The 1,127,561-nt window shown below is 30.3% G+C and overlaps 4 protein-coding genes across 20 annotated transcripts; all 4 read right to left on the bottom strand.

Annotated features, from left to right (window-relative positions):
• Positions 1 to 67,969: 67,969 nt before the first annotated feature.
• On the bottom strand, positions 67,970 to 132,194 carry thoc5 (THO complex subunit 5). 2 transcript variants are annotated; one of them, XM_075365198.1, is made up of 15 exons: positions 131,655 to 132,188; positions 130,668 to 130,793; positions 114,289 to 114,506; positions 108,631 to 108,706; positions 107,266 to 107,451; positions 90,493 to 90,625; positions 88,346 to 88,455; positions 86,592 to 86,706; positions 85,884 to 85,989; positions 78,786 to 78,882; positions 77,044 to 77,254; positions 75,811 to 76,005; positions 74,436 to 74,554; positions 72,492 to 72,664; positions 67,970 to 68,400 (listed from the first exon to the last, which is right to left on the bottom strand). In XM_075365198.1, exons 1-15 carry the CDS (start codon positions 131,775 to 131,777, stop codon positions 68,334 to 68,336), a joined length of 2,055 nt encoding a protein of 684 aa, XP_075221313.1. In that variant the 5' UTR covers positions 131,778 to 132,188; the 3' UTR covers positions 67,970 to 68,333. The 2 variants fall into 2 exon arrangements, with proteins under 2 accessions (XP_075221313.1, XP_075221314.1); XM_075365199.1 differs by lacking the exons at positions 67,970 to 68,400; positions 74,436 to 74,554 and having other exon boundaries at positions 72,499 to 72,664; positions 131,655 to 132,194.
• Positions 132,195 to 154,752: 22,558 nt separating this feature from the next.
• Positions 154,753 to 180,986, bottom strand: LOC142324282 (BTB/POZ domain-containing adapter for CUL3-mediated RhoA degradation protein 3-like). 2 transcript variants are annotated; one of them, XM_075365196.1, is made up of 5 exons: positions 180,704 to 180,986; positions 169,452 to 169,711; positions 166,230 to 166,282; positions 159,753 to 159,951; positions 154,753 to 155,509 (listed from the first exon to the last, which is right to left on the bottom strand). In XM_075365196.1, the coding sequence occupies exons 1-5, from the start codon at positions 180,867 to 180,869 to the stop codon at positions 155,318 to 155,320; spliced, it is 870 nt and encodes a 289-aa protein (XP_075221311.1). In that variant the 5' UTR covers positions 180,870 to 180,986; the 3' UTR covers positions 154,753 to 155,317. The 2 variants fall into 2 exon arrangements, with proteins under 2 accessions (XP_075221311.1, XP_075221312.1); XM_075365197.1 differs by lacking the exon at positions 154,753 to 155,509 and adding an exon at positions 156,342 to 157,943.
• Positions 180,987 to 191,683: 10,697 nt separating this feature from the next.
• Positions 191,684 to 429,482, bottom strand: LOC142324281 (scavenger receptor class B member 1-like). 3 transcript variants are annotated; one of them, XM_075365193.1, is made up of 11 exons: positions 429,322 to 429,482; positions 371,146 to 371,539; positions 215,522 to 215,613; positions 210,587 to 210,750; positions 205,127 to 205,271; positions 202,888 to 203,088; positions 202,369 to 202,505; positions 199,962 to 200,248; positions 199,596 to 199,714; positions 197,602 to 197,730; positions 191,684 to 195,310 (listed from the first exon to the last, which is right to left on the bottom strand). In XM_075365193.1, exons 2-11 carry the CDS (start codon positions 371,414 to 371,416, stop codon positions 195,017 to 195,019), a joined length of 1,839 nt encoding a protein of 612 aa, XP_075221308.1. In that variant the 5' UTR covers positions 371,417 to 371,539; positions 429,322 to 429,482; the 3' UTR covers positions 191,684 to 195,016. The 3 variants fall into 3 exon arrangements, with proteins under 3 accessions (XP_075221308.1, XP_075221307.1, XP_075221309.1); XM_075365192.1 differs by lacking the exon at positions 429,322 to 429,482 and adding an exon at positions 415,042 to 415,190; XM_075365194.1 differs by lacking the exon at positions 429,322 to 429,482 and adding an exon at positions 397,163 to 397,221.
• A 122,236-nt stretch (positions 429,483 to 551,718) lies between these two features.
• LOC142324279 (RNA binding protein fox-1 homolog 2-like) lies at positions 551,719 to 1,109,159 on the bottom strand. Of its 13 annotated transcripts, none has more exons than XM_075365183.1 (15): positions 1,108,919 to 1,109,159; positions 763,253 to 763,441; positions 753,813 to 753,857; positions 700,365 to 700,565; positions 698,057 to 698,110; positions 667,373 to 667,465; positions 635,414 to 635,468; positions 616,696 to 616,716; positions 595,220 to 595,346; positions 584,365 to 584,431; positions 582,207 to 582,227; positions 576,178 to 576,243; positions 562,855 to 563,015; positions 555,801 to 555,864; positions 551,719 to 553,256 (listed from the first exon to the last, which is right to left on the bottom strand). In XM_075365183.1, the coding sequence occupies exons 1-15, from the start codon at positions 1,108,928 to 1,108,930 to the stop codon at positions 553,212 to 553,214; spliced, it is 1,221 nt and encodes a 406-aa protein (XP_075221298.1). In that variant the 5' UTR covers positions 1,108,931 to 1,109,159; the 3' UTR covers positions 551,719 to 553,211. The 13 variants fall into 13 exon arrangements, 11 of the variants coding, with proteins under 11 accessions (XP_075221298.1, XP_075221300.1, XP_075221296.1 ...); XM_075365185.1 differs by lacking the exons at positions 595,220 to 595,346; positions 753,813 to 753,857 and adding exons at positions 611,061 to 611,139; positions 719,062 to 719,115; XM_075365181.1 differs by lacking the exon at positions 753,813 to 753,857 and adding an exon at positions 719,062 to 719,115.
• Positions 1,109,160 to 1,127,561: the final 18,402 nt, after the last annotated feature.

Genomic DNA, 1,127,561 nt, shown 5'->3' with positions numbered 1-1,127,561 from the left:
ATTCTCTAGCCCATAGCTTGCCACATCAACCATCTCCCATGGGATTTTTTTTACAAGGCCTTTAATTATCACTGCTGGTATCCCATCAGGTCCAGGAATTTTCTTATTACCTAGTTGTCCAACCGCAGACTGTAACTCAGCTAATGTGAAACGTCTACCTTCACAGTTTATAGTAATTTCTTGCACCTCCTCCCTACAGGGGAATAATTCCATAACTTGAACCCCTACTTGATTTCTACTAAGCACTGGTAGATGTTTCCCAAAATGCTTCGTCACAATCTTATAAGCTTGACCCCAGGGGTCACTGTCCAACTCTTCACATAGCTTATGCCAGTGATCCCTCTTAGCTTTCTTAACGGCCACGTTTAGCGCTCTCCTAGCCTCCACATAGGCCTGTGCCGCCGCTTCATAATCATGACCACCCTTTGATATCAATCATTGTTTTTCCTTCTTCGCGACTGTAAAAGTTGTCTCTTGCTCGCTATCGCACTTGTCCACCAGTAAACAGGGCCTCTGTTCCTGCCCCTGTGTTCCTCCCTACCAATCTCTTGCTTGATGACATTGGTCAGCGCTTCTAGTGTCACATTATTCATACTTGATAGTCTGGCAGCTGTTCTATTCACGATGTTTTCAATCTGAACCGCCGAGGGCCTTAAGGGAATAGATCTGTTACGTGTAGAAAAATCACAATCCTTCAAAGATAGCACTGTGGCCAAGTGATCACTGGCAATATCGTAAGGCAACACCTGCCAGTCTCACTGTTCATTCATCCACCTATTGTCAACAATCGTTAAGTCCAAGACTGCAGTGTGGCCTCTTGCCTCGTAAGTGGGAGTGCCATCATTGATACAGTGGCAGCCGATAGACCCCATGAGATCAGACAGAATTTCACCATGCCTATTTGTATACGTGCAACCCGTGATGACAGACTTACTGTTAAAGTCCCCCAACAGCATAATTCTTTTATGTGCAAGCAACTATACCATGTAATCTATCAATAAATTTGGTGAATTCTCCTGTCACAATTGGGTGAGACATAAGTCCCTACTGTCAGTACTGCTTCAGTCTCGACCGCCACTATTACTTTTGCTCTGGTTCTGAGATTCCAAGCTATCCTCCCACTTACATCCTTAATTGCAACATCCCCATCTGTGTCAACTATCCACGCTGTTCGAGCCGCCTCATAAATATTCGGTTCAGTTATTATTAGTAGATCAACCTGCTGCTCTACAACCAATTCACTTACCAAATCATGGGATAGCGAGCTCCTGTTCACATTTGCCTAAGCATTTTGATGTTTAGCGCACCCCCAGCCTCCTGTGCGGTGATCATGACTGCCGCAGTTTAAGCAGCTTTTGGGCTCTAGACAGTTCGCTATTTTGTGGCCCTTGCCTCCACAGTTAAAGCAAAGGTCAAGCCATCTGGTCCTCTACATTCTTGTCTGCGGTGGCCTGTGGTGCCCCAGCAACGAAAACACTTCGTTCTCTCTAATATAAGTCCTACAGTTGACCCATCCAATTTTTAGCCTTTGCTCCACTAACTTGCAGGCAGCTCTATATGACGTTATGACTGACATTCTGAGTCTCGCCATAACAGCGTCTGATAGATGAAATCTTCACTTCTTCTTTATCACCCACTCTACTGACTACTGCAGTCATTATCTCCTGCTCAAAAGTGTCACAGTCAACGTCTCTGATATGGACTATCGTACTCCTGCCTTTACGCGTTTTAACGTCAACTTGTAAATCCGCTGCCTTGTCCCTCAGTACATTGGTGAACTCCACCGCTTTTTGTTCACCCTGGATCCTAACGTGTAGTTCCTCGTTCCTTCCTTTCCGCCAGGAGATGACGTCATTCACATCCTCATTGTTCACGGCTGTCTTCATTGTTCTTAGTAGATCAGCGTAAGATTTTCCCGCCGCTTTGACTACAACTGTGCGGCTGTTTTCAGCTGGCGGTGTCGCTTTCATGATAGGCGCCTCACCCGCTTTAGTTTGTCTGCCTTGTGACTCCGCATGTAGTGTTAGAACTTTTACAGGCTCAGTGTTGTCTTTTGTAATATACGATAGAATTTTTTTGGTAAAATTTCCAACGCTATAAGATGGTAATATAAATGCTACTTTCGGAGATTGCTTAATCACTTTTCTAATAGATTTGAGTATAACACCCATGCTGACTTTATCAGAAACACTTGCGTAATAATATATTTTGTATTTGCTTCTTTTAACCTAGACAGTTTGTTCACCAATTATAAAGATCTCATCCTTGAGAATATCTCCCATGTTATATTTAGGCCGAAACTCTTCATTATCCTCCATAGTACTATTTCTAGTTATAACGTTAACACTGCAGGTGTCCCCCACTTCTGTAGGGGTGTCGGTAATAATGCGTACCTTATCTCTAAATGAAGAGGGCCAACGCCTCGGTAGTAGCTCAATCAGCTCATCATCAGTTTACTCACCTGTCAATGCTGCTTCAATGTCCACCTCAGAAGCCACCATATCAGTCTGGGTTGCCTGCGTTATTGAACTTATTGGAGGTGACATCTCTGTAAGGGTCTTAAGGCTTATGTTTTCTTGAGCTCTTTTCATGTTCAGCCCTGTACCCATGTGTTGCTTTAATGTCATCATAACTATCCTCAACTGGTAGGTAAGGCTCTCCAGACTGCCCGTTTCAAAAATGGGGGGCAAAAAATTTTTTTTGGGGAGGAAGGTAAAATGTATCTGTTCAAATTTGGTGTCAAAAATGAGGGGGGTTGGGGGGAGGTCAGGGGGTCGGGAAGACTATGGGACGGATTTATGTTAAGGAATATTGAAAATAGGATTATTAGGACAGGATTTATTAAGGAAAAACTAAACCCCTACCCCTACTAACAAAACAAAAGTAATGAAATGTAGTAGAAATAACAAAGATGGACCACTGAATGTGAAAATAGGAGGAGAAAAGATTATGGAGGTAGAAGAATTTTGTTATTTGGGAAGTAGAATTACTAAAGATGGACGAAGCAGGAGCGATATAAAATGCCGAATAGCACAAGCTAAACGAGCCTTCAGTAAGAAATATAATTTGTTTACATCAAAAATTAATTTAAATGTCAGGAAAAGATTTTTGAAAGTGTATGTTTGGAGCGTCGCTTTATATGGAAGTGAAACTTGGACAATCGGAGTATCTGAGAAGAAAAGATTAGAAGCTTTTGAAATGTGGTGCTATAAGAGAATGTTAAAAATCAGATGGGTGGATAAAGTGACAAATGAAGAGGTATTGCGGCAAATAGATGAAGAAAGAAGCATTTGGAAAAATATAGTTAAAAGAAGAGACAGACTTATAGGCCACATACTAAGGCATCCTGGAATAGTCGCTTTAATATTGGAAGGACAGGTAGAAGGAAAAAATTGTGTAGGCAGGCCACGTTTGGAATATGTAAAACAAATTGTTAGGGATGTAGGATGTAGAGGGTATACTGAAATGAAACTACTAGCACTAGATACGGAATCTTGGAGAGCTGCATCAAACCAGTCAAATGACTGAAGACAAAAAAAAACCCTACTATTCAACTCGCAGGACTTAGAATAATTTCGTAGTAAATTATTCTAACTCGTATTAAAATATTCTAAGTCGTTGTTTACGACTTAGAATCTACTAGCTCAGACTTGTCTGTTCGACTTAGAATATTTTCACTATTAACTGCTATTATATAACCTCCAAAACTATTAAATATTTTCTAAAAAGACAGTTAATACTCACTGTAGTTATTCAATATACACTGTCTCTTATCTCCTCAATAATTATGAACCATAAAATATCACAAAAAAAACTGTGTAACACCTGTATATAACTAAAAATGTTTACTAAAATTCACTTATATAGTTATTTCACAAAATCGTTAATAAAATTGTAAATCCTTAACCAAAACTCATGAAATTTGACGTCCGTGAAATTAACCTTTCCACTTTGAATTCCGTACACCAAAACCGTTAATTTAACCAAAAGCGATCCAAAGCCACCAAAACGCAGAGCGAATACAACACGTGTTACCACGACGAAGCCTCCAACTCGACTCTGGTAAAAATACTGAAACCTGGTAAAAATAAATCGTACCCTTCAACCTACCGTCCTATATCCTTGGCCAGTATCCTGTGCAAGTTGATGGAACGAATGATAAACCATCGTCTAGTGTGGTACCTTGAGAGGAACGCTCTAACTACCCCCGAACAATGCGGTTTCCGCCAAGGTAGATCGGCTGTCGATCATGTAGTTGTTCTGGAATCTGTCATTCAAAACGCCATCCTACTTTGCCAACACCTGGTTGCGGTATTTTTTGATTTGCAAAAGGCTTACGACACGGCTTGGAGGAGACTAATCCTAAATACACTGCATGAATGGGGTGTACAAGGAGATCTCCTTGCATCTATCAGGGGTTTCCTCAGTAGTTGGTTCTTTCGAGTTTGAGTTGGAACAACGACATCCAAAAGTTTCACACTAGAAAATGGAATACCACAGGAAAGTGTCCTATGTGTTACCTTATTTGCCCTAGCCATAAAAAGAATAACAAACTGCGTGCGAAATCCGTTATGTGTTCTTCATTTGTTGATTATTTTTCAATTTACGCAACATCTACTAGACTTTAGCTGCTAGTGAGAGACTGCTCCAAAATATAATAACCCGTTTAGAATCGTGGTGAAAAACGGCTAGATTAACGTTTTCTCCGGAAAAAAACGAAATGTATCTGCTTTTCACGCTTGAGGGAAGATACTGACCCTCAACTGTTTTTACATGGTGAACCAGTTGAAACATGCACACAGGTTAGATTTTTAGGAATCCTGGTTTGGCCAACGACTAACGCGGGAACACATTTAAAGGAGCTGAAGGTAAAATGTTTAAATATGTTAGACATGCTGAGAGTTTTAACTAATACTCTATGCGGAGCTGATTGAGTATACATGTGCACTTCTCTCCCTCTATGAATCATGAGGCCTTGCCACTGGTAAAAAGGCTTGAATGCTCAATAACACAGAGTAGCTGGACCGAAGGTGTAACCATATCGGAGAGGTATCTGTTGAGAGCCAGACTAAGGAACGATTCCTGAAAGAGGGCAGCAGCTCAATCAGTAGTTGTTAAGGGCGTAGTTCAGGAGAACTTAAACGGCCATATCAATATCACTCAATCTTCTGAGTACTGCGCAGCTGAAAGCAATGGAAAACTACAGCTGCTTATTTTCCAAGATAATGTAACCCACTGTAGTACCAAATATGGAGGCGTCCTCCTTGGTAAAATATTCCAGAGATAAACTAGTCCTCCCTTCGGATCTTCGGGTAGGGATTACTAAGGAAGGGGTCACAAGAAAATTAAAAAATAAAATTCTACGAGTCAGAGCGTGAAATATTAGAAGTCTAAAAAACATTGATAAGTTAGAAATTTAAACAGGGAAATGGATAGATTAAATCTAGACGTAGTAGGAATTAGCGAGGTTCGGTGGGATGAGGAAAACGAATTTTGGTCAGGTGATTTTAAAATAATTAACACAGTTTCAAAGAAAGGGCAGGCAGGAGTAGGTTTTGTAATAAACAAGAAGATAGGAAAGAGAGTAGAGTATTTCAAAATGTATAGCGACAGAATCATTGTAATAAGGTTAAAATCAAAACCTAAGTCGACAACGATTTTTAAGGTCTATATACCTACAAGTGCCCACGATGATGATGAGATTGACTTTAGAGTGTATATACAAAGAAATTAACGAAGCAATTAATCACATAAAAGGGGATGAAAATTTAATAATAGTTGGAGATTGGAATGCAAGTATTGGAAAAGGCAAGGAAGGAAATATTGTGGGTGAATATGGGCTGGGCAAAAGGAGTGAAAGTGGGGACCAACGAAGAATAATTTAGTAATTGCCAACGCCTAGTTTAAGAATCATAATAGAAGAATATACACATGGAAAAAGCCAGGTGATACTGCACAGTACCAGATAGATTATATCATGGTTAAGCAATGATTTAGAAATGAACTCATTGACTGCAAAGCTTACCCGGGAACAGACATTGATAGCGACTATAATTTAGTGATCATGAAATATAGATTGCCGTTTAAAAACCTGAAGAAAAAGTGTCAGATGAATCAGTGGAATTTAGAGAAACTTGGGGAAGAGGAGGTAAAGAAGACTTTTGAGGAGGACACCGCTAGAGGTATGAGTAAAAAAGATAAGGCAGAAAATGAAAAGAAGAATAGGAGAATGTTAAAAAGAAATTCTTAAATCAGCAGAAGCGAACTTAGACGGAAAAGAAAACTGGTAGAAAACCTTGGGTATCAGAAGATATATTGCAGCTGATGGATGAACGTAGAAAATATAAGAATGCTAATGATGCAGAAAGTAAAAGGAACTATCGACAATTAAGATATACTATAAACAGGAAGTGTAAACTAGCGAAAGAAGAGTGGATTAAAGAATAGTGTTCAGAAGTGGAAAGAGAAATGATCATTGGTAAAATAAACAGAGCGTGCAGGAAAGTTAAGGAAAATTTTGTGGTACATAAATTAAAATCTAATAATGTGTTAAACAAAGATGGCTCACCGATTTATAATACGAAAGGAAAGGTCAACAGGTGGGTAGAATACACTGAAGAGTTATACGGAGGAAATGAATTAGAAAATGGTGTTATAGAGGAAGAAGAGGAAGTCGAAGAGGTTGAAAGAGGAGAAACAATACTGAGATCTGAATTTAAGAGAGCATTAAAAGATTTGAAAAGCGGAAAGGCTTCTGGAATAGACGGAATACCTCCAGAATTACTGCGCAGTGCAGGTGAGGAAGCAATAGATAGGATTATACATATTGGTATGCAATATTTACGAAAAAGGGGAAGTTCCATCAGACTTCAAAAAGAGTGTTATAGTCATGATACCAAAGAAAGCAGGAGCAGATAAATGTGAGAAATACAGAAAATTAGCTTAACTAGTCACGCATCAAAAATCTTAAGTAGAATTCTGTACAGAAGAATTGACAGGAGAGTGGAAGAAGTGTTAGGAGAAGACCAATTTGGTTTCAGGAAAAGTATAGGGACAGGACAAGGGAAGCAATTTTAGCGATCAGATCAATAGTAGAGGAAGATTAAACAAAAGCAAACCAACATACTTGGCATTTATAGACCTAGAAAAGGAATTCGATAACGTAGATTGGAATAAAATGTTCAGCATTTTAAAAAAATTTGGGTTCAAGTACAGAGATAGAAAAATAATTGCTAACATTTACAGGAACCAAACAGCAACAGTAATAATTGATGAACATAAGAAAGAAGCCGTAATAAAAAAGGGAGTCCGACAAGGATGTTCCGTATCCCCGTTACTTTTTAATCTTCACATAGAACTAGCAGTTAATGATGTTAAAGAACTATTTAGATCCAGAGTAACAGTACAAGATGAAAAGAGAAAGATACTACGATTAGCTGATGATATAGTAATTCTAGCTGAGAGTAAAAAATATTTTGAAGAAACAATGAAAGGCATGAATGAAGTCCTATGCAATAACTACCGCATGAAAATAAACAAGAACAAAAGGAAAGTAATGAAATGTAGTAGAAGTAATGAAGATGGACCACCAAATGTGAAAATAGGAAAAGAAAAGATTATGAAGGTAGAAGAATTTTGTTATTTGGGAAGTAGAATCACTAAAAATGGACAAAGCATGAGTGATATAAAATGCCGAATAGCACAGGCAAAACGAGCCTTCAGTCAGAAATATAATTTGTTTACATCAAAAATTAATTTAAACGTCAGGAAAATATTTTTGAAAGTATATGTCTGGAGCGTAACATTATATGGAAGTGAAACTTGGACGATTGGAGTACCTGTGAACAAAAGATTAGAAACTTTTGAAATGCGGTGCTATAGAAGAATGTTAAAAGAATGTAAAAGAACACAAATCCTGTTATCTTACGAAATAAATTTTATTTTACAAATATCCTGATAAAGAATCCTGATAAAGAAATATGTTATTTATTTTATTCAAAAAAATATGCGGTATTAAAAGTAAAATTTCATATACCTAAAAATTAAAACAGTGAAACCTTTTATTGACTGACAGTTTCAAAATATTTTATTTAATTTTTTATTTTTAATGAATGCTCTTTGAAACCAAACGTGTAGTTATTGTTTAATGTTCTTTAGCTCTTTAGAATACTGAGTCATATGTTTTCTTTGTTGTACAAGTTTTAAGTTATATTTAATTTAGCACAGCAGTCATTTTAATGTATGTTGTTTTCTGAAGGAATATTAAAGTATTGATATAAATTTTGTTTAGTAAAATTACTTTGAATAAATCTATTGTTATAACTTCGTCAACATCTACATGGATAATGTGTGTGTTACACCAAAATCAAACTGATATATTTAATGCAAATAATGCATACCAATTATTGCATACGCGTTATCAACAGCGTCATTAATACATTTCGTCCGCTTTGGACAAACTGCGGAACAATAGGTGCGAGTTGAATAAGAAACTGAACTTTAATGCATCTTTGTTTTTAGAGAATTATTTTTACACGACTGCCCCAAAAGGAGTGTAATGTTTTTACGGTGTATGTATGTTCCATCGTAGCAGGTTTAGTAGCGGCCGAACCGATTGACCCCTATATTAAGCAAGCACATCTCGGTGTACATTAAGCAGGCATAGATTGCTACCCGATTTACTAGAACAGTAATTATTAAAATATTTATGCACTTATTGTCACAAACAAAAAAATTGCTGATAAAAGCTCTTATTAATAATAATAGTAATAGCAACAGTAATAGTAGTAATAATAAATACTAATAGCAGTAATAATAAACAGCAATAGTAACAGTAATAATAATTGTAATTATTGAAATTAGCCAACATCTAACCGATGTGGTGTCGATGTCGGCCCATTTCTTTCTCTGAGGGCCCTTCTGGCCATTTACACTCCTGCCTGAGATTGGCGATTTCTGCACTCCGCCATACGTTCTATGCTTGGCAGGATGTCCTCGGGACGTTCGCACTTCAAGCGCGTCTGTCGGAGCATCTGTGAGTCCGATGCTCGCAGAGCATCTGTGAGCTTCTCTACTAGTATCTCCTTAAAGCCCACTATATCACCGTATCCAAGCCTCCAAGCGCTGGGAGCCGCCACCACTTTATTCGCAGCCTGCGTAACCTAGAACTCAGTGTAAAGGTGGTGGTACTTAGTGTCTCGCAATCGAGTGCCTTCTATCCTTGGATTATGTTTAACAGATGTTGGCGGACAAATGTAAAGTCGATGGTACTGGAGCATTCTCCTCGCTAAATGTGACCACCCCTTCATTATGGACGCCATAAGGAAGACAGTGCTATGGTACTGTTTTCAGCCAATGCTATGGCCTCCGCCAGGATCGCACCTCTGTGGTTCATAATGCGACAACCCCATTCCATACACTATGCGTTGAAGACTCTAGTTAAGATGCATGGACATCCACTGCTGAGGAACACATCAAGCAACTGATGAACCATTTCTTTATATGTGATATCTCTCTATATTAAAGTAGAGGTTACAACTGAATACTCTATCCCAGCAGCATTAACCCACATAAACCCACGACCCGGGCCTGAGTTCGAGATAGCGATGCTATGTCCTGTGCGAATGATGTGGCGTCACGGCAGTCATCCTTGATTCATCTCCAGTCTTCGATGACACCATGATTGGGTTCGCTGACGACGACCAGCTCAGCCTCTCTATTCCTGCCAGTAGCCCATATCACCCCTTGGGGGCGGATTATATTCAACTGGGTAATACCCAAAACGTCAGCACTGAGTAGTGGTAGTTTGCGAACACCCGTCCTGGCGGACTCTGCTCGTGGGCTTGGGGTCCCGGATTATCGTTCAGTCGACCTGCATACCTAGTGTTTTGCCAGTATGTAATGTGTCGTAGAAGGGCACAGCTCGCTGATACCGCCTTAAATGTGGATTATGTAAACTAATTTATTTATATAATTATTTTCACTTTCCAACAATCTTTAACAGTATGTTCAATATTATATATATCGGGCAATTATATACCAATACCAACGGGCCATGATTAATAAAATTAATTTGTGTGAATTAGTTATCGAATAACTTGCTGTGTGGCCACGTATTAAATGTAATTTTTGGGGGCATATAATCATAGTTGGTCGTAATTGGTAGAAGTAGAAAAATAATATGCAGCAGGTGAAAAATCCCGTGTCGTGGAAATAGTCTGTGGAATTCCACCTCTGGAAGGGTTTTCTGGAGGAGAGATTTGAAGAACACGCGATCTTGGTTGCCATTTCGGTGACGGGCTCATAAGTTAACCCAGCTTCCTAGCGCATTCCTTTATCTCAATCATGGTTTTGACTTTCGTCATGAGATTAAGATGCTTGATTTTCCCGTCCAGCTCCAACAACGACGACTCCCAACAACTCTCGGTCGACCTTCCTCTGCTGTTCACCAGCTTCAGTTACGTCTTCCCGCCTTCTTTTCAACATTCTGTCTAAACCGTTTTCTTGAGGGATTTGATGGGGTCTCTCGTTGCACGAGGTTTAGTGTTGACGAATGGTCCCCCCCTCTTCCTGGGTTGGTGCCGATCTACAATCTCTTCGAACGGACGATCTCGGGAGGCTTTATTGGCTTGAAACCCTTTTTCGTCCTTTGCATTATACAAAAGAAATAAGAGTGAAGGTAGCAGGATTACAAACGAAAAAAATATAAAGCTCATCCGGAAAATTATCTCTGAAAAAGTTCCATTCCAAAATTATAAAATTAGCTTTCATTGCCATGCATGCATCGCAAGGCTTAGCAGCCTCTTCCGCAGGCGGGAGATGGGCAACAGAACGAAATTTAGATCCGGTGCATTGTGATCACCGTTCCGCTCCGGGACTGGCCCGCCTCGAAACGGCATCCCAAATACCTCGGACTCCCAACCTCTTCGCAATCTCCATATGACTACCCAAACTTTCACCACTAAATAGAAGTCATACTTTCGAAGATACCACGGTACACCATGTACATTTGACGGCCAGACAACCCACAGTCCTTCCGAGCAATCCTCCTAAGTTTGTGCATCACTGAGACGGCGTCCGCCACTACTTGCCTAATGTGACTGTTAAACAGCAACTCTCACTCGGCTGATTACACAGTCTTTATACTTAATGTGGGGGTTCCGACTGTATGATAATTTGTCAGATAGGAGTCAATACTTCAATGTGGTGAGAACAGCTAATAGAGATTTCTGACGTACATTTGTGAAGGATCAGGGAAATAAGGATCCGTGGGGTACAGTTTATTGGTTGGTTCTGGGAATGAAGAAAGAAGAGGTCTTGTTAACCGCGATGGAGTTTCAGGAAAGGATAGTCACCGACAAGCACTTTGTGGTTATGAAGCTGTTAGATGAACTGCTGTCGGACGGTAATGAGTTCGAGAAAAGTGTGTAAAAAAAGAATTCGAAGAAGTGTGGAGGAATTTCAGACTGATATACATTCTGACGAGATCACGGATGAGGAAATAGGTGGGGCGATCGCAACACTCAAGAATAGCAAGGCACCTGGCTTTGATGGCGTGACCGGAGAATTGGTTAATGCGGCTTACCCATACTGCAAAGAAGAACTAAAGTAATTATAAAATATACTGCTGAAAAATGGGAAGTTTCCAGTCTGCTGGAAATTCAGGGTTGTGAGAATACTGTATAAGGAATAAGGGAAAGGTCCGACTTTACCAAAATCGTATAGGTCCCTTACGTTTCTGTTAGCGTTGGGTAAAGTATATGAAAAAGTCCTTTTCACCCTGATTTATAGTAGGCTGAATGTTGGTGGTCTTTTATCGGATCATCAATATGGTTTTCGGCCTGACGGGTGGTACACAAGACGCGGTGTCATCGTTGTTTAAAGATGTTGATGAGACGGAAAGCAGCTATATCTTAGGAATTTTCGTTGATATTTCAGGGGCGTTTGAAAAAGTAATTGAAATTTTTTTTTTAAATTAAGTACTGTCACCTCCTAGTTATGTTTGTTGGGTATCGCTAAGAATTTGTCAAACTACATATTTACCTGTACGAGGTACGGGTAACCAGTTATAACTAATATTTTTAAGATGGAGGCCGACTATTATGAAACCTACATTCTTAGACCACTCAAAGTTTTGGGTCTTGTACTGACCAAGGAATAAGGGAAAGGTCCGACTTTACCAAAATCGTATAGGTCCCTTACGTTTCTGTTAGCGTTGGGTAAAGTATATGAAAAAGTCCTTTTCACCCTGATTTATAGTAGGCTGAATGTTGGTGGTCTTTTATCGGATCATCAATATGGTTTTCGGCCTGACGGGTGGTACACAAGACGCGGTGTCATCGTTGTTTAAAGATGTTGATGAGACGGAAAGCAGCTATATCTTAGGAATTTTCGTTGATATTTCAGGGGCGTTTGAAAAAGTAATTGAAATTTTTTTTTTAAATTAAGTACTGTCACCTCCTAGTTATGTTTGTTGGGTATCGCTAAGAATTTGTCAAACTACATATTTACCTGTACGAGGTACGGGTAACCAGTTATAACTAATATTTTTAAGATGGAGGCCGACTATTATGAAACCTACATTCTTAGACCACTCAAAGTTTTGGGTCTTGTACTGACCAAACCGTTGCTCTGAAGAAATTACAATACACATATATTTTTTATTAAGTTAACAGGCTTTAATTTTCATTTATCATTATTATTCTCACTAGCATTAGTTTAATGAACACAGCAAGGTCCCAGGGACAGAGTCCTTTCACTAGACAGGTAGGACGAGTGAAGCGAACCAAGACCGGCTAAATATCCACTCTAACAACAACAGTAAACGCAAGTAACAGCGCAGATGAAGCCACGATGGGGATGCTAAAAATGACGATTAATAAGTATCAAGGACAATAGTTGAAGTTGGCTGGCATTGACTTAAGAGAGGACTGTTTCTCTTATGGTCAATTTTATGTGGTTTGCTCTAGAGTAAGTTCACATAGCAGCTTATTCATTCTAGTACCACAAAAAAAAAGATTGCTCCAAATTTTCTAAAAAACCTTTTTTCCAATTAAATCTAGAAATAATTTCTTAATTAAATAATTCTTATTTATAGTTTGCTGTTAAAAAAAAAAAAATATTGTGGATGAAGCCATGACAGGGAAACGCAGGTATATATTTATATTCTCTTATGAGAATTTAAAGATTTTTTCATTTAAGAATCTAAATGTGTCTACTATGAAAAATATTTTAACCAAAAATAAAAGGGGGTTCACCAATTTGTTACTTCGTACCATCTGTCCTAGTCTTTTATCTAATATCTGTGATGCATGTAATCCATATAAGGTACAATTAGCAGCACCCAGTGGTTTTTCTCTGAGAGTAGTGATGGTCACTATATACTGCCACATAAAAGCTATCACTTTCAATCGTGAATATTACCCACATTTCAGTGCCGTGATGTACTAATATATAACTGCATATTTGGCTCAGTGAAGATAACAATGGGAAATAACTTCATTCCTAACTTTTCCTTCATTAATCATGTCTTGGGGTGTTATTCTTAAAAATAGCTGCCATTTACAGGAGTGAATACATTAGGTTGCTTGCAGCATTATGTTTATGCCTCTTTACATAAATATTTGGAATCATTTTTTTACAGTGCTGTCTAAGTTGTTTATTTTTATGTTTGTTTACAGTTAATTTTTGCATTAACTGCATGAACTCGGTTAGTCAAACTGTGGAAAAATTACAACTCAGCTCTTGAATTTTCTTGCTAGCTACTTTATAATAGGGTAATGTTTTATATTAATTTGATAAAGAATATCATCTTCTTTATTATTTAAAGATTTAATAAAGATAAAATATTAAATGAATTTTTTTTTCTTATTTTGCGCTTATGTTGCAATACTTGTGCATAAAAAAAGATAAAACAAAAATTGGCCAAAAATATAAACTAATATTAACATATTCAACATAGTTACTACTAAAAAAAAAAATATTGATTGTTTAAATATAGGTTCATCTAAATGAGCTACTTTTTTTTGTTCAGCAATTAAGAAAATTGAAAAGTTAATAATGAAATAAAATGAAAGTTGAAGTTGAAAATAAAAGAGAATAAGCTAGAAGTAATGGCTGTCAAAATAAAAGGAATTATTATAAGTTAAAAATTGATGTAAAAGAATAATGATATGCCAAAGTTGAAGAAATGTTGCTGTTTAGGAAGTTAAATTATAAAGTACTGGCAGCATAAGGAAGATTTTAAATGCAGACTTGCCTAAGCAAGAAAAAAAATTCCCTTGCTTGTTCTGTTTGTTTCTTGCAGAATAACAATTGCAAGAACCGAATCATTTTATTTGTTATTTAAGGAATTATTCCTAATTCTTAAAATATTTATTTAGAGTATAGCCATAAGTAGGCCATTATTTTTAAAGAAAGCAATAAGTATAATGAAACTTTTTTTGGACAATAGGAAACTTAGAAAAAAATACTTTTGAAAATGATTCAGCAAGAAGATATTGAAAATTAATATTTGGCATAAATGGATTTTACAATAATTCAACTAAGAAAGAATTTCATGGCAATATATTAAAATAAAATTCAGCTTTGTAGGCTACACCTGAGGAACCATGATTAGTTAATTTTTTATATGTTACTGTGGAAGGATATCAAATTTAAAACTATCAGATCTAGCCCAATCAGAGTTAGTATATCTTTGGGTTATCATCCCCTTACCACTATTTATTTTTTTTCCTTATCTTGGAACAATTCCTCCATGGATAGGTACTTTTGGATGTAAACTGTATAATATGCTACCTAGTTCCAATTATGACACTTTCTAGTTGCTGGGAGAGCTCCCTTTTCCTTTTTGAAGCTTAAAGAAATGGTGATGCTTCGTATAGGACAGTGTTTTGGTTATAAGCCTATGATCGCTCACACTGGCCTTGGGCCAGATAGTCCAACTACTTGTACTTCGCAGCAAGTCGCCCGTCATGAAAGTGATGTCAATAAGTTTCCACCAGTTCTTAAGAGAAATTTGGCCGGTTGTTCTGCGTTGTTAATCAAATAGAAGTTGCTGGCTTCAATCCACTGTTCAAGATCAGTACCTCTAGGATCAGTTGAGTGGTAAACCCCAGGCGGGAGACATGACGTTAGCGTCCAGAGAACCAGCACTCTGATGCTTGGGAGATTGTCCAGAATTCTGCTCAACTTTGCCAGCAAGTCATCGATACTCCTTCCAAGCTGGAAGCATCCCGACACTCATAAGACATCAAGGGTACCCCTCGTGATTCGCACGACGGTGAATTGCTTATCAGATCAATGGGGCATCCAGAAGACATTCAACGAATCTGAGCCCACCACGATTGCGAAGAGCGGCTGTCCCCCACAAGAACTAATAACACCCACCCCGCAGAAACGACCACCCTCTCCCGAACCGAGTAAGGCTTCTGGACCAAGAGGACCTTGATTTTGTACTCCGCAACGAGCCTCATGCTTCACTTGTGGCCGCTCGGGAATTATGCAGGTTTGACTGCCCCAGGCGCAAGCGTTCGTCATGGTGGAGTCCGTCCTCAAAGGCTTCCCCCCCAATTTAGGCGTCGCCTTAAGCTCTATTCTTGAGAGCTCTTGCCCGAGCAAACTCATACGCCCTACACATCCTACCCCTGACTCGGTTTCCAGCATCGCTGCCTTTCACCAAGGTGCAGGCAGCGCATTTGGCAGACGCAAACTTGATAGGGAAATTGGCTGCCTTCTGCCCCAGATGAGCTCAGTGATTACATATCTCCGACTCCAGTCTGCTGCAGATGAGAGAGGTGTGACCAAAGCCCTGACACTGGAAGCACGGGGACTTCTATGTGGTCGTCAACCCTACATGAGTTCCACCAGAAAAACAGACGTCCACTGGCCACCAAGACCTGCTGGTTCTTAGGTTCTCTAAAACCCAGTTACTCTTTGGGCTTCCTTTTTCAGCTGCCGAACTACCTTATTCGTGTATCTATCTTTTTCAGAATTGTCCCATCTTTCCTACCATTCCGAATACCCTTCTTTCTGTATACGTTTGTACAGTTGCTGCACTATCTTTTCCCCCATACACGCACCCGATTTTCTAAACTCCCTAACCCTCTTCCGTTCTTTCGCCTTTATTCCAGTGGCTTAACTCCGGCAATCATATACGCCGCGTCCCCTGATATAGTTTATATCCTCTTATTACTATCAAGATAATCTCTGCACGCCTAATGGAATCCGTATTAATGGATTTTACAATAATTCAACTAAGAAAGAATTTCATCGCATTATATTAAAATAAAATTCAGCTTTGTGGGCTACACCTGAAGAACCATGATTAGTTAATTTTTTATAAGTTACTGTGGAAAGATATCAAATTTAAAACTATCAGATCTACCCCAATCAGAGTTAGTATATCTTTGGGTTATCATCCCCTTACCACTATTTATTTTTTTTCCTTATCTTGGAACAATTTTTCCATGGATAGGTACTTTTGGATGGAAATTGTATAATATGCTGCCTAGTTCCAGTTACGACACTTTCTAGTTGCTGGCAGAGCAAGTCTTTCTTTTTTGAAGCTTAAAGAAATGGTGACTCTTCATATAGGACAGTGTTTTTGCACAATTTTAATAAAACACCAACTACTGGTTTTTAATAGTAAATAAAAAGCCATGTCTCCTAAGACAGAAGTTAGAATACGCAAAGAACGTATATAAAATTATACTGAATATCTGAACTTATTAAATTAATTGTGGGCCAGCTAAAATTATTACAAATAGAAAAGAATTGAAAAGTTTATTAAACTATCTAATTATAATTACCACAACAAAGAAATTGGATATTAAAACCTATATAGACAGTTTTGAATGCTACCCCTTTAAAAGTCTTTCTTTAGTTATTGGAGTCTTTGAAATGGATAGGAATTATATAAATTCAGCCCAAGACAAGACTGGCTTCTAGACAAAAGTTAAAATTATTCCTTGAACTAATTCATATACACTAAAGAGACTGTATTCTGGAGAGAGCAGTATGACTACATCATTTTACAATCATTGGTACAAATGGGAGTGATGTTGGTTACATCATACCACCTACCTACATTAACACATTCAATTCTACAGCAACAGTAGTGTACTCCTGCCACCTAGGTTGCAGCATATGAACTAATACTTTTTCCAGGGTTATGGTAACGTTATGCATGTTGACATGAGAAAGATGTTTTATTTTAGCATCAGAACAGTTGAAAGATACATGTGATTAGTGCAACAAAACTTAACTTACTAGCATAAATTTTAAAGTATGAGCGCATTATAAGGAGGAGAATCCAAAGTATAAAAAACATACATTGCAATAAAAAGATTACTTTGCAGTGAATGTTATGCTGATTTTTCTGTAAATTAAGGTATCTAAGTTTACATTAGATTATTGTTTAATCAATTGTATTGTAGTAAGAAACTATTAGTTAAATAAAATTTTCAAAATTACTGAATCTTTATATGTACTTAACTGGAATACAGGTATGTAAGTGAATTGGATCTTTTAAAAACATAATGACAATCAATTATTACATACATTTAATTTTTAAATATATTAATCCCAATTTTATATACGTAATCATTTAAACTCTGTTGGCAAGATCCAGTTGTATAAAAATAACAGCTTTCTAATGACCAACATTTTGCTTTGTACAAGTTTAAATCTGTTGAATATTACATCACTCTTTGCAGAATCTTCACAGGAATTCAATTAACTTCTAATTGAATTCAACTCCTGTATATTTGAGTTTTTAAAAAACACCTCCACTGAAAGAAAATATTTGTTGAAAAGTCAAGTTGATTGGCCAACTACATCATGTATTCATAACTAAGTTCATGAAAATATGATTACTAGATAACATAATTATGAAAAAAAAATCAGCAAACATTCTTGGTCAGTCATGTAATGAGTGGCTAGCAGTTCCATCTTTTTAAGAAAAATTATGCTGGATGAAGACTAAGTAGTACCAGTTTTTCAAGAACTAAACTGATTTAAAAGAAGTGAAAATAACATGCTATAGCAACAATGCCCTTTCCCTACTTTGAAAAACATAAGGCTCAATAATTCCACAAGAAGAAATATTATGCTTCTTGTACCCAGAAAACTTTGGAATTATGAAGTTTTCTAGCATTAACTACTATCATTATCTGAAGTTTTGTGTATTAGCAAAATCTCATACATGAAGTGATAAACTGTATAAATGATAAATGACTAATATAAAGTGATAAATACGAGTGAATGATAAATTTATGTTTATTGGTTTTCCTTAATCTACTGAAAAAACATCTGGTGAAATTAAACAGAGGGTTCATATCCTTGTACATGCAGTGAATTATTAACCTGAATTTTCTGGGTAGATTTTTATACAAAATGTACAAATTTCTGTCTTTGATAGCCTGAGCAATGCAGAGTGGTTAAGGCATTTTTATAATAAGAACATTTTTTTTAAATATGTTTTTTCTTTTATCAATTAAATTAAAAATAATAAACATAAGAAACACATCAGTTAAATGATGTGTATATAGGACCATCTAAACTTCTTGTTAATAATTATAAAGCAAGAGTCCAGGTTTCACATTTTAATGTGAACTGACTTTTGCATCAACCAGTATTTACCTAAGTATTTGAAAATGGTTAATTCCTAATTAGTGTATATTTGGACTTTGTTTTTTTATTTGCAAAGTTTACTATAACTTCCATTCTAGAAATAAATTTTAAGAATTTTTTTTAATAAGTAAATTTTTTATTTTGATCGGTATATAGTAATACAATATATAGTGCGTAGAAATGATACCACATGAATAACAAAAGGAGCTGAACAAAATACACAATTAATTATAAAATAAAAAGTAGACATGATTAAAGGACATAAAATTATTTAAAATATTAACAAAGTATAATTATGTAAACTAATTTTGAATAGTTAATCTATTTTCCATATATTAATAATTACAGGTCTGCAAAATAAAAAATAGAAAAATCAGTGGAAGTAAAACAATTTTTAAAATTTTGCAGTGATCACATTCTCTCATAAAGAGAGAATTCGCAGCTAAGCGTTCCGCAGCCGCATAATGCTTAGCTGCGGGGACCTTTTTGAAGGCGGGGGGGGGGGGGATGGAAGATCGGTGAGATATGAGATTTAGTCAGTAGGGCGCAGGCACACATACGTTCTCATTTAACTTGTAGCAGAACCTGTTGGCGAGTCCGACACTTTACCGTAAATGGGGATCCTCAGACTCATCGTTAAAAAAAATATAAAGAATTAATTAAATAAATGGATTGTCATCTGATAATAATGATGGACATTATTTAGACTGTCCTGCTAATGCAGTAAATCTGCATCAAACAGTGTATTTTGAGTAAGAAGCAATGTTTTTTTTTTTTTTTTCATTAGGGTCAAACCTGAATTTAAATCCGAGTTTTTGGGGTTGGGGCGCCATCTTGGAAATAGGGTTTGTAAAGACTTTTTTTGTAGATAACCTACAACTTATGAATAAAAATATATATAAAATTAAGGGATGAATGCTTTTAAAACGTAATAACTTTTCCCCTATTTATCTTATGAAAAATTTACATCGGAGCCTTTTTATAGAGCTTAACGTAACAAATAATTTGACTTATGTTTGAATTATATAATTTGACCTAATGTTTATAATTTTCTTTATACTTTGGGGTGTTTTAGCACCTTAAATCAAACTAACTAAAGGGTAAATAATTGTATAAAAATTCCATTTATATTTACTTTACATATTTTCATTTTAGGTAATTTTTTTAATATTTTATGCACTTATTTATTTATAAATAATAATAATAATAATTATTATTATTATTATTTTGGGAGGCATGACCGTGATCTGTGTTTGCCGACGCTGGGCGGAGTGCGGACGGGAAGTGCCCATCCCTCTTCTCGGTTGTGGAGCAGGGTTGAGGGTGAGCTTGCTCTACCGATGTCTTGCACCGTCCAGCGTGAGTGTCGTTTCGGCCTTTGGCAGGGATTGTCCCATGGGTAAGGGTATCGGAACCCTTACTGCTACGTGCGAGCCCTGGGATGTCTGTATCGTGGGTCAGGCAGTACCTGGCTCCCCGGCCCGGTTTAAATTTGAGGGAGGCGGCTGACTGGGGGAACCCAGGCAAGATCAATGATCCGGGCCATGCCCAACCGTCTTTCCGCCCGCACCTTGTGACATCATGATTGGCACAAATTAGGTTTATGGACAAATTACCATCCACACCTAATGTGGAAGAGGGTCCACGTAAAATCCCTCTTTCTGGAGAGCGTTCGATCACAACCGAAGCGAAGGAAGAGTGTTGAGTTCAGCGATAACGAAGAGATCATAGAATTGGAACAGAAGAAAAAGGAAACATATAAGTTTAGAACGAAGAATATTGGTTCACTACCGACATATTTGGTTATCAAGAGGAAAGACGGTGACTTTACGAAAACTAGTCCTTTCATGATAGCTCGTGGCATCACTGAAGCTGCTGGAGGACCAGTAAAGGAGACGCGGAAAACTGCTGTAGGACTGTTCGTAGAAACGGTTAACGACTCTATCAATCATTGCGACTACTTAAAGCTAAGAAAATCGGAGTCATGGACATTGCGGTATCTCCTCACAGTACATTGAACACTTCAAAGAAGGGTTATGTACAGGGATTGGTTAAACTACACAGAAGAGGAGATTGTAGATGAATTGCGTGATGAAGGTGTTGTTGCGTGTCGGCGCTTAAACATGCGTCGGAACGGGGAAGTTCAACCCTCCTCATAACACGTGCTAACGTTTAATAAGCCAAAGTGTCAAAAGAAGATTAGAGGTGGTTTTCACAGGTTGTATGTACGTCCGTTTATCCCCACCCTTTGCGTTGCTTTGGGTGTCAGCGATTCGGACATACGGCGGACAAGAAAACCGATATGCGTGTGTGGTGAGCTGTTACATGCAGATGACCCGTGCAGGGTCCTTTCGTCTGTATCAACTGCCATGGACACCATTCTGAAAGGTCTAGAAATTGTCCCATTTACAAACAGGAAGTAGCTATCCAAGAGATTAAGACAGCACAGAAAGTGAGCTACTTCGATGCAAGGAAAATTGTGCTTGCTAGAATATCAAAAACAGCTACGCATGCGCTAGTTGCGGCTGCTCTTGCAGCTCCTAGTGCCTCTATAAAATCACAGGATGTGCTTGCAGAATTGGTACCAGCCTTAGCTACGATGATCGAAAGTATCATCGAGGACAAAATGAACGAGTCACCCAACAAGAGAAATCGGTCCGAAACCTATGCAGAAGAAAGCTATAGATCTGTTGAAAGTAGCACAGTAAAGCCGAAACCTGTTTCTACAATTAGAGTAATAACTGAAAAGAAAACTGAACCAACTAAAGTAAATGTACAGGAAGTAAAAACCCCCCACCGAGGGATCTGCGAAAATAGAAGTTATAATTTTGGAAAAGGAGGATTTTAAAAAACCGATAGTTGAACCTCCGAAAATACAGAGACCGTTAGAGGCCGTAAAGGGCGAGACAATCGACCGCCCCACAAACTTTAGCTGTAAGTGCATCCAGTATGGACTGCGATGTACTTTTTTCTGCACCAGTGGAGCCGGTGTCATCCGACGCCGGGAGCAGAAGATCCTCCGAGACGGCGGGGGAACTGAAGACTCAATCTTCGAGGACTCGACACAATGGATGTCAACATCGAGGCCCTTCGCAGGATGGAGAGAAGAACTAAAAAAAGGTTGGCCGAAAGGAAAATTGATTTTATATCTCTATGGATAAGTTATAGATATGTATTTTTTAAATTATTTTTAGATATGTCTATTTTTGATGTGAGATATTAATTTGTAACTATATATAACTGTCATAACTTACATATAATTATATACAGATGTTTTTAACATATCTTGGAATGATGATAATGTAGTTTTTACTAGGTGTAAAATTTGAATTGATTGACAACGTTTCGAAAGAAATGGTTTCTTGGTTTTAAGTGGCATGAGTAATTTACACTCTTACCATTTTCTGTTCTTTGTGGTTTTACACCTATGACGAATCAGTGTTTTAGATGATTCTTATTGACAAGATAAGTCTATTGACTATTTCGCTAGTGTTTTATTACTGGAATAGTATGTTTTTTTATTTTTTGTTTTAGAAAGTGCTATTGACCACAGTAGTCGATGCCCCTAAAACTTAAATATGCCCCTAAACATAATAATAAATCCATTATTCTCTGGCTGCGATACAACTTCAGAAACTTGCAAGGGTAAACTGAAATTTCTAAGTTGATCCAAATCTACTGAGCATAGTACGTGAACAGGGTTTTTCACCGCTGTATATAGTGGTGATAAATCAGAACAATCAATCAACTCGCCCTGTTATAAACGGTTATCAAAATCAGTTCACTTCACTTCCTCTAACAACTTCACTTCATCCGCAATCAACTTCACTTCCTCTAACAAAAGATGCGATTAATCCACATTCAATGACAGTTCATCAGGTTCAAACTTGGATCGGACAGTTTTGAATTATGTGGTTGGTAGAAAACACTTTGGACATTTCTACCAATACAGTGCACCAAGGCACCTACAACTCCACAAATATTGAAGTTAATGTTTTGCAGATGCAAAAGAAAGTGTGTTGCAACCTGTGGATGTCAAACAGTAGGACGAAGTGCTCAGTCATCTACCAGCATTGTAACGGTGAAACCTGTGAAAATGTTGTAGAGATTTTGATTTATTAGATGAAGAAGAAATAGCAGATAACTCGTCTTCATTATTAGCAAAAAATATTGATGACATTTTATCTGAAGATGCTGAACCTAATACTGATAGAGATAAATATTTTCGACCATTTTCCTATTGAATTTAAACCATAACCTGACCCTTCCAAAAGACCCTGGCTAGAATAATTGATTGGATTAGCCTACAAGGGATACCACATAAAAAAAAAACGCGGCATGACTCTACCTCAAGAGTGGTGTGGAATTTAGTACAACTATAAATGTAGAATACACGAAGGTTGTCTGAATAGTTTTGAGCCTAATATAAAAAGACGGATTTATTCTGCAAATTTAATTTTATTTTTCAACAAAGTCTCCTTTCAAATCGATACTTTTTCCAGCGATGCTCTAACCTCTTTAACCCTTCGAAATAGCTGGCATCTTTCTCCTCAAAATAAGTGTTTACGTATACAATAACATCCTTGTTCGATGAAAATCTCCTTTCTTCCAGCAAAACTTTAAGGTTAGGAAACAAGAAAAAGTCGCTTGGGGCCAGATCTGGTGAACACGGTGGAGTAGTCAACAAATTCAAATTGCAATTCTTGAATTTAAGCCATAGCGACCGTCGAAGTGTGAGCTGGTCTCTTAAACAAAAAAATAGTAAATATCGAATACTCTCAATGAAAGAAACTAGTTTAAAAAAACATTTAATTGTCAAATAAAAAATACATAAAATGTGCATCTTGATTCCACAGATATCTCCAATAATATGAAACTTAATATTAATATCAACAACAATAACAATTATAATAACTATAACAAAATTATTCTTTATAACAAACATAAAAAAAATCAGGACAATGCAGAGGCATTGTCCTAATGGAAAAGCACTTTTTCAAATGTGGTCTTTTTTTGCAATTTCTGCAGTTAGTTGTCAAGTAATGATATGTAATACTGTTCCGTTATTGTTTTACCTTTTTGAAGCTGATCGATAAACAAAATTCCGTTACTATCCCAAAAAAGTCACCATCACCTTACTGACCGATGGAGTCTTTGCCTTTTTCGGAGCAGGTTCACCCTTTGCAGTCCCTGTTTTGATTGTTGTTTCGTTTCAGGAGTGTAGTGGTGGATCCACGTTTCATCTACAGTTACGATCGATTAAAAAATCGTTTTGCTTAAACTGCTCCAGCAGGGCCTTGGAAATGTTCATTTGAATGCGTTTTTGGCCCAAAGAGAGCAAACGTGGCACCCAACACGCGAATAGCTTAGGCATATCCAATTCTTCAGTTAACATATGACAACACATTCTTTGGATATGTCCGTAGCCTCTGCTATCTCTCTAACCTTAATTGATCGGTCGACCAGTACCATTTGGTGACCTTTTTGATGATATCGGTGATGGTTGCAGTTTTTGGCCGTCCCGAACGCTCATCATCAACCAAACTGATACGACCATCTTTAAATTCAGTTGTCCCAATTAACGGTGGCAAATGATGAGACAAAGTCCCCCATAAACAGCGTCCAACTCAGTTTTAACTTGCGTAGGCGTATTGCCTTTCAAACGCAAGTATTTAATCACGGCACGTTATTCGATATCTTCCATTTTCACAAAAACATTCACAATGACTTACTCAAACGATTACCAAACAACTGAGCGTCCAAAATGGCTGAAATTTTAGGTAGTACCTTTCAACACATGCATGAATACATTCCTTAATTTTTGTTCATGTTGAGACACAAAACTTTTCAGACAACTATATATATATATATGTGTGTGTGTGTGCGCGCGCGCATGTTAATACTTTTTGAACACACCTTGGGCTTATAAACTCGAGGTGTGTGTGTGTGTGTGTGTGTGTGTGTGTGTGTGTGTGTAACAATTAAGTGTCCAAACTATCACCATCTGACTAAATAACTGTTATAAGACACATTGAGAAAGAAAAAATTCTGACAAATGCTTATCTTCATTTAAGATGTGGACAAATCTAAGGTGTCAAGACTATACAGATTATGAATATTATAATTAAACATATCTGTTTACTTAACTAGAAAAATTACATGAAAAAAAAGACAGGCATGAATACTACTTTAAAATAATAAAACTCTGTCCAATAAATTACCAAACAATTTAAGGAATGCCCTCACTGCCACTAACATCACAATTAAATTTTGCTGCAGTAACAGACATTGTTATAACTCAGCTAACAGAAGCATTGTGCACTATTGTAGTGAAAATAACAATGAAATATTTTACTTCATCTTCATACAAAGACTGTCTACAGTGTTACAAAAAGTTGATCATCATTTACAATGAGATAATTTCATTAGCAAACGTGCTGGATAAACAGTGTTTAAGAATGAGACCTTAAACTGGATTCAGTCAATGTGTGTGGTGTAAATGAAGGATGATGACCAAACTTAACTTGACAGCCATCAGCAGTGTATCAGCAGTGAAGACAGTGTAAATGCAGGTTTAATCTTCAATTAAATGGACATGAAGTAACTGAAAAATAATTCTCAAACTTCATAGGGAAAAACTTATATGGCAAACTGATAGATAATGTGTGACTGCAATGTCTGTTCTAACATAAGTGGAAGAAGTTCCACTGGAAAAGAAATTTGGTCATCTTACAAATGACAGAATACCATATTTATTGAATCATTTGCTAACATTTGGAGGGAACAACATGGCCTGAATAAAAACAATAATAGATTAAAATTTACTGTAAAATTGAAAATTTGAAAATAAGATATAAACTGCATTACCAGTAAACAGACATAGTAAGACATATATGGTAATAAGACCATCAAAGATTAGTTTTTATATGTGGTTAGAATAACAAATATATCTGCAGAATAAAAATAAACCAAAAAAATCTTATTCTTACATGTCATCATACTTCTTTCGAATAAATAATATAGCAAATTCTATACTTAATGAACAAGATATAGCTGCAATCCACCTATAACTGAAGATCAGCTGTAAGACAACTTAATGATTAGGCTGAATTTAGTGTTAAAGTAGTATTTAAACCTACAATAGGAAAATGGTTAGTTACAGTACATTTCTTCATGGAACTACAATTAAAATTAGATAAACAACATGGTTAGAAATGTTTACAATATGCATCATAAGAATTTTAATTTAAGTTGTAGCACATTCTTGATCTTCTGTAGATATTTACCAAACCATTGTAAAAGAACATGCAAGTATAATCTCACACCACAATAATTGACATAATTAATTTTGAACATAATGTAAAATTCAAAACCATACTATACATACATTTATATTAAATACAATACATTAAAACACTAAAACAAAATTATTTTGATGTTCAGTTACAATACCACTTATTTAGTCATAGCATAATACAGACACAAAAAAAATACTGTATTCAAATGACTACATCGCGCATTAAAATTATTCCTCTAATTTGTGGCAAAAATCTTAATTTGCTTCCAGCCTCCTTTCACAAACTGCATTGTTCTGAACAATCTTGTCTCTTTTTCTGAGGAGGGTGGTTCATGGTGAGTGGTAAAGTGAATGGAATGCTACCATCAGCAATAAACCTCAACCAATTAAAAACACTCACCGTGGAGCTCCTCATGCAGAAATAACTGTCGAGAAGAGGTTAATATTTGCCATTTGCGAACAGGGCACACTAGGCACACTAGACTCACTAGGCTTGCTCATGGATATCTGACACTCAAACAGGTGGAACACTTATACTGGCTTTGACTGCAAACTAACAATGCACCACATTCTGCGGCATGTATCGGTTATGCGGCATTGCGTTGCAAGTTTAAACTAAGGGCTAACAAGTGAAATATGTTAGGGGATAATGAAATTATGTTATCTTATGTTTTACAATTTAGTGCCATCCACTTATATTCAAATCTGATTTTTTGTATAGTGTGTTTCAGCTATTTATGCCATTTACCTTATAGCAGATGGTAATTTTATTATTTTAATTGAGATTAATAATGTGACATATTTTAGTGTTTTTTATTTTATATTTACCATATGTTACATGATTTTTCCTTTTAAGATGTTTTTTTACGTTGCTGGGTTTTAGTTTTTAATTGTCAGTTTTTAACATTTATTTATTTATTTACTACAATATATCATGTCCAGGCAATGATAATGCAAAAGCATCTTTTGTCCAGAAAAAAAATATTCAGAGCTATCACTACCTCTATCTGCTATGTTTGTCTCTATCCTCCCCTCTCACTTTTCCTCTTGAATCTACTTATTTCTCTACTGGGTCTCATTACACAGTGATCAGCCCCTGAAAATACTCCTTCCATCTTTCTCTTATTTTCTTACCATCACCCAATATTTCACCCCTTTATTCCTAATTAAACTCTCTGCTCTTTCTTCATTCCTCATTTTCCTAATCAGGCCATACAATTTTTTCTTTCCAGTAATTACATTTTTCTCTAACCCTTCCACAATTCTTCTTTATTTTTCCTGTTTAGCCTCTAGTAACTACCTCTCAGATAATACTTCAGAGGATGAATGAGGATGATATGTATGAGTGTAAATGAAGTGTAGTCTTCTACAGACTCAGTTCGACCATTCCTTAGATGTGTGGTTAATTGAAACCCAACCACCAAAGAAAAACGGTATCCATGATCAAGTATTCAAATCCGTGTAAAAATAACTAACTTTACTAGGACTTCCACACTAGAACTCTTGACTTCCAAATCAAGTGATTTGGGAAGACACATTCACCACTAGACCAACCCGGTGTGTTCTTCCACAATTCTGACCAATATCTTTGTTTTCCTCTTTGACACTCCTTTTTACAATTCTTTAACACTACTTTTTAATTGATTTGGTACTGTCTATTCTTCTCACCCTCCATTTTTTCCTTCCACTTATTCCAAGGTTATTTTTTTCCTTCTTACCACCTCTTACTCCTTCATTCCACCAAGATGTTACCTTTCCCTTCAGTTTTCCATTTGTTAACTCCATACAACCCTCAGCTTATCCACTCTTCCTCTATATCCCTTGTTTCATCCACTGGTAGTATTCTTTTTACCCTCATGGAACTCTTTTAGCAAGTCCTTATCAATTAGGAAGTAATCTATTACTGTCTTCATCATCCTTTCCCTCCATCCATACCTAGTTATCTTATTTGAATTCCTCTGTCTAATTCTTAATAGAATTTGGCAGAATTCTCTCTCCTTCTCCATTCCTGTTTCCACACTCAAAAGCCCCTCTACTTGCTCCTCTATATTGTGACTCTCTTTCCTATCTGCGCATTTAATCTCCTGTAACTATTACCTCCTCCCGATTTATTTCTTCGTCAATTTTTCTGAGGAATTATTCTTCTTGTTTCCAAGTCTACGGATCATATACTTGAATAAATTCCTTCCTTCCATTTTCAAATTTAATTTGTATCTTTATTATTCTAACGAGACATTCCATTTTTCAATGTTATGTTACCACTCCCCTCCTACTATAAATCCTACTCCATTTTTTGATTCTTTTTCTCTTCTCTAAAATAGTGCAAATCCCTCCTTACGCTCCTTCTCCTCCCTTTCCCTTCCATTTAGTCCCAACAAAGCAATCATGTTCTGTTCCATACAGTCCACTGTTTCCTTTATTTTTCCTATCACTGTTACCAGATTCATTGCTGTCTCCCTAGCTATTTCCTTCTCCTTTTGCTTGCCCTTTCTTTCTCCATCTTTACATTCATCATTCTTTACTTTTTTTCCCCCAGCTATCCACTTCTCACTGCCTCTGGGGAACCAAACACTGTGGAGGATTCCCTAACCTGATACTGGTTCACCAACAACTTCCATTTTAAGCTATTGAGACTGCCAACCTCATTTTAAGGCTACTGCCAGCAAACCAAGGTTACTCTAATTAAGAGAACAGACGCCAACATCTGGAGATTATCAGCCAACCAGCCATGGGCTTTTGTTTTTTGTGTTGGCAGCCCACCCTCGCCCATCACGATTATCAGCATTATAGCATTTTATAGAAGTACAAGTGCCACACACCATACCCTACCATGTCACGAGACTGCTTATTCAGGAGAACCCTTATTCTGATTAATCCCCATATCTGAGGATCTTTCCCCTACCCACAACCCGGGGATGTGCCCTGTTGCCAGCAGCCAGGCACACAATCCTTATGCTAGAGTCTTGGGAATAAGTGTACTATAATAATTAAGAGTAAATAATACATTTTTCAAAATAATAATATGTATTATGATAAAAATATAAATATATATTTTAAAAAATTATAAAATTTACATATATAATTAATTCAACGATAATTTTTTCCCCAAAATCTATTTTGGATATAAATGAACTGATGACAAAGAACTTTTCATTAATAATTCTGGAGCTGATTCAGTTTTTATTATTTCTGATCCTTGAACACTTTTAGACCACTCACTACATTCAATGATGGGTGTTTTTGCCAGCCACTCTTGTAAATTATCTCTAAAATTATTTGAAAACTGAGTAATTTCAGTAACTACATGATTATTTTTTTTATATGGCTTAATTTCATCACAAGATGTCACTGGTAAAAATGCAGGTTCAGTTTCTTCTTCAATGTTACATTTAAAAATAGTTTTACAAGAAACATCACTTCTTTCAGAAAGTTTATTCTGTTTTAACACTTTTTTCTTTATTTCTTCATTTTTACTACACTGAAAACTTTCTGAAATATAAACTGAATTATCAGAACTGAATGAAATAAAACTGGGACATATATTTACTCTGTTATTTCTTGTACGAATAATACCTGCTTCTGAATTTTCATTAAATGAATTTGATGATAACACTGGAATATTTTTATTATTATTATTATTATTATTGTTATTATTATTAGTGATATTAGAAGTATTGCCACACTTTTTTAATCCAGCCTTATAATTTACTGAATTCTTAAATTTTTTATCATTTTCATAACAATCACTGCTATCATGTTCTGTACTTTCAGGAGCTGATGAACAATTTTTGTAATTACTATTAGTATTGTTTTTCTTTATTTTTCTTTTAACATGATTTTTTCTTCTTATACGTTTCTTTTTCTTTAATAAAACTTTATTGCAGTTATTATTATTTATATTATTTTTATTATTATCATTTAATGACACATCACTATTGATTTTGTTAAAATTTATTTCATTCATATTTAATTCACTTTCATCATATTTTGAATGATGGTATGCTTTAATTAAACATAAACGATTATTTAAATGTAAAAATTCTTGTTTTAATACTGCATTGTCTGAAGCTAAACGATTTGATCTGTTAACAATCTGTAAAACAAAAACAAAAAATCAACCATATTCACACATATAAACAGTGTCCCACGAAAAAACAGAGAAACTTTCAGGACATGTTCTATTAGTGAAAATAATGAAAAAGTCCATATAAACATAGGTTTTGTAAACACGTTGTTTTTGAGTTACAGCTAGCGAAACCCTAACTAAAGTAGTTATAACTAAAGTATAACTAAAAGTAGTTATTCGAAAGATATTCGACATAACGACATAAAACACTAAATTCTTTATCGAAAAACAAGTTATTTTTAGGATTGTAATACAATAGCTTTGTTACTGATAAACCTGTAAGAGTTAGTAACAAAACTTGTAGTGAATTTAATTCTGAGAAAATTAATGTAAATACAGCCATAAAAAGTACATAAACTGTTTATGTACTATAAACATATGTGCTTCAAACAGTAATTGTTTGAAATTCTCTCCTTCACAATGTACACAGCACCTCTGCTTGACGTAAAATATTTTCAGTGGCTTTCCATATCATTTCTGGATTGTTTTGAATAAATTCAATAGCTGTATTTTAATGATTAACTCTTCTTCAGTATTAACATTTTGTTGGTATAATATCGTTTTCATATGGTCGCAAATGATGTAACCCAGAGGTGTTAAAAGTCAGATGATCATCATGACCAATTGATTGGTCCACCGCATCCAATCCAATTTAAGAAATTAGCAAGTGATTTCTACCTACTAAAGAAAAATGTGGCATTGGACCATCATGCTAAAAAAACATTTGCAATCTAATTTGTAAAGGTACATACATCATCCAAAAGAAAAGAGCTGGCAAATATTTTTTAAGAAATCAATGTATGCATCTCCTGTAAATTTTTCATTGAAAACAAATGGTCCAAGAAATTTGTCGTAAATAATGCCAAACCAAACATTAATATGAAATCTATGTTAGAAACTACATTTCCACAGTAGCATGTGGATTGTCTTTGCTCTATAAATGACTACTTTTAGAATTGAAGACTCTATTTCATATAATAGTGGCTTCATTGGTAAATAAAATCTAATTTACCTTATCAGCATTGTCTAGAAGCCAATGACACAAAAGTTTAACCACTGGAGATAATCTGTCCGCTGCAAATTTTGAACCTTCCGTATGTGAAAAGGAAAAGTTTTTCTTTCCATAGGATGCGCCACACTTTGTTTTTTGAGAAACCAGTGTGATTGGTTTGCTTGGCATTTCTCCCGCCACCATCCCATTCAGGAAAGCATAAGACTGAATGTCTGTGCCACAAACAGCTACTGAGTCTCAAAACAGTTTAGCAACAAGTGTCCTAAATAGCTCCTAGAGCTTACCTAACAGTATGAGCGGACTAACCAGCTTACGTGTCCCAACCACTCACTTGTCATATATTTACTAAAATGGGTAGGCGCAGCCCATCAACTACTAAAAATATATATGACATGCATAAATTAAAATTCATTTCGTTTAGACAGCAATTCGCTGCCACACTTAGGTTACTGAATGCCAGCACTACCATATTAAGGTGCTTGAAGCCATAATTGGCTGGTGGTCAGCCATATAACTCAAGGTTTGCTTCCCACAAGATCTTTCCCTTAAGTAAACCACTGATATCAGTTGACAAACTCCCACACGGTCCGACAATGCGGCTCTCGCTAAATTGACTCGCCGCTTGTGAGTGGCCAACTTTTCCCTTGACCTCTAAGTTCCAGGGTGCCCCAGCCTTTGCCCCCCACCCAAAAAAGTAGGACAGTCAAACATCAGGTGTTCATTTGACTTGACGTCCCCGCTGACGCCAGGCGGCATTTGATGGACGTCCCTACAGACGCCAGACGGAACTGAAACAGAATTTATTCAAATTAACGTGGTTAAATTACATGGTTGTTGAGCATCTGCGTACCCGCTGCCCTTAAAAACGAACTCGAGGCATACCATCCCACCAGATCCCGTATAAACTTGTACAGGGATATTCCCTTAGTCGTGGAGTACCATTCTAGCTGCCATGCTTCCATCTCGAGGCTATGCAGCCTCTTTCGCAGGCGGGAGATGGGGAACTGAACGAAATTTAGATCTGGTGCATTGTGATCACCATTCCGTTCCGGTACTGGCCCGGCCCGAAACCGCATCCCAAATACCTCGGCCTCCATCTTCGCAATCTCTACATGGCTGTCCGATCTTTCACCACTAAATCGATTGGGAGAGCCCAATACGGTGGTAGCCTCATAGGAGGTTGTTTTAAACCACCAGTGCATACTCATGCCCAGGCTCTGCGCTGGGAACCCGTTAAATTTTGAGCAAGTACTCTATTCATAACCAACCTATGCGCCCAAACGGGCCGTCGTAAGAGATCATGCTTTCGAAGACACCTCGGTACACCATGTACATTTGACGGCCAGACAACCCATAGTCCTTCCAAGCAATCCTCCTAAGTTTGTGCATCACAGAGACGGCGTCCGCCGCTACTTGCCTAATGTGGTTGTTAAACAGCAACTTCTCATCAACAAAACAGCTAGGTACTTATGAACTCGAACTCAGCTGATTACACAGCCTTTATTAATGGTTTAATTAATTAATGGTTTAGACTGTCCGAAAATTTGTCTGCACCCTTGAGAAGCATAAACTTCGTCTTGGGCACAGAAATCTTTAAATTTTGAATGTCCATCTAGTCCTTCACGGTTGACAAGGCCGCTTGCGCTCGATCTTCCAGTTGCGATCGTGAATTACCACGAACTAAAAGGAGACAGTCATCGGCGAAAGCCTGGGCCGTGACCCCTTCTGGGAATGTCAATCCCAGAAACCCGTCAAATACCAGGTTTCACAGCAGGGGACCGAAAACGGAACCCTGCGGGCTTCCCCTGGTGACGGATTTTTCTACATCTAGGTGCGCATCTTTAAACAGAGCCGTACGATTAGATAAATAACAAATAATCACGTACTACGGTCTGCACGGCTACGGGAACATTGTGGCATTCCAACTCAAAGAGGATAGAACTCCAACACAAGGAAGGAAATGCTGCCTCTGTCTATAAAAACTGCCGTACATATTTACAGTCGGCGCTTTCCACTTCGGCAAGAACATTAAAGATGCAATCCTCGGTGCCAACCCCTTCGTGAAGCCATACTGGCCTCGAAAACATTTCACTTCAATGCTTTCCCAGAGCAACAGCCTTTCAAGCAACTTGCCGATTTCCGGCAAGAGGCTGATTGACCGATAACTGCCAACCTCACTAGGATCCTTTCCTGGTTTTAAACCGATTTCCGGCAAGAGGCTGATTGACCGATAACTGCCAACCTTTCCTGGTTTTAAAAGCACCCTCACCAAAGCCACTTTCCAACAAGTCGGGAAGCAGCCCCAGCTACGGCACCTCGTGAACAGCCTGCCAAGCAAATGGGAGAATATATCCGGGTCAAGTTGGTCAATCCCCGGTGCCTTTTTCAGTGCCATTCGAGAAACCACTCGGTCTATATCTAGAGATCCACAGCCCGTAGGGAAAGGCGTAGTCCCCGCCCCAACGCAGACCCCTGTTTCACCCTCCATAGCATCTGAAAACAGAATATCCAGGAACGCCTGGAAAGTCGCCACAAATGTTATGTGGTCACGACCACCAAACTCGCATCGAACACTGGACATCACGTGCAATGGCTTTGGCCTGTAACATGATTTTGCCAGCTGCCAGGGGCTGCGCTGCAACTCGCGCATGGAGTCTTGCTCCCTTGATGGCATGAACATACTCATTACGGGCACGCCGGTAGATCTGCAGACACTCAGTGCGCTCGTCATCAACAATAATCCCCGTTAGGGGGCGACGCTGGTATCTTCTCCTAGCGGACCTAACTCTTGCGCGCAGCACGCTAAGGTCAGATGACCACCACTTTTTCCTGGGTTTAACAGCTCCCTGGAAGCAGCGGTCATGACGGCTCCAGGCAATCCCCGATCAGCGGACTGGCCACTACCTAAGGGTCCGTCCATTGGCCGAGGTCGTTATTTGATTTTATCAAGAATTTCTTTTTGATTATTTTTTTCATTTTTGAAATTTTAAATTAAGGTGGATAAGCTCTTTTTTTTATATATAATTCATTTATTTTTTTGTTTTTAGGTTTTTTTTGCGTCCAGAGCAACCAGCATTCTGGTGCCCGGGAGACCGTCCAGAATCCTGCCCAACTTCGCCAGCAGGTCATTGGTTCTCCATCCAAGCTGGAAGTATCCGACACTAATACGACATCGAGCGTACCCCTTGTGACTCGCACGACGTTGAATTGCTATTTTTAGAATTTACCTTATCACCATTGTCTAGAAGCCAATGACACAAGTTTAACCACTGGAGGTAATCTGTCGGCTGCAAATTTTAAACCTTCCGTAGGTGAAAAGGAAAACGTTTTTCTTTCCGTAGGATGTGCTACACTTTGTTTTTTGAGAAACCAGTGTGATATGAAATTTGCCTTGTACTAGTGCCTGGGCTACGCTGAACATGCTGAATCACACAATGTTCATCATTAATACGATGATTTACTTGATAATGCTGATAAAACGAAGAATGTTTAAAAAATTCTTTAGATTTTCAGTCTGTTTTACTAAAATAAAAAAACAATTTTTAAGTTTTTTTTTTTTACTTGGCTGTAATTACATTTATTTTTCAGAATTAAATTCTCTACAAATTTTTATAGTAAATATTCAACATTTATTAGTCATTTAACAGTTATTGTACTATAAACTTAAAAAAAAACTTGTTTTTCAACATTTAACTGCTGGAGTTACAGTTCTGAGGCATGTTTTATCCTACTTCCCAGCTCATATTACATAAGAAAACACCAAACCTTACTCATCAATTTGAATCCCAAAAATTACAGTAGGGCTTCTTTTTGTTAGAAGAGCTGAAATCTGGGTAAAATCTTTCACTAGCCCGCCGAGGGAGCCGCTGTACGCGGACGCTACCTTCCCGCTCCAGCTCGCCGGGCTTCAATTGCTCTAGCTGGCGCACTTAACAGCAGGTCAGCAGTAGGAACCGGCTCAGCGTGGGATCCCTCAGGGAGAACCGCCTCCGCCGCGCCGGCGAAAGACGAAAGACGCCACCCCGCAAAACTGCGGGGCTCTAGGGGCCACCATTGGCACGCTGTAGTGGAGACCCAACTGCCGCTGAGGTGAAGCCCGGTCTGATTTCAATGGATGAGTCGCAACTCTCCGACTTCGCCGGAGACCAGCTTCCGGACCCAACAGCTATTCACAGAGCAAAAAACAGCCCTTTTCAGGGCTACCACAAGGTTATTAGTTACAACGAGCCGTCGAAACCAATCGACGACAACAACAGCCCTTCGCAGGGCTACTAAAAGGTTATTAAGTGCCACTTGCCGTCGAAGCCTTCGGCGACAAGTGGCGCCTAACGTGGAGCGAAGATCGTCTGGACGAGAAGACTGGAGATAATCACACCTTTGCCGACCACATTTTAACCGACAGACCAACACACAAGGTGCCCAACAACATTGACTGCCTAGTTGCGGGCATCCGTGCAGCATTTCTGCCGGTGATAGTTGAAAATTCCACACTTCCGTGGTGTTTTTATACTAGATGCTTTAACGAAAAAGATCGGAAAAAATGAATGCGCTGTAATAAATTTAGACAGTTCAAACGATCGCGGTACGCACTGGATTTGTTACCGAAAAATCGATCGATAAAAATGTGGATTATTTTGATAGCATATTTGATGCACATCCTCCACCAGAATTGATGATTTATTTCGGGAGTGAATCTAAGGTAATGTACATCTAGATATCAAGCCGACAACGATGTAATTTGCAGTCGATATGTTTAGAATTTTTATCCGAATAAATTATATGTTTTTGAAATGTGTTTTTTTTCTTCTAGATATGTCGTGTCTATTATCAATAAATGGTAACAGTTCGACTATTAGGAAATCGTTTTCTCCTTCAATCATCCATTCAAAAGGCCGCCAATAGGAATTGGGTTTAAAGTGGCTGATGACTGCCAACACTATTCCGAACGTGGAAGAGAATAAAAATAATAAATTGTTATTGTTACACAATAATTATTTTGTTTATAATAATAAATTGTTTTCTTTTGTTTTGTAAAGATGTCAAAAAGATTGAAAATAATTATGCATTTACAAAGAAAAATTATATAACAATACCGACCGGTAGTTATGAAATCGAAGATATCGGTGAATATATACAGAATGAAATGAAATTTCATTCATTTCCTTGCGAGCAAACATCAATACATTATAATTAAAAATTAAAAGCACTGTATGGATACATTTTTCAGATACAGATTGCAGTACTGGCAGTCTGTTGGATTACGGACCAAGAATTATAAAACCAAATATAACACATTATTCAGATCAAATAATAAATATCGCTCCTGTAAACCTAATACGTGTAAAATGTAATATTTTTTCAGATAGTTTTAGAAACGAAAATCAAGATCGTATTTTATGAGTTTCCACAAAGTGCAGACCCCGGTGAGATAATTCAAAAATATTTTATATTTACATAATATAAATATATTATATATAATATATATTATATATAATATATTTATATATATTCAATATTTTATATTGAATTTCTACCGGTGACCAATGAAAATGAAAATTTATTAAATCTGCGCGGCGAACGACAAGTTGTTGATATTGAAAGAATCTAAATAAACTATTGTCATTGAATTTTTATTTTTTAGATATGCGCTCGAAGAAACTGAAACGTTTCAACATAAAAAAAAAGTTTCAGATTTACAAAAGAAAGCGTAGAGAAATTAAAAGCTCTAGGAATTGAAATCGTTGGTGGAAAACTTAAAAGCACCAATACGTTTTTGAAATTAAAAATTAAATTTCCGTATTTTATAAGATGAATTATTTAACAGTCAATAAAGTTGCGCCTTCAGATGAATCCCTAACACATAATCAACTCCACAATCATTATTCCTTAGCGAATAAAATCGTAAAGGAGAAATGTTGAGAATATTAAAACAGAACCTAACAACAGAAAAATGGTTTGACACTAATCATTGTGATCAGCACCAGCACTAACCATTGGCAGCAATCCATTCATTTTTTATATAGTATATACATTACGAATTTAAAGCACATTTTCTCATACACAAAATAAAGATTTAAATATAAGTTTAATTTAAATTTAATAAAGTTTAATTTATGAATTAAAAGCATCCTACATGAATGCAAAAATTTGGCCAGTTTGTAAATTTTGTGAAGTTTTAAATCCTTTATAGGAGCAGATAACCTCTAGCGAGGACTAGGGTATTTTATCACACAACTGATAAATTATATTTACAATGGACAGAAAAATTCTACCTTTAACATATTTTCTGTCATATTTTCAGACAAATCTTTATTGCAATTTCTGTCTTCTAAAACAGCAGCATACTCTGCTCTACACTGATCAAATTCGAGCATAATATCACACACAGCCTGTAACAAATATTTTTAATAAAAAAAATTACTATTGATTAAAGACATACTTTCAAACATTAAACTAAAGAACATTCTTTAAAATTACAATCTAATTAAGACCATGAAATTGAAAAAAATTAAAATACTGTGATTACCCATCCCTATCAAGCCATAAAACAGAACCGAAAACCCAACACAATGCCTTGTACAGGAAAAGGCATTATTAAGATCCATTTAAAAAACCAATTTATTTAAATTAATTGTATAGAAAGAATAATACTTTGTCAATGATTTTTTTTAAATTAAAAAGAGTTTCTGAAAATTATATAAAAATTTTCATAAAATGTACAATTTGTACATAAAAATTTTTGTTACCTAAATTGTTATTTATTTTGTGCTTTTCCTTAATTTTAATTTTGTATCATTACATATTGAAATAAGTGTTTTGTGATGCTGATATAATGAAGGTTTTTACCATACTTTCACTTCATTCATCCAGTCAAATATTGAGGGCAATTCCTTTTTTTTACCCATAGAGTAGCACTCATTCTCAAAATTATGTAAGTAATTACCGATCAGAATAAATATTTATTTATTTTAATAAATTTAGATGATATACCTTCTTATATTCTTTAATTGTTTTAGATAGTCTACAACGTAAGACATTTTTATAATGTTGTAATCTAATATATTTTTCACAAATGAGACATGTAGTAATCAGCTGATGTTTATATAAAGCTCGAAGTCTGTCGTCGATATTCTACAAACAAAACAGAAAACAAAAAAATGAATCATAATTTATCGTATGAATAGGTTATATATGTATATATATATATGTAGTATATTTATAATCAAGAAACAGCCGCAAAACTTGTTTCATTATCAATAATGCTATATCAGGGATTGATATCTCTATGAACACAAGTAAGAAACTAGAAGCGACTGATTATTAAAACTGTAGTAGTCACAACATAAGGGCAACACCAACTAACAACATATTACACTAAATTTCATTACTTAGCATTTATGAAAACTTAATGAAGTTTGATATTTATTAAACTATAACATGTACCAAAATACAGAAGCATTATCCTGACTGATGATGGAAATAACAAACACAAACTTTAACTTTAAATATAAAAAAATGCCTACAGTATAAAATACAAATAAAAACATTGGATAAGAGCCATGTATTAAAAAATGTGTACATCTAGAGCCATCCAACTCCCAACCAGTTATACTGATATCATGAAACTGGAATTAAATGATTCTTTCAGTTTTTGAAGTAACACAAAGTATATGATGATTAGAAGAAAACATAATACAAAATTATTTTCTCCAAAACATCTAATCAAGTGGAATATTTAATGAAAGTGCTTTGAAAACCAGATCTCAAAAAATAACTAAAATACTAATATATTTAGCGTGCAAGTCCAAAGTATGGAAACTCCTCAACAACTTTAAAACTGTTCCAGATAGAATACTCTCAGGATAATCTGTCAACTACTTTACGAGAAGTAGAACCTTAACCCCCCCCCCCCCCCCCCTTGGAGGGTAGCCCAGGGGTTGTAATTCAAATATTTTATACGGTAAAACACCCTTTGTGTGGCATTACTATTACTGCAAATAAATAAATTTAAAAAAATCTGATTTAATGAATATTATCTAATAAATTTTTTAAAAAATGTTTAAGCATGATGTTTGTTTATTTATTTACATTTCGTCTTAATAGATACTGCATCATTATTCAATGATTCCCTAGTGATATTGGCATCATTACATGGGCTTACTATTAGAAAAAATACTGTAATCCAATGTTCTAAAAAATGAAAAACCTTTTAATCCAATGGTTTAAAATGTGAAAATGTCAAACTCTTCTGTAATGAGACGGGGCACAATCTTGTTGAAACCAAATTTTCTGGAAGTTAAACCAAATGTTCAAGATCAACAATAAGTCCTAGTAAATTTGGTTATTTTTACACAATTTGAATACCAGTGTTGTTTGGTGGTTGGGTTTTCAATTAACCACACATCTCAGGAATGGTCGAATGAGACTGTACAAGACTACTCATGCACATCATCCTCATTCATCCTCTGAAGTATTATCTGAATGGTAATTACCGAAGGCTAAACAGGAGAAAGAAAAGAGTATAAGCAATAAAAAATATGTGGCTTCATCATAATTTTGCAGAACTCAAGTTTTCGACTGTAGTCACCTTCATTAAAAGTTCTTGCACTGGTCAAATTTAGAAGGGTTTGAAATTTTCACTTTTTAAGGAATGAGAATTCTCAATAAATTCTTGCATAATCTCTTAATGATTTGTTGCAGGCCTCCCTAGTTATCCCCTATTATTAATGCTCCCTGTTTCTTCAAATTGTTTGATGGTTTTATACTGTACTTCTAAAAAAGATTTATGATCTATTAAATGTTGGATCACACTTCATTATAAAACTTAACTAAATTGCAAAAATGTAATTAAAGACTTAACTTAGCAATTACAAATGTAACGGTATAGACAAAATCAATTCGCCAACTGATCACAATAAATTCTCATAAGAATAGTGTGGTAAACATTCTAAATGGAATAAAGTAAGCTTCATTTTTGTAATAATGGTAAGAGACATCGATGATCAGCATGATTAGGTGACAATAGTAATAAATTTGAACAAAAATTATTGTTCATTAAAAAATTTATTTTTTTACATTTTTAAAAATTTAAATATAATTCAGATTAATTTATTTTTATTTAATTTGAACTTACTAGATTTAAAATGAAAGATTTAAACAAGACCTTTAAAATGATGTTATCACATAAAGGGTGTTTGTTGCCATTAAAATATCTGAGTTTACAACCCCTGGGCAATACCTTATCCTAAAAGTTACAATATTTTATCTGTAACTGTTCTAAAGCTATTGAGTTTTCGTACTTTTTACTCACTCTGTATAAGATTTTTTATATACTAGCATATTAGCAAGCAGTTTTGTGAACTAAACCTGTTTACACGAATCTGTAATCCGTGAAAATGATTGCTGAACTCAACATCAATCGAGAAACGGTTCGTCTAATATTAACTGAAGATCTTGGCATGAGAAAGATTTGTGCAAAAATGGTCCCCAAAAATCTCACGCAACAGCAAGAAACATGGAAAAATGTGGCAGCCCATCTGTTAGAGCAAACGGAAATCAATCCAGATTTGTTGAGCCGTGTTATCACTGGTGATGAAGGTTGGTTTTTTCAATACGATCCAGAGATAAAACGTCAAAGTTCGCAGTGGTGCTCAAAGGGATCACCCAGACCAAAAAAAGCTCGCATGTCAAAGTCAAAAGTGAAATGCGTGCTTGTGTGCTTCTTCGATAACAAGGGAATTGTTCATAAAGAGTGGGTGCCTCCGGGACAAACAGTTAACCAATATTTCTACAAAGAAATTTTAGAAAGACTTCGTAAACGAGTTCTTCGTGTCCGTGCCAACATTGCTGATAATTGGATTCTGCATCACGACAATGCGCCATCCCATACTGCTCTGTCAGTACAGCAATTTTTAACCTCAAAATAAATTTCAGTACTACCACAGCCACCTTATTCACCAGATATCGCTCCGTACGACTTTTTTCTATTTCCAAGAGTCAAAATGGCGATCAAGGGATACCATTTTCAAACTACACAAGATGTCCAAAAAGCTGTGACGAGGGTCTTGGAGGATATTACAGAAGATGAGTTCCAGAAATGTTACCATCAATGGCAGAAGCGCTGGAATAAGTGTGTGCAATCAGAGGGGAACTACTTTGAAGGAGACAACACTAAACATGACTAAAACGGTAAGCAACGTTTTTTCCACATCAGTCTCATTACTTTATTGTCGCACCTCGTATATATACACAAAATAAGAATTTAAAAAATAATAAAAAATCCATTTTTTTTTTTTATATCTTAATTTACTTTTGAATTCAAATTTATAATATCATACTGTTGTGTATAAAGAGATTTACCTGATCATAATTTTACCAATAACTTCAGAATTTACCAATTCTAGGAAAATTAATTATTGTACACAAATAGTGTAATGTGGATTATCTGTATTGAGTAAATAGAGATAATTTTTTTATGATTTAGGCATTAAATTTGTTAGATTATTCATCAACCAGATCAGTTTATTGAAAGCTATCAGAGTATCAATAAATAAATATGTAGATAAAACTCATACTCTTACTTGTTATTACGATTTTTACGCATTAGGAATTATTCTAATGAATTAGTCAAATATTTTAAATGTTATTTTAAATATTTCATCCATTAAAGTGGGGTAATTACTAAATTGGGTAAATTAGTTATGTACTTATAGTAAATGTTATATAACACTGAAAGACAAAAAAAATGTTTAATGTTTCTCTAAGTGTAATATAATTTTTTGAATTGCTTTTTTGTGTATGTTACAGATATGTAAATACAATTTTTTTATCACCCTTACTTTGAAATAGATTACAGTTCAGAGAAAATAAGGGAAAATATGGTTAAAATCTGTAAAATTTATAATTTTGCACGGCAATACCTGGGTTAGAATGATTTTGCTGATGCTTTTCTTTTATAAATAGCCTCAGGCATATCCTGAATTAATGTCCAACAGTAATCGGCTAGCAAGTTAGTATTCTATTTCCCTATATAGCAGTTTTTCATTACCGAAATGTCTTACTGGAAATGTTACCCGTGTTCATCACTTATATCTCTGAGGTTGTCCGGGAAAAAATCCAGATGTGTGTAGAGGAGATGTATTTTCAAAGACATATTACACCCATAGCTCTGTATGAAGTAAGAATTTGATTAAAAATATCATAGTAATTGTCAGATTTTTGTTTGTCGAGAAAATCTTTTCAAACCTCTTTAAATTAAGACCAAGCTGCACTTTCAACATTATTTAACATTGAGTTAAATACATCATCTTTGAACAACTCTCTTACTTGAGGACCAACAAATTTTCCTTCTTTAATTTTTCCTTCACTTACATTCGGAAATTTCTGCCTGATGTACAAAAATCCAGGACTATCCTTCTTCACCGCTTTTAGAAAATTTTTCATTAGTCCTAGCTTGGTATGGAGAGAGGGTAAAAATATTGTTTTGGGTTCAACTAAGGGCTCGTGAATAATATTATTCCCATTTGGAGTTAAGTTGTCTCGTTACTTCCTCTCTTTGGTTCATAATATTTATCCCTAGCTTGGCTGGCCCATTCGCAAAGAAAGCACATGTACTTAATGCAGCTAAATGCATGCCTAACAAAATAGCAACATCTTTCATCACATTGTATGTCTCTTTCAAATTAACACCATAAGCGACTGATATCGAAGGATATTTGTTACCATTGTGTAGCAACAAAACAAAAAACAAAAATACTTTTGTAGTAAAGCAAAACAAAAAATAAAATGAAGTGATAAATGGTAACAGAATAACAAACCTCAGTTACAGTAACTGTTTAAGATTCCCTCTTTCACAATGTACACAACACTCTGCCTGAAGTAGTGATTTCTAGCTGCTAAAGAAAAATGTTCCATCATGCTGGAAAATTATTTGCAATCTAATTTGTAAAGGTGCATCCTCCAAAAGAGCCAGCAAATTATTTTCAAGAAATGAACGTATGCATCTCCCTCAAAAAAGATTTTCATTGAAAACAAATAGTCTCAGAATTTTGTCATAAATAATGCAACACCAAACATTAATGTCAATTCTATGTTGGAAACTAGTTTCCACAGTACCATGTGGATTTTCTTTGCTCCATAAATTACTATTATTAGAACTGAAGATGCCATTTCTCGTAAAAGTGGCTTCATCAGTAAATAAAACTGAATTTATCTTATTAGTGTTGTCTAGAAACCAATGCCACAAATACGTGTTGGAAAGGTTTAAAGAACATTTAAAAAGAATGCTTAAAAAATGCTTTAGAAAGAATGTTTATTAGGTACAAAAAGAATAATATGATTTTCTATTTATCGTCTGTTTTCCTTCAATAAAAAACTGATTTTTAAAAGTCTTTACTTTTTATTGACTGTACTTACATTAATTTTCTCAGAATTAAATTCTCTACAAGTTTTGTTACTGAATCTTTCACATTTATTAGTCAATTATCAAAGCTATTGTACTACAAACCCAAAAAAACTTGTTTTTCAACACAAAATTTTTGTTTTACATCAGATATCTTAAAAACTACTCTGTATATAATGTTTATGACTTACTTATTAATCTGTAGGTAGGTTTTTTAAGTGCTACTGTAAATTTCATGTTAACTAGCACAACAATGATTTATTGTTAGGTCTTCAATTAAGATTTCCAATACCACTCTCTGATGAAAAATTCAGTGACTAAGGCCCAAGAAAAGACCACCCAAACTACAGCAATATCAATGAAGCAAATATCAAGAATTACTAAAAATTGCAGTCTATGTTAGAAGAGGACTCAAAAGATTCAAATGCTGCAACATTAACGATGATGAAAAAAAGTATGAGGTAGAGTACAACTAATTGGCACACGAGGTTTATTCAGAAAATAACCAAACATTTTTAATTACGCGACAATGGAGATATTTATTGACATTGCAGTTGAAAAATTTCAAAGAAACATTTCAACTTTTGAGAAAAGGTTACACAGATGATGCTCTGGTTCATACACAATGTTACGAATGGTTTTTATGATTTAAAAGTGGTCATCAGTCAATTGAAGATCACCCTCAACCAGGAAGGGCTTTGACTTCAACTGATGACACCCACATTCAGAAAATCAACGATCTGGTGTGTGCAAATTGCCAATTGACTATCAGAGAACTTGCATAAGAGATCAACATCTCAACTGGATCATGCCATGACACTTTGACTGAAAAACTAAACCATGCATCGAGTTGCAGCAAAGTTTGTTTCTCATTTGTTGGCCAAATTGCAGAAAGAACATCGAGTGGATGTTTGTCAGCAACTTCTTGAACAAGCCAATAACAATAACCCTCATGCAAAGGATCGTAATGGGAGACGAAAGCTGTGTTTACGGCTATGACATTGAGACAAAGGTTCAATCATCAAAATGGATTAGCAAAGGATCTCCGTGCTCCAAGAAAGCATGTCAGTCTCAATCCAATGTCAGAGCAATGGTGTGTTTTTTATATTTTAATGGAATTGTGTATTTTGAATTCTTGCCTCGAGGTGAAACAATGAACTGTGCATACTATCAAGGCGTTTCCCAATGGTTATGTAAAAAACTCTGCAAAAAGAGACCAGAGTTGTGGCGAGACAACTCATGGTTCCTTCACCACAACAATACACTCGCACACTCAACTTTGTCAATTCGTCAGTTTTGTGCCAAAAATCAGACAACTGTCGTCTCTCAGCCTTCCTACTCACCAAACCTGGCTCCTTGCGATATTTTCTTATTTCTGAAATTAAAATCAGTGATGAAAGAAGATGATGACATTAAAGCAAATTCATCACGGACCTTAAAGGTCATTTCAAATGAGCAATCCAGGACTGCTTGACGAAGTGGAAACTCTGAGAAAAGTGTATGAATAGGAGAGTGGAGTACTTTTAAGAGAACAAAGAGCAATAACCTGTAAAATTAATAATAAAGATTAAAAAAAATAAAGTTTGGTTAATTTCTGAAGAGACCTTGAACAAAATTTTGATCAATGTGTCCTAAGCCGAATGATCAACAATTGCTATTAAAAGTAAAATGTATTCCTGTAAAGAGCATCATTACTGTAGGAAAGTATTTTATTGCAGGTAAGTGAGAAGAATGTTAGAATCATTTTGAAAAACTAAGATCCAGGGAGAAAAAACTGAAAGTATAGGGATGGAAATTGGCTTATTATAATTACACATAAATTGTTCTGTGTGTAGTCACAGTGCTCTGAAAACTTGATCAGAGTCTTCAAAATAAGGTTTAATGCAGACAGCAAAAGAAAAATGCAAAAAAATAGTAATTATTCATTCCAAATCATTAATGATATGGAAGGTTAGCCAGAGTACATGAGATTATGTTCAAATGGACAAAGATAGGTTCCAAACATTTGAACCCATTTCTGTAATTATTGTCAATAATGCATTATACCAAAATTAGCTCCCAATTCAAATGGTGCAAAGGAAAAAATACTACATTTATTAAACAAAAATGAAATTAAGATGATAATTTATTGAACTCTCAACCTCATTTTTTAATAAAAGTTAAAATGTATGTGTTATTTAAATTGATAATGTTATTTGAAAAGAGATTATGAGCTGTTACAGCTGTCATCTACCATTCTGATTTAAAACTATTGAATATTTTGAACACATTATGATGATTCTTACAACAAGAGATCAGTTGGAAATGGAGCATGTGATTGTAAATATTGATTAGTGAATTTGTATACAAAGAAGAAAAAGAACTAATTTGGGCTGATAAAAAATGAACTGTCACAAAATAGAATATAATCTTTAGTATTTTTTAAATACCAAAAATACATGTGGAAAAAATGAGTTTTGATGGGTTCAGAATGTTGAATTTTTAAACAGGAGCACACAAACAAACTTGAATGCCAATATCTGACCCAGCAGCCAATGTTCACTTGACTATACATCAGAGGATTAGCTGAACAGAAAATAGAATTTTAAATAATTTGTATACAATCTTCTTAAGATTTAGCAGCTTCTTAAGATTTGTAGCAATGTTACTGTTACATTTTGTTAGACCACAAAACACTTAATTTTTCTTAATTTAAATTTTTTGCTACTGTAAAAAGACTATTTTAAAGAAATTATTTAGTTTTAGATTGAAATAAATTACCTCATATTAAATAATTTACTCAGTTTCATTACATTATATCTAAAATCATGGCTTATAATAATAATAAAAGTGGGACTTTATTTTGTTTTATTTGCTGCAAAGAATATATGAATTACAAATATATAAAAACTACAAACTTTGAGATAAAACATAAATTTTATGAACTATAATAAAATTGTCAAAGTACAAAATTAAAAATTAATTATTATTAAAATAGCAATAAGCAACAAAGATCATAATTAAAATGACATAATTAGAATACAGTTAATATATAAGTTAAATTAAAGCAAGAAATAAGCAATAAACAATTTTGAAATAATCACTTTTCCAGCAGATAGGAATGTTTTTAGCATGAATAATGCAGTATTAAGGGTAAAGGCCACCTTCACCAGCCGCTGTAAATTGCTGCATAAAAAATGTGTACAAATTATAAAATGAAAAAATGTATTTCTTTTATATTTGGAACTTCTCTAATTTTTTAATGATGCTGCTCATATTTCCCAGGTATATAAATATTATATTGCGCAGATAAAGGAAAATGTTTAAATATTCTAGAAAGCATGGAAATATTCAAGCTAAAATTAAAAGGACAGGAGGGATTAATGAACAATTAAACAATCAAGAAAAGCAGAAGAGGCCACGAGAGCAGTGATGGGGAGCGGGAGGGCTTATCATCGCTATTTATTCAATAATCATAAGTTAGAAAGTCTTAGTGCTAAAATGGAGGTACTCCAAAACATGTAACTACAAAGTTAGAATGACAATGTTAGAAAGGGCAGAAAATAACACTCAAATCAAAAGATAAATAGATAAAAAATACTCACTTTCTTCAGAGAAACAGTATCATCCTCTACTATAACTGAAACATGATCTGTCTGAACTTCAGTTGAATGGTTTTTTCTTCGCTTCATCTCTTCATAATAACGCGATTTCTCTTGTAAGTAAAATGATCTTTCATCTTCCAGTTGACCTAGAGTATAAACAGTTTATTTCTAACTTACAAGATTTAAAATAACACAATTTTTAATAAACAAAATATGACTACAATGTATGACTGTTATTTTGTTTCTTGGTTTTCTTTTCTTTCAATGATCAAAAGAAATATAAAAAAAGCTGATAACAAAGTTTTAATACTTTTTTGGCATTAGTTAAAAAAATTACCTAAGATTTGTTGAAAACTTACCTAAGATTTCTTTTGAGGTGGAGGTAATTTATGATAGTTTTATTACTCAATTTATTATGTATTTAAATAAATCAAAAAAAGTTTTAAAAATTAAAAAAAGGTATATTTTTTCACTTCCAAACCTCCAAAACCAATATAAAAGATTTTTTTTAATTTTCCTACTTTTATGTTAAATGGGAGAAACTACTAAAAAAAATTTCAATAAAAAGTATAAAACCAATAAAACATTATCTAAGATTTCTTTTTTATGGGTGGTGGAAAATTATGATGAAATTTCATTGTAATAATATTAATAAAAGTTTATTATTTTAATAATAAACTTTTAATATCATTAAAAGTTAAATTAAACAAAAAAAAATTTTGAACAATTCAAAAAATCAATATTTTTAAACTTTGATTGGCTCTCCCACACCAATATATATTTATATATATATTGATCAATATACTTTTTTGGGGTGGGGTTCACTTGCACTACTAGTATGCCTACAAACAAATTTTGTTAAAAAAATGCAATAAATAAAAGATAGCTTTTTCGATTTTTGGGAAAGGGGAAATTTTGGGATATATATTTTTTTCCATGTACTGAGGGGTTATGTTTACAAAATATTGAGAAAATTGACCCCAAAAAACCTCCTGACCCCCTGGAAATATTGACCCCAAAATTTTACCAACAAATTGCCCCATTATACACATCTCAATAGAAAATTTCATAAAAATCAGTTTCTCCCGTCAAAAGTTATTACGCTTCAAACATACATTTGAAGCATTTTCACACACGTTTGTTCGTATGTATACATAGATATTACCCCACCTTTTTTTTTTTTTTTTTTTTTTTTGGTGTTCCTGGGTCACAAAACATCAAGAAATGCAAAAAACCATACCCCATTTTTTTACTGATCACCATACTTTCCTCCTTGCAGCGTAGCTTTAGAGCTATGATGCCAGAAATGTAATATATATTTAATATTTAAGATGAGATAAATATAATAAATAAATAAACAAGAATGTAAATAATGACAAATGTTAATAGCTGACAACACATTTAATTAACTGGTTCCTGTAGATCACCAAAGGTAATTAATAGATTAAAAAAAGAAAAGAGGATTACAACCTCAATAAATTTCTTTTTCTTTTCAATTAATCAGTACTTATCTACACTACCATTGTTTTGCAATGAAAAAAATATATTGTTTGTTAAATTAAGTACAAAATATTAAACAGTTATGAAATTGCAAACAATTGAGAGAACTTCAAAGCAAATACACCTCAGCGCTAAGCCTTTTGAAAAAAAAAATGGAGGATGTAGTGTTGATAGAGCTGTCTTTACATTATTTATGTTTAAGAAAATTATCCAGATGTATTTCAGTATACTTATAAAAAAACAGATAAAGATCAACTAACTTTTTAATTTGTTAATTTTACGGGTTTTCTTCTCTATTGTTTGCTGTAAATTTTTATTATCTCTTGTTAGTTTTTTTACTTTTTCAAATTCTTCATCTTTTTTTTTTTTTTCATATATTAATGCCATTTCTAACTCAACAATTTTTTCTTCAAGTCCTTTAATTATTAATACTTTATTATCTGTGTCTTCTTGCACTGAAAAAGAGAATAATGTCATTAATAAATAAATTTTATTTTATATATCTAATACAAATTTATTTTCTTTTGAAAATTTAATCGTCACTGGTACTTATTTTGTCAAGGAAAAAGAAAAAGGTTACAATAGTTTTTCAATACAAATTTACAATACTATCATGATAAACCTCATTAACTACCCATAACATGTTTTAGTGTCAATAAACATTATATTCAGAATTTCATAACAGCTACGTAATTTCTTTTTTATCTAAGGCCAAAACACACCAACTTCATCTTCATATTAATAAAATTAAAAAAAAGGCCAGAATTGATTATCCATCCAAGAATCACTGGTATTGAAGTTGCTAGTTTAAATGGCAGGGTTAACTACCTGCCTAAAGCAGAAGTCGATAAAAGCTCAATAAGTCTATGGTGTAAACAACTGGCAAGAGATGATCCACCCAAGTTTTGCACATGACATTGACTAAAATGTATCCCATTTGTTCTAGTTGTAGACAAACAAATTCCATGAGCAGCACCCAGCTCTCATAGAGAAAGGCCTAATGTTTATACTATGTATGTATTTTTATTAAACCATAATGGGAATTTATTCATTACATTTTTCTTAATTAAATGTTCCAAAAACCTTTCATAACACAAAACCCTACAAACAACTCAAGTAATTTGATTAATTAAACAGATTTTGATATCATTGTTTGCCTCTTCCCAATCTATATTGTTAAAGAAAAAATATAACAAAATTTATTAACCATTATTTTATTATATACCAGATATATTTTATTATATACCATTATTTTTATACCAGATGTTACAGTATATATACCAATTAAATGATTTTTCTTCATAAATTCATAGAAACTTCAAAGGAGCATAAGAAGTCAAATAATTTCAAACATACACTCTGCTACAACTCTGAGTAGAATGTCAGTAAGCTGGGCTATGATAATAGATAGGGCCACTACTACGAAGGTAAGTTAAAGCACTAGTTGGGAAAAAAACATATAGAAATAGATTGATTTCCAGATCAGCACCGAGAGTAAACTTGAAACAGTAAAATATCATTAAATTTAAATAACAAAAACTAAATGAAAGTGAAAAGAATGGTTAGTGAGAAGGGGAAGGATTTGTTGATTGTGGATATAAAAATTAAAGTCATCAAAATTTAAATTAAAGCATATGGCAAAGACAGTGATTAAAAAACCGGCATTGTGTGTGCTGCTCATGTACAAGCAAAATTTAGTGCAGGAAAGGATAATACTGCAAGATTTTCCATCAGTTATTTGATACATATCCATGATCTGCCATAGAATCTTCAGAGAGAAAATAGTAAAGCTTCTAGACTAGCTTTGTGAGAAAAGTTTATAACTAATTAAATCAAACATAAATTTCTTGTTGTGAAATCATTACTAAGAAGCCAGCCAACTTTATTCATTCAGAGATGTAAAAATAAATAGATATACCTGAATACACTACTAATGATGTTTTATTACCAAGGAGAAACCTCAACAATGCAGAAAAACTGGATTTTGCCACCAGTTTCCAATAATCAGGAAGATGTTCATTCTTACTTATACAGTATTTCGATTCAGACAAACAAAAATCAAAATTTCTTGCTTCTAACTTATACCAACTCATATTGTTTTCAGAGGAAGCCAGTCTCGGATTCTTATGCGAATATGGCATGATATTAGGTAATAGAACTTTCAATCTTAGAACCGCAAAGATATTGCTGCTTCGGGCACCTGGAGGACGAGGAAGATACTGGTGCTGATCGTGCTAGATTAAACCATAAAGAATGTGTTTAATTCCCTCCGGTGGGGTACGGTCTTCTAGGTGCCACAGCACAGAGGTGTTGATGGCTATTTAAGGCGACTAATACAGAGCTATCTGTATATACGGATTTTGATCCATAGAACTGAAGAACGTGAATTAAGATTTCACATCACTAGCGGGATGCCCCAGGGGTCTGTGTTGGCCCCCCGTTGTGATACTTATTCTATGACGGGGTGCTTCGGCTGGACTACCAGGATGGGGTGACCCCAGTAGCTTTTGCTGATGACCTAGCTTTGTTGGTCACAGCACAAACTCAGGATCAGGTTACAGAATTGGCCAACAATTCCACTAGACAGATCTCAAATTGGCTTGAATGAGAGATTGTCGCTACAAAAGACCAAAATGGTACTGTTAACGAGAAGGAGGAGGATAAACGAACTCCGATTACTCTATGCGATCATCAGGTGATACCCCAGACTAGTGTCAACTACCTAGGTATTTGGATAGATCATAGGAGGTCCTTCTCAACACATGTCAAGGAGACGACAACTAGGGATGAGAGAACTGCCAAAAATCTTAGTAGACTTATGGGGGCAACAGTAGGACCCCGTACTACCCAACACTATATACTATACTATACTATCCGACACTACCCAACCTGTGGAGTGTGCGTAAATGGCATTTCTCAGACTCATCAATATAAAAAAAATCCAATTGAAGAAAAATTCCTTGCTAGTATTTGGGTTCACAAATACAAATGAAAACTATGAAACATCAGGAAACTCCATCAGTAGTAGGATTTCAAAAAAGCCTTCTCCAAAAATATTTTAGTCCTCAATTGGAAAAGATCTGAACATCCTTCCAGTTCAGTTGAATAGTTCTGATATTGTCAAGGAATCCTATTTACAATTTCCTCTTATGTTAATCATAAAAAAATCTTTAGAATTAATAATCCGCATTCAGTATTTGATAAAATAATACATTGCATTTGTACTCTACAAAACTTGCTTATGTTAATGAGCTTACTGACTGGGAAGTGGCTTTAAGGGAAACTTGTTGCAAAACTTCTCCAAGGCATTTTTCAGAGTTCAATCACAGAAACCAGTTTTCTTCTCAGATGAGTTTATTGGTCTATAAGTCTTCTCAGATGAGTTTATTGGACTATAAGTGTAGATTTAACAACCTGTGGCAACTGAAGCAGAATGAAGAAAAAAATACTACTTGGGATTAAATAATGTTGACGGGCTGAAAACTGCTATCAGTGACTGTTTTTATGGCTTTGATCCTTCAAAATGGAAGAAAATATGTAAAAGGATTTGGTGACTGATAAAACTGTATGCAGGCAATGTAGAAGCACATACAGATGTGATTTAGAGTAAATTTTATGTAAAAAAAATGTTAAATAATCTAATGACAAACAATCCTTCATATGAAAAGGGACTTTGTGATTACTCAGCATGTTTTCAGTAGATTGTCTTAAAGAAAAATTAAAAGAAAATAAAAGAAAAATTTTGGTAATTACGTACTTTTTAAATTTATTCTTATGTTATTTATATATTTATTTTATATATACAACAAACATGTAACAAATAAATGTTCCTGCACAACCATGTTGGTATGTTCATAACCATTTGCCAAAAATTGTGAACAGAAACTAAACTGATTCACTCAATTAATGAACAATATGATGCTACTACATGTATTTCTATTGAATATTTTCATTACAAATCTTCACTTCCTGATTCTTTTCAAAAAACCATTGAGTTTAACTTATTGTCCAAAAAATCTAAATTTATCACTCCAAAGATAATGAATATGTAACCTATTTAAAGTGGCAACAAAGTATAGTAAGGCTTCTTCTCTTAAGCCAATTATCTACATAAATAAAAATGTAAATGTTTATTGGTTCAAAATCTTAAATCTCTCTGAAAGTTCTTCACAGATTGCTTTGAAATCTTGACACAACGTTGCATTTGAATAAGCGTGTATTTTTATATACCTACTATTTATATGCATACCTGTATACTACTACCTACTATTTATATGTCATACCTGTGACAGGTTAAAACATGCTTCTTTTGAAAAACAGCGCTATCTGTTGGATGTAAAAGCAACACTTACTAAACTAAATATTTTACGATTCCATTTCAATTTTACCGATATGTGTGTCTGCTATAGACTAAAAAACTACTGAACCGATTTACGCATGGGGGAAAAAGGGAAAAATCAGAAAAGCTAAAAGGTAAATGGGAAAATGGAAAAAGGAGGAAAACGGGGAAAGGAAATGGGAATGGAGAAAGAAAGGGGAAGAAAGAAAGAAAAGGTGGAAAGGGAAATAAAAAAGGTAAACGGGGAAGGAAAGGGAAAAGGGGAAATGGGAATATGGTAAAAATGAAAATGGGAAAAGGAGAAAAAGGAAAGAGGAAAGGGAAAGGTTAAATTATGTGAAGTTCTGTAATGTTCATTTTGTTAATGTTTTATCAAACTTTCAATTGTGTTCACTTAATATATATATATATATATATATTCAAATCTAGCAATAGCAAGGCATTGCCAGGTCTGCTAGTTACACTATATATATTATATTTTTCTATTATGTAATATTAAAGTACTTTTGGGTACATTCCATTAATCAGACAGCACTCAATTTTGTAAATTTTTATTATTTTCAAATAATTCTGAACAATTATCATTGTTCAATTCTTTGTTTTACTATTTCCAGAAGTGAAGCTGCAAAATGGACACGAATAGATCTTGTCACTATTTGGAACCGGCTTTCCTTAAATCAGTTACCCACACATCATTAACTTCTGAGAATTACCATTGCATGTGCAAGCTAACTTCCACTTTACATCATTAATATAAGTTTAACTTTATTGCAGGACAATTTGCTAACAACGTGCTGCATTCTTGTAGTAACACAATGGCTGCTCTTACTATTCAGTAATTTACACAATTTAATTGCCATTGTGGAAAAAGATAACTTCACGATACAAATAATAATGGAATGAACAACTAATTAAAGAGAAAGAAACATCAGTCCAGTAGAATTATTACAGCAGTCTGGTAAGATGTTCCATAAAGAAATAAACTATTCACTATTCATTACATAGTGGTGTTGAGATAGAAACAAAACCCAACAACAAATAAATTGATCATTCACACAAGGGAAAGAACTAATTTCACGTTTATCAACAAAGCAAAATTAAACATGTGAACTGTGATAAGGTTTTTTTTTTAAACATGAGCTTATATAAGTGATAACATACAAAAAAATCAGTACTGAAATTCATAACTTTTAGTACAAAAAATGTAGTATGGTTTGGTTAATGGAAAAGGCACTTACTTTCATTTGGTTTGACATACTTTTGATATGGATATTGTTATTTTTAAGGATCAAATTACTTTTTAATAAAGGTTAACACAAGCAACAAGGTAAGCTGGTTAAAATGTTAATCTGTATCCCCCTTATAACCTAATGCTTCCACAACACCTGGAATGTCAGGATGTAAAATCTTGGTAACTGAAAGATGTGAAGGTAAAAAGCTGATGACTAGGTTTAATAAACAGGTTCCCACAATCCATTAAGTGCAATGTCGGATGCAGTTTCATAGCGCACTGTTACCATAGCAGTCTGTTTTACGAATAAAAAAATTATTATAGCCTTCATATCTAAAACAGCACAATGCTGTAAAAAAAAATAATAAAATCCTATTATGAAATTTTAAAGCAAATGAACGATAGCAAAAAATCACATAAAACAAATTTCAGTAGTGGAAGCATCATAGAAACAGTTCCAATATGGGTTTTTAGAGACCCCACAAACTGACAATTGAATTAAAAACGCATCAACATCCAGTACACAAAGAAAAAGTTATTTAATAAACAATAATCTATATACATAAAGTACATGAAATCAAAAAAGTGATAAGGGTTTCACAAAGATGAAAAGTGAACTAAATGATAATTTTGGCAAGTTTAATTGCAATAATTAGTAAATACCTTATGGTGGTAGGGGTTTAAGGGATGAAAAAGAATACAGATGGATAACAAACATAACAGGTAACAGCTAGACACTTATTACAAAAATATATCCTTAGGTCAAATACTCATAAAGCTGTTGGGTAATGTTCTGTGAAAAGGTCATTAAGACTACTCTCATCAATAATATCAAGCAGGATGCTGAAACTGTATCTTTGTAAACATAACTGGCTCATCCCATCATTATTGTAAAGAGTTTCCTTTAAAAACTTAATATAATGCTGGCACAGTAGCAAAAATATAAGAGATTTGTTGGGAAAGAGATTTAGGATCCTGAGAGTCATTCATCTAGTGAAGAACTAAACTGCGAAGTCAGTTGAGATCTTACCAATGCTATCTATATATTTGCAATCGAACAACATGTTTGATCTACAATCCAGTGGTAGTAACCAGACATAGTCTAAAATTTACAAACATCTAATTTTGAGTTTTCTTCAGTCCAATTGTGATACTCAAAATAAAGACAAAAAAATTACAAGAGGGGCAATATTAAGATTTCATGTCGATTTAATAATAATTTTATTATATTACTCTACCACAAACTTGAAATGCATGAAATATGATGTTTTCCAATAACATCATATACCAATAACAAACCCATTCAAATTGCATTAAAACCTATATAAATTGAGCCATTTGATGGTGATGTGACAGCTCGGCCTAAATTGTTTGATATTTTTAATAGTTTAGTCCATAACTACAAAGAATTTTTCGATGTTGAAAGATTTTACTACCTTACAAATTTCTTAAGGGGTAATGCTTTAGATGTAATAAAAAATTTATCAGTAACATCTGAAAATTATGAAACCACCATAAACTTGCTTAAGGCTCGTTATGACAACAAATGACTAATTGCAGCTAAACATGCTATGGAAATTATTAATCAAAAACCATTAAAAAAGAAAATTCTGTGAAAATTTATCTAAATTCATTGATCAAATTAATTCAAATATTAATGCATTGAAGAATCTAAATATTGATTATTTAGAATTTATTATAATACAATTAATTACTAAAAATTTAAAGTTAAATTCTTTAAGAGACTGGGAAAAAACATTGGAAATAATGAATTTCCAAAGTTAGAACAACTCATTTCTTTCTTAGAATGTAAACGTAAACTACTTGAATTCACTGAAATGATTCAATGTAATGAAAAGGTACAGTCGTCTAATGTTGGTTTTAGCGGCAAAAAATATGATTATTCAAAACCTAGTTCTAGTAAAAATGTGTTTTATGTAAATAATTCTAATCATTTTATGTGCATATTATGTAAAACTAGCAACCACAAATTGTATCAATGTGATAAATTTTTAAGTTATAATGCTAATGAAAGGAAAAATTTTGTATTTCAGAAAAAATTATTTCTTAATTGTTTAAGTAAACAGCATATTGTGAAAAAATGTCAAAGCAATTGTAAATGTAAAAAATGCTCACGAAAGCATCAGACGCTAATTCATTTAGATAAAGCGCTACAAGAACCAGCAATTAAGTCTTCTAAGCCGAATCAAGCTCCTTCGGCTAATAGTTCATATTGTACTTTAAAATCAGAACCTAACAAGTCTGTTTTACTTGCAACAGCTATAGTTAATGTAAAAGATAAAAAAAGTAATTTCATCCAAGCCAGGGTCTTACTTGATTCCGCTTTGATGATTTCATTTTGTACTGAAAGGTTTGCTAATAAACTTGGGTTTCAAACCAAACCTGTTTTAATGCCGATCACAAGTATTAGTAATGTTGTTACTAAATCTAAGCTGTGTTGATTTAAATATTAATTCTAGGTATGAAAACTTTATTTTAATTTGAAATGTCATGTACTGCCATCTATTACAGGGCTGTTACCTAATGATTTTGTAAACGTAACTGACTGGGAAATAAATTCCTTCTCAACTTTTTCTTGCCGATCATATTTTTAATATTCCTGGGAAAATCAACATTATTCTAGGCGCTCAGTATTATCTTTCGTTGCTTAAGCCTGTTCAATTAACTCATAATTCTAATCATACCATACTTCAAGAAACTCATCTTGATTTCTTAGTCTCAGGTCAAATCCCTACTAAATCTAGTAAACGGAAAAATAATTCAGATTCAATATCACTTTTTGTTAGCAATGAACAGCTTTCCTCTCAATTAGAGTCGTTTTGGAGATCTGAAGAGATCGAAGATCGTTTACAGACTAAGGAGGAATCTTTCTGTGAAAAACATTTTGTTGAAAATACCTTTCATGATGATGAAGGTAGATTTGTTGTATCTCTTCCTCATAAGGAAAACTGCGCTTTAGGAGATTCTTATGAAAATGCAAGGCATCATTTCAATTTTTTACATCGTAGATTTCAGAAAAATGCTAAACTTAAGGAGGATTACTTCCATTTCATGAAAGAATATCAAGAATTAGATCACATACAACCGGTAGAGTCATCTTATTGTAAGGCTCCATCTGAAACCTTTTATTTACCCTACCACACAGTATTTCATGACTCTTCCATCACTATCAAAACCAGAGTAGTATTTGATGGTAATGCAAAAACATCAAACGGCCAATCACTCAATTCAATTTTTGTTACAGGTCCAGTAGTGCAACAAGATTTATTTTTCATTATAACTTGTTTTAGAACTCATGGGCACGTGCTATCAGGCCATATTCCAAAGATGACCGACAAATTCGCATCAATCCTCGAGATTTTCCATTGCAACAATCCTGTGGTACGATAATAACTCATCAGTCATTTCATACAATTTACAAACAGTTACTAAGGGTTTAGCACCTTCGTTTTCTAGCTACATGATATTTGATCGAAATTTCTAATCAAAATTGAAGCCTTCTTTCCTCAAGCTTGCCAATCAATCAAGCAAGATTTTTATGTCGATAATTTGTTCACTGGTTGTGACAGTATCGATCAGCTAAAAGAATTATACAATGATATTTCGTTATTGCTTAACAAATACAGACTTTCCCTGCATAAATTTCATTCAAATGTGCCTGGTATGTTCGATGATTTTGATTCCTTCATCAAATTAGACAAAGATGAAAATATCAAAACTCTTGGATTATCTTGAGATCCTCAAGGTGATGATTTCATTTATCAAATCAAACCAAAAGATAATAACAGTTATAATAAACATTCTGTTTTATCAATTATTTCTTCATTGTTCGATCCTTTGGGTCTACTTGCTCCTACAATCGTTCCATTTAAAGTGTTCATCCAAGAGTTATGGTGCGCTAACCTTCAATGGGATGAAGTTCTTCCCGCCCTGCTAGCTAAAAAATGGAATTCTCTGTATTCTCAGCTCAAATTGCAAAGTAATTTTAAGATTCTTAGATTAGTTAAAATCAGTAATTTCTCTAAGAGTTATCAATTGCATGGATTTTGTGATGCAAGTAGCAGGCATATGGTGCTTGTCTTTTCATCATATCTGTTGATAGTAATGAACACATTGAAATCCACTTGCTGTGTTCAAAATCTAGAATTGCTCCTGTCAAGCAAATCTCTATTCCAAGGCTTGAGTTGAACACCGCTCTTCTGTTGTCTTGTTTATTCAATAAGGTTAAGTGTTTTTAGGTAAAAAATTTGATTCAATCAATTTTTGGTTGGATTTTAAAGTAGTACTTTATTGGTTTTCTTCGCTTCCTTATAGATGGAAGATATTCATCGCAAATAGAGTTTGCGAAATTCAAGAGCTAACTAAGGAATGCATATGGAAGCATGTTCCTTCAAGGGATAACCCTGCAGACATCTTGTCACGTGGTTGTAGACCTGATGTATTAACCTCGTTACAACTTTGGTGGAATGGTCTGTCGTTTCTGAAACAAGATGTGGACGCCTGGTCATCCAATCTGCCTATCATTTCTATGATTCTGCCAGATTCGCTCAAGGAAGAGAAGAAGTCTATCAAAACTAATGTGTTTACAGCTGCTCTTCAAACAACAGAAACTTTAGAACTTTCAAAACAATTTTCTTCATTCGTACGAATATTAAACATATTTTCATATTGTTGTCGCTTCATTTATAATTTAAAAAATAAAAATAATTGTACATTGTCAGATCTTTCTCCGGAAAAAATCAATTCCATGCTGGAAATTCTTGTTCGTCAAACACAAGATTGTATTTTACTAAAGAATTAAGAATTGTATTTAACTAAAGAATTTCCTCACTTAGGCAGAAATACTGGATTGTCAACTCTAAAATCATAATTCGCTGTCCTTCATAAATGTTTAACTTGTTTTCGTTTTAGAACTCAGCCTCAGTCAGTTACTTGGTCAACTGCCAAAAGAAAGTCGGAATTTCCAGACCATTCCAGTCAATTGGTGTTTATTATGCTGCTCCAATATTATACATTATATACATATAATTATTTACATTCCTTGCAGCAGAGGAACAAGTGTAAAATTTCAAATAATAGCATTTGTATTGACAATGTAGTTATAATTAAAGAAAGTAATCTTCCTCCACTGATGTGGAAATTAGGAATAACTGTTGAAGTGTATCCAGGTAACGATGGACTAGTTAGATTAGTTGATGTGAAAACTAATAATACAATAGTAAAAAGAACTATTAATAAATTGATTGTTCTTCCAAATTTAAATTCTTGCAATGACATGTCATTCCAAATGTAATCAATGAGATTTACTTAACGTCCTTCTACTGTATTTGTTTATTTCAATTTACTTTGTTTGTAAGCTTTGCCTGTATCAATATTAGATTTGTTGAGTTAACTTTAATTTTTGTACTCTCAATCTTGATATAATTATTTTATGTATAACTCTTTATTTGTATATTAAGTTTTATTTTATGTGATGCATCACAGAATTATAATTAAGGTAATTATAATTAGTGGGCAGTATGTTCTGTTCCACATCGAGCTGTGCTGCGATATAGTGGGTGCTAGCGCTCACCGGCGAGTTAAGCCGTACGACTATTCTACGTCAGAATCCCGCGCAGTACAGTCATGTTTTCAATTCAGTCCAAGGGGACTCATAGTTTCTTGATAATGTTCAAGTTCAAGTTCAATTAAGACTAAAGTGTCATACATTCTTAAGTTTAAAGTAACTATTGTAATTCAATCAAAATGTCAAGGGCGACAAGAAATTAAATATAACGATTCAAGAAGAACATAGCGTTGCTTCATTTCATTATCTACAAAAAACATAAAAAGCTGACAACACAGTTGTAGGACTTTCCCATCACACAGCTAAAGCCACCAACCAAGCTATTGTCCTGAAATTATTTATATAAACTAATGAAGGATAGTACTGTAGAATGCCAGTAAGATATTAGGCCTTCTGGCAATATTTCTGTCACGCCAGAGAATTATCAGCCCACCATTGTACACATGTTTAACTTTTGTACATTTATTGTGATGATATTTTAAGATGATTTTTTTAAAGATACCTCAAAAGCCCCATACAACTGGGCTCAAAAATATGCAGATGGATTCAAAGTGTTAAGTGATGGTATCTGTGAAGACAGTTGTGCTGCACAGCTCTTTAACACTGTCATTGAGTTCTTAATACTGAACTGTAAGGGACTGCTCCAATTGTAAGAACTTAAAGTTTCTTGGGACTAAGTCTGGGCTGTAGGGGAGTGACCTATTTGTTCTCACACAAATGATGTGAAGAGTTCTTGGTTCAAGGAGTGTGAAGTCAAGTGAAGAGTTCTTGGTTCAAGGAGTGTGAAGTCAAGCAACACACCATTAATGGGTATGCCTGACTTTTTAATTTTGAAGTGCACACTGCAATTTCCTTAGGGTCTTATAAAATGATACATTTTTGTTCTTATTATATTGTAGTTTATGAAGTGATGTCAGTATTGTTTGTGAAATAATCAAGGATATGTACGGAATAAAACATTTTAGAGAAAATTTATATCACATAGAGTATAATTTGTTTCATTACTTTTTATATACCAATTTATATACCAATCAACAATATTTGATGCAGTAGGTAAGCTCAATGGTTACCTGTCTAATGAAGATATGAGCAAAAATTTTGAATGCTTTCAACTACGATAACAATGTTACAATGTGTAAAATATGATAATTTTTGGTACTTTCTGATTAAACAGAGGCCATCTGTTTTCAAAAGGAAGAATGATGTTTTTAAGAAAACTCAAACACGTACACACAGTACAGGCCTTTATTTATATCATATAAAATTTTACAAACTACTTTTGTGCTTGAACAGAGTCCCAAAACTTGACAATGTTGCCGAGGAGCTCGTTGAATACGTTTGCCACTAGCCGCCAATCGCCACAAGTATTCAGCCAGATACGAATCTAAATAGTGGCGAGTTGTGCCCTATGTTTTTTGTTCCACCATTTTTCCAACACCATTCATTCAATTTGCTGACTATTAGCAAAGTTTCAGTGAGATCCCCAGTTTCAGGATCCACAAAATTGTATTTTTGATTAACAGTATAATGAATGAATCTGGCCTTTTCAAGTTCATCACAACTATACCCCTTCCAACAATCTGATATAATGGTCGAGCTAGGTTCAATATGTAGTTTGGTTTGTTCCCAGAGTTTTCACACTCCTATTCAGCACTTTCACAAGAAAGCAGCCTCCAGTTTCCCGACATAACCCACCAAAAACCCATTGTTGCAGTAATACTCGCCCAGCATTGTTTTTGCATTTGGAAAACAAAGTTTCATCAATCCCAACAATGCGGTTAATACCTCCTATTTTACCTTAATTTTTATGCTCCACTGATAAAGCACACACCTTTCGCATGTAATTATTCCAATCAACAGTGGTATTCAGTGACATATCTACTTCTCATATCACTATATGGAGGTAAAATTCTTCACACCAACAATACAAAAGTCGCACAATTGTCATAAACAGAAGTCTGCTATGTGAAAGCCAAGTGTCCACACGAAGGCCTACTTTTTAATGTTTAATGGCATGGTCTTGTATTGCATGACCAAAATGGATTTTGGTGGCTAAAATACAAACGCATTTTGTGTCCATTAACACACTGTTTTGACATTGGCAAACACCTTTAGACTGAAGGAAACAAACAGCTTCTTCCTCAGTTTTGGACAAATCCCAAATCAACACACAGTCACTCATTTCACTAGTCAGCATACATTACAAACAACAGGTAGAAACAACGCAACAACAGTGACAGACAGCGATCATGATAACCCATTGTTGCTGCATGGAGCACTAACCTTGGCCCGACTAACTTGACTTTGACCACGATAAATGCCAATCTATTAAGAAAAGTATTTTCTTCAACACAGATAGATAGATAGATAGATAGCAAATGAACTTCAACCTAACAGTCTCAGTGCGCTGTGTAAGGATGGCCTCCATTTAATCAAGAAGTACCGAATTTTCATCATTAACCATGCTTACTAATGTTAAACAGGACTAGAAATTTAAGCATTTTGTACAATGTGTTTTAGTACAGGTGGGTGCAAGACAAAGAATCATAAAATCAAAATGACTAGAATCAAAAAATGAAATAATAATTTTTTTCACTTACTTTTTGATATTTTTATAAGACAAGAGTTTTTTTCTGACATTAAATTTTTCTTTTCTTCAAAATTTTTTTTTAACCTTTGTTCTTGTTCAAGATTTATCATTTCTTGCATTTCCAGCATTTCTTTTAAATCATGAACTTCTTCTTCTAACTCTTTTGAAATACTAATACAGTTAAAATTCTTCAAATTTTTCTCTTTATTATTTGTAGATAGAGAAATAGAATTAGAACTGGTGTTATTATTTTTACTACATTTTGTGTAACATATTTGTTGTGTAGTGGAATTCCGCATTGATATATTTTAAAATTATTTCATATTAATTTACTACAAATTACTTAAATGCTCTCTATTATAAAACAATTAATAAACTAATTAGCCAATTAACTATTAAAATATTTTTAAAAATGAGATAATAAAAAAACATCTAACACTACTTAAACATATGAATTTCTAACTTTATAATCAATTATGTAACCATGGCAACTAAGTTAATTTTTACCTGCCTGGCTGTAGCTTTATTGCTGCTACAGCAGCACAGCTATAAAGGTAAAGTACATTGATATGTCAAAAATGTTGGATATTGGAGCTTTTGCAATAGTTGATGTTTCAAGATTACCTAATCCAAAAAAGAATATAGAAATTTCCAGAAGATGTATGTAAATACATTTATGTATTGGCATGTCTTTTGATTAATATCTCCAGACTGGCTCAAAATAAATTCTTTGAAAATAGCTCAAAAATTGTCTACATATGGGCATTGATGGTATTAAATTTCTGATAAAATAAAAAAGGAAACAGTAATTTTTGCCATTTTTTGTTTTTTATTTTCAATGTGGTGATTGTAGAAAACTGAGCTTTAATACTATGATCGTACTTAAGTTTTTAAAATTTCAAAATTTTAAGTCAGATTTAGGGGTGGAGTAAGTATTTGTTCTATACTTCAAAAACCAGTTGACAAAATAACTGAAATTTAGCTATATGTATTACAACTTTGGCCTGATTTTCAACTCTATTGAACAAAGTGGAAATCATATATTTCTTTTAGCCTTGTTGAATAATATTGCACTAAATTAGGCCTACTTATTAACATAAATAATTACTTCAATAAACTTTTAAACCCACCCAAAAACAAGGGGCTAAACAGGATCCGCCTTAAAGTATCAATTTTTTTTTTTATTTAAATTTCATGACTGATAAATGCAACTGTATTTTTATTAATACAGATAACATAGGAACTTCTTTAAAAAGGGAGGGTATCTATGGGACCTGACTTAAGAATTTAATTTTTTTTTTATAATTTCTGTTAGTTTATTTGTTATTCAAACTGTGACTGTTATTAAACATTTTTTATGAGGTAGCTGTTGTGCAAAGTGGTCAAATTGGAACCAAATGTTTTTACAAAACATTTTGATCGTTTTTCCAATTACGGGTCAAATCTACTTCATGCACCCAGTCAGTCAAACTAAAAAAAACATTATCTTCTCAATTATTAATAATAATAAATATTATTAAATAATAATATTCAGAAATGTTATTTTATTTAATAAAATTGTCTTCGTAGCACTAAATACAGTTTAATTTCACCATTAATAAAAGCAGAATAATAATATTTACAACTTTTATTTAAAATTAAACAAATTTTATCATTTCATTTCAGATTTTGTTGAATATAAAGAAGAGTGGTGCGAAATTTTGCAATCCTTTCTCAGCTTCTTTTATCTACCTTCCAAGTACTTTGTTAAAGTTTAACCTTTAAAGCCTCAAGGTAATGATATCTCATACATGAGTGCTTGTGCTAAAAGTCTCACCCGTACGATATATCGGTATGTAATTTTTATGTTCATATAGTTCTTTACATTACAGCTAGATAGCTCATATAGTATCTTTTCTTAAAGCTTACCAATTCGTAGATATCGATAGTGTAGGTTGTTTTCATTTTACAATACGTATTTTACAGAATAATCGATTTGAAAATTCCAATAATCTCTGATGTAAACAGAAGTGTGATCCGTGCCTTCATGGTGGTTATGTTTTATTGGTTACTACATGCATTTTTTGGGGATTTTTTACAGGTGTTATAATATTATTTTATGAAATTAGAGTTTCAATTATAGTGTTAGTTGTAGTTTTAGTTTCCGTGATCCGTAAAACATTCAGATTTATTCGTTAGTTCGGTGTTTTTTTTTTTTTCTACAATGTCCGGCCCTAGAAGACGTCTTACTGATGCAGAAATTAATAACTTTTTTGTTGATGATACTGATAGCGATTTCGAATTATCTAGTGACAGTGGGGCTGAAGAAGATGATGAATTAATCACAAGTGATAGTGATGGGGATTCAGAAGAAGATGAAGCATACAGAAACATCATTGAACCGGAAGATAATGTCCCTCTTCCACATCAAGTTTGGAACTCCCCAGCCCAAAACATATGCCTAATCCAGGTTCCACACCTATAATTTATTTTTATTTATTATCTACACTTAATTTATTTGAACTGGTGGTGAAAGAAACCAATAGATCAGCCAATCAATATTTAAATGCAAATAAAGATAGGCTGTCTGAACCATACCGAAAATGGAAACATATTACCATTTCTGAAATGAAAGGCTTGCATACTGAATATGGGGATAATTAGAAAACCTACTCTTAAGAGTTACTGGAGTACAGTATCAACACAGGCAACCCCTTGGTTTGGTAAAATGTTTTCAGCGCACCATTTTAGAATTATTTTGAAATTTTTTCATTTAGTTGTTTTCTACAGTGCAAGTTGTCCCCTGCCTGGCCATGCTGATTATGACCCCCGCATGAGGTATCAACCAATTGTTGATCACGCAAATACAGTTTTTCAGCATCATTATACTCCTCATGAACAAATCAGTATAGATGAGAGCTTAGTTGGTAATAAGAGTCACACTTCATTGTTACAATACTTGCCAAATAAACATCACCACCGTTGGGGGATAAAATTTTGGATGCTATGCGACTCTGTTACTAATTACTGCTTAGCTTTCTTTACCTAGAAAGGGGCTAAAAGTCAAAAAGATAAGCAAGAAATTGCTAGATTAGGTTTAGGCTATTGTGTAGTTAAAAAATTGTTAGTTATGTGTAACTATCTAAATAAAGGTTGTTATGTATTTGGGGATAACTTTTTTATGTCAGTACCATTACTAAAATATTTGTTTATTGCTGGTACATATATCACAGGTACCATCCGTAAAAACAGAAAATTTTTACCTCAGCAATTTAAAAAAAGTTTTCTGTTGGTGAAAAGCTGTATTGTCGTTCTGGTCCGGTACTTGCTTGTGTATATAGGGAAAAGAAATCTCAAAAAGCTCCTTTTTTACTTCTTTTTTCAAGTAAATGTATGGCAAGAAATGTGAAGTAAATGTCCCTCTCAGGCAAGAAATTGTATCAAAGCCGGCTATAATACATGAGTATAATAAGTACATGGGAGGGATAGATATGTCAGACATGATGTTGTATTCATACTTGGATGAAAGGAAAACCATGCGTTATTGGAAGAAGGTGACCTTTAATGTAATGGGGAAAATTCTTTTGAATTCATATATTTTGTATCAGCAACATAACAAGGGACAAAAAATTAAATCAAAACTTCAGTTCAACTAAGAAGTTATTGAAGCACTGCCAGATGAGTGGTTAAAAACAAAAGCCATTCTCTAAGATCCACGAGGGCCACCTGGGTTGAAAAAATTACCAGATAAAAAGGAAACAAGGTGCTGCATTTGTACACAAGAAGGAAGACATAGAAGATCAAGAACAGTTTGTATCTGCTGTAGTAAAGGCTTACACGGAGAATGCCTTTCAAAGCATAAATGTTTAAAAAAAATGATAACAAAAATTTCAATAACTCTGTAAATAATATGAATTTTTAAGAGAAATTTTTTTTATTTTGTTCACAAATAATTTTAGTTTTTAGAAACTGATAGATTAGATATAAATAGCAAGGATTTCTTTCAAATAAAAACAAATTCAGTATTTTTTGTTCAAAAATGAAAAAAAGTTGAATTTTATTTTTAAAATAATTAATAAAGGGTGTAACACCATTTTGGATCACAGCACCACAATCTACATAGTTTAATGAGTAAGTACAATTTTTTTCATAATTTTATTGTTTATATTGTTATTTCTGTGGCATTTCTACCAAACGTCTACTTTTTCTGAAAAATGTGCTTGAGGCTTTTAACTAGTACTTACAAAATAGGCTTGAGGCCATAAGGGTTAAGCATCAAGCAATTATTCAATAAACATCTATGCTTGTTAATGCATACTATGGTATGCATTAATTTCCATACTGAATATGACTTGACATAGTTTTTCTTATGCCAACTATTTCCTATGTAGAGTCTATCTTGACATTATATGATGTAATTTCTAAAATAACTTAAAATTAAATCATAATTTTTTTCTTTCAAATACCTTTTAGTACTTCAACAAGAACTCAATTTGTCATGTTTCAACCTATTATGGAGTTTTATTCAAATAAAACTCTATAAAAGGAAAAATTACAAGAGATAGCTTAATAAGACGAGATCTTGCTTTCACTAGCAGAACTGTGTTGCAACTCTACCAAAATTTACAAGATTCGATTTCTGAAGTAAAAGCAAAAGATATATATATATTTATTGACAGGTTTTATATAAATCCCACTTTAGCTACAGAACTTTTAAAAGCCGATTGTTTTCTTAGTGGAACAATTATGACCAATAAAAAAAAAAGAACTAAAATACTAAAACAATTTGTTGGACAGAAAGTAGGATATAGAAAAGAAAACACACTAGTTTTACCATGGCATGACAAAAGGGTGGTCATAACATTCAGTACAAAACATACTTCTCTTTCACAATCAAGAAGTACCAGGGCTGGAAGTGCCAGTGATGAAGAAATAAACAAACCAAGCATCATATCAGATTACAATAAGAGTATGGGTGAAGTGAATGTTGGCTGACCAATAAGCAACATCCTATTGCTTCATATGGAAGGCACGAAGTGATGGGGAAAATTATTTTTCTGGGAGTTTGAAACTTCTATTGAATTGACACATTTTATTCAATGAATATACAATGAAGGAAAATACGCAAATAATGGCACACAAAAGATTTAGAGAAATATTATTGATGAGTCTACTGAAGACTTTCCTGCAAAATACAAAAACTGGCCGACTGTCCACAGAAGAACTATCCAGCTTTTGAATGGGAAGTTGTTTCATTTTTTCACATAAAACACACAAGGACTGTACGGTGAGTTCCAATTGGAAGGTCAAAAGAGAAAGAAAAGAAACTACATTCTATTTTGATACGTAATAGGAAACCTGTCCATCCAGGAGAATATTTTAAAAAGTACCATACATTAAAAAATTATAAATAATTCATGCAAATAAATTTGTTGAATTTATACATTCCTATTTACTTACTAACTTAGCTACTTTAATACTTAAAAAATAATAATAATAATTCTTACATATTCTACACTGGTTCAATACAACACATTACTGAGGCCTCTTTTTTGTATGTTTTGTAAGTTAATTAAAGAGTTGGTTGTAGGTAAAAAGAAAAAAAAAATTAAAGAATACAAGTGGTTAAATTTATCTAAAGAAAAGAGTGTATAATATTAGCTGCTGTAGATTTCTAAATGACTGAAATAAATAACATTTTTACAGTTTTTTATTTCATTTACTATTATCATCATTTTTTTTTATAATCATTGTATATTTTTTTACTGTCTACCTCAATATTATAAACATTTGAACAAAAATCTCCATTTTGCAAAATCATACTTACAATTAACATGTTACATACACATACAAGCTAAATACAAAATCAACTTTCATGTTAATTTAACTCGGAAATTTCTTTCATTAGTAAAAAAAGGTAAAATAAATCATTGTAGCTAAAAAAGAATTGAATTTGAGTTTTGAGCTACAAACATTAACATTAATTATTAATTAATAAATATAATAACCAATACACAACAAAATAATTGTGTACTATTCGGCAGTCGTCGCAAACATTTTAATGTTGCACAAAAATGCCACCTCCAACTTGCATATACTTATAAGGCAAAGCTCTATTTCTTCTCCTGAAAAATAAAAACAAAATAAAACTACCATTACTCTGAACATAAAAAAATAATAGACTAATAGTCAAATACAATATTTTAATAGTAGAACTGTGAAATGAACTCCAACACAACTTATAATGAGACTTCCGTAATAATGACTCTCTTTGATCAAATCTAAGCATCATTTTTTTTACTTAATGGGATTGTAGAATTAATAAACATGATGTAATGTAATTATTTTTAACATCACGTAGAAGTTTAGGATAAACAAACAAGTTTCAAAAGTTATAAAAAAAAAAACTAAGAGTTTAATTCAATTTAAGATTTCAATATTTTCTTCTGTACGCAAGAACCTTCAATGTTATATTAATATATATAAATAGTATACAATCCCTTTCCTCTTATTTAATTTTCCATAAGTTTTATAAAATTATCAAAAATTTCTGTATAACTACCACATTGTAGTCATATTTTCCCACTACAAACATAACATATCTAGTTGAATTCCAGTGACTTGTTCTTTGTCAATAGTGACTCTATGGAGTCAAGTATTTCTGCTATATCAATGTATATTTAATAAAATGTGCAGCGATTGATTTTTAACAACAAAAAAGGCTAACCCTGGTGATTTCATTAGTCATTAAAAGCAGTTAAAGTGATGAAACTGCAGTAATAGAACTACTCTGAACAGTTTGACAACAAAAATTCATAATGTAACCCTCTCCTAAAAAAAAAACTTTCTCAGCATAGTGATATGCAAAACATGTGCATAACAAAATCCCTAGATGCTGAGTTAGCTGTGAATTATGCACACTACATAGAGATGTTAAATACTTGAGAAAACCTGTTTTAAGATTTATTGAGTTAATAATCCCGTAACAATAATGCTTAGCCACACATATATGATGAGGCTACCACCAAGGGAAGTTGCAATTCAAACCTACTCTATAACCTCCATATTAGTTTTGATATGCCATCCTGCAAATTTCATTTTTTTTGCAGAATTTAAAGAGATATTAAGGACATTCACTTCACCATGGAAAGTGAAGGATGTGGTGAGTTTATGGTCCAAGATAAGATTGCCAGAATTCTTCATTCAAAAACTGCTTCAACATTACAAGAAATGTGTTGTTGTTAATTGTCTATGTTGAAAAGTAAAGGAAAGTAATAAAAATAGGATGTATACTAAAATTAACCAGAAAGTAAAAAATATTTGTGTACAACATTATAAATATTTCTTCCCACAATTATATGTCAGGTACTTCCTTATTGTATTAGCTCAGACTGAGCCAAGCTTTGTGGCTGTAAATATATTTTAACAAGTGTTAAAAGTGTAAAGTGAAAAGTGAAATAGAAAACACTATCAAACACAAAATAGTACATGTAATCTAGTTTAAATCAAAGAAAAATTCACCCAGTAGAAATGAATAGACTAAGTGTGATGTGATAAGGTTTTGAATAAATTAGCTCTAAGAAATGGGTACTTCATTGTCAATAAAGAAAAATTGAATATTCAAGACAAAGTTCACTCTACATGACCCTTTCTTGTAACTGTTAAAAGAAAATTCAAGACTAAATTTCTTAAAGATAGATAATTTTACTATGGATTACATAGTTTTTCAGATTTTAGGATTTCTTCCTACTTAAACTGTTAGAATAATTTTCAGAATGATTCCTTGATGGCAATCTTATAGTTCAAGTAAACACAATCAACCTTGGTATTTTTCAACTGAAATAACCGAGAAAAATTAATTTCTTAAAAATTTTGTTAATAGTGATAAAATGAATTAAAGAAAACACCAATTAATGGAATGATATCATCTAGTTTCAACTCCTTCAAAACCAGAGTCATGCACATTCTAAGCATACAGAAACTGATGATGAGTATTTTTGGGACCAAAAAGGCCTCCTGCTTATTAATTTCAGAGAACAGGAAAAGTTAATTTCCTGATCTGCAAAACAGGAAAGTAACAGGCTGAATGTGAAAAAATAAAACAGCTTAGTTGCACAATACAAAATAAATAATGTGACCTATATTGTCATTAAGCAGTACGCTTAGGAAAAACTATTCAAAAAGTTTAGTTGTCAAATATTCAACCATCTATCATATAGACCCAATCTCATCCCCAGTGATTTTTATTCATTTTCTAAACCTAAAGAATAATCTGGCTGCAGTCAAAATATTCAGTCTTTTACATACCTATTACCCAAGAATTCTTTACCATTATGAAACTCAATCGTTACTCAAATTTCAAGTGAAATTTGAAGAGTTTCAAGAGAAACATTTAAAAAATGTTTCTCCTACAATGTTTTTTGAGATGATTAATGACAAAAAATCACAGTCGTAAATCTGAACTAAACACTGGGATTATGTAAGCACTTTCCCAGCTACTTTCACTAATGTTTACTAAGTTAGTTGAGTGAATACAGATGAGCATTGTCATACAACATAACCAAACATTTACTCCATTTTCCTTGATATTTTTCTGAATCAATGTAGGATTATCCATAGACAGCAATGTATTAAATTTATTGTTTACTATTTTTTTATTCTCCAGAAAGATAAAAATTCACAACTTTTATATATAAAAAGGATGATCAATTTTTTACTGCCTGTAGCTTGACCTGAATTTTTTCTCAATAATGCTATTGAGCAAGTTATTTCAATTTCACACTAAGTCTTTCAGGATCAATATTTTGTTTACAAGTGACCTACTTGAGAAATCAGCACAAAAAAGAAGAAAACAGCATATTTATTCATTATTTTTTTTTTTTAATTATAAAGTCAAAAATTGACTTATATTTCCAAGTATGTATGTTTCACTATATTAAATTTATAAAAGTACGTTTTCAAGTAAGTGTATGAAGTGTAAAGAAACAATACTAAGAAAAAACAAAATGAAAGTAAAAATTCATTGTAAAGACATTACCTAAATTGCAAACATTATATGAGGGTGAGGTGTAAACTTCTGGACCTGGATAAAAAAACAAAATTTTTGTGGGTACATTTTGATTTATTTTTAACAGAGTCACCATTATGGTCTGTACATTTAGCCCAGTGTTCCACAAGAGCGCTTATGCCAGTTAAAACAACATATATTAAAATAATAACTTCATTATTGCTCAAAAAGCCATTTTTTTATGTTAGGAAGCAAGTGATAGTCACTGGGAGCGAGATCAGTCTCATCAACGTAAAAATTCCTTTGGATTGTGCAGAAAGAACTCAAGATAATCGCTTGAATGTTCTGTCAGCAAAAACAACAAATGCGGCATTTAGATGTGTTTTCCTGATCCTAAGCATATTTACTATGGTATATTAAGGTATGAACAGTTGATCAAATAATTACTCAGAATTACCCAGCTAACAAATCCATGAAGGGATCATTCATCCATTCGTTAATAAATGATATGCATTTTCTCAATAAACATAATATTTATAGTTTTATTTTAAAATGTCCCACTTTTTTTTAGTTTTAGACTTTCTAGAACTTTATTATAAATCCTCTTTCATATAATGCATGCCAATGAATAGGAGATTACAGCATGGATTTACTTAGCTATTGTAATGAGTTTTGATTTTAAATAAATTTAAGGATTTTTTTAGGTTTATTGACAATTTATATTTTATTGACAATTGTATATTTCCATTTAATGTTAATTAAAATGTTACATATTCTGTAAATATTATACTAAAGGATGCAAAGACTTGACTTAAGAGTAAACTAATGAAAAATGGAATCATGTGATGCCATCGAGAAATTAAGCAACAGTATAATTAATTATTCTTTGTATTAACTCCTGCTAATAAGAATCTAATAAAAGAACTCTAAACTACATACACAATTGGGGAAAAGGATATGCAAAAAAAAACATGTAAAATATGCACATTAACAACAAAAATTGTACAAAATATGCACATTATCAACCACAATTAAACAGGATTGATTTCTGAGCAGTTTATTAGCAAGAAATTTTACCAAATTTCTTTGGTATTTCTTTGGAGCACTGTCAAATTTGAAATTTACCTTATATATTTTTAATCAGTCAGTTTTTAATACAACTAATGATTTAATGTTGTACTTTTAAATTGTTTGTAAAACTTCAGTTACCTTACTGGTCGCAAAAATATTTTTTCTCTAGGAAATTCAGCACTCCCACTTGATTCCAAAAATATATCAAAACATGTCATAACTTGTAATAACTGAATGGTTAATAACCATGGAGCAAGTTTTGGTGTTGAGCACAATTGTTTACAATATACATTAACTTCTCTCTCCATGTCCTGTTCAAAATAAATCAATTATATTATAAACATATACAAAGCAAGAAAAAGTTATTATGTAAACTACCTGAAATTGGTGGGTCAATTGTAAAACTATTACTAATTCATGTAAAGTTTTCAGAATTTTGTGGCGATAAAGTTTTTATTGTATATTTATACACAAATTCCTAATTAGGTTTATCAATTTAGCAACTGAAAGTAAAGCTTACAATTGTAAAATACTAATACTAATTACACTCTGAAAAGTTGGTTTTTAATCACTGTGTGAGATAAATCTTAGAATGCCTTCATATGCTGATAAGCCAGGTTCTGCTGACATCAACTACACATACTAAAGTGAAATGTAAAGAAAATAAACTAATGTTTAAAATTCATTAAATAAATTGATTTTAGAAATGTATTTAAAATAACACATCCAAACAAGCTTTTAAAAATGAAATCAATTTTTTCCTATGCAATGTGAAAAAAGAAGTCTCATGAAAATTATACTTTTGTGTGTTCAAACCCCTAACCAACTCACACAAAATGGAATAATTCATCTTCACTCACAGAGTAAGTTAACGATGGATACATCCCATATTAATCAGGCTGCATCCTTGTGAGTCATCAATTGGCTGTCAAATGTGGTAGCTCAGGCTGACAGCTCAATAAATTGATAAAGTAGAATTTAAAACTGAAGAACGGAACAAAATGTTTAACATTTAAAAAAAAAATTTGACTGAAATAAAGGGGAAAATTAAATACAATAATCAGCTGGCATTAATTAGAGTCAACAAATTGAAGATGCTCTGAAAATTTTCAGTTTGGCAATAATTAAGACTCAAACAGAGACAGGATAAGAATTTAAATACTAAGATATGGAAAACAATACACCAAAAGGTGGAGAATTTTGATAGTTATACAGTAAAATTACAAAGAATGGAAGAAGCAAGGCAGATATTAAAAACAAATTGGCATAAGGATAGTATTTATGCAGAAATGAAGTCAGCTAGTATTATATAATGTAGATCAAATTAAAAAATTTTCCAAGTTGAAAATAACATGGGTTGATGAAATACAAACAAAGAGTGCTGAACACAAACATAAGAAGAGTTTACAGCAGAATCTTCTAGAGACAACTAAGTTTTTGGGTCAGCCATTAAAGACAATTAGGAATAATTGATTTTAATTTGCTCATAGAAAGAAGTTAGAAGGTAAAGACTGCAGAGGAAGCGGACAAAGAATGGGATTATTTAAAACTGATAGCCAAAGACAAAGGATGCACTAATTATGTTCAAGTTAAATGTTTAATCCATAGCAGACTGTAATGAAGAACAATATGAAACCAATCAAGTACATGAGGAGTAAAAAAAAATATACCTTAAGACTACGTAAAGTTTATTTTTCAAATAACAAAGAAAAGTATTCATTACAATCTAAGCAGTGGACTCTTCAGCGGAACAGGAACACAACAGATAAAATTTATTTAGAAATCATTTTTTCAAATTATTTAATTTATTTATTTCACTAAGTATAATCTGAGAAAAACAATTGTACTTTCAAATGAGCAATAAATAACTACAACAATCTTACAAATAAATTTGCTGAATTTCATTCAAAAATTATTCACAGCATAAAGTAAAATATGGTACAGATGAAATATCTTACCAAAACCATAAAAAACACCAATCAAAGTGAAATTATGAAAAAAAAAATTAATACAGGTTCTATTTGTAAACAAAAATGAATTAATTAATGATGTTAATTATAAAAATTGTATTAGCCTTATTACCCTCACTGATTCACTATTTGTAGCATTAAGCAACTGGCCAGACCAATGAAGCTGAAGCGCAAATAATGGAGGCGAATCGGGGAAGTCACACTTCAATGCACAAACAGCATGCATTTGGGCTGTGGCAATTAAAAAAAAAAATCATAAATAGTACACTCACTAATAAAAACTTAACTTTAAAACTCTAAATATTATGATAAACAGATATATTTTTTAGCAATGTTTAAAACTTCAATGATACATCTTTTTTTTCAAATTAAAATATAAGGCAGCATATATTAAAAATTAATTTTTTAGTAGAGGCAGAGTTTAGAATACACAGATATAATTGGTTGATTAGAAAGAAGTATACAACTTAGGTACATTAAGTTAATGAGAACCAAGTACACAAAATAAAGACGAATAATAAAATACATGTTAACCACACTACAATCCTCACATTATCACTGATAATTTTGATGCATGATAAATTTGGCGATTGATGATTATGATGCATTTGATGGTTCTGATAATGGTTTTGATGCATGATGATTTAATGATTGATGAATCTCATGCATGATGACTAAGAATTTTGATGCAGAATAATTAAGAGCTTTGATGCATGATTGGTGATTTTGAAGCATTATGATATATTGCATGATAATTTCTTGATAGACGATGATTTTGATGAAAGATATTTTCATTATTTGTTTTATGAATGATGATTTTGATGACTGATCAGACTGCTGATTTTCACACTTGATGAATGATGATTCTTATGCATGATCATGATGATTAATGTTTTTGATGATTTTTATGATTGAAGAATTAAACAACTGATGTTTTTGATGATTATCTTGGATGATAATTGTCAATTTTGATGCAGTACTATCTTGATGATTGTGATTTTGATGACAAGTAATAGATTATTGATAACGCATGAATTTTGATTAATCATTTTGATGAATGATGATTTTTATGATTGATGATTCTGACGGTTGATAACTGATTGATGATAATGATTGACGTTAAGCAAAATTTTATTATGTACTACAAGATTACACAGAATAATTTAAAATTATTCATCTATTTCATATACTTCTGTATATATCAAACATAAATGTATAATGTCCTATCATACTGATGGTATTTACGTAAAAGGTATTACTGTTACTTTTAGGAAGTCACCATCAGATGTCATCAATGACTTTGATACTCTCCTTACATTTACTATGTAAGAATGTAGTGATCAAATCGCACGAAGTATTTTTTATACATATTCTTCTAATATAATGACCATGTAGTGATCATTTATTTATATTTAATATTTAAATACACAAAATATAGTTAATAATTAAAAATTTACAACATTATAACAATAAATAAAGGAACCTACCTGACCCTCTCAAAATCAAAGTTTTGTAAAATATATCAGAATCACTAAGGCAGACAACAGATAAAAGATGTGCAGAAAAAGGTAATGAAACAAAATCTGAATGCACAATAGACTGCCACTGTGTAACTGAACAATTTATCTTTGTTGGAAAAGAGTTTTGTATTGCTGGCGGACAAGAGAGTAGAGTTCCTCCCTCTGAAATAACAAAACAATGAAAGTAGAAAATTTTAACACATTTATAGCAAACCATATCACACCATACTTATATAAGTCTAATAAAATAGTTTTTATTTATCAGCACAATAATAAAATTAAAATTTAATAAGAATGTTAAAGAGAAGAATTACCACATAAAACATAAAAAAAAGTTAATTTGAAATTTTCTGTAGACTTACCTACATGGGTGCATTCAGGAATCCATGTTTAGAAGGCAATGCAAAAAAAATGTCTCTTCATCATATGTGGTGCACTGCCAGAAATATTTAAATAAAAAAAAATTGGAATTTGCTAACAGCTACATTGATGCTTTCTAAACTTTTCCCAATAAAATATTAGCTATTTACTAACATCTCAAATTTCCAGTTAGTACACAGCCAATCATCGATCTCAGGTGAATTACACATCTAAAGCTTCAGTTTTTGAACAATTCAGTTTCCTGAATTCATGTTCCTGATGGTTCATGGACTATAAACACATTTTTTTCAAATACAATTTTTTATAATCAAACAAGATCTGATTACATCAATTAAGGTTTAATGCTATCTATCATACCAGTTAGTCTGCTTTCCAATCTATTTGTATTTGTGTGTGTTAGCAACCTCACAATTTTAGTTATTTGGTAAGAAGCCTATGGAGATTAGTTATCTTAACAGATTTACTTACAAAGAGGTGATATAGAGGTGTTTAAAAACTAACATTTTTTTAAAGCCCTATTTTAATTATTTTCAATAAAACAAACTAATTTTTTTATAAATTATTTTCACAAATAAAATTAGTACGTTAATGTATTAATAAAAAAAAATCTAATTTCTATAAAAAGCTTGATAGTTAACAACTTAAATAATAAAGTAAAACATGAAACAAACAATGGTATCATGTAATTAGTTAGAATAGGTTTTTCATAAACAAAAAACATTTTTTTACAAATCCAAATATAAACAATAACATGACTATAAACATAATTACAATAAATTTAACAGTAACAAGAAAAAAGTAGTAAAAGGTAACACTCACCCAGAGCTTGAACTTGTTTATAAAGTTGAATACGAGAACCAAGCCTCATTTTGATAGCATTTAATATACCAGGTAAACAAGCTTGACTAATTGTACTTTTTGGTTCAACCTTACAGTCTTTATCAGCAGTTATAAATTCCAAACCACAAATACGTTGAGCCCAGATGTATGCTAATCCTAACTGACTACTGTTATAACCATCAATGCCAACCTAATAAAAAAACAATAACAATTAACCAAAGTTACAGACATGTATAATTTTTTTCAAAAATACTAAATACGAGTTTTAGCCCAATCAGCTAAATTTTTCCAGAAAATGATGGGCCTTGTGATTTTTTTCAGAAGTTTCACATGCCTAAAACTTCCATTTTATTGGTTAAAATATTCCCAAACTTACTATTGAAGATAGTAATTTTTCTAACTTGAAAATATATTTCTTGTTGTCAGGCAATTGTTACACTAATTAATTTTCAAATAACATTAAAATATTTTTTCCACGTAAGCAAATTGCATGATAAAAACAAAATACATAAATTTACAATTTGGTTTCCACTTTATTTAATAAAACAAAAGAAAATTAAAAAAAAAAAATACAAAGATAATAAAGCATTTAAACAGTTGGAATCAATGTTTGTGGAAGGAAAAATAATCAAGAATAAATTTTTCTCAACACAACATTTAATGTGTGACTTATCCCATCAGTTTAAACTAAGTATACTTTCAAACTCAAGGATCCATCTTTGTGTTTTTGGATAAACATTTTCAGGGCAGTCCATCCATCAAAGTTATCAAATGGATTAAAATGTTTTAAATCAATGTCAATTTACTGTAAATGTAAATAATCTTCAAAAGATTGATTTTGTTAATGATGAATATGTAGTTGTTTTTTATCAACATTTAATGCTTACATCACAAATGGATTATATACTAGTACAAGCTTTTAAACAGGTTTAGTTCCTTCGTAAAAACTTGTGTTCTATTTACTGGTGAAAAAATTATACTGTATCAATTTTCTGTTTTATTTTGAAGTTTATTAAGCTAGAGATTTTAATATAAACAATTAATACACTAGAGCAAAATGAAGATACATTTTTAACATATCTTTTATTCTGAAAGCTCAAAATGAATTCCTTTTTATCCTACAAATGACTTGCAAACTCTTTTAGGGAAAACTGTGAAAGTGAGGTGAAATACTTTATCACTGAATTTCTTTAATAACAAAATGAACAATAATATAGATTTTTTCTGTATCATCAACAATATACACACATATATTTTAAAGTGTATCATAGTGAACTAAAGTTTATTTAAGTTACAACAAGTTTATTTATTCCATGATTATTTATAACAACTTATTTTTATTTCTTAAGCAGGATTCAACAGGTTTTAAATAACTGAGGTATTTTAATAACACTAAGTGATTGAATAAACTTCATAGGACAATACTGAAAAACAGCATGCTGAACATGAGCTGAGAGGACTAATGTATTAGTATTTGTGTACGGATGTTTGTAAATGAACATAATTTAACATCATTTATTTATAGAGTTACCTTAGATGTGTTTCTTTTTCATGATGCCATTTTTAGCTGTTTTCGTATTTATGTAATTAATTTTGGTTTATGCGATTTGTTTCTTCCTTTTGCTCTTGTAATGTAATATGCTTTTAAAAATGTAACATATGAAAAAAACTATAAATTTGATTAACAGATATATAAATCTATTGGATAACAGATGTCTTACCTGTTTAAGTTGATAATGGTTAGCGACGTTAGGGCTTTCCAATCCCTTGTCATCTGGAAACAGATCAGCCAAAATGTGTTCACCTGATATCAACTGGCTGCAAACAGACAGGTTTAAGTTTTATAAACATGATTTAATTAATCTTAATATGTTTTTAATTCAAAAGACAGAATTGTTTATACATTATTTTTAATAATAATCAATTTAAAAATAAATATTTTATTCAGATCAACATTTTATTATCCACTTATACATTACACAAATCAGGAATTAATAATTATGCTAAACTATTAAAAAAAGAAGGAACCGGTTAGAAGTTATTATGACATATTCAGGAACCAGGGTAAAACCCTTATCAGATATCACAAAATACAAATAAGTTAGAACTAATATTAATAAAAATAAAAATCAACTTCAACAAATAGTGCTATGCCAGTACAGGACAGTATAATAGTAAGGTGCCAGCCAACGCAAATTAAACAAAGTTACATGAAGTTAGTACCTCAACCAACCACTAAGCAGCTCAATGGGATTCCTACATCTAAAATGGGATCTCAAGAGCATATAAGACAGAACATCTCACAATCATACCTCATCTTGAGTTCACTAAAGCATATATATGTATCTAAACATCTACAAAGTATTCTTATATCATATTTTTGTATGTCACATTTTATTGTTGTATTATAATTTTGTAGTTTAATTATTATTATTATTATTGTAGTAAAACTTCTATTACCAATTTTGCATTGTTTGAAGCAGGATTTGTATTACATAGATCAGAGGTTTTTTTTTGGTTTAACTTGTGTGGGCTGGCACAGACTACAAAAATAGTTGTTTGTTGTAAATACTTTTACTTTAGTTAATAAATAAAAATACAATTATTTGTAACTTTTTCAACAAAAATTAATTTAAATGCCAGGAAAACATTTTTGAAAGTATATGTTTGGAGTATCGCTTTATATGGAAGTGAAGCTTGGACAATCGGAGTATCTGAGAAGAAAAGATCAGAAGCTTTTGAAATGTGGTGCTATAGAAGAATGTTAAAAATCAGATGGGTGGATAAAGTGACAAATGAAGAGGTATTGCGGCAAATAGATGAAGAAAGAAGCATTTGGAAAAATATAGTTAAAAGAAGAGACAGACTTATAGGCCACATAATAAGGCATCCTGGAATAGTCGCTTTAATATTGGAAGGACAGGTAGAAGGAAAAAATTGTGTAGGCAGGCCACATTTGAAATATGTAAAACAAATTGTTAGGGATGTAGGATGTAGCGGGTATACTGAAATGAAACGACTAGCACTAGATAGGGAATCTTGGAGAGCTGCATCAAACCAGTCAAATGACTGAAGACAAAAAAAAAAGTAACTTTTTAGTACTATTATTTGTTAAGGACGGTTTTTATTTTTTATAAATATTTTATTTTACAATTTTTAGGAGTATCTAGTAAATTTACATATATAAAATATGTATTGTGAAATCTACTAAATATCTCATTTACTGTAGTCAGGATTGGGAAAATTTAAAATCATTGTTCAAAAATTCTTTTAACTTTCTTCACCCTGTTTCAACATCATATTACAAAAATCTAGAAATTGGTTTATTGACATGAAGATTGCACTCACCAAAAATCAAGTTGATTTCTTCATTTGTTACAGAGAAATTAAAAAAATAACAGGATTTAAAAGAAAAATTCAAAAATCAATTTTAACCCTTGAAACTCAGAATGAAACTCAAACAATCTAGAAATTGGTTTTTAGATATACATATTCAATCAGTTCAAACCCAGCTCGCACAGTAATAGACACTCACAGTGCACATTTCTTGAAAGTTTGTGCTTCAACCAGCAAATCTCCACTACATTTTATATATATATAATGTAGAAATATGTTATGTTATGTAATGTATATATATATATATATATATAATATATAATGAGGTCTGTAAATAAAGTAATGAGACTGGTTCAGAAAAACTTTTTATTTACAATCCAATTATACATGGACTCTATTGGCTTTGAAATAGTTCCCTTGGGAAGCTAGGCTTACTTCAAACGGTTTTCCCACTCATCATAGCAGTATTGGAACAGAAATCAGAATATCCTTCCTTCAGATGGTCAGTTACATTTTTAAAAATGTTTTCTACTGTTCCAAAATGGCGTCCTTTGAGGTGTTTTTTAAAGTCAGGAACAGGAAAAAGTTGTAGGGACATATTGATTTACAGTCTGTCCTGTAGCCAAAATCTCTTTATGGACAATGCCATTACTATCGAAGAAACAAATTAGCATGGTTTTGATTTCAGATTTGCTCACTTTTGCGTTTTTGGGATGTGGTGACTTTGAAGTGTGCCACTCCTTGCTCTGGCATTTTGTTTCTGGGTCGTATTCAAATATCCAAGATTCATCAACAGTAATAACTTTTTTTTTAAAAATCAGGATCAGTTTCAATTTGCCCTAGAAGATTGGCACACTTACACGTTCTTTTTCTGTTCAACATTGTTGTAAGGCAGAACAAAAATCGTTTCACAAAAAGTTTGTTTACATCTCACATGGCAACATACCAAAAATATTAATACCTAATATAAATCAGCTGTTCATATAACCATATGTTTACTAGTAACTTTACAGTGTTGCCTCTTTGGCTGCAAAAAAAAAACTAGTCTCATTACTTTATTTACAAACCTCGTATATATATTGGCTAATCATATATTTTTTCAGCCACTCTATAAAGTACAGAATTAGAGAACATTCTCACCTTTACTTTTTTTGCTCATTATAGCACTGTCAGGCATAAGCCCATCTTCAGTAATGTTTTCTTTAAAAATTTTCTTCTTTCTTTACATTTACACATAAAAATAAAATCCAATACATTAAAATCTATAGAACAGATATTTGTTCAGTCAATAAAATTATTTTAAATTTAAAACGTTATTAATATTTAAAATTTCCTATATGTCATCTGTATGTTAAAACGGTAATGTACTGATTATTTGATTAATTAAAATTCTTATCAATCAATTACCAACTTAAATAATATTTATAAGGATGTCCCCATCACTTTCTGTCTGTAGATTCATGAGGCTGAATTTATGTTTATACAACATTTTTCTAAAATTTCTAATCTTTTATTAGTTACATGTCCAATATTTACTTTTTCAATTATTTCTAAATTATTTTCCAAACTAGTTGGTTATATAACGTTTTTTTTAAATTAATAAATGTCTGCTACATACGTGAAACATATTTTTTTTTATTTTTAAATGATCTGAAATGTAGCAGTTCATGTAAAAATCTATGATAATGAGGAATTAATAATAGCTAATGCCTTTAAATTTAATCTACCTGATAACAATACAAATAAAATTATCAAAAATATTATTATTGATACCACAATGAACATTAGCAGAGTTAGCCATAAAATTTCTAAAAATTACAAAAAGTATGACAAATTATAAATCAATTTTTAATTATAACAATAATAATATGAGGTATCACACTAGATTATATCGATTTAGACCATTTGCATCCAAACTTACTGGTCTTCCAAAGATACATAAAAAAGATAACCCAATATGACCATTAATTTCAAATCCGCTCCTTCTTACTTTAATACTAAAATAATAGATAAAATACTCAGATTTAAATTCAATTAACCTAATAAGTAAATTATAAAAAATGGGTACGATTTAGTTAACAAATTAAATAGTTTAACAGTAAATGAAAATACGAAAACGATAAGTTATGACATAACTAACATGTGCCCTAGCATCCCTATAGATCAAACTGTATGTATAATAAGAAATAAATTGAAAATTAATAATGAAGGCCCAAAGTTTACAGATAATTAGATAATATTATAATTATCATCAGAAATATATGTCAACAAAATTATTTTAAATTTAACAACAAATTTTACACACAAGATAATACTTTACCCATGAGATTTTCATTAATGGCTGCTATGGCTGAAATCTATTTACAGAAAAACTTGACAATAGAATAGTAGATGGGATTACCGATATTCATAAAATTCAATTATGGGTTTCGTTGCATTGATGATATTTTGGTAGTCTATGAACCTGTTATAAATAATGAGCACTTAGTAATTTAAAAAAAACTCAATTCCTATCATAGTAATTTAAAATTTACCTTCGAAACTGACAAATACAGAAAATAAATTTTTTAGATGTTAAGATAGAAATTAGTAAAAATAATAAAATTATAACATCTGTATATAGGAAACCAACAACTAACAAAATAATTATTAACAGAAGTTCGAATCATCCTTGGACATACAAAATTAATACATTTACTAACATGTTAAGTAGAGGAATACATCACACATATAATAATAAAGAAAAACTAGATTTGGAAACAGATATTATAAAATTCATTGCAGTAAAAAGTGGATATAACACAATATTAATTGATAATATTTATAAAAAACAGAAATTAAAATCTAATAATAAAACAATGTTGATACCCATAAATAAAAAAAGTGTTGATGAAAATATTTATATAAAATATTCCTATACTAACATTACTGAAAACTTGGTTAATGTTTACAATGACAAAAAATATAAAATACCTTACAGACCATACAATCATATAAATAAAACACTTAAAAATGCATAATGATGATAATGGTTTTAATAATTTGTGTGGAATCTATAAAATAACATGCAATGATTGTAACAAAATTTATATTGGGAAAACTATCAGATTATTTAGGGCAGGTTTGCAGAAAATCTTAGATCTTATAAAAACAATAAGTTAGGGTGCTCCAATCTTGCAGACCATTTAATAGTCAATTAACTATCAGTCACAGATTCAGATATAAATTTAAATATAGTAGAAATTGTAAAAGGGAGTGATAATAATAAAAAATTAAATACTTTTGAAAAATATTACATATACAAGTACAGACAAAAGTTTAATTTTATTAATGTACAGACAGAATTTGAAAATGACTTTCTCATCAAAATCACCTTAGCAGCACATTTATATATTTAAAAAAATTCAAATAACTTCAGTACAGTACTGTATGTGTGGCTAGACACATAATAAGAATAATTTTTAATATTTATCACTACATATTTTTATGTTATAATTTTAATGGTTTGAATTTAATGTGTGATTTGGAAGAAAAAGTTTAACTGATGAGAGGGAAAACCTCGAAAGCGCTATTAGAAAAAAATAATAAGTATAAGGTAAAAAGGATTATAAAATTCTGTACTCTTAGTGGTAAATGGGTTTTATACTTTTGTCTTCAAGGTATTAGTACAGAGGGGAATATGGACAAATGCAATAACAAAAGAATTGTTTTTGCTAAGTTTAAAACATATAAATAAATATATATACATATTGATACATATACATACACATACATATTGATTTTTTGAAATAAAATATACCAAAAAACCTTCTCAGTTACACTAAAAAACATGGGTAAAAGTTTAGTAGCGATAGATCAGGGTAGTTTTCTGTTTATCCCGAACAAACAAAAACCCTCTTCCTCTTTATATAATATTATAGATAATTACTTTAATGTAAATTTAATTCTATTATGTAATATTATTCATTCAATTGTCTCGAATTATTCAGTTCAAACCCTATTCACAGTTTCAATTCATTAAAAGTTTGTGCTTCAACTGGCAAGCCTCCACTACTGTGTATATATATATATATGTGTGTGTAAATTTTTTTTTTTAAGATGAAATATATCCAAAAACCTTCTCAGTTACTCCAAGAAACATGAGTAAAAACTTAATTCCGAAAAATCAGGTAGTTTTTTATGTTTATCCCAATAAACAAAAACCCTCTTCCTCTTTATATGATAGTATAGATATTTATTAATATTATTATATAATTAAAATATGGGTAAGCCTACTAAACACATTGCTCAAATTAGACAGCAATGTTTATAGAAAAGTTGCCAAGAAAGGAATGATTGCTTAAGTTAAAATAAAGAAAGAAATGAATGAATATTTCCTCAGAGACTTCTGAACAACGAGAATATATACTCTCACAAATGAGAATGTATAACTCGATTCTTACGGAATGGAAGTCTAGAGTCATGCTTATTGTGTTAGTTTAATACAAAAACATTTATCAAACTAAACGCAAGAACAACATTCTCACCACCTCGAATTGATATACAAGGAAGGAGAGTTACCAGAAGCTATACTCATAAAATTTGATGACAAGACTACTGGTCTTAAAATGAAAGATGTTGATGGTTGCATAGCCATATCACCAGTTTGTAAAACATTCCAAGCAACAAAGGGATATGGAAATGTTGAGCACAGAATGCTACCTGTAATATGCTAGCTGTACAACTCTTGACAGGGCAGTGATAGATCTCGGCAAGAAAAATTTTGCCAACAGGCAGATTTATGTTGCTCTTAGTCAAATTAAAACTTTAGAGGCATCACGTTTTCTGATTTGGACCCAAATAAATAAACCACATGATGAAAAAGCTGTGACAGAAATGATGAGATGGCGTAATCTATCCTATTTGACAAGGTTTGCAAGAACCCAGTTAAAGAAGTGTTTATAATAACTATAGAATATTATTTATTGTTAAACAATATTATATGTTACACATTGTTATTGCTTCATACAGAATGATGTCGGGATGGGAGCTTGTATGACTATTTAGTTAATACTGTAAAATTAGAATTTATTATTGCATAATATAAATATTTATATTAAATTTCGCAATTAGGGATAGACAAAGAAATGCCATGAATATTTCCATGGAGATTAAACAACAATAATATAGAATGTAATTAATATCCTAGTCATACAGGGAGCAGAGCAACACAGTACTGGTGTGAACAGCCGGAGGCTAAGGGTGTCAAACCATTCAGTTTTTGTTATTTTACTTAAGATTATAATTGGATTTGGTTAAAATTTATATGGGAGCATTCAGAAAGAAAGACCATTCTCTTTCGATTAAAAAAAATTATCAAAATCAGTTTACTAGCATCGGAGATATTGCAAACATACATAAATTTTTTTTTTAATCGAATTGATAACCTCCTCCTTTTTTGAAGATGTTTAAAAAGTCATAAAAATTTACTTTATTTTGCATACCTTCCACAAATGCTGCTTTGCGCTTCAACCAATGTAACTTTTACTTTGATTGACACAATATGTAGATTAATTAAATACCAAAATGTCAAGTATATACTATCACCACCTGTAACAAACAATACAATGAATGGTATTGAAAAATTATTATTTCATTGTGTATTATCAAATATACAATATTATTTTCAAAAGTTAGTTTTACAAAATCAAAAAATAATAAATTTTGATCTTAAAATAAAAGATTAGACAAAAAAATATTTTTCTTAATTAAATTTTTAAAAAATACTCAAAATAAAATAATACTTAAAAAGGAAGTACAAAATAATTTTTAAAAATAGGATAATAAAAATATAAATTAATAATAATGTTATATCTGCCTAATAACAATAAAAAATGTAACAAACGTAATTTATTAATTGTCTTTATAATTTAAAAAGACACAATTTAAAAACAACAAACTTTTTCTTTTAAAATACAAGAATTTTATTTTAATCTACATATGAACCTAAAGCTCTCACTTAAATGTTCTCAGCTAAAAGAACACTATATTAATTATTCTAAATTAAACTTAAGTGAATATCTAGTGCATCATCTTTAGCAGGCCATCAGTGAACCAACTCTAAATATTAATTAATAAAATTATAATATAAAATATCATTTAAGCACATATTCATTTTATAATGAAAAGAAAGATTAAAATTAAATGCATACTTTTTAACGTAATAGTAATGTTAACACTGAGAGGATGTTTCATTAACAACTGTTTTTTGCGTTCTTCATGTCTGTCAGTTCTGGATTTCTTCCTATGATGACGTTTACCAATCTCCTGTAAAAATATGATAATGTAGTTAGATACATTTTATTAATAATAAAAAAAAAGAATGAAAATTTAGTTAAATATTTTTTTTTTAATTTTGGTATTCTATTTTTTTTTTTTGTTTTCTCAATTCCAGTCTTGCCTATATTGAAATTCTGCTGAAAACAGAATTATTAATATTATTACATTTTTAATTTATACATCGTTTTATTTCATTTGCTTTATTTAAATTATAACATCACATAAGGTTTATAACAAGGCCCATGTACAGAGAATTACAATGGTCTTATTGAGCACAAGTACATTAATTTATGTGTTTTGTTTTAACCTCCTCAATACAAAAAAAGTTACTTTTTTTAAAGCTTTTTCCTTTAAATGAACTACGAGATTAGGAACTGGAACCTGAATTACAACCATTACTCAAACTGTAATTAGCTAATCCCCAGAGAAATCAGAGATTTTAAAACTTCTTTATGATATTCAAGCCATGGCATCAGTGACCAAGCAGAAATTCAGTAAAAAAAATCATAAAAAACGAAAGTAATGAAAAATTAAATATTAAGAGCAACATATCCAATATTGTAAAACTATTAAGGTACTAAGTAAAATAACCGAAGGTACACAAAGTAATAAATACTTCAAAATCTGATTGTCACAATCATCCAGAAAAACAGATAAGTATAGAGAATAAAACAGATAAGTATAGAGAAATTAGAAAAAAATTCTTTTAAATATTTTAATGAGTAGAGCACTTATGAGCAGAAAAACATAGACAACGGAAAATCAAAGCGCAGAATGAAGACTTGAATGTCACAGAAAGACAAATAGATAAAAGTTTGAAATGAAGAGATTGTAGGATGGAAAGGAGAAGAGAAAAATTTTTGATAATACCTTCTAGAGACAAACTAGATTGGTGGTTACATATTAGGGCATCTAGGTAAGTTAATTCTAAAAGAAGTGCAAAGCATAAAAAATAAAAAGCAAAACAAAACTCAAGGAAAAAAAACACATATCCGAGTAGTAAATACAATGAGGTTAAAAAAAATTGCACAAATAAAAAGGAATCAAGAATAACATCAATCATCAGCTGACTGCAGATAAATTTTTTTTAAAATTATAATATAAAAAATAACTTCAATATATCAGACTTAGCAGGAAAATTATTATTAATAACTTGTGTTAAAAATATTATTTTACAACTAAAAATAATTTGTATTTTTCTAACTATAAATGTAATCATTGCTATTTTATGATTTAAAACCACCAAGACTTCTCATATTAAAAATTTAAACCAACCAATATCATAGATTTGTGGCCGTGCCTTTTATGTGTCCGTTGCTATTATATGGATTTGAAAGCTACTGTGACTACTGGTGTTCTTTGGTGGTTGGGTTTCAATTAACCAGAGTGGTCAGAGTGGTCAGCCTGAGTCTGTTCAAGACTACACACTTAGTGGTACATTTACAATTACAAACCAGACTGCGCACAGATGCCTTGGCATATCTGCAGAGTACTGTTGACATCATGTCACTGTGCTGTTACTACTATGTAACCTGGTATACATCAATAAATAAACAAATAAATATCAGACTTAACATATCAATATGACATATTACATAACTACAGTTATTCAAATAAAACATTCTACCTCTTGATTATCAGAATCTGAATCATCTTGTGAGAGATCATCTGAAACTGTTCTATGTAATCTCTGAGCTTCTTCTTCGTCACCCATTACAGTTACAGAGATATTTTTATCTGTTAAACAAACAAAATAAAATTCTCTAAAACTAATTTTAAAAAATAACAGTAAATTTAAAATTCCATTCCATTTTTTTTTTAATTTCCTATGTTATTCTTATAAATGAATGCAGTCCATCTCATTCTTCACAATTATCTTGATTTCGTGTTTAATTTTACACAAATTTTTTCAACTTTTACATGTTATCAAAGAAATTGATTTTTTTATATTTGCAGAAAATCTTATATTTATATATATATAAATGAATGTTTATATGTTTTTTGTCCCGTATGTGTTCCTATGCCATTTATCTGGTTGTGATGAAACTTTGGTGAGTTCTTGTGGGCAGGCCTGCAAAGGTTTCTAAATTAGTTTGAACCTGCTAGGTGGTGCTGGGGTCGAGATATTTTGAAAAATTGTATTTACCGTCCAATTTGGCTCATATTCATTATATATATTAGTTATATGAAAAGAGAAATTTTTGCAAAAACTATACCTGCTAGGTGGCGCCAGTGTCAAGATATTTACAAAACAAACAAATATATATACAGACTTTCTTCTTCTATATATATATAAAAAAGGCAATATTTGTATGTGTGTCCACTGTAGACTAAAAAACTACTGGATCGATTTATGTATAGCAAAATGGGAAAGGGGGAAAAGAACTAGGGAAGTGGGGAATTAGGAAAGTAGGGAAATAGGGAAAAAGTGAAAGGTTAAATTTTGTGAAGTCCCATAATGTTCAGTTTTTTAATGTTTTATCAAACTTTCAATTGTGTTAATTTAATTTATATATATATATATATATATGCTCAAATCTAACAATAGCGAAACATTGCCAGTCTAGCTAGTAAGTTATAAAAATGCAGTAATTCAGTGCTTGCAGAAACTAGCTGGCTTGAACAGAAAAAATTAATACTACTGCACTAAAAATAATACCATAATATCCTGCATTTTGAATATAAACTGATCTAGCCAAAAAAATAAATTTCAACAGCTTACTCTATATTAAATTTAATTTGCAATGTTTTTCATCAATAATGTAATTTTTTTCTACATTTTTTCAATAATTCTTAAATGCACTTCTGTAAAGAGAGTATGATTTAGTGATTAACAATTTTGCTTAAACCTAAGCTTAAGCCTATAATTATTAGCTTAATTAAGATTCAGAGGGGAAAACTTCTTCAATGGAGTAAAATTTTTCCATAAAATAAAATATTTTTTCATGGAGTTCAAACATTTTTTAAGACTACCTTACAACATGAAGCGACAATTCACTATTTCAATAAGTAACATGATACAAATAAATATATCTCTTTCTATAAGAAACAATGTAATAAGCATATCAATTCTAATCAGATTATTAATTTATATTTATTAATGTTTACATACACAGACATACTCCACTTCAACACTTTTATAATAAAAAAAAGAAGAAACTGAAGTGGTTTCCAGATAATCAAAGAATACACAAAATCTATTAAGTAATTAAACAATAAATAGTAACAAAAGACACCTTTTAATTTACATAAAAAGGGGTCTATGCACGCACGTGTGCACAGACACACATGCACATATATAAGTGAATGGGAAAAAGGTGATGAATGAAAAGAGGATTAATGGGAGAAGTGTTTAGAAAGGACTAAGCGAATCAATCATTCAACAAATTAACTGACTTAAGGTAGTAAGTTTCCATTTTTGGAAATTATGTTAATATGAGTACAATGGGAAAAAACTGGATGAGATTATTACAGAAGTTTACTTAAAGAAAAATTCAGGAAGAGAATTGAGATGCAGGATAGGATGATTTCGGCATGTTAATAGGATGAGAATTAAGACACTAAGAATATTTAAATGGTTGTTGACAGGAACAAAACCAAGGGGTAGCTGCAGAAAACAATAAGGTACAGCGGGAACAATAGATGCAAGCTAGAGGTGCAAGGATCTGAAGAGGTGACAGAAATTGAATAGTGAAGGAAAGATAAAATTGTGAGTTATGGTTCAGTATCTCAACCGTCAACATTAATAAACAGCAATTAAGCTTTTCTACTTACCACAAGCTTCACGGTGGGCATCAGCTTGTACGTATAAGAAATAAAGAGGATGTGGCAAGAGATAAGCCATCTGATGTAGTTTATGTCTTGGAGCACTGCATAGACCAAGATTTTCCTGAACGGGTTTTGTAACCTGCCAACAATTTTGTTTTCAGTCAGAGTATACACATAGACAAAATTATTACTATTAAGTTAATCATCTAGAATAAATTGTGAATCAAAACAATTTAAAATTTCCAATGTTGGATGAGCAACAAAATAACAATGCATTGTCTTGACTTCTGATGCAGATTACTTTCACAAAAAAATATTCAACCAGAATATTTAATCCAATTCATTTATGCCCACCGAGTTAATTACCTGTGTCTTTAATATATTTTATAAAAAATAACAGTCAATAACTTATCTTTTTCAATAATTTATTCTTGACTGCATCTCATTCACCAGGTATATATATGAGTAATGACTGGCGGTCATTGCAAATCGGCTGATTTTGAGTTCTCCACCAAGAACTCTTTTTTCCTAGTAAATCCTAGTAAAGGCAGTTACTTTCATACAGATTTGAATACTAGATTGTAGATACTGATATTCTTTGGTGGTTGGGTTTGAATTAACTACATGTCTCAGGAATGGTTAACCTGAGACTGTACAAGACTACACTTCATTTACAATTACATATCATCCTCACTCATCCTCTGAAGTAATACCTTACGGTGGTTCTAGAAGCTAAACAAAAAAAAAAGAAAAAAGGAAAAAGAGGTATGTGTGTGTGTGTGTGTGTATATATACATATATATATATATATATATATATAGTCAGATGTTACATAAGAAGCCAAAAGACAACGAATAACAATTTCCACATATATTACAAGAAAAACTTAACAAAATTATACTTCGCAGATATTATTCTACATATAAAAAATACAAAAATAATGTGTACATACAAAACCAATCCAACAATTTTCCAAAAAACAACTACAACAGATTATACAGAATCAGGGAAAAGTAACACATCCTTAAAATTTTCAATACAACAATTTTAACAAATTATACCACAATATTTAATCAACACACTTACAGCCAAAGTAATCCTTAAAGAAAAGATTCCTACACACCATAAATAGGCAGTAATTAAAATGATACACTGATAAAAACAGATAACACCACAATGATAATCATTAATGTAAATATAGCATGCAAACTGACATGTTATCTTGTTTTTACACCACTGCCCAAAAAGAAGTGTAATGTATTTAAGGTGTATGTATATGATTGAAGATATGCAAGCAGAATGATCCAAAATCTCCTCTAAAAAGGAGTCACAGGTTGCATTGGAGCTTCGACAGTTAGTCAATTCCTACACCACAGTAGCTGCCACGCCCGTGCCTAAGCAGATTGGTTCACTGCTGCCAGTCCAGGCGCCAGCAGCCAAAATTAAGCGGACCACTGTCAAGGTCGTCCCAATAAAACCTGGTCCGGGGGCTTCGTCAGTAGCGACAAAGCTAACCCTTAAGAAGGTTCTAGACCCGAGAAGAGAAAGGATCCAAATCTCCCAGGTCACAAAAACAAGGGACAATGGTGTCATTTTGGAAGTTGGAAGTTGCAAGTGAGCAGCAGGTGAAGCAGCTGCTGGAGGCCGATGTTCTGGTAAAGAACGAGCTGAAGGCTCAGTTGCTGGCTGGGCAGAGGCTGCAGATACTGGTGTATGATATGCCAACAGCAACAAGGGTACAGATGTCCTCAAGGCCATGCATGGTCAAAATCCATTATTGGATATGGCCGTCGAAGATTTCCTTCAGGAAACCAAGGTGGTTTGGCAGCTTGGAAAGAAGAAGCCCCAAAGAGTCACTGGGAGTTGGAGACCTCACCAAAGATCTGACAGTTCTTGGTGGCCAGTGGAAATTTGTTTTTGGGGTAGACCTCATGTAGGGTCGTTGACCATACAGGGGTCAACGAACATATAGAAGTTGCCTGATGCTTTAAGTGTCAGGGCTTTGGTCACACCTCTCTCTGCTGCAGAGCGCAGTCGGAGCTGTGTGGTCACTGTGCTCTTCTGGAACACAGGGCAGCCAACTGCGCCTCCTGTACTTTAGTGAAAAGCAGCAATGCTGAACACCAGGTCGGGGGTAGGCAGTACAGGGCATATAATATTACTCAGGTGAGAGCTGTGAAAAATACAACTTATAGCGACACCTGAATTGGGGGAAGCCTTTGAGGACAAACTCCACCATGTTGAATTGCTGCACCTGGGGCAGTTAAATCTGCATCATTCCCGGACAGCCACCAGTGAAGCCATGAGACTCCTTGAGGAGTACAACCTCGAGGTCCTCTTGGTCCAGGAGCCATATGCGGTATCAGATAGGGTAGTTGGCTTCCACAGGGTGAATGTTATTCATTCTCATGGGGCCAGCCACTCTCCACGATCATGGTTGGTTCAGATTCATAGTGTCTTCTGAATGTCCAATTGGTCCAATGAACAATTTATTGTCGTGTGAATCACAAAGGTACGCTCGATGTTGTACTAGTGTAAGGATACTTCCAGTTTGGATGGAGTATCCATGACTTGCTGGCGAAGTTGGGCAGGATTCTGGACAGTCTGCTGGGCACCAGAGTGCTGGTTGCTCTGGATGCTAGTGCCAAGTCTCCCGCCTGGGGTTCACTACTCACTGACCGCAGAGGTGCTGGTCTCGAATAGTTCATGGAAGCCAGGAATCTCTACTTGATTAATGATGCAGAACAACCGCCAACTTTCTCTTCCGAACTGGGTGAAAGTTACATCGACATCACTTTGGTGATGGACTACTTGCTGCAAAGTACAAGTAGTTGGACTGTCTGGCCCAAGGCCAGTATGAGCGATCATAGGTTTATAACCAATGAGATCATTTATGGAGGCGGTCTAAGAGCTCCAGATTCAGATTGCTATAACCTAAGGAGCCTGGATCAGTACAGGCTGCGGCACGAGTGCGCAGCTGGCAGGATCTACAGGGAGGAGGTGGAATTGATGGCTGAGCAATTACGCCGGGCCATCAAGACTGGCTGCGATAGGGTCTTAAAGTGGCCTTGGCCAATGGACGGATCCTTAAGCGGTGGCCAGTCTGCTGATCAGAGAGTGCCTGGAGCCATCATGACCACCGCTTCCAGGGAGCCATCTGTTAGATGGAGGCAGAAACCTGAAAAAAGTGGTAATCCTCTGACCTTAGGTCCGCTAGGAATAGATACCAGCATCACCCCCTAATGGGGATTATCATCGACAATGTGCATGCTGCGCGTCTGCGGATCTACCAGCATGCCCATAACAAGTATGTTCATGCTATCAAGGAAGCCAAACTCAAGTTTTGGGAAGACTCCATGCACGAGTTTCAGAGCAACTCCTGACAGCTCACAAAGTCATGTTACCGGCCAAAGACATTGCACGTGCTGTCCAATGTTCGATGCGGGTTTGGTGGTCAAGACCACACTTTAACATCTGTGGCGACTTACCAGACGTTCCTGAATACTCTGTTTCCAGATGCTCCAGAGGGTGAAGCAGAAGTCGGCGTCAGGGCGGGTGAGACACCATTCCATGGCATGAGCTGTAGATCCTGCAGATACAGGCTGAGTGGTATCTCGAATGGCACTGAGAAAAGCACTAGGGATTGACCAACTTGACTCGGATATTTTCTATCATCTGCTGCCTGTCATAAGAAAGGCGCTTGGCAGGCTGTTTTTGGGGTGCCTAAGCTGGGGCTGCTTTCTGGCTTACTGAAAGGTGGCTTGGATGAGGGTACTCTTAAAAATAAATCAGGAAAGAACCCCATTGAGGTCAGTAGTTATCGACCCATCAGCCTCTTGCCGGTTATCGGCAAGTTGCTGTGGCTCTGGGAAAACATCAATATGAACTGTTTTCAAAATCAAGGCCAGTATAGCTTCATGAAAGGGGTTGGCACCAAAGATTACATTAAATGCTTTTGGTGGAAAGCGCCAGCTGTAAATATGTTTTGGCAATCTTTATTGACATAATGGCAGCATTTCCTTCCTTGTAATGGAGTTCTGTCCTATATGAGTTGGAACACCGCAATGTTCCCATAGCCCTACAGGCCATAATACATGACTACTTATCTAAGCACATGGCTCTGTTTAAAGATGCACACCTAGTTGTGGAAAAATCCATCACCAGGGGAAGCCCGCAGGGTTCTGTTCTCAGTCCCTTGCTGTGGAACCTGGTCTATGACAGATTTCTGGGATTGACTTTCCAAAAGGGGTCACGGCCCAGGCTTTTGCCAATGACTGTCTCCTATTAGTTCGTGGTAATTCACAACAGTAGTTAGAAGATCGAATGTAGGCAGCATTGTCAATGACAGACGGCTGGATGGACATGCTGAATGGGAATTTATATATTTCTGTGCCCAAAACAATGTACATGCTTCTTAAGAGTGCAGACAAATTATCGTACAGTCGGAACCCCCACATTAAGTATAAAGGCTGTGTAATCAGCCGAATTAGAGTTCATAAGTACCTAGGTATTTTGTTTGATGAGAAGTTGCTGTTTAGCAACCACATTAAGCAATTAGCGGTGGACGCTGTCTCAGTGATGTACAAACTTAGGAGAATAGCTCAGAAGGACTATGGGTTGTCAAGCTGTCAAATGTACATGGTATACAGAGGTATCTTCAAAAGCATGATACAATGGTGATACAAACATGGTGAGAGGTGAGATTTACATAGTTTACAAAATTAGAGAACATGTTAACCTGTTGAGTACCTTGGCAAAAATGAAAAAAAGTGAAAATAAAGAAAATATCCTGTGGCAGCTGTCTTTATCGGTTGTGGGATTAAATTCATGCTGATGTAAGGCATTTTGTATTCAGCATGTCCAGAATTTCAGATGAACCATTAGTAGCATTAATAACTTTGATCAATAACTAGAAATATTAGTTTTAAATTCTTTTTTAAAAAACTGATCAAAATATAGAATTGATAATAATTTTAAGGAATTTTTTAAAATGTTGCATTTAAATAAGGCAACAAAAACTAATTATGTCACTGTATAAATTATATCATTATATTTTTTATATTATTTTTACTTAATAATTTTTTTTTATTATTAAGATTGTGTCAGTTACAATAGTGCTAGAAACAAAGTAATTATTTATTACTTTTTTGTTTTCATACAATATTACTTTGACTTTTATTCTAATACATACTATATTGTAACAAGTAGAGAATATATCAGTTAATAGAAAGTGCCAGAATAACAAAGAGAGAAAAAATTATGAATGGAATAAACAGGTTAAGAAAAAAAATCAGAAGAAACAAAGAAATTCTTTCTAGACGGAATTTCTAGAAATGTAGAAGGTTCAGACAATAGAAATCATTGCACTTGAATCAACAAAATAGTAAGTCATCTGCTGTTAATAGTAAAGTCCTAGGCCTGGAGGTATTTATATTGGGATCAGCGAACATCAGTACAGTGTGTGATTAATACAAGTAGTGTCCAATAAATACAAATTCAGTATGCGATAAGTATGAGGATAGTGTGCGAGAGCATTAGAAGTGAGTGTATGGTAACAGCTGAGCATACAAGCAAAGAATTTATCACACTAGAGTATTCCGATTTGGGATAATGTTCTTGTCTACAGTCAACAAGTACAAGAAGCTATTCAGCAAGTTCGTTGTGAACCAGGTACATAGTGACATAATCACTGATGTAAGTGTGAGCTAATTTACTTCTTTGAATATTAGAAGCTATTATTATTGTACAGAGTTAATTTTTTGTAGTTGTTATTTTACTTATTGTGAGGGTGGGCTGAGAAGTTTCTAGCCTGACACATAGATGGCGCCAGCAGGTCTAATTTCTTATGAACATTATATAGTACTATCCTTCACTAACTTGTATACCAAATTACAGGTTAGTTGCTCTGTTAGTCTACGTTTGAGACCTTATTGAAAAAGACACCTTTATTATTTTCATGAAAATGGAGAAATTAGAAAAACATGCAGTTATAAAAATACTTCTATTTGAAAGGTTTAACATTGTTTGAGATCAGATAAGTGGGTTTCTGAATTCAAAAAAGGTCGCAAAAGCACTCATGATGAACTATGCTCCTGACACCCCACTAAAGTCACAATTTCAAAAATGATAGAAAATCCTTATAATCGTGCTGGGGGACTGTAGATTAAAAGTGCATGAGATAACTGAGACTGTTAAAATGTCGAATGAACATGTAGGTAATATTTTATATAACTATTTGGGCATGAAGAAGCTTTGCATAAGGTGAGCATCACATTTGCTAACACTCGAGCAAAAATTGCAACAGAAAACTAAACAACTAAGAATCTGGCATTGTACGAGCACAACCTCAGTGAATTTTTGCATCGATTCATAACTTGGGCCCACCACTACACTCCTGAAAGTAAACAACAGTCAAAACAATGGACAGGACCAAGTGAACCAACCCCAAAGAAGGCAAAAACAACTTTGTCAATCAATAAGGTGGCAACTGTTTTCTGGGACATAAAAGGAATTATAATTATTGATTACCTTGAAAAGGGTAAAGCAATCATTTTTTTTTTTTTTTTTGGGGTGGGCAAAAACACTTTGGCATTATCATTGCCTGGAATAAAATGTTATAAAATAAAAGAAATGAACTAGCTTAAAAACTAAAAAGTAAACAAAAACTTACAACTAATATCACAGCTGCATAATTTGAATTAAAACTAAGTGTAAACTTAAAATAAAATGAAGTAAAAAAAAAATGTAACTAGAAATAATATAGAATTTAATAAAGTCCAAGAGGGGTGTAAAGGACCCCTTCTCGGCTAATGGAAAGACTAAAACCCTAACATAAAAACTATAGCTAACTAGGTTAAAAACTAAAACTTACCACTAATAATACAGATAACTAATATCACAGCGGGAAACTTAAAAAGATAAAATTTAAAACTTAATAAAAAATAAATAAATAAAATATCAACAAAGTCCGACAGGGGTGTAAAAGGTCCCTTATCGGATACCAAATAAAAATAGAAATAATTTAATTAAAAGAAAAATAAACACATTAAAATAATTCTTCAACACTAGAACAAAAAAAGATATATTACAATTTTAAATTTTGTGTAAAATATTAACACTTCATAAAAATAGCAACACTTTGTGTTTCTCTGTAATGTTTCTCTGTAATTTAAATTTACGATGCAACACCGCATAACATATACAATCCACAAGTATGTGGCACAATCAAGCGACAGTTGCATCATACACATAATGGTGCAGCTCCTGCTGACATCAGGTACTTGTGTATGACTCTGGTATGTCCTATTCACAATTGACAGAGGACCACGTCCTCACAACAAGTTTTTCTGCATGAAGAAGAGTCCAATGGCAACATAGAATCTTTAATATGCCAGAGTTTGTTGTCAATAGTAGCCACCCAGTCACCTTGCCACTTTGCTCAAAGAGACTGTTTTATACAATTAATAAAGTCAGAAGCAGCAACACAAGTGGTGAAAGGAGGTTGATTACATGCGTCTTTAGCAGTGGAATCTGCAGGTTCATTACCTGGAATTCCCATGTCGCTAGGAATCAAACAGAAACTCACTTGTGTGTTGCAATGGTTCAACTCAGCGATTGTTATAGATTTCAGTGACCAAAGGATGTCTAGAGTAAAAATCTTCTAAAGCTTGGAGTGTACTACATGAGAGTCGCTACAAATAAGGATATTTCAGTACTTAAGGTTAATGATATTCACAGCCTTATTTATAGCATGCAGTGCAGCAGTAAACACACTTGTAATATCAGGTAGACCAAACATATAAGTTCTCTATCATTGACAACAAATGCACAACCATTCTGTTCTGTTTTAATCTATCAATGTATACTACTGCAACTGGGTTTATCTTGGAGAGAATATAGTGAATCATTTGCTGGAAGACAGTAGGTGGTGTTGATTCTTTATTGTATATCGTAAGGTCAAACATAAAATTTAGAAAGTTGATTCCCCACAGAGGATATGAGCACGGATATATTGAAAAAGTAGGTGTGTCAACATTTGTAAGGTCCAATAGACATCAGGTACATACACCTATAGTTAGTTGCATTACAATGTGGATGGTCCTCATACCTTCCTAAATTACGATTTCCAAGGACTGAGTCAAAAGCCAGGTGATTTGGCTGTCGACGACAGCCAAAGACAAAAATACAAGCAAAATAAGATGCTAAAAGCTGGTCCCATCTATCCCAAAGTGATGGCTCACCACAGTCAACAAGTAATCTGGTGATAGGGCTTGACCTAAATGCACCTGAGGCAAGCTGAAGAAAAGCATGATGTACAGCATTCAGCATTTTAAGCACGGTATGATGCACTGCAGAGTAGGTGACAGAACCATAATCCGAACAGGAAGGAACTAAGGAATAATAAATACGTATTATACATGACCGATCGGCTCCGCAATTGGGATTGCTAAGGACTCACATCATATCTAAAAGTTCAGAACATTTTGTTTTTAATTCTTTGATGTGTTTGGCCAAGTAAGGTGGCTATCAAAAAATAAACCTAAAAACTTGACATCAGGAGAGATAGCAATAAGCCCTCCGTTGAGAAAAACTTGCAGAATGGAAGGGTGGACAGCCAAGAAAAGGCTACACATTTTGTTTATTCAGGTGAAAAGATGAAGCCAGTAACCCTGGAACAAGCTTCAAGGCAAGATAAAGTGTTCTGTAGTACTCTCTGCTGTAGCTGTTCAATGGGGCATAATACATATAGTAAAATCATCAACAAATAATGAACATGAAACAGGTGGCTGCACACATTTAGTAATACTGTTGATGGCTATAGAAAATAATGTAGCACTTAAAACACTTCCTTGTGGTACTCCTTCTCTAAGATGACCATACCCGATACAGAATCTCAAACACAAATACGGAAAGTTTGGTCATTTAAGAAACCTCTGAAAAAAGCAAGTATATTGTCCTTGACTGCCCATTCTTTGAGGGTATATAAAATACCACGTTGCCAGGCCATATAAAACACCTTTCTGATATCAAAGAAGATAGCGGACTAGGCACTGGCATAGTAGGAAAGCATTTTGAATGGCTGTTTCCAATGACACTAAATGGACAATGAATGATTGTGCTTGTCAGAAACCACACTGTTCTGAAAATAAAAGGCCATGTCTCTCTAAGTACCATGTAAGCCTGCAGTCCACCATTCCCTCCAACACTTTACATAAAACGCTTGTCAAAGAGATAAGGCAGCAGCTTGAGGGGCTTCTTTTGTCTTTACCAGGTTTAAGTACTGGTACAACAATGGCTTCTGGCCAGACCAAAGGGAGAACTTGTCAGGAGAATAGACTATTATAAATACACAATAGATGTTGTAGCGCTTAATTAGGAAGGTGTGAGAGCATACTAAAACAAATGTTGTTAGGTCCATGGGAGGTATCACCTAGTTTTTAAATGCGTGTGACAACTCATTGAATGAAAATGGAACGTTTAATTCACCGACCAAATCACCAATATTTAAAGATAGTACTTCCATCTATAATTTGTAACTATGAAATTCATTACTGTATGATAAGGTGAGATTTCCTCCTCTATGAATCATGAGACCTTGCCGTTGGTGAGGGGGCTTGAGTGCTCAGGGATACAGAGTAGCTGGACCGAAGGTGCAACCATATCGGAGAGGTATCTGTTGAGAGCCAGACTAAGGAATGATTCCTGAAAGAGGGCAACAGCTCTTTCAGTAGTTGTTAGGGGCGTGAGTCACAATGACTTAAACGGCCGTATCAACATCACTCAGTCCTCTGAGTACTGCGCAGCTGAAAGCAATGGAAAACTACAGCTGCTTTTTTTCCAAGAAAATGTGGCTCTCTGCATTTTCACATAGCAATAATGGAGGCGCCTTCCTTGGTAAAATATTCCAGAGGTAAAATAGTCCCCCGTTCGGATCTCCGGGTGGGGACTACTAAGGAAGGGGTCACCAGAAAATTAAAAAATAACATTCTACGAGTCGGAGCGTGGAATGTTAGAAGCTTAAAAAAGGTTGGTAGGCTAGAAAATTTAAAAAGGGAAATGGATAGGGTGAATGTGGATATAGTAGGAATTAGTGAGGTTAGGTGGGAAGAGGAAGGTGACTTTTGGTCAGGTGATTTTAGAGTAATTAACTCAGCGTCAAATAATGGGCAGGCAGGAGTAGGTTTCGTGATGAACAAGAAGATAGGGAGGAGAGTGGAGTATTTCAAAATGCATAGCGATAGAATCATTGTAATAAGGATAAAATCAAATCCTAAACCGACAACGATTGTTAACGTTTATATGCCTACAAGCGCCCATGATGATGATGAGGTAGAGTGTGTATACGAAGAGATTGATGAAGCAATTAAACACGTAAAAGGAGATGAAAATTTAATAATAGTTGGAGATTGGAATGCAAGCATTGGAAAAGGCAAGGAAGGAAATATAGTGGGTGAATACGGGCTGGGCAGAAGGAATGAAAGAGCGGACCGACTTATAGTTTTGCACGAAGTATAATTTAGTAATTGCCAACACCCAATTTAAAAATCATAATAGAAGAATATACACTTGGAAAAAGCCAGGCGATACTGCAAGGTATCAGATAGATTATATCATGGTTAAGCAAAGATTTAGAAATCAACTCGTTGACTGCAAAACTTACCCTGGAGTAGACATTGATAGCGACCATAATTTGGTGATAATGAAATGTAGATTGGGGTTTAAAAACCTGAAGAAAAGTTGTCGGATGAATCGGTGGAATTTAGAGAAGCTTGAGGAAGAGGAGGTAAAGAAGATTTTTGAGGAGGACATCGCAAGAGGTCTGAGTAAAAAAGATAAGGTAGAAAATGTAGAAGAAGAATGGGAGAATGTTAAAAAGGAAATTCTTAAATCAGCAGAAGCAAACTTAGGCAGAATAAAGAGAACTGGTAGAAAACCTTGGGTTTCAGACGATATATTGCAGCTGATGGATGAACGTAGAAAATATAAGAATGCTAATGATGAAGAAAGCTAAAAAGAACTATCGGCAATTAAGAAATGCTATAAATAGGAAGTGCAAACTGGCGAAAGAAGAGTGGATTAAAGAAAAGTGTTCAGAAGTGGAAAGAGAAATGAACATTGGTAAAATAGACGGAGCATACAGGAAAGTTAAGGAAAATTTTGGGGTACATAAATTAAAATCTAATAATGTGTTAAACAAAGATGGTACACCAATATATAATACGAAAGGTAAAGTCGACAGATGGGTGGAATATATTGAAGAGTTATACGGAGGAAATGAACTAGAAAATGGTTTTATAGAGGAAGAAGAGGAAGTTGAGGAGGATGAAATGGGAGAAACAATACTGAGATCTGAATTTAAAAGAGCATTAAAAGATTTAAATGGCAGAAAGGCTCCTGGAAAGACGGAATACCTATAGAATTACTGCGCAGTGCAGGTGAGGAAGCGATTGATAGATTATACAAACTGGAGTGCAATATTTATGAAAAAGGGGAATTTCCGTCAGACTTCAAAAAAAGTGTTATAGTTATGATACCAAAGAAAGCAGGGGCAGATAAATGTGAAGAATATAGAACAATTAGTTTAACTAGTCATGCATCAAAAATCTTAACTAGAATTTTATACAGAAGAATTGAGAGGAGAGTGGAAGAAGTGTTAGGAGAAGACCAATTTGGTTTCAGGAAAAGTATAGGGACAAGGGAAGCAATTTTAGGCCTCAGATTAATAGTAGAAGGAAGATTAAAGAAAAACAAACCAACATACTTGGCGTTTATAGACCTACAAAAGGCTTTCGATAACGTAGATTAGAATAAAATGTTCAGCATTTTAAAAAAATTAGGGTTCAAATACAGAGATAGAAGAACAATTGCTAACATGTACAGGAACCAAACAGCAACAATAACAATTGAAGAACATAAGAAAGAAGCCCTAATAAGAAAGGGAGTCCGACAAGGATGTTCCCTATCTCCGTTACTTTTTAATCTTTACATGGAACTAGCAGTTAATGATGTTAAAGAACAATTTAGATTCGGAGTAACAGTACAAGGTGAAAAGATAAAGATGCTACGATTTGCTGATGATATAGTAATTCTAGCCGAGAGTAAAAAGGATTTAGAAGAAACAATGAACGGCATAGATGAAGTCCTACGCAAGAACTATCGCATGAAAATAAACAAGAACAAAACAAAAGTAATGAAATGTAGTAGAAATAACAAAGATGGACCACTGAATGTGAAAATAGGAGGAGAAAAGATTATGGAGGTAGAAGAATTTTGTTATTTGGGAAGTAAAATTACTAAAGATGGACGAAGCAGGAGCGATATAAAATGCCGAATAGCACAAGCTAAACGAGCCTTCAGTAAGAAATATAATTTGTTTACATCAAAAATTAATTTAAATGTCAGGAAAAGATTTTTGAAAGTGTATGTTTGGAGTGTCGCTTTATATGGAAGTGAAACTTGGACGATCGGAGTATCTGAGAAGAAAAGATTAGAAGCTTTTGAAATGTGGTGCTATAGGAGAATGTTAAAAATCAGATGGGTGGATAAAGTGACAAATGAAGAGGTATTGCGGCAAACAGATGAAGAAAGAAGCATTTGGAAAAATATAGTTAAAAGAAGAGACAGACTTATAGGCCACATACTAAGGCATCCTGGAATAGTCGCTTTAATATTGGAAGGACAGGTAGAAGGGAAAAATTGTGTAGGCAGGCCACGTTTGGAGTATGTAAAACAAATTGCTGGGGATGTAGGATGTAGAGGGTATACTGAAATGAAACGACTAGCACTAGATAGGGAATCTTGGAGAGCTGCATCAAACCAGTCAAATGACTGAAGACAAAAAAAAAAAAAAAAGGTGAGATACACCAAACGAAAACAATCTGCCAAAATACTTGCCACTGTAGAAGGTGATGCAAGAAGTTCTCCTTCATGAATTAGTCCGAGAATAGATTGTTTTGGTGATCCGCAGATTGTATGTATCTTTTTCCACACAGTAGTGCATGAGATGGTGTCCACATAATTCCTCCATGACTTCCTCCTAGCGTCTAAGAATACCCAATGACATACCACTCTAGCCTTATGGTACAAATTTAGGTGCTCATTTATAGGCCTACAGTTAAATTTGCATACTGCTTGTCGTCGATTGCTAATAGTGTTTTGGCATTCCATCGAGGAATGGAAAGACATCTTGGGTTTCCTAATGTTTGTGGGATATATCTATTAGCATTGTCAAGTATAGAGACATAAAAGCAGTAAGTTCATCAAGGGCGTCTTCACCATTGTCATACTGTAATGGGAAGGCTTTATGGTATCCATTCCAATCCGCCTTATCAACAATCCATCTCCGTAGTCTTTTACTCACATTGCGGTTGACACCATAAGCTGTAGTAATTGGCTTGTGGTCACTGCCGTGAAGGTCGTCACAAGCAGACTGATTAAGACAAGGGAGTAAATTTGGAGAACGAAAGAAGAGGTCAATGTTTGACAGCATATCAGAAAATGAAAACATTAATGTGTATGACCCAAGACAATGGTCCAATTCTTGTCTCACTCTGTTAATCATAATTCCTCGAGACGAGCAGAAAAATGGGCACCAGGAAACATGGTGGGCACTGAAGTTTCCTATTATTAACAATGGCAATGGGATTTGTGTGAGGAGATTTGACATTTCCAGAGCATTGAACTCAGAGTTCGGCAAGAGATACAAATTACAGATATGCAATTTAAAGGAGACTGAGATTTTTACAGCAACAGCAGAAATGATGGTGGCTTAGTTGTAGCCTTATAGCTGATACCTCATTCCACATGAAAATAGCAACACGACCACTCTCTTTACTATCTACAAGACATTCGTATCTCTCACATGTACAGCCTACGAGTTTTACCACATCCTGCTGTAATAGATGCGTTTCTTGAAAGCAATTAATGATTCATGCGCGCACATCAACACTCAACATCTTCAATCCGGGAACAAAGACCTCTAACGTTCCACTGAATAATGCTCATAAATAAAGGTAGTTAGATGCTGAAATACAGGTAAATATATGAAAAAATTAGTTATAAGTGATCTGGTTTTTCTTTTTCATATTTTTGATCTTAAGAAAATCTGATGCCTGAGATCGGGCGGTTCCTCTACCATATCCTCCAGTAAACATGGTGTTGGGAGGGGGAGATTTAGAAAAATGGGAAGTTGCAGACAACATCCCAGAGGTGGTTGTGTGGGCTCCCTTAACAGGGAGCTTATTTGGTGGCTTACAACCAGCTGTATTTACTCCTGTTTTCAAAGGTAAAAATTTACGGACAGAAAATTTCAGTTGGATCCCACTGTGTTAGTTTCACTGGTTGTAACTATGGACTTCTTATTCACCTTTGTTAACGCAGAAATAGTTGCAGTAAATGAAACAATCTGATCAGATAACATCTAAACAAACTTTTTCAGCTCACTGCAGGATCTGCACTGTTGGTTGCCTGCATTTACAACAGGTTTACTTCACGTTGCAGTGGCAAAAGATACATCTAGTTTAACCAGGTTCCATGAGTTAATTGTCTTTTTATATTCTTTGCATGCAGCTAGTAAAGATAGCTTCTGCTCGGTACAGATTCTGAGAATTGCCTTTTGTTCTTTATAAGATGGGCAATCTCGGGAGCAAGCTGTATGTGAACCACTGCAGTTCACACATTTTTCATCTTCTTGGCAGTTAGTGTCACTGAGGCCATTCTTAGTACATTGAGCACAATCTGTTTTCAAGCAAGATTTTATAGTATGATCATATGCTTGGCATCTGAAACATCGCTGTGGGTTGGGTATGAATGGTCATACCCGAACCGACAGGTAACCCACTTTAATCTTCTCTGGTGGTACCAGGAGATTGAATGTCAGTATAAGAGAAAGTGTTGGTTCTTCCATTCCGCTCTGCCGTTTAATTATACGCTTTACTTCTACATCTTGTGGTCAAAGCTCATCAGCTACTTTAGTGATATCCATATCTAAAAGGTCTCAGCAAAAAGTTACTCCCTGGCTCATATTTAGAGTTTTGTAGCATTCTGCGCTGATATTTATTTATACCACCCATATTATGGAGACGTAAGATAGACAAACTCTGTTCGTCATTAAATGTTTCAATCAGAATCAATCAATCCGTCACACAGTTTTCTAATGATATTCAGGGAACCACTTAAACTTATTATAACTCTGTTTATCAAGAAAGGCGAGACCTTATGGAGGGAGCCACCTTCCTGATTATATCAGAAAACAACAAATCATTTTTATATTTAACATTTACTGCGTCAATATTAAATGTAATCTCTTAGACGTTTAATCTCTTAAATGTAATCTACTAGACTATTATTCTCATCAGACAAGGTTGAACAAGCTCTTCACAAGACTAAAATTGGTGGTTTTATCAGATGGACCACCAACCACCATAGAAATTGTTTGTGTATTTGAAATTTTGGTCCTACAAGTACCGGCTATATAACAAGACCACTCCAGCAGAGTGCACATGTACTGGAGCTAGAGTTAAATACAACTGGTTTCACCCAGGTGCCCAGAGAACATCACTCAAGACTACGTAGAGCCATTCACCCATCGGCAAGATAATTTCCACCTTGGGATACGGTTGCATTTTGTAAGGTGTCGCATCACCTAGTCTAAGTGAAAGAGGAAATAATGTAGAATGTTGATGTGCAGTTGTGTAAGGGTATACATTATAATTTGTGTAGTGTTCCTGTTGTATTGTATGTGTAAAGTGTTCTCCAGCCTTGGGTGTAGTGGGAAAGAAAACTGCAGAGGTTAAAGCCATGGGGACGCAATCCCCAAAGTCTTAAAGAATGAATAAGACTCCTTGTCAGTGAAAACAACCAATGGCAAATATTATGCAAACTTATTGCAATGATGTAAAAAGAAAATTACATTTGGTGAAAAAAAAAATTTGTTCACAATGACAATTCACCACATTCGTAAATCATTGCAATGGCTAAAATCAATGAACTTAAGTTCTAACTGCTTTCCCAACCACTTTATTTACCAGATTTAGCATCCAGCAACTATCACCTATTTCCTAACCTCAAAAAATGGCTTGGAGGACAATGATTTGAGAGCAAGGAAATCATTGATGCTATAAATGGGTGCTTTGAGGAGATAGATGAACTGCATTATGAAGTTGGTATAACAGTATTAGAATACAGTATTGAAAAGTATATTGTATTAGTCTTTGTGAAAATTATACTGAAAAATAAAAACAAAAAAAATGTTGTTTTCTTTATCAGGCCAAAAACTTTTCAACTTACCCTAGTATTGTAATACAATCACTTTTAATTTTGACTAATAAAATTAATACAAAAATGTTTACAGTAAAATTAGAACTGTATTTTGCCTTTTATAACTGACTTATTTTTTACACAGTATTTATTTAAAAGTATATAAACTGTATCTGTAAAAATTTCTGTGTGCTACCTCTCAGTATCCTTGTTGAACTTTGCACATGATCTTTTGATGAATATATTCATTTACATAAGCACAGATTTTTTTCACATTTCTATTTTTGTTGCCAGTTAATTTGTTTTCCTGATTAAGATAGCAATCGGGATTAGTTCCTTGAAAATTACATTGAGTAGATTTTACTACATTATCTGTAGCAAACATACAATTAAAAAAAAAAAAAATTAAAATGACGATGAACATTTCTACTGATGATAAAACAAAAATCTCTTATACTTTTTTACTTACTGTCAAAATATTTAATCTAAATATTCACCTAAAGAGATGAGGAAAAAACTTACGGCCAATATATCTTTTAGCATGGGAGCAAGATCATCTATATGTGTTTTCTTTTTCTGTATAGCTGTAGCAACAGTTTCTTTCTCTGCTTGTAATTCATGACATTGAGCAGCAAGCCGTTTACGTTGGTTCAATTCCCATTCTAATCTGGCTAATTTTAGCTGATGACTATCAAATTTGGTAACTTCCTATAAAAAATTACAATTTATATTAAATAAAATGCATTTGGAGAAAGTTATGTTCATAACTAACACACAGAGCATAATAAATAATCAAGTATTCTTTACACAAAGCATTTCATGATTCAAAACATGTTAAATAAGACTCAATATAATTTTCAGTATGTTCACAGTATACACCATGTTTTTGAAAATGTACCTATTCAGTAACAAGGCAGTGGTAATGCATACTTGCTAAAATATCTGTGATCTTATATATTAGTATATCCTTCTATTTACAAAAGATATAACTGGAAAATTGTTTTGATGTAATAATTAATACTTTATTCTTTCAGAGAATTTTTTTAAATAAATATAAATATTGCATAATGCTTGAAGAATTTAACAAAATTTATACCAACAAAGGGGAGAACCACAATTACAAAATCATTAATCCTCTCAGAAAATTATTTCAGTATTTTTAGAGAAAAATTGTTAATACAAAAAGTATGAAATGACCGAGGTATATAAAAAAATGAACTGGATGTAAGAGTAGAAAAGACATGTATAGATAGAATTAATGTATATGTGAATTACTGCAGTTAAGTCTCGTGTTTCTTGAATCTATGACGATATAAATCGTCATATTTTGTGAATAGAAACAGTGCTACATAATTTATTCAGCCAATAAAGGTCTACAATATAATAAAAGTTATGGATCTGCATCAAAAACATGCTTTTTTATTATGGATTAAAATGCATTACAAAAAATAAAATTTCATCTAATCTGATTTAACACTGATATAATTGGTGTTTGTAAACTTATAAAGATTAAAAACATGAAGTAGAACAGTTACATAAGAGAAATTAACAGAACTGAAAATGCTTGGTTGCACATAGTAAAAAAAGAGTGTACAAAGTGCAGTATAATCATGAACACAAGATGTGTGCCAATGCTGTAGCAGTGATATTGCTTAAAATTCCTTGTGTAATGAATCATTTCTTATGACTTGTCAAATCTATTTGACAAGTCACTAACGCAAAATAATCCTTTAGAAAAATACAACCCCATTTACTAGTTACCACAGTAATTGTTAGTTTGCATAAACTACACAAAATGCTTCTTTATATTTTTTCTAGTTTAAAACTAAAATTATTAATTAAAAAGTGTATTATCAATACAGATAAATAATTTTAATATTTACTTACCGGACGAGTTATCTTTTCTGGTGCTTCTTTATAAAATTCTTCAACAGGAACAAGATCAATTTCTTCATCTTTTGACCTAAAAATAAATAATGGTTTATTTCAAATACTTATTTAATCATTAATAAAATTATAAAAAGTAAGAACAGCGAGTGAATCCATACCACTCAGGTCAGCAGTTGGAATCACCTCAACGTTTCACAGTATTAACAAATTAAATATTATCAGCAAAAAAGCAAAAATTCCATCAGCAAAAAAAAAAATGCTTGAAGAATTTAACACAAAATTTATACCAACAAAGGAGAAACCATGATTATAAAATCATTAATCCACTAGAAAATTATTTCAGTATTTTTAGAGACTCTAAAATGTAACATGGGTTGGTTTATGTTACCATAATCATAGCAACATAAAGTGTATTAGTTGATTTTCTGTTTTGGTAGAACTTTTAAAACAAATCACTAACCCTACCAATTATAACGCATGTTCAGTAATCCATTTGTTGATTGTTTATATCATTCACTCACCAATTTATTAAGGAAAGTGTAATGAATGATAGAAAGTTCAGAAGTCTCTCATTTGTTTGATACAGAACAGAAACGCACAATGCAATGCAATTTAACATCACTGATGACATATCTTCTTTTTTTTTCCTGTTTAGCCTCTGTTAATCACTGTCAGGTATTACTTAAGAGGATGATATATATGAGTGTAAATGAAGTGTAGTCTTGTACAGTCTCAGGTTGACCATTTCTAGTCAAGTGGGAGTTTTCGTTTAATGTGGATGTTCTTTTTGCGCTCCATGTTTTTCTTGTTTTCTTGGTTTTTTTATTTGAATTGTGCAATGGGAATTGTTGGTTGGTTATTTTGGACGTATTGCACATTATATAAGTTATGGATGTCGGACTGTTTTTAATAGTGCATGCGGTGACTTTTTTTTTTACCCTTATTGCGCCAGATGGTAACAAGTGCTATAACTGCATGTCATTAACTTTGATTGTTTACTTGTTTTCAGGAAGCCAGGTGGCTTGTTATCTTAGTTGATAGCATTATTATTTGTTATTTAAACATTCTTAATAATTTTAATTTTCAATTTATTACTTTAATTTTCATAAGAAGATAAGAACATTTTTATTTCATTATTATTAAGAAAAATTTATTTAATTTATTTTGTAATATATACAGTTCTGTGAGGCAAGTGCCTGTTTCTGTATATTATACTAGCCATGGAGGACGCTTTTAAACCTAGAATGAGTCTTCCCAGGTCTCCAGTGAAGGGAGGGGAGGAACCCCCTCTGGAAAAGAAGCAAGTTAGTTTCTTTATTGTGGAAAAGCCAGGAGCAACTCAAGTTCTTGTAGGATTGCCAAAGAGAACGGGGTCTTTGGACCGACTGGCCAAGCGAAGGAAGGATGAGAATAAGGATGAGGATGCTGTTGTGACAGGGATCCTGTGCATATGAGCGACTTCTTGGTGAAGTTAGCCTCCATGTCAAAAGGTTAGCCAAACTGGTGGCGGCAAATGCGAATACAAAACTTGAGATAAGAGTGTTCGCAGTGGCTTACCGAGCTTATGTCGCATAGAGAGGGTCTAAGGAGCTTGGAGTATTCCTGTGGTGTAGTGCAAAAGGGTGATGGTATTGAGGCAGCATTGCAAACCCTGCCGATGGAGGGCAGGAAATTAATTTAGCAGTTGGAAGATGGAGTCCCTGAAGAGGATGTTCCCGATTTGATTATGAGGTGTTGGCCTGCTAGTTAGTTCATTAACTGCAAAGAGGTTCGGGAGTTGGTTTTGGCTTGCAAAGTGTGGACATTGTGACTGTCTTTGATTTAGAGAAGGAGGTTGGAATGGAGCATGATAGAAAGCTCCTTGAGAGGGTCATGGCAGTTAAGAGAATGCTCCGTGTGGGTACGCTGTGTTGTAGTCAAGTTGTGGCTGAAAGGGGTCACACGGAAGTTCTTCCTGATGACGGAGAAGATGACAAGTTTGGTGTTTGTTATATTGTTGTTATGGATTCTAAAGCAGGCAAAAGGGTTGTTGCAGAGGACATTCATAGGGCCTTCAAGAGGATTATGGAGTCGGCAGCTAAAGGTGCCTTTGGAGTTCCTGGGAACCAGGTAGGCAAGTACTTTAAATGAGTACTGGAGTATTACAGTAAGAGACAGGGCAAGAGGAAATTGCTCTATATGGAGGAGGTTACTCCATCTAAGGTCGTGAAACTGAGTCAGCATGAACAATTGTACTTAAGTCGGAGGGCTCTTCATATGCTGATTTGTTGAAGAGGGTTAAGAATGGGGTGCCCAAAGAAGAGTTGGGTGATATCCTTCATATCAGGTGAGGTCCTTCATATCCACGTCAAGGGGCAGGGTGATAGGGTGGAAGGCATTAAGCACCAGGTGCAGAGTAAGCTGGCTGATGTGAGGACTCCTGGGGTCCTTAAGGTGGGGAAATTAAGATCATTAAATAAGACCTAAGATTAATTAAGACCTTCAAATGAAGACACAGTCCCAGCTCCTTGAGTGGTGCTGCCAGGAACAGCATGTCTGGGCCTGGTATGGCTGTGCAGGGAATTTGAGGCAAATGGCACCCTCAGGTTGAGCAATACAGGACTGTGGATCTGACCTGTTAAGGGGAAATGGAAAAAAATTGAAACCCAACTGCCATAGAACACCAGTATCCACAATCTAGTATTCAAATCCATATAAAAGTAACTGCCTTTACTAGGAATTGAACATTGGAACTCTTGACTTTGAAATCAGCTGATTTGCGAAGATGCACTTTTCCACTTATTTCTATGATCTATCTTTAAAAAATTACTACTATTCAAACACATTGAAAAAGTTCATGAAAAGTAAAAAACCAGCTATGGATGGTATGAACAGATGGCAAAGTTTAATGAAAAGGGAGTTATTATGAAGGGTGTACCAAACTATTGAATGACAAATAGTTAAAACTGTTTGGGAACTTGAGAAATAAAAAAAATATTTTTAAAATGTTATAATATTAACATTACATTATTATAATATTATTATTAACATTTAATAACATATTATTATTTTAATAAATAAAGTTTTCTGTTAAGAGAACAGTTCTCACTTTATAAATTACCCTGTATTTGGTGTAGTATACTTTAACTCAATGATAAAACTGCTGATTATTCAAGTAAAAAGAAACAATCACATCTACCAACAAAATACTTTATCATTTAAGTGGAGCAGTGCTAAAAATATAAACACTTTACGTACTAATATAGTTAACAAACATTGGAATACACAGTAAAAAAAGAGAAACATTTATTATTAATTAAATTACTAGTAAGATTAAATTGTTTGTCATCAGTAATATAACCTTTATTAAAACTTTTATGGAAATTACTTTACACCATGAATGTATATAAAGTAGGCTGGTACATAAAAATTACCACTTAAATGTCTGCATACAAAATGGGCAGGTTGTGTTCAACTACAAAATGTATAAACCATTTCGGCTTTAATACCACTGCTTTCAACATAAGTATCGTTTACCACAATGAAGTGATTCATTTAGAACTGGAATTTCTAGTTTACTTGTTACACTTGTTACTTGCATTATTTTAATGTTTGTATTTAACTATTACATTTTAATGTTTAATATTTAGTTCATATAATGTTTGGAAATTTAGTTTACACTTTTGTATGTCTCCAATGTTATAATGTAACAAACTGTAGTAGTAAAATAGAACATACATTCTATAATATTTTCAGGCATAAAATGTAACGATTGTAGTCAACCTGACATGAGTCATAAACCACTCCTGGAAAGAACAAAGGAATAGGAGGTAAAAAAAATATATACTTAAAATTTGTTTAATAAAATCATATAGGGATAAAAATAAAATTTAGGAATGGTGAAGTAATATAATTAAGATTACTTGCCTAATCAGTTCTATAAAAAAATCAGTGAAAATCTTACAAAATTAGACTTTCTATAATTCTGATATTTTTTAAACAGAATAAAGATAAAGAGTAATACGAATGGTAAGAGCAAAAATATTGCTTACCACCTTTTTATCACCACATGTTCTTTATTTAAGAAGCAGTAAAAGTGCATTATTATACCAATATGTAGAAAGCAAACTGAATTTAAACAATTTTAAAACCGTCATCTTAAGTAATTCAAAATGTACTTTCTCTTTCTTTGACACAAAATGGATCACTATTTTAAAATATCTTGTAATCAGATAAAATGACATCATGTGAAGGCAGGAAAGGAATTGTTTTCATTTGTCTGACTGAAGGAACTCCAACACATTCTTAACCGGTCCAGAGATATTAGAGTACCTGTAAGAACTAAACATAATTCTATTTAGACAAATCCTGATGCAATGCAGAGATATCAGTATAATAGATAACATCAACTATACCAATTTTCTCAGGCTTTCAATGTTATGCAAGTACTTAAGTAATTTGTAATGTATTAATAAAACCAGACACCAGTTCAACAAAATAATGAACTACAATACCAGCCATGAGCTGAGATAAAAAAAATTCACATTACAACTTTTTATTGTTAAAATCAAACATTTTTTAATAACCAAGAATTAAATGTAAGAATTGATTCGGACATTCTCAGTCAGAAAATCACGAGACAGTGTCATAAACTGAAATTAGTAACCAAGCATACTGGCTACCAAAAGCATTCAATTATTCAAGTATTGAAAGATATATCTTGATAAGATAAAACTACAGTTTGTAATTTTATCTTGATAAGATAAAACTACAGTTTGTAATTTTGAGCAACTACTTGATCAACTTAAATTTTTGTCATACTTTAATATATCATAGTACATATGCTTAGAATCAGGAAAAAAAAGATTTCTAAATGTTAGAAAACAGATTTGGACAGCGAGTGACTTATACAAGGTCAAAGTCTGCGACATGTTATCAGTATTCAACTTATACAAGGTCAAAGTCTGCGACATGTTATCAGTATTCTAGTCAATTAGCAATCAGTTTTGTGAGTTATGGCAACCTATTCAGTTGGTAATCCATTCTGTGGAGACGGGTTAGAATTAAGGCTAGAGTTAGAATTTTGTGGGGAGAGGAATAAACAACCTTAATAGTCATCAGAGTCTGACTTTGAGTCAGTATTGAAAATGAATGATGGCACTCTTTGTAAGGTGATTATCCACCATACATGAATAATAGCAAGCAACATATGGTGTAGTCTCTCTCTCTCTCTCTCTGTAGTGATTATACTCCCGTTTAAACATAAATTTAGCCAAGTATCCTGCGAGATGGTGTTAAGTATTGCCATACCTTGGTAATTTATCTCTAACCTCTCTCCACAAAAGTCCAAGCTTAACCTAATTCACAATTCTAACTTAATCCTAACTCTCTCCACAGAATGGATTAGCATCTGTGAGCAGTTCTCAGTAACTCACAAAATTGACTACACTACTGATAACATGGCCCAGACTTTGACCTTGCATGAGTCACCCGCTGTCCAAACCTGCTTTCTGATATTTAGCTCTTGTATTCCTGTTCCTAAACATATCTACGAAGGTACATAATACGTAATTATTAGTTAAGTTTTTACAAAAACAAAATTAACACAACTGTCTTTAACATACTTTATATAAATATTAGTTTGTTAAAAAAAAAGTTAGTTATCAAAATACTTACTTAAACTGTAAGCACTTAGTAACTTCTTTTTTCAGATGAAGGACCTCATAAAGAAGATTTTGTAGATGTAGATGCTGACTATCAACTTGCTGTTTAACTTTATGTAAGCCATCCCGCAAATGTTTTGTTCTAAACTTTTCAAGACGGTTCAACTTTTTCAGAGTGACAAATAGCAACGCGGCTTGAGTTTTCTTTTCTGATATCTGATCTACAGTTACCTGATAAACAAAAAATATACATTTTCATACTATGTTTAAAAAGACGACTTTTCCACCAAAAACCTTTTACTCTGAGGATTAATACATTGGTCAGATTTCAATCTCACATGCTGGAAACACTCTAACCAATAAAAATAACTTGTAACTGCAAAGATAACACTACTGCAAATCATATCATTTTGACTAGGTCAATTAATCATTGCGATGTAATGATTTTTTAACAAACAATCAATGATTTGTTATACAGTATCTGAACTAAATATCTGACTAATTGTTTTTTTTTTTAAATTTCAGAAATGTTATTTTTACTTTTATAAATTAAAGCATCATTCTAATGGTAAATAATCTGTAAATACACTTCAACACTCATCACAATTAGACAGGTCATTAAAACAAAAGAAGATGATTATGAAAAAACAAAAAAGTGTTGTGAAGAATCACAAAAAAAAAAGAAGGAATAGCAATCACAAAACAAGTATAAGAAAAGCACAATACATTTTCAATTGTATTTTCAGTGTAGATAAATATAAAAAAGAGTCATGGTTTACTCTGCTTTTAATTTACTGGCAAACTGGACCCATGTAATACATCAGCAAGTAACAGATGTTCCTAGAATGAAAAAAAAATTATTTTTTATAAATCAATTAGTCAAATTGACCTCTTATAAAATGGATTACTAGAATAGTGTTTGTGTGTATAATATAACTAAATTAGTGTGTGTATGTGTGTTTGTCACACACACACAGCTGCAGTAACTTTCATAAGCCAGCATGCCAAGTGGAATTTTTTTAGAATATAAAAAAGATTAGAATGTAAAACGTGTTTCTGTAGCATATGAAAAATGCCAGTCTGACAGGGATTTGAACCCAGGACCTTCTGAATGAAAGGCTGGGATTCTACCACTTCATCAAGTAAGCAGAATTGGATATACTGGATCTGTATTACAAATTTTTTGTGACCATAGGCATACCTGCAAATTGACTATGGACATCAAAGTAAGCAGAGGTATAACTTCAAATCACACATCAAACTCAGAAATTTAATTACAGACTTTTGAAATTATTCAGCACACCAGTGAAAATAAAATAAAAAGCAGAGCAAGGAGTTTTGGGAAGAACATGCACTACAACAGGGGCAGAAAATCATTGGAAGACAAATACAAACAGAACATGCTCATTGTTTTCTCTGAAATCTGTGGGGTTTTGCATAATAAATTCATTCTTGATGATCAGTCTGTCAATGCAAAAGTTCTATTGTAACATTTGAGGTACCTGAGGTAGTCATTTGACATAAATAACCTAAACCGAACTTCCAATACTTCTTCCACCACAAGCATAAGTACTGAAATATTATTGTTGCATTACTTTCAACATTGTTGAAATGCAAAAACAGTGACAAAATTTAAATAGGGTCCTTTTTTCAGCCTACCTCAGAATTTTTTTAATATACCTCATTATATATATATATATATATAAAATGATCTTTTATGGCAACCATTACTGTTATATAACAATAAATCTTTTTAATGTTTTATCTGATATTTATAAAAATTATTACTTAGATCAATTAAATATTGGAAAAAGTAAATAAAGTAGTTAACCTGTTTGCTTTCAGGTACTTTACCACTTTAAAAATTGAATATGCAATGATTTAGTTCAATATAAAGTATGTAATATTTAGTTACACACAACTTATGTCCAAAAAAAAAACAATCATTACTTAAGTACCTAATAATTTCACAATATATTAGTTTTATATGCCAAAGCATGTAACACAAGCATCGAACACAAAAAATTAGCTTTCAAATTTCAATTGATTTAAGATAAAAACAATCTAAAATGCAATAATTCCTAAACTAAGTTGTAAATCCATATTAGCACTTGTTTTCTAGGTTTTCAAGCAATAATTGATCAACTTCAATTTTTTTGATACTTTAATATACCACTGTCATGATGTTCAAATTTAAACAGGCCCCATCACTCAGAAGTTTATACTAAATGCATATTTCAGTTAAAATGTATGTATTGGTATGAGAGGGTAAAATAGTGTGGAAGATGTTGGTACAACTGGAACTGTAGTGGAGAGGACTGTTTATTACTAGCACATTTGAGTATTACCAGTGTGTATCAAGCATTAGCTTTTGAAAAAAATTGCATAATTGAGTGTCGTTTGTTAGAATGTGGTCAACTGTTGAAGAATATGTATTTTCATGATGGAAACTTACTTAAAGATAAAATCCCATGTTGGTGTCTGCGAGAGTTCAGAGGTAAATTTGAAAAGGAAGTACCAATGAAAAGTGTTATTCAGAAGTTAGTTAAAAAATGTTGTTGTGAACAAGTTTGGTGTTGGATCAGAAACAACAAAGGTCAGTTTTAACGATACAGGACATTAAAGCAGTAGTTACAAGATCTCCTCATAAATTTTTGCAGACTAAGCCAGGAAAAGAACATTTCACTAGGTTCTGCCCACACTGCAGTCAGAAGAATGCTGAAAAGTTAGCTGTATTGAATGCAGGTTTTCCATGAACTAACTAATGCTGATTAAGCTAATAGGGTTCACTATTATCAACGTGTCAAGAACTTCATTAGAAGCAAAATTGGCATTTTAGATAAAGTGTTTTTAACAGATGAAGTATCACCTTAGTGGGTACATTAATAACCAGACCTGGCGTACTGAAAACCCACACATTTCCTTTCAATCTCGCCCTATACCCACAAAGAATAGGCATGTATGGTTAGGCTTACCATACGTCCGGGATTAACCCAGACAGTCCTGGTTTTTTAGTGCTGTCCAGGGTTGCCAAAATTTCCGGGGTTTGAGAATTTTATGACTGGCGAGGATTTTTTTAAATTTTAGACCTATATGTTTGACATCGCCTTTTTAAACATTCTCTTACAGCCGTGCATCTATCAGTTGACCTTGGAGCAAGCACTGACATCGATTTTGACAAAGGCGTGGCTACTGGTCACACCACAACTTTTTACTTAGTCATTTGGTAACACAACAGGGGCATGTGTTTATGTTGTTTTCATGTGTGAAGTAACTCGTCTACACGTTTTTAATCATTATCTCTATCCATTTTTTGTCTCATCGTTTTGCAATGGGCAAAAGAAAATGTGTGTAATTTTAACCTGCAACAGGAATAAAAATTTTTGAAATTGTATAATGACAGTAACAATAAACATGCTTATTGCACACTGTACTGCAGAATTTTCTGTTGCACATAAAGGAAAGGGTGATATATTGAAGACCATATGAGAACAGCTAAACATAATTGTGCTACTACTGCTACTGCTTCAGCATATATAAAAGATTTTCTTATAGTCAAAGATGGGAATAACAATAACAGTGATCTGGAGTATGCTACTAAAGAAGCTAGATTTTCATATCACACTGCCAGACACGAACTCAGTTTCAAAACATCAGATTGCACTTCTAAACTGGTTAAAAAGTTATATGACCCATATTAAGGCAATTATTGTTAACATTATTTTACCATTTATATTTGATAATGTGTTGCGTTCTTTGGAAAATATTAATTATGTAACAGTAATGATGGATAGCTCAAACAGAAGTGAAGTAAATCTTCTTCCAATTGTTGTAATATATTTCAGTCTGGAGAAGGGAATTCAAGTTAAACTTTCAAATTTTGATGAAATGTCATGTGAAACTGCTCAAATTTTGACTCTGTATCATTTGCAGTGTGAAAAAATACAAACTTCAAGAAAAGTTGGTTTTTTATACTGCTGATAACACTAACAGTAATTTTGGTGGTATGATGAGAAAAGGGAATGAAAATGTGTTCAGAAAAGTTCAAAGTGATTTAGATAACCTATTTTAGGAATTTGTTGTTCAGCCCACATTGTACACAATTCAATACAAATAGCAAGTGATTTTCTACCCATGGACATATAAGTTATTGATAAAAATTTATACATATTTTCACAAATGAACAGTACGAGTAACGAAACTTAAAGAGTTTTGTGGATTTGTGAGAACAGATTACAAAAAAGTATTATCTCATAGCGGCACAAGTTTCCTTAGTTTGTTACCTGTAACAGAAAGAATTCTTTCCATTTTTTGATGGCCTAAAATCCTACTTCTTATCTTGTGACAAATGTCGAACATTATTATTTGATTTCTTGAAAATCTAGAAAGTGAACTGTTTTTGAAATTGTTATATGGTACTCTACCTATTTAATAATATAGTTCTAAAATTAGAAGCTAATTCTATCACAGCAACAGAAGCATTTCAGACATATTCTGAATTAATTTGTCAACTTCAGGAAAGAAAACCTACAAATTTACACCATCTTCTGCCAAAAAATTGCTATGCACTCTAAAAGAAAATAATGACGTTCAGAAACAAAAATGCTTCTCATATGTAAACAATTTTTATAATTTATTACAATCTTTTTTTTTTTAAATAGAAGAAACTATGATTAGTCTAAAAAATGAATAAAACTTACAATTAATATCACAGGTAAAATCTGAAATAAAAGTAAAAGTAAATAAAATTTAACAAACACAGAAATGGGTATAAAGGGCCCATTCTCGGATGACAAAAAGACTAAAAAATAAAAAACATTAAAACTATAACAAAATTTAAAACTAGATTAAAAACTAAAATAACAAAAATGAAAAAACTTGGAGCTAATAAAAACTATATAATAAAAATTAAAACTAAGTTAAAAACAAAAATTTTTAAAAATGAAATAAAACTTCAAACTAATATCATTAAAGACTTACAACTAATATCAAAGTTGGAGTTTTAAAAATACAATAAATTTATTTAAAAGAAACATAAAAGTAAAAATAATAACAAAAATTATATAAAATTTAACAAAGTCAGATAGGGAGTGTAAAAGGCTCCCTACTCAGATAACAGAATCAAAAACACAGAAGTACAAAGATTAAAACAAAAAGAAAAACTTATTAAAAACTTTTTGAATACAGAACATACATACAACAATATTAATTTTTTTTGTACAAAACCCAGCACTACACAAAAATAGAAACATCCAGTTTAAAACGTCATTATAATTGTTCAAGACACCATGGATATTTCTGGGTAGTTTAAATTTACGACGCAACACCACATAACATATGCAATCTATAAGCATGTGGCGCACAGTCATGCGGCAGTTACATCGTGTGGATAGGGGCGTGTATCCTGCTGACATCAGGTTCTTGTGTGTGACTCTCGTATGTCCTAATCGTAATCGACAAAGGACCACTTCCTCACGACAAGTTTTTCTGCATGAGGAGTCCCAAGGCAACACAGAATCTTCAATGTGCCGGAGTTTGTTATCAATGGTAGCCATCCATTCACCTTGCCACTTTGCTCGAAGAAACTCTGCTTTATATAATTAATAAAGACAGAAGTAGCAATGCGAGTGGTGAAAGGAGGTTGATTACATGCGTCTTTGGCTGCGGAATCTGCATGTTCATTACCTGGAATCCCTATGTGGCTAGGGAGCCAGCAGAAACTTACTTGTGTTGTGATTATTCAATTCAGCAATTACGTTGTAGATTTCGATGACGATAGGATGGCTGGAATAAACGTTTTCTAAAGCTTGGAGAGCCCAACACGAGTCACTGCAAATAAGGATATTTCTGTACTTAGAGTTAATGATATTTAGAGCCTTATTTATAGCGTATAGTTCAGCGGTAAACACACTCGTAATACAAAGTTGACCAAACATATAAGTTCTATATCATTGACAACAAACACACAAACAACGGTATCGTTTTATTTCGATCCATCAGTGTATACCACTGCATCTGGGTTCATCTTGGAGAGAACACACTGAAACATTTGCTGGAAGACAATAGGTAGTGTTGATTTTTTATTGTATATTGTAAAGTCAAACATAAAATTTATAAGGTTTAATCCCCACAGAGGATATGAGCACAGGTACAATGGAAAGAATGAAGGTGTGTCAACATTTATATGGTGCAGTAGATGTCAGGTATGGACACCACTGCATCTGGGTTCATCTTGGAGAGAACACACTGAAACATTTGCTGGAAGACAATAGGTAGTGTTGATTTTTTATTGTATATTGTAAAGTCAAACATAAAATTTATAAGGTTTAATCCCCACAGAGGATATGAGCACAGGTACAATGGAAAGAATGAAGGTGTGTCAACATTTATATGGTGCAGTAGATGTCAGGTATGGACACCTACAGGTGCAGTACAATGTTGATAATCCTCACACCTTCCTAAATTGGGAATTCTAAGGATCGAGTCAAAAGCCAGGTGATTTGGCTGTCCTTTAAGACGAGCAAAATAAGATGCTAAAAGCTGGTCCCATCTATCCCAAAGTGATGGCTCACGTCAGTCTACAAGTAAGCTTGCGACATCTAAATCCACCTGTGGCTAGCTGAAGGAAAGCATGATGTACAGCATCCAGCATTTTAAGCACGGTATGATAAGCTGAAGAGTAGGTGACACAACCATAATCTAAACGGGAACGAACAAAGGAATAATAAAAACATATCATACACAACCAATCAGCTCCCCAATTGCTGTTACTAAGGACTCACATCATATCTAAAAGTTTGGAACATTTTGTTTTTAATTCTTTGATATGGCTATCAAAAAATAAACCTAAAAAATTGATGTGGGGAGAGATAGCAATAAGCTCTCTGTTCAGAAAAACTTGCAGAATAGAAGGGTTTCATAGCCAAGAAAAGACTACACATTTTGTTTTTTCAGATGAAAATGTGAACCAGTAACCCTGGACCAAGCTTCAAGGCAAGATGTAGTGTTCTTTAGAAGTCTCTCTGCTGTGGGTGTTGAACGGGTCACAATCTAAATAGCAAAACTGTCAACATATACAGAATATGAGACAGGTGCTTGCACACATTTGGTAATAATGTTTATGGCTACAGAAAATAAGGTGGCACTTAATGCACCTTCCAAGATGACAGTACCTGAAAGAGAATCATCCACACGAACACGAAACGTTTGGTGATTTAAGAAACCCTGGATAAAAACAAGCATATTGCCCTTGATTCCCTACTCTTTGAGGATGTTAAGAATACCACATCGCCCGGCCGTGTCATACGCCTTTTTTATATCAAAGAAGATAGCAACGAGGTGCTGGCGATGTAGGAAAATGTTTTATATAGCTGTTTCCACTGACACTAAATGGTCAATGGAAGATCATCCTTGTCAGAAACCACATTGTTCTGGAGATAGAAGGCCATGTCTCTCCAAGTACCATGTAAGCCTGTGGTTTACCAAGCACAAAACGCTTGTTAAAATGATAAGGCGGTAGCTTGAGGGGTTAGATTTGTCTTTACCAGGTTTAAGTACTGGTATAATAAAGGCTTCTGACAAGCTGGGTGGGAAGACCTGCTTGGAGAATAAATCATTGTAAATGGTCAATACATGTTATAGTGCTGAATTAAGAAGGTGTGAAAGCATACAGAGTCGAATGTTGTACGGTCCAGGAGAAGTGTCACGTGAGGTTTTAAGTGCATGTGACAATATCTTGAATATGAATGGGGCATTTAATTCGCCAACTGAATCACCAATGTTTAACGATAATACTTCTATTTGTATCTTGTACCTTTGAAAATCATTATTATATGATGAACTGAGACACTGAGCGGAAAGATTTTGTTAAAAGTGTTTGCCACAGCTGAAGATGATGAAAGGAGTTCTCCTTCATCAATAAGACCGAGAATAGATGGTTTCGGTGATCTGAAGATTGCACAGATCTTTTTCCACAAAGTAGACATGGCAGTAGTGCCTGAGGAAGTGTTCATGTATTTCATCCATGACTTCCTCTTAAGAGTCCAAGAATACTCGGCAGCATACCGCTCTAGCCCTGTGGTATAAATTCAGATGTTAAGTTGTATGCCTACAATTAAATTTGCGTAGTGCCTGCCGTTGATTCCTAATAGCCTTTTGGCAATCATCATTCCACCGTGGAACGAAAGGACGTCTAGGATTACCCAATGTTTGTGGAATATATCTGTTAGCATTCTCAAGTATCATGGACGTAAAAGAGGAAAATTGGTCAAGGATGTCTGCATCATTGTCATACTGTGATTGGAAGGCTTTATGGAATCCATTCCAATTCGCCTTTTCAACAATCCATCTCCGTGGTCTTCTTTTCACCTCGAGGTCAACACAGAAACCAATAATAATTGGTCTGTGATCACTGCAGTGAAAGTCATCACAAACAGACCAATTAAGATGAGGGAGTAAACTCGGCAAGCATACCGAGAGGTCGATGTTAGATATAGTACCAGATGATAAAGACATGAATGTGTGTGATCCATCATTCAGTAAACAAAGATCCAAGTCTTGTCTCACTCTGTTTATCATATTTCCTCAAGTGGAGCAGAACGTTGAGCGCCAGGAAATATGATGGGCATTCAAGTCTCCTCCTAATAACAATGGTGATTGTATTTGCGTGAGGAGATTTGAGATTTCTAGAGTACTAAACTCAGAGTTCAGTGAGAGATACAAATTGCAGATATGCAATTTGAAGGGGATAGAGATCTTTACTGCAACAGCAGGAATGAGGGTGGCTAGTTGAAAACTTGTAGCCAACACCTCATTTTTCATGAAAATAGCCACTCCACCACTCTCTCTACTAGGCAGTCATATCTCTCACAGAAATACCCTCGTATTATTGGGTCTTGTTGTAGAAGGTATGTAAGCATATGAGTGGATCATGTGCGTGCACCAATACTCAGATCAGATAACATCTGAACAAGTTTTTTTAGCTCACTGCAGGATCTGCGTGGCTGATTACTTAAATTTGTAGGAGCTTGTTGTGATGTAACGGCAGCAAAAGATATGTCTGGTTTAACCAAGTTCCTTGAGTTAATAGGTTTTTTATATTCTCTGCGTGCTGCCAGAAAAGACAGTTTCTGCTCCGTAGAGATTCTGAGAATTGCCTTTTCTTCCTTAAAAGTTGGGCATCTCGGGAGCGAGCTGTATGCGAACCACTGCAATTAGTACATTTTTCAACTTCTTGGCAATTAGTATCACTGTGGCCTTCCTTAGCACATCTACCACACATCTCTGTTTTTGAGCAAGATATTGTAATGTGACCATACCCTTGACAATTCAAACATCGTCGAGGGCTGGGAATGAAAGGTCGTACTTGAACTGAAAGATAACCAATTTTTATTTTTTCCAGTGGGACTGGAAGGTTGAACGTCAGTATAAAAGAAGCTGTTGGTTCTTCCATTCTGTTCTGTCTTTTCATTATACGCTTCACTTCTACATGTTGAGGACAAAGCTCATCAGTTATTTCAGTGACCTCTATATCAATAAGATCTCAACAAAAAATTACTCCACAACTCATATTTAGGATTTTGTGGCATTCCGCACTAATTTTTATACTGCCCATATTACGGAGACATAAGATAGATCAACTCTGCTCATTATTGAATGTCTCAATCGAATCGATCCATCATGTAATTTTCTGATGTTCTTCGCGGAAATACTTGCACCTGTCATAGCTTTGTTTATCAAGAAAGGCGAAACCTTTTGGAAGGATCCACCTTCTTGACTATTTCGGAGAACAACAAATCAAATTTTTTATAATTCTTCAGTTGGACTTTTATCCTCGTTGGACAAAGCTGACCAAGGCCTTTTCACAAGACTAGGTTTGGTGATTTTTTCAAATGGCCACCAACCATCATAGTATTTATAACTGGAACTGAAATTCTGGTCCCATGAGTACCGGCGAAAAAACGGACCACTCCAGCAGAGCGCACGCAAACTGAAGCTAGAGTAAAATACAATTGGTTCGCCCTGGTGCCCAGAGGACATTGTTCAAGACTCACTACGTAGAGCCATTCATCCATCGGCACGATAGTTCCCACCTTGGGTTACGGTTGCGTTTCGTAAGATGTCGCAACACCACCGAGTGTAAATGTAAGAAATATCAGTGTAGGATGTTGTTGTATAGTTGTGTAAGGGAATATGTTGTAATTTATGTAGTGTTCTTGGTGTAATATACGTGTATAGTGTAAAGTGTTCTGCAGCACAGTGTATTGGGAAGAAAAGCTGCAGAGGCTAGGCCCATGGGGATGCCAACCCCCAAAGTCTTAAAGATTAAGACCCCCCGACAGGGGTTGTGCAGTTGTGAAGTAGTAAGTACCTGCCATGCTGGTATATAGCCGGTAGGTGGGGAGGCCTATTTGAGTTTAAAGACACTCCCCTGGGTGGCGTAATACCAACAAGTCGGTCCGGCCCAGGGGAGCTGAGAAAAAAAAAAGTTTCAGTGGATAAATTTACGAACTGAAATTGCCTGGTTTGATTTAGAAGAGAGTGCACAAGTTGTTAATGAAATTATAAAAGATTCCAAAAATATTAATGACCTATTTGATGAACATACATTGTTGAACCTGGTAATTCAAAACCAAAGGGTAGGTTGTGGTTCAAGTTCTGATAAAATACCAGATACCATTGAAGAGATGTGGAAAGCAATTTTTAAGATGTCCTAAGACTGATATTTCATGTTGCAATATTTCTAAAATGGTTGAGTTTGCGATGTCTTTGCCTGGGACATCTGCTCCAGTTGAGAGTTTTTTTTTTCAATTACAGGGAACAATTGGTCTGCAGAAAGAGTTTGACTTTCAGTATCTGCTATTAAACATCTGCTATATGTTAAAATTAATTCAAAACTTTCTTATAGTGAATTTTATGATGTAATTAAAACAAACAAACCATTTCTGAAAAAAGTCATGTCTAGCGAAAAATACAACTGAATAAATAAAGTTTAATGTTTCAGTAAAGTGTTAAAACTTTTAAATAATTTCAAAAATATGTCCTGGGTTGACCCAAAAAATATGGTAAGCCTACGTATGGTGTGTGGTTTCAAGGTAACAAAAAAAGGATCCTTGTTTTTAAAAAAACTGTGGATGCTGCTGTCTACCACAAAATTATCCAACAGTTCATAGCCTTACTGTAAGAGGATGAGCATGACTGCTGGTTGCAACAAAATAGCACCATTTACCGCCATATCGCTCTACTGTGGAGATACTACAGGACTTTTTCGTGGAAGAATCATTCTAAAGGATTGTGGTCACCAAGATCTCCTGATCTGACACTAGTTCAAACTTCTTTCCGTGGGAATATGTAAAAGAAATTGTTTATAGGAGCAATCCACACACCCTTCAGGAAGTAGACAGGATACAGATAACAAGAGTTGTCAGGAACATGGGAAAACATGCTGACAAGTGTATAGAAGTGAATGGTCATCATTTTCAAAATGTTCTGTAAATTATTAGGCAAGTTTTTGCCAGTAAATTATTACTTATAGACTAAACTAAGTGATGGGGACTTCTTTTTTAAGTTGAACACTCCAGGGGTACAGAATATGTCTGAATTCCTGAACAAGGTTTAAGGGAAATTGAAGCTGGGCTGGGGAAATTTTGAAGAATGTTGAAGAAAAAATCCACAAACAGAAAAGACAATGGAAACTGTTTGTTTCCATTTTCCTTGCGTAGATGGGGTTGGAGAGATGGGGTTATACGGTTGCCTGTCGCAACCTGACATCTCATACCTCTCGCTTTGACCCCATCAGTATGAGTAGCAAGTGGATTGGGCAACTTATTCTTGTTTTTTCCACTGCAGTTGTTTATTACTGTAAGTTTAAGTTTATACAGTATATTGTGTTTTGTAATATTTTCAGCAGCGACTGTGGTAGGTAATTGGAACTAAAACTAAACATAACATTTAACTTTGTATGTACCACTTAAGTAATACTTTTGAACATAATAAAAATAGTAATAATCAAGTTGTATTTTTTTTTTAATTAAAAAAACAACTTGTGGTAAAATACTATGTAATATATTACATAGTATCTACCTACTATATAATTTCAATTTTCACTTCATTGACAGTGTGTGTAAATATTATCATTAGTATTTACCTTTAATTCAATGTAATTACCTGTACCATAATACTATAAAGTATAGTCTATTTCTTTAAGTGCACAATATCAATTTTCAAAAGTAAACAAGTTAGTTGTGCATTTTGTGAGTGGTGAGGAAGAAGAGACAAACTTTCAGGTCATGTCTCATTGAAACATCCTGGTGAAAAACCCAGAACAAACGACCAAGAACCATTTCTGGATTTTTCAAACCATTAAATGTAACAAGTGGTATTAAAGCCTGTACCAACAACAGGTCCCGAACAATTGGAGGAAGATGTTAAATCTTGTGAATTTGAAGATAAACAATCTAAAATAAAAAAAATAAAGGATGATGAACAACCAGCCAACCATCCTATAGAACTGTCAAAACCTTCTTGCTCAAAATCCTCTGATGCGGCTTTTTTTAAAACAAGTGAAAGTGATTATGAAGGGCAGTTATCTAACACAGTTCTAACAGAAAAGTTTGATGCTGTACTTCCTGTAATTAAGCAGCAAAAATTCAAACCAAAACCTACAATGGAAATGACACAAGAATTACCTGAAGAGTTTGAAGCTAAACTAAAACTTATCAGGGTAAGTAAATTTCTTAATGAAATCTATCAATTAATGCCATGTTTAACAGCGAAGATAACAAATTTTAATGTACACCATGTATATCAAACTACAAACATATTCCCAAAAATCCTATTGCATCCTAAAAACTAGTAAGAAGTTTGGGATTATCACATTATGAAATAAATAAATATATAATAAATAAATATCACACTATGAAGAGTAATCAAAGTATAGGATTTAGGAATTTAAATACTCATTTAATTGACCATTTAAATTCTGATACCCACAAATGATGCTTTGAATTTTTAAAGTTATCTGAAGAAAGAGCATTAGAAATGAAGAAAGATCATGAAAACATAGGACTGAGTCGCAAGAGTAGCTATAAAAGAAGGCAAGGGGGTAAGTATTTTAAAAGAACGTTGAGCTTAAATGTAATTAAATGAAGCAGATGGTGAACTTAATCATTAAAGATAATTTTTCAGAGAATTCAGGCAAAATATATTTTTAACTATAATTGAAAAAAAATGTGATTTTTTGAGTGCTGAAAACCCCATCACTAACCAGTACCCTTGATATCTGTCACAGCAGACAAAATTACTAAGCTTCACCGAACATACCAAATAACATGTCTTATTACTCTGGTCAATGAAGTGGACTTGCATTATTATTGATATTTCCCCTTATACCACTTCACATAAGACTCCTCTTACAGAAAAAATTAAATTTGCTTTAGATAAGTTTAAAATAAATTGACAAACAACTGAACGGCATGGCATTTGATGGCCAGTATTTTGACCTGGGAGTCCCTAAGAAAATTGCTGAATTATGTCAAATCATTGACTTAGATTTTTTAACAACTATTTCAGACATAGCTCACAGATTGGAGTGTGTGTTAAATGATGTCAGGAAGAGAAAGGAGGTAATTGGCTGGGTAATCAGGTACAGGTATTCAGTAACCTATGAAAAGTTGCAATTGGGAGATCGGGTTTGAAGAACTAATAAACATACAATCGACTATTATGAACATAACAATATTAATTAAAAATATAATTATACATAGAGAAGTTACACATATAAATTTTGGATTGCGTCTTCCATGAAATCCCTGATGATGAAGCAGTGACTCCAAAAGTACTACAACATATATATTGAAAATTGTTGGCAAGTGGAAACTTTAATTTATACAGATTGTATTAATACCAACGGTTCTAAATACTTAGGAAACTAATAAACATAGCTGAAAAATTAGGCATTGGATTCATGAACCTAAAATCATTTCAGCAAACTAGATTTGTCCAATGCGAATTAAGAGTGTATACAACCGTTAAAAGGGATTTTCTCTTATTTTTTACAGACCTTCAATAGAAGAAAACAGAGAGCATAAAAAATGGTAATAACACTGAAGCAAAAGAATATTCAGGAATTTAAAGCAATTTTCAAATCCTGACTTAATTTACCAACTTCTTGGAACAATTAACGTTCTTGAAGAACTGACCAAGTTCAGTTGTACAGCTCAAAATGTCAAGATCTGTATTTGGACTTTTTTGATTATTATGGTTTGCTAAAAACCAGACTTCAAAACATGAAAACTGAACTGAACAGTGGAGAGCTAACAGTATTTCTATTCAAAGCATTGAACTGTCTGCAAAACAATGTGTTTAAAAACCGTCTACTAATGAAAGAAAGCTATGATACGTCCAGTCAAACCCAAAAAAAAAGAAGAGACCAAGAGTTGCAGGATGAAGAAACAAATGAAGCGAATGATTGTCAACAAACAGCGTTAACTGGAGATCAATTCAAATGACCAAGAAAAATCTAGAAAACCTGTGTGTGCTGATTCTAGGATATCTGGAAAATAGAATTGAAGAACCAAGTATCATGAAAGATATGAAACTGTGTTTTAGTAGCACTTGTTAAAAAGCAACTGGATACGAAATTGACCAATGTATCATCAAACTTGTAGAGTGGATCAATAAAAAGAGGATGTACCTTCAATCATGAAGTCCTATTAAAACAAATGAAAACATTAAAAACCAAAATTTTACAACTGGATTACTTTAAAGGCATTTTCTCTGAAGACTCATCAAAAGGTCAACTTAAGAAGTCATCTCTGCTTGACCAGGACAACAAATTCTGGAGGCATTTACAATCTGTGAGGTATATGATAAAATACCTGAAATAATTTTCTTGTTATAAAACTGTTTGAAAGTTTGTAGTGAAGCAGTGTGTGAGTCAGTTGGGTCTGTAATAGGAAACCACCTTCATAACAGGAATATTAATTAAACAGTCTGTTGACTGAAGTTTTTGTTTCTTGGAATAGGTCTCCTGTACACAATGCCTCTAATTAGCTGAAAGAAGCTTTAGACAGAGATTTTGAAGGAGGAAATACCATTTTACTAGATATTTAGCTGTCTCTCAGCTTAAGGTTACAACACCTCTACGGTTGTTGACAGGCTATATCAAGATAAGGGAAGACTTCCCATTTCTGAATGATAATTTTCCAAAATACCTGTAGAAAAGGACTGGACAGAAGAAATGTAAAAATAATAATAGCTTATACATATGTAAGTACCAATCAGTTGTTGATGTTTTGTTAAATATATGAAATCTTCATTAAGTTTTATTTTTGAGCCAAAATCAAATTTACTTAAGTACCTAAAAAAGGTTGTTTCCAAAATTAAATAGCCATTATTTAAATAAAAACAGATTACACATTACAGTGTATAGTAATCAGTATTAACTGGTAGAAGCTGGAAGAACGTCTAACGATCATTATTAGTCACACATTAACACAATATAGGCAAAACTAACATAATTTGCACAAATATCAAGTTTTTTTTTCTTTCAAACCAATATCTAATGTAGAGGCTTCTTAAGTACATATTGAACAGGAAGTTACATTAGCTATATAAAAGCAGATAATATTGCAAAGTGTGATTGGGGAAATTTTTAGTGAAAAAATGTGTTCTGGGGAAATTTTTGTGCTAGAACATTTTCTGCACCCCTGGAACACTCTATAGATTTGCATAGGATCAGGAAAATACAATTTCTAAATGTTTGAAAGCAGGTTTGGACAGCAGATGATCCATGCAAGGTCAAAGTCTGCACTGCATTATCAGCACTCTACATGATTAGCAATCAGTTTTGTGAGTTCTGGCAATCTGTTCTGGGACTAATTCATCCTTTGGGAACAGGTTAGGGTTAAGGTTAGATTTAAGAGTAAAGGGTAAGAGTTTTATGGAGGGAGATTAGAGGTAAAGTACCAAATTATGGGAATACTAAACACCATCTTGTAGGACACTTGGCCAAATGTATATTTAAACGGAAATATAGCTACCCCAGAAGGAAATTACCCACATGTTCTATGCTATTAGTCATATGTACAACTGAGAATCACCTTATGAAGAGCGCAGTCAAACATCAACAGCTAACTCAAGTCCAACTGACTATTAAGGTTAGTTTATGGTTTATTTTGTATTTTCAACACTTAAATCTACACTGATTTTCACTTTTTATAACATCATCATATGTTAGCATAAAAATTGGTGTTGATCATGTAATTTCTCAGTATTACAATTTTCTAAATTAGTATCAAAAATTGCCATGACACCACAAGTCATGTCAATTTTTGTTACACAAAGCTAAGAATAATTTGTCTCAAAATCAAAATATGTTACTTTATCTTTTACCTTAAGTTTTAGCGCAGCTATTTCAGCAACAGCAGAACGAAATTCTTCACAAATGTTGCGGTATAACTCAAAATCTTCTTCAGCATCACGTAAAACAGCTTCTGCTTCTTCATAATCAATTACTTTCTATAAAAAGAAAAACAACCAAGCAAGTGTCTCTGAACTGTTGTAATGTAAACATTTAAAATTAAAGAGTTAATATAGAATAGCCTATGTACCTAACTAATCAAAATGATATACCTAACACAATTCAAAAGATCATAATTCAAATATTGACATTTGAGCCAATACAAAACTTCAGTAAAAAATAACAAAGAATTCAATAAAAAGCTAAGCAGCATTTAACAAAAAAATTGAAACTAAGATACAAACAAGTTAAACAAAATTAAATTTGATGAATGGAAAAAAATTATAATCAGGATACTAGTTACAAAACATTTACTGATTACTTGTCATATCTGCTGAACACATTTCTCATACATACAAGTTACGGACATCCTACTCTCAGTTTTTTTAACAGATTTAAAAAAGCAGAAATTACATAGACCGATTTATTTCCACGATAATGTTAACAAATGAAAAAACCATGATAAAAGAAATATGAAATCTTTAATTGAATCCACATTTGTGAATAGTTTTAATTCACTAAAAACGATTTTCAACATAATTTTTTGTCGTAAATATTTACGTTTCATTATGATTACGATGAAACTTCACAAAAAAAACATATAATAATTGACATATAAAATTATAACATTATTCTTTAAAATGAAATCTTAAATAGCTTACAAACAAGTTAAATGCATATTATTTTTATAAGTTCAACTTATGACAAAACAACAAGTACCACTCCCATTAAATAGACTTATTTGAAAGAAAAGTCGCTAACAAAAAAGTACTATCTTAAACGAACAATGTCATTTCGGTATTTTATACGAAATAATATTAAAAATGTTAATTTTTATTAAAATTTTATAGATAACATACCTTATATAGGTTAGCATCACTAGATGTGCCGGCAACAGATATTTTAGAGGTCAACATATCTTCCTTCTTGCGTTTCTTTACGGATGGTTCACTATTTTCACGAATACCAGATTCTTTAACCATAATAACTAATACAATTAGTGATTTATTAAAACAATTGGAAACCTACATGGACTTAACCCATACAGCAACAACCAAACACCAGCGTTCGTTTGTACAACTGCAAAGAGGTACAACTCACAGCTGCAGCAAACCAGTCAAAGAGAGTAAGGTTTCACTAACTATCGACATTCTTGAGTAAGTAGAAGAAGAAGAATTTCCAAAACTTAAATTACTCATCTTTCAACGATTATGGTGGCATTAGGCAACGCGCAAACTAGACGTAAGGTGGGTTTGAATACTAGATCGTTACCGGTGTTCTTTGGTGGTTGGGTTTCAATTAATCACACATCTCAGGAATGGTCGAACTAAATCTGTACAAGACTCTTCATTTACACTCATACATATGATGAAAGGTAATTACGGGAGGCTAAACCACTGAAATACTGCTGGAATGGGCACTAGCGTTAGAAATCCGTGCCAACAAAGATAGCTGATTTAGAGGTATACCTCTCTTTGTCTACAGTCCGTTCAAAATGTTTGTGACGATCTGTCATCACAAATCACAAGTTATCTTTCATAATTCAAGTTATTGTAGAAATTTTTTATAAAAACATTTATATGATACAATGATTAACTCAACATTTATTTAATATTCATAAGCATTGAAATTTTTCTATTAATTAAATAGAATTATGAGATTTTATCACTTAATACTAACTACAATTACGTTTAATGGAATCATTTTCTGAAGGGACGGTACGTTAGGTACAATGCGCATGCGCTGCACTGTGCGACTATGAAAACTATACCTCTACATCTGTCTGTCTCACGTTCGTTTTCCGCTCACGTTGGGCATAGGCAGTACCCATTCCAGTATTTCTATATTTCAGTGGGCTAAACAGGAAAAAGAAAGACTGGTCATTTTATGTTTGCTTTGAATATAATTATATGGAGAGCATTTGTGAGAGAGAGACCTTGACAGGCGACAGAAGCAGTGCCCAAGCGACTGCTCTTGAAATAGTTGGTCGCGATTATCACGTAATTAGCACATGGCTTTGAGGTTATATGGCAGATGCAAAAATTTCTTTTGAAGACAATCTTCTGATAATCGAAAAATAAGTCCCTACATGATTCTCAAAATGAATCATACAAAGAATGATGTGAGCATTCGAGAAAATACTTGGAGTACTAATGTGGCAAAATTAAACAAAAACAGGTATTTTATTTTTTGAAAAGTTTCAATTTGATTTTTACAAACGAACAAACTTATCATAATTTTGATTTATGTTTAGTTTATCATACTTATACAATTGCCAAAAAACTGCCCCTGCATCTGAATTTAAAAAATCATTCATTCTGAAATCATGATTTCATATTTTGAACCGGTCATGCTTCCAAAGCCTCCCGCTGGAAATTCAAAACAGCATATTATTTGGAGGCGCTTCTTTAGCTTTGATTAGTAAACAAATTGAAGAGAATTTTCAAAGCATCCATCACATAGCAGATTATGTAAACAACGCGAAACTAATACAAAGTCGACACAGGTCTCGGGTAACACTGCTATAATTGAATAAAATATTCTGATAACTTGGCTTAGCAAACCGAATGAGTTTTCTGAAACTCTTCTTGCTCGATACAAGCGATAAATAAATATCTCCGTAGTCTTGTCACATTTAGCAATTTTTTTCGGATATAGCTTATCATGTAGCTGTTGTGAATGCATTTAAAGTCTTCCTCTGTTTATACAGGCAATTGGTAATAGTTTCTTTTTTAAATGTTTGAGAACGTTTTTGATGATTACCGAAATGTTACAGGCAGATAAACGTTACGCAAAAGAAAAGGAAGTGAAGCTTTCTTCCATGGATATGAACTTGCACATAACTAAGAGTATAAGTTGAATATAAAAAAATAAAACACTGTTCTGGAAAAAGAATCATATTGTCAGTAACTGTTCACGACATTTTATTGATGATTACTTAATTGCGATCAAAGATTTTACACACAGACGCACTTCCTGTTTTATTATAATTATACATAACATTTTTAATTTTTTGTTTCAGATGTAAATTGTAAAAAAGATGGAAACATATTAGAAATTCTTATAACCATTATAAACGTAAAAGAAAATGCGTACTACTTCAGCTCAAAATCTATAAATTTTAAGAGAGACCTTTTTAAACGGTTGAGATTTCTAGAACAAGCTCCGATGGAAAGAAATACTGAAAGCGGTATAAATTCAGATTCAATTTTCTGCTCCCTTATCTCAGCTATCTACTTCAGCTCTTAAGCCAACAAGTAAAGATAACGAAAATTCACAGTCCTCATTACAAATTTCGTCAACTACACTCTGAGTACCAAACCCAACATATCACAAAACATCGTGATGATTTCCTACATCATATGGAGAGAGAAAAACTTAGACATAAATTAATGTAGGGACTGAGTCAGGCGGAAAGGGAAGAAATTTATGACGATGATACAACATTTGGTAATTACGTATCAGTTAAAAAAAATTGACATCTCGATTAAAGCTACAAGTTAAAAATTAATTTTTTTCAATTTAACAAAATATGAAACATTTCATTTTGACATACAGGAAGGTAAGCCAACATCTACGACTATTTCTTCGGCTACAATATCTACATTTCTCCTATTACTGGTGCGTTCACCCCTAAACCACTTCAAGCTACGAATTTGCCAGTTCAACAAGCGCCACGCCCGTAATTCAATGAAGAAAGTTTTTACAAAGATTATCCTAATGTTTATTATCTAATGAACGTCAATAAAATATAATTGTTAACTAAACTATATATATACTTACCATAATGTGATTGCATAAGTTTTTTGAGGCGGAAGTGATACTTCCGCCTCTGGTTTGATCTTTTCCAATTAAACGTAATTAAGCCGATTTTTATTCGATCTGAAAAAATACCTAAATTTTTCTTCCTTCCACTGTCTTGTTCTCCTGTCTCCATCGCGTATTTCAGTCGCGCTTTGCCAAATGCCACCTTAAGTCAGGCCACTGCATACGACTCCCTGTCCGAATGGATTGCATTGGACTCTCCAAAAATTAGCCATCAGGCGAATTCCTTCAAGATCGAAAGGCCTTCGGTAGACGGACTGAAACGGAATCGGGTCGGTAGAAGGACGCAGATATCTTGTTATTCTCGCTAGAGAAACCCCAAGTAAAACACTTCACAAAGAGTCGGAATGCAATCCCAAACTTTGTCCATCTCAAAGTAGAAGTAAATATATAACTGCCACGAAAAATATGAAATATCCGTTAGCTAAATAGAAAGACCCAGCAGCAAGGAATTGATGCCCAAGCTCTGCAATGAATAGGGGGATAAAATATTCCCCGACATACTTGTATCTCATTCCGTCTCTTTGAGTTCACTTTCTATACCTATAGAATACACAACCATAAAAGTCCAAACGAATAGTACTTATATTTTATTATATATAAAAAATATTATGAACATTACCATCAGCTAGTGTGCATTTTTTCTCTGCTATTAGATGGTAGGAAAGACAGAGAAACATAGGGAAAGTTAATTTGTTTGAACTATAATAAAATTGCGTAGATCATTCTTAATTAACAAACATTACACTATCAATGTAATGTACGATGAGCTCTAAGGGCCCACGTACACTTTCCAGAGGCTCCATGTCCGCTCCAAGAAAATAAAATAAACAAAGATTTAATGAAATTAAAGAATAAGAAACAAAAAGTAGAATCAAAATAAAAAATTGAAATTTTTGTAACACAAATGGCTTGATTTATTAAACTTTGAAAGAACTTTACATATGGCTAAGTTTTGACATTATGTGTACTGGTGGTAGTTGAGAATAAATAGAGAAGTAATGGTAAATTCAAAGTTTTTATAGTAAAATCTATGAAAATTTATAGTACATTTAACAAAAATTATGGTATAATTTTCATTGCATGGACATCGCTCAATTAAATAGATATTATCTCTTTACGGTACATTCCCTTTCTATCTACCCCTTCGTACTCCCTCATCAATAACACTACAACTAATTACCATTAACTTGTAAGACATAGCGTAAACCTAAGGGGCTATGCCATAGAAACTGATTCTAAAGTAGGCTCAACGAGTCAAAATGATTAGAACCAAGATCTTTCTTTTTTCTTTTTCCTGTTTAGTCTCTGATAATTACCTTACAGATAATACTTCAGAGGATGATATGTATGAGTGTAAATGAAATACAGTCTTGTACAGTCTCAGTTCAACCATCACTGAGATGTGTGGTTAATTGAAACCCAGCCACCTAAGAACACCGGTATCCACAACCTAGTATTCAAATCCGTGTAAAAATAACTGACTACTAGGACTTGAACGCTGGAACTGTCGACTTCCAAATCAGCTGATTTGGGAAGACACATTCACCACTACACCAACCCAGTGGGTTTGGAACTGCTGCCTAGTCTGAGCTAGCTTTTGCTTTAAATCGAGTTTCTTCAGAGATTGCCATTGGAAGGTACGCCAGTGTTACTACAGGTTTAAAAGGACTGTATTTTGTAATTTATCATTACACAATAAACTTTTATGTAAAAAAGTATGAGTAACTAAAATATGGTTATTCATTTAAGTTATTTTGAATTTTTCAAATACATTAAGAACAACAATGATCTTTTAAAACCTCATCCAAAATCACTGCCACATCAATCGGCACTACACTCGACGCTCTCAACATCATTCTCCGATATAGTTATGTTTACAACGAAAACTAATTCAGAATTAGGTAGTCATTTGCAAGTCTCACCTTAAAATAAATTGTAATATTATTGATTGAAAAAATCTTTTACCTTAAAGATTGTTGTTGACCTTCTACTTACTACTTTCTCTTCAATGTGAAGAGATAGATCCACAGCTTCAAAATTGAACCAAATTAATCACCAATCGAAAGTACTCGTACTAATATTTAATATTTCCTTAATGAATTTTTAGATGTGCGTTAGTAAACAAATATATATATATATATATCAGCGTCCTGTCCGTGTTTGCACGATCTTCACTTAAGACCCGGAAACTGCCAGTTTAATCTGAATTAATTTTTAATCACTGTATATAGGTATTTGAATTTTTGGGAATGTTTTAGGGATAAATTATCTCTAAGATACCTGATTTAATCACATAATAAGAGTGACTAAAACAGAGACTAAACAGAGACTAAAACTTTCAACTTTTTTTTTTACATAATTTATTTTGAAGCAATAATATTTTATAAGATTGATGAATACATTTATTTGGAAAATTCAGAGGATTTTGTTCAGATATTTCATTTATCAAAATCTGGTTAACCATCCTTGAGATATCTCTGACATCTCAAATGTAGAAAATATTATTCTCTATATTTATATTTGCTAGTTGGACGAGTCAGAATCTTTAGTAGCAAGCAATAATTATTCCATGCACTATATGTATAGTTAAAAAGTCTATTCTCAACCTTTTTAGCTCCACGACCCCCAAAATGTAAATAAAATATACGGTATACTTTCCCCCCCCCCACCCAACTAACCAATGAAAACTATTTAGCTGTGTTGGTAACGACCGGTATGCATGTGTGATGCGTTGGTAACGAACATGCATGTGTGAAGTATACAAACATGAACAATTTACAGATTCCAACTTGAAGTGAATGTGCTCCTTGTAATTTGGTCTGCTTGCATAATATTCGCTCTGAGAGCATCTTGTTCGAACATGTATATGATACATTTGAACACGTGCTCTCAGTGATATAAAAGAGGCATAAGGGATTGTAGAATGCTAGTTTAGTTTCAAATGCAAAGCATGCATCTGATGCCTTTATTTAAGCTTTTAAAAGTGTAGTTTCATTGGAAATAATAATAATAACACTAGTCAACACAAAATTTGTATCTAACATGTTATATAACTTTTCTCACTGTAATTTGGGTGTTGATTTCAAATATGCTATTGAAATTGTGTTATCATGTAAAGAATTTACGTAAAACATTAATTTGTAAAATTATTTTATAATAAATTCATTTTGATCAACTACTGGTTACAATTAATAACAATAAAATGAATAGAACAGCTTTGTTCTTTGTTTAAAATACAGGATAGTTTCTGTATTTTTACTTTTAAACAATATGCATACATGTTTAAAAAGTAAAAAACAAAATAATATTTACACTGTATCATGAGAAATAGACACATACAAACATGTCTGTATGATGATATCATGCAGACATCGTTGTAGTCTACTAGAGAGCTTAAAATCTTACTCAGTCTAACTTCACTTGTCTATACTGTGTGTTGTGTTTCAAAAAGTTATTACTGTTTTCTACACTTTCATCAATTCTTTATAACACAAAAGTGATTTTTCTTGTTTTTTATTTGCTACACCGTGGCTTCTGCAAACGTATGTGGATGTTCAAATTATCCAGACGATTTTTGTTATGTCTGTGTTAAATTTACACCTAAATCTCAAAGAAACACTATTTGTGAATTGATAAAAACAGCTTATAAATTTTATTTTGACTGTGCACTTGAGGGTCAAGATAAAATCTGGGCACCTCATGTTATTTGCATATTGTGCTCAGTAACCGAATGGTTGAAGGGGAAACGACGAGCCATGCCATTTGCTATGCCGATGGTTTGGCATAAACCTAAGGACCACTTCACCAACTGATACTTTTGTATGACAAATATATTTGGATTTTCATTTAAAAATAGAAAGTTCATAAAATATGTAGATGTATCCTCAGCACTAAAGCCGGTACCATACAGAGTGGAGTTACCTGTACATGTACCAACATCTAAAATTACATTGCTAGAAGAACAATCTGAAAATGAAGCAGATGATGTAGAGAATGTTGGAGAATTTTTTCCTGTATCTGATGAGAAATCTCCTCCTTTAATTTAACAACATGAACTTAATGATTTAGTTTATAATTTAAAGTTATCAAAGCAGCAAGCTGAACTTCTGGGGTCTAGACTGCAACAGTGGAATATTTTGGGGGAAAAAACAAAAGTTACACCATTTAGAATACAAAATAAAACTCTTTCAACTTATTTTACTACAAAAAATTCTTTGTGCGTTTGTACTGATGTCGCCTGATGAAAGAGCTTGGAATTCAGTATATTTCTGATGAATGGTGTCTTTTTACTAACTCTTGTAAAGTTAATATGAAAGCAGTTTTATTGCATAATGGAAACAAATTACCATCCATTCCATTAGCTTGTGCAGTCGACATAAAACGTATAAAATTATGGCATTAATATTAGAAGCAATAAAATTCAAAGAGCATATGTGGCAAGTTTGCAGTGGTCTGAAAGTTGCTGCATTATTTCTTGATTTACAAAATGTTGTTGTTTTCTTTGTCTTTGGTATAGTCATGATACAAAAAAACATTGCCAAGTAAAGAACTGGCCATTGCGGCAGAACTTTGTGGTTGGTGAAAAAAATGTAAGGCATTTATAATTAATTGAGAGTAGTAAAATCATACTGCCACCACTTCACATAAAACGGACTCATGAAAAATTTTATAAAGGCAGTAGACAAAGATTGACCAGGATGTAATCATTTAAAAATAAGTTTTCCTAAATTGAGTGATTGTAAGATTATATAGGGTTTATTTATCAGTCCACAAATCAAGAAACAAAGCTTAATGACTCAACTTTTGACGATAAACATAGCAATCGTGAAGTAGTTGCATGGAAGTCCTTCAAAGACGTTGTTGGTGGTTTTTAGGCAACAGAAAATATTCTGTTGCCTAAAAAAACATAGTTTTTATATTTAAAAACTATGTTTTTTTTTTGTTAATACGCTGTTAGAAAATTACAAATGTTTAGGATGTAGTTTGTCATTAAAAATTCATTTCCCACACTCCCACCTAGGCTTTTTTCCTGAAAATTTGGGCTCTATCAGTGATGAGCAAGGAGAACATTTGCATCAGGATATTCTGACCATGAAGCATTAGTACCAAGGAAAATGGGATCCTGGAATGATAAGTGACTATTGTTGCTTTTTGTTTAGAGAAACTCATCAAACATCGTAAAAATGAAAATGTTTGTCAACATATTTTAAAAATTAAAAGTATGACAATTCCAATGATTTAAACTTTTAAAAACTATTATTTTAAAAAGATTTCAACGATTTAGACTTTTAGAAATTCTTATTTTAAAATTGAATTAATTTATTTGAATTTATCTGTGTTTGAATAAATAAAAATTTAGTTGATTTAACCAAATTTTAAATGAATACACATAAATAATTTTTTTTAAATATTGATTTCACAGTGATTATGCATTTATTGGTAAATAAATGCAGTTATTTGAAAAAAATTTGAAAAAATGCAAGTATTTTAGATAATCGTATTATCTAAAAAACATGACTTATAACATAAATTCTGATAACAGTTTTGAAGTCAGTTCTTAATAATATATATAAAAGTTATATTACTGAGAATAACCTGGGAATAGATGATGCATTACATTCCATAAGGCATGTGTGTTGCCTATTGCTAGTTTCCAGGAAAACCCACCGTTTGAAAGAATGTAATGCAGCTGCAGCCTTTATCTCTTTATTTTAATTGTAATAATAATTATTTAGTACTACTTAAGATCTCTCCATGTATGTAAATATATATTTTATTGTAGTTGTTCATTAAATTATTGATGTCCTATTTTACATTATTAGAATGTTGCCGAATAATGAATAATTGTACAATTAATATTAATCAAGTAAATGCATACACAGTATTATTTGTAAAATATTAATTGACATAAATAAATGTTCCTTTTTTAAAAAGAGAACATCATTGTATTTAATCATAACTTAAAATAATCATATATATATATATATGTGTGTAATTTAACAAGTTTGAGGCACCTTTAATTAGAAAGTTTGTATTTTATTTAATGGGGATTGGGATCCTCCTTCTAACAAAATGGTTTTAAGATTTATTAAGTGAGAATACATTTTACTAATGAGAACAGTTTCAAGCAATTAAAATTAAAGCAAATAAAAGTTGAAACTTTCATTGATACTTTTGATATTTCTAATGATTTCATCCTGATACTGTAACTAACATTTAATTTTTTTTTTAATGTGCTTATTGGTTTATGTTTTAATAAAACAAAAGAGCTTCAAGGGACAGGACTAAACAAAATACAATTCAAAAGAGTAATGTGAACAATTTTTTTTAAATTTTGACAAAGTTCCTCTCAAGGTAAGAGATAAAACTGCAGTTCTGGACTAACACTGGGTAATTAAGCTTATCACGGAAAAAAATTGTAGAATATAAGGATACATTTTTTTATATGTTTTTACGTTCCTATTAAAGAAGAAAGTATGGTGATCATGTCAGAAATGGGGTATTGGGTTTTTTGCCAATCTTTGCATTTAAGGTCTATTTCATCTAAACCAAAATAAAGCATATGTACATTCTTGTGCAAATTAATGTGAACAAGAGGTAATTTTTAGTTAGTTATGTTGTATCACTGATTCTAAATGCAGTACAGATGTTTCCCTCCATTTCAACTATTGCCTGAAAATATCTAATTTGTTTTGAGAGTTTATGTGTAAACTGTTATGAACAGTGAAAAGTACATCCCATTATTGGAAAATAGGGCTCTACCAGAACTTCAAAAACTTGCAATTTACTTGGAGCCGAAAACACAGTTTTTCAACAAGATCTGAACCCCTGCCACTCATCAAAGAAAGTTAAGCTTTTCATGTCTCAAAAAGAGATTCAGTATTTGGATTGGCCTGGAAATTCACTAGACCTGAAACCAACTGAAAATTTGTGGGCAGTTGTGAAGTAAAGATTGAGAAAAAATGGACTGCATTACCAAAGAGAAGATGATTTGTGCTGTGATAAGGTGTGGTTTCACGATCTAGAGATTAAAGAAATATGTAAAAAAGATATAGATTCAATGCCTAAAAGAATTGAAATGGTTATTAAAGAGTGAGGAGGAAATATTAAATACTAGAAAATATTATAAAAACACTGTACATTATATACATATAATATATTTGATTATTTTTAAAAGTGTACTTTTGTTCTCATTAATTTGCACAGACTGTATGCGCATATGTGTGTTGCACTGCTTTTGGCCTTATATCTCAGGGTTGACCAAGCCAATTTTGTTCAAATTTAGCTGAAAATTCCTCTATATATGAAGCAATGATCTTCTCTTCTTTTTTTTAAATTCGAAATGGTTGGGATATCACAAAAAAACATTTTTGATTTTTTACAGAGGCATTTTAGAGAAAACTATATACTGTATTATATACTTTATACCTACACTGTATACATTTGTAGGTATAATTTCAAATAATCCAAAAAAAATCAACCCTCACCTTTTAAAATTGAAGTATATATTCTTTTTTCTCTTGCAGTACCTCTAAATATTATCAAAATTTTTTTGAAATTATATACTTCATGTATAGATAGCTACCAAGAAATGTCTATAATTTTTTATATTATAGACCCTGGACCAAAAATGCAGAAAGTTTATTTGAAAATTCTCTAATTCTTATTTTAGCCTCTATTGAAGGTGTTAGATTTAAAGAAACCTAAAGCAAAGTTTTAAGTTTAACCTTTGTATGGATATTTTTACAAAAGATTTTTCTTTGAATATGTTCCTCACCTCCAAAAATATATTCTGTTTTTCGGCTTTTTATTAAAAAAAGAATATTTTATATTTTTCTTCCTCACTTAAAAGCATATAAAATAAAAATAGCTTTGGTACATTCAGGACCCAAAATGAGAAGCAATTTTTTAATTACTTTCATAAAAGTTATACTGTATTTTTCAATATTTTTAAACAATCTTTTAATTTAATTTTTTTTTATTAGGAATCACTTCTTTAAAAATAAATGTTTCCTAAATTTCCCCACAGAGAACACCTAAAAGCAAAACCTTTTTTTCCAAATTTATAAATTTGATGCTTAAATCTTATTTTAGTAATTATGACTTGAATGGTGTAGCCAGGAGTCATGTAATTCTGTCATTTTTTTTTAGAGCAGTATTAATTTCATAAACGTATTTTTTACTTATATAAAGACTAGAAACAAAATATTTGAATGGTTTTACTGGATCATGAAATGAGAATTTTTTTTTTTTATTTCTACAATGACTAAAGAAAAGAAAAAGGTATGTCTCAAAACACGTCATGACATGACATGTTTTGTTGTTTCAACAAGGCATGTCAAAACAAGTCAAAAATACTTAGAATCAACTGGTATGAAAATTCATGATTTTACTGTACGCAGAACACTTCTGGAGTGGTCACAGGGCATGAAGGCCTATAAGAAAACGACTTCTTATGAATGTCATGAAGAAGAAAAGACTTCTTTGGGCCAAAAAATACAATAACTGGGGTGCTGACTTGGGAAAAAAGTACTTTTCTCTGATGAGAGTCATTTTCTAGTTCAGAGCGTAAGCATTGAACTAATGTGTTTTATTTAGGTATTTCTTCAACAATTTAAGATATAATAATTATCCATTAAATTGTTTATTATGTATAAAACTGTTCTTAAATTAGTCATTTTTTATGTATGTAGTACTTGTGGATTAAAGTTATCAATAAAACATTACAAGAATGGATATTCCAAATACATGGTTAAAATATAAGCAAGATGTGGTGCAATATATGATCCAAATATAGATTAGTGCCAAAGCAAGATACACAAAGGTTAAAGGATTCGCTAATAATGAGAAAAGTACTTATGGACTTCATAAAAGGAAAAAAGGTAAACTAAATCTTATTTGGAATATAATTTTATATGCAGTGATACAAACCACAAAAATTAAATCAGTCTTGCAACACTGACTGATAATTTGGGGGAAAAATGTAATGAGTATATGAAATACAAGCAGTATACGTAAAAGTGGAGACGTAGTTGTTACATTCTTTGTTTTTAGAGTTTCATGCAAGAAGTCGGAATTTGAAAAGCAATCTTTATTTATTTTAAAAGTGATTAGGATGGAAATTTGTTTTTTTTCATAAAATCAGATTATGCTCAACCTTGTGTCTGAATCTGAGTTATGATATCATGAACATGTTTCTTATGCGCCAAGAAACATTTAATCTGTCAGTGGAAAAAATTACCCCCAACAATTTAAAAGAGATACTAACTTTGAATTATATTAAGGGAAGTGAGGTTACATTAGTGTAGAACACTCATTTAAACCACCTGGTTAGTCTAATGGTGAATGTGTTTTTGCAAATCAGCTGATCTCAAAATCGAGAGTTCCAGCGTTCAAATCCTAATAAATGCAGTTACTTTATAGGATTTGAATTCTAGATTGTGGATACAGGTGTTCTTTGGTGGTTGGGTTTCAATTAACCACACAATCCAGAAATGGTCGACCTGAGACTGTACAAGACTACACTTTACTTACACTCATACATATCATCCTCTGAAGTAATACCCGACTGTGATTCTCAGAGGCTAAACGGGAAAAAAAGAACACCCGCTCAACAGGAACTTGTTTTTTTTTAACGAAGAACTTTATTTTCATTCTTTTATCACAAGTACACTAAAAATGTAATGAATACATAAACTTAAAATGGAATATTATAGAATGAAATTATTTTTACATTTATTTAGTCAAATATTTTTTAATCAGATTATTTTAATACAATTATTTAATTCAAATATAACTGATTTACATGAAGCTAATAAATAAACAGGTATAAAACCTGATGTATTAATTATTTATCAATACTGAATTAAGAAAAATTTCCCAAGTGCATTGCAGCAACAGCTTTATTTCATTAGACAAAGATTTTGAGATACCGATGATGAAAAAGGGTTAACAGATGTTGGTGGAGTAGAATTTTGAAGTAGTCTTGAGGATGTATATTCATTTAAAATCTGTCCAGCCAAGTTTACATAGTCATTTCTGATCACTTTTCTTCTCATTCATATTTAGAGGTATATATTTTTTTAAATCTATATCTAGATTTTCAGTTTTCTTCTCTTTCTTGACTGGAAATAATCTAGAGCCATTTTATTTGTCTGACAGAGACAATAACAATCCTATAATTTCCACTTTATTAGAAATCGAGAATGCAAAGCCCTGTCTTCTCAGGGCACGTAACTGATATTGATGAATTTTTTTGTGGAAACAATTCATTTGTTATGTCATATTCCAGCTCTTGTGATTCTTCAGAGAAGAATTAATAACTGTAGAAGTGAGAAATAATAATTTTTTATTTAAATGATTTGGAATGTCTCACTACCAATTCTGAAATTTCTTTTGGTACGTTTCCCTTTGCATTATCTTCGATATTTTTTTAAATTTAATTGGAGCTTGTACGACTATAAAAAATACAGATGCTGTTCTACCAAACATACAAATTTAATATTAGTTTCTACATCGTTTTTCATTTTATTTATCATCAAATAATTTTAATTTATTGAATGGACACAGACAAAATACAAACAAAAAGTAAATATATTCAGTTACCACAGAAAAAACTCACTACAGTGACACAATTGTTGCTAATCATTTGCATGTTGTAACATAATAAGCACTGACTAATATGCTTACATTTGTTCGTCTCTGAGTATCTTGAAGCTCATTCAAACTGCTATCAGATCATTTTAGTAGATGCTCAGCCTTATTAAGGCCTATCATAAATAACAGATTTATAAACTGAAAAATGTTGATTGAAGATGATACATTTTCAGTGTATAACCTTAAATTTACAGTAATTAAACTGTTCCATAAACTTCGTAGATACCAGTTTTAATTCTTGTAAAACAGTCTTCTGAAGTGGAAAATCATCTAGTGTACCAAATAGTTAACAGGACAAAAATCTATTTCAACTGACAAAATTTTAAAATAGGTAATGCTTATTTCAAAATCAAAATTGTTTCATTTAATATAATTCAAAACTATTTGAATTTCCAGTGATATTTGTAATCAATGTATGAAAAATTTATTTCATTACCATCTGTCATTTGCAATGAATACACTCTTTTCCTGTGCTAAAAATTGTCAAAATCTGTTAAGAAACTTCAATTCAATACTTAATCCAAAGTTTTAAAGCTAAAGATTAAAAAATCTAGAAGCCATTAAGCTATTCCGTGTAAAAAATTACACAGGAAATAGAAATTTAAAATATCATTACATCCTTAGACAAAGGAAATGCACAATACAAGTGTACTAGGAGTTAACACATTTATAAAACTAGCGGTCTACCTGGACAAAGTTTGATAAACAATGGCCTGCAGCATCAAAATGATAAACTTAACAAATATCATGTACGCTTATAAGTTATGAACGGGATGGAACCTGTTTAATTCTATTACATAACAATCTAAAAAAATACTCACTTATTTTAATATTATTAAATATAAAATTTAAAAAAAATAAAAACTAATGTTGATAAATTACCAACTCAATTCATGACTATTTATATGATTGACAGTCCTAAAGCAGGACCCCACCAATTAGTACTCTTTATTTTCTTCCATTTCTAGTTAAACTTTTTAGTTTCTGATAGCTTTTATTTATTTATTTTTTTTTTACTGTATAATAATTCATTCAATGTGATAAGCTACTAATATTAAAGCCCAAAAAATAAACTGGTAATATATACAACATTAATTAAAAGATCCACAAATTAAATAGTTTGATCAGGAAGATTAAAAAGCAAGAATACTGATGAAGAGATCAATAGTAGAATGAATATGAATACCATATGAAAATGAATGTAAAAAATATATAATGGGGATGGGAGACAATAAGCTCATGGATGTCTGCATAAAAGAAGAAAAATTTAACAAATAAAATAATACAAATAATTAGGAAGAATGTTAAAGTACGAAAACAGAATAAAAACAAGAATAGCAATTGTTATGGAAGCAATAAATAGAAATAGATGGTTATAAATGAAGTTGTATTTAGATTTTGAAGGATTATTTAATTAAGGCTAATGAATGTTATAGTTGCAATTTACTTCTGGATGAAAGTAAAACATTACTAAGAAAAAATGATAAAGAAAAGCTGGAACAAATTGAAATCTGAATATGGAAGAGAATGGAGAAATTAGTGGATAGGCAGAGTGACACAAAATAATGGAGAGCTAATGAAAACAAAAGCTTACCTAAGATCAATTCAGAGTATGAAAGACAATAAAATGTAGTAGAAACATAGTCATGAGAGGAAATTTGATTAAAAAGTGCTAGAAGAATTACTAAAAAGTTAAAAAAAAAGATACATCAGAAAAGAGTAACAATTACAGACAATCCAAAAGAAAAGGGTGCTATATAGGGACTAGCTAGAACAAAGTTTACCAAGAAATTAAAGAAGATGAAGATGAACATTGTGTGGGACATGATTACGATTATTTGATAAATAATCATGATTATCTGAAAAAAGATGTGTTTGGTTAGGACAGTCCAAGTTAAAATAGATAAATGCAAAACAATAATAACTGATGCAAATAATTTAATTACAAATATAATTTATTAAAACATTAAAAATACAATAAAATTTGTAAGCATTAAAATCAGTCTGATAATAACGGTTGTTTAAAAACCTATTAATATAAAAAATTTTATAACGGAAACAAAAACAATAATTTACATATTAATATCTACTGTATACACATGTATAAAATAGTACAATAACCAACACAGGAAATAAAATATACAATCAGCCTAATTACATTATCAGTTTAAAGCTAATTACTTTATAATATAACCTGATTTAGAAACAAAGTTATTTTTCTAATATAAATATTTATCTTTTTCACTTTACGAATTCTGTTTTTGGCATACTGTTCTAAATTTTTTGTTCTAATGTACATTTGGCAGTAACTAGTTTTAAGTAAGAAATAATAAATCTTATACTTTAATCTAAAGATGGCTGAAATTTATTGATTGATAAACAAAAATCAAGAAAATATTAATTAGTCTGCCAAGACCAATAGTAAATTTCTTCTTTTATTAAAATATATATATACTTACTACTTGAGCAGTATCATATTTAATAAATAAAAGAATATAACAAAGCAAAAAATGTTTAACTGACACATTAAAAAATAAAACTTTCATTTTAATTTTTTAACAGATTTAAACGTAAAAAAAAAAAATTAATACTCAAAATGTTAAAATCATAATACAATTCAACAAAAAACTTGTAATAAAAATTAAATGCAAACTTTAATAATACCACAGATTTTATTTTCAATAATAAAATGCATAAATTATTAGTAAATTATAAGATCAATATATTAATTACAACATTAATAATGCAATTCTAAAATTTTCTTTAAAAAAATGTCTCTATTTTCACTATTTTTGTTAACATAAAGCTATTTGTGCTTTTTGAAAAAAAAAACTCATTACTGCTACAATCGAACACAAATAACAAATAATTTTTAGTCAGCATATAAAGAAAACATCAATGCCAACATGTAAATAGGAACAGCAAAACATTTAACACAAAGTTAGTCTGCAAACTTTCTGGAAAATATTTAAGAAGTCAATATTAAGTTGAATGATAGAAAATTTAAAAAAAAAAAAAAAAAAACCTATATATACTTATAAGTACAAAATACATATCTGAATAAACTTTAAAATAGTTAATCAGTATAACAGCAGGTTACCAAAATAAGATAACTAACTTACAAGTAATACAGACAAAATTAACTAAACATTACCTGAAGAAAATTAACTGTAAAATAACATTTAACTAAAAAATATTCTATAAAGCATTAAGCATTGAAAATTTATTGAAACAATAAATACAAAACACACAACAGGCATATTCTATAACAAATAAAAGAGAGATGGATAAATATTTAAATCACTGTGTTTTAAAAACATACTGTCTATCTGCTAGTGAGCTCTGTTGGTCCATATCAAAGGAACCCCTCAACATCCAGTAGAGGACCCTAATAATTGCACAACACCACTGATTCAATAAGAAAAGAAATAAAAGACTGAGGAAGCATTTCTGATTGACCTCAAGATGTTAGAGCAAGTTTCAAAAGTCACATGTCTGTTAGCACATTAAAAAAAAAAAATTAAGGATGCTGCAAAAAAGAATTCATCTTTTTTTCAGTTTCCCAAACAAAATTATGCTTAAACAAGTAACTTCTGTAGATGATTTTTGTCAAGGCCATTATCAGAAAGATGTTCTAAATTTATAGACTAAATTATGTGTTCCTACACTTCGGAAGCTGGATTTGAGACTTCAGAAAAAAAAGCAGCTTAAACAAAGATTTAAAATTAATATCAATTAAGTGTCAAAAATACAAAGAAATAGATTGGTTCAAGATAAGCGCAGTATAAATAACAAAAGATTTCAATTTCTTTGATAAATTCAGAAATTTAAGTCATTCAGCTGTCTACATTGACAAAACTTGCATTCACAACAACCCCTTGCAGTTGCATTAAAAGTTGATCAGATAAAGTAATACAAATTCAGAAGAAAATGGGTCTCTTTCCAGACTGTTCCAGAATATGGAAATTAACTCAAACACTGGTGATTGTGATAGTGAAATCAACATAAAGAATTATTTTAAATTGCTGAAAAAACAATTGATATACAATTTACCCAATAAAAGTACATTGCTGACAGATATTGCATCTTATCACAATATCAAGGCAGACCCTCTAAAAACCACTAATAAGTATATATTCAAAATTTGAAGAAAAAAAAATGAAGAAATAACAGTATTCCTTTCAAAGACAAAAAGCTAAAAACTGGATTATATGAACTAATAAAACAGAACAAACTGTAGCATGTTTGTATACCACTGATGAAATATTAAATGTGAAAGATTCAAAATTTAATAATTTTTGGCTAAACTGAAAAAGTCTATAGACCTCAGAATACAATATTTACGTTATATATCAGTGCAAGCATAAAATTTCTTAAATTCACACCAAAAAGGGCAGAACAGAAAAATCCAGAGACCAACTGAAAATATCATCTAGTTCTTTATTATTGACAAAAATAATAATTTACAACAGATCGCAGCAGGTTTCCCAACCGGGTCCAAAAAAAGCTTTGAGGGAGTCCACAAGAAAAAAATTGTATTTTGGGGTCCATAATATGAAGTTAAATCAATGCGTTTTAAAAACAGATTGATAATGTACTATAGTTCATAATAAAATAATTTGTTAAATAAAAATAAGTTTAAAAAGAGCAGGTGCATGTACTCATGTTTGCACATTATAAGTTGCACTTCTTTTTGAAAAAATCAGTGTCATCTGTGAATGTAATTGAAAACAAAATATTATGAGTATCTGAAACAACAAAAAGTAATATTGTCTACTTGTTCTCTATACGCATGTAGGTGTTAAATCCATGAATCATACAAAGGAAAATACAAGACAACATTTGATTGAATACCTGTCATATAGTTTTACTGAATCACCAGAAAATATAACAAACCTATGTGTCTTATATGTATGACTGCTGTCTAATGACAGCATGAAGCTATGTAAGCTTCATAAACATTTGGAAACAAATCAGTGAAAAAAAAATTTCTGGAGAATTTTTGAAAACCAAGAGACAATTTTCAAGGAAGAAACAAATTGGATCAGATTTTTAGTAAACGAGTAGTAAGCAATAAAGAAAGTGGTTTACGGTTTTATAGCATCATATGAAATCAGTAACATAGCAAAATTTGGAAAGCCACAAAGCACTGGTGAAACTGTCATCTAGCCTTCTACATCAGTTGTAATTTCAATAATGTTAAACAAAGACGCATGTTAATTTATAGATAACCTTCCTTTGAGCAATAACAATTACCAAACACACTGAAGAAGTAGAAAATAAACTTATTTCTCACGAGTGAAACAGTTTGCAGTGCAACTCAATGAATCAACTTTGATGGACAATGAAGTACTTTTATTTTCATAAAACCTAAACTCTTGTAATAACAACTATCAACCTCATTAAAGCTAATGCTCTTCAAGATCGTCTCTTTCACAAATTTTATGATGAAAATGAAGAAGGATTTGACATATTGTACTGCATACAGAGGTGCATTGGTTGTCTAAAGGCAATTGTCTTCCATCGTTTTGTCGTTCTTTGGGACAGTACTGTATAATTTCCAGATGAAAAGGAGATTGGAAAACAGTTGGTTGCCATGAAAACAGACATATTTTATCTCTCAGATGTTTTTGAAAAACTAAATTCTCTTAATAAGTTATGACGACATATTTGTGATATAATATCTACCAAAAAATCAATCAATGCATCCCTAGGAAAACTCAAATTGTACAGTCTTAATATCTCATGCTTGCATTTGACCTGTTTCCAAACCTTGCTTCAGTTATTTAAAAGGTGATGATTGAGTCATGTATGTTAGTTATCATTTTAAAATAATTCATCAAGACATGCAAGTTCGGTTCAAGGACCTATCAGAACTGAACATCCCAGATTGTATGTTGATTCCATTTGAGGTAAATGTTGATGTTGAAAATGATTTACAAGAGGAACTTGTTGAATTGCGTTCTGATGAGACACTTCAAAGTTTAATCAAAAAAGGAAAACATTATGTATGGAAGAATAGCAACATTGCATGTAAATGTCTTTTTTTATGGGAGAAAGCTAAAATTTACATCATTGTTTTTCTATCACTGTATCTTGTGGAATCTGGTTTTAGTCATATAACACAGTTGTTAAAAAAAACGTAACTGACTTAATATGGTAAAAAGAGGTGATCTTCAACTGACTCGTAAAACTGGGGCCAGATATTAAAATTCTAATATTAAAACATCAGCCACAAGGATCTCATTGGTAGGGCCTATTTTGGAATCCAATTTAATAGCCTTAGGAATAAAGTGATATGTTGTTTGAAATAGTATTTTTTCCCCTAATTCTGTCATTACAAGTAAAAATATATATCAGTTTTTATCAATTAAAATTTTCAAAATTTATAATTTACATTTTTTATGTTACATTGGAACTGTTTAATATTAATTTTTACTAACTTATAAATTAATATTTCATTTAGGAATACTATATATGTATATATGGGAGTACACATAGGTAAAGATAAGACTCGGGGAGTATACAAGCAAAAAAAGGTTGGGAACCCTTGAAGACTACAGCAATGTAGAATTTTTTTTTTAATTGAAGAAATGGAAGTGATTAATAAAAAAGATATGAGGAACTATAAACTTTTAGCATTACAAATCTTTTTACAGATTTTTTTTTTCACTTTCATCTTGTGTATAAATGAAGTGCAAATATAAAAGGTTATTGTCATTCAATATTCTGTACAGCCTTATAATAAGTCTATTTACCTTTTGTTATTTTTTGGTAATCAATTTACTTAATTTACAAATTCCGTGTAAGTATAATCATTTCACTTTATATTACAGTAGTAATGGCAAAAAAATTAAAAACCTAGATCGATAAAACATATCCTCACATGTGAGTGTGTCTCTCTCTCTCTCTCTCTCTCTCATATATATATATATATATATATAAACTAGGTGAAACAAATTTTTCATTTGTCAGCAGAATAAACCTCTCCACACTAGTTACAAATCATTCTTTGACTACATTGAAGTCAACATTTCAATAAGGTCAAGTATTAATATGCCAAGACTCTACAATTTACAGCTCACTAGCAAGTAAATATAGTCTAATATAAATTTAGTGATCTGAAACATGCCACTGCTGAAAATAGGATTGTCATCCTCAAAACTTAATGAAGCAGTTTCCTATTTTCTGTTTTACTGAGTCATATGTATTGTTGCAAATCAGCACAGAAGATCTCTGAAATGGAGATGACATTCTACCCTACAAGTGACACACTCATACTTTTTCCACCAGAATCAAGTATACAGTGAACAATATTTCTCTAAGAGAAAGAAATTTTAATTAGTATCTTTTGTAACCGAGGTATGTACCTCAGTTACAAAATATTATAATAAATAAAATATAATATATACATTATAATATTATAAAATATATATTATCATATATTATTATATGCACTATAATCGCATGAAAGAGGGGAAAAGATAAAGCAACAAATATATGTACCCTCTTTCTATTGAAAAACTATGCCTTTTGGTCATCTCTTACAGAATGTGATTTAATTTGGTTTAAAATTTAAGAAATTCATTAACTAAACATTTAGATAATCTGAATTAACAAATGTCACTTCATGTTTCTTTATATAGAATGTGCCTCAATGTATAAATAAATATTAATATAAACAGCTATTACAAAAAAAAAATAATTATTTTATTCTAATAATTACATTTTTATAAAATTAATAATAATAAATCAAGTAATCTTCAACTCTTACAAGGAGGTTTTTGCATTTTCTATGCCACCTGAGTGTCAAGCTTAAACCACAACACGTATTTAAAATTGTGGTAGGTTAACTAACTGCAGATTACAACAAACACTAATATTTATTAAATGTTTGAATTGTATTGCAATCCTTCATCAATAGTTAGAATTTACAATCAATATCCGTTTCAATTTTGTATTTTATAAATGCTGTTACTTCCAAACATTTGTTCATTTATTAGATTATGTTTGTCTTGTAGCTACTCATTAAAAAATAGCTATGCCTTCTAATCTCGTAAATTAAATATAGTACAGTAAACAGTGTTAAATATATCAAATATTGTAAAATACCTGTAATTAAAAACTGTTTTCATTCAGGAGAAAGCTTTGAAAAATATCACATTAAAAAATTGTAACTGAAATAAAACTTCAAATGTTTTGATACAAATATAGGATAAAAAAATAATACAAGTTAGAAAGAGAAGAAAAAAGTGTTCATAATAAGGATGTTAGCATAAAAGAGTGATATATAAGAATTTTAAGTACATGTAGGGAACAGAGAGTATGGAGGAGAAATTCAAGGGCTAAGATTTAATATCCTGATTGCTGTGTGAATGACTTATCTATAAACTATATGGAAATTTCAATGCTGAGTCCATGACGGATAAGCAATATACTCTAAGTTGAATTTAACTCGTTAAAAAATTAAAAGTTAACATTGTGATTAAAACATATTTTTAATAATACATATTTTTTAAAAATAGTATGAGAATAGTTTTACTTTTGACAACTGTTTTTCAAATTTTATTTAAAAAAATAAAATCATTTTGATAAATCAAATCAAGCATCATTTTTATTTTCACAAGTTACTTAATAATGTAACACAATATTCAATCTACTTTTATACAAATAAAACACCAACTGTGATGATAACTCAAAATGCGGTGACACAGCCTAAACAATAATAAGTATTCAAGATGTAAACATTACTTGGAATGTATCTTGAGCTTTCAGTGCGCGTTTTAGGATGATCATTTGCTCTAAAGTACAAAAAACTATACAAATCCAACATATGCATTGACAAATAGTTTTTAATTTAGAAGATTCCTTAAAACAAAATAATACAGTCGGAACAAAAAAAAAATTTAATTTGTGCTTTCAATTACTAACAAGCAATTTGAAAATGATCAAATCTGTGATCAGATTATATCAAATGTAAATTTAAGGTAACAACTAATGAAATAATGAACAATTTTAAATTAACCTCCTTGTGACAAATGTTCCAGTAGCTGCAATCCAACATGCAAAACAATAAGTGCAATTTCAAATGTATTACATACTGTCAAAATAAATGCAAATTCATGGTGAGTTTATGTAAAAAATGCTTTACGTGACATACACATATAAGCACTTTTTTTTTTCCAACATTCATTTTAAGTTAAATTTTCTTGTGACCAGCAAGCCACCAAAGAGAGGTTAGACAGATTGCTTTAGGTTATAAAATTTTTCAGAATTATTGTTAGTCCAAAACTTAGTTGTAAAAAAAAATGTAAGATGGAAAATTATCAATTTAGCAATTACTGAACAGATATACCTACCTTCTTATCTTACCTACTATATTTATACTATCTAAAAAATTACAAAATAAATTAATTTTATAAAATAAAACCAAAAGTTGGATTTATATTGTTTTTTTTTGGGGGGGGGGGGGAATTAACAATACAACAGATGATAAATAAATAAAAAATCGTGACTTATAAATGTGAAATTAAATGCAATTAAAAATACAGATTTACATTTCTATTATAAAATAATGCCAAAATAAAATATACAAGCATTTTATCATCAAAATATTTGACAATATATTCATATATATTATATTGTTTAAAGACAATTTAAACATCATAATATCCACTCTATTTTAATAACTAATAATAACAAGATTAAATAAAATCATCCAGTGGAATAATTTGTGAACAGAACTTACCAAATGAAAGATATATTTTAATCATTAAGATCACTAGGTATTAGATAACATTTATTTTGATTTTTTTATTATAATTTATATGTTAAAATTATTTAAACTTTCTTTATTTCTTACAATAATATAAGAAATAAATTAAATTAAAATAGAAAAGAAATAATAAGACTAAAAATTATCTATGAATAAAAAAGATGCCCCCAATTTCTGTTCACAAACTACTGAATTTGATGGATCATTTTTTAATATTGTCGATGTATTTTATACAAATATGTATAAATCAAAATACAAGACAAGCTACTGGTTATTCTGTTTATTAGAACGTAATCTGGCAAGCCCTGATCGTTCCTCTTCTTCATCACTAGTATAAGATGACATGGTGCCTCGGGTAGAAGTAGCTTGCATCAATTCCTGATCTGGTCCCACACGATTTTCATAGAGCAAAATGTTTAAAGTTTCTTCATATATTCGAGCTTCAGGAAACTCTACCTGTTTTATAATAAAATTAAAATAAATTAATTATGCGCTAGAAAATATAACAATCAACATGAACTATTGAGCAATGAAACATAAACCTTTGATCAGAGCAATAACACAAAATAAAAAAGAAAAGTGATACTTCATGTTCTTATACTGTGTGATAAATTTTAAGAGAAAATGAGAAAATAAAAAGATGAAATATCGGTTAGCTTAAAATATTACTGAGCTCCTCATTAATGATACTGCAGTCATTATTTTTACAAGAGATAAAGGAAATATAAAGACCTTGTACATTTTTCAACAGAGTTGGATGATACTTCTATTCCTACAGATCACAGCTATTAATAGGAGCTGGTTAGGTAGCTGACATAAAACCTTGGCAGAGATGGCCCCAGCAGTCTTACCTATTTGTAACCTTTCAAGATTAGAAAAATACATTAACGCATAACTGCCTTATGTATACCTGTTAAAAATTCACTAATCCTAATAAATCAAATAAAAACAAGGTACATGATAGAAAAAGACAACTGTGCATTTCAAAAAGAACACAGGTAAATCCAATTTAAACAACGAAACATATCTAACTTAAAAATTTGCTTTGTAATACTAACTTTATATAAAAATAACCCAAATTAAATTATATTGCTATATGCATACATAAACCTTTATTTCCAAATCTAATGCAGGCTTTCAAAAATTTACTTCAGCCCAAGTAATATTTATATTAATATCCTTATTGTAACAAGGATCATTCAATAATTAAATAGATAAATGACTGGAGAAAAATGATTATTTATTCAATTACAATGAAATTAACACTATTTTATAACATAATCCCCAACTACATTTAGCCACTTGTCCCATCTTTCTGTGATTGTTCTGAGTAGTAGAGTAAAGAATTGATCACCCTTGTGTCAGTCATTCTTCTTCCGCATTCTACATACCTTCACATATCTTCACCAACAATGCGGTGAACTTAGTGCCACGAGTAAAAAAGGTAAACAAACAGAAATCTAATGATGCGAGGTTGCGACTGTAAAATGGATGTGGTAACACATCCACTCAATAGATCAGGACTTTTGAATACCTTTCTATGTATATTGAGTGAAATAGGGATGAGCATTATCATGCAGAAGAATTTCGCATTTTGACAGAGAACCATGACAATTCCCTGTCATTGAAGGTTTCACTGTATTTTCTAGCATCTCCCACAAGAGTACTCACTGTTGATTGTACTTTGTTATTCCAAATAACTGCAATAGATTGGGCCTCTATAGATCCAAAACACAATTAGTATAACTTTTCCAACTGATGCATAGGTTTGGATTTTTTCCTGATGAGCAACTAATATGTTTCACTCCATTCTCTGACGTTTGGATTCCGGCTCAAAACATGGAATCCAAATTTTATCACAAATTATTATGTGATCTAAAATAAAGTAATACACTCTGCTAAAAACTTATTGTTTAAGGTCCACACAATGTGAATTTAGGTGTCTGTGATTTTGAGTCAACTCACCTTAACACATTTTGCAGTAATTCAGCTTATCACGGATAAATGGAATGGTCAGTGTCAATACTCACATCAAATTTTTATGACCGCCCTTAAAAATATGATCATTATTTTAATTTTATAAAGTGTTAGTCAAGACTTCTACCAACTTTCTGCTACGATGAAAATCATTGACATCTGTCTGCTTGATTTTAACTGTTCAATCCATTTACAAATTTTTCCCAGTTAATTCACCTTTTTAACCAAACAGTTTTAACATCCATGAGTGAATTTTAGCTGCTTTTACATCTTCAGAAAACAAAAATCTTATTACAGCATACTGTTCTTCCACGGTACACATTTTAACTGGAACCAACATTTTGAAATAAACCAAAGAGGTTACAAAAAAGGAAATTTTTTTTAAATAGCCAAAAGCTTCTATAACAGAGGTGCCAATTTCATAATACAACACTTTTAAGGAAAACTGTATCCAACAAGAATAAACTACATATTCAGCTATATTTTCTCTAAGAATTTACTATATTACTAGCATCCCAGTCGCGGCTTCGCTCGCTAAATATGTTTGCTTGCCTTTCCTGTCGCAGTCAATTGTTTTTTATTTTATGTTTTTTAATTAAGTAACCCAGAGGTTGGTGCAGCAAGTCGTGTCACATATACAGTAATAATGGCAGGGGCTGTGTTGGTAGTCATTGTCGCACTTCTTAAAAAATTAATACCCAGTAAAACCTGAACATGGTTTTTAGATATTTTGTTGCAGACATTCATCACGCTGTTCTCCAGATTCTTGTCTACGAATTTCTGCTATTCTGATTCGTTGAGCTGAGTTTCTTGCTGCAATTTGTTCTTCCGATTCATGAGCTCTCTTAACATGCATGCGTCGTGCATCTTTGCTACACGCATTGTTAAGGTTAGATTTTTCCGCGGCATTACACTGAAATTGAAAAAAAAATTGATAATATTTATTATTTAAATAAATAAATTAGATCAAAATTAATGAATGAATTAACAATTAACAGATTAAAAAATCAAAATAAATTACAAAAAAAATAAAATAAAAAGCAAGCAAGAAATACTTACATGTTTTTGAGGTGGTATAAAAAATATATTTGAGATTAATAGACAAAAAATGTTATCTACAAAGTTTTATGTTATTATTTTTCTGTTAAAAATTATAATATCCAAACGATACACTGCACAATGATAACACAATACACGGTATAATTATAAAAATCATTCACTAAAAACTAAAATAGTACGGTTATGTCGTGAACATAAACAAATATGACGTGGAATAGAATGTATTATCTAGAAATCGAAACAATGCCATCTACTGGATGTCTACGCAACCTAGATGTCAAACGATATTAGAGAGTTATATCGATGAATTACTACGCAACCTAGATGTCAAACGATGTTAAGAGAGTTGTATCGATGAATTAACTTACACGGCCATCTATTAGTAATTCATAGAACTAACCAATAAATACACACTATTGTTGTATAATAAACATTTAATTTGCAATAACAAATATTGAGGTCAATAACTGAGATAAAAACTATCCTATCTTTTAAGTTGGACCAAATTACAGATAGTTACAAAATTTGATCAAAATCGGTTCAGTAGTTTCAGAGTTTGAGATAAAAACTATCCTACCTTTTAAGTTGGACCAAATTACAGATAGTTATGAAATTTGATCAAAATCGGTTCAGTAGTTTCGGAGTTTATCCCAGACATACACTGTGACACGAGATTTTCATATATATAAGATAAACATTAACAAAAACAACAAACTAGTAAAAAATTTTCTACCAAACTTCAAAAATTTGTCAAAGAAGAATACAACTAAAATCTAATCCAATATATAGTTGTGTTTAACATTACAAAAAAACAATGTACCTGGTGGTCCCTTACTGGGGTCTAATATAAGCAGAATAACCTAGACCACAGAATTGTAGTCAGTCAAAACCTACCTTGCTTGCAAACAACTGAGCGTACATGAATTTGTTAAGTTTTAACAAGTTAATAGTCATGCTGATTATTATACATATGTACACGTGCTAGCATGTGATATGTTCTGTTGTCGTTTCAATTTTTGAAGTTCAGTAGAAAGTTTTTTACTAGTTTGTTGTTTTTCTAATATTTGTAATATAATAAATTCTTAGAGAAAATATAGCTGAATGTGTGAATTATGCTTGTTACTAGTACAGATATGAAAATATTTTAAAATTTTACCAAATAACATAAAAACCACTACATAAAATCACATAACATAAACCGGTTGCAATGTACCTTACCACAACAAATATTTAAACAACTTACCATCCAAAAACTTAATTATAATTGTACAAATATGAAGATAAAAACCTATGCTACTCTAGTTAAATACAACTATTAAAATATCTTTAAAAAAGACTACAACAGCAAAATTGAAAAAAGTAAATAAATTTTAGGGTTGAGTAACATCCTGGAATTGACAATGTGAAAATGCCAAAAGAATTAGAAATCAAAAGATAAAGTACCAACAGCCAAAGTCAAGTTTAATAAACCAGTTCCCAAGGATCACCAAATTTAAAAATCTTTGGTGTAGTCTTAACTGCAAGTCATCAGTATTTATTAGCAGCAACTTAACCATAGCAGTCAATGCCGCTTATAATTTATTCAAAAAAATGTATACAAAAAAAATTTCTTTGAATTATATAGAATCTATATAACATTTTTTTAAATATTATATCAATATACCTTTGTGTGTTTTTTATCAGTTGCATAAACAATGGATGTACAACAAACTTCAGCAACTTTCTTTCCATGGCCATAAAAACTCCAGCAACATATCTCACTTGATCCAATAACATCTTTGATGAATAACACACGTCCACTGAACCTTAATGATAGTTTATCAAAGAGTTCAATATTCTTTAATAGATTATCATCTGAAGTGCTGCAAAAATAAAACATTACTATAATATCCATTATTTAAATAAAAATAAAAAATTACATACAGCAGTTTGCAGTAAAAATTGTTCTTTATTATTAATGTTTGAGTTTTTACCTAATGTAATTATTTTTTTATAAAATTACAATTAATGTAATTAACTATTAATTAACAATTGTAATTAACAATTAATGTAAAATTACATTACTATGACAAAATGCTTAGTATTGAACTTAATTTTCATTCAGTTATGAGATTGCTGTATATTGTTTACAAATACATTTTAGAAAAAAAAATTAATGTGGTCTTTTAATTTACCAAAATTATAATTTGTTTCTTGACATTTAATGAAATGTACATTTTCTTTTATGAGTGCAATATTAAAAAAATAAGAAGTAGCTTAATTCTCATTGTAAATGGCCAGCTGAAAACAGATTTTAAAAACTCTAAGAAAATAAAATAAATTATAAAAGGCCACATTTAAACAGTTTTTTGAAAACAAAGAAATTTCTATTATTGGCCTTGAAAAATTTTAAACCAGCTATGAGAAATATTTTTGAATTAGATCAAGTTTTCTTATGCTGAAAAACAGTTAAATATCCAGGATTATTTATAAATTGTTCCTCACCTTATTTATCAACTGGAATAACAAAAATAGATACTTGTTTCTAATTTTTTGATTATCCAAATCAAAGAAAGTGAGAGTAATTTAATTCAAACTTAATTTACTAACCATTATTTCTTAAAAACCTATGAACCGCCAATAAAAACTGGATAATACTAGCATTATATTTATCATGAAAATAATTAAAAATAAATAAAAAAATACACTTGATAGCTAGCAAACAAGAATTTAAATTAAGTTTTTCGAACATGGCACCGTTTAGTATAATAACTATTATATATAGTTTTAAAAAACAGCTTACCAAATTCCAGTTTAATTTCCTCAAGCGCTTTTGACTATTCTGCTATCTTCAAGAGGAATATAATAACAACATAATCATATTCCTCTTGAAGATGGCAGAATAACCAAAAGCGCTCAAGGAAATTAAACTGGAATTTGGTTAGCTGGTTTATAGAATTATTTATAAGAATTAAAATGCACATAACCACTTCTGATGGTCATTATCAAACTTCAAATTAGATTTTTCTATAACCTTGAAATATGTACATAGTTAGAAAGTGATTAACATCTACTAAAAACTGTCATTACAATAAGTGCCCACTGTAAAGGACCTCAGTACAGCAGACTTCCTACATAACAGACTACATTGAGTTGACATGAAAAAACTACGTTGAGTGAAAAAAAATATTGCCAACTTTTCTACATCATGTCGAAATTACGGCAACAATGTCACCAGATGATGCATTGTATGGTATTTCCATTACAGTACAGTGAATGCTGTGATTGAAAAGACTCATTCATGTGTTAATTGTTCTTGTTTAGTTAAATCTGTACATATGTAGCAGTTTTATAAATGTATTTACCAGGTTATAATTTATATATATAAAATTGTACCTGTGTAAATAGTTTTCTTAGATTTCATTCATTAAAAATTTAGGTTTTGGTTCAAAGTTTTTAAGATGTCTACAAGCAATAACACCTGCAAAAGAAAACATGTTAATTTGTCTGTAGGCCAGAATTTGAATTAGTAAATGAATTAGTCTGGTACAAGTGTGTTAATACTGCGTGAGAAATATGGCATAAAAAAACAAACAGTATCAGACATTTGAAAATTGAAGGACAAATTTGTTAAATTTTCAATAAATTGTAGTTTTTTTAAGACTGATTCACAAACTGAACGAAAACATATGACTAGCCGTTAATCAGAATCTGGAAGATTCAGCATTAAAACGGTTTATGCAGCAATGCAGTCGAGGGGTTTGTATACGCTGAGTGGAAATTCAAAATGCAGCAAAAAAATTTGTCAATCATTTACAACAGCAATGGTTGGGTAAGCAAATTTAGAAATCATCATGGCTTAACGAGTCATGTAACTAATGATGAAGCTGCTAGTGCCCTGTTAAAAAAGTAGAACCGTTTAAAGCCAAGTTGGGCCAACTCGTCAAAGACAAATCATTGTAGCTATCCCAAGTATATTAACACAGATATTGTTTCACAGGTATATTTTGGAGGTCTCTACCACAAAATAACAAGGCACTACAACACAAAAAGAATCTACCTGGGCATTAAAAAAACAAGGATAGATACTCAACCTTATTATGTGCAAATAACGATGGCACACATCAACTGAAGTTGATTGTTGTTGGTAAAGCTGCTTATTCGCATCTTTAAAAGATATACAAAATATTTCTGTGCATTATTATTCTTCCAAAAAAGATTGGTTTAACTAAGCAGTTTTTGAGAACTGGTTTTTAACAAATCCATTCCTGCCATCAGACAGTAAGTATCAAGATGTCCTCAAAATACCTGATGATAAAGTAAAGGCTGTTTTAATTTTAGATAATGCTTAGACATATCCTGTACCATTAGTTATGAAAGCAAAATTAAATGCTTGTTTTCACCACCCAACATAATCTCTTTAATACAGCCAGGTTGTGATTGTAGAATGCAGACGATTATACCAGGCTAGGTTTTTAGATGAAGTACTTGCCATACTTAAAGAGGAAGATGATTTAATCAAAGATAAATGTGAAAAAACTATAAACAATATAAAAAGATATTCAATAAAGTCAGTAATATTTAATTTAAATAATGCATGGCAATCATTAAAAAAGACAACTCTCACACGTGCTTGAAAAAACAATAATTGCTTAAATGATAACAATGTTGAAAAAAATTTGAAAAATATTTTTATGAAGTGGGTGAATTTCTGAAAGTTTTTAGAAGAGAAAAAAATTACTGAAATGACATGCAAGAACAGTTGGAAGATGGCAATACCGACCCTGGAAACAGAAGAAATAATTGATGAAGTCCTTTCATGGATTGAAAATGATTCTGAAGATGATAAGGCAAAAGAAGAGGAAGTGATTAAAAAACCCAGCTTTTCTAGTGTTCGCGATTAGGTTGATGCAATAATTTCATACATGAAGATCACAGAAACAAGATGTGCAGCTATATTATGAAAGTTTTGGACAGTTTAAAGAAATTATTACTATAAAGAAGCAAACCCAGTCAAGTAAGCAATTAAAAATTGACAATTTTTACTCCCCGGTTATGTAAACTTTACGTCAGTAGGCTAAATCAAACATTGTACATATCTAATTTTTTGAAGTTTACCGTAATCAATTTTCTATAACTATCATTGTATTGAGTAGTGTGTAGTTCTGTGCATAATAAAATAAAATTAGTTTTTCTCTTTGTGTTTATGTATTTTCATTTTTTCTCTTAAATTACGTATTTTTATCTCTGCTTCCAGTTGCTTGTACAGAGGCGGAACTGATGGTCAAAGCCGCCGATGCAATCAACAATATCATGGACTGGTTCAACGCCAGTGGGTTGCAGGTGGTTGTCAATAAGATGCAAGCCATTGTCTTTGCTGGGAGGAGGAGACTTGCTGATGTGACCTTCTCAATTAGGGGCACTGTCATGGTGCCGTCTCCGGCGGTAAAGTATCTGGGCATCTGGCTAGACAAGAGACTGACATACCACGTACACATCAGGGAAATCGCCGACAAGGCTGAAAGAACAGCTTCGGTATTGTGCCACATTATGGCAAATGTCAGGGGGCCACGTCAGTCAAAGAGACATCTGCTGGCATCAGTGGTAGACTCTATAATGTTGTATGGCGTTGTGGTATGGGAGGTGGGGCTGTGCATTGCCAGAGGCCAGGATATCCTGGAGTGGATACGAAGAATAATGGCGATACGTGTGGTCTCAGCCTACCATACCGTTTTGTTTGAGGCAGCTATGGTCCTTGCTGGACTTCCTCCTCTCGACCTGCTAGCCAAGGAGAGAAAGGAGATGATGGAGGGCAAGAACAGAAACGAGGCTAGGCAAGATCTGTTGGCTGCTGACAGAGTAGATGGGAGGGTTCCCAAAAAGGGCGATGGACAAGAAAACTGCTGCCTAGCGTGCAAAACTGGGTGGATAGAGGATTGGGGGAGTTGGACTTCTATCTCACGCAGTTCTTTAGTGGGCACGTGTATTGTTTAGTGGGACTCCTATCTGTTTGAGAGGGGGAGGAGACACCTGTGAGTGCGTGTATTACTCGGCACCAGTCGATTCTGCCAAGCACACATTTTTTGTGTGCCCTAAATGGGAGCTTCTGAGAATGTAGATACTCCAAGAAGTGGGTCCTATTTCCCTGGACAGTATCAGAAAGGCAATGCTAAGAAGTGAGACGTCCTGGGCTGTCGTGGCCATGTTTATCAGGGCAGTTGTGAAAAAGAAAACTGAGGAGGAGGCACAGTTTTATCGATAATTACCAATAAGGTTGACGGTAATAGAAATATGTTGAGTCACAGACTGCTATTGAACTTGCAATACATTGACGTGTTTAGTTTTGTGATTTCACTTTTATGACTACACGATTGCATTATGATTATATGTGACCATATTATTAAATACATTTCACCAATGTTTTTATATATATATATATCACCGATGTTATATATCTCACTGATGTTTCATGCTAGGTTAGATTAGATTAGTGATTCTATTTGATTAATGCTATGATCATTTGATTATACACACTTAAATGAATTTATTGATGTTTTGTCTGTTTATTGGAAGGACATTCCACTTTATTAGAAATATTATACAATCATTGTTAGGTCAGGTATATATTTAGGCTAGGCTTATATTATAAAGGCGAGGAGTCTTGGATTCTCATTGTGGATTTTATATATAAAGAAAAAATAAAAATAAAATAAAAAAAATAAATAAAAAATAAAAAAAATGTAAGAAAAAGAAATTAGATAGGATGATCTTAATTGAAAGATCATCGTTGCTTTGTTTTTATTTCACATCCTGGTTCGTTTGTGGCATTTTAAGAGCAGTGTTTTATTTCCTTTGAAGGAATAAGATTATTAGATTATTTAGTTGAGATTCTTTCATGTGTTATTATTTTACTTGATTATATGCATTGTAACAGTATTATTATCACATACGGGTTATGTGTTATCACTGATGTATTGTGTTAGCTTAAGTTAGTGATTCTATTTGATTAATGTAATAATCATTTCATCTTACATGCTTTGTGTTAATTTATCAATACTTTGTCTGTATTATTGGATGTAACCTACCTTGCTAGGTATATAATATTAGTATTCTTAGATTAGGAAAATTGTTTAGGTTAGGTTTATATTGTAAGGGTGAGGACTTGTGTTTTACTTCTTTTAAGGTAGTAAGTTTAGCTTGTAAGAATGGGTTTTGCCTTGTTGGTATATTTTCGTGGCATGATCGCCACGTTCTTCATGTTTCCGAGTAGTGTATTGTTCCAGGTTTTTGCATACGAAATAATGATAACTAGGTTGTAAGAGTATTGTTTGCCTTATTGGCTTGTTTTCACGTTGTGTTCGCCTTTTGTACTTAAGGTTGAATGTGTTCGCCTTTCCGTCCAGGTTAATGGTAAGATCGTTGCACACCTTGCTGACTAGTTGTCGTGTCTCGCCTATCATAATGTTTTGCGACAGGTTATAAGTGTATTATGTGGTCTGGAGCATTCGAGACGTGTTTTTGGTACGAGTGAGCTCATAAGGGGACCTACACATCTTGAACTAATGCCTCGGAGTGATCCTGGGATGCGTAGGGTTACTCCAAAAGAGGGGTGGCTTTGGTCAGTAGTCTGTTGATGGCGGTTGGATTAGACCCAGCAGGAGTCAAACACTTCATGTATAAATGCATTTCCACCTCTGTCCCAAAAAAAAAATAAAGGTATACGGTAATACTGTACTTGAAATTTGATATAACAGACTTTTCCAACAATGGACAATGGCCTTCCCCAATTAGTCCATTATAGCAGGCACTTACTGTACTGAATGGTAAAAGAAATACAAATGTACAACTATATTAAATCAAGAATAGTAATGGAATGTCAAATTATGTCCCCATCATTAAGCCATAAAATTTGCAAAACGTTAATGAATGACTAAAATAAAAAAAGGGTGAAACAACATCAAACTATGTATCCAAGCATGCATCAGCCAGCAGCTAGCAAGCAAGAGAACATTATTTACTTTATTTGTATTCATGGATAACTCATCCCTGGATGTGTCTAGTAAATAACCAACAGTTTTTTTTTATTTGCACATTCTGATACGCATAGTTTACTCCACAAGTTTAGCAAGTTAAAATTGAAAATGAAAATTAATCACCATACCTGGTATATGAATATTTGTTATTATGACGATTTATTAACAGCTTCACAACTGGCTGAAACAAAAATAAATAGTTAAGATAATACAAATATAGTAAGTCAAAAATAGTTCATCAATTGCATAAACTGGACTGACCAACACAGTGCAAAATTGAAAATCCACCAGGTTGGTGTAGTGGTGAACTCATCATTGCATATCAGCTGCTTTTGAAGTCGAGAGTTCTAAGGTTCAAATCCTAGTAAAGGCAGTTATTTTTATACGGATTTGAGTACTAGATTGTGGATACCGATGTTCTTTGGTGGTTGGGTTTCAATTGACCACACATCTCAGGAATGGTCGACCTGAGACTGTACAAGACTACACTTCATTTACACACATCCTCATTCTATCCGCTGAAGTAATGCCTTACGGTGGATTCAGAGGTTAAACGGAAAAAGAGAGTGCAAAATTGGATATAATTGAAACATGTTAAAACTGCCAAAAAAAAAAAATCTTTATTTTATGCTATAAATGTAGATTATGTTATACTTTAAGAAAGTTAATTTGAAAAGTTAAAAACATTCCTAAAACTAGTATGAGTTTAACAGATTATAAATATTATTTCACACTAGGACAATTCATAATAATGCCATATAATTGAGCCATAATCAACTTCTATTATTACAGAACTTTAATATATATATCAGGAGAAATGTCAGTTATCCAAATATCTATCAAGACATCTGGTACTATTGAGAAAAAGTTTTTTAAAAAAATTAATTTGGGAAAAATTAAAATCTTTTTAGGCATAGTGCCCTTACAAATATACAAGGTCAACTTTTTTTTTCTTGGTGCACAATGAAGTGTCGTTATCACCATCCAGACACAATATTTATATAGAGTACGTAAATAAATATTAAAAAACTAAAATATAACCACAATGAAGTACTACATTAATAATCTAAATTAAAACACTAAAATTACCATCTGCCATATGCCAAATGGTATAAATACTGAAAACTACTACTGAATACTCAAATGTTTGAGTATAAAAGGACGGTCCTGAGAAATTGTAAAATTAGATAACATTGTTTCCTAACATATTTTGCATTCTAGCCCCTAGTTTTAAATTGTGACACAATGCCGCATAACAGATACAATCCACAAGGAAGTGGTGCACTGTTAGTTGGCAGTCACAGCGAGCACAAATGGGTGCATCTGTTTGAGTCATCAGATATCTGTGAGTGAGCTTAGTGTGCCCTAAATGGCAAATAATAACTTCCTCTCAATGATTATTTCTGCATGAGGAGCTTCACGGTGACACAGTGTTCTTAACTAGACCAAGTTTATTGTTGATAGTAGCATTTCATTCACTCTGTCAGTCATCATGAACCACCCTCTTCAGAAAACAGACAAGATCATTTGAAACAACACGATTGGTGAAAGGAGGCTGGAAACAAGCCTCTTTTGCCGCACTATCAGCACACTCATTGCCTGAAATACAAATGTGGCTAGGGATCCAGCAGAAAGTCACAGTTGTATTACACTGAGTTATATGCAAAATAACACACTGAATCTCACACACAATAGGGTGCCTGCAGTACATGTCAGTCATTTCCTGTAAGGCACTCCTGGAACCTGAGCAGTCAAGTACATGTTGAAATATTCAGTTAATTATAATTAAGGCCTTATTAATAGCATACAGTTCCACAACAAAAATACTGACAATGCTGGCAAGGCCAAACCATGTTCTGTTGCCAACCACAATAGAACAACCAACAGAATTAATGTTTTTAGAGCCGTCCGTATAAACTATAGCATTAGGTTTCATGCTATTTATAAGATTATAGAATTTTTCCTGTAATTTAACCAGATTTATGTTGTTCTGATAGTGACAAAGACCAAAGCAAAAATTTAGGCTAATGCCCTACAAATATATAAGGTCAAATTTCTCATTTTTAAAACAAGGGTGGTCCAAAAAAATGAACTTGATTTTCACATGGAAATTTAAAGCACACAGCTTTTAATGCCTAACCAAATGGAATACCACATATTCATCTAGAAGAATTGTTGGCTTGCTACAATTAGGAACATGCTAAGTGACCCTGAGATGAAACAACAGAGTTCCCAATAGAGTCAACTTCACCATCTCCGAAAAACGCAAAAGCTGCATGCGGTGTGGGTAAAGTCACGATGAACATCTTTATTTGATCATGATGGATTCATTTACTAACATCAGATACCTACAGGAATGACTGTAAATGCTACCTGGTGCACCTATATGTTTAAGGTAATGCTGATTATTCATAAAAAAAATGCCCTGGAAAAACTGAAGAACCTCTGTCGCAGCCCAATGTCACTCACAGTATGCAAATTTTTTAATGGGAAAGAATTAAAATGGTTCCTCATCCACCACACAATCTAAATTTAGCTCCTTGTGATTTCTGGCCATTTCCAGACGTAAAGAAGAACCTGAAAGGCAAAAATCTAAGACCAAATCTAGTCATAAAAGCCACAGAGGTGAAATGCAAAGTGCTTTGAAAAGATGGCCAGGATCTCATGTTTGAAAAGTGAATCAAACACTGGAAACAGTGTGTTCCATATAAAGGAGACTATTTTGAAAAGGAACATGTAAATATAGATTCAGAATAAAGCTTTTTTTTCAAAAAGCTGTGTCTCATTACTCTTTGGACCACCCTTGTATAACCTTATTAAAAATAGATTATATTGAACTTTATAGCAGAAGTGTAGTCTTCTGCTATAAAATAGTTTATTTGCCTTTCACCTGAAAGATTCTGAGTTTGAATCATGGTAAGGCTTGGCATTTTTCACACTGTATAAAATTAATTTCTCTTCAACATAAAAAGAAAAATAACAATAATCGAACTCCAACCTGTAGTTACTTTGAGAATAAATAAATTATACATTGTAATCTTAATATACAAAAATCTAGACTGACATCACTCTAACAAACAAAAAAGCAACACAATACAAATCAAGACAGTACTCACAAATAGTAATACCATTTTTAACAATGCAAAAACTGGCTGGATGGTAAAAAATATGATCCCAATTTTCACATAGGATGAAAAAATGAAATTCAGGAGTTGAAAAGGCAATCAGAAGATGAATCAATCAGGCAACAATAAAGAAGACAACAGGCTAAATATAAAACTTGAACTATTATCATCCGTGAAAATACACATTATCACTAAAAAAATAAACACATAAAATTAAAAGCAAACCTTAGTTGTGGAACTAATAAGCAACTGTTCTTCTTTTTGTGAATTGATAAGAGGAACACGACAAATTGGTTCTGCATCATTTTCGCGCTTATGAAGCGCAGAATCACACGCCTGGGCCAGTTCTGCAATGCAATAGTACTTTGCTTCAGCTAGCAATTCAGCTAGCTCTCTTGATGTTTCAGGTAATGGAACAGATCCGTCTTGTAAAAAATGTAAAATTAAACCAAAATGTTTTCCACACCTATCAATTAGTATCCAACCTGAAAAAATAAGAGAACAAATATTCTGGTGAAAAAATAATAAAAAGGATAACAATACTTAATGCAATTCTTTTAATCCAGAAAGAAGAATTTACTTTACATGTAATTAATTGCTCAAAAATAAATAGGCAGTCTCCAAATACAGTGGCAATATTTTTACATAGAATTAATTTCACAATCCATACGAAAATATAAACTCTTCTCTCTCTCTCTCATTTTCTTTTTCTACTTGTGCACATGTACATGTGTGTGAAACTACCACTTTAATTATTTTTTCTACTTATCTTTAACAGAAATAAATGTGCTCCAAACTTAAATGGTAAAAAGACAATTATGAAGTCTTTCAGATAACGTTCATAAGCTCTTGTTTCACTCTTTCTGTTAGCTTGTAACATATTACATAAGATATTCTTACAGAATGAAGTAAACAACCACCTGTGGAAAGTAGCTGAAAGACTATTTTCATTGCCACACTTTAATACGCCACACTGTAAGATCAAACGAGATTTGTAGATCAATTTGACAATTTTGAAAGAAGCTGTAAAATTCCTCTCTCCAGATATATTAATTTCTAACCATTTAAGGTTAAAAAAATTTATTAGTGAAATTAATGTATAACATTAATTACATAACTCATAATGAAAGAATCACATTTCAATAATCACATAATAAAAAAACTAGATTTCAATTCACTGGCAGTTACAATAATCAAAAGCATGAAATTAGAGAAGATAAAATTAACTGCTTTTGCAACCAAAAGCCCATAATCTTGCAAACATCATTCTTAAAAACAGCTCAATGGTAGTGGTACAGTTGGTCAATGGTTAACAGTGGTGCCAATTGATTAGGAACAAGTTTAAACAAAGAATTGCTAAATATTAGCTAATTCAAACTTATTAACATGAAAAACTAATAGTTTCAAATGACATTTTCTGGTTACATAGTTAGTAAGTTGTGTAATAATGAATTAATTGTAGCCAAAATGCTGAACATACCAACTGAGAAAACTGGTTGTGAAAACTCACAACCAAGATAAATTTTTACAAAGCACCTATATTACCTTAGTGTATAAGATTTTCTTCTGGAATTACACTGCTTCAACATATATAAAATGTTGCAACATATAATAGAATTACTTAAATCTTTACATAAAAGTATCAAACATATATATGAGAGGCAGCTAAAATGTAATGCACACTGGATAAATAACGGGAGAATACAATTTTGTATGGCAGGTGCTGCCACCTTGTAATTTCATTCCCTTACAATTAATATTCTAAAACTTGTTGACCCATGTCCTTTTATTACTTTGTGTTAGTCACCCATATTATGGAGTCAAATAAGCTGTTTTTTTTTTTACGCACCTTAAAACAAAATGCTGTGAGTAAACTATTAACAGCAGAAAAAGTGAACTCTAGTGACTTTCAGTATCATTTAAAAGCTGTTTATTGTGATAAAATCGAATTACTGTGAATAAATGGGCAAAAAAATTTTGTGCATCAGATACTGGTAAAGTGAATATTAAGGATGAACCTTACAGTGGTTGTCCAGTTTCTGTTACAGAAGAGAAGCCATGGAGTGGATGAACTGATTCAAAATGACCACTGCATCACAGAATAACCGCTATGCCACTCAGATAGACAGATCAAAAGGAAGAGTAGGCACAACAGGGCTACTGCAAAATCTCTTCACAGAAGGTGCCACACAAACTCACAGGAAAGAATAAACGACAAAGAAATGTTGTGTACTGCCTTTGAAATGTTATTGTGATGAGGGAGGGAGCCTTTACAATATCGTTACAGGAGATGAAACTTGGGTGCATCACTATGACCCAGAAAAAAATGAAAGAGCAGTGCAATACCAGCACTACGGTTCATCACAATCAAAAAAATTCAAAACACAACCCTCTCAAAAGAAATTCTCTTGACAGTGTACTGGGATTTCAAACACATGTACATAACTATCTGGAAGCAGGATCAACTATAAATTTTCAATGATATATACAAACATTAAAACACCTTGGGAGATATGCATGTTTTGTTTGACAATCCACGGAGCTAATAATTCTGCAGCACAATAATACTCAGTCACAAACATTGCGATGCAACAAATATAATTTCTTGTGAAATTGAAATCTGACCCTATTCCGTACCCTCCATTACTCAACAGATTTGGTGGCCTACAACTTTCACTTCTTTTCACAATTAAAGTAGAATATTAAGGTTATCTATTTCACCACAGATGATGAACTGAGGTTGTGAAAAAGAAAGACCACCAGGATTTTTCACTGATGGAATGAGAAAACTGATTCACCATTGAGAAAATGTGTAGCTATAAATAACAACAACATGGAAAAATTAATGTATGTTTTTATACAAAATGAAATTATACCATTAGCTACACTTAACTATCCCTTTTCATTTTTATGAAGGACTATGCATTACATTTCAGCCACTCCTACCATTTTATAAATTTGCGTGCTTAACGCTACAAATCCAACAATTTTACATTTAAACAGTCTACTACTACACAATATTTTAACTCAGATTAATGAAGAATAATATTAGACAATGAAAGATATAAAGTAAAAGGAAAAACTAAATCAATAAAAATAACTACTGCGCTTTATTACTTATTTCAAAATTATGCATACTTATAACATATATTTCATCTAAACTGTTATATGTTTTACAATACTGTACAAAAGTAAATTAATAATTCAGTGCATTTGGAAAGTTGCTGTGCACTGGAATTATGGAGATGTAATGACGAAACTTTCTTAATTATTACTTTGTATCTTTATTTCATTTTTTTATAGAAACAAATATTACAATAACTGGAAAAGTTTGTAAAAAATGTTGAAAATTACCTCCTCTAACATTAATACAACACTGCACAAGTTTCAATTTGTTCCAAACACTTTAACCAATGATGTACATATGCCAGTATTGCGGTTTTTAGTTCATCAATCAAGTATGATCTGCTGTAATACACTGCTCCTTTTGCTGCTCCCCATAAAAACTAATCTGGAGGTGGTTATATTGGGCAATCTTGCAGACCACAAACCTCTCAAAATGATTTGTTCACCAGACATTTCAAAAAAAGTCACTGACCTGTTAGCGGCACAATCTTGTTGGAACTGACCATGACTGATTTCCACTTATGTTAACTGACTGATGAAGTTTGTTAAAGGAGCACAATAACGATCAATATTAACTGTATTTTCAAAAAATATTGGACCCACAATGCGTGTTTTACACACACACTGACCCAGACTCCAACTTTCGCTTCATGTAAAGATCATTTGTATAATTCATGGTTAGTTGTCAACCACTGTTGTGTTTCTGTCAATTAATATAACTCCCAGATGAAACCATGCTTCATCAAAAAAAAAAAAAAAAAATGTAATGTCAATGATACCTACAGAATTCTGGTCAATAAAATGGTTAAACCAATAACAATAATTTGGTCTTTTGGCATGATATGTAGGTTTCAGTCCTTGAGCACACATTACTTTCTTATATAGCTTTACATGCGGTAGCAAGCTGATATCTTGTTGCTGTACTAACTTATGCACTGCTTTTGACGGACTTTCTATCATGCAGCTTCTGTTCATTCAGTTTAGATCATTGATGACCTTTTCACCCACCACCCACAATGAAAATCAAACATTTTCTAGAGCCCCTCAAAATTTTTACTTACCATCTGTTAAAAATAATTTCAATTGCTGTTTTTAAGATGCGCTTTTAAAAACATTAACTGCAATTATTATTTTTAAATGTGGCATATCCTATTTCTGAATTGAAACTTACATTTTAGTTTGAAATATTAGGAAGGCATAATTTTTGCCTTTTTTTTTTAACAGCAATCACCTTCCTAGACTGCCTGAACGCCCCCAATTTTCTGTGGGCCTTCTACCATCCCCCCTGAAGGCCTCCAGTGCCCACAAGGAGGCATTATCACCCACTTTGAGAAAGAATGGTTTAGGTGGTCTTCCACTTGATCAGCATCTTCAACAGAGCCTGTTGCCCAAAATTCTTCGATAAGAATTTGAAATGCATTACAGCGAGGAACAGGAGTATTTGGAAACTTTTCAGAAAACCTGTGCTTCACTAAATCAGTGTACTTCACGTTCATGAGAGTGTTCAACAAGTAAAATGCGTTCCTCTACCAAAAAAGAACCATTACGTTTTCTCACAGTTACTGATTTCGATAAACAAAACACAGCACATTCAATCACAACTCAACAACTGACGTCTTGGTTTATTACTGAGTGATGCCTAATAAACCCACAGGTTACTAACCTAATGCCAAAAGAACAGAATGCACCACATAATTCTAAAGCACACTGCACAGCAACTTTTCCAAACGCACTGTATAAATTATTTTATTTAGAGCATTACATGAGTATAATTATGATTATCATGAATGGTAAAAGTTTTATTCCACAGGTAAAAAATTGGTAATGAACAGCATTTGCTGAATAAGACCAAAGAAAATCACTGGTCTTGATTAGGTCAGTAACAAAATTAATTACAAAAATAGGAATAGTAATTAAGTCTAAATTAATCCTTTCACAACTTATTAACTTTTGAATTTTTCCCATACTGCACTATTGACAAAAAAGAGAAAAGTTGTGGTACACTAACTTCTTTTTTTATTCTTATAAACATTACGAATATATCCCTGTATTTATTTTTCACAAATACAGAATATTTACATATAATCATGGAATAAGTTTTTGTAAGAAAAAAAATTTTTTAATGAGAAATTTTTACTAAAATTACCTTTAAACTGAGTGTCAATGAGCAGCTATACATTTAAACAAATTCAATTTTTTATTTATCACTTTTAATATTTTATTAAACGAAACAAATATATCAAGATAAATGACTAATTAATTAAAAGGAAACAAAAGATTGTTACAAATACCTTATAACCATACAAATGAAACAAATAAAACCATAAGAAAATTATATCTCTTTCTCACACATAACGCAACTTTAGATATTTATTTACCACATTTAAAAGATACTCAATTTTTAAAAAATTAAAAGCAAAAAATTAACATATTTTATCCAATACAAAATAATTCAAACAAAAACAATGTAACTATGAACAGCTGGGGATTTGGACAGTGTAATAATTCACAAGCTGTCAGCAAATGTGTGAGACTTAGTTGTGTTATTTTTGTTAACTAAAAGTTTAATAAAGCAACAAACAGAAAGAGTTAGTGGGCATGAAGTACAGTCAAATAAGGCACTGAAGGGAGATTATGCCAATTTAATTAAAATCAAATAAATCAGTGTTTACACAAATAACAAATGTATAAAATAGTAATAGTGTTAAACAGGTTACTGTATGATTATAAAAAACAAAATTATTAAAGGTTGTATGTAATCTAATATGAGTTACTGCTGAAAATAACAGAGCCATTCTACAACAAGCACCCCATCTAGTGCTTACTATGGGGACACTTACTCGCTAAGAATGAAGTGGCTTCCAATTGCTTTCTTGCTTTGGACTTAGAATTAGCATGCCAAGCTGAAGCCAATTGAAAATCAGGTGATATGCAGCCCTAAAAGTGGCATTTTATTGTGTTTACCAGAGTGACTGGTTTAGTAATGAATATCACCTATTTTAGGTAACCGACTGGTAAAAAGTAACTCAGGTGTTTTACACGAATCATAGTTATAAGAAAGGCTGGGTCAAGAAATGTAAACAAAAAAATAGATGTACACCTTTGTAAAAAAACAATACAATAAACACATCAGTTGATTTAGTAGAGGATGTATAAAGGTAATATGCAAAATACAGTAATTTTTTAATTAAAATGAACTAAATAATTTTTTTTTTTGTATACACTAGACAAAGTTGTTGAAAACATTTTTCTCTCTTTTATTTTATAGATAATTAATTCATTATATGATTTATGCTCAGGGAAATATGGAATGGAAATTCTGTAGTTATGAAAAAAATATCATGCCTAACAAATTGGAAACATGTAATAATTTATTTGAGAAAACTATATTTTTTTTAAAATAAATTTCTTTTGTCTTCAGTCATTTGACTGGTTTGATGCAGCTCTCCAAAATTCCCTATCTAGTGCTATTTCATTTCAGTATATCCCCTACATATCCTACATCCCTAAAAATTTGTTTTACATATTCCAAATCTTGCTCGCCACCACAATTTTTTTCCCTTCTACCTGTTCCTCCAATATTAAAGCGACTATTCGAGGATACCTTAATATGTGGCCTATAAGTCTGTCTCTTCTTTTAACTATATTTTTCCAAATGCTTCTTTCTTCATCTATTTGCCGCAACACCTCTTCATTTGTCACTTTATCCACCCATCTGATTTTAAATTCTCCTACAGCACCACATTTCAAAAGCTTCTAATCTTTTCTTCTCAGGTACTCCGATCGACCAAAGTTTCACTTCCATATAAAGCTACGCTCCAAACATATACTTTCAAAAATCTTTTTCCAATGTTCAAATTAAATTTTTGATGTAAACAAATTTATTTCTGACTGAAGGTTCATTTCGATATTTTATATTGCTCCTGCTTCATCCATCTTTAGTAATTCTATTTCCCAAATAACAAAATTCTTCTACCTCCATAATCTTCTCTTCCTATTTTTACATTCAGTGGTCCATCTTCGTTATTTCTACTACATTTCATTACTTTTGTTTTGTTCTTGTTTATTTCCATGCGGTAGTTCTTGCGTAGGACTTTATCCATGCCGTTCATTGTTCCTTCTAAATCCTCTTTGCACTCAGCTAGAATTACTATCATCAGCAAATCGTAGCTTCTTTATCTTTTCACCTCGTACTGTTACTCCGGATCTAAACTGTTAACATCATTAACTGCTAGTTCTATATAAAGATTAAAAAGTAACGGGGATAGGGAACATCCTTGTCAGACTCCCTTTCTTGCTACGGCTTCTTTCTTATGTTCTTCATTTATTACTGTTGCTGTTTGGTTCCTGTAAATGTTAGTAATTGTTCTTTTATCTCTGTATTTGAACCCTAATTTTTTTTTTAAATGCTGAACATTTTATTCCAGTCTACGTTATCGAATGCCTTTTCTAGGTCTATAAATGCCAAGTATGTTGGTTTGTTTTTCTTTAATCTTCCTTCTACTATTAATCTGAGCACTAAAATTGCTTCCCTTGTCCCTATACTTTTCCTGAAACCAAATTGGTCTTTTCCTAACACTTCTTCCACTGTCCTCTCAATTCTTCTGTACAGAATTCTAGTTAAGATTTTTGATGCGTGGCTAGTTAAGCTAACTATTCTGTATTCTTCCCATTTATCTGCTCCTGCTTTCTTTGGTATCACAACTACAACACACTTTTTGAAGTCTGACGGAACTTCCTCTTTTTCATAAATATTACATGCCAGTTTTTATAATCTATCAATTGCTTCCTCACCTGTACTGCGTAGTAATTCTACAGGTATTCTGCCTATTCCAGTAGCCTTTCTAGCATTTAAATCTTTTAATGCTCTCTTAAAGTCAGATCTCAGTACTGTTTCTTCCCCTACATCCTCTACGACTTCCTCTTCTTGCTCTATAACACCATTTTCTAATTCATTTCCTCCGTATAACTCTTCAATGTATTCCACCCACCTATCGACTTTGCCTTTTGTATTATATATCGGTGTACCATCTTTGTTTAACACATTATTAGATTTTAATTTATGTACCCCAAAATTTTCCTTAACTTTGCTATATGCTCTGTCTATTTTACCAATGTTAATTTCTCTTTTTACTTCTGAGCACTTTTCTTTAATCCACTCTTCTTTCGCTAGTTTGCACTTCCTGTTTATAGTATTTCTTAATTGTCGATAGTTCCTTTTACTTTCTTCATTGCTAGTATTCTCATATTTTCTACGTTAATCCATCAGCTGCAATATATCCTCTGAAATCCAAGGTTTTCTACCAGTTCTCTTTGTTCCGCCTAAGTTCGCTTCTGCTGATTTAAGAATTTCCTTTTTATCATTCTCCCATTCTTCTTCTACATTTTCTATCTTATCTTTTTTTACTCAGACCTCTTGCAATGTCCTCCTCAAAAATCTTCTTTACCACCTCTTCCTCAAGCTTCTCTAAATTCCACTGATTCATCTGACACCTTTTGTTCTGGATTTTAAACCCCAATCTACATTTCATTATCACTAAATTATGATCACTATCAATGTCTGCTTCAGTGCAAGCTTTGCATTCGAAGAGTTGATTTCTAAATCTTTGCTTAACCATGATATAATCTATCTGATACCTTGCAGTACCACCTCGCTTTTTCCATGCGTATATTCTTCTATTATGATTTGTAACCTGGGTGTTGGCAATTACTAAATTATACTTCATGCAAAACTCTATAAGTTGGTTCCTTCTTTCATTCCTTTTGCTCAGCCTGTATTCACCCACTATATTTCCTTCCTTGCCTTTTCCAATGCTTGCATTCCAGTGTCCAACTATTGTTAAATTGTCATCCCAGTTAATGTGTTTAATTGCTTTATGAATTTCTTTGTACACACACTCTACCTCATCATTTTCAAGGGCACTTGTAGGCATATAGATGCTAACAATCATTGTCGGTTTAGGTTTTCATTTTATCCTTATTACAATGATTCTATCGCTATGCATTTTGAAATACTCTACTCTCTTCCCTATCTTCTTATTCATTACTCCTGCCTGCCCATTATTTGAAGCTGAGTTAATTATTCTAAAATCACCTGACCAAAAGTCATTTTCCTCTTCCCAGCGAACCTCGCTAATTCCTACTATATCTACTTTTATCCTATCCATTTCCCTCTTTAAATTTTCTAACCTACCAACCTTTTTTAGACTTCTAACATTCCACACTCCCTCGTAGAATGTTATTTTTTAATTTTCTGGTGACCCCTTCCTTAGTAGTCCCGACCCAGAGATCTGAACAGGGGACTAGTTTACCTCCAGAATATTTTACCAAGGAAGGCGCCTCCATCTTTGTTATATGAAAATGCAGAGAGATACATTTTCTTGGAAAAAAAGCAGCAGTAGTTTTCCATTGTTTTCAGCTGCGCAATACTCAGAAGATTGGGTGATGTTGATATAGCTGTTTAAGTTGTCCTGATCTATGCCCTAAACAAATACTGAAGTGCTGCTGCCCTCTTTCAGGAATCATTACTTAGTCTGGCTCTAAACAAATACTTCTTCGATATGGTTGCACCTTTGGTCCAGCTACTCTGTATCAGTGAGCACACAAGCCCCCTAACCATTGGCAAGGTCTCATGATTCATAGAGGGAGATTACAAAGTGAAGGATAGAAATATAAAAAAAAGAGAAAAATTTTTTTCTAAGAAGTGCTAAGAATGGTCACAAATATTGTACAAAATTCCTATCTTTAAAAGAAAAAATTTATCACGTAATGAATAAAATGGGTCTCTATTATATCGTCTTCAACAAAAGAGAAAAAGTAATGAACAGCTACATAAGAAGTTGAAAAACTCTGATATAAATCTTAAGGTCCAAAGTTATGTCAAATCTATAAGGTCTGTTTAGAGAAAAACCAACACTACAAAAATGGAATTACATTACAGAATATATAAATATATGGTTTCCTTAAAATATGCTCATAATATTAAAGTATCCATAGACATAGGAGTATTAGCATCACAATCACAAAATTATTCTACAGAGTAGGCTGTTCAAATGAAGCAATCTTCAAGTAACTGTGATTCAAATTTTAATTTTACATTTTATCTTCAGCAGAGTATAGTTTGAGATCATGTGAAATACTGATAATCAAATACATAGAACAAATGAGCAAACAACTTTTACTTTTTTACAAAAAGTAAATATTTGGCTATTAATGTAGGTGATGATATTTTTAATCCCAGTGCAGTTATTAATATTGACTTGAATTCTAAATGTGAATAAGATCTGCTGAGTTAGGGCTTATATAAAGAAATGGATCCATGTATGTTGGTTTACATAATCTTATGAAAGTTTACCAGTCTGTTTTCTCTTTTGTATCATATAGATTATTAATCTGAGAGGCTAAAAGTAAACACTGCTTACTAGAATATGTTTACTTCCAAAAAGACTTTACAAACAAAATTTTAACTAATTACCAAGGAATCAGGCAAGAGATAAATTGATAAGTATATAATAACCATGTGTATTCTCTTGAAACTAAAGAATTACTTGGAAATATTAGCAAACAATAAACAAAATATGTTGAATATGAACATATATTAAATGAGATTAGATATTATCAATTTGATTTATATTAGTGAGGCTTACAATTGCTGCCAAATTATATCAACAAAACTTCATAAAAAAGCATATTATCTACATAAAAAATGTCTAATTTAGTAAATAAATTTTAAAGTATCCAACAAAATATGTAACTCATTTTAATACTCTGCAATCCGTAAAATTAATCCATGCTATTTTTTTTAAAGGCATACAGGTAGGCAGTAGCAAATTAAAAGCAACTGATAAAAACAATTTTAAAATTATTAATTTCAAAAAGATATAATATTAATGTCTGAAAATGCTCAACGCATTGTACCTTCAAATTTATGTGTAATAAAGAATACTGTATTTATCAAATCAGCAAGTATAAAATAGGTAACTTTTTCATCAAAGTAAAAAAAAAAAAAAAAAAACATTGTAACCACATATTAAAGTGATACATTCTTATCTTACAACAATTTATTTAAAAATGCACACTGTTAATTAAAAATGTTAATGACAATATTTATAATATATATAATTGCAATGATGAAAACTTATTTTTGGTTGTTAGTAGAGCAATCGATACCAGGTGTTTTACTATCAAATTACTTGAGTAAAAAACTATATAGCATCAAATAAGTAATAAACGGATCCAATAAATATTTTTAATAGAATTGATAGTTAAGAATAACATATCGAAAATAAACACTTATTTTCCGACACCACAATAAATAAAATAGCATTCATTACTATCACTTATTACCTTACCCTCAGAATCTGTCAAAACTTCCATTCTGCCACTAAACATTGCTCTTAACATAGTATCCTGTTTAGTTAATGTACCAATAGTTGTATAATGTAACGATCCACCAATATTTAATTTAACATATTGGGAAGGATTCCCTTTAATGACAGTTTTATGATCGCCCGACATAACTTAACATAAGATTTAAGATTTCTAAGGCAATATTTGTACTATTTATATTCAAAATGGCATTGATTATTGAAAAAAGTTAAACAAAATAGTAAAATCCTTTACAAATTAACCATTCATTACCTATTAGGAACAATAATTTATCTTCAATCCAAACGACAAGCAGAAGTTTATTTTTAATTTTAACGGACACTAATAAAGAGATAATAACTTACGACTTTTTACGACATAAATTTAACAATTTTAATTAAAATAAATTCATGAACAACATTAAAGTGAAGAGTTACGCGAAAATTTACATTAACCTACACGGACTCTATACTACATAAACTGATTCAGAGTGGCCATCATAACTAATACACTGAAATGTTTAAATGTTGTTTCATAAGTTTAAATGTTTGTTTAAATAGTAAGGTGAAACTTTTGAAAGAACGTCGTTTTTAAATTTTAATAATTAAAAATAATATATTTTTTCTTTACGACTTGAAGGTAAATAAATCAATGAAAGTAAATAAATATGATCTCATATGTAATGTATATGCATATTTCATGAGGATTGCCGTAAAAAAATCATGAAATACTCATTTATTTTACGTTATTTTTTGAATGATTCGTTATCAGCATGACAATACATGATATTCAATTTTAAAACTTAGCCAAATCATTCTTCCAAAATGTCTTCCGGAGCTAATAATGCACTCCAGAGGAGATGACGTGAATATTTAAATTTTAATAAAAAAAAAGATTAATCATGTAGTGTTCATTTACGAACAACTTTGTATTATCTTTGAGAAAAAAATATAACTTTTTGACCAATTACATTTTGTTTTCAGGTATAGAAAATCCACTACTCGGGCAGTAGAAAAGCTATACTGTCAAATTAAAAATATCTGGAAGATGCAATTCCTACAGGCGGTATTGTTTGATTTATCCAAACACTGTTATGAATTTATGGATTTTATCCATGAAATTGTGTTAAACCCAATTATATTTAAATAAGGTATCTGTTGGACTGGAATTGTTCATTTGTACTTGAGAAACTCATCTACTCATTAATGATGTAACTTGAAAACTCAATAGATTAATCAAGGATTAACTCTGAGCTCTACTTTGTGCTCCTTTGTTAATTATTGTAACCAATTACCTAATATAATTAATTGTTTGGTTAATAACCAGTTACTTTATGTTACCAACTAAAGAAAATTTTTGTTTGATGATAATGTTACACTTGAATTTACATTTAAAAGAATTTCTACCTTGTTTTATTTTAATTATTTGCATTAAAGTTAATTCATTTAATTTTGTATTAATAATATCATTTAAAGAAAAATTATACTTTAAAATTATTGTCTCACTTTCTAAATGAAGAAAAGTATTATCACATTCTGCCACTCTAGTTAACTACATGATTTTTAAATAATAAAGTTTTGTATTTTTCAAAGAGGATGTATCTTTATTTTTTCAAAAGGAAGTACTTTTTTCTTAGATTTACCGTTTTTAATACTGAAGCTGCTTGCAAAAAAAAATATAAGTACATGTATGGATTAATATTAGTAAAATTCTTTTCTTCATGGAATATCCAATGAACAATTTTAAAAACAATTTAATAATAAAAGAACATAATTTAAAGCATATAAACTTCCATGGAGATCTGGATGAATGGTATAATTTAGTTAAATATTTCCTTATGCACATAATTCCAGGGAGGAAGTAGAAAGGTAAAGTTTATTACAGCACCCAAAGTGATCAGAAAATCATTTCTTAATGTTATTGCTACCATTCTGAAAAAAAGTGTTGCATTCTTCAAAGAGATTGGGTTGGATAGCCACCATCTAACTGGAATTGCACTCAAAGACAATCTTACAATTGAAGTTCTTTCATGCTGTATTACTTTGGGTTGATCATTTTTATCATCTATTAACTTCTTGACCCCTTCTTCCAAAGTTGATTCTGTGGTGGGTTTAGACAGGTTCTTGGCTTGATCTAAAGTTTTACAGTTTATCAATCCTAAACATAAAATAATTATGGCCAACACCATAATTAATTCATTACTGCAGAGGGACCTATCTATTATTAGGCTATTAATAATTGCACAAAAAATATAATATAATTGGTTAATAACCAGTTACTTTATGTTACCAACTAAAGAAAATTTTAGATTTTTAAAGAAAAGCTGGCACTTTGTTGTGGTCTAACTTCCAACTCTAGTTTTCCTCACATTTTCGGCCTCTTCTGGGTACAGCATTCTTCCTCCATAAAACTTCCACCTAAAACTCCTTGCTTACTACCTGACTACATGGAACAAATTCATAAGCCTTTCCAATGTTTGACTGACTTTTGCAGGCGTTTTTTGGTCGGATCAGTCCTTTCTCCACCTACTACAACAATTTCATCTTAGTTTCTACATTGCAGCTATAAACACAAGCCTCATATCCTGATATAATATTTTTCAAAATTCAAAAATGTTTTCATCAGCACTAGCATGGCCAAGAAGGTATTGACTGATGTTAACACAATTCTCTTTCTGATCATTGGCAGTAAATATGGCATTAATTTTGTGGAGATGCCATGCATGTTATGTTTGGCCATTAAAATTGCATGGCTTGATCCTATGCTAATTGACCACTTCCTCAGCAATCTCTTAAACAGTTCGTGGTGGATCTTCACAAATCATAGCATCAAAAAAATTATTTTGTCATCATGGAAGGTAGTCCAGGTCTCAGATATAAATTAGTCAATGTTCTGGTTCTTTAAAATGATTGAACCATTTGCAGCACTGCAATCTGATAGTACAAAAATTATCACTAATATGTTCTTCAAAATATTTCATTCTCACTTATAATTTCAGTGGGAGATTAGTACACACATTTACTCTAATTGTAGCATGATATGCCAAAACGGCATTGTTTTTCTGAAAGTAGCCAGTACCCAGTACCCAGCACCACTTGTTGGAATATGCTCTGTGCATTGATTGGCGCACTATTTCAAAAAAAATATCAGTCTTTTTTTTTAACACATCTCTTACTTTAGAGGCTGTGTAAATGGCTGACAAGGCATGGAGTAACACAAGCCTGACTATTATTGTTAATTGTTTCAGATCATATGAATTTATAAAAGAAATTCAACAGGAACATAAAGCATTGTAAGTCAACAACAAATCACTTACTTAAGATAAAAGATATAGTTGTTTGAGTTGTCTTGAAAAATATCAACAGTGACATCACATTTGACACTGATATTTGGTTGATGTCAGCATACTTTTCTAGCTTATGAAAAATGAAGGGCAATCGGTACAGTTAATTAAGGTATCAACAAAAATGATAAGGATTATAATGAGGAAAAAACTTGTGGTTCTATTGAAGAAAGTCAAAGATCGAAAAAAAGAACTCGAAAGTTACGAGTGTTCTTTGAGAAATCCAGTAAAATAGAAGACAGTACTTTTTTTGGTCTTTTGGGAACCCATTGATTTCCTGGTACTTCAAAAAAAAACTTTTTTATTAAGTTACAAATATTATTTCTTTAATTTTTATACTTATTTTAAGTATAAAAATTATACTATATTCCATTGAATTCGAAAAAGAGTGGTTCTGTTAAAGAAATCCAAAGATCAAATCAAAACACTGGAAAGTGCTTTGATTTGGAAAGTGCACCAGAAAGTGCATGTTCCTTGAGAAATACAATAAAGGTAGTAGACAGTGGTTTTTTTGGCCTTCTGAGAACCAAAAATAGATATGATTTCCAGATTATTTTTTTAAAAAATAACTCTTTTATTCAGTCACAAATATTATTTCTTTTACTTTTATAATTTTTATACTTAATTTTTTTTAAAAAACAATAATACTTGCATCTTTTTTAAAAAAAATAAACTAAAAATATTTTGCACTTCTGCAATTTGAAAAATACTATAACTAAAAGTCTGTGATCAAAACTCTTTAATTTGAAAGAATTTTTTTCCTACAGATTTAAATTAGAAGGTTCAACTGCAGTTTCATAAAGAGTACAGCAAATCTTATTTCATCTTATTGATCTTATGAAGATATAGTTTTAAAAAGGTATTAAAAAATGAAACAATATTTTTATTTAACATTATTTATTTTTTCAGTAATATTATTTTAAATGTCTGTTTTAAAGTTAATATAATAGTTTAATCCTTATAACTAACAATAAGGAATATTTACAAAATGATGTCATATGATGATGATAAATATTTCAAAATAGTATATCTTAATCATAGAAATAACTAAGAAATTTTATAGTTAAAAAGAGAGCAAAATAATTATTATAAAAAGAGGACTCTCATGACTAAATTATTAATAATAGTAACAATAAGTAATTGATGAAAATTCATTTTCTTCAAATACAAGTAAAATAATAAAAAAATCTGTAAATTCAGCTGCACAAAAGAAAAATTTTATCTATATAAAATTACCTTGTATACATGTATCAATTTGAACACTTGAGTTTGATATCAATTTAATTCTATTAATTTGGAAAGTTTCAAATATCACGTGGATAAAGGGAAGGGTCACCAGGGTCACTTTATGATCACCAGTGATACAAGATTATATAAGAACCAAACATAAAAACAAAATGTGTGAAAGACTTCTTTGTAGTATTTTGACCAATGAATGTGTTTCTTTTCACCCACAATAGCAATTTATCTTTTTCAGATTAATCTGTCCCTTTCATATTTTTTTGTACAATATAGTATTATTTATTTCTTACGTAACTACAAGTACTACATCTAGTTACATAGTTACTGACTGTGATGATAAGTGATTGTCTTAGTGTGTGAAGTATGCAAAGTGTCACTGGTATTCAAACCCAGCACCTTCCAGATGTATTTCATTTATGGTACTGAGAAAAATTTATTTTTTTCAAAATAAAAATCTATTTTTTCCACTAAATTATAGTATAACCTGTCTTATACTATAATTTTATATGCTAATGTGTATTGATGAATAATAGTCATGGACATAGGAATTTATTAAAGTAAAATATAAATATTTGTTTCAAGTTTCCATTTACTACCTTACATGCAAATTATTACGTTAATATAGCATAGATTTTATATGGTTCTCAAGTAGAAAAAACACTTACAAAGACATTTAATTATTCCTGAAATTCTGCTTTTGAAAGTCAAAGTGATTAAAACTTGAAGTCATTACATGAATGGAAATTTTACCCTACACCTCCTAGATCCATTGCTAAAAATCAAATTTACCTAAAAAATAATGTCAATAATTAATTTTAATATTGAATCATGAAAATTACATAAACCTGACATGATTTCAACTTACTACCACACCTTCTATTATTTCTTCTTCCAAAAATCAGAATAAAAATTTAAACAATTTAACTTTTATACAAACAAATAACCAAAACTAACATATCCAAATTATTAAAGCCATTATATAAAAGCTAAATTATTAATCATTAAAGCCATTAACATTTATTACAAATACAATTCTATATAATTGTTTTGGGATAGACAAGTTAAGATTACTTTATAACAGAAGGAACAACTAAAGCAATGCTTTTGACTTTTACTTTAAAGAAAACTACAGAAGTAAATTAGTATAAATATCCATCTTCACAAATTAAAATGGACTTAAATGATTATATATTGTGACAGATCTATTATGACGCCTTAATAGTTCAAACACGATAGAATATGTCAATGTAAATATGGAAAAAATAAAAATTTAGATTTATAAAAACATATTTTTGGAAAGATGACATTTTTTTTAAAGAAATTATGAATAATAATTTCTGATCTAATTAAGTACCAATTGAATAATCTTAATACGTTATAATGAATGTGTATCATAACACCTTCAAACTTTAATTAAAATAAATTACATTTTCCTGTTTTAGGTAATTTATACTGTTTAGTGTTCAGATTGTTTAAACGTGAAAAAACAACATAAATATTCTATAAGAAATTGTGGAAATGTTAACACTGATGACATGATCATAAATAAAATTAAAAAAAACATATTATGAATATGATTTTGTTTTAAAAACATAAATAATCATTTAAAAATTAGTAATGTAATAAAAAACTCTCTCAAAAAATTACTTACTTTTTGAAAATCAGATTAACAGTAATGTACTCTTTCATAGTAGAGATATCTGTTTGTTTCACAAAGTTTTACTTATTCAAGCACAGTTTTATTAAAATAATGTATGATATATAAATATATTGCATATACAGAACAATATTGGTTATATTTATAATTATAATATAATTATGTACTCCTTTTTTTCTCTTCCATGCTACTGCCAAACTATTTGAACAATATTATAGTGAAGTTTTATACCAAAAGAACATAAACCTTATTAAATAAAAAAGTTTAAGAGAGAAAGTTTCTTACTCTTTTAATAGGAACAGCTTAGTGAATATAATATGAAGCCAGAAAGTGAATTAGGGATCATTATTTAAAATTATTGTAATAAACATGAGCAAAGACACTGATTATATCTTGAAAATACAGCAGCTTTAAGGACTTCTAAGTACAAACTAGTAATTACGTAAATTAATAAAAAATGATTAACATGAATGAAAACTTGTGGATTTGTAAATTGCCAGGCATTTTCTACAAATATCTTTTATCATTCAATAAATTTGTAGATAATTTATTTAGTAAAGTAGCATCTAGTATAAATGATTTAAGAAAATTTGCTGAACTGAATGGTAAAAATTTACATGCAACAGTTTATCATGGTTTTTTATAGTACACATTAGATAAGAAATCGTTTTGAAGGTTTCACATAATGCTTCAATCTAAAAATATTTTAAAAAGTGCCATTATATTTCTGTTAAACATGTAATAAAATATTATTTATTATTAATATATACATTTAACATAATTACAAAATTAGTAGTCATATATAAACGATAAATTAAACTGAATCTTCCAAACAGAGTTAAAGACCTAACAGATGGAAAATAATTGACCATTTAAGATGATGGACTATTAAAAAAATGTTTATCAGCAATGTGCCCCATAAATTGATGAATTCCTTTCCTCTATGAAAAACTGTTTGCCAAATCAGATTATTAAATTAAGTATTTAATTATTTTAATACTTGATAGTACTGAATGTTAGTTTTAGTTTTTATAATTCACCCTATTTATTTTGAAATCTATAATTAATTATATATAAAAATTGAATGAATGCCTGAAAGAGCTCTAGAGAAGAGTACATATAGTATTTTAGCTTCCTATCTTTTTCTTTGAGAGGACAAGCTATGGTGATCTATATAATGCACCTCTTGAACTTTAAATTTCTCAGCAAGAGAAAAAAATGACTACCCTTTTTTGATCATATGTAATAAAAACTTATCACATTTTCCACAACTTCTCAGTACTTATTTGCTAATTATAATGTAGTATAAATAAAAAATATATTTTTATATGGTTACTATGTGATAGAATGTAATATGTTGTAATTATTATTTACAATATGATTTATTTGTTAAACTAACATTTTTAGAACTACATAGCTATTTTTTTTCTTTTTTTTTTGTTATATTTATTTTAAAAAATTCTAAATCTATAATTACAATGATAATATAAAAATTAGAACTAAAGACATAAATATTCTATTAAAAATAAAATACTTATTATATATAAGTTTTGTTTTCGATATATATTATAAGATTATTATAATTGTAATACTGTTTAGTTAATTTGTGAGACTTATGTTAAATTTTAACATTACATACAATTTAATTTAAACTGTTTGTAAGAATAAAGAATAAATATTATATATCCCTGAAAAATTAGCATAACTTAAGGCTGAAACCTGTTACTTTAAAAAAAAATTAATATATTACTTCATAAACAATATTTTTTTATTTTCTGTAAACCATGTCATGCATGGTTATCTAAATAAAGTTTTGGTCTCCCACGATTATGCAAATATCAATAATTTTAAGGTTTAAACATGTTCATATAGACAAGAAAACTTAAAAAAATATATATATATTGTAATTTAAAAATATGAAACTTTATAATAATAACAATCTTTTTTTTTAAACCTGAAAATTTATTTCACAAATTTTATAATTATAAATAAAATTACTGTGCAATATTAAAAAACCCAAAATAATTTATAAATAATTAAGAAGGAGATTTTCTAATAAATTATGTAAAACAATAATTATTTAATATCAAACCAAACTAAATTTATGCGTATAATGGTTTAAAAACTCATTTCATAATATGTCTTCAGTTGTTTTTACTGCTAACTTTAGCAACTGGTTGAAAATGTGACGACTGTCAGTATCACCAGGAATTGGTAATTTTTTAGATACATTTAGGAACAATTTGCTGAAGATGACTGCAAGGATGACTGAAAGCACAGTGATATGAGATGTGTTTTTAAAATATTATAAATTTGGCTCAGTTAGTTTTTAACAATTAACAGATTTTCATAATTTCCATCATCAGCTAGATATATATATATATATATATATATAAATAAATTGTTTTCAACATTTAAAACTTATAACTTTTTATTGAGAAAATAATATTTAATATTAAATGACTGTTTTCATCAATAAATCCATTATGACCAATTCATTTCAGATATTTTTAATTTTGTGATTGATGCACTCTTCACTTGTGGTATGAAATAGTAAATAATCAAGAATATCCTAAGATGAAGAAGATGAAGTCACTACATAAAATGCCCAGCATTTAAAATGCAAACGATAACATCATACTTTTGATAATGATTTGTTGGTATTCTGAAATGTTTTACAGATGAAATTCATATCTAACTATACAAATAATTTTAATTAGGAATGCTTTATGGCTACTACATTAATGAGATAGATGAACAGCATCTATTATTTGCAGTAAATATAACTATATAATTTATTATGAATTTTTGTCCCAACAATCCTGATGTTTTCATTCCAAAATCACTTATTCAAAGATTCCTTATACTGATTTTACTAGTCATCACAGCAGTTAAAGAATATATCCAATATTGAATGGTCCTTAACAGATCATGAATATTGATGGAGATGTAAAACAATGGTCCATTTGACAATGTAAAACTGCACATTATTATTACTAATGTGATACGTAAATAAGTTTAAATATTATATTAATAACAAAAAATAATAATAAATTTAATGATACCCATAAAACAATGAGTATAAAAATTATTTGGAGGGGACTTTTTTTTATTCATTATTTGACAACATTACCCTCTCCAAAAAAACCTATCACTTTTCTGTACAAAAAAAAGCTCTTTATAAATAATAATATATATAACAATAAATTATTTTAATTACCTCTAACCTATTACATACGAGTACTAAATTAATAATTAAATAAATAATTTAATTATATTCATGCATAAAATAATGATATTAGAGAAACATGTAACAGCAAAGCATCATTATATCAAAAATCATTTTTTTTCTCGTAATGCAAATGTTATCACTGAAAAATTATTATATGGTTCACTGTAAAATTGTACATGAAAACTTGGGGAAGTAGAAGCTACATGTAAGAATACTCGCATTTTGGGATTAGAATCAAACAATAAATTTTTTAAACTAAATTATCTAAAACAATTGTTTTAATGAATAAATTTTTATCTTAGAAATTATAGGGAACTCATTTTCAAGTTATTAAAAACTGTTCTTCAAATGTTACCTGCTATTAGTAATTCCACTGACTAAATTGGAAAAAATAATTAATTTATAAATTGATTTCAGGTGATAAAACAAACTCACTCGAAATTTTTATTGGCAATATATAAATGTGATTTATATTGCTTGCGAGGCCTCCTACAAATTAATTATTATAATATTAATATAATTATTATTATATTAAAATTGTTACTGTTGTATATAGTATATATATATGAAATTAATATTATCAGTCCATGTAATACATCGTTAAAAGTATATTTCTTTTTATATCAGCTAATACTAGATATAAACACACAGATTCTTGTGTAAGTATTTAAAATACTTAGAAAGAAAAGTGGTGTAAAAAATGTCAATGTTATATAATTCCTAGTTTATAAAAGAATGAAAAATGGTGTAAAAAAATCACTGTGTAAAATACCTAGTTTGTAAAATCTGCTTAAGAATTACACATTTATCACACTACATTTTTTATAATAACTGAATAATAACATTCAGTTAAGTTACTGAGTTAAAAACAAGTTCAATTACAATAGGTGTTCAAAAAGTTTAAATTAGTTAATAATTAAATGAAAGTAACATAAAAAAACAGTAACTATATGACATTTGGCATACATTAATTACTTTTCTGTAATCTAAGTTTTATATTTTATTGTTTAAATACGACAGTGATATCTTAAGTTCAGTATTTTTCACATAATTAATAGTCTTCCAATATACAAAGCAATGTGTAATAACCACGAGTCTACAGCATAACTCAGTAATTAATTTAATATTTTTTATTTATAAGCATAAAAAAACAAAAGATTAAGTTAATTTTGATACCACAATATATATTAATATATTTACTGTCACAATACAGTATAATTTAAAAAAATATATTATTAATAGAATTTTTGAAGGAATAAAAATATTTGTTTATAGTATAATAATCGATAATAAAATTACAAAGCTACAGAATTTAAAAGTACTTATGATACTAATAACTAGAGGAATTTATTTACAGTAATGAAATGTATATGATAATATAATAAATGACTAAAATTATAAAGTAAAGTAACAAAAAAAAAATGATTTCAATAAATTTCACATTTATATGAATTGTATATGAAAAATACTTAAGTGGATGGCTGAATCAGGGCAGTCATTATCAATATTCTGAAAAATTAAAATTGAAAACTTAATTTAACTATTGTATATAAATTATACTTTTATTTTGTTTTATAAATAAATATAGAATCAGGGCAGTAACGACATTTATTACTAAAAAAATGATTAATTTTTACTTTTTAAAAATTCAAATAGGTTCACATAATGATGAGTGAAATCCTCAATATAGGATATAATAGGGTTAAAAACTGCTGTATAGATTGTGATCTCTAAAAGATTTTATTAATGAAATTAATTATGATTTTGACCCACTGCACTATATTTTGAACCACTGTATTAAAAAGGTTAACTAATTTAATTAGTATTAACTAATTTTAATATCTTTATCACAAAAAAGAAAGATCTAAATTGTTTAAGGAAATTATTTAAAGGCAAAGACTTTTTTATTTTGTTAATTAATTCTTTAATGTTAAAATCTAATATAACATACAATGATTAGTTCTATAATATCTATACTGATTTTGAACGAAAAAATTTAACCTTAAAAAACTGGTAATTAATTATGATCATTTTTAATTATTCTTTAAAAGTGAAAATAAACATATCCCAAGGAAGGCTTTTATCCTTCATTCTATGCCCTTTTAGTACATTGTATATAAGAAGTTAGCTTAAAAAAAAGCATTTATCAATATAGTTTAGAATTTAGGTTTAAGAAGTAGGGGCTTTGCCCAAAAGATAGTTTTGGATTTTGTACCATTCCTGAACAGGAAAATAGTCCCCAGACAGTTCCTAAGGTAATCACCACTTCACTGAGCCTCAATAAAGAAATTGTCCTAACAGTTACCAGAAGGTGCCAGCATAATGCCATGGATGGAACCAGCTCAGTGGATGACACAATTTATAAGGTAACTGTTTAAGGAAGAAGGGATAACTAATTGATGAAAGGGGAAGAGTACAGGAAGGAGACTTAATCAATCTATTGAGACAGAAACTCTAATTCGGATATGTTCAGCATAAAAATTAAGTTCTTATATAGTTAAACTGAACTTCTTATAAAAAATACAACTTTTAATAATCTGTAAATCTGTGATCTGGAGAAAAAATATGTGAGAACCACTAAGGAATTTCATATGTGTATTAAGGAATTACATTAACTAGTAGTTTTGAAGAAGTTTGTATAAGAATATATAATTTTGTTTAATCTTGATCATAAAAACATTATCAACCGTTTTTAAGTCTATGTCCAACATTGTGAATTTTCTGTTTAAAAAATATCAAAATAAAAAAGTAATATTCTAATGATGATAAATAAATTAAAAGGTTTTTTTCTTAAAAATTAGATATTAAATTGAAATCATTTTTTAATATACACTTCTTATAAATATTTGCATTGTGTACATAAAAGTAAGGTTGTATTTTCTAATAAATTTTTGTAATACTTATTCTTTAAAAGAGAAAATGAATTAATGGGTGATAAAAGTTATTTAGATAATAAAAAAAGAAGATAAAATCTGTTTCAACAAGCTAATAAAAATGTATGGGTATATTAAAAGAGTAGCTGCTAACCCCTAAGAAAAGAAGCCTTTCCTTATCGCCATTTTTGTGTGAAAAGTTATTATTATAAAGAATTTTTTGTTTCAGAAAAAATTGATCTTAAAACTTTGCAGCAGCTTTCCAGTTCTTATCAAAATCACATTTTTTTTTAAAACTCCAAAATATCTAAATAACATAATATTGTTATGTAGTTGTAAAAGAAACAGAGCTTTGTGTTAAATAGTAAAAAAAAAAGCAAAATACATACAGGCAGTTTAAATAAAGAATAAATAATGCATAAAATTTAAAGCTTATTTTTTTGTTAGAGTAAAGTTATTCAATTACTGTAAATAATATTTCTTTTCTCAACTTTTGCAAAATTGATTATTCAAGGTTTTAATTATTTGAGCTTGTCTTTGAAACAATCGTCTTGAATTGCTTGAAATCTTGCATGTTTATTTAGTTTAATAAAATACTTATATCATTAGGACGACTTATTAATTAAAAAGTTAATTTCATTTATATTAAAGGATAATTTTATAGGATTATTTATAGTCAAAATAAAAAATATCCTATAGGGTGAAAATTTTACCTCATGAAATGGCACATAAGGTATACAAAAAAATAATTGTACCATTGGAGAAACTTCCCTTAAAATAGTCAATTAACATCAAACATCTTGAAATGAGTTAGTTATAAGAATTAAAAAATTTTATGGATAAAATTATAAAAAATTTTAAAATATCATAAAAACCTATGTGTTAGGTTGATGCACAAAGTTAAAACTTGGCTTTTGTACAGAAGGTTGACAGTTTCAGACCAAGTTAGCCAAGCAATATCTTGTCATGAGCTTCTTGACACTGTCAACCACCTACCAATCTGTTTTTACTTATCAATTAAAACTGCATCCTGGTTTGATGATCCAAATATGTAACAAGTTTTATGTACATTCACTATACAAAGAAGGTTCTCAGTTGCCTGGAAGCTCGGATTTCAAATAAAGCTGCATATATCTAGGAACATTTTGATAGTATCATAAGAATCAGTCCAACCAAAAAAAAGAAAATAATAAATAAAATTAGTGCTATGTCTTAATTGGATAAGTGTTCATTCAAAGTTATGAGTCAACAGAAATATGTGTTATCTATACACCATAATCTGTGAAAAGTTACATTATTAATAGCATAAAGTTAGCTATAATATTATTAACTTAGCTGTAAAGACAGTTTATTAGTATAAAATTAAACTGCTATTGCTGTAAATCTGATACAACCAAGTTATATTTCTGAATATTTAACTAAATACAATTATAATTAATCACCATTTTTTACAGTAACAGTATACAAACAATGAATATTAATCTCTAGTGACTCAACTTGAAATTGTAGTGACGATTTCATCAGATTTGGTTTGAATGTATTGCCATAGTACATTACATTTAAACATTCTTGTTAGTATTTTCAACCCTTTCGAATTAAAAATCTAAAATTACATTTTTTTAACAATGGAATGCTAATAAAAGGAACAACAATTTTCAAACAGAAAAATTCTGTTTTTAAATAGAAAATACAACTTATGTGTAGATAAACTTAACATTATAATGAAATCTACATGAAATAATAAACTATTTTAATATATAATGTATATGTATGTAAAATAATATTATATGAATTGTCTTTTAAACAAAAATAATAGTAATAATAATAACATGATGATAATATTACAGCAACAATGAATATTTACATAAAAAAAGGAAAAACAATTGAGTTCAAAATGGCAAATAAAAATGCATTATTAAATAAATAAATATTATACTATATGAAAACATATCATCTCGTTCTCTCAGCTATATGAGTATTGCTCATTGGAATAATCTGTATCGGTGTATACCTTGTACGACCCCATGCCGGTTTTAACATTGCAATTGTTCTATCTTGAGTGTTGTTACTGATACTTGTATTTGTTATAAATCTTCCAGTTCTTATATAACCAAGGGTTGCAATTACTAATAATGTAAATCCAATTAGAAAGAAAAACATTATAAATGCTGTTTGAATTGGTGGTGCGATAATGAAACATAAATCTAACAAAAAATTTACTGAGTCCGGTAATTGTGTCATATTCTGAAACAAAATCAAACCATAGAAAAGATAAATAAAAAAATAACACAAACTAAATTTTTGATAAATCCTTTAAGAAGAATAAAGCCTGATCTTATTTTAATACTAGTCAGTCTAGGCATTTTTCACAGGGTACAAATTTTCATTATCTTATTTTCATGGACAAGTATTCCTTTAATTAAGAAATTTATACTTTAAAACTGATAAATATATTAATATTTTAAACATTTGAAACTTTTTGAAAATGATTAGTATTTTAATATACATTTACATGATATAAATAGTTTAGATATTCCTATAAATCAAATTTGAGTAAAATAGGACAATACTGGATATCTTACTCTGCAATAAGGTATTTAAAACATGTAAAATCCAGTAAATAATACACAGTGACACATGATTATATATCATGAACTTTTCAACAGAAACAGTCACACATTCACTTGATAAAAATTTAAATAAAACTTCAAAAAAGTTTGCTGATTGAACTAGTTTTAATACTTTTTAATATTATTTTAGTTTTATACTTTAAAAGTAATTTAGAAGCTTCTTATAAAAGCACATATTCATGTAAAAAAGTAATTTCTCAAAAGTAACAAGTTTCATATGCTGGGAATAACAGTTCTTCTGTTTAACAAGTGTTATATTTCAGAATTTCTCAAATAAGGGTAAATTTTGGTATTTTTTTCTTAAAAATGCAACTTTCTGGTAAAAGTAAATATACAAAACAGGATTAAAATATTTTTAAAAAACTTGAAGCCTGAAATGTGCTTCAGAAATTACATTGTAAGCAAAGAAAAACATATACATAAAGACCATTTGTAAACCAACATTAAAATATGTGTTCTAATAAGTAAGATGAGGATAAGAATTGCAAAACAAGTTCAATTTAAGTTTTTTGAAAAGTTATGTTAAACCTTTCAAGTCGGTGATTGGTCAATCAACCACAAGTTCTAAAGTAGCAGAGGCAAAGACACATGTAAAGACAGTTTAAATCCTTTGACAACGGTAGGAACTTAGATCACCGCTATGATTTAAGAACAAATGAATTACATATAGCATCGACTCATTTGACTGAAACCAATATAGAAACAACTATAGCAATACAGATACCATCAATAAAATCACTGCACCTTTTCACACATCATTTATACAGAGAATTTGGTGATAGTCAATGATAAATTTTTTGAGTAGTGGATGCAAACACATAGCAACTTAATATCTTCAGTCCAACAAAATTTCACTGAAGATATTCCTGATCACAAAGTTAAGTTGTAATGATATATTGAACAATTACAACATGACCCTTTATTTGGATTAAACATTCTTTACAATTTTTTTTTAGATTCTTCAATGTAAATTTCTGTGTTAATGGTATAGTTAGTAGTTAGAAACACATATTTACTGCTCATCTGATAACTCACTTTGAACAGATCTAAGCAGAAAAGTTTTAGTTTGATGTTAATGAGAATATTACTGCTACTGCAAAAGACTACTGAAAAGTGTTATTTGAACAGTTCTTTACTCATTCCTTATATAGGAAATAGGATGTCACCTTCCTGCGTATTTTAACAGGATAGAACACACTTACTATGGTAAAATTTTCAGCTAGTTTAGAAATTTCAAGAATCAAGATCAAGAATTTGATGTCTGTGGATAAGTAGGGGATCTCTATTGAATGGTCTCCATGATCTCTGGATCTAAAATTAAAACTACTTTAAAGTTGTCTTTTCATACTATTTAAAGGTAATATACAATATCATGAAGATTAGTTAATTAATTGAGGAAATGTTTATATTACTTGCAAGTATACACTTGATTATATTTTACTTTATGCTTAGCATTTATGGGAGAATCAACTATGAATTATTGCAACAGAAAAATGGGTTAACACTTATTTTAAGATTGTAGAGAGATACAATTTTTGATAGATTAGAGTTATGTTGAAATAAATGCACATTCAACTGCTTGTTAAATTCTGATTGAAACTGATGAATATGTGATCCCATTCCTATTCAAATAATGGAAGTTGAATTGAAGATGATGGACGACAACAAACACACATTTTGACTCAAGGAATTACATTTTTTGTCATGCTTTATTTTGCTCTGCATAATGTAATTAATTTTACGCAGTTGTTAACTGAATTTTGACTCTCCTGTAGTCAAACAGAATGAATGTTACTGAATAAACCGAAGGTAATAATCCTCAGGTAGATGTGGCTTAAGAATAAAATATTTGTAATTATGTAACTTACAACAATAAATAAATAAATAATTATTTATGATACTTACTACTTGTAGCCAGAAAATTGGTATAATTTTGTTATCAAATTTACGGACACTATATTGTTGCATTTTTGTTTTCCTAACAACAAGATTAATTTGTATACTTGTTTTGACAAACATTGGTACACCCATATCCTACAAAAAAAAAGAAAAAATATTTTTAATAAAAAAAATTTACATATTACTGTTTCCCTTCAATGGGAAAGTTTCACAAAATAAAGGGAGAACACACTACATTAATTTGTTGCTTTAATATATTTCCTTAACCTTTTTTTATGACTTAGCATCTAAAGTACAAGGGCATCAGTCAGAGTTGCTTTGTAGTAAACAGGTTTCACTTATAGAGTTTAATCTGAATTTTGGTGATGTTGGCATGGTGATAGGTTCATGCAGCTTAATCCACCAAGTTGGTCTAGTAGTGAATGTGTCTTCCCAAATCAGCTGATTTGGAAGTCGAGAGTTCCAATATTCAAATCCTAGTAAAGTCAGTTATTTTTATACGGATTTGAATACCAAATCTTGGATACCAGTGTTCTCTGGTGGTTGGGTTTCAATTAACCACACATCAATTCAACCCATACTGAATTGTTATGCTGAATATAGCTTCAATACAAATAACTTTGGCAAAAGCTTGGTTGTAGCTTGACAGTAAGCTTGGAATATGTATTTTTGATTTAACTAAATTTTTCCAATTAAATACTGGTAACAACAATGTTGAACCAGTGCATATGGCAGTGTTTAGTAAAATTTATTTCTTTGTCTAGATTGTAACTCTTTTTCAAATAATTTTTTTAGTTCCTTAATTGCTTTATTCATGATTAGATAAATATGCTAAACGAAACAGGCTAAACTTTTTTCCTCATAACTTTCTACATTACAGCTTATATCGCTGGTTTCCTACTCTTATTTTAATCTACCTTACTATAGAACTAAGCCATGTATGTCGATTTTAACAAGAAAGATTATGTGTATGTATCCTAAGTGTCATAAACGTAATGTCAAGTCAAGTCACCAGCAATAATTCATGAATAAAGCAATTAAGGAACTAAAAAAAATTATTTGAAAAAGAGTAACAATCTAGACAAAGAAATAAATTTTACTAACCACTGCCATATGCACTGGTTCAACATTGTTGTTACCCGTATTTAATTGGAAAAATTTAGTCAAATCAAAAATACATATTCCAAGCTTACTGTCAAGCTACAATCAAGCTTTTTCCAAAGTTATTTGTATTGAAGCTTAATTCAGCACAACAATTCAGTACGGGTTGAATTGATGGAGAGTGCGTACCCCTTCTATCTCTGGATCAAATCCACTCTTATAACTTAAGTTACATCATAAATCTGGGAAATCTTTTGTATTATTTTAATCATTCAATTATAGAAAAATAGTACCAAATTCTTACATTAATTGTTATTAAGAATAATGCAAGATAGGTTTACTCTTACTTTCATTTTCTGTAATTTTACCACCAGTAATAGCAATTATGACTTCACTCTTTGTCTGATACAATACTTCTTTTAACCAAGATCCAAGACAAGTATGGTACAATTTAAAGTTAAAAGTTTGAAGGATTAGATGACTATTATTAATTTAATAACAAATATACACATTTGTAAATATAAATTCAAGGAAGAGTAAGAATTTTTAATTTAACTTCAATCTAAACAATTCATATTTACTAGCACTGATCAAAGATCTAACAGTCTGGATGTAAGTAAGCATTAAAAATATTTAATATTGATGACAGATTTAGAATTTTAAGGCATTTTAAAATGGAGTTATATGGTTTGATTTCATTTATTTGAAATCAAATAATTCTATGAGAAAAGCCCATTAAAAAAATCCATAGTAATCTCTGAGAATTTAACCAACATACCCAACAATTTCATACTGTAGGCAATAAGATCATAACTGCTGCAGTCATAATATGGCTACTGTTGGCAAAACTAGATCAGCTGTAAAATCTCTTATAAAATAACAATTAGTTATAAACTTACAGGTTGTACACCAAAAGAAGTAGTGTGTTTTTCTTCATCTGGATAAAGTCCATCAAAATCATCTAAAAGTTTTGGATCTGATTTAAAGAAGTGAGGTCTTGACAGTGCTACAGGGATGCCTGTAAAATATGAGATATAAATGTAATTAAAACAAAATTACATTATAATACATTTATTATTTTAAAATTACTCAGCATAATCTAAAATAAAAATAAAAATCTAGTCTCCTTATAAATTATTATTATTTATGTTTCAATAAAATGAATAAACTAGGTAATAAATTTTTAAAAAAATACTTTTTTTATTGTTTTTAGAATTACATTTATAATAATACCTATCTTCTTTATAGGATTATTAAAAACTTACGGAAATAACATGGTGAAATATCAGACAATCCTGATGGTAAACATGTCCCTTGATCGTGATTACAATAGCAAGCATTATCTTGATTCTTGTCTGGACTATCAAAAGCATCATCTGCCATCTCATAAACATACATAGGAATACCGCGTTCATTAACAACTTCTCTTTTATAAACAATGGGTAATGTTCTACAAAATGCTTTTCTATATAAATGTAATGTTTGATTTTTTTCCAAATGACGAGGAAATAATACACCTTCTAATGTATTTTTAAGATCATTACATTTTGTCCTAAAAAACAATAAATTGACAATTTAATTCTGCAAAATATGTATAAAAAACTTATATTTATTTATAAAACCATTTATCTTAAATAATTTGAACACAGGATTAACAGTTTGGATATTTTGGTTCAGGTACGTTAAATGTAATTTCTACAAAGTTTTGAGTAAAAATGATAAATGTTTAACTCCTTTATGAATACTATATATAAATTTAATAATTAAATCAGCATTTTGGTTTACTGTAAAAAAAAAAAAAAAAAAAAAAAAAAAACAGCTATGATGCTTTTTTTAACTGACTCTACTGATTTCTTTGACTGCTTAATTTATAGCAATTTTAAAAACAAAAAAGTTAAAAAATATTAATTTGATTGCAATTTTAAAAATTGTTTTTTCTCTTCTTTTTTTACTGTTCTACTATACTAGAATAAAACAATCGACTAATTTTCTTAAAAAATCAAATAAAAAGACTGCTGAGATTAAAAAATTGAATTCTCTATCTGTAACAGATTCTGCAATTGTATGTAATAAATTAAAAATGAATTTCAATTCATCTGTGAATTTTTGGTGATTATCAGTTTGCTACAGTATATTTATTATAGTTGGAATTTCTAAAAACTTTTCTAATCATTAAACAACAGTGATCTCTGGAGAGAGGTAACTCAAGTGCAGGGAAACATAAAAACATAATATCAAACATAATATCAATGAATACTTATTTCATTCTAACTTTATCCAGTTATTTCAGTTTTGTCAATAGCATGTTAGATATATGTTACTAATTAAACATGTGCTTTTTAATTGCAATAGCCTAAACCTGAAGCGGAAAATCTTTATGAGCTGAAACATTGAGGTATAATTTTTTGAATATGCCTTAAATTTTAACATAATATGTTTTACTTGTCTAAACTACATAAATGTTGCTCAAATACATAAGTTTTTACAATTCCAGCAGAATTAAATTTTTTTAAACTGTGTACTACATTTAGGTGTATTTTCATTTGTGAGGCCATGATATCAGAAACTCTATTATTGATTTTTCTAAAACAGATTACATTTCTAATAAAACATTTTCAATAAAAAATAAATGTTCTAAATTTAACTCTTTTTTTTCTTCTTTTTGGTGTTCCCTTGGAATTATTTGCAGAACTTAATGGATGATTTTTTAAACAGAAAAATTACATTGTCTACATAGATGATGTGAAGAAATTTAAAATGTTTTTCCATCATTCCTTAGTATTAGATTATAAAGCATAATGATATTCAAAGTATTTTCAAATGAAAATTCAAGAAAAATAATTTGAAACTGCAAGATAAAAAAATAATACATAGCTTTAGCTCAATCATAGCAGTCTTTTCATGTGTTTTCCTGCATTCCTTTACTTAATTTTATTAGGATACAGGTTTTTTTATTTGCATTTTTTTCATGTAGCTTTTTTCACACAAGCAGTGTTTTTTTGTAGATTTACTCAACTTTTTAATTACAAATAAACTGAAGAACAAAACTAAGAAATATTTTTTCAATTTTGATTTTTTCATGTGGATACCAAATTAAGTGTTGGAGTGCTAGTTTTTAATTTTGCACTAAGTTCAAAAAGTAGAAAATTCAGGAAAAATTGAAGTGTGATTATTTTTTAATTTTTAGTGATCTAAAATAGATCACTACATTATTTTCTATCTTGTTCAAATTAATTTATCAGTATACTGAGTGAGAACTGATAAGTGAACTGAATCCAATTTTGATTATATGAAATTGATGGGTAGGCCATATTTGATCTGTAGATCTGTAGGCTTGAGCTGTATTCTAACTTGATGAATTAGCATCTCTACATTATTATATAAGCATACGAGTATATATATGTTTTGTACAGAATAACCAATTTAAAAGTATAGTTATACAAGGTTGCCTGTAACAATTGAATATGGTTCATAATTAATGCAGAATACTCTTTTGAACTTGATACCATACTACTTGGAGGATATTACAGCTTTATTTACCTTACAAATTATTCGATTTTTAAAATTAAAATGTTAACCATTTTAAAAGTAAATTATAAAAGAATAAAGGTAAAGGCTCAAAATATTTATAATGTAATTACTAAAAAAGGCCAGTATTGCATTTAAACTTACCGATTTTCTTCTGGATTGTATCCCCATTGCTTAATACCTGGTAATCCATTATAATGGTCAATTGAGAATGGAATTTTATTACTGTCTTTGTCTTTAGGAATATTCATTGTAACCGTATTATTTCCTTCATCAAGAATCTAATTTAAAAAAACAAATGAAGTAAAATTATGTTTTTAACATTAATTTCAATAACTGTTACAGTAATAATATTACAAATAATGTAGTAAAAATAATTTATTGAAAATTAGTGTACTAAATAAACAAAACATTTTGTATTTTTAACATTTGTTTTATTAAAAATGTTTATTACAAAATTTGATTTGCTTTATTGTTTCAAAGTTTTTATTAAATTAATCAATATTTTACATAAATCAGTCTTTCAGGATCAGTTTTAATACAATGCTAACTACATACTTTGAATGATAATCAAAGTTCATAAGTGACACATTTAAACTTTTTTAATTAACATAAACCAACAAATCTTATAAAAAATGTAATAAAATTACTGAAGTTACTTACTCTATCAAGAAGTCCAAATCTAGAGAAATGAATCCAACTAGGCAGAAATTTACTACCCAAATTTATTAATGGATCATCATAACCCCAAAGAAATTCATCGACAGACAGCGTTTTAACTGGATGTAAATCAAGTTGTTGAACTAACATACGTAAAATCAAATTAAACGCTAAAGAAGAACTGTGTAACATAGATGATATACCCTGGACAGACAAATTAATGTAAAATATAAATGTTATGATTAAAAAAATATATTTAAAACTGATAATATTTTTTAAACTAGTTATTATTTTTACAATTATTTCTATAGCAGTCATTCAGCATCACAGCTTATGTAGATAAGAAGAAATATTACGTTAGTAATTTTTCAATTTTTTTTTTGTAAGTAATGTTTCATTTATTTAAACAAGAGTTTTAATCTATAGATAAAAATTTGGAAATACATTGGACATTTGGACATTATATAAATATAATCTAAAAATATTATTATATTTATTTCTCCAAATATGCATATTTTGCCCTTGAACACTTCTGAAATAATTTTAGAACTTTACAGGATGTTACTTCATTAACATATTTAAGACTAAACTGCGTGTCCGGTCGGCAGTCTCAGATTTAGTGCACGATCTGGTTTATTGAAACAAGATCAGTTATCACAGTACAGGTACATCAATGTGAATATTGTGGTGCCACACCTAAGAATAAAATAATACTCCAGTGGTTTAATCGGTTTAAGATAACAGGCAGTGTCTTAAAGGAGAACTCATCAGGCAAACCGTCTGTACAGAATATGGAATGAATCCAAGCATCTTGTACATGTAGCCTGAAAAAATTATTAGGAAGGTGCAGTTTGGAGTTAGGAATACCTAAATCTATAATCTGTAGTATAAAAAGTGGTGCTTAAGAGACTACATGCAAATAAGATACAATTTTTTAATGAAATCAAACCCAATGATAAAGTGAAAAGATTAGAGTATGCATTTTTAATGTTTAACAACATTGATGAAAATGAGGACAACTGAAAAATGTCATGTTTTTAGATGAGGCAACACACATTAGTGGGTCAGTAAATCAACACAGTTGCAGGATTTGGGGATCAGAGCCATGGTATGAAATTATCCAACATCACTGTGACTCTCCCAAAGTCAATTTGGTGTGGACTGATGAATGATCATATTATGAGCCCACATTTTTGTAGAAAGCACAATTAATGGGAGTATTTTCTGTGATATGCTCAAACTTTACATCTTTCCATAGATCGACAATATTGAAGAAGGAAAAAGATTCATTTTCTAACAGCTAGACTGTGCTCCACCGCATTACAGTAACTGAGTTCGTGTTGCATTAAACATTTGGTTTCAAAACAGGTGAATTGGAAGAGGAGGGTTGATCGCATCCCCATCAAGGAACTCAGACATAAATAACCCCACTAGATTTCTTTTTGTGGGGGCATGTGAAAAACATTGGTTTTTCAAAGAAAATCTGTGTCATCAAACACCTACGGGAGAGGACTGTTGTAGCAGTAGTATCCATTATACTCGACATGCTGGAAAGAATGTGGGAAGAGCTGGATTACCATCTGGGCATGTGCAGAGCAATGAATGGTGCTATATCGAAGTGTATTAAACACAAAAAAAATTCAGAATTTACCCTTTCAAAATATATACTCATGTAAGTAATACTTTTAATATAATTCTGTTTAAATAATACTTCAAACCAAAGAGTTCTTTTAAATACTCTGTATTTTATTACAGAACCTTGGAGGGGTGTTACTTAACCATTCTGTCTGTAACCCAAAATATCAGTTTTAATTATATAAATTAAAACTTATAAAATAATAAGTCATGACCTAATGTAATAAATCATTTATTTATATAATTCTATAATAATACCAATTCTAGAACATAGAGACCTTTCATTTTCTTCTACAGTATCAGTTCTTAAATTCATTAATAAAAAAAGCAATCAGTGTCCCACTTTTATTCTAGAAAAACTGAATCAATTTATTCTAAACAAATTCAAAGTGCAGTCAATGTAATTCCAATTTGGTGATCTGTAATACCTAGTTTAATTATGGCTTTAACTATATCTGAACTTTATATTCTTTGATTTTTAAATAGAATTCCCTTACTTGTTACAAAATTATCAGTTGTAAAACAATTCAACCTATAAAACAATACTATAAAAAACAATATATACATATATATATAAAATACTGTTAATTATTGATTAAAAACGTACCACTAAAGGAATATTAATAACATTGACCAGATCAACTGTTGGATCACCCACTGAAAGTTCTGGTTCAAATGCTAAAGTTCTGTAGGGCATGAATGACAAAGTGTTATTGCTATTAAACATTATGTTTGTATTTTCTAACATCTCACTGTAACAGAAAAAATGTAGCACATAAATAAACAAGAAATTAAAATACAAAAGAATAATATACATTAAACATATAATTAAATATCCCAACATACCACTGATACAAATTTACCAGTTGATGAATTATTTTCCTAAAAAATTAACCTTAAAATCTATTCATATATAAAATTGTAGATGTAGTATTAACTTTTAATGTTCAATTGGGATTTTTTTATTACTGATAATTTTCATGCATTTTTTTCTTTGTATTTCTTGTCACAGTATTTAATTGTTCATTTACACAAAAAAATTTACATTGTTAAATAATAATTAAAAATATTACCAACCAGTTATGAATTAGAATGTTATGGTTGATAATAAAATAAACATATCTAAGAATACAAAAGTAATAAGGATAATATAAAACAATAGGCCAATGTAATAGTATTGAAATTAAAGAAGAATTACAATTACTAATTACAATTACATGATAGAAGACTGCAAAAAGTGAAATGAAATAAAAACTAGAACAGCAGCGATTATAAAATATTTATTAACAGAAAAAAACAGTTATTAAATACTAAGAGGATACTCCAACTTCTAGACTCACTAGACAACTTTGAATTATTTAGATGAAGTCTTGCTAGAATTTGAGAAAGCCAGAATTATTATGTTTGGAGTATACTTCTGTCCTATCCTAATTTTGAGATGAAAATGAGAATAGTGTACAACTATTAAATGACACTAAATAAAAAGTGCTAAACAACTCCTGATTAAGCAGAACAAAACAGGCATAATTTCAACAAACAAAATTTAAGAAAACTGTCGCAGTAAGTGCTTCAAAAGAGTGGTATTCTGGTTTTAGTTAAGAAAGAAAGGATATTGCACTGCTGTAATGATTTTTAAAAATAACAATGCTTTTGGTGTTTATTTCATGTTATGTTATATGTCCAAAACAACTAAAACTTCAAAACTGATGTTTTTGGACACCATTCTCTTTTCTTCATATCAGATCATAATTTGGATTATTATAAAACTAAACTACAACAGTTAAACTAGTTTTTTTAATTGTGTGTTTCAGCAGTTTGTTTAAGAAATATATATATATATATATATATATATATATATAAAATGTCTTTCTAAAAATCTCAAAAACATGAAGATCAATTTCATTAAAATTTAGATATGTTGTAATAATGTATTTGAAGTTGTGCATGTAAAAATTTGATGAAGACTGGTTGAGTCATTCTTGAATTAAATTCTCAACAAGGTCAAAAAAAGGAACTACTCCATTTAAGTATAAATCAGTACACTAGGTCACAGCAGATACCATTTTATTTTACTAAAGCTTTTTATAAAATATTTTTTACTGCTTTTTTTTCATTTTAAATATAAGTATTAAGCTAATTATTTTTTGTTTTTTCTCTATATCATTGTTGTTATAATTTTAAAAATAATGTATATTATACAATATATTTTTAAATTATTTTTATTATATCCTTAATATTTTTTGCATATATATATATATAATACAAATGGAGCTATAGTTCTCACGAAAAAATTAGTTTAAGTGCATGATTTAATAGTACATAATACTAGAACAAAAAAAAACTGAAAATATACCCATAAACCCCATTTTTTGGCTCTAATTCTGGTTACTGTGAACCATACTGCTTGAAAATCAATAGGGTTCTATCACAATAGGATTACTTCACCCCACCAAGTTTCATCAAAATTGGTTAAGCATCCTGTAGAGCGGACAAAAAAAATCTTACCCATACATACATACGTACATATATATATATATATATATATATATATAAACATGACTAGGTGCAGTAGCGATTTCCAAATTTGTTGGAACTCTGCTAATAACCTTCTTTCATTTAAACACTTAATTAAACTAGTTATTATTTCTATTTTTAAAATCCAGTAATGCTTAATACAATATGTATGAAGATATAATTATTAATATTATTAATTATTATTTTATTTTTAAAATTAATTTTTTGCATTTGCTGTTTTTTCTTCACGTTTAATACTTTTGCAGAAATCTTTGCTTCATCTGAAAGTGGTTGTGGGATTAAATTAAGAATGTAATTTAAAATAAAAATTATGGTAAGGTATATTTATCATCTGTCATTGTTAAAAAATTACAGATTTCTCTAATGTCATCATATAATTAGATTTTTGTTATTGTATAACTGTCTTTGTGGATGTTCCTAAAAGTGTTTTGTAAAATCCCTATTTGTCATTTATATGTAGATAAATAAATCAAGTAAATAATCTCCATTCTGATCAGTACATGATATTACATTATATAGATCACATCAGGAGTGAGTAGGTATGCTAGCTACTTAATGAATAAAAAAAGGAACTGCTATAGCATTTGCTTGGATGGATCGAAGGAAACCAAGGTTAAGTCTTGATCAGAGCAGTTTCACAAATAAACAATTAATTATGAAATAGAAAATAGATATGATTTATCTCCACATAGGTTATTTTAAATATAAACACATGAAATAGTGTTAAGATAAATACATGACATTATGAAATGTAAAAGAATAGCTACAAAATAATCCACAATTCAAAAGGCATTAATTATTTGAGCACATATTTACAAATTAATCAGTAGTAATAACTGTTTCTATAAAAGGAATCTTTTATTTTAGATAAATTGGTGGAAAGATTTTTTGTAGATAGTATCAAAATTTATTAAAATTGATAAGGGAAGGATAATTAGACCCTTTCTTATAAGCTTAAGTATAATGTTGAATTACACCTGCTACGAGATTCTAATGTCTGACTGAAATGGCAAGTATACATATATATCTCTCTCCATAAGATTTTAACTGTTTTTAATTTAAAAGCATAGATCTCTACAAACGTACTGGTTATGGAAGAAAAAATAAAACAGCAAGTGAAAAAATTAATTTGATAAATAATTATGTTTTGGTGCTAGGGTGCAGTCAATGCATTAATGTTGTATATCTTAACTGTAATAATATTCTTACTGAACAGTATAATGTATAACAGTATAAAGTTATTTTAAAGAAAGCTTATCACACTAGCAGGGATTAAACTAATATACAAGAAAACTTTCTAATTAACTGATTTATTGATTCATAATAATCAGTCATTTGATTCAATGAAGCCAAGCAGAATAAAATATAGTAAATGAAAAATTGTTTTAAAGATCATTGAAAACATTTTTAATTTATAATTCACCCTGTTAATTTGATTAATTCCTTTTCAAAATAAAATTAGGTTAGTTATGTATTGTATTATTATGTTATTATATATATGAATTTGGTGAATAACTGTTGTACCCATATTTTGATCATACTCCATACTAGTTATCCTACCTATAATAAGTTAAGACACAGTAAGTTTTATTTTACAAAAAAGTGGTAAATTAACTTGTTATTTTACACTATCTACCTTAGTCTTACTTATGGCTATACCACAAGGAAAGATCCTGAGGTAAAAGAGATACCAATTCAAGTCCCTTTCTCTGAGAGTAATGATTTAATTACACAACCAGTCAGTCCCTGTGATAAATATAAAGAAAATATCATTTGTAGAGCTGAATCTCAACTATTTTTTTTTTTTTGTTAGCTGGAAATACTAATATGCAATAACACATTCATCAAGGTAAGAAAGGGAATATAAGCTGGTTTATTCATAATTTTCTCTCCAAAAACTTAGAATGGGATGCTAGTTATTTTTCATGTTGATTATTGTTTTGTTTTTCAAGAGAGACTTATGTCTCATATAGTTGCCTAAAACTGTTATTATTATAGCATCTATCATAAACTTTCTTTTTCCTGTTTAGCCTCCAGTAATTACCGTTTAGATAATACTTCAGAGGATGATGTATGAGTGTAAATGAAGTGTAGTCTTGTACAGTCTCAGTTCGACCATTACTGAGATGTGCGGTTAATTGAAACCCAACCACCAAAGAACACTGGTATCCACGATCTAGTATTCAAATTCGTATAAAAATAACTGACGGGACTTGAACGTTCGAACTCTCAACTTCCAAATCAGCTGATTTGGGAAGATATGTTCACCACTAGACCAACCCGGTGGGTTACTTGACATAAACATACTTATAAATTATTTGGCCTGTTTTGATTTATGTACAAATTATCAAGAAAATGAATTAAACCACACAGATTTAGTAATCTATGTACAATAAATATTATACTATTAAGCCATACTGAAATGGATAATGAAGGAATAGATGAAGAGAATTTTGAATAAAACAATAATACGAAATAGAAATTCAAAAGAAGAAGAAATCAGTAGAGGTAGATGTAAAGATAGCGTGATTCAGTAGATTTATTAAGTTATGTAAGTAGAGAAGTTGTAAATTGTAGCTTGAATAATATGCCAGTTAAAATTTTTTTGTCGTATCATAACAGTCCCCTCTATGATGACATATAAATAAAGTTATAAAAAGTATATTTTCTAATAAATATTAAAAATAAATATGCCTGCACTAAATTCATTTAGTATTTTACTATCTTAAAGTAGAATAAAAAAAAAAAAATTAAGTAAATTATTTAGTCTTCTAGTAAAAGTTTGACATTAAAAATTACATTCTACTCATGGTTGCACTCATTGCAATTACAATCCAGTGCTACATTATTAGCTTATACAATTATATTAAGTATTTTCTAAGGAAAAGAAACAAAGTTTGTGATTTTAACATTGGCAGAACAGGAGGTACCAGAACTCTTTAAGGTATAAGTATTTACAATTATATGTTATTTTGTAATGGTTAGATACCACTATAACTGCAGTAATACACATAGTAGTCAGACCACTATCTAAGTTTCTATGTAGCAGCTAATTTTTTATGACTAATTTATATTGTTAGGTGCCATAACCATAGTGGTAGTGATCTGACAAGAGACAATGCCACTCACAAAATCGACATACCTATTTCCACAGGGATAACAAATATCCCATGCCAGACTTATTAAGTTAAGTGAGGAATGAAGCGGTTTCCTGCTACCTTCTTTATTTAGCCAAATATATTGCTCCATATATTTTATTTAGCATAGGGACTGGCTGTATAGTAAACATCACTACTCTCATAAAAAGCATATTTGATTATTGATGCTTGTATCTCAGATGTTTATATGTCACAATCATAAGGAATACTGACATGTAGGTAAAGCAACAGGCTAATGTATTCCTTAATAATTAATAGCAATAATAAAAATTCTTAGTTAATTTCAAATCAAGTATAAGCAAATTATGATGAAAACAAACGGAAAGAGAAGAATAATTAAAAACACTGATAATAGTTAGAAAAAAATAACATACCTATAAACATACGGGCCAATTTCAGTGACTTTTATTTTTTTATCCTGTCCAGATAAAAACCTTTCACTGTTAGTTATGTTGAAGAGAAACACCCCAACATAAACTTTAACAGGTGGCTTCTTCCATATACTAAAAGCAAATGAACCTTCTTCCATTTTCATTAACTGCAACAATAAATTCAGTCAATAATTACCACAAAATTAAAAATATCAATATAAATAAATGCATCTTAAGATAATCTATTATTTTATGATTAGCTGTTACATAATACTAAACAATACATGTTGTTATGTTGGTTAATGCCAGGTACAGATCAAGTTGCCAGCCTCCGTGGCACGAGTGGTAGTGTCTTGGCCTTTCATCTGGAGGTCTCGGGTTCGAATCCTGGTCAAACATGGCATTTTCACATGCTACAAAAATTGTCATTCAATTCATCCTCGGTAGTCCTGGAGGTTAAAAAAAAGGTACAGATCAAGTGGTCGGAACGCTTCTGATGAGGCATTAAGGACTCTTGTGGTATGCAGGGTGGGCACGCTTGATGGGAGGGGTATGCGTGAGGTGCATACTCAAACCCTGAGTAGGATAGGACCGACAAAGGTAGCCCTCCTGAGGAAGGGCATCTTGGCAATCCAGAAGGGACTGTTGGGTTACTCTTGTGATCCAGGAGGGATCCTGATGGGTGATAAGGAAGAGTCCAAAGAAAGGGGGCACTTCGACACCACGACACATGGGTGCGACTGAGGCAATGTCTTCTAGGCGGTCGCTCCATGTTGTGTTTAAAAGTTAAAAAAAAAAGTACAGATCAAGTGAAATGTATAATTACTTTTAATAGGATTTAAATTCCATTTGACCAAAAATGTAATTGTTGATAGGGTAATGACCAATTTCTCAAGAATTTTTATTCCCGCAACTAGACAAGATTAATTGTTGAACTAAACTGAAATTATAAATTGCTATGAGACAGCATTATCTCAAAATACAAAATATTCCATTATTTTTTAATTAAAACAATCGATCAAGATATTCAAGTATATATTTTACTAGCATGTATGTGAAACACACGACACTGATATAATAGTTTTGCATTGTACCAAATTCATTTAATTACAGTTTACTTTGTGTTCAATTACACAAACATCTTGGGATTGGTCGACCTGAGTTTGTGCCAGATACACCTCATTTGCGTATCATACATATTATCTTAGTCTCATTGGGCCATAACACAGCAACATTAACATAGCATAGCATATTTGGGCAGTTGCTTATTGTTCACTAGTTGAACAGATTGCAATGTACACAGAATAAAATAAACAATCAGTGCTACCTTTTTAATCTTTTGAGCACTTTGGATAAAGAAGACTGAGAATAATTGTTTAAAAATTCAGTCTACACTGGAATATTACATGTATAATTATATACATATAACTCAAATAAAATTTTATTGCAGCTTCATAAAATGCACTTGTTGCTCATAAATGGATGTAATTAGTGAAGTAGATTGCTGAATTAGTTAAACGTAACTATTTATTTATTTTATAAAAGTTAAATTTTATAATATTATCTTCATAAAAATGTCCTTATTAATCAAAAATTATTCAGGACTGACATTTAAACAAAGCAATTTTTTAACTAACTATAATCATAATTCTCAACTGTACTTCTAGCCAAATGTTATTTTTCTTTAATCAAGAAGATACATATTTTTGATATTTTCAATAGTGATCTTAGCTACATTTTTTTATTATCCGTATATTTCAATCTGTTCAACCACCCATGGTCCAATGAGATGAAGATGATACGTAAGACATCCAAATGAGGTGTATCTTGTACAGACTCAGGCCGTCATTCCTGAGATGTGTGGTTAATTGAACCCAAAGTAAATTATGATTAAATGAATTTGGCAATCAAGTTACTTTACAAAAAGAAATTATAAATTTTATTTGATAAATGTATGTATAGTAATACAAATATTTGATTCATTTTGTGTTTTCTAATTTTTATTTATTTGTTAATTACACTATGCAACATGATTTTCTATGTTTCTGTAATTTTACATGTTCCTAAAATATTTGTTTGTGCTGATTTCAGAACTAATTAGTTTTTTCTATTATGAACAGATTCTTTGCAAATCAAGTGAACTCATTTTTTATTTAAACATAAGTTCCACAAAGGGACCTTTTACTGGGTGGGAGGGAAATTTTATTTTGATTAGAGGGATTACACTTGTTACACCCGGCTGGCTGTTAGGAAGGAAACGTAGTTCATTGTTGATATGCTGTAGTGCTGTGAGGTTATATTTGTGCTATCATATGTAGTTTATATAGTTTCTTTAGAAATGAGTTCCTGTAAGTGTTTGAATAACGCAAACGTGTTCTGTAATATTTGTGGTAGCTATGTAATTGCTACGCAAAGACAGGACATAATAGTTTCGTGAGAAATGTCTATTACGCATACTTCAACATAAGGCCTGGTGATAAAGGTAGCATACCTTTATCACATGGCACATTTGATAATCAAGAATCATTTATCACATGTACATTTGTTGAGGGACTAAGTCTGAAAAAATGGTGCGAAAAAATCAATGCCTGTTGCAATCCCAATGGTTTGGAGGGAGTCACAAAATCATATTAACGATTGTTATTATTGTATGGTTAATGTTTAAGGTCATAATGCAAAAAGTAAGAAGGATATAAAATATCTGAAATTTCCTTCAGCCCTATAACCACTTACGCATAGTGAATTGTTCCCTCTCGTAGTTCCACCTCCCATTCTTGAAGATGTGCCACAGGAGAGCAGCTCAGAAAATGAATGTGATAAGGCTGATGATTACAAGCCGGAAGAAGATTCTGCACCAAAATTATTCAGTCAAAATGAACTTAATGATTTAAATCTTGACTTGAATCTGACAAAAGATGTTGCCCATTTGCTTGGGTCAAGACTGAAAGAATAAATCTTCTACTACCCATACTTTAGTTCTATTGGTATACAACTAGAGAGAAGGAATTAATAAAATTCTTTAAAGAAGAAGACTGATTTTTTGTTCGATATTGAGGGTTTATTGAATTTCCTTAACGTCACTTATAATCCAAGTCAGTGGAGGTTATTTATAGACTCGTCAAAATGTAGCTTCAAAGATGTACTTTTACGTAATGGATATTTGTTTGGCTCAATACCCATTGCACATTCAGTACATCTCAAGAAGACATATGAAAATCTCAAAGTTCTGCTGAAATACGTGAACTATGAAAAACATTCTTGGACAATTTGTGGGGATTTAAAAGTAGTTGGTATGCTACTTGGTCAACAATCCAGCTACACAAAAATTCTGTGTTTTATTTGTGAATGGGACAGCCTAGCTAGAGACAAGCATTGGAAGGTAACAGACTTGCCCAAAACAAAAACCCTCCAACCCGGTTCACAGAATATAAAAAATGTATCACTTGTTCATCCAAGCAAGATACTATTTTACCTCCTCTGCACATCAGGCTCAGATTAATGAAACAGTTTACTAAAGCCCTTCCAAAAGATGGTGACTGCTTCCAGTAGATGACAACAATATTTTTGAAAGTATCTTATGAGAAACTTAAAGAAGGGATCTTTGTGGGGCCACAGATCAGACATTTAATGAATGACAATTTGTTTGAAAGTACAGTGAATCCAATGGAAAAAAAGGGCTTGGATTTCATTTACAGAAGTTGTGACCAACTTTTTGGGCAACAACAAACAACCAAAATACAAAACCATGGTTAAAACAATGTATGTTGCAGAGTTTCATGAAATTAGGATGTAATACGAATGTGAAGCGTCATTTCTTGCACTCACATTTTGACTTTTTCCCTGCAAACCTAGGCGATGTCAGTAAAGAACAAGGAGAACATTTCCACCAAGACATCAAGGACATGGAAAAGAGATACCAGGGAAGGTGAAATGCAAACATGATGGCTGACAACTGTTTTATGCTAAAAAGAGATGGCACTGGTGAAGGGAGACAATCAAGGAAGAGAACTTTCAACCCACATCAGAAATAACTTGAAGCAGTGAAATCAGCGAAGAAGAGGAATTAAATTGTTATGTTAGCATTTTTTAAGTGAGTATATGCCATTGCCTACTCTAATGCAATGTGTTGTAATATTATACAGGGTTACAAAACACATATTCTTTAAATCAAACTAAAATAATAATTTTCCCTGTTTAAAAAATGCGATTTTTCTTTAAAAACTTCAAAAGTGATTTGGATAAAAACCTTATGTGTGACTGAAAAACAAAAATCAGATTTGAAATCAGCATGAAAAATACTTTTAAGACCCCCTTAAAGTTATAAAACATCGTTCCAAAAGTTTTAAAATGTTGCATTGTGTTATTAAATATCTTCATTATCACCCTGTTTTATCAATTTTAAGTACATTTTTGATAAATGGTTTTTGAATGCTTTCTCATTTAACAATCTATTTCAATAACAGTTTAGCATAGTTATATAGTTCATACATAAAATAATTTTTATTCATACGATAAAAGTTACCTAACTTCTATTTTATTTATATTAAAAAAAATTACTTCATAACTTAAAATAGATTTATGAATAATTTTATATTTTATTTACTTATTATTAATTTTAAATGACACAAACAGCAAAATTTACTAACCAGTAATGCTAAGAATAACTGTTATTTATCAAAATAAAATTATGCAACCAATGTTATTTCACAGATCTTACAGGAGTCTTATCAAATTTTTCTAAATAACTGGCATGTTATTTTATATTTTACTTCAATCTTTTTTTTATTTTCATGCTATTTTAGATTTTTCAGGAAGGAATGTGGCTTACTATTTTAGTCAGTACTCATTTCTATAACTATTTATTTTACTATATATATATATATTTATATTTATATTAACAAAACATTATTTCTAAAATATAATATTAAAATATATTACCTTATTTTTTACAACTTCTAAGGGATTTATGGCATGAATTGCATATGATAAGGCCATTAGAGCAAATCCACATAAGCTTAATCTCAGATATCCTAGAACAAAATAAATAACAATAAATTTCTATTTAAAAATTGTAATAAAACTTAGGCTACAAAATTAAACAGGAAGAAATATTAAAACAAATTTGAAATTTGAGTTTTTTTTTTTTTAAGAAAAAAACAAATGTGAAACTGATCTCCGTTATGCAGTATTACAACAAAAAACAAAATTATAAATTCTAGCATGTAGCAACCATAAACTTGATATATATAAATGTTAATGCAATCAATTTTAATTAGAGATTTGTATTTTAATAAACTTCCATGTAAAATTTAAGGAAAATATGAGGAATCATTTAAAATATACTTAAATAATTATTTTTTAACTTAAAATTCTACATGAATTAATTGAATTTATTTGGTAGAGGAATAATATATAACTTTGCTTTTGATTTTTTATGGAAAAGAATTGTATGTTATTAATATTATGCAAAGTGTACAGGATTTTAGGCATACATGTTTTTACTAGTTACATCTTGCTGAAATTTATTAATGTATTGTTGTCAAGTGTTTCTGTGATAGTTATTTCCATTACTAAATACAGGTGTTATTTATTGACAACATTTCATGACAGAAAGGTTTCATGTTATATTCATTGCTATGCACTATTCACTGGTATTTATTTATTCATAGCATCTGAATCAATGAGACACCAGTTAGAGTTAGTTTTGTTCATAGTAATGATGATATACAATCTTCAGTGGTGATAAACAGAGTTATATTACTTGTAGGGCTGAATAGTGAATTTTAATATAATTCTGATAACTTTGAATATGTTGCAAATTATAACTTGCAAATTACGACTTTTCTCATTCTCCCAAGTAAGATCAGCATACAATGCATAGGGGTACTTGAGAGTATCTATGCCATTTTCACAAGTATGTTGTTTCTTATGACAGGTCACCTACAGTCATTGGGTCATAGCACATAATTTACAATTTTTTTCTTAAACATGCACCCTGACTATCTTCAAATCTTTTAAAAGTTTATGAAGAATAAATTTGAATCTGATTTTATAAACTTGAGTTTTTAAGCAGTAGATATATTAGTATTTATGTAAATATAATGTATTTCACAAAAGTTACACCACTTCTTCCTTCTAGATTTCTACTCTTGCAAAATGTCTTGCACACAAGAATTAAAATTTATCAATGACACTGTCATTCTGGTAGAAACCAAAAATGAGTTAGTAAGATTTATGAACAATATGAGCTTATTGCTAGAAGAGAAATTAGATTTGAAAACCATTGAGAATAGAAAAATCCAAAGAGGATCTTGAAAATAATTTCAGTTGATGAAATATAAAATGAAGAGAGGGTCATAATTTAAATAAGATAAAAATTTAAGGTAGAACTTTGTATAGAAAATAGACTAGATTGGTGGTTCTTAGGTCTTAAATTAAGACATAATTAGTTTTTTTTTTTTTAACAGAGGTATGTGAGTAGTCAGTTGAGGAAGACAAAGATTAATGATACAGATACCAGAGGATGTTGTTTGTTTGTTGAGATTAAATAAGCAGCACAGAACAGAAAGGAATGAAAATTGAATTTCATGACTGAATGGAGTTGTTTGAAGTGATTGAAATTGAAAAAATGACTGATTGAAGTCAATGACTTAAAAAAAATTGTTTAATTACATCAATTCATGTTTAAGGATGCTGTGCGCTTTAATAATATTTAATGAAGCAACTTAAATCTAAAAAGTTGGAGTACGACTGTTCTAGAATAACAAAGGTTTTTTTATTAAAAAAAAAAAAAATTAATAAAACATACTAATGAACATGTTAATACTGAAGGAGAATCGTTTAATAAAGAATATACATCATTAATCTTTTTTAATGGTATTCAGTGGTTAATTACATTTTGAATACTAATTTATTAAACTTTTTTATTTTGTGATTAAAAAAGATTTATGCATGTTCATATATGTAGAAAATTAAAGTGTAAACAATTAACATATAATAACACTTAAAAGATAATAATTAACAAATTAAAAACCATAATTCATAACTTTAATTACTTCAAAGGGATCTATAATTACAAGGAACAGAATATTTATTTATTTTATTTTGATAATAAATTATACACATGTAATTAACTTAATTTTAAAATCTTGCAATTAAATATTAAAAAAATGTGAACAAGCAAGAATTTAGAACTTATGAAAATCCATTAATTTTGCAATAATAATTACATTAAATAATTTAATATTTACTCATATAGATAAATATTAAATGTTTTTATTTAAGATATAATTTTAGTTTTATAAATAGTTCTCAGTTCTACATTATAATCAATTGTTTAATATGTTTTATATCCATTAATTACATAGTATGTATTATTATACAGATTTGCGGAGTAGTACATTCTCGGACCAGGATTTGCTAGTGAGGGTAGAATAATAATTATTATATACAATATTATTAGCTCAAATTGTAGGATGAAAATAGAAGGAAAGGATTTATTCGCCAAACGTAATAGAGGGAGTCATGTTTGCCAAACATGATTGGTAAATTAAAGCTTCAGATTATATTTATTCATTCAGTTTTTATTTCTTATACCTTTTTTAATGCATTGTGCATTTTTGGTCTATATCCTTTTAAGAGGGGTAGTAACTTTTTATAAGAAAAAAAATTTAGTCATTTATTCAATATTCAAATCTAATTGGTTTAATGTGAAAAACAAATTTTTTTTGAATGAACAAGCAATCCAAAAAAAAAATTATTGCCTTTTAATTCAACTGATTATTTAATTTTTTATCTATGAATGTATATGCAATACCTTTGTTAAAAAAAATATATATTCACATATTCTTAAAAAAATAAAAATAACCTTCAAACTGGACAATAGACGTGATTTCACATAATCCAACATAAGATTTTAGCTTACTTTTCTTACAATTTTTCCATTACCATTTTTAATAAATTATCACTCTATTTAAAAAAACTTTCCATAAATTTAATTAAAATAAAATTAAAAAATCTATTTTAGAGAACAATAATAGATGAATTTAGATGAATTTTAAAATAATAATATAAGGTTTTTTAATTAAATCTGAAATCTCTTCATGTCCAATTAATGTGTACATGACATTAACATTTTATTTTAAAATGTTAAAAAGTTTTGAAATTATAATTTATATTTATATTTTTAATTATTAATATGGCCTTTAACTGCCTCAATTATTTTATAATGCTGCTCTAACGTTTTACCATAGTTTCCCTTAATATGACCAGGCAAATGTTTTTTTTTTTTTTTATCTATGGAATAGCATACCTACTCATTCCTGATAAAATTTACATTTAATGTAATATTATGTATTGATTAGAATAAAAGATTGATAACAATGACTGCTAATATTTTTTTGATATCTTATCCAGTGACCTTCATCTGAAAGAATCTTTTTCTTTTTTGTATGGTTACCTTTTAAAATTTATATAATTGATATATTGCAAAAAAAAAAAATAGAAATTATGTTTCAAATTGATTAACAAACATGTTTTTTCTTTAGGAAAATACTATTAGTTAATACTTAAGAACCTATCACATGACGAAAACAGATAATATTATTTTGTAGGTTCAAGAATATTCTTCTAAGGATAGGTTTGTAAATCTAACTACATTTATTAAAAAAAGATTATATTTTTTTATAAAAAAATATATACAGGTGTAATGTACATTTTTTTCCTATTATAATTATCTAATTATAATTCATTTCATTTACTTTTAATTACTTTTTAATGTTTAATGGTAGTTTTATAAAGGAAAAGTTATGTAACAATGATTGTTATTCGTTACGCAGTACAGTTTATTACAATTATGAATTGCAAAAAAAATTTAAGAATATTGTTAATTTTTCGCATAATATAGAAATGGTCAGTATAAATTAATTCTAAGAATTCTGGATACTTCTACATGCATTTATATACAAATTATATTTAGTTTAAAATTTTAATCACAAAAAGGTATAACAAAAATTATGAAAACACATTTTTTCTATCATAATCTTTATCAATTATTAAAATTTATGTATAAATTTTTCTTTATATAAATAAATATTGGACAATCTAGATATTTAATGTTTAAAAAATCCTATCAAATAAACAATCTGATACATTATATAGAAGAATAAAATTTTATTGGTGGTTGAAAAATAAAATTCATAGAACATGCATAATAGCAATACAACTTTTATTTTTTCACATTAATGCTATTAAAATTTCTACTTGAACATGAAGATAATTTATTGGTTAATTTAATAATCTGTTTATTATATTTGTTTGATTTATATTATTATTTTAAGTTCAGAGTATTAAAATTTGTTTGAATATTCAAATTTAATTTTAATTAGAAATTTATATTAATGAGCTGTAGTAAATATGTAATTTTTTTACCATCGCATCTTTATATGAAAATTTCTCAATTGTTTCCATTTTTATAAGATTTTACTGCATCTACTTTATTTATTTATCTGCAAAAGATGAACAAGTACCTGGAACTAATTATTATTAAATAGATCGTTGTTCAGACATACTGATGCTCCAGTGGTAAATTAGTATTGTCCCTGTCTTTCATCTATCCCAACTCTGAAGGGGAAGACACCTACCTACCTTGTGGCGCTTACCCAGTTCCTAGCCCTGATGGGCTTTAACGGTAGTCATCTTTCACTCTCTAGCTTTTACATCTTATAGTAATAAGCCAGGCCTCATTGGGATGCCTCGGTAGACATTCACATCAGTGATTTTTTAAACTAAGCTCTTGCCTTTACTGTAGGCCTCATCTGACATCTTATCTTTCATCCAGTACCTTTGGTTTCAAATCCCACAATTAACATAAGTTTATTACATATATTACAAAACTTTATTTTTCATTATCAAAATATGATCAGCTGGTAATTACTGAAGAAAATAAGTATATATAAATTATTCAATGAAATCATTACAAGATTTGAGCTGGCCAACATTCAAGAAATAGAAAGGAAGATAAATAATACTTTTTCCAAAGTTTTTTTTTTATATCATTAATAAGTATCATTTTTTTTTCTATCCTATGAACTAATCATGGTGGTATGAGCTTTTTTTATATAGAACTATACAGATGTGTAAAAACATACTTCATGCATGCATGTGTGTGTGTGTGTGTGTGTGTGTGTGTGTGTGTGTGTGTGTGTGTGTGTGTGTGTGTGTGTGTGTGTGTTACAGCATCATACCTTATTTGTATTTGTTTGGTAAACACATAATTTTACAGATATACTTAACTTAAGATATACTTAAATGCTCATACAAAATTAAAACTGCTCACAACCTTGATTTTTAATTTCTTGATTATAACTCCAAATATGATTATAAATAATATAACATTTAACGCAAAATCCCTTGAATAGTTTTTACAATGAACTTTCAGCAAACAATTTTCCCCACGAGGCAGTTTTAGAGATTGAACAACTGATATTTAAAATGATAGAAATTTTTAATCACAAATGTAAATTTTTGTTTAAAAAATTTATTTAATTTTGTTTAAAGTGGCATTAGCTGCTAAGGCCATTAGTTATTAATAAATGTCAACAGCATGTAATTAAATGTCATTAAACATGTAATAAAGTTGTACTCAAGAATTTTTTTTAATTGAAATTATCTACAATAACATGATTTATTAAATTAAACATAGACGGTTAAAAATTTTAACTTATTTCACAATCTTCAGTTTAGAGAATGTTATTTTCTGAGACCTTTCTGGAAGTAGTAAAAGCAGTAGATTGTAAGGGGGAATGAAGTTAACTTTAATATATGGCATATTAAAATTATAAAACTTCTAAAATTTTTCAGTTAAATAATGCAGCCTGATTATAATTAAATAAATGCAGCCTAATTACAATTAAATAAATGCAGCCTATATATAGATAGCGACTAGAAAAAAATACTTGAAGAGGAGAGGAAATTCACATACTTGTGATAGATGAATTGCTTAACTGCACTTGCAGCGATCATAAAAAAATAACCTTTTCTCCAATTATATTAGAATGGTTAGTTATGATACACAATAAATAAGTCAGTATTGAAAGTAATTTTCAAAAGACTGCTGAGGTCAAAATAAGAGCAGCTTGATAATTACCTGCATTGGTTACACTCCACAAAAAAGTACTATTTTAAGCAACTTTCAAATATTACTTCTGTCATATTATTTAGATTCAATGAAACAAATGTAGAACATTAAAAGAAGAGAAAACAAAAAAAAGAGAAGATTGTGAGTGTGTCACACAATGAAGTATAATTAAAATAAATAAAAGAGGTAAATAATTAGTGTAATAGCATAATAAACAATAAATATGTATATTCTCTAATAGAAGTCATACCAAATGAATTGGGGTCAATATCATTTGGTGTAATGAATGATCATTTGGTGGTAATTACAGATAGTAAATATTGTAAACAAAAAAAAAATTGTGGCTTAATACAAGATAATATAATTATTGTACATTCATTAAAAAAAATTAAATAAATAAACAAACAAAAAAATATAAAATTATTGTAAATGCTAATGAATTTTCCATGTAAACTATTTATTTACATTTTATTACATTAATTAATTTTTTATTTATTTAACTAGACTACAAAAGTTAATAATGTAATACTCGTATATTTTCGCTTTATAATAAAAATCTTATCAAAATTTGTTATTTGTGTATTCCAAACATTGATATGTTTTTAACAATTCAAAAATTTCATGGTTTGCTTGATTGTTAAACCAATTTATTCGAAAAAAATTGATAAAAATAAAATTCACAAAACTTGATACGTTTATTTAATGAAGTGGATTAACAAAAAATATAATATTTAAATAATAAACAACACTTATATTTAAATTTTATAGAAGTTACAGTACTTTTTCTTTTATTAGTGAGATGTTTTAATATTTTTTTTTTTATTTGTATGGATTTAAAAGATAATAGAAAAATAACTTTAAAAAAACGAAACTAAAAATAAAAAATTATGAATTTTCATCTAACCGCCTATATGGCACCAGCTTCAAAAAGTTGAAATGAAGAGATGAGCTTTAAAGAAGAGATTACAAAATATAACTTTTAATTAATTTTAATAGCGAATTAAATTTTTTTACTTAAAATATGGTGAGACTTACAAAAACATTTTCAGAGAGAAAAATGGTAGAAAGAAAAGGAATTTCTTATGTCTTATATCATTTTTTATGTCGTTTAAACGAAATAAAGATTACTACTGTGTGTGATCTAAGATTCTTTAGAATATACGAGTATATTATTATTTTACCCAAAGTTTTTGAACTGATTTTATTGAATTTTCATATGAGAATACTTCAAATATTACATCAGTCAAATGTAAACCGGAATTTGTTTTTAATATTTATTAGTAAGAATAAAATTAGAGATTAGAAATCAATGAACAAAATAGATTTATTGTCTTTCGTCGAAGTCTCCCTGAAGTTCTACACATTTTTTCCCAACATGTCGAGAGCTTTTAGATCCCTAGTTCACAAAAAAATTGAGAACGTGTCACGAACCAACCGCATACGAATTCCTCTAAACGTTGTCGCTCTGGAATCGTTGCCCTCCCAAAGTCTGGCCCAAACAAAAATCGCATGGCGATAATTCTTTTCCATAAATTTTGCCCAGTTTACTGTGAGCGCTAACGGCTGTATGAAGCCTGGTGTTGTGAACGAGGATGACAATCTCTGAGTGCCTGACAGCCCTTTTGTTCCTGTAGGCAGTTTTTAGTTTGTTCAAGAGCTGGTAGGCGAGGGGGCGGCTGCACTGCCGAGGGTGTAGTAGTCCATGCAACCGTGAGGTGTAGGATTGCCATGCCAAGAGTGGTCTCTGAATGTGATAAAGTAAATGTTACGCGGGACTCTGCGATGGAGCCGAGTGGGAGAAGGAGGTCTGTCCTCGACTCCCCGGTGAACCAGGCCAGAGTCCGTAGTAGTTCAAATAAATTATGAGGTACAAATATGATCACTTGCGATCAACTGAGGGAACTAGGTTCAAATTACCGTTGTTGCAAATAACACATTTTGTGGTATGAATTAGTTGCTAATTAAACTTAAACAAATTCCGAAATATGAGACATTTACTGTCACTTCAGTCAGAAAGTGTGTACTAGGCGCGGGGTTCGTAGTTCCGCAAACTCGTTTAGAGGGCTACGGTGTAGGACAGAAGAGAGAAGATGTCCAAAAGAAGCCTACAGCGAAGCCTTTGCCTTCGCTGTAGGTGAATTTTTGAGTCAAAAATTCACTGATGTAAATGTCTACCGAGACATTTACATCGGTGGCATCCCAACTGAGGCCTGTATGATGACTGTAAGATGTAATCAGTTAGAGGGTCAAAAACTCCGTTAAAGCCCATCAGGGCTGTGAACGGGGGGCGGTGGTGTCGCGACCGGAATCGTCATAAGGTGGTTGTCTTCCTCTAGGGGGTTGGAATGTCCAAGAGCTGGCAGTAGTATATAGCATTCATAGTGCGACGTAGCTGGAAAAAAACTGACGAGTAAATTTCCATCCCAAAAGTCGATTGCAAGGACTTTTCCACCTGATGGAGTGTTTTTGCCTTTAAGTGCCAAAGCTCTCAACCCTACACTACTACATCCTCACAAATTTTGACTCGAGAATGTAGTGAATGACTCCTGTCCCATCAAGTAACTATTCGACACAAAAATTATTTCCCTGTCGTCGAAATCTATTCAGAAGCCTTTATAGAAATTTTCTTCGAGCCTGTTTCTAATTTTGGGCTAGAAGTCTTCGAACCCACTTCACAGAAAATTTGAAGAACCTCAGGTCCTTTGTGATAATGGAATGGGCACTTGCACGACTGATCCTCACTTTCGAAGCAGTTTCATCGAATGTAAGATGCCGATCATCTTGAATGAGTTAATATATCGGTCGCATGTTGTCATCCATCATTCCTTGAATGCATATTCTACAGTTTCAGGTCCTTTAAATTTGAATTTGAAATTTCAATCGTAGACGTGGGTACATGACAACGTCTTATCCCCGACTGCGCAAGCAGTCTAGTCAAAATTTCGGAGGGTTTGATGAAGTCCTTATCTGTGAGGAACTTCACGATAAACGATACGTAGCCGACGACGGAACCTCTTGCTCTGACACGAAGCTACTGGCGAGAATACAAAAACGGCTGGAGCGTCTAATCCTCCCCTCATCACCACTACTAATATTCCTCTGTGCCAGCCCACACATGCAAGCCGCGAAAACAAAAGTCTGGTTTACAACTGACTAACCCTCGAATCAGAATGTACAACACCATTACTCTACAACAATCCAATACCAAGCAGTGATGATGTCAAAAAAATATATCTTCATATCGCCGATTAATTTGTTTAAAAAATGTTCCACTTAAATTATATAGGAAAACATAAATTCGCCTAATAAAAAAGCTTTTGCTACAAAATAAAACAAAAAACATCATCAAAATCGAGTCCGTTTGATATATATTTATGAAAAAGAATACACTAAAAATATACTGAAAAATATTTTTCCGTATGCTCGATTATTTTAGTGAAATTTTTATTTTTATTAATTACAGGAATATAAGAAAAAATGAAGAAAATAATATCAAACCGGTCAAATGACTGATAACTGAAAAAAAATCCACAAGAAAGAAAACAGTTTAATATTCAATATTTAATAGTAAAATCTATACATTTAATGGTAATATATACTTACCATTAAAGTGTACTAAAAAATAACTCGATGTTAATACTTTGATGTTAACTCGGATGTAAAAATATCTGCAGGAATAATAAAATTAAAATTATTTATTAGTCGTTTGTACAAAATTTTAAAATAACTACGAAATGAATGCAAGTTATAAATTGAAAAATCATAAAAGGAAGAAAATGAACTGGTGACAACTATACCTAAAGAAGGAGCAACTGCTGCCTAGCGCAAGAAAGGAATCTCTTATTAGCGTCTGAGCTGACAAAAATTGTAACTATTTATTATCTTTTTTTACGTTAATAATTTTAATAACATAATCATACATTTATAATAAATACAGTCAATTTATTTTTACATAAGTATTAATTTTTTATTTTATTTTTAATATTAGGGTTTTTTATTTGACCTCGTCAATATTAATGCATTAATATTAAGAACTAATAAGTAATGTAGTAAAACAAAAGAAAAAAAACCAAAAACCTATTAAAGGCTCATTACACTTTTATCAGACTTATGAAGTTAGAGATTTAATAAGCATTTTATTTATTTAACAAGCTTCGAGGTCAACGTTAAGTATTTTTTTTAAGTAACTAACAAAAAAAAAGAAGATAATTTATTTCTGCATAAAATTAAGTTCATAAAAAATAGTCCATAAAAATATATAATTTAAAGATTACCGAATTATGTATTTAGCTGTAAAAGACATATATATATATATATACTTGATTTAGGACATCTATGCACCACTCACGTGAACAATCTTACGTATCGAGGAGCGTCGACAGCACCCCCACTGGCAAGTATGACAACTTGACAGAGAGACGGTGATGCTACCTCTTTTTTTCTTTGGCCTTTTTGTCACCTTCCGTACCTTCAAATTCATTTTATTAAATAAATAAGAGTGATGTGTTTATGAATGATTGTGTTTAAGAACCTGAATAAAAATTTAATCCTATGGACAAAACAGTTTTTTGATTAGCATTCTTGTTTTTTTTATTGGAGCGCATTGAAGTCCAACAGTAATTACCATAAAAACATTCAGACTTCAGAAACGGCCCGATCGAGATCAGCTGATCCTGATCGGTCAAGAACGACTCAACTAATTTATATCAAATTTTAACATGCATATCTAAATTTCAATGAAACCGATGTAGCAGTTTGGAGATTTTTGAGCCTCAAATTTCAAAGTATGCATATACTATATATAAAATACATCCCGTCAAGTATTTTTCATGATTTAATCAATATTATATTGAACATTGTTTACACATACAACCACGCTTTTTCAAAACAGAAATTTGTCTCCGAGTTTAGTCTCAAAATAAGCGATCATTTTTTTTTACAAAAAAAGATTATTTATGAGCAATTAGTACTAGTTGCTCATTTCTTTTTCATTTAGATAAAAATCCTTTTTTATTAATTTTACATGAAACTCTATAGAAGCTTCACATACGAGGTCTGGCTATTAAATAACGAGACTAATGCTGCTTCAGAAGAACTCCGCATGCGCCAAATTCGTACGTACGACAGCTGTGTAGCGTTAAGCCTGCTCTTTCGACTGCTGCCACTCCAGTTTCTGTAGACATATTAGTCTGGTCGTGACATTCGTTTGAATAACATTTGTGTTTTTCAATAAAACGATAAGTATTTTATTAAAGCAAAGAATTGTGAAATTTCATATGAAATTTGAAAAAACCACTACTGAAACTTATCTTTTATTAAAAAAAAGTATATGGCAATGAATACTTTTCACATGCGTGGGTTTTTGAGTGGTTTAAGCGTTTCCAAGATGGCCGAGAAGAAAGAAGTTGAAGATGATGTTCGCCCGGGTCGCTCTTTCACATCAAAAACGGATAAAAATATTGAAAGAATTGGTAATCTGATCCGATATGACCTTCGGTTAACTATTCTTGTCTTTATTCAAGGTCCTTGCTCAACTCCGTGAAAAAAATAAGAAAAAAAAAACGACCGAATTGTGGTAGAACAAGTCACGGGTTCTTCATTAGGACAACGTACTGGCTCACACTGCATTGTCTGTCAAGACGTTTCTAGCCAAGTATAACATCCCGGTGTTAGACCATCCGCCTTATTCGCTTGACCTGGCACCATGTGACTTATATCTGTTCCCAAAGGACAAATCTGCATTAAAAAGAACAAGATTTCAGACCGTTGAAGCTGTGAAAGAAAAAGCGGCACGCGTTATGAAAGAGCTCACGAAGATTTCCAGTACTGTTCCGAACAATGGAAAGTTCACATGGAACGTTGTAGGGATAGAGGAGAGGTGTATATTGAAGGGGATAATAACTAAATATGTATGAATTTAAAATAAAATATTTTACAGCATTAGTCTCGTTACTTAATAGCCGCACCTCGTACATCTTCAAATCTATGCAAAAAATGAAATCAAAACACGTTCTGTCAAGCTTAAACTTTCATTCGATAGTTTTCTTACTGTATGACGCTTCTTTTACACTTCAATATAAGACTTTTTCTCTACTCACACAAGTTGAGCTAATGATTTTTGCAAATCATTTATATATTAGATCTCAACGAAAGGGAAACGATGAATAAAATGTATCACAACTTATTTTTAAATAGTATTCTTAATAGTGTTTCGTGCCTTATTGAATTCATCCTGTAGAATTCATTGTAGGAAAAGACAAAAAGTCTCGTTTTAAAACGGGATCCTTATATAAAAAATGGAATCGACCAAGTAACCCGCACCGTTACTCGATTTATCTTCAATCGAAAACATACCGGACTTTTACGCAAAATAAGAGTATAACTTACTCCGAAATCTCTTTTGCCGGATCGATCAAGTAAGATCAAAGTTTTGGATGAACTGTAAAATAACATAACTGAATGTGATGCTTTAGAGTGCGTTTTCAAACATTATGAGACGTGTTCAGGAATGCCTGGAGGCAAGCAGTGGTTATATTGTTTATTGGGACGCCGACATAATATTACAATTAAATTTAGTAAATAATCCGATGGGGAAATCATTTGGCCGTAGAATTTTCTTAGTATACTTGATTTGAAGAGCTTGTTAATCTTTAATTATGCCATTCTCGGAAGTAACTTGTATCTCGAGTTAGTTGACATAACAACCGAAAACGATGTTATGTCACTGGTAGATAGTTAATTAAAATTATGAAATTTGTAACATACTAGGTGCGAAATTATTTTATATTATAACTCTAGTAATTAAAATATAATTAATTAAAATATATTCTAACAATTCTTTATGTACGGAATGTACATACATGTATGTATGTTTGCTAATTTTGTTTTGACAATGGAATATAAACGATCGATTTGAGAAGTTATTCATAAAAATGCAAATTTTTTTATGTTGCGAAATCATTTGATACTTAGCTCGCTTTTTTTCAACAGAGATCTAAAATATCCCTTTAGAGGAATTTAAAGCGATTCAGTGATTTTTATTAATATTCATGCTATTACTTTTCCCGGCTATATATCTATACAGTACACTACATAAAGGGAAGTAATATCGGTAAACATTTTGAGGGTTTTTAGAGATTTTGACGTTTTCTGATACTTTCAAACAAAAAAAGAAGAAAAAAAAACAATATCAGAACTGAAACATTCTGGAAGGACATATGTAAATATGTTTGGCCTGTTTTTTCATATCACCAGAATGGATGGACCAATTTTGATGAGATTTGACATGATGATTTCTGTATATGGTGCATTTATCTCGATTTTGGTTACAACCTGATAAGAGGGCAGGGAGATTATCAGATATATTTACTTTATGGAACCCGTATCTCAAAATTTTTACCCAAAAGGAAAAGAAAATTTTTCCACATAAGTCAATGTGCTTTAGTTAGCTAAGATAGTCTCTAATCGTGTTCAGTCTTATTCAAACTAGAGCGAAGTGGTGGTCCTTACTAATTATACGATTCAAATACTTTTACATTACACTTTGGTGATATATTCGGACAATTCATTCAGAAGTGGGTAATAGTAATACTTTATTTTTAGCCTGGATTAACCAGTCTTATAAAATTTTGTCCGATGACAAAACGATTTGTAAATCATTGATGCCATTTAATTCTGGTGAAAATTGATCAACGAAATGGGGAAATATGATCACCACGGGTTCTGTATCTAAAAATTTTACCTGGAAAGTAGGATAATGTTTATTTGTCCATAATTCTTTACTTTGAGGAGAACATCGCAAGAGGTCTGAGTAAAAAAGATAAGGGGTGAAAATGTAGAAGAAGAATGGGAGAATGATAAAAAGGAAATTCTTAAATCAGCAGAAGCGAACTTAGGCGGAACAAAGAGAACTGGTAGAAAACCTTGGGTTTCAGACGATATATTGCAGCTGATAGATGAACGTAGAAAATATAAGAATGCTAGTAATGAAGAAAGTAAAAGGAACTATCGACAATTAAGAAATACTATAAACAGGAAGTACAAAATAGCGAAAGAAGAGTGGATTAAAGAAAAGTGCTCAGAAGTAAAAAGAGAAATGAACATTGGTAAAATAGACAGAGCATACAGCAAAGTTAAGGAAAATTTTGGGGTACATAAATTAAAATCTAATTATGTATTAAACAAAGATGGTACACCGATTTATAGTACAAAAGGAAAAGTCGATAGGTGGGTGGAATATATTGAAGAGTTATACGGAGGAAATGAATTAGAAAATGGTGTTATAGAGGAAGTCGAAGAGAATGAAAGATGAGAAACAATACTGAGATCTAAATTTAACAGAGCATTAAAAGATTTGAGTGACAGAAAGGCTCCTGGAATAGATGTAATACCTGCAGAATTACTGCGTAGTGCTGGAGAGGAAGCGATTGACGGATTCTACAAACTGGTGTGTAATATTTACGAAAAAGGGGAATTTCCATCAGACTTCAAAAAAAGTATTATAGTCATGATACCAAAAAGTAAGCAGGAGCAGATAAATGTGAAGAATACAGAAAAATTAGTTTAACTAGTCGTGCATCAAAAGTCTTAACTAGAATTCTGTACAGAAGAATTGAGAGGAGAGTGGAAGAAGTGTTAGAAGACCAATTTGGTTTCAGGAAAAGTATAGGGACAAGGAAAGCAATGTTAGCGCTCAGATTAATAATAGAAGGATGATTAAAGAAAAACAAACCAACATTCTCGTACTTAGCCTAGAAAAGGCATTCGATAACGTAGACTGGAATAAAATGTTCAGCATTTTAAAAAAAATTAGGGTTCAAATACAGAGATAGAAGAACAATTACTAACATTTACAGGAACCAAACAGCAACAGTAATAATTGAAGAACATAAGAAAGAAGCCGTAATAAGAAAGGGAGTCCCACAAGGATGTTCCCTATCCCCGTTACTTTTTAACCTTTACATAGAACTAGCAGTTAATGATGTTAAAGAACAATTTAGATCCGGAGTAACAGTACAAGGTGAAAAGATAAAGATGCTACGATTTGTTGATGATGTAGTAATTCCTAGCTGAGAGCAAAAAGGATTTAGAAGGAACAATGAAGGGCATGGATGAAGTCCTACGCAAGAACTACCGCATGAAAATAAACAAGAACAAAACGAAAGTAATGAAATTTAGTAGAAATAACGAAGATGGAACACTGAATGTTAAAACAGGAAGAGAAAAGATTACGGAGGTAAAAGAATTTTGTTATTTGGGAAGTAGAATTACTAAAGATGGACGAAGTAGGAGTGATATAAAATGCCGAATAACACAGGCGAAACGAGCCTTCAGTCAGAAATATTTGTTTACATCAAAAATTAATTTAAATGTCAGGAAAAGATTTTTGAAAGTAAATGTTTGGAGCGTAGCTTTATATGGAAGTGAAACTTGGACGATCGGAGTATCTGAGAAGAAAAGCTTTTGAAATGCGGTGCTATAGGAGAATGTTAAAAATCAGATGGGTGGATAAAGTGACAAATGAAGAGGTGTTGCGGCATATCGATGAAGAAAGAAGCATTTAGAAAAATATAGTTAAAAGAAGAGACAGACTTAAATGCCACCTTTTCCTGGAATAGTCGCTTTAATATTGGAGGGAAGGTAGAAGGAAAATATTGTGCAGGCAGACAACGTTTGGAGTATTTAAAACAAATTTTTAGGGATGTAAGATGTAGGGGATATACCGAAATGAAACGACTAGCACTAGATAGGGAATTTTGGAGAGCTGCATCAAACCAGTCAAATGACGGAAGGAAAAACAAAAATGTTTTACTTGTGCCCTTTCATCACTTTAATATTCTACTTAATTCTCTTTCTAAGTAATAATAATCTCAGTGAAAAGGAAAGTCTTCAGTAGCCAGAGTTGTATAACTTATCTGGCGAAGCCGAGAAGCAACCTTTTACCAATATTTTTTTACATTTCTAACAATTTTTCATGCGTATTATTATTACTACTAAAACTTATTTATATTTTTTTACATGTAAATATTATTTTCTGTTCGTTTATATTGACGTTCTCTTAATACCCAGGAAATTCTTGGATAATCTGAATGATTTTTTTTTTTACCGCTGAACTTAATTATTAATCTTTGACATTAATTTTCCTAGATAAAAAAAAAAACTTTTTTACTGGATGATTAGTAATCTAGAGGGTGTCGTATTTAAAACTGTGATTTTTCGTATAATAATATTTTCAGTAGTCTCAAAATTTGATTTGATTACCATTTGTAAGAGATCTTGTAGGGTCCCCGTAAACGAAATTTACAATTTACAAACTTTGATAAAATTTTATTTTAGTATATTGGTTAACAAAATCGGGTAAAATTATCATTGTCAACATTTTTTTTTTTTTTTAGACTAGTGATTAGTGAAGTTTTGTTTACAGACTGGCAAAATGGGTTTAATTTTTTGTTTTATCTTTGTCAACTTAACTTTGTCAATTTGTGTCCTTTTTTTAATTTTTTTATTTGTACACCCAGATCACATGTACAAGAAAAGTATTTTAATAAAATTCACAGAATGAGCTTATTTTAATTACTATTAGCAGTTTTTACGATTGGAATATTGTTTTAAAATATTTACTACTGGGCCGCCGCCTTTAATAAAATATATTTTTTTTGCATTTATTCGGCCACTATGTAATTAACCAAAAACAAGGTAATTAGGACTAAAAATAATCCACTCATCTTTTGGGAAACGCTTTTCTGATTTATTTGCTTCGGATATATTAAAAAAAAAAAAAAAATCAATAGACAAAAATATAATTAAAAAGTAACATTCAAATAATTATTTTTTCCCCAATAAAAGATTTCAAATAGGTGATATTTAACCTGAAAGTAAATAATAAAAATAATGAAATTTTAAAAAGGATTATTTTTCACATACGCGAGAAATTTTTCTGAGATTTATTCAGCGGGTATGTAGTTCAGTAAAAGAATTACAGCTGAAATATTACAATCAAGTTTTAAACAATTTTTTAACGAAATTTTTTATTTTATTTTAATTTTTACTGATGATATCCCTTTGACTTTATTTAAAACAACTGCTACACAGAGGAATATATTGGGTAATTCATCATCTAATCGTACATATACAGTGTTCATTAAGCATGGTAATCCTGAAGTTACTTTTCAACCGTTAACATAAAAAAATAAAGTTTACTAGATGCTCCTACCTCGGAATTAATAATTTTTTTGATATTAAGACTAACATAAAGCACCAGGAGGACCAGTGAAGGGCAATTTAAAAATTAAAAGAGTAGTGTTTTAAGACATCATAAAAGCCATCGATATGCCAACAAATTTGACCGTAAAACATTAAAAATTGTGCTAAAACGTAAAAGAAATGACGGCTGTTAATTCTTTTTTAAAGCTAGATTCAAAAATGGCCTATAGTACTCCCCAAGTAGTGGTCTCTTACAGAAAAATAAATTAATGTTTTACTACTCAGCAGTTATTTAAGAGAAACTGCTCTTTTAAAATTAGCTTTGAAAACCCCCATTAAATGGCTGCAAATTTGGTTAAATGTCAAAGAATTTAGGTTTTTTTTTATCAAAATTTGTTTTTCAGCGCCATTTAAATTTGCATCATATGTCACTACCCTACCCTTTTCATTTACGATTTTTGAGTTGCTTCCCACGGTGGGCTGCGAGTGTGATAAGTCTCGTAACGAAAAAAAAGTCGTTTCGAGGAAGAAACATTTGATAAATTTAATTTTTCTGTTTAACGATTAAACATTTTAAGAGTTCCCATAAATACTTGTGTATAATTACTTGTAGAATTACATTATATAAAATCTATATATAAATATTTGATGAAATAAGGTAAAATATTCATTTTATACATTCTGTTAAGAGAATAAAAACATACATAAAGTTTCATTCAGAAAAAGTTTATTATTCTATTTGTATCATAGTCAAATAACAATGTATAAGAAGTAAACCGATTGTTAAAATTTACTCCTTTGTTTAATGCATTTAATCGCTGTTGTAATAATAATACCTATTATAAATATATTTAAATTTTAAATCTAAAGATACTTTTCACTAACATAAAATGTTCCTTAAATTTGTTTTTTAATTTAAAAAAAAAACGGGATGGATTGATTTAAACAAAAATTTCAATAAGTTTATTTCCACAAAAATAAAAATTAAGAAATTTTTCTGGGGGACTAACAGAACCTAATGTATTATGAGGGTTACTTTTTTTCAAGGTCCGATCGGTCGCGAAATAAAAACCCGCGCAAAAATCAGATGGACCTTTGCGCAAATGTGTTGCGCAGCGTCTCTAATATGGCCTTCAATCACGCCGCGTCACTTCATTTAGTTCTGAACACGCAGCTAGCACGTAAACATGTCTACAACAATAGCATCTCCCGCCAAGTGTGAAGTGCATGCGGTAATTCGATTTCTTTAGGCTGAGGGGTGTAATGCAGCTGAAATTCATCGACGAATAAGTAATGTGTACAGTGAAACTTCAATGAGTGACAACAAAGTGCACAATGGTGCAGGAACTTTAAAGCAGGACGTACAGATGTTCATGATGCACGCGGTCAGGGAAGGAAGCGAGTGTCAACCGATGATCTCGTTGAGCGAGTGGATGAGGCGATTCGAGAAAATCGTCGGTTCACAATTTCTGTATTGAGTGATTCGTTTCCTGAAATTTCAAGGTCGGCTCTCTACACCATTATGAGTGAGAGACTTCAGTACCGCAAACTGTGTGCGAGATGGGTTCCCAAGATGCTGTCCGACCATCACAAAACAATGAGAATGAACGCCTCCCTAACGTTTCTCCAGCGCTACCACAATGAATGAGAAGATTGTTTGAACAAAACTGTAACAGGGGACGAGACACGGGTCCATTTCGAAACTGAAGGAACAAAAGAACAATCCAAACAGTGGATGTATTCTCATTCTCCCAGTAAACCAAAGAAGTTCAAGCGAACCTTCTCCAACAGAAAGTGTATGGCTACTGTGTTCTGGGACCGGAATGGAGTTCTCTTGGTGGAATTCATGGAACGTGGCACGACCATCACTGCAGCCTCATACTGCGTGACTCTTCAACGTCTACGAAGGGCAATTCAGAAGAAGCGGAGAGGATTGTTGTCATCAGGACAACATGACAATGCTCGGCCGCACACTGCAGCTGTAACAAAGAAACTCCTGCAGCGTTTTCGTTGGGAAGTGTTTGATCACCCACCATACAGCCAGGACTTCGCTCCATCCGATCTTCACCTCTTTGCTCACATGAAACGCTGGCTAGGAGGACAACATTTTGACACAGACATCGAGCTGCAGACCAGCGTAGAGACACGGCTGAAAACACAGGCGGCTCCGTTCTATGACGAGGGTATTGGAAAGTTAGTACCACGCTACGACAAATATCTAAATCGGAATTTATTTTCACTGTGGTTTTAATTTCGTGACCGATCGGACCTTGAAAAAAATAACCCTCGTATTATCGCCCGTAATTCACAAAATAAATTAGAAACGCCAAAAACTGTTTACAAAAAGTCTATTTAAACTTTAAAAAAAGATAGTCCATTTCCAGGTTGTTACACGATAATCTCAGTAGAAAATGAGGGATTACAATTAAAAAAATACACAAAAATAACCGAAAAACAATAAGGAAATAATTAAAAAGTAGTCAAAAATGAAAATAATAATTATTGTTATTGTTATTAAGTATTATTATAATAACATTGCTTTATAATAATTATTTTTTAATTTCTCATCTAAATTTAAAATTTAAATACTTATAAAAAATACAACTTCTTTATTTCCTTTGGAACATGAAAATAAATATTATAATTAATTAATCGTAAAATAACAATACTTAACTAAATAAAAAATAGAATATTTATTGCTTAATTTTCCTCCGCTAAATTTATTCACTTTATTAATTTTAATATAAAAAGATGCCATTAATAGAAAAAGATAGAATATCCATGAAATTTGTCATTTATTATTATTAAAATTACTGGAATTAATAGTAATAGTAGTAGAATAGTATTCTACAAGTAAAAGTGAAGCAAATGATTCGTGAACTACAATACAATTATAATAACCTATCTGAAAATTACAATATACAATTGGTACCATACTGACCGAGGTGATTTCGATACTTGATCGTACATTCATGTAATAAACATGTTAATTTAATAGACACTGTTAGAGCTATCTATTATAATATGTATTATTATTATTTTACTATACAATATACAACAGGTACACTATTCTGTACGAATAATAAAGGTCTAGGCTGATTGTTGACCTTGCATTTACTAAGGCCACAGTTTGATAATTTTTTTTAACTCTAAACTTTTTTCTTTATCAAATTTATAACTAGACTCATTTGTAAGAGCAAATCTCTCAATATAAGGAATCTTTGAAGGCCTTAAAAATATATACTGTATCAATATAATATGAATAAGTTTTATAAAATCTTAAATTAATTCAATAAAAGTGTAAAAGAATGTTACCTAGTGTACATGAACAGTTTGGCATTAAAAAAAAACTAAATTTAAACTTTAAATTTCCTGAACTATTCATCCACAAAAAAAAAACTCAGATTAGAACCGTACACATTTTCTAGCCTTACTTGCTGCCAAATTAAAATTGATTTCGGTGACTTATTTTTTAAATTTTATAGTGGAATGTTTTCTGGAACTTTTTTAATTTCTAGTAGTCTTGCTCTAAAAGGATTGATTAAATGAATAATTGCATGATACTGTAGACCACCAGTTGAAGATATTTTTATTTCTCTGTCATCACAATTTTTACACGTATTTTAAGAAAACTAGAGGGATAACTTGAGATTATATTACATAATCTCGCATTCCAGAAATCCTTAGTTCACGCTCGGTAATAATTACAAAGCAGAGATGAATTACTGGATCGATGGGGAGGCACGAGGAATGTAAGTACAAATACATGAAACAAAGCGACTGGTTTTTTGCTACCTTCAAAGTCTTGTGGTACGCTATCCCTTCCACCGTACTATTAATAGTGCTAACTTTATTTCAGACACTCTAGGTAGACCTGCAGTCCATCTGCGTTAAACTTTCTAGACTTTGATGAATAATAATACACAGAAGTAATGCATTTCATTAATCATCAAGATTTGTATTTATTAATCTGTTGTAAACATTTTTTTAATACCACCTATTATTATTAATCACTGAATAACTTTTATTACTTTTTTAATGAATTACAACATACAAAATGTACCGAATAAAAAGCCAGCGCTTTAAATAAATAAATCATCAAAAAATTTTCAAATTTAACATTTCTAATTAAAAAATATTATTATTACTGTTTCGGAATTCACCCAAAGGAATGCTACTGTTTGTATAATAATTATTTTTGTAATTATATTATTATTGTTGTTATGGCCAAACAAAAAAATATTTGCAATTTGTATTGACTCTTACGAAATGGTTACAACGTTTGTAAGCAGTAATGAATGTATTATGTCCTATTTATATTCTATTTAGTACAGGCAATTTGTCATCAAAATAGGCTGTATTTGAAAATCCTTACCTACCGATTGATCTTTTATCCATGCGTTAGGGGTGATGAGGGAAGCTTAGCTCCAGATTTTTAACATCCTCCCATCCCTCCCATAGATTTTTGAAAAACTCAAAAAGTTTTTGAAATGCGTTTTTCTCTGAACCTATGCATTTAGAGAAACATTTTTCAAACAAAAAATGTAGAGGACATTCTCTTCTACAATTAATGTCTTTGAAGTTAAGCCGTATAATTTTAAATTGAAATACTAGGTGGCGCTGAAGTTGTAAAAAACGTGTTTTTTCGGTTTTTTCATGAAAAAACTGTTTTTCTTCTGTATTGCATTTGGAAAAGTTGTTAATCTCAAAAAAACAGACAACTTTTATTCAAACAATTTTCTTGTACGACTTAGCATTCCAGAGTTATAGCGGTACAATGGCAACGCAGCGGTCCTATTGTTACTGTAGCCGGGGAGATCGGCATTGTCCAGCGACTAGACCGGTTTCGAACACGTGTCCAATTCACACTTTCACAAGCTACAGCTCCAAAACGGTAAGTCGTACAAGAAAATTGTTTAAATAAAAAGTTGTCTATTATTTTGTGTTTAACAATTTTTCCAAATGCAATACAGACGAAAAACAATTTTTCCGGTGAAAAAACCGAAAAAACACGTTTTTCACAATTTCAGCGCCACCTAGTATTTCAATTTCAGATTATACGGCATAAAGACATTAAATGTAGAGGAGAATGTCCTCTACATTTTTTGTTTGAAAAACCTTTCTCTAAAATGCATAGATTCAGAGAAAAACGCATTTCAAAAACGTTTTGAGTTTTTCAAAAATCTATTGGAGGGGGGATGTTAAAAATCTGGAGTTAAGCTTCCCTCATCACCTCTAACATATGGAAAAAACATCAATCGGTAGGTAAGGATTTTCAGATAAAAATACAAATTGACTGTACTAATTTCTAATACTACACGGACTGTAGCGAAGATTGCTAGTGGGAGGGGCATTAGGACGTTTAATAACTAGTGCGCATACTCAGACCAACGCTCTTACCAATTTAGCCAAACTATAAGTTTTCTATTATATTTTCTGAAGTATATATATTGTATAAAACAAAATCATTGAACTTAATAGAAATTTAAATATTAAGTATTTTTTTATGCTTGAGAGAGTGCGTTCTGGAAGAAGGAGTACTCTATCCACCGAGTAAATAATTATTTTTCTATTACGACTATTTCAACCGGCATGTTTTGTTGTTGTATTGGATGAGTAATAGAATTAGTAATGCTTGCTGGATTCAATTAAATTGTTTACTAAATGCTTTTTTTATTATTAACTATATTACTAAAGCTATCTTTACATTAATTATTACTTAAAGATTGATATAAAATGAATTACTTAATAACCTATACATCCACAAATCATTACAACTTACTTTTTTTTTTCAAAATGAATAACAATTACGACAAAAATGATAGCCTGCATGAAAGTAAAATGAATATTTTGCAAGTTCGACCTTTAATGTTACTAAAATTTAATATGTATGTGCGTACACCGAACATAACATCTCTCCTTGGATTTATTTATCTAATTATTATTTATATTAGACTACACTTTACTATTTTTTGTTTGTAAAATAATTTATCTGACCCTATTAAAAAAAAAAAAAAAAATCTAATTTTTACTTCCGGTTATAATTTTAGATAGCTGTTTTCCTTATATTATTTAGAGGCTGAGATTAAAAGATACAAAAAATTCAAAATGTAATATATTAAAACAGAGAATCAATAAAAATGTACATATTTAAAATATTACTTTTTAATTCTCAGTATGTATACTGGTTTGATTAATCGTTAAAGGTTATTGAAAAGAGTTTTTTATTCTTTAGTTATTTTATAATAAGCTATTTTACATTGTCGTGGATAAGGAAAATTTTATTAAAAGATTTTCGGTGATTTAAACTGTTTTCAAGCAAACTTTACGTTTTTGATGGAATTGTCTTTAAAAACATAATGATCTTTAGTCAAACACATATACGAGTAAAATTATTTCTCAACAATTATTTATTTTATCAATTAATAATTACTTTATCATTATCACTTTTTCTTTTATTTGTATTATATGTTTAGGATAATTTCAATTCCTTATATAGACTGATGATATAATTGTGTAACAAAATTACAAATTTTAATTTTTTTTGACGAGTTTTATAAAATCGTATTTAATTAAATAGTTTACCATGACTCTCTCCTTAAATCCCTTTATAATTTTTTTTTTGCGCGCGCGCGTGTGTGTGGGCGCGCTCGCGCGCTTGCACTCACAGTGCGAATATTATCCCACGCAGTGTTCATAAAGTATGAGAATCCCTAAATATCTTTTCAACCGTTTAAAATAGAAAAATTAAATTTGGCAAATGTTCCAATTTCAAAACGATTTATTTTTTTTCGGTATAAGACTACCATACGTTAAGTACCTACAGGGCTTTTAGAGGACAACTCAAAAAATGTTTCAAAATAAAGAAGCAGAATTGTGACACATACATCAGACTACGATAACTCTAACCAAAATGGCAGCCATTTATAATTTTCATATATCATTTGAAGCCTACAGTACACCCCAAGTACTGGTCTTATACTGGAAAAATAGAGTGTTTGCCAAATTTTATTTTTTTAACTTTTAAAACTAGTTGTGAAAAACATAAAACAGCCAACTATTTTAAGCCCCCACCATCATAACCCGCTTGTTTTTATATCAGCAAGTTTTTGCATGCCCTTTATAGTGTTGAGCCACATTTTAACTTTCCACTTAAAACTTTTTCCATAGGGGGCCCTCTAGAGTGCTTGGCGTGTAGTGGATCATGCCTGACAAATAAACTGTTTTGAGATAAGAGCATTTATTAAACCACATTTTTCTATATTTAACGATTTATGAACTATTTAATAGTTTCCATACTTTATATTAACACTCCGTATACTGAATATATATGAATGCATATACTTTTCTGTTTGACAATTTTTTCTTTTTGGATTTGTGTAACTACATAAAGTACATTACTAGAGAAAAAAAGAATTTGAAGTGATTCATATCAAACAGAGAAGAACAAAATTTTGTTTTTTTAATCTTAAGTTTATGTTTTTTTTTTTTTAATCTTAAAACTACATTAAAATTAATTGAATGTGTTCTGGTAGTTGCGTTTGTGTTTTGTCTTTTTAACGCCAAAACAGCTTTACATTAAATATTTGTTATACGAAATGTATCAATCATTCAAATAACAATATGAGAGACAATTTCATGAAACGAAATGGCAGACGGTAGGCATCTACGTATTTTTCCAACCCTCATAAAAAAAAATTGTTAGAAATACATCAAATGAATTATAAAATATACGAAAAAAGATGTTTTATAAGGTTTCGTAAAATTTATATAATAAAAACCATTAAAAATTTAATTACATTAAAGTATCCTGAAAATATAAATAAATAAATCAATCCTAATAGTTAAAGTTTAGATAATGTAACTGGAGAAGTATTACATTTCTTTACCACTTTCTGCAAATTATTTTTGAATTCGGTTTTTATTGCGTTAAATAACATTTTATTTTAAACTGTTTTGTTTCATTTTTAATTAAAATAGGTTATAAAACGTTACCGATCTGAAAGAAAAACTGTCCGCAAGAAACGCAAAGACGAGAAGCTTGTCGTCTGATATCAGTAATTACAAGTAGAGAAATAACGTATTACAACCAATCGATACGAGAAGCAGAAATTTCAAACTAATTACCACGAATTATTCCTTACAAGAAACTTTGAATATTATAATAAAATCAGGATATAAATTATCGTATAACAAAAACTCGATACTACGAATGATAAGTATAAAGAAATGAAAAATATTTTCAAATTATCTGGGTTGGCAAAATAATTTTTCGTTTAAAAGTTTTCTAATTACGAGTTAGGTTGAGCACAAAGGAGTAACCGGAAGAACTTACTCTACAAAATAAAAAAAAAATCTTTGACTCAATCTCCATTCGGTGAAAAGTAATACATTTCGGGAACCAAATCGATAAAGATATTCTTTTTTTCCAAATTAGGTTAAAAATTAAACCGAGCTATTTCAAAGTTTATAATTTATACCATCTAAAGATTATATTCAAACGTATTTTAAATTCTATTAATTTTATTTTACCGATGTAAGAAAGTTATAGACCTATTCGACAATTCATTAAAAAAGTTGTATAATCAGTTATTAAATATCGCAGTACGTTATAAAATTTTATAAACTAGTTTTATTTTAACTATTTTTATTTAATTAATATTTTCATGTAATCAGCGAAGTAAATATAGACCTGGGAAGAATTTCATTATTTGTTGATTTAATTTTGTAAATATCAAATAAATATTTTGAAATTACAACTTTCATGGTTTTTTCATATACTTTCTGTATATCAGGGAAAAATTTAACCACGATTTTTATTATGTAATAATCTTTATATTTTAGCATCCTTGAATTACATTAACTAATAAGTCTTTTTTTTTGTAGGAGGAATTTATACTCTTACATACACTAAGTGGTAACACTACAGCCTTTCATCCAGAAGATCCCGGATCGAATCCTGATTCGACGAGGAAATATTTCCATTCCATACTCTTAACGCACAAGCGTCAAGTTCATATGTATTCCCAAATACGCAATATAATTTTTATTCAAAATCATTTGTTTTATATAACATCTTTAATGTTTACTCATTTTTTTCTTACGTTTTTATATTTGCTTATGTTACCGAATTAATTTATTAATTCAATCTTTTAATTTTAATTATTAAATTAATTAGATTTTAATTAAGTTTAAATAATTTGTACGTCTTCTTGTTCATATTATATTTTCGTAAAGCGCTAAAATTAAAATAAAAGCGATAGAATTTAAATTAAAAAAATATTGGATTTGTTAAATAAAACATTAAATTTAACTTATTTAAATGATATTTAAAATAAATACTTAATTATATATAAAAACAATAGTTGTAGAATACTTCATTTTATATTTGGACTGAGATAGTTCATTTTAACATTTAAGTTATGTTTTTAATTTAATTTCTAGAAAACTATTTGGTGAAACAGGGATCTGTAAGAAATTAGTAAACGAGGAGGAAAAAATAAAGCAGCAAGTGAGAAAATTAATTTTTATATATACTGAACTAGAGTGTATTTTACTAATATACCAGTGGACTCTTGCTGCTCCGCAGCGTTAATGCTATACAGCAAAGTAATGCTGTATTTTAGAAAATAGGTTAAAACCCTACTCCATTTACACACATCACCACCAACCCCCTTGTTTTTCTCTTTCCTTTCCTACCACAGGTAAAATGTGTGCTTAAAACCTACTTCCAGTCAGTCTACAAGTTTCTACAAGATAATTTTTTTATTCTGCTCGGATTGGGCCGCAGATATGTCATCAAGCATTGAATAATAAAAGCAGAATAAAAAAAATATTTCGATTTTAATATTCTCGTACATAATCGTTTTACATAACACAACATACACTACATTTTATAATAATAATAATTATTATTATTATTATTATTGCGTATCTGAAAGTTGATTGCATTCAATTACGTAAGTTGTTAAAGAAACTATAATGAAAATTTGCAGATTCATTATTAAAGTAAAGGATAATCAAATGTAATAATTTGTTACGTATGAAAAAATAAAATCACATTGTGTTAATGATTAATTGCACGACATCAGTAAATTTTATAATTACTATATGTAATATACGTTATGCCGTACAGAAATACACTAGAGTACGAACTACAGTACTAAGGAGTAAAACGAGCTGGACGGTTTAAAGAAAATAATTAAAATAAAATTATTAACAAATTATAGTCCCATTACGTAAATTATAGTACAAAGTTATCGATATAAGACAAAATGAACAACAGATACGATTCTATATCGAGTTTCCTTAATAAAATAAGAGAAAGTTCATTTCATAAATTTATTACGACCGAAATTGGCAAGATAAAATATGATTTGTAATATTTCAGAATATAATGTTCAAGAAAGGTTTGATGGCTTTTCAATTTATGATATACAGGTATATATTCCAATTGGTGGTGGTATCCACATTATAACAGAGGTGTAGATTTAATAAGTCAATTAATCGAATAAAGTAAAATAAATTACATTTGGTAATCTCACAATCAGTTTTATGTTTTGTAAAATAATAATTTTCAAATACCTGGACGAAAGATTAAAATAAAGTTTGTTAAGGAAAAAATAGCCAAATGTTTTTAATCCCTTGCCGGGTTAAAGCAGTACATCATAACGCATATTGTGTCATTACAAAAAAAAGTACTTTGATGTTTTATAATATCTGTCTTATGTTTTCTATTCTTATGGCTGTGACGGATATAAAGCCTCTTAAAAATCAAGAAGCACAGTCAGATCAGCTTTCTTTGTCGGTAACGATGTTCACCATACAACCAGTTCTTGTAGTGAGCTGAATTAAGGTTATAACAGTAGGGCTGAATTTCATTTGCGTTTAGGTGAGCTTAAATATGCAGATATACAACTATATGTCTGGTTCCATGAACAAGGCAACGGGAAATCATCTCACTTCCCTAAGTAAGCCTAACGTGGGATGCTTGTTATTCGTAAGAATGATTGTATCAATTACGAAAATGTATTGCGATCCTCCACAATAAAATACAATGAAAAATTCTGATTCTTCATTAATTTCATTTAATTTTGGCAAAAACTTCTTCCCAGTTATAATTTAAAATGAAAGTTACTGATTTACAAAGATCTGATGTGAACACCACATGACTTTCTTGTACGCCTATTAAATTACATATACACATTTTTAAAAGTACATAACATTTTATTTCATTAATAACTTCTGATACTTTTTAATAATTTTTTATTTTATTGTTATTGTTGAATTATTATTTATCGTAAAACTTTTTTACAATCAGAAGTTAAAAATTAAAAATTCAATATATTTAAATTAAAACAAAAAGTTAAAAAAAAGGAGATGAAGTCTGACTCGAGCCGATGTACCTTCCCCTTATAAGATCCAAATATTTCATTAATTAAAATTTCATTTGGCTATTATTCTGAAACCAATGGAAAAATAAGTACGATTTATTATCGTTGAAAATCTCTCAATGAGGCCTTATCTGCAGTTAAGAAAAAGTAAAAAATCCAAATTTTTGTTGGATTTGGGCTTTTTTTGACACTTTTGATTCAGTCAATTGCAATCAAAAGCGGAGGTGCACAACTAGATTTTACAAAAGTCCTAAATCCAAAATTTCAACATCATACGGCTAATCGTTTTTGAGTTATGCGAGATACGTAAATAAGTACGTACAGACGCCACACCGAAACTATTTAAAATGGATTCAGGGATGGTCAAAATGGATATTTCCGTTGAAATCTGAAAACCGACATTTTTGGCGATCACAACACTTCCTTTACTCCGTACAAGGAAGTAAAAGTGGAAAATTATCAAATTACATCTTCCCCGCATCAGAACGTTTTTTGTGCAGCTATTGGTTTAGAATAGGAATGCTGCCATTTTTGGTTAAAATTCAATTGTGGGTCATATAATTATTCGGGTGACACTGTAGTAATAAGATCAGTTAGATATCAAACGTGTGTTTCATAATATTTTATTAATAGATTTGAATCCATTCGTTTACTTGTTCGGTTTGTCAAGAATCAGTGTTTAAAAGTTCCGTGATTTCGTTCAGATTTAAGAAAATTTTTAAATTATCAAAAAGTGTATTTTGATAATCTTAACTGTTCATTCTCTTAATTTCAGTGATCTTATATTTTTCGTAAATATAAATATTATTACTAATAAGTAGTAATTAAAAATTAATTAATAAATTTTAATAAAAAACTGACTATACTGCATCACCTGATCTGTTGCAATCGGTCATAGTCATAGCAACAAGCTACACACTTTTTTCCAATATTTCAGATTATTGGACAGTCACTGCGCATCAACTTGGCGATAAGAATTTGTGTACTGATGTCAATCAGAAAAATAAAACATCTATGGGAAAGAACGCGACACGAAAAGTATTTAAAAACCTTGTTTTGATATCTATAAAGTAATTTCTAAGAAATTATTGCATGTATTAGTATGAAAAAGAATTAAATGCTTAAGCAAAAGAAAAATTAATTATATTAACATCTAATAAAAAATTTACGAATTAATAATAAAAATTTACGGAACAAAAAAAAGAATTGTTTTTTACGTCGTAAAATTATATAATTCGTACACCAGGTAATAAACAATTTAATGATTCTTCTAGGACTACGGAAAAAAGGTTATTTTCTAAGTATTATAAAAGCCCTTCCGGAAAAAAATAATTTTTTATTGTACATTAATTGCAGAAAAAAATTAAAAACTGAATAAAAACCTATAAATTAGATACCAATTATTTACGTGTACTATACAGTAGAAAATAATGTGCGAAATATACTTGTGTGAACGAAATATTAAGAAACACGTAGTCATTGAAACATTTAAAGATTTTAATCTCTCTGTAAATAATAAATAAATAAATGTTTATTTTGTGGTTTGAAAAAATCATTCGTCCAAATGTTTGCATATTATTAAATAAAATGGATTAGTATACGGTAATAATTCAATTGAAATGTAGCAATACATTACTGATAGATTTATGTAAATTACTCTGCGATTTTCTTCGTCCTTTATAATTAAGCATTTATTTACCTACAGATCTTAAATATAAATTACTATACTTTAAACTATTTCATCTGAAATTAATGACATTTTATTTTGCAGTTCACTGTAATTTTAAAATAATTCTATGAATAAAATTATTGAACAATAATTTAAAAACGTTAAGTTACTAAATTGTACTTTTTCTTTTTAAATTACCTACCACTACTGTTAATAATCACGATAGATATCAACAACTAACCTATAGAATTAAAAGAGCTCTTACAGATAAAAAATTACTCCTTTTAAGAAAATTCAGCTAAAAAGTTATCGAAAGACTTGTTACAAAAATCAGTTTTATATATAATTAACATACATCAGCTTGGTGAATAAAACAAGAAATCAAATCAAAAACTATACCCTTTCCCCGGATTTTTATATTTTTGAAGTTTTGAGGTGGTGTAATAGTAAAAATATAGATAGAAATCTTCTATTTGTACATGGATTCGTTGTGTTGGTCTTTAATTTAATTAATATTCATAACTATCACTGAGTGAAATAAGCATGACATGGGGCAGCACATAGTGTCACTTCCACATAACAAAAAACGCCAACTATGAAACTCTTTAAATTCTACTCTTAAATACAACCTGCCCATTTTATGACAATCAATAAATGTAAAATTGAATAGCCTGAAATTTCATGAATTCTTAACAGAACTTTTAAGTTCATTTTCCGATATATTTATCTAATTTCTCGGGATTATTATTAAAAAATCGGATGAATTTAATGTTTTAATCTAGTTATAAACCTTGCTATTATAAATGACAGGAATTATTAAAAGGATGCTATATTTCAAAAGGGTTAGACTTGAAGTTTTTTTTATTATAATAAAATGTATCAGACAAAAACATATATTAATTTCTTTTGAAAAAAAAGAAGAAATTGTATTAAAGCCCTTTCATCTCTAAAACTTATAATAAACAATATTTTTTTTAATACTTACATAATTTGTTAAAATTATGTCTGTAATTTAACTGTTTTAATTCTATGGACTTATTAAAAAATTCTCAGTCTTTATCATTACATTAGGAAGCTATTCTTAATTAATAAGTTTGAATCCATTCGTTTATTTGTTAAGCGTCATAAAAAAACGACCAAAATTATCCTACTTACGAAAATATTTAGGATATATACTTAATTTGACCCTCATTGAGATTTTAGTTACGTCCTAAAAACTTATAATTTCATAAGATCTTCTAAAAAAATCTTACTCTTTTGCATTTACTACCTCAGAATGAATTTTATTACCTTCCTCCACCAAAAACCCCTCCAAAAAAAACAACAGGAAAGATTAAAATCTGCAACATTTACAACTTTTGAAGTTTTTTTTTTAGTTCGGGGCTCCAGATTTATTCCGTTTTTATGATTTACTTATAGATAATGCATAACAATAAAACATTTTTAAAGACAAAGAATAAAGAAAAAAAAATTTGGACGATATTATTCTATAAAATATTTTTGTAAAGTAATTCTCAGTCTTCATTAGCGACGCATTTAAATTGTATAAAGTAGAAATGACAAATTTCTGATAATAAAAAGAAAATAAAGCAGCAGAATATCACTTCATTGCTCACTTTACATGTAAATTTGGATACTTGTGTTCTTAAAAATCAATTTCGAGATTACGTATAACTCATGTCAAATCGCTTACAACCGCTTCACGGTTATATCACCAAATATATGATTTAAATACAATCAGCTTGAATTTCAGTAAAATATTTAAAAAAAACTTAAAACAATGAAAAAATAAGAAATACAAAATACAAAAAAGGCACTTTTCGTTAATTTAATTTGGTTTTAATGTTTAATAGGTTTTTAATTTGATTTAATATTACTAACGATACCGCAGATAAAGAAACGTCAACCTCCCATTACAGCATCATAACGAACGATGCTTCCAACTTAGTCAAATTTTTTCAACCTTTAATTGAGCGTAATTCAAGAATGACTCCACCAATCTTCATCAAATTTTTACATTCACAACTTCAGATACACTATTACAGCATATCTAAATTTCAATGACATTTATTTAATAATTTTGGAGATTTTTGAGCCATAAAATTTGAGGTGAACGTAACTCAAGAATGACTCGAATAACTCGAGCAATTTTCATCAAATTTCCACATGCATAATTTCCGATACACTACTTAGCATATTTAAATTTCAATGAAATTGATCGAGTAGTTTGTTTTCACACGGCTGCCCAAAACGGAATGTAATGTATTTAGGTTGAATGTATGTTTGTTCCACCGTGGCAGTTCAATGGCTGAACCGATTTAGATGTATGACCCCACGCTGGAATCCTTACTTTACCGGGAGTAAAGTAATATATATATATATATATATATATTTGAAAAAAAATAATACTACTGAATGTACAAATACTATGTACATAATTGTCACCCGCATCTTACATTAAAGAGTAACGTTTGTCACCAGCACGCCTAACATGCTCAGAATACCCTCATCTGAAAATCAAATGATTTCAACCGCTAGGTGGCGAACTCCTTTTTTTTAGCAGTCGTGTTTTTCAATTTTTAACAAATTTAAAACTTATGATTAATTAATGGTTAAATTCAAATGATTATTTCAATGGTTAATTAATGGATAATTAATATTCGTTAATTCGAAGGTGTATAAAAGTAAAAAATTTAGGTAATAGAATTTTAAACACCGAAAATTTGCTGTTTTTAAAATGTTTCATGCCCAGTTCTATTTCTTCTGATTGAAATAATTTTTGTATTTATATCGAATGATTGTGATAGGTTTATTAATTTTATCAAACAAACAATAAAGGAAACATAATTTAAAACATCTTTACCAAAGAAATATTTTAATGAATTCCGACAGAGGGTTGAATTCTTTCCAGGTAATAACAGTAAAGAATTGATACCTGGATTAAAGCCAATTTATTTAGCTAGCATCATATAAATATTTTAATTAAATATAAGTATCACAATTATTTTTATTATTCCTGGAAATAGTTACCATTACAAATACTTACGATTTTATCTGTTATTTAAACGTCCATCTTGGACATAATTATGTAAAAACTATAGGAATAATTTTCCACCATAGCAGTTCTTTAATAATATCAAGTATGTGGTACAACGTTTTGTGTTACCATTCCTATTATCACATAACCTGCGTTTAAAAGTATAATATTTAATTTCATTACACGTGATTCGTTTCAATAATTTCCATATAAGTATACTATTATTGTTATTTATTACTAAAAACTATTATTGCCGCAACAAAACTCATTATTTTATTACCTTGAAGGTAATGGGTTTTATTTATTTATTTCATTTTAGAAAAAGAATAAACGATTAGCAATAATATATTTTTAATTAAGATTGAAATAAAAATAATATTTAACGACTTTTTAGACTTATTTTGAACCGCATTCAGTGGTATAATACTTTTAAATAAATTCAAAATAGATACAATTAGTTTTAAAATAAAAAAAATTATAATTTCTAGTATCACATTGGTAATAAAACTGCGAGTAAGTAGGGTTTAATATATTAATTGCTGAGGGTTTATACCGACAATCATAATAACTGAAAGATCATAATTTGAATCTACGTAATACAGTACGTCAATATGAATTGCCTGAAAGGTAGTTAAATTATGTTGATTATATACTACGGTTTACTTTTATACATTGAAGTAGCAAGATTATTAGCGAGACGTGGTCGCGCCTAGATACATGGTTTTTATTATATATTAATTTTACTAATATTCATATTCACATCGAATCATATAATAATAAAAAACTTGTCAAACGACCTCATTTATTTATCCTAACTTACTTCAAGAAAAAAAGAAGCCAGATCAGTTATTTTCCGCTCAGTTATTTTCAGAACTGGCGGCTTTTAAGGTTAACAGAAGAAAATAAACAGGTACTGCGAAAATACTTGCAACCGACTTCCGCTATTTCCATACTAACTTACCACACAATTCAAATTCATTTACGGAAAAGACTACTTTCCTTAGTCTAGTCAACCCACACACGCCTGTAACAGGAATATAGTACTGTGCCATGTAGGAAAAGGCCCTGTAAATCGTCTCCGGCTCAAGCCCCATAAGGGATGGTCACTCCTAAATTCTTGACTTTCTGTTCATTTTAGACGGAAAAGGATCGCATCAAGGAGGATGAGTAAATAAGCACATCGCTCCGTCGGTTACTGTCCTCGAAAAACCGAACTCAATTCACACAATAAGAATACAAGCCAAATATTATTTTTTATCCGCAAGATTAGTAGAAATACACAGCGGCAAAGGATGTAACTTCGTATATTGCAGTAGATAGGAGAGTTTTGTATCCTCCGACATCCCTAAACAAACCCGATATTATTCGTTGGTGGGGAAGAGGTGACTACACCTAATAAAGCATGGAAGTTACAAAATGTTTTCCTAAATTACAAATAGAGAGCAAATAGTCTACTATAAATTACTGTAGTGGCGGTGCAACCAGAAATCTTTAATTACAAACTACGTTTGGATATAGCAATTTATTGTTTATACATTTTCAAGATACATTATTTCAGGGATATATAGTTTATATATGTAAGTAACACAAGCAATATTCGTTACGTAATTTGTTGAAAACATTCTTGAATATTATCTTTGATCGCTGAATTATTAACTGGTATGAGATTTTGTTCATGCCTTTCCAAAACAAATACAGTAATTTTTAATGAAAATTGTTCAAGGTTGCTAAAAATGGAATAAATAAAAATCTGGAGATGATAATATCTAAAAAGTATATAAAAAAATCTAAATAATAATATTAAGTAAAGATAAGAATTTTCGGATTTAAAATACTAATCTCAATATTGAAACAATGTTTTATTTTCTGCTAAGGAATTTATTCAAACGTATGCAACAGTTTATTACATAGGCTACACGATAAAAATATATTAGTCTTAATTTAAAGACTAAGAGTTAGTAATATATGTATGAAATAATGCATTAACTTATGTTTTTTTAAATTTGTTTTTAATAATACGCGGAATCTACTGAAGATTATGAATCTGACGGGGCATGCGGGTGTTTTGTAGCAAATGCGCATACTGAGACCAGCTCTTAATTAAGCCGGCCTGTATACAGAGTATCACGAAGTTCACCCGAGATTTTCGTAACGTATTTTACTCGTAAAAATAATGGAAAAAGTTCATTTAAACATATATCCTAAAATTCTTCGTTTGCGAGTTACGGCTAGTGAAAGATTTTACTTTGATTTCAGCTACCCCGGTGAAATGAGATCGTACTGAAATTTTTAGGACGTTAATTAAGAGGCACAATTTGTGATCTCATTTGGCTTTTGATCTGAAAAAATCGAATAAAAAAGGCCCAAGAACCATATCTGCAGCAGTTTTTGAGAAATCTGGGGTGAAAATCAATAAAATGGGGTAGAATCCCCTGTTTTTTTTATGTTGTAACTTTGTTAAATGGGTAATAACACAAAAAAACTTTTAAACAAAACTTGTAGAGAAATTAATTCTGAACAAAATGGTGTAAGATGAGTGGAATAAAACAAAGAAAAGTTAGAAAAACTATAAAAACTTTATTTAAAAATAGTACTTGCTACATTTCAGTACTTTACATTACCCTAACGAGTTTCTCATACATATATGGAACTACAATTTATATTAATAGATGTAACCTTTGGAGATAATATTATCAGTAACACAATACAAGAAATAAGAAATTACTTTTTTACCTAATATTTTTTTTATTATGAAAATAGCTTTTAATTATTAAATGGAATAAATGAAATTGAATGGGTTCAAAATTGGTTTTCCACTAAACAAATTTTAAAATGAACTTAAATAATATTTAAAGTTTTTATTTTTTATTATCTTCACTTATTAAATAATTGTTTGTTGTCTTCGATGTGATTCAAATGTATTGTAATCTAAAATGAATAAATTGTAAAATAAGCAAAAATAACTGAAAAATTAAAGATTTGAAATTTCATTAAAAACAAATAAAATTCACTAGTTTATGACTGTTGTTAGCTTTTATAATTATATTTAAACATTTTTATTTAAACGTTTTAAAACGGATTTGATGAGAATAACTCTCGTAGATTTTATAAAATTCAATGGAAAGACGATTTAATGATTATGGAAAATGTTGAGTTCTGTTTAATTGTGCGATTTAATTGTTTAGCAATAAATAAAAGTTTTCGTAAAATCAGTATAACCTCTTTCTAGTTATATTAGTGCCGCCCTTTATAACTTTCAAACTCTTCTCCGATTGGGTAAAATTTAACTGTAAAGTTCTTCTATACATAAGAACCATTGTATCGATTTTAAGATATCGTAATGACTCAAAGCGGCCAAATCATACATACAGAAATTTATATGGTTTTCATTTTTGTATTTTGGTATCAGGAGAGTTCATTATAAAGTCTAAGGGCAAAAGCAACATTTTGACGGATATTCGTGCTTTCCCTTTTAAGGAAAAGGAGTCGGGCAAGCAAAGATAAAATAAGTTTTCTTTTATCCCAACTGTAGACAAGTAAGTATAAATAATGAACAATTTTTCCAACACTAATAAATATCTTATTTATAGAACATATTACGGAAACAGATTCAAATTTACAGGCAAATAAAAATAAGATTCCTGTTTTTGCAAGGGAGAAAGTATTTTTTTTTTTAAATTATTTATTTTCAAAGATATTTTGTCATTGTTTTTTTAAAAGATAAAACACACAACACCCTTCAAGATATATATATATATATACGCATCAAGGTATCTATCCCTAAACAGATTTTTTTTAAATAAAATTTTACATTTTTAAAATTATTTAAACAAATTTGTATTATATCACAACCTTTGAACATGCTTTTACAGTAATTTAACAAGGAAGATAAAATAAATTAAAAAATTGATTGACGGTACAAGCTACCCTCACCAAATTTTATTATCATTAGTTTAATTAATTCTAATATATAATATATAAAAACACATTTCAAACCGAAATTTTTGATCAGAAAGATCTCAAAAAGTACAAACATATAAAATCCAAGGGGACTGAAATTCTTGACCACGTTATGTATTACTACAGCGGGAAAGTAAAATAATTAAAATTCTAATAACAGACCTAAATAAGTAATCAATTAATTTGATATTATAGCCAGAAAACATAATAGTAAAATTAACAAAAAAAATATTTCTATAATAACCAACAAATAATTAGTAAATTTGCATAATCATTTTTTTTTTTAAATAATGTCATGAGCAAATAAAAAAGAAGATTGTTAACAAGCTGATATGCGTCTTTAACTTATTACTGATTTATAATATTGTTTATATTAAATCTCACAGTAATCCAGTTATTATGATAATAACGCAGATTAGAAAATGTACAATAAGAGAACTACTGTCTTTATTCGAAGAGTCTTGATGCGTATATATTTTAAGTTATGAATAAAAACAACCTTATTATCTACTTTTATTCTTGATATCATATTATGATATGTTTGTACAAACAAAAATGCTGTTTCAAAAGGTCTTCCAAAATTATAATTATAATTATACTTATTTCTTCCTTCTGGTTTTGTATAGGTGTCCCGAAAGTAATGCAGAATTTAAATCTACTAAATGACCGTTTATTTATGCAAGAATTGGCAAACTTGTGACATACTTTGAAAGAGTAAACACTCTGATTAAATATGGAAAGTAATATCCGGGCAAATGTCCTCCACGCCTCATATGACAATCGTGCAATTTTTTGAAAAGATCTGTAATCACATTTTCGCAGACTTGCGCTCAATTGTTGCGATAACACTCAGATTTCTTCTTTCAAGAACTTCGAGAGTGGTTGGTATGCGTTTGCCGAAAAGCTAGGACTTTAAAAATTCCCAGGAATAGAAGTCACAAGGTGCGAGATATGACATTGGTGGCTAATTGTGATCACTGTTGCGGGAAATCAGCCGCCCGTGGAATTTCTGCTGTAACAACTCAATGGTTTTCCCGCGCCTCAAGTCACGTGGCGGAAGAACATCTCATCAACATAAAAGCCAAAGTCCATTACGTCGAACTGAGGTCACAAAAATGCTGTTATCATCCAGCGTAAATGTAAACCATTGACAGTTAGTAAACTTTCGGACTCATTTTCGAAATACGGCCCAATAATTCCACCACACCAAAGCGCACTACACAGACAAACACTCGTTGGGAACAATCGGCTTTTCTTCATTCCTTCCGTGCCCCAAATGGTCAAAAACCTTCCGCCCAAACATACCACATAATTTGCGTACACTTCAGCGTAACACTCTGTATTTGTGATTTGTTTTTACAATAGTTACAAGTTCCTGTAGCGTGAGTGTATTTCTCTTTTACGACTAACTCGCTACCAACCGGAATGTGATTACAAGCACATGTCCTTTAGAGAGCGCTGCCATCACAACGGAAAAACATAGTACGCAATTTAAATTCTGCGTTAATTTTGCAACACCTGTATTTAACGGCTTATTACACCAATTTGCAAATTTCCAGTGGGATTCTAGCTAAACGATTTAAAAGTGATTTAAAAGTTTAAGAAACTTTTAAAACAAATAACTGGTAGCGCAAAACACAATTTTCTAGACATAAAATAACTTCTTTAAATTCCTAGTAAACAATTAAAATTTGTAGAGAATTTAATTTTGGAAAAATCTATGAGAGTAACGTCGACTGAACATGAAGAGTTTAAGAAATTTGACTTATTAAAAACAAAACGTACTGGAACGTGGGATAAAAATACTGTCCGAAAGTAGAACTATTATGATATTGGAAAATAACTTAAAACAAAATCAATTATTAAAAATAAATAAAAAACTGATTTAAGACGATAGTTTAATAACGTTATTTAAATTACATTGTGTTATGTGTAATAAATATTATTAAGAAACGAAAATTCATTATCTAAAAATAGTTTTGAAAAAATAAATTGATAAATTATTTATTTAGTAATTTGGTAGTATTAACAGCTGACTAGCAATTGAAATTGATGTATTACATTTAAATAGTTTTGTATGCTTCGAATATTATAATACCTCCGGGACCACCGTTAGGTATTGAGAGGATGAATGATTTTTAGCGTATGAAAATGCCATGCCTGACCGGGATTCGAACCCGGGACCTCCGGATGAAAGGCCGAGATGCTACCACTCGCGCCACGGAGGCTGGCATGCTTCCAAAATGAAAGAAAATTACAGTGCTTGAGTATAATTTTCTAAAAATACCTTTTAAGTTTTCAAATGAAGAATACGCAACAATTTCATATCAAACCTAAAAAATTGTGTTTTTTGAGTCAAGATTATCTATGTTTTAATCTTTTCAAAATTTGCAAAATGTACAGTACTGGAAATTGTATTATTAAAATCTTTAGGTTAAAATTCATATGAAATCATCAAATTTACCCCTTAAATAAAGTTCAAAGAATTCATGTATGGCTTTATTTTACCCCTGGAGCAGACTAAGGAAACAAAGCGTTTTCCAGACGTTCTTTATATAATTTTTTTGTTTATTTTAATTGTAGAACATGTCCTGTAATTCTTTCCTTTTTCTTCATGACACAAAAAAAGCATTCTCAATTATTTATACATATGCTGGTAAAATAATAAAAAAGTGAATACAGAAATATTTAATTATTCTATATTTCTTAATAATGTCAAACGATGAAGATATTGGCTAATGGAGTTTTGATATAGAATGCCGAATATCCTGAAAAATTCGAGACGTTGAACAAACAGGGTATTTGAGAACAACAAAAATGTACACGCTGATTGGTTATGTTATCTGAAGGCGGGTATTGTTGTCTAAGTAACAAGTTCCTAGAAACAGATTGCCTGTTTCATGCACGAGGAGAAAGATTAAAAAAACATGGATGTCACAACATGCCACCTATCATCCGCTACAGATTCATTAATATTTACGTCATAATACTATTTCAAAGACAAAAACAAGATTAAAAAAAATAATCAAAAATAAATGAATATTGACCTGATGACAACATAAAATGTTACATGTGACCGCAACTTTTAATAAATTATTGATTAGTTAATCTGAACGGCAGTGGCCAATTTTAAGTACAAAAAAAAAAAAAAAACTGGAGCTGAAATAAAATAATTCTTATATCTACCAATATGCCAGAAATTATGATTAAAAAAAATTGAAAACAATTACAAGACTTACAAACAAGATTTGTTTTTTAAAAACTAAATACACGTGTCAACAATTTCAAGTACATACATCATTAGCAGTCTAATAAGGAATTATTATTTTTAAAACCTACAATTAGGAAAAAAATACCAAGTACGACTTAAGCGCTAATGATGCTGATGTCATCATTTAATTAATGATAGATAAACATATACAAAGAATAAAATATTATTTACATTTTTGTTTCATGTACTTGAAATCTAATATGAACTTATTTTTTTAATGCCCCATTCTATGCAGAAACGAAGTACGAAGCACAACTTAAAAGGCATCATTATTGTTAATTTACACATGATTAGATAAATTTATACAGAAGAATTAAGTATTATTACTTATGCATCTATATAATCAATACTTAATACTACAACACATATTTGAAACTATACGAATAAGTCTTTTGCATCTGAATACATAAATATAAACAAAGAATTATCTTTTGATTAAACCTGTTAAAATAAAATTAAAAAAAATATTCAAACAAAATTAACTTTTCTTTTCACGTCGTTGAAGGATCTATAAAATCACAATGAATAAACCCATACGTATTAATAATTAGCAATAGCAATATGATGATCTAAAATTAATTACTTTCAACTTATCTTAAATCTTTATTGGTTTTTTTTTTAAATATATAAAAATGTACGGAAGATAGTATTTCTTAAAAACTTTAATACTTTTACGATTTTTAAATTATTCAAACAGTTTTAAATAAGAATTACAAATGGATACTAATTAAAAAATTCAAAGTAATTCTTTACTTCCCCGGCTATTAGTAATAAAAATTAAAAGAGTTAAAAATTAAAAAATAAATTAAAAACGATATTTTTTAGAGGTGGAGTATAAATTTTAAGAAGAAATTTTTAAAAAATATTCATGCATGAGGTTAAGCTTAAGAAATATGCTTAAGTAAATATTTCTCTAAATCTAACACACCCTACAATAAAGGCTAAAATAACATTTTCAAATAAACTTTTCTGCAATTTAGGTCCGAGATCTACAATTATAAAAAACTGTAGACATTTCTTGAATGTTTACATTTAATATAGCACTATACACTTATATGAAGTATATAACCTTTGAAATAGATTTGAGCAAAAGAGTAAAAATTACATATTTCAATTTTAAGAGGCGGGGGTTGATTTTTTGAATTTGTTTTTAGAATATTTATGTATATATGAATTGTAGGTAAAACATTTGCTTAAATAAAGTTCTCTAAAATACCTGTTAAGAAAATTGAAATTGTTTTTTTCCTGAATTTCCCAACCTCTTAACGAAGTTTGAAAAAGAATTAATATAATCAATGCCCCATATATAGAAATATGAGCTACATTTGAAGAAAATCGGTTCAGTCAGTTCTGAGATATAAGGTCAAAAGCGGTGCGATGCGACATAAAACTTACAAGCTCAAAAGCGGTGCATCCCACAGTTTTTGACCTTACGCACATACATTCGTTTTTTGATCTAGTCTAGATGAACTGCCGGCCTCCTTGGCGGGAGTGGTAGCGTTTCGGCCTTTTATCCGGAGGGCCCGGGTTCAAATCCAATATGGCAAATTCACACGCTACAAATTTTCCATTTAATCTTATCCTCTGAAGCAATAACTAACGGTGGTCCCGGACGCTAAAAAATAAGTAGTCTAGATGATCTAGTCGGATTCTAAAATGTGAAAATTTGCAGTAAACTCGATATCCCATTTTTGACATGATCGCCATAATTTCCCCTTTAAAGATCAAAACTGAGAAAGTTAACTGGTGGAACATTTATTTTCTTCTTTCTCTTCTCAATTCACGGTGTCACCCGGCACAAAGATCATTCTTCAATAGTTTATTGTTCCTAAATCAACTAATTGATTTGATAATATGATAACGGTTCCTTGATGTCATTTAGGAACGCCATTATTGGTCGTCACTCTTCCTAGTCTTCCAATTAAGATGAATCAAGAGTGAATGACGCAATAAATGATCAGTCTAACTGCTACGTCTTCTATTGATAATTTCGATAAATATGAGATATCCTCAAGAATTTATTTAATAACCAGGGTTCGACTCAATATTTCGAAGCCGCTTAAGTTTTGATCTTTAAGCTTTCAGCAATGTCCATATTTTTGGAGCCATATATTGTCACGCTCCAAGCAAAGTTTTTTATAAAATGTTTTGTAACCGAGAATCATATAGATTTCTAATTAAAGATCTGACCGATCCGACAGCATAAATTTTTCTTACACTTATCATCCGACGAAATCAGGCTTTCCTAAGATCCTAAATTTACTAAATTGTATCAAATCTTTTTATCCCAGCAGTCAAATATTGAAATTCTGATCACTGTCTCATGTGCGTTCATTTATCTTTGTTTTCTTTTTTTTTATAATAATATTTATAAACTTGTGATAATAAAAATTATTTAAAAAATTTACTTACGTTTAAAAGAGCGGTTATTATTTATAGATTACGATTCCTTACCTGTAAAACAAAAATAATAAAATGTAATAAAACAAATTATGAAGAAAAAAATACTTATCACTTAGTATCGAAGGATAATCCGTACGGACAAATGTACATAACATATGTATGAGAAGGCTGTACATTTGTACAGTCCTCTCATATGAACCCACCGGGTTGGTCTAGTGGTGAACGCGTCTTCGCAAATCAGCTGATTTGGAAGTCGAGATTTCCAGCGTTCAAGTCCTAGTAAAGCCAGTCATTTTCACACGGATTTGAATACTAGATCGTGGATACCGGTGTTCTTTGGCGGTTGGGTTTCAATTAACCACACATCTCAGGAACGGACGAACTGAGAATGTACAAGACTACACTTCACTTACACTCATACATATCATCCTCATTCATACTCTGAAGTATTATCTGCACAGTAGTTACCGGAGGCTAAACAGGAAAAGGAAAAAAAAAGAAAATAAAGGTACTCTCATATGAACTCAAACTCCTACGTAATTTCTTTGAAATATCTAACAGTATTAAAATGCTGTAATTAGATTGTTTTTTCTATATGAAAAAACAAAAATAAATTAATCAGAACTATTAACTATTTCATTTTTTGGTTGTTTAACTGTGATAATCTACGGGATACGGTTTATTATTATAATATCAATCATGGATTTAATCATTTTCATCTTAGCTTACTTTAAAACATTCAATTTGCAGATTGTTACTCTCTAAAACGTTTTAGGTTTTGAGACCATCTGGTTGTACGGAATCCAATTTACCACTTAATATCCTATTTAATGATGATACCAATTAAAATTAGCAATGTTATTTCATTTTAGATTTACGTAATAAAGATTTTACTGTAAAATATGGTTTCTCGTGAGAAAAAAATTCATTACGGTTTCATCCTATATTGTACTAATCTTTCATCCTCGACATGACTTCAGCAAAACATTTTCAATTATTTCATAATATTTATCTTCTTTTACACTTTTATTCTCTACCCTTCCTGAAAAAATCAAATTAACTAACTCTGGATGTTTTAATAAGATACCCGATCTTGTTCCTCCTTAAAACTCTACCCTAATTACCCCTCCAAACCAATACGTTTTATAACTTCTTAATTTCATAATTATTTTAGTAATAAACATTTTCAATAATACCAGTTATCAATATTATTTTTCTGATTTTCTACTAACCGTTATTAATCATAAAATACTACCACTATATGCAAATATTCTTAAAAATTCCTGTTTAATTTCTAAATCTTTTTTACTGATCTATCATCAGATTTCTTTTCAACATGAAGATCTCCGGATTTATGCCAACACTAAAAAAAGCCGTCGATTCATTATTTCACTTTACCATTTTATGCTTTTTTTCTCATCATCAGGGGGCTTTTTATAATGAATAAAATACTTAAAAATTAATTTAAAATAAGTTTTAAAATTGATTTTTGATAAATTACAATCGAAATTTAAATTTTTTTTCAATTTTTGTAAAACGTTAGGAGCTTTCTCATTAGGAGGGGTATAAAGTTATTTTAGTGACTTTATTTACAAAATACGTTTTGAGCATTAAAAATTTCGAAATTTCTTTTTTCACTTTGGGGGCTCCCATACTCTAAAGAGGAGCCATTTTGTTACCACAGACCAATGGAGTGAAATGGGCAAAAAAGTTTATAGTGGTTGAAGGCTTCAACTTTTGCTAAAGTACCCCAGCTAAGATTTGACATTTTATTTCGGCCAAAACCCCACTTCTTTTTCTAATTTTTACAAAAATTCCTCCCCCCGAAGGTAATATGCCTGCCTAGAAAGTTTGAAGAAAATCGGTCAACGGGATCAAGAGTTATACGACCAATTACAGGCCCCAACATACACACGCGCAAACGTCTGTCTGACGGAAATAGGTTTTTTAAAGTCGGGAGCATTGAAATATATTTTTTTCAGATTATTTACAATTTATTTAAATTATAATCTTTTTTTTAATTTTTTCTTAAGGCACAAAACTTAAAAAAAAAATTTATTTTTTTGAAGAATCTGAATACTTTCCCGTTATAACTAAAAACAAAAATAAAAACCAATGAACGAAATCATATAATCAAAATTAGTTCAGTTAAACATTAAAAATATTGAATATTATACAATTTAGATAAATCATAAAATTTATTCTATGCAATGAATTGTTTTTTTTTCAATATAATTTATTTTAATTTTATACTTTACCAGTATGTAGATTCTGAATAAGGAAAAAATGTTTGTTTATCCATATAACATAAAACAACACAATTTTTCCGACAGTATAGTAATAAATATTTATTACTTTTTACTACAATATTAGAATTTTAAATGTAAAAAATATCATAAGTAAATACGACTTTATTTAAACCTATGAATATATCATCATAGATTCTATACAGCAGATTTAAGAAAGAAATAAAGTATAGCAATTAATTTAATTAAACTGATAGTTGAAAAGTCATCTGATTATTACTAATACAAATACACATATTTATTACAAATACATGAAATTACTAAAGATATCGTTAATACAATCGATCACGGCATCGCCTCATCTGTCGGTATTAGTGAGAAGTACACTCTATTATTTATAAAATTTTGTCCAAAAACGACAAACAACCTTAAGACCAGTTACTTTTTACTTCCTTGTACGAAGTAAAGGAAGTATTGTGATCGCAAAAAATTTCGGTTTCCAGATATCAACAAAAATATCCATTTTGACCACCCCTGAATCCATTTTGACTAGTTTCGGTGTGGTCTGTACGTACGTTTGTATATATTTATGTATGTATCTCGCATAACTCAAAAACGATTACCCGTAGAATGTTGAAATTTTGGATTGTTGTAATTGAAAATACTGTTGTAATATCTAGTTGGCACCTTCCCTTTTGCTTGTAATCGACTGAACCAGTCGATTACCAGTGTCAAAAAAGCCCAAAATCCAAAACAAATCTGGATTTTGGATTTTTTCTTAACTGCAGTAATAAGGCCTCACTGAGAGCCTTTCAATTATATATCATAAGTGGTACTTGTTTTCATTGGTTCCAGAGTTATATCCAAAAAAAATTTTAATTAATGAAATATTTGGATCTGATTAAGAGGAAGGCACATCGGTTCGAATCAACATCATCTCCTTTTTTTAATTTAAATATATTGATTTATTAATAATTATTAAACCTCTCATTGTAAAAAAATTGACGATGAATAACAATTCAATAATAATAACAAAAAAAAAAACAAAATATGAAAAAATATTAGAAGTTAAAATTTTATGTCCTTTCATTTTAAAAAAATTGTGTAAATGTAATTTAATAGGCGTATAAGGAAGTCATGTGTTGTCCACATCAAGTTTTTTATAAAAATCTCAGAAGTCACAAATCGATAGTTGATCTCGGCTATTATCGGTAATAGTGGTTACTAATTTAAAAATAGTTTCCTTTATATACGATAAACTACATCAAATTAAGCTGATTTTATGAATTAACGTGTGTTCTCGTGCGCGCTTATGTTGAATGTGCATTTCATTCACTAATTCATACAAATGAATGAATGGATTTGAGCACGCTTATTTATGTACGAGCAATCGTGGTGCATGTGTATTGCGAGAGAAAGAAAATGATTAAATTTCTTCTTTTTTCACAGACAAATTAGTGAAAAGATTGAAGATTGATTACAAAAGAGTAAAAAAAAAAGAAAAAAAAATTAATTTATCCTTTATTTAACTGCTATTATTAAATTTATGTGATAAATAACATTGACCTCGTAAGTTTTATTGAATAATTAGCACCAAAAAAATAAATAAAACAAATTCTATTATACAATATTTTCCTGTATGGACATTATAATTAATTAAATGGATAATTAATGTATCATAAAACTGCTTTTAACATAACTACAAGTTTTTAAAGTGAGAAAAAATGAAAATTACCCATAACAAATGTTTTATTCACACATTTGCAATACTCTAAAAAAAAAGCTGGCAAAATTGATGCTAAAAATTCCCCGAAATTTATGTAAAACTTTAAATTGACGCCTCCTAAAATGAGAACGTTATTATTCTTAGAACTTCTTATTTTTATTTTTATACTTACTTTCTTAAGAATAGGGCAAAATAAAAATTCGACTATATTTTTTTTTATTAAGTTGAAAAAAATTAATTCAATCTTGTATTAAAATACTCAACGTATTATAAACGGGGAATATGGAGAATTACAGGAAGAAAAGGATGACGACGACGACAAGGAGGAGGAGAAAAAAAGGCGGATGAAAGGGGAGGAATTTCTAAAATTACAATAGTTGGTCAATTTGAACAAAGCGTTAACCTTTACAAATTTACTCTTTACTAATCTGGTAAGGGTTGAAAGTTATTTCCACTCTGTAACGACCCAGTTGGAAGAGAATATTTTCAAGTAGATCAGATGAAACAATAAAACTTTTTACGAATTTTGGTCGCCGTATCCTAAATCGTATAAACGACCTGAAACGAGACGAGTCATTAATAAAAATAGCACAGCCATTCACAAGAAAACAAAAATCTTATGCCAGGCGCACTAAATGAGTGAAGTAATTTTCCATGCTTCCTTTATAGTCAAATATTCTGCTGATTATCAACAAACCGGCTTTCCAGAATACATCTGACATTCAGGCGATACGTGCAATACGTTCAATGCAGAGACTGATTGAGTTAGTTTTAACAAACCTTAATTTGGCACGGATTAAAAACTCTAAATATGTAACTATAATTTTTTTAATTTTAAAGTAAGGTTTTATCGTTATTAACTTTTTTTTATTGTGTTTGAAAATTAAGTTTTATTTTTATTTAGTAAAAAATATGAATGGTATTGAATAAGTAATAAAATTATCAAGAATGGACAAAATAAGTTAGAAATCAAACGTAGATTGAACACTAGCAAGGGGAGCTTATTTACGTGCATAAAAAGCGTCTGTATTACATATATAAATCTAAGAATCAGATAGATGTTCTTAAAAATGTTTGTGTGGATTAACAACATAAACCACTCATTTTATTTTATCTTATGGTAATAAAACCGTAAGATAAAATAAAAACCGTAAGATAAAAGATGTTTATTAATCAAGGAACAAGACAGAGACCCTTTTAAATGCGGAGATTGTGTCAACTTAGGCCTGTTAACAAAATTTGAATTAAAGACGTCATAAAACAAATAGGTGAGGAGAAGATTTCACAGTCTCGTTAAAAAAAAAGAAACGAAATATGGAGTAGGTAGGGAGAGGCCGTGGATTAAGACATCCGCAATTATTTAATTTGGTAATAGACGGATTTGTAGAAAGTAAAAACGGTAGATGGATACATACAATAGGTAATTGAAGATGTAGAAAGTAGTAGTAATTACGAATGTAGGAATGGAAAATAGAGTTAAAAAAAAAATAAAGACAGAGGGACTACTAAGGGCACTCAGGGGAACGGAAATATTTACTATTTTTAACCTTCAATTTTTCATCAATTTTTCTCGAATTTTTGCGAGAAAAAATTTAATATCAGAAAGGAAGATCACCAAAAATGTCCACTAGAGAAACTTGTGTTAACTAAATATGAATCATAAAATAGTTTCTCTGGTAAAGATTAAGAATGTAGGATATCCTTTTTTAGAAGGCTCTTAAAAAACGTTAAATAATATGCTTATTTTAAAAATTTCTTTAAAATGATATATTACTTGATCACTACTTCAATTTTAAAATTCATAGAGTAATCTTTCAGCCACTAAAGAACTGACTGTATTCCTTACTTATTTCTTATGTGGTAGAAAATGATGTTATTAAATTCTAGATATGCCATTAACTGGAGAATATTTTACATCAAAACTCGACAATAAAATTCATCTGGAGATGATCTGAACGCTTCTTTTCTTTTTCCTTATGTCATAAAAGAATTGAGAAAGCCTGCAATCTATCTCTCTCTTTCTCCCTTTCCACCATCAAATAACCTCTTAACGTCCTCCCCCAATTTCTCAATGTGCTTTTCGTAAATAATCCCAGAATGTTCAAATCATATTTACCAATCTTCTTGGACACCACAACCTCTTTTCCTGACAGTTTCTAAAGTTGAGATTTCAACTTTTATATTAATGAATCAATTCACCACAAAAGCTTATAAAGAAGCTTGTGCGTGGGAATATGAAAATGGAAATTTATAGCCTATGAAAAATGTCATGCCTGACCGTATTAGAACCCGGGACCTCCGAATGAAAGGCCGAGATGCTACCACTACGCCACGGAGATCGGAGAATTTCTTCTTCCACTGTAAAACAACGAGGCTTTTGAATACTTTAGAACGCTTAAATTCCCCCGTCTAAGAAATCACCATAGTTAGCATGGTGGAGTCTCCTATACCTCCACATATGCTTACTTCAATTCCCAGTTTTCTTTAATAACCCTGGAACGTTTCAAATTTTTAGAAACTACCCGTCTAAAAGAGACGTTGTATTTACTTCATCCCAGGAATCGAATTACTTTGTACTATTAATAAAAAATATTACGTGGTCACTGAATGACTTCCTTGTACGCCTATTAAATTGCACATTCATTTTTTTAAAATGAAAGTACATAAAATTTTATTTCACTAATAACGTCTGATTTTTTTCATACTTTTTTAATTGTTATTACTGAATTATTATTTATCGTAAAAATGTCTTTACAATTAGAGGTTAATAATTATCAATAGATCAATACATTTAAATTAAAAAAAAAGGAAATGAAGTCGGATTTGAATTGATGTGCCTTCCCCTTGTAAGATCCAAATATTTCATTAGGCTATAACTCTGTAAAAATGAAAATAAGTACCACTTATGATATATGTTGAAAAGCTCTCAATGATGGCTTATTAGTGCAGTTAAGAAAAGGTCCAAAATCCAAAATGTTTGGATTTTGGTTTTTTGGGCACTTTTGGCCAAATCTATTGCAATTAAAAGAGGAGGTGCACAACTAGATGTTACAACAGTCCTAAATTCAAAATTTCAACATTCTACGGCAAATCGTTTTTGAGTTATGCGAGATACATACGTACGTACAGACGTCACGTCGAACCTAGTCAAAAAGGATTCAGGGATAGTCGAAATGGATATTTCCATTGAAATCTGAAAACAGAAATTTTTCGCGATTACAATACTTCCTTTACTTCGTACAAGGAAGTAAAAATGGATCATAAAAATGAAATGTGTAAAAAAAAAAGATAATAAAAACAAATCCGAAATGATACCTAAACCTATTTTATAAATGATAGATTATCTTTTATTGATTGATTTGATAAATTTAAAAAAATAAATAACTCTCAGTGATTTACAAATTCATTGTAATACGATATGTAGTAATAAATTCAAGCAAGAAGTTCAAATTTCAATTTGTCATTAATTAATTAACCTCCTCTAGTAATAAGGATATTATCTCTATTGTAAAAAAACTAAATAAAAAAAAAATCTATGCCATACTTAGTTTAACAGGTTTATGTTTCAGCAACAACAAAAAGAAAAAAGGATAGAGAATAAATATGCGGTAAAAAGAAATAATTAGACCGAAAGAGAGGTTATTTATTGCTTATCAAGGGTGAATACTAACAACGCTGTTTAATGATCTGTTGTGTAGCTATAGAATAATCAAGGTTATTAAACATATTGATAGGATGTATTATATAGTTGTAATTCTAAATTATATCATTTTTAATTCTATATTATTTAATCGATGGAAGTAAATAAAATTGTCAATTGAATTTTAGTCTATTTAATTTAGAAGGGTCCTCACATTAATTAGTAAATTGTATTTTTATTTTTTTTTAATGTAAGTGTTTGTCACTTTCACTAAAATAATTATTGTCTTAAATTTAGCCCAGAGAAAGTACGATGTAATTATTTAGCTTATTACATGTCTGTATAAAATAACTGATTTCGTCATGCGGAAAGTAAGATTAATATAAATAGTTATAAAATAAGGAGGTGTTTAAAAAAATAGAATCTCTTTCTTCATATTAACACGATTCCGGAAGGAGGATAAAAAGACGTATGCATAAAGTCATGATCAACTAACTAACTTATGGAAGAATTACAAGGCATATTCAATCAAAACAAAAAATCCTATAAAACATACATATAACGATTTTTAATTTTCCGTCTGCCTGGTGTTTTATAAAATTAAAAAAAAATATTTTGTGATTATATTTAAATAATAAATTTATCAATATTTTGATGTAACTATTAGTAAAGTCAACTGTGCAATATACTATAAAAGGAAAGTATTTTCAAACCTCAAGATTTGCCAAAACTCCAAAATGCAAAATTTGACCCAGGTCTCATGATCCCTCTAACCAAAAAAACACTATTTTAGCATTGAAAAATCTCAAAGGGATGTAAATACGTTGGCCTGTTTTTTTTTTGTTGGGGGGGGGGGCGTGATGATTTCTGTATACAAGGCGTTGATGACATTTAATTTTGGTCTTTGTGAAGGGAGCAAAGGAGTTACAGAACTTATTGATCCCGTATCTCAAAATCTTCATTAAAGGGTAAATACATTCCTTCACATAATATAATGCCAATTACGTAGCGAAGATATTTGACAGCGTTCAGTCTTATTTAATCTCCATAAAGGGAGAGGGGTAAAAAACTCTATTTTCTTTTTTGTGGTGTCTAGTCTTAAAAGTCATATTTGGGCAATCTCATTTCGAGGTGGGCGGATAAAAAGCCTAATTTATTTTCATCAGCAATCTTTTAGCTTGATATCATAAGATTTAATCAAACGAATTTTATTAAATTTTGTACGATTACTTTTGAATATGGGTCATTGATGTTATTTAATTTTGGTCACAATTGGTCAAGTTGGTAGAGAGATAATATCAACTTATAACATGGACATTATAATATAACATGGATCCCGTATCTCAAAATTTTAATCAAAGAATAGAAACTTTTTTACATAATTCTTCACTTGCATACTTTAATTTTCTTCCAAATTAGTAATCAGTCGAAGGTGAAGCCCTCACTCAGTAACTACAGTTGCATAAACCTTTCATAAGCTTTTTTTTTCATTAAAGTAAAACAACGCGATACTCAATAAAAACTAATTAAAAAATTTCTGAATAATAATAGTTTCGTACACAAAAAAAATATTAAATTTATTTCAAAATTCACCCAAATGGACGACGACTTCATCATAACCATGATGGGAACCTCAGTAATACAAGATTCGTTATCTGTGGATCCTATATCGTTCCGCGGTTGCAGTTTTTATCTAAGTTTGATTTACTTCTCGATTAATCGGTTTTACATCAGATCATACTTTTCCGTATGATAAAAAGAAGATGACACAACCATAAAGACAATCTCCTTTTTAGGTTCAGTTCAGTTATTTAAAAATTTTTCATTATATAATTTGCGTCGATCATTTTCCAGGGCGGTACAGATTTTATTTTTAAAGCCCATACGTATATATATATATATATGTGTATGTGTGTGTGTGTTTATAAACAGATAAAAGATGTTAACAAATATTAAAACACGTATCTATGTTATTACATTTAAAGTAGTCGGCCTATGTGTAAAGAAGGTCATTGGACAATAAAAGACCAGCCACAGTTATTTATTATCGACTTTCATTGGAGACAATGAAAGTCATGGGCAATTCCGACCGAAGATAATAAACATAGATATTTTTGTATTGTTTAAAGAAAAAATTTCCGGAATCATCACAGAGTGTGGTCCCATATTCTATTATAATACTCTGTTAATTGTTACAACAAAATAATACACAATTAAAATATCCATTGATAAACCTCATTAAATTTAAAAAAAAGGTTCCGGCGATACAAGGACTTTTTTGAGTTTAAATGATGCAAGGAGTTCATTATATTAAAACCAATGATGCTAAATCATTGCACTTATATGCAGAATTATTTCGCATTACAAAAGGTGCATATTACATATAGAAACCTTGACACATATTGTTGTTAAGTAACCTTGTAGTATTTTTTTTTTATATTTATTTACAAAAAAAGTAAACAATAACATGTCACTACTGCTGTATTAAATCACAGAGGGTAAGTGATCATTACAGGATAATATATATATATATATAAAACGATGTCATTTGAAAGATAGTTTATCTTGTTCATCGTGTAACATCATTTTATTTATTTTCTATTTTTTTAATTTAATATAATTAAGACTGGAAAGTTGTAAAAAATGTATTAAATTTTTATTACGAATGATAAAATAATGTATTTGACCATTTGTAATTCTCTTTAGATATTTTTTAAATATTCGGATTTTGTGACTGATAATTTTAAAATTTTAAGAAAATTATTATTTTCTAAAAAAAAGCCAGCAAAAAGTTGCATAACTTGCATATCTATGCAACTGTGGATTTCAAGGGCTTTGCCCTCGAAAAACTACTTACTACTTAGTAATGACTATACAAGTAATTAAATATGTAAAAACGATTCTTCTTGGAGTAAAATTTTGAAATGTGGGACCCAAGATGACTAGAGGTCATCTTGGTAGACATTGTAAACAAAATTAAACAGCGTTAATACCCCGGTATATAGAAATCAACGTATCAGTTTTCATCTAAATCGGTCAATCCAATCTGGAGATATCAAGCGAAAAAGAGATCAATGTACATCCTTCAGGAATTTATCAACAGTACGAGTAATATTGTGTTATTTAGTTAGAAAATGCATAAGACATTAAGATCTGCAAAAAATCCGATTAGCATACTTTCACGTATGAATAATCAGTATATATCTGTCTCTCTATATCAGTTTATATATCACTCTGTAATAATCAGTATAGTTATACAGTATAACAATATAGCTGGAAAAATAAAAGAAGAATTGGGGAAATAATAATTTTTAGAATCGGTTGATTCCAAATATTGTAAAATAAGAAAAATTATATATTTAATTTAAAAAAAAATATCTTTTAGTAGATCACCAAAGCAAAAAAAAAAAAAAAAAAAAAACAACCATTAAATGAAATTTCTTTTCACACTTTTGCCATTTTAATAGTACGATTAATGACCAGAGCAGTTAATGTAAGTAAAAAGCAAGAAGTGCAAGCAACATTAATGGAAAAACGTCACTTTTTTCTGTGTTTAAACAACTTTATTGACATGATTGTTACTTTATGAATAATTCTCAAATAGAATTTATACAAATAAATATCTAGTCGCCTCAAGTGAAAAATCTCAGAAAAATAATGATAATAATTAAAAGAAAAAGCAATACTCAATGAAACATTTGTGAATGAATTACTAGGAGTAACGTTTTCTGTAGAGGATGAGGAAAAGAGAAGAAGAAGAGACAAGGAGGAGGATAGAAGAGGAGATGGAGGAGAAAAAAGGGAAGAAGAAGGCTGAAGGAAAGAAAAGTAGACAGAAGGAAAGAAAAAGAGAAGGTGGAAGACGGGAAAGAAGAAATAGAGTGGAAGGGAAGAAGGAGAAGCGGAATTATAACAAAGCAGATAAAGAAGAATAAATGCCCAACAGTTGCAATATCTTGAAAATCTTCACAAGAAGATAGATACGATGGTATATAGTCTTATATACATGTATGAAAAAGTATGTATAACTGATTCTAATCAACTCAAACATTTCCCCATTACTGATCATAAAAAAAAGTTTGTATTAAAATATACGAAATAAATATCGTTATGTGTTCTGTTATGCAATAACAACGATATTTAAACTTTTGTTTCACTTTAAAATATAAAAATATGTCAACATATTATTTACGTATTATTATTAACGTGTTGTTTATCTACAAAACTAAACTTCTTTTAACTTCCAGGCGGTTTACCACTTATGTAGAACATTAAACTTATCACATAACACTTAAATATATTTTTTTTAAATTATGTAATAAACGGAAGAAAAAATTTGAAAGCTTGTACAAAAAAAGAATGATTAGCTAACTGTAGTTAAAGAGTAAAAATGTAGATGGGGACATTCTATTCATTCAGCTTTCATCTTTTTTTACAATCTGTAACGACGTGGCCAATGAGATATGATCAATCTCAATTATTTTACGTGAAGCGAACACCTTTCAAACAAACACGTTTTCTTTAATCACCAAAACGGGTGCTAACCCAATTTTATATTATTATGTAAAAAAGAAAATTAATTTGACATACAATCCAGTATATTTAATAAATCATTTTATATCTCATTAATCATTAACACACCATTCATTGACCAAGCGAAATGTTATATAAGAAAAGGTTATAGTTAATTTGTTGTTTTACAAAATTTTTCCAATTTTTATTTTAGTTTTTACAACTATGACATACGTAAAACTGTTACTACACAATCATAACTAGTTTTCTCTGAAGTAAAGATTTTTATTTAGCTGGATCCAACGGTGAACAATGAATTTACACTTAAAGGGCTGAATATCATCAATTACATTTCGATGGATATGGCATATTTATACAGTTAAGGCATACTCAGTTCAATAAAAACCGACTCATTTTTAAGCCTTTTCAGAAAGGGTTAACCTTTAATTTTTTTCAGAAAGTAGCTTGTAACTTACTACAAGTTGCCTATATTTCTAAATTATATATATCTCTAAAAAGCGTGAAAAGTTAATTTAAGATTAAATGCAATTAATAAGTTTTTTTTTATTCTCCGGGACCACAGTTAGGTATTGCTTCAGAGGATAAGATGAAATGACAATTTTATGGCGTGTGAAAATGCCATTCCTGACCGGGATTCGAACCCGGAACCTCCGGATGAAACGCCGACACGCTACTAATCGCGCCACGGAGGCTAGCTTAATCAATAAGTTTGATTATAATTAAATGTAGATAGCATGAAAAGAACTCTTTGGTATTTAATATTACGAGCAGGATTCACATTTAAGCGATCTGGTGACTAAACTAGGCACTATGAAGTAATTAATGAAAAATGAAAATATCCGAAGAAGGCACTAAGAAAGCGAAAGGCTGAGAAAAAATATCACAGATGGAAATGTGTATAGAGGGAATTTACAGCAGTGTGTTCGGGCTAGGAATGCAGGGAGTAGTACAGTCAACGGAACCGTTACAAGACGAGAGTGTTTGGTTGAAAGCAAGTAGGAAAATGTAATATATGTTTATTTAGAATTTCCATTGTTACTTAAGGAAATTTATTGAACAATAGAAAAATAATAATAATAATAAAGGTACAATATCACGCACACTGAATATTTGATATATGGAATGGAGGGAGTAGTACAGTCATCGGAACTGTTACAAGATGGGAGTTTTAGGATGGAAGCAGGCAGGAAAATGTAAGATACATATATTTAAATTCCAATTATTACTTAAGGAAATTTATTGAAAAAAAGAAAACTAATTATAATGATAATAAAGTTGCACTATCTCGCACACTGAATATTTAATATGCCTGTTTCTTAAATATTTGGGTATCATTTGTGAGTATAACTTAAGATTATTTTACATTTTTTAGTTATGAATTGGTTTTCCTTTAAAATTAAATAAAGTTATTAATACCCAATCTCAGGGTTAACTTTCTCTTTTTCATGTATTATTTCGTTCCAGTATATATATATATATATATAAAGCGAAAGGCTGAAACAACTAATTTGTCATAGAAATATAATTTCATTCATCTAATACACCAAATTCTATTATTTACATTTACCATTGATATATGCTACCTTCACTGAAAACTAAATCAAGACATGACCGGCTGAGAAACGGATAATAATGAAAAACATTAGTATTTTTCCAAATTACATTAGTCAGCAGTAAAATTAAAAAAAAAAAAAATTGACTGGAAAATTTATAATCATGTTCTGCATCTAATTCGAATGAAACCGGAACAAACTCATCCAACACACTGAACTTTATTCAAGAAATAATTTTTTTTTAAATTATTTTTTTAATTTATTATTAATTCATAAATCTTGTAAAGAAGTATGTTTTAAATTTATCTAATGTTTTTGTTTCCTAATATGTAATTAGTTAATATTAAAAATATACGATGACATTGAAAGTTTAGCAATTCCTAAATTTATAAAAAAAAGGAAAAAGATAAAAATAGCTAAAAATATTTATAGAGATGTACATGATTTATTTGTAATAAAATATCAGTAATAGATAAAGATAAAAAATTGTTTTTTTCTTCTTTAAAAACAAGACTCGTGTAATCTTCATAAGGACATCAGAAATAAAAGTTATACGTAAATAAAAGATTTTTAATTTGTACTGTCTATACAGAGCTTTACAACCTAATCTATTGTATTAAAAAATATTTAAAGTTAATTTTTTTAAGAACTATTTAAAAGGAAAAAACTTTAGAATAGAAGTAAATAAGCAAATTTAAATATTAAATTCATCATAATTCAATTCAACAAACCGTTTGTAAATTCAATAAGTTCTATTAAATTCTACAAAAGTTCCGGAAAAGAAAGACTTAATCCGAAATGACGTAAGTTTTTTAATGACGTTTTTCGATGACGTTTTTTAATGACGATTATATCTTCGGAAAATAATCTATAAAGTTTGGTTGTTGAGCCTTACATAATACTGCTATTCTTTCTAGGAAAAATACATCTGAGAGAGCACATGCTTCACCAATGACGTAATAATGAAACACACAGAATAATTTACAGCCATCTCTATCTGCAAAGTTAAACCAAGATGCGCGCGCGGGCACATGTGAGACTGTTTAATATTGTGAGGGGGGACAACCGGATGGAGCATTTTCGTCCAAAAGATAAAAAACTAAAAAATCCTTTCTTTGCAGTACTTTTTCAATTGCAAATTTTCAGAAAATGAGTAAGGAATAAATATGATAAAAAAATAAAATAAAAATAAATTAATTAAATATGTAAAGATAAACCTAAAAATATTTATAAAATAATAATAATTTAGAATGCGATAATGGAAATCATTTAAGAATGTATTTATGTACATGTTACATGGAGTGCAGAAAATTAACTATTTTTTAAAAAACAATTATTTAAGCTAGTTTTTTTTTTTTACTTTTAAGGCCGCAAAGGACTACTTTAGTCAGAATAATTCAAGACTTTTTTGCCGATCTTTTGGCCTTTAAGTTCTTAGCTTTTACGTTCTCCCAATATTTAGTCATTCTTAATGATCTCGCTTTACGATCCTCTTCTGAATAAACCCTTTTTGTATAATTAAAAGTTCTTACTTTAAAGTCGGTATTCGGATCTTTAATAACAAATTTTAATTTTTCGGATTTATTAAGTAAATCTTCGTAAGTCAAATTTAATTCTCGCATGTCTTCTTTAATTTCTTTGATCCATCATAATGGCGGATTTTTTAAAGACCAAAATTGATCGATAATTCTCTTAGTAATCCTATCCTGCGATAATCTTAACAAGTGTGCACAGAAAGAAATTCGCTTCTTTTTCATAGTATCAATTAAGGATTCCAAGTTTTCGTACAGAAATTTATTAGGCGATAATCTGTACTGATTTTCGTGTTTATATTTTTTGTTTATGCAGGTTCTAAGAATCCTGCGTTCAACTTTAAGCAAAGGTTCAGTCCTATTTTTCTGAATTAATCTAAATAAAGTCTCGCTCGCATAAGTAATTACCGGTTTAACCGTAGTTTTGTAATGTCTAATTTTAGCGTTAATCGAGAGCGATTTTTTGTTGTAAGTATTTTTGGTTACTTGTAGCACTTTAAATAATTTATTAAGTCTTTCAGTCCAATATTGTTGTTCGTTACAATTACAAGTAATGATATCTCCAAGATATTTAAATTTTTCTACAAGTTCTACTTTGTTTCCATTAATATTCACAGAATTAATAACTAAAGGATCTATAGCCATCATTTTAGCCTTTTCGTAAGAAATCCTCCAATTTTATTCGCAAGTTCTTCTATACTTGTTATTTGTATTCTGGCTTCTGCGATATTATTAGCTAATAAAGCTAAGTTGTCGGCAAATCCTAGGTAATTTAAATTTAAGTTATCTCTTTTGTATCGTATGTGAATATTTTTAAATACTATGTGAATATGTAAATATTTAAGCTAGTTTTATTTAAAAACTTTAGACAGAATAATATTCTTTCTGCGAAAAAACCTTTTATTTTAAATACACATACACTTTATACATAATTTTTCATTCACATGAACGGGCGGACGCGGGCATGTACACACAAGTATAGTCTAAATACACACCGAAACATATAAATGAGGAAAGTTTGTCTCCACCAAAATGAAGGATCCCTATTGTAATATTTAAAATTTTTTTACTGAAACCGAAGAGACCAGTTTCTCTCATTTTTAAAATTTTTTTAAATAATTTCTGAATGCAACAGTTATTATACTTGGTAATCTTAATCGATAACTAGAAAACTACCGATTGAAGACGCCCAAAATTAAGTAAGGAAAATTATTAAAAATATATTAGAAATTTGTTAATAAATAAAAGAATATTTTTAAAATTTAAGTAGTTAACGAAAATAATATGGGCTTAGAATTGTATTAGGTTAAAAAATTACTTTTAAAATAGTTACTTTTTGAACGTTTTTTTTAATATACATTAAAGAAAATTTGATGTGGACATTACACATGACTTCCTTGTATGCCTATTAAATTACATATACATATTTTTAAAAGTACATAAAATTTTATTTGATTAATAACTTCTGATATTTTTTTATGTTTTTTATTGTTATTATTATTAGTTATTTTTTATTAATTATTAATAAATCAATATATTTAAATTAAAAAAAAACGAGATGAAGTCGGATTTGAACCGCTGTACCTTCCTCTTGTAAGATCTAAATATTTCATTAATTAAAGTTTTATTTGACTATAACTCTTTTACATTTTATTTGGTTTTTTTCACACTTTTTGTTCAGTCGATTGCAATCAAAAGGAGAGGTGCACAACTAGATGTTAAAACAGTCGTAAATCCAAAATTTCAACATCCTGCGGCTAATCGTTTTTGAGTTATGCGAGTTACACACGTACAGGCATCACAATACTTCCTTTACTTCGTGCAAGGAAGTAATAAATGAAATAAAAAATTTTAATAAAAATGTTATGGTACAACACAACACCATCCCCTAAATGTTTTCCATATCTTTATCAAGCAATAATATAAAATTGGAGGGAGAAAAAATGATTCACACGTACATATTTTTACCTATGTTTTCTCTTTTGTTAAATTATATGAATTGATTATATATCTCAAGTTACGTAAAAAATTGAGGTTTTGGCTCATTCATAATATACAAAAATACACACTGAAGTTCACGTCTACATTATCTATTAAAAAAATAAAACAAGAATTTTATTTTATATGTAAGAAATTGCTTTTGCGTTTCATAATAAGAGGAAAAATACAAGTTGTTAAGCTTACGTAAAAGTTGTAATTTTATTCATTAAAATATTTATTTCTGTAATGCTATGTTTATATATTGAAAGATGTTATGTTAATGAACCTTCAAATTCTACGGTTATTAACCTGTATATGTAATTGTTTCACAACGAAAGGTAAACTTATTTATGTTGATCTTAAAAATTTCTTGCTATGCGGTTCAGTGATTTTAGATGAAATTTAAAAAACGGGTAGTTTTACACGAATAGAAAAATTGATGTACATTAAAAACAGAAAATATTTATCATTATTGTTTCTAAAACTGGTCATACATGTTATTATTTTAATTAGTAAATCATGCCAAAAATAACCTTGATTAACTGGTTTATGAAATGTAAAATAAATGCATACACCAACCGGTCATAGAATTTTATAAACTTTATTTATGATATTCAGAAAAATAAATACATAAATACTATTTAAAGTAGTCACCGACTATAAATGTATGTCAGTGGTTATTACATAACTAACATGTTGTATTCATGTAGACTAAGCTTAATTATGTTGACTAACTATATTAACTGATTTTATGTACATATTAGGTGGTATAAGATAGTAAAAAACATATTGACATAGTATAAAAATTATCAATATTATTTTATTTTAATTTTCATTCTTTTTTAAGATTAAGTACTACTCAAAAAGTTGAATTTCATAATACCGATACTAAAGATTAAGATCTTATGAATATTTCGAATTTGTTCGTTAAACGTTGATAGATTGCATAATGTTATCATAAAATTAAAATTATAAAAAAAATTTTATTTTATGGAAGAAACTTAACATAATAAATGTACATAAAATGTATTTTTCAATGTTTTTTGTAGTATATTAAGTCTGATACACATCCATATTAAGTGACTATATGCAGTAATATCTGAGAAGGTTTGGGGTTCCATTTTCCACATTAACGTATTTATATAATTGAGATTTATCATCTTGATAGTAGCATTCAAATATGGAACAAATTTCATTTTAAAAAAGCTATTTTAAAAGCATTTTTGCAATTGATTCGTAACTTACAAAACAGTATTAAGTAAACGATTAGAAAATTTCATATTCTAACGTGTTCATTTAACCATTATTTACCATTACCAAGTTTCAGTAAGATTATACGATTTTTTGTATTGTTATGTATAGAAGAAGCAGGTTCCGGGATTTGATGTGCGTTTTGTAATGTATTTGGCATATTGTTGGAATCGTCAGTGTAATAGGGATTCGACAGTAACAATCTGAAATCGAAATAAAATGAAGGGCGTAGATTTCAAATTACTTTTTTAATTAAGAAGACGAGTACGGAACGACAGTTCTGTAGATCAAGTACACACTGTTACAGCTGAATACCGCACTATTCAGTTATTAATGTGTACATTCTATAAAGAGTACAGTAAAGGAACCTGACTTTAGTACAGTCTGGTTGCAATGTAATGTTGTACTCTAATTTTTATCAAAATCAATTGATTTTTTACGGCTGCCTAAATTTTAATTTACCAAAAATTTCCTGAAAACCCATGTTCTTTTATTCAACATAAAAAAATGACACGCAAGTGACATTTTATACATTGAAAAAGACTGATGTATCTGATGATTTAATTACTTTTTTTTGACAGAAAATTAACATAGCAAAGTCACCCGCCATGTTGTGCGGCATTTAGTATAATATTTGACTCTATTTTCAATTAATTAATCTTTTATACCTCTATTACTGGAACACATTTCATACTCTAGGTGATTAAACTACTTTTACAACAACTAAAAAATAATTTAAAAAAATCAGTTTTCCATGAATCAAAAAAAAACGATAATCCCCACGATTTGTTCACAATATAATTGGAACACTTATCTTGTTTCTTTGTTTTCTTTTAAGAAACAAATTATATATATTAATAGATTACTAATGAAAGGTATTAATAATTTTAAACGTTGTTATCCGTAATATTTTGATAAAATTATTTTTCAATAATAATCTGATCTAACTAGGAAGTTTGTCTTCCGTAAACAATGAGAATTATACATCTTTTAATGTCATTTTATAATTAAAATAAAAGGAGGCTTGGTATTAATAAACAAAAATGAGAAAAAAGTTTATTTTTACTTATCATTAACGACCGTGTCTATTATTAAATTTCATATAAATTTTTTTATTTTATAATAAATAAAAAAAGTGTTTTCCAAGAACGTAACAAACTTTCAAGACAATTCTACTGGTAAATATAAAAAAGAAAGTTAATATTAACATAGATTGGGAAATGTTTCGTTAGCGAGTGTCGGCAGGCGAAATATTTCGCCCTGACTTCTGCCCCTTGAGTAAATTAAGCCAGACTGTAATTCTTGGGACTCAAATTAAGCAGTAAATTTAGTGGTTTGATATGAAAGCTGACGTTTTGATATGTTTTGTTTATAATTAATTTCGAAATTCTAAGTTGTATTTAGTTTCTGTGAACTTTATTCAGAATCAAATTATCTACTAGTTTTGTTTTAAATTTTTATGTTTATTTCCCATTCAACAAAGTTATTTTACGCCAAACATAAAATATTTCGAGACCAATCCTTAGTTTTTTACCCCAGATTTCTCGATAACTACTAAATACACAGGTCTTTTTTTCAAATTTTCAGATCAGATTTCTTACAAAACCACTAAATTTACTCTTTAAATTGAGTCCTAAAAATTACACTGGTTTAATTTTATGAAGATGCAGAAATCAGAACGAAATATTTCGCCAGCCGGCTCTTGCTAACGAAGCGTTTCCGAACCTACGTTTATATGATTTTTTTTTATTTTCACTAGTAGAACATGTGTTGAAAAATTGTTACATTCCTCGTGAATCACTGAAATATAAATATATATTTTATAATTAAATATTAAAGATATAGATAAAAATGAAGATATTAATTAAAAATATTGCCATTCAAAAGATAGTATTTTGACATGACTTGTGATAGCGCGTGGGGTACATGTAGTATCATTCTTCCGTATCGACTGATCGGTATGACACTTAACATTCTGTTGCATTACAAAAAATATAATAAATATTTAATCGATCTTGCACTACATCATCATAAATGGCTTTGTGAAAGAAATAGTTTGAAAGATTCAGGGTTTCTCGTTAATGAATCAAGTATAAAAATATTCAATAAATTTATAATAATCAAATAATTTAAAATATTTTAATTAAATTTAATTTTTTTTGTTAAATTCAGAGGAAATTAAAAATTATGCCGAAAAGTTTCTACTAATTATCTTTTTTTCACTTCCTTCATAGATTCAATTTTTTTAAATTTTTTTTTTTTAAAGTAGTATTCAATAGAAATATGTTATATCTTATTGTTCCTTTCCCTTCTTTAGAAAAAAATTAGATCACGAGTAGTAATGTTTTAACCCCTTATCTCACAGCAATAGTAGTCTAATTATTAGTATATATACCTTATCTATCTATATATGATAAGTTTATAATCTTTATATGTAAATTATACGTTACAAATATTACTGTTTCTGATATTTTACTGCAATCAATATGCAATCGAAATGATAACGATTGTCTACAATCATTAGTTGAACAGCCGTTCGACTCAATATGAAATGCGCCAGATTATTTCCTAATTTCTGTTACATTTTTTCTATAGTCTAATCACAAAAATTATCACCGAAATATAGAACAAAATTTTATTTATTAATAATAATTAAAATATTATATTAAATTTGTTAATATTCTCATGCTTTAAAGTAAAATTATCTGGTGCTCGTATTGTTGCATGTATGCATGTACCACACATTTATTAAAATTCAGACTATAGAAATTAACTGATCAATAAACGTTTATTGGTTAGCATACTGATTTCTAGATCAGTTCTCGTGTTTGATTCTCAGCGATGATCTAGTATTTTTTTTTGTCTATCATTTCATATCCAAAATTAAAATATGTGTTGGCAATTCCGATACAGTAAAAAAAAAGGAAATACTCCTATAATGTTAAAAATTAAGTTGTTCTAGTTATGAAATATTAGAATTCCATTTTCTTCTTAATCATTTATAGAAATTTTCCAGAGATGTTTCTCGTTGTCAGAAGTTTTTTATTTGAACTAGTATAGAAAAGCTTTAAAAGAAATTAACGTAAAGAATATGTCGATTTTTGATAGTAAAATACGGCGTCAACTACCATCCGTAAACATTTTGATTAGAAGCATTGTAGTTATGCTAGAACGCTTTGATCGTTCATTATTACAAAACTAAAACCCTAGAGTATTCCGTAGAGTACATCCAAACTCAACAAAGAATTTCTTTTATAATCACAAGTAGATAAATTCATTTAATGTTTTGTCCAAAGTAACGAGCATTGTCAATCTATATAGAACTGCAGAGCCAAACATGTAAACAGTTGGACAAGTCTATCGTCTTAGGGTAAAGGTCATGTGTAAAGGCCACATAGATAAATAAAAAAGAAAATAAATTATCTTTATTACGAATGAAGAAAAAGGCCAAATGACATCTAATAGGATAATTGTCTAGCCCATAAATAAGTTGATACTTTGGGACTAAAAATAGTACTGAATTTTATATTTTTTCTTCTTTAAAAATGTTTTGTCTTTAATGTTTTGTCCTAGTGTGTTATGACATCAGACAAGTTCCTGTTAATAAATCGTTATTCAACCTTATTCATGAAACTTTAAATTTCTTTTAAATGGTTTTTTAAAACTAGTATTCCAACTATATTTTTGTTAACCTTATTTATACAAAATTATTCTTTTTTTTTCAATACAATGTCAAACTATACCTGTAAAGAATTTCTAACGATTAAATTTAAACCTATTTTAAATAAAATAATCGTCATTTATTTGTTTATTAAATAATATTCAAATTAATTTTTTTTTTTAAATTAACATATTTAAAAATAATTAAACCATTTTACTTTCCTGGTAAAACTCTAGAGTAATGCTGCAAGAAGCAACGTATGGATGGGGTAGTCAAAATATGGGGTATGGTTTTTTTTCATTTTTCGACGTTTCATGACCTACGGACCCCAAAAAATAAACAAACTGGGGGTAATGTGCGTGCGTACGTACGTACCGTGTTAATTTGGCACAGAGACTCGTGTATATGGGGCAATTATCAGTAAAGTTTTGAGATCAATATCTCCTCAGTAAGAGACCAATCTCTTCAGTAAAGATTGGGGTCAATTTTCTCAAAATTTTGCAAACATAACCCCAGTTTATATTAACTCAGTACATGGGTGCATGTTTATCTTACCATTTTAAAAAAAATTTGCCCCAAAATTTTCCCTTCCCTAAGGGAAAAATAAAGCTACTCGTATATTTTTATTTATTGCACATTTTTTAATCGTTTTTTATTGTCCTCTTAGGCATAATAATGGTGCAAGCAACCCCCCAAAAAAATACTTTGGGGGTAATATTTTGGGTGGGGAAGCCGATCAAATTTCAGAAAATTCGCTTTATGTACAGAAGTACTATCGTTATCATTAATGGGAACTCCATCGTCGCGATCAGCAATGTTACGTCTATCCGGAAGCACAATGTAAAAAGGTTTCACCTTTACAAGAAGGTCGTAAATTATTTTATCTTGGAGTATTCATACCTACTATACCAATCAGTCCCCCCCCCCCCATGTGATGAACGCATATCGGTCAGAATTACCACATGAATTTCAATGCGGTTGAAATGTGTGATGTACAATTAAAATTAATTTGTAAGTGAAGTCGATTAGTAAACTAATGAAAACAAAGATTAAAATTACATCTAAAAAATAACCGGTATTGATAAAAAAAAGATTCAGTCCCATTTTTAAAATAAAAAAATCCGTTACAAAAGAAATAAAACTATTTAGGTAAAAACTAGATCGGTATACTTTATATTTTATTAAAAAAAAAAATTATTCCTAAATAATTCACTTCCGTAAAATTCAAACGATAAATAAAAGAATCTGAAAAAAATACCTATTACATTCAAGAAAATAAAAAGGAAATAAACTGATCTAGTTCTTACAATAACATAAATTTTCCATTAATATTGCTGCTTCCTATAAAATAGAAAACGACATTGATTTCATGGCATCACATACAATGAGGTTATCATTGTTCATAGTCAAAAGGTAATAATAATAATACTGTACCGCTATTTCTGTAGTGTGCTACATTGTTATGTAGCACTTTAGATACAATGCAACAAAGAATATTTTATATTAAATGTCCTTTTCTATACAAGTATGTAGAATACATAACAGAAGTAGTAATTCCACAATAATTATTGTTTGAACTAAGATGTTAAATGGATGGATCTTCTGCACGCGTTAATATTATTGCATGTATTACGGTATAGCTTGTGTTAATACTTTTAAATATTTTTTTGTTTTAAACATATGAAAATATTGTTAAAATTAAATTTTTCTTTTAATGAAAATTTAATAACAATTATTTTAATACTAATAATAACAATATCATAAAAAAACACATATAAAGGCCAGATTTTTAGAGTTACTTTAACCTTGAAATATAATATAAAATAACAGATTAATTTACCAATGGATCCTTCATTATATTAAAGTTTAGGCATTAGTATACGCTATACACAACATGTAGGTTGTAAAGTTGTTTAAACTTTTAAAGTTATTATGCAATAATACAATTCTTTTTTTTTTAATTTAACCGTGAAAGAAAAAACGCGAACTCTTCTGAGAAATTTATTCAGAGTAAAGACCTTGTAAAAAAAAAAAATAACTACCAATAAATACTTAGTTGCAGTGTGTAAATGTATATATATATATATATATATATATGTAGATAGTGAATAAACTACCAAAATTTACAACAGCTTATTTCATAAACGTGTACAAACATTAACTACGTGCGTGCACGCATTTACACTCATATAAAAACATTTATAAAAATCGTAAAGATACGCGGAGGTTAATAATAATTTTTGAAATACTAGTAAAAATAGCAATTCATGCGTGTATTTTTCTAGTTCAAATAGATGTAATAATGTTAATAATAATACATTTCCGAGGTCTTTTTTAATAAAATACAAACAAGATATTAATCATTTAAAAAAACAACAACAATAAACAATATAAAATGCATATTCCAAATTTCTTTTTGAAAGAGAAAAAGGCTTTATTAATAAATATTAAAAATTAGAAAATACGACTCCAAAATAAAAGACATTGCTGACAAACGTTAGGATAATTAAAAAGGGAGGGGTGACAATTTTGTTATAGTATTTGTATAATTTTTTTCAAAATCTTTTAATTTATTTAAACACATATGTATATATATGTATAGCCTATGACACTCCCGATAACGTAAGGTTTACAACGCGGAGTCATACATTTAAATCGGTTCAGCCGTTGAGCTGCTACGGTGGAGCATAGATATACATACACACCCTAAATATATTACCCTTTATTAACTTAGAATTTTTCGGTAAAAATGTCCAAATATTTCCTTTCAAAGAGATTTCAAACGATAACCAATTTTTTTTAATATGCGTGTTGAAAATAGATAAAAGAAAGTCATTTGGAAGAAGATAAAAAAATCGATGTAGGAAGAAAGAGGATAAATTATCTGGTTCACAGATACGTGGTTTTTTAGGTTTATTTAAGGTTTTTAGGTCGATTTAAAAATTAAGGAACCCTAAACTGTGGAATGAAAATGAATGTTAGAAAAACTTAAGTAATGAGGACAGGAGATATAATAAAGGCAGCGAATTTTTGCATAAAAAAAGGAAAATGAGATTAGTAAAATTGTATACATACTTAGGTATTACGTAATAGAAAATTACAAAAGCGAAAACGAAATACTCGTAAAAATAAGAATAGTAGTGGTTAAGGAAATATTTGAAATAAAAAAAATAATTGTTATGTAGTAAGATGGAAATAGAACTGAAGGAGAGTCTTTTATTTGGATTATACTTCTACATGGATACCAAGAAAAAGATAAATATGAACATAGAGTGAACATCAAATTATTACTGAGGAAAGTAAAGAGAATAAACGCTTATAAGAACGATTGAGAATAGGTAAACTAAAAGGTTGGAACATCTAGGGAAGGAATATCGATTTAAATAGCACTACAAGGATCAGTAGAAGGTGCAAAAATAGAGGCTCTTAAAAATTAAGAATAAAAATTATAAACGATCTTAAAGCTGTGAAAATTTTAGAAGTTCAGTTATGGCTAGAGGAAAATGGAGATAAGAGGCTAAAAAAAGAGACAAAAATGAGGAAAATAGTAAATGAAACCTACCTCAGAGAAGATAATCACATATGTTTATATTAATTTTCCTAGACATCGATTTATAAAAAAATTATTCATTGTTAACTGGCATCAAAAAAGTAGAAGTTGTAAATCCGATCTGTTAAAAATTTTATAAATGTACATTCAATGCTCTTTACAAGATAAATCCGTTAGATGGTTCATTTTTTTATTCTACACAGAACATATTTTAAACAAAAATAACATAAACTTTTAAAATAATATAAAACATACTTTCACAAAACCGCAATAAACCTGAAAAATATCTTTTTTTCAATTTTTCTTTAAATTTCGACATGTTGAAGTCGACAAATATGAAAATAACAATTTGAATTCCTGTAAACTTGTTCTCGAACATCAAGAAACTAAAATTTAACGAATTGAAAAAATGAAATCAGATTTATTTTTCTGAAAAAAAAAATGTATATAAATACATTATTTATATACATATATAATCATGAAAATATTAACATAAAATATTAATATTAAGAAAATAAGCATTTTTTTTTTCAGAAAAATAAATCTGATTTCATTTTCATTAAAAATGTATACATTTTAACCTATAATTTTAACACAATTTAATTTATTTCAACACGATTTCATAATTCAAATAATTATGATTTTTCGAATTGGAGAAAACGTCTTTTTACCTATGGCTAATTTATTTTCTTCTAATTGACATTCGTGGCACTTACGTGATTGGAACGACTCCTATAATATAAAATATAATCCACTAAAGTGAAAAATATTTATATGTATTTTTTTAAATTAATTTTATCAACGTTATCAATACAAATATAAAAAAATATATAGTCTGTATAAATTTATTATTTCAGATAAAAGTTTTTTCTTTGTGAGAAATTAAATGTATTTAAAAAGTTATCTTGTAGGATGTTTTATTATTAAAAAATATTAACAAATATAAATAGTTAGTTTTAAGTTTAAAATATATTGTGTTTAACTTTTTAATCATATTTTGGTTGTTGAAATCAATTTTCAAATTAAATTCGATTCTTTTTCGTAAATCAGTTCGAATTAGTGAGCAGATGTATCTTTTTTTAATTTCGTAATTTTACACACAATTTTCATCATTACACTTTTACTTTTAATTCCAGATAAATTAAAAAAAATAATAAATTTTTTTAAAAGCTTTTTTAAGATAAAGGTAAAAAAGAATGAGTAATATGTGTTGCCAGACATGAATCAATCATCATATTATAGATTCTTCCATTTTATTAAAAAAAAAAAAAGTTTTAAGATAATTTAATGAGTAAAATCTTTTCACAGAACTAAAAATGATACATATATTATATATATATATATATATATATATATATATATATATATATACATATATTATATATATATATACATACATACATACATACATACATACATACATACATACATACATACACACAAGGTAAGATTTCTTCTTAATTCAGTTTTAATTCTAAATATTAATTAATTCATAAAATTTAACCCGACCTAAACCTAGATATTCAAAGAATGGAGAAAATAGTTGTTTTTTTTGTATCAGGTAAAAACCCACGTATAAACAAGTAAATGGTTTCCCGTTGACCATGAATGAATTTGTTAACATTGATGTATTAACTACAATTTCAATCTGTATTTTCTGTTTATTACTAAAATTAAAAATAACGTTAAGATAAACTGCACGTAATCTGATCTATGGAAATAAATTTTACTTGTAAAATTTTCTCATTTCTTGGAACTTCTATAATTCAGATCAAATACGATTGATTACGCGATATTAATCATTAACAATTAAAACAATTCAATAATAAATAAAGAAATATGTTTTCTTCAGTAGGTCTATATAATTTGTTTAATAATATATTCTACAAAAATAAAAGTGGATCCTGTTAATTGAATCGCAAAATAATGAATTTATAACAATTTTTTACTCAAGTTTATCATACAAATTATTGTTCTTTATTTTGTATTTATAGTCTAAAATACGAATAATTTAAAATTATTAGCTCATTTTGCAACCTATACGATCTGTATAACAAATTAACATGATTTTTTTTTTTTGTATTAACCATATAATAAATAATTACCATTCAGAGACTATATTTTTGCACAATTTTTTTTTTAGCCGTTGTAGCATTATGGACTTACCACAAACCAAGTCCCAGGCTGCTACCATAAGTACGTTGCGAAAAATAGATATGCACCATTTAGTAATAGCATGTTAAACTACACTATTACACATCTTAAACTTATACAAACCGATTCACAAAAAATGTAACAAACTTTCACGAAATATACTACAGGTGAAAATAAAAAAGAAATTTCCTTCATTAGCGAGTGTCGGCTGGCGAAAAATTTCGCCCCAATTTAGCCGGGATGACCGAGTCCCGGCTTCTAGAGTGGGGGAACATCCCAACCCCGTAGGGGAAGACACCGACCTTGTGACGCTTCCGGTTGCCAAACCACCCCTCCCGTTCATAGCCCTGATGGGCTTTAACGGGAGTGGTCTTTTAAGAGTATATAGCATAGTAATTAAGCCAGGCCTCGTTGGGATGTCACCGATGTAAATGCCTCAGAAGACATTTACATCGGTGATTTTTAAACTCAGCTTTTGCCTTCGCTGTAGGCCTCGTCCAGACATTTTGAATGTCCTATATCGTTGCCTTTTGAACTAGCTAACCGAGCTCGCGGAAGCACGAACCCTGCGCCTAACTTTTATTGAGCCATTTTCTAGTAAATGTCTCGAAATTAGAGGCAAATTAACAACATACCACCAAAAATGTTGTTCGCAACAACGAAATTTAGTCCTAGTTCCCTTACTGAACTCTACTTCAGTTCATACCCCTAACTTTAGGTTAATTTACGAACTCCGGTTTGGTCTACAAGGGAGAGGCGGACAGACCTCCTACTACCAATCAGCTCCATCGCAGAGTCCCGTGTGACATTTACTTTCTTCAACCATCGTCGAGATGCCGCTACACCTCATGGCTGCATGGGATCCATGCCCTCGGGAGTGCAGTCGCCATCCCGCCGATAGTGTCGTGTGCTCGTTCAAACTGCCCTCGTCAAAACAGCGCTATACCTCACGGCTGCATGATAACCCATGCCCTCGGCTGCGCAGTCGGCATTCCGCCGATTGCTAACATTCAAATAGTCACCAGAATTTCTATCTAACCGTGGCTCGACGCCAATACGCCTACCTCCAGCCAATCAACTGTCCAGGCGGTCCCTAGCCACCCGAGGTAGTACTCTACTGTACCCCTTCGGCCCTCCTGCTCAGGGCGAGGAATCGAAGGAAGCCAGTCACAATAGTTTATGCGAGTCTTCCAGTTGACACGCAGATCAAAGAGGGATTCCACTCTTTCGAGTTCCCTAACAACTCTGATACGTTCAGCTTCCTGAGATGTGTGGTTAATTGAAGCCCAACCACCAAAAATTACTGGTATCCACGATCTAGTATTCAAATCCGTACAAAAGTAACTGCCTTTACTAAGATTTGAACCTTAGCACTCTCGAATTCGAAATCAGCTGATTTCAGATGACGAGTTCATCACTAGACCAACCCGGTGGGTTATATTTGAGTCCAGAAAAGAAAAAGGGTTTTTTATCCTCAATCCTTTATAAGGGTTTGAATAAGCAAAATACCATAAGAAAGTATTTTAACTTCCTAAGGGCCAATAATTTATGTAAAATATTTGCATACCCTTTGAGTAAAATTTTGGGATGGGACTCATAAGATCCGTACCTCCCTGCTCCTTTAAGCGATTCTAACCAAAATTAAATGGCATCATTTCATCCAGTTTGGAGAATCAAGAAAAAAAATTAATTATCAAAATATATATATATATATATATATATATATCCGTAACCATATAGCTTTCCGGAATTTTTAACGTTAAAATTATATATTTTTGTTTGTGGAAGTCATGAAACGTCAAGTATTGCAAAAAATCCGTTATGCAAAACTTTTGGCCCGATTAGCATACGAGAAAGGATAAATAATATATACTGCACAGCTATTTTAACAGGGAAAATTATACTACATATTATAAAGATGCTACTTATTATAAATATACTGCTTAATAATATTTTATTTTTAACAAGGAAAATTAAAATAATATATAATCCCTTAATTTTAAAAGTAATGAAATATGTTAAGAACTAAAAAGAAAAATTATAACATAATTTTTATGGGCTGTGTTTTTATTATTATTGTTTTTTTCCGATTTATACAAATAAATAAAGACATAAAATATTAATATTAGGAACTACACACAAGGTTATTAAATTAAATCAGATTGGTAATGTTTAATTCAAATCTTTTTTTTCAATCAAATCGATCGAGAAACATTTTAATATAAATCGCGGTAACTATTAATTAAATACAATATATTGATTTATAACAACTATAGTTTTTAATATATCAGATTTGAATAAGAAAAGATAAAAGGTAATTAATTAAAGAGTACGGTAGGCGTTCCGCATATTTAGTTATGTATGATTAGTTAATAACTAAATCGAAAAACATCGTTTTTTAATTATCAGGAGACCAATACAAAAAACTTGACCATCAATGTTACGAAATTTGTAATGATCGATAATAAACAAAATTAGGTCCTGTCTAAGCGAAGCTAAAATAATAGATACTTCAGAGTGTAAAAGTAGGTATACTAAATTGAACGACGATTGTTTTGAAAAATTTCTATTTCATGTTACAAATAAAAGGTTCTCCGACTTAGATAATTTTAACTGTTTATTTTTCTTTAGAATATTGTATTACATTTTTTTCAAATTTTTATAATTTTCACAAAACTATTCATAAATAACTTATTCGGTTTCGGCTTTTATCACTTCATATATTGGCTGCTCTTTTAAAAGTATTGTGTTGAGTTTTTACTGCAATATATGCTGGAAATATTGAAAAATCTGATCTGGAAAATATTCTAACATTTCAGTCGACTCTATTTACAGAGCGACCCAAACTGCAGAGGCAATACTTCGGTGGCTGACTGGCAGTATTAAAATACATAAGCCAAATTTGGGTTAAACATTTGGCGAAAACGCTGTTTTCGACAAATTAATTACGGCTAGGGCAATATTTCACACTGATTTATGTTCCATAGGTAAAATCAAGTCATACTGAAATTATTGGGACTCAAATTTGGCAATTGTAAATTTATTTTAACCTGAAAAATTGAATGAAACTAGTATTAGAGATGTATCTCAAAATTCATGAAAAATAAAAAATAACAGCGTAGAGAAAAGGTTTTTTTAGGTTAAACTTTTTACGTAAAAAAACTTGTTAAATTGTCAATAAACAAATAAAGATTTGTAAAGAATTCAATTATAGAAAATTTATGTAAATAAAGCTAACAGAACACAAATTCAAATTTAGGAAATGTTATCTTTAATTCAAAACAAAACAGTCCCAAAATGTGGCATGAAAATCCCGGTCAGATACGGTATTTTTCATAGGTTGTAAAATTCCATTTACATATACAAGCCTCTACATAAAGCCTTTCAAAGGAAGAAAGGATAATTAAATGACTGTATAACTTTTATCTTAAAATAATAACCGATATATTTATTCATGATTAAAAAACTCTTAACATATAATCAACGTAGTTCGATGCGGCGGCAATTTTGTTGAATGCAGCATTCAAACACGACGAATCTATTTTTCAGAATTTATGAAAAACAGAAATTCTTCGGAACAGACATCAATACGAAATATTTCGCTAGCTTTAATTCGAGAAGAAAGCGTTTCGGACGTACGTTTACACATTTTTTAAAAAATAAATCACATCCCGAAGTATTAATCTGAAAATATGAATCGCTTCATACATCGGTGGTTTAAAAGAATTGCAACCAGAATAGATAACATAAAAATACATACGGATTCTTCTTTTACGATTAACTAAGGAAGATTCCGGATTACCCAAAAGCACTTTATTGACGCTTTTCAAAGAATTTTGAAATGGCATTCTTGGTAATTCCAAAATAATAAACTTATATGTATATTTTTACTGATTGAATCTAAGACAACTGTATGAATCTTTTTGGGGCAACCAAAACAATGATTAATGTTTTGGGGGGAAGAAGACTACAGTGGTATGGGGCAGTTTCCGAGAATGGAGGAGTACAGATGGCCTAGGAGGATGTTGGAATGGACTCCAGGAGAGAGGAGGAAACATGGACGTCCTCCAAAGCAAAGGATGTCTGGAGTGATGAAGGAGATGGTGAGAAGGAATTTAGAGGAGGAAAGTTGGCAGCTGGGATGTGGGAAACGGCCATTTATAGCTGTAAACACTCGCCTGGAAGAAGAGAATCGTATGACCTACCAAAAACCTTCAGACATCGAATAAAAATTGTTGAATTGCGGTCCGACAGTCCGAACGACTTAATTGTAATTATATAATGACTACACCAATAACTTATTCAATCCCAGGATCTCCAGTCCCGAATGTCTTTTTGATTAGACCTTAAAAACACATCGTAGCCGGAAGACAATGTAGAAAACAAGTTACCGTTAAAATATGAGTAATTAGGCCGGTTCTAGAACTGCCTATTTCTCCAACCGAAAGACAAACACGCTAACCATCCGGACCAATGTGTATTAATAACGTTTAATAAATTCCAATTAAACATCATTATTTTCCAATTATGATAACATACTTCCTAATGGGAGTTAGTCCAAAATTAAATCAAATTACCAAAACATTTCAGTCTTTCAGTAATTTTTTTCTTTGCTTAAGATTAGTAACACATAAATTAGTACGCGATTTTCTGATTTTTGGTAATATGTTTAAATAATATCACAAACTACTTTTAGTTGAAAATAAATAAAATATATCATAACTCAAAATCATATTTTAACCTAATAGTGACACGTTTAAATACTAGTTATATTTTTGTGCAGGACTATCATTGACAATAATCAATGACAGTCCTACATAAAAATATACAAATATGGATATATATACAAATATAACAAATATGGATGACAAGCATAATAAAAATTCTGAAATATTAACTTTTCTTCCTATACAAAAATAGAAATACATCATTAAATAAAAAAATTAAACGTTAGAAAACAAGTTGGTCTGTTATGAATAAAATTTAATACTTCCTACAACAACACACTAAAAATATTTCTTGAATTTAATGTAACAATAACATTGATTAAAATCACGCAACACAACCGCTACTATAAATACGAATATAAATAAATATAATCTGTAAAAAATTAATAAATAAATTTATATAAAAATGAACAACATATGTATTTTTGAATGTACTAGCAAGTGTTTGTTTGTCCTCGTAACTAACAGTCTGATTTAAAATTTAAATACATTTAAATTCTTTTAATTAATAAAACTACTCTTAAACTTAATGTTACTTTTTTTTTTTGTTAATATTTTTCCTTATATTTTTTCCAGGATAATTATTGATTGAATAAGGAAGAAAGGATTAATTATTAAATTGCCTTAGATGAAGCAATTCATAAGTAATATTTTGTAAACTTCATTAAAATTGTAAATTAGATATGTGTAAAGACTAATCATAAATAAATTAGCACATCAAAAAGAAATGTGTGGTATGAAATGACTAGAAAACGTACTTTTATGAAATATAAATAAATTTATTTAGAAATAAAGTTATTTCCATGGATTGTAGAGCTTTTTTAAAAAATTGACAACAGGAAAATTACAAAAACAAAGAAATTTTTAAATGTAGTATGACTGAGTGTTAAAAATCTGATGTGGACACCACATGACTTCCTTGTACGCCTATTAAATTAAATATATAATTTTTTTTTTAAATGAAAAGTACATAAAATTTTATTTCATTAATAACTCTGATATTTTTTCATATATATATATTTTTTTATTGAATATTATTCGTCTTAAAAATTTCTTTACAATGAGAGGTTGATAATTTATTAATAAATCAATATATTTAAATAAAAAAAAAATTAAAAAAAGTAAATGAAGTCTGATTAGAACCGATGTGCCTTCCCCTAAGATCGAAATATTTCATTAATTAAAGTTTTATTTGCCTATAACTCTGGAACCGATGAAAATTATGACACTTATGACATATCTCGTTTGAAGCCTATATGTTTTTTTTTTATTTTAAACGATGTACATCAAGACGAAGATTACTCGAATTTTTTCATTTCTTTCAAAAAAGATTTTCCTCATATACAGTATTTTTTTATCTGGTCGGTATTTTAAGTAAAAAATTTCAAAAGCAGCAATAAAGAGTAAATAAAATGAATAATACTTTTATTTTTTTTTTTAAATTTCGAATTTTTGAATTTAGTACCAGTTCAGATTTAGTTAATTGTTTAAACGAACTTTTTTTTAGGCCAACTTCACAAAGTTCATTTTCACATGTTATATTTTACTTACTGAAAGAACATTTTTATATAACTAATCACCATTTTTTTTGTGATTTTAGAATCTCTAGTAGGCGGCTGCAGCCGCTGAACAACGATCCTTGTCATCCATTTTTTAAATATCACATTTTTAATTTTTTTTTCTACAGCGCTTCAGGCGAGAATATGTAGATTAATTAAATTGTTTATTTTTATTATTATTATTATTATTATTATTAATAAACAGGCTGTCATTTTTATTACGTTCATTAAAAACTAACTTTATATAGTAGATATTATTAGCTAAAATTAATAATATCTATTAGCTTGGTGATATATTTCAGTTATTGTATTTAAATAATACAATTAATTATTATCTATATAAATATACACATAGCACATTACGTTTGTAAATATATATATATATATATATATATATATGATGGCCTTATAGTCAAGACAATAAATAAATTTGCCTATATATACATCAATACACAAACAAGTTACACCACTACACATTTCTTACCTCAATAAATTAAGTTTATTGAGGTAAATTGCCAAAATAGTATAAAAGTGCCAAAACAGAAATTTTGGCACTTTTATTACCCTGTTATATAATAATAAACTAACCAGAAACGTGATAACAGTAATACAGTTTGGTTAATAAGACGTGACGTGGCGTAAATCATGTACAGATGGATGAGACACTTTTAAGAAAATTTGTATTCGTCAAGAAAGTTGGAAATAACACGTTGAAAGAATCACTAAAACAGCACAATTTTAAAAGTTGGAGTTAAAAGGCTTCAACATTCTTTCCATTCTCACCATTCTCTTGGTTCTTTTAGGGATTAATGTATGCACCTGCATTGTTAAAATCAGTTTGTTTTATTATAATTTTATAAAATATATCTTCAAAAACCGTATTGAAAATTATCTAATGCAAATCGGAAATGATTAATTCAAAATTAATTGATAAAAAATGAAATAAAAATGTATACAGATTGTTTCTAAAATGGTGAGCTGGCTATACTCTTTTGGATTCTACGTAAAAGTAGACAAAAAATATCTTTAGGAAAAATGGTGATTTCTAAGGAGAAATCACCATTTTTCTCCCCCTGCCCGCCATTTTATTACTTATATATAAAAATTTATACCTCATGTTCGGATAGACGAATCTCATTAAAATTTGGCAAGCGTCTTGGTAATAAAGTTTAAAATTATTAAAAAAATCAGGAATTATACACTACACCTTCGCAAATTACAAAACGGCGTATTAGTTTTATAAAATGTATGTTATTGGTAAAATATTAAGCCTTTTATTTTGAACAAAATGACTCTTTATATTTTAAAATCGGCTAACAAATAGCCGAGTTATGGCAGAAAATTGATGTAATTTTGTGCCTGTTTTCATGTCCACCACTTTACGTTCAGTTCGATTAAATATTGTTTTTATTTATTGTTAATTCTAGTGTTGTAAATTAGAATCAAATTAAGTAATAATTTTTCACAATAATAGACCTAATAATGAAAAAATAAAACAAATACCTGAGATAATCTTTCGTTAATTATAGTAGAACATTAGGTGTAATTAAAGAGTTAACAATTATTAAAAGTTATTAGAGATGTTCAAAGTGTCCACCATTAGAAATTACACAAGTCTTCAGTCTTTTTCTGAGAGATTCTTAACCGTTCAAAAATTCCGGTAGTGACCTAATTTCTTGAAATTCATTTTGGATCCTTCGTTGAAGATCCTCAATGTTGAGTTGAATAAACAATAATATGTTTCAAATGGCCCCACAGGTAGAAGTCAAAAGGGTTAAGTCAGGTGATCGGGCAAGCCAGGGCTTGCCCGACACAAATAAATACCAATTTTCTTAAGCGAGAATTTATTTTTCGTTAACGAACTCAATATTACATAAAAACAGTTAAACTATTTTAACCCTTCCTAGAATACGTTTTATAATTATTTATACTTTTACTCATGTTTTACAAAGAAGCACTTTTATAAGTTTTTCGATTTATATACATATACGCGTTTATTACTTTGAAAAAGATTATTCAAAAATTTATCATGGAAACGTTATTATTCTATCATAAATAGCCGCATGGTTTTCGCAAATAAAATTTAAAATGTAGTTTTAATTTAATTCTTTTGATATCAGATATTTTATAATTAAACAAAAAAAAAAAATAACGTTATTTTTCATACTTTACATACAGAGCGCCCCCCCCCCCCCAACATACTATAAAATTAAAATTTGGCCTGTAAATTTTATAAGAATTTTAATTTTTTTATGCGCCATTAAAGCAAACGTTAACTCAATTTCTGAATATATTAGTGAATCTTGGTATACATAATTATTTGTGTGTATTAATGTATTTGTTAACTCCAATTATACTATTTTTCCTCCTTCTGCTCTGAGGCATTACTAGAATAAGTTATGCTTGTGCGTCAGCGGCATAGATTAGCAGTCTTTATATATAATAAAATAAGTGTATACAATTTAATTAGTTCTACAATCATTAAGTTTTATAAAAGAATCCTATAGCAATTTTTAAATTCCAAATTAATTTCATCGATATAGCTTATCTAGAATACAGAACTAAGTATAAGATAAATTAAAAAGTAAAGTTTAATTTAAGATTATTTATTGTAAAACAAAATTGTTCCTTGACCCTTGCGCTTAATATTTTTAACTGAGATAAATGTCTTTTTGAAATAAAAGACAAAAAAATTCCTGAAGAGAAAAAATTTCTTTTAGGAATTTTAAAAGTATATCGTGTAGTTGGAAGTAGTAAATAGATTCTACAACGGGTAGGATGATTATTTTTCTTTTATGTAAAACAAAAGTAAAAATTTTAATATTTCACATATAGTTGACAAAACATGGAATTTGAAAAAGATTCTTCTTTTACTCGGGAACAGACGATTCTAGTAAATGTCATTATAATAACTTATTTTAAATCTGATGAAATCTTTGTTATACTCTATCTATATATATATATATATATATATATATATATATATATGTATGTATGTATGTGTGTGTGTGTGTTAACTTAAAACAAATATTTATCAAGGGATCTTGAAAAACAGATTTTTTTTTATTAAAAAGAATGAGAATAAAATTTATTAAAAACAAAATTAATAAATAAAATTTAATTGTGGGCGTCCAATACCTTCCCTCGTCAGGTGAAAAATTTGCGATTTACTCTCAGAGGATGCATGCAGAAGAAAATCTCATAGAATAAGTAGATACTTATTATAAAGAACTTAAATTTTTTTAAATAAACATTTATTCTTTGAGATTTTTTTTGTACGCAGTTACAACTTTTAAATTAAATGACGTACGGGGTTTCTGTCATTCCTCTGTATAATGAAACTAATTTTTTTTTTTCTTGTAATTTATAAACTCATGATGCATAATAGAGAAAAATTAACGAACGAAAATAGCATTTTAAACAAAAGGATTAGGATTTTAATAAAAAAAATTCAAACTACGAAAATTTTTTTTAAGATTAATTTGTGACTCTTGACCACAATACTGGCTATTAAAAAATAATAAAACGTTGTTGCTGGATAGAACGAATTTAAAAGGCAAATCTGGTTAATTGCTTTTGTATTTTTGTTATAATAATACTTCAATGAGTTTTTTGCGAACCAAAATAACTGAAGGAGGCCCTTCTTATAATATTCATATTCCACAGGGATCTTTTCCTACTCGCTCTCTCTCTCTCTCTCTCTTCTCTCTCTCTTAAGTGTAATTCTCCTCTTTGTGGTTATCTTTTGTATTAAAAAAAAGGAAAAAAACAGTTTATAATACTGTTTATACTATGACAAATTATTTTATCGTAGTAAAATAATTATTTTACTTGGCAATTTTGCTTAGCAATTTAGTATGTCTCCTAAGACATGCATTAATTTTATTACTAGTATTTATGAACTTACACAGGAAAGTTAAAAATCATTATTACGTAAAATAGTAAATTAATCATCGGGAGACTAATCATACTCTAACCTCTATAATCGATTTAATAAGTCTGGTATATATCTTTAATTATAATGCTATTTAAACTCATACAGTTTTTTCTTACAAGTGTTCGATGTGAGCGTCATGTGACACGCATCCAATCAAATTCGTTCCATACGTTTACCGGTATGTCTGGAATAATGGAAGCGACAATCGTTTCAATCCTGTGCCCCAAATCGGGTATATCAGAAGATAGCGGAGGTACATACACAAGGATTTTATAAAACCCCAAAGAAAAGAATAACATGGGATCAAATCGGATGAAATCGGGGGCCTTGGATGTCATCGCAAACAAGTTCTGTCATTGGGACCATGCCGACCGATCCAACAATGAGGATAACGTAATTCATCCGATCACGTAGAGTGATGTCAGTGAGGAGATGTACCATTTTCTTCCGAAATAAAATTCTCTAGTCCATCTTGCAGTTGAAGAAAGAGCCGTGTACGCAGCATACCCAAACAAGCAACCCCTGCTGTTACGCTTGCTTCAGCCCGTAAAGTTGCCGTCCGGATATTCCACAGAAAAGATTTAATTTTTGAGAGTCCTTTTCGTACTGTAAGAGTTCATGGGGATTTTGTCTCCCAAATATGGGAATTATACGTGTTAACTTTTCCACTAAGATTAATTGTTGACTCGTCGCCATAACACGATCAAGAAAGTCATCCTCATGTTGAAACATTTAGATTACGATGTCGGCAAGCACATCGTAGTCTGTAGACTTCAAAACCTACGGATTACGCTAATCTACACTACGAAGCTATAAACGGCATGAATACATATGTAAGCATTTTCTTAAAGCATTCCACACTGTCATCAGTGGCATTGCTATTTCGCAGCTGGCCTTCCCAACAGAATTTAAGGACTTTATCTGAAGACTTCGTTACACGTTCAACATTTAATTCAGACACCGTCAGTCGTCCCGTACACTCTTCTTTACGCAGACATTCGGTCGTTTTAAAACGATTACTTCATCGAAGAGTGTTATTGTCTGCATAGATTGCATCACAAAGAAAGTGTTTCGATGATAACATTAAAACAATTTTACAAAAATCTTTAATACAATACAAGTTAGGGATTTATACAATAGAATTGAAAAATTAAAATTACGCTGAAGAATTAAAAGTTTCCAGTTTCAGAGGTTTACATGTGAAAGAAACATTTCAGTTTACAAGTAAAGAAACGTTTCAGTTTACAGGTAAAGAAATAAAATAAATCCTCAGGAAATCATTGCATTTGTAATAATTTAAAAAAATCCGATTAGGACACCATATGACGTTTTTGTACGCCTATTAAATTATATATACACACTTTTTGGTGCACTTCATTAAAACTTATTTCACTTGAAAGTGAGATACGATCCAACTCTTTAATAAAGAAGGCAGTTACCCAATTGCATTGTCGTGGACACCACATGCATCATATTTTCTCGTGGTGTCCGTATCAGAATTTTATATTAGTTTATATATTAATTTTGTTTCACGTAGCTCGAGTAGTTATGTGATGTAAATAAGAACGTGTCGGATCTGTAACCACGGACATATCGGTTCGAATCCGACTTCGTATATATATATATATTTTTTAACTTTTTTTAAATTTATATAAATTTTTTATTAATAATTAATTAACTTCTGTAAAAAAAATTGAATTAAAACGAAAAGTACATAAAATTTTATTTCACTAATAACTTGTTTCCTTTTCTTTTTTTATTGTTATTATTGAATAATTATTTATTATAAACGTTTTTTTTTACAATCAGTGGTTAATAATTACTAATAAATCAATATATTTAAATTTAAAAAAAAGTCGGAAATGAAGTCGGATTCGAACCGATGTGCCTTCCTCTTGTAAGATCCAAATATTTAATTAATTAGAATTTCATTTGGCTATAACTCTGAAACCGATGAAAATAAGTTTATGATATATCGCTGAAAAGCTCTCAATGAGGACTTATTACTGCAGTTCAAAATACTGAAAAAGTCTAAAATCCAAATTTGTTGGATTTTGGGCTTTTTTAGACATTTTTGGTCAAGTCAATTGCAATCAAAAGAGGAGATGCACAACTATATGTCATAGCAGTCCTAAATCCAAAACTTCAACATCTTACGGCTAATTGTTTTTGAGTTATGCGAGATAAATATGTATGTACGTACAGACGTCACGCCGAAACTAGACAAAATGGATTCAGGGATGGTCAAAATGGATATTTCCGTTGAAATCTGAAAACCGAAATTTTTCGCGATTACAATATTTCCTTTTCTTCATAAAAGTAAATAAAAAAATTATTTGGACAGCAAAAGCAATACGGCTTCTTTTTAATGAGTAATGTAGTATAATATTACGATACCAAGGAATACAAGAGTATTTTCTGACGTCAGAATGTGCAGTTTTTTGTTTTTTTTTTATTTACTATGGTAAATCATATGAGTAGTAAAAGAAGTAAAAATAAATTGTTTTTGCTATACGGTACGTAAGCGTATTCAAGTTGATTATCTTGTTAGGTCACTTCTACAATATTTTCTTAATAAACACACACTTAGGTGTGGTTCAGGTTTATCGAATCGGTATTTACAAATCATGATAACAGTGTATTATTTAACTCTCCATTCACTTTTCTCTTTATCTATGCAGTTTTCAGATGACCTTTACTTACCGTTTTCACCAAATTTTGGTTATACCACTGGAATTCAAGTTATCGGCGTGTTTTTTCAATAAAATTGATTTTAGTCACAGTATTCTTAAAAAACTGGTTCTTCGTTTTGATATGTTAAGTAAGAAAATGTGAATCATAATGGGAAAAAACCTTATTACGTGTGGATGAATTGATATTTGTAAATAAAAATACTTATATATTATAAATATTTAGATAATATATTTGGAGCCGATATGAGATGTACAGTTAATTAACACTTGCAAGAAAAAACTATTTACACACTATATTATCAACTCGGTGAGTAAAGCAATCCGTATGGGTTTTTTCTTATTTACGTTTTTCAGATTATCAAAACGTGTATATATTATAAATATTTCTTTTGTCCGTGTGTATGTGACTGAACTCCTCTTAAACGGCTGGACTAATTTTTATGAAATTTTGTGTGTGTGATTAAGTTGATTCGAGAATGGTTTAGATTCACAATTTGATCCGATAGAAAATGTTTTTTTAATTTATTTATTTATGTGTTGTTGTTGATCTTGGGATAGTTAAGGTTCACAATTGGACCCGGTAGGCAGCGCTGCGATCGCGTTTAGAATTGCGCGCTTATTCAAAATATTATATTATATTATTATTTATTGAAATAACGTTTTAAAATGTAATTAAAAAATATACATTGTGCAAATTTGTAAGATGCAGTATTGATTTTACATGATTTTTTATGAATTTTAATGATGTATACACGTGCATTCAATAACAATCAACTTAACCTACAAATTTAAATTGTCAGTTCTCATTTGATTCTACGCAACTTATGAAGTATTAACGGCTCTTTGAAAATAAAAATGTAAGTTTGTAAAGTAAATTATAACATTTATAAAATTAAAGTATAAGTTACTTATAATAACTATTATAGTAATTATAGTTTAAAGTATATTTAAAAAATTGAAGTTATAATTTTTGTAGCTGATAATTTTATAAAAAATTTAAAAAAAATTTTTTATTTACAATTATCTAAAATTTGGTAAAATAGATGTTAAAATAAAGAATGTGAAAATAAATAAAGAATGAGAAAAATGATAAAAATTTCTACTAAAATTTTAACTATGTTGCTTTTTTTACAGCGCTTTAATTCTTTTATTAATTGATTAATTAAGCTGTCACATTGTTATGAAACTTCAAAATTATTAAATAAAAAAAAAAATTTTGGAGGTACATTTTTAGAATGATCTTAAGTGAAAATTAGCAGTGATGTGGATGAAAATTTATTAATTACACTAATTATTAATTTACGACGTACACGGCATGCACAAATAGTCCATAACCGTCGGTTAAATAGAAGGGCAGAAGATCAACTGATGGGCAATGTAAATTTAAGAGACCGGGTTGCAAACACACATGCAAATGAAAGTCGAGACCATCACAATGAACGTCTTCGAGCTAATGCCTTGAGACAAAGAGAGGCACGTCAACGAGTCACACAGAGCACATGATCGACAGCGCGTGCAAGAACGTCGCGCATTGACACGTGCATCACTTCACCGCCTTGCGTTCGAATATAAGCCGGAAATAGACTATTCGTCACATGCACTAACTGTCATCGGCAATATGGACAAAGAATGCCAACAGTGTCATGCATATAAATTTAAAGGTGAATCGGCCGGTCTTTGCTGCGCATCAGGAAAAGTTTCACTTCCACCATTGAATTCGCCGCCAGAACCATTGAGAACACTATTGGTTGGAGCCACATCTCAGTCGAAATTATTTTTGCGTAAAATTCGTAAATTCAATCTTGCTTCCAAATGACAAAAATCGTTCAGAATAAGGATGGTCGTAATTTTGAATCAACATTTAAGATTCTGTGCAAGTATATCATCAAACTGGTTCTTTGTTCTCAATGTCTGATGCCGATCCAAAATTTTTGAAAATATCTACTTCGTGGGTGATGAGGAGCAACAAATTAACACACGCTGCCAATACAACCGCATCGAGCAGATGGAGGAGCGAGAAATAGTGGCAACTTTGGAAACCTTTTTGAGTTGGCAATTGCTTTATCAGGCATTGCAGCGACCTTGCTTGATGGTGGGCGGACTGTGCATTTAGCATTCAAGTTGCCATTGAACATTCACACAAATCCAGACGCAATGTATAACATAAAGAAGCATTCAGGCATGGCTGAAGTTTTGAGAAAATGCAAAATTATTATCTGAGATGAATGCACTATGGCTCATAAGCATTCACTTGAAGCTCTCGATAGAACGCTGAAAGATCTCATAGGTCGAGTTGTGGTAACTGTACGCGTGGTGGCGTCAGGTATTTTAAAAATAATTTCTTTTTTTACATATTTTTTCATCAAAACGGTCCAAACAATTTATATTTTATTTGAATTTTTTTTTTAATTTTGGATTTACAACGTTTGAACAGGACAACGTCTGTCGGGTTCGCTAGTATATATATATATATATATATATATATATATATATATATATATATTTAATTTTAAAAGATGTATTACCAAGAGTTATTTGTATTTAAACGCAACTTTTAAACCGCGATGATTAACTCTTAACTGTTGACTCTCAGTAATTCTGAAAAATGCAATTTCGATAAAACAGCGATGTATAACTTTAATAAAAAGATTTTATAAGTACATTTATTGACAGTCATGATTAAAAATTGATCTCGATTTCTTAATTACACTAGAAACAGGTTATTATCATTGTAAGTTCTTGTTTCCCAATTTATAAAATGTGATCTTTCTTCATGATAAATACATAAAATTTATTAAAACGCCGTTTACATTTTAGCGCATTGCATAATTAATCTATTACACAATATGGAAGATTAAAAAGAAATTTGTTATTTACTAAATATAGAATTTTGATGTATTTATGAAAATTAAATTAGTTTATACAATATTTAAACACATAATATAGAGGAAATAAAATGTAATTTTGTAATTAATTTCAATTAGTGTTACTAAGAAAGTATTGTAATACTAAGAAAGTAATAGAACTTTAGTTGATTCTAAATTAATACAAAATCAATATTAAGAAAATAATAAACGGTTCTAAAAAGTTCTAGCAACTTTCCCATAAACAAAATGGAAATCATTAACATGGGTATTGTTAAAATAAAACAATAGAAATTTGAAAAATAATGCTTTCCCACAACTTCATCAATAATAAAAAAAAACTTTTCACTTGTTTCTCAAAAATAACTAATGGAATATTCTTCGACTTGTAAAAAAATTAATATCTTGAAAAAATATATCTAAAAATTTAAAAATATACGTTCTAAAAAAGTTTATTGTTAGATCATTAAGAGGTTAACTCCAAAAAGAAATACATCTACAGCACCATCGTACCTAATGAAAGATGATAAAAAGATTCTTTCTACTAAATATTAAAGACAATAATCACTTTAACAATCTTCAAGAATGTCTAAAATTACGTAATTTAAAGAGGTACATGATGAGGCTAAAATAAAAACTTTAAATCGTATTGGCCTAATAATAGAAAATAATTAAGTTTCTCGCTGCTAAATTGAAATCTCTACAATAGATTGAGCATCTAAAATAAAATTATCCTAGTCCGAAGTAAGAATAACAGCAAGAAAGCTGCCCTACTCCAACTTAACCTAATCCAACAAGGTGAGGTAATTAAATAAGGACGATATAGAATCCTTAAGCTTAGCAAAGAAATAAAATTCAGGGAATTTTGAACCATAATATCAAACTGGATCACAATATTAATTAAAAAATTCTGGAATAGATGTCGTTCTTTTACAAACCACTATCTTTTCTCTGGTTTCTCTTTTTTTGTTGCAGAATATATTTAAAGCCGGCTGATGAAAAATGTTAAAATTTTTTTAATAATAAAATCATTTAATGGTAAGTTTAAATTAGATTTCCGTTTTTAAGTATGAAAATGTTTTAATGCAAGTAAAAAATTAAATCTAAGAATTTTTTTTAAATCTAAAAATTGTAATTAATAAGTAAGTATACATAATCCAAATAACTATCATCCCGTTTTTCTCCCACACGTTCATGGTAAATTACTATTCACCTAATTTTCTGAATACGTAACCGCTGAAAATACCCAGTTACTATATTATAGCATTTGAATAATGCCAGTCTGACTGTAATTCGAACCCTGAATCTCCCATACAAAAGATAAAGAGGCTATCATTTCACTACCAAAGTGGGAGATGAGACGTGATAGAACAAGTTGGAAAAGAGACTTTGTATATATATTTTTTTTAAATAAAAAAAAGATACAAGATTTTCTTATAAGCGATTCAATATCCACTATGTTGAAACAGAAAATTAAGCAATTCCAAATTATTCGAATCCGGCATTCACATCTAATTCTCTTTGAAGAATGTAACATTTTTAAGATTAATAATTTATAATATTTCATCTGTATGACAATAACATCTTTTGATTTATATTTTCAATATCAAATCCGGTTCTAATACAACATAACCCGATTTGATATTGAACGGTAACAATAATAATATTAAAAACAGATTCGTACTTACTTTCTGAAAAGAAATTACAACTTAGCTTATTCGGTATTTATTATACATTTTGACCGGCTTACCTGAAAAATAGAAAGTTTAAAAAAAAAATAATTTTATTTTAATAAAAATAATTTTAAAAAATTCAATGGTGTATTTTAAGAAAATAAAAATCTATGTAAGCCGATAAAAAGAAGTCGATTCCTTGAATGAAAAATTACTCGTACTAGCTCCGATGGCAAGCATAGAACTAATTTTGTAATATCCCACGTACACGTGGAGAAGATTCGAGAGTGATATCTTTTGAGAGATGCGACTTCCTATATTAGTACACAGCAATCTGCGACAGCCGCTTTTGTGTTTTGTGGAAGTTCACCGAGAATAAAAAACCCATGTGAGCATTAGTAAACTTGACTATCGAGTAAGTAGTAAGTCTGGAATTCCTTTCAATTTTATTTAGTTGTGTGAATTCTTCCGACTGTTGAACTATTTTCCTTCCACTGCTTTCAACATCATGAAGTCGAAACATTCAGTGGTAACAACATCCATTTACATTTTTGTTGGTCGCAAGACAATTCTAAGTTTTTTCTGGTCTGTTTGTCTTCTATAAAAAAAAAATATTTTTCTTATAATGGAGCGAATAATGAGCCGACAATTAAATTCCACTATTAGTATTAAAATAAGAAGAAAGCGAAAACTAGCCACAAAAATTACAGGCACAGAAATAAAAACATCGGTTAATTTGACCTCATTTTCCAATAAACCTCGCAAAGAATTCAGTGAAAAGTTACGATACTAACTGCCAACAACCAGAACTTATTGCAAATTCAAGTTGTATAGCTTTATACCTTATGGGTGATTCCGGAGGATAAACAGAAAAGAAAGAAAGAAATTGTATAGCTGGCAATTTAAAAAAAAAAATTCCTAATTGTTGAGCATCTTCGTTACAGCTGAGCATGCATCCTGCTTTACTTCAGCGCTGAAACCATGATGATTTTACCCGTCACTTTTTTAACAAATCTTTCATTTTTTAAAGTAAATTCATCAATATTATTTTGATAAACATTATTTAATGCAGTATATAAAAAAACAACGACAGATATGAAACTGCTATCTAAACTTCACCTTTCATATAGTAGAATTTACGAAATATTAATTAAAAATGTAAATTATTTCTTTTTTATGTCTAATAATCGCACAACTCTCGATAGTTAGATGTAACTATCGAACTATCGACACTAAGTTGACTGTCGCGAGTTCTTTTGGCTGTAAAAATACTCTCGAATGTACTAGAGATCTGTGTGAACTATCGTTAATTTTTATCGCTCTTAATGTGCTGTTTAATAATAAACATTTCTGTATTGATAACCGAGCGTATCCAGGAACATCACGTCTATCGAAATACTACCGAACTATTCTAATTTAACCATTTGCTAATAAAAATTAACTGTTTATGTATATTTTACAGCTACGTTATTCCAAGAGCATAAATTACGTGTGTAAGTAAAATATTTATGTGGCGGTCTTACCAATTTAGGAAATCTATAGTTACATCAAGTACTTGTTCGATTAAATAAGCTGTTTGTAATAAGGTATCAATCATCAACGTTTAGAAAGCCTGAACACACTGATGCACATTAATTCTACTCCGGTTGTTTGTAGTACTGTTGGAAATGTTAACAGTCAGTAGGAGGGGTTAATGTACCGCGATAGGCTGTCTTAGGTAGCAAGAAGCTAATCATCGCTGGTCCAGCGATTCATCCCCACCCCTTGCATCAACTGAGCTTTCTGAACTTTGACCTGTAAAGTTAACTGGATAATCTACAAACAAGAAACAACGTTTTTATTGGGGGACTAAGAAATTAAATTACAATCTTTTCGTAGTTTTAGTATACAAATTACTCTACCTTAATTTGCATTGTGTTCAACACTTATTAGTCTAATTTTTAATTTCAATGTACTATATATTATGTTCTTATATCTAAAATAATTTTCAAGGATATTTAAAATATGGTATAAATGTTGTATAATAGTTGAATTAATTTTGTATGACTTTTCCTGCTACACCGGTAAAGTCATACAGTATCTTGCAAAGTTTCTTTTATTACATTATTATATGTAATTATTTTTTTATTATATTATTTTATATTAAAAAGTAATGTTATATAATTATTATATAATAATAGTAATATAATTATTATATAAAATATTAACCCATATATAAATAAGAAAATTACTTACTAAAACACCTCTTACAATAAATGAAAAGATAAGAATTTCAAATAAACTTTTCTGTATTTTAGGTCTGGGATTTATAATTTTAAAAAATTATACATTTCTTGATAGCTCATACATGAAGTATAAACTTATAAAAATTAATTTTCAGGCAGTTAATAGGGATTTGTATTTGCTATTTCTTTTGCGTTTTGTAAGGGTTTAATACCAAATTTTTAAAAGAAAAAAAAACAATTTTTTATTTAATTTTTCTTCAGTTTTTTAAAGAAAAATTTAAGTAATGAAATATTATTAAAAAAAATGATTGGGCAAAAAAATAAAGATAACCTGAAATTTTTTTACCGTTATAATGAAACGAATTTTTAAACGTCAAATCTACCAATAAGGTTGTTGTTTGTCAAATGTAAATACTGTATATACAAAACACGTAGTCTTTCTCTGTACTCTGCTTAAAATCTTCCAATGTTCTCACTCATTCTCTTTCGCTTTACTCTCGCTCTACTGACGATTCATTCTAATAATTTCGCTTCACCTTTCTATTTATTCCTTCTATATATAACGTACCAGTATTTATTTATATAATAGTGTGTGTAACATAATTATTAAGTTCTAGTATTTATTAAACAGAGCTGTTTGACTATACTGCAGTTTCTTTAATCAAAGTCAATGTCACGCTTGAATTTGTCCTAGTTTTAAGGACTGCTTCAAGGTGGTACACATTACTTTACTTGCTTAAAACTATTATTTTTTTCTTGATTTTCTTAGAAAAATTTACATATTTTTCATGTATACATATTAATTGTTATAGTAGAAGTAGGTAAATACTGTACAACATATGGATACCCCACATTACCAAAAAAAAAAAAAAACATTATAAGTAAATATCAAATAAAGCAAGTAAAACAGCGAGTAAAGCTGTATAAAAATCCATAAACTCCAAATCAAACGATAAAACTGCTCCATCTTTATCAATCAAGTTACAGATTCTGTTAAAAGTCTTTTCCAGTCTAACTATTTGAAGAAGGTAAAATTAATGGACAGTACACGTAAGTTTCTAAAAATTTATTGAAACAACGAAAAACAAAACTGTTTTAAATGGACTTATTCGCCCAGACAGGCCCATAAAAATTTGGGAAATTACTGAAAACTGTAATGCGAGTATCGGCAATCTCAATTCCATTATCCATGATAAGATGAATTATTGCAAAAGGTGTTCAAAGTGAGTTCCGAGACGGTCGATTCAATATCACAATCGAATGCGAATCGAATTCACCTACGTTCGGAACTAAATGACGGTTTTTAGCGGAAGTTAATGCTTTTAAAATCGCATAAGAACTTGTGATGAAACTTCTATTTATCATTTTGAGCCGGTATCCAAACGTCAAAGTAAGGAAAGGAAATCTCCGTGTTCGCCCACCAGGAAAAAATTAAAAAAGTTATCAGTGCCGGTAATGTGATTTTTAATAGTGTTTTGGAGCTGTTAAGACCCAATTTATTACATTGTTTGGAAGATCAACATACAACCAACAGCATTATTTCAACATGTCAGAAAGTAAAGCGAAAATCGCAATAAAGACGAAACATCTTGATTCTTTCAAAACGTGGTAATTCTTCTGCGTGATAACGCCTGATTCATACGGCTCAGAAGATAAAGAGAGTTATTCTGAAAAGTCGGTTTGGCAGGCATTACCATATCCATCTTACAGTCCCGATCTCGCATCAAATTATTTCTTTTGTTCGGTCCTTTCAAAAAGTTTTTAAGATGGGACAGGTGCCTTAACGTAGCCAAACTAACGCTGAAAAGTAGCGTTAGTTTCATTGTAACTGAAAAAAAAATATTTTCTTCAGTCGTTTGTTTTTAATTATTGAACGATCCTCGAATAAAAAAATATACATTTAAAATAATGGAAATTATTTGGATAAAAATTTTAATATTTTATTGAAATTACAAAATACATTATATAAACCGCGTCAAAAATGGGTAGATGTGTAACTCCACGGATAAAAAAAAGGAACTGTTTTAGTGACTGCATTTTTGTATCAACGGAAACCATGGTAAAACGTTGATCAGAGCGTAAAACACACCATTAGACATAATTTTGTATCTACAAAATAAATGTGGTTAAAATTTAAATTAGCAATTAACCATTAAAATTACAAATGTTCTTTCTTGATTTTAAGAGATGTCCGGGGTTCCATTGTCATATTAGTTAAGAAATCCTTATTAAAAAATAAATTCAAGACTTTCGTTATTTAAAAACATTCTTGTTGCACCCATTTAGGTCAGGATCAACATGTCTAAAAAAATTACAAATCTCTATGATATCGGGACGTGCGTTTACTTACATGTTTTTTAATTTAATTAAAAAATTAAATTTGATAACGGAAATAGTAATTATAATAGCTAAAAATATAATTAATTATTGTTATTATACGATTCTAATAGTGTAGAATTTTAACTCGTATGTTATCTAAAAGTAAATTGTTTAGGCTCAGTTTAAAATAAAACAGACATTACTTTTTTTACTTCATGCTACATTAATTAATTACAGATTATACAATAAAATAAACTACTTTAAATAATTACAACTAAAGAAAAATAGTAAATTACAGATAATAGGTTAATTACTGAATATTCATAGTTAACTATATAATACAGACCTACTAACATAACAAACTATCCTTGACTTCTGCATCACTTTTTCTTTCTTTTTTTTCGATGTTCAACGTTAGCCTCTTTAAATTTTATGTATATATATATATATGTCATGGAAAAATTTAATGGATTTTAAATTTTGGTTTATTACACTATAGAAATGGTAAAATGGTGTTTTTTTATTATTAATTACTGCCAGTTTGTATGCCATGCGTTATGTTACATATTTCTTCACTTATCAAAAACACTAGTAAGGTCAATACAACTTCAATATCGGTATAATTATTTTCTATATAATTAAGGCAAGTTAGTATTAATACATTAATAGATAGACTATTAAACTACTTTTAGTTCCTTCCTTCCTTCTTTATAAAAAATACTGGCCGGTTAATATCAACTATCGAAAGATAAGATCTAGGTGGCGGAATGGTAGCTTCTTGGCCTTTCATTTGGAGGTCCGGGGTTCGAATCCCGACCAGGTATGGCATTTTTCATAGGCTACAAAATTTCAATTTCATATTCCAATGCACAAGCTTCCAGCTTTTGTAAATACAGCTTATCATAATACGATCGCCTTACACTTAACGCTTTTCCTTGTACTTTAATATTCTATCCTCATTAAAAATGGCAATCTAAATATTTCAGATGTTAAAATTTAATAATTGCGTAAACCATAATTTTGAACAAAATGATGTTCAAAAGCGAAAAGCTTACGATTAAATTTTCATTATTGCTACCGAACTCTCTGGTAGTTGGTAAAATTTTTATTTATCATCCGGAAGTTGTTTGGTTTAAACCCCAGTTATACGATTTATTTATCATCTTATTTTTATTTCTGTTACACATCTTTCTATAACCTACTTTCAGAATTACTCCAAATTAACTTTAATGATTGTTAAAAGCGTCATCACAAGAATACTAAATTATAAATAACATAATTTTTAGGTATAACAAGCATTCTATATGGCACTTTTGCTAGGGAGGATGAAGGAGTGATGTTTTCGTTGTACTCTTTCACTGAGCCAAATATACTTTTAGGAATCCACGTGTAGAGCTATCGAAATAGTCAGTTCTACAACTGATAATTCAATTACCACACTAGTTATATAGTAAACATCATTACTGTTAGAGAAAACAACTGTAATTAGTGCCGCTTGGACTTTAGAACTTTGCATATGTCATAGTCGTAAGAAACCTTGGGAAACATTGTAGAACAAAATATAATGTACCCCCTTTCTACTTTGAAATAATCCGTTATACTCAGTCTTTCAATTCAGCAGAGAATAACAAACATATTTATTTTCAAAATAATTAGAAGATCTTACAAAAAGGGATAAAGAAACCTTTTTAAACAATTATAACAAGAAGTAATTTTAAAGTTTCAAATTTCATCTTTTATTTAGTCGGCAAGTCCAGTTAAAAAAATAAATAAAAAACTTTAAATCCAATTAAAAAGAAATTATAAATAGTAAAATAGTTTATATATTTAGTACTTCTTACCTTTCCTAGCTTCATTCTTATATTTATTGTTGATGCGTTTCGGAACAATTCCACTGTCAAAACTGTACTCTATAGAGTTTTAACAACTCCAATGGACAATGGAGTTGTTTCGAAAAGCGTCAACAATAGACAGAAGAATGATGCTAAGAAAGGTAAAAAGTATTAAACATACAAACTATAGCGATCTTAGCAGAAATGATTATAACTATTATCTTAACAGTTTTAAGTAAAATAATTTACTAAATGTTGAATGGAGAAAAATCAAACTGTTATAAGAAACTCAATTATAAAACTACAATAACTTAATGCAGTAGGAATTATCTAATTTTCCCGATGATGATAGGACACAAGAAAATTAAATTTCGTAGCTTTTGAAAGATTTTATACTCTCACAGCGCAAGAATTAATGAAAATACCTGCTAACGATATGATAAAAAAAAAGAGGAAAAATCTACTAAAAGAATGAGTGCGACATTACTTACTATATATCAATGATTTCACTCAGTATGATTATTTATCGTATTGATTTACTACCGTAAATTACTGGCAGAATTTTATCAGCACTTCAAAACAATCACTGGCCAAACAATAGTATAGTTTTATATCTAATTAATAAAAAGGAAAATAAAGAATTATTTTATAGACAACATAAAAAGATTAATTATAATTACGGATCTAAAATTAAATTAAGTAGAATCTACAGACTAAGCGATGTTTAGTTGTATGACATTCTACAGAGCGTCCCATATAAAACGCAACCCATGAAATCACTCATCCATGAAATTTCAAAAGTCAAGCTAACTCCCCTACTCGTTACTGAAATGGACTCGTCCAACATCTGAACATCGCGGCGACGCAGTAGAACACTACCGATAGTAACAACAATGCAATCATAACGTTCAGTGTATTGAACGTTACATATGACTACACTAAACGAATTTCCAGTTCCAGTGAGAAAATAAAAACAGAAACCTTTTCGAGGAAAATATTTTTTTTGAATGTTCGAAAATTTTAATATTTCTCCTTAATTTTTGAAAAATAAATTATAATACCCTGAAGATACCGGATGTTATCAGAGTTGAATTTTTCTTTTTTGTGGGTGGAGAAGAAATCGTCAAAGGCTAAGAAATGTTTGTAAATTTCTTATTTTCAAGAGACAAGACAAGATAGTGTTTTCGCTAGATGAACATTGTTGATAGATGTGTTTTCATTGTTGAGTCGTAATTCAGTACGAAATCGGCGGTTGCAGTGCAAGATTTGTTTCGCCATAAGTACCCAGACACACCAGCTCCTAACAAAACATCAGTATTAAGGTTAGTTGCAAAATTTAGAGAGACCGGTTCTGTTAATAACATGGAACACAAAAGATCTGCGTCAGTGTTGAATACAGATACAGTCACTGAAATCAAAGACCGATTACTCACCTTGCCAAATAAACCGATTAGACGTTTGTCTGCTGAAATTAATTTGTCTAAATCAACTGTTCATCGGGCGACCAAACAATTACAATTACGACCTTATCGCATTCAAACGGTTCATCGACTTCTTGAGCCCGACAAAGAAAAACGGCTACAATATTGTCAACGGTTCCGTCGATTTCTGCGTGAGGGAATTAATGTTATGGATTCGTTATTTTTCACAGGTGAAGCACGGTTTCATTTGGATGGCTACGTAAACAACCAAAACAGTAGAATTTGGAGCGCTGAAAATCCCCACGTTTATCATGAAAAACAATTACACCGGCAGAAGTCGGGCGTGTGGTGCGCGATATCGCGGAAGAAAATAATCGGTCCTATTTTTTTCAAGTACACCATTAATGCAGAACGATATCAGGATATTTTATTTCAGTTCATCGCACTCTTGGAAGAGGAAGACAGACACTGCCGGCTACAACATGACGGTGCGACATCGCACTACGCAGGTTCAACTTCTGATTTCGTCGAGGAATTCTTTGGTAATCGTGTTATCGGTCGAGGCTTGTGGCCACCAAGATCTCCAGATTTGACTGCGGCGGATTTTTTTCTACGGGGTTACCTCAAAGAAAAAGCCTACAGCAACAAACCACGAACACTTGAACGATTGAAAGTCAATATTGAACAAGCTGCATTAAATATCCAGCCACAAACTTTGAAAAAAGTTGCAAGAAACGCTGTAAAAAGAATTGAAGCTTGTATTCAAGAAGACGGCGGCCACTTCCAACATTTACTCTAAATGTAAGGTAATGGATGGTAATAATAAAAATTACATTTACATTTACACATGCCTTTTTATTATTTCAATACCTACCAATATAAGGTTGGGTTGCGTTTTATATGGGACACCCTGTACTTCATCCGAAATCGTGGCAGGGGTCACCAAAATAGGTCAATGACCTATTTTGGCCCAATAGTTGAAGGATGTATAATAACTATACTCGTTCTTGCAAAAGTATTTCTTTTTTTGTGTTATACTTTATCGACAAACAATAAAAATAGGACATTAATCACAAATAATGAGGTTTATAAATCGTAATGTGCATGACGTTAATAAAAATATTAAAATATAATTATTAATTAGAACACGAAATTTTCTAAGAAATAAATAACAGATTTCCAGGAACTCTGTTAAGGAAGAAACATGCGCATGACGTAAATAAAAATTGTGAAATATGGTTAATAAGTTGAACACGAAAACTTCTAAAGAAATAAACAATTTCCAGGTATGAGGTTAGAGGAAGAAACAAATTAGGAAGTAGAGGTAAATAAAAGTATAAATATTAGTAAACAATGAATTTGGTTAGTTGCTGATGTATGTAAAGTACCATAATCGTAGTGGTTATAGGTTATCTGACATCAGTCACAAGTCGTTTTTAAAAACAATATGGCCATTTTCAAAAATTAACAATCGTACTATGCCAGGCTTACTAAAGAAAATAAGGAGTGTAATGTAGTATCTCATTTACTTTTACGCCAAGCCAACTACAATGTTTGTATGAATCAAACATGTATCATCGATTTGCTAGTAATATTCAGCAATGCAAGCGAAATCTTCACTTTGTTCTCTGCAAAGGGGCTGCATAATATCATCACTACTCTTAAGGAGACATCAACTCTTGACTGGTCGTTTGTACCTCGGATACTTTACATGAACTATAGCCGTAAGAAATATTGTGACAGATAGTGTAAAGCAACAAATTAATTGACCCCTTTCTATTTGAAAATAATAAGTTTTATAGTTACTGGTCACATTCCTGTTCTACCTGTTTTTTAGTAATAAATTTCAGGTATTAATTTGGTTACGGAACAAGGAATCTAACTACAACCAGCCTACACAGCTTAAGAATGTAAGGAAAAAACATGTTTCAAGAGAGAATGACTGAATACGGTTATGACTGATCAATGATATTAATAAGAGGTGGCTGGAATACGGCTGGATCTCTCCTATGGTAAGCGGATTCCCTCTTCGCATTTTAAATAAATAACAGCTCTTTATTAGATAGATTCCTGAGGTTACAAAAATGATTAATCAAAGGATGTTAAATGATACAATTGGTTTTTTTTTTGCTTGATGTTCTCACCATATAAGCTTGAAGCTTGTCCGTGGGATAAGAAAATGGAATTTTGTAGCGTATCAAAGATGCGATGGCAGGCTGGTATTCAAACCCGGGACCTCCGAATGAAAGGCCGAATCGCTACCATTCCCCCACGAAGATCGGCATGTTTTGTTTCTATGAAGTTAGAATTATTCGGTTAGTTCCTTTTCATTAATACAAAAAGGAAATATAAATCAGAAAAACGGTGAATGAATTACATTTTAATTTAATAGTACTGCAATATACATTATCATAAATTTTTCAAAATGAAGTATTTTTTTAACGATTATAATAATCATATTGCTTTACTTCCGTATTATTCAACGTTCTCATAGTACAGGCAATTTGTCATCAAAGTAGGTTGTATTTGAAAATCCTTACCTATCGACTGATCTTTTGTCCATGCGTTAGGGGTGATGAGGGAAGCTTAACTCCAAATTAACATCCCCCTCCCATAGATTTTTTGAAAAACTCAAAAAGTTTTTGAAATGCGTTTTTCTCTAAATCTATGCATTTTAGAGAAAAGTTTTTCAAACAAAAAATGTAGAGGACATTCTCTTCTACAATAAATATCGTTAAAGTTATACCGTATGAATTAAAATTGAAATACTAGGTGGCGCTGAATTTGTAAAAAAAAAACGTGTTTTTCGGTTTTTTCACCGGAAAAAATTGTTTTACGTCTGTATTGCATTTGGAAAAGTTGTTAATCTCAAAAAACAGACAACTTTTATTCAAAAAATTTTCTTGTACGACTTAGCATTCCAGAGTTATAGCGGTACAATGGCAACGCAGCGGTCCTATTGTTACTGTAGCCGGGGAGATCGGCATTGTTCAGCAACTAGACCGGTTTCGAACACGTGTCCAATTCACACTTTCACAAGCTACAGCTCCAAAACAGTAAGTCGTACAAGAAAATTGTTTAAATAAAAGTTGTCTGTTTTTTAAAATTAACAACTTTTCCAAATGCAATACAGACTAAAAACAATTTTTTCCGGTGAAAAAACCGAAAAAACACGTTTTTTACAGCTTCAGCGCCACCTAGTATTTCAATTTCAAATTATACGGCATAACTTCAAGACATTAATTGTAGAGGAGAATGTCTTCTACATTTTTTGTTTGAAAAACGTTTCTCTAAAATGCATAGATTCTGAGAAAAACGCATTTCAAAAAATTTTGAGTTTTTCAAAAACTTTTGAGTTTTTCAAAAATCTATGGGAGTGGGGATGTTAAAAATCTGGAGTTAAGCTTTCCTCATCACCCTAACATATGGAAAAAACATCAATCGGTATGTAAGGATTTTCAAATAAAAATACAAATTGACTGTTCTATCATGATCCCATTTTGGTCAAATAAGCTGGATCCATAATTCTTCGTCATTTCTAGTTATGTTTTCTGATCTTGTACTTAAAAGAGTTTTATTAATAATTAACCAAATACAGTAACTTTCATACGTTATCCGATTGATTTTTTAAAAAATCAATGGAAATATTTTAATAACAATTTGTATATTATTAAAATTTTGAGTCAATTATGGCATCTCATAAATATGTTTACTTATATCATTAGTAGGCTTTACCCTTTTACCGATGGTTTATTTGTTATGTTAATCGATAATCAATAAAATTCGCATTATTAATATAGTTGTTAGGAATAAAAGTATTCTTCCTAATAATTTAATTAATTAATCAGCATTCAAAATGTCAATTCCGAAAAAAAATGTTATATTGTTAATTACAAATCTTTTTTTTTTAATTTTATTTTTATATCTTATTATGTGTTTATATAAATAATTTACGATTGTTAGTTTTGACAGGCAGTTTGATTTATGAACAGAAGTTTGATAATACAGCACTAACAATTATAAAAGTAATTTGCATAGAACAGTATGTATCTTAAAATAATATTTATTATTATTTTTATTACTATTATATAAATAATACAATATTAAAATTATTAATATAACATTTAAGTCGTTAAAACTATTATCAAAATAATTATTCTTCGATTAATGATTATTTTAAAATATATTTATTTTCGTTTGTCTGGACAAATGAATACTTGTTTCTAAGTTTCAATGGCGTAAGAAAGTGAAGAAAATAAAATAGAATTACTTGGAAAATTTATGTTATAATTTCATGATATATCTCCCAAAAATTTCGAAAATGTTTGTCAAGAGTGGGCGGCATAAAAGTGGGCTACTTCCCACTTAAAAAAAAACGTTATAAAACCGGTAAAACATCTAAACCTATCTAACATTTATGAAGAGCAAAATATTTAACCGTTCCATAAATATTTTAACCCATCATCGCAAAATCAGTTGATATTCGAAATCGAGAGTTTTAAGTTGGATTTCTGGTTGGGTTTCAGTTAACTCCACGACTGAGGAGAGGTCGATCTGAGTCTGTTTCAGACTACATGTTTACAAATACATTTACATTTACATTGCACTACGTCTGCAGCTATGTCAGACCTTGCAAGTCCGTAGCGATAATTGCATTTGCCTATACACCCCCCCCCCCCAACACACACAAACGCGCACACACAACCAGAACCGGCAGTAGCTGGAAAACTGGTCGGAAAAAAAACAACTAGCTTTATTTATTTATATAGTTGTAACTATGTTGAACTTATTTATATTTTACTTATATGTTTAACTAGTCAGCCGTGTTGGTCTACTGGTTTAACTAGTCGTCACTAATCGGTTGTTTTTAACAGTTGATAGTCGAAGGTTCAAATCCTAGTAAACGTTAGTTGCTTTTATAAGGATTTGAATACTATACAGTGAATACCGGTGTACTTTGGTGCTTAGGGTTCAATTAACCGCACATCTCAGGAATGGTCGGCCGGAGTCTGTATAAGACTACACCTCATTTATATGTCTCATGCATAGCATCCTCATCGCATTGTCCGTGGAGGAGTTGCTTATTGTTTACTAATTGAACAGATTGCAACGTACACATTTAATTAAAAAAACGTACAGACGTTTAACTAAAACAAATTATAGAATTAATGTAAGAAACCAGTAAAAATTATTAAATATTTAGTCATCAATTAATTCAATGTGAAATAATGTCATAAAAGTGAAAAATATCTCAAAATGTTAATATTTTGGATTATTTACTTCTGCCATTTCACCCCGATAAAACCTAATTAAAATAAAAAGTAATTCGTAGGGTAGAACAGCCAGTATAAAAATCTGTGAAAATCAAATTTTTAAAGATAATGTTATGACAAACAGCAGTAATCGCTTATTCGATTATCTCTTTACCCTCTTAAACGCTCTCCTCTAACATACAGACTACTGCATAATTCTAAGTTAAATTTTCCTGAAATGTATGAGGCATCAAAAATAGAGGAAACTGTATGAAACGTAAAAAAAATCTGTCAAGGGTTCGATTTTTGTCTAGAATCTGACATTATCATTCATTCCATCCATTTGTTTTCTTCCTCTCTAAAATAAGTGGCCATATCCTAGGAAGTAGGAAAAACACATTTATTTTTTTAATTAAAAAAAAGTTCACAGTACAAAAATAGAAATAATTGATGTCAAACTATTACTCTCAGAAATAAAATGTTATTTATTGTTATGACGGTTGTAAATAATAGAGAAGTTCTAATAGAAGTTTAACCATAAAAGAAATAGGAAGGAACTTTGCAATATCCTGTGCTTCCACAAGCGGTAACTAATCTTCCACTATATTACAAGTCTTCCATACAAGTTTACTGAAACACCACCAGGCCACCTCAAGTTCACAAAGCAGTTAACCTAACGTATTATAAATAATGTATTAACGTTCAGTTATATTTAAATATGCATAAACATTAAAAATGTAACGTGAAGAAATTACAAAAAAAAAAGTTTTAACACAAAAATAATTGCAGAGAACTATTTCCAACGCAAACATATGTCGAAAAAACTTCTTGCGAAAAAATTGATGTGGACGTGTTTTAAAAATTGTTTCACGAAATTTGCCGCTGAGGATTGCTAAATACTTATGTTGCCTGTATAATCCGAGGTATTCTAAAAATCTTTAAAACTATTATCTCTTCCCCCTTTTCCTTTTAACTTCGTTTGAAAAAACTCAGTAAAATTTATGATAGCTAACAGTTTATCTTTACCCTAATTTAAACATTAAACTTACAAGGATAAGTATTCCCAAATTTTATTAAAAATGTCTAAAAAGGGTTCTTTTCAGATATATAGTAATTATGTCTGTATTTTAGAGCACAACTTTTTAAAAGACTCAAAAATTCGAAGAATTTTATTAAAATATACTTTAAAATTTCAAACGGGCTTTGATAATATTAACAATGAATTTGCTCTTTTATCTTATCAAAGCGATTAATTTAACTTTTTGTAATTAATTCACGACATTAAGTCTGAAGATTAACTGTAAATAAATATTTAAATAAATATATGAAACATTACGAAACGGCAGGTCATAAACTGCCGTCACAAGACGTACTACATGTAAAGCAAAACAATCAACATTGGCTTGAATGAAATGCCGATTACATTTCACTTATTCAATGAACGTTCTATTTTAGTTTATCATTAGCCTATATAGTAACGTTGTACAAAAATAAATTTTCCATCATACTCATTCATCCTCTGAAATATTATCTGAAAGGTAATTACCGGAGGCTAAACAGGAGAAAGAAAAATTTTCCCAAAGCTAATATTTTCACTTATTACGTAATCCACACCAACAAATTATTTTTACTGTACTTAGTTAATGGATAAATAAAATTGAAACTAATATGATTTAAATGATAATTTTATAATAATTTTAGCTATTTTATACAATAATAAATAAAAATATTTAAAAAAAATCATTTATAGAAATCTCAAAGTCTATATACATTTTCCAGGGAGTAATTAATATAAGCCATTTATATTAATATGCAATTGTTCATATGCAACCACAACATAATATAATAATAATAATAAAATTATTATTATTCTTATGATTATTATTATTTAAATATCAATTTGGTACGGTGATGAGGAAAATAAATAATACTAAGTGTAATTTCCCACAACTTATATTGTTAGATTTTGCAATGTTTATTAATATTGTTTTGCAATCCAAGGATAATCGAACGACTACTAATTTGTCGTCGTAATTTATTATTAATAATTCATTTATTAAATCCTATAGTCACGTTGTTTTACGATCAGTTTTTATTATAAATTATGACAAATAATGACAATAGTTAAATTTTTGAAAATTACATTCAGATATACACGTAAACTAAACATTCATATACCTAGATGAGGTAGATTAATTAACATAAAACTTAAGTATATTATATAATGGTATAAAGAAAGAATTTCATATAGAAAAAACAAAATAAAATAATCTGAAACATAAATATGCTTCTACCCTTCATAAAATAATCTGATTCAAAACTCTGTTTCAGAAAAAAACAGAACTGAAAGAATTTTCAGGTCGTACTTCCAACTCACAAAATTTATTCCTGATGTGATTTGATTCATTGTACAAGAGGAAATTAGAACACATTTTTATGAAAATTAATTTTATGAAATTATGAAAATTAGAATCATTTAGAAAAGACTTCACATAATTTCTACTTTTCTGGCATCATACCTCCAGAGCTATGCTGCAAGAAGAAAAGTATGGTAAACAGTCAAAAAGTGGGGTACGGGGTCTTTTCATTTCTTGACGTTTGATGACGACGCCAAAAATTAAAAAAAAACGGGAGGGTAAAAATGTTCGTAAGCACGTATGTACGTGTGTTGACGTGTTTGAAGCGTAATAACTTTTGACTAGATGAACCGATTTTGATGAAATTTGTACAGAAATTCGAGGATATGGGGCAAAATTTTGGGATCAATTTTCTCAAAATTTTGCAACATAACTTCTCTTTATATTGAGCTCAGTACATGCGTGCATCCTTATCTTACCATCTTTTTTTAAATATTTTACTCCAAAATTCCCCCTTCCCCAAAAATCGGAAAAAGCTATTTTTTATTTATTAAATATTTTATAACCGATTTTTTTTTATATTCTAAGCAAAAAATATCTATTTTTTTAATTTTCAAAACTTTTTTTGTTTATTAGACATAATAATAATTAATTAAACATAAAACTTGAGAATTATTTTATAATAATACTTCATCATAAATTACCACCATCCGAAAAAATATATCTTTAGGTTAACTTTTTCATGTGTAATTAATTATTTTTCCAATATATAAGAATTAAATAACCTATGCCAGGAAAATATTACAACTTTGTTGTCCAGCTTTTTTATGTTTACTTTTTAATCAAATAAGAATTTGGAAACTTGTCTTTTTTCCTAGACATATTTAATCTGACGTCTGGCTAAAAAATTTCCTTCTAGTCAAATAGGTAACTTTTTTAACGAAAAATTACTCGATCATGTAGACGTTTTGATGATTTTGGTTTTTGAAATCATTATTTTTCTTCATTTTTTTCCTCTTTTTGCTGATTCACCACAATCTCTACTCCTGTGCTTGATCTCCGTATTTATTGTTTTATTTTTAAGAGGACGTAGCTTTCTAACCTTTTGCGTTTCTTTCGAACGGTTTTTCTCGTACGGAAATTATTTTGTGGATTTCCTTCGTATATTATAAATCAAGATAAAAATTTAAAAAAAACTATGTACGATAAACTTAAAAAAGTAAGTAAAATCTCATTTAAAAGACATAAAAAATATTTCTTTTTTAAATTTTCCTTAAAATGTTGACTTTTTGAAGTTTGTGCAAATTAAGAATTGATAATCGTTATTGGCCGTTTGTTTTTAAAGGGAGGCGAATTCAAAAAATTAAAATTTAACGAAGAATTGATTAGTTCATTATTTTTTCTTTTGCAGTCTGTTTAATTTACATATATATTTTTATATTACAAAAAAAATAAGTAGACCAGTGAGTGAAAATATACTTAGATTCAAAATATGAACCTTCAATACACAAAATATCTTTATTTACACAATATGAATAATGCAATACAAAATAAGGATGTCGGTTGTTTTTTGTTTTTTTTGTCTTCAGTCATTTAACTGGTTTGATGCAGCTCCAAGATTCCCTATCTAGTGCTAGTCGTTTCATTTCAGTATACCCTCTACATCCTATATCCCTAATGTCGGTTGTTAGAAAAGAGATTAAACAACTTAATACGATAAAAAAAATCTATATTACAGTGTAGGTTTATTAAATTATTTCAAAATATTTTTCAAAAGAATAAATAAATTATTCTTATAATGAAAGAAGAGGAACAATAAAGTTTAGCACGAAAATGACTTCATTAATACTCAATTATAGCTTCAAAGCTAATTTTTTCACTTTCTGTAAACTTTTTTGACACTTTCTATAAATTCCGATTAATTTTATCAATAATAGCTTATAAGGACTTACAAATGCAGTTGTAATTCAGATTTTAACGTTTTGTTAAAGTAATTTTAAGTTTTTTTTTAAAATCTCAATATTAAGTCCCCAATTTCTGTTTCTTTATATATTTATTTAAATCAAGGACAATTTGTCTATCAAATTTTCCTTTGAAATGTATAATTTTGAAAAGAATTCGTATTTGGAAATTTTATACCTGATAAATTTTTTAACAGGAATTAATGAAATTATGAGTCATCTTTAATTTGAAGTAATACTTGGATTTTACGCAGATTATTTAATTATTTTACAGTTAACCTAGATATTAAAATAATAGTTTGTACACGATTCATCAAATGATTACAGGTTAAGCATGTTTTGCATTTATGGAACATCTTATACTTAACGTGCCAATGTGAAGTTTGGTTCATACATTTGTGTATGTATGTATGTTCGCGCGTGCGTGCGTGCATGTGTGTAATTATATAAGTAGAATTGTTAGTGACATTGAAACACGATTAAATTGCATTAAATTGCAGATCCAAAATTTGCACTCATTGAAGAACAATGTCCTAAATATTTTAATACAATGTGCTTAGTTTAACCTAGTTTCATATTTATTTGGTTCTACGACTATTGTATTAGAATACAAATTACATCAAAGTATATTAACATTAAAAACTTCTGGATGAATATATTTGATTACGAATACGTATTGTCTATTAAAAACAAAATACCTTGGCTTGTCAATTTTACGTCGTACAATTTCACACAACTGTAACTAAGTAGGTTAATTGGCCTGCATTTTAACGATTTTATTAAAGGGCTAATTTGCTGGATTCCTTGATTGTTGTAAACACATTAGTTTATTATTACTATTTTTTAATTTAATAACAATTTGGTTTTATAGTATTATTTATTTAAAAACCATTATACATTTTATATGATTTTTAAAATGATTATCATTATAATGATTTTGTAATGATTATAAAAATCATTATACATTTTTATAATGTCACAAATACCGCTTTTTCAGGAAAATCAAATTAAAACCTTTATAACCGTATTAAAGTAGTGTTTAAAAACTCAGACATTAATACGGTTTATATACGTATGGTATGTTAATCAACGCGCACGCGCATACACACACACACACACACACAGAGAGAGAGAAAGAGAGAGTACCTAACGAAGAAAAGTAAAGAATTTCAGTACATATTTTACAAGTAAAATAAGGAAAAAAATGTTGATGTAAATATTGGTCCGGAAACTCTTCGTTTTTGAGTAATAGCTTGCGAAAAAAATTAAAAAATTTAATAATTAAAATTAATTAATTTTAAAAAAATAAATTCTTAGAATTTAATTTAATACATAAAACTTAATGGTTGCATATGACTTTTGAACTGAAAAATTGCATAAAAAAGTCCCAGAACAGAAAAATCGGTGACAAAACATTTTTTTTTAGGTTTGATGTGCAATAACTTCGTTAAACTAATTGTAAATAAATAAAATTTTATCAACGGAATTTGTAGAGAACATAATTCAGAAAAAATTTACGTAACGTATCAACTGGATAAGAAGAAGAGTTAAATAAATTTGCAGAAAATGCTAAAACCAGTTTCACAGGTCGGACGTTCTGCACTAATAACAGACGGCAAATTATTACCTGGACAATGGAGCCATAACAGTCATCTCCGGCAAACTACACAAATACAAACTGAACCACCAAAAAAAAATCCAACATTTTTAAAGCAACGGTCTAGAGTTCGCCAAAAGACTCCAAAATATTATCGGCTAAGAAGAAACAAAAGATATCTCGAAAAATATAGATAGTAAAAAAAGCAAAGGAACGACCTAATCTCATACAGAAACTGTGAAACGAAATAAACCAATAACATCCAAACGAGTCATTTTCCTTGGAAGATCGGGGCTATCTCAAGGCGTTTTCTCTTATACTGATACATATTTTATTTCTTCCAGATAATAAAAGGATCTTAAGATTCCATAACAAAATCTTTTCTCTCCAGTATTGCTTAACATATGGAAAAACAAAAAGTTAAAACCGTTTACCTACTAAATCGGCTTCACCACCGGTCAGTGAGGGAACAGGAATCATACATCAATTTTTTCGCATTTGTATCTAAATTCCCGTAACATAATTGGCTCTAATCTCATACAGGATAACTACGTTATTAATTTATAAATGTAATATTGGTGATTCAAGATAAAATTTTTAGAATGCTGTTTAATGTTGGTATTAATAAATCAATAAAATAATGGATCATTAAAACAACTAAAAGATTTTAGAAAATTGCTGCTAATTACTGATATACATAAATTTTGAAACCGATACATTTATCTTTCACGTATCCTTTTTGTTTTCATGTTCAAATAAATATTTAACTAAGTTTTGTTTTTATATAGCAGTATATAAATATTTAAATGTGTTTTATTATTTTTGGATATTACCAAATATTTGTTAATGATTCATGCATCATGTATGTATTTGCATACAAGATTCTTAAATAATCATAAAAAAAATTAACGGTGATAAACGTTGTTTACATTTAAGAATATTCTGTAGTGTCATTTAAATATTTGTATTATAAATTAAATCTGAATAGTCAGTAGCTTATCTGGTAAAAAAATAAATTATAAAAAAAATCCTGCGTCATTAAGACCACAAAAGTACTGGGAATTCCATTTTGAATTATTATTCATTAGTAGCATGTAAATATAAAAATAATAATAATAAAAAAGTAAACTCATATAAACATTATGTGAATATAAGGAAAAGATAGGCTTAAATAAACATATATTTTAAAAATCTATGAATGTACGAGAGCTATCTTATTCGTTCTTAATTTCACGTTCTAGTACGCTGTACTTCTATTTTTATCAAGCTTCAAATAACACAATAAAATGCAAGTAAGAAACGTTTTTGGTTTCGAACATTATACATCCATAATGTGCTGAATAAAATTCACATGTAGAATTATTATACTGCAATTTTACTTGCATAAAACAATTATTATTACATGGCGGATGATAATATACGTAGATTGATTAAATATTTTCGACGGTGTAGGAGATGTACGGTAACAGTCACAAAATGAGGTTAGGTTGACGTCTTGAGTGCTGCAAGTTCCGATGCTGGGACTCACTGGAGGTCAGTTACGAAACAAATGGAAACCAGGAGAAAGGAAAGTACGTTTGTGGAGGTGTTGGCACGACGTCAGCAACGGGCGGTCGCCTCATCTATGGAGTTCAACGGAGACAGTGATGATTTCAGCGGATATGAAAGAGATTTCCCACCCTTGTCGGCAGCCTCTACTGCCGAGGTGGTCGAGGATGGTCGGCGGGGAAGTCCTCCAAGCGGAGGTTGAGGTTCTCTCCTCCCTGTAGAAGAGCAAAAGAAACCACCGGCCGGGGAAGATGAGAAGTCCGACCGGGTGCGAGGTGGCTCGGTCCTGACGGAGGACGTAAAGGAGTTCGATTTTCTGATCGGTGGTGATCGGCGAGTAACTTTCCAATACCGTACGGATACTTTGCCTCGTCAAGTCAAGCCCTTGGAATTTCAGATGGGCCGTAATCCCGACACCGCTGTCGAAATTAAACATTTTTCCAAGAGTCTGGGGCTCCTCCCGAAGAGTATCAGTGTACTTCGCGATGTTTAGCAGGTGGAGCCTACAACGACGAGTGTGACCGAGTATACACCTCCAGAGACGGGGTCTGTAGCTACACAGACGCCAGAGGTGTTGACGTCTGCGGCCACCCAGAAGAAAGATATTGACAAGATATTGACTTTAAGTACGAAAATCACTTGACGATGGTGTGAATGATGGAGATCGGCCCCGTCTGGTCCTCCAGCGGTGGCCAAAGGACGCATTCACGTCAACCGAGGTAGTCGTGGAGGTTGGTGGCCTGGAGGGGCTAGCATGGGTAATCGATCTGTCTCAATGTTCGGAGTATTGGAGTCGCTCGCATTTTCTGAAAGAGATGCCTTTGGTGGGGCCGATGCTTCATTCGGACACACTGCAGGTGGGTCAAGTGGTGGTGCTACGGACCTGGCTGGTGGTTCCGTAAAGATCCGCGGGTATGCTTATCTGGTGGCTGTGGATTCCTCTGAAGGCGAGGAAAGGCTTGGTCTCTCGTCTAATGGAATCGGCCAAGTTAGTCCTGGCTGAGGATCCCAAAGTTTGCTTTTGCGGGCCGTTTGGGAAGATGGGGCTTTACCTTCACCGGGTGGCCGAATATTTGGCACGGAGATGTTCGAGTAAGTTCCAGATATATATGGACAGGTCGTCGCTGGGTGCTGATGGGAGTCCTCCGGGGAGAAAGCCGGTAGGGCCCCCAACTGTGACGGTGGTTGTTAAGGCGGCGGGTGAGTCGTATGCGGACCTTCTCCGCGCAGTTAAGGTTACTGTGTGACCGGGTGAGAACGGACATCCTTTCCGCATGCAGGGGTCAGGGAGAGGACCTTCATACAAGAGTCCTCGATACGGGTGACGCTGCTGTAGTTGAAGGTACGATAGTGATGGCAAGTAGGGGCGTACGGCGAGTCCATTTGTTGATAAAGGACGTCGACGCCCTTAAATGACATGCGAAAGATCGATGGGGACTCGGTAACGATCGATGTCCTCTCCGTGAGGTCGTCATACGGCGAGACGAAGGTGGCTGATCAGTTGTTGAAGGTTGGGCGAATTCGCATCAATTGGGTGTCCTGTCGAGTGTCGAAGAGCGGTGTTACCGGTGTTGGGAGGTAGGGCCCTGGCTGGGTCCTGCAGCGGTCCCGACAAAAGGGGTCATTGCTTTAATTGTGGGGCTGAGGGGCATCTTCGGAAAGACTGTCAAACTGAGACTAAATGCTCCTTATGTAAAGTTCGAGGGCATTCACTTGGAAGCCGTAGCTTTAGGACCAGTAGCAAGAAATGAGACCCATCCGCCTTTGCTTTTGGGAACGACCTAGGGTTGGGAGAGCCTTGTTCTGGAGGGGTGGGACGCTCAGGTGTCCTACTTTAATTGAACGGGGACTCCCTTTGGAACTTCATGATGGGGTGTAAAGTTATACCGTAGTCCCGGTGGAGGGACTCCCTTGGGTCCGCTCATTAGAGACATGGCGAATGATTAAAGACCTTGTCCCGGCAACATTGAGGGGAACCTTAGTTCCTGCCGAACTGTGTGCAAGCTTAGTTGCGGATCCGGCTCCAGGGGGGAATAAACAACGGAAAACGATAAAAAAATAAAAAATAAAATGATTGAACAATATTTAAAGAGCAGCATTCCACAATGTAGTTTTTTGTTTAGTCTATCTCTAAGTTATAACGTAATCAGTAATTTTTTCTGCAGCATTTATAATACAGTTATCGTTCGTTAAATATTTATTTGTTTATATACCATTACATTTAAATATATATATATATATATATATATATATATATATATATATATATATATATATATATATATATATATATATTGTGTGTGTGTGTGTGTGTGTGTGTGTGTGTGTGTGTGTGTGTGTGTGTGTGTGTGTGTGTGTGTGACAACGCATACGCGTGCGTAAGTGTGCTCGCACACACACTTATTTATTTATTTATACGCATGCATTTATTTATTTAATCTTAAAAAATTAACTAATCCTAATTGAAATAATTATTATATGGAAAGTGGCCGACAAAACACATCCCCCAAATATAGCGTTAAAAATGAGAAAAACTTAGTTATTAGCAGATAATATGTGGTAGTTTTAGATTTATTGTAAGTTTTAAAACTGGTGTAAAACCGAATTAGGTTATAAATCAGACTTTACTTATTTTTTTTTTTTTAAGAGAAGTCTGAGTAATTAAAATAAAAATTCACAGTTTGATCGAAAAAATATTGTAGAATATAATACGGCCCTCTCACCATTATTATGAAGAAATTGGTAAATTATAAACTCATCGGCAGAAATACATAATGCGACTAATAACAGTTTTGCCGAATATTGTAAAAAATAGAGACTTAATGTTAATTTAAATAAATCGAAAGTACTGGTAAAACTAATAAGCGATGAAGACTGGTGGTTTAACAATGAAAAGATTACAATTAAATTAAACACATATAATTTGGAACTGTAGTTGACGTCTACGATGCCAATAGAAAAAAACCATTTCGTCTCAAAGATGAAATATGTAATGCACACATTTAACAATAATTTTCAATAATAAAGCTTCAACAATTTAATACTATTTCAAGATCAATATTCCTTGACTGTGCAGAAAATATGTGTTATAATTTGTTCAGAGGTTTTCTGTAAAACATGTTTCCAATCTATTAAAGAAAACTCCAAAAATTACTATTCGTATATATAGACTAACTTACTTTCGTTTTTTGTTTTTTCTCTTCGATTGCATTTACGATATATTAAAAAAATCAATTATTAATCGGTAATAGATATTCAAAGGTATTTTTACAAAGGATAATTCAAATAAATCTATTTTGATTTGAGGGCTGGAAGCAGTCGGATAAAACATACGATCTACTATTTAAAAAAAATAAATTAACAGCGGAATTAAATCAAAACTGTAATACACCTATAGAGAAAAAAAGATTCTGCAGATAACTAATTACACAAGGAATTGAGCAAGTCAGCGATACCGAGAATTCTTCATGGATTAAATGGTTTTTCGACGCTAAGGCCTGTTTTGGGAGAGATACGCTTGATTTATTTAAGTAATATAAGTTTGAATACTATTGAACTGAAATGGTATGGACCTGGACGAAATTGAGTTTATTTTGTAAATGTGCATGGACATCATATTTAAATTGGTAGATAATTTTAATTGCTAATCTCTTTGTTATTCTAATTATTGTCAATTTATCTTTTTTAATAATTTTTTTTTTTTTCATTTCGTTATCGCTTATTGATGTCATTTATATCTTTATTTTTCTCAGATGAAGATGTTTTTGCAATTAATTTCTTTGACAATCTTTTTTTAGCCTCCGGGACCCCCATTAGTTACTGCTTCAGATGAGGAGAAATGACAATGTTTTAGGGTGTAATTATACCATGCCTGATTTGGATTCGAACCCGGAATCTCTGGATGAAAGGCCGAGACCCTACCCCACTCACGCCACGGTGGCCAGAAACCCCTATAACTCCCAATATACCAGGAGTATTACCAGATTGTTGTTTTATTTATTTATTTATTTATTATTTATCAAAAATTAATAATTAAGAAAAATTGAAGTTAATGAATAAAGTTTCAAAAGAAAACTTAAGTCTTATGGGCGGGAATGTGATACATAAAGTTTTCCACATGTGAAGAATACCCGTCAGGAATTCGAACCCAGATCCTTCCGGATGAAAGAAGGTTAACACTTTGCTATGTCTTTTTACTTCCGTTGTGGAAAGTTTTAGTTGTAATAAATACTAGGGTTTGCAAGAATTAATAATTTAATAATCACAAGGTCACATTACTTGCTACGCGTATTTATACAAAAAATAAAAATTAAAAAAAGAATTACTGTTATATAATTTTTTTTCTTGCAGAATAAAATGTAGGCTAAATTTTACACTCGATTTCACATGAAAAATTATTTTACGTCCTTCTTATATGACATTTCCTTTTTTTCCGGTTTCCTTTCCAAAAAAAGTATTTAGATATTTCTGTATATTTATATATTGATTACGTGGGTTTCTTAATTTTATTTATTTTGTTTTAATGAAATTATTATGTTATGCCCTTGACCTATTAATTTTATTAAATAAGATAATATTATTACTTAATTTATTGATTTAACCTTGAATAATAAGACATGTGATATTATACTACACCGTTAAACTATTATATAATATTACTAAACGATGTTTATTAAACTTTACCGCCATTTAACATAGAGTTCAAAATTTAACCCTTCCCACCGAGATTAATGAAATTGAAAATTATAATTTATCTAATTTTTTCAATTACGTTCTTATTGAAAATAGAAAAAAATCAAAAGATTCAACAATGAATTGTTTAAAAAATCGTGAAATTTATTTCTTCACAAGATGAAGAGACAAAAATAATATTATTTTGGGATATATTCACAAAAAAAATTGAATTTTTAAAAAACTTAATTAAAAAAGTTTTATTAAAAATAATTAACTTTTAATTTTTTAAATGAAAAAAAAAATGATTTAGAACAAACAAATAAATATAAATTTATAGATTGGAAAGAAAAAAAATAGTTATATTTTTACGAGTGGGGATATAACTAACTCGTAAATTCTAATTTACGGGTGGAAAAATTTTTATCATTTTTTCACTCAGTAAGTCCTCACTTAGAAAAATTTCAGATAAGATTGAAGTAATAAAATTTGTACAAAAAAAAATTAAAGGTGTTAGGAGATTTATGAAAAATTTTAAATAATTTTTTTTTAAAGTTGAAACAGTTGAAAAAGTTTCAGTTGCTCGAGAAATATTTTCAAGAAGTCATAGAGGGGATATGCTGTGTATCCTGTCTTAATACAGTCTTATCAGACTTTTTTCAAAATTTTAATAGACCAAATTTCATTTGTAGTATACCAAACAATTGCTAATATGTAAAGCAAAAGAGGCGCTAAATTATATATGTATATACAAACTTCCTAGTGAAAATTTTAGTATTTTTTAAACTTAAGAGATATAAAAATTTGAGGGGGCGTAATTTCCTTATACCAATGCAATAATTTGTCTTTATTATGTATAGCAGACAACAAAATAACACAAAGAAAAAGTAAAAGAAAAAATAAATTGAAATTAAACTGAATCACTAATTTTTAGTTTATATACCGAATTATTATTTTCAAACAAATACGGGAAGGAGGGAAATATTTTATTTTTGAAGAATTATTAAATAAGAAAAATACAAAGGTGGGCAAGATTCAGTAATTGAAATGTAGAAAAACAATATCCATTAAAGTATTACGAAATATATTACCAAAAAGACACATAAAAACAAACAAAAACATACACAAAGCATTTCAATGATGTGTATCCGTTATATAAACAAAAATAAAAAAACATTTATACTGAAAAAATATATTCACTAAACCTAATAATGCAATCATGAAAAAAAAATACTTGAATCGTAGTCGTTTATAAATTTGATTAGGTATTTATTTATTAATGCATATAGGATAAGAAATTTAATTTTATTCGAGCTTAAAAAACAATTCTGGTTTTCTGAATATCAGTATTTGTTTTAGGTATTACATTCAAATATTATTTCCTGAAAAAAAATCTACGATCACGATTAATTTAAAAATTTATTTTCCTATCATTCAGTCAAAAATTTACAAAACATTTCAAGTAATTTTGAAATAAGAAGGATCCAAAATTATTTAAGAAAATAAAAACAGAACATTTTAAGGCTTTTTTCTCCTAAAATAAAAATCTTATCTTCTCTTTTTCAAGCAAATAATGGTCTGTACGATTACTTTATAATATCAGGCAATCTTTTAAGGTTAAAACCAATTTTTAAACGATTTAATTGAGGAAGAAAATTTTCCACAGAATAATATTTTTAAATGAAGGTCATTTACCCACCGGCTTGATTGAAGAAGTGAAGAATTCGGCGACTTTACTTCTTCGAGGATGTAAACCTAACTCAACACCTAAACTCAGTAATTCATTTTAATTAATACGAGAAAACAATAACGTTGATTAAGATATATTTATAATAAAACTTGTTTTTATAAATTAAAAAATACAATGAATAGAAAAAAATTATACTGTCTCTTACAGTACTAAATTGTCGGTAACATTCCAGTGGACAACTGACTTGCGATAAAAGAATTAAATGCCCCATAAAATATAGTGTAGTTTTTTATACAGAAAAAAAATTATTATTTACAAATAATAAAAAAGTGAAAGAAAAACTCATTTTCAAAACTGAATATAATAAAAATATTAATGCTATTTACAAAACATGTTGACAATATTGACAAAAACTTTGATGATAATGCTATTTACTGATTTAAAACTAGGAAAATGAAAGATATTACATTCATAAATGGAATAGAATGTCATAGTTATAGTAGAAAAACTAATTTTAAAGTAAACAAGAGCAGAATAATTGGAGGTTACTACGGGTAAATGTTTAAGTTGAAAAATATGCTAACAGAAGTTGAACGATTTTGTTATTTTGATAATAAAATTACTTATGATGGAAAATTGAAGAGATAAATCAACAAGAGATAAAATGTTAAAAATTAAAACCATTGCTGACAAACACTGCTCTTTAAAATAGGATAATTAAAGAGCGTGCGGGTGACAATTTATATATATATATATATATATTCATTTATTTATTTATGTAGCCTATGATACTCCCGGTAACATAAGAATTCCAACCCGGGGATTCAGTCATACATCTAAATCGGTTCAGCAGTTGATCTGTTACGGTAGAACAAAGATACATTCATACATACACCCTAAAATACATTACACTCCTTTTTGGGCAGTCGTGTAATAAATTATTAGAGTATAAACCACAGTGAGTATTTATTAAAGTAATTTTGAAATATTTTAATTTTTCAAAGGTCTAAATTTATAGAACTTCCTTCTTTTTCCTGTTTAGCCTCCGGTAACTACCGTTTAGATAATTCTTCAGAGGATGAATGAGGATGATACGTATGAGTGTAAATGAAGTGTAGTCTTGTACATTCTCAGTTCGACCATTCCTGAGATGTGTGGTTAATTGAAACCCAACCACCAAAGAACACCGGTATCCACGATCTAGTATTCAAATCCGTGTAAAAAAAATTTATAGAACTAATTTTTATTAATTTTTACAAATTCGTAAGATTTTTTTTTAATACTTTTATTTATAGTCGCATCAACGATTAAAAGGTATTAGCGACTTATCAGTGTAATATAATTGTACCGGTAAACGTGTAGTCTTCAACAAACTCAGGTCGACCATTCCTGAGACGTGCGGGGTTAATTGAAACCCAACCACCAAAGAAGACCGGTATCCACGATGTAGTTTTTAAATTCGAATAAAAGTAACTAACTTTATTAGGATTTGAACCTGAGAACTTCAACTTCGAAATCAGCTGATTTACGACGTCGAGTTTACCAGTAAACCAGCCCAGTGGGTTATTTTTTTTTTTGTTTTTCATAAACTTTATTAAATTAATTTTCTTAAAATAAAATTTTCTACATGTTTTCATAATAAAAATGACCCATTTATTAGTCAATTTAACAAAGTTATTTTACTTCAAAAATATAAAAAAAATGTGTTTCGTAGCCGAATTGTTCTGTTTAACGTTGGATATCATGTAAATTATCATAAATACAATTCTGGGACCTTTTTAATTGATTTTTCAGGTCAAGAAAAATAAGAAACCATCAAGTTTACCCAATATACTGAAATTTCACCGGGGGAATTGAAATCCGCGCGAAATTTTTGCTAGCCTTAAGTCGATAACAAAGCGTTTTCGGACATATGGTTACATGAACTTTTTTCCTTATTTCATGCTCTAGAATCGATTTCCAGATTATTTTTCCTTTTTTCTTTTGAATCATCTGCATCTATATTTATATTTATATAACTTAGGACACTCCCGGTACCGTAAGGATTCCAATGGCGGGGTCACACATCTAAATTCGTTCTGTCTTTGAGCTGCTACAGTGCAACATACGTACGAGTACATACACCCTAAATACATTGCACTCCTTTTTGGGCAGTCTTGTAAAAACAGATAGGAATAAGCCAAAAATTCTATTTACAAAAGTAATCTGCTGCTGTCAGTTACTATTCAGGAATCACAGTGTATTATCAAAAATTATTACATTAAGTGCCACATAACTTGATGGATGACGACTGTGCTACTGTTTAAGAAAGAAAAGATGCTGTTATATTCTTCAATTATTTCTGCGTGGAATCTATAAACAACACTTGCTTATCATTTTCAAAACACATTACGGTAAAATTTTTTTTTATAAAATATTAGTTTATCTAATCCTTACTTTTCACTCTTCCGAGTTATCAGTTCGATTGAACAATTCTTAAAACACCCGTAACGTTTTTGCAAAAGTAACCCGTTCCAGAATCTGACGGGTGTTTTTCGATAAACAATTAAAAATAAAATGACGAAGAAACATGTTAAACATAACTTTTTTAACTATTTTACGATTCAAAAAGGCGCGCGCGGAATGGGATTTCATGCATTCATTCATTCAAATAAAATTTAGTTCAAATGGAATTGTGTAGCTGCAATTTTTTTATTATTAACGCTGTTATCATTAAAATGTTAATAGAAACAAATTTGTCACGACATTAAAATATGCTCGGTTGAAACTGTGAATTTTTTTTTTATAGCTGTTTAAATTTTACTGAAAAACCGTGTTTTTCCTATTTTTAGTGTCAAAAGGAAAATCACAAGTAAATGGTATTTTATATATATATTACGCAGAAAAAATTGATGATTTTAATGATATGATTACATTTTTTTGACGAAACAGTAACTCGGCAACGACACCGACAAGTTATATGACGCTTAGTACGGTACAATCGTTGCAATAATTTAATCTCGGCTTATGTGGCAAATCTCTCTCTCTTTAATCCTCCAAAATACCCTTCAGAACGAAGTTCGACTTGTATATCGGGATTTACGTTAATTATCATTAAATACATAATACCATAACATCGAGTACAAATTATAAATTTTCAAGGAAAGTTTTACTTATAACAATTATTATTTTATTAAGGTAACTTTTTATATTTTATGGACATAGTATAGGATTTCAATGTAAATGAAAAGGTTTTATTTTATAACGACCGACAAGTTACAGTAAATGAAATGAATTTTGTAGAATCATTTGAACTAATTACATGTTAATCATTTTTAATTAGATTGTATGAATTTATCAATCATTTCTTATTATTATCATCATCGGTAAATCTTACAATTAGAATTTGTTAAGTAGGTCAGTGTTCTATATTACTTACACACGCGCACCCGCGCGCACACACACCGTTACATTATTGATTGATTATTATTGCATGTAAGTTATAAGTACAAAAAATATTTTAAACCTTGAAGAGTAAGGTTGAAATAATTGTATGTATATTATCAAATCTATTAGTTATTAAATAAATTTAATTATTGAAATTGATTTAGTTTTATTTTGTCATCACTCATACAACTGGTTTGATGTTATTCTCCATTCCTTTTTCTTCTCTACTAATCATTTAAACTCAAAACTCAATTACTACATCATACATCCCAAGTATGAATCCTCCTCTATGAATCATGAGACCTTGCCGTTGGTGAGGGGGCTTGAGTGCTCAGGGATACAGAGTAGCTGGACCGAAGGTGCAACCATATCGGAGAGGTATCTGTTGAGAGCCAGACTAAGGAATGATTTCTGAAAGAGGGCAGCAGCTCTTTCAGTAGTTGTTAGGGGTGTGAGTCACAATGACTTAAACGGCCATATCAACATCACTCAGTCCTCTGAGTACTGCGCCGCTGAAAGCAATGGAAAACTACAGCTGTTTTCTTTTCCAAGAAAATGTGGCTCTCTGCATTTTCACACCACAATAATGGAGGCGCCTTCCTTGGTAAAATATTCCGGAGGTAAAATAGTCCCCCTCCCCCGTTCGGATCTCCGGGTGCTAAGGAAGGTACTAAGGAAGGGGTATAAAAAAAAAATAATAAAAGCATCAAATCAGTCAAATGACTGAAGACAAAAAAAAAACATCCCAATTTATCTATTACGTTACGATCCAACTTTTTCTTTTATACTATTGTTTTTAACTTCTATCACCAAACCTGGATTTATTAATATACGATCTAACAGTGTACTGTAGTTTATCTGTTTCCAAGATTCTACTATAAATTTCCCTCCTATTCGTGTTATCACGTTTTACACTTTCATTTATCCTACCATAATACCAAATTTAAAGAAATATTTTCTCCTTTCTATTTTTTGTTATCATTAATACGTACATAAACATTTACACTATATAAATATTTTTAAGAACATCTTTCTAATTCTTTTACATTTGTTTTTTAAACTAATTTCTTTTCTGCATAAAACCCATTCTTGTTTGTGCCAGTTTGCTTTTTATCACTGTACATCCTTTATAATTTTACTAATTAGATAACAGAAATTTCCACAGCTTTTAAAATATCACAATTACTTATCTTAATGTTTAATTTCTCATTATACTTCTTTCTATTACATTTCATAACCTTTTTTTAATTATGAAAATATATTTTTTTTAAAAATACAAATAGATTTTTTAAAAGAATTAAGAAAGATATTGTCTGTAAATTTTTACCAAATCTATTCATATATGTAATATATAAGCTAATCATACATACATACACACATACGCGCGCTCACGAGTACATATTTTTTTTTTATTTCATTAGGTCATTATGAAACCTCACTGCTCGTGGAGAAGAAATTAATTTAAGTTCGTAAGGTCTAGCCTGACAGAATTCGAAGCCCTAGTCTTCCAGATGAAAAGCTGAGACTTTACCATCAGCCACAAGGGAGTGAAAGAGATGAATGTATATTATAAAAAATAACAAATAAGTAAACAAGTAAACTTTTTTCTTGTACCAAACTAAAAAATTTATGAAATGTTATTTTTATAAGTTTGCAGAAGTTATGCTATTAATAGTCGATTAGGAGATTAATTAGTCGATAAAGGAAACGGGAATACAAGAAGGTAGGCCTAATAGACTTTCCTTAAATATTATGTCCATTTCTTTAGATATAAAACAAATTTCAGTTCATAAGCTGAAAACTATGAAAAGTTTCCGAAAGTTTTTGTATTTCATCCAGAAGGTTCTGGTTACGGATGCTGTCAGGCTTATACGATTCAAAATTCATCTTTCATAAACAAAGTATAATAATTCTAATCGGGCACCCATCTTATAGTTACTTATTAAACTAATAAACTCCTGATTTTAAAACAGAGTGGTGGGACTGAATCTCCTCCGATTCCACTTAAAAGGAATTCCTCGGCCTGCAGGGGCTGCGGCGAGGATGAATCGCTAGACCTCTTTCCACTCAGGTGTTCTGCAGCTAACAGTAGCCGAGATGCTCTTAGAGATAAAATTACACAGGAAGGGATGTTTAACAGTTCTAAAAATAAAAAAATTATGAACACTCGCTGCCGCGGCATACCATGGACATCCAGCCATTGGAGTTACCTGGACTCTGGATGCTCGCTCAAAGTAAAAAAGTAAAACAAAAGAGAGTCGTGTTTATTGCCTCCAAATTATGAGAAATGATTTTAAGAAAATTTTCAACAGTTTTTAATAAAATTTTTTGTAGATGTATTTTTTTAATGACATTTTTTATAAACTTATAAAAACTAGCAACAAGCCAGTTTATTAAATTTACTATTTTTTTTTTTAAATGCACTTCGTCTTCCTACATTCCTTAAAATCCGATAAAAGAAGTATTACAAGATATTACGCCAAATTTAAAGGTTAATTTGGGGAAGGGGCAGAAGTTACAAAGTAATAATTCAAGGTAATAAACACACCTTATAATCATATTTTCTATAAAAAGATTAAAATTTCCACTTACTTTTTATTTACTCACACTGCTTAAGCTCATATCTGATAAGGACGGTGAGAAAAAAAATTAAATTAATAAGATATGGTAATAAATTTAGATTAGAGAAAAGAAGGATTTTACACGTTTTAATATTCCTACATTATATTAAGAAAGTAATAAACAAAAATAAATCGTCAAAAAAATGAATTAAAATTAGTAGAAAATTATACATAATTGCATTAAAATATAACATCAGAAAGAGAAAATCCTTCGCCTATTTTTGTTAATGTTGGTTTAATTTTTGTAGAGGTATCCGCCTAAAATCTTTTCAGCTTAATGAATTTACCATATTGTAATTTAAAAAAAGAAAAAAGAAGCTTAACAATAATATTACGCTAAGTAAGAAAAAGTGTTACTGAAATTCATTCATTTATATAACGTATATCCTCAGTTCTTAAAACAGTTCTCGAGACAAGCAGAATAAAAGGCCACGCACGCACGGGTACGTTTAAAATTTGATTAATAAAGATTTTAACATTTTACACTCGGAGAGAGCTAAAGTGACGAAAATGAAAAGAAAATCCGTTAACAAGACTTATTATCATGTCCGAGCAAAGTTTTCACGCAGTTACTACAAAATAAATGCATATATATATATGCACATATATATTTGTAAATAATAACCTTCACAATTTTATCTAACCATGAACATTATAATACCGAAATATAATGAGATCATTTATTTATATTATAAAAAAATAATACCTATTTAAAAATATTCCAAACCGTAATTTAATAACAACTGAACGCATAATTCAACCGTAGTTAAAAAAAATATTATTTATTCACATAGTACATTTTTATAATATGTTTAACAAAATTTATAAATTTTGACTAAAAATTATTAACATTTATTTTTTTTTTGTGGGGGAATGGAAAAATAAAATAGATAGCCTTCATGATATAACTAAAAAATTATATCTGTCAACCGTACTTTAAGAAAAACATTCCACCAATTACGCTATGCAGGAATGGATTAAGAAGATTTGGTTTTATATGTTTTTATAACTTTTTCCTTGAATAACGAAGTCATGTTGTTTTTAAATTGTATTATTGGCTTACTTAAGCTAAAATGACATTGAAAAATAAAAAACATCTCTATGTATATACATATATTTATATATGAAGATAATATAGTGATATATGTAGGTGATTTTATATAGGTATATTCATAGTTACACCTCTATATATATATATATAAATAGAGGTGTAAATTTCTATTTTAAACATAAATATCTATATACGAATACTTCGTGTAAACATGACTATACGAATAACATTAATCTGGGAAACCTATTCAATAACATTTAAAAATCCATACTTTTATGAAATAGATTTTTATAGTTTCTTTCTAGGTCGACTGTTTAACGACTACTTCACCCAGTAAATGCATGTGTTTTATTCAATATAAAACACTATGACATTTAAGATGTAAAATCGGTCAAGAACTGTAAATTATCTCCCATTGTTATGAAGATTCTTTTTATTACCTGCAGGTAAAATTAAAAAAAAAAATACATAAATATTTTATTATGCTATTGTTTAAAAACTTAATTTTTAACCGTAATTTTAAGACAATATAAGTTATTAAAAAAATTGGTAAAAAATAAATATATGATAAACTTGAAAAAATAACCTTGTTATTCGGTAGGTACTTAGAATTAGTTAATGTAACAAAATTCGTTATTGTAACGATCTAAAAAAAAAATATATATATATATATATTAAAAACAAAAATAATAGAAGAGAACTGAAAAAGAAAAAATAAGTTTAACAAACGATTCAGGTGGAATAGTTTGGAAATAGGTGTGTCAACAAAACTCACCGGATTGGTCTAGTGGTGAACACGTCTTCCCAAATCAGTTGATTTGGAAGTCGAGAGTTCCAACGTTCAAGTCCTAGTAAAGTCAGTTATTTTTACAAGGATTTGAATACTAGATCGTGGATACCGATGTTCTTTGGTGGTTGGGTTTTAATTAACCACACATCTCAGGAATAGAACTAAGACTGTATAACACTACACTTCATTTACACTCATACATATCATCCACATTCATCCTCTGAAGTATTATCTGAAAGGTAATTACCGGAGGCTAAACAGGAAAAAAAGAAAGGTGTATCAACCAAATATCAATAAGAAGAGTGAAATATAATTTTTTCGTTACTAATTTTTTGACTCGTCATCGTTTAAAACAAAAATTCTTCTGCATTTCTTTAACCTTTAATTTGAAATAATTCTAACATCGGTATTTCTGCTGTAAAAATCGAAAATGTGATAGAAGTACTGAAAAATTACACACAACAGTCACCATCTTATTACAGCTCCTTCGTTTGAAGTGCTCGGATACCTTTTCAGTATTAGGACAACTACCTTTGTTTAATTATACAGTTCGACGAAATTATGTATCGCGCGATTCAAAAAGGACTTAATAACTTTAAAAGCATTTAAAAATTTATTGAAATAGCTTACAGTTACGATTGAGGTCTGATTTCATATCATAACACATCAAGTTTTTCACCCGACATTCACTTTGGTTCGATACGGCTTCCATTTGTAATACGACATACATTCCAGCTGAAGTCGACTTCATTCCAGACCGAAGCCAGCAAGTCGGGCGTTACATCTGCAGCTGCGGGATTAATTCGAAGTCTTACCTCAATCAGATCAGCAGGCAAAGGCGGTACATAAACCCGATCTTTATTAAAACCACACGAGAAAAAATCTAGCGGGGCCAAATATGGGGAGCGAGGTTGCCATGCAATTGGAACTTCACGGCCGATCCAGCGACCCGGAACCGTTTATCAAGAAAATCTCGGATTTCTAGGCGGTAGTGAGATAGTGCCCACCTTGGTCAACATCATCTAACTGAGGAATTAGAAAATTGTGAAGCATGTCCAGATAAACGATACCATTTACGGTTGCCTCCTGGAAGAATAACGGGCTGTACAGTTTTTGTAAGTTTCGTGAGGGTTTTCGCTACTCCGTATTCGGTATTTATGGGTGTTCACCTTGCCACTGATGTGAAATTTTGACTCTTATCACTAAAAATATCATTGTTTAAAAATGTATCGTTGTCTGCAATTCTATACCTCATTTCCACATAAAACTGCAGCCGAGAAATTTTATCGTCATCTGCTAAGTGTTGAACCAAGGTTAGTTTGTATGGCTTCGAGTGCATCGTTTACGTAATACGCGCCAAACAGTGGTTTGTGGAATGCCAGTCTCATGTGACGCAAGTCGAGTGAATTCTTCGGACTAAGCGCAAAGCTTTCTCCGAGTTGATTCACAGCAGCTTCAGGGACGCGTGGGCGCCCCGGTGATTTTGTATATTTAACAAAGCAACCTGTCTCGACGTAGGTTTGATGCCAAGAGTAGATTGTACGCCTACTAGGAGGCTCCCTGCCGTACTCTATACGAAACTATGTTGAACTGCAGTTGCTGACTGAAAATCTTGAAACCATAACACTCAGCGTGCGCATTCCGCTCCAGTAAATCTATCCATTTTTAATAACACTGGTGGCCGATTTCGATACTAATGAACTACTTGAGTCAAAGCTTGGTGGGTTTTGATGTGAAATGAGACCTCAACCGAATCTGTAAGTTATCTAAATAAATTTTTATGTGCTTTTAAATTTCTGAAGTCCTTATTGAATCCGATATAATAGAGTAAAAATATGACATTAAATATGGGAATGATTAGGAACTATTCAACTTTTTTTAACTATGACATTTTAGTTTTACCCATTTATTAATATTCTTTAGGGTCTTGACAAGCAGGTTGAACTATAGAGTATTGAGGAGGAACTTTCGGTGTTGTAATTACAGTGAAGTAACCTAATACGTATATAATATTTAAATTTTCCAAGCTTTTAAGGTTTTTTACATTTAAGAAATATTAATTTTTTTCCTAAAAAAATTAATGCAAATCTGGCTACAGAGAGTTTTGCTCTTGACCGACTACTACTTAGGAAGACAATTATTAATAAGCTCCTAGCTTTAATAAATTCGTGAATACGTTTCGACGTACTTTTAACTAATTTTATTACGCATTCTTGCTTATGGAATCCCATTGCTCGTTGTTCTTTTACAAAGAAAAAGATCGATCTCGGTGGCTTATTTTAATGGAACCACAAATCTTTTACGAGATAGGATCCTGGTTCCGTAATTTAGAATAAAAAATACTTAATTCCTTCTCCAGCTCTGAGTGATAATACAATCTCCCCCGCCCCTGAATGAAATTGACCCAAACACATAATCGAAGTGACATACTAATGTAATGGGAGGCTCCAATTGCATTAGTCATTGGTCACCAAATTAAGAATGAGCTTTGAGTCCAAAAACGAAAAAAAAATTAAAACGTGTGTTGCACTCCCATCCGTTTACGAAGGTTGAAGAAAACCGAAACCATCAGGATGCTTAGCTACGTAAGGTGCATGAAATTATGTGAAAAAATTGCGATATTTTTATCATTTTGATACAGGTGATCAATAAGGTTCATATCTTCTGGCCTCCTTGGCCGATTATGACCAAAATTAAACAACATTAAGTCTCCTTATATAGAAATCACCGCGCCATATTTCATCCGAATCTGTCCATTCCATCTGGAATTATCAAGCCAAAAACAAGCCATCACACACAGATCTTTTCAGAATTTGTCAATGCTAAGGCTGTGTTTTTTTTTATTAGAAGGAGGTCGTGAAACGTCAGTGTTCGAAAAAAACCCTGACATGCAAAATTTGACTAGATTAGCAAACTTTCCCTAACATCGTATACTGTACAAATTACATAGGATTACTATATAACCGGGAAATTAAAAAATTATTTTATCTTATGAAATATAAATAAAAAAAGTAGATAGCGTAATTTATTTCTTAGTGAAAATACATTTTTTTTAGATTAAACTCACCATATTTGAATTATTTCAAAAATTTTATTTTTTGAAATGAAAGATTTTGCGCATTTTTCCATAATTTGGTAATTTTTGAGATTATACTAAAGTGGATTGTGGAGAAAAATAATTTCTCTCTAAAACCTATATCACAGTTTATTTTTTAGAAAATTTTAAATATATACTAAACCCTAAAACGTTCACCAATTCAGACATTTTAAAGATTAAAAAATTGTCTAAAAATTTTTTTTGTATAATTAATAGTTTGAGATGTTTGCAAAAAAACCTCATTTAACCTCTCCTCTCACTTTTCCCAACCCTCTATAAATCGACTTACTTGTTACGACTTTCCATAATGTTAATAAGCGAGTGCGACTCCATTATTTCTAACCAAAAAGTAAATTATTATTTCCTTATTACTTTTATTGTAATAATCATAATAAAAATTCAATCCATATTGTTATATAAAAACGTTATTATTTGCTTAGCCGGTGTGATTTTAGAACTATTGAACCAATGTGAAAAACCTTTCAATTGTTTACAAAACATACTTCATTCTAAGTGACATTCGCAATATAGAGAATTATCATAACCTAAAATTTCATCCTCTTTGGTATCTTTTTGTGATAATTTGTGCAGTAATAAATAATAAACTCTTATTACAAGGAATTCTTTTTCAGCTTAATTTCATCATCAGCTTAATAAAGTTAAGGTTTATAACCCTCTTGAAAGATAATTCCTTTTCCTGAAACATTCTTTTCTCGCTTAGACAATAAATAACTTGAAAACGAAATATACCTCATTAGAAAACTATGAGAAAGTAGAAAAAATGTTTGATACAAAAATGTTCGTCAATTTTATAAAGCTTTTCCAATGTACATTTTTGGTCTAGATAATTTTCAAATAAAAAGAATAATAACTTTATTAACAAAAATACGTCATACAACCATATATATATATATATATATATATATATATATATATATATATATATATATATATATATATATATATATATATATATATATATATACTGGTTATATTTATCTGGCAGTAACAAACTCGGCCACGAAAACTGGAAAAAACAAATCGTGCAAATTCGAAACGTTTACTTTTAATCAATTATGAATAATTTATTAGGCTCGACTGATGTTGCACGAGACTTATAACATAGTTTTTTTACAATAAATTTTTGTAGTACTTTGTTTTGTTTAAAATAAAATGCCGGTAAATTTACAAAAACTAAAATTTTAAAATCAACTAGATTTCTATGAAACAAATGGCAAAAATTAGATTCGGTTTAACTTTTTTCTTTTATTTGAACTTTTTTTAGAAGTACGCAACAAACATTAGTACTTTTCTGGTTATTTCTACTTACGTACTTACTAAATGTTTAACACATCTCCGGGATTGATGAATATTCATTAAAAATATAAAAGTACGAGCATTAAAAAAAAACAAATAAATGAACTCTAATTAGCTATAACATTACATTACATAACTGTAATTATTATTAATAATAAATATTGTAATTATTATTATTAATAATTATACGTTGACTAAATGTTTTTATTACATTATTCCTACCATATTACACGATAATATTGCATTGCAACAATCCATACGGACACAGTTATAAGTAACCTGTCAACTGCGGTTAAATTCCATACTTATTCCTGTATTACCGGGTGGTAGTGGGGGGAGACGCAGTGAAAGTTAAGGTAAGAATTATCTATTATGGGATTCCCGGAATATTATATAGAAGTTAATGAACTGTAATGGGGTAAGTTACGTACGATTTTTTATGTCCTATATATTTCGACAAAGATATTTATTACGTCATCATTATTTTTTGTCTAACAGATCATTAACAGTCTATCGTTTTAATCTGGAGAAAAACGTCAAAGGAAAATTTTAATGAGTGTAATATTTATTCATTTTATGGGAAAAAGAGGTTAAAAAACTGCATTCGGCAAAAAAGAAATTGCCATGAAAATTTTAATTATTTCAAATGTTATTTGTTTTAATTCTATTCCTTGGCAATACCCATGGCGGAACGGTAAGAGTTTCTGCCTTTCATTTGGAGATTCCGCATTCGAGTCCTGGCATATTTTCAAAATCCCAAGTCAATTATGAACATTCACCATGTCTATTCATTGTTCCAAGAGAATGGATTGTAGATATTTAATAATGAAAAATTAATTACATTTCGATGAAACTATTTACTAATATTATCCGTACCAAATAAACCATAAAAATGATATTTCCTAAAGACAAGAAAAGGAACAATAATCTTGAAACCTTAAAAAAATCCTATTAAAGTTGTTATAAAACTTAGTGTTTTAATTTTTATTTCTTGAAATTTTTTAGTTAAATCTATTATCAGGCAGTAAATCATAAAAAAATTATTCCAAAATAGGGGTGAAAACCCCGTTTTCTGTTGATTAATCAACTCTGGTTTTGCTTTAATCTTATATGATACGCAAAAATAACGTAAAATAAAAACGACCTTTTTTTGCAACAAAAAAAAAACCCAAGCCAACCTACGAAAAGTATGAAGCATTTTCTATTACTAAACACTGACATGCCTACAGAACAAATTGAATGATTAATTACTTACCAAATAATGTAATTAATTGGATAAATCTACGCCTAAAATATTCCGCAAAGTTCAATAAGTGATAAAAAAAATTCAGATAGACCAAGCGATTCTTATATTTTAAAACGAATTTCCGTACAGTAACACGGATATTCTGATTTATAAGAAAAGTCGATCGCAATATACTGAGTAATATGTGAAAATGCTTAGTCTAAATTTCATTAATACACAAAATGACTTTGTATTTAGAAAATCTAAGACATCAACAACCAAATTTATTATTATTTTTTAAATTTAGCGAATCTTCAACAAAGGGAAAAATAATGCTAGTCACTTTTTAAAAAATTTAAATAATTTAAAAAATAGTTTATTATAGGTAAATATTTTTAATTTTGAGAGAATAATTTCAAAATTATCAATTATTTGATTGAAGGGAGAAAAACATTACGACACAAGTATCTACAGAAAAAGGATAAAAATTAATCTGCTTTACAAGATCTGTTCCAGTCTTTGTTACGACTAAAATGTATATAAAGTATCTGAGGTGCAGAGGAGTTTAATCAAAGCTGCTTTCTATAAGATTAATGATGTTTACAAATAGAACACTACAAGAATCACTTATAATACTGAATTATAACCTCATTTGAATAGGATTGAAATACTGATATACAATAGAACAGTCAGTGCAATGTAGAAGGCAACTGGAAACCAATTTACTCTTCACTTTCCCAAATAAGGCTGGAATGATATACATGTTATTCTTGAAAATGGCCACTCCATAATAAAGTGTGACTAATGTCACGTATAATAATTTTTTTTATTTTACCTGACAGCACACAATATATACATACAATATATTAAGGCCGAACATCCCAGTTTTTTTTTTAACTTTTTGAATAATTACAAAATCATAAATGTTATTGACAAAGGAAAGGTGCGAATTTTTTTTATATTTCGTCTAATTTTTTTTCGTTTATAGTAATAATATAATACAACATTTTAAAACAAATGCTTTAATTTTTTTTAATAAATATTATAAGAACTGTTTTTATTCTCCGAAAAAATAGAATAAGTTAAAAAAATATGCGAATGAATAGGTTACTCTATTTTTTAAATACAATTCATAAAATGTTAGATTAGTTTATACGTATCCTCGTAAATATAATTTATTTATTATTATTTTTTCATGATGTTTTATTTATGTTATTTATTTGTATTAAGTTTTCAATAATGTTTTTAAAATGTTGCGGTAGAAAGTTACAATAGCTTCATAATAAATAAAATATAGATATAATTTTATTTATTTTTTAATTATATATTTTTTATTATTTATGATTTACATATATCATTTATTTACTTATTTACATGCACTTCGCATACTCATTTCCATTCATACTAAATAAACAATTTAAAATTAATACATTATATTACCGTTTATTGCTTGAGGTTATTGATTTAAATTTGTGGCTGATGATTTAAATTGGATTCTATTTTTATTAAATTAATTAAAAAGGTATTAAATATCATTTTTGAATGTGTTATTTGTTTTAATATACCATAAATAAAATTTTACAATATTTTTAAGGACGTATATGTTTTAAAATATTAAATTATAATTTTCTATCTAATTCATTAAAAAAATAGGTTTATTTACATGTATTTCATTTTATTTATTAATATTATTATTACTAATTATTTTTATTTATTTATTTCTTTTAATTAATACTTTTATACTGACCTAGAGGTCATTATGTGACAGGTAGAGGTCAAAATCTTTTCAAAAGTTTTCTGCACATGTTTATATAAACTTTACAGGTTATATCAATTGACAAGGTAAACCACAAATATAAAATATATGAATCCCATTAATGAATTTAATTTTAATTAAAAAAAAAAAACAACAACTTAATAATGACCATAAAATTATTATGTTTAAAGCCGATATATGTTAATTATTATTGAATACGTCAAGAATATAATGCTTCTATTTTGATTTAATAAAAAGCGTTTTAGTGACACAATAAGTATTTTATAATAAATTAGTGTTATAAACCAATTTGATAATGAAACAAATTGAAATCATATTACCTGACAACATTAAAATGATTAGTGCTATGTTTTTTTTTTAATGCCATTCAGAACGACTAAACAAACTTTAGTGAAGAAAAATATAAAATGATTCTTTCCAATTAGTAAAGTGAAAGTATATATATGAAAAAAATTAAAATTAAATTCTCTACTTCAAAAATCAAAATTATTCCAAAATGCTAAGTTGCAATGTCATCCAACACAAATGCAACTATATCTTTTAAAAAATGTGTTTATTAAATATGAAAATGTTAAAGGTTTTTTTTTTTTTAATTATAAAATTATTTATAATAAATAAGTAAATGACACCCTTAAAATACTTCACAAGTAAAATCGGATGACAATTTATATTATAACCATTCACAATAGAAACAGAAGTCAGGCATGGCGATGGCTTATCTACACTTATCTTTATCAAAGTACTAGAAAATGTGGTGTGAAAATGAAGGGAAACATTAGAAAAGAAAGAAATCCAGAATGTGATCAAACTAGGCAGATTAAAAGAGAATTGATTATTTGGCTTTCACGGACTGTTTATAACAATATCGGCAGATAACGCAAAAACACAAATAGAAACGCTACACGAGATAGCAGAAAAAACAGGATTACAAATCTCATACGAGAAGACAAAAACGGTGATATAAAACAAAAACGATACAGCCAAAATATTATAAACTCAGTACGGTATAATAAACAGGACCGAAAAATTCAAATATCTTGAAATAATAACCGCAACAGGTCTTTCGGAAGATTCATTAAAAGACAGTAACAGGAAAATAGAACTAGCGTACCAACAGTGCAGGAAAAATCGACAAAAAAAAACATTTATTTCAATAAGTGCAAAATTCAGACACTACAACAATGTAATCAAGCCCGAAAACATAAATAAAAAGGAAGAGAAATTTAAACATCAAGAAGGAACGAACACTAAACAAAAAAACTTACAAAAAAAATTCACCAGATCACGGAATTCCAAAGAGCTCGAAAAAAGACCAAAACACATGGTTAGGGGAGAGGAAAAAAGAGTTCTATCTGAAGTGAAAAAATTTTGGGAAGAGAAGAAGAAAATTTAGCGATTTTAGAAAAATTTAGAGAAAAAGAAGATATTTAGCGTGGTCCATATTGGCCGAAACGAAATCACAAAATAATAAATAAATGGGTCAATTACGAATATAAGTAAATGATAATAAATAATAAAAGTAAATAAAATAATTTGAAATGAATGTAAACTGAAAAACATATTTTTATAGACTTTTCAAAGAAAAGTACGGTATTACTTTCGAGGACTACGAAAACACCATTCATTTAAAATGTAATTTCCTTATACAGTTTATGTGTCTGCAAATATGTAAAATCTGAGGCTCGAAAATCTCGAGAAATACTAGATCAGTTTCATTAAAATTTAGATATGCTGTAGTAGTGTATATCTGAAGTTGTGCACATGAAAATTTTATGAAGGTTGGTTGACTCTTTCCTTAGTTACGCTAAATTTAAGGATGACAACATAATCTCAATTTGAGATGCTTGGTGGTATTGGGAGTGAAAATTAATTTTTGAAGTTTTGAAGTATGAAGATTACGAAAATACCATTCATGTATAAAATTTTGTGGCTCAAAAATCCAAAAAAGTAACATTAACAATTTTTTGCTCAAAAATCTCTGCAGTAGTGTATTTGAGATTGTGCGAATGACAATTTGATGAAGATAGGTAGAGTTACGCTTTATATCTTATCTATATATTATCTAAATAGATAAATCTATTAGATATATATATATATATATATATATATATATATAGTTTGTCCGTTTGTTTGTTTGTTTGTTTGTTTGTTTGTTTGTTTGTTTGTTTGTTTGTTTGTTTGTTTGTTTGTTTGTTTGTTTGTTTGTTTGTTTGTTTGTTTGTTTGTTTGTTTGTTTGTTTGTTTGTTTGTTTGTTTGTTTGTTTGTTTGTTTGTTTGTTTGTTTGTTTGTTTGTTTGTTTGTTTGTTTGTTTGTTTGTTTGTTTGTTTGTTTGTTTGTTTGTTTGTTTGTTTGTTTGTTTGTTTGTTTGTTTGTTTGTTTGTTTGTTTGTTTGTTTGTTTGTTTGTTTGTTTGTTTGTTTGTTTGTTTGTTTGTTTGTTTGTTTGTTTGTTTGTTTGTTTGTTTGTTTGTTTGTTTGTTTGTTTGTTTGTTTGTTTGTTTGTTTGTTTGTTTGTTTGTTTGTTTGTTTGTTTGTTTGTTTGTTTGTTTGTTTGTTTGTTTGTTTGTTTGTTTGTTTGTTTGTTTGTTTGTTTGTTTGTTTGTTTGTTTGTTTGTTTGTTTGTTTGTTTGTTTGTTTGTTTGTTTGTTTGTTTGTTTGTTTGTTTGTTTGTTTGTTTGTTTGTTTGTTTGTTTGTTTGTTTGTTTGTTTGTTTGTTTGTTTGTTTGTTTGTTTGTTTGTTTGTTTGTTTGTTTGTTTGTTTGTTTGTTTGTTTGTTTGTTTGTTTGTTTGTTTGTTTGTTTGTTTGTTTGTTTGTTTGTTTGTTTGTTTGTTTGTTTGTTTGTTTGTTTGTTTGTTTGTTTGTTTGTTTGTTTGTTTGTTTGTTTGTTTGTTTGTTTGTTTGTTTGTTTGTTTGTTTGTTTGTTTGTTTGTTTGTTTGTTTGTTTGTTTGTTTGTTTGTTTGTTTGTTTGTTTGTTTGTTTGTTTGTTTGTTTGTTTGTTTGTTTGTTTGTTTGTTTGTTTGTTTGTTTGTTTGTTTGTTTGTTTGTTTGTTTGTTTGTTTGTTTGTTTGTTTGTTTGTTTGTTTGTTTGTTTGTTTGTTTGTTTGTTTGTTTGTTTGTTTGTTTGTTTGTTTGTTTGTTTGTTTGTTTGTTTGTTTGTTTGTTTGTTTGTTTGTTTGTTTGTTTGTTTGTTTGTTTGTTTGTTTGTTTGTTTGTTTGTTTGTTTGTTTGTTTGTTTGTTTGTTTGTTTGTTTGTTTGTTTGTTTGTTTGTTTGTTTGTTTGTTTGTTTGTTTGTTTGTTTGTTTGTTTGTTTGTTTGTTTGTTTGTTTGTTTGTTTGTTTGTTTGTTTGTTTGTTTGTTTGTTTGTTTGTTTGTTTGTTTGTTTGTTTGTTTGTTTGTTTGTTTGTTTGTTTGTTTGTTTGTTTGTTTGTTTGTTTGTTTGTTTGTTTGTTTGTTTGTTTGCAACAGTATCACACGAGAATCAACCCACCGATTGCTTTCAAACTTTCAGGATATATTCGTCTTATTCCGAGAAGATTTTAAGCCATAGATCGAGATCACAGCCCCCTTGGGGGTGAAGTTGTGCATTAAAGATATTCATTAAAGAAACGCCCCCTGGACCTCCGATATGGTTATCCTCATGGTTGTGAGAATATTAAATAATTTACAGATATTCATTAAAGAAAAAAGAATTAGTTATTTTTACTTCATTATAATTCTGTTGCCATGGTAACAGAAATAGAATGAGGTGAAAGAATTATTTTTTTCTTTAATGGATAACTAATATATATATATATATATTATTATTATTATGCTTTTACGGCCAACATGGGACCACTTAAGTCAATTTTAGTTGGATCTTTTCTGAGAAAAGCGTGTTATTTTACTCTTTCGAGCTGCCCAGTATTTCTTCATCCGTTCAGATCTTGCTTTCTTTTCTTCATCCGTAAACACCCTCTTCGTTGTATTTTGTCGTTTGTCTGTCTTTTGTTTAAATCTAATGCTTTTATCTTTTAGCTTTGTAATTTTTCCAGTTTTATTCTGTAGGTCAGTCAGGGAAATTCCCAATTCTTTCATATCTTCTCTAATTTCTTTGATCCATCCTACTTCTAGCTTTTGGAACCAGAGCTTTTCAATGATATTTCTTGACAGTCTTGTTTGCGGTGTCCTTATGAGATGACCGAAGAAAGAGATTCTTTTTTTCCGCATAGTATCAGTAACAGGCTCTATTTCTCGATACACCACCTCATTTGGCACAATCCACCATCGGCCTTCTTTTTGGTGTTTTTTATCGATACACGTTCTGACAATTCTCCTCTCTATTTTCAGAATTTTTTCAATTCGGTTTTTCTGAGTGATTTTGAAAAGGGTCTCGCTTCCGTAGGTGACTTCTGGCTGTACTACAGTTTTATAATGTTTAAGTTTTGTTTTAGCAGAAAGGCATTTTTTGTTATATGTTGACCGAGTTAATTTTTGGGATTTAATCATTTTATTTGTCCTGTTTTGCCATGTCACTTTTTCATTTAAATTATAAGTTATTATTTCCCCTAGATATTTAAATTGTTTTACTATTTTAATTTTCTGATTGTTTACCGTAATGTGCTCTATTACCAGAGGATCTATGGCCATTAGTTCAGTTTTTTCGAAAGAGATATGAAGTCCTATCTTTTGTGCTAGGTTTTGAAGGCTCATGATTTGTGTTTTGGCTTCTTGAATATTATTTGCTAAAAGAGCGAGGTCATCTGCAAATCCTAGGCAATTTAGTGTGACGGAGTTTTTCTTAGTACCCATTTTTATATTTTTGGGATTTATTTCATACCATTTTCTCATGACAAATTCGAGGGCGCAGTTAAAAAGGAGTGGTGAGAGGCCGTCTCCTTGCCTCAATCCAGTTTTTATGTTGAAGGGTTGAGAGAGTTCACCTCTGAATTTCACTCTGGACTGGGTATTGGTTAAAGTTAATTTTATCATGTTTACGAGTTTAGGGTGAAGGCCCAGGTTTCTCAGAATATTCAGCATGGATGGTCGGTGTATACAATCATAGGCCCTTTTAAAGTCGACGAAGGTGATTATTAGTTGTTTTTTCCGTCTTTTATATAAGTCCATCATAAGTTTTAGGGATATTATTTGCTCCGGGCAACCTCTCCATGGCCTAAATCCCCCTTGGTATTCCCCAAGTTCCAGTTCAAGTTGGTCTTTGCATCGGTTGTATATGATTCTCGACAGGATTTTGTATGTGCAGTCCAGGAGAGATATGCCTCTGTAGTTTTCAGGATTAGTTCTATCCCCTTTTTTATGTAATGGATGGATGAGGGCTGTGGTCCAGTGTTCTGGAAGTTTTTCTTCGTTCCATATTTTCACGAGGCATAGATGTAGGGAACTTTTGACTGAATAAACTGATGAGTGTTTCCAGAGTTCGCATATATATATATATATATATATATATATATGTTAAATATATTTTTTCTACTGTTTTTATATTTTTTTTTTCTTCAAAATACATTCGTGATATAGCCTATACTATAAATAATTGTATCTGTAATATACATTTTTTATATATCGATGGGAACCAGTTTATTTAGAAATTATGTTAAGACTTTATAAACCTGAGACTTTCATTCCACTGAATTATTACGAAAAAATGTCAAGCGGTTCGTATTAATATTTGGTTTTAATAACTAAATAAATATCATGTTCTCCATTTATCGATCAGATAACTTTATTCCATTTTTAATTAAATACTGTAAATTATAAACTTTTATGTAAAAAAAAAAACATTCTATGCCCTTCATTTATAAGTGCAAGATACGAATTTTAATTCGATGTAGCAACGTGAAAAAAAAACAAATATCAATATAATATAAATTAAAAACTGAACGGTCCCCATAATTTTTTTTTTAAAACAATTATGTTTCAGTTTTAACAAATTCAAATAATCATTTTCTTAACTTCAAATAATAAATAAAACAATTAAAATAAATAATTTTATTTAAATATTATGTTATATATTTTATGTAAAAATTATGTTAAGACTAAAACAGAGATTTTCATTCCACTGAATTATTACGAAAAAAATTATGAAAAATTATGTGTTTTTTTTTATAAATACTCTTAATAAAGAGTATCTATAAAATAAGAATGGTCAAAAAAAATATTAAATTTTCTCCTAAATGTTTTTCGTCTCCAAGTTTCAAAACGTTTATATTGATTGAAATATTTAAGTCAATATTACATCTATTGAGGTAATTATTATTTATTAGGAATTATTTCTCCTCTCTCTCTCTCTCTCTCTCTCTCTCTCTCTCTCTCTCTCTCTCTCTCTCTCTCTCTCCCTTATTTTGACGAGACTTATACTGTTGGATACTGTCCCTAACGCTGAGCTACTTAAAGAAATGTAGTATGAAAATGTTTAAATTTTAAAAAGTATTATCCCTAAACGGAATTCAAACCCAGAACCTCTACATAAAAGATAGAAACCTTTCTTGTGGTGATAGCCGCAACTAAATTTTACTATGGTATATATGTTTATATATATATATCATTATGGAATTATAGATTAAAACACATTTCTTTAAATGATCAAGTAAAATTTAATTGCATGTAATGTTTTATTTATTCATCTACTAAAATGTACAATTTACAATATGGGCTGAAATTAATTAATGAAATAGAAAAAAGAGATTAACTCACACATGGAAGCAGTAGACCCACCCTGCAATGGAGCTTCAAAAATATTGCAGCTTAATAGTTTTAAAAGAAATTTATAGATTATTAGCGATTTAATAGTCTCTATTCTAAACTCTTCTAAATCGCCATAGGAAACTGTCAGGTATGTACGAGTAAAAACAGCGAACTAGTGAACCCAATTTCTTGTGAAAAAAGTTTATAGAAGTCTTACGATATTTCTACACTCAAATCCGAAAATCGTCCAATAAAGCTAAAAGGTGATTTTTTTGGACTTTCACGAAACGATTAGTGTTTTGATTTGAAATACAGAAACAAAATAAATCGGTTTCCAGGAATCACACCTCAGTATATTTAAAACATTGGAAGATCAGTAAGCCGACATTATATCGGATAACAAGTTTCTCGTCGAAGGATAATTATCACTGTAGAGATTTTGGAATTTACTTACACATTCTAGTTGTTGAAAAAATTGAAAAAAATTTGTTGTTTAGAAATTAAGAAATTCATGATTTGGATTAAGTAATCGGTAAAGAATGTGGCTAACTACAAAACTTTGAGGAACTCCGCCTATTATAAGGTAAAACAAAGAATCAGACATTAAAACATTAGGAAAGTATTTTTTTCAAATTATTAGGCGCCAACGTACTATGATATCAAATACCATTAGCATTAATTTTAATCTTGAAAAGCTATGTAATCTACAAAACAGTATGCAAATGCTGAATGGTAGATTCATTTTTGAAAATAAAAAAAGGGGGTTCACGAAATTTATAACGGTTTATTAGAATCAGGTTCATGTTTATACTTCAAAGGAAATCTAGTCTAGTTAAGTTTCTTTTTTTAGTCTTTTACAAACATAAAAAGGAAAACTAATATTTTATGTTTTAAGAAATTTAAGTAAAAAATACGTTAATGAATTTCTGAATTTCCTGATTCACATATCATAATTCCGTATTTTTTTATTTTTTAATATAATTATAGGTCTTTATTTTAAGAAAAAAGTACGAAATAAATAAAAACATAAGTGTCAATTTTAATAAAAAAAATTAATAAACTAATTATTTTTATTAAATAATTTTTTTAATAAAAATATCAACAAAAACTTATGCTAGTAATTAAAAGTACGGCTACCGTTAAAAATTGCATACATTGACAAAGCCAAATAATTGAACCTCTAAATCGTACAACATACTCATGTAACATAACGTAATATAACATACTTGTTTATTCAAATGTAAAAAACCAGTTCTGTATCTTTACTATAAAAAAATAAAACTAAAACAAAGAAAAAATAGACTGGACAACAGCAGGAAATGTAGTTCACACAACCTGTTCAGTTAGATGCAACTTTGTAACACACACACACACACACACACACACACACACACTCACACACACACACACACACACACACACACACACACACTCACTCACTCACACACACACACACACACACACACACACACACACACACACACACACACACACACACACACACATACATACATACATACATACATACATACATACATACATACATACATACATACATACATACATACATACATACATACATACATACATACATACATACATACATACATACATACACACACACATACATACACACGTTAGAGGGTAAAGTATATTAACCTATGTGAAAATATGTAAATAGGTATTTTTCCTTTCATGTTATAAATACAGTATTTATTTATGTTTAAAAAAATGTTAATTTTATTTATTTTAAAGTATTTGAAACAGTGATTTACGAACCGGCACAATCTAAAATTATTAACTATTAATTATTAACAACTATTCCTTTTTTATAATTAATTTATCAATTAATGATAGTAATGATTTAAAATTCTAATTATACAGTATTTAAGCGTCTAAAATTTTCTACCCTTGATTTAACTTATTGTAATTATTTACGAATATTCCAAGGTAAAATATGTTCATAATAAATGTTTTGTTTTTGTAAAAAAAAAATAAAGGTCATTAATAATTTGAAAGGAAATTTTCTTTTAAGGAAATACCTTGAACGAGTTCAAAATTTTTTTAAGGATAAATAAGTTAATTCGGCGAAAAACCACTGACGTGCGAATCAGGTCAGATAATACGTTAAATTGTTTTTTTAAATGTTCCCATCCCATACACAGAATGTTTCACGAAGTTATTCCGAGACTTTCATAACCTATTCTAATCGTGAAAATAAGTGAAAAAGTTCAAACAAACTTTGTGTCCTAAAATTCTTCGTTTGCTAGTTATGGCTAGTGAAAGATTTCGCTCGGATTTCAGCTATTTCGGTGAAATGAGGTCATACTGAAATTTTTAGGACGTTAATTAAGGAACAGGATTAGTAATTTCCTATGGTTTTTGACCAGTCGAATAAAATAGGTCTCAGAACCGTACCTACAGTATTTTTTTGAAAAATCTGGGATGAAAACTAATAAATTGGGGTAACAAACCCCTTTTTTATGTTTGACGTACAATAAATTTGTTAAATTAGTAATAAATACATAAAACAAAACTGTTACGATAAATTGAATAAAACAAAAAAAGTTTGAAAATTTGAATTTCGGTTAGAAACTGTACACTAGACCAAAGTACATTAACGTATGAGTTCATAATAAATGTTAATTTCGGTTAGAAACTGTACACTAGACCAAAGTACATTAACGTATGAGTTCATAATAAATGTTCAAAAATGAACCCGCTATTATGAACACATTTTTTGGCAGTCCTCTTTACTGCTATTGTTGCTCATTTTAGTTCTTCAGGGCTGTTCGTAAGTTGCTCAGCAGCATCCATAATGCGGACAATTAATTCCTCACGAAGATGTATTCTTGTTTTGTATACAATATTTTTCATATGTGCCCAGACGCAAAAATCTGAAGGTGTTGATCAGCCAATCTTTGTAGCCAGAAATGTGGACCTCCATAATCCATTTCTCGGGGAAATGACTTAAGCGAGTGGAAACGGCACAAGAGAAGGAGGGAGGTGCGCCATCGTGCTGCAAGTATACTTTGCGTCTCAGGAGTAGAAAAAACATCTTCAACCGGCTGCGGCAATTTTTCTTGAAATCCGAGCGAAATTTTACACTAGCCGTAACTTGCGAACAAAGCATTTTAGGGAAAATGTTTATACGAACTTTTTCCATTATTTTCACGAGTAGAATAGGTTATGAAGTCCCGGGAGAACTTCGTGATATATTCTGTAGAATCCTTTAAATCTAAACTCCCAACAATATACAGTGTCAATAAAGTATACGAACCCTTAATCGTATAAATTTTCAGTAGTTGAACATAGAAAAATTAAATTCACCAAAAACGCTTTTACCTCGAAACGGTTTTTTTCGGTATGAAACCACCATATTTCAAGTGGACCCCCATTTAACATTCAGTAAAAAAAATATGACTTTTAAACTATGCGGATTAAACTATTTATGTTACTGGGAAAAAAATTAATCACATGTATTCGATGGTAAAATAATTTAAAATTACTTTTGATTACTAATTTAAACATTAAAATGATAAAGTTTATTTTACAATACTTACAGTTTCTTCTTTCCTTTAACAACTTACATGGTAACCGTGAAGAAATTTTTAAGGTCTATAGTAATTCATTAAAGTTATTGTTGCTGACTGAAGTTAGAATAAAGTTACTGATCCAATATCTTATTTTTTGTTAATTTTAAAGTAAGATTAATCTTAAAAAATATTACACATTTTAAAATTCTTATTAAAATTTAATCTCGTTTTTTTACTTTTTAATATTACAATGAAATAAATGTAAATTATTTATTTATATAGGCCTACCTTTATATAGCCATAAGAAGTGGTTTACGTAAAATCAATGTTTTAGCTTATAATTTGTAATAAATAATTTAAATACTACGTATAACTTACCAATGCCGATTTATTAAGCAGAATATATAAAAAATAAATGCAGTTAAAAGAAAAATATACGCTAATATTTTATTTTTGAAATGTATTGTTCTGTTCTAATTAATTCTGTTCATAAAGATTACTGTTATTCCATATATTATCATCGGCTAATTATTAATTATCTCTTGTTCTATTTAAATTGCCGTATTAATGAAATATCAATAAACATACGGCTTCTTTCTTATCCTTCTTAATTTATACTTTATTAGAAGGATACACAGAAATTTTGTATGCGTGAACATGAAATCACGCGTGATTTAAAATCTACATTAAAATCAGTAGTCAGATTAGGATTTCAATTATCAACGGTATAATTAGTTGAACTGAGCAAAGCCTTGCAGCACTGACAATTTGGCCATTTCGGAATTTAAAATCGAATGTAATAATAACCAAACGGTTGAAATGATTTTAATAACGCTAGAAATAATGTAGATTACATGAAGGAAAAGTTAATAAATGTGAAAGTATAATTACATTTTACCAGCTATTTTATATTTTAATTTATAAAGGTTTACTAATACAGGAATACTCCGACCATCCACATAAAACTTATAGCAAAAGAATGATTACCGTAGAATTTTAGTGTAATCTCAATTCTCAATTAAACATAAAATGTAATGAAACTTTTTCCACTCTATTTGAATCATTGAAAGGGTTTTTATTCAATAGAAGGTTTCTTTCACATTTTTTCCTAATACGATTAGACGATTACATCTTACCATTAAAAAGGACTGTAAAAGAATTATCTCCATATAAAATAAACTTCTTTCCATTTTTACTGTTTGAAAATCGGCTATAGCTCAAAAAGCATAATTCCGATCGCCAACCTTTAGAAATAAAAAATACGTTATAGTTTAGATTAGGGCTAATGAGGCTTCAAATACGCATTCGTAACATGTAGATTGAACGAAGTAAGCTGTTAATTCTCACAACTGCTGTTGTCATCGGTATTTGTGTATATTTTACAGATAATAGTGACCGACAATGTAAGACGTTGCCGAGTAATTTACTAATTCAGTCCGGTGAATCCAGACTATTCGCCCTCCAGGTTTTGAGGCCTGATTCGGGTTCGCCATCAAAAATTAAGGGAGGGTCGTCTTTCGGAAAATTTCTATTGAAAAATCGGAGGCTCCTCAAGAGGGGGTCGAATTTTAAAAATGTATATTTAATGTTTATTTAAATGTATATTTAACGCCGACAATACGTATAAGAATAGTACATGTCCGTAAATGTTTAAAGGGGCTCGAGTTCTGTCGATTCAGGCTACTTGAGAAAGAGACAGCTAAGTGAGAAAGAGATAAAAATACCCCCGTTTGGACTGGTAGATTAGTCCATCGCTCATCCATATGGTGTAGATGATGATTAACAACTTATTTAAAAATTAAACTCGTATATTTGCTTATAAATAATTATTTAATTATATTTTTCTTCCTACTTGTCACTCAATTTTCTTTTGAACTAATAGTCTCCGCCTTCAGACTTAACATTCTAGCTTGTTTTAATAATAAAAAGCGATTTAAAATTTGGTTATTAAAGTTACTGACTTTTTTCTTTCAGAAAAAACACTTTTACAGGTTTTAAAAAAAATTCTAACAACGAGTAAAAGAATGAATTTGTCAAAATAGTCTTAAAATCTTTTCGAAATATTAATTTAAAATAAATATTTAAGGTACGGGGAACTATATTACATATTTTTTTAAATGTAATTCTTTAGTTGAAGGAAACATTACAATCCCTACCAGTGTTGGATAGTTTGAGATTTCATAATTACAGAACAGTCGTGGCGTAAAAAATTAACACTTACTTTTCAGAGGTTTATATTTAATCTTCGTAGAAAAATTTAATTCATTTCTTCATGAAAAAGTAAAATATGTGGAGAATTGGACTATTTTCTCCTCCTTTTAATGTGTACATAACCAGAACTTAAAACTACAGAATCGATTTTTACAGTTTCTTTTTAGAATAAAAACACATTTTCTCATAAATATTTCCGTAAGGTCTGATCGATACAATTACTTATACAGATTTAAATAAAAACAAAATTAAAAAAAATATATATTTAAATTACACCAAACCATAATTTTAGAAATGTATGCGCAATGAATCCTGTGCAGCAATTAAACATTGAAATTAATCTTATATTGTTTAAAAAATACTACAAGAAAAAATTATGATATTTTATTTTATTGAATCGGGTGATTTTAAGTGCAATGTTTCCCATCCACAATATCATAACACAGTATGAGACTTCTGACAATACTGGACCAATAATTAGGTTCATATTCTATTTTTTCTCCTGAATAACTTGGCCGGAACTTTTGTTTTACGGAAATAATTTTATTCTAAGATACATTGCATAAGACTAGTGAATAGAATTCACTATAATAAAATTATATATTCCTGAGTTAACTTGATCTCGAGTAACTTTCCAGTAGAAAATGACCTTTATATCGATTTCATTAGTATTATTATTTCATTATGTTTTTTTTTAACTATAATGATTTCGTTCTGTATGTCGATGTATGATGTGTTAAACTGAGCAAATTCTACTCAGGAAGGAGAGGTGAAGAAGTTGTTTTCTGCATGTTTACCTACATAAGGACTTGGCCAGTTTCATCCTTGGCCTCTTTACTAGCAAACTACCCGATCGTGATCGAGTTATGCGCGTAAATATATGTATGTATATTTGCAAAATATAATATTATATTTTTTTAATGCATTAGAATTATTTTTTTTAATTAAAAAAATAAAACAGATTTAAAAAAAGATTTTGAATTCGTCAATAAATTTCGACTTCTAATAATGATACTAAATTAAAAGCCAACCAGAGTGGGCAATTTACTAACATTTAATTTGACCGAATTTAAAACATCGAAATATAAATATAAGAATGTAGGAACTGTAAAGGATTCCTCCATCAACGACAAACATTTGAAAACTAAATCGAAATGTAATAAATTCAGCCTGTAATGAAAAAAATTGACCAATATAAAACAGAAAAAGTAAAATAAATGAGCTTAGAAAAAAGTATATAAATCATACATATGAACTGCCAATAAGGAGTGTAAATTAAAAATTAGTTAACTGAATTCAAGAATTTGGTAAGTTTTTCATCCAAATCACCACACAAAAAAAACTTGTAAAACACAAACACACCAATGTAAAAGCTTTTTACATTGTTTTCTTTTAGAAGTATGTCTCTATTAATATCTTTTGCCAATTTTTACGCTTACTTTTTTTTTACAGCTTCTCAGAAAGTTTCATAATAGTTTAACAATTTACCTACAGATCAGCATTTTTTCTTGGTTTTTTCTTACGGTAGTATCCTATTTGGGTTACTCGCTTATAAAAATTAAAACAAAAAACGAATATTTGCAAGAATCACAAAAGTACAAAACTTGTGTTTATAAAAAAAACGAAAATAATATAAGAACTATATAAATAGATTATGACCGACAATAAGCTAAGAATATTTTGAACGAAGGATTATTTTACAACTTATTCAACATTAAGAAAGTATGAGAAAATAATGAAAAGAATCCAAAAAACAACTAAAAGGGATCCTTTTCTCAGTTTAATAGGTCCATTTAACAATCTTTTTTTTTGTAGTACAGAAAATGGCACCTCAAACAGCAATTGTTCGACGAGAAGGATTACTGGACCGGAATAGGAATTTATGAGAAAACTAAAGGGCGCAGGCGATAAAATTATTACGCTTCAACAATTAAGGAATGTGGCGGGTACTGGTTCTGCAGGCCAGAGGACATAAATGCTGCCCCAGGACCAGCGGATTATGGGTCAGTATTAAGAGAGTGCTGCGAGTTGTTCTGCGAGCCCGTGTTCGACACAATTATGTGCGTTATCAGTAAGCGTTTGGTAACAACGAGTGAACAGTACGCCGCAAGCACTCCAGTGTGGACAGGGGTTGAATACAGGAAGTTGTTCGGCTAGTTATTGACAGACAGTAATGGAAGTTGAAAGTTTGCCGGAAAAACTGTTCGGTCAATCAATGCCTTGTAGCCTGGCCAGAGAGCGCCAAGGACGTCGAAGAGGAGACTCATCGCCTCAGTGGTAGCCTCTTCTTTGCTATATGCGGCCCTGGTATGGATCGCTGCCACAAACGTTAGGCGTAATGTTGTGAGCTTTCAGGGAGTTCATAGGAGCGTTCTCCTCGGTGTCATCGCAGGATATCGTACGGTCTCGTATGAGGCGACTTGCGTCCTGTCGTCGGTTCCTCCGATTGAGCTGTTGGCCCTGGAACGCACGTTCTGTTTTGACGGTGTGGACAGGGCTGAGACCGCTGATATAATCCGTAGAAAGTGGAAGGAGAGGTGGCGGTCAGGAGACCGAGCAGGCTGGACCAAACGAATTGTCACGGATCTTGACCTTTGGCTTGAAAGGCGGCACGGTGAGCTTAGTTATTACGTGACTAAATGTTTTACGAGACACGGTGCTTTGGAAAGTTACCTGTACAAATTCCACAGAAGGTCCTCTCCCCGTTGCATGTATTGCGACGGGGAGGATGACGCAGAACACACCATATTTGTGTGTAATGAATTGCAGAATCAAAGAAGAACGGCCGGGATTAATGGGCTTCAGGTAAAGAATCTTTTGACATTTATTTGTGGGAGGCTAACTGGAGGAAGTTTGAGATCTTCGCGACCGAAGTCCTTACCGCCAAGGTGGCTGAGGGGCGGAGAAGAGGGTTCTAGATGATGTCAGAGTAGGGAAGGGTGGACAGCCCCATCCGTGAGTGGTCGCATGCTTAGGTGTGCGGTCTACAATGATCGAGTGGGGATTCCAGGGGCCCCAGCAGTAGGCAGGGAAAAAGTTAAGACCGAGACCCGGCTTGTGGTGGGGGGGGGGGGTGCTGGGAACGGCATAGCCGGGCCTGGTTCTTCCTCTTCCCGTGGTTAGAGGCAAGCAATGGTAATGACCGAGACCCGGTCTCTGCCGGGCGGGCTGGGAACGACATAGTGGGGCCTGGTTACTGTCCGCTGGGGATTTGAGGCAGGCAACAGAGATCCAACCGAGGGGGCCGACCTGCCGTGCCGGATTTTTAGCCGGTGGGTGGGGAGGCCTTCTTTGAGTGAAAGGACTTGCCCCCGGGCCGAGTATATTTATTTGGATGTCTGGCCCGGGAATGTAAGGATATAAAAAAAAAATTACTGAAAGTGACAGTATAAAATTCATTCACAAAGTGTATTGTAAACAGCAAAAGCAATAATATTTGCAGAGAATTGAATTACACGAACTTAAACTTGTCTAATCTTATCTTGTTGCAATATTAGGTATTAATGTTAGAAGTTATTATAATGTTTTTAGTCAAATGGACTATATTCTGGTTTTTATAATTTAATTTATCTTTAAACAAATCTTGTCCTTATTTGAATTAGTTTGTATATAATTTATTCACTATTATTATCATCATCATTATATTTTATTATTTATTTATTTTATTTTATATATTTTTAGAGTAAAGTTTTACTTTGTTAGTCTCTCAATATCCTGGTCGAGCTGCAAACGAGTATGTAATAATCACAAAAAAAGATAACTAATAGATTCCAGTCATCTATACAGACAATATACTGGTAAGTTTTAGTTAAAAAACCATCCATACAATACGTACAAAAAACTTGCAACGGGACGACCGGAAGAACTTTACTAAGAAATAAAAACAAGCCTTCGAAATAAATCCATCTAGAACATAAGACATTTAATTCTCTCATAACGAAAAGAAATACATCGGTTGGTAGCTCTACCTTTCTCGGTTGTTATGGTTATGATCCATACTAAAGTATCCACAGTACAAGAGGCATCACCAGAGTCGTTTTTTGTAAGAGTAATGATGTTCTTTATATAGCCCGTATAACTAGTAATCAGATAAAGTAACAGTAAATCAGATAAAGTAAGTAGTAAAGATGTCACTTGTAGGACGGAATATTGACTGCATTTTAGTGGGGTTTACACGGTGATACCCAATCGTATATTTTGCTCAAGAAATGAGACAACGGAGAGCCATTAAGCATGGGATTGGATGCTTATTATTCTTTTTGAAAATGAAAGTGATTTGTGGCGTATGTCCAGTCTTCTATATTCATTACGATTATACCACCTGACTTACATACATCCTGAACTTTATCAACACAACTAAAAATTTCATAATTATAGTAGATAAAAATTTAATTTAATTATATTTATATATACTGCAATTAATTAATTTATTAATAAGTTGGAGTAATTTTTCTATATTTTTTACTAGTTTAAGGTCATGGTAATTAGTTGTGTGTAGTGATATAATAAAATCTATTATTTCTAACGGTATATTTTTCCACTTTTTTAAAATAAAAATTACGTGAATATATTTTTTTATGTGTGAACGTGTTAATATGAGCTTAACTTCCTTCTTTAAATAAAATAAAAACTCATTTTATTTCATATAAACAAATAAGAATACCTGATTTTGCATAGTCTAAACATGGAATATAATGGTGTTGAAGACTAACCGTAACACAAATGATATTAAAATCACAAAACGACGCATTAATTACACAAAAGTTTATAAATTTATATAAATGGGTACACATTTAATATTGAATAGTGTTAAATGAAATTTACTTTAAAAATAAAAAATCACTTCAAAATACTGTGACATTTTTCCTAAAGAACGTATCGGAGCTAATTAGCATCACCTCTTCAGTGTAGTTACCGAAAGCATTGTTTTTAAAAGGACCCATCTTAGAAAAAGTACGTGATCTTAATACAAATAAAATTCATTGAAATGATGTATATATGTACTTATATAGGCCCGTATGTATGCATGATTGCTCTACATGTCCTCCTAAACCACGAGACCGATTTCAACCAAACTTGTGACAATTATTACTTACTAACTGAGCAAAAATACTGTGGTTGTTGGACTACCACAACTTCTCTTTCCGCAACTGCTGCGGGAAGAATGAGAACCTTAAAACATTATAAAAGGGTAAAATTCTAGAACATTTTGGAATATTCCACAATATTTTCGAACACTTATTAGATTTGGGAAATCTTTTTAGAACTTTCTAACGTTTCTAGAACATTTTGAAGTATTCTAGATCATTCTTGAATATTTTTTTTAACATTATGCATTTTACAAAAATCTGAAGCATTATAACATTGTGTGTATATATATATATATTTTTTTTTGTTTTTAATTATAGATCATTCTAATCATTACAGAACATTCTCTATCATTATAGAATATTCTAGAAACTTCTGGATCGTTTGGGAATATTTTGGATATTTTGGGGAGCACTCATCACTTACTGGAAATTTGTAGAACTTTCTAAAAGTTTCAACAACATTTTGGAGCATTCTGAATCATTCTGCAATATTACAGAAATTGTTTTAGCTGGAACTTCTAGAGTAATCTGGAAGTGCAAGGTATAAAACAATTCCTTGATAGTGAATGAATTCAGATCATAGTGTACAGTGAAATTTCGGACAGTATTATTACTAAGAAGTGTATAAACTTCTTAGTAGTCATTAGACGATGACTAAAAGGAAACGCAAGACCACCGGTCAAATTCAACCTAAAGGTAAGCTTTTGTCGAGCAGACGAAACAGATGATCAACGACAGGATGTGGGAACGTAATAGAACATCGCAGGCGTGTTAATTGTGTGTATCTGTATAGTTTCTTAAGTTACTTGTGTACGGTATATTTGTATAGTTGCATTAGTTACTGAACCGTAACATTATTTAAAGGTTTAAAATACATGTTCTTTCTTCAAACTCTTCGCGTTTTCATTCAAACTATACTGCTGTAGGTTGAAATCTAGCCAAACAGGCTAGATTTGAAAAGTTAAATTCAACAAGGAATGCAAAGGAGATCTATGATTTTTTTTAAAGATTAGTGACAATGTTTTTAAAAAAAGAAGTGCCTATGAATAGGCCTATGAAAAAATTATGACCCCGAGCAGCGCTGGGTGTAGAAGTTAGTCAAATAAATATATTAGATCTGTGTTATATTTGATCGTTCTATATATATATATATATATATATGAAGGCGAAAGTGTCTCCGTTTACTCAGAAATACGAGTACAAAGAATACATATAGGCATTGAATAAAGTAACAAATTTTGCAGATCAACTCAATGAAACCGGACAAAAACATTAACCATAACACGAACTTAATTTTAAATACAGTGTGTATGCAAACCAATTTGAACGACACAAAATTTGTACAAACACAGATTTAAAAAACCTAATAACGAACAAAATACATAGTCGATTATGTAGAGGTTCTTCTGATCATTTTAAAGTTCAGTTAAATCTAATTGAAAAAAAAATATTTTTCCATTCATACGAATGACATTCAATTGCTGAATTTTACGATTAATTTTTTATCTGCAGATTATAGGACTTCTAATACAAATTCTAACCCTTACAAAGTAGGTAAGTAGCAGCTATAAAAGATAGAATTCAGCTTTGGCCTTGCAAATTAATCTAGCCTCAACTAATAGAAAACCGCAAACGTGTGTCTATTTTAAGATTAAGATTAGGTCGAGGTTTGAACTAGTAACCTGTTGATTGAACAAACCGGATAAATACTCAAATATTTTTATATTGTTAACTATAATAATATAATTAAATTTTAATAACTGAAAATTTAATACTACCATTATTTTACTTATTTAATTGTGTAACAAATTTTTTTTGCATAATTTCCTTATTTAAATGTACAAAAAATTATTATTATTTTAAATTATGACAATTAGATGAACTTTAAAAGTCGCCGCCAAATTAAAATAACTTACTAATCCTTAATTAGTACCAATTTTAAAAAGTCGAAATTAAAGAGGAATAAACAAATTTTTACTTTTTAATGCAGTTTTTTTAGATTAAGTTTTATTTTTTAATTGTATTTTATTATACTTATTTTTGGTTTTATTTTTATTTAAAATATGGATAGGCTTATAAAAATTTGCTGATAAAGGCAAGAAACCTTTATTCAAATATAAGAAAAAGCACGCACGAAAATTACGTAAACAGATTGCTACAGAGCGTGAGATACGTTTCTTTGGAATGTGGAAATATTATTTTATTACTCTTGGTTTTCTAAATAACTTTCTTGAATTTTTTCTTAAAACTTCTAAGAAAACAATTTATTTGTTGAAAAAATCGAAGAAAAACAGAACATATAAACAAAAATAAATATCCAGGTCCCACTGAGAACCTTTGCTTAAAATAAAAAGAATTGCTTGTTTGTATTAAATTCACATAAAAATTACATCAACTTTTTTTTGTAATTATTAAACTTTAATGGAACAAATAATCTATGAATTTCAACTGTACTTTTTTCCTGCATAAAACACAAAATGTTTGTAGTGGGAGTACTGATTTTTGGACTCCAGAAAATAAATACATTTTTCTCTCTTTTCACTAAATAGACTATATTCACACAATTTCGACTATACCATAGTAAAAAGCATCATTTATTTATTATTATTAAATAAATATTATTATCAAACGCTAAGAAATAAGAAATAATTTTTTGAACTTATTAGCTTACAGACTTGATAAAAGTTAATAACTTTCTTTGGTATATTCCTGGATACAAAAACTTCAACTGATACATTGCAACTTAACCTTGAATTTACTAATTAAATTAAATTAACGTTTAAAAGGAAAATAATTACTAATTCATTATCTTGTGCGCTTTATGAATAATTAAAAATAGAAATTATGCAGTATAATATTTTTCCACGTAACTAATAGAAATAGAATTTGAATTTGTATCGTCATTATAAATAAATATACAAAAATAATCTGTATTCTTAAATAACAGTCACTGAATAGTAAAATTATAATTAAAAAACATGATAAATCATTAATAATAATTTACGATAAAACAATTGCACATAAAAGGGTATTTACTCTACCACAAACTTTTTATTTCCATATTTATTATCGTATTACCTATTTTATTAAAAAAAAATTGTTTAAAGACCGATAACGATGTTGCTGAACACATCGCGTGATTAAAAAGATATAAAATTTGTTAAAAGGCATAAAATTATTACACATCCTTACGACTGTTATTTTCTTTCAGCGAGAAAAAATATTCCACATGTAAAATGAAAGATAAAGCACGCCTTGGAAGCATCATATCTCATTAGAGACGTTAAGAAAATTCGATCTTTTTAAATTTTTTTAGGACATGAAATTCTAGTTAATTATTGTGCAATGCCGTAATAAAAACAATCAAAACATTTTCCAGTTGCTGATAAAGAGGACAAAGAATCAGATAATTTTTTTCGAAACAGTATTCTTGTTTAACGTTTTAATTTTTTTTTGAATATGATAAGCTGAAACATTGTTACGGATAACTGACATTAATTAATTAAAAACATCAATGTTTAAAGTAATTCATGAATAACATTTTTATATATTCACTGGTACTGAGAAGTAGTTGATATCAAAGTCAGGTTTTATCTCTGGTTGTAAGTTATAGTAGGATATATACGTTGAAATACCATAGACCAAGATTCTAGGGATCAAAACTAGGATTAAAATATTTGTTCTGAAATTACGGGGGATTGTAAAAGTAGGTGTACATTGGTATGCCTCATTTTTTTTGATATTGCTTTAGTTTACTTCACTTTGTCATCTGATATAAATCAACTGTCCATTATTTTAAACAATATTTTTGTAAAAAATAACATATGAATTTTCTTATTGTTTGGCACACTAAGTTTGGTGATTTTCGTGCGACATTTTAGCTCGTAATTTAACCAGTGAACAACAAAAATGGATTTTGAAAGAGTACTGGAAAACAGAGAATTCTAAAAAGGTTCGAAAAATATGCGTGAACAACTTGATACGTGAACCGTTATTATTCCTGGAAATGGAATAATTACGCAAAAATTTATTCAAAATCGGAAAAAATAGCTAAAGAGAGCGTATAGAGATTTGGGCACTGAAAGAAGATGTTTGGCTATCTGATACCTGAAACATTTATGTTTCAAAATGTATCGGCTAAGATTAACTTTAAACTGTCAGAAGCCGTTAATAGACACAACTGTGTATTTTTCGACAAAAACCCCTACGTAGCAATTGAAGACTCAACCTGAAGTTTGGGAAAGCTTTTCGATTGAAAGAGTTGTTGGTTTTTTTGGGGGGAGGGGCGAAAAACGCTTTAGCATTATCACCCGGGACAAAACTATAACAAAAAAGTGCCTCTTCTAAGATAAAAAAATTATTAATAAAATAAGATTAAAATTAAGATGAAAAGTAAGATAATAACACGATTAAAACTAAAACAAGATTATAACTATAACAATAAAAAAAATCTAACCCCACTAAAAACTAAAAACCCAAAAAGCGAGATAAATCCGCAATGAAGTATTACATCAATAATCTAAATTAAAATAGTAAAGATTACCATCTGCTATACGCCAAATTGTATAAATAGCTGAAAACTACTACTGAGTAAATTATTTTAATATAACCGGTCGGCTCTGAGAAGTAAGAGATTAGAACACTGTTTCATTGTTTCCCAACAAACTTCGCATTCCAGCCCCTAGTTCAAACTTGCGACACAAAACCGCATAACAGATACAACCCGCAAGGAAGTGGTGCACTGTTAGTTGGCAGTCTCAGCGAGCACAAACTAGTGCATCTGTTTGAGTCATCAGATAGATATACATGAGTAAGCTTAGTGTGCCCTATATAGTAATCTTCTGTCGGCGGTTATTTCTGCATGAGGAGCTCCACGCTGACAGAGTTCTCAACTGGACGAAGTTTATTGTTGATGGTAGCATTCCGCTCACTTTGCCAGTCACCATGAACCACCCTCTTCAGAAAACAGATAAGATCATTCGAAACAACGCGATTGGTGAAAGGAAGCTAGAAACAAGCCTCTTTTGCCGCACTATCAGCGCGCTCATTGCCTGAAATCCCAATATGGCTGGGGATCCAGCAGAAGCTCAAATTGTATTACGTTGAGTCATTTGCGAAATAACACACTGAATCTCACAGACAATAGAATGTCTGGAATACATATCACTGCTAATCGCCTGTAAGACACTCCTGGAATCTGAGCAGACAAGTACATGTCGAAATGTTGAGCTAATTATATATAAGACTTTATTAATAACATACAGCTAGCATCGAAAATACTGAAGATGATGGGAAAGTCAAAAATGTATGTTCTGTTGCCAACCGGAAAAGCACAACCAAAACAATTAACGTTTTTAGTGCGTCCGCATAAACTACGGCATTAGGATTCACGTTTTTTATAATATTATAGAATTTTTCTCGTTATTTAACTGGATTTGTGTTCTTTTTAACATACCGACTAAGACCAAAGCAGTAGTTAACGAGAGAAGGCGCCAAAGGGTTAACAACATGGAGCAACAGTTAAGAACTGGAGGTAAATATATATTTAGTGCTAAGAAAAGACGCTGAGCTCTGATGCCTAGCGGAGCAGCAGATCTCGGCTGTCCCTGGTATCAGGAGTTGTCAGACCTGTTCTTCTCAATGCAACTGTAGATTTAAATTGGTATGTTTACTACAAATACGACATTAAGATAGTGAGGAGTTATTCCCTATTTATGCACGACTTTCTTGAGAAAGAATTTCCCAAAAGTTAGATGGGTTGATGAGGGTCAGCTGATTGAGCAACAATATCTTCTGATCTTATCCCAAAGGAATTCTTCTTTTGGAAGAGCATTTTTAAAATAAAGTATTTTCAAGAAACCCACGTACTAGTGATGACACGATTCAGTTTATTAGAGAATGATACAAAGTAATTGATGAAAACAAAGAACTTTGTACGCAAGGTGTTCTCGAGTGTAAAATCTACACTCAAGAGAATGACTACCTACAGAAGTGGTGAATATCAGAGACAATCAATTTAAATACTCAAGAAACTATTTTTAATTGCATTTTGGGTTCTTTTTCGGAATCCGACAGCCACTTTTTTTCAATTTTTTAGAGTACGCTTACGTAATTTTAAGTTAAAAAAAATTTATTATGCGTATAATTATAAATAAAATCGGGTCTTTTCTGTTTCTCCCCCACAATGGTTATTTTAAGAATACTTATTTAAACTCATTAAGAAAATAATAATTGTTATTTTTTAGTTAACGAGGTTAGCGAGCGAAGTGAGCGTAGGTTATGTTTGATAAGATTATATTGATTCCGTGTAATGACGAATCGTATATATACCAACATAACCTAACAAAACATAACCTACGCTCGCTAACCTCGTCTAATTAACGTTAAATGTACAAATTGTATACAACTTATTAATAATAAAAGTGATAATAAAAAATTAAACATGTTTTATAATGAGCAATTACTAATACGTAATACGTAACGTAAAAAAAGCCATTGTGGGGGGAAAACAGAAAAGGCCCATATAATCTAACCAAACGCGAGCGTAGCTTAAGTTTGGTTAGATTAAATTTATAATTTCTCTGCAAATGGTAAAATTTCTAAAAATCTTAAAAAATGAAAATTACGTAAGGGTACTTCAAAAATATTGAAAAAAGTGGCTGTCGAATTCCGAAAAAGAACCGCATTTTGTACGCGATTATCATTGTTATTTAATAAAACTATAGTGTCCTATAAGTTTTCCATATTCAAAAAATAATTTGTTATTTTAATTTTTATTTATTTAATATGCTCTACATCACTACCATTGTTCTGAAAATGCATTTTGATGTGCGACCTTCACTGCTGAACAACACCTAACCCAATAAATTTCCATACGTAGGAAAATAAACATTTTTTTATGATAGCCATGATATATCAAGAAAAGATACAAAACATAAATAACCTCAAGGAAAGTATCACTAACCCCATTTTTCAAGAACACCATGACCTTCATAAAGAAATGTTTATTTTTCCTGTCTATGGCAACTTATGGGACACTCTGTACTTTTGTCGTACGTTCTACAATTCACATGTACTTTTGCTCCCCCAGGATTTAATTACAATAACTTTTCGTTCAAAACAGATTCTCTAATAAAAATAGCAATAACTAATTAATTAATGAGTTAACTCGATGGAATTTAATGTACGGAATTTAATTTATGTTCGATTTATAATAGAATTATTTTTAAAAGGTAAAATATTTAACGTCAATTTAAACTTGTGTCCATAGAATATAATTATTAAAATGAGAAAAAGATCAGTGTATATTAATGAATAAAAAAGAAGCAGGCCTAAAATTAATTTATAGATTAAAAACTTCTAAAAAAAAACATTGTTATCTCCAAATTTCATCATTTTATAAAATGTTAAATGTTTTCCTTGAACAAAAAAATAATAAATTTATAGGTTAAATTCTATCCAAACATATATTTTTAGATAAAAATAAAATGAAAAAGTAGCAGATTAATTTGTCTTACCTTTATAACTAGAAACGTCGAGTGCCGGTGTTAAAGGAACTAGTTTACCACTCTCTTCATCGCAAATAATTCGACTTACTTTTCTTGCACCGATGCTATTTCTTTTAGTAGGCGTCTTAGTTGCGCTTGACGATGTTTTAGTTTTTGGTGTTGTTTTATCATCACCTCCATCATTGCTATCTGTTGATTCTTGTCTTGCTAAAATTGGTTCTGTATCACCGGAAGTATTTGATGGTTTGTTTGATTCTAAAACGACCCTTTTATCTTTCATTATCTGTTATTTTTATCTTTTTTAATTAATATTATAATTTATTTCTATTTATTTTATATATTTCAATATATTTTCTTTATCAAAATATTTACTTCTTAGTTGCAACAGTCATTTGTGAACATTCTGTAAAAAGAAACACATTATATCAGTTGGTTTTGTTATGAAAGAATTATTTTAATTTTTTAATTGTAATTAAATTGGAAAAAATATTAAACATGTACGAAAATAAATACAAAATTAAAAAAAACTGTTGTATTACAATGAACTCAAACTCTCTTCAAAAGCAATCATTGTAGATCTACGTCAAAAACAAATCTATGGAATGAAAAATATTTTTTTTTAATTATAAAAAGAAGAAAAAGAAACCATATGAAACCAAACGATGGTATCCTTTATCCCGGAAGCTACTACAGATATTTTCGGGATTTCAAAAAAACTCCAGCTGTAGAGGCTTCAAATAAACATTTTATACTAACTACAGAAAAATGAGGAAGTTATCAATTCGTCACTACGCATCCTTTATACCTTCGGGACTGTAAGATCTACAGCATTATAGCAATCGGTTTTACACAATTCAAGCTGCGCTTATTAGAAAGAAAGAAATTATAAATTTCAATGCCTTTTTTTTATTTTTTACAACTTCTTCCAGTGGTCCTGAAGTTAAGTTTTTCAGGTAACTACAATAGGATTTTTTTTTTAATTAAATGGATTATAAAACTTTGAAATAAATCTTTCACAATGACATCATCACTATTAGATTCCTGTAGAGGGATAATTAATAGCTTAATTTTATTAAGGATTGTCATAGGCTATATTAAAATTAAAAATGATTTATTAAACCGTGTAAATAATAAATACTCAGTTACGGTGCTACATTTCTCATTCGGTCCGCTAGGAGGCGATCCGCTAAATTTTCACGCTCCTTTCTTATGGCGAACCGCTCTCAAGATATTGTCAATAGAGGTTTTATTAAAATTGAAGACAAGGTTGTAAATCTTGGTGAAAAGTATTTACGGGATTTCGGTTTACCAATACCAATCGTGATGGGATGAAAATGAAAATCGCTATGATACAATGTTCCGGAATTCTTTTAATATCAATGAACTCAACATAAATAAACTCTTACATAAATACTAACCTTTCTAGGTTAACACTAGATCAGCGCCAAGGATATGATTCCACCAATCACAATATCCACAGTGACACAAAAAAAAACTTTTTTTTTAAATGCTTCTGAAGGCACTGGTAATAAAGTGGGGTTATGTTTGCAAAATTTTGAGAAAATTGATCCCAAAACTTTTACCAACACATTTTCCCATAGACACGGGTCTACTAAATTTCATCAAAATCGGTTTATCCAGTCTAAAGTTATTAATTTTTAAACACGCCAACACAAGTACATAAGTAAGTACGAACATTATCCCCACCATTTTGTTTTTGGGTCCCTGGGTCATGAAATATCGAGAATTAAAAGAAAGTTTTTTGACTGATTAATACACTTTTCTTCTTGTTAGGAAAATAAAATGTTTTTCCGCAAACTGAAATAGTCTTCAAATAATGAAACGTAATACTGTAACAGAATAGAATAATTATTTTAAATAAATAATATTGATGAATTATTTTTTAAGCAAATAATAAAATAAAGGTGGTAAAATGTATTTGAAAAAATAAAATGGAAGACGTTAAAACATTTTTTTACGACCTGAAAAACCATAAGTTATAATACATATCGAGTGATAAAAAGCAGAAGAAGAAAAAGTTATGCGCGCATGTATGTATATTTATATTTGGGTTTTGCAACTGAGCGAATCCGTGAAAATCGGTAAATTTTGATTTTTTTTTAATTTTGTAACATTTCAATATTATAAGCATAAATTATTTAGGATTATTTATTAAAAAATTCAGTTGTAATAATGAAAAAGAAAAAAAACAATGAAAAATATACAACGTATTTTACTTGGAGTGGCTAATTAGTATAATTTTTCAGAAGCTCTAGTACCAACAAATTGCTCCATAGGCACGACTCTGCCAAATTTCATAAAAATCAGTATATCCAGTCAAAAGTTACTAAGCTTCGAACGCGCCAACATATGTACGTACGAACATTACCCCCCTCCGCCACTTTCTTTTGTTTTCTGGGATTCCTGGGCCATGAAACGTTAAGAAAAAAAAATACCATTCCACATTTTTCGACTAATTACCATACTTTCCTTCTTGCAGCATAGGAAAAATATAAAATAAAAACTTTAAGAGAAAATAATGATTAGATCGCATAAATGATGGTTAAGATTAAAATTTTAGAAAAAAGTAAAATAGGGACATGAGATCAATCAAATTATTAACAAGAGATGTATTTAAATCTGACATCGCAGAAAACATAATACAAATATTTTATTTTTTGAAATTCTTGTCTAGTTACCTTGATCTACGGCTTGCTGGCAGTTATATCCAAGGACCAGAACATCACCAAAACCAGGTATCATCAGTCCAGAATATATTGTTAGTTAGAACTTAATGATTGGTAGCAGGAACAGTATTAAAGAGCCGTAAACTTTAAAAATATAACTGGTTGGACCAGGACTCAAGCTATCAACCTCTCCCGCTAGAAGGCCATAATAGCTTAACAACCTGCGCCATTACGTCACAAATGATGATTAGCTATCGAAAGCGCTTAGATTTTGGCATACCGATTAAATAATTATGTATTCTCTTAACCGTTAAAATTATGCAGGGAATAACGTATAACAAAATTATTAATAAATATATTCATATATTGTTTTCATGTTCAAGTGGTTATGTTAGGTTAAAAAAATTTAGTACGTGAAAAAAATTTGATCAGTCGCTCACTATTTACTCAGATGCGTTAAATTTTACGTATCTAAAAAATGTATACAAATGTTAATAATTAAACAAAAGAATGATAACATCACTTCATAAAGTTAAATAGTATCAGAAGAGCGGCACAGATATTTACTATACATAAAATCTAAACGTAACATTATACTTTAGAAAACTAATCGTATGAAATGTAATAAAACTAAGTATTTCTATTCAAAATAATAAAACAAGAAGAATATGATAGGAAAGACGACAAATTAAAAAAACAAAAATGCATGCAAAAGGATTGTATTTAGAGAATAATGTAAAATTTGGTGAAAAAGAAAATAGGAATTTTAATTACAATATGAAAAAGAAACAGATTTGTTGCACAATATAGCAACAAAAAAAAAAACAAGGTTGGTGAGCTATAAAATATCAAGGATTAGTTAATTTAGTAATGGAAGGTAAAGTAGAAAATAAAAGAGAAAAAAATGATTAGACCACATATAATAGACGGTTAAGATTAATATTTTATAGAAAAGTAAACAAAAATTTGCAGAAAATATAATACAGATATTTTAGTTTTAAAAAACCCATCTTTTAACGAAAAACATTTTTTACTTCTAACTAGGACAGATACAAAAAATTCAGTGGTTTGTAAATAAAATTCGTAACATTTTAAATAAGCATTTTGTGAAATGTATTTCGACATTTTCACCTTCCCTCTTACAAATTGATTTTTGATATATTGTTTATCTGAATATTTTAATTATTTGATAAACATTTAGTAAAAAAAAAAAATTGTATCAGTTTTACAATTTTTTTTTAATTTTAGGAATATATTATTTTACTATTGGTTAACTTGTATGAACGTGACGACGAAGTACAAGGTGTGTCAATGTGATGTTACATCGGTCTAAAGTATTATGTTACAGTTCCGGGTTCGAATCCCGGTCAGACATGGCATTTTCACACACGCTACAAATCATTCATCTCATCCTCTGAAGCAATACCTAACGGTGGACTCGGAGATTAAACACAAAAAAAAAATATAGAGCCGGCCTCCGTGGCGCGAGTGGTAGTATCTCGACCTCTCATCCGGAGGTCCCGGATTCGAATCCCGGTCAGACATGGCATTATTCACACGCTACAAAAATTGTCATCCATCTCATCCTGTGAAGCAATACCTGAACGATGGTCCCGGAGGTTATAAAAAAAAGTGTTATACTAATGAAAAGGTGCACTTTTCTAATATATATATATATATATATATATATATATACAAACACACACCCACACTTTTTTTTTCAGAAAGTCATTGCACGATAGTTTATAGGGTTGTTCCTCTAATGAAAATAATGAAGTTCATAATAAACATAGGTCTGCAAACGTTTTGTTTTGAAGTTAGCCTAACGAAATATCTTCGGTCAAATAATGCTACAAATATTGCGCGTAAGATATTTCTTTTTTTAATGTTTCTTTTTAAAAAGTAGTTTTTAACATGGAATAGCAACATAGTAATAAAAATAAATAACCAAATAGTATAAAATGAACCATATCCGTTACTTTTTAATTATTTATTGAGCGAAATTTTTCAATTAACAAATTAATTCATAAAAAACACATAAGAAAATTTTTTTCATGTATCTACTCGTGTTAGCCTGTCTATTTTAATTAAAAATAAATTTTAAACAAGTATTTTAATCTTGATATAAATTACAACTTTATAAATGTAAATAAAAAACTTTTTCTTATTAAATTTTACGCTTTTTCATCGGTACATAAACCATTTGTATAAAAAAGGTTAAGTGATTTTGACTATTTTTTGTTAGGCACGTCAACTTCAAAGGACTGTGAAATCGATATCTACTTTTTCGGATGGACCCTTTAATGCCTGGAATGGTGTTAAATTCACCCTTAGGGTGAAGTTTTCTTATTTTGTTTTGATTTATATGACAAACAGATCGAAATTTATTTCATTTAACTCTGTTTTTATCCTTAATTTTTTTTATAAAGTTTAGAAATCTGGATTAGGATACTGTTCGACTATTATAAGGATATGAAAACCAGTAAAGTGGTATTTGAATATTAACGTAACCGGATCGAAACGGATTTCCTTATGAATAGTCCTGGACTCTTTTCTATCTAGTAATATTTTACTAATACGATTGTAAATGATTATATTTTTTACTTTTTCCTGAGATAAACAGATAAAAATTGCTAATGGTATTTTATTTTCAGGTATTATATATGTATATACTATTATATATTATTCATTTATTTCTATACAAATAATGTATTTGTGATCTACGTCGGCATATAATGAACGTGTGTTTTCATCAACGGTAAGTTATTTATTAATTAAACCTTTAAGTTTCTTTACGATATTTTTTAACACACACGCGCGCACATTTTATATATATATATATATATATATATATATATATATATATATAATAAGTTTTACTTATGAATGGATAAATGAATGAATACTTACGTTTACTTTTTTCTTTATTCTACTGTTTGCTTTTTTTAAACTAGTTTTTAACATGAATTAGCAACAGAATACAACAAATAATATAAAATGAACCACTTCTCATACTTTTTAATTATTTATTGACAGAAATTTGTCAATTAAAAAAATAATTTAAAAAAGATACATGAGAAAAAAGTTTGCATTTATTTAATAGCCTATTTTAATTAAAAAAAAAAAAAACAAATAAAACTTGTAAACAAGTAATCACTAATTTATAAACGTAAAATCTTCAATTAAAAATTTCCTAACTTTTTTCTTTTGGATTTATTTTTTCCTTTTTCCTGCTTTATTAATTGAACATGCCTGAAGACTAACTTTAGAAAAACTTGCCAAACTTATTGGCAGTATTGGAAATTCGAACCTATGACGAAACGAGTAAAAAGAAAACAAAAAACAAACAAATTCAATTGATTATCAGTTTAACACTGAAAACTCTGAAAATGCACTTTCTCGTATTATTTTTACACCATTCTCTTACTGACAATTAAAAAAAAAAGATGTAATATCGATTCCGGTTCTTGTGCAATATAACCGATTACAATAAATAATAATTATAAAAGAAAAAAAATTACTACAACGGTTTCAATAAAAAACTTACATTGTTTATTATATATGGTTAGCTGTATTTGTACATGTATCATGTATAATTTGTATCATTTGATGTTTGAATTGTGTTTTGTACTGATTATTTAATGATCTCATGTAAGAATCTGTATTGTGTTTTCGACTTAGATCTGTACTTGTAGTATGATACGACGTATGGACTGTGTGTGTGGGCGATCTCCCCCTACCTGATGGAACGCGTTATTAGCTACGCCAGGGAGGGTGGATAGCCAGGAGTGGAGGTTTAGTCGGTAGTGCGCAGGTATACATACGGTATTCCTAAAACCTAGCGGGACCTGTTAGCGACCCCGACACTGCTTCGGCGTCTGTAAAATGGATTCCCCACCACTACAAAAAAAAAAAAAAAAAAAAAAAAAAAAAAAACGGTTTCAATAAGGAACTCAGTATAAAGAGTTTCAAAATACATGAAATATTTTTTTTAAAATGACCGAAATCTCAAGAAAATAATTTCTAAATCAGGAAATATAGTTTGAATTAATTATTCTTTGCTATCATAAATATTTTTAATTTTTTTTCATAAATCTTTAAACTATTGTAATTTCTAACAGCTTTTATTTATTTATTTATTTTTTTTTTATTTTTATAAAAAATGGTTAGGAAATTATAATAATGAAAAACTTCCTGGTAGTTCAAATGTTATGTAAAATTATGAATCTGCTTTGTTTTATTATTTATGAATACTTTACAAATTATTTTATTCTATTATGGAAATAAGTAACCAATCGTATCAGCTTAGTTACTCTTTAAAAATAATACCTTATTACTTACCTGTTACTATAGTAAGTTTACAATATAGGAAAAAGTATTAAGATCTCGCCCTAGGTATTTCTTAATTTTTCAAAATTTTAACTGGAGTGAAAAATGTTTAAATTTTTGTTACCAAGTCCTATACATATGTGTGTACGAGGCGTACTTTTAAAGTAAGGTCAGTTTTAAATTTGCCGCCTACACAAGCGATATAAACAGATGGTGCTTGCGTAGGTCAGTTATTTCAATCAATAGTCGTCTTTTAGAAAAACGGAATAGTCATTTTTTTTTTTAGTTTATATTCATCCATTTATAATGTGTGATCCCGCCGAGTACGAAGTACGAGGTGTAATCTGATTTTTGTTATCAAAAAACAATTCTGAAGCTGAAATTCACAGGCAAATTTGCGAAGTTTACGGGGCCAAATATTATGAGTGACGTTTTTAAGTAAGACGATTGTGCCGTTCATTTCGTGAAGGGTGAACGAACATTCATGAAAAAGAACGTAGCGGTCGGTTGTCGGTGATAACGGATGATTACGACTGATAAATTTAAGAAAACCGACGTTAAGCCGTGTCACAATTGTCTTTTATGTTTCCTGATGTTTGATTTATAAAGTCTTGACTGGAAAATTGGGCTATAAAAAACTGTGTGCTAGATGGGGGCCGAAAATGTGTTAACCGACACAAGGAAAAACGTCTTGTTGCAGCGCATGAATTTTTGTTGCGGCGTTGCGAAAATGAAGGTGATGAATTGTATGATCGCATTGTTATCGGAGATGAAACTTGGATTTTTTATTCGAACGTCGGACAAAGCAGCACGATTCGATGGCGGCATTCATTACTTCCTAGATCAAAGAAGTAAAAAAAAAAACGTTCGGTAAAGAAGCTTAAGGCAATCTTTTGGGATGCAAAAAATTCGGTTTTACTTGATTTTCTGATCAGCAAACAATAAACAGCGTATACTACTGTGACATGCTTATCAAAAAAGTGAAGAAACAGCCGCAATGTTGAGAAAAAGAACTGGATCTCAGTGCAAAGACACCATTCTATTTCACGATAATGCCCGACCTCACACGGTTTAGGTAACTCGAAAAACTATCGACAAAGTGCATCGGGAAATATTATCTCACCCTCATATAAGCTAGACTTAGCCGAAACGGATTTCCATTTGTTTCGTCCACTCAAGGAGGCGTTACGTGGTAAGAATTAAATGGAAATGAAGACGTCAAAGAAACTGATAAATTGGCTCCGACATCAAGACAATGATTTTTTTGCAGCAGGTATAAATAAGCTGATTCAGAAATGGGACAGGTGTTTTAATGTTGCTGGCGATTATAATGAAAAGCGAAAGAAACGTCACATTGATTAAATAAACCGTTTTAGCACCAGAGCAATTTGTGTTTTTGATAACTGAATGACGTTCGTATATATAATTTGTATAATACAAAATCTAAATTCATTTATTAAATATTAAAAAATAGTTTAATTTTTAACTGATGATGTATTTTAATGAAAGTATTAATATATCTAAATAATTTGCGATTTCTTACTTGGTTTTGTATTTAAACAGCGAATTTCTTTCTTGATCTTGTAAAATTATGTAACCGGAAGAATTATGCAAGATTAAACCTTGTCTCTCTTTCTCCTTCTTTCTTTTTATCAATATCTTTTTTTCCTCCTTTTGCTAATAAAGTGTATATTATATGAATATGTGTGTCTGCACGTGAATGGGCGTGTGTATGTGTGCATATGTACACCATTACAATATACTAAGAGTGAACGCTAGAAAGTGCAAATATTACAACCTGCGTTGAGGCGACAGACTGCGTGTATGTACGGCATCAGGTCTTCGTCCTTTTTTCAGATTCTTAACAGTAAAATCTAGTTCAAGTTATTACGAATAAATTTAGATTTTTTTTTATTAAAACTGTGATCTAATAAATACGAGTATAATTTTTTCTGATGTGTATGTATATGTTTATTTTTATTTTTTTGTTGATTTCAAGGAAATATTATAAATATACTCAGGTACAGTTGGAATAATTAATGGAAAATATTCATCAAATAGGAAAATTAAAAATTGATTCATGATAACAACGGTTAAAAGAAGGAAAGTTACGGAATACCTTTAAACTTACAAGATCCATAACAGTTACTTACAACTGTTTACTTTTTATTTTTTGATAATTTCTACATAATTATCAAAATAGCGTGACATCACCTTTCATTTTTCATTAAATACATAGAAAATCAATTGTAGTGCGGGATCCAGAAACATTAAATTTTTTTCTACGAACAAGCAAAATTTGTTTTCGAATAAAAAAAATCCTTCATAATATTCTCATGCTTAAATAATTACATTAAAAAAAAAAAATGCGTATTGAAATGTAAGTAATAAAATTTGTAGGGATATTATCCTTTCATAATACTATAAAATAAAGTAAAATATGACATATGTGGAAGTAATATTAAAATCGAAAATCGTTAACCATGGAGGAGGCGGGGGGTATTATTTAATCTAACTCCAGCCAACATATCTAGTGTTAAGACACTTGTTTATATTCTTTATATGAATTTGAATATTAGGCAGCAAATACCGGTTTACTTTGGTGGTTTATTTTTTTAACCTCCGGCTCCACTGTTAGATATTGCTTCAGAGGATGAGATGAATGATTTGTAACGCGAGTGAAAATGTCGTGCCTGACCGGGGTTCGAATCCGGGACCTCCGGATAAAAGGCCGAGACGCTACCACTACTTTGATGATTGGTGTTCAATTAACCACACGTCTCAGGAACGGTCGGCCTGAGTCTATACAAGACTACACGTCATTTACATGTCATACATATAGGATAATATGTATCCCATCTCATCGGGCTGGGGAGTGTTGCTTATTGCTCACTAGTTGAACAGATTGCAACGTACACATTAAAAAATAAATATGTACCAAATGATTAATTCTAATTAAATAACAGTGATTTTCTTTTTATGAACAAGAGGGCATCAACAGGTCATTAGCCCGGGTGGAAATCGGTAACGTATGAAAAGATGACATGTCTGACTGGGATTCGAACCCGGGACCTCCGTACGAAATGCTGAACGCTATCTACTCGGCCAAGAAGGTCGGCTAAACAAAAAATTATTCTTGGTAATAGAGGCGCTTGAAATTTTGCAAACTAGTTTAAGTGATATTTAAATAAATGCGATAAAAACCTAACAAAAAATTACAGAAATAGAAACAAAGTAAAATCCTTAACAAAACTCGAAACCACGATGCAAAATGAACGAATATTTATTATTATAATTTAATAACTGTTTTTAAATGAATTTATTTATCTGTATAATAACAATAAGGGTTTATTTCTAACAAAAATAAAATTAAAACCTTACTGAAAGAAATAAAGGAATAAAACTGGTAAAACGTTTTCTGAACTTTCTAACATTTTTAAAATGCATTACTTAATAATATTTTTACAGTCGCCCCTTCAAAAATTAGAACATAACAATAATAGAAAAACTAAAAAATATAGTTAGTTTACAAAAATCGACCCGATGTTTCCTGTTCTACCGTAAATTATTATAAAATATAATTTAAAACATCTAACATATATTGAAATAAAAAATAATTTTTTGAAAAATATATCAATTATAAATTTATTTCCCACTTTTGATGGAATTTTTAGGAATTCGATGATTTTATTCCAACATAAAAAATAATTTTCAAGGGAGAAGTGCTTTTTAACATTTTTTTCCACTTATATTACATTTCGATAAGTTGAAAACATATAAAGGCAAACCTTTTAATGTAAATGTTAATCTAATTTAATTATCTAATTTTTCCACGAATTCCTATGTTTCAAAGTTGAATACCATCATCTCTGTAATTCGTTAGCAGGCTATTTGGTACATGCTGTACCAAATAAATTTAATATAATTTTATAAGATTAAAACTTTCTTGCAAAATTCTAATGAACGATAACACTTTTAATTCTAAAATTATATATATAATATTTCATTATTTTTCTGTAGAAAAAAATTGAAAAAATAAAAAGAAGAAATCTTTTTTTAATCAAGTTTTCGAAATTTTACATGGATTTTCTAGATGTATAATGGGTATATTTGAAAATATTTTAATAGCCGGATTTCCTTAATGACACCAGCCAAATGAAGGTTTCCAGAACTGTATAATGTGAATAACAATAATTCATAATCACACATCTATATTCAAATAACGATCGATGTAATTTAAGTAAAAGAAATAATAAAAATTTTTTGAAGATGAAAATGAAATAATTTGTCAAATAGATGTTAGAATTCACAACATTGCGCATAAATAATAAGATATTAAAAACGAGTATTATGACAATATTATTGGGTTTTTAACAATTATTTCTACTTTAGCGCCCCACTACAAAGATAATAACTTTTCATGAAGTGGATCATAACCAGGTAGGGAATAGTTTTATACTTTTATGGTAGGCTAGAAGTATTTAATCTACCCGTTAAAAAATGAAATTTCAGGTGTTTTCTGCAATTATTTCGGAGGCAATAGAAGTTTTAAAAAATATTTCCTCCGCCTCCAATAATCATAAAGAAAAGATTTTTTAACAAGAACACAAAAAATGCTTGTCTATAAAATTAGGGTTAAAAGTCTAGAAAAAGTATTTTTATAATACGATTCGATTCCTCAGTTACATTTATAAATTGAACTATACAGAGCTATCAGAAAGATTCGTCTGATTTCCAAAGACTTTAACTCCGCAATCGTTCACCGCTAATGAACGAACCATGTAGCATATAAGAAGCATATAATAAGGGATTCTAGAGTTTTATTGATTGCCGGCAAATATCTACCTTGTTAGGGATTAGTTGACGAAGTTAGATGGACCCATAGACTTATCCCGAACCGAAAGCACGGAGATTTGGGAAACGAGTTAACGCAGTTCCTGATCTGTCACAGTTGCTTCAAAGCGTACCTACGCACGCGGGCATTGAGATTCTACGTTGAGTGTGATTACAGCGGAAGGGAGGAAACCACAGAACATACCGGGTTCGAATGCCACAGGTCCTTGCAGAAGAGGAAGCATGCCTGAGGGAATTCGGTAGGCTAACCCCTGACATCACGGGGACTAAGCTGCAAAACGAACGGCTATACTACTCGATGTCTAGGATGTTGTTATCAATTATCCATACAAAGACGGCTAAAGAAGTGCACGGATGAATTCCTCCTGATTTTCGTTTGGGCTGTGTACGTTATAAAACCAGAAAGCATTCTGCGTTCTCCCATCAATAATTGTAGGTCCGTGACAACTGTGCAGCGTGATTTTCGTCAACAATATCCACACCAGCAGTTTCAAGAAAGACGATATTTGTATAAAGGGGATTCGTAAGTCGCCCTAGTCAAAGACATTTGGTGCCCCGACAATTCTATAGATAGTCCAGGAAAGTCTATTCGTCGTGCCAGCCGAAAGATATACATAGACTGTTTGTCGTATTTTGCAGTTACTTAAAAAATACACGATTCATTTGGTAAAAGCCTTCTGTAGACGTAATAAATAACAACATGCGGAGTTTTATGAATTCATTCTCGGCAAACAGAAAGAAGATGACAGTTTTCTTTCGCGTTTAACGTTCAGTATTGAGACAAATTTCATCTAGTTGAAAGGTGAACCAGCACAACGTAAGGATATGGGGACCAGAACCGCAGCGTACAAAATCGAGAATGAGCGACAATTTTCAAAAAGTTAATCAATGTCTTCTGCGTCATTTCTCCATGAAAAGGTTTACGGTCCGTACTTTTTTTTATAAAAAACAATGTTACAGGAATTTCAAATCTGGAAATGTTGCAAAACTGACATTTCTCGCACTTACAAGAAAATTCTGATCAATTCATTTTCTAACAGGACGGTGCAACACCACACTAACATCTGCAAGTTCGAGCATTTCTTAACAATGAGCTTCCACAACAGATCGGCCGTAAGTGGCCTTCTGTTACGGCATTTGACTACTGGCCACCCGATTTCATTGTCTGCGATTTTTTTTCTTGTGAGAGTTTGTGAAAGACTTCCCTTTATATTCCCCCTCTTTCAGGAACTGTGGACAAATAGCAAAACCGGAAAAAAATAGCTGCAGTAATAACAGACAATAATCGCTCGAGTAAAGGACGAGTTTAACTACCGTTAGAAGTATGCCGTGCACTCGGAGTGGGATATGTTGAGAGTTTGTGAAAACTGTAAGCAAAATTTCATATTCAAATGTGTATTTATAATTTACCGGAAGATAATATGTTCATTTGTAAAGTCTTTTCAAACTAGATAACTCTTTTTGATACACTCTGAATAATATTTTATTAATATTATACGTACGTTTTTTTACACGATGTATATGATTTTTTTTTCTTTAATATATTTACTAATTTTTTTTTTATTAATGTTTACGCTCATTATAAATGTGTAATGAAATTATTAAAAATAACCTTAATAGTTTTATATTTTAACCTTTTTATTAAATATAACGTTTTATTATCTTAAGTAGTCCTATTTATAGTAATTAAAAGGTATAAAATAATTTAGTTAATTTATATAACACAGCTTAAAATTAATCACCGCAAAGGTCACTAATATTTACGCTATTAAAAATATTTGGTTATTAAGATTAATATTTTTTTCCTTATAACAAAGGTCATTGCCCAGTCGAATTGTAAATTCTTTTTAGTGATATTCTATTTTTAGAATGCATATAATATACCGAATAAGAAAAAAAACAACGGTGGTTAAAAAATTCATGCTATCTAATAGACAGGATCTAGCTGCATAATACTACCTAAAAACAAACTGGTCTTGGTAGACTGATTTAGAGAATAACATTTTTAGATATAGCTGCATTATTAACAAGGCTGTTTTAAAACTTTAATGATTTATATTTACGCATAAACATTTACATGCATATTATTATAGTTAGAAGTAGACTATATATAAACCTTAAAACTGATTTATATATGTGAGTAGTAGACAGTATGATGTCATAACGTAAGAAACACGTAAACTCCCTTCGTTTACTACGGTTAATTTCCTTTTTTTCCATTATAAACAGATGATCAGGACATTGAAATTTAAAATTATTACATAAGCACCTGAATTACTTTTTTCTTTAAATCCCTTAATAGGTGATTTTACCGATCTTAAATAACTCAAATTTGGTAGAAATACTACATTTTTGTATCTGAAATACAGAAAATGAATAAGCCTTATTTCAGGTTTTTTTTACTATTATAAAACTAAAAAAAAAAATTAAACTCTTCCTATGAGTAGTAAATGAGTATTCCTATTAAGTATAATCTATATTTTTAAGACTGATTTAGTAATAAAATATAGGGTAGACAATAATAATAATACTTTAATTCAGATGATTTAGAGATAATTCTGTGAAAAGGCTTAAAATATATTAATTAAAGGATAATTTTACTTGTTAAGCGTTTATCAAAGGTATAAATCAATTCAAATATCAGCTGAAAACAAGTTTTGCATTAAAAGAAATAGCCCTCTTTTAATATATATATTAAAAAAACTTGTAGGGCAACTTGACATGATGTATTAATCGCACATAAAAATTACATTGTCATTTCCAGGAATAGCAAGCAAAATATGTATGTAGGCTTACTACTAAAAGATGAGTAAAGTGGTTTCTCATTGCCTTCTTCAGTGAATCGAATATACCATTATATAAATAATACGCCAAGCACATTGAAATGCAAGTGATATTCAACCCTACAAAGGTCACCTTCACTCTTTTCACCAAATGAGGCTGATTATATAACGAGCATAATTAATCACAGAGAAAACAAAAGTAGTCGAATTGGCTGCTCGGGGTTGCGTTTTATACCAACTTAGTAAACATGACAGTACCCAGTAAGTCCTACTCTTTTAATTAAACAAAATTTACAATTCATAGAATACTTCCATTTCTTTACGTAAATGTGTGAGAATCAACAGATGAACGTTTTTTACATTTTCAAAAAAGGTTTTAAAACGGTAATTGACTAATTTAAACAATTGTTTGAATCAATAAAAAAATATATATTTAAATACATTGTACTTTGTCGTCTAGGTAGCGCTATAGCAGAGCTATAACTCTAGAAGAGAAGTAATGTAATCGGTCCAATTTGAGTATATGCGTTTTTTACCGGATCTTAACGTTTTGACGCCTAAGGAACCCAAAAAAACCGGATGGAAATTTTCCGAATGTTAATGTTCGTACGTGTGTACGTGTGTTCGGAGTTGGCCTCTAAATCAACTTATATTTCTAGAACTACTGGACCAATTTTGACCAAATTTCGTCAGGTTACTTCTATATTTGGGGCATTGATACCATTAAATTTTCAACTTAAAAGGTCAAGGGGTGAGGGTGTAGAACAAGGTCACCCTCAGTATCTCGAGATTTCCCCTAATTAAGGTCATATGTTTCTTAGGCACATTTTGACAATTAAAAGTAACAATATTCGGAAAAAAGGTTTTTGAAAATCTTACCCCCGCCCCAAAAAGTGCTCTAAACTACTTTTATGTTATGACGGCACAGGTGAGCGGTAGAATTAAATAAATTAATAATATTTAAAGTGTAAAAAGATAACTCGGTCTGGCTGGGTCTCAAACTCGATCGCCCGGTCGTCTCAGTACGTGGTGCTTTAAACCTCGCGGCTACACCTGTCTGACGACCATTCAAGCAAAGTTTTTTCTATTTAAGTTGTGAAATTATATCAGCTTAGTTAGTGCCTATCGTGCCGCTAGTACCGCTACACCCGCGCGAATTAAATACGGTATGCGCGCGCGCGATTTAGTTAAAAACATTGAATTAAATAAACAAAAAAAATTATATTTAAATAAAATGATAAATGTTTTAAATTACGTTGTGTGTGTGTGTGTGTGTGTGTGTGTGTGTGTGTGTGTGTGTGTGTGTGTGTGTGTGTGTGTGTGTGTATGTGTATGTGTGCATGCGAACGCACACACACACACAAACACACACACACACACTTTAAATATCAATTGATTGTATTCAAATATCAATCAAATAACAATCAAATTGTATTCAAATATAAACAGAAATTAGAAATTGTTGATATTTTTATTTATAGTTGCATCAACAATTAAAGCCATTAGCGACTCATCACGATTTGTGTGAATATACCGGTAAACTTGTAGTTTTGAACAGATTCAGGCCGACCACTTCTGAGATGTGTGGTTAATTGAAACCCAACCACCAAAGAACCCCGGTATCCACGATATAGTATCCAAATCAGTACAAAAACAACTGCCTTTATTAGGATTTGACCCTTAAAACTCTGTTACTTCAAAATCAGCTAATTTGCGACGACGAGTTTACCCCTAGACCAACCAGGTGGGTTAAAAATATTTATTAAAAAAATGAACTTAATGAAATACGAGTAATTTATGTCTGTTTTAAATAATAATTGAGTAAAAAAAATAATCACACGAATTAAAATTTAGGTTAAAAACCTATAAAACGTAATGTAACCTTAAATTAATTTATTAATTATAATATATTATTTAATTATAGAGATTAATAATAATTTACATTTAAGAAATAAACATGCTGAATTAAATTAATAAAAAAAATTATTATCGGTCATTCATTTCACTTTGATGTTAATTAATAAATAATCATACAGATTGAGAAAAAAACATATAATTATAATCGAGAAAATTTATTAGTATCTAATTTGGATGATTGTATAGAATAATAGTTGCAATAATTATTGAGTTTATTATTTAAATACTCAAAATATTGCTGTGTTAATTAGTCAGTGTTAGCGAGCGTAGGTTAAGTTTGGTTAAATTACATTTATAAAATAAATAAATAAATATAAATGGTTATAAAAATGGTAATATAATGGTTATATCGGGTGATATTAACAATAACCCAAAAGTTTGCAATCTGTTGGTCGACGGACTATACGTAAGTACCCCAAAATACAACGCTTTCAATTGAAATTATTACGAAAGTAAATGCACCCGTTTAAATAATAAAATGATTCATTATACTCAGTCGAAAGTACCTCATACAACAAAATTTGCCGTATAACTCAACGTTTCAAAGCTAAAGTAAATCGTAACCACGACCGACTAATTATCGATAAATTAAGAGCTGTCAAACAATCCTGGACGGTAATTAGAGTAAAAAAATTAAAAAAATGGCGGTAATAAAACGGTGATGAGCAATCGCATAACGCCACGCCTTGTTGTAAACCAGTACCAAGTATGATTTAATCGTTAACCAGTTTTCACGGTAATGGACATCGTTACCGTATAAGCACATAAGATATGCCATTACAAAATTATCAATCGCCTAAAAACTATTTTTAATATTGTTCTTTTCGATTAACATTGAGATCTTGTTTACTATTTTTTTAGTTTTTAATTTATTTTTTTAGTTAAATATTTATAAGAATTTTATTCGCTAAAAATTACTGATGTTAGATCACATCCAGCTGATTCCCGCTATGGATTTTTATAAATGTAAAGATATTATAGTAACAAATTATTATAATTATTTATCAGGTTGAAAGTTGAAATGATTTATCTGCTAAATTTTCATTCGTTAAAGTTCATACATTTCTGTGTATCTAAATTATGAAACAAACAAAATCATTCGTTCATTAAAAAAAAAAAAATCACTAAATACGTCACCCATAAATTTTTAATTCTTATAAATATAGGTAATATCCTAATTAAATTAATGTAATAAAATAATAGTTTATTAATAAATCATCAAGGTTAAATAGCTCTAAATATAGTAATAGTAAGGCATTGAACGACCTTCACCTCAGATTCAGAAGGCAATGTAAGTAGGATAATATGTCTTTGCAGGTAAAATTAAAATAATCGAAAATAAACTATGAAGGGTTTCTTTAAAATAAGGAAATAAAAAATATGAAAACATTGATTATTATCAATATTGTATATATTTCGATAGAAATCAATTATTATCAACAACATTTTTTTTACCAAAATAAAAACAACTTCAATATTAAAAAACATTAATTTATTAAGTTAATATACATACAATGTTCATTGTGGATTGTTTTACAATTAACAAAGACTATTTCCTGTTTTGATTTGGTTAATATTTTTTTTTTTTTTTTATATATATATATATAATACATTTCTAGTTAAATATTAGAGCTGAATAAAAAAATTACAGGAATTTTGTTGAAACGAAAAATATGTATTATGAACTGAAGAAAGAGAAGGCGAAAGCAAAAAAATATAAAAAATATCTTAGTACGTCCTTGACCGCCACCTGTAGTAGTTTTTACACGTGTTGATATCCACTTGACTAGTTTATATCATTACATAAAGAAATTCAGATACCTATGCATACAAATTGGTCACGAAATTTCGATATTAGTCGTTGCATTTTATAACCTACTTAAATACAAAATATTTTAATAAAATAACAAAAAATAATTTTAATAATTCATAATAAAATATGCTTCCAAATAAAATAGTTATAATCTAAAATTATAAAAATCCTGGAAAAATATGGTAGGTAATGGGTTCGAAGTCCGATTCCGGTTAGTTTTTTTTTTTTATTAAAAATTCTACATTTATTACACTATCTTTACATTAAGATATATTGGGAAGATATTTATTTTCAGAAAAAATTATTTAAAAAAACGCGGCAAAAGTCGCATATCTTTCCCGGATAGATTTCTAATTTGAAATTTTTTTGGGGGAGAAGGCGAATTTCTAAAAATATTCCCCAAATACTTTTTTGAAAAAAATAATAAACCGATGAGAAAAAAAATTGAAATAGATTATTGAGATATGATACGATACCTCTGTATCAATTCATCCCCACGATGATTTTTCCAAAAATTTAATGACATCATCTTATAAATGGAAAACGTCTTACTAAATTAAAAATTTTTATGTAAATGCAGTTGCAATTTGTATAAGCAATAATTTTTATTGCTTTAAACCTATTCCTTCCTTTACAAAAAAACATTAGTTATTAAAAAAGGATTCAGCTTTTTTTTTATTTATACTGAAAAGGTATAGGTAAGAAGGAAAAATCTACGAGTTTTATCGAGTTATAACTCCTACCAATGTATTTTCCCATCCCTAAACGTCTTCTTTTTTTTTAAATTTGATTTCATTATGCCTCAAAAATATCAGTCATTCTACCAACATTTAAAATCTTACAAACTCTTCCTGATATATTTAGCGAAATAGAGACCACAGCGCACGCACATACCGTTTTTGGAAACGATATTTTGCCGGAACTCGACGTTGTACGGTCTCCTGAATCTAAATATAGTCGTATAAATCTCGATAAGTTATTTTTGACATGATAGCAATACTTTCTTATTGCGTTTTATGATATTTGGAAAAGTAAAAAAACACATAATTACAACAGCTAGAAAACTTATTACTGAACTTTCCTATTAAAAAAGCATAAAATTTTAATTTTCCCCAAAATTCTTATGATTATTAATATAACATATAATAAAGCAATAATGTTTTCATGAACATCACTTTTCTTTATTTTTTTTTCTTAATATCAAACTACTACTTGAGAATTTCAATTGACAAATAGGCTGAATGAAAATAAACCTGTTTATATGAATCAGAGATACTGGTAACAGTATCACCCCGTGATAGATTACTGCAGAAGTTTTTGTATGAGTTATCTTTCAACGCTATTCAGTAAATGTAATTTAATTATTTATTGTGTGACATTTATAATTATTTTCAACAAAAAATCACGCGTTTAACTACATTACACCTCATTTGAAATTTGTTCTATTACCTATATCATACTTCATTATTATAAAATAAATATTTTATTTATGTTTAATGATTTCGCATCCGAATCATTTCACTAAATAAAAAATGATAACATGATAGTATTTGCTATAGTAACGATTAAGGCAAAATCTACATCGTATACGTGTAACAAAAAACTTTTAAACTACTACTTCTTTTAAAACAGCATTTAGCGTAAAATAAACACAGCTAGTATTTCTCTCTCGTTTGGATAAACGAATGATTAGATTTGTGCGTAATACTGTCAGTATTTATATTTTAATTTAATGTAGTTTATTTTGAGCAAGATTTTTTTATAATATGTTATGGAAACTGACAATAACTTAAAAATTTGAACGGTAAAACTAATTAATTTATAAGAACGACATTCAAAGTTAGAATAGGATAAATCTTTTTCAACAACCTTTCCTAATTAATGGTTAAAATCACCAACAGATTGTGTTGTTTTATCAGTGAAGTTGGCTAGTTTCTGTAGTGAATTCTAAAGGAATTATATAAAATTTCATCTATAATTATATTACAATTAAAAGTAAGACGGCTACTAATTGAATTTTTAACTTAGTCATCAAATATAGCGTCATAAATTTGTTTACGTTAATAATATTTCTAGGAATTTCTATTCTTAATTGATTTAGGAAAATTTTTATTATTAAGTACGATACAGAAAATTACTGCGACTTGCAAAGTTTACATTATTTTTCTCGGAAAGTTTCTTTTTTATTTGATTATTTTGGTGGAAATACTCAAATTATTTTATTTTATTGTTAAAAATAAGGAAATTTTCATGAAAAATTTATACCCCTACTATAATTAATAAAATCAAGTCTGGATTCAGAATTTCAAATACCTATGCGTATCGGTTGGTCACGAAACTTCGATATTTGCCGTTGCACTTTTTAATTTATTTAAATAAAAATATTTTAAAACATTAAAATAATTTTAATAATTTGTACTTAAATATGATGGCATCAAATAAAATAGTCATAATGTAAAATTACATAAATACTGGAAAAATATTGTAGATACTGGGTTCGAACTTCGATTCCGGTTGCAGTCTCTTTATTAGACATTTTAAATTTATTACATTATTCTTACATTAAAATAAATGTAAATATAATTTTTTTTATTAAGTAATTACTATGAACCATTATTTCGAACATTTATAACATTAGACAGTTTAACATTTCGGACATTATAATTAAACCGCTTGATCAAGAAATCTAGATTCGACTCACTGATCTTTGTTAAGAGAATAAAGTAAGGTTGTCCCAAAACCATTAATTTAACTGATTGTTGAAAAATTTAAAACATCTTTTAATTTGGGGGCTTAGAAATAATTTACGATTTTTTTTCTTAAACTACGTTAATTTTTCAAACTTTTTTTCTATTAATCTTAACTTACAATACGTAAAGTTTATTTATATAAAAATGGAGCACAAATAAATAAATACATCAATAAATCTTTACTGATTGATTGCCACTTAACTGTGCGGATTTTTTATTTATTTCATTTTTACGGCCTAGGAAATAGTTCGTAGAGATCATCCTGACACTCTCATTTATTTTCTCAAGTTGTCTTATTTTTAATATGATACTACTGTATTAATATCCTTAATGTTGATAAATGAGATCACAACAAAATTATTTTTTAATTTAATCTTGCTTATTTTAAGCAAACGTTTTTAATATGTCATGGAAACTGACAACAACTTAAAAATTTAATCGGTAAAATTAATTCCTTTACATTCAAAGTTAATGTAGGATAAATATTTTTCAACAATTGTACGTTTTTCCAAACCTTGATAAAATCACCAACGGATTGTCTGTATTCTATCAGTTAAGTTTGTATAATAATAGTTTGTCTATAATTTAACTCTAAATTTTAATATCAACTCTAAATTCAATTTTAACCTGTCAACTCCAAATATTTATAATTTAATAATAATATAATTTATAATTTAATCTAATATGTCATCTATATATTTTAATATCTGAATTGGAACAAACACATTTTTTTTTGGAAGCTGTGTCCGTAACATTCACGGATTCAATGAAGTTTTGTTTATTACATAATATAAACATTTTTTCAAACAGCTAAGGATTAATTATAGGTGTAATTATTTAAAATTGATTTAATTTTATCAAGTTCAATTGGTGCAAAATCAAAATGTTTTGACATTAATAATCTTTTTGTACTATAGTTGAAGCTTTTTAGTACCAGTAATTCCATCAAATTTTTCAACAGTTTAAGCTTTTTAACAGTTCCATAAAATTCCATGTACTTTTGGAGAAAAATTATATAATGAATTTTCAGTTTTTGACTTCACAAATAATAATAAAATTTTTTAAAAAAAGTTTCAAATTTAATTTACTTAGTCTTATTTAAAAATTAAAATAAGAATTATGTTACCGGATGTCTGTAATGTATTCCTTAGAAATACCTCAAAGAGAAAAACCGTGAACGATAATTTACACATATTTATTTACACATACGAAATACATAAATATTTAATTATCATTCTAAACTAAAAAAAAAACTGTTGAATTCAACGACCATAAAATTTTAAAATTATAATTAAAAAACATTATTTAAAAACTTACCTTTATTCGATAAATATAGAAACACGCCATTAAAAAAAGATATTAATATAAAAGTTAAAATAATAAGTCTATAGACATAAACAACACCGATATATATTTTATATTTGGTTTTTAATATAACTTAAAATGCCAGTACATTACACACACAAAAAAATGAAAATTCTATTGTGTAAATTAATATCAAATGCGTAACGTCTTAATATTTTTTGATGACTATAAAAATTAAATTAATTTCACAAATCATAAGGAAGCACAGCAAAAAATTCTAACAAAGGTTGCAACGATTAACACGATAAAAAAAAATTAGCAGATTAACGAAAAAAGTAAAGTGAATGTAATTCCACTAGATATATACTACTGCTGGGTTACCAACGTTGAAACCAGTATTACAATATGAGAGTTACTGTTACATGCTGTTAATACAAAACTATAAGGAATAGTTCATTAGCGCAATTCTATTATGCTACTGTTTATTTATTCTAAAACGATAATGTTCAAAATTCTATAATTTTGTTAAAACTTTTCGCTATCGTTGTAAGATTTAGTTGTGCTATTTACTGCACATTCATCATATCGTGAAAACCGGTTATCCAGTGAAAAATCTTATTAATCTTATATATATGTAATTTGTTATGTTATTTGTAATTTTTAGGTTAAACATAACGTATGTTCACCCTAAAAAAAATTACAAATAACTGTATCGTGAAAATAAATCTCTATAAGATCAGAAGTAAAAAAACTACGGGCACTAGTCAAGTTAAACAATTTTTTATGGTTATTTAATTTAATAATTAAAAATCTGTTACTAACTAATTATACTTTGGAATGGAAAATGTTAAATTTAACCTTATTCGTTAAAAAAAATTTAATCGTTTATAAATTATTTTTGTTATTCCTTAACATTTATTTTTAATTATCCAGATTAAAACTAAAAATATAATTTGGGAAATTTGTACATTTAGTTTTCATCCTAACGCAGCTGATATTTTCCAGTCGCTGAAATCAACAGCAGTAGTAATTTTAAATAACATCAGTTTCACAGTGAAGACGTAATGTGCAGTCGACCGATCGCGCTAAAATTAATTCGAAACTGATATAGGGTCAGCTCTGGTACAGTATAACATTTTCTTGCTCGCCGATTTAGCCCGTTAAAAAAGATTACGGCACTACATCAAAAGAATTATTTTTAAAAAATAAGAGTTTATGGACTTTTTTTGACTGATGAATTAATTCAACGCAGAAAAGTGCGAAACTTGTACGTGAAAATATGAAATGGAAATTTGTAACGTATGAAAAATTCCAGCTTGACCGGGATTCGAACCCGGGATCTCCGGATGAAATAGCCGATAATTTAAATTTTGAAACATATTTACTCTTGTTTTCTGGATCAGAAGAATCGATTAAAAAACAACCGAAATTCCATAATTTCAAACGTTTAAGATGTTACCCGCTTTTCCGGAACATTTCCTGACTTTCTGGAAAACTGTTTCGCATTTTCGTTCACATAAAACCTAGCTCGAGAAATTCTCTAAAGAATGATGAAAACCCTATCAAAATCCGTGGAAAGGTTCTTGAACTTAAAGTAACAGATAGGAATTTTATACGAATAATTATATATTTTTTTTAAATTTATTATTAAGCCTACTTATTATACTTGATATGATGTTTTCTTGACATCTATACAAAAGAAAGCTGTTGATTACAACAAAAAAAAGTATAACGTTTTATAATGTATTTCCAGAGTAAAACTAAAAATCCATAAAATGTTCTTTAAGGAATTATTTTGTAATCACTTAATCAAAACAAGGGGGTATTTGTAAGCGTACGTGGGCGCTACATGTTTATACATGTGCATAATTACTGTAGTTGGTTATGGGTGTTTGCCCATATACCATCTGTAGTACGATAAGACAAGAAAATAAAATAAAAAAAAAAACAGATATGCAATACTATACAATAATTCTCTATGAACTAAACGTGATGTGAAAGCTACGTAGGGTGATAGTAGCCTATTTATTCAGAATGTAATGGACATTAGCGCACACTGCATCTGATAATACTACTAATTCCATAACACATGTATACACTAGAGTCTATACAGTAAGCGTTAACACACTTATGTCATACGTAACTTAACGATTGCTCGCCTTCTTGTAATATTGTGCGTCCGTCATTTCTTCTGTCGTACAGTATGTCTTGTATATCAACAAATATTCCTCCTAGACACGCCACCGTTATTTGTAAAGGTATATTTTATGTATTACGCACAACAGAAGCAATAAATATGCCGCCTAAACTAACGTAATTTTTATGTTACGTGTTGAAAACTTTCATATTTTTAATGTTTCATTTCACTGTATATTGTATCGAAATACATAAATACCACTGCAGACGGATATATTCAACCAAGCCTAATTTTACTGCAATCAAATATATTAACGTAAAATGTTTGACGCAGATCGGATTATATTCCAGGAAAACTTTATATTACGTTAGACTTCAAATTTTTCTTTTTATAAAAAAATATTAATAACTAGTACATTTTTATTACATTATTTACTTCTTAAAATTCACTAGCTGCTGATTACAAAAAAAAGTCATACTATTGTAAAAATCTACCAAAATGGCTAAAGCCGTTTCCCAAACAAACAAAAGTGAAGAAAACCTGTTTTATATATCTTATAAAAAAACCATTAATTATTTATATAAATTACAAGGGGGGAATAAAATTCTGTTTTCCCTGTCTGAATATTTATTACATTCTAAATAACAAGTGGGAAATTTGGGTTTGCAGTTGCAGTTACACAAATATAAAAGATATAATATTTGTATTATATTTTTTATTTTTGTCTAATCGTATTGGAGATGGTATACGAGCAAACATAAAACTTTAAAAGTTACACAGAAGAACTTACCCAAAACTTTACCTTCCCAGATCAGATTTTACAACCAAAAGTTGAAGTAAAATGATTTCTTACCGCCTTTTTGACCGATACGATAATACAGGTTACATTATTAACATGTCAAGCCCTCCGCTAAAAACATCTTTACTCTGTTCACCATAAGCAGTGGCTAATTAATAAACATCACTACTCTCAGATAAATCAATTGTAATTATTTCCACTTGTACCTCAGATAAGTCTGATTCAGATGCATTTCATCCATAAGAAGGGCTGACATAAATAATTTAAAACAAAATATTAATTATCACTTCCTTGGGAAACAACACATTCTCAACATAATCGTAGTAAAAATAAAATCGTAGAAAAATACGTTCTTAATATAATCGTAGAAAAAACAATCTAATGTTCATAAAATCCTAAAGCTCTGATAATGAAAAATTATAATAATTTTATAAAACGATAATGCAACTAAAATTATACGTTATTATTTAATTATGGTGTCTTAATCTTTTTTTTAATTATAGTAATTAATCATTTTTTTGAATTACACACTATTTAAATAATTTAACATTTTTATTAATATATTATGGATGTCTATAGATGTAATATTATTTATATGGTTAAAATTACTCTTAAGCATACAATAGATAACGTAGTACAAAAACACACTAACCTCTCTGCAGCAGTATGTATGTATTACACTAAATGTTGTATACAAGCACGCTTATCACAGTTTGAGAAACGATTCTAATTTTAAGATTTAATTTTATGAGCAGATATTCCAGATTTGGCAAACTTTAAGAATTTACAATCGAGTACGCGTATTGAATGAAATTAAAGATAAATTGATTGTTTGCCAAATAAGTTAGCATTATATTGTTTTAGTAATTGTTCACGCAATACTTTGAAATATATAGATTCATATTAATATTGAGAAATTATCTTTTATTATTATTTTTTTTCTTTGTTATCCGGCCAGTTTCACGCGGCATTTAATTATCTAATTACAAAAAGCTAGAGGTGGCCGAATATACTATCCGACAGTCGCATGGAACTAGTACTGTACCTCTGTTAAATCGTGACAAGTTGACATACCGGGATGTAGCCAACTTTTAAAAATAAATAAATAAAACTAAAACTGTGTTAATATGTTTACGGTTCAACCATCACTAGAAGTAGATATACGCAATATTAATCCGTACGCAATCGGACCTAAATTTCGATAAATAAAATCTTTCTTACCGATAAAACATTTATTAAATTGATTTTATTTTTATATTACTTGTTATTAATTAAAGTTCAACGAACCTAATTGAAAGCGTAACATTTTTTACTGATTTTAATATTTCTTTCATTGATTCTTAGGGCACACGATTCATTAGTAATCTGTTTAACATTTTTTATAATTATTCTAGAAATATGGATATCATCATGCTAAATCTACTTGAATGCAGGTGATCCAGTCGTGTAACAAACACCTTCATTCTATTTACCATAGAGATCATCTGTATGAGTGACATCATTACTTTCAGAGAAATCTACTCTAATTAGTATTACTGTTACCTAAGATGTTTTATATGGGTCACACCCATAAAATAAATTACTACAGGGTGTAAAATTAAGATTAATGAATACACTTTTTTCTTGGAAACAATGCACTTTTATGTACTATGTCCTCCCGGTAGGGAAATAATCTTGCAGTAATATATAGTGGTGTTGGTTCGTCCACAGATAGAATATTACGTTTGGAATATGCCCACAAAAGAACGTATGCGACTAGCGACAATGTTCAGTAAAATAGAAACGTTCATAATTTGGCTAAATTTCATAAATTATTTGTTGAAATTGTATAAATTATTATTATTCTTAGTTGATGTTTGTTATAAATTTTTCATGTTTATTATTTATTACCCAGCTTAATATCTAATAATAAAAGAAAGCTGAAAGTTATTATAATTAGAATGGGGAATTTTTTGTTATGTTTCAAATTCTGGAAGTACCCTAATTAACTGGAAATTCCGTCGACGCTTCTACTAAAATAATTCCTCTTCTTCCTGCTTTATGGAAATCAGTTTCAGAATCTGTATATAGCTGTTAATTAAGGGATCTACTTATCTGTAACCAGCCTAAAGGACTTAACATTGACAAGAAAAAAGATATTACAAGAAATAGTTTTGGCAACAAGAAAGACGCGGTAGGGATGTTTAAAGTACGGCTGGAGCTGGCCCCGAGAAAGGTATCTTCCTTTCTTTGGATTATAGATAGATAACATGGTTTAAAATAAAATTATTAAAAAGAAATGTTAATTATCTATGAATGGAGATATTTTATTATGTTTACATCATTTTACAATAAAAAATCTACACTGCAAAACCCAAACAAAAGCCATTTGGATATGAATTATTTCAGATAATAATAATATTATATAAGCAAAATAATTACTTTAAAAAAAATTTAAATTACGAGTATTAAAATGTAATTAATTTACCGTTAAATTAAGAAAATCGTATCTGTTGCCCAATAAATCAAGTATTGACAAGCAGGTTAAGCGCTAAAGAAAAATACTAGGTACATGTTAATTATCTGATGTTTTGAATTTGGCTATTTATTCTTTAACAGTGTTCAATTTAAGATCTTGAAAAATGAACTTCTAACTGAAAAGACCCACTGAATGAAAAATTGTTTCTACAAATGATTTTAGTTGGAAACGCTCTAGTAAGCTAATGTTGGACAAACAATGTTGAAGCAGATTTATATTATCGGTTTGTTAGAAAATTACAGTTTCAACTCCTACTTTAATAATTTTTAAAAGTTATAACATAGCTCTTATTCCAATGACTCCTCCCACAATTCTCGTTTAGTAATTCTTTTAAGGCGCTTGCCACAAAACAGAAATAAAAAAGATATATGTACGAGTGTATAAAGTTAACAAGCCAAATACGTATCAAATCTGAATAAACTATTGTTATACAAAAATAGTTTATTCGTGTCATTAAAAATAACCAAAATTTTATAAATATTTTCTTACTAAAAATTAATTTATTATAATTATTATTATTATTAGTATTTCTGACATTAAAAATTTAGGACAGAGTGAAAAAAATTAGAATGGGGAATATTTTGTTATATTTAATTCTGGAGGTACCCTAATTAACTGGAAATCCTGCCGACACTTCTACTGGAATAATTCCTCTTCTTCCTGCTTTATGGAAATCAGTTTCAAAATCTGTATTATAGCTATTAATTAAGGGGTCTACATATCTGTAACCAGCTTACACAACTTAACATTGACTATAAAAAAGATATTACTAGAAATATAGTTTTGGCAAAGTTGCGTCTTTCCTGTTGCGCAGTGCAACAGGAAAACAGATGAAAAGCAGTTTTTTCATCACAAAATCATATCAAGGTAGCCAGAAACGTTTAGCAGTTCAATCATTCAAACTCTTAATTTACCTTTATAATAAACGTTTAAATAATTAACATAGAATTTCTGAATTTTTTACCATTTTGGGGCCCCTGTATAAATGGTTTTTTTTTACTGATTATAATTACCAGAATAAGCTTTAAACATCTAAATTCCAAATAGAAACAATTTTAATTTTGTGGGTTGCCTTATTCTGTGGTGACATTTTAGTAAAAAGACTTTTATAAACAAGTGATCCATAACAAAAACTAGATTAAAAAAAAAATTTATTAAATATTGAAAGAATAACGTTTAACTCTAATGATAGTAATGAAATAGGAAAAAAATATATATATATAAATTTTAGAGGTGGGGGTTGATTTTTTGAAAAGTGTTTTTTGGATAATTTATACAGAGTGTACCACGAAGTTCTCTCGAACTTTCATAACCTATTCTACTCCTGAAAATAATGGAAAATAAAAAATAAATAATGTTCATATAAACATACAGTATGTCCTAAAATGCTATGATTGCGAATTACGGCTAGTGAAAGATTTCGCTAGGATTTAAGCTACCTGGGAGAAATGTCGTACTGACACTTTTAGAACATGAATTAAGGGGCAGATATAGTGATACCTTATGGTTTTTGACCTGAAAAATCGAATAAAATAGGTAACAGAAGCGTTTCTAAAGTAGTTTTTGAAAAAAATTCGGCTTAAAAATCCTGTTTTTATGTTTGACGTACAATAACTTTGTTAAATGGATAATAAACGCATAAAACTTTTAAACAAAACTTGTACAGAATTTAATTCTGAACAAATAATCCTGCTGGGTGTGTAGATGTTGAACTGGCTGGTTACGATAAAGATAAAACTTGTTTCAAGTGTCCTCCAAACCAATGAATGCGAAAATCTGATGCGCTTATAAAGACGTCGTATACTGACGCCTGGACTGTGCGGAATTGCATCGATAATAATTTCATTAATAACAGCGTCGTGTTGAACAGATTGTTCGCAGCTGGTACGAATACTAGGTACTGAACCTTTTCCCGAAGATTGCGAAAAGTCGCCCTAATTGTTTTGGAAACTGGAATCCTGCGATTCGGTAACACTGCAGCATTACCATTACACGCAACCAAAATGATTATAGTACTGCATCAGTGTATTTCTCTGTTGTAAATAAGTACGGCATTACTTCAATGGCAAAATGATCACGTTCAAACTAAAATTCATAGAAAACCTTGGCGGACGACAGCAAAGTTCACAGTACCCGATATACTTAATGTATCTTACAGAAAGATTTAAACACTAATACAGTATTGCGCATTGTTGATCAGCAATTGTTATTTTACTGCCAACTTTGAAATAATAACTTTTCAAATAATGTACTGTATTTCTGTCATTAATGAAAAGCTTATTATCTAAGTAATTTTTATTTATTTTACAATTGTTGCGTAACTCCCTTTTTTTATATTTAACAGTAAATTTTGTTTTTAAACATTTTCACGTCACCAAAAAAGAATCTGGTTATCGTTTACGTTAAATATGTACTTTTCTAAAAAATATAGTAAATGTACTATTTCTAAATGAAACTCGAATTTTTTTAACCGTTTTATTCAACTTACACCGCTTTGTTCAGAATTAGATTCTCTACAAGTTTTATTCAGAAGTTTTATGTGTTTATTACCCATTTAACAAAGTTGTTGAACGACAAACAAAAAAACAGGATTTTTTACCCCAATTTATTGGTTTTCACCTCAAATTTCTCAAAAATTACTGGGGTATACGGTTCTGGAACCTATTTTACTCAGGTCAAAAACCATAACAAATCATTAATTCTGCTCCTTAATTAACGTCCTATAAATTTCAATACGACCTTATTTCACCGGGGTAGCTGAAATCCGAGCGAAATCTTTCACTAGCCATAACTCGCAAACGAAGCATTTTAGAACATATTTTTATGATTTTTTCCATCATTTCACGAGCAGAATAGGTTATTAAAGTCTTGAGAGAACCTCGTGATATACTTCTTTTTTTTCCATCCCCTAGACCCGCCGCCAAAGCACACTCAGTCCTAGGGGTGCCATTGCCTCTAATCTCCCGGGCGACCCTGCCAGAGCCGGCTATGCCGTCCCCGACATGGGGTACCACCCGGTCAGCCGGGACTAGATTCTATCAATCGCCTGACTCAAATTAGGGGTCCCCTAAGGGGGTCCCCCAACCAGGTGTCGTAATACACCTGTATATACAATATAAGTAAATTTGCTAGCTTTTTCTAAAATGCTTCTGAAGAAAACCGACATCGGTTTAATCGTGATATCCCTCACTCCTTGAATGAATTTAAAAAACAAATTAATACGACCAATGCCCCGTATATAGAAATATTTGAACCAAATTTGATGAAAATCTGTTCGGTCAATCCTGAAATATTAGGCCAAAAGCAGTGCCACACGCTTACGTACTGTACATACTCGTACATGTCCGTACATAAACGTAAAAATGTGCAAAAAACCCGATATCTCATTTTTGACACGATCACCATCATATTTTATTTTCCCCTTTAATAAAGAATAGCTGAAATCACTTTATTCGTCAGTAAAGTAAAAAAAATGTAGTATGATTTATTTGTTATGATTGCGTAATAGATAATATTTAAATAAAAATAATCTTTCTTTTATATAATAACTATCTATTTATTTTTTTACATTTAATATTAGCATACACAAATTCATTGCCAGTTACATCAAGATTTGATTTAGTAGCGTATACTTTTACTTCTGAATATACATATCTACAAATACACTTATACATGTAAATATCATAAATAATTATAGATTAATGTTGCAAGTAATTTATAAAAAATATATATTATATTCATATATATATATATATATATATATATATATATATATATAAATAAATATATTATTATAATATTTTATAAAGATAATTCTTTATAGAAAAAATCTTGAAATGTAAAATATTTTTCAAGATTTTATATTTTTTATATACCACGATACATTTCTCTTGGCATTACCATCTTAGACATTAAAGAATTTTTCGGAGCAATTCATTAGATTCTAAGTACTCTGTGATATTTGTTTGCTAATAGAGTCCTTTAATATTAGTCTACATTGAAAACCATTTCTAGTTCACCTAACCGCTGCTTGACACTTTCATTTAATTAATCATCAATCGCAATTAATTTGTACCCAAAAATTTTCTTCGACTTTTGAACTATTAAGTCGCTCGTAGTTAAGTACAAGTATACGGTGGGTAAATGAAAACTTTCGATCCGAATAACTGCCAAATACGAACGTGCGTCATCGCGCAACAATAAACTTCCTTTGACAGCCGCCCCGTCACCGATTTTACATAGTGTGACGTTAACTTCCACAGCATTTCATATTAGACTTAAAGTTTTATATACAAGCCTCAATATTATATATAAGAAATTTAGTTGTGTCACTTAACAGGTCGTCGATTAACAAGTTCGGAGATCCTATCCCAAAACATCATGACATCAAATTATATGCAAATAGACTTTTCTTATACTTCAGTGATATTGTCCCGCGTAAGGAGGATGATGCTAATCAAATAACAAATGTTTCTTTTCCATAAACCTGATTCAACGTATTAGTACAACTCGTAAAAAACCCAACACATATTTAGAAATGTAAAGAAAAGTCAATTCCAAAACAGATATGGAAGCTCGACAACTTTTTTTTGTTTAATTTCACTATTAAACACTCTTAAATTGTTTTTAGATGATCGAGGGCCGACTAGAACGCTTTTTGTTAAGCCCATTTGTTATATATTCTTTTATAACATTTCAAACCAATATTTTTTTTTATCTGTTGTTTCGATGCTTCTCGTTTGAGAGAGATCTCTCTCTCTCTCTCTCTCTCTCTCTCTCTCAGTTAATAATACGATTTGTTACAATTTTGTTATAGGGGAAAAAACGGGGGGAAATATCCAAATTGTTCGAAGTCCTACTTAAATGAATGATATTCTTTAAATTTCACCCAAACAGATTCATCAGAAAACCAAACAACATAAAAAAACGTACAAAGCAACCGATTATCTTAGAATTTCAGCTGTTATCACGTTTTGAACAGTCCAAATATGTATCATTATTATTATTTGAATTTCACGGTAGGCTTTAATATCCATTGACATATTCATTAAAGTAAAAACTATAATTCAAAAGTAAATGTTCGTAATGTTAAGTGGATCGTAAACTACCGTAAATACGTTAAGTAGTGGACTACAGAAAAAAATGTCAATAAACCTGTTGTCCTTTCCCCGCTGGCATAAGAAAACTTTTTGAACGGTCGATACGTGCAAAATAGCACTTGTAATTATAATAAAATAAATAAAAATTATTTGCTTATTAGTTTTATTTTATAATTTATTATATTTTAAAATAATATATCTTTTATTTAAGTAAAAATAAACCCGGTTGGTCCCGGGTTCGAATCCCGATCAGGCATGGCATTTTCATATGGTAAAAATTTACATTCTCATAGGGCAAAATGACCAAAGCAGTCGTTACCCGTCATATCAAAAGAAAAAAAAATTATGAATTAAAATTTATATGAATACGTAATTATAATAATAAATCTAGAATTTATTTAATTTTTTTAGAAAAATAGTTCAAAAATTTGTATTTAAAAATAAAAATTAAACAAAACATCACAATATGACATATTTTATCATTTTTTAATTATTAATTATATATAAAAATACTTTTAAAATATTCTATTTTCATGAATAATGTCTAAAGTTTTGTCTATGACTCATGTACATGAGCGATCCATTTTAAAACAAATATATATATATATAATATTACATTTTCTAAAAACTTCCTTAGAAAAAATAATAATAAATATGCTGTTTAGTATTTATGAAGCCGTTACAGAAATCGTTTTAAAAAATCTCTTTCTAATAAATCATATAAAGTTTTCATAATAATCTGTTATTTTCTCTGTTGGTAGATGTGTTAATTTAAATAGAGATCGACTGTAATGGGATTTCATTGTTGTCGATTCTTTTATTTACTGATTTTTTTTATTAATATTCTACTTGTTTAAGAAAAAATATATAAAACAGTACTTTAAAATTTATAAAAAAATTAAGACATTTAAAAGATTTGAAATAAATTTCATGATAAACCGACCTCCGCAATTGATTAGGTACGTCTCGGCATTTTGTGCGGAGGTCCCGGGTTAGAATCCCCGGTCAGGCATGGCATCTTTTCATACGCTACCAATTTCCACCGGGCTAATGAACAGCTGTTAATGCTCTCTCTTTTGTAACAAAAAATTTCATAATAAGAGTAGAATACTAATTAAATTATTTACGCTATATACATTTACTACTATTATTAACTAGTACGTTAGTATCGTAAATAATAATTATTTTTAGAAATGATGTTTCTGTTCAAAATGTATGTATTATTTAGTACCACAAATAAAATAAACTATGATTTATTTATAAGAGTATATACTTTTTATTACAAATCGTACAGAGAGAGAGAGAGAGAACTCTCACTCTTTCTTTTCTCTCTCTCTCTTAGTTAATAATACGATTTGTTAAAATTTTCTCACAGAGGAAAAAGCTAGGGGGGGGGGGAATATCCAAATTGTCCGCAGTCCTATTTAAATGAATGGTATTCTTTAAATTTCATCCAAACAGATTAATCAAATGAAAAAACTGCCATTTTCTAACTAGTAGGTGTAACAACGCAAACGTTTTAAAATTCTTTAAAAATTGTATTAAAATTAATTTTTATACATAATTAGTTATACCTATGTATTATTAAATTACTTTCTGAAACGATGTTATTTTACCTACACGGGCACTTAAAGATAACAGCGGAGATTGTTTGAAACTAATAATTTTGCTTACTATCTTCAGGCCATTTTCTTGTAATAACTGTTTTTTTTTGCAATTCACCTAATCAGATTTCGCAGTTTTATATATATCTACATTTATTATCTCATATGCGGGTTTTCCCAAACTGAGTGATTGGTTAAACCACCTTTCAGTTAAAATTATGTGTTCCATTACTCCACAAATAATAAAAAAATGTATCTTGGGATCTCAGTCATATTTTTAATTTTTAAGAAAATAATCTACTCTTTATATCAGATCTAGGCGAAAAAACATTTTGTAAAAAAAAATCTAGCTAACTCTTTACAATGGATTATGATTGATAATTCGAGTGGCCAAAGATAATTTAGCTTATAAAATATACAGAATACTTGATATTCAAATTTCATTAGACGTAGATTTATGTTTAGAATATATAAATAACTTGACTATTCAACCCTACAGGTTTTTTAAAAGTTGAATGCCACATGCCACGTGCATCGAGGTTCAGCTGTAATATCTTTAATAGGCTCGCCTAGAAAATACATTAATACAAGAAAAGGGGGGAAACAGATTAGCTTTATAAAATCTTTACATATACAAAAATATGTGCGTATATATATATATATACACGAGCACGCTCACACGCGCGCACGTATATATATATATATACACGATTCACGTATAATAGATCTTACGTATAATGGATCTTTGATGGATATTCACACCAGAATATCCTATAGAATTTCGTATACAAAAAAATATACTTAAGATATTCTCTAGTAAAATTTTTATTTTTTATTGAATGTATATCGATAATGATTTTCGCATAATTACAATAATTTTTATTTAAAAATGTCAAAGGATTAACTGCATTATTACACCGGATCTTAACTAACATTTAAGTTAATTAGCATCTTTAGTAAGAAAAATGTTGATAGCTGATTTTCTATCATTTTCTATTAATTAAATATCTTTTTAGGCAGGCGTAACAGTATTAAAAAATCTTAATAGATCCTTACATACATAAGAAACCTGAAAAAATCAGCCTGAAGAAAATAAATATAATTTAGATCAATTCAATTATAAAAACTATACGAGCAAATCCGTTGGTTTTCAGTTGAGAGTAAACGCTTCATTTTTTTCGCTTTGAAATTAATTGTTTAATTGTTAGAATTAAAAATATGATATATCAATAAACATATATTAGTTACTTTATAAAAAAAAATCCCCCTTCAACAATTCTGAGGTAACGATTTAGGAAAAATCTTACCCCTTTTATGAGATGTCAGTTACGACGATTTTATTAACGAATTTTAATTAGTACAACCACATAATTACAATTATTTACAATATTGATGTAAATATTTACATCAGAATACGGTATTACAATATGGAATTATACAATGTCGTATTTTTCTTCTTCCTATTTCATAAAAATAATTTATTTTTATTATACTTAACAAAGAAGTATTGATATCATTTAGTTCGATTGTAATGATTTTTTTTTAAATTAATTTCTAATACCCTTACTTGTTAAAAAAAAAATAAAATGTTATGAATTTAAAATTTTTTAAGTGTTAAAATTAAAAATATCGATCTCCATGGATAAAGTGTCTCGGTCCTTAATCCGGGGGGTTCCGGGTTCAAATTCCGGTCAGGCATGACATTTTTTATACGCTATAAAATTAAATTTCCATATTCCCACGTATAACCTTCTACCTAAGCTTCTGAGGTGAATTAATTCATCTAGAAAAAATGGAATATTTATTTTTGTTATTAAACTATTAATTTAAATAGTTAAATTCTTCGATATTCCAGATCCCCATTTTTTTTCTTTAATTTATTATTACATTTCAAAAAACAAAATTATTGCAAAAAATAAACTTTAAACTTTTTTTGAACATGAAATAAAAAATTACTCTTGATATCTTAAAAAAAAGTAAATTTAAATCCCTCTCATTACAAAAACTAAGAAATATTTTTATTTTTAAACTTATTAATTTAATGGTAAACTTAAATAAATAGTTTGTTTAATTTATATATTTTAAGGCGTCAAGAAGTATTAATAGTTTTGCAGAAAAAAAATAGAGAAATTGGCGATTATATTATTGAAATATTCCCATATAAACACTATAATAATAGGAACATTTTATTATTAAAATAGCGTGATTAAAATTTATTAAAATAAATATCAGTAAATTATTTGTCATTTTATAAAGTAAATATATTATTATTACAATTATTTCCATGATTTTTTAATTGTTTAAATTATAAATTACGCTATTTTTATTTTTTTTCTAATGTGGTCGTGGCAATGTTTTCAACTAGTAAACGATAAGCAACCTCCCCGTGGCCCAATGAGATGACGATGATATATATGTCATATAAATGAGGTTGTACAGATTCAGGCCGACCACTCCTGACACGTGCGGTTAATTGAATCCCAACTACCAAAGTACGACCCATCGGGTTGGTCTAGTGGTTAACGCGTCTTCCTAAATCAGCTGATTTGGAAAGTCGAGAGTTACAGCGTTCAAGTCCTAGTAAAGTTAGTTATTTTTACATGGATTTGAATACTAGATCGTAGATACCGGTGTTCTTGGTGGTTGGGTTTCAATTAACCACACATCTCAGGAACGGTCGAACTGACAATGTACAAGACTACACTTCATTTACACTCATACATATCATCCTCATTCATCCTCTGAAGAATTATCTAAACGGTAGATTCCGGAGGCTAAACAGGAAAAAAGAGAAAAAGAGAGAACTACCAAAGTACACCGGTATCCACTGTCTAGAATTCAAATCCGTATAAAAGCAACTAGCCTTTTCTAGGATTCGAACCTTATAACCTTCGACTTCGAAAACCAACTGTTAAATAACCGATTTGCAACGACGAGTTAACCACTACTCCGTTGGGCTATATTACACTATTTAAAAATAATTTTTAAATAACTATTTAAGTTTTTAATAACTTTATGATAAAAGTTATGATTTATTTGATCTTTGGCAATTATTTCAAATTTTTTCACAGTTCAACTTTACGACAAATGGAAAGTATTGATAAAAAAATGATCTTTTTTCTTTCAAATTTTCTTATTTACAAAATATCTTTCAGTGACGCTATTTTTGCTTTTTTATGAAATCAAATTTATGTTCATATTTTTTCTTAAAAATTCATCGCTTAGAAATTAAAAAAAAAAAAAATTTATATAATAGTTAAATATAATGAAACTTAATACTTTAAGTATGAAAAAAGTTAACAACTTTATTGTTATTCATGCATCGGATAAACATAAATATATAAAGTTCGATTCAGCAGTTCCTCAAATTTAAGTTTTCAAAAAATGTTATATAAATACAAAACAGTAGCTGTATATTTTAGTAATAGTTTAAATTTCTAATTTTTTTTTAATATTTCTGCTATTAGTAAAATTACATTGGAGAAAACTTGAGGAAGAAAATAAAATAACTCTTAACTTTATTCAAATTAAGGTAAAAACATTCAGAGAATTAAACAGGGCTAAGAAGAAAGAACTCCTTTTTTCAAATCGTTATAATTACACAAAAGTTTTGAAAAAAAATTCTGGAATTTTTTTTGGGCTTCCTGAAAGTATTTTTGTGCTTAATCGGAAGAGTTTTACGGATTATTGCAGTCAATTATTTGCTGATTTTTTTTTAAGTTTAATTTTACGAGATATCAAAATAACAGAATCGTTCGCCGTTTATTTTCTAATAGTAAATGTAAGTAAATTTTTAAGTAATATAATTAACTTTGTAGTAAAGATAATTATATAAAACATTAAATAACAATATTTTTCTTTTTAAGCAGAAACTTAAGGAAACATAATTATAAACATGTAATTTAAATATTAATTGCTAAAGCATATACTTAATAATTGCGCGCGCAATTACACACACACAAACACGCAACATAAAAATTAATAATATATTGTATTTTATTTATATTATTATAGGTGGAAAGAACAATTTAACATCTATGTTGCAGTCTATTTGTCTGCTAATAGGATAATAATTAGAGAAAATAAAGATATGTTCATTGTATTTCTATCACTTTTTTTTTTAATTTTATTTTGTTATTAATTAACTATTTAATATTGATAAATATTATCGTTACTTAATAAAAAATAATACTAAAATTATTTTAATGAAGATATGTGTATAACATAACAGTTCACAAACATTTCTCTTTTTATTAAAATTGTTATCATGCAATCGATCTCTGTTTAGTACCCAACCATAATATATTATTATTATTTTTATTTAATTTTATTTGTGTTTTCTTTATAAATCTCATAAAAATAATGGTAATAATAATTTAGCGATTATGTTGGAGGATTGACTCATTAAAATCTCCAGACACTAGCTGGGAATAAAAGGACTTTGCGTCCAGCCCGGTGTCACCTAAGTATTCAAAATAAGATTATACCTGTTTTTATTTGATGTCTGATTAATTACTCTGAATTTTAAAGTTCATTTTTGAATTATCCACGTTTGTTTCTGTTTTATTTAGAAAAATTTCTGTTTAATTTAAAAAAAGATTATTATAAAATATTAGATTAAAGGATGATTTTATGGAGCATTTTATTTCTGTGTACTCTAACTTACGTTGTTCATTTTTTGGTTAATCGATATTTGTCTCGGTTTTATGTATAAAAATTAATCACACGTATATTTTTTTTTGTTAGGTCTTTTTCTTTTACGTATTTTTTCTGCAAAGGACTTTTTTATAATTTTTTTCTAAAGAGTAGGGTGTTAAGGAATTTTTTTCTAACTGGCCTAATGTACTGTTCCTCACTCAACCGGGTGCCAATTTCAATTTGTAGGTGTCTGAACGATAAAAATATTTTTATTTTATATTTATTTAAATTTATATTATATTACAATTTGCTCACCGTATGTAATTTTTATGATTATATCATTTTACAATACACATATCGACAAAATTTACATTTTATGGCATTTTGCTATACCTACGTAAGATAATGTATTTTTGTGAATTACTGTGAGTAATTTTGTAATCATTAAAATCATTCTCTATCTTTCTAAAAAAATAAAGACAAAGTTTTCCTCTCTTCAACTCCTATGAAGAGGCAACTAAGAAGAATACTGCATTAGGCTTCTTTCCACCCTTGTTACGAACCGCTCCAAGCATGTATACAACATACATACCAATCCGTGAACATACTTTGTCTGACAAACATGTCGGCTCTTTTTCAGCACAAGAGGAGACACAATTAACATAAACTTCAATTACTAATAGGGAGCCAAAGTAATTTAGTTCTGCGTTTTCTTTTTTATAGCAGATAAAATAAAATAAATAATTTTTTTATTTGATCCTATAATCTTTTTCTTAGAAAAAATGTGATGTTATTTTGGCTTTCAAGAAGGTGTTACTGGAAGGAAGGAAATAAATACGTAAATCGTTAAATTTCTTGCAATCTTATACACTTACTTAATCAATAGATTATTTTGATATTAATCCGTATAACTCTGAATTTACGTTAATTTGTCGAAATTTTAGCATTATATTAATTAAGAACTAAAATCTATAATAAACAGATTAGAAATAAGTGTTGTTATCTAATTATTTTAATTTTTAAATGTAATTTCTATACTTTTGATTTGTAATAAATTTTCTCTAATAAAAAATTTCCTTTTTATCTGTAATATAATTTTTTTTTAATATAAATTAATTCATAGATATAACCGTTAACGATACTTAATTTCATTCAGGAAGTAAATTAAAATTAATATTTAGTGAATAATTAATAAAACTAATGATCTAATTTTAAAAACCAGTAAGGTAATTTAAAATTACTATCTAATTGGTTTACATAATTAATTATTTTAATATTAAAAAAAAATTAAGATGAAATATTATTTATTCTAATCAAGAGAGAAATATTTAACAAAAAAAAATTTTATTAACGCACAAAAAAGTATAATAATGAAAAGATTTTCATATTTTTATCACTGTACATAAATTGCATAATTTACAGGGTTAAATGGAGTAACAATGAAATTTACTATTTTTTAAATTTCTCAGTAACAAATGAAGATATCAACGATTATTATTGGTACGTGTAATCTTCATGTAACCGATTTATAATTTTTTTTTAAATTCGACCTTCAAGTGGGTGAAGAAAGGTAAAACAATTTCTAACAATAATTGTAAATTTTCCCCATTTCCGACTATACTGAACGGGATATTCACTCGATTTGGGCTTGCAAATACTCTTCAGATAAATATCTAAAAACTTAGTATTTTGAATTTTAACATTTTAAGGGGGTAAAAATCAAAAATTGCTTTTTAAACTTTTGCCGTTTTATGCTACCGCTATTGAATCAACCTTTATGAGATTCGGTGACATTGTTGTGATAATTTATGTTTGTAAATTCTGATTATGTATTTCGCGAGCAAAGCCGCGACGGGAAATTTAAAAACCAATTGGTTTTTAAACTTCCAATAGTTAGTAAGCCCTGTACTGATCAAACTCTTGCTCTGAAGAGACTGATAAAAGCTACGATAAACTGATAACTTTTATAAATTGAACTAGCTTTAATTTTTATTTAACATTATTCACAAGCATGAGTTTAATGTACACAAGGAGGTCCAGAGGGCAGATTACACTTGCTAGACGGGAAGGGCAAAATATCCCCTGATCCCGACGGGAAACGCAAGTAACCATATAGCACGGGCGAAGCCGCGACGGGGATGACATAAAATTTCATATATCAAAATACTTCTTCTTCTCACATCTGAACTTGGAAATAAAATGCAATCTTATAAAAAATTACTCAGATTCAAAATTTAAAAATTATTCATAATATTTATAAATTTTAGAAACTACAAAATTGTACTCAATCTATAATTATAAAAAAATAAATCGATTTCTATTAAAAAAAATACATATATATTATAAAATGCATAATATTTTCTTAAGTTGTCGAATATCCATTAATACTTTTGACATAACACTACACAAACATTCGCTTCAATTACGATTTAAAAGTTGATTATTTACAAATATTTCTAAACAGGTTTCTTAATTTATTATGCACTGTCATGTCTATTTTATAATAGGCTTTTAAAAATATAAGTAAAATACTCTTAAATCATAAGAGAGAGGGAAAGTATTTTTTTCAAGATGTGAAAAATAAAACAAAAAATAGGAAAAAACTATCATTAATATTTGATAGAAATTTATAATCATTAGTCATTTATTATTTGAAGGCAAAAATTTGTTTTTTTTTTCTTAAAATATCTGGTAAAATACGTAGCATAATCAACATATAGATATTTTAACATTATTTCTATATTGTAGTTACACCCTTTCGAACAGAAAAGTATTCTTATCGATTAATATTTTGAAATGTTAACATTTTAAATTAAGATGAGTTTACTTATTGCCATGTAAAAAAAGTCTCCTGAAAAAACTAGATTTGATTCTGTTTTTTATAATTATTATGCCCTATTTTTTCACGAGCAGATATTTACTTTTAAAATTAAGTGGAAATAATTAAAAATTAAAATTCATTGAAAGGTTTTAATATATTTATGAAATATATATATAAATAAGCTGTTTATATATTAATATGCGTTTCAATAATAGTACCAACATCAGTTTTATACTAGTTATTAAAATAAATTTAAGAATTTATGATATTTTTTTACGTGTATATATAATATATAACGTTATACACTTTCCTAAATCGTATATGAGAACAAAAAATATAAAGTTTTATAAAAACTTTCCAATTTGTGATAAAAGCTTATCATGATTTATAAAATTCTATATCAGGATAAAGCATTATCTTCCTTACAAATAAAAGCGATTTGTGTTCATGATTACTATCTTAATTAAAAAAAAACTAAAAACTTCAGTTGGAATATCAGTTTTTATATGTAACGATGGTAATACTCGTACATTACATGACAGAATTTTTTAACTGATGATGAATACACGAGTTAAAAGAGTTTTACAAGTAAATTTGTTAAGTCTAAATTAAATTTTGCTATTCTGGTATGATCATAAATGTTATTGCAAATCATTATATATATAATTGAACATAAAAATCATCCCTTTGTTACCGGTAACTTAACCCAGATCAACAGTATAACCCAATATTTCGTATAAATGAATCGGTGAGATAAATATTAAAATAAATACTTGATTTTAATATAAATAATATAATAATTTGATAAAAAAGGGTGTTAAATACACATACACTTAATTTTTTTCATTAAAAATCTGAAATGATAAGACTTAGTTTATAATATTTATATAAGCTAATTTTATAATAAAAGATTTGCTATTAAAAAATCATTCAATCATTCTCAGTGAATACTACTGAATGATTTAAAAATGCAGATAATGTAATGATAAGATTGTTTTTAAAATATATACATATATATCAATGTTAAAAATAATTGAAATTATTCATAAAATGATTAACTAAATAAAATTAAAAAAATTATTAATATTATTGTACTTACGTAAAATTATATAATTTAAATTTTTCACAAAAAATTATATCCTATATTAATATTGTGTTACTATACAATATTTAAATAAATAAAGGTTTATAAAATATTTTTTTTTAATATCAAAATTCAAGAAATAATATATTAACATACACAATATAAATCACACAAAATTCGTATTAGAAAAATAAATTGTTTAATCCAGTATAAATGATAAAGCACAAAGAAATAGTTAACACAATATACTTTATATTAATATAAAAAACGCACAACACTATAAATATATATATATGTTTTTTTTTTTTTGTTTTTTCTTATGAACTATAATGAACAATGATAAATCTGCTGACGTTCATTATTTAAAATGCAGTTTTAATATGGCGATGTTGATCGTATGATATAAGAAATACTAAAGAAAAGGATAAAATACCAACAAAGACGAGATAAACCTGTTGTGTTATTTTATGTAATATTATATAAGACTATATTAAGGTATATAGGTAGTGCAGTGTACTACAGTCAAAGTCGAAAACTGAAGATTGATAGAATGAAGGAATAATAAAAAAAAGAACATGATATAATAGTTGTATATATATATATATATATATATATATATACAGAATAGAAATTAAAAAAGACATAAGAAGTATATGTAGAAGTAATAGAATAAACAGAGGAAGAAGTAGAAAAAAGAAGTAGAAAGTGAAAACAACGAGAGGGAAAGTTGTCTTAACTGTTCGAATAAAATGTTTTGTTGCTATTACCTCAGATGATAGTAGATTAGCTGTAGTGTAGCAGTTGTAGTTACGTGCGGTACTTGATTCCAATATTTCAAATTTGTTTTTCTTTTAATAATCTAATTCTTTTTAATAATATAAACTGTCTAATAATTTTAATAACCGATTAATTAATATCTAGATAGGTTTTTCACAAAAATATTATATATTATATATATATATATATATATATATATATATATATATATATATATATAAATAAACTTTTATATGAATTATTATTTTTTAATAAAAATAAAATTATTTTGTATATTTATCTGTTTTATAATAAGAATAAATTATTTTATTTTTTTTCAAGTACTCAAATGTAACTAATCTCTGTAACGTACACTAAGTTGTTAGACTATTCACAGATGAAATAGCACTGACGAAGTTTGAGTGTTATGTCCACTACCACATTCCCTACTTCTTAAAAGGCTGGATATACTCTCGTCAACGTTAGGCTACTGACCTTCCTATTGCACCCCCTCTCTTATAACTCCCTTTTAGTTACATCAGAAGACGTAGATGAAAAAAAAGGAGAGGGGAAATATTGTGGGGGCATATATTAATATATAAACTTATTATAATGATCATGTACTATATTATTTATTCTAGTTATTAATTTTTTCAACCCCCTTAATTTTTTATTTTTTTTTAACTTATTGTTTTTCAAATAATAAAATTAAAGTAAATTAACAATCTAATATTTCGTTTAATAAACGTTTAAAGGATCGTCTCAGTCATATGATTAAAATTTAATAAGTGTATAAAAAGAATTTAAAAAAAAAATTCAGAGACGTAAGAAGTCATTTTATCCTATCAGAACACAAAATTATTTCAAAACTAATAAAATGATTTTTCAAACAAATTTTCTTAAGAGATTGATTTGAAAAGATTACATACACTATAGAGTTGCATAATAATTTTGCGGGTAAAAGATATTTTACCTCACTGAAGTGTAAGAAATAATTAACCTTATAAGTGACACCTTCACTATAAGGCCTGACTCTGTAATGAACATTATTACTCTCAAAGAAAGCAATCATGACTGGTGAAAAAATAAGTTATAAAATATAAATATATGTACAATTAATAATTTAAATTAATATGTTTATTTCAAAATCGATATGTTTTAAATCATTCTTTTTCTTGATGATATCACCACATAAGCTTGAATGTTGTACGTGGGATATGAAAATGGAATTTTGCAGGGTGTGAAAAATGTCATGCCTGACCGGGATTCAAACCCGGGACCTCCGGATGAAAGGTCGAGACGCTACCACTCCGCCACGGAGTTTGGCATTTAAATAAATTTAAACTGTAACTCTGGAAATTCTTTACGAAAATTACTCTATTTTGAAAAATAATTGGTAAATTGGTTATGATATTTTCCCTATGTATTTAACTTGACTTCTCACAATTTTTTTTTCTTGGTGGGAAGATTTTATAAAATATTTTTTACTGTTATTAACAGCTTTCAAAATTTCCCCGGTGAAATTTTCATAAAAATGCACCATCGTAAAAATTTAGTCACGAGTTAAAGGTTTCCATTCTCTTTTTTCAACAATTTTTATAAAGGTGTATACAGTATCAGCATATATATACATATAGTATCAGTATATGTTTATATATAGTACCAGTATACTCGTATATATAACATACCTGTAAATAAGTATCGTTATACAAAATTTTAATTATTTATTTTATTTTATGGAGATATAAAGCAAAATAGACGCCAACGTAGACATATATAAATATATAAACTGAACTATACTGTACTTCTTTTTGTAATTTTTTGCGTCAGAAGAGCTCAAGGTCAAGAAATTAAAAAAAAATCTCTGGTATCCAAACTTTCATCCTAAATAAAACATTCTGACTAATTGGTAAAATGAATTGAGAAAAAAATCAAATTAATAAATAACATTTGAATATATATATTATATTAAATTTAAAAAAAATTTAATAATCATGAATAGATTTACTTAACTCTATTTTATGTCATGAGTATCATGTATACACCCTCTAATGGTCATCTTCATGCTAAAGATAATACAATTGAGCTTACACCTAATTCTGAATGGTTATATCTGGGTCTTATCCTTGAAAATCTTCGATTCAAGGAGCACTTTCGATATGTTGCTAAGAAGGCAGCATGCGATGGTTTCTTTAGTGTCCGTAGAGTTGTTCATTCCGATTAGGGGTTGAATTTTAGAACCGTGCGTGTTCTTTATAAAAGTGTTTGTGAGGGTATAATGCTGTACGGTACGCCTGTCTGGGCTAATCGTACGCAAGATAAAGGTTATAGGAATATTTTGTTGAGCCCAGCGTCTTTTATTTTTCGGTCATTGGTGGTTACAGGACGTCTTGCGAAAGGGAGTATTTGTTATCGCCGATGTGAAACCACTGTGCGTCAACTGCGCTATAATATTAAGAAAGTAGGCCAACTCACCTCCAAGAGCATGCAGGAAATTGAGGACCTAGGTTTTCAATCTCGGTAACCTGCCGATAAAAAAGATTATTTATTAACGATTAATGTACTCTTCATTTAATAAACTTCCAGATATTTGAACTACCGTATGTTTGAAGCAAACCCATTAACGACAACCCTACGTAATATGTTTATTTTAATAATCCTGACGGTATAGCAAATAAACAAAACGTGTTAACTTGCACATTATTTATTTATTGCTCCCGATACACCCGGGCAATCTTATAAAACGACTAAATTGATGATGAAACATTGATCTATTAAAATATAAAAATAATAGTTATAACACAAATTCATAATTATTAATTATTTCATTAGAATTATATATATCACAACTGAATCAATATTGATTCTATAACAATCTTTGTAAATGAATCTATTTAATTATCATGAATATTAATTTGAAAAAAGAATACTCGGGTGTTATATATTTGATTATTATCTACGCAAAAAGTCATTTACTCATACAATAAAAATAATACTCAATTAAAAAAAACAAAAAAACAAATCCAACCGAAAAGAAAGGATCTTGTTTTTAAAAATTGCTTAGCTGTTTTTAACAAATTATCCATTTAATTTTTATAAGATCTTCCCAAAAACTTACGTAAAATTAAATTAAAAGATTTTATTTTACAGAACCAAATTTGATTGAAATCAATAATAAATGTTAATTAAATTAATAACAAGGGATTCTGCACCCTTTTGACAATAAAACACAAAAAAATGGTTTTATAACTCCGAATTAATTTAATAAATAAAACAAAGATAATAGAAAAAAATTCAAGCCTCAAAACTTTTTTAAGTAAAACGAAGCTCCGAACAAATTTTACGGGTAACATTTTTTCCTGTTTTTTCTTATAGCTTGTTTATATGTAACAAACTTTATTAGTTATGATTTCGTCAATTTTTAGATAAAATTTTAACTAGATATTCCGTTACCTCCGCTGACCTCTGTAATGGCGAAGGATAGTGTTTCTGGCTTTCATTGTTTTTATTTCAAGAGACTTAATTCAAATCCCGGAAGGCTTAGGATTTCTACCTACGCTATAAAATTCATTTCATCATAACAAATAAAATTACTGTGATTACTTCTGTGACTTTTTAAGCGATTTGGCCATTAGCCTGTTGACGCCAATACGAAAAGCAAATTAAGTATACGTATATTGGCCTACTGTAAAGATATATATTGGGCTGATTAATTTAGTTTAATGTTACGACATGTAATAACTACATAAAATATATTTTTAATTGCAGTACAATTAAAAAAATAATGAATGCAAAAATTACATGAAAATGTAAACTCGCAAATTACAATATTTATGACAAAGGAAGTATAAAAAATTCAAAAAACCCATTACTATATGGAAAATTACCCCATACTTATCCATGCATTATGAATACACATTATTTGAGTAGCAATTTTTTGTACATTACATATTTATTTTATTATTGCGACTTTATTTTGTTACTATAAATAATAAGTTTATTTTGCAAACGTCAGCATATTTTTTATACATTTATTAATTATTAATAAATAATTCTTACCATTATGTAGTTGCAATGGAGAAATTTTACATTTATGAAACATCAAATTAAGAAAAGAGAAGACAAATAGCGGATTGATTTTGTTAAATGTATTATATGCTGCTCATCCTACCTATAATGAAGTTAAGTTTTAGTTTTAATGGATTTAGTATTTATAAGGGCTCTGGAATTGCTGAAAAGTTTCTATAATTTAAAAAATGAAATGTTTTTTAGTAGCCATAATCCGACGATGAAGCCTTATAAACTAAAGCCTTTAGTAATTTTTTATTTTTTAATAAACGACAAATATTCAAGAGACTGTAATATGAAATTTTTAAGGAGAAAAATATATTAATGATGGGTGAGCCACTGAAAGAGGCGATTATTAACATCATTTTTTTCCTGTAAGATTCGGGTATGTTCGATATCGTTTGGTAAGGATAGAATCTATTTTCTATAGCATTTATTATGGTGGACCGTTGGACGGGTGAACAGAAAACGTTTGCGAATGAGCATTCTACAAAAAAAGGATAGTTTAATGAGGAAGAACGGTTATATTTCGACGCCACTTCGTTATCCGCCGGAATGATAGATAACCGTCAGCGAATGCCACAAAAAAAGTGTAGTTGTAGAATTTTGGTTTTTGAACAAAAAACCTTGTGGTAAAGAAGGAAATAGTACATCTGAAAACGTAGATGTAATTCTATAATATTAAGAACCCAAAAACGGTTGTCCCTTGACATTCGGTTTCGTTGGCTTGTCAAACCCCAGCTTTTGAAAGATTTTTGTGAAGAATTTACACATTCCCTTAAAATTCAAGTAGTGCAGTTTATATATGACACTGATCGGGTTAACCGAATAATCTTTTGGTGCCGTCTTTTGTAACTTATAAACATTAACGAAGACGTTATCCACAAAATACTAACGAGTAATTAATGAGATTTCACTTATGTGGAAATGCGAATAAATAAGACTTTTCGGCAATTAGTACCAAAAACCCTAATAAACCGCATAATGAACCACTGAAGAGTAGTAATTCACCATATGGTGTGCAAAAGTATTCTCTGGAAAGATAGGTTTATACTTCTTTGAAGACAATTACGCAAATACTCTGTTCAAAGCAACATGAATAATTAAGAAAATTTTTGTCTCCACAAATATCGGAGAAACCTAAAATCAACCAGACGTTTGGTTTCAGCAGGATGAGGTTAAACGATCAAATAATTCCCGGACTACGTTATTATTATTTTCGCATCGACTGTTTTGGTAATTTTGCCCTACGAGAATGGAAATTTATAGCGTACGAAAAACGCCATTAGATAGCTATATTCCTTGGTATGATGGATCACGGAATCTAATAGCATTTTTTTCATGCAGACTATTTGGAAAGAATTTAAAGAATTAAATTTAAAAATTTTTCACCCCCTATGAAATGTTCAAATCAAATTATAAAGATTCAACTTGAAGAACGTGTGAACTGAAATGATGGCCACCTTCACATTGTATGTTCAGAAACTTAAAATATTTTAAGGTATACTTAAATTCAAAGGTTCCAATCTACCCTCCAAAGCTGAAATACATTGTTGGTAATTACACTTTAGGATCTCAATTGATTTTCTTCTAAATATGAGTTTTGAAGAGGGGTAATGGATAATAATTAATACATAATCAAGTGCAGGTAATAAATGAAATTTTAAGCTATAAGAAATATTAAAGAATGTTTAAAAACCCAGTTTTATGCAAATATGTTATAATTTAATTTAATAATAATAATAAAAGTATTATTAATCTAAGTTTAAACAAATACATTTAAAAAAATTTTATCATCTATATTTCAAGATGATTTGGATCTTAATGAAATATTATCGACCTACTTTGCGGAGGGTAGAGTCCTTTTGGGGTTCATATACTGATTTTGGGTTTCATATTCGGTCAGATTTGACATTTTTTCATGCGTTACAGAATTAGGTAACTTGTCATTTTTACCATTAAAACAAGAACTGTAATTGAAGAATCGGCCTGGACATGTTAAAAAGTAAATAAATAAATAAATATCACCAAACCTATGCTACCTACCAGTAATGGACTTTCACGTATGAAAAATTTGGTACTTATTAATCGATCTTCAGTTTGAATTTACAAAATTTAAGACTTCTAAGAAAATCCATAATATAATATTTAATATGTCTCTAACAACAATTCTCATTAATCGAATAAAATTCAATTAATCAAGGATTCTTATATCCGGTTGTTATTCACATATCTAAGTAAAACCAAATCATCGTCCTCTCATCTCCATTTTTTTCAAATAAATTTTTTTACAGTTTTCAACGCAGATAAAATTACTTGTATTGATAAACAGATATTAATATCATTAATCTTTTAAATGACTGATTTACTAGGAACTAACTATAAGGGATTACCAGACTCTGATGCAGTATTATGCTACAAGCGAAGTTATTCTGTAACCCACTTTCTACTTTATAAATTAAAAATTATAAAAAGTTTCCATTCATTAATAAATTCTCGTTTTACTTATCTCATCCCGCCAGTCTCAAGGGAATATATATGCTAGTATATATATATATATATATATATATATGTATATATGTATATATTTCATGCTGATTCAAAGCCATGACCCTTTTACCTTGGGGGATTTTAAATGAATTACTTGAACACTTATTGTGTTAACAATCGTTTAATCCAAGCATTAAAGAAAATTAATAATTATATATCAATTGATTTCAGACCACAGTCGTGTTCTTTCTTCTAAGAACATTCATTTACGTCTTTATCTGGTTTTTCTTTACCCTTTCGTAATAGATTTTTTCTTACTAATGGATATTTTTGTATAAGGTTTTAAAATATTCCACACGCAAAACAAAATTCAATCTTTATTACTTCCAAAATTACTAATATAATGTTGTTTTTAAATAAAAACATAAAAATACCATTACAGGATTCTTACTCGACTAACGGGTTCTGTAAATGAGGATTAATAATTTACATATTTTATGTAAGAGGCTTTTATTTTTAATAAAATAGATATACTGAACCGTACAAACCTGTTTACAATTATATAAGGTTATTACTGGAAATTAATATAAATTAATAAAAATTTTCCAAAAGCCTCAACATTAACGAAAAAATGGTTTAATATTTATAAAAATATATGATTCTCGAGAGATCGATTCATTAACTGTAACCAATGCTGCAGAAGATTTGCTGACTTAGTTAAAGAATGTATATATGACATGCCGGTTTCTAGATCATTTGTTTTCGGATTCGATACCCGGGAAGGGTTATCTACCATCTCATTTATCTCATCTTCCTTCTTAAAATACCTACAAAAGCATCTCCAGGTCGCATAGTATTAAAAAAAAATCTTTGCTTCTAGCAACACGTAATTCTTAAGAAAGTAAATCATAAGTAAGGTAAATCTTATTTATTGAAAAAATATTTTACATCGATAAAAATCATAAATCCATAATTAAAAAGAATCATTAAAAAGTAAATTTTTCTGCCTCCTCCTAGATCTTAGTGTAAAATGTCTTTACAATAAATCGTATGTGTAAAATCTAACGAAATTATTTTCATCAAAAACAATCTGGGCTCGAATCTCTGTCAGACTTGCTATTTATCGTACGCTACAAAATTCATCTTTCCTAAATAGCGGTAATCGGATGGTTAGCCCAAAAATGTAGAGGGTATACTGAAATGAAACGACTAGCACTAGATAGGGAATCTGGAGAGCTGCATCAAACCAATCAAATGACTGAAGACAAAAAAAAAGCCCAAAAATAAAATACAGATTATTATTAAGTTCAATATTCGAAATAATGAAGTACAGAAGATTAGTTCTAAAAGGAGTGCGGGGTTTCTTAGAAGAATTTAGAAATTTAATAATAGTCATAAACGCTAAAGAGGGTTTAGAAACTAACAAAACATTTCTATGTAAAACGTTTTCTTTTAATTTTTAACCATTTTAAGGTTGTGGCAGAAGCTAGAACATTTTGCAGCTGTTACTTTGAGGTCAAATATTAGCAAAAGAATGTTTAAAACTTATTATTTTACGTTATTCATAATGGATTACGCATTATTATGCAATAATGACTTAAATTATGACCGTGTAACTATTGTATTTTATTTTTTTTATTTTTGTTTTGAAAGATCTTAATGGAGAAATTCTGGAAACATTATTTTGCTATATCTCAAAATTTTTTTAAAGGCAATGATTATCATTATTAAAATGAATTACCCATCCTCTTGTCCGATTTTTATAAAAATGTAATATTACCAATACTCCATGTATACGAATCACCGTACACAACTTTAATCTCTCCGTAGATATTTAAAAAAACAATACCAATACATGAAAACCACATCAATCACGTAAATAACTGTTCCCTAATTGCATTTTATATTCAGCAGGCCTCAGAAATAAGTTTATGAAAAAGTAGGGCCCAAAACGTTAACCTATTACAATACTCTCCCTTATATTCTATATTATTACATAAGCTAGCTAGTTATAAGAAAAAAAAAACTTTGATAAGTCTCAAGAATAATATATCTTTTTATAACTAATTCATCATTAGAGCTAGAACCTTATCTGTGAGAATACGCAAAGAAATTAATAAGTAAGATGGTACCACACTTGACCGGGATTAGAAGCCGGGACCTTTCAGTTGAAAGGTTAGCACGCCAACCTTGACTGAAATACAGCCAGACAAATTAAGTTTCAAGAGTCTCATAGTACATAATCTAGTATTCTAATTTAGTTTGTGTATATAATGAATAAGATGTGAAATTTTTATCCCAATCTGAACGCTGATCCTTAGTAAAGTGAATGTAATCGCAGTTTTGTATTCAGATCATAGCACGAATTTTTATAACTACAGTGTGTTAAACTATTAATATAAATATTATTTATACATTAGCGTTTGCTATAGGTCACCTCCACAATAATATTTTGCAGGATGTTGCAATGTTTCCACCAATGAAAACGCACTGTAGGGTACCAGTCCCTTGTATAACGTAATATAAAATTACTGCATTTAATTAATCATGTTATGAACTATCTGTACCCAATTCATAGCAGCACTAATTAAAGTGTGCTTTGCAGTATATTTAATCCAGTTCTAATAGTAAATTATTTTAATCATAAAATATCAGTCTGATCATATTTCTTAATTTTAGTTTTTTCTACGTTACATGTGTACACGTTTAATAGCTGTACTGTAAAGTATTTAAATTCTCCAAAATAAAATTAAGAAATCATTGCGAATCTAAAAAAAAACATATCATTTTATTCTTACTTAAAGGGCGAAACGAAATCTAATTATTATTAGATATTCGGACGCAGTCACGATCAAATGCGCCTTTCGATTTTTATTAAATATTACTGTCAAGTAGAATAATGTATAAGTAAAGATTGTTTCATAAAATTTTCTTTTTAAAAATAGCTACTGCTATATTTTTTAGTTAGGATTACAATCAAATGAACGTTTTTGTCGCTGACAAATTTGCTTCTACAGATCGAACAAATAGACTTCTCTCCAATACTAACGTCAACCACTACGTCTTTCAGCGGCTACGCTTAAAATCCATCACTCTTTCACGTTTTACTCACGAATGTCATGTTAGGTTGAAAAATCTCAACCTAACATTGTGTCGATGTCAGTTAGACTTGTGAGACAAAATCACCAAAAGATTTTTGAGTAGGAATTAAAACGAAAGTAATCTATTTGGACGTATACTGCATAGCCGAAATTAGTTTGGGCGAAGTGACATGAATTAAAAACCACTCTAAGAAACAATTTGTCATTCTAAAGAATAATAAGCATTCTATTCCAGGCTTAACTAGGAAAATAGTTTGCCGTTGCCGTCTGCACCGAACAGAATATATTTTTTTCATATCAGCCCACCGAAATAGTAATCATATTTCGACCTTCCAGTGATATAATCAGCTGACTACATTCTGAACATCATTACTCTCGGAAAAAGCAACACTAGCTTTTCTTAATTTCATGTTTTACATGCATCTTAATCATAATAAAAACTGGGATAAATAACACAAAGCAACAAATTAATGTACGCCTTTTTTTATGAAACAATCCATTATATTATATATTATATATAAGTATTAAAAATTTATGTTTTGAAAATTAAATATTTTACACTTTATTTCACGTAATATGTTTTTTACTTGATCTTTTATTTACAGTAAAGCAAAACTGATTTTTATAAATAAGAAAATGTATATTTTATAAATACAGATCTGCGTTGAAAGATTAATGAAATAAAAAAATTAAAATTTCTCACTAACCACTTATAAAAACTGAAACTCAATAATTTTAATCCATCTATGGAATGAAGACAATTGAGTGTGAGCTGTAGTTATTTTGTTAACTAGTAATTATAAAAACTACCAAATAAAAGCTTTTCTCCTTTTATATTATTTTGCGAATATTAATGATTCATTTAAACAGGGTAGAAACACATGTCGTTTATTTAAAAAAAAACCGCTTTAAAACACAGAGTATCACTATCTATCTTACTATATAAAATTTCTGAGCTTAGACAAAATAATTCTTTAAAAAATATAGTTTTTTTTTAATATTTACATTAATTTAATACGTATTTAGATTATTAGGGTATTACTTCATCATTTAGCGATTAGTTACAAAAAGGAAAGAAAATAATTATTGTTTCTAAGTTATTCTTTAACAATAATAAACAATTTCACAATTGATAAACTTTAATTAAATACTTTTAAAACGTTTAGGAATAATAGGCTTGAAGTTTCAGAAATATGACTAAAATTAAATTAATTACTGCACAGAACTACGCAAGAAGACAGAATTTTCGTTTCCGACGTCCTCACTATTTCGCTGTCAGAAACGTACTGATTTTCAGAGAAAATGTACTACATACTTTCGATTAACGACAGACCCTACACACAAGCATTAAGTTTAACTCGGTTATCACTGATTAACTGCATAAACGCGTATGAAAAATACACCTCTACACAATCAACATAACCCCAATTTTAGGTTATGTTGTCTGTTTTCGACCTTAAATTGAGTATAACTGAAGAATGACTCAACCACTCTTCATCAAATTTTCACATGACAACTTAATATAAAAAAGTAATAAAAGTGTGCGGTAGATTGAATACTACCGCACAGCTAAATTTCAATTGATCAAGTAATTTTGGAGGTTTTCGAGCCACAAACTTTGTATATAAGCCTATATATATGCCTCTCTCTCTCTCTCTCTCTCTATATATATATATATATATATATATATATATAAAATAAATAACAGGATATATAAAATAAGGAAATTATACGTTAAATGAATGGTATTCTCGTACTCACGCAAAGAAAATTCAATTTCACCTCCCCCTTCCTTCAGTGCGATCGAAAGTAATTCCGTACTTTTCATCGAAAAGTCGGCCAAAAATTATATATGTATTTACATTTTACGCAGGTCCTATTTTTTCGATCAAATAGTAAAGAACACGCGTAAAAATAAGTCGTTCTGTAAATTATAAAGATTTATCTAACTTACAAATTATATTTTGATAACTTTTTAAATACAGAGAATGACAGAAATAATAATAATAATATAGACAACTTTATAAGTTTTAAAGCAAGTTTGTTATTTTTTTTATAAAGAAATATTTTTCGATTTATTTGAAAAAAAGTTGGACGACATTACCGACATTGCCCTCAATTTTTGGGTAAGCAGAACGGATACACACCTATTCTTTAAAAAAATAAGCACTTTCAACCAATTTTCTGCAAAAAAAATAGCAAGTAATATTTTTCCTTATTGTAATAACTTTTTTTTATCTATCTTATTGTATAATTGAGTTAAATATTTTAGTAATAAATAAAGTTAATTTTCAATTTTTTTACGATTTATGCATAATAAAAATCGTTTATTGATTCTTTTTACAATCAGAGGTAAATAATTATTAATAAATAAATATATTACATTAAAAAAAAAAATTTTTTTAAAAGATGAACCGCTGTGCCTTCCCCTTGTAAGATCAAAATATTTCATTAATTAAAATTTGATTTGGCTATAACTCTGGAACCAATGAAAATAAGTACCACTTAGGATATATCGCTGAAAATCTCTCAATGAGGGCTATTGCATTTAAGGAAAAGTCCAACATTCAAAATTTTTTGGATTTTGGGCTTTTTTGGACACTTTTGGTCCAGTCGATTGTAGTCAAAAGGGGAGGTGCACAACTAGATGTTACAACAGTCCTAAATCCAAAATTTCAACACCCTACGGCTAATCGTTTTTGAGTTATACGAGATACATACGTACGTACAGACGTCACGCCGAAACTAGTCAAAACGGATTCAGGGATGGTCAAAATGGATATTTCGGTTGAACTCTGAAAACCGAAATTTTTCGCTATCACAATACTTCCTTTACTTCGTACAAGGAAATAAAAATTATCATAAAAAATTGTATTTTAAATAAAATTATGCTGATCCTATTTTACTTAAAGCGAATAATAGACAAATTACTAGACCTGGAAAATCATCTGCAGTAATTTTAGTTTATTTATTTCTTAAAATATAAATTAACAATTAAATTTTATGACGCTCATTTGTTGGGTGGGGGGGGGGGGAATTAGGCGGGTTAAATTTTTAAGATAAGATCTTCCTGTTTACAACTCCAAGTGGGAATCACAACAGAAATTTTTATTGAATATGAAAAATGCTATTATGCATCACCAGAATACGAACATGGAATTTCGGTTGAAAGATGAAAACGGCACCAGTCGCAAAGGACGGTAATAAAAAAGAAGAAAGTTACAAATATTTTTCTAAATTTATTCGAATAATTACTGAAATTAAAATTACTTCGATAAAAAAATACTTGAGTTCCGCTAAAAAGAAAATTTGTCGTCGTGATTTTTCTGGTTATATTTAATCATACCTCCTTTTCCAACTGTTCAAAATTGTAATATTCTTTCAACAATTATGATGATCAGATGATTATTTCAAAAAACTTAAAGAACTAATATGTCATGAGAAAACCTCAAATTTTTGAATTGATTTATTTTTGAGGTGGAGAGGTTTTAAAAAACTTTTACTAGGCTACTAAAAATGTTGAAGTTCTCCGGTGAAGTTCCACCAAACTATACCTACATCAAAACAGTAATTGTGAGTTAAACGGGTACTACACTACTCCCTGTATGATTTTCATAAAAAATTAATAAAATGAATGCGTCGTATACAATATTTTTTTTCCACATCAGTACTTAATTATATATATTATACAGATTATATCAGGAACGATTAGATACTCTACTTCACGGATAGTAAAAGCGACTAAAGCCCATACCAATACTTAAAAGACCTAATAAAATAAAATAATAATAATAATAAATATGCGAAGATTCTAGACAAATAAAATAAATACAAGAAAAATTAAAAAGCGTAGTGAAAATTATTTTTTTCTTTCCTAATGTACACATTGCAATCTATTCAACAATTAGCAACCTCTCCACTGCCAATAAGATGAGGATGTAGTAAATGAGATGTAGTCTTGTACAGACTAAGGCCGACCAGCCACGTGTGGTCAACTGAACCCCTACCACCAAAGTACACCGTATTCAAATCCGTATAAAAGTAACTAACTTATTTAAAGATTATTTGAGCATATGTTTTTTTAAATTTTAAAGAAAGATGTAGAAAATTGAGGGTTTTGTAAATTATTGTTATTTAAAAATTCTTCTAAAAAATAATATTGTTCCTATTAAATAAAATCTTTCAATTTTATTTTACATAAACTGACAGAGAAGATCTTTTAAATCTGGTTTGATAATTTATTTTTTTAAAAATGCAGTGGAAGAGTAATAAGGTCTTTACTCTAACGATGAAGTTAATACGAGAAAACTAGTTCTGTTATTTGGTTTGATAAAAGTGGATATTGATTTTTCTTTATTAGGAATTTATGGAGGAAAGTATGGAAGGTACAAACTGCAGAAGAAAAATAATGTTGTCATTTATGTAAAAGATAAGTTAGGATGTAATAAATAATTCGAGGTTAAACATTTAGAACAGAACAGAGAGAAATGGAGAATAAAATCAAACCAATCAATTAACTGATGGAAAAAAAATTAACAAAACGTATAAATGTAATATTAACTGATTTACAAAAAATAAAATAAAAAAATTAAAAAAGCCATGAAAAAATCGTATTAATGAATTTGTACTTACAAGGTACGTAACAATATCCAGGCTTTGTCTTACATACGAAACAGTATAGTTTTCAACGTATTTTCTTCACCACATATTCCGCTTGTTAGCCATCTAACCCTCTCTTATTATTTTTCTCTTCTTCTTCTTTTTAATCTTTTCCAATTCATTAAAAATCTCTAAGAAGGTCATCACTGGTACATTGAACTATAAAAATAAAAAAAAAAAATATTAAAAAAAATTATTTGCTAATTTAAAAATATTAAAAAAACTTCTTCCTTTTTTTAAATTATATTTTGTTAAAAAAAGATTTGTGTAAAATTGAATCATTTATTGATCTGACTACAAAGGTTATAAGTTGTAACTGGAGTATTAAATAAAATAAATTTGAAAAAACATCGAAATTATGTCACCATAATTTATATTGTGTTTTAACCTAATGCATGTCATAAAAATGACAATAATCTATTTTATTATATAATTATTATGCTAATTGTATTACAGATAACCTACGACAGCAATATTTTATTTATGATAAATGATTTATCAATCAATCGGAAGTGAATAAACTTTACGAAGTTATTTAAAAATGTACAATATAAATTTAATAATGCCCATACATTGTACTAGTCTTTTTATTTATATTTAACTCTTTTTTAAATGCTATTTATAAATAACAAAATAATTTTGATACAATGTTGAAATTAAAAAAAGTGGACACGACAATCTACTTACTATTATTTGTAAACATTTAAAAAACTGAAAACAGTCAGTAACACATATGATTCTCTCATTTTCTGAATAGCTAGAAAGCTGATATTTGGTACAGTTAAACCAAAGACATGTTTAGAAAAATAAACAAAACTATTTTTCATAAAATGCCAAACGGGTTAAATTAAATATGTTGAAGAACTGGAAAATTGAAACCTAAAAGAAAAACGCTACTGCTAAAAGCAATATTCTTTTCAGATTAGCGGACGAAAAAACAAGCTAACTTTATTTTCTAAAAGCAACATAACTCGTTCCAGTTGAGATACAATACTAAAATTTCTACTTCTTTTAATTTGCATGAATTAAATGATCTCGACTGTTATGTCATCCATTATCAATCATTATTTTGCTCTTTCCATATCTTTTATAGGCGTTCTACCCTTCTTCATCGTCCCGTAGGCTGCAATCATACCCCCTCACCATTGTGATGTGTTCATTTGTTCCACTGCTTCTGATGCTCAATAACATTATAGTTCAAATTGTATATGCCCAATTCTTTACTTTCTCCGATATTTTCTTTCCGATCTCCTACCGATAAAAAAACACATTTCAGTAATTTACAAGCTATAAACCGTTGTCATAATCACGAATTACTGTCAGAAGACTGAAATTTAATAGAAACATTAATTATCCCGTATAGCTATCCCTGCAAAGAATAATCAGGATTAAAGGTGCATTCAGTAATATCTGTACATTTATTTAACTTGTTGCAAAAATTATTCAACAGAGATAATAACTATAATATTCAATGAAAGTATACCGTATGTACTTTCTCTTTAAACTATATTTAAAAATGTGAAGCTATATTAAGAATAAATTTCATGGTTCCCGTATAATTTGTGATCCAAATATTATAGAAACTAAAATAATAAAACGTGTCTGAATTTTAACTCCAACAATATCTGAAGGAGAAAATACCAGGCTTCCGCCTTTTAAATACCTCATTAATGTATGAAAGAAGAACTTGTTGATCAGAAATTCAAAATTCAGGACAAATACTAGTTACATAATTGCATGCATGAAAACAGGTTTCATGAATTCGTTTTAAATTATTCTTTATGATAAAAATATTTAAACGAATGCCGTACTTGTATTTGAGGTTAACATTCAAAATATAACGTAACGCTAATGTACTAAATCTACGTACAGAGGAGTTATTCATAATTCTGTAAAACAAACACAAATTATTAAAAAAAAAAAAATACTAAATTTTCGTTACATTTAAACGAAAATATGTTCTTTTTATTACTAGTGATAAAAAAAGAATTAACTGATAATTTTCTGCAGCAAAGTGATGACGAAGTTTGAGATTAACAGTTTGAGATTACTGTTAATCTCAAACGTTTGAGAGTAACAAAAAATATTGTAAACCAAAATTCCCCGAGCTTAATTATCATGCGGGGAATTTTCGTGCGAGAAATGTCAACTTAAATGTATTTTACAATGTTTCAAAAACTATATATATATATATATATATATTGCCCACATATACATACATACATACATATATATATATATACAGGGTCAGTCACGGGAACCGGATGTTTTTGAAGTGGGTTGTACTCGGGCGTTCGTGGTGGAAGGGGCACGTGGCTGGTGTCTGACGTTTCCTTTGTTCATAGCATTCACATTTTAGCCGTTGAGATGGAGCCGTGGACGCTAGACCAACGCCTGTACGCGTATGACAGTTTTGTGCGAAATGACGAATCCGTAACTGCTGTTCAGCGAGATTTCCGCCGTCAGTTTAATATCCATCGTAATGCAAGTGTCCCTTCTCGTAACACAATATTGCGATGGGTAAACAACCTTCGAACAAGCGGTTCAATATTGAAGACGAACTACTAGCACTCCGGAGAACTTCGAACGAATATGGAAGCCATACCAGAAACCCACGCCGCTCTATTCAGAGGCATTCAGCAGCGCTTCAAATGAGCACAAGTACGGTAAGACGAATTCTGCATACAGACTTGCATTTCCATTCTTACAAGATAGCCGTCGTGCAGCAGTTAAACGAGCAAGATTTCACGCAGCGATTACAATTTTGTCGACAAATGCTTACCATTTTTGAATAAAATGAAAATTTGTTATTGTTAATGAGTGACGAAGCCCATTTTCATCTGAATGGTTTCGTCAACAAACAGAATTGCCGGTATTGTGCAGAAAGAAACCCAGATCAGCTTCACGAGAGACCACTTCATAGCTCAAAGGTGACTGACTGGTGTGCAATAGGAAAGGTCGGTGTTATTGGACCATATTTTTTTGAAGAAAATGACGCTGCCGTAACTGTAACAGCTGATCGTTACATTGCGATGTTGAATACGTTTTTCATCCCTGAGTTACGAAACCGGGGAATCGATTTTCAAAATGTGTTATTCCAGCAGGATGGAGCTATAGCGCACACAGCGAGGGCAACGATGGCTGTTCTCCGTATCGTTTCCAGATTCGGCGACATTCCTTGGCCTCCTCGGTCCCCCGACTTGAGTAGATTTGATTTTTTTCTGTGGGGGTATTTTGAAATCGCGTGTGTACGGCAATAAACCGCGTACATTGGAGGACCTAAAGATCGCAATTCGTCATCACGTCACCCAGATTGATGTAGACATGCTGCAAAGAATTGAGGCCAGTTACCGTGAAAGGCTACAACAATGTATTGCCCAAAATGGACATCACTTGCCGGATATAATTTTTCGTTCATGAGTAAGTAACAAATGCTTTGATTTAACAAGTGTTTCAGTACCAATAAAACTTTTTTAAAGTAAATATTCAATTTTTTATGATTATTTTAAAAACATCCGGTTCCCGTGAATGACCCTGTATATATGTCTGTGTGGGTAATTTTTCTTTATAGATTCCACTGCTACAATTATAATATATTTGGACATGTTCGAAAACTGCACGATACCGCAACTTAATGAAGACAAAGTTACATCTATCAATAAGAAGGCTGTCCATCCCGTAATCAAAACGAATTACTATGATACCTAAATGAAAACTTGCCACAAGTTTGATAGGACGCTAAGATTAACGTGATGGATATTTAATGCATTTTCCATCCTGATTGCCAGATATAATCCCGGGGATTTTTTCTTAAGAGGTTTCATGAAGGATAATGTTTTCGCTCGGATTTCAGCTATGACGGTGAAATGAGGTCGTACTGAGATTTTTAGGACGTTAAGGGACAAAATTAGCGATTTATTATGGTTTTTGTCCTGAAAAATCTAATAAAATAGGTCCCAGAACTGTACCTGCAGTAGGTTTTGAGAAATCTGGGGTGAAACCAATAAACTGGGGTAAAAAGCCCTGTTTTTTTATATTTGACGTACATAAAATTTAATTCTGAACAAAACTGAGTAAGAAAAGTTGAATAAAACAAGGAATACTAAGAAAAATTCGAATTTTATTTAAAATAGTACACTAGACCAAAGTGCATTACACGTACCGGTTTATAATAAATGTTCAAAAATGAACCCGCTATTTTGAACAAATTTCATGGCACGCTTCTGTACTGCTTTTGTTGTTCATTTTATTTCTTCAGGGCTGTCCTTAAGTTGCTCAGCCGCATCCATAATACGGACAATTAATTCCTCACAAGAACGTATTCTTGTTTTGTATACAATATTTTTCATCCATCCCCAAACACAAAAATCTACAGGTGTTAGATCAGTCGATCTTGGTGACAAGGAATGTGGACCTCCACGACCGATCCATTTCTCAGGGAAATAATAATTTAAGAGAGTAGAAACGGCACAATGAAGCGGGGAGGCACGCCATCGTGCTCGAAGTAGTATACTAAGCGTCTAAGCGTTAGAGGATCATCTTCAAGCAGCTGCGGCAATTCTTCTTGAAGAAGGTGCAAGTAGACCTTAACATTTAAGCGACGAGGTAATGTGAATGGTCCAAACAACTGCTTGTGAAGACGGCCTCACCATACATTGACGCTAAATCGGTGTTGAAAATTGCTTTGCAACGTTTCATGAGGATTTACTTCTGCCCATGTACGTTCATTGAGTAAATTGTTGACGCCATCTCGAGTGATATTTGCCTCGTCGGTTAACAAAACAAACTTGTAGAGTTGTCGGCCGTCTCCTGGGTGTAGATGTTAAACTGGCTGTTTATGATAAGGATAAAACTTGTTTCCTTTAAGTTTTCTCCCAACCATCGAATGCGAAACTCCGATCCTCTTAGAAAGACGTCGTGTACTGACGCCTGGTCTAGTCTGAACTGCATCGATAATAATTTCATCAATAACAGCTTATTTTTGGGCAGCTAGTTCATAGCTGATATAAATACTAGGTAGTGAACCTGTTTTCCGAAGATTGCGAAAAAAGCGCTAATCGTTTTGGAATCTGAATCCTGCGATTTGGAAAACATATTTCATGTTCTACTGCAGCAGCGGTAGCATTACCATTACACATACCAACATTAAGTGCTATATCAGCGTATTCCTCTGTTGTAAATAAGTACGGCATTACTTCAATGGCAAACCGTCCGTTCAAACTAAAATTTACAGAAAACTTTCGATAACGACAGCACAGTTTACAGTTACCGATATACTTAATGTACCTTACAGAATGATTTAAATACTAATATAGTATTGCGCATTGTTGATCAGTTATTATTTTATTGCCAACTTTGAAATAATTTTTCAGATATTATTGTATTTCTATCATTATTAAACGGAATTATTATCTAAGTAATATTTATTAATTTTTATTTTACAATTGTTGAGTAATTTCCAATTTTTTAATTTTTTAACAGCAATTTTGAACAGTAAATTTTAATTTTACACATCACCAAAAAAAATGTTGTTTTTGTTTATATTAAATAAGTAATTTTCTGACAAATGTAGTAACGTACTGTTTCTAATTAAAATTCGAATTTTTCTAACGTTTTTATTGAACTTATCTTACTCCATTTTGTTGAGAATTAAATTCTCAACAAGTTTTGTATAAACTTTTATATGTTTATTACCCATTTAACAAAATTATTGTACGTCAAACATAAAAAAAGGGTTTTTATCCCAATTTATTGGTTTTCACCCCAGATTTCTCAAAAACAACTGCAGATACGGTTCTGCGACCTATTTTATTTGATTTTTCAGGACAAAAACCACAAGAAATCGCTAATTTTGTTCCTTAATTAACATCCTAAAAATTTCAGTACGACTCATTTCAACGAGGTAGCTGAAATCCGAGCGAAATCTTTCACTACCCGTAACTCGCAAAGGAAGCATTTTAGGAAATAAGTTTTTATGACCTTTTTCCATTATTTTCATGAGTAGGATAGTTTATGAATGTCCCGGGAGAATTTCGTGTTATACTCTGTATAAAGGTGTTATAATAATTTAAAAAACCTACAATAATCTTAATAAATTATGTAACCCCTTACCCGCTAACCTCCAGAATTTCATTTCGTTATTAAATTTTTTTTTAAATACGAGAGGAAAACTATCGAGAATTTTACTTTTCGATATTTTGCCGTAATTAATACATTATATCCACGTGAAACGTGTAAAAAAAGTACAAAAATACGATTTTAACCATTTTTCAACTAACGGTTTTCCAACTGTAGTTTTTACCAACCCCATCGACGGAGTTTTAAAATAACATTAATAGAATCAACATCCATATAAATTGAAATATCTTATCAAATTTCAAGATTCTACGTCAAACTGTTTCTTACATATTATGCGAAGTAGAGTCCAACAAAATCACACACACACACACATTTTTGTAAGTTTTTTGTTTTTGTTTTTTTTAATTTTTTTACTACATCCCAATGTCCCCATGGTCCTATAAAAGAGAAAATATGTATATATAACATAATAAGTAATTTCACAGGGCAGCAATACTTTCCCTTTATTATATAGAATAACAATCGAAAAGTAGACATTTGAGAAAGATACACGTTCTATTTTGTGGAACCAGCGGAAAAGAGATAAAAAGTTATAGAGATCTAATTCCTAAGCATGATATGACATGTTAAATTTTTCATGGTCTTTTATTTAAATAAATATATTTAATTGTTAAAAAACCTTGCTCATGAAGGATGTACTTGTCAGACTTTTTTCCATCATTTATTTTTTTTAAAGATCACTGTTTTCTACAACATATATTATTGTTAAAAGATAATAATAATACATATTACAGCAGGGGTCACCATCTAGCCTACATAAGTATTACATGTGGCTACAATTAACAATAAACTGAATCTACTTTCTTCAGTTCAAATGCTACACAAAGGTATTAATTATAGCATATACGAGTACATGTTATTAGTAACAGAGACATACATACACACACAAAATTACATGCACACTTTTTTCTGTACACTGTAAATGAATTATATATGTCGTACTTAATATTTAGATGTTCTATCAGTTTCATTAGGGCAACCCCTGATTGTTATTTCCGGTTTCAAAATACGGAAATAATTTTGAAATAGCACGCAATGTTTATTTTTAAAAAACTTTTAGTGTAATTGCTATAAATTAAAAAACTATAAATTACAATTATTTATAAGAAAATATATTAATTCGCATTCGTTCCTATTTTTTAAATTAATTAATTAATTATATATTCATAAACGCTTGTATCGTTCTGTGTAGAAGGTTTTTACGATTTTACTTCCCCAACTTTTATAACAAAAAACAAGAAAATTTATTGGTAACGATAAAAAACACGGACCACTTTCAAATTTATAATAAAAACACACCACTCGACATTTTGAGGATTCCGAAAAACCTTTACGTACAACATAGCAAAATTTTGTTATAAATTACTTCACGTAAGAGTTGATTTCTGTTAGTCGGAAACGGTAATTAATAAATTTGGTATGATATCTTGTGTATAAAGGAATTAATATTTATTTAATTATAAAACAACAGTCGTTTAAATCCCAAACTAACTAATAAATGATAATGAATTTTTAACGACTGAAAAATGACAAGCCTAACCAGGACTCGAAATATTAACTTTTTTTTAAAAATCGAATGAAGGGTGGGAAGATGTTGAAGAATTTCCCGATACCCTTAAAACCTGTACTCGAACGCGGGTAGAATTATGAAAAATTTTACTCGTGAATTTTCTTAATTTTTCCTGTTAGCAACTAACTATTCAAGAAAGGACTATCAATAGAATTTGAATTCCGTAGAAAATTATTCGTTTTGGGAATAAATTTTTTTTCTGATCGGAATATAAAAATACATTACATAGATAACGTCAATGTAAGATAAATAAATTAATACTATAAAAACAAAATGTAATGTACAAACATATGAAATAATGATAAATATATTAAATATATACAAAATAATTCACAATTCAGAGCCCGCTAATGAAGATTATTTTGAACAAATATTTATGTACTTGTTGAAAGGGACGAACATTATCGTTTTTCTTTAATCAGTATTATTTAAAAATTCATCTACAGCGTAATACTGTTTCCGTAAAAGAAAATCTTTTAATTATATTTTAAATAGATTGGAAGGAAAATTCTTTAAATCGTTTGGCAATTTATTAAAAATGACAACTACAATAAAACCCTTTCTCGTAAGCCAAAGTATTTGTTGAGTTAGACGAAAATGTTTCGTTGTCTGGTTTTGTAAAGGTGGATATTATTGTTTAAAAATAAGAGGTAATTTTTCTTAGCAAAGACTGCATATTTATAAATATAAACACAAAACACAAAGATAAGATAACATATTTCATTTTCTAAATACTGATCTATACGATTTATACTTGCGAGCGCCAGAAAATAACGTTATAGGACATTCTGGTATTTTAAAATCTCACTCTGAATTTTTTAGACAGCCAAAGAGCATTATACTTCATACGAGAGTATGAGTATGAGTATCGCTTCTCGGCCTCTGACCCCGTACTGCAAACTTGCATTGCACTGCCGGTTGTTTTTTCAGCAAGAGCACTATTCTACATTCCCGTCGTCGGGGTTAAACAACGATCGGTGGCGGTTAGTCAACCTACGTTGCTGCAGAGTGTTACACAAATAAGCGGCGTAGTGGCGTAGTGTGTTGCAGTAGTGCTACTGTCGGCTAAATAAGGACGTTTCCTTTGTGTGTCGGTGTCCCTATTTCGTATTTCGTGAGGCCAGGGAGATTTCAGGTCCTCTGGCAGGTTCGGGAAGCGATTTCGCTCCGACCTCGCCGGTGGTCATATATTAGGAGCGTTTTAGCTTTTAACTGTTCGAGTGGGGTTGTGTAAGAACAGCCTTGCTCTGACTCCATTTGCGGACACTCACCTTGTGTCAGGTGGTAGGGACTTAAAAGCTGTAAACGTAGTGCCTGGCGTTGCAGCTGGTGTAGTTTTTCTTTTAGCGGCATGGAACAGCAATCTGAAGGGGATAGCCTGGATGACTTCGCACCGCAAAGGTCGATCGACAGGTCGCCGCCGAGGCCCCGGGCTCCGGCTAAGGATCCCATAGTCTGAGCGGGGGAGATACCCATCGTGATCAGGTTGCATTGCACGCAAAACCTGCGGTAGCCTCTGCTTTGAGTTGTACAGGCGGTAGCTGGAACTGCACGAGGAGAGCACGGTGGCGACGGGCGAGCTAAGTCTGAAGGGCGTCCTCTTGCGAAATCAAGGGTGGCTGATGACAGCGGTGTGGTGGTCTACCTCGAGCGAGAGGTCTCCGGGGAGAAGCCTGTAAAGGTGTACTCCGGGTCCAACAGTTTAGGGCGGATCGAGGAGATGTGGTCCAAAATCTCCTCAAAGAAGGAGTCGCGTATTTCGGTTGAGTTTTGGCAGCTTGTCGACTCGTACCTGTCTGAATGAGCTCGATGGTTGCTCAGCTGGCGTTAAAATGTGAGGGTCTCCAGGGCGCTAACCGTGCCTTAGATTCAGTCGTTGATCGGCTGTCGGGCAAGGTGAACCAGGTGGAAGGAGTCAGGGATTTCAAACCCGCAACGGGGAGGATCCTTGGTGAGATCCACACTTCTTTGAAACGGGTGGAGGACAAGGTAAAAAAGCCTGTCTCCTTAATAACAACTGCACTTGGGCCTAAGCGGGTTAGTCCCCCGCAGTCAGCCCAGACGTCGGCTAACAAAATTAAGCGGGCCACCGTTAAGGTGGTCCCAGTAACCCCTGGTTCGGAGGCTTCGTCTGCGGTGACGAAGCTGACCCTGAAAAAGATCCTGGACCCGCGGATCGGGTCCAGAAACGGGTCACAAAAACAAGGGACCATGGAGTGGTCCTGGAGGTCGTAAACGAACAGCAAGCGAAGCGGCTGCTGGAGGCCGACGTTCTGAAAAAGAACGGGCTGAAGGCTCAGTTCCTGGCCGAGCGGAGGCCACAAATATTGGTGTACGATTTGCCAAGGGCAACGAGGGCAGAGGAGCCCAAAATCCTCAAGGCGATACACAGCCAAAATCCAGCATTGCATATGGCTGCCGAGGACTTACTCAAGAAAATCAGGGTGGTCCGGCAGTTGGGGCGGAAAGAAGTCTCAAAGAGACACTGGGTAATTGAAACCTTGCCTAAGACCTGGCAGATCTTGGTAGCCAGTGGTCGGCTGTTCCTTGTGTGGACCTGTTGCAGGGTCGTCGATCATACAGAAGTACCCCGGTGCTTCAAATGTCAAGGCTTTGGTCACACCTCTCTCCGCTGTAGGGCACAGTCGGAGATGTGTGGTCATTGCGCCTTTGCTGGGCACAGGACAGTTAACTGCCCTAATAAGACCGCGCCTGCAAAGTGTGCTCCTTGTGCCTTATAGAACGCTTGCGCCTGGGACAGTTAAACCTGCATCGTTTCCGGGCGGCCACCAATTAAGCCATGAAGATTCTTGAGGAGTACGACCTCGAGGTCGTCTTGGTCCAGGAGCCGTACACGGTCGGGATAGGTTGGTCGGCTTCCACGGGGTGTGGGTGTTCCTTGATGCCGTTGTTTGTTCAACCGGCATCAGTAGTTTATTTAAGGGAAAGACTCCTACCTCACTGTTGTGGAAAACTTCCTCCGCTAAAGCCACTACTGGCTAGGAACGGAGGGGGTGGTGTAGCGACCGGACACGCTGCGAGGCGGGATCTTCTCCCTCGGGAGGAATCGAGATGCTGTGGGAAGCTACCCAAGAGTTATGGCTAGCCATCAGCCAATTATACCTCCAAGCGCTTTAATATTGGTAGACAGGTACTTGCTGGCATTCAGCGACCTAGGCGTGGCAGCGAATTGCAGTCTTGACAACATAAATTTAATTTATTGAATGTCATATATATTTTAGTAGTTGACGGGGTGCGCCTACCCATTTTAGAATATGACAGCTGAGCGGTGGGACACGAAGCAAGTGGTGTGTGGCACCATGCTTAGTTCGTTCACGCAATTAGGTTAGCTCTAGGAGCTAGTTAAGGCTCTTGGTCGCTAAACTGATTCAAGGCTCAGTAGCCGTTTGTGGCATAGACATTCGGTCTTATGCTTTAGAGCGACCGAATGGGATGGTGGCAGGAGAAATGCCATGCAAATCAATCAATCAACCAATCATACGAGAGTAAACGAGTGTGTAGGCTTAATACTTAAGATATACTGTATAAAAGATTACATACATTGATGAGGGAGGGAAAAGTAACAACACTATCTTTCCTTAAGTTCTATTCTTATGCAGATAAATTGAACTCATGGTGGTACAACATAAACACATAGAAAATGACTCATTTTCACTAAAACACATTGGTCCATGTTACGCAAACTGTTTACGCTGCAGACATTTATATAAGATGTTCAACATAAAAGAGGCTCCATCACTCAGTAGTTTATACTACATGCATATTTTTGTTAAAATGCACATATTGGTGTGAGTTGGTTAAAATAATGTGGAAGATGTTGGTACGACTGGAGCTGGAGTGGGGAGGACTGTTTAGTGCCTGCACTTTTGAGTAGTGCCAATCTGCGTCGAGAATCGGCTTTTGAACAGAGTTGCATAATCGTGTGTTATTCTTTATTAAAATGCGGTTAACTGTTGGAGAACGTGTATTCGTGATGGGAACTTATTTACAGACGAAATCTCATGTTTTGTATCGGCGAAAGTTCAGAGAGAAATTTGAAAACGAAACACCAGTGCAAATTTATTCAGAAGTTAGTTAAAAAAATTGGTGAAACAGGCTTGGTGTTACACCAGAAATGTGCCTGACAGATCAGCTTCAATGATGCAGGTCGTACAGGACATTAAAGTGGCAGTTGCAAGATCACCTCACAAATCTTTGCAGAGACCAGGCGGGGAAAAGAACATTTCACTAGGTTCAGCCCACATTGCAGTAAGGAGAATGCTGAAATGTTATCCGTAATGAATGCAGGTTTTCCACGAGCTAATATTGATTATGCTAAAATGGTTCGCTACTGTCAATGAAAAACTTCATTAGAGGCAACGTTGGCATTTTAGATCAGTTGTTTTTAACAGATGAAGCGTGGTTTCACCTTGCCGGGGGTATGTTAATAATCAGAATTACCGGACCTGGAGTACGAAAACCCGTACATTTTCTTTGAATCTCCCCTAAACCCACAAAAAATAGGCGTATGGTGTGCGATTTCAAGACGATTAATAATAGGCCCTTGTTTTGTGAAAAAACTGTGGATGCGGCCGTCTACCAAGCAATTATCCAACAGTTAATAGCCTTACTATAAGAGAATGAACGTGATTGCTGATTCGAACGGGACACTATAGAACATAGCTCGCTTTTTGCAACATTTCACTTTATTACGTAGATGCTACAGTATTTTTTTTTGGTGGAAGAATCATTTCTAAAGGATTGTGGTCACCAAGATCCCCTGGTTTGACTAGTCCAGAATTATTTTTGTGGGGTTACTTAAAAGAAATTGTTTATAGGAGCAATTCACACAACCTGCAGAGATTGAAGACAAATATTACCGATCCTACCCAGGAAATAGACCTGGTACAGCTAACAAGAGTAGCCGGGAACATGGTCAATCGAGCTGACAAGTACATAGAAGTGGATGGACATAATTTTCAACACCTTCTGAAAATTATTATTTAAGTTTTTGCCAATAAACTATTATTTATAGACTAAATTAAACGATGGAGTCTCCTTTAAGTTTAACACACTGTACAATCAGTTTGAAGGCAGCAACAAATCTCGCAACATATTTGTACGATTTGTGGTATAATTACGTGCAGATCAGGATAAAGCTAAGAACACCTGTAAATAAGGTTTCGGTTTAACTGCTCTTATGATAATTATTTATCGATCGAAATACCCTAATTTTAGACTTTCATTTTTTAGTAAATGATTCTTGAGGGTTCATTAAAAAAACGTTTTTTTTTGTTTATTCCTCAAAATTCTCATGATAGCCAAGTCTTTCGATTAAACAGATCATTAAAACTGGTTCATAAATTGAAGAAAAATTTTATTTTAATTTCACCTAATAACCATTTTGTTAATTTTGTTTATCCACTGATTATGATTGTTTAACAATAGAAATGCCCATTTAGATTGATTTGACTCATTTTTGTATATATTTTTGGGATACTCTCTGCATTTTTAAAAAAAAGTAGAGCAACATAAAATTACACAGGCGATAAATTTATTCCAAAAGAGCTTTTGATTGTAAATAAAATAATAAATTGTCTGGAGAGATTACTAGATAAGTTCCAACGGGAAGTATCTGTTCTTACATATAGTTCAAAAACCAATAGGGAAAGAAAAAGAGAAACTACTCAGGGATTTTCGTTTGCCGTATAAAAAATATTTTTAAACTGAAAGAGGTTAAGTATATCATCATTTACAAACAAATGTTATTCCTTTCATAATAAAAATTTTAAATAAAATAACCATAACTTGTTTTAAATTAAAACCAGGTAGTTTTTTCACCCCTTTTTATCTTAATTCTTAATTTACAATAATAAATTTACAGAAAATGTAACATTTAATATTTAGTATTAAACCCACGTAACAGAAAAAATATTCAACTTCTATATAATTATTTGTAATGAACTAGGTTAATTATATATTAAAAAAACACTTTTTAAAATCATTATTACTACTTAATTACAGTGGACAAGTTTTTTAAGTTAATGTCAGTAAAAAGCATAAGTACGAGTATAAGAAAATTAAATAATAAAAAAAAAAATCTTTTATTATTAATCATGAATTACCATTACGGCAAAAACTGATCAAGAAAATATCAAAATGTCAGCTTTTTCAAGCACTGAAATACAAACAAAACTTATTTTTTTCCCTGTTTCAATAAGTGATAGAAAAAAGTATAAAACTCAATTATTTTACTTTCTGGCTTGTTATAGTATATCACAAATAGAATGTATTCAACCAAAGGAATCCATAAATATTTGTAATTATAGACTATTTGAAATTTCTTCAATAAAATAATATTAACAAATTTGGTTACAACAATTTTTACATACATATTTTGAAATCTAAATCATATCTCAGAACCAGTTTAATCTACAATATACTTGGTGTGGTAAATCGCGTTAGAATGTTCACTACATTAAATCTAAAAAAAATGTCTTCGATGAGTGAGTCTGAACCTTTGAGGGGAATAAAGAGAGTTAGAATTTATGAGAATTCGCGTATGTTTTAATTTACATAAAACTTATGTGAAAGAGCCTACAAACGAAGAATTAAATTCTTAATGCTGGTTAAAGTCAGTTTAATAATTTGGCACGAAAATTCAAGAAAATCATACGGTAAAAAATAAAATATAGACCTAATTTCACATTCCAAAGGACCAGTTTTTTACATCGTTTGTAAAAATTCATTTCACTTTATTGAAGAAGCACTGATATGAATATGGAATATTTTTCTTGCAATATTTTTTTTTTTCATGAGCAGAGTATCATTTTACTTTCCCGGCGAATATAGCATATTAAAGGGGAAAGTATAGTGATTGTGAAAAAATGGGATATCTGTTTTTTTGCAAATCTTTACGTTTTTAAGTCCAACTAGTTAGTTCATCGAGATCAAGAAAGCGTACGTATATACGTCGCACTGCTTTTGGCCTTATATCTCAGGATTGACCGAACCGATTTTCTTAAAATTTGGCTCAAATATTTGAATATATGGACATCGATGTATTAATGTTTTTCCAAAATTAATTCACTGAGTTGGAGGACATCGCGGACAAACCAGATTCCATTTTTTTCAGATGCATTTTAGAAAAAAACATTACTTTGCCAACTTTGTTACCTACACTGCTTAAATAAATAACAAAAAAATTATTTTTCAAAAATCAACCCCCACATATTTAAATATATGTTTCTTTTTTTTGTTTTTTGCTCTCTCCCTTAGGTTTTAATAATTTTTTTTTTTGTATTTTATTAATCATGTATAAGGCTATCCAAAAATGCATACAGGTTTTGAAAATTATAAACCCCAAATTTTAAACACAGAAAGGCTTTTTGAAACTTTTTACGTTCTTGCTTTAGCGTTCATTAAGAGAGTGCTGGCTTTAAAGCAGCGTTTCTCAACTTGGGAATCGTGAAATTAGCGTACAATTTTACACGTAAACAATAACGAGATGATTTTATGAGAAAAAAATTATTTATTATACAAATTTTACGTACATTTATAAGTACACATGTAAAGAAAAAAAATGAGATGGTTGCATTTGTTTTTATGAGGATCTGTGTTAGAAACAAACAAAAATAAATTGTTCTCAAGTGATAAAAGACGGTTTTTTACATTTAGTTTTTAGCGCAACCATAGACGAGAAACCCTTTTCACACAGGTAAGACGTGGCGAAAGGGATTAATATTTTCAGTGCTTCTGTGACTAAATTTCCATATTCACTTCAACGTTCAAGTCAAAACGTATCTAAATATTCAGATGTGAATTTTTAGTGATAACGTTTTATCGGCAAACATTTCGATGAGCTGGTCGTAAATATCAACCGGTAATTTAGCTGCTGCAATAACGTTTTTACTAAGTGGATTCAGTACCCATCTCTTCGAGAAATCATTTTTATCTTCCGGGAAATACTCCTCCATCTGAATTTTTAGCTCACGCAAATGCATCTTCATGCTATCCAAACTGTGGTGAATAATAGTGTCTTCTTCATCCAATTTTTTCTCAATGTAATTGGAAATGAATAAAAACATATCAAATTTTTTGTTTTGAAGGCTCCAGATATCAAGCTTCTTAATAAAAGTTTGAGCTTTGACTATCATTAATAAAATGTTAACATGTCCTTGTAAATTGACATTCAAATCATTTAAATGCTAAAGTAAGTTGGTTAAGTAAGCCAACAGCAAAACATACTCATTGCTCTATAAAAACATTGAGAATGGCGTTTGCTTATCCTAATTCATCTTGCAATTCTAATAACCGGGTTAACACTTTCCTCCGCGATAACCATTTGATATCTGCATGAAAAAAAGAGATTTTTTTCTATTCGCCCATTTCATCGCATAATTTACCAAACAGCCTATTCTTTAATGGTCATCTTTTAATAAAATTACAATTTTTACAGCTTTACAAAGAATTTGTTTGGGATCTCCAGCACTTTTTTTTTTGTGGCAAGAGGACAGCTGTGAAGGAAGCAGCGCTCTTCCGCTCTTGGTATAAGACGATCTTTTAAGTTTTTAAAAAATCCACTGTTCTTTCCTATTATTACCTTTACACCATCACTACTTACTACAATATATTTTGTTCAGTCTATGTTATAACAAAAACATCAAAAAGACATTATCCTGTTGTGTAACCAGGTCTGTTCCTATTGCTTTCATATCTCACAAAACATAAGAACTGAGAAATGTTTGCCGCATCTGTTGATTCATTAAATTGAATACTAAAAAATTCACTTGCTAAATTATCTGATCGCGAGTATCGGCACCAAGTCACCGATTCGCCTTGTTACTGTGTCGTTAAAAAGCATAATTTTTTCTTTTTTTTTTGCTTCTTCCACCCTTATTAAAATACTGACCACATCAATTGCAACAGTAAACATGAGATTTTCTCCAATTCTATAGGGTTTGGACATCTTAGCTACTCATAATGCTACGAGATAAGATGCTTCAAATGGATTGATTTACAAATAGAAGCTTGTTGATTTTTTAAAGTATGTAATGTTCTTTCGAAAAATTCCAAGGGTTTGGCTTTTATGATCCGGATGTTTAATTTCCAAGTCTTGTATTAATTTTGATGGCTTCATCCATTCATCGGAGAGGACTTAAAAGGGAACAACGCACTGTGGCTTCCCATCCAGTGAGGAAAAACCATAATTTAAATAACTTTCATTTTACGATCTTGTCTTTTTACCTTCGATTCATTGAATGTAATTAGTTTGTTTGGCATTTCTCCCGCCTCCACCCCATTCGGTCGCTCTAAAACATAAGACCGAATGTCCGTACCACAAACGGCTACTGAGCCTCAAATCAGTTTACCAACCAGTATCCTAAATAGCTCCTACAGCTTACCTAATTGCGTGAACGAACTAAGCATGATGCCACACACCACTTACTTCGTGTCCCACCGCTTAGTTGTCATATATTACTAAAAATGGGTAGGCGCACCCTGTCTACTACTAAAAGATATATGACATCAATAAATTAAAATTTATTTCATTTAGACAGCAATTGGTTGCCACGCCTAGGTCACTGAATACCAGCAAGTACCTGTCCACCATTTTACAACGCTTGGAGCCATAATTGGCTGGTGGTCAACCATACTTAGGGTTAGCTTCACCCATCAATGCGGTAAGAGTCTTTCCCTTAAATATACTACAGATACCAGTTGAACAAACCAACCGCATCAAGGAACAACCACACAGTCTGACAATGCAGCTCCCGCCACATTGACTCGCCGCTTGTGAGTGGTAAATTTTTCCCTTGACCTTAAGTTCCGCACCACAAGAGCAGGGCAGTCAAACATCAGCTTTCGTCACAGATATTGGTTCAAACTGGCGTGGTTGATGAACACCTTGGCACCCGTTGCCCTTAAAAACGAAGTTGAGGCATACCATCCCCCCAGATTCCATTCTAGCTGCCATGCTTCCATCGCGAGGCTCTGAAGCCTCCTCCGCTTGCGATAAATGGGCGACTGTTGGAAATTTAGATCCGGTGCATTGTGATCACTGTTCCGCTCCGATACTGGCCCGGCTCGCAACCGCATCTCAAATGCCTCGGCCTCCCTGCCTCTTCACCATCTCCACATGGCTGCCCGAACTTTCACCACTAAACCGATCGGGAGAGCCTTTCCCAATACGGTGGTAGCCTCGTATGAGGTTGTTTTAAAAACACCAGTTCATACAATTAAGGCGCGCTGAGCACTCCTTAAATTTTGAACAAGTGTTCTATTCATATCCAGCCTATGCACCCAGACGGGCGCATAAAAAAACTGTAAAACTTATATCTAATTAATGTTTCTACTGTATTACTTACTGTATTATACTGTACTAATGTACAGTATTACTTTCGGTCGCACGGTCACGATGTGGGGTGAAATTGAATTTTTAGGCTGATAGTTTTTTTTTTTAGGCTTTATTTATATTAGTGATGGTTGTTATTAATTTGTTATCGACCTGCAAAATTCAAAATTTAAATTGTAATTTAAAAAGTATTTTGTTAATCTCTAGTACGGCTTAATTTTTTTTTGTTCAGTTTTTATTAATGTAAAAAAAATATTTAATTATCATACCCGCAATTACTATAAGACATAGACAAAGAATTTATGACAAATCCATAAAAACGAAACATTTTAATGTCATAAAATTAATAAACAAATTATATTTATTAATTTAATTTACCTATATACTAGCATCTCCTCGCGGCTTTGACGGGGCTACACGCTTACTTGCGTTTTCCGTTTCGATCAGGGGGTTAGTCCTTCCCATCTAGCGAGGGGGCTCTGCTTCCTGGACCCCGCTGTGTTCATTAAATTCATTCTTGTTAGGAGAATAATAGTGATAAATAAAAATTAAAGCCTATTCAATTTATAGAAACAATCAATGGAATGAAATTTCTTCCGAACAACAGTCAGGTCAGTACAGGACCAATTAATTGGTTTTTAGATTTCCCGTCGCGATTTCGCTTGCTAAATACATAATCAGAGTTACAAACATAAATTAACATCGCAATGTTACTAAATTTCGTGAAGATGATTCAATAGCGTTAGCTAGGCAAAAATATAAAAACAATTTATCTATATTTTTATCTTTTTACTCCTTATAATTAATATTAAAATTCAAAAAATCCGAAAATGGTTTTTAGATATTTATTTGAAGAGTATTTGTAAGTCCAAATCTAATGAATATCTCGTTTAGTACAGTCGGAAATATGGAAAATTTGCAATTATTATTCGAATGTTTTTTACCTTTCTTCACGCCTTTAAAGGTCGAATTTCGGAAAATTTATAAATTGAATTTTAGATATTTATATGACGATTGTACACACCAAAAATCAGATTGATACATTCATTTGTTACCGAGTAGTTAAAAAAATAGTAAATTTCATTCTTACTCCATTTTACTCTTTAAACTCAGAATTTCAAAACGTCCTCTCTTAGTGTATGCATACAACGTAAGAAGAATCTTTATACAAATTTTCATCAATTTATCTTCAGTAGTTCTTACTGGGCGTTGATGAATCAGTCAGACAAGTTGCTTTATAGATACATATAAATATATATATATAAGTATATTATCTTCCATTAACTTCAGACTTCATAAATCCTAACCATAAACGCCGACTCAAATCAATGAGTCAAAAAATACGGTTTTTTGTTTACTACCGTCTTGATTTAAACAACATTAATGATCACTAATACTTTTCCTTAGGAATACGTAATCCTTTTTCTAATTTCCCTGACTTATTCTGGTGTATATATTTTACGTTTATTCCTTTTCCTTTTATTTAAAAATTACTTCCTGTACTCATATAATTACAAACTTGTTTGTTGCAGTTTCTAATTATCTTAATTTTACGTTACCAAAAGAAAAAAAACAATTAATAATAATGAAAATAAAAACATCTTTTAATTTTTAGTAAAAAAATTATACTCGTATATCTGTAATAAAATTAACTTGCATCAGAACACATCTACGCATTTTTGTTTAATGTAACAAGTTCTTAACGTCAATAGTATTTTTAATGGGAAAAAGATATTTTACGACGTTATAATCTTTTATTAGGATATTAAATATTTATTAATTATTCAAGCAAGCAAAGTTCAAAACAAAGAAGAACTCTTGCGCATTTTCACCCTCCATTTCCACTTTGCGACTGCGATTCAATCACTTTGCGATCACTTTGCGATTTAATTTTTACTAACTTTTCGAAGAAAAGTTAGTAAAAATTAAATATTGGATAAATTGATTACCTTTACTTATTTACACTTTAATTATTGATTAATTTTAAATAAATGTACGAGATATTAAGGAATGTACAAGAGATTACTTTGTTACACAGGGTAAAAATAACCATACTACGTAAAGACAACATGTCAACAATTCAACCTGTTGACGATAAACTTTGTTTTATAATTCTTATCTAAATGAGAAGCGTTATCAAGACGGGAATAGTTTTCATCCAAGAATTAATGATTTAGTCAACAACATCTTTAATTAAATGTTTGTTACAATAGATAGAAATAAAATGTCATTTTAGATATTTTATTTTCAATTTACGATCATCTAAAACAGAGAACCTTTACGTTGGATTGAATTATGCAAATTTTCATATCTTTTCATAATTCAAATCAGTATTATTCGTATTATCGTGAGTTGCTGATTAACAAAAGTTTTAGATTTCTAGTATGTCGTATAAAAAAAAGTTAATATTATTTAAACTATTCCGATTAGTGAACTCCTGTATACCGGTTACAAATATTAATTTTGACCTTACGGTGCAAAATATTCAGTTTTTATTATTGAATTATTTGATGAATAATCAAAAATGAAAAATAAACAATCATACACGAAAAAAGATAACATGAAGAAATATATCTCAAGAAAACGACAAGATGAATATGAAGGGGAAGAAAATATTAAACCAAAGAAAGAATAAATATTAAGAGAAGATGATAAATATAAAGAAGAAGAAAATTTGAAAACCAAACAAAGAATAAAAAGGAAGAAAATGTTGCAAACCAAAATAAAAATTAACAGGAAGAAAATGTTGCAAACAAAGAAAGAATAAGAAAATTAAGAGAAGATGATAAATATAAAGAGGAAGAAAATGTTAAGACCAAGGAAAGAATAAAAAGATTAAGAGAGGATGATGAATATAAAGAGAGAGAAAATTTGAAAACTAGAGAACGTGTACACAAATTAAGATCAGAAAAATTATATCAAACCAAAAAGCGATTAAATGATTGGCAAAAAGCAAATAAACGAAATGATGATCAATTCCGATTTAGGGAGAATATTGACCGACAGTATCAGAGGAGTAATGAACTAAAAGATAAGAATTTTTGCAATTTATTAAAGATCGGGCATGTATGCCTCAGTGTATATGTTGTTCTTGTGAGGGTCTATTTTTCAGTCACTCTGTAGTTAACTTTAATGTAGATAAAATTAAACAAAAATTAGACTAGAAAATACAAAAATAATGCGATTCTAATTTTAAACAAAAATTAAACTAGAAAATACAAAAATAATGCGATTCTAATTTTCAATTAATATTAAACAATCATATGTTTTACCAAATCTGTTACATATACACATATGTAATAATGCCTATTATACACACATTTTTAAAAGTACATAAAATTTTATTTCATTGATAACTTCTGTTTTTTTATTATTATTATTATTATTATTATTATTATTATTATTATTATTATTATTATTATTATTATTATTTATAGCAAAACATTTTTACAATCACTGGTTAATAATTATTAAATTTTAGAATTAATATTTTAATTAAAAAAAAGAAGTTCAAAAAAAGGAGATTAAGTCTGATTCGAACCGATGGTGCCTTCCCTTTAAAATACAAATATTTCATTAATTAAAATTTTAATTTTAATTTCGATTGCAATCAAAAAGGGAAGTGCACAACTAGATGTTACAACAGTCCTAAATCCAAAATTTCAACATCATACTGCTAATCGTTTTTGAGTTATGCGAGACACATACGTACAGACGTCAGGCCGAAACTAGTCAAAATGGAATCAGGGATGGTCAAAATGGATATTTCCGTTGATATTTGAAAACCGAAATGTTTCGCAATCACAATATTTCCTTTACGTCTACAAGGAAGTAAAAATATTATTATTAAAATAAAAGTAAATACAAAAAAGAGCTCTGATTAACTGTTACTCAAAAAAAAGCTAGCGAAGGGGTCGCTTTAGAGATGTTTTACAAAAAAAAAAAAAAACTCTAAAAGTAAAAGCACATTTTGATTGTTAATTACCGTCAATAAATATTGAGGAACCAATTCAAAATAAATAGCTATACGGAAGTAACACGTAAAAAAATATATTAAAAAATGTAACAAAAATCAAACCTAAGAAGCACTATTGAAAACTTAAAAAGCAAATGTTTAAATAACAAAAAAAGCCGTTTTATGACAAAATAACTGATATAAATAAGCCCATTTTTTTAAGTTAAAAGACAAATGTTAGTTTTCAAAATAGTTTAAACCATTAGCTTTATTTCTAAGGCTTTCCCTTCAATAAAGGCTACAATAAAGAAATATAACTTTAAAAAAAACTGCATTTTAAGTCCGGGATTTATGATCTTGTAAAAATTTATACATTTCATGTTAGCTCTTTGTATGAAGTATAAATTTTCAAAACATTTTTGATAAATATTTAAACCGAAGGAAGATTAAGCAAAATATCAAAAAACATTACTTCAATTTTAAGAGGCGGAGGTTGATTTTTTGACATTTTTTTTTAATTATTTGCATATGCATTCTAGGTGACAAATTTTCTTTAATAAATTTTCTCTAAAATGCCTCTGAAAAAAGGTGGCAAAAATATTGGCAATGAATTTTGAAAAAAAGATGAATATAAACAATGCCCTATATAAAGAAATATTTGAGTCAAATTTAAAGAAAATTTGTTTGAGCAATCATGAGACATAACGCTAAAAGCAGAGTGACATCCAAGTACATACTCGAACATATCCACATACATACATGAGTTTTTTGGTCTAGATGAACTAGTTGGAGGACCCTAAAACGTAAAGATTGAATAAATTTTTAAAAAACCTGGCAGAATTAATGTTCATACAGCAGCCGAAACTACACAGATTTCTTATTTTTATCAAATTATTTTTTTAAATACAAAATAAATACAACATAATAGTATAAAATTTTATATATATAGAATTTTCTAACTATTGTTTTAGAACTCAAACGTTTTTCATAAAGTTAAGGAAATTTAAATTGGAAATTTTTTTTATCGATTGTAGGCGTAATATTTTCTCTCGTAATATACAGTAATAGCCGAGAAAATAAATAGTTGTTTAAATAGTTTTGTTTTATTTTATTTTATCTCTAACATAATAGAAAAAACTATTATACTGTTGTGATAAGGTTTATGGAGGTACGGAAAAGCAAAAAAAAAGGAAACTATTTTTTTTTTCTTTTAATACAATATGATATTGAAAATCTCGCATCATTATAAGCTGTAATCCATTACATGATTTTTATTTAAATCATTTGCAAACTTTTTGATAGAAAAACTATGTATGATAAAAAATGAACTAAATTATAGAAAACTATTAATAATCCCTATAAGAGATAATAAAAGCATTTTTTTTTTAAATTCATTTTTTAAAAAGACCAAAATGTTATGATTAGAGCACTTAAGTACTACTACTATAACTACATTTGTATAATGAAAGAAAGTTATTTTTTCCTTCAATAATATCTTTCAATCCAAAATTCAACTAATTTTTTTTGGTTCTATGACAGAATAGAACTTGACAAAACAGAACACTGAAAAAATAGAACAGCGAAAGAACAGAACAATGACGAAACAGAACGAGGAAGAACAGAAGATATCATATTTGCATTCGTCTAATTTCAATCGATTAAAGAAAATACAGTATTTATTTTTTGACTATTGAAGGGAATAATTAGAGAAATACTTATTTATTTATATAATTATAATTAAATTTTTTAATGAAATTTATTATTATAGATTCCTAACACAAAACATGAATCGGGCATATTCATTGACAGAAGGATATTCACAACAACAATAATAGGAGGTTAGAATGGAGTTCCATGGTGATTAAGCGTGTTTCTTTTAACTCCGTGCTAGTGTTCGTTTTTACGTTCTTTCGGTGTACTGTGCTTGTTTTTGTTTGTTATTGTTTTTTGCTGGATTGATTTGAGTTCAGTTTTCTGCTTTTGTTCCCGTTTTTACTGTTTTATTAATTAAATTAAACTTTGTTTACATCTGAGTTGTTTACCATAGTAACGTAGGTTAACAGTGACTATTTCTGTTTCTGATCTTTATATTTTGTTGTGTTGGGTGTTATTTATTATTTACTTATATTTATAATAGATTATATTATACTTATATATACATTTTCTGGCGTTTTACGCCAACTTTAGTTGGTAAAACTATATATTTGCATAGTTTGTTTCCAATAACTGTTTTTTATTTCTTTATTGTTGGCGTTGTAGGATTATCCTGTTCGTTTCTTCTGATGTCCGATTTTGAGGATCCGAAAAGTGAAGAGGACTGCCGTCCGGTTTTGAGGGGAGCGGGGAGGCCGTTGCGGGGTTGTAGACCTCGCAAATGTTCGTCTGGTGACTCTGAGTCTGGTCTCTCAGTGAGAGGCACTGGTTTACCTTCTAGGAAGGGTCACCGCTCGAGCCTGTTGAAGGTGGTATCGGAGGATACCAGTCGGAAGACGCGTTGTAAGCAGAAGGAAGGTAGGATTACTCAGTTGGAAACCCGCCGGATTGCTGTAGCAGAGTACGCTGGTTCAGACTCTTCTTCGGGGGATGACAATCCCGATCTCACGAACCGTTGTGTGGTTGAAATGGAAGAGTGTTTTGTGGTGGGAGGCAAATCTAGTCTTAAGCGACAGAAATCGCTGTCTCCGCCGGCAACGTCCTCGCCTGCCATCAAACGGAGATCGTGTCCGGATGATGGTAGTTCTATGACTTTGACTGCTGAGTCCGGTGGTGATTCTGGTCCTGATCTCCAGAACTGTGGGGCCCAGGAGGTGTGCCCGGAGCTGCTAACCACGGGATTTGCAACTGTCCTGGAAGATTTGTGTTCCCGAGCTGAGCTGTTGGATTCTCTCGTCAAACCGTGTTCTGAAGTTAAGCAGGATGTTAAGTCGACGTCTGCGGCCCTGGTTGGCTTGCTGCAGCGGGTTAGGCTGATTATTTCAACCGGTTGGCTGAAATGAACTACCTCGAAAGACCGAAGCGACGGCGCAGGCAGAGGGGTCTGAGAATCAGAGGTTATGTAGCGGTTGTAGAGCGAGAATAAGGCCAGGGTCTGATACGGCCACCCAGACACTCAAAAGAATAGGATCTGACGATATCATCAGGAAACTGGAGGAGGGCGTTGATGACAACCGAGGTTCCTCTACTTGTTGCCCAACACTAGGGCGAGGAAGTTTTCAAGATGGTAAAAATGGCTGATACATCATTCACAGACAAGGAAGGACGAGACGTTGTATTAATACATGATTTGCGACCAATTTCAGCTAAGCGGACGAGTAGGGCTTATCGGATGGCGCCAAGTGTCAGAAGATTGGAGAACAAGTCGGAAATTAAGAGTGGAATATTATTGGTTGACAGTCGAGGGGCCAAGGATGTATTCGGTGGTGAGGAAATAGATGTGGGAGGTACTATCTGTACGGTAGTAGTGAACTCAGAGGATGTAGATGGGATGATAGCCGACTGCTTCAGGAGCATCAGGAAACTAAGAGATATGGGAGTGGAAGCTCCTTTTGTGTCCCCGACTGGTAGAACTGGAGCCGTCTTGAAACGTTTGCTGGAGTGCGATGGTAGACAGGCTGGTAAGGAGCGGATGTTATACATCGATGAGTCTACTGGAGAGCGGAATGCTACTCGACAGGGTGAGCCGTCACGTACGATGTCGATCAGAGCTGAGGGGCGGAGCTTCGCTGAACTGTTCAAATGTGTAAAGGAAGGAGTGGACAAAACAGGAGTGGACGAAACAGGCGAGTCTGTTAGAGCAGTCCATCAGGCAACATGTTGATGGGGTTGCGGTCAGAGAGGTCGGTCGACGAGCTCGCCCTGCATACTATTATATAAAAGATTTAGAGCATGATGCGACAGCTGATTCCGGTGCGGCTATACTGGTCTCCTGTGGTACAGCAGCAGTACATAATAAAGGCGCAGGACCCGGCTATGTATGGGTGGAACTGGCAAGGGTGGTGATGTTTAGTGTATATTTGTCGCCTAACTCTGACTTTTTAGTTTATGCGAGAATGGTTGATGATTTGGTGGAGGAAATTCCCAGATGGAGGTCAAAAATTGTCGTGGTGGGCGGAGATTTTAATGTTAAGGTTCGCAGTTGGGGATCAGCCATCGATGATCGAAGAGGCAGACTTCTTGAGGACGCTATGGCTTCAGCGGACCTTCAGTGCGTCAATCGAAGAGGCGAAATGACGTTCGAGAGAGGAAGAGTGGGGATTTCTGTTCCAGATCTGACATTTGTGAACATGAGAGGCTTGCAGAGGTTGTTGAGATGGGAAGTGTTGGGGGAGGAGACCCTCAGTGAGCACAGGCTAATAACTTTTGAAATTGGCGATATTATCCAGGAAGAACGGGCAGACACCAGGAGCGTGAGGTTTCATACAGGCAGTGTCGCGCAGTTATGGCCGCCATTATAAATCGCGTGGGTTCTAGCGAGGAAGTCAAGATAACATCCATGAGGAAAGGTTTTGGCGAGACACAAAATATTACGGTCATGACCTCTTACAGAGCGGCATGCAAACTGGTCGAGGAAAGAATAAGAATCGGATGGATTAGTTGCCGGGCTTACATCCGGGAAGATGAAGACAGGTGCTACCGTTGTTGGGTCACGGGCCATAGAAGGCACGAATGTAAGGGCCCAGATAGGCTCGATTTGTGCTTCAACTGCAGTAGCAGAGGTCACAAGATAGCGGATTGTCTTGAACCTAAGCAATGCCTCGATTGTAAGAGCGGTGAACACAGGACTGGAGCATGGCAATGTAAGAAAAAATTGCATGATTAGGACATGTTAGCGAATGCCAATAGGAGTATTCCTATTGGCATTCCTCTTCTACCCTTTACGGGTAGAAGAGTGCTAGAACCGTTCAATATTTCCATCAACGGTCATGCTATAGAAGAAGCGAATAACATCAAGTACTTAGGAGTTATCCTCCAGTAAAACGGTAGATACACCGACCACATAGTCAATGTATGTTGACTATGTATGTTAACAAGGCAGAAAAGATGATAAAAAGTCTAAACATCATTATGTCATCGCAGAATGCCCCTCGGGCCTCAAAGCGCCGTTTACTGGCGACCACCGTCGGGTCTTCGCTTATGAATGCCGTTCCGGCCTGGTGGCGCTCTATCGCCATCAGGCGCAACAAAGAGAGACTGGCGAGGACGCACAGGTGTGTGCTCCTAGGTGTTGGGTCCGCATACAGGACAGTGTCCTATGCCGCCCTGTGCGTGTTATCGGGTACACCTCCTATTGACCTAATCGCAAAAAAGAGGGTGGAGAGGGCACAAGGCAAGCCAGAACAAGAGGTCAGGGATGCTGTTTATAATATCTGGCAGGAAAGATGGTCGCAGGAAGCTGTGGGTCGATGGACGAGAACCCTCATCCCTTACATCAAGCCATGGTTGTCTAGAAGATTTGGTGAGGTTGATCATCACCTATCGCAGTTTTTTACAGGACATGGTTCCTTCAATAACTACCTGCACAAAATAGGCAAGAGAGAAGAACCAATTTGCAACTACTGCAACGAGATAGATGATGCTGGGCACACTTTTTTTGAGTGCAATAGGTGGGACACACTTAGACATAGTAAGGCACTCACAGGTATAACTCCAGAGACAACAATAGACTACATGCTAAAAAGCGAGTCAAACTGGAATAATTTTGCTAGTTTTGTTAGACAAGTTGTTGTACAGAAATACTCCGATGAGAGAAGACAAGTGGTTGGCTAGAATAGGACTGGGTGGACAGCCTTGCTGGTGAGGTCCGGCATGCTGCGGTGTGTTGGCACTGATGAGCCACCAAGGACTCCACGGGTAACAGTCAGGTAACAGCACACTGAATACTGAAGGGACCCGGCGCCGCGTCGCGGCGAACTGGGTCTGGCGTGGTGTCCAAAAGGGCAATATTAATAAAGAACTCTCAAAAAGAGCTAACCGGTAGGCCGACCTGCCATGCCGGTATGTAGCCGGTAGGTGGGGAGGCCTATTTGAGTTTAAAGACACTCCCCTGGGCGGCGTAATACCAACAAGTCGGTCCGGCCCAGGGGAGCTGAGAGTGTCGCGCAGTTCGACCCACCGGGTTGGTCTAGTGGTGAGCGCGCCTTCCCAAATCAGCTCATTTGGAAGTCGAGAGTTCCAGCGTTCAACTCCTAGTAAAGCCAGCTATTTTTACACGGACTTGAATACTAGATCGTGGATACCGGTGTTCTTTGGTGGTTGGGTTTCAATTAACCACACATCTCAGGTATGGTCGAACTGAGAATGTACAAGACTACACTTCATTCACACTCATACATATCATCCTCATTCATCCTCTGAAGTATTATCTAAACGGTAGTTACCGGAGGCTAAACAGAAAAGAAAGAAAGAAAAGAAGAAAGTGTTGCGCAGTTCAGGGCGGCTATTGATTTTGAACTTGGCTGTAGCGAAGACACGGATTTGAATGAGCTGACAGACACAGTTTACAGGGTGGGAGTGGAAACGGGTGTAATTAAGGAAGTGACTGCAGGGCGTGCAGGGGTATATTGGTAGACTCCCGAACTCGCCGAATTGAGAAGAAGATGCGTGGTGAGTAGGCGCTGCCTGAAGCGAACGCAGAGGCGGGGGTGAGAACACCGAAGAGGAGCTCGGAAGGTTACGGCTTGCTAGACGGGACTTTCGTGGAGCAATTGCTGCGTCCAAAAAATGCAAGTGGCAGCAATTGTGTGATGCTGTGGAAATTGATCCGTGGGGTGATGCCTATCGTATCGTCACAAAAAAGTTTGGAAGACGGCTGCCACTCCTCACAGACGATGAGCTGAGGAAAGGCGTTGATGAACTGTTTCCGAAAGGAGTAGACTTTCAACGGGAGGAAATTGTGGTGGAATCAATGGTTCCATTCTCGCTGCAAGACCTGAGTGAGGCGACTAAGTTGATTAAAGGCGGCAAGAGTCCTGGGCCGGATGGAATCCCCCCGGAGATCGAAAAAATTGTGGCTGAGACGGTGCCTGGTGTGGTATTGCGTGCAATGAATAGGGTATTGGAGATGGAATGGATACCTGAACGGTGGAGAGGTGCAAGGTTAGTGATGCTAAGGAAGACTGCTGGTCCTACGGGGGCACAGGTTTCGTTTCGACCACTTTGTTTATTGAATTGCTTTGCGAAGTTGTTTGAAAGACTTGTTCTTCGAAGACTCCACGACGGCGTAGAGGTGGTAGGGGGACTTCATGAGGACCAATTTGGTTTCCGGCCTGGACGCTCAGCGATTGATGCGATCGGTCGAGTGATGAATGTTATTCGATCAGCTTCAGAGGGTACACGGAGGTCGAGAGAGATAGGAGCGGTCATGCTGTTAGATATACGCAATGCGTTTAATGAGCTGCCATGGGAAGTTATATTTCGTGAACTAGAAGTAAGACGAATTCCGGCATACCTGCGAAGGGTGTTGCACGAATATTTCAAGGACAGATTCGTGGTGGGCAGGTCGGAAGGTGGTGAAACGAAATTTCCGGTGGAGAGGGGTGTCCCTCAGGGTTCGGTGTTGGGTCCGGCCTTGTGGACCATTGCTTTCGATAATGTTCTAAGGCAGCGCTATCCGGCGGGCGTCACCCCGGTGGCGTTTGCTGATATTTGGCACTTGTAATTGTGCGCAAAACGGAAGAACTGATGGTGGCCGGTGAAGAAGCGGCTGATGTGGTTAAGAGGTGGCTAATAGCTCATGGTCTGCGGCTCGCTGAAGACAAAGTGAAAGTGGTTGTTACGGCTGGAAGACGCAGACTGCATCCATTGGGTTTGCATCCAGTGGGACACACGATAGTCCATCCTAGTCCAGCCGCGAAGTATTTAGGTGTGTGGCTGGACAAGAACCGATCCTTTACTATACATGTTGATGAGGCGGCGAGAAAGGGCGAAAATGTGGTGAAGGCGCTGAGCAACATGATGAGAAATAAGGGCGGTCCTCAGACCGGTAAGAGGAAACTGTTGGCCAGTGTGTACTCTTCTGTGGTATATGGAGTTCCTGTATGGCTGGGAGCGTTGTCGAGGGCAAGGAACGTGAGGCGTTTGGTTATGCAACAACGTAGGCTCAACATACGTGTCATCGCAGTGTATCGAACGATCAGCGCCGAGGCGGCTTCGGTTATAGCTGGAGTACCGTCCATAGACTTACAAGCACAAATGAGAGCTGCAATAGTGAATGGAGGGGACAGAAAAATAGGCAATTGACAGTCTCTACATGGCTTGGTGTGACAGACGGCGAGATTCAGACAAAGGAAGGTGGACCTATGGGCTCATACGAGACGTCAGGAACTGGGTGGAGCGAAAGCATGGTAATACAAGCTACGAATTCATCCAGTTCCTGTCTGGACATGGATGTTTTCGAGATTACCTGTACAGGATGGGCAGATGCCATACAAGTCGCTGTCACGATTGCGGCGGACTGGATACAGCAGAGCATGTAGTATTTTTTTGCCCTAGATGGCGCAACTTCCGCGTAGTGCTCGAGGGTCAGGGTATGGAGGAGGCCAACAATATATAATCGAGGTAATGCTCAGCAATGGCAACAAGTGGGAGTGTGTCTCGGCTACGATCGCATCAATGATACGAGAGAAGGCCAATGAAGAGAGGCGACGGCAGGATGAGTTGATGCGAATTTATGGAGGCTAGGAGTTCGATGATGGGTGATCAATGGAGGCCAGCTTCTGGGGGTGGGCGGCGGGGGCTCCTCGGAGTCGTCGCTCGTCGATCGCCCCCTGGGGACGCCTTCCGGTCACACGGATTCGGATAGTGGAGTGCCTAGGTGATCATGCAGGGGTTGTACATACCATATGGCTTAGATCCGGCCCCTGCATGGTAGAAGGGGAGGTTTTTTTAGCGGGTGAGAGCCCCGCACTGCCGTCAGTATGGGCCTGATGGCGGCTGTCAGAGCTTTTTCCTCCGCTACGGAAAGAAAAAAAATAAATTAAAAAAAATAAAATAAAGAATGCAAATAATAACAAATAAAGTATTTTAATACCATAAAATTCATTTATTTTTATACCATAAAATCCATCCCCTATTCGCAGAATAGGGGATGAAAAAAAAAGTTTATTATTAATTTTATTGTTTAATCATACCTAATGTTTAAGTAATGGGATAAAACACTTTGGTTTTAGTATGAATACAAATAGACTGTTTGCATATAAATCCAAAAACACTAAATTATAAATTTAAAATCAATTTAGAAATTTAAACACTTTTACCTACAGTCATCAAAAGAATTGTTACAGAATGTTATAGATTTTTTTTTTTTTTTACAGTGTTGCGGAGAAATACCATTTACGTACCCCCCACAAAGTGGGGGAGTGTCGGACTCGTACAGGTTCGGCTAGATGTTGTTATCAGAACCTATGTGTGCCCGTACCCTACCGACTAAAACTCCTATTTCACCGTATCTCCCCACCCGAGACCGGATCAACAGTCAAGCATAGCACAACCTCGGGGGTGTCTTTTGGGCTCAGGGGGTCAAGAGTCCCCGTGCCTCATCACGAGCACCCATCCTCTCAGGTGCAGACAAGTGATGGCTCTGCAGAGGGCTGTCCTTCACCCCTTTGCTCTCTGTTTAGTTTACGTCTTGTGGTCTTCCTAACCACCAGTAGTGTATGTTACACATTGACGCTGTTTTGTGGAGGTTATCCCTCATCTCTTGTCATTCCGTCCTCTCTGCTTTTGGTTGTGAATACATGTGTTACGTATCTAACCACAGTGTTAACTTTATCTCTGCTGCTTAACATCACCTGTATTACCGTGTCAGTTGTTATAGGTCCGGTGACGTTGCGCATCTGCGCCGTTCACCTTCCCAGTGCCTACATTCGAACATGACGTGCTCTGGGGTATCGGTCTCTCCGCAGTATCGACATAGTTCGTCATCTGCTCTTCTCCTACCATGGAGGTAGGTTCGGAACATGCCATGGCCCGTCAGTTGTTGGGTCAACCAGTAGTTCAAGTCCCCAAACTTGCGGTTGACCCGTGGTTCAACCTCTCTTATTAATTGGTGGGTCCATCTTCCAGTCGTCGATTGGTCCCACCGTTCCTGCCACTCCTGGAACAGCCGTCTACGCGCCACTATCCAGTCTTCCCCTTCCTCCACTCTCTTCCTCGTGCGAGTAATCAGGGTGAGAGGGGGAATGCCTGCTAACACTAGGGCTGCTTCGGTAGAAACCGACGCGTAAGCAGAAATAATACGCAGCGCTATCCTTCGTTGCACCCCTTCCATTCTGCGGCGATGGTTTCCGAATTCCAGGGCATCCCCCACACTGAAACTCCATACAAAAGTATAGAGTTTATAACGTGCCCATATAAACTCTCTTTACAGGTTTTAGGGCCAGTGGCATTTCCCAGCAGCCTGCTGAGTGCTCGTACAATCTCTCCAGTTTTTTCTGCGGTCTTCTTAACATGAACTGCGAAGGACCTCCTGTGGTCCAGCCAAATGCCTAGGTATTTGGCTGTTTTCACCTGTGAGACTAGTGTGCCATCTATCTTCACTGGGATTGCTGGGAGCGGTCGTCTACCTGCTAGACAAACAAACGTTGTTTTATCCCCGGAGAGAGCCAGCCCCTTGTTGGTCAGCCACTCTTGAACTGTCCTGATAGCTTCAGTCGCTGACGTCGCTACTTCGTCAACTGTCTTCGCCGTTACCACCAGAGCAAGATCATCTGCAAATGCTACAGGAGTAACACCCTCAGGGAGTTGGAGACAGAGTACTTCGTCAAACACAGTGTGGGGCCCAGAACAGACCCCTGTGGGACTCCGCACATGACTGGGAAGCGGATCAGTTGGTCATTTGTCTCATATAGTAGGTACCGTTTTTCCAGGTACCTTTGTATTATCCGTCTTATTCCGTCATCGATTCTTCTGTTCCTGAGAGCTTGGAAGACGGCCTCCCAGTCCAACGAGTTGAAGGCGTTTTTGACATCTAATAATACGACCACCGGTATTCTTCTCGTGTGCCAAGTACCAGCTACTGCCTCAGACGCCAGGTCGAAGACGTGTTTCACCGCATCCCGAGCCGACCTGCGTTTCCGAAAGCCGTATTGGTTATTGCAGAAACCGCCACTGTCGTCTATGTTTTGTTTCAGTCTGGCGTCAAGCATCTTCTCCAATAGCCTGCAGAGTGTGTTTGTCAAGCATATCGGGCGGTAGGTGATACTCAATGCACCAGACTAAGGAAGCAGCACCAGACGTGACTCCTTCCACTCCTGAGGTATATGATCCTTCAAGAGAATGATGTTCATTACGTGAAGTAGTTCGGCTGGTGCTTTTACCACCAGTATCCGTACCACCTCCGCCGGTATGACAGCCGGTCCAGGGCTTGTCCGCGGCTTAAGCCTCTTTCCGGCTGTTTTCAATTCCTCCATGGTAAACGGGGCTAGATCTTCTACGACTATTTCTTCTCGAACAAATTCTGCCCTCTCCGGAAACAGCGCCACTACAGAGTCATGAACTTGCTTTAATGTTAGTACTGGGGCTCTCCTGCCTAACATCCTGGAGACGATACGGTATCCCTTCCCCCAAGGATCCTGATCCACCTCCTCGCAGAGTTCCCTCCAACAGACATTCTTCGCAATTTTGATGGCTGCCTTATAGGCAGCCCTTGTTGCCTTGAATCTGATATGGATGTCTGTTATTTGCTGCTGCGGTGTTCGTCTGGAGGCCCGTTGATACGTCCGCCTGGCCGCCCATGCTGTTTTCCGTAGGTGTTCAATATGGGGAGTCCACCAATAGGCATGGCGAGTCGGTGGGCGTTTGGTGTAAAATCCGGACGCCACACACTCGTCCTGCACCACTAACATGAATTCCCTCGGTCGTAGCGATTCAACCAGGCGTGCTGCTATGTTTTCTCCAAACCTAATACATCCTTTCTTGGAGACGATGTGCTTGTCTCTCCGTAATATCCCAACAGGTGCTCTGGTGCAGAACTCTACAAATAGGTGGTCCGACAGGGACTCCTCATTTAGTACTGACCAGTCAGCAAACTCATTAACCCTTTCCGCCCGCACAAAGGTAAGGTCAAGAGCGGAGGCTGAGGAACCTATCGTCCACGTCATGGAGCTGGTGTCGTTTATACAGAGGAGCCCCATGGCCGCCACCTTCTCTCGGAGATGCTGTCTTATAACACTGTCCACGTCACTAGCGAATTCTGGGGATTTCGCATTAAAATCCCCGGCGACTATTAGGTTGCTGCCTCGGTGTCTGGCCAGTTCAAGAAAGAGTCCATCCAGAAAGTTTTCATGTACCTCCATTCCAGAGTTCGGGGAACAGTAACAGGAGAATACTGTAACTAGGCCAGTATTCACTCACACAAATCCGTTTCCCGAACCACTTGCAACGAGTGGGATTCCGGCCCTGGGGAAGCCTATCGCCACGTCTCTGTTGTCATCTACGTGCCATGTAGTACTGGACAAGATCGCTGCAGGCGGTTCTGACATGATAATCACGTCCGAGTGCCTATTGAGCGCTACCTCCCAGCAGCTGTCCAGAGCTCTTCTGCTCCTGCACGTGTAAATTTGTAAAAATTTCATTTCCGGATTAAGCATTCTCTGGTCTGGTGGTCCTCCTTGCCACATATTGAGCAATGCTGTTGATTCACACACTGTGCTTTCTTGTGTCCTGTTTTCCCACATTTAAAGCACAAAGCCGTCCTGTCTGTTCCGTTGCAAGCTGAGGAAGTGTGTCCATGTCCCCAGCAGCGGTAACACCATTTTTCCGGCACTCGCATCCTGGCGCGGCAGTGCACCCAGCCTATCTTGATTCTAGCTGTCACTAGTTTTTTGGCTGGTTGCGTTCTGATACGCTGGTCGTAGGGAGGACACTTGTAAGATTGCCATTTCCCCTAGTACTCCTCGAACTGCTGTTTCTATGTCCACCATTTCAGCGTCGCCTTCGATGTCCTGCAGGTGTACGATAGTTCGTCTTCCTTTCGTCCGGACATCCACTTGAGCCTCTGATACCTTTTCCTTCAGGACTGTTCGAAGTGTGGCTGCTTTGTCGTTGCCTTGCACCCGTATTTGTAATTCTTCTTCTGCCCCTTTGCGAAGGAAGAGAACTTCTCCGACTTCCTCTTTGCTTACGGATTGTTTAACTGCCCTTAGTAGGTCAGCATACGACTTCCCTGTAGATTTGACTTCTATCGTTCCACTTCCCACTACTGCAGGAGTGGAGTGGTCTGTGTTCGGTGTGTTCCTTCCTCGTAACTTGTCAGTCGTCAGCCTCACCGTTTTGACAGGTTTTCCTTGTCTTCCAAAGACATACTGTGTCATCCTCTCCACACACTGTCCTAGCCTTTTACCTGGTAATATGAATACTGGGTGCACTGATTCTCCCTTAATCTTCATTAACGCTGCCAGCATCATACGCAAGGTTTCCGTTACACCTTGTGTAGTATCGTAGTATATGGAGAGTTGCCTACTGCTCGTCGGGCAGTTTGATTTCCCTAGTAATTTGGCGCTGCACTCCACTACGTCGCCTGCAGTAACCTCCGGGTATGTGTTGTGCTTATCCCCTTGCGTCCTCTTCTTAGACATATCAACAAAGCGGCATATGTCTACACTCCATGTTACTGGCTCGCTCAATCTGTGCCATAACATTATTTAACCAATGTGAGCTAACGGCCTCTAGTAACTCTTCCTCATTAAGAGACCTTTGGATTATGTCACTGTAGCTGTCGCTATCTTTGCCTGATGCCTGCGTTGCCATGTCCTTATTATTCTCCCTTCTCATCTTCGATATGATTTGATCGACTCTCCTTGTCGATATAACTTCTTTCACTCGGTGGGCTGTAGTCAGTAAGGCCGCAGATGCCTGCCTTACACCCTCATTAATGATTTTATGAGGTTGTAGAAGGGAGTCAAGGTTTTCAACCTCTGAACAGAGCTCCCTTAGCATCTTCATAGTCCTCTGATGTCAGTTCCTGTCTGTTTTCCGTTTTCTCTTCACACTCTTTCCCCGTTTTGTCTCCCTGTGTCTGTTCGGAGATGTGTATCAGTTTTACAGCGGGGGACAGTACTGTCGGCGACGATGATTTCTTCTGACTCTTCAGGTTTGTTTCGGAGCTAGTTGCCGTACACTCCATGTCAACGTCCCATCTGTCCGGCACATCGAGTTGATCCTTCTCTGACGATGATGCTTGCGACACCGTGTATTTCTCTTCTCTGCGTGTCACCTTCCCTGATTTTTTCTTTAATTCAGTATTGTTTGCTTCTGTTTTCTTTTTACCCTTTGTCGGTCTTCATGTGGATAGTCTGGAACTCAGGTTTTTTAGTTCCACATCCGAGTCACCCGACGAGGTCTTACACTTCTTAACCATTTTATTTGTCTTTTCTGGTTTCATGTCTGCCTTCAGAAATCCCTTGGAACTTTTGGGGTAGGCGATTTTTGCCTCCCCGAAAAAAAGAAAAGAAATTTTTTTTTTTTTCTGACGTTCAAAAGTCGAGCTAGATTCCAGTGAGGTTGGAATCTAGTTCAACAAAATCAATTGCCAAGTTAATTTCAACACTCGATGTTAAAAACTAGCTGTGTCCGTAGCCTAGAGTTGGCGGACGTTTTTAGGTTATGTCAACCTAACACTTATTTAAGCTAATTAAACTACTTAAACTAAACTAAAAGTCTATACTAATATTAAAAACTTAATCTACACCTTTGACATTATTGTTTTTAAATTAACAGACTATTTTAAATGACCTATTTAATTTAATATAAGATATCAAAGGTTACCTTGCTTATAAACACCACGTGTTCTTATACTGAAATCTTTAAACATTATTAACTTTAAGAGTTCTCAACCGATTTTAATGTTTTACGTCTCGTTTCACTCAGAAAACTTAGCTCTAGCACTTTGCCATGTACTTAAACCACTACACTAACTTTATACCACTTTTTTGACACTCTCTCGGGAGCACTCCAAAGTATGTCCTGGTAGGTAAAGATTACCGACTACTCTGAATGTTATAGGTTGAAAAATCTTATCGTAACTGTAAGTAAAATTAAAAATTTAAACACTATCAGGCACTAAAACACTCTTTAAAATATTTGACTGGTTTTTGAAAAAAATAATATAATAAAATAGAGGTAACTTTTTAAAATCCTATTAGAAAGATTACGGATTAATAATTCCACAAAGCCATTACACGAATTTTAATGTTCCTTTGTAAGAAATGGAAAAACTACCTGTGATCACATCACAGATTCTCAATTTGAAATTTGAAATTTTTATTTCGTCTACGTAAGTAGACAACTGTCAGTAATAAGTCCGGCCAAAGAAAATCTGCTTATGGCATTTTCACAATTTTTATTCCATCGTATTCTACCAAAAATTCTAAAAATGCTTCAAATTTTCAAAATGCTGATGGCTCTGTAATGACAAATTTTATAAGAACTATTTATTTTATACAAATAAAATTACACGGAGAAACAGAATGAATTTTCAGTATTCATAGAAAATCCTACCTAACTAATTGCGCGATAAGTCAAATAATAACTGAGGAATAATTTTATCTAACAAATATTTAGGATGATTCACGAAGAATGTAACAAACTTTCAGGACATGTTCTACGGGGCAGAATAATAAAAAACTTCATATAAAAATTGGCTCGGAAAAGCTTTGTTAGCAAGTATCGACTGGCGAAAGATTTCGCCATGCTTGCTGCGCCTTCGGTTTTATTAACGCGTTGTTTTATTTTATTTATAACATTTTTTTTTAATTTTATTTTTTTTTCGAAAATATTTTATTCTTTTGATTTGTAATATTGAAAACTTTGTTTTGTTTAATATCTAATTAAAAATCTGTCATTTTGACGTCCGACATTTTGATATGTCTTGTTAATAAACTTCAAAATTCTTACTTTTGTATTTATTTTCTGTAGGATTTATTCACACAGTTTTACTCAGAATAAAATTCTTTACATGCTTTGTTAAAACATTTCTGTGTTTATTACCTATTTAACCAAATTTTTTTACGCCAAACATAAAATAGTGTGTTTTTCGACCCCAATCTTTCGTCTTTTACCCCAGATTTCTCGATAAAAAACTAAAATTACAGTTCCGGGATTTTTTTTTTTTTTTTTATTTTTCACGTCAGATTTCAGATAAAACCACTAAATTTACCCGTAAATTTGGAACCCAAGAATTAGTCTTGGGTCATTAGACAATGTTACCGAGTCTCCCATGTTACCATGAGATTCATTAGTTTGTAATGTTAGTTATCGACTATCGTAATAAATGAGGGATCATTTTTCTTAAGCATTAAAAATTAATTTTTTTCTTTTTTTTCATCTTGTAGTAAAATAATTACTTTATTAGAAATTTGAAATTAAATGTTAATATGGCCAGCGTTTTGAGATAAAAAATATTTTCTTTTATAAATAAAAGGTAAAGTCTGAATTTTTACACAACTGCCCAAAAAGGAGTGTAATGTATTTAGAGTGTATGGATGTTTGTTCCACCGTAGCATCTCAACGGCTGAACCGATTTAGATGTATGACCCTACGTTGGAATCCTTACGTTACCTGGAGTGTCATAGGCCTTATATATAAATAAATATATTTATAGTAGTGGAAATTTGCAAGTTGAAGCCCTAACTTTAATGAATTGTGAACTGTGAGCCTCTATCACTGTGTAAGCTGGGTTTGAACTGAATGATTCGATTCAGTCAAATGAATAATATTACAGAAATAATAGAATTAAATTTACGTTAAATAATAATAAATAAATTTAAAATATTTCTGTTTAATAAAAATTCGTTTAATAATAATGGGCTCCCCTTGGGGATTGCGTGTGTCAATCGTCCGATCTTAAAAATTCAAACGGGGTATTTGTTAGTAGGCTAACTTTTCCGTGCATCAGGTACAACCTCGATCTAACAGATCACGGTTATTCGGAAGTGTTGTTATATCTTTGCTAAATGTTCGCAACCAATCTTCCAATTTGCAAAATTCAAACGGGGTACTTGCTAATATAATACAAAATCACGATGGAACCAAATCAGAACAAAACGGGCAATGTTTTTTTCGGCAGTCGTGTTTTTTAATTTTTAATATTTATCTCTTGTATACACAATATACTGGATGTAATATATCATATCTAAATGAGAAATCCTTAATTCTTTATAAAAAAAAAATACACAAGCAGACATGTAAAATGAAACACTTTTCTATCTATGTTCAATGGATTTTTTTCAACCTGATATATTAACTAGAATTACTTCCCGAAACTTGACGATTCACGATTATTTATAAACATTCCATAATTATATTTGAAATATTATGAGAAAAAAAATTTTTTTTCAATAAATAAAGAATGAAATGAGAAACCACTTCACTCCTATTTTTCCTTAGTAAGCCTGGTAGGCGGTACTTCTTATTCCTCAGAATAACTAACAGGAGTGACTTGTAATTGTTTGCAGTAATCTACAACATTCACGGTTATTGCACTTAACAATTAAAATAAATTTAAACGTGTTTTAATAAATCATTACAAACTAAAAAAAAGTAATCAATTTTTGAATTAAATATGGAAATTATAAAAAAGAAACGGTTAAAACTTAAACCACAAGTATATCAGAAGAAAATACTACTTGTTAAAAATTAAATAATTACGAGTAATATACTCGAACATATGGATTTAGAATAAATAAATTCTAATTTTCCTAAATAAGATAAACTCTTTGTACGACCTATAAGCAACAATACGTACACGCAAATTATACTAGTTACACCTTTACCGTTGAGTGAAATTTAATCACTCGCTTCATGATAAGAATAAAAAATCGAAGGTGATCGCGTTTTCTTTCTCCATATTTTACACTAACTAATCCTTTTCTTTAGAAAAAAAAACTGTAGGCAAACTAAAGAAAAGTACTCTTGTTTGAGTGCATTTTACCTTTACCTTTAAATGTAATCCTATATGAATTTATTTTATGAATTTCTATATGATTTTCTAAACGTATAGCCTAATAATTATCAACAAATATTTTCTCATAGTGCTAGCCCAGTTTGTAAGTTTTTCAACCAACTTTTTTTGCAGTTACCGGCCATATTTCAAATTCCAGGTGATTCAAAAAGGATTTAACAGTTTTAAAATCATATAAAAATTTATTGAGATAACTTACAGATTCGGTTGAAGTTTCATTTCATATAAAAACACTTCAAATTTGTCACCCAACATTCACTTTAGTTCGATATGGCTTCCATTTGTAATACGACATACATCCCACCTGAAGTCGAGTTCATTCCAGACTGTAGCCAGCAAGTCGGACGTTACCACCGCAGCTGCGGCGTTAGTTCATAGTCTCAGCTCAAAAAGATCAGCAGACAAAGGCGATACACAAACCCGATCTTTAATGAAAACCCACAAGAAAAAATCTAGTATGTTCAATTCTGGGAAACGAGGTGATCATGCAATTGGACCTTTACGACCGATAGGAATCGAGTATTAAGAAGATTTCGAACATCTATGCGGTAGTAAGCTGATGCTATCTTGCTGATAGTAAGAGCATGTTGGTCATCATCGTCTTACTGAGAAATTAGAAAATTTTTTAAATGTCCAGATAAAGGACCATTTACGGTTGCCTCCTGGAGGAAGGACAGGCCTACAGTCTTTGTTTGCTTAGGGCACAAAAGCATTGACTTTAGGTTTACTACGAATATGCTGCAAAGTTTCATGAGGGTTTTCGCTACCCCATATTTGGCAGTTATGGGATGTTCACCTTGCCACTGATCCGAAACGCTGACTCATCATTAAAAATTAAATCGTCTAAAAATGTATTGTTGTCTCCAATTCTACTCATCATTTCCACACAAAACTGAAGCCGAGCAACTTTTTCGTCATCTGTAATGTGTTGAAACACGATTAGTTTGTATGGCTTCAAGTGTAATTGTTTACGTAATGCGCGCCAAACAGTCGTTTGTGGAATGCCAGTCTCACGTGACGCACGTCGAGTTGATTTCTTCGGACTACGTGCAAAGCTTTCCCTGAGTTGTTCCACAGCAGCTTCAGGGACGCGTGGGCGCCCTGGTGATTTTGTATGTTTAACATAACAACCTGTTTCAACGAAGGTTTCGTACAAAGAGTAAATTGTATGCCGACTAGACGGTTCCCTATCGTACTCTTTACGAAAATTACATTGAACTGCACTTGCTGACTGCAAATCGTGAAACAAAATCACACAGCCAGCACGTTCCGCACCAGTAAATGTATCCATTATTAACGACACTAGTGACAGCGCTAAATTCAGTATTAATGAACTGCGTGAGTCAAAACTTGATGTGTTTTGCTATAAAATGAGACCTCAACCTAATTTGTAAGTTATCTCAATATGCTTTAAAATTTTTGAAGTCCTCTTTTAAGCACCCGGAATAGATTTATCAATAAGGAAGTTTTTTTTAAATTTAAAATCGTATACGTTTGATTTTTAAACCGGTAAGAAAACGTATAATAATGAAAAAAAAATGTATACAGTACGGATGAAAAATATATCGCAAATTAAAAAGGCGATTAAATTTTCACACCGAAGTGATTCCAAGAAAATAAATAATTGTAATCGGTATCCCATAACAGCAGCTTGTAGTAAATATTAATAAAACGATACCGTACTCTTTCACCCCTCCACTCATAAAAAAGATAATGTATTAATTTTTTAATAACACATCATACTTTTTTAGTAATGATTACTTTTAATTACTAAACACATTTTGTTTTTCAACTTATCAAAACGCATATCATTTTCTTTTTTTTACTTTCAAAAACAACAATCAGATTTAAATAGCTATAACAGCGATAAATGTTAGGTAAACTTAACTTCGAAAATGTTGAAAAGATAAATCCTGTAAAGCGTTCAAAAAAGAGTACTTTTCTTTAGTTTTCTGACAATTTATTTTTAGATGACTGCCCAAAAAGGATTTTAATGTATTTAGGGTATAAGTGTGTATGTTTGTTCCACTGTAGCAGCTCAGCGGCTGAACTGATTTATATCCAGCGCGTTAGAATCCTTACGTTATGGGTGAATGTCATAGGCTATATAAATATGTATATATATTATATCCATATAAAATATCCTGATCGTTGACCATTTCCAATATTCCAATATTAATATTTTTGCCATAATTTTTTTATTTTATTATATATATATACATACATCATTATATCCACAATATTTGATGTAATATTGTACAGCAAATATGATTATGCAATCTTATGTAGGATTAGGTTCCATAAGGGCATAACAGTTGCAGATGACCTACACAAGTCAAAAATTACTTCTAAAAATGGCAGAGCCATCCCCAAGAATAACAATCATCCCATGCCAGATTTACTAAGTAAAGTGATGACTGAAAGTTTTCCTTCTTCATCGAGTCACCTACATCAGCATTCCAAGTCAACTTAAAAAATTAACTAATATTTGGCTGACAATGGACTTTCCACTATACTCAATACAGGGGTTGGCTGTATAGTAAACATCACTGCTCTCAAAGAAGACTACTCTAACTGGTGTCTCTTGCGTCTCGTTATCTTTAATTGCATTACAGTTGTAAAAAGACACTGGAAAATATGGTGTAACACTACAAATAAATGTGTCCCTTTCTATTTTAAACAATCGATTATATACACTGCTTCAACTCAATAGGGAATATTCATGTGCTCACATATTGCATTAATATTAGCATATTTTTTATTAAATAAGAACTAAATAAAAAATTGAACAAACAACAAAATTAGAAATTTTCTTTAACAGTGTTTAATGTAACATAGTAACGTCATATTATTTTAAAATTCACTTCTATTTAAATATCTGATAGGAGTACAACTATCAAATGGTTAAGAACTAAAAACTTATACAAGTTCAGCCTAACTAAGCTCAAAGCTTACAAGTTTGCAGTTTACATAAAAATAAAAAAGAGCTTTTGTAATTAAATAAAGAAAACAAAAGCCAGATAAAAGGAAAAGACCTACATAGACAATTTAAATTAAATAAAGAAAACAAAGGCCACATAAAAGGAAAAGACCCACATAAACAATTTAAATATCAAAGTCTAGTTTACAGGGAAACAGAAACAAAACTAATCAAAACAGGTTTAATCAGTTAATAAACAACATAAGAAAAAGAAAACACTTCTTTACTGTTCAAAACAAGGTTTCAGAACTAAGGGAAACAAGAAATTGGACTTAAATAAACATTTAAAAAACCCAGAGACTTTATAAAAAAAGAACTAAGAAACAACCTTAAAGTATTTCATAAATAAGAGAAAGGTATCAATTTAAAAAAGCTTAAAGAGACTAAAAACCAAAGGAAAAAAGTATAAAGAGAAAACAAAAGAGTTGAATCTACTATAATATAAGGAAAAAGGTATTTATAAATTAAATGAAAACTAACGTAATATAAGTAAAAGAAAAGTCATGGATCTACCATGGTAGAACTGGTAGATCCATAATAATAGTGGAGGGGGTTTGATTAAATGTGGTGGGGTGCAGATCCCCATTCTGAAAATTATCATGTTTTTTATTTTTAGATATATATTTACAAGTTTTAAATAGACATTTAAAGAACCAGAAGAGACTTTATAAAAATAAAACTAAGAAAAAACCTTAAAGTAGAATATTTTGTAAATAAAAAGCAACAATCTAAAAAAACAAGACTAAAAACAAAGGAAAAAGAGTACAAAAACAATAGTTACTGTGTTACTTTCATTGCAAATAATTTTTATTTTTTTGGCTCTTGGTTTGTTCTCTATAATGGTAAACATTACCCACATGTAATATATTAGTAATATTTTTGTGTCAAGAGAATAAATTCAGCTTCGGCCTGAATCTTTTCATATTAATGTAAGTAAGAAATACAAATTATTACTGATAAAATATGCAACAAAAATAAATTCAGCTTCTGCCTGAATCTTTTCATATTAATGTAAGTAAGAAATACAAATTATTACTGATAAAATATGCAACAAAAATTTTTAGATCCATTTACAAAGAATGATAATGAAAATGTTTCATGGGCATCTTTCAGAAATGGACAAATTTTTTAAAAACAGAAAAACTGAATTAACTTTGTTCTAAGAATTAAAAAATGACCTGATGGAAAATACAAATTTCTGAAAACGAAATCCAGTGTAGGGAAATTTCTAGAGAAAAAATTAAATTCGAAGGTCTCCAAGCCAAAATCAGAAAACTTCAAATTAAAATTCAATGGTTGGAAGAAAGAAGATATGGTAAAGGAATATTGGAAAAAGAAAACAAAAGTATAAGGCAAATAAAAATTATAATGCATTCCATAGTTCCATAGTGTTCAAATTGAAAAAAAATGGTTGAATTAAAAACCACCTCCTTTTTGAATTCGGTAAAAAAGGGGTTTAAGTTCCCCAGTTTCTATAGTTTTATCATAAAATAAATTAAAAACAATTTTTAATTTGAAAAAATGATTTTAAAAATATTTTTTTTGTTAAGAAAAAATTTTCATTTTTCAGAATTAGTCATGATGATTTGCAGAGCAATGAGCCTATCACTAGAAGCTTCCTGAAATTTCACCTTTTATACCTGGCTATACCATATGTTGTTCCAAGGGATTATTGTTTTTCATACTGTATAACTGACTAGCGTGATTTTTTAACTAGATAGATTTTAAGAGTACACACCACAAACACATTACACACATAATATGTAAAAGGTACAGTCAGTGCGGTTATATTTTATACTTCATCAGATATCTGGAATTAGTTTATATTTTTGTTTTCTCACTTAGAGTCTTTTTCACATATTTTGGATTAAAATAAATACCAGTTAATGCAATGTCAATTCTACAGTCACTTGTATAAGACTACCTCATTTACATGTGGTAGATATCATCCTCATCTCATTGGGCCACTGGGTTGCTTATCGCTCACAAGTTGAAGAGATTGAAACATACACATTCTAAATAAAATAAAAAAAATAATAATAAAATTAAAAATAAATCTTTAAAACTTATCGAGCTGCTTGTTATGGTTAATATTTTAGCTATTACATCATGAAAGTTTTGAGTTCAATTACAGACAAAGGTAGATAGTTTTTGATTAAACTTTTCTCCTACAGTAATGAAATATTTTATTACTAAATTTCTTTTAGTATGTGAACTCATTACATAGACTAGTGTATGAGAGGTTATCCAGAAAGTATGTTATGAAGGGCTATTAAAAAAGATGAATACATTTAAGTAAAATTATTATTAAATACCTTTAGCAAACTACTAAAAGTACTTTAGTGAACATTACTTAAGTAAAATTATTGTACTATTTGAAGTACATACAAATCTTAATTTATTTTTCTGAACAGTTCCCCCAGTTTTTGACGTACTTATAATCACGGGAAACCAAAGTTTATTCTAGCATTCTATTGAAGAAACACAACGCCGCAGGTAAGTGAGCCATGTCTTTATTCTGGATTGTACAACACAATTCTATTTTGTGTTTCACAATGGAAATTAATGTTATTTGTGCAGCCTCGAGGCAAGAAGTCGACAAACTGTGCACATGATTATCCAAATGGAAAACATCAGATTATATTTTGTCTATATGTATGACCCCACACTGAAATCCTTACTTTAGTGGAAGTGTCATAGACTATATAAATATAATATATTTATATACATACACAAAAAAATGTCACCTGCACTCTCTTTAATTATACTACATTAGAAATTATTCTATAATAAAGAGCAACGTTAAATGCAATAAACAAAAAGATAGTTACATAAAAAAGAGAGAAAATAATAAGCAATAACCAAATGAGAATTTATTTTTATAAATGATTTTGATTTATATTTTTAAAATTACTATAACCAGTTCTGGATATAAAATCTGGTAATCAAAACTCATATTTCATGTTTACCTCTTCATCACCTATCATAATAAATAATTTATTAACATTCTTGATTCCTATTCTGACGTAGTTTAGAGGGGATAAGCTGTAACGTGAGGTATTTCCTAGTCAAGATTTTTGCTCATTTATAACATCCTACATTTTTGTTTCGCCATCACATTTATGTTAATCTTTTAAGAAAAATTTTAATAACAAGTATATTACTCGTAATAACAAGATTTTTTTTGTATAGGTATATTGAACTGAACAAAAATTATAAACCTGCATATATAGTTTTAATCATTTTGCTTCAGTATGATTAAAATAGTCTGATATTATTATTATTAATTTATTAATAAATTGTAGAAACTAAATGTATTTTAAATTACTATTCATTTAATATTTAAAAATAACAAACATAAAAAAACAGATAACTTAAAAATTTATACGTCAAAGATAAAATTTATCTTGTTTATTTCTACTTTTAAAAATCATATAAGTAAATGCTAACTTTAATCATACTGAAATATAATATTCTGTATTACATTAACATTTATTATTATTATTTATTTCAAATGTTGTAATCATTTCATGATATGTACATATGATAAACTTAATCTATATTGTACATAAAAACATAAAATAACGTTATATGCTTTATATATCATAGCATTAACTGACAAATGTTTTTTTTATATAACTCCTGTTTTAATATCCAGGAAATGTTAAAAACCTGCTTCATTAAATACAAAACAGTACAGATCGTTGTGCCATTATTATTTTTAAGTATTCTTGTTTAACCGTAATAAAAAAAAAAAAAAAACAGGGAAGCCATCACATTTTTAAAGAAATTGTGTTTAATCTAATCTGTCACAACAGGTTTTGTTAAAAACTCGTCTTGAATGAATTTAATTAGCTTAGTAAATATTTTTCAATTTAATTATACTTAACACACTTAAATCTATGTATGTTAAATAATTTATTTCCCCCCAAACAATAATGAAATATTATTACTAAAATAGTTTTAACACGACAAAATTCAACACTAATAAAAGATTTATATCAATTTATTTATTTATTTTTTTAAATTTTACGGTTGTTTAATGAGGAAATTATATACATATATAAAATAGATAAACAAATAATTAGTAAAAAGTACTTTTGGTATACTACCAATGTAAAAAAAATCGTTTACAAAACCTTGATTACTTTTTATGATTTGTATGTTTTTATTAAAGCCAAGTTATTCATTAAAAATTGTTTCAATAAATTTTTTCTGGGCAACAAAAATAATTTTTTTGTTTTTTATTTTAAGTTATATCAACTGTTACGGTGACTGGACATTTTCATTAATAAAGGTTAACAGTGTGTAGTGAAATTCCATCTAATTTTTTTGTAAACTTCCTTTGATTTATTATAGTTTTGATTGTTGGGATTTTACATCTTTACATCACATCCTTCCATTTTCCAAGATACGACTGGGTTCTGAATTATTCCAAGTGCTGAATAATCATCACATTTTAAGAATATGCAGTTTGCTGTTTTGCTTAAACAAGTTACTAACGTTCATTTATGAATCTATTCACTTTTAAATTTACCATATTTATTTATACAAATATAATTCAATACATATATATATATATATATATAAATTATTAGATTATTTTTACTTCCTTGTACGAAGTAAAAGAAGTATTGTGATCGCGAAAAATTTCGGTTATCAGATTTTAACTGAAATATCCATTTTGACCATCCCTGAATAAAGTTTGACTAGTTTCGGCGTGACGTCTGTACGTATGTATCTCGCATAATTCAAAAAAGATTAGCCGTAGAATGTTGAAATTTTAGATTTAGGACTGTTGTAACATCTAGTTGTGCACCTTCCCTTTTTATTGCAATCGATCGGACCAAGTGTCCAGATTAGCCCAAAATCCAAAATATTTGGATTTCGGACTTTTTCTTAACTGTAGTAAAAAGCCCTCATTGAAAGCTTTTCAACGATTTATTTTTCCACTGGTTCCAGAGTTATAGCCAAATAACATTTTAAATAGTGAAATATTTGGATCTTACAAACGGAAGGCACATCGGTTCAAATCCAACTTTACCTCCTTTTTTTAACTTTTTTTTTAATTTTATTAATTTATTAATAATTATTAATCTCTGATTGTAAAATTTTTTTACAATAAATAATAATTCAATAACAATAAAAAAAATAATAAAAAAAATCAGAAGTTATTAATGAAATAAAATTTTATATACTTCTCATTTAAAAAAAAAAGAAGTGTATATGTAATTTAATAGGCCTACAAGGATGTCATATAGTGTCCACATCAGATTTTTTTTTGTTAGACAAACCATGATTTCAAGGCTGAATTTTTAAATAATGTCTTCAAAGAATTTGATAAAAATTAAATTTTTCTTCTTTACTCTTTTGGCCTATTTAGGACCACATTCCAACTTCCTTCACTTCTTTCTTCTTTGCTGTTTTCTCTTCCCAGTAACTCTTCATTATCTCCACATGTTGGTCTTCCACCCATTTCTTTTTCGGATTTTCTTTTCTGATCTTTTATTTTTGTTAATCCTCATAATTTTAGTTTTAAAAGTGTCCCTACTTTTAATATTCTTTTCTGTTATACTTTTAAATTTTAGATCTTCCTGTTGTAATATTAAAGAAGATTTTCTTAATTAAACCTGTTTTTAACCATTCTGACAAGGTGACCAAAGAATATCAACTCTTTTTCAGAGTGTTCGTTAGTTTTTCTATATTTTGTTGTATTTCATTGTTGCTTTAGAGGGAACAACATATTTAAACTTAAGAGTTTAAATGCGTTTCTATTCTTAGCGGGACCTAATATTTTTCTAATTTTTTTTCTTTTTTCAGTTAATATATTTATTAATATGGAAAATACTACATTTTTGTCATCATTTTCAGCATCTACACGTAATTGTTTTTAAAAAATTACCTTTTTCCAATTAACAATATTACCTTATCGACTGTCATTCAGAAATTGTCGGAGAGTCAAGTTCTAACAAATTTTTTCCTACAAAAATCTACTAAAAAAATTATTAAAGATTGTTTAAAAAACTGCCGTATAACTGGATACACGTACACGACTACTTTGAATAACCAAGGTTCCGAATCAACCTCTAAACTACTTTATTTTATTTTAATAACGTTTTTAAAGAAAGTTAATTTTTTTCTAATAACGACATTATAAAGCATTCCTTTATGGTCATTCATAAAGCTGAAAAAGTAAGTTGTTGCTGCTCAAGGAATCTTACTTCTTAATGGCAAGATTAAAATTATAAAATAAATTTCTCAAAAACTGTTACAGTATTACAATTAAATTAAAAATTTGGATAGATATTTCACAGCTGATCATATTTTTAAATCCTTTCATCATCAATTTCTATGTTAAAATAAATTAACGAAAAGTACGAGAGGGTAGTTCGAAAGCCGCTGTTTAAGTTCCGTAAAAATGTGAATTCAGATGTGTTTGTAGTTTTGAGTCGATTGTCTCTCAACCTACCTAGAATATTTTTTAAGCGAATTCTTGCAAATAAGACAATTTTGCAAAGCGTCAGTCGAAACTTTCATTGATCTTTCGGTACGATAAAATCGGTGGTATCGATCCATTTACAAAACTTTGCATGGTTCATATAATTTTCATTATATACTTTTCATTAAAAATTCAGCCGGTTTTACACCTTCACAACAACGATTTTTTTCACACCACGTTGTTCTTCAAAGATACACGTTTCAAGTGGAGCCGATAGTTTGAAAAAGAGGTTATAATAATGGAAATTCTTTTCAAGGGACTGATATTTTTTACGTCAGTGGTGCCGATTTGAACATTAAATAGTTACAGTTTATTCTGTTAAATAGTTTTCTCGCTTTTTCACATTTGCCTCTTTAATAATTAACAGCCCCGGTAAGTTGTGAGCTATTTCCTAAAAATGCTAAATTTCAAAATTTCATTTTAAAACGTGTTACATTAAGAATATATTTATAAAATCTAGGCAGGCATATTAATCAAGCGAAATATAAAATTTCTAAATACATGTAGATTATTTTCACAAAATTATTTAAAAAACTTATTTCTTTTCTGTTTCATCGCGTTATAAAATTTGATGTCAGTAATCTGGTTTCTTTTGTTTTAAGTGGGATAAAAACTGTTTAAAGGGACCTGGCAGGAGTCATACATCAAATCTTAAAATGACGTAACCATTTTGCAGAATAACAAACATACTAGTTAGATTTACTAAAAAAAAAAAAAAAAAAAAAAAAAAAAAAAAACTAAGAAGTGGAGTGGTTTTTAGTTGTCTACATCAACGATCCAAATATTCGGCAATAAATCAGGATGACATAATCACCACCGTAATACACATGATATTTAGCCCTACAAATGACATTCTAACTGTGTAGAAACTGTTTGTATAATAAGCATCATTACTCTAATGAAAAAGTAACTTTTACTAGTAATATTTACCTCAGATGCTTTACATGCAGCACAGCCATAAAAAAGAGTAGAACAGGTTTTTTTTTAAAACAACAAATTGTTTCTGCTGTGAAACACTGCCTTAACTCACAAAGGGAATATTATATTAGTGTAATATTAAGTTTTAATTAAAATGATTTTTTTTAAATAATTTTTTCCTTCATTATTATTAAAATAGGTCCTAAAGAACAAAGGTTTGGACACATTTACATTCTTATTATAACGGTACATTCTTTAAATGTAACTTTACAGACAGAAAGATTTAGCACTTTAAACTACGGTACATTTTTAAAAATAATTTCTTTGATTCTCCACTTTCGAAAAATAGTCGTTATTAATCATATATATTTTTATAAATATCTTACTTTGACTGATCGCTCCTTTTCTTATACTAAAGATTTTTATAATGTTTACCATATCTCCCTCACACATTGCAACAAAGGAAATTTAGATTATTACTAAACAAAGTGATTAAGATTAAAATTGAAATAGGAAAACAAAAGCGAATAGATAATAGAAATATTTTTAAAAAACAATAATAATAATACAATATACAAACTTTATAAATATTCTTGAAAATAACTATTAAAGAAAAATTACTGCAGAGAGGGAAATTTTAACAGATAGAAGAGATGGCGGGAGCAAACTGTGTGAAAGATTTAAATTTAGATATTCTATTAAATTTCGATAAGTATGTTAAGGATGAACTGCCACTCATTTATGGCTTCTATATGACCTACAGATGACGTAATTCCATAGGCCTATATTTACCATCTACTCCAAGTACCCACTTAAAGGTTGTCGTCAGATAGGGTAACCGGGTATAAAAATCCCTGTCGTCATATCCAGACAACGCTAGAGGTAAAAAAATAAAAATGGGTAATGTAAGTCTGATTGCCTATATAATGGGCAATATAATGGAATTGCTTATATAATGATTGCCTAGCCTATAATTTGTATATTTGTTTGTGTGTCCGTATATATATATATATATATATATATATATATATATATATATATATTGGTTGTGAGAATAATACTGATAGATAATAATTATAATATTCAAGCTTTATAGAAACCTGAAAAAGAAAGAATAATTCTAATTATGGTAACTAAAGTACATACACCTTTGACAACGAAAAATTCATAACTTATGGCAGAAATATAAATAATGAAGTAAAAGTATTAATCTATATTTTCCTTAATGAATATCTTTAATTCACAACTTCACCCTACTTGGGGGCGAAGACATAATGAATATCTTTAATATCTTAACCTTAAGAGGAGCTATGGTCTTGCTCGATCGCTTAAAACCTTCCCTGGGATAACACAAATGAATCTTGCAAATTTAAAAACAATTGGATGCGATAACAAACAAACAAACATACAGAATTTATATATATATATATATATAACGTGTTACATGGGTAAAAATTCGGATGCAATTGATAGAGTAGTTTTTTGTTAATTCTAAACAAAAAAAAATCTCTCTTCCTCTTTATATAATAATAGTGTGTATATATAATATATATATATATATATATATATATATATATATATATATATATATATATATATATATATATATATATATATATATGTATATATATATGTATATATATATATATATATATATATATATATATAATGACCTTCAAATTAATAACCTTAACCCTAAAAGTAACAAATACATTATAGACAAAATAACTAATTATCTATGTTGATTCTATTAAAAAAATATCATACCTGTACTGTAATTCTCCCTCTTACCAACAAATAATCTCCCTTTTTTAATATCGGATAAAAAAAGTACAATTGTTCGTTTGTTTTTTAATTATTTTTTTTGGTCTATTTTATTTTTAATTTCTTTGTTTACTAAATTTAAAAAAAATGATAATCACTAATCTTTATTCAGATAAGTTTTTTTTGTATATTTAATACTGTCATCAATTGGTTGAATTAAACCTTTTTTTCTGTGTTTTTTTTTTTTTAATTTTAACACAAATATTTATGCAAATATTTTTATTTTGCTTTACAGTAGAAAAAAATGTGTAAATTCTCACTTATTAGAATAAGAACGATTCATTTAAAATGTAAAAAATGTTAAATTTCCTAGTTTTTATAAATTTTATCTTTACTAAAAAATAAAAAAACTATTGTATGATAAATACAAACATTTCATTACCATTAGGACCAATAATAATTTGGATTGTAGAAAAAGTAAAAAATTAATTTTATTTTTAATGTTTAAATGAAATTAAATAACTTATACTCGTATCTTAGTTTTTAGATACATTTACTGTTCTTCCTACAGCAACCAGATAAAAAACATTTTCAAAAAAAATTTAAGTGTAATTTTACTGCGGTTACATCTAGAAAATTGGGCTCTATCCTAGCAAACATTAAAGGTAAAACCAAACCCTTTGAGAGAGCTGAAATATATAAATTAAACTGCAAATAGCGTAATTAAAAATACATCATATAAAAAAATATTAAAATTAAGGGATATTTGACTCTATTAAAAGTACAGAGAAATCATCCAAAATTGCTAGGAAAATGGTCATAAAATAAATTTATTACATAATTTATCTATTTATATGTCCTTGGTGAGAAATTCCCGACGTAGATGACATCAGCATCCGAACTCCTAAATTCCTACCGTATCTAGCCTATTGGTCATAACGGTAATTGTCTTTTTCCTTGCAATATTAATCTGTATAGGCTACTTATAGATAGACTTCTCGGCCCATAACATAATGACTTGCTGTCAGAAACAGCAAGTAAAACATTATTATAGATTAATATGTGTGTATTTTACATCAGGTGCCATTACCTAGCTTTTGAAGACAACCCAACACAAAACAAAAGATACGAAAAACACTATAGAAAAAAAAACAAGCATTTTATTTAAGATGTGCTGCGGAAAATCGATTCATTACATTCTTCATTAAGCTGTTGCGGATCAGCATGATAAGTCCACCGAAATATAAGTGATATTCAGCTCTATAAGTGCAAATCTACTTTGTTAAATGCAGGGATTGACCTTAAATTGAAAATCATTTTCTCAGAGAAACCACTTCTGAGAGCTCTGCTCCGCTTGTACCTCAAATACTTTATATGTGTCATAACCACATCTGAAACTAATAAAATAAAAGTAACAAATTAATGTATCTCTTTCTGTTGTAAAATTATACGTAATAAGTTAAATAAATCATTAATGAATGTTGATCTTTATAATTTGAAACAAATTTGTACATGATGTATACTCATATTCATAAACTATTTCATACTGTCGTATAACTGGATGAACCAATTCCCAATTAACTAATCGTTGATGAGTTTTTGATCGGTTGATGATATTAAGTAGGAATGACATGATGCGATTTTACTGGCCCATTGATTATTTCTGTTGACTGCTGATTGGTTTACTATCAATCATCATAAACCAATCAACTATTAAACAACTTTAATAAATGATTGGTACTTCTGATTAAATGTTTTCCATACCTCCAATATGAAAAAATAGTACGTCTTCAGAAATGACAAATCGTTTACAACGATCCGTTTACAACGATGACGAATCGTTTACAATTCCGGTCAGGCATGGTATTTTTTATACGCTACAAATTTTCATTTTCACATTACCACGTAAAATCTTCTGTGGTAAAATTAATTCGTTAATCAAAAAATAAATATAAATGTGCAAGATCATTCACTTAAAAGCTATATAATATGAATCCATCAGAACATCATATTTTTATTTGTCTTTTCCTTTTTAATTCTGATGTTTCATAGATGAAAATACATTTCTGGTTTGTTTAAACTAGTCAAAAAAGTTTCCATTCTTTTCAGTTTTTTGAAAATATACTTGATTTATATTAAAAACAAACTACGTATGATACGAATCGTTTCAATATTTTATTATAACTAATAACAAAGTTATAATCTCATCAGTTTATATTTTATTACTATAACATTATTTCTTGTACATAATTCTCCCCAACCATAAGAGTATCGGAGATATTCGGGTTGCTGATTGGTCAATCAGATATTTGTTTAAAATAAATAAATGAATAAAATTTGAATTAATTCCCAGTTAACTTCACTACATTATTGGCTATAATAATAAACTATATAAATTCTACATTTATTTTATGATACGTAGTAAAATTTTTCAACTAGTTTCTGTTTAATTCATTCATTCAAAAGAGGAAATGTACAACAACGCAATAGAATAAATAAACAGAAGAAAGGAAGTGCAAATAGTTAGCAGTAATGGTGTAGGAAAATTAAGATTACTCGCATAGAGTAGTGTAATAATCTTAATAAGCTATACAAAATGAAAATATTACGTAAATAAATAAATAAGTATATATATATATACATATATATCTGCAATTAAAGCAAAATAATAAATAAAGAGCTGATGTTGTTCCTTTCCCAACATTTCCATAGCGCTTAAAAACCTAATTAACCCTTTCTTAAAAATAAAGTAGAAATTTATTATTACCCTTGTGACCTTAGTTATTTTCATTTATTTATTTATTTTCTTATCTACATAAAAATAATTTTTAAAGACTTCTAAAATTTTTTCAACTGATTTTAAAACAGTAAAAACTAATTTAAAAAATACGCAAATCCAATCCTGAACTTAACGTATTATGATAAATTAAAAAGAAATTTCGAATTCATTTTACTACTAATGATATCTAAATATAAAATTATCCTCTACACCTGTAATACAGCTTGAAATTTACTTCCACCCTTATTAAAAAAATAATAAATTTCATTCGATAAATAATAAATTTTAATCGATACATTAACGGCAAAAAAAAATGATATTAGTGGTTGGGGTTTATTACTTCATAATCCTCTAAAAAGGTTTGAAAAATGTTCGTATCATGTGTCGGAATGGCGCAGAGTTGGCGTTTACCTTACACTGTGTAATTCAGACAGTTTAAACCTGACCAAACCAGTTTATTTTAACAACGCTTCGTAAATACCTGACTTCACGTTATCGATTCTGTTTTTGAGTTATAATTAACAAAACACAAAACATTCTAATCTAGAGATACAAGCTATAGGTAAACTAAAAATGGATTCAACTGCCTATGAGTTTCGAATTAAGAAAGCGGCACTAAATATCTGGGAATTTCCATAATATCATATAAATCAATCAACCACATCAATTAGAAAGAATTCTTGCCCAGAAGTGCGCAAGAAGACAGTCTTTTCTTCTTTTCATCTTGTATAACTTTTTTGCGCAAGAAATATAAAAACCAAATTAAATGAGAAAATTAAAAGAGGTATAATTTGATTTTTATTTAATATTAAAATATATTTTCTATTTTTAAGATATTAAACTATCATAACCATAATTTGGTGAAATAATTAAAAATAACAAATAGATCACACACGCAAGCACCAAGTTTAATCTCACTCACCACTGTGATTCACTACATAAGCGAGTAAAAAATGCACCTATATAAAGTCAATATAACCTCAAACTGAGGTTATGTTGTCTATTTTCTACCTTAAATTGAGCGTAACTAAAGAACAACTCAACTAATCATCAAATTTTCACGTGCACAACTTCAGATATACTACTACAGCATACCTAAATTTCAATGAAACTGACCTAGAATTTTGAAGATTTTCGAGCCACAAAGTTTGCATTATACATTACATCACTTGTATATAAGAAAATTATATATTAAGTGAATGGTGTTTTAGTACTCCTCATACCTCAAAACGTAAAGAAAATTCAATTTTATCCCTCAATCCCTCAGTGCGACAAAAGTAATACTATTTTTTAAAGTTGGTAAAAATAAATAATAAAAATATTTAATTAGATTTAAGTTTTACAATCGTTTTATTTTATATATTTAGGTTAGATACAAAAATATACATAAGTTTATATATCTTTAAAACAGTGCTTCTCAACCATTTTATCTCCAAGACTCCCAAAAAGTAAAAAGAATATATAATGAATATTATATATTCATATATGGGTTGGGTTTGGAGGGACCCCAACCCAATAAAACCTAGTTAAAACTATTTAGCTGCGTTGATAGCAAAGGGTTGATATCATGCATGCAGGAAGTGTACAAATATGAGCAGTTTACAGGATCCCAGGATCCAACTTGATTTATCCATGTTCTTTGTAATTTGGTCTGCTTGCGTAATATTCGCTGTGAGAGCGTCATTTTCGAACATATATATATATGATACGTTTGAACACTTCGTCGTCTCAGCAGTATAAAAGAGGAGTAAGGACTGCAGAACGTCAGTTTGGTTTCGAATGCGAATAATCCGTCTTGTGCCTTTACTTAAGTTTTTAAAACCGTAGATTCATTGAAAATAATAATGATTCAGGTTTCGGTTTTTTATTGTGCAGTCAAAAGGTGTAATTGTTTTTGTTTTTTTCAGTTAGGTTCTTATGCAAAATGGATAAATCTATGAAAAAACGAAGTGAACCATCTACATCCAGTGAATCGATTGGTAAAAAGACAAGATTGTACAATGTCAGTTATTTAAATTATGGTTTTACCTCATTGGATGGAAAGTTACAGTGTGCTGTTCGCTTTAAGGCCCTCTCCGATGAAAGCATGAAGCCAACAAAATTAATTTAATTAATTAATAGGTTAACTCGCCCTACTTTCTGTCCAACCATGGCTTGATCTGAGGGATCAGCCTTCTCGTCCAGCTTCCTACCTGCGCCCTTTCCCAACGGTGCTGCCACTTCATCAGCGTATCTCGCTTAGCTTGACCTTTTGGCACACCCCCGATCTCTCCACTACCTCCTCCGCCATCAGATCTAAAGGTGGGATGGCCGCTATTACTAAAATTGCTTCCATCGAAACAGTTCGATACGACCGCGCCACCCCAATTGCCAACGGCCTCTGCAAAAAGAGCAGTCTCGTTTTCACAGTCTTCTTATCTAACACTCTAGGTTGGAACAGCGTACAAGACGACGGACCTAGCCACCGATGCTAATAATCTCCTCTTCGCTGTGCTAGGCCCGCCCATCCTGCTCAACAACCTGTTAATCGCCCCCACAGTCTTACCGCCCTTCTTCACCGCTTCGACTACATGCGGCAGAAAAGAATGCTTGTCATCTAGCGTTACTCCCAGGTATTTAGCCCTGGGTGCAGGTATAATCTCCGTGCCTCCTACTGACAAACTAATCCTACGGAGCCGTCGTCTTCCAGTCACTAATACCAGCTGCGTTTTCTCCGACGCTAGATGGAGCTGTCGCTCTCGTAACCAATCGTGAACCATCTTCACCGCCTCGTTCCCCGGGCCATAACCTCCTCCTCCGTTTTAGCCATAATGACCAGGGAGAGATCATCCGTAAAACCAGTTGGCGACACCCCGTCTGGAAAACCTAACCGCAGCAGGCCATCATAAGCGAAACACCACAAGAGCGGGACAATGACCAACCCTTGCGGCAGATCTTAAAATCTAACCTAACATAACCTAGCCCTTGGAATTTTTCGAAAGAAAATTACATACTATGAGAAATCAACAAGGTTCTATTTGTAAATCAAGCCATATTGATAAAAGTACACTTGATGCACCTTATCTCGTAGCATTAAGAGTAGCTAAGATGTCCAAACCCCATACAATCGCAAAAAAACGTAATATTGCCTACTATAATTGGTATGGTTAATGTTTTAATAGGCGTGGAAAAAGCGAAAGGATTGAAAAAAAATATTCCGCTTTCTAATGACATATATGTATATGTTACTGTTGGCTTACTTAGCTGATGTGTTTTCGCATTTAAACAAATTGAATGTGAATTTACAAGGGCGTGATAAAAACATTTTATTAATGACAAAGTTCATCCTTTTAATAAGAAGCTTGATATCTGAATAATTCGCTTTCAAAACAACAACTTTGATTTCTTTGCACCCACTTCCGATTATATTCAGAAAAATTTTGATGAAGAAGACTTCGATTTCATTTCAAATCCGATTTCATTTCCTTTTTTTTTTGGATAGCATGAAAATGCATTGGCGTAAGCTAAAAATTAAGTCGGCGGAGTATTTCCCGGAAAATAAAAATGATGCTCGAAGAGACGAGTAATGAATCCGTGTAGTGAAAACGTTGTTACAGCTGCTAAGTTACCCGTTAAGATTCACGACCACCTCATCGAAATGTCTGCCGATAAAACATTACAAATAAAATTCACATCCAGAAGTTGTACATACGTTTTGACTTTCTTGTCGAAGTGAATATGGAAATTGGTCCCAGAAGTATTGAAAATATTAATAATAATCCCTTTCGCCAAGTCTTACCTCTGTGAATAGGGTTTCGTCTTTCATCTTTTGAAAACAATTTACTTTTGTATGTGTCTAACATAGATTCACGTATGGAGAAACGTTTAAATGAAAAACAAATGCAACCATCTCATTCATTTATTTTCTTTACTTGTGTACTTACGTACAAGTGTAAGTAAAATATTTATAATAAGTGATTTTTATTCTCATAAAATGATTTCATTATTGTTTACAAGTAAAGTTATACACTAATTTCGCAACCCCCCTTTCATATCACCGCTACCTCCAGGTTGGGAAACGCTGGTTTAGAGAGTATATTTTCCTCCATGGAAAACTGTATTCAGTCTGATAACACCTATTAAAAAAAAAGTAATAAAACAAAAAATCGCCCGTATAATGAAACAATTACAAAGAAAAAAATAATAAAAATACAACTTTTAAAAGAAGAGGCTGCTTTCCCCCCAAAAAAATATTTATTGAAAAAAATAAGTACCGGGTTATTACTACTGAAAACCAGTTTTAAATTTTTTTATCTAATTCTAACTTTAACAAATAGCTTTATTCTTTTCGGTACTGCTTGGTATTATTATTTAATGAGATTTTCTGTACAAATCATCATCTACGCGATTATAGTTGGTTGTAAATACGAAGTTGCAAAAAAAATAAAAATAAGATAAAAAGCCTGCCTAAAAAAAATACTATTTCTGACGTTAAAAAATTAATTTAAAAAAAAGAATATTTTAATAGTAAAAATTATTATTTCTGACAATGACACATTTTTGGCATTATTAACATACCAATAACAAATGAATAGTATTATATACTAACATTCAAATACAGACGAGTAAGCGTACATTAATACAAATTTAACGTAAGCACTCGTAAAGTAAAATTTATGTAAACAAAAAAAAATTAAACTGGAAACAGTTTCATTATGAAACAACATTAAATTTTTACGGTTTAAGTTTTACGTCATCAATTCTTATAATAGAAATAATAAGTTTTCTTTATAATTAACGTAAGTACAATTTATTAGTAATAATTATTATAATAACTGTTAAGCACCTACAAAAGTAGTTAAAAAAGAGAATATTTGAAATTTTTATGCTTGTTTTTTGCAGAAGTTGCTTCATCATTTTTTACGTTTAAATGGATGTTTACAATTTTTTTTATATTTATACTTTTTTTTAACCAATCCTTCGTACAAACAACGTCATGCCAGATAATTAATTGGGTTTTATAAGAGAATATTTTATTCTCCAGCGCAATTACGAGTGGTCACTACTATATCAGCCGGCTTTAAAGGTAATAAATGCATCTAGGTTGTATCCTAAATAAGATATTAACAATCGATAAAGCCTGGCATAACGGTTTATTACTTACAATTAACAAATTTTTGTAATATTCATATTACCTTAATTTAAAAGTTTTTACTTTCCCGTCTATCGCTATAACTGTAGAAGGGAAAGTATTGTAATCGGTCCAATTTGGGCATATGCGGTTTTCACCGTATCTTGACGTTTTGATACCTAAGGAACCCAAAAAACCGGATGGAAATTTTCCTGATGTTCGTATGTACATGTGCCTCATACCTTATATTTCCAGAACTACTGGACTGATTTTAACCAAACTTGGTCAGATTACTTCTGTATTTGGGGCATTGATGCCATTAAATTTTCAACTTAAACGGTTAAGGGGGTGAGGCTGTAGAGCAAGGTCAACCTTAGTATCTCGAGATTTCCCCTCGATGTTTGTTAACACTTGTTAACAATTAAAATATAACGTTTGCAAAAAAACATTTTTTTCAAAATCGCACCCTCACCCCAAAAAAATGCTTTAAACTATAAGCGGGTGGGTATACGATTTAATACGTTTAAACGATAAGTGGGTATACTGCCTTAATAGTATCCCCTATCACCACAAGGAGCGCTAGTGTAACACTGATATACAGCTGTGCAAAATATACTATTTTAAATAAAATTATAAATATTTTAAATTAAGTTGTGTGTGTAAGCCGTGCATCAAAAAAACACCGCGTGACGGAAAAATCCTACAACTGTGTTGTTAGCTTTTGTCTTAACAGATTCTATTTGGTGCATCATGGATACCGTTTATTCTAATGTAAAAGCATTGAAGCCGGAAACCCACAGTTCTATATTTTCACCCATTCTAGTACGTACATTTCGGACTTCCCTTTTATTTGGAATACCACAATAGTAATTTACGTTGATGACACTGTTATCACATCGCATTTCTACATATCATATTCTACACGAATATGTACCTTAAACTTCTAATATCATTTAAATCGAGTAGAAAGATGTCTCGAAGACTGGCGGTTGAAGATTAATTAGGTAAGATCAGCAGATGTGACTTTCACCCTGCGCAAACAGGTAATATCATTATTATTCCCCGACAATACAGTTTGGGAAGACCTGTTCTTTTACTACCTGAAGTTTCATTTGCATCAATGACTTAACTGTAAACATTCCATTAGGACGAAACGTTTTAATTTTTGAACTTAACCGTGAAGCAACTTTTCAAATTTTACTTATTACAAACTGACTATTCATCTGAAACAAAATTTACTACTACACCGCTCAATGTACGTTAAGAAATTCATTTCTGAAATATATCTGGATTTACTGCAGCTTCCAGATTTTCTTTTAGTTGCATAAAAAAATAACTGAAAATTCACTCAAACCTCAAGTGAAAATTTCTCCGAATGTTCAGCAATTCTCCACATCACTAATCTAATTTAATCATACATTACGTCATCTTGGAATCGAAGAAACGTTAACTACAGTTCCTTATTTTATAGGAGAGCAAAATGAAAGAATAGGAATTCAATTTTTTGTGTTTTTCTGATCGCATGATTTCTTTACTTACATAAACCTTATTTTAAATATAAATCAATATTTCTATTAAGAATTAAAATTAATAAGTACAAGGAAGTATCGTAATCGCGAAAAATGTCGGTTTTGAAATTTCAACGGAAATATCCATTTGACCATCTCAAAAAACATTTTGACTAGTTTCGGCTTGACTTCTGTACGTGCGTATGTAGTATCTTGCATAACTCAAAAGCGATTAGCCGTAGAATGTTGAAATTTTGGATTTAGGACTGTTGTAACATCTAATAGTTCACCTTTTCGTTTAATTGCAATCTACTGTACCAAGAGTTTCCAAAAAAGCCGAAAATCCAAAAAAATTAGATTTTGTACTTTTCTTAACTGCAGTAATAATCATCCCTCATTGAGAGCTTTTCAGTGATATATCATAAGTGGTACTTATTTTCATTGGTTCCAGAATTACAGCCAAATAAAATTTTCATTAATGAACAATTTGGATCTTACAAGGGGAAGGCACAGCGGTTCATCTTTTTTTTTTAATGTAATATATTTATTTATTAATAATTATTAACCTCTGATTGTAAAAAAAAAATTATAATAAATAATAATTCATTAATAATGATAAAAAAAAATATGAAAAAATCAGAAGTTATTAGTGACATAAAATTTTATGTATTTTTAAAAATGTGTCTTTGTAATTTAATAGGCGTATTAGTAAGTCATGTGGTGTCCATATCAGATTTTTTTTATATTAATGCACTTTTAAAACAGCGGTCATGGAGATACATCCTTTATCTCGTTAACAATTTCTTTTAAAACTTTTAGCATTTTTTGTAGACACTCTACAAAATACATTTTTCCATTGTGTCATATTTTTAAAGATTACATTAAAAATAATGAAGAATAATGTTGCTCACATTAATTGAAACTACACGCGAACGCGCACGCACACACACACACACACACACACACACACATAAATATACATACATAGACAATTAATTTTGTTCCAGAAAAAAATACAATAAACTTTATTGATGTAATAAAACGAGCATTCCAGCTAATTATTGATTTTATATTGACTCAAAACCTAAAATATAATGAATAAATCAAACTGTTAAAAAATATACTTATTTCGATGACAATAAATTAATATTTTCAGTATGAAAGATTAGTATTGATCTTAAATTCAATGATAATATTTCTTTATCATAAACAAAGATAAATTATTTAACAAAAAATAAAATAAATAATTTAACGTAAAGGAATAAAGTGTGATATGAAAAATGGTCATGCTTGTTTCTATTTTCAGTTATAATGTTCATTATTAGAAATATCACTATCAATGTTTATGAAATCTTAATTTCCTTCCTGTAGCTTCGATAAAAATAGGCATTACTCTTTTCTTCTTCTTTCCTTAAGGCAGCCCTTTGACAGTTTTACGATTTTTTTACGGACGGATTTTTTATTGTGATTTTTGTCGTTTCGACCTTATTGTCACAGGCAATAAGGATTATAGTGGAGCATCTCTTCGCTGTACGTGATTATTCGGTTCGTGGTCTTTCTCCCTTTTTCCCGCGCGTAAATCGGTCCAGTAGCTTTTAGTCTATAGCGGACACACATACGAATAATGCCTTATGTCTTTTGACCTCAAAAATCGAATAAAATAGGTCTCAGAACCGTTTCTTCAGTAGTTTTTGAAAAAGGTTGGGGTAAAAAATCTGTTTTTTATGTTTGACGTACAATAAACCTTGTTAAATGGATGATAATAAGCACATAAAACGTTTAAACAGAACTTGTAGAGAATTTAATCCTGAATAAATGATTCTCCTGGGTGTAGATAAAGAATCGGCTGTTAATGATAAGGATAAAACTTGTTTTGTTTAACTGACTTCCAAACCAACGAATGCGAAACTCAGATCCGCTTACAAAGACGTCGTGTACTGACGCCTGGACTGCGCGGAACCGCTTTGAAAATAATTTCATCAATAACAGCGCCGTGTTGGACAGATCGTTCGTAGCTGGTTCGATTATTATGCAGTGACCTGTTCCCGAAGATTGCGAAAATCGTGCTAATTGTTTTGGGAAACGGAATCCTGCGATTCGGAAAAGGTATTTCATATTCTACTGCAGCAGCTGAAGCATTACCATTACAAGGATCAAAAATGAATACAGTACTGTATCAGTGTATTTCTCTGTTGTAAGTACGGCATTACTTCAATGGCAAAACGATCACACTCAAACTAAAATTCACAGAAAACCTTGGCTGACGACAGCACAGTTCACAGTACCCGATATTCTTAATGTATCTTACAGAAAAATTTAAACACTAATACAGTATTGCGCATTGTTGATCAGTTATTATTTTATTGCCAACTTCGAAATAATAATTTTTAAAATAATTAATTGCATATCCGTTATTAATAAAAAAGATTATTATCTAAGTAATTTTGATTTACTTATTTATTATTTTACAATTGTTGTGTAATTTTCTGGGTTTTTATTTAAATTTTTAATACTAAATTTTGTTTTTATAAATTTTTCACAACACAAAAAAAGAATTTTGTTTTTGTTTAACTTTAAATAGTGCTTTTCTGACAAATGTAGTAATGAGTTGTTTCTAAACAAAACTCGAATTTTTTTAACTTTTCTTTTTTTTATTCAACTTGTATTTCATTTTGTTCAGAATTGAATTCTCTGTAAGTTTTGTTTATAACTTTTATGTGTTTATTACCCATTTAACAAACTTACTGTATGTCAAACATAAAAAAACAGGGGTTTTTATCCTGTTTTTATTCGAACCGTAACTACTGCAGATAGGGTTCCGGGACCTATTTTATTCGATTTTTCAGGTTAAAGATCATCAGAAATCACCAATTTTGACCCTTAATTAACGTCCTAAAAATTTCAGTACGACTCATTTTCCCGAGGTAGCTGGAATCCGAACTAAATCTTTCACCAGCCGTTAACTAACTCGCAAACGAAACGTTTTAGGACATATGTTTATATTTACTCTTTCCATTAATTACGTTATGAAAGTCCCGAGATAACTTCGTGACACACTCTGTACAAATGAATACTTTTTTCTTGTAACTTCACAAAGTAATTAAAAAATGTTTTTACGTAATGATTAATGGACATCCGGTTACAATCAATTGACATAACGTTAAATATTATGATAAATATATATATTTATTTATTTATCTTGTTTTTTATACTAGTTTCCATCAACAATACGTATAATTAGCCGCAAATGAATTACGATGGTATATTCCATCGGTCTTTTTTTAATATAACCATGACGTCTCAATAAAAAAAATTACAAATAAAAAAAATCATAGGACAAAAGAATTACAAGGAATTCAAAATTGACCCGTTGATCCATCTAGGTAGGTAAGGAAACAAACAAACAACAATAACAAAAAATGTAGGAATTAATCTTGAATGAAAACAAATTAACAATACATATTATTATGAGAACGTCATGTACCATACATCTCACATATGTAATTTTTTTTTCATTGGGTTCAGTATAGTGATTGATTTTTTTTTTACATGGAGTTGTCAAATAGAAATAGCTATGTTTAAGATAATGGTAATTTTTTTACTTTTATTATTAATTTTTTTTTTTTAAGTTATTATTGCTAAAAACAATATGGCTAATCAGTGAATAATGTAATTTTAACCAACGCGGCGTACTATTATTTCGCGACGTATTCATGTCTTCCTTAAAAAAAAATAATAATGAGAGTCGACACCTTAACACTAAAGCATTTAATGTCAATCAATCAGCAAATCAAATTGTTTTCCTACTTTTAAATTGTACAATAAGGTATCATTTTCTTTAAACGAATAAACAACAACAAAGATTTACTTAATGGTAATAAATAATTAATCGGTTGATAGTTTTAGATGAAAGGCGTAACAATTGTTAATTTGTTATTTTATAACATTTAAATAATTACGTATAAATTAAAATATTTATTTACAATGGCGTATTTAAAAATCATGCTAAATCGAACTTTTGACAAACCCCAAAATTCTAAAACGATGTGACATTCACATCCGTCATTTTAAAGGGGCAGATCTACGTACATTACTAAGGTATTAAGGGCCGACCATTAATTTCATAAACATGAAGGTGAGGAGGTAAAACAATCTTATTTCATCTTATGTAAAAAAATATCTAAAATGTTTTTACGTAAATCTCCTGGTAAAATTTATAATTATCCTTCTTATTTTTGGTAAATTATCAGTCAGAACAAAACGAATTTCAATAATTTTATAGCAAATGTCCAATTAAAAGAAGGATTATAATATAAATTTATAAAAATTAAAAAAAAAACTTTTTTTTGATGTTAGTACCAATTTGTTTTTTTTCTTTCATTATTAAAATTAAAAATATTCTTCTTCAATTTTTTATTGTTCATTTTACAGGGTTCCCGCAGAAATTTCACTTTCAATTTCCCTGACCTGTTTCCAAACATTTCCGATAATATAAACTAACAGACTGACAGCGACTAAAAAATAAAAGAACAGAATAAGCACTCTTTGATAACAACACTTAGGAAAAAAACATAAATTATTTGAACTTAGGATAAGGTAAAAACCAGAAGTATTTCTCTGACACTGCAATACACCCGGACAGTACAATATCACACCACTTAATGTTGCTGTAATCAATTTAAAAAATTCAAGGTGCAATATTAATGGTAAGTTACTTCAAAGTATTAAGACTTCAAAAAGAATTACTTACCTCAGTTCCAAATTACGGATTTTTATCAATTTGTAGATGATATCGCAACAACATACCAACTTCTCAGAATAATACGCGCGCTCAAAAGGGTTTTTACCAAAATTTTCCCTGACTTTTCATAATTTTATTAAATTTTCCCTAACTTTTGGCCTATTTTCAAAAACTTCCCTAACCCAAACCCTGACTTTCAAGGTCTGTAAGAACCAAGTTTTATACAGATGGCCATAGAATTGTATCCTTTTCCACATTATTATTTCAGTATTTTCTATTTCTGATGTAATTCTTCCGCTTATCTGCACTCTTCCGCTTAAACGGATTACATATTATTCTCACGATTCAATTTTCAACTCTGCTTATGATTTTGCTAGAAAATGTTTGCAGTGTTTCTGAACCGTATAAGGCTTCTGGAAGGATTACTGTTTTTATAGAGTCTTATTAGGTTGGATATGGATTTTTTACTCAGGTTTTCAATTAAATTACCCTGAAAATCTGGAACTTTTCTCTCCACGGGTCCAGGGCCTTCTTCAGGGTCAGCTCCGTCATCGGAGACGAAGCCCCCGGACCAGGCGTTACTGGGAACACCTTTACGGTGGCCCGCTTAATTTTGATAGCGGGCGCCTGAACTGACGGCGGGGGACTAACCCGCTTAGGCTCAGGTGCGGCTGTTACTGCAGCGAAGGAAACGGGTTTTTTTTTCTTCTACTCCACCCGTTTTAAAGAGGTATGGATCTTACCAAGGACCCTCCTCATTACCGGTTTGAAGTCCCTGACTCCTTCAACTACCTGGTCCACCTTGCCTGATAGTCGATCAACGACCGAATCTAGGGCTCGGTAAGCGCTCTGAAGGCCCTCGTATTTCAATGCCAGCTCAGAAACCATCAAGGCAGACTCGGAAAGGTACGAGTCGACTAACTGTCGAAACGGCTCGACCGTAATGCGCGATTCCTTCTTGAAGTTGGCCCAAGCGGACCGCATACTCTCGATCCCTTCAGATCCCAAGCTAGACCTCTGCAAAGGAGGCTTCGCCCTAGAATCCTCCGGGAAAGAAACAATCAAAGCTTAAAAGCTTCTATTATAGACCACCAGCGAGGTCGGAGCGAAATCGCTGCCCGAACCTGCCAGAAGATCTGAAACTTTCCTTAGCCTCACGATCTACGAAGATGGGAACACCGACACACAAAGAAAACGTCCTTATTTGAAGCCTGAGCATAAGTTGTTGCTGCTCTAGGCTTGTGTGCGCTTACAATCTTCTTTGCTTCGAAGTAGCTGACCTTCTGTAGGGGTTTTTTGGGGTGGGCGAAAAACGCCTGCGGGTTATCATCGCCCGGAATTTTTTTTTATTAAAAAATAAAAGAAAATAAAGCTAATCTAAAAGATGAATAAAACTTATAACTAATATCATCACAGATAAAATCTAAAATAAAACCAAAAATGAATAGAATTTAACAAAGTCCGAGATGGGTGTAAAGGGCCCATTCTCGGATAACAAAATGACTAAAAAGAAAACTAAAAACTATAAAAGATCTAACATAAAAAATATACACGACAATATTACATTTTTTGTATTAACCCAGTACTACGCAGAAATAGAAACATCCGGTTTAAAATTTCATTATACATTATTGCACATTGTACAAGACACCACATCCGTGGTGTCTTGTACAATGTGCAATTGTGCAATTGTGTTGCGTCGTAAATTTAATAAAAAAATATACGACGCAACGCCGCATAACGTATGTAACCTATGAGTATCTGGTGCACAGTCATGCGGCAGTTGCATCGTGCGGATAGGGGTGCGTGTCTTCCTGACATCAAGTAATCGTGTGTGACCCTCGTATGTCCTATTCGCAATCGACAGAGGTCTACTTCCTCACGACGAGTTTTTCTGCATGAGGAGTCCCATTGCAACACACAATCTTTAATCTGCCAGAGTTTATTATCAACGGTAGCCGTCCAGTCACCTTGCCACTTTGCTCTTAGTGATTGTTTTACATAATTAATAAAACCAGAGGTAGCATCTCGGGTGGTGAAAGGAGGCTGGTTACATGCTTCTTTGGCAGCGGAATCTGCATGTTCATTACCTAGAATCCCTACGTAGTTAGGGATTCAGCAAAAACTTACTTCTGTCTTGCAATTGTTCAACTCAGCGATTGCGTTGTAAATTTCAATGACGATAGGATGTTTGAAATAAAAGTTTTTTAAGGCTTGGAGAACACTACACGAGTCACTGCAAATAAGGATATTTCGTACTTATAAGGATGTACTTAGGGTTAATGATATTTAGAGCCTTATTTATAGCGTATAATTCAGCGGTAAACACACTCGTAATAGAGGGTAGACCTAGTACAGGGTAGAGGGTAGAGGGTAGAGGGTGCGTTCATTAACAACAAACGCACAGCCAACGGTATCGTTTTGTTTCGATCCATCACTGTATACCACCGCGTCTGGGTTCATCTTGGAGAGAATACACTGAAACATTTGCTGGAAGACAGTAGGTAGTGTTGATTGTTTATTGTATGTCGTAAGGTCAAAAATAAAATTTATAAGGTTTATTCCCCACGGAGGATATGAGCACGGATACGATGGAAAGAATGACGGCGTGTCAACATTTATATGCTGCAGCAGACGTCGGGTACGGATACCTACAGGTGCAGTACAACGTGGACGGTCCTCATACTTTCCTAAATTAGGATTTCTAAGGACCGAGTCAAAAGCCGGGTGATTTGGCTGTCCTTTGAGACGAGCAAGATAAGATAGTAAAAGCTGGTCTCGTCTATCCCAAAGTGATGGTTCACCACAGTCTACAAGTAAGCTCGCGACAGAGCTTGACATAAACGCGCCAGTGGCAAGCCAAAGTAAAGCATGATGTACACCATCCAGCATTTTAAGCACGGTTTGACGAGCTGAAGAGTAGGCGACACCATAATCTAAACGAGAACGAACAAAGGAACAGTAAAAACGTATCATACATGACCGATCGGCTCCCCAATTGGTATTACTAAGGACTCGCATCATATCTAAAAGTTTGGAATATTTTGTTTTTATTTTTTTTATATGTTTGACCCAGGTAAGACGGCTATCGAAAAACAAACCTAAAAACTTGACGTAAGGAGAGATAGCAATAAGCTCTCTGTTCAGAAAAACTTGCGCAGTAGAAGGGTTTCGCAGTCGAGAAAAGACTGTTTCGCAGTCGGATGAAAATGTGAAACCAGTAATCCTGGACCAAGCTTCAAGGTGAAATATAGTGTTCTGCAGTAGTCTCTCTGCTGTGGGTGTTGAACGGCTCGCAATGTAAATAGCAAAATCGTCAACAAATACAGAACATGAGACAGCAACCTGCACACAATTGGTAATACCGTTTATGGCTATAGAAAATAAGATGGCACTTAATACACTACCTTGAGGTACTCCATTCTCCAAGATGACACTACCTGAGAGTGAATCGTCCACACGAATACGAAACGTTCGGTAATTTAAGAATCCTCGGATAAAGGCAAGCATATTGCCCTTGATTCCCCATTCCTTGAGGATGTTAAGAATACCACGTCGCCAGGCCGTGTCGTACGCCTTTTGTATATCAAAGAAGATAGCAATGAGGTGCTGGCGGTTTAGGAAAGCGTTTTGTACGGCTGTTTCCATTGACACTAATTGGTCAATGGAACCACACACATTGTATGCGGAACCGCATACATGACGACGGACTGAGCTACCGATGCCAATAGCCTCCTTTTCGCCAAACTCGGTCCGCCAATCCTGCTCATTAGCCTGCACACCGCAGCCACTGTTCGTTTACTTTTCTGTACAGCCTCGGCCACATGAGGCTGAAGAGATCTCTTATTATCGAGCCAGGCTCCGATATAACCAGAAACAAATCATCGGCAAAAACAGTCGGGTACACGCTCTCTGGATAATCCAGACGAAGCACCCATCATATGCTACATTCCACAAGGTTGGCTCCAACACTGAACTCTGGGGTACTCCGGCCTGCATCTCAATCTGAATCTGGGACCCCTCAGCACAGCCTACCACCAGTCGTCCACATAAGTAATCTTGAATAAGGCCCCGCAAGTATGGACTGGCCCTCTTCTCTTAAGTTCACTCAGGATCCACCCCAATGGCAGTGAGTTAAACGAATTACTCACGTCTAACAACACCACCGCCGGGATGTACCTGGTTCTCCACGTTCCAGACGCAGCTTCATCAACGATCTTCATGATTCTATTTATCGCTGCCGTAGTTGTATATCCCTTCTGAAATCCAAATTGGTTCGGGCTAAAACCTTCCCCTCACTCAATCTCTTATAAAAGTCTTATGACAATCATCCGCTCAGCAAGCTTCCCCATACAGGTGATGAGACACAGTGGTCTATAACCACTCGGGTCATCCACTTTCCCTCCTGCCTTCTTCAGCAATGCAAATTTTGCAGTCTTCCAATCTCGAGGAAAAACACTATCCAATAAAAACTTATTGAACACCAACAATACTTCCTCTTCCTGTTGCCTCCTCGGAAACAATTTCATAAAACACCTCTGCATCATATCACTTGATAGCACCGGTAGCTTCCGTCCAAACTTTCCACTAACAATGCGAAAGGCATCTCCCCACACATCTTTATCTAACTGATCACATAGAGCTCTCCACTTTTCTCTGTTGCTATTCATTATCTCACCTTTATACCGCCTTCTCATTAACTTAACTACTCTCTGTGTTTCCCTCACCTCCTCAGCCCTTCCCCTTCGATTAGCACGCTGCAATCTCCTACGAGCCCATATGCACTACAGCCTGGCCACAGCTACCTGGGGAGACCACCAATAGACACCATTTCTACAGGGCCTCTTCCTCTAATAAATGTGCTCACAGGCCTTCACCACTACCTCCTTAAGGAACTCCAGAGTAATTCCTTCCATATGCCCAATTCTTTCATTTATAAGACCTATTACTTCCAGCAGTCCCCGCTCACTTATAGCTTTCTTAACCTCACCCAATGACCACGAGGCACTAACTTCAAAATATATGCCTCGTGGTTGCTAAGCGTCTCTTCTTCCTTCAGGACCGACTATAACACCTAGCCGTCCTCGCAAGTCCCGGTGAAACAAACAAAGGACACTCCATTTACCCGGACTAGAGTTGGTAACTCACCATCATTGAGACAGATGAGTCCCAACCCCGCCATCACCTCTCCTAAAAGTAGACCCCGTCTATCTGTAACACCGCCGCCCCACGCAACATTCTTGGCATTGAAGTCACAACATCTAACCACATCCTTACACACAGCATTTCTCAGCCTACTCAGTTCATCCAGAGTTTCTTCATAAAACGCCAAACTCAACATTTGGGGACACATATACACTGAAAACTAGAGTGTCTACAGTCTCTAACCACACGTGCCCCAAACTGGCACCATGTCTTACAACAGAAGTACTAGTGTTGAAACTTCATACAGCCGCTGTATGCGGATGCAAGTAGCATCATTCAGCCAACTCTCATCCTGCATCTTCCTAATATTAGGCTCCAACACAACCACTAGATCCACACCTCTCCTCCTCACAATTTCCATTATGGCGTCGTGAGAGGCTAAACTCTTACATTTCATATTTACTTGCAGTAATCTAATAATTTTTCTTGACACATTGTACTCCTCCAATTCTGTGCCCAACTTCACCACACATCAAACACGTAGGCTTCTGCTTACGTAGGTGTATGCTTACACTTCCTGGCCTTATGTTCAGCATCCCCACAATTAAACATAACCCCGACCTATCAGGACCGACACATCTGGCAGCTAAATGCCTTCCCTCATGGCAACGAAAACATTTCACCTCATAATCACTCATTGCCAACCAGCACAACACCCATCAAATCTGAATTGTACCTTTACACACCAGTCTTTCCACCTCCACCTGCGGAAAAGGCAGTTGTATTCCTCGTATCATCGTATGCCGAGAAGTATTTCTCTGACACTGCAATACACCCGGACAGTACAATATCACACCACTTAATGTTGCTGTAATCAATTTAAAAAATTCAAGGTGCAATATTAATGGTAAGTTACTTCAAAGTATTAAGACTTCAAAAAGAATTACTTACCTCAGTTCCAAATTACGGATTTTTATCAATTTGTAGATGATATCGCAACAACATACCAACTTCTCAGAATAATACGCGCGCTCAAAAGGGTTTTTACCAAAATTTTCCCTGACTTTTCATAATTTTATTAAATTTTCCCTAACTTTTGGCCTATTTTCAAAAACTTCCCTAACCCAAACTCTGACTTTCAAGGTCTGTAAGAACCAAGTTTTATATAGATGGCCATAGAATTGTATCCTTTTCCACATTATTATTTCAGTATTTTCTATTTCTGATGTAATTCTTCCGCTTATCTGCACTCTTCCGCTTAAACGGATTACATATTATTCTCACGATTCGTCATTGTACTCCTCCAATTCTGTGCCCAACTTCACCACACATCAAACACGTAGGCTTCTGCTTACGTAGGTGTATGCTTACACTTCCTGGCCTTATGTTCAGCATCCCCACAATTAAACATAACCCCGACCTATCAGGACCGACACATCTGGCAGCTAAATGCCTTCCCTCATGGCAACGAAAACATTTCACCTCATAATCACTCATTGCCAACCAGCACAACACCCATCAAATCTGAATTGTACCTTTACACACCAGTCTTTCCACCTCCACCTGCGGAAAAGGCAGTTGTATTCCTCGTATCATCGTATGCCGAGAAGTATTTCTCTGACACTGCAATACACCCGGACAGTACAATATCACACCACTTAATGTTGCTGTAATCAATTTAAAAAATTCAAGGTGCAATATTAATGGTAAGTTACTTCAAAGTATTAAGACTTCAAAAAGAATTACTTACCTCAGTTCCAAATTACGGATTTTTATCAATTTGTAGATGATATCGCAACAACATACCAACTTCTCAGAATAATACGCGCGCTCAAAAGGGTTTTTACCAAAATTTTCCCTGACTTTTCATAATTTTATTAAATTTTCCCTAACTTTTGGCCTATTTTCAAAAACTTCCCTAACCCAAACTCTGACTTTCAAGGTCTGTTAGAACCAAGTTTTATATAGATGGCCATAGAATTGTATCCTTTTCCACATTATTATTTCAGTATTTTCTATTTCTGATGTAATTCTTCCGCTTATCTGCACTCTTCCGCTTAAACGGATTACATATTATTCTCACGATTCGTCATTGTACTCCTCCAATTCTGTGCCCAACTTCACCACACATCAAACACGTAGGCTTCTGCTTACGTAGGTGTATGCTTACACTTCCTGGCCTTATGTTCAGCATCCCCACAATTAAACATAACCCCGACCTATCAGGACCGACACATCTGGCAGCTAAATGCCTTCCCTCATGGCAACGAAAACATTTCACCTCATAATCACTCATTGCCAACCAGCACAACACCCATCAAATCTGAATTGTACCTTTACACACCAGTCTTTCCACCTCCACCTGCGGAAAAGGCAGTTGTATTCCTCGTATCATCGTATGCCATTCTAAGGGACATAACCTTCAGGTCCACATTCTTATTCTCCATCCCAGTCCTCACAGCCGACAATATATCTCTCACAGTATCGTCTAGCTCAAGATCCTTAATGACCATGGACGCCAGTTTACCTCTCATTCCTCTCGTAACGTTCACCCCAGCCAACTTCTCTTTCAGCACTTGCTGCGTCACGTTAACCTTGTCCACCGGCCCTCTTACTCTCATATTCAAGGCCTCACCACCTCCCTTCTTAATTGATAACACTTCACCCAATTCTTCCTTACTAACCTCCTTAACTTTTTTCAACAAGTCAGAATAAGAGGTACCCTCCTCCTTTAAAACTATAACACTAGACCCCTCATCTCTGATCTTCTGCTCACCCTTGAGATCCATCTCAAGGACTCATGACTTATCCTCTTCCATAAAAATCACCTTCGCATTTCATCTCCTGGTCACATACTCTAATACCTTTTTACAAAGCCAACCAGTACTGTTACTTACAGCCCCGTAAACAACATTTAATTTAAGCTCAGTGATCTTTATCGCCTGATATAGGTCTTCAGCCACCAACCTCTCGCCCACAAATGTATCTACGACAATTGTGTAGCAGGCCCACAACTTTTCTTCCTCAAGCTCATCTAATAACACCTCCGTGTGACCCTTTTCCACCACCACTTGGCCTCGTTTCAATTTACCACTTCTCAGCAGTCTTCTCAAAAACATAGTACGCTCTAAAATCCACCTCCCATACTCCGTTTTAGAGTCTTTGGCTAAATCAAATATAACAATGATGTCCTCATTCCACACCAAAAACCGACTCTTTCCTCTCCTCTCACTTCTCAAAAAACGAGACCACCTCTTAATCACTAAATCAGGAATCTCCTCTTCTAGTACTCCCTCCTCCACCTGGCCAAGCAGCCTCCTACTCTCAATCTGCGCAGTCTGGGTAGCCGCATCCACTCCACTACAACTTATAAAACCTCCACATGAATAGCCAGAATCCCTCAACTCAATTCTCTTTTTCATTAGCTCAGTAAACCAGAGAGAGAACTCCTTAATCTGCATCTTCGTGTTGGCATTCGCAGCCACTAATTTTGCTAACTTCTTAACCTGGACTTTGATCTCCTCTAACAGCTGTTCATATGAACATACCTCACCAGATGCTACCCCTCTATCATCAGTCTCCTCCCTACGCCTCTTCACAAGCCTATCCAACAACCCAGTTTTCTTAGGCGACTTAATTAATACTCTAGTTAACCCGTGCTTCATCACAACAAAGGGTCCTCCTTCTTCCTCGCGCGGTACAACCTTCTTTTTCTCTCTAACAGGGACCTAGGCAGGCTCTTCCTCGGTCTGAAGCCCTGTTCCTCTTCCATGCCCTTAGCACCAGCAAAAACACAAAAACGCCCCTAACTCTTCACAAATAATTATTTTAAAACTTCCGACTTCAAAAACGTGTTCAGGACTCAATTTCGCGTAAATTGAGTACACACACGTCACTTTTTGAGTTGGGGGTTGGGGTCAAAATTCGTCAAGATACTGAAGGATTCGGGTATGGATCAAAGGGTTAAGAAGTTATAAAAAAAGGAAATTCCTCCTTATAATTCACCTCTAACACTTAGAAAATTTTCTTCTACTCACGAAAATTTTATAAGTCCAACTTTTAGATGTAAACAACTGACGTCACTACCTGCCTCAACAAGACAAATAACTCAGATAAATTCTTACTTAACTACCAGGTTATGTTGTCCTCTTATACACCGTTCCTTATGGAAGAATAAAACACTTTTTGAAAAATCACAATAACTAATCAATCCGTCAACCAAAATTCTTAAAATTTCACACACTTTTCTAGTAATAGTCCGCCAACAATTCCGTAATACACAAACCAGTAAAAATAACCAAAAAAGCAATCAAAATTAACCAAGAACGCAGAGCAGTACTCAATACGTGTTACCACAGTATATCCACAAACTCGACTTATCAGCCCTTGTCATAAATTAAAAGCACTCCCTCTTCCATGAAAGTTCTGAACGTTTGGAATAGTTAAGTGTGCCGTGAGCTTCGACAGTAACATCAATGTTTGCCAGTTGTTTTATCTGTAATAATTTCGCTGACTGTATGTCGTTCAGCGCTTCAATGGATAATCCAGCTTGTGTCTTTTTAGCTTTCTTAACTTGTCCACCAGCTTTCGTCGCGAGTTCTTTAGCTATGACGAAGGGACTGATTTTTGAAACATCGGTTTCCTTTCCATCGTTCCTTTTAATTACAAGATATTTTCGTCGAGGTTCTTTTTGATTGAACTATTAGCGCATGTCGTAAATCTACACTTTTCTTCTTCTTCTCCTCCTTCGACTTCGAAGGAGGAGAGACTTCAGAACGAGGGCGTTTGCCCTCAAGGTTATCGCGGTTACCGAACGAAGATTTGAGGTTTTAGGATCCATAAGATGTTTTAGAAAATTTCATCTCCCTAGCTACCCACTCAAACGGAGCCACACAGTTGGGACGCCCATCCGGACGCCTGGGCTACCAGAGAGATATAGATCCCAATTCATCCCAACAGGAAACTAGTCCTGTCAAGGTGTCTCGGGGTCTCTCACCTGTCTACCCGTCCCCTCCGCAAGCGGAAGGTTCAGTCGTAAACGAGCCGATTGACCGTCAGTGGCTGGCAAACCGGTCTCCTGTTTAGCCAAAGCAGGGGCCAAAGCGCTGTGTTGCTACATTCAACCGTGGTTTTCCACACCAATAGCGAGGTTTCGCTCAAGCGCCAGGATCCCCATTTCTAGCAACACAGGTCACCGCTCACGGAAAACACGCAGGGGAGTTTAGTCTCGAGATGAAAGACGACCATGATATATACTCCCATGACCACACTCGTCCAGAATGGGGTTTGACCATAGCTCCGTTAGACGGCTTGGACTTTTGTACGAGTCTTAGACAAGTACCAAGCCGTTGTCCCCCTGGACGTAATTCGTAGATGTTACTGATCCGGACGTGGAGATGGATTTACTTCAGGGTATTATTATTATTATTTTAGCAAGGGAGCGCCATGTGATCTACAGGAGGCGACGGGCAGGCGAAGACCGGGTGACCATTGCCAACGAGGAACGCACTCACACGTTCCTCGCATGGCAAGAGGCCTGGCACCATGAGACCAGAGGACGATGGACCGCAAGGATTATCCCTCTGGTCAGACCGTGGATGGAGCGACGGCATGGAGAAGTGGAGTACTATATTACCCAATTTTTAACGGGCCACGGGTACTTCCGCGCTTACCGCCATGTCATAGGGAAAGCGCCGTCCTCAGACTGCCTGTATTGCCCCGGTGTACGGGACGACGCTGAGCACATCTTTTTCAAATGTGCTCGGTGGGCGGCAGATCGAGGGACACTAGAGGCGGATCACGGAGCACTGAGTCCCCACAACGTAGTTGCGATGATGCTCCGTGACCTGAGCAGCTGGGAAAGTGTAGCCCGATTCGTCGGCAACATTCTCAGGGCCAAAAAGGCTGACCTGGATAGTCCTAAAAATTAGGTAGCACCTAATCAGTCTAGTATAGGAGGACTCGACCGGAAGTAATGTGTTAAAACGGTTCCGGATCGAGTCCTGGTAGAAAGGGGGGTGGTTTTAGTCGGTAGTCTGCTGATAGTGATTGGATAATACCATCAGCCCGACACTCCGTGCGTAAATACATTTCCACCTCACTCCTCAAAAAAAAAAAAAATATTATTATTATTATTATTATTGATTTGTCTTGTTTTACTTATGTCCTTTAAATAATAAATTGTAATTATAAAAACATTTTCAACTGTCAATCTCTCAGTATTTTGATTCAGCTGTGAACACACGACAATATCTTCCACTTAGATTAATATACCTCTCTTTTTCCTGTTTAGTCTCCGGTAATTAAATTTCTGATAATACTTCAGAGGATGAATGAGGATGATATGTATGAGTGTAAATGAAGTGTAGTCTTGTACATTCTCAGTTCGACCGTTCCTGAGATGTGTGGTTAATTGAAACCCAACCGCCAAAGAACACCGGCATCCACGATCTAGTATTCAAATCCGTGTAAAAATAACTGGCTTTACTAGGACTTGAACGCTGTAACTCTCGACTTTCCAAAGATTAGTATACCTAGGAAAATCTTACAACAGGATAACCAAACGGACTTTCTTTACAAAACAAAAAAGAACGACTGAAATTTGTTAATTTGAAGAATAAGGATTAATTTTTTTTTAAATTGTTAAAAGTTTCCTTTGATTCAGTATCAAGATAATTTATAAAACAAAAAATAATAAAAGCGTATTCAATTTCAGCGCTGTATAACATAGTGAAAAATTCTTAAAATTTCAACAGAATTTTAGTAGATATTTCAATTTGTTTATTTAAAAAAGGTGAAAAATGCTAGACGTATTTTTATCAAAAAAAAAAATTTGATATTTAAGATTCTTCAGTTTAAAGGTTTAAAGGTTAGTAACACACTAATACTAAGAATCAGAATTATTTTAAACTTCTCCCAAATATCAGTATACTGAGCATACAGCTTTATTTACTTTTTCAGCTTTACTCAATTAAGCGTAGATAAATTCTATTAATCTATTTTAATTTTTTAAAAAAACATAGCCTTTTGTTATTTACATTAAAAAATGAAAATACGTACGTAATAGTTACTATCCGTTGTAGTTTAGAATTAGAACAATTAAAATTTAGATAAATTTAAACTATTTTCAACAAAAAAATAATAAATTTAGATATCTTCAGTTCAAATATTTTTATCAAAAAAAAACTATGCTTCTTGTTCTATACTTTTCACTTACGGAAGGGAGAGGAAAATCTAAAGTTTGACGGAATCTAAGGTGGGAAAAAGTAGGGTATAAAAATCAACAAAGTAAGCTTAAATAATTAAAAGACGGCCCCAAATAAATATATGTTACGTTCTTTACTTCATAAAATGCGTAAATTATTAGTTGTATACTATATATTACCATTGACTACTCATGATTATAAAATCTTATGAATTATACGAATAAAATGACAATTTCTTTTATATTAAATACCAGTTTTACGTGGAAGATCAAAATTATTATTACAAAAATTCAAGGCTATGCTTAAACAAATAACCCACTGCTAATAAACAGTAAATGAAAAAGATATACGATTTGTGTTTCTACATTAGCATAAAAAAAGACTCCATAATTTAACGCAAAAAAGTGGGAAATTTTTTTTTTTTTTTTATAAAACCGAAAAATCATCTAGCGTTTGCTTACGAATGATAGTAAATACAATACTGTAATAAAGAATGGTATAAGAAAGATATAATTACCTGTTGGCTGTTAGGATTTGACTGCATTTGCAAAAGGATACGACCATATAAAGAATAATTCTTATACGATTGTAGCGTTACAACAACTTTTTTTAACGGGTAAAAGTAATCTGTAAATTATTTTCTATAAAATTATTCTGAAAAATTATTTTCAAACGTTTTGCAATAGTAATTTCTTTAAAATAAATTTTAAAATTACACGTAACGGTAAACGTTCATGTACTAGAGTATTATTGATCTCTTTATTACTTCTTTAAATAATTATTATCTTTTTTTATTTTTATTTTGGCGTCAATGTATATGCTAAAAACATTTATTCCTAGTTAATGCCAGTTTCTTAATTCTTTACATTTTACAATCATGTATTTCAGTTTATAAGCAAGATGTAAACATAATTATTGTTTTTTAATTTATTCGATTTTAAATAGTAGTTCAAAATTTTTATACTAGAACATTAGAACAATGTGACACATTATAAACGCGCGCACGCACATTAGTACGTATATTTAACCTAATAAATAAGTTTTTTTATAATTATTAAAACAAATTTTACAATAAATCATACTCTTAATATCTGCAGAAAGATATTTTTTCAATAGCATGTTAAAAAAATTAATAAATTTTATGAGAGAAAATAATAAAATACATTTTTTTATTTTATATATATATAAAACTACTATAAATATTAGGACATGTATTATTCCCCTCGATTGTAATAGATACGACACATCTTTACCAACAAGTTTGAAGCTTAACAATTTACTTCATAATAACGGCAAAAAGTGGCATGGTGATTCTATTTTACTCCCCAACCGCTAATCTACTAGCGTGTAAAATTCCATTTCATTAGAAATAAACATTTCTTCAAAATACTAAAGAAAAAGAGGAACGTTATTCTCTTTTGAATGCATAAAATTATATTTAACTAAGGAAAAACGCAATAATCTCGAAAATGTAAAGATGAATACTTCATAAAAAAAAATGTGTAAATATAAACTTAAAAGAACTCGGATACAATTAAATCGGATACAATTACTGTGTAGAGAAAGAGTGCTTAAAAAGCAAGCATTATTCATCAGTTTTTAGTTAATTATTGTTAAGTACATATTTACTTCATTCACGGATGGAAGGAAGTTTGGTTCTTTTTTCTCCCACTAAGGTACAGCAATCTCATTTTCCTGTGAAAATTCCCCTCCAATCGTTTTGTAAGAAATAATTACACACAATGCTGCATTCAAAGGCATATCTTTAGATAATATCCAGCTCATCACTTAGCAGTGGAAGTAGTAATACTTCCTGTAACAGGTGAGAGAAGACGATTCTGTGAGCGAAATAAAAATGGACTTATAGTCATATGTAATCCGTATCACTTAGGTAGAATGATTCACGAAGAATTCAACAAACGTTTAGAACATGTTCAATGAAAAAAAAGTAGATTAGGAAACGCATCGTAGTGAGAGTTGGCTAGCGGAAGATTTTCGCCCTGATTTTTGCGCGTTCGGTACTACATGAAATCTGACGAAAAAGTTGCAAAATGTCCAAAAATGGTACTTTTAGTAGTTTTCGAGAAATCTGGAGTAAAATTCAAAAGATTGGGGTCGAAAACACAGAGTTTTATTTCTGGCGTAAAATAACTTTGTTAAATGGATAATAATATACACATAAAGTTTTAAACAAAACTTCTAGAGAATTTGATTCTGAGTAAAATGACTAAGATGGCGACGGCGGCCACGCTAGAAGTCCTCAGTGTTGCCAACAGTAATATTGTTTGTATAAAATATGAAGAAATTAATATTTCGAAGGTTGGTAGCACTGTTGAACAGCTGTTGTTTGTGACGTCAGAGTTGTGGCGGCGGTAGAATTGAATAAATGAATGATATTTAAAGAGAATAAAATTTAAATCGGCTAGGTTTCGAACCACGGACGGTTGGTTGTGTGTGAGTTGTTGACTGACGCCTTAGACCGTTCGGCTACGGTGGATGGCCGAGAGAGTGAGTGAAATTTGTTCACATAAGCGGCGAATTGTTTTTTGAATTTCTTATTAGTACCTGTAACCGCCGCTGCAGTCGCTGTCGTCGTGTTTTAACGTCACATTAGTTTATGTGTGTGTGTTTATGAATAAAAATTTAGAACGTATCTGGAGGATGTTCCTGGTTCGTGACGATCGCACCGGAAGGCGTTGGAGTGAGGGGTTCTCGTCGTAGATCCTGCACCTGGAGGCGGCGGCTGCGCGTGTGTTCGCGTGCGTGCGTGAGGAGCGACGCGGGATATTTACCGTGCGAGATGCGGCGCTTGACTGAAAAATCGACCGACCGACCGACGCGATCTAAGGTCGACACGGCGTTTCGCGCCAAAAGTGCCACGCCCCGTCGACAAATAGCAGCGTTGGAATTCGAATCGGCGCATGCGCTATCGTTGCGCGCGCCCCTCATCCAATCTGTAAAAGAAAAAAACAGTTACATTTTACGCGCGAAAACCACCACACCCAAATAAATGCATTTACGTGTTAAACACTGTACTCATCATTCGCGGGTGTAATTCGACAACAGATGGCGAATCTGGCGTCGGATTACACCACAGGCCTTGGAACCTTCATCCAATAATGCCGATCGATTAAATTTTATTTCTAAAAGATAGTCACATTACTGTATGGAAGTTGAGTGTTGTTGTATTTCCACACCACCCAAGAGGTAGCAACCGCAACGGCCCGTTGAGATTTTTTTAGAGGGAAATCTCTCCCCAGTAAATCTACAAAACACTTGTACAACAGCAAATGATTTAAAATATAAACTAAAAATTAGTTGGTACTATAAAAATTACTACGAACAAAAATAAAGACAGACTTGTATTCTTTGTATAAAAATATACGCTAAAGCAAATAAAAAAGCAATGGTTGCATTTCCACACCACCCAGGAGGTAGCACCTGCGGCGCGTTGAGTTTTTTTTAACGAGTGATATCTCTCCCCAGTAGGCCTACAAAACACTCGTTTAACTAGCTTCAAAAAAACATCTTCATACAAGACTATGATGTGATAAACAAACGCAGATGATAGATAATGATAAACTTACACAAGAAAACACATTTATCCGAAAAAATTGTTAACTTTCATTTATGTATGCGAAACTCGTTTTCACGTGCAAGTTTATCAGTATCCATCATCTACGTTTGTTGTTCATCACATCGTGGTCTTGTAAAGAAGTATCGTGAAAATGTTTCGCATACATAAAAGGTGTTGTATTTAAAAAATATTATTTAAACACTCTCCTCACCATTTGTAACATAATCTGACAGTGGTTGGAACCAATATCAGATCGTGTCACGGGCCTTGGAACCACTGCATTCAATAAATGTAAATAAATATCGTTTAAAAAAAACAATAGTTACTTACATTATTGTATGGGGGTTTAAAGTGTTTTGTGTGTGTGTATTTTTTTCTTTCTCTGGTTTTAACATTTTCTTCCTCTTCATATTTATCATCTACTCCTAACATTTTTATTCTTCTCTTGTTCTTAACATTTTCTCCCCTTTCATATTCATCTTCTCGTTTTTTTAAGATATATTTCTTCATGTTAACTTTCTTTTTCGTGTATGATTGTTCATTTTTCATTTTTGATAATTCACCAAATAATTCAATATATGAATAATACCGTTGAATCAGTGCCGATTCACAACGCGGCCGTATATGTATATATACAATACTATAATTATGATTCATATATTGTGAATATTTTACACCGTTAGGTCGAAATTAACATTTGTAATCAGTATACAGGAATTCACTAAACAGAATAGTTTTATTTATTTGACACGCCAGAAATCTAAAACTTTTGTTAATCAGCAACTCACGAAGATGCGAATAATACTGACCAAGTAATACGAGTAATAAAGGGACTTACTCTATCCTAATATTTCATGTAAGATTGTTGAATTAATAATTGTATAAATACTCGTATTTTATGTTAATAAAAACTAATATTTCAGCAATTGTGTAACTGTCCACTTTATTAAAGAACTGGAGGATCGTAATTCACTTTCAAATGAAATAAGTTTAAATAAAGTGCAGCAAAAAATTTGTAAATGTAATTTAATAGGCGTACAAGGAAGTCATGTGGTGTCCACACCAGATTTTTTAAAGAAATATTTCGATCTGCGTAGATGACTAAAAGGCATTTTATTTTATTAATACTGTATTTTGAAATATTTTCACGCGAAAATCAATAAAACTCAGCGTAAAAAAATTAATTCATATTCTCATAATCCTGACATCTTAGATCATGCCTCGATAGCAGTTTTATTGCTTCATTTCCTTGCATTAGTTTTGTAGTTTTTATCGTTATTGCATTCACGTTTCTTGCGAACGGCTTTTGTTGTAAATCTTTCCTTATTTTAAATAACTTGAAAAAATACCGCAGTAAAAAGAAAAAAAACACTCTTTAACTCTTCTTTATACTGTATTCAGTTAGCTTACAGAATGAAGAATAAACAAACGTTGCGTTTGTGTGAGTGAGTTCGTCATGAATCTGCTGAATGACGTCCGGTGTATCAGCGTGCTGAATCCCGTCCGGTGCATCAGTGCCGACTCACAACGCGGCCGTATATGTATATATACAACACTATAATTATTATTCCTATATTGTGCAGTATGCTTTAGAATTATGTGGTCCATTCTGTTCTTTTGGCGTTAAGTTGACTGCCCTGTGGGTTCGTCGGGTGTTGCTCAATAATAAACCAAGACGTCGGTTGTTGAGTTGTGATTGATGAACGTGCTTAGTTTGGTTTCGTTTATCGGAATCAATAGTTGCGAGAAAAGTAATGGTTTTCTCGATAGAGGGACGCATTTTTCTCGTTGAGCAGGTCTTTCGTAAAGGTAGCAAGTATACTGATTTAGCGAAGCACAAATTTTCTGAAAAGTTTCCAAATACTCCTGTTCCTCACGGCAATGCAGTTCGAAATTTCGGGCAATAGGCTCTGTTGAAGACGCTCATCAAAGTGGAAGACCATCTAAACTAAACGAACAGAAGCTGCTTGATATTTCGGATGCTATGGCCGAAAGTCCATCAAAGTCAATGCGTAAGTTAGCACAGCAGCAAGATATCGGACTTGCTACCGCATATAAAGCTGAAAGAAAAGAACTGAAACTTTTCCCCTACAAAGTAATGTGTGTGTTCAACAACTGAAACCTACAGATCACTCCAAAAGACTAAATTATTGTGAACGGGTTAAACGTTTTATTGACCAAAATTCCGTAGGTATCCTTGACATTACATTTTCTACAGATGAAGCGTAATTTCATCTGTAAGGGTATATTAATTCATAAAATACACAACTGTGGTCGACAACTAACCCCTATGAATTACACGAACAATCTTTCCACGAAGCGAAAACTGGAATCTGGGTCGGTGTGAGTAGAATGTGCAATGTGGCGCGTTCAATCTTTTTTGAAAATACAGTTAATAGTGATCGTTATTTGCTGTTTCAACAAACTTCATTAGTCGGCTAACGGAAGTGGAAATCAATCACGGTAGGTTTCAACAAGAATCTGTCACTTCGCACACAGGTCAATGGCTTTTTTATGACATTTCTTTGGAGAATGAATAATTTCAAGGGATTTGTGGCCTGCACGAACGCCCGATCTGACTCCTCCAGATTACTTTCTACAGGGGGCAGCGAAACAAGCAGGGTATCGCAACAAACCACGCACGATTGATGAACTAAAAACCGCAATAACGGCATACGTAGGCATATACGAGACGTTACAGAACATCATCTGGTTAAAATATTTGAAAACAAATTAAAAAAGTGTACAGGGTTGTATTGATTTTGGAGAAGGTCATTTTCAAAACCTTTTATAAACTATTCCAGTTAATGTAATATGTTTCTATAAAATAATTCATTACACAAAGTAATAATTAAGAACGTTTTGTCATAACACTTCCATAATTCCAGTGAACAGCAACTTTCCGAACGCACTAAAGAAAACAAAATTGAGCCTCTCATCGTCCTTTCTTAATACTGATAGTACTACGGATTTCTCGCAATCAGATGACGAAAACTGAATTGAACTTATTATTTATTATCATAGAAATTTAATCTAAAATATTAGAGAATGTTTACTGTTAATAGAAAATTGATTTCATAACTCCTAAAAAATTCAAGAAACTACGTAACAATAAACAACTTTAATGAATAAAATACTCATCGGTTATCAGATGTACCGAACAAGATTGGAAATATTTTTTGATCATTTAACATGTCTTAATTTATTTAAATTTAAAATATATGTATAATTTTTGTAAAATATAGTAACGCGTGGTTACTGAACATTAACGTGCATAGTTTCATATGCATCAGGATTAACAGAAGATGCTTGCGAATCGGCCGCCTGAACAGTCGTACGCGCAGTCTAGTTCTTTTAAAACATTCTAAGGAATGGTCGGATTCAGTCTGTACAAGACTACACCTCGTGTATATATATATATATATATATATATATATATATATATATATATATACACGGATGATATATATATATCATCCTAATCTCACTGAACCATGGGGTTGCTTATTGTTCACAAGATAAACAGATTACAACATACACGTTAGGAACAGAAAAAAATGTTCCTTTAAATTTCGAATTTCAGAAGTCGACACAAAGTTAATTAATTTTTTTGTAGTTGCTTTTAATTAAGTGCCATTTCTAAAATTCAATTAAGAAAAGACAATTTTTTGTAAATGTTATCTTTAGTTTTTTATTTAAAAAAAAATCTTTTTATGTAAAAAAACCCAAATTACGAAGAAAATATGTAAACTGGTAAGAATAATAATGATAATTAAACATTTTACCACTGATTAAACTTTCAGCTATACAGAAATTCTAGCAACATCACTGCAGCTTTTGTTCTAAAGGATAAAAGTTTATATTGGTCAGATATTTCATGTATGAGGAATAAATGTATTTATCGAACGAAAAAATTAATTAAATAGCATACTCTACACTAAGAATAATTGATTTAATATAAAATAAAAAAAATTGTTCATTATGGAGATAAGTTGTTTTAGTTAACCGTCGGTCATTGTTTTAGAAAAATCACATGAGCGTGTACACATATTATGTGTGGTGAATGTCTGTACGCGCGCCCGCATGCAGAATAATAAATTGCAAGTTCCCGCCTTAAAATGTTGTCGTGTCTTCCTAGTTTATTATATATATATATATATATATATATATATATATATATATATATATATATATTGCTTCTCAAGGTTTTATTTTAACACACTTCACATTTTTAATAATTGTTTTCATTCAGGAACCACAAAAATCTTAACTTCAATCAAATAACTGTGAATTTTATAAAATAATTAAATAAGTTGTAAATAACGTATTTATAAGTATCATTAAATAAGGATATTCTGATTGTTTTTTTTAAACAAAATAAATAATTTAACCGAGTTCATGCATAAATTATAAATGTATTAATTCAGATCATGTCAGGAAAGGTTAGGTATGCTACTTCACATTTTATAAGCGTCGATTTCATAATACATTCAAGGTGTCTTCGATGTTGCTAAACTTGTAGCGTTTGTTGCTAAACAAACCTGTGTTTGTAGAGAACTTAAAATGCAACCCTTCCTTAATATACTTACGGCCTTATGTACTTTCTTATTTATTCATTTCTTTCTAATCGTCAATCAGTTGGCTGGTTTTATGATTTACTCCATTTTTTCCATTCTGTGCTAATACAGGTGATTCAAAGAAACGGGAAATTTTTTAATTAAATAACGTTAATGAAACATTTTTTTTAGAAAATGAATTTTATTTCATGTAATTGTACAAATGTTGCCATTTTAGGATACATACATTTTAGTTTATTTTTTAAAGATGACATCTTGCAGATGACCTCCTCTTCTACGTAAACACTCACGAAGTCTCTTCGTTAAATTGTTCATGGTTTGACGTAACATCTCAACTGGAATTTCCACAATTGCTTCTCGGATCTTTGCCTTCAGTTCTTCCGTTGTAATAGGTCTACTGTGGAACACTTTGCTTTTAAGGTGACCCCACAAAAAGTAATCGCAAGCTGAGAGATCAGGCGATCTGGGAGGCTATCTAATGTCACAATTTCGTGAAATGACACGTTGTCCAAACAATCGGCGTACAGCTGCCATCGATATTCGTGCAGTATGTGACGTTGCTCCATTTTGTTGAAACCAGGCTGTGTTAAGAATTGGTGGAAATCTCTTTTGTTGTTCCACAACAAAGATTTCAAGCACGGCTACGTAACGAGCCGACGTCACTGTAATCGCAAGACCGTTGTCATCCTCAAAAAAATAAGGGCCTATAACACCGTAAGATGACATAGCACACCACACGGTAACTTTCTGGCTGTGCAACGGACGCTGGTGTAGCTGCGTAGGATTTTCTTGTGCCCAGTATCTGAAATTTTGCTTGTTAACAAATCCACTGAGGTGGAAATGCGCTTCATCTGACATCCACAATTCGTGAACAAACTCTTCGTTATCATTTATCTTCGGAAGCATTACATTACAGAATTGTGCTCGCACAACTGCATCGTTCGGTTTCAGTTCCTGGACGATCTGCAACTTGTATGGATGGAATTGCAAGTCCTTCGCTAACATTCTTCGAAGACTTGAACTATGCGATTGTACAGATGCTGAGAGACGACGGATTGACCGATGTCGACTTCGTGTGACAGCATCTTGTAAAGCTTGAACATTCTGTGGTGTACGGACGGTTCGATCACGGCCTGGAGGTTTCCTTTTCATTGCCGAACCGGTTTCCTCAAAATTAGATATCCATGTTTTAATCGCATGTGCTGATGGAACACGGTCGTGCCGTCTCAGATTAAAATGACGGCGAAATTCTCTACGCGCTCCCTCCACACTGTCATTGTTTCTGTAAAACGCTTTGATAGCAAATGCACGTTGCGCACCACTCCAAGGATCCATGAAAACTAAATGGCAGGTTAGGTTAGAGAGGCTGGCGCCACTTATCAAGTGGTACCAATCGCCCACGGCTACCAACACAACTTTCAAAATTTCCCGTTTCTTTGAATCACTCTGTATATTTACTACGTTCACATCCTTAATTATCTTCATATATGTCATATGTCAATCTTTCTCTTCCTTTATACTTTTTGTCATGGACGCCTCCTTCCAACACCAAACGCTTTGATAGCAAATGCACGTTGCGCACCACTCCAAGGATCCATGACAACTAAATGGCAGGTTAGGTTAGAGAGGCTGGCGCCACTTATCAAGTGGTACCAATCGCCCACGGCTACCAACACAACTTTCAAAATTTCCCGTTTCTTTGAATCACTCTGTATATTTACTACGTTCACATCCTTAATTATCTTCATATATGTCATATGTCAATCTTTCTCTTCCTTTATACTTTTTGTCATGGACGCCTCCTTCCAACACCAAACCGGGATGTCTTTAATACATGACACATCATCAACCTAGTTCTTTTAGAACATTCTACCATAAAATTCTCTATTACCTAATCGTTTCAAGACCATTTCATTTCGAATTTTATCGGCCCACTTGATTTTCAACATACTCTGTTAATAAGGCATCTATTCTTTTTTCTTTCTGCTTTTTGTATCGTCCATGTTTCACTATCGTAAGTGCCACACTCTACCCAAATAGTTTAAAAAAATATATAAAATATACAAAATAGTTTAAAAAATATATATAAATTAAGCAAAATTAATTTGTATAAAATCCATTTCTAAATCTGTAAACATCAAGAAAACAAATTAAATTTCAAATGTTCATTTTTACTAATATATACAACACTAGAAGATCGGTCGCGGTTTCGCCCGCTGTATACGGTTACTTGCGGTTTCCGTCGCGGTCAGGGATCACGGTTACGCCCCCTTTCAAGGGGTGAAGAAAGGTAAAATTGGTTTAAGGTTTAAAAGTAAAATTGTGGTGGAAATCAGGAAATTGGTTTTTAAATATTTACACCTGGTTTAATTACAAACACCAAAAATCAAGTTGATATCTTCCTTTATTACCGAGAAATCAGAAAAATAGCAACATTTCAAACAAAAATTCAAAAACCATTTTAACCATTTAAACTCGGAATTTCAAAAAAATTTGGAAATTAGTTTTTAGATTAATTTTGTTCATCATTGCTCGTTTTATATACTATATAAAATTATATATATATATATATTTATATTACATATAAAAAATTATAAATCCGCTTACCAGCAAAATATTTGTATAAATTTAATCCGATTAAATTAATATTATAAATACCGATTAAATTTACACAAATATTTGTTGGTACGCGGATTTATAATTTTTTATATAGTTTTTAGATATTTACAAGAAAGTAGACACAAAACTGGAAGATCTATGGAAATGTCGACTGACGGTTTGCGAAATCGCATTAATTATTTTATTCGCAAAGACAATCGCATAAAATTTGGGAAAATGCTGAAATCTGTAGTGCGAGTATCGGCATTGTCCAATCCAATAACCACGATAAACTGAATTATCTCAAAATGTACTCGAGGTGGGTTCCGAGACAACCGACTGACTCAAAATCAGACACCGAAATTCACATTTGCACGAAACTTGAACAACAGCTGTTAGGGGAAGACAACTTTTGTAGATGTGTACAACTTCTGATAAAACTTGAATTCCTCATTTTGAGCCGGAATCCAAACGTCAAAGTAAAGTTATAACAAGCTAGAGAATAAAGTAAAACCCATCAAAAGGAGGAAATGCCCTGTATAATGATGCCCGTCCTCATATTGCTCAAAAGACACGGAAAGCTACTCAAAAGTCAGGTCGCCTTGCAGTTCCGAACTCGCATTATCAGATTTTTTTTCTTTGGTCCTCTCCTTCATTGAGGTTAAAGAATGGCTCAGGTATGGGCGAGGAAAACAATCCTTTACTTTGTAAAAAGAATGCCACAAAAAGATGGGACAAGCGCCTACATAATTCCCTAGCCGGGAATTATGTTAAAAAGTAGCATTAGTTTCACTGCCTTTGAATAAATAGTCATTTCTCTACAGACGTTTGTCTCTAATTGTTGAACGAACTTGAGATATATATATATATCAATTTTTTGGATTCTAGTTACTAAAAAAATATTTTTTTGGTTATAAAAATACCGAGATGATTCAAAATATATCCTCATTTTGAAATATTAAAACAATCAATTTCCAAACTTTATTCATTTCATTCACAGATTTAAACAATCTCACTAAATTTTATTAAAACATTTCAATCTGTTCTTAAGATTGGGTTAACACTGAAAAGTAAACAAATAAAAAGAAATTGAAGAGTTAAGTTTACCAGAACTTTTTTATCTATTTACATGAAAGAAATCCACTCTCCTAAGTATGTTTTTACTTAATTTTCAAGTACTCTAATAATTTTAATATTACTTTATTAAGTTTCTGTGCAATGTAAGTTCATCAACAGTTTGAAAATTTAATTTTCTTTTCTTCACAAATAAAATCCAATATTTTTTATGGAAATGTTGTTATCACTTATTATCAGTTGTTATTTGTGATACTTCCTGTGTGAAGTTGTTAGTCTCCCATTGGGCACCTCCCCAGGATGCAGATAGGGGAATGTTCACTAGATAAAGTCAATACCTGTGAAATAAAATACCTGGGATGGACAAAAACTAACACTGCTGCCTTGTAGTTTGGAGAAGTTTCTCCAAAAGCTAGTTGAAGAAGACCCCAATAGAGAACTCCTGGTCCCCCAAGGTTGGAAGTTGAGGCATTGGGCCAGCACCCATCACTCATAAAATGTTTTTATCGCTAAAAGTCCTAACAAACAAAATCCAGACCGGATTACTCTGAAAAAATATTGGAAATGTCAAAGAAAAATGAACTTTTGAAATGTAATATTTAGGGGATTAGATCAAAACAGAGGAAGGTTTTCCAACAATTTGATAGGTTTGGAATTGATATCAGAATATTAACCGAAGTAAAGAAGAAGGCTAAAGGAAATGAACAAGTTGGTAATTATTTGATGTACTATAGTGGAATCGCTAAGAGTCAAAGAGCTAAGGCAGAGATGGCCATTGTAGTAAGGAAATTTCTTAAAAGATTTATAAGGAATTGGGAAGAGGTGAGTGAAAGGGATTTAAAAAATGGAATTTAGGATTTGGGGGTCACTTGATAGTGGTGATTGCAGTCTACACTCCTGCAGATAGTAATACAAAGGATGATTTTGAGAACAGCTTTGTCGATATCCTTACTGGAATAAGTCAACACAAAGAGATACTGATTTTAGGGGATTTGAATGCCAGAACAGGATGGAAAAAACGTGATAAAATCATTGGAAGGTTTGGAAATAAAGTTGTAAATGATAATGGAAGTTGGTTGATCAATGTGTGCAAGTAATTTGGATTGCGAATAACGATCAGATACTTTCAACATAAGGAGATTCACTCGTATACTTAGACACAGCCTATTCAGAACCTGAAGTCTATTATTGATTATTTGATTCAGAAATCTCAGTTACATATCAAAGATGTAAGGGTGTTCAGAGATGCTGAGTGTGAAATGGATCATTTCTTGTTAAGAGCGTAGGTGTATATAAAGTTTAAACATAGTATTAAAATCCAGGAGAATGAAAGAGAAACTGAAATAAGAGATGCAAGGCACAAGTTGGAGCTGTTGATTCAGGAGTCAGTCAGGCCCTTGTACAAATTGCAGTTGGCAAAAATAATTACTGATCAGAGATGGTCAGAGAGTGTGGAGGAGAATTTAGCCAACTGAAGGGTATATTCATGGTGCAGCAAGTGAGTGTCTAGAGGAGACAGACAAATCGATGAAGTTGCAAGGCTGGTGGAATGAAGGTTTGGATGGCTTGATTAAGGAGAAGAAGAAAGTATATGACAGGTGGTTGGATTGCAAAGATATGGAGAACAGAAAGTTGTATGCAAGAACTAAGAGAGAAGTAAAGAAAGCAGTGGAAAAGGTAAAAAGTGATATGTGGAAAAGTAGATGTGAAAGAATTAAGATGTATGTGGGTGGCAGTTGGACTAGAGAGGCATGGGAGGTTGTGAAGAGCTTGAGGAAGATGCCCATGAAAGGATAAATATGTCAGAGTTTTTTAAAGTTAATAAGGGTTTACATCAAGATTGCTCTCTTTCTCCCACTCTGTTTAAGCTTTTCTTAGAAAAATTATTGGAAGAATGGTAGAAAAAATGTAGAAGGATGGGAGTGCAGGTAGGTGGTCAGTATATATATATACACACACATTGTTGTTTGCAGATGATAAGGTCATCACAGCATCAGATCAGTTTGATAACAGTTATATGATAAGAAAATTGACACAAATCTTTATTAAGTGGGATTTGAAGATAAATTTTAGTAAGACAAAATATCTACTGGCTGGTGCAAAAGGAGAATACTTAATTACAGATAGGAATATCATCAAGACATGCAAGGACTTTAAGTACCTTGACTCTATACTATCAAAGGAAGGAAATAGTGGAAAATATATAAATCATTTTAAGGGTCTAGAGTGAATGGTTATCCAGAAGTGCAATTCTTTATGGTAGTCTGAAGGGATACAGAAAGCAACTAAGTATAGGTAGTACAAGTGTGTTTTTGTGAGAATTTTATTGTACGGATCAAAAGCTAAGGAAATTAGAAAAAGAGATGAGGGAAGATTGTTGGCTGTGGAGATGGATATGCTGTGCAAGAGTTGTGCAGTTTCTAGAATGCAGTGTGTGAGAATTGAGGACATCAGAAGAATTGGGGTAACCGGTACAGTGATTGATGTTTTGGAGGGAAGAAGACTACAATGGTATGAACATGTTTGGAGAATAAAGGAGAATAGATTGTCAAGGAGGATGTTGGAATGGGCTCCAGGAGAGAGGAGGAAACATGGATGACCTCCAAGGGAGTGGATGTCTGGAGTAATGGAGGTGATGGAAGGAAGGACTTTGGAGGAGGAAAGTTCATTGGATAAAAGAGTTTGGCGACTGAGATGTGAGAGACAGCCTTTATAGCTGTAAACACTAACCCTAGAAGAATAGTGATAATGGTTGACCTAAGTTCAAATCCTAAAATCGATGTAGTCACTTTTAATTAAATTTTAATATTCATATTCAAGTTTTGTTCAAATTCAAATAATGCACTACTTAGGATGGTCAACTAGAAATTGGGTTGAACAATAATAATTTACTTCAACTTACAACTTGTAAGTTGATGTAATATTGTAAAAAAACTCATCAAAAAAAAAAATATATATTAAATAAAATAATGTACTACTCCCAACCTGGTTAAAAATGACCCATCTCCTAACAGATTACGGGTGAAGTGAGTGTTGTCTGGACAGGCTCTTGAGCTACCCTCTTGGCAGCTGTTAGTGTCAATTGTGGTTTCTCCATGAAGAAATACTCTTCATCTTCTTCTCTCTTTTTAGATTCTAAGGGTTCAGATAAATTAAGCAAGTCTGTGCTGAAGATTCCAGGTTTCAGGATTTGTACGAGCCAGTCCACCCTTTGTGTGAATAAGCAAAATTATCTGAGGAACAAATTAGAGACCTTGTTTCCTATGTAATGACTACAGTAAGTCTAATGACTGAATGAATCAGGTAAAACTTGGCCTCCTAATTAATAATAATTAAATAGAAAATAAGAATGAGGGTATTTTTTCAAAATTTTTCAATGATAATTTGTAAGGGTATTATTTTTATGTACCAATTGAATTGTCATAACTCCATTTCTCATTGAAATAATTACCCCTTCAATATCCTGCACCTCAATGTTATGCTAATAAAATTTCTATATAGATTAAAAATCACAGCTAGCGACAGAAAATAAATAACATAAAATACATATACATCACCTAAAAATAACACAAAATTAACAATATTTTCAGAAAAGGAAGTCACTGTCTCTCTTTCAAAATGACAAAATGATATAACAGATTGACAAAATATATAACAATTAACAATACAACAGTGTTTCTGTAGAAATTAAACCACAATGATTACAATAGGTAAAGAAAGACGAACAAAAAAAAATCAAGAACTTAACACTTAAACAATATGAAATAAAGTCACATTAAATTTTACAAAATATTAAACAAGGAAAACCAACACACACAGAATTTATTACAATTACATACTTGGGTTAGAGTTTTTCAACATTTTAAATATATATATATATATGAAAATTATATAAATCAATGGATCCTTAGCTTAATGGGCCTTATTTTATACTGAAATATATTTCCAGAGGTACCTCCACTCACATCTAATATTATCATTTCTTGTAGCTCAGCTTGAGTTTTCGGTTTACAAAAATTGGCAGTTAGATCCTTGTTTGGTGCCCATAATATAAATCATAAACCAATAGCGTCTTATTGGTTATATGACCACCAAGTCTAATTCACACAATTTTTGTCTGACCGACTTCATTTCACTACTATTCACTATTTCACTACAATTAAAACTTTTGTTTTAATAGTATTGTAATTCAATTTTATGTTCTAAGAAATACTGTACCAATCTTGTGAATTTTATACTATGACAGAAATACAAGGGACAAGATTTATTTTTACAAATTCTGCAGGACATTACAATTTTTGGCCCCTGGAATAATTAGTGTAATTTCTAATTAAATAGGTTTTCCATTAAGTACTAAATTAGAATTTTTGTTAATTTTCTTTAAACATTTATATTTTTCTTAATATTTTATGAAATAAATTTTCATTAATTTTTAAAAATACATATCAAGTTAATCCTGTGGATTCATGGCATATCAACTTCAATATGCAAAAATTTATATTGCAATAAAAATAGTGTCATAAAAAATAAGACCTAACCAACCTTCATCTTAAATTAAAATTTTTAATTTATCCATATGGTAGTATGAATGTACAATACCATTGCTAAAAACAATAACCACATATTCTCATAACAACACCAACATATATCAGACCAGAAACAAAACCGTTTTCATCTAACTCAACTCAATATTTCATTAACTTTTTTTTAATCAATTTGTAAGTGTGCTTTTAATTTATTTAAAATAAATTAAAAATATTTTCTTTTTCAGAAATAATATTAGTTTGTCTATGAGTTTTTAAACAATACTAATTTTAAAAAAAAATATTAAAAAGGGCTGAATTTTCTCCATCTCGTTTAAAATATACATAAATACCTGCTTCTTCAAATATTTAGTTGACTATTATCTCATCATGCATTTATATTATTAATATGTGCCTTTATAATTTTTTTAAAGGGAAACGACACTTTCCCTTTAAACTGTGTTTAAGGGAACTGTCTTTAAACCGCAATCTAAACTTTATATTTAAAACCAAAAAAATTTCACGAGAATGTAATAAAGTATAAATTTCAAATAAAAGGACTAATTACTTCTATTGTAATTAATTAAAAGTATTTATTATAAATAATGAAGTCAGTATAATACAGAAAAACGTTAATATAAATGTTGATAAATTCAAATAGATGTTCGTAAATGTTTGACATAACTCTTTAAATTTAAACCTTTATTCCGCTGATTAATTCACGTAATTTTTTTTAAATGTAATATGTTTTTTTTTTATGAAAGAACTGATAATAAAAGTATGTTCAACACAAAATAAGAATCTATTATTCAAATGAAAAAAATCTTCCTTAAATTTTTACTCCTTAGATTAAGTTATTAATCTGTATACTATAACATGTAAACAATAGGATTATACATTATGTTCAACAAAGCTATGAATATATGTAAATAAAAATATAAATAAATACTATATTTTAGTTTTTACATAAAGTTTCTTCATAGGCACCTCTCCTTATGTGGGTCAGTGGATGTATTCTTCAGGGATACATCATCTCCCTAGATAATGTACTCCCTGTGGATACTATGAGCCCTGAGTATGGTACTATTATTCATATTTTAAAACTGAATGAATATTTTTTTTTATAACTGAGCTTCAATTGTACTATATTTCCTATTAGATTTTTCTAAATGAAGATCTATTTATATCATTGTTACAAAAAGAACAATCCTACAATGTTAAGAAGAAGGAAATTATTGTATAATCAAGATTATTAATTACCTGTTAAAAAAACAATGTATCTTCAATATAAAATTAACAGTTTTTTCTTCTGTGTTTTAACCTTGCAAATTCATTGTTTGTATTTTATATTTCATTCATAGTGCTAATTGTTCTATAAAATTAAAACTAACAATAAAGTATCTTTTGAAGGAATGTGTTACTTTTTAACCAGAATAGTCCAACTATATATAATTTTGAATTTAAATTTTGATTATATATAATTTATGATTCATAAATAAGGTTGTAATGTATATTATTAAAAGACTAAAGAAAGATGCCATAAATTTTGAAGGTTTCTATACCGTTATTTTTATTTGTTTTAATTCTTTTTTTCTATTATTTACATTACTATTATAACTACTTTTATCATCATTCATCATCCAAATTATTAAAACACGTTACATAAATCATTATTCTTAAAATATCTTCTTTGTGTCTTACAAAAGCATTTATTTTAATCTGCATGCACAAACAATAATATGAATTATTTTTATGATGCATTAGTTTATTATCTTCTATTAAAGCCATTTTTCCAACCTAGAAAAATGGCTTGTGTGGTTTTTTAAAACTATATTCACTGAACCTGACAATAAAAAGAGTTTCTATAGATTATTTTACAACTTTTAATCAATATAAAACTATTTATAAGAAAGAACAATGGCATTTTAGAGACAAAATATTTAAATTTTACCTACTTTTAAAAGTACCTTGAAGGAAATAATCCAGGATAAGATGTAAATAACTAAATAAATCTTCTCTTTTTTTTAAATAAAATTGTTTCTTAATAGCCAGCTATTTATAACAGCAAAATATACAGACAGAAGATAAAGATTGGAATACATATAAAAGAGAATTGAGTATTTTATGTAGTACATATTATGAGAGAGTGGGAGTGAATGCAAAAACTATAGAGGAATAACCCTGTTACCATCCAGGTATAAAATATTCTCAAGAATTATAACACAAAGACTTAAAAATATAGTAGAAACAATTCTAAGAGAGGAATATGCTGATTTCAGAAAGGGTAGAAATTGTACAGACAATATATTTGCATTGAAGCAGCTGATAGAAAAATATCGGAATTCGGGAGGGAAACACATATATTATATGTAGATTTAGAGAAAGTATTTGACAAATTAATACAAGAAAAGTTATGGCAAATATTAAACAAGTGAGGGATTCCAAAACAACTCATAGGCATCATACAAGAAATGTGCACAGGCACCCATTCCCAATTTTAGGGGAGGGAAATAATAGAATTAGGATAAATACAGGAGTTCAACAAGGCTGCAGTAAGTCACCAATATTGTTTAACATATACATAGAAGATCTTCTGCAGGAATGGATAGATGGCATGCCAGATTATACATATGAATTAAATTCTAAACAATTTGTTATATCCATGCTATTTGCAGATGATCTAGTACTTACTGCCAACTCTGAAGATCAACTGCAGAAGGCCTTCTTTAAATTGAATAAAGTAGTAAAAGAGTACATATATATTTTGTATCCTCAGGGAAAGAAAAAATAATGGCTTTCTGTTGTAAAGGTATCATCAGATCAAAAATCACACACAGCAGGGAAATCATAGAATAAGTGTCACAGGTAAATTATTTAGGATGTAAAGTTTCAGTACTGGCCTTGAATTTATGAAACATTTACACACGAATTGGCTCCATAATGTAGAACTAGGTGCAGGGTTCATGCTTCTGTGAACTCGATTTGCTAGTTCAAAGGGCAATGATGTAGGACATTCAAGATGTCCAGATGAGGCCTGCAGCGAAGGCAAAAGCTGAGTTTATAAATCACTGATGTAAATGTCTACCAAGGCATTTATATCAGTGGCATCCCAACTTATTACTATGAGATGTAAAAAGTTAGAGGGCGAAAGATGACTCCCATTAGAGCCCATCAGGGCTATGAATGGGGGAGGGGTGTGGCAACCAGAAGCATCACAAAATTGGTGTCTTCCACTAAGGGGTTGGGATGTAAAGTTTCAGTCTGGGGTGAATCAGATATTCCAAGTAAAATTGAGAAATTTAATTATTACAATGGTACCATAAAAAGAGTTTTGAGAAATAAGGTTCAGAAAGAAACCCTACTAAAATTTTATAAAACAGCATCAGTCACAACATTTCTCTATGAAGAAGAAACCTGGTGTCTAACAGAACAAACAGAAGAAAGATTCAGGCCACAGAAATGCGATTTTTAAGAACTATTGCAGGGTACCATTTGTCAGATAGGAAGAGGAACACTGACTTAAGAAATTAATTAAATATCCACAACCTTAATGAGAAAATCAGAATGTACAGATTAAATTGGGCAAACCATATTGAAAAAATGCCAGAAGAGAGAATACCTAAGCTACTACATAAGTATAAGCCAATAGGACGCAGAAATTTAGGTCGTCCAAGGAAAAGATGGAAAGATCAGCTTGTGTAATCATAATGGGTGGAAACCCAAAACATGAAGAAGAAGAAGAAGAAGAAGACATATTATGAGATTAAAAGAGGAGTAAAGTGTAGAAATGAACAGAGATAGAAATAACCATGTTAAAAATGCAGATAATCCAAAACAATTAAAACTAACAGTTGAGGATCAAAAAATATCCAACCTTGGTTCACAAAAACAAAAATAATTAATCTACTTGGTTCAATGAGTTGTCTCCTTCAAAGTAGGCCACCTACTTATTCCAGTGATGTTTCATTTGTCGGAAGCATTTTTTCAAGTAATTTTCAGGGAGCACCGTAAATATTTTTGTCACATTTCTTTTTATCACTTCTGTATCTTCAAATCTCTTTCCTTTAAGCAATTTTAAGTTTAGGAAAGAGCCAAAAATTGCAGTTAGCCAAATTTGTTGAGTAAGGAGTCTGCTGATGTCATTTGATCCCATGTTTTCCCAAAAACCTACGGGTAAGTTGTGATGCATGAGCTGGAGAATTGTCATGATGAATCTTCCAATCACCACTTTCTCAAAGCAGTGATCTTTTGTGTCAAACAGCATCTCCTATCTGACAAAGAACAGTTATGTAGTACTCTTTATTGACAGTTTTTCCTTGAGAAGTAAACTCATAATAAACCATGCCTTGATAACCAAAAAAGACCATCAGTATTGCTTCTTTGTCATTCCCTGGCTATCTTTTGCTATGGAGAACTTGGAGTTTTCCAATGTCATGACTGTGTCTCTGTATCAGGGTCATAGCCATAGACCCACTTTTCATCTCTGGTTATTCTTTATAAATAGACACGAATATTACAAAAATACAAGAAGCATTACTCACACGTTTTACTTTCATGGCTGCTAAGCAGCAAAACAGTGAATCACACGCAACCAATACAGATCAGGGTCACATTCCACAATGGTCCCCTTACTTGCTACAATTGGTTACCACAATAATAAATAAGGTCATATACTTTTTGATCACACCTCATATACTGAGATTAATAGAGTAGTAAAAAATAAAGAGGTAGAAGAGAATAAAAATAAACAATGTAAAAGATAACAGATGATCTAAAAAATAAAAACTAATATATATTCAAATTATTCTTACATAGTGTTCAACTTAAAAGAGGCCCCAACACTCAGCAGTTTATACTACATGCATATTTTTTCTTAAAATGCATATATTGGTGTGAGATTGGTAAAATAATGTGGAAGATGCTGGTACAACTGTAGCTGCAGCGAAGAGGACTGTTTATTGCCTGCACATTAGAGTACTGCCCATCTGTGATGAGCATTAGCATTTGAACAAGGTTGCATAATCATTTATTGTTGTTTGTTAAAGTGTAATTAACTGTTGAAGAAAGTGTATTTGTGATGGAAACTTATTTAGAGATATGTTATGTCAGTGAAAATTCTGGGAGAAATTTGAAAAGGAAACACCAGTGAAAAAAGTGTTACTCAGAAGTTAGTTCAAAAATTTTATGAAACAGGTTCGGTGTTAGACCAGAAATGTGCCTGATACAGGTCAGTTTCAATGATGCAGGTCTTACAGAACATTAAAATGGCAGTTGCAAGATCTCCTTGTAAATCTTTGTGGAGACTAACCTGGGAAAAGAACATTCCACTAGGCAACCCAAAGTGAGGAGAATACTGAAATGTTATTCATATCAAATGTAGGTTTTCCATACGCTTAATAATGCTGATTATGCTAAAAGGGTTCACTACTGTCAGCGGTTTCAAGAACTTCATTAGAGGCAACATTGGCATTTTAAATAAGGTGTTTTTCACAGATGAAGTGTGATTTCACCCGGTTGGTATGTTAAATAATCAGAACTATTAGACCTCTCTCTTTTTCTGTTTAGCCTCCAAAACCATCGTAAGGTATTACTTCAGAGGATGAATGAGGATAATATGTACAAATGTATATGAAGTGTAGTCTTGTACAGTCTCAGGTCAACCATTCCTAAGATGTGTGGTTAATTGAAACCCAACCACCAGAGATCACCGGTATCCATGATTTAGTATTCAAATCCGTATAAAAGTAACTTTACTAGGATCTGAACCTTAGATCTCTCGACTTTGAAATCTATTGGTTTCTGATGATGAGTTAAGCACTAGAACAGCCCAGTGGGTTAGAACAACTAGACCTGAAGTACTGAAAACTCACATATTTTCTTTGAATCTCCCCATCACCCTCAAAAAATAGGCATATGGTGTGTGGTTCCCAGGTGAAAAATAATAGGACCCTGGTTTTTAAAAAACTGTAGATGTTGCAGTCTACCAAGAAATTATCCAGTAGTTCATAGCCTTTCTTCCAGAGAACGAATATGACTGCTAGTTGCAACAACACAATGCCACTTGCCATACAGCTCACTCTATTACGATGAATAGAGAGAAATGATTTCTCTCTATTCTTCGTAAAGATTTTTTTGGCAGAGAAATCATTTGTAAAGGGTTGTGGCCACCAAGATCCCTTGATCTGACTAGTTCAGGCTTCTTTCTGTGGGATTACTTAAAAGAAATTGTTTATAGGAGCAATCCACACACCCTGCAGGAATTGAAGACAAACATTAGTGACAAGGTACAGCGAATAAGAGTAGCCAGGAACATGGTCAAACGTGTTAACAAGTGCATAGAACTGGATGGATATCATTTTCAACACCTTCTATAAATTATTATTTAGGTGTTAGCCAATAAATTATTATTTGTAGAGTAGACTAAATGATTGGGCCTCTTTTAAGTTGAACACCCTTAGTAAAAATGTATATATCTCAACAAACCGTTACAGTTAGTATGCAATTAAGTGGGAATGTAAATTGTATGCAAGATATACAAGGTCTGTAAATGAAGTAATGAAACTAATTTTTTTTGACAGCCAAAGTGACAACACTGTAACATTATTAGTAAACATACGGTTATATAAACAGCTGCTTTGTATTAGGTATTAGTATTTTTAGTCTGTTGTTACCAGGTTAGACATTAAAAAACTTTTTGTGAAACGAGTTTTTGTTGTGCGTTACAAAAATGAGTAATACTAATTATGAGCAATGTTGTGCAGTTTTGTATTAAATTTGGTGAGAATGCTACTGAAACTTTTTCAAAATTGAAAAATGGGTACAGAGACAACAATCTGTCACGAGCCCAAGTTTTTACGTGGAAAAATTTGAAAGCATTTTCAGATAGCTGGGAATCAGTTGCGAATGATCTAATAAAGACCGTTAACATCAAAAAGTGACAACAATGTTGAGCGAATTAGAAATTTGATACGGTACAACCAGCGATTATCTGTTAGAATGATTTTGCAAAATAACTGAATTTGAACTGCGGAAAAGAGTTGCCTGCATGAGATCAATTTGTGATTTCAATATCCTCACGGCAAGAACAGAGACCACAAACATTCCAATGTATAATATTCTTAGCCATAGGAAATATTTTTTCATATATTAAAACTGCGTGCGGATTGCTTGTCAAATACGATGTGGTTTTTTTTTGTGTAAATGATTTTTAAGAAGTGTTTTGCTTCAGTAGGCACTTCATTGGGCATTACATTCTCAAAGAGACCTTGAGATGTTGATGCCTGGGAAGCCAGAGATACCGTACCAGGTGATGATTTTTTGCAGATCGCTTCATTGGGATCTTGGTAGTTTGCTGCAACAGGAGTTTTATTCAGTGGTGTACTGTCTGAAATGGTTTTCATTACACAACTGTTAGTCTTTCCACCAGAGCTGCCTTTCTTATTTGAACTATTAGTTAACTCTAAAATAATGGTTTTGAGCGAGGCCACCTTATCAGATAGCACATGAACAAGCTGTTTCAGTTCACTGCAAGATCTGCACTGTGCATTACAAGCATTTTTATGAGTTTGCTTTGATGTAGCAGCTGCAAAAGAGACATCTGTTTTAATCAGGTTCCAGGAGTTTAATGTTTTCTTATACTCTTTCCAAGTGGCCAGAAAAGAAAGCTTCTGCTCAGTACAAATTTTTAGAATTGCCCTCTCTTCTTTAAATGTTGAGGAATCTTGTGAACGAGCTGAATGTGATCACCCACAGTTAACACATTTTTCTTCCTCCTGGCATTCAGAGTTGTTATGGCCTTCATTGCCACATCCAGCACATATTGCAGTGTTTGAGCAAAAAGTTGTAGTGCGGCCATAACTTTGACACTGGAAACATCCTCTAGGGCTGGAAATGAATGATCGCACTTGAATAGACATGTAAACTACTCTTATTTTCTCCGTGGTACAGGAAGATTAAACATCAATACAATTTAACAGAATTAAAAAAAGACACCTAGAAAAAAGTTTCCCTTCATCAGATGTAAAATTAGTAACTTTTTAACTTATTAAATCACCTTTGTAATATTACAATATCAACAATCCATAATTTTTTTTTTTGTTCTGGTAAAAATTATAATGCACCTCCTTACCACTTGATTGTTGTGCAACATCTGACATATCTCAAGGAGGAATAGCATTCTAGATACCGAAGGGAATGAAGTAAGATAAAATGCCACCATCTTTGGCAATGAATAAATCTGCATAAATCATCAACACTAACAATTCCGGGTGCAATTAATGTTATTAAAATAAAATAATTTTCTGAACACAATCTAGGTGCAAATAACAAAGAATTAAAGAAAAAGATTAAAACTTAGCTAAGCATATTCATTCAGTAAATAAAGCAACATGAAACTCCAAATGGGAAAAATATAATTCATGAGCCCTTAGTTGAACCCAAAAAAATATTTTTACCCCCTCTCCACATCAAGCTAGGACTAATGAAAAATTTTTTAAAAACAATGAAGGACTTTTTATACATCAGGCAGAAATTTCCAAATGTAAGTGAATGAAAAATTAAAGAAGGAATATTTGTTTGTCCTCAAATAATAGAGTTGGTCAAAGATGACGTATTTAACTCAATGTTAAATAATGTTGAAAGTGTAGCTTGGGCTTCATTTAAAGATGTTTGCAAACATTTTCTTGGCAAACAAAAAAACTGATAATTACCACAATATTGTTAATCAATTTCTTACTTCATACAGAGCTACGGGATGTAATATGTCTTTGAAAATACATTTCCTCCACTCACATCTGGATTTTTTCCCGGACAACCTCAGAGACGTAAGTGACAAACACAATGAGTGTTTCCACCAAGATATTTTGGTGATGGAAAGCCACTATATATAAAGGGAAATGAAATAATAATATGCTAGCCGATTACTGTTGGACATTAATTTGGGATGTGCCTGAGGCTATTTATAAAGAAAAGCATCAGCGAAATCATTCTAACACATGTATGGCCATGCAAAATTATAAATTTTACAGATTTTAACTATATTTTCCCTTAATTTTTTTGAAGTGTAATTTATTTAAAACTAAGGGTGATAGAAAAATTGTATTTACAGATCTATAATGCATGCAGAAAAGCAATTCAACAAATTTTATCAACTTAGAGAAACATTAATAAAATTTTTTTTGTCTTTCAATGTAATTAAACATTTCAGAAGATTATGAAAACATTATGTAACTAATAATTTTAACCAAGATATTTTTAAATAAAAAAAAGTTTGAATTAAAAAAAATAAACACTAATTAATTCTATTGTTAACATTCAGTGAATTATAAATTTCACAATACCTATATTTATGTAAAGCATTATAGTTATTTTATTATAGTTGTATTATACAGTTATAACACAATTATGAAGTTTTTAACGTCATTCACCGTTGTTGTACTAGGTCTGGCCTACACTGCAGTGAGGAGAATGCTGAAAAGTTATTCGCATTGAATGCAGGTTTTTTTATGAACTAACTAATCCTGATTATGCTAAAATGGTTCACTACTATCAATGGTTCAAGATCTTCATTAGAGGCAACACTGGCATCTTAGATCTAGTGTTTTTTACAGAAGAAGCTTGGTATCACCTTGGTGGATATGTCAGTAGTCAGAAATGCCTAACCTGGGGTACTGAAAACCTGCACATTTTCTTTGAATCTCCACTAAACCCACAAAAAATAGGGGTATGCTGTGTGGTTTCAAGGCAACAAATAATAGAACCCTGGTTTTAGTAAAAAACTGTGGATGCTGCCATCTACCAAGAAATTATACAATAGTTCATAGCCTTACTGCAAGAGGATGAGTGTGATTGCTGTTTGCAACAGGACAGCACCACTTGCATACAGCTTGCTTTACTAGGGAGGTGCTGTAAACATTTTTTGGTGGAAGAGTCATTTAAAGGATGGTGACCACCAAGATCTCCTGATCTGACTAGCCAGACTTCTTTCTGTGGGGTAACTTAAACAGAAATTGTTTATAGGAGCTACCCACACACCCTACAGGAATTGAAGACAAACATTACCAATGCCATCAAGGAAACTGACAGGATACAGCTAACAAGAGAAGCCAGAAACATGGTCAAACATGTTGACAAGTGCATAAAACTGGATGGACATCATTTTTAACATTTTCTGTAAATTATTATGTAAGTGTTTGCCAATAAACTATTATTTATATATTAAACTAAGTGACAGGGCATCTTTTAAATTAAAACCCCGTATAAGATTTTATTTCATTTTGTATTTTTATTAGTTTATGAACTTGTAATATTTATAATCAATTTTTATTTAGCATGTTAATTAATTATTCCTAAAAAGTAATTAATAAGTGGAAATAGTCAAATATTAATAATTCTATAATAATTCAAATATTAATATTAATAATTTTTTTTCATTATGCCAAATTTATTATTTTTTTAATAAAAATTTTCCTTAAAACAAGCTACTACACAAATTACAAAGCTAAACTGTGGAAAAAGGTAATTCACCATGAAAGGAGATGCGTTAACAAGCCATATTTCTTTGCAGGATGAGTGACAATAACGAGTCGTACAAGTTTTTTATGAACATAGGGTCAAACACACGTCCTTCCCCCAAGCATACTTAATGTGTAATGCAAATCCACATTTAGGACTGTTTGAAGTCCAATAATCTTAAATTATTTTTTGACAATGTAATGTGCATCAAAACAAACTCAAGGAACTTGCTAAATGTGCTTGTGGACATTGATATAATTTAAAAAAATTTATTTTTAAAATATCACAACTTGTGTAATTTTAATTATTAATAACTTACATTATATAAATTTACCTATCAATAATAATTTTTAAAATAAAATTAACAATTACATGGAAATGTTTCAATTAAAAAACAACTTTTTAATCTGAGATACTAACTTTTGAACTATCAAGGGGTATATAAGAAAAAAGCTGTTGTCATGAAAAGTGAAAAAAATTGCCCAAACAAATTTCAGATACTTTTCTTGATTAGAGATTACATAAATAATTGTTGTTTACTAACATAACTTGAAAAATAAATTTATTGTAATCCTGTATAAAATCTTAACAATCAGGAATTCAAAATAGCCATGAAACAAACTTCTGGATTCTTATTCAGTCAGCTACTGAATGAAGTCTTCATATATGTAGCTGAATAAATCTGATAATCAAGTTTGTAAAAAATTTTCCTCAAGAACTACTTTAATTATTACCACTAATAAAACCACTGAAAATAAAAAACATATTTTTAAATTATATCCTCTACACACAAACCCCCGTTGTTTCCCTACAGGGATAATTTTTTGAGCAACAAATAACAAACTCAACCTTTGATTAAGTGTTGTGCCCTCTACATAAAACTAAGTCTGTTCATAACATTTAACCCTTTCTGGTTAAATATCAGATGTACAGTATTGGTTTTAGTACACTTTATAGTTTCAATCTGTTTCATTCACAAGTTTGATCAGTACCATGTTCACAACTACAATTCTCTGTATACTTTGTAGTTCTCACCATATAATAGATGATTATATTTGAAAATGACTACAATAATGTTTCATTTATTTATATAATAAATATTACAAAAATTAAATATTAAATAAAAAAAATATTAAAAAAACTTATAAAATACTGTAGTAAAAAGGTAAATCCAATACTACCTGCAATAATTTTTTTCAATCTTCGTTTAAAATTTTTACTTTTAAGTTGGTTCCAAATTAATAATAACACTGTACCCAACTTGTTAATTCAAAATTTTATAATTTTAAAAAATCAAAATTTAAAGAACTGAACAAAAAAAACTTGAATTTTTACTTTTTTAATATACGAGGGATATCTCTAAAGTAAAGACCGCTGGGAAAATTTTCTCCTTAAAGTTGGTGAACCAGTGTCGTTCATGGCCATGCTAGTAATGTACACACTACATGGTTGTCTGTAAGTTGTCGTGTTGTAGTATCTTTGATTACATGTGCGTAATTACATTATAAAATGAACAAGAAAATCAATGTTGCAGTCAACTGTGAAACACATGAAATCATATGATTTTTAAAACATCAAAACATTAAGCCGGATGAATTTCATTGGCAGTTGGTTGCTGTGTATAGTGATAAGGTAATGAATGAAACGTCCCCGAAAATGGTGTGAAAGGTTTAGAAATAACAGAATTAATGTGCATGATGAAGAACATTCGGAGAGGCCCTCAATAATCAGCAAGGACTTGTTGAAACACGTTGATGACGAAATCAAAAAAGGTTGTCGCTCAACGATTTCAGACTTTTTATATGTTTAACCTCTGCGACCATCATTAGGTATTACTTCAGAGGATGAGATGAATGATTTCTAGCATGTGTGAAAATGCCATGCCTGACTGGGATTCAAACCTGGGACCTCCAGATGAAAGGCCAAGACACTATATCACTTGCCCATGGAGGCTTGCAACATTTTCCATCCTGACCCTTCTTTTTCCTGATGTTTCAAGAGCTGTTATTGGTTACATTGTTCATGATCATTTAGGCTTCAGAAAGGTGTATGGATGTTGAGTGCCACACATCTTAACGGAATGTAACAAAAGAATTGCTTTGGAATTTTTGATGCGCTACACAGAAAAAGATAATGAATTCCTTAAATCAATTGTTACCAGCTATGAAACATGGATTTCTAATTACATGCCAGAGAGAAAATGGCAGTCAAGTGAATGGCATCATCCACAATCACCAACCAAACCAACAAATTTCAAGCCACAGTTATTTGGACGCGAACTGATGGTCACAGTCTTTTGGGATTGGTTTGGCATACTGCTGATTGATTTCATGTCATGTGGAACAACTATAAATGCAGAAGCCTACTGCAGAACTCTACGTAAGTTATGGCACACCATTTAAAATTGGCGACATGAGCAGCTGACCAACAGCGTCATCCTGCAGCATGGAAATGCAAGTCTACATGTTGCGGGTCTGACATGTGATTTACTGAGAATTTAGATGGGAAATTTATGATCACCTACCACATAGTCTGGACTTAGTTCCTTCTGATTACCATTTGTTTGGGAAATTGAAAGAATTTTTGAGTGGTAAGCAATTCACAGGTGTTTATGAACTTTAAAATGCTGTAAATTAGTGGCTAAATGGTCTGGTAGCAGAAGAACAAGACAAGGGTATTTTGAAGCTGGTGTACTGCTATGATAGATGTCTTAATTCACGTGGCGATTATATAGAGAAGTAGTATAAGACAGTTAGTTTAAGAGAAATAAAAGTATTTATAAAGTTTTCAGAATAAATTTTTTTACAATGAAACGGTCTTTACTTTAGCGATAACCTCTCGTATAATTTATATATATATTTAAATAGTTCTTATCTTTGTCAGTTTATTTTATTTTATTTTTTAAATTAAATTTAAAATATCCTGATCAACCGACCAAATACACTATCCTTATGAAAAAAGCTATAAAAACAAGGCAAGAGAAAGCTGCATCTTGATAAAAATACAAAAAGAAATACAGAAAATGACATTGAGTAATACTACAGAGTATGAATTAAGGTTAGGGATAAGCAGTTATTTTATCCTAAATTTCCTCTCAAAAATACTCTGATATAAATATAGCATTCGGTTATACATTATTATTATTAATATATTACGTAAAAAAAAGGATAAATTGATAAAAAAATTATATATTTTTATAGTAAATTAGTTTTATTGTGAGAAATTACAACTAAATAACTATGTATGAAGTAACCATAAGCCTCTACATATTGTACAGTTTATTTTAGAATAAGTAAATATGACATTGGGAGAATGAATGGACATAAAGTAGAATCTAAAAGGGTTGAAAATAAAAATTATTAATAGTAAAAAAAAAAGAATTAAAAATTCTTTAAATAATCATCTTATATTTATATAATTATATCAATAATAATAATCAGAATACAATTACAACATACGTCTTGACAATAAAAGACAAAATTTGTACAAATGCCAATGACGTTATTCATTATCTATAATTATAATATTTATAATTCATACGGATCTCAACAAAAAAAAGTCAGATATAACTAAATTACATAAATGATTGACTAAACACCAGCTAAACTTCAAATAAAAAGAAAAATAATTATAAAAAAATTACAGAACAAGAAATTTATTAGTTAAAATTATACAGTAAAAAAATAATAAATAAATCTTCCATGTGCGCGTATATATTTAGTAAACAATAATTAACATATTTTCAAATTTTTTCATTTAAAAATTTTAATCAGATTTACTTTATTTACATTAGATTTATTTAAACTTGTAAAAATATTAATGTGTGCGAATAACAGATCTTTATTAATATAATATTAATAAATAAATAAATTGTGCAGAACGGAAGACTTATCATATTTTAATTAATATCAATTTAAAAAATCACATAATTAATTACAATTTAATATTGTGATACTTAACAATTATTTTAAAAAAAGAGAAAAATGAAGTAAAATAAAAATAATAGTAGAAAACTTGTACATCACTTATTATTAATTAATCTCATTAGATAAACAATTCACACTCTTACATACATTTATTTCCTGCTGACTAAAACCAGTGTACTTTACAACAATTTCAGAACTATTTAGTATTTGTAAAAATTAGACTGTTTTTTAATTGCTTTTTTCAGCTGTTAATTATTTTATATCCAAATCAGCAGCAGTCCCTCTGTGATTGGGTTATCCCCTTGTATCCTTAGTTCCTTCCCTTTCCTTATCCTACTCTATTTAAAACTTGGATGAGTGGCATGAGGACAGGGTCAACCGCTGCATTTGATCCAACTATGGTGACCCTTCTAGAATGCCTGTGGAATTAAACCAAGAATTTAAGTTTCCTGACTGGGAAATGTACAAAAGCCAAAATTTCAGGGTTGAAGCACTAACTGGGTGCCCTCTGATTCCTCATGAAATTTAATGTAATCTAGGTCAATACAAACTTATTATGTAACTTTTTTACATAATACAATTTAAAAAAAAAATATATATAAAAACTTTAATGTAACAAAATAAAGGCTTAAAGGGAGTATATCAAACCAAACCTAAAATAATATATGACTAAGATATATAATCTAAGTCAGTAATTTTTAGATTAAATATAATCTAAAACTGAAATATAATCTTTACAAAGATAAGAGAGAAGGTTATTTAAAAATAATATACATACACATACATTCCAATTTCACAATAAAAAAAGAATAATTAGAAAAGTTGTAAAGTATTTTAATGAAATCCACATATCTTGAAAACCTTACAAAAAAATATTGTTCTATAATCACAGCAAATATACAAATTAAATGACATTTCTAAATTACGAACTTACAAATGCAATATGTAGTCATAAACAAAATAATAGTTGTTCAGTATATAAGCACGTATGTGTATGTGATATGTGTTTGATTAGAGACGTATATTTAAATATTAAATAGTGGTATTTAATAAATATTTATCATAAAACTGGGTTAATTTATCACTAACCTAAGTGAAATATCACAAAATAATTTATGTTTTTAAATAAGTCCCCAATTACACTAGAGAAGGTGTTATTCCATCGATTACAAGTACTGCACATAATGTAAACAGAAATAAAGTGATTTTATATAATCTACATAAAAATATTTTATCAGATAGTAAATTTTGAAAAAACTTAAAACTAAAAAAAATAAATAAAAAACAGTCTAATAACATTGTAAAAAGTTTTGAAATTAATTGATAAAATGTATAATTTTATTAAAAAACAAAACAAAAAAAAACAAATTGTTAGTTGAATTATTATTAATAATAATAATAATAATAGTGAAGTTAGTAAAGACAAATAGTTGAGCATTAACGGAATACTGGTCATGTCTTTGGCTTAACTGACCCCAAAATATACAGTAGTAACAAATCTATAAATTTATTTTATTTATCAATAATTTATTTTATTATATTTGTTATAATAATAAATTATTTATATCTAAAAAAACAAAAACGATAAAACAATGACTTTATTTATCAGTAGGGGGAAAATATGAATAATATAATAAAATTATAACTAGGCAACTTAATTAATAATAACGACTAAAAATGGAAGTAAGAATACAAAATATACCTGAATATTAAAAACTAGAAAAAATAAAAATATTAATAATATAATAGTATATGACCAAATGTGCATAGATTGCTGCTGTTTTGTTTTTTTTAATTTATAAATAAATTAATATTTTCTGTGCTTATATTTGTCACTTGAATAGGGAACATTTCATTAACAAAAATGGATCATTTATATTAATATTTACACCTTATTTATGAATATTTCAATTAAATAACACTATCCGTTATCAGAAATTGATATTTCTTTATTTAAAATGATACAAAATTATATTTATTACATTTTAATGTCATTATTATTAAATAATAATTTTTATCAGTATGTTTACTATAAAATATTAATCACTTATAATTAATTGTAATTATAATGTACATTATTAATAATAATTATAATAATAATCCTAAAAAATATGCTAACCTAAAATATGTGTTTTTATATATGTTTTTTAAATTTATTGTTTATATAATCTAATGATAACTAACTACAATATTTTGTTTCACTAAATAATAAAGTACTAAATATTATTTCATTTACTTCCATTTAATAAACATTCACACACAATTCAAATAAAATTTTATTACTTAAATTTTCTTCTTCATTACTGAATAATTCACATGTTATTATAAAAAAACAGTAAATTTTGCTATTGACGGTATATACTAAATATAAAGCCTACACAGCTATACAAGATTGTTAAACATAAAAATAGTACAGTGGTATATTAATAAATTATGAAAACATTTATGTGTACTTCATGGATTTTAATTATCTACCAAAAAAATTGATGATGAATGATTAAAGAGATAATTTGATACATTCTTCTTAAATATCACATTATTTAATATGACTACATTTTATGAGTAATTTTTATTAATTTAAGAAGACATGTAAATTTTGGAATAGATGACAAAAGGTTAAGAAAACACAATCATAGAATAATAGGTATTGGGGTAGTAAATAAGGAGACAAACAATAAAAGTATGGTACAAAAATATAAATAACACAATAAAAAAATGATTATCTCAGTGTACGATTAAAATGAAATTCATTATAAATTTAATTTTTAGAAAATTAATACACATTTTCTCTGTATAAAACAAAATAGAATTTAATTCAAATAATAAGATTAATATTTTCAGAAGTTGGTATGCCACAGCTTTCTCAGGTGTCGCATCTTACAAAACTTTGAAAGCAAGTTGATCACAATGAAGATATACGATTTAGGTAATTGAGAATGTAAATGTAAATAGTTGAAAAATACACAAATAGAAAACCTACAGCCTACAAATGACAAAAAAAAACTTAGAAATAAATTTTTATAACCAAATTTAGGTAATACTATTCTTTGGACCATTTCTTTTTAAGCACATAGTCCATTACAAAAATGGATTTTTTCAGAGTTTCTATCAAAAAATAATAATTTGTGAACATTACATGATATGAAAAAAAGTTGTAATATACAAAAAATAATTTAAACTAATTTCTGAATGTTTGGTATACTAGAATTACCAATAGGTAGTACTAGTCAAATTTGATGTGAAGGCAAAAATTTGGAATCAAAGGGGGTACAAAGAATATCTTACAATATTGAATAGAATATCTTGGCAAAATATTGTTACCTCTATTATTATTACCTTTATGTATATAAATTGTTTAGAAATAAATTTTTACTTATTTTATTGACTAACATTTAGTAAATTGAACCATTACATAGTTTAATATATATCTATAAAAAATAAAAATTAAGACAATCGCCCATACACTGAAATGGTGTTTCAGATTAATATACTATAACTTTATTTATAAATATTTAAAAGAAAAATATTGAAGTATTAATAGCATTTAAGATGATGTAACAAAAAATAAGCATTTTACAGCAATTCTTATTTTTTATTGTATTTAATCACTACCTAGTAAGAGAATACACACATCATTTTGAGAAAGATATCTAAATTCCTTACAACTGCATTACTAGGAATAGATCATAAAAGAATGTGAAGAGTAAAATGCCCATAGTAATAAAACTTAGATATAAATCAAAATATATTTGACATTATACCAAACTAATAAATATGAAAAGAAATGTAGTTTAATCCTGCAGATGTTGACAGCGTTAGTAAATTATTACTATATTAAAAATGATTTTAATATAGTAAAAATTTGAATTTGTCTATCCCTTATTTCAACATAAGATATATGTTTAAAAAATAACAAAAATATCCTATTTTTTACTACTTTCTCTGTACGGAAGTTTAATTAATGACCTTATCTTAATAAGATCAGTCTTAATTCAGTAAGATCAAAAGGTGTAATTGAATTTACCATCTGGTGTCAGATAGTACTAACCAAAGATGTATAAAGTAAGAAAATAGTTTCCATAAATTTTATAACTTCTTTAATCTCTATATGTTTAAAAACAAATTTTATTACTCAACATATTACTTTTAATTTACTTATATATTTTCATTAACTACCTGATGGCCTCACAAATGATGAATGTGAGATACATGAAAAACTGATTATTCACAGTATTTTTATATATTACCTGAGAATTTATATCCACGGTAGAAAATTAGAATTTAAACTTCATAGGAAAGCACCTCACCTTTCAACATTAGCTGAAACCTGGAGGTAAAGGGAATCTAAATTTGAAGTACTATCATTAAGATTTTTAATTATCTAAGAGTGAAGTGTTATTTAATTATTTTGACACTTTTAGAAGAGTTGAGAGGATGTATATCCAGAAAAAGGTAAAACAAAAAGTTATACTAACTGTATAGAAATAAATCTAACACCAATTACAAGAAGTTTCATTAAAATTCTTAAATTTTGTCAATTTATAATTCTGTATCATTTAAAACCTTTAATGTAAAATAAATAACAAATTTTAATTAGTTGAAATTTGAAACTTTAATTTAAAAAAGTAATATGTATATTTTAAAATTACAAAAATTGATAAAACAAGGAGACATCAAAAACACATTAATAGTCTACAAAATCAAAAATGACTATCTTAGACAAAAAAAAAAAAAACAAACAAATTTATTAATATTAAAAAAAGAATGCTAGACTAGACTTCAATCAAAATGAAATTTTAAAAAATACTTGTTTTTGACAGTAAAACATAGATTATAAATCAAGAAAAATATAAATAACACAGGATTTAAAAATATTATTTAACATTAAAATGAGGTAAATTAATAATACTAAAACAACAATTTTTTTTTAAATAAGAAAAAAATAAGAACAAACTTTTAAAACATCCAGAGTTAATAAAGCTGTTACAAGAGGATACAAAAGAGTTGTTCAATATGAAACTATTTAATTAATAATGAAAGATTAAATACATTTTAATTTTTGAAAAAAAAAATTATATGTAAGAAATAGTTCCCAGAAGATAAGTATTCTTGATCAGCATTTTTTTTTTTTATAAAATGGATCTGAGATAATTAATATTCCACTGTACATATTAAATAAATAAATAAATTATATTTTTTTATTAAATATTAATTAAGAAGATGAAGATGGAAAAAGGGAAAGAAAAATTACAGTAAATTCTGATAATAATGATAATTTTCTAAAAAGAAATCACATTCTTCTAAATTAACATTCATTTCATAGAAATAAAAAATATAATCCAAGTATCATTTCAAGCTGCCTCAAAAAAATTAAATATAAATAATAAAGTAAAGAAAAAGGAGATATATTCAACAGATGAGAAAAAATTAAATACTTTAATTGAACATTAATAAAATGAACTTTTATAATACAAAAACGTATCATTAGTTACACAAATACACAATCATATTTTTTTCATATTTTATTTTTATCCACTCACACAACAATTAATTATAACTACAAATGTAAATATTGTACAAAATGGTACTTAAAAGAGAGAGCTTTTGTCACATATATTACATAAGTGAATATAATTTAAGAAATAAGCAAGTTGACTTGAATAAATTTTTAATTAAAAAGAGAAAATTTGTTAAATCTGCTACTATTTTACAATTACATGAATAAATTACACAAATAAAATGTAGTAGAACTTAATCCAACTTACAGTCAGAAACAGATATGACGGAAGTTAAACTAAATTATGCATATTAACGAATTTCAACAATTTTGGCAGTAAAATAGCCAATAATTTTTTAACAGGAATAAAATACTGCTGACAACCAGCAGATAAAAATGCATTTGTCTATACAAAATGTAATATCAAAATATATCACAAAAATAAATTACTTAGAGCAAAAATCAGCAGTTTTATTTTAAGAAGATAACATTAAATACCAGTAAACTGTAGAATTAAGTTACAGTAATTTGATGATTCTTGGTGTAACAATGACTGATAAAGAAATTTTATTGCAATGTTTTTTTAAAAAATTGGTAAGTATATTTTTTTTAAATAAAAATCACAAAGCAGTTACTTATGATGTGGAAACAAAATGTAAATCATAATTTCTATTTTCATGGAAGATCTTTAAAGTTCTGAAGAACTCATACATGAAAATAAATTAATACATAATGTAACATTAAACGTTTCTCTACCAGTTTAGAAACAGTAGCAAATTAAGTGAAATGGAATTTTCAATTTAAATAAATTAAATTAAATAAATTGCAGAAAATTAAATAAATTTAAAAAAACTGTAATTACACAAAAATACTACAAGCAAATTCACTATTTTTGTAAAATAAAATTTAAAAAATCGTTTTAATATTATTACTGAGGAGCATAAATTTAAATAAAAAAATAAATAATAGATAAAAAATTTTCACTTAATACATTTTTTTTAATTGTCGAAGCAGCAATTGTCAATTTTTCAAAAAATAAGGTAAAGTTCAAAATCCATTTGTAAAAAAAATCAATAATATTTATTTCTATTTCTGAAGGCTCTAAAAAACATTAATGTTTTAAAAATGTTTCTGTTATTCCCATTAATGGTACAGATTAGTTTACATTTCATGTTGACTTAGAGTGTTAATATGCATATATGCTACATGTTACATTAGAGTTACCTTTAAATTTACATTAAATTAAACAGTATTTACAGTTTTATTTTTTTTTTCTTCAAAAATGTATAATACTCTGGACATTAGGAAATATAATGACTCAAACTATCAATGGTACATAACTTTAAAATGCATTTCAGGTGATTTAACAGATGACAGTTAGAATTTAATGATAACAAAGTAAATGTGCCATAAAATTTAGATTTAAAAAAGTTAATCCTGCAAAAAGTAAAGTATATTTTGGGTTTTAACCTTTAGTCTTACTAACATAAGACCGAAGTCCCTTGAACAATCATAAAACTTCCCTCTCTTGCAAATTATAATTAACTTTTTACATATTCATATATTTTGAAACAATATGAAAATCCATTAAAACAAGTTCTATAAAACGTATCTCCTGGCTACAACTTAATTTGATTCCAAAATCAAACTTTTATAATTTTTTTAAATTGTAACAAGCTTGATTTGATATAATAATTAAAGATACTGATTTTGAAATAATAAACAACCGCTATTTAGGTACATGAAAAAGTGAGTTAAAAAAAATTTAATAAACAGAACAGGCCTGCCATTATTACTGGTGTTTCTAGAATTAGAATAATTCACACTAATTTAATGGTATTAATTTTATAATTCATGGTCCTGACCTTATAGTAATACAGTCTGTGAAGTAGTATATTATCTTATATATACTTTTTTCCAATCAAGAATTAATGTTCATTCAATTTTTGTTTATATCAATAAAAATTAATATATATATATATATATAAACAAAATTATTTATAAAAATAAATCAATAAATAAATTTATTCAAATGCAACATTGCTAAATGTATTTTGTCATGTATACTTCAATGGTTCTAATGAATATATATACTTTCTTCTTTTTTTTTGCTAGCTTTAAACACAGCCAACTTAGGAGCCTCATAAAGGCATGAAAATTTATACATTTAAGTTTTTTAATATATAAATAAAAAAAATCACATAGAATATGATAAAAATACAATAGAAAAAACAAACATACAATTGAACACTAATATTATCTACATTACTATATGAAAAAAAAACAATCACTGAGAAATTATTTTTATAAGTAGAACAATTTAAAAAAAGAAACATGTAAAATATATACACTAATTACATATATTAGATGAGATTGCTAATTTTCTTGGAGAGCTTAAAAAATAATTTAATTCAAAAGGTACAATAGTGTAAAAACATAAAATATTCCTTTAAAATTTACTATTTACCAATCATTCTTAACGTACATGCTTTAAAAAATAGACTTAAAAAATGGCCAATGAATTTTGAACTCATAAAATTCATATACCATTCCATTTAAGTAATTAACAAGTAAATTATAATTTGCATAAATTAAATTTTAATTAATTTGTAATAAATAAATTAAAATGTGGAAGATGTCAAAATATCCAAACTTAAGCAAGCACAGAACATCTGATTAATACAAGAATGAAGGTTTATCTTATATAACTTCCAGTAAGATTTTATTCATTACATAACAATCCATCTACTTTCTATTATTACAAGTATTAAAAGAAAATTAAATTTATAAAACATTATGGAAAACAGAATTTAAAATTAATAATTTGATTTTAGTATTTTATAAACTGTTAACAATTTGGTTTTACTATGGTTAAATATATAACCATAAAATAATATTGTTAAATTCGCAATATTGTACTGTCAATAATAATGTATGTACAATATTTAATCTAATTCATGGTGAATTAACAAAATTACAATTTTTTATTACATTAAGTCTTACAATAACTGATACTAGTCTGGTAAAAAAAATTCTACAGTTATTAAGAACTAATAAAAATGAAAATAAAAAATTATCTGAACAATAAAATTTGCAGCAGGTACCCAATATCATTGTAATTAATCAGAAAATCTGTCTATCATATCAACAAGAAAAAATTTATTGGGTTATTTAAAAATAAATTCAAAACCTACAAAAAAAACCAATTCTAAAAAAATTAATATTACTAAACAATTATTGTTCTTGATCTTTAAAATCATGGACTCTGATAGGGTGCTGGCAGGCACATCCCAAAGCTTTCTTTCCATATTTTTATACAGTTTTTTAAAGTTTGTCATTGTTTATAATTAATAATGTCATTTAGCTTTTTGTTTCCCACTATATTTTATCAATGCAAATATTTTAAATCAATATGAGAATTATAAATAATGAAATATAATTATCAATTTCATTGAAATGGAATGTCGATGAATCTACATGTGTGTTACCGATTACTGAAATTTTCTCTTAATTTATCAACAATAACAGCCACTTAAAACCTGTCTGAATATTGAATATTTAAGGATACTTTATATCCAATGTATTGGAGATGGTTAAAGGGATTTATAATGAAAATACCTATTATCATTCTTTTTTGCCTTTTGCTTCTGCAGGGAAAGTAACATCCATTAATATTTACTATTAAATCTTGAATGCAATAATTCAGTTAATTTTCTAATAATGTGCTGGTTTTTATTATTTTTGAATTCAATTACTCCTGAATATGAGTGAGATAATTACCCAGTGTTGAACAGACATTGCATTAATAAAAATTATAGATGGTCTTCTGTCCATCTACATAGACATCTTCTGTTATAGACATCTTCTGTCTCTAGATTGATAGTCTTTTCTCATTACTCATCCCATTTCCTTATTATTAATAATTTTTCCCTGAAAAAGACACTATGGGAAACTTTTCACTAGTAACCTGACCTAGTCCAAATCTAATTAAATACATAGAGCTTACACCTCTTATATCAAAATATATGCACATAAATACAGTCTTATCACCACTGAAATTTTTACAAAACTAAGGATTTGATTAAAAGAAAAAAAAGAATAGGAATTCCATATATTACAAAAACTAAATATGTTTTAAAGAAGATAATTATAACAAATAACTTTTCTCTGTTTTCAACCACCAAAAAAGAACCTGTCCTCCCATTCTGAAAAAAGGTTTATAAAATGCAAAATGTATAAAATAATGAATCTGATTTAGCAAATAAAATTAAATAATTATTTATAAGAATAAATACTGTGAACAACATAAGAAATTTCATTATTCTTTATAAACTGTAATAGTGTTTTATTTTTTAAATATAGTATAGTTTTAAGTATAATTTTTTGAATTTTATAGTGTTTTTTTAATGTTAAATTAAAAAAAATGCAAACTCAATTTCAGTGATCTTAATAGTCTGGTTTTTATTAGACTGTCATATCCAGTAATTCAAACTCCCAAATACACATCAACATCAACCTTATCACAATACAGCTTGGCAAATGCATAATCTTTATGCTTACCCTTAAAAAGGTACACCCACAGACACCATTAACGAAAGTATACTCATTACTTTATGAATAGCAAAATGAAGTCATTACCATTATGGATTTATAAAAATAAATCAAAATGATAAAGTAGACCTTAATGAATAATGCCTACTAAGAGGCAACTTTTACATTTTTCAGTTTCATCAGATTAACAAAATTCAAGTACATCGGAGAATTTAAAAGAAATATTCATATTACTCACAGAAGATTAAAAAAACAGATATTATTTAATAATGAAGAGCTTATTACTAATAATGTATGAAATAAACTAAAAAAAAATTATCCATCATGTGCTGAAATGATGTTGACCCCTAAACATTTTCCTAACTAAACAAGATAGTTTTCAAATAATAATTTATTATAAAAGCATTATTAACCAATTTTTTTCTACAATGGAAGAGATTTTGTACAGGCAAACCTCTCCTAATGATTATTCTATAGTTTAACATTTTGAAACCTTTAATGTTTGTAGAAGTCGTATTTTTAAATATTTTTTCAAAAAGTTTTCAATTGAGAAAGACTTTTTTAATAAATTTTGAATAAAAATATTTAACTGAAATACAGATATTTTATAAATAGTTTTCCTAATAAAATCACAATCGGTGACTAACAAATAGATCTAAATTATTATCTTCAATTACAGATTTATTTTTAAAATCCATTGCCACCTGGTGAATCCTTTTTAATAATTTGACACCACTGTAGTTCTACAGAGGCTGGAGGACTTACAGCCTCTGTAAGAACTACAAGAAAAATATGTGATATATGTCAGCTTTGCTGACATATATCACATATTTTGTTCCTTATTTAAATATGTGATATATGTCAGCTTTGCTGACATATATCACATATTTTTCTTTTACGGTTCTGTTAAGCAATGTTAGCTGGTATCGCTTTGTACCAGTAACAGTATTTTGATCACTGCAAAAGTACTGTTTTTCTAAACATGTACTTGTGCAAGTTTATTTTATAATCTATTTCAATGAGTCACACCTAAAGGTATGAACACAAATGTGAATTATAAGCGTTCACGAAACAACATTTTGGAAGTAATTTGAATGATAAAAAATATACAATTATCATTCCTAATTAACTTGATGCTGTCCACACTTGAAAGTTACCACATTAAAAATTATAAAAAATAAACACATGAACAATAAAAATATAAAATCTCAGTGATCATTTCAATAATATTTATAACTATAAAAAACTACCTCAAGACTCTGAGTTTAATAAACAAATATAGATGATACTAAATCTATTAATAACATTATAACCTAGAAAAAAACAATAATAATAATGGTACAAGATCAATTGAGATTCATCTACATCAATTTATTAATTATTAATATATAGTTTTATTTAATTAATTAATAATAATATTAAATAAAAAAATTTAGATAAGATATATATATATTCTGTACAAAGAAGTTTGTGTGCTAATAACAAACATATTGAACATGGGGAAAAATTAATTATACAGAAAACGTTTTTATTTTCTACTGTTTTTAAAGAATATTTACAGTAACTGAGAAAATTTAGGAATGATGTATGTTATTAAATAATTTAATGTAAATTATGCTATTGTGTATAACTATTATGGGTGTGAAGTAAAGCTGACATATATCACATATTTTTCTTTTACGGTTCTGTTAAGCAATGTTAGCTGGTATCGCTTTGTACCAGTAACAGTATTTTGATCACTGCAAAAGTACAGTAAAAGTACTGTTTTTCTAAACATGTACTTGTGCAAGTTTATTTTATAATCTATTTCAATGAGTCACACCTACTGACTGATGTTGAGTGATGACACATTCCAGAAAACTTGCTCCCCACACACACCAGTTGCCACATTAGATCCTGTTTTCAGTAAGTGTTTCTTGAAAATTCAGTCGTTCAATGTGTTACACGTCTATTAGCTGAGACTCAGCAGGGGGAATTGTTCAAAATGTGACTAGCCCTCAAAAAAAGCAATATAAAATTCATTAAGTGTACAGAAAAACAAATAATTGTAAATGCATACTAAAGCCATCTAATGCAACTCAATCACATTAATATTTGACATTGTTATAAACACTATATGCAATGAGAATTTGTGATCGGTCATAATTAATTTATTTTTTTATAATAGTGTGTTAATAATACAAACTACATTAACAGTAAGACTACTGAAAAGGTTATTATGTGTCAATTTCATATGTATGCAATTTGTTACATGAACTCAATAAGTTGGTTAAATACAGTATAGTTACTAATAAGTACTTAATTTGTAACAACAGTCATCTTATAAATAAAGTAGCCTTTTAAAGTTTCTCATTTTAAATATTGCTGTAAATTTATACATTTTTATTACATATACAAAAAAATCTGAGACCCTGCTAGGACTTTGGCAAAAGATCATTTGAAATCACTAAATTAAGAGACCATTACTAGTAAATACTTGCTCTTAAATAATGTAAATATTAATAGTTAGGATAATGATGGCACAATCTGTAGAATTTTTATAAAAATTAATAGATATTAGTGTAATTCTATACTACTTTTCAATGAAATTAATTCAATTTTGATTTTGTGTAGATGAATTTATCTATTTTAACATATGATAAGGAAAATCATAATGATAAGCCCCCAACCTAACTCAACTGTAATTAATTTTATTTATTTATAGAATTTATTTCAATAACCACTGCCATAAATATAAACCAAAACCTCTAACTTAAGAATAAAACTTTCTGCACATGGATTCCTATTAGAATGTTTAAGAGTAGTTCTTATTTACTACTTATAAACCCCCATAATTTCTGTCTTTATCTAAAACAAATATAGATATATGCACATACCAAAAGATACACAGGTTTTTACTGAATTAAACCAATATCAAAAAACATCAAACATCACTTTAATGATAAAGAAAATTACCAAGTATTAAGTTCATCAATCACAAGTAGATTTTTAGAAAAATTTGTACAGAATGAATACATATAAAAAAGTTACATATCAAATCGTGCATAAAAAAATTACTTAATGTCTACGCCATTAATAAAAATTCAAAAATTTTATGTAGTATAGAACCAAAATTACAAAGTGATACTAGTTAACATAGCATCTCATCAAGTAACAAAATCATAAAAGAAAATTGCACAGTACATTCATATATTAAATACATCACACATCATCTGTATGAAATACCATTGTCCACACCCAAATAAAAATTATATCAGGATAGCATACAAATTGAAAGGGTTTTCAACACAGAAATAAAATTATCTTACCTTTGTCATCATTTACAGTAATTTTACCAAAAATTTAAAAAAATTATTTCATGTTTTATAGAATAATATTAACATAATAATAATATTAAATTACTTAAATAATTAATATACATATATTTATATTTTTTTCTTTTAATTTATATTAATAGTTTGGTGTTTTCAAGAATTATTATAATCATTATTACAATTACTCAATTATTTAATCAATAATATTGTACATTATACATTACATATACACACATCAAGAACATCTGAATAATTATTATATATACTATTTGATGTCGTATATCTAATTATGAGGGGAAAACACTAAGTTCTCTTCTAGCATGTTTCATAATCATTAGATTATAATGATTAATTATAACAGATGTCTTAAAAGTAATAATATAATATTAAAAAACGAAAGTTTAAAACAACTGAATAACCATTAATTAATTGGAAAAAGGAAAAAAACACATAAATTCAAACATACTAAAATATATATATATATATATATATATATACACATCAAGTATTTATTTAACCACTACCACCTTCCCAACAATATTTTACAAACTGTAATGCAGTACACAATATACGCACACATACATTAACTCATTTATAAGCAATAAACATTCGTACACTATAACACATTTAAATGTTCTCTTAATTTTTTTTTAATATAATATTTCAGTAATCTTTTCATCATAATTAATAATTAAATTTCACATAACTAATTATATCTAATGCACCATCGTAATCATCATATCCAAACAAACAATAATAATAAACGGAAGAAAAAAATTATTTACTTATACATAACTACAGTAATATTTTAAAATTGACATAATTATTTACAAAAAAATTTTATATATTTAATGGGACATACTTGGGGTAAGATCTGTGTTGTGACTATCAATTTTTTTTTTAATTAGTAATATTATTATTAATCTTAAACTTATATTTATATATATAATTTACTTATAAGTTGTAAATTTATTTTCAAAGCTGTTCCGTTTTCTTTTTTCCTTTGAGCGGAGCAATTATTACAGCTGCCGGCTGATTGTTAAGTCAAAATTATTATTTAATCAGTTTATTTTTTTCCTTACATCATTAAAATTAATACGGTGCAAATCTATTATAACCACTTCTATAAACTGCAGCCTGGAACAAAACAAAAAAGAAAGAACAATATTAATAAAAATGTTAATTAAAATGGTTTATAACAAAACTAAAATGTGATTATTAGAAAGAAAATTACATTTATTTGACAGAATATTAAAAAAAAATATTGTTTAAAAATTCAGGTGCATAAATATAGATTATTTGTTACTTTTTAATTTGGATATAAAGAAGCATTTCACAGATTGAAGGTCAAATTTCAATAACCTTCTAATGAGAAAGAATAAAAATGTTGAGATTCAATGATGACAATGTTCTTTGGCAGAAATAAAAAAATAATTTAGAAGTTCTGAATGCAAAGATTTATTACTAAGAGAGGAATTTAGTATGAAAATAAAGAACCATAAAAGAAAAAAGTAATAAAATTTGACAAAAAAGAGGAATGAAATATTAAGATAAGAGCGCACAATATATCAGAAATGGATTATTTATTTATTATTACAGTAGACTTGCAATTATCCGAGGTAATTGGGACTGAGACCACCTCAGATATAGAAAAACTCAGATAATATGGAGGTTAAGTGCTATTGGGCTAAAAATGTACAGAATTAGTTTATTGTAAGAAAAAATATAAAATAAACATAATTATTACAGATCTGTAAGCATATAGAAACATGAGAGTTTTATTAAAAGTCTTTTATTGATTTTCAAATCAACCTCTATGCTTTCTTAGCCAATGCAACATTATTCCAACACTGTAGAGACAGTATATCATGTGGCATGTACTCTTCCTGTTGTTCTATGTAAGCAACAGCAGCTTCGATCACTTTCAAACCATCGGAGTATAATATTTTTGGGGTTATCTCTTCCTTATCATAGTCCTCTTCACTATCTTTAGCATTGTTGACCATACTGATAAATCCAGAAGCAGTTTTTTCAATTTTGCTTCTAAGGTTTTTGAAGGTAGCATTCAAAAGTTAAGGCTACCAGTCTCATCAGAGTTAAAAAATTTGATCTGATGTTAAGCCTTTCTTGAAAACAATTTCTTCCATTGTAGACTGAAATTCCACAACTGCAGATGAGTCAGCTGATGACAGTTTCTCCCCACTAATATTCAGCTGCCTTATGCCGTATTTCTTCTTCCACCTGTCAAGCCACCCATCATTTGTAGAGAATGTTTCCTCGATGTCTTTAAACACCTTGTGAAACTCAAGCATCTTAGCTTGAAACATTGGCCCAGTTACAGGACTGCCTATCCCTCGCAGTCGTGAAAACCACAGAAAAAGTGCTTCAGATGTCTGTTCGTAGTTGCCCTTCTTCAAAGTCTTTCAACTCAAACCATTGCCTTCACTCGCACTTTTGTTTACAAATTTTTCAATTTCTTTCCAGTTATGTCTTCAATCCCCAACAGTCACTTTCCTAACCCCCAAATCGGCAGCAACTTTCTTAATCGACTAGCCATTGTCCAACCAGTTTATCGCATTAAATTTCATTTCAAGAGAGACTACAACTCTTTCCGTTTTCCACTCATAGTGTAACACAGAATTCAGTAAAAGCACAAACTTCAACACATTAATACAACTACATTTAGCACGAGCGCAGAGATAACTGAAACTGACTGGTGACTGACAATGGAAAGATTGACAGGTGAACCTGATGATTTCCGAACTCAGTTGGAGAGGAGACCTTGCATGTCAAGCATATAAACGTCGCCTCTCGTAGTGACTGTCCTGCTTTATTTTTATGATTTATCTTCCTGTGACTAGCTTGATTAACCCTGAGGCTCGGTTGACTGGGACTCAGATAATTGTGAGTCTACCAAATTTTATATTATTATTATTATATTTATTTAAAAGGATTATATTTATTATTTAGGTAGTAAAATTAAAAAGGTTGGATTGAATAATGAAGCATAAAAAAAATATGTTTTGGCAAAAGAAAGGAGAGCTTTCACAAAGATAATCAATCTTGTTAATATCACATATACCAACTAAGAACTATAAAAAAAAAAATGTTGAAATTATAAAATATGTAAAATATTTTTGTGAATATTGCTAAGAAAGAAATCCAGTTTGAAAAAAGGGAGTAAATCAAAGATAATGGAAAAGTAAAAAAAGTGGAGACTGAGGAATTAAATATTAATATATGGGGCTCATAATATACTGTAACTGCAGAATTCTACAAATTGAGGCAGAGAAAAGATGCAAAGTCTGGTAGAATCAAATACTCTTTAAAATATTTGTACAGAGTTTACGGTAGCAAAACATGAACAATAAGTAAAAAGGAAAAGAACAGGTCCTGCAACAAATAAGGAAGGTAAGTGACTAAATTAATAACTAGTACATAACAAAAAATACAACAATCAAATTTATTTATTAGTTTTTAAATCCAAACCCATAACAGACTGGTAGGTTTACCTTTCAGTTTACTAATAAATGATTTAATTCCATACAAGCTTGATAACAATTTTAGTGCATATTTAAACAGCTGAATACATTAATAAATAACTAATACCACAAATACAGAAATTAATTATAATCAATATCCAACACACATTTTATTAATTAAATAAACAACTGCACTTACTCCATATCCAGCAACTGGCCCAATCCCATGACCTAAGTAGGGGTCTGCATATTCACGGCCGTATCTGAATAAAAAAACATAATTTAATTTAATTTATTTAAGTGATAATTTTAAATAACTAAATATTTCTAATTAATTAATGCTAGCAATTTTTTTTTTCAAGAATATCTGCATCATATTTTTTTAAATATTTAAAAATTTTTTATCACAGCTCATCTAAAGTGAACATTTTTATTTTTAAAAAACTATAGTAATCACATAAATTAAAAAATAATAGTAAATAACAGAAGAAATTTTATATATTTCAAGATACACTGATTTTTAAGTTTTACAAGGAAACTACACTTAAAATTGTGGCTGAACATAAAAATCAAATATTACTGTTATATTTTAAATATTACATTCCCTTAAAAATAAAAATTAAGTAATAAATTGTATACAAAATTGGTATAGACAGACAATGATGTAATGAGAATTTTGATAATAAAAATGTAGTAAAAATCATTAAGTAAGTCATCTGGTGGGAATCGTATCATAAATGTCAAGTGGATAAAAGTAAACAACTAATTCAAGTATACCACGAAGAAACTAATTAGTTTCTTCATAGTTCAAGTTGGAATGGTTGATTTTGAGGTTTTATACATGTGTATATACATATATATATATATATATATATATATATATAAGAATATATATATTCTTGTTTTAAATTCAATTATTCCAAGGAAAAACTGTGAAATCATATTAAATTTAATAAAATACTGGCCGGTCATAGCTCGCTTTGCTCACCTGACCGTCCAGCCAGGAGTTTCTACTCCTGGACCCTTGACGCATTCGTATCCTCATATTATTGGATAGAAATGTTTTTGAAATGTAGAAAAATCAAAATGCCTTACAAATATATAAAAATATTCTGTTAATTACATTTTATTTTTTAATTTAAATTAAATCTAATAAACAAAGTACCTAACAAAAGTAATAAACATTGCTATTATTAATTATACAAACCAAATTAATTTAACCATTTTGATAATGCAACTTTTTAAGATACAGATTAACTTAATTTGATAAACATATATGTTTAAATAAAAAGCTTTTGACACACCAACATAAAAAAATTATCATCTCAAAATCTGTTTACCATAGTTCATTCTATTGTTGAGTAATAAACAGTTTAACAATACACTGATTAAATGCAATATATTAAATCGTAACAGGAACCAATACACTATAAAACCTTAAGAAAATTCAATAAGTTTCATGAAAAAATTGTAATTCTTCAATTTCTTTGGTATTAAATAACAGTTTTTGTGCAAAAGAAATTGATTTTTAATATAAAATAATAATTAGTATAACTATTTATATTTATACAAAAAGAAATTGCTTATTTCTTTTGTGTAAAACTTTAATACAAAAGAAATTGGTGTTTAAAAGAAATGACTTGCAGCAAATCAAAAAGTTTGTTATGAACCACAACTTTTACTACAATCAAATTAATTTACAGCATGTCAGATATCTTTAATTTTCTTAAGAACATATTATAAAAATTCATTAACAAAATATAACTAAAATAAAAATAAATGCTGGAAGTGCATTAATTACAAAAAAAATTATAAATAAAAAGCAAAATTACATTAAAATACAAAGCAAAAGAAAGTAACAGAACTAAAAATACAGCCATGCAACTTAGAATACAATAAAACAACATACAATTATTTACAAAAAATATTGATTCACACTACAAGTAGAAAAAATTATAAACAAACATTAAAATAAACTAATATAAAATAATATTTGACCCCTTAACAGTTTTAAACATAATAATAATAATAATAAACTGACACATTTAGAACTGTTTATTATCATGGATATTCTTTCTAACATTTTGCACCATGTTTATCCTAAAAGAAACCAAACTTTAGAAACAGTAGACAAACTTTCTGATATTTGTAATTCTGCTACACAATGTAGTGGAATTCTTTAGAAATACTATTCTGATTGCTGTGTCACTCTACTTAATTTCATTTCGTCCACAGGTGAACAAGTTAAGCCATGTTTCATGCTTGCAACCATTTTCTGATTTAAAAAAAATGATAATTCTCGAAGAGCAAGGTGTTTGTGTAAAATTTTGTTTCAAATTGAGCATATTTACAAAAATTCAGAAAATATTAATTGCAAAAAACTTATGAGAAAGAATACATCAGCTATAATAAGCAGTATTATGATCAGTATCAGGGAAACAAAATATGGATGCTGCATGATAATTCTCCTGCACATTTGGCGTTTCTTATTTTTTACAGTTTTTGGCAAAGCACAACATCCCTATTGTTCCCTATTGTTGCACAACATCCCATCCCCCAAATCCACCTGATTTTGTATGTCAGCAGACTTCCTACTGAAGATGAAAGCTATCCTGAAAATATAACATTTACAGATAATACTGAAATTACAGAAAATCCAGAATCAGACCTACAGGCAATCCCACAAGAAACATTTACCACAACATATTCTAACAATGAAAAAATACTGGTGTATAAGAATGAAGGAAGAAGGTTAAATCTGATTATAAATAACGCTTTTTAAAAGAAAGAATTTCTGTTCTTTTTGTACATACCTACTATAATATAACTATTAGCGCATATATGATACAGTTATTTGATAGAAAAATAGGTTTATTTCACATTTTATTAGTGGTCATAGCAAAACTGTAATCTACACCATACTACAGAATGATTTTTTAGTCCTGTTACCCAATTTTAAATGTAATTTAAGAAAGGGAAATTTAGGTCGAATTAAAAAAATGTATTTGTTACTTACAAAAGAGATTTAATAAAAAGCTATTACGTACATAATTGTTAAAGAATATGCTCAAAATGCCCACCCCTTGTAGTTATACATGCACGGACCTTTTCAGCATATTAGCAGAAACCTTTTTAAGAGTTGCATTGGAAATATTCGTGATTAAATCTGTAATATTGACTTTAAGTTCATGAATAGTGTGAGGATTGTTTTTGAAGGCTTCGAACTTAATATAGCCCCACAAAAAGTAGTCAGGAGATGTGAGGTCTGGGGACCTTAGAGGCCATAAGCCCTTGCTTATTATTCGATCATCAAAGAACTCTTGCAGAAAATCCACGGTTTCTCGAGACGTGTGGCATGTAGCACCGTCTTGCTGAAACCAGCAATACCGTTCTTGAGGTTCCAGGAGGGACAAAAATTGGTGCATAATATTCCTGTATACTTCACCATTTACTGTCTGTTCGAAGAATATGGGTCCGACTATACAATGATGAGATATCGCACACACCAATTTTTTCAGGATGCAAAGATTTGTCTTTTAAAGCGTTGGGATTTTCAACCGCCCAAATTTGACAGTTTTGATGTTCACATAACCATTAAGATGGATCCAAGCTTCATCACTAAAGAACACTGTGTTTAAAAATTTGATTCAGTTATCATTTATGAGAGACCTAAACCAACGGCAATATTGCAATCACTTGTTTAAATCTGGAGGCTGAAGCTCTTGGACTAATCGTACGCGATACGGATACAATTTCAATTTTTGAGCAGCTTTTTGAACACTCGAATATGACAAACCGACTTGCGTGAAAAGTTTTTGTAAACTTTTCCGTGGAGAATTGAGCAATCTTGTTTTCACATTCTCTAAAACATCATCTGTCAAGCGAGTTGATCGACTGCTACGTTTTCTGTCGCAAACACTACCTGTCTCTCGAAATCGGTTTGCTAGCTTAGAAATTGACATTTTATCTGGCAGAGGAACATCAACAAATTTAATTTGAAATGATTCTTTTACACTTCCATATGATTTCGTAGCAAAATATTGTTCAAGAATGAAAACTCATTGTTCTATGGTAAAAGACATTCTGTTCGTAACACAATCGGAAATGGCACAAAAGTTTATACAGCTCAAGGAGAATCAACTCACACTGCCATATCTATACCGATTGAGTAGCGCTACCGACTTCATGTCACAAAACAAAATTTCCCTTCTTAGAAAAAAATTACCAGACATTAACAATTGGGTAACAGAACTAAAAATCACTCTGTATACGGCCATTTCATAAAAATTCATCAGTTCATTCTCGAGTTATTATAGAAATACATTTTATAAAACTAAAACACAAATTAAATGTTAGCTGGTAGAATTAAAGCAATGACATTATAGTTAAATGTCTAAAGAATTGTAAATAAAAGCATTACAGATTATTCTAGGTGGACTTCCCATTTCATAAGTATAATTTGTATAATATTTAAAGTATTTAGCAGTTTTGTTTACTAATAATAGTTTATTAAATTCTGTTTCAGCAAATAAAAATAACAATTTTTATAAAAAAAAAGAAAGAAGAAAAAGGTAATTTGTGAAATAATCTAATCACTCAATACACAAAAAAATATGATCTCCAAAAAAAGTTTCTAATCACTTAAAACAACATAATAATAAATAAATTTTTTGCAGAATAAGCAGTTTAGTCCACTGTAAAATAATCAACCACTATGGAGTCAAAAACATTTAGTGTAGCAATATTTAGGTAAATTATTTGCTACACATCAACAAATTAGTAAAATGAAAAGCATAATGATTTGAACTATAACATACAAAAATGCAAACAAAAACATTAAATAAAATAACAATATATAATATTTTTTATAATATTCTACAGCTTGTTAATATTTTAAAAGTTATTAGTTAATACAAAACCAAGTGACAGCAATATTCCAAAGGGAGCATCACTGAATGGATGTCATGTCACATCTTGTTTAATTTTTATTATTATATTTCTAATTCTTTTTGGCAAGAAAAACAGTGTTAAAGCTGATACAATTATTTTTTACCGATTTATTTTATCATCAGGTCATCTGTATAAACATTTCTATGTAATGTGGAATAACAGTTCATTATTACTTGTTAATAACAGCAAAATATCTAATTTTTAAGCTACAATTAGTGTGATAAAACACCTACACACTTTACCGACTCAGATTTGAAGAAATGAATGAATCCCAACACAAATTAGATGTTCAAAAAAGGATTTTCAGAAAAATGCATGATGAAAAAATATAGAACAGTAGTAATTAGTGAAACAATAATAACGCCCAATGACCCAAAAATTAACAGTTTTTATTCTCAGGTTTAATGATTTAAAATTATATTAATTTTATTTTGTAAATAATAGACTCTGAGCTCAGTGCAAGCCTGATTTTTCAATTCACCTACTATATATATATAATAATCATGTATTCAATATAATTGTGCTTTTAATTAGATCTGCAGTAGGGTATATTTTTTTTAATTAACAAGGGAACCGTTGTACTACCAATAAATACATTTTTTAGAAGATTATAAACTTAAAATTATGATGCAACTCCATTCTTAAAACTTAAAACAGATAAACAAGAAACAAATTTGTTAAATAAGAAGCAATACACCACAGAAATAAGAAACATGCGATATAAATATAAAAATAAAAGCAAAATTACAAAGTTTATATATTATAAATTAATAACAACAAATAAGAAAAATTAAACCATACACAATAGTTCTAAGGATCAGGTAAATACACATTACAATTACTATACAACAAAAATATTATAAAATTAGTAGAATAAAAGCTGTTGTGAGGAAAACACAAAAAAACAATTAAATATACTCGTATACACAGGAAATTCCACACACAGTACACTCAAAGAAAATGTGCATGAGCTGTAAAAAATTATATTTACAGTATTAGTATTGTACTTAGTGATATTAATGTTAAATTTAATGTTACTGTAGTCAGTGGTAATAACGTACAATTTTTAACATAAATATTGTTTTCTCAATACAAAGAGTTCAAAAACTATTTAACATACAAAAAATAAAAGCAAATTTCAATTTTTGAAAACCATTGTTTAAAAACTGAAACCTTCGTTTAGTTTTAGATTTTTGTTATTTATAAATGGTTCTCGAGTACTTCCTTTTTTAGATAACTGATTAGTACAACTCATTGTTTGTTTTTTTTATTATTAATTGTTTTACCAATATCTTTAAACGTCTCTTACTCACCTTCATCAAGATTTAGTACATTCAATTTTAGTGTATACACACAAGTATTCTCAAACAAAAATGAAAAAAAAAGTATTTTATGTAGGACATGCAAGGTCATATCCTGTTAAACCATAGGTGTTGCCATGTTTCCCTTAAGGTGTGACATTATAGCTGACGAGGACTGTACACAAACAATTGTACATGAAAGAATGGCCAAGATATAATAAATAACTTAATCAAACGAGATCATGGAACAGCGACAAAGCAAGTTCCATAAAAGTAAAACTACGTAACAACATAATCATAATCTTTGTTTATTTTCTTTCAATTTTGATTAATATAGACCCAAGTCTTGGTTTTAAAAATAAGTAAACCGATCATTAATAAAAATACATGCACAGTTCACTTGATAATGTGTAATAACGTGCCAGAACTCTGGTAGCTTTTAATAATTAAAATGACCACATATATTCACTAGGGAATTATTATAATACTTTTGTTCATTACTTTTATCCTCAAAATTACTGTTAACAAATGATTAGGTAGCTAAAAGTTAAAAATTTCATGATGAAATCTGCATCTTTTATAGTCTTTGAAGACTTCAAGGAAAGACTAATTTAACTTTAATTATTTTGTTTAACCATCTGAAAAAACTGGAACATAATTTAAGCATTATTACACTAACAGAATAATTTGAAGTAAAATTATACAAACAATGAGAAGTCTACATAAAAAAAATCACATTCTAATATAAAAAATAATGATTTAGACTTTTTTGTTTACTTAATACAGATAATGAAATTACAAAAAAAAAATAAAAAAAATATAATGAAATCACTGATTACAGCACATCAGTAACATAAAAGTATAATTTATCAATGAGTGTAACAGCAACCATGAAATGATAGTGCAAAAAAGAAACTGATAGTACAAAACAAAAGTTTGACAAGACAACACAAATGAGAGTAAAACGAATCCATTCATATTTTTCCAAGGTTGGTTGCTCACCCTGCTACTGTGGCATATCCTGCCACTGGTTGTGCTGCAGCTGCCGCTGCACTGTACGCTCTTGCAGCTACAGCTGTGTAGCTAGCAGCCGCTGCGTAATTTGCTTGCTGTGCTGCCGTCGATAATGGTGCCTTCAGTAATGGTGATGCTGCTGCTGCAACCTATTAAAAATACAACTAAAATCTACAAACCCGGCTAAATATAATGCTACGCATGCATATCGCATCAAAAATGCAACTTAAAAAAATAATAAAACATCGATACTGAAATATTTACCAATAAACTTTTTAAAACAACCATAAAATCTACAGTTTATAATGAACAACAACATTAAATTGCTGCTATAACCATATGTAATAAAAATTAACAGAAATTTCATAAATTCACGTTTCCCAAAATAACTTTGCAAAATATTGCTAAACTAGTGAAAAAAGAATATATTATAATATTAAATATTATCAAAATACTCGTCATGATTAAGAATAACAGCTCAACTAATGAAGATTGATAAAAATTATATAAACCATTCCTGAAATAACCGATAAAATATCTTCCTTAATCTGCTTAAAGACAAGTACTACAGGTGAAATTCAACATGCAAATTAATAACAAACTGTGACATATGAACATATACAAATCAATAATTGAAAAATATTTATACATTTACATTTTTAAAACAGAAATTTTAGAAAATAAATAAATTAAAAAACTGGAATTAAATAAAAAATTAAAGTTTTACAAGAAAATGCTTTATATTAAAAAAGAAAAGTAATAGTCAATTATTAGAACTTTAAATTTTATATGATTTCATAAATAAATTTCAGATTAAAAACGAATGATATTAAAAGATAACTGAAGATTCAGGAAAAGTTGTGCAATCCCATTAAAAGTCATATAATTAAATACATGACAGATAATTAATTACACAATGGTACTGTGAAATGCATTCTAACAACATAGTCTCACTTTCATAAGAAAAAAGTTACTCTTGAATGCACAAGGAATTTGTAAAATTATTATGGGGGTTTTCCTTCATTTCACAAATCTATTACGTCAATTTCAATAGAACAGCTGAGGCCTTATTCAGACTGAGGCTATTAACAAGTAATATAGTTAGCCTTTAAATATCAATAATAAGCATTCAAATTCAAGGACATGTATTTATACTTTTTATTTTGGATTTTAAAATGGATTCTACTGAAACAAATGTCTTAAAAATGTTAATTGACTAGGCTAATCAATAAGTTACTGGAAGATCAAAATAATCAGAATAAAGTGCTAACTGTGAAAACCACGTTTAATCGTCATAAAAGTTAAGTACAATGGAGGCCTAATTTTACTTTTTATGGGTGAATGTAAAAGCTGGCTACATTTGGCAAATGATAATTAATGACTATAACAGAAAAATATATATGTGTTTATCATACTTTATGTGAGTTTCATAGCTTTTAGAAGTTTCATGTTATTTCTGAGCCTTAAAATTAATAAAGTAGAACATCTCACACCATGTAAAGTAAGATCATTACTTGAATTAATATTAAAAATCACATAAACACATTGACCGATTAAGAAGTTTATAATAAATTTATGGATCAGAAGACCAACATATGTGATGATAACTGAGCGTTTAACTATCTTATGACAATATGTTGAATCATATCTATGAATTTCTTACGTAGATCAGCATCGCAAACTTATGACACCTATGAAAATTCTCCCCCACAGTCCACAAAAATGTTACTGTTTATCTCAGTTACAGAAAATATATGTAAAACTAAACATACATTTTTACACATCAACAAAAACTGAAGCTTATAGGTGCTGTGTGTAATTTTTTGGCTGCTCTGAAAGAGAAAAGCAATTGCTCAAGAACATCATGAAAGGCAATGCAACTTGATTTTCCTATATTTTGTTAGAAAGCAAAAACCAATCAGTACAATAGACAACATCCTCATAAAATGATAATTTTCTGGGAATAAAAAAGGTTCATTACTTACTGTGATTAATGGTGAAAGGGAACAAATACTGACATATATTATCAAACACTAGGGCAATAACAGCAGGCAATTCAGAATTGCAGAAGAGACTTATTGTCTACAAGCAAACTCTTTTTATAAGACTGTGCCTAGCTTCACACTATGGCCAAACAACAGTATACCTTGAAGCATTTCAAGTGTGATTTGAATATCTTTCCGAATTGATTAGTAGTAGACAATTCCCGCAAAGGTGTATAAAAAATTATTATTATGTTAAGTATGTTATACGATAAATGGCAACATTTTTACAGACTACTTGAAAAATGACAAATGTGTGTAAAAATAAAATGAAAATTTTTATACTTTTATATTTCATTTAATATAGATTTAATGATGTAAAAGAAAGATAAGACAATTGCACACAGCAGATGATTCATCCTACAGTGAACTGATACAAGGTCGTTTTCTACATGTTATAAATAGAACTGATAAACGAAACTAATTCTACAAATTGTAGCACTCACATTCTTGACTCAACATTCATTCTTGAGAGTTTGACAAAATCGAGTAACAAATAAATGGATAATTCATTTAAATTAGTTGAACTGGATTTCTTTCTTGATGTTAAGTAAAACTTTGCTAACAGAGTGTTAAATATTATCTTAGAATTTCTTTCAAGCTACTTCTGCAATTTTGAATCTAAAACTACTTAAACATTTGCATCCATTCACTCAACAGTCTCTGCTAGATTCTCTCAATTCATTCAACACATGCATTCAGCTTTATTTTCACAGATTATCACATAACAGTCAGTATGTGTTATTTAGTCAATAATGATAATCATAAATATATGTATACCATACATAAAATATTACATCATAAATGTAAATAATTAGAGTTAATATAAAAGTATAATTACCTTTATGAACAAAACTTCAAACGAATATTAGAGAAAATAATGAAAAATTTGCACTATATTTGATACAAAAATATTAAAAATATCAATTTAATTTGATTAACAAAGAAAACACCTGAGTTTAAGCAAATAAAAAAATGAAAATTAATAAAAATTGATTGAAAATATAAATTTTATCAAAATAAATTATTTTTTGTCCATTATTTTAATAAAAACTAATTAAAACAATAAGAAATATGTACTATATTTTTATGAAAATGAAGAAAAAATTAATTTCGATAACTTTTTTGGTTTAAGTTAATTACAAACTGTGTAAATTAATGTAGCAACTCTAAAAGAAATATATGCTAAACATTCTCCATTTTTCTCATTCATAACATCTTCCATTATTAAACAGTAATATTTCTATACTCATCAATTTCATCTCAGTTTATGCCTTAAAATTACTACCTCTGAAAAACACACAACAATCTTCTTGCAGTATGTAGGAAGAATTATAATACTTATATAATAGAAATTAAAAACTTTACCAATCTGTAAAATTTGAATTATGTTTAACCAAGAAAATTAAAAAATTATACAAGTGCAGGAGAAAATCAAGAACTCATTATGACAATTTAAAAACATAAAATCCTCTTACAATATGCTAATAATATTATATCTTTATAATCAATCTCTAATATTTTTATAACTTGGCAATGATTATAAATCTTACATAAAGACATTGAAACACTGCAGTAGGTGATAGGCAGAATACTTTAAATTCCTTTTTCCTTTGCAATCAACAAAAAAATTGTTTTTTTTTTTTTTTAAATTCCCCATTATATGATGGATATAAAGCATTTAAGGCACTAATAAATATTGCTTTCTCTGAGAGTAATGATATTCATTTACATAACCAGTCTCTATGATGAACAGAGTGAAGATGTCACTTGCAAGGTTGAATATCATCTATATTTCAGAGGGTTTAGACCAATTATGCAGCAGTACATTTCACTCAATGAAAAAATGAATGGAAACTACTTTACTCCCCATTTCTTACATCACTTAATAAGCCTAGCACAAGATGCTTATTATTCTTAGGAATGGCTAGGCCATTTTTTGTAGTATCTTCATCTCAGGTAAGATTACCTATAACTGATTAGAGTTACAGCATCTAACACACAAGTACATATATATTTTTTTAATTATAGTTTGAAGCGAAGATTCATGTGATAAAAGAACTGTTTCAATACAGTATCCGATATAATTTTTTTTTTTTTATAAAACCTACTTACTTTCAAAATAAGAGACAAAATTACATGAAATCTGATGAGAGTAAAAATAAAAAAAAATATTATTTTACATAAACTTTTATGTTTTAGAGGAAATTTATTTAAGTTCTTTTTATAAAAATTATGAGCTTTAAGAAATTACAATAAAATTATGTTTTTTTTATTGTTTTTATAAAAGACAAACATATTTCTTATTATTTTAATAAACATTTAATAAAATTATATATAACAGAATAGGTTTTAATTCGATTTAAAATATTATTTTCTTTCAACGACCTGGTATTTTTTTAAATCAGACAGATCAAACATGGTTTTTCTTTTGTAACTAATTGTAAATAAATCAATTCTCACAACTCAGCTTTTGAGAAGGAAACAATTTACAACTGCTGATACTTTTAATTTAATAAAGATTTCAGGCAAACAGACAAATGTCTTTTAAAACACAAAAAAGTAATAAATAAATGTTACGAGAAAATATGAAACTCAACAGTTAAATATACAAATCATTTCAGATAAGCAATTTCATAAATAAAGAAGATTTACAAAACACTAGCAATTCAGTCTTGGTCAGATTCCTATTATTCTGGGAATTAGATCAGTTTGATGTTAAAATTGTAATAATAATGTTAATGAATATTTCTCATAACAATTCACATGTGAAAAAAAAGTTAAAATACAAATATTGATATCAACTTTTCCAAGTCAAGTTTTTTACGTCTGACATGAGTAAAAGAAAAAATTGTTAAATGGGTAAATCAATGTTACACCAAGTAAATCTAATTGCCTTCATAATTCTATTTAGTTACACTACACTTATTACAGACAGGTTGGACTGAGCACTTATCACAATTAATTTTTCATTCTCACAAACAGTGAAACTGTCCACCTTTTTTATTAAAATAAAAAACTCGATTTATCCATCTCCTGGTTCAACATTTCTTTACCATTTTATTTCTAAGATAAAAAAAAAAAAAGTTTTGTTAAATAGCTAATTAATTATAAGAATTTTGTTATGATGGACCTTTGTATTAAATGTAAATTATATCAAAATCTTCCAATTTTTTTTTATGTAATAACATAGAAATCTAATTTTAAAACTATAAATATTACAATAGAAACAATAACTAATTAATACACTCATGGTTTAATCATCCCTAAAATAATATTTACAACTAACAGGCAAAAACAGTACACACCTCAGTAGGGTTAAAATAGCCATAAATAAGCCATAAGCCATAATTACAACAAAAACCTGTATATTTAAACAGAGAAGTAAAACTATAACTACTGCAACACAAATTTTTTTCAACCTTTATAGGGAACATTGCTATTTTATTAAAAAATAAAATAAAACAAAACAAAGAAATAACTGAAGTATTCAGAAAAAAATTATTTACATGAAAAATCATATTATAAAAAAAAATTAATATTAATGAAATTAAGTTTAAGAGCTCATGAAAATGTTTTCCGCATAACTAATAAAATATACTCAAAAAATGAAAAGAATATAGAAATATTAATAAATCAAGACGTGAAAATCAGAATTCACTAATAACAGTCATAATATCCCATAAATTGACAACTAAAAAAAGTAAAGCAAACATTTGTTAAGAATACAATATAAAAAATTGATGATTTGAGACCCAAAAGCAGGTTTATAAATATATATAAAATAAATCTCAACAAAATCATTTTCCTACAATAAAAAATAATAAACACCACTATTAAATTCAAAAAATACAACTTAGTCATCAGTGATGATTTCAGAAGAAATCTGCTAACATTGATAAGCCTGCGGCTGTTCCTATTTCAAAAACTATTCAGTTAAGTTTTGTTTTTAATAATAAAGTTGATTTTTTTACTTTCTAAAGACTTCAATACATCAATTTTCTCAGAATTACATTCTCTATATTTTTGTTAATAGAATTTATTCATTTAACAAAGTTATTGTACTTCAAACGTAAAAAATATGTATTTTTTTGTCAATGAGCGTTTCAGGTTGGATATCATAAAAACTGCAGGAGATACAGTTCTAGGACCTGTTTTACTCAATTTTTCAGGTAAATAACCATAAGAATCAAGTTTACCCCTTATATAACGCATTAAAAATTTCAGTATGACCTCATTTCTCTGTGGGGAACTGAAATTCAGGCAAAAATCACTATATATGAGGTCTGTAAATAAAGTAACGAGAATGGTTCAGAAAAACGTTTTATTTACAATCCAATTATACATGGACTCTGTCACCTTCAAAATAGTTCCCTTGGGAAGACCCGGTTTTCCCACTCTTCATAGCAGTGTTGGAACTCAGAAACTAGAACATCCTTCAGATGGTTGGTTACATTTTTTAAAATGTTTTCTACTGTTCCAAAATGGTGTCCTTTGAGGTATCTTTTTTTAAAGTCAGGAACAGGAAAAAGTCTCAGGGACTCAAGTAAGGTGAAAAAGGTAGTTGAGGAACTGCAGGAATGTTTTTCTTTGCCAAAAACTCATTAACTGGGAATGCAGTGTGACAAGGTGCATTGTCATGATGCAGCATCTAGTTGTCTTTGATGGCTGGTCTCATGTGGGCAACTCTTTTCCGCAGTCGTTCAAGAATTTTTCTGTAAACATAGTGACTTAAGAGTCTTTCCTGTAGGCAAAAACTCCTTATGGACAATTCCATTACTATCAAACAAACAAATTAGCATGGTTTTGATTCTGATTTGCTCATTTTTGCTTTTTTGGGACATGGTGAGTTTGAAGTGTGCCTTACTCTTGCATTTTGTTTCTGGGTCGTACTCAAATATCCAAGATTCATAACCAGTAATAACATTTTTTTTTAAAATTAGAATCAATTTCAATTCACCCTAGATCACGGCACACTTCCACCCTGTTGTTTTTCTTTTCAACAGTGAGGTTTTTTGGGAGCCATTTTGCACAAACTTTTTTCATGTCCAATTTGTTCATCACAAATCATTTTGTTCATCCAATTTTCATGTTTGTTCATCCAAAACTGTAAACATTTTTACTGTAAACATGCAATTTTGTTCATCCAATTTGTTCATGCAATCATTCTAACAGTTAATCACCGATTGTACAGTATCAAGTCTCTGATTCACTCAACACTGTCATCACTTTTTGATGTTAACAGTCTTCCAGAGCATAGATCGTTCGCAACCGATTCCCGGCCATCTGAAAATTCTTTAAACTACCTAAAATCTTGAGCTCATAACAGATCATCATCTTCGTACATCCTTTTCAGTTTTGAAAAGATTTCAGTAGCATTCTCATCGAGTTTAACACAAAACTTGATTGCACCACGTTGCTTATAATTAGTATCGTTCATTTTTGTAACACACAGCAAAACCTCGTTTCACGAAAAGTTGTTTACGTCTCATGTAGCAACAACAGACTAAAAATATTAATACCTAATATAAATCAGCTGTTCATATAAAAATATGTTTATTAGTAGCATTACAGTGTTGCCACTTTGGCTGCCAAAAAAAACTAGTCTCATTACTTTATTTACAGATCTTGTGTGTATATAATATATATACACACTACAAATATACCATTTTAATAAAATTATTCATTCTTACTGCGACTACCGCGCAACCAAAATAACATTTGCATGTTTACATGCAAAAAAAATGTAAACGAAAGTTTACTATCATATGATTATAAGTACAAGCGGGTTGCAGCATCTATTACAACTGTTCACATGTTGTTTATTAAGCATTGTTATTTTCTTTTATTGCAAATAAATCGAACAATATTTTACTAATATTATTCAATTTGTATTTGGTACAGACATAAATGTTTGTTGATCACAGAGCTGTGCTGCATCAACTTCAGATGCAATTTTTATTTGGTCATGCAATATACTACAACACGGCTGTCTTGCCATCTGCTGGGTTACACTAAGAAATATTTAACAAAATCAACAAAATGAAAACTAAGCTCAGGAGCATTTATCACTCAAGACAACATAAAAAGCAGTCATCAGAACTTGAAAATGTACACATTAAATCAGAGTGTTAAAGTATTATGTACTTCAAGAACTATAGAAAGTAGCTGAATTATTAGGAACTAGCCAATTACCCAGTGTTACCTGGGTATTTATTTATCCCAATCTTCTATTAGACAAGAAAAGGAATGAAATCCATCTATAGTGTAAAATTAATTTCATTTACAAGTTTCTAAAAATTTTTGGAAGGTCCTACAGAGTTCGAAACTCTGTATTTGACTAAACTTGAACTTATATGTCATTGCGCCTATCATCAATCAGTCGTCACCCCAAAAACTATCGATTCAACACTAATATCAGTCATTTTTGATTATTTTTACATGCCACCCCCTTCCCAGCTAGGGGTGTTTTACCCTCACAGTATTTTTTCCTTAAATAAGTCACACGTACCATTTTTGGTTGAAATTGCTCCAGGTGTTCCAGAGTTATACTGGAACACACCCACACACACTTTTATATACAGAGCATGTTTTTAAATTAAGTACAGTTTTGAAATTCTGCTGCTGCAGTCAGCATTCCTTCCACACACGCGCACTGTGTACCTGCATCTGTTGGCAAGCCACAGATGCCATAATGGAAATATTCAACTGTTTACGTTTGTTTGTGAGCATTTAAAATGCCTCTGCTGATCAAGAATCCTGCCGACTGTAAAATACATGGTGTGATTTATTTTCTTAGTGCTTAAGGCATGAAAGCAGCTGAAATTCATTGTCAGATTAGTTAAATGTACGGAGAAAACATTATGAGCATTGGAATGGTACAAAAATAGATAAAAAGCTTTTAAAGATGGCCACCAGAATGTTGATGATGAGGAACGGAATGGATGACCTGTCATTACTGAAAATTTGGTGCAGAAAGCTGACAAAAAAGTGAGACAGAACAGACGCTTCTTCACTATCTGAAGAATTTCCTAAGTTTCAAGAAGTACTGTCTATTAAATTGTGTACAAATGCTTAAATTATCGAAAATTGTGACCAGCAGTGTTTATTAAGTCAGGCGACAGACTTCTATGACGACGGTGTTCAAAAGCTGGTTGCACAATATGACAAGTGTCTTAATATTGGTGGCAATTATGTAGAAAAGTACAGGCTTTCACATAAAAATAATATTGTTAAGAATAGTATAATTGTTTTTTTTTTTTTATTTCAAAACTATACTTACTCTAAAAACATGCCTCGTATATAGATTATAGGTAACATTTTGAACAGCTGAAAAAGTTCAGTTAATATAGAAAATGTTTAATTAAATATTTTTAAATATTGCACTTTAAATATGCAAAATAAAAGAATTATATTTTTGTATAATATATGTATTTTATTATTAGTAGTGGATGTCAAGAATGTGTCATAATTTAGGAGAATAGACAATTTTTGTTGAAAAAGGGTCAAAAAATAAAAATGATAACATAATTTATAAATGTCTCCTAAGCTGAGTCACTGAAAATACAATCATTACCAAAAACAACTTGTTTAACTGTAACGGTTTTAATTAAAAAACTATTTATTGTTTGCTTGTGCAAAAGCAAATAAAACATAATAGGTAATATTTTTATTTATTTTGCAATTTTTATACAATTTTGAGACAAATATTTAAATTAGTTAATTTATCTAATAAATTAGAAAAAAATCTAAGAAACTATAATTTTCTGTTTTTACCAATAATCATGTTACTAAGTATTGAATTAAGTCAACATGACTTTGTTACCAAATTTGACTACCACTTATTATTTTGTAGTATTTTTTTCCAGAAAAACTTGAAAAAAGGCAGAAACTAAAAATATAAAAAAAAGTTAATGCAAAATAGATTTTACAATACATTTAAAATTAATGTAGTTTATTTAACTAAAATGGGTAATCTACTAAAAAAAACCTACTTCTGGGCCCAATTTTCAGTCAAAGTGCTTTGCTTATTAATACTTACAATTTGAAATATTGTACTGTAAAAAAATGTCAAACAATTTTTCAACGACATGTAATGATAATAAAGATAAAAACAAACGTATAATATTTTTATACTTGTTTAGATTAAGAAAAAATTGTTTAATTTATTTTTTCCTTATATTTTATAAAACTTGAAATTTGAATATGTAAGTACAGTATGCAAATATTTGCAGTGAATTGAACAAAACAATTACAAACAACCTAAACCTGGTTAGATGTGAACTTGGAACCTGCTGGATAAAAGACAAGAGATGTTAACTCAATAAACTTTACTTGTAATAAAACAAGTCATGACTTTTATAAATGGAGCTACTAAGACCTTAATATTTAAATAGATGAGTAACAGTATACACCTACATATAATACAAATAATGTGAACAGCAGAGAAGTTAAAAAAAACAACGAAGCAGTTTAATAAGACTTTAAAAATTCCCCTCAAAGTTTTAAAATAATATTATTTTATATCTACAGTTTGAAATAAAAAATTTATTTCCAGTAATACTCTATAAAAATAAATAGTAATGATTTTTAGAAAAATATTAAAACAAATAAAAACTAATCAAAGTATTGGAAATCTAACAAAATCAAATAGTAAATATTAAAAAAATAAATAAATGGTAAAATTAAATAAAACACAAAAAAATTATAAAACCAAAAAAATAATGAAAATGAACTTGAAATTAAAAAATTAAATAATGATTTGAAAAGTAAAAAATAATCCTGAAAAGCAATTATATTATTATTATTATTAAATGACATTTCAATACTATTAATTAAAATAAAAATATCAATAATAAAAGTCTAAAAAGGATTAAAGCAAGAAAGGTTCTCTTTTTAATAAATACTTAGTTTTTTTTTAGATTGCGACTTAAAAAGCCATACTACACAAGTATTTTCATGTGAAAGCGTATTTTAAAGTGAATGGGATAGCTGAAAAAAAAAAAAAAAATAGCAAGTCTTGCCAGGAATAGTAACAGAAACCAACTGCCTAGATGCTAGCGTATATACTATTATACTGGCTGGCCAAGTATACGTATGTACTTTACAGAATACTTATGATTTATTACAAAAGTTATTAGTAATATTGTATTACTATTTATGTGTAATGTTACAGGATTTATGGAAGGGATTTAGCAAACATTTTTTTGACCAATTGAATTCATTCTAGTGAATATAATTTTTGTATTTTTTGTGAAGGAAATGCCTAACAGTATTAGATTTATTCAGCTAAAGAAAAAATGCTGATTAGGTAATTTGTTCAAGAATAGAAGGTGCTGCTTAAGAACAGAAAAACTAGTGTTTTTATTTTAGTACTACAACTGCAGACATGTTGCAGATTGTTTGAGCATGCTCTCAAGGAAGTGTTAGGAAAACTTCACAATTTTGCTAGAAATTCAACCCAAGTAGATGCCAGCAAGCTAACTAACATTACACCAACTGGTGGATCAATAAGAAAAGAATAAAACCAAGAAGTAAGAGACATAAGGTACCTAAATTAAAAAACAGAAACATTGTAAAAAAAAATGTTTCTAAAAGTAATATATACTGGAACATAAATTTTGAAAGGCTACATTCAAAAGATCCAGTTTCATGTTACTGATCTCACCAAAATCTCAAAAACTTTATACAGACTCTCGGGTCATACGCTAGATTTAAGGTAATTTTTAAAAATGCAAATAAAATTAAACTTCATTCAAAATTTTGTTGTTGGCAGTAACTGTAAGGAGGTCTGAAATATTAAACAATCAATCTCAAATATTTCCATAATTTATATCATTATTATTGATTGTAACACAGCTATTTTCAAATTACGAAATTAAACAAAAAAATATAATCTGTTAGTGGATGAGAAGGGAAATTTTCAATCATGGATTAACGTGTTTAAAATATTTCTTGAATAAAATTAAATTGGAACCCTAGAAGTGCACTTTGGAAAGTAAAACGTGAGGAAGAATGCCAACAACCACAATAATACTATGGTTAACTATGAATAAATCATAGTTAAGGGGCCAACATTGGAACAACTAAGTTGCACCAGTTAATATATATATATATATAAAAGTGCATTTTGGAAAGTAAAAAGTGAGGACGAATGCCAACGACCATAATAATATTATGGTTAACTATGAATAAATCATAGATAAAGGACCAACATTAGAGCAACTAAGTTGCTAATAATATATAATATATATGAAACTCAATCCACCCAAGTAAAGAAATAAGACAACTCTTACGTTATTTTTTCATATAATTTTTTTTACGAAAGCACTTTCGCAGGATCCCACATCATCAGTCATCTATAATATATTTACATAAAATGACATATATCAAACACAAAATTAAAATTACAATTACATATGAAGTCAATTAAACAAAATAAAATAAAAACAAAAATATAATGACATGAATATGGCCAGCCAAATATCACAGCACAGCTAAGTTGGCTGGCCATATACATGTCATATTTTTGTTTTTATTTTATTTTATTTAACTGACTTCATATGTTTTTGTATACTTAATTGTAATTTTAATCTTTTAATTTTATGTTTGACATGTAATTTTATATAAATATATTATATGAAAAAGTAAAAAATAAGGTGAGAGTTTCTTATTTCTATACTTGGGTGGATTGAGATGAATTATACATAATTAAATTTATTAGTGCAGCGATGATATGGGTCTTGAGAGGATTTATTTTAGAAAAATAAATAAATATATATATTAAAACAGTAGGAAATTGCCACTCAACCTACAACATTTTTTTTTGGAACAGTAGCTCTCATTTATGCTTAGTATGGAGATTAATGGTAATGAACAAAAAAAAAAAGCAAACCAAAGCAAATATTGAAGAAAGGACCTTCATTATATAAGTCTTAAGTTTAATAAATCCTATTTATCTAATCTTTTTATTACAAAATATTATTTACGAAAAAAAGGTATAAATTTTAAAAAATATATAAATTAAAAAAAAATGAGAGAGAACCTTGCTTTCTGACACAAAGAGAAAAAAGAACTAATATAATACAAAAACCAAATAAAAGAATTAAATTTTAAGCCCAAATCTACAAAAAATTTACAGTTTTTTTTTTTTTTTGCTTTTAAAAATATATACCAAAGACTACTACATTTTTAAAAAAAAATAAAAATAAAGTATTTTAATATTATAATCTTTAAACTGTTTGAAAAGGGAATTTAAAAAAATAATTACCTCAAGGTTAGGTTTGTTGACCAAGGATAAAGCAGGGTCCATAAGCACACCGACTCCAGCAGGATCCTGTAATGGGATATCTTTAATATGAGAAACAACATCTACCAAAGAAACTACTAAAATAACGAAAAGTAATATTTTGAAGGAAAAAATTAATTATGAGATACAAGTACTACTAAAATGAAATATATTTTTTTTATTAAAAAAGAAAATAAAAATTTTAAAAATCCAACAAATAAATATCCTTTAATTTTTAAAAAGTTTAGTAGATTTACATCTATGAAAAAATTCTTTATTAAAATAACATTATAGTATCATAATCCTACATGAAATAAGACAATAGATTTGAAAATAAATTAAATCACTATGGCTCATTTTTCTTTTTGCATGGCATATAATTCACATCCTAGTTATGTCATGACCTGCTACCAATATGCAAATTACAGTAGAAATTCGATAATTCAGCATCTAACGTTCAATTTGGACTTATAATTAATTATACCAGTGAAGAGATAAGAAAAATCTACTTATTGCCATCACAGCGACTACCACATTTCACAATTTTTTTTTCATTTGCTAGCACACTTAAAAATTTTAATTGTTAGTATAATATTACTCTTACTCAAAACTCACTTGTTTCTATTTACACTTCAATATTCAACCAAAAATAAATTTAGCATCCTTGTGTCTTATCAAGTTAAAAAAAAAATCCATAATATGTTCTGTTCAATTCGCACTAGAAACCATATAGGGTTACCAATTTTGTCAAATGTTCATAAAATAATTAATCATTTCATTAAGTATAATAGATCAACATATTCATTTCAGAATCAAAAACACTTAATTTAGTTCAAGAAAGTAATGCAAAAATGTTGTTCCATCCTAATATTAACCTATGCAACAGAAATACCAAAAAGAAAATTATTGAAAGTGTTAAACAGAATAATTAGTGGAAAATAAAGAAATGATATAATAAGGCAACAACCGGAAATAGATGAGACTGGGGATTTAGGAAGCAAAAACTGCATTGGTTTACACATAAAAATAAAATTAAGGAAAAGTCAAATAAAAAACGTTTAAGAAGGAAGAAATGAAACTCATAAAGGTAGAGAGAGAAATCTTCTAGAGGTGGTTTATGTATAAAGAAGAGCAAAGAAAATTTAATCTTCTAAGGAATCAGGAAATAATAATGAAAACTTTTATATTTTTTTTACTCAAAATAAGATGATGAGAGGTGAAAAACTTCTAGTTTTTTCTAAGAGCTTAAGTCATAACAAAAAAATAAGACTTCTTCACAAATACCGCATCTTATTAATAAGTAGCATGGCTGTTGTTGGCACATAATGAAAAAATTACAAAAGCTAAAACCAGTAGATTAATAACAATGCACATTATCTGTATATGTTTATTTAGTGTGTAACTTTTGTTTAATTTTCTCCAGATTTCAGTTTAATTTTAGAGCAAGTTGAATCTATAAATTTTTTATGTTGTAACAGTAACATTTTGAATAGCAATTTATAGGGTTCAGTAAGTTAATGATTTTCTGACTGAATAAAACTTTTTAAACTATTCTTTTAAACTGGATATTTCATGAACTCATTGCATCATAATTTTAAATAAATTAATCTTTTATATGAAACATTTCTTCAAGAAAATAGTATAGTTTATCACTAATTGATATTTAAATGTTTTAAAGAGTTTTGAATTGAGAAAATTTGGTAAGAAGCAACCTACAGCCAACTCCTGATTAGCATTTTCACGCTGTAGGTAAATCACAATGCACCTGAAAAACACTGTTATTTAAGAATCAATTAAGAACTAGTATAATATTTCATTTTGCCATATGTTTTTGTACTATTAGAATATGCTTATTCTGCAGTTTGCTTAACTAAATTTGTTTATATAATCTGGCACAAATTAAAATTTTCTCATATAAACAGACCACTAAACATTTTTAAGTCTTTCAATAATATTTATCACTTTTAATTATTTATTACGCAATATATTGTTGTTATATTCACAAAACAAAAAACAAAAAAACACTATGAACTAACTGTGATTTATTTTTTTCATAAGAATTAAATTCTTTTAATATGTGAAAAGAATTAATTATTCTTTTAATTTGATTTTATTATTTTTTAACATGTGACACTTTAAAAATGACTGTGTTATTTGAAAATTGTTCTTATACTCATAATGCACACTGTTATTATAAAATAATAGCTAATTACAGTTTATTAATATAATAGTTAATTTAATTAAATAAAAAATAACCTGATAATACAACAAAAATTGATTTCATAATGAAAATAAAAATTTTATTTCAAGACTACTTTTGTTAATTGGTCATGCACAATAACATTTAAGTTACAACATAATTATATTCAATTGCACTACAACCAATTGACTGTATCATTATTTAAAATCTCTCTAGTATTAAATAGAAAGCAGTACCTCAATTCAGAATAAAAATATGATTTGTCATATTATACTACAATGTATCAGTTCATTATGAGATGTTATAATTTTATGCTCATTAAGAAGTTTCATTAAAAATAAAGCGTTTGCATCTGTAAAAAGAGAAATAATAATTAAACAAGGGATGTTCAATACTTAATGAGCAAACTGATGTAGAGAAAAAAACAGCTCCTTCAATAACAATGAAACTTTTTGAGTGTCTGTTGGCAATCTTAGGAACACATTTTCAGCTGTTCAATCATAATTTATTTAAACATACTCTTTTGTTGATTTCAGAATGTCAGCTCTGCTTGAAACGTGTTCATGGAAGAGCAACGTTCAGTGATAAGATTTTTACTATCAGAAGGTGTAAAATGGCAGAAATTTACTCAAGAATGTTGAAACAGTATAGTGAAAAGTGTTTCAACCACATTAACGAGTATAAGCGGGTGGAACAGTTCAATCCAGACAAAGTGTGACCAATCTCCATCGCTCTGGAAGACCAATTGAAGTTTCATCTACTGTATTGCAAAATCGCATAAATGATCTTATTCGTGAAGACAGGCAAGTCAAATTTCCCAAATTACTAGTTTGTTTAACATTACTGTTGGAACCATGCCATTCAATCATTCATGATGTGCTGAATTATCACAAAAAGTGTTCAAGATGGGTCCCAAGACAGTTGATTCAAGCCCATAAAGACACCCATATTCGCATTTGTTCTGAGGTTAAAGAACGATTTGAAGCGTTAGGTAATGAATGACTTTCTAGATCGTATAACCTGTGATGAAACATGGTTACACAATTTCAAACCTGAATCCAAATAGCAGTCTTGAGTGGAAACATCTGGATTCACCCACCAAAAAAAAAAAAATCAAAACTCATGTTTTAGCCGATAAAGTGATGTTGACAATCTTCTGGGGCTTGCGAGGCCCATTTTTAGTGACAATTTAGAAGAACAACGTACTGTGAACAGTGAGTACTATTCTAATTTGCTCCAACAGAAAGTGAGATCCATGATAAGGTGAAAACGTCAGGACGCTCTCAAAAGGCGCGATTCTCTTGCATGACAACGACAAGCCCCTCACTGCTCAGAGAATGGGAGAAATGCTTGAGAGGTTGGTTTGGGAGGTGTTGTCACTTCCTTCTTATAAAAATATGTTTATTAGTAGCATTACAGACCTCACCCCGTTCAATTTTCATTTGTTCAGCCCACTCAAAGGCTTTTTACACAATAGGTTCAACGACAAATAAGCAATCAAAAAAGTGGTATACGAATGGTTCAAACAGCAAGCTAAAGACTTCTGCACTGCAGGAATCAGAAAGCTCACAGAATGGTGGGAAAAATGTCTAAATGGAGACTATGTTGAAAAGTAGATGTGTAAGCTTTATTGTCATTGAATAAATTGTTTTTCTCTACATCAATTTGTCTCGTTAATTACTGAACGTCCCCTCGTATATACATTTTTTTTAAATATTAATTTTAACTGAATGGTGTACCAGATTTCATAACTTTTTTCTAACCTAGTTTTACTGGATGAGTTTTTTTTAATATTAATTTATTTTATAAATGGAAAATTTAGTGATAATTTAATATTTTTGAACTTTGATTTCTCTTTTATCATGCAAAATTTGTTTTTTTCAAGTTTAACCATAATATTATATAGCACATGTTTATACAACAATATTAGTTATTTTTTTATATTTTGATCATCATTCTGAATTGATGTTTGGATAACCTGGAATTGTACTGCATTTTTCTTTATCAAAGATCCTCTTCCTGAAATCATGGATGATCAGGAGTTGGCTGAATATATAAGGTTTTTAATTGCATATCACAATTTAAAAAAAAGAAGATGAATACCAAACCAGAACTAAACCAAATTGATTTTTCATTTAATTTCAATGGTCGTTCTCTTTCATTCATGAGTTAAGGCATTTTATAAGATAAAGGATAGTAAAAAATCAGCAGCCATGCTAATTAATACAATATAAACACTAATGCATGTATCCTATCAAAAAGACTATTATACTTTCTTGCAACCTAGCCTAGAAATAATTAATATGAATTTATTCTTCGATTAGAAGTAATCATATTTAGAATATGTAAAGCGTGTTTAATCCACAGAATTTGGTCAGTGCTCTACCTCTTTGTAAAATTAGTCAATGTTAAGCACTTCATGAAAAGCACGCAAATGTGCGCTATGTCAATAATGTTTAATCATTAAAAAATACTATACTTAGGTCCGAAAAACACTAGCTTCTACAGTTGAGATCATTAAATTGATTTTCATTCCAAAACTGACAAAAGTGATGTACTAAATGAAACCGTAAAAATCAACACATGCTGTTCAATTATATGAAAACACACAAGTTTTGAAATTACTTCTAACGTTACTTACAAACAAGGTGCAGTAATACCTACACATCAGCACGGATGAAGAGCAAAAAAAATACATATATACCATATAAAAACAACAGAAAAGTAGGTCGTAGCAATTTAACTTATTCCCAAATGAATAATTTCACCCATCTGAACAAAAATATAATAAATAACAAATTTGCAAAATAACATTTTTTTTTTATGTGATGAACACCCATGCTAATATTAATAATAAATAATATGGATCATCTACTAACAATTTGTAAAGTGAATATTACCAATATGACAATTGTTTTGTGTGACTACAATATTGTTAAAATATTAAATTAATAGGGACTTAAATATTAAACTTTTGGATAATTCTAAATTTATGGTGATAGTGGTGTGTGAGTGTATATCACTATTAAAATTCAATAAAGTTGAGAATATATTAACTACTTTAAAAATATAAGCTATAATTTCATACTTTCAACATAACACATGCAGGAGATGGTACGTACAAATAAAAATTTTAAGAACAAAACTTTTGGTGTAGTAAATAGATTAAAATAATGTGTCCAGTCCATCCTTTTTTATTATTAAAAAAAAATAAAATAATAAATAAATACACAATTTCTTATACAAAATTCACAATCAATAAACAATCAACAAAAAAGCATTTTAAGAAATCAAATTAAAAACTTTTCGCGTCATACTGGATATTTTTTTAATGTTTTAATCAACTGGTTGGCAGTAATAATAAAAATAGTAAAAAAAACATAATTAAGTAGATAAAGATGAAATCTAAACAGATAATTAAAAATAAAATCAGCATCCAAACACATTAATTATTAACAGTAATATAACAAATTGTCACTGCAACCAAATATCACACAACCAACTGTAAACTGCGCAAAAAAAATCTTCTAGGAGTGATTTATAGATAGACAAAATAAAAAGTGGATGGTAATAGTCTGTGTATTTTACTAACATCTAAAATTTATTATATGCATTATATAATACACATAAGTATTATAAGAATGTTGTTTATTACGTACAAGTACTGTTATATAAAATAGAATACTTATTCACAACGCACACACAAACAATGCTAAAAAAAGCAAGTAAAAAAACCAACATAAAACTCACACAAGGTGTAATATTTTAAATAACTGACTTAAAATACACTATTTTAAGTCAAATATTTTACCTCATTAGGCGTAGTCCCCGCCTGAAACAAAGTTCTAATTGAAACCATAAACCTAATATTTACAATTATAAAGTTTTATCTATTAGTAATATGAACTTAAAACTGGAGGAAAAAATTCTGAATACAAAATTTTTCTGATGTACCAAAAAAATTTATTTTAGCTTACAGGTAATAGGATATGTAAAATAACTGAATCATATAATATTGGAGGTAAAGATCAATAAAACTCTATTACAAGTGAAACAATATTTCTTTTCCAGATAATACATAAATTAAAACACAATTCTAAATTTAAATAAAAACTAATTCATAACTGAATTTCTAATATAAAAATTAAGTTGGGAGAAATAATTTAAACCAATTATCTAATATTACAAATATTTTGATAACACTGTAATTATAAAATACAGAAACTGAATACAAATAGGTATTATCCAGAGATCACCAATGACAACATGGGCACATTATGCACCAAGTTGTTGAGGGCAAAAGTTTTGGGGAAAAATGTTTTTAGAATACTTGAAAAAATTCAAAATGTTTGTTTAATCAACACATAGTTGAACATCACATTTCAATAGAAAGTAACTAGTTCTAATGAGCTGATATTTATAAAAATCACCAATCTCAAATCCTATTAAGTATTGGATGAGGTCAACACTTATTGAAAATGATCAATGACTTCATCGCTACATCTAAAACCCTAGAGCGCACTCATTTGAAATTTTTATTCTGTTTCCATTAATTCAGAAATTATTCTTCTTTTAATCAATTTAGTAACTACTTCTCAACATCATGCATATCTACTTCATATCATCACTTTCTATGATGAGGAAGAGATAAAAAAAAAATGTTGAAATCTCTGAAAATGCCAATGCTGACAGAGATTTAGGCCTTCCTCCTACTGACAAAATCAATGAATTCTTTGTAAAATTATGACAAATATTTTTAAAATGGAAAAAGAATTTTCCAGTATATTTATAATCACATCCCATACAAAGCAGTGAAGGAGCAATAATTTTTCAGATTCTTTATCGTAACAGTTTTAGTATTCATGCACCTCTGTTTGGGCTATTGCAAAGTTACATAAAGCAAGTTGGGAAAACACTATAATGAAATTTACCTTTAAGTCCTGAAAGTTGTCTCTAATTCAAAGCATTGAATTATTCTACATTTGTCATCAAAAACATTTTATGACATCCTCCGAATAAATCAAGATTCCTGCTATTAATTCTCAAATGATCTTTGGCTGGTTTTTGTGTACTACTCAGAAGAAAAGGTTAGAATATGTTAAGTCAGACAATTATGGAGAACACACTCTGAAATTATGCAATCAGTTAAGCTATCATTCGAGTAGAGTTTATATAAATCTGAGCAGTGTGTGCAATTAGACAATCCCAATAAAAATAATTCAATTCTATTCACATTGAGTTTTCCAAGTAGCAGAAACAGAATTCATAAACAATCAATATATACATTTATACTTTTTTCTTTTTTCCAAAGAATGTGAGATCTATAATTTGCCTTAGAATAAAAAGCCTCCAGCTTTTTCAGAATGCAGTAATTGTTTATGAATGGGATACAGATTCTCTATACTCCACAAACATGAATTGAATGAGTATATATACCCAGATAAATAATACCAAACTTCATGTGTAAAAAAAATTTCATCTGTACTTAAATTCTGTTTTGCTTAACATTTTAAACTCTGCTAACATTATTGCATTCTGCAGTAAGATCTGTTAGCTCTAATCCTGAGAAAAATCGACTCTTAATAAGAAAAATAATTTTATTTTTTCTTACAGCCGTGAGAGCTGGTTCCTACACTAACTTCTGCCCGAATCCATTTCCTCAATAATTTAAAAGAACTTATTGGAAATTTATCCTTGCACAGGACTAAATGTTACTGTAGACAATCAGTTTCTGTTCCTTAAATAAATAGGTTATTCAACACAACATAATATTAAAATTATTCTTTTAAAATACTTTTATAAAAATATTATCTTAATCTTTTCCTCCATAAAAAATGCAAAAAAATTAGAGTTTAATAAAAAGGTGCAAGACATAAAAAACTAACAAAAAATATTTTTTTTTTTTAAATTTAAATAACTTATTAATAAGAAACAAGTCATATATGTATGTACACGTTTATTCAGCTAACCTGTAATCTATAGTTGTTATCAGCGGTTGCTGCATGTGCTGCTAAGAACGGATCATAGTACATCCCACTGCAACATTAATAAATGTTAAATATAAAAACAAAAATAATACACATAGAAATATAAAACAAATGAAACAGATATGACTTATATTAAATGTAACAAACAATACAAATATAATTTTTTTTTAATAGAATGATTATTCCAAAATTTGTTTAATGTTTACTTATAGATTTAAAAAATTCCCCATAATTTTAATACAAACAATATAAAAATTAAATAATTAATTAATAAGTAACTCCTAAAAGTGGGATACTTAAGAATAAAGTCTGATAATCTATTTTATAATGTCATTAACATAAAATTAATTTTAATAGGGGCTGAATTTTGGAGGAAAATGAGAAAAAAATTCCCAGATTTTGAAATGTTTTCATTAAATGTTCATTATTTCAATATCCTGAAACTTGGCCGAGTGGAATGCAGAGAAAAAGGATTTATAGAGTCCAATTTCATGATTCTACCTGCCAATGTATTATGGAAGAATGGGATGTCACAGATCTTTTTTCTAAGGTTAGGTGGGGTTGGTTTAGCAGGATTTTTATGGTCATTCCTGATATTATCCTAAAATAGGAAATGGAAATCTCTAACAAGTGGAAAAAATTCCTGATGAGGTTTAAATCCATAGTACCTTTCAGATTAAAGACAGTATCACCATTTCACCAGAGGTCATACATATATATGTATATATATATATGAAGACCAAGCTATCTGAAAGCATAATGTTAAAAGAACATCAAATGGTAAAACAGGTTGTATGAAACTAGTTTGATATACTGGATTAAGTATGTTGGCATGAAACCTAAAAACTAAGTTCTGATTTTGTAATTTATACTTTTGTGTAGATAATTCATTAAAATGATTACTAATGTATAAATGCTTCTGATACAGAAAGAAACTAACCATTTAATATGCAACTATTTGCTCAGAATGCCTAACTAGTGGTGTCAGTGCTTAAAATATCAGATGAGATGGTAGGATCAAATCAGTGTTAATAATTTATACAGCCAAAAACAAAAGTAAGAAAATAAATAAATAAAAGCAGTCAAAAAAAAATAAAGAATAACAAAAGAAACTTTAGATCATATAATAAATTTCAAGTGATATATGGAAATTATAAAACATAATCTATAAAAATCAAAATTATACATCATCAATTTAAGTAGAAGTAAATGGACTAGAGGGATTATTTTAAAAATGATTAAACAATAAATATAAATTAACAGCATGAAGTAACATTTGTGTGCCACTTGGTTACCTTGGTATTTTATGTTTTGGGTTCATTTGACGATAACATTAGATCAGTCAATTTGATAACAAACCACTCACTCAATTATTCCTATTACCTGAATATCAGATAGTTTACTGTACAGGAAAAACTGCCCAGTGAGTTTGGCTTTCATATTAAGAAAGAAGGCTGATCCTATGTAATTATTTATGGTTCACCAAATATTTTTCATAAAAACAATGAAAAAGTTTGGTAAAACTGAAAATAACTCCTTAAAAATTTTTGAAAACACCCCTGTAATATTAAAATTACATTCAGTTATAAAGCGAAAAAAAAAAAAATTTTCACTTAAAATGAAAACGTTTACGATCACTTAGTGAGACCTATTAGTCATAGCATCTCAAATAATTATAACATTATCATAAGAAGCATTTGTTGATTAATTCACATCACTACCTAAAACTTGTGGATGGGAATATGGAATGAGATCTTTTAGCTTCCAAAAAAAAAGCCTAAAAATGTTATTCTCATTATTAAAAAGATTCACTAATGTATATTTCTTCTTTATGTTTTGCGTTAATATCTACAGTTTTTTAATAAAAAAAAAAATAATCAAATTACAAGGCAAAAGTGAAGAGCACACATACACATCCAGTAACAGCAGGAGTTAATATATATCCAATGACTGCTATTTAACTGAAATTATTTCAGATATTGTTGTAGCAATAAATCATTCTAGTATTAATTTGGAGGGAATTTAAATTCCATAAATTTTAATAGAAACTTGGATTTTAAAAAACAGTTTTTGTTGTATAACTTTTTTCTCCAATTTTACTCTTTTACTCACTTTTAAGTCTTTTTTTTTTTTTAAATCTGGTAATTTACTCCCAAGACATTCATTTTCATCATTTAGATAAGATAATTCAGTTGGATAGTTACAATCTATAAAATTTCGGAAATAAACAAAAGTTAAAGAAACATAACCCTGTTTCTACATTACGCTGTTTTTCAGAACCAGGAAGAAAATAATTTGTTGCAGTGTGCATTTGAGAGAGTTGTCACAACAAATTAATTTATAATGTTATGTTTTACCCTAAGTAAATCTATCCCTTCATACAGTAGGTAGTATGAATACTCCATGACCTGGAAGGAGGAAAAAAAGAACCAAATTAAGTACTTATTTGATGTACATTTGTTTGTTTCATTTCATGGACCCTCGTGGTAGATCATATTTTCTATCTACCATTTTCTCATAATTATTCCACCCTCTCAGTGATATTTTGTGGATTCTGATTTGACATCAACTGGATCCACACTAGGATTACAAGGAGCCATACGAGTAAATTATATACTTAGCATTTATATGTATTGAAATGTCATTTGTTGAGTGATGTGTTTTCTATCTGTTGATTGTGCAAAAAGCCCAACCTGGGGCTGAAGTGCTTATAGTGTAAATTCAGATCTCCTAATAAATATGTAAATCATGTATTCTTGGGATCTACATTCTGTAATAGGTTATTATGTCAAAATAAAAAAAGAGTTATAAATAACTCTTCATTTCATGAATAAATTACAAGAAACCATTTCTAGACAAAATTTCACAAATTTTGAGTTTGTAAAGCTTATTTTAGTACACAAAAAATTGTATTGATTTACTTAAAAATCTAATCTATTTAATGAAACTTTATTCCAAACAATTCTAAACTCCATTTTATTACTCTGTAATGAATGGATTCCCAAGAAATTTTAACTAGTTCTACTATTTTTGAAGTAAAATAATTGCACTAGAAAAGAGGCACACTGAGCAAAACTTACCTAATATAAATTTTGAGTACTGAGAAGGCTTCGATTGATGTAAAGATTAATTTAATTTTACACCAGCATTATTTTTTCAAGGATGAGAATTTTTAATGAATATAGAAATAGAGATAATTCTATAATTATGAAATATATGTTTAATAATAATAAAAAATTTTATATACTTTAAATTTTAAAAAACTTAATGCATTTAATAAGTAGTAATTAATAAGTGCTAATTAATTATTTTATTAATTTGTGTGACAAAACAAATATCCCTCAAAAAACATAACACTTTAGTGCTTTTCTAAAATCAAAACAAAACATAAAACAACCAAAAAGTAACTAAACCTAATAAAAACAGTTATTTATATGTATATTTAAAAAAAAGGAAAACCAAGAATCTGTTGTTACATTCCACTTTTAACTTGCTATAATAATAATGTTTATTTTAAAAACAAAAATCATAAATATGACTTATATAAATTCATATTATAACAGTAACAATAATAATAAAATTAAAATATAAGTAATAATAATTATAGTAATAATAAATAATAACAGGTTGCATGAGGTTAGATTGAGTGCAAAGCGAAAAACACCACATGCCACATAGCTCAATATTATAATGTATAAAAATGCAATTCATCTGTGGAGATATATATATAGTAGATTATATATATATATATGTATGTAAGTACATATTCAAATATATATGTATATATGATAATATAATAATAATAATATAATAATAATATGTACACTGCACACTACAACATTGCACAAAAAATTTACAAACAATGCTAGCGATCACATCATTCGGAAAAATAAATAAAAAAATAAATACCCATAACCTACACAACAGTCTTTTAGCAAGTAATATGATAATAATAGTAATAATTAATGGTAATAACACTATATTATAAATGAATAATGAACAACAGTAGATGCTGAAAAATATTACAGTGAAGCCAAATCGCCTGCAAACATGCCAAGACCAGAGACAATTACATGTTAATTATCATTATACGTGTTGAGATAGAATACCACATGTCATAAATACATAAATAAATTTTCTTTACACAACATTGTGTAAAACTCCTTACATAAAAAATAAACATTTTTTTATAATAAAACTTATAACTAGGTAATAATTACAATTAAGTAGCGATATGATAAAATTCTTTCCTAAAAAATATTGTGAAACAAAATAAAAAATTTATATCATTGACCTTTTAAAAAACAGAATGCAACGTGTACAACGTTTTAAGTGCATGGGTTACTTTATTCAGATTTGGTGGTCAACTAATCTCTTTCTCAGTAGCCTAATTTCAGAATTGAAAATCCAAATAAAATTTCAGTATATTTTGGCATTCATAAATTTATGAAGCTATTTTTTATCATCACTGTTCAAATTATCATAATTTTCTGATGTGATAGCACAATAATTTTAACTTAATACATCCATCATCCAATTCAGAGCGTAATAAAATTGCAGTTTGGGCTATCACACTCGCTTGCTCTCTCTCTTTTTTTTCTGTTTAGTCTCTGAACCACCGTTAAGGTCTAAATTCAAAGGATGATATGTATGAATATAAATGAAGTGTAGTCTTATACAGCATCAGGTCAACCATTCCTGAGATGTGTAGTTAATTGAAGCCCAGCCACCAAAGAACACCGGTTATCCATGATCTAGTATCAGTTTAGACTATCTGGAATTCCCTGACATTTGGCAGTTGCTCATAACAGATAAAGCACTGATGAAGTGATTTTCTTCAACATATAGTTGAAATATAGTTAAATAGTTCACTTTAAAACCAACAAAGTACATGACAATGTAAAAATATTCTGGTTGCATTAACTTGATCGTTAAACTAATGTACTCCACTTTCAAAGTTTGGAACCAGTAGTAGGCTGGTAAATATGGAACATTAGTAGGCTAGATCAGTGGCTGTCACGTACACAAGACAATAGTTAAAATAGTTTAATGGATTCTATTTCTCAAGTGCGAGTATAGAGACATTAATTAACGCTTACCTTAATGCTTATAATATATTACTGGTATAGTTAAATTGTAATTCTGCTTGTTTCTTGGTTTAATAAAAATTTATATTAAAAAAAAAGTTAAGGATTATCACCTACTTAATTCAAATTGCATCTTTGGTATTAATCACATTTATTTAAACAGGAATTAACTATTTGCTTTAGAAAAATTAACTGATTATTTTTTACACATATTGCATTACAAACACATTTAGTGAACTGAATGACTAAGTAATTTCTTTTTAAGTTATTTTTCTAAATAATTTCTTCTGCTAAGCAATTAATTTTTATTAAATTTATGCATGTTTTGTTTAAAGCAGATCCTTAAGGTGCTTTGAGTACTTAAGATTATTATTGTTTTATTTATATATATACACATTCTTTTTTTGAAAATTCAAATAATTCATTAACATATATATTGACCAATGTGTTAATAAAATTTAATATTTCATATATATATATATATATTTATATGAAAAATAAACACCAAAACACAGTAATTAGACAAGTTAAACTTACCATATTAATTTCCAAGAATCGATTTTTGAGGTATCCCACATCTTCAGTTGGTATTGAATTCTATAATTATATTGCAAATAATTCTTTTAAAAATTTATTATTTTATTTTAGATTGTTCTGTTTTAAAAATGTTGATTTGTATTATGAAAGTATATGCAAATTTTGCTGTCCAGTACTGGAATGATGTAATCTTTAACATGTAATAATTAATATTAGAAAATCTAATCTTGGAAATTAATATGTTAAGTTTAATTTATCTAATTACTGTGTTTTGGTGGTTTATAATTCATATAATATATATATATATATATATATATATTTTACAGGGTGGAATTTGGTAAATAAAATTTTTGGATTTAAAAAAGTAAATTTTTTTTTAAAATAGTGGCCCAAAGGAAGTTAAATTTCTATTAAGGGTTATTTATATTTAACTAACTTTCAATATAATATACAAGTAAACAAATTATCCATTTAAAGTTTTTTTCCAATTAACAATAGAAATAATACAATTTCATACAATTCAGATGTGTATGGACTAGTTAGATCAACTTTTTTTTTTGGCCTATTTAAATCATCAGTTATATTTATTCTTCATATTTATGTAACTATAGAAGAGATTCATGGATTGAATTTCTTTTAGTTTAAAAAAATAATTAACGCACTAATATAAAATAAATAAAAGATTTTTAGTGTTTAATATATTACCAAAATGAAGACAAAAGGTATGCAGAAAATTATCAATACTCTCAAATATACATTTCAAACACGAGAAAAAATGATTTTTTAATGATAGAAAATGAAATAGTTTTATAATGAAAATAAACTTCATATCGCTACTAATAAGTAAATTTATTATATTATACAGCTTATTTAATAATCATATTATATAAAATAAATAAATAAATAAGAAATGAAGGAATTACTATTAAAAAAAAACCACACGGTAACAAACCTGCAAATGAGGCAGTATGTAGTAAGAATGTAATATATCATGCATAAAAACCTGGTAGGTGATAGCTTAAAAGTCAATATCACTCTACTGCAAGCTGTAACTAAAACTAATATACTTCTACAAGAATTAGATTCAAATCTAATTCAACAGTATAATTAGTTTTAATTTACCTGAATAATGGACCAGATTTATTATACTGGTGCAGTAAAGTAGTGGTTTAATTTCATAATTTAACTGAAGAAAAAGCCACTGTAAAGAGAACTGAACAATTCTGAAAATATTGTATTTGTAAATTTTCATAACATTCATTTAGGAATTTAGATGCTACCACGAATCTGTTTATTTTTTTTTTTTAATTTTATATTCAAACATCATATATTTCATACTTTGAGATAAGACTGATCTATGTCCAATATAATTCAACCATAGTCTTGTCCAACATCAGATGGACAGACCATTCCTGATACTGTTGTTAATTCAATGATTGAACTACACAGTTAATATAGACATTCAAATCCAATAAAATCTAACTTTATTTCTTATGTTGATTTTCACCAAAGTAGTGTAGCAACACTCAATTGTCAGAACAGATTAGAGATGATATTACCGGTCACCCAGATTCCAGGTGGTTCAGTAAGTAGCTGTTAGATAAAATAATTTTTTTTATTTGTGCCAATTTTGTGCCTATCTGGTATAAGCGCACTCAGTCCAATCATAAAATGACAGTTGATCTTGAATAGATTGATCTAAAATTGACTGATCCCAACTATAAACTAAAATTAAATAAATTAACACACTCATAACACAGGTGTAAAAATAACTGTCAGGTATATAATAAATGGCAATGTAAAATTAGAGTTTTTAGAGTACCAACATTTAACTATATCAGTGAAAAAGTATGAAAACAAGTGTTGCAATTCATTCATTACAAAAATGAAAACTAAATTCTAATTTAAAAAATAACAAATATTTATAATGTTTTTAAAAAGAAATAATTCCTCCATATGTGTATATTTAGACACTAAATCTAAATTGAACAAGGATATTTTAGAAGAGGATCAGTAGTTACAGAAAAAATAAAAAATAAAACCCAAAAAGAGACTGCATAATGGGATTATTTGCATTCTAAATGAATGTTAACAATTTTTTTGTTTTACACTATTATTTGTTCCCAGTAGATAATCAGTTTATATGAAACTGATGTATTATGATCTGGTAGATAATGAACAAAATGAATGGTTATAACAAGTAAAAGAAAGAAGCAGATGTGAACACCCAATAAATAAAGGAATAATTATTAGAATGTTAAGACCCACCAGAGCTAAATTCAATAACTAATTGGGAATATTGGAATACGTAAGTTTCAATTTAAACTTTTCTTCATTGACTTAATTCTCCATAATTACTATTAATAGAATAAATATAGGAAAATAATTAAAAGTTAATCGAAACCAAAATTTAAATTTATTAAAATCTTTACTAACATCAAAATCTACATTAAACTTAAACAATCTTCTCTTTATTTCTGAAGTAATGGTTTTAATAGTAGGATATTTTACCCATAATTAGATCATTTACAGTATTTCTTTAAGTAACACTATAAACTAAGAAAATGAGCAGACAATGGGAAAAGAAATGGAGAAAAAGATCTTTATTTTACGAACAAGAGATACAGTTATCTACAGAACTCAACAAAATAAAGCTGCATCATACATCATGAAAATCTCTCATATTATCACATAATTTACTTATTTTATCAACAAAAACAACTAAAAATCTGGATTCTGTGTTGGAACAGTAAATAATTTCAAAGACAAAGATTTAAACATTCAGCGCAATGGGTTTTAATGAAAAGTAAAAAACAACAATGTTAAGTTACTTCTCATTAATAGAACCCCACAATATCTTATAATATTCACTTTTACAACAGTCTTACCTACACTAAATACAACCTATCGGAATTTATAACATTATTATTATTATTATTATATTATTTTTAAAGCAGATTGTATGTATGATAAGGCACAATAAATAACACAAAACAGCTAGGAATAAGAATAACATAGTCCTTAATTACAGTTTGGTTTGTTGTAAACTGCATTTACTGTTTTGTATTTTGCCATACCAGTTTGGATTGTTGTAAATTGCATATACTGTTTTGTATTTTGCCAAACACCATGAAAATTTAAGGTCTTTCAAACAGTAAGGAAGCCCTATTACACTTTTATAGCAGAACTGTGCTGTTCAGCGAAATGGTTGGCTAGTATTATCAGTGATCACTTAAGAAAAGGGTCATACAAAGTAACACAGAAAATGTAAAAGGATAATTGGTTTGAAACTACACATTTTTTTTTTCAATATCATTCAATTTTTGTACAGCTAATCAGCCAGAGGAGCTGTTAACAACTGTGTGTGTAATTGTTGAAAATTAGTTTTAATGATTACTTGAACAAAGTGTGCATCAGGTTTATTGAGAACCATAATAATCGGAAAATGATTTTTGAAATCAATGAAACTTCTCTATAAAAATTAAAAATTGTATAAAAATACTTCCACAACAATGGATTTTGAAAGGTTGACAGGAAATAAACAAATACTCTTTAATACAGTTACCTGTTTTATGTTATAATATATCACTGAAAGCCATAAAAAAAAATCTAAAGAGTACACTAACAGATTCCATTAGGTGATGGTTTATAATATTGATCCTTGAAAGGAAAGTTGAAAAGCTTTAAAAAATTTAAAGTTTACAATAAGCAAAATTTTGTTGACCTGCAAATCCCAGTATACATACACAAACAGAAGATTGTGGAATTTCAGAAATGGAAAATGTAAATCATCATTTAATTGTTAAGTAACATTTTTTAAAGTGTTTATATAATGTCAGCTATGTAGAAATGACAACCAGTTGAAGCCAATCTTGGTGATTTTTTTTCCAGACTCAAAAGTAATATCTTTAACTTGTAAGAACTGTTTCCATATAATCACATTTAACAAACAAATAGTAATTTATTACTAATTATGATATCATTATAACAAGAAAAGTATATGATAAAATGTACAAAGGAAATATCAAAGGCAAGCAACATTACAAAAGAATCCATGTAAAAAAAGTGTGGTAAAAAAGATCATGATGACCATGTTAATAACACTACAGCTTCTATATTTCAGATTTTTAAGAAAATAATAATGAAAACAGCTAAAATTAATGAAGATATACAGGTAAATTCAATCTCTCTTTAAGTGTTTAATATCAATCTTCTTATCAAGTACAGTATATTTAAGTAGATGGTAATAATTTAATGTGCCAGTATGAAATTAAACAATGGACATAAAACTTGTTTACTGTTAAGATTTTATAACGAACAATTTGAAGTGCAGAATTTAATTCTTGATTTTAATTGAAATTTTTATCTAAAAACAAATTTTATGCATATCAATATGACACTATTTATGAACAAGCCTGCTTGGAGTGAATTCCACATGATAATATATAAAAAAATAAGTTCCTGATAGTACTAAATACTTTGTGTGCAACTGGGAGGATTTGGGAAAAAATACTCCAGATATTTGTTTTTAATTAAGAGATGATTTAAGTGCAACACCTATTTATAGAACACATTGACAAGGTTTATCTTCTACAGAAATAGGTAATATCATGGAATTTTTAGTTATATAAAAAATCCCTAACTATTAAAAAATCATCCATAATTAGTTCTTAAAAATAACTGATCACAATCAAAATAAAAAGAAAAAACTTATAGTCAGAATACTAATCTTTACAAGGGAAGTACACTAAGTCATTAAGTTAGAAACACACAAATTTAAATTAAAAGATTCTGAAAAAATCCAGCAATTCCTGGATTATACTTCTATTTACAACTCTGTTCATCTAACTGAAATACCTCAGAGTGTAATATTCACAAAAATAAAATTTTAAGTAAGGATAAATATCAGTGGAAATTTAGTTAATCACTAGCTGTCATACATCTGTTCAGAAGCTAACAGTACTTTATACTAAATTTGTCTGAAATATTCCAAATAAAATTATTTTCTATCTACCACTTCTTGTTAGCCAATCCTACAATTCTGTATCTCTTAGAAAAATATATTTAAATCAAGAGAAATTTCTTTTAAAAGAATAACTTTAAGGAAAATTAAGCAGACTTCTTTATTACTATAATTATAAGTGTATAAATATATATAAATTTAAATATAAAGATATGAGATTTGTAATCTAGATATGATTAGTTCTACTGACGGTGTGTATCCATGTAAGGTGGCTGCCGCTGCGGTCAACGGTGATGGATGTCTTGCGAATGCGGCAGCGGCTGGGAAAGCGGCCCTCGCACGTCCCCTCTGTATGGCAACACCACGAAGAGCGGCTGCTGGAAGCACAACACAGACATGCCATTCCACACACACACACACAAAATGCTTGCTGCATAAGTTGCTAATTGCTGACTGATTGACCACACCGCTAGTAGTAATATATAATAGTTATAGTAAATTGTGAAATGAAAAAAAATAATAAGACAGAAAGTCATATAAAAAAGCAGCCAGCGGAGAGTGCAACAAGGTCATTAAATACCCATATTACCCAAATAAGTAAAATAAACATTACATTAACATAGTATTACCCAAATACAACAAAAACATAGACAAACTCTTATTAAAAGCTCTGGCTTCATTAACAAATAATACTGTAAATACTTTTGGTAATTAATAAAAAAAAGAAAATACTTTAAATTAAAATACAAGCAGAGCCGATATACATTCTACCATAAACATACTGTATTTTCAATATTAACAAACTACTACTAAATTATTCTTAACCAACATGAAAATATAACTATCTTTAAAAAAAAAATTATGTTAAATAACATTTAACAAATATAATTATTATTATTAGTTGTTTAAAATAATTTTAGTGCCAGTAAATTTTTAACAGAAGCAAATATATTATATTTTACTGAATGTAAACAAATAACTCCAAGATTTCAACTCATTGTACAAACAGTTAGAAATAGATTGCAACCTATCATTAAACTCTTATCATCTCAAAACATATAATATCCTGATTAATATATTAAAATTATTCCTTTTACAACCTGATTCAAAAGCTAGACATCTTAGGGGTAGAAGTACCTTGAAAACATGATATGGATACAAAATAACGTGATTCAGAGGAGTTTACTTTGGATGTCCACATAATAGTAAGAACATTAAAAAAAATTTAATCACACTAAATGAATCAGTTCAATTAGATAACAGAATTTAGAAATATATAGGTAATTATCCTAACTATGGTTCACTAAAATAATATAAGTTAACCCAGAAAGATACAACTTCCTTCTGCATAAATAATACAACGGTAAATGCATTTCACATTTTCATACAAAGATGATGAAGCTAATGTAAGGAATTAGAAAAATATAAATTACGTTAAGATAATAATAATCATCAAGACACCTGTTCAAAAATCTTAGAAATGTAATAAGACTGATTGGTTAACCTGCCTATTTACTTCTGACAAGTATAACTCATCAAGTTGTTAATTCACTTAACTCTTTTGCTACTTTGACAAATATAATTTTTTGATGTAATAAGTACATCTATTTTGTCAAATTAAATTTGAAATGCTTTTTAAATTAATTATTTTAATTTAAGAATGAAAATTATGCTTTTAGGCCTGCTCAATATTATTTTTATTTGTAATTAATAACAGTTCATTAAGTTAATATTAATATTTTTTATTTAGATAAAAAAATTTTTTTTTAAAGTTGGTTGAACTGTTTCATTACAGCACATGTTTGATGGCTGATGCACATTTAATTGTTTATTTAATAATACTGTTTTGTATACATTTGTCTGTGGCTGTTGACATGCAAAAGGCGTTTATCTTAAAACAGTGGAAAATTATATATTAAGAAAGCAAACTCTCTGTTTCTGAATTAATCAATTATAAGAAATAAATTAAACTAATGTAGTTAAAATTATGCGAAATTTTTTTCAACAAAAATATTACACAAAAAAATACAGTAGTTTTAAAGTCTAAATTTTAACTTAAAAAAAAAAAACAAAAAACAACATTGTCTGGAAATTATTTTCATAATAAAAATAATCAAGAAAATAATTGGGGTATTAAAAGCAGTAACCAATATTATTATTACCATCCGACTAATACACAAAAAAAAATTAATTCTTAACTACAGAACAACACATAATCAGTATATAAAATTATTTAAAAATTGTCAAGACCAGTAACATTGCAACAGTAATCAATTTGGATCCAAATAATAATATTATACAAACAGTATGACAATACCCTAATCCATTTAATAAATGCATTGAGGACTAGCTACAGCACCCATACCAACAACATAATAAAATAAAAATTGAAGTCATTGTTCTTCAAATATCAAGAAGAGACAGGATCATGTTACACAAATACTGTCACTTCTGACAACAAGTACTAAAATGTTACTTTATAATGACAATAATATAAAGTAAACAAAAATACTTCATTAATTCTCATTAAATAAGGTTCTGGGCAAGATGTTAAAAAATAACTCCCTGATGGGTAGATTATCTTTTCTCACAACCCAATCTTTTTTCTTATATTTGGTAGCTTCTTTGCCATTCTTGGCTCTGTGGGTAAAGTTCTGACACTGCTATTATATCCTCCATGCTAAAGATCTTGATAATAGAACCAATGTATCCTTACTATTTTCTGAGAAGTGGGAATAAGTAGGTGAAGCTCAGCTCAGTAGATTAACCCTCAGGACTACATTCAGGTGACTGCACGGCCTAATGGCTAAGTGCCTATAGGGTAAACTCAAGCCTTCAAATCCCTTGCAGAAAAAAAACTAAAATAAAATTTAAGGAATTTCAATAAGAAATAAATATTGTTCATATTAACTGAAGCTAATCCTAACGACAAAGAACTAGAATGAAAATGCATCTATAGGAATATGAAAACAAATCTGATTAAAAAATAAAAATCCGCAAACAAACAGCAACAGCAAAAAATAAACAGAAGTGAACAATAAATGCTGGGCATGCTCAGAAACTCAAAACACTATGCAAAAAATGTAGACAACAAACTAGAAGATCACGTCTGATCAAAAAATAAAAAAAAATAATAAAAATATAGAATACTAATCTATCTATTTCTATGCTCTGGATGCACATTGAAAATACAGTTATCAGGATTAAAAGTAACTTAGAATTTCACCAATACAAACATAAACTGTTATTAGGTAGCCCTGGAAAACTACCGGAAAAAATCATAATACGACACTGACCAGTTCTCCAAAATACTACATAAATATAAAAAATAAACAATTTAATTTTAAAATTTAAATAACTTTTCACCTAATTTTTAAATAAAAATGAAAACAAAATAAGAAACTGACTGAATAAAACAAAAAAACACAGCATCACAATACAACCAGATGGTTCTGTTGCACAATGAAACGTCTAAAGAATGTGAAGATATTAACGGATGCAAAATAATAAAGAGAAAATAATAGTAATAATATTATATTTGTTATTACAAATCCAAAGATAAATTTGATTACCAGATTCCCTAACATCACCAAAGACACTTGGTAACAGTGAATTGGTACAGCTTCTCTTTTGTACGGAGAAATGCACGCTGTTTGCATCCAATGAATATTAAATCACATAACAGCTGAAACTATTTTATAAAACTCCAACAGAACATTTTATATAATATTTCATAAATTGTTAAAATGGAAAATATATATTAATTATAAACAACAAAAATTTAATTGATGGTCTCTTCCATAAAAAAAATAATAAAAAAGGCTAATTGTGTCTTAACAAAAATCATATCAGCATATTTTAAGCTAAAATTACAAATGTTAATGAACAAATGATTAACTTTTCATAACAAACCAAATGAAATTTGGTTTTAAAACCAAAGTATTAAAACATTTAGTATTAAAATGTTTTCAAACTACTACTGCAGTCATCCTCAGCAGCTCTAGCACTGCATTATATCCTAGATTTTTTTCTTTTTATTCATTATATTTCATGTAATTAGGATAAACGATCAAAAGTACATTACTTTTGAACTATGTTAGTTAATATATCAGTATCACATTTGCATTATCTACTTTATTTTACAATACTTAAGTATCTTAAGGCATAAATCGTCTTTTTTAATGAATATGGCAAAACATTGGTATGCTTTAAAATCATTAAAATTATTAAAAAATCATGTTCAAGTTATCAAAGTTTTATTCTTTCAAAGGTAATTACCAAGAGCCTTTCTCTGAAAGGTTCCACTATCAGGACAAGTGCTTCTGGATATTCTAATGGTAAAGATAATGTAATTACATCTTTCTTTTATGCATATTAATGATTTAATTAGCTTCTTGTTAATGATGATATATACTGACTGTATATTACCGATATTACAGTATTTTTAAGTATTCGTTTATCTTTGAAGTACATCCTGACTACACAATGTGAAAAACTACCATACTCAAAAAAGTAGCAGAATAATTGAGGATAAATGCAATAGCAGTTCTATGTAAAAAGGTAAAAAAATTATTAAATTAAAATTTGATTTTATCAGTGCAAACAATAATTTTATAATATATCACCTTCACTGGTTATGGTGGCTGCAAAAAAACAAATTAAAGACTAAAAATTAACTTTCGCTTAGTTTGATCAATCAACAACTGTTTGTACATTAGTTAAAAAATCATGGAAATATTAGATCCCATCTAGTATTTATGATAAATTTGAAAAAATCAATACTTTTTACATCTATTAATCCAACAAAACCCTATAATCTTATTATATCAATTATTTTTTTTATTTTTTAAGCTTTAATTTATTTTTATATATATATATATGTGTGTGTGTGGGTGTGTGTGTTTTTTGTACCTTATAATCATAAATGGTTTAATTAAAAATAATTAATTAAAATTTATATGGGAAATTTAAATATTTATATAGTTTTAATTTTAAAAAAAGAAGTTTTAAAGTAACAGGACAAAGAAGATTCTATTAAATGTGCTAGCTAGCTAATAACTGTTGGCTGTTTTTTTTTCTATTTCTTTTTTATTTTGTTTGTAAAAAAATTATTATTCATTACATGCAATAAAAAAATCCACCAAACGGACAAACATATTAATTACGAATATATTTACAACAGGAAAAAATTTCACACAAACATTTAAAAAAAAAGAAATAACCAATTTGTAATAGTTTGTAGTTGTGAAAAGACAAAAAGAAAAAAACATACAGTGTAGTTCAATCACGAAAACCTCATAAAGCCCCGTTAATAAATGTATTGACCAACAATTAACGATAACAAAACTATTGAATAATTATTACAATTACACTAGTGATTTCTACAAGAAAACCTTACTGAATGTAACTAAAAAAGTTAAACCATGAAAATCTAAAAAAAAAACATTTACTTTACTTGTCTTGTAATGTCAACTGTATTCCTATAAAACTTTAATGTAATGTAAAATCTGTAGCACCTTTTACCACTCCTATTCGGTTAAATGATTTTATAAAGACTTTCCTTGATAGTAAAAAATTAACATTACACGAATAATATTAATTCTTAACATTTGTATCGGTAATTAATTTTAACTGGTAAAAAAGTACTTATATTTGATTTTATTATTTAAAAATTATTTTAATAATCTACCATTATTAATTTAATGACTGGTTTTTTAATAGTAAAAAAAGGTTGATATTTAATTTAATGTACTGGCATATGATAAACAAATAAATAATTATTAATAAATAACTTGCATTTAAGTATAAACCCTAACTTCATCCTATCTACCTAACCTTATTAATTAACTAAAGTCATGGATGAATAAATAGCATATATAATATGCTGTAAAAAAATTTCCTAACAAATAAATTAAAACAATACAACATATAAGATATGGACAAATAATTTTCTCACAAAAATATTATAATAATAAAATTAAAATATTGTAATTAAATTTTCTTATTAATTCTGAAAGTATACTTTAAGATTAGTAAAATAAAAAAATACTTTTATCATTTTTATGTCGACATGTATATATGCACATATACTGATTAAATAACAAAAATTTATATAAAAATAGATGATATTACTTTAGGAATTGATTTAGACCTTTTAAAATAAAAGATTTGTAAATGTATGTCTAAAAATACTTTATCTGCCTTTTAATGTTTTATAAACAGAAATTCATCCCAAACAAATTGAAAAACTCTCATACAATTCAATATAATAAAAATGAAGTTCATAACTATTATATGAAATTTATAGCTAATTTTCTTAAAAACATTTTTTTCTTTTTCACGGTGAAAGAAACAAGATGTGGTTCAATATCAAATCTGTGTTTCTGTTTTGGAATTAAAGCATTAACATGCTGCAATTTCTGACAACTCAGTTTTTAAATGAACGAGTTGTGAATTTGCTCAGAATAAAATACTTGGAGGATTTTTTTTCAATAAAACATAACTACACAGGACTATTAATCACTGATATGTTAATGACTAAAAAATTGAAACGGTAACCATTTCATCAATAAAAACACAAGATTTATTTAACTTGATAAAAAATATTACATTAAACATGCAAATGAAATTTTAATAGAATATTCCAAGTCATTCTTATAATGTTTATTTGTTTAGTAAATATAAAAGAGCCAGAAAGATTGAAAAATGAAGGGTTTTTGGACATTTGTTTATAGGAATAGTTTTACTTAATTTAATGCTCTAAATCAATTCCTCAAACTAAGCCACAATTTAACATTCAATTATTTCCTTATTTTTTGTAAATTTATTTTGTTAAAAAATAATTGATTTAACACTTCGTGTCATACCCTCGTTTAGTAAATAGAATAAAAAAGATTAAGACTGAAATCTAAAAAGACCATAAAATTAAGTTAAAAAAAAGTAGTAGGATTAAAATAATGAAATAATTCAATAAAAATGGTTAATTCAAAATTTTAAATCTATTTTCTACTCAGTAAATGAAGAACAAACAATGTACATAAAAAAGACAAGTTAAGATTAATCTGATAAACCAAATGTACTACTTCACAAAGAGATGCACTGATAAATAACTCTGTTTATATCTCCTTTCTTTATTCCTTACTAGTAAATATAAATATCTAATAAAACTCAAGAGGCCAAAAAACTAACCGTTAGGTTATACATAATCAAATTGAATCCGATTCAAACCAAATGTCCCTGAAATAAAAAGCCTGTGTTCTATAACTGAATTATCTGACCTCCACTAATCCTATATGAACCAGGTATTTTTTATGAAACAAGAATAAACTTTATTACAGACTGTTCTTTCAATTATTTCCTTCTTTTTCAAAACGTTGCACAATAAACAGGATTTCATACAAATTTCATCAGAAATTATAATTATTTATCGTATTACCTAATTAGCCCCATTATAAACATTTGATAAAAAATATTTCATGAACAAAAAAAAAAATGAGAGTAATTTTTAAATTTACTTAAATGTTTATTAATATAAATAAATTATCAATGAAAATAATTAATAATGATTTATAAAATAAACATTAAAAAAATAAAATATTTAAATAAATGTGCTAAAATAAAACAATTATACTTTTTCAGTTTTTCACTCTTCAGATTTTGAAGTTGTTATCAAATTAAAAACTTATTAATCAATCATTTAATTTGCCACATACTTCAAAATGAAATTTAAACAGAAAAAAGCATTAATCTTTACAATACATTTGTATAATTAGTTTTATTTTTATAAAACAGTTCATTTTATAGCTTTTCGATAAAAAAAAGTAGTTTGCAAGAAATCATAGGTGAGAAAAACCTGCAAATGAATAATAATAAGAAAAGAAATCTAGAAAGATTAGATAAAACATACTACAAGCAATTTAAATTGATCGTAGTTTGTTCCAATGTTTCTGGAATACTGGAAAATATACTGTAATTGTATCTTAATTTTTGCAACTAATTCCATTAATTTTTCATATGAAAATCAAAATAACATTAGCTGCATGGTATTACTCTGTAAAAACTAACAGTAAACAATGATTTTAAAAAAAAAGGAAGAAAAATATCCTGAAATTGTCGATGCAGATCATGTAATTTTTATAACAGGATCATTAGAGGAAATTATAGAATTAACAAGAATCATCAAATTAGGGCAATTTGTTAAAGAATACAAATTGAAAATCATTAAAAAAATTACATATAGATTAAATTAAAAGCATACTCCCTTTTTTGAAATTTATTAAAATCCAGTTATTATACTATAATTATCATATATTACTTTAAAGTTAATACGAAGTACTATCTATTACTTCTTAGACAGTAATTAATTCGTTTATTAATTTCATATAATTTTCCATTACCAATCAAGAGAATAACTTTACTTAATTTTTTTTTTTAAATAGTAAAATAAAATCTGCAAAAATAGTTACATTAAAAATTTCACCATTTAAAAATAAAAATATTATATATATTTTTTTTTATAAAAACTAACTAATGAAAATGTAATAAGGAAATAGTAATTAATAATTTATTAAATACTACACACAAAATGTATACAATACAGTACAAAAACATGATAGAAAGCATATCGTAATGCAAATTACTTAACTTAAAAAATATATACATATAACAATTTTACATTTAAGTGATTCAAAGCAATAGTTAAATTTATTAATAAAATAATACATTCCCCCAATAAAAAACATTGTGCCGTAGAAAGAAAAAGAAAAAAATATTAAAAGAAAAAAAGTTGCACATCTCCTAACCAGCAAGTAAATTATATGACATGTGCATATACATAATCTAACACAAAATAAATAAATAAAACAGTATTAGAGAAGTCCTCTGAATAAATGATAATACATTACGTAGATATTATTAATGTATTTAATACTTCATAATTTTAAAAGCACAAATACAAGACATATAACAAGACCAGTACATACTTTTTACCACAACGTATAAGTAAAAAAAAAATTATTAATATATTTGTGCTTTGTGAAAGAAACAAGTATATATTTACTTTGTTCAGTATGGTAATTAATATAAAAAAAGCAGCACTAATGTATTTCTATAACACTTAAATTGTATCTATACCATAATTGTTGAAAATAACACAAAGAGGTGTATCTTTAAAAATTGATTAATATTAAAAGTCATACACTGATTAAAATTAAAAGTTAAGTCAAGTAATACTTGAGATAAAAAAAATTATTCTTATAATACAGTAAAACTTCACATAACCAGAACAAAATGGGAGGAATACATTCCAGATTTGGAAAAATTCTGAATATGAGAAAAAATATTTTTATATACAAACTTAATTTATACCTTACATATTTTACCGTTTAACTCTATAAAATACATCTAAGTATAAAATTAAAATTATATATATATGTATGCATATATTTGGTATATATATTTTGAAAGAAAAAAAATATATATATAAATACACACGAGGGATATCCTAAAGTAAAAACCACTGGGAAATTTCTCTTCTTGAGGTTGGCGAACCTGTATCTTTCATGGCCATGCTAGTAATGTACACACTGCATTGTTATCTGTAAGTTGTCGCATTGTAGTATCTTTGATTACGTGTGAGTCATTACGTTATAAAATAAATAGGAAAATCGATGGTGCCGCCAACTGTGAAATGCGTGGAGTCATATGTTTTTTAAACCATCAAAACATTAAGTCGGCTGAAATTCATAGGCAGTTGGTTGCTGTGTACAGTGATAATGCAATGAATGAAAGAAATGTCCAAAAATGATGTGAAAGGTTTAGAAATAACAGAATTAAAGTGCATGATGAAGAACGTTCATGGAGGCCCTAGATAATCACAGGGGACTAGTTGAAACACGTCAATGATGAAATCAGAAAAGATCATCGCTCAATGATTTCCAACCTGGCTCTTTATTGTCCTGATTTTCAACAGCGTTATTGGTCGCATTGTTCATGACCATTTAGGCTTCAGACAGGTTTGTGCATGTTGGGTGCCGCATGTCTTAATGGAACATCACAAAAAATCTAAATTCAAATGGGATCTGCTTTGGAATTTTTTATGCACTACACAGAAAAAGGTGAAGGAATTCCTTAATTCAATTGTTACCATCGATGAAACATGGATTTTGTACTACATGCCAAAGAGAAAATGACAGTCAAAGTGAATGACATCATCCTCAAATCACCAACCACACCAACAAAGATCAAACCAACACAGCCATTTGGATGCAAACTGATGGCCACAGTCTTTCGGGATCGGTTTGGCAAACTGCTGATTGATTTCATGCCATTTGGAAAGACTATAAATGCAAATCCTGCTGCGAAACTCTACATTACGTTACGGCACGCCATACAAAATCAGCGATGTGGGCAGCTGACCGACGACGTCGCCCTGCTGCACATAATGCACATTCACATGTTGCGGGTCTGACACGTGATTTACTGAGAATTTAGCTGGAAAATTTATGATCACCTACCACATAGACTGGACTTAGCTCACCATTTGTTTGGGAAATTGAAAGAATTTTTGAGTGATAAGAAATTCGCGGGTGACAATGAACTTAAAAATGCTGTAATCAGTGGCTAAATGGACTGGCGGCAGTAAAATACAACAAGGGTATATTGAAGTTGGTGTATTGCTACAATAAATGTCTTAATCCATATGGTGATTATATGGAGAAGTAGTATAAGGTATGTAGTTTAAGGGAAATAAAAAATATAATAAAAGTTCTTAAATCATTTTTTTTACAATGAAACGTCTTTACTTTAGAGATAACCTCCCATATATATACATATATATATATATATATATATATATATATATATATATATATAGTGTTTTATTCTCAAAATAATTATTATATGAATCTGTTTATCAATTGTAATCATTATTTTCACCTTTATTGACAATATGACTGATTTAATACATCAACATTGTTACAAAATTAGTGAAGGCAGATATATACAAATATATAAAACTGAAAAATAACTTAATAACATAACAGGTAATTAATAACATTTTTAAACTGAATAAACCATCACAGTACAGTCTGTTATTAACAGATATAAGAAAAACATCTGCTGCACATCTACACAGACCAACAGCCACAACAAACTGACCAGGTTGACATCATCACTTAGTTTCACATTTTCATGATTAAGAACTAAATTATTTATATCAAAACACAGTACATTATATGTACAGAATCTAATAGGATTTTTAAAATTATAAAAATAGTAAAACCTGGTTGACTTATTGAACTATGCGTATGTTTATGCAATAGAGGGAAGGAAAAGTGTAACTTGTTCACATAAATTTCCATTCTTACTACAGCAAATATCAAATTAAGATAAAACTTAACAAAATTAGAGATTTATTTCTTTTGTAATTCTTACTGTTTCTTATTAGTAGTTTCTTGGTTTTCTGAGAAAATTCTGATAAGATAAGTTTGGATATGGAAAGTTTTACTGTAATTAGTTTCTTTTCTAACATCAAATGCATTATTAAACTTTAGAAATTTTATGAATAAGTACTTGATAAAAGTTAATCAAAAATTATACTTTTAAGTAACTCCAACTTTTTTCTTCTTAAATACCTGTACTTTTTAAAGTGGACATTACTAAAGCAAAAAACACATGTATGGGCAAATATGAGTGACCGATTTATTATTTATTGAGAGCAGAAGTAAAATAAAAGGCTTGTAATTTATTCCTACATTTCACCCATGTATTATTATTATTATTTTAACAGTGCACTAACCAAAACTGAATAAACTACAGCAAATTGGTTATTTGTTAAAAGTAATTTTAGTAGTTATAAATTTTCTTTTTATTATCTTTTAAACCCTCAAACCAGCAATTTCAAATTTGACAAGTGGATATTCCTTCAAATGACAGCACTGAAAAATCAGACTTGTTTTATTTTATTGGAATAACATAATCTGGTAATATCATAATACCATATTGCATTAATTGTTAATATTATAGTTTTATAGAACATTAGGCACATTTTTACACGCAGTTCAATTGCTTTTGTTTCCGCTTTTGAGTCTTTTGTATAAAAAATTGCATTATGAGTGGAGTTTCTTGATTTTAAAAGTGTATTTTAAATGTATTTCTATTATTTAAACCTTATTTATCTTTAAAAAAACATTCACCATATTTAAAAGATTACTGCAATACGGATTTTTTGTAAATATGAAAAAGGGATCTAATCTGAGATCGAATTTAGTAATGGTCTCTTGTTTCTGAAGATAATAGTTCAAATATTTTTTTCTGTTTACACAAAAATGTTTATTTCTTATTTTGAAGTAACAATTTTAATAAAAATTAGTTCATAAGCTTTTTAATGTTGGGCCATTTAAAAATTTATAATTTTGAATTAATAATTAATTTATAATTTAATTTAATTTATAATTTTTTTATGAAATTTTAAATGATAGTTTTATATAAACAGGACTGCAACTTCAAAAAAAAATTATCACAGTATCATAATTATTATTTCCAAAATGTTGTAGTTATTTTTTATTTCATCCAATAAATTTAAGTATATTTTTTACAGATTTTTACTGTCAAGTGATAAACTTGTCAAAAAAAAAGGCCTTTCAATATGGAAAATTGCAGTTGCCAATTTGAGGATTATACTTTATACAGAACTGAAAAATAAATAAAATGCTTTATTCTAGCCCCCTAAGTTTAATAAAACAAAACCTAGATGTAAACTAATACACAAGATGCAAGCACTGAGCCTATATTTGTAATTTTTTTTTTACATTCGTGTCGTTAAACGACATTAAATTACTACATGCATGTCATCATATAATGCAGCATTTGTCAACTAAGCTCAAATAAGAATGTAGTGTATAAAAGCTTATAGCAATTTGGATTTCATCATAAAAATCTAAAGATAATTTATTCTTAAAAAAAAAAAAAGGTTTAATGAAACAATATGATAAGGGGGAATTTAACTTGTTAAAATATATCTCAAACATATCAAACCATAAAAAATATATTTCCAAGCAATTGATAATAATTTAATTATGATTAAACATTGGGAAAACACATATCTAAGAGTTTTTTTTTAAATTAGTTTAGCAGCAGCAAATTATAGTAATATCAATATTACATAATGTCTGGCATGGAAGTCTTAATTAATTAATTTTACTTTAAAAAAAATTAATAAAGAGTAAAAAAAAAAAGTAACTAGTGAAAACATTTAAGAACCATTTTTGTTTTAAATTTTTAATAAAGTGAATAATTTTTAATTTAATATTTTGAAAATGGTCAGCATTAGAGCATTATAGTTTTACTTAGTTCTTATGAATAGTATTATATTTATGAAAACCATTCTCTCTAATAAAAATAATTCCAGCAGTTCTAAAAAATTAGTCAAATGGTTATGTTTTTTCTAAACAGTTTTTTATATCTCCAAGGAAAACTGTCAGAAATGAAAAAAACTAAAAAATATACATTAAAATCAGACAGAACTATGAAAGATGATGTTACAGTGCAGTTTTCATACAGCAAAATGCCATAAGATTTTTTGAAGTATCTTGTCTTAAAAAAACAAGTTATGATTTTCACAGGAAAACGGCCAGTTTGTTCTAAAATTTTCATCTGTAAAGAAGATCTTGATAAAATTGTACATATTCTATTCACTAAATACTTAGATATGAAATAACATATAAAGAATAAGATGAAAGTAAAAATCGAGTCACATTTAATGCAATCATGGTTGCTAATAAAGAACAATAGGGAAGAATATATGGCATAACTAATGAAACTATGGCTGTGTCCACCACGGAAGTATAGGTGTTAACAAAGAATAGTAAGTCATGCACACAGGCAAAAAAAAATGAGATTACATATAACACTGGATGAATAAGATAACAAATATTGACAATAAAAGCCAATATTAATTATGACAGTAAAGAACTGTATGAGAACTGACTGTCTGTTAAAAACTGGTACTACAAACAAGATGGGAAAAAAATGTAGGAAGACCAAAAATGTGCTGGTGATGAATTAAGGGCAATTACAGCCTTTTATGGCTAGTTAAATATAAAGCCTTGAAATTTATATTCTGGCTAACATTTTGTATGGCATATAAATGTACTAAACAGCTCTTGAAAATCTAAACATTATATTACAGGCATATACTCTTTGATGTAAAATATGAAGTTATTCAGCAATCATAAGGATGACATCTGCCAAGCTGATTTGTTTGTATGAGGAAAAGACAACATCTGGGAAATATAATGGGCAAATTTATGCAACTAAATAATATATTCAGCGATAGGAACTAAAATAATTTTTTTTTTAATTTTCCTTGATATCACCACATAAGATTGAAGCTTCTGCATGGGGTATGAAAACAGAATTTTTTAGCATATGAAATATGCCATACCTGATCAGGATTTGAACCCAGGATCTCTGGATAGAAGACTAACACTACCACTCTGCCACGAGTATCAGCATAAGTTTTAATGATAAAATGTTGAAAAAGCAGGATTCATTATCTATGAATATAATTTATTTTGAAATTTGCTAATTTACTACAGAATTCTTCAGGTGATAGGTTAGGCAGATTATCTAATAAAAAAGGAATACCAGATTTAATACTACTGTCAGGACGTAATGGATTGTTGCTTTGTTGATAGCTGATTACAACCAACCTACGGCTTAACACTGTAAAGAGAAAAGATGTTCCCAGAAAGAAAAATCACTCCCACAATGGCCAATAGACTGAATATGGCAAGAGTAGCTGGGGTTCAGCTGGAGCTATCCTTGACAGTGGGTATCTTTCTCTTCTGGATTGTAAATACATAGTATGGACACAATTTACTTTCTGTAGATAAAACTAAGCCTATACATAAAACTTAAAATAAGCATGAAACATCAGTTATGATAAAAGAAAATGCAAGAAACATCATGTGTAAAACTGCATCAACACAATATAACAAAGACATCAACAAGAGCTGGAATAACAATCATTACTTCACATTGAAAAATTAAGCAATATAGATTATAATTTTTTGTTCTGTTACTCAATTTTCTATAATTCATGGGCAGTATAGCAATATATGATTATAAATGCAATATAAAGCATCTTTATAACAAGTTAAAATAATCCAGTAAATTACCTCAGTAGATTACTTAATAGAGCAACTGACTAGTACATAAATAATCCAGTTTAATTCACAGCTTGGATAAACTGCTGTTTTCAGTTTTCTACATTTATCTCATTTCTTATGTACATATTAAGTGCTTATTTAAAATCCCCCATAATGAAATAGTTTAGAAATGAAGAGATAAATTCATCCTTCTAAGCTTGAGCATCAATTTTCATCCACATTAAAATATAAAAGAAACAAAAAAGATACAACATTTAATGTATAAAACTGGCCTAGATTAAAAGAATTCTAGGTGACAATATTTTATATGTTTAATACCATTTTAAATTGGCTAATTCAATTTTTTTTTCATTTTACATTTTATACATAGTTTCATGTTTCTGATTAGGAAACAAACACAAAACTAAAATAAAAACATCAGTGAATTAATTTATATAACCTCATTACCTTAAATTTAATTACTTAAGTTAAAGTTTTACTATAACCTGCCAAATTCAATCATATGAAACATGTTAAATTATTAAAAAAAAACAAAAAAAAACTAATGCATACATTTCTACAAAAGTTAAACTAAAGACAAAAACAAATAACCTCAAAGGTGAATGAACGCATGTACAAATAAGAAAACGACACAGTAAAGATTAACTAGTTAAAAAACTAAAATCAATATAAAAGCAAAAATAAAATTATTAATTACATTACAAATCAATACATTATTTACGCATTCAATGATACATAAGTAATAATAAATTTACTGTAACAACACATTATATTTAATAAACATAGTAATAGGGTTTACTATATATACATATGTATATGTATACTATGCAGGCAGGTAAACATAATGGCATATTATTTTTAAATTAACCAAGTTATTTTGTTTTATTACACAAGGATTTTTTTTATGGTTGAATAGGGTACCTGCGTCTACGTGGTTGAGAACCAAGCGGCACTGGTATAGAACTCGTGCGTAACCATGGCCAAAGTGGTACTCTGAGGCCTAGAGAAAATTTCCAAAACTTTTGAATGATAAATTAATTCGAAATTTATAACTAAGAACAATAAGCAAAACAAATATAATTTTTTTAAATCTTACATTACATTTACGAAAAAAAATAAAATAAAAAAATAAAAAGGCTAATGAATCTAAATGTTTTACATTTACTCCAATACAGTTTAAATTTTCTAATCTGCACATTATAATGCTTTCATCAATATAACCGATAAACTAACATCTTATTAGTAAAATATATGCAATGAAAGACTATACAATATATTGTCAGTAGTCCTTAACTATAACATTACAGTTCTTGTTAGACTGCAGAAGTAAAAAAACATAAAATTTATTTTATATGGGAAAATATCAAATCACCAATAATATTCTCTAGTAGTGGTTATGACAAGAGGGATTTCACCTGTAAAAGAACTACTAAAACTTGTCAAGTAAGCAAACACCTCAGAAAGATGAGTATTTAATTCTAAAGAGTACCGTTTGAATTACTATAAAAAAAAATAACACATGTAAAATTAGAATGGAAGTTCTCAAAAATGATGTAGGACCTCTCTCTTTGGTATAAGTTACTGTTCTGTTATTCATATTGTACCAAGCATAAGTTGGAACATGCAAATAACACATTGCTGAATTTATACACTCTGATGCATTAGAAAGCCCTAGTGGCTGATAGGCCTTGAATGAAACTACATTTTCTTTCATCAAAATCTAAAATTGAAAACCGAAATTTAAATACACAGTCACTTACAACATTCTAAAGATGTTAATAAGGTTAAATGCTATATGAACACTTTTGAATTCTCCACTCAAAAAAAAAAAAAATCACCATGGCTGAATTTTATTTGGAAATACAAATAGTTTCAAAATTTGGTCAGTATAAATGAAATTTGATCTGCAGCACTTGAGAAAACTTTCTTTAACTTTTTCGCTAACTTCTTACACTACAAGTCAAGTAGCTGAACGTTTTTAATACAAGGCATTTTCCGTAATGACTGTAAATCTATCAATATTGTACACCTACCAGACTGCAAATATGCAGTCATCTTAGGATTGTACATGTGGTTCATAGTTCTACTTTTTATAAACAATTAATAATTAATCTCAAGTGTAGACAAAAAAAATTTTAGCCAAACATACCGATTTGCTCATCATATCATTGAATAAAATGAACATAACAATTTTAAAACTGGACAACATGTTTCTTTTATAAACTATAAAACTGTAGTTAAGAGAGGGAGGGTTACTAAAATCTCTCATTAAAAGTAAAAAAATGGGAATTTAAAACTACAAATCTCAAATTCAGGTTAGGGCACAAAATATGATTTCAACTAACCACAAATTGAGAGTTAATCAACCAACATTTAATACTCAATTACAAAAAAAATCAACAAATGTGTCGCCATACAGAAAGCAATGAGGAACTCAACAATGCAGAAGGTGAGGATTTATTTATGATTCTGACAAAATATCAAGATTATGAATATGAAGAAAGTAATTCTGATTCTCATGGAATAACCATGAATGTCCCAAGTCACCAAACTCTTCAACAAAACATTTAAAGGAAATGGCTCTTCAGCAAAACATTTTAAAGGAAAGGGCTAGGCAGCTTATTAATTGAGAGTAGACCATTGCGCGATTGATATTACAAATTACAAGAATATAAACTATTATTTAATGATGATATAATAGACCTTATTGTAAGATACTGAATAAGAAATTAAACAGTATATTACATACTGCTATATGTAATAAATTAATCAAATTATACAGGTATGAAAGAAATGTAAATTTATGGTTCTACTACACTACAACTAATCCCATTTGTTTTCAAATCTAATCATGAAGATTTTCTATCTTTTCTTTGAAACAGACTGCAGGGACATCCTGTTTTTAATGCTACTATATTAACAAAATGTTTTGAAATATTAAGTAAATAAATGTATTGCCTAAGTTTTGCTTAGGCATCTATTTTTTTAACGTCTTGCCATCAACAATGGAGAAATAAATTTTTAACCTAAAATGAAAATAATGAGAGAAATAATAAAATTCATCACAAATATTGACTGGGTGAAAGTTCAGTACTACAAGTTATTCGCTATTACCCATTGAGTATAAAACAGAAATATTATGGATTAGGGCTAATTTTAAAAGTTAAGAGTAAAAAATATTTCTTTATGAAATTTCACTTTGTCTTGTTATTTTTGTAAAATAAAATGCAAAACAAAAGATTTCACAAAATTAGTTGTCATAAGAGTTTATGACCCAAATTTTATATATTAAATTATTAGATAATTCACTGATGTTTTTATGTAATTCTATTTATAAAAAAATGTAATTTTAAAATAAAACAGAATTAAAAAAAAGTTACTTAAGTGAATAACAGAAAAAAAGTATAATGGAATTTAAAATTATTAAGAGTAAAATTTATCAAGTACTATACAGTGATTTTGTAAACTGAAAAACTAAATAAATTTTTGAGTATAATAATGCTGCATAATCCATGCGAGAATTATCTTTATTTATAAATCTTATCTGTAATTAAATAAACAATAAAAGAAAGGGAAACAAGTTAACTACAAGCAAAGCTTTGCTGCCAAAATGCAATACCAAAAAACTATATTTTTATGTTTGTTCATTTGTCTTTTTACTGATTTATAGGTTTAAGTATGTACCTGTCCTGTATTATTTTGTCAATTTTGTACAATAAGCATACTTCATATAATAAAAAAAAGTATATTAGAATCTCTTGGTAATGTAATGCATCACAACAATACAGTCAACAAAAAATCAGTAAATATGTAAAATAAATGATAAATAATACTTAAACGAGTTAAAAATATTTGTCCATACCTTTATCAATTAAATCTTAATTATACAAGGCTGCCAAGATTTGGATTTTTTTATAAAACTAATATATTTATCATTTTATAATTATTAAATGCATTTTTTAAAAAGTAAAAAATGTAAGGATCATTTAAAACAATTGTTAGAAAATACAAAAACTTAAAAGATAAGGTTACAATGTTACTTCTGAAAACAACGTAAATTTTTAATCTATTGAAAAATTACATACGAAAACCACTGATAAACAATTTTACATTTATGTTTGACAATAACTATTCATTTAAAAATAAAAAAAATATGTAACTGTCAATGAAATAAAAAAAAAGAAAAGTACTGAACCATTAATTGCTATGCAAACTAGCATTACAATTTTTTATAAAACTTTCCAAAGAACCCAAATTTAGAAGGATCCAGTTTATTCCTAACTTCTTCCTTAATCATCTTAAATACTGACCATGTAATTCCTCCTACTTTTATAATTTAACCTCCTCTCCTTGATAACTATCATAAACCAAAATGAGCTAATATAGTAAAATTTCCTTACCTGCTGCAATAATGAATAACAGCAAAAAAATGATAACAAGACATAAATGTTACATGGTAACACTTCTATTTAATTTGTGTTTATACTGTTTTGCATTAATGTGCATGATCTGAGTCACCAACATACCAGTAATGCTTAAATGTTCTTAAAACAGTACATTAATCAAAGATATGAATTTATTATTATTTTTTAATTAGAAATGAAATGAATACTAGGCTTTTTGAGAAACAGTAAAATAATTTTGTAACATTTTTGGAATATTATGCACGTCATCAAAGAGTTTTTTCTTTTATCAACTTCAGATTCAAAGAAATGTCAGATGTTTTGGTTTTAAGAAGAAAATCTTTCTTTGTATCAAGTCTGTGCAATTAACTCACGACACTTATACATATTACAATTACTGCTATATCTATTGAATGAAATCAAAAACCTTTCACAGGAATAATGTGATAGAATTAATCACAAAACGTAGAAGAAAACAGGGGAGCATTACTTTGTCTGCATTTTTCATGAAATAACTGTACAGTACTGACATGCAAAAAAGTAAATCTTAGTTTGACCTTTTACTGTCTAGTCCCAGTAAATTAAACTTACTTCTAATTCTGAAATCTGGACTGTCATACCAGGATTTAGGATAAACTTTCTAGTTTAAATTTTAATTTTCCAAAACAAGCCTATTGCACAGTATGTGCAGTAATGCATTTTCAAAAAATACTATAAATGCTACATTGCAGATATTTATTGGGTTTTGTCTTAACACTATAATACTGTTTTTAAGAAATAATATGAAAAGCCTTTATTGATAAAACCATTTTGATATATTTCTTTCATATATCATAAGTGTGTGTGTGCTTAATTATGACCTTATTTTGTATAGAAAAATTTATTTTGAAGATCTTGATTTTATTTTGTATCTTCATTTCTCATAGTGTTAAACATTTCTGCACTACATACTTTTGTTTTTGTGAATATAATTTTGATGTAAATAAGGAAATTTTATGACACCAATTTGAAATAAGAAATATTAATTGATGACAGTGGAAAATAGATAGAAATAATTGTTTAAAAAAAAAAAAGAAAAGAATAATGGGGAACCAAATCGTAAATTTATTACACTTAAATATGGTGATCAATGCTTATTACCATCAAATGCTGATAATTTGACACAAATCTAATAGTAAAATTTAAACCATCTAGGAGGCTGATGCAACCTAATTTTAATTAAACTAACCGAATATACACTTGGACGAAATTAAAACCTAGAGTGTTACATCTATTTTATCACACAATGACTGTAAATACCATTTGAAATCTGAATATAATTTGATTGTGACATGATACGTTGACTCAAGAAATTTCATTAATTATCGACACTTTAAATAAATAAAAAGTTATAATTAAGAACAGGGATTAAACTATTTAAAATCCAATAAGACATAACTGAATTAAATATATTGTTTTCTGTAAAGGGGGTAAAAAATGTGATTTTGTTTGATACTTACTCTTTTACCTACCCATTGTTTGGGTGTGCTGTTTTAAGACAAAACACATCTCCCATAAAAAAATTACATATCAGAATTTAGCCTAATAAATACAACTAACATAAAAATAAGAGACTACAGAAAAATATGAGTGACTGAATTTAATTATATTTCTTTTACAAATAAAATGTTCAAATTAGACCGTTACAAAAAAAAATTGTTTAATAAATAATTAAATTAAATTTAAGTCTTTAATTATTTATTGAATCAAGTAAAAAAAAATTTCATAAAAATTTCCAAACTGGCAACCATTATACCAATAAAATTAATACTGTTCATAACATAATACGTAAAAATAAGTTTATTTCATACGTATTTTAAATTGTAAATACAGAAAATTAAGATAATAATACTTATTAAACTGATCGTAATCTTTTTAATGCAAGTTGATTAAATAAGATAATATTTGTATTTATTATATAGATATAATAATTGATAAGTTTTATCAATTTTATTATAATCAATAATTTATAACCATAATCATAATAATAATAATAAACCATGCTACTTATGTGAGTCAGAAGTAATGCATGCACTACATGTGAGATGCATTTGAGTATATATTTTTTTTAATATTTTTATGTTAGCAATGCTTTTTTTAATAGTCCAACCTACCCTCTGGCCACTGGACGCAAACTGCAACATACCAAAACAAACAGCATACAAAATAAATAAAAATATTGCTCAAAAAAAAGATAAATAAATGCAAATAATTGATTTCATTAGCAAAAAAATAAGAAAATAAAAATAGAAATATATACTAGCATACTAATGTTATAAGAAATGCTGAATATATAAGAAATATATATAACAAGCACCACTACTCTTTAATGGATACAGAATTTTTAAATATATGTAAATTACAAAATTAAAAACTAATTCTCAAGATGTTTGTACAATATTATATTTTATGAAATTTTTTTGGAAAAAATCATACTAAAACTGATTTTGATGAAACAGAAATGTTTTAACCTAAATCTGTTATGAGTTAAAGTTATAATTTATTATAACGTATAACATTATAATAAAAATAAAAATTTAGTTTATTATAACTATTTATTTACATAAAAGTTTTACTTAGGACTCCTATTCTTGAAAAAAAAGATTAATAAAATATTCTCATTAATGGTAAAATCTAAAAAAAATTATTTTCGTAAAAATTGAAGCCCATATAATATAAAATACACATGTAAAGAAATTCTTGTTTTAAATGAATATGAACTTGTCCTCCCATTCAAATTAAATAAATAAATACAAAATGAAACCGATAATGGTTTTTCTAAGTTGTTTCTCTTCAATTTTTTTGATTTGTAGCAGTTTACAAACTAGCGGGTCTGATCACCTTAACTGGACATTGTTTCTTAGTTTAGTACTTCCTTATAACTCTCTTTTATTCTGATATGATCCCCTCTTTCAATTCCTTTCCACCACTCACAAGATGTAATTTTTTTTAACTTCAGATTAAACTACCATCATAAATGCACTAATAATTGAATATTTATAATTTATTTTAATAAAAAAATGCTGCTTAAAATATTTTTATTTTAATATTTTAATTTGATTTAATTGGTTTTTAAAATTACTAAAACAGTTAAAAGTATTTGTCTGACCCTTGCTTACAAATGGTTTACCTTTCATAAAATTATCAATAGGCATATGAACTACATCTAGGGGACTGAAAATGAGGTAATAATTGGCTCTATGCTAAATAGATATCTTGTTATGAATATACCGCAAGAAATCTGTACGTGACAAATACCGACTCAAAAAAAACAACAAAAAGTCAACATTAACACATCAAATGATGAAAGTACAAAAGAAAAACTAACACCATTTATACTGATGAAGTAGTAAATGTTGCACAATGTAAAAAGTGGTGTAGTCTTAATAAAATCAATGAAGAAATTAAAACAGACAGAAAGGAGTAAAAAAATACTTATATAAAAAAAAAGAAAAGAGACTGAGCAGACAACTATAACATGATAGTTCAATACAGTGTAAAAAAGAAAGAAGACTTCTGAATGTAGGATAAAAAGAAGAAAAAAGATTTAACAAGTTATGCAGAGGAAAAAAGATTAAGATAAAATTAGAAAGCAGATAGGTTAAGAGAAAAAAGTTAGATCATTAAAAAAAGGGGGAGATAAAAGAATGCTGAACAACTACAGTAAGTGAAATCCAGTACATATGGAAGACTTGGTAAAAAAAAAAAATTGTACTAAAGTTAAAATCACAAGAAAAAACTCATTCAAATGAATAAAAGAATGGAATCTTACTTCATTTTTAATCTTATTCAATAGAATTTGAAACTAAAAGAAGAATGCTATATACACTTTTGGTTTATAAATATTTATAAAAAACTAATTTTTTTCGTTTCTAATAATATTTTAAAGCACTAACAAACTATATAAAATCCAGTAATAGGTCAACTTTCAATTAATAAATGAATGAATGTAACTACACCAATTTTAATAGCAGGAAGATGTAACATGTTTAATTGTAAGGATATTAATCGCATTACCTATAAAAGTACACGTATGATACCAATCGTGTGAAATTTCTGGTTGCTGTGCTATATGTGTAATTCTTATGGGATGATCAAATTGAATATGCGTTCAACAAAATCAAATCTCAGCAATTTCACTTTTAACTAACTTAACAAAATGGTATGTTTATCATCAATATTATGTCTACGAATCCAATTAAGGATATATTACATTATTAAATTATAAAAGGCTTTTGGAAAAAACAGATACAATGATCTGAAAATAAGTTAATCCAATGTTTATGACATTTCACAATGCTTTTCAATAAATAACATTAAACCTTGTAGCAGCTTCATAAAAGTCAAAACAAGTTTTCAAAGTAGAAATGGCTGTCATATTATTGTAAGGCATCTGTAATTTTAATTATAGAGACCAATATAAAGAAAATAAAAATATTACTGTTTAGTACAAGGGATATCTCTAAAGTAAAGATCGCTAGGAAATTTCCTCCTAAGGTTGGCGAACGTGTGTCATTCATGGCCACACTAGTAATGTACACACTGCATTTTGTCTGTAAGTTGTCATGTTAAAGTATCTCTAACTAGAAATACGTGAAGTCATACGTTTTTAAATCATCAAAACATTAGCCAGCTGAAATTCACAGGCAGTTGGTTGCTGTGTACAGTGATAATGTAATGAATGAAAGAAATGTCCAAAAATGGTACAAAAGGTTTAAAAATAACAGAATTAATGTGCATGATGAAGAACGTTCGAGGAGGCCCTCAATAATCACTGAGGACTTGTTGAAACGGGTCGATGATGAAATCAGAAAAAAACATCCCTCAACGATTTTCAACCTGGCCCTTCTTTTCCCTAATTTTCAAGAGCTGCTACTGGTTGCATTGCTCATGACCATTTAGGATTCAGAAAGGTGTATGGATGTTGAGTGCCACACATCTTAACGGAATTTAACAAAAGAATCCAAATGGGATTTGCTTTGGAATTTTTGATGCGCCACACAGAAAAAGATAATGAATTCCTTAAATCAATTGTTACCAGCTATGAAACATGGATTTCTAATTACATGCCAGAGAGAAAATGGCAGTCAAGTGAATGGCATCATCCTCAATCACCAACCAAACCAACAAATTTCAAGCCACAGCCATTTGGACGCGAACTGATGGTCACAGTCTTTTGGGATTGGTTTGGCAAACTGCTGATTGATTTCATGTCATGTGGAACAATTATAAATGCAGAAGCCTACTGCAGAACTCTACGTAAGTTATGGCACACCATTTAAAATTGGCGACATGAGCAGCTGACCAACAGCGTCATCCTGCAGCATGGAAATGCAAGTCTACATGTTGCGGGTCTGACATGTGATTTACTGAGAATTTAGATGGGAAATTTATGATCACCTACCACATAGTCTGGACTTAGTTCCTTCTGATTACCATTTGTTTGGGAAATTGAAAGAATTTTTGAGTGGTAAGCAATTCGCAGGAACTTAAAAATGCTATTAATCAGTGGCTAGATGGACTGGCAGCAGAAGAATAAGATGAGAGTGTATTAAAGCTGGCGTATCGCTACGATAAATGTCTTAATTCATGTGGCGATTATATAGAGAAGTAATATAAGTTATATAGTTTAAGAGAAATAAAAAATATTTATAATGTTTTCAGAATAAATTCTTTTACAATGAAAAGGTCTTTACTTTAGAGATAATCTCTTGTATGTTTATGATTGTGATTCCTTTGCAAATATAAAAAAAGGGAGAAATACTTCAAAAGAATAATAATAGTTAAAATACTTTAATGAAGAACACTAAAATGTAACACATTTTTTTAAAAATTAATATTTAAATTTTGATCTAGAATTTGGCACCAAAGTAAAGCCTGCAACTAACTTACACTTCATTTGAAGTTAACTTTAAAAAGTACAAGTATTATAAAAGTATTACATCGTTTTTAATGTATTCTTTGGAGTTGAGCAATTTTCTAATACACTATTTTTCTATTGTTTTATTTTACACTTGTTTTATTTAAAATATGAAAAGGTGTAAAAAAATTACTGCCTGATAAAAACCCATTCATAAAATCATTCATCTTGGTAAAATAAAAACAAGATTATAGCGATACAAATACATTGACTGCTAATGAGCATTATCAACTCTGGTACGTTGGAATTTTTTTTAAAGCAAGTATTATTTTTTTACCAAAATTTTTAAATATATTTCCTTTAATCTCCATTCAAAAATACTTTGTACATTAGAACAAGATTAAGCTGTGTACGTCACTTTCTGTAAAAATCCAAAACTAATCAATAACGACAAGAAAATGAAAAAAATCTTCAAATTTTGTATGAAAACAATGTAATTTTTATTCCTCTACAAAATAAAAAAACCCAATCATCAAAATCTGCCATTTTAGTGAAAAGTAAAACCTAAAAATTTGGATCTAATTTTACCTCCGTTGTTTTTAATAAACTCCCTATCTAAAAGATCACCTGACCAATTCATTTTTAATTAAACAAAAACTTTTCGTTCAACAAAAACAATATTTATTTGTCAATGAAATTTTAAATACTAAACTAAATAAATGAGAATTTTTTTACAATCACATTAAAATGTACAAATAGTGTCTATTTAAATAACTTCAATTAATTCATTCCATTCAAGTAATTTATTTTTTATTGTTCTAATTATTATTATCATTCCATATATGTTTCGATACTAACTCATAATTTATTACTTCTTATGTGGATTTAATAATTAATTCTCTATATTTTATTATTAATTTTGTATATAAAACAAGCTCTGATCCTACTTAATCCGTCCACCTAAATGGCTGGGGCAGCTCCTTTATTTTTATAAGTAGTGAAGCACACCTACCATTTCAGACAAAATTTATATGATGTATAATTATTATATCCATCTGAATAAAAATTCATTAATTTATTACAAGCATACGCAATATTTTTCATGTAAAAAATCATTAAATTTGAAAATGATCATCATTTGGACTGGGAACAGTTGTTTTAAATGTAGCTTTTATTCCAAATCAGTGTAATTTATATCATATTCTAGATTATTTATAATAGTTTACATTACAATAATTAAGCATTTAAAATTCCTCTTTTTTTGTTTTGAAATATCCTGATGAAAATCCCATTTCATCTATATGTTTAACTCATCTATTCATTAGTTGATAATGACATAATTTAAAACAATCATTCTGATAAATTGCTATACTTTAATATACACATAAAGAATGAATAATGAACAATTATTAATAAAAATACTGTATCCATACATCTAAAAATAAAATACAAAATTATCTACAATCTTAAGAAAAAGGACACAATTATAAAAAGCTCAAAATCAAAAAGCAAAATAAAATATTGAAATAAAAACAATAATACTAATAATTAATTAGCTTAATTATAATTCAAACATTTAATAAATTGAAAAAAGATATAAATTTAGCAATAAAATACTGTTAAATACTTTTATTAAAGGGATACATAAAAATCACCGGTATAAAAAAAAAGTTTATAAAAATAATCTACATAACAATCACAGAAATTGAAACAATATTAATAAAAGTGAACAACTATAAGCTTAGAGAAAATCAGAACAAATTGTTGAATTAATCCATATATATATATATATATATATATATATATATATATACACACACACACACACACACACACAAAACAACTTCTATTATAGCAGTTAGCAGACTTAAGTACTGTATTATTTAACTAATATTTACAAAAATAGAACAAAGTTCAGTTTTAGAAGATTTAAGAACAAACAAAAATTACAAATGGGTTTTTAAAAAATACAGCATATTTGGAAGTTGAGTTCTTGGAAAGAAAATTTTAATGAAATGTCACATCAATGTTAGGAGTAAAATAAACAAGCATTAACATTCTCTTTTCCTACCCATTCCAATTTTTAGCTTAACATAGTAAAAAACTTTCCTTAAATACCTGTCATAAGAGTAAGGAATTAAAAATACTTTTACAACTTGACTTAGTATCAAATCTAACAGTATATTTTTCCACAAATGATAATCTAACTGCAGAAAAAATTTACACAGGAATGGGTCATACAAAATTAAGATAAGTAACGGTTACAATAAAAATAACTTCTCCCCCATAAATTATAAAAAATAATAATACAACTCCGCATGTAAAAGTACCGAAAGATTTTGCCAAGTTTATTAATTAATTCTCTTAAATTACCACTTCTTTAACTTTAAGACTGGGTGACCCTCTATTAAGTGGCCATAATTTTTCCTGACAAAATATGTAGGCAAATTTCAGTGGACTGAAAGCATACTTCAATGGTTTTCAAACAATCAGCATATGATAGCTATAGGTGATTCCAAAGATTTATGGTAAGTCACTTAATGATATAGTCTCCAGTAGTCTAAATAATTACCATAAATACAATAAGTAAGATTTGTCTCAATATTATTTTACAACAGAAACAAATCTTATAAATCATTCTGTGAAGAGCATTGAAAAGCAACAAATTTTTTCTGGATTACACAAGACTAAAATTATATAACTATTACATCAATCATGAAACAGGCAAGAATGTTAAAATAAAACAACTGGTAAATCATTTTAATTATTTTAATAAACTGCTTTTCTTAAAAAAGTTTTAAGTGCATGTATTAAGAAATGTGGCCCATGTTTTTTTAAATTCATCCTTGTTTCAAGAATGCATTAACATAAATGAACAAATTAAAAAAAAAAAATTTCACCAAAACTTCCTTCTTTTTTTTAATTTGAGTGACATTCTATAATTTACACCAAATAGATCCTGGGCTGTAAGGATTTCATATGGAACTGGGAATAAAAAGGTAACGAACTAGTTATAATTTTGAAAACAATATAAGAACTGAAGAAGTGCATTAAGAAAATTCTCCAATTGGCAATTTGAGTCATCTATCAAAGAGTAAAGAATTTAAGCCATAGAAAGTCATAAGCTTGACCACTTAATAATTCCGACCACCCAAATTTAAATTTAAGAATACGTAAAATTTTTAAAGAACGACTAGATAACCTTTTTCTAACTTCATTATTTGGTTTTATAATCTCTCTTTTCATCAAAACTGACAATCATATGAATCATAAATGAAAAAACTTGTCTTTGAACAATTTTACCATACAAACCTAAGTTTAGAGAAACCTAACTTTTATACAATAATAAAACCTACTCAGTTCTGTGTTACTATTGTTAGTATAAAATATCTGATGAATTTTTGCCTGCAGGAATTGTAGCAATTACACACAAAAAGTATACTTTTTGTTGTGATTTCCTGGAAAAGTAATCTCAGCAGAAGCATCTTCTTTAATAAGAAGCAAAACAACATTTTGTTTAGAGAAATGAACACCACCATATTGAAACCAACAATATAAAAAAAACTATTTTAAAAAGTCCAAGTACAATAACATACTAAATAATTTTTAATAAATTATATAGTAATTAATTTCACCATGGGGAAATGAAGAAAAAAAATTAGGGTACATCTTAAGTACAATATTTCTTTAATTACAAGTTTTCTTTAACTGAATTACTAATTGCAACAGTATAAAATAAAACAGCACAAATTTTAATATGGTACAAAATTAATTTTTTTCTCATGAAACAGTTCATGAAATATAACTTTTCTTAAACATATTTTTCTTTTGTGACAAAAGCTATAATTTATTAACAGAATTTTTCAATCACTTAGTACAACAATGCTCTTAATTAAGAATTTTTTCTCCTTTTATTTTGAGATTATACAAACTCTCTTATAACACACTGTAGACCTAATTTCAATAATAGGTCTTAGTTATCTAGTTTAAGACCAAAGAGCACTCCAGAATAAATGATGTTGACTGAACATCTTACATAAAATACTAATAATTATACTTAAATCCAAATAAAAATTTCAAGGTAGCAAACACGTTTAAGTCACATTTGAAACTCCAGCAAAGATTAGATAATAACTGATAAAATGCTAAACACTCAGCCACAATGACTATTTAAAAGAGAATAAACCGAACATCTAGGACTTAGTATTTGGGAAAACATTTTTTTTAAAAATGGAATCTTATTCTGAAAATAATGCAGAAATTCAGGAAAACTTTTTTAAAATAATTATATTTACTTGTGAGCTCATCTTAACATTCAGATTGTCATTCAAATATCACAAAAAAATTAATTAAATGGAAGTAAAATCCATGACAAAAAATTCACACATATTTATACGATTATGTGTACATAGGATACATGCTTAGTACATTAGTGTTTGGCTATGTAATGTTTTTTGTCTAATGTTTTTATACAAATCTTATTATTAATAATAGAACAATAAATTAATACTACATAAAAAACAATATAAACAAAGTGAATACACTGACAAAAGCTGAATAATACCATGCAACAAGGACATCTTTTTAAAACTAAGAAGCTTAAAAAAACTACAGTTTTGATAATAACTGCAAAACATTTAACAATTATGAATACACATGATATTTATCCACACACTCACACACACCACATCTAAAAACATTATCACATAATAAAATACCCAACACAATAAAGAGAAAAGAATTGTCAAGAGGCAAGGAGAGATGAAACATTCAAAACAGTTGAGCAGGATGAACAATGCAAGGTACACAGGAGAAAGATTATATAAATGTAAGCATAGGAATAAAATATTTTCTGAGACAAATTCAAAAAAGCTATACCTTTTATAATGAAAAATTAATGTAATTTTTAAAAAATGTTGAGAAATTTCAATATAACTCAACAAAGATTTTAGCACCTTGATAATAATTTTAATATGCAAGAAGATTCAGCCATATTACAAAAACGGTTTTATCCTATATACTGACAAAAATAAATATGTAGAACAATATTCAGATAGGCATAAATATAATATAAAATAGCCAATAAAAAGGCAGCTGTTATGTTTATGTAAACCTTGAAAGAAACTGAAGGACCCTGATTTAATCAGAACTATTCATCTTTTTATTTCAGTAAGATAATTTCTAAGTTATATACAAGTACATACAAAGTATATATCTATAAATTGGTCCATGAACCAATTTAGAAAAAAAATAATATTGCCTTATAATATGCAAGCCAAATTAAGAAGTCAAATCTTATATCAACTGGAATTAAATTAAATCAGCAATTGCGACTCCATCCGGAGAAGGGGGCGCATTGCTCCCTCCAAACAATTAGTGCCTCGTTGTGGTGTATTCCTGCTAGCCTATGAAGCGTTAGCACTGAAAGGACTTCAGTGGACGGTCTGAAGGGGAATTACATCGGGAGGACAAGTTTTAAAAGCCTAGCCTCCCGTGGTCAGACCCAGAAATGGGTTTGAGAACGCTGGTACAAACGGATATGGAATGCTAATAAATCCGTCCATAAAATATAATAAAACTTAAAACTTAGACCCGTCATTATAAAAATAAACCATTAAACACGCCCGATTACAGAATCATACAGCAGCAAGGGACATTGTCCAGGTTCTGCGATTCGAAGGGAGAATTTGTGAAACTCCCGCCACTTTTGCATTCCATTCCATTCCATATCTACTGGAACTGTAGACATTGTTAATAGAGTTTAATTATAGTGCCACATATGCACAAAGTACTTTAGCAAAAGCAAACTTAACTGGATACAGATTTGCCCTGCACTGCAGAAGTGCTGACTGACAATAATGTCAAACTATTATTCGACTTAAGTGTTTGACAAGTCAAAAGAAATCAATCGGTTACCAAAGTTTCCAAATAATATCACCAACAATTAGTTTTATATTACTGTCATCAAAAAAGTTAAAACTACATAAAATAATCACAAATTACTGTTAACATAAATGGTGCACGTACATAGAAGAATTTTAATAAAAATTGTACCCTTTGAAAACATTATATTCTGAAAAGCTATTGGTCCAATACAGGAAAACTGAAAGTGGAATATCAGAGAATTATTTTAATTAACTGGACAATATAGTAGTGACAGAAAGTTGAAGAAAATTGGATGAAAATCTGTTTAACTTGATTAAATCTGTTCTAAAGAATAAGTTCAAGTCTAGCAGACTAATAGGAAGAGTCTATAAGAAGTGGTATGAAAAGGGATGCAGCTGCCAGAAGGACCAAAAATAATAAAGCTGCAGTAGGTATTTGGAGACAAGATTAATACATAAATCTACTGAAAAAAATTTCATAAATGTAAATTTTATGAAAAATCAGTAATGCTTAATTTAGAAAAACTTAATTTTTGTAAAGAGATTTTTACCACTTACATCATTGGTGCTAATAGCCCTCGCTAAATGCTGCCCATAATTCTCAACAAATGGATTTATTCACAGAAGGTCCATTTTATGTATAAAATGGCCGCCCCAAATGGTTGTTGAAAATAAAATTATATAGAAAAAAATATATCTGTATCCTTAATTATTTACAGATATTTTTAGTATCTGGCCTGGCCACTATGTAAATCTTTGCTCATACAAATAGCAGGTAATGTAAAGTTTTAGAGAAAAGAAAAAGTTTATTTTAAAAAGACAAATAATATTATCATGAAACAAACACTTAAATCTCCATACATTAAAAAAATTAGGGATGTAATCTCTTTAAATCAGGACTTCATTTGACTGCAATATTTTCCCTTATTTATAATTTCTAAATCTAATACCTTTTTTTAAGAAAAGAATTCTGATGATATAAATTTACTTAATATAAACAGGTTGTTTCATCACCCCCATAAGATTAAATGCACCAATGTATGATTTCAAAAGACAATTTCAATTGCAGATAAGCTCAAAAAGATAAATTAAATTAACAAGTAAAAGAATACCTATGTAATTACCAACAGAATCAATATAAGACAAAAACATAAATATAATATGGCATTTGTGAAGAATATAACAAGAAAGAGGAAAAGTTAAGCTTTAAAATTCATATTCAGCAGTGGACAGATTTAAAAAAAAATAATAGGAAAAAAGCAATATTAGATAAACCGAAAAAAGGGAATGCTAAAGGGGATGCTACAACAATTATAAATATATAAAATAAAAAAAAATAAAAACAATAACATGGATATTTTGGATTACACAAGCATTGATCTCACCTAAATTTGGGATGCTCCCATTCCTAGCGAGATATACTAAAAATATGAAACAAATTGCATTTACAGTAATAATAATATAATTATAAATGAGTAACAATAATAACAATTAATAAAAAAAAAGAGGGAGGGGAGCAGGCAATAAAGACTCATTAATAGATTAATAACAATTTTTATACTAATAATAACAATAATAGTTTATATAAATGCATGAATCATTCAGTCAACCAACCAATCAATCGCGAAAAAAACATCAATTCAATTAAATTAATATTAAAAACAAAACTTAATTAAAAGTACAATAATTTTTTTTTACACATATAAAAGAAATAATTGAATTGAAATATATTGCAATAATATAGTAATATATTTTTTAAATATATTAATTTATGCAATATATTAATTATTTGGAAATTCAAAATTATCAGTAATGAACAATACATAGAATGGTCTGGCAATGTACCAATGGTTTCAGTTATAAAGCAAATATTGGAAAATGAAGGGAATTACATATATACTTTAATTAATTCTGGGAATTGAATTTATTATCTTTTTTTAACTATAGTGCAACTTTTCTGATCTGATGATTCCAAAACTTCAAAGTTATTACATTCAGACATGAATGTATTTTGGCTATCTTTATGAAGAAATAAATGACAATGCATTTAGTTGATACTTATTTAATCAGATATAGACTATGTAAAATAAAATTTCTACTTTGTTCTATGCAAGATAAGAAAATCAAATGAAATATTTTTGATCAAACTCTTATGATAGTAGTACTATACCTACATGTTGTAAAAAAAAATTGATTTCAGTTTAGTCTTTTCATATAATGATTGTACATTGTTCAAACTACTAAAGACTTTAATCTAACATGCCAAGTAGTCACAGAGGAATGTGATAGGACAAAATGCATGAAATTTGTTTTAAAAACTGGAAAAAAAACTGTGTGTACAATATTATTCCTGGATTTTTTCATGCATGAGCAAAAAGAAAAGGGTGTTTGCTTGGAAAAAATAAACAGCAAAAATGGTGGAAAGTGAATGCCAAAAATTGTGCAATCTGGTATAACCATTGATGAGAAATAAAATTTTAATATGATCTTAATAATAAACAAATCAAAGAATCCAATTTGGGAAAGCCTAAATCAGAAATTCAATCATCAATACGCCACCTTTAGATCGTTATAGAAGAGAAGAATTAATCAGATATTTCACGCACCTCTTTAATGACATAAGCCTCTTAAAACATTGCATAGAGGAACATGGAAATAATTTTGAAAAACAAATATTGGCAATTTGTTTTTAATGAATTCTGTTAATTTTTTTTAAGATGGCCTGTATGTTTTTAACGACTTTTCCTCATTTCAGTTATTTATATAATAGAATTTGATCATAATTGAAGCTTATGTACCTATTACCTCCCTTTAAATTCATTATTATCGCTACAGGAATTGGCAAAGACTAACTTTTACAGCCTAATTAAAAACTCTATCGAACTATCATGAAAACTGTAATTCTGAAAATAAATGATTAAAAGCCTTTGAGCAGTTTGTTCATGGTACCGTGAGAAGAGAATAAGACCTGAAATTAAAAATTTAACTAAATAGATAATTGACACAAGTCTAAACTATAATTAGGTACTGAAACATAATAATAATAATAATAACAGAATCTTAAAATTAAAAGGAAAAAATAATAGAAAGGTGAACATTTTCAAGAAAAAATTTGATAATGTACCAAAAAATGTTTGACGACTGAGCCTACACAAATTTTAAAAGAAAATGTTGATTTTGGCCTTACACTCTTTTGTAAAAAAGAAAAAAGCTACAAAAATGTCTTAAACAATAAAAATATTACATAAAACTAAAAATTTAATTATAAACTAAATTCAAAAAAAAAATCATACATTCTCAAAGTAGTTTATATGCAATACTTAATTAATATATGTTGTTTTTAAGTTATAATTAAAAACAAAAAAAAATAAATTAAAAAATTTATCTGAATAAGTAAATTTCAAAAGTAATTACCAAATATTAACAGACTTGAAAGAAGAAAGTAAAATAAAGAAAGGATAAAAGAGAAGTATTGCAACAAGATCCAGTAGGAAATAAAATAATTATTAAAAATGGGTAAATATTTTATCATGTAATATGATTCATTTGGAAGGGAATTTACGTTAATAACATGCATAGAAAAAAAAGTATAGAAAAATAAATGTAAATGTATATATAAAATCTACATTTCATAATAAATTACGTTGTTTGCAAATTTTTTAACTAAATCATCACAAATAAAAACTAAAAAATGGAAAAAGGCACTTGTCTTTCATTTTTTGAAATAAAACTAAGACTACAAACAAAAAACTGTATTAAAAATTATCAAGCATAACTTATCAGTTATTCATATTAAGTTATTTGTTTCAAAATCATCAAAACAATGCAGTTATCAACCTATTTTTGATATATTAGCTATATAACATTCTATTTCAGATGGCAAATTAAATTTTTTAATAAGAGCAGAAAAAAAGTAACATTAAATGATGAACAATTTTTATTTACTATTATAAGAATTATAATAAAAAACTTTTGCAAAAATCAATAACGGTTCCCAAACCAGCAGTAATAAAATAAATAGTATAAAATCTTTTAAAATAAATCTCTTTAAATTTAATAGTAATAAATCTCACTTATCCCAGCTCATGACAATGACTCTAATTATAACAAATTAGAAAAAAAATTAGGTAGGTTATACTTTGATAAGTAAATTAATAGTAACCATTTTAAACTACTGTCTAAATTTTTTAAGATTAAGAAAATCACCAATCTGTATTTTTTTATTAAAAAAATAATTCTAAATCATGCAAGAACATGTTTTCAGATTACCAGGAGAGAAGATCCAAGTAGGTTGGTGAAAAAATGTTTTTTGTGTGTTTTACCAACATATAAATCGGTCAAGTTGAGTTGAGTCAACTTTCATAAAATTTTTATTGATGAATTTTAATAAGAAGATGAAAAAACATCAGTAGAAAATTACAGGAAAATAGAATGAGAGCTCTTGATTCTTTTAATACAACTATGAAGTCAATTTTTAATCTATAAACTCATTGGCACACTTAATGGGTTTATTATTAGTTATGAAAACCTAAGTACCATGTCTTAAAGTCCCAGTATAATAATGATAAGCAGTATAAATCAGTATAATAATGATAACTGAATGCAGAAAGGACTCTTATAATCAAAGAATTACATGTGTGTATATATATATATATATATATACACACACACACACACACACACACACAATAATAATTTTAAATATTTCGTAAAAAATGTATACATTACCAAATTTTCAGATTAAAGCTACATTGAAAATGCTCTCAAGTTCTTTTTTTCATTTATAATTTGTTTTTATAACAGGCAATAACATTATACAAACATAAACTCTTAAAAACACTACTGGTCTATTCCAAGCTTGAGAAGTAAGCAGGAATGCAGCGAGGTGTTACAGAATGAAGTGTGTTAATATTACTGCTATTTTACAAATGTGTTATCTTTGTAGTGATAACCGAAAATAACTAGATAAGATTGATTAACTATGCAACCAGTTAAGCAGCATTGATGTGTATAGGGCACTAAATAAATTAAATAATTTTTATAATATAAGCAATGTAATATAATAATATTTTGAAGATTCAAATAATTCATTAACATTTGAAGATTGTGTTAATATTTAATATTGTATGAAATATAAACCACCAAAACAGAGTAATTAGCTAAATTAAACCTACCCCATATTATTTTCAAGAATCAAATTTCACAGCATCCTGCATCTTTAGCTGGTATTGAATTCTATAATTGCATTATAATATAATTTTGTTTCTAAATATGTTAATTTAATTTTATGTTAAAATTGTTCTTTGTTTTGAAATTTTAAAGTATAATGAATGCATATGAAAATTTTTTTGTCCAATTTAAAAAAAAAATTATAATGTAATTATAACCGAAGATACAGATTGCTGTGAAAATTGATTCTTGGAAATTAATATGGTAAGTTTAACTTATCTAATTACTGTGTTTTGCTGGTTTATATTTCATATAATATAATAATTTAACAATTAAAAATAATATAAGCAACTTGTACTCTAAATATCTCATACCTTTCCGCTTCAATTTAAGTAGTATTTTTTTTTTTAATTTCTAACAATTATATCATTTATTATTATAAAAATGAAATCAAGTTAGGGGAATCTAGGACAAATCTACTGCTACAATTCTTCCACAATGGGAACTGAAAAAAATCAGAGACTGGGATAAGCAGGGCTTTAATATACTAAATCTAACTTCATTTTAAAATAAACATATATGTTATAACATATACTTTATCAATAAAAAATGCAAAAAAAAATTGGTAAAACTACTATTACAGAAAATAAATAGATAAATGTATAACATGGGAACCACATTTTCTTTCTAAGTAAAACAAAAATTAATTATATTATGCAGATATAAAAAGATTAAAAAAAGTATTTCATACATAACGTATGATGTAGTTAAGAACAAAAATGAACACCATCTACAAAAACAATTTTTTTAAAACAACTGCTCTACGTTCTACAACAAAACAAACAAAAAAAAAAAAAAATCATGTATACGTATATGATTCATAACTAAAGAGCTTGTAATTACTCCATGATTGTAATACAATAGACTGTATGAATAATGTTAATAAAAATACTAACAGCTTAAAATTATAGCACTGCGTTCTGCATTACTGCGTTACATACAAGATTCCTCTTAAATATTATTATTTGTTCATATAAAATAATACATTAAATAAAAATTACATCTAACAAGCAACAAAAAAATACAGTTCACTGCAATATCTAGCAATGTTATAATGAATAATATATATAAATATAATTATATTCATATAGTAATGTAAACAATGTAAAATACATGCTACGCACAATACACACAGCAATAATAATACTAACATTATAATAAGAGGTAGAATGTTTTATCAATAAAATGTGTAATATACAGTTTTAAAAAAATCATGAATGTCACTATAAAAGAAATCATACAAAAATAACTTCAAAATTATTAAAAATTACAAACAACTTTCTTAAAATTACATGGAAATTGTTCTTCCAGAAGATTTTTTTAGAAGCTAAATGCTCCTTCCTCCATAGAATTACTGGTGGTAACAAACTTAAAATAATACCTTTTAAAAATGTAACCCTTTAGTACGTAATCAAATAATAAAATTGACTTAGGTAATTTAAAATACATGTTTTACATAAATATTGAAGATGGGTACTATTGATAACAAGCAGTATAATCAGTAACTCCACTTGAGATGAATTGGCATAATTAGCTCTGTAAGAGTTTCTGCAAATTCAGTGTAAATTTAAAAGCAACTCATTTATCAATAAATTAAAATAATTCTTGAAAATTCTAAGAAAAAGACAATACGCTAATTATTTCCTCAAATGCGATGTATTCTCTATTATACAGAAAATATTATTTTAAAACATTTATTTGCACATTTGATTTAAAGTAGATTCTATAAAATAAATTGTTGTGTAATTTAGTGTGCATCATCTAGATGCCTTTTCATACCATGCTGTTTAACGGATTTTTGTTTTAAATAAGCATTTTTCAAACATTTCTTAAATAACCATCCAACTACATTGTTTATACTATCAGAGGCATGTTTATGAATTTTTACAACTATAAGATTTTTTATTTATTTTATAACACAGGTTATTATTTCATAAATATTTTTACTCAAAGAAAATGGATACAAAAACTATTAGAAAAAGTAAAAAAAAAAATAAAGCACATGCAGACAGTTGTCAATACAAAGATCTTGTTTTATTTTTAAAAGCATCAGGTTTGGTAACATTATTGAGTGCAACAAAAAAAATTCACAAAAAGTGACATATTCATAAGAAAAACTGTTGAGGATTTTTTAAATGCTGTAAATAGAACTATATTTTTACAAATGATGAAGTGATGGAAATAGTTCTGATAAAGATGTTTGTTTCATTAATCTATTAAGTCTAAATACAAAATATGCAGAACCATCTTACATATCTTTACAAAGATTCTAAAGGGTATTGTGTTCTGGAAGTTTTATTCTAAGAAAAAAATCCATATTCTTCTGATATTATGGATTTAGTAAATAAAAAATTATATATAACAATTAAAAAATACTAGGAGAAAAATATATTTTTATTACAAAAGAAACGCCACAATAATATATATAAACTACAGTGAATACATGGAAAATATTTGGAAAAATAAAGAGAGTAATTTGTATTAAAACTGTCCACCCATGGCATACTGGAGAAGTTAAAATCATACTGCTTCAACAGTATCATCATACTGGATGGGATCAGAAAAGTCACATGAGAGTTTGTAAATCTTTAGTATGATGATCCAGCTAACTACTAAAAACATTCATTTATAAACTTAATTAAATTTGAATATGTTTATACAAAAATTAATGAAGAAATTTACTTATGCAAACCTTAATAACATATTTTATTTCTTTCATATTTTATTTAATGCGGATAAATTGGAAATTTTTATAAAACTGTTCATAATTGTTAATCATAACAGTTGGTGAACGAACTGTTTATTTTCATTCAATTTTTACAAATCTAAATTATGATTCATATTTCAGAAAAACAGATTTTCACAGCTAAAACTGCTAATAAATAGTTACAGGTATTAATCAAAGGCAAACAACAAAATCAACCTCATATTACTAAATAGAAATTTTCTTTTTCTCTTTGATTATTAAATCTATGAATGTTTGTTGTAAAACAGAACATTACAATTAGCATAAAAACAAATTACAGACAATGAGGTATCAAGCATCAAACTATGTTAGGGAAATAAAATACTATAATAAGTAGCATATACAAATTAGCCATGGTCCAGTACAAAAAAAAAATGCTTCACATTAACCAATGAAAAATAAATATTTATACATACATTAACCATGAATGTTTTATAGTTTATATTAAACAGGAATACTGTGACAATTCAGTTCAAATTCAATGATCAAAATATTGATAAGATATTACATAGAAAATTTCCTAATGGATAATCCCTTAAGAATTATTATGTTAACGATAAGATGGAGTGGAGATATATAACAATTTAATGATGAACTTACTTCATCAGTAAAAAGTTCAATTTTAAATATTTTAGAAAACAGTCAGTTATTCCTTTTATTACTTTTTTGTTCAAGATTTTAATGATTAACAAGATTATAATTTGGCATCTCAGCTTGACCAGTTTTGAACTATTGTCAAACAATTCCAATTTTGTAAGTAAACTGGTAAGAAACATTTAAAAATAATTTAAAACAAATAATATGAAAATATATATTTCTACGTTTTGCAGCAAAATATAATTAGCATTTTCAGCAAGAAATTTAGTAAGTGATGTAATACTGACAATTTTAAAAACACACATATCAACACGTTAAAATACAAAAATAAAGAAACAGAGATGTTCTTTTAAGGAAGAAACATACACAAAATTAACAACCTTTATAGTGACAAACATATACAAAATAATTAAAAGAATTGGTGAAATGTAGTGGAAAAATTAACAGACATAGGTATAATGGAATGAAAAAATTTTTTAAATATTTTAGGAAAAGAATTTTTAAAAAGTGCTTACCGTTTGGTAATGTTGGTGGTTTCTTTGTTTGAACACGAGCTGTAGCATTATTAACCTGCATTAAAATTTAAAAGACAAACAAAAAAAGGAGTAATTAATATCTTTAAAAAAATTTTTTCACAGTAAAATGAAACACAAAATAGTTTGGATTAACAAATAAATTCAAAACAGAAAAATTAAGAATTTAATAACAAAACTGACTAAATAGATTACATATACGAATGATGAAAAACTGCTTTTAGCATACCGATATCGATAATATTTTAATCAATCACATGTTCACCATTTTTTTCTTTAGTAATCAAATAACAAAATAAATTTGAAGAAAAGACTTACTTACTTAAATTTATATTACGCAAAATTTGATGAATATTGAAATCACGAATAGTTTTATAAACTTAAACTAGAACAAAAAAAATTAATAAAAGCAGTTTTCCTTCATATTATCAATACATTTTCCTGTTTAAATTAATTCTTTAAATAAGCTAATGAATAACACCAGACTCCCATTAAAAGCAACACAACTGTGATTCAACCATGGAAAATGTGACAACTTATGATTATTTAAACTTAAATGAAGCAACTCTTTTAAAGCAGAAGTAAATTGATCTGAATAAATTGGAACTAAGATAGCTCATAAAGATGTGGAATTGCTGTCATGTAATGATATAGAAAAAAAATTAAGAGAAAAAACGACGGAAAGATTAAAATATTAATACATTCAGATTAACATCAGTAAGTAAAATTTCATCTTTTCTCAAACTCCTCAAATCCTGTAACAGATACCACCTATCAATTCAACATAACACACATTCACTGACATAACCTATATTATACTGATTTTAAATTATTTCTATAATTCTACTTAAGTTCTAAAAATGATCCATAAACAGTGATAAGAACCAATTACAACAAAACATTTCTCTGTCAACATTGGAGTATTTTTTTGTTTTTAAAATGGCTAGAAGTAGAATTTGTAAACACTAACAAACAAGATTTTATATTTTATGTTTACTCAGTGTGATTATAATCTTTTTATTAATTGCTTCTTGTGGTAATTTAAATAATCTATTAATGAAAAATTAACTATGTTTATAAACTACAGTCTCTGGTTTTTTGAAAGGTAGTTCAAAATACATGGAATGGCATACATGACATTACTGCATCTTGCTTAATTACATTTGGGCTACATTAACAAACAAGTCACACAGTAATATTTATTTTCAAACTTTTGATTCATTGTTATAAGTAAAAGAATTACACTATCTGCAATAAATAAAATCGTATAACAGAAGTTTCTCTTTTTTTATAGTTATGTAAAGAAATATATGTATATTTTAAATGTATAAACATATAAGCTATATGTATATATAGCTTAGCATAATTAACAGCATTAAATTGTTTTGCATATCAAAGCAATTACGTTTCTGGGAGAAGCACTACAATTTAGGAGAAAATGTTTCATCTGTAAAGAAAAAACAAAGCATCTCTTAATTGTACATGTATTACTCATAGTTATATTGCTTATATGGAAGATCAGTGTTATTGGCTGTATCTGTCTTACTGACATGAAGAAAAATCTAAGTAAAAAAAAAAAATAAATAAAGAAAATTAATTATTAATTAAAATTATTAACCATAAAGAAAATAACAAAGTACACCCACTAAGTAAACAGTATTTTAAATATTACTGTAAAAATGATGAATCAATGCACATGATTTATAGTATCAATTCTAAATAAATAATTATTATTATAATACATACACATATACATATATATATATAATCCAAATATTCATAAAATTCACCAAGTATAGATTATGATTACACTACAAATAAAAATCTACTATACTATATTTTAATAAATTAAACCTAAAATTGTCTACACGTATAATCACTAAGGTCTACTATAGGAAAATCTTTGTGATATCACACTTATTATACAGGAAAAATAAATAATTAATAAAATAAGGAAGAGTAAAATAAATCAGAATTAAAAAAAAAAAAAACAGATTCACACAATACATTCATTATCATTAAGTAAAGTGACCACTAAAGCTGTGCAAAGACAAAAAGCTTGCAAATGTACAGTTAATTACACTGACTAGATAAACAAAGAACAGCAATTTTAATTTGTACATTAAGTAAAAGAAGTTGTTATTTTAATATTTTCAAGGAATAATAAATGAAAATAATGTTAACCAAATTGATTCAGTTGGTAACAGTATCCATTCCACTCAACCAAATGCAAACCGCACCCAATATTATTTAAGTTCCATGATCTATAGCAACTAAGTAATTAATTAGCTTTGGCCACTGGGAAAATTTTATTTTTACCTCATGTTCTCTTATTTTCAAATTCTATTATTTGAGAGATATTTTTATTTGAACAGTATTCTAGAGATCTTCCATATCTAGTACAACTTTCTTAACTCAGGATCTGTAGACAGAGTGCTGGCTACAGCACTCTGTCTCTAAGTTCATAGGCAGTAGGTTGCTGTGTACGGTAATAATGTAATGAATGAAAGAAACATTTGAAAATGTTGCGAAAGGTTTAAAAATAACTGAATTAATGTGCATGATGAAGAACATTCAGGGAGGCCCCCAATAATCACCGAGGACTTGTTGAAATACGTCAATGATGAAATCAGAAAAGATCATCACTCAACAATTTCCTTCCTGCCCCTTCTTTCTCCTGAAGTTTCAAGAGATGTTATTGGTCACATTGTTCATGACCATTTAGGCTTCAGAAAGGTTTGTGCATTTTGGGTATTGCACGTCTTAAGAAAAAGTCAAAAAAAAAATCTGAATGGGATCAGCTTTTGAATTTTTGATACGCTACACAAAAAAAGGTAACGAGTTCCTTAATTCAGTTGTTACCGGCTATGAAACATGGATTTCGTATTACATGCCAGAGAGAAAACGGCAGTCAAGTGAATGGCGTCATCCTCAATTACCAACCAGACCAACAAAGGTCAAGCCACAGTCATTTGGATGCAAACTGATAGTCACAGTCTTTTGGGATTGGTTTGGCATCCTGCTGATTGATTTCATGCCATGTGGAACGACTATAAATGCAAAAGCCTACTGTGAAACATTAAGTTACAGCGCATCATTCAAAATCAACGATGTGAGCAGCTGATGGCGACGTCCTGCTGCACGATAATGTACATCCGCATGTTGCGAGTCCGACATGTGATTCACTGAGAATATTTGGATGGGAAATTTACAATCACGCACCATACTTAGCTCCTTCTTATTACCATTTGTTTGGGAATTGAAAGAATTTATGAGTGGTAAGCAATTCACAGGTGAAACTGAACTTAAAAATGCTGTTAATCAGTGGCAAAATGGACTGGCAGCAGAAGAATACGACAAGGGTATATTGAAGCTGGTGTATTGCTACAATAAATGTCTTAATCCATGTGGCAATTATATGGAGAAGTATGTAGTTTTAGAAAAATAAAAAATATTTATAATTTTCAGAATAAATTTTTTTACAATTACTTTAGAGATAACCTCTTATAGAATGGTAGCTAAGAAAATATATAAGAGCAGTTGTTAAAATGATAATGTTCAGGCTGAACATTATTAAAGGCCAGGCTGGCCTTTAACTCTCAATCTCCAATCTGGAAGGCTGGTGCTAAAAATCTGTGCTACTCCAATATACACCTTAGACATTCAAGAGTTCTGGAACCACTAAGCAGATGAAGAACATCCCCTCTTTCCCTGACCATAAATGTTAAATTACCAATGTCTTGTGTAGCTAACAACAAAACATCACTTTTATAAGTTTTCTCTACATTCAACAAGGAATATTTTATTTTAAGAAATTATCATATAGAAAATATCAATATAATTTAAAGGGCAATCCATTTAATCATTTCTACTTTCAATAAATAAACACATTTTCGGAAAAAAAAGAATTATTGTACGCTGTGTATTCCGTTATAACTGTACGAAAATAAAAAATGTACTTCACAATGAAGCCATGAAGTTATGGTAATGCAACTTTGTCTTGCACAGCTTACTAGGCACTTTGTCTTATAAAATTATTTTTTAAATGTAATTTACATTCTTTAAACATGTTTCAGTATCAATGTTCTACTTAAGAGATTCAAAAGAATATCTAATTTTTCAATGAATATTATATATCAACACACCAATCTAATTTAAAATTAATTCTTTAGCACGAATAGTATTGGTTCAAAGTGTAGTATTATTTTGCACAAAATATGAGAAGATATTATATATAAGAAACCTGAGTAAAAATAGAATCTCAATTAGGAGAGAACTAGATGATGAATGTGACGAGACTAATTACAAGAAAATGATGCTAGACAATTTACTAAATGAATGGATTCATATAGTAAATTATAATATTTGCACACGTATAAAATGAGTAATTAATAACCAAGGTAAAGATGATGGTACTTCTAGTAAGAAATATTATTTAATAATATTTTACATTTTAGTAGTAGATAAAATAATAAATATATATCACTGTATTTAAATTTAATAATCTTTATGTTAATATTATTTCTTCAATTATAGTTATTATAATTTCTGCTATATTTAAATTATAATAAAATAGGGGATCTCTGACTTGCTAAGTTACAAATCCAAGCCCACATGGTTTCAGTAAATAGAAAAAACATGAAAAACATTAGAATCAACACAGACACAAAAAATGAAAGAACACGTTTTAAACAGGTTCAGAAAGCAAGTTTTCAGGAAAGTAAAAATAAACCAGTGGAAGGAAGTGGATGCAAAAAGGAAAGAAATGACACTTTCAAAGGATGAAAGGGAGGAAACAACTAAAGTTGACTTACTGTACACTCTCTTTCTAAGTCTATAAATTCCATGTATGTTGGTTTATTTTTCTTTAATCTTCCTTGTATTATTAATCTGAGCACTAAAATTGTTTCCCTTGTCCCTATACTTTTCCTGAAACCAAATTGGTCTTCTCCTAACGCTTCTTCCAGTCTCCTCTCAATTCTTCGGGCAGAATTCTAGTTAAAAATTTTTATGCACAAGCAGTTAAGCTAATTGTTCTGTATTCTTCACATTTATCTGCTCCGGCTTTCTTTGGTATCATAATAATAACACTCTTTTTGAAGTATGACAGAACTTCCCCTTTTCGTAAATATTGCACACCTGTTTGTATAATCTATCACTTTCTCACCTGCACTGCACAGTAATTCTGCAGGTATCTCATCTATCCCAGGAGCCTTCCACCCATTCAAATCTCTCAGTACTGTATCTCCCTTTTCATCCTAGACTTCCTCTTCTTCCTCAATATAACAGCAGTTTCTAATTCATTACTCCATATAACTCCTCAATATATTCCACCCAAACTTTTATCAACCTTCTCTTTCGTATTATAAATCAGTGTACCATCGTTATTTAACACATTATTAGATTTGAACTTATGTACCACAACATTCTACCTAATTTTCCTGTATGTTCCATCTATTTTACCAATAATCATTTCTCTTTCCACTTCTGAACACTTTTATTTAATCCACTCATCTTTTGCTAATTTACACTTCTTGTTTATAGTATTTCTTAACTATCAATAGCCTTCTACACCTTCTTCATCACTAGCATTTTTATACTTTCTACAGTCATCCATGACCTTCAATATAAACTTTGATATCGAAGTTTTCTACCAATTTTCTTTGTTCTGCCTAAGTTTGCTTCCTCTACGTTGACCACGTCAACCATTGCTAATGATGACAGTGAAAACACCAGTAATTATGAGGTGAATTTTCTGCCATTGTTGTCCAGTGACCACACGAGTGATAACCAACAAGAGACGAACCAGCGATGAAACAGCAGCTGCATCTCCCCCCACCCCAAAGGAGACGAGAAAATGTTGAGGGCTGGTAGTGAGGAATCGCTTGCAACTACAGGAGCGGCAAAGGAGATGGAGAGGAAGGAGATAATGGTCATAGAGGTGGATCTTGATATGCTCTGCCATAAGGAGCAGCTTGTTGATGAAAAGGAGGGGTACTGTACTGTATACATAGACTGGCGTGACTTGCATCTTCAAATGTAAACACAAAGATCGAAATTAAGGAGTGTTCAAAGGAATTGGCTGATCATGCAACACGCAACAAAGGTCTTCGTGATGTCTGGTAGGAATTCCTTGCACAGGAGAGCAAGGTCACGCAGACGCCTATGGTGGTGGGCCAAGATGAAAGGTGGCCCTCTGGTGATGGGATGAAGTGCAGCAGATGGACAAAGATACACAGACGTTGCTGCCTGAGGTCCCTGGCCAGGGTGCTTTGTGGATGATTGGGCATGATGGTATCCAGCGAGCGCTGGAACATGGGGTCTCCGGGGTGGACTTTTAACAGTTGGTTCGCAGGAGTTTGTAAAAAATTATTCCGCTGCACTGAACTGCTGACCAACATTGATGGCCAGCATGAGGTTCCTCAGGAGTGGACAGGTGCTCATTGACTTGGTGGTTATTGTTGTCGACTTGGCAAAAGGTGAGGATGGTGATCCACAACTATATGAATGCGATCCCCAAAGTCGTGGCGGTGGACCGTGAGGTTTATTTCTGCAGGCCCGATAGGCAAGTCGGTCAATATTTGTATTGCTTAGTGGAATACACCACCAGGAGCTGTGCTAGGAAGCTCCTGGTACATCTCAGTGATGGTGCATTGGTGGATCAAAAGAAGGGAGATGGGTTCCCACAGAAGAGAACAGTGGAATCTGCCATGGCCACAGTCGTGGTGAAGGCAGAGGGAAGGTCATGTGCAGACCTCCACCGCCAAGTCAAAAGTAGTGTGCCGCTAGGGGAGACTGGGGTCCTCTCTGGACATAGAGGTCAAGAGGAGGACCTCCATATCTGGGTGCAGGCCAAAGAACTCAGTGATTTTGGAGAAAGTAGAGGGCATCACCACGATGTTCACGGAGAGGGGCGGTCGATGAGTCCACTCCTTATAAAGGATGTGTATGCACTCATGACCAAAGAAGAATCTGTGAATGATCTTCAACGAGTGACAGGGGAGGGGATGATGCTCAACATTTTGTCCATGGAGCCGGCCTATGGGGCGAAACAGGTGGTAACGGTGACCATACCATCCATCCTCACGGTCAAGCTGATGACTGACGGTCGGGTCCGTATAGGAAGGGTAGCCTGCATGATGGTGCAGCGGTCCTTGGTAGATCACCACTTCCACGACTGGCATTCAGGGCACCAGGCAAAATCATGTGATGGCCCGGACCGGAGCGGCCACTGTTTTAATTGTGGGGAGGCTGGCCATAACAGGAAGGTGTCCTTCCTGTAAGATGCATGGGCATGTCCCTGGAGGCCAGGGTTGTAATATTACCTATGCGGCATGAGGTTTGGCAGCAGTTGCATTCGCACTCAGTGGTTCCGGTGTGGGACAGCTTCATCTGGGAGGGACAGGCATCTCACCTTCAGTGATTGGGCAAGGACTCCTCTCGGAAATGCCAGGTGGAAGTACAGACTGAAACCCCCATGGGGGATCCCTTCGAGGGTTCCTCATTTGAGCCAAAGCACCGGAAGAAGACCACAGTCCCAGTGAGGATCCTCTTGTGGTTCCCTGATTGAGGCCAGGCACTGTAAGACCATAGTCCTGGTAGGGGGGGGACTCCTTATTAGAGACATGGCAAAAAGGACAGAGTGCCAGCTGTCAGGGTGAGGGCCTTGGGAACAGCATAGTTGGATCCAGGGCTGCTGCCCAGGCAGTTTGAGGTGATGACATCTCCCAGAACTATATTTATACTTAAATGTGGGTTTAACTTTGAGAGGCCGAGCAAAAAAAAAAACAAGAAAAGAAAAAAGTTCACTTCTGCTGATTTAAGTATTTCCTTTTTTTTAATATTCTCCCATTCTTTGTCTAAATTTTATACCTTATCTTTTTTACTCAGACCTCTTGTAATGCCCCCCTTAAAAATCTTCTTTACCTCCTCTTCCTCAAGCTTCTCTAAATTCCACCGATTCATTTGACACCTTTTCTTTAGGTTTTTAAACCCCAATCTACATTTCATTATAACTAAATTATGGTCAATATCAATGTCAACCCCTGGATATGCTTTGCAGTCGACAAGTTGATTTCTAAACATTTGGTTAACCACGATATAATCTATCATACCCTCTAAAAGGGATAATGGAAGAATAAAAGGAGAGGAAAATTATATTCAGGAAATAGATAAATCCTCTCAGAAAATAGACATCAGATTATAAAAAAATATAATATTCATCAAAAAAATTCCAAAAAACTTATTATAGTCCAAAATAGTACATAAAAAATTTTTTCCCATTAGCAGATACTATAGTACAGTGTTCCTCAACATGGGGTGCACATCCTCACTACAGGCATTGGTAACACTAAATGGGGATGCGAGCATATCAAAAAGAAAATATTATAAAAATTTATTAATTTACTGAAAGGAAAGCAAAACAAAATACAATCTGACATAATAAATAATAAAATACACTGTGACACTGACATAATACACTTACTCGTATATATAGGATTGTATCAGTGCTGCATAATGTATTAATAATTAACTTATCAATACTAAATTAATAATTATTAGTAACTCCCTTGGGCCTGTCTTGTAGAGCAAAGTTTTTTGAAGGAAAGTTGAATATTAGAAATAGACGCTTGAGTTCTTTTTCTATATTTAGCTAAGATCTATATTTTGTCTTCAAAACAGCCACCGCAGGAAATCTGGTCTTACAAAGATAGATGTCAAAAATGGTAATAGTATACGAAATACACTTGTGTTTTTAGTGCAGATAACTCATCATCCACTCCTGCCCAAAATTCAAAGTGATTTATTACTAAATTATCTTTTGATTTCACCACCTGGTGTGAAGTCTAAGATTTCTTCTTCGGCAGTTAAAAGCCCTTTAGGAGTATTTTGAAATGGATCCCTAACCCACTTGTAACTTACTACCAACTTGTAATCAACAAGAAAATACTTTTTAAAATTCTTTACCAGCATGGCTAAATGATTTTCAATGGTTACAAAAACAACTCACATGTTGTTCTTCAGCCTTGTAAGTTTTAACACATTCATCCACATTTGCAAACATTTCAAGATTTTTTTTCTTCAAATTTCTGCTCCACAATTCCAATTTTCTACAAAAAGCATTAACTTTATCACTCGTCCATATCCAACATATGTGTATTTGCTCCTTGGAGCTGAAGATTCAAGGTATTTAATTTCTCAAACATGTTGAACAAGTAGCTCAACTCATTCTCAAATAAATCATCTTGAAACTTCTAAGCTTCCAGTCGGTTTTCATCTTCTAGAAAAATGGCGATTTCATCTCTTAATTCATAAACACGTTGCAAAAATTTCTACATGATAACCATCTTGCCTCAAAATAAAATAGTAATGCTGAATGTACTGCACCCATGTCTTTACAAAATGCAAAAAAGATTCTTGATTTTAGTGGTTTCATTTTTATATAATTTATTATGGTTAAAATCATCGTTAGCACAATATTCAGCCTACGACACATTTCTTTGGAAGCCAGAGCTTCTCTGTGGATCATGCAATGTGTCCAGACACACTGTGGAGATTTTTGTTTCACAAGTGCTTGTATACTTTGGAATCCTCCAAACATTGAACGAGCACCATCGGTGTATATTCCGACGCAATTTTCTCACTTCATGTTTGCCTCATTTATAAAATCATTTAAGATAGCAAATAATGCGAGTACTGTTGCTTTGAGTTCTATTGGTTTGCAGAAAAGTAGTTCTTCTACTGCTGACATACTATCACAAAATATAACATAAGCAATGAAATGAGCATCTGTATTGCTACCTGTTGCCTCGCCAAGCTGAATTAAAAACAATTTGTTAACTTTCCGAAAAGCTGATGCTGTACATATTCAGCTACATCACTAATTCTAATGGTACTGTTGTTGCCCACTGGCAACAACAGTACCATTAAATAGAGGTGCAATTGTTTGGAAAAATTATCTCCATAGTTTCTACAATCTCAATTGCAGCTGGAAAAATAAGCTCTTCACTAGTGGTATGAGGCTTTAAATCTGGCTATTTTATATGAAACTTTGTAAGAGGCAAGTAAAGCTTTTTCATTCACAGACAAAGTTTTTTTTAAAAAATGATATCTGCTTTTCACATAATTTTAATTTGAAGAATTCTCAGGGTTTGTTAACATAATCATTATGATGTGTTTCCAAATGTTGTTTAAGTTTATTAGGTTTTATGCTGTCATCTGCTAAAATTTTTGAGCAAATGACACACAGAGCCCTTTCTTCTTCATTTACTTCAGTACTCAAAATTTAAGTATTCTTGAGCATATTTTCTTGATTTTATGTTAGGAACCACACTTTTCTGTGCACTTGATGCTTCACTATCATGATCGCTTGTACCCACTTAAAAATTTATCCATGATTCTGTATAAATCTACTGCCATGAATGTTTAATACTGTGGATTGCAATTAACACACAAATTACAACATACACATTCACAATAGATTTGACAGCGATAGGATTGACTCAACTGAAACTGGCTAGAATTGAACGAGGTGCAGCATTTATACACATTTCCTAAGACGTTCCAGAATGTTCAAGACATATCAGAACATCTGCCGAAGCTGTGAGAATGTCCGATATGGTGGACGTAAGACAGAGAGGTATAGTGAGGCCTCAATTCTGGTTTTGTCAATGCAGCAGGTCGGTGTTGCCAAATATCAATAAATTTACTTATTCTTGGTAATTTGTAAGGTTTGTAATTAAGATTGTAGTGTAGCTTTAGCACCAAATACTCAAAATACATTATTATTGTATACTTTGTTATTGTATGAGGGGGCGCAATGAAAATTATGATTGAAAATTGGCAAATATGAAAGGTTGAGAAACGCTGTATAGTATGTAATATTTTCAAAAATATAATGTAAAGATTTTTGTTTTCTCTTTGTATTTAAAGAAAACCACCAAAAGCTTGCTCAATTAGCTTTTCCTAATTACAAACCTTTTTTTTTTTTGAATAGTACAGGAACTTAGAATACCCAATGCACCATTGCTGTCTGTTTATATCTTATGGAATTAATACATCTCTACAAATATAAAAATGGTGCAACCCAAAGTTACTGAAATTTGAATTATGTACACGAACCAATCAAATTATACTTGTATGGGGCTATATTGTGCAAGACACACTTCTTCTTAGTGCCAGCCAAGAGGTGATAATTGTGCTTTAAACTTTTGTGATGTTTATAACAGTGTGTTTATGTTATCATGAATTTTACGATAAAGAGCAATGAGTAATGATTAGGTAAGCATTTGGTGAGAATGCTTAAGGGGAGTTAAGAGACATATGACTGTAGAAGCACTTTTAAAACTGACAAGTGTCAACTGAAGAAGTGTTCTGGTCATCCTTTAACAACACATTTCAAATGTGTAAAAGTGCATGAAGACAACCTATAATACTGAACAACCCACAACAATTTGTAAGATTGTACTTTTATAACATTGTGTTTGACAATGAATTTTGTCACAGGAGAACAACTGCAATACATTGTCAAGAAATTCACCAAACGACACCTATGGGTAGAGTTTTAGCATCTATTAATACAACAGTCATCCCACACCTTACTCATCAGACCTCTCCTCTTGCTATTTCTTCCTTGTTTCTAAACATCAAATTAGAGTTATAACATTATAAGATCACTGAAGGGATCCCAGTTCAAATCACAAGAAAAATGAACACCCTAATGAGAGATGACTTTCAAAGTGTTAGTGTCTCCAAGTGGAAAAATCAGTGGTGTCATAATAATCATGTAAAAGAAGGCTAATTTGATGAGGATGGAAGTCAATCATTTTTAAGGTAATCTAATTATTTTTTATATCTTAATTTTAGAACTTTTGGGTAGCATCTCATGATTAGACTTTTTTTCCATTTTGCAGTAACACATAGTGGTAAGAAAAGTTTATTCATTATTTATTAATTTACCAATAATCCTTCAATAAACTGAAATGCAATGAATGTCAATAAATAGTTTTGCTTAATACATGAAAAAATCATTCTAAACAGAACAATCATTATGTAATAAAATATTAAAACTGAAACTTACAATAATGAGATTAGTTTAACACTGTTCCGAAGTAGATGTAGCAATTTTGGAAAAATGGCTTTTGTTTTTAAATGTTACTAACCAGCTCATAAAAATGACAAAGCGATTTCTTGTTAGAGACAAGTAAATAAAAATTGACACCACTATGAAAACTATTCATAAAAGAAAAAGAAAATTAAAACTAAACAAACAATTCTTGTTTCTTAAGGATACACCATAACTATGGTTTGTATATGGGTGATTAGGGTAAAAATTACAGTATAGAGATGCAGGACATTTAATTCAATCTTTTGAGGCTAGCATGCTAAAAACTATATCAGTCAGCCAACCAAATGATAAATGATTTTCTTCTGGTTGCAAAAAAAGGTTTTGCATTAGTTTACTACAATTTACAGTTAGGAAAAGTAATATTTTATTTTTACTCTCTTTATGTTTTCATTTTCTTTAATAATTTAGCAAAAAAAATGATGTCATAATTCTTGTTTAATATTTTGATTTTTACGTTAATTGTGTAAGTAGTAGTGGAAAAGAGGGCCTAATGATCCTCAACTGATCACAGTAAAACAGAATTTTAATCAAACAATCAATACATATTAAAAAAACTGTTGTAAAATATAATAAAATAAATCTGTTTTATTAAATTATATAACCGGACTCTTAACTATATAACTGTAACCTAATTTTTTTTTTAATTTTCCAGAAGGAAAATAAATCTAATTTCTGTTATTCATGAAGATTTTTTTATCAACACACAAAGCAACTAACGATGCAAGTTGTATCTTTAATAGAAATGGTTAAATTGCAAAATAAATTATATGAAACCAAACCAATAAGCAGCAACATGCAAAGTTGTTGTGAATAAGCAGTAAAATAAAAAAATAAACAGACTGGTGTGCCCATCTGTCATCAAATAAAACACAAAAAATATTATTTTTAACAATAATCCTTTTTTTAATTGATTTAAATGCAATTTCATTATGTCATTCTGAATGACTAGAAATGCCTTTCATTTTTTTATTAATAAAAAAAATAGTGAAAGACAAAAGAATGATTTCAAGATGAGCTAAAAACTTCATGAAAACAATCTCAGTCACAATAAAAAATAAATTTATTTACTGTATTTAATAATGATTAAAAATACTTTAAAAAATTTCAAGTAATAATATCTTGATCTGAAACATGTTAATTAGTACACATACAAAAAGAAAAATAAAATATTTCCTAGAAAAAAATATAATAAATACAAGAATTAAAACAGAATATTATTAAAACAATTTTTATAGCAAACATAGATAATCATAATTTCCAGCTTATAAAAATATGTTCAAAAATAATTAAAAACATGATATTTTATTCAAATTTCTGTCCCACCTCCCATGATAAATCAATTTACATGTAAATTAACAAGTATTTTTTTAAATTATTAATGATAAAAAATGAGAAATTAGATACTTTCCACATACAGCTAAAAATTGCTTTAAAATACATATACACAACCTAAAAAGAATTTTTAGTTTTAGGTAAGAAAAACAAGATAAATATATAAATATAAACTTCTATAAGCCATTAAACTTCAGAAACTTTTATTCTATTTATTTTAAAATCAACCTGAAAATGAAAAAAACCGTAATAATGTTACCATAAAAACTTCCATGTTTTTTATTTTTGTTTTTTTTTGGTTTTTACATATCTCTTATTTGTTTCTTAATCAGATCAGCGACTTAATGGGAAGTATGCCATTGATCAGAACTACTGTTCTTAATACAATAATGTCGTCTGATATCAGATTTTAACTAGGACATTCAGCAGTAGTAACAAAACTAACAGTTTCAGCAGGACTGTTTAAAAGTTCATCCAGTGGCTAAAATACACAATAAAAATTATGGCTAATGTTTTATAAATATTCACAGTATAAAACACAATCCATTGATATTCCACAAAATATGAATATTTTCATGAATATCAATCAGTGGAATGGACTTGTACAATACAGTAGACTTGTCCTAATAGGCATAAAAACACAATCAGTGTTTTCAATGTGCTCCTAGAATTAAGATGATTTATTGACAGGAGGGAAGTGTTTTTATATTTGAGGTGAATTTTATGATATGACCTGTAATTTTAATCTTGTCTACTCAAGAAAGTCTATCAAGAAAGTATTCTTAATTAGAATATAATGAAATATTTGAAAGGCAAATCCGATTAATAATAACAGATTCATAATTCATTGGATATAGAAAAATTAAGTGATATCCAGTTCACCATGAAATAAAGAAGATGCTAAGCTGAAATTGGTGAACCAAGAACTTCATTCATCATACCATAATACTATTAAAACATCCTACCATATGAAATTCAACCTATGCATCAACCTTTTAGGCCAAACAAAAAAGGAAGCAGTTAGCAAATGACCATTGATTTCATAACTATGCACATTAAGGGAGACATTTTCTATAAACTAATTTTCTACAGCGGAGGATATATAGTTCCTTTTGAATGACTCCATAAATAGCCAAAACAGCTGAATTTGGAATGCTGAAAAACCTCCATTTATTATGAAATATAATTCCAGTTACAGAAGATATCCCCAGAGAGGGGGGGATGATAACACAGAAAAACCTCCTTGTTTCTTTGATATTTAAAATTTTATCTGTACTAAAAATCAATGATAATAAATAAATTTGTTAATAAAACTAGTTTTTTGATAAAAATTAATTCTAAGAAAAATCAAAGAAATTAGCGCTTATAATCAGAAAATAAATATATATTCTTGCTAATTCTATAAAACAATATTTCAAACTGTGAAATGTAAAATGACTTTTAAGTATAAGTAATTTAGTAACATTTATTAGGTGTAAAAAAATATACAATAAGACCAGCAGCATTACAAAAAGTAAACTATGTGTGATTACACCAGGTACCATGCTCTAGGGAGCTCTCCAATTAATACAATAAATTTCAGTATGCAGAAAAAATACAAAAAAATTAAATAGATTCTTCCTGCAAGATGCAAAACATTCATCCTTTATTTCCAAGTCTGGAGCAAATAGGCATAATAAAAAAATAGAAACATTTCATAGAATGTCAAGAGCACAGAACATGCCCATCAAAAAAATCTGATTGCAACTTAGTTCACATCTATTAACTGTGTGCAATTATTCAATTCAAATTTAATAGTACATTTTCTGAATTTGAGAGAGAAATGCTATTTTAATCTTTAATACCTATCCAAAATGTTTTAATAATTATTTTGTACATGAATTACATTTTGTTAAATATGTTTTCCTTGACTTAATACTGATGAAGAAAAAATATCATGCCCTTTCTAAAAATAACCTAATTTTATGATAATAATAAATATTTAATCATACTATTATATTTCAATTCTGAAAGTATTATTGACAGTATTACTTTTCATACAGTTTAAATTTTTTTGTCAAAACAAACCACTTCTGTTAAAAGCGGATTATCAATATATAAAATAATAATTCAATTTTGTAAATGCATTTTTTATTACACAAAAATAAAAGAATCTTGAACTTATTAACTTTCAGCATATGCAGAAAAAATGTTAAAGATTGAAGGAAAATTTTGAATTATACTTATAAATTATTTTTCAAAACTGCATTTTTTATCACATGTAAATTAAAAATAAAACCACATATTATTCCACAGGTAAAACATTTTCAGTTTTTCTTAAAATGTACTGCTGTTTATCTTTGCACATTATTAATTATGATATTCTGTTCTAAATGATAGCCAAAATCAATGGCTAACAGTTAGTGTTGATGGAATTTTTGTTAAAGTACTAATGATGTTAACTTTAAAGACATCTGAATTACAGGTTTAACCATCAAAACACGTCTAAAAACCAACACTTTTGAAGGGGATTGGTATGCTAATGTTCAGTAATACATTTGGATTGATGAAGAAATACAACAGACAATTTAATTTTTCTTTTTTTTATCAAAGATCCCTGATTATAATCACGATTCATGATGCTACCAAAAAGAATAAAAAAAATGACAAAGCCTGAGCCAAAAAAAATCTCAGAAATTGCAACTTTACCATTCTTTTAGGTAGATTTCATAAAAAAAAGCTGCCTATTGTAATAGTACCATGATTCTACTTCGAGAAAATTTTGACATATCTTATATTTCACATCCCTTATAGTTCAAATGTTTATATATATATATATATTTCACTTTCTTGTGGATATGATAACTGTTGTAGTTTTGTACCAATCACTTTCAAATTGACACAAAATCTCCCACAATCACAAAATTACCCAAAATCTCAGTCGAGTTTGTTAATGAGTAAAATTGAACCATGGGGGTGGAAATGGGGAACTTTTTTGAACAAACAAAATATCGTTATAATTTTCTTATTAAGTAAAATATTGAATTCGTTTAAAGTTCCTGCTATTCTTTGGATAAGGGCCTTAAACTGATATAAGTAAAGTTTTTTATATCACCAACCATTGACTCAAAGGTGGAAAAAATGTGGTTTTGAAGACAAAAAAATCATACTTCCCTTAATAGGCACAGTATCGAATCTGTTTAAAGTGGTCGTTAGTCCTCTAAACATTACCTAAAACTTTTGCTTAAACAATTTTTCATTTGACCAACCCTTACAGCAAGGGATGACCAAAATGTTGCTGGAACTGTAAGATGGGACTTGTCATATGCTAAACGTGTGAAAATTTTCTCATATGTAATCACTGTCGTATGAGTAAATTTTAATTACTTTTGGCATGCCAGAAGGGATTTTTTTTAATTTAAATTACAGGAAGTAATACTACTGACATCTAGAAAATATCTTTACCAATTAAAGGTCTTAAAAGTCATAATACAGTTACAGTTTTATAAATAAATTAAAAAACAAAAATATCTTTACCAATTAATAGTCTTAAAAGTCATAATACAATACAGTTACAGTTTTATAAATAAATTAAAAAACAGAATACTAATCAATAATACAAAAAATAATACTAATAAGCATCTTAGATTAGACCATCTTACCTCACACATTCTAACTGATGTATTATTTCAATGATTTGATTCAATCGTGATTGTGGGATCAGCAGAGAAGGAGGAACAACTCAGCATATTTTAGAGCTAGGAGAGTGAGAGAGAGATATAGCGAGTGAAATAGATAATGATTATCATTCTGGATGATGACATATCAGCAAAGGAATGTCAAATAATATCAGCACAAAATTAATTACTTCACAAATAACTACCAATAAACATAAATAATTAATTCTTATAAAAAAAAGGATAATACCATTATTTAACCAATTATGTAAATAATGCCTTAAATTTATAAAACATAAGAAACATGTACATTTAGGAACAAATATGATAGTACTAATGTCAATTCAAAAAGTAAAATCAATATACTGATGTCAATATAGCTTGAATAATGTTAAATTAACAAATTCATGACTTTAATACAATTTACTTACAAAATAAATTCATGTATAACTGCATATCTTTCACGTACTGTCAGACATGTATAAAACGAATGAAAATCACTTCATTGCAGTCAAAAGTAATGACACAACTGAATAGCTTCCATTCAATATTTTATAACAAGATGGCAACTAGTGATGAGAAATTTTACAAAAAAAATATAAACAAAGACTAAATTCCATATAATAAGAAATGTCAGAATTTATGAATACAATGGTATGGATTTAAAAAATGTCAGGTATTTTTATCACACTTCTCATCATTTGTTTACATCTTCATCAAAGAAAAGATGCCAAATTCAATCATTTCTGAGTTGTATCATAATATTGTTTGAAGGGATGAAACAACTGTTTTCAAAAACAAATTTTTTTCATAACCCATTTTCCTTCAGTTTTTCTGGACAAACACACACTTTATAGATATATTTAACTCTTATGATCCTTATTGAGATAAACCTACGAGACTTATCCTTTATCTCTTACCTTATGCAATATCACTGACTTTAATATGTAACAATCAATTAACTTTGGTATTTAAAAATTAATAAAAGGGAGAAACCAATAATAATTGAACTATCAAAATTAGCTATTGAAAAAAAATTCTAAACTAAAACTAATGGTTTATCATTATCCATCAAAATAATTTATTTAAAAATATTAATTACTTATATAAATATTAACCGTAGTCATTATTCAATTTTATCAATGAGTGAATCTTCAATGAAATAAGATCCTCTAGATTAAAATATACGTAACAGTAAAGCAGAAAAGGAGCAAAAAAGATGATATGTGAAGTTGTTGGAAATTCAAATTCAGTTTTAATTTTACATATGATGTGTGCACATGTGATAGCATATATCACACACACACACACACACCAACTAAAAACGTTAATGGATTCTTGCATAACCAATTTAACGTTATACTATACTTTAATTCAAAGATCCCATTACAGAGAAAATTCACTCAAATGAACGATCAGTTAAATAATAACAACGGATGTTGTTAGAATATATCCCTGATTAATTACTAGATACCAATTTTATAACAAGTTTAAAAAATAAATACTGTATATATTAAACAATAAAAATATTATCAATACTCAACAAATAAGAAAATAATAATTTTTATTTCCAGAAAAGCAGTGATACACTAAAAATAAAAATTTAAAACAAAAAACAAAACAAATAAATAAGTGGCACTTAATAGAAATAACAAAGAAGAAAAATGAATGAAAACAAGCTATATATAATATCTTTATACATAAACTCACAAGTTAGAACTAGAAAGCCTTTCTTTTGTGGTTGTAAAAAAACTAGACTGTAAAGAAATATTAACAAAAAACATCCTGACAATCTTTTTCAGGTCTATAAAATATCACTTTTTCTTTAAGCATGTCATTTATTAAATAAATAAATTTTGAACAATAAAGGATATAGTTCAAAGTACCAAGTTATGTACTAGGGGCACCCTATTTAATTTTTTTTATGAACATTTGTTCACATTGATACTACTTCAACTTCATATTAACATATTAATACGTTTATGATTTCAAACGGAATTTTTTATAAAAAAAAATTTAACCTACATTATGTTTATTCCAAAACGATATTTGAGTTTTTAACCGACGATTGGAATCAATAAGATCGCAAATAAATTAACAACACGACCAATGAGAAGAAAGTAGTTAAGGCTACAGTCCCAAGGCTTAGGTTATAAAAAAAGCTATATTTTTTTGGTACTCTTTCAGAAATTCCCCCCATACATTTTTCTATCTTTTTAACGATATATACTTGTAATATTGTACAATATTAAAAAGTATAATTTGTATATTTAATGTTTATTAGACAAGGTTAGCGAGCGAAGCAAGCATAGGTTATGTTTGGTTAGATTATGTTGATAATATTTTTGAATCATAATGATAATTTACTGTATATAATACATAAATCAACATAACACAACCAAATATAACCTTTGCTCAATAACTTCATCTAACTAACGTTAAATATACAAATTATGGGTACTTTTTGATATTGTACAATATTACAAGTATATATCAATAGAAAAATTTAGGCAGAGAAATTCTGAAAGAATATCCTTTTTTATATGAAAATTATTATAAATCTAAGTTTCTTTTTCATTTTCCTTTCATTAGAGAACTCTGTTCAATGAATCATTAGTCGAGTTCTCAATTCATAACACAAAAGAAACCTATGTTGTTTTGAAATGGTAAGAAACTTTATAAATTAAAAAAAAAAAAACTTTCATATACTGTTTCTCCAATTAAACAGTAATTTTTGTTAGTTTCTGTTACCTAATAAATAAAAATATTTCCAGTTAAAATACTATTAATCTCACAAAAACATTAAGTATAATGTATTTTATGTTTGCATGATTTTGCATAATCTTTTTAAAGACCAGAATTAAAAAATATAAATAAAACTGTGGACTAGGTTTACCAGGATGTCACATATCTTAACACTTAAAAAAAAAAAAAAGGGTCATATTATTTAGAGCGATATATTTGATATTTGTGAAACTAGCACTTGCTACTGTATAGTAAAAGTCTGTTAATAGATCAATTTTTTTTCTTTTAAAGCGTGTAATTTTTTTTTTTAATTTCACTCTAAACGTATTGTACAGGTATCATATTATTACTTTTTTTTATCCTGATACAAGAACTAAATATCTGTGCTAAACAGTTATTGAAAAAACTAGAAAAAATACCATATTGAAAAATCATTTACAAAAGATTTTAATTAAATCAAAACGTAGATGGTAATTTTGACTGTTAAATAATTGCAATCAGAAGACACTGTAGAAAAAGGAATATACAAAAAAAACTAACAAATGATTAATAACAATAATAAATGTTAAAAACAAATGGTACTTTAGTTTAACATTATACACTACATAAATAATACTTTTAACACAGTTTTTAGAAAAAGGGTAAAAAATACAAACTGTTGTCACTCTGGACAATGTCAATATAAAGTGAAAATTTAGCTTAAATCACTTAAATTGTTCAGACTGTCCATGGTGAGGAAAATAACAGAAGTTTGTATTTTTTTTCTATTACTCTAGAAATCCTGCTAAAAATACTCTTTTTATGACCGATAGTGTTTCATAAGTATTGCATGGTTATCAATATTTTTTCTCCTTGTTTCATTAACTTATTTTTGGGTGCATACTTTTTGCCAAGTGTCAACTGATGATGAATGTTTTTAATAAATGAATGTCCATCTAGGTTTAGATTTTAAGTAAAGTTTTTGAGCATACTCTTGTTCTCCAATTTACATAATACCCCTAATTTTGTAATCACTTAAGGACCTATCTTTAATACTCAAAACAGGAATGAGTTACTAACTGCCATACTTGTATCAAAGTACACGTAAAGAATTTGTTTACTCAGCTCAGTTAAAATTTTTGCACATACACATTATATGAAGACAGCATAACTAAAGAATGCAGTAATTATATTAATATTTTTCTTACATTGCTCCAAAATGGAAATATATAAAAAATGGCTTAACAAGAAGATAAATTGGAAATTTCAGAGACAATAAAAAAAGGAACAAAAGAATGAGGGCATCCAATAATTAATCGTAGCTGCTGGTTCCATTCAGTTTAACAATTAAGCTGAACTGTGTGGAATCTGATATATTCTAGTCAACCAAATGACTACATATTATAAAACTTTAAATATTGGCATTAATAAACAAAAATATTTACCGAAATGCTAGTAATAAGTAACAACTTATTTAAATTTTAATACACTATGTCCAGGATAGTAAGTAACTAATAAATTGCAGGTAAATTAATATCAGTATACAGCAAAGATTACTGTAAATAAAAATTACTGGTTTAACATAAAAAAACAATGGTACTTACTTACGTGTTAGCCCATAATCATAATTAGCACAATAATCATAATGATCCCATAACTTTGAAATTACTTCAAAGTTACAGGATCATTAACATATTTTACATATTAAAAATATAAGCATTATTGCTTATACTTATAGATATAAATTAATGAAACTTAAATTACGCTCGCTTCACTTGCTAATCTTGACTAATTAACAGTAATGTTTTGATTATTTAAATAATAAACAATTGCAATAATTACTGAATTTATTATTAATAAATTCTCAAAATATTATTGTGTTAATTAGTCAAGGTTGGCGAGCGAAGCGAGCATAAGTTAAGTTAGGTTACATTATATTTATTAAATAAATATAAATGATAATATAACGGTTATATCAGGTGATACTAACAGTAACAAAAAATTTGCTACTTATAATTATAGATATAAATTAAACATTACCCTACGCTCGCTAACCTTGAGTAATTAATAGTAATGTTTTGATTATTTAAACAATAAATAATTGCAATAATTATTGACTTTATTTATTATTATTTTTAACCTCTGGGAGCGAAGCGACCATAAGTTGTTCGGTTAAATTATATTTATAAAATAAATAAATATAAATGGTTATAAAAATGGTAATGGTAAAATGTTTACATTTGTTAATACAACCAATGTAAACTTTTGCAAACCCAAAAGTTTGCAATTTATTGGTCAATGAGCTAATACATAAGTACCAAAACAACTAGTAAGAACACATTTATTTACATGTTACTTAAATGTTACAAATTTGCAACATTATGAGTTGTAGAATAAATTCTTGCCTTCTAAAATGTATATCACTAATCACTTAATGGAGGAAATTAAATTTTCTTGCATATTAAACTTTGTTCTTTTATGTGTTAACTATTTAAATTCAATTTATTTGAAGAAGCATGGAGAAATTATAAAATGTTATGCATACAAAATATCCCTATTTTCCCACTTTTTCCAAGTTTTATTTAAAAAAATTTAAAACAAAAATGAATGATACAAAAATAATAAGGTTTAATATAAATTCAGCTTTTTAAATTAATGATTCCAAAGATACAAATCCTCAGATAGTTTTCTTTCAATATGAATATCATAGTAACTATTTTATAAGTAACAGAACCTAATTTATCTAGCCTTGGGACCTCTTAACCAAAAATAATTGCATTTTATATTTGGGAATAACTTAGAACTTAAAAATATGCTTCATAATAACAGTAAAAATTTGAGGGTGGTCGTACGATGTGGGGCTATTAAATAACAAGACTAATGCTGCTACAGAACTGCGCATGCGCCAAATTCATACAACCAACAGCTGTGTAGCATGAAGCCTTCTCTTTTGATTGTTGCCATTCCAGTTTCTGTAGACATATTAGTCTGTCCATGGCCTTCATTTGGATAACATTTGTTTTTTTTTTGTTTTGCCAAAAAAATTATAGTTTTAAAGTTTTTTATTAGAGCAAAGAATTGTAATGAAATTTCATATGAAACTTGGAAAAACCACTACTGAAACTTATCTTTTATTAAAAAAAAGTATATGGCAATGAATGTTTATCTCATGCATGGGTTTTTGAGGGGTTTAAGAATTTCCAAGATGAAACACCTTGAAGATGATGTTCGCTCAGGTCACCCTTCCACAGAATAAAAATAAAAATGGATAAAAACACTGAAAAAAATTGGTAATTGACGTCGGTTAACTATTCTTGTTTTTATTCAAGGTCCTTGCTCAACTCCATGAAAAAATAAGAAAAAACCACCTGATTGTGGAAGAACAAGTCATGCATTCTTCATCAGGATAACGCACCGGCTCATACTGCACTGTCTGTCAAGATGTTTCTAGCCAAGTATAACACCCTAGTGTTAGACCATCCGCCTTATTCACCTGGCCTGGCACCATGTGACTTTTATCTGTTCCTCAAGGTCAAATCTGCATTAAAATGAACAAGATTTCAGACAGCTGAAGCTGTGAAAGAAAAAGCAGCACGCATCATGAAAGAGCTCACAGAAAAAGACGACTTTCAGCACTGTTTCGAACAATGGAAAATTCGCATGGAGCGTTGCAGGGATAGAGGAGGGGTGTATATTAAAGGGAATAACAACTAAATATGTATAAATTTAAAATAAAATATTTTACAGCATTGGTCTTGTTATTAAATAGCCACACCTCATACATTAGTCTTCAATCATTTTTTTGCAAATGAATTGATATTTATAAACAAAAATATTTAGCTCCAGTTCACATAATACACATCGGCTTTTACAATAAAATGATTACCTTGAGATTTATCTTATGAGCACCACGCCATTATAGCAGCTGTACAGTATATTAATTTTTATAACTCTATTCAACGCTGGAAAAAAATGGTGTCAAAAACTACTAAAAAAAAGTGTTAAACTACATGCCTAAAATAAAAAACGAATTTTCACTGAAACCAAAAAAAAGAAATGATCAAAGAAAAAATAAAAGAAGAATATGAAACAGTAAAGGTTTAATAAAATGGGGAAATTATAGATAACTAATTAAGAGTATGAATGCAAAAGAAAGAGAAAAATACGATAAAAAAAAAAAAAAGAAGAAATTAATAAATAAAAGTACAATAGAGGAGTATGGTATGCATATTACACAACACAAGAAAATTCACAAAATACATAATACACAGATTAATCGGGTAAATAGCAATGTTTATTACGTACATTATATGATCAGGCAAGAAAAATTTACAAAAATTTAATCTAGAATGAGTATGTGTGAGAAAGAGAAAAAGAGAGAGAGAGAGAAGATAGAGAAAAGTGAATGAGTGATAGAAAAATAAATATGTATAAAAGAGCTATTAACACTCAAAATGCGCTAAAAACAATAATAATATATATATTATGTAACATATGTATAAAAATGTAGCATCTACTAGCAAGCAGGCATTTTTAATGTTCAGCCAGCGAGCCTTAAATCAATCAATCAAATCAGTCAATGATATCATTCCAGGACCCAACCACCTAAATAATAATATAATTAGTAAAGTAGTAAGTGATATAGGTAATAAAAATAACAGTTTAACTATAATTTAAATGAAGGTTACACGAATGCTACTTGCTAAGTATGTGCTTAAATTTTTGACATTACTTTGCTGAGAGGATTAAGTAGGTTAACATATACTGACTGACCCATTGTCCTCTTTATTTTTTATTAAAATAATAATTATCATTATATACATTACATAAATTTATATTTAAAAAAGTATAAATATACAGACTTATGTGGTGTAACAATAAAAAAAATTTCATCAACATACTTCATAGTAAAAACGTACACAACATTTATTTTTAATTATTAAAATATTTTATCTTTGCATTTGTTGATTTCCTACTTTATATAAATATTTTAAAAAAATAAATTAAATTGTAATGGCTGTAATAAAAGTTATAATCAAATAAATTAAATGATTGATGACTGCATTGATAATTCTAGTTTATTATTTATTACTGAAAAATAGATGTACTAATTTGTCAACATTAAAGTAACAAACAGTGAAAAAAATTATATCATCTGCGGTCTGAAATAATGCATTCAACAGTAAAAAAAGAGGGAAAAATTAGGAACGTGGAAATTCACAGATTTTGACAAGTATTAAACGATGGAAAATTTAAAAACCTTAATAAAAATAAAAAAATTAAAAGTTGCAACAAGAAAAAATTATTCCCAAACTCTAGCATTTAATTGTTTTGAGGAAGATTACAAAGGAATTTAACAATGCATACATACATATGCATAACATACATTAATCTTTAATGTAAAGATGTGCTCGGTAAAGAATATTTTTCTCATCCATTTAAGTGTCAATTCAAATCTATACTACTTTTAGATTTTGTAACTAGATTGCTATAAGAGCCCAGATATTTGTGTACATCTGAATCACACTGTAATCTTTTTTATAATATTTAAAACTACTACTGATCATACCTGTTTGAATCTATAATTTATAAAAACTTTTATTTCCAAACAAGTGTTAAGAAATGATTTCCTTGCGATATCTCATTTATAAGTAGCTATGGTATTCTATTTTTCATAAATTAAGAATGGTACATATCCAATATCTTTTTACTTTAAAATAGAGATAAATATAATAATCAATAAACCTGACATTTTTAAGATAAATCGAAAACACATTTTCATCCACAAGTGCTTTAAAAATTTCATACTGAAATAAAATGTAAATATGGTAAGAAGCTATGAACATTTCAAAAGATTATATGATAAAATTTAGTAACAAAAGAGAGCGAAGGAAAATAGAAAAATACATCTAATAAGTAAGTAACACGCAGATACATGTATTAGAATTTTAAATACAAGAAGATAAAACATGGAGAAAAGATTTTAACAGTTAAAAGTTTGGATTACTTCCATAATTTTCCTATTAAAAAACAATAAAATGATTACCTTGAGATTTATCTTATGAGCACCACGTCAATATAGCATCTGTATAATACAATAAAATATGAAGTATGAACGACAGATTAGTAATTTAAAACAGATCAGTAATTACATTTTTATAATGCCTTTGTTTCAGAATTGGCAAATTACAGTTTTAGAAAAAGCATTCATTTTATTAACTACTCCAGAATTGAAGTTTTTCATAGCAATACACAATATTAACAGTTTTACTGTATGTTAAGAATGAAGAAAAACTATGCTACAAATAAAAGTACTAAAGCTGTCAGAATAATTTAAAAAACTTCAATCTACTTTATTTCAATTTTAAAATCTTTTTGATATGGAATGAAAATATTTTAATGAGAGATTTCGGATAAATATTACCTTCAATACATATTTATCTACACAGTACCTAAATTTTCATACAAGTTACACATTTTATGTTATACTGCAGAAATTTTTTTATTGAATTCTCTTTTTCTTCATATTATTATTATTATTATTATTACTAAAAATAATATATAAGTGTGTGAAAATAAAAAAAATATATGAATGTACAAAATATATAAATATTACACAGGAAAAAACCTAAATCTGCAATTTGAAATCTTTCATAAATCACCCAATAACTTTACCAATTTATACTCCCTAGGTTCCACAACACCGTTTTCAATGATTCCGATATTCAATGACCATTCAAAATTGATCATATATTAAACATCTGGATGAACATTTTTTATCTGTGTAGCACACATATGATCTTTAGAATCTGGACAGGATAAGAATTCAAATAAATTTTAACATTAGTAATGAAGTATTGCAAAACTGTGTTTTTAGAAAAATAATGTCATACGAAGATGATATGGTTTGTAGTTAATTTAATAACTACAGTTCCAAGAACAATGAAAGGTGAATATTTTGGCAAAGATAAAATTAACTTAATGGTAAATAATGAGGACAGCAGCTGAAGCTAAGAACTGATTTTATGATGTATGTATAAGTTATGCTATCATTAAGCCATTGGCACATAAAACTGAGACTCTTATGTAAAATGACAAACAAATTAAGCAAAAAATTTTATATATGAATTATTAAAATTAATAATATTATTATTAAATTAATAAAATAAATTGTAGATAAAAGAAATTTATAAAAATCAAGGATTTCATAGGTTTTATTCATTTCCTATGGATCATATCCTTCAGAAAAACATATCCTTGGGATCCAGGATAAAAGAATATACTGCCACTCCTTACAACCTAATGATTCCACAACATCTGGAACATCTCATGAAGTTACACCAACTAAATTTAAGGCAGTAAAATAATTTTGAAATGCTAACAGCCACAGTCAAATTAAATAAATACTTTAGATCCCTAAGTAAAACAATGGGAGTGAAAATTTCACTGCATGCTGTCATCATCAGGGTATAATGACAACAATAGTCAACACCATTTAAAATTTATGTCAAATATAATATTAATTTAAATATTTAAAATATAAAATTAAAAAACAACTGGAAAAGCATATAGTTTAGTTCAGTTTTTGAAGTTGATTTTAATTCTTTTTAATAATTTATTTATATAGAAAAGCAAACAAAAAAAAATTGTTGTTCAAGAAAAAAACAGTTGTCTGGTAGAAATGCATAGTGAAAACCCTACTACAGTTTGATAAAAGTAAGAAAAGAAATAACATAAACACCACTATCAAACATAACCATATTAAGCTTCCTGGTGTATTGGAATGCATATTTTATTTTTTACTGTAACTTTACCAATAAATTTCTTTGAGTTATTTTTTTTCTTTTTTTAACCTCCGGGACCACCATTAGGTATTGCTTCAGAGGATGAGATGAATGATAATTTTTGTAGCGTGTGAAAATGCCATGTCTGACTGGGATTCAAACCCGGGACCTCTGGATGAAAGGCCGAGACGCTACCACTCACGCCACGGAGGCCGGCCTTGAGTTATTATTACATGAAATTAAGTTAAATTCCAGAACGACATCAAACTACGTACCCTTACATTACAACAGTGTACTAAGCAAGATTAAAAAAAATCTTTTTAATAACTTCAAATCATTTATTTACGCAGATGTGAGTTTCATTAAAAGAAATCTCTCATTATATTATTGGGAAACTTCAGATTAATACCACTAAACGAACTCCCTCCACAAAAAAATAAAAGAATCATTGAAATCAGTCTGTTTAATGAAGAGTTTGGTTTGAACATTCAGGAAAAAGCTGGATCAAATTAAGAACATCGACTTTTTTCACAATGATTAAAAATATATATACGTACTCCTAACAGAATAAAAAGATTTACACCACCACATTTTAAATAACTGACAGCTTCAATTTATGATCAAATAAAAACTACAATTAAAATGAGATAGCAAAAAAATAATAAAATAAACAAGTTTGTAAAGACGTTAATTTATTTATATATGTAACATTAAATAATGTATATGATGTAAATGTAATAATGTAAATAATGTAAGATGACAGTCTTCGATTAATCAACTGGTATATAGTGATACATTCTGAAAGAACAGTTCAATATGTAGGTTAATGTAAAGATTAGTAAAGAAGATAAGTGATAGAAAAGATACTTTTAAATTGCAGAGATAATAATTGTTATTATTTATTTTATTGTTTATTTTTGTTAATGAAATACAATTTCAGGTACAAGAAAAAAATATGTACCTGAACATACAACTTCTTTTTTATTGTGAAAGAATGCAACAGAAATGACAGAAATAGAATGTGGCGAAATTAAGCATGGACTGAATCGGCTGGAATATTTCTTGCAAAGAATGACAATGATGTCATAAAAATAATTCCTTATATACATAAAATAATAAAAAATTAATTAAATAATTATATTTATTAGAAAGTAATGAATTATTTTGCTTTGATTCTTCTGATGTTGCTGGTATCAAGTTTAAATTTCATCAGCATTTAATGGAGCCATTCAATTCTTCCTACATTATGGCAATCAATTTTATTCATGTATTTATTGGTTAAGAGATCTACCTGCAACAAGCTTCCATGGATTTACAAAGAAGGAAAAACTTTCAAGAAAGACATAACCCATTATGATCAGTAACTGAATACGGCAGAGATTGTTAGGGGTATACCTAAAGCTGTCCTGTTGCAATGCGCATTCTAACTTCAAATTATAGATGTTATTACTAATAGTTTCTCCAATACTTAAACAACCCCATATTTAACTTCCTGTATACATTTTGATTTTTTTTCAACAAAACTTAAAATTCATTTTATACATTAAACTAAATGTTTTAAAATGAAAATTAATAAGTTTTTCAAAATAAAAACATCAGACTCAATTTTTTTAATTTAAACCATAATTTACGTATTAAAAAAATAATAAATGTTTTCAATAAATTAAGTTCAACTTAGCAAATTTTTAAGGATACTACAAGAAATATTATTCAATAACTCAAAACCCATTTTGCAAAGGTTGTATGAAGAAATCTTGCTTCTAAAGAAGGAAATATAATGCAGGCATATTTATCTCTAACAAGGGGTCTTTTAAGGGATTTGTAGAAATGATAAACAAATCTTTTTACATATAGTATATAACTGAGCAAGATTTAGTAGTCTATTGAATCCAGTAAAATAAAACACATCTGATTTATGAAATCATATCTAAACATTAAAAAAAAACATCCAGTATAAATTATTGATATACCATTAACTCCTCCAAAAATTTTGTTGATCCATTTAGTGACATGGAAACACTAACTAAAAATTCGATGTTGACAATGGTGACACAAAATAATCACCAGGAGTGCAAATTCAGCAGAAGATACTTGAATCTTACTTGTTCTAGGTTTTAAGGAAAATAAATCAAAATTCTGATTGCACATCATGTATATTATGTAAATAAAGGCACTTTACGGGCCTGAAGAGTAAACAGAAATAATAAAGATGGCGGTAGAACCAGCTTCATGTTTTACTATATTAAAGAAGAAAGGTAGCTGTAAAGTGAGATGTTTCTGTATTTTCAGAAAGTAAAAACTAATAATAATAATAAAAATTATTCCCATTATCAATTGAGAGAAAACATTTGCAGTTACACCAAAATTTAATGTGTCTTCATAGAAGAAAAAAAGGACTAACACCTACAATTTACATTAGAATTCATAATCAGAAACAACTGTAGTCATTGACAAATTTAGTATAAGAACAGTTAGAAGCCTTGCAACATGCGTAAAAATGAATAGTAAGTTCAGACTCTTTTTTTGGTTTGTTGGTTTGTCAGTAATTTTGTAATGCAATTTTACTGGTGAATCTCCCATGGACAACAATTTTTTTTTTTTTTAATTTTAAAACTGTCAGTGTGCATTAAACTAACTTTTAACCAAAATTTCAAACTAATAACCTAGCTTAGGAATCAATTTCATAAGAATTAAAAAATATAGACTGTATTAACAAATAACCGAACCAAAAATGAATAATAATATTATTTTAAATTCCAAAATTAAAAAACCAGTTTTTAAATATCATAAATCACACAAAGCAAAGTGAAAACAATCCCTCCAAAAGATTCACAAAATACTAACAATTTCAATATAGAAAATACATATTTAAAATATGAAACTTAAAAGAGGGAAAAAGCAATTTCTGGAAAAGAAACAGGATAATTTACTCAAAATTTTAAGCAACAAATATTCTCCCTAAATTTTAAAATTATTTCTGAAAAATGCTAATAATCAACAAAGGTAAATATTTTCCCTTTAGAAATAAAATAAAAAATAAAAAGAGATTCTACAATTACTGACATTCACACTACCTTTGATTTCTAATGCATTCGTGCAAATTGTCAAAACCGGTGCAGGCATAGCTAGATATTTGTAGAACATAAAACTAAATACATAAATATAAAACAAAAAAAAAATACAAATGCAGAACACTGAATGTACAGACATGTACCATCTATTTTAATGCCTTTATTATGATAATGAAAAAATGCAAAAAGAAAATTAATAACTGTTCTTTGAGTTGATGAAAAAAACTATATATTAAAGTTTGGTAATAATAATAATAATAATAATAATAATCAGGATGATTGGGTATTAACTTTTATTAGGTTTAATAAGACCTACTGTAATAAGACAGAAAATTAACAAAAATTAAATTAACTTTAATAAAAAAACAGTTAACAGCTAGCTTAACAGGTCGGTCAACCCATTTCCAAAGAGGCTAATTTTAAATTTTAATAAAAACCATTTATTTCAGTATTACAGCAAGAATGTTACCCAATTTATAAAATAAATGTTAAAAAAAAGAGTTACTGCCAGTACCGTCTTCATCATTTAGGGGAAAACCAATAAAAATAAGTCAGATTCTCCAACTAAGTAGTCAATATTGATTAAAATTTTAAATTATACAACTATAACACATGGAAGAGAAAGGAATTAAATATTAATTATGTTAATTATTATTACTTTAACGATGCAGCCATCACCAAAAAAACACAACTACTGAAAAAATATGTTCATATTATAAATATATATATATATATATATATATATATATAATATACGTTTGTAAAAATATATATACGTAAAAAAAATATATAAAACATTAAACAGAAAAAAAATCACACAAAAGCACCACATAAGCAAAAAAGATCAGTCAGAAATAAATATATGAAACAGTTAAAAGTATGTTTGTAATGCCTTTTTTATTTAAATATTATTCGTGCAGCATTTTTAATAATTAACAGCAGACATACAATTAAGAGATCAACAGGTCAGCAATATGATAAAAAGGATTTTTAAGGTATAATTAAATAAAAGGATAAGGAAGGATATATTCATGTGTATTTTCTTAAAGGATGCCTTTGTAATCTTGTTTTGCGGTTAGTTTTTTGACTGATAAAAGTATTATTAAACAAATCTTGTGCTACCATACAATAAAAAAAAAACAAAAATTTATCACAAATAAATGTATATAGTATTTATATGTATGTATATAAATAAATCATATCTCAAAATTCATTACAGTTACAATACAATTACATATCATGCACACCTCTATTTTTCGCCCTTCAACCACGGTGCCGTGAAGCCTCTCTCGTGCTTGATCTGCGTCTGCACTATTTGCGAACGTAACAAAACCGAAACCCTGCATGCAAGACAAACAAAACATGCAATGTAAAAAAACTTTATTTTTTTTATAAAAAAAATTGATTTCTTGTATACAATTTTTTGTAATTCTTTTTTTAAAAAAAGAGGAAAAGAAAAGGTAGGATTGAATTTTTAATAAAAACAAATTTGACTATGGATTTAAATGGGGCAGCAACGTGCAACAATAAAGACGGCAAAAGATTTTGTATAATGCGTATTTATGTATCTTTATATACTGAAACAAAACAGAAAATAATATTTATAATATAGTTATAAAATACTGTACATACAAGAGCAGTCCATATTATAATAATACAGATCTGGTTCTAAATCACACTCAGGTAAAATAAACAAAATTACAAAAACAAAATAGTAATAATAGCATAAACATTATCAACTAATAAATACTATACCATTTTTCAGGTTAAAAAATGCTAGGATACTAAAACATATGATTTACATGTATAACCTAAACCTGCCTCTCAAAAAACTGTATGAATATTTATACAAAAAAAAATTATAAGATAAAAATGTAAAAAATACTAACAATAATACAATAAAAACTAAGATTTAAAAAAACCAGCATGATACGTGTCAACACTTTAAAATTAATAAATATGTAATGAATCACTATCAAATTACTAGAACTTCTTCTTCTAAAGGATGGCTATCACTAGTGTCTTTTAATGATGATAACCATCTTAAAAAAAGTTAGAAAATCCATTAAATCTGTTAACGAATCATATATTTGATCTAGGTTGGTGTCTGTTCATTAAATATTTTTTTTGTCGATTTTCTAATCTTAAAATCAAACAAAAAGAATCAACAAAATCAATATTAAATAAAATATATAATTTTGAAGGGGTTTCCTAACTGTTAAAATGGGTTTCCTTAATAGTGCTACAGATAGTACAATGAAGAAGCGAATTAACTCTGAAAAGCACTTTGGTAAAAAGTTCCAGTATTTTAAAAGAAAGTCTTTCAATATTTAACCATTTTAAGGCATAATCGATTTTTTTTAAAATAAACTATGTCAAGCTGATATTTTCTTTCAGCAAAAGAAAAGTGCACTTTTATTATAATTTGTTTTAAAATAGCTTAAAGCACATACATGGAAAAACATAAAAGTATAATAAAAATGATTATAAGTAGCTTATATTTTTTTAAGAAAAAGTAATAATAGATTTTTTGCCCAAAATTTATCATAATAAAATGTATTGCATGTAATTAAACAAAACTGATAATTATAAATTTTTAATATGCATTTTCATAACTACACTGGTGTATGAACTCATTTGAAAAAAAAAATTCAATTTATTTTCAATTTCTTCTAATAGAGGGTGCAGTTTATCTATTCATCAACAAAAAATATTTCATAAATGACTAAATCAGAAAACAAATTCATCAAAATATTTTTTTATTTAAGATTTTCCTTAGGAAGACCTACAGCATAATTACCACATAGATATGGTTTTTATTAATAGTAATAACAAAACACGAATATATTATAACAACAGATGAAATAATAAAAAAAAAAAAAAAAAAAACATTTTGTATTAGTCCTTCACAGTAATACTGCATCCAATAAGGTAATCTATCTTGAATGTTTTTTACTGCGCTTGGATAACCAGATTTTGAAATGGAAAAGAATTCAGATAAATTTTAATTAATGTACAATGAAAACTTCGACAGAAGATATTAAACTAAAATATAACACCACTAAACAATATTTTCAAGTAAATGTGTTTATATTGAACTAATATGATAAATCCCTTTTTTAACTCTGATTTATAATAACCACATTCTAAATATAATTTTGATAAACCAAAAGTAACAATTATATATCATTTAAGAATGCTTTCAGTAATTTATAAATTATAAAACTGTTCAAATACAAATTAAAGATATTCCAGTCAATTTTAGTTATAAAAATGCAATTCAAACCACCTCATGTTAAATCAACAGTTGGGTACAATATAAACTTACGTGACAATCAATAAATATGTCTATCTTTATGGATATCATATTTAATATTTTAAAAACAAAATACTTGGATAAATGTAATGTAAAAAAAAAAATTTTTCCATAAACACTAGTCAAGACCTTAATTAGCATATCAAAGTACAGAATGGCTCAGTACTATAATGTAACAGTTACTTTGTTAAGTGACTTTAAAAAACATTATTTAAAATTCAAAGTAACCAAAACATAAAAACTGACCAGTTTTTTTAAAAAATTTATCACCATTATGTTATAAACAAAATAATAGCTTTTAGATTTTCAAGATTTTGTACACTTTATAATATTAAATACAATGGATAATGGTTACGAGGTCATGCAACATTATAACAGTTGTGCTGTAATGATGATTTGGTTTTATAATTTTGTTGCATTTATATGTATGCCAGTCAATAATGTTTATAGAAAATCTTTATTTCTATTTTGTTTAAATTTTTCTTTTTACAAGGGACGATCAGAAAGTAAGTTACACCCCCTCTATGAAACAAACACATAAATATAAGATGCACATAAATATAATTTTTTTTTATTGAACAAAAAACTACATATTTTTATCTGTTTTTAGACATAAGTTAGACATAAGTTTTTCTAAACACTTTTTATACCTTATGGCAAGTTTTTCAATTTTACTCTCATAACAATTTCACCCCATTTCCTTCAACCATTTAAGGACCGCTTCCCTCAGTTCCATCATCAATAGTGAAGAAACACACCCCTCCCAGGTCTCACTTGAGATGACCAAACAGGCAGTAATCATCACAGGGTGCTAGGTTAGGGCTGTAAGGTGGATGAGACCAAACTTCCCAATTGAATTTTTGCATTAACTCCTTTGTCACATGAGCTGAATGAGGAGTAGGGGTTGTCATGAAGAAAAACAACCACATCACTCAATCTTCCAGGTCTTCGATCTTTAATGGCTTTACGCAATTTTTTCACAGTAAGATTTGGCATTAAGTGTTGTTCCTCAGGGCATAAATTCGCTGTAAACAACTTCCTCAGAAAAAGACTGTCAGCATAACCTTTCCAACATGTGGAAATGTTTTCACATTTTTTGGCTGTGGCAAATTTTTGTGTCTCCATTCACGTGATGCTAGTTTAGTCTCAGGTGTGTAATGAAGCACCCAGCTTTCATCTCCTGTGATAATTTGTTTCAAAAATTGTGGACCAGTCCTGGAATAATGTTGAAGAAAAGAAAAAGCAGACACAAAACACTGATGTTTGTGGTTCTCCGTCAACAGATGTGACACCCATTGTGCACACATCTTACGGTAACCAAACTGATCATAAATAATCACAAACACACTACCATACCTGATGTTAAGTTCACTTGCAATATCTCTAATTTTAATTCGCTGGTTACTCAAGATCATTTCATTCATACGTTCCACATTACCGTATTTTCAGTTGAAGGAAGTTCAGCACGCAGTTTGTCACTCACATTTGTTCTTCCCTTTCTGAACACTTGGCACCATTTTGTGGTGATGGGGCGTGACATTGCTTTTTAACCGTATACCTCAACAATTTGGCAATGAATTTCACAATTGTAATTTTTGCCCACAAAAATCAGACAACTGATTTTTGTGGGCAAAAACCTGTAGAGGTTTTGTCCAGCACTTCTATGCTGGACGAAACCTCTACAGGACACGCCATATTGATGACACTATATACGTGCTGAATGTCATACAGAACTGCTGCTAGGGGAGTGTGAAGACAAAAACAGAACCAGTGCTGCCACCACAAGACATTAATTTATCTCTTTCAGAGATAACATGGCAAGATGTAACTTATTTTTTGATACACCTCTCGTAATACTTTCATAATATTTCCTTAACAAACAAATCTTATTATGCATTACCTATCATATAAGTTATTCACAATTGATGCACATTTTTAAAAAATGCATTTCATGACTGAAACTGTAACATCTACAACCTTTGTATTTAAGTAAGAAGTTTTATAATTTACATATAAGAGATTCATTACACTGAAATGATATTAAAAACTGATTAATTTTATGGGATTTTCATACCTTTTTTGCAAATATATTTATTTTATTCACATATATGTTCTCATAACAGATTTAACAGTTAAAAATCTAGCCTTATATGGATTCAGGTCAACCAGTCCTATAATAAACCGATGAAGTGTGTTAACCAACTAATGCAGGAGCATAAATAAACAAATAATTTGATTTAACCATGGGCCTCAAGTACAAGCACAGAACAGATGAACATCTATCTTATATATATTTTATTAATTATGACCTCTAATCTGAGCTACTAAATCAGGAAATATGAAGTAAATATGATTTCAATTGAGGGATATAATTTATATGGTAAATTATCCAGTATATAATGACAAATATAAAAAATAAATAAATAAAAGCAAACAAAGGCTACTCTAGTTAACTGTATGAACCTACAATTTCATTTAACTCCACGAAAAAATAAATAAATAAGGTCAAGATATATCAACTACATTAAATAATACAATATTAATAACATAATAATAATATAACAATAGGATCAGAATAGCAAGGAGTTAAAAGAGGACTCTTACCCCTACTCCTTTAAAAGTACAATATATTTGCAAGCTAAATAAAAACTTTTATTAAAAAAAAAATAAATAAATAAATAAAATCATTATATATATCCAATGCACGTATATTAACATTTGCACACATACAAAATAAATCATCATGGCATAATTTTACCCACCAATCTATTTTTAAACAAGACTGTTTTGCACATAAAAATATACAACAAAAAACCGAGCAAAGGTAAACAAACAACCTATTACAAAGTAGCATATCTCAGCAATGTACTACTGTGTTACAATAAGAAAATTAATTAAGAATAACATAGTTATCATAACAATACATTTATGTAAATTATTAAGTTCAAGTTTTCAATTTAATCTAACGTAAGCTAAAAGCGTGAATATTAGAAGCGTACTTGAGATAAAACATAAATCAACACTATATAAAAAATATATATATATATAATATACATAAAATTACATAATGCTAATACATGGACATAATACAAATTACATAAATAAAACTATTAAAAATAATAATGTAGTAAATATGATAAAATCAGACAAGCACAGTGATTGATTACCTAACATAAAAATTTAAACAAAACTTAAACCTTAAATCTATAACATATACAATAATAATGATGAAAAGCATAAAACTTCTGCTCAATATTTAAAAAAATAGAATTTTCAAAACTATAAGATAGAATCACAGACAGTTTAAGATATTTAGTAGAGATAAAAAAAATACTATTTTATTATAGAAAATAAATGTTACAATTATCATAAATCAGTTATTTAGTGTAATCAATTTAAAAAACAAAATCCAAAATGATCATGGATATTTTAGTACCAGGATGGTAATGGGGAAAAATTGTTGACCACAGTTTCAACACATCAATAAACAAGATATTTGAATTTATTTGGTTTCATATGGCAGATACAATAAGAAAAATTGTTTTTCATTAATCCCATTTAGTAATTTTTATGGATGGACCTGAACTGAAAATTTCAAGAGAGAAACATAGACGACTACACCTTCCCGTAGTTTATCAAATCCTACTATAGCTTACATGTAAAAGCTATTATGAAACAACTCAAATATTTTTTCTTCTATTGAAATCCAATCCAAAATATAATAATCTCTTTGTATTACACTTTATGTGACAACAATCACAATAAATCTAATAGCGGTGATTGTGGTTATGCGTCTTAGTTTATTTGTTTATTTACACAGTAATGACAAAGTGATTCCCAATAATAATCACTATGATAGATGATAATGAATTTTGAAGTATGTGAAAAACGCCATTCCCAACCGGGACTTGAACCGAAACCCCCAGATGATTTATTATTGTTGATAACAAAACTCAATAATTTTTGTTGTTTATTTAAAATTTGTTTTGGTAGTGTGAAGGGATTGTGAAATCTTGTTTATTTATGTATTTTTTCATGAAATTATCTTCTTACAAATTTTTTTTCCAAAATTCATAAATGTGGGTAAATAAATTAACTGTGACAATTATTGATGCCTCAAGAAATATAATTTAAAATAAAATTAAAATTATTTGTAACACAGCATGGGATAAATCATAATAAAAGAATCATAAGGCCCATAATTAAAAAAAAGAAATATAATTTATGAACAATTTTGCATGTTTAAGTATAAGAGCTTAATTTAAACTAATTTGAGAATTAAAAAAGATCATGTTATCAGATTTTTAAAAACAGTAATCGCCAAAACAATATATATATATATATATATATATATATATATATATATATATATATATATAATGTAAATAAATACAAAACACGAGCAGCAATTTGAAAGCAGATCTTTAATGTTGAAGAATAAAATTAATTAAGATGATATATGAAGACAATATATGAAACATTAAAAGCCTTATTAATTCTCTTTTGAATTTTATAATTTAGATCCTCAAAATATGTTATTAAAATATCACCCTTAACTTCAAGAGTGGTATTAAAACGTTTTAAGGGTTTCTATCATATACTTTCCAAAACATTAACAAATGTTCTTGAGATGCTGTTTATAAATAACAATTGCTAGTATCTTGGAATATTTTTCTCTTCCTCTACCTATGCTTCAACATAAATTAATTTTAGAAATAGAACCCAGAAAATTACTACAGATGAAAAATAAAATTAAAAGACAAAAATATTGCAAGATGTATTTTTTTTTTGTGTGGTAAAAAGAATAAATAATATTTTCATATTAAATTTTTTCATTAATGTTTTAAATTCTTAAATTATAGAACTACTAATTTAAAAGTTAATGAGGAGGTTGATGATTATTAAACAATAATAATAATAATAATAATAAAACAGAACACAATGGTTTTAATAAGTTTCAAGTTAACTCAACTTCCAGTGAGTAAATAATTCTAAATTTAATCAAGAGCACAAACTAAAATTTTATTTGATATTTAACACTACATGCTTAAAAAAAAGAAGTATAAAAAAAAGAAGTATATGCTTAAAAAAAAGAAGCAATAACCTCCCACACTATGTTCAATACACTCTTAAATTTTTAGAGAAATTATATTTAACTGGTTATTAAATTATAATTTAAATGGTTGGAAATAGTGACAATATAACAAAAGAAAATATGTTTTAAATATTACATTATTCCAATACTTAGCAGAATTTGTGTATTTGTCCATAATAAATTTCAAAATTATAAAAAAAAAACAATTTCAACAAATTAACACATCATAAATAAATAAATCCTAATATAATTACAGAATTTAATAGCAACTGAAAATGCAGGATCCTGCAAAAATCGATTCTTGGAATTAGTGTGGTAAGTTCAACTTATCTACATACTGTGTTTTGGTGGTTTATATTTCATTTAATATTATATATAAACAGTGATTCAACAAATAAAAATGATGTTGAAAAATTTAGAAAAATATACTATTTTTCATTAGCATTCAAATTTAACAATTTTTTGAAAATGCTGTAAGTTAATAGTTTACAGAGCTAGAGAAAGAAGGGTTTCACTGAGAACTGTCTAAGAATTTCCAATTATATTGTTGGATTATAAGTGCAACAACAAATGTATTATTATTATTATATTAAAATGTCTAATAATATATTCGGAGATGATGTTTCACATCTGGAACTTCAGTGTGAGAGGACATTGGGGGCATATCTCACATTCAGTGTTGTGGTGCAGCATTTAATACAGTTTGTACAATCCTGCACGTCTCCAGAATTACTGATTTTTGGGCTTTTGGAATTATGATTTTAGGATCCAGGCAAACCTTTTCTAAGCATTTCTTTAAATTTTTGTTAATTAATCCATTTGCTGTTATCACAATGGGAATGACTTCTATTAAGTTCAGTCTATAAATTTATTTATATTCTACTGCCAGAGGGTTGTACTTGGTTATTTTATCTGTTTCAACCTTATTAATATTGTGATCAGATGGGTGAGTGACATCAAGGAGAAGAGTTTTCTCTAATATTGTATAGAACAATGTCTGGCTTATTTGCAGCATTAAATTTGTCAGTATGTATGGAAAGATCATATAATACAGTCTATAATGCTAATTTTCCAATATAGGTCTGGCCTTATATTCATAATAAGAACAATGCTCCCTGTCATCTACAAGTCCTAACTTTAATGTAAATGACTGATGAACAATGTTTACTGTAAGATTGTGGCAATGCAGATATTCTGTGTTAACCAAACTGAAGCATCCAGTTATCAAGATCAATTGTTTCTGATGATTGGTGGCATATTCTACTCATCACTGATGTTCTGATTTTCTATTAACTTTTTGTAATTGTTTGTCGCAATGACCTGGTCCTGGATGGCATGGATAAACTCTTCACTTAATCCAAATACAGACTTATCCCTTAGCCAACACATGGATACGTCCTTATTGGCATTTTCGAGAGAATGGGGAAATCTACCATGGAGTGCCTTAGATTTCCATGCTTGGATCCTATCACCGATTGTAATGATACTGGGGTAGAAATTGTCATCATTCAGTTTTAGAGGGGAGTAGCACTCGTCAGATGTAACTATTTCTTTGTGTAATGATGATGTTTCAGACCTGGAAAGAAAATATCTCTTCATTGATGCAATTTGTCTGTTACAAAGAGAGACTTCGGATCAAGAAGTAGAGGCCTTCTTTTCAAGAGATATACAAAAGTTTCACTGCAGATTTAGGTGATGCATCCTGTAGTCTGTTAATGTTGTGCATACCAAGATGTTCAGATTTTCAAGATCTGTCTGGAGCAAATGAACAACTCCAAATGAGTATGTAAGAACTGGCACACACCAACAGTTAAAGGCTTTGATTTTGTTTTTTGGGATGTTTTGCAGAGACTTTCTCTAAATACTTTCTCCAACTAATGTTGGCTTGATTTATTATTTATTATGAGGGTCTGTTTGGAACAAAGATATCTGTAAGTGTCCTTGTTATTATTATTATTATTATTATTATTTAAGATCAGGAATCACAAAAAATAAATGATATAAAACTGTTAAGGTTATTAGAAAAACTGTATAACCTTTGAACTAGAAAGTCAATTAAAAAAAAGAAAAGAATATGAATAGAAATAGTTAGTATACCAGAGTAGAAAATGTAAATAAGAAAATAACCCTAACTTTAAGGCTAATATCACTGTATCAGAACCAGAATCAAGTTTCCAAACGTCACACCATCTACAAATCTGGGAAATATACCTTATTTTAGGTAACTTAACTAACTTTAAGGAAATTATATAATAAAGTCAGCAAATGATTTTTATATACTGTGAATCCACAAACTGCATGTACATGAATTAAGATCAAAAGCAAATATACGAGTTGATAAAATGACTGCATCCCAAAACTTAAGACAGTCACGAAGGGAAATTTTCAGTTGTAGTGATACAATTTTCTATTACAGATATACTATTCTCAAGGTAACAGGTTTTTTCAACTGTTGGAATTTTCATGTTTTTTACATTATCATGTAATTTCAATCCATCTACTCCTTCCAATTGACAAAACATTTCAGTATAATTTTTAAAAAATTAATTAAAATTTTTCTATAGTATTTGATTACAATGCACAGTCAAACGCAGTACATTATTTGTATTGCTTAACATACCAAAATTTATTGATTTTAAGAGTAAAAAAAAAACTGATGTTTCATTGTTATTATTAATTCATAAATTTTTTGCCTGAATAGTTCTACAAGACGTTTGTAAATATTGAAACTACGTCAACCAGGCTTGATTAAATAATTGGTAACCAGCAAAACAGCATAAATTACCTTGTATACTTAATGATATTTCTTTCTCCATAATTTGTTAATTGCATATCAAAGTTAAAAAACTTAATATAAGCAATGATTTCATATGTTGCATTATGTTATAACTGCAGATTATTACATATAGGTTAAGCAAGAGATTAAATATAATAATAGTTACTCTGTATTCAGTAACTCTAAAGTATGGAATATATTAATAAAGAGTCAAGCATATACTGATATTGAGACCATAGATATTTATAACACAATTCTACAGGTTCATATACTTACTTTTTATTTTATGTTCCAAGAATTTCATGAATTTTGGTAAGTTATTGGTTTTTTAAATACATTTTTTGAATAATTCTAATAAAAACAAAGAAAACTGTTCCAAAAGAAAATTGAGTATTTCTAAATGTTTAATAATAATTATTATCATATACATTTGTTTAACTATAAGAGTGACATTATAAATAATATATAAGCAGTGGTAAACCATGGAGGAAAAAAAAACTACAAAAATTATTATTAGCGGTATAAGAGTTATAATATGTTTAATAAATACATGGTAATAATTTTTAAATATTCAGCATTTTATTTAATATATGACTAAAATTGTTCAATTTATAATTAAAATAACAAAGTAAGTTTTTTAATGTATTAAAAATAATATCATAGTTTTTTAACAAAATTTTTATCAAAAATAAAAAAAAGTGAATTCGTATAGTAGCACTAAAAATATTATATGCATACAAATAAACTAGTTTAAAATTATAACAATAAATTGTTATTTAACTCATTTTAATGATACAATTCTTAAAATAAAAAGTTATCTCAATAAACAATAAATCTTCCAATAACTAAACATATTTTTTCAGCCTACTTTTCAGTAAGATGAATTAAAATAAATTCATTCAACTACTTTATCACAATAGGCTGATGCTTAATTACAGTATTTCTTTTTTTTTTTAATTGAAGAAGAAAAAATTTCATCGGACTCTTGCTGTGAATGAACTCTGGACCAATTGTTAACTATCTCTCAGCTGGATTAATTAATAAATATTAATATTACTTTGATAAAAAAATAAATCAACTTGTTTAAACAAAAAGTTAATGGATGAATTAATTTATGAATATTACCGAACAGTATGAATTCTGTTAATTGCAGTGCAAAATAAAATTTAAAAAAAATCAACTTTGTACTAAATGAGGTGGAAATGAAACCATTTAGTGCTTTAATAAAAATAAAACATTATCAGTATTAAATAAATAAATAAGTTATTAGTAAATATTAAATCATATTTAAGCAATTAACAGTGGACTATTGTTTGTGAAGTTAGAAGAACTGGTATAAACAAAGGAGAAGAGATATTTGGAAGATGAATTTGAATTAGCAGTGAAATGAAGTAAAAGAAAAGGAAAAGGTTTAAAGTTTGCAGTAATGTATGTAGAGAAAATGGTTATGTAGATATGAAGATAAGTCAGAGTAAAGAAGGTAAGGCCGGCCTTCATAGTGTAAGTGATAGCATCTCGACCTTTCATCCGCAGGACCTGGGTTCAAATCCCTGTCAGGCATGGCATTTTCACATGCTACAAAAATTGTCAATCATCTCATCCTCTGAAGTAATACCTAACGGTGGTCCTAGAGGTAAAAAAGAATAAAAATTTTAAAAACCCTTCATTTGTTGATTTCACTCAAAATCCACGAAATAACAATTTAATACTATCCCTTTAATGAATTTTAAATTATATAAATACTAAACAATACTTGAAAATAGAAATATGATCTTTAAAAAATAAAAGTGTAATTAATAAACAGCAAAATGTATGTATAAAGTGGAGTAGAATTACCAAGTTAAAATTCAATAATCTTTCTTTCAAGAAATTAAGTAAATTTAAAAGTTTTTCTGGCAATAAAATGGGAATCCTAGAATTCCATCCTATAGCCTGTTGTATGCCTCTATTGCTAATGTAATGGTTTACAGTAATGTAAAATAATAAATTTTAAGGAAAAAGGTGAATTTTTTAATTAAACAAAAAAAATAGAAAAAACTTATTGTTGGTGTACTATTATTTTCATACAATCCTAAATGAAGTAATCTAGTGCATTAAAAGTCAGGTGATCAAGGTGGCCAATTAACTGGTACACCAGGTCTAATCCAGTTTAAGAAATTAGCATTCAAGTGATTTCTAGCTACTAAAGAAAAATGTAGTATTGCAACCATGCTGGATAGTCATTTGCAATCTAGTTTGTAAAGATACATCCTTCAAAAGAGCCGGCAAATTATTTTTAATGAAATGAACGTGTACATATCCTGTAAGGTTTTCATTGAAAATAAATGGTCCCAGAATTTTGTCACACATAATGCCACACCAAACATTAATGTGAAATCTATGTTGGAAACTAGTTTTCACAGTACCATGTGGATTGTCTTTGCTCCATAAATGACAGCATGGGATCTACATGATGCTCCGCGCTACCAATCTCCAAGTGCTGTAACACTTTTCATTTAAATGTTGTAATCATTTAAACAAATTTTTTAAATTGTCATTTTTCTATATTAACTATAAGTAAAATTAATATAAAAAGGAATTTATTCATAATGCTTAAAATGGCATCAAATATTACATGATTTATTCACAAAAGAAACTTGATTCCATCAGAAATACATGATTTTCATTGAACCACACTATCATCCTGAATAGAAACCATATCAATTAGTTTTTGTAATCACATCAATTATTATAATAGTTTTATCCATTGAAGAAATACAACATCTGTTTGAGAAGACAAACCAATGAGAAATGTATGTTAGTTCAAAATAGTGAAAACCTCTTTCCCAACCAAAATTTTTACTTTAATTTTATTTTCACATTAATTTAACATAGAGTAGCCATAGATATAAGTTTAATTTTACAAAACTTACACTGACTTTAATAGTGTAAATATCTCATCAAGAATATCTCATCTATATAAAATACAAATGTTACAATGCAAACAACTTAAAATCATTGTCACAATGACAAATTTCTTGAAATTTCAAATGAAGTGGCAACATCTTTTGAGAAAATTAATGCTGGGATCGACCCATTTCTGTAAGAAACATTGATTTATATAGGTTTACATATCGTTTCCATACAATAGGAAATGTTTACTAAGTATATCTAAGTAATAATCTTTAAAATAAAGTGAAAGGAAGTGATCATGCATCTAATAAATTTTGATCTTGACTAAGAAACAACTTTTCTTAATTTTAAAGTTTATTTTTTTATAAAAATTGCTGATAAGCTAATACTATCGCATTGATGAGATAACAAACACAGTCAACAATGACAAAAATCCAGAAACGATGATGACAGTATTTAAAAATCGTTTACTAAGGTACATGTACAAAAATTCAACAAATATTTGGTCAAAATAAAATCTAACTAAATGAAACTGAAAAATATCTAGTTAAAGAAAAATTCAACTTTAGCTTTCAATTTTTATACATAATAAATTCCCTGATTGGTGACTAATGAAAGAAATATTTCCCACAGAAAGGGATAAATTAATTTTTAACATTATACCTTCCAGTTGTTCTAATGGATCAGAATTGCACATGAAACTTCAGAAGTAGAAACATTATTCTGGAATTAATCATGTTCACAATATAACTGGTATTATATAAGAAGTAGAAAATAATTAGCCTGAATATTGTTATTTAGTTCTCAACTTCAATCTTGAAAAATATAGTCAAAAGGAAACACAGAAAGATACGAGAAATAAACAAACATAAAACCTTTTTTTATCTTGAAATTGGATATATACTTAACTGAAAAACCTCAACTAATGACGTAATCCAGTCTAATATTGACAATTCAGGTAACAATGCTGTTAATTAAAGCCTCACAACATAAGTATGCATATGCATGAATTTTTAAACTCAATTAAAAGTAAACATATACCAGCTACTGAATTTGGATAACTGGATTTGAAATACCATTCAGCAAAACGGAACAGCCATCATAAAAACTGTTAATCAGGAATGAGCAATCCACTCACCTGACCTGTAGGAATGAATTTCATGCACAGATGACTTAAACATAATAATTTCAAATGTAAATTTAAATAATTTTCATTTGTGTTCTAGAAATATCATCATATTCTCATGCACTGATGGGATAAATGCATTACATTGTGGTAATAAAAGAAGATTCAAAATTCAGGTCAACACACAAAGTGATTGTACACTGCTACTTTAGCAAAGTGCCTCTAAGAGGTTCCTAACCCCTGGCACCCCCCTCAATAATTATCTTAATTCAATGATACAAAAAGAAAAAATTCAGCAATGAAGTTTTTCAATTATTGTTAAAAAAAGATACAATAAAAAAACTCCTGACAAAAATGTCATTTATTATATATTTACATGTTTAAATCATGCTTTAACATGCACCAAACCTCAAATCATACTATCTGCAGTACTACTATACGAACTCTGAAAAAACATTATAGATGATCACTGCTTACACTAACATTTTAATTTCTTCATTAAAATCGCATTTGATGGGGTTGGTATCACTGATGTTTATAATATTAACAATATAGTAATTTTCATTCAGAGTTGATTATCTGCAATTTAAAATGAACAAGCACAAAGATAACATAAAAATAAAAGTAATAATTATCGGGGAAAATAAAGCATATGGATTAATCATATGAAAATTTATTTAAATCATTATTATTATTATTACTATGAAAAAACTATTATTACATATTTTAATTATGTAATCACATAAATATATCTAAATATAAAAGCAGCTACTAATAAAAATTAATAAGCAACACATGAAAAAATTAATAAACATTAGTTTAGTTTAGGCTTTTATGAATTAATTAAAATATATTCCTTCAAACAGAAACATTGTACTACAGCAAACAAATAAAAAATTTAACACACATAATGTTTATTTATGCATCACAACGAAAAGTTAAAAATCACTAAAAAAAAAGGAAAGAAACATGTATCTAAGAAAAATAATTTTATAGAATTATTTAAAAAACTACAAATAAAATATCCAGCTGATAATTTTAATTGCTAAATTAAGGTCTTTTATTTCTTTCTTTACATTCATATTATTTCTTACAAGAATTTTCCACACCAATCAAACGACAAATAATACCAGATCATGTTATTTTAAGAGAACATGTCAATCACGACACTTAGTTAATTTTAATTATGCTTTAATTTTTAATTTGACTTTTAATTTTCTTATATTTTTTAATTAACCTTTTACCACATCCTTTATTTAAATGATTTTCCAAAACTTGTACAAGTTTTCTTACAAACCAACTACAAATTTTAATACCATAATTTATTTAAACAGAAATCTTGATAAATAAACATATACACACATACATAGTTGAAATGAAATTAATAAAACTTAATAAATAAATAAAAGAAACAAAAGTTGTAACAACATTAAGAAATATATCACCAATAAAATAATTTGGAAATGTCTGTAGAGCAATTAAAAAATCCCACAAACAAAAATGTGACAAACACTATAAAGAAAGACATCCACAACCTGTATAATAACAAACAATAGCCGATTTACTGAATAGCAGACCAGTAAGAAAATTTCAAAACTTCCGACTCTTAACACATTTTATTAATTTATTGGTTATGAAATATTAAATATACAAAAATATCTTTACTTTGTGATAATAATTTTAATCAAAATCATTTTACAACAAATTATAATCATAAAAAATGAGATGTAATTAAAATATAACAAGAATTTTCATTTTTATCAAAAAGCATCTAAATTAACCTAATATGAAATATGCTGTATATAACTGTTTATCATAAATAAGTCTTGCATACTTCAATAGATCTAATACTTACAATTAGCTCCCTCTATGAATCATGAGACCTTGCCGATGGTGAGGGGGCTTGAGTGTTCAGTAAAACAAAGTAGCTGGACCAAGATGCAACCATATCGAAAAAAGGAATCTGTTGAGAGTCAAACTAAGGAATGATTCCTGAAAGAGGATAGCAGCTCTTTCAGTAGTTGTTAAGGACATAGGTCTGGAAGACTTAAACATCCATATCAACATCCCTCAATCATCTGAGTACTGCACAGCTGAAAGCAATGGAAAACTACGGCTGTTTTTTTTCCAAGCAAATATAGCTCTCTGTATTTTCATGTAACAAAGATGGATGTGCCTTCCTTGGTAAAATATTTCGGAGGTAAACTAGTCCACTGTTTGGATCTCCGGGTGGGGACTACTAAGGAAAAGGTCACCAGAAAATTAAAAAAAAAAAAACATTCTATGAGTCAGAGTGTGAAATGGTAGAAGTCTAAGAAAGGTTGGTAGGTTAGAAGATTTAAAGAGGGAAATGGATAGGTTACATGTAGATGTAGTCAGAATTAGCAAGGTTCGGTGGAAAGAGGAAAACGACTTTTGGTTAGGTGATTTTAGAATAATAAACTCAGCGTCAAATAAAGGGCAGGCAGGAGTAGGTTTTGTAATGAACAAGAAGATAGGGAAGAGAGTAGAGTATTTCAAAAAGCTTAGTGATAGAATCATTGTAATATGAATAAAATCAAATCCTAAGCCTACAACTGTTAATGTCGATATGCCTATAAGTGCCCATGATGATGATGATGAGGTAGTGTGTATACGAAGAAATTGACAAAGCAATTAAACATATAAAAAGGTATGAAAATTTAATAATAGTTGAAGATTGGAATGCAAGCATCAGAAAAGACAAGGAAGGAAATATTGTGGGTGAATACGGGGTGAGCAAAAGGAATGAAAGAGAAGACCAACTTATTGAGATTTGCACAAAGTATAATTTAGTAATTGCCAACACCCAGTTTAAAAAACCATAATAAATGAATATACACGTGGAAAAGCCTGGTGTATACTGCAAAAGGAAATTAGCCTGGAAAATACTACAAAGCATCAGATATATTATATCGTGGTTGAACAAAGATTTAGAAATCAACTCCTCGACTGCAAAGCATAGCCTGGAGCAGACATTGATAGCAACCATAATTTAAGTGATAATGAAATGTAGATTAGAATTTAAACACCTGAAGAAAAGGTGTCAGATGAATCTGTCAAATTTAGAAAAGCTTGAGGAAGACAAAGTAAAACATTTTTCAGGAGGACATTGCAAGAGGTCTTGAGTAAAAAGAATAAGATAGAAAATATAGAAGAATGGGAGAATGTTAAAAAGGAAATTCTTAAATCAGCAGAAGCAAACTTAGGTGGAACAAAAAGAACTGGTAGGAAACCTTGGTTATCAGAGGATATATTGCAGCTGATGGATAAACATGGAATGTATAAGAATGCTGGTGATGAAGTAAAAGGAACTATCAAAATTAAGAAATACTATTAACTGGAAGAGCAGATAAGCAAAGGAAATTAAAGAAAAGTATTCAAAAATGGAAGAGAAAGTGGAAGTGATGACTGGTAAAATAGACAGAACATACAGGAAAGTTAAATGGAATGCAAAGTTGGCAGGAGTCTATTACTCCCTACTTTATCGCAGAGCCTGGACAGAGTCCCTTGCTGCTGGATCTTTCTAATCGGGCTTGTTTTTAAAAGGGTCACTTTTAGTCTCGGTTCTTATTTTTCAATTTTTGTATATTATTATTATAGTGAATTTAAGACGGATTTAATTGCATTCCAATTCCGTTGTTATACCAGCGTTACCGAACCCATTTTATGGGCCGACCGCGGAAGGCTAGGCTTATAAAGCCTGTCCTCCCGACGTAATTCCCCTTCAGACCGTCTACTGAAGTCCTTTCGGTGCTAACTCTTTAATAGGCTAGCAGGAATACGCCACAACGGGGCACTATCTGTGAGGAGGGAGCAATGCGTCCCCTTTTCCGGAGGAGTCGCAATTGCTGGGTTATTTGGTCTGATTGTAAGTTTGAATTAGGGGAGGTTGTTAAGAAGCTCTTCATCCGCTTCTGGTATGGCTGCCCTTCAGGACGCATCTCTGCTGGGCTCTGTTCCGGACTCCAGTCCGTGATGTTGAGACGAGTGGCTGGTCTTCCTTCTTCTTCATCTTCTCCCTCTTCTTCTCCCGAAGACCTCTTCTTTCTTCTTTGGCCTGCACTTTCCAAGAATTGGTAGTAACCGAAGTTACTAATTAAATACAGATTTACAGGCCACATATTAAGACATCCTGGACTAGTCATTGCTTTGATATTGGAGAGACAGGTAGATGGGAAAAATTGTGCAGGCAGGCAAGATTTGGAATATGTAAAAAAAATTGTTAGGGATGTAGGATGTAATGGGTATACCAAAATGAAATGACTGGCACTAAATGGGGAATCTTGGAGAGCTGCATCAAACCAGTCATATGACTGAAGATAAAAAAACTTATTACGTTGTCATACAATAAACATCAGTTAAATAGTTTTGCTTTAATGAAAGAAAAAGAAAAGACACAAAGGCAGACAGATAATATTATTTTCATTAATAAATTTACTATCAGCATTTTTAACCCACTGATTATGAATTTATACAACGTTTTTAAAAAATAAAAGACCTTGATATAACTATTAAAATACAAGCAAAAATAATTTATTTTATGTTTATACAAAAAATTTCATAACAAAACTAAAATAGAACAAAAAATATGCAGACCTGTGCTTGTCTGATTTCATCCACTGTTAACAACAGAGCTGAAGATATTAAAATGAACACACAAAAACAAAATTAAGTAAAAAAAAAGGGAAGAATGATAGTAAAAAGAGAAAATAACAGTAAAACAGATAATAAAGCAACAATAACAGCTGTCCACTTCGTAAGAATTGATAAAATTTTGGTAAAACAAATCCATAAGTTACAAAAATTTGCATAAATTGCAAAATCACTTTTAATATTTTTCAAATATGTAGCTGAAGATCAACCACAAAAAAAAAACATGCCAGCAAATAACAAAAACAGATTTTTACATTTTCTAAACTGAAGAAAATCGTTTATGTATAAACTGAATCGTTCCAGTCAACTTATAAAGCAAAAAATTAAGTCCTGCTAATATCATACAGACACAAGGTGTAGATAAACAATCTATCATAATATGAACAAAACAGATAGATAATAAAAGTGAAACACCTGTCTTATTAAAAATCACCAAATTTAGCAGTAAAAATAAATAAGGGCATGAAGATTAATCCAGGACAATATTTTGTTTTCCAATCAAAAAATTTTTATAATTAGAAATAAATTCTGTATTTACACAAGTATAGCACACTTTGTTTTTAGAAAAAATCTGCTATGGACACCACATGACTGCCTTGTACGCCTATAAATTACAAATACACATTTTTTGCTGCACTTCATTTAAACTTATTTCATTTGAAAGTGAGATATGATCCTCCAATTCTTTAATAAAGTGGACAGTTAGACAATTGCATTGTTGTGGACACCACATTGCATCACTTTTTTTGTACTGAATTTTATATCAGTTTATATATTATTAATTCTGTTTCATGTCGCTTAAGTAGTTATGTGATGTAAGTGAGTACATGTTGGATCCATAACCAGGACACATTGGTTTGAATCTGACTTCATATGCTTACTTTTTTTTTTTAATTTTAAATATATTAATTTAATAAATATTATTAACCTCTGTAAAAATTTTTGAATTAAAAAGAAAAGAACATAAAATACATAAAATTTGTGATTGTTTACAATCACAGGTTAATTATTAATAAATCAATATATTTAAATAAATAAAAAAATTAAAAAAAATATGGTCGGATTCAAACCGATGTGCCTTGTAAGATCCAAATATTTCATTAATTAAAATTTCATTTGACAATAACTCTGGAACTGATGAAAATAAATGCCACTTATGGTATATCATTGAAAAGCTCTCAATGAGGGCTTATTACTGCAATTAAGAAAAAGTGCAAAAACTAATTGTTTTTGGATTTTGGGCTTTTATGGATACTTTTGGTACAGTTGATTGCAGTTAAAAGGGGAGGTGCACAACTAGATGTTATAACAATCCTAAATCCAAAATTTCAACATTCTACGGCTAACCGTTTTTGAGTTATGCAAAATACATATGTACAGACATCATACAAGAACTAGTCAAAATGGATATTTCCATTGAGATCTGAAATTTGTTCATGAACAACTGTTCATGAAAAAAAAAACTTTAGACAAATACAAGAAACTACTTAGTGGACATAAGAGAAAGGTTATGCACCAAATATTTTTTTACCTTTACATGAAAATGTCAATTTAAAATGTTGAAATACTTTTAAAAATCATGTCTGAAATAATAATACAGTATTCTGAGATCAAAACGAACTTTGCTAAACAAATTAAAATAAGTTTAAACCCATTCCTTGATATGAAAATGTTGCATATATTACTTTTAATGACTGCTAAACAGATTTAATAAACAAGAAACTGAATATTGCCTACATTAAACCATGATTTCACAATAATTTTTCAACAAATTCTGTTAGTTTCTTACCTTCTTCACTTTGTTCTCTAATTAGAAGTATTATAATGATCCTTGACAGATTTATGCAGCTGTGGATTGAACCTTTACAGATACATGTAATCCTGGTTTCATTGATGAAAATAATAATTTTTGTAAGTTCACAAATACAATCTTATAAGAAAGTGAATCAAAGAATTATTACTCAGGTGAATGAACATAATTTTAAATCAAATTTTTTAAGATATAGGTGAAATATAAGAGTTTCAAATGAAAGTCAAGTAGACCCTAAAGAACAAATTGTATTTTGTATTTTAAAAAAAGTAAACACTGAACTTTACAGAAAAATTCATTTGTATATAATACAAAAAACCTATGAAATATGAAATTTAATACAATAAATAAAAATATGATAGATCTAATACATATGAAATTTACAGTGTAATAATATGAATGGAATTATTACCAGTAACAATTTAAATATTGTATTTTAATGTTTTACAAACATACAGTAACTTTATAATAATTACTTTATAACTAACAAATGCACAGAGAATAGGATCAATTAACTGTTGAAAAAAGTGCATTAATTTTAGAATGGAGCCACAAGCTGAATAATTCTTAAGACTAATCAACCACATGCAATGGTTTAACAAACATCAAAATGTAATAAAATCTAGAAAACCATGAATTTAAACATTCTGATATCATCTAAATAAATAAATATATATATAAACAATTACAAAGTAAAATAAAAAACTTCTATGTGCAAAATAGTCTGGCTTAAAAAACCAAACAAACATTAAAAAATGCTCACTTCAATATCTATCAAATCGTTCCGTTACTAACAAATAACATTACAAAGCATGTGCGAGCAAACTACTGTAATAATAATTCTTCCACCAACATTAAACAGATGCTATTTTGAAAAAAAACTTTCTTTATAGAGTAAATCATAATTTTTTTTTTTGCAACATTTATACATATAAGAGCAACTAAAATGTTTTTATTAGTGGTAATATATTATGTATAAATTAACAGAAAGACAAAAATTATTTCCACACTGTACTCAAGTAACCCCTGCAAAAACACACACATGATGCATAATCTTATGCATATATTGTACTAATAAAAACATACTGAGTTTAAAATGCAATAATGTGCATTTAATTTCAAAAATTTATTTTCAAAAGATGAAATCAATTTTTAAATAAACAAAATAAAACAAAACTAACAATGTAAATAAAAAATTGAATTAAATCATAGCAATACACATTATACAAACAAAAGCATTATGAAATAGCAAAATATTTGCAAATTGTTTCACTTCACTTGGGGAAGAAGTTAAAATATATATATATATGTACTGGGATAAAAAGAAAGAAATGACCAAAACTTCATTAATAGTTGCCCCATAAAATAAAATGATGTATGCAAGGTAGCCACTGAAAGACAGTAAAAAAATATATTTGTCATCTTATGAAAATTAAAATAAATAAAATTAAAAATTACAATAAAGATTAAACATCATATATTTCTTTAGAGTAAACTTAATGTCATCCAAAAAAAATTCTGTTTTAATAAAATAAAAAGTTATTAAAGGATAAACACATTTTATACTAATACAAAAAAAAGTAGGCATAAAGCCAGGTGCTCAAGGAAATATTCCTGGTTTCATCAACATATTTTTCTTCACATATATATTCAACTTTAAGCAACTTGTAAGTTGACATCCATACTTATTTAGAAAGAAATAAATACATCGCACCTGGGATTCAAAATCTAAGAACTTCCAAAAATGAAAGGCAGGGATTATCCCTGCATTAAGGCAAAGATATTACTATTATTTCATTACAGTATATTTCTTTGCCCCCCCCCCCCAAACTATAACAATGAAACTTTAAAATAATATGTTGAATCAGAGGTGAATGAATAGAAACTTAACTTCAAAAAGAAAATTAACTCTAGATCTACCTGCAGCTAATCAGTGGCTACCAACGTGCTTGGAAGCAAACATAAGTGCAAATGTTGACCAAGAAGTTTAAGTATAAATTGAGCAACAATTTATAATTAAACATTATTACAAACATAATTATTTAACTTTTAAATGTGTAGTAGAAATAATGTGTAATTTTATAAAACATAAAATCACAGCGGCTTCCCCAGCCTAAAATAAATAAGCTTCATGTTGTTACAATGGCCTCTGAAAATAAGTATCTTGGTTGAACCCTGATGTAACTTACATCCTTGGAAATCAAAATGTAACAGTACTAAAAATAAAAGTAACTAACTAAAAAAAATACTTAATAAATATTTAACGTAATTACATCTTGTAGGGACAAAATTTTGGTAAGATGAGATTATAAATATATACACAAAATTATACATATATTAATGAATACTTATTAACTATAAATAATAAACATCAATGAAATAAATAAAATATGGGGGAAAAAATACATTGCAAGATCACACGATGCCTAAATAGCAAGGATTATTGCTCACAAATAAAGATTATTATATTTATCCATAAACATTAAAATAATTAATAAAATATTCAATTAAAAAATGTAAACATATTAATAACATTTATGAATGGTAGTATATATAGAATTATGAAAAATACAAAAAAAAAAAATATATATCAACCATAAAAAAACTGTTAAAATACCTCCACCACCAGCACTAATAAACAAACAAAACAAACAACAAATATTAAGAATAAAAATTAAAAAAAAAAAATCAATCGATTACAACAAAAAAGCAATGCGGTTTATGTGCATTATTACTTAAAAGATTATTTATTACAACATAAGAAATATATGAAGTCTTACATTAAAACAAAAGAAAGATAGCTGAATAAAAACAAAAACTGTACAATATAATTATCATGTTGTAATTATTATTAACAACAATCAATCGTAAGAAAAATGTTACTCATGCTTCATTCAACTACACATTAATTAATTTTCATTAATAATTAAGTGAAACAAACATAATTAATTTACTTTTTTCTTTTCTTTTTAAATAAAAATACTTTATGGTAAAAGCAGGACAGGCATTTCACATTTATTAAACGCAATGTATATATAATATATTAATATGTTAAGGTTAATTCATTAATAAAAAGTAAACGCAAACGCAATATAATGAAGTTTGAGGAAAGTACACTTGTAAAAAACATTATGGGTACTACAAAACATAATAGAGATTTCATTATTTCAAAATGTACTACAGAAGAAAATCATATCTAGGTTCCATTCAGGAAATAGACCAAAGCAACAAGGCAAATTCTCTGAAATTCAGAAATCAGTTTTGGATTAATCTATTAAAATTTTTTCATAAGCCAAAACCAGATAAGCTGTAAATAAATTAATGAGATAAATAACTACCTGAAAACAACATTTTACTGAGCCGAATATATTATAACAGTCAAGTCCATCAAGTAGAAAATAATGATACACAGCCAAAAAGTGATACCTCCACTCTTCCGCACAGGGACTACATGAACTTAAAAAACATGAACAAAAGTTCTCTTTGAGAAATCAACTCTTGACCACAGTCTCTTATAACTCAATCCGTTATACATACATCATAGCCATAAAAGAATTACGGAAACTGGTAGTATTGTAAAGTAAAAAATTAATAAAGCCTTTTACGAAAAGAATCAACTCATGAATGTACTTAATATATGCTGATATAATGATGTATATATACTCTTCTATATGCTGATTCATAGATGTACTTAATAAATGCTGCTTTAACTCATTAAAGCAACTATTTGGATAATAAATAGATTTTTATAATTATAAGATTCCATAGGTAGAATATTTTTTACAACCAACATCATTGTCATTTTAGGCTATTAGAAGGCAAGCACGTGACCTGTAAATGAATTATGCGTACGGCTTATACCCATATATGATAAATATTTTACAGTATTTATGCATTAAAAGTAACGTTTTCTCAATCATAGTGAGAGTTTATTTCTGGGATTAACATATTTGGGATGGATTACACAAAAAATTATAAGGTCAATATTAAAAAAAAATGTAAAAAATCAAAAACTGTATAAGACTACACCTTATTCACGTCATACAAATCATCCTCATCTTATTGGGCCAAGGAGATGCTTATTGTACACAATCTGAATATACTGCAACGTACCCATTAGGAATAGAAAATAAAAAAGATAAAAAATAGATTTTATCACAAAATATTTTATTAAAATTTATTATAAGAAAATAAAAAAAAGTTAAAGAACTTCAATTCATAGGACAAGAATAACAAGAACTTTTCATGGCAGTAGGAAAAAAACAGGTTAATCTGCAAGTCTTGAGCAAATAGTCAATCAAATAAAGTTCTATTTTTTAAATGCATTATTATCAGTTGTACATAAAAGATGATAGAAAGAAGGTTCTTATATTTTATGTTTAGTAGATTTAACTGCTAAGATAATCTACCACATATTATTTAATTGTAGAGATCTAAGAAACCGGTTTATTAAATTTAACTTCAGCAATTACTATTTTATCCTTTAACATGATAAATTGGTAATTCATATTTTCATTTCCAAGATGTTGTTTCTTGAGATATTTCCAAGGATTGCAAAATGGTTTGTTTATAAAAATATATTGTGTATCCAGAACCTAACCAAAAAAAAAAACCTGATTGATTTGTTAAACATTCTATGTATATATATATATATATATAATCTCCAGATACCTAGTGGAGCTTTCTTAATTTAGACAGCTATGTTACATGCAGCTAGTTATATTCATGAATTACCAAGTCAGGATATTTTGTTAATTAGAATTTAACAACACAATAGCGATCAGCCACAGTTTCAAGAAGCTATCACCAATAAAATATATCTTGTTCGGTCTTGTCTTGAACAATCATTCACTCACAAGGGAAGTCTACCCATAGAAAGGGAAGTCTGAGAAAATGAAGTCTAGGGAAGTCTACCCTATCCAAGGGAAGTCTGATTCATCTAAAAAAATTATTCGATTTTCATAGAACATAAGATGGGAGGAAAGTCCATTCAAAGACTTCATGATAAGTTGGATTACAGATTAATCTCGATCAATGATCAGTTGCTCTGCTGTTACAGAACACTAGTTTATAGCAAATTAATTATATACATAGGTATAAATTTAGTAGTTAATCAGAGACCAGGAAGAATAATAAATTAATTAAGGCAACATTAACTGACCACAAAAACATTATGGATCCAAACTTAAAACCTCCCAACATAACCTATCCTTATAGTTTTAACATCTAATGCAAATTATTCTTCCATGTGCAACTTAAGTTAAAAAATAAAACAGCCACTGTAATTTTAATGGTAGGATTTGCAACACAAAAAAGGATAAGATTTTTTTCTACAGTGAATTTAAGAAGCAGTATTTTTTTATCATGACACTTATTGCTCAAAATCAGTGAAAGAGTCGCCGATTAATTTCTTATTTTCAAGGTATTGTTTAAACCTGAATTCTGAATTCCAGAAAGATTTCCTTGGTGCTTAACAACAATCACCTAAATAAATTATCTATCCACAATTAATTTCATCTACAATCAAGAAATGTATATTAATTACACTGGACTAATATTTTGCTAATAAAAAAATAAATAAACAGAAAACTATAAAAGAGGAAAAAATAAAATAAAACTTACAATATTAATACTCAATTCAAAAGGAAAAAGAATTTAAAACCCAGTCACAAAAAAAGCACCAAATATAAGCGTAACACAAAAAAAAACTACTCAATGTGTACACTTTGAAAAAAATAATTTAATGCAGTTATATATGTGCATCATTAAAAATGCAATCGCTAACAAGAAAGACCAATTCAATCAGATATTTAATGTTTTTTCACACATAAAATGATGTAGACTTAAAGATACAACAATAAGACAGTGTAATTGCCAAATTTTCCAGAAATAAAAATTATAAAACTTCACAAATGAACTTATTTTAATTTTTTTATATTTTATCTAGTTTCCTTTATATATAAGAAAAGAAACTGTTGGATGGTGATGGAAACTAATATATATATATATATATAAATATTTATTTTTAATTAGGAATTAATTATATTTGATATTAGAAAAAAATGTCAAAAATATTCTAAAATTAAAATCGCTATAAATAAGAATTGTTTAAAAGAAATCTCTTCTTTAAAAGAAACATAAAAAAATTACTGCCAAATAATAATTGGTTATTTCAACAAAATTAATGTATTTTGTAATATATGTAGTAAATAAAACGGAATGTAGTTTTGCATGATGAAACTATCTACCGGAAAAAATCATAGGATATTCAATGAAAATTTAGTTTTTCATAGGTCTTAACAGGTGAAAGTATTTTTATATGAAAATTTGTATGAGGGCATAGTCATTACACTAAATATAATCTGAAAACTGAATGTGCACCTAAATCTAGATGTCACAGCAATAAACAGTATTAATGAGAACACTGATCATGTTCAGTAATGCAGGTAATCTTAAAAAACTTTGTAGAACATTTTTAAGTAGATATTTTGCTTGCTAGTAAAATTAAAATAATTTCACTTTTTTCATTAGTACATCAGTATATCACTTATGACTTTGTTCAGGAATACTTCATCATTTACACACAATTTTAGAATTCATTTTATTGTTACTTGGACAATATGTCAAAAGTTATATTACTGTTTTACTGTCCCCAAGTTTTTACAATCAATTAACTGGACAATATTTTTCAGTTCATTGTGGTAGGGCTGGAAAGCTAGTAGAGAAGTTGAAAAAGCATCCATTTATCTAGAATTCCAAGAATTTATTTTGACAAGAAATGTCTTTAAAATCACACCAAAACATATGGGTACAAGAACAGAAATTTGTAGCCTAACGAAAAGGTCTATATCATCCTCCCTTAACAACCCCCTAACTACTAGTCTCAGAGACATAAATTCAGTGTCATTTTATAACTTACATGGTCAGCTCACCGGTACAACTTTGAGATCACTGGCAAGCGGGTTGGCAGGGAGAGGGCACAGCGCAGATCATCCAAAACTGGCAATCTCACTCATTTCCATTCAGTGTAGCTCACAACTTAGACATGATAGTGCGGTGATTCATGTGTTTGTGTTTAGAATTTGTAGAGATAGATTTATTTAAGTAATAAAAAGTGTATTTTGGACAATATTTATATGTAAAAAATTGAAGTACACGCGTAAAAAAATATAAAAATTCAATAAGTCAGCCTCAGCCCACGCAAAAGCCAACCGAAAATATAAATTACGCATATCGCCGGAAAGGAGAGGTTATGCACCTCACACAGGTACCCCAATGTCTGGTGCCAAGTGAGCAAGACAGTTTCGGGAGCATCGCAAAGCTGGCAAAGTGTATTCGGTGAATGACATCAACAGCGCAAGCACTTCTACCACAGCTCATTATGCCTTATGTCTCTTACTTCTCATATCAAACACCAATGTTGAACAAAATTGTCATCGAATATTAGTCGAAATAAATATCATGTACCACTTAGTGTCTGTTTTATGTTAAAATTAGATTTAGTACGCAATCAATGTCTCGTTTTTATTTCAATCCAATACACTAAAAGTGACTTGCTGACATACAAACCGACCAATTTTTCTGTAGAGTTGGTCAAATGAAAGAACTAAAATTTTCCATTGGAGACTTTCAGTTTTGTTCAAAAAAATACAATGGTAGCTCATCTAATACGATGTGTCTAATATGATTTGTACCTAAGGACAGAAGTCACTGGGGTTAGACACTTATCAAGTACAGCATTCATATAGTTCAATCTTTTTTAACATTAAGAAGGTTAAAAAAACCACTCGAGTTTATACTTAAAGATTCAGTTTCACCATATTTAGTTTACATTAAGGGAATAATGATCATAAAGCCTACATATAGCACACAAGATGTGGAATATTGTACACTAAGCACCTGGAAAGCTTATTATAATAGCTACTCAAGAATGTAACTTTAAACAATACTTACTTTACTCAACTCTAAACTATACTCAGTCAATTGCAATCAATTTTGTTTAATCATGAAATTAAAATAATTTCAATAATATTTCTGTTAAAAATATTTATTTAAAGAAGAGGTTTCTTTTAATGTAAAAATTTACAGAAACACATTAAATTGAAAAAAAGTAAAACAAAATATAAATTTAATAAAATCAATAAACTAATTTATAAACAATTTGTCTCTTATTTACCTGTAAATAAAAGTATAAACAGAGATAAACAAAAACAGAATAATAAATAAGGTAATTTGACTAAAGATAAAGTAACTTAGAAAAAAGAGAAATTAAACAAGAAATTATAACAAAGAAAATTTTTCTAATGCAAAAATACAAACACACAAAAACAGCTAATTATACAGAATTCACTTCAACTTTTTTTTTGATAATAGAAAATAATTAAATTACTTCTGTATTTTCACACTGGCCTGGAATATAGACATACTGTTAGTAATGGAATTAATATTTTAAATATACAGTTTTATCATAGTACAAGTGCATTATATTAAAACATATTTTATGAACAAAATCCATTACTTTAATATTACATAGATTACACATATTATGAAGAATTTTGAATGGTCTTAAGGAAATTAATTTTTTTACGATATTTAAAACAATCATAATTGGTGGCCATATGTTAAAATTTTCACAGAAAGAAAGAAATCAGAACTGTTACAAAAGTTCATGGGCTATTAAACATGTTATTTTTTTAACTCATTCTTTTAACTCAACTGAATTATGACTTCTGTCATATCAAAAAATTTGATACAGCACACATATTGCAATATAGTAATTTTTTTATCTAAATTCATAATCATGAAAAGTTAAAATGTGTTACGTTAATTATAAATAATAATTAGTATTAAAACATAATAATAATAATTACTTATTTTTTGAGGTATGAAAAAAAAATCACTAAATAAAATTAGAAAAATGTAAAATTTGCACAAATTCTTGCAAAAATGATTATGAAGGCAAAATTTTACTCATAATATACTTAGAAAAAATGTATCTATACCAAATATTTTTAAAATTAAAGTGGCTGAAAGGGCATATTAAAAGAAAAAAATTGTTAAATTCGCTTATTATCCACAATATTATGATTTAAAATTGATATTTTTATAGCACAAAAAACTGAAAAAATATAACTATTTTTGTTGACTGACTAAACTTACTTACTAAACTTACAGTGAAGTAATAATATTCACTTTGTTCCACCTTGTGTTAACATCAAATAAATAAAAGTTTAATTAGCTTGAACTCATAACCATTTGACTCTCTTCCTCATCACTACACCTATTTACATTATCACTACATCTTTGTTAATAAAACAAACTGAAAAAACGCACTTTTTGCTAAAGCTATTCTAAATTAAAACCGTGTGGAAAAGTTTCTTGATAAAAAATTTACTTATGAATCCTTTTAAATACAAAATAGTTCTTAACTTTAATACAGAAAAGTAGAATAAAACATGGAGCGATACCATATAAAGAAAAAAGGTACATTATTAACAAAAATGAAAAATAAATAAATAATTACATTCAAATGAAGTGATCTAATCAGGTTAACAGCTTCAGAAGAAAATAATAGGGAAATACAAAAAAATTTCCATCAAAGTACTATTCCAGAAATTTAAAAAAAAACATTCTGTTAATATAACTTAACAAAATTAAAAAATGTTATATTAAATTAAGTGTGAAAAGTTTAGTAATGATTACTTCGGCACATATGATATGCAACAACTAAGATGTTAAGATGACAGTCCACCACCAACTAATACAACTTATAATTTAAAAATGAAAAAATTTAATAATTTAAAAAAAGGAGTTTACAATCAAGAATACTGTGTTACAAACAAATTTATTAAAAATAATATGTAAAGAAATGAATAAATTTACTCCTTAGAAAAAAATTCTATAAAAATTATACATATCAAAGCCAAGAGTACTCATATTAGTGATTAAATTAAACAAATAAAAAGATTAAATTAAAATTAATAAAATAGGTTCAATCAAATGTTATATAAGAAAAAACATGAAAATTGTTCGGGCCAATATGCAAAAATTATAAATAATTAATGAAACAAAATAATTGGTTGTTAATTTTAACAAAAAAAATTTAATTTTAATATTAACAGTTTATTTGAAACATTTAATTATAAGCAAATAAAGAGACAAATTGGATTATAAAATATTTTATTGTAAAATCTTTTAAAACTTGACATAAAAAAAGTATTAAAAAAGTAGACAAGGACTTACCTTTGAGCCACGTTCATTAAAAATAATTTCTACATCAAGGATTGGGCCAAATTGCTGTAACAAAAAAAATTCATTAATTTTATTTAATTTTTAAAAAATATTTTTTCATTTTAAAAACTAGTAAAATGTATTACAGCAAATAGATACTAAGTGGAAAACAACTCAAAAACCATGTAATAAACTAATCTTTTGTGTATGTATTGGACATTACTATGATCAAACTTCAACAGCATAATTTGATAATTAGATAAAACAGAAATTTATTTGTGGTTGCATGGTGGAAGTGGGAGGTAAAAATTAATTTTCCTTAAGTTTTGAGGTATGAGTACGAAAATATAATTCACTTAAATTGTGGTTTCCTTATTTAAATATATGTTTATTTATAGGCCTATGTTAAAAATTTTGTGGCTTGAAAATCTCCAAGACCACTACATCAACTTCATTGAAATTTAGATACACTGTAGTAATATATCTGAAGTTGCGCATGTGAAAATTTGATGAAGATTGGTTAAGTTGTTCTTATAGTTAAGCTCAATTTAAGGTTGAAAAAATTTGAGTGGGGCAAGTTTGAGAAGCATGGTTTGTTATGATGCTGCAAGTTGGAATGTTGATATTTCCTTATCGGCAGTATCTATTGATCAAAGATTTTTTATGTAAAATTTTAGATGAGAATAAGTTTATACTTTTTCAAAAGGAGATAAAATAAAATAACAAAAAGTAAGTCTTCAAGAGCAGAACTGCAATATTTTTCTATAATTTATAATTATTAATTACACAAGTTTATTTTTTTATTTTAATAAACACTAATAATCTGATTACTATTTTTTTTTAAGCTGACATCTTTATAGCCTAATTTGTTTTAAATTACTCACCAAACAATGTGTACAGTTAAAATAGCTTAATAATGACAAATTACAATTTACTAACAATTAATTTACCAAAATAAAAATATGCCCATAAAAGACAAAAAAAAGCTTTACTATACATGGCAAATAGAAATTTTGGTATACAATAAATATGAAGACATAATTAATTAGTCTACAAACAGAAAAGAATTAGTGACAAAACAAAAAAAAAATTGTGACAGTACTGGTCTTAGTGCACCTCTAGTACAATAATATACTATGATAAACGGTTAGCTCTACCACATTATGTATACTTATATAAAAACAAAACATTCAAATATTAAATAAATCCATAGTAATACAGAGTATATCAAAACACATGATGGTTGAATATTTTAATACCATTAATTGCAAGGCTTATCAATTTCTAAAAACTGAAATCCTAAATTCTCTAAACCTTATTACAAGTGACTAAACAAAATTGCTGCATGAAAATTTCATCTCACCTCAATAGGCTTTTCTTTCTTTCTTTTTCCTGTTTAGCCTCCGGTAACTACCGTTTAGATAATTCTTCAGAGGATGAATGAGGATGATATGTATGAGTGTAAATGAAGTGTAGTCTTGTACATTCTCAGTTCGACCATTCCTGAGATGTGTGGTTAATTGAAAACCCAACCACCAAAGAACACCGATATCCACGATCTAGTATTCAAATCCGTGTAAAAATAACTGGCTTTACTAGGACTTGAACTCTGTAACTCTCGACTTCCAAGTCAGCTGATTTGGGAAGACGCGTTTTAACCACTAGACCAACCCGGTGGGTTTCACCTCAATAGGCTACTGAGTTTGATCTTAACTGCTTTCAGAGAAAACATATGAAAATTACAATTTCTTTTAAGGGTTGCACTTAAAAGTGCAACCTTCAAAAGTAAAAAGAAATGATTTTTTCCCTCTAAAATAATAAGTTCTTTTAAAGTTTTGAAAAAACACCACAAAGTAAGACCACAAAGTAAGTATATATAGTCTACTAACTATTGAATTAGCTGGATTCTTTAGTTTTATATTTTGGAGCAGTGTCCTGTTGAACATTATAAAATTTATTGCTTGCACAGCAATAACAGAATTTCATTCTCTGTAAACTTCTATACTTCTACACTTCTAAGTACGCTCACCAAATACTTACTTAGTTTATTTACTGATTATTTTCTTTAAATTTATAAATTTTTACAAATTTTATATTTACATAATACTACTACCTATATTTTTTTGTAAATAATTACAAATAAAAGTACCGTCTCGCTTTGTAAATGTAAAATATATTTTTTACATTTTATGTAAATGTTTTTTAAAAAAAAAATTATATAAAATCCACCTTCATATCATATATAAATTATTATAAATATTTTTAATTAAAAAGAAAAATTATTAAAATTCATAAAATAGTATAAAATTAATATACATACACCAAACATCGCTCTAAGATCAGGATCCCTGAACCTGAAAGGTATATTTGAAACATGTAACCTCTTCGCTTGATTCTTTCCCTGTTGATCTGCCGCTGCAGCTGCTGCTGCTATCTGTTGTGGAACAAGATTTAGACTGTTGGGAGGTGGTGGCACTGGTGGATTTCCATTTGTTTGTTCTGTAGGTTCTGGTTCTGTTTGCTGTAACAAAAAAAATAATAACAATAACAATAAATGCTGAGAAATAAAATTTCAAAAACTGTTACGTTGATACACATCAATATAAAATTATCAACATAAAAAAACTATTTTGTAAAAAAGTCAAGACTATTCAGACTATACATGCAACACAAGTGGATTAATGTCTTAAAATTAAATCAAACAAAAATATTTGACAATATTATATGCTATAAATAAACAACATATACAGATAATTTCCAAATTTAAGAGACAAAAGTAAACAGAAAAATGTATAAGAGAAAATGTATTCCTTTATAATATAAAACAAAACAATAAGTCTCAACCTAATGGTTTTTCAACATTAAAAATTTTTCATGTAATAGTATCGCAAAAATTGAACAATGAAAAGATATGTCATCACTGAAGCCACCTTATACTAATAAACGAGTTTATTATTGTTGTATCACCAAAGTTAAAGCAGGATGAATTTTCTCCTATACAATTAAGATGTTTATTAGCAGATAACAACCACAAAAATTTTAACACCAATAACAGAAATAATTAAACAGAAATTAATAGTATACAAAAAGTAAAATATATTAAATTTATAATTCAAGAGTCCAAGTTAACAAAATAAAGTGCCCCTCCTATAAAACTTCTCACGTTTTTGTTATACCTAAAGATTTCAGGTAGTAGCATTCTGCAAATTAAGGCTGTAAAATGAAAATAAAATGCAAAAAACCAAAACCAGCTAAATAGATGAATGAAGTTAAACTATTTCTCTATACCCTTGTCATCGATTAGCATAGCTAGTTATGCAATCTGTTAGTTAAAATTTATTTTAAAAAAATAAATAATTTATGACAAAAAGATGACAACTTAGGGGAAAAATGTTGTATAAAAAGAAATATATGTACAGTAACGATTATCCCATACAAGTACTTCATAAAAGGTTATAAATTGGTACATCAGTAACACACAAATCTATAAGCTTGACAAACAATTAAATGATCTAATATTAGTAAAATTAATAACAAATATCACCAACAAAATATATAAATATATAAGGAATATTTTACTAATCTTCAAGAAAACTGGTGAATAACAGTTTGTAAATTGAAGTCTCAGAACCAGAAAACTTTTTTATTTGTCTGTAAAAGGATAGGATGTATGAGTTTTTTCTCTACTTTTTTACAGCACAGTATATAAATTACACAAAAATATATGATGAAATAGGTATTATACCGGTATTGTGTTACAAGCAGCACATAGCCTAAATGAAAGGCCTTGGCGACTTCCTTTAATACTTCCAACAAATGAAAGAAATGTAATAAATATAGCATTGTACAATATTTGATTAAAAATCTGCATTGCAGAAAAGGAAATGATTAATCACTTTTTTAATTTTAAAATTTTTATAGTATTACAATAATTTTTTTTTTAAATGGACATTTGAAATAAACTATAATCATAACTTTGAAGAAAATTATGAAAAATGATAAATTATAATGTCTTGCTCATATTACTTCAACAATGATTTCTAATGAATTATCGAACCTTTTAAACAATCTTCCACCAGTTTATTAAAAATACATTTCTAAGTTTTTCTTTTAAAAAAACAATATAGCTCTACTGATGAATCGTTAAATACACTAATTAAATAATTTTAACCAACCCTGAATTTTCTGAACATCCAATCAACATTTACATAAATACATGCTCAAACAATTTTTTTATTAAACCCTTCTCAATTGTGGTTTATTTTGAAGTTATCTTTTATATTTAGAACCTTTTATGTATTTACCTTAATATTATTTCATGGGTATTTCAAATATTTAACGTGGAATTCAATCAGATCAATTTTTTTAATTTTATAATTTAATTAATTTTGTATTTTGTGCTACTTCTCTGATCAAGGTTTTACCGTGGTTTTCCTCGATCCATCCACACAAATACTGATATAGTTTCTTTTTTATTCATAAAGTACATAATATTTACCCATTCTAGTGTGATCTATATAATTATTAGTAAGTAATGATCAGAATAAAAGTTTACTATCTATCGCTATTGTGCAACCTAACTTTACCTAATTGAAGAACACTGAATAATACCCATACCATATAGCAATAAAAATAAATTCTAAACAATAAAAACAGATATTTTAAGGTAATTAAAATATTTTTACAATTAAACACTGATGACACACTATAGTTAATAAAAGTAATCAATAATTTCTTACAAAACAATCAGTAAAGATCAATTGCACGTAACAAAAAAGAATCCTGTCATTCAGTATGAAACAACATTAATAAAAAATTATGTTACATAAAAAAAAGACTTGGTAATACTCATACTCATAGCAAATACTGTATGACACTTAATAGTTAAATATACAATTTATTTTAACACTCCTGCAAACATACAAATAAAGATAAAATGTCTACAACAAAAGAGAAAGGCGAAGTAAAACACAATGATAATGTTTTAAGATAAAACTATTTAAGTAACAATTAAAAAGTAGCAATGTTCCTTAAAAAACTAGCTAAATTTAAAATCAGAAGAAATAAACAGGAACAATTAATACAGTATATTTTATTTTTATTTTTTTTGTCTAAACATTTTTACATTGCTGTTAGTCTTAACAATTAAATTCTACTAATACAAGCTATACGAAGCAGTTTTTTTTTCTTTTATACCAGGCAATACAACTTAATCTGAAATATTAATGAACCGTTATTAAAAAATAAAAGACATGTTTTAAATGTATGTTTTCTTACTAATAAAAAATTGCTCAAAATCTCGGTACTTACGTATTAACGCCACCGCAGCTACAGCTTTATTTAAAAACAAAGCAGTCAATCGGATTCCGGTGGAAAATGAACAGTCTCTTTATTAATTTTAATAAATGGTTATTTATATTTATTTATTTTATAAATATAATTTAACCAAACTTAACCTACGCTCGCTAACCTTGACTAATTAACAGCGTAATTTTTTGAGTATTTATTTAATAAATTCAGTAATTATGGCAATTATTTATTATTTAAATAATCAAAACACTCCTGTTAATTAGTCAAGGTTAGCGAGAGAAGCAAGCACAGGTTAAGTTTGGTTAAATTATATTTATAAAATAAATAAATATAAATAACCATTTACTAAAATTAATAAAGAGACTGTTTTGAATCTATGTTAAACTCTATATCGGCCCATTTTTCACCGAAATCCGATTGACTACTTTGTTTTTAAATAAAACTGTAGCTGCGGTGGCGTTAATACGTAAGTACCTCTATATGAGTACTTAAGACCTGATGTATTACAATAAATTGAAATATTAAACCCTTTTTATCTTCAAATGCCCATTATAATAATTAAATATTGTTTTTTTTTTCAAATATTCCAATATAAATATATATATATATATATATATATACACACACACACACACACTTTTTTTTAAAGGATTTTAGATTACAGTTTAAGGGAGAGAAACGCGGCTTATTCAAAAGTTCTTAAGATTACAAACAAATACAAAAGGGAAATAATATTATGCAAAACAGATCGCAATTTTTATTTGATTTGTCAGCAACAGAGAACAAAATTAAAATACAGAAATCCCAACAGGCAAATAGGAACTCCAAGTATAGACAATAATCTGATTTGTTTGCCTCACAATAATCGCAATAAGTAAAATATATAACCAATTTTAATTTAATAATATACAATGTTTTCATTTGAAGATGGAAAAATATAATAAAATATAAAAGTACACAATACACTTATAAGTTTAATTAAAAAAAGTAACTTTGTTTCTGTTATACAAAATAACCCTCAAAAGGAATATGAAAATTTCCTTCCAAAAAATTCATTATTCAAGTGGAAACATAAAAACATTTTTAAAAAAACACATTTTTGTTGTTTTTGAAAGTATTAATCTTAAAAAAAAAGTATAAATTAGAAAAAGATGTTTCAAAAATATCATATTTCTTTTCTTAAATGAAACCTTCTTGAAGATAAAAGATTAGAACTCTCTTCTCATTTGAAAAATAAAACTTTCTAATTTTTCCTTTCATTAATGAACACCATACATTTTTAATAGTATTAAAACTTCCTTCATATAATTACAATTTACCAGTTTTGCAGAGCAACTGTGAGGACGTAATGTAACAAAAATAAAGAACAATAATTTGTAAATGAAAATATTTTTCAATTCTGTTCTAAATTATTAAATTTTAGTTCATGTAAAATAAAAACTAGAATAAAAATGTCTATTTGCATTAAAACAAACAAAATAAGGTTCAGTAACCCCACAAACTGAGCCCATCAAACACAGTTTCCACCTCTAAGTTTAATAGAAACAATACAAAATTATCACTATGAAAAAAAAGAACAGGAAATATGGTTGTAACTAGTAATTTTTCACTATATTTAACTAAAATTTTGAATATGTGTCACACAAATTTCTCTTAGAATGCGTAAAATAGGTTCAATAACCTCTCGGTTTGAACTAGTGAATGCTGAATCAATCCACAATGCATTTAATCAATTAAATTATTAAAAAAAATATATATACAAAAATTCCAGATATATACTCTTAATCCATAATATTTTTTCCTCTTTCAAATCATAATATACAATTAGACCAAATGTATGTAAAGTGAATAAAATTTTTTAATAAATTCAAGACTGAACCACACAGAACTGGGTCCATATCTATCTTCTTGATTTTCTCGTTCTGACAGCAATGGTGTTTCCATATTTACTGTTTTCCAGCCATTCTTCTTATTACGGATCCTTCACTTCTTGAACCTATTTCTCATAGGTCCTTTGCTATTTTATCTTTTCATCTTAACTTTGATTATTATCTCTTCCTTTTTCCCCACTGCTTTCAACATTTGAAATTTTCTTCCAACAAAATATTCAATCCTTTGCTTCCCATCCAAAACCATATTTATTAGTACTTTTCAATACACTCAACTTAAAAATATTACATATTTTATAATACTGTGGAATATGCTTTAAATCATTCAATTTTTGCTAAATCCCATTAAAACAAAATGAAATTCTAAAATTCAAACAATTTAAATTAAGTTAAATAAAATAACATAAAGATAAATACACTTTTACAACATCCGAATATAATGAAATCAATAAAATGTATAAAATTTAATAAATATATTCGTAACTTATTATGATTCCACTTTTTCTAAATGCAAGTTAATTTGTCTAGGCTTAAATAAAACAATGTTCATAAATTTAATAGAGATAAATCAACTTGATGCTAGGCCAGCATTGCTTAGGCCACAACTATATTTGGATTACCAGCAACATCAAGTGATAAAAAACAACTATCAATATAAAAATATCTATGATCTACAAAAACTGTCTATCTATACAATTTCAGAGATAACTGTTATTACATTAACGGTCCTGCAGTAGGATTACTTGAATCATTAACATTTTTCAATCTCCTCTACTCCCAGCTAAATTATCAGGATTCCTGATAGTTCCTATACACTTTTAGATTGTCTACAATGTTTAGTCTTTTTTTATACCTTCTAGCACTGTTTTAATCAATCCATTTCCTCTTATGATATGCCCCAGCTCTCCAATTCTGTCTCATTCTGACTAAGGTTCTATTCTTTTACTCTCCTCATTACTTCTTCATGTCTGTCCATTTAAGTTTCTCCAACCTTCTCCATGTACACATTTTAAATGCTTCCAGCTTTTCTTTTCCCCTTTTTCTAATAACTATACTTTACATACACAAGAAAACTTATATAAAAAAAAAAAATACTTCAAATAACAATAGTTCTTCATGTTTAATTTCATTTTAAAACTTACTAACAGTTTATTTATATTAAATGCTTCCTTAATGACTGATATTCCCATTTTTATTTAGTTTTCACTTTTGGAATCTTTTGTTAAAATGGTACAAAAATAGCTAAAGTGTTTTATGTTGTTAAATTCTTTCTTCTTTAATGTAGACATTTCATCAGTTACTACTGTTACTCAATACTTGTATTATCTTAACATTCACCTTCATAAAGATATTTTGTTATTATATCATCCAATTTTGAAACACCCGTTCAATATCTTGTACTTAATTTCTAAAAAATAATGATAAAATCACAAAATAATTCACTATCATATATGCAAGTTCTAAAACTATTATAACCTATGGTGTACAAAGTGCACCATAGAGATAATAAACCTTAGTAACTGAAGAATCTTATGGCTTTATATTGACTTAAATTATACAAATTTAAGTAGAAACGGAATTAATTGCACTTTTTCTCATAACAGTGCAAGTGTAGCAGATAAAGAAAATATTCTGTAAAAATATTTTTGTGATAAAAAAATATGGTTGTAACTAAATTTTTCACTAAATTTAACTAAAATTTTGAATATGTGCCACACAAATTTCTCTTAGAACGGTGAATCTAGAAAAGGTAAATTTCAATTAAAAAAATATATATAAGTAAGTATCATTTATCTGTCACATCTGGATATAGTGACGAAAAACTTGTCTCTTGGTTGGTTTGGTATGTTGTTAATACATACAGTATGTATATTATTGTTTAACATTGCATCGGTTGTAGTGACATATTGGTTATTATGACTTATTTTTTCTACTAAAATGCAAGATTTTATCACTTATAATGACGGACGGAAGTGATTCGTCAGTAATGTAGTATATCTACATTGTAGCTAGAGAAATATTTTGATGGTTACAATAAGTCTTTTCTTTTTACCTGCGTATGTACTACAGTTCTTGTTTTTCTTATCTTCTTCCTGTACCAGATTATTGTAAACTGAAGTAGTCACATTCAGTTGTTTTAATTTTTTGCTATGAGTGTATCATATCTTGCGGGTACAGTATTTTATTTTATATATCCTGTGTAATTCATTTAACAGTGATTTAATTACGACTTCACAAAAAACATTCACAATAAAGGAAAAGGCGCACATTATCAGGTGGTTAGAGAATGGTGAAACTAATACGGACATTTCCCAATAATTAGGCATAGGTCATTCAATAATACTGGTGATATGGAAGAAACATGAAAAGATTAAGAAAAATTTTGAAACAAATTCTATGAAATCAAAAAAATTACAACCTCGTTAACATAATGATGTAGACAAGCACTGTCAAAATTGTTTAAATGCCAGAAGGCTAGTGATATCCCTATTAGCAGCCCTATATTCCAAACTAATAAGAATATTTTTCTGAAAAATTTGGTATACTATGTGAAATAACTTCAGCTTGGATACAACAGTTCCGTCAGCATAACAAAATTGTGTCGGGGAATAAGCGGCGACACCACAGCAGCTCTGACTGGTGTGTCAAAAAAAAATTGCTAGAAAACATTTGGCCAAAATTAAGAGGGCTATTCGGAGAAAAAAATCTATAATACTGATGAATCCAGTTGTTTTTTTTTAAACTGACACCAGAAAGAACCCTTCGGTTTAAAGGTGAAACCTGTTCGGGGGGAAAATTATCAAAAGAAAGACTAACAGTACTAACTGCTACTAATATTACGAACTGACAAAAAAAAAACTTCTGGTTGTACGGAAAAGTGCTAAACACCGATGTTTTAAAATTTTGAAATCACTTCCTGTTATGCACGGAAGTAACAAAAAAGCTTGGATGAAAAGTGATATCTTACATCTTGGTTACAAAAATGGGATCGTGAAAGATTGAAAATGACAAGATACTGCTGCTCATCGACAACTGGCTCATCCACACGTTGAAAATCTTTTGTGTATAAAATTAGTGTTCTTACCACTGAAAACAATAGCACTGTTACATGGCAATACACTTAGATCATGGCATGATCAAGTCAGTAAAAATACACTACAAAAAATACCTTATTTTACAAATGATACAAGATTTAGATCAAAAAAAGGAAACACAAATAACTATTTTGCATGCTATAATCATGTTAGAAAGATCATGGAATGAGGTTTCTCCACCGACTGTAAAAAATTACTTTTGACATGCATGATTTTTACCACAGACTGGCGAATTTACTGACATCACATGCAAAGACAAATTTTTAGCGGAATGGGGCAATAGTCTGCAAAACCAATCATTATCAAATGCATTGTTTGAAGATTATCAAGAGGTTGACAAAGATTTAGAAATGCATGAAACTGTAACAGATGATGATGTAGTGGCTTCAATACTACTAGATATAGACAGGGACATAGGTAATGACAACGAAGGTAATGATAGGGACAACAATGCAGACATTAACCCGCCAAATCTTCCAGAAGTTTTAGCGACAATGAAAACCGTTTGCCGGTTTCTCAGTTTTACAGAAATTGCTAATAAAGAAACAAGGAGTGTTTTGATTTATAAAAGAACCTTCAAAAACTGTATTACAACACAAAATATTCGAAACAAAGCAAAATAACAGATTTTTTGCAGAAAAAGTAATTTTTATAATATTTCTCTATCTTCTTTTACTGTACCGTATTTGTATTTATTATTGTGTATTTTTGTTTAATTTATATTATTTTATTGCAGAAATAAATTATTATTTTTATTTTTATTATTATTACTGTATTATGATACCCGTTTAGATGGCACATTAAAGTAGTATCACTAAGCTACCTAAACATCAGTTATTGTGACTATCAGTTACAATGACCTAAAATTATCGGTCCCTTGGATGTCACTATAAACTATATTATATATATATATATATACACACTATACACTATATAATAACAGATTTTTCCACTTTAAAGCCCACTACATAATGGTGAATACATTTATATTTTATTTCTATTCTATTTGTACACTATAATTATGAAAATGACTCGTTTTAAGGTTTTTTTGACAGATTACACAAACGAATTTAATCTCTTATGAAACAACTCACGGGTTGATCCCTTTGTTGTTTTATACTATTACATTTTTCATCCTTTACACTCTGAACTCAGCGACAGGCAAATAAAAGGAAGAATCAACAATCTTATCTAGAATATAAAAAGAATGTTTTGTACAAGATAACTATAAAGAAGTGTCATAATAGTAACAAATTAAAAAGTAATACTTTTAGAACAAATTTTATTAGACAGCTAATCAAATTGGCAGCTTTTTTTTTATTACACTAAAACCAAGGCCAAATAGGTAGGACCAGTGGGTGGAGTCCATCATTAATTTCAATCTATTATTTTTAGTAACATAATAAATACTAATGAGTGTGGCTAGAATTTCTGAAAACAATTACAATTCAAATTCTGAAAAAGCATGGTGCATTAAAGCCTCAAGATCACACAGGACAATTAGTTTAATTTTGCATTCAAAAACCCTCTGAGTATTCTGAAAAGAAAATTAAATACAAAAAAAAGTGGAGAAAAAAATTAAAGGATAATATGGATTTAGGAAGGAGAGAGGTATATAGAAGGAAATAAAGAATGTTTTTATAATGTTTTATAAGGAAAAAGAATTCAATTGTGTATAATGTAATTAACTAATGGAAAGATTCAGAAGCAAATGAATAAATTGGAAAAACAGAAAGATTAATTAAAGAACTGTACCTGAATCAGAAGACGGCTTGGAAAATAAAAGATGACCACACTAAATGTCTAGGAAGAAGAGTAAAGCAAAGGAGCTGCCCATTATCAATCTTGTTTAATATTTATGTTGAATTTATGATAAAAAATAAATGAGAATGAATGGTTCAGCACATGAGGAAGAAATTATAAACGTAGAAGCTTGGTCTTTTCAGTAAACATAATGTTTTTTAGGGGACAAACTACAAGAAATTAAATTTTGATTTCAAATAAGAAGAGATTGTGATACAATGTGGTATGAAAATGAATTAAAAAAAAAAAAACTAAAATTGTAATAAACTAAGAAAAATAAGAATACAGACAATAAGCCAATAAAAGTAAAAGGTCGAAACAAAAGAAGGAAGAATTCAAATAAGGCACAGTAGTGGAACTAAGACAGGATGTTAATAAAAGATGCATAAGTGAAAATGAAATAAAACTGTAATATCTCTACAGACAGGGAAGCATTTAACAGACAGGTATTTTGTAGCGAGGTGGAATTATATCTTCTGGCAGGATTTACTTACATATAAATATGAGATGTAAAAGACATGAAAATTACCATAAACTTAAAAAAAATCAGCTGAGCATAGAAGGGAATGGAGATGGACATAAGGCTTAAGACAAAAAATCCCTTTAGGACATAGAATCTAAATGATGGTAATTTAAATAGATCTGCCCACATATCTTTCATGTAAAAATATTAAAATAAATCAAGCATAACAATGTATTATACTATTACTTCAATTTTTTTTAACGAAACATGTAATAAAAATGGAATCCAATCTGAAATGTATATAAATCTGATAACTTAAAAAAAATTAAACAATAATTTTAAGGATACTGTTTTACATAATTATGTGTTTTCTTTCTACTGAATTTAACTGAAAACAAATACAAGGTACCAGTCCAATGAACATAAAAATTGATGTACATTACTTTCTTTATAACAAACACATCTACATGGATGCTGGTATTTTTATTATTTTTTCAATAAATAGTACAGGAGAATATTTGAACATATACCCTAGATGTATTTGTGTTAGTAGAGTCTTACGTAACGTTTGTCTTATGCATTATGTAACAACTACCCATAACCTAGGTTGAATAGAGCAGTGGCAGTCAATGAACAGAATTAGGGTGTATTTAACACGATTTTATTTTGACAATAATTAATATATAAGCCTCGATTAATCTTATTTCATCAATAATATACAATAAAAATATAAACCATTTTGATAATTTTGAAAGGTTTAATTGAAAGGTTTTTTTAGCAACAAAACAAAGTTAATAAAATGAAAGAAAAAGCGACTGTAATAGTACTTTTTTCTTTGTACAATACATACATAAAAAAAAATGATAAGAAGGATTTTAATATAGAAGATACAATGTTGAAGTGCCACTTCCAATACACTACATCGATACATAAGGCTGCTATAACAAAAAAGAAAAAACATACATGGAGGATGAGTTTGAAAAAAGTCATCCGAAATCTCTCTCACTTCTTCATCTCTCTTCTACTCTACTGACAAAGTAAAATGAAGAGTGTACTTCAATCACCCTTATTGTGTTGTACTCACCCAAACGCACGCGCACAGAGAGAGAGCATGCTAACATACATAAATTTCCATAACCACAAGTATAACTTCCTGTTAAACAAATGCAATTTGGCCTTTATAAATAATATCAAGGAAATGCTGTAAAATACTATTAACTTTTTAATTATTTTTTATCTAAACATACTATTTTATACAAAACAATAAAAATCATGGATAAAAAGATTAAAATAAATAACTGCACAACACATTGGCACTAATCTATGACTGACTGATCAGTAGATGACTTACTATCTAAAAATTAAAATTAATAAAATATCCTACAATCATTTTCAGCGAATTCTCTCAGTACTTTTATTAATGAAGAAAGGGAGTCCAACCTTGTAGAAGTATTTATGGTTAAAATCTTCAGGTTAAAGAGAATTCCTTCTTCTTATTTGTCGTCTATTTTTTTAAATACAACTAAGTAAATTACTGTGATTAAGAAAGTTTGGACTCCCTTATGTATTTAGTGAGGCTAAGCCCATAGAGAGTCTAGTTTTAACTGAACAGACTTTCTCTTTCTCACTTTCTCTCTCTCTAAAATATGCATATCTATAGTATCAAAGCAACCTCTGACTGACAAAACCACACGAATAATTATGTTCGAAATGATTTGGCTACATTGCACTTGGAAGAACAATTATGATGGCTGTTGCTATGACTACAGCTAAGTAACTGGCGATATAGTTCACCTACAAACAAAATTTAGCAATCAACAATGAATACTGCTACACGTAAATTACAATAAAAAACGGTTTTCTTTTCTTTATTACGGTGTTGTAATTTTAAATACAAAATATAAGCAAAACATTGTTTGTTAAAATAAGTTACTTATACATTAATGTAGAAAAATACTAATTTTTATTTGGCAATAATAGGAATTTTCTAAAAGATTTTATATAAAATTTGGAATTTTTTGTTCGTAAACAACATTAGTTTTATTTTGTCTAAGTCTAAATAGACAAACAACCGATAAAGCGTGAGAAAGGGAAATCAATTAATATTAAATTGTAACAACAACGATTTACACTTTAGAAAATATTATTGAAAAGTTATGTTCATTTTAATAAGCAAAACCATCAGTTTAAATAACAGCTACAATTAATTTCATAATATAAGTACAAGTATAACATACTTAAAAATTATTAATGATTCATCTGCAGCACAATCCTGTTTACATTAAAAGTATTTTCCCACAATATATTTTCATTAGACTTTTTTTTGTTTCTGAAAAACAAGATATCTTTTCTTTAAATAAGAAATTAAAAAATAAATTAACATGAACTGGAATCAGATGTCTAAATTGTTACAAGCACATAAATCAGACATCAAATTAAAAATGACAAACTGAATAAATCTCGCGCGCGCGCGCGCACACACACAATTGCATTATGTAGATACAAGTAGTGTAGTTGTGTGGATTAAAGATCATTGTAGGTGGTAGGCCTAATAATATGCCAACAATTTAAAGTCATTTCTTTACTAAATTTCTCTAAGTTAACATCCAAAACAAATACAAAGCTTCCTTGAAACACTTATAGGAAAAAAATATACAGTATATATATATATATATATATATATATACCAAATTAAAAAATTATGATTTACGAGAAATTAGTTTAAGTAACTAATTTACGAATAATTAGCAGAAAAGAAATAACAAACCGATCATGTATGGTCAAAGCAGGTTTTAAGGGAAAATAGTTTAAACATGCTAACCAACCAAAACAATGAGAGAAGGGGAAAACCTAAGAGAATTTATTTTCTAAGGAAAGTTGTATAAATTAGATGCCCAAACTTAGCGATATGGGGAAAAACAAAATGAAGTAATCACTTATTTCCATATTAGTGAGAAGTGGGAAGAGTGAAGATATTTTATCTTTGTCACCTTTCGTATAGTTTTGAATAGTATCGGGGTAAACCTATGTGTTTACCCCGATATTATATCATGTGTTTCGAACAAGCAGTGCCACAAGAGCTATTTTTCAATATTCTTATTACATTGAGCAGACAACCATAAAACAATAAGCCTCTTTTCTTCACCTAACTACGTGAACATATTAAGAAGTTACTTTAATTATTACGTTTGTAAATAATTTTTCAATTAATGTAAAACAACAGTTTTTTGATAAATTTATGCAATTTTAAAAATTTGTGTGCTATTTTTATTTTTTTTAAGTCATCGATTAGTTTCATATACCTTTCTATATCACAATAATTTAATATATTTAACCTGATATTCCCATTCCATTGCTATATTTTTACACATTATATTTTTTTGTAAAAAACATTGTGCAATAATAGTCAATGCGCCAAAACAGTAATAATGATTGTGAATGGCTAAACAACTTTAAATAATACCCTACCTCAGCTCATCATACGAGTAGTCATTAAAAAAAAAAAATTATAGTTTTGTTGTATATTTAATTATAAGGTACATTTAATTAGATGGAAACAGATTAATTGTTATTTAACAGTGCTCAAACTGTTTACAATTTCTCAATTGTCTCCTCAGACCTCTAATACTGGACAAAATTTTTTTTTTCTTCAATCCATAACAATACTTAAACAGCAGTAATTTAGCTTGAAACTTTATCATTTTCAATAATGTGAAGCATACTGTATTTCAAAACCCTAGTTTTCTGTTACATTATTTTTTCAGCTTTCCTGATGTATTGTCAATGCTGATGATCAGAAAAGAAACTCTAGATTAAAAAACTTTGTTAAAATCCCTAATTCCTGAAACAATACATCTTATACACAAACATTTTTTTCTTTTACCATGTAACTTCTCTAAGGCTGTTCCAACCTTCTGAGAATAATTCATTCAACTAAGAAAAATTGTTTTGAAGATTTATTTGTATAGATTTAAACATTTTTTGTCATCTGAATTGTTTAATGGTTAGAAGTTTTGGTTAATTACAGTGTTAGTATACAATTTGCAGCGTCTGATCTCCATAAACAAGAATCTCTTTCAAAATGGAATCCACTAGATTACCAAGTATCCTTTCATTTTAAGTATGGAACTTAAAATAAAAGTTACAAATACTGATTCGGTAAAGTGTTTCTAATTACGAAAAATATATAAATAATTTTTACTTTTAAGTAAACACAATAGCTTACACAAACGATAAAAAAAAAAAAATGGGGGTAAATAATTTTCAAATACAGCAGTTAATTTGGCTTTCTCAACGATAAAATTATTTCCTTTAAAAATTAAAGGAAAATCCTTTTAAGTTTTGTTTAAATCTAGTTGAAACATAAATTGTTACCTGACAATCAGAAACATATGTGGAGTGCTTCGATGGGGAACATATTATAAAAGTTGTATGTAGCCTTACTACGTACAAGTAAGTTCATTACATTAAAACTTCTTAATGTAAGTAAAATTAAAATGCGAAAGTGCAATTATATACATAACCATTTAAACTACTCAAGAAAAACATCTTTAGGTATAGTAAAACAGCAACGTGAGAACTGAATATCCTAAAACATGTATGGCATTTTCAGCAAGAAAAATGTTTAATCCTCCATACAGGCACTCAGGGCTCGGCTTGGGTAATAAAATGGGTGCTCTAAGAATATATTAACTTTATTACATACAAGAAGCAGAAAGTAGCAATAGGAAACAAACTTAATCCAGTTCTGCACGCAAGTTAAATTCTGGTCTAAAATTTATTAAAACAACTTAGTAAACCAATATTAACTATAATTAAACCACTAAGCAAGCAAAATAATAATTATAATTTTCGAGAATACAACTTGACTACCATTATTTAAATTAATTTGTTAATTTAATTATTTAGAAAAAAAACAGTAATGGAGAGTTGATCATTCAAACTTTTTTTTTTTTATATTCACTGCACTTTATTAAAAACAACTGAAACAAACAACTGGATAAATGTATTTATTACGCTTTCGTTCTATGACGAACATCTGTTATTTGCTCAAATAATAAGCATTTACTATTTTTAACTAAAACCCTACAACTGTCTTAGATTTCAGCTGTAAACATAAACAATAACTGTTAAATATAAAAAATACTATCACATGAAATTAATTATTACAAAAATAAATACAGCATCATACAGTGAAAAAGTATAAAATACAATTCTAATTCTATCAAATTTCTTAAAATATGTAAAAAAATTACTTGTATTTTAAAATATAAAAGAATTATAAACTAGCCCCCTTTTAACAATACATTTTCCATTAGCACCAGTCCATGCTTTTCACTTTTTCATTCACAAGTATTCCGTTAATGAACTTATTAACAAATTCTTAACTTTCTCACCATTGACTTTTTCTCACTTTAACACACATAATGGAGCCAAACAGAAAAAAATATCATATTTCAAGATCTTTTAACTAATAAATAAAAAAAAGCATATTTAATCATCATAAATTAATCCAAGATTAAAGTGATCTATACCTAAGCACCACCCCCCCCCCCCCACCCACACATGTACCACAACGAAGTGAATAATGAAGTAAACATTATTTAACATCTTTGAATCTTCATTAATCATTAATTTTACAAGAAGGAAATATTAAAATTTAATTCAGAAATAATTATTTTCCATTAATACGTATAAAATTAATGCTATTTTATTATAATAATAAACAATAAAATTAATACTCTGATGAAGATAATTTCTCAAATTGCATATAGAATTGGGTGAAAATGATTATTATTTTCGATAAAAAACTGGTAATTTTTACTTAAATAATTACTTCATGCACAAAATTGTTTAATTATGATAGAATAAATATTTTTTATTTATTTTTTTATTTCAAATATTCATACAGACAACATTTTTATAAAAGTAAATGTAAAAAAAGTTATATTTATCAAAACTAATCAATTTTTTTATGCAATATTTTTTTTATTTTTAGCTTTCTTCAGTACATCATCAATGACATTACAAAAAAGTAAAACTAAAAAATTTCTGGCTATAATTTGGCAGACTTTCTTTATTGTAAAATAATAAATCAAGAATAAAAAGGCAATTTTAAATAGAAAGTTGTATTTGCTGATTTTAACTTTTTACTATTTTCCCTCCCTTTAAATAAAATATTGAAGCTGTTGTTACTGTTTCTGTATAAATACAACATAAAGTTTATACAACGGAAAGAAATACTTTGTACGTATAAAAAGCAAACATGAAACTATTTAAAAAATTTATTTATTTCTTGGGTTATTTGAACACCAATTTAATACTTTAGGATACTAGTCATCATCATTTGAGCAGTATTTAATTTACTTAAATTGATATAAATTATAAAACTTCAAAATATTAATACAACACATTCATGCATCTTTTTAACAGCTAAAAATACTTATTTCTAATTATTTTTAAACTTATCTTAAGTTTGAAAAATCTAAAAGCACTTTGAAGAAAAGTTCTGATCATGATGGTTAGCACTGAAAGTGGAAGTGACTGATATAAAGTAGCAGAATTAATAATAATAATATATATATATATAAACCATTCTGATTACTTATAATAATTACAATTTAAATAATTACGACTAAAAAGGAATCTGCTATGAAGGGACATTAAATGTAGCATAAAAATGTGTAGCAATGTGCTTATACAACATAAATAAAGTAGAATAACATAACTTAAATTAAAACCACAACCTACCCAGAAAGCAGTTTATTATATTTAATTATAAATTTAAAAAATATATATTTACATCGTGTAGTGGAAATTACATATTAAAAATAAAATTACAATAAAATAAAATACATACGTGCTGCACATAATATAAAAAAAAAACATTTTGTGCATATAAAAAGGTGTTAACATAATAAGATGGTAAAACAAAGATATTAAATTATAAATAATTTAATAGCTTGAAATATAAATCATTACAGTTATATATATATATATATATATATGTGTGTGTGTGTGTGTGTGTGTGTATACACACAGTAGCCATTAAGTCTGGAACCAATAAAAGGACTAAATACAAATAATTCTTAAGTTACATCTGAATAGAGATAATTTTTATGAAACTGGGGAGTAAACAAGCAGAATTTCAGATACCAGTTAAACACAAACCTTAGTCATCAAGACTCACCAACATCCATGACATAGTATGATGCGTGGATGTGAACATATTTGGTCTACTTGTTTTTAATCAATAGATAAAGAAGAAAAAGTTATTTCCACTATATTATGTGAACTTAAAATAATCGGCAGTTGTCCTGAATGGCTTAAGCAAGATGTAGTGCCAAACTGTTAAGTAAAAGCATTACGCACACCATTGTTTATACAATATGTTCCTCAGAGGCTGGAGTAGAAGGGATCATATGGGATAAACACCACAATCACTTGATCCAAACCAATGGAATTTTGTACGTGTATATGGAAAATTTTAAAAGATTTAAAGTATATGCAATGAAAATCTGGAATCTGATTCATCTCCAAGAAACTTGATAAATGAAATAGCTGTACTGTACCTCACATGGTGAAGAGAATAAAGTATGATGAAACATTTGGTGCTCTGTGACTCTGATGGGCATATAGAAAGTGTTTGCTATTAAAGAAATGTGAAGTTCATTAGTACTACTGTTGGTTTCCAGTTCCAGCTTGAATGGTTATGTAAATAAACACGTGCACGTGCACACACACACACACTTCATTAGTTTATCAAATAAGTAATTTATCCACTGGATAAATTATTTATTAGTAAAAGTTGAAGACCTAGTTATTAAAAAAAAGTCTTGCTGTTAAATGCATAGTATATATACATATGTAACGTACATTAATTTTTTTTCCAGATAAATACCTCTAAATAACATTTTTAAATGTTTTAAGTTATGCTTATCTTTTTCAGTTATGCTTTCAAATAAAAAGATTAAAAGAATGACCCTTTAAGATTAAGAGAATCTTTCAAAAAAAATTTTAATTCATAACGATATAAATTTTGAGAATGAAAGAAAGTAAATAATGCAACTTTTAAGAGTACAAAAGAGCCAAAAATTGTGAATATTTTGTTTACTGATACCTGTAAATAGCTAACTTACACTGTAAATGCAAATAATAAGTTAACAACATATTATAACAAAATGAATTTAAAAAAAAAATTCAGAATAAAAAAATATTTGTAGGGTATATTAATATCACAACATTAAAATCAGACGTAAACGCATCTTGCATGAAAAAACTGGATCTGATTTAAAGGGCATAAAAATAGATTACTTTAAATAAATTTAATTAAAATACACGATGGTTTAATCCTTTTTATTTATTACAGAATATTAAATAAATAACAGTCGGAATTTTGAACCAAAAGAAACAAAAAAATTATTTCATTCATGATTAAAAAGGCTATTAAAAGCTTACAATTTTATGGCTGTGTGCAGCAGTATCACCGGCACTTGGAAGTTCCAAATTCAGCTGGAGGAAAAAAAGAAAAAAGAAAAATAAATAAATGAACTAAAATTAAATTAAATTTTTAAAAAAATACTAATTTATATTTAAAGAAAAATGCTATTTAAAAAAAAAATTTAAATTAATAAAGCATATAAATATCTAAAGTAGGAAAAGAATAACCTATAGAAAATAAATAAAATTAAAAAAGAAAAAAATATAAAAAATTGCTGAAGTTTTCCTTTTTAAAAAGTTGGTTCATAAAATTATTCTTTAAACATGAAGATTTCATTGCAGCTCCCAAAGAAAAAAAAAATGTAACCAAAACTGAATGTATGATGTAAGTGTGTTATTAGATGTACTTTGTTAACCCATACAAACACAAACAGAGTGATTCATACAGGTTACATGAATCTCCTCACTCTCCCAATCACTCTCTCTCTCTCTCTCTCTCTCTCTCTGCACATGCGAGTAACTTAGATTAGATTAATTAAGAGAGAAGACTCTATAGAAAACACTCATAATTTTTGGGACTAAATTTTTCTAATTTATTTAAGTTTCTACAAAGGGCAAACAGGACAGAGCTTGGAATAAATTGAATTAACAATAAAAGTAGTCCTCAGTAATAGTCAGTTTTGCCAATTATCTTCAAGAATCAGATTACAAAAACAGTTAGTTGTATTAACAATAAGCTAAATATTTATTACAATACTAACACAAAGACAGACCAAAATTTAAATAATTTGAAGATTTACAAATACATACTTATAAAACATAAATTAAAAGGAAAAAACAGTTAAAATTTAATACACTTTTTTCACACTTGTGAAAAAATTTTGTGCCTACAATAATTTCTGCTGGAACTCCAGCTCAGTGTTCACCAATGAAAAGTACAAAGCAGTATGGATGAAAACATATTTACATACATAAATATACATTATTTCTGTTGCAAATTAAATTTACTTAAATTTGTCATCAAGGTTAATAATTTTGTGCATCTGCAATAAATGTAACAATAGAATATATAATATTGGAAAAAGGTGTAATTTCTGTTTTCATGAAAATTAAAAGAATAATCCAAAAATTAAATTTTTTAAGGATTATTTGATTTAATATGGATAAGAGGAAATTCAGAAGATAAGGAAAACAATAGATATAAATACTGATTGATTAGATGATTTCAGAAATATGAATGGTAAGCAGTGCCGGAATATAATCTGCAGGGAGTTGCATATAGGTTTCACTTGCTTCCTGACTGATCTAATTATCTTAGAGACCCTGAAATAAAATAATTAGCCAATCAACAATCCTAAAAAATTTACCAAGAACAAATTATGAAAATTCTCAACAATTCAAACATAATTTTTCAGTCTAATCGAGATAAATGTTATACGGACCGTATAAAGTAATACGATTAAAGACTAGTATAATCTTCGAAATGTTGAGAACATTAATCGCTAATTCAATAGTTAGAACAACGGGCATTAACGAACGATATGACTGAACGGTTTTAGGCGGTTGTATTAAATTACTGAACTAAATACTTTGACCCCAATCAATCCTTCGAATAATACAAAACAAAGATAAGAGTAGGTGTGCGAGAGGCGATGAGAAAGAGAGAGGCGGCACAGTCAGCACAACTAGATCATCCAATTTACAGTCGATGATGATGATGATGAGAGCAGACGTAAGACAGAGAAATATCTATAGCTAGAGAAGGTAAAATCATTCTATACCTGTCTATGCGCACCCGCTAAACTGTAGTTAACCGAGCATAACCCGGTATTATACACCCGTACCTAATTCAGATACCAAATCCTCCTCGATTGTAATGTCGGCTGAATCGTAGAATTCAGAAGGGATATAATACGAACGGGGTGAGTTCAGTAAAGTATATAAGGAAGGGTCAGGAGCGTGCGTGATGTACACCGTCCTATTCACATAGTCGGTAAACGGCTGGCCTGGGGATTTGTAAGAATAGAGGGTGGGTTACAGGATGAAAAGAGAAAACCGGAGAAGGAAGAAGAGGAAAAGATGACAACATACAGGAGCAGTTAAAAGGTACAACGAAGGAGAGTAGAGCGCGTCGTAACGGCAGCCGGATAGGATTTCAAATAATAATTAGAAGTCCCCTTTTTCACACTCCGACCTCTCCTACTAGCACCAACACTTTTATCTCTCTTCTCTTCACCATTAAATCCAAAACTAGCTACACTGTAACCGACCCGATAAACCGAAACCTTAACGCGTTTACCGTAATACTAGTAGCAATATTATTCGCCCTTCTGATTTTCTCTTCTTTAATCCATTATTTTAACTTTTTAAAAACCTATAAATAAAACTGACAAACTTACTTTTAAAGGAAAATACTTTTCTAGCAAATCTCTCTAATTCATTAAATAATGTGAATGTCACGTCGATCTTTAATATTTGTTTTGTAAATACTTATTAATATAATATTTTAAAAAAAATTTATTATATTAACAAAGAGGTAATAATTTAATCCACTCACCCGAAACCTTCTCTCAAAAAATAAAAACTTTGTATTTGTAAATAAATCCTCGTGAACACGTTTCGTTTAAAAATTCAAAAAAGGCCGGGCCGATTTTAATGAATCTCTTACCAATATTTCATTGTAATTTGAGGGTGGTATTAGGTGTAAATTTATTCAGATAATTTTATTAATTAGTAAGAATCAAATTTTTTATTTTCCCGGACAGCTCTACAATCTGATGTACAGTTAAATCTAAACATAGTGCCTGTGGTACTAAGATTCATTTTTCACCTCTTGATGAAATCATATTGATGTTACGAGTGACAATTGAAAAATAAATAAATAAAAAAAGGTGTGTGTATATATATATATATAATATATATATATATATATATATATATATATATATATATGTCCACACACACAATTTTATTTATTATTTCGCTAATAAAAATTGGGTAAACTCTTCTACATAAGCGAAAATTTTACTGACAACTTTTAAGTAAACGAGTGAAATTAATTTTTCAAAATGAGTTTTATTTTTATTTAAATTTAATAAATAATTTTATTTTAAATTTATTTCAGCATAATATACAAATAAAATTACGTCTGAATATAATCGCTAATATGCATTTTATTACGGTGAAAATTCGGTTTTTTTTGTTGTTACATAAAAAATGAAGCAAAAGGGTTTTTTCTTCAAATATCTACTTCAATCTGTGTTCATAATTCGGAAATATTAGTACAATATTTTACTATTAGTACAATATTACACGTGAACGACAAAACCTCTTTTAACGCAACATGATTTTTTTTTACTACACGTACGAATTTACACGATTCCCCGAATCTATTCATAATCTATTTTTTAAAATTATAATTACTCATTAATGGACCGTCAATTCTGGATTAAAAATAATTTTGGCATTCATTCAATCAGGATGCACTTAAAAAATATAAATAGCAGGCAATAAAAAATTAAATCCTCTTCAACATTTAACTTATGGGCAAAGATTTTAATTTACAGGTTCGGGACCCGTTTTAGAAAAAGCGATGAAATTACAGCAAATAATATTGTGTAAATACGTAACTCATACAATTTTCATTGAAATATTTTTGAGATTTTTAACATAGATTCCTTCCTCTAACTAGGAAAATTATTTTTGTTATTTACAAGATGTGGATGCCTTTTAGAAAAAGATTTTAAGAGACAAGAATTAAAATAATAAAAAAACTTTCAACAATTTTTTAGATTAAGTTGGGGGCAATAAATAAGAATCTGGTATCAACAGTTCAGTTCTAAACTAAAAACATTTCGACCAGATTTTTAATTGTGTATTGTTATACTTAAAAAAAAGAACTTTAACATTTCATAAACAAAAAAATCTTTTAAAAATTTTATTAAATAAGAATGTAAATAAAGGATTTAAAAAGACCTCCTTTCTAGCAAGGTTATAATATTCCACAGCGATTACATAGTACAACAACGCTGAATTAATTTTGATGTGATGATTGCAAACAACCACAATCACGCGGTTAAAATTTATACAAACAATAAAGTATACTTACATATTTAATGAAATACTGATTGGGCGGCGTACTACTTAACACTAAAATAAACGACAGATATCTGGAATACTGTATAAATAATACATAACATATATGTTTAAACGAATATTTATTTATTTTTTTTAAATATAAACAGTTTCTCAAAATTATTAGCAGCGTACATAATGAAACCTACCGGGTTGGTCTAGTGGTGAACGCGTCTTCCCAAATCAGCTGATTTGCAAGTCGAGTTCCAGCGTTCAAGTCCTAGTAAAGTAAGTTATTTTTACACGGATTGAAATACTAAATCGTGGATACCGGTGTTCTTTGGCGGTATAATAATAATTACTTTTGTAAACACAATACAATTTTACTAAACTATAATTATACTACAAGAGGTTAGCGAGCGAAGCGATTAACCTTCTAGCGTAGGTTATGTATGTTTGGTTAGTATATCGTTCAAAAAAATAGAAAACTTTTGGGGGGAAATTCTGAAAGAGTAGCTCTATTTTTATTGCAACATTTTTAAATACTATTTACTAAAAGATTAGTGTGAAATAAAAAGAAAAATATCCTTCTTGTGAATTGAGTATGATTAAATAAAATAAATCCTTTATATTTAAATTTTTCATAATTTTTTTTTCTTCAACTCATGAAATTATAATCAAAAAATTATTACTTTTTGTAATTTATCAAACCGTAGGATTTTGTTTTCCATTTTTGAGGTCTTAGATAATGGAATTTTAAGTAATTAAAAAAAAAAGTTTGGAAATTGTGATTAAAAAAAGAGAAGAAATAATTACACTTTATTCTCTTTACAATAGAGAAAGTCGCCCTTCTTTTTTTTATTTTACAAAGTTATTTATTTCTGTAATATTTTTTGTTTGCCACCCTTTCAAAGTTACCGAAAAAAAACAAATTTTGTAGATAAATAACATTCATTCAGAAAAATACACATTAACTAACATACCTGAAACTATAGGAATATTGTATTTTGTTGCTGAATAAACACGCTTCGCTAAACGAATATGTAAATAAATTCAATATTTATTCCTGATATACTGTTTACTCATTTTCTTTTTGCATAACTTCGTAGAAAAAAAAAGTAAAATAAATTAAAAGCAGGAGTAAACTGAACTATAAACCCGACAGCCGACGGCAACCAAATACACAAATTTCACTTCAGAGATTTAATGGCAGTTACATGGTATTATAATTAATACTATAATCCGTATCACTAATAAAGAATAAAACGTGTGTGCTAATTCAAATCTAAGATAATTAAAATATCTCAATTTAGCGAAATATTTAATTATGAAAAAATTATAAATTTTTCCTGAAAATAAAACAACTGAACGTTACAACAATTTTATACGTTTTTTTTTTATACTTGACATTTGATGTTATATTAAATTCACACATTCTACGATAACCTGATCTTAATTAAAACTTAAATAATAAATGGGCAATTGTGACAGTCGAAACGCATTAATTTATCACCAAATTCGGTTGAATATATATATATATATTTCAATCCCAATACCTATAAACTAACAATAAACATGAATCTAAACGGTTTCAGCTTGTACCAAAATGGTACATGGAAAGTGGAAATTTTTTCGTGTCTGTTACCTAGCACGAAAAAATTTCCACTTTAATTAACGATGCAACGACCAGTTGGTCGTATTTTAATTAAAATTAAAATATATTTCATTCCAGGTGTATGATGTCGACAAATCCCAATTGGGAATACGCGCGATAAATTCCCAGTTCTCATTTCGCATAAAACATGATTTTGTCAATTATGAGTAATAAAGTGCAACACCAACATAACAGATTACAGTGCACAACAAAGAATTTTTTTAATGTTTCCTTCACTTCACGAGTCAAATCTTACTAATTTTGAGTTGAGAAAAACGAACATGACAAAGAAAAATTTTTATTAACTCTAGTTTCTATGATATACAATAGGTGGAAGTATTTTATTTTAACGGGTTAATAGAAAACGACACATTTTATTACAAACACCAACATAGAAAGTCCATTTGACATTTTTTTAATGACAGTTACATTCTAAGAGTTCTAATTGATGGAATACCTGGCAGTTGGTTGAGTCTGAAGAGAATCATGTGGTGGCTTCATGAGAACGCTGTCTTTAGGCTTTCCTCTTGTGAGTTCCGGAGTATCCCTACACAGACCGGGAGTAATCCGCAAGCACTGCTTTATTCCAACGGCCGTGATATTTTTGTTCCATTTTTCTCAGAGTTCATCACTGAAAACTAGTTGGAAACTAGTTGGAAAAACATCCAAGTGTGAGTGGAGAAGATAGATTTTAAGAGACATGTTGCATCCGAGTTGATGGTATTTTTGCAGAAGTGCTGTCACCAACTGACTTTAGTTTTCATCACGTTTGTTGTAAAAATCCATGAATGACTCCCTTTAATGCTTCTCAAGCTTCCTTTCCTTTCCCCTCAAAAATTCGGTCGAATTTGTGGCCCAACAAAAATACCTTCCTCAACTTCTGCATCACTTAATGTAGGAAATTTGTTTTCATCAAACCCAGCTTTATATGAACGGGTGAAAGAACATCATTTGGGTCCACGAGAGGCTCGGCAACGACATTTTTCTTGCTAGAGTTATCTCGAAATTTCGCTTGGTATCTCGAAATTTCGCTTAATTAAGGTGATATTTTTCTTAAGCAACTTTGTTAACGATTAAAAAATAACAATATTTGCAAAAATAAAGGTTTTTGCGAAATCGCATCCCCACACCAAAAAATGGTGTAGTCGTCTATGTTGTGATGCCACAGGTGAGCGGTAGAGTTAAATAAATGAATAATATTTAACATGTAAAAAATTAACTCGTCTGGCTGGATCTGGAACTCGACCGCTCGGCTGACCAGGTCTGGTCGCGGCTATACCAGTCTGCCGACCGTACAAGCGAAATTTTCTCTTCGTAAGTTGTGAAATTACATTAGTTAATGCCGACCGTCACGCTAGTACCGCCACCCCACGCGAATTAAATATGCGGGCGCGCTTTAGTTAAAAATCATTGAATTAAATAAACAAAAAAATATTATATTTAAATAAAATGAAAATATTTTTAATTAAGTTATGTGTGTAAGCCGTGCATCAGAAACAACCCACAGAAGTAGGGCTTTTCCGGAACGCGGCTTTAGCGGCTTGAAGGGAAAGTCCTACAACTGTGTGGTTAAGGTGTTTTTTATACATATAATTGTACAACAAACAGAGATGAGACAATATGACTTGTACTATTGTGACACCTCCGTTAAAGCCACAACCGGCAAGGAACGGAGGGGGTGGTGTAGCGACCAGACACGCTACGAGGCGGAATCTTCTCCCCTCGGGGGAGAATCGAGATGTACCATTGTGACAGGCAGCATACCAAACTGTACATATTAAACAATCTATTTAATTTTGTTTTAACCGATACAATAAATATTATCAAAAAGCCTACTTGGCACAACATGGAACTCAAAGCAGATACTTAGCGTATTACATTTAGCACTAGTAAAATCTGCGATTATACATTACAATCATCTGTTTGAATAATATAGAAATCCCGAAGTCAAAAAATGATTTAACAGGTGTTATGTATTAGACACAGCTGAAGTAGAATAACTTCTCCAGATAAAAGGAGACGTTCTACAATTGTTACGGAACGGTTTAATTTCCTTAGCGATAACCTCCCAAATCTATAAATGAGAACGATTATTTCAACGTGCAGAATCGAAGAAGGCTTAAAGGAAAAGAATCCGGCCCTAAGAGAATTCATCAATTTTCTTCACGAAATTTAACGCCTGAATTATTTATAAAACGGATAGGAAAGTTCAAGGAAAGAACGGTTAACAGGGAATCTGAGAAAGATTCTACTGCTACTGCATCAATCTAAAGCAACCGTATTACATATTATAATGAAATGCCTTATTGGAAATTTACGGTAGTACGTACGAAATTCATCGTAACGTATTCAGAATAACCCGGTTATTGTTCTATGTTATCAGATAGCTTCTATGTTTTTCCTTAAATAAAATATTTTTATCATTAAACATTATAACTTTTGTATGTTTTATGACTTGACTATGACTTAAACCAAACATAGTTTAAGACGTAAATGCATAAATAATTACAAAAAAAAAAACAAGCCATACGAAAGAATAAACCCGCATAGAGTTATGTTCTATAATGTATCAACAGCTATCGATGTGTACTCAGCGGTACCCAATTAGCAACCGAGATCCGCTGTAACCCTTGGCATCAACACAGGATTTAGTAACTGATCCATACTATATATAACAATAACAATATCCAAACGTAATGGTTCAAATATAGCTCCTGTAAACAATTAAAAATTAAATTAATTAAATTTTTGAATCCTGCCAGCCAATTTTTGACTAATTTTTTTAATCCTGCTGTTTTTATGCAATTTTTTTTATTTATTTTACTACTAATGAGAAAAGTAAAGGATAAAAGAAATACTTAACGTTTTACGTTTTTTTTTTAAATTAATTATTTTCTGTTTATTTCCCACAAGAGGAAAAACTGTTTAATATAAATAATGAAAATACAAACCTTCTTTACAACCTAATTAATATACTAGTAATGGAATAAGTACGTATGTTTGTTTATTTATGTAAATTACGATTATTTATTTTTATCTTTATAAAAAATAAGAAATCACTAATATAAAACCGGATGAAAAAGAAAAACGTTCACATAAAAACGTATGTAATATCATAACAAATCAACATTCATTCTCCCAGCGGGAATAACAGAAAAATCTTAACAAAGGCGAGGGTTGATGATAATAAATCAAACTAAAAAAAAAAAAAAAAATGAGGACGATAATACAGGTTGAACTGTTGATAAAGGAAAATAGAAGGATAAGTAAGAAGGGGTATGAATAAGAAAGGACGGAAAAGAAGATAGAACTGACAAACAGGTAGATTGGTAGAGCTGTGGGTAGAGAAATATATAAACTAACAAAGAAGAAAGGATAGATTATATCGTGTATATATATCTCGATCAAATGACAAACAGAAAGTGTGCGCTAGTTCGTGGGCACTAAAACACATTCAACCCCGCCAACTTAAGTACACTCGTTCACTCACTCGCATTTATTCTCTCTCTCTCTCTCTCTTCCCGTTAGAAAACCTCACCCCATACGACCCTATATTTACAATGTGCAATGTTATTCACAAATTCCCGATAATTAATGCCTACAACAAGCAACCGAATAATCACAAGAGCAAGCACACAACATTCAGCAAACAACCATAGTTCGAACATGTCTCGCGCATCGTTTGTCAATCTGAAAAGTCAACGCTTGTTAAATTCATAAAAAGATTTAAAAAAAATGTAAAACCATTAACTACGAAGTCAGTCGAACACTGGCATCACGACGCTGTATCTCCATTTTACGACAAGGATTTTTTTGATTAAGTCATTTTTTAGTTTTGTCTTATAATTAAAGTACAATTGTGTGCGCGCGCGCGCACACAGTTCACACACACACAAATAACATAATAATAACAAAGTTTGTAAACTTAATTATTAATCGACATAATTGTTCCGTACTTCGATTGATTAAACAAAACGAAAAACTGTTCAAATTGGAATATATAATGAAGTATTAACATTACACTAATGTTTTCCTACGCCGACCAATACAAACTTTTGGTGTAATTAATGATCCAATATTTTTATCAATAAAAATTAACTGACCCATATAAGTTCTCATCGACAAATTTCTCTAAGTTCCATCAATTACGCATTGGGTATCGGTAACTTTTAATACTTATTTAATTCACAAAACATTTAAAAACAACTTAAACTACATGATATACGATATGAAAGTGCTGAAAAGGTATTAACTCAAACCATTTCCATATATCTAAACATAATTTTGTTACGTAGATAAAAAAAGGTTAACAATACCGTTTTTATTTATTCGTACAAACTTACTGAATCTTAATTCAAGTGTTCAAAATCACCTGAAAGGTGATTCTGAGGGATTTTGGGCATGTAGTGAATATTTATTGGAAATGTTAGTTCCAAAAACAGAAACAAATGAAAGCTCTCGGGAGCAATCGCAATCCACCGATGAAAAAATTCATCTTAATCAATAGTAAAGGTTATAGTTTATTTGAGATAAGGAACCCGCTCTGACGACTGTCTTCAGAAAGGCGGCGAGAAATAAAATATTACACTTTTTATGTCAACTAAAGATAAATTTAAAGAAAAACGGCAAGAAAGACTAATAAAGGGTTTTCTATTTTAAGGAAAATGCACTTTCACAAGATTTTTAAGATGTCTGAAATTTTGGGTTTGTAGGAACACACAATTCCATCTTCTTTAACCAAATACCGTTTCATCTCGTTATTACTTAATTCCAAAGCACAAGTTTGAAAACGGGAATGCTTTTAAATGATTCCGAGAAAATACTAGCAGAACAGAAGATAGTATTTCACTGACCAGGGACTGAACCGTTTTTTGAAGATCTATCGGAACTTGAGAAATTTTTAAATAAATACATGAAATAAGATGTAAGGCTCACGATTCTAAATAATTCCCTTTCCTGCTCGGGCTGATGATATTATTCAACAATACAAATTGTCAAACAACATACTGCCGTGATTAAAACTAAAAAAGTTAATAACCATGATTTTTAACAAAATTAGTTTTGTGTTAAACCGATATAATAAAAAGTACTATCGATCTAAAATTGAAACAAACAATAAAGAGAAAGAAATTTATGTTTGGACAAAAGTTAAACGGATGACTTATTATCCATCTTAATACCCCTCCAGCAATAGTACTATGGACTAATCCACAAGGGAATTTTACCCGACCAACCCTTTTCCTTTTTCCCATTTAGCCTCCGGTAATTACCGTTTAGATACTACTTCAGAGGATGTTATGTATGGGTTTAAATGAAGTGTAGTCTTGTACAGTCTCAGTTCGACCGTTCCTGAGATGTGTGGTTAACTGAAACCGAACCACCAAAGAACATTGGTATCCCCGATCTAGTATTCAAATCCGTGTAAAAACAACTGACTTTACTACGATTTGAACGCTGGATCCGACCAACCCTAGCATGTAACTACGGTTCTATATATATGACAGACTTGACAAAAGGTAGGTAGCTATTAGCATGAATGAATACGACGGCTGCCACAGAAACGAATATAAACCAATAATGTCAAATCCACTTCAATGTTGTCAACCACGTTTTATCACGAATAATGTTTAATTAACGTTACTCCACATTTTGTGTAGATATTAGAATAGGTGACTGAATTATTTAAAATTAAATATTATTCTATAACCGTGGTTAATTTGGGAAATATCATTAATTGCTGTAATCGGTAGTCCCCGATTTTTTTTATAAACTTAATTTTATTGATGATTGTACGTTTGACACAGTGCTCACTCACCCTTTCTCTTTCTCATAGTTCTAACGACTTATTTATGTCTATGTCAAATATGTTCTTAAAATTATAAGTTTAGCAAGCGATATACAATATGATATAATATTACTGGCATATTATTTACGTTACTCTGAGCCTTCAGTAAATATAAAGTACTTAAAAGGAGAATAACAAATAACCGTAAAACTTTACGACGAAGTTTAAGGTCATTTAACAAAATATAGTAACATATGATGTACGCATCAATATTATATTTAATAAACGTTACAATTAATTGATTGAAAATACAACAAAATACCTGTGTAGCTGACAATCGCTAAACATAAATAAATGCAAGCTATATGACGCATTTCATCTAGTCATTCAATAGATATTCGTGTTGTTTTTGTCTTAAAAAACAATCCCGAATGATTTATTTGCTTGCTGTATTTTTTTTTTTTTTTTTTCATTTCATTTGTTACTACATAAAACCATTTCCATATTTAATCAATATATCATGTAAAAAATAATAACCTCACAGTATTACGAATTCATCTAAATACATCTGACGTACGAGGAGAAAAATCGCATAGCTACATGCGGGATTATTTTTTTAAAAAAAAAGGCAAATAAATAAATATGTATTAATTTTCAAAAAGTTACGTGGATTTACTCTATCAAAATGAATACATTATAAAAAAATAATTAAAAACTTTTGAACGCAACATTTAAAGTACGTTTTATAACACTTTTTCTTGTATGTGTATGTCGATGTAGAAATTTTACCATTTTACCATATACGAGTTAAAAAAAAATAAATATTAAACAAATTACAACGTAAATTTTTAAGGTAAATAAACATGTACAAATACGTTTACGATACAAACATAAACACCGGAAATTTAACCGCTAATAAAATATGGGTAAAATCCAACAAGAATACAAACGTGAAGTTAAGACGAGTGAAGTAAATATAATACATTTCAAAAGTTAATTTATGAGACCGTTGTATGTTAAATACAATATACACAATACAGGTTACAGACGACTAGGCTTCCATTTTTATGTTCCTTTAAAATAATCTTCACTTGTAACCGGTTTCATCAATCATCCTTATATTAATTGATTAATAAAAATAATTTAGTTTTGTCGTAAAAACTTTCTCCCTTCACTAATAACATTTTATTAATTTTTCTAAATAAAAACATTCAGCGATAAACTTAAAAAAGAAAGTTGTTTAAAAACTAACGATCTTACCGTATAGACAACATTAAAATGTATATAAAAAATTAAAAAGTTTATTTTATTTTTTTTAAAACAAAAACATAATTTTAAAACTATATTTCACAAAACAATAGTAAAAATGGACTTTATAATACCCATATAAAGGGTATTATATGGGGATAATTGAGGGAAATTGGCTTTCATATTTGATACGTTTATGGTTAATACAATCTTGAAGTCTTTTCTCGATAGGCTTCTCTATGGAGTGTTGGAAAGAAGAAAGTGAAGTAAACGGTTTTTTTTTTAAATATCGCAATAACTATAAATTTTAACAGAATTTGTTACCAGAAATCCTTAAAGAGTAAAAATTCTGTGCAACTTTTAATGTTACTCTGTACTATAAAACAAAGAGTTACGACTCGATAGTTCTCTTTTATAGTGTAGTTTTACATCGCCACTATTTTCGCGACTAGCTAGGTTTATGATTAAGGATTTAAAAAAAACGGTTTAGAGTAATTATCCCTTACATTTTATGCTTTTTTAAAGCTATAAAATTGATTTATTATCGAAAAAATACGCAAGAAATCAGTAATTACTTAATATACGCGCACGCGCGCGCGCGCGCGCGTGTATATATATATATATATATATATATATATACATATATATCCGTTGGGATTTGTAAACCAGAAAAGCTACGAAGAAAACTTTTAATCGGGAACAACTCTTTCTCAATTTTTGAGTGTGTTAAAAATATTCTATTGGAATTTGAAATCCAAGCCATTTTTCTAATACGGAAGCAAATTTAATAAGAAAAAAAACCTTCCCAATTTTTATAACATTTCTGGATACAAAACATAATTCTATAACATTTTTTGTTCTTGGACAGTATATATCATTATATAAACAGGAAGAGGAAGAGGTTTCGTAATAAACAAAAAAAAAAACTACTCGATCAATCGCAACAAAAGTTTTACTCAGGTTTCTCGGCATAACTAAGGTTTTAGATATTTTTCATCTCGAATAGTAGTGGTGAGCTGCCGGTTAAAGCACAAAATTTAATGAATTGAATTAATTAACTGTTTTGTCTCTCACTGTGCGAGCTGGGTTTGAACAAAAGTAAAACTCCCTTTCTCTTTATATAATAGTATAGATTAAAGCTTTATTGAATCTGTGTGTGTATGTATATATATATAATGCCCGCGCGCGTTTTGTTTTTTATATTTTAAATTTATAGTCATTAAGGTCCCGATCCTGTAGTTCTAAAAATTTTAATTTTCTCTTGAGATGGGAGTTGCGTTGATTCATTGTAAACCTTAAAAAATCCATTCTTAAAAGACTAATTATTTTTATAGTGTGATTATCAGTAGCCATAAAATTCCTAACATTTTTAAAATTAAGTACCTTCTGAAAAACGTCTTTTTAAAATACTAATTCACTGTAAAATATTTTAATTGTTAAAAACGCAAACTGAAATTTAGTTAAAAAATCAAAAACAATCCGTAAATTTTATATCGTTAATGCAGTACCTTAGTAACGCATTTTTGTTTAAAGTCTGCGATGGAGCGCTACCTCAAAAAAATAAAGAATACTCATAATGGAGAATTTTTTAAGTTTTATGAATCTAAATATTAATAAAAACACAGAAAATTATTTTTTGAAGAAGACTTTATGATCGATTCTAAAAATTATTTGCATTAATTTATAAATTACTATTAATTTATTTCATTCTTAAATTTCAGCTCTATAAAAGGAAAAACAGATAAGTATACATCGATTAAAATAGTTTAAGCTCTATGTTAATATTTAAAATTAATAATATAATTAAATATTTGTATCTGTAAGCATCATTTTTTAAATCGTCGTAAATATTAGAATTTTTTCTACGCTTCTAAAGAAGTAAAGAGCCGGTCAATTTTCCACACCTCTTGGCCGCAGACAATTTATCTAACCCTGTTTGTTCTTTATATAACAAACGTTAATAATATTTTACTCATTGTAACAATTATTATAGTAATAAATGCGTACAGGTGGGGGAATTTATATCATTTGGGCACAGTATTTGTAGAAGATGACAATTTAAAAAGAAGGTGAACAAATTAAGAATTCTAGTACCTACCAGTCGTAAAGGAGCAACGCTTCACTTTTCGAATAATAATTAACTTAGCTACTAACTTAATAATAACTAATTAGCTTTGTATTGAAATTTTAATCTTATGTTAACATTTTAATGGAGTTTTGTTTTTGTAAAATTTTACACTATTTTGTAAAGTTCTAATGGTAGTCAAGTTGAAATATTTTTCATATAACTAAATCAGAACATTTATAAATAAAATTTATGTTTTACTACAAATTACAGAAAAATATCTCAAAAAGAATGTACTTGCAGATTCGAACATATTTGCACTTAGTACTGGATTGTTATGGTACAATTAGAAATAGAATTATTTTGATTAACTTTAAAATATATTAAAAAAGAATTTTGTTTAAATAGTTTATTTCGTTTATCTAATTTTAGAATTATTTTCATTAACATTTAATAAAAAAAAACTCACCCAATATTGACAACAGTTAAGTTTTATTTCAATTTACTTACATAAATTATTAATTTAATGCAATTCAAAATTTTTCTTTCATTACAATGTACAAGAAAAACTATTACTTTAATTAGTACAAAAAAGACAAATAATTTTTCATTACAGTTTAGGAAAAATAAATACTACCTAAAAAAATAAAATTATAAAAAAAAAGAATTAACTTAATACTGATACATAATGTTAATAATTACAAAAGGTAAAATTTACAAGAATATATTCACTAACATACGTGAAAATCTAGGGAATTCGATCTTATGAAAACTGTTATGCACTGGCAACATACCCATCGACAACTGGTTCAGCTCTAAGAATTTTGTTTAAGGGAAAAATCCAAAAATAAAAATGTTTTACAATTATATTCTGTATGATTTATTATTTTTTTTAATTATTAAAACAAATAATTCAAAAATAACAATGCCATTCTTTCACATAAAACACGCGATTTTTGTTATTTAAAAAAGATATTAATATAAAATTTATTTTTTAGATTAATGTAAAACAGAGTCGAACAATTTTATATAAATTCACACTGGCAGTATTCTGATACCCTTAACTACAATGATAAGAATTACAATTTGTTAAAACTAATACATGTTTTCCAACAGCTAACTGGAAAAAAATTAAAAAGTATTTTACTTTTGTTTCATCTAAACCGAACTCTATATATCAACTAATAGTTAGAACGTACCCAATCTAAATGAGCAAACCAAACCTGAACTCGTACAAAAAAAAACACACGTCAAAGACATTTAATTATTTCGTAATTTAATGTATATTTTTGTGCACTACAAGTAAATTTGCAGCTAACAACCGTAAAAATTGAATTATACTATTACTTTTAACAAAACAAAACAATCGACACTATTTGGAACCAAATTATTAAACTAGAAAAAAATTATTTTTTTTTTACTTCATACAAGTAAAATATTTTTATAAAATTTAGAAATTACTAATTAAAATGAGAAATAAAAAAATGTATTATTATCTTGCAAGAAAATCGGATATTTTATTCCTTAATAAAGTATACTAACGAATTTGTGTTTTTAATCGTAATTCAAATAATTACAAATATCGATATTTTAATGTAGAGATATCTACCGAATCATTTTTACTTTCCAACGAACACAGGTATAACAGCTATATTTAAATGGAAAGTATGATGTTCAAATCAAAAGTGAGGTATCGAGTTTTTGTTTACAAATCTTTACGTTTTAGGATCCAACTATTTCATCTAGACCAAAAACACATATTTATGTATGTGTGTAGCACTCCCGCTTTTTTCTTTATATCTCAGGACTGACCAAACCGATTTTCTTCAGATTTGCTCAAATATTTCTATATATGGGGCAGTGACCCGCATTAATTTTTTCAAAATTCGTTAGAGGATAAGAAGAGTTATCGTGAAAAACCCAATTACGATTTTTTTTGAGAGGCATTTTAGAGAAAACATTTATTAAAGCAAATTTGTTACCTACAATCCACATATATAAATAATCAAAAAAATTCCCAAAAAATCAACCCCCATCTCTTACAATTGAAGTACCTCTTTCTTTTATTTTCCTCTACCTCCCTTCGGTTGAAATATTTTTCAAAAATTGTTTGAAAGTTAATATTTCATTTAAGAGCCATCAAGAAATGTCTAATTTTTTTTTAAAATTATAAACCACGGAACTAAAATAAAGGAAGATTTGAAAAATTTATTTTAGCCTTTATTGAAGAGGATGTTAGATTTAAAGAAAAGTTTACTTAAACAAATTTGAGAAGCTTAACCTATGTAAGAATAGTTAAAAAAAAAGTTTTTCTTAAAATTTATTTCCGTCACTAAAAAATATAAATTCTTTTTTTTTGGCTCTAAAAATTACAATTTTTAGAAACGGGAAGGAAAGTCACACAAACTTTGCCAGTTTTGTTTTCAACATTTTAACGATTTTATATAAACCGTAATGTGAAAAAAACGATCGCTATAACGCTTAAGTCTGTAACTAACTAATTTTAGGATTAATAAGAAACCTGAAATGAAAAAAAAACTTTTATAAAAGTAAATTAAGTGATGGGAAAAAACAATTAAAAAAATAGTGATCGTAAAATTTTGAAAAACAAACAAAAAAGTTAACTGTAATAAGGTAATAAATAATACAAAACACACTATGACGATTTCCATAATTTAACAGCCCACGAGAATGTATACAAAGAAATAACGTTTCCTGGCGATAGAAAAAGAAAACAGAAACGTTGAAAAATGCTAAAGAGTAACGGACTATAAAACGTAATCGCAACAGTTCCTTCAATGAATGTATAACGTGTCAAGAAAAACAAAAGGTTCCTGTACATCATCAATACATCAATGTACAGTACACATCATTGTACATGAAATACCCCTCTTCAATAAGTAAAGTTCCTATCAACCTTCGTTGAATGTAATGCACAAATAAGTAGATTAATATAAATCTATAATCAAAATTAAAATTACTTAATATAAATGCAAATTTTCAAGTACCAAATAGGTAACGCTGATAGGGAAAAATACGTATTTTTATTTTAATTAACGCCGGTTACCAACTCTTTTTTTGTTTGTCAAATAAAAAAGAAGAAAGAAGAGGTAAAGAAACGTTATAAAAAACATAAAATGGATAATTTAATTTGAAATTCTACACACAAAAAAACCGGAGAGTTCGTAAAAATCGACATATTAAAAGATAACTAGGTGCGCAAGCATAACAGCGAACGCATGCTATCTATATTTTAAGTATATATACTCGTACACATTCTCTACCTAATTCCTTCACACAAAACACACGCGCACAGGTGTGTAAATCCCTTACGCAAACAATCTTCTTATATAAAACCTCGTCAACATATTTCAATTAACATAATCCTCTTGTTAAGGAGAACCTTCTTACAAAAACCCCGCTCGCCTCTTCATCTGCAAGAATGAACCTCATCTAACCTCAAAAACCTTCCTCCACTATTTTACATAATCACCTCATCACCATACACTCTACAACTACGGTATAATATAGTACTACGACTACTGCACCTGCTCTATCTGCTAGTACCGATACCGACCGATCTACCCTTGCACGTCAATATAGTACCTCGTCATATCGACCAACAATTCTACCAAACAGTGTCATATCGAACCTTCTCACAATCTGCTTTATATTACCTACATATTCACCGATTCAACCACTATATCATTTTCCTCCTAGCCCATTGTTATACACAGATAACAAACCTAGGATATACCTGAATATATTAATCTTATATATATATATATATATATATATATATAGTTAGGCCAAAGGTGCATATACTTTACTATGATTCTCTTGTTGTGTACGATATAACACAACACACTCCGATATGCTCTATCCATATTCAGTAACTCAACTCACACAACGACGCGGAAAGACTAGCCTAATCTTCCTCGCATCAATGTAACGTGACCTGACAAAAGAGATTTGCATCTTTAATATAACAGCTATACACGTAAAGTATTTTAAATCCATACCTATTACACTTTACTCCACTTTACTTCACTTCTTATGCGAACTCACAACTTTAAATAATACTTAAAATTTTAGATAAAGGTAATCTATTTTATATTTAAAATATTATCTACATACAACAAAAAAAAAAATAGATATATAAAAATATACGACGGAATATTACCGTTTCACATTATCCGTTTTAGCACAGAATTAATATTCCTTTTTTTATATTTCAACTTTTGAAATCGGCACCAAAAAAATAAATAAAATGTATATTCTTTAATTTATCGTGCGTATGTTTTTATTTCTTATTTCTATTTTAAAAATATGAATTGACCTACAAAACAAATACTGCCCGTACGAAACAAAGCCGATCATAGGAAATCCAAACGCATGAATATTAAAAATTATGATAGAAATAAAAAACGATTACCAATAGATATTTTTACCAAAATTTTCTGCTAGTTAATATTATTCTTTTTAATTTTCCCACGAAAATACTTCAAATATAAAAATAACATCAAACTACATCCCATTATGCTAAAACAAACTCATAAAAAGTAATGAGAAAAAAAAATTATAAATATTTTTAAATCAATTTTTCGTTTAAACAATCTTATACTACAGTTCTGATTAATAGTACCAGAGGAACTTGTCTACAAAACACAAAAACCTCAGTTTTGTGAACGGCAAGAATTAATTTTCATGAAAAATAAAACCGTATAAATTAAATTAAGAATCTCCATTTATCGAAGTAGATTAAAAAAGAGAAATTCATAATTCAGTTCATCTTGAACGAAATTATCAAAACTTATTTAAAAGAATGTACAGAAGAAAACTGATTTTTAATGATAGAGAAGTCTACGCCGAAAATTTTTATCTATTTTCAAATAAATCAAATCAACTAAACTAATTAATGTAAAAACTACATTTTTTACATTTAGCTATATTTTACAATTATCTCTTTAAATACGGAAGTTCCAACTCCACAGACCTCCTTGGCGAAATAGTAGTGACAATCAGTCTTTCGTCATGAAGGTCCCGGATTCGAATCCCGATCAGGCATAGCATACGTCATAAATATTCCATTCCCAGGCGTAAGCTTGGAGCCTCGAGACGAATTAATCGTGAAAAACAATACCCATTATTACTTTCTTCACAATAATGAAATGTATCACTGATATCAAATGATCAATAATGATGTGATCTTTTTAATCGGCAACACACGACAATTCTAAAATATTGAGTTTACAAAAAAAAATTTGCTAATAGATGTTAAAAAAAAAATCAGGAAGTTGTTAAAGTAAAAATCCTACACTTAGAGATCATCAACACGGTTCATTTAAATACAGAGGAATATAAAAATTTTATAGTGAATTCACTAGTAAAATAAAATTATCCTGTAATATTTATTATTCTTTACATTAGTTTATTTTATTTATTATTTTTTTTTTTAAAGCACATTCGCATAATACTTCCTTCTCTAAAAAGAATCAACTTCATACATTTTTTTAAATCAGAGATTGAAACCGGGTAACACTATAAAAACATACGTTTATACGTAAATATATAATTTTATATGCGGACAACTGAAACTGAGAAGTTACCGACAGAATTATCGATATATTACATTTATGTATAAAAAAAAAATTGTTAACAATAAATACATCGTTACATAAAAATCCGCATATAATCGATCCTTATAAAGAAAAGTACGACAAATTCTTTAAAAAGTTCAAGGAGGCAATTTGATCAGGTGATAACAGACACAAATAACAGCATATTTTCATACCAAATAACGCACGAAATGTTATTTCTCTCATGCAACGGCATTTAGTGACGCAATTTGATACGATAAATTTCATATGATTAAAATAAACACACGAAACTTTTTAACTACAAAAACCAGAACCACGTTTGTATAACACATAGTTTAATAAAAGGAAAAATTACGTAGTTTAAATCTGCTTTCTTGATGTGTACAAACTTATTAAGTTTTAATTCCACGCTAATTCCGCAAAATAAAATGCTTCGTACCATTAATGTCCGAAAGAATTTTTAAATAATTTTGTGAAGTTCATTTTTTCAATTTTCAAGCATTCAAAATATCCCTTTAGTATTCTGTTTGATGAGTAAATGTGACGAGTTAAAAAAGATAAACCTTTTCAATCGTTCCTTTAAATTATCTATTTCAGAAAGGGGCGCCAAATTAAAAAAAAAACAAAAATACTAAAAATATTTTTAATAAAGAGAAATGTTTAAAAAATACAATTTTTTACCTTTTTTAAAATCGATTTTATTTTTTATCGTTATTTTACTTTTATTTAAAATAACATAAAGTTTATAATCAACTTCCAGAAAAAATCTGATACGGACAATAAATGACTTCCTTGTACGCCTATTAAATTACATTTACAATTTTTTTTAAAATGAAAAGTACATAAAATTTTATTTCTTTAAAAACTTTTGATATTTTTTCATATTTTTATTCATCGTAAAACTGTTTTTACGAGAGGTTAATTATTAATAAATTAATATATTTAAATTAAACAAAATTTAAAAAAGGAAATGAAGTCCGATGCGAACCGATCAAAATATTCACTTAAGATCCAAATATTTCATTAATTAAAATTTTATTTGGCTATAACTCTGGAAGCGATGAAAATAAGTACCGTTTATGACATATCGTTGAAAAGCTCTCAATGAGGACTTATTCCTACAATTAAGAAAAAGTCCAAAATTCAATTTTCTTTTCGGATTTTGGGCTTTTTTGGGGCAGTTCAGTCGATTGCAATCAAAAGGGAAGGTGCACAACTAGATGTTACAACAGTTCTAAATCCAAAACTTCTACATCCTACGGCTAATCGTTTATGCGAGATACATATATCCCTACGTTCATACATAAGTCACGCCAAAACTAGTCAAAATGAATTCAGGGATGGTCAAAATGGATATTTTCGTTGAAATCTGGAAAACAAAATTTTTCGCGATCACAATACTTCCTTCACTTCGTATAAAAAAGTAAAAACAGATTCTTCAATTTCATTTTACTTATACACTACACGATTTTTTTTTAAAGTTTTTTTTAAAATGGCAGGTCTGTTTATATTAACTAAAACGAGCCATAAATACACTAAGCACAACCCTGAAGATTAATATTTTATTCCGCCGATCTCCGTGGCGGAGCGGTAGCGTATCGGCCTATCATCGGGGGATCCCGGGTTCGAATTCGGTCAGGCATGGCATTTTTTATACAGGAAGTATTCTTGAGCCACGCAACGGAAGGACATTCACTTGAAGATTACACGCACCAAAAATCAAGCTGATATCTACATTAGTTGCATAATAAAAAAATTGTAACTTTCATTTCCATTTTAACCTTTTAAACTTTTAAGTTAAAAACAAACCTTTCTTAGGGTGCATATACCGCGTAAGAACGTGTATACAAATTTTCATCAATTTATCGTCGGTAGTATTTGCAGGGCGTTGCTTCTGAATTATTCACATGTTGTTTTATATATACGTAAATTTTTAACTAATCATAAAATTTATATTTTTTAATATAAAAGAGAAACAAACTGGAGGAAAACTTCCAAAATAAGGGTATTTAAAAATAATAATGAGCTTGCACATTAAACCGGTATCATTAAGACTTAACTCCTATTCACCACTGATTCACAGAAAAATTATTTCACGGCTTAGATCAGGGGTCGGCAAAACGGCGCCCTCGATGAGATTTTTATACGCCCTCACTATATTACAAACCTAATAAGCCCAATAACCGTATCGGCATCGCGAGTATATAAGACAATATAATTGCGCAAGCTCAGTGTCAGGAAATAACAATCAAGGTCATACACCGAACACTCGCGCTACTTAACAGGTAGGAAGGAATATACTCGCTTCTGATAAATTTGGAAGTATGTTAACGTATTCTGAGTGCTACGTATTTTGAGGGTTATTATCACCGACTGTATTTTATTATTTACGTATTATTAGCAACCATATCACGCAAGATAGTCGCGCTTTTCAGTATCAAACACGTATCGTATTGGTTAAACGGATTTTATAAATAACCCGTCACGAATAATTGTAAAATAATTTATTGTATTAATTACTGGGAAGAACAATTTTGTTTTACCGACTTTAAAGGCAAAAAGTATCTGCTTATTGCGTAATAACAGTACGGCGCCCCCAATAACGTTTCAATATATTTTGCGTCCTTACTGACAAAAAGGTAGCCGACCTCTGGCTTAGATGATACCACCTTACCGGTCTAGTAACAAATTAAGGATAATTCTATAAAAAAAAGTATTGTAATTTATTTGGGGGGAAAAATACGATTATCCTGAAAGCGTTTCGTTAATATTTACTCGACCACTCCTAAGCCAAATCATGAAAGATTAATGTTGACGTAAAATGAAAAACGGAAAGATACAAAAAAGTGACTTTAAATACCTTGCACCACACTGAAAAATGTTTTTCCAATAATTTTAGCAATAAATTCTTCAAAAAGATAAGCTTTCTACAACAGCATTAAAAAAAGATAAAAATGCAAATTAAAAGTTAAACTTAATTAAAAAATTATTTTTTATTTGAACAGAGAAAGAGAGAGCGAGACTATATGTTGCAACAATTTCGCTCACAGATATGAAATATACATATGGCACGCACATACGAACAAGATATAAGGTAAGGTGCAGGCGTTTACATCATTATCATTATATATAACGTAACTATAAATCTATAAACTTAAAATTGCCGTATACACGCATTCAATATTATTTTTTATTACAGAACTATAACGACCTTAATATTAATAACAACATTATACCTTGATAATGAACTTCGGATAAATGTTCAATGAACTGTAAAAATATTCTAATAATCTATTATCCAGTACTATTCTAATCGCTAGTATAAGTTAAAGCGCAATTAGCAACTGAAATGAATTAAAGCTAACTAGTGGCATAACCAAATTTATTGATAATAAATTTATCCGAATTTCAATTTATTTGAAACATTAAACGAAGCTCACATTATTATTATTATTATTATTATTACCGATTATTATTAATCGAAGGACCTACTTTCCAAAACCTATTCCACCGTAAAGGACTCTATTCAAAACTTAATTAAGATTTTCCATACGTACAAAGAAATACAAGATTTTTAGAATAAAATATTAAACTTTCTCAATACTTTTTATAAACTTATATCAGTTTAACAAATAGTGAGCGTCCGGTCAAAAAACAAGTTCGGGTTATACATGATGGGACAAAAACACATGATGATTTTTCATCGGTTATTGTTCACTGTGAAACAGTGGAACTGCGCTTCCGTTGTAGACACAATTTACAATATAACGATTCTGTCGTACTCACGAAGAAAAGATTTCATCGACATTTATATGTCCTGTGTCTTCTAGTAGCATGTTGAGAGCAAGCTACTAGAAGGCATTTTAGGAGTACGCGATCAGAATCAAAAAGAAAACATCAGGAAATCAAAATCCGCAAGAACACCGGAGAACATTGAACAGGTAAAGTAGGTGATCGAAGATTGTTATCGGCATGCGGCCGAGTCGTCATTCCTCTGCTTTCAACATTCTCAATCGAACTATAAGAAGAATAATGCATTCTGACTTGAATTTCCATCCCTGAAAACTAAAGAAGGTTGTTCGAGAATTGGCACATCATGATCGAATTTTCGCAGACGAAGTTGGAAATAATAAAAAAAAAAAAAACGCAATAATCCTCATAAGAAACGAAGCCAATTTCTACCTGTCCGGTTGTATTAATAAACAAAACTACTAAATTCATCTGATACAAATCCAAGACAGTTCCATGAACGCCCATTTCATACACAACTGTGGCAGTGTGGTACAGAGGTGACGAAGTTTAGGGAGATTAGCCTTGAAGGAGGCCAGACACTCGCAGTGAATGCAGAACGGTACACTTCGATGCTGCAGGACTTCCTTGTTTCAGAACTTCACAGAAGGCACATAAACAGAGTCGAACTGTGGTTTCAACAGGATGAGGCAACTGCCCGTACGGCTAAAGTTTCATGGAAGTGTAGAAGGATTTTATCGGAATGTTTGATTTCGCTACGTGAAGACATCCCTTGGCCATCACTCTTACCCGATCTTTTGGTATATAACGTCTTCGTACAGGGTTATTTAAAATCTGAAGTGTACACTGGAAAACCATATTCACTTAATATGTTTATCTGAACTAAAGGCAGAAATTCAACACGAGGTGGCCACCATACCGGAACCCATAGACCGAATTTAATGACAAGTTTCAGCGACCGACTTGATACAGTAGTACATGGACCAAACTGGACGACATTTGCAAGATGTTATTTTCTGGACTTAATACAAATACAAAAAATTAAAGATTTTTAATAACAATGGAATACACGTGTCTTTATGTCTAGCGCATGAATAAAAATGAGCTCTCTGTAATTACTAACATATTCTAAAAATCGTCGTTTTTCTGTCTCTTCCCGTAATATAATCTATATCGGTTACGTTTTCAAGATATATCTAAATACTCGTATATAAACATACTCTGTTACCGAAACTGCCCTTTAAATCAATGAATATTGCTTACGGCGGCACATCCTAATATTATTTAATCACACATATAACTTTAAACGTTATTCAGATAATAAAATAATATCACATATTCAACTTATAAGTTGATAGTCATAATTTTTCCTATTATTGATAATGCATAGTTACATCAGGAAACAATCTATACGTAATAAAAAAAAAGGCAGCCACGGAAAGATGCTTTTGTTAACCCGACCTTGAGCTGAAACAATTTTTTCACATCGGTTCCTAAGTTTCGTTTTTCTAAAAATCCGATTTGGCATATGTAAAGCAGCACCAAAAAAATATCGTCCAGTCAAGTACGTGAACAATAAAAAATGAGCCTTTTATGTAGTGTCGCAGTACGAGTCAATTGTACCGCTGATTTGTAAAACCTGTCGCAGCATTTTAGAAATCGCATCCGGCAAGAAATCGGATGACATATAAAAAGGAGGAGTAAAATGGTTCCTTTTATGCAATCAGACGAGTTATTCGACACCCAGTTTTTGTACAAGAGTAATGCCAACCATCCTCCCCGTACCGCACCACAATCAGTCCAGTTTGAAGAGTTTCGGTGTCCGTTTCGTACTGCTGCATTGCTTGAGATTCTGTTTAATTTCAAGCCTGTGAATTTGCTTTTAATGAGTTTTTTTTTTAATTTATATAACTATTTAATAAAAGCAAATTTATTGATAAAATACACGGTAAAAGGGCAATATGGGATTTTTCATCAGAAAATACGTTTTAATTAACTCTTTACTTAGAATTTCCTAAAGAAGAATGAGTAAGCCTTGCTCTGAATTTTGTTTTACTAAAATATTTCCTTAGAATATAGCCACTACGTCCAATACACGATACAGCAAAAATTCTAAAATACAGTAGATGCCGATTATTAGAATCACTTTTGAACATAACAAAACCGAGTCAAAAGGCTGATTCAATTAATAGTCGAAGGTCATTTTCCTGTACGCTTACAAACATAACCTAATTTTACAACAACAAAAAAAAAAGGTCGTAAAACATAACGTACGCAGTTTAATGATTATATGTATTTAGATAGATAACATGATACATTAAAACGAACTGATCTCTCTCTTTTTCTGTTTAGTCTCCGAAACAACCGTAAGGTATTACTTCAGAGGATATATATGAATGTAAATGAGGTGTAGTAGTCTTGTACAGTTCTGAGATGTGTGGTTAACTGAAACCCAACCATCAAAGAAACTAATCTAATATTGAAAAAACAAAAAGAAAAACTTATCTCTACCGTCATGTATTTTTGTTTTAGTCAATTCTATTAAATACAGTATTGTATTATAAAAAGATACATTACAAACGTTAAAAAAATGGGGAATACTGTAAAATTTACATTTATAAAAAAACATTTTACGCGATAAATTAAGAAAAACAAAAATGTAACTTATAGATACACAAATTTCAGTTATTCTGAAATTCCATGTAACTGCTTATTTTTTTTGAAGAAAATGTTTTTATATAGTGTTCTAAGGCATCATTTTCCAATTTCCAAAAATCAGGGAACTGTTCTGGTCTTCCTCCGCGTAATTCAATTTTTTCCCCTAAAACTGTTACCGCATCGGTTATTTTTTTTAACGACGGTGTTTGCGGCCGAACTTCCTCTGCTTCTTCAATCTCGTCATCTTCCAGCACTTCATTTATAATTTCTGACACAATTTCATCATCAGTAAACGCAGCTGAACTTATCGGCACAACGTCATCGGTTCAATAAAATCAGCGTTTTTGAAGCGGTTTTGAACCGTTTCAATTTTTAATACATTCCAAGTTTTGAATAACATACTTGTAGTATCTAGAAATGAAATATTTTTCGCTATATCATTCGTCTTCTCACGTCTTCATCTATCACTTTAATTATCATCCTCATATTTTTTCTATATAAAACTTTCAGGGTTTTCACAATTCCCTGATCTAAGGGCTATATTAAATCTGTTGTATTCGATAGTAAAAAAAGTAATTCTATGCTTTTTTAAATTATATGAGCTGTACCGATTGTCTAAAATTAAAGGTACTTTTATTTTCTGACCGATTAATTTTTCATTCCATTCAATCAAAAACTGAGAAAACAAATTAGACGTCATTCATGTAATTTTGTTTGAATTACAGTTTACAGACAAGAAATTATCTCGAACATTTTGATTTACGTATAATTAGTACTATTTTATCACTTCCACTCGTGTTACAAGTGAGGAGATCTGTTACGCGGTCTTTCTGCTTTTTATCACCTTAGTCAATTTTTAAAACGTAATGGAAAATCAGCAAGTGCTCTGAAATACAACCCTAGTTCATCGCAGTTGTAGATTTTTAAAACCTCGGGAATGGAGTTCTTACTCCAGTCGTCATGCCGATTGATCGCATCCAATTTTTCACCGAATGATTTCTAGCAAACAATATTTTTTATCTTTCCAACGAGAGCCATTCATCTGTCAGTTTGAGATCGTGATTATCTTAACTTTCTGCAAATTGTTTGGCTTTTACCATTAAAATTCCAGGATTAACGGGCGTATTAAATGTTCTTGTCTCGGTGAACCGCTTTAATAAAGCGTGTGCAACATTTTCATTCTTACCATCACGTTTCCTCTTTCTGTTCACGTTCTCATTTAGGGCGATTGCAGCTTCTCAATTCATTGCGGCTTTTAATGATACGAGAAAGTGAAATTTAAAAAAGCCCCAGTGTCGTTGCAGCTTCTCGCCGACTACTAAGGAAGTTTAATATATTTTTTTTAAATTCTAATTTTTCAAGTAAATTTAAATCCTTACGTTTATATCACACGGATTCGAAATTCACAAAAATCTCAGTACAGTACACAAAAAATTGACAAAATCACAAATGACCACGACGAAACAATAATAACGTAATACTAAATATTAACAATAGTTGAAGTACACGCAAAAAAAAACTAAAAAATTTATATTATAAAAATTAAATTATATTTAATATCCAAATAGTTTCCTTAATTAGTAGAAATAGAGGATTATTATCGGATAAATTAATTCGTTGAATTTCACCATTTACCGCGGTCACTTATGCGGCAACTACGCAAATAAAACACCCGAGGTTCAAGAAGAAACAAAACTACAGTACTTACTCTTCTGAATAATAATTTTCACTGAAGAACCGATCCCTATGGTGCAGAAAAGAAAGATGTTACTTACTAGTAATACGGAAGACCGTGGAGTTGAACAGTATGTAAAATAATACACCCAGGTGATGAAACCAACGATAAACTAAAGGAATTATTTTCCCTATATATTTCATCAAGGGTAGATTCTGTATCTCTGATCATGAATGTGCTGGATTTGAGTGTAACTAGTAATTATTCTGGCCCCTAAAAACCATTCGATTAATAAAAAAAATCCGTGGAGAATGTCACTCCGTTTTAACTTTCTAGGCTTTGTATAATATCCGATAGTACGGTTCAACAAGTAACAAATTTATTGCATCTGTGGCTGAAAACTTACATGAAACTGAGGTGGAATGTTCTACATATTCTTCTAAGATTTGAAATTGAGAAATTTATCTCGTATTTAAGTACATAGAACAGTAAATATTATATAAATAAAAATAATTGTAACCAATCGGTATAAATATGAAATTAATTTATAATTTTTATTTAATAATTAATTGTAACAAAAACAATAAAAAGGTTTTATGACCAAACAAAAAAATAATAAATAAATATTCAGAATTAATGAACCGCTAATTAATCTTTTCTTCTAACTTTTAAAATTAAAACTTTAAACATTCATCAACTTTTTTTAAAATGTTTTCCAATAAAAAATAGGTTTCGAATAAAGAAAAAAAAAAATCCTTTTATCCTTCACCGACTCAACCTAACCCCACCCACATCCTCTTTGTAATTCTATGATATTTTTTTGTTTTATTTTAAATTCAATCTCCTTCTTGGATTAAGCAAATGGACCATGAATAACAATACAAAATTTAATATTCTTTCCTTTCTAAAGGTGTGTTTATGTGTGTCTGTTTGTTCTTTTTAAATAAAATTATCATAAAACGAGCATAAACAGTAGCAAAAGCTAAGATAGCGCCAATATTAGGCTATATTCAATAAAATTATAAAAAATTCAATATATTTTAACATAAATACTATTACTATTATTATAATAAAAATTAAAATTGAATTGAACGTAATTGGTAATTTCCTTTATGATATTTCATGCACATCACGTTATTTACACTTAATTTTCTTAGCTTAATTTTCCGTCAATAAAAAAATTATTTTAGTAAAATAAAATACCAACAAATTTAGCTCTTTTTATTTAATGTAAAACTTCCTTAAACCTAAAATCTTTTATCAATTGTAGAAGAAGGGAACTAAATTGGCTAGCGTTACTTCATTTTATAATGAACGGTACAGAAGGAAGCGATACGAGTCTGTAATTACATTTCTTCAGGAAATTTTTAAATAAATGTGAATATTTTTTTCCCACTGCATTAAGATAGTGTATAAAATAATAAATACATTATCAAATTTTTTTTAATCAACGATCTTTCTAGTGGCTGACAACACATGTGTCCTCTTTGGTATAAGTGGCATTATCGAGAGTCTTACTCTAAAAGTAATGATGTCATTACAAAATAAGTTCCTGTGAGAATAGAGTAAAGATATCATTTAGAAAAATAAATATTATCGGCACCTATCGGAAGTTTGAAATATAGATAGGTTACAGTATACATCAGACTCGGTGAAAAATAACAACATAAACAAATAATTCTCATTTTCCCAAGCAATTTTGGACGTTGGATTTTTTTTTTAATTTTCTCTCCACTTATATTCGATCTAACAAATATTTTTAATTTGCCTACCGATTTAACTACAATAAACCGTTAAAGTATTTTATAATATTTCGATACATTTTTCAAATCCAGTTGAAAACATTTATCCATTTTATTCTTTAGGTACCCACAGCTACTGTCAACAAAACAATTATTCACGTAATTCAGTTACTCTCCGTATTAAGATCGGTCCATCTTTTGTGCAAAGACAAATCTTGCACTAATACTGTCCAGAAACCAATATTCACTCAACGAGTTGAAACCGTCAACGTAATGGACTGTTTTGCAACATTTATTACTTTTCATTCTCTGCCAGGATCTTTTTTTAGGGTTAAGCCGTACATAAAGTATCTAGATACAAGAAGAATCTAATCAAGAGTTATGAAAGTAGTGTAACGTTCACAATTCGACCGGTCCCTGTAATATACAAAAATGAAATTTAACTTTAACGTATTTACATCACTTATAACTAGGTGGAATTGGTTTACTGATGCCCAAAAGTGCATTCGACTTGACGAATTAGAAAACCGATTAACTTCTATTTATTTTTTTCTAATATGCCTGAGACCGGGTACTTATTATTATTATTGGAAAATGTCTATGTTGTTTTTAAACGTGGCTTGCCATTTAACTCAGGCCGATTACAGTCACTACAGTTACGATACTTAATAAAAGGACAAGGTAAATTCATAATTTGTACTCATGAGATTACTAAGGGCAGCCCGAAAAACTCATCATTACTTTTTCAAGAACAGAAGGAAAGAAAGAAAAATCTTGGATCGGTCTACAGAAGCGGAAGGAAGAATTTTATAATACATGAAAAGAATTTAAATAACTTCATAATGAAATTAAAATTCGACAGCGGTCAACGAACTGCTACAAAAGAAAACAAAGTATAATGCTTTACGCTATCAGGTGCAACAAACTGGAGCTTCCATCGGTTCGTGAGATTGCACGACAGAGGCTTGAGAATCATGTAAACCACTTTGCAATTAATCAACTCGGTAACAGCAGAGACGTCCGACGGTTGAAACGAACCCATGTACTCGACTTAGGGTCTGCGTAACAGTTTGGAATCTAACACCGTCAAGTTTAGTGGTGTCGTATCTAATTTCTTGTTACTTCTCTTTCTTTTTCTTTTTTATTTGTTATTAATAATTGTTTTGTGGACTATATGGTGCTGAAATTATTGGTCTGTGATTTATGACTGAGCTTGAAATTTCATATTTGACATTAAGTTTGCTTACAACTGTTTATTGTGTATTATTTATTTTGGGGGTTCCTTAAGGACCTTCTTATCACGTGCTTTGTCAGGAAACTTACTTATGGCTCCGCAGGAGAGCCGATTGTAATTATAATTGTTATTGAGCAAAAAAAAAAAGGTGCAACATACTAGCATATAATCGTATTATTAATACAGCCAGTCGGCTCTAAATAATGCAATTTAACATTTCAGTGAAGTCTCAAACGATGCCCCTGTTTAAGAATTCCTAAGTACAAAGATATGGTGGTTTTGACACTTAATCTATAATTTTTCCATCGGTTATTTAAATTCAATATACGGTAAACGTTCGAGCTAATAGATCTCTAATCTGGCAAGATAAAATATCTCCTACAAACGGACAATTGTAATTAACTATTTGCCACTTACTCTGTAATATCTGATGTTAATTACGTAGTAAAATTCGAAAAGTTTCCCCAATGAAGTAATCTAAAATGTCGTTTTAAAGACGGAAAAGTACATTAATTTTTTGCTTTACATTACCTCCGTCAGTATTTATTACATTATGTAACGCAACTGAGGTATAAAAGACATTAATTACGATTACTTTCTCTGACAGAAATGATATTCACTAAACAGTAAATCCCGGTAGTGATCAGCGTATAGGTATCACTTACAGTGCTGAATACTACAAACATTTCGGTGGACTTGGTATGCAACTGTTTATTCGACTCTGTGCAAAGACGTTAAGAAATCTTAGTTCAATTCAAAAACACGCTTCAAAAATTTTTTTACGAAGTTTGATGGTACGCCATTTTTAGAAGTCCAATGCGACTACTTTCAGATCGCTTCAAACAGTTACAGTAATGTATGACATTTATACATCAAAAGAAAAGATTAGAAAAATTTTTTTAAATAACAAAAATCTCAGAAATGTTTACTGCAAAAATAATAGACAAAAAAAAAGAAAAAACCGCACAAGGTTTACGTTACAGCTCATGTAATTATAATATATATATAGGAACGACACATAAAAAAAATCAATAGTAACTTGCTATTTTAGAAATGAAAGCGTACATCTGCTAACAAAGAGAACAGATGTTAGTTATATAGTTGCTCTACGACATAATCCCTCCATCCCTCTCTTACCCTAATATGTCTCTTTCTTTCACCTCCCTTTTAAACCCCACCAGAAAGACCATTAATAAGTCTACTGCTACAACTTATACCAGTATAGAAATACAAATGCTGTACCCTATAACATATAAACGTAATACTGTCTGGAGACCAATTTTTCATAGGAAGAACAACAAGAATGAAGTTATATGAAATAACAAAAAGAATTCAAAATTTCCAGTACAGCAAATGCTACTATAACGACGTAAACGTACAACTCAGATTCTATTAATATCTTTCTCGTCGGTCCGGGAATTGGAAGATAAAATAAAATAATAAACTGACCGAAGAAGAAAATAAGAATAAACCGTTAGAGATAGCTATACAAAAAAGAAGCGGGAGGAGAAGTATGAGGGCAAAAAATAAAGTAAAAGAGAGCAAGAGAGATAATCTGATTTGTCTGGACTTTGAATTATGTTCCGGCAATTAAAGGATTAAAAATAGCAACATTATATAACTTGTACATATGTTTTGTAATAATATAAAACAATCGATGCGTTATACAATGTATGCAACTTTATAAATATCTGTAATCCAGCACAGCACATCAACTTGTTTTTATAATGGTCGTAAGTTTCCTCGATTGTCTTTCACGGGTCAAATTTATTGGTTTCAATTAATAATATTAAGTAATTAACAGTCTAATTAGTGAATCGGTAACTAATCACTATCTAACAATCTCCTTAAATTCCAAATTAAAATATATATATATATATATATATATATATATATATATATATATAAATTGAAATTATTGTAACAATACCAAATATCATCCCGGATATTATGAGTAAAGATAATCCGACTTCCAAGTCATCTTGTTAAAAAGCGGTCAAAAATTTTAAAATAAACTTAACTTACTTATAGTAGTTTTTATACAGCCACTCCCCTCTTGATCCAGATATTAAAACCTTAAAGTCAAGCCAATAAAGGTAAAGTTTAAGGAAGAACAAGAGGGATATAAACTAGTTGTTTCTTCCTCTCTTGAGTCGAAATAAAATCGGTAACTTAATTTTTTCCCTGGGCGTACAACGAGATGTTATCAGCGCCCGGACACAAAATGAATATAGTAAGATTTAAAATTTACCTTCAAAATTAAAAGGATATAAAACGCCTACGCGATATGCTAAGTGCAAAATAAAAATAATATTAAAGATCTTACATAAAACAATCAAATAGCCATACGTCAAAACGACAAAATATATAACAGTTTTAATCAAATATTTGAATCCAGATGCACGGCCTTAAGAAATCGTAAGACATTAGATAACATCGATGTATTGTCTAAGATGTTTAGCCCCTAGTTTAAACTTCCGACGCAATACCGCACAACAGACACAGTCCACAATGATGTTGTGTACCGTTATATTAGTTGACAACCGCAGCGAATACAGATGGGTGCATCGGTGTGATCGTGAAGCGTCCATGATTAAGTTTAGCGTGCCCTATTCGCAGGCGGCATATAATAACCTCCTCTCGACGGTTACTCCTCCATGAGGAGCTCCACGGTGACAATGTTCTTAACTGAACGACGTTTATTGTCGATTGTAATATTCCATTCGCTTTGGCCACTCATCACGAACCACTCTCTTCAGAAAACAAACAAGATCGTTTGAAACAACACGATTAGAGAAAGGAGGTTGATAACAAGGCTCTTATGCCGCTCGATCAGCGCGCTCATTGCCTGTAATTCCGATATGACTAGGGATCTAGGAGAAGCTCACAGTTGTGTTACATTTCAGAAATAACAGACTGTATATCACAGGCAACAGGGTGTGTGGAATAATGTCACTAATCGCCTATAAGGCACTCATAGAATCTAAACGGACAATTACTTGTCGGAATATTGGGCTAAGTACATTTAAAGCCTTGTTAATAGCATTCAGCTCCGCGACAAAAACACTGGTGATAGTGGGAAGGCCAAACATGTACGGTTCTATTGGCAACTCTGAAGGTGATGTCCATAAAACTATGACCTTATCAGGCCATTCCTGTTAGACCGAAATGCACTACCACCGTAAGGCCTTCAGTGGTCGGACTGAATGAGAATCGCAACGGAAGAAGCATGCAAACATTTTTCTTATCTTCCAAGCAATAACACAAATAAAAAAATTTCATACCCACAATCTCCAAAGCATCGGAACGTAATCCAGAACTCCGTCCGTCTTAAAAACAAATTAAAATAATATAAATAACAAACCGTCATACAAATTAAATACCCGCCAGATGAAATAGAAACAACCAGCAGGAAGTGAATGATGTCAGGGATCTGCAATAAATAGGAAGATAAAAAAAACATTCCCTACATCGTCAAGTTCCGATGAGGTTTAAATTTTTTAAACTAAAAGAGATAAGGATATTTCCAAAATGAATAAAAAGAAGGGATTTTTCCATAGAAACATGCATTCAAAAGAATTTTACATCTAAGAAACTCATATTAGTTCTAATGCTTCAGAAAATTTAGAAACACTATATTTAATCGACTTGGAAAATAAACTAATGAATTTTTTAAATAAGCTCAACAATAAATCCATTCTGTAAAATCTCCTTATCAGATAAGTGGTATCCGTTAACCAATCTCATTTATTAGTCTTATCATCCGGTATTATCTTATTTACAAACATAAATAAGATTCTAATCGAAAAAATTATAAAGAAATTAATCGATCCGTAAATAAAATATAGTATTGCGCACAACTTAATCTAGGTTAGTAACTAGACTATGCTTAAATCGTTTATACAGAATTTATTATTTTCATTTTGTTTCTACTTATAGAACGTTATTTAATTGACATCTGTTTGAATGACACAGAAAGGTCAAATCTATTTCAACACACGCTAAAACACCGTATGTACAGAATTATAATCAAATTAATCAAACAAAAAACCAACGTCTTTTACGGTTCATAATTACCCAATCGGAAGATAATTTTGAACATATCAGGTTTACGGATACACAAATATGAAAAGAGATTTATCAGTGCAATATCATTCAAACTATGTAAATGTAATTTTCTTTTTTTAAAAGATTAATATTACCTAAACATAAACAATGTAAAAATAATGCCGAATAAAACGTTAAATGTTTCTAACATTTTGTAAGATACCGATAAAAATATTCCATAAGGCTGCTAAAAACTAAGGTTTGCTGGCAAGGCCTGGTAAAAAATTATGCGTAGCGGGGGTTTCACGATACTTTCTTCAACGGCACTGACGGCTTTTCTCAGCGACCAGAAGCGTGAAAAAAATAAGATTCCTATTTGGTATGGTTGGATAAACCTGACGATACCGACAGAGAAGTACGGGTATTCGAAGTAATGTGTAAGCGATCAGAAATTACGAAGAAGATAATTAGTAGAAAAGATGTCAAGGACTACCGTAAAAAAAATGCAGTAAGTAAACTGTGGAGACACGAATTTAATTATAAATAATCCATTATATTCCACAATTAACGACGAAGGAGAATAATCCCAATATTTTACTATGGAATATCAAAAATAGATGATATTTGTTCACGTTTTAATATTCTTCCTCCTACCGTACACTTCCAGAAAAAAGCTTTTTATTAGCTTACCGTGAAAAATATTCAATAGAAATCAAGTTACATTGTTTTACCCGTGAACTAGAATTAGGAAAAACAGTAAGATAAACAAAAACCATAAACGGATATCCGCTGTCTAATGAAAATTCTCCAATAATATAAAAATAACCAAACATAGAGGTATATTTTTCTTTGATGCGGCATAATATATTTGTTGTAACAAATTATTCTAGACATCCACTTTTACTAAACGAACTATACTTTGGTTTACGTGCCAAGATATTTATTATAATTAAAATGAAAATGTGAGCAACAACAGACAGCACACAAATTATTTTATTCTATTTTAATTATAAGACTATTTTGTTAGTCTGTTATCTAAATGTCACACGCGCAGATACACACAAAAGTTTAAAAGCGTTACTAGGTTTTCTCTCAGAATACGCTTAATAAAACAAAAATAAATTAAAACAGTCCAACCATGTCGACATGGTTTGATTAACACCGTCAAAAATGTCGAATTATATAATTAAAAAAGAAAGATAAAACAAAAACAATAACGCATTCCTCAACTATAAATTTCTTATTACTATAATAATAATATATTTTTTTTTAATAAAAAAGAAATTAAAAACGGAACAAGAAAAAACCGTCAAAAACAGTAATTAAAAAAAATGTTATTTTTAATTACTCGGATAATATATGATACAATTGAAGGCTATGTTAAATTATATGAGAACATACACTAAACAATATCATTATTATTTTACTAAAAGGAATGGAATTTACTCTCACAATATTATCGCCTATTTTACAAAAAAACCTACTCGGATGAATATTTCCATCTAGACAGGAAAAATGAACCGAGTATTTCGGGATGGCAACAAATAATGTTAAAATCTAAAACAATCCTAGTTTTAAATTTTGACAGGCAGGCTAAAGATTAATGACCAAATTTTCTTTTTTAAAAGATTCGTAATTTTTGGTGTTATAGTTTCTTCACATAAATTTTTGTCAGTTAACGAAAAATACCAATAAAAAATATACATATAAGGCTATTTAAATTAACGAGTTTCTTATTAAAAAAAAACCCCAAGAGTAGCAGAATTTTCTTCTTTATATGTGTATTTACAGTTCATGTATTTTTAAAACTACAGCTTTATAAAGGAACACAACTAGTGAAATAAAAAAAAAAAACCGTCGTAATTTAAAAAGAGAACATAAATATTTATTTCTATATTTAATAAAAAAACTAATTAAAACAAACGTATATTTCTTTGGACGAAATTAAATATATGACCACAAATAAGGACAATGATATCCAATTTAACTTTCCAATCTTAAAATGTAGTAGAATTTTGAAGAACATAGAAATTAATTATTAAGACGTTCAGACTATAAAAAGGAACTTAAACGAGAGCTTTCTTTACAAATGTTATAAATGGAAACCCAGACATTAAAAGTTAGTTTCTGTTGGTTGAATTTAGGATTTTAACAGGTAAATTTTTTTTTATTTAACACTACTGCAACTAGGCCGTAAACTAATTTTATTATAGTTAATGTTAGGTGCAATCTTCGTTTATCTAACATAATGTATTAACTCAATTTTTAAATGTAAAGTACGGTATATTATTCTAACGACAAATATACACAAGTGTTCGTGTTCGTTCATCTATCTACGTATCTATCGTTACGTATATTTTTTTTGGCCTCCGGGACCACCTTTACGTATTTCTTCAGAGTATGAAATTCTAGCCTTCATGGAGCGAGAATGGTAGCGCCTCAGCCTTTCATCCGGAGATCCAGGGTTCGAATCCCGGTTAGACATGGTATTTTTTACACGTTATAAAATTATAATTTCACCGTTAGATTATTACAAACAGCTTCTGTCCTTTATCTGCGCACTTAAAAGTACACTTTCTGATACGAAGCATTGAACGTACCAAAGTAGTTAAGAGAGCTTGCAAGGATCAATTCTGGTTTCGATCTACAAGTTAATTGGAAAACGGAAAAGTAATGGAATATAACTGTCGGATTCCTTAGATTCTTAGTCCTGCAGAGAATGGCTGAGGAGCCCTGATACTGTTATAGATGTATAGATAGAATAGCAACCCGGGTGGCTGAGGGCTCGTCTGGATGCTTATTTCGCAAAGATAGGCGATTTGGCATCTAGCCCTTCCCCCCCCCCCCCACACACACACAAGTTAGCTTAGATATTTGCTGTTACAATGCCGTGGATGTTTAGAGAAGTGTCTGATGGAGCTATGGTGTGGAAGGGTGTAGGCACTGACTTCGCTCCCGAAAGCGAAAAAGAGCAGAGAGAGAAATAGGGTGTTTCCATTAGAGGCTTATTAAATTTGTGAATCTGTTTCTTGATTTTTAAGTAATTCAAGAGGACTTCAAGTAAACTGAACTGTATAACAAAATTGTTGTTGCCATCACACCTGTTTTGTTGGTAAGAGTTATGTTTATGGTAAGAGCATTTTTTATGTTTAAAAACTCGATCAAGTAATACGTATAGTCTAATTTAAGTTAGACACAGGAAGAGTTTTTGTGTGAAACCTTCAGGGTTATGAGGCGCGGGGATCGCGCTTCCACGAATCGGTAAATTTGATAGTTGAGGGTTATAAGTTATGGTAAGCGGTCGTGGTTGGAAAAGGCCATACGGAAGCGATAGTAAATATACCGATAGAAATGTGTACCGAAATGTGTACGTATGTAGAAACGTACAGCAATGAAAACAATCCTCATTTGTCTTCTTTTTACGGGGTAACTTATGGGAAACGGACGTTTTTTGAACAGCATGTGCATTTCTGTTGCAGGTGGTGGGGAAATTGAGGTTAGGTAATTCACTTGAGTGCGGCCTACCATTTTAGTCACAATGGAGCAGCGGACGGTACAGCAAAGTGTTTTCGGGTACGAACTTTAATTCGAAATAATGAGTCTACTGCCACAACACAGCGGATCTTTCGTCGCCACTTCAAAATCGGTCGGAATGGCACAGTTCCAAGCCGACACACGTTGTTAAAATAGGTTGAGGCGTTCAGAACAATAGGAACAATAACAAAGAAAAAGCCACTTCACCCTACAAGAATCGTAAGGACGCCCAAAAGCATCGCCAGAGTGAGAACGGTATTAATCAGGAGTCCGAGTCGATCTGCACGCAGACATGCACGAGAACCAAACATAAGCCGTGATTGTGTGAGGAAGATTTTACGACATGATTTGAAATTCCATCCGTATAAAATGCAGGTGGTCCAGCAACTCAAATGGGGGAGTATGAACAAGGAAAAGATTTCGCAGTGCGTATTCAAGTGTTGTTTAATGATAACCCTAATGCAATGCTGTTAATGAGGGACAAAGCTCATTTTCACCTAAACGGCTCGGTAAACAAACAAAACCTTCGTTACTGGGCTCCTCAAGATCCCTGTAACGTTCATGAAAAACCTCTCCACTCTCCGAAAGTTACTGTTTGGTGTGCGGTTGGCCATTTGTGAGTAATCGGGCCGTATTTTTTCGAGGAAAATGGCGTCACGGTAACAGTGAATTCACAACGCTATGTTCATGTTAATACATTTCTCGGTCCAGAACTTCAGAGGCGAGGATTAAACATGAGAAACGTTTATTTCTTTATTTCCAACAGGATGGTGCCCCCGCGCACATTGTCCGCACAACGATGGCAATTGTGAGAAACATTTTTCCTAACCAGCTGATTTCGCGTTTTGGTGACGTACCATGGCCGCCAAGGTCACCGGAATTGTCCTCCTGTGACTATTTCCTTTGGGGATATTTGAAAGAACATGTTTATGCTCACAAATCCCGTAGTTTAATAGACTTGAAATACAATTACAGAAGAGGTGGATTTGATTGAACAAGATATGTTGACCCGAGTTAAGGATGATTTTCTAAAGAGGCTGGAAACCTGCATTCAAATGGATGGCCATCCCATGAGTGACACAATTTTCAAAAAATGACTTACGTTCTGACCTTTACTTGTGTAACAATAAAATAATATTATTTTGTAAATTAACTTTGTACTGCTCATTTGAAAACCGTCCGTTTCCCGTAAGTCACCTGTACATAGGAAAATGAAGGACATAAAATATGCATATTACTTAGAATATCATATTATAATATATAATAATATATACTGTTATTATATATATATATTATTATATATAATATAATATTATAATATTATACTTATGCATATTACTAGATGTATATATACTTTGAATAATATTTAAAAAGTTCTTAACTTTTAAAATTAATGGAAAAGTTAAAAGGAAAAACATTAAAATTGTTACACAAACAACATTTAAACATCTATAAGTACTTTCAACATTCGGACCGATTCGGTGTCCAAATATTTAAAATACATAGATTATTTATCTTTTACGAAAATTCACCACCCTATTTTTTACTTTATAATTTGCTCAATTCTGTTTTTTAATTTCAAATCGATGCAATATAAAAAATAAACACGACTGAGAACAGGTTTATTAACGTTTTATAAATAATACGTAAAATTTTTAATATTTACACATCTGTAAATTAAATGCTCTACATAGATCGATCAGTTAGATGGATTTGTTTATAATACACAAGACTTAACAACTGTTAATAGCCGAAATAGCCTCACCCGATGATCATTCGAAGAAACGTGAATAACGATGCATTGATGCGTAACTACACATTTTTAAGAACTTTTTTTAAATTGATCTGTAAATAAAATTTTAATTTCGATAAGAAAATTAAAAAATTGGTCCGATAAGATTTTTTAATACAATTATTATGGTCTCAATAATGTATTTGTATAGAGATTTGTCTGAAACGAGATTATATTGTAACTGTTTATCGTAATTTTTTCTAAGAATTGACATGGATTTTTTGCTCGAATGGCAACGATAAAATTTTGCGAATATAGATCGTAATTTAAAAATGAATACAAATTTGATTTTAAAGAAATAAAAAGTTTTCTTTATAAAATTAAGTCGGTTGATATTTATACAATTTACGAACTGATTATTATAAAGTCGATAAATAAAATTTAGGAATAAAATTAATTTTTATTTGTTTTTATTATTTTCTTAAACCGTTCTCAATCAAATTAAAATATCACTATTAAAATAACTACATATTTATATAATCAGAAATAATCAATGCGAAAGAGGATTCGTGCTATGAAAACACAATCTAAATTTTATCGATTATAATACAATTTTATGCCATATAATTAATTAAAATTTAAATTAATTTAGATTTATATGATTATAATATTTACCGCTATTATTTACTATGTTAAAAATATTCAGACATCAAACATGCAAATAAATTACGGAAAAAGGATGAAGATTAATCCGTACATTGTTTATTTTAAGGTGAGCGATTTATATGGAATAATATTAAGAAGACTGATTAAACAACGTATATACACAGATAACCCTTATACCAAATTAAAAAAAAGCCAACAACAGATATCATTTATAAATATACTAAAATTAAAATTCTGTATAATTAAACTAAATAAACTTAATAATTATAACAGCAAAGATTTTGAATTCTAGACGTCAAGTTAAACCATTACTTATTTAATTGGCATTGTACCAAATACTTTACAAAAATAAGTAACATAAAATGCCGGTATAATTCAGTTTTATGAAATACAATTACGAGACCGGTAACTAGTGCGGATAACAGACTAAAATAACTAAACTATAAAATTATTGTAAATGAATAACGCTTTAAATAATATACGAAAATAAATCAATTATCAATTAAGAATTTTTAAATTATTAATTTAAAAATTATATCAATTAAAAAATATATACATTTTTTATAACTCCACAGTTTATCACATTAAAAATAATATAAATAACCTACAAATATTGAAAAATGTAATACAATATTGAAATTAAGATCGCATAATTTAATGCGCCTTATGAAAAGATGACATTAAATTTTTACGGTAATAAAAACTTTAAAAAAAGAATTAACCTAGAAAACAAAAAATTTAATGTTTATACTTCTTTCTTTACGTATGACCGATCAAGGAAGCATCACAACATAATCATTATAACTTGAACGAAAAGACACATCCCGAAAAAATAAAGCTACACACAAAAATAAAAGCTATATTTTAATTAACACACATAAATATAACTCCTAGGGAAATCAGTCGAGTACGTATATAAACAACAAAGGCCGCGGTGTTAACGGTAATACCTGCCCGGAAAAAAAACAAAAGACAAAATGATGTGAAAACAGACAAGAATAAATAAAGGCTCTACGGAGCAAATAATCTAGAATTTACCCCCCCAAAAAAAACGTTAAGAGCAGAAAATAATAAAGCACGTGTTAAGATATATAAAACAACCGCCACAGATGAAATTAAATAACAAGGAAAGACAATGATAAAACTAATATAGATAGAAGAATAAAATATAATGACGTGAATCTAAAAGATGTTTTCTTTTCTTTTACGTAAAAAACAGAAGAAATAAACAGATGTCAAAAGTTAATCGGCATAAGGATGTAGAGATTTTATGAAAAGAACAAAGTTTATTGGAAACAGATATATATATTAGAGAGAAAATCTAAGATATCTGTTACAGGGTTAAACAAATTATGGCGAGTCAAGGAAAATAAAAATGTTAGAAAAAAAATTTTTCTTTAAATTGTTATGTAGAAAAATGTTATAGTTCAGGTGGTTTTACAAAACTCAAAATAAAGTTTGAAATTTAAAAAAATCACATGAAAGGAAGTGAAAAGAGAATTCTTTATGCCCTACGGTTAAGAGTGAAGATGAAAAATGAAACAAAAATGTGTTGAAATAGAACAAAAAGGAAAATAAATGTGAAAGAAACTGTGAAAACTGTTTACTATTAAATATAAGTAACACTAAACGGTCTTTGCACCCAAAACCTAAACGAATAAGGTAAACGGATATATTATCTTTTATTAATGTGATCGATAAATAGATAATGAAAAAATACAGTATAAATTAAATATAAAAACGTAAATGATATTATTTTAAAATATTTACAGCCTTTATAAACTATACAACTGTATTTAAAACCAAAAATATTTGATTAACACGATTAGGTCTTGTAACCTGTACGTAATAGAAACGAACTATCGCTATCTCGGCAAAAGGTATTTCTATTAATCGGTTGCTAATAGGCGATGAAAAATTGTTATTTATGGTAATCAGATATATTTCGATAGTAAAAAAACCAAACCGTATAATTCGCTTTGAAGCATCGCATAAATCAATCACTAAGTCTGCCATCATTATATTTATTTTGCCAACACCTACCCACGACTTAATTATTTTAACATTACATAATGGAAAAGGCTACATACAATACAAATTTTATAAACAAAAATTTTTTCAGAATAAAAAATGTATTACAGGTAATTAAAAATTAAGCGATAAGTAAAAATAGAAAATGTTTTCAGAAGTAAATAATAAAATTAGTGAAAAATGAATTTCTTTTATTAATACTTAAAATTACGAAATAATTTGTAAGTTAATTTGATAATAAGTTATTATTTACAAAGCGATTGATTTGAAATATCCTGCTTATATTAAGTAATTAAGAAAGTTACTCCGCGGATACAAAAGCTTGGAGATGAGGAAAAATAAAAACAGCAATTCAAAATTTAATATATATTTTTTTTAAAGTTTAAAAAAAATATTCTGAATAGAGATAAAACGGATAAACGTATCTTTAGATTATCTCATTTAAAACTCGCATTCATTTATGAATATATTCCCTTAGAACAATGACAAGCACATTTAATTCAATTTTCGTGTATCCACGTTACTATATTTGTGTGTGTGTGTGTATATATACATATATATATTAGTTGTTAGTGAGAAATTAGTAAATAACTTTACAACTAATTTTTACATTAATAATGTAGAATTATAACAAAATATTTATCAAAAGGTAATTAGGGCATAAAAACAATAACATAATTAAAATATTAAGATAATGTAGTGTTTATTACTTACAATTGAGACAGTCTGCTGTTCGATTCCATTCAATGGGACGGATGGAGGTGAAAAAGGTGGCCCTGGCGGAGGTTGGGTTGCGGCGGCGGCCGCCTCTTTTGCAGCATCCGCAGCCTTTATCGCTGCTGCAGCCTCCCCATTGGCAGTAGGGGGAAACTGCGCCGCGTAAGGGCCGGGCTGCACCATATGCTGTAACAATAGAAGAAGAAAAACATTATATATAACATCCTATTGAATGAATAGACAAACAAAATATATAAAAATATTACAAAATGAATATCATTGACATGCATGATACAGTAGGAAAAACCGATGTGGACACATAGTCATGTGTCCGCAATAATTTAATATGCTTACAAGGAAGTCTCCTTGTAAGCATATTAAATTACATATACACATTCTTGCTTCACTTCATTTAAACTGATTTCATTTGAAAGTGAGATACGATCCTCCAGTTCTTTAAAAAAGTGGGCAGTTACACAATTGCATTGTGTTGGACAACAGATTGCATCACATTTTTTTGTGATGTCCGAATCAGCATTTTATATTAGTTTATATATTAATTTTGTTTGACATCGCTCAAGTAGTTGTTATATGGTGTAAGTGTCGGGTGAGAACGTGTCGGATCCGTAACCGTGCACAATCGGTTCTATTGTGCACAATGTTATATTACATATTTCTGTCCTCGATTTTTTTTTATGCTAAACTTCAAAATGAAATTTAATAAAAATCAAGTCGATGTGAATTTATATGCCATAACCTAGTACAACCTGACATTAGTCATAAATCACTCGGTAAGATGACATTTTTCAAAACAATAAGCATATCATTCCAGGATTACTAAGAAAGTGTGATTGAAATGGTTTCTTGTTATTTTTTTCGTTAATCCAAAGCATACGATTACATAACAGTAGATCAAAACCACTGATGTATGCAGGAGACACTCATCTCTAGAAATTACAAATTTACTCGGTTCACTATAAGGAACTGAATAAAAAACAGATTGGATAATGAGAGCGTAATAACATCACAGAAAGAACAGAAAATGATGCCTCTTATACTTTTTTAAGGTGTTTTACATTTCTAAGGCTGAAAATGTATACGGAAATTTTTTATCGAATAGAAAAAATATTTAGTTGGACCCGAAAACGAAAAAGGGTGAGACGAGATTTCAGTCAATTAAGTAAATTATTATCGGTTAGAAAGATTAAATATTGGTGCAATGTCGATTAACTACAATTCGCTCAAAAAAAAAAAATTAACATACACACAAATATACATACAGATTCTCTATAAAGTACTCAAAGAGTCATTTATAATTCTCCAACTTTTTTCTTATTTATTCATAGACGATTTTCAAGAAAACTTCGAAGATTAAGTTACTATTTTTAATAATAATAATAATTTACTTATTTTTATTATTTTTTAAACACAAAGATTTTCAAGACATCATTCCGTCTGCAGAAAGAGATTTGCTTAAAAAAATTAAGTATTTTTTTAATACACAGACAAAACTTAAATTTTATACCAAGTATAATCAGCTTAATTCCCTCAGGGAGACAAAAACTTGTCAAAAACTTCACGTATAGTATAATGATGCACAAACAAACTTTCTCTGAAGAAAAAAAGGAAAATTAACAGTATATCATACACCAGGGAATAAAGCAGTAACACAATACAGTTCTGTAACAAAACAAAAATACAAGTACGAAGATATCATTTCATATTTTCATAATATTGTTTTACACTTTGCGAACTAATTCAACAGACATCGATTATAAATATACAGATATATACGAATATAAAATAAAGGAAATAATATACAAAAATATTACGGAACCATGCACATGTTACGTAGCACGAGCGTCTAAATATATAATACTGTATGTTACAATAGTATAATGTATATAAAGCCGAAAGTTTGTTTGTTTCGTTATCTGTTCGTATGTTCTAGCATGCGAGAACCAACCGATGCTTTCAAATTTGCAGGATACTTTCTTGTTGTCCCAGGAAAGGTTTTAAGCAATAGACCGAGGCTCCAGCCCCCTTGTCAATTAAGTTGTCAATTAAAGATAAACATTAAAGGAGAGAATTAATTAAAAATTAATTTATTTTCTGTCACCAAGGCGACAGAAATAAGTTGTGAAGTTATCCTCGTCAAAGGTCTGCTACTTTAGATACCATAGTCTTTTGTAACTTAGTTTCTTTTTCAGGTTCCTATAAAGCTTAAATGCTTTAAAGGTTATTTATCAGTATTATTCTCACAACCATAAGGGTAACGAACACTGCTGAGGTCGTGGCGAGCGAAGCGAGCATGATCGGTCGGTATGTGTATAAAATCTTTAAGAAAAATTAATTGTTTATTTATTTATATACCAACAAAACGCTAACTCCCAATGACAGTCGCTAAATACAATGATAATGAAATTCGTATAGTTTGAAAATTTGATGCCTGACCGGGATTTGAACCCAGAACTTCCCGGATGAAGGTTACCTTCGTTAGCACTTCGACATGGATATTATAATTGTAATAAAATGTTCCGAACATGGTTTTCTAGTGTAAATAAAACCTATTTTTTAATTTTATTTAAAAAAAAAAATTAATTAAATTAAATTAATAAGATCCAGGAGGGACCCCGATGGGAAGTCCAGACGGGACTGGAGACAGAGTGGGCAGGATACGCCACGACACACGGACGCGACCAAGGCAACGTCTTCTAGGCGGTTACCAGTCGACCCTTGCTTGTTATGTTTAAAAAAGGTTAATAATAAAAAGAAAATTAAATTAATAAAAATAATCGTTGAAAAACTGCATATAAAATAATAAAATCAACAACTAGATGCGAACTTATATTTTTAAACAATCATAATCAGTAGAAAGAGAAGAATTAGCAAAATAGAAATTATAAACATACAATAAACCTTAAAAATAAATAAATATTAACAATGAAAAAACATAAAAAGACTACATTTTCAAATTACCCACATTAGGGAGGGATACGTAAAATCTTTTACTATTTTTCTTCTGGCTTCTTTCATTTTCGCCAGTAAAGTTTCATTCTTTCGGACGTGGAAATTTTTTATTCTTGTTTGGATGTGTTGTCTATTTTTAACTTTAATTTCTTTTGAAATGTTTGGTTTTCACATTTTCATCTTTTATTATTCTTAGTTCTACTAGATTCTCTTGAACCAGTTTAAACCAATTGTTTTTTTATTTTTATAGAATTGAGGAATAAAGATTTGTTTTGTGAATTTGTTGTTATTTATTCTGGAGAGATTAAAGCAAATTTTTTTTCCTCTCAATGTATGTAAGTCTTTCTATTTTATTGTACAGACCTTACCTTTATTGTAAATTAGCTAAGTTTATTTAAATTAAAAATAAATAAATAAATAAAATTATAATTTATATATATAATACCAAATTTTTAAAGATTAATATTAAACTGAGGCACACTTAAGTGAAATCACTTACATCATTAAGCAGAAGAAAGACCAAAATTTCGCTTATTTTAAAAACCGATAATCATAATTGCTACTTTATTTATTTTTTCAATCGCTATATCATATCAAGATAAATATTCTAATAATAGATCCAATTTAATTATTTTCATATTACAATATTAATATACAAAAAAGCAATACGCTATAACAAGTACTATTTTAATATATCTACTTACAAGTTCGACTATCTGTAACAGTTATAGTCACCTTGGAGCGACAAGTAATACAACACTAATACAAGAATGTATTCAAATTGATACTCCCTCGGGACAAGCGACTAGTATTAGAGGAGTCATCAATTCGGGTTATCAATTAGGATTCAATCCCGAATCCACTTGGATTGTCCTAAGGTAATTACGGTTAGTTACGATCGCTTATTTATCGTAGATAATTATATTAAAGGTCAACCACCTTCACCATTTTTAAAATAAATTGAATAATTATTTATTTATTTATAATAAATCAGATTTAATATTTTTATTATTAATAGACGCACAACATATTCTTTAATAAAATTTCATAGTCGCGTTTACAACAAAAATCCGAATAGTTAACTAAATAAAAGAACTTGCTTAGCATTTTTATTACGCTATTTTTATAAATCTTCACTCAAAATTAAGAAATTTTAACAGGTTTTATTAGCGTATGTATTCATAAAATGGTATATTTGGAAATAAATTAAATTTTCGTATGATTACAGATATTTTTTGTAATATAATAACGGAGAAGCTTTATGCTTATACGCATAAATGAATGTAATATAAATATATTTTATTTATGTTATAACAGATAAAAGTAATACAACATTCAGTTACACGTAATTTAAATTTTTTTCGGCGTCTTGCAGGATAATAAATTTCCGCAGGGATGACAAGTGATCAAACTGTATTATCTCGCTTAGAGCGTCATAATCAACCGCTCAACTTGTCATTATTAAATTTTTATCATGGCCGACGTATAGTCCAATCTAAAATGTAATGTTACAATACAAGGCTACCATAAAAAGGTTTTCAGTGTGCACAAATACAATCAGATTTTCTTACACGAAAAATTTATTAAAAATTTAATTAAAAGTTTCCTTGCACAAAAATAATTTTTATACAATATTCAAACTCGAATTTTCGATACAGCCGCTTAGCTTGTACATATTTTTCGATGGGGTGCCTGTAAACAAATTACGATTAAATTCAACACAGATTGATTTACTTACTTATTGCCTTCACATATTAATTATTTTTAAGGACTGATGAAGGCTATACGCATTTTGTATTTATCACTCACTTCCTTATTATGTAATGTTGCTCTGATCAGTGTATTACCGCGGTTTCCCTTGATCCTTCCATAAAAATGCTGGAATAGTACATTCTTTGTTGTGCCATATTACAATTACCAGTCCTATTACGATATATATAAATAGCAATATTTCAATTGTGTTAAATATTTTACAACTGTTAAGTAATATTAAACATTTTTTATTACAAAAACTACATCAAAACGATTTGTTTCAAATTTAACAAAAAACAAGTAATATTTTTTAGGTTGAAATTTAATCCGTGTTGTTTAAGATATTAAATTTAAAAAAAGTAGTTTTAATGGTACTATTCTTAATTCTGGATCATTTTTCCTATAATAAAAAATAAAAAAATAAAAATACTCTTGAAAAACATAAAAGCTTTATGTTTTATAATGGAAAATAGTAATGTTTACAGTAAATTTAATGTATATCAATGGGGGGGGGGGGGAATGTATACGTTCACTTTCAATAAAGTATAAGTAATACAGTACGTTAATAATAATTATTAACTTATTATTTAGTATAAAAGTGGTCTCTGTTATATTTAGAACACATTTCACAACATTCGGCTCTTTCGTTTTTACTTTTAAACGTTTCCAAATAAATCCATTAATAAATAAAAACAAAAATATTTTTTGTTTTTATGACAAACAGAAAAACAAACTTCACGACTCAGCAAAATTAGAAAGGGTAGAATGATATTTCTACAGGAAAAAAAGGAGTGAACAAAAATGTATTAAGGGATGACTCTGGCATTCGGCCAACTGAACAGTCAGTATATAGAGTAAAGGATAAGCAAGCGGTATAGTAGAAATCTAGAAGGGGGTACCCACGGTAATATATATATATATATATATATATATTAAAAAGTGATGTATGAGTAGGGTGTAGTGCTTGTGATTAGCAAAAAGCTTCTACTGCTGTTTTCCAAAAGTGAAGTATGGAATATATACAAACACATACATACACCTTGAGATAAAAGAACGAATGATCACTCTCTCTCCCTCACACTCTCTCACTCACACTCACACTCTCTCTCTCTCTCACTCTCTCTCTCTCTCTCTCACCCTCTCACTCCCTCCCGCTCTCTCTCTCTCTCTCTCACTCTCTCTCTCTCTCCCTACTCACAGTAATTTTTGCCAGATTCGTTTTAAGGTATTATTATGATTAAATTAAAAATTTGAAATTATTAAAATTACAATCTTTCATTACCTTTTGGCGGATCATTTAAAAACAGTTCAATTTATTTAATTACACTCGAAATTTTCTGGAATTCGTACAAAAAAAATTAAGAATTTTCATTTGGTAACTACGTACTGCTCGAATAGTGAACACTGTAATGGTAATTTTTTTTTATAAATATTTTCTAAAGAAAAAGATGTAAAATTAATTTAAAAGTTCATAACTATCCAAAATTTTCTGATCGTTTTGTTTGAATTTACGGGAAGGATCCCACCCATAAATTTTCTTAATCAATATTACGATATTTTAAACGAATGGTTTTAGGCGAGGTGATATGAAACACCAATGATTTCCGAAAACGGCGAACCTATCTCAAGAATACCAAGATCCAGCGATAGGTTTACTAAAGAAAGTGAAGAGTGAAGTGGATTCCCAAAGTCGAATACACTGTTGTATATCATCATGACAACCCTACAAAATACATGGAAAACAAAACCCTACATGCGACAACTTCAGTCTACTCACCACACGATTTTCAAACAATAAAGATGTGACTGAAGGTGGTGCCTAATTTACGTTACTAAAAAAAATATTGGATTGCAAAATAACAAATTAACGAACACAGTTCTTTTTTGAAACAATATAAATGTACTCGTAGAGTAACAAAATTATAACCGTTGTATATAGGAGAGCTGAAAAAAATCACAAATAGTTCCTTAAAAAAGCGTTCTCAAGAAAAGCAAGGACCTCATGCCAGGCGTATTAGAGAACAAGCCGGCCCTACCCGCCGTCTACCCAGATTATGGACCCTCCGGGCTCAGGTCAACCCAGGCGAATCCCGGAGCCAACTCAAGGACTCCTCCTCGAGGCCCAAGAAGCCTACTCCATGGCCGCAGAGGTCGCTTCGCTCGCCATTCTCAGTTTGCTAGGGAGACCGGCGCCCTGGATACCAACAAAGCTTGCTTCGGTCGCCATTCCCATCTACCCAGAGGGGCTCACCACTTGGGACCCCCTCACTGTACGTTATCCTCATAACGGTGTGAGAATAATACTGATAAATAATAACTATAGTATTAAGTTTTTATAGAAACCTGAAAAATAAACAAAATTACAAAACATAATTCCGTTACTTAGGTAACTAAAGTACACAAATCTTTGACGACGAAAAATACATAACTTATTTCTTTGTCATGAAGGAAGAAATATTATAATGAAGTAAAAAGATTAAGCTGTTTTTTCCTTAATTATTATCTTTAATTCAAATTTTCAACCTCTATGAGGGGCAAAGAAATAATGAATATTTTTAATATCTTAACGTTCAAGGGTTAGACGGTGATATTAAGTATCTTAGTTCAAGGGTTAATGGTGTTTTCAGGATAGCGGTTCTGACGGGTCAATCAGGTAATAAAGTAACTCAGGTGGTTTATTTGCGACAGTCATAGGAAAAAGTGGGACAGATCCGAGTTTAAAGTAACAAATTAATGTATCACCTTTCTATTATGAAATAATACGTTATATGCACTTCTTTCAATTAGCCACGAAACTGAAATATTGCGTTTAAAAAATAAAATATGCTCAGTCTTATTGCCAATAACCAATTGGATTCTTTACCTAAACAAAAATAATCACATGTGTTTTTATTTGTTAGAAATATTTCAATCAGTTAGGTGAAAAATCAATCCCTGAAGACGTATGTCCACAAAAATGTTTTAAGTAGAGGAAAACATTATAAAAAACGTTTCCTAAAATAAAAGTTGAACAACATTTTATTGTTAACTTCTGTGTTATGAATTATAAAAAAAATACATCTTAAAGGAATCTTAATGAAATCACAAGAAAAAAATTTGTTTTTGACGATGGGTATAAATTACCAATAAATAATAAGTAAATAGTATAAGATACGAAATAAATTTCAGTGTAATTCATCCTTCAATTTTATTTAAAGAAAAATACTACTAATAAATAACTTAAGCCGAAATTCAAGAAAAGCTATATACCGGCAAATTATTACTTTTATTATTTTGATAATGAAATGATTTATTTTAATTTTGTATCAAGATAAAAATATGAATACGATAGACAAACAGTTTTCAAGGGGAACAAGGTAAAACCCTTCAATTTCCATTACTTATATTGTACGAAACAGTTACTGAAAACTCGTTTCATTTGACTTAATTCTTTATACCGAAGAATACAACTTAATAATAATAGGAATTCATTATTATTATTATTAAATTATTTAATCATTAGTTGAAAAATAAAGATGCCCAAGTAACTCATCCGTAAGAGGAAATTTAGCTTGTGTCGTGCCCCGACATACACAAAAGTATAACATGGTACTTAACACTAGTCTTAGGCGTTATATATATAACAACTAAAACCAAACCGGTAATCCATCAATACTAAAATTAAATTTCAGCCCGAGTTGAAGATCCTTTAGAGCTTCCTCATCTTCCACCAACAGCAATCTCTTTATCAAGAGTGAAGTATATAGCATGTACTGTACTTAACTGAAGTAGCTTTCACTAGATTCATCCCTATCCACACATCCTAATCAAAGTAGCACGCAATCTTCCATCACACCCTTTTCTACTACAATTTTCCCCTTCACAATCTCGTTATATAACGATACCGGTGGGAAATACCCTTATACAACATGTCTCCAAAAACCATTCGTATCGAGCAGCACGTTTACGCTTCCTAAGATATATAAGCTAACGATGTTTATTAACCTAAATTAAGATGTATATTGCACATCAAAATATAGTTCCAACTGAGATTACAAAGCCTGAAATTACCACGATTACAGACAAACTAACTCTATATACGTTTAATTGAACCGTGTTTAGTGAAATTATATGGTAAATAACCCCTAAAAGTTAGAAAAACATCGATAGCGTAGTCTTATATTAAATCGCAAATAAAACATTTTCAATAGATCAAAATAATGTCAACACAGAGTTGAACTGGAATACATTAAACATCGATAATCTTAAACGGGAAAATATGGATAAAAATTACGTACGTATAAAAACTCAGTTATCGATTTACAAAATTAACTAATGATAAAATGAATCAATCTAATTAGTTAAATGAACTAAATGTAAATGCACTAAGAAATAAAATTCCCAGGTGTTTTTTTTTTCCATTTATTCACCCGTCTATTTCATTTATACTTTTAGTACAGCGTCTACTGGTGAAGATCGTTTAACAATTATACATAAAGGTCATTTAGACCTTATGACACCCCCCCCCCCCCTACGTAAGGTCAATTAGATTTAGATTACGAGTAAAAACCACCGGGTTGGTCTAGTGATTAACGCGTCTTCCCAAATCAGCTGATTTGGAAGTCGAGAGTTCCAGCGTTCAAGTCCTAGTAAAGCCAGCTATTTTTACACGGATTTGAATACTAGATCGTGGATACCGGTGTTCTTTGGCGGTTGGGTTTCAATTAACCACACATTTCAGGATGTACAAGACTACGATTCATTTACACTCACACATATCATCCTCATTCATCCTCTGAAGTATTATCTGAACGTAGTTACCGGAGGCCAAACAGGAAAAAGAAAGATTACGAGTAAAAAGAATTGTAAGCTTTTTGAGCTTGATTTTATTATTTTCATTATATGCATTTAACTTATACGTCACTTCATGTTTTCGACTTTATATACTTTCCCCGCGAATGTAGCTAGAATAGCTATCTTAAAGGAGAAAGTATGGTGATCATGTTAAAAGTGGGGTATCGGGTGTTTTTTGCAAATCTTTACGATTTAAGATAGAACTAGTTCATCTAAACTAAATACACAAATGTATGTATTTATGTGCATACGTGTATGTATCACACTTTTTTTGGCCTTATACCTCAGGGTTACCAAACCGATTTTCTTCAAATTTATCTCAATTATTTCTATATATAGAGCATTGATCAGATTAATTTTTTTTCACAATTCGCAAACGGGCTGGGAGGATATCGCGAAAAAAACAATTTTGATTTTCTTTAGAGGCGTTCTAGAGAAAACTTTATTAAAGAAAAATTTTACCTACAACGCGTATATAAATAATCCAAAAAAATATTATTCAAAGAATCAACCCCCGCCAGTTATAATTGAAATTATGTTTTTCATTATTTAGCTCTACCTTCCTTCGGTTTAAATAATTTTCAAAACTTTTTTTGAGAGTTTATACGTCATATACAGAGCTCTCGAGAAAGGTCTACAGTTATTTTAAATTATAGATCCCGGACCTAAAATGCAGAAACGTTTTTTGAAAATGATTTTTTCTTATTAGCCTTTATATATATATATATATATATATATATTTTTTTTTTAAATTTCAGTATCTATGTACATCTAATTAAATAGGTTGTAAATGAAAACAATTCAATTTCTAATTAAATATGAAAATATTCAAAAGAAATTTTGAAAACAAACATTTTAAAATTGGTTACACAGTCTATCAAAACGTTACAAAAACGAAAGTGATAAGTAAGTCTGCACTAGACTATTGCGAAGAAAACCCATCTTACTATTCCACGATATTGGAAATCAGAGGGCGGATACACACATTTATAAGCCGACAATATACATGGAAGTCTAGTAAGAAGAAAAATATAGTCGAACGTTTTCAGAAATACACTGATTGTACACTTCGACGTTTCGAACTGTCATTCAGCCGGACAGAGGCAAAGGAAAGGCTTCTTTAAATTTTTTAGCTAAATTAAGCAAAAATAATATATTAATCATAAAATTAATAAGGCTAAGAATAATGAATCGTCCGTCTAACTGGTCCGGTCAGCAACGGTACTCCAATCACAAAATCTATATAATAACAATTGTTATTTATATTAAAAATATAACAGAATATGTTAGTCTCCCATTATTCCCCATTCTTTTTGAAGCGTTAAGAAAAGCACGAAATGAATCAGGAATATGTTTTCCTAATGGAAAACAAAAAAGTTTTTAAGTTGTATAATTCTTAGTGCAAGAACGGTTCGTCGATCGGCTCGATTTAATTCAACAGCTGCCTCTACATAAAAGTTGTTACGACTAATGATTTTAGACTTTTCGTTACTTTACAGATTTCAGAATTTAAAAGTGATATTGTCGATATACACTACCTAATAAATTCTATGAAGCACACGGACCAAACGGTAAATGTATACTGTAATTAATTTTCATTTCGCAGAAATGTTCATTTCAGTAAAGATCATTGAAATTAATCGGCTTCTGAAAAAAAGGGATTTGTTATCCAAGGCGTCTTACAGACCGTTCAGGTCATATGAGAGAGAGAAACACGAATAATGTATTATGATGAAAAGTTCTATATAGCACAAGTAACTCTGGATTCCATACATTTTCTCTTCTATTACGCACCAATAGCAACAGCAAGATAACAAGCAATACAAGAGCAATCTATTACAAGCAATAGATTACAAAGCAAGATATACAAGAGCATAATTTTTAAATATCTTACTGTGAAAGTGACGCTAACAGTCTCGTACAAAAGACAGATTTTTTTTAACCTCCTATCAACGGACAACGTCAAGAGACACCTTATATTAGTGGTTCTGCAAAGGACCATTTAGTAAGTGTAAAGCAGACAAGCGTCTTAGGTCGGTTAAGAAAACGACCGTTTAGTCTACGAGCTTCCGGCGCTGAAACCGTTAGGTTAAAATCTCCAGTATAACTTAAAACAACAGTTTTGGCTCATTCGGCGACGGAGTCGAAAGCGGACAGCTTTGGTGAAGCGACCGAGCTTATCTGCCTTTGTAGATCTTCTTTTTCTTCTTCTAACTGGAATAGTTATCTCCGCTGAGGGCCATAAAGGCAGCCTCTTTACATAGCTCCTCGTTCTTATTAGTCGGCGCACGGTATCGGTCAAAATAGCCAAATAGCTTCTTCGTGCCAAATTGGCACCACAGTAAAATAATACTGAAAACGGTGAAACATGTGCAACACCAAATTTCATTTCATCATTCTACTACAAAACGTTTCATTCATTTCGGTTCAATCTATTTTAAATTCTAACGATATTCAGTTACATCTATTGAGAATACAAACATTCCGATAACAGTGAAAATTACAAGTATTTCTTGACAATCATAATAAATCTAAATTATAAAAAACCTAATCTATCTCACTGATAGTACAACTTTAAAAAAATATAAAAATAAAATAGGGTACCGATCAATTTAAAATATTACTTACTAAAAATTACAATAATAAATAATTATTTTCTATTTCTTTCTCTTCCAAGAAACGAGATGTTTTGTGGTTACTATGAACCAGATGGGTAAATATACACAATATATAACCGTAACTCAAAAGTTGGTAAAATTCATTACGATAAATTTCAAGAAGAAAAAAATACATAATCGAATATTTATAAAGATGAGGAAAAACAATTTATTTTTGAGTGAGAATAACATTATTTTTAATATTGATGGTTTATGAAATGTTTATTTTTATCAATTCATCTAATTTATTACTGCAGTATCTGTAACTCATCAGTCATTAGCAGCAAAAAGAGAAAAAATTATTTTAATGCTGATATGAATGATAAATAAAGGTGATAAGGAATCTCAAAAATTAAAAAAATAATTATATAAATTGTTTATGTCTTATCAAAATAGGCTAATACATAATTTTTTACGATAGCCTGTAACCAGAATAAAGTGACGCAATACATATTAAATTTTATGACGACTAATAAAAATAACGTAGCTTATCATTTAAAATCGATCTTCCCTGATAAAAAAATAAAATAATATTCAATTATCATTTAATATATAACACAACCTAAATCAGGCGGTACTTTTTTGGTACTCTGTAACCAGAAAGCGAAAAATCGATAAAAATTCCAAAATAAACCGTATCCAACAAAAACTTTTATAACATTCTCTATATTTTAAATTTAGTCATCTAAAAGTTTCCAGATTTTTAAGAAAGGAGGAATCTCGCATTGCTAGTAGTATGTAATATCTAATTACTGTAATAACTACTTTATTCAACGGCTATAGAAGTTACACTTCTCGTTAACCGGTAAACTCCCACAACCCCTGCTGGGAGATAAAACTACTGTGATAATTAAATGCTGTTCGTTTTGTGGTTTCTGGTTATTTTGTGCGACACTTAATATAAGTTTAATAGAATAATAAAGATTTTTGTTACACAAACATACGTGTACAATATAATAATAAATTACGCAAAGCTTAATTCTATTATTACAACATAAAACGCAAAATAACGGGAGAGCAGACTACACTCCTTATTGGACCATAAAACCCACTCAAAACGAAGGAGAACCAGCAGATGTTTTCTGTTTTGTATTAAGGGACACACACACGCGTGTTTAACTTAAAATAGCTCACATCACTAAGCAGTTTATATGTGCATATAAACATTAAGTCATAAATGTATATATATATATATATGCAGTTTAATAAAAATATGTATTATTTTTATTAAAATGCATATATTGGTAAGAGATGAATAAAATAATGTGGAAGATGTTGGTTCGACTGGAGCTGGAGTGGGAAAGACTGTTTTTTGCCTGCTCATTTGAGTATTGGCTTTTGAACAAGGTTGGGTAACCGTGTATTGTTTTTTGTTAAAGTGCTTCTTCAATTGTTAATTACTGAAGAACGTGTACTCGAGATGGAAACTTATTTAGAGACGAAATCTCAAGTACTGTTTCGGAGAAAGTTCAGAGAAATATCTGAAAAGGAAGCACCAGTGAAAAGTGTTAATCAGAACTACCGACCTTTCTTTTTCCTGTTTAGCCTCTGGTAATTATCTTACAAATAATACTTCAGAGGATGATATGTATGAGTGTAAATTAAATGTAGTCTTGTACAGCCTAAGTTCGACCATTCCTGAGATGTGTGGTTAATTGAAACCCGACCATCAAAAAACACCGGTATCCACGATCTAGTAAATCGTGAGAACTACCGGACCTGGAGTACTGAAAACTGCACTTTTTCTTTAAATCTTCCCTACATCCACATAAAATAGGCGTATGATGTACGGTTTCAAGGGGACGAATAGTAGAATAATTGGTTTTTTGAAAAAACTGTGGATGCTGCTGTGTGATAAGAAATTATCCAACCTTACAGAAAGAGTGAATGCTAGTTGCAACAGAATAGCGCCACTCGCCATACACCTCGCTTTATTATGGAGATTCTGCATGATTTTTTTTCAGTGGAAGAATCATTTCTAAAGGATTGCGCGGCCACCAAGATTTCTGATCCGACTAGGCCAGACCTCTTTCTGTGGGGTTACTTAAAAGAAATTGTTTATAGGAGCAATCTGCTGCACACCCTGCAGAAACTGAAGACAAACATTACCAATGTTATCCAGGAAACAGTAAAGCATCATGAGTACAGCTAAAAAGACTAGTCAGGAACATGGTGAAACGTGTAAATTATTATTTACTGACTAAATTAACTGATGAGGCCTGTTTTACGTTGAACATTTGTATACTATCACATGTAAATAACAAATTAAAAAAAATTTTTTTTTTTCAAAATTATAATAAAAAATAAATAAAATGAAAAGTTTTATTTTGAAGATTTAAAAAAAACAGAATGCTGAATTGAAAATATATAATATTTTAATTAAATATAAAAAAAAATATAAATACTGATGCAAGCCAATACTGTAAATTAGAAAAAGTACGGACATAAATAAATAAAAATAATTACCACATGGATATACTCTTATACGCTAACAGTACACAGTACATGCTTTAAAAAAAAAAAAACCGTTTTCATTTAGTAACTTTTACAATAATGACAGACTAGACTATTTTCATCCCCCATTATAAAGAAGAAAGCAAAATGAGGATACTGAAATGAACAACAGAAAAATGATGTGAAGTGGAAAGGGTAGAAAGAGGAATAAATGAATGTGGGAGAGGGGAAAGAAAAGGAGGATGCTGTGCAGGCATAGACCGAATTTTATATTTTCTGCTCAGTGCAGTATCTATTGTACTGTACAGCATATAGTTATACATAGAAACGTAGTTATAACTCAAGTGTACACACAGGAATAGCGAAAACAAGGGGGAACACGAAAACACACACAGAGAGTAGCAACAACAGGAAAAAATCTGTCTAGAACGTATTCAGCCATTTCATTTTCAGTCTTTGTTCATTTCAACGAAAAATGTATAAATTTATCCTACTTCTACACTATTTCAATTAAAACGTATAAAATTAATTTCTACATACATCAAAATAATTATTTAAAACTTATAAAATTTAAAAAAATAAAATAGATGCAACTACAACGAAGAGTTGTCTGTATACAACAAAAATTGATGAATGAAAATTAAAACAGTAAATTTACGTATGTCAATCAGTAATAAGAATAAACATTTATAAGAAACAATAAAGTACATTACCGTCGAAAATAGCTCATTGCTTTTAATCTCATTAAATAAATTTCTTATAAAGAGCAAAAATTTAGAAATAACAGATTATTTAGATTCTACGATTTATTTTTAAAAAATTCGGAGTTTTGGAGGAGTTGAACATAAGCAAAGGAAATTTAATCCAGAATTTCAGATCTACATTAACAAAAGTTTTATAAAAAATGATGACAAAATTGAATTCAGGCCATGAAAAGAATATTAATTAACAAATAAACCAATAAACTAAGTACTAAACAAATCTATCCATCACAAAAAAAAAATGTTACTCGTACTATTCCCTAAACGGTATAAGTAGATGAGTTATTTACACTTAAAAAGTACGTAAACTTCATCGATTAGGCCAAGATGAAGAAAAAAAACAAACGAGAATATCGAAAACTATATTTTCTTTTGTGTCTACCCCAGAAAAAATTCAATTCTTGACCTAAAACCAAATTTTAAGTCTAGGAGTATTTTCTTCCAGAAGTTATACTATCATTATACAGTGAATTAATTACATTTTAACAGAAATTTTTGCTTTAAAACTCACACGACTAACCAGTGTTGAACTGTAATCGGGCTAAATGCTAAACAGTATTCAGAGGAAGAACTAATCTTCTCTTGTCTAGATTGAGAAGCAGTGAATTCTCAAACTTTGTGGAAAAACTGTTTCTTATTACATATATACCTCATCAGAACATGTTCACGGGATTGCATTAACAACTTCATCGTTATGAACATAGACATTAAAACATTAAATTGTTACATACGCTGTTATTTTTATAATTGTGGACCACGCAAATTTATTTATTTTTATTTTTTTTTCTCCCAATATTATTTCATTCTTTCGCGTGTTTGGTCTTCCTCACTTCCATTTTTTTGGTCTTTCTCACAGACCATTTCGCTTTAATGCGATTCTTTCCTTCCTGACAGTTTCAAACTCAAAATATATATATATTTATTAATATTTTCTGGGGAATAATACGTAAATTATCTTAAACAGGTTTCCGTTTTCCTCATAAAAAGTTACTTTTATAGCAAGTATACAGAAACGTATAAATAAGTTTACGATTCTAACCTACTTTAATTCTACTTTATTCAAAATATAAAAAGTAACGTTAAAAATAACAGTAATACAACATGACGGCTTTTAAAAGAAATACTGGTAATTTATCTACAGTAGTAAGAAATTATTTCATTTTTTTCTTTGTAACCTTTGAAAGTGCATGCATTTCCTTTTAACAGAAAATAAATCACTTAACAGTAACTCAGCACAGTAAATTAGCTTCTGGTACAGTAGAGTACAAATACATCGACAACATCCGCTTTTAACTAAAGCACTTAACTCACTTCCGTTGCATCAACAATCAATGCCAGAACCAGTACCCCACGCAATATTACATAGCCGCCGTACCTCAATAATAATTTATCATTAGACAATCTAATCTGAACAACAAACCAATACTGTTAAAACTAAAGTTACAGTAAAATACAACAATCTACAACAAAAAAATTATATATATTATATATATATATATATATATATATATATATATTCTTTTTATATAAAAATCCATCTTCACAACTCATATAAACAAATAAGTCAAACAAACAAATCCATTATCACAATTTGGATCTAACCACTTACACTACCATTATGAAAGAACGAATGCATGCATTATGAAAGTACATTATGCTGAAGCGATTTTTAAAAAAGTCAATAAATGCTAATTTTGCTATTTTTTTTATTGAAGTGCTTCAATAAATATTTTATTAAAAATATTAAATGTGTCCTTATTTAATAAATTTACAAACAGGCAAATTTATATTTTAATTAAAAAATATTAGATATTCTAATATACATTTCAACGTGGAATATGTATGTTCATTAAGCCGTCGTAATCATCAAAATTGTAAGCAACCTGGCATGAGAAACAACTTACTCCCGAACCAGCAAAGCCGCTCGTAATTGACTTTCATAACCCGTGTTTTCTAAAGAAGTGTTAAAAGTGAACTGGTTTCGCGTTTTCTCCACCGAATCGAACTGATTGTAAGCAATGGTACACAACTTTAACGAAATGTACCTGGCAGGCCTAGAAATGATATCTCCACTTTGTTCAAAGGACTGGCTGTAAGGTAAACATCATTATTGTCAGGGATATTAATTTCCACCAATACCTTCATACCAGAATGTTATAATATGCGCGCGCACGAATTTTTTTACAGTTTGTGTTATTACAAAGTCGTCCTGTAGATTTTATGTCTATCTTTAATTGCACGTATCTCAATTTGTCTTAGCCCGCATATCGTTCGTTTCGAAAAATATATATAATCGATGTAACCGTAATCATTTATCCATACTAGTTATCAAATTATAAATGCACGACATGGGATCGGGACAACGGGAAACTTAGGGTTATACTTTTGAACCGATTACTAGGAGAGAAATTGTTAGCTTTATTTGCCGAAGCTAAAGAAATTATAGAAATCTTAGAAAAATTAAAATCTACGAAAAAACTTAAAAAATTTTAATTAAATCAATTTATAGAAGTATTATCATTTATTAAAATAAATTAATATTGGCATTACAAATTTAAAGATCAAAAAGTCAGATATCTATAAAAAAAAAAATGTAAAACAAAAAGTAAGCACATACTATGCATTTTATCTTCCAATATGTAAAAGACATTTTTTTTTTTTTTTAATTACATTTTAAAATGTTGGAAATTTTTCGTTTCGTTTATAGTACCTAGTTAAAAATTTTCACATTTTGATGTTTCGTTTTTAGTAAACTTTGAAAGTCTTACGTTCATATAGTTTCTATGGAGTTTATTCAAGGCAATTTACTCAGAATCAAATTTTCTACGTTTTGTTTAAAATTTTTATTTGTTTATTAAACCTTTAACAGAGCTATTTTACGGCAAACACAAAATAGTGTGTTTATACCCCATTTTTCTTTTGTCTTTCCCTCCAGATTTCTCGAAAACTACTAAAAATGCCCTGACCGGCTAGTGTATATATATATTTTATTAAATATACATAAATACACATAAATTCCTTCAGACTCCAGATTTTTTTTTATGTTAACCTATATCTCCATTAGTCAAATTAATCAGAATATTTTCAAAATGTAATTTTATATTAAATCATTTTAATGATCATTTTTAATTATTATAAGGTTTACTTATTCAGTTAATATATATGAACAAACCAATTTTTCACTTTATCTTTAAAAAAAAAAAACCTAAAATGTCATTCCTGACTGAACCGTTACTTGGCAAGCAGCAGATAACTGGGAAAAACCCCGGTAGTCCGTAAACGCCCAAAAGTAGAGAGAACAACGAAAACGATTAGGAAATTAATATTTTGGTTTTTTCACAACAGCAAGTCAAATAAGGCTGAAAGGCAACCACAAAAAAAGATTAAAAAAACTGAATTGCATCTTTTAACATAAAAAAAAAAAAAAGGTAAAATTAGTCCACCTTCAATTTTTTTACCATTCTTACGAAGCCAATAATTAAAATAAGTTTCAAAGTCAGCGGAAAAGATATAACACGAGTTTTATTTATACAACTGTGTTGTCTGTAATGAAATGCATTTGAAAATAATATATTTTATACACGATAAATGAATGAATTTAAAAAAATGTTAATATTACTTATTTTTTTAAACTTTGAATTGCAGTACATAATTATATAAAAATATGATCGTTAAATATAAAATATCCCGGCATCGTCCGAACGAAATTTTTTTAGTAATTAACGATTTGAGAATGTAATCGATCAAATAGTTTTCAAAGGAAAATAATGTTAATTAAATTAGTTGCTATAAAAAAGAAATTTCTTTATATCTACTTGCTGAAAATGAATGTTTTCAGAACGATTTCAATGACCATTAAAACCCAGAATCTAGCACTACATCGAACTCCGGACCCGTTACCGCAGAAATAAAAAATAAAAATAACATCTTAATTTACAAAACCATCACAGACAGTAATTTTAAGAAACCAGAATATTTTATTATTACTATTATTATATACCTTGCTCAACGCGTAAATGTATTCAGATAATCTGCTTGTAAGTAATTTCTAATTATTTACCGTTTAAAAAAGAGAATTATGTTTGTAGATAATAAAAAAAACAACAGAAACTTGCATTGCCAGTAGGAGTCATAATGAGGTAGCAGTGCAAAATAAATTGGCACAAGAATCATCAGCTAAACTGGCTTGCCTGCGTAAATAAATTTAGTCTGTATTTATGTGGTAGCTACAATTTCTTATTGCATCATCTACTAAACAACAAAGGAAAAAATGAAGGAAAACGACATATCGTAGTAATAATAATATGAACTACTCGTATTTTAATTAAGAATTATCGGTAACAATTTTTTATCTTATATAAAAAAAACCTAGGGGCGCCAAAAATTTAATAAAAATGAAAAATGTAATAATAAAAAAAATAAATTATAAAAGCATTAGTAAAAAATTATTTTAAACGTCAAAATTATTTAAAATTAAATGATGCAACAAAACATGCTTTATTAAAAAATAAAAACCGGTTTAATTACCTATTACCAATTGCCAAATAAAAACAATTCATTATGAAATTCAGTTAGCCGGTTTTTAATTAAAATATTTTATAAAATCTACAAAATACAAGTACATTATCGATCAGTAGAATTTTGATAAATAATACGAGACTGATTAATTTACAAGGTGTACACGGCAGTAGGTACAATAACAAACCAAAAACAATGCATTTTAGCTGATTTATTTTTTTAACAAACAATTTATTTCTTTGAGTAGAGACTTTTGAAAAGTAACATAGAAAAAGGTGTTGAAAATTAAGTACGTTAATCTTACTTGACTAATACGAAGGTGAGGAGGGGAGGGAAAGACAATTGTGTCAGAATATCGTAAAGGGGAAAACGAACTAGGTCGGTTAGCCACTTTAGACATTGGTTTAGTTAATTTGGTTTACAGAGTGATGGGCAAAAGAAATAATTTGTACAGGACAAAATAGGAACATATAAAATAGAAACCGGATGTTATGCTTAAACAATTACATTGAGGTTAAAAGAAGATTAGTACCCGGTAGAGAGCAGTATAAAAACAGCCAAATGAATGACTTCGACTGTTTATTTTGAAATAAATTTATACGTTTACGAGGTTCTGGAGGTAAACGTATAACTTTCAAAAGTGGAAAACTTATACGCGCATTCAGTTATCCGTAATTATGCAACAATAAATTCCCATTAAAGTACAAATAAATCGTAATACTAAAATTAACAAAATCTACAGGATATACAAGATATCATATACAGTACAGAATGTTATATAACCAAAAACCTTACTCACGATTAAAGTGGCAAAGGTTGTTTGTCAATGGAGAACGTTTATCACATTTGAAAACAGCAAGAAGCACTTACTAGGTCGTTTAACCACAATAATAGGCAATCATATTTACATTAGATATAACTATGTAAGCTGAATATTGAAACTACGCAATTAATTTACGGTAATAATAATATATTAAATCACACTGAATTTTTTAATTTGAATTAATTCGTATAAAAATCTAAGGATGTTAACAAATTATCAAAGGATAAATAAACTAGGATAACTTGAAAGCTAAGAGTAAGAAACAATCTGACTGATTACGACTTATCTCGTGTAATGAATCGATCAAAAAAATTTTATTTTAAATTTTACATGATAAATACAACGCAAATAAGCGGTCTAAATAAATTAGTATGACCTATGTTTTCAAAATTATAACGATCTGGTAATCTAAAAAATTAAGGCAGTTACGATGCAAGCTGATGAAATAGAAACGCACAATTGGTAGTATTGCCCAATTTCGTTCGTTCTTACAGAAACTACCGCCCTCACCCTAAAATTAAATCACTTATAACAGAAATTTACAATATGTTAATTATGAACATTCTCTGATGTCTATTAAACAGATGTCATAGTTTAAATTCGTTATTAAGCCGATGCGAGAAACTGATCCGTGTTGACGTCACAGTCATCTTATACCCCAACCTTCTCTCAAACCACCAATCAAAATTTAACGAGAAACCAAGTCGGTGAATGAACTGACTACACCATATATCTCAATTATAATATGTATATTTTACTGACAGGGAGATTTCCATTTTCAATTTTTTGTTCTCTTGTCTACAACAAAACAAGCGGTGTAGCCTTCGTAAGACTACATTTAAAAAATTGTTGTTTAGATTTTCTTGGCGCTATCTTATTCCAAACAATTCCTTTTACACTTTGATAAAAATTTCAAATACTCTGTACTCTTCTTCCCATTCTTTTACTTTTTTTTAAAACTATATGACAATAGATTACGTTAAGGTTTAATGAACATGTCATATTAATCAACTCTTGTGAAGTCGTACTCGTTGACAAATCAAAACGAATACCAATCCGGCAAGGCAATACCGCACGTAAAAAAATATATACAGATTATGCCTTATTAAGTGTTTATCTAAATATAATTAAATATTCTCAAATAATATACGATATTCTCTAAAACGGTCAATCGGTTTAAAAGAACTCGCAGAATGAAATTTCAACATTAGATGACACCCGTAACGATTTAAATTTTTGTCGGTTTGATTAATTGTAATTAAACTAAACACAGTTGCTATTTAAAAATGCATAAATTGAAAAACAATCCTTTGACCTTTTATTAAATTAATGTAATTAAAAAACAACAAATATTTTAGTTTATTTTAATAGTGATACTTACTTATTAAACTATTTTTTTAATTACTAGTATTTTCGGATAAAACGGTTGATTCAAGTTTCAGCTGGGCCAATAGAAAATTAAAATGCTATATATATATATATATATATATATATATATATATATATACATTTATTTATGAGGCTAACGTAAAGGTGGCTGTAGTGTGGGGTTATTTATGAAAGCAGTTACGACGGTAACGCATTTCTTCCTATATCCTACTCCTTAGAAATTATCGATACAACTAAGTATACTGATTATGACTTTACTACAAGGATTTTCAATCGATCAATGAAACTGTTGAAAATACCCCCCTATTTTCTTCTTACGAGAATCACGACGAAGAAAAAACAATCAATCAATCAATCGACTAACTTTTGATGTAGTATCTTACAGATATATACAAAAACTCACATTATACGTATAAACGTTGTACGTAAACAAGTTTGAGTAGAAAAGATAACCTCTAATGAGTCTTAACTTTGCTTTCACAAATAAAGTCCCGTTCCGTTCCACTCCTAGTTCGTCGCGTGTGCCAGTGTATGCACGTCAGGGTAAGCGTTCAAACTTTTTAAAGGGTAAACAAATTTTAAATAACTTTGAACTAAACTACCACAGCTATAATTATAACTAATCGAAACGAGAAAAAACTAGGGAATCACATAAATTACGATTATTTAACACTATGTGCACGTGTAGCAGGTGCTAATAAAAGAATAATTGTGATAATATTTATATAAGCAAATATATATGACGCTTTAATTTAAAGAACAACATTATAAAGTAGGTTACAACCAGTTATTCAAGAAGATATCACAAAACAAGTTTGTAAAGTTACAAGCCAGCAACTTATTTACAATAAAAGTAAAAACGAGTAGGGAAAAGGAGACAAGAAAGATGATAATATTGAGGGAAAGAAAATCTACAAGGGAAAGAAATAAGTAAGGAAAGTAATGTACTTCTCACTTGTATAAATAAGAATTTTAACACCGTTTGAAAAGGGTACAAGATTATTACTGATATTCAAATAATTATCCTATATTATGCAATTCGTACAACACACATCATTTTACTGGTTTTAATAAAAACATTCCCTGTAGTTTATTTTAGTTATATTTTTGTTTTATTATATTAATTGGATCACAAAATTAAAATATCGTGGCAAAACAATCTAAATATACCGCGTCCGGTTACAAAAAAATTATAGTATAAAACTAAATTACAAAAATAATAAAATTACTCTTTTTTTTTAGAAATGACTGTACTTTAAGTTTGATGCTCAGATGAACCGCTATTAATGTTTTCCAAAAAAATTATACAATACACGTATCGATTAGATGCTGAGATAAAAATGAAAAAAAAAAAATTATATATATATCGAACAGAGAGAAAATAATGCCAGAGATAAGGTATGTATCTACATAAAATTTCTTGTTTATTTTGATGCCTTGACACAATCCCTTAAGTTTGGCCGAAACTTCCCAGGACATTCCGTATAGCTACTTCCGTTAAAGGGAAAAGAGGACAAAGCGAAAATGAAGGGGATTTGTGCACACGGACGTTTTTGTTCATTCTGATGCACTGATTCAGCCCCTAAAAGTTTGGCCAACACCTTCCGGGACATCCTGTCCGGAGAAAAAATACAAACGTCTGGGTACGTGATGCCTTCATCTCCGTTGGTGTTCAAACTCAGGCCAATGGTATGTCCCGAAACATAATATATATATATATATATATACACACATACATATACACAGTCATAAATAAAATTATTCTAAACGAGCATTTTAATATGAGGGGAAAACTATTTACAAATAAGCTGAATATCCGACACCCCTGATTCCGATTGACTTAAAATTCTGCAGTTTTAAAAAAGTACTTTCATCGTACTAAAGCTCATTTTTCTACGAATATTATAAAATAATAAAAAATTTAAAGCGGTGGAAACTACCCTCCCCCTTTAGGATATTTAAAAAAATTTTAAATCACCAATGTCCAATCTATAGAGATTAGTTTAGCCATTTTTGAAGAATCTATGTTGAGCCAATCTTCAGATATCGATCAAAATACAGGCACACCGTACGTACGTATACATCTTCCGAAAATTTCTACGGTTATTTTTTTTATTTTTTTTTTTATTCAGGGGTTTGAAACTTGATATTCACACAAAAGAACCCAACATCAAATTTTGGACTGATCTATAATCCATGAAAATCCTATAATTCAATATAGCAACAAAAAACTATAGCCGGGAAAGTTAAAATAATGTCAGAACTTGCATGCACATAGCAAAATTGGACGGTACTAACAAAAATTCCTCCACAACGTTTAATCCATCGAGAACTATTTTGTAAATGAAAATATGAAGACAGTAAATCAAGAGAATGGATTGAGAAAATAATTTTGAGAAAAAAAGAAAGGAGGAAAATATAAATACGCGAGAAAGTAACGGAGATCACAAACCGGCATTGAAATAATATTTGTACAGTTTAAAATGTTCAATTAAGACGAGGGCCTTCTACGAGAAGATACTGTAAGCACAATAAGTTGATTACGCCAAAATTAGTATAAGATTAGATATTTATTCTTACTCCCGCTATCTGAGGTGTTACAAAAATAAAAAAAATAGAATCTTTCAGATATCCTCTATTGCCAGGCAAACAGGTTAATTAGAAAATGATTTAATATTAGATAGACCGACCAGTTTTTGAACCGTATGGACGCAGAAATGAGCTCAAAATTATTAAGATATGATCGTAAAAAATTCATTTTAACCTGAAGCGTAGTGCTTCAACCACGAGCCATTAAAGCAGTCGATGGTAAGATAAACTTAATGACAAAAATAAGGTTGGGGGGGGGGGGGGAGTAACGAACTACATCGTCAATTTCTCATAGAATAATATCTATATTGTCATCATGTCTAAATATAGGGTTAGACAACTTTTTTAAAAGTATTTGCAAATCTGATAACGTAGACACGCTTTCTGGAATTTATATCTTATTGCATAAAAGGTTAGTTTTATTTTTTTTTTTAAATGCGCATTTATGAGCCTGATTTTAACCATTTGTGTTCGAAGTGAATTTTTTTAATAAATCCGACCAAGAAAACTAGAGACTTCTTTTTATCGAGATGTAAAAGTAGTCAAATTTGTGGTAGATTTGTTTTAAATGTCTTGAATTGGTAATGACCGACACTTTCCTGTTCCTAGTTATTAAACTACACTACCTTTGTAAATTGCATATGCATCTACTCATTTCTAAATCGATCAATCCACACAATTTTAGCCAAAGTTAACATTCCAATTCTAGGTCAGACGTCAAGTCGGTTCGTTTACTCCCAAACCGAAATATATCCCTACAGACATTACATGAGAAATCGGTTCTTTTCTGTACTGTGCCAAAAATACTTCAACCTTAATATATTATTCAAGGATACTTCTCAGAACTTCTTAACTTATTATACTCTTTTCCTTCATACATTGTTATAAAAAGTGTGAATTTTTGACGACCAGATCAAGGCAAATTAATTCCAAATTCATATTAAAAAAACCCACTACAGATGAATAAATATTTAACATTTGTCATAAATAACGAATACTAATATACAATAAAAACTGAAAATAAAATGCTTAAAACCTCCCCTCCAAAAAACGACGCGTAAGGGAATCAGCGTTCCTTTCCGCGACAGAACTATGGTCCTGCCAACGTTTTTGAAGTTAAAATTTTAATGATAGAAATTGCCAACAACAGCTTTTTAGAGCCGTTTTTATTTTTTTTTGAGAATGATTTTTTTGCTGTTTAAATTGTTATTTAATAATACCAACAAATTCGCAATCAAATATTTCGTCCAAAAGTGGTTGATTTCTAAACACGCTACGGAAAGTACTTTTGTTTGCATCATAGGTTGAACAAAAACAGAACAGAGTTTGAAATGTTATCAAGTAAAAATTTGATTGTTACTCAAGAAGAAAACATACAAAAAGCTAATAAAGAAAATATGTAATAAAAGTAAAACGTTTTCATTAAAACTATTACGAGTCTGTTCGAAAATCTAAATTAAAAAACGGGATGTAAAATATATATATTTTCATTTTTTTTTCTTATTAAAAACTATACTTTTTTCTTAAGAAATATACCGTTAACATCAGTCCTCTTTTTTTAAGTAGAAGCAATTTATCCAACAATTTTTTTCAAATTTCGCTCAATAGTTCTTCCGAGAATAGAAGCAAACAGAAGAAATACAAATTGTATATAATCAAATAACCTGCTTCATTAATAAGAGAAACACAAGATAAAAATAACTTACACATAAAGGGAGGTACCTCTTCCAAGCGCTGTGCAGTCAAGGTAAAATATACTCAATATAGCAATTCTTCTCCTCCGATTTAGGTCACCCTCACTTGATAATTTAATAAACTGGAGCTTCCTCAGAGATTAAATCAGATTACAAATCCTTTTTGTAAATAACGTATATGAAAATTAATTAAAGTTCGCATGAATGAACACCTAGGGACTTAATTTGTATCTCATTTTAGAATAAAGTTTAAAAGAAAATGAATCCGGGCACCACGTTCAACATACAATATATTAAACGTAAAAATACTCTGTCGCAATAAGTGCGTCAGAATAACGGATTTCCGGTTTTCGTTAACCTTGAAAATGTACCCAAAAACCGAGTTTTTTGCCTCCAGTTCCTGTAAACCGATTCACTTGAAGATCAATACGGCTCTATTCCCAATATGTTTACATCATCCCAACAAGTTTCGTCAAAATCGGTTAAGACTTGCGTCCGACAGGGCGGACAAAAAAATCTTATACATACACACCTATGTATGTATGTATATAAACATCGCAGATCGTGTTCAGTAGACTCCAAAACGTAAAAGAAAAGTTAGGCCCCTACTCGCGACACTTCCTTGTGAAATCTCACCGGGCGCAGTAACGATTTCTAAGAATTCTTTAGAAATCCGCTCAAAAAAATAATATTTACCGCATTATTTTTTAACTATAGGTTTCTCGGTTAGGATATCAAAAATTAATCAAAAAAATATTTCTAATGGCATGTAATTTATTATATATTATCACTTACTTAAATATTACCTACGACAGTACAAATAAAAATATTTAGTATGTTTCACCGGTGCTATATAGGCTTTGCATAGAGCAGTTGATGAACGTCAAACCAGTATTATCTCATAAAATAATTTATTCTTAGGAAGAAAAAAAAAGTAAAAATAATTGCGAACAGTAGAATGAAGAAAAGCTGAAAATGTACCCCAAAACCCCGTTCTTTTTTTGTTCTTAACCCCTATGGAGTGATTCACTTGAAAATAAATACGTCTATAATCCCTATATGTTTATATCACCCCACAAAGTCTCGTCAAAATCGGTTAAGACCTGGATATATATATATATAGATAAGTATGTAAATAAACATGACCAGACGTAGTAGCGATTTCCAAATTCTTGGGAAATTCACTAAAAAGCTATATTTATAAATATATTTTTAAAACAAATATAAATACTGACCGACTCGATTGCAAATTTTGTTACAGAAATTTTAAATTAAGTTAAATAAAGGTTAAACCAACATTTCAAAACAGAAGAATTTAAAAATATTTTAAATTCAAAACATTTCTTAGCACCAACAAATTTACGAATTATGTAGCTCTCATACGGTCTTCGTTCAACATTGACGCACACACTGAGAGTAATAAGATCATAATTTTCCACTGTAATCAATACAGGCGCAAAACTATAAATACAATTAAAGTTTGCTTTATGAAATAAAACGGTTCTTTAAATCTGTAACACTGCTTATTAGATGCCAGATAACAAAGCATATAAGTCACAGTTTACTCCCGAAAACGGTAAACCATTCTTAAAAATAATAAGCATACAATTCCGTGATTACTAAAAAAAAGCGAAGAGTGAAACTTTTTACTTATTTTATATATAAAATATAATTGTAAAATATACAACTGAATATTTGTAAAATAAGCAGCATTAATTCTAATGCAAACAATATTTGACTGGCTGGTGCCTTTATACTTCCGAATTCTAACGAGCATTTACATAGGTTGGAATAATGTCTATTGTGAAACGATTTGATACACACACATACACACACACACACACACACACATACACACACACACAGTTCAACAAAGTAGGAGAACTTTACATTTACCGTTTAATTACCGTTTATTTATTAAAAAAAAAAATGTTTTCTTTAAGCAATTCTCCTGGAAAGTACAAGCAGAACGGAAAATGTAATAGAACGATGTATAAATACAATAAAACACCCTACCCTAATGTTTAAAAGAACAACGATGTTAAATAACTAAGAAACTCAAGGGCAGAATCAAAATAAGAAATAATAAAGATCTACATCCACCGACGAACCCTACTTACGTAATATATTTAAATTCAACGAAACGTGAACTTATTTCCTTTAAAACGAAACAAAGAAAACGGCTTGGGGAATAAGAGTGTAAAAGAAGGAAGTTTCAAACGAACCATGTTGACCAATTTCAATAATAATATACATTTTCTCTTAGTTAAAAGAAAACTTTTTTTTTTTTATAAATTATAACAAAGTGATGTTGCAGAAGATTTTGTTAATTCTCTATGAAACTATATTATTTACAATTTAAATTCCCGAATTCTTTATTTACTCGTTCGACCTCACGTTCGTTTATACGCGTGCGCATGCAAGTGCCACAAGGAAGTTAAACATTTTTTGCGTTAAAATAAATAATAAATCTATACTACAATCGAACCGGTGTAAAGTTGACGGGAGTAAAATATTAATTACAGGATATATACTGCATTAAATTTAGGTTCGGAAAACATAAATACAAATTCATTTCTTTAAAAAAGAGAAATATCTGAAGCCGTACAATAAACAAATAGTTTCAAATCGGTATATAAAAACTGCTTTTATAGATTTTGGGATCTGTAAAAAAAATACTTGAACTGGAACGAATCTAAAAGTAATAAAAGGCGATGCGTCAAAAAATGTTACCTTCGTCACCCGTTGTTTCTTTTCGCGTGACTGTAGAATTTCGGTTTAGCATCGTCTATTGGTAGAGAATGAGTTCGTATAACACGAAACTCATTGCAAAAACGTAATTATTTTATTTTCGACTCAATGGGCGAACAAAAATATTAATTTGTGTAATTATAAATATAATAATCTACAACGATAAAGACGACTTACATAAAGAAAAAAAACAAATAAAACTCTATTTTACATTCCACACAACTAAGTAATTTTAATTAACGGCTAATAGATTAATCGAACGTGAAATTAAAAACAAAACATTATTAGTTAATGCAGAGAGCTTCATCTGAAGGGATTATTTTTAAAATAAAATTATACTTATCACATCATTAGAAGTACGAGTAAAGTATGAAAAACAATGTACCTGTAAACAAAAAAATAAAAAATATACTTAAGTAAAGAAAAATGAAAAAAAAGAAATTATGTATATCGGTTAAACAATTAATAGTAAAATTTTAAGAATATTAACCTTATACAATGAAACCTTAGTATAATGAAACGATACGTTACACTGATACAAACAAGAATGGGAGAAAAATTTACGGACTGTTTCTTTTTTTTTAATCCCTGCTTCGGACCGGATTCCACAACGAAGAACGACACAGTCTGGGTGTGTCCAACTACTCTAAGGAACCTCCCCGTCTACCGGCAGTTGGTCCAGCAGGACAGGTCGGATCTTGCCTCTAATCCCAGGGGAGGGGTTAGAGGCCGTTCCTGACTACCCCTCCTCCAACAGAAGCCGGGACTTGACGCCTTCTTGCCTCTTAACAGAAACACCCAAAAGAAAAGCCGCCGCTGGGACTACGATCTTTTCAATTCCCCCCACAAGAGGATAACAGAGTCTCCGTGCCTCACCATTGCCATCCATCTGCGCAAGCACAAACGAATGGCACCTCAGCAAAGAGCTGTTCCTCATCCCCTTGTTGCTCCAGCAGCTCTGACTTTCAGTCGAGGGACCCGAATGCAACCAAGTGAAAAAATCCCACTACCAGGCCGTACAACCCTTCAGCGTACAACCGTACAACCCTTCAGCCTCGAGACATTAATGTCTCGAGGCCGCACAGCTTAAGCTGTGCGGCCAGGAGCTGCCCACCGCCTCTATCAACTCCGCGTCAGACTGGGACCGAGACAATACGTCCTTCAAGTCGTGTTTCTTCCAAAAGTCTGTTACTATTATATTATTGTTTCTTCAATTTTAAAAAATACAATAAAATAATTTACGTTTACTTTTGAAGGTGTAAACCTATCCTAACAATAGGATGACGCGTATAGTTTCGTGATAGGAACACTGCGATATAAAATTTAGGCTATTATAGTTAAATACATGTTTTCAGCAATGCCATATATAATACCGCTTTCCTCTCCAGTATTTCTTAAGTTATTCAACCGTACTGTCACGTAGGCCAGCCTTTAGATCAAAGAATGTGACATGATATCAAGGATGATCAAAGATCTTTATTAATTAATAATGTATGTGTATATATTGTCTCAAAAATAAAATTCAGTCGGTTAAAGTATTAAAACCATAAGTAAATAGGGTCACTAAATCATATGCGGGGGGCTTCCATTGAAGGTCTTCAAAGATTACATACTAATAATATTGCTATATAGAACATTCAACGTAACTACACACATAAAGTTAAGTCGCAGAACAATACAAAAACAACCAATGGATTGATAAACAATCAATAAACAGAAAAAAAAACCAATCAAAATATTAATAAAAAAAAACACAAATAGCGAAACACTGCGAGAAAAAAATAATGAAAATAAAACTAAAATTGAACGGAGTGAAATAATAAATTTATGGGTAACGCTAAGTGATTGCAGCTCCAAATCGAATCATATAGTCATTCAAGTCCAACAGATGGGAGTCGTTTTAGTCTCTTAACGTCTTCACTATTGTATAAAAGGTTAATAATTACATAATTCACGAGGTTGTTTAGCCCCGGTTTATACTTTATACCGAATCGCTGTATTTCTTCTCGAACATACGGTAAACCCAGATATTCGTGGATCTCACTGTTTCTGAAGCACCTCAGTAATTTATGGAATCTCTGTATTATTTCGACGTTGCTACTGCTTGTAATATCCCAGAGCTGGATCCCTCAGGTCCTAAGTACCTACATATAAGGAAACACTAATTTACGAGAATGGTATTTTCGTACTAATCATATGTCAAAAAGTGAAGAAAATTCACCCCCCCCCCCCCACACTCACACCAGTCGAAAGAAAGAAAGTAGTACCGTACTTTTCATGAAGACGTCGGTAAAAAGAAGTTGGTAGAATTTGGGATTCTCGAATTCGCTTATATCAAAATATGAACTAAAATTCATACAAATCTTGTTTAAATTAACCCTTGGCATAATTATATAGAAAAAAACGAGGTATAGTTCTTTTTAAAGGTAGTTGAAAATTATGACTTAATTTTTTTTATTCCTTCAGTCAATGTCATTAAATATTTATACACAGAATAAATAAATCGTTTGTTCTTTGGTAGCTAAACACACACACACACACACACACACACACACACACACACACACACACACACACACACACACACACACACACACACACAAAATATTACTGAATCCAGCTTTCATTATAACGTTTTGTTTTTTTATTCTTTTTATTTTATGTAAATTTATAATTTAAGAAGATTCTTTTATGTAATGAAAACAAGTTTTATGTGGTAAGACTATAAAATGGGAGCTATAATTTAGAGAAAATGAAAAGAAACAGAAAAAGAAGGCAAAAAAGTGAAAAGGCTGAGCTGGTACAATTTATTAAGGACTTTTTTTCTTAAACGACCATTGAAATGCTACCGGCGTTCATCCTGGTTTCCTTTAATTTTTATTTTCTTTTCCTCTTCTTTTTAAAGTTAACATCTAAGTATAATTAAAAGAAAAGTTGACTTCTTAGATTAACAACCGTTTCTTATACTAAATAATAAACTTTATTCATATAACAAACATACCAATCTTAGTAACGCGTAGTTATTTTTTCATTTTATTATTATTATTATGATAATTTTGTTTCACCCAAAGGTTACTTAAGCTCTTTGCATTGTCTCGTTTTCTTTAATGAAGTCTTCTTATAACTGCTTAATATAAATATATTTTTCAATGTTACCTTGTAAATATAACTAAATAAAAAAAGAAAATTAATTAACATAACGATCTGTTTTAAATATTCTTACTTTCTATTTTATTATTATTTATATTTCTTTATGTTGATAAAAAATTTCATAATTATCCTTTGAGGAAAGACGGCGCAATTATTAGTTGTATTTTACATAAAAGTTATTTTTATTAATGCATTTAAAATATATAATTTACTAAATTTTTTAAAGGAAAGATATTTTATAAATTTTTAATATGCAGTATAGATAGTAATTTTCATAATTATAGCAAATTTAAATCTATAATAAATAAATAAATAAATAAATATATATATATATATATATATATATATATGCCCATGTTTAAAATTTTGTGGCTCGAAAATCTTCAAAACTAATAAATCAATCTCACTAAAATTTGGATATACTGTAGTACAATATCTGAAGTTCTGCGATTGAAAATTTGACGAAGAATGCTTGAATTACGCGAAATTTACTGTCGAAAAGATTTGAGCGGGCAAGTTAGAAGCATGGTTCGTTACGATGCTGCAAGTTGGAATGTTGACGTCTATTTATCTACGCGGTATCTACTGTTTACAATATTAAACCAAATTAAAATAATATTAAAACCACATTAAATTAAGGAAAAGTCGGTCTTCTTGCGCAAAACTACGCAATAGTTTTTATATATGCATATATCCAGGGATTATACTGTTCATTAAAACGATGAAAATGTTACATTAATATGATGAATCTGGCAAATGTTCTGATTTAAAGTTACGTTTGATTTCAATTTCAAATATCAAATGAGGCTGTATAGTGTAACTATTCTTTTTTTTTGTTTACCTTTTTATAACCTCTACCCTGAGCCGGACCCACAGTTAAGTATAACGCAGTCCAAGGAAGTGTCCTTTAACTCTAACGGGCCTTCCTGCCCACCAGCTGAACATCCGGCTACGCAGGTCGGCCCGCCGGTTGGATCTTTTACTTTATGCCTGCCTCTAACCCACAGCGGGGAGACTCTAGATCCAGCAATGCTGTAAGGTTCATCCCCACCCCAGGGACCGGGTCTCGGTTTTTTTAGTGCCTTATGCCTCAAATGGGGAGTCCCCAAGCGGATCCCCCACCGGGACTTTGATCTTGAGTCCCTCCTAAAAGACGTCCTGTCCAGATGATCGTCGTCACAATTCGTACATGGAGTTCCCAGCAGATCATCAGAGCCAGCACATCTGGGCATACCGGCCCTCACAGTTGGGGCTGTACACCTCCCGATAGAAAACCCTCCTCCGTCCGTCATCATCTTTGGCTCGAAGCACCGTCCGAGAAAAGCTGAACGCGTCTCAGCAAGCTGCAGAAGCGATGATGTAAGAGAGCAGGGACGCAGGTGACAAGCCAGTAATCTCCGCACGAGTCCTTTGTTTCTCCCATTTAGGGCACTGAAACAGGGTGTGTTCGATGGTGTCACATTCCGTGCAGTGCACACAATTGGGGGTGTCACACCTCCCAATACGATGAACATAACTGCCAAAATTGCCATGGCCTGTGAACATTTGCGTGGTGTAATAGACAAGGTCACCGTGTTTACTCAAACACCACGATCGCAGATCTGGTATTAAGACTGCAGTGTATATATATATATTCTTGGGGAGGGGGGGGGGGGGGAAACATAGCGGGTCATACTATTGTATCTCTATAAGTTTCCAAGAGGACTGTGTAAGTAGTTAAAATCTAACTTTGTTACATGGGTAATAAATACATAAAAGTTTAAAGTAAAATTTAAACGGTATCTGATTCTGAATAAAGTGGTATGAACGAAATCCAAAGAAATTAAATACTAACATAAAAATTTCGAATTTTATAAAAAAAAAAGAACAAGAAAATGTAGCAAACTTTAATTTGAAAATGACTTTATGAAATTTGTAATTAAAAAAAACTTATCTTAGACCATACACAAAACAATGTGTTTTCCACCCATTTTTTTTTCTTTTACTTTTACCCCAGATTTTTCGAAAATTACTAAAAATATATTTCTGGGACCTATTTTTTTTTTTCAATTTTTCAGGTCAGATTTCATATAAAATCACTCAAATTTACCCTTTAATTTGGGTCCCAATAATTACAGTGCGGCTTAATTTTACCGAAAGCGTAGATATCAGGGGGAACCCCTGATATCACCAGCCGACACTTGCTAACGAATCTTCCAAAACTATGTTGATATGAACTTTTCTTCTTCATTTCCACCAGTAGAACATGTTCTAAACGTTTGTTATATTCTTCGTGAACCAATCTGTATGTTTGATGTAAATTTACTTCGGTAAACTATAAATAAAAAATTTAAAGGTACTAATAATAAAATTTGTAAAAAGCGTAATTCAAAGAAAATGTGTATTTAAGTAAAGTCAACCACTGAACGCAAATCTATAAGAAATCCTAATTTTATTGAGAAAAAAAACCGCGGTGCGGGGAAAATTTTGCAATTTTAAACCGAAGTAAAAATCTTTTTGATGGTGATATGTAGGAGCAATTTTAGTATTGATGATGTAGGAAAGAATAATTTAAAATAAAAATAAACAAGAAAATTAAAAAATAAAATATCAATTTAAAAGCAATCTTTGAAGTTAATTACATTAAACAAGAAAAAACTTTCATACTTAACCTTGAATTAAAAAATTTTTTGCCCCAAGAACTACATCATTGTGTAATGAGCATACACTAATAGCATTAAGAAAGGAAAACAGGTGACTACGTGCCCTGAATCGTGAAATCTGGACTAGATATCTGGAAACTTGCAAAATGTCATACGAATCAATCGATCAAAGCCATCTAACTTTGATCTTCGTCTACCTCAACGGGTTTTAATTTTTACATGTCACTCTATCTACCACAAAGTTACTAAACCTGGATATCTGTAGCCCATCAACTTTGATAAAAAATAAAAGATTCTACCGTAAATCTCTCTTCTATTTGTCTTGAGATCTCTTCATTTCTTATTTTACCTAATTTCATCATTATTTATTATCACATTTATTCTCTTTTTTTTATTAGATCTGCATATAATAGATACCAAGACTGTCTTTTTGATACTAAAAGATACTACCTTCTTTTCATACATAAAAACCTCTCCGGGACACATGTACGCGCAAGCGGATTCGCCTGAAATATTTAATTCATTATTCTTTCTCTTTTTACTCATTTCATTACTTAATTTTAGTCTTTCAAACTGAATTTCTAACCGAACAATAAATCTACGCACATTCAGAAATTCTGTAACAATGTCAATGGTGAATTGAAAAAAATTTATTTTTAAAATTAATATTTTTCCTCCTTATACGCAGACTGTCCCCTAAGTCTCCATACATAGTGAAAAAATAAACATTCTTTTATGAAAACCATTTTTATTTATTTTTGTTATTACAAGCATAACTCCAACTAACCTTATATGTGTTCTTCACCAGTGAAGAACAACGCGTAGAAATGTGTTTTTAGGAAAATATTAGTTACGTAGAGTTTATACATTTTTATTCGAATAAGCCCTTAAGAGGCTACGGCTACATTAATCAAAATAAAAGAACCGCTTCTTTAGTTTCTTCTTTTTGGATGATCCAGTTTCATTTAGGCCCAGCATTCTTTCATTTTCTGGGACTGTAGTTGTTTACGTTCTTCAGACCACTTTTTGCCAACTCTTCTGGTTTTTTCTGGAAAACCTTTAAAATTTTTAATGTTTACTAAAGGAATCTCTATCATTAATCACTTCATCTGTAATGTTTGATTTTGCAATTTCTTTTTTAACTTCTTTCACCCGCACAGAACTGTTTTTTAGTTTATTCATTTTATAAAAATTTGTTTTGCTCGTCTATCATTACACGTTCTGAAAATGTATCCGTAAACCCGTAAACGCCGTTTCCTAATTGCGTTTGAAATCCTTTCTATTCTGGAATGTATTTCTTCGTTTGATTTATTTCTTGTTTCAAACTTTTTTTCCTTTAGTTTTGGGACACATATCTTTCAAGCAATTTTTCTTCCTATCTTGTCCAATCTTGTCTAACCCTGTTCTGTTATAATTAAGCGTTTCAGACGCATACAAAGCTTTTGGAAGGATCATTGTTCGATGTTTTTTTCTTAACATTCCAACGTTATTTCTTATTATAAGTATTCTTAATCAGATGGAAGACTAGACTCAATCTTGTGTTAAATACTTTTTTTTCACTTAGATTATCAGAGATCCATTCCCCTAAATATTTAAAGCGTTGTACTTTTGAAATTTTGTCATTTCCGTTTGGGATCGTTATGGGTACATCATGTTTGTGAAAAACTTAGTTTTGTCGTAAGATATTTGTAATCCTGTTTTTCCGGCTTGTAGTTGTTGTAAATTTGTTAATTGCTCCTGTGCTTCCTCTATTGATTCTGTGAGGAAAGCAATATTTATTTTACTACGTACAGGAACTTACGGGACAACTGTGTGTGTGCGCGCGCACGCGAAATAAAATTAATAAAATGTGGCTTAACATTATGTAATACTATATTCGATAAAATTAAAATTTCGGTTGCTACAAATAACTAAAAAATTGAAGTGCTCACCATTTTGAAATTTTTAAAGGTAATATTTTCAAAGTATTTATTTTGTAAATGCCGGGTACAACAAATTCCATTAATGTAATTCAATGTATTCCAAAAAAAAAAAAACACATTTTTATTGAAGAAATATAAAACTGTAAACCACAGGAAACTGAAGTGAGATAGGACATTTATCTACTAAACTATTGTGGTTTACTTTGATGTCCTAATCAGTCCCTCAAGTTTCGCTAGCACCTCCCATGTTACCTTACGTTTATACATGCATATATAAACAAAATAAAATAACATAACATTTTTTTTAATAATTCTGTTTGTTTTTTTAAATAGGAAATATATACGTGAAAAAAATAAAAAGGGCCCTAAAAACCTCTTCAAATATATTAATACACGTGTATAAGCCAGAAACTACCGTTTTTATATATGGGCAATTTAACTATACTCAAATAAACTAGTTTAACCTAATTTATCTAGGATGTTAACTATACCTTCAAACTAGAATGAACTACGCTGGTTACAGTATAATGGGAAAAAATAATAGATGAGAGGAAAAAGAACATATAATACAGATCGGTAGAGGAGGGTACGTTATTGTTTTTTAAACAATCAAAAAATATTGAACTCCGTAAAATATATATTATAATTAATACCAGTTTGCGTAACACTAAAAATTAATCGAGAAGATAAAACTAAATTAAGAAAAAAATTTTAAAATCCCTTATTCTGGTTTTTACCCGATATCGACAATAACTGTTAAATTTAAATAAGTTTGTATCATATTAAGTAATTATTATAAATAATTAGGAAGTTGCAATATATTTTTATAACGATGTAAAATATGTAAGCAAAAGAAACATTTTTCAGACAAATCTATCAGGAAAATACTTTTAAACATATAGCAACTAGAGCTACAACGGTGACTTAGAATTTAACAAATGAATATTCGTTTATATCGGTCGATTTCTACTTAAGTACATTACACATACGTAAACCTCAAGGTTTCTTTTCTACTAACTTCGGCTGTACTATTAGCAGAGATTTAAAGTGATTTATATGTACTGCTAAACCGACCTAAAAAAAGAAAATTGTAGAGTATTACATCTGACAGGTAATACTCTCAACTATGTTTTTACAAGATAACATCAGTGGGAATTTTGTTAACCAAAAAATTGCATACAGTTGCGTAGAGGTTTGAAAATTTTATTCATTCTTTAGACAACATTATCATTTAATAACAATTTCTATTTTCACAACAAAAATTCAACAATTTTACAAAACTTGAGGTAAAAAAGAAAATCTGCATTTCAGACAGCCTTTAAGCCTATCAGTAAGTTAATGTTGGTCGTAATTTTTCTGCATTTATCTATTTTTAATTATTTTCTTTTTACGATTAGTTTTTTAAATCTATAATGAAATTTTAAATATATCTAATTATAAAAAAATAAGACTTTTTAAGTTTTCCTTAAATTAAGACTTCTTGAAGACCGGCGATAAATTAGGTTTTAGTAAGCATGTGAATATTTTGCTTTTATTTAACCCCCGACCTCAAAGAGTCAAACTTTACAGAAACGTTTAATATTATTTTCCGTTACGTTTTTGTAAATATACGAGATCCGTTTTATTTTAGAATAAAAGTTATATGTATATATTATATTCTTACCGATTAAATATGTTATAACAAAAGGTATAATACTTTTTGTTGATTCGTCGTACTTTTGTTTCATGTGTTTATATGTACGTTACAACAGATTGGCAGTTAAATTTTTATTTCTTCCTTTCTACTTCTTTTCTTTGACTCGGTCGCTTCTTACAGTATTTGTCATCATCCCGGTCTCGCAAAGATTATCATTTAAGAAACCTATAACCGTTACGTTTAATTCAGTTCAACTTCGACCACACTGGTGCGAATACCTAGTCACTGTCCACAACCGACATCCGTTATATATGTTTATTGTACGTATAATTTATTATTACACCTCTAAACCGCTTTCATCTAACGGGTTAAATTATTTAATACGTGTATTAATGAAATCATAAACATTTTGTCTGCATCGCATAACCTACGAAGATTTAGATATCAACCACGTACGATTTAGAAACGAATTAAATTAACGATTTAACGGTCAGTTTTTTTACCAGTTTTCAAATTAAAACTTATTTTCTTAATTAATCATCTAATATATTAAGTATTAATATATTTAAACTATAAGAATATAACATACGATTAGAATACATTTATATTTGTGCGATATAAATATATATTAAGATAATAAGTAATAGAAGAGAGAATGATGTTTTTGTTAGTGTTGTTAAACGAGACATTATTTTTAAAAGGGAAATAGCATACTCACTGAATGAACGCCAACTGGAACATTGTTCCGTATAGATACTACTACCATTTGATTTTTTCTAATTGATAAATTTTAATCTACGCGCAAAGTGAATCTTCTACTTCTTTTTCATTACTATTTTATTACAATTTATACTAGAATGAATTTACGCAGACCAAATCTTAAAAATAAGTAAATAAAATCCGAAGATTTACCCCCGATATATTCACAGCAGTAAAAAAAAATTATATCAGATGAATAAACAAATGTGTATAGTTTTTGAAAAGAAATTGGTAAATTTTGATTGAAAAGTTGCACAATAGTATTACAAAATACTAACAAAAAAAGTAAATAAAAACAAGAATTTAAAAAATTTATCAAATACGCTTTCACACTAAAATAATTTCATAATAGTACACCTCTTTTTTTCCTGTTTAGCCTCCGGTAACTACCGTTTAGATAATTCTTCAGAGGATGATATGTATGAGTGTAAATGAAGTGTAGTCTTGTACATTCTCAGTTCGACCGTTCCTGAGATGTGTGGTTAATTGAAACCCAACCGCCAAAGAACACCGGTATCCACGATCTAGTATTCAAATCCGTGTAAAAGTAACTGGCTTTACTAGGACTTGAACGCTGGAACTCTCGACTTCCAAATCAGCTGATTTGGGAAGATGCGTTAACCACTAGACCAACCCGGTGGGTTCATAATAGTACACCTATCTATCTAAAACATAACGGGCTATATATATATATATTATATACTTTTATTTAAATGGAATTTTTACTTCTCGTTTGTAAACAAAAAATAATTACGGTTATACTCGGATAATACACAAATTTATTTGTAAATAAATATTAATCGTTAAATAAAAATGCAAGACACTGCAAGTCATTCACAGGGTTTATTTTACCGTGCACTAATTTTTTTTTCTTTTAAATAAAAGTGAAAGACTAAGATACTGGATATAAAACACGATAATAAAAACAAAATAAATGAGATAAATAGACAGAAGTTAACAAAACGATTTCGCATTCAATTCAGCAAAATTTACGGATGAAAAATACGAAGAAACATTTCGTTTAAATAAATATAGTTTCGGTTATTTAGGTCACCACATCTTTTATCCTAAAGAAAATTGTTAAAATAAGAAATAAATCACTATATAACAAAACAAAATTGTACAGCTTATCCTACATAAAATTTACTATGTATTATTATGACAATTTAACTGCTTTCAATAAAAAATAAAGAGCGATATAATTTATAAATTTGATATAAACTCAAAATCAGTTGTTTTATACATACTGCAGCCTACAGTGTAAAAGACAAGTGTATATATCGTTTTACAATTTAAAAGATGGAATTTTAATTCCGTAAATGATCACGTATCACATACACTCATGACTACTGTGAAAAACACCCACCTTTTCATTATTACAAAAATAAAATCTTATGAAAATATTAACATTTAAGAATGTCTTATACAAAATCCTCTCTATCTTCTCGATTTCGGCCTCGCTGGACAACGTAAAATAACGTTTCATGATCTCGTTTCATTTTTCTTTTCCGGTATTCTTTCGATCTTGCTGTGCAATTCCTTTTGTTCTTCAGTTCACATTACAGATGTTTTATTTTTCTCTCTCACCTGGGAACCCTTAAAACATTTAACGTGTATTTTTAACGTATTTCTATAATTTATTATAGCCGTTATAATTTTCATCTTCTTCATATCTTTCCTGACATTTTTAAACCGGTTGTTACTTGCTTTTACGTTATTATTGAAATGTACAAACATTTTCTTTGTAAGTCTATTGTTGTTCATGCGGACCAGGTGCCGATAGAAAAGTAACTATTCAAATCCATATAAAAGTAATTCCTTTACTACGATTTGAATACCAGATCGTGGATATCGGTATTCTTTGGCGGTTGGATTTCAAATAACCACAAATCTAGGGAATGGTCGAATTGAGACTGTACAAGATTCATTCGCATTTATACCTATCACCCTCATTCATCTTCTGAAGTGATACCTTATGGTGGTTCCGGAGGCTAAACAGAAAAAAAGGTGTCCATAGAACATCATTCGTATATTTTGAATGGTTTCGGCTAGATTTTCCAGGTACATATATAACTCTTGGCTGTCTTTTTCTATATTTTCTCCATTTGTAGAGCGTAATATTTTCCCTAAAATTGTCTGTTCTTTCTTTTCCATTTCTTCTAATTCTCCTTTCTTGTTTAATGTTAAACACTCAGCCGCATACATAGCACTGTTTTTTTTTCCTTTTTTTACATAAATAAGAATGCAAAGTAGATAATATCTTAGAATTCCCCATTATATTAAAGATTACATTGATAGACTATGAAAAGGGTCTTGGTTAAAAATTAGATTTTAACAATAAAGATATTTTTAATTTCAGAACAACAAATATAAACAAACAAAACGATCGAATAGGTAGGGAAGAATATTATGATATCCTACGTAAACGCCACTAGTTTCATATAGTACACGACTAAACAAACTGGCAAACCGGCCGCACAAACAACTCGATTTGTTTCCATGAATCTAACGTCACTATTACGATTATGTCTCATAACATACAGACTTTCGTATAATTTTTTATACTTAATATTCATTTAATCTATTCTATTTTTTAATTAGAAACTTCATCTTATCAAATTTTACAGTACATTTTTTAATCAGTTAAACCTTACTTAAATTTGTTATAAAAATATTTTTAAAAATAAAACTTTATTATTGTGAAATGCAATGAAAGTTACATTAAATTATTAATTTAACCGGTTAAAACATAACATATCAATATAGCTGAATTAAATCGATTCTTCATGACAAAATAAAGATTTTTTTTTTATTGCAATAATTTTGTTAGTAACGATTAAGACATAATCTACTTGTACACATACAGTAAAATAGAATTTATAACCTATAATATAGGTAGTCACCCCAAACAAAGGGTAATCAAACAAGTGCTAATCCCTATTATTGAATAAACTGTTTGTTTCATCACAAAATACTTGCATCGTTACAAATTTCCGAAATACTGTAAAAAATGTATACTACAATAATTCTATTAGTAACTTTTCTACACCGCCAAAAAAACTATGGAATTAAAATTAGATTAATTCTGAATTAAATTACGAACAAAAAATCAACAACGGTATTAAGAATTATTTTAACTTTCTAATTAAGGTGTTTATATTTAATGTCTCCTTATCTGTACAGCAAGCAGGTCATGTAAATTAATAATAATCATAATACCGCATTAAAGTTTTAATGCAAAGTGGATACTAAAGCAAAATTGAACAGATTGTCCTTTCTCATTTTAAATTCAACTTCATATAACTATTAATCAACTACGCTAAGTAATTTCGCTAGGTTAATTAGATCAACAAACGTAATTAATTGCAACCTATTAAATAATTATCATTACATAATATTATAAATATAATTATCGGATAATATTTTTAATAATTATTATTATTATCACGTAAAAAGTTTCTAAAATGTAAACTAAGAGATATTTATAATTACCGACATTAATTAACAAGATATGGCATTTAATTAACCGTCAATAATAGCAGCGAAATAAATAAGTAATTAGAACAGAAAGAAAAAGGGTAAACGATACGGCGATCGAAGTTTAGGTAGCCAGACTATAAAAAATAATGTTCTGTCACAACTAGGTACTATACTGTATAATTAAAGTAGAACGTACAACATTCCTAAATAGCGACTTAGTTACGTAATCCGACGGGATGCCATACGATGTGATGTGATCTGTATACGTGATAAGATGTCCAACCTATTTAGATTTAAAATTCCTTTCGTGTAACTATGAATACACAGAGGCGGTTTAATTGTAAATATTTAATAAGCTGACTAATGGTGACATCAACTAAATACGTTATGCTAATCGATGAACGAGAATAATAATTTATAATGTGTGTATACATATACATATATATATATTATAGAATGCGTAAAAAACTATACTTGGAAGAAAATTAAATCATTACTACTACAAAACGCTGATGGAAACAAAAATTCTGTTACATCATTCTAGTTCAATCAAGTAATCGAAAAAAAATCGACTACAGCATTTTACGGCAGACTACTAGAATTTGTATATTTCTATAATCAAATTAGCTTCATCAGTGGGGATTACATACATAAGAAAGATTCAATCGATTTTAACGTAATTTTTAGGTTAAACTCGTAAGAATTTTTAAACTAGAACAGTATTCTTTGCTTCCTATCTTGTACTTTACCAAGGTTTAAATAAATAATCTCGTTCTGCTTTACGCAACGTAGAAATAACAACAGCAATTCTATTTTTAATACCGGCCTCCTTGATTACCATCATCTGTTAAAGATGAAGAATGTACAAACTTTTTTATCTAAAAGAATAGAACCGACTTTTATATAAACGAAAGAATCTCAGTCGGTTCTAAAAATTTCACGTTCTGACGAAGCAGAGATCTTAACGAAAACTCTTAACGCAAAGATAAATGAAAGTAATAATATTAAGAAATAACTACATGATAATAAGGTTTTGTAAATAATCGTATTCTACTGCTACGATGCAATTTTTACGACTAATTGTTAATACGTATAACATAAATAAAAAAAGAAACGAAACAAACGGAATTATAGGAAAAGTAATAAAAAAAAATTACGATTACTGCAACGTAATTTACCGATTTTATATTTCCATTTCATCAATCCACTTGCATAATTAATCTAATTCAATGAACCGCTAATTAGACTGTGTGTAAAAAATTCACAAACATAGAATGATAATATTCCTTTAAAAAAAGTACGTAAAAAGTTTTGAAAATTTGAACAGGTTTATAAAGTGTTTTAAGTTAGAATAGTAGTGTATAAATGTTTTACAAGTCGCCATAAACTGACGATGGTCATGCGACAACACGTACTTGTATGTATGTATGTATGTGTATTAACGTTTGAAGAGCACACATGCGCGCGTTCTTGTGCAGCGACCCTTGAATAATTCAAATACCATCACAGTTTCTCCTAGCTTCTCTACCCTCACTAAAACTCTATATCATAGTACATAACACATTTATGCGATGCAGTCTGGTCTCGCGTTCAATCCCCACCGCTTCAATATCGAGATTCATCTCATCCAGTAAATTGAACCGTTAGGGGATATAAGTTTATCCCGGATAATACTACACAGTGCATAACCGTATAGTTTCCCTGAATCAAACTCTGCGGTACTGATTTCACAAAAATCTGTTTAGGACGTATAAGGAAAATTCTTTAGATTCCTACATAAAATCAAAATTTTGTTACCAAAGCTAGCTATAATAAAGAAGGGGTCTAAGTATATGCTGAAATTTAAACGAACTAATTTTTAACTTTAATTAAAATCCAAGCTCGAAACGTGTTGAAAGGAATGCAGGTGAGACAAAAAAATTGTCTTTGTAGCGGTAGCTGGTATTATTCACAGTATCGAATTGAAATGTTCCGCTGTATAAATTGATTAATCAAGAGTTGACAAATTTTTATAAGATGAACAGTACGTCACGCACTTGTTTGCCTAACACACCACCACTTCTACCGCAAAACGAAGCAATTGTAGATTCTTTCAGCACAACCATATTTTATTTAAGAAAAAAAAAAATTAAAAAAAATGTTTATCTAAGTCCACTATTGATGATTATTTCACTAAGTAGAGTCGAACTGGACAACTAGTAAAAACATAGCTGCTGAATCTGTTTTTACGTACCTATTTTATTACATGATTCTCTAATTCAAGCCAAATCGTTTAGCTTGTTTTCACAGCTAATTTTTAAAAATTATGATTACTTTTCTACCAGTCGCAAACGTATTTTTTTATTAACAGTGTATTCAGTTTATAGAATCAATTAAGAAAGATCAAATGTAAACATAAATATTTCGAAAATGGACGTTCAAATTTTCATAAAATATAATATTAATATTTAGACTGTTCAGCATTTGTCGATCGACCAAAAATTTTTTTACTTTTTATGCAAATCTTAAAAAAACCTATTTCAAGAAATGAATTCAAAAGGATTATTAATTAGAACTCACTAAATCCTTAATATAATTTCAAATTTTGAAGAATTCTTAGTTAATATATTTTATTTATAATGGAATGCCAAATCTCAATCGCTGAGACTTCTGTATTTTTTTTTACGCTTTTTAAGATGTGATATCTTCGTTCTTACAATTCTCATAGATATAGGATGTACACACCGTTTGCTTAATATAAATATAGTACGATAATGTTATAATATTAGGCAGATTTCTATATTATACCTTTTTTAGATTTATTATTACATAACTGAGGTTGTAAAGAAGACTTAAATACTACCACCACCACTAACGTGAAAAATGAGTTCGTAGATTTTACTGTAACTAATTAAATGTCGCTTATCGTTTAATAAAATTCTTGAAAACTCAAAAAATAAATCAAGAACGTTAGGTTAGTGTTAACAACAAAAAAGCATTACAGTTTAATTACTTTTTGTAAAAGTAAAAGAAAAAAAAAATTTTCTATATTCAAAATTTTTCTTTTTATAACTTTCTCACCGTAGGTACTTCGTCAAAGCGATTTATTTTTTCAATAATAAGACAAGGCGCTGGAGGTAAAAATTACACCTTAAAAAATAATTTTATCTGGTTTTCTAAGAAATAAATAATTATTAAAAAAAATAAAATTTTTAAATCAAATATTCTAAAAAAAATAAAAATAGAGGCTAAATTCATACTTTAAAATATCAAAGAATCTAAAAAAAAGAAATTCACTTTTAGAGTAAAAATCATTGGCGGGTATTAAAAGTAACCCAAAAGAAAAATCATTAATAATAAAAATAGATATTATTGAATTTTCGGAAATAAATATTTTTTTTTAGTCTTTCAGTTTGTCGGTAAGGCAAACCTTTAAGCAATCCCAAACAAAGTTAACCAAACTAGCAATCTTCTCACCAGAGATAACAGCTGTAAAAATCAGTATCATTAATTTCGTAAAAAGCAAACTCTTTAACAGCATCTTTTTTTTAAATTCAGGTGCTTCAAATGCGCCAAACTTATAAGAAAGACAGATAAATAATTTTAAAGCGAAAAAACCCCTTTTGTTATAAAAATGGTTAATATACACAGAAATAAAAACCTAAAACCTGTTTTATGTAGTGTGCAGTTCACAAATTTCCCTTGTTTTTAAAAACATAGAAAATAAAAAAAGAAAGAAAAAGATTATTTTCTTACATAAATTCGTACAAAAATAGATAGAATACTTTTTCTCTGATTTAGTCGGGTGATTATTTTTTACAGTTTAATTTACCGTCGTGTATTTATTTTAGTGTTAAAATAAGGAAAAAATTTCAGATTGTTACTGAGAAATAGCTAATTAAAAACCAGGTATCCTTGTTGCCAAACAATCTGACGGTTTTTTTGCGATCGGTTAAAAAAATATTTCTTATAAAATCTTTACAAGATTAGCTAGTTATTGAATCTTTTTAATATTAACGAAAAGAGTTAAATAAATCAAACGATTAAAATGATTCCATAAGTGATAAAATGCATTTAATAAAAAAAATGAATCGATTAAAATTCATAATACTACAAACGGTAAAATTTTTTTGCTCGTAAAATATATTCAGCAATTTATAACAGTTTATAAACGTTTTACTGAAGTTTGATAATACATTAACCGAGAAATATATATGCGTATAACCTAGACCTTATTACTTATTACACAATACATGCAGACTACACCATGTATATTGTAATTTACTAATATATACTGTACCACCACTTAAGGCAACTCATAATAATAATTCCCACTCACACCATCTAAACCCCTCCCCAACTTTCGAGTATGAAATAATACCCCACATAACAAGCAGTCTAGTACACCAAACTTCTTAACAAACCATTTGAAACTTCATCAATAGCAAAATTGTATGTTTGAAAACTTAATATACGAAGTATACACAAAATCTATATCAAATTAATTAGTTCATCCCAAACAAAATGTAATTAAATTAATTCAACGTCAATAATATAATGAAAGAGTAATTTTAATTAAAACTGTCACTAGGTATTTCGTTGTTTTCTAATATCTGATTCGGTAGAAATCATATTTAAAATGAAAAATTGTCTTTTTTTTAAGTAAAAAGGAAATTATTAGGAATATCATGTTAGTATATATATTTTTTAATTTTTACTGGAAGAAAAAGTCGTGTCAGGCTATTTTCTACTCACCTTAGAGCGATTTTTAAAAAAATAAATAGATAAGACATGTCAGTTAAAATACAGTAATACAAAAATTATTTTGCACTATTCAGGTAGTTCCTTTTTTTTTTCTTTAGACAAATACTTATCTTATGGATTATACCATTCACACATTCAATATTCTACCGCAGCCATTTACGAGCAATATTTAATAACAACAAAATAGCTTCGCTAATTCCGCTTCCATAAAGTGATACGGGACTGTCGTTGATATGCATAATTGAGTTATCTGATCTCGTATGCAGTATTACTGTATTTTGACTACGAATTTTATAATTTTATGAAGTTTAATTATGTATTAAAAACAAATGTATAAAAAAATAAAGTGTACTCAAACTAGTTTCGCACGATTACAAGCAGTAAATAGAATTTATAAATAGATACTATATATATATATTGTATGTAACTAAAAAAAATTTAAATAAATACCAATACTATAAAACTTAGTAGAATTAATACTATAAAACTTCACAGGCCAGATGACTATCAGGTTTATTTTAAAAAATAAAGTTAAAAAAATTCCATGATAAATGTAAGCTTTAAATGCAGTTTTAAAATGTAATATTTTTCTAACTTTACGTTCTAAATGATGAATTTACTATAAATTTGTTTTTTCTTTTCATGAAAATTGGCTCATTTTTTATGTATTAATATATTTTTCTGTAATTCTACGAACAGCCTTAATTTTTTTTACATTTGATCCCTATTATAATAAACACAAGTACGAGAACTTTTTAAATAATTCAATTGTGCAAAATTTTACCTCCGATAATCTTTTCCAATAAAAACGAAAGTTTTTCGAAAATTATTATAAATTTACCGCTTTTATTTTTTGATTATAAAAAAGAATTTGTGGGAAATTAAACAAAAAAATTATACAAAATTAATACTATTTTACTCCAATTAAATGTTATTTTTCATCAAAGGCAAAGGTTATTTTATCTGTTGTATTAGACGTTATTTCCCCGAAAACCATAATGGCCTGATTTTGATTTTTTTTTAAAGAATTCTCCCAAATAAAAAGTTGTTTCTCGATTAATTGATGTTAATATATGTTATAATAATAGTGTGTAAAAATGTAATATCGTAATAGTAAAGAATATGAAAAGAGTTCGCGTGAAAAGGTGTAATAATTTTCTAATTGAAAACAAGTACATATAGTATTATTACATTACGGTACATTATACTAAGAACTATTGTGTTTTTTATTCGCTACTTTTTCCCCTTTATACATCCTATTTTTTTTTTTCTTTAGTAATATTTTACTTTTATCACTTATTTTCTTCTAAGAATTCAGAATAAATCTTGTCGGTTCTCCCTTTCACATACATTCATGTCGTTGAAAAGGGAACAAAACGTATATCATCCACCATTTTCTTTTAATATGGGCTTCATGCCAAAACTTATACCTCTACCCTTCCTCCTATTTCTTAACTCCTTTGTCATCCACCGTACTTCATCTACTGCGGTGTTGATAACTCATCCGCATCACCTGGCAACACTTACCGAGACGTATACGGTACTGTGTTCTACTGATAACTAATGTACTAACTGGCACGTACAAATGAACTCGCGAGTGAAACGCGTAACATAAATGTATAAGAGGGATTTAGACTCTGTTACCTAAAGATAGATTACCGTTTTAATATTGAACTTCCCTTACCTTCTAGCGGTAACAAAATGTTATTTTGGTCGTTTGTTTTCTGTAATTTATCATGCTTCCATTTTGTCTGCTTTATTCACCACTTGTGAATATAAAAATGTTATCGGTAAACAAACTTGATTTACATTTAAAAAAAAATTAAAACGACATAATACATAATTTTTAAGGATTAAAAAACATTTTTGTTTATAAAGTAAATTTTTTCAATCTACATAAATACCAGAACATGTCCTGCCTTATTCACTAACCGATTGATTCATCAACGCCCAGCAAAAACTACTGAAGATAAATTAATTAAAACTTGTGTACATGTTCTTCTTACAGTGCAAGTGCACACTGAGAAAGACCTTTTGAAATTCCGAGTTTAGAGTTAAGATAAGAGTAACAATGGAACTTACTATCTTTTTTTTTAAATTTATTAGTAACAAATCAAGATAACTTGATTTTTGGTGTGTGTAATCTTCATTTGAATATCTAAAAACCAATTTCTTGATTTTTCGAAATTCGACCTTGGAAGGAGCGAAGAGGGGTAAAAAAAAATTTGAACAAATGATTGCAAGCTTTCCTCATTTCCGACTACACTAAACTAGATTGGGACTTGCAAATACTCTTCAGATAAATACCTAAAAATAATTTTTGGATTTTTTTTTAAATTTCGATTTTATAAGGGGTGCGACGGTGTACGGCGCGACGGCTCAACCAACAGTCACTGTTATTGTATATGCGTCGCGACTGGCCGTAGCACCTGCCTCCAGTTACCTGACGACATAAAAAAAAATTGATAAAATAAAAAAGATTGACCGCGACATGAAACGCAAGTAATCACATAACGCGAGCGAAGACGCAACGGGGATGCTAGTAAGTAAATAAATTAAAAATATTTATATATATATATATATTTATTTTTAAGCATGTGCATACATCCAGAAATATTATTTGCCATACCATAGACGTACTGCAACGTAAATGTATCTCGCAATGTAGGCGCATAAGTTTCAACAAACTTTTTATAATTTTCTCATTCACCGAGATCTATTTTTCTCTGCAACTTTATTTTTAATTAAAGAAATCGTTAACTAATTTCACTATGTTATTTTCCACAGCTCTTCTTTTTAATTTGCTTGATTTTAAAGAAAAAAATTAAAGATAACAATTTTTTTTTTCTTTATTTTAAAACACGATTAAGTAATTCATACATAAGTTTTGAAGTTTGTGGTTTAGCAATAATTATTCTAATTTTCTTTCTTTTTAAACTACTTTTCATTTTTTAACTATTCGATGTCCCGTTCTGCATTTGTTATAGACATGTGACATAAATTGATTATAAAGTAAAATTGCAAATACAAAAAAAATCAAATAAAAACAAACGGGAAATTATACTATAAGATATTTTGAACAACGAAATAAATTTACTCTAAAAAATAAATATAAAATATCCGATTAGTCCAATTCACTAAAAATCAAAACACGACGATTACGAATTTTTACAGCTGTTTTTCAGTAAATTTTTAAGCGATAAAACACGAAATATAAATTAATAAAACGAAAAATAAAACTAACTGAACAATAAAACAACGTAGCGACTAATTAAATACGAAAAATTTTATTTTTTTTCAAGGCTACGTTACCATAATTCTTTTAGTAATGTTATTTTTACGTACAACGATATTAAAAAAGGGAAAAATAATGATATAGCCTTTTTCTGATTATTTTATAATGTTTTTGTAAAATACGTTTGTAAAAATAAAGAAAAAAACAAATTGATAAAATAAAACGAGCTAAAAAATTAAACACAACCACTAAATAAAGGATTTCCTTAAAAAAAAAACAATAACTATAAACTGTACTTAATAGGAAACAGAATTCTTACAATTAAGACACGTTACTTCAAGCAAAACAAAAATATTAAAAACAAAAACTGTTTAAAGGCAAAAATTTCGACTTTTCTTGGGGAGAAATTCAATATTAAAAATCCAGTAATGATAAAAAAATATAAATTTTATATTATATCAAGAAAATGAACACGTCAAAAAAATTTTTAATCGGAAAAACGTAGATAAAAGTAACTGGATTACCCCGAACTTTTTAACAAAAAAGAAAGTGTATAGAAACAAAATGGATTCAGGAAAACAAAGTAATGCATCAACAAGATATATATAAGGTGTATTTTCTAATATACACAAGAACATAAATGAACGGGGAAAAGAGAAATAGTCTACTTTAATCGCTACTTCTTTTAGTTAAGAAAGACGTATGTTCAATAGGGTGTGCGAAAAGAATGAGAAAAAAAACGTTGCTATACGGAAAAACGAGTAAAGATTAATGTACGTAAAGAGTGCGAAGAAAAACATAGGATTAAATAAAATAAAAATTAAAGGGTTCGAATAAAACGATACAAACAAGGAAATGAGAAAATCGAATGATAATAAATCGGAAAGGGAAAAAGGAAAGGATACCGAACTAATAAACAAAACGATAGGGTTAACTATTAACTACTATGTACTTTACTACTACACCGATACGTAGATGCGAGTTAGCAAAGTACCTTTGGCACAACACAACTTACCGTATGCAGGGAATCGCAGACAAAACAAACTAACATTAGTCTCTCTCCTTCATTATACTATGTATCTCGTTACGAGCTGAGGTCATAACGTAGCCAGGTGTAACACAGAAATTCCATTCTACACCATCAGTTAAATACATTACGACCATCGCTACTTAGCTTAACAAATATATTTAGCTTGAAACAATGACCGAACATCGCCGCATATTCCTAATAAAACAATGATTCTACACCAACATAACATTGACGCAAATTATAACGAAGTAACATTAAAATTAATACAAATTACAAATCGTGAATGGCAATAAAGTAAATAACTCTTCCCACTAATAGACTATTTATATATAAAAGTGTCAAGAAATAAAGTACTTTTTCAGTATCATCTTTTTTTTATTTTTATTTCCGTTCAGAACCGTAAATAATTCACAAAAGAAATTTAAATAATATAAAATCAACAAATTAATCCGGTCGAATAAAAACCGGATAAATAATAAGATGTGAAGTTATAAATTAAGTTTGCACCAAATTAAAGGCTAATCCGATTTGGTTGGCGACGTGTTATTATTTTAATGCTTGAAAAAACCTTGATTTTAAACTAAATCTCATGTAAATTATATGAAATTTTTAGGCTTTGTTATTATTTTATATCATTTTAACGGTTTTTTAAAATACTTTTTGTACTGCATTTTACGGTACCTAAAGAATAAATTAAACTATAATATCGGAAATATATGTTTTCATTTTCGTTTTTAAAAATAATTTTAACATCGATTATTATAAATGAATACATGAAAGGTTATGTATTTAAGCATTATTAGTTAAAATCGATTCGACAAAACGTAAAATTTTCTTTATTTAATGAAAGTTAGGGTCGTAAATAGATGTTTTTTTTACTGGTATCTTAATCTGGTCATATTTTTTTACAGATTTACCATATCAAAATTTTAATATTAATAATCTGTTACTGATCATGGGGTAGAGTAAAAATAAAATTCAATCTGGAAAAACTATTGAAAATTCTTGCTAACAAGAGATACTTAAAAAAATTATTTATCTCGTCATACATACAAAAAGAGTATGTACAGGTAGAACTACTGCATTCTTCAAAAAATTAAAATTGGGTTGTTCAAAACCCATTATTTATACTTACTTATTACTTACATTTATTCATTATAGACTTATTTATTGAATAGAACGTATCGACAAAGTTTTCAAATTTTCTTTCTTAAGATTTCAAAAAATAGTATTAATATTTTAGTAAACTCTGAAGCGAAATTATGCGATATGAAAACAAAAAAATTGATACAGCTATATTACTTAGGTACATCCGAATGGCGGCTTGCGGCACATAATAATGAGCATTTCCTCATAAAAAAAGCCACGGTGTTTTTTACTTTCAATAATTTAGTCGTCTCATTTTATAATCATAAGCAAGGTTGTACGGGAAACGGTGTTACCACATTTGAATCGCGTTCAAAGTTCCAAAATTCTCATATTTTTTTAAATTTTCTAATGAACATTTAGGCAAATGAAATTTTGTTTGACAACACAAATCTAGAAAATAACAAATTTATCAATACAAAAATGTTATAAGAAACGAGACGATCGAGGTCTACCGATATACTAACTACATTCAAGTTCTGTTTATAAAGAGGGATCACCACACGCCGATCTAGTTATGCGATTATTGGCAGAGATTAACTACTAGCGAAATTGGTATAACACTGCTTATTTTTTTACCCCGATTACATTCTCAATGAAAAAAAGAAGAAAAACAACAGCCTAGTATTCCTTCTCACTCAATGTGAGAAGGAAAAACAATTTGTTGCGGTATTTATTTGTGCCGGTCTACGCAAAATCGTCAATTAATAAAAAAAAATCTCGTTTTCCCATCGTGTGGGATAGATGCTCACTGCCTATAGCGAGCCTTTCAGGACTCTTTTGGGTGAGGTACACTCGTGAAAATCAACCTGTTTTCATCATTCTTTTTCCTCTCGATGTTCTTATTAATTAATTTTTCTAGACGCAAGTCGGATTCGTGATAAAGAAGCAAGGATCTGTTTGAGTTATTGCGTCCTTGGTATTTCTGCGGTTTAATGTGAGGACGGCTCAACCTACATAAAACAACTTCTGCTATAATGAGGCACAGCTTTTGGGAACATGCGACTCATTTCCTTCTCTGATTGGCGGGTAAAGCGAAGGTCCACTCGATAACATTCGAAAAATTTAAGAAGACGCCGACTGCTACTACCATCCACTCTCACTTAAAAAGGATATATGCGTTGTTACCTAGTTGCTTTTCATTTGCAACTCTGCTTTATAATAACACCATTATTTGGTATATATGTGTTTAAGGGCTGTATATCTTATCTAGAGATCGTCCTAAAATTAGTTGTTAACGGTAAAGCACAGCCAGGAGGCTGTAAAGATCAGAAATCTTTACATTATTTAATACACGTCACTCAGATGAGCCATATATTGACAACATATAGCCTGTACACTTGTTTTCCTTTTTTTAGCCTCCGGGACCACCGTTAGGTATTGCGTCAGAGAATGAGATGAAATGGCAATTTTGTAGCGTGTGAAAATGCCATGCCTGAACGGGATTTGAATCCGGGACTTCCAGATGAAAAGCCGAGACGCTACCACTGGCGCCAAGGAGACTGGCAGCCTGTATACTTAAGCACGCTTTGTTGCTCTGTAATTTATTTTAAATTTTCCAACAAAAACTACTGCCTAAATTTTAAGTGAAAGTAACAATTTCCTGTCGATTGGAATGACATTAAATAAAGGATAAAATAAAACAAAGAGAACAAATTAAGTGCGATTCAAATGAGCGATGTAATATTTTTTTGATAACTCTCTCCATAAAATTTCAACCCGATTGATACAAACTGGTTCGTGGACTGAAAAATCAGAAGATTAAATCAAGTACAATATAGAAAATATAAAGTAAAATATAAAACAGAATTAAAAAATCTAATCATTATGATCAATTCAGCGGTTAAATTATACGAACAATTCATACATAAAATTTTTTGTGATAAATATATATTATATAATATAAAATATATATACATATATAACATATAGAAAGACACAGAGAAAAAAATTAATATTTATTAAAAAAAAGACTGCAACAAAAGTTTAGTTTGTATATGATCAATGATTCAAGCAGAATAATGATGGTTCACAGTTTACTTATGCACAGTTGACTACCCGTCCACGCGCACACTCGCAAAACACACTTTTTTTTAATTACGTTGCGAATATTTTTAATCTACGAAAGATAAATGTCATTTTTATCCCGGAAACTTTTTTTTTTTTTTTAATAAACATATACTGACACGCTTCAGACAGACATTTCTTCCTTGACACGTATTGTAACGGGAATACAACAGTTAATGTTTTTATAACACATTAACACAAGACTAGCACATATAAATTGTTTTCCTGTCAAAATAAAGCAATTTAATACCCGAAATTACCAAAATAAAAATTTAATTTTTATTAAAGTTTTAATAAAAACTTAATTTAATTATTCTGATGTAAATACTAATTAAATATTTAATTATTTTGTTTTATTATTATTTATTAGATGTATATATAAATTAGAAAACCAAATTTTTACTAAAGATTTAGCCGACGTAATTTCTCGGCTTCAACTCATTCAAATTTGTTTTTTATTACTGGTTAAACAAATTGAAAGATGTAGAAAAAAAAATTAGAATTAATTTTTATTTTACTAAAAATATAGTTTATACCGCTTCAAATTTTTAATAAGACTATTTTTCCCTCGTATATATCTAATAATATGATCTTTGTCAAAATATAGTAATAGAGTAAATATTGAAAACGTTTATGAAGAATCATCCCAACCCCCCTACAGGAAGACACCCGCCTTGTGACGATTCACAACCTTGTAACTTAAACAAGATGAAGTTACGAGTAACTTCAACAGGCATATAAATGGATAATCAAAAGTTCAAATCGAAATTTAAACTTTGTCCATTATTATTATTGTTATTTATTTATAGTACGTACTCAAAATTCTCTCGCTTACAAGAGCTCTAGTCTAATGTGTGTATATATATTAATAATAACGTGTTTATAGAAATTACTTACGAAGTTTCTCGATATGCCATCCATATGAAGGCATGCATCTTAAATGAAACACACATATAGATTTTATCGGACAAATCATTCGCTTTTTAGATAATTTTCTAAAAAAAAAGAAAATAGTATTATAAGGAAAGAGACAAAATTTACGGATTAATATATTATATATACTAAAATTGTGATAATATACTGATCTGATTTTGTTATAGGTATTTTTTTTAATAACTTATATAACGCTAATAAAATGCAATGCAGGAATAATTTACGCATCCGTACCTTCTTTTATTAGAAAACAAATAATACATGCTTGTAATAATTTACGGTTTGAATTTAAAACTAATAATAAATCAAATATTCTACATTTAAAAAAATAAGATTAACGACTAATGTTTGATTTTAATTCAAAATTTTTTTTTTTTAAATTGAATTAATTTTTTTTTATTGAAAATAAAATTAAATTGAAGAACAAAAGAATTTTAAAATACAGATATCTCTTAAATAATAAATTCATAATTTTATTCCAAGGTAAATAAGTATTAAATTATAAAAGCTTTTAACTTTTATTTTAAATACCCGGTAATGTAATAATAAAATTCGTACAACATAGATTAGAAAAAGTATTCTGATTTAACTTAATAAATTATAAGGTTATGCTAAAGGTAAAAACAAAAAGGTCTAAAAATACATTCATTTACTATTGGGTGTGTGTGTGTGTGTGTGTGTGTGTGTGTGTGTGTGTGTGTGTATATCTATATAAAGAAGAAATAAAGGCCAGTAATTAAATTTTATTATCTTTCTTTCATGAGAATTCAATTTTACAGGATTATTAAATAACAAATAATTACATTAAAATTAGAATTAAAAAACCATACAAAGATAAATTAAATTAATTACATATTTAAGTCAATTAAATTCTCAAATAACTGAAGATAGAAGAGATCTGCTAGTAAGAAATCATTCAACGACACATAAAAATAAAAGAAAATAATTTAATTCATTCAATTACTCAACATTTTTGAGAACAAGACTTTGAACGTTAAATGGAAAGCAACTACTCTAAAACAAGGTTTGCATCGCTCAAAATTCTAATTAAATCTTTTGCCTTTACATTAAAAAAATCGTATACTAGGGTGATTTCATTAATACCAACGGTTTTCAAGTTTTAAGGAGAATAAAATTCAAAGAACACAAAGTTTTTGAATAACTATAAAATATAAAAATTGGGAAATTTTTTTTTTTTTTTTAATTCAATACCGAAAAATCTTCAATAACAATAAAGTACAGACAACTTTTCTTGTGAAAAACAAAATATATAGTTCAGGAAAAAAATAAACGTAACGTAAGTAATAGTAAACAATGAATTAAAAAATTGTTCATCGAATAGCTTTAAACGGTTATCACAAACTTCTGTCTAAATTCAAATAAAATGTGCGTAGAATATAAACTGAAGTGATTGTATAAAAATTAAAATTAATTATAGCGGGATAAACGAAAAATTTCGCGAGTAGCAAAGAAAGTTTATATTTTTACTACACCATGTTATTCCAAAACAGCTAATAGGTCATGGGGCTGTGATAAAAATATTTTTTGAGCAAACAGTACACTCGTTAAAACAATAAATGTGCTTGTCATTACCTAAAAATGTTTACAACCGAACTAGACGTCCAAGTATAGAGATAGACCGACAAAATGAATGAATGTAAGCGACGTAGTTGTCATAGTAACAGAACGAATGAAATGTTTGCAAATTCCTCACGCACAATTATAATTTATATCGAATTACTCAGTCGCACTCAATAGATAATACTCGGATATTAATATCACATCAACGTGTGTGTTCCCTTCTCTTTTTCCTGTTTAGCCTCCGGTAACTACCGTTTAGATAGTACTTCAGAGGATGAATGAGGATGATATGTATGAGTGTAAATGAAGTGTAGTCTTGTACATTCTCAATTCGACCGTACCTGAGATGTGTGGTTAATTGAAACCCAACCACCAAAGAACACCGGTATCCACGATCTAGTATTCAAGTCCGTGTAAAAATAGCTGGCTTTACTAGGACATGAACGCTGGAACTCTCGACTTCCAAATCAGCTGATTTGGGAAGACGCGTTCACCACTAGACCAACCCGGTGGTTCAACGTGTTTCCTTAGCGAAAGGAGGGTAAACGGAACATTGTTTGACCACTGTATGGTGGCATAATAATAGGTCTCGAGCAAAATTGTGAGAAAAAGTGACTATACTCTACCGAGTAGCTAGTATAGCTAAGCTTCAGTCGAAAAATCCCGAACGTTTACGAAGGAGGAAGGTTATGACTGTCACTCCTCCACACGACTACCATTGAAAGCAGTTTTGTATAGTTGCTCCCTTAAATCATCACCCATCACTCTTACTTTCAATAATTATCATCAATATGTTTTACAATAAAAAGTTCTTTTTTTTTTGTTAAGTTCATACTTATTAAAATTAAGAAAATAGAAACATCTAATTAATAAATTTTAAATTGATGTAAGATTATAAAATAAAGATTGTAAAATGAAAACCATTCCTTTTTCTTTTTTCTTTTTTTTTGAAAACAAATTATGATAAAAAAAATTATTAAATTTATGTTATATACTTACAGTAAATTTAAATTTGACGTAAAATTAAAATTGTTTAATTTTAATTTTACGTCAAGTTTAAATTCCACTAACAATCGTTGAAACGAATAAGGGTAGAAAAAATGGGGTATTATATTATTTCAACCACCAAGCACGCATACATCTGTTAAATCCTACTGATCATTAATTAACAGGGAAGTGTTACCAACATTTAAAAATAAACACTATTTACATATCAACTGTCGAATAATAAGCTAACATATACGTACACATTTTTATATACGTAAACGTACGTGATTTTCAACACTGTTATTTTACGTAAACTAATTTACAATTACTGACTTTATAACTAAACCCATGGTATATATCTAAATAAATAATGATGTGCAAAGTAATTGTTTAAATTAAAAGTTGGATTATCCACAAATTCAGGAAACAAAATACAAACTCTCAACTAATGTCCGCTAGAAATTGTGGATGACACCTACAGGCCATTAACGAACAATTTCATTTTATTTCAACTCGACAAAAACGTACTGGATTAAAATGTGCGGTAATCCCTTTTTATTTCATTATACCACGCTGGTTAAAATTTTATCTCGTACTCTACATAAACAGGTGTACCAATAAATGCTATCCAATTAAATATGCATATAAAAAAAACAAAACATATATATATATATTTCTGTTAAATCCGTTTTTCTAGTTTTAATATTCTTTTTTTAATAATAATAATTTTATTACACAAAAGACAGATTAATTCAGTTTACATATGTTTAATTTTAAATACAAATACGGGTTTATTTATAAACAAGTAAAAGAAAAAAAAAAATCGGTTTATTAAAGAGATGTTAAATAAATCTTAATATTCAATTAAAATTTAAATACGATTTTGGGTATAAATCTCGTATATAAATATAAAATAATTTATACAGAAAAAATATATTAAATAATAATTTATGTAGAATTATAAATAATTCTACTGTTAAATTATCGGCAATGCTTAAACATGAGAGTATCACACTTTAAAACAACAAACACTTTTAATGCAATAATAGTTTTAATCGCTGAATAAATCAAAATCAAGTCCCGTAAGAAACAGATAATTACACCATTTCCAAAAAAAATTATTTAGAAACTAAATGAACCTCTTTTTTGTATTGGATTAGTAAAAATCGGCTTAAATGTATTCGAAATATTTTAGATTAAAAAAATTACATTTTAAAATTTTCGTACATAGGCGAAGACGTAAAAACGAATTCCAAGTAATACAAAATACAGCAGTTCGTAACCTTTTGTAACCGCACGAATTACGCTAAATGAAAAATGTTTTTTTAAGAAACATTCCGTACCTGATAGAAAAATGTTTCAAAACAACGAAACGTACGCATAGTGTTCCATTTAAACCCAGTAATATTTGGAGTCATCGAGTAATGGACGCAATCAAAACTGTGTTTTGATGAAGATATCGTTTGTATAGTTCACGCAATTGTGATTTTAACAGTATCACTTTTCTTTTGATTTTTCTATTCTTTAAAACTGAATACTCCACTTCGTAAATACTAAAACTCTTGTGCGTTTTATTTTGATTTTATCATCAAATTTCACATTAAACAGCACAAAACTTTATAGAAGCTGGCGTTATATTAAATTTCACAAGCTCAGAATGAACTTAACGAAAAGATCTCATCGACAAAGAAAAAGATTTTATAAGCAACTTTCTACGGAATTTTTCTTTCTCCTTTCACACAAAAAATAAAATACAAAGGAGATTCCTCTTAACATTTCAGCATAAACTGTCATTTTAAGATTTACTTCTCGATAGATTTTAATGAAAAATTTTACAAGATGAAAACGAAAATAGAACTTTTAACAATACTCATACAACTTTTTTTAAATTTTAATCATTCCCCAATCTTTCGAAAAAACCTTTTTTTTCTCAATAATTACTCTCGTACAAATGTTTTAGTAAAAAATGTAATGCTGAGAACAAAAATAATAAATAAAATTCGAAACAACTTTTGCAAAAAAAAAAAAAACTGAAAACATTTTTTTTGAAAAATGTTGACCTTTTTGGATAACAGAAAATAATTCTCGGAGGATTATTCAGCTTAAAAATAACAGTTTAATTCACCAATTTGGTTCTATTAATCGATTCGCAAAACTGTTTAAAAAGAAAATACCGACCATTAAAAAAAATCAATATTTTTCCCTATATAGTAGCAACATATTCTAATTATAATAAAAATAAATGATTTCAAGATAATAATTAAATTTTGAGTTTTAACAATATTTAATTTATTTTAGAGAAAGTGGTGGAGAGATGTCTTCCACCAATCTTTTTAGTTTTATGTCAAAACTTATAAACCTAATTAATGCAATTAAATGGCGATAGGAATGTCATATAATTAATTTTAATGCCTAAATATCGTAATGACTACTAGTCTCACTTTACATGACAGGATTTATACACGTCAATGCTTTCCATTATTATACAGAATTTTAAGATTTAGCTTATTGTTTTCAACGACATTTGTAAAATATGTTTCCAAAATATTTTTTCGGTAATCATATATTTCTTTCAAAAATACCAAATCCAGTATTTTACTTTATTTTCTATATATATTTTTCTTCTTCTGCATTTCTATTAGCTATTTTATCAGAAAAGTCTTGCATCTCATATGTATAGGTGTATCACAAAGTTCATCCTGAGACTTTCATAACCTACTCGGGAAAATAACAGTAAAAGTTCGCATAAACATATGTCCTAAAATGCTTCGTTTGGGAGTTACGGCTAGTGAAAGATTTCGCTCGGATTACGGCTAGCCCGGTGAAATGAGGACATTAAATAATAGGCAAAATTAGCGATTTTTTATGGGTTTCGACCTTAAAAATGAATAAAATAGGTCCCAGACTGTATATGCGATAGTTTTTGAGATATCTGGGATGAAAACCAAAAATTGGGGTAAAAACCCCTGTTTTTTTTTTGTCTGACGTACAATAACTTTGTTTGGTAGGTAATAAACACATAAAACTTTTAAATAAAACTTACAGAGAATGTAATTTTGAACAAAATGGGATAAAATGAATATAACAAGTTAGAAAGTTAGAAAAGTTCGAATTCTATTTAGAAACAGTTCATTACTACATTTGTCAAAAAAGTATTTATTTAACGTAAACAATATATATATATATATATATATATATATATATATATATATATATATATATATATATATACATATATATGTGTGTATAAATTCATAATAGTATTCAGTTGTCTTATCTTATGAATATTTCTTGTCTTATCATATTTTATCTTGTAACGTATTAGTTTTCATTTCTCCATTATGAAATTTTTTTCTCATTCTTCAGATCATGAATTTATTGTACTATATATAATCGATTTCAATGTCGATTTAAACAATTTTACATTCTACTTCTGTGTATTTTTTTCTTTAAGTCTATTTTATTTAACTTAATTTTTCAACTTAAATTTTTTATGTTTTTTTTTTCATTTTTATGTATCATGTTACAAATCACATAATTTCATTTAGTTATTTTTTATTTTCAATTATTTATTAATAATTATCCTATTATTATTATATGAACTCGCGGCTAGCGCTCAAGACTTCTTTTGCTAGCTGCGTCATGGATAAATATGTTGAACAAAATTGTATATGCAATTTTCAATTAACAACAAATAAATATAGTAAATAAACACCAAAGTTTTTTGGTGATGTGAAAAATTTGTAAAACAAAATTTACTGTTAAGAAATTAAAAAAAAAAACTGGATATTACACAATTGTAAAATAAAAATTACTTAGATAATAGTCTTTTTATTCAAAACTAACAAAAGCGTGCCAAGAAATGTGTTCAAAAAAGCGGGCTCATTTTCAAATATTTATTATAAACTGGTACGTATAATGCACATCGGTCAAAAGTGTACTGTTTTTAGATAAAATTCGAATTTTTCAAACTTTCAAACTTGTTTTATTCACCACTTATCTTACACCACTTTGTTCAGAAATAAATTCTCTACAAGTTATTGTTATAAGTTTTACATGTTTATTACCCATTTAACAAAATTTTTGTATGTCAAACATGAAAAACAGGGGTTTTTACCACCAAAATATTGGTTTACACGGCAGATACTGTTCTGGAACCCATTTTATTACATTTTTCACTCAAAAATCATAATAAATCACTAACTCTGTCCCTTAATTAACGTTCTAAAAACTTTTCAGTACGACCTCATTTCACAAAGAAGCAGAAATACAAACGAAATTTTCACTAGCCGTAACTCGCAAACGAAGCATCTTTTAGGATATATGTTTATATCAAATTTTTCCATTACTTTCACGAGTATAATAGAATATGATAGTTCCGGGAGAACTTCGAGGAAAATTACTATTATTTTTACTGCCGTAAAAGCATGAAATATAAATATGGAAAATAATAATAAAAAAAGACATAAAAAAAAAATTCAAAAGCGAAATTATATTCTACTGATTAATGGAGGTTAATAATCGTCCCCTCTTTTGTTGAATGGTACGTTGCTACGGGTTTGGTACTCCGCTTACTACGAGTTAAATCTCAAGCAGATTCTTATTTTTTAAAGTTATCTAATTATTTACTACAGTTTTAACAAGGACACGTGAGTTAACTTCAATAAATTTTAATATACTTTTACGGAGGATCACTTTTATGTTTTTAGACGTAATACGAGATTTTGTAACATTTAATGTTGATAAATGGAAGCTTGAAAATGGAGCAAGACAAGCATTACGCTCCAAAACTGGTAATGGTATTATTAAAATAGAATTTAGGAATACAAAAAATGAGGTTATTTTTATTACTTCAACTCTATGCCGTAAATGATGACAACATTGGCAAACCTGTTTTAGGTCATGGCTGTAGGTCCAAAGGATTAATACATATATTAATAAACATAACTCGTCAAATATATAAATTCTTCAGTGCAAACAACTTTCCTTCGCTTATGAAAATAAGGAAGAGAAGAATTACAGTTCAAACCGCGGTTACTGAAAGTGCAAATTGCGTAAGCAGTAAATACTACATATGATCGTTCATAAAGAAGAAAAAATTCAGGGATGATCGATAGTTTTAATTCGATATAGAATCCCTTACCGTAGCACAAGTATTCGATGAAGAAGTATTTTCAATACAGGAAAAGCGTAATAAATATATTAAAAATCGACTGAACTCAGAAAGATTCCTTTATTTAAGTCGGTAGGAGAAAATAATATCAAAAATTGTAATGAAAAATTTTACCACAATTTAAAAATAGTAAAGTTCAACAAATAAACTTAACGAGCAAATAAAAAGTTGATTTATTTATAAAAAAATATAGAACTACCGACATTAAAAAAAATTCTCTCAATTTTACACAAGGGGAAAATAAATAAAAACATATAAATTAAACCGAATAAAAGGCTGCATATTATATTAAAATATAAATAAACCTAAGCTTAATTTCAACCTTTTATAATAAGTAATAAAATTTAACAATCCCCTAGCGAATGATATATAACCAGTGACTTACAGATACAAATGTTACCTAAGGGAAATAACGGAAATCCAGAAGAGGGTACAGTTAAACTTATATCATTGTAAGTTCAAAGTTTGAATTTAAACTTCTCGGCAACGGTTATTAGATAGTATAAAGTTCGTACAACTAAGCGTTCAATTTAGTTATAATACAATTTGGTCCTATCTTTAATGTCCACTAATAGCTATAATACATAAATTTTTGAACACACATCCACGTACGCAAGAAAAAACTACTTAAAAATTTTGTTATCGTTAAATAAGGCAACAAGAATTAAACGAACGTAAATTTAAAGTTTGCGGCTTACACGCATTTATTTTAAATATCATACATAATATCAAATAACATAAAAAAAATTAATATAAGATAAAAAACACATGCGATTTGATAAAAAATTAAAAAAAAAAAGAATTGAGAAGAACAAGGTACGCGGGATACAAACGCTTTATCTAACAATTAACATCAGTTAATAAGATATTTATTTGTAGCAAAAAAAAAGGAACTTTACATTGAAAAATATTCCCCCGTCATCACGTATTCGGCCTCGCTAATTAGTATAAATCTGGGGAAAAGGTAATACCCCGGATCTTCACGAACGTCCTGCACTCGCTTAACCCCTTTTTACCTCCCCTTGGGTGGACGTGTAGAGAATAAGAGGAATAGAGCACCAACAGGCCTAAATAAATTTTAATGTTAAATATTCTTTTAGAATTTCAAGCAGATACTTATATCAAATTCAAGTGTTAACGAACCTGTTCGAATAAGGATCTCAAAACCAGACGTCTAAAGATAAAAGATGTAAATATAAAATAAGCAGACAGCAGTATGTAAAATCTTTGGGGGTATTTTAATAAACAATAATTTTAATGGTACGGATTACATTTGAACCTCAAATTATAAGTACAATTGTATCATTTGTATTCTTATAATTCAGCATTAAACAAATTTTCGGTTTTTTTTAAATTAATGTTTTTGTATTAATGCAATATTACCTACGTTACTATTTATTTAACTCAGGTAAACGATGCGCACAGTTCGTCTGTTAAACAATATTCCACGCTGTTCGTGTAAGGACTTTTATACCAGGTACTTGGTGTGCAATTCGGGACCTTCCCGGGGAAAGAGTGAATATCCCTCTTTCTTCCACGGATGAGTCATGGGAACTGGATCGGATGTAACTCTAGTTCTACCTGTGGGGTAATGCTGGAACCTTCACGTACACAACAGACTTTCTTTACTAGAACTCAACAGGACGGCGACTATTTTTAATTTTCACAAGTCTATAAGACTCCAGTGATTGTAATAGAATTCAAATACGCAGTTGACGTACTGAGTAAATCAGTACCTCGTACTCCTCAAAAAATAACAATTTATATATTAACTAACTTAAGTGAATATATGTTCCATGCAGCTACTTTATTTATTTTAATTCTATCGGTAGATTAATTTCTTTTAGATTAAATCACTAAATAAGCTCAAGGCTTGGGGGATATGAAATATTTAAAGCATATAAAAAATGCTAAACCCAACCTAAATTCGAATTCGGGACATTTCAATGAAAGAAGATGCCACCGTTTCGCTACGGAGAGCTCAGAATTATTAAATAAGTTTTTGAATGAATAAATGAAGTTTTTTTAATGTTTCGTTATATGATAAAAATCGATGACATAAAGATAAATTCACCGAGTTCCATGCTAAATAAAATAACAAACAAAATTGAATGTGATGTTTTTAACTGGAAAATTGTCCTCACCGTTCGCAATTAAATCCTCAGTTATTAACTTTACGATACAAACATATGTAATGTATATTTAAAGCAAATATGAATTCTGTACTTCTTAAAAGATTATATAAGATGGACAAGTAGGTCGAAGCGTCAAATAACAATAGAAAGAGGGTTTGCGCAATTCTATATCATAAAATTGCTGTATCGTGCACCTCATTTCTGTTCGTTATTCATTACAGAGGTTTTCCCCGTACCTTTAAATAGTTAATTCTTAATTCACCCCCTCACCAGTAGCGTTCAAATTTCGATTAAGATTTTATTTGCGTAGATTCTAATCGCGTTATTTTATAAGATTCTTTTCGTTAGGGTCCTAATCTTAATACTTGTAGAAGACATGTCGAGATTCATACTCTTTCCTAAAACTAGCTTTAATGTTTTTCAATAATAAAAGGATCGCATGACGTGCTAACAAGTACGAATAATATAAAAAGGAATAAAGCGGTTTTGCATTGCTTTTATATTAAGCCGAATATAGTGCGTCCAACATACCAAGCCCGCTTAAATGCAGATATTTTACTTAACGAACTACACCTTTACTCTATTCACTGTAGGGAATGGCTCTGTATGCAATTATTATTACGCTGCGAAAACAATTCTTCATTGTTATTTCTTGTATTGTAAATATTTTTCATTCATTACAGATGTACAAAATTAGATAGCTTAAAACAACAAATGATTTTATGTTGTGAAACAATGTATTATATGCACTGCCTAAACCAAATAGGAGTAAATTTACAAACACTACGTAAATATTCGTAATATGCCGTTTTTAAGATGTTTCACTTAAAACCGCTTAAATAAAATTTAAAAATTACGAAAAAATGTGAACGTGTAACTTTTTGAAATAAAATTTAAGAGGCAATATTTTTCAAGAAAATACACCTCCATTCCAAATTTTTAATTTTCAGAACTTCAGCGGCTTCACCAAATTTTCTTTTAACAGATACAAACAAATGAATCTCTAAATATCTATAGTTTCAATTCGTAATATTTAAGCGATGCGTTTTAGACGTACATAAAAACAAATATATATTTATTAAGAGTAAATAACGGTTAAAAATAGGACGCATTTCATTTTTTAAATACAGAATGTTTATATATGTTTACCTTTTAAATAGTTAATGAGATTTTAATACGTCAAAGCAAGTAAAAGGTCAGTGAACTATAATAAAAACCATTGCGCGTAAAAATAATGACGAAAGTAAAGTATATAAATAAATTAATGTTGATAATTATAAAGATCGATTTAGCATTTATACTGTTATATATTACAGTTATGCTAGCCAAATATTTTCCCGCCGTTCTGCAAACAACCGAGGTAAGGTAAAATATAATATGTAAGCAAAGACTTAAGTATATGAGCCGTGACATCGAAAAAAAATAATATAAATTTCAAACACGCACACAAAGAAAATTATTTACGTGAATTATATAAAACAGAGCTAAGAATTAAAGAGATATATAAAAGAATACATATTTATATACGTGGAACAAGGCAGACAGTCCGATTACCAAACGCACATACACAATAAAATTGTGTGCGTGCTCAAGCCTTTCTACTTCCAAGAGGGAATCAAACCGTATTAACCAACAGTCGTATACTTTCACTGGACACCTGCTAAAGAAATATCACTTGTCTGCTCCTCCTCACAACCGCTAATATCTTAAACCTTATAAGAGCACCTAAATCGACAAATAATCCACCTGACCTAACGTTTATTTCGTAACATTCCTTCTAAGACAACTAAGTAGGCCACAGTCGGATTAAAATAAAAATTACTGGTAGATTAATTTTTATTAAAATTAATTTTACCTGTACATCATTTAGAAAACAGTCATTTTTTTCTTTTACTTTTATAACATCACAACGTTTAATATAATTTGAACCAAATTAGCTCAATACCTAACGATTTATGTTGACGGCTAAGTCACGCATCACGTCCGAAAGAATTCGCTTACGTACGAAAAATTATTAAAAAAAACCGTTACGGAATAAATTATTAATTTTAACCCTATCGTATTACATCTAACTGTTTTTGTAACCGCATTTTTATATCCTCGCTAAAGATGTATCCTCACGAAATATTGTAGCGTGAACGACACTCCCAAAAACTAAATGTTTTCTGTGCCGTATCTCGACGGCAAATTTACAGGTCGTTCTTTTTCGCGGAAGCAAGTGTGTCCGGAATGAAATATCTTGATATGCTCAACTATGGCTCTTTCCCCTACTGAAATACGAGCCAGAGAACTTATTCGGAAACAAGATGGTGCGCCTCCTCGCTGGCATAGCGCTGTACGTGATCGGTTGAATGAAATTCTCCCCGACCGCTGGATCGGTCGCCAGGGACCAGACGACAGGGCTTGTTTGCCGTAGCCTCCACGTTCGCTCGATCTGGCCCAGTGCGATTTTTTTTTTTTGGAGATTTATAAAGGATCAGGTGTATGTGCCACCGCTACCGGCTGACCTACCCGACTTGAGAGAAAAGATTGAAGCGGCTGTCGCATCGATTACTCCAGATTTGCTGATTAAAGTACGGGATGAATTCTCCTATCGGTTGGATGTTACCGTGTGACAAATGGTGCTCACATTGAACGCCTATCGGAAGAACTGTTTGAGTTACTCTTTCATTACATGTATAATTTATCGATGGAGGTTTTACTTCCATCGATAAAAAATAAAAAATATTATATAACTTTTAAATCCCGATATTCAATTTGAAACATTTCGAGGGACAAAATACAAATTAAACAGAATAAAATTTAATTCTTTTACTTCACTGTAATTTCTTGACTGTTAAAAAAACTAAAGAATAAAAAAAATAAATTTTAAGCAATTTCGTATAAAAATGTATTGTTTAATTTTTAACGTCTGTTTAAAACAATAAAGTATTAAAAGAAAACATTTTTCATAATTTGAACTTAAGTTCACTAAGGAGAAAATCTGCAAAATTATCATGCAGTTAGTTTAATCGTTCTATAACAACGATTAGAGCACGGTAGAAAGAAGTGAATTGGGGAATTTAATATTTGAGAAGTAATATTCAAAACAATTTTACAAAATAAATAGAGTATACAGTACTGAGGGAATTCAATATAAATAAATTTTCAGAGAAATCTACCGCTTCGCTTCGTTAAAAAATTTTCATTTTAACGTTTTATAGCAGATGTAAGCTGTACAAGATTAATTATCCATTCTGATTATCTCGTTACGTTAAAAACTGTTTACTGTAGAATGCGACAAGAAAGAAAAAAATCGTCTTCAAAGTTATATCTTACGAACCGTTTCCTGGAAAAAATTAATTTTATACCGTATTAACTCTCACGTAAACATAAAAATATACAAGATAATATGTAAACAAATTATAAAACCTTCTATATCTCTTCTTGAAGCGCTATGAAGTTCTTACTTTATAAATGACTAAAATACTTAAGTTTTTTTTTAAATGAAAAATATTTATTCTTCACGGGTATACTTTTTTATCCTGCTGGTAAAAGAACTATGATATATATATATATATATATATATATATATACGTACCGTGATATTGTTGTAAAATATATCGTTTTTTGCCGTAAGCAAAAAAAAATCCTACCATTACTGAAAACCAAAAAGATATTTTTGAAAAAAAAATAGATATTTATTATTTTTAAATTATTTCTTGAAATAATACCTAAATTCGATTTTGTTTAAACAGTTGTCCGCAAAATAATTCTTCAAGAAAAACTCTTTCTTTAGAGACAAATTCTAAAGCAGAAAACTATAACGTGAATTGACCACGTCCGTTTATAGGCTAATCAGGGACAGACTTGTAGTGAAAATCTCCTAAAGGTTCTACAGTTCTACGGAGATGAGTACTGTTTAATGTACTACACAACTACAAAACATTTACACAATGTAAAACAAACACTCTTATCTATTCTCAATATATAATTAGCATCAAAAACTGAAGTTAAGGGACGTAAAATAAGGTTAGCCGTTGTTGGCTGATATGTAGTTCGTTACCATACTTACAACTGTAAGGTCACCATTTCTATAGTAATGTGGTAGAACAAAGTACTCTTTCTTGTTGGAAACCGTGCATTCTCAAATGTCAATCCTGTCGTTTTTTCTCAATGATATATATATAAATGATATAGTCGAACTTCCTGCTTAGTGAATAAATACACCGGATCATTCGGTAGGAGACTGACAGTGTAATCACTAAACTGAATTTTGTAAAATTTTTGTACTATAAGTATTTTTAAAATTGCTATTCTAAGTGATATTCTAGATTATTTTACGTATCCAGTTATTCTTACAGTATAGCTATACCAACAGAAAATTTTACAAGAAAAAAATGGTCACCGGTCATTTTACTGGTGTTGCAATTGAGGAATTAATTTTAATAATTAAAGTTACGAGGGTGAAATAACACATATCGCATCTGATTTGCTACCTTAATTTCACAATTAAAAAAAAAACTATGAATGAAAAAAAGCGTATCAGAGGAATTAACAGATCTTTATACAAACGCGCGCATACCGTGTTCCATTTGTTTATTCCAGCTGCTCTTATTTTTGTATTCGCTATTTTTATCTCGACACCAGCATATGGAATAACATAACAGGAGGCGTAAAATCATTCAAAGTATATAGTATTATACACACGCACGGACGCCTCAAGCATGCACATGCACATGCACTGATATACTGTATATATAAACCTGCAACCCAATGGAAGTTATACTTGATATTTTCCTGAATTAACGGTTTAAAGAAGTCTGCCAAACTTCCTGTGCTATAGTTAATGGTTATTTCCATTCGTTTATTTATTGGTCAATAAAAAACTTCAAATACGACGATTCGACCTATCGATTCGAACCCGGTAATTTGTTAACTCACACTTTGATCGGACCGTAATAATGGCTGACTGTTTTAAATCATTCCCTGGTTAAGCAAAATTGTATTTAATTTGCGACAGATAAATTACATCTAGTAAAACATCCATCACGGATCTGATCGATTGTACTATCAAACGACGAAATCGGCTGCCTACAAGAGAAATCATCGTTAACTACTAATGTTCATCAGTTCTCTGTAGCTTGTACGGATAAAGGGGAGGCCGGACTATATTTCAAAATTAATTTTAGAAGGCAGGCTAAAAAATAAAAACACAACCTAAAAGCCATTTGTAGGTCTAGAGATAGCAATTGATATGTAGGCTAGAACAACATGAGAATTTTTTTAAGAAGAAAATAAGGACTTAAATATAGGAGAATGAAGTATTATTTATAATGCGAACACGATTCAGGTGGCAATTGCACGAACAGACCATGAATTGATGAAGGCCATCAAATTGTTGAAAAAATCGGGTAGAGTGTATCATCTCCAGAAGCTGCATAGAGAAATTTCGACATGCCTCTAGATGTCTGGGCAATAGTTCTTTCACCACTTGCTTCTTGTACAGATGTAACTTAATATCCACTTGTAATAAACGTCACATAATCCTGTCCGGTATGTTAAGGGCTTGCGAATGCCGACGAACTGATCGCGTTAGACTTTGCTCTAAAGAAGCTCTTACTGTTGCAATACTGTCCGAGGTGTGAACCGTGCGTGGCCTACCAGGTGGCTTCTTGTTTGAAGCAGATGCTGTTGTTCTGAACCGCCAGACCCTCCTCGTAATCGCCTTAGTGACAGAACTTGACCTTTCCGGCCGATTTCGAAATTTTACCGCTTCGAAACAAACGCTGCGTTCTTACGACACTATAACCTGCACTTGAAAAAGGTAATTGCAAACGCGCGATGTTCATTCGACCAGCGCTCCATACTAACTGCCTAGTTCATGTAATATGGCTGGACAGAAAATGCTTTGAACTGCCCTACGAAATGGCATAAACATCAGCTCTCTAGAAAGTCGTGACAACAGTAACCCGTGATTTAAAATGGATAATCGTTTCCGCCGCACCTTGAAGTATAATTAATTTTTATTCTCAACTTAAAAATTTAACACTGTATAGATAATATTTAATTTTCAGGAATTTTCGTAAAATGTATTCCACATTGTAATACAGCTGTTTCAATGCAAAATTACTACATACAATATGAAATAAAGATAGCTTATAATATATTTAAAAAGGTATGTATTCGTATAAATAGATTTTTTAAATCCATCCACATGTCTGATTATTTACATTTATAAATATTTCTCCGTGAAAAAAAGCTCAAAAGAAATTGCAACTGGATCAAACATATATACAACGATTAACAAAGTTACAGACCAACATCACACGTATGTGACCCGCCTCACAGTCTCGTCTTTATTTACTAAATTCTTATTATTATAGTTATAAACACTTGGCACCCTACAGTGACGTAAGATATATATATCTTGCAAAAATAATCTGTTAAGCTCAAAAGAACAAAGAATGTCAAATTTATTGTGACAAATTGCCGTAGCACAGTCGTTTGTTAATTCAGTATATATTATTTTGTGTATAAACCAAAGTATATTTATAAATCATACATTTACAAGCATATAGATACGAAACATTTTCAAGCACCGTCAGCTCAAAAGTTTATTTATATATATATTTCCACTTCTTGTGGACCCGACAACTGCCGTAATTTTGCGCCAATCACTTTCAAATTGATACATAAAATATGACAACCCAAGATCTCGGTCGAATTCGTTAATGGGAAAAATCGGTGGAATATCATCTACCATTGGCCCGGGGGGGGGGGGGAAATCGGGTTTCGAAGACAAAAAAAATCATACCTCTTAAAAGGCACATTATCGAAACGGTTTAAAGTGGTTGTTAGTCCTCTAAAAATTACCAAAAACCTTTGTCTGAAACAATTTTTGATATGACCAAACCTTAAGGCAAGGGATGACCAAAATGTTGCTGGAATTCTAAGAAGATGAGGCTTGTCGTATACTAAACATGAGAAAACTTATTTTTACATGCAATCATTGTCGTATTGAGTTAATTTGAAGCGTTTCTTAACTTTAAGGTGGAAATTTATCACCTACTGCACCGGGAAAATCTACCTCCGCTTTCCTGCGTGCGGAAAGGGATTTTTTATTATGAAGCATATTATTAAACTTCAAACTAATATGTAAAGCTAAAAGCTATTATAATTGCTACGTTACCGTTATAAAAATATATACTTCTATATATAAGGAATAAATCTGCCACGATCTGAGTAACAAGCATAAATCATTGAAGTTCAGTCCGAAGATTAACTTTTATAATACGAATTTATCCCTACGATTAACAACTAATATTTTTTTGATGTTAGAATAATAGAAAATAAAAATAAAATTATTTTTCTTTTAGATTTCATTATTATACTACAACATACAAATCAAACCTCTGACAAACAACAGAAATATTGATTGACTGAACCGTAATGGAGGGAAAAAAGGAAAGAAGAAACTACAATATTTATTTAGAATGCATACATATATAAATTATAAATACTATGTTAAACCGATGCGTACATATATAAATTATAAATATTATGTTAAACCGATTAGTTAACATAAATTTGTTAACAGCACGAAAACGGGCGAATAAAAAGAAAGGAAAAATGCGCTACAATTATAAATTATAAACTGAAATGTGACCTCTGACCTGGGATATCGCACTAAACATGGTAAATAAAGATAAGAAATGAAACAACATTTCTGATATGAAGAAGGCTGCAGCAACATAAACACAACAAATTACGAGTATTATACAATTAAAAGAACAATGAGTATCTGTAATATATTAACTTTAATGTAATATAAAGTAAATATTTTTTAAACTATAAAATTTTAAAACAGGACGCAACAAGCATCGACTTTTAATTTAAAAAAGAATTATTATTTATTTTTTAGTATTATTAAACGAGCTGTTAATAGAGTTCAATAATTGGTCGAAATCGTACTTCCCAAAAAAAAATAATCTTAACTGAATCTGTACGAGATAAATACATCAATAACACGAGCATTCAAATAAATAAATGTATTTAATTTTAACCGGATAGATTATAAATAATCAAAAACTTACGCTAAGAAATAATTGCGTATACAACCGACGGGTTATTTATTTTAAATTAACCGTAATACAATAATTTGCAATACATACGAGTATAATTCCTCCCATAAATAATATAAATATAACCACCAATAAATAAATACCCCTGCGATAAAAGAATAGCAGTAAGGGACTTTTGTCCAGGTTCTGCGATTAGTACGGAGGTACATAAATCTCACGCTATCCTTGTATATAATACATAATAATGAGATATTTTACAACTAAAATTTTAAAAGTTAATTCAACTAATTCGAAATTTTTTCTACATATTGTTCAGTTTTCGCTGATATCTAAATTAATTAATTTCCTTGAATGTAGGAAATGAGAAAAATATAAACGAATAACCAAAGAATTTATACGGTTAAGTTTAATAGGACTACATTTAGCGATGATTCAGCAGTATAAATGAGACAAAACCTAGAAATAATTTGTAAAAAAAAATTAATGATTTCTTGATAAATCTGCCAAAATGAAATTATTAGAGAGCAAAATTGAATATAAAATTAAATTTTTATAACAAAATGTAACTTTTAACGAACTTCCTGTTAAAAACTTTTTTCTTTGCAACTTTAAAAATACAATAAAAAAAATTTCCCAAAGTTAAAAATGGCATACAGTCCTTCACCCGTCTACTTCTATAACCTACTAACACCTCCTTATTACCTTCTCCAACCATGAAAAATATTTGACTTAACACGCATATTGCTACACTAATAAATCAAGCCACAACCATACGTGAATGCGTTTATTTAGTGATGATTGGTACGAGATAAACCACATGGGGTATTAATAGATATTTAAAAAAAAAAGAAACTTAATTTTTACAAGGATAAAAAATTTCATGAACAGAATTAATTAATATCCAAGAGGAAAGGTTTTTAACAAAATGCAATTTTAGGATGGTTTAGAATTAGTTACCGATTTGACATTCGGTATTTATAAATTTTTATAAGCAGAAATAAATATCTTTTATTTATTTAATCAAGAGATATAATGCTACAATAACTTCTTTTATTCGATTAAAGATGATTTCCAAGATCGTGTAAAAAAATATCAAGCCTGACATGGATTTGAACTCAGAAAGTTACGAATAGAAAACAAAGAGACTACTACTCCACTCCACCATGGAGGTTGAAGTAGAAATCTAGTTTTTTTTTTAACGAATTCACTGCTTCGTAGATATAATGACTGTTTCACGGTAAATAGGTTTTCATAACAAATTCATTAATGTTGCTTTAAAATACTTACCAGATTTTTTTTCTTAATGTTAAGCACTTGAGTAATGTTTTCTGTGAATCATGATATTCAGAATACAACCACTTCCTATGAATTGAGTAACTTAGCCCTTTTTAGTACCTTCCTTTTTCCGTTTAACCTCCGGAACCACCGTAAAGGTAGCTCAGAGGATGATATGCATGAATGTAAATGAAGTATAGTCTTGTACAGTCTCAGGTCGACCGTTCCTGATATGAATGGTTACATGAAACCCGACCACCAAAGAAAACCGATATCCGCAGTCTAGCATTCAAATCAGTATAAAAGTATGCCTTTACCGGGATTTGAACTTAGAACTCTCATCTTCGAAATCGGCAGATCGCTATGACGAGTTCACCGCTAGACCAACTCGGTGGGTTACTTTTAGTACTGAATATTACACGCCTGATACCTTTACGTCCAACAGTAGCATAATCGAACAATGAAACGAATAATGGGAATTCATCACTTTCTCGTAGTACGCATGAGGTACTGATTATTTTTCAGAATAGCTGTAAAACTTGTTCCCATGTCTTGCGTTTACTACCTCAAGATTACGGTAACTGGGAGATTAAACAAAATATTTTCTATTAATAAGAGTCTAAGGTAACAATAACAAATATTTTCGTTTTTAAATTTACGTTTCTTTTCATAAATAAAATCTAGGGATAAATATTCTGGTTTTCAACTTTCTCTTTTTTCAATTTCTTACGTATAGTTTTAACGGAAGAAGAATCTGTGTAATAATTATTAATCTGAATTATTAAATTCGTGTATAGATAAATATAATCTACGCGTTTTGCTTTCTAATTACTTCTCAAAATTTATAACTAAAATAAAAAAGGCGGATTAAACCTTTTCACGTATGAAAATGCATTTCAAATCTAAACAGAGTTTATTCAATTTACGTAAATAAATCCTAATTAATAAATTAACAATTTCATAGATTAAAACACATCACACATTTTCATTCAATTTACATACACAAATACAATTATTATATAACGAAATAATAAACACTTTCAGCCGACGTAATTTCAGCAAAACTAAACGAGTTATATTAATTAAAATAATACGTAACACAATTAACAGACTGCAGTTCAGTGAAATATATATAATAGACTATATTCTTTATTGGTATTATGTCAGCGGTTTTATTTTAAGTTTTTTAACAATATGGATTATCTATCTCATTTCACAATTCGAAGGAAGAAAGTTATTTTATAACAATAACGAAATAAATCCGACTACTGATTTGCATAAAGCATAAATTTCATTTTACACGGTGTAATATTTATTGTCCTAGACCCGAATTAATTTCTACTAATATCCACTAATTACGTCGTAACAATTTCATGCAGTCACGTATACGTTTACAGCCGGGTACGTTTAGTTCTACTTAATACAGCACACGTGTAATAGAAATGCTGTACCAAGCTTCAACCAGGAGCTCCACACTAGAGCCCACTCCTCATCTGTAAATACTTATCCAATGAAAAGATGGTAAACAGAATCAAATCGAATCTTGGTTCATTAATCTATTATTATTATTAAATATTATAATGAATTTTATTATACTTTACGTATAAATAAACGTTCTATAATTTAAGTTAAAATGAATGAGGAAAATCGGGGGATATGGGGTAACCTCGAAAAAAACCTTAAGAATGCTCGACTTTATTACGTAAACTCATATTTATTTATTTAAATTTATTTTATTAAAAATTAATACTTTAAAAGATATTTTTTAAAAATAAAATTAATTCATAAAATAACATACTAACTACATCTCATTATTAACTACATACTTAATTATTAACAACTTTTCGGACTATAAACCGTAAAAAAACCACTCGCTATTTAAAAAACTTATTGCAAAATTATAAATAAATGTAGAACTTATCCTTGAAATATTTCGCCACTAAAAAAAAAAAATAATTAAGGACAGAACAAGTACGGCAGAAAAAATATTGTGAAAGTATTTATGAACTTCTTGGATTAACTTCAACCTGATTTTTTACAGTATTATCGCTCTTTTGTTAATAAAACAAAAGGCGGTAAAGCGATTTTTTATCTTTTAGGAAACAGTTCAGGGTTGCTTGATAGCCTTATACTTTTGAAAATAACAAATAAACAATAGAAAAGGTACCAGTAAATAGAAAGAAAAAGAAAATTCTGAAGGTAAATAATCCTATTAGCTGTTAATTATAAATAAAGTGGAAAAAAAGAAAAGATAAATATAAATAATACGCTAATAAGAAGATAAAACGATTATCTAAGCGTAAATATTATCAATTATTTTCATGTATATCCATCCTGTAAGGAAATTTCTTTAAAAAGTAAATTACGATTACAAAGTTGAAATTAGGTCGTTTAATTTCATACCGATATATACTACTGTAACGGGCAAATAAAGAACAATGTATAAAACATGTATGAAATATCGAACAGGTAAATTATTGAAACAGAAAAGAAAAAAAATCACTTCAGCACCAGTATCTAAAAAGAAAATAAATCCCTTTCCGCACCCCGGAGGGCTTAGGTAGATTTCACCGGTGCTAAGTAGAGATAAAAAAGATTTTCACCTAAGTTAAGAAAAAGTTAAAATTCACTCGATACGACAACGGTTGCATGTGAAAAAAGTTTCACATGTTTAGCATACGACAAGCCCAATCTTTTTACAATTCCAATAACATTTGGGTAATCCCTTGCCGTAAAGATTGGTCATATCAAAAACGGTTTCAGAAAAAAATTTAGGTAATGTTTAGAGGGCCAACGACCACTTTAAACCGATTCGATAGTGTGCCTATTAAGGGAGGTATGATTTTTTTCTCTTCAAACCCCCATTTCCTGCACACTCTAGGCCGATGGTGATATCAAAAAACTTTACTTACATACGTTTTAGGTCCTTATGCAAGGAATAGTAGCAACTTCAAACGAATTCGATATTTTACTTAATAAGAAAGTTATACCGACATTTTTTTTTTCGAAAAAGCCCTCCATTTCGGAAAAAGTCACCCCGGATTTTGGCCGTTAACGAATTCGTCTGTGACTTTGGAACGTGTCCAAAAAAAAAGTACATATAAAACTTTTGGGCTGACGGTGGTTGGTTTTGGAGTGGGGAATGTGAAACGCGAACAAATGTCGAAATTTTCCCGAAGTCGAATCATGATACTCATTACAATAGGTAGCTTTCTTATGAAATCTACCCAAAAGTAGAACAGAACTATCTAAATGTAGAACAGAATTGTAAATCATTTCACTTGTGTTTAAAATTGAAACTTTGTTAAAAAAATTTTTTTATTGCAGCCGACAAGACTTCCGTAAGTATGAGCTACGAAGAGACTCATAATATTATATAAGTTACAGTGATAGTGCTTACAACATTATTTAACAGTAATATTAGGAAGTTCTGGAATAAACTTTTCAATTAGCTCGTGGTTCAGTACACTTTATAATTGAATGATGGATTTGTTTTTATCGGTTTTAAAAACAGGAATGATCGCTACTATATTGGACGCGATTTTAGTATAAGTTACATCTAACAAAATAATACTGTGAAACTCAATATTTACAGTTTGTATCGTAGTTAAACAACAAAACTTTAATTCAAACTGTGGCCACATCTGAAAACGCGGTAAACTTTCCTAGTTTCCAGTTTTAATGAGCTTCGAATTTTTTTATTTATAGTTGCATTAACAATTAAAGTCATTAGCGACTTATCAGTGTAATGTAAATGTACCGGTAAATGTGTAGTCTTGAACAAACTCAGGCCGACCGTTCCTGAGACGTGTGGTTAATTGAAACCCAACCACCAAACAACACCGACATCTACGATATAGTATTCAAATCTGAATAAAAACAAATACGTTTTATTAGGATTAACTTGAGAACTTTGACTTCGAAATCAGCTAATTTCGAAATCGAGAGTTCTCAGTTTCAAATTTTTAGTCCATCATATAAACACAAATATGTTTACCGCAATCACCTGCTGTATAATTCTGAATCCGTTAATGTTCGAAAACCAAGCGATTATTTAATATTATAAAAGAAAAAACTTAGTTACGCGATAATTCTGTTACAAAAAAAAACATTAAAAAATATAAAACTATTTTTTTTTTATCGTGGCATTCCTAATGCATAGACAATCATAGAAAGGAATACTTTTTTAATTTTAGATTTAGCATGTAAACCGTTAAAAATACGAAAAATAATATTCAAAATTGCATTCTTGAGAGTAATAATGTTCATTACATAATCGGTCCTTCAGTGGCACGATTTCATTTGAATCGACATGCTATGTAATCGGTTCAGCAAAGAAGGCAACCGGAAATTAAATAAATTTTCATTTTCCGTAGTAAGTCGAGTTGGCAAGATCACTCTTACGAGTGGCTATAACAATTTTCGAAACAGACGAAGTCTCATATTCACGTCGTCGAAACCGTGAGTTACAGCAACATTTAACATAATGACATCGATATGAGATATTTTTACAATTTAGATAACTGAAAATGTCTCTATAAATAAGTTTTCAAAATGCTGATTTGACAATTTTCAAAACTGTTTCTTATCCGTTAACAATTAATTAAATATGCTATCCTAAATTTTATTGCATACGTAGATTTTAAAATAATTCAAATTTATAAGACTAAAAACTTTAAAAGATTACAATAATATTTACCCATAATACATTTAAATATACGATCAGCATACTAGAATTAACATACCTGCAACAAAAAACGAAAAGAATAATTTAATAATAATAATTAAAAAGCGAAATAACAAAACAATATTTAGCTTAAAAATCTTACTACTAGTTAAAAAACTTTCCAAATAAATATATACCTGAGTTAACGTACTACAACAGATAACAGTTGTTAGTCAAGTACAGATGAAAACATTACACAAATTTGACTTAAAAAATACATAATAAATTATATTTACAAAAAGATTTCCCCAACATAACAAAAACGTTTTTGAAATGAGTTATAAAAATATATAAAGGCAATAAACCAGTGGCCTAATTTATGGATAAAACTTTCTGTTCAATAAGAAATAAAAACTAAAACGACGAAAAGGTTTACTAATTACGCTTACGAATATACGTTTCAAACAAATTCAACGATAGGGTATCGGCTTAATACATAAAACAGTTTTCTTTCTTTTCTTTTACTTTCCTGTCTAGATTGCGCTGTAGCAGAGCTATAGTTCTAGACGGGAAAGTATTGTAATCGGTCCAATTTGGGCATATGCGGTTTTCGCCGGATCTTCAGGTTTTGACAACTAAGGAACCCAAAAAAGCGGATGAGCATTTTCCGGATTTTCGTATGTACGTGTGTGTGTTCGGTGCGCCCTTTAAATAACTTTATGTCATCAGAACTATCGGACCGATTTTGAGCAAACTTTGTCAGATTACTTCTATATGTGGGGCACTGATGATATTAAATTTTCAACTTAAAACATCAAGGTGGTGAGCTGTAGAGCAAGGTCACTCACCCTCAGTATCTCGAGATTTCCACTAATTAAGATCTTATTTTTCTTGTCACATTTGTTAACGATTAAAAAATAACAATATTTGCAAAAAAGATTTTTCAAAATGCTCTAAACTAAGTGGACATACCGCATCAATAATACCCGTGTCACCACAAGGGACGCTAGTGTGGCACTAACGTACCGCTGTGTAGTAGCCTATGTTGTGAAGTCACAGGTGAGCGGTAGAATTAAATAAACGACTAATATTTAAAGTGAAAAAAAGTAACTCGTCTGAGGTCTCGAACTCATCGGCCCGGTTGACTCGGTACCTGGTGCACAGAGCCTTGCGGCTAAACCTGTCTGCCGACTGCACGAGCGAATTTTTTTCTATTTAAGTTGTAAAATTACATTAGTTTAGTCAAGTGGATACCGGTGTCTTAGGTGGTTGGGTTTCAATTAACCACACATCTCAGGAACGGTCGAACTGAGGCTGTAGAAGACTACACTTCATTTACATTCATAAATATCATCCTCATTCGTCTTCTGAAGTATGCCTTACGGTGGTTCGGGAGGCTAAACAGAAAAAAGAAAAAGAAAGTGCCGACCGTCGCCGCTACTACCGGCACACCCGCACGAATTAAACACGCATGCGCGCGCGCGCTTTCGTTACAATCATTGAATTAAATATATAAAAAAATATTACATTTATATATAATGAAAAATATTTTAAATTAAGTTGCGTGCGTAAGCCGTGCATCAGGAACAACCCACAGTTTCACGACTTTCCCGGAAAGCGGCTTTAGCCGAGTGACGGGAAAGTCCTATAACTCTGTTATCAGCTTTTTTCAAATAATTTCTTTCATTTTCTAAAATTTTCATCATTAATCGTTTCATAAATATAAAAAAATGGTTCGATATATTAATTTTTTTTTAATTTTTCGTCTTTTGCAAAAAAACTTATATATTCATTTAATCAATATCCAGAAAGTCTCATCCAACATTTATAAAACAAAATTTCTTAACCTTTTCCTCGTTACTTCTGTGACATTATTACTATGCCATAAAAATTTATCTAAAATAAAAAAGAAAATTCTCTACATAATCTTAACAATAAATACAAAGAGAAATTTTAATTTTTAAAATGCGAATAAAAATCTAATTAAATAAAACCATAATTCAAATTTGTTAAACGACTATAATAATTTAATATTGGTTTTTATTTAATTACTATTTTAAGAATTAAGGCAACGATGGCGCCAAACACGATTTGTTTATCAGCTGATTTGGCAGTCAAGAAAATATTTGTTAATCGTTTTATTAAGCGACTAGCAGCCCCCATTGTCTGTCCATCTTTCGGGACACCGTCGATTAGTGTATAAAGGCATGTACACATATAATTTAGTACGTCAATAAATATCTAAAGAATGTTAGGAAATTATTTGCCGTTCAAATATAATCGGTTAATTCACCCATTCGTTATTTCTTTCAATTCTGTGATTTTTAAGTCAATCTATTCTACATCAGTACGTCCGTTTTTGTATATTCCAATTTTTATTTTTCCCTTTTTTTACCTTCTATTATTAATTAATTAAAACCGGAAGTTTTAATAAATGTTCCGTCAATATTTTACAATATTACGCCAAAGTTTTTTCTTCTCTATTCGTCTTAAAATCTCGTCATTTTTAAATATATCAAACAACCGAATTTTTGCAATATATTCCAATAACATTGCATTTCTTATGTTATTCAGTTTCTATGGTCCATCATTTATACCACCGTAAAACTGAACGATTTGATAAAAATTTATAGAAATTTATTTTTAGCGAATACCCAAAAATTCACATTTAAACGTGCAAATAAATAGCTAATCAAGAACGGAAACTTTCATTATTCATGATCGGTTTCCGTGTAAATAATGATGATTATAAATTAAACTGCAGCGATTACAATAAATGTGCCTGATGCAAGGGGTTAACATCATCAGCATCTAGGTGGGGTTGGCATACCCTTATAAAAAATTATGTAGCAGAATGAAGAAAGCAAGTGAAAACCACTGCACTACTGATTTATCATAATTAACCTGCTACGAAACGCTTTTTATTAAGAATTAGCTAGCCGTTTTCGGAAATAATTTGTTTCATGTCACCTCACATCCTACAACCACACGTTCCACTCGGAGTGTATATTTAAATTAAACATATTTTATAGAAAATATACATTCACATACTAAAATACATTTAATCGACAAGTCCACAATCGATATTTTTTATAAAACAATTAACCGTTAGGTAAAATGATTCAATTACCGGCTAATTAGAAGAGGGATCATCATCTTAACTCTTTAACCGTACTTTGTGGGTTCAATTGAAAATATATCGTTTAAGATAAATTTCTTTCACTGTAATAGCAACAAAAAGTAACAATAACAACTCTTCATTAAGAAAAAAATATATATACTGAGAAATAACATTAAATAATAGAGAGAATAAAAACATATCAATTTTTTTTATAAATTATACGGAAGTTGGATTCTACGAACTATGAACTAGTGAATTATTTTGCTTCAGGATACAATGTCTGAAACGGTTGTGCATAATGAATAAATTTACTGTGACTGGGGCAGATTTATATTAAAATTTAGAAATTGTTTGCCTGTAGGGAATGGGTTGCATCATAATCACTCAAGAAGAATGAATTCTTGTAATATCTTTAAAATTACACCAGATGTAAAAGTAAAGCAACTTGTTACTTCTGATCCTTAAAAATTATTTTTTTAGTTTGCTATATCAAAACTAACGAGTAAGATATTAAAAGTAATAAAATGAAACAAAACCAGAAAAAAATTGCACTTACTTTATTTTCTCCCTTACTAAATTAACACAAACTCAATTTGATAGATTCAACTACAAAAAAAGTAAGTATGATTTATTTTTATTTTGGAAGAATACTATACGATTTCTTGCAGCACGATTCACAGGATCGCCTTAAAAATACAAACTAATTTACATATATATAAAAAAAAGTGTGCCGAATGACCGACTCAACAATTAAACCTCAAATCTCTTAAACTAGGTAGGTGAATTTTGGAGAGTATATTGATTTTATAACGTAGGTGCACGCTGAAGAACAATTTTGGAAAACTCTGCCTATAGTAGGGGGAATGAATTGCTTTATGACAACAATATATTTAAAGAACCAAAGCTTTTACAGTCGTGAAAATTGGTATTCGCATTCTTCTTAAAAAAATTATACGACTTTCGCCGTAATTCAAAAATCCAATCTAGAAGTGGTAAGAGGAGAAAATTATGAATTAAAATTCTATACTTCGGGATCCGAAAGTGATAAGACGTGAAAATGGGTATATAGACTCCTTAAAAGGAAATAAAACTGAACATGTTAAAAATCCATTTTCGGAGGCAAGGAAGGCCAAAACTTGGTATGAAATTTTAAAATCTTAACAATACGTAATGAATATTATTCTAGGAGACGACTCCGCTCCTCCAGTGCTAACACAGTCTGTGATTATTCCTCGAATTATACTTGCAGAATATTTTTTTGGGATAAATTGAGTTTAGTTTCCTTTAAAGTAGTTTCTTCAATGTCTGTTTTACAACGAGCTCAACTAACTTTGGTTCATACATATCATCCTCATTTATCCTGTGAAACGGGATAAACATTATCTGAACGGTAATACCGGAGGCCAAACAGGAAAAAGAAATTAAGGTAACGATTAGTACATAAAACTAAACTCCGAGATCTTTTTCTGTTTCCGTGGTATCAGAAATATAATGAAACGAACGGATTAACTTTTTTCTTATTTTTAATGAATATTTTAACCCTCGTTAAGAATATCGTGATAATTATAATCGGAGATAATGACCAAGCCCAAGATATAAACCTGCAAAGTTTTATTAAAATATGTCCAGCAGTTTTACGTGATGCTGCGCATGGGGACGAACCTAGTTATCATTTTATTATATGAAGATACACACATTTTATGGCGTTATATTGTTTTATTTATTCCTAATCGATATTTGATCAGGGCAAGGATCAGCCAAACGTACTCTTAAAGAATTTGATGCAACAGGATTTACAACAGTTTAACGCTGAACCTCGTATAACTAATTTTTTCTTAAGAATTTTGAAATTAATGCATTCACTACTTATAAATAGGTTACTTATTTATTAAATTTTCTTTCAAATATTAATTTCCGCTCATTTCGAAGTTAAAAAAAAATGTCAAAAATATTTAACGGTAGACTTAATTTAAATTCTTTTATATAAAAGAAAAAATCGTTTTATTAAATTATATTTGACTCTTATATTTAATTTATGAAAATAAAATGCCAACATATTGCATTTCTGTTAAAAATTAATTTAAATTTTGTCTAAGTAAGCGGTTCCCAAACTATGAATAAGAAAAAAATATGGTAGGCAACAAACATTTTGATTAATTAACGTACCACTAAAACATTTTAATTCAAATAAAAACATTAGAACTGTTTAATCTCAACAAGTATTATTTAAACATATTTACAGAAATTTATTTGAGTGAACCAGCGACCTCTGAATTAATCTTTTTGAAGAATAAATAAAGAAACAACTTTGTACTGGACGAGACATGAGACCTAGTAACTGCAATCATTACTACAGACATGTTACCAGTGGAGGGTAGCAAAAATAACAAATTTCTACTCGCCGAATTATGTTATTAAATATATCTGAATTCGAGAAAATTCTTCTTAAAATTCTTTATTTTTTTTAAAACTAAAATATAACAGATATAGACTGTTTGCCAACACTGTTAATACCTGCTGAAGTTGCAGGTATATTTGTAAACAAATTGAAAAAAAAATTATATATATATATTAAAAATTGATATAAGTAGAGTATTAAAAAAAGATAAAATCAAAATAAAGTTACGAAACTGCTGATATTTAAAAATATTCACATATGAAAAATGTAGCCTTAATGGGTTAAAGAGCAATAACGGATTGCAAAACAACGTGCAGTCCCGTACGAAGTCAAACGGAATATCTGCAACAAATATACATGTATTCAATATTCAGCAAGTAATATCGAAATCTAACTCCGGACTCCGGTAATGAAATATATAACACTTCCTGTCTATAAATCTCACTTATTCAACGCTTCAGTTATTCATATCCTGACTTATATTATGTGCATACGTGCCCTAAATTCACGTTTATTTTACTACACCGCATTTCATTCTTACATTTTATATTTTCTAAAGTTCCTTTTAATAACTTTATTTTATTTGTTTTTGCACAAAAAATGTTATAAAAACCAATATCTTATACGACAGTAATTTTTATCTTAATAAAAAAAGTAATAAAATAAAAAAAAGTTTCGATTAAATGTTTCAATTTCTTCAGTTTTAACGTCTTTGCAATAATAATAATTTTTTAACGTAAGACTAACACATTTCCCCGATTAAATAAGAACTTTCTTATGCCTTGAATTAATTAATTTATTTAATTTTTTATTTTAAAATAATTATTCGATTAATTTTTTAATCGTAAAATTATTATTATTATCATTTAGTTTTTATAAATCGAACAGAGATGCGAAGAGTTTAATATGTTTTAAAATATTAATAGTAAACTAAAAAGATTAGGCTAATTGCCAATACATCGTCGTCTGACTGCTTGTCTTAACTGCCCGGGATACAGACTACACAACTAACCACACTGTCACAGTTTTCATTACAACATTTGTTTGTTATTTTTAGTAATGGTTTTGTCTTTTAAACCCTAAACTAAAAACAACAAAAAATCCTTCGAACTAAAATTTAAAAAAGAAAACGATTATTAAATGTAGATTAAAATCCAGGTCCATTTTTTTAAATGTATAAATTAATTTTATAAATTTATTACAAAATACATTTATAATTAAAATACCTTCATCTTTAGCTTTATCGGTATGATACGAATCTGAACAGCTCCCAACAAACTGATAGGGAATCGGTGAACAACTCAACATTTGTTTATATGTAAAGTTTAAAATATATTTGCAACAGTATATTTATTTGTTAATTTTACTAGTTATCTTTGGATTTAGGATCTACTTCTACTAGTTTAGGTGTAAAATCAAGAACATACTTTTATTACCTTTGCATAAGCTTTAGGGCCCGTAAAGGAAATAATATTCTGCAGTTTCATGTGATATGTAAGTTACGTAACATTGTATACAACTATTTTTTTAAACAATAAACCTTACTGTAATGTATCGTCTGTAATTATCAGAACTGTAATGACGTAAAAAAAAGAAGTGCTTGGGTCCAAGAAATATATACCAATACGTAATGCAAGGTAATTCTAAATACTTCATGAAATGCTAGATCGCGGATACCGGTGTACTTTGGTAGTTGGGTTTCAATTAACCACACATGTCAGGTGTGGTCGACCTGAGACTATACAAGACTAGACTTCTCTGAAGTAATACCTTATGATGGTTCCGGAGAGTAAACAGAAATAAAATACTTCATGAAAAAATAAGATATCAAAAAAAAAATTAATTCAAGCGTAAATTCAGTCTAAAAACGTAAGGTTTACGTGATCACGGAATAAATAATTTGTTTAATATTGATAATTTTAATATAATCAATGATTCTTGAACGAGTGTCAGATTAGAGTTCCTACTGCGCTAAATTTATTGATACCAAAAAGCGTACAACAAATCTTGTATTTTAAATCGTAAAATAAATAAGCTAAACCGAAAAAAAAGTCCAAACCTGAAATGAAAATTCGATTTTTTTTTCTCCAATAACGCGCTTCCTCAAGATAGTCAGGATTGAATTTCACCTGGAACGTTCTTCATCAATCACATTTCAAAAAATGACAAATATTTTACTATATTTTTTTTTCATTTAACGCATACTCAGCCATAATATACAACAAAAAAAAAGATTACTCTAATTTCACACCGGGCTGCAACAACCGTCAGTCTTATTCAGTTAAAAAAATTAATTACTCATCTACATTAAGAGCCACGGCAAATAGTAAACTCCAGCAAAAAAGTCAACATAATTCTACGTTTATGAATCTTACTGGTGAAATTTTAGTTCTACAAATGAAAATTACTGAACGAGGATTGCCATACCTTTAGAATACTGGCTCTTCTTTCCATTGCATTTTACGTGTTATAATTTTTTTGTTATAAATAAAAAATAAATAAATTTTCCAAAACTTTCGTTAAATATTTTATTTAAAAATGCAATTTTTTATCGATTTTAAACTTCGTTAGCGCGCGCGCGTGTGTGTAATATGAAGCATAATAAATGAAAAGAAAAAAAACAAAAAGCTTTTGAACAAAGTTATCGGGGGACTTAAAAGTAGAAAATTTCAGGGAAAGAAATTAATGCAAAAAGATTTATAAAATTGTAAGTTAAAGGTTGAAAATCCTATTAAATATTTACAATAAGACAGAAAGATAGAGAGAAGGATTTAAGTTTATAAAATACGTAGGATAAAAAGTATTAAAATTAATTATTCTAAAACAAAGCTTCCGTAAAAAGTAAAAATAAAATCGGGAAAAATAATTAAAATAAAGGAAAAGTATATAATCCGAGAGAAAAATGAAATTCATTTTATATATATATTCTTTTTAACAACCAAATTAATATTCAAAGAATTTTTAAATCATCAGATTTCAACAAAGTAAAATAAAGAACTAAAAAAAAAACTTTAACTGAGTTAATAAGGATTAAGAATTCTTTAAAAAGTAATACTAATCTGTTAATATTAAAGGATTAAGTGTTTGTAAAGCTTTGAAATTGCAACTTCTGAGACTCGAGACTACCCGAATACACGTAACCCAGATTAGCATAAAAATACTCTTCTGTCTTTTGAAACTTTATAAAACGGGATGAAAACGATAATAAAAAAATCAAATATAAAATCTTATATTATAGCATTTAATATTTCAAAACGATATAAATTGTTGTATTTTATAACTTTTATTCATTCCACTTTTGCGATGATAAAGGATCGAACGAAATAATAAAAAAAAAAACAACGGGTGGAAAATATGTAATAAAATTCAATAATATTTTAACACAGTAAAACCGAGTTCTTGAGTTATAGATGCAAGGTATCATCAACATTAAATAAACAATTTAGATCCACTTCAGTGAAAATGCAATGTATATATATATATATATATATATATATAGACACACACACACACACACACACACAGAGAGAGAGAGAGAGAGAGAGAGAGAGAGAGAGAGAGAGAGAGCACTCGTTAGATGTTTTAAAAATTTCTTTTCGCCTTAAGTAAATTATCAACCTAAATGTACAGCGATTTTTTTGGTGAAAATACGCTTGTATTTTATACGAACCAAAATAAATCGTACCTCATTCAATCGACCTCCTTCAAGCGATCAACCGCAAATTACCCTTATTGAAATGGTACATTTTCACCACAGCGTTAGGGTTTTCCTAAATGACCGGTCATTAAAGAACCATCTACTCACTGTACCGAGTAAAATGAACATCGCTAAACATACTGATAGATTAGTTTTCATCGTACAGAAAAAGTAAGATTATTTGTATTTGAGCGTTCGAAAACCAAAACATACGAGTAAAATTTAAAGATCTTGGTTGTTTTACAAATTAAAATTATATTAATATAAATACAAAAATTCCCCAAAACTGAGATTTGAAAGGTAATCCAAATAACTTGAAGAATGAAAAAAGCAACCGAAAAATGAATTTTATTCAGTAATTTATTGTATTACGTAGATTAAACGGTAGCTCAGAGTTCTAAAAGATTTTCCATAAGGAAAATTGATCTTATTCCTCTTTGGTATCTGGAAGAAAAGAAATTTGTTATAGGATATATCTAAACCGATCAAAGCAAAATGCTTTCCGTCGCAAAATTAGTAGCACCGTCGTTTTATATAAAGATATCGTCATCATCCCGGGAATTATCAAAATTGGAGAAATAAGCAAAAGAACTTCCCTAATTGGAGATACCTTGAAGCATCCACTTCTTTTGATAGATTTCTGTATACCTAGTTTCACATTTCAGATAAGCCTCCCGGATACTACCAAACAATGATTCCGGTACGGCTGCTACAGTTGAACCAAGCATGATTCAAAACTTTAGATTTAAATTATCACGGAGTTACGTATTAATATAAGATTTCATTAAAACTGTATAAACAGTGAACGTTGAGAAATCGAAAATGTAGGACTTGAATAACCAAACGAAATATTATTATAACCAAGATTTAAAAAAATGCAAACAGGCAAGTTATTTACAAAAAGGATTTCATCCTAACGAGGTTGTAATCTACAAGCGCTTTTAATAACAGTATCGTAATGAAAAAATAACGTCATTTTATCAATACTGATAAAGTAAGACTACATACTTTATAAAACCAAACAATCTTGGTTGAAACATCTTTATAATTCTTGATGACAGCAAAAGGTACATAGATAAATAATTTGTAGAAGATATGATGCGGTAAAGAAATCCGTTAGTTAAACGTCGTGATCTTTCTACAATATTAGTTCACTATCATCATCATCGGGACATAAATCATCTTTATCGATTACATGGAAGAGATTAAATAGAAAACAAATTTGGGATATTTCGTAAAATATGGAATTTTTTTCTGAATTGTAAAAAAATTCAAAAAATTACAATGTACGAGCAATCAAAAATCAATTTTATAAAAGTTTAATATAAAATTAATAACCGATTTAATAGAATCCCGACTATTATACGAATACATTCAGAAACACGTAAAACTAAAACTAGATGAAATATATATTCAAGTTAACTTAACACGATAAATTAAAATTATAAATATTCACTAATAATATTTTACCTCTTATAGAGAAAAATTAAATGGTTACTTAAAATAATAAATTTCTAAAAGTTAAAATATAAACTCCTTTCAACATAATATAAACTGTAAATGATGAGGCTCCTTAAAAGTAGCATATCGTAAACAAATTCACACAGAAAATACGGGGAGTGGAGGAGAAAAAGGAAGATAAAAAACCGAAGACTGCTTTCTTTATTCCTTCCCCCATCAGTTGAGAAAAATCATCTCGATTCCCATCTGGGACCAACAAAGGAAAAGATCATACATGTAAACATCCGAGAACGAGTGTAAGTGTAAACAGGAAGGGTGTTAAGCGTAAGAGTTTAAGAAGCATTTCTAAATATTTGATGCCGTAAAAAAGTTTAAGCAACGATAAAATAGAGAAAGCGTTGAAACACGTAAATGTTCCATATAACACACCGCGTCTAACAAATACTATTATATAAAAACTTTCATATATTTATAACAGGAAAAAATATACCGTAAACTGTGGAGTAGCACGCTTTATTATTACGTTGTCGGTTATACCGAGGTAGATCTAAAGTTAAAAACATTAAAGAGGCTTCAGTTTTACTCAAAGCACGTAAAAAAGAAACCTGACCTACAAAAGTACATACACTAAATAGAAAAAAAACTCGTAACGTAAACTCAAATGGAAAAACTGGATTCAACCAAGTTAAATAACAGGGCACTCAATATAAACGGTAAAAAAACTAATATCGCACTTAACCTTATATTTTTAATTTGTAAACTATTAAAAAATTTATAAAAAAGATTAGTACACATTCAATCCTGACTAAAAAAACTTTACGATAGTTAACAAATACAAAAAAACCTTAATCGTAAAATTTTCACTCGTTTGTGTAAAAAATTAATTTTTCATTACCATTTAAATATTTACTCTTTACCTGTGACGAGAAATAACTATTTGTTCCGCATAACGCGTCTTTAGGGGGAAAAGTAATACTGGAAAAATATTAAAATATTTAGAAAAAAAATAAAATCCCGGTCAGGCATGGCATTTTCACACGCGCTACAAATCATTCATCTCATCCTCTGAAATAATACTTAACTGTGGATCCGGACGTTAAACGAAAAAAGATATTGGAAAAATGAAACACGTTAATACAAATTTACGGGTTAATTGACATCGATATCTCCAAAAACGGTTGATAATGTTCCTACCCCAACGAACATCTCATTTATAGATAAATTAAAAGAAATTTTTTATTTTTAATCCTAAGTTAAAACAGTAAAAAGTTGGAAAATTAAAAAAAATAATTTTACGATTGAGAGATGAAAGTTATTATAATTTTACGGTAACTTAATATAATTAAGTGTGCAAAGTTGTCACTGTTGAAAAGTTAATCCGATAAAAATTTATATATTTTAGACAATTTAAATAAAACGGGTTACCATTATTTTGCACATTAATCCAATTACCTTTTTTTTATTTATTTATTTTTTAAAAAAGATCGTCATTAATTCAAATCTAAAACAAAATTTCGTTGACGAATTTATAATGAAAATTTTTGTTTTTATTAAGAACAATTTAAATAATTGTTTCATATTTCCACACATCTCAATTCCTCTAGGTAGCCTTTTTTTTTATTTTTTAGTAACTAAGAAAAAGGTTTCTGTGCCGACCGGTAAATTTTAATGCCTTATTATTTTGCAATTTTTGCCATATAAAAACTGTGCCTAACCATGTTTCACATTATCTCATAGATTTTGGTTTTATTAAAACCGTTTGATTTTTACGAAAGATAAAAATGAAGTTCCATAAATAGTTAGAATTTTTTTTTTAATAAGTAATAATTACAAATTCGTGGCAAGAAATTTAGGTCTTTAAAAATTGACCAGAATGATATATCGCTTAACAAACTGATCGATCGCAAATAAATATCGTTATCGCTCAGAAGTAATTACTTCACTGCAATAATGCCAATTTACTGTATTTTTTTAATCACGTTATTTTGCTTTCTCTCTCTTTCATATTTTTTCCTGTTACTTTATTGGCATTACAGGTGTAGAGCTATGCTGCAAAAAGAAAAGTATGGTAGTCGTTGAAAAAATTGAGTACGGTTTTTTTTCATTTCTCGACATTTCATGACACAAGAGACCCCAACAGAAAACAAAAAAGTGGGGTAATGTTCGTACGTACGTGTGAGTTTGCGTGTTGGAACCTTAATAACTTTTGACTCCATAAACCGATTTTGATGAAATTTGATACAAGATTTGTGGATATAGGGCAATTTACTGGTAAAGGTTTGCGGTCAACATCACCAAGGAATGAGGGTAGGAGTCAATTCTCTCAAAAGTTTGCTAAATAACACTTTACATTAACTCAGTACATGCGTACAAGCTTATCTTACCATTCTTAAAAATCATTTCTTTCCCAAATTCTCCCCCTTCCCAGAAAATAAAATATGTTTTTATTTATTGCATATTTTTTAACCGAATTTTTTCTAAGTCTTCCTAGGCGTAGTAATAATGGAAACTATAAAAAAAAAATACTTTGGGGGCCATATTAAGTGTAGGGAAGCCATTCAAAGTTAAAAGATATCAACTTTTGGAATTATTTTTAACCTTATTTTTGGTTCATTTAAACGTTTAATAATAATATTACAATAAAATTACACTATACTTCACCTTCACTTCCAAAAAAATAAATCTTAGGTTACTTTATTGACTACATTTTTCAGTGAAAGTTTTTTAAATTTCTTCCATTTAATATAGTGAAGTACAAAAAATAATAAATTTTCTCGGAAGGTAATTTTAGAAGTAGAAGAGAAGAAAAACATAAAAAAGATCGATTTTTTTCATGTAACATTATTTTTTTTATTGAATAAGAATAAATAACCGTTGCCAGGAAAGTATAACTACATTGCTGTCGGCTGTTTTTTATTTTAATACGATCGTCATTTTTTTTAAAAGTACTAATATTTTTAAAAAAAAGAGATAAAAGTACAAAAATTAAAATTATGTTAACGTAAAATAAATTACACAAAATTAAAATTATGTTGGCGTAAAATAACAAATTTAAGAAAATACTAATTTTTTTTATAAAACTAAAGATTTCGAGTTTCTAAAGTTGGCTCCAAATCATTAAAATTGGTAGATCGTTGATTTAGGTTCCTGGTTACAAACTTGGGAACGACTAAAAAAATTCGAAATAAGAAATAAATCGCAACGATGGGTACATTTCCACTTAAATCATTTTTTCTATTGCACGTAATGTAAAACCTTATATCGATGAACACAATGAAGTTAATTTTCAACAAATTTCCTCTTGAAAATTAAGTCAACTTTCATGACTTCCATCGTTACATCAAATTTATACCGCAAAATGGATCTACTCAAACGTACAGATATATCCATCAATAAGAATTATTTTTCATACAATCGGAGAGTGTAAATTACACATAAGAACATACTTCTTCTAATCTAAAGTTTATCTCAGAATTAAACTTAGAAATCACATTCTTTCAAAACTCTATCTATACATAAAAATATCATCGCTGTCGAATGTACAACACTCCTTAGCATTTTACCCAAGATATAAATTAAAAATATTATTTTGAATTCTTATGTATATACTCTTACACATACACAAGTTATGGATGAGTTAAGAACGCTTTTTTATAACCTCAAATGAAATGCAAAACGGACCACAAATTTGTAGGTGATATGAAATAATAACTATAATACGTAATGAAATTTTCGAAATTTTAATAACAAAAAAATTTGTTATGGGCATCAAAGTTTGATGACGTAATTTTTTATATTTAATATTAAAAATAACGTCACGTAAAATACGAGGTTCGTTTAAAAAAAGACCGAACTTTTTAAATTTGTGCCAGCACTACAGATGGCGTAGTCCGGCCACCGTGCGCACCTAGCGGCATATCTTGGTAACGTATCGCCTGATACTGGGTTGCGATCTGTGCGTTGATTGTCGAGTAAAGGTCGTGCGTAAGCTGCTCGTTGGATCAGTGAAAAAGCAAAAATCAAGGAGTTCGAGGAACTGTGTGAAATTTTACGTAAAACCGTTTAGATGTTCTTGAGGAAGTTATTTCAATTTGCAATCGGTTCCCGACAGATTTCAACATGATTCTTCTTCTGGTCGTCTATAAACACGTCACGAATTTTGTACTGACGTGATGCATTGCAAGTTTTTCAGACAGGATTTGATGGCAAGATACTACTTATGACAATTTCTTCAGCAACCTCACGGACAGTTAAACGACGATTTTAGCGAATTACAGCGCGCACACTGAACATGTTGGTCGTCTGTTGACGTGGAAGGTCGTCCAGTTCTTGGAACTTCGGTAACCGAACTTCTGCCGTCCTTAAAACGCTTAAACCAATCACTGCACTACATTCGGCTCGATTCAGTCATCCTTGTACGCTCGGTTAAGCATTTGAAATGTTTCCGTGAAAGTTTTCCCCAATTTTATGCAAAGTTTCACAGACGTTGTTCCTTCAACACCTTCATTTTTGCTTTTCCACCAATCCGGGGAGCAGCTTATACACGACCCCACTCAATCGGTAGTTACTCGATAACCGATGTATGCTAACGAATACATCGGAACCTAGTAAAAGGCGATGTTACCAAGATATGAAACTGGGTACGCACAGTAGCCGAAGCACGCTATTACACACGTAGGCACTCAATTTAAAAAGTTCGGTCTTTTACTGAACGAACCTCGTATCTTCCGATTTCAGCTCAATATCATTATGTAAGTTTATTATTCTTCATAATATCTGAGAGGCTCGGATGTTGCTCTGCAGTAGAAAGATTTAGGATTTATTCGGGCAAATAACCACAAAAGAAGTTTGCTATTATTAAATCCGGGAATCATCTGCAAACTTCTATGACGTCTAATTTAAAAATCAGCCGATTCCCAAAATTTTGAAAAAATGGACGGACTGTGGAATATTTTCGATGGACATAATTTTGAGTGTAAACTGAAAAAAAAGTATCTTAATCGGAAATAACAGCCACACGCCTTAAAAGACACTGCAATTATATGGGGAGTAATTCCAGGCCTGCGTTTATTACAAGTGGTTTTGTTTGTTACAACAGTGATATCATGCTTCTGAAAGCGTAAGTTAAGGTAAAAATTTAGGTGAACACCTTCTATAAAAAAGTGAGCGCGAAAGATAAGACAGAATATTTGAAGGAAAATCGGCTGTTAAAAACACAGAGAATGGGTTTTCAACGCTATTAAAAAATTAAAATACGTACTTTTTTTGCGGGAAGGGAGAGTAACGACGAAAGGATCAAATTGAATTCAGGAACAACAAGGATTACAAATGTACAGATTCCCACAAATTTTGCATTAATATAAAAAAATTTCGGGGGAGAACTGGCGAGCAAAGCGAACAGGAACATGATATTAAAAATAATAATTCAAAATTTAATAACAATCATGTTACCTAAAGCGGTTGATTAGAGTAATTTTCATGAAAACAATATCACTTTTCGTGAACTGTTTAACAGTCAACATAAAATAAATTGCTAATAAAATTCTCTTCAGAAAGTTCCATGAAAATTGGAAATGTGCCAACGTATTAGCCTAATTGTAAATTAATTCAGATGATAACGATGATATAAATGCGTTATTTCAATTTAGAATAAACAAGTCACTGATTACGAATACAGTAAATTAATAACGAAAGGAGATAGAAAATATATCTAAGTACAGTATTTAATAAATGAAACGAGACGATAAATTATTTGTAATTACGATAATTATATTAACTTAACATAAACGGGTAGATTATTTTCCGGAAGAATTAACTTAAGTTTAAAAGGTATTATACTTGTAGTATATGAAATTACTAACTCGCCTATAGAAAACACGGAGTTACGTTGGAAGTTGTTCATATAAAACGGAATTAAGATCTTAGATTGCAGCGTCGTTAGTCGGATGTTTTGTGTTGCTCTTCGTTTCCCGCAATTATTTCCCTTTCAGAACCCTACACCATGATTCTTACATATTTCCTATAAACCGTATTACTACATCGTAACAAATTTTCCTTCTTTTTATTCATTATAAAAACGTATATAACAGTACACCACACCAGATAGTAAATTACAATTTTCATTCGACCATTAATTTACATTACGTTATCTCAACCGGTACCTAAATAAATTGCTCCCATAATGACGTCATAACAACATAGGATATTACGTCACAAAATAAAGAAATTACTAGTTATTCATTACCGAAGATCCTGTTTCCTTTTAATATCCGATACGTTGATGCTGCAGTAGCAGTGATCTACTAAAACACGCCCGCACACTTATAAACAAACAAGTTTAGATGAAATGAGATTCGTTACAGTGAATGATTTTTTTATTTATATAACGTTACATATATATATATATATATATATATATATATATATACACACACAAGTATATGTACTATGCAAGAGAAACTGTTTCCTTTATTAAGCTCGCTTAATAAACCGCAATTGCTTGTTTCAGTTATTATACTTTCGTATAAGAATTGCGGTGACATGCTACAAGTTCATACAAAATAATTTTATTTTTATAATACTAACGGAATTTATTTTTAAATTTAATGTAAATTTTTAATGATTATAAGTCGAATTTAAAAGTTACTTATGTTACAAAAAAAAAGAAGTGAAATTTAAAAATTCTGAATAGTTACTACATCTGATCTACAGTTTTATTATTTTACAACAGCCGTAGAAAAAATCACCGAAGCGAGACGGAACGCAAGTGTTTCTGATGGCGGCGCGTTACCTTCTCCCTACAGACTGCGTGTTTGTCTCTTAATGCTACAAACATTTTATAAAACACGGATAATTATTTGTCTAACGTGTAATCATAATTATTGATTGAATGGGAGGTAGTATTACAATCCGATCGTGCTAAACATAGATATTTTAGGAATGCAAGGGAGGAATGTCCCCTGGCTTAACTGCATAATCCTGCCGGAACAATTCCCTTTCCATCCTGTAAAAATCCATCCTGTAAAAACCGTTTTCGTGCTAGGACCGAGTGATTTAATATGATTACGCTTAATGTCTATTTCTACGGCTGATTTATGTAATATGGGAGGTTTTCTGATAAAAGGTAGCCTATTTATCAGGAAAGTTTATTTTGAATTGATCTGGAAAAACAGAAAGCGAGAGTTTTTCTTATTTAGTACACGTCATTTACGCGTGTAAAATTCTTATTTTATGGTATAATTTTTTTTCCTTCTCGTCTTGATTCTCCACGTATGATTATATTTTTGCAATATTTAAACTTTAAATAAGCTATGATATTTTAAAAAAGGCATCACATGTTAAGTGCAGACCTTTTCTTTCTTCATATCAACAACAGACCTTTTCTTTTCAGGGCCTACTTTTTCTTTCTTCTGTAACATAGAAAGAAGAGCGCAGAGTACGAAATAACGGGTCGGCATCTATCTTTCTGATTTGTTCATAAAGATCCCAGATCGAATCAACGGCTAAAACGTTTTCTATACCTGTACTGAATTGTTTCTCAACATAAATATATATACATTTTTTAAATTACCCTGTTACTTTTGTAATTTTTAAACATAAACAATTTAAAAATAAACAAGCTACTTACAAGAGTTGCATTCTTTAAGAATAGTCATTTTCGCAATACAGTACGTCCCAGTAATGAAGGCAGTAAAGTTATCGCTTATAAGACTGAATATTAGTTTTCGTTGACCTCGGCATATACTGACGTTCAATAGTATGAATAGACCAATGAACAAATTATAAATTATATTACGTCTAACTTTCCAAACTATTATTGGTATTTTTTTATTCTTGAGATTGCCTTGTTCCGGTTCGGTAAGATTTTATCGTTGTGGTATTTAACATAAATGCTTAAACAAACGTAAAAAAATTAGCGTTATACAAATAAATCTCATTTCCTCACCCATCAGTACCAAAAAGCCATTTCAAGATCGCTAGATGTTTTTCAACAAATCATAGTAAAGGCAGTATTACTTTTAAACCAATTTGAACACTAGATCGTAGATACCGGTGTTCTTTAATGGTTGGATTTCAATTAACCACACATCTCAGGAACAATAAAACTGAGACTGTGCAAAATTACACTTCATTAGATTCACACATATCATCCTCATTCATCCTCTGAAGTTATACCTTAAGGTAATTCCGGAGGCTAAACAGAAGAAGAAAATATGTTCCTGAACAAACTGTTTGAAAGCAATCAAAAATTCACTAGATTTTCTCAAAGAATGTCATTAATTTAAAAAAAGAAAATCCAGGTTTTCGCGGAGAAAATTTTTAAGGTTCCAAGGAGATACAACAAAGATTAGGATATTAGGCTAGCTGTAACAATGGAAAACCTGAATGAAAAAATGAAACAAAGAAGAGTAAATTAGTTGAGTCGGGCATTTATTAAGAATAAAAATAGCTGAAAGAAACTTACGAAGAGTTTTTTTTAGCTCGGCTAACATTGATGCAATGGCAAAGGTTGTGGGTTGGGGCGCAATCGCAATACGCGCAAACCTGGCTCCCGCCTATCTCTTGTTTACCAAGGTGCACCAACTAGTTTTTAACAGTTACTTGAAAAAACACGGTAAAAAGTAACAAAAACCAATTACATGAGAATAGGACCGGTCTTGACTTAAATTAAAACACTGAAAACAGATTAAAATTACCAAATATAAAACTTTTATGATGTAGTTAAGCATAAAAGTGTGTCATTCAAATTATAATCGATTAAATTAAAACAAGTTTACCTCTTCTAATGACATGAGGATATATTTTTATCGCGAACTGAAATAGTTTAGATTTGACGTAATGTAATTTCGAACAACGCAATTACAATTGTTTTTAGTAATTATTTTAGGGCACAGATTAACAAAATAATATGATACAAATTGTTCAATAAAATTTGAAGTTTTTATCAGCGAAATCAACGCACTTTTTAGGTAGATTTCATAAGAAAGCTACCTATTGTAATGGGTACTATGATTCGACTTTCAGACAATTTCGACATATCTTCGCGTTTCACATCCCCCAGACTGCAAAACCAAAAGTTTGTATATATATATATATATATATATATATATATATATATATATATATATATATATATTTCACTCTTGTGAACACGATAACTGCCGTTATTTTGCTCCAATCACTTTCAAATTGATACATAAAATATAACTAACCAAAATCTCGGTCGAGCTCGTTAATGGAAAAAATCAGACCATGGGGGTGGAAATGAAAAGGCTTTTTCGAAAAAAAAACAACAAAAAACGCTATAACTTTCTTATTATGTAACATATCGAATTCGTTTAAAGTTAGTACTATTCTTTGGATAAAGGCCTAAAACCTATCTAAATAACGATTTCTGATATCATCCTACCATCGGTCCAAGGGGTGAAAGAAATGGTGTTTCGAAGACAAACAAAAATCATCTCCCTAAACAGCCACAGTATCGAATCGGTTTAAAGTGGTCGTTAGTTCGCTAAACATTACCTAAAACTTTTGTCTGAAATAATTTTTGATATGACCAACCCTCATGGCAAGGGATGACCAAAACGTTGTTGGAACTGTAAGAAGATGGGGCTTGTCGTACGCTAACATCTGAAATTTTTTCACATGCAAACATTGTCGTATTGAGTAAATTTTTAATTTTTCTTAATTTTAAGGAGGAAATCTTTTTTATTCCCTACTTAGCACCGGTGAAATCTACCTCCGCCTTCCGACTTGCCTAAAGGAACTTTTTTATTACTTACGCAAAATTAATTTTATCTTAAATCTTAGGCACGGTTTAGTGATGTAGTCTCTTTATGCAGCATAAGCAACTTTAGGAACAAACTGATGTTATATCCCACTTGGCCAGAATATAAAGCCGGTTTAGTCGCAGTATCTTTTACTGACACTAGAAAATCAATTTTGCGATTAATTTAAGAGAAGAAAAAAATTCGGACAGCAAATTTATTTACTAGGTATATACGAGTATATTCATCCTGCAAACGGAAGTAATTTGACAAAACTGTCTGAGATACGGGGTTACCCCCTCTGGTAAAAATAACAAAAATATTATGATAGTAGAACAGAACACTAAGATTCAACAACAAAAAAAGCAAAAAATTTTTCGAGTAACTATTTCTGCCAAAAGGAAAAGGAATAATGGATATTTCAATATAAATTTTGATATCGAAAATATCAAACAACCTAGTTATCAAAAATACTGTATGATTAAAATGAAATTCTGCTTACAGATTCGTATTTGCTACTCTTTTAGAAGACATGTAATCAAAAATATAAATAACCATTACGTCTAATAGAAAAAAAATGATCTAATTTAATGGAATAATGAATAGTTATTTACATGAATGCCAAATCTCATACCGAAAACATTTTTATACGAACTTCAAAACAATCGGTTAAAAAAAATAAAGTTAAAGTCTCCTAAATGAAATAGTGAGGTTTAAAATGATGTGAAAAAAATAATAATTTAAGTGGCTAATGGAGAAATAATTTGTATTCCGGCATATTTTAGAAAACCTTATTTCACGGTCTGTAGTCATCACGTAGACTTTTTTCTCTACAATCCATACTGTAAATTAATTAAAACGAATTTTACTAACCTCAAGGAATTTTAAGTAACAGCCTTTTACATTTTTTTTTTGGCCTGCCCTTTTTTTAAATAAAATTAACCTTAAAAATATATTTAAAACAGCACATAAAACGAGAAAAATAGATAATTTTTTTTATATTCTTTAAATTTCGACCCTTTTTAAAATCAGTACATTACGGTTTAGTAAATTGGTGGTGGTTGTTTTTAATTTGGCACCAACCTCTAAAACTGCCAACTCATTTTAAAAGGATTTAAAACCATTCATATTTTTATTTTTTTTATAACTACATTTAATATTTATACGGTATATTATTTAGACGGTTTTTATCATGCAAATTTGATAAACCGTGAACAAAATTCAAGGAAATGTACTTACTTTAAACAAGACCACACACAACAACAAAAACTCACTATGATACGAAATTTCCTGTCTCGAAGATACGATCCGATAACTTAGAATAAACTACAAAAATTTCAGTATTCCTGGTCAGTTGTCTCCCTGTAGTTACAACAGAATAAAAATAATCGTAATAATTTTTTTCTAGGGAGGTACCTTATAGTAAAAATACTATGAGCCTGAGAATTTTCTAAACAAATATATAAAACTAAATCTTTAGGAATCTAGTTCTAAAAGAAAAGCTTCGTTATAAAAATAATTTTAATAAAATATAAACAATTATGGAAAAATATGTGTCCAAAAATAAGTGGAAACTTGCACTAGTGGATGAAAAGAAATATTACTGCATTCTTTTAAAACGTGAAGTTACTGCGTAAATTATGTTCCGTCCCTTACTGTTTATCATGTAAATAAGGATACCTACTTAACACTTTATTTAAAAATCTTGCTTTTAAATAATCTACTTGTAATAATATGTAATTTACGTGTTTATATATTGCGCAATTCACACACAAACACAATTTCAGGTTTATGAAGCAGAGATAAAACATATTTAAGTTAGTAAACTGTTTTTGGTATATAGTATAAGGCGAAACGTTAGAAATACCATATAATACTATTTTATACGGTACACGCTATCCAATATAATTTTTACTGTTTTCTACAAACGCAACTGTACAGGAACGCTTAAAATATCATTATCATTGTCATTTTACCCGGAAGAAAATATCTTAATTTATAAACTTAAGAGAAAAAAATTAAAATACAAAAAGTTCAGGGACAAGAAGAGATAAAAAAAATAATAAATATATATAACAAACTAGAAAGAAAATTTGCTACGCAAATACTTCATACTGTATACATAATTTCAATTCACTATTTAAAAATACTGTAGTAGAAGCTGTGATAGTAATACCTGGACCATTCATTTACTGTCAATTCTGAATTTTTGAGATCCCTAGGTGAACAAAAAAACAACCTGCTATTTGAGAGTATTTTTATAGAGCATGGCTATGTACCATTATATAAATCTGTTTCCTTCCTTAACGTCATAAGTAGAAGAGAGATACGGTAACTTTTAGACTAAAATAAAACGTAAATACGTTTATTTATTTATTTTTTGTCATTTTTTTTCAAAAAATTAATTATTGTTTTATGCTGATAAGATTTCCTTCCTGGTAATTCTAGGCGTTGCTGTACAGTTTCGATTGTAGGAGACTGGAAAACTTATATCGGATAGCAAATACTGCATAAAATAGTATGAAGTGGTACTTCTAACATTTCGCCTTCTTAAACGACATGCCAAAAACAGTATGCTAACTTAAATTTTTATGATTTACCTCAACAAATAAATCTCAAACTGCGAGCGTGCGTGCGTGTGAATTGCGCAATATATAAACACATAAATTACATTATAGTACAAGTAGATCATTTAAAAGCAAGATTTTAAATGAAGTGTTATCTCAATTTACATGGATAAAAAATATACAAACATAATTTACGCAAAAACTGGACGTTCCAAAGAATGCAGTAATACTTGTTTGCCGATACCAACAAGTATGAATCAAGCTACGTGTAAGCCGTGTTAAATTTAACTACATATGACCACATATTTTAAATAAATGCAAATTATATAACATCTAAATTAATAGTAAACTAGAATGTATTTTTTAAACAGATATTAACGAAAAACCGGTTTTATTTAAATAATTGTTAAATTTAATTCAATTTACATTGGTATCTTATCTTAGTAATTATCTGCATATACAAATGAAAAGAAAAAAAAACGCGAGTGTGACGAAAATTATTTGGGCGCTTCACTAACACTTCAAGTGTATATTCATGTCTGGTACGTCGTCAGTGAATAATTTTAAAACCAAGATAATAATACAGGGTGGTAAAGGGCGAGACGGTCATCGATCTAAAAAAAAAGGGCGAAAGGTTATTTAGAAGGTTTTACTCCTTTCAATTTTATTTATACATCACGCTACGGCGAGATAGTGAAAATTGGTTAAGGTCACGTTAGTAAAATCCCACCCGTATTATATACCATGTAAGGTATTAAGATTAAATGTAACCTCTAATGAAAATTAATAAAGAACTGCCTGAATTAAATTAAATATATTTTAGTACGATTAAATCGATTAAACTTTAATTTGCATTTAAAAAAAAAAAAACTTTACGTACAGAGTATACCTCTTATCTATTTTTTATTATTCTATCGATAGCAAAAGAAAATATTTATGAAAATTTTTTAAATCTTTTCTAATAGCCTATATAAATAGGAATGTTGAATTATAATCATTCAAAATGAGACCCTCGAATTAGTTCGAAAAAAAATGAGCATATATATACATTTTTTTTTTAATTTGAATTTACATCTTTTATCCAATTTAACCGGACTTATTACAAACATCATCATAGTTTATAAGTCTCGGTTACAATTAAGTCGCATAAATATGTGCGTGTAGCTTAAAAAAAATTAATAACTTGTAGGGGAATAAGATTTTTAACGGTTAGTAAAAATTAACAGAAAATTATTTAAAGTACAACGGGATAATAAATAAATGCTCCATAAATCACCTTTGAAGTAATACATAAAATTTTTTAAGTTGAAACTATTTTTTCTTGTACCAAATACTTTATTTCTAATTTAACAGACCAACTATTTTTTTTTTTTTTTTTTTTTTTTTTTTGTAGCGCCTTTTTACTTATTACAAGTAACCGAGTGACCAGTACCAGTAAAAATAATACCCTGACCTGATCACCGTGTTACTCGACGATTTGGTTTTAACAAAAACCTTGGTAAAAATAATACAAATATGATTTTTCTGCGTGTATATGTATATGTATATATATATATGACGACAGTTTTACATAAAAAAAAAAATTAGGTACGGTATAAGTGTAATTTTTTTCTTTAGTTTCCGGAATCACCGTTAGGTATTGATTCAGAGAATGACATGAAATGACAGTTTTGTAGCGTGTGAAAATGCCACGACTGACTGGGATTCGAATCCGGAGCGACGGATGAAATGCCGGTTGTCGCTCACGCCACAGAGGCCGACAGGTATAAATATATTAGCAGGTAAAAGTGTAATACTTTTCTTTTAACTTCATAAAGCCCTCGAAAATTAGAATTACACAAGCATGCATATCAAAGCTATTTATATTTCATTTTGAATAAATAATTATTGAAACATGTTTCAATGAAAAAAGCCCACCAACACAACAATAAAAATCTGTGTTCTACTAATTATACTTTCTTACTATCACTATCTAACAATGCTATTTCAAGAATATGGAAGAAATTGTTAACAAAAATAATTTATTGTTCAAAATAACCAATATGTTTTAGATGTTTTTAAGACACCAAAAAAGTGTTAAAACTCATAACCACCTGATATACGAATTATTACCAACAAACTTAATATAAGTAATACATTTAAATGTGTGCATATTTTTTTGTATTGTAACAAAATATAATCCATTTAATAATGAAATGAAAATAAGCCAGACCGTTAATCATGTAAACTACAAATCATCCATGTTTCCAACTGACGCGAAATAATGTACAACTCGCTCTTTTCCATATAAAAAAAAACAGGTTGGGTTTTCCCTGAAATACAGACTGAAACCACTCATATAAATAAAAAGTGGTCGTTCCTTGAATAGTTTTAATGCTCTTTTACTTTCCCATTGAATATAAGTAAAATAGCTATATTAAAAGGTGTTCATCTCAAAAACGGTGAGGTTTTTTTTTTACATTTGTTTATGGTTTAAATCGCACTGATTTTGGCCTTATACAAAGGATTGAACGAACCGAATTTCCTCAAATATTTCCATATACGGGACAATTTGGTTTAAAATATTTCTATAAATAGGACATTGATCATGTAGTTTTTTTTTCAAAACTCGTTACGGTGTTGGAGGATATCGCGAAAAAATCAATGTCGGTTTTCTTCAGAGTAAACTAAAGGAAATTTGTTACCTATAATGCATATATGATATTCCAAACAGAATTTTTTTTAAAAATCAACAACCCTCCCCCCCCTAATAAAACTGAATTTTTTTTTAATTCTTCTGCTCTATCTCCCTTCAGTTTAAATATCTTACAAAATTTGATTGAAAGTTTATAATAATTCACATATAGAGCTATCAAGAAATGTCTACGTCATTTGTTAATCCTGAACTTTTAAATGTCTACAATTATAGACCCTGGACCTAAGTGCATAAAAGTTTTTTTTGAAAATGTCCTTTTTCTTCTTTTAGCCTTTACCGAAATGTTAGATTTAGAGAAAACTTGTCTAAATCTAATTTGTCACGTTTAATGAAAGAGATATATTTTTTTTTTCGAATATTTCTTCAAAATTTATTTTCCACGTTTAACAAATATATATTCTGTTTTTTTTTTCTCTATTTTTTTAAATTTGTATTACTGAAAACAGGGAAAGTCATCCAATACTTTTCCGGGTTTATTTTTTATTCAAAAGAACACAATTAGAAAAAAACGTATAAATAAATTTTCTTAACTAAAAATATAAAAAAATATATTACATCGGTGGTTTGAATATTGAATATAATGGAATTTTAAAATACTTTTCACAATAGAATTTCCTTGATTTTTTTAATCATGATTAACCCCACAAGCGTTTAGAATTCATATATTTACATACTAACTAGCGACACACCAACAAATCGTCAAAAGGGTTCAAACCACACTTTTAAAAATATAATCATCCATGCCTAAAGAAAAAATACCGTAATTTAGGGTTTAAATACGCGCCTAATTTTATAACATTTTATCGATAAAAAAAAAATCAATCTGAAAAGTTCTATACTATATTGCTTTTTAACAAAAATAAATTATAAAAAACGTTTTATTTTTTAATAAAAGGACGTAAAAGAAAGCACCCACTAAAAAATAAAATACAAATCGCTTTCAGAGAATATAAATTATTTTTTAACGCAAGTTTTTCAACAAATTTTCTTGAATTTGTTCGTGAAAATATTTGATTATAAAAATGTTATCATTCTATGTATCACAACACGGTAATAATCAAAATACAAAGAAATCAAAACGTATAATATCTAGTAATAACTTCAATAAGGAAATAATAAAAATAAGTTACACTTTACGAATAACAACGAAGTAAGTTAAACTTGACGAATAATATCAAGCAAGTTGAAAATAGTAAAACTAATCTCAAACCCATTAATAGGAGAAAATTCAAATTTTATGTTCTAATCGAAACGGGTAAAATAAATCAACATCGTAGTGATATATTTTTTGTCTATTTCCTTACATTCGTTAAAAGTAAAAATGAAAAATTACTTAGAAACATATCAGAAATATTTTCTTTTACTTTTTAATCACCACCGAATCTAAGAAGAATTATTTTCTTTCTATCAGTTATTTCTTATGAAGATAGCATTTAAAATGTATGTGTGATTAAATTTTTATAAATAAATCTAAACGTAAAAAAGATTTCGGTCGGAATTCATCCGTTCATTTATCAATAAATTACGTAAGGAAAATAAAAACAATATATTACGTAAAAAAGAAGCTACTCATAATTTAATACAATATATAATACAAAAAACGTGATGTTTTATCAAGAGGTCAAGTTTAAAACTCTTTCAGAACTCAACAGATATTTTTTAAGTAATTTACGTAAGGGTCCATGTATGTATTATATATATATATATATATATAATAATGATAAACATAATGAACATCATCTTAATGACGTCAGTCTTAGTTTAATATATTTAATAGTAGTAACAGCTGCTTATTAAATCATTTTATTTATGGCCACTCATGTATTAAAATATTACTTTCGTTTTCAGTGGCCGATGTACTGATGGATTTACTTAATTTTAACTCGCAATAAGATTGCTCATCTGATTAAAATTTAATTCAGTTAACTGATTTTTATTTGAAGATTTTATTTTGTTTTTGATGGCTGAATTGTAATTAAGAATTTTACTTTCTTACTTTTGGGGGGATTAGGCCGGGTCAGGCCTGAAAATTTTAAAATAATAATTAATTAGAAATAGCCGTATTACTGTATTATAGGTGCATTTAAACGTCGATTTCAAAGACCTATAGAAACGAATTTAAAAAGATAACCTCTATAGCTCCACAAATTACGTTTTTTCTACAGTATGTAGAAAATAGTGTGAAACTTCTTCTAACAGTATGAAAAATAGTGCGTAAAAATAAAGGAATACTTTATTCCAAATTATTTCACGTAAAAAATTATAAATTAATAAAAAATACACAGTAATCACAGAACTCTTATATTAATATTTTACCAGTGGTTGTAAGTTCGATTACAGATTCCCACACCTCAGGTCATGAAAAATGATACGTATTGTTTTAATTGCATTATAATTATTAAAATGCAACCACGTGGCGTGTTCACTGTGTCAATAGTCTCGGAGAAATGGAGTCGTTAATTAAGATACTTAACATAAATGAAATAGCTCGATTTACATTTTACAACTTTTACCGCATAAAAATATTTCTTATGATTTATTTTACAATAATTAACAACACAATGATATTATAGAGCTATCCCTTGGAGCTTTTAAAACGTGTTACAGTCTTACTTTTCTTATTATTACTAGTATAAATACATTCTCCTTAAATTTATATAAATATATTTATATATGTGCGTTTGTTGTGTGGCAGCAGTCATAATACATAATTCAAAACTCATTATTAAAAAATGATACAACCATTCTCAATAGTACCAGTTTTCCCCATACCTGGATTACAAAGGAAAATTAGATATAAACGGTTTCTCATCACCTTCGACACGAAGCTGAATAAATAATTTGTTTCACATCAGCACGAAAAATCCATCCAAATTCAGGTGATATTCGATTCTGCAAGCGACACCTTCACTATATGTACTACAGATACAAGCTATACATAATAATAAATGTTATTAATTCCAGGAGTTACTGAATCTGATTAGTACCGCTTGTAAGTCAAATGTTTTACATAAACAGTCACAAGAAAAACAGTGTAACGCAAAACAACAAAATTAATGTATTACATTCTGTTTTTAAAAACTCTTTATTCTGTTTTCACTCAACAGGAAAGATAAAAGCAAATCAAATTAACTAAATTTTAAGGTAAATTTAGACTTTAAAACATGGCTTAGTCAAGAATTTTCATCACTATCTTGTGGTGTCGTTAATCGACTGATAGTTGGGGGTGATTGAATTATAAATTACTAATGTTTTTCCCCCTTTTTTATAAATAAACCGCGAAATGTATTTAGAATCTAGTTCGTATGAACGTAAAAGTGAATGGGCAAATCCGGGGAATAGCTGAATGCCACTACTACACCAACAATGAAAAATTATTTATAAAAAATATTAACGACAGACATTTCATGTAAGTTAAAATGAGATCACGCTATTTAGGTTTAGAGTACTGCACGCCACTTTTTAAGCAAACGCCGTATGCCTCATCAATAAACCAGTAGACTTGTATTTGATTATATACAAAGAGGGAAAACGTTGCACTCCAAAAAAAAAATAATAATTACAGTTACGAGTATAAACAGAGTAAGGGATTTTATTTTTACGGTGTATTATTTTAAACTACGTAAATCTTTACAAAAAATGTTGAATGTTATAATGGAAATAAATAACAAAAAAATCTTTCAAAATATAGTACACAAAAAATAACAGTTTATAAATGCATAACCAGAAATGAAACAACGTACGTTGGATACACTGGAAATAAAGAACAAGAGATTCGTAAATATTTTCCAGTAACGAAAAATTCACTCTTCAGAAAAATAAATAATGCATATAAATCGTCAATACAAGAAAATTCTACGGAAACAGAAAAAACTAAAATAAATATTTAAAAAATATTAAAATAAGACAAAATTCCGTTAAAAGAATTTTATTTATTTTATTTTTGTTTTTAATTCGACCAATCAAGTAAGACAAAGCCACATCTGCGAGCTACTTTAAATACGATGAGGCATACCTCATAAGGAACCTAAGTAGAATGTGACGCAGTTATTCGAGTGATATTCGGAAAGTAACTTCCAATTCGTTATTAAAAAAACAATTTACTATATAAATCTTATAGCTACTTTTCTACACAATCGTCATCCAAATTAAGGCACTTGGCACATCTGTAAATATGTTTTTGAATACCCTCGTCATAAAACTTTGCTGCAAATGAATTAAGCCAGGTAGTAATCGTTTTTCAACTCCTCGTCATTTTCAAAACGCTGCTTCCCTAACCGTTTCTTCATTTTTGGGAAATCACTGGGAGTCAGATCAGGGCTATATGGAGGACGGTTAAACAACTCCCATTAGAAACTCTCGATTTGTAGTCGAGTGCGTACTGCAGTATGCTCACGAGCGTTGTCATGAAGAAAACGTTGTTTAAAGTCAGCACGCCGTGTTGTTTGTTTTGTATGACCCTTTTCGATTTCTTCAACGTCTCGCAGTAAGTTCGGCGTCAATTTTCGTGACTTTTTCCTTAAAATCAACAAAAATCAAAGCAGCGTTCTGAAAATAGCGAGGAATTGAAAAACGGTGTTATTAACCGATTTAACTCAGAGACGGCAGTGTTTTATAACAAGGGTATTAAAAACCCTGTTGACAGTTATGAGAAGTGACGTAATTTAGATTACAATTACGTAGAAAAATAGCAGTAAGATGTATATAATAAACTATCAATTGGTGTTTTTTAATAATGAATCGGAAGTTACTTTCCGAATAGCCCACGCATTAAAACATCTTATTGGTTAGATTGTGGTAGGAAATGTTCCATACACTGGAAGTTATAGATAAATAGAAAAGTTGATGTTTAACTACGAGTAACTAAATAAATATATATATATATATATATATATATATATATATATATATATATATAAATACACACACACGAAGTATAATGTTATACTCTCGAACTAAATTAAATATAACAAAAAAACTTGTGAATTAGTTAACATACCTTTAAATAAAACAATACACAGACAAATGAATAAATAACATTCCATAAATAACAAGAATAATTTCATTCATAAAAAAAAATCAACAGGTATTTAAGTTATTTAAATAAATTCCCAGTATTTTAGTTGATGTATATATGGTAAATATATATATATATACACACACACACACACAAAATCCTACATCAATACAAGTCTGATTTGAGAAACCGAAAAATCACACATCATGAGATGCAAAAATATCACATCAAGCCAGACAGACATATGTCAAAACCCACCTTCCGAGTGAAATGTTAACAGTAAATACATGTATTGTAATGTAAATTGTATGATAAAATGCAACAGACTGATACAAGTGTCTAGTGAATTAATTGATATTTGACTCCATCCAGAATGTAATGTATACCTGCATAAGCTTCAAACGTAATACGGCTTCACATAATAACAAAGATCAAGTTTTAAACAGAACACTATAATGATTGCGTCGCTTTGTGCGTCGTGGGTGGGGAAATAAGATGTGTAAACCAGCGATACAATTAACCCTAACTTAATGATAAAATGGCTTCAGACATGTTTAAAAGTAATTTGATTGTATCTTGTTATTAAGGTTTCCGACATCTACAGGTGTACAAAAAAAAAATAGAACAATAAATATATACGAAACCTTATCGATACAACAAACTGTTGCTTCTTGGAAAAATAAAGTAAATATACCGTTCTATATTCTTATCCAAATAAACCTAGGTAAATCATTCATGTATGTAAAATATTTAAAGCTTAAAAAAAATTAAATTTACTTTTATAAAGTAAATAGTTTGTTAAGCTAAGCAGACTGCAAATATGCATTTCTAACGATGAGGAAAAAAATAGTTAAGCGGCCACCCCTCATTACCGCTGATGCGTACGCACGCGTTGAAACATAGAAAAACATACCTACGAGCGAAATAAATAAAGAGCGACTTGTACTACAATCTTTAATCCCATTTGCAAATCATTTTATCTAAGCCGACGGTGTCCGCTTAACGTCACATTAACAATTTCAATTACAAATTGTTATTAAAAAGAAATTATTACTCGTTATTTAAAAAATAATTAAGCAATTCATCCAGCAAAATTTACAAAAAGAATATATTTTACAAATCTGAGTAACAAATTAATACTAAATAAAATTTAATAGAAAATATTATACAAATTTGGGTAACAAATTAATACTAAATGTAAATATTTAATTGTTAACAGTACGTATAACTTATATTAAAGAGAAGCGTTTTTTTTGGTGCGACATAAAAAAAATACACGGTAAAATATTTCAGCAGAAAAAGAAAAAAGCTTCCTATAGACGTAGATCGGAAAACGAAAATTTATCGTCTTTCGGGTAATTTGTATTTTTTTCCAGAACGGATTCAGCTACTTTAATTTTCACTTAAAGATAGTTCACAATTTTTGGAAACAATTCTTTATTAACCGTCATAAATGCCAATAAATCGCTTGTTGTCGTCAAACAGCCGAATTATAATGAAAAACGTTACTGCGATTCTACGATCAAATTACAAAATTATTTCGTGCGGATTTCATCTTATCACCCGGTATTAGCAATCGATTCCGCTGAAATTGTTAATACTAATACCTGTAATATTAATTCCATTTTATTTACATCATCGACTCTTAGAGAATATTACTTAGAAACGTATGTCAAATCTCATTAAACAAGCTTAATCCATCTGGAGAGAGAAATTTCTAATTAAACAAAAAGGCAGAAAGACGGATAGAAAGCAGTTTCTATGAATATCGTAATCTTTTTTTTTTACTAATGTTAACACATTACAGGAAATGTTGAATTCTTTTATGTAATCTACGTATACTATAATTGATATGCTATCGCTGTATTTCGACAAGTAAACCATTAAGAAAGCGAGTTTTTTTTTATGATTTTTAAATGCTAATCTCATTTTAAAAATGAATTCCAAGAAATTAATGATTTAAAAGTATCCGTTACTTAGTTAAAAATTAGCTACCCGTTAACAACAGCTATTACAGGTACAAAGTTCGATAGTGATCATTTTATAATGTATTCGCAAGCCTGCGCAGCGAGTGATAACTACGGATAAACATTTTATATCTATAATGGAGTTCTTCCAAAAATTTATTTAATATAAAATGTAACGCAATCTTCAGGTGTAAACATCTATTGCCAAGACAAGACTGATCTCACCATATTTTATAACAAAATAGCCTACATAGAAAGAGTGAACTATGCGTAACAAACCAGCTATATTTAAACGAATCAATAAATTCGATTACCGACTGTAAAAATCTCTTTAAATAAGATACGTGTACCCAAAATTAACAATACCAACTTTTACACGAATTTTGTTGCATGCGCGTCACTAAGAAAAATCACTAGAATTATGCAAAATGTAATATAGCAAATGTTATCTCTATGAAAAAACGTTAACGCTAATACATGTTGTAAACATACATAAAGTTACAAAATAAACGCAACAGAGAACAACGCGAGAGGTAACACGACGATATTAAGCCTTGTAACTATATGTAGAGATGACATACAATAATGGTTGGGCTATATCAATATTAATATTAGAAGCGTATTGACAGTAGGACAAGAGTAACCTATAATTACTGCGCTATGTTGAAAACCAATAACAGCTCTTAAATCTGTAAACAATATATACATATAGTAACGTACACTGTTGCCAACATGATTATGCAGTTACGAAAAAGTAAGGGTGGAACGTCTCGATGTACAGCAAATTACATATTTTACTTCATATATTGCACTCTTAATTCTTTTAGAACACTGATAACATCTGTTAATACCACTATTACAAAAACACTGATGGGTTATTTAGCTGCTTATATATGTATATATAAATATTTTTATAGAATGTTCTGTACAATAAAAATTTGAATATTTAAAATTCTATGAAAAAGTAAAAAAAATATATATATATTTAACTGGACTTAAATTACAAATTATATTACATCGTTAGGGTTAAAATAAAGGTAATTATTTATAAATTTGTTGACCTGAGAAATAAAAATAGATAAACAGTAAGTCTACGATCTGCAATGAATCTGTTAAATCTTAAAATAAATAATAGTATACGTTAAAAAAAAATAAATATGTCGGTTAGTATTGTTTTTTCTTTTTTTTTTAAAAGACGTGCACGAACATCAACAGCTACGATCATTAGCCCAGTGAAAATTTTTAGCGTACGAAAAGATCCCACGCCCGACCGGGATTCGAACCCGGGGACCTCTTCACGAAATGTCGAGACTCTACCCGCTTAGCCGCGGAGGTCAACTGTTAAATTTTAATCGAGCAATATTTAACGAATAAAGAAAAACATAATTAAAAAAAATAACGCGCTTTATTCTCACAACACGATTCAAGTAAAGTATTAAAAATATATAATACATTACACTAAACAAAAACAAGCACGTGACCTAAATAAAGATAGTTAAGACAAAGTTTACAGCGCAGTGAAACAGTAGCAGCTAAAGCAACATAATAAAAAATTAAAGGGCAGCATTTAAAGGTTAAAATTTACAACTCGATCCAGCAAAACTGCACAGCTAACAAATCCGACTACCAAATACATATATCATTACAGCAATTTTAATAATGATAAATATAAATATTAACATTTACATTAATTAAATCTAAAAAGATTATTTAAATTTTCTTTTACATTGTACCGTTAAATCCAATAAAATGTAAATTACTCGCGGAATTTTTATAGTATAAAATATTTAATATATATTTCTGTAAAAAAAAAAAAAAAATAACAATAATGATAAATTTAGCGGGATTAATAGCAAGTTTATAATGCACGTTTATTAAAAAAAAAAAGAAATAAAAATAATTCTGGCCTAAGAAATGGAGCTAAATATTAAAATAATAAGAGACCAATTAAGAATTTAATCTATATAAGCTTCTATGTGATGTTTGTAAATGCAAAAAAGTGTATTTTTTAAATCTTACTATATGACTTTTTATAGTATATTGTCTGCCAAATAATATTAATTTGGCTAGGTAACCCAAATACAACTATGACCTATATGCGTGAATTATGTTCTATATTATATATATGTATATTAATTAGGTTTAATTTTATGACGCATCTTAAGCAACTATTTCGGTTTCTTGTTGTCGACAAAAATATTTAGATGTAGGAATTTATTGAAATTTTATGTAACGTAATTTTAATTTAGTATATATAATATAATTTCTTTTTCACTTTATAATTACTTTCCTGGCTATACATTGTATAGCTATACAGTACGAAAGGGAATTACGCTGATCGAATCACATTCTGCACGTACGGGTTTTTGCAGATCCTGACATTTCTGATCCCATTAACAAAAACATTCGAATTTAAGCACTGAAAAGTTTCAGAAGGATATATTTTTAATGTAACAATACATATTTTACGTATACCTTCAATGTTAATCTGTATTTTGTTTGCCCACAATTCTTTTGACAAACCTCATGGGTCCAGAATTTTACTCGGTAAAATTTTTATTTAATTTAATACCCATCATCTTACTACCATATTTTTCTGACGGGGTTTAGTCTTATTCAAACCCCTAAAAAGGGGTGGGGAGAACAGTATTGTTTTTGTGATTTTTGGATTTAAAATTATGTTTTACTAATTAGAAAATTCGATAACGTAGTATGTCATCGAATGTATGTATCTATGGAAAATTTCTTTTACGAACGGGGGACAGAGTAAACTGATTTTTCTGATATTTTGTACAATGATTTCTAAATATTAGCCATTAATGCCATGTAATTTTGGTTAACATTAGTCAAAGGTGCAGGGAGGTACATGGTTCCTGTATTTCAAAATTTTAGTCACAGAGTAGAATATTTTTCTGGGCAAGGAAATGAACAAAATTATACAAGGGAAAACAGAAGAAGCACTCGATCAGTCAAATGGCTAAAAACGGGGTTATGAATCATCGGAGATGTGTATTCAGATATTTTAAAATCGAAATTATTATACGGTTAATAATATACCGTTCGAGGAAATTACTATCATTTTTCGACAGGGTCGATATCCAAACCACACCGCGAAATCAGCCTTGAATTGACTCAATGATCAGGAATAGTATTTTAAATTGGTAACCACAACGACCCGATCTTAATTCCATGTCTAACTACTAATTCGGTAACATTCTTTAATAAAAAAAAAATCAACAAGTAATGTCATTCCACGAGTGATAAAATGAATCGAATATTTGTTGGAGCGAATCCACGAAGTTATTAAAGCTAAGGACTTAAAAATAATAACTTTCTCTGAGCAGCGGTTTACCGAGGGCAAAAGCCTCGCTCGGTAGCCACCTTTCTTTTATTGCTGAATGAATAAATTAATAAATATAGATGTAAAAAGAGAGGGAGTGGTTAACATAACGTGTGCATAACGAAGTAAATAACCACTATGCAAAATTACCGTTCACACGAACGGTGACAAACAAATAAACTATCTTTAATAAAAACATTCTGGTAATTTCAGCAATAAAAATACAGAAACTTTATTAATGTCATAATAATATAAACTTTTTTTAAAATTATTTTTGCATTTTTAAAGGGATTTTTGATTTACTTAAGATATTCCTTTGGTCTTTTTGAATGAATACTGGAATGAAGTTTAAGGAGTATGTCTATGTAAAACTTTTATTAATTTGCCGCACGAAACATACGTTATTACAATTTCGATGCAGTATAACTGATGTTCATCTATCATAATTCCTCGCTGGCTTTTTTTATCTCCATCCACCTCGTTTATTTCTATAAAAAATCTCAACTTCAGAGAAAATAAAGTTACTCAGGATCAACTTTGTCACTTTTAATCCGTTTTCTTTTATTAATATTAACTATACTGTCAAATTCTGCGGTATCATACTGCATTAAAATCTATCTTCTCTCGGTTACATAGGTATTTAAAAGACCTTCAACAAAACCTAAATGGTTATAAATGACTTTGTGTAACAATTCATGTTGGGCACGAATTAATTTTATCTGCTTCAATCCATTCCTTGCTGTGTGTGTGTGTGTGTGTAATATATATATATATATATATATATATATATATATATATATATATAATTTAAAATAGGGTCCTTTATGACAGCTGACTAAAAGATTGTTTTCTTCGATATATATATGTGTATGTGAGTGTAATTTTTTTTTAAATCAAATATTAAGTTTTTATTTTACTTTTTTAAAATAACTGTAAAATTATGTACCAACTGACGATGCGGGATTCCGCAAAAGTCGACTTGTTTGGTAGGTTTTAGATTTTTCTATTACTGTGTTTGGTGTTTGTTTTTACTATTATTTTGAGATACATATACGTATTATTTTAATTATATACCGATAATAAGATTAATCGGTAAAAATACAAGCAATCTTTTACCACGATCAGATATTAAATCCTAACGGATATTCAACCTTAGGACGGCATGTTATAGAATAATAAAACAGATTAAATAAGTCGATCTACTGAAATGAAATGTCTTCCATATCTCGAACAGCTTTTTTTAAAAATCAACATTCGAAAATTTGCTCACTAACTTTGGATTTAGGTGAGTAAAGCCTACTACTTATAATTCGGATTTTATTATAATTAGCAATAAAAATAATATATTTTTTAAAATAAAATACTAAGCCTAAATGAAATTAAAGGAATAAAGGATAATGAAGGATTAATATATAGTAATTAAATAGCGTGCGGGTGACAATTTTATACATAATATTTGTGTATAATATAATTTTCATTTTCATTAAATTTATTTAAACATATATATAAATATAGCCTACGACACTCCCGGTAACGTGAGGATTCCAACGCGGGGTCATACATATAAATCGGTTCAGCCGTTGAGCTGCTACAGCGGAAAAAACATACATACATGCATACACCCTAAACACATTACATTCCTTTTTTGACAGTCGTGTAATTATTGTTTAAGTTTTTATACGAAGAAAACGGTAAGAAAAGGAAAGTTTTTTTTTACTTTTGTTTTCAGTTATTAAAAAATAAATCGCAACAACAAAATGAAATCTCAAAAGTCAAGAGAAAATTATTCGGGTAACAAAATGAACATATGATCTATTTATATTTAATTAACGGCACCCTCTCAGCACTGGGACTTCTAAGACTGTAATAACTGGGATTATTTTATTTTTTCTTTTGAAAAGTAATATAATCATTAAATATCATTAATATTATATAACTGATTTATGATTCCTACAGAAAAGTAATTTACATAATTTGTTCTTCTTAACGTTTCAATATAACTCTAACGCAAAGATAATTAAGCAGAAGTTTAAATAATAGATAAAATATGAATTATATCGATATATATTATTTACGTAAGTTTATTTACACAATCATTAATCTTCATCTTCTGATGGAATATTTAAAAAAAAAAATTAGAATCGGTTTAAAAAAAATTCTAGTGCTAAGTAAATCTGTTGTTTATAACAAACAATAAAGCATATCGTATTCAATTGTTTTATACAAGTTATATAAATTCATTGTCGAGTTATATGTAGATAGATGAGTGTGTATGTACCAAAAACACAATTTTATACATTACGTAACATCTAATACGTTATGTATTAAATGAAAATTTGATTTGTCCTATACACGTTTTTTTTTATAATACTATAAAGATGATGATGGATAGCCGAAGGATATCTAACCGAAATTAAATGATATATATATTTTTTAAAGTTACAAGTTTTTAAAAGTATGGAGTAAACAGCGATAAATAAAACGAACAGGGTTAGTATAAATATTTATACTTATCACACAGTGAATAAAATGTTAATATGTAAAGAGAGAGAATACAAACCTGTGAACAAACAGAAAAGAATATTGATGTAAGTAAAGAAATATATAAGCAGAATATAATAAATAATAAAAAAATGAGCGTCGAATACAATTTTAAAAAAAAATCATTTTACTGGATTAAAGCAACAAATGTAATAACTTCTTATTTTAGAGTTAATAAATTTTAACAAACAAAATCATTGTAGTTTTAGTGACGGCACTTATTTACCTTCCTTCATATATATATATATTACAAAGCTAAAACGAAAAATAGGGTGGGATATCTAAAATCTGGTTTGTGTATTGTTATAACAGGGATTCGTAAGGATTTTTTTTTACGAACTTCAGATACAAGGAAAGGCAAGGTATCCTTTTATAAGGCAATATTTTGCAATGATTACTACTTCCCCTAACTTTAAGGGTTATATAGATTTGAAAGTACAATCTCCGGTCGACATACGGAGCTATATAGGCTGTTTATATTCAATGAAGTACCAAGCAATCATTTTTTTTATCAGTTTATTTTCAATTTTATAATTGTAATTCTTTTACTATGGAAATTTCATTCTTGTTTTTTCTTACTGAACTTACAAATAAAAGATCGCTGTCTCCGTAATCAATACCACAGAGTCACATTTGAGCCATATAAGGAAAACTGTATGCTAATGAGAATATTATGAAAGAACAGAATTAAAATCGATAACCGTAATAATGAAAAATCTTACAGTTTTAACATTTAAAGATAATTTAACTAAGCTGGAATGTACCCACCCATAAAGGTTTTGTTCGGAACTACAATCGGATGTGTTAAGTACATTAACAACTACTTTAATGTAAATACTAACTATGAATAACGGTATAAAATACCAAAATAAATGATTACCTATAAGATTTACGTTCATTATTGAGAGAAAAGAAGACTGCTGAAAAAACAAATGAGTAGAGTATTTGAATGAAGAAAACCTCTTAAACTAACGGAAAAACGTGGTGGATTTAGGTGAATATTTAATTTTAAAAAAAGAAAGAAAATTAATGTATAACTCTTTTATGAAAAAGAGAAAAGATTAAAATAACATTACAAAAAATGAAGCATTTTCTGCAATTAGCGAAAATGAAAAATAAAGCGGTTTCCACCAAACCGAATGTTTTAAACAAATCTACATACATAGTCCTCTGAACTGCAGGACTGGAAGAGCTGAAATTCATATCTACATGTGTTTCTTCATTCTGCTCAACACGGGGTCGGTTAAAATATTAAAGAAAGCGACGGAATACTGATGTTTAAGACATAATCCTATTATATTGACGGGAAACAGAGTAGAAATTGCAGTTGGACGTCATGAATAGGCCGAGTAAGTAGTTGAGGGGATAACACATACCGGTGGTTCGGCGATTGAAACTGCCCCCACCACACCGTTCCGTCACATCCTGTATAAGTAAACAACCAGCAGCCATTTTTAATAACATTTTACAACAAAAACAAAATCATTTACACAACGGTGTTCCGTCGAATAGCAAGAAACCTTGTGAAAAACCTCGTAATTTTTAAAATTTATTTATAGACAGTGTTATATGAAGTTCTCCCGGGACTTTCATAACGTTCTCTATCATGAAAATAATGGGTTCATATAAAAATATTTCCCAAATATTCTTTCGAGAAATACCGGTAAGTGAAATATTTCGCTCGGATTTCAGTTAAACCGGTGAATGAGGTCGTACTGAAATTTGGTTCTTTAATAATGAACCAAAAGTGATTTTAACAGTTCTCGACCTGAAAATTCGAATAAAATAGATCCTACAACCGTATATGAAGGTTTTGAGAAATCTGGGGTGAAAACCAGTAAATTGAGGTAAAAAAACCCCTTGTTTTATATTCGACGTATAATAATTTTGTTAAATGGATAATAAATACGTAAAAAAAACTTTAAACAAAACTGCAAATAATTTAATTTTGAATAAAACAGCGTAAGGTAAGTTGAATAAAAAAACAGTTGAAAAAATTCGAATTTTATGTAGAAATTTACATTACTACATTTGTCAGCAAAGTACGTATTTAATATATAAACAAAAACCAAATTCTTTTTTGATGAAAAATTTGTTAAAACAAATATTACTGCAGAAAAATAAAAAAATAAATGGAAATTAGATAATTGTAAAATAAAAATTACTTAGATAATATTATTTTTATTAATGACGGAATACAACAAATTATTTCAAAAAAATCATTTCGATGTTAGCAATAAAATAACAGCTGATTAACAATGAGCAATACTGTATTAATGTTTAAATCGTTCTGAGAAGTACACTAAATACATCGGGTACTGTGAACTGTGCTGTCGTTAGGGAAGGTTTTCTGTGAATTTTAATTCAAACGTAATCTGTTTGCCATAGTTAATGGCTACAGAGGAATACGCTGATATTGTATTCATTTTTAGTATGTGTAATGGTAATGCTACAGATGATGCAGCAGAATTTGAAATACGTTTTCCGAATTGCAGAATTCCAAATCCCAAAACAATTAGCACGGCTTTTCGCAATCTTTTGGAAATAGGTTCACTTTGTAGTATCCATACAAATACGAGCGATCTGTCCAACACTACGCTGTCCCTGATAAAATTATTATCGACAAAGTTCAGCGCAGTCCTGGAGTCAGTACAAGACGTCCATCTAATCGGATCGGAGTTTCGCATTCGACGGTTTGCAGGATGCTTAAAAAAACAAGTTTCATCCTTACCACAAAACGTCAGTTCAACATCTACACCCAGGAGACGGTCCGGGGAGTTCTGCAACTGGTGGAATACAAATCGACAACTCTACAAGTATATTTTGTTTAACGACGAGGCAAATTTCATTCGAGATGGCGTCAACAACTTACGCAATGAGCATACATGGGCAGAAGTAAATCCTCGTGAAACGGTGGAAGGGAATTTTCAACACCGATTTAAAGTCTATGTATCGTGCGTTTAACTTTTGTATGTTAATTCAACTTATCTTACAACATTTTGTTCAAAATTACATTCTCTACAAGTTTTGGATAAAAGTTTTACCGTTTATTATCCGTTTAACAAGATCTCTGAACGTCAAACATAAAAAAACAGATTTTTAACCGAATTTATTGGTTATCACCGCAGATTTATCAAAACCTAATGCAGATACGGTTTTGTTAACTATTTTATTCGATTTTTCACATCGAGAAGCATAAGAAATCATTAATTCTGTCCCTTAATAAACGTCCTAAAAATTCAGTACGATCTCATTTCGCCTGGTTAGCTGAAATCCGAGCGAAATCTTTCACTAGCCGTAACTCGAAAACGAAGCATTTAGGACATATGAACTTTTTCCATTATTTTCAGAGTAGAATAGGTTATGAAAGAAGTCCCGGGAGAACTTCGTGAAAACTTTGAATTTATTTTTGTGTTTTCTTAATCGGAAAACAAATAAACAAAATATCAAAAGTTCAATTTAAAATAGGATCTCTTTTCGCTCGGTCAATAAGAGTTAAACTAAGAAAAATAATTTTTTTACCAAAAAACGTAAAATTCGATGCGTTAATGATCAATTGATGAACTTTTTAAAAGCATACTAAAAAGTTTATTTATTTTGAAACAAAATATTAATAGTACAAAAAACAGTTCGTATGATCGTTGTATCTTATAAAGGATAAAACAGTCGAAAATATGTTTGTTGTTAAAATAATAACAATTTATAAAATTTATAATTTTTTTTATTAAATTTAATTTATATATTCATGTTTTAATCCGTGAAATATTGGTTCGCAGTTATAATATTTGTTTGTTCTTACGCAATTAAAAGTTTACAGCAAACAAATAAAATATAAAAAAAGTTTAGAAATTTCTAGTAAATTAACTTATACAAAAAAAAAAAATACACGTATCACTAATATATATTTATAATATACAATGAAAAAAAAAAGAGCTAAAACAAAAGGTGTGAAAGCAAGATGAATTCAGGTTATTTTAAAATTGAATTCACACAATTAGCCAACAGAACGGGCGGAAGTATGAAGTCACGTCATAAACGTAGCGTATATTATCTCCACAACGTATACTAAACAGATAAGGAAAACTATTTTTTTTTTTTAAATCCCATTATTTTAGAAAAGAAACAGCATTTACAGTTAAGAAATAATACATTCAACACAAAAATAAAAAAATTCTTGGCCGTTACTACATTGTACACATGAAAGAGGACTATTTATTCTACACCATATATAATAAATATATACCCATATATATTTATATAACCTAAGAGAATAATGTAAATAATAATAATAACAATAAAATTAGCAATCTGGTTTTAAAATTACCTGGAACGTAGTCTGTAGGCACCAGAAGAAGAAAACGACCAAAAAAACAAAAACAAAAAAAAAACAACTTTAGTATTAACCCGTTAGGTAACAATTACAAAAGTATAAATAATATTAAACATATTTCATCAAATTTTTTTATAAGAATAAAAAAATTTTATGAGAAAAATCGGCTTACAAGAAAATGTTACACAAATAAAGCCTACATTACTGTAAGAGAAGAAGCCAAAATATTGAATAATTAATACGAAAAGATAAAAACCAATTTGCCCTGCACATGACTCTTCCGATGAAGTAGACTGTTGGAACCGGTTATTTAATTTGTTTTATAAATTTATTTTTTTACCAAACTGTTAAATCTTCGTTTAGTGCATCGAGAATTTTTTTTACTAATTGTATTGGATATCTAACATTTTGCTGCAAAACAAACTGCTTAACAATTATTACATTTTTCCTTCTAATTGTTTAATTACCTATACTTATAATGGATTATATATTCAAAACTAAATAGACCAACTTCATCTTTGAAAAAAAAATTATTTCATAAATACAATTCAAATAAGCTTTATAGGTTTCGAACATATAAATTACATAATAAAGCAACTAGAAATAATTCACAGGTGATAGATAAAATGTTACAACTGGACGTAATAACTGAAGTAGACTTTCAACAAAACATCAACAAAAAAAATCAAATTTTTTGTAGGAAAAGAGGAAAATTAGCCCATATATATATATATATATATATATATATATATATATATATATAGACTGTTTTACAATCACCTGAAAAGAGTTCATTAAATCTAATTTTAACAAAACTTACATATGAAATGTATCCTAAACCTAATTTAAATCGTAGTTACAAAAAAATGATTACGCTTTTTCAAACATTTTATATATATAAAATTAATAAGACTTAATAAACCAGAAAATTTGCAAGACGTGTAGCAGAAAGCGATATTGAAAAATTGAACTAGTGTTCCGCTTCACTGTAAGCGAAACTTTTAGTTTCAAAATTAATTTTTGAAAAACATACCTTTACATGCAATTTATCATAGGTTATTAATTTTTTCTTTTTTTTTTATAATTTTGTTCTGGTGTTTCACTTATTCCTGACAATTTTTTTTGTTTTATTTTACGGATTAGCAGAGTTAAAATCTAGAAAAATAATTTTATTAAAAATAAATAATTATAAACCTGAATAGACGGACGGAAGAAAGGCAACAACGGAGCGAGAAAATGAAATATTTTGGGAAAAGAAAAAGAAGTCAAAACTACACAAACGTGATCAGTAGTGGTGGGAAAGAAATTGAAAAAAAAATTAGGAATTAAAAATGTGAATGGTTTTTAATTCACTTCATAAGCGCGAAGCTTACGGGTAGAAATATGGAATGGAATTGTTTTGCATATGAAAAATGTCATGTTTGAATTTGGGATCTTTCGAATGAGGACGGTGCAATGGTCACCATGAAGGACAATATACCATCATACTGGTAATAATTAGTACTGAAAAACGAAGTGACATTAAGTATATTAAATTATTACACGAGCAACACGTAGACCGAAATAACGATTAACAACCTATCGCAACCACGATTCCGGTAAAGTATTTAACAGAAAATTGTTCGTGCTCCGCCTCTCTTTTCTTTTTCCTGTTTAGCCTCCGGTAACTACCGTTTAGATAATTCTTCAGAGGATGATATGTATGAGTGTGAATGAAATGTAGTCTTGTACATTCTCAGTTCGACCGTTCCTGAGATGTGTGGTTAATTGAAACCCAACCACCAAAGAACACCGGTATCCACGATCTAGTATTCAAATACGTGTAAAAATAACCGGCTTTACTAGGACTTGAACGCAGGAACTCTCGACTTCCAAATCAGCTGATTTGGGAAGACGCGTTCACCACTAGACCAACCCGGTGAGTCTGTTCGTGCTCCGCCTGGTTAAAGGAAATTATACTGTCATTTCTTTATCGTCAGTCGAATAGCTGTCAAATGTTCAATCCTCATAATCAGTGACCGCAATTATTCCTTATTAGTAAGTCCGAGTTCAGTATTTTCCATTTAATTCTTAAACCGATACCTTATCTTATCGACGCGCGAAATTAAAAATCTTTTAAAATTTATAGGGAGTAAAATTTTCGCGTTACTTCTACCACCTAGATTTATTTATTTCTTCAATCTATAGACATTTTTGATAAATAAATCAAAATGGATTTCGGGATGCTAAAAAAGGTAAAATTCATTCATTATAACAATACGTCCGTATAACAAACAATCTAGAAAGCGAAGAACAAAGACATCCAACTAACGTAATGAAAACCTAAGAATAGGGATTATTACTTCACTACTGTTTTGCAAGAGAAAGAAGTACAAGTAGCAAATCCGTAGCGCGAATTCAAACCGCTCTTTTCTTTGTTGTAGTTATAAAAAATGAACATCCCTAATAGCATATTTCCTTGACATAGGGTGAGAACTGGAGTAGTCACGGAGAAAGCGGGTGGGCAAAAGAGAAAACCCATTACCAAAACTACCCTTAAAACCAAAACGTAATAAGGTTCGATTTTTCTTTGAAAAAAAAAGTAAAACGAAAAAAAATACATTAATATATTAATCGCCTCCAGTAAATAAAAATGAAAACAAATGCGACCGCAATTAAATATAAATCAGTAAATTATATGGTACATGAATAAATCATTACTTAATTAGGTGATTATAATTAAATTAATTATGAAAATGAAACCAATAACGATTATTTGATTAAAAATTAATATTCGTCTCTTTCTAAAGAGAGAAAAACAATCGTTAAATATACCGACATAAATAAATATAGTAAATGTATTTTAATTCGTAAATAAAATTAAAAACGTATATATTTATTTTTAGGTTTTGTTAAAATCCCAACATACACCGGTAAAAAGATTACTCTCAAAGAAAGTTTACAACTTTAATTTAAATGTACCATTAGATGGCAAATTTAATTGTTAAGCGATCTGAGTAACAATGCTGAAAAAATTTATTATGAAAATAAACAAACAATAATTTAAAAATATTATTTTCTTTAACAAGAATTTTTACGAGAATACTTTCTTAGAACAAACAGTAAAAATAAAAAAATACAAATTAGTTCAAGACAATTATAACAGAAAGAGTAAATTTAGTTTGAAAAGATCAAATACCAATTAAACCTCCATTTCAGATCGTCCGCTACAAACTCTTCTGTAGGCTGCATAAATAAAGCCTATCTTCAGAAAGAAAAAATAACCATCAAACAGATATTTCTGCTCACGAACAAACATTAAGGGAAGAGGAGAAACCGTTCAAACCGATTTTACGACAGAAGATTTTAACGAAAGGATTTTTAATAAATTAAATACTCAAGAAATCTACTAAATGCTGATCCACCGTTGTACGACAATAAAATTACTTTTTTTTTTTAATAAATAACTTTCCCGACTATTTACTTTCATTTTTCAAAACTTTTGCTTCTAACGTACTAATTTAGTAATAAGGCTCACGGCAGTGCTGGGCTATCGCCGATTTTTCTCAATTTTTAATGTAGCCAAACATTCCTTCATCGGTTAACAACTTTCTTTTAGTTTCCCTACGTACATTAAGTTGTAACTTTTTTTAATTTAAAAATTAATTTATGAATTCCCGCTCTTTAAAAGGGTTTAGTTTCGCCTTTAGGAATCTGAGGGTAGAAATTAATTTCCTTGATGTAGAAACAATAACGTTGTTCTGATTTTTTTACCTTGTTTGCTTTGTTATACGTAAGCCATTACGCAATTTATAACTATGCTTCCTCATCCTGTATTTTCTATAGATCTGAAGTAAGACTGTTTTGTTGGATTAACTTTTTTTTTTTAATTTAAAGCGATTATCTTTACTTCGGTTTTAAGATTACGGTTTATTTTTTTTTAGAAAAAATTAAATTATTAAAAAAATAAATAAAATTAAAAATGTAATATTAAAAACTTACGTTATTGAAAGGGTAAAATAAGCGACCTTGAAACAGAAACATTAAATTCTCACACAATTATTATCCACTGGTTAAAAAAAATAAATAAAAAAGTAAATATATTACGTGCAAAAATAACTTTTGAAATGCTGAAATTTACAACAAAATAAATAAATAAATAAAATTCGTCAAGAAAGACACATGTACACACACTAAAAACTTGTTTACACAACCATGTTGTAATTTAACGATCAGAAAAACATCGAAAACCAAAATTTCACTAGTTTAAACTATCGTAATACATGCAATGCTAGTACAAAACCGATTGAAAACATCGGTTCGGCTACCCTACACTGAAACTAATACACGAAAAACGTTGAACCAATTGTACGAATATACAACGCGTGTTCGAAAGAGTAAAAGTGAAAAGGGAATGACCTAAACCGTGGGGAGACACCCTTTATAACGTATACGTTGAAATAAACCAGGACAGGCAGCAGCAAACAGGGTGAAAATTCATTATTCTACAACAGCAATACAAAAATAAACTCGCCTATCAGTATAAAAAGAAAAAATCAATAAAAACACTCATATAGTTAAGACGTAAAGGAGCTTTATAAAGTAAAAAAAAATATCGGGAATAAAAAAAACTTGCTGAATAAATCCCACATTAAAAATGTTTAACGTTAATAAAATAAAAAATGTTATCTTTTCATTGCTTTTTTAAAACCAAAGCGTTGAAATATGTATAAAAAAAAAGTTAGCTAATTTTAAAGTTATTAAAACATGAGGTACACAAAACATTACACTTCTATTTATTTTTATTAGTAATCTTTTCCAATTCAAAATAATGCGAGTAAGCTTTTAAATACTACATATTTACTTTTATAGCATCAAGATTTTCATATGATTTAGGCAGGTCGAAATGGCAGATCATTCATAAGAAGTGGGTATGTTCAAAATCTATGTTCTACTTCTATAATTTCCATTATCGTAAAATCGGTTGATGACTGTCATATGAACAACATTTAATTTTACGAAAAAACAACAGCAATTTTTCTATAACAATATAATTTTTTTCAGTAAAAATATTTTGATGAATACTTTGAATGCCGCATAAATAGGTTTTACGTAAAAATCTGGTTATTGAGCTCGGACAACAGCGTGAACGTCGAGTAGATGTAACTTTCTTGGTGGATAAACCTGTTTACGGAATCGGCAACTTTTACTTCTAAATAGGGATGCATAGAAACCTCGGAAGGGGTTAATCTTTTTAAAACGATACAAATAATGACTAAAAGAAAAGATATATTGTAGATATCGGGATTAGAAAAAAAAACTAGACAGAACGGCCCAGTAAAAAGGAAAACGAAGCAGATCACGGAAAAGATAAGGATATAATATTGCTAGGTTACAGAGGATGGAGAAAATCTGTTGAACGATGAAGCTGAAGGGTTGCTTTAAAGGTCAACACTAAAAACTGCCGGGTGCAAAAAAATATCTAAGTACATAGGACTTATACATCAATAAATATTTAAGATTAATCACTTAAATAACAATTTTCATTGAAATTTTGTATATATGGTTTCCTTAATGAGCATTTTAATTTGTATTAAAATCATTTTCAATCTTTTTACGAATTCTACATTTTAAAATTTATCATATAAGACCGATTATAACGTACCTTAAAAAAATTAAATTCCGTACAATTCTGGAAAATTATTTCATATAAAAGATATTTTAAGACTAGTCTTGCGATAGACTGTTTATACCGATCGTTGTTTATACCCTTGGGTATAAACAACAACAGTAATATTAAATAATTATTTCAAGATGCAAAAAAAGAACTAAAAAATTCTTTCTTTAATTTTGAAGATATTTCCATAGAAATAAATACCACAGTATTCGTCCCTTAATCAACGCTTTTAATGATTATTAGCTATATAAGTTAACCTAAATAGTTTTTGATCAACGGTCAATAAAGATAAATATTGTAATTATATTAAAAAGCGTTATACAAATTTTTAAGTGTTTTACCAACCCTGGAGGAGGTGATAATCTCGTATGCAAAGAGAAAGAATAAGATTTTAGTTGAAAATATTAATATTATAAATATTTTATCCTAAAATAATCACTTAATGAATGAAAAACAATTAGTAAGAAAATGGTAGACAGCTGAATGCAAAAATGAAATACAACCGAAACAACACACCCAAGTCGTATTTAAATTGTACAAAATAATAATATAGACTACATAAACAACTGCATTTCCTTTTGAAAATGTCAAACTGCATCGGTTTTACGAACGCAAATAACAGACGAGCGAGTCAGCTTCCTGCTCGCCGGTCTTTTGTTTTAGCCTATATACTGTATTTACCCTTTTGTAATAGCTATTTGGCATTCGATCAAATATCCTCTCCGTCCCTTGCGGACGGAGAGGCTTATAGTCTTACGCCAAGTAAATTTGAACTTAATTTAACAAATACAAAAGAAGAAATTAATTATAAAATAAAACTAATTTATTATTGTTAAACGTTAACCGACTGAATTAATTTAAGATTTATACGTCGGACAAGATGAACAGTAATATTTGAATAATAATTTTACGTAGCTATTTAAGCTATTTATAACCCACCACTTTTACTTCAAAATATATATAAACGGTCGTTTTCTACACAAACAATAATAAAATTACATATTTTTTGTTATGTAACAGTGAACATAAAACCTAACAAACCACACAAAACTTCAATCGCAAAAACCGGATTTTTATGTTTTGTTTTTAACAGATTCAATCAAATAACCCGTTTTCAAGCCGAAGGTATTGTTTTTATATTTATCAAGCATAAATCATCAAAGCGATTGACTGCAATTGTTTTTATTTCAAAATTTAACAGGAACTTTCTCTCGTGTTCCCGTTTTTTCCACATAAGTCGACAAGTTTTTTTAATTGAAAATATATAATATCTGCATAATATACGATTTCGTGGATTTTCTGTCTAGCACTGGGGTGATACGCAATAGTGTCATACATATCCAGATGTAATTTTGATTTTAAAGATATTTTATTGCGAAAGTTCAGGGATTAATGCTAACACACACACACACTCTCTCTCTAGAAAGCTTTAACTAATTCTCAGTTTAGATTTCGATATCGTTTCACTACTTCGTTTCTTAATTTTATAAAGTCAATGGATAATGGATATCACATCTTTACTTATCTTGCTAAAGGTTATTTGTTAAAAGGACAGCGTTTCATGTAGGCCTATCCAAACTTTAAATACAACTAGAATAAAATAATATCACAATTACACGTGATTTAAAAACGATGCATAAATATAAATGTTAGTTTAAAAACTTTACTTTGACCTTGTAACATATAAAAATATATATATACATATAAGATCACCACAGCTATCTAAGAGACTGAAATACTAAAAACTGGAAGCAAAATATTATCCCATTAATGAATTGGATTCGTTAATACATAAATGAACTAAATATTCTAATAACTTTTAACTTTTTTTTTGTACCACAACCGGTACATTTACAATCGGTTCCTAAGTGGAACCACGCATCGCATAAGTAATTCATAATAATAGTTATCGGTAATCTTAAAGTCCATTACAAATATATTTCTGCCAACAATTCATAGCCCACAAAAACAAAACATTAATAAATAAGAATAATATCAGTAGACTTCGCGTTGTCATTTACCAAACTGAAGACGTTTCAACCTTCGGACATCCTGTGTGTGAAGCAAATAACTCGGCTTTCTTTTTGTCATTCCTCACCCATGATCCAGTACGTTCCTGTAGAACAGGAAGCATACTTGTGGATCGTAGTAGCCCCTTCGTAGCCTTCCATAAGGTGCATCCGTCTGTATTAAGATTAGAAAGATTTCCGATGTATTCCTCTCTTCTGTTTCGTCTCTGATAGCCGTCAACAATTCTTCATTCTCTTAGTTCTACTAAGCAGTGTTCTGTCTTCTGCCCTCCTGAATCGCTGCAAATTTCATCTAAGACGCCGTTTTGAGCCAATTAGAAATATCACTTAAGGAGGCATTGGGCGGCACCCGTAGAACTAGGCAGATCGCGGGTCTCATATTATTCGATATCAGAAACGCGTTCAACACGCTGCCGTGGGGCCTTTCTGTGGTTGCCGTGGGATCATAGACTATCTCCCACTCAGTGAGAGGGAGATAGTCTATGATTAGAACAGTAATGTGGTAAAAAGAGTGGTGACAGCGAGCGTGCCGCAAAGTTCGGTTCTTGGGCCTTCATTAAGGAACTTGGCCTACGACCCGGTTCTCAGGCTGGAGCTGCCTCAGAGATCACAAACCATAGCGTACGCCGATGACCTAGGCCTATTGGTGATTGCTCGTACGGAGGCAAAACTGATGGCCAAAACCGCCAACGCAATCGACAGAATCATGGACTGGTTCGACGCCAGCGGATTGCAAGTGGCTGGCGATAAGATGCAAGCCATTGTCTTCGCCGGTAGGAGGAGACTTGCTGATGTGACATTTTCGGTTAGGGGCACTGTCGTGGTGCCGGCTCCGGCGGTAAAGTATCTGGGCGTCTGGCTAGACAAGAGATGACATACCAGGTACACATTAGGGAAATTGCCGGGAAGGCTGAAAGAACAGCTTCGACATTGTGCCGCATTATGGCAAACCTCGGAAAGCCACGTCAGTCGAAGAGGCGTCTGCTGGCATCGGTGGTAGATTCTATAATGCTGTACGGCGTTGCGGTGTGGTCGGCGGGGCTGTACATTGCCAGAGGCCGGGATATCCTGGAGCGGATACGAAGAAGAATGGCGATACGTGTGGTCAGCCTACCGTACCGTTTCGTTTGAGGCAGCTATGGTCCTTGCCGGGCTTCCTCCTCTCGACCTGCTAGCAAACGAGAGAAAGGAGAACAAGAACAGAAACGAGACTAGGCGAGATATGTTGGCTTGCTGGCAGAATAGCTGTGAGGGTTCCCAAAAAAAAGCGATGGATAAAAAGACTGCTGCTAGCCTCCAAAACTGGGTGGTTAGAGGGTTGGGGGAGTTGGACTTCTATCTCACCCAGTTCTTATGTGGACACGGGTGTTTTAACTCCTATCTGTTTGAGAGGGGGAGGAGAGACACCCGTGAGTGCGTATATTGCTCGGCAGCAGTCGATTCTGCCGAGCACACATTTTTTGTGTGCCCAAAATGGAAGCTTCTGAGTATGCAGGTAGTCCAAGAAGTGGGTCCTATCTCCACGGACAGTATCGGAGAGACAATGCTAAGAAGTGAGACGTCCTGGGCTGACGTGGCCACGTTTATCAGGGCAGTCGTGAAAAACAAAACCGAACAGGAGGCAAGGTTTTAACCATAATTACCAATAAGGTTGACGTAATATGAGTCGCAGACTGTTATTGAAATCGCGATACATCGACGTGTTGCTAGTTTTGTGATTTCACATTTATGACTGAGCATTCGAGACGTGTTGTTGGTACGAGTGCGTTCGTAAGGGGGCCTACACACATCTCGAAGTAATGCTTCGGGGTGATTACGGGATGCGGAGGGTTACTCCAAAGGAGGGTGGTTTTAGTAGGTAGTCTGTTGATGGCGGTTGCATTACACCACCAGCAGGAGTCCGACACTTCGTGCGTAAATGCATTTCCACCTCCGTCCCGAAAAAAAAAGATCTATCACTTCTCCAGGATAGGTACTGTCTCTGGTCGAATGTGCATCTTCAGCTGTAGATCGCCATTCACCTTACTGCACGACCGACGTTAGAAAGTATGTTGCATAGCCAATATTCTCAAGGGTAACGAGCGGAAATGAGTCAATATGTTTCTCCTCAATCCAGTCCTGATAAGATACCAAATCTGTTCGTTTCGTATGATGGATAGGCCTCCCTTCCTGCCCAGAACCGTCGTGACTCACTGTAAGTAAAACGGGCGAGTGGTCCGACATCCAATCATACCTGTTTTTACCATAGTGTATATAGATGATATACCTGAGGTGATAAAAATCAAGTAAATTCGGGATGTTCGTTAGGTCCGTAGGCCAGTGTCAGCTGGGCTGAAATCCCGAAACTACGACCAGGCGTAGATTTTGAACACACCTCCACAACATCCTTGCCCTGCTGGTTGTCAACCGCGAACCCCGCAACGGGGCTTTCGCGTTCCAGTCCGCTCCAGCGATAAACCTAGAACCTAGGTGTTTCAATGTATTCGGAGAACTCGTTAGTTATAGTCTGGCGCGAAGGACAGAACACCGCGGACAATCGTATAGGTCCCAACCAGTCTGTAACTTAAAACATGGTTGCCTGAATCTGGTTAGTGCAGAAACCTGGGTGATGCCTCAGAGAATCCCTAATCTGTATCGCAGTTTCCCCAAGGGCTCTGACGCCTGGGTGATTTGTTACATATACCGAGAAACCTTGAAGCTAAAGGTAATTCCGGTCTGTAAACTGCATCTCCGATACTAGTATTACGTCCAGAGAATTGGTAATTGCCGTAATTTCTAGTTCTTTCCGCCTAGAAAGTAGGCCGTTAATGTTCCATGTAACGATGCGGAGAAATTTTATCACTAACATATTTTTGAGAGAACCTGAGTAAGCAAGGTTCTTGTGGCATGTTCTCGTAAGCACATTCTGCGGAGAAACTCAAGACTTTTCGCCAACGGTCCCAGGTGCCCGAAGGTCCCAACGTGGAAAATTTTATCATCAAACGTGAGGTCGGTCACTCTACGGCTAGCGGATTCGACTCTCGGAGCAAGTTGGGAGTTCCAATTCGCCTTTTGCCTTCGAATCCTCTCTAATATTTCTTGGTGCACTGCAGCCTCAATAGTTTTCCGGATGGTCGGATTGATATAAAGCACAGGTTGGAGGACTGCTCCTGTCCTTCCTGGAACAATCAGCTGTTCGGTGGCCTTCCCCACACTTTACAGAGCGGGAGGACCTCATACAATTGTTTTTGGTGTGCCCGTACTGTTAGCACCTCATGCACTCCACAAGGCTTGTTCGTTTCCGCGGTGTTTTGAACGACACGCAGCAATTCGCAATGTATTTTAACTCCAATAGTTTTACTGTTTTCTTGCGGCTCTAGTTTCACTAAAAAAGTCAATGCAGACTCTTTAGTTACTCTGCGGTGTGCACTTATAAAGTCCTTCACCCGATGCCCGTGGCCTTCGATTTCTTCCTTGATCATTTCCAGTGGAATCGAGTGGGACAGATTCCTAATCACGACACGAAAGGCTCCTTGATCATTTCTAGTGAAGCTATGGCCTATTAAACCACGTTCTCCAACTATATTTATGATTTTCTTGTGCGCTTCAATATTTTTAGAAATTATTCTAAGTTTTTTTACCTACCATCAGTCGAATGTTGTGATCTCTCTTACAAACGACCGTTTCTAACCGTATAACATTAGCACATCATTTATCCCGTAAAGTACAATAGGTGGGGGTTTGACGGGTTCCGTTTGGTTCGCAATATTCGTATCCCCTAGAATAATCTAACTTCCGAAACAGAACGATAACGAAATCAACGTCACAAGCTAAGAAAGTAAGAATACGGGATATAGAACGTTGTTAACATGAAAAGAAACCAAGGTTTAGTCAGGATTGATTGAAAGGAAACGAGACAAAAAACTAACTACCTGATCCAAGAAGTCGGATGGATAGAAAGTATAAAAACTGAAATAAGGAAGGGTTTAAGTTCAAATATACTGTACTACTTTAAGTGATTTCTTTAGACGAAAATTAACAACAAATCAAAAACTCTTCTAGATATGTTTTATATCAATCAATCTATTTCAGTAAGTAAACTAAACAAAACGTTTTATCTTATTTGTTACTTTCCAGCCCCACTCCAAAAAAAAACAAAACAAACAACAAATTGAAAATCATAATTAACCTCGTTTACCGTTTGATGATCAACTGCTATGGCCATTAGCCAGTAAAAAGATGCCAAATGTATGCAATCAACTGAATCCAGTTATAGTTAATTATTTACGATTTTGCATTATAAAATCAATAAACAATCACACATTAAGAACAAATTTATAATTAATTATAATTCATAAATCGTAGTCTATTAAATCGCTCGTGATCAATCTGTAACGAAAAGCTATAGGAAAATATGTAGTGCCAGTGTAAGTCATTATATAATTTAATGAATGATTACACGACATGATGTAATTGTGTAACACAATTTACAGTTGTGGAATATGGCCAGAAGACTTTCTTAAAACACCCATGACTTTAACACCTTTAAAAAACACAAGGTACATTAATAGTAAAGTGTCAAAATTATTCGCCGATCAGTTTAATTTCGTAATCGGCAAACATTTTTTGAGAATTCTGAACAGAAAATTGATTAACGTAAGGATCAAACGGGAAAGAAAACTAAATGGATTTAGATGGAGAAGAACAAGCTAATATGAGCTGTTAGAGAGAAATCTACAGTCAGAAACAAAAAGTATGTTTGTTACAGATACGAAAAAAGCATTCGATTGTGTCAAATCGGAAAAAAAGATAAAGAGTAGGCCTAAATCAGAAAACAGCTATACAAATAAAGGATGTCCTTTATTTTCCGAGTGGTTTTACTACCAACAGGAAAAAGGCAAGAAAGGTACGTAGTACAATATTTAATATGTGTGTTTCAAGATATGAGCATAAATAATGCTGATGAAGGGGATGAAGGAATCGGCGTTGGAAGAAGAAAAATAGATTGGCAAGAGGTGAAAAATGACACGGATTCCTCAATCGATGAAGTAAAGGATATTCAACAGAACACGAAACTTTACCTAAAGAAAAGTAACGAAAATAAGAGACAATATGACGGTGAATGTCAGAAAAATAGAAGGAAAAAATGAACAAGCAAAGGTACAGATACTGCAAGCGGTACGGTACAAACCCAACGGGTTGGTCTAATGGTGAATGCGCCTTCCCAAATCAGCTGATTTCGAAGTCGAAAGTTCAAACATTTAAATCCTAGTAAAGGCAGTTACTTTTATACGAATTTGAATACTACATCGTCGATACTGGTTTTCTTTGGTGGTTGGATTTCAATTAACCACACATCTCAGAAACGGTCGACCTGAGACTGTAAGACTACACTTCACTTACACTCATACATATCATCCTCTGAAGTAATGCCTGATGGTGATTCCCGAAGGCTAAACAGGAAAAAAAGCGGTACGGTACGAAGTTATTATACGACTGCGATAAGTGAAAATGAATTAAAAACAAATATAGATACGATTAAGGAAGAATATTTAATAGGAAGAAAGTAATATTTATTATGTTGTAAGATGGAATTAAACTTGAAGAAGCGTCTTGTTTATAAAAAAAAAATTGCTCGAGTATCTGAAATGCGGGAAGTAAAGAAATTAAGACTTCTTAGGAACAATAGTTATTTTCGAAAAAGTAAAAAATATATAAATTAATAACTTATGATGAAATTAAGAGTTAAAAATCGCGGCTAATAATGATTGTTTAGTCGGCGAGGGTAATTATGAGGAACAAAACCAAATTTCTCAGTATTAAAGACGAAGCATGTTTACCGATTTAGATAAAATTTTCTAACATTAATATATTTAGTCCGCAATCAACTAAAAGAAAATGGATAAATGTTCATAACAGATTATTTCTTTAAAAGAAAAGTGATGAACAAAGAGATAATGCAGGAATACAGACGTCAAACAATATACCAGAAATATTGGCATTTGAGATATTAAAATAGTATCCAGTTTCAATATTAAAAATAAACTTACATTTATAAAGTAACTAACGTTCATTTTTTTAAAAGTACGAAATAAAATTGATTCATTTTAACACAAACCATTAAAAATAATAAAAGAAGTAGGTATGTCCACACCTAAAAAAGCAGATAAGACAAAATCATCTTAACAACGCTACTAAAAAAACACGTAGAGACAAAGACTGATGCCAATGAGGCCAATTAACAAAGCGGAGAGAGTAAATATTAGTTGGAATTAATACTAAAACCGTACAATTAGATTCTACGTAACATATAATCCTATATAGAATCAACAGAGATAGTAATAGAAGCCAGAATATAACAAAAAGATAAAAAAAGATAATGTTGGCAACATACAAAATGTCACCAGGCGACACATAAACGCTTTACCAATGTGCCAAGTTAACATTAGATTAAAATGATTCCCTCTCTCATTCACAATCTCTTTTTTTACTTCATCATACATCGATCAACGAGCGGGCATGTGTTTGTGTGAACATCTTTTCCTGTCAGTCATGGATATTAGCGGCATCAATCCTCACCTTGTTTCAACAAAACAGGTTTACTTTGTTCTACTTTTCAGACCGATTACGGAACTGAAAAGAAAATATACTAAAGATAAAGAAAACTTATGTTAAAAAAAAAACACTATAAACTTTTTACTAAAGTTATTTCGTTTAAAAGAAGATTAACTTCTAAACTGGTATATAAAAAAAAATCAAAGCGTTATCACTAACGACCTCGTATTTCTCGGGATTACAGACTTAAGGGGGTTAAAAAAAGGAATAAAGACATATAACAACCATACGATAAATAACCACCGTTACGTATTGCTTCAGAGGATGAGTGCGTGAAAATGCCGTGCCCGATCGGGATTTAAACCTGGGATCTCCCGATCAAAGGCAAAGACCGCTCGCACCACGAAGGCCGGCATCTTGTATACGGGCTAGATGTTAATAAACAACAGACCGACCTGTGTACCACAAAACAGTTAAAGTAAAAGTGCTAGAAAACGCTTTTTTTAATAAATAACAATGAATCAACAGAATTCCAAATAAATCTAATAAGAAAATATGGAGAGATTGGACTAGGATGAAAAGATTAATAAAATCATACGTTGAAGAACGCATGTTCAGGAGATGTACTATTAGAAACACTCATCTAGACGAACACTAAAGGACAAAATAAAAAATAAAATACTTAACAGGAATGTAAAGGAAATATAATAATTACGGACTTTTAATAATGAGAAGAGATTCAAGAGAAAATATGGAAAACACAATAGGCTATGACTACCGGTTTAAGAAAATTTTGTGAAGCGTTGTAGAACTGAAAAAGAAAAAAACCACGATTTTAGGAGTCGATTGATAATATGGAATACGGGAAAAATGGAAAGAGCAATTAATCAACTGTAAGGTGACGTAAAACAGAATAATACTTACCGAGTTAAAATTCGATATACTGAACTGAACAAACGGATATAAAATAAGATAGGACTGACAAAATAAAAAAGTAACCGGGTTCACTAGTCATTGAAGGGTTAAAAGCGAAAAAAGTAAAGAAGAAACAAAAAATAAAATTTGTTGGTAATAATAATAAAAACCGTATTCGATAATAAACCAACGGCGAATCCGACCGGACAGTTCCGTCCATTTAATCCTACAAGTTGGCCATTCTATCATCGTCTTAACATGGTCTCATTCAACCGATCGTCAATCTCTCTCGTCTATACCCGCCAACTACAAATACAGAAAGGTTAAATATACGATAGGTGCTCTATTCTGGGTACGTAAGCGTTTCAATTCGCAACGGCTGACATGACAATACAGGAGGATAAAGAACGAGTGAGAAGACGGCGTTGAAATATATGCGTGCGTGAATTAACGTTCAAGCAGAACTAGATAGTAAAAGTATTCAAAGAGGAATAGGCATTGTACTCTTCGCTCTTTAATATAACATCTTGGTTCTTTAATCCAGGTTATTTTAAATACGGACACACAATAACTATATTGTACTAATAGCGTAACTGATATCTTTGAATTTAAAAGAACGAAATAAATCGGCGTTTTCTTCTGACGATTGTTAAAGGAAAAGTAAAACATCTATTAATACTCTTGAGACATTAAAATAAATCCAAGAAGGAATTAATACAAACATTTCGAAGAAATAAGTTTTTAAAAAAATAATTCCACCGGGAAAATCGTTAATTAACATAAAAGATATTGTTCAGTCGTGAATTTTAAATTATATATATAAAAAAAATATGATTAACTTGCATTTCAAATTTATAAAAGTATCGCAACTTGAAACATTGGAGTAGTGGGGAGAACTAACTGCTAGCGATTTTACTGAACTATTGCGGTCTTAGCATTAACCTGCACATCTATCCCACAATGATTAAACGTGAAAATTAATTTTATCAGTACGTCCTCTTAAAAGACGGTTTAATTGGAATTTTAACAAAATCAAAATAAAGATAAAGGCATGTATTTTGTATTATAAAATATCGCAATGAGTAGCGGAAAAAATTGAACGATATTTGAAAAAAAAAAAATTAATTTGTAATTCACCTTCAATCCTTATGTTAAAAAACGAAGACTACTTCACCCACAATTATAAAAAAAGACTCAAAACATATTTTTAAGCCGTTAGAATGAAACAGTATAAATGTTATAAAATGAAATAAAAGATTAACAACTTTTAATGTCAACAAGGAAAATAGAAAAATTGTAGAGATCGTAAAATATTCACACACACACACACACACACACACACACACACACACACACACACACACACACACACACAGAGAGAGAGAGAGAGAGAGAGAGAGAGAGAGAGAGAGAGAGAGAGAGAGAGAGAGAGAGAGAGAGAGGAGAGAGAGAGAGAGAGAGAGAGAGAGTGAGTGGAGAGAGGTGGGGGATGGATAAGTAGTGAGAGGGGGTGAGAGAGAGAATGAGAGAGTATGAGACTACTAGTTTAAAGTAAAATTAACAACAAAATTTAATAAATTATACTCATAGCAACAAGCAGTTTAAAAAAGTTTACCTAATTATAAAAGCAATAGTCTTCCAACGTTCCATTAACGCCTTTAAAATATATATATATATATATATATATATAGACTACATATTTAATTCAGTTACTAAACTATGGTTAATTTTCCACCAGCACTTACAAGAAAGCATCCATTAAATAGAAAATTAAATTATTTAAATGGAGGCACTTAGAATTACATCGCTGCAGAAGAAAACATAAAAGGCAAGGCCGTAAATGTTATTAAACCTAAAGAAAAAACTGTCGACTACAATATAAAACTTATCAAAATAAAATGAGTAACCCTAAAATTTAAATAAATTACGTTATTAAAAATATAAAACTTTTCAATCAAATTCCATTAAATTTTATGTTAAAATGAATCGATAAATCTAATATAACTTGTACATTAAACAATAAATAAGTTTTCTTAATGGATCAGCACTTACTTCTCTCGGATATAATTGATTAGTTAACATACTTTTAAAATATAAAACAAATTATACATTCTAAACTTTACACAACTATATTTTTTTAAACGTCGTATACTAAGTAGTCAGAAACTATTGTTCAATACAAATATAAAAAAAATATATTTCTTAGATTAATAATTTAACTTAACAATTTATCAGATTAAAAAAAACCTTTAAAATTAAAAAAAATACAATATAAAAGTTACAAAAATAAATTATATAGAAAAACCCCTTAAATGAAAGCGAGACTAACATTAGTAACCGAAACTGTAATATCGTGTTGCATGTAAAATTGTTTTCATTACACATTTTGTTTTTTTTTTTCTACACAATAATAATAAATTTGGGGGAAATAAATAAACTTGAATATATAGAAAAGAAATATTGAGACTCCAAAAAAGCAGAAGATGGTTTAAAGTTCGAATAAACGAAGAACTTTACCAGAAAGTAGACAAATAATCAAATGCTATTAGGAAACGCAGACTTGCCTTCTAAGGACACTTGATGCAAATAGATGATAACAGAGTAACAAAGGTAATCATTGACCGAGGAAACAACAAAAAGATAATTTAAATTTACCAAGCGGTTCAAACAAGTCAAAGATATAAAAGAAGCAAAAATAGAAATATATGAAATCAAAGAGACAAGTCCAGAAAAGAATTCAAAAGAAAAAAAAAAGAATTTGAAGGATTCCAAAAGAAAAGAACAAATAAAAAGCTGACCCAGCAAAAGCGAGAGATCACTTGCGCAAAATGAAAAAGTACAAAGAACAAAAAAAAGAGATGCCAATAAATGAAACTATTTATCGTCGTACTACACAGATAGATATAGATTCAACAAATAAAAAATTATAATAGTAAAACCGTTCTATAAAAGAAAAACTTTTTTTTTAATTACCTTTAATTTCAACTTTAGAAAGAAATATCAAATGAAAAAAACAACATCCAACAACTACTAATACAAAATTTTGCGCCTATTTTTAAAAAAAAATCAAGACCGACTTTAATTTAATTTAATTTGGAGTTAATATCGTTTTAATTTGGTTTAATACTGCCGACAATAAATACCGCAGATAAAAAAAATCAACTTCCAACTTGCAACATCATAACGAACCCACTTCCAACTTGCCCTGCTCAAATCGTTCGACCTTAAATTGAGCGTATTTCAAGAACGACTCGGACCAAGCTTCATCGAATTTTTATACGCACAACTTCATATATACTACACCACCATAACTAAATTTCAAAGAAATCGATCTAGTATAGTTTTGGAGATTTTCGAGCCGCAAAACTTTGCGCGTAGGTCTATATATATTTACACAGCATGTCTGAAAAGTTCCCGAACTAAATTTCTGTAGTCGATAAAGTAGCCCCATCTCCCGGACAACCAAAGAACTATGTAGTACGATGTCTGAGCAGTAGGTGCACAAAATTTCATCATGTTCGTCGCTCCATTCTCAAGTTATAATCGGCCGCATACGTTGTGTTCATGTGACCTTGTGCGAGCTTGCGACATGCAACAGAGAAGCGCGATAAAATTTTAAGTTCGACTTCAAAAATCTTTCGTTGAAAATTATTCTATGAAACAGCAAGCATTCGGTGATGAAGCCGTATCTCGTACTACAACATACACGTGGTGGAAGCGGTTTAAAAACGGTAGAGCGTTGAACGACGACGAACAAAGCGGGAGGCCGTCAACAACTGCTCACGACGAAAACGTTTCGAAAGTGCGCGCGCAACTCGTCAAACCGTGAATTCTAAATTATATTTGGAAGTAATGAAACGCCTGATGCGTCGAATCCGACCCAATTACCGGGATCCGGGCAGCTGGACTCTCTTGCACGACAATGCCTCGGCACACAAGGCGACAATTTTAACAAGTTATTACGCCGCAAATCTAATTACCGTCTTATCCCACCCGACTTGGCTCCAGCAGACTATTTTTTGTTCCCGAAACTCAAGTTGAAGATGAAAGGCCGCTTTTGTAAAACTTTGTGTGGATTGAAAACTAAAAATGTGAGAAATTATGACAAAATTTTCACCATAGCTGCTTACCGAGAAACACAAACACAATGTTGTCTGTCGGGGACTTTTGGATAAGGAATAAATGGATAACAGGTGATGCCACAGAAAGTTAAGAAATATGAATGTACAATTACGACGTAGAAACCGGAGCTATCAGGCGGAAAAACCATCACTTCGATCAAAAATCAGTAACACAGCAAAGAAATGTTATTTTTTAAATTATTTCTACCGGGACTTTCTATAGAAGTATTTTTTTAATTTTTCTCCGAAGTTTAATTTATCGAAGATCAGTCTACTAGGAGTATACAGGTAGATAAGATTACTTTATCGGTTAAAGCAGACGCCTAAGAAGAAAAATCAGCAAAAAGCTTTAAGAATACAGAAGAAAAAATAATCTAACCAAAAAAAACACAACTTCAAATAAAACCAGAAACAGAAAGACTTATCTTTAAATACCAATAAGAAGATTGTAATCAAAGAAAACACAAAAATGTAAAGCGCTAGAAAAAAGAGCTTATAATAGCAAGAGGTATTTATAAAATAAATCAATTCGCAGTAATTTAAGTAAACACAAATGAAAAAAAAAATGGTAGAACCACAACGATAGTAGAACAGTGGGTTGTTGGGCCCCCATCCCAGAAACTAATTTTTATACTGGCTATTTATTAACTAAAACTTTCAAACTCTATCAGAAACAAATTAACTTACGAGACTGAGCGGTTATTTTTTATTGCTATGAAAACTTATTTGCACTAAAAATAAAATACAGTTAAGTTAAATAAAACTTTCAGAGCGATTGACTTAGTATTATTTATACTAAAATTAATAATATTGGTGTGTAAATGAATCGGGGCACTTTTAAACGTAAAGAAAAAAATATTCATCGATTTATTTAATTTCTGAACATGTAAGGATTTAATTTTCGTCGCCAACATCTAATTTCATACAAATAACATTATTCAGATGAAACATTTTGCTAAAATTCACCGTTAAAGTCTGTTGGATAGTTCACTCATCATTTTACATCACCGCAGGTATTCAATTAATTCCTAGACTGACTTCAATATTTTAAATCCTGAATAATTGAGTTCACGAGTAGCTCCATACAAAGAAACTGTATACTGAAAAGTTAGATGCCCTGACACCCGATCCGGAGACAGTGCATTTACTCTATATTCTTCTGCTATATCATGATCTAGTGTTCAGCTTGGTGGTAGGTACCTTCCGCACTGTTGATTCCATCCGTTTTTGTTCCAAGTCTTCTCCTTCGTCTCCTTCCAGTTTTCAACCTTTCCCTTCGTTTATTAACTTCATTCTTCTTTCTCCTTTTACTGAACCTTTTAAAGCAGGTGTCAAAATTCTATTTCTTCTAACCTCATGACCTAACCAGTTCCTTTTCTTTTGTGTACTTCTCGCGTAACTGTTCCTTACTTCTTCGTTTCTCACTTCATGCGAAAATCTTACGTTCTCCGTATTTTCATCTCGAAAGCCTCAATTCAATCTCTGTCCTTCTTTCTCATTGTCCACGCTTCACTTCCATCCACAGCATTTGGGTAACAACTTCCTTAACTCTTTTTTAGACTTTTACTGCATAGTAATTTCCTCTTCTTTCTTTGCCATCGCTGTCCTTCGTTTTATTTCCATTACGCCCTTCCAGTCTTCTTGTCACCACAGTTTCAATATATTTGATTTTTGCTCTCCAACTCATATTAAACAAAAAGGTAGTGCGAATATATAAACTTTAAAATTACTTCTGAATAAATTTACAACTATAATAACAGAAGCTCAATACAAAAAAAAAAAACTAATTTATTTAATTACAAAACGATGACTGAATAAATATATATATTATATATGTGGAAGGAAATATCTGTTTAGATAATAACGTAACAAATATTTGAAATCAACCGTTAACAAACCGCTAAACATTATTAATAATGATAAGGAAAGCATTACACATACTTATCTCATACAACCGAGTCATTACTGTAAATTATAGTAATACAAAATAATGACTATAAGAAAAAAATAGTCAGTTTATTGTAATAAGAATAAAAAATAATATATTTAACAAAATACAACAGCAAAATAAAAATATCATCCCGATGGACAATAAAATGTAGAAATTTAAAATGACTTTACATACCACGAACGCCTCATAAAGGACAAAACGAAGCGAACAATAACAGCTGTCAAAGTTATTGTTAAACTGTAATTTTTTTTTTACATTATGCGTAAATGAATATTCGAGTTTAATACATACCACATATTTACAAGGCCAAAAAATTACAACGCAAAACGAAACGTCAACATAAAAAAGAATGCAATTATTATTTCCCTTTATTATTTACTGCACAGTAATAATAAAGATTCAACATCTTGGATTCCTTCAAAACAAAAATCAATTTATAACAAACAGAATATTCCACAGTTCATTATTATTCATTGAAGATGATAACGAACCTTCCTAGCGCGCCAAAAAAAAATTACAGATGATATAAAATGGAAAGACTAAATTAAATAAATATCTCAATTTTTATTACGTAATAAAAAAACAACAAAGATAAAATATAACAATTTACAATCGTTAAAATCGTCAGATAACAATCGATGTTAATTTTGAACGATCATCCAATAAGGATTAAATGATTAGAAAATCAGAAGGGCGAAACGTATTTTAATAAATATTATCAATTTTAATTCAAATAAAGATTTAAAAAGCTTTAAATTTATCTATATCTGAATTATAAACGGAAACGAAAATCATTTAGCTGATGACCTTGGATGAATTTAGATTTGGTTTGGCCACAAAAGAATAAACAGAAGCATCATTTTATTTGTAACATTCAAAAAAGATTTACTCGACCAAATATAATTACTACTTACGAAAACAACTACTAATTAAACTCGACGATCAGATCGCTATTTAATTGACCATGCACATCTTAGAAAATTTTCGGTAGCTGCAGGGGAACGCATAAGCGAATTAAATGTTCAAAGAGTAAGAATAAATTAAAGGAATTCATTCGAGAAACGAACACGAAAACAGGCCGATAGAGATCTTAGAATTCGGAATGTAATCCACTCCATTTCAAAATTTTTTTACATTTGAAAAATATAAACAAAACATTTAAAAAAAATACAATTAAATTTTTTACAAAGTATGTAGAAGTATTACTATATTAATAGAGATAATAATGAAGTATTGTACCTTTAAATAACCTTTCGACTACTAAATATATAAAAATTAAATTTTAACAATTACTTCAGAAAAATACCAAAACATAAATCGTTTTGAATAGGAGAATTCGCTTTATACAAAATATATATATATTTTTTAGTTGTAAAACTGTTAATTATTTAAAAGATAATAGAAACCACTTTTGAAACCAGTTGTGAAAAACATTAAATTGTCACCACTTGGTTATGGATTTAAAATCCACACTTGACCATTTTTCAATAAATGCTTAATAAATTATTTTACTCATTGAAAAATAATGGATGGTAACCTCCAACACAGTTATTCCTATAGGTGGTATCTAGTTCCTCAAGATTATATAAAAATCGGTTATTATTTTAGTTCTATTTTATATTGTTTGGTTATTAATCTTACGTTTTAAGAATTTATAACTAAATATTATCATTTTCACTTGTAATCTGTTTATATTTTGTGCAATACAAATTATTATTATTAGTTTGATTAGGGCTGTCTTAGCCCGATGTTCGGTATGTCAAAAGTTTTGTTTTTCAATGTCCTTTAAAATAATTTAACAAAACCCTACTCTTTCCGTTTAAAAGTTTTTGGTTTCCCCTCCATGGGGGAGGAGACTTCTGACAGGGCGATCTCATACAGAAAAATATATCGTTTCAAAGTAGGAGCGAGCTACCAGAACCAACAAAAGGATATAAAACAATATCATTTTTTTTTCGTTTTTGATAAGACAACTTATTCACAACTTCACTAAAGCTATGATTGTAATAAAAAATACTAATCAAATAAATAACTTTATCACTGATAGTCAAATTTCTGTAGTATCAATTATTGGTTATGGTATTAAAAATAAAAATCAGAGAGTGGAAACAAATTATTGAAATATTAAGAAAAAGAAAAGATATAAAATCAAGAAATGAGGATAAGCTTAGACGGTTTATAGCCATGTCCTAATCAAAATTCCCAACCTGCTGTTGCTTTTTCTTTTAAAACTGCTAAATTTCATTTTAGACATTCAACAGTTGAAAAATTATTTACGAGTATGTTACCCTGCCAAGCAATAGAATATAAATAACAAGTGTTTTAATAATAATAATAAAAATCACCTTACTGCTAATTAATTCATTCTTATTTTTAACAAAAAATTTTAAATTATTTTTATTTAAAAAATAGCGTATATTAAAATTAAAGCGTCTATAAATAGTAGAGTAGTTCAAAAAGTTCTATCGGCTACCGCAAGATAGCACGATGGGTATTAATATCAACAAACCTAGACGCCATTGTATGTGTATTGATCACACGACGCTTGCAGTAGTGCTTTGTTTATTGCTTAGTGAACATGACTTTTTCCCAAGAGAACAGGGTTTTCATGGTCGAACATTATTTCTCCATTCGTTCTTATGCACGTGTTGAAGACGAATTACACGGGAAATATCCGAATGTGGCAGTGTCCGATAATCGCCCGTTTTAGAGAATGCGAATAAACTGCAGACAAGAAGAAAACAGAGAGACCGGCCGTTTAACTGATGCTAAACTGGCTGAGGTTAAGAATGTGATGCAGCGTTCGTCTTCAAAAAGCTTGAGGGACTTTCAGCGCACTCTCGCATTTCATACCAGAATGCTAGAGAACGATGAAGCAGTTACACTTTCTTGCAATATTGTGTTCGCAGTGTTCAGGAATCGAAGGAGCCGGATAAAGAAAAGCGCGTAGTGAAACATACACCGTTTTGGTCATTTGTTGACAACCGGTCGGTTGCAGCTTGACCGTGTTTATTTCTTTGATGAGGCATGGTTTCACCTTAGTGGATATGTGAACAGTCAAAACACTAGAATTTGGTCGACTGAAAATCCACATGTGTTACGTGAAAACCCCTTACACTCTCAGAAAACGGAGGTGTAATGTGCCGTATCACGTCGTCGAGTAGTGGGCCCCATTTTCTTTGAAACTACATCGAACAGTGTTGTGTACCAAGACATCATTACACAGTTTGATGCGCTTCTTGAAAATGAAGAACGTGATTGTTGGTACCTGCAAGACAGTGGCACATGTAGCGCAAATCTAATGAAACCGTGCATTTCTTATGCGAGGTTTTTGGTGAGCATATCTCTAAAGGATTATAGCTCCCACGTTCACCCGATTCGACGTCCCCAAATTTCTTCCAGTGGGGTTATCTTATAGGAAATATCTATAAAAGCAGGCCCACACACACTGGAGGAACTAATGATGAACATAACAACGGAGATTAATATCAGTATACACGTGCTCTACAAAATAGCCTCAAACATGGTAAAAAAAACGTTCATACGTGTATTACTGATAGGGGCAATTTTGAGAATAAGTTATATAAATATAATAAAATATATATAAAATAAAATAAAATAAAATAAAATATATAAATATAAATAGAATAAATTTTGAGAATATGTTGTGAAAATAAATAAATCATTAAGTATTATTACTTAATGTATTATTTTTTTATTCCTTTGATGTACGCGACGTCTGAAACTTTCTGTAATCTCTTGCTACATTTTGAAGTTATTATTCTAAATTTTTTATGTACCATCCGATGAAGTAGCGAGCGTTACAAAGGCGCTCACGAGTATATAACCATTAAAAATAAACCAGAAAGCAAAATGAAGTCGACTCTGTAACTTAATAACTTTAAAGTAACTTAATAAACTAAAGTTTATCTACAAAGTTTAATGATTTTGTAGATAAACCGAATTTTTAAAAAAATTAAATTTTGCAGTAACTATTTTAAAATTTTTAACGTCTATTCTTACAGTATTACAATTTATTATAATACTAATATTATATAATTACAATACAGTTTGCCTTCCGATTACAACTTCTACAGTAAATCTCACTTCCGATAAAACTCGTATTTAAGAAGTAAAGATGATGCGTGTCCTAGTGAAAACAATGAAAACCAGTCATCAGCAAGGATTAAAAAATTTAGTTTGTACTCAAGATTTGCCATTGAGCTGTAAATTCTACTCCATCACTTGTTTGGAGCTAACCAATTAGATAAAAATCAAAAGTTGAAGAAAAATCCAACAACCTCGCCATATGATTTTATTTTTAAAAAGTCAAATAAATTCTTATGAAATGATAAAACAAAACATAAAAATTAATTATGCACCGAATTCAACACATCAAAGAATAAACGTAAAAACAAATAAAATTGTATTAAAGAAAAAACCATCAGAAAACATCTAAATGAAAATACTAATTCAGATAGGCAATATTTTTCCATCGTAGCTAACGCATCAATTGATGACCCAGTTTTTATTAATTAAATGTTGCCAAGAGGAGACCGGAGGGATTTTTAAAAAAGGGATGAGAAACCCTACCGATATCAGAAATGACAGCTGAATAAAGCGCACCATATTGCAATAACTACGTCCTACTATTCTGTTGCTTCTGATATTAAAACAATAGTTAAACGTAATTACTTGGAATTAGTTGCAAAGCACAGCTGTTGTATAGTAATTTTTTGCTATCGTCAATTAAGGTTACCTATTTTTAACCGATGGAAATAACCATTAATCTTAACAGTTAAAAATAAATTAAAAGGAAAATTAATCTAACATATCGAAATTTTTTTAAATACTTTAAGAATATTTTCTGAAGAAGCTTAGTTTTGAGAGCGAAAACTTACTTATATTGAAGTAAATTTTTTTACATCTGATCACCTTATCGAAGCCCCCATTTAAAATAAATATATATATTAAAAGACGTTATATTTTTTTTTTTTTATTAACTTCCAAATTATTAATGTCAAAATAGTCGAAAAATAAAACTGCACTTCTTTAATCGGTCTAGTCTCGTTTAAATCGCACATTTTGTGACATTGTACTATGTAGAAGATAAGTCCATTTTCAAAACAATAAATCCAACTACATCGGCTCAACTGATGTCAATTCTCACCGCTGATATCGCTCACTGCTGCTGGAAAAGATGGGGAGTATAAGTCGCGGTGAGGATCGTCTGATGTGTTCATTCGTGGTGGGATGACCATAATCGTAGTCGAATGTATTCACTGTCGAAGAGCGTTCGTTTGCTTATGTGAGGGTTCACGAACGTTTATACACAGGTAAAACATCGGAGAACATTATGAATGACTTTTATGCCCCCCACTCGGCCACCCAAGCGGGGGGGGGGGGCGCGAGACGTGCGCTGCTGTGAAGGTATCGATTTAACGATCACCGAGAAAATCAACGCGCAAACGTTCGGCACAGTTAGGCGTTCCAAGAAAGACAACGGGAAACCATATGCGGAAGGATTTGAAACTTAAAATATTTTCGTCCGGCCACAGTTAATGAGTTCGGCGACAATGACCTTGACTGACGTGTTTATCATGTCAGTTATTGCTAGAAAGCTTTCCGAGAGCAAACGATAAAAAGAACATCACGTTCTCAAACGACTGTGCAATTTATCAAAGCTCTCGTAACCGAACTGTTTTTTTATTCTGGGCGAAAAGACAATCCTCACTTTTTTTAAAAAATCGAATACCATTCGCCTCGTGTTACGATTTCGGCTAGGATGACAGCTATCTGAACATCTTTCTTCTTATTTTTTCGAAGGCGCAGTTAATCGACACAATTATCTGAGAACGATCGACGAGTGGTCGCTTCCAGAATTAACGCCAAAAGGGATCGCTGATGACAACATTACGCTTAAGAGACAGTGATCCAGCATATTTTGCACTGAATGTCCGTCTCGATGAAATTTTTCCGAATCGCTAGATCGGATGCGGGTCAGAAGAATTACCAGTTCCATTGCCTCAGACAACAAGAAGCCCTGACTTCACACCTGACATTGCACTCTACGGTTTTGTAAAAGAGATCCGAAAAAGCAGGTACGTCACCAAGCAGCTCCAAGACGCTGTTCGGTTAGCATTTGAAATGATCACAACTGATATGCTGTTGCGGACGAACCGGATATGGCGATGTATACAGCTGTGCTTCGAACACGGTGGTACCCACGCAGACGTTTTAAATCCGTAGAAGGTAATCTTAGCTTCACTTATCATAATAATTTCATAACTAGCGTAAAGGGACTTCCCGTCCAATCGTAGTTAATTAAAAAATATTTCATATCAGATAAGGAAATTCAAATACAATTATTAAAAGTAAAAACAATTTAATTTAATTTAATTTGAACAAAGCACTTCCACGACCAAAATTCTTTATTAAATATACAATTTATTTTTTTTAAATTTGGATGCTTTAACAACAGCAATGAATATGAATAGCAGTGATTAAAGTATTATGCAATCTGAAAAAAAAACATAAATTTCCTGCAATCCATGATTAATACGTTAAATATGTTTAACAGACAATGACCGCAAGGTCACGTATAACAATATTCTCATGAACAACAGATCTCGTTTAAGGATGAACATAGCAGCAGCGAAGAGTGAGAATTGTTTGGGTTATTTGACAAAGATCCTTTTTTTCTCTTGCAGTTAGTGAAAATTTGTCATTTTCCATAACGGTCTATTAGAAAGATCAGAAAAAGAAAGAAGTTGGATAATACAACAAGCTTTTGATGTGTTACGTGAAAGAATAAATAACAGTTTTTTTTTTGTACTAGCTATTGCTTGCTACCTTCCCCTTACAGCTCCTCCAGTGGGTAAGAACCCCGTTCAAAATAAAAATAAAATTAATATATAGCGAAAGAGAATTTAAAAAAAAGAATATTAAAAAGAAATTTTAATTGTAAAACAATTTATCTAATAAACAAATTCAAGTTAAAATAAGTTATTGAGCATATTTTATAGCCAAAAAATTGCAGACAATGAAATTATACTAGTTAAATATTGAAATACACTCTACACAAAGGCATGAAAACAGAATGATACCACCTACAATGACGCACAATTTAAACACCTGTGATTTCACATTTTATTATTTGTACTCCTTGAGTTATGCATACATAATTTATTTATACTTTTATATTAAATCAGACGTACACATAAAGAGGCTGCGAGTACATACAAATACACCTGGCATAGTGGAGGCCAGAAATCTCAAGGGTATCAAGTTATCTTCAACCCAGCGTTTTATTTTTTTTAATATTTTTTAATCAAGTAAAACCAAGGTCACCTTAATTTCCTAATAACTATATTTAAATATAAGAAGGTTATCGATAAAGTGTAAGTGTTGTTATTTCTTAACACGACTTATTTTGTTTAAGAATTTAAAAAAGTTATTTTAAAATATACAATTTAACATCTTAAACTCGTTAACACATACAAACAGTTGTATAGCCTTACATATAGGAAGAATACTCTTCCTCTTCGTAATTAATTTAAACAAGATTCCTAAAACGGTTAGTAAATTTGTATCGAGTTTTCATTTATTTATTTCATCGCAAGTATGTAAGATATTGTACAACGCAATGTCAATTTTTAAAAGTACTTTATAGTGACAAAATTGTCAATATTTTAAATAAATCATTTATTAAATTTAAACGATTAAAAATTAATGAAAATTAAATATAAATTAATAAAATTCCAAAGAGATATCCATTCAAATAAAATATAATCACGATAAAAGATAATCTGTAATAACATGAAGCTTGACCTTGAAAGTTAAAACGATATATTTTACCGTGATTAGATCAAGTTTAAACTAGGACGAGATGCGTAATACATCGAGCTTTATTAGCCAACTCGCTTTATTTTTTTTATTGAAACTGACGTATACTTTATCTGTAATATTACAATTTTCTTCAGTTTTTATTTATGAAATCTAAAATCGCACAAAAAGTTTTAAATTATATATTTAGTATTTTTTTGTTGTAACTAATTAAAATAAAATTCGCGAAATTACATTTTTTTATTACTGTTCTTTCAGAAATTATTTTATTATAAATACAACTACATTTGAATTAGGTTTTAATAGTCAACCGAAAACACTTCAAAATTTCTGCGACCATAATCAAACGTTTGTAAGTGACCTCATAGAGACAAAAATTAGCCTGAATATTCCAGAGCAATCAGAAGTAAGCTAAGACCCTAACGCTATACTTCTAAGGAAACGATAAGCTTTTTCTAAATCCATTATATCGATGCACAAACTGATTAAAAACCTCTTAAAATGATTATGATACTACTTATATCATTACATTCAAATAAAGAACCGATTGATGACCATCGCTTACGAGATTTATATGAAAATTACACGAATAAAATACGTTAATTATTAAAAAACATTAAAAATACACTAATTTAGTATTGCATTCTAATTTATAAGATACAATTATTCATTCTCAGATGGCTGAAATCTTGAGGAAACAGATTCTATACACTATACACGTGTGGGGGAGGAGCTTACACGAGTGAAATTAATTAGAAGCTGAAGAAATTACATTACTTATAATTAAAAACGCCTGACTTGACGAACAAATTGTAACTGAATGAAAAAAAAGAGTACCTGTTGCATGATAAAGAATCATAATATATGACTATTTCACACTAAAATGTTCACGAATTGAATATCTATCTAGGGGGGAAAATACTGTCAACAATACCACAAACGGGATCTTCGATCAACCCTCATAGCAAGATCAAATTTCAAAGAGGGATGAATGAAAGATAAAGAATATCATATTACCACCTGTCACGTAACACAAAAACTACCATATTTTTATATATATATGTATGTATGTATGTATAAATCCTTACACTTTCTCAAGATACATTTATCCTTATCTATTTAGAATAAAAATAAAACAACGAAAAATATATCTTTTATATTCAAATAAAATATTTCAAATTTCGACAAAGACTAAAGTTTACGTTTCGATGAAAATGTCACATATTCTTTTTATGTCTGTATCCTGTGACAGTTCATACTTTTTATCTATAAGTTTAAAAATTCTGAAAATACGATTTTTTTCTAATTTTATAAAAAAGAATATCTGATAAAAGTTGGAAGAATATCTTATAAACTAATAAACTAAGTAAAACTGAAGACTAAGACAAAGGCTAGGTAGAAAATATTTTGTTACATTTCGCCATCTGGTATTCTATTCTAAGTTAATGTACGAGTTTATCTAGAAGTATTAAAACTGAATACGAATAGTCTTTTAAAACCGTTCAGTTTATTGAAAAAGTAACAAGAATCTTGATTTAAACGTCATTACAGGAAAACTGATAGGTTGAAGCGATCATAATTAATTTTTTCCACGTACGTAAAAAAAAATTGCTTTAGAAACGGTTGGTTTTACAGACAGGAGAAATCTTAAGTAGTATATCCGCTATTTAATTAAAACTTACTTAAAGCGAGGAAATGTACTGACAAAAATGTTCACAGCATTGAAAAGTTACAGTCTTCAAGGATTGATTTTAGTGACGAGATCAAAATAACATAAAATACACGAGTCAATGTACTCCGGTTCCTGATGTAATTGGACAATTAATATCGTATGTTTCTAAATTATCACACAATTCCGTGACTGGTTGAGTGTATTCTACTAGGAAACCTGAGTGATAAGGTTTGCTCTTCGATTTCTGACGGAAAAGCCAATTTATTTTGTTTGCATCAGTATTATATTGATACACTTAGCATTATACCAGTCATATCCACGGTAAAAATGTTCGGATCTTGCGACGCATGAAAGAGGAATGAATATCCGTACTTTGAAAGGACTTCGAAACTACATCCTACTGACGCGATTCTTCCAAACGGAAAAATCATATCGTAGTAAACATACATTTTTTCCTCGCTTCTATAATCAAGATTCTGTTAATACGGGTCATCATCGGTTAGATCCGTTTAAAGTAAACGGACATTTGGTGTAATACGGAAAATAACAACTGGGTTTAAACTTATCCTTGAAATTCGTTTTATTTTTATACGGTATATAATACATTAAATGTTTGATGGCAAGTTAGGTCATCAGATTCTTCTACAAACGCCAACATCTTAGGATCGTGATCATTATAAAGTTAAAAAAAGATAACCCAAATTTTCAGGTTTCAGTTTTGAATTTTTTCGATATTAAGGCAGACCAGAATCTTTAAAGTACTACAACTCCAAATATTGATTTATACGCAAACGCTCAATTTACAGAGGACTTTCTTTTTTACATATTAATACGTTACAAATAAATTTCTATTTCAACTAAAGAGAAACAAAATTAATTTCTCATTAAAGTAACATTAATAATAATATCGTTGTGAAATTGTATTACGCTATACAAAATAGCGTTTGAACAAACTGTAATAGTAGTGTTAACAACATAACTGCTACTGTTGCGTTGACAACGATAATTGTTCCATAGGAATGATATGCAATAATTTAAACAAGCTAGCCACTTGAGCTCCTCGTATTTATTCATCTAGATTCTACTTCCTCCTCTTTCCTCTCCACAATAGAACACCCACCGACCTCCCGACAGTAACAACCCTCCTACTGAAAGACCAATTACAAATATCCCGCCTTCCAGTCTCATTACATTATATTAAACCTCCTCCACTAGAAACTCCAATGTGTGCGTTTTGTATTATGAGAAAGAAGCAGGATTCATTATAAAAGATCCATTTCTCAATTAAAATTGATGAAATTTTCTTTTAGCCTATTACATTTTATAATTGATAAAACCTCTAAATAAAAACCTTTTATAAATCTCTATATTTCTGCTACTCGAATTATTAAGTAAGGTTGACGAACCTTATATTATTATTATTATTATTATGATGATACAATGCTCTAAAACTAATAATAAATGGAATCGTAATTAGAAATGAAGTAAACACTAATTAATATTCATTCATCATGTCAAAAGGTTGATAGATAATATTTTAGCTGTTAAAAGATTAATTATGCAGTGTATTTGTTTAATTATAAACTCTTAATTATTGTTGTAAAAAAAATAAAATTAGAGAAAACTACTCTTTTATAGGTTATGGATCTTTTTTTAATTCATCCTGCTTTTTTCGAGATTATAGAAAAGTAAAGTTGGAACGTCGGTGTTTACCAGTCTCTAGTCCATCCCTGAATAAAATAGTATTACGCCGAATTGAATGATATTCGTAGAAACTTTCTTAAATTCCTTAAATATAGTTTGCAATTTGTATCTTCCTTTAGTGTTATCACCCTGGATAATTCTTTCTAGAAGATATTCAAAAATCCTGGATAAACCTATTTATTATCTTCATAAACACAAAGGTGTAAATAGTCTTTTCGGTGCGGTAAAAAATATTTAATTTTAAATTATCTCCACCGACTTCCATGGAAGTCTGACAGCATTTCTGTCTTACATTCAAAAGATTCTAATCCCGGCCAGGCTTGGCATTTTTTATACCGTGCAAAAATGTTAATTTATTAGTAAGTTTAACTGGGCGGGTTAACGAGACGAGAAGTTAAAAAAATCACGACTCCAAAAAACCATTACTCTTTAATATAGGATAATTTAAGAGCATAAGGGTATATTATTTTGTATATAGTATAATTTTTTATATAGCCTATGATACTCCCCGTAACCTCAGGATTCCAACGCGGGATCATACATCTAAATCGGTTCATCCGTTGATCTACGACGGTGGAAGAAACATAAATACACCTTAAATATATTACACTCCTTTACTGGCAGTCGTGTAAAAAACAGATTACATGAATCGTTTTAAACGCCAAAAATTAAGATCAAAATAAAAATTTTCTAAAACATGAATGCAAATTTATGAAATAATATTTTTATAGAAAAGCTGACAACTCTGTTGTCAGCTTGTTATTTATTCTTATATAGTGGAAAAATAAACATGGAAAAGGTTAAAAAAAAGAAGAAAAAATTACATTTTTTCTGCTCCCCACTGGTCAAAATAACCTCCCAAGAATTTTTTTTTGATTTGTCAGAGTTTACTCCGCTAAATGGAAGAAAAAACCAACAAACTGCCCCGTATACACGAGTCTCTGTGTCAGATTTCAAGTCGTTTTATCCAATCAAAAGTTATTAAGCATCAAAACGTAAACACGCGTACGAAAACTACTCCACGTTTTTTGGGGTACCTGAGTCATCAAACGTTAAAAAAATGCACTAAAGTACCCACATATTATTTTTTTATTGATTACCATATTTCCTTCTTGTAGCGTGGCTCTAGAGCTATGATGCCAGGGGAAAAAAGAGAAGTACGCAAAACGAACAATAAGAGTATTTACGAACTATTAGTAGTTCTTTAACTCCACGGTCTCAGCCAGAACAGGAAATAACAATTTTAAATTTTTTAATAATGTCCAAATTTTTCAGTCAATAACGAATTAAATCTATCTCTAATTGTGTATTTAAGGTCTCACTCGAATATTATTTATTCATTTCCAAATTTACAGGTAAATAAAAATCCAACATTTACGAAATTACAAAGCCACCTAACAGACTATCGTAAGGCACATAAAAACAAAGCTGTTTCGTCTGATTTGAAACGTCCTTAACAATTAATATAAAAAACAACAGGACGTTACGTGCACATTCACACTAATTTTATTCGTCTGGTTTCATTTATTTTCTAAACGAAAATTCATATACATGTAATTTATAATTACAAAATTACTTGATCAAAAATACATTCACCTAATTAGATTGAACAATCTCCTCTCTATTTATAAAACCGAAGGTAAAAAAAACTTAATTGCCTGTCAGAAGAGATAAATATATATACACTAATACCAACGTCATTATTACGTGTAAGAGTTATCAACTTTTCAAAAACTACGATTTCATAAAACGCAATCGCATTAAAGATTTAAGAATTATTAAAACAACACGAATCTATCTAGAATTTCGCACAAAATCCAAGTCTGATGACTTATAAGTTATTCAAGTTTTTTTTGTTTTTTTTTTAATGAAGAATACCGATTGTTTTTACGTAAATAAACCCTTTTGAATGTGTGTTTTTTTCTTCGAGGATTTAATTCGGTTGCTGCCGATACTTCCCTGTAACAACATCGTAACGTGTCAATAATGTTCTCGCTAGAAAGCTCTTTGGAGAAAAAAAACTTCAAATTGTTCACTTACAGCCAAGATTTACGGTAAAACCCACCGGGTTGGTGTAGTGGTGAACGCGTCTTCCCAAATCAGATGATTTGGAAGTCGAGAGTTTCAGCGTTCAAGTTCTAGTAAAGGCAGTTATTTTTACACGGAATTGAATACTAGATCATGGATACCGGTGGTTGGGTTTCAATTAACCACACATCTCGGGAATGGGCGAACTGTAACTGTACAAGACTACACTTCATTTACACTCATACATATCATCCATCCTCTGAAGTATTATCAGAAATTTAATTACCGGAGACTAAACAAAGAAAAGAAAGGATTTACGGTAAATGACCCACCAACCTTGTCCTACTAATTATACAAGCCACGCCACATGTTTCTTTCTCACTTATCCATTTCATCTTAGGAATATTTTTCTATCGCAATACGTGATCTGAAAGTTTGCCCCTCGCCAGCTGTTGTGTCTAGTGTACTAGTCATTGTATTGTATTAGTCTGTTCTGTTTGCATTTTTTATAAAAACGTGTCATAATAATCGGATGATATGATCTGGTTAGATAGTACAACAAACCCGTCTCGACCGTCCCGCCTAAGCCAGACGACAGTTCGGTTGACAAAAGACAGGGGCAAACATTCAGCTCAGTGTAACCCACGGAATTTGAAACGTTCTCTGGTAAAAATATACATCAAAAGCCGTCTTTAATTCCTAATTTTTCCGGCATTTCTGTACTGGACGTTCAGCTACCGTAAACCGCTGAATTCCATAAAAATATTATTATCAATTTTTTTCTATTGACTTAACCAATGATAGATTCAAACAGATGGTTTCTTAATCGAATACAAACCATCTAGCTTATACAAGACTGCTTTAATATATTTTAACTGTATTCATCCTTAGTAAATTACAAATCTAATGTAATACAATTACATGTTACATGAAATACAATTTATAAATTTTTTTTTTTTTAAATCCATAAATCGCACACTTAGCTGTAGGAAAGGTTAAGACTAAGACGAGAATATTACCTTTTTTTTTTAAATCTAGCATCAAAGTATTAAATTAATTCCTATTTGGGGAAGAGATTTTTTTTTATAAACATATATTCAACTATATTTTCGCTTAGAATTAAAATAATTATAAAGAAATTTACGCATATTCATTAAACCGATTCACATGAAAAAAAGAAGATTTTACGTATTAAAAATTAACCACTTTCAAACGCAGAAACAATATATAAATTCAACCAAGCTAAACATAAAATCGAGATTCAACAAAAATGCAGTAGATTGAAAAATTTAATATTTTTCCGCCTGAACGATTTATCTTTTCATATGGAAAAACTGAACGTTAATAGTAAGTAACTCGCTTCATATATTCTTTATATTACAAAACAAATAATTTTATTCAAATGAAAATAAAATATCGCACTAAAGAACAGTATATTTAATTAAATCAGAGATTTCAAAATTAGCAGCAATCGTAAAATTACGATGAATAATTTTTCATAAATCTGTTGAATGCTAGATGAAGTCAAGATGATTATGAATATGCATGTTACAGACTAACCGTGACCGTTGAACGTGAAATCAATCGACAATTAACCGTACTAAACATATTTACTACTAACAATATGATAGATAATTGTATAGATTAAACCGGCAGAAAAAAATTATTACATATTTAAATACTATAATATGTTAAGTACAATAATGGTATGCGCTGATACCCGATAAATGTTTCAACTCGCCCATTATCCCAGAATCATAAATAAATATACGTACCTGAAACAAACCAAAGAGAAATTAAATTATTAATTTATCTTAATGAAATAACAAATAAACATAGATAATAATAAAATTACGCGTTTATTTACTCTTATTTTTGTATTTAGTTCATTTTCATTACAGAGTAAAACTATCAACCATCCCTATCAACTATCAACCAAAAGTGTACACTATTCTAAGAACTATAGACATTACTTTATTTTTTTTTTTTAAATTACCGCTATACGTTAGACATAAGTTTTTAATATGAACTGATAATCGAGAATTATCTCTTCGTTCGATTTCCCAAAATAATAAGTTTTCAAAGATTATCGTAGTTTTAAAACTATTGAATATCTCTTAATTTTGACTTACAGTAATGAATCGCAAATAAAATGAAAAGGTAACGGTTGACACTTTTTTCCTACAAGTGTTCAATGTGAGCACCTCCATTATAATGCGGTACACATCCAACCATTTACTGGATACTTTAACCAACAAGCCTTGAGTAATGGAAACGACAACTACTTCAATCTTCAATCCTGTGCCTTTAAATCGGTATGTAGCGGAGGCGTTACACAAGATCATTTATAAAAAAATAAAGAAAGTTAAACGCGATCAAATCGGATGACCTTAGAAGCCACCGCAAACAAGCTCTGTAATCGGGTCCATGCAGACCGATAAAGCGATCAGGGAAAAAATCACTCCACCGATAACGTAAAAGTTATTCGAGTAAAGAAACATAAAATCTTGTAGCCAATACGCAACATATCCAGATAAGGAATTCCTGTTACGCTTGCTTCGGCGAAAAAGAACTACCACGGTAAACTTACCGTGGGATATCGCACCGAAAAATTTAATTTTAGGGAGTCCTTTGGTCTTGTAAAAATTCCAGGGGATTTTCTACGTCCGTATACGGACAACATTATTTCTGTTAACCTTTGCACCAAGATGAAATGTTGACATCGCTAAACACAAAACGATCAAGAAAGTCACGGCGCAATATTTCTATTGCGAAGACCGGTAGCCTTAAAGCTTGTAATAGTTGTAAACAGTATGGAGACGTACAACGGTTTCCTTAAAACATTCCATACTTCATCGCCAATATTGCTATTTTGCGGCCGGCCTTCTTAAAAGATTTTTTAGGACTAAGCAAGAAAAAATATATATCACGATCAATATTTTCATCAGACACCTACAATCGTCCCGTATTCTTCCCTTTATACAGACATCCGGTCGTTTCAAACCGATTATGTCATCGACGTATAGTATTTATCACCTAGAATCGCAATAAAACTTTCTACGGAACGCAAGTCGGAACTGTAACTATATATTCACGTGTAGCAAACTGCAAAGAACAGAAGACTTTCTGTTCAATAGTCGCAATATAAATAGCGTTCAATAGTGGCGCTGTCAAGCGGAAGATAGGTAATCGATCCTTGCCCGCAACTAAAACTGTCCTTTTAGCCCTTTGAATCTAGCCTTAAATCAAAACTGTACACTTCGTACGAGAGATATAACAAACTAAAACCTAGATATTCTTTTTTTATGTATACCCAGGTATTAATATAAGCTTCCTGGACGATTAGAACCGGTTGAAACCATTTACCAATGTATTGTTCACAGACTGATCTACCTTACCCTCGTGTTTCGTATACATCGATTAGCTTATAAAAAAACTGTAAGGCAGCATTTTCATGATAACTCTCATGGACTTAAATGTAATTGATGCGGTACAAAAAGTACGAAGTGTATTATTTAGGGATCACGTACTGCATATTAAAGCATTGATGTTTTACGCTATCATATTACATGTTTATACCTACAAATTTTTCTATCTAAGATCCTTATAAATGATTACAGTAGAGAGGCATAAGTACATCCGAAATAACTGAACGGTGAAAGCAGACTTAGATAATTGTTCCTGCTTACTCTTTATCCAATCATTTTTTTTAAATACTTATCTGAAAGAATTATCTTCTTTGCAGTATGGAGACGTACAAAAATATCGAAATTATGGTAAATAGTAAATTGATGCGCCGAAGTGTTATTTTTTCCAAATAAATAGTTACGCAAGATCTAAATTACGCAATCGTTAGATCTTCAACTAGGAGCAATTTACTATAGTTTATTTATTTATGTTTTTCTAAATAGATATTTATAATATAACGCGGTTAGTTTTAACTATAAATAAAATTCAACTGTCGCTGATTATTAAATAAGCATCCAACTGCCCGCAACCAAATAGTGATGAAGCGGAACACTGAGCAACGATGTAATGAAGTCGTGTTAAGACAAAAAGAAATCTAGAAAATGATGTCACACAATGACATCATGGCCATGGCCTGGTCCTGGACTTAAAATATAATTTGTCTCGAAACGCTCGTGACAAAGAAGTATTGCAGCAACAATATCATATAAACATCTATAAATAATAATCGGAAATATTCGGGAAACGAAATTTCTGAATAATCGTTCCCAATCGGTTTTTATCTACGCACTTTTGAAACAAATATTAATACGGAGAGTATTGGTCTACTAATAAACTTAAATTAACGACATTTTTGGGAATATCTAATCAATTAAGTTAGAATTTCTTATCTTCCGATTAACTTCGTATAGAAAAAATCACAGTATCATTCAAATCTACGATGCCAGGACAGTAAAGGTCGATAAAGGTATTCAAATTAGATCCTAGGTTCTCGCTAACATACATTAAAAAAAAAATTTCCCCTAACGAGCGAAAACTGAACTAAACAGGCCGACTTATTCTAATTACAAAACTTTTTCACTTTATTCGTAACATGCTAGAAAACTTTTTGTTTAATTCGGATTATAGAATTCTTCCGGAATTAGATGGGGTTCTATTCCTTTGCGTTTTTATTTTATTTGATTGGTTGAATAGAGGAATTTAATCAATTTAAACGTTACCATAGTGCATTAATTTAATTATTATGGAAACTTCAAAATCAGATACTTCGGTAATAAGCCTTAAAGGTTTAACAAGGGATTGATTCCATCTCAAACAGATTTTCTGAGTGAGTAAGAGTATGTATGTGTTAAAAAAAAAAATAGAGCGCTATTTAATTACAACAAACCCCGAACTCTTCGTTCCAAGAAACTGAAATTCCACTTTAGGAGATCTATGTAATTCTGAAATTTCGATCCCTTTTGGTTTAAAAGTTTTAACTACTACCAAGTTAAGGTATTTTTTCTGTGACCAAGCAACAAGGCACAATTTCATTTCCTTAATGAAACGACGTATTCATGAACAGTTTTACCTTTTCTTAATCAATCTGTTTCAGAGGCCACTTTACCACTTAGCCAGAAAGTTTAACGGGCAATAATAAATGTTCTAATGATATATTATGGCAGAAAAATTAATTTTTTTAAATGTGTTTTAGTTTTTTACTTTTTTATTTAAACAAAAATGTATTAAAGCGTTAAACGATGGTAAGAGTAAAACTATATATTTTTAATTAGCGCAAAAAACTCATAAAAATTAAGATACATAAAAATTTACTGTTTTTCTTAAGCAACGCAAACAAATAAATTAATACGTAACCCGAAAATTAATAAAATTCAAACGAAAACATAAAAAGTAATACATAAAACACGAAACGTTTAATTAAAACAATAAAAGTGCGATAAAATAGTTTTAAAAAAAACTTATTCAGACAACGGCTGAATGAAATATAAAAATTGAATTTAATATTATCAGCACGAAAACCTTTTAAAAAACTTAACTTATATTGAAAGAATATAAATTTTGACGGGATGCAAAAACTAAAACGACTAAGTTAATATAAACAAAATGTATCGATAAAACGTTGATATTTACAACGATTCTACGTCGATAAAATATTTCCATCTCACACTGGTACAATGTAACAAATCGATTGTGATAAAACATAAAAAAAATAATAATATAAAATAAAGGACGGTAGATTATTTATTGGTAATATATTAAATCAAACCTTTTCAGAAAGCTTTTAAATCTTGAAATAACGGATTTTTTATATCATATTTTTAAAAATACATATCGTTATTAAGTTAAACATATTTATTGAAATAAAGATAAAAAAACGGTAAAATGGTTTACAAATAAATACAATATGTTTTTGAATAACAATAAAAAAATATTATACCAGAAATATCGGTGTTATTAATCGCAACTTACGTTATATAGTTAAAATTCTGATTAAGCGGGTGGTAAGCAAGGATTTAGTAATAATAATTAGACAAAGTTTTTGTTTGTATTACTTCCCATTAATTTCGATGAAAGAAAGAGAAGAAAGTATTAATTGAAACCCGATAATGTGTTTTAAAAAGAAACAAGCAGTGTATGAAACATTGCATCGTAATTTAAATTAAATTCAAAAATTGGATTATCGATTAACTACTTCAAATTACTATAACCTTTAAGGAAAAAATGTATTCAACTTATACTATATCAATACAAATTTTCATTTTAAACCAATTTTATGCACGTCTATCGTACAAGAGCGAATGCACCAACACGCACACACAGAAGACTTCAACTTCAAGTACGATATTTAAATTCACTGAAATCCTTTTATTGAATTAATTGAGGAATTTGTTTTTTAAATTAGTAAATATTTAACAATAAAAAAACAAAGCAAAAAATATTTCCATAAGAAAAAAAATCCGATGACAAAAGGTAAAATCTGTCAGAAACATAAGCACTACTTCAAAATCCATTAATGGAAAACAAAATCCCCTTTAATTATTAACGAAAGCTCTTCGATTTTACCTTTCTAAATTTATTGAACAAATAATCCCATTATAAACTTTTAATACGTTAACGTAAAATCACTGTCTGACTGCAGATGACAAATACAAACTAATAATTACGTACAATCGTGGTCTAAATTCAAGAAATACACACAATTGCACAACTTTTACTAATCTTAAGGTAATTTTTCAAAAACTTCCTAAAGTAAGGGTAAATTTACAACAAAAAAAAGGCGTTTTAAATTGATTAAAACATAAAAATTAAAATTTTTTTACTCCAGGAAAACAATCTATTTGTGAATTTACTTCTGTTATCTATATAAATAAATAACGATCTTCGTTTTGTGTGTGTGTGCACTAATAACTCAAAAACTAACTACTTACCCGATTTCGCTGACAATTTAAAAATGTATTATTTGCCCCGGGAATGTTTACAAGTTAATTATTCCATAATATTTAATCTATACTATTATAAAAAGAGGAAGAGGGTTTTTGTTAGTTAGGAATAAACAAAAAACTACTCGATCAATCGCAACCAAATTTTTACCCGTATTTCTTAGCATCACTGAGAAGGTGATAAATATCTTTCATCTCGAAAAAAAAATATATACTCGTAGACGCAGTAGTGGAGATTTGCCGGTTGAAGCAAAAACTTTAATGAATTGATTTAATGAACTGTGAACAGTCTCTATCACTGTGTGTTTAACGATTCGAATCGATCGAATGAATAATATTACAAAAATAACAGTATTAAATTTACGTTAAAAAAAATTAAACAATTTTTAAAAATTCCATTTAAAAATAATGGGTTTCCCGTGGGGACTGCGGCCGAAGGAATGGTGACCGAAGCAAGCTCTGCGGGTGTCCAGGGCGCCGGTACCCCTGGTAAATTGGAAATGGCGAGCGAAGCGATCTCTGCGGCCACGGGGTAGGCCGCTGAGTTGGCTTCGGGATTCGCCTACGCTGATCTGTGCTCCGAGGGTCACGGTTCTGGCTAGACGGACCGGCTAGTAATATAATATTTTAATAACATAATATTTAATCACACAATAACTGTATAAGGAAGTCAATATTGCCGTAGGAAGCGATCGGTATAGGCGATATCTCTCAACATATACAACGACATTAAATTTAGTAAAAGAAGTTCAATATTTTGTTCATTATAATTCGTATGTTTTTTTTTTAAACATGTATCTTCAACGAGATTTGCGAAAAGTAATAAACATCTGACAATGTGATAGTCCTGAAACCGGAAATAAGTTAATGAAAAAAATTCACCAGCTAAAGATAATCATTTTTTTCTCGTAAATTTAAAGACCGCAGCAGAAAATACCAAAGATAAATAATACATATTAACAGATCTCTGTTTCGTCATAATGTATGAAATCATATAAGTTGGATTAAAAAAAAATAAAATACAGTTAGGTTTTGTTATCTCGATCACTAATATAAAATGAACTATCCTGTTTCTATTAAAATATAGATCCTTAAAAATTCTTGGAAATTATTTATCAATATACCATGTAAAATTAAAAAGAAATAAGAGTAAAAGTTTAACTTCCATAATGATTAAAAATACAGCGATCAGTTTTTCAAATAATTACTCATCTGCTGTGCACATTAAGACGCAATCGATTGACTTATCCGATTCGATTACGGCACACAGAATCATGTTCATTTTAAAACAATCCTTCCGGCTATGACAATCCTTCCGGCTGTGATAAGTTATACGTGTTATTTAAAAAATTAAATTTAATATTAAAAAATATACGTATATTTAAATTTCAAAAAGAAAATTAAGTTACGTAGAACACAAATCTTAAAACGAATAAAACTTATTTAAAAAAGAAAGTACAGCGATATGAGAAACAAGATTTAAGCTAAACGTAATCCTTGTTATAATAAATCATCAAACGTAGTTAGTCATCCAGGTATGAAATGTTGCATTCGATAGATTGTACAGAATCTCAGAAAGTTGCCGAGAAAATAGAGAAAGCATAGAAAAGAGAAGTTGAAGGAGTAGGAAAGAAAAAACCGGTAAGGTTAAGAGGAGAGAAATGAGGTAGATTTGTAATGAGGAAGTAGGTAAGCAAGTACAACTACTGGCTGCTGGTATACACCTTTATATAAGTGAAGATATATATATAAAACATCTAGTGTACTTAGAATTCTAAAACTGAAATAGTAAGTTAAAACTCAAGAGGCATAGAAGCAAACTCTACTAAGCAAAACAACCAATGACATCGTCCGCCAAGGGACCTCTCGTCACTTCAGTTTTAATAAGCAAGAATATATAGCAGTGCATATAATATACAAAATGTCTGTATACAGGTGCCGACGACTTTGAAATATTAATCTTTAGCCTGACCCGAGCCCGACTAGAAGCTCCTGACTTTGATATTTCCACCATAATTATTATTATAGGGTACTAAATATTCCTTCTTTGATAAAGTCAATGTGTTTTAAAAGTGTTTTTCCAATTTAATACGAGAAAGTAGGTCATATATATATATATATATATATATATATATAACTACGTTTTATTAAATTTAAAAATATCAAAAACTAAAACTAAGGCTGATGACAGGTAATCTAAAACAAACTTTTTTTTTGAAAAAAAAATAATATGCATATATACAATTTTTTACGATACCTAATTTTCCCGTAAGCACTCAAGTACAAGGTGATAAATCCATGTATAACAACCAAATGACGAAAATGCTGTGTTTGATATAAATATTCACCAGAATTAAGAAATCAAAGACATAAGGGAATGGACAATACATTTCCTTACTGACGGAAGAATTTTATAGTATAGGTAGTTGTAATGGGGACATGTAGAGGATATGTCGTCCATTATAGGATAGGATGGGAAGGGTAGCCCTACGGGGGAGGGGATCATGGCCATGCCAGAAGAGGGATGTCTATGGTCTCTGTCGATATCGTGGGGACCCCGTTGGAAGAAGCCCTAGTAGAAGGGTCAAGCTAGGCCTGTACCAATGTAGCGGCCTGGACCAGAAGGCTCATACACAATCTGGATGCTTGGTTGGAACGCCAACATGGTGAAGTAAATTTTTATATTACACAACTTATGTCCGGTCATGGGTGTTTTGGACACTACCTTAAAAGATTTGGCAGAAGAGATACGCCTTATTGCGACTACTGCCAGGAGGTGGACGATGTGAATCACACGGTGTTTGACTGCTGGAGGTGGGGACAATATAGACAATTTATTTTAGACAACAATTTGGATGCTAAAAATAGAATTGAGTGGGCGCTAGTCAACGAGCAAAATTGAAATGTTTTCAAAAACTTTGCTAGCACAGTTCTTCGAACCAAAGAAGAGGAGTCAAGACGGGGGAACCGTGGGCGTATTCGGTGATAGGGACGGGTGGACAGCCCCGTCTCTGAGAGCCTGCATGCCTTGGTGTGCGGGTTTCAATGAGGGGACGGGGACTCTAGGGGAGAATCGCGGGGAAAGAAAAGACCTAGACCCGGCTGGCGGGGCTGGTTCTGGGGGTTCGTGCACCCCCCCTGTGATGGTCACGCAGGTTAGAGGCGAAAAGGCAAAAAGACCGAGACTCGGTTCCTGTTGGGAGGGGGGGGTAACGGCATAGCTGGGCTTGGCCCCCCTTGGTGGGAATTAGAGGCAGGCAAAAAAAAAGATCTTTACCGGGGCGGTTGACCTGCCGTACCGGGTGTAAAACCGGCGGGTGGGAAGACCGCCTTAGAGTCAAAGACACGTCCCTGGGCCGAGTATACTTAACTAGATGTCCGGCCCAAGGATGTAGGGGGGAAAAAAAGAAAAAAGAAGGGTCAAGCTAGGGGGTGGTAGTCTGTGGCCACGGCATGCCTATGGGAACTGTGTTTGCTTAACGGCGGGGACCGGTTTCCATAGGGGTGCTTAAAAAGGAAAAAAGGTAGTAAAATTGCAACCCACCGGGTTGGAGTAGTGGTGAACGCGTCTTCCCAAATCAGCTGATTTGGAAGTCGAGAGTTCCAGCGTTCAAGTCCTAGTAAAGACAGTTATTTTTACACGGATTTGAATACTAGATCGTGGATACCGGTGTTCTTTGGTGGTTGGGTTTCAATTAATCACACATCTCGGGAGTGGTCGAATTGAGACTGTACAAGACTACACTTCATTTACACTCATACATATCGTCCTCTGAAGTATTATCAGAAACTTAATTACCGGAGACTAAACAAGCAAAAGAAAGGATTTACGGTAAATGACCCACCAACATTGTCCTACTAATTATACAAGCCACGCCACATGTTTCTTTTTACTTATCCATTTCATCTTAGGAATATTTTTCTATCACAATACGTGAGCTGAAAGTGTGCCACTCGCCAGCTGTTGTGTCTAGTGTACTAGTCATTGTATTGTATTAGTCTGTTCTGTTTGCATTTTTTATAAAAACGTGTCATAATAATCGGATGATATGATCTGGTTAGATAGTACAACAAACCCGGCTCGACCGTCCCGCCTAAGCCAGACGACAGTTCGGTTGACAAAGACATGGGCAAACATTCAGCTCACTTAGTGTAACCCACGGAATTTTAAACCTTCTCTGGTAAAAATATACATCAAAAGCCGTCATCAAAAGGAAATTAATCTAAAAATTAGACATTTTTTTTAAATGCCTTTCGACTACCTCTTTACCGTTCTGAAACACAAATAATACAAAAAAAAAAGAAGAAAATAACAGGACCTTGAAATGTAGTTATAGGAGCGAAGAAGGTTGATGATATTCGAAATGAAGGAGTCCTAAACTGAAAATACAAGTAAAGGAATCTACGGTAGAATTTTAGTGGCAGTAAAATTACTTTGCTGAAAAAGATATTAAAACAACCAGAATTATTTAATTCGATGATAAAAGGATGTCTAAAAGTAAAAACGTAAGGAAAACCAATGGAGATTACAAAAAAGTAACTTTGTGTACGTTGAGATGGATTGGTGGCAATGAAAAGAAAAGAATAGGAAATAGTAACAAACAAGTCAAATGACTGATGACTACAAAAAAAAAAAAAAATATGTAAGCGTAATAACAACCGATAATGATTTTTGTAGAATCATGCTTCTCTATCATAATTTTTTATTAAGAAGTTGACCATTTTTTACTGTATTTTTGGATAGCCCTGTTATAAATACGAGTAAATAGTACAATGATGGGAGGGTGTGTGAGGGGGAACGAGAAAGAAAGATATGTTGAATGTAATTTTTTCGCAATTTCGATCAAAATTTTTTCATTACTATTATTATTTCAATTTTCATTCAAAAATAAATAAAAGACTGACAAATGACAGGCATATATAAATGAACGCGGAATAGATATGATATACACACATCTGAAAAGCTGAAGTTAAAAAATAATTTTATAACTGATACTCATATTAAAAAAGTAATTTGTATTTAATAAATCTTAATGTATATTTAACTATGAGATGTAACGAAATAAATACGTAATCGAGTAACTTCATAATTTTAACCTTAAGACCACAGGATTATCTATCTACTGCACGTAAATGTTATATAAGATAACATATGATCGTTAGCCTAAAGGAAAATGAAAAAAAATGAATATAAATCAAGAAAGGATTCATTTAAAAGGAACTGGTTAATAAGTATAAATGACCTATTTAAACAAGTTTTTACGTAATTCTTCTTCGAATTTTATGTGATCAATTAAATTAGTTTGTAAATTAATAATAATAAATAAAAAGAAGTCGATCTGTCTGTAACTTGTCCTACATTCTATGATAACTGTGAAATTTCTTTGAAATGAGAAAAAATAAGAATTATAAATATTAGTTAAAAAACAAGTTTAGTTAAAAGCAGAGTACGAGAAACTTGGATAAACCAAATTAACTTGTTAAAATTTATTTTTAATAATAAACTGTAATTAAAACGGAATTTCTCTCACTAATGTAATGTAATGTACGTGCGCGCGAGAGCACACACACAGTGAGAGAGGAACCACACTAAAACAGAAGCAGTATCAAAATATATTAAATGTAATATCGTAACAAGCAAACACAGAAAATATATTGAAATTTTACCTCGTTTAAACGGATAACGCATTATAATTATAAATATTGAATGGATAACGAAAAGACTACACCCTGCAACAATTGCTTTTAATTAACAAAAAAATAAAACGTTACATTATTTTTTACCGTCATTTCGACAAAGATTACGGTATTACTTTTCATCGGCCTGTGGGATTTTGGGTGAAACTGAATTTTCTTTACGTTTTGAGTTACGATGAGTAAAAAAATACATTTTAAAAAGTAAAATTATATTTATTTTGCATTTAAAGAGTAAAATTACAAGTAACATTCACTTAAAATGTAATTTCGTTAAATATATAAATGTGTGTGTGTAATCCAAAAATTATAAAATTTGTGGCTCAAACTTCTCCAAAACTACTGGCTCAATTTCACTGAAATTTAAATGTTCTGTAGTAGTGTATCTGAAATTGTGGTTATGAAAATATTATAAAGATTGATTGAGTAGTTCTTCAGTTATGCTCAATTTAAGGTCGACGACAGATAACATAATCTCAATTGAAGTTACGTTGACTATGTTTGGTGTACCTTTCATACGCGCTTATGCAGTGAATCACAGAGATGAGCTAGTTAAAACTTCACGTTTGTGTAGTCTACTCGTTTAATCGAACGTATGAAGTGTGTCGTACTCTGAAAATCAGTGCGTTTCTGAGTGGGAAATAGTCAAGACGTCAGAAACGAAAGTCGGTCTTCTGGTGCAAATCTGCGCTAGGGTTTTTTATTACCTTATTACCGACGTTTTAAACAGAATACAATTTCCATCGGTCAATGTAACTTGACTATCTGTGAAATAATCACCGAAACGACCTGAAATTTTACGACAGTAAATATAAAAGCCTGCATTTCAACTTTGACAGATGTGTTACGTTTTTACTTGTATATAAAACACATACGCCCAAAGTTTTATTGCTATTAATAATAATTTCTGCTTTAATTTTTTCAACGCACTAATTTAAAATTATATTAAAATTGCTGATTTTTTTATTATAATTTTGCTGGTAAATGTAAAGTTTAATAACACTTATATTAGACGGTGGTCATTATTTTATTTCCAAATCATTTTTTTTTTTTAACCTAACGAAATTTCATTCATTATAAAAAAAATCGTACAAAAAATAATACCGCCAAATGACACCAATTTTAATTTAAAAAAAATATATTCACCGTTGAAATGGCTATTACTGGCAAAATGGATAACTGTAAAATTTCGTATATCTAAAAATGAGTAATATGATGGTGACAAAATGAAAATATTATTTGTAACGAAAAGTAGTAGATAAATATTTGCACGATAATTGTTTTACTCGATTAAAAGGTATATAAAGTTAAGTTAGGTTAAAAAAAGATGATGAATAAAGGATAGATTGGAATATAAGAAATTATTTAATATGAAATAACAATATCAATTACAAACAGAACGTAAACATTTAACGAATAGATGGCCTCATAATAAAAGGGAAAGCGATAACTTAGAATCGGTAATTAGCTATGTTAAAAGTAAGAGTGAAAAAAAGAGGAAGGAAGCACGTCACGTCTATTAAATAGATGGACAGGTGGGCGAAAAGAACAGCAGGCGTGGTTAACACGAACAGACAGTTCATAGAGTTATAATAATTGCTAATTGCGTTAATAAAAGTCGGATGGGTAGTATAAATTACAATTTATTCTTAAATTTTACGTTATAAATAGACAGAATATTCAATTTCAACACAATTACTTATCTTACCTATATCTATTAAAGCGTACAAATTTAAATAATAAAATGTAATAGTATTTTACCAATAACTAGTAATAGCCAGCTCCTTTCTCCTAGTTTAATTTAATAAGTGACAGCGATAACTATTTAATAATTAGCGATTAAACAAACAAACGAAATACAATTACATTGAAACTTTATACTAAAATATTTATAAAATTATAACTACGATAAAAGCAGTTTTAAAATTTTAAAAAATCAATCAATTCTACGATGAACAGTGCTAATTTCATTTTAAATTCTGTTAATCACCTAAATCACAAGAGGTTCTATTGTTGATGTATGTTATTTAGATCTTTATAAAATTTGTCAGCTAAACATATTCTTGTTTGCGTCCAACAGGTAAAGCTTATGCACCCATAAATATTACCTTTAACGGTTATATAACATAAAATCCTTCTTCACAAATGAAAACAAGAGTATATATTGATTGATCTGACATGATCTATGAAGAATTACGTATTTGTTTCAAGTTATTACACCACACCGTGAAATAAAAATAACGTGTAGAAATTTTCTAGCAAGCGGAAAGGAACAAAGATTTTACCCAACAGATATTTAAGTATTCCAACTTGCAATCGTCAAACGATGACTTAACCGTAGTAACATGTAAAACAGTTTAAAACCTTACTAATTCTAACACTGGCTAATGTTTAAATCCTAGATAAAATTGGCAAGGTTGTACAACTTGTCTTCCTCAATCGTGAGCTCTGTTCACTGTGAATAAAGGGACCTCCGCCATTCGTCCTCAAAATAGCTCTACGGTCCGTCGATTGTACTACGAGCAACGCAAATCTCTTCTGACATAAATTGCTAATGTACAATCACTACACAAATCTCATAAACACGATAAATTTATTTACAATTCTGTTAAAATATCTATTAAAAAAATCCTTTAAATATTTTTAATAATTTCACAAATAACTTTTTTGTAATTAACTCAAACTAACTAACCTCATTGTTTCCACTGGTTCATTGATGTTATTTTTCCTTAGCGTACACGGATGTACGAGGGTCATTTTTCTTAAAGTAAGAATGATTTTCTCAAACTGACAACGATTTATTGAAATTAAAAATCCTTGTTTTTATAATAAAAATAGTCTTAAAAATAGCTAAAAACATAAACCTCAATGATATGCCAGTATTCTAAGAAAGATAAGAGACAAATTTGACGAGCCACTCGTTAAAGAATTTCTGTCGCCTGTTTCAAGAAAAGATACAAATCGGACGACGTGCGTTATCATGTAGTATATACATTTCCTTAGTAAGCACCAATTTCATATATTTTATTCGTTCGTTACACCTTCTCCATGATATCAATGAATTTCAATTTAAAAAAAACGAACCGCCGATCACAACTCGTAATAGGCGGGATATATAATGGTTTGAAAAATAACGTCTGATGCAATCAAGAGCTTTTGACGACGTAATAGACAATTTATCATACGTTCCCGATCAGGAGCGTGAACTCGTGTTTTTAATATACGTAAACGGTTCCTACTTCAAATGATCCTCATGTCACGAATCGGTATTATACCAGTTATTATGTTTTATTAAAATAACTTTTGGTAAACGGTTAAAAATGAACTTTTGGTTTCGGTTAAAAATATCCATTATATTATGTCGATAAGTACTAGTAAATGTATTCACGCTTTAAAGCTTCCCATCTACTTTTTTTTGTATAAATTTTATTATTTATAACCATATAGTAATTATACAGAAATTATTTTAATAACTTAGATTTTTTAATTGTTTATCAATTAATTGTTAAGGTATAAATGTAACATGTTTAAAAGTAACAAATAAATCTGTAACACATGAAGATGATTAAAGCAGAGGAAAAAGTGATTTAAAAGAAATTTAAGTTATCAGAAACAATTACATTTTATAAGACGTTAGATGGACTCTTTTTTTAATGTTTACGTGAGAAAAAGACGCCTCATACTCTTACAATAGTTCTTTTAAATTTAAAAACGAAATGATTGTTTTCAGCAAGAAAAAGGACAGCTAAATATTAATATATTTAAACAAATAAGTTTTAATTAATACCTTTAAGTAATAAAAGGAAGAAGCCCAGATAATCGTTAAAAATGCTAACTTATATTCGTACGATTAAAAATAAAAATTTTTCAAACAGTGAAATAAATATGGAAGAAATCAATCTTCCTTAATCGAAAGAACAAAGAACTACAGCAATTCATGTAGGAGAACAACACACGTTTCATTTAAAACGTTTCATGAAAAAATCAAACCCAAATAATGCGGATTATTTTCTTAAAATAAATTCAAGAAAATATTCAAATTGGCAACAGGAAAAGTTACTTGTAAATTTACTTTTAAAAAACCTTTTAATGGTACACACGTCTTGATAATATCCCGTGGACTATAATGGATTTGACGAAAACATAATCACGAATTTTCACAATTTCTTGATTACTTTGAGCTTAGTAGTCGATAGTTAAAACTCTACAAGGCAGGCCAAGTTATAAGGCAGGTGTTCAACTAATATGCCTCCAAGAAGCTTGAATTTTCAGCTATAGATTGATTGCTGATGCAATACTTTGACGAAAAAGATTACTGAAATACATACTTCTATAACGTTCTAACAAATAAAACACATGAACATTGAAACATAAATGCATTTTATTTCATTTATAAGTTTTATTATTTTATGATTATTGTAGGCAATCGTAACTAAATTGTTTAATTTTTCGGTTTCATATGAGATATAAATAAAATTAATGAATTTTATGATTAAAAGGAACAAATTCATCAAACGGGTTAAACGTAATAAAAAAAAAGGGTTATCATGTATAGATAACAAACGTATATTTTAAAAATTATCATGATAGACCCGCATGACACATTGTATGTTGCTTTTAATAAACAAATTATCATCTCAAATAAAATATACGGTTAACATTATAAAATAAATTAAAATAACAATAGAATAATTCATAAATTATTTTAGTGGTAACTCATTTTATATTTTAATTAAAACTTTTACTACAAAAACAATTATGAAATGAAAAAAAAATTTAATGGAACGGAAATTTTGTCCTTAATCTACGTAAGTACAAAAACAAAACCAAAAATGCTTTAATTTCGAACTAAATAAGACGGGATCTAAAATTTATTTATCTAAAATTCAACCCATAAACCTTAACTGGATAACTTTACATATATCTCTGTATCTCTTATTCATATAGATTACTGAAAGACGAATTTTTTTTCACTAAAAAAAACAAAATGAAATACACGAGATAAAATAAGACATGCTGAATGGTAAAATATGAGTGGAAAAAATAGATTTATAACCTAGGATAAAAACGGTGACATTTCTTTTCAAGTAGAAACATAAAGCTTTAGGGATTAATAAATTTTATATATTCACGAAAAGAGAAGAAAATAGATTAAAAAAAGGCAAAATGAAACTGAACGGATTGGATTTCCACCAAATACTGGATATCAGGTGGGAGATAATAGTTCTGAATTCAGGTATTCGTCAGCTTATCATTTTTCAAAGCGTATTAGGCGATATATCCTCTATCTTTATATTAAATAAATAAATAATAGTAATTATACCAAGCTGTAGCCAGAGCTACGGCTGCTGAATTAAAAAGTTCATTGACCTTTTTTGTTTCCTACTCAATACAGAATTTGGGCAAAAATAAAAACCCGGTCCCGACTTTGTTAAATTTTACCATACCCTAACTAACATCTCTATCTCACCACCTCTTAGAGATTCCTGATGACTCATACAATGTAGTTCATATATATATATATATATATAAAACCCATATAAGCCAGTAGAGATCGTAAAATATTCACACACACACACACATCCAGAAACTGAAACCAAACGATCGCATAATGCGCCCTCAATTATCTGAACGAGCGATTGCAAGATAAACGAAGAAAATAATTTTTTTAATATACTAAGGATGTCGTACGAAGCCCATTTCCATCTTAACGAGTTTATTAATAAATTTTTTTTATTTATTTTTTTGTTTTTGGGCAAAAGAAAATCCTACAGCTACACCAGCTACCGATATACAGCAAAAATGCCGTGCTGCATGCTGTGTCATCGTATAATAGCCCTTATTTTTTTGAAAACTAGGATGGCCTAACGACTACAGTCACATCGGATTGATACGTCGCCATATTGAAAAACTTTCTTGTGCAAAAACTAAAGATATTAATGCAGAATACCGACAACGGTTGGTTTCAACAACACGGATCATCACATACAGCAGGCTGATGTACGCCAATCGCTTGGCGACCGTATAATTTCGAGAAATTGTGACAATCTATGGCCGTCCAGGTCTCCAGATTTATCGGTGTGCAATTTCTTCTTGTGGGGGGGTCACTTTAAAAGCCAAGTGTATAGCGGTCGACCTGTTATGATAGAGGAACTAAAAGCCAAGATCAGAATAACAACTGCTGAAATTTTACTTCAACCCGTGCTGTATGTCACGACGAGACTGCAGGAATATCTATGCAGAGACCAAAGCTCACCTGCAAGATATGACCTTTAAAAAATAAATTTCTTAAATATATAAACAGCATTTTTTTTTTATGAGAACATTAATTTTTTTTAATTTCCCGTTTCCCTGAATCACACTGTATCTTGCTATATCGTAAAAATCGATACACACTGAACTTCTGAGAGAAACAAATGTACAAACATAAATATTCAGTAGGGAAAAAATATGTGGACGCAATTTTTTTTTTTTTAATGATTAAAATGATTACCATAATTTTTAATCTTTTGAAAATCTTAAGAAAATTTGTAATGAATAGCAGTTTTCAATTTACAAAAAAATCTAATAATAAAAAATTACAAATAGCTATTAAAAGTTTAAATTTGGAATAATGTTTTCCTAATTCATAAACATAAAATTTACTTAAAACGAAAAACGTTTCAAAAACAAGAAAAAGAAAAACAGACAGATTAAATATTTATGACAAGCAAAAATTTCTTTACTGAAAGAATAAGATATATTCAAAGGATGGGAAAAAACCACAAAAAGTATAACATTGAAGTTTTGTTTTCTATATCTTTTGGGTTTTTTCAATCTAATATTTGAGAGCCGCATTTTACGTGTTTCTTCTTTTCTTTTCTATATGTCGGCTTATATAAAAAAAGAAGTTAAAAATTCCAGGTTATCCTATCTATCTCTTTTACAGATATGCATAAAAGGAAAAGAATGTAAAGTACACAAATACAACATAAAGTCGTATATGTGAAAACACACACGTGTCGCACGCACACAAATGCATGATAAATAAAAAAAGGAAAACAACAACATTGCGGGGATGGTTAAGCGTATCAAATATAGTATTCGATAAAATACCACAAGCGCTTTTAAATCTATAAATAAAAAAAAAGAGGAAAACGATTACGTGAAACACTTACCGAAAGGATAAACTGCTCTTTCAAAACACAATTCTTTAACCTCTTACGGTTCGATGTGACAAAATTTATAAAGCGCAAAATATATTTATTTATTCTTTACGTTTAGATTTTACCTAAAATTTGAAACAAAATATAACAGAATATTTCGTTTAAAGATACTATTTTAAATAATAAAAACAACGAATCTGTAAGTATAACCGTCAATAATTCCGTTAAGTTAATCACTAATTCAGTTATCGATCAAGAAGATGGACTTTCTCGGACTGGATACGAACGTTTATTTTACGACCGCATGGACAGTGAAACGTGCTTACTTAGTAATAAAATTTCCCGTCCATTTTTAATTTCAAATTATTATCGAGATAGAAACAGAACCCTTTATTTAATCTCATTACGAAAAGATAAAGCGATAATCCGTTTTTTGTTAAAGAGAATAAAAGTTTTTTATATCATCTAAAGCTCAAGTGATACCTTTACTTTTTCCTATGCGATTAAATTTATAACGAGCATCACCATAATAAAAGAAAACAATTTAAACTGCCAATTGTATGCTCAATGATTAATAAAATTAACAGCTAGGAAATTATTTTTTTCATTAACACGTTCGCGACGGAGGCTAAAATAAATACATAGGGTTTTTTATTTTCCCTAGTTATTTACACGTATACTTAAAACATCCGGAAATTTTCTTTTTACTTTTTTGTTTATATTTGATGTCATATACATGAAACAAGCATAATTTCGAAGAAATAAAACTGCAATCGTATGTTTTTTTTTTCTTGCGTGTAACTTGTCGGGTGCACGACGCGACTTTATGATATATATATATATATACTGTATATAAAAACTCCTGAGCGTTGTGCCCCCGCACGAGCTCTCATATTCCTCTAAGCCTGCCACTAGTCGCGCAGACACTTGAGAGTTCTCGCCCGCGCTTTCACACCGTATACAGTGCTTTTGTGTTTGAGGTTATAAACCGTTATTATTTTAGATTACTGTGTTGTTTTTACGTGAACCAAAAAATAGCCAACGCTTTAGATGAGTGTATCGATGAACTAGAACTTAGTGATTTCGAAAAATCCGACAGTGAATACGTTCCCACATCAGGTCATGACAGTAACAGCGATACGAAATCGTCGACTGATTGCCGCTCTATCCTTATTGTGATATTTTACTCTTTTTTTCAAAATATTTGAAACCAGACAACACACGATTTCCGTATTCTGAGTTAATTTTCTTTTTGGAGTAGTTTTTGATGCTAGCAATATTTCTGATTTTCAAAGGATATCTATAGGAACACTTTCTCAGCCACCGGTTTTAGATCCTCTACTTGTTGAATCGTTCTTCCTCTGTTTCTACGAGTAAAACAAGCCTCTTGTATTAACAAAACAAGGTCATATGGGAAGACCAGACAGATACATATGACGGGTTCCGCTGTTTTTTGCTACTATCCTTATTCCTTTATCCAGATCGTTAGTATTTTGTCAAGTATGAGGTTGAAAACCAGGGGAGATAGCCCGCATACTTGCCTTAATCACGTTTTAATTTCGAAGGGAGCGCTTAGATGTCCTTTGAGTTTAACTTTTGATATTGTGTTCGTTAGTTCTGCGAGTTTGGCTGTTTTGCCATCTACCCCGTATTCTTTTATGAACTTTGTTAACATTTCACATTTTAAAAAATTAATATAAATAAGAAAAATAATGAATAAACAGTATATATATATATATATATATATATATATATATATATATATATATATATATATGAAGATATAAAGAAATTTTACTTAACAGCTAATAATAGAAAATCTATGAAATTCCGAATAATTAACTGGGCTTAATACAATTCAAAAAAATTAAAGCAATTCTAATTCTGTTACGGTTCAACATCTGCAGGATACAACTTAATTACAGAACAAATGTACCGAATTTAATACTATAAAAAAAGTTACTATTTCTAAGTAACGTTTGGATATGTTTTTAAAATCAATTTATCGGCTAAATTAGATGCAGCACGTGTTTATGACAGTCATCTTGGATCTCGCCTTATAAACTTTTAAACAGCTATCTACTTAACAGCCTAGGCAACATGGTAGGCATGTAGTGACATTTCTGCACGAGTTCAATTACGCCCGGCTTAATTATTTAATAATCCACGCCAGCGTTCCTTACAAAGTATTATTTATAGGATTTAATTCTTACTTTAAATTCATATAGTAATATTATTTAAATTTAAAATAAAAGACCTCGTTTCATATATTTTAATAACAGAGCAAGACCACACTTCTTTCATGTTGGTGTGACGTAGAAACTTTTAATGTGGGAATCGTCAGAAATATAAACATGTAAAAATTGTCGCATAATCTATGTTTTTACTAACAGTCGGTAGTATCATAAAGCTGTTAAAATAAAAAAAAATAACAATGAGGAATTTTTTTATTTAATGTTTCATTTATAATTTCAATAAAATCAGTTCACAATATGCGATCTTATTTTTCAATAAATCAATCTCCAAAGAAATCGATAAGTATAAAATACCGTTACTCAATATATATAGAAGGTAATCTTTACCTTTTCATAGAAAACTCGGATAAATGACTATTTAACGTAATATACGATCATTGAATTAGTTTCAGAACTGAATTTTAGATAAATTTGGTCTAACAAATTTTCGTTGCATGTTTTTCAATATTTTTTATACGTTAATAAATTCCATAGTTTTTTATAAAGCATATAAATTAGATTTACATTTTTTTTTTAAATCTTTAGAATTATATGTCTAAAGAAAAATTAATAAATATTTTTATAATGATAGAATAAAAATTTTGAAATAGCGTAAAACTGTATTTATTACCAGTAGAAAACGGTAGAATAATCTCATGAAGAATTATTAAACAAAAGAAATTTCTTAATTAAGCTTTAAAAATTGTATTAACTGATAACGACAAATTATATAAATATATTAATAAAATTATTATTATACATGGCAGGAGTTTAATTAGTAGGGTAATTTGGATTTAAAACCACGCATAGCCGTTTTGCAGATTTTGCATTTTTTACACCCGCACCCTTAATTTACTCCCGTACGGGGGATGTTTGCAAAAGTAATGTGGAATATTGTATTGTAACCCGACCTAGTAACTGTGCAAAATTTCATGAATTGGAAATGTCAGGAAGTACGTTAAATTAAGGAAGCAAGATTTGAGGACCAACATGACAAAAAAAATTGGGAGTAAAAATAAAGCATGCAAATAAAAATTAGAACATAACGAGATTGTTACAACAATCACAATGTTAGAAAAAATAGTTTAATTTACGATGAAAAAAATAAAGAACACCAAGAATTCTTTTATATGTTTCTTGGAAAGTTCCGCATTTAGAAAATAATAATGTAATTTGGGGTATATTTACATATAAAATTTCAAATAACAAATTCTGTTCAGGTTGTAAAGAGTAAAATATTCATAAATTACCTGTTACTTCACTATTCCCTTCAGAGGTTTTTAAAAAAAAATTTTTAGGTATAGATTAAAATCAACTACCCCGGGGATGATATTTTTTAGCAGAATAAATTTACACATTTCTTTTAGATAAAACGTTTATCTGTTTTATTAACCGACGCTAAATATTTTTATTTTGTTGCTCACACCGATGCAAATTGACTAACAAATTACATTTACAAATTTTAATAAGAAAACGAATATTTTTTATAATATTTTTATAAAATTAAGAAAACGTTAAAAAAAGTATAACTCGGCTGATTATTTTTATATAGAGAGAAAATTATATAACCGTACGTCAGTAAGAACCGAACTACGTCATATTGCCATGGATACTAAAACACAGTTTACCAAACCAATAATCTTTTTCTTTTATAAAATTCAATCAGAAATCCAATCATTCTCCATTAAATTTACTTGATTTAGAAATTTATTGACCAAGGAAATAAGATTTTCAAAATTTCATTGAAATGCCTCCAGTACTTAATTTTAGCTTTTCAACTCCATGTTTAAATTAAAACTGTCAATTGCGCTAAAATTACAATTTTTAATTTTTTTTTTCTAACAATCGTGATATATTTTTGGCAAAGGAATTATGTGCTTTTAAGTAGTACCGTAGTTTCCATAAAATACAATAAATGATATTTAAGATTTAGTACTTTTTTCAAGAGCACAAAAAAACCTTATTCCCACAAGGGAATTTTATTTTAGGAAACTTTCTTCCTGCAACTACGATCGAACCTGAATTATTGATTGCCAAAGTTTACAATGAGTAAACAATACAGATGGGCAGTAGTTCTATTTGGGATGTCTGAAGCGGTTCTGGAATTACTAAATAGTACTGCGACAGGATAGTCGAAGGGCTAGCGGGATCCGTCCCCACCATGCGCATCAGCATAGAGCTTTCTGAACTTTGACAAGTAATTTTATACAAATAATTATTAATAAGTTAAAACGAAATAAATATTTTTATTAATTCGAAACTGTATATTTATCGGGATAATGGGAAGAAACCTCAAGGTAGGACTGTAGAATTTCGGTGCTACTTTATAATAATAATAATATATTTTTTTATAAATAATAATTCTTTTTTTTAACTCAAGACTTCAAAAAGTAATCATTTGTTTTTTTTTAACTTATCAAGTTAAGTAGTTGTTAATCAGACAGGTTCATAGAGAATATTTATAAGATCTCACGCAAAATTAAGTTTTAATAAGCTATAAAAAAAATAAGTAAATAATTACTAATTAAAAAAAAAATTGTAATAACAGAAGCTGTAATGTAGCAATATAACAACAAAGATATCATGATAATAATTAGGGCAGTAAACTAAAAACAAACACCAAAACATTTATTTATGCCGCTTATACATTCTGATTAAGCGCGGTTTAGTAGAGTAAAGTTGGTAAACTTTAAATAATTTTCATGAAAGATAGAAGTAACCAAGACACAAGACACGAGCGGAATAATATATCTCATTTGGGATAAGGTAAGGAAAACTTAAATTTAAAGACGTAATAAGAGAAGGTAAAACGTCTTGCTTGTACGTTAAGTACTTGGATTATCCCTCGACGTAACAAAATCATAATAACAAAAAGACAGAGCATAAACACACCAAGTGACGTAATATAAAGTTTAACTTGAAATATCTTAAGGTCACCTTTTATTATAATTTACAACTGCTGACGCAAAAATTTTCGTACTGTTTTCGTTTACAAACGGTAATATTCTAAATTTAACGGATGAGAATATATTATTAAAAATAAGTAAAAACTTTGTTACGATTTACTTTCAAATTACGTTTTAGTTTACCTTACTGGAATGCAAATTTGGTGTATAAATAACATTGGAGACCGATAAATTAAACAGCAAAAATCTCTAAAAATATCCTTATAAAAAATTACTATTTTTTTGAAAATAATAAAAATAACAAAAAAAAACCTTAATAAAATTGTAATAATACAAAAATAATTATCGAAGTCTAAAGCGTTAAAAAATACGACAAATGTATGAAGTACACTTCGCTTATTTTTATTTGGTACATCTTCTCTCATACGGCTTAACTTAACATAAAAAAAAAAACTTTTATTAAATTTTGCGGGATTAAATTTTCGTTTTCGAATCTTCCCGCATACTAGAGGATTACGCAAGGGTATTCTTCAGAAAGCCTTAACTTATTTTAAGATGGTTTTTTTAGGAAGGAAAATAGTTCCTGTCGCAGAACATATTTTAAGCTGATCATGTAGAACAGTTGATCAAAAATGAGGTGAGTTCTTCCTACAAAAAAAACTGCTCCTTCTTCTCAAAGGATTGAAGGTGGAAAGCGGGTATCGGAGGGAGCCTTGAAAGTACTTTCCGGGTGGGATTATTTTTCTCACGTTTTGGTTCCTCAAGAAATAGGATCCAACTTCCTAAACATACTAAACATTCGTCTTTCCCGTTATGGATTCGGTGAGTGAAGACGGAAGACTAACGCCGAGGATGCACGATCCAATGTATTCTTGGTGTGACCTGGTTCGGGAGCTATCTGAGTAACCTCTGGGACTGTCCGATGGCTGCAATAAAACTTAAAGGATAAAGTGCCCGGCTGTTGGGTAAAACCGAACCTTAGTGTTATACAAACATAAAATAGCGAAAGAAAAGTGATTTATTTGTTACGAAAAGAAATCTGTTTTATCATATCTAACTCAAAACAGAAGCTTACTTTTAATTTTCAATCGTTAACTACTTACTGGAGATTTTTCTAAAATAATAAACGAAGTAAACGAACCCGGAATATCAATAGGAGGTATTTAAAGAAAGATTAAGAAAAATAAAAACACTGCACGTATCATTTTATACTTGTTTAAACAGCAAATATTCCTAACAAAATTACCTAAGTATAAAATAAACAAATAAAATCCTTAAGTATTTCAATAAAAACACGGTAAAACATATTAATTGACCTTGAACGTGACCTTATAATCGTCTGGAATACAATGAAATTAAAATAAAGACAGATAAGCAAAAAGAAATAATAACCGTCTACGTCTAGAGTATAGTATTATAGAACGACATTCATAAAGGGATAAGAAAAATTCCCTATAGAAGAAATAATATTCAACAGTTGGCTACACTGAAAACAAAGTACGTCAAATACCCTGTAAATGAATCATGGCCGGTGCCTATACACAGTGGTATGGTATGGTGTATACAGCGAAAATATACGACAGTAATAATGTAGTTTAGTTAGCTTTGGTATTGTGTGAGAACGGCGGGCGGCTTTCTTTATCAACAATTAAAATTTATTCCCTCCTTAAATACACATCCCACCAGTTTTTTTTTTTTATTATTTTATTAGAAAAAATTAGAAATATAAAAAAAAACATCAAAGAAGCTTTTGTATTTTATATATAAATACATTTAACAGTCGCTTAAAAAATATTACTTCCTATGCATATGTATTTAACTTATATCACACGTATTTTTTTTTTTAAATATCTATATACACAATTTAAAAAAATGTTTAAGCTACTTTAATGTACATCAAGGAATGATTTTGCACATTTTAATTACGTAAATATACAAAACATTTAACAAGGATCAATTACCTTCAGTACTTGAATTTTAATCATTCAATAACGGCAATATTAATTATTTATTTAATTGTTTGTCGTCATGAAATATTTAAAATACCAAATTATAATTACAACGAAATTTTAATTACAAAACTTAATCTTTACATAAATATTTACAAGAATAACTTTAAAGTAATTAATTACTTGAGATAACATACACACCCACACACCTCACAATCTGTCATCTACTTATTTATCTTCTAATTTCCCTCCAAGGTCAAATGTTTAACCAATTAACATTACGGGTTCTATGTTGCGCTAATTTAAACCTATTTCCGTAAAGTATGCGAGTGGTTAAATAAATATAACGCATATAACATCCATTATCTACTACAAATTTAACTCAAAACTCGATCCATAATTCATTACTAATAATAAACAGAATCGTATTTAAAAAGAAAACCTCACACCGAACTAAATATCATTAATTCACTGTAACGATCATTCATTTGTACCTGTAAAAATTTAATATATTAATGCTGCAATTTTTCTGGCCTTTAAGTCATAGGATGTTATTTTTCTAGAAACATTCGAGACCGAACCAAACGGTTTTGTTCTACGGAGATATCCATGAAAGAAACAGCATTACCGTACAATTAATTTGGATTTTTTTAAGAAAACAATACCGCAGAATATTGATGTCTATACGTAGAAAAAACCAAACGTACTAACGTTTTTACTTTGCTTTTATAGCTGTCGCTAAGCTATACTATAGTTCCTCCCCCTTTCACACTCATTAAAATATCTTATTTTTAAAAAGTATTGCCCTTGCGAGTACGGTCCCCAAGTAATCCGCTGATCTAAGCACCAAAAACACGAATGACGTTCGACATGTTAAATGAATAAATCCAATGATAATGTAAAGCAGTTAATGAAATATAAATCCTGAAATGAGGTATAACTTAGATAAAATACATACAGGTGAAGCAAACGGAAAAAAAACGTTAACACAATTATTAGTTAATTCAGCAGTATAGGCAATCTGTTCGATTAACCGATTGCAAGCGTAGGTCCCTGTACAAGCATTACCTACGGTGGTGGGTGAACGTGAAAAAATAACTTGGCCACCAATAAAACAAAGCCACTACGCCACGGAGATCGGCGGAGTATTAACGTCTCGATCTTTCATCCAGGAATCCCGGTCAAGCATGGCATTTTTTAATAAGCAACAAAACAAATTCCATTATACAACATTCTCCGTAAGGTTCCGTAATGAATTAATTCATAAAAAAGATTAAAATAAAGGCAACATAGTAAAAAAAAAATCAAATGGCAACTACGTGCAGTTTCTGAACGTCAACCTACACATCCACACACGCAAATCTTGCAACCCTTCACCCTCAAGTCGATCTGCATAAATAATTCCTTTACTATTTTTATAATGAAAATTTTACCAAAACAAACTACGCACAGTAAAATAAATTTAGGGTTGTATTTTTTAATCTAATTATGTAAATCATAATTATTTTTATTGATCATTTTGGTTGCATAATGTAAAAAAAGCTGGAAATTAAAAAAATTACAACAATATAGAAAAAACGACTGAAAACTTTTTCTCGATTAAAAAAGTAGTAATTTCCCGTTTGTTTTAAATTGAATTAACAAACCGTGAAAAGTTTGATTTTCTTCAAGTATAGTAATTTAAGGATTACAAAACAGGATGAATATCTATCTATTTATAGCGCTTATAAATGAACGATATTAATCGGACAAATTTAATTAATCGTATAACATTCAAAGAATTAGCAATGTCGGACGACAGACTGGCGCTCTTACAATCTTAGTTGAAAATAAATTCCACCGCTTGACGCCTATAGATGCGCTTTAAGCTTAAATTAGGCTTTCTATGGAAATCAAGAAAATTACGGTTCACCATTTCACTAAATAGTTATCAGAGAAAATATTAGGATTAAATTTTAGTATGAACCTGGAAGCTTATGCTGCAATAAAAACTTTATGAATCTTCAGAACAAAAATTTTGGAAAGATTCCAATATACGTAACGATTTGGAGATGATCAAACAAGTAAAATTTAACAGCCAAATAGATAAATAATTCCATTGGTTGGTTAGATTTAACGAATGTTTTATTGTATATTCCCCGAAAGGAAGAGTAAAATTCTAATCGTAACATCATTTTACAAAGAAATTGTTTTGACATGAGATTCTCATCGGGGATAATTTTGTAAGCGTGTAAAAATTTCAAGGAATGCTCTATTAATGATCAAACTAAAAACTTCATATGATAAATTAAATTACTACATAAAATAATTAATGAGATACTTTATCATTAACGAGAGAACATGAATTTCTAAATTTCCAGAAAAAATATATTCAAAATTTATACAGGTAATTCAACGTGGTAACGGGGCAACGAACTATTTTTATGTTAGCTTGCTTTCATTTAACGGAAAAAAAAAACGAATGGTGAACGAAAAATGAATAACAGCGACCAGCTAAGTAAGTTAGAAGGTTACGACGTTAAAGTACCTTTAATTACATCTCTTTTACTAAACGAATTGAATTGTCGGCTTTTCTGTCTATTAAAGATCATTTAATTCCGAGTTGAAACGGAATACCCTTAGGAAAACTCTTTTATTTTTCTTTAGTTTGAGTATAAATCTACAGAGGAAAACAAAACAAAAAAAAGAAAAATTTAGTTTATAGAATAGGACTTTTAAAAGGATCTTACAATTGAATTAAGTTAGATACTTCTTCCGAAGGATAAAAAAATAATAATTTTGGATGTTTTTTTTTAAAAAGAATACGAAAAACAAAACACAAGTTGCTCAATATTGAGTTTTATTTACTGACCTCTTATCATCCAATAAATTATCGATACGTGTTAAGTTCCAAATTAATTATTTCATTTCCCAGGTTACTATGTAACTTTTTCAAATAGCATGAAAGGCATCCTCTACGCCTACATTTTATAACAAAAATACCATCTTTAATAGAAAGAAAGTAAATACGAATTAAAACAACATTTTCATGAAAAAAAAGAAGATAATAGGAAATTAATGAATCGATAACAAAATAATTAATTAAAATATTAATTGCTGCAGTCTTCAGTATACAAAAACAACAAAGCTAATTATAAAACTAAAAAATAAAAATAAATATACAATTAAAATATTATTCATCAATTTTACAAAGATATTTTATCAAAGAAAATGACAAAATACTTAAAATACATACATACACACACATATATATTTTTTTTTGGGCGGGAAGGAAATCTAATAGGTGTCTAAAAAGTTGTGAGCCTTCTGCGCACGAGACATCTCAAATCTCAGGGCATATGAGTCGCAGTTGGACAGGCCGAACGTCACCGTCCCCCCACGATCAGCCCGGTCAATCAATTCGTATTGGTCAAAAGGAACGGAACCCAAAAACCAACTCCGCCAATAAACAAAACATGAAAATTTATAACCGCTACTAAGTAACTAATGACCCTACCGATAAAAGAAAGACACAGCAGCAACGGACATTTGTCCAAGTTCTGCGATTAATAGGGAAATGATTAAACCCCCGCTTCCCTTGCGTTCCGTTCCGCCGAACGTCATTTGACAGCTGATAGTTGAAGCTAGTAGATGTGCAAAAAGTTTTGGAATTCATAACCTCAGCTATTGCGCCGTGAAGATGAGTGAACTTTCCGCAAAACTGCGTTACATTTCACAATTTTCTTTCAATAAAGGGGCAAATGCTGCGCAGACATATGAAGAAATTTGTGCTTTTTATGGGCAAAATACGTTATCAAAAGCAACAGCCAGAAGATGGTTCAGTCGCTTTCGTTCTGGAAATTTCGATGTCTAAGACGCTTTTCATAGTGGGCTACCGATAACAGAAAAAGTGAATGCTATTCTGGCAAAAGTCGAGAACGACTTTTGCCAGAATAGCAGTAAGCAGTAAGCAGTCGACATCGCCAATAACTTGAACATCCATTGCCAAACAATGTTAAAGCCACTTGGAGAAAGCCGACTACAAGAAACAGCTCGGAGTTTGGATGCCACATGATCTGGCTCAGAAAAATTTACTTGATTGATCTGCGAATCCCTACTGAAGCGTAACGAAATCGAGCCATTTCTGAAGCCGTTGATCACGTTAAATGAAAAATGGATAATATACGACAACAATGTGCGAAAAAGATTGTAGTCGAAGCGAGAGTCCATAATCTGTGGCAAAGCCCATACTGACGCCCAGGAACGTTATGCTGTGCATTTGGCGAGGCCGGAAGAGCATCGTAATTCACCAGCTGCTACCGCCAGGCAGTACGATAGACTCAGACCTATAATGTTGATAATTAGCGCGATTGCATCTAGCGATTCAAAAGAAACGGCCTGAACTCGTAATAGAACGGGTGTCATATAAGCACGCTGTCAACACCAGATCGCATACATCTTTAATGACCCGTCAGAAATTGAGAGACCTAGAATGGAAGGTTTCAATGCATCCACCGTGTAGCCGCTGGACCTGGCACCGTCAGACTATCATTTTTTTTTCGGTCACTCTGTAGACTTCACCCAACGGTGTTAGTCTCAAAAGAGGCCTGTGAAAATTCACGTGTCAGATTTTTTTGACCGCAAGAAAGCACAAACGTTCTATAGCGACGGGATTATGGTGTTGTGGGAAAAATGGAAGAAGGTCAATGAACAAAATGGTGCATATGTACATATGGTGTCATAAAGTAATTTTCCAATAAAAATAAACGCATTCTCAATTTTGGCCTCCGAAGGCTCAATACCTTTTTAGAAAACCTGATAGAAATACTCACACAAAAAACCAAATTTTTAAATATATATATATATATTTGTAGATGTATATTTTAAAAAGAATATTATTTTAATTAACTCGTCTTATATTCAAAACCAGTTCTATAGACATTTACGTAAGATCTAAATCTAGATTATAATTTCGATTTAATGAGTTTACAGACACCACAAAAGGCAGGCGTTCCGTTTGGTGAGTAATCTATAATATAAGTATATAGATTTAAAGCTAAATGTAAACTTTCTACTGGGAATACCTGAAAATACGACAGTTGTTTTATAATGTTTCGTACATCGTTGTGGATTAACAATTTTTTATTTCCTATTTTATAGTTTATTTATCCTTTTCCAGCAATTTCTATGAATAACCGTGTCACAATCGAAGAGCCAAATTTTTGTAACGGGTTTGTGAGCAAAACCTTGCCTTCCAAATTTATTTCAACAACCGAATATACCATAGCTTTTTAATGAATTTAGCTTACTGTGATTTTTGCAGGTATCATAAAATTTCATAAGCGATTTCGTTACTTAATCGGAGGGGATGAGTCGATTAAAAACAAAATGAAGTACATATACATGAATGTAAAAATGACTGGGCACAGTAGCGATCTCCAAACTTTTTGTAGATCTGCTAAAAAGATTCTTATTTTATAATGTTTTTGGATAATGTACCGTAATTACTCGCATATTTAACGCGCGCTTTTTCGAGTAACATTTTTTTAACGAAAACTAGGTGCCTAATAAATGCGAATAAACGATTTCACGTAGGTTTCTAACGAAATTAAAATTTTATAAGCGAGAAAATGATATTTGACTGCACATTTTTTAAAAATTCAGATGGGTGAATTAAGCGAGTAAATGATGTACACTTATAACTGCATAATAGAATAGCAGTTGGAATAAAAATAACTACAATCAATAAATACAGTGTAAATAAATAAAAACAAGCTACCCAGTATAGATATTATATTCATAAATGAACTTTCACATTAAGAGAAGCGTTTCCTGTTTCTGAATGTCGTTTAACGGAATTCATTACTACAGGTAGGAATGCAAATGGCCAACATACACATTACATAATAAATAGTAAAACGCTAGTATATCATAATAAAACGACGGACGGTATCCGGTAGAGATTTAGGTATACATAATAAAACAAGTACCGACACCAAACAACGTAAGTAAAAATTACATAAATACATAAACAAAATAAACGGATTACTAAGTAAACATCTAAGAGTAAATACTTAAAAGCACACTCAGGGGATAAAATGTTCTATCCGCTTATAAATTAATAGAATTGTTTTAAAATTTTAATCGGGTAATGACAAACAAGACGATGAATAGTTTATAGATTTTTACGTCGAGTGTTTGCACTCGATATGTTTGCTTAATAAATATATTATTTTAAGCATTTGATGACTGATAAACCGATAGTAAATAAAACCCAAACACCATGCCGACCAGAAACAGTTATTATAAAAAAACGATCAAACGAACTATTACACGTTAACCTACCGATTTCGTTTAAATAATTCTTTTATAAAATCAAATTTATTATTAAAATAAACCAAGGTAAATTAAAACTGATGTACTGAAGCAGTGAGAGGACGTGTAAGAATATCGTCATATATTAACAAGGATGCTCTTACGTTATTAACGCATATTATCGAACATATCAGAATTTTAAATAAAATGCGGATTTGTTCATTAGAACCAAATTATAAGTTAACGAACCTATTGTATATGTATGCTAGCCTTTTAGTTAAGATAACATACGAGTACAGACATAAAACAAAGCGATTCAACCGATATTGGGAAAGAAAGAAATAATTCAATAAAATCATTTAAAATTTTAGACTGAGAAAATTTTTCCTTACTAAAAAACGTTCCCTTAGTTTTCGTCTATTTAAAACGTTATTAAATGATTTCATTAATATTCTTTACGCTCAATAATGTTTCTTTTATTACCACGATTACTTTATATTAATTTTTGATAAATCCACAAATTACGAGATATATATAGACTATATAATAAACAAAATGTAATAAGCACGGTAAGATTAATCCATTCCTAAAATTTGTAAAGCCATTCTAACGAAAAACAAGAATCCGCTGCCAGTTTATTAGAAAAAGACGAGGAGAGAACTGGTTTCTCTTACCATCTTTTCATTCCGCTAAACATACTGTCGCACAACCAGCAAGCCAAGCGAATCAAATCGCTAATATTTAACCGACGTACATTAACGTTACACATCACAAACACTGGATATATCATGTCTTTTTTATACTTGTGAACGTTATTTTTTACAAATATTAAAATGACCCTGAATAAAGAAAAATCAATCGTATTCATTTGTGATAAAGCTCACGCCCGATAAATCCGACTGTAAACCAAACCTGGCGGGATTCGAAAAAATAAAGTTAACGAATAAAAGAAAAAGAAGCTACCACTACATCACGGACATCGAGGTGAGATTAAAAAGAACTTATTTTTAGAATATCAGTTTATTATTAATTCTAGGCTACGAGAGGTCACGGGAATTTATCATTTCAATACAAATTGCAAATATATTATCTAAAATTGTTAATACACAATTAAATAGTACTGATTAAGTCGGTAACGCAGCAATTATATAAAGTAAACACTATCATTTGTGGTAAATAAAATGAGAAATTTATTATGTCATTTCTGAGAGCAATGAGTAATTTAAAATTCTTGCAATAGAATACATATATATAAATATTTTAATTTACGATTACTGATAATATTTGTATAAATAGTTATCGTATTATGATTATTATTTTTTTACTTTAATTTCCTGACAACAGCGGTATATGCTGTTACAACAATAACGGAGAAGTATATATCCGATGAAAAATAAAATTAAAAAATTAATCTTTCTCAAGAACATAATCTAATCTACTCGTGAAAATAATGTTAAAAGTACGTATAAACTTATGTCGTAAAATGCTTCGTTTGCTAGTTACGGCCAGTGAATGATTTCGATTGAATTTCAGCTACCCAGGTGAAATAAGGTCGTACTGCAATTTTTAGGACAATAATTAAGGGCTAGAATTAATGATTTCTTATGGTATTTAATAAAAAAAATCGAATAAAATAAGTCCCAGAACCGTATCTCCAGTTTTTGAGAAATCTGAGGTGAAAATCAATAAATTTGAGTAAAGTACCCTGTTTTTTTTTATGTTTGACGTAGTAAAAACGTTTTAAATGGATAGTAAACACATAAAACTTGTACATAATTTATTTCTGAACAAAGTAATGCAAGATAAGATGAGTAAAACACGGTACAATTTTATTTATTCGCAGCAACAATACATTATTACACTCGTCAAACAAGTACTTATTTAACGGAAACAAAAACGAAATTCTTGGTTGGAGCGGTGAAAAATTTCTGTTAAAAAATTAAAAAAATATAAACCGGAAATTATAAATGATTATAGAAAAAATAAATAAATAAAAATGAATTAAAACAATATTTTTTTTTTATAAATGACAGACATACAATAAATAAATTGAAAGATTATTATTTCAAAGTTGAAAACAAAATAACAACAGCTGATCAACAATGTATTAATAATTCTGTAAGGTACATCAACTGGTTTGCTGTTGAAGTAATGCCGCGTACTTATTAACAACAGAGGAATAAATGACATGGTATTCATTTTGGGTGTGTGTAATGGTAATACTGGTGCTGCTGCAGTGGAATATGAAACACGTTTTACGAACCGCAAGATTCCAGAACCAAAAACAATTGACGCGACTTTTCGAAATCTTCGGCAAACAGGTTCACTACCTGTGTTCGTAGAGTTACGAACGATCTGTCCAACACGACGCTGTTGATGAAATTATTATCGATATAGTTCAGCACAGTCCAGGCGTCAGTACACGACGTCTTTCTACGCCGCGGATCGGAGTTTTGCATTCGATAATTTTGAAGACACTCAAACAAAACAAGTTAATCATAAACAGCCAGTTCAACATGTACACCCAGGAGACGGTCCTCTTCGCGTAGAGTTCTGCAACTGGTGGAATACAATAATTAAGGGCCAACTCAACAAGTCTGTTTACCGTCGAGGCAAATTTCAGTGGAGATGGCGTCAACAACTTACTCGATGGGCATACATTGGCAGAAGTAAATGCTCATGAGATGGTAGAAGGAAACTTATGAACCGATTTAGCGCCATGTAAGGTGCGCGGCCTTTTTCACAATCAGGTGTTTGGACCGTTCATATTATCTGGCGGCTTAAATGTTGAGATTTACTTGAACTTTCTTCAAGAAGAATTGCCGCAGCTGCTTGAAGATGTTCCTTTAGCTCTGAGACGTAAATTATACTTCCATCGCGACTCTCCAGTTCTCTTGTGCCCGTTTCCGCTCACTTAAATCATAATTTCCCTGAGAAATGGATCGGTCGTGGAGGTCTACATTCCTGGCCACCAAGATCACCTGATCTAACACCTTTAGATTTTTGCGTCTGGGAATGGATGAAAAATATTGTATACAAAACAAAACTACATTCTCGTGAGGAATTAATTGTTCGCATTATGGCTGCGGCTAAGCAACTTAAGGACATGCAGGAGAACTATAAAAAGGGACAAAAGCATGTACTGCTTTTGTAAAAAGCATGCCAAAAAATATATTGAAAATGGCGGGTTCAATTTTGAACATTTATTGCAAACCGGTACGTTTCATACACTTTGGTCTAGTGAACAGTTTCTAAATAAAATTCCAATTTTTTTACCTTTTATATATTTTATTCAACTTATCTTACACCATTTTTTTTTTTTTTTTTGGAATGAAATTCTCTACAAGTTTTTTTCTTAAATTTTATGTGTGTACAAAGAACAAAGTTTTTGTACATCAAACATAAGAAACAGGGTTTTTACTCTAATTTATTGATTTTCACATTAGATTTCCCAAAATCTTCCGCAGACACGGTTCTGGGACCTATTTTATTCGATATTACAAGTCAAAAAATGGTTTTTGATTAGTAAGAACTTACTAATTCTGCTCCTTAATTAACGTCCTTAAAATTTCAGTAAGACCTCATTTCGCCGTGGTTAACTGAAATCCGAAGCGAAATCTTTCACCTAACTTTAACTCGCGAACGACGCATTTTACGACACGTGTTTATACGAACTTTACCCATTATTTTCACGAGGAGAATAGGTTATGAAAGTCCCGGTAGAGCTTCGCGATACATCCTATATACGTATGTCGGCCTGTATTTGGTCTTATAACTCTAAACCCCGTTGACCGATTTTCTTCAAACACGGTAAACACGTACTACTTTCGGAGTGAAAAAATGTAATAAATTTTCGCAAAAATTGGAAAAAGGACGGAGGGTGTTTTGCACGGAATAAATTTCAAATCTTTACTGAAGGTACTTAGCAAAAAAAAATATTTCTCACAATAGTTGGAAGGTTTTTATCCAGATAAAAATAAAACCAAAGATTTTTATTTAATATTCACTTCCTCCTCAAAAAATGATTTTCTATATTTTCCTTTTTTTTTAACTACACTGCTTCAGAAAATAAGTTAATGGGGAGCTTTTTGCATCTTACATTTTTACATCAATAGGCTTTCAAACCACTATAAAACGTTTACACCATTCGACTCGTATGGTCTGCGGTAACAAAAAATATTTTTTTAATTTAAAAAATTGTTTAAAAATTTATTTTTAATTTAAATCAATCTTGCAAGTTAGACACTGAATTAAAATGAAAAAAAATGTTAATACGTATTTTGATAGCCCTTACTTTTTCATATTTATTTAAAAAAACAAAATTAGCCAAAAATTGTCATCTTCTTCCTAAGAAATGACCACTTAATTTATTTAGAATTATGGCTGTATATTTGTAATTTTTAAACAAATTAAAAAAGTTATTATTTTTTTTTAAATTTATTTTCATCTCTTGGGGATTATTTTCTTGAAAATTAATATTTCCCAAATGCTTTCCCTTGAGTATGGGAGCCCAAAAACTAAAACATTAGTTACTAATGAGTTTAAATAGTTATTGTTAAAAATGACCGTTGCGGAGAGAAACAGAAAAGACCCTTGTTTTTCAATAAAAATTCAAAAATGGATTGCATACCTTGAGTGGCATTGCCTGGAAAGTTACGCGATTCATTTCCGGCTTTTTAATATTCAATATTCCAAAAGTTTTGCTCGATTATAAACAAATTAGCGCTCAAAATTTCAGTAATCGATTAGGGGCGCTTCATGAGATTACTTTCTCTATACGTAATTTTAGTTTGACTGTCCTTTTTAATCTAAGCAGTTGGAAACCAGATTTCATTCACAACAAAGGAACACAAGCTTATGTGGAATAGTCATGGGGAACACTTACCGTAGAGGGGATTAATACGGAGCTTTACATAAAACTATACCCATTTAAATTAAACAATTTTTTAAAATAAGATTAAATCAATTCTATTATTATCGAGCAACAAAAACAATACTAAGCAAATAAAATTCTATGATATTAAGCTACATAAATATTAAAAACGTAAAACCGATTTTAGGTAAAGAAACATATGAAAATAATAGTAAATCAACAAAAAGGATGAGTATTTACACAAGTAAATAAATTTATTAAATAAAAATTTAATAAAAAATAATTTATAAAACTGAATAATTACAAAGAATAATATGAGTCGTAAACAAACAATAACAGGGTTAAAAGAGGGCGTTAATAAAAATAATAAATGGAATGTAAAGATTCTAAATAAAGCAAACACAGATCAAACTGGGCGTCTATTTCCGGTTTCTTAATGCACATGAGCATAATGCGACATGACGGTAGTAGTATATAATAGGCTGAACGGTACATACAGAATGACGAATGAGGTGTGGTCAAAAAGTTTTTAACTGACAATTGGCGTGATCTATACTGCATAAAATAAACTACTATATATCCTAATAACAGTACAAACAGTCGGAGTCAATGAAACGCGAAACTTTAAAACAGAAACAGAAATAATATACTATAAAAAGAAAGATGGGCGGAAAAAAGTCGTGCGTGCGTGCGTGCGTGCGCTCGCTCACTGAGAACGTTCAATTGAATCATCAACATCGGTCACAAATGGATAATATACCAATTTAGCTCGGTCATCCATTCTTAACGAGTAAAGATTACACAGCATAATACTAGGAATTGCTCCTTACACATACAATTAATTATTTATGATCGCGTACAATGGTTCACCAAAAATTCTGTAACATGTAAATCTCTAAAAAGAAATTACGGATCAAAAGATTTTTTTTTGTAACAAGATACTCAATTTTCAATTGTACTTTATGACTCCTTTTTAAGTATTTTTTAGCAATTTTAAGCTCAATTTTTCACAGAATTTTCGAAGAAAAGTACGGTATTACTTTCGATCGTATGATGGGATTGAGACGTGAAAATTAATTCTCTATACCTTTTGAAGTATGAGAACAAAAATAACTTACAATTTTAAATTGGGGTTTCTATATATATATATATATATATATATATATATATATAAACCTACGTTTGAAATTTTTTGGCTCGAATATCTCCAAAATTACTAGATCACTTTCATTGAAATTTAGATGTGCTTTAATAGTTTATCTGAAAGTTGTGCATGTGAAAACTTGATGAGTCGTTCTTCAGTTACGTTCAATTAAATGTCGACAACAGGCTACATACAGAGTTGTGAATACGTTCGCACGTGTTTTTCTCGCGCTCCGTATTTTGAACTTTTTACTAGAGTTCTGTGTTGTTATCGAGTTGTTTTTCCGTTGTTTACTGTTGTTTTTTGCTCTTTTTTCCGTTCGTTTTGTTTTTACTTGTAACCTACTGTAACCAAGCACTGTTTACACGGTTACGCAGTACTGATTTCGTCAAAGACAGTTAAGATCTGCGTTTATCTTCGGCTTATGTGGTCTTTTAAGTCGAATTTTATGAGAATTATTTTTTTTATAACGCGTATATATTACTTGATATATATTTGGGTTATAATAAATTGTTATGGCAGGTCCAGGCGGACTTGAGGGCGACGTCCCGATCGATGAGGAGGGATTATCTGCTGTTACAGGTCCGAGTAACCGCATAGACTTACCAAATTATCTCTGATGAGGCAACTCAAACTCCGGATGGAAATCGGGACGAGCTACGACTTGGTCGCTTGAGAAGCTGCGATGCCCGGTCGAAGATGGAGTCCCTGATGCCGATCTTGAACGGCTGGTCCTTAAAACCTGGCCATAGGACATATTCCGGTCGTCCATCCTTGTTGAGGGTACTGATAGTTTTGACGGAGTTGGCTCCGCCTGTATTATTGACGTGGCGTTTGGAATCGAGCATTTTCAGCACGTGACGGTGCAACGGAAGGCTCCGTGACTTAGGGACTTGGCAGCTGCTGGCAGGTTGAAGCCTGGCCAGGTCCTACTTTTATAGGCGACTAATCGGGACCTCTCCGAAGAGGATAGCAGCTTTGAGGTATCACTTGGGCGGACCGATTACGCTTTGGTCATCGATTCTGCGGCAGGGGGTCCTGGAATGGCCTCTACTAAACGGCTTTATTTGTAGGTCCATCCCACGGGTGTTGGAGAATGAACAAGGTCGGCGGGTTGCTTATACCGTTCAGAAGGGCGGGTCAGACAAGTCTTACGGCGGTCCGTGGAGTACGCAGGTAGAATGGGGAAACATCTTCTCGTTCATCTCCATCATCGATGCTGGCAGGTAATAAGCGACCCGCGGGTCGCTTATTACCGCCGCGGGACCACAACTACAGTTTTGTGGTCAAGGCGGAGGAGCGGACCTTTGCGAACCTTCTTCGCTCGGTGAAAGGGTAGTTTCACCAGGGGAAACCGGAGTCCTCTCCGACCGGCAGGACCAAGGGGAAGATCTCCACCTACGGGTTCGGGCGGACAGTGGCAAAGCAGACTAACTCGGCAAAGTATATTGCCGAAAAGGCAAAAGATGCTAGTAGGGGCGGAAGAAGAACCCACGTCACGCTTAAGGACGTGGATGGCCTAACATCACAGGACCGGTTTCGTCTAAAGCTTCGCAAGATGATAGGCGAGTCGGTCACTACTGACGTCCTGTCAATGCGGCCGGCTTACGGCTCCACTCAGGCGGTTACATTGGCAGTACCCCCAATCCCGGCCGACAAACTTCTATCTGATGGGTGGGTGCCCTGTCGAGTGGTGCGGCGTACATCTGACGGCCTTTGCTTCGGATGTTGGAATCCAGGCTACAGGACCAAGTACTGTTCTGACGCAAACAGAAGCGGCCACTGATTTACATGCGGTAAGGCTGTTCATTTACGTAAGGACCGCAAGCAGGATCTTGCATTTTACACGGTCATACACCTGGGAGTAGCGGATGTAAGATGACTCCATCGGAATCTGGAACTGCTTCTTTGTAGGAACATCACGGTGTCTCTGAGGGACAGCCCCATCCGGGAGGGGGTGGGAGATCTCAGTCTCTCGCTTACGATGATCGGATGGAGACTTCCTTGCAGTACCGTTGGAGGATAGTAAGACCCAGTCCCGGTAGGGGGATCCTTTGGGGTCCCCCCTCATTAGATGCACTGCGCCTAAACGACCGAGTCCCGGCTATCTGGCGTGAACTTTGTTCCCGACGAGATAGTTAGAGGCTATGGCACCCCTCGGAGCCGAGTTTACCTTTAGTTGTGGATCGACTCCGGGGGGCGGGGAAAAAAGAAGAAAAAACAGGCAACATAACCTCAATTTGATATTATGTTGACTGTGTAGCGGTGTATTTTTCAAATAAGCTTATGCGGTGAGTGACAGTGGTAAGCAAGAGTTGCAACTTAATGTTAGTGCGTAGGGTCTTCTAGTTAATCGAACGTATGTAGCGCGCTGTGCTACATATTTGTATGTAGTGCATATTGTACGTGCCCAGTTACGCGCAAGAGATATTTTTCGTAAAATTTTCTTAAGGTAACGGAATTCGAAAGATGAAAAGGTAAAATTATGATAATTATTTTATCATAAATACTAAAAACAACTTTTCATGTAGAATTATTTCCCCTATTGACGCAGTGTTAAGTGTATAAAAAAGGCATACATTTGTAATTTTATCAATTTTCCTGCCATTTTGTATTTTTTAAGGTAGAAAAACGATAGAAAACATTCCTCTAGAAACGGAATGAACTATTTTAATAACGTTTTTAAACCAACTTACTTGTTTTTATACGAAAAATTAAATACGAATATTTTAATATTTTTTTCACGTAACTAAACTTCAAAATGGCGGCTATCTTAATTTTTTACTCCACGGCATATATATGCCGTGGAGTAAAATGTGCTAATTAACAAGTAATTGTTTATTAACCAGAATTTTAAGCTTTTATATTTTTTCATCAAACATCACACAGCCGAGTTATAATGGAAAAATATTAATGTGATCCAATACTGAAAATTTTTGACAGTTTTTCTCTATAACGCTAACTGATAATATTAGTCAAAAATCTCAAAGAGTTGGTATTACTTAAATGTCACAACAATCAAAGTAGGTGTTCAGTGTAATTAACTATTACGCTAATAAACAGGAGTGATTTTAAACATCATAACCGATCAGTTGTAGAATCTAGACACAAATTCAAACCTGAAAAAAACAACCGCTAATCTTACGCTAAGCTTAAAATTAAGTAATTATCAATTTTCCTGTTAAATCTTTAAAAAAAAAAAACTAAAAAAAACGGGCAGATGACGAAAGACAATGAAATAATAAACTTTTTTTTTATCTATGAGGCGTACAAAGCAAGTAAGATAAAAAATATATTTTTCTCAGGGAGTAACATTCAAGCCTGCCAGTACTGCAGTGAACACCCACCGGGTTGGTCTGGTGGTGAACTTGTCTTCGAAATGAGCTGATTTGGAAGTTCAGAGTTCAGGCGTTCAAGTCCTGGTAAAGACATTTACTTTTATAAGGATTTGAATACTATATCGTATTCAAATCCGGTGTTCTTTGGTGGTTAGATTTCGATTAAACACAGCTCAGGAACGGTCAAACTGATACTGTAAACTACACTTCATTTACACTCATACATACCATCCTCATTCATCCTCTGAAGTAATACCTGAACGGTAATTTCCGGGAGCTAAACAGGTTAAAGAAATGAAAGAAAGTACTGCGGAGAACGTAGTTCTGTTAAAAGCATTATTTTATCAAATCATCTTTTACCACTGTATAACCGGTATCTGTTGCTATCTATAACCAGAACACTTACAAGAAAAGAACACGAAAACTATAGGATACGAACACTCAAAATCTTCAACAAGATGAGCGTTTTCTATGCGGGATTTGAGTCAAACGAATTATAAATTTCATAACTAACTATGTTTCGAACCTCTACTTGTTTTCCGTAAAATACGTTCATTCCAATATTTCACGGACATCCGGTACTACGAAGCTTGCTATACTGAGTTTTTATCTAAGACGGAAAAACAAAGAGATTAACGAGTCTGTGTTTTATACTTTTATTTTTTTAAGTACTTACTAACTGTACGAACTAATTCTGGGGTTTTATGTTAACAACTAGTACACATTTATGCCGAAATTTTAAGCTAAATTCAACACCGTTTGATTTGGTATTTCAGTCACCGCAACGGCTACTTTAAGTATGAAAAAAATAGAATTTTTGACAGATGTTTAATTGACCGTATAACCTTAACCTTGATACTATATAATATATAAAATATCTGTAGCGTATAAAAAAATATGACTGATCAGGATTCGAACCAAGAACTTTCTGGATGAAAAACAAAGACGCTACTATTTAGCCACGAAGGTCGGTGGAAAAGTAAAATGGGAAAATAGTTCCAAGAGTTCACAATAAAAATAAACACGAAGAGTATTTGGTTCACGGAATACCTTTTTAATGCTGCAATAAAATCTTTAAAGACGTAAAAAATGGATTTTCTTTCTCTTCTACGATACTTTATTTCCAGAATAAAAATTCAATTAATACATTAAAAAAAGTTTAATTAATTACGAACAGAGGAAACAAAAATATATATTTCATTGTACTATTGATAAGCAAAGAACGATGACCGCGTAAGCGACTTAGTACTACTTAATATAAAGAGAACATTTCGTAAAACACAGTGAAGAAAGAGAGAAATAAGTTAGAAAGAGAAGAAGATATAGATATAGAAGATGTGCGTCCTTGGAATGATTGTTTGAATGAATCCATCCGCCCGTTTAATAAAAACCGTCGTCACTTCGCCAGCATCCACTAGCGGGTCTCACGGTATTTTACTTAATACCACTTCCCTTCTCGCCGTAACAACTAAACCAATATATCTTACAACTACTGTGTGACGTATGAGTGCGCGCGTATATCATATGCTAACGTTCAATGTACTATCACAATAGCGTGCCTTCTCATATTCTTTAAGGAAAAAAATAGCAATCGAACCGTAAAAAACCATCTCTAAGTAATAACGATTACTTTATACCACATCGAATTTAGTCGATGCAATCCCTATTCATGTAGAATTATTAAGATTTTCAACCGGACTGTCTCATAAATCGCTACAAAAATGGATAATCTATCAAATTTGATGTTAACTTTTTTACGGATTATTATTTTATATGCACTAACCTTTTAACATAAAAATAAAATGTTTATGTTAAAAATTAATGTTAAAATTTATTTTATCTTAAACATTAAAGATTTTAAATCTAAACTAACAAATGTTTGAACATTTTTTAAGAACAGGCCAGGACTACAAACCATAATTAAACGAAGGATTAAAAAATAATAAATCTTTGTTGCACTGAATTAAACAAACAGAGTTCTAAAATTAAAGAGAATAGATAAAATGAAAACTAAAATAAATTATAAAATGATATTTCCCGTTATAAATGATCGTGAAAGTTTTAGGCAGTGCCAGAAATAATCTTATAGTACCAATAATATCGTAAAAATTGTTTCCAGGGACACCGGATATTACGCAAAGATAGCTATCGAGGTTTTCTACAATTTTGGTATATTATTTTTTACTTCATTTGTTAGTATTTTTCAAATTTTTGTAGATTATATGTCCATCGGGAAAATAATACTAACAGAAACTAAGATTACGTAACTAATAATATACGAAGAAAAACTCGATTCTACAGAACAATAAACGGCCTCAAAAGAGAAAAAATATTAAGCTGAAAGATGATGTAAATGATTGAATGAAGGTCTAACGCCTAACTACTGAACTAGATTGGAAATGGTGGAAAAAATCATGTGAAAGGAAACAAAGTTCACGCGTTGCTGACTTGGCGATAGAAAACTACATAGGCCATATCTAAGAGAAACAGCAGCTGCTACTTTTAAAAACATTTTTTTTCGGAAAGAACCTTGTTCCGAAACAAGATTTTTATCTTATAACTTAATTACTTAATAATTGTTAGTTACTATTAAAAACCCTTATATTATGAAACGTCACTTTTTACAATCTGTAAAAAAAAAGAAGATGTGAGAAGATATAATATAAAAGGTCAAGGTGGTCGTCATTATCATTAACACTTTTTATCATATTTACATCGGGACTAGTGGTCAGGGTAAAAAGTAATTTCCTCAAGGATCTTGAGTAACTTTGATAGAATATACTTTTTTCATTACAGACTTAATAATCAAGAGGCTGCAATCATTAAGATAAATCTAATATAAATTACATAAAAAGGACTTCGGTATAACTAATTCCACTCGAAAAAATGGCTTTCATCGGCTTATAATTACCTAGAAATTAAATAACTATGGAATATATAATTTCATTCGTATAGCTTACAAAAAAAAAACCAAAGATTACAAAAATTAAAAGATATTGAATTGTAATTTTTTGAAAAAACTAATTTTGATACGAGACGAGAGCGTAACGTGTAAAAAGTAATAACTCGTTTGATCCTTAGAAATAGAATAAAATACGAGCTAAACAATTTTAAAATTAGAATTTCAAGCGGGAAAAGAGGAAGACCCGAGAATAAATGGCCTGATGATGATAATAAAAATATAGTGGGAGCTGGATGAAATCGGCGGAAGATCAGAAACAAATGGATAAATCTTGAAGGCCTTCGTGAATAGAATGTAAAAAGGACTTGAAAGAAAACGTGTAAAAAACCAACAACACTTTGGTCTAATTTTTATATTTCATAATCTAAAACTTAAAAAAGAATAGATTTTGTCAGTGCCATTAGAGTACAAGATAAAAGGCAACTTTACCATAGCGCGCGAAATCAGTACGGACCATACCATTTTAAATGAAATAATCTTATTTATGTGGAAAAAAGGGCATCAATGAACGCACTAACAGTAATTATATATTTAAAAAACTCAATCGACGAAAAAAACACCTTTGCTATTAAAAAGGTAAATGAATTTTTTTAATTCTTCCACGAATCAACGGGGAAAAAAACTATGTAATTTATTAATTTTCTTTTTTTTTCAAAATCGTACACTATTTTTGGATTATACTAGTAAATTTGAAAATTGTTTGACAAATAACCAAACTATTAATTCACAACGGATATCAAATTCATAAAATAAAAGAATACGGAAATGTAAAAGAATAAATGAACGGTGATTGGGCCCTCGTAATATATATTTTTTTAAATATTTTACTGCACCAGATTATATGGTACACTATTACGTTTTAAGGTGACATCAAATTAATTAATATAAATCACAAAGGAAGAAGGAAACAAGGATCGATATAACACTACTAAACACGAACATCGGTTTAGCAGCGAGGAGAATGAAAATGGCATTCACGCATCGCTTAATACAAAACAGTCCATCCGAATTGAATTGAATTCATTGGATCCCAATGAACGTAGTAGCCTACTTCAGCTGTTTATCGAACAATGAAAAACGAATCGATGATTCAAATACGACAAATGGTCTATAACTGGCGGATACGTTTTTTAAAAATTCAATCGGTAATATTTTATTTCAAATTTTTTGATTAACCGTTATAAAAAAATTTATAAAATTAAAATAACCGTTACGAAAAGTTAGGCATACGAATTACCGTTTGCGAAAATAAGGCATCATCATTATATATATTCAACTGACCCGATCAGTATGTATTCTTAAATAGAACGTTGGCAAATTATCGCACGACTTTCCCGGCACAGAAAATTATTTAGGAAAACTTTATTTATAAACTGACCTCTCTAAAAAAAAATATTTTAAAAATACTGAAAAAATAAAGTATAAGTTTTAAGGAAGTAACGAAAAAATGCTTCTCACTTTGGGTCCGGAATTGATAAGGATGGCAAAAGCTACTTTTAATTGAGGAGAAAACGAAACAAAAATTTTAATAATAAAAATTAAGAGTTAAACGCAAAAAAGAAAAAGTTATTTTTTAGAGGTGAGCAATAAATTTTAAGAAACGTTTTTATAAATTTAATACCCTATTCAATAGAAGCTAAAACAAGATAATTTTCAAAAAAGAATTTCTGGATTTTATGTACGGGATCTATAATTTAAAAAAAAAGTAGACATTTCATTATAGCTCTATATATGAAGTATAAACTTTAAAAAAAAATAATAATAAACTGAAAAATATAAAATGAAAGGAGTAGAACAAAAAACATAATTTTAAGAGGCAAGAGTTATTATTATTCTTTTTTTAAAGTGTTTTTGGATCATTTATATGTGCATTGTAAATAACAAATTTGCTTTAATAAAGTTATGTCTAAATTGCCTTTGATAATCGAATTTGGTTTTTTCGCGATATCCTACCAATTCCTTAACGAATTTTGAAAAAAATTAATATGATCAATTCTCCATACATAGAAAAATTTGAAGAAAATCGGTTCGGTTAATCCCGAGATATAAGATCAAAAGCAGTGCGACACATACGTATAAGTGCGTGCGCACGAACATATATATATATATATATATATATATATATATATATATATATATATATATATATGTTTTTTTGTCTAAAAGAAGTACCCGAAAACGTAGATTTGGAAAAAACCCGATACCCCATTTTTGACACGATCACCATACTTTTCCCTTTATTCTACTTGTACTCGCTGGGAAAGTATAAATGGTGAAAGTAATGTACAAAGTCAGTAATTTTTATATCATCAAACATGTAAAACCAGCAAATAATTTTTTCCCCTTTTCTGCTTAGCCTCCAGAACAACCGTAAAGGATTACTTCAGAGGATGATACGTATAAATGTAAATCAACTGCAGTCTTGTACAATCTCAGGTCGACCGTTTCTGAGATGTAAGGGTTAATTGACACCCAACCACCAAAGCACACCGGTGTCCACGACCTAGTATTCAATATTCTCAACCCTGTTGAGAAGTAACTACCGAGGCAAGTGTTCCACCACTTCTTCCTTCCAGGCGGGAGCTTTTTAGATCTAAAGGGTTTACAGTTCAGTTGAATACATGACATAAAATTCCAGGAACGAGGGAAGTATTCCTGAGTAATGATGTCTGAAATTCTGAAAGGTTGATGGTAGGGATAAGCATCGGTTCAACAGATGAGTTCTTTAAGTATTGAATGGATGTAATTGTTTAAACGGTGTATTGGTTCCTGCATCGGCTGCAACTTCTTTCAGACTCCAGAAAAATATATTTTAAGGATGCCGTTATAACTTAATGGGAAAAGTCTTCCCTCTTTAATCTCTTCCAAAATACTACTTACAAAAGTAAATCTCATTAATTTTATTCGGCGAACTAAATTAATAAAACTAAAATAAATTACAAAACAAAACAGTCGATCGCAACTGATTACGGAAGGTGTAATCAGTACCAAAAATATTCTTATTCTATTAACAATTCCGCAAGCGTAATTTCCAGAAACACGGAACGTCAGTCGCTCACGATCGACGAGGTTTTCTAAAAATCATATATTTAACCCGTATATTCGCCAAGTTCGTTTATTTTCTTTACTTTTTCAGTTTTTTGTAAACAAGGTAACGAAGGGAAAACGAGACAATTTTAGTGAAACCAACAAAAGATTTAATAACGTACCAGAAAGACACGATGATGTAAAGCAGTAATAGTAAGATGTCAGGAGACCACACTAACAAAAAGATTGAATAAAAGGCGAGAGAACCGGTTAACCGTAGAGAGGCAGAAGTAGTGAAAATAGTGTGTGAAGGGGCGTGTTTAGTTGAAAGCAGCGGCGGCTTGGCACGGAAACTACTACCGCAGCCATAACTATCATTTATCCCTATCTAAAAATGATAACGGCCAATAATTTTAAACGAAACTGTTTTTATTAAAAATCGATTTAATAAAGGGGATCGTATAATAAGTCGTTTCGCCAAACAGCAAGGAAACTTACAGCAAGATTTCATTGACATCGGGGAGAAAAAAGCATTTGACTTTTAACTGAGCCACAAAAACATAAAAACAAACTCGGCTTAAAGATCGACTAAAAAAAATGAGCTCGCTTAGCTCGATCAAGAAATACTTATCGAGATAAGTAGGTGTCAAAAGGAGAGAGATGCAAATAGCGTATTCTCATTGCCATTACAACTAACAGGCATCAACCTCCCCGATTACTGCAGTAAATAACGTTACCTCAACGTAACGAATATTCTTCTTTTTTTTTGGTTAACTTTAGTTGACAAAAAAAAAATATCGATTAGATTACAATTTTAAACAGAATTTGATTAGAAAGTCAATGTTTTATTAATGAGATGGAAAACCGATAGGGAAATATATAAAATTAAAAAAATATTAAATTAGCCGTTATTAAGCAATAATCATCAACATAAATAAAATAAACGAATATACAGAATTATAAATTTATACAGATTAAACCGATCCATAGGAATCTTAAACACTTTTCTTTAAAAAACCTAGTACAGTCGCTTTATAACAGATTCAATTAACTCATTATAGGTTTATCACAACTAAAAATATCACAATAATCTCGAATAGCATTACAGCACTTCGCCATCCGTTCAACCTAACCTTAACTAGAAGATATCTTTTGTTGGGAACTTAAAATTATTAACCCAGAAGACATCCTTTGTTGGAAATCTAAATGACTTGTTTATTAATAACTGAAAAATATAATTAGCATATATGTTACACAGTACACTTTAGTCTAGTATCCATATAAAACAAAAAGAAAGGGGATGTTCTCACGCTATTTAGAATTTACTATAAGTTGTAAATTATTTTATAATTACTTTATAATAGTTCAATTTCTCAGTTATACTTACAAATATTCGTTTCACTTAAGTAAAAATACAATGGGAGTTTTTATAATTTCTCCGTTAATACGTACCTGCAACAAACAATGTAAAAAATATTAAAAAATTGTTTTTGAAACGATTATTAAAAAAATATTAAGAAGATAATATGCATAAAAAAACGACATACAAATAATACAAAAACTTTCACGTACGGCTTATTATGTTCCATAATGGGTTAAAGAAAATGAGTTATCTACTCTACAACCGTCTTTCCAATCAATACATTAATATTAATAACAGTTATAATCTCTGTTCGGAACACTTTTATAAGACACAAAAAATAACGAATTAAATATTTCGAAAAATTTTTTTTTTTTTTACCATAAATATAATATTGGCGGAAAATATATATGTATCGAATAAATCTGTACGATTTATTTTGACGATAAGAAAGAAGTCTTTATTCTTCAATTATTCTAGTAAATAATAAACGCTTTACGCTTTAGTTCAAAGGAAAATGAACTAAATATTAATCATATAAAACAATTTTTAACGCATTATTTTAACCATCAACAATGCGTGCCGTGTTCAAAGAAACGAGAAATTTCTACAGCTTGAAATAATTAAAAGGAGCCTTAGTAAAAAAAAATTAAGCAATTTTAGGATCCTAGCCAAATCATTATTATAAAACAAAACATTAAAAAAATAATAATAATAATAAATCGTTTGTCTTATAACGGGTAAGTAATTAATAAAAGAATTAAGATAACATAAATACTATCGCATAACAAAACCGTAATTTGTAGACCGTAAAACCGATAATCTACTTAATGTCCCATATCATTAACGAGTCGCTATCAAGCTCAAATAAAAACTAAAACTGAATGCAAGAACATTTACATAATTCCTTAAAATGATTTTTTTACTTTTTATCCTTCATTTTACAGTTTTCATACAACTTTCTTTACAACGTTCTTTATATTTAATCTTTACCTTTTTACCTTTTAATTAAGGAATATTTGGTTCGTGTTACATTTTCAATTATGTGCTTCACGTCTCCGTTACACGTTAACACCCTTTCAACGTTATCGTTAAGTGCAAAATGAACTAACCGTAGATTCCTTAAGACAAGGCATCCCGTAGAAGTCTATTATTTTGCAAACTAAGGTTACGTATTTCTCTCTTCTTCAACTTGTTAACCCGTTAAATATTACACGTTAAATAGTTTCTTATGAATATTCCGAAAGTCCCCAGAAATCCTATGCGGCTTTCTGGATTCGAAGCCCGTAGGCAACCGAGTTCCTTGTTCGTGACGTGTAGTCTTGTAAAGAATCAGGCCGACGATATCGGAGACGTGTGGTTAATTGAAACCTAGCCACCAAAGAACACCGGTATCCACGATTTAGTATTCAAATCCGAATAAAAGCAGCTATCGTTATCAGGATTCGAACCTGAGAACTCTAGACTTCGAAATCATCAGATTTACGACGAGTTTTACAACTTGACCGACTCCGCGGGTTAAGGTAACAGGTTAATAAAGTGCTATTTATGAAGAACTTTCTATATACCTCCACATGATAAAACAATTTTGGGGAAGTACAAGGTATTTATTTTTAATAACGAAATCTTTTTTTCGCAAATAGTTCGTTTATTAACTTTAGAAAAAGAATTTGTCGCAATTTATAGTACCAAATCTACGTAAAATCGGTCTTGATATATATCTTAGGAACTATAGGCGAAACGGATACTACTGCCTAGAAGTGGTCAAAGATACTTCTTTGAATGAAGTTATCTCGTTTTGTGATCCCTCTGCTGATAATTCATCCACCCAAACATTCTTTTTACCTAACTTTGATCCTTTCTTTATCGGTGGTTTTTCTTCATGCTTCGTATGAAGAATGCGGGTACCACTTTATTATTCCGTCCTTTTAGAAGGTGAGGTAAAAAAATCTGCTTTTAGATCTATAGAACATTTTTGTCTTATCCGGTGGATAAGACAAAAAGTACAACCTGCAACCGAAATACTGAGTAAAATAACGCCTCTAATTTTCCCTACTATAAAATATCGGCTCAATAGTTCCTGATATACATTTCATCGATTTTTTTGTGACTCCATAAGATTCATAATCCTTTTTAGATATTTTTTAAAGATTTTTCTTTTTATAAATCCATTTATTAGGGAAATTCTAGGAAATACTATTTTAACTAAGTCTTGCGCCCTGATAAAATACTGCTTCGCCATTTAAGATAACAAAAAACATAACACGATAAACTAAAAAATTCTTTAATAGAAATAATTTAAAAAAAAAAACGCCGTTAAACATTTTTAAACACAGTTTAATAAAATTTAAATAATAAAATATTAATCACACGTTAAATTTAATCCGCGTTTCTTAAATAATTTTAAGCAATAAAATACAATGAAAATAAATACTGCTTTATCTTTTTAAACATTAAATAACCATAAAAACGTATAAGAGAAAAAATTATGACTCGTAGTCAAAAATATACAAATTTTATTTAAACATGAACACACCAGATGAATTTTTGCGAAGTTGAATAATTTAGTAAAATGGATCGATAGAATAAATTTCAAAAAGTTAACGTAATTTCAAACTAAATTTAAGATACACTTTCTATAAGCTTATATATTTTTCCACTGAAAATACTTTTAGTTCCAATTATAATATTATACCAAAATGTTAAAATAAAGAATATCAGACTTCTATAATTATAAATTTTTTTATTAAAATGTAGGTATTTAAATCATAAGATTAAGATTACATTGCTCGCATAGCTTTTTAATTCTATTTCTTCCATAAAAATAAAATAAAATCAAGGTTAATTGAGAAAATCTTTTAATATAAAAAAATTGTTTTAAAAAATGATAAACTTGACTTTTGACAACGCAATAACATTATTTTCAATAATTTTTTTAACAATCATAAAAAAATTACGATAATAGTAATAGTAATAATACATAAATGAGCGATCACATTTAAATAAATTTAAAAAAATTCTATATTTTCGATTATCATCAATAACAAGAATATATAACACAAATTATGAGGATGTAACTAAAAAAAATTTATGCAATATACGTATATTTATAAATAACCTTCAAATTTACTGCTGTCAATATACTTGACCTCTGCTTTAATTACATTTTTAATTAATATTAAATTAACTTCATAAAAAAATAAGCAAAGTATGGCGGTAAAATAATCACACACACACACACACACACAGCGTCTATGTGTGCGCGTTCAAGAGTTTAAATATTTTTATACTTATTTTATTTTTAAATTTCATTAATTTTTTGAGTATTACGATCAAGAGTTAAAAATTTCTTTCTCGAATTTAAAAAAAAAAATCATGAAAAACTAAAGAAAGATATTAATTTTTATTAACACTAAATCATCTGACATTTACATCGTTGGAAACCCCCACAGTAAATTACTTAAGTGCTGTTACTACCGATATACAAGAATAATTAAAACTGTGCAATTTAGATGTACCAATAGCAATCAAATTACCTTCCCGTTGCTTCAAGTAACATTTATTTCAATCAAAAAAAATTTCTTAACTAATTATTTTTAGTACGGTATAAGATCAATTTTTCACCAAATTTTATTTTTTATATTTTTTTTACCGGCTGTTATTATGTTCTAAATAATGTTTAACCAAATACAATTGTTCCTGTTAAAATGAATGAAGTGAAATGTGAAGAATCGATTAAATGTTGGATTATCTGTTGCTGGGGTACATCTGAAATTAAATTTATAATTACCGTTGCTCTTCAAAATATTTGTGCTTACGGTATATTTAGATGGTTTGTCATAAGCTGAATAAAAAATGTAAAACAAAAAGAAAAGTAAAGATTATTGCATAATTTACTTTGAGGGTTTCCGTCGGTGTAAATTTTAGATGATTTAGTATTAATATAAATTAATACATTCTTTAGTTTTTCATGATTTTTTTTTTAATTCGGGAAATGAAATTTTGTCACTATTGATCGTAATACTGAACAGCGTATGCAAAGGCACTCACTTATACAAACACGTGTGTATGTGTGCGATTGTTTCACCGTAATGCTTTGCTTATTTTACTAGATCGATACTATGAATGGGGGAAAAATGAAAAAAAAGTGCCATATAACAGCAGCGGAAAAATAAACAATTATTGTGAACTAACGAAAACTAATCGTACATCGTTGTTTTATTATGAACTGTTCGTAAAATAAGGTGCCAGCTGAAAACGTTTTGCGACAGTTACTACATCTCCTGTGCTGGAAAGAATTTTTTTTTAAATATCATTTTATCAGTTCGGAAATAATGTTTTTTTTTTTCTTATTTAGCTTATGAAAAAAGATCTTATCAGGTTAATCATAATTTAGAACGTAGTCCATAACTGGAATACAGTATGCAGACGGTAAAAAAAAAACTAAATAAATAAAATTTTGTGAAAAGTTGAAAAAGATTAATAAGGCGGTTAACTAACAAATATTTTCAAAAGATTTCTGCATGTTTTATAAAGAGCGTATGTGCTTGAAGAAATAATAAAAACGCACTAAAAAAATCTTTGCGCAATGAAATAATATAGAGATGTTAAATGATTAGAGAATAAGTAACAGCAATATTGGACCTCGATTTTTTTACCGCTATTACGACTCGAATTATCAATCTTCAAAATCGACGGCAAAGATATAACGCGTCTAATATTTTGAACGATACAATTGATTACAACATCTGGTAATAATAAAAGATAATTTTATTTTACACAAACATTAAAAAAAATTAAAAACAATTTTTATTCTTTTTGTAAATACGTAAATTTAGATAGGTTCGAGATTATCCGAACAATTTTTTATTTCCTTAAAATTACAACATTTTTTTATTTAACTTCCGTTTTATGTAAATTATTCTTCGTTTATTTTTATCTCGATATTAAGACGACATAGGATACGCTTCAACATGTATTTAAACGAGTAAGATGAGACCGATTAAATTAAATCAAATCGTGAAAAATAGCAGACCTAGCCCAGGAATCGACTCTTAGAACAACTGAAATATTAAACATGTATACCAATATTAGTAAAAACTAGTCAGCCAAACTTTATTTCACATATAAGCATTTTACTAAAGGATATTTTGATTTTAGTCTTGTTCATGGGAACAAGACTAAAATCAAAATCAAAAGAAATAAACCAGTCTTTTCCATAAAAGACTGGTTTATTTCTTATTATTATTATTATCCTGTTATACAGAGTTAAAAATTCCTTCACGTGCCGTTAAACGTGTTTAAATATTTTTATATTTATTTTACTATTAAATTTAAATTATTAAACGTTTTTAAAAATGTCTACTGACGGTGATTAAAAGTCGCGTCATTGTCGAAAATATACGGAACAAAATAAAAAGGTTGAAACGTAATTTTCTCTTTTGTGGGATAATATTTTATAATTTCATTTTAATAAAATGAGAGCGCCCCCTCCAACAATTAAATGAGATATAGCGGAGGCGAGTGTATTTGTTCGGTATTGTCATTATGTTTTTCGTTTCATCTCGCCAAAACATTTCTACTAAAACAGTATTCTGGGGATCAAGTAAAAAGGGTTTGAGTTATTAACACTATACGAAGAATTTAATTTTTAAAAAAACTTATATCTAAATTACACATAGAACTAAATAACAAATCAAACGACTTAATAATTAACTAGTTACAAGACTTCTATCCGATTAAACGACATAAATCATAAAGAAACGGTAAATTACTTTAATTCACAAATAGAAAGAAAAAAGCAGTGAAAGTAAAAAAAAAGTACATCATTAAATGAACATCAGAGGAATTAAACACAGAAGCGTTACTCAATGCAGCCCCATTAAACGTTCGTTTAAGTAACTTATAAGATAAAAAAAAAAGAAATCCGTTTTAACTACATCTTAAGAGATCGTTATAATACTGAAAGGTTCCTTTTACGTATAAAAAAGTGAAATTCTAAATCCCTGTTAATATAAGGGAAAAATTAAATTCAGGTAAATTTTTAAAGACAGCTCATTAATCAAATTTTTTTTCCAGTAATTAAAAAAGGTTGGAGGCTATGTAGAGCAAGCTTAGGATGGTTATTAAGACACCGGTATATAGTCATTATTTTTTTTTTATTCACGGGATAGTTAGAGAACATTGGTCACTGGAGGAAAGAAATAGCGTTTTCTACTGGGTTATGAAAACTATATAAATCCCTGTGTATTGAACAGGTCTTCCCACTCGATTGTTATTTATTATTTGTTAAAGAAGTAACAGAAATAAAATTATAATTTTGACTTTGGTTTCACCCGTATTGATCCATTTTCATTAATTTACAAAAATTATACCATCAAACGAATCTTGTTAAGAGATTATTAAAATTTTGATCGGATGTTCTTACTGGTAAAAAAATCCGTAAATGAAATGCCGGGAAAAGAAATTCAACAATAAAAATATTAAAAACTTGATAACATAAAAACACTGAACAATACTTTTCTTTGAACAAAAATTTCTTTTCGTAAAACAAAACAAAAGAAACCCGTAAATAAGAAGTTCGTCATAAAAAAAAAACCGTATTAAAATACCGAAAGCGTACAGTATAAATAAGGTCATAAAAAAACATTAGTAGTAGCGGTAGGAATACATTTGCTTCAAGCATATATCGCACGTACTAAAATAAATGAGAGAATAAATAAATACATACGCAGCGTGCGTTTACGGGTATTCAAATAACTTTTCTTTTTTCTTTATAGTCCCGCGAGAAGTGAAAACCTAAATATCTGTCTGTAGCACCCAAATATATACTGGCAGAACTTATACGAGCAGAAACATGAAATGAGGTAACATTTTGTTACAGACTGTTCATCAAAAATATTCCGGTAAAAAAATTTGAAACGCACAGAAACTAAGACCGTTAGGTATTACCGATATATCGATAACTTAAAATGATTTTTACCGAAAGGTTGATAATTTGGTCCGACGAAATTATCCGTCATATATCGATTATTTTCGAAAGAACGATTTGATTATGAAGTAACATGTTATCGGTATTCCGGTGATTTGGAAAACATCACGAACGATGAAAATAAAAATCCCATAAATGAATGTTAGAAGACGTACAAAATCTATGGAGATAAATACAAAAAAAAAGAAAGTTATACGTTACGCCGATCGCCTATTATTTCTGAACTACAGATTTTTAGTACTGACATCAAAAAAACCAACAATATCAATAATTCCTTAGTTCTCGAAGGGTGACTGACGAACAAATTAAAATAAACAAAAACTATTTCATGTTGGTCAACAGTGGACATCAAAAAGATTGATTAACCAAACTATTCCTAATTATATTTAACAGGGCAAAGTGAGTCTTTCACAGTTAAATTTTTTAAATATAATCTTTTGAAAGTGTAAGAAGGCTGGATTTAAAATGTTATAAACCTTTGAAAGAACCTAATGAAGAACAATCAGCTGACAATAATGACCGAAAAAACTGATTTCCTTATAAATCGACTCCCGTTTAAACGTCTCTCTGGGTTAATAAACAGTGCTTTGTAATAAATTGAATTAAATAATAATTTTCTTTTACGTTAAAAAATTGAACCGCTGCTTTAAAAAAGAACGTAGCAGCAAAGAAGCAGTGTTATACTGAAAAATTAAATCTGGTAATGAAGACATTAAAGATACAGATACGAATTTGCATTAAACCACGGTAGACGGATATGTGAATAAATGGATCCGTAAAGATGGTCTGTAGAAAATTATATAATGAACAACCACGAAATTATAGAAACCTGAATAATATTATTATAAAATTATATTAATGAGAAAACAGAAAATGCAAAGAGGACGTGAATATAAATGGGAACTGAAGTACAAAATGTAAAGGTGAAAAAATTTTTTTTGATATATTATGGATACTTTATAACACTGTTGAAATTTACTACGATATCGCAAAATAAAAAATAAAAACTACCCAGGATTAATATGTGAAGCAAATATAAATGTTAGTTTAAAGAAATCGATTGAAAATTTTGCTATTATTGTCGAATACTTATTTTACTAGTTAAAATATCAAAATAAAAAAGGTTAGGTTAAAAAGTCAAAAGGTTTATTTAAGGTCACAAAATGCGAAAATTAAAAAATAAACTATTTAAATAATGTAGTGTTTTATTATAAACATGAAGGTGACAAAAACGGAAATTAGCTGCAAGATAGGCGTTTTGGCATCGAGCCCCGGTTAGCCAAGATATTTGCTGTAAGGATGAGAATGGATTTTTGGAGAACTATGTGATGGATTGCCGTGTGAGAAGGTGTAGATATTGACCTCGCTCCACGAAGCGGACCAAAGCAGAGAGAATAAGGTATACTTTCATTAGAGGCTTATTAAATTTCTGAATCTGTTTCTTGATTTTTAAGTAAATCAACAGGACTTTGAGTAAATTGAATGGTAGGACAAAATTGTCGTGTTACGTATAAATATTTATTTTTTTGGTATGAGGATAGTATTTTTGGTGCTTAAAAGATTCGATCAAATCTGAATGCACAGTCTAACTAACGTTAGATATAGGAAGAGTTTTTGTGTGAAACCTTCGATGTTTCAGTGTTAGTGAAAGGCGCGAAGATGGGGGAAATTGATAATTTGATAGTTGAGGGTTGTAAATTACGGAAGGTGGTCGCGGTTGGATGAGGCCATACGAAAACGGTAGTAGATTGTATACATACACCGATGTAAATGTCTGCCGAAATATTTGCATCGGCGGCATCCTGAGAGAAGCCGAATTGATGACTGTGCTGCGTTATCAAGTTTAGAGGGTCTAAAAGACGATCTCCGTAAAGCTCATCAGGGCTACGAACGGAGGGGGTCGTGTGGTGACCAGGATCGTCACAAGGCGGGTATGTTCTCCTACGGGAGTCAGGATGTAAGCAGAACGTAATTTTGACAGCTATTAATATGATAAAATTATAATCTATTACGTATAAATGTTAATCAATGTCGAGTATCTTAAACAACCACACGTAGTCCATAGAATGCTCCTTTTATTGTTACAGCGGTTAATAGAAAATAATTCTCCAGTTTTATCGATTACTCGCGGTTCCGATCGATTTGGTTAAAAGGAAACTTTCAATAAATAGAAAATTAATTTTTTTTCATATTTAAGGGCAGACAGCGAGTGGCATCCTTTCAGGCTAAACCAAGACTCCCGGGTTCGATTCCAAGCTACGGTCACGAAATTTATTAAGTCGAACCCGATGAAGTCATCAGTAGTTGATGAAACTTACTAATAAAAAATGCATTACGTCAAATTAAAAAAAAAGTATGCATAACGTAATATACCTTGATTAAAAAAACAAAAAACACATACAACAATTAAAAGAATGGACCAGAAATCAAGTGCTACCAAGAGTAAGAGATTTTAAGAGGAAAAATACCGTAGCTTAGATTCAAAAGGGAAAGACACATTTATTGAGAAAAAAAAACTACAGGAGACTGCTACTTTTTTCCCGGAAATTGATGCAACGTACACGAGAATAGATGAAATGCTGAAGAAATGAAGCGGATAATACGTTAGATAAAAATAAGCTGAATAAGACAAATTTATCTAGCTTGACATAGAAAAAGAAAAGAGGTCTTCAGAAAAAAAATAAGATAACGGACTTTTCAAAAATAAAATTTTAAAATTTTGATAATAAAAAAAAAAGAAGAAGAATCGACGGTAAACCAAAGCGTTAATACATCAATCAAAAGGGTTTATACTATTTCTTTCTTCTGCTGTTAGTTTTATATACTGTATGCGATATAGATTTTTATATTTATTTATTTTATGGATTTCTTAAGGTTCAGAAACTTTATTATTTTATTTTTTTGTTAAATAATAAGTTATCACAGTAACAACGTAGTGAGCTCCTAAATATAATAGAAAAGCAGCAGTTTTTTTCGTAATAAGTAATAAAAAAAAATGGGTGAGGAGAAAATGTTATATCTTTCTGTAAGATTAATTTTAAATAAATTTATTAACAATTACGAAATATTTTTTTTTTTCAAATTTAGAATCCATTAAGTAATATGTGGAATTCTGTTATAATCCGTCATTTCCCATTTGGAACCGTGGTCGAAGTATTTTGGAAGTTCTGCTGTAATATGATAAAATGAACTAATAATTCTACAAACTGAAACATCGGTAAATAAATACCTAATTTACTCGCGTAATTCACGCACGTGGTTTTCTTAAAAATGTTCAGTCAAATAAATATTATTTTCTCTCTATGAAATTTCAGTTTCATTATAAACCTAAAATTATTTTGTATAATAAATCAGGCACCTACTTTTAAATAAAAATGTTGGTGAAAAAAGTGGGTGAATTACGCGAGTAATTACGGTAATTGGTTTTTTACTGGTATATAAACTTATCGTTATTTAATGTGTGAGCCAATTAACGAAGCTGTACAGACATGTTTAAGAATTCTTTGAGTAACAATCTACCCCCTTTTTTTGAATTTCTTTCAATAAAATTTAAAAAAGTTAATCTAGTATTTTTTGTTCCCAACATACAAACAAAATGTAGAAAGGAAAAGTTGCGTTTACTTAGTGAGGAAGGGAATCTAAAGATAGGAGAGTAGAAGAGCCAATTGGAATACATGTAATTTTAGAAGATATGGTACACGAAAAACAAATATGGTAGTGGAGATAAGTAATGGTGTAGCCATTGGTGAGATAAATGCAATCAAATCAGAAGCTTCTCAAGCGTTTATAAAACAATATTTTCAAGCAAATACTTCTGGTCTTTTATTTTACCGGCTAAAACTATATCGCTGCTATATAGCGGATACAACTATAAAAGAAAAGTTTATAGATCGGTACAATATTTTGATGTCGAGTTTTCTGCGAATGTCAACGTTTCACGTCTCCCGAGTTCAAAGATCAAATTCATAAAAATTTCCGAAAGACGTTTTTACCAACGTACTAGTCTTGAAATGTATTACAGGATAAGGTTCGGTTAAACTAAATCATCATTATTATTATATTTATTTATTTGTGCTTCACGTAACAGCAGTACCAATTTTAATGAAAATGTATATGAAGATACAAGGCTGCTTTCTTACTCAAGGATATTAAAAAATTTCCATAAAAAAAAAATTACTCATAAAAATTTAAATACACGTAATCTACGATAATTAATCGAAAATATTAAAAACCAAACGGCATATTGCAAACATATTAAGATTAAATAATTTCAACTGAATAGAAATGGATGTGAAAATAACGGATGGTAAAACTGGAAGGTCCGACAGAAAAAGAAGAGTAAGGTAAAGGTGCTGGCCCAAAAACAATTATACACAGGTACGTCCGTGAGGTGGGAGAAACTCCTGTATTTTTAGTTTATATTAAATATACGTATATTTAGTTTTTATATTAAACATGGATTTTTTTCGTTTTCGGTTAAATAAGAAATACCATTTTATTTTTTTTAATAACACTAGAAGGTGGCAACATTACGATTTACGCGCTCTTGTAGTCTTAATCGAAAATTTCCCATTACTCACAGTAACATGGCCGGTGTAATATGTATAAACTTCCTGAATTTTTTAATTTTAGTTCCGCAAACATTTGCCGTCGCTCTTCAAACACTTCCTTTTAAACAACTTACTGCCTGATTCTTCATCTCTGCTTTCGGAATATACATTCACAGGTGGCTCAGGAACTGAAATATTTCATTGCGAGGTGTAGGCCTGATTGCAGATTGCAATGAAGGATATTTTACGTTTAATTTTTTAAAAATTCCAGACACACTTGTTAAACAAAAGTAACAATCGGTTACATGATCCTTTGGTTCACGCCAAACCATAGGTACAGCAAATGGCCAAGCCTTCCGTGTACCTTTCGACCACGCTCTTAAATATACATAACAATTAGTGCATACTACGTGATATACTATATATCACGTCTTATCCTGATCACCAATTTTACACTGAAAGTACAAATGATATGTTTTTTTTTAATTAAAGGTGTAATGTTTTTTTCTATTTGACTTTACGGTAAACTAACCACATACATAACAAAAGGCATCCACATCACTTACACAATTTCGAAAAATTATGACACTGCACCGTTAAAAAACTTAAGACACCAATAGGACGACAAAATTAATTCATTCCTAAATCCAGGGATTAATACAAATAACACAGCTGTGTTTTCAGCTACATGTGTTGACCTACACAGACATGATTAATCATGAGTAATCTTGTCCATGAAGGCTAACTCTTCAGTATTAGATATGATGTCATAATATGCAACATCGATATGATTTAATTCGTCTAGTATTGTTTATTTATAGCTTACAAATTATGAACGAAGTTAAACAATAAAAAATGAGTTAACAAAATGTAATATAAGAGCTTAAAATACTAACTAACTATACATTGAAAAATGAAAAAAATCGTTTAATTAAAATTCTTGTTTCCAAAATGGTGGGCGATAGAAAGATTCTGAGTTCATATTAGTTTTCAGGATAAAAAACAGATTAAAATTATGTATCGCATGTTAGGAAACAAAAATTGTTTACCAGTGTTATAAGCCTTAAAATTATTTATTTCGAGATCTAGTTACGGTTGCCAAGGTGCGTTCAATAACAGTTTCAGCTGTTCATTTATTTGTTTACCTTTTTTTTAATTTTGTATTTTTTATTTATTTATTGTGTGCGGTCTTTTCAGGTCGTTTGGCATAATATTTTGTTAATATGTCTGATCTGAATAACGATACAGTAACCAAGAAATCTGGTATCCTGCCTCGAAAATCAAGAACAAGAAGTGTTCTCGCAAGAAAGGTTAAGGCTAGTGGTTAGCACATCATACCGGTTAAAATGAGTAGTCCTCCGATTAAAAAACGGAAAGGCACGGCTGGCACTAGTTGACGGCAGGATGCAACTTGAGAAAGATTGTTTGGATTTGCTAGAAGCGATTGATGATCTTTCGTCATTCACAGATGATCGGTTTAAGGAAAAGAATTTATGGAGACTCATCAGGAATTTGCGAGATTTGGTTGACCTCAGTTTGAAACTTCGCCTTACACCTGAGGTACTACAGCATACTGTTAAGCAGGCGATTGCTCAATTGGGTGTGAGGCATCGCCGTCATCGGCCGGCTTGCTGGTGGAACCCCGAGATCAGCAGTCTTGAGAACGGATCTCCAGCGCCACAGGAAGACCGCAACGACTCAGGCGTCGCGGTAGAGATGGCTATGACCTCGCATTCCAGCACTACGTGTAATTTAGGAGTCCTTCGGGACGCCATAAGATCTCAAAGAGGAAGAAATGACAGTAACTCTGTGCTGAACTAGACGATGGTTCTTGGGGCCGGGCGTACCAACTGGGTTGTGAAACGCTTTGGCAGACGGTTACCGATCTTGACAAAGGAAAGTGCTAGGGCTAGGTTACTTGTGTGGGAACGTGAAACATGAATATCAATAAAAAGGGGGAGAAAGGAAAACTACAGGCTGAAGGATGGAAAAAGTTTAATGCAAAATATTAATTTTTTAAGAACAATAAATTTAAAATTAAAAAAAAAAATAACACAAAGGTTCACCAAATAGAGTTATAACAGCCGTACAGGATTAATTATTCTTCTATTTTCTCTCTCTCTCCACAAACCTTTTTTTTAAATTTTGTTTTATTCTAAAAAATAAATGCTTGGATCGATAAAAAAAATTTAAAACACAAATTAGAACAAAAACATATTTCAATAGAATAAATAGAAAAAAGAAGATATTAAACGACGTAAAAAAAAATGTAAATTCAGATCCAGCTGTAAGGACGAATAGGTTATGTACACAAAACCACAAACCGAATATTAAATGAAAACGTGAACACAAAGAGTTAAAAACAATAATAACGGAGAATGATAAATCTAGATAGGTTGAAAATCTTTTATCATTGTAACATTTTTAGTACTGAAAAAACAAACCGGAATATTCCTCTCTTATTTCACCTTATACACAATAAAAAAAAAATTAAAAAAACTTCACTAGTTTAATTATTTACAAAAATATATTAATATATCTGCATAAATGAATTTATATGTAAATGTTTAACGGGTGAAGTTATTTTTTTAAATAAAAATACTGACTGAATTAACAAAAAATTCACCTCCAGCTCTCGATTCTTAACTGTTAAGCAAATAATTTTTTTTTTCAAAAACATACATAAACTTCAGTTTATTTTATACGTTACAAATGCAGAATATTAAAATAGCAATTCCAACAAAGGGAAAGCAAATTCTACGCTGGATTTTAACAAACAATAAATTACCTTAAAAGTAAATAATATTCAGTTGTTTAAATAAATTTGCCTTATTTAAAATTCTAACGAATGTTATATTTGTTAGTACGTATGTAAAATCCGGAATAACTTGAACAAATGTAAGATGGAACGTATCATTTTGAGAAGAAATACGTCTACGTTAAATATACGAAGGAAAACATTATTATATAACTCTGGTTAAATATACCGCAGGTTCGAAAGTAAGTAAAGGGGGCAGCATCCTAATAGCCACACGCGTGTTATTTTAACGAGGATAATCTTCTAAAGCGGTTAAACCACTAAATTTCACATTTTTTCAACTTATGCCTATTTGTAGAACAATCAATTCAATAGCCTTTAATATAAAAGTATCCAGAGAAAAAATATTAATCAAAAGCTACCACTTCGCAAAGCAGTCTATGTTAAATCTCCCTATCAAAAAAAGATATTTTGTATAAATATTACATATTATAAAAAGAAATTAATTTTTAATATTCACTTAGAACGTTTAAGTTTTATTAGAAAAGCTAATTTTATTAACTTGTGAACTTATAGATTTTTCATTTATTCATTTATTTATTAACTAATATTAATAACAAAGTTAAAAATATTTAGATCTCAAATATAAATAAAATAAAATGAAACCACCTTCGTCACACCATTTCACTCGTCCAATATCTTCTCCTACCATTAATGTATTAGTGATCCCAAGAAAACAGCGATGAGCCCAAATTAAGTATCACCGTATTACAAGTACTATTATTTATTTTATAGTAAACAGCAATTGCAAGACGTTCATTCCACTTTCTTTTATAATATATGTACAGCGTGTATCACGAAGTTCTCCCGGGACTTTTATCTACTCGTGAAAATAACGGAAAAAGTTCATATAAGCATAAGATCGTAAAATGCTTGTGAAGGGCAGCCATTGAAGAAGTAGATGAAGAACTTCTCCTTATCCATACCGTAAAATATCTTAATACTTACAATTTATTTAAACCAGCAATTGCGACTCCCTCCGGAAAAGGGGGCGCATTGCTCCCTCCAAAACTAGGGCCCCTTTGTGGTGTATCCCTGCTAGCCTATGAAGCGCTAGCACCGAAAGGACTTCAACGGACGGTCTGAAGGAGAATTACATCGGGGGCACAGGTTTTAAAAGCCTAGCCTCCCGCGGTCGAACCCAGAAATGGGTTTGAGAACGCTGGTCCAAACGGATATGGAATGCTAATCGTAAATCCATAAAATATAATAAAACTTACAACTTAGACAGGTCATTAAAATAAACCCTTAAACACGCCCGATAACAGAATCATTCAGCAGCAAGGGTCACTGTCCAGGCTCTGGGATTGGAAGGGAGAATTTATGTAACTCCCGCCACCTTTGCATTCCATTCCATAAAATGCTTCGTTTGCGAGTTACGGCTGGTGAAAGATTTCGCTCAGATTCCAGCTACCACGGTGAAATGAGGTCGTTCTAACATTATTAGGGCGTTAATTAAGGGGCCGAATTAGTCATTCCTTATGGTTTTTGCCCTGAAAAAACGAATAAAATAGGTCCCAAAACCGATTCTGGAGTAGTTTTTTGAGAAATCTGGGGTGAAACCGAAAAATTGGAGTAAAAACCCCTGTTTTTTATGTTTGACGTAAAATAACTTTATTAAATGGGTAATAAACACGTAAAAGCTCCTGGACTGCGCTGAACTACATCGATAATAAATTCATTAATAACCGCGTTATTTATCTCTGGCCTTGAATAACTCAAGGCCAGAGATAAACAACGTATTGACGCTTTTGAGATATGGTGTTCGCGTATCACGCTATGGATACCATGGATTTAAAAAATGATCCGATGCGTATATTATTAAAGAACTTACATCTCAAAACGACTTTCTTCCCGTGTAAATTAGAAAATTTGGTCATCTTGTGAGAAGAGACGGAGAGAACCTCGAAAAGAACCACTGTGGAAGGAAATATTGAGGACACCAGAAGACGGGGAAGATCAGCAAGCAGAAGGATACACCAAATCAAGAAAACGTTCCTGGTTTATCGCCCCAACAGGGTTAGTGAAGAATGGCGACGTATAGACAACGGGTTAACTACGCTCAGCAATAAGTAAAACGACTGACGAAACATTTTTGTCACAAAAAAATTTCATCTCCAGAAAATAATGTAATCATACGTAATTGAATCGATATCGTGTTTTAAGTATGTTTTAGAGGTGGCTTTTGCCTTATTCTGACAAATTTTTCAAAAAGAGTGTAAAGGGTAACGAAAAACAGTTATATTTATCATCGCATAATTATGTTAACACTTGAATTTGATATGATAACTTCTACGCGCAGGATATTAATTCTATTATTTTTTTTTTTTAATCAGCCGATGAAATGGGAGATAAAACGAATTGGGATATCATATCTCAATAAAAATGACACAGATAAATATTTTTCTCTTAATCCTCTACTCACCAATACCATTTGCAAAAAAAAAAAAATTCAGAAAACAAACTCTTTCCCAAATAGTTCAAATTCATTCAATTTTGGTGCTCATTAATTTTAAACAAATTTAGTGGTATGTTGTCGGTATAAAATATAATTTATGAATATTAGTCTTAATTTGAAGAATCTTTCAAAATAAGTGGGAGAGGAAAACTAATCAAAGTGCATACTTCTAACTTAATACAAAACCATAAAATTTGGTAGCCAGACTTCCATATTCAAGACGATATGACTACGGTAATTTTTAATTTAAAAAAAATTATTTTTTTGGCGATGGGTGGGGGAATTCCCGCACAAGCCTGTTAAGTTATGCAACGCTAGACGCAGACTTTTATTTTTATTTTTTTTTATTTTTCCAAAAAGTAATCATTTTGGTGGCAAGATCATTTTTACCACCAAAAGTAAAAAAGGTCTTTGTTTCTGTAAAGTTCTCCATATAGTATATGTCTGGTATGCCTAAACCTGGATTCTTAGCTGGGTTGCAGCGCATTAACAGAGGTTGTTTTTCTCCCTACAAATACAATTTATATTGTTAAATTTTAATTAATTTTAGATCGTACAGTATTATTTGTATTTTACATTAAATATAGAATTTACTTTAACGGGTAAGTTGCAATCTGTTGAACCAGAGACCAATGAGCAAGCCCCCCCCACCCCACTCCAAAAGGCCAATGAGATGAGATGAGCATGTAATGAAGTATAGTCTTGTACAGATTCAGGCCGACCATTCCTGAGACGAGTGGTTAATTGAAACCACTATCTAGTACTCAAATCCGTATAAAAGCAACTAAGTTTTACAAGGATTCAAACCTCAGAACCTTCGACTTCGAAAATCAGCAGTTAAACAACTAGTCTGCGACAAGTAAACCGCTGGACCGGCCGGGTTGGCTATACAGAATTTAATATTTCTTTTAACAACGTGTTATCGATTCTCGAATCTATTCTACGTACGCTTAAAACCGGAGATGTGCGGAATTCTCGCTATCAAATAATTCACACAAAATTCATTTATTAATCTTATGGGGAAAAAGTGGGATAATAAAAAAAAAATTATTTTCAAATTAATTTTTGCTACTTGTGTATTAAAATTGGGATGGCATTCGATTTATTTTTTCTATTTGTTACACTTACTTCCGTGCTGAATAAGTAGCGTTATAATTATCGTGTTTAGTTTAAATATCACTTTTGTTATTTTGTATGTTTAATATTAATTAAACGAGGTTAGCAAGCGAAACTAGCGTTAGATTAGGTAATGAAACTAACGATTCCGTGTACTAGACTTCGTACGATATCAATATAAACTGCTCGCTTCGCTCGCTAATTTCACCTAATTAACATTAAATATACAATTATACACAATTTAACTACATAAGTGACACTAAAACTAAATGCAATAATTAACATACAAAATACCAACAAAAAAATAACCCTCCGTTAATACAGAGATACGTAATTTTTTATAAACCCTAATTTACGAACAAGTTTATCAGAAGGGAGAGGGAAAATAGAATACTGGTGTTTTACGTATGTAAATAAAGCTAAATAAATCAAGAAAGTTTATATCCCGATTAAATTTAAAACAGAAATAAAAAAACACGTAATTTACGAAAGGATGATTTAGCCACCATTAAATTCCTGAAGTTTATCAAGCATGAATTGTTAAAAATTGTCGAGCAAGATACATACAACCTTTGACACTGGCTTATATAAAACGGGTGAGCAAATTTTAAACCAATCGCCACTACAGCGTTCAGTCTGGTCAGATTCACGTTATGTAATGTAACGAAATATTTAAAATACTGCCTTACCGTTGTCTCATTTTTAATCTATTATTTATATTAACTTCTTTAAATAGCAAAATGACGCAATACATAATACTTGTTACTGCATATAACATTTTTTTATCAAAGTTAATTATAGTTAGCCAGAAAACAACGTGACTTCAATATTATAACAATATGGTTAACAGTCACTAAATTCTACTGAATTATTTAATCATAATTAAGGTTCCAAGATAAATATTTATATATTTTTAACATTAATTATATATCATTTGATAAATAAAAAAATTATTTTAGATTAATATAAAACTAATACAAATTTTATTAAAAAAAACGACGAAAGAAAACAACAGATAACATAAAATCATTTTTAAAAAAACATATTGAGAAAAAATTATCATTTTATACATGATTTTTTTTTACATTATATAATTATTTAATAAAAACATTAATTTGTTTTGATAACTAATGATGTCATATATGGTGTGATTATGTACAAGGGCGTAGAATATTGTCATATGTATAATCTGGTAACAAGAAAAAACAAACATATACACAGTTTAATTTAAACTAAAATCTAACAGGAATTAATCATATATATTCGGAAAAAAATAGTAAATTATACATTCAAAAATCGTTCAACTCTTCAGTAAAAAAAAGACATTTTAATACATAAAAATAAAATTAGAAACTCAATCCTAAACGGTTAAATAATTACAATCCGAACGACAATGTAGTCATCTAACCTAAACCGACTGTTGAAAAGTAAGCGATGTAGACTTTATAATTCGGTTCGGCTAATTACCCTCTGAATCCCTTACCTCATTTCAACTTAAAATGAAAAAGTAAGATAACTTTAAATTTTAAAGATACGCAATGCAGTACCACACACAAGCGCCGGCGCTATCATACACGAATAAAATGATAAAACAAAACGGCTAAAAATCTGACGCGAGATGTATTTTAGTTAAATACTTTTAATTTTTTTGTAAACCCGCATAATACATCCTAGAATATACGTAACAATATATTAAATTTAACAAAATCATGAACACAGAAGCTATTAGAAAAGTTAAACCGATATAAATTTCGTGAACTGACGAGAAAAATGTCACAATTCAAACAGTATTTTAAAAGCAGGAAACACATTCATATTGATTATGTATGATAATAGCATCTTATGTTGATTTATACTTTTTCTTTTTGAAAACAGCAGAGTTAGCAGACAGATACGTATTTAATTCGTATCTCTCAGCTTGATAAATACACAAAGAGAGGGAGAGAAACCAAAAATTCTTATTCTGTGACGTAAAGATTACTCCTCTTTCCGAGTCACACCGGCTATGTAAAAAAAATAACTTATGCTCTAATAAAGTTGAGTATAACTTAACCCCTGTCTTCAGTATACTCCGTAATTTCCTCCTCTTCAGTACCCTCTTCATAATAGACGTAATAAAGTTAATACCAAATTGTAAAAAAAGACTTAATCTTGTGAGAAAAAACATCTGAAATCACCCCCAAACCGTGATTTTATTACCCAAAAAAATGAAATTCAACGATATACAGAAAAATTTTATTTATTAAAAATGCGACGCAATTTTAGAAAAAAAATCACAAGAGGTTCAGGGTTCAGGCCTTCTTACAATTAAAAGTATTTTAAAGCGTCACTTATCTTGACAGCCGGTAAAAATAATAAAGATTAGCTACGCTATCCACTCAGGTATATTTTGAACCCCCTACATTAAATAAAAATAAAATTGACTGTCAAATTTTATATTCAAAGATATTCCATTAAAAAGAACAATACATAACGGTTAAAGAAGTAAGTAAAGAACCCTTTGCAACCTCAGCCTTCTACGACTGATTAATTCCCGTCTTCAAATTCTGAATATTGTAATATACTGATGTTCTAAACATTTTTTTTTTAAATTGGCTTTCCCTGTCGTATCCTTCAGTTATAAAATCTTCTCTTGTAAATAACATAAAAATTAATAAATTGTTAAAATGTACATATAAACAGAATTAAAGATTTTCCTGTGCATTTTCCTATCAATAATCTTTGCATCTTAGCGTAAAAAAGTACTCGCACAGGTTTATTTAATTTCCATTTCGTACTATTTTCATCAGTAATTTTTTTCTTATCGCATACACGCAGTACAAATTTCAATTATATTCTGTCTTTTAACAAGGAATATTTACGGGAGACCACTTCTTCATTTAACGATTTTCAAATGATCTCTCTTATGTATAATAAACGTTATAAATACTGTACTTTGTACCAACTTGATAGTATAAATCTATTCCGGTATCAATATTTACCAGCTTTACGATTAGTAATGTCCAGTGAAACCTCTTGCTAATATATATCCCTATATAATCCATTTTATCAAGAACCGAATAATGTTTTGATAGAAACTAGTACTAGTATAGATATTATTACTAAAACAATATTTAACAGCAACTTAATTATAAAGTAAACATATCCGAAACCGATCGACTACGAGCAATATATAATATCCGTATTTAGTGATATATGTAGATAATATAATTAAAACCGTAAATTTAATATGAAACATAATATACGTAATTAAATTAACCCTTTTAATAGAATAAAAGCAATATAGTTTGATTAACTGAACGAATAATAAATTGATAACAGTTCACATAACATGCGTAATAAAATAAATTACACTCTCGATTCCATCGGTACAAAAAAAAAAGGTACAACCCTTATTACAGATGAATTTTAATAAAATGATCGGTTTATAAATGACGTGTAATATCGTTAGTACTCGAAAAGAAGCAATATTACGGTCAGATGATCAAACGTAACGTTTAATATACCAATTTCACGCGTTCGTATTAGTAAATAGGATAAAATACGAGGCGATAATGTATTTGTATCGTCAATAAACAATAATGTATTTGTTTAATAATATAGAAATTTTATATTTTAACTAAACTTAATGCGTCGTATTACTTGCGGTTCGAAAATTTAATAACAAAAACTATCGAATTAAAAAAGTAAAAATTCAAATGAGATCTTTATTCCACATTTTTAATTTTTTAACTTACGCTTTTTGATTTCGTTATTGTTAATTTCTCTTTCCGATCGTTTTTAGCATAGATCTTTTAATTTTCCATATTAACTGTCTTCAATAAGCAATCTATCGATCTTGCCTCATTGTCCTCGAACGGTCTGAATACTTTTCGAACAATTATTTTCCAATTATCCTATAATTTTTCAAATTATAACAGTTACGTCAGTCTATAATGAGAATTTTGTTTATCCGTTTAATGTTTAGTAGTACATTAAAATCATAAAAATAAAATAAAGGTTTTTTTATATATATATATATATATATATATATATAAAATCAATTTAGAGAGGTTTACCTTAAAATCTAAACCAAACATCCACCATAAGTAAACAATGGTGATATAGGATAAACCTGAAAAGTAGTTTGGATAATTTTGTGTTCAACACTTTTTTTTATTCTTTCAATTGGGCTCAACAGAAAGTCAAGTTACGGTTTCTCTCCTACGGTGGAATGAAGAATACGATTTAGTGATTTTTGTTTGATTTATGTATTTTATTTTGTATTTATTGTTGTTTGTTATTTATTATTCCTATTTCTTTATTTTTGTTCTTTATAATTTTTTTTATATAGTACTACATAAGTGTTACTGTAGTCGTTAATGACTATAATTGTTGATGCGACTATAAATAAAAGTATTAAAAAAAAAGAAGAAAAGTCAATCGCTTTTCGTAATTTTTACTTACTTTTTTACCGTTATTAAAAAAAACCGCTTAAAAATATTTATTCAATTATTATACATGTACTTTTTCAGGAATGTCTACTAAAGGCGTTTAACAATCGAAATAGTTTAGATTTTAAGTAGACGGATATTTTTAATGAATTAATTCACCAACAGAAGCTTACACTGCAACCTGTACATGGGAATATCAAAATTAAAATTTGCAGGGAATGAAAAATGCCGTGTCTGACCCGAATCAGAACCCGAGGAACCTCTAGATGAGAGACGCTGTTATTCCGCCAACGAGATCGGTTTTTGAACTCGGTATATTTTTTCCACTTTATTACAACAACCGTTTATTATATTTTTATTTTCACAGTCAGGGCATTAAAACGAACTTAATTTTTTTTAAAAATCACGTGACTAAAATTTCTCAATGAATAACAAAAAAGGGACAAATTGGGCGAGGAGAATGATGAAAAATTATCACAAAGCACAATCCATAAAAAAAAGCATGTCTCACAAGGACTTAAAAAATCGTGTAGATTTTAAAAAGCAATTAAAAAGGGGGTTAACGATTTTTTAATCGCTTAGTTTAACAGAAAATTGATACAAAAGTAAAATAAGGACATGGTTGTTTTTCCTTACAGTAATTATGAAGCGCGTTGTTAGAGTTAAACTCATCGGTACTGATATAGCACGTAATACATAGTACATACTCGTACGTATGTGTGAATATATATATATTCATTAAAATTAAATAATACAGTATAATAATTTTAAATCGATTTACAAATATTTGTGCACAATTTAAATTTGTGTACCCCAACAGTGTCGAATTTACAAGTACGCTTTGTTAACTTTGTCGTAAGATCTTGTGTATTTTGCGGTACTGTAAGCGTAATGGTAGAAACCGTCTTTCCATTAAATATTGACAATTTTGTATAAATAAAACTGGATGAATGTTAGTTAACGTAGCAAATAACCAACCAGTAGCGGACGTCCGTTGCAAATAAGTTTATTCGCCAGAGGCTAGTTTTGTAAATAATTGTAATATATATTAACTTTCATCTAGATTTAAAAAAAAATAGAATTAAAGATATACTTTTAGCGATTCAGGTTCAGTTTTGTATAAGGAATAACGATAGAAGATAAAAAAAATTCAAGCTTTGCGTTTAATTTATAGATTTTATTTATTCGAACACGATACAAATAAAGCGTAATATGTACACGCGAATAAATCCCAAAAGTTAGACATTTGTGTTTTTAATAACGATATATATATCTGAAAATACACCCTTAAGACGATAATATGCAAATATACACGTTATTTATCGCAGAGAAATTAATATTAAAAAACAGCAGACTTGAATAAAAACAATCGACAAAATATTTAGCAAATATTTATAACATCTGAATATAACAGAAAAGCATAGCCGAAAACACAAATATTGCATGTTATCCTCCGTATAGCGATGAAATAAAACATATTTTAAGAAATTATAATTTTAACGTACCCCGGCTAGGTCTTGGAAATTGACCTTCGTCCTACGAAACGCTAAAGATCAAACAAAATCCTTCGAACGGGCTGGCGTTTATAAATAATTTGATCTGTGGAGGTAACAGTTGGAATTTAGAATACGTAGGGAAAACTAAAAGAAAGAATGAAATAAGAATACAAAAAAATCGGCTAATTGTAAAAAAAATATACACCAGAGAAACCGGTGTACCAGAAACATTGCCCGGAAACTTATCGCAAAATTAGTTTAATGAAAACAGTAAAAATGCACGAAACAAAAAGAAGTTAATTCTTGGGAAACTTACTTAACCGACAATGATGTAAAAACTTCTTTGTCGAGTAAAAATAAGGACCGATAACCGATACTCTCGGTTTGAGTTTTAAATATGTTAAAAATCACTTTATGAGTTTTTAATCGTAAGGACCGTTACTCCGTACCTTAAATTTTGTTCACGAGACAGGAGGAGGGGTCTGTTAACGGGTTTTAAGTTCATGCTGTCTCTATCAATGGATTTTTATCTGATCTAACCCTACAAAAGGGGTTTCATTAGAACGGGCTGAGCGGTAGGTGTGAATCGGACTTTCATCGGTTTGGATATTTTAAAGCTAACTTAACGGTTCCGATCGGGATATTCTAAAACAACAGTTTAGTAATTTTTACTTCATAATAAACAGTGTCAGCTTATTTTACTGTCATATTTAATAATTATTTGTTAGTTTAATTACACGCTTATTATTTTTTTCATTCTATTATTTTGTTTCTAGATCCTACATTTCTACTGACGACGATCGTTTAATAATCGGAACTATTTTTAAGTTATAATTTTTTATAGAACTTAAATAACAGTTTTACATATATTTAATTTTTCATTAAATATTATACAGCTAACGACTCGGCCTAAACTTTTGCGATAAATAAAACAACCTCCAATATAACTAACGAATAACAATATTTATCGGTTAAAAAACAACCCCTAACGACACTACTTTATTAAATTAAACAATTTATATATTATCATTAAAAACATCGGTATTATTGCAATTCCATTTATAACAATATCTAATTAAAGAGGTGGGGTGACTGGAGTAACATGAAACAAAAATTATTAACGAAATAATCATTTTTAATTGCAAATTAAAAAGTTTAACATTTCAATTTTAAATTACCATGTTAATAAATAATACTATTCCTATATTATTAGTCGATGTTACTTTCATTACTTAATTATTTCCGCTAATTTTTAAGCTCAAAATTTATTCGCTGTATTTATCGACCTCTCCCTTACCAGTTTCGTAAATTCTAATCTTTGTCTTCCATAATACGTAAGGAATTAATATATGAGAGATTAATGGATTACTTTCGGTAACAAACGATTCCTTGAACGCAGTGCTGAAAATCGGCCTAGAACACATCAATTTATACGTAAAAATATATACAAAACAAGATTCATTTATCGCCTTGTAACAATTAAAAGATAAAAATGCAATTAAAAATTAGAGTAAATGATTTAGAATAAATCTGGAAAGAAGTGTAATCTTTTTTTTTATAATGCACTAATAAGGCGTATAATTTTAAATTAAATATTTTATTGTATAGGAATACAACTGTACATAGTCTATTTGTAGATTGATTTGATAAACATGTGCACGGTAGAGTATTTCTATTTTTTTAAGCTTTCATGGGATGAATCGATTTTTGAATTCATTGAATTTTTAAGAATTTTAAATTTAATGATTGGTTATAATTTTGTGAAATAAGTGTGCTTTTAACGTATTTATATAACGGGTGTTCAATATTAATTTATAATTACTTAGTTTGAAACGACTTTCATATATTATTTTTCTGAAAGTAAATTTCGTTTCCGCTAAATTAAACGACACTTTCCTCAATATTGTTTTTCATACACATAAAAACAAGAGTTTTATTATAAAATTTAATTTTTCTCATTAACGTTATAAAATTTATCACTTTATTCTTTCAACGAAACCCATTTTTTCTCGTTTACCTACATATTACAAATTCGGAATATAACCAATCGTTTGCGGTATTGAGCATCGGAATGATATGAAAACCGAATTAAAAGAGATTCACGAGGTACACTGTATTACATGTAAAAGCTGACCGTTTTATCTGTACGTTAGTTTTTACCATTTTAAATAAAGAACGGGAGAGTCGGTCGCTTTTTACGTCATTCAAACGTTTAGGTTGACTTGATCGTTATAATACACCACAAAATCAAAACTATTGCAACTATAAATAATATTCTTTGTCATGTTAAGTTGATTAGTACAAGCTACACTGATATATAATTTTATTATTAGTTTTTAATTAGTTGAACTGATGATTAATGCACTGTGAAACTTGTTATTTTATAATAGAATAATGGTAAACATTACATACAACAGAATATTTTTAAAAAGAATCGGTAATAAAATGTCTATATTAAAATATATACATATTTAATAAAATTAATCCGTAGCGTTTCTGAAAATAACAATAAATATTTCGTAATGCATAATTAAAATTACAGTAGCGAGATCACTATTTAAAAACATTACGTACAAAAACATTTTCAGTAATAATACAAGTCTGCAAAAATTTGGGTTGTGGACACCAATGATTGTTACTTTTTTCGACTGGTGTTCACGGTTTCAACTTGAAGAACAAAAAAATTATCGTCTATCCAAATATGCCATCCGCTTTACGCCCGCTTCCTCATGGTTCAGACGTACCAGTGCCAATTCCAACAGAAAATTTACCTGAAGTAGACGGTTTCACAAATGATTTAAATGATGATAACATCGATGAGTACGTACCAGAGCTATGCACCAGAGCTTTATTCGATCTGAGCTGAACGATTTGGTTCGAAACTTACAACTGACCAAAGAAAATTCAGAATTGCTTTGTTCCGAGGCTTAAAGACAAGAAAGAACCTGCTAGCAGCTGGAAACTCAAGTTTTCTGGGTCAGGTACAGGGAAAAGGATTTTCTACCAAATTTTTCGGAAGAAGGAGAATTAGTCTTCACTGATGTACGTGGACTTTTGACTCGATTTAGCAATCCGTACGAAAGTACCGATTGGAGACTGTTCATAGATTCGTCCAAAAATAACCTCAAAGTTGTCCTTCACAACGAGAATACGTATCCGTCAATACCCGTCGGACATTTTGTCCATTTAAAAGAGAGTTACGATAATTTTGAATTCGTAGTCTATAAAATTACGTAAATACGACAAACATAAGTCGATTACATGCGGCGATTTCAAAAAATAATATCGATGCTCCTAGGACTGCAAGGAAGATAGTTTCCCCGTTTTTTTGTGTGAATGGGATAGCAGAGAAAGAGAAAATCACTGGATAAGGAAAGATTGGCCAGAAAAAAATTCATCAGAAACTGGAAGAAAAAATGTGCTCCGAAAAGCTCTAATAGATCCGAATAGTTTTTCTTCCACCTCTGCACATCAAGTCAGGCTTGATGAAATAATCTGTCAAAGTCTTACAGTCATGTTTTAAATTCATCTATGACAAATTTCCAGTTTTATCAACCGTCAAACTAAAAGAGGGTGTCTTTACCGGTCCTGACATTAGAAAACTTCTCAAAGATGGTAATATTGAGAAACAAATGGAAGTTGCAGAAAAAGCCCGGGGAACCTTTAAAGACGTAGTAACCAAGTTTCTGGGCAATAAGAAGGATCCGAACTTCAAATTTATCGTTGAGAACATGCTGCAGAAGTACAAAATTTTAGGTTGTTCCATGCGCATGAAGGTTAAATTCCTAAATTGGCTCCTAAATTCACATGTGGATTATTTTCCTGAAAATCTGGGTGCCGTTAGTGAAGAGATGGGTGAAAGATTTCATCAGGACAAGAAAGAAATGGAAAGGAGGTATAAAGGAAAATCGACTAGTACGATGATGGCAGACTATTGCTGGATATTAAACCAAGATAAACCCTATAGAGAAGGAAAAGTGGGAAGAAGAGTGTAAGCCGTCCAAAAAAACTTCGACACGTGGAATAAAAGTGTAAATTTTTTACATACTTCGTCATTAAGGGAGAGCGAAAATGGGGAGTGGTTTCCAAAGCCATGATGTGCCTCATAAAATTAATTAAATAAAAACAAATAAATTTTAAAAAAATCAGTAAATAGAAATTAAGGCTTATTTTGGGGCAATTTTCATTAGAAATTAAGGAATAAATGAAACCCCCGCCATTCTCTTAGACCACACTCAACTGTTTTTCTTTGAATGCATGATAAAAAAGCCAAAAATTAAATATATTAATTTATTATAAAAAAAATTTTATTTATATTTTATTGTATCACATTTTCTTTTGGATGGATTTACTACCATCTGAAGTTCGTTAAAAAACGTAGACTTGCTAGATATACGAAGGAATGTTAGTAGACTACGGTGAGTGAAGGATTACTTATTTTCTAATAAAAATGAAATTTCTACCGATACTGTAGTATCGGTCGGCGCCACCATTCACAATCCATATGCAGAATAGTACTCCTAGCTGAATCTTAGTGTCGGAATGAATTATTGAATGGCGACTTCCTTCTTGCTAATTACGCTGATATCCTGTTACTATATATCTTAATCATTTCCGATGTAATATTAGCAATGCCATCACTTTTTAAGTGATATACTCCTCAATTATATTTTTACACTTTCTAAACTTACACGGATAATACGTGGAAAGTTTATTTAATAACCGAAATGATTTTCATAAATAGCATAAAAACTGCTAATATCAAGACATACAACCTAAAAAAAATACTGGAAAATTTTGAATTTTTTTATAACCTAAAAATTAAACTACGGCAAACAGAAGATTAACAATATAACACGGTGAAATAAAAGTCCTAATATAAATGAATGAAACAAAACATATATAATGCAGTGTGTCATCAAATGTAACTTACTAGGCTACATTACAACATACTTGGACCGGGTTTAAAACACATACACACGCCAATCGACTTAGAATAAATAATTTTAACCATGTCATAGGACAAAAACAAGCCGGGGACCTTTGGCAATAATATTATATAAAATGAACTGCCAACGATTCAACCAAAATAATTATTCTTACAATTCCCTGTTGTCTATAAAAAAAATAATAAAACTGCAACACCGCAAATTATATAAATATATAATATATATGTGTAATCATGTATTTAATGTTGTGCTGTAATCCAAGTGACATAAATTCACCGTCTACATTAAAATCATTATACTGCAGGTGACAAATTTATATGAAAACAATGAGAATTCGTTTTTGTACAACTGGGAATTTAAAAAACTAATATTCATCCAATAATATTACAAGCGTAATCCTATCAATCAATTCGATGAAGTGAAAGGAAAAATTGGGTCGAGGTTTCGATAAAATAAAAAACTGAAAAATCAGTAATGTATTTTTGTTTACTGTCATCAACTTTCAATTATATATTATTAAATAATATATAAAAAAAAGCACCAAATAATTACTTTTTACAATTTAATATAAAAAGTGAATCGTAGAAATATACTGTACACATTTTAGCGCTCTAAATGTACTTTTAATGGATTAAGCCTGTTTATACAGAGGACATTAAGCAAATATAAGCTAGTAAGTTATTATATACTGTGTTGAAGGCGTGGTCTTTTTGTTTTCACTCTCGAATTGAGTGTTTTCTCTCAACTACACCAGAGATTAGCGATACGATCTCCAAAAATGTCTTATTTTTAAAAGGGAAAGCATTACTTAGCAGCGTGTTCAATCACACAATATTCCAACGAATTTTTAAAGTTATTTAATTAACGATGGTTCTATTACTAATATAAGAAAAAACGATTATTATTACTTAAATATGGCTGATCTTAATAAAAGATAACGTTATCTCAGATCACCAGTCTGGCTTAAGAGGCGGCCATTCATCCATCGAGCAAACTCGCAGGGTGTTTACCGTGATCAATGGGTGCCTGGAAGGGAAGAAATACTGTTCGGCTGACTTCTTAGGCCTACCTAATCGAGCCTTTTACAAAGGCCTTTCGGCAAACCTTTGACAAATTTTGGCTTCCCGGTCTCCTTTTCAAACTGAAATCAAGCATACCTCAACCAATTCTCGTGCTACGTAACTACCACCTAGACGGACGATTTTTGCCGGCTTAAACAACACCAGGAATTGTGTTAAGGATAGTCTAACTATATAGAAAATAAGTCAGGGGTTCCACAAATTTCAGTCCTAAATCCGATCCTATATTTGATTACACCGTAAACCTTCCCAGTACGGACGATGTCACAGTTGCGTCCTTCCCTCGGGTAAACTTCAAAATGCACTGGTCCTTATTTGCGATTGGCTACACAGATGGAAGATAAACGCGTGACATTTACCACGAGAGAAATAATTGCCTTCAAGTTTACTTGGAAAATACTCGTTTATCTACGATACGGACACGTAACAGTATCTAGGTTTGAATCTAGATCGTCGTTTGACCTGGAAGGATCATGTGCGAGAAGAAAACGCTAAACGGTAAACTTATACGAACGGAACGGCTACTTGTTAAGAAATTTCATTTGTCCCTGGAAAATAGAATATTGCTGAACAAGGTCTTCCTGAAACCAATATGAAAATACGGGGAACAACTGGTAAATGTAACGCTGAGGTCATCCGACGATTTCAAAATAAATTACTCAAGATCATGTCAGGACCCCCACGGTTCTTAAGAAGATTGAGGTTCACGAGTATCTTCAGATGCCAAGTGTTCGTGGAAACATCCAGAAGGTAAGTGGGGACTATAAATCTAAACTATACACACGTGTAAATCATACAGCAGCGAATCTACTACACAAAGGTACGACGTTAGACGATTAACGAGACTCCATGCATTACAACTCGGTAATATTTTAAGGTTAAGTATATATAATCCGTAGGATGAACAGAGATTCATCCAACGGAATGTCCCCAGATCCCACGGTTAATCCCCAGAAGAATAGCGGTGTCTATTCTTCTGGATAGACTAATACCTACAATTACCTATCGCCTCAGGTTTACGTTACTGCCGATCACGTTGCACTCATGTACTAATGGGTAAGGTAAGACCACTATCAATTAAAGGTTGTGTCGATTGAAAATTGAGGGGCATTGCAGTTGTGTTCAATCATATTATTTAGTTCCATTAATTATTGATCTTCTTGGCGCTGATCATCATCTTTGAATTTACTATCTGACTTACTACTGTTATTTTATCAGTTTAAAACATCTTGCTTGTTTATGAACTTAGGAACATATTATTTTTATCTTGTTATCAGTTTTTTCATCTAATTCTGTGATTTATTTTGATTCTGTTATCTACTAGTACACCGTCTTCATATGTTCTTGAAAAATGTCAAATATTATTAATGTTATATCTAACTAGGATTATCACTGGATACTCTTCAGACACCTTGTACTGAATCCAAACAATTTATTTATGGTTTCAAACTTTGTAGGAGACCGATTGTAAATAATGTACAAAAAAACTTCACGTACAGGTAATATAAACTTAATTATAAAACATTCTCAAATTGTATAGTAATTTTCAAGAATCTAATATTGCTTCTGTTCAACACGTGATTGAAACCAGCATCGCTATATAACACTATGGCTTCCGCGTTACAAAAAAAATAAGAAGGGATCCGGCCTTAATACTAGGAGCAAGATTGAAAATAAAGATATAAACCTTCCAATACAATAAGTAGAAATTTTTTATGAATTTAACGAAATATCCGTTATAAATCCAACAATAGTATTTAAGAAATTCCAAATGAAATGAAATTTCCTCAATCCCAATAACAAGTATTTATAAACTTTAACTTTCATAAAAATGGTATGAACTGAAATGTATGTCAACTTCAAATTTTTTTGCTCGAAATCGTTCTACAATACATATTTCCTTTTTTTTATCGATATATCGATATATCAGTGTAAAAAAAAATATATTTTTGTAATTTATATACATACAGTTAGTGTACTAACACTTCATGTTTAAAATTCGCTAATAAACATAATTTGCATTACCACAAAGAGGATGAAATATACACATTTACCTTACTTCCTGGTAATAATATTCAAGTGCATTAAACAAAATGAACGCATGTATAATATATATTGCAAGGATAACGTTTTCTCATCAATTGACAATAACCTACCTTACAGTAATATTTATAGTATTTAAATAAAAATTAATAAATTCATAAACTGAATTAAATTTACAGAATTATAAATAAAATTACATTTATATATATATATACATGCACTAGGTATTGTTTATAGTGACCAAAGATTTGTCTCTTGGTTGGTTTGGCATGCTGTTAATACATAAATACGGTATGTAAATTGTTTATAATGAAATCGGTTGTAGTTACATATCGGTTATGACTTTTTTTCTTACTGCAATACATTTTATCGCTTATAATGACGGGACAGAGGAGACTGAACAATAACGTAATATATCTACACTGTGACTATAGAAATATTTTGACGGTTCCGTTTTCTTACTTTTGCACGAGTTCTTTTTTTTATATTTTTCCTGTACCAGATTATTGTAAACTGAAGGAGTCAATTAGTCGTTAATCTTTTACTGTAAGCGTATCATATTGTGCGAGTACAGCATTTTATTTTAAATATCCTGTGTAATTCATTCCACAGCGATTTAATTATGACTTCGAGAAAAACATTCACGGTAGAGGAAAAGATGCGCATTATCTGGCGGTTAGAGGATGGCGAAACTAATAAGGACATCGCCAAAGAATTAGACGTAGGTCATCCGACAATATCGATGAAATGAAAGAACCGCGAAAAATTAAGAAAAAGTTTGAAACAATCAAGATTAAATCAAAACAATTACGGCCTAATCAACATAATGATGTAGACCGAGCGCTGTTAAAATGATTTAAATACCAAAGGTCTAGTAATATCCCTATCAGCGTCCCTTTATTGCAAGCTAAGGCAAACGATTTTTCTGAAAAATTCGGTAAACCACGTGAATAATTTCATTGGATGCAACAGTTCCGTCAGCGTCACAAAATTGTGTCGGCAGGAATAAGCGGCGAGGCCCCACCAGCTCCCATTAGTGTCAGAAAAATGGCTAGAAGCCGTTTGGCCAAAATTAAAAGAGGGCTATTCGAACGAAGGTATCTATAATGCTGAGGAATCCGGTGTTTTTAAACTGACGCCAGAAAAAAAGGCGAAACGTGTTCGAGTAGACAATTATCAAAGAAAGACTAAAAGTATTAATCGGTAGAAATATGACTGGAACTGACAAAACAAAACGTCAGGTTATAAGGAAAACTGCTACCCCAATGTTTTAAAAGTTTGAAATCGCTTCTTGTTATTTGGATGACAAGCATTATCTTTAGGTCTCGGTTACGAAAACAGGACCGTGAATTAAAAATTGAAAATGACAAAATACTGCTGCTCATTGACAAATGTCTCGCTCATCCACACTGCGAATATCTTTCGCATAGAAAGTTACTGTTCTTATTACTGAAAACAAGGCCTTACAGCCCTCAGATCAAGGCGTGACCAAGTCGGTAAAAGTCCACTACAAAAAACCACCTAATTTTACAAACGATACAGGGTTTAGTTCAAAAACGGAATTCTGGACGCTATAATTATGTTAGGAAGATCATGGTTTCTCCTCCGACTGTAAAAAATTACTTTCGAAATGGAGAATTTTTACCTTAGGCTGACGAAGTTACTGACGTGTCGCATGCAAAGAAGAATCTAGCGGAACGGGGCAAAAACTCTGCAAGACCGATCGTTGTCAAATGCGTTGTTTGAAGATTATGAAGAGGTTGGCAAAGATTTAGAAACGCATGAAACTGTAACAGATGATGACGTAATGGCTTCAGTACTAGCAGACGTAGAAGGGGACGTAGGTAATGACAACGAAGATAACGATAGCGGGCAACGAAGTTTTAACGACAATGAAAACCGTTTGCCAGTTTAACAGAAATTGCTAATGAAAAACAAAGAGCGTTTTGATTTAGAAAAGAACCTTTAAAAACTGTATTACAACACAAAATATTCGAAACGAAGCAAAATAACAAACTTTTAGCAGAAAAAGTAATTTTTACAATTTATCTCTGCCGTATATATTTATACACTGCCGTTTTTGTATTTATTATGTATTTTTTATATATATATATATATATATATATATATATATATATATATATATATTTTATTACAGAAATAAATTCTTATTATTACTAATTTAGTAACATCGTTTATTGTGACTATCGGTTGCAATGACCTAAAATCGTCAATCCTTTGGAGGTCACTATAAATGATATTTATTATGTGTGCGCACGCGCGTATATATATATGTATGCAAAAGTTTGCGGCAGGTGCTGTCCATCCGTTTGCAACAGCATCAGGCGAGAACCAATAGACCAGTTGCTTTCACATTTTTAGGACACATTCGTGTTATATCAGCGAAGGTTTTAAAATCCTAAATTGAGGCCCCTCGGGAGAGAACTTGTGATGTTTTCCTCAACAAAAGTCTGTGTATTTTAGTTACTACTATTTTTGTCTTTCGTAATTTAGTTTATTTTTCAAGTATTTGTAAAGTCTGTATACTTTAATTGTTATTTAACAGTATTATTCTGACAACAATGATATACTTTAATTGTTATTTAACAGTATTATTCTGACAACAATGAGGATAACGAACATAGCGGCAGTCCAGCTCCTTGACTGGCTAATATATATATATACTTTTTTATGTTTAACGAATATAAACAAAAATTGACATTTAAGATAATACTGTAATTTACTTTAAAGCGATGTATTATTGGTAAAATAAATAAATCCTTAAACTACATATTAAGAAACTTCAAATAAATATAATACTTGAAAAAAAATTCTAAACTTTAAAAACAAATTAATTAGTAAAAAGTTAAATTAACTTTCGGGAAATATTTGAATGCAATAGCACTTAAAAATGTCAGCAAGAACGAATGAATTCCTTGTTAAAAATAAATTTAATATTATTACTTCGCTGGAAAAAATTAGAATTTGTTTAAATAAAATATTAAAGTTTATATAATTAAAAACACAATAAAATAGTACACAGATTGAAAAACACGAGGCTTATTTCTAAACTTATCAACGGCAAATAAAAGCGAAAATCTTAAAAAAAAAAAAAAAAGAGTTAAAGAAGGGACGACTAGATACTGATGCTTTATCAGTAGCTGTGGAAAAAAACCTGGACAATGCTTTGTGGATGCTGCAGTGTTTTCTAAACTTATGTTAATATTAGTGGAACAGCACGAGTTATTTGTGTCGATGCTACTACGGATTGATCCAACCGGTTGCTAGAACAACCGGTCGATGGTACAATATATTCGAGGAAACAGGATGTACCTGCACGTGTAAAAAAATTTACATAGAACGATCGCTCTTAACCGTAGAGAATTTAATGAAACGAATTCCCAACGTAGACTCCCGTAAGCCGATCCAGGAAGAGAGTTTAGAAGAAGAAATCTACAGAAATATGGCGCGTTTTGAAGTGATACCTCATTAAGAAACCTTACAAGTTTCAAATAATTTTAAACGCTTTCTTCGTCGGATTGGACGCAGCAGACCATCATGATGAACTCTTTACAGTATGCCTGACACAGATTTTACGCCGTGCGACTTCTTATATATTAAAATACTCGTAGTAGAAGAGTATACTTTTCAACCGGGAGGCATCGAGTTCGAATCACGGTTAGGCTGCGATTTTTCACACGCTAAAAATAACTTCTTATTAAAAAAAATTCGATTAAGTTCAAGTTGAAAGATACGGGCTTAATAAATCTTTAAAATATTGGAAAATATTAATTACTGGTTTTCAACTTATATGAAAATTATTCGTACAAAGATTTTTTATGTAAATAATTACGCAACTTCTTCCTTTAACAACCAAGGCACAGTGACGACACTTATAATTACCAAGACACTCGATTTCCACATATATACCAAACATAAATCGATTTTATACTAAATCAAATATTAGTTTAGAAACAGTTTGTGTATCAACTGTATATCAGTATACACGACGCATATAAAATTAAATCGATCGATCAATATCATAGACCGATGAATAAATAGAATGACAAAAACTACATTAATAAATAAAAATCAGAATACGTAATAAAAGGAATAAATAAAATAAAAAAACAAAATCGACATTACGTTCCATACCGATAAATAATGATAATGGAAAGTTTTCTATAAAATGTTAGCATAAAATCAGTAAAAAAATTTATATAAAAGAAAAACATGAATGAATAAACAATACTGCAAGTTAACCATAATTCACATAAATAGTAAATAAATAATGCTTATATAATGTATAACAAATAAAAAACGATGACTCAATTAACTTAACAGACACGTACACAATGTATGCAAACTCATTCTAATAAATAGTTAATTACGCAAGTACACAATTTAAGCATGTCTATATTGTCTCATAACAAAACCAATAGAAATTAAAGCCTGGTTTAACCCGAAATGTACTGTCTACCGTTAGTATACCTCGCAATTCCGATTAAAGATACTTGGCCTTTCAAGGTAGAAGAAAATATATATGAAGTGTTCCGCTTTTTAAAATATAATTGATTCGTTAAATAACTCAATTTCATTAAAAAACAGACATTTACGCGCTAACCTTTCTTTTTCTGTTTAGCCTCCGGAACCACTGTAAGGTATTATTTCAGAGGATACGTATGAGTGTGCAAATGAAGTATTCCGTACAGTCTCAGGTCGGCCAATTCTGAGACGTGTGGTTAATTGAAACCCAACCACCAAAGAACACCGGTATCCATGAACTAGTATTCAAATCAGTATAAAAGTAACAGACTCCACAAGGATTTACGCGCTAACTACTAACAATTTGTAAGAAAATCGTATGTCTGTTTTCGTTAAAAAATTATCAATTTTTGATATTCGAATTATCTAAAAAAAAATACATGGCCATATATATATATACAAGTTTAATTTAAACCTCTAGTGGAGTGATTTGACTGACCGGTTTATTATATCTAATTCAGTTGGATTCTTCCATCTGCAGTCCCAATTCAACGGACGGTTCCGGATTTTCCTTCTTTGTTTCTTCAGTTCCCACAAGAAAAGAAGATTTGTTTACAAAATTAGAAAATTACAAAATTTTTGCCTTAAAGTCTAATCGGCCGCTTCAACTGTTTAACCGGTCATCGTAAGTAGACATCGCAGAAAAAAAGGCTATATTACAGGTTACTGTTCAGTTCGAGGTGCTAAATTAAATTTTCTTCTTCCCCGACAGTATGTCGGTATTCTTACCGTTCAGTAGTATATGAAGACCGGCAACGATCAAGCGGTGCATAGGCACCGAAATATCGAAGCAACGGTTTTGCGGCCCGGAATCCTCTTATTCGAAAATCTTCGATGATATTCTTCTCCCTGTGCTGCTCGTGTATTTTCATTGCAGAGCCCATAGAAAACATATTATTTCTGCGTATTCTACTTCACAAAATTTATAATATATTGTTACATACTGTACACAGATTATTCCATTCGCTTATTTAAATACAGTTTCGTGCAAATGTAAATGAAGCTGTTCAAATGTAATAGAAAAACACTTAATTGCTGGATTCAGCTATTAATACTGCCAACTTATGAAATAAATTATTTTGAATAAAGTTACATAAAATTACTTTTTAATTTGCCATAATGTAATAAATTGTTTTACTAATTTCATGTTTTATTTGATTTTTCTTTCTTTTTTTTAATTTAATTCTTTTGTTTTATAATATTGAAATTTTTTTTTGTTTAACACCGAGTTAAAATTTGCCACGTTTTGCTATCCTTAGTTTTTAATACGCTTTCAAATTCCTTACCTTTGTATTTAGTTTCTGCGGATATTATTCATATCGTTTTACTCGGAATCAAATTCTCCACAAGTTTTGTTTAAAACGTTTACGTGTTTACTACCTATTTAAAAAAAAGTTATTTTACGCCAAACATAAAATAATGAGTTTTCTGATCCCAATATTTTGTCTGTTACAACGAATTTTGCGAAAACTTTTTAAAATACAATTCTGGAACTTATTTTTTCAATTATTCGGGACCGCTTTACACAAAATGTACCAAACATAATGTACCCCTTAAAGTGGGTCTCAAGAATAGCAGTCTGACTTAATTTTTTCCAGGTCGGAAAAATGATGGCAAACTCGTTCGCCAGCCAACACCCGCTAACGAAGCATTTTCGAATCTATGTTTATGTGAACTTGTTTTTAATTTTTACCCGTGGAACATGGCCTTAAAATTTGTTACATTCTTCGTGAAGCAATGTTTTTTTTCTTTTCTTTGTTTGTTACGATCCCCACGAGGTTTGATTGAAATTCATTTGAAATTTGAAGATTGATTAAAATCGAAACGGACATTCATTTCAAGAAAATTTTTCGTAAACGATTTTTTGAGCGAAAATTTGTCAATTTATTTCAATAACCGTTAATTGTATATTTTTTAAATCTATATATATATTTAAGCCCCGTAAACTTTCTTTTTCCTGTTTAGCCTCTGGTAACTACCGTTTAGATAATTCTTCAGAGGATGATATATATGAGGATAAATTAATTGTTGTCTTGTACATTCTCAGTTCGACCATTCCTGAGATGTGTGGTTAATTGAAACCCAACCACCAAAGAACACCGATATCCCCCCCCCCATCTAGTATTCAAATCCGTGTAAAAATAACTGCCTTTACTAGGACTTGAACGCTGGAACTCTCGACTTCCAAATCAGCTGATTTGGGAAGACGCGTTCACCACTAGACCAACCCGGTGGGTAAGCCCGTTAACTTAAAACAGTCCATCGGTAATGTGGCACGCTTATTGTACTCCTTTCCTTATCCTCCATTTCTTTTATCATATTTCGATTCTGAGTAAGTAACTTCAAAATACTGTATAGTGATTTAATAAAACTAGTAAGCGTTTTAAATTAGTTTTTTTTTCGTCAAATCAATCAAGATCAAATATTTTTCGTTAGATGAGCATTTCTAACCGTACGTTAAAAATTATTTTTCATTTGGTGGCGGAGACCCCGCTTAAATTTTCCAAAAAAAATTTGTTAACAGTATTTAATTGTTATAATTAAACTTTTAGATTAAAAATGTTTTAAAACCTTAGTCCCGGTGTTACATAGTTGACACAAGTAAGCCGCATAAAGTATAAAAGTTACTATAGAGATAAAGGGTCTTTACGATATATCCATTTCATGAAGGTGTAATTTAAAGGACTGAATATCGACTAGCGTGACTACATCATATTCAGAGTGTTTGTTATTTAGATTATAATTACAGTAATGAGAAGTCCCCACAACCAGAACTAGGTTAAGTAGGGAACATCGTCTTCCTTCCCCTTATCATAAAAAAAAATTAACGAACTACAAATAAAACCCTGGCAAGTATTGCTAAGATTAGTGAATCCATTGTTGAGGCGATCATTAAAAAATAAATTGAAAAATTGACGTAAAAACTAACCAAATAATTTCAATAATAAAAGAATCCACTAGTAAAAAACAAAATCCACATTAAAAATAAAATAAAACATTTCATCACAATAAATTGCAATTCCCCATATCGTGAACATTTTCACGTAAATAAATAAAAATGATAACGAAAAAGATACATGGATGTATTTCCTTGCCGTTAGTTCACGAACAAACTTTCAGCAGGCCGGTAAAAAAAAAAAAAAAATTTAAATAACGAAAAGAGATAGCAACATAAGATAACGATGAAAAGGGGTGAAATTTCGATAAAAATAAAAATTTATTACAAACCGTTACACGATTTAGTTTTGTTTCGAAAGACTATAACGGTATATCAACAGCATTATAAATTATATCGGTAACCAAAGCGGAACTGAAAAATAAATAAATTTACCATAAATAATTAATAAATATTAGAACTATAAATAGACGAAAAAGGGAAATATCAGTAATAGTATTACAGAAAAAAAATACATTAAGGAATAAATATTTTACGCTGATGCAAATTACGAGTAAAACAAGATTTCTCTTACATAAATCTCAATAAAATCATACTTTTCTGTTAAAAATATCTTGTTTTAAATAAAGCCAAATAGTTTTAATGATGCAAACAGATTTAAGCGGTAAATACACGTATTATTTTTGTTGGATACGCAAGACATACTCAGTAAAGTTTCGAAGTTGAAAAATTGTAATATTTTTATTATTGTGAAAAATATTAATTTTTTGACAAATTAAAAGAGCCTGCAGAATATTTTTTTTACAAAATTACTAAAAGTAATTACGTAGCATATACAATTGTTTATATACTTATATTTTCTTATTAAAAAATAAACTTAAAAGTAAAAAATATTTCTTGGAGTTTTAAATCGATGCCAAATTAAAAACAAATTACAAGAAATTTACTCCAAAAATGTAAAGCTGAAAAAATATTTTATTCTTCTTTTTTTTTATTTACTAGTTTAATTTAAAACAAAAGTCGCTGACCGTAAGAATTAACAGGCGTTCACAATAAACGCAAAAGAACATTATTTTGATAAAAATCAAAATCTAAACTACTAACAAACCAGTTAAAGTTTTTTTTTTTGAGAAGCATGAATATCAACAGTGTTTTACAAATTTGTAATTTTTATTTAATTGAAAAACGACCGGTGTTTTTTTTTCTTAGAAGTTTCCTTTTGCAGTTAAAATAATTAAATTGATTTTAACAGATATCTATCATTACGCTACAAAAACTCAACAGTACGTACTGATTTTTCTTTGCAGAGAAAACATATTAAACTTAGCTAGCACCGAAAAAACTATTTTTGTACAAAAATTTAAATAATTTTAAAATCTGATTTGTTAAAAACAGTATATAAATACTATTTTGATATATTTATGTTATCGTTCGGTAAAATACTTTTTTAACAAAAAATACTTTTTTTGAATAATAGTTTGGCAATAGAAATTTTACAAAATTACGAATTAAAACCTTTTTTAACTGACAATTATCAATAAATTTCACTTTTGGTTGCCTCCAAATTATAACCGGTCTAAAAGTATTTAAAACTTAATAGAAAACCATCTAAAATGCAATTTCATACAATTGACTTCAAACTTTTTTCTTTTTTTTACGAAATCAGTCCGTATTTGAAAAATAATGATTACGTAACCTATTGCTAATCGCTTAAAAAACCAGTAAGTATCGCTAGCAAACTAGCAGTCCTTCTTTAATGGGATTTGAAACTTAAGTTATTAAAGATTTTGAATTTTAAATTGGAATAGAAATACCAAAATTAATGATCGATTCTTTGATCAACCGAGTGATCGTTTGACGGCGCGACTAAATAACGTAATAGAATCATATTTGGAAAAAATTCAGAACACTTTAAAAATTTACCATTTTATTAGAGAGGTTTTATGTGTAAATCTAATAAAAGAACCGTTTTAAATTGTTAAGAATTATTCGTTACAACATTTTAAGTGGATTTTCCGATTCATGAATTACGGACTTAAAATTCCTATGATTTTTTTATGCTTTTTATCACCGCAATTACATGTTACAGATATGAAACGCGTGCACCGTGTTAATTTCGTTTACTAACTTTGTGTAGATTAGTAAAGTTACGCTGACCATATTACACCTTTTACAGCTTGAAATTACATTTTTTTAAATTATTGCATGGAGAGTTGAAAAAACAAAAATATGATTTTTTTATCTTTTTACATTTTAACTTCATCTTATCATTTAATCGGTTAGTTTACAACTGGCGTTGCAGTAGTGTTATTTAAGGAAACACGTAAGAAATACATCACATCTCTGAAAATTATAAATTATGTTAACTTAATTCAAAAGAGTGGAAAACAGGAGAAGTAAATAAAAAAAGAGCCTCTGAAATACAGTGGATTCATTGTTTACGCAAGTTATTTTACTTAAAAACAAGCTTCTTTCTGTCTACTTTTGCGTGAATTTTTTTCAAATGTTCCTTTTACAGGTTTTAAAATTTAAATTACATGAAAATTAGTCTCTGCAAAAAAAAGGGATCAAAAAGAGCATTTACATAATTGAGGAGACGGAAGTTGGGTAGCCATAAAGGCATTTTTCTTTCGAATTAAACTGTAGGAAAATTAATTTCCTACCGAATATTTCAGTGAATCAATTACTATAAAGAGATCAATTTTTTTTACAAATAAATTTTCATTCTATAAAACTTATTTTCATATTAACTGTTTATTTTTTTTTAATAAAATGTGAACAATATGTTACAAAATAATTCATAATTTTCATTAAAATAAATAAATATATTATATATATGCACGTGTACACATGCTTTATTCGTTTTCTTTATTCCTAGGCAAGCCGATGTCATTATAGCATATGAGTATCATCGATTAATAAACTGAAAGTCCGGACTGAATTTCTACCATCAGGATATCAGAGTTCCATAACAATAAAAACTTGTTTTTAACGGTCAAAAAAGTTTTAACAGCAACGATATTTAAAAAAAAACCGCTACCCAATATTAACAGAAATAAATCAAACGAAAAAAGGTTAGGATCCATAACATCTGTTTGAAAAACGATTTTAACCACACAGTTTGGTAGCGTATTCATCCTACAATTTGAATATTAAAATTAAAATAAACCTTCCTTAAAAATTTAAACATATAAAACATTGAATTAATAATTTTTTTAAAAATAATCTTTGGGAATTAATTTTCACTAATAAAAAAAACTTTCTTCTTATATACAGAAAATATGATGTATAGAATAACAAAGTAAAACTCTCCATCATATCAGACTCTGCTGCAGACGGCCACATTGTACGTATACTGATTTTTTTTTTCAAAAAGAGAATTTACAATCAGTTTTTTGTAATAAAAAGTTCAACATTTTCTTTTTTTTAATACAATCATGACTAATATATAGATTTATTAAATAGAATTTTTTTTGTTTTAAATTTGTATATTTGTTGGCTGTTGTCTAGCAGTTCGAATCTAAAGGGCTTTGAAATAAATTTTGGAATATTTTATACTTCTAAGCGTAACTTCTAAGTGTTGTATTGATGTTGGAGGAGGTGATTTTCAACAACTTTTATTAACTATTACAGTTATTGTAATATCGGTTTCTATAAAATAAAGAAATAAAAATACAAAGTAATAATTAAGAAAATTTCGTCATTACATTTCCATAATTCCAGCGCACAGCGATTTTCCGAACGTACTGTATTTAGAGGGTTAATACGAAGGCCATTCCTCATCGAGGTACGCCCAGATCGGCTTTTATAAGAATTATTCAAAATATTTGAATTCTCTTTTCTAACCTCTTTTTGTTTAAAAAGAAAATAACACAACTTTAATAGTTTTCTTTACAGGTATATACACGTAAATGTATGTGTAATCGCTAACAGTTTAATATCTTTAAATAACAATAAAATTCATATATAACCGATAGATAATCTTCTAAATTCCAGAAAAAATAGCACGGGTTAAAAGTAGGCCTTCTGAATTGATAAATAATAACATTCATAAGAACAATTAATTCAAATTACGATCAAGATTATACACAGCGTGTTCTTTTACAATGTTCCAGCGGATTAAATAAATGCATATATATATATATATCTTCCACAAAGGACTTAAACTGAAAATTTAATGTAATATCTAAACGATGGAATTTCCTAAATAAAAACTAAAGCTATAAAACATGATAAACGGTGTTTTATTATTAGAACACAACAATAATAACGTATAGAAGAGGGAAAACAATGCAGGAGATATTTGGGTGATGTATATTTAGAGAAGCTTCTTTTGAAATTTATGTATAAGAATGGCGGAAGTGAAGACAGAATGAATAAAGATGACAAATTGAAAGTTCAATAAGGAAATAGCCTATTTAGAAAGAACGGCCAACAAGAAAATTTTGGTAATTTATAGTACTGTTTAAAAACCGAACGGGGTTAGGATGCGAATTGATTTAAAGTGCACATATTAATATCAACGAACTTAGGTTATACCTGCTTTTATATATATATATACACACACAGACATTAATCCCTCTACAGCTTTGCCAATGAGTTTAAACCTTAACAACTTGCTGCACAATACATTTCAAAAATAGCTTCAATCTATTTTGTCCTATAATTAATTTTCTGTATATCCATGAAATGTTTATTTAATACTTGGAAGTTATTAAAAAGAAACATTTCAGAAATATATCCTACTATGCTTTTAACCTAATATAGCTTTACTAAAGTCTAAAATTCGTAAAAAAAAATTCAACAGAATTCTCTATAAACTAAACTTTTTTCATAATTCTATTTCAAGTTGGGGGATTTTGTGACCACCGGTTTATAAATTTGAGGCCATTTTTTTAAAAAGTAATATCTATTTGTGATGATTTAATTTTAGCAATTAATATATTCAATTTTAGAATAGATAAAATGAATAGAAAAATATTTAGACGGAAAACGTGTAAATATTTTGAGTTAATACTACGATTGTACCTTAACACCGTACGTCCGGAGCGGCTAAAATACAAAGATATTTCTATACGTTTGAATTTTGTTTTCGTAATTATTTTTTATTAAAATGAAAATAAACTGAACAGCAAATGCAATGATTTTCTTTTGTAAGTTAATGTGAAAACGTAAAAATATCTCAAGCGGCCATGATAGCTAAAAAACAGACTTTACCTTCAAATATTTTTAACTAAAGTTTTGGTAATAAAATAATTTGCATAACCCGTAATAAGAACAGCTGTGATTTTTTCTTCATCAGTTATTATGAAACGGATTTAGCTGCAAATTCATCGGCAAATATATAGGGCGGCTAGTATTAGTACAAAATTTACAACAAATAATTGACAAGAAGAAAAAAATTTGATACTACACTAAAGTACAGGGTTACGGTTGTAAAAAACCAACTCCTTCAAAAATAAGCAAGACTAATTAAAAACGGGTGGACATAAATGAAAATAATCGTATAAGAGTAAAAACAATACAACTAACATCACTTATCAATTAAGTAAAAAAAAGCCACACGATTTATATCCTATACAAAACAGTAAGTAAGATCTTTGACGTACAACAATATTATTACATCATAAAAACAAAACAATAAACAATACAGAATTAAAAAATAAAAATAATAAAACCCTAATACTATAACTTAACAATGTTTACTATTGTTTTAATGTTTAATGGCGTATTGCTGTGGGAGGATAGGAATGGAAAAGATAAGTTAAAAGGAATGTAGAGGTGAGTAAATAAAGGATAAAGGAAAGAAGGATTTCGTGACAGGTTGTGTTACGGGGTCATATCAGCAATTCTCAAGGTTGCATGCACACCGAAGTCCTTTTCTATTAAACACAATATAAGGTATACCTTATTTGTATTGTATATAATTACAATAATACTTAACAGTGTATGAATATATGTGTGTGTGTATGTGTGTGCGCGCACACACACGCTATATATATATATATATATATATATATATATATATATATATATACCTAGTTTATACTAAAAAAGAGGTTATTATTCATACAGTCGGCGTGTGTAAAACGTAAACCTGATTCTTCATACTGACCTCCTTTACAATTTCATCGCTACTCGCCATTCGCCTATCAAAGTAACTCCTCCTTCACCACTTTCCTATTTCCAACAAAGCTTTCCTTTTTCCATTCCACCTTTCTTCCTGTCTAAAGATCCATTATCAACACGATTTTGTAATTTACACAAGGGTGGAAACTCACCGGGAGGGGGGACAACTTACCAACGAATATAAAGTAAGAAGATGGATGGATCGAATTTATATACATGTATATATAGCCATGGTGTACACTAGTTTTACTCTTAATTCATTTATTATATGCGCATGTATAGAAAATGAAAAAACTGTAAGTGCGAAATATATGAAGTATTATGAATATACTGTTAATTATAAATTTACAGACCGAAGTAGAAACATATAATAACCTAGGATTACTTACGTATATTTATTTACGTATATGTACTACATATATATATTTACAGTAAACATAAAGAATGTCCAATTACCTGCAACAGAAAAATAACCAAAATTCAATTAGTAATTACATTAACGATATATATATTTTTTTAAATATACATAAATAAATCATATTGTTACTAATAAATCAATAAACTTCCTATAACTGAATAATTGGTAAATATTTGCATAAATATTATAGTAATTTAAAAGTCCAACTTCAGTTCTGCTTTCAAAATAAATATTAAATATTTTACGAACGATTTAATTAAATGTGCAGTAAAAAATAAAATCTTGGAGCGTTCCTCGTTATTAACAATGAAAAAGGGTTTGACGTCGAATTTTTTAACGATTTTTTTTTGTAATGATATTTCTAGAATCGTTAAAGATATTTCTAACGATGAGCGTTCCATAATTTCGTTGTTAATCACGGTCAGTTGTTTTCTTACCGACTGAAAAAAAAAATTATTGTACTTTAAACACAAAAGCGTATATCAATATTTTTCTAATTTAATTTCTACTTTTTTGTATATATACAATTATTACGTACTATTAATTTAGTACCTAATATCATGTTTCAACAAAATATACGATCCTACGTTTCCAGTCTATTTCCAAGTCAAACTTCAAGCAGCGTGTGTGTGTATATACATATATAAATATCTCATCGTTTCATTCCATTACTCCATTGTTTTTCCTACCCACAAGTTTTTCTTATGGTAAAGACGTATATACAGCAACTGAAGTACAAGTTGCGAGTTGGTTGTTTTCTTTAATATTAATGATGTTCTGTATGGAGAGTGTCCCGGGAAGGTGTAAAAATCTTTTTTTGCCACCCACTTTTACAATTTAAGCCATATTTCAGCATATCAACAGATTTGAACAAAACGTATCAATCTTTTCACAATAAAAACCACAAAATCTAATTCATTAATGTAATAGTAATATTTAACAATAAAACAAATTTAAATAGCCGCCTTTTTGTAATTTTTAAAAGTAAAATTCTCAAACTTATTACACAGAAGATAATTTGGTATACATGTACAAATTTATTTCAATGAAATGTCTCAATCCGTTCTAAAGATATCAATTTTTATTGAAAAACCCTAAAGACGTTAGAAGGAAAACGAAGCAAGATGGGATGTTTGCCTACATGAATCTTTTTGTAAATTTTTTATGTTAAATTGACGCCAAATAACTTAAAATCGTTCAAAATAACAAAATGAAATAACACAGTCCAAATATTTTTCTTAACAAAAAAAGAGTATCCCGATTAATTTAATTTTCAATATTTTTTTTAAAACGTTTTTAAATAAACGTAAAAATATAAAATTCTTGAACTTTTTGATATTTGTGATTTTTCTCAAATATTACAATTTTAATATTAAAATTTAAAAAACATACGAACAATCTATTGTCTAAAGTTTTTCATTTATTCATAGTGCCTCTGCCATTAGGATAGGTCCTGTCACTAACCACTTTGTTTTCGCATAATGTCCTTTCCCATAAGTTTTTATAATAAATAAAATTAGAAAAAAATATCCGATATAAAAATAAATAACAAGTGAAAAATGTCATGTCAAATCGGGATTCAAACCTAACCCATTATATTCTTATGTATGAAAAATTTGAGATATTACCACAACGATAACAAGATGGACAGGGTGATTTTTCTTATAATTTATTTTCTTAAGGATATTAGGAAATGCGACAAAAAACCCCACACCATAAATAGAATAAATAGTTTTAACGAAGAAGAGGCAAATTCATACATTTTGAAGTTGGATTATGGTTCAAACACAAATTATGGTTCACACACCGGTTCTTTTCGATAATGAAAATAAAAAACGGTTAATTTCTTCTCTCTTTCATTCTACGATACCGCACAATTAATGAATCTGTACGGGGGTGGCATAAAGATGTGAACCGTCTTAAAATAATTTATAATTCACGAGCGAAAAAAGTTTTACATACACATCTAGTCTGCAAAATGTTATTTATTTTTCACCCAAAAATTCATGAATCACATTTTCATTTGGTTTACATTTTAATTTGTAATAAGCAATCCCGTTTAGAATTTTTTTAATGTTAACAGTTTGAATAAGTAACGCCGCCAAAAAGATAGGGGGAAAGTGAACAGATTAATGGATTTTAATGTAAAATATTACGCTTATTCTAAATTTTCATAATATTATCATAATTTAAAATACCGTTCGAAATCGTGTAGAAATTGCAACTTTTATTTCTATAAAACAAAAGTTACTCGGTTCTCCTAAGCGGGTTAGGAGGAAAGTTACCCGGTTCTCATTCCTCAATCCAATAAGAATACGAAGCTAATAACGATTTAAATTTTTAATAGGAAATATTTTTATACAATAGATAAATTATAGATAATACAAATAGAAGTAAGACTGATAACGGAAAAAATCCGAAGGTGCTACCGATCAAATAATTGAAATGAAGTCGTTTTGCAAAATGAATTTTTTTTTTTTAATTTTTATTTAATCGATCACTACTCAATCGGTTACATTTTTTGTAAGAATCTTAAGTAAATCATATGGCACATATATACGTTAAAAAGAAATTCCTACTGAAATTCCTCAAATATTTTGCACTAGTACTATAAAGATGGTCTTATGGTAGAACGTAGTTCAGTAGAAAACAATCACATGAATCATAAAAATAGCATATTGATGAAACACTTAGAAAAGAAAAAAAGATAAATGAAAGTGAAAACAGAAACAGGGAAGAAGGGAATGAAGGATTGATTAATTCACTACACTCGCAATCATATGAGTATTCTCCCTGTTGTCAGGTCCCTGGTATCACTGTTATTTCAATCTGTTTCTGTTCCACGCTTTGCTTTTTTTTTCACAACACTCAGCGGGTGTAATTACATTATAGAGTTAAGTAATATCGGTGGTGAAGATGCAGGATAAAACAGGTCCCGCATCCGAACCTTCCGGAACCCCCGACTTAGTGTCGAAGAACCACAGGTAATGTTCGATTATATTTTACCCGTGAGAAACGCCCAGGTAGCTACCCAGAACAAGTTAATAAGTTTGAGGAAGGTTCTTTGTTGACTTTTATAAAAGCCCAGGCAGCCAGACCCTGTCAAAGGCCTGCTGAACAAAATAAAATTGTTTTTAAATTTTAAATACATTTACTACAAAAATATTAATTTTTTATTAGGGTGCTAAACAATAAAAATTACTTTAATAAAATCGAATTAATTTTGAGGTCTCTGGATATACTTAACTATTTACTTAGTTTTGATAAGTAAAAAAACAACCCTAACAAAATCCTGGCACAAAACCAAACTAATTTTAAAGAATTTACAAATTGGAATAGATTATCGGATTTTTCCTTCTCTCAAGAAAATCATTTAATTTTTCTTTAATCGTAAATTCAATTCAAACAACGTTTTATTACGCCAAAGGAAGTATTCTTTCTCATACAAAATATTATTATTGACAATCATACTTAAAGATAACGATAAAAACATCCATACATTTAAATTAACAAAAGCTCTCTACTTCTTTAATTAAAAGAAACAAACAAAACTTCCTTTTTTAACTCTATGAAGGTAATTTATAAGTGTATAAGAAACTCTTAAAGAAAAAAGTAATAAATCTTTAAAACCTTCAAGTAAAATTAGCAATTAAATGAGGCGCGCAACGTGACCCTCCATTACAGTATATGTACGACCTTTAATTTACATTGACTAGCTTTATAAATTAGGTTGTATAATTTACAACCTAATGATGAACAACATAATGGATAAGACTATAAATTCTTTATTGAGAAGAGTAAGATATAATCCCGTTCCGGTGTTATAATAATCCTTTTTAGACAATAAATATGATTTATTTAATCAGTACAACATATCACTGAATTTGGTTTCAAAAAAATAAGGGGTGGGTAGTTTACTTTTGAAAAACTGATAGCCCGCATAAGATGATGCTGAATATATTGTGACTTAGCATTTGTGTATAATAGCAGTTCGAAAATACTTTTTGCACTACTATGTTACCGGATCGGATCCTTAGTTTTGAGTAACAACGCAACGAAGTTTTTTCTCAGAGAATTTTTTTTTTGTCAAATACCGATTTGTATTAAAAATATTTTTTACTACACCAGACATTCTATGTATGCAACTATTGCCATTTTTTGACACTTTTCTAAAAATTAAAATGCAATTACCGACAATGTATCATGTAAAATCAAAATAATTAAAAAGAGAATGTTCATTTCTTTTTTTAATTCAATTTTTAGTGTTTGGGGTTTAATTTGTAATATTTGCACAGAAAAAAAAATCGGGAATGTAAAATTCCAAATTGCAACAATATTTTAGAAGAAAAGGAAGAATTTCGGAAATTCTAGAGAGAAAAAAAAGGTAACTCACCGCCTTAACACCACACTACAAAAATGGGTTGTAGTACTCTATTATTAGTGCATACGTAAAGTAAAAATTACATTCAAAGAATTGTATGAGAATTCATAGTATGAATAACTTTGGTCTTCAGTATAAACTTATTAGGGAAACTAAGAATGAATAAATAAATATATATTTACTTTGTACCTAATATTACAATAACCTCATCTATGACAAAGAAGGTGTACCGTTTCTCTAATGTCAATTCTAAAATAAAGGTATTAACGGTTCTATCACTAAACAAAGAACGCTATTTCTGCAATACAATAGAAGTACAGTTATTTATTATTAATAACCATAACCCATTTTGTAAGTAAGGTCTTGGACAAAAAAAGATTTTAGAAACCGGCTGAAAATTCCAGGTCTAATAATCATTTGTTAAATTGCTGGCGGAAACATTCCTAAGTACAAGTAGAATAATTTAAGCGATTTAATCGACATTTTTTTCATAACGCTTGGGCTGCTGTTACAAAAGATTTTTTTAATTTTAAAAGTTTGTTTTTTATTGTCATCATCAAATCATAATTTGCCCTAAGACAAATTCTTTCCAGTATTCCCAGCAAAACGTTTTGGACTTCTAATAGGTCCCATTTCCTTTTAGACAGTCTTTTACGGCAGTTTTTTAGACAAGTTTTATTCTTTTCCGGCCTCTCTTTTTGCTCCTTCTAGAACCGTTTTAATCAATCCTACTCCCAGCCGATAAACTTTCCTATTCTTAATCGTTCTGATGAAGATTCTCCAAATTGCATTTCTTCATTTTTCACTTTTGATTTAATTTTCTCAAACTACTCATAAAACACTTTCAAATTCCTCCAGCTTCCTTTTTCTCTTTCGCTTAGCGTACCCGTTTCTCACACCCGTAAAAAAGTACATTCCAAACATAACATTTCACAACACGTTTCTTTAAGTCTAATTTCAGCTTATTTTAGTAACAGAAAACCAGTAACCGTTTGATTCTATTTAAACGCATCTTTATCCACTAATATTCTTTTTTTCGTTTTTAACTTTACTACCTTCAGTTAATATAGCGCCTAATTATCTGTGCGGTTTTACTCGTTTAATTTTTCTTCCTTTTGTACAAACATTCATCGGACATTATCGTCTCCTAATTCTAATTACATTTGTTTTCTTAACATATATATTCAAGTCTTACACTACGATAATGGTTTTTTAGTATTGAAATTATCTGTTGAATATTCTTTGCATCGATCTATTATTTTATAAAGAAAGAAAAAATTGGAGAAATCTATCCGATTTATTTTCTTTCCTCCTTCAATAGTTGAGAGGATATATTATTTAAAACCAATAAATGGCAATTCTAATACTGCGTTTGTATGTTCTATCCCTTTAAATTCAATAATAAATACTGATGATGATTGTTTATCAATTAAAATGCGTAATAAATAATATTTTTTATTTGTGGATATAAAAAGATTATTATATGTTCTCTTAGTTATTTTACATCAATAATAGTTTTAACAGCTCGTTCAACGAACTAAAATTTTACGTTAATTAAACAGACCACTTTTTTATAATTTTAGCTTAAAGTTTTTGCAAAACACAGATCATCCTTATCGCGTAAATGTAGCAGCAGTACCAGTTTTGTATTGAATATAAGTATAATTTTCATTCGATTAACTTAAAAAATAATAGAGGGGTTTCTATTCCGTTGTGATTTTCAGCCTTAATTTTTACCAGTTGTACATATCTGAATTTGTTCTTTTCTTAGTCGGAAGTTTTTTCTCGAAGATAAGATGCATTTCGGAAACGAGTTGAAGAAATGTTTTTAGTTTTTTAAGAGGCATCGTAAAAGCGTATAAAATTCTGAATTCATTAATATTCAACGTACTTTCACGTTAAAGACCGATTGGCAAACATAAAAAGACCAATTGGCAAACCGATTGGTAAAAAGAAAAAATAAATAAATAATATTAAAATGTACTACTACGTTGCAGAAAAGAGCCGTAACTCATTTCTCAACACTTGTATCCGGGTTTTAAATAAACATTAATCTGGCAAAAAAAAAAGTATAAATAAAAAATAAAACTTTTTTTACGGTTACTGAAAAACATTTTTGTTCAAAATTAAGTTAAATAAAACACCGGCTTAAAATTAAATAATGATAATCGTCTTACGGATTATATAAACATGGCACAGTTTACCAATTAATTATAAATTAAGAGAATTTTGGATCAAAACCAGATACAAAAAAATTATACATACAATTTTATACTTTTCACGTTTATTTGTGGCGTCTTTATTATTATTATCCCTTTATTTAATGACAAATAACCAGATCGACTAAGAAAAAAATTTTTTTTACAAATTTTTCGTAATTTAACCGACAAAGACGCATACAAAGAAATATAAAAAAGCAAGTTTTTTTTAAAATTTTATTATACATTAACGTTTTAATAAATAAAAAATCTTTTTAAATCAAGATTTCAGTATAAGATGTCACTAAAGACTAGTTATATTTAATTATACGCATAATACCAGCTCTTAAATCATACATAATAAAATAAAATCTCTTCGCGTTTTAAAGGACATGTAATTAAGAATTTGCCTCGTCACAGTTTTAAATCCTAATGAAGTAATTTTACGTTCTACAACAGACGGAAAATACAAGAAAAACAAATAAATAAAAACCAATGACTTTTAATACACGAATGTAATACTTCACATGCAGAATTATCGCTGCATATAAATACTAATAAAGATAGAAAACATTCGATATAGAATACAACAACATATTAACAAATAAAAGAGAAATAATTTTTTTAAAAAAAGGCGTGAAAATCCCGATTACATATGAGTTACGTTTATAAAAAGATACATAAATTCACTACATTTTCTAAGCGAGTGAACGACGCACGTATGTATGTAGGACGAAGTAATCTCCTCCGGTGGCAATAATACGTAGACATACATACCACGGCTATGACAGATAGCAGCACTTTGGCATATTAATAATTACATTCCCTTTTTGAGGTACAGCTAAATGAAACGAATGAGAGAGTGCACGTTATAAAGCCCCAACCCTAATACATCATGCTCATCTATAATGGTAATTTATTCACCCTTTAAAAATACGCGATCGTAATCTTACGTCAAATAAAACTCACAATTTGTTTCATATTTTGAGTATTAAAATAAAAATAACTATTATATATATATTACTCATACAATAAATCCTTTGACCGGTTTGATTCATTCATCTTTTAACATTTAAACTTAAATATAATCGATTGCATTTCTTTACATCTTCAATTATTTGTTCTTTTAGTTTCAAACACAATATTTAATTTATTTTTTCCATCTACACTTCGTTTAATTTCCAGAACAAACTAACAAAGGGTTCGTTAATGATATGGCAAAATTAACCCGTTTAGTATTTGAAAACGCCCTTTTTTACTTCCATACATTACACATCCAACTTACTTTTAAATATATCTCCGACGGTGTGGGGGATGAATAGATAGATATCTGAAAAGATATTTCCAAATAATACAATTAACTCTGGTTACGGAAGCGGTGTTGCTTATAAAACCGTTATTTATTTTTAGAGGCTGTTTGTTTCGTGGCGGGAATGAACTATTTGCAGAATTTTTTATTTAATTAATATCGTAAATATAATTCTTCCTTCTGGTAAAAATGTCAGATCTCCCCTTGAATAAGTCGTGACCGTTCCTCGGGATCGTTTTCTCGTTTTTTTTTTTTAATTCCTAAAGGATTTATCATCGTATCTTTCCACCCAGCCTTTTCTTGACCTTAATTTATCAATCAAGAACCATTTTTAGGTTTGTGGATGTAAAACTTCTCTTGGACGATATTGAGGATTCCGGGATGGGTAGAATCAGTGCATTTTGGTGTAATTTGGAATTCCATGTTTACCGATCCGTCTACTCCATTATTTGTTCTGTTTATATCAAAAGTTTGTCAAGTAATGCTTGGCCTCCAAGCATACCCTAACTCACGAAATAATTTGAAGTATTCTTTGCGCATTACCGAATTTAAAAATGATCCATTCGTTGTTTTTTTGAAATTTTCGTAACATCCACGTTTCGTCTAACGCATTAACTATCTTGAACAAAATAAATTAATTTTTTTTTCCAATTCATATCATTCGTTTGACTGAAATAGATTTTATTTCTTCACGATGGCTCTTTTTGTTTACGCTAAACTTTTTTTATTTTTTCTCTAAATTGTAAAATCTTCATAATTTTACTCCGTAATTAATACTTTGATACACGATAATCTCTTATAGTAAACTACTGTAATCGAGTTTTCATCGTATTTCATTAATTTTTCTCAAAATAGATTTTAGTATAAATAACGAATACATGTATTTCCGAATTTTATTTACAAGTTTTAGCAATTTACAGGTTTTCAAAGTCGAAGGACTTCGTAAACCTTCGTACTTTAGTGTGCTTAATACGGATTTGAATACTACATAGTGGATACCGGTGCACTTTGGTGGTTAGAATTCAATTAACCACACATCTCAGGAGTAGTCGGCCTGAGTCTATACTAAACCACACTTCATTTACATGTCATACATATCATCTTCATCTCAATGGGCCGTGGAGGAGAGGTGTCTTTATTATTTACTAGTTGAACAGATTGCAACGTACACATTAAGAAAAAAAGATTATTTACAATTTACAAAAAAAACCCTGAAATTTCAATAAGATATAAGGGGGGAGGGGAGATGTAAAAAAATCAATTATTCTCATTTATTTATCCTAAAAATGAAAACAATAATTAAATCATGGGAAGAGAGAAAGGATCAATCAATACACCTACGTTTAACACGTGTCGTGTGTGTATGTGTGCTTGTATTTTATATATATTTAAAAAAGGAGGATCATACGTTATGAATCAGTCATAAAAAATTGAAAACTTTTCATTCTTTTTACTTCCTTAAACGAAGTAAAGGAAGAACTGTGATCGCGAAAAATTTCGGTTTTCATATTTCAACGGAAATATCCATTATGACCAACTTTGAATCCATTTTGACTAGTTTCGTGGTGACGTCTGTACGAACGTATATCGCATAACTCAGATACGATTAGCGGTAGGATGTCGAAAGTTTGGATTTAGAACTGTTGTAACATCTAGTTGTGCACCTCCCTTTTTGATTTCAATCGACTGAGCCAAGTGTCCAAAAAAAAAACCCAAAATCTAAAACACTCTGTAGTAATTAAGCCCTCATTGAAAGCTTTTAACGATATATCATAAGTGGTACTTATTTTGATTAGTTTGAGAGTTATAGCCAAATAAAAGTTTAATTAATGAAATATTTGGATCTTACAAGGGAAGACTTTTTTTATTTAACTTGTTTTTTTTAATTTACATATATTGATTTATTAACCCGTGATTGTTAAAAAAATCATAAGTTACAAGTGAAATAAAATTTTAGGTACTTTTAAAAATGTTTATATGTAATAAAGTTGGTGAAACATCGGATTATTTAATAATAGTTGTAAATAATAATTTAGAATCGTAATATTTTTGGATTTTCTAGTTTAATTTCTGTTTTAATTTTATTTAATTATTCTGAAATTTTCTCTTTAATTTTAACTACATTTAAGTTAACTACAGAATGGCTGAAACCAGACCCTCATAAGAACAACATACACAATGAGGTATGCATGCCCGATATTTAATAAATTGCAAAAAAGTTCTTCTTTTAGTTCAGTAGTCCTATGATATTGTCGGACAATATTTTCTCTAAGTCGGAGTTGATCATTTCGTTTATTTGTTTTTTGTTGCCAATCATTTAATCGCTATTTGGTTTGATACAATTCTTCTGATCTTAATTTGTGTACACGTTCACTAGTTTTCATATTTTCTCCCTCTTTATATTCATCATCGTCGCTTAATCTTTTTATTCTTTCTTTGGTTTTAACATTTTCTAATTAAATTTTCTTTCTCTTCATATTCATCTTCTTGTTTTTTTGAAATATATTTCTTCATGTTACCTTTCGTTTTCCTGTAGGATTGTTTCTTTTTAATTTCTGATTATTCACCAAATAATCCAATAATAAAAACTGAATATTGTACACCGTAAGGTCGAAATTAACATTTCTAACCAGTATAAAGGAGTTCAATAAACGGAATAGTTTAATTATTAACCTTTACACGACACGCCAGAAATCTGAAACTTCTGTTAATCAGCAACTCACGTAGATACGAATAATACTGATCTAGTAATACGAGTAATAAAGGGACTTTTACTCCATCCTAATATATCATGAAAGATTATTGATTTAATAATTGTAAAAAAGTTTGATGTTAATAAGAACTATTATTTCATAAACTGTGTAACTGTCCACATCATTAAAGAATTGGAGGATTGTATCTCACTTTCAAATAAAATAAGTTTAAATGAAGTGCAGCAAAAAATGTGCATATGTATGTATAGTCGTACAAGGAAGTCATGTGGGTCCACATAAATTATTTTTCTAGAATCAGAATTTTTTAAAAATATTTTATATTTTGAATAACAAAACTTTTAAATTAATATAATAATAAATATACATTGTTTTTTTCTTACATATAAATTGAATGAAACGGAAAATTACACACGTGAGGAAATTATAATCTGGTATCGTGCACAGCGTAACTAATATAAAATTAATATTTGTAAACAGAAATTTTATTTTTCGTTAAGCTGATATTGTAATGTGATTTGCAAAATCGACAAATTTTATTACTATTTTGGGAAATATTCTTTTAACATAAATGTGTATATACTCAGAATATATGTGAACACAAAGAACGCTACTATAAACTAACAATGAAAAATAACAATGCAAGGAAACGGAAAAAATTTACAACCACTACCATACAAAGTACAGGACAGACAGAACGGACAAGGGACATATATTTTACCTGCTACACATAACTACAAACCTTTTCCTATACCTGTTCTTGAAAACAAAACAAAAAAAGAGGGAACTTTGATTCCTTTCGTTCGCCCTTCTAACAAATAACTATCCATCCATTCCAATTTTTTTCCTTTTCCTTTGGAGTTCAGCGGAAAGTACAGTCGCTTCTCAATGAAACTTGTACGCGTTGTATTAAAAATATATTAATAAATAAACAAAAAGTTGTTGTAAATAACAAGAACGGTATTTTTATAGAATCTTTAAAAACTCTTCTAAACGGATTGCTCTTTCGATAGATGAAATACGGTAAAAATAAAGAACTTAAAAATATTATAGTCTAATCTCTCTTTTCACAAACTTATACGAAATGTAATTCCCCATTTCAACGGCAAGTTTTTCTTTTAAAAAAAAGTATAAAACTTTTTTAATTATTATGACAATAAAACCGGTAGCGTCTCGGCATTTCGTGCGGAGGTCCCGGGTTCTAATCCCGGTCAGACACGGCATCTTTTCATACGCTACCGATTCCCACCAGGGCTAATGACCATATTACTCGCTCTTTCATAAAAAAAGAACAAATGCCAGTTAATACAGTAGTGCCAAAACCGGAATGATTCTTGTAACGGTGCGTTTTGTTTTTAAAAGTCAAATTTCATCATTAACTCTTCACGATCGCTGAACTTTACCATAATTTTTTTCAAAATTAAATTTTACAAGTGTTATGATAAAACTTTATTTTTTTTACTAGGAAGTTATTGTAAATGAAACCTAAAAAATTGTTTTGAGATACCATTTTTTTTTTTTTTTTTTTTTGTATTTTAGAATAAGTATTTCAAATATTACTGGAAATACAGTTCAGACACCAATTTATTCAATTTCTCTGGGGAAAAGCTACGTGAAACAATAAGATTTATCCCTTACATTAACTTCCAAGTATTTTAGTAGGCTTTATTTTATCCTTTGAGAAGAAATAAGAAAATAATCTTACGCAAGATTTTACTCAAAAAAAAGTTGGTTTCCGGAATCATATTAATATGCAGATTTTTCTTTATTTAAGTTATAGATATGTCCTGAAATTATTTCTTCATGAGTTATCAGTGAATAATCAAACTCAGTCTAAAATTAATCTTATTAACCGTTAATTATGAACTGAATTTAAAAAAAATTACGATTGAATTAATAAAATAACCCACAAAAATAAAAACTGTTGATTAAACAGATTATAAAGATTTTGAATTCAAAAATAATCTTTCTGTATCAGTAATAACATATATTTTATTCATATTTTAACGATATATATATAATAAATAGGTCAATCAATATGAGTTATACGATACACATGTACTGAACAAAAATGTTACCTTTAATTTCAATTTAGAACTGCCAGACAAAGACTAGTGTAATATTTATAATACTCTGATATATAAAAAAATGTAAACGTTCTAATATTATGAACATGTATGGGATTAGTACATATTTTAAGTATTAAATTATTATTTTGCATAACCCTTATATTTTCAAAACTAACGCAAAAATGTTTGAGTGTAATATCATAAAGGATTTTTCAGTAATACTTTTTAAAAATAGCGAAATAACTTTTCTCAGGTATTTTTGATTATTTACAACATTTATAAATCTATACGGAAATTACAAAAGAAATCGTGTTTTTCATTTTTAATCAACTCCACACTTTTTTTTTGGTTTCTCAATTAGAAAATATTATTTGTGGGAGATTCCTATAATAAAACGTTTTTGCGTTTTTGATTAAAAAATTGTTTACGGGAAAAATATAATATTTATAACTGTATTGAGATTGTTTGAATAAACTGATACAACTGCTGATTGGAATCTTTTTAACAATTAGAGGCTTTTTAATAGAAAATCAAATAAGTTTTGCTTAAAATTTAAAGTTGAATACATTTACTAATGTACGGATATAGGCTATACAAATATTGATTACATTTTTTATTTATTTAGGTAACAAACCTAGTAGATTCTGAATATATATTAACACACTAAACATTATACAAATCAATAATAATAAACGATAATAAAAAACCAATAAATACAAACCTGAATTGAAAAAATAAATTAATAACAATAACAAAAACAAGAAAAACATTGAAAAAAACTACCATTAAAACAAAATAAAGAAAAACATGATCGTATAAATACGTAGAATTTCCAGTTTAAAGCAAGGAAAACGATTTTAAATGTTAGTATAAAGTAAAATAATTTTTGTTCGGTAAAACATACAAATATATATTATTAAATCTCTCTATCAAAAAAAATCTTTAAATCCACAAGAAAAATACGTTTTCAAAATATTAAAAATAAAAGACTTAAAAAAATTATTTTTGTAACAATAAAAATAATGATAGTTTTTAAAAAGTTAATATGAATTAGCTTTGATGAATGTATTTATTTATCGACCTATAAATCCATAGAGGCTTATAAGAAGCTTATACACGAGGCAATGTGAAAATGGAAATTTATAGGCCGTGAAAAAGGACAAGCCTGACCTGGATTCGAACCCAGGACCTCCGTATTAAAGGCCGAGACACCACCACTCCGACACGGAGATCGGACATATCGGCACAAATATTTCGAATTAACTCATCACCCCATTTCTTATGAAGAAAAGACCGGGGGAGTCAAACAGACATTTCAACTATACCTAGACAAAGACTTCACAAAATTTAACACTTTAGTTCTTAAAGATTTTGTGTACCGGTAAAATGACAATAGAAAATAATTTATATTATGAAAAAGCACCACTATAACTTCAAGAATGTTTAGGATAGAATCCATTGTGTTGACCTTTTGCTCTCACAAAAAAAAAACAATTATAAATAAATGACAAAAATCTATTTAACAGGATGGTTGGAAGATTCAATTAAAATAAATCAGACTAATGCAACAACAAAGCAAAATCAACATTTTAATTTTAAAAAAATTATCGGTTCAGACGATCGGTTTCTGATTTAACACATGAATATGAAAAAGTCCCAAATCTTAAACGAATCGATTCAAAATTTTCAGTTAAAATATTAACTTCGAAGTTCGTTAAATTACCTATTATTTGATGGTCACTGTTCATTCAAATTATCTACACAATAGCCTACCACCTCCTTTCTGCTGACGTCATTTAGTACACGAGGAAAAACAAATTTGACATACTCTGGCATATGAATTAGCTATTAACAGTTTTATATCTTTCTTCTAAACAAGGAAGAAAACTATACCTTTGCTATAACCTCTAAAACATTGCGCTTAGTACGCTTTATCGGTAATAGTGACGCGTTACATTGCAACTTGTAGAATGAAACTCTGGGTTAATATCCAGTAACTAAATAATTTGAAAACAAATAAAATGAAATATCCTAGACTCGGATAATTCACATAAAATATAGTTGAAATAATATAGGATGCCCGACGGTGATAGTACTCGAATTTAGATGAACTTCTTCCATAATTTTGGTTACAAATATTCAGTAACAAAATAATTTTCGATTAAAGGTAATGAAGATATCAATCAAGCATTTGTTCATTCAGCGGTTTCAGTTAGTTTCAGTTAAATGTTTACACCGGTATGCGAAAGTCATCCGAAATTATGATGTTTATTTTTACGCGTTACTTTTTGTACTGGCCGAACTAACTTATTCCACCTGTAATGTTATATATAACACACTGTAAATAATTAAAAAAAAAGAAGAAAACACCTTTAAACAGGAAAAGCAATCGAAGTATCAGTATAACAATCAATTTCCTTTGTGTTACAAAAACCGTAAATAATAGTTATTTTTTTTTGTTATGCATATTAATCTTATAATACTATAGATTAGCAATACACTAGACCAACAATAAATAATAAAATACAATGAGCTCTAGAAAACTGTTGATCGATTTTTTTTTTTTTTTCAAAAAATGCCGAAGCACTTGCAAAATTCCCGCGGAAAATTCTCTTTCGCAAGTTTAAAAATTATTAATTTTATACTTTTATTTTAAAATGACTTCATAAGTTTTGTATTTCTTGTTATGAATTTTAAAGGGTTTTTACTGTTCCTTACTATGCATCACTCGTATAATTTTTTATTTTTACAAATCAGATATAAATGATTAAAGATTTCTTCAAATACAATGATTTTTTTCTGTTCTTTTCTTATAAAGATTCAAAATTATGAAAAAAATGAATAAAGAATTGTAAAAACACGACTTTTAATTTAGTACTGGATTAGCTGGAATCGAATTTCTGGTAATACCTTAAGGATGATTTATGTGGGATGGAAAATATGTATAAAATTTACGGAGGTGGTTTAATTTTAAAAGAAGAAACAAGAAAACGATGACCATTACCAATTTGACAGTTTTATAAAAAATGTTTGCGACAAACGTTTTTCACACCAATCATCTCTCTAGTATTCTGGGTCGGGGAAGCGACCATAGGAAAAGTTACAACTTGATATTTTCAACGGTTAAATACTCGTATTTGGATCTATTTGTTTTCCGAGAAAAATGCCATTTGAGAAATTTTACAAATCAACCTACTCAAGAAAAGTCTTGTTAAGTAAAACTAGCGCGTTTTAATAATAATAAAAAAACACATCCATCAGCCAAGTTATATAATTCATTTATTGAAAAACTTTCTGGCAGAGCCAAGTCAATCATTTTCAGTTGTCTGTATTCTTAAGATAAAATAATTCAAAAATATTCAATTAGCTAGCTTCATCGATATATTAAAAAAAAATGAATCGTAATAAATTTTAATGTTACTTACCGATCGAAATTTTTTTTTAAATAAGATAAAATTACTATTGTACATTGATTATATTTTAATTTTTAAAGCCAAGATGCCCAACAAATTAAAACAACATTTTTAATATTAGTATATTAATATCATAATTTCCAAAAATACGTTTTCAACTTTTTGAAAATTTGGGGATCATTCATCAAGCGGCTATTTTAATGATTAAATATTCCCTAAAATTTATTTTAAATAAATTAAAAACTTTTGACATCCCTCATCAAGCATTAAGGGTTGTTTTAGCGGTTTATTGTTTAACAAAATACGTTCTGAGCATTAAAAATTTGAAATTGTAAGAAAGTTTTCTTCATTTTGGGGGCTACATACTCGAAAAAGCATTCAGGGTAAAACGAATTATTAAGAAAATAATCCCTAAGCGGTGATAATAAATTTGAAAAAAACATATAAAATTGTTTCAAAAACCCAAAGATACAGCCGTAATTCTGTATAAACAAAGTTGTAATTCTTTAGGAAAGGGGTGCAAATTTTTCAAAAAGTATAAAAGGAGCACAAGGGCTATCAAAAATTAAGACTTAAATTTTAAATGCAAGGATAATTTGCGAGATGGATTTAAATTTTAAAAAATATTTTTTTTTTTACCACAGCCCGTTGGAGTGAGGTGGGCAATAATGTTTTATATCGGTATGAAGACCTATCGATGTAGAAAATATAGATGCAAAAAATACATCAAAGTGGTTAATTTTTGGGGAGGGAGTGAATATTAAACAAATTTCTTTTTGTAGTATGTGATCTCGATAAAAGAATTTCTATTTTTCTAAGAAAAAATCGTTTGCTAAGGTGCCCCACTAAAACTCTGAAATTTTATTTCCGCCAAAACATCCACATCCTTTTCCAATCTTTAAAAAAAAATTAATACATTCCATCCCTTCGAAGGTACTACCTACCTGTCAACAAAATTTGAAGAAAATCGGTCAACGGAATCCAAAGTTATAAGACCAAATACTGGCCAAAATATATACGTACATAAGCACAAGAATCCGTCTAAAAAAAAAATCTTTGGGTTTGGAAGCTATTTATTTATTTTAACTTTTTTAAAGTCTCCTTAAGACACAAAACTTAACCTTCCCCCTTTTATTTTGGTTCGTTATATTTTCCCGTTATAGCTATAGCAGCATTTATCGCTATAGCCGAGAAAATAAAAAATGTAACTCTGCATATGTGACCGCTTGTTTCCCAAAATTGATTTAAGTTAAAAAAAATTAACTATAAAATAAATAACGAAAAAATTATGACGTAATAATGGCATTTTAACTTAAAAAGAACTGTTCTAATAGTCGTCTTACGTAACACTACAAATATAATAAAATTATAAATAAATAAACTAATTACGAATAGAAGTATTTTTCTTACTTAAATTATATAAATGCACCTGCCAGTAAAAATATACGGAAATAAAAAGGAACGTGTAAAGGAAGGGCTTGGTTAAACAAAATAAAAATAAGTGAAAAATTCGTAATAAAATGTGAAAGGAAATTACACATACACACACAAATTAAGTAAATAAATACATCATCGAACTAGTATGTACGATAAATCTAATATAGAAATAATACATGTTTACAAGCAAAACGACCACATATTTGTACATAACTCAAGGTAATATTAAATAAAAAACACTCGTATATTAAAAAAACAAAATTGATTAATCAAAGCACTACATGCGTAAAATAAGCATTTTATGTAAAATAATTTTCAATAATTAATTTAAAAACAGGTACAATAACCTGTAAAAACGATTAGTCAATATAATCAGGTTCGTCCGAGGATAACGAGTTCCACACGATTACATAATCAAATCTTATAAACACAGACTGTACGAAGGTGCGCATTTAGAATGATCAGATTTTAACACGTGCACAATAAAAGTAATATACAAAAATATATGTAGGTAAAAAAAAAAGTTAAAAAAAAAAGTACGTGTACTTTTATCAATAACGCATAAACCACAATACCTTACCGCACATATGTCTTCACTCACTCACTCGCTCAATACGCGCATTAAGTGCTAATAAGTAACATATCACCAGGTTGAATACAGTTAAAATATATTTATTATAATAAAAAAACAATATTATAAATTATTTTTAATATAATGCCATACACACGTAGTTAAAGCCTTACTTGTATAATTATTTACATCTACAAGAAAAATTTATATATAAAAAAACTTTCTTATGCATGTTCTTTTCGAAATTTAATCGTTTAAAAAATCTTCTTAAAAATTAAAAAATATTATTCTTGTGTTATTTTTTAACTTAAAATTTATTAAAAGTAGGAAATTTTAATTCAATTTTTCATTTCAATATGCGTAATATTTATATTCATTTCTGTTTATTTTTTTTTTGTAAAAATTTCAATAAATTTAAAGCGATTAAAAATTCACTTCTTATACGAGCTATACCAACAAATTTCATTTCTGTATGCAGTAATGCTTTTTTATAAATAAAAATTTTTACATACTGTTCACTATGTTGACAATTTTTTTCTTTTAAGAGAAACAGTATTCTAGAGTTTTAACAGCTTAAAAAAGTAAAACATTTGTTTTCTCTCTCCCTAGAGATGCACAGAGATGTTTCAAACGTCGTCGTACATAAAAGCCACTCAATCTAGGCAGCGTACAAGATCAAAAGGAATTACTTAAGAGTCATCAGTATAGATCGATTTGATTGAGTATATGCCGTATAGGGTTAATGAAATTTTAGTAGAAAGTAATTTATATTACTTAAAAATAGAAAAAACTTACAAATTGGGTGTGTTATTTTAACTTGACTATTTTCATTGAATGATTTATATTTAAATTCTTACAACAATAAAAAAATAATTTTTTTAAAAGCGACAATACATTTTTATTTATTAGAATAAACAAATGTGCAAAGAAAATGGATTTCTTCATTAATATTTACTACTCTTTTAAATTTTTATCCGTGGATGGTATGAGGTTACGCGCGATTGACTTTTTTATTTTTGGGCCGGTCTGTTTATATTGTCTTCTGAGACAAGTCATCGAAATTGGCACAATAAATAGACGTTATATAGAGAGCGTTCGGCATGTCGCTGTGAAGTACGCTTTAGAATTATGTAGTGCATTCTGTTCTTTCGGCATTAGGTTCGTTGCGCAGTAATAATCAAACCAAGACGTCAGTTGTCGAGTATCGACTGATCGTGCTTAGTTTCGATTCGTTTAACGGAATCGATAGTTCTGAGAAACGTAACGAATCTTTCGGTAGAGGAACGCATTTTTTTCGTCGAACACTTCTTTCGTGAAGGTGACGAAGTACAAGTTTACTGGAAAGTTTCCAAACACTCCTGTTCCTCACCGCAATGCGGTTCAAAATCTTACCGAAATATTTCGGGCAACAGGCTCTGCTGAAAACGCTGATCGAAGCGGAAGACCACCTAAACTAAACTAACAGAAGCTGCTTGATATTTCGATGCTATAGCCGAAAGGCCATCAAAGTCGATGCTAAGTTAGCACAGCAGCAAGATATCTTGCTGCCGCACATGTAACTGTACAAAAAGGACTGAAACTTTTCCCCTACAAAGAGATGCGCGTTCAAAAACGGAAATCTACAAATTATGCCAAATGGCAAAATTGTTGTCAACGGTTTAAATATTTTATCGACCAAATTTCCGTACGTATCCTCGACATTTTATTTTTTACAGATGAAGCGGGGATTTATTTGGGGTACATTAATTCACAAAATACATGACTGCGGTAGACAACTAACCCCCGTGAATTACACGAAGCGAAAATGGGAGAGTTGGTCGGTGTGAGTAGAACACGTATTGTGGATCCAATAATTTTTGAAAATACAGTTAATAGTGACTATTATTGTGCTGTTTTAAATCTCATTAGTCGGTTAACAGAAGTGGAATCAATCACGGTCCGTTCCAAAAAGATGGGACCACAGCGCCCACAGCCAACAGGTCAATGATTTTTATGAAATGTCTTAGGTAAACGAATCGTTTCGAGGGGTTTGTGACCTGTAAGATCACCCGAACCGACTCCCCAAGATTACTTTCTACGGTGGGGAGCAGCGAAACAAGTAGTTTATCGCAACAGACCACGCACGATTGACGAACTAAATACTGCAATAACGGCATAAGTATGAGATATTCCAGTATATCAGCTGATTAAAATGTTTGAAAACAAATTTAAATGTGTGCAGTGTTGTTTTGATGTTGGAGGAGGTAATTTTTAACACCTTTTATAAACTATTCCAGTTACTGTAATATCAGTTTCTATAAAATAATGAAATAAAAATATAAAGTAATAATTAAAAACGTTTCGTCATTACACTTCCATAATTCCAATGCGCAACAAATTTCGGAATCTCCACTGTAAACCACAGGTATTAGTAACCATTAAGTTTAAAAAGCTCCGTTGACGAGCAGAATGGAGAAGGATTACTAAACCGGTTACCTACGTCTTATCGAGACAAGACTATATTCTACGCTGTACTATTAGCAGTATCAAAGGATAACTCCGGTAGAATTGTTGCCTGCCTGTGCGATTACATTTTCTAAACTTCGATGAATAATGAATACCTATTATCAAACTGCCAATAATGGGAAGATGTTTATTTTTAGAATTTTGAACATAACTTTCATACGCCAACATTTACACTAATTTTAAATTGCTGATTCTTACTCGGCATAGTAGATAGCAAAGTTAAAAATGTAATCGTATTAAATTATTCGCGCGCGTGCGCGTACACACACATACACATACAGAGAAAGTGGTGAACGGTTTGAGGTATTTTAACGACGTTTGGTGTAAACGTATCCAGCGATTTTTTTTTCAAATAAGTTTGAAAACGTTAAAGTGGATGTAAAGCATTATGCGTAAAACAGGTTAGAAATTATCAGTGCATTATTAACAATTTTTGCCAAATCTCGGCTGTTCAACAACCGATTTAACAATTGAGCTCTCATTTTATTCGCAACAATAGATTTTAATTTTATCTAACGAAGCAAAATTTAATAATAACGGAGCAATTAATGATTAAAAAATTTTAATTTGTCGCCTTTTTAGAATTTTCAACCCCATTTATTTGGTAGATGTTACTGGGTATAAGTACACCAAACTACAATGAAATATCTCAATTTATTCGTGATAAATTTTTATTGAAAAATCACATGTTGGACAGAGAAAATGAAGTGAACAAGGGAATTTGTCAAATAAACGTTTCTGTTTATTTAGATGTCCTGAATTACTCCCTTACGTTTGGTCAACACACAGTGTACAAACAGGCAATAATTCCCCTTGTCTTTTTTACATTCAAATAAAAAAATACTCGTATTGAATGTTAGAAACTGGTGTTAACAAAGAACTGACGACGACAGAAGGACGAAACAATGAAAAAAGTCTACCGATGCACCATCTGGTTGCAAAAAGTAGAATCTGATTTCTACTCTAAAGGTTAGGGAAACGTTCAACATCGGTTTACACAATTCCTATCACTGCCTTGAAATAAGACCGTAAAATAGAACATTTAATGTCGTAAATTATCAGCAACAATAAAATATGAAAACAAATTCTTATACCTGAATATCTATAAAACTCTGTATTAAGTTTACAGTCCACGGTCGTACGATATATTTTATTTTAACAGCCATCAATCGAATCACACCGGCTAGAACTTATTTACAATAAAAAGGCTCTGTGAACTTTAACCTTTCCAATGCTCATTGTCTGATGTGGAATGCATCATTATTTAGTACAAAAAATGCGATGAAATACAACGGATATCCTGAATAAGATTTTCATTAAAAGACGATTTATATTCAAATAATATTAACAATAATGTCGAAATTATGTTATTACTAATGCCATGATATAACGAATCGATGTAAGATGTAACAGATAAAGCTATACTCAAAATTATTACCCAGATTACTAAAAATGAAAATGAAAAAATCCCAGTTTTATAACTAAATACTTGAGGTTAGTTTTTTTAACGGCTGATTGGCTGTTATGTAACCGATCAATGTTTTGTTGCCGCGAATATTAATCCGATCAGATCGAAAAACCTCAATTAACCGACACAACTCATAATTTGATGAGTATAATATAACTGAAGGTCATTTTCTCATCGGTAAATGACCAACCAATCAATCATAATCATGTAGATCTCAACAAATCAGTCGATAAGGAAACACCATAAAAAGTATAATGATACCCAATAATTTTCAAACAATATTATTTACAAGCCAAAGTGAAACACCTTTTTTTTCTTTTTTTTACATTTAGGGCTATTTTTTGTAAATTGTAATGTAACTTAATAAAATGTTGATCGATCTGTTGCCTTGATCGAGTTAATAGGCAATAATATACGAGTTTATTTATTCGTAACCGATCGCGTTAGTACTGGACACTAGATTGTTAAACCTGCCAAACCTCTTCATCCCCGTAAAAAATGTATGCAAGGGACAAAAAAACTACTGACAAGCATCTATAACTAGATTAAAAAATTAAAATCTGACCGAATCACTTTTAATTGTGCACGAAAAAAAGACTAGACTACTAGTGCAACAAAAAAAGGAAATGTTTCTAATTCCACGAAAATATTTTGCAAACCGTTTGATTTCGGTAACATATTTTGTTATATTGAAAATAAAACAATAGTATATTTTTCCCAACAGTTCCTTAAGTAAAAAATCACAATTAAAATTTAATTATAAGAGAATTATAAGTCGATAAGTAAACTCCGATAATAATACTGAACACCAGAAGTTAGGTACTGATACAGAACTGAATTTCATTAAAAATAACAAGCTATAATTACCAACTATACTTATTACACAAGAATAAAACAAAGGAAATAAGTGGCATTGTTTAATTTTTTTTCCACACAATAAATATATAAAACAAATTAAAATCAGATAAATTACACATCGATGAAGGACGGACAACGCCACAAAAATAAACTTGTGCGCTCAGGGACGCAAACCTTCCTAAATTAATACTCTCTCTTTTTCTGTTTAGCTACGGAACCGTTGTTAGTTATTAGTTCAGACGATGGATGAGGATGATGTGTAAGAATGTAAATGAAGCGAAGCCTTGTACATTTCTCAGGTCGATCATTCCTTGTGTGGTTAATTGAAAACCCGACCGCCAAAGAACACCGGTATCAACGATCTAGTATTCAAATCCATATAAAAGTAACTGCCTTTACTAGGACTTGAACCTTAGAACCCTCGACTTCGAAATCAAGTAATCTGCGATGACGAGTTCACCACTAGACCAACCCGGTGGGTTCCTCAATTCATACTAAGATAACTATAACCGAACTATAGCGTCGGACAAGAACCGGAAAACGTTTCTCAAATATCGTTTAATTTTGATACAATATGATTACGATAATCCTAGCCTACACTTTCTAACACGTAAACTGTTTCCTAAAGGATACAAGGAACAAATTAACATTTTTTTAATTGTTTCTACCGTTCAAAATTTATTCTAATGATGCAAGCAAACACATACACTTGAAACCTCAACATTTCCAAATTGTCATTGAAAAGGTTTTATTCGCTGCCTAATGCACATATAAAGTAAAAAACAGAAGCTTAAAATTTATTTACAGTAGTGATAATCTAAATACTTTACGAAGAATCTTCTTTCTTTTCTTACGTCAAGAATTTTCTTCGGGATAAATCCAACCTAACGCACAGCCTTATAAACTGAACCTGTATTTATCGTTGTCTGCTTGGGAATTCCCTACTTGTCTTCCTAACAATTAATAGATTTCACTTGATTAAGATACTATTAAAGTCGGACGTAAAAATAAACTAAGTATTCTTAACGCGTTATTATATTTTCAAAATATTTTACTGCAACACAAATTTCAATACAAAATTATTTTATTATAAAAACAATATTTGTAATACTTAGTCCTTCCCATCGATATATTCCACGACGAGATAAAAAGAATACGATCGAGTGATTCACGCGCATTGTCGCAAAAAACGTTGGAAACTACGGAAGAAATGAAAACCGTTTCAAAAGCAGGATAAAAAGTCAGCGTTTACTGAAATCAAATATCGAGAGAAAAATATAACTTGTAAATCATTTTTGCCCCCCACACAATTCTTTTAAAATGAATATCTGAGCGATCCCGTTTTCAGCTTCGGAATTTATGTTCAAATTTCAAAGTTCTTAAAAATGCAGCTTAATCAGCGTATAAACATTCAAAATCATGTGATATTAACTACCAAAATATTTATCGCACAATAAAACGAACCGATAAAAACTCACGAACGGAATATTTAATATTTCGCTTGTTTCAAATCATCAAAATTTTTGATCCGGACTTCACTTATTTTAATATATCTAAAAACAGGATTTAAAAAAAATCACAAAAAGTAACTAGTCTGTTAACGTGTTCCGCATAAAAAATGCATCCTATGATGTTACGGCTACCAAGAATTAATTAGCCTGGGAAAAAAAAATTATTAATAAAACGGGAGCGAAAAAATAAGATAGTCAAAGGGAATCCAAAATTTTTTTAACAATTATTGTAAAAAAAGACTGTGACAATGGGAATATTAATAGAGGGGGAAAAATGCATTTCAGAAAACATGTAAAAATATATTTAAAGGAAATAAATTTTCACAGGGTTAAATTTTAATTTACCACGTGACGATACTTGTTCCGGTAATATATTTTCTATTTTAACTTCAACCCCTAACCGACGGTGTCATTCCAGCTAAACGAAACATCCACTCCATTCCACGAAAGAAGGAAAGAGAAAAACCCACCCGCAGCCGCACCAACGTTCTACACTCCCCGAACCGTATAATAACCTACTAGCTAGCTAAAACACCCGTACAAACAGGCGGCGTCGGCATCAACAACAGCAGCGCAACCACAATTACGATAAAATAGAGTAAGTTGAGTTAAGCTGCCGTTATGAGTTCCCTATTTTATAAAACGTTTAAAAACATTTTAGTCTTAAGTTATGGGTTAAAGGTACAGTAATAAATTTTTTAAAGCACTTTTTATTAAAAAAAAATCCTTATTCAAAAACAAATTTATTATCAGTAAATGGAATTAAAGGATAAACATAAAAATTTCTGTTAAAAAAAGGAAATTTATTAGCAGAAAATAACTTCACAGTGTTTTATAAGAATTAAGAAATAACACAAAGGTATCATTCTCTTATAAAAAAAAAATATATATATATATATAGTTTATATTGTCTGAAATATATTTCAAGACATTAATATTATATATAGAGACCGGATTATATGCATTTGCATATAAAGCCCATTCTCACCGGTTATTGCATATTTTCCTTAAAATCTAGTGAAGATGCATATTTTCGCTATATTTACAATTTTTTTCGGTAGAGTACCTAGTTAGTTAATAAATGAAATCATACGTTATAGCCGGCCAAACCTATTAGCCGCACGGCTCTTAGAACGCACTTAGCAGCAGCGCGTCTACGGTTTTGGTAGGAAAATATTATGAGGCCAAATAAAACACGGGATCACGCGAGACAAAAACGGACGATAACGTTCTGCGTCGCGGACGCCTACTGCAGCACTCCTGCCACTAGGCAATTAATTTACGCAAGTTATTGTTGACGCGCTCACTGCGTCGGTTTAGTTTTTTATTTATTTTGGCAAGGTTTAATGTGTACTATGCCTCCCGAAGAAAAAGCGCCTCTTCGTAGATAGCCGACTATCCTGGAACATTTACATACGAAGGAAATGTTTTATATTGTCGAGTTTGCGAGAAAAATATTTCGCGCACAAAAAAGTTTAAAACAGACCAGCATGTCAAGACAAGTCTTCATATCGCACGATTGCAAAAGAAAGGTCCACGAGAACTTATAAAAGCGGAAAGTAGCAGTGATTTCACTCCCAAAGGTAAACTAAAAACTACTTTAATGTGGATTTATGCGAAGCATTATTTACAAATAATATTCCTCTTCACAAACCTACTTTCAATGATTTTCAAAAATATTGCTCGAATCGAAATATATCATATGAAACATTGCGTGAAGATTACATACCGACAATTTTCCTACATTTTCTGGAAGAAATACGCAATGAACTCGAGGATAGCATTATTTGGATTTCAGCTGACGAAACTACCGACAGTTGGGGCAGTTACACTGCGAATTTAACTGTCGGTGCCTTCTTCTGCCTATCTGGTGGCCTACAAAAACTTTGAAAAGACAAATCATTCTACTATCACCAGATTTGTGACCGAGTGCTAAAAAAAAATATTTCCTGAAACTTCTGCAAATGAAAGAATGTTTGTATTTCTTTCAGATGCTGATCCCTATATGATCAAGGCAGCCAAAGCCCTCCAAGTATTTTATCTCGATTTGATTCATCTGACGTCCTTTGCTCACGGAGTACATCGATTTGCTCAAGAAGTACGATCCACGTTTGGGAATATAAATAAACGATTTCATCAACAAAGAAAGTGTCTCTTAAGACACCTGCTCGCAACAAGGCCTATAAAGAAAAACTGCCAAATGTGCCTTTACCTCCTGAGCCAACGGTAACTCGACGGGGAACGTGAATTGAAGCTGTACTGTTTTACAATGAACGTTTCGAGGCCATCAAAGGTGTAGTAAACGACTTTGATTAGTGCCAAGGCTATGGCAGTTTCTTAGTCCAAGGAAACATTTAACGATTCTAGTATAAAAATAAAAAAACAGCTGTGATTAGCACTCATTTTTCCCCACATAACTGCCAGTATTAAAAAGCTTGAAAGTCACGGTTTGGCGTTGACTGAATCTATTCAATTAATGAATAAAATCCGCCAAATGAACTCCGCATTGTCAGTGGTATTCCCGTGTAATCTTAAAGAAAAATTTGAAAACATTTTGAACAATAACCCAGGCTTTGAACCTTTGTGTCAAATTGATAGTTTTATTAATGGGACGGGTGAACTTTTGCCAGAAACAATAAGTACTAACGTAGCACCCAAATTCAAATACTGCACAGTTACCTCGGTGGATGTGAAACGATCCTTTTCCACTTATAAAAATATTTTGAGTGATCGAAGACGCAATCTTACTACCGAACATTTGGAACCGTACCCGATTGTTTACGTTTACAAAAGTAAGAAAATATTGAATAATTGTTAATTATCGATCTGTTATTCAACTCCTTACTAATTGTATGCTGATTTTGAAATAAAAAAAAAACTGAAAATTACTATTTTTTTATTATTTAAAGTTGCATATTTTGATACTTTTCATGCATATTTTAAGCATTCTTCATACATACTTGCAAGCGTTTTATGTTGCATATAATCTGATCTCTATTTTTTTATATATATATATATATACCTGTATATATGCTAGACGGGAAGGGCTCCCTTCGATCGCCCTTCCCGTCTAGCCTGGACCGAAATTAGGTTCCTTATCGTCATACTTGTGAGAATAATACTAATAAAAAACAATTAAACCTTGTTAAATTTATAAAAAGTATCAGTGCAACAGTTTGGTCAGTACAGGACTCGAAAAGTTGAATGATCTAAGTATGCGGGTTTCAGAATAGTCGGCCCTCATCTTAAAAATAGTACTTTTATCCGCTTACCCGTCCTTCAAACGGTTAAAAAAATATTTTACACGAATTTTAGGGTTTGATAAATACCACGAGGAGGTGACTGTGAAACTCTGTTTTTCTTTTCGTTTTTAATGTTTTTTTTTAGTCAGATAACCGGAGGCAGGTGCAGGTAGTCGCATCGCACATATATTAACAGAAGCAGTTGCTGTGTTGGTTGAGCCGCCGCGCCGTACACCGTTACATGTTTAATGCTACTTTATTCGATAACCGAAAAAGATATCGAAAAAGGAAAACAGCTTTATTTGTTCAGAAAAAAATTTGAAATACAGGAACTGGTTTCCGAATTTGATTTGATCAACGGTTTGGCCATAATAAAGTTGAATATCGGCAAGGATATAATCCGGTTGTTACCGTGAGCTATTAAAACGGCCACCAATTTTAAGCGGAAAAACTTCTTAACAGCAATAGTCTAATGTTCTTCTCAGGTATAAAAACAATATGGAAAATTTCAGCCCGATCGGTTGAGTAGCATTTACATGAAAAAGTAACACTTACGGTAACAACTTTTATATATTTATATATATATATATATATATATATAGTATTGATGTTCATTTATACAACCGTTATACGTTAAAGGAGTAACCTCCCATGACATAAACAGATTGTTGATTATATGTTTGGCCGCAAAAGTTATTTTTTAATGCTACATTCTACAGACACCATTCCATTGTCGAGTTCTAATAAACAACACATTCGTGAACATTGTGATCTGTGGTTGTAAAACGCCATAGGTATACCCTATTCAATAATGAATAAGCAAAGAAACTGAAACGGTTCTTCAATGTTTTACTAAAAAATACCCGTTTTCTACGATGAATAGCACGACATTTTACTTGTCCAATACGACTTACGTTTCGGTGAGATAACGTGCAACTATTATCTACTTAATGTAAAAGACAATGGAAAACCAACTTCACACCTAACTTTCATTTCTTAAATTATTCGTTTTTTTGCGAATAGCTATTGCTATTTTAGGATTGACTTTTGAGACTTAGTCCGGTCTCCTAGAATGACAGATAATAAACGAGGAGGAAGCTTAATTTATTTTTTAAGAATTAAAGGTAACAATTCCTAACGTACGTATAATCTAAAATTATTTAAGTTACCGATTTAATGAAATATATTTAAGACATCTTTGTGAAGCAGAATGAAATGGATTAGATGTTAAAGTCGTATTAAATTACATAAAGAGAACTCACAAGATTACCACAAAACACTTTCCTATAACTAGTGAAAGTAGAACATACAATTACAATTATAATAGTAAAATTCTGTTTATTTTTTAAAGGCATTATAATATTTTTAAGAATATTCCTAAAAGAGGGCTGGGTGTGTGTGTAAATGTATTACAAATGGCAGAAAGGAGGATTTAAAAACGTCAGCGCATCCATATTAAACTTATCAAATAAATATATTCTTGTAGAGAAAAAGGTAAGTCGCCATACTACTTGTGGGGGGCCTGTCTGACTGGTGCTAGTTTCTATACTTACGACTTGACAAGGTGCGTCATGTATTAAGTAGCCTATATGACGTTGGTGCTTCGTTCTTCGGGTCGTTGGAATGTTCATTTGGGAAGGAGCAGAGAGGGGTCGGGATCGATAAGACAACATAGCTACGTTTGTACTAAACCGAACCGAAGTGGAAGTTGTAGCAGAATATTGTCGGTCTTCTTGTATCGGGGATCGTTCCACTGACGAGGACTGGTTTTGTTGTTGCAGAGGAACAACCTGGCTCGGCCTATCCGACTCTGTTACTACTGCCTGGCTTGTTTTGTCGAGTCGACTCGACTTGAGACCGATTCAGGCTCAGGTGTTAAACCAGTTTTTTGTATATATGTATATAAAATACTTACAGTATTCTCCACTCAAAGTTTAACCGATCCTTCTGTTCGTATTCGTCGTCATCATTTATGTTTTATTGCTTGTTCAAGAATATCGATTTGAACATTACCTGTACGTTATTTATTTATTTCGTAAATACCTTTACTATAAATATACGTGTCTTGAAGTACGCCGGTTCAGAAATATATTCCTTCTAATTTAAATTCGACCTAAGGAATACCTATTTCCTCATTCTTTGAACAATTTAAAAACGCAATGCTATTTAAAAAAAACTTTACATCATCAATAATAGTATTTTTATATTAAAATAATACTGCCTCAAACTAGACTGTCAGCCAAAATTATTGTTCAGTCTAGTTCGACCATTCTTCTGACACTGCCTTCAACTGAAACAAAATTATAAGTAAAATCTACCTAAATCGCGGTATCATCAAATATCGTAAAACATCTCTTGTAAACAGTTGATCAGAAAATAAGCTTACCGTTGATCTAGGTAAATTTTAATTGCCTTATGAATTTTTAAATTTTAAATTAACGTATAACAACTTTATTTAAAACATTAACCACCATTTATTTTGAATTGTAAATGAAAACGAGTTCAACCAGTCCATATAAAGTACTGTTTTCGCAATAAAAAGTGGTAGCTACATTAGTTTGTTGTTTTCAACAACTCTAATTTTTCTTATGTCTATGTCGTACGTAAAGCAATTTTAAAAAAACAAGTGGCACCGGTCATGAATTGATCTCTATGATAGTAATGATGCTCATAATACGACCATTAGTGGGTCACGGTAGGGCTGAATATCGGTGGTTAGTATTGCTGGTAGACAAAAACATAATGGATTCGGTGAAAGAGATAACGGGAAACTACTTCATTCCAATCTTTCCTTAGTAACCTCTTCGTGAAATGTGAAAACACAAAATTTAAAAAAAAATATTGGAAAAACCATAACTTCCCCAATTATTTTTATTCCACATCTTAACCCGCCACGTAACAACCAATTTTATTAATTTAACGTATTTATTTATCATTAAGTAGGAAATAAATCTAGGAAGTACACAGAAATGTTGCTGCCCTGTCGTAACCACGTCAAAAAGAAATCTCACGAAAACTTGCAATTTAATAATTCATTTTTAGAACTGAATTTGTAACAGTAAAAAACACGGTAATATATTGATATAAACAAGTTCAGGAAATAACATTTTTGGTATAAAAAAAAGGAAACATTTAGTTAACATTTTGTAGCTCTGTTTAAAACGGTATTATGAATAACGCTTCAAAATTAAAAAATTGATTTGAATATTTTTGGCGAGTTATAATCCGCCAAAATATCGCGAAATTTGAGCTCTTTTTTTCTGGATTTGTTTTAGAAAATGTGAAACAAACCCGTAATCAAAAGCGAAACTGAACCGAATAAATTTACACGTAGACTAACTCCTATAAAAATCTAAAATGCCAATTATTAAATATTTATGTTCGACAATAATTACAAAATTATTTGAAAAAATAATTAATTACGAAATCGTTTGATCGTTTTCACGAAAACGAAAATAAAATGTTTCAAATACTAAAACCAAGATAAAGGTGACATTATCCCGTCTTTTTAAATAATTAAAAGAAAAAAGTATTCGAAAGTATTTAAAAATTAAAGGGGTGTGACAAGCACCGTGAATGGAATTAACATTCGTAAGTATGTTACAACCTCAACCGATTATTTCTACATCTACTCTTACGTTATACCACACTTAAAAATAGTACTAGAGTGTTGTACTAATTTAAATAATAAATCAGGATTGCTTGAACAATCGTAATATCACATGCGATTATATTATTTACATACAGAAATCTTCCGTATTATTTAATGAAAAAAATGTCTAGTAAATGAAAACGTACTAATGATACTCGCAAAAAATCTTGAATTATTTGTGCAAATTACATAAATCCCATTTCGGTAAATTATAAAAGAAATAATTATTAGTCGAATTAACTTATCGCAAAAACGATAAACGTTAAGAATAGATGCAAAATTACAAACGTAAAACTAAATCGGCGTTTCCGACCGTCTTCAGCAGCATCAAATTTATTTCATAAACTTTGTTAAGTCTTCGAAACTTCTCGCATTATTCATACGTAATTGGTTTTAAGCCGTTAACTACCGAGCAAATTTGATTTTCAATTTTCAGATAATATAACGATATTTTATAGAAACAAAGGACCTTTTATAAACATATAACAAATAGATAAATTGAAAAGAAAAAACCTATGAATCACGTTTTAGTTTAAGTTCCACTTTTAGGTTTCAACTAACATAGTGTACATAAGCAGTAGATATGAAGTTATTCGTCTTTGTTCGAATAATTATAGTATATCAGTCTAATGTTTAACTTCAATTTTCGTTGTCGGCCTACAACAGGCTGCAAGTAAAGAGAAATATACTGTAAATATATATCATCTTTACAGTTTCAATAAAAATTTGCTCACAAAATTAAAAAAATGAATTAATTAAATTTGTTTCACTAATCCAAAGAAAATTATGTTTAACTTAACATATTTACTGCAACCTGTATTCTCAAGTTTTATATGTTTCTGTCTTGGTCTTTCTGTAAGCTTTTACCACCTACCATCCCTCTATTTTCAAACTAATTGGATATATTAATCGAGTGTATTATATGTCGCACAAACCTAAAACCTAGTTCGTCTCATTACAAGATTCTCCGCAGGGTTCGTTCTCCTTTCTCCTACTCGACTTTAATTTCTGTCGAATTTTGTCAGCCCGACTAATTTTCAGTAGCCTCCTTCTAGAATCTGAAGATTTCTATTTATTTTAGTTTCTCCTTTAATTATTGTCCGTGTTTCACTACCGTGCACCGTAACAATCCACAAAAATGTATTTAAAAAATTATTTGTAATTCTTAGATCTATATTTAATATTAGTCGAGTTCATTATTGTATGAAAAGTCTTTTTGCATGTCTAATCTTTTAGGTAGATTTCATAAGAAAGCTACCTATTGTAATGGATACCATGATTCGTCTTCCGGAAAAGTTCGCGTATCTTCGCGTTTCACATCCCCCAGACCCCAAAACCACCGTCAGCTCAGAAGTTTATATATATATTTCACTTTCTTGTGGACACGATAACTGCCGTAATTTTGCGCCAGTCACTTTCAAATTGTTCCTTAAAAATAACTCCTCCCAAAATGTCGGTAGAGTTTGTTAACGGCCAAAATCGAACCGTGGGGGGAGGGTGGAAATAGGGCTTTTCGAAAAAAACAAAATATCGCTAACTTTCTTATTAAGTAAAATAACGAATTCGTTTAAATTCCTACTATTCTTTAAATAAGGGCCTAAAACTTATGTCAGTAAGGTTTTTTGATATCATCCACCACTGGCCCCCAGAGAGTGGAAAAATGGAGTCCTGAAGACAAAAAAAAAATCATACCTCCCTTAATAGGCACATTATAGTAGAGGTCGTTAGTCCTCTAAGCATTAACTAAAACTTTTGTGTGAAACAATTTTTGATATGACCAACCCTTACGGCAAGAGAACACCAAAATGTTGCTGGAATTGTAAGAAAATGGGGCTCGTCGTATGCTAAACATGTGAAACTTTTTTCACATGCAACCTTTATCGTAGTAAGTAAATTTGAATTTTTTCTTAACTTTAAGGTGGAAATTTTTTTCTCCACTACTTAGCACCGGTGAAATCTACCTCCGTCTTCCGGCGTGCCGAAAGGGATTTTGTTTTTATCTTTTGGCTTAATTTCGTTTAATTTTTATTTTTAAAAAAGTAATTTTTATTTTCCACTTTAAGAACGATTAAAATTTAAGTAGTCCTGGCCCCTACGGTATACCCCGGACCCAAAATAAAAAGCAATTTATTTCATTAATATCATAAAAGATATACTTTATTTTTCCAATATTTTTAAACAATTTAAAAAAAATTATTATTTTTAAGGATCATTCATTATAAAAAAGGTTTTTAATAAATTGTCTCCACACAGGAAGAGAGCCCTAAAATCAAAAGTTTTTTTTTATTATTTGAATCTGAAAATTTTTATGCTTTTTTTCTTGTTTTTGGCAAATATGGACAACGTTTTTAACAGTTTTTTTAGTACTCTCCTTTCTTTCCGAGATTTCTTTTAATTTTTTCTCGATTTTCCAAATTTTTACTCCTTGTTAGTTTATATCTTTCTTAACTTTATCGCAATATGCGCTTTTATTATTCTTTTCTACATAAAAGAGGAGTATTTTCTTGGGAATGTATTATAACATCCTTTAAATGTGGTCTATGCAAGTACAATTTGATAAAATCTTGTTTTTAAAATTTAAAGTTAAGCAAAAACCTATATTTTCTGAAATGGGATGTTAAAAGGAAAAACTGTAGAAAAAAAATATATAGACATACACCGTGTAACCGACTTAAGATTATCTTTTCTAACGGGGAAAAAACTGAATGCATTAGATACAAAGGATAAAATACGTATAAAAAACCTTCAAAAAATAATAAGTCGACGTCTATAATTTATAAGAAATTATACAACATGAAAATAAATTATAATATAATTTTGTAGCCGATATTATTCATTCAAAACCTTTAGTATACTACTATCACGTGCCTATTTTTTTTTTTTTTTTTACGAAGAAACCAAAGAGTAACCACAATATATCATTGAACAAAAAAAAATAATAATAATTCACAGAAAATTTAAACAGGTTACACGTAACAAAACTGAACAAAAAAAAGTAATAATAATAAAAGAGTAATTGATGTAATAACTAAAACTGAAAACAGTACTCTGATAGATTGGTAGGGAGGGGAGTAACTTGCATCATACACGTACAGATTTATTGTTTGTAGAAAAAAGCGAAAAGGAATCGATAATTAAAACCGTGTAAGAAAGTTAACTTGGGGATTTTATTGAGAAAAAATGTATGAACATAAAGAAATAAAAATAATACTTACATAATAGTAGTGAGTTGTAAAATGAAATCATGCGGAAACAATACAAAGAAACAATCTTTATGATGTCATGAAGTAAAATACAAAAAAGCAAAATTACGATAGTGTCTACGGATAAATGGTTCCAGATCTTATGGATAAGTTAAAAATACATAATTTTTTTTTTTTTAATTGATGCTGATAAAGCATAATAGATTTTTGATAGATTGTACATTATTTGCTTTGTAATATTGAAATAAAAATTGTGGGTTTAGATTGTCGTATAATCGTGGAAATATAGTTTAATAATAAATTGTATTTTAATCAATAAAACCTTCTTTAAACTACTCTTCCAAAGAAAAAATAAGAAAAAGAAAGCTTTCTTCCGATGTCGTGATATGAAACGACCGAAAATTTTTATTTTTGAACTTAAAAAAAAAATAATTTCACAGACGTTTACGATCGAAACGAAATTACAGTTAATTTGAATCTTCAAGACATTCCAAAATATTACATCAAAATTTCTATTATAAGAAAAACGTTCTCTTTCAATAAATATGTTCACTAATAAAGTAAAAAAGTGACGTCAAGGAAAGAAATTTTAAACATTTAATTTGTGTTTAATTCATAAAATTCTGACTATGTTGTCGAAATTTATTAATTTTTATTTTAATATGTGAAATCAATAATTTCACTGGTAAAAATCAGTACTTTGTCAAAAACTTTCTTCTAGAAAAAAATCATAAATATGAATTAGTTAAAAAAAAGTCAAATAAATAAAAAAATGCAAATTGAAATTTAATATTCTAATTTTAAATATTTTAAATAAAAATAAAAAAAAAAAGACTGTAAAACGTTCAAACAAAATGGCGAACCATGAAAGAATCGGGAAAGCGTATGGAATAATAACAAAGGAGATCTACAAGAAAAATGTCCTTCCATATGTACACTACGACACAGTAATTAAACCAGAAAGCTTTAAGCATACAAAGCGTAAACTGAAACTATAAAAAGAAAAATTCGAAAAAATGAAGAATTTTAAGAAAACTTTTAGGACTTCAAAAGAAAACAAAACCTACAATCAAAAAGCAATTCCGAAATATACCGAAAAACTTTCAGATTTAATAAGAAAGAAAAGATTTAACAAAAATAATAAACGGTGAAAAAATGTTAAACACGGTCGATAGAAGCAAACCGATAAACATAACTTTTGTTCACGACTAATATGATGAACTGTTAACGAACATCATGAATTTTAATACTGACTACTTAAAAAAAAAAAAAAAAAATGAATTTGCGTTAACCTGCACAACATAGCGCCGTCACTAATTTGGGCATCCGGCATACTGTTCCCATTTTAACTGGAACTTTCGTGATTTATTCTGTTTTTATGTGTAAATAACCTGTAACATCAAATAGCATTTATATGAAATTTTGCAGTAAGGCTGCTTGTTATCAAGGGAAACAGTCAAAAGACAAGTACGAGAATATCTGACTGATAGGTGGACTTCGGTCGAGGCGCTTGAAGGTAAATTGAGATATCAGCTTCATGGAGGAGTGCCGCAGGGGTCTGTGTTAGGCCCCTTGCTTTGGGTAATGGTAATTGGTGGAATACTCAGACTGAGATTACCTGAAGACTCGGAAATAGTTGCTTATGCCGATGATTTGGCTATATTAATTGAAGCCAAAACTGAACGTGACCCTGAAGTTACCGGTAATGAAGTGCTAACATCGGTTAATAACTGGCTCTCGGACCGAGAACTATCTTTGTCTTTAGATAAATGTCACTATATTTTTCTGGCTGGAAGAAGGCGACTCAGAGACCTAAATCTCCGCGTGGGCGATCGCAGACTAGACCGTGTGGCAGTAACAAAATATCTTGTTGTCATTATAGACCCGGCTCTAAAGTTTAGTCCTCATCTCGCACAGAAATGTAAAGAGGTCGAGAATACCGCAAAGGCTTTAACAAGATTGTTGGCTGGAAATGAAGCTCCACGTACATCTAGGCGGCGGGTCATTGCCTCAACTTTAACCTCTGTATTATAGTATGCTGCACCTATGTGGGAAAAAGCATTTTGTATATGCAGAAATGTCGTAAGACTTAGAACTCTGCATAGGCAAGCTCTTAAAAACATCACTTCTGCATACCGCACCGTCTCTTACGATGCGGCTTGTGTATTATCATCGGTGCCCCCTATCGACCTCTTAGTTAAAGAGCGATCACTTAGGTATGGTGGCATGCCAAAACAAGAAGCCCACGCCAACATCAGGCGCATATGGCAGGAAAGATGGAATCTTTCCGCTAAAGCTACCTGGACCAGGAGATTGATACCCGACTTAGCGATGTGGCTCGATAGAGGACATGGAGAGGTTGGTTATTATCTTACTCAAATACTTTCTGGGCATGGTAGTTTTGAATATTATTTACATCGATTCGGTAGAAGATCAGCACCTATTTGCATGTTCTGCCAGGATTCGGATACTGCCGAACATACTCTGTTCCACTGTAATAGATGGACTATACATAGACGACGTGCAGAGCTGCAAGAATTAAATCTGGAGAATCTGCTTCTTTTTCTCCTGCGATCTGCTGACGATTGGAACAAAATGGAGGAGTTTGCCAAGATAGTGCTAAAGACTAAAGATGATGTAGCCCTTTTAAGAGGCCATTGAGGCCCCGTGGTAACTTAGTAGGTAACTTATATTTTCGTTAAGGCAAGCAGCTATGAGGAGAAGATCATTCCTTCGTTTGGGGATCATAACAACCGGGTAATGAAAAGACCGAGACCCGGTTCCCTCGGCGGGGGCTAGGGACGGCTTTGTCGGGCCTGGTTCTCTGTCGGGGGGGCTTGAGGCAGGCACATTAAAACAAAAGATCCAACCGGGGAGCTGACCTGCCGGGGTGGGGGGGCCTCCTTTGAGTTTAAAGGACACTTTCCCGGGCTGCGCATACATGATTGGATACCCGGCCCGGGGAAGTAGGGATAAAAAAAAGGAAAAAAAGGTTAACAGTGTTTCACTAAACGGTGCGCCATGCCTCCTCATTAGAAGCATGGCGCCTAAAAGACCGAGTCCCGGCTATCTGGCGGGAACTTTGTTCCCGACGAGGTAGTTAGAGGCTATGGCACCCTCCCCAGCCGAGTTGTTTAGTTGAGGATCCGGCTCCGGGGGGCGGGGAGAAAAAGTGTAACGGTGTATTTGATACTAAATTTTATTCAAAATTTCCCGATTCAAGAACGAGCAGAATTAGACAGGGAATACAGATAAATTTAATGAAGAAAAAGATTTCATCGCCAGTCCACAACAAACTCGCCTTCCCTTCACTACGACATTACCCAACATTTTCAAACGCATCCCCTATACTTTAAATACTTCATTCGCATTGTTTACTCCATCTCCAAACCTTCCACAATGAATACTATCGACGACTCCGTTTATTAATTCACTTCCGTTGTCGTACTAAATTTATTAAATCAAGTACAAATTAAGATTTGGTTTTTACAAAAATAATTACCGTTGATTAGAAGTAGAATTTTCTTTGTTTTCATACGCATATTTTCCACCATACAACCTTTCCCTCATGTTTCCTACATCATTTCAGATTTTTAAAAACATTCATTATTGAAAATATTCAGTTTTATTTAAGTTTTCACAAAAAAAAAAGGAAGCGTCTCTTATGAAGGGGCTTTGGCAATAAAAGGTCAATATTATTTTTCCGTAAATTTTAATAATTTTTACTCGTGCAATTACTTAATTTCTGAAAAGATTAAAAATTAACCATTTATTCCTAGCGACAATTTATTTCCACGTGATGTGAATTTTATTTTATTTTTTTAACAATACATGATGAAGAAATGATGATGCTATTAATGTTTAAACATCCTATTGCAAGAGAAAATAAATCAACACATTATTTCCCTGAGAAACATGATGTAATAATTTAAAAAAATGAATAAATAGAATTGGCAATGAAAATAGAAAAAACAACCTGTCATGGATAAGCCTATAATTTCACAAAAATTACAGAAAAAAATTCTTACATCACGGAGTTATTTTATTTTGTCAAGAGAATTTGTTCATTATAAACGCCATAGGCAATTTTTTTCTGTTTAAATACAACGAACCGACTATCAATATTAATTATTAAATAACACGCCTGGAAATGGTTGAATTTATTTCGAATTAAAAAGAAATTTACATAAAATATTTAACATTAAGCCAGTTAAAAATAAGAGAAATATTTACACCATAGAAATAACTACCCAAATAATTTGGAAGGTGTTGGGATTCAAAATCTGTCAGGCTTTCTAATCTATTATACAAAAAAGTTTTCGTTGCAAAAACTTTTCTGCTGTTTTGAAAAATATTTAACCGAAAGAAGATACTGCAAAAGAACAAAAACCTTGTCTTTCAATTGTAGGAGGGTTTTTTTTTAAAGAAAAGAGTTTCGTTTGGATTATACGCATTGTAAATAATAGATTTAATGCTTTAATAGTTTTTTTTTTAATCAGATACCGCTGAAGAAAATCGAAATTCGTAATATCCCCAATCCCCTAAACGAATTTTGAAAAAAAAAATCTTTTTATTATAAGAAAAAATATGTTTGGTCAATTCTGAGATCCTAGGTACAAGACCAAAAGCAATTCGACACTCGTACGTCTGTTTTTGTCTAGAACTAGTAGTCGGACCCAAAAAAGTAAAGATTTGCAAAAAAAGAAAAGAAAACCAAACACAAACCCGACACCCTATTTTTTACATGATCCTCTAATATAACTGTTCTAGCTATAATTGCCGGGAAAGTAAAAAAACAACTCTGTTATCTCGTCTGCCGTCACCGTTAATGTTACATTATTTTTAAAAACAGCAATCTTTAAGATCTAATTATTTACAGTTGTTGCTTTCAAAATTTATCATAATTACGAAAGCAAATACTGTCGATGTTTTTCTTAAAAAATTATGTTTTTTTTTTTACAGTTGTAAAAAATAGAACCGACAATTATTTGTATTTAAAATAGCTCTATCTCTTAACAGTTCTGAACAACATCAATAGATGTCATAGAATCACATTTTATTTTTATTTTTCTGTTTAGCCTCCGGAACCACCGTAAGGTATTCAGAGGATGAGTGAGAATATGTATGGATGTATATAAAGTGGTCTTATACAGTCTCAGGGCGATCGTTCCTGAGTTTTGTGGTTAATTGAAATCCGACCACCAAAGAACACCGGTATCCACGATCTAGTACTCAAAACTCCATTTAAAAGTAACTGCCTTTACTAGGATTTGAACCTTAGAACTGTCGACTTCGAAACCAGTTGATTTGCGATGACGAGTTCACCGCTAGACCAACTCGGTGGATTTGTATTTATGTTTGCAACGTATTAACTGTGATTTTTTTTTAATCTTTTATTCTTTACGACGCGTTATATAAGAATGTGACTTTATTCATACATGAATTTAGTGATACTGAAACTTGAATATGAACTTATATTACTTGACGCATTTCAGGTAATTTACTACAAAAGCAGTACCAATTAACTTGCGATAATAATAACGGATGTGCCGAAAAATTATACACGTGACAAAGCAATCCACGAATTATTTCTACATGGAGGAAAGAAACCGCTAAAAAATTATTATTGTGTAAGGATGTTAACAATATTAATTTCTCAAACATGGTACCGCTGATATGTTACATAAATAAATTAACAATTAATATAATCCACCTTAAAGGCAAGTTGATACGTTCTCTAGATCTTTCGGCTTACTTGGAAGCTATCTTCAGGAGTTAAAATGCATTAAACTCAAAATTTAAAAATCATAGTTAACAGCCATGACTGTCCCGGTCCTACTAGTATACTAAGTATTCTAGTTAGTAGATTTTCTTACAAGTATACTATATTTTTAAACCCTGATGATGGCTTCCAAGTAAGCCGAAACCTCTAAAGATGGTATCAACGTGCTGATAAGATGGATTATATTATTAATTGTTAATGTAAATAAATATTAATTTTACCCTCTATTGAACTCTTCTCCAATTAAATATTATAACTAATTTTTTACCTGTTCGAAATATTTTGAACTACGAGATAATATGCTACACGTCTTACTTTTTCACGATTATAAATTTTTAATTAAATTTTAAGAAAAAACCTTTGTTTCCCCAAATTATTATTTTTCATAATTTGTTACTTACAGAGAATATTACGTTTACATATTATTTTAAAAAGTTAACTTTAAAATTAAATTTAATATTACTAACAAGCCGATATGAACAAAAATAAACTCACTGCAAAATTCAAAAAGTAAACTGAATTCAATAAGTACAACTTACAGGTTATAGGATTGAACTTAAAACTTTATTGGGTTGACAAAAGATAAGCGAATAACTATATAAACTAAATGATTTCATTCAAAAACGTCTAAAATCATTATAACTGACGAAATAATCCCACTAATGGCGTACAGCGCACTAAAAGTAATATATATCGAATCGATTTTGTATTTCTTGCGAGGAACAACGCAATACATCTATCAAAATATGGATTTTTATATTCTACTTTTTATTTTTTACAGTTTCAAATTTATCTCTTAAAGAGTTTCCCGTATGATGCACTCATTTACAAAATAACTGCAACTAACTTAATTTTTTTAGACGTAGTCAGAGAGTTGTTTTCTTTTAATATTAATTAAAATCTTGAAACCGCTTTCAGACCGAAGACAATTCTATGTATCTTAAAATTGATGATAGACAACAATTACGATATCAAAATTAATTTTTTTTTTTTTTTAATTACACTAATATAAGAATAAGTTTCATTGCATTCCTAAGTTTTTATGCTACTTTTTATGCCGAATTAAAAAATGAAATCAACATTTTTTCATTACCCACAGTTTTTGTGTGACATTTTCAGAATTCTACATGATTTTTAGGGTTACTTTATGTACACGAAAGAATATTTTAAATGATTTCTAACAGAGCTGATTACAATCATAACTTTATGAAAGCAACTGCATAATGATTTATTTACAGACATCTCAGACAAAGCGAGTCATAAAATTAACACATCAATATTATTTAAACGTTCCCTGTGTACGCAAGTACTACGGTTTTATTCTGCTTTGTAATTTGCAGTTGCTGTGTCAAGTACGTTGTGTTAGTGTATAACATATATGCCAAGGAAATGGTCCGGGAACAAGTTCTGTTACGTATGTGTATAAAGAACAATGAATCTTGACTCCACTACTTAAAAAACGTTACGGCTGCACTAGTTAACTTTGATTAGAAATTAACAAATCGAAGAACTGTTAAACAGAGTCAAAAAGTCACCGTGGAAATTATTTAAAACTGTTATGCATAATTTTTTAGGATATCAAAAATCCCCCGACTACCGTGACATTGTGAATGAATTATTATAATCATAAAAATACGGGGCATTAAACATCCATAAAAACTATTTTTTTGAATTCACACCTGAATTTCTTTCCGGAAAATCGCGGTGCCGTCAGTGAACAGCACGGGGAACGCTTTCACCAGCATATCTAATCCACGGAAAACAGGTACCGGCGACAGTGGAATACAGAATACTCGTAGATTATTGCCGGACGTTAAAAAGGAATCTTCTAGATGCCAAACGTAAAATGGAAACGACAACTATATTTTAGATGTTGTGGTAGTGCCCTGCATGCACGTATAATTCCCATACTTTTTTCAAACTTTACCTACGTAAAATGAAAAAAACTACGAGCGAAGAAGCAAATATACATACATATTAGAATCCACCTTGAAAAGTTGTAATAGGATCACAAATTTTGTTACGATAAAAAATACAATTGTAGAAATTTTCACAGATATATATTTGAATCAAAAAAAAACAACAGTTGTTCTACAATATAACAGTTTCCATAAAGATAAATATGGAAATTAAACATTGACATCTGTAACCATTCAAAATTACTCTAATATAAAACATACACATAGACGCACACAAAAATTCACTCATTAAAAAAAAGTATGCATGTAATTATATTCTTTTCGTATAAAAAATTTCATAATAAGAACGTATTAGGTATAAGGGATAAAAGAAAGAAAGAAAAGGGATATCATTAACATAAAAGGATATGTAAAAAAAAAAAGTTACTACGTTAGATTCAACTGGAAAAAAACCTACAAATGACGTTTTATAAAGGAAAAAAAACAACCCACTGATGGAAATGGAGGGGGATAACACATGTAGGCCCAACATCCTTCAAAGCAAATGGGAAGTATTCTACTGGTATATTTCGTTCGTTATACATACTGACAAATACGTACTCCTACATGGGAAAAAAGCCTCTACACATTTATCAACTGTATAAAAAGAGCAAAAAGAATGTTAATCATTCAGTCTTTTTAAACATTAACTGGCATTTTTATTCTCTTAAAAATTCAGTTTTAATTTTAGAATTCATCCAATGAAATTTAATTTTAGTTATTCCTAGTTAACTATTAAAATTATTGTTATCATCTCTATCTATATAACTGGATCTGCATTTTCTTCAACGTTGATGTTAAACTATCGAACACGTACAATCAATCACTTTATTTAGTAAAAAGTACTTATGCAACTTTTCCCCTTAGATTATAACAAAGATTTTGGTGTTAACAGTAAACAAAGAGGTTGGTTACAATAATTTCTAAAACTGTTCCAAATCCAAAACCCTTAATTTCAGACAAGGTAAATAAATATATTTATCTCCTCTCTTTGTACCTTTGTGTGTGTGTGTGTGTGTATATATATAATTCATACACAGAGTGTATCATCAAGTTCTCCCGGGACTTTCATAACCTATTCTACCAGCGAAAATAATGGAAAAATTTTGTAAGTCCTAAAATGCTTCGTTGGCGAGTTACGGCTAGTGAGCGTGGAATTCAGCTATCCCGGTGAAATGAGGTTGTGCTGAAATTTTAAAGACCTTAATTAAAAAGCAGAATTAGTGATTTCTTATGGTTTTTGATCTGAAAAATGGAATAAAATAGGTTCCAGAACAATATCAGCAGTAGTTTTACAAACATATGGGGTGAAAACCAACAAACTGGGGTTAAAATCCCTGTTTTCTATGTTTGACGTATGGGTAATAAATAAATGGGTAATAAACAAATAAAACGTTTTAACAAAACTTGTAGAAAATTTAATTCTAAACAAAATGGTATAAGTCAAATAAAACAAAGAAAGTTAGAAAAATTACATAATTCTAAAGGTGTTAGATCCGTAAGGTATGGTGGTCAGAAATGTGGACCTCCACGACCGATCCATTTTTCAAGGAAATGATGATTTAAGTGGATGGAAATGGCACAAGAGAAGTGGAGAGGCACACCATCGTGCTGGGGAAGTATACTTTGAGTCTCAGCGCTAGAGGAACATCTTCAGCAGCTGCGGAAATTCTTCTTGAATAAAATGCAACTAAACCTCAGCATTTAAGCGGCCAGGTAATATGAACTGTCCAAATATCTGCCTGTGAAGAGGGTCGCACCATACATTGATGGTAAATCGATGTTAAAAATTTCCTTCCACCGTTTCATGAGGATTTACCTCACCCAATATTAAAAAAACACGTACTTGTAGAGTGTATTCGTATTCCTCCAGCTGCAGAACCCCAAGGGATGCTGGCCGTATCCTGGCCAGCATAATAAAATTTTATGTACTTTTCATTGTAATTCAAAAATGTTTACGGAGGTTATTAATTATCAATAAATCAATATTTTTAAATTAAAAAAAAGTAAAAATATATAAGTATATAAAATCGGGGATTCGAAGCGATGCGTGCAACGTTACGTATCCCACACGTTCTCACCCGACAGTTACATAACATAACTACTTGACCGACGTGAAACAAAAATAATATATAAACTAATATAAAATGCTGATACGGACACTAAAAAATGTTACAATGTGGTGTCCAACACTTTGCAATCGTGTTACTGTCCATTTTATTAAAGAAGTTTAAACAAGGGCACCAAAAAATGTGTATATATAATTTAATAGGCGTACAAGGCAGTCGTGTGGTGTCCACATCAGATTTATTCAGTTTAAATTCCCTACAATTTTTGATTTAATCGTTTTATGTGTTCATTACCGATTAAACAAAGTTATTGTTTGTCAAACATAAAAAACAGGGTTTTTAAACCCAATTATTGGTTTTCACCCCAGAACTGTAAATAACTACTGCAGATACGGTTCTTGGACCTATTTTATTCGATTTTTCAGAACAAGACCCATAAGAAAACCACTAATTTTGCCCCTTAATTAACATCCTGAAAATTTCAGTACGACCTTATTTCACCGGGGTAGGTGAAATCCAAGGGGAAATCTTTCGCCAGCCGTAACTCTCAAACGAAGCATTTTGGGCCATATGGTTATATGAACATTTTCCATTATTTTCACGAGTACAATACATTACATAAGTCCCGTATATATATTAAGAACTCAAAATAATTTAATTTAATGCTTGTCCTCTCCAAAACATCATTTAATTCGTAAATAAAATAATTATGCGAACTTTCACATGCTAATTACCAACATTTTATGTGAATATTCAGATTTTTTTAATTGACATTCAAGAACTGATTTAATCATGTTTCTATTATTATTAATTTATTGATAATTTGAAATTTATTTTAATTAAAGATAGAGAGAGAGAATAATACATGTTGTATTATAATAATGAATTCATAATATTATGAATAATATAATAATATATACTTGTATTATTATTTTATTTTAGTATTAGTGACTGGATCACTTCAGTTTATTAAAAGTTGAATATTAAAATATTTATTTTGAATAAAAAAAGTGTTTCAAGCAATGCTAAATCCAGTTAGATAAATTAGATGTAATAAACAAATATTAGCATACAAGCAGTGATAAATAATAAATGCCCGCAGTATGGTGGTTTACAGAAAATAATTTAAAGAATATTTATAAAATCAATCTGAACGAAATTAGTTTTTCATACACATATATTTGTACTTTATACCTACGGAAAAATTAGACATTACCGTGGGGGAAAACCCAGCAAACCTACTCACCCAAACTGACTAAATAGAATTTTCAGCAATTGCTATCGAAAAAATAATACTAAAACCCAAAACTGGGCATTTCGAATGGAAAAAGTCCATTTTGAAGCAATCCATAATAGATACGAGTATAATACCAAAATACATATTGCGGTGCATTATACAACATTATATTATGCCATAATGAAAATGTTACGTAATGTTAACATTTTTTCTTCAAAAGATTAAATTAAAATTATTAATTAATTACAATTACGTTATTACAGACTGTGCAATATTTAACAGAATGTAACAATCAGGAATTCTATAATTTAAATCTTAAAAGCCTGTGCATAAACCTAACGTTAAGGTATGCGTTGTTAACGTCTCGTTACATTTTTTCATCTTTAACTGTCTTAAATATAAAACACGTGCACAAAACGGATTTTTATCGCGTGTTGAACAGATGAACAGATGTAATGCTGAGTTATTGAACAAAAGAGTGTGAACATTGTTTTCGTAAGCGATATATTTTAGAACGAGACGGTTAATTCAACAAGCCCAACACATGTTTATGGTGTTTAAAATCAGTCGATGCAACTCCGAAGGACAAAGTTTACTATACAAAAACTATGTTTTGGAGAACGATATTATTATATTATATAATTGTATAATATATGTAATTGTATATATATAATATTATATAATTGTAGCAGCAATAGAAAAGTTGAACATGCTCGATGGTGAAGAAGGAACTGTAACTTAACAGCAATGATCGAGATGTTAATAGATAAAATTTACCGTAGAAATGCCTTTCAGTGAAAATTCTCTAACACAGAGGGAAAATTCATTATGCTTACGAAAACCGATTACAGTTAATTTAACTGTTTTATATATTATTATAAGCCCCTGATAAAATGGGTCCGAAAACACACATAAATAAGAAACCGTAAACGGGAAGTATTAATCCAAAGACAAATAAAAGTAAGATATTAATAAGAAAAGACATTATTTAAAATGAGTATACAGAAGTCCGAATTTTTAAACCGGTAGGGAGGGTAAGTAATGATCACAAATACGAAAAAAATATTAACACGTTTAATTTTTTGTCTAGGGACCGTAAAAGAAAAGGAACAATATTTCAGTTTACCGGGTTCAATACACCTGTCATCTCTTATAATATCCTGCAGCCTACTATTATAGCACGCTACCGAAAGAGCTAGGTACAATATTAAAAATAATTCCACGTACACGCGCATGTTATTTTTTAAATATACAAGACTAAAACATTCTACTTTACAGAAAAGGAGATGATGATGGCCGAAAACAAGTATTTAAGAAATAATCGTACGGGAACTTTGCCAAATAGGTTGTTAAAAAAAAAACTTATAAGAATAAATACCATTATATAAAAATAAGATTTAGATTTAATATTCAAGCATAATTTATAAAAAGTTTAATTAAAAATATAAATATAAAAAAGATTAATTCTAATTTATTAAAAAAAACCTAAAAAATCTAACCAACATATTAAAATAATTTATTCGTTTTCTTCCGATTCACAAAAAAAATAAATCACTTCATATAAAAAGATATATAAAAACACAGCTAAATAAATTTATGTTATATTTGTTTGGTTTTATCATATATATGTATATGAAAATAACACAGAATCCTTGTCCTGCATATTTTTTTCATTTCTTTTGATTATATTCACAAGTAAAGTAAATTAAAAGGAAAAAATACATAATAAATAAAAAAACAATAAATGATAATGTCACTTCTAAAAAAGGACACTAAAATTAATAATCATTTTTTAAGAGACCACTTTAATAAGCATGCATTAAACTAAACTCAATTACTAATTTTACTAACATTTAATTTGGATCAAATCAAATTAAATAAGTTGAAAAGCAATATTACGTTTCCGGAGAATACAAATAGAATAGCTATTTAAAGACGTGTCAAAAACGGGGTACCGGAATCTTTGCAAATTTTTACGTTTTAAAATCAAACTAGTTCATCTAGACGAAATACACATACGAGTATGTATATGTACGTATGTATGTCGCACTATTTTTGGCCTTATATCTCAAGATTACTCAAACCAGTTTTCTTCAAATTTGTCTACTTTTTTTTCTTCAAAAAATCAACTCGCCTCTCTTAAAATTGAAATTATGCTTTTTTTGTTTTTTGCTCAACCTCCCTTCGGTTTAAATAATTTGCAAATTTTTTTTTTAAAAGTTTATACTTCGTATATAGAGCTGTTACAATTTTTTTAAATAATAGTCCCGGACGTAAAATGCAGAAAAGATTTTTTTATTATTTTAGCCTTTACTGAAGTTGTTAGATTTAGAGAAAATTTTACATAAGGAAATTTGTTAAATTTAACCTACATATGAATATTTTTTTAGAAACTACTTTCTTAAAATTTATTTCCGCCTCTAACAAATATATATTCTGTTTTCTGGCCCTCTTTTTTATAAGTAACAGCCGGGAAAGTTGTGCAATACTTTGCTAGCTTCTTTTTCTACCTTTTTAGTACAATTTTATTTTTTACATTCGGTTTTATAAATATCTGATTATCTTATTATATATACTGATACCTTGTTTTTATTTAAAATATATGAAATAAAACTATAACAATATGAAAAAACAATTACTAAGTAAAGTTAAGTCAGGAAATTCTCGTCTCAATAAAAATGTGGAAAAGGAATTTAATGAAACGATGGAATAAACGTAAGCAAAGACGATCTGAAATGGGGAATAAACATTACGTTTTTACTTTATGCACGACAAACAATTTCTGGAATTTTTTTATATAAAAATTACTTGGAAGTATTACAACAGACAACATACCTTAAACAATAATTATCCACCCCTCAACTATGTTGTAAAATCATTTTTTTAAATTGTCTGCGAAGAAAATGTAAAATATTTTTTTTAATTATTCAGTGATAAACTTATAAAGATATCATCAAAGTAAAATGCTTTGAAAATAAACCGGGTGGCGAAATAAAAATAAATTTGAATAATCGAAAATAAAACAAAAATAATTATAAAATGTGTTACCGCCAACAAAGCCTATGTATCATCATAAAGGTCCATCAACCACATGGAGTCTTTTCTGGCTGCTAACGTCCTCACGGTTGTCTAGTAAATTCAAATCTACTTGATCAACATACATGCTTCTCCAATCTGGACACATATCTCGAAACTAGGCGTTCAACTTCTCGAACGTACGGAATGCCTACGTAATCGTGGATCTCAGTACCCCTCGCGAACCACGGCGCTTAGGTTATGCTCCGTAGTATTTTATTCTAGAATCGTTCAATGATCACATTGCTGTTACTGGTTGCGCCTCAGAGTTCAATTCCGTAAGTCCAAACCGGCTTCAAGAAAGACTTGTAAAGCAGAATCTTACTGGATAACAAAGTTGTGATCCCTTATCGTATATCCAGAATATCTTTTTTAACTAGACATCTAGAAACGTACTTTTCTTCCTTACATGATATCTCCGAGTTATAAGGCGATCAAGGTAAAAGGCCAGGTATCTTACTTTATTGGCATGAGGTATTCTGAAACCGTTTAAATGAAATTCTGGGCAATCTTTTCTTCTTATCGTGAACGTTACGCGGCTGAACTTTGTCTGATTTACCTTTATTCTCCATTTACGCACCAAACGCTGATGGTATCCAATGCAGATTGTAATTTCTCCTAGGCTATATTCGGGCTACCGTCAATCGCCAAGATTGCGTGTCATCTGCATATGACGCAATTGTGACACTGTCTGGATTAGGTAGGTCTGCAGTGTAGAACAGCAATCGAACCGGTCCAAGGACTGAGCCCCGTGGAACTCCTGAGTTACTGTCGAAGAATTTAGACGTCTCTTTATTGTAGTTAACTCGTGAGAAGCTATCATCTAGATACCTGCGTAGAATTAAATAATATGGTTGTGGCAGGCACGATTTTAATTTGAAAAGAAGACTCGGTATCCAAACTTTGTTATGTCCAACAAGGCGGCCGAACAATACTTTTTCTCTTCTAGACACCTCACGATAACACTAGTAATTCTATGGGCTTGTTACACTATGGAATGACCATCTCTAAAGCCGAATCGACGGTCGGGTATCACTTTTTCACTTTCTAGCACTGGCCGTAATCTGTTCAGGAGAGTTTCTGAAACATTTTAGATAAAATCAGTACTAGGCCTATACGAAGATAATTCCTGCGAAAGTTTGCCAGGTTTCAAAATGATTGTAATTTGTGATATTTTCCATTCTAATGGGTAGCGAGTTGTCCTAAGGATTGCATTAAATACGTAGTTCCTGTATGTAAGAAATAGCTCTACACGATAGTAAAGACATCATCTTATGCGTAATGCAGTCAAACCCTGGAGCTTTTCGTATGTTCTCAACCGTCTTCACGTCTTGTGTTATCTCCACATTCGAGAAGAGCCTCAAAGGAAGATATAAAGGAATCGGGCTGTTTAAGAACTCAATAACTTCCTTCTCGTAACCTCCTTGCGACTCATGCGGCTGAAACACCTTGCCTAAGCGCTTAGCGAACAACTTGGCCTTTTGGCTGTCGTTACAGGCCTACCCATTAACCGTCTTTAACGATGGGAATGAGGTTGGTGGTAGCCTGAATATTTTCGTCACCTTCCACAAAGAATGATCATCTCCCTTCAGAGGAGATAAGACTTTCAACATATTCTTTAAATGATTCATTCTTGTGCGTACTTGGTACTTTCAATCTGCGAGCGGTCCTGTTCATTGCCGCCCTGTCAGGCCTCCCGAACCGTTGCCATCTCCTTCTAAACTTTCCCTTTGTTTTAACTAAGTGAATAAAAATATTTAATCACATTTTTATGTAAAAATGTAATTTTATAAACAAAGTAATGACTTTTATACAACCATACAAATATTTTCTTACTCAACTCAACAAATTATAAAACAAAATAATTATTTAAATAGCTATTATTAAAAAATAGAAGAAAAAAACCTATCTACTGATAAACTATTTTTAAAAAAAATTTCTTGAATTTATGGGAGGACAATATTGGAAAAAAAATAGTTTTTACCCAGTCAATAAAGTATACTTTTAGTATTTATATTTACGCGTTTAATGCGGACTTCAAATCCACTGAGGTTAAAAATCTGTTTAAAAAACTTATATTGCTCTTTGAAGAATAAGTTTATATTAATGAAATTAAACTGCAAAAGTTAACAAAAATTGATTGAGAAATACAAGACCACCCTTGATTACAATCGAGTAATAATAATTATTTATCATTTAAGGTTCTTACATATTTGCAAAGTTAAAGACATACCAACGATTGTTGTGTTCCTGGTGAAGAAAATAATGATCAGGTACCAAATCAATTAAATACCATATATATATATATATATATATATATATATATATATATATATATATATATATATATATATATATATATGTACGAGTATATTTGTGTGTATGTGTGCGCGCGCGCGTGTATTCATTTTAAAATGTACATATTAATCGTACAGTTTATATATTAAATTTAGTTATCCTGCAATTACTCAGCAACTAACTTAGTTTCAGACTTCGCTGGGGCCTTAGAAGATTCGTTACACCAGTCCATATACAACCAGCATTCACCAACTAAGTTCACTCAATTATGAGGAGTTTTAAGGAAACAGCTTTTTTTCTACTCAAAGCCTTACCCCGTTGACTGTCAAATCGAGATATCTCAGCAACTAAAGTACAAAATTCGTATGCGTCTTAGAACACTCACCACGTCAAGCGCCATTAAATGAGCCCACACAGACTTTGATTACTCAATTACTAAAAATGTTTCCAGGGAACCTGCACATTTGCTCACTACTGCAATTGTCCTCAAACGGCCGTAACTCAGCAACTAATTAAGATACAAAATTCGTTTGGTCTTAAACTGTCCAATTTTCTTTTAAACGAACATAAATTTTCTATACGGTTAGCGTCTTGCATGACCACCAAGAAGACGCAAGGACAAACTCTGGCCGGAGTATGAATCTACCTATTTGAACCAGTTTCTAGCCACGGTCAACTGTACTTTATCTTATCAGGCGCAAAATCTTTTTAAAATGGAAAGATTAAACCTACGGGTCGACATACAGCTAATGTTGTCTGGAAAGAAGTCTTATGAACCACAAAGTAAATTATCTATTATAACTTTATTTATTTATGATGCTGTGAAGTAGCACGGTACCCGAGTTACATTTAAAAAAATTAATATATACATTAGTCAACTTTATATTATCATCATTCTTGTAATAAAAATTTCTTTCAAATAAATTCTAAATTACTGACGTAGGTTCGTAGATTTCGATAAAGGGTATCATAAACAAAAAAAGTTTTGTGAAACCGGTTTATATAAATTCAGTTATGCTAAAATTCATAAAATATTAAATAAATATTAGAAGAAAAATGCAGTCACCGATGTAATAAACTTTCCTTTAAAGGGAAAAAGTTGTACATATAAATCTAAAATTAGGCACTCTGTGATTTAGTGTTGTAATAAAAACAGATTTATGTATGTATAGTCTACATGTTAAATATAGAAAATTTTATTGTCGACAGAGTAGTAAACTTCAGTAATAAACTTTAAATCAAAGGATGGATCGAAAATAACGGGTGGATTTCGCAGAAAATAATATAAATATAGCCTACACTATTATGTTTATCGACTCGTTAGTTCACCATCCGAACGTAAAAAAAAATCCTTAAATACGTTCAACAAACAACATGACCATTATTTACTACTAATAGTATTTACAACAAAGCCAATTTAGTGATATATTCCTAAATTTCTTAATCAACACCAAGTAACTACTTATTTATATATATATATGTTATAAATCTGGTTGAAAATGAAATCTAGTAACAAAAGATTTCATTTGTAGGTAAAAAAAACGAAAAACTTCAAATTAACATAACGATACGTGATATGAAAAAATTACATAATATTGTTTTTTCAGACATTATTAAAAAAGGAATCGTCAAAATAATAAAGATATGAATTATTTTGAAAAATTAGATATACTATTGTGTTCATCTCTGACGTACCTATTTTGATTAATTCCAAGTTTATTGAATACACAAACATGTTAAAAGTATTAACAACAGGAAAAGGGGGGAATAAACGAGACAATTATTTACAGAGATTTGAAATTTTTTTCCAATGGTATCATGAATGATGATGACAACATCATATGTCGTGCGGTTAGGAAATAAGACTAAATAATACTTAAAGAACACCTAATTACTCTTACATTTGTCTCATTTCTTACTCTTATTGTAATCTTTTTTTTTTTTTTTTTTTAGCAAGAACTAGGGAAAATGAAAAATTAAGTAATAAATTGGAAAAGTTAAATTATAAAATTAAAACCGAAACTATACTATCATAACTTTCTTCTATTTAATTTCGTGCCACCATAGCTCAGCCATGCGGCAAGAATGAAAGTATGGTAATCAGTTAAAAAATCAGGATGGGCGGTTTTTATACTTCTTTAATGAACTAAGGACTCAAAAAAAGTGGTGGGGAAAGGTAACGTTCATACGAACGAGCGCTGGCACGTGTTTGAAGCATAATAATTTTTGACTGGATAAACCGATTTAGATAAAAATTTGGTACAGAGACTCATGTATATGGGGTAATATTTTGGTAAAATTTTCGGGTCTATATTTCCCGTGGGCGGGGTTTTTTAGTCAATTTCCTAAAAGGTTTACAAACAGAGCCCCACTTTATATTAAGCTCACGAACTTGCGAGCATGCATATCATATTATTTAAAATAAAAAAAATGATCATGAATAAATGATGCTTTATGGTTAAAGATTTATTTTTAATTTTACTCTGCAATTATAATACTATCAATCTGTGACAATTCCCACGGAAATATAACCATAAATATATTGTTAACACGATTATGTATGTAACCGCTTATATTTTTAATAATTCAGTCGGGGAAAAAAATATATTTATTTTATGACACATACAAAAGAGAAATTTCGAATAGTGCATGTTTCAAACAAGGTACATTTTTTATACTGCCTAACCTCCGACTGTTAGTCACAGCATCATTGCACATAAAAGTGTCTCAAATGCAGGAAATATTATCTCAAATTACTTTTCAAGAGATTTATTTAACGTACAATGTTTATAGTTAACAGAATGTCACTTATAGAGTTAAATTTCACCTAAGCCCACCGGGCTGGTCTAGTGGTTAACTCGTCATAGCAAATCAGCTGATTTCGAAGTCGAGAATTCTACGGTTGCCTAATAAAGGCAGTTCTACTTTTATACGGATTTGAATACTAGATCGTGGATACCGGAGTTCTTTGGTGGTCTTTCATTTTCCTGTTTAGCCTCCGGTAACTACCGTTTAGATAATTCTTCAGAGGATGAATGAGGATGATATGTACGAGTGTAAATGAAGTGTAGTCTTGTGCATTCTCAGTTCGACCGTTCCTGAGATGTATGGTTAATTGAAACCCAACCACCAAAGAACACCGGTATCCACGATCTAGTATTCAAATCCGTGTAAAAATAACTGACTTTACTAGGACTTGAACGCTGGAATTCTCGACTTCCAAATCAATTGATTTGGGAAGACGCGTTCACCACTAGACCAACCCGGTGGGTGTTCTTTGGTGGTAGGGTTTCAATTAACCACACATCAGGAAAGGTCGCGACTTGAGATTGTACATGACTACACTTCATTGTACAAGACGACTACACTTCAAATAAAGTGTAGTCATGCATATCATCCTCTGAAGTAATACCTTACGGTGGTTCCGGAGGCTAAACAAAAAAAATTAGTTAAATTTCACCTGCATTTCGGTGGGATCGGGATGCTGATACGGAACATTATATTAGATTCAAAAAGACGAAGACAACTGGAAACCACTTAACCATATACATGTATATATCTGTAATAAGCCTAGTATTATTCTTGAAAATAGTTATTGTTATATAAAGAAAGACGTTTTTTACTTACGGTATTGAAATTATTATTTTTTAACACCAAAATCCAGTTTTATTAACACAAATTCTAAAACGTCACAATTGCTAAATTAGGTTGGCCGTTTGGCAAGAATGAACAAAATTAATTAAAAAATAAATTAGTATAACTGTTACACTAAAAAATAATGCTTTAGAAATGAAATTAAAATTATTCTACAAGAATACTGGGGACAAATCGTTTTCTTACCTTTTTTTCATTTTTATAAATATGACTAATGAGCTTAATAAAGAAGTTCGTAATATTTTTTATCACTGGATAGTGACTGAATTTTTGTTACGAGGTTATGTTGATAGAACGAAGTAAGGTTTGATGAAAAAATTTTAAATAAATTTTACTCTTTCTTTTCAATCACCCACCCGCAATTATAAATGATGATATTTTTAATTTTCCGTTATAAAAGTGAATACTATTGTTTAAAAAAATCATTACGAAACAACTATAGATGGGCGATATCACCTCCTTTTATCTTAAAACATTCATATTGTGTAAATAACCATTAAAACAACGTGAAATATGAACTCAAATTTCTTCTTTAAACAGACTATAAACTCCGCAATTAAGTGCAAAGCGGATAATTTCAAACGTGTTGAGAAACGTCTTCTGACAAGATCAATCGTTTGAAACCGATCTAACCAAAATTGTAGTCGAGTCATAGCCAATTAGTTGTTAAAAAAAAAGATCATCAAAGGTCTAAACAATTATCATCATTAATCGACTCAATTAGATGTATAAATAGACTTAACAGTGGTAGATAGACGGTTAGAATAAACAAAGGAAAGCGAGATAAAGATATATTCAATGACAAATTAATTTAAATTATTTATTTATTTATTATTTTTGTGTAACCAAAATTAAACATGGCAGTTTAAATTTAAAAATAACAGAAGCGATCAACGCGACTGTAATATCAAGAAGTAATATCGAGTACAGAGTGTAGTTTTTTACTCTCTTCTACTAGTCTCCCTCACCTTGAAGAAGGATGAAATCAAAACAAAGCAAACAGAAAGAACGAACCGACGAGTGATCCTCAACGGCCGTTCCTACAACGTATACCAGCCTAACAATCGAATCGAACTCGGTTCGAGAGGAGTAGTAAATAACATTGTTGTAGTCGACCTTCAAAGAAAACCAAGGCTGCCTTGCCTTCAGCATTACCCACCAAACTATTAACTAAATGGAGAATGCACGCCGCGCGGTAAAATGAAATTAAAAACCAAAAAAAAAATATGTATACGTATATTTAATACTACTATATTCTAATAAAAAAAAAGTACTGACGCCACAGTAAATGTAGCCAGCTGTTTCAGTTCAACACGAAGTTACAAATAATAAATAAAAAAATAAACCATGATAGATGTGATAATAATCCATACTTTACATCATATCAAGAAGTCTGTTCTATATTATCAGTCGAATATTCAGAGCTCTTTCGATTATTTATTATTAACCGAAGAAAATAATTTTGGTAACAATGTTTTTAGATCTAAATGTATTTTTTATTGATTTTTATTACATTTATGTAGTGTAAAATTACAAATTTTACATCGATTAAGTAAAATTACAAAGATTGTGGCTTAAGAAAATTTCACAACCTCTTCAACAAAAAAAAAAATCTTCAAACACATTATTTCAACCAACTGTTAATTTTAATATCTAAAATTAAGTTCAAAAATTATATTCATGACCTGTACAAGGTAATGTGAACAGTAATTAATATAACCCCCGTTATCACTGTACGGATGAAGTGATATTTGTAAATAAAAATGTGATTATTATAATTTTTCTCTTATAAAATTCTTTAAATATCATTCGTTATTTAATTAACAAACATTTTCTTATTCAATTATTAACAGGAAAGTTTTATTTGTTTTATAATTTTTTTTCTTTAAATAATCATTCCTGATTAAACAAGTATTTAATAAATAGTCGAAACTGGAAAGAAAGATAGAATCAAAAACACTTATTATGTACGAAAGAATAGGAAAAGATTATTACGGCGTTAATGAGAATAGAACATATTTCTTTTCGCGTTTAACGAGGTCGTAAAGTTAGGTTAACTACTATAAAAACTGGAAACTTTTTTTTGAAGAATTTTGGTAATGAATGATATTGCGAATTTCTTAACTTCCAACTCAATGGCAGGAATGAAAAGAGAAGGTGTCAATAATATGTGAGAAAATTACGATATTCATTCACCTCTTTCAGCACAAAAGAAGCGGTCCACGGTAAAAAAAAAAAAAACTATACATATATAATGATACCCATAAGAAAAAAAAGAAAAGTTAGGAGTAATTTTTAAAAATGTTTTATACAAAAAGTTTAGTTTAAATAATTCTAGAATTGAAAAAAAATTTTTTAAACAAAAATAAATAGTCTTATAATATACTAGAAAACATATGACGAAAACTAATTAATTGTCTTTTAATTAAAATGAAAAAAATTGGAAAATAATATTAGTATATATTATACCTAATGTCTTATTCTGTTTTTTTTTTCTTTTGGTTTTGTTAACAGCAAACCCATTTCTAACGTCCAGAGCGCTTACTTTCGAAAATGTTTGCCTTAGATGTTATGGAAAAAAAATATAAAGAAAATTAACTACGAAAAATCTACGTATTAAGTTTAGTCGTCATTTTCGCATGAAAATTTCTTATCAGAATAATATGAGAGTATATATAATAATAGAACTGGTCGATGTAGCTAATCAAGGCTTACGAACAGGCTCGTTCCCGGCATGCTGGAAGGAGACCAGACTTCCTCCCAAAAAAGTGTTGGAGGTCGGATTGGCAGCTACCGACCACTTTTATCACCTTAATAAGTGGTTTAATGAAGGCGGTCGAACGGATGATAGCAACACGACTTGATGAAATTAGTTCTGGCCGTGCACTACATAAGAATCAATTGGGCTTCTGGAAGGGGTGCTCAACAGCGCAAGGAATCTTGAAGGTAACACTCGGCAAACGGCACGAGAAGTACTTGGAGAACGAGGAGGCTACCGATGCTCATCCTCTTCGACGTTTGCAACGTGTTTGGTTCACTTCCATGGGACGTCATTCTTGAGGCTTCACGAGGAAAGGGTGTCAGTGCGTATCTTCTCCAGCAGATCAGGGATTATCTCCAGGAGAGATGGGTCTCCGTCGAGACACAGCAAGCTGACCTGCGTTTTCAGATGCTATGGGGAGGGGGGTCCCGCAGGGTTCTGTGCTCGGCCTCCTCCTGTGGAATGTTATCTTCGACGGAGTACTTCATCTTCAACTCCCGGCGCATACGGAAGCTATTGCACACGCTGATGATTTGGCGATCCTATTTGGTGGCAGATCTGAACAAGAACTCCAGGTTCCAGGTATTTTGGCCCTCTCTCAAATTACCGGTTGTCTGACCGACTACTATTTACAATTGTTTCCACAGAAAAGCGAATATATCACTATAGCTGGTAGGAGAGTGGTTGGTCAGATAGAAAGGCGTATTGGAGAGCATTCAATTCCACCAAACGTACCGTTCGATACCTAGGTGTAACTACTGATAGATCATGCCGATTCAGTGACCACGTACTTGCAATCTTTGAGCGGACGGAGAGAACACTTTCATCCCTGAAGCGCCTTCTCTCGTCTCAAGTGGCGCCTTGTGCATCTAAAAGGAGGGTCATTATTTCAACCACAGAGTCATCATGATATATGCTGCCCCAGTCTGGTGTACCACTCTACAAATTAACAGAAATCTGGCTAGGGTTCGGAGCCTACATCGTCGATCGTTGCTTGAGATCATTTCACTCTATCAACAATCTCTTATGATGGTGCCTACGAGCTAACAGCCATTCCCCCAATTGAGCTTCTAGTCAAGGAGAGGGCTGAAAAATACGCCGGGACGTCGGCGACTTTGGCACGTGAGGTGATTTATATCATCTGGCAAGAACGGTGGCAGGCCAGTGAAAAGGCTGTCTGGATGGGGGACTTGAAACTGGACCTGCGAGCATGGTGCTCGAGAAAGTACGGTGGCCTAATTTCTGTACTACACAGATGTTCACGGGACAAGGTAACTTTGGTGGTTACTTCCACCGTATGAGGCGCGAGTTCTCTACTTGCATATAATGTGCAGAACGCGAATCCATCGAACCTACGCTGTTCAAGTGCCCTGAATGGGAAGAACAGCGGGCTCGCTAACCTGACACCAGCGACTCTCCTGTCATACATAGCAACTACTCCAGCTCGATGTAGTGCGTTCAGCAGTTACTCCGAGTCTGTCCTACGGGCTAAAGATATTGAGGAGCGGAAAAGAGGTTTTTAACAGCGGCATTGCACAACCCCAGCTGCGAGAGCCGGCATACCTTGATAGCTTCTAGGACACATCTTCAGGGGGGAGTTAAGATCATAGTCCCGGTGGGGAACTTCCTTCTGGGGGTTCGCCACTCGAGGCAAGGCAGAATTAAAACAGAGACCCGGCTTTTAGGGTAGGGACTAGGTTTAGCAAATAGCTGGACCTGGTACCCTGCATCAGAAGCTTGAGGCATGCATAAATAGAAAATCCCACCGACGGGCTAACCTATCATGCTGGATGTACAGCCGGTAGACGGGAAGGCCCATTAGAGGAGTATTGGACACTACCCTGGGCTGAGTTAATACTTATTGTAGGTCCGGCCCAGGAGGAGGGAGAATAAAAAGAAAAATTATGATACAAAAAAGAGATATATTTACAAGTCGTCTAAGTAAAAAATTTTACATCCATAAAAAAAATTCTATTTCGGTTATAGTATTTAAAAAAATATATTACTCACTTGATAACCAGAGGAAACACAAAAATTCAACAAAACAAGAACTCATGGAATCGACCAATTTGGTGAACAGGGGCGGAAAAACGTAGGGGTACAATTGAAAAATATCCTACTTGTGTAGTCTATTATAAGAAATTTATATTAACAAGCAGGATGTTAAAAGTCTAAAGTAAAACCCGCATTATCGTCGATCTTTACCTTTGAAATAATTATAATTCTATACATATATATATGTAAAGAAAGGAACAACAAAATTTCTGATGACTGAATTCTTTCTTCTAAACATATATAGGGGTTAACACTACCACTAAATATTTTTTCAAACACGAGTTTACCAATCATATGATAACTAAGATTTTTTTTTAATGACGGGCATAGACTGCTTTGGGCATTTTGCCTAATGAGAATGTAAATTTGTAGCGTATGAAAAATGCCACAACTGACCGGGATTCAAACACAGGACCTCCGGATGAAAGGTAAGACGCTAAAAAGAGTTTGATGTCTACAAATATTCAAACTTTTTTAAATATTGTGAAATCTGTATACGAACGAAATTAATTTAATATTATTATTCTAATTTATAATTTTTTTTTTTATTTTCCTTATTTTAATGCTAATTTAAAACTATTTCTAATAGAATTACCACTGATTAAATTTAAGATTAAAAAAACGTTATCTCCAAAACCAATTTCTAAAAAAACGAATTTCTAGTTTAGGTTCAACGCAATTATGGTGACGTTACAAGTAATTCCAGTATATGAAAACAAGAAATGGTTCGGTGAGTTACTGCAAGACTAAAAGTGAACAGAGTTAATATATTAAATTTAATTCGTAAATTGTTAGGGTAGTTTTATTTGTGAACAGCAAAAGTATTTGCAGTAAAAGAACTTTATACTTGTTTTGTCTTACCTTTTTTCCTTTCTCCTGTTTAGCCTCCGGGAATTACCGTTCAGGTATTACTTCAGAGGATGAATGAGGATGATATGTATGAGTGTAAATGAAGTGTAGTCTTGTACAGTCTCAGTTCGACCATTCCTAAGATGTGTGGTTAACTGAAACCCAACCACCGAAGAAAACCGATATCCACGACCTAGTATTCAAATCCGTATAAAAGTAATTGTCTTCATTAGGACTTGAACGCTGGAACTCTCAACTTCCAAACCAGCTGATTTGGGGCGTTCACTACTAGACCAACCCGGTGGGTATACTTTTTTTATCTATTGTAAAAAGTGTTAAAGACTAATTAACGGTCATGCTGTATTTTGTCAATGCGACTGAATTCTGGTTTTCATCATTTATCTATCTGTGAATAAATCTTGAAGATTACTTTAAATTTTGTTTTGTATGTAACCACTGGTTTTTATTATTATTATTGACATTTTATTATTACTATTGTTTGCTGTTGTCATCATTATTATTCTGATTATTGTTGTGGTTGTGATTACTACGATCATTATTTGTTTATTTATTATTGTCATTATTCTAATTATTATTGTGAGTTGTTTATTATTGGCGCTTATTATTATTATTTATATTATTACTACTCTTGTCATTATTATTGATTTGTCTTGTTTTATCTATGTTCTTTAACTAAAAAAATTGTAATTATATAAACATTTTCAATTGTCAATCTCTCAATATCCTGATCGAGCCGCGAACACGCGACAATATATTATTGCTTAACTTATGTAAGGTGACAGGGGAGTGTATTCACTTTTGTGCACAGTTAATTTAATTCCAAAATCTATTTATCTTTTTGTAAAATGTGTGTGTACTAATGTTATTTATTTTACATTTATTTCAGCCTGAAAGACTAAAATTTTAGTACTTTTACACGGCCACCCGTGTCGACTGTGGTGTGCGATATCCAAGCGTAACATTAACGGTCCCTACTTTTTTGAAGAGGAGGATGTACCAGATATAATGTAGTGGAATCCAAATCGTTACACGCACAAGTTAACATCTTTTTCCTGCCAGAACTACAAATGTTGAACTTTGAGCAAGATGTGGCTACAGCCCACACCACCAGACATTCTATGAACATCCTTACGGGAATTGTTTCCTGGTTATTTGATTTCCCGGTTCGGAGATGTGCCTTGTCCTCCTCGATCTCCGATCTCAGTATGTGCGACTTCTTTCTCTACGGTATTTATAAAAACGAGTTTACGTCAACAAAGCCCGTTCATTGGACAAACTGAAGACAGCTAGGTATTCTTAAGGAGGTCCAGCAGGTCACTCATGAGAAACTGGAACGTGTGTGGTGAAGCTTCACCTCTCGATTTGAAAACTGCTTTATAAGATTGACATCACCTTCCAGATGTGAATTTTTCTCCGTAACACAAATGGCATTCCTTCGTGGGAAGGAATAAGTGTGGACTTATTCAAACCAAAAGCAATACAGTTTGGTGTATAATTAATTATCTGTATAATGTTAATTCAAAAACGATTACGCTCCCTTGTCTCACCTATATTATATCGTCCGATTACACAAATTTGCATAAGTAAACGAATTAATAATAGAACAATTAAAAAATTAATAGTCAATAATATTAATGGACAAGTTTGAATCTGCAGAAAACAAAATCTTTGTTAAGCAACCGGTAGGACGGTATTTGCTTACCAGGAGAGGCTGAAATATCGTATCTGAACGATCAGTTTTCAAATAATTTTTTTCTGTATTCTACATTGAAAAAAAAAACGCCAAACACATCGCACCGTATTGTTTTCCTCAAACCATACACGTAGATCATTCGAAAGACTGATACGGATTGTTTCGTGAAACCTATTTCACAAAAATCGGTTCAACAGTTCTGAAATTACAAGGGACCAATACACTTATCCTATTAATGAAGCATTCGATTAAAAAAATACTTTCCCGTTCTACGAGCTTTAATATATAGATCCGACGTGATGCCTAGTACCGTCCTAGTGCCTAGGCCGTTCCTAGGCCTAGTGCCTATAGAACCGAAGTAACGCTTAGTTATGAAACCAATTTTTAACTTTTATTATAATTACATATAATAATTTTACTAAGGAGAATGACGTAATTGATCCCATTTCTTTCCTATAGAATAAGCCCTTATATTGATCAGTGCCGGTATTTATAAATTAAGGGACAAAATTTAATTTAAATTGCAACATCCATCATTTTTAATTAAGTCTTTAATATACTTGAAGAAATAACATTTTTACCAAACCGATACACTACAGATTTAAAATGTAATATTGATGAAATTTTTTTTTACTAACGATTACAGTCCAAAATTAACTTTTAGCTAGTTAATCGGTTTTACTTTAAATCTTACTAATCCTTCAGGAAAACAATCAGAATTACAATTTCAGGACACACACTTAGTTTTATCAACAGATTTTCTTTAAACCGATTAAAAGTTTGGTCAACTAAATCTATCAAGACAGAAAATAAAGACCGTTAACTAATTTAACAACTTTTATTATTATTACATAATTTGTTGTAGAGGTATAACTAGATGAATTAAACGTAAGTTTCTTTAAACAATAAATACGATGTAATAACTGGATTATTATTTAAATAATTTAATTAAGATTTATTTTTAAGCATTAAAGACAAAAGACGAGGGACGAATTGTTCTGTAACAAAAAGTAAACGTAAGTGTTAAACAAGCATGCTTATACTGTATATTAAATAGCCTAAATCTTTACCGATTAGTTTGAAGCTTCATATTAAAGATCAAAATTAAGGGCAGACTTTTTTTATTTTCCAAACCACTTTTCAGTTACTCTGTACAATTCAAATTATTATTAACAATCCTTCCACAAATAACGAAATAAAACAGTACAAACAAATGCAATGTGTAAATAAAATATATATATGATTTTATTTTCCAATTCTCATTTTTTAGTTAAAGATATTCAACCAATCGATCCTATCAATTCAATTATAAAGTTATTTTCAACATCAAAATCTCGTATGTTGATTTTAATAAAGTAAAAGAAAATTTGTAAGTAATAATTTTCCTAACGGTGATGAAGTAATATCTGGGCAAAAAAACTAGCAAAATAATTCCTACAATAAATGTTAGGAAGAGGAAAAAATACTGTAAAAAACAGCGTAATATGAAGCCTATAAAGAAATGTTCGAAATAAGATGCGCCGATTAATTATTTTCTCTCATTAAATTATACATCCGCAGTGGTGTTAAATATTTGATTACATTTTTTACTTACAAATATCAGTTAATCCGCGACGAAATAATGTTTGTCCCCCCCCCCCCAAATTATTTACTTATTTCCTTTCTGATAAATACAGGTCTACGTCCAATTACAGCTAAAAATTCCGTTTTTTTTCTATCATAATTAATGAATTTTGTAGCGTGAGAAAAATACCAAAATTAACAGATTCAAAGAACCTAGAAACAGAAATATACATTTAGTTTGAAAAGCATTATTTTCTTTATTTTTTTGAAGAAAAATTAATATTATGAAATGAAATGATGCAGCTTAACAAATAAAAAGATCTGCGAATAAAATAATACGACCTATTTTTTTTAAAAAGAGTCAAATTTTTCAAATTGATCAGTAATGATATAATGCAAATACTATAGCTACAAAGAGAGTGGTGCATATTTCATAATTTATTTAAAAATAAAAAATCTCATAACGAAATTAAAAATTGCTTGTCATAAAGCATAAAAATGGCCTTGGCATAATAATTTATATTTAGTTATTTCCTTGGCGGTCAAAACAAAATGACTTATGAAAAACAAAGATGTGAGATTAATGATGTAATTTCATTCAATAATATCTTCTCACAGTCAAGCACTGTATAATGTAATATCAAGAGTGCATGCTGTTAAACACAGAACTGTAATACTACAATTGTAATAAATTACAGCAAACATCACAATTACGAAATTTATTAACAGATTCGTCATTTTTTAACACGAAACCGATGTCAATGAATACTTTCAATGGCGTATATGTACAAAAAATAAAAACACTTGGTCAGAAGATGACTAACTCCCAAAACTCGAACTATTATTAAAAAAAAAATAATAAATTAAATACATCGGAAAAAACTTCCATCCTTAAAACAATCTTTAATGGATTTTTATTCAACAGTAAATACAAACCCACGATAACAACGGTAAAGGTGGCCCAATAGTCACAGTCCGAAGAATCTGAAACATCAGTAGCTAATTAAAAAACTTATATTTTACCTCACCTACTTGTTTAAAGACCTCTAATTTCGAATTTTAACGAAATTTTTTAATTCAAAGGCCTGTACGATATATTTCATAAAGTCTGTATAGCAATTTTTCTAACTTCCTAAATTTTTCTAACCGTTCATGTTTTCAAGAAGTTCATTCTTAGATCTATATTTAATACTAGCCGAGTTATTCAAAATAAAAATTATTCTTGTTTGTGCCAATCTGTTTTTAATTACTGCACGTTCCTAATCTGGACATTAAATATACCGCAAATTAATCTATATATCTTAAACCACTAAGACATTTAAACAGATAACTTAAAGTTATTGACTGTAAACCCTTAACAATTTTCCCCGGTTTAACAGATTTTCTCGCTTGATCGACTTCCCGATCGAATTGGTTTTATGTTAACTATGTTTTTTATTCAACGTAGTCAGCTTGCGACTCGACACTGTAAACCAAAGGACCTTTCGCTTCTTTTTATAATACCTTTAGTATAATGCGATTTGTCCAAATAGGCTAAGTGATTGTCTCAGCGTTGATATCATTTGAAGTAACACATCGTCCGGCAAGCTATTTCTTCAGGTTTAGGTAGATAAAGTATCCGCTGGCAGCACGGCGATGTGAAAGCACATCCGAGCGCAAGTGAATGGAGTTTTGCAGCAGCAACCCGAAACATGTGCGCGCAGGCGCATTATCATGGTGAAAGATAATTTTATTTTTGGCCAGATGTGAACCTTTAGTCTGAATAGTACCTTTCAATCGGTTCAGTAGCAACGTGATAAGCCTGCCTTTTTCCACGTAGTCTAGGAACATCACTCCACGAAAATCCCAAGAAACCGTAGCCATAACTTTTTCTGCAGAAGAAACCCGATTTTGCTTTTTATGGCACAATTTCACCTGCTTCTAACAGCTCTTTGAAATGCTGTTTGGTCTTTGGTCTGTTAAGTGAATCCATGTTTCCTCAACTGTTATAAAACGTAAAAGAAATTGCAGAATCCCATTTAAATAAATCTTAACATCCTTGAAACGTGTTCAGTAGAATGCGTTTTTGGTCGACCGTTAACAAACGAGGTACCCATAAATTGAAAAGCTCTGTATACTCAAAACATCGTGTAAAATTGTAGCGTGCACGGTATATCGAAATGCTCGCGATGTCAGCAAGCTCGCGTACTTTCAATCGACGATCAATTTAAATACGGCATTGTGGATTTTTGCGACAATTTCGTCGATAGCATCTGTTTCTGGGGGTCCTTACCGTTGAAAGATATACAATCACGTTTAACAGCAGCCGACTTTTTTATACTGTTGAAAACGAAAGGAAAGAATCCTTTAAAGTGGAATGAATCTAACTCTTTTTGTATATCAAGTGGGGTTAAACTTTTTAAAGTAAATTTAAACAGATGGAACTTTAATTATTTCCATTTTTCAGAAAATGGAAACCAACACCGCTTTGTTTACTCGATCGCCACAAACAAGCAACTATATTCAAGAGTATGAAACTTCGCGGCATGCCATCTAAAGATCATACTTGACAAGTATCATAGTAATTTAGTCATAGTCGCGCTACCTCTGTGTCACGCCAAGAACTTTCCGAATACTTTGATACGACAAATAAAAGAACGACCACAGTTCGCGTACGTAAACTGATCTTTAGTCCCAAAAAAACCATCCATTAATCAGAAAAAAGCAATTACAGGACAACTACAACAAGAGCACTTTCCTGGAAAAATCAGAAAAATCGGAGCACATGATAAACTATCAACTACTTATAAAGATGTTTATAAGGGATTTTAGTAAAACCTTAACAAAAGAAGAGATTTTTGGTTTAAAAAGCACTCAATAGATTTTAATGGAAATGAATAAATAATTAGTACTCTGTTTCGTCTGCATCTAAGGTAATATTAAATCAATAGAAGCGATCTGAAAAGAACGGTCCTGTTCTATTGGTACTGTCCGAATAAATAAGCATATACAAATGCTACACTTTAAAAGACAACAAATCAATAAAAATTAAAAAAAGTTTATTTCATTCCACGGTTAATTTTTCTGGACTTTATATTAGATTTAGTAGAAAAAAACACACCCTAACCTATCCTAATATCATATATACGGTTAACCAGGATTACTATCAGAAGCAAATAATAACTATAACAATTTATTTCACCGATATAAACTATTTGTTTTTTCTTTAATCTAAGGCTTATCTCTTAGATACCGATAACATAAAGCAAAATTCTATAATTACAAATTACATGTATAAAGGAAGCGATAAGTAATAGAATAGATAAATTATCATTATCATGAACATCATCCGGAATTCTTTAACTGGCGTACAATTTCGCCGTTACACTTTTTGTCTATACAATACATAACCTTATCCTGCACCATTGGCTCGCTGTCTGTCCATTCATACCAGGAAAAAACAAATCTTTAATAGTTCTATAGCGAGTTAACAATCGAGTTAAATTTTTATGTTATTTCATAACTTTTAGGCATTAGACGGCATGTTTATGTAATTAGCAAATAATTCCAAAAAAACCACCAGCGTCTATAATAAACGTCGTCTAGAATAAAGTTACATACAAGTAGTTGGAAATAAAACCATAAACCACGTTAATTCTTTTCTTTTTTCATACGCTTCCTTGAATCGGGGAAAAGACAGATTTATGCATGAAATCACTGATACTGCTTTATTCCGATGTTGCATTACATAAGATAAAGATCAGAATTTCTTTACTCAACTGTCTAACCATACTCGCTTTATGACTAACAATTTTGTTTAAACTAATAATATAATACTTTTATCTGAATAACTTTTGCAGTAAAACAAGCTAGAAAGGAAGATGATGGAAAAATATTTCATCCGTGAAAAGATTTTTCAACATTAGCGCTCAATGAGTACACCAATTTTCCGCGTAAAAAAAAGTACATCCTTAATTTTTTCTTCAATGGTAAAATATATATTTATTTAAATCTTAGCCGTTTGAATGATGAATAAAACGCCTATTCCATAAATAAACACGATAAACCAAACCGGAGCGATTTATTACAAAAATATTTTGGTCGTTCATACAAATGTATTATACAAAATCATTTCGTTTAAGCGAAAACGTACAATTCGAAAAGGGTAACGTTATGATGATATATTACATTAGGATATGTATTATATTTTATTTGACCCCCGTCCATTTTATTAATAATTCCCCAGTATGAAATAATCTAATATAATTTTCAATTTAATGATATCTTCTACAGAGAAATTATGTAATCGAACATACCAACCCAAAGAAAGAGTGAAATTCACACCGTATTAGTGAAGAAACGGACATTTCCGAATTAAAAAAACCTGGATATCAATTTAAAAAAGAAAAAGACCACAACAAAACCACTGACATGTGAATTACTAAAGATATTAACCGTTAACAGGCACGACATTTTTTCTGCACTTCATTTAAACTTATTTTATTTCAAAGTGAGATACGATTCTCCAATTATTTAATAAAGCGGACAGTAACACAACTACATTGTATTGGACACCACAATGCATCACATTATTTTCTGGTGTCGGTATCGGTGAGAGTAAAAAGGATTTAGAAGAAACAATGAATGGCATAGATGAAGTCCTACGCAAAAACTATTGCATGAAAATAAACAAAAGTAATGAAATGTAGTAGAAATAACAAAGATGGACCACTGAATGTGAAAATTGGAGGAGAAAAGATTACGGAGGTAAAAGAATTTTGTTATTTGCGAAGTAGAATTACTAAAATGGACGAAGCAGGAGCGATATAAAATGCCAAATAGCACAAGCGAAACGAGCCTTCAGTCAGAAATATAATTTGTTTACATCAAAAATTAATTTAAAGGTCAGGAAAAGATTTTTGAAAGTATATGTTTGGAGCATAGGCTTTATATGGTAGTGAAACTTGGACGATCGGAATATCTGAAAAGAAAAGATTAGAAGCTTTTGAAATGCGGTGCTACAGGAGAATGTTAAAAATCAGATGGGTGGATAAAGTGACAAATGAAGAGGTGTTACAGCAAATAGATGAAGAAAGAAGCATTTGGAAAAATATAGCTAAAAGAAGAGACAGACTTATGGGCCACATACTAAGGCATCCTGGAATAGTCGCTTTAATACTGGAAGGACAGGTAGACGGAAAAAATTGTGTAGGCAGGTCACGTTTGGAATATGTAAAACAAATTGTTAGGGATGTAGGATGTAGGGGTATACTGAAATGAAACGTCTAGCACTAGATAGGAAATCTTGGAGAGCTGCATCAAACCAGTCAAATGACTGAAGACAAAAAAAAGTATCAGCATTTTATATTAGTTTATATATTAATTTTGTGTCACGTCGCACAAGTAGTTCTATGGTGTAAGTGTCGGGTGAAAACGTGTCCTATCCGTAACCATGCACACATCGGTTCGAATCCGACTTCATATACTTTTTTTTTCAATTTAAATATATGGATTAAATAATAATTATTACCTTCAGTAAAAATCTTTGAATTAAAATGAAAAGTACATAAGATTTTAATTCACTAATTACTTCTAACTATTTCTTTTTTATTGTTATTATTGAATTATTATTTACTGTAAAAAATATTTTACAATCAGAGGTTAATAATTATAGATACATCAATACATTTAAATTTAAAAAAAAAAAAATTAAAAGAAATATATAAAAAGTCGGATTCGAACCGATGTGCTGTCACCAACTGACTGCAGCTTTCATCTCTTTCTTGTTACCTAAAAATCCATGAATGACTCCCTTTAACGCTTCCCAAGCTTCCTTTTCGTTCCCCTCAAAAATTCGGTCAAACGCAGGATCCTTTACAGTTGTCGAATTTGAGGCCCAACAAAAATACCTTCCTTAACTTTGCATCACTTAAAGTAGGAAAGTATTAAGGGCCTGTCCCTCTCGGTTCATACTTTTGACAAAAATTTTCATCAAACCCAGCTTTATATGAAGGGGTGGAAGCAGAATATCATTTGGATCCACGAGAGGTTCGGCAACGACATTTTTCATGGTAGAGTTAAGATTTGTAGCAGGCCAGTCTGCTTGAATATAATGCGATTTCCTATTCCTACTGTCCCACATACATAAAAATCAGCATTGTACCCCAGTTACAATCCTAAGAGGACAGCGATGACTTTTATATCGCCACAGATTTTCCAATTGTGTTCAGCAAATTATATTGAGTCTAGGAACATTGCCATATTTGCAATGTCTCCTTCATATGAACTGTCCCTTTAATCGTTCGGCTAAACCAGCTGCATATCCTTCATGTGAAATCAATCCCCCCGGGGGCGGGGGGAAGATGACTCCGCCTCGTAGCGTGTCCGGTCGCTACACCATCCCCTCCGTTTCTAGCCAGTAATGGCTTTAACGGAGGACATATCGCCCTCAAACTGATCACATACCACAGCGTTCAGTTCAGGCCCCGCTGAGATGCCACGAGGGACATCTGCATCGGTAAATTCACCCCGTGATAGTAGTTTTAGGTTTATGCCTTCAGAAGAAGACAACGGACACCTGCAGCTACCACGTCGCCCTCAGGAACTAAGCTAGAAACCTAACCGCGGATTGAAGACCCCGCGCCTAGTTCTAACCATTATTGAGCCAATTTCATTGAATGTCTCGGAGTCGAGGCAATAACTAACCACAACAACTTTCCCACTAAAAGTATTAATAGCGCGACCGCACCCCCGGGACAAGGGGGTGCCGACAGCTTAATTCCATTATCAAATGACACCTCTTAAATCTAACCGAGGCATGCTGCCAAAGCGCCTACGTTCGTCCAGTCAACTGCCCAGGCGGTCCCTATCACCTACTAAATCGCTTCGGCAGTCCTGCACAGAGCGAGGAAGCCAGCAACAATTGTCCACTTACTGCGAGTCCTCCAGTTGACTCGCAGATTCAAGAAGGAGTTCACTCTCTCGAGTTCCCTAGTAACTTTGGTACGCTCAGCTTCGTACCTGGGACAAATGTGTAGGACATGGACCACAGTGTCATCGACCCTACAGTCCGGACATAACCGGAGTCAACCAACCTAAACCTAGCCAATTTTTCCCTAAAGGCACCATATCCGGAGAGAAACTGCGTTGTTTGCCGATTGGGGGGATACCCAACTAACCGCTCGCAACTCTCTAACATTAGGAAATATACCATGCGTATAACGACCAGTAGAAGAATCGTTCCACCTAGCTTGCCAAGAGTCAAACCCTTTGTCTTCGATCTCACGCATACGCCCTGATGTAAGAAGGCCTCCCTTTCTTTGCAACCTACCGCTGGCTACATTCCGTAGACGAAATATCCAAGGGTATGATGCCTGCGATCACAGTTACTGCCTCTCGCGAGACAGTCCTGTAACCGCCGACAACCGCTAACAAAAGAAGACGCTGGGCTCGTAATAGAATGTCCCTATAACCTTAGTACCGCATACGATGAACCCAGACGGGCAAAACGTACAACATAATGGCCTCACAGACTCCTTTGTAAAGAATACGCATGGTACGGAAATTCAACCCCCAATCGGGACCTTCATGTGAACTGCATGATCAACAGGAATAGAAGGAAGACGGTTGCCGTTGTGAAATAATACACCTTTCAAACTAAGCTTGGAGAAGTCTGTGAATAGCCTCTAATCAGTTACATCGTGATTCAAATTCAAACATTTCATCAAGCCATTATCGTCGCAGCAAATAAGATTTTTTTCTTCTCAAAAAAAGAATACAGATCCCTACGACGATGTCTGTACTGTCACACTCTGATATCACGTTGGAGAAGATTCCATTGCTGTAGTCTTGACCCTAGAAGTTCTGCTTCTCCTTCGACAAAGTCCCGAATGAGATCACTCAATTCCGGTTGACTCAGTCTGTGGGGTTTATTATCTTTATCATCAAAATCAAACTCATGGGATGTGGAAAGCTATTGGGTTCTTCTTCTTCCACATTGTCTTCATTTTCTACTTCAAGCTCATAATTTTGGGGTGGAGTAGGAACTGGTAAACTATCTGAATGTAAGGAAGGTCAAAACAGCAAACAGAAGATTAGGGCATTGAACCGTTCCTCTTTTCTCTATTGACAATCCTGCCTTTATAGATGGAGTCAAGCAGAAATATCAATTTTCTGTATGGTTTGTAGGCTCCCGCCAAGTCATAATAGTTTTTTTTTATTTTTTAGTCATTCTCGTAGTATAACTGAACAAGAGTTGGAACATATATGTGGGGCCCATGACTTATCCTGGTCCCCTACCTTCATACCAAAATAATGCTGATAGGCAGTCTTCACAAGAGGTGTCAGATTGCGTTTCTGTGACAAAAATGTTTTTTTCACCAAAACGTAACAAAAATTATTCACTGAATTTACACATTTTCGTGGCATTTTGATTTTTAAAAAAAATTTCACTTTAAACCGGAAATTCTACACAAATTACAACACAAACAATATGAGACTTAGTCACAGCAAGAGTAATAATGTTTGTAGGCTACAAACAACTAGAGAACGTTGTGTTTTGTCCTTTAACAGGTATGACAAAAACTCCAAAAACAAAATTACCCCCGACTAAAAATGTAGATCGGGTAAAAAATGACATGACATGTCATTGTATCTCCAAAGCAAGCGTTAATCGGTCATTTTCATGGTGATTTTTGAATTCAGTAAGTGTATATACATAATAAGCTATTTTTGAACCTAAAACATTTTCATTTTTGGGTAGTGTAATCTACGCAAATTAAAAGTTGATTAAAATGTACGAACATCACAACAAAACGACTACGAAGTCTAACAACAAGGTTAAATATTTTAAAACGATTATTAAAAAGGTCAAGAAGGGCTTTAAGTACGTTCGAAAGTAATCAAGTTATTTATTTTTTGATAAAATAATATAAGCTTATTTTAACTTAAGAACTAAATATAATTTAAATACAATTGATTTTAGAAGTTACTAGAACGCTTGTCAAAAACTATTATATAAAAGTTTTCAAACGAAATTCTAATCAAAACTACGTCGAACGCTGAAATCAATTTAACAATACCAGACTTTACAACTTAGTATCAAGTAGAAATTGTATTTTAACTAACGTGCTAAATTAAAGTCTTTCTAAAAAGAATTATAACCTCTCTTCATATTTAAACGTAAAAAAATTATAACTTTTATAAATGTAAAAAAGTTACAAATATATTTCAGGAACAACCATCAACTCGTCCCTCCACCGGTTTAACACCAGTTATAATAGTTTCATAGAAAATAACAAAGTTAGTAAACTGTAACTTTAAGTTAGTTTTTAAAACTTATTAATTTAAATTTATAAACTGCATTCTGAATTGAAATAAAATGTTCATTTTTATGTTTACTGATAAAGACTTCATAATATTTTTGAATAATTTATTTGAGGTTTTAAAAAAAAAAAAGAAAAAAGGAACCTGTTTTATAGGTATAATGTATCTCAATGTTCTTACTTAGATCGACTGTAACGGAATCGTTTCAAGTATTCTCAATATCCAAATATATTTCTCAAAAGTGTTTTGTTTAAATATGTAACAATTCTTTAAACAAGTAACAAGTTTTAATTAAAACTAATAAAGAAACCGGACATGCTGTTTAGATATGTCTAAATACCCTAATCGGATTTTTTTGTTGTTATTCAGTCGGGTTTAATGGTTTTGTAATTTAAAGATTACAAAAGAGGGAAATAGGAAGGAGTGTACCCAATGTTGCCAGATTCCTTTCAGGTATAAAAGTAAGTAGATTCCTCATACATACGAAATAAAATGCACGTCAAGATCTTGCCATCTTGTATCTCCGCATTTTACAATACATTTATTTTCAAAACAATCTGCACATAATTTTATCGTTATTAGAAAATAACCAGTTAAAATAATCCGTTTTGATTATAATTTATTACAAACAATATACTTTCTGTAGACCGACAGCCGCTATAACTATAAAGAAAAAAATACATAGATCGGTCCAAAATTTCGAATTCAAGTTTTTGGGAATGTCGACGTTTCACGATCCGGGAGTCCAAAAATGTGAAGAAAAAAAAGTATATAGCAATTTTTGGAAGATTGCGTACGTACTCTTCCAATTAAGTAAGTACGTAAGTGTTTGGTAGTATTTCTGGACTGGCTCAACATAAACTCTTCGAAAGTTTAAAAATTTCTATATACGGGGACATTGGTGGCATTAAATTGAGCAAAATCAAAAAAGAGGGAGTAGTAGTTTTCGCCAATTTGAATTTTGGACTTTTTATAAGGTCGTAGAAATTTGAACTTTAGTATGTTAAAAGTACTCATATTATCTAAAATTCCACAATTTTAAGTCGATCGGAATCAGAGGTGTTGGATATTCAACATTATTATTAAATAGTTTTTACCTAATATTTAAATAGTCCGTTGACTAAAAAAAATTGAAAGTAAGCAATGAAAACAAGCGTAAAATTGTCAAGGCGATTTCACATTTATAAGATTAATTGAAAAATCATTAATTAGATTTTAAAATTAACGCGGAAGACATAATTAGTGTTCCCTTATAAGGAAAATAAACAAGGGGTTATTTTTACGAGGTAACATTGCTATATTCGATACCAGGTTGTGAAATATAACCAAAACTCTAGGTACAATCGCATAAACAGTTTCTAAAATTGCTTACAAAATTTATCTAAATTTTTTTCTATTTGTTTTCATAATTTATTCGATCGATTTTAAACACTAATTAAGTCATTAATATTTAAAAACCTAACGGTGTGTTTGAAATAAGATCAAAGACGCGGTAAGGGGAAATTTTTGCTACCCTTTGCCGGTTTAAAAAAAATTAACTTTAAAATAATTTATAAAAAACAAACTATGAAAATAATCTTACAATTTTTAACGGTAATGATATATTTTACAAAAGATAACAATTAAGACCAACAAATATGTTTACATTTAGGATAACAATTGTATTAATTAATGAACTTACAAAAAAAACCTCGGTGTATACACATTTCTGATATACAGTATACGAAGTTAATTTAAAAAAACAAATTAATAACATCTTTATATACAATAATTAGACTACCAACTGCGATTACTAAATATTAATTAAAAAAATAAATATATCTATGCGATTAATTAAAATTAAAGAATATTAACTTAATAAAAACAATGTTTTATTACATAGAATGTACAATAAAAATAATATTAATTCAAAAATATTTTACGTTACTGAAATATTCATATATATTTTTACCTAACAAAAGAAAACGCTTCTGTTATTACAGTTCATTAACGCCTATACAACAGCTATAATATTACAATGAAATACAAATAACAGGATTAGACAATGAAATATGTATTAATACTAAACATTCAAAAAATATAGCATACGTTGTCATTTGTACGTGATATAATACTACACAAATACCTGATGTCAAATATTAATGGAGCAAAAAGAAAAAAATAATTCACAGGAATGAACTAAAAGTATAAATTTTATCTTTATCTACCACGCTTTTAACTTGTAGTTTAAATATTTTTTTTTTTTAATTAAAATACAAAAAATTACAGATAAAAAATCTAAATACAAATGTATGACATAATTTTATCAGTACACTGATCAATATGTAGACTAGATCATCGTACTTCTACAACATTCTCCTTTGGACAGCGTATGATTCTGGACGAAACGGAAGGTGCTTGGTCGGGTATAGTATCTAGAAAGAACTGTAATAATATATAGGCAGTCGCCCTTTGTTACCGTATGATTCTAGAGAAATGGATTATATTACATATGGAATGACCGACGACTATTCATACGAAATGAATGAATTATTTTCCAGTTATTGCTTTTTGTTTTGTTTACGTATATGCTCGTACGGCAAAAGGGGGATCATCCCGTCGGTTAACTTTGATTTAGTAAGCTCATTTATCCAAGAGCTGGTCTTCGTTTTAAATATATATATATAAATATATACATACATCCACTAGTAAAACCGGCAGGCAATGCTTCGCTACTGCTAAATTTGAGTGAATGAATTAAATCATAAAAAAAAAACGTATAAATAAATAACCTAATATAATTTTTACTAATTTAATGTCGTTTTATACATCGAGAGGTATCGTCTAGATCGATTGTCGCTGCCTATATAGATTGTTGTCGATGTTAATATCGACTTCCTCAGACAGTTATTTAATATAAATATTAAATAATTATATAATTACGAGGGATATCTCTAAGTAAAGACCGGTGGGAAATTTCTCTCCTTGAGGTTGCCGAACCTGTATCGTTCACGGCCACGCTGGTAATGTACATACTGCGTTGCTGCCTGTAAGTTGTCGCGTTAGTATCTTTGGTTACGTGAGTTATTACATTATAAAATGAATAGGAAAATCGATGTTGCCGCCGAATGTGAAATAAATAGTCATACGTTTTTTAAACCATCAAAACTTTAAGACGGCTGAAATTCATAAGAAGTCGGTTGTTGTGTACCATGATAATGCTAAGAAAGAAACGTCCGAAAATGGTGTGAAAGGTTTAGAAATAACAGAATTAATGTGCAAGATGAAGAACGTTCACGGAGGCCCTCAATAATCACCGAGGACTTGTTGAAACCTGTTGATGATGAAATCAGAAAACTTCGTCGCTCAACGATTTCCAACCTGGCTCTTCTTTTTCCTGATGTTTCAAGAACTGTTATCGGTAGCATTTTTCACGACTATTTAGGCTTCAGAAAGGTTTGTGCACTTTAGGTGCCGTACGCCTTAATGGAACGTCACAAAAAAAATTTGGAAGGTATCTGCTTTGGGATTTTTGATGCGCTACACAGTTGAAGGTGATGAGTTCCTTAATTCGATTGTTACCGGCAATGAAACGTGGATTTAGTATCACACGCCGGAGAGGAAACAGCAGTCAAGTGAATGGCGTCATCCTCAATCACCAACCAGAACGACAAAGGTCAAGCCACAGCCATTTGGGTGCAAAATGATGGCCCGTCCTTTGGGATCGGTGTGGCATACTGTTGATGAAATGCCGCGTGGAACGATTATAAATGCAGAAGCCTACTGCGAAACTCTACGTAAGTTACGGGGCACCATTCAAAATCGGCGATGTGGGCGGCTGACCGACGGCGTCATCCTGCCGCACGACACTGAACATCCGCATGTTGCGGATCCGACACGTTAGTTACTGAGAACATTTGGATGGGAAATTTACGATCACCCACTAAATACTTCGGACTTATCTCCTTCTGATTACCATTTGTTTGTTTGTTAGTTTGCGATTACAATTTATTTGTGGTTTGGTGTGTAATCAGCCCGAGTTAGAGTTCATAAGTACCGGCGGACGTCGTCTCAGTGATGCACAAATTTAGGACAGCTCGGAAAGACTATCGGTTGTCGGGCCGTCAAATGTACACGGTGTACCAAGGTGTCTTTGAAAGCATTACCTCTTACGCGGCGCCAGTTTGGGCGCATAGGTTGGATATGAATAGAGCACTTCTTCAAAATTTAAGGAATGCACTGGTGTTTTTAAAACAACCTCCTTCAAGGCTACCACCGTGTTGGGAAAGGTTCTCCCAATGAATTTAGTGGTGAAAGTTCGGGCGGCCGTATGGAGATTGCGAAGAGGACGGGAGGTCGAGGTAATTGGGATGCGGTTTCGAGCCGAGCCAGTACCGGAGCGGAACGGTCATCACAATGGACCGGATCTAAATTACGTTCAGCAGCCCATCTCCCGCCTGCGGAAGAGGCTGCAGAGCCTCGCGATGGAAGCATGGCAGCTGGAATGGAACATCACGACTAAGGGAAGATCCTTGTATAAGTTTATACATGATCTGGAGGGATGGTGTGCCTCGAACATGTTTTTAAGGGCAACAGGTGCTCACCAAACACGTTAACTCGAATCATTATCTGTTTCGGTTCCTCTTGACAGCTGATGAGCTGTGCGTCTGCGGGGAGGTCCAGTTAAATGAACACGTGCGGCCCTGCTCTTGGGGAGGCCGAGACCGGGGCACCCTGGAACTTAGAGGTCAAGGGGAAAATAGGCCAACAAGCGGCGAATCAGTGTGGCGAGAGCCGCACTGTCGGACCGTGTGGGAGTTCCTAGATGCGGTTGCTTTGTTCAACCGGCATCCGTAGTTTACTTAAGGGAAAGACTTACCGCATTCCGTGGGAAGCTAACCCTGAGTACGGCTGACTACCAGTCAATTATTATGGCTCTAAGCGCTATAAAACGGTAGACACGTAGTTGCTGGCATTCAGCGAACTAATGCCTAGACGGTATAAATTTTATTATGGATTCATATAAATCTTTAGTAGGTGACGGGGTGCGCCTACCCATTTTAGCAAATATATGACAAGTGAGAGGTTAGGACACGTAAGCCTGTGGTGTATGGCCCCACGCTTAGTCCGCACACGCTTGTTAGGTAAGCTCTAGGAGTATGTTAAGGTACTGGCGGTCGACTGTTCGACGCTCACTTGCCGTTCGTGGCAGAGACATTCGGTCTTATGCTTTAGGGCGACCGAATGAGGTGGTGGCGAGAGAAATGCCAAGCAAACCAAAAATAAACCAATACCATCCGTTTGGAAAATTGTAGAATTTTTGAGCGGTAAGCAATCGGCTAGTGACTATGAACTTAAAAATGCTGTTAATCAATGGCTAAATGGACTGGCGACACGACGAGGGTACACTGAACCTGGTGTATAGCTACGATAAATGGCTTAATTTATGTGCCGATTATATAGAGAAGTACCACAAAGGTATGTAGTTTAAGAGAAATAAAAAATATTTATAATGTTTTCAGAATAAAGGTTTTTACAATAAAACGGTCTTTACTTTAGAGATAACCTCTCGTAAATATTATGCAACTATTAATACGTAAACACCCCGGGGACAAATAAATATAATTAATTGTGAAATTTTAAGTGAAATCGGTTACTTAGGTTTTGAGTTATTAGGGCGCGTGCACACACATGCACGCACACACCTTTCAATAAAGTAACAACTTATTTATGGGAAGTAAAAGCAATTCAAAGAAATACAATTATTTTTTAAGACGGTTTCAATTTTTCTTTAAAAAACACTATATTATCACAGGCACGTGTAATTTGACTATAAACTTTGACCCTCACATCTTATCTTCAGATACGTAGTTGAATGGACCCCTTACAAACCAGCTCATTCTATTTCTTTTGCCTCAATTAAGAATAACGACTTTGTTTTTACATATATCTGTCCGATCGATTATTTTAAAATAAATAAATAATAATTTCTTTAAAAAAAATTGTCCAAAGGCTTTCTAATTTTTATTCCTAACAGTATTTTCCAACAAAAAAAAATCTTTTATAAATTGCAGGAAATTCTGTAATAGTATTAAGCAGACTTATGATTGCATATACTTAGGAAATTATCATTCATTCAAAATAATTATTTGAGGAATGTGTCATCAGCCTAAATATTAATGTACCAAATAAATAATACACAAACTATAATATTATTAAAGTATGGCGGTGGAAGTTAAGAAAATCATAAATAATAATCAATTTGGTTCCAGTAAAGATATTAGTCGCACACATTCAAATGAGTGGATCGAAAAGTGACAATTTCGCACAGCTTAAAATGTTCTAATATACGATGCCAACGAATCTTATCAAGTCTACTTATTAAGCATTTGCTCGGTTTATTTGTTAGTTCCTATTTACAGCTTTTTTTACAATATATAGTTCACATAAAATAAAAATATATTCTACATATTTAAATGATAAACCTAAACCAGACCTCTCCGTGTATGAATATGATGAACCTGATATATGCTGAATTGTAATTAATATTGACTTGTATCAAATGCCATTTTATGTGACTATTTAAAAACCCTTCAGATTATGTACTATTCAAAGCGGCTTTAAATCATTAAACCAAAGACCGTCCACAAGGATTACACAATGTAAAATCCATAATAATACAACTAAAGACCAAATAATCCAAGAATGCTCATTCCGAAGACAAAACTAAAAAAATCGCTAAGGAAAAAATTACAGACAAGTTGGAAATATTTTTATGAAATTTGAAACCTGATTTTCCGATTATTTTACTGGGGGTAAACTTTAATCCCGATTAAAAATTTGAGTTACATTTATCAAGAACTTTTATCGCATCAAATTCAATATTAAACATTTTTTTGGAATTCTGAATAAGAGCTCCAAAGCAGGAAATAGAAAGGGAATAATAAATAAATGAAGCAATGGAATACAGACGAAATAAGAGATCCTCTAAGTGATAAACAAGTAAATAATTTTTTTTTTTTTAAATTTAAACGGAAAAATAAATTAACTAAAAATAATTTGAATCTCTCTGTAGAGTAGAGCTACTACTTTTTTTGTTTTAAATTAAACTATACAATTAAAACAATTTATTATTTTAAAGGTGTTTAATAGTTACAAATTTCATTATTTACGACCACCCTTAGTATCACAAAAGCTTGTGTAAGATACATATACCGTTTAAAGTAACTTTCACAAACGGGGACAATATCAGAGTAATTACCAGTTTTATTATATCATCAGCATTGTTCATAAGATTAAAAATTATAAGCGTCATTGCTACAGTAACTAATCTAAAAACAAAGTATAACATTTGCTCTAGTAAAATAACATAGCCTCACTGTCAACAATATAAAAATAAAATGAACTCTCTCTCAGTGTGAGAGAAAGAGAGAGAGAAGATTGGATGATTATTTAATATAAAACTACTCACCACTTAAAAAATGTCATATTTATCACAATAACAGTAAAGCTTACCTGAAAAATAAAAACAAAAATTATATCTTGCAAAAAACTACTTTAAAAACAAGAATTATGTAATTAAGTATAATAAACATGCTTCAACTCAACAATGAATACGTCATTTTCCTCCTATGCAAAGAATGATCACGGTAGTTGATGATAACGCCCGTAAAAGTACCATGAAAATTAAAAAAAAAACAGAGTATGCAAACAAAAAGCGTGCAGTTTTTTTAACTTAAAAACACACACACACACATATACATATATATATATATATATATTAGAATATATATATATATATTAGAATTGTACTATCTTCCTGCGACCATTCGCTTAAAAGTTCTTGGCATCATCTGAAAGAATTAAAAATTTCCTATAAAATTAGATTAAAATTATTTTCTTCAATTCTTCTGCATAAAAAAAAAATCAATTCTTTAAATTTAAAAATTAAGCTAAATTAAGAGGTTGAAATCAAATTAAACAAAATTTACTAATCCTTAATTTGATGCCGAAATGCATAGAAAAGAAAAATCTATTTCAAAGAAGGAATTAAAATACTTCCGTATTTGGTGTGGATTATTTTCTCTTTTATATCCTCGCAACCAAATATTGCCCATATTTGTCGGCCTTCTTCTAGCCAGCAGCCGACAAAACCGCAGTCCGAATTAAAATGAAATTTTTTGTAAAAGCATTAAGTACTTACGTATTAACGCCACCGCAGCTACAGCTTTATTTAAAAACAAAGTAGTCAATCGGATTTCGGTGGAAAATGGGCCGATATAGAGTTTAACATAGATTCAAAACAGTCTCTTTATTTATTTTATAAATATAATTTAACCAAACTTAACCTACGCTCGCTAACCTTGATTAATTAACACCGTCATCTTTTGAGTAATTATTAAATAAATTCAGTAATTATTGTTATTTAAATAATAAATAATTGCAATAATTACTGAATTTATTAAATAAATACTCAAAAAATTACGGTGTTAATTAGTCAAGGTTAGCGAACGAAGCGAGCGTAGGTTAAATTTGGTTAAATTATATTTATAAAATAAATAAATATAAATAACCATTTCTTAAAATTAATAGACTCAATAAAATAAATACTCAATTTTAAATAAAGCTGTAGCTGCGGTGGCGTTAATACGTAAGTACAAAGCATTACATCAACGTTTCATAACCATAAGAAACGGAACACAGAGAAAATACGTAGATTATTGCCGAGCATATAAATATATACAAATATATATAATTTTTACGTTTTACAAATAAATTTCTTAAATGTTTACGCGTAAATACTCTAAATAACAGAATGACTTCAAGCTATTTTAAATACATATCATCAACATTTCAGCCGCTAACGATCCACTGCAGGACTTCAGAACTTTTTCAACTAATGCGGTTTTGTGCGATTTCTGCCGATCAGTCTAATGCACTTGATAACATCATCAATCCGACGAGCCTTTGGTCTTTTTCGTGGGCGTTTATCATCTAATGGTATCCATTTAAGTGCTAATTTAGCTATCTGCCAGAAGTTCTTCTTGCTACATGGCCTTCCCTCCGATTTCTTTAACTTTCACGATGATATATCGTTCCATATTTCTTTGTGCTACCCGCAGTTTCTGTAATGACTGAACGGTTAACGTCCAAGTTTTGCTTCTACAGATAAGGAATGGCAGCATGCATCGATCGAAAACTTTATTTTTAAAGCAGAAGGGAAATTTATTCTTGAAAACGATGTTAAGTCTCCCGAATGCGTGCCATCCAAGCTTAACAACTCGTGGTTCAACTTTTATCATTGTATCACCATCGGTTCACATCCGTCGGCCAAGATATATGGAACGATCGACCTGTGCGTGTTCTTCTCCAAACAAAAAACGTTTTTCCTCGGCAAACTCGTTGAACTTGACCTGGCTCTTTTTAAGGTTCATCCGTGGACCATAGAATTCACCAGCCACTGTAGTTCCACACATAAATGCTACTAAAATCCAATACTAAGAGATATCAATGAAAAACTCCTTTAAGTAACGCGATTTAAAAAAAAAACACGTTATCTGTAAAATTAACGGACCACAAGCAGAAAATCCAGAACAATAAAACGTATCAAAATTGGTCATTGGTGAATTAAGTGTGAATTTTTATATTTTATCAAAAATAATTGTTTTTTAATTACTTAATGCTTTTATTCGTTATCTACATTATGTATTTTGACAGAGATTTCTCTTTCGTCAGAATAGTTGATTTTATTTTAACGACTTAGATAAACATATATCTATAAATTTTAATGGTTTAAATGATGTTTGTAATTACTTTTTTCATATAAAATGAACCGTTTTTATGGAACAAGTATATTTATGAAAATACTGAACGTTATACATTTGTATATTAAACATTAAAGATTCATCCCATAGCTTTATTTTTAACCGATAAATTTAACTAAAAAACCAAAACAATTAATGAAATTACCAACTAAAACACCTTTTGTAGTTTCAAGATATTACTCGATAATTAATTTAAACATTATGTCAATATATTTTAAAACATCCATTATTTAACTACATCATCAAATAACAATAATAATAAAATTGTCAAACACCACGAACACTTATCGTGTACTTATATCTGACCGTGAACCATTATATTATTTGACGAAATTCATACGGGTAATTTAATATAAACATTTTAAAACTGTTTAAATGATCGACTGATAATGTGAAAATGACGAAAGCGCGCTTTTAATTTGGTGAGTAATCAAACAGACTATACTGTGTTAATGATTCATAAAAAAAAAAATAAACAAATATCAGGAAAAAACTAAATAAAAAATAATATCGACCAAATTAATAAACCAAATCAAGATTATATAGTGAAAATTACGTTTTAAATAACAATAATTAACAAATACAAAAGTAAATACACGCAAACAATGACTAGAAGGTTTCCTGGTCACAGAATATGTAAAAATTTATTATGAATAATGTACATAAGGTTGTCATATACATATATATATATATATACGGGTTAATTATAGATTCACAAATAATATTAGTATGCAAGTTTTAATCTATATTGGAAAAAATTCTAATTTTCAAATCTTATTTAAGCAAAAGTGAGTTTGTTATTTATTTAGTTCTGCAGGAGAATGTGGCTGAAATCCCTAAAAAAATAAACTAAAATTATCTACACACGCACAGGCCACATAGGGTGTTAACAAAGTATGAGAATTATTGAATACCTTTTCAACAGTTAAACGTACAAAAATGAAATTTAGTAATTACTCCTATCTCAAACCAATATATTTTTTTAGCATAAGACTTAACTTTGCGATCTACTGTAGCCCACGTTACAAACTAGTTGTTAAAATTATTAAGTAGCCCCGCCACTTTAGTTAGGTTTGTCGTACTTGACCGATGTATTTTTCAGATGTTCTTTAATATGATTTCACAAAGTTTCCGTTTAAAATTTTTTTGACCTTTAATCTCCTCTACGAGACCGCGATCACGTCGGGGGCGGGGCAGGGATTCTCAGTCCCGACCTTTGGAACGCCGTCTACGACGGCTTGCTGAGGCTCGAGCTGCCTGAAGAGTCGGCCTTGGTTGGGTACGTTGACGACGTTGCGCTACTTGTTGCAGACCGCGACGTGCAGCGCGCCCAAATGAGGCGCAGCCGAGCGATGGACAGGGTTAGCGCGCCTGGCTGGACGACCACGAGTTGTCTCTAGTCCTCACCAAAAAGGAGCTCGTGGTTCTAACGAAAAAAGGGTATTGACACCCTCCTCCCCCTGCGGGTCGGAGACGACGTTGTGGAGACCAACCCGGCCGCCAAGGACCTCGGTATGATGACTGACCGTAAACTCAGCTTTGCTGAGCAGGTTCGGAGTGCCGCCGACAAAGCTGCGAGAGCCATAACCGCTCTCAGCCTGCTCAAGGCGAATGTCGGCGGACCGATGGCCAGCAGACGGCGACTGCTGATGTCCACAGTGCATTCCATCCTGTCATACGAGGCGGAACTGTGGGCCCACGCATTAAGATTCGAGAGAAACCGGAAGCGGGTTGCGCAGGTTCAACGCGGCCTTGTGAGTCGTTTCCGCGTTTCGGACGGTCTCCGAGCCTGCCGTTCCATTGCTCTTTTAACAAAAGAACGCCAGGCGGCCTACACGAGGCGACAGGCAGGCGAAGAGCGGGAGGTCATCGCCGAGGAAGAACGGACTCGTATGTTTCTGGCACGGCAAGTTACCTCTGATCAGAGCGGCGGCATGGAGAGTCGGAGTACAACGCTTATTTCCACACTTATCTTCATGTCATAAGGAAAGCGCCGTCCCTGGACTGCCTCTATTGTTCCAGTGTACGGGACTACGCTGAGAACACCTTTTTCAAATGTGCTCGGTGGGTGGCACATCGAGCGACAATAGAGGCGAATCTCCGAGCACTGAGCTCCCACAAAGTGGTTGCCATGATGCACCGTGACCTAAGCAGCTGGAAGAGTGCGGCCCGATTTATCAGGAGCATTCTCAGGACCAAAAAGAGCGACCTGGATAGTCATGAAAAAGGCGAAAATTAAGTATCGGCCTTCTCAGGATAGGGTAAGAGGACTCGGCCAGAAGTAATGTGTTAAACGGTTCCGGGTCGAGTCCAAGTAGAAAGGGGGATGGTTTCAATCGGTAATCTGCTGATGACAGTTGGATAAGACCTCCAGCGGGGGCCCGACACTCCGAGCGTAAATGCATTTCCATCTACCCCTTACCCAAAAAAGAAAATGATTTATTTTCAGATTAAACTTCTGTCTTAGTAATATAAGCTAATCGATTAATTATTTTTTTAATTCATTAAATGGTAAACAGTAAACAAATTTGTAACAGGTATAAAAATTAGGTACATCTCATTGAAAGTAGTACATTTCACCAAGTAAAAGATTACTTATATAGAGTAGGACGATGTTTCGAAGCATTACTACGTAAGAGATGCCGGTGGCAGTCCCCTCACGGTATGCAGAACTCTAGAAGATAAGCACATCATACTGTTAGGCCTTGTAATGCAACTGGTTTCTGTTCGATTAAGAATAGCTTTCAATTACTCCAATAAAGACTACTATTTCTATTAATTCTCCACATTAATCTTAAAAGTGGTTTCTTCCGACCAAATAATTAAATCTTCAAACCCTTCATCCGTTTCACACTTATCCCGATACTACTAACAAACCTGTACTCGCGTGTCTGGATCATCTTTACTCCACCTATTAGCTAGTAGAATTCTATAAACAGTCTTTTTTTAAAACCAGTCTCACAAAAACATTGCCAGAGACTTGCATTACTAAACAGCATTTTCATTACCCATAGCGATTTTTCTTCGTCTCTTATTTTCATTTTCTACTATTCCATTCCTACAAACATGTCAAAAATTCGTACAATTGTTACTATTGTTATGGCGTTCCATATTCCACTGTCCAACCTATTTAAACCTTCTTAACACTATCAGCTTTTCAGTAACGTTTTAAAAGCTACTTACTTTGGTAAAAAGACAACTGAATTTCAGCCATGTACATTACGGAAAAAATAACACATAATCTAGCAACGAGAGAAAACAGTGAAAAACAGATGTTCTTATCTACCTACCGACTTATATAGGTTTCTGATTTCTATATCTGTTTTCTAGCTACTACCACTAAAAAAAGATATACATTTATTATAAAAAAGTATAAAAGAAGAAATTGGTTTTAAAATAAAATTATTATGTATTTCGCAATTTTAAATCGACCAAAATAAAAGCTGTGAAAACACGCTCGATTCATTCATTTAAAATGAATATAGTGTTGAAATAAAAAATGTTTAAGGCAATCGATTAACGTAAAACGAAACAGGTTTATTTCAAAATTTATGAAAATTTGATAGCAAATTTCTGATTATTTATCGTAAACACGATCGCGCATATTTAATTGTTTAGTAGTTCATTGCGCACGCCACAGAGTTCGCAGCATAATTGTATATTATGTTACAATAATTATGATAGAATGTCTTCCATATTTCAAGTAAATAATGAAATAAATGTTAAGACATATACTAGGGATACAGGTTTTACATTATAGTTATAAGAATTATTTACAAGAAAAAAAAGATATACCAAACAACGTCATGGTTGAAGGAAAACCAGTTTTAGTGTAAACGTTTTAATGATCACTTGAATCGCATTTTTGAATCAGGTTCAACAGCGTACATATACACCGTATATTTTTCCCCTTAAATTCCAAATGGCAAATAATGATAGGGTACATATACATAAATCTTTTTACTAGCTTTTAATGATGGATAAAGAATAATGAAATTCACACTTTATTTTATGAACATTATGAAGTATTAGTGAAGCTACGTTAACTATTTACAAATTTAAAAAAAAATAGCTTTAAGGATACATTGTACGTGTAATAAATATAAATAAAACTATTTTAATTTTCGAGTAATGAAGATTAAAATTCATGATGAGCGAAAAGTTGAATTTATCATAATATATTTGATTTCATAAATATACATATAATAAAGCCACAATGTTTGTATACATAACAGATTAAAAATATATCTAAACTTTACCTTTCCTAGACGCTTTTAGCAGACTACGTGTTTATTTATATATATCTACACGCTCTTATAAAAAAAACTAATTTTCGACAAAGTTACGTGTTACGGAGGAAATTTGAACGATTTACCGCAATACATACTTTTTTCATTTTTATCTTTGTAACAAAATATCAAAACATAGTTGTCTTATTTTATTCGTTTTATAGGTATTATAGGTTATTCGTATTTAGGTTTTACAAAATAATATTTTTTAATGTTTATTAAAAAACCCTACATCTGAAAAATTCCCACTGAAAATGAGGGTTACCAAAACAAAAATAATACGGATAGTAGGCAATAAGCCGATGAACGCTCAACGCGGTACATTTAGGTACCAAATCAATCGCTAAAAAAAACACCGACTTGTAGTTAGACTCGAAGAAATACCTTGGGATTAGCTCAGTTTGGAGTGTACTTCTAACGGATGTGAAACACTTAGACTAAAAAAAAAAGAAAGGCTCGAAGCATTTGCGCAAGAAGACCGGAGAATAGCAAATGGATAGGTAGAAGGAAAAACTAAATTACTCTGATTATAGTCAGAAAAGGAATGATAAAACAGTGCTAAAATATCAGTCGAAAGTGCACAAAGACGGAAAGTTTAAAGTTATATAAACGAGGTAAAACGATATTGAAGCTATCAGGAACACAAACGTTCAACCGGGAATGTACAAACAGGTCAACGAGGACGGATATGGTATGCGACCGTCTTGCCTTGGCAAATAACCATATGATGAATCGATAAAATAAATCTATTTTCGTGTTACACAAAGTATAAATCAAAAGTTACAGATTAGTTTTTTTAAACATTAATATAAGGAAATGTGTTTAAATAAAGTAATGCGCATTATGATGTAAATTCACGTTATTAGGTGTAATTTAAATAACTGTTATTGTAAATATTCTTGTGTTTCGACTTAAAAATGAAATAATAATTAAAAAATGTAAAAAAAGAGAAATAAAAATGTTAATTATAGTTCGACGATAACACACAGTAAAGAAGAAACAACGGATTTTTAAATATTAATTTAAAAAACTTGATAGGTTCAAAATTGTACTGTAGTACTTTCAAGGAACCCAATTCGGCAGAGGGGACGAATATAAACACGCACTACCACTCCGATTATGTGTATCGTAAATATGGCAACACCGAATGAACTAACTGCAACAGTGTACACGAAAAGGATTAAACAAAGATTTGATGGGAGCAAAGGTTTTACAAACTACGTCTTAAAAATTCTGAAACTTTTTTCGTTAAACAACGATTGTCATCTATTCTCTTTTATAATTTAACCGTTACGGGATATTTTTATTTAACGTAATACCGTCTTACAAAATAATGAATTTAACCCGAGAAGAAACCGAAATCGAGAATTTAACATCAACACAATACCATTAACACCAGCAGCATTGAAATACAATTAATTGTAATTAATAACGACGTTTAACCGTGAAATGCTTTTAACAAAATTATTTAATGACGATAACAAAAAAAGGAAACGTGATTACATATTAAAAAAATGTAGCGTCGTAAAAATATACATCCAAAACCAGTACACTTTGTATATTAAAACCGTCCTGGTTCTAAATTTCTGTTAGCTTATATCCTCAACGAAACAAAAAGATTTATAGATTTAGGTGTATTTCTAAGGCATTTAGGGATACACAATTACTAATCTATCTAAAAATATTAATTGAGAAAATTCTTTTAATAATAAGTTTTTCTTCTTTTTTGATGGATAATAGTTAATTTTAGCTAATATTTTTATTTTAAGCAATTCAGGAGAAACAAAAATTGTTTTTTAATTCTCGTTAAACTGATTAGTCAATTTTAATTACCATTCCAATTTTTTTTTCCTACACAGATTTTATAATCTCATGTTTTCTTTAAAATTATTAATAATTACGTATTTCTTGTGTTAAACCTAAAACAAGAAAACCTTGTTTTACCTAGTTATAATGATTTTAGTTGTAATTGCTGTATTTCGCTGCAAATGTCGGAACAGCATTTTATCTTATTTTAAATGTAATTAGAATAAAAATCTTCGAGAATATTTTATTCAGATCGATACGAAAAATTATACATTGCACAAATTACATCAGGATTTAATAGAAAAAACTGCAGGGATAAAAAATAATTGGTAACTCAAGGAAAAATTATATGATGCTCAGGAAAAAATCCAATTAGAGAATAAAATAAATTATATACATATAATTAATACATTTTCTAAAAAGGGAACAAAATACGTTTACTTTAGCTATTAAACAAGAAAGTTTATTTACAACTGGGAATACTAAAACGTAACGAGGTATTTCAATCCAAAAATAAATGTTTGTACAGTATTAAATTACAGTTTTACAGTACAAAGGCCATTGATAACTTTAAATGGTACGTAGTAAGTGAGTTTTACACAAATTCCTTTCCTACAACAAATTTAATATTATTTGGATAACACTACAGAAGGAATAATATATATATATAAACGTTAGGTCATAATAAAACTAATTTTAGATTTTTAACGTCTAATATTTTTTTTCTTTTGTTTTTCTTTGAGCCAAAAAAAAAATTATATATTTTACGTAATGTATACATAAAATAAACTTACGTTTCAAATTAATCATTCTGTAAACATATATATGAGGCCTAATAATATAAATCAATTCAACAAATTAATAATCAATCGTTACAAGAATAGTAAAAGCTCAGCATTTAAGACTAATATTGAAGATTAATTTAACTAACATTAATTGTAATGAATTAATAAGGTTTAAAGGATTTATGTATTTTCCGAATGCTGTAAGCAAACAATATTATTTTTAATTCAAAATCTACAATTTTTATACCTTGATAATTTAATTTCCTTCAAATCATAAGTAAAACAGTTACTACCCTGACATTTTAAGGAAAAATGATCTAAAACTTGTTTTTAATAAAAATGTAATATCTAGGATGGTCCTGTAACATCAACAGGTATAATTTTATTGTACAGATTTTTTTATAAAATATTAAAAAAACTCATAATTCATATAATGAGCTGCAGAACACTCATGGTCAATCACATAATTAAAAAAATGTCTATGAAAAGGAATTTTACATTTCCTTTACAAAATAAATAATAAAAGAAGCAATTCACATCGAAACAAAAAAAAATATATATATATATATAACATTACATTAACAAAATAACAAGCAAGATCGTGCCAAAACAATATCTTTCGCGCTAAATATTGGTATTAACCCTGGGACTTAATAGAATGCTACAAAAACTAACCCATGCTGCCTACCATAAACAAAATCATCGGAAGGAAAAAAACAGTAAATGCATATCTCATTCAGAACTGTTAATATTTCTGCCTCTATCGCTGACCATATCATAAAAAGTTATTTAACTAAATTACGTAAATTGGCGCAACAAGGTATTTAAATTTACAGCATCATCATGTTTAATCTCATAATAAAAAAAAAATCTTTGTTTAACTACAACTGTATGGAATCCAATACCGAAATTCTATAAAAACCGTTATTGATCAATATCAAACAAAGATTTGGTTTCTTAAAAAGTAAAAACAGTTTAAACCCAAAAGAAATCAAAATTAAAAAAAAAATTACCTTTTATTTGTTAAAAAAAAATTTTCTTGTAAAATTCTTTTTTATTAGAAAAAGTTTTAATAAAGCTGCTTTTACAATTCCGTTATAATGTAATATATTAATCCCTACGAGGGTATTTATTTATTTCTATTCTGATATTAGAAAAAATTAAATCGATATTTATTTATTCTGAAATTATTTACAAAGGACAATAAAATTACTTTCTAAATCAATTAAATTTCTTTTTAAGATGATAAAATTAGGAGCGTAATTAAAAACCATTCAAATTTGAAACGCATAACTTGATCCGAAATAATTTTCTAATGATTCTTTTTCTTTTGTAGACTTGCACACAATTAACGTAAATTATAGAAAAAATATAACTACAAGAAAAAAATTAAATAAACGGACAAGAGGACAAATAGTTAACAATTTATTTTTATATTTTTCAAAAAAAAAGCATTTTTTAATAAATACAAAAAAATCTAATACATGTACGATTACCTGATTAAATTATATGAAGGGGTTTTTTTTTACAGGACGTATAGCAGCAGGTAAGATACGTGCCACCACCAAATTACAACGAACGGATTACGTATTACTTTAAATACATCGATAATATATCAGAAAAATTATATTTTTCATTTAAAACTAGCAACTTAAAACAATATTTTTATTATAAATAGCAAAATGTTTAAAGTACAATTACAGAAACAAGTGTCACAAAAGAAAAACTATCGCAACAATTAATAATAAATTTGTATGCAATGTGCTTAATTTTCTTTTCTTTTTTTGTTCTTTTTTAATATATTTAAAAAAAGTGGCTTTATTTGTTAATGTAATAAGTAAAAACCGATAACAAATAATTAAATAACAAAGAAAACGAAAATAAAAAAAGACAGAGAAAAATGATTGAATAGTAAATAAGATAACAAATTATTTATATAAATACTGTAGAGAAAAAACCAGCACGCGTTAAATATATCAAACAAACATGACCTCAACATATCTTATAGTCGGACAGTAAGTTTTAACCAGGAGCGGGATAAAAAGCAATGTTGCCAACTTTATAATACTACAGTGCAGAAGGGAAAACATTTTATGTATGCATGAATATTTGTCTGCCTCATGTCCGGCTAGTAGATGCTATTGTAAATAGAACACCAACGCTTCGTTCTAACATTTAAAACTTAAAAACATATACTTATTAGAAACAAGCAAGTTTTTCAAAAAAAATCAACATATATTCCGTCTTATCCTTAAATCCATTAGAACACAAATCAAAAATATTTTCTCAATAAAAACAAAATTAATTTTAAATAAATTTCAGTTAATAAAATTTAAGGTAAATTTTTAAATAATAATTTCCAACGTTGAAAAATATAATAAATGTTAAATACCACATAAGAGGAAAAAATTACTTTCATTTTATTCCTACAGGATTAAACGAATTTAAAAAAAATACAAACGATGACCGGTAACGGAAGATTTATTATATAGCATATATTTCTCGACAGCATCATTATTACATTAAAGAATTATATTATTAATAAAAAATATAAGAAATTTTTAATTTAATATTCAAGATTACATACATAACCGAGTGTGTAGAATTACTTTCTGAAATTATTAAAAACATTAAACAATAAATATATAATGTATTACTAACTAATAAATAGAAATATTAAACAAACATTAAACAATAAATATATAATGTATTACTAACTAATAAATAGAAATATTAAACAAACAGTAAAACTTACTTATATTAAAAATTGTTTACACACCTACGTAACAAATTTGCTTAATTTAGGTAAATAAATTTTATGTAAAAAATTACATTTCATAAAATTTATTTTATAAAATTAATATTTCATTAATTCCATGCACATAAATATATTAGTGAAATATTACTCGAAATTTGATAGGAATTACATGTTACAAGATAGGCCATGCTGTTGTGTAAAACGATGCGTAAGAATTCTCGTTATAGTATACTGCATTTTAGAGGAGAATAAAATAAAGAATGGACACAATGAATTGAAGGTTACAAAAATAACCTAGCTTGTTTAAAATACCAATGAACTAACGATGTATCGCGTTTAAATTACTTTATATTAATTTTACCTAATAAATTCATGATTTTATTTTAACAGAATATTATTAATGAAATTTTATTATGAATTAAGAATAAAAGTATACAACTTTAAACTTACCGGATAGTACATCCCTTGCGGCGGCAAGAAAAAGGCCCCTGAACCCCACAGCTTGGAAGTTTTTAAAAACAGATAAAAGAAAAAATAAACAAATCACACCAACATTCACCTCTCTTTAAAAGTCGGGTTAATTAAATTCCCGACCACTCACTTTCAACACAATACACTAATCCAAGCAAACAGCACAACTGTTTGATAAAATTAAAAACAGACGACGCTTTCTTCAGTACGCGATCAATGAATGTCCGTACTGCAGAAACGGCAAAGACCCCCCACTATTGTGATTCAATCTTACCAACATACCAGTCGTACCATAACAAATAAAAATATTCCCATTTTCCCCTCCATAAATCTTCACTTGTAAACAATATTTGACTAAATATTCTTTTGCTTTTATTAAAAAACCATATAATTTTATTAATCATAATCAGCTTTAAAGCAATTTCTAAAAATATTAACAAAAATTTTTTATTTATCTGTTCCTCATATATATATATTAATAAAAAATAAAATGTTTATTTCAACAATAAAAGAGATATAAAATGTTATCAGTATTACTTTTTTTAATAGGATTTATCTTTAATAAGATAATTTAAATAACTTCTATTTGAAAAAAGAACAAATACAACTACTGACAAAAAACTATATAGAAGAAAAAAGACAGAAGTAAGAATAGTTTGAAATTTCTGTTTTTTTCTTTGCCTCATTGAATGTTATATTAATATTGTATACTGCACTCCCTTTAAATTTCATAAATTATAATAACTGAACTAAAATATAAAATTCTAACGATGATTTACAGCACATGTAATCTACAGCATGGATTTTTCAAAATAATTTGTCTTTGTAAACTGTTCATAGTGGTTTTTTATTATACACCGAATAGTCTTCTTCTCTGTGGTCTTTGTGCGACGTGTATAACTTATTTCCTAAACATAACCGCTTCCTTTCCCTTTTACAGTTCTTAAAGTCGGTTTTTAGTTTTAATAATTTAATGACCATTTTTAATTAGCTCATCGATTTCGTTGGTTTTTACTCCAGACGAGTAGTATCCTTTGGCAACTACTATTACATCTTGCTCTGTGTCACTTCGTACGGCATTTAAACAAACCCTCTTCCTACCAATCCAGTTATTTATTTTTTTTTTTTTGTTACTTTACATCTTACTACTGTACCGCTATTTATAAACATTTACTTAAATACTATAGCATGATGTTTTGTACAAAGTGTTTAACTTAAAAGAGGCCCTGTCACTCAGTAGTTTATACTAAATGCATATTTTTGTTAAAGTGCATATATTGGTGTGAGATGAGTAAAATAATTTAGAAGATGTTGGTACGACTGGAGGTGGAGTGGGAAGGACTGTTTTTTGCCTGCACATTTGAGTATTGCCAGTCTGTGACGAGCATTGGCTTTTGATCAAGGTTGGGTAACCGTGTACTGTTTGTTAAAGTGCTTCTTCAATTGCTAACTATTGAAGAACGTGTACTCGGCGATGGAAACTTATTTAGAGACGAAATCTCAAGTACTGTTTCGGCGAAAGTTCAGTGAGATATTTGAAAAGGAAGCACCAGTGAAAAGTGTTATTCAGAAGTTAGTTAAAAAATTTCTTGAAACAGGTTCGGTGTTAGACCAGAAACGTGCCGGTCACAGATCAGTTTCGACGACACAGGTGTGCAGGACATTGAAGCGGCAGTTACAAATCATTGCGGAGACCAAAACTGGAAAAGAACATTTCACTAGGTTCTGCCCACTGCAGAGAGGAGAATGCTGAAATGTGACATCGAATGCAGGTTTTCCACGAGCTAACTAATGCTGATTATGTTAAAAGACTTCATTACTGTCGATAATTGAAGAACTTCATTAGAGGCAACATCGACATTTTGGATAAAGTGTTTTTATAGATGAAGCGTATTTTCACCTTGGTGGGTATGTTAATAGTCAGAACTATTGGACCTGGGTACTGAAAACCCGTACATTTTCTTTGAATCTCCGCAACACCCACAAAAAAATAGCCGTATGGTGTGCGATTTCACGGCAACAAAAAATAGGACTCGTGTTTTTTTTTTTAAACTGAAGATTCTGCCGTCCATCAAGAAATAATCCAACAGTTCATAGCCTTATTACAAGAGGATGAGTATGACTGCTGGATGCAACAGGACAGCGCTCTACTATGCATATGCAACAAAAATGTTTTGGTGGAAGAGTAATTCCTAAAGGATTGTGGCCACCAAGATCCCCTGATCTGACCAGCCCCGACTTCTTTCTGTGGGGATACATAAAAGAAATCGTTTACAGGAGCAATCCACATATCCTGTAGGAATTGAAGACAAATATTACCAATGCCACCCAAGAAATAGACAGGTACAACTAACAAGAGTAACCAGGAACACGGTCAAACGTGTTGATAAGTGCATAGAAGTGAATGGACATCATTTTCAACCTTCTATTTATTAGGTAAGCGTTTGCCAATAAACTATAATTTACGGACTAAACTAAGTTATGGAGACTACTTTAAGTAAACATTCTCGGTCATAAATACAGGAGTTTCTTTGTTTTTATAACATTACATTTCAGTGTTGCGGTAGGAATAATCTTTTTTTAATATTGTAGATTATTATCTTTGCTTATTAAGTTTGAAGACAGCTTGAGGCTTTTTTGTTTTTCCCGACAATGGTTTTTTTACGTTACGTTAACGTATGTCATGTTTAAACATGTCTGGTTACTTAGTAGAACATTGAACAATATTACTAGGCATTGGTGTCGCTGCGTTTATAGGCCTTGACAGCTTGCTCATCACCTCTCGCACTCACTTAACAAAATTTGAAGTTTTCAGGCATTTGTTTTGAAAGTGTACTTTACCTTCAACCACAAGTAAAAGTTTTTTCTCAATGGTGTTAAAAAGGTTCGATTTCCTCTAGACCCCTTACTTAGTGAAAGTTGAATTATTATTATAGATTTATTTTTCCCAAACTATCTCTGCTTTAAAAACTAATCAAATATTTAGTAGCAAAGAAAGTTTACCTAGTTTTTTACCTTTGTCCATCAATTTAGAGAATATATCCGACCTTCAAGGACATATACAAACTTTCAATATATTAAAAAGATTCAGGACTCCAGCATTGAATCGAGATAACTTCGGACGGTTACAATTCTACATACATCAGTTGTACGATAGCAGCTAAAAAACTTATTCATCAGATGGATTGTAACGAACAAACATTAAATATGGATAATATTCTTGCGATGTGCTTCTACAGGTAGACGTAATATTGGTGATGGCGTGGATAGAACTTCCATTAATGAGAACGATACTTTTTACGTTGCCCACATTGCGAAATTTATGGGCGTTTTATTACTCGTGGAATGATCAAACTGATTTCGTGTATGATAAAATAAAGGCGAACTGCTTGCTCTGAAGCGCCTTAATAAACGGCTAAGCTTGTTATCTCATTGTTAAATATTTATCTTGCCTACATATATTCTTGTAATGTCATCTCTTGGGGCTCCCTCAAAAAATCACGAGTTTTTAAGATACAAAAAAAATGAGCTGTCACATCATTATCCGGCGCCCATAAGTATGAATTGTGTAGACCTATTTCGAAAATTAATTACATTAATTTATTCTTCTATTAATATTATAAATATGCAAAGTTTGTCAAAAATAATGATCATCTTTTTTTTATAAATAACAATATTCACCTTCACCGAACCAGACAACGGAAATGTTTTCGTGCAACTCAACATAATATTTCACCTACGTAAAAGGTCCTTATTATAGTTCCGTAACCGTATTTCCCAACAATTTATTCTTCCCAATTCAATTTAAATCATAAATTCAATTTCAATTTATGTCTTTCCAACAATTTATTTAAAATACTATCAAAAGATTTTCTTTTACTGAAACAATATTTACTTTGCGGATCAATTTTTAAATAACATCAATAAAAATCAACCGTAATTTATCTTCATCCCTTTCAATATGTTCATAAATATATATTCAAAATCATTTTCAATAGCGGCTTCTGAAACGTAGCAGTAATTTTTTATATTTAATGTATTTACCTTAATGTTATTTCATATGTTAGTATTTAAATAATTAATGTGAACTTTAATAATTTGCTTTTTACCTTATAATTGGCTTTTATATCTATAATTTATTTTATACTGACATAATCTATATAATATTTTTTTACGTTCCGATCAGAATAAAAGGTTTATTTATTTCTTTATTCACTAATCGCCTGGTAAACCTAGCTGTAATTTTTTAGCAGGCTTTTATTAGTTTATTTTTTTAATTTATATTATTTTTACAAATATTCTATATCTACATAATGATATCATATTTTTATCTTTTCAAAGAATTTGAAATACGGAGCCAAGTCAAACATCTCTCGAATCTTTGCGAGCTCAAACCTGATATGCGTGGAATTGTGCTGCGCACAGTTGCCGCATAGTCGACACCTCAGGCTCTCTCCGATATTCTTCAGGTAAATAAAATTGAAAACATTATGCTATTTTCTAACCGTTATTTTTAAACAGTTCTATTTTTGTAAATTAGTAAAAAAATATATCGCTGTAAATCGATTTTAGGTCTCCCTGAAGCGCTTTAACTTTGATAATCCGATAGGTCTTGAGATTAACGTAAAATTAATATTTGAAAAAGTTGATTTTTATGGAATGTTAACGTAAAAAAAAATAAATAAATAATAAATAAAAAACATAAAAGGGTCTACTGTATAATTTTTAAAAATGTAGTCTTTTCATGTCTTAAGAATTAATGAATAATAATTAAAAAATAAATTATTATTATTAATAAATAATAATTTATTTATATTTTCCTAAAAATGACAGACCGATTGCCGAATTACAGTTGTTTTTTTTTTTTATGATAGATGAAAACGAATTTTTGCAACGTATAAAAAAAAGTTTCATCCGTGCTGGGAGTCGAACCCACCACCTTCTAGATGAAAGGTGAAGATGCAACGACTACGTCACGAACGACTACACAACATTAATACTAAGTCAAGCTATTCCCAATAATACCATTATTAACAGTTTGCTTATCACGTAACAACTGCAGTACTGATTTTATTTACGAAATTTACTAAGAGTTCACCTTAACAACGACCGAGTATATTGTAAGTTTTAACATAAGGTTTTTTCCTGGGAAGGAACAGGCTCCTGTTATTTTTTTATCAGTTCGTGCATTATAAAAAACTTTAATACGTATATTTTTAAGGAAAAGAATTCATTGAAATTTTTAACAGGCCTCTGTTTCCAGGTTCCAGAAATAATTTGTTCGTTATTTACCGGTTAAGTATTGATTTTTTCCAAGTTTTTTTAACTAAAAAAAAATTTATTTATATATTTTTATTTTAATGGTGTTCCTGTAAATTTTGGTGGACTGTTCCGGCCTTGATTAGTCTATGCGCAACTCTTGTTTTATGCGTCCATGACACTTCCTAGTCGGGATTGCCGACCGGTTATCCGCTTGATTGAGGATTACCATTTCCTGAAGAGTCCTTTTGCCAAACATTCGTGAACGCTTGATTCTTTTATGTTTTCGGTGTTTGATTTTATTGTTTTGACGTGTGAACTGTTTTGATAAATAAATTATTGCACCAACTCCTTACTTTTTTAAAAAAAAAAAAAAAATTTTAACTTTAGTTAGTTCAGAAGATTAAGATCTTTCTTTTGGACCGACTAAATTCTGTTGTACCCTTGCTCCCTTCTCGGTGCTCGATTTCAATGGCGCCACTGCATCGATCGATTGTTGTTTCGATTCTGCATTGGTGTAGGATATCCACGTCTCGTCGCCCGTAACAATGTAAGAAAACAAATCATCTCCATCTTGTAGATAGCGGTCCAAAAACGCTCGTCCACTGCACATTCTTTGCTCTTTGTGTTGGTCGGTGAGCATTTTCAGTACCCACCTTGCACACAATTTGTAATATCGGAGCTTTTCTGTGACGATCGTGTAGGTAGAGGTGCGTCCAAAGTGCGGAAATTCATCAGCCAGAGCATTAATCGTCAATCGCCGATCACATCGAAGTTCTCGGTCTCCTTGTTCAACGATTTCGTCGGTCTGAATAACGGGCCTGCCACTCCGCTCATCGTAATGTACATTTGTGCTGCCATTTTTAAAGTCTCGACACCATCGTCTAACTTTTCCTTCACTTATTACTGTAGATCTGTACACTAAACACAACTCCCGATGAATTTCAGCAGCTGAAGATCCTTTCGCACACAAAAATCGAATCGCAGCGCGTACTTCACAACCGGCAGGAGAAACGATTGTCGCGGTCATTTCGATCTGCATTCACCGGCATGCAAACGACTAGTGAATCAAAAAAACTGCAGTGGCTTCGTAAATAGCCGATAGGTGGCCCTGCATTCGTGAAACTGTGTTCAGACCCGCTAATATTTAAATATAAGCCGACGGCCCTTACTTTATGAATATGCCTCGTATAAATACGTATATAAAACATCATTATGACGCGAAAGCATTATTAAATCGCAAAAATTAATATAGATTGACATATACCGTAGTAATAAATCAAATAGTCTTCGTTAATTTTACTTTTCTCTTTCAAAATATGTAAATTGAATGTAAAATTACACATCTCTTCATGTAAGTTGTCTTTCCGACAACAATTGGTAGTAAAACTACAACTAAATCCTTACCGCCTAAACATTTCCCTTCCCCACCACCAAAAAAACCTGGGAAAAACTGTGTAGAAGCGCAGAAAGATTTTTATTTATTTATTTTTTTAAAGACACACGTTCATGAGTAATAGATGTCACAATTATTTTTTTTTTATATTACGAGCTATAGCCTTATCTCCACGGTATCGTGTTAGAATTTATCTAAAACGTTCAAACTCAAAATCCCGGTCGGGCTCAGTATTTTCACAAGTGAAGTTTTATTGTAATCGGGCTTTAGGTTCTGGTTACTGGAGAGAATAAATAAATAAACTTTTTGGGTTCTTGGTAGTTTCAATTTCCATTTAGATCTACAATTTTTTCTCATCTTCAGAACTTTCATCGATCCATCTGTTTAAAATCAACTCGCGTCTTAAGATGTATTAGGCGGTTTATTTTCTTATTCTGTTTTATTTTGATTAAGATTCTACCTTCATTTCCTCTAATTACTTCTACATTTTTCACCTTCCACACAGCAATTTTTAACAAGACCGTCCACAACAAGACTTTTCTTAACTTTTACTTTGCTATTCCTTTATTTCCCTTTTGCTTTTGATTTTTTTTTAATCTGCTCGTTAAGCAGTCGTGCTGTTTTACTTGTTCACACATTTTCCTTTTGTGTATTTCTTATTCGGCTTGTTATATCTTATTATCGCTACGTTTTGTCGATTTAATATTCATTTTTATTCTTTATCGTCTCATAGGATCTTCTAATTTTGGAATCATCTGTTGAATATTTTGTACTTCATCTCTTAATAATACCATCATCATTTGCGAACGATATATAACATATTTCCTTCCTCCTACACCGATATCTTCATCCTCTTCTATATAATTTTTTATAATTTCTTAAAAAACGCGTTGAGAATAGGCAGTAACCTTGAATGACAATTTCTAGTACAGACTACTCAATTTGTGCGTCCTTTACCTGTATTTGTTTTACGATAAAGATACAATTCTGTAATTAATCTTTCTTATCTATCCGATCAATTTTTTGTGGTTTTTAACAACTCTATTAGCTTTTCTAGTAATTTTTTTACTTAATATTTAAATTTATAGAAAACATAAAATGGCTTTCCCCGGCTACGCCGATCAAGTCACACAACACCTTGCACGGCTTTTTCACTGCAAAATACTTTTTTTCAATTCAAACATTACGGCCTGACTTTTATTTTTATAATAAAATAATTTTATCCTTTTATGAAACAATAAAAATTCACTATCACGATTAAAAAATATTTCGGTAAAAAATCTTTTAATGTTCTTAATAAGATAATACAAAATTAAACATTTACACTAAAGACTAATAATAAACACTAAAGTCTTAAAATGAATACCTTAAAACTTTATTTTTAAGGTTTTACTTTAATACTTATTGATAACCTTTAAAATATATAGGTGCCAAAGCTACTTTAATTTTAATACCTTTTAAGTGGTAAAGAAAAATACAAAAAAAAAATGTTTATAATAAAAATTACAAGAACCACAAAATAAAAAAATATATTTTTTTTTTAGGTGAGGAATAAATTTTAAGAATGGTTTTTCTAAAAAATATTCGTATTTAGGTTAAGCTTAACATTTTTCATAATGAAAGTTTTCTGTAAATCTTTCCCTTTGATAAAGGCTAAAATAAGAAAAATAAAAATTTCAAAAACTTTTCTGCAAATTAAATCTGAGGTCTTTAATTTAAAAAAAAATGTAACATTTCCTCATATGTTTATATGTGAAGTATAAAGTTTCAAAATTCTTTGAAAAATATTTAAACCGAAGGGAGATAGAGCAAAAGAGCAAAAAAATATATATTCCAATTTTAAGAGGTGGGTTTAATTTTTTGAAAACATATATTTGGATTATTTGAATATGCATTACGGGTAAAAAAAAACTGTTTTATTGTTTCATCTAAAATCCCTAATCTCTAATCCCCCAGCTAAAACGAACTGTGAAAAAAAATAATATGATCACTGCCTCATATATAGAAATATTTGAGCCAAATTTGAAGAAAATCTGTTCTGTCAATCCTGAAATATAAGGTCAAAAGCAGCGCGACAAACATACGTACGTGCATAAAAACATATATATATTTTTTTTTTTTGGTGTAAATGAAGTAGTTTTATTCTAATAGAAAAGAATTAAAGATGTGCAAAAACTTGATACGCTATATTTGACATCATCACCGTACTTTTCCCTTTAATATAGTTATTCTAGTTATATTCAACGGGAAAGTAAAAGATCATAAACACAATTATTTCCATATTTCCTCAAATACGTTTATTGTATTTGTAACGTCCACATAACTTTCATAAAATAAAATACATTGCTTATTCACAGTTAAAGAATCAACCAGAAATAATAATTACAAAAAAATAAAAAAACGAAAAACTAATCGATGACTGCACATAATATTAAATATATACGATGTGCATATATCATTACTATTACTAAGAGGTGGAAATTACATAATTCCGCCCCTATTTTTTCTTGTAAATACGTAGTTTATATAAAATACCACACGAGAATACCCATTCTCAATAATAAAACATCGTACTGTCGAAAGAAGGTTAGGTAGGAAAAGTGAGGTGTGAAGTAGTTTTCCATCGCCTAATTCGTTGAGCTAAGCGTACTAAAATGCTGATGCTATTCAGCCCTATAGGTGACAACTCCCTCAGTTTACCGCCGGAAATTAGTAATGAAATTATTAATACTTTTCATACGTGAAAGCTATATGAAACGAGTAGGGAAGATTAAGGTAAATCTTTGTTTCTGTGACAATCCGTATAGAGTGTATTATCTCAACCCGATACAGAAATTACGATAGATATTAGAAAATATCGGTATGTACCAGAACATATGCGATTTTTCTAAAAAACCTAAAGAAACTTTTGGTTAAGTTGTAACACTAGGAGATAACAGTTAGATAGTAGCTTTTATCCTAAACAAACATAACAAGTTAATTATACGAAAAAAGTTACTGTAAATATTTTACGGGCAGCAGGCCATAGGTTTATTTTTCTTTTGTTATTACAACACGAATAAAAACAACTAACAAGTACTCTACAAAATGAAAAAAAGTTATTATTTTTCTCTTCGTCATTATCTAGAATAAATGTACCAAAAGAGAAATATTTTTTTAATGAAAACTTTTCTCTAAAATTTCATCCTATTTAAAAAAAATAATAAGATAAGATAATGATATATAATAACAATCATCCGAAAAAAACCGCGGTTTCGTAATCATTAAAAACTCGTTAAAACTTTTATAATAAATATTAAAGAACTTATATATATAAAATTTAGGTTTGTTCAAAGCTACTCAACCCTATCTCGTCATTAGGGATATTTTTTTTTTTATTTAAAAAAATATATAAGTATGTCGACTTATTGTACTATAAATTCTATAAGGATTCATTTTATCTCTTGAATTTTTTTTAAGTATCAGATCACATAGATTATTAAATATGAATTAATAAATATTTGACGTTTTATTTACTTACTAATGGAAATACTCGTTTTTTACCATTTAAAACAGTAAAACGTAACTCCTTTTTTTTTTTTTTAAATGTGATTACGAAAAAAATGGTTTTAATACAGTCAAATTAAAATTTATTTGTGTACTTAATAAAATAACTGCTAGAGTTGTAAATGATCTGGAAGAAAAAAACCAAGATTTTACTCCTGAAAATATCGTAATATTTAAGAGTAACGTGAACGGTAAAATTAGCTAGACAACATGGTTTTACTTCAACTTTTTCCACCGAGTTTATAAAATGAATAAAACATTTTTTTTTTTTTAATTTATACATTTAAAAATGAGTTTTTACTACAAAATGACGGTTTATTTAATAGCATTTAACTGTACCTTAAATAATTCTACGTTTTAAACACTAGGTGCTGAAAACGGCTATATTTTTATTCACACATTCTTCAAGTTAAGTTTTCATATTTTCCATAATACGATGTAAAAGAAACTGCTGTAATTTCGTGTTAATTTTTTACTTGGGTTTCGTAAGGGTAATCGTTAAATATTTCATCTTTAAATAACCCTATAAAAAAAAAATCGTATATTACGAACGGCAATCTCATAGGTCAAGGAATATCACGGTATCTGGAGATAGTGTGATCTGGAACAATTACTGATCGGGTAACTGTATGATCGGTGACCGCATCCTTTAAAACTGCATATTTCGATTGAATTCAGATTTTTCCATTACTTGAGGAAACAAAAAATAGTTTAATCATCGAGACATATCGTTCTGATAACACGATAAAATTATTGTCATCGATGTCCTCAAAAAAATACGGGTTGATTATTCTAGAGGATGCTGTTGCACATCGTACTGTTCGGTTTTCCTTTATACGTTCGATAGGATTGTTTATTGTTCGATACCGGAAATTTTGTTTATTCAGATATCTACGTACATGGAAATGCGATTTATCAATTGTTAGCGTCTTCTGAATAACGTCTTCGTTAATGTTTATAAAATTCAAAAGTCGGTGACAAAAAATCATACGGTTAATTCCATCAACATCATTTAAAGCATTTCTTCTTGAAGTTTATACGGTTACTAGTGTAAATCCTTATGAAGAATCCTTCGAGAGCCGAGCGAAACTGAATGACGATGATCGTTTAGGATTTCGCAATATTGCAGCTCTTACCGACCTCCGTGGCGCAAGTGGTAGCGTCTCGGCCTTTCATCCCGTGTCCCGGGTTTGAATCCCGGTCAGGCATAGAATTTTCATACGCTACAACGGTAGTTCCGAAGGCTAAAAAAAAAAAAAACTGCGGCTCTTACGGCGTAATGTTCTTTTGTTTACCAGGAAGCTATTTGTTCAACGCCGAGCAAGTTTCTTCAAAATTCTGCACCCGCAACGTAATGGCTTATCATTATTGCGCCGCATCATTCCAGCGGATATTTAAATAACGTCGAAACAACTGTCGTTTAACCGTAACAGTTTCACCGTTTTTTTACACTGCTTTAATCATTCGCTATTCACTTTTCCAGCGTTTCTCATAACTAACTGCTGTAAAAAGAAAGATTTTACGTTTGAAATCGAATGTTACTTGAAATAAACGATGTTTAACTCGGTTATGCGTTATTATTTGACATAATTATGGTAAAGAACCAGCGAAACTCGACCTTATATGTGAGGATCTTTTCACAGGGGTAACATTAATGTCGGTGAAAGCGATAATAATTGGTATTTCTTTTATCTCAGATACATCGTAGCCAAAAATAAATAAATAGTATAAAATAATATACTTTTTTTTCAGCAGTTAAATAGTGTACAATAGACGATAACATTACTCACCAGGTAAATAATAATAATAACAACAGTAATAATTAAAAATATATTTAAAATGAAATAAAATTTATAAAGTTTAAATTTGGTACATATATACATGTGAACACTTTATATCTAAACCTTTACCTTACCTAGGTATGAAACCACGTGTAATAAAGTGATTTTTCACGTTAAATTAACTGATAAAATGTAGTCAGGGCGGAAAACAATATTAAAGATATAATTTCCATGAATAAAATTTCAAACCAAAAGTTTATATACAAATTTGCCGTACAATCCCCGTGTTATCGTAGGAAAAGAACGAGTAATTGTCAACATTACGCCAGATTGACAAGATAACTTGAACATGACATGTTCCATGCTGAAATTATAGACCGAAAAGTTATTTTACAAGAATCTTTTCAAAACGATTATTTTTTTGTTCTTCATTCAGCTTAATCTGTAACACTGTAATTAGGATAAGTCCGTGATAGATTTATTAGAAAAAATAAAATAAGAAGCAAAGTGTATTCCTGTATTGCCAAATTGAGCTAAAATATTCGTACGAATCAGCATTCCGTATCCATCGAAATTCATCCTTACAAAGCGACATCTTCACTCCATTTACAGCAGAGTTGACTGTATTGTGGACAAAATTAATCTCAGAGAAATTAATTCTGATTATAAAAATTTTATCTTAGGAGCTTTATGCTAATCAGAACCATAATAAAGGTTGGTTTTCTGTAATGAGACTGCACTAATTTTCAAGGAAAGGGAGAATTAATCTGTTACTTTATACTTTGTTATGACTGATATCTGTAAAGAACGGTAAATCCGGTACCGGTTTTTCCAACGTTTTTATGACTGACATATGTAAAGCATCTTAAATACAGTTAGCACTAATCCCAGCTGCTTTCTCTGAAAGTAATGATTTTCATTAAATATCCTATATTTTTGATGAGCAGAACAAAGGTGTTATTATGGCTGAATATCGCTAAAGTTTTGGGAGAACTTACACAGATATTGGAAAAAGCGGGGTGAAAAGTAACATTTAAACAGAAAGCGTGTAGTATTTAACACAGTAATGCTTAGTGTAGTACTATTTTGTACCTGATTAAATAACAGTATGATTCGCGTGAAAGTTTATTTATCAAAATGGAGTAAAGGGTTCTTGAAATATCAATTTTATGATATTACGATTTTCGCAGATAATAGATCGATGTAATTTTACTTATCGAGTGCTATCTATGTACTGTATCCTATATATAATTAGAGTTATGAATAAATAATTTTTAGATACGGATTAATTTCATATTATCTTTGCGCTTCATACAAAACCGGAGCAAACGATTTTTGTTTCCACGGATTTGTTTACTTTAATCTGTGCATATCATCAGGATTCAGTTTGTGTTCATTTTACTCTTTATACGGGCTTATGCATTACTGAAAATTTGTTTTATTAAACTCGATGAATGAATTAATTAGACCTAGTAATTTGCACGATTAGAATCTTAGTGAGGACTTCTATTACTTCATCTGAAATATTTACTCTTCCTACCAGCACATATGCACACATGTAAAAGCATTATTGTACGCAACGGTTGCAGCCGACATATTTCGTAAATACATTGCGTTATTTTTTTACCGCCTGAGATATCATATCAGGGAATAGAGAGGAGGATATAGTGGGAGTAAAAAGCGGAACAGGTTAACTCTGGCAACAGCGACCGTAAGATGTAGCACCGTTGTAAAACGTAACGCTTTTTATTATTTTCTCTACATACCGCAGAAGCAAATAAGTCACGATTGTACTTTATTATTTTAGCCGATGATCAAAAAATTTTGGGAGATTGTATTCTGCGTTTAAGGGGAAGAATGTTTTTTTTTATTAGCACGACCACTTAAGAAAAGTCAGTTTGCTTTGAAAAAAATGCAAATAGATCTACGTTAAAAAAAATCTCGAATTATTAACCGAATAAGATTTTATTACGATCTCTTTTTATACTTAAGGTAATTTTGATTCGTTCTGTTAAAAGGAATTTCAGGGTTAACATTTATGAAAATATTTTTTACGCTAGAGGATCGCTGAGAGGACAGTGCTGTAAAAATGATAATTTGTTACTCCTGTATATTTATCCATAAGTAAGTATATATCCTCTCAAAAAACCTCCCTGGCGGAGTGGTAGCATTTCTGCCTTCTACGTGGAAGGTCCTGGCTTCGAATGCCGGTGAGGTTTGGCATTTTTTCACATCCTACATAATTCATTTATTATCATCACAAAAAGAAAGGTGTAATATCGAGGGATAAACTGCCGTTATTGAAAGAGCATAAAAAAAATTGTATATATTTATATATAAATTTAATGAACAATCGTAGATTTTATAGAGTATTTAATTCAAAAGAATCAGTACAAATAAAAATAAATTAAAAAAACCAAAACGTTAAGTAAATCGAAACCGAAACTTAATAAAACAATCTAAAAACATATTAAAAATAATAATAATAATTAAGGAAAATACTTAGAAAAAGATTTATTAATATTGGTGTTTATAAAAAAAAAGAAAAATGTTATAAAAAAACGACCTTTTGGACAATCTAGATCAAAACATTAGTTTAAACACAATTTTAACTCCCCACTTATTAGTCACTCTACTGATGATGACTGGTTTACAATCGAACCTTGTTGCTGGACTTACAAAAATATTTATTTCTTCACAACAGTACGGTCGAATATTTTCGATTTGTAATATAAAACAAAATGTATAATTGAAAAATATTAGAATAAATTTCAGTTAAAAAATAGAAATTTACTGTGCAAGGGAATAGCAGAAATAGTTGTAACACGAGTAAAAGGCTAGCGTAATCACCTGAAAAAAAGAATACGGCTAGAAGTACCAAGAAATAAACGGGTCGGGGTATAACTGGCTGGTAGAGCTTTTGAAATACGCAATGTTAGAAGTCGTAGTGCTTGTTAGTGATAAATAAATTCATTTTATCAATCCCCGTATGAACATAGCCCAACCGAGTGAAATGTTTTTATAACGAAAACAAACTATTCATTGTACTGTGAAAGTAGCTATTTTATCTGAGATCACAAAACACTTTTTCTTTTTTGCTTTGTAATTTTTGTTACGAATAATATACTACTGGTTTTGTTTTTGTGAACTACTTTGTGATTTAGTGAGGATTATTTTTTCATGCATTTTAAAAGAATAAAGCGTAAAAATATAACTCTCAACATTTTCATTTGAAATAAAAACAACTTTTTGTTGTTTATTAATTTCAATGCGATAACATTAATTAGTAAATTATAAAATAGGAAATGAAAAAGAGATAAAAAAGTCTTCTATTAAACGACTACAAAAAATCTAAAAAAAATTATTCATTAAATTTAGACTTTAATAAAATATTTTAATCCATAAATGTTCCAGTTAATAACAGTAATGGAAGTTGAAAGTAATGCTTTTCATTCTAAAAAAAAAGCAAAAAAAGAACCATGTGTGAATACGGTAGGTGATACAAGCTAAGTCTGTTTTCAGTAGATAAATTCTGTTGGCAAAACCAGAGGGATTTAAATTCCCTATCCCTATTATGTAACTACACCTGTGAGAATTAACACACCAAAAAAAGTTGCTTTAAAATAATAAAACGGGTTCTAAAAATTCTTCGGGTCACATGTTTTCTTCAATAAAATATTAGTACATTTAAAAAAAATATTCTTTCTCAGTGTAAAGCGCTAATAACACACACATATCCTCCACCGCGCACACACGCGCGCGCGCATATATGCATAAATGAATTAATATATAGAATAAGTATATGGTAAACATGACAATCTGCTCGTTAAAAGTACATTATTTCTAAAAAAAAACAAAACCATATTTGTTTTGAAAACGTAATGTATTTAAAAGCAGGAAAAGAGTGATTCTGCAGTGTAATCTTCTCGTTCATTGACTGTTATTGGTAAAAAAAATAATCGTTACTATTGGATCTACGAGTAATCACTTTCTATAATTTAAAATACAAAATTAATGTATTGTCAAAAATAAAAAAAAACCGATGTGTACACCACATGACTTCCTTGTGCGCCTATTAAATTACATATACACATTTTTAAAAGTACATAAAATTTTATTTCACTAATAACTTCAGATCTTTTTCCATGTTTTTTTTTTTTTTTTTTTTTTTTTTTTTTTATTGTTATTGAAATATTATTATTATTTATTGTAAATCTTTTTTTACAATCAGAGGTTAATAATTAATATTCAGAAATCAATATATTTAAGTTAAAAAACGGGGAAAAAAGGAAATGAGGTCGGATTTGAACCGAAGTGGCTACACCTTGTAAGATTCAAATATTTCATTAATTAAAATTTTATTTGGCTATAACTCTGGAACCAATGAAAATAAGTACCACTTATGATATATCTTTGAAAATCTCTCAACGAGGACTTATTACTAGTAAAGAAAAAGTCCAAAATCCAAATTTTTTGGATTTTGGCCTTTTTTGGACACTTTTGGTCCAATCGAATGCAATCAAAATGGTAGGTGCACAACTAGATATTACAATAGTACTAAATCTAAAATTTCAACATTCTACGGCTAATTTGTTTTGAGTTATGCGAGCGAGATACATACGCGTACGTCACGCCGAAACTAGTCAAAATGGATTCAGGGATGGGCAAACTTACTTGTACTTCGTACAAAGAAGTAAAAACGATTTGGTTTTAGAACGAAGGGAAACGATTTTCGTAAAAAAGATTAGATAAACTCTTAAAAAACAACCTTAGGAGAAGAAACATACACAAATATTTTTTTTAAAAATCCAGTTTAATATTCGGAAATATTTTCTGTTTCATAATATAATTATTTCTTTTCTTAATATTCAGGAAAAATAAGATGAAACTCGAGGCAAAAAATAACAATTTTATCTTTTTTGTCATGTAAATAATTAATGAATATCAAATAAATTTCCTTCTAGAACGTTTGTAGATAATAATGTTTTTTTTTTTATTGTTTAACTGTAACAATGTATCTTTAGTTACTATTTTTTCCGTTGAGTGATTACACCACTTACGAGTGTAATTATTTACGTCGAGATTACTATTCAAATGAAATTTTAATTCATTTACTTTGTGTAAATTTATCTTTATAATTCATTTATTAATAAAATTGAAAATTGAATATTTAGAAAAGCTAGCTACAGTTGAGAATCTTTAAAAAAATGTTCATTAAATTATGGTGTGTTAAGTTTGTATTAATTTTGAAAAGTACTTTTAACGATTTATTAAAAAAATTACAATAAATTATGAATTTATCAGACAGACAAATTAATACAGGTCAGAAAATACAAATACTTTTTTATACTTGAGAGGTGGTGAACTTCTTAAAAAAAAAGTAAGCTAAAAAGTGCACAATTCATAAAAATCATTTCAGTAGTTCTTTATTTTTTTTTAAAATGACATCATCTGCTGTGGTCATCGGTCAGTAGCTAGTAAAAAATATGCCAATGAATGCAGTGAACTAGATCTGGCAGTCCAAACTTTGACATTCTGTGTAAACCGTTTTACAGAGTACGTCTTAGGCCACTGGCATCTTAACCGACTATGTTCTTCAACTTCAAAAATGCTACTCCCTAAAACATTGCAAGTGTTACAGAACCAGGGGGAATGCAGCTAATAATTTTTCCCACCATCAATTCGTTGATATTGGGCAAACTCATCACAAAAACTCTGTACTGTTTTTCACTAATTACTGAAAACTAAAATTTAATAATGTGTAAAAAAACAATCATAATAAATAAATTAAAAAAAAAAACAGACTTGATTAATACAATAAATAGTATCTCCTTACCACATAACAGTTCCAAACACCTTGAAAAGCTCAGGGCATGGAATTCTAAAAAATTAAAAACTATTAAGTAATAATGAATGCCGACAGCTGAAGGCACGTTTAATAAATTGATTCTTATAGATTTCCAAAGTTGGAAAATATCAAGTGATTCCTGTTACGAGTCTGGATTTTCACGGTGTGTAAACATGTGTGCAATTTCACCGCATGTTATTGGTGAGATACCGATACCGCTGTTACTTGATACCGCTAAATATTTATAAATAAATATTAATTATTATAATTTAATTATGTTATGAACTAAAACAAACAAAAAAATGACAAACAAACTGAATGATAAATGAAGAGTAAATAGTCGAAAGGAAGACAAATAAATATATTCATTTATTCGTTCATTGTTAATATTAATGTATTTGTATTAGATGGATATGTAAACACCAAATAAATATTTATACACAATAAACAGTGATTTAAATTATAAGTTAACAGAGAAATTACAATAAATCGATAGATGAATATATTAATAAATAATAAACAACTTGGTACAAGAATTGAGAATAACAAATTATTAAGTTGTGAAATAAAATAACTGAGCAAATCTGAAATGATCTATCATTTATATGAGTTAAATTGAGTTTTTTTTTCTTTAATTCTCAAGATATATACTTGGTTTTTACATCAATAAATAGTTATATGTGAAGAGATGGAGATGGTTAGTGCTAGCTTCTCTGGTGGGATGATGATAGTTCAAGGTCCAGCTGTACCAATTGTGTTTTAACACTAATGGCTCCTTTGGTACTCTCCCTG

The sequence above is a fragment of the Lycorma delicatula genome, chromosome 4 (assembly GCF_047948215.1).
Source record: "Lycorma delicatula isolate Av1 chromosome 4, ASM4794821v1, whole genome shotgun sequence".
In the NCBI taxonomy this organism is placed as follows: Eukaryota; Metazoa; Arthropoda; class Insecta; order Hemiptera; family Fulgoridae; genus Lycorma; species Lycorma delicatula.
The sequence above is the reverse complement of the archived record's forward strand: the minus strand, read 5'-3'. Positions and strand labels throughout refer to the sequence as shown.

Bases quoted from the DNA above. Each gene is read 5' to 3' on its own strand.
- LOC142324282 (XM_075365196.1), bottom strand. From the start codon at position 180,869: ATGTCGGGCGATCATAAAACTGTCATTAAAGGGAATCCTTCCCAATAT. The intron at 169,712-180,703 runs GTAAGGTAATAA...TTATTTTTTCAG, and splicing joins AGTTTTGACAGATTCTGAGG to GTTGGATACTAATTGATAGG. The intron at 155,510-159,752 runs GTATATTGATAT...ATTATAAAACAG, and splicing joins CTGATAAAAAACACACAAAG to GTAGAGTTTCCTGAAGCTCG.
- LOC142324279 (XM_075365181.1), bottom strand. The intron at 698,111-700,364 runs GTATGTATATTA...TTTTTGTTACAG, and splicing joins ATCTTAGAGCGATGTTTGGT to CAATTTGGCCCAATCCTTGA. The intron at 616,717-635,413 runs GTAAGCACTTTT...GGTATGTTGCAG, and splicing joins ACCACCAACATTACCAAACG to TTTGCGTCCAGTGGCCAGAG.
- LOC142324281 (XM_075365193.1), bottom strand. From the start codon at position 371,416: ATGAAAGATAAAAGGGTCGTTTTAGAATCAAACAAACCATCAAATACT. The intron at 205,272-210,586 runs GTATGTTATTTT...TTTCTGTTACAG, and splicing joins ATTGGCCCGTATGTTTATAG to TGAGATGTTAGAAAATACAA. The intron at 202,506-202,887 runs GTAAGTAACTTC...TTTTTAAATTAG, and splicing joins GATTTGGACTTCTTGATAGA to ATTCTTGATGAAGGAAATAA.
- thoc5 (XM_075365198.1), bottom strand. From the start codon at position 131,777: ATGGTTAAAGAATCTGGTATTCGTGAAAATAGTGAACCATCCGTAAAG. The intron at 130,794-131,654 runs GTATGTTATCTA...TTCTTTTTATAG, and splicing joins GTGATGCTAACCTATATAAG to AAAGTAATTGATTATGAAGA. The intron at 90,626-107,265 runs GTAAGTTTTTTC...AATTGTTGGCAG, and splicing joins TGCTAAAAGATATATTGGCC to GTTACAAAACCCGTTCAGGA.